This window comes from Grampus griseus (genome assembly GCF_964374135.1).
Source record: "Grampus griseus genome assembly, chromosome: 8".
NCBI classification, from domain to species: domain Eukaryota; kingdom Metazoa; phylum Chordata; class Mammalia; order Artiodactyla; family Delphinidae; genus Grampus; species Grampus griseus.
In genome coordinates this window covers 40662147-41815579 of record NC_139002.1, presented here as the reverse complement: position 1 = coordinate 41815579, position 1153433 = coordinate 40662147, and the positions used below count along the sequence as shown (strand labels likewise).

Below are 1153433 nucleotides of genomic sequence, written 5' to 3'. Positions count from 1 at the left end.
ACTAAATTGATTCAACACTGAATTTATCACCTTAACCAGTAAAACCCTTCTCTATGGGACAGGGAATGTATTTGTTTGCTAGTGCTGCTGTAACAAAGTTCTATAGATTGGGAGGCTTAAATAACAGAAATTTATTTCCTCACAGTTCTGAGGTTGGAAGTCCAAAGTCAAGGTGTAAGCAAGTTTCGTTTCTTCTGAGGCTTCCTGGCTTGTCGATGGCTGCTGTCTGGTGTCTTCACATCACCCTCCCTCTGTGTGTGTCTGTGTCCTAATCTATTCTTACTGGGATACAAATCATATTGCATTAGGGTCTACCCCCATGAACTCCTTTTAACTTACTTACCCCTTAAAAGACCCTATCTCCAAATACAGTCATGTTCTGAGGTACTTAGAGTTAGGACTTCAATATATGAATTTTGAGAGGATGCAACTAGCCCATAACAGGCAACATGAAGAGAATCATTTTTTTTTTTTTTCTGAGCCAAATAGCTGAGAATGGTGGTAGCCCAAGGGCAGGGTGGTATAGTGGGAACAGTCCATCCCAAATGCAGTCAGTTATGGGGTGTGTTGTATGTCCATAGAGAATGTAAGCACAATAGTGAACCTAACTAAAAGTTGAACTGTTTTTTTAATCATCATCACGTGCTGGCAATTGTAAACAATGTCAATTATGAGAGTTTCCTCCCCCTGAAATTATTGGACGGTCTACATAACTGCTGCATTACTCTTTTTTTTTTTAAACATCTTTATTGGAGTATAAATGCTTTCCAGTGGTGTGTTAGTTTCTGCTGTATAACAAAGTGAATCAGCTATACGTATACATGTATCCCCATATTTCCTATCTCTTGTGTCTCCCTCCCACCCTCCCTATCCCACCCCTCTAGTTGGACACAAAGAACCGAACTGATCTCCCTGTGCTGTGCGGATGCTTCCTACTAGCTATCTATTTCACAATTGGTAGTGCATGTATGTCCATGCCACTCTCTCACTTCATCCCAGCTTACCCTTCCTCCTCCCCATGTCCTCAAGTCGATTCTCTATGTCTGCGTCTTTATTCCTGTCCTGCCCCTAGGTTCTTCAGAACCACTTTTTTTTTAGATTCCATATATATGTGTTAGCATATGGTATTTGTTTTCCTCTTTCTGGCTTACTTCACTCTGTATGACAGACTCTAGGTCCATCCACCTCACTACAAATATCTCAATTTCGTTTCTTTTTATGGCTGAGTAATATTCCATTGTATATATGTGCCATATCTTCTTTATCCATTCATCCAATGATGGACACTTAGGTTGATTCCATATCCTGGCTATTTTAAATAGAGCTGCAATGAACATTTTTGTACATGACTCTTTTTGAATTATGGTTTTCTCAGGGTATATGCCCAGTAGTGGGATTACTGGATCATATGGCAATTCTATTTTTAGTTTTTCAAGGAACTTCCATACTGTTCTCCACAGTGGCTGTATCAATTTACATTCTCACCAACAGTGCAAGAGTGTTCCTTTTTCTCCACACCCTCTCCAGCATTTATTGTTTCTAGATTTTTTGATGATGGCCATTCTGACCGGTGTGAGATGATATTGAATTATAGTTTTGATTTGCATTTCTCTGATGATTAATGATGTTGAGCATTCTTTCATGTGTTTCTTGGCAATCTGTATATCTTCTTTGGAGAAATGTCTATTTAGGTCTTCTGTCCATTTTTGGATTGGGTTGTTTGTTTTTTTTCTTATTGAGCTGCATGAGCTGCTTGTAAATCTTGGAGGTTAATCCTTTGTTGCTTCATTTGCAAATATTTTCTCCCATTCTGAAGGTTGTCTTTTGGTCTTGATTATGGTTTCCTTTGCTGTGCAAAACTTTTAAGTTTCATTAGGTCCCATTTGTTTGCTTTTTGTTTTTATTTCCACTTCTCTAGGAGGTGGGTCAAAAAGGATCTTACTGTGATTTATGTTATAGAGTGTTCTGCCTATGTTTTCCTCTAAGAGTTTTATAGTATTTGGCCTTACAATTAGGTTTTTAATCCATTTTGAGTTTATTTTTGTGTATGGTGTTAGGGAGTGTTTTAATTTCATACTTTTACATGTACCTGTCCAGTTTTCCCAGCACCACTTATTGAAGAAGCTGTCTTTTCTCCACTGTATATTCTTGCTTCCTTTATCAAAGATAAGGTGACCACATGTGCGTGGGTTTTTCTCTGGGCTTTCTATACTGTTCCATTGATCTATATTTCTGTTTTTGTGCTGGTACCATACTGTCTTGATTACTGTAGCTTTGTAGTATAGTCTGAAGTCCAGGAGCCTGATTCTTCCAGCTACATTTTCTTTCTCAAGATTACTTTGGCTATTCGAGGTCTTTTGTATTTCCATACAAATTGTGAAAGTTTTTGTTCTAGTTCTGTGAAGAATGCCATTGGAAGTTTGATAGAGATTGCTTTGAATCTGTAGATTGCTTTAAGTAGTGTAGTCATATTCATAATGTTGATTCTCTCAGTCCATTTCTTTTTCTCTTCTTCTTCTGGGACCCTTATAATTCGAATGTTTGTACGTTTAATGTTTTCCCAGATATCTCTGAGACTGTCCTCAATTCTTTTCATTCTTTTTTCTTTATTCTGCTCTGTGGTAGTTACTTCCTCTATTTTATCTTCCAGGTCACTTATCCATTTTTCTGCCTCAGTTATTCTGCTATTGATTATTTCCAGAGAATTTTTAATTTCATTTATTGTGTTGTTCATCATTGTTTGTTTGCTCTTTAGTTCTTCTACTTCCTTTTTAAAAGTTTTTTGTATTTTCTCCATTCTACTTTCAAGATTTTGGATCATCTTTACTATCATTACTCTGAATTATTTTTCAGGTAACCTGCCTATTTCCTCTTCATTTATTTGGTCTGGTGGCTTTTTACTTTGCTCTTTCATCGGCTGTGTATTTCTCTGTCTTCTCATTTTGCTTAAGTTACTGGTTTGGGGTCTCTTTTTCACAGGCTGCAAGTTTGTAGTTTCCATTGTTTTTGGTGTCTGTCCCCAGTGGGTAGGTTTGGTTCAGGCTTGTGTAGTCTTCCTGGTAGAGTGGACTGGTGCCTGTGTTCTGGGAGGTCGGGCTGGATCTTGTCTTTCTGGTGGGCAGAGCTGCATCTGATGGTTGTTTTTGCGTGTCTGTGAATTTAGTATGATTTTAGGCAGCCTCTCTGCCAATGAGTGGTGTTGTGTTCCTGTCTTGCTAGTTGTTTGGCATGGGGTGTCCAGCACAGTAGCTTGTTGTTCGTTGAGTGGAGCTGGGTCTTAGCATTAAGATGGAGATCTCTGGGACAGCTTTTGCTGTTTGATATTTGATATTACGTGGGTCCAGGAGGTCTCTGGTGGACAATGTCCTGAACTTGGCGGTCCCACTTAAAAGGCTCAGGCCTGACACCTGGCCAAAGCACCAAGACCCTGTCAGCCACACAGCAGACTCTTTTTGGCCCTTGTCTTCCTGTCCTCAAGCCACCACATGTCAGCCACTTCCACACCCTCAGAGTTTCCCAGTGGTGTCCCTGCATTACTCTTGAGTTTTAATAATATATATGCAAGTTTCAAATTAGCCTATCTTATGACATAGTATAATAAGCATTATATTCTTCATGGAAGTTAATCCAGAGAATCTCCAGTTATACAGTTGACTTCAACATCACATCATATCAAGGGTACTGACATGTATTAATATAACTTTTCATTGATACTGACTTTGATCACCTGGCTGAGGTTGAGGAATGGTGTTTACATTATTAAATGTTGGGAAAATCAAAAGAAGAATAATATTTTATAACATGAGTCTAATACATGAAATTCAGTGTCTATAAATAAATTTTACTGGAACCCAGCCATGTTGAGTAGTTGCAAAACAGACCATGGACTACAAAGCCAAAAATTTGCACCATCTGGCCCCCTGGTGTAGTGAAACAAGAACTGGCTTGAGTCAAACATAAGTGGATTCAAATCTCAGCTCTGGAATTCCCACCTATGTGGCCTGTGTGCCGTTGCTCTGAAATGTAGTTTCCTCATCTATAAAATGGGGTTGTTAATGCCTCTTTTAAGGTTGTAATGAGGATTATGTAAGGAGGATGATATTTATTAATCTGTCAATAATTAACATTTATTACTGATCAAAGGGATGTTATCCCCCAAACAAACAAACAAAAAACAGATTCAGAGAAGTAGAGTGACTTCCATGCCTGCTGGTAAACCTCAATTGGAGTTTCAGCATGTGTCTACTGGTGATGCAGCATCAGGACCATAACCAGCTTTCAAACCAGACATTGCAATGTGGCTCTAGGCTCTAGGTCTTGCTAACTGTATATTCTTGAACAAGTCATTCTTCCTCCCTGAGGCTAAGTTTCTTCATCTACAAAAACGAGGCTAATATACAAAATTCACTACAGAAGACTGATTTGAAGATTAACAGAGCTAAGGTATATAAATTCACAGTTACATAGGAAGGAGTCAGGAAACATGAGTTCAATTTTGCACTACATCAAGCTGCATTTATGGGAATAGAAACCTATCTGAAAGTGCTTTGAGAAAAATAAGGAAACTAAAAACACCAAAGGCAAAAAAAATCAATAATCCTCTGATTATTTCTTGTTTTGAATTATCTGCTTTGTAGTTTCTTCAATGAGCCAAGACATGAGGGAGACTACCAGGTATAAAGCATGGTGGACAGATAAATGAATGTGAGGCACTCCCCAACTGCAGGAGTTATGAACCTGAGTTGACTGCAGTATAAGATTAAAAATTCATACTTCTTCTAAATTAAGAAATCCACAACCATGATATGATAATGAATACATTTCTTCATCTGAGGCTCTTAGATTCTTTAAGGCACCTCACAATTCCTATTGTCCTCACCTCCTCCAAGCTTGTCTCCAATTTCTCCTTGTAGCTGGATGTAAATTGCACATACCCATCCTCTTGCAGACTTTTCTTTTTAACTCCTTTAAAGGTTTTGGAGAAAACTTCATCAAGGTTAAGGAATTAGCTTTTAGAGTGTTCCTAGAGAAGCTTTTTATTTCCTTTCAGGATCCTCCCTTGGCCTGAGTATTGTCACCAAGACATTGATGAGGTTTCTCTTGGATGACGCAGTCATATTTATAGATACTTGTCAAGTATTAAAAATAATTTGAAAAATAATATCCTACAAACTATACGCAGTCCATGAAAAAAATGCTTACTGTGAACAACAAAATAGGAATCCAATTAACTTTTAACCTTATCTCATTCAATATCTAGAGTGTGCTTCTTAGGGAAAGGACTTGGTGGTTTCAATCTCTGCTCTATCCCAGTGTGCAGAACAGCTTTTGCACATAGTAAAGACGCAATACGTATTTACTGAATGATCACCTGTACAGCAGCCAGAAAGCCTTTCAATCCCAAGTGATGGCTATCTGACTTAACTATGATGCATTCACTTTCTTTCCCTACTTTTTTCCCTCTCTGAATATTTAGAGTGCGTATCATATGCCACTCCAGATACAAAGTGTTGAAATACAATGGTTAACAAAATAAACACACGGCCTAGATACTACAGCTTACCGGAGGAAACCCAGACAATTAAAGGAACATTCACAATATAACTTGGTAAATGCTATGATAGGAAGCATGGGGTACAGGAGATGAACTTAATCCAAACTCAGAGGTCAAAAAAATCTTCGTAAAGAATGTGACTTAGTTGAAGCACGAATAATGCATAAGAATATAATCTAAGCATAAATTGGAACTTGACATAGTCTAGTTTCTTCATGGAATCACAATCAGACATAATAATAGTACAGCCCATCAACCAAAAGTAATTAAAAATGAGGTCCAATCTTTACTAACATCTCTCAAAGAACATTAACATGGTCTAATTCACTATGCACAACACACATCTCAAAATATACTATACTCCTCGTCTCAACTTTGCAACCTTACAGTAGCTACAGGGCTATACAAACCTTAAAAAAAATCGCTTCCACGTCAAGCTCTCACTGCATCTCTGTGTGTGTCTTAAGTTACCCTCCATTCTCCAACATGACCTGAAAGTCCACGGCAATTTCCACTCCATGACCAGCCATGCTGGGTTGCTCCAGTGGATCCATGACTGGTCCAGCCTAGAAAAAGTTTGTGTTAAACTCTGTGAAGTATGGTTCCTCTCTTGCTAAGTGAGATGAATTAATTAATTCAATACTAGTTAATAAAATTAATTTCTGATTAATAAAATTCCTACCATCATTATAGGAATTAGTCTTACAAATGAAAGGCAATAAACATTGGAGGAGTAATCCAGGCAGAGGGATCATTTTGGGGTCGGTAAAGAACTTCAGTACAACAAGAGTATAGCATGTACATTACAAAGGGACAGGAGAGGAAATGAGGGACTCAAGGAGGTTCTCTATCCCATACTATATTGACTATACTAAATATTTTGAACTTTGACCAATGAATGGTACTTGAGGAGATCAGGACTATTCCACTGCTCCCATTGGCAGCCGTTAGCCTCTTTAATGAATGTTGTCCCTTATCCTCTAATTTAATCCCATCTGTGAAAAATTTTAAACCCAAGTATTAAAAAAGGAAAAAAAAATTTTAAACCAATATTTTCTTATCAATCACTGGAAGTAACAGTATCTCAGGCAGCTGTGAGCAGCTGTGGCTCCCTCTGGCCATCTCTTCATGTTGCCTACATTCTTCTAAGTCACACGTCTTCTACACCAGCTTCACCCTTCAGCAGTAGGACACTTTCCATGTCTTTCCAAATTGCCTGTAAGGAAATGTCATAACAATTGACAAAATGAGAAAAAGTGTTTTACAAAGTTTGCTACTTTTAGCAAACTTAATTCAAACATGAAATATGTCATTAAATAACTCAGAGATATATATAAACATGAAAGAGCTCTTCACACCTTTTAGTGTGTGCTCAGAGCCCAGTGATATCAGCATATGTTACCCCTCTTACATGGTCCGTATATCATATCTGTCTCCCACTTATGTTCCCTCTTCTCTGTGTATGTGTGCGTGTGTCTAAGTGGCCCTCTATGAATGGAGGCTCCATTCTTACTAAATGTCAGTTCTCCTAAACTTAGTTTCCTCACCTAGAAAATGCAGATAACAATACCTACCTTGGTTGTAAGGCTTGGTTGTAAGTGTAGAATGAAATGATTATTGTGTAACAGGAGCAGTACATGAAAAATCTGGTTCAGAAGTTATTAACTAATGAATGCTCAGAATATGCTCATTTTCTCCCCTTTTTTGACAGGTGGAAGAAGCAAATCCAGTTTTCTGTCTTTGATTCATTCTTGGGAAAAAGAATAAAAGTCTGACATTGACCTTCACCTTGGGGTACTTCAAAATGTCTGAATAAATATAGCGCTATGGAAATGGCAACTCTTCTATGGGGCAAACTTTCACCTGTCTGAACAGCATACTTTAAAGGAATATAGAGTTCTGAAATGCCAACTTTCACCTCCATTGTCAATATTGAATATTTGTTGCCCCCAGAAATGAAAACACATCTGTGACGGCATTCTCATCTTTCCATTCATTTTATAAGCAATAGATTTGCAAGAGGAAACTGGCTGGGGTTCAGGGCAGAAAAAGCTTCACTTCAGCTCCTAAAAGACCAGGAGAAATTTCAGGAGAATGGTGGGTTCTCTGGTTCTGTCTTCTACTCTGTACCACACTATGAAACACGTCACCCAGTGTTAACAGATTAGATGCAAACACGGGGTCAAACTTCATAGGATTTTGTCTGTGTCTTAAAAAAGTGATTGAACTTTGATGCCAGATGGCAGGGAAGGTCATTCTAAGTAGAGATACCTTGAGCAAAGACCTAGAGGCACAAGAGAGCAGGACATTACCTTGAAACAAGGATTTGACTAATGAGGTTGGACCACATAGTGAAGGGAAGCTGTTAAGTTTATACTGGGGGTGGGGAGAGTAAAAGAAGTAGAATCTCTATTTTTAAAGAGAAAAACACAATTGTAGAAATTACACCATTGTATCTTAAGACTTACTATAAAGCTATAGTAATCAAATCAAGACTACACAGTAAAGCTTTGGTATGTGCAAAGAAATAGAAACACAGATCAATAAGAGAAAATGTAGAGTCCAGAAATACATCCATAAAGATATAACCATCTGAACTTTGATAAAAGTATAATCAGAATTCAATTGAAAAAGGATAATTTTTTTCAAAAAATGATGTTGAAACAATTGGTCATCCATGTATGAAAAAAATGAAATTTCACCTAAACTTCACACAGTTTATAAAGGTTAACTCAAATTATAGTTCTAAATGTAAAATATAAAGCTATACAACTTTTAGGAAAAAACATAGGAGGAAATATTTGAGACCTAGAGTTAGGCAAAGAGTTCTTTAAAATGACACCAAAATTAAAATCTATAAAAATAAAAAAGTGATAAACTGGTCTTCACCAAAATTTAAAACTTTTGGTCTGCTGAAGATACAAAAGAATGGGACGATACAGACTGGGTGAAAATATTTGCAAATCACATATCCAAAAATGGACATCATCCAGAATATAAAGAATTTCTAAAACTTAGTAATAAGAAAATAAATAATCTAATACAAAATAGGCAAAGGTCATGAACTTCACAAAAGAGGATGTAAGAATGACAAATAAGCACTCAAAAATTTCAACATCACTAGCTAATAGGGTAATACAAATTAAAAACCACTGTATTAATCACTAAATCCTTATTAGAATGGCCAACAATATTAAAAATACTAAGTGCTGAAAAGAATGAAGAACAGTTAGAACTCTCACACATTATTGGTGAGAATGCAAAATGACACAGCCAAAATGATGAGTGGTAGCATGATGGTTAATTTCATACTTCAACTTGGCTAGGCCACACACAGTGCCCAAATATTTGGTTAAACATTATTCTAGATATTTCTTTGAGGGTGCTATATGAACAAGATTAATGTTCAAGTTGGTAGACTTTGAATAAAACAGATTGTAGGTGGGCCTCATCCAATTAGTCTAAGACATTACTAGAACAATGACTAACCTTCCCAGAGCAAAAAAGAAACTTCCAGCAGACTGCCTTTGGACTCAAACTGCAATTCTTTTATGTGTCTCCAGTCTGCGGTCCTATCTCATCAGATTCTGTATTCACCAAGCCTCTATAATCATATGAGCCATGAGCCAATTATTTTAAATAAATCTCTAGATAGATAGATAAAATAGTCATATACATATGTGCATGTATTCATAAATTTACATGAATACATGTGTACAAACATACATTTGTATATATACACGTGTGTGTGAGTGTGTATATACACACACAACCTATTGGTACTGTTCTCTTGAGAACCCTAATTAATTAATGCAGGGAATTTCTTACAAAGTTAAACATATACTCACCATATAACCCAGCAGTTCCCCTCCTGGATATTTGCCCTTGATAAATGCAAAGTGATATTCACACAAAGTCTATACTCCAATATTCTTAGCAGATTTATTTGTAATATCAGAAACCTTCAAAAAACCAAACTGTCCTGCAAGTGAATGGGTAAATGAACTTTGTTAAATTGATGCAATGGAATACTATTCAGCTGTAAAAAGGAACAAACTAGTGATACAGGCAACAGCCTGGATGAATCTCAAAGACATTATGCTTAGGGAGAGAAGCCAGTTTCAAAGAGTTAATACTCTAGAATTTCATTTATTTGACATTATAAGAAAAGTTAAAAAATAGTGATGGAAAACACATCAATGATCCCTACAGGTTAAGGGTAGGTGGGAGTTGTCACTGTAAAAGGGTAATATAAGAGAATGTTTGGGTATGATCACTTTTCTACATCCTGACTGTGGTGGTAGTTACACAAACACAGAAATGTTTCCAAATGCATAAAACTGAAAAACAGATGTATGAAAAATTTTTAAATAATAACATTAAAAGACATTGATATATAAAACCCTCCATTTTAAACTTTTGATTCAAAGTAGAAAGAAAACCAAAATTAAAGAATCTCTAGAAAAGAAAATTAATGAAATTGATATATATCAGAATCTATGAGATAAAACTAACACAATTCTCAAGAAAGAAAACAAGAATGCCTATCATCAGTCTCATTTAACATTGAACTGGAGTAACTAGACAAGGCATTTAGGCAAGTAAGAGGAATTATAACCAGATGATATAATGGTGTACTTAGAAAATAACCCAAGAAAATCATCTGAAAAAACTACAAATATTCAGAGTTTTCAGAAAGCTTAAAGAGTAAAAACAATAATAATATACAAAAATCAATCAATAGATGTCATCTATACAAAAAAATCTGCTAGAAAAATAACAAAAGAAGGATCCCACTTAAAGTAGCAAAAAAACCCCAACAATATTAGAGAAAAAAAAACATAATGAGTAATGTGCAAAACCTATGTAAAGAAAACTTTAAGTTACCATTAAAGTACACAAAAGAAGAAAAACAAAGGCAAAGAACATTTCTTGGAATGGATTCATGATTAACATCATGAAGGTGTTAATTTTCCCAAAAGTATCTTACACATTTAACAAGATCCCAATAAAATTGTTCTTCCTGTGTTGTTATTGTTATCATTGGGATAGGAAAGAAGAGGAATTAGACAAGTTGAAAGTACTGTTCTTTAACATTAAATAAATAAACAAAAATACTGGAACTGAAAAAGAAGAGCAATGTGAGGGCTGTAGTCCAACAATAAATCCCATTAAATTGTCAACCCACAATAATAAGAACAGTATAATTTTGGCACAGGAATAGACAAATTGGAGAGAATTAAAAGACTGAAAATGAACTCAAATACATAAGTGTTTAAGATCTCCTGTCAAATCACATTGGTAAAGAAAAGACAATTCAATAAATGGTATGGAAAAAACTGAATAGCCTTAGGAAGAAAGAATAAGTTAAATACATTTATTCATACAACAAAATAAACTCCAGTTGGATCAAAGATTTAAATGTAAGATTGAAATCCCAAAAGAACTGGAAAAAAAGAAAACCTTGGAGGAATATATGTATCTTGCAGAGGAAAATCTTGCAGAGGAAAATTCTTCCTAATTGTGATTAGAAATCCAGAAGTTATTAAAAAAATTTAGTACACAATAAAACTTCTAAATGGCCAAAAAGAATCATAAGGAAAGAAGTAAGGAAGGGAGGAAGGAAGGAAGGAGGAAGGGAGGGAGGGAAGGAGGGATGGAGGGAGGGAGGAAAGAAGAAAAAACTGGGAAAAATGTGTGTAACTTGCATGATATTACAAAGCACTAACATTGCCAATATACAAGAAGCTCCTAAAAACTTATAAAAAAGACCAAAAATTTGGAAAAAATAGGCAAAGGATATGAACACTTAATTTACAGAAAAAAATAAAAACGTTTGTAAGTAGTAAAAAGCTGCTCTTCACTCAAAATAAAAATGATACAAATGAAAATTACATTAAGATCTAAATTTCACCTATCAAAATGGCAAGAATATGAACAAATTTTAACAATAAACTCTTTTTATTGGTATATGACATTATATGTCTCATGTGTACACTATTATAATTTGACATCTGTATACTCTACAAAGTGATCACCTCCAAAGGTCTAGTTACCATTTGTAACCACACAATTGACCCCCTTCACCCATTTTGCCCTCCCCTAATCTTCCCCTCTGATTAAAAACAATCTGTTCTCTGTATCTAGGAGTTTGCTTTTGTTTTGTTTAGATTCCACATGAGTAAATCATATGGCATTTGTCTTTTCCCTCTGATTTAGTTCACCTAATATAATACCCTCAGGGTCCATCCATGTTGTTGCAAATGGCAAGATTAAATTCTTTTCTATGGTTGAGTAAGATACCATTATCTATCTATCTATCTATCTATCTATCTATCTATCTATCTACCTATCTATATGTATATATGTATAAATATAATGCTTCAATGAACATGGGTATGGGAATATCTTTTCAAGTAAGTGTTTTTTGTATTCTTCAGATAAATGCTCAGAATTGGAATAGCTGGACCATATGGCTGTTCCATTTTTAATTTTATTGAGAAATCTCCACGCTGTTTTCCACAGTAGCTGCGCCAATTTACATTCCCATCAACAGTATGCAAGGGTTCTCTTTTCTACACATCTACTCCAATACTTGGTATTTCTTGTCTTTTTGATAATAGCTATTCTAACAGCTGTGAGGTGATATCTTATAGTGGTTTTGACTTGCATTTTCCAAATAATTAGTGAGGTTGAACATCGTTTCTAATTCCTCCTAACCATCTGTATATCTTCTTTGGAAAAATACCTATTCAGGTTCTCTGTCCATTTTTTAAATTGAGTTGCTTTTTTTTGTTGTAGAGTATGAGTTTGTTGTATGAGTTCTTTATACATTTTAGATATCAACCTCTTATTGGAAATAATGATTTGCAAATATCTTCCCCCACTCAGTAGGTTGCCTTTTTGTCTTAATGATGTTTGCCTTCACTGTGCAGAAGCTTTTAATTTTGGTGTAGTCACATTTGTTTATTTTATTTTTGTTTCCCTTTCCTTTGGAGACAGATCCACAAAAAAAGTTGCTAAGCCTGATGTCAATGAGATAATGACCCATGTTTTCTTCTAAAAGTTTTATGGTTTCAGGTCTTACATCCAAGCCTTCAAACCATTCTGAGTTAATTTTTTTGTATGGTGTAACACAGTGATCTAGTTTCATTCTTTTGCATGTGGCTGTCCAGTTTTCCCAACACCATTTATTGAAGAGGCTGTTCTTTATCCATGGTATATTTCTGGCTCCTTTGTCATAAATTGTCCATATATGTGTAGATTTATTTCTGTGCTCGCAGTTCTGTTCCACTGATCTGTGGGTCTGTTTTTATGCCAAGACCATATTGTTTTGATTAGTGTAGCTTTTTGGAATAATTTGAAGTCAGCAAGGATGATACCTTCAGTTTTGTTCTTCTTTCTCAAAATAGCTTTGGGATCTTCTGTGATTCCATACGAATTTTAGAATTATTTTTTCTAGCTCTGTGAAAAATATTATTGAAATTTTGATAGAGACTGCATTGAATCTGTAGATTGCTTAGTAATATACTCTTGAAGATGCTGGAGGAAGCAAGAACGCTTGTACATTTCTTGCAAGAACATTCACTGGTAAAATGCCTATGAAGGGCAACTTGACAACAGCTATCAGAACTACACATAAATAGATATTTTGGTCTAACAATATCATTTTTGTAAATATTCTATACAGATATTCCTGCCCATATATGTACAAATTTGCAGCATAACTTGCAATAACAAAAACTAAGAGTCCCATTGTCCATCAGCTGGGACTGGTTTTAATAAATTATGAAATACTAAGCACTAAAATGAAACACTAAGCAGCTGTAATACAAAATGAGGAGGTCTCCACACACTGGTGTAAAATGATTTCCAAGATATATTATTAAGATGAAGAAGAAAAGACCAAAGTGCAGAACAGTGTGTGCAATATGCTACTTTTTATAAGATGAGTAGAGGCAGGGAAAGCTCTCTTATATCTTTGTATACTCATACAGCAATTCAGAAATGCACAAGAATCTAAAAACAGTGGCTCCCTATGTGGCAGTGCATGGGAATTGGAAAGGTGAGTGACAGATTGGAGGGAGACTGTAACATAATTTCTTCCCATTTTAAAACTATATGGGGATAACTTCAAGATGGCAGAGGAGTAGGACATGGAGATCACCTTCTTCCCCACAAGTACATCAGAAATACATCTACATGTGGAACAGCTCCTACAGAACACTTGCTGAACGTTGGCAGAAGACCTCAGATTTCCCAAAAGCTTTGATTTACCATTTGTCCTACCATTTGTCTGTTTTTTTTGTTTTTTTTAAGTCGAGTTTTTAGCTCTTGTTATCATTGGTGGATTTGTTTTTTGGTTTGGTTGCTCTTCCTTTCTTTCTTTCTTTTTTTACTACTTTTTAATTTTTTTATTTTTAATATTTAAATTTTTTTTATTTTAATAACTTTAATTTACTTTCTTTTCCTTTCTTTCTTTTTTTTTTTTCTCCTCCCTTTTCTTCTAAGCCGTGTGTCAGACAGAGTCTTGGTGCTCCAGCCAGCTGTCAGGCCTGAGACTCTGAGGTGGGAGAGCTGAGTTCAGGACATTGGTCCACCAGAGACCTCCTGGCCCCACGTAATATCAAATGGCGAAAGCTCTCTCAGAGATCTCGATCTCAATGATAAGACTCAACTACATTCAATGACCAGCAACCTATAGTGCTGGACATCCTATGCCAAACAACTAGCAAGACAGGAACACAACCCCACCCATTAGAAGAGAGGCTGCCTAAAATAATAATAAGTTCACAGACACCCCAAAACACACCACCGGGTGCAGTCCTGGACACCAGAAATACAAGATCCAGCCTCATGCACCAGAAAAGAGGCACAAGTCCCCTACCCCAGGAAGCCTACGCAACGCACTGAACCAAACTTACCCACTGGGTGCAGATACCAAAAACAATGGGAACTACGAACCTGCAGCCTGGAAAAGGAAACCCCAAACACAGTAAGTTAAGCAAAATGAGAAGACAGAGAAACACACAACAGATGAAGGAGCAAAGTAAAAACCACCAGACCAAACAAATGAAGAAGAAATAGGCAGTCTACCTGAAAAACATTCAGAGTAATGATAGTAAAAGTGATCCAAAATCTTGGAAATAGAATGGAGAAAATACAAAAAACGTTCAACAAGGATCTAGAAGAAATAAACAGCAAACAAACAATGATGAATAACACAATAAATGAAATTTTAAATTCTCTAGAAGGAATCAATAGCAGAATAACTGAGGCAGAAGAACAGATAAGTGACCTGGAAGATAGAATAGTGGAAATAACTACTGCAGAGAAGAAGAAAGAAAAAATAATGAAAAGAATTGAGGACAGTATCAGAGACATCTGGGACAACATTAAACACACCAACATTCGAATTATAGGGGTCCCAGAAGAAGAAGAGAAAAAGAAACGGACTGAGAAAATATTTGAAGTATTATAGTTGAAAACTTCCCTAATACGGGAAAGGAAATAGTCAATCAAATCCAGGAATCAAATGCAGAGAGTCCCATACAGGATAAATCCAAGGAGAAACACGACAAGACACATGTTAATCAAATTATAAAAAATTAAATACAAAGAAAAAATATTAAAAGCAGTAAATGAAAAGCAATAAATAACATACAATGGAATCCCCATAAGGTTAACAGCTGAACTTTCAGCAGAAACTCTGCAAGACAGAAGGGACTGGCAGAACATATTTAAAGTGATGAAACCTACAATCAAGATTACTCTACCTAGCAAGGATCTCATTCAGATTTGACAGAGAAATTAAAAACTTTACAGACAAGCAAAAGCTTAGAGAATTCAGCACCCCAAAACCAGTTTTACAACAAATCCTTACGGAACTTCTCTAGGCAGGAAACACAAGAGAAGGAAAAGACTGACAATAAGAAACCCAAAACAATTAAGAAAATGGTAATAGGAACACAAATATAGATAACTACCTTAACTATAAATGGATTAAATGCTCCAACTGAAATACATAGACTGGCAGAATGGATACAAAAACAAGACCCATATATATGCTGTCTACAAGAGACCCACATCAGACCTAGGGACACATACAGACTGAAAGTGAGGGGATGGAAAAAGATATTCCGTGCAAATGGAAATCAAAAGAAAGCTGGAGTAGCAATTCACATATCAGACAAAATAGACTTTAAAAGAAAGTCTATTACAAGAGACAAAAAAGGACAGTACATAATGATTAAGGGATCAATCCAAGAAAAAGATATAGCAACTGTAAATTTTTATGCACCCAACATAGGAGTACTTCAATACTTAAGGCAAATGCTAACACCCATAAAAAGGGAAATCGACAGTAACACAATGAGATTGGGGACTTTAACACCCCATTGTCACCAAAGGACAGATCATCCAAAATGAAAATAAATAAAGAAACACAAGCTTTAAGTGATACATTAAACAAGATTGATTAAATTTATATTTATAGGACATTCCATCCAAAAAAAACAGAATACACTTTCTTCTCAAGTGCTCATGGAACATTCTCCAGGATAGATCATATGTTGGGTCACAAATCAAACCTTGGGAAATTAAAGAAAATTGAAACTGTATCAAGTATCTTTTCCAAACACAATGCTATGAGACTAGATATCAATTACAGGAAAAAATCTGTAAAAAATACAGACACATGGGTGCTAAACAATACACTACAAAATAACCAAGAGATCACTGAAGAAATCAAAAACTACCTAGAAACAAATGACAGTGAAAACACAATGACCCAAAACCTATGGGATGCAGCAAAAGCAGTTCTAAGAGGGAAGTTTATAGCAATACAATCCTACCTCAAGAAACAAGAAACATCTCAAATAAACAAACTAACATTACACGTAAAGTAATTAGAGAAAGAAGAACAAAAAAACCCCAAACTTAGCAGAAGGAAAGAAATCAGAAAGATCAGATCAGAAATAAATGACAAAGAATGAAGGAAACAATAGCTAAGATCAATAAAACCAAAAGTTGGTTCTTTGAGAAGATAAACAAAATTGATAAACCACTAGCCAGACTCATCAAGAAAAAAAGGGAGAAGACTCAAATCAATAGAATTAGAAATGAAAAAGGAGAAGTAAAAACCAACACTGCAGAAATACAAAGGATCATGAGAGATTACTACAAACAACTGTATGCCAATAAAATAGACAACCTGAATGAAATGGACAAATTCTTAGAAAAGCGCAATCTTCCAAGACTGAAACAGGAAGAAATAGAAAATATAGACAGACCAATCCCAAGCTCTGAAATTGAAACTTTGATTAAAAACCTTCCAACAAACACAAGCCCATGACGAGATGGCTTCACAGGCAAATTCTATCAAACATTTACAGAAGAGCTAATACCTATGCTTCTCAAACTCTTCCAAAATATAGCAGAGGTAGGAACACTCCCCAGCTTATTCTGTGAGGCCACCAACACCCTGATACCAAAAGCAGACAAAGATGTCACAAAAAAAGAAAACTACAGGCCAATATCACTGATGAACATAGATGCAAAAATCCTCAACCAAATACTAGCAAACAGAATCCAACAGCACATTAAAAGGATCATACTCCATGATCAAGTGGGGTTTATCCCCAGAATGCAGGATTATTCAATACACACAAATCAATCAATGTGATAAACCATATTAACAAATTGAAGGAGAACAACCATATGATCATCTCAATAAATGCAGAAAAATCTTTGGACAAAATTCAACACCCATTTATGATAAAAAGCCTCCAGAAAGTAGGCACAGAGGGAACTTACCTCAACATAATAATGGCCATATGTGACAAACCACAGCCAACATTGTTCTCCGTGGTGAAAAACTGAAACCATTTCCTCTAAGATCCGGAACAAGACATGGTTGCCCACTCTCACCACTATTATTCAACATAGTTTTGGAAGTTTTAGTCACAGCAATCAGAGAAGAAAACGAAATAAAATGAAACCAAAATGGAAAAGAAGTAAAGCTGTCACTGTTTGCAGATGACATGATACTATACACAGAGAATCCCAAATATGCTACCAGAAAACTACTAGAGCTAATCAATGAATTTGGTAAAGTAGCAGGATATAAAATTAATGCAAGGAAATCTCTTGCATTCCTATAACTACTGATGAAAAATCAGAAGGAGAAATTAAGGACACACTCCCATTTACCACTGCAACCAAAAGAATAAAATACCTAGGAATAAACCTACCCAAGGAGACAAAAGACCTGTATGCAGAAAACTATAAAACATTGATGAAAGAGGTTAAAGATGATGCAAAGAGATGGAGAGATATACCATGTCCTTGAATTGGAAGAATCAAAATTGTGAAAATGACTCTACTACCCAAAGCAATCTACAGATTCAATGCAATGCCTATCAAACTACCACTGGCATTTTTCACAGAACTAGAACAAAACATTTCACAATTTGTATGGAAACACAAAAGACTCCGAATAGCCAAAGCAATCTTGAGAAAGAAAAACGGAGCTGGAGGAATCAGGTTCCCGGATTTCAGACTATACTACAAAGCTACAGTCATCATGACAATATGGTACTGGCACAAAAACAGAAATATAGATCAATGGAACAGGATAGAAAGCCCAGAGATAAACCCACGCACATATGGTCACCTTATATTTGATAAAGGAGGCAAGACTATACAGTGCAGAAAAGATAACCTCTTCAATAAGTGGTGCTGGGAAAACTGGACAACTACATGTAAAAGAATGAAATTAGAACACTCCCTAACACCATACACAAAAATAAACTCAAAATGGATTAAAGACCTAAATGTAAGGCCAGACACTCTCAAACTCTTAGAGGAAAACATAGGCAGAACACTCTATGACATAAATCACTGCAAGATCCTTTTTGACCCACCTCCTAGAGAAATGGAAATCAAAACAAAAATAAACACATGGGACCTAATGAAACTTAAAAGTTTTGCCCAGCAAAGGAAACCGTAAACCCTCAGAATGGGAGAAAATATTTGCAAATGAAGCAACTGACAAAAGAGTAATCTCCAAAATATACAGGCAGCTCATGCAGCTCAATATCAAAAAAACAAGCAACACAATCCAAAAATGGGCAGAAGACCTAAATACACATTTCTCCAAAGATATACAGATTGCCAACAAACACATGAAAGGATGCTCAACATCACTAATCATTAGAGAAATGCAAATCAAAACCAAAATGAGGTATCACCTCACACTGGTCAGTATGGCCCTTATTAAAAAATCCACAAACAATAAATGCTGGAAAGGGTTTGGAGAAAAAGGATCCCTCTTGCAGTGTTGGTGAGTATAAATTGATACAGCCACTATGGAGATCAGTATGGAGGTTCCTTAAAAAACTAAAAATAGAACTACCATATGACCCAGCAATCCCACAACCGGGCATATACCCTGAGAAAACCATAATTCAAAACGAATCATATACAACAATGTTCACTGCAGCACTACTTACAATAGCCAAACATGGAAGTAACATAAGTGTCCATTGACAGATGAATGGATAAAGAAGATGTGGCACATATATACAATGGAATATTACTCAGCCATAAAAAGAAATGAAGTTGATTTATTTGTAGTGAGGTGGATGGACTTAGAGTCTGTCATACAGAGTGAAGTAAGGCAGGAAGAGAAAAACAAATACCATATGCTAACACATATATATGGAATCTGAAAAAAAAAAAGTGGTTCTGAAGAACGTAGTGGCAGGACAGGAATAAAGTCGTCGATGTAGAGAATGGACTTGAGGATATGGGGAGGGGGAAGGGTAAGCTGTGACAAAGCGAGAGAGAGTCATGGACACATATACACTGCCAAACGTAAGGTAGATAGCTAGTGGGAAGCAGCCGCATAGTACAGGGAGATCAGCTCGGTGCTTTGTGACCACCTAGAGGGGTGAGATAGGGAGTGTGGGAGGGAGACGCAAGAGGGAGGGAATATGGGGATATATGTATATGTATAGCTGATTCACTTTGTTATACAGCAGAAACTAACACAACATTGTAAAGCAATTATACTCCAATAAAGATGTTAAAAAAAACAAAACAAAACTATTGAGCCACCTGAATGAATCATCTATTGAAAGGTAAAGAAATAAGAATGGTAAGATTCTAGATGTTTCGCTAAATGAGCTGAGTGGTTTAGACACTCATTTACCCAAACCACAGATATTTTTGAGGTGAGGTGTAGTACCTAGCCTTACAGACCAGGGGAAATGAAATTTTCATAGACATCACCCTGTCTTTCTCAAATGCAGAATTTAAAGCCTTAAGCTGTGGGGGGAAAAATACCTAAAAATTATTGACATTTTCACATAACCTCACACTTGCACTTTTGCTAAGACTTTGATCCTCAACTCTTGTTCCTAAGCATTGAGTTAATAGGAGTCCTACATGGCTCAGTGAATGGGTTCATTTGTATGAATAACGCAACAGAAGAGGCACTGCTGTCTTCATCTCACTCTTCCATGAAGGCAGCTGCTGCCTTGAGCTGTCATTTCCAAGGATCACAAGATCAGCAAGGCTTATGTACTCACGACTTCCTGACTAAATTACTATGAATCAATAAAAAATGATCGGTCATTTAGCATAATGCACCTTGTAATCATAGGAAGTTTTCCATTTGGTAACAGTGCAGTGATGAAGATCTGGTTTTTCATGCAGCTGGTTGAGATGTATCTCAGGAGCTGTCTCTTGGATGACCGAATCTGTCATGGGTCAGAGAGACAAGGATTCATTTTAATCATCCAGACACTTGATGATGTTTTGGCGCTGTGGCCCGTAGTGAACAGCTGTTAGTAGTGACATTTTCTGCAGTACTAACGGACCTTTCATCCCTTTTCAGAGCTAGTTGCTAAATGGATGTGGGTAAATATAGACTCTGAAGTAGAAGACTTTCACCTGCTTTTAAAACTTTTCCAAAAATCATCTATTCTTTATCCTTATCCAAACTGTGGACTCACAAATGAAAAGAGCTGATTTATTTTTGAACAGGGACAATGGAGAGAAATAGACTTATTTTCCCAGCATTCTGAGAAACCTACAGTTCATTGAGTCTACCTAGCCAGATAGTCCCAGTCTCTACTCCATTCTCAGCCTGCGTGTATGGGGAAGCCCTTAGAAAGACCACGTGGTGAAATCCAAAGAGCAAAGACTCTAGAATAAGAAACAGCTCTGGTTGAATTCTGTCTCTGTGACTTACTAACACTAGAATCCATGGGCAAGTGACTTACCTCTGGGCCCAGCTTCTTCATGTAAAGGAATAACGATGATACTGCCTTTCAGGCTAGTTCTGAGTATTAAAAATATGCATTAAAAGTGGCTGTCACATTGAAAGCACTCAACAAATACAGATTATTATTCTTTTATTAAGGGTTGTAACTTGATAATCACAACTCTTGCAAAGCAGGTTAGGCCTGAGAGTGCTCCCAGGAAACAGGGGAAACATTCCTTCTTGAAGGGCATTTCCTCCATCTCTTAGTCATTTAGGTGAAGATACACAGACTCCAGAAGGGTTATTCCATTTTCTCTAAGTAAGCAGTTTAGCGATATTAAATGAGAAAGAGCCACTCTTATTCAAGAACTTTTTATAGAATAAGTGTCCTGTTAGTTTCCCTAAGGAGGCTCCACTAAACTCAGTGCGGAAACTCCCCATTGACTGCTACCTTGTCTCAGACCCCTGTGTTAGCTGGTGAACAAGACAGACAGGACGCTTGTCCTTTTATAAATCCTAAGTTTCATGGGGTTTAGATAAAAATAAGCAGGCAATTAAAAATGGTGTAAAACATGCCACAGTTGAGGATGTGTAGAATGCTATATAAACAAAATCGCAGACGGAGGCAGGAGGTAGGGGGAATAGTCATATAAAAGAGAAATAAGAGTTAACCAGGGGAATGAGATGCATGATGCTGGGGCGAAGGGAGCATTATTCCAGACAGCAGGAACAGCAGGGGTGTGTTGACTGGCAAGAAAATGAGTATTTTCGCTGAAGAGTGGAGCTGTGAGGAGACCCTGCAATGTCTTCTAAGTCAGTGTCAGCCATCAGAGAGCTTTAAGCAGGGATGAGCACAATCAGATCTGTGTTTAAGAAAGATTGCTGTGACTGAAGGATGGAAAATAGATTCAAAGCTGCATGACTAAGGCAGCGAGATCCCTGGGAGGCTGCTGCAGTAAGTGGGGTGAGAGATGGTGTTTACTAGGGAAATGGCAATGAGATCTTGGAATAGAAAGGACTTTCTGGGTAGTGCCCATCCCACATTGTGATACATCTTAGCAAATTTTACTAAACAGTGAAATTAAACATGTCAACTCAACGGCAAACATCCTTAGCGAGTTTCATTTTAATTGCCAAAGTTTTCTCACTTCTAGCCAGGGAATTGTTTATTCAAAAAACCTGTGAGAACTGGTATACACAAGGCACTCAGGATTTACAAAGAAGAAACTGCCACCGTGGGGTGCAGAAGGGCAAGGGCTACAAATACAAAAATAACAGAAAGAACCTAGGGGGCAGGACAGGAATAAAAATGCAGACTAGAGAATGGACTTTAGGACACAGGGAGGGGGAAGGGTAAGCTGGGACGAAGTGAGAGAGTGGCAGGGACATATATACACTACCAAATGTAAAATAGGTAGCTAGTGGGAAGTAGCCGCATAGCACAGGGAGATCAGCTCGGTGCTTTGTGACCACCTGGAGGGGTGGGATAGGGAGGATGGGAGGGAGACGCAAGAGGGAGGGGATATGGGGATATATGTATACATATAGCTGATTCATTTTGTTATACAGCAGAAACTAACACAACATTGTAAAGCAATTATGCTCCAATAAAGATGTTTTAAAAACATAACAGAAAGAGATGGTGTTTTCTGTGCTATCAGAAAAAGTTCTCAACAAATATTGGTCCAATACATGAAAGAATAAGTGAATCAGTGATGTTAGCTTCTGTTTGGCCTTAAAGGGTTGAGATGGGAGGGAAGTTCTGAGAGGAAGAAATAAAACAATATCCATGTTGAGGAGATTCCGTGAGTGAAGATATCGAGGTAGGGAAATAGGGAAAGTGAAAGCGTTCTGCTTAGGGACGTATAAGCTGCATACACAGGCCCCAACTGAGGCAGGAAAGAATAGCACACAAAATGTAGATAAGAGTTGGAATGCAGAAAGTTGGGAGGTTGTAGATTTAAAAAATTATTTTCTTGGGCTTCCCTGGTGGCACAGTGGTTGAGAGTCCGCCTGCCGATGCAGGGGACACGGGTTCGTGCCCCGGTCCGGGAAGATCCCACATGTCGCGGAGCAGCTGGGCCCGTGAGCCATGGCCGCTGAGCCTGTGCGTCGGAAGCCTGTGTTCCACAACGGAAGAGGCCACAGCAGTGAGAGACCCGCACACTGCAAAAAAAATTTTGTTTCTTTATGGGGGGAAACATTGGAGGTTTCTGGGTATGAAAGTAGATAAATCAGAGTGAGAGCCATCATCATAATTGTTTAATTTCTCTTCTTTTCTCTCCTGTGTTCTCTGTGATAATGTGCATGTGTGTGGGCACAGGGTCATCAGGTTCATAATACAAACATTTCTTTTAGGGATTTGTTGCCCTCCATGCAAATCCTTACAAGAAGCTTCTCTCCACTTTGCACCCTTTCCTCTCCTCGCCTCTTTCACAAGTGCTTCACTTCTAATCCTCCCATACCTTTTCTCATACTGTGTGGTTTGCTACTCTCTTACTATGTAGCTGCCTTTATGGTCTACATGATTCTATTACCATGCTCAGGCCAGCAGGCCTTCTCCAGGGCATGTTTCCACTTCTGCTGCCTCTGACCACAGCCCTCTCCACGGTCCAGCACCACCCAGTACAGGCTTCATCCAGCCTCTGACTTCTAAAGCAAAAGATGCATTCCACAGTAGGAGTGGCATCTATAGTTCTGTCCTAACTGGGAGTTGTAAGAACTGGAAATCTACTCCTTGGGAAACCCTGGCTTTGAAGCAAAGAGGGACTGGTTTCTTTTTTTAAAAGAACTCCCATTAGGGAATCATTCTTCCAAGGGACAAAACAATGATGCCATCTATGGTGCTTCTGGTTTCCTTCAAATGTCTCAGAAGCATCTATGAGCAGGATTGTAATCGGTCCTTCTTTTGTGGGGATCTACACAGCCGCAGAAAGAAGTTAGACTCTGCCCGTGGTGCTCATTGGATGCACAGGACCTGGTCTTAAGAGTAGCTCTTTCTTATGGAGATTACCAGATTGCACCTACCCTCTGCCCACACACATCTCAAATGTTTCCTTCAAGGAGAAGAGAATCCTTTTGTGATACAGAGACAGGGTAGAAGAGCGCCTTAATATTTCCTGACCTCATTCAAGTTAAGAGATACACAGCAACGTTTTCTGGTCCTTGTACTGCATCCTTTTACAGAGCTTAGCAATTGTCATCAATTCAGTAAATACTTACAATTCACTATGTCATGCCTGGGGAATCACTGGCAATCAGGAGATATGTTCTCTTCTCTCAGAGACCTTATAGTCTAGTAGGAGAAACAGGCAAATTAAACCAAATTATAAAGCATTGTGATAAGTGCTCTGATAGATGAGTATATGGTGCAGTAAGAGCAGAGGAAGCCCATCCTTTTATTACTAAGTGGAGCAGATGACATAGATGTTTAGAGCCTAGACAGATAGGGTCAGAATTCCAGTTCAAATGCTTCCTAACTCTGTGAGCCTGGGCATATGATTCAACTGTTTGCCTGTTTCTTTATCTGTAGAATGGAGATGAGAAAACGCCTGTCTCACAGGGTAGTTGTGGGAATAAATGAGAAGTGACATGGAGAGCACTGGGCACAAGGCATAGCGTCTAACAGTGCTCAGTAAATGTTGGGTAATTTATTTGTGCTCCAGACACATTTACCTGTCCAATCACACCAAACCCTTCCTGGATCCCAAACGTCCTCTGTCTCCATTTATTTGTTTACATTGTTCCTTCACTTAGTTGCCCTTTTTCTCTAACCTCATAAAATCCTACCTATTTGTACTGGTTTCCTATGGCTGTGTAACAGATTATTATCACAAACTAGGTGACTTAAAACAACTGAACTTTATTCTGATGCAGTTCTGGAGGCCCAAGGTCTAAAATCAAGGTGTCAGCAGGGCTGCACTCCCTGTGGAGGCTGTAGAGAGGCATCTTCCAGCTTCTGGTGGTTCCCACATTCCTTGGCTTGTGTTCACATCACTCCAGTTTCCACCTCCTTGGTCATATTGCCCCTTCCTCTTCTATCTGTCAAATCTTTCTCTACCGCATTTTTAAAAAAATTTTATTGAAGTATAGTTGCTTTACAATGTTGTGTTAGTTTCTGCTGTACAGCAAAGTGAATCAGTTATACATATACACATGTCCACTCTTTTTTAGATTTCCTTCCCACTTAGGTCACCACAGAGCACTGAGTAGAGTTTCCTACACTATACAGTAGGTTCTCATTAGTTATCTATTTTGTATATAGTAGTGTATATAGGTCGGTCCCAATCTCCCAATTCATCCCACACCCCCTTCCCCTCTTGGTGACCGTAAGTTTGTTTTCTACATCTATGACTCTATTTCTGCTTTGCAAATAAGTCATCTGTACCATTTTTCTAGATTCCACACATAAGCGATATTATATGACATTTGTCTTTCTCTTTCTGACTTACTTCACTCTGTATGACAATCTCTAAGTTCTGCCTCATTCTTAAAAAGATTCTTTTATTGGATTGAGGAGTATCCACCCTGATAATCCAGGATAAGCTCCTTCTCTCAAAATCTTTCACGTAATCACAAATTTTTCCATATAAGGTAATGTTTACTCTTTTAACATATGTTTGTCATATAAGGTTCTAGCAATTAGCAATGGACACATCTTTTAGGGCCACCATTCAGCCCACTAGACCATCTCATAAGAACCAAATAAATGCCACTTCTGTTGTGAAGTCTTCCCTGATAGCCTCCATCTCAAAGTAGCCTTTCCACAACCTGAGAATCTATAGCACTTTACTTTTACATCTTTTAACACCTTATAATTACTTAGCCATTAAAAATATTTTTCAGCAAATCAAATTTGACCTACCAGACTTCTTCTCATAAAGATAGTGAGACTAAAAAAACATTGAATTTCCTTCCAAAATAAAGGGTATATATTTCTTTAAGTTCTTTGACTTTAGGGACCACAATGTCTCAACTTTATGTGACTGTGATGATGACCAAACTCTTTAGCATATAGTAGACTGAAGTAAGTTTTTTTTTTTTTTGCATGTATGGATCACTGGATAAACCAATGTATAGATGATTGATGTTTTTTCAGCTTTTGAAAATAGTTTTGTCTCAGAAGCATTCAGAAGCAGATATAGCTTGGCCACAATATTTGAAAAAGTGGCCCTGTGAAGATGTAATCAAATAGAATAGCTTTCTGACATTAGGTTGCACCCTTTGGATTCTGAATAATTTCATCACATACCCTCCAGAGCAGGAGAAAATTCACAAAGATAGCATTTTCTCTTCATGTCATATAAAATGGAAAATGCATGTTGTCTCTCACGGTGGCTGGAGACTTCCTTCCTTCTTGGGCAATGCCAATTAACACAGGCATCGGCTTAAAATTAGGGAGGTCCACTTTGCAGTCGGCAGGGCACTTAACCAAATCACAGAATATGCATACCGCCCTGCTAGCTTCTAATTATCTGTGATCATGTTGAAGTCTGGAGGGTAAAGTGTAGTTATAAAGAATAGTAATAAAGGTGTCTTTGGTTGGACCATCACTTTGTAAAGAGCAAGCAGTGATTGATCTAACGGGCTAAACCACAGGCCATCTGCAGCCTGTCTAAAGGATGTGTCCAGCTGGAACATCGGACTCAGGCTACTCTCCAACTCGACATTTTTCCTGAGCATCTGGAAGGAACATGAGCTTATGGTGCTGTGGCCCAGCTGCATTTTCACCTATAAGCTCCTCGGGTGAAAACTAAGTATGCAGATCTACGTCTATCTCTGCTAACCCAGGTCTCAGCAGTTGAGGGACTGATAGCTGCCCAGTCTTTGACTTTGACCTTTTAGATGTGTCAAGAGGGACTGTGGAAATACCAGTGACGGAGGCTTCACTAGACTTCTAGAAGGAGCTCTATGTGGACCTCTGGGGGCTCAAAACTTGAGGATCGCCTCTGGCCACATGTGCGCATGCGCCTGACTGCTGGGCCGTACAGAGCCGCGCACTGAGTTCAAGCGCTGTCTTTGGCCTTGTATTGATACTATGGCTTTGGATATAGATATAATTGCCTATCCCCTCCTGCTTAGTTTTTGGATTATCATTTTTCAGTATCTGTTATGTGACGGTTAATCTATATTTTATGGCTTTTTATGAAACAATTTTTTGTGAGCAAGAGGCATTTAGAAACATAAATAAATACAAATAAAAGCAAATAGAAATAACACAAACCTCTTTTCATAGATCAAAATGTGGACAAATGGCAGTTTTAAAAGAAAAAAGACAGATTAGTCTACTAGAAAAAGAAATACCCTTGGTTGGAAAGAGGTGGACCACAGTTCAGCTCTGCCACTAACTGTGGGTCCTTAAATAAGTCATTCATTTTCCCCATGACTTGTCTCTTCTTCTGCCACTTAACAAACAAATTCAAGTGTCTGCTATGTACCAAGAACTGTGCTAGAAAACATCATAATAACCAGTATTTTCTGGAGATCTCCCTATGTACCAGGAATAGTACTCAGCCTTCTACAAGCATTATTTCATTTGTTGTCACACCAACTCAAAGAGATCAGTGCTATCATCACCCCATTTTACAAATGGGAAAAATTGTATTAAAAAGTTTTGCATGGTGGTAAGTTGTGGAGCTACAATTCAAACAAGGTTTAAGACTCCAAATCCCTGAGCTAACACAGTGGACAGCTTCCAAAGAACCCAGGACAGACAACTGCAACACTGTCCACGGCAATAATTAAGAAAAAAAAACTGAGAAAAGAAAGCAAAAAGAACGGATTTTTGAAAGTGTGTTTTGGTAACTTAGAAGAAGACAGATTAGTAAAAAGATGTAATGAAAAGGAAAGGGAAATAAAACTTGTAAAGATGTGCTGCCTAAATAGTCAATTATAAATTTTACCCTAGGATATTGAATGTTCTTCTCATATGTGTAATGACTGCCAATTTATTACTTAAATCTATGCACAAACTCCTCCAGCACCAGCAGGAAATCTCCTGAAATATTCTTGATTATAGCACAGCCCTGAATGAGCAATAGAGACACACGAACACATTGCTAAAAATGTTCTCTGGCCTTTGGAAGAGAAGATGTTTGACAGTTCTGCCTTAACTATGTAACAGTTCTATATTCAAGGTTTACAGCAGAATATTGTTCTTTCCATTGGGAACAGATGGACCATCAGTTTAACCATGAACATGAACCCAGGCGTAGCCAGCAATAGTATTGTGATAGAAAGAAGGCAAGTCCCAAGGAAGCATAGGAGGTGATGGGCATTAGGGCAAAGGGAAGCTGCACACATTGGACACATTTTTCATTCCGTTTGTTGAAATTTTAAGTGATTTTAATACACAAGGCCAAAAAGCAACTTTTTAACAAACTATTCCTCATTTAAGGCTCGATTTGAATATCCCCTTCACCATACTACCACCTTCTCTGGCTAAAGAATTGACTAGCCCTACCAGTTTTTGTAACATCTATTAAAGCACTTATGTCAGTTATTATATTTAATTATACATTTATAATATACCTCCCCAAATGAACCTCTGATCCATGCATGTTGTAATACAAAGGATACAGGTGTTGAAGTCAAAAAGAATTATCCAAGGTCAGAACTTGAAAGTGGTAGAGCTAAGTTAGTTAACTTTTTGAGCCTTCTTTTCTTCATCTGCCAGTTGGAGGTGATAATAAAACCTACTTCATAGGGTTCATGTGAGGATGAATTAAGAGAATACGAGGGAAATGGTAGCATTGTTCCAGTTACTCAACAAAAAGTAATTATATTTTTATTATTCTTGTGCCCCTAGTACCAAGTGCCACAGATTGCTGGTTATTAACTGCATAAATGCCATTTTTCCTATGGCTGATAATTAGATTAAGCAGTGTAATAAAACTACACAGAAGCCATGGGAAACACATTGAATTATCAGTGAGAAACAAATAAGAATTGATGAAATCACTCCTAGAAGGTTTGCCATGTCTTGGTGGTCCTGTTGTGTGTGTCAAAGGTACTGAAGTGATATATGAGACCAGACCTCCCTCTCCCCAGGCATCCAATGAGCTCATAATCTCCTTCTTCTACTCCCAGGGTCCCAATTTAGGGTGAGCACTCACCAGTGAGTTCCTCCGGCTCTAGACTGCCCTGGAGTACCACTGTGATCTTAATTATTCAGTTTCTGCTTCTTTAAAGGGGCAATAATAAATCTGTTTTATAAAAGTCTTGTAAGGTTTAAATTTGAACATATGAATAAAAAATATGCAAAATGCAAAAAATATACAATTAATGTAAACTTTTTCTTCCTCCTTCCCACCTTCCTCACGCTCTGATGAGCTGCATTGATAAAAAAGAATAATAGATTCAGCCACACCAAGGTGTCAATGACCAATGATGAAAGATTAGTTGTTCAAAGTTTTTCTTCTTCTGGCCTCTGCCTCTTTGGTTTGCCTTTTTCCACAACTGGGACCATTTAATTCCCACACGCACATTCAAAGCTGCTTCAGCTCCTAGGAGTGCCCTGCTTTCCTCCAAGAGGGATGTAAACACCTCTCTCCTAATGGGGCATTGGGGGAGGAAAGGAAAAGAAATCATTCACAAATCCACCCACCAATCCACTTATGCCATCATTCAGTAAACAGATATCATATGCCAGGCTCTGAGATAAGTACTACAGACAAGAAGACAAATCATAATAACAACAACAAACCATGGCCCATACTCTCAAGTTGTTCACCATAGAGTGAGGGAGACAGAAATATAAATAGACCAGTGCAATGCAGTGTGATGACTACAATGCAAGAGGCAGAAGCAAGCTGCAGTGGGGAGCTGCTTGAGCTGTGTCTGTGTCATAAAGAAAAAGATGCAGCTCATCAGACCCCATCTCAAGTGCTAGTTCTTGTTTCTGAACTCTGACTTATTAAGGTTCATGGCAAGACCATGCGTCTAAAACAGAAGTCCAACTTTGTTCCAGTCAATCCATCTCCCACAGACCCAAGTCTTTTCCTCATGTTCAATCCAATGATTAGGGAGCACACCACATTTAAAGGCTGCTTGATGTTTTTCCTCCTGCCTGGATTCTGATACTGCCTCCCCAGATGACCCGTCCTAAGCCTGCTGGACTCACATCCAAGCTCTGCAGCTCTGCTGGAGTTGCCCTGGAATAGCACGCATGCTCTCCTCCCAGAATAGAATTTCTATCGGCACCTAGAGTTTTCTCCTCGATCCTCACCAGCACCTCCAGCTGCATCTTACCAACTTTTCCAGGTGACCCTCATGCACCCTGAAGTCAGAACCACCTATAAAGGAGGTAAGTGTCACACCTACCTATAGCTGGGAAACATGCTCTGTGGGATTCTTTCCCATAGCTCTTATTTCCCCCTCTGGTGGTTGAAGCATTCAATATCAATACTTTCTGAGCATTTGCTGCATACCTGACACTGTGGGAGACATTGGGGAGATAGTGGTGAGTGACTGCACAGCCCGTGGGACTCCCTGCCGTCACCTCTGTGACCCACACCCTAGAACAGCCCTTCCCAGAGTTTGAGCAGTGGTAGACATGGAGGCGGGTAGTTTCCTCCAAAGTCCCACGGCTCAAAATGTGCTATTTTGCAGAGGTCTTAGTATTGACGGTAGTACAATTAAATAAGTACCAATAGTCGGGCAGTTTCCTTTACTCTCTTAACGCTCTCTGATTCTCACAACTTCTTAGGAAAGGCATATGTAAAACATAATTACACTTAAAAAAACCTTTCAAAAACAGTTGTGATCAGTGCTAAAAATAAAAAGTATCTACTGTATGCCGGGCATTGTACTACGTCCAAATCCCAAGGAAAGGTGAATTAGAGACAATTTCTGCCCTAAGTGACTCACAATATAGGAAGAAAACACAATATAAAAATTGCCATGAAATATAACATAAAATGCGCTATGTGCAAGTAACTGGCTCTACTTGAGAATAGCATGTGGAAGATTTTTCATACGCCTAGAATTCAACCTGAAAAAATTAGTTCCACAATTTATATACTATTGATGGGGAATCATGGATACCTACTCACCCCCACCTACATATCAGATTAGCAACATTTTTCAAGAAAAGTGTATTTCACGACCTTCGCAAATCTATTGGAAAAGAGTGGAGTAGGCAGCTATATTTATTAGTGCAAACATGATGCTGAGCTTTTTGCTAAGATTCGTATACATAGTATTGTAAATGATTCTCACAACTGACCTTTAATGTTGACATTATTACTATCCACCATTTTCAGATGAAGAAACTGAGTTTCAGCGACTTAATTGCTAGATCAAGTTCCAGGCAGTGACAGAGCTGGGATTGAACCCAGGTCTCTCTCTCACTTCAGAGTCCCAAATGGTTCCTACTGTGCTTGGCCACCTTGAATGACCTTCTTCATTCCCTCTTGAGCTTGGTCTTTTCTTTTGTGTAGTTGAGTATATTTTTGGTAGGATTTTTCTGGTTCTGTTACATTCACTTGATCGCATATCTACTCCGGCCAGGTGCTCTGCTGGGGATACTGATGAAAGCAAAGCCTCCATCCTAGAGGAAGGGTAATCTTTTAAACCACCTCCCACCATCTTGTGATTAGAAAGCATGCTCCTACTAATTATCAGGTATTCCGGAGTCGTCTTTCATATAATAAATGAACACTTACTATGCCAGGCACTGAGGACACAGGCTCACTAAGTAATGGCCTTTGACCTCAAGGAGTCCATGGTCTAGCAGTGGGGGAAACAAGATATTAAGCAAGCAGAATCATTAATTTAATGGCAGAAAGGTGATGGAGGGGCTGTGCAAAGTCAGATGAGAGGGAGAGGCCAGAGAGGGCTTCTTAGAAGTAGGGACGCCTTCACGAACTCCAAAAGGATGAGTAGAAGCAGAGTAAAGTTGCAGAGGCAGCGGGGGTTGTAGAGACATTCAAAGCAGAAAGCAATGTCTCCTGGAAGAGAAAGTTTCTGCCTAAAACAGGAGAACTACAGCTAGATTAACATTTATTTTCCCAGTGCATTATGCGAGCGCAGGGCTAAGAACACTGGCTCTAGCATTAGGGAGATGTGATTTCAAAATTAGCACCCTCCGAACCTCGATTCCCCCACCTGTGAAATGGGGGTAATCGCTATTGTGAGGAATGAATGAAGTCATGCATAGCCAGAGAGCCTAACCAGGGTAAGTGTCACTCATGATGTTATTGGCACTTGTGTAGCTCAGGGTGACAAAGTAGACCATTACCATTCGATAAGGGGTTTATATTATACATTGTTTCAAGCTGTAAAATACTATTGCAGAATCCCCCCCTCATAGTCTCGCAGGGAGTCTATGGATCAGTGCTGTTTATGGTATGAGAGCCGTAATTCTCCTGTGATCAGGCCAGACACATCTATGAACAACACGTACAGAGGAAAGCAGTAACTGACATCCAGTTTTGCTTTGTTTGCTAAGAATGTTAATGGCCTCGGCTTCCTTCTTTCCTTCCTCTCGGTGAGCTGGAGCAGAAGAAAAACGTAATTTATTTCATTGTACTGCCAACACTTCATTTCATTTCCCTCGAATAATTCTCTGGGTTGATCATTGGCAGTTTCTTATTTGTCAATCCTTTCCCAGTGCAGCTGAGGAGATCTTAGAGGAGTGATGCTAAATCAATATTTGACCTTTATGCGGGCCCTGGAAATGCCCTGAATCCACAGCTGGGGTCGAAAGCTGTCTTGAGCACAGCGCTGTCCCACTGAGTTAGCTCCTGACCTGGAAGTGAGGCCTGGGCTGCAAAGGCTACTTCACCGTGGTTTGTCCAGAGTCCCAAGATGCCTGGTCTTCAGAGATTGTAAATGTCTGTTTCATGTCCACCGCCACCACCACCATACCCCACTGAGACCTGGGGTGGCCCTTTCACTCACTGACACTGAAGTGGGAGTCAGTGGGCCCGAGTTCTGCTCTTAGCTCTGCTGTGTGACCTTAAGCAAATGACTTCTCTGGTCTCAGTTTTCCTTCCTGAAAATGGGCTGGCAGGGCTAGTGAGTCTCCAAAGTTACTTCTAGTTCAGTGCTATTTAGAAAACCCAGCATGCTCTCCTTCGGTATTTTAACAGCAGTGCACCATTCATTCCACAAGCATTTATTGTGCACTTATTCATGCCAGGGACTCTGCTGTAGATACTACTGAAAACAAAATTGGTTCATGGTCTTTGCCCCTCTTGCTGTCTTGCAGAGGATACAGACACCAGCACAAGGGTGTAATTGCAAATGAAAAGGTGAGGGAGAAGTGAGGGATAACTGCTCTCTGCTCTTACCAGAAACAGAGCAGGCTTGGAGACTTGCACAGAGTACTGGGCATTGCATGTAAAGGCTCATGAAGATGTCGTGGGATGTGTTCCAGTATGAACAACCTGAGAACAGCCACTGAGTACTAAGGAGGTTTGAAACTGGGCCACATAAAGAACAAAGGATGTAGAGCCAGGGAAGAGGAAACTTGGTGGAAGGGAGTGGAAATTTACCCAAGAAAAAAGGTTCTTCAAATAACTGAAGGACTGATCTGTGGAAGAAATACTATACTTATTCTAGATGGTCTCATGAGATTAAATTATGATCAGTGATTGGAAGTTGGAGAGAAATAGATTTGGGCTCAATATAAGAAATCTCACAGGGGACTTCCCTGGTGGTCTAGTGGTTAGGACTCCGAGCTTCCACTGCAGGGGGCATGGGTTCGATCCCTGGTCAGGGAAGTTAGATCCCTCATGCCACGCTGCGAGGCCAAAAAGAAAAAGAAAAAAAAAGAAAAAAAACTCACAAACTAAATATACAACAGAATAGGCTGCTTCAGGAATGTAGTGAATTCCCTGTTGCTAAAAGTGCTGAAACCAAGCATAGAAAGATTACAGGATAGGCAGAGCACCTTTAACAGTGGGACTACCTAGACAAAGAATCAGCAGTCAATGTGGGCAGTGAGTGAATGACTAAAGGAATAGATGTACTCTAGGCCCAGAATACATATGGAAGCTTTGCCTGTGGGGCTGGAAAAATTACCTACAAAATTCCTCTCATTCTGAGAATCTAGAATTCTATAGCTCTATGAAGCTGATAGAAGTTTGCTGTCTGTAGAGTGATTGAGGACCATAAACAAGGTTCCCAACATAAAAGATCTTTCCCATATGCTTGAAATTGCAAAGGATCTCAACTTCCAAATCTATAAAATGGGAACGATAATATTTGTACCATAAGGTGTGTTTTTTTAAAGAGATAATATGCATGAAGTACCTAACACTGTGGGCTTAAATGACTTAATTCATGCAAAGCATTTAGATCTGTACCTGGTAGATATTTATTGTACCTTTGGGTAATAGGACTTGTCCCTTTCACACTGTAAAGACCTCTTTAGGTGAAGATCACATTAACATGATCCTTACAGAAACCTTAGGGGAGAAAGAAGTTTAAGGAGGGAGCAAAAGCTAGAACTCTTGAATTGATATACAGAGAAAAATCTAATTCAAAAAGATACATGCACCCCAATATTCATTGCAGCACTATTTACAATAGCCAAGACATGGAAGCAACCTAAATGTCCATCAACAGATGAATAGATAAAGGAGATGTACATATATACAGTGGAATATTACTCAGCCATAAAAAAGAATGAAATAATGCCATTTGCAGCAACATGGATGGACCTACAGATTATCATACTAAGTGAGGTAAGTCAGACAGGAAAAGACAAATATCATATGATATTCTTATATGTGGACTATAATATATAACTATAACTATAAAACATAGTCCTATAACTATATAACATATACACACTACTATATATAAAATAGATAACCAACAAGGTCCTACTCTACGTGTATCACAGGGAGGGAACTAAATATCTTGTAATAACCTATAATGGAAAAGAATATGAAAAAGAATATATATATATCTCTGAATCACTTTGCTGAAACTAACACAACATTATAAATCAATTATATTTTAATAAAAATTTTTTAAAAGAAACAGGAAAGAAAAAATAAAGGTATGTTACCAAAGCAACTTTCAAATTTTAGTCAGTGTGTGGACTGGGTAGACTAAGTTGATAAACACATACATTGACTATGCCTCAGAAATGTCTCTCAAATCTTGCTCTCCTCTCTACTTGCACTGCCACTGCCCTGAGGACAGAGAGACATGACACAAGTTAAAGCGCTGAAGCAGATGCTTTAGAGAGAGCAGGCAGGGTCAAAACTAAAGGCAAAAACTGGAAGGATTTCCTGAGGGCTCAGAGAGTATGTAACTGCAGACCTGTGTTGCTCAGCGAGGAAGGAAAAGCCAAAGGTGTTAAGTTGATTCAAACTATCGTAAAATCTTCCGTTTGGTGCCACTTGCCTGCTTCAGCCTGTTCCCCGCGTCGCTTAGCAGAATATGGTCTTGCAGGAAAACAAAGCTGATTGTGTCTGCTTAGCAGCTTCGGTGAGCTTACCATGACTGTAAGATACTACAGGACAAATGCCTTAGCCTGGGCCAGGCTGATCCATCTCCTGAGTTTCAGCTCCTCCACCTTCTCTGCATAGCATCACATGCTCCTGTTATGTAGGGCTTTCCACCATCCCCAGCGCTGTCAGGTTACACGCGCTGTACCCTCCACCCCACTCAGAACCATGCTCCTGCCCCACCACTTTCCTCCGCATCACACCCCACCCCAAAACTATCCTCTTCTTTATGTTCTTTTTTCCTTAAGATCTCACTGTACCACTTAGAAAGTGGTAATCTCCAATATCCCCAACACCTGAGCCCAACCCCCAGCTTCACATAAGGTTCTTTTTTTTCCCCAGAGTACTTTTCTTCACATCTTCATAGTTTTTAGAGCGAAGACAGAGTCTCAGTCCCCCAGCCGACAGGGATATCTACAAAAACGAGGAGTACACCATTATGTCTCAAGGGCCGAGTGAATCAATGCCAGGCACTTCATAGATATGCTACACATACTTATTAAATAAATCACTAATCAAACATTCAGCTTAAACTCCTCGGAAGCAAGACTCTTTATAAAGAAAATATGATCACCTGCATATCTGCTATAAGTCATAATCTCTCTTTTATTTGTCCCTTCCCTGTTCTCCCTCTACCTTTTTTATGTTCTTTATACATTTGTTCATTTATTTCAGGCTCACCAGACACTTATTCATCTCTTCTGATTTAATTTCTCCCTCCATAGATCTGCTGTGCTTGGACATGTCAGCTACAGAGCCTCACATTCGTAAATATCTGCTGGATGGTTTTACTCCTCAGATGCCTTCAACACGTTAATGGATAATGTTTAAGAATCTGGTTCAATAAGCTGCATCGTTTGCTCACACTCAAATGGGACTGAGATGTGTCCATCCATAACAGCTCCCATGGCATTCAAATATAGATTAAAACACATAAAACAAACTTCATTTAGACTTAATAAAATTTAATGCCTCTCTCAAGAGTGCAAAATATTTTCAAAGGTGGACACTTTCAGAAAGAGCTTCCCTGACAGGAAAATGTCCCTCTGGAGGTTCGTTGTTGGGAGACAGGGTTCGTTAGTGACTTTGCTCTCATCATCTCACGACTTAATGTGCTTAAACTGACAGCTTTATTTCTGGATTTTTCAAATGGGCAGGAGCATTTCCACAAAGAGAGGAAAAGGCACAGACATCCTCGGCATGAAGGAACACTTGCATCTTGAGAGCATCACGTCTTAATTGCAGGCACACGTTAATGAGAGAAGCAGGGCAGGGCGGGTGTCGGGGTGGAAGAAAGAGGTGCTTGTACACCCTTCGGACCAAACTCAGTCTCACCTAATTGAGAAGTGGAGCTGTTTCTGGCTTCCCTTAGCACAGAGCCTGGAGGAGCTGACATGTGGATTCCCTATTAACTGGTGCTGCCTATGATTTCTGTGATTTAAGAGAGGAGCCGACTATGTTTTTCACCACATTACTGGCAATGAAACGGATGATGAAGTGCCATGATCTTTTCCAGGACCAGATGCAATTCCAGCCAGACCGTGGATGGACAGCCCTGCTTGACTTAGCATGATGGAAACACTGCCTCTCCCCAGGGACAGTGAGTGTCGCATGGCCAAAGGAGAGCTGGTCAGGGGGCCATCACAGTCATGACCACACTGGTGACTGGGTAGAGAGAGAAATGTAGGCTTCACAAGCCACTGGGTGGCTTTTCCAGGAAGATAGAAAAACTGTTGGAATTCCTAGCCTCACTGACTTTTTTTTCCCTTAATGTTAGGCTGTACAGGAAGCTTCTTCAGATCACTCCTAAGGCTTTATGAAAACATGATTGCAGCTCTAAGTAGCATCTGACAGTAGTATGTCCAGCCGTAACAGCATTAGTCCAGTGAAAAAAGAGAAAAATTAAAAGAGACAGAGAGAGATTGATTGCACGTATTCTTGGTGGTTTTCTCATACTTCCTCTTGTTTCTGATGGATAATAACTCCTCATGACTCCAGGATGTTTCAGTGAGTGAGGCTTGTTTGAGCTTGTTTTATTTCCTTAAAGATGTGGCCATCTGTGTATACTTGTGTGTCTGTGGGCATGAATGTATATACATATGCATTTGTGTGTACCTGCATATCTTTATCAGTGACAGCAAAGTCAAGGGTATTTCCAAAGAGCTATATCATATTTCCTAAGCATATTTCTATGGGTTGGGATTACCCTGTAGTGTCATCTTGTTGACCACAGCCTGGCTCTAACCAGGAGGATCACTCAGATATTTAACCTGTGTCACCCATGGACAAGTTGGCTGCTTTAGCATGCTTGTTACTATAAAACCTGAACAGAGGGCTTCCCTGGTGGCGCAGTGGTTGGGAGCCCGCCTGCCAATGCAGGGGACGTGGGTTCGCGCCCCGGTCCGGGAAGATCCCACATGCCGTGGAGCGGCTGAGCCCATGAGCCATGGTCGCTGAGCCTGCGCGTCCAGAGCCTGTGCTCCGCAAAAAAAACCTGAACAGAGAGGTGGACTCTGAGCCCTACTCTTCATATTTCTTGAACTTTGAGTTCCATATAATGTGAAAGATCAGGCTGAAGATCCTAGAGCAAGACAGGTGTATTCATTTGTTACCATAACAAAGCAAAACAACAGAAATTTACTTCTCACAGTTCCAAAGGCTGGAAGTCCAAGATCAAGGTGTCAGCAGGTTTGGTTTCTCCTGAGCCCTCTCTCCCAGCCCTGAAGGTGGCCACATTTTCACTATGTCCTCACCTGGCCTTTTCTCTCTGTGTGTCTCTGCCTCTTCTTATAAGGACACCAGTCTTATGGGACTATAGGACCTCACCCTAAAGATAAAATTCATTTTAACTTAGTCACCTCCTTAAAGACCTTATCTCCAAATGTGGTTACATGCTGAGATCCTGAGGGTTGGGACTTCTACAAATGAGTTTTGAGAAACCATAGTTCAACCAATAACAGCAGGCCTTTTCAGTGGAGATCATTACAAACATCATCATCAAGGTTTTATTCAACTTGGGGCTGTTGGCTTCTGGAAGCTCTGCATTTTTACAACGATACGCTTATTTAAGTCATTCAACAGATACCCAGTTTAGAGCAACAGTTGCTGTCTCTTGTTCATGAACAAAAAAAACCAAAAGACCAGATCTGAAACTTAACTCACTTTATACTTTGTAAGAGGAATATGCCAAGTGGCATCTTTTTTAATGAGACCATTTGAAGAGCACTGCATGTGACTAAAATAATAATTCGAGAAGAAATGCAGGTCATCCCTAGTATAAAATTGGAGAAGCTCTCAGAGCTGCATTTTTCTGTCTCATTGAAAGGTCTTCATCTGTCATCCTGTCTGCTTCTTCACTCCCAACTCACCTGTGGTGCTGTAGAAAATAAAATTTTTAAAAATCCTTCTCCCCTTTGCCCAAGTCTCCCTCAGACATTCAAGGTTAGATTACATATGATAGTTAAATAAGTTACAAAATAATTATTGGAATACTTCATCACAGTAAGACCTTTTCCTCCTCTGTGCTGCCTCAATCATAATAATACTAATTATTATATTATTATAAAAGCAAAAGCAAAGCTGCTGTTGTTGAGTTGCAGGCACTTTGCTAAGAGCTTTATATTTTTTATCCCAATGAACGCTCACAACAGCCCTATGAAATATGTACTATCATTATTCCCACTAAGAATATGAGAAAATTCAAGCTCTATTCCTGGCCAAGTTCTTGACTAGTTTTCCCCTCAGTCCTATATCCGTCCAACTCCTGATGGTCCAGTCAATCATCCTCCATCCCACTTGGTTAGGTAGTTCGGGTGTTGATCCTCAGCATAGTCTAGGTCATGTTTGCTCAGAATCTCTGACTCCACTAACCCAATCAAGCCCAAAGTCCAGGCTGGTCCTCTGGGTTGGCACCTTGTTAACCTTCCCCATCTTCACACTTAGGGATGTGTTAAGGCTTGAGACTTACTAGGGTTATTCTTTTAAGACTTATTAGGGTTATTCTTTTAAGTCCTTCACTCACTGATTTCACAAGGAATTTTGAAAAATCAAGATGTTTTTCAGGGCTTCCCTGGTGGCGCAGTGGTTGAGAGTCCACCTGCCGCTGCCGGGGACACGGGTTCGTGCCCTGGTCCGGGAAGATCCCACATGCTGCGGAGTGGCTGGGCCCGTGAGCCATGGCCACTGAGCCTGCGTGTCCGGAGCCTGTGCTCCGCAACAGGAGAGGCCACAACAGTGAGAGGCCCACGTACTGAAAAAAATAAATAAATAAATAAAAAGATGTTTTTCACCATATAGGTGAAAAAAATCAGAAAATTTTTGCTATAAAATAATAAACAAGAGATCATCAACTGATTAAATTCTATATATTTCTCTTTCTGCAAAAGCATCCAATTGCACTTACCCAAATGGAACAAATTCTCATATTACCACCCCCCACAAAAAAAAATAGAATAGGATATCCTATGGGATAGAATATCATCAATAAAATAGAGACATTATCTATAATCTTAAGAGGCCACCAGGGCCTTTTTCATCTAAACTCTTTCCAAAAGGAATTGTAGTTGGTACCCAAACCCTCAACAATTCGGACACTGTCGTTCTTTGAAGACACCACCACTCTGCAGTCCAATCAGACCTAGACAGTCCTCGCTCAGCATAAGATCAGTCTCCTTCAGGACAACCTGGTTGACACTTTGAACTCCTGTTTGTTTGTTTGTTTGCTTGCTTGTTTGGTACTTTATCTCTTTTTTCCTTCCAACAGAAGTGAAGCCATCATCACTCTGAATCCATCCCCTTGAATTGGGATAAAGAATGCAGCGGGGCTCATATGTCAACCCCAATCCCCTGCTTCCTATTCACATTGTCCACTCTAAAAAAACTAGCTGAATAAAATATGTGGGAACTCATAGGATCATTGAGTAAATTCCAAAGCTGAAGACTTTGTGTTTGTTAGTTGGCTGTATTCAGTACCTTCATCTCAATGTTGACTAAACGTAGTAGGAAGAGAAGTAAGAATTGTAAATAAATTGGTATTTATTAAAACAGTGGGAGGAGGGCCATAACAATCCTGCTAGGTGGGAACACTGTTCAGAGATTAAATATAGGGATGTATAATTTTAGGCAAATTTATAAAAATGACTTAACTATATGTAATACAACGAGGTTTAGGCAAGCTCAGCCAACATCATGTACATGGCACATGGGAAAATGTTCCATATGGTAAGTAAATCCAAGTGCATGCCCCCGTGGAAGAAGTGAAAATTCAGGCACCATTATTATTAATAGAAAAACTTTGTGTCTCACATCAAGATATATATTTTTTGCATTATCTCACAGCTGATAGCCATGGCATGCACATTTTGTCTCATTTCAGTAGATTCTCTTGCCATCTCCAACATCTATGAAATGACCACTCACTTAGAGTTCAATTATTAAAATGCATTTGTCAGTACCTCAGTGGATATAAATCAATGCTGAGCACCTCAAATGAATATATTTTTGGTTCAGGGTATGCTACTTGAGGCTTTCTCTGCACACATGGTAGGGAGAGGAAAAGACTAGAAAGAAGTAGACTAGAATTCCAGCTGATTAGAAATATTCTCACACTAGAAAATCAACACACTATGTCCCAGACAATTTTCTAGGTGTGCATGTTAATTTGTGCAGTCCTTGTAACAACCCAACAGAAGAGGAGTTATCATTATACTGTGTTACAGATGAAGAAACTGAGACACAGAGAAAACCAGTAACTTGCCAATGTCACCTCTAATGACTGAGGAGATGGGGCTGAGCCAGGGCAATCCAGCTTGTGCACTTAGTGCTCCCATCCTGGAGAAATGGACATGGCACACTCACTGCTCATTCACATAGGTAGCACCATGCTAAGCACAACATGGGAGAACTATACGCACATCAGAACACCTGAGCCATATTACTGAATCTAGCACCATTGATCCAGGACCCTGGACAATGCCTTTTAAGCCCTCTGGCAGATAGTGTTGAGAGAGCACATAGTAGGTGTGAAACATATCTGAACAGCTTTAAACGCTATGAAGATACAGAGTCGTGCATTTTATTGTTGCTTATAAAAACATGGAGATAAGTGAATATGAAAGAGAATATATATATGTATGTATAACTGAATCACTTTGCTGTCAGTAAAATTAATACAATATTGTACATCAACTATACTTCAGTAAAATAAATTAAAAAAAAAAACCTGGAGTTATGGGGAACATTTCACTCTACCTTTTTCCCAAGCTTCATTTATTTACATAGCATTGTTTACTTTTAATAATATATACCTAATATTTTTCCATAACTTCGTTTCTTATATTTAAATACCTACTCAAGACCCATCATGAGGAAAATAATCATCTAATAATAATTAAAATAAATACATAATAAGTTAAAAGTGGTTATCCACATACTACATAAAATCATCTCACACACCACCAGAAAGGGTAAAACAGATTTTCCTGAGAGTCTACAGAAATGGAAATTTTCTTATTTTCTTCCTTTATTTATATTTTCCTTCTTTTTTTTCTACCTTCCTTTTTTTACATTTCTTTCTTTTTTCCTTTCCTTCACAAATACTTCATGAGTGCATACTATGTGTCAAGCAACATTCTAGAAAACTACAGAGAAACCAGAATAAACTCCCTGAAAATTTTAAGATTTTCTTGTCATAGTTCTGTGAAAAATGCCATTGGTAAATTGATAGGGATTGCATTGAGTCTGTAGATTTCCTTGGGTAGTATAGTCATTTTGACAATATTGATTCTTCCAATCCAAGAACATGGTATATCTTTCCATCTGTTTGTGTCATCTTCGATTTCTTTCATTAGCAACTTATAGTTTTTGGAGTACAGGTCTTTTGTCTCCCTAGGTAGGTTCATTCCTAGGTATTTTATTCTTTTTGATGCAATGGTAAATGAGATTGTTTCTTGAATTTCTCTTTCTGATCTTTCATTGCAACAGATTTCTGTGTATTAATTCTGTAACCTGCAACTTTACCAAATTCATTGATGAGCTCTAGTAGTTTTCTGGTAGCGTCTTTAGGATTTTCTATGTAAAGTATCATGTCATCTGCAAATAGTGACAGTTTTACTTTTCTTTTGGATTCCTTTTATTTCTTTTTCTTTTCTGATTGCCGTAGCTAGAACTCCCAAAATTATGTTGAATAAAAGTGGTGAGAGTCGACATCCTTGTCTTGTTTCTGATCTTAGAGGAAATTCTTCCAGCTTTTCACTGTGGAGTATGATATTAGCTGTAGGTTTGTCATATATGGCCTTTGTTATGTTGAGGTATGTTCCCTTTATGCTCACTTTAAGAGAGTTTTTAATCATAAATGATGTTGAATTTTGTCAAAAGCTTTTTCTGAAACTATTGAGATGATCATATGTTTTTTAAAACACGGTCTGAAAGGATACATGCACCCCAGTGTTCATTGCAGCACTGTTCACAATAGCCAAGACATGGAAGCAACCTAAATGTCCATCAGCAGAGGAATGGATAAAGAAGATGTGGTACATATATACAATGGAATATTCCTCAGCCATTAAAAAGAATGAAATAATGCCACTTGCAGCAACATGGATGGATCTGGAGATTGTCATACTGAGTGAAGTAAGTCAGACAGAGAAAGAGAAATATTATTTGATATAGCTTATATGCAGAATCTTAAAAAAAGATACAAATGAACTTATTCACAAAACAGAAACAGACTTACAGACTGAGAGAATGAATTTATTGTTATGGGGGGAAGGGTGGGGGGAGGGATAGTTAGGGTGTTTGGGACTGACATGTACACACTGCTATATTTACAATGGATAACCAACAAGGACCTACTGTATAGCACAGGGAACTCTGCTCAGCATTATGTAACAACCTAAATGGAAAAAGAATATGAAAAATAATAAACTCCCTGTTTCCATAAAGCTTTCTTCCTACCACAAAAATAATCAATCAACAAGCAAAAAGTTAGCATCAAATGTAACCTCAGAGGCTCTAAAAAGAATAACATGAGATAAAGAGACAGAGAGTGAAGTGGATGTGGGGAGGTCTCTTTTCCCTCCAGATACACTCTGAACCTTTGCCACATGCTTCGTCCAGTTTGGGTTTTGCCAATGGGAAAGCTCTGGCAGGAGATGGGAGAGCAGAAGAAGAGGGTGTTGGGGTTCTTTCTTCCTCATGCTCTCTCTGCAAGGTCATCGGGTTGGGGACTGGGCCTCGGGGCCCTCCGCTCAACTCTGTCTATGTTTTGCTCACTAGGACCCTGATTGTAAGGGGAATGGGAGACTATTTTAGGCATGGTGGCCAGAAAAGTCCTCTCTGAGGGACAGACATTTTCCCCTTGGAACCAAGAACATTGAAAGATAGAACGTAAGATAAACACAGATTTTTGGTCATCCACAATCCATATCAGTTTTTTTTTTTTTTTTTCCTTCTAGATCCCTTGGATACGAAAACCAGAGAAGAGCCATCAGAGAACCAAGACAGTGAGCTGGGTTATTTGGATGAAAAGCAAGAAGAGGAACATTGTGGGTGGCAGAGACAGTCAGAAGGAAAAGCTGCTCAGGATGGAGGGAGAAATCAGAGAAAGATGGAGCTCCTTCTGAGCAGAAGTACCAATCTCTCTGTGGCCCATGCCTATATCCTCAACTCCCAAATGTATGAAGACCAAGGATTCTCAATATCTGAGGATCTGGTTTATCTGCACAGATAGCTACCATTTTTTACTCCCACATGAAACTGTATTCTTATTTTCAGTTTTCCAAGAAATGCTACTTGAAACTAAAAGCGCAGTTTGAATATTTTGAGCTAAATGTATTCTCCTCTTAATTCCCTTTGCTTTAGTATCTCTTTTTCCTTAATTTTTGTATGGCTGGAAGAATGTAATTAATTCACCATGATTGCTTAGAGAGACACTTTCCAGGTCCTCCCGGGTATACTGTAGACATTTCCTTGAAATTGGATTGAGGGAATAGAATCTCTATTAAATAATTTATTATATTTGATATTAATTCATCTAGATTGTTTTACTTTTCTGAAAAGTACATGCTAATGTTCTTAAACAGTATGAAATATCTGTAACCTCTGGTATTTCTGGAATATCTTTATCACCCCACAATTCTGTTTAGACAAGCACAATTTGGAGTTCAGCATCCCAGTGTATTCCTCTGAAAATGTGCTCTTTTGGCGAGATTTTTTTTTAAGCATTGGGGACTTTACCCAGAGCACAGTAAATTGAACTTTCTAGGATGAGAGAAATATATATTTTTCATATTACTGTTATCAGAAAGCTGCCTTTCTGGGAGCTCTTCACTCTAAAATTTGTCCTTACTCATTTGACCAATCTTCTATGGTTTATCTGAGATTTTAAAATGTATGTTTTGCTGAATTTTGATATGGCAATGTCTCTTTATTTTCCTTAAATAACCACTTTGAAAGAATGACTGGCAATTTAAAAACTAGTACTTATTATTTCAGAACTTTCTAACAGATGACTCATAGGCTGAAAGCTTGCCACACATTCATTTTGGCTAGCATCAACATTACCTCCCGAAAAGCTACAGAAATGTTTATACATGCTATGTTAACTGTGGGCTCTTCTGAGGATTGACTGGAAATTAAATAATTTATGCTTTTTTTCTTTTTAGTTTGAATTCCTATAAATTAAAGCAAAAATAGAAATTGTATTTTTGGAGTAAACTAGAGTTTACTTTAAAAAATGTACAACAAGCAAAAAACTCTGCCACATTTCCCAACAAATAAAATATTGCTAACAAATGTGCCAGTGTTTCTCTGGGCAGTTTATATTTTATTTGGGAGTTTTCATATAAGTAAGTAATCAGAGAAAATGTGTCTTTGCTTAGCTCAGACTTCGGAGCTGGAAGGGGCCTTGAAAATTCTTTGTGTAAACTCTTCACTTTATTGACAAGAATGCCCAGAGCTTGAAAAGAGAAGTGAGTCAGCCAAGAATGGCATAATCTCTTCTGAATTTATAGAGAGACACCAAGAGCCTCTCTCTGCCCTCCTTGGAGCTTTGTGGAGGATAACTGAATTAGGTCAGGCCAAGGAGAATCCTGGCAGAAACACTGGAGACTCTCAGTGACCAGTAAGAAGGAAGAAATTATCCAGGGTGATAGTCTAAGAAATCAGAATCCAGTCATTTCAGCTGTACATTGTCCCTCCTAACCTTAACAGGCCCCATAGCTGCAGTTGCCTCCTACAGTGAATCTGAATCTCTACCTGGTGTTTGGATACATAAATCAGTGTGTGGTTTGCCCTCTACAGGGTTTCCATACAGCTGTGTTGAATGGTCACTGCATGAGAGTGTTTACCCACAGGGACAGATGGGGCTGAAGCCTAACATTCACATCCCCACTCCCCAAGCCATGCTCTGTGGCAGAGGGACGTGTTGAACCACTCAATGGAAACACGAAGTATGCCCCTTCCCAAAAGGGGTTCCCTAGTTCACCCAGAAGTCATATGAGCTGGTGGAGTCCTGGATAGTCTACCAGTTGAACGTCTTTTGGGAAATCCACTTTTCAAGTAGGTAGCTTGGCTAAATGACCTTTATTAACAAAAACTCTGACTATTTTACTTATAGGAGTGAGAAGGAGGGCATCTATCCCTCCTCCTTTATGCCAATTCTTCATAAAATTTCTAAAGGAAGATTTGGCTAGTTGTCAGGATGTACAGGGCCCTCCAATGTCATTATAAATGGTAACCCTTGAATTTATAACTAGGGGCTATTTTTCGTATTCCAATAACGATTAGTTCTAGGAGATACGTATACTGTGGCATTTTCTTAAAGAAGGCACTTTTACAAATCCATGCCCTTGGACATGTTTTAATGCTTCAGTTGTGTTTTGACATTTTCATGCCTTCACTAGCGAATTCCTGCAAATCTCTTCTTGAAACCTTTGCCTGCCCCCACGACCTCTCTCAGAGAGCGAGGCTCCCTCAGAGCCTCTCTCTCAGAGAGCCATTTGCTCACTGAAGGATTAGAGAAATTTGTGTTACTCCCAACAATAAAATAATGTGATGTCTCTTTGCCTGAACTGTGAGGGTATCCCTTATTCTTATGTATCCTCCCATCACACTGAAAATTCAAGTTGGTTTAATTTAATTCAATCCATTGAATCACAGAATGTTAACCCCAGAGCAGTAAGTATTTACAAAGTGCCAAGCATGCAGGCAGGACACTGTGCCCTCCTCTGTGGTGCCCATGTACGTCAGCAATTTTTCCTTCCTCTCCCCTCTGCTGAGGGCTGTGTCTGTTGAATAACAGAATGAATGTATACAATAATTACTTAAAAAAAAATAAATGATACCTTCAAGAGCCCCAGGATAAAACCATGTCATGGGTACCTGGTCCAATAAAACATAACAGGGTATCAGGAAAGACCAGGAAGAATTCTTAGAGCCACATTCATGTTGCTCCCATACTTCTAAACCCCATATCTGGCTACATACCATTTCTGCCACCAGACCAGGGAGCCCCAGAGTCTCCACTGAATGTCTGCCACTAATCCTGGGTACCCAAAACTCTGTCCTTTTCATCTACCATTCTACCCTTTCCCCACAATCTAACAAGCCTCATGAGTGGTCATTAACACTCGATCTCAACCTTGCTTTCTTCTATCTTCACCTCTACGGAGGTCTTTAAAATCCTGGCAGTCCAGGCTCTATTTACAATACATTGGAAGAAAATATATGAACGAGCTAAAGCACAGATCTCAACTAGCTGAGTGAGGATGTTGGTTAATAACGAGGTGGGGGAGAAGAAAACAATAAGGTAAAATTAATTCCAGATTACTATCTAGGGTTCTTTGAACGTCTCTGAAATGAATGTGAGATTCAGTAACACTAGGGTTCTAATTCACTTCTTTACGGCAGCTACTAAAGTAGGCTACAAGTAACAAGTGCTCTGTTGGCCGGAGGAAGTCCGTGCAGCTGCCACAGCTGTCACCAGAAGCAGTGTAGGCTTTCTGAGGGGCTCACCAGCCCAGCCAATTTTATTCATGATTATGATGACTACCTAGGCTTAATTCCCCCTGCACATATGTGACTTTTTAAGGACGTCAGTGGGGAAACAGTTCCACAATGTTCTTTGGTAATCCCTTCCTCTGGTCATGTATCCAATGGAGTCAGGGATCTTTTCCACATGTCTGAGATAAACCCACCTGCAGCAGGCTTGGCCCTGTCCAGAGATTCTAGGCTGAGTGGAAATAAAGACCACCTGTGCCCCTGTACTCCTCTACTTTCCCTTTTCCACTCAGTTTAATAATCTGAATTATTACATTGTTACTTTCATGTGGGGGGGGGGGTGTTGGGGCTTCTGAGCAGGCCAGAATAATTAATGACCCTCTTCCCTACCTGAGTTCTGAACAAATTGAGAAGTGAGTGAAAGACGGAGGTCAAATATCCCTTAATGACGAATAGTGGCTGAGGTAGATGTAAGCTAGTAAGAGAGCTAAGGCTACTTAAAACCTCGGACTAGGGCTTCCCTGGTGGCGCAGTGGTTGGGAGTCCGCCTGTCGATGCAAGGGACACGGGTTCGTGCCCCGGTCCGGGAAGATCTCACATGCCGCGGAGCGGCTGGGCCCATGAGCCATGGCCACTGAGCCTGCGCGGCTGGAGCCTGTGTTCTGCAATGGGAGAGGCCACAGCAGTGAGAGGCCCGCGTACTGCAAAAAAAAAAAAAAAAACCCTCAGAATAAGTCAGACTTATTCCTCTCTACCCCGCCCCCTCCAAGTCCCAGGTGCATGCAGGTGAGATTTGCAGAACTCAGGGGCAATGAAGAAACCCTCCCCCTGAGCCCTTGCTCCCAAGGGAAGTTGATGAGCTGAACTTTATTCTTCACAAATCTGCTAATCAGATTAGGCACCGTTCCTCCCCAGGGTGCTGAGGGAATAAAGGGCTGGGGAGAACAGCCGGAAGTATTCAGGGAAAATCTCTTCTAATGTAAACCAGAGGTTGGAAGAGGCAACCTTTACCTAAAAATTGACCAATCTTACAGACAGAAATTGAGTCTCTTTTTAACTTTAAATTCTCTTCTAGAGTTACTGGCTGATCCTATTTTGGTCTACTTTAGCCATTCCAGGAGCAGTTTCTGCCATTTCCAGGGTAGGTGCAACCATGGGTAACGGTTTTATTTCTCCTTCAATAATATTTACTTCTGCACATCCCTGGCTAATTATATGGCTTGGTCAACCAAACCAGGCTGACCAAACTTCCCACAGGGGCTACTGCAGGAACTGAACTACCCAGAGACTATTCATTTCAGTAGAGCCTGAAAGTTGACCTGGAGTCACGGTTCAGCCTAGTCCTTCTGGCTCACTGTACAGAACCCTGCTCAGTCTGAGCAGTTCACTCGTTCCGAGCCATGTTGCTGCCTCAGTTGCTACAGTGGCACTGATTCCACTCCTCAGCTGAGATAGCCAGTACCTGATGCCCTTTTTGGAACACCTCACACCTCCATTGTCTTGCAAAAAGCCCAGCTGCATAGATGGCAGGGTCTCAGTGTTAAGTTTGTAGGAATAAGGCAGGATAAGGAAAGGTTAGACTGGTATCCTCATCAGCAGGATCAGTCTGTCAGGTGACACACAATGACACCTACAATTGTGTTGTTAGCATAGCTATTTGTGTATTATACTATACTATGCATTTCCTAAGGGCAGGGAGGGATATTACCTTACTTTGTCAAGTTTCCTTTCTGCGCCTTGAATGTTTCTTACAAGGGAAAGGACACAGGGTGTCCTGGAAGGAACAGGGCTCTAGAGCTTGATGAGCTTAGGTGAGAGTCAGCTCTCTCAGTGGTTTTGGGGGCACATCCCTCTACCTCTCTGAGCTTCGGCTTTCTCATCTGTAAAATGAACACATAAAAATTACCTCGTGTGTTTATGGTGAAGATTGAATGAGTTGACTTATGTAAAGTACTTGGCACACTACCTGGAAGACAGTGGCATAAAGTTGATTAAACTAAATAAATTCCTATTACGATGATCTACCAAACAACAGAAAAGGTAGCATTCAGATACACTATTTTGGTACTTTCTGAGGCAAAACTTTTGACCAAAGAGCTTGCCTTTCAAAGAACTATATCTCTAAATGCCTAAGTTATAATTCATTCTTGGCCCTTGTTCTCTAGTCTTGACCTTTTTTTGATGGCACTAGCCTACAATATCTCTAATTTACCATGAAAACAGAACTAGAAGCCATGTCAAGGTGAGATCTCTAGGAAGGAATAAAAGGGAATAGGATTGCGTATCTTAAGAACGTACATGAGACAGGTGCTAACATCCACTCAGTTAAAAAGTAGCAGAGCTGTAATTTCAACCCATATCTGTCTGTTTCCAAAGCACTTCTTTTTTCCACTGAACCATTTGCCAGGCTATTTAGTGGGTGTCTGTTAAATAAACAAACATGGTGGGGAAAGCCTAAGCTAATGGTAAGTCTAGGTATACTGAAGGATAACCTCTTACTTCAGTAATTTTTCTGTAGGTAGTAATTAGGGGGGAATATTGGGAAAATGGGCTGACTATAAATAAGTCTCACTTCTTTTGTTTCTATCTCCTCAATATTTATTCCAGCAGCCTCATTCTCAGCTGATCTCCCTGCCTCCACAATAGTACCCTTCCATTCCATCCAAGTATTGAATACTACTGTGTCTTGATGCATACTAAGTGCTGTACAAGTACTTGTGCAATGAAAAATTTATATATTGTTTGTAGCCAGCAAATTCTAAATTAAAATTTGCCCAAAATTTACAAACAGCTCATGTGGCTCGATATCAAAAAAACAAACAACCCAATCCAAAAATGGGCAGAAGACCTAAATAGACATTTCTGCAAAGAAGACATACAGATGGCCAAGAGGCACATGAAAAGCTGCTCAACGTTGCTAATTATTAGAAAAATGCAAATCAAAAACTGCAATGAGATATCGCCTCACACCAGTCAGCGTGACCATCATCAAAAAATCTACAAATAATAAATGCTGGAGAGGATGTGGAGAAAAGGAAACCCTCCTACACTGTTGGTGGAAGTGTAAATTGGTGCAGCCACTATGGAGAACAGTATGGAGGTTCCTCAAAAAACTAAAAATAGAGCTGCGATATGATCCAGCAATCCCACATCTGGGCATATATCCAGAGAAAAATGTGGTTTGAAAGCATACATGCACCCGAATGTTTATTACCGTGCTGTTTACAACAGCCAAGACATGGAAGCAAACTAAATGCCCATCAACAGTTGAATGGATAAAGAAGATGTGGTACATATATATAGGGTTGGCCACAGAGTTGGTTTGGGTTTTTCCATAAGATTTTATGGAAAAACTCAAACGAACATTTTGGCCAAGCCAATATAATGCACTATTACTCTGCCATTAAAAAGAATGCAATAATGTCATTTGAAGCAACATGGATGGACCTGGAGATTGTCATACTAAGTGAAGTTAAGTCAGACAGAGGAAAACAAGTAGCATATGACATCACTTATATGCGGAATCTTAAAGAAAATGATACAAATTAACCTATTTACAAAACAGAAAGACTCACAGACTTATAAAATGAATTTATGGTTACCGGGGGAAGGTTAGGGGGAGGGATAGAATGGGAGTTTGAGATTGACACGTACACACAGCTATATTTAAAATAGATAACCCACAAGGACCTACTGTATTGCACAGGGAGCTCTGCTCAGTGTTCTGTAATAACCTGAATGGGGAAACAATTTGAAAAAGAATAGATGCATATATATGTAAAAATAAGTAAATAAATAAACAAATAATAAAATGAAAAAGAAAAGAAACTGTGATAAAGAAAAAATCTTGCCTTTGCTCTCTCCTTACAACACTTTGATATATCTTCTTTGCCTTTAGGTTGTTGAAACTCAAAGGTATGACATTCAAGAGCTTTCGGATCTGGCCTCTGTTTCTGTCTGTATCCTCATCTGTAATCACACCATATGTTCAAGTCATACTGAACTGTCTGCATATCCCCAAACATGTTCCTCCTCAAGATCTTTGCATATGCCTATTCCTGGAATACTCTTCCTACAATCTCTTTACTCCTGTCCACTTATTTTTCAGGTCTTAATCTAGAAGGAAGCCTTCTCTGGACTCTCATTAGATAAAAATAGGTATCTTCTTTGTGTTTCTTTGTTAACCTTTCTGATGGTATTTATCTCCTTCTATCCTCTCCTTATCTACCTATAAACTGTATGCGAGAGCAGCTATTCTTTTGTTATATTCACCTTTGTATCTTCGGGCCTAGCACGAAGGGTTTGTTTAATGAACAAATCAAACAATCAGTGAGCAGGGTCACAGACATGAATACGAAAGTGGCTGGGGTAAATTGGGAGGACAGTCTACATGCATTAGAGTCCATAGTCCCGAAAATGTTGACCTTGATAGCACCCCTAAAGTCAATACCGTTTCACACGTGCATCTCCTAGGGAACTTTTAGACCCTCTTGTCAACAAGAAGTAAAATCAACCAGTATTGAAAGGAAATGTGTTTGTTGAGTTAAATTGAATTGAACAAGCAGGAGAGAACATTTCTAAGTAATGGCATTTACATTCAACCTCATAGATCATTTTATACCTGAACAATAAACTGGTAGAGATTATCTAGAAAGACACTCATTCTATAAAGGTCAAGTGCCTGCTCTGTGCCAACAGAGCACTAAGCAATGAGGTGATAAAGGTGAATAACATGCACTAAACTGCTCTGTGTCTCCGGTTCCTTACCCTAAAATGAGAATTTTAAAAGTACCTAAGTACCTATCTAACAGAATCAGTGTGAGAATGAAATGAGTTAATTCATATAATTGCTCAGTATAATGGCTGGCTCCGAGTAAGCACTCAAAAATGTCAGCTATGGTGAGGTGATGATGAAAGTGAAATGATGGTGGTGATGCCGCCACATGGAGCTTACAGTCTCATAGAAACATAACTGAGTTATTGTTCTACAGCATGAAAAAGCACCATAAAAAAGGAATGAAAAAGAGCCAACTGTATGACAAAGAGAGTAATCAGCTCTGCCTTGGGGGTGGCAAAGAAGATGGAACCGATCATAAAGGCTTTATGGAAGAAGAGACAAATCTGAGGCTTAAAGAATTAATAGGAGTTGCAGGCAGTTGAAAACCTTGTATTAAGGCTCTTAAGGACCTCAACCCTGTTTTTAATTCCTCTTGTGATAAGAAATATTTTTTCCATAAATGAAGGTCTTAACAACTGGGCCATCTCATCAGGAGAAAATAAATACGGAGGTACAGAAAATGTCTCCTTCCTCACTAAGGTTTATTTGTCTATTCCAATTTTTCAGAAAAGCATTTTAAAGTATTTCAATAAAAATATGTTAATTAGATTGAAGTCTGGATATATTTTAAATTTTAATTTTTTTAATGGCTCACCTATCAAAGGGGGATTATCTCTCTAATTATTTTCATGGCACCTATCACAGGTACCTTCCTGCTTTGACAAATGCATTCACGTTTAGGCAAAACATATGTGCCAAGAAAATTACAGTGTCTGTCAACCGTGGAGGAATCTGGAGTGCATGCTTTGCTATGAATATCACAGAACGTGGAGTTCTAAGATTGTGGCCACTGTCCTAAGCTGGAATTGTAGGTCCTTGTGGAAATTTTTTTTAAAAGGACTCTTTTAACCTGGTATTCACTGGTATTAAAAATCAAATAGAGGGCTTCCCTGGTGGCGCAGTGGTTGAGAGTCTGCCTGCCGATGCGGGGACACAGGTTCGTGCCCCGGTCCAGGAAGATCCCACGTGCCGCGGAGCGGCTAGGCCCGTGAGTCATGGCCACTGAGCCTGTGCATCCGGAGTCTGTGTTCTGCAACGGGAGAGGCCACAACAGTGAGAGGCCCACGTAATATAATGCAAAAAAAAAAAAAATCAAATAGATACTCAGCCAAAGAGGGCCCCTCCCTCTATGTTGTTCTGTGTTTTCCTCCAAGTGTAACAAAACAGTATTCATATCCCAGGAATGGACGTTTCTGCTGCTAGGGCAAAAAACTTATTTCATCTTCCACAAGTATGGAAAATGTTACAATCCAAACAGGGCTCCCTTATCCATGAGCACAACTGCCTACGAGCTAGATTTGTTAAGCTATGTACATCTTATTAGCCTCCAGTATCTTCAACCTTTCATCTGGGTCTCCTCACAATCTAAAGTTTGCTCTATTGCTTTCCCTCTTTTTTATGTTTATGATGTAAAGTCATTATAAATCCACAGTCAATAAACTAACCAGAGATTAATACCAATGGCGATGATATAACAACAGCAGACATAAAAAATATAGCTGGAAACCACCATAAACAGGCAAAACTGAGCTCCAAAGAGTGTTTCACAATTCAGTTCATAAAAAACAGAATGCTGTCAGCCCAGCCACAGGAGGACAATCAAACTGGCTTTCCTGGACAGGCACGGCAACTCATGGATCAACTCTGTCACTTCAGACAAAGTTAGCAAAGGGAAATACCTCTCTCTTTCCACTCCAGCAGTAGGAAACCAGGGGAGACAAGGAAAGTGAAGGGAGGACGGCATGATGTGTAGATGTTAAGGCGAGCAGCCAGGTTTGGGGAAAACCACAGGGAAATCTCAGACAAACCTGCGCTGGGATACTCAGGATAATCCAACACTCATTACAACACTCTTAAAGTCTATTTCAGAGATGACTAAGTGATGCAGTTTAGAGACCATGAAAGAGAAGACCATATTGTTAAGTTGATAATCAAGTATAAAAATATAGGAAAAATGGAAAACTTTCTGTAATAGGATTTTCTCAGAAAATCTAGATACTATGGTTGGCAAACCCACGAGATAACCCAGTTTTCCAGTCAAACAGATTATGGTATGTATAAGCTTTGCTGATTAGAGATGTTCATTTATTTCATTCATGGATCTATTTAATTACTACATACACACACGTGAATACACATGCACGCTAAGCCTTTTTCTAGGTGCTAAGATTTAGGCTTCACACAAAGTAGAATGAAAGTGTGACAAAATGAAGATGACCAATGTGTTTTGAGATTAGTTGAGGCAAGAAGCTTTGAGGGGACTCTTAGAAGACAAAGCATTTAGGCTGAATCTTAAAGGCTAAGTGAGATTTCAACAGGCAAAGTAGAAGGAAACAGGATGTTTCAGAAGAAATAGCATAAAAGATGGTACAGAGGTGTGAGTGTGTATTCAGGTTAAGAGTAGATCAGTGAGGATGGAGCATTGGTAGGTGGAAGGGTGAGTAGAAGGTAAAAACAGAAAAGTAGGGTATGAGCAGAAACCTGACCTAAGACAGATGTGGGGTTTATTCCTAGAGACTGTATTGTAAAAATCATTCAGAGTTGAGGCTGCATCCTCCTAGGCCCTTTCCTGAACTGAGATCTCACTGCTCCACCTCACTCACCCTTTGCATTTCTGCTTCTGAAATTGTATCAGTAGGTGCTGCCACACCATCTGTAAGAAGAGCCTGGCAAATTTGGGGGGTATTTGCTATAAGAAGGTCACATTCCCAGCTGTTGGGTCATGTAATCCACATCTTCTCTCACTCCCCCTCACTCCTTATTTTGCAGAGAGCTATTTATGGTCCAACCTCTCTCCTTCCTTGTTTCTACTATCCACCTGCTGTTGCAGAGAATTGCCATGATCTTATGTGTTCTTTACAATGGAAGGACGTGAAGCACACTAATTAAATCTGCAGATCAAGCTGAAACGAAAGGCATAGCAAAACCACGAAGGACAGGCAAGTAACATAAAGGGGCTGCAGAGCTCAGAAATATGGGCAGGAAATTACCAAATGAGCCTCAGCATGGAGGCCTGAAAGCTAATACAGCTGGAGGAAAGGAACCTGAAACACAGCTATTTCAATTTCCAGGGAGAAACCTGGAAAGCAAGAAACGTCGAGAAAGAAAAAGAAAAAAAAAAAAAGAACAGGAAGGTGATATTAGACACTTCAACATAAGCTTACGGTTCTGGGAAGCAGAATAAAAAACAGGGTGCATTTCTTGGCTGCATTTTAAGTTTCATGGCCAGACATGGCTGCAAGGTGATCCCTATGTGGAGCTGCCATGGGGTAGACCGAGTTTGGTTTTCAGGTGCTTGGGTAATAGAGTGAAATAGACAAACAGGGGGCAAATGGAAGCCATGGACAGAAACAATCAATGGATGGGAGTGACTAAATTCCAAGAAAGGGAGATGGATTGATGTTGGTAATCTCATCTGGTGACAAGGGACAGTGAAGATGATGATGAGCATAGGAACAACATGTGCTCTAATGAGAAAAAGCCTGTGCTGGGGTGTTGCTTGTCAAAAGGGCAGTAAGCCTCAGGGAAGAAAAGGCGGTTTTGAAAAGTTGGCAAGTACTTCCAAATGGGCAGCAACCTTAACGCGGTCATCCAGAGAGCTGTGAAAGCAGCATTGTCACAGATGTAGAGGAGAATGTACACACAGCTCTTTGGAGGGTGAGTCTGAACTCGAAACCAGCTTCGACCTTCTGACAAGGTTGCATCATCAATCCAGGCTCAGCGTCAATTCAGATAACATCTGGTCTATTTTCTCATTTTTAATTGATTCAAGAAAAATAGTTGAACAAGTAGAATGTGCGTTCTGAAGTAGAGTTGATGTTTCACTAGCATATAAGCTCATATAGAGCTGGGACCTTGTCTTGTTCATCTCTGAATCCCAAGTGTTGAGTGCAACAGATATGCAGTGTTTTTTGAATTAATTAATGATGCAAAACTGGAAAAAAAATATCCCTGCAGTGAAGTTCCAGAACACATTTTTGGCAGTCCAGAGGTTCAGCACTTCTGAGGCTCTCTGGGAACTTCTCCCAAAGGGTTTGTATTCAAGAAAGAGATTTGTGCTTCCCTGCCTGTTCAGGGCTCAGAGAATCCTTTATCAGGGATAGAAAACCCCTCAGCATGCGGTTGGGCATTCTCCCACATTTAAAAATTAGATAGTTTCTTTCTTTCTAAAATCTGAGTGAGAGGGCTTCCCTGGTGGCACAGTGGTTGAGGGTCTGCCTGCCGATGCAGGGGACACGGGTTCATGCCCCGGTCCGGGAGGATCCCACATGCCACGGAGCGGCTGGGCCCGTGAGCCATGGCCGCTGAGCCTGCGCGTCCAGAGCCTGTGCTCCGCAACAGGAGAGGCCACAACAGTGAGAGGCCCGCGTGTCGCAAAAAAATAATAATAAAAAGTAAAAAAATAAAAATAAATAAATAAATAAATAAATAAAATCTGAGTGAGAAACGGAAGAAGCTGGCGGGAAGTATTCATTAACTTATTGAACAAATGTTAGGATGCTGTGTAGTTCAACAGCTAAGAGCATGGGCCTAAGAGCCAGATGGTCAGATTTCAAATTCTGGTTTCGCTACTTCCTAATTCGCTACTTCCTAATCCTTTGGCAAGTTATCTAACTTAACTCTGTTTCAGTCTCTTCATTTGTAAAACAGGATAATAAAAGTACCTGATGAATGAGGTTATTGTGCGGATTATATTAAACAATCCATGGAAAGCATTTAGAAGAAAGCTGATCAGTCAGTCTTTCCTTTCTGGGTGTTGATATGTGTGTGCGTGGACAAACTGAGCCCATGCCGTGGGCTGGGCACTCCTGCACGCTGCAGAGACAGTGGGAAGCCAGACAGGCAAGGTATGAGATCTTCATTTCTCATTAGAGAGTCAGACTGTAAGCAAGGAAGTGAGTAAATGGAAATGATAATTTCAGATGCAGATTGAGTTCCATGAAAAAGTAAAATGACATGATTTGCTAGAGGATGACTTGGGGAGAACCAAGGTGCTATATCAGAGAAGCCAGAGGAAGACTCTTTGAGAAAGTCTGAGCCGAGATCTGAATGACCGGAGGGAACCAACCATGGCAGGGTCTGAGGCAGAGGAAACACCATGTGCAGATATTGCCTAAATGTGAAGCAAGTTTGTCGTGTTCAGGGGAGAATATGTGACAGAGTGACAAGGGCTTGGTGACAAGAGGGAGGAGAGATAGGTAAACACTAGGAGATAAATAAGATCAGATCTAGGAGATAACCAGATCATGTAGAGCTTTGTTGCCCAAGATAACAACTTTGGATTTTGTTTGAATGCAGTGTGAAGCCATTTGAGACTTTTGAGCTGAAAGTGACATGCTCTGGTTTTGAATTTTTCAAGGATCACGCTGGCTTCTATGTAGAGAGTAGACTATCTGGTCTAAGAGAAGAAGCAGAGGGACAAGGTGGAGGCTACTGGCTATTGCAGAATCCAGATAAGTTAATACCCCTTGGACTATGGTATAGCATTAGAAATGGAAAAAAATGTGATGGGTTTAAATTACATTTTAGAGTAGAACTAACTGGACTTCTTCTTTGATTAAGCCCTGAAAGGAAAAAAAAAAAAAAAAAAAGGTTTTGAAACACTAATTATGAACAGTGCCTGCATTTAAATGACTTCCAAACTGTATTTTTCAGGGTGGGTCCTGGTAGGAAACAGAATCCCACTCAGACTTTAATGAAGAGATAATCTATAGAGGCTTGAGCAAAACTAAGGGAACCAGTAGGCAGGTGGAGAACACAGAAACGCACAAGAGTGAGAAGTGAGAAGCCATCACAACCCCTACATTTGAAAAGGCAAGAGGAGGAAATTGCATTAACGAGGCCCCATGAAACATGGAGCCTTGGAGCAGAGCCATCTGGCAGGAGATGTAATCCTAGAGGAACGTGTCACTGTCACAGAATGTGGACCGGAGCACAAAGGAGGTGGAAGTAGGGACTAAATACTCTGACCTCTTTCCTCTCACACACCAAGATCTGCTACTGCCTGCAATAATCCCAGCAGAGAGGCTGCATAAAGATCTGAAGCATCAGTCTCCCTGGAGCACAGAATACAACAGAGAAAAGCACAGGATAGATCTGGTATGCTGACAGCGTAGAGCAAAACTGAAAGCACACAAATATGCAAAACTGTTAAAGAAGAAAGAAGATATAATCTGGAACAAGCCTAATGCCAACTTCAGGGTTTTCATACAGAAAAGTCTGTGCCTAATTCAAATTCTTTCATGCGAAAGATCCAAGGACACAACACAATTGCCCTTCTTCTCACTGTGACCAGTACCCATTCTGTTCTTTTTTTTCCCCTCAAGGAGGGGGGTGTTGGGCTGCACCCCACAAGCCTACAAGTCCTGTACTTGCCCAGTTTCAAGACTGAAGGAAGAACCCCTGGAGACAGCAGAGACAGAGACATCAATGGCTTAATGGATGGGGGACTGTACATGTCTGAAGCAAGGTCCTGGAGCAGCACCCCATCGTGTGCACCACATGGAGGGCAGGACTCGATGGAAGTCTCCGTTCGCAAGGGGACGGGGAGATTATCAGTTACAGGGGAATTGACGTCAGGTGGGCTCATTATTTACCAGGGACCCCAGCAAACAGGCACACCCCTCACTGCCCCTTTGATAAGAATAATCACCAGCTGGGCCCTGGGGCAAGTAATGCAGGAAGGTCAGTCATGTGAGTAGGGTGTAGGTGCGACAGGCACTGGGCGAGCAGGGAATGTACAAAGAGCAAGAGAACAGCCATCATGAGTGGCTTCACCATACATGGGGTAACTGTGGTTACAGGAGGTGATTTAATTTCTTCATTGCCTCTGAAGCAAAATATACATTTCATTGTTTTAAGAGTTTTACCGCCAATAACTATAGAAAAATATACAGAAGATAACACACAATGACTAGCACAGGGCAGTTATACAACTCACAGTTCTAATTTCCATGGCCAGGGGCTCACGGTGCCTGCAACCCTCTGAGACTATAAATTAAATGGAAGGCCCAGTGACATCTGTCTTTTGCTTTTGTTCTCTCTTTCCATCTCTCTGATTCAATATAAAAACAGCTAAGCAGCCCCCTCCCTTTCAGCCTAGACAACACATAACTCCATGTTTTAATAGAACAATTTGACCAAGAAACACCCACCTCACCTGACCAAAAAGCTACAGAAACCTCTATGGCAGGCTTCCTCCATACAACTGCTCATGGGAGAAAGTTTTCATGACTCTCTCTGGGTCCTTATTCCTCTCCCCTGTATCACTGCACATATCCACCTCCACATTTCTCCCAGCAGCCTAACGCTAAGCAGCTGTGCAAGGGCAGATGCCAGTCTCTGAGGAGCTCCTGGATTCCCACAGAATGTGATTTGCCCCATCATATTGGAGCCTGCCTCCACTTTGCTTTCTTATCATATCTGAGGCTTGAGAAGTCTGTGTGCACAATTAAACAATGGCATTTGAAGCTTTCCCTGTGGCCGTGATCACTATGCATCCTGGTGCAGCTTGCTGTGCTGATCACATTGATGACTTAACCTCAATTCTTAATGCTCCCCCTCAGTGCAAAGAAATGGCATTTTTTAATAAAAATGTAACTCTTACCTTAGCCCACCAGACAATTGCCAATATTCCATGAATTCTAGACTATGAATTCAATCGAGACACAGATCCTGTCTGCCTCAAATATTAGTGTATTCCCTAGAGCCTATCATCATACCTTGTATACAGTTAGTGCTTAATAAATATCTTTGAGTAGCAAATTGTTTTGCAAATGGCATTTTTAACTGCCACTCCTGCCTATGCCACACTAAGCCTATACACATAAACACACACACACACACACACACACATACTTTCTCCATATTCACGTATATAAGATGTTCTCCGTGCTAATTTAGCTCAAGGCACCAAAAGAGTTATCAGTGTAAGAAAGCAGAGAACATTTCTTTAGAAGGACAAGTCGACAAACTTTCCCTTGACAATGGTCCCAGGAACAGTGTAGCCCCCATCCCTCTCTAGCTCTGTCCCTGCCAGTTCTGAGAGCCCTTGCCTATTTGCTTCCTCTCCACAATCAAAGGGATTCAGTTCAGTCTCTTCTTTCACTATTATCTTTGCTTCATCAAATTTTCTACAGAGGAGGGCTTCTCCACCCAAGGAATTTTTATTGACCATTCCAGACTAAGCATCTGTATGCCCTTATTCCAATCTTCCTCCCCCATAATGCCTTTCCTGTATCCCTTCTCTAGTTAGAAGAAATACAAAAGGAGCCTTACTGTCCCCACCTCTAGCCCCATCCTGACCCCACACATGGTACATATGGCCCCTCTATAGTGATTATCTTTTTGCCTTATTTAATTGCATATTTGTTTCATAACTAGACTATAAATGTCTTGAGGAAATGCCCTGTCTTTTCATCTTTATATTCCCTTACATGTATGCTATCTCCAATCAGAAATACAGTCTTCTGTTTGGTCCCAGAGCTGTTGTTTCTTTCCAGATTTGATCTGTCAAAATAAAAGTTATTTGGAAGAAAAATCTAAAAATAGAAAAAACCCAAAATAGTCGGGTTAACCCCATGAAGGTAAATGCTCTCTGAGAAGTGCACTTTGAAAGCCCCAGGTTAAATGCTACTTGAGTCCTGTGAACTAGAATTCCTCTGAGAGTTCTTTCCCACCTTCCTCAGGCATGACACCTCTCGGTCCCACACCGTTGGTTTTGCAAAAGCAGCATAGAACCTGTCTGCAAGCAGCACAAGCACAGCAGGTTCACGGATAGGCAGAGATGACAAAACTATATTAACAGCATCCTCACATGTAGCATGTGGATACACCATTGTACAAATTGGGTCATGAAGAAGGTGTTTGATAATATTCAGGAAAGAAATAAGGAAAGAGAAAGAAAGAAAGAAAGAAAGAAAGAAAGAAAGAAAGAAAGAAAGAAAGAAAGAAAGAAAGAAAGAAAGAAAGAAAGAAAGAAAGAAAGAAAGGAAGGAAGGAAGGAAGGAAGGAAGGAAGGAAGAAAGAAAGAAAGAAAGAAAGAAAGAAAGAGAGGGAAAGAAAGAAAGAAAGAAAGAAAGAAAGAAAAGAAAGAAAGAAAGAAAGAAAAAGAAAGAAAGAAAAGAAAGAAGGGGAGAGAGAAGGTGGGAGGGAGGAAGGAAAAGAGAGAGAGAAAGAAAGGAAGAAAGAAAGAGAGAGAAAAGACAAACCTTACATTTACATATGGCTTACTATCTAAGAGAATTCATATCCATTCTTACAGCTGATCTTCACAATAGCTCTGTGCAGTAGGCTGGTTAGTTATTATCCCCCACTTCACAGGGGGGGGGCCCTGAGGATCAGTATTTGAATTACTTGCCTGAGGTCACATAGCTCTAAATGGCGGAGCCAAGTCTCAAAACAAGGTCTCCTGGGCTTCCCTGGTGGCGCAGTGGTTGGGAGTCCACCTGCCGATGCAGGGGACACTGGTTCGTGCCCCGGTCCGGGAAGATCCCACATGCCGCAGAGCGGCTAGGCCCGTGAGCCATGGCCGCTGAGCCTGCGCGTCCGGAGCCTGTGCTCCGCAATGGGAGAGGCCACAACAGTGAGAGGCCCGTGTACCGCAAAAAAAAAAAAAAAAGGTCTCCTGACTCCCAGATCCAAAACTATCACACAATCTTCAAATCTTTAGGGAAGATTTGAGGGAGGAAATGAGATTTCTCTAAAAAAATCTATTTCCTAAGTAATGCAAGTGGGCAAGGAGAGTGGAGATCATAGAAATGGTCCTCCAGGGGAGAGGAGACTAAGAAACTTCTTATTATAAAATCCAAGGTCAGGCCTCTGAGAGCCATGTTTAGGTTTGCAGTGCCACTGAAAACCAGAAGCATTTTTATTTAATTGCTTCCAAATTTCACCTGAACTGGGGCTACTCCTGATAAACAAAAGCTGCCCTGGAGCAATGAAAGTCTGTTCTGCCAGCAGCATTAACTAAAGGGGAGAAGCCCTATTTTATCCCAGACCTCAGCAGTAAGAGGCCAAGTAACCACTCTTTTATCTGTAATGCCCTCACGCCTTCACTCACCACTTCTACAAAGGAACTGATAATTTATGCAGTTTCCTTATCTAAGATCTTAAAGAATTTCCAATGTAAACCTGCACATTTCCAGGCTCTGCTACTTAGGCATGTAAATTACTTATTTGTTTGCCTTTGATATGTTTTTGTTATATCTTGTTACCAACAATTGGGATTTCCCAGAAGAGAAAATTGTACATCTCTCCTATGAAGATACATTTTAATAAAGTATAAAAATTTTCAGCCCTCAATTATTCATAGTTGTACAGGGAATACTTAAGATTCTATTCACCAGAAAGAATCTATGCAAAGATTTATGCATGTATTTTGTTGCCCAGGGGAATAGCACATACAGGCTTCAGATTTGCATAGACAGAGAGGTTGCTAGGTCTGAGACTTTAATGCTCTTCAGATCATCTAAAACTTCTAGCATTTAAAAATAGTTGTTATGTGTATGGATCTGAGATAAGAATGACAAAATTCCTTATGATGTTGGAAGAAGGCTATTTGCCAATCTGAAGGTCAAAACGACTGGCAGTTACTTGGACAGAATTCCCATCTGTTCAGGTGAGGCATTGTAAGAAAAAGCAAGCAGGAAGAGACTTTGAATTTAAAAGGTTGTAGGGAAATTGGTAGAGGTTTGGGAGCTTGACTAGGACACCTTAAGTTAATATGTAAACTGACTTCTGAATACCAACAAGCCTAAGAGCGGATCTACCATAATTCAGAAGTCTAAGCAGGCAGAGTGGCCTAGAATTTGAAATAGGCCATCTTGGGATTCTTCTGCCTTCACTCACTCACTGGAAGCATCAGGTGGGTTCTATGGAGAAGAAACAGGATTTAAACAAATACTTGGGGGTAGGAAAGCCCAGAGCAAAAGCATTGCCAAAAAGGCAGCTGTTCCATTCGGGGGAAAAGTCGAGTATCTAGAGGGAGGTGTGAGAGTCAAGGCTGGAAAGACAGTTGGGGATTGTGTTAGGGACCCCCAAGCCACCCTCAGGTTCAGTGGTTTGCTAGAAGGACTAGCAGAAGTCAGACAAGTTATTATACTCGTGATTTCAGCTTATTACAGCAAAAAGGGTACAAAGTAAAATCAGCAAAGGTAACAAGCGTGCAGGGCAGAGTCCAGGAGAGACAAAGTACAATCTTCCTCTCGTACTCCTGTCCTCATTGTTCTTTCCCAGTGGAGTCCCAGGGAGAGCGCTCAATTCTCCCAGCAGTACTGTGTGACAACAGGTATGAAGTATTCAATATTACCATCTAGGAAAGCTCACTTAAGCCTTGATGTCCATGGTTTTTACTGGGAGTCAGTCACATAGGCCTGGAGTGTCTGTCTGATGGGCCTTAAGTTACTTGTTCTGCAGTCCGTCCAGAAGTCAAACTGATGATACAGCATGGCCCAAGGCACACACCAGAAATCACATGGTTAGCATAGACTATCTGTCCTGTCCCAAGGCCCCCAAGTATACAAAAACTCTCTTGTCAGGCAGGATATTCCAAAGGCTTAGAGGTAGCTCCAAGACACCACCCTTTATTTAGAATGTATAGGGTTTGAGTACCTCAAGGCTGCCTAAAAACCCTTTACCAAACAGGGACTAAACCATAGAGGACTTCATGGGAAGCCTTGAATATGGGATAGGGAATAGACAACTTAATCTAGCAGCAGAGTTTAAAAGAGTTATCAGAGAAAAGGGCAGAAACTAGGGGACCAATTCTAAATTAGCTGTATTCACTCAAATAAGATAATGAGATCCTGAAAAAGCACGAGAACCAAAGGGCATTTTTAAGCAGAGGGATTATATGATGAAGTCTATGTAAAGTTCAATCGGGCAGCAACGTGTAGAACCACACTAAAGCATCATAAACAGGAAAGCCTCAATCCCAACATAGAAACTTCCCAGTCAAGAAAATATACAAATTCCTGCCACACCCCATTACACATGTGTAGAAAAGATCTCAGTATTTGGAGAGAAGCTATAGTAGTTGAGCTCTTGAAATGATTTCCAACTCTATATGTCTAAAATGATCTTCTACTGAAAATAAATGTTGTGGTAGTATAATAATATAAAACAAATTTTTTTCAGATTTTTTTCTTTTTTTCCATTTGGCCCTTCTCCCCATTCTAATAGCCAGGTTTTCTGTGCCCAAGGACTTAGGAAATGGATATGACAGTCCCACGAAGAAAGAGAGAGCAAGAGAGAGAGGCAGTCCCTCTTTATTTTTATGCATTATAAGCTCATGCACTTGGGAAAATATAAAGAACATACAGCTAAGACAACAAACTAGGCAAAGAATAATCATAAGAACAAGTCATCCTGCCCCAGCTTTTACTCTCAAGGATATTCTACTGAAAGGAAAGGGAAGGCAGAGATGAAAGGGCAGCCACAGGGATGATTTTGTGTATCCCAAGGGGAGGATCTGGGATGAGCTCTAGCAGGTGGCCCGTGATGCAGAGAATTGGGCCCCATATCCTGGGCTGATCTTCAGGAAGGAAGCCTGACTCTAGAGGAGAAATTACTCCATGGTACCTAGATAGGTCCTGATAGATGGGGCCTTAGAGAACCTCACAGACTTTGCCATACCAAGAACATGGTACAGGAGAATGACTTTCATGCTCCCGAGAATGGCTGAAATGTGGTACAGCTGATGGCTGGACTTGAAGGCCCATGTGAATAGAAACAATAGGTGTCTCCAAGGGACTCTTGAATGTACTTCTGTCCCAGCTCTGCTTGGAATAATAGGGATCTTAGAGAATGCCCACATTATTACATGACAGGGAGGACCCAATGCGCCCAAACTTCTAATGCTTTGTTGCAAAATAAATTCCCTGGGATGTAATGAAATCCAGGGAAAATATTGAAAGATGATTCCCAAATTGAGAAATAAATCTTCCATACCCTCCAATGGGGTGGCACCTTAAAAAAAAAAAAAAAAAAAAACTTATCAAGTTACAGAAAAAAAAAGTTAAGGTATACTTCTCACACATGTTGTGGGTCTAGACCTATGCCAATTATGAGATTTTCTTACATCATGTAAAATGTGTCTCAGCTAGACCCCATGCCTACTGGCCTGAAGCCCATTGTGTATAATAAGCATTTATACATCCATCTCACTGGGATGAGCTTCCTGAGAGAAGAAATTACATCTCACGTATCTTTATATCTCCCGTGGTGACTAGCACAGTTATTAGACACTTAAACGCCTTAGTAAATTTGATAAATGAATAAATGTTATCTTAGAAAAATGGCAAGTATGGGAAACTGAAGTTGGTGAAAACAAACCACAACGTGACCCATTATGCAAAGTGATCCAGTCAGGTTTCTGCCAAAATACCAGTCGGAATTTTTCAGTGCAACCTGACAGGCTTAGTTAGAGACTGTGAATCAATGGGCTGTCCTAGATTTGCGTTGACACACTCAGGGAGCTGATGATAAAGTGAGCCTAACAAAGGTGGAATTTTTATTCTTATGATGTAGGAAATACATGCCGGGAAGAAAAGACCCTAGTGGAAACTAGAGCATATGGAAAATATCCTCTAGGCTGCCAGGAATCTCACTCTCATCTCACCTTTCTCTCATATATGTTAGCCTCTCACAGATTTCTAGTATGAAAGACTTCAAATACACACACACACACACACACACACACACACACACACACATTTCATTGCAGCCAGAGTATGCAGATAGGAGTCTTACAGAATACACATTCATCAAAGAAGAAACATGGCAGAGGCCAAAGGAAGAAAATGAATGACCCAAATTGATCAAAACAAAGCAATGTCCAACCTACTTCTGAGAAGCAGCTCTCTCTGATGCAATGGATAGGATGCAGTGCTCCTTTGCCATTTTGCAGGTTGCTGAAAGGCAAATGTACCCTTCCAAATTTAAATATTACACCTTTTTTCCCTTTGAATCTATATTTAACTTTAAGTTCTGATCAAACTAACTGCTTGTGGGATGACAGAAATTCATTATCACGTGAAAAGCATTTCTCTTGGTGGCATGTACCTGCAGGAGGAAAAAAATAGAACAGTCACGTGAAACCCACGGCTGAACCTGAAACAGGCTCAGGTTCATGGTGAGCTCTCTGTGCACATCACAGAGGTCTGTGATTTATTTATATATGCGAAATGCCTCCATAATTTGTTAGATGGATATTTAGCTGAAAAAAATTAAATACTGCCACCGAGTGCCATTTAAGGAATGATCAAACCAGTTCTGATCGTGTAAGAATGGATGTGTGCACTTTGCAGAATTATAAACAAAGCTCAACTCGGGCATTTTTCCATCTTCCTCTTGTGACACAAACTCATCCCGAAGCTGTCCTTCCCTGGCTGCACACAGTTCCCTGTGGAGAGAAGTGGTTTCTCTCACCATTTCTAAAACCCTCAGGACTCGAACTCTGTTTCAGAGATGATTCCCCAGACCAAGAGAAGGTGTAGTTGTAACGCGCATCATGGCAACATTAGAGCGTTGGAACCCACATGCATGATGAGGTAGTCCAACCTCCAGTCTGATACCGCAGCCCTTTCTTTATTATCATTGCCAAGTAATCAGGCAGTTTCTGTTGCTGGGGACCAGGGCCGGCCACCCCCAAATATGCCACAGTGGCATATTGATTATTTTGGATTAAAGTTATTTAAGAAATAGCCAAGGTTTGAGTCTTCTCCCTTTTTTTTCTTGATGAGTCTGGCTGATGGTTTATCAATTTTGTTTGTCTTCTCAAAGAACCAGCTTTTAGTTTTATTGATCTTTACTATCGTTTCCTTCATTTCTTTCTCATTTATTTCTGATCTGATCTTTATGATTTCTTACGCAAAAGGTAGGGGATATGGGGATATATGTATACGTAGAGCTGATTCACTTTGTTATACAGCAGAAACTAACACACCATCGTAAATCAATTATACTCCAATAAAGATGTTAAAAAAAAAAAAGAAAGAAAGAAACAGCCCAGGCAAAAGGGATACTCCCGATCTTCCCTTCTGTCTCTTGAAAGGAGGAAATAAACCTCTCAAGTGAAATGTGCCCTCCTTGCAGCTGGAAGTAGAAGGACACCCTTATCACTAGAGATAAGGGATTCAGAGCTGAAAAGCCTATATAAACACACCCTGCTACTTCGCCAAGTTACTACTCCAAGCCCAAATTCTCCTTAGAGTCTTCGCTAATTCAGCATCCAAAATCTAAGTTTCTTTGTCCTGTCAATTCATCACAGATTTATCATTCCTTTGTCTAGAAATCATAAAATCAGCATGAGACTTCCATGCACCTGAATTAAAATTATTGTCTTTTTCTCCTGTTAATTTGTCTTGTGTCGATTTTATTATTAGTCCAACCGCAAGAACTCAAAAGGGAAAATTTCTCTCCTCCTTGACATTGTGCTGGTAGATCACTCCTCAGCTGAATAAGGAGTCTCTGCTACCTTTTACTAGGGACCACTTTTTCTAACACCTAAGTTATGGCACAAACATTCACTTCACAGACTGTCATATTTGGGGAAATCAACATCTGATGATGTTACAGCAACAGCAAACTTGGTGTTCATTTAGTGTTTTCAGTGTTCCAGGCTCGATGCTTTTACAAATCCAAAATTCAGTACAAGGTCAATATTTATTTTAGAATGTAAAAGGAAATCACAACAAATTACAAATTTTGAAAAAAATTTGCAAGTATCGAGGTATGACAAAATCCAGAAAACATACTTATTTTTCCTAAATACCTTCATCACACATCTCTCATACCTTTATCCTTCATGTTTTGGCTTCATGCTCTTCGATCACCTATTCAAGTGACAATAATTTTGTAATAGTATTTTTGATGGTGATGTTAGAGTGATAATTTAGTCATTCCTCTAACATGGTTGATTAAAATTTGTTTTTATTATTAATAATTGAGGAAACCTTCTTTTACTACTCCAGGACTCATCAGTGGTAATGTCAGCAAAATTTGTAGAATTGCTGTCACATTTGGGAAAACCTGGACTGAGTTCCTTTAATGTCCAAGTGGTAAGATTCCAGTCTGACACCAGGCGCCATGCATTTTAAACATTGGTTCTTCTCTGCAACCTACAAAAATGTAGACCCTTGTATATATATTGCTCAAGTCCTTCTCAGGGCAGGGCCTTGGAAGGAACCCTTGTAAATGAGCTTAATTAGCTTCTGTGTAAATCCAGCTGTCTATGAGGTAGCTGCTACAGTTGATAACCCCACCCATGTTTCAGATGAGAAAAGTCAGGTTTAGCGAAGTTGAATATTTCATAAAGCCAGGATATTAATGCTCGTCTAGGAAAACCCAGAGACTATTCCTAACCTCTGTGATGTAGTCCCTCAAAGAAAACCACTTATAGTTTTCCAAAAACTGAATCTCTCAGATGATTTTGCAGCCATCCTTGCATTCTATTTCCTTCCCCCCACCTCCCCTTTTCCAACACACACACACACACACACACACACACACACACACACATACACATGCAAATGCGCTAATGGGTGTACATGCGTATTTCTTCACCTAGAAAACTTTCCTAGTTATTTTTTCAGATACCAGCTTAAACATTTCTTCCACTCTAAAGATTTTCCTATTTTATTTCCAGGGAATAAATATGGAATTTTAGCACGTGCTTTTTCTGCCTCTGTTGAGATTTTTATAAGACATGTGTCTTTTATTCTATTAATATGATGTCTTAAATTGATTTGTTTTTTTTTCTCCCAACTTTATTGAGATATAATTGACAGAAAGCACTAAAGAAGTCTAAGGTGTATAGCATAATGATTTGACTTACATACGTCACAAAATTATTTAAACTGATTTGTTTTTAAATGTTGCCAACATTGCTTTCCTGGCATAAATTCATATTAGTCTTGAGAAATCTTCTTTTTATGTATAGCTGGATTCAGCCTACTTTGTTTATAATTTTTATATCTACATTTGTGAGACCGGTCTGTTATTTTTCTTTCTTATTGTGGCTTTGAGTTGGGTATTGCTAAGGTCTGAATGATTGTGTCCCCTCAAAATATATATGTTGAAACCCTAACACCCAATGTGATGTGCCCAAGCTGATGTTAGTGCCTAAAGCTCAGTGTGACGTGGGTAGGTGGGTCCTTTGGGAGATGATTAGGTCATGAGGGCATATTGTGAATGAGATTTATGCACTTATGAAAGAGACTCCAGACAGCTGCTTTGTTCCAGTGAGCATGTGAAGATTCAACTAGAAATCTGTGATCCAGAAGAGGACCCTCAACCAATCATGCTGGCACCCTGATCTCAATTTCAGTCTCTAGAATTGTAAGAAATACATTTCTGTTGTTTATAAGTTATCCAGTCTATCTTATTTTGTTATAGCAGCCCGAACAGACTAAGACAGGTTTCAAGAGTATGCCAACCTCCTAAAGCCATTTGGGATACTTCATATTTTCTACTCTCTGGAAAAGTTTGTGTGTGAGATTAGCATTATTTCTTCCCTAAATATTTTATAGAATTCAGCACACGAACTACTGTGGACCTGGATTTTTGTATGGAAAATATTTTAATTTTAAATTCAAGTTCTTTGAGAATTCTTAGACTATTCAAGGTATCTGTTTCTCCTTTTATCAATTTAAAACTATGTTTTCTTAGTAATTCATCCATTTTGTCTACATTTTTACAAATTATGGTATAACTTGTTCATAATAACTTCTTACAATATAAATCTAGAGTGATGTCTTTAATTCCTGATATTGATTTTGGGGGCCTTTTTTTTATTTCGTGATACGTCTTACAAAGAGTACCAATTTTATGAGTTTTTCATAGAATTAAGCTCTGGTTTACTAATCCTTTTTTCTTATATGCTTGTTTTCTATCTTATTAATCTTTGCTCTTACTTTCATATCTGCCTTTCTTCTACTTAATGACTGTAATTTCCTGTTCTTTTCCTTAAAATATTCTCTTGACATGGTATGTCTACCTAATTTTTAATTATGTCACATCAGTTGCCATTGTTGTTGTTGTTATTTCAATTAGGGCTTATTTAGTTTTAATAGCATGTTTTTGAATTTGGTGGGGATGTCTTATAGTATTCTAAACTTTATCCTGATTTTTATTTTTTCCTAAAGTATATCTTTAGTAGGCTCTTTCAGTAAAGTTCATTGAGTGGTATAATTTTAGTCATTTATGTCTGAAAATATCTTTATTTTATACTGTATTTCTTTGGTCTTGCATGGAATCCAGATTTGCAGTCATAATTCCATCAGCACTTTGAAGATATTATTCCATGCTCTTCAAGCATCTATTTTGCTGCTGGAATTCAGGTCCCATTGTCATTGTTTTGTTACTTAACAGCTTTTTCTCTTTGATTGCTTAAACTATATTCTCTTTGTTTTGGTGTTCTACAGTTTCACTACCTCATTTTATTTATTCCCTTCAGGCTTTGGTACACTTCTTTAATCTGAGGATTACTATTTCTATCATTTATACTGGAAAATTCTTAGCCAAAATTTTTCTGAATATTGCTTCTTCCCCATTCTCTCTCCTTGTAGGATTCCTATTAGTGTTGTATGAGACTTAATCATCCTACCGTCTCTTTCTATAACATTCACAACAACTCTGGATGCAAATTTTGGCTCTACCTTAAAAATACATCCAGAGGGCTTCCCTGGTGGCGCAGTGGTTGAGAGTCCGCCTGCCGATGCAGGGGACACAGGTTCGTGACCCGGTCCAGGAAGATCCCACATGCCACGGAGCGGCTGGGCCCATGAGCCATGGCTACTGAGTCTGCACGTCCGGAACCTGTGCTCTGCAAAAGGGAGAGGCCACAACAGTGAGAGGCCCGCGTACCGCAAAAAAACAAAACAAAACAAAAAATACACATCCAGAATCTGGTTACTTTTCTTTACTTCTGCTTCTACACCCTGGTCCAAATCATCATCATTTTTCTCTTATGTTTTTGCAATTGCCTTCTCATTGATCTCTTTATTTCCCCATTTTTTCCCTACAGCTTATTCTCAGAACAGTGGCCAGAAAAGTCTTGGTAGAAATACTTTTCAGATCATGTAATGCCTACTCAAAACCCTCCAGTGGCTTCCCATTTCACTCCAATTAAAAGTGACAGTCCTTAAAGTCCTTTAAGGTCCTAAAAGACTCTCCTCACCCCACCCCCACCTGTACAGCTTCTTAACCCATTGCCCTGCCCTTCAGTCCATCTCAAACCCACTGTCTCCCTTCCTGTTTTTCCAACCTGCGAAGGATGCTCCCATACCTTCCCCTTTGCCTAGAAAGCTATTACCGGAGGTCTCTGCATCATTCACTTCCCTCCTCAGGGGTTTGCTCCAGTGTCGGTTCTCAGTAAAGATCTTCTTCACCACTCAACTGAAATTGGATCACCACACTGGAACCCCGTCCACACTTGTTGTTACCATATACACCACCACCCCCAGGATAGTTACTGTTATCTGAAATGCTGTGTATTTTACTTACCAAAGTTCTTTATCATCGCTCTTGTTTTCTTCATAAAATGCACACTCCAGTGAGGACAAGTATTCTTATATCCATCTTTCCCTCCAGCTATATTTCCCAGCAGACAGAAAAATGCTGTATACATAGTAGGTGATATACTAATATTTTTGGCAAAATGGAACATAAATTCTCCATGTCTTTTAATCTTTCATTTTTTTCCCTTTTCCCTTTGTGCTCCATACTGCTTAATTTCTTCATATAAATCTCACATTTTATTGACTCTCTTCAGTTGTGTCTACTATGTTATGTAAACCATTCTGTATTCTTTTTCAATTTTTGTCTGCCTATATCTTTCAATAACAGCTTATTGAGATATAATCCACATAATATAAATTCATCTATGAATTGTTTGATATAGTTTTTTCATTTTTCCCCACTCTATTTGGAATTTTTCATAGTAACCTGTTTTTCCATTTTGATTTGTATTATTTCAAGTCTTTTAAAAATTATTTTCAACATAGGTTTTAAAGTCCTTCATATTTTCCTCTTATCCAAAATTGGGGGGCGGTTCATCCTCCAATTCTAGTGCAGCATGTGGTCAGTAATTTTTAGTATGAGCTTACCTGCACCGCAGGGTCTGTCATTGTGCACAGTCCATCTGTTCTGGGTCCTGAGAGCACCCTTGCAGTGGGCTTTGTGTTTGCTCCTTCCAGGACCTCTGAGGCTTTCTCTGGTTCACCAGACATACATTAGTTCCGCAACACCATTAGTGCAGGAATTGGTATCTACATCCATACCTGAGGGAGACTTGAATCTAGGATTGCTCATGGGTTACTATTGCTTTTCTTCTCCTTCAGAACCAAAAAGTCACACTCTCCACAGCTTTACATTGGCTTGTAGAAGGTCTTCTTCTCATCTCCTTTTTTGTATAAGAGCAGCTTTTCCAGGGCCTCAACTCTGCTCTACACAAGGCTCTCCCAGAGTTTCCACACGTCCAACTTTAGAATTTGTCTGGTTTTAAATTCCTTCTTTGTTTCTAGCATGTGAGAATTTCCACTTATTTCTTTTGAACTCAGATGCTTTCTTTCTTTTTTTTTTTTGTCATATTGAATTTAGCATTTCTTTATATCTGTAATAAGGCAGTTTCTGTTAGCTCAATGCATAATATTGTAATTAAAAGACATCCATTAAAGTTTCTTTAGTAAAAAAAAAAAGTAGAAATAAATTCTGAAAGAATTTTAAACCTAAATCTTATCATATTGAATTAAGTATCAATTTAAAATACAGGTTATGGAGCTAGAATACCTGGTATGGAATCCCAACTGTTCTTCTATTTGTCTACTCAACTTGAGTAAATTACCTAACTATCTGTGCCTTTATTTCATTAAATATAAAATAGGGATAGTAATAGAACCCACATTTTAGGGCTTTCTGAACATTAAATTATCTTGATACTCTTAGAGAGCTTTGAACAGCATCAGGCACACACATTAAGTGCTTGATGAAACTTAGTCGATATCATCATCCTCTTCAACATTATTGTATTAAGTTCTGTATATGGGATCCAACCCAATTGTTTTCTGAACCACTCACAGTCAGATGTCACATTCTTTTTGCATTCTCAGAGCCTACAACAATATTTGGCAAGTAATTGGTATTCCTAAATATTTGTTGATTAAAAGTTGTTCAAAAATATATATGTATATATACATATATATATATATATTTAATTCAGTTGCTCAAGTCATACTTCTTTAGTTCCCAGGTTTAATAATATTAAAATAATAATACCTTCCTCAATAAGTTACTCTGAGAAGTTTTATAGTGAATCTGAATGAGGATCTAATTGGAAAATTCAATAACAGCATTATTATGGGAACAATAATATAGTGGTAAACATTTAAAGCAATTAAATATAACAAAAATATACATTTGATAGAAATATGGCCTCTCACTGTTGTGGCCTCTCCCATTGCGGAGCACAGGCTCCGGACGCGCAGGCTGAGTGGCCATGGCTCACGGGCCCAGCCACTCTGTGGCATGCGGGGTCTTCCCGGACTGGGGCACGAATCCATGTCTCCTACATCGGCAGGCGGACTCTCAGCCACTGCACCACCAGGGAAGCCCCAAGAATGTTTTTAACCACATGATTTGTAATAGCAAAAAAGCTAGAAATATGATAATTTGCATTTGTTTAGTTATCTCTCTGTGTATTGAATGGTGATAAACTTAAACATTTTCTTTTCCTAGTTCTTTATTCCCCAAATTTACTATTATGCATTATATCAGAAACCAATAAAAAATCCAATGGCTAAAGCAATGAAATAAGGTGAATGAAAGGAAGAAAGAGCTGGAAATAAGTGTTTAATATGAACAGTTTCACAGACAGCACAGACAATGTTATCCCTTAGCCTTCAGATAACATGTTGAAATGTAAGAAAAAAGGATCAAGTTTAAATCCAACTTCTCAGGGCTTGGGTGGCACAGGGACCTTGTGTCAGTGCCAGCTCTGGGTATTAAAAGGGCAAAATTGAAATGCAGTTTTTTGATGACCCTGGGGCTAATGATGGGGTTGATAGTAAAAAATGGAACCTGTCCCAGAAGATATTATTTCCATAGACTATGATTCTCAGAGCTACTTTGACTCAGACTTCCTAGAATCTAGAATACACACAGCCATTACTCCAAAAATGACTTTCAAAAGCCTCAATGGCTTATAAAGTGTGGTACCTTAAGGCATCACACATCTGTTGCTGCCATTATGAACTGGCTGGATGGGAAACAGTGGTGCGGCAGGGAGAGGGGACGGGGGGCGGTGAAATATTTTCAGTAGCTTCCTCCTTTCTCAGCCACCTCACTTCCCAGGCTTTTTCTTACACTCTCTGTTCAATCCCACATTTCCCTTGTCAGGGGTCCAATACAGTCCCTCCTCTGCCTGGCTCTGGCCTGGTCACCACGGATGCTCTTGGCATGGACCCACTGGCTGAAGAACTAACATCAGGCCTTGGGCATGACTTGGCATTAGAGCATGTCAGGCTCAGGTCCTCTCTCGGTCATGGTAGTCCACCTCCAAGACAAGGATTGCTTCTCCCTTTTGAAGGACAGTAAACCTTCTCCACTAGTTGCCACAGTGAACCTTGAGTTTTCACCATCCTATAGTTTCTCTAGGGATGTAAATCTTGGTTTGGTACGTTCTTCAAAATAAATCAGCTTAGAGTCTAACAGTCAGTATAAACAGTCAAGCTCATGATTACAGTACGTTGTGGTGATCATTTAAAATAATGCCTAACAATTCTAGAGCATATGTTCCAGCTATTGTTATAAGGGCTTTACATAGATCAGTGCAGTTAAGCTATACAAAAGTATCACATTTTATAGATGAGAAACTGGAGGCATAGAAAGGCCTAACTTTTGAGTCTCTGCTCTTACATACTTCTCTGTATTGTCAAGAGTGCAGCAGAAGTGCAGAGAAGGTACCTTAACTCATGCTTCAGAAGCTGGGAAGAAGAAAATACAAGTAACACTCCATAAAACACCAGGGTTCATTCAGCTTTTCTGATTGGCTGGACAGAGACCCCTTCTTTCTCACTCATTATAAGTATCACTTCCACTGATGCACTCCCAAAGAAAATAATCTCTCCATAGATAAAAAGGCTGTTTTTAAGAGTCATGTACCACAATGTTCATTGCAGCTTTATTTACAATAGCCAGGACATGGAAGCAACCTAAGTGTCCATTGACAGATGAATGGATAAAGAAGATGTGGCACATATATACAATGGAATACTACTCAGCCATAAAAAGAAATGAAATTGAGTTATTTGTAGTGAGGTGGATGGACCTAGAGTCTCTCATACAGAGTGAAGTAAGTCAGAAAGAGAAAAACAGATACCATATGCTAACACATATATATGGAATCTTAAAAAAAAAAATGGTGCTGAAGAACCTAGGGGCAGGACAGGATGCAGATGTAGAGAATGGACTTGAGGACATGGGGAGGGAGAAAGGTAAGCTGGAATGAAGTGAGAGAGTGGCATGCACATATATACACTACCAAATGTAAAATAGATAGCTAGCGGGAAACAGCCGCATAGCACAGGGAGATCAGCTCGGTGCTTTGTGACCATCTAGGGGGGTGGGATAGGGAGGGTGGGAGGGAGATGCAAGAGGGAGGAGATATGGGGATATATGTATATGTATAGCTGATTCACTTTGTTATAAATCAGAAACTAACACACCATTGTAAAGTAATTATACTCTAATAAAGATGTTAAAAAAAAAAAGGCTGCTTTTATGTCACAAAGGTAGGATGACCTGGTGGACCCTCCAAATTAACCCTCATTGTCCATTTATAGAAAAATGGGGCAGGGGACCCTCAACACAAGGATGTCCTACATGATAACAGCTCAAAAACCTCAGTCTCAACTAATCCTTTCGTTGTGCTTGGACTCTGCTCTCTCTCCATCTTGAACATTACCTATGAGATTAACAGCAACACATCAACAACATCGAAAATCATTCTTCACTTATTGAGCACTTACTGCGTGCCAAGTGCCAAGCGCTTTACATGGATTATACCTATACATCCTCAAAACAATACAATAAATAGGGCTTCATTATTATAATTTTATAGAGGAAGAGTCTCAAATAAAAGAATAAGTAATTTGCTTTAAATCACACAGAGGAAATAGCAGATCTACTCTGTAATATGAGTCCTGTCTCCAAAGCCTTTGCTCATAACCTTTTCATATCCTCCCTCCCTTTGCCCCTTCCACCAACGCCAGCACTCTTTCTTTGAGAACATCATTCCTGGGGCCAGCCTCCCACTCCAAGGAAGCCCATCATTCTTGCATACCTGGATCCTTTGAGCCTCAGGGAAGCCAGTTCTGATAAACTCAAATCTCAAAGAAGGCACACATTGTATTTTGTACAAATTGGTTCCCAAGCATATCCCAAGTAGATGGTTACACTAATTTCACAGATTTTTGTGTGTGTGTGTGGCTTTTCACATGGTGTTTTCCCAGTTTTCCAAGGAAACAAATTATTCAAACGAATAAATAAATGGCTCAAAGGAAAAAGAGTTAAATACACCTTCAAACACTGGTAATGGACACGTACATAGTTCTGGATGTCTATAAGCCAATGTCCTAAGTCCTCAGCATGCAGTCGTTTCATCCAACTTCACTCATGACCGTCAAGCCCATGTTCTAGGGATGCTGACATATTCCCCACTCACCTCAGATAGTGGGCATTTTCTCTCTTGCATAAATTTTTCTTGCTATGCCCTCTCTCTGGAGTGTCTTTCTCCCTTTTTTGACATCTTCTGTCTGCCTGAACCAACTCATCTTTAAAGCCCAGTTTAAAGTCTTCCCTCTCTATGGTGCCTGCCCCAATAGTCCTGTTTTGGAATTGATTGCTTTCTATTTCAAAGAACCATTGCATTTTGTTTAAGCTTCTTTTTTAACGTCATAACACTGTGATATGTGTACTGGTTTAGAGTTATTTATAAATATGCCTGTCTGTCTTACTGGATTTTAATCTCCTTATATAAATTTCCATTTATGTTTGTGTGTGTGTGTGTGTGTGTATATATATACACACACACACATATATATATGACTTTACTCCAGAACCTTCCCGTTCTACAGCTTTTAGCACTTAGTAAAGGCTTAAAATAGATTTGTTGAACAGCAGAAGAGTGAATGGATGAAATTTTCTCCTTAGTGACCCTTATTAAGGTTAAGAATATAAATCTTCCTCAAGGAATTGGCTAAATGACCACAAATTTCACACACACACACACACACACACACACACACACACACATTCCCACAGGGAGGGAGGAAGGGAAGGAGCGAGAGGGAGAGAGATGGATATGAATACATGTAGATGTTTTTTAGTCAGATAATAATAACTAATATGTGATGATTAGCATATACTAGGCACTGTTCTAAATACTTTATCCATATTAACTCATTGAATCTTTACAAAACCCTAAAAGATAGGTATTATTAACATTCACATTGTACAGATGAGAAAACTGAGGTGAAAAGAGGTTAGTAATTTGCTCAAGGTCTCAAAGCTAGAAAATGGTGGAGTGAGTTGAGGCCTGCATGTTCCAGCCACTGATGATCCATTGGATACTAAACGTATGAATCTTTAGCTAATGCACTGATAAATAGAAAAGAAACACCATTTACACCAGTACATTTGATTTCTCATTCTTGCCCCAGGAGGCCTGCTTGAGGCCCTTGGCTCCCTGGTTAATCCCTATCATCCACCATCACCCAAAATAAAATATTATAAAGACTCATTAAAATACTATAACAGAGAAAAATAACAAGAGTTGATAAGGAAGACACTTCAAGACACCTTTAGGTAAAACACACTTGTGGACTGGCTTTACATCCTACCATGTATGATTTAGCTTCAAAGGAATGTGACCAAACCCACTCAATGAATGCAGATATTTGTTTAAACGTAATAATTCTCTTTTTTCTATGTTGAAGAGAGTTTTTAAAAAATTATCAGGATTTTCTTTTGGATATTTTAAGAAAGTGTTATTTTTTAGTCCAGAAAAAAACTGATTATTTAGGTCATGACCTCAGTACATATGAGAAGTCTCTTTTTTTTCCTGCATCTTTCTTTGAGTCCCTCTTTATCACTGTCACACACAATAGCCCTCAGACCTCCTTTCAGTGTTTGGAGCAGAGGGACCTTCCGCTTCAGGGACATTCTGAATACACTATACAAAATAGCTTCTTACTTTTATCAGATGTGGTAGCTTGTCTCAAAGACACTCCCCAATGATCTCTACCTCATAGTATTCTTACTCTTGTGTAGCCATTGTCCTACACACTGAATAGGGCTTATTTTGTAAACACTAGGATGTCATGGAAATGGTAGAGTATGACTTCTAAGGCTAGGTCATCAAAGACACAGTGGCTAACATCTTGTTCTCTGTTGGATCACTTACTCTGGCAGAAGCCAGCTGCCATGTTGTGAGGACACTCAAGCAGCCCTCTGGAGAGGCCCATGTGGCAAGGAACTGAGGCCCCCTGCCAACAGCCAGTAAAGGAACTAAAGCCTCACGCCAATGGCCATGTGAGTGAGCCATCTTGGAACTGGATTTTCCAGCCACAGTCAGGTCTTCAGATGCCTGCAACCCTGGCCAACATCATAACTGTAATCTCATTAAAGATCCAAGCCAGAACCATCCAGATAAGCTGTTCTGGAATTTTCAATCTATGGAAACTGTGTAATTATAGATGTTTATTTTTTAAGCCACTGAATTTTGAAATACTTTGTTACACAGAAATAGATAACTAATATGCAATAGATAACTAATTTCAGAATTTATGATAAATTTTGCCAATGCCTTTTTACACATTTTCACATTTTGTCTTCTTAAGAAGTCTTGATGAAAGTACTATCATAGTAGATTCAGGCTAAAAGTAATCATATAGCTATGAAGTGCCTGAATTGTCCTTGAACCCAGATCTGTCTGTCCAGTTTCTTAACCATTATACTGAAGCGTCTAATGCCTTACTTTTGTTAAATCACCAAAATAACTCTGGCAGAACAGAAGCTATCAGTCCAGCTATTGGTCTACGAGGGTCTCCCATACCAGGAAATAAAACCTCTCAGCCAGAGTGTTCAGTGTTTCAAAAGATTACCTTCATTTTTACTAGCTTATTAACTACTGTGAAAAAAAAGCCTACTTAAAACAGCCAGCATAAAATTCATACGGTCTGTGTTATGTGGTAGCTTACCTAATAACCCTCTCTCTCAACAGACACTACGGGGCTATTATTTGAGGAAGTCCTTATTCTAATACTTTACATTAAATTAGACTAGACTTATGAGTTGACATTCAGCTGCCAGTAGAAGGGTTCTCTTTATCCCCGCATTTTCTTTTATTTACGCCAAAAGCAACATCAACTGGTAATCTTCACAAATAATGTACAATTATCGCAGGTGAGAGAGATAGAGAATTGTCTAGCAAAATAGCAGGACTTCCAAAACGGATACTTTTTAGGTTTTGCATTTCTAGCTTACTGCCATCTGTGGATAGGGTTGTAAAGTCCCAGGAAGGGTTGACTGATGGAGGAGCAACTTGTCAAATAGCACATGAGATGAGACAAAAGTGGTTTTAAAATAGTAATGATAATGAGTAGCCTTATATGGCCCTTTTAATTTTATAAAATCTCTTTACATATATTTGCTTTCAGGATTCTTAAAATTCTATAAGAAATTACGACAATGTCAAAGATGATGATAATGTCAGCTATTATTATCTCTATTTTACAGATCAGGAAATTGAGGCTCAGAGAAATCACTCAAAGTCATGAAACTGGTAATAGGACCTGGAATTCAAATCCCAGGCTCGATTTCATTCCCAATAATCTTTCCTGAACATGACTCATGTATCAATCACCTTTGTACATGTCACTTGGGGGCACGCCGCCTCACCAATAGTAGACCCTCAATGTATTTTATTTAGTATCGCTGAAAATGGGATAGAGCTTACTTATATTGCAAGCGGAGGAGGAGGGGGAAAATGGGTTTTCAGGGAGCCAGTCCTATTGTTTGCTTTCCTTTCCTACTTCCCTCTGTGACTACTGAGCAAGCAAACAAAAGAGGAGAAGCCAATGAACTGTCTCGCAACTAGATTCCATAATGATTCCCCAAATGGAGACATTTTCTCATCTGCTTTGTTTCATTCTCCCTCCTGAAAAATGGTGGGACTATTCTCTGGAAAATACCACGCATTCACTGGATCTTTTCTTCTAGGCATGAGGGTCATCTTGATACCCTTTTCCCCCTCACCTCCCTGCACATTACCATTTGAATAATCAGAGTGAAATGTGGGCTATGGTAGCCTAGTTTTACCCAGAATACCTGGCTGGGTCGTTCCTTTCTGACCATTCTCATTTCAGTACAACACAGGTTAGGTAATAAACCGCTCACAGAAACAGTTGCTTTCATGCCATTCAGCCAGCAATGTCCAAGCCCATTAATTAAAGCCAGATTCCCAGATAATCTCATGATACTTATGTGAGGTCTAGGTGAGAATCCTACTTTAAGAGGTAAATAGCAATTTCAGTGCAAGTGGGAGTCCCAGATTTTTCTCTCCTCCTCCCTCCCCCATCCTTCTCCCTCCCTCTCCCTCTCTCTCCCCAGAAGCTGACAGTTGTTGCTCAATGCCTCACTGAAAACAATAAAACCATCCCATCCAGGGTGCTTGTTCTGTGCTTTTCTTGCCCTGGTCAATCTGTATACCACAAGTAAAGGCTTTATGAAGAGTTAATAAACACTTTATCTGTGTACCTTTCATAGAAAAGTAACATCCAAGCCTAAACACAGTGGCAATCTCAGGAGTTTTGTTTGTGTGAGTGTGTGTGTGGTGTGTGTCTGTGTGTATGTGTCATGTTTCTTTGAGACTGCCCCAAAGTTTGCATCCATTTCATTAATTAAGTTACTTATACAGAGAGTATTGTTGCTGTTTATCTTTTTATTACTTTAGAAGATAATATGTAACTGCATGCTTTTTCTTAAAAAAAAAAAAATCACACTACGAAAGAGACCATTGATTGACATTACTTTGTGTGGATGTAAACATAGGCTGATGAAGAAAAAGAAAAATCAAATCACGTTGCCATGAAAATATACGCCTAGAATCTGGGCTGAGTCGCCCAGCTTCACAGCTTCAGTATTATTTCTCCTTTATCAGTGTGCTTCAGTTTTCTTTCTTTTTTTCTCTCTCGTTTTTGTTTTTGCTCCTAGAGTTAGTTACCTTATTCACACTAAAACCAAATTATGCCTTTTCTCCTGGGGAGTTAGAGTTTTAGAAGTATGTGTTCAAACTATTAATATCCAAAAGACTCCTGGTGACTCTGCAACACACAGCTCTGATGTAAACTGTAAAAATATAGTCTTCAGCTATTAAGTACAATGAATGTGGTTTCTGAGTGCATGTCTACAATGATTTAAATGCCTCATAATATACGACTGAACTTAAATGAATACACTTAAATACTGCAAGCACATTCATTAATTAGATTAACCTTTAAACTTCTATTGTTAACTAGAACCTCATTTTGAAATTTGGACTGAATTTTCCGTGGCTTATTACAGTCATTATAGCTTATCACCGAGATGTGATATGCCAGAATTCCATAAGCACATACCAATCGCATGGCCCTAATTTTCTCAAAGAATGCCAGCCTCCCTTAGTATTTTCATAAATTTTTATATAGCCATTATGAAAGCATAAGATTATTCTGAAATTGACAAATGGTTACTTCGTAACTCTAGAACTGAAACAAGATTCTAATTAATGTGTTCTGTTTACAGATAACTAGCATACATTCTGCCCTGACAGTCAAGGGTGTCATGTTATTACCACCAAAGTTAACTGGCACTTGTAATTGCACCAAATGATGTTATATCTGTGGAATGTTCTCCCATTAAAAATGTTATTTTCCTGAATTTCCACTATGTGTCAACAAATGGGTATTTGAAGAGATTCTTACAGAATTAGAATTGATCATGAGGGATCAGTAGAAAATGGGACTAGAATTTATGGCAGAGTTCCAACGAGGCTGGCTTTGTGACTTAAGAGCTGAGCTATGCTCACCAAAGAACAGTAAAAAGTGAAATTCACAAAGACAAGATATTTAGGACTTTGAAACAATATTTCAGAAGATTAGGGGTCATTCATTTGCAACACTTGAGTTGATTGACTTAAAATCAATACAAGAATTTTTTATAAAAATTGTCTTCTTAAATCCTTGAATTTCTTTTTTACAGTGAGACAACTTTATAACTTTAATAAATTGACTATCACTAAAACATTCTGTGGGGATTTTGCTTGCTTAGTTATTAGGCATGTGGGCTTTGGAGTTAGCCAGATACCATTCACACTTGAACTCTTCTACACAGGCCTAGTAAACTTGGAACAAGTTGCTTATTCTTTCTAAGCCTTCATTTCTTCATCAGTCAAGTGTGGATACAGTAAGCTTCACAGGGTTGTTGTGAGGTTTAAATGAGGTAGGGTGTACAAAGGTTCTAAGTAGCATTCTTAGCACATAGTAAAATCCAAAATAATGAACATTATTATAAGGGCAGTGAACCTACTTACCAACTTACAAGTGGCCCAAATCATTAACAAATATATAAATATGGAAATATGGACATTTTAATTTTATTTCATAAATAGCATAACTTCAAGTATCACATGATCTATCAGAATTATGAAAAGGTATTATATGGCTTATTGAGGAGATACCCGAAATATAAAACTAAGAGCTCTCTTTCTTAGAACAGTGTATTACACACACACACACACACACACAGACACACACACACACCCTCCGGAAAATAGTAATTCTTAATTTCTTGTAAATGCACAACTATCCCCAGAGGAAAATTGGAAGATCCTACAATCTGGTCCTGGTGAGGGAGCTAAAAACTGTAGGTTCTCCTCTGCTAGTTCATGTTTCCAACCTGCTCATAATGCAGCTCAGCTGAGATAGCCCAACCAGCACTGATTTCTCCTCTACCCTAAGTTCCATCAGAACTTAAGAAGGTAGTTTGAGGTTATCACCTACTGTTTTTAAACATGATGGTCTTCAGGGTCAGCTCTGACCTCTAATTTTAATTCTCTCACTAGCTTGATTTGTGACCTGGGCTAGTTATTTAACCATTGGAGACTTTATTTTCTCATTCATAAATGGTAATAATATTTCAAGGGCTATTGTGAGAATTAAATAAAAAGAAGCTCATGTTAAAATGTGCCCAGTTCCAGGCATAGTAAATGACAGTCTTTTAAAAAAAAAAATACCTGCAATGGCTTTACGGTGTCTCAAGTTGACTAAGCTAAACTGTATTCCTTAGAATCCCCCTTCCAGTATGTTTCCAGATAGGGTGAGCTCCAAGAGATCAGTTTTCAAGAGAGTCAGAGAATGGAAGGTAGCACACGTTTTGTAACATACACATACCTCCTCCCAATTGTCTAATCAAATTCTATGTGCTGCTATGAAGATATTTTACCGATGTAATTAAAGCCCCAAAACAGCTGACTTTAAATGAGACAGATTGTCCTGGTGGGCCTCACTTATCAGTTGGAAGTCCTTTAAAAGAGTGCATTGTTATCTGAGAGAGAGACAGACAGATAGACAGATAGACAAACACTCCTACCTGTGGATAACAAACTCTAGCTTATGTCCATTGGGTTTTAGTCTATTCGTGATCTTCCGTTCCTGTCTGTTCTATGGACTTCGAATTTGCTTAGTCCTCAAAATTAATTACATAAAATAGTGTATTGTTGGATAGATGATAGAGAGGTAGATAGATAGATTCACTATATATCTATATGTAGATATATAGGTACGTGTGTATATTCATTACTGTTTCTGCTTCCCTGGTTGAGCTTTGACTGATACAATACTTAATTTGATGACTACCCTTTTCATTTTCTTTAGATCCTTTTCATATTTATTTAGGTTCTGTTCCTGGTATAGATGGGCAATGCTGAAAAAATAAAAATCAGTAGATTTAGATTTAAGATGGGAGAATGGCCCAAGGCCACCATTGTTTAGCAGTATATAAACGTTGTCAATAATTTAATCTCCTACGTGCAAATGTGAGTTCAATTGTCACCATGTCATCTACTGCATAATAAATACTCAGTAAATATTATATCCCTTACCTTCTCTCCCCCAGCTCACAATATTTAAGAGGAATAAAATGAACTAAGGCATGCATTCTATTTTATTAATTTAAGAAATAACTTTTTAGAAATTACTATGTGCTGAGCACTAATTTATAAACATTAAGTCATTTAATGCAGATAGCAATTCTATAAAGTAGACAATATTATTATCATTTCCATTTTAAAGATGAAGAAACTGAGCAAAGAGGTTAGGTAACTTGCCTAAGGCCACCCAGGTGATAGATTTGAACCCAGAAAGTCTGGTTTCAGAGTCAGTGCTTTTGACCATTATGCTTTACCATGTATATGAAAAAAATATGAAATTTATAGAATTATAAATGCAATACAAATTTATAATATTACCCTTAGTTTGCTAAGGATACTAAACAAAATATCACAGACTGACTGGGTAGTTTAAACAAAAGAAATTTATTTTATTACAGTTTTGGATAAGATCTAGGTGTCAACAGGTACAGTTTCTACTGAGGCCTCTCTCCTTGACTTTCAGACAGCCATCTTCACACTGTGTCCTCACATGGTCATTTCTCTGTGCGTGAGCACCTCAGTGTCTCTGTGCTGCCAAATTTTCTCTTGTTATAAAGACACCAGTCAGATTTGATTAGGGTCCATGCTAACAGCCTCATTTTAATTTAGTTACCTCTTTGAAGGCTATGTCTCCAAATACAGTCACATTCTGCAGCGCTGAGTGTTAGAGCTTCAACATGATGAATCTGGGGAGAACACATTTCAGCCCCTAACAATTACTGTTGCTGGTATAGTATTAATGCTCTAACAACAACCTTCCTACATTAGATACCGAGTAACTGAAAAGTGAGAGATGATTTGAGCAGATGAGTAGATAAGCATGGAATAGCTCATCCTGAACTGTGCTAGGGCCTCTGATCATTCTTCTATGTTCTGACTTCTGGAAAATTGTGAAGCATTTTGTTATTTCCTGCCTAATTTATATATCTTAGTTAGGGGGGATTTAGGAAACTGCAGACTGGTTATTATTTCTTAGACTTTAAATTCTGCTGCATTACTAACTAAAGTGCTTTTTAACCCAAAGAAAATAGTCTCGACAGAAACCTACAAGTTTCAAAGTTGTCATAAGAGAAATTGGTGCCTTGAGGAGCCTGAGAAGTTTTCTCATAAGAAAGGGAGAAGTGAGGCAAAGGATAACCAAGAAGAAAGATAGCACCCAGAGGGTGTTTTAAAATGTCTTTGAAGCTAGGACAATAGATTGGGGATAGGCAGGGTAGCTTACAATTTCAATAACTAGAAGACTGCACACATTTATAGCTATTTTAAAGAAAGGAGCCTTTCCTTCAGCTTGGAGTTCCCAAGGCTTATACTCAAAGGAAGGCATTAGGTAAGATCAGCAAATAATCCTGTTTTATAGATTAGCAGCACAGAGGTAAGGATTGTTTTCTCCAATATTCTAAGAGTTGTTTTGCTTAACATATGAAAGAGAAACCCTGAAAGATTATTTAAGTGCCTAAATGAAGGAGAAAAATGAGAGAAGCTTCTGTTTACTGAGCACTTACTATGCACTAATTAAATGGCTAATATTTACTGCATATTTAATATTATCCAGTCACTATGTTTTTAACAGCTTTGCTCATTCACCATCGCAAGTAGCTTATAAAATAGGCACTATTACAACCCTCATTTTATGGATGAGGAAAGGACTTTAGAGAAGTAAAATATCTTGACCAGAGTATAATCAGGATTTGGGCCCATGGAGTATAACTCTAGAACCCCAGGGCATAGAGAACTTAGGACAAATGTCACCATTATCCCACTTGATCCTCTCAATAACACTGGGATGTCCAGGTATTACCCTATCACATCAATGAAAAAACAAAAACCAGGAAAGAAATCATTTGCCTTAGGTCACACAGCTAGTAAATCACAGAGCCAGAATGGAATTCCAGGTTTTTCTAACTCCAAAATTCTTCTAAGAATGCCACATTGCCTTTCTCTCTGGTTCTCTCAGGATGGTTGATAGAGGAAAATAACAGGAATATTAAAACATTATTTCATTCTCTAGCTAAGAAAGCACTGTATCCTAAATAAAAGGGTATTTCCAACTAGAATATTTATAAAGGTTAATGAGAAACGAACTGAAAACCAGCAGGGAAATATTCCCAGCTATAAATACCAAACTTATACATTTCTAATTATATAAGAAAATATCTCAAGCAGAAAGTCAAATGTTTTCCTCAGATGCAGGTGAATCATCTGAACAACATTTTTTATCATTTGCTATCTCTATTTTGAGTTAACTCTGACTGAACATTGGCAACGTCACTCTATCCAATCAAATGTTGTTGAATTACAATGTAGGTGCTTAAAAGGGGAACTGAGGACTCAACTACTACAGTGAGTAACTTCTCATAAAATCAGAGAAGATAATCTGTGATTGCTCCCATCTTTCTCCATGGACATTATAAGGGTGTTTTGTATTTTTATCAAAAGGTGGAAAAGGGGTAAAAAGCAATGGATGGAGTGGATTGGGCCTTTTTTTAATGGAAGTAGGCTTTTGCAAAGCTGACAGCATACATCTTGTAAAGGCCTCCTTTTCACCAAGTGTATTCATGATTCAGAAGGCAGAGGCCCTGGTGGCATCTATGAGCATCAACTTGAGCAGCCTTGATGACCACAGCGGCAGCAAATCTCCAAGTTTGGGGAGGGACCATAAGGAGATAACAGTGTCGATCCAAAGTAAGTAGAGAATCCAGGGCAAATTCCCTTGTCCCACAAGGAATCTCTCAACAGTTTCCAAATCACTTCATACCTGCCAGGAATTCATCAATCTGTTTATCTAGCTTCTACAAAAGCCAGTTCTTTCTTATACTTACAAGGAAAATGAAAAACAGAGGGGGTCAGATAATAACTCGCCTTAGGTCACAGAGCTGGCAACTAACAGGATTCCTTGTCCATCAGACTAATGGCATCTCCTTTGTTAGCCTTATCTACCCTAATTTATTACAACTCCCTACTTACTAGACCCAGGAGGTTTCACAGTGTCCAAAACACCTAAAAACACTGACATCCAACGTCACCATCTTTCTCCTCTTGCTTCCTATGGCATTCATCATCCTGCCTTTCCTATTTCTGTTAATGTCATCAACTCTTCTTTTCAAGCCATGCAGGCTCAAAATCAGAGTCATGTTAAACTCCTTTCCTTACCAAGTCCTGCTAATTCTGCTTCCATAAGATCACTAGAAGGACACTATCACCTACCTCTCACTTAAACTGTATCAAAAGCTTCCTAATCTATCTCCTTTCTTCTAGGCACACTGCATTCTAATTCAAACTTTCTCAAATCTATCCTCGTACCACATCCAAATTAAGCTTCCTAACATGTCATCATATCGCTCCCCTAATCAAAAACCTTTTCTCCCAAGTTATCTCAAGTGACTTCTACTGTATCCCACTTCATTTTGAAAGCTATACATCAAATATTCCATGAATATATTCCAGGTCATACAAGTTGGGTGTGATCCTTTTAAATTCATTAGTTTGGGTTTATAACATTTATAATATCTTATTTCTCTTAATTTTCTTATCTCCCACTCTACTATTTCGAATTATTTGAAGGACAGAGACCACATCACATTTTCCACCTTTTATAATTGCCAAGTAGGTAATTCATAAGTGTTCATTTCAGCTGGCTCCAACTTAATCAAATAGACTGGAATTAAAGTGTCAAGGTCTGCCCAGAACTAAACCCTCAAGTTTAAGTGAAATAAAACAAATCCATAAGAACATTAACACTCTACACATTATGGTGCATCTTTTAACCACTGGGGATTGACTTAGGTGATTAGGACGAAGAGGGAGAGACTACACATGGATGGGTCCTGCTCTCAGCAGCATCCACTGTAAGGGGAAATGAGGGAAGAGATGACTATTCGACAAGGTAGAAATGGTAAGTCACACTCAGGAAAGAAAACCAAGATGGACCAGAAGAGTGAGGCAAATCAATGTCTTGGGAGGTACAGCCAGCTCCCTGGTGACCACCTGGTCTATTATTTTTTAAGGACCTGGAAATAAATGGTACCAGATTTCTATCTGATATTCCCTTGTGATGAAGTACACACAGCTTATATCTTTCCCTATTTGTTTCTTTCATATGAGCAGTATAAAACTGGCCTTCCCTCTATCATTCTAAGCAACATGCCTTTATCATATGAGTCCTTGCTAAAAGAAATCACGGGGTGGTGGGGGGAAGAGAGAAACAGTTTTCTAATGTGGGGAATCTCACCCTTATCAGGTTAATACAGTGAGAGCTTGTAGCAGAAGCATAGGAAAGGGAGCACATTACAAAGGCTAGAGTATTGCAAGTAATTCAAACAGTTGTGTTAAAATGGAAATCACATAAACATTACAAGTGTGCTTTTCCGGATAAAGGCTCCGCAGACCCAATTGCCAACAGGAATGAATTTTAATGACTAGTTTATAACCTCTGAGATGCTTGAAAATCTAACACAGTTGTTGTTAAAATGTGATACTATTATAGCATCCATACAATTAACAATTCTGCAAGGAACATTCCCTGCTGGAAAATTTAAGTTGGCCTCACATTGGGAAACAAAGCTATTTTTGATCATTTAAGATGGAATGTGTCTAATTTATTGATCTGTAAATGTTACCAAAATATTTGACCCCAAATATTGAATCACATTACTAGTCACTCTCTCCATGAGATAAATGTAAATATCAACATAAAAACTGACATTTATGCTGGTTTACAGTCTCCCGTTTTTATGAACTCAGTCACTTCTTTTCAAATCACTTGGGTCTTGAAAGCACAGTTAGCAAAACATTACAGACCCCAAATGCAGGTGCCAATAGAAGCGTTAGTTCATGGAGTGGCTGCTTTGTGGCCTAAGGAAGCTTTATTTTCCACGTTCTAATGCGGTTCCATGAAATCCCTTTGGCAGGCCTCCATTAAAGAATATGGTTTGGGTAATGGTTTGCTTATTAGTAGGAGAGCAACTTCTGATATTACGAAGACTTATAAAGAGTTAGTCACAACTGCTCATAGCTTTCTCTAAGATCAAAAACTTCATCTCATAAGCCCTCAGAAGATAGGGAGTGAAAAGGAAATGGCATTTAAATCCATACCTCAAAATATCTTTTTTCCTTCTCAGAGAACACAAAATCAATGCTCCATATAAAATCAAAACTAAATTTATCCCTTAGACCCAGGGCTCACCATGCACAGAGGAAGCATACAGAGTTGTATATATAATCTTGAAACCCCAAATTCCCACCATTCCGACTATTCCTTGGTTAAAGCAGCATGTCCTCAAAAGGTCTCTCTTAAAATTTTATGTTCTCTGGTGAGTCACCCTTCTATACATTAACATATTTTAATTTCCATTTGTTTCTCAGTGACTGTCTTACAAGAGAGAAGGGTTCTAAGAGACTGGCCACAAAATGGGTAAATTTTGTTTCAGGACAAAGAGGAAAAAGAAATGAGCTGAACATGGCATGGGGGCAGGAAAAAGGGCAGTCAAATATCAGGTTAGGGGACTTCTCTGGCAGTCCAGTGGTTAAGATTCCATGCTTCCACTACAGGAAGCATGGGTTCAATCCCTGGTCAGGGAACTAAGGTCCCACATGCCATGGGGCATGGCCAAAAAATGAAAAAAAAATTTTTTTAATAAATAAAAACTTTTTAAAAGATCAGGTCAAAACCATTAAAAATGTGAGTCTTGAATGTGAGGGGATTGCTCAAGGAAAACTGGTTTCCACAAGAAGGTGGGGGGCACAAAAACAATGGACCCAATTTATAATACTGCCCAGAGGCAACCCTACTAAAATGAGTAAGATATACATAGAATATTAGCTAAAAAGTGATCTACCAGGAAACACTGTCCCAATTAAAGTATTTGGCATTGTTCCTGGAACCCAGTGTTGGGAAAGGCAATCTGCCAAGAGCCCTGAACCCTGCACCTCTTGCTGGATGTACCAAGAATGCAAAGACAAAATGCTCTTTACCCAAGCATTTCTCAGAGTTGTATCAAGTTTTGCAGGGAGCACCCTTGAAGGAAGAAGAAATGTCTCCCTCTGGGACTAAGAGACCGCTTGTTTATTGTTAGCTACAAAATGGTGAGTTCCCCAAATGTGATGTTCCTTGGCCGCAATGAAATCTGAGTATGACAAAGCATCCATGTGACCCTTATTGCGTCGTCTCTGCAAGACGTGGGGAAGGGCAAGGAGAACCACCACATTTGCTGATGCTCATGATGCTTGCTGTACCACGAGCAATAAAAAGTTCTGTATCTCTGATCCAGGAGCCTGTGTCTTCTCAGCATCCATAACACAGGTTAACCCGTTAGCTAACAAGTAGGGCTACATCCCAGACCTGACACCTAGGAATTGCTCAACAAAAGTAGCCATTATTATGAATAAAAAGCATGCATGTCAACAACTCTACCAGAAGTAACATGGAAGAACTAGTGATGCATTCCAACATTTGAAATCAAGGGTGAAGGTTTTAAAATAGAATCATTGCACTTTAATAAAGTACAGTGCAACCAAGCAATCAATGACTAAGGATCAGTCCTTCCTCTGGTCAGTCTAAAAGTACAAGATCACGTTTACCTTTAGAGTTACCTTCATGCTAAGTCCTGATGCAATTCAGGACTCTCTATTACTCTAAAATTTTGCTTCCTTGCCATTCTTAGAAATAATAATAACAGCAACAAACACTAATATGGCTCCCAATATTGTAAGTAACTTATATAAATATTAATATTTCAATCCATACAGCAGCTCTATGGGGTAGGTGCTATTATTATCCCTATTTTGCAGACAGACATTGAGGCACAGAGAGGTTAAATAACTTACTTTAAGTACCCAGCTTGTAAATGGCAGATCAGGGATCTGAACTCTGGTAGTCTAACTCTAAAGACTGTGCTCTTAACTAGTACATTATAAGTCTTTCCAGAAAACAATGGTTTATTATGGGCTGAAAAAAAGGAAAACTAACATTTTTGAACCCCTCTTGCTGCCAGGTGTTTTTACAAATTTATTTCATATAATCTTCTCCTTGCAGGGAAAATATTATCACCATTTTTTACAGATAAGGAAACTGGGGCTCAGAGAAGAAACATAATTCTGTTAAGATCACACAAATAGGCTATTGGAGAAACCAGAATTTTTGAATTGAGTTTTGACTTATTCCAAACCCCATGTTCCTTCCATTACACAATGGTGCCTACAAGACTCTTAAAGAAAAGGCTATGGGGCTTCCTGGTGGCTCAGTGGTTGAGAATCTGCCTGCCAATGCAGGGGACACGGGTTCGAGCCGTGGTCTGGGAAGATCCCACATGCCGCGGAGCAACTAGGTCCGTGAGCCACAACTACTGAGCCTGCGCGTCTGGAGCTTGTGCTTGGCAGCAAAAGAGGCCACGACAGTGAGAGGCCCGCGCACCGTGATGAAAAGTGGCCCCCGCTTGCCGCAACTAGAGAGGGCCCTCACACAGAAACGAAGACCCAACACAGCCAAAAATAAATTAAAAAATTTAAAAAAAAGAAACGGTTATGGATACACAGCACATCTTTCCTAATGACTAATTTCGTCTATGATAAGCCTTTTTTGACTTAATCAGAAATGGGAACAGATAGAAACTGTTCAAATGACAAGGTTATCTTGTCCCTAGATGCTTCCTATATTATTTGAAAGTTTTTATTTGTTTGTTTAATATGCCTGACTTTGTATAGAGGAGCTCCATTCCTTGAGTATTTGTCAATCAAGTTATCATTTTAGTGGCAGCCTTCTTTTTTAAACTCTGTACTTTAGTATCATACAGTTAGCATTGGACTGGATTCTATGACTGAATGTCTACTGAATATCTAAATTAAATGGCTACTGTTTGGGGCTCATTTAAAATGCCAGAATAGCAGAGCTGGAAGAGGTTCCTGAGGCAACTTAATCTCCCTTCTTTGAGGAAATCAAGGCCCAGAGAGGTAGGTGAGCAGCTTTTAAACCTAAAAAAAATTGTTAAGTATGGTACAGTGAACACTCATATGTCTGGAATCTCGATCCACCAGTGGCTAACATTACATTTGTGCTCACTCACTTTTGCTTTATGTATTTGTATATGAGTGTGTGCGTATACCTATTCGTGTGTATATATACATATATATATACACATATATATGTGTGTGTATATATATATATACACACACATATATATGTGTGCATGTACAGTTGATTCACGCTACTCAAGATGGTTACATTTTACAAAGTCACCGCAAATGCTGAATTAGTGAATATTGAACCATTACTCCCAGGGAAAACACAGGATTCGGTTCCTGTGAGCTTCTGGTCACAATATTTTCATCAGCCAATCAATACGTAACCTTGTTTCATGTGTATTTCTGTTTAAAGATACCCTATTTAATATTCTTATTAATTCAGTAACAGTGAACTCACAGCCAACAGCACTATAACTCACGCCTGAAGGAAGTTTAGCTAACAGAAGCATTTTCTCCTTAAGGCATATCACAGTTTTCTTTCATTTAGAATACTAGACAGCATGTCAGTATTACGTTTGGGGGCCATTTTAAATAGGGAAATCACCAACGAAAAGCACAAAAAATATGAAGAAGTACCACTAACTAGACTGCAGAGAGGATACTTGTTTACAGTATGAGAAATGAAAAAAGAAGGCAGAGATGTGTTGTCTGACCTCGTCTGGGAGCACACATGGCAGGCAACTCAAATTTTTCTTCGTTCCGCCTTTGGCTTCAAATGGCCATGAAAACACTGTGAGTATTGATCTGAGGATTACAAATAAATTACCTAGTAGGCGAATTTTCAAATACAAAATCTGTGAATGATGAGGCTTGGTTGTATATATTTAAATTGAACCGTTTAAATTAAGTAGCGAAGTTTACGACATTTCACATTAAATGTGTCAAAGCTGGTGAATTTTGAGTACTATGGATCTGAAGCAAAAGTGAAAAATAATATAGAAAAACATTTTGGAAATTTTTATGGCCTGAGGGCCCACAAACTTCCCATTTTGGGGAATCATACCTATCTTTTTTAGGCCTCCCTGACCTACCCGAGTTGCAGCACACCATACTCAAGTTCATGACCATCCGAATAGATAAGGCCAACTAGAGAGTATTATCTTAGATATTCCTGGAGTTACCAACAGAAAAGTTAAGTATCTCAATTATCTGTATGTGCATGTAGCAGAGTTATCTGTACACTTGTCAATGCCTTTTTTATGCCAATTATGGATTTCCCCCTCTGATATACAGTATTTCCTTGAGCCAATCCCCAGTGACTGTGGACCTAACATTTTTCACAAACACTCTAAATCAGGTCGCAGACACTGCAGCAATGCTGTGAGACTGCAGTAAAGCAGAAAGAAAGCACACTCTGTGACTCAGTCTTGAGCACCATGTTTGTATTTGTGCTGAGTTGCCTATGTGACCATGTGGCTGAGAAGCTAGAGCCAAAAGCAGGCCCAAAAGTATCAACTTTAGCTTCTAATCAAGGCCATCCTTTCATTGAACAAGGACCAGTCATCATCCTTGGTCTCACCAAGTTTCTGTATTTTCTCCCAGCCATCATTGTTGGGAATCACAGATGCTGATGTATGAATGGGAATAAAATGAGGAGATGAAGCCTTGATCTTGAACATGTAAAACACATATTACTAAGAGAGTAAAAGGGACTTTGGAATTTTTCAGATGATCTAGATTCACCATCGATTGTAACGAAAGTCTCATGATTCTTATATGCCACGTGCTTGGTTTAGCTGGTTTGGAGGAACTTTCTGAGGGCCACTTGTACCATAAATAAAAGCTATCTTTCCCCAAAGACTTTAATGAGAAAAACTTCAACTAGCTGCTGCCTCCACCAGAAACATCTCTCGTAGTTTTCCCATCACACCCTTTGATGTAAACACACTGCAGTTCGCTTCACTTCTGTGGTCCTGACAGCCCTGAGTCCTTGCACATGACAGTTCCATGCACCTGAGAGTCCTTCCTCCCCCTCCGTCAACTGGCTACCTCCTCTTCCTCTTTCCAGTCCTTGTTTCTCTACCACTTTCTCATGAAAGACCCTCTGAACTATTCCTCAGAATGACTTAACTTTCTTTCCCCTGCTGTTCAATGTTCCATGTCCCTGGGCTCCCCTCAGTCATAGAGTCCTTCATCCTAGATTTAATCACTTGCCCTCAATCCTGTCTTCCACACTAGAGTGTGAGCCTTTTGACTCCCGGCAAAGACTGTCTTTTGTCTTGTTTGTTATTTCATTTTCTGTGGCTCGCACAGTGCCTAGTAGGATAAGAGTTCAAGGAATGTTTGTTGCATGAAAGACTGAATAAATGAATGAGTGAATTTGAATTTTCACTTGCTCTTATTAGAAGTATCATTTGTCCCATTGAAATGCCTAACCCTTATTTTATACATTTAGAATTCCTATAGTGAATTCACAAACAAGGTTTTTCTTTAAATGCTTCCATATTTTCCCTGTCTCCTTAGTTTTCCTCAGTACCCCTATTCAGGAAGGAGACTAGGTATGAATTTAAACCAATGTATTTTAAATTGCCTGCCAATTGCAGCTTTCCCACACTGTCCTAATCCCCCTGTAGGGGAGAGATGCTGCTACCAAGCACAGCCCCTGGGATGCACAGGAAAGAGGCATAAGAGAATGGCTGCTAGGTAATTCACACAACCTCATCACTCCTCAACCAACTCAAAGGACGATGCTCTATGCCAACTTCTCTTCCTGAGAGGTCACACATGTCCTTTCCATCCCCTGAGCATCTGAGTGTGTGTGCACCTCTTGGGGGAAGTTGTCACAGGTCCTAATGAATCAATGTGAGTGAACGAGGTCTGGGTCCCATCATTTGACTCCAGCCACACTTCATCTTTCATGTAGCACGAATGAGCTACACCAGACCTTTTTTTTTTTTTTTTCCAGAGGAATAAAATGCCTTTAACCATTCTGAACGAATCAGTCTCACCAGGCTGCAAAACGCTCAGACATTCAGCTCATTTCTCATAATCTGTAATTAAACCCAAGACCTAGTTGGAATGATAAAGAACGATATTTTCACATGCTCAGCAACATTAGCATGGGAAGAGTAAACAGGGAAATTGGACACAGCAAACTCGGCTTCTCAACATGAATAAACATATGGAATGATTTTTTCAGGCCAAGCATTTGGAGCCAAGGGCATTTAAAATAAAAGAAAAAAAGAACAACAACAACAAAAGAAAACACCTCTGATGACATTTGCCTGGTTTCCAGAAACATTGACGTAAAAATTAGATAGCGTAAATAAAAATCATATTAAAAAATAAGCAAATTAGACCCAGCTAATAGCTTCTCCACCATAGCTTACTCCATATATATTTTCACAATATGGGTTCCAATAAGTAATTGATAATAGTCATCACCCACTAAAACTAACTTTTATTTGGGGGCCTCCAAGTGCCAGGTGCTATGCAAGGAAACTGTGTAAATGCTGTCTCACGTGATCCTTCCTTAAAATAACTCCACAAAGTAGGTGTTGTTATTATTCTCATTTTACAGATGAAGGAACAAGCTCAGAAAGGCAATGGACTTGCCCTTGATTAAAACCATCTGTATTGCTCTATCCGAACTTGCATGTACTTTATAAACTTGGATTGCAAATCACCTTATAACTTCTAAGGATAGGATAGGAAGAGATTCTTTCATGATGGGCAGACACCAATACAAGGAGAGAAGTCCTGGGAGATACTGACACCTAAATGCGTTAATACGTGGTAAGCTCAACCATTCCCATGCATCCACCAACACCTATAAATTGACCTCTCCTTGCCATCAGCTACATCTCTAGCTGAGTTCTAACTGCTCATAAAACACCTCTATTTGTGTGTTTGTCCATTGCCTGGAGTTTGACATCCTCAACCGGGTGACCTTAACCTCCTCACCATGGAGAAATAGGTAATCTGTGGATATAAGGGTTGACCCGTAAACCAGGGTCAGCTGAAGAAAAACAGTGCATGGCGAGACAGGTATTTGAAATGTAAGGCCTACTTTCCTGGGCTAGAGAAATGCCTCTTCCAACACGATCTGTTTCTGCCATGTATCTTGAAAAAGTAGCAAATTACCTATATTTCTATGGTCTGACCTCCACTGCTTCTGACATTGGAACTGACTCTGCTCTTTTGTGTGTTCTAACCTCATTTCCATCTGCAATATCTCCTCCTACCCTAACATGATGACCTGACCACATACTGCTTGTCTCCGCCCCAGATAGTTTGTTTTGAAGTTCTCAATTTGGACTTCACCTACCTCCAATTAAACCCATGAGAGTATTAATAGACTGTTGTTATTTAGAGCTTCTTCTCTGCCAGTGAAGCTAAAACCTTTACATGTATTATATTTTATAGACGATAACATCGAGATACAAATATGTCAAGTAATTTGCCCAATGTCACGTAACATAAGTGTTAAATCCAGTATATGAACCTCCCCATTCATTCTGCTACTAAGAGCTCACACTCTTAACCACTACACCATAACACCTCCTATTAAGAAGAAAGATGTCAAAACTTCCTCCTGAAAATTGATGGCTACAGTAAGATCAGTCTTCCAGTATCCAGGCCAGAACTCTGAAATATCTTTGAATCACATCTTTTCTTCATTTCCAATATTCACTTGTTCCCTAGTATTGTCAATTCTTCCATCCAAAACTTTATTTTTCATTTCCTTTCTACTTTTCTCTAACCATGATCATTCCAATAACATTCCAACCAGTCTCCCCAAATGTAGTTTTCTTCCTGATCTAATCTGTCTCACACAGGATTGCCAAACTAATCTTCTTAAATATCGTATTCACCAGAAAAGACTGAAGCCTGATGATGCTTAGTCTTTAAGGAGAATATTTAAGGGGAATATGACATTTAAGAAATTGAAGGACTGTCAAGTGAATAAAGGATTAGCTTTATTTTGTGTTTCCAGAGAACAAAAATCATGTTTCTATACACGGGATGGGAGGTGGAAGTTTTTTTTTAAATTAATCTTGGTATGAAGAAATAATTTTTATCAATTAGAGCCATTAAACAATGGAATAGTTTGCATATCACATTGTGATTCACCCACTAATATGTTCAAGCATAGACTAAATTAACGCTTGCCAGAGGTTTTGGGATGTCTGGAGGTTGGACTCAATCAGCTCAGATATTTCTTTGGGGTTTTTTAATTCTGTAATGAGTCCCTATACAGAGGCCAGCAATGACTCTCAAATTCATATCTCACTATCCATCTAACCTTGCATCTCAATACTTCCAATCATGAATCTCCATCCCAGGTTGGCCAATTAGTACCCACACACCAAGCTTATCCCTCAAGTCTCTGCTTTTGCTCAAGCAAGTTGACCCAGCCGGAATCCCTGTCTCCAAAGTCTCCACCCCATCAAATTTTTTTGCTCCTTTATAATATCACCAAAAATACCAAAATTATCTCATTTTATGTTCTCTCTCCTTCCCTTTCTTCAAGTCCTAATTCATCCACACAGCCTACCTTGGAGAAAGCATTTTATATGAACTATGATTTATCTAGACACGTTTCGCATGAGCTCCTTATCTTGGTGTCATCAATGAGTTTGTGTTTCCCTGAAGTTGTTTTCGAATTTTTATGTGTAAGTGCTCATGTTCTATTTTCTAGTAAATATAATTATCCCTGTATTTTATTGGAGCCTCAAAGAGATCTTTGTACCCAAAAAAGGTTAAGAAAAATTTTGTTTGCATTTTTCATCACCTGTATCATTTAACTGTTCTCTCTCTTTTGTATTTTTCCACTTGTATTCTGTCTTAGATTGTAAATCCCTGAAGGTAGAGATTTTTTTTTTTTTGCTTATTAACCATAAGCTGTGAATTCCTTATGAAAGGATAGCATCATGTCTGTATCCCAAGTACCCAGTATGTAGTAGGTATTTTAGAAATGTTTGTGACTGAAGGCCTGAAAGAATGAATGCCACATCTCCTACTATAACAGTGTTTTGTTACCTTTGGACGTTCTCTGAATATTTTAGATTGGACCTGGGGTTTTCAAAATAATCACTAAGAAGGCAGCTTCTTAATTCCTAACATATAGCTGAGATATATAAATATCTCATCATGTTTTGTCAAATTTGTCTGCCACGGATTAGCTGAGACTTTTTGCATGCTAGAAGTAACTGCATTCACTGAATTTCCTATTTCTGGAGCTCACACAGAAACATCTTTACTATACCACTTAACATTACATGTCTATCCCGCTCCCATTCTGCAGTGAAAGGTCCTGGATGTGGAAGTGGATAAAGATGCTACAAAGGGATCTACAGTGATTGCTCACCAAGGCCACAAGGAAGAATGATGCAGAGGCACAGCACTGGACGAAAGGCTGACAGGACTGCCTTCCATTTACATTGGATCTGTTCCACTCTCTCATTTACTGGTTAAAAAAATAATAATAACAAAAAGTAATGCAGTTCTCCTTTTTTTTTTTTTTTTTTTTGTGCGGTACGCGGGCCTCTCACTGTTGTGGCCTCTCCCGTTGCGGAGCACAGGCTCCGGACGCGCAGGCTCAGCGGCCATGGCTCACGGGCCCAGCTGCTCCGCCGCATGTGGGATCTTCCCGGACTGGGGCACGAACCTGTGTGCCCTGCATCGGCAGGCGGACTCTCTACCACTGTGCCACCAGGGAAACCCCCCTTCTTAAATACATACTCAATGGAAGATCAATTACTAGGCTTGCCTGGCAGCACCTAAGAGAGTGCTGAGCACCTATTAGTTTCACTTTTAATGTGGATGATGAACTGAATGGAATCAGGCTCCTTAACATTATCAGTGAGGCTCTGTGCTAAGTACCCCATGCAAGGTTTTAAAGTACGCTCACTCTTCACAGAGAACATTCAAGGTACTGAACTCATTTTAGTAGCAATTCTTTAATAAGGGTGTCTGTATGTTAACAAGTAGAGAGAAAGGCTGATTTTTGTTAAATGCTTTTTCTCCTTACAATAGGACCTGCTCTATTTTAGGTATCTAATATTAACATTCATTGAACACCAACAGTGAGCTGGAAACTGTATTGCATAGAGACGTTTTCCTTCTCTGTTGCTGCACTATATTGGTCAACAATGGGATAATAAGCAAGTGGTAGACTTGCAAACTGAATTATATAAAAAGACACAGAGCTGGTTATGCCCACCATCAAAATGCACATGTTTGAGCACTGAACCTATGCCTGGGAACACCCTGAGATAGTTTTCTTTCTTTTCATCTGATTTTCAGCATCTGGTACTGGCTTTGTAGGAACAAGATGCTTCAATGCAATATATGTTTATTGATGATGAACTCAGGTCTTGTCTGTTATTTCAGAGTGGTAACAAAAACAACTATCATTAGCATTAATAAACTTTACATTATGCCATATATATAGCTATTTAAACTTCCCAGCTCTCATTTGAGCTAAAGATTATTATAGATGAGGAATCTGAGGTCCATTAAAAAGAAGTAACTTATCGGGGATCACACAATAGCAGAGATGGAAATTCAACTTGGGTCTTGAGTCCAAACCCTATCCAGTTTCCCCAACTTTAAGGAGCTTCAAGAAGAATGTATTTGTTTTGAGCCCTTGTATGAGCAAGCCACTGATTTTGTTGGAAACAGAAAAGCATAAAACTGGATAATAAATAATAACTCCTCTCAAGAACGTTAGAATTGAGTAGGAGTAGTAAGAAAAATAAGGCATGACTGTAAATATCCATGACACAAGGTAGTGTGGAATAAGTGACACATGAGCTATTCAAACCAGGCATCATGTGCATTCAGAAGAAGGCAATGCTTTGCAAAGGCTTCCTGGAGAAGGTGCTGGACAAACTGAACAATGTTCAGCAAATAAGTAGACAAATAGGATGGGAATATAAAACAAATAAAGTAATCTAAATTGGAGAATAATAGAAACATTTTGCCAGTACCGTGGAGAGATGTGAAAAACAGATGAGGTATAATCTCTGTGCTCAAGGACCTTACAGTTAAATTGAGTAGAAAGGAACCTCATATTCAAAATAATTGAAGAACAGCCTAGGGCATCCCATATAGCAATTGAATGGTGAACTGTGTGGCACAGGCAATAGAATACTGGTGGTGCTCAGAGAACAAGCTTTGCAGGTCTTAAGTTGAGTTTGTCCATGAAGAGAAAAGAAATGAAGCAAATATTGCCAAAGGCAAAGAGAAAAGAGCGTGAGAATAAGGACTAAAATGCTTTGGGGATTATTTGTTTGAATATTTATCGAGTTTCCGTGTACTCAATGCACACAGGACTAGGTATTCAATTAGAAGTCTCAGAGACAGTCATAAAAGTGTGACTGAAGGAAAACACAGCCGGGAAACCATGGTGACTGCTAAGCCTAGAGAAAGGAGCCCACATATTTGAGCCAAATGGGGGAGCCCTGAGGAGAGAGCTCTACCACTAGTTATGTGGCCTTGAGTAATTCATTTAATCTCTGGTTCTCAGTTTTCTCATCTATCAAACGGACTAGTAATACCTACCTGGCCTCAATCACAAGTTTGTAGTGAGACTATTGTAAAGCTTATTGATTTCATCAAGCAAGTGTTAAGAAAACTTGAAGTATTACCTACAGTGCAAACGCAATGCCAAACGCTGAGTGGAAATGCAGGGATAATAAAATACTGTAACCCATGCGCACACAGTCTAGCCAGCCATTCCAATGTACCCAGTCATTAATTCGACCAATATTTTTTGAGAATCTACTAGGTTCCAGACATCATGCTTTTCACTAAGGATCCTAAGTCAATAGAGACAAAGTTAGAAGAACACATAAGTGTAAATCTTCATGTGTTGGCAATGGTTTCTTAGATATAACACCTAAAGTACAAGCATAATATATGACATAAAAGTACAAGATAAATAGATAAAGTGAACTTCATCAAAGTTTAAAACTTCTGTTTTTCAAAGAACTCTATCATAAAATGATAAGACAATGAATGGAAGAAAATATTTGCAAATCATATATCTCATAAGGCCTAATATTCAAATACATAATGAACTATTACAACTCAACAATAAAATGACAAATATCCCAACTAAAAATGAGCAAAGATTTGAATAGACATTTCTCCATAGAAGATATACAAATGGTCAGTAGCATACAAAAAGATTCTTAACATTATAAGTCATCATAGAAATGCAAATCAAAACCTCAGTGGGATACTGCTTTATAACCACTAGGATAACTATAATCAAAAAGATGGACAATAAAAATTGTTGGCAAGGATGTGGAGAAATTAGAACCAACATATTTGTTGATGGGAATGTAAAATGATGTAGTCGTCTTGGAAAACAGTTTGACAGTTCCTCAAAAAGTTAAACATAAAGTTATCATATGATCCTACAATTCCATTTCTGGGCATATACCCAATAGAACTGAAAACACATATCTACACGAAAACATACTCACATGGTTCTTAGTAGCATTGTTCATGATAGCCAAAAAGTGTGTGTGGGGGGGAAATGTCCGCCAACCAATGAGTAGAATGAATTCCACCAACCAATGAATATAAACATGGAATACTATTTGGCCATTAAGAGGAATGAAGTACTGATACATGTTATGATATGAATGAACCTTGAAAATATTATGCTAAACAGTAAAAGTCTGTCACAAAGGCCCACTTATTGTGATTCCATTTATACAAAATATCCATAGACACAGAATGTGGATTGGTTGTTGCCAGGGACTGGAAGGAGGGGGCAATGTGGAGTGACTCTTTTTTTTTTCGGTATGCGGGCCTCTCACTGTTGCGGCCTCTCCCGTTGCGGAGCACAGGCTCCGGACGCGCAGGCTCAGCGGCCGTGGCTCACGGGCCCAGCCGCTCCGCAGCACGTGGGATCTTTCCGGACCGGGGCACAAACCCGTGTCCCCTGCATCGGCAGGCGGACTCTCAACCACTGCGCCACCAGGGGAGCCCTGAAGTGACTCTTAATAGGCATAAGTTTCTGTTTGGGGTGGGGAAAATGTTATGTAATTATATAGTAGAGAGGGTTGCATAACCTTGTGAATATCGTATAAGCCACAGAAGTATAGACTTTAAAACAATAAATTTTATGGTATGTAAATTATATCTTAATTTTTTACAAAGACAGAGTTCCTTCTAATCAAGGAATTTACAACACGGTGGAAAGGAAAAAGAGGGAAATCACTTATAGTGCAAACCAAACATATTCACTATTCAATATAACAGGCATTGGTGAGTTGTTTCACACATACAGAGAGATATAAAACAGTAGCTAATATTTATTGAGCGCTTGCTATATGCCAGGTATTGTTCTAAGCATTTCACATGTTAGCAGCTCATTTAATCCCCGTGATAGGTACGATTACATCTCTATTTTTCAGAAAAGGAAACTAAGAGTGGTAAAGAAACTTGTCCAAGGTTATACTACACATAAACAACAGAGCTAGGGTTAGAACCCAAGAAGTCAGTCTATGGCATTTGTATTCTAAACCACGAGGCAATACTATTTCTATAGAAAATATAAGGTACCAAACACATATAAAAATTATTATCAGCAAGTCTCAGCTCATGGAAAGATTGAATCTTGGAGTTAAAATTTATCTAGTACCTCCTTCTGGTTCATGCCTGAAGTCGCTACACGATTCCCTGTCCAAATGGTCATGGACCCAGCCTATAATGTATACTTCCTAAAAGAGGCAACTCAGCATTGACCCAGACCATTTATTCCATCTTTAAATGACACTGGCTATTTTGAAACTTCTTCCCTGCATTAAGATTGTATGACTCTTAGAGAAAGAAGCTCTTCATTGGTCAGGTTGCCTAGAAGCAGAGCCTGAGATGGAGATTTAGCTGAATGTGATTTATTAACAAAGTGCTCTTAAGGATGAGCTTGTAAGGGAGGGAAGAGAATGGGATAGGAAAGTGGTAAGTGGTCCCAGTCAAGTACATTCTTGGTCCCATGCATAGGTCTAAGGCTCTATAGAACATAAACCACAGCACAAAGTTGCCTGCCTTGAAGCATCGACCTGTTGTGAGCCACAGTGGTGGAGAGGGACAAGTAACCCTGGGCAAGGTAGCCAGGAGAAGGGGATGGAGCAACTGCAAGCCATGAGCAGCTCACACAGCAGCTAGGGGTAGAGTGCACAGGCCTGGGACAGGGGATCTATGTGGGTATCACAGCATCTCCCACTTTCCCACAGTGCCTAGCAAAGGGGTTGAGGGTGAGTGTATAGAGTAGAGCCCGTTTTAAAACCTAAATTTATTCTTAAGACTCTGCTATTTACACCTATTAGCTGTGTGACCTAAGCCAAGTCTTAACCTGGTTCTTTAAGCCTGGTTCTTGACCTGTAAAATGGATACAATAACACAGGCAGACCTTGAAGATAATTCAGGTTTGGTTCCAGACAACTGCAATAAAAAGATTATAGCAATAAAGCAAATCATTTCTTTTGGTTTCCCAGTGTGTGTAAAAGTTATGTTTAGACCATAATCTATCACGTATGCAATAGTGTTATGTCTAAACAGACAATGTACATACCTTAATTAAGAAGTCCTTTATCGCTAAAAAAAATGCTAACCATCACCTGACCCTTCAGCAAGTTGTAATCTTTTTGCCATTACAAAGTATTGCCCCAGTGTCAATGGCTGCTGACTGATCAGGGTCGTGGTTGCTGAGGGTTGAGTTGGCTGTGGCAGTTTCTTAAAATAAGACAATAAAGAAGTTTGCTGCATTCATTGACTCTTTTCAAGCATGATTTCTCTGTAGCATGCGATGCTGTTTGATAGTCTACTACTTGCAAAGAACTTCTGTCAAAATAGGAGTCAATCCTCTCAAAACATGCCACTGCTTTATCAACTAAGTTTATGTAATATTCTCAATTCTTTATTGTCATTTCAACAATCTTCACAACCTTTTCACCAGGAGTAGATTCCATCTCAAGAAACCACTTTCTTTGCTCATCCGCTGAAGTTTTATCATGAGACTGCAGCAATTGAGTCACATCTTCAGGCTCCACTTCTAATTTTAGTTCTCTTGCTGTTTCCACCACATCTGCAGTTACTTCTTCCACCACATCTGCAGTTACTTCTTCCACCAAAGTCTCAAACTCTCACGTCATCCAGGAAGATTGGAATTAACTTCCAAACTCCTGATAATAGTGATATATTGACCTCTTCCTGTGAATCATGAATGTTCTTAATGGCATCAGAATAGTGACTCCCTTCTAGAAGGTTTTCAATTGACTTTACCTAGATCCAGCAGAGAAATCACGATCTATGGCACCTATAGCCTTATGAAATGTCTTTCTTAAATAATGACTTGAAAGTCAAAATTACTCCTCGATCCATGGGCTGTAGAATGGATGTTGTGCTAGCAGGCCTGAAAACAACATGAATCTCACTGTACATCTTCATCAGAGCTCTTGGGTGACCAGGTGCATTGTCAATAAGCAGTAATATTTTGAAAGTAATCTTTTTTTCTGAGCAGTAGTTCTCAACAGTGGGCTTAAAACATTCAGTAAACTATGTTGTAAATAGATGGCCTGTCTTCCATGCTTTGTAGTTCTATTTAGAGAGCACGGGCAGAGTATATTCAGCATAAATCTTAAAGGCTCCAGGATTTTCAGAATGGTAAATGAGCATTGGCTTCATCTTCAAGCCATCAGTGGCATTAGCTCCTAAAGAGAGTCAGCCTGTCCTTTGAATCTTTGAAACCAGGCATTGACTTCTCCTCTCTAGTTATGAAAGTCCTACATGGCATCTTCTTCCAATATAAGGCTGTTTTGTCTACACTGAAAATCTGTTGTTTAGTGGAGCCACCTTCAGTAATTATCTTAGCTAGATCTTCTGGATAACTTGCTGCTGCTTCTACATCACTACTTGCTGCTTCACTTTGCACTTTAACGTCATGGAGACGACTTCTTTCCTTAAGCCTTTTAAGCCAATCTCTGCTAGCTTCAAACCTTTCTTCTGCAGCTTCCTTACCTCTCTCAGCCTTCATAGAACTGAAGAGAGTGGGCCTTGCTCTGGATTAGGTTTTGGCTTAAGGGAATGTTGTGACTGGTTTGACCTTCTCTCCAGACCACTAAAACTTTCTCCATGTCAGCAATAAGGCTGTTTCACTCTCTTATCATTCATGTGTTCACTGGAATAACACTTTTAATTTTCTTCAATAACTTTTACTTTGCAATTACAACTTGGCTAACTGTTTGGCATAAGAGACCTAGTTTTGGGGCTATCTCAGCTTTTGACATGCCTTCCTCACGAAGCTTAATCATTTCTAGCTTTTGATTTAAAGTGAGATACATGGGACTCTTCCTTTCACTTAAATACTTAGAGGCCATTGTAGGGTTATTAATTGGTCTAATTTCAATATTGTTGTATCTCAGGAAATAGGGAGGCCTTAGGAGAGGGAGAAAGATGAGGGAACAGCCAATCAGAACACACACAGTATTTATCGATTAAGTTCGCTGTCTAATACGGACACAGTTCTTGGTGCCCCAAAACAACAATAACATCGAAGGTCACAGATCACATAGTGATCACAGATCACCATGACAAATTTAATAATAATGAAAAAGTTTGAAATATTGGGAGAATTACCAAAATGTGACACAAAGATACGAAGTGAACAAATGTTACTGGGAAAATGGTGCCGATAAACTTGCTCTAGACAGGGTTGCCACAAACCTTCAATTTGTAACAAACATAATATCTATGAAGTGGAATAAAACAAAGCGCAATAAAACTAGATATGCCTGTACCATCATGGGGCTGTAATGAGAATGAAGAGAAATGAAAAACAAAATGCTTTTAGCACTATGCTTAGCAGGTAATTAATGCTCAAGCAACTATTGTCATAGCAAGTATATATCAAATACTTGTTGACATGAAGTTTTACCTATTTCCTTCCAATGTGAACTGAAAGAAGTTGAATTACTTGTGTAACCCACCAACAATTTCAAACCTTATAATTTCCAGCCTCTATAATAGAACATTTAAACATTTTCTCACCATAGTTTGAATTCACAGAGTGAAAATTTAAATTTTGTCCTACAGTTCTCTCCAAGGACTCAAAAGAAGAACAGTCTTTTCTTTCAGCGTTACCTTTTCGCCTTATTGAATTAAGCTTTCCTTCTAGACTATCATAAATCCACCAGTATCTGATGTTTTCCTTTGTGGTCATGTATACCAAAGCCTGACTATGAATCCAGGTCCTTCTCTAATGATTTCAAATATATTCCAATTTCCAGGGTTATCCCTGTTAAAGGTACTTTTATAAGAATCTGGTATTTTCAGGAAAAGACTTGTGATCCAACTGCCAAAACTTGAGGGCAAGCATCTGACAGAAAACCAGTGATGGATTTGTTGGCCACCAGACTGGCAGCTCCATCAATAACAATGGAACTGGACAGACTCGACCTTGACCCTGGGCTGGGCAAAAAACTGATGCTATACCATGACCAGTACAGAGCACTCTGGAGAAAACCTTCTCATCTACTAATGGTAGAAAGGCCCATCCCAACAAGGAAATGGCTGTATTGTACACAGCATTGGGGGTACACGTATCATTCCTAAAGCTGCACTCTGTAACTCTACAGAGATGACGTCCAGCAGCAGTCTTTCTGCCAAAACATGCCCTGGAATTCCAAGGCATTTTAGGTAGTGAATTGACTTGACATTTTACTGTTCTCCCATCCCAAGCATCTGTCTACTTTATACTTATGCCAAGGCACACATTCTTCACCAGTGCTCTTCCTATGGAGGCCGGTCACGTTCTTTTGTTCATGCATTCGTTCATTCAATTACTCATTCAATGAATATTCATTGAGTGCTCAGCTGGTACTAAGGATACCAAGGTGAAGATGGGTATAGGAAAAAGGAAACCAAATGCAGGTGACTTGAGTTCTAACCCTTGCACACTACAAACTGTGCCCCACCCTTGTAATATAGGACAATTTTAAAGAGAAATTCTGGCGAAAAATCTCCTTACTTCAAATGCTAAATCAATAATGGTGGAAATGTAGACACTGTTGCATAGACCTTCCTGGCCCTTCTTGAATCATGCCGCAAAAGAACTGGCTATTCAGTTAGAGAACGGCTGGACTTGTCTCTGCTCACACAACATACAAAGCAGTTTGAAATCCCAGTGCCTTGAAAGAACACTTGACAGTGCCCATCTACATCCAAGTTGCCCTGTGGAATCAGTTTTCTATGACTCTATTTCCCACTCTGTGAAATGGGGATGCCATCACAAACAAGGCTGGCAGGCACCTGGGCAGCAGAAAATACTGTTATTTGTCTATCTAATGGATTCCTTTCAAATTGTTCATTTTTCTCGTATGTTTGAAATACTCAGCTAATAATAACGAGATGGGACGTGACGATGAAAACTCTCTCATTTAGCAAGATTCATTTTGCAAAATCATCCCAGAGCATCTGAATCACTGCTTAGCAGAGGAGAACAACACCTGGCAAACAAGCGGTGATGTATTATAATGTTTTTAGCACCATATGGCAATATGTCTTCAAAGTCACCTGCAGGTTGAAATGAAAACCCATTTTATAACTATCTAAGGAGAACAGGGGCTGAGAAATCAAGGGGTGCATTGGAATAATACTATATGGTCACCAAAAGCATGTGCTGCTAAATATTAAATATTGAAGTAGCAACACATTATTAAGCTGTTAAAATAACAAGTTGTCTAAAGCCTTTAATTGCCATGAAGTGTAATAAACCAAAGACTCATCTATTGAACCACAAGATGGTATTATCCAAACCCAATTAAAAGTGATTAATAGTTAATGTGGTAGGCCTTAATTAGGATTCTTGCCCTTTAATATGAGAAATGAAGTCAAGAAGTGGGTATCAAATAGAACCTAAGTGTTAGGTGAGTTGAGTTTTTTTCCTTATTTTTGCTAGAGAAATAGATCTTGCATATCTAACATTTTCTTTCCTTCTGATCATTAACTGTTTTGCCCACACTCTGGGGTAGAGAACACAGCTTGAAGTATCAGAGGAATCTCTCTGCTCCAGCTTCTCCCCAACCCATCCCCCTGCAGGTTGCCATCTTCCCAAGCTTAGTTCTGTTCCTCTCTCAGTGTAACTGGTGTTGCCCTACCTCACATCAGTTTGGGGAAGGGAGGAGGTGCAGGGGAACAAAAGGCAAAAAACAATCAATAAATAGTAGTCACTGCCTCCTAGCCCAGCTTCCTCTAATTTCTCCCTAAGTTCCCAAAGTCCTCAGAGAGGTGACGGACATATCACCTCATGAGTTCTCCCCTTAGCAACACATTGTCTTTCACCATTTTCCTTCCCTTCCCTTCTGGATCTCTGAAGTGACGCTGCTGTAGAAGCTACATATGTCCATGACAAAGGTGCCACTGCCTCGTGTCATTTTCCTTGTTCCAAATGTAGTGTGATCAGTGGCTCTGATGGCTGGATGCCATGTTCAGTAGGCTCCAATAACCTTCATCCTTAAGCATCCCATCAGTCTGTCCCATGGGCTACAACACTGTGCTACCTCATGCTCTTTGTACACCTGGAGAATTCACTCTTCTAATTTTCACCCATTGTACTATCGTCACATCTCTCCCTAGGTCTCAGGCATGACTGTATGGCATTGTATTACCAGAAAATGTAACTGACCAATACCTTTGCACCCTGACCCTGGTCTACTGCCCTGAAACCAAGCATAAAAATAATAACAAAAGTAATAATAATAGTCATAATTTATGGAACTTTTGATAGTTGCCAGGCATTCTATTAAGCACTTTAAATACATTCCATCAATTATTATCTCCATCACTGAGAGAAATTGCAGAGTTCACCAGGGCGAAGGAGTCAAGATTCAAGTCCAGGTCTGACTTCAGAATTTGTACTCACAGAAATATATTTCAGGAACCAAAATGTAGCAAGAAACACATGACTGAATTCTGGTTGTAGAGCACAGCTTAGTTTCTCCATCTGAAACCCTCCCAACGATAGGAATAATGATTTTTATGTTTGTGTTTCTTTATCCTTGACAGTCTTACCTCATTTGCTCCTAACACCAACTCTCTGTTCTTGATTATTCCTTCTTTCTAGAATGCTCCCTGCTCCTCTGCAGACCCCAAACCCCAACTGCCATGAATGAAGTCTCTCCTTGACCTTCTACTGTGTGAGGTCCCCCAAGTCTACTTTTTAGGATGTTGTGTATACCCCTCAGGTGATAATTCGAATTTTTTGGTCATTGTGGTTATTTTAATAGTTGTCTTATCATCGCCGCCATTTTAGATTGTAAATTCCCTTAATGGAAGGACTTGGCCTTACATCCTATACACCTTGCAGTACACAAGAGAGCACGCCATTCCCTGAGTGGGAACTTAATAACCATTTGTTGAATTAAGATAACTTTAATTTCTGCTCCTTTATTGACAGATCATATTTATGATCAACTACTCTACATACCATTTCCACTTGCAGGTCTCCATGTTTTCCCCCAAAACAAGAGCACTTTGAAGTCATTCCGAGCTTTTAATTTAATTTTCCTTTAATGGAGTTTGCCTCCCAGTTGGTTCAGTATATTCTCTAGCAGTCTATTTCCTTATGGATTTATAGCCTTGAAAAACTTTGTTTTCTACCTTAAGAATCTCCTGGATTATTTATTGGGGCTGATTCATATCTAGTGTATTTATATTGTTTTCTTATCAAAAGAGAATTTCTTATTACATTTCAGCCAAAATATCTCAGCTTTCCTCAAATTCCAAGTGATTTATGGTGTATAATATATATTGGGGAAAATTAAAGTGTTTTATAGATCAAACAAATACATCGGCATGGCTCTTTCCTAAGCCTCGCATGTGAGAGTTTTTCCTGATGAGTTTTGGTTTTCTATGCTACGTTCAGTAGGAGCAGATTGAGGTTCACAGCCAGGGCTACTGAGTGAGCTAGACAGAAGATTCCTGCTCCTGTACCAATATTTCACCAATGGCTCCATTGGTGATTCCGTTGAGAGCTCTTGGTTTGCCAACACATAGAAAGAGTTTCGATAAAGACAACGTGGAAAAAAGTACAGCCTTTCAAAATCAACTTGCCAGAGTTTTTGTTTTTCTTTTTAATACTTTTTGCCTTTATTTACAAGTTTATTCATGCACATAGTAAATTATTTACACCAAAGGTGTACAAAGAAAAGTGTGCTCCCCTCCCACCTGGTTTCCAGTCCCACATTCAGAGACCACCACTGTTAGTGTTCCTTGCATATTCTAGACTAAGGGTTTTAAAGAGGAAGCAGGGAAATTACAATCAGACTCAACCACAGTTAATCAATGGTCTGCACTGAGCACCTATTAGGCTCCAGGCACTATGCTGGGTGCTGCACGTGGCCCCTCCCTGCTTCACAAGATTTACAGCTATGGGCAGTGCAATAAGCAGGGCTTCAGCACACAGTGTAATCAGAGCTATAATTGTAGATGTGCCAGGAGCCAAGGGAAATTGCAGACTTCCCAAAGGTGGTAAAAACCTTTATGAGGGCTCCAGTAGGGAGAATTCTGTCAGGCACTGGGAAAGGAAAGAGTGATCTCTGAGAATAACCTGTGCAAAGCCAGGAGATGTGAGAGAAGACATGGCAAGCTTGACAAACTGAAAAATGGTCAATTTGGTTAAAACTCATGTTTGAAGGAAGATGGGCAAACGAAGAGCCTAGAAAGGAAAAAGTCACTCAGTGGCCGTTGACCACCTCCCCACTGTTCTTGCTATCATCTTATAAAAAGAATACTGTACATGAAATAATAAGAAAATCTGATTTTAAATATTGGCTGATTACCTGAACATCTCCTTTGACTCATGTGCAAAGGAAGAGAAATCAAAGCCACCTCCCAGGGTTATTGTGAGAATTAAAGTCAATTATCTAATTCATGCAAAGTTGCCCTAGCAGCATGCCAAGCAAATACAAATAATAGAACCCAGCAAATGTCAAAAGAAAAGAAAAAAAAAAGGAATTACTCTAGGCCATTGGAATTTCTTCCGTACATCATTATCTGGCCGAGATTCTGAACTGCCAGGGCACAAAACAAGAGGGAGAATATCGCCCCCCATCCCGAATCATGGGAAATCACAGAGATCACACTCCTCCCACCAGCCTGGTTCTACTTTGAAGACTGGGCCACTTTGAAGAATTTCCAAAGCATATTGTAAGACAACATATTGCCTGCCTCCTAAGGCCTGATATTCCTTAAGATATTACTAATTGGACAAATGAATCCTCTATTACACTTGCAGGGTGGAAAAATGTCTCAATCATTTGGGAAACAAATTCAGATCTTAGTCATTGATATGAATCTACTGCTTTTCAGGGTAAAGTTGTGAAACCGGCAAAGGAGTTACTTTTTAAAAGAACGCTGATATTCTTGCTTCCTTACTTGCTTTTGTAGCCATAGATATACAGAAGTCCTAGCAGAAAGGTTATTTTAAAATGGATCACCCTCAGAGTGACAGAGCACTCAAATTATTTGAATGGTGGTGTTTGGTTTGACATCTTTACTGAGAATTTCTGTGCAGCAACTGGTATTGTGTGACTGAAGAATCGTGTCGTTGTGTGTTTTTACCCCCTGATTACTATTTAATTTGTACTTCAGTGCTTGCAAAATGAGTGTGAAAAATGAAAATTGGGTAACAACTGGAGGGTAAGAGACATAATTGTGTGATTTCTGACATCCAGCACAGAGTTTCAATAGTACGGACAAATTAACTGTGACAGTTCAGGCAACTGACCCACTTTGGGCCTAAAGCTGTAGAACTTGAAATGCCAGGAGCTATAGTTTTGAAGGAGTTGAAGAGATCAGACTTGACATGGGAATATATGAACCTATTGTCAAGTCCATAGGCTTTCTCTGGTAGAACTATATAACTCCTTTAAAGAATTCTCTAGGCACTGTCTAGGCATATCAAGGAAAATGCAGACCTCTATTTAATACAGTGTATCATCTCTAGCATGCTAAGTCACTTAGTAATCAAACTTGGCCATGCTACAGAGGATGATCCATTTATTGATTCATCTATTCAATTCATAAGCAATTCTTGAGCACCTACTAAAAAATCAGGCAAAATCCTAGACCCTGGAGATTCAAAGATAAATAAGACAATCTCTGACTTCAAGGAACTCATAGTGTAGCGTACCAAGTACCACAGGAAATAATAATCATTACAAGAAATAGTATTGTTGTATAGAAGAGGGGAGGGTTCAAGATTGATCTGCTCTAGGTGTCAATTCTGAATATGCTATTGGTAGAGATATAAAAGTAAACAAATAATTACACATGCAAATCTTACAATAAATGTGTGGTTACTATCACTGACTCCTTTAATTAGAAAAACAAGGTCATTTCCCACTTAAGTTGACCAACAGAGAAGAAACAGCTGATTGAGGCGGATTAAGTGTTTAGTGATTGTTGCAGGTTCAACAACAGAGTTGATCTGAATTAGTCAAGGAACAACTGTATTTATTCTTTAGGAGACAGTGTTTGGCGTTTAGGACCCAATATTCAGCTCTACAGAATTGCTTCAACTGCAATTCTTTTGATATCTATAACCCAGGTTTGCGTCCTCTATACATACAGCCATTGCTGAGGGAGGAGGCTGCTGATTTTCAAAAGCTAAGATGAAAGGAGATGAAGAGCACCTGTGCTGGATGAACACAGTTTTTTTTTTTGTTTGTTTGTTTTTTTAAAGCCAATATGACGTAACAAATGTCATCGCTTATTACTGAGGCCATTAACCTTTGGTCTTTTCTTGGAATCAGAAAAATGTCTCTGACCACCAGTAAAAAAGTCATAGTCTGGTGAAACCCTAAATTATACTCTGTACAGCAGCACCTCTTCCCTTAGATTAAGAAGAAAAAATCAATTATTTTTTATGATTTATTTTTGCTTAATTTTCTTGGCAAAGTTTGGATTCCAAAAATTCCTTTGAAGCCCTTTAAGGGTCTCTTAGAGCACTTTTTCCCTCTTTGAATCAGCATACATCTTTTCCCAGCATGGAAGGAAATTCCTACTTCAAAAAGTTTGAAGATTCAAATCTAACCCTCTTTCTAAAGGATAGCCCTGGTTATAGGGATGTATCAATGGGATACATTAACCACACATAACTCATGGAGTAATCTAGAGATTTGAAGTTGTAAAAAAATGATTATATTAACCCTTTGTTACATTATTCTTTCACACAATTCTCCAGAGTTTAGACGCTTAGAGTTTACTAAGTGCTCATTTTATGTAGATATAGATATAGACGTATAGTCAGTGACACATAGACAAAAGAGATTGCAGCACAAAATATCTCCTGCATTCAAAAACTGCAGTGGGATTGGAAAAGTGAAATATGTGAGAAATGATAAGTGAAAGAATTAAAGACATCAGTGGCATGTACTCTTTTAACAAGAAGGTACCCTAGAGATTATACAGATTCCCTCATTTTCAAAATAAGAAAATGTAAACCAAGGGGGAAAACAATCAATATTTTGCCCAGGGCCACACATTTAGTTCATAGCAGAGTAAAACTAGAGCAAGGTCTCTGACTCTTTTCCCGGGATACTTTACCCTGCGTTGCATTTTATACTTAAAGAATGATGATGGTTGGGGGATGGTATATTTCAAAGCCACCTCTAAATTAACATACAATGCTAAAAACCACACACTAGCTATAAAGAAATTCAAAGAGAAGAAGATCATTCGCGAGGATGGGATAATAAAGCAAGATTATATAAAGAGATTGTCTTCAGATTAACTTTAAGAGAACTATAAGATATAGGCTGGTGAGAGAGGGAGAAGAGTATTCTCGATAAGAACACCTCAATTTCGTTCAGCAAACATTTTATCTAGAGTGTTAACGTGCTGCAAGCTGCAAATGCATAGTCAGTTAAGACAAGATCTCTGCCTTCAAATCATCTAGCAAGTAAACACACAATGGATTAAAACTGTTGAGGGAAGGTGGGACGGAAGGCTATTCAGGCTACTCTGGAATCACAAGATAGGAATGGATAAATCAGATGAAGAATCAGAGAAGAATCATAGGGCTAGTAATTTTTGAGCTAAGTGTTGAAGGACAAGTTGTCTTTAGTGGGATAAAAACAGTAAGATGGGCTTCCCTGGTGGCGCAGTGGTTGAGAGTCCGCCTGCCGATGCAGGGGACGCGGGTTTGTGCCCCGGTCCGGGAGGATCCCACGTGCCGTGGAGCGGCTGGGCCCGTGGGCCGTGGCCGCTGAGGCTGCGTGTCCAGAGCCTGTGCTCCGCAACGGGAGGGGCCACAGCAGTGAGAGGCCCACGTACTGCAAAACAAACAAACAAACAAACAAACAAAAAACAGTAAGAAGGGAATTCCCGGCGGCGGAGACACAAAATATGAAGGCACACACCAAAAGCCACACATCACTGAAGAACTCCAAGAACGTCTGCATAACCAGAGCCAAGTGTCTGGGTGAGGAATGGCAGGGAGGAAAGCTGAAGAGGGACCACAAACGTGGTGACCCATAAGGGTGGCAGGGATGAGCTCCCAGAGCAAATCATCATTTGTTTGCAAATCTTTACCTACACATTTTTCTGTTGCCTCAAATTCTCACATGAGTTCAACCTAAAAGGATTCATACCAGCAGGGAAAGAGATAGGTGGGAGCCAGATCACGATGAAAGTTGTGTGCTACTGTGCTATGTTTGAACTTAATTCTGAAAAGTGTGAGTTACTGAAGCGTTCGAAGCAGGGAAATGGCATGATCAGATTTGTGTGTTAGAAACATCAGTTTGGCAGAAGAGTGTAAGATATATTGGCAGGAAAACAGACTGGAAACAGGGAATCTAATCAGTAAGCTGTGACAATAATCCAAGTTATAAGAGGTTTGGGCCCAGAGTAAAGCAGTGGCAATGATACAGAGATTCCGGAGATAGATGCTCAGGACTTGATGTCTAAGAAAATGGGAGGATGAGAGAAAGGATGAAGGCAAGGAGAAGATTACATCTTGTCTAACTTCCAATGGGAGGGTGGTGTTGTCATTAACTGTAAAATGAGAAGAACTTATTGCCTATAGATGATAGCTGATGCCACAGGAGTAGAAGTGATCTTCAAAGGACTATTCTGAGTGAGAAGGGAGCTGAGTGGGGAGCCCTTATAGAACTAGCTTTAAGAAGCAGGGTGTGGGCTTCCCTGGTGGTGCAGTGGTTGAGAGTCTGCCTGCCGCTGCAGGGGACACGGGTTCGTGCCCCGGTCCGGGAAGATCCCACATGCCGCTCACCGGCTGGGCCCGTGAGCCATGGCCGCTGAGCCTGCGCGTCCCAAGCCTGTGCTCTGCAACGGGAGAGGCCACAACAGTGAGGGGTCCGTGTACTCCCCCCCCCAAAAAAAAGAAGCAGGGTGGGGGATGAGGAGGGAGCTGAAAAAAAGAGGTAGAAGGAGACTACAAACAAAATATAGAAAACGCATAGGTGGGAATGAGCAAAATGTGCTACGGAAGGAAATATTGTGAGAATAGCTTAGCTTATCAATCTCTCAATAAAGTCAAGTCCAGTTGAAAGAAGGATTTGCAAGCCTGGATGAGGAGTTCGTGTTTGGTACAGAGAGCACTGTGTTGCTAGTGAGTCAGTTGATTTTATTAGCAGCAGCCATAATAATGTCTTTTTCCTTTGTTTTATACAATTTTTGAAGTTCTTTCACATTCATTAATGGTCTCATTTAGTACTTATCATCTCTTTGAGTGAGACAGGACAGGACTAATTATCCCTACTTTACAGATAAGGAAACCAACTCCCAGAAAAGGCTGAATGATTAGACCTCACTTACATAGCAATTAAGGCAAAGCTAGGACTGGAATCCTGATTTCGTGTTCCTCCATCAAAGACTCTTTCCAATTTGTAATCTTGCCCAAGCTCAGGCCTTCAGAAGCTCCACAGAATGCATGTACCTGTCTAGGGCCCCAAGCAGAGGTACTTCCTTTCTGTCACTGTTCTAACTCTTCCGTGGTGGTCAGAATTGTGGGAAGCCATAACCCCAGCTTGGTGTCTTGAGAGAAATCCAATGGAACCTCCACCCTAACTCTGTGCTCCCCTCCAGCTGCTCTGGATGCCCTCCAGAAGGGTTGAGTTAGCAGCCACTGCTGCTGGTTTTCACATCCTGCCTTACGAATGGCAAACAGCCACTAGACTAGACGGGTGGTAAGTTGGTCTGTTTCTGAGATTACTTCAGGTGACTCACTATTCTGCCTAGTCCAATTAATAAGGCACAAACAAAGCTCAATTCTTCCTGCATGGGCCAGTTATCATGGCTCTGCATGTGGCCACACTCTCAAGCCAACCCCTTTCACTGAAATGCACACCCTTGGTCAGAAAAGTAAATAGGTGGGGAACTAGGGAAAGTTATGTGCATGGAAAGCCATTCCCGCCACTATAAAAGAAAAGTGCATAACTTTTTTCAAGTGCCAGAACTTTTGGAAGAAATCCAGAGCTCTCTACAGTCAAGTATATGAATCTGGAGCTAAAAGCCCTGAACTGGGTCTTCTCTATGCTGAAACCGCAAGGAAGTAACTCAGAATCCAGATGAGAGCCCTCCAATGTTCTGGTTTCTGCTATGTGTGATTCAAGGGCGAATAAATCTGGAGATCCAAATGGATTCCATTCCTGAATATCCAATTAAAACTTTTAATGGATTAAAAATATAGGCATGAAGTCCAGGTCAATTTTAAAAATAACCAGTAAAATACAACCAAAGCTTTAGCAGTGAAAGTAAATGAAAAATGTACAAATATACTAGCTGGAAATGAAACAATCTTAATCTATGTCCTGCCTAATCAGAACTGGCCAGATAAAGAAAAGCTAGAATCTGGAGAGCAGGCCCACTGGACAGGATAAGTGCAGATCTGTTCTGAGACCCAGGAATAAGCAAGGGATTGAAATTCAGAGCAACAGGTGAAGCCTAAGTGCAAGAAAGTATGGGGGAAGGTCTGGTAGGAAAGTGGGGCTCATGCCAATGTCTTAGGAGTCCATTGGAACAGGGTAGCTGACACCTTTATGTTTCTCAAAAGTCAAGGGTGCCTCTTACCTATAGGCTTGGTTCCGCTGGGTTCCTGAACCAACCTTAACTAGAAAAACAGCATTTCAGCATCATCAACCCTACAGCCAGGGGGATCAGAAATTAATCTTGTAGTCATAGACTCACTGCTATAGGTCAGTTTGCCTGAGCATGAAATTGCTGACTAATTCACAGCATTCACCAATTATTGCTGGGTTGGTTCAGGCTATATAATGAGCTTCTAATTCAATTTCCTCTTTCTGATTCCAGCTTCTATAGAGTAAGAGTCTGGAAACTATGGCCCCTGAGCCAAATGCTGTCCTCAACCTAATCTGTAAATAAGGTTTTATAAGAAACTGTTCACATCCATTTGCTTAGGTATTGCCTATGGCTGCTTTTGAACTATAATGAGAGTTAAGTAGTTGTGATAAAGACCATATGACCTGCAAGACCTAAAATATTTATTATGTGACACTTTGCATAAAGTTTGCCGGCCCTGCTGTAATGACTAAAACTCTGTCCTAAATACCGGAACATAGAGTAAATTCCCTAACTCACCAGGAAGTGCTCTTTGATGCACTCCCCACCAGGAACTGGCCCCATTTCCTGTCCCTTCCAGCCTCTCTAGGTGACAGCACTAAATGGATGGATTGTTGAAGTCAGGTCATAGATTTCAACCCTTTTAGAGAGCAAGTCTAGCCCAAATCAAGCTAGAATATACCACAAGGCACAAACTGAGCCTTTGCATATCCACAGCCCACCCAAGGGAAGTCCTCTGTGCTCCAGAAGGCTGATATGTAAGGATTATATCAGTGAGTTACTTTGTCTTTTAGTTAAATTCAATCCATGAGGAGAAGCTACAGGAGAACAAAACAAAGGATGAAGAGATCAAGCTATTTATTTTCCTGCTCTTATGAGTAGCCCTGGCAGTTGGCTATGTCCCATAATCAAAGGTTCCAAATTCTGTTAAATAGTCCTTTCCCAGAGTTTTTTGTCTCCATGTTCTGATAATTGTTCCCACCTCTTATCCTTCAGAGCTAGAAATGGTAACATCCTCCACTATTGCTAGGTCTGTGAACCACTTTATCCCTTGCAATTTCCCTACACTAGGCCTGTATTTTTATCAATCATCTCTTTATCAAAATCTTCTAAAATTACCCAATTTTAGATCATTTATTTTAGGATGTCATTTTAAGGTGCTAATTTTGGTTTGTCATTTATCTCCTGTTAGACTCCTAACTGGTATAGTAATTGGGATCATGATCCCACAAAACAGACCCAAAATATGGTATTTTGAGATTGGGTTGCATACATAATTGAAGAGCATATAGAAAACCTCCAGTTGAAGGCAAATGAAACTTGAGTAATCCACAATATTGGTGGCAGCAAAATTACTGAAATTATCTCTAGTAGTGCCATGGGATGAAATGCAAGTAGAGGGCAAATTGGGATATCAAGTGGCCTATAACACTTAGTGCTATGATGATCACAGAGATTATGAAGTCACCTACTTTCCTCTTATGGCCCTAGAGAGCCAGAGGAATAGAGAAAATAAGAAATTAAAAGGTATGCAATTAAGAACACAGTGAGGAAAATCATAAAGCCTAATGGCAGCATAGAATAATTCCCTCATCTCCTGTATGTGGTCACAGAGCTGCATTACTGATAATCTAGGACCTAATTGTAAAAGGTGCAAAACAGCACTTCAATTTAGAGCTGAACTCCACCAAATCTCTTATACACTGGTTGGAAAAAAGTAAAACCCTGAGGCTGAGAACTTTGAACTCCTAAATCTGCTTGAATCAATTTTATTAGCAAAAGAGACTCCCTCCCCTGACAGGATTAAGGACCTGAGATTCCCCTGCATAAAAGCTGTTCAGTGATGAAGGCTGGGACAATGCCTCACCAACTGATGTCAATTTGTCTAAGGACCCCTACACAGCATCCTTTATTACCTCCAGGTCCATACTTAAGAGCTAAATTTCAATAGAGTCCAGACTGAGAAATACCTGGTCTTCTCTGGGATGAGATAGCCTATAAACAGAAAAATTTATAGAACCATGTCATTCTGTATCACCGTAAGTCTGGATTTTACGGGAGTGGACTCTAAGGTCATTAAATGGCAAACAAATCAAAGCCACGATTAGCCCAAATTCATTGAGATGTGTTTATTCACCTAATGTTGGCTCGAATGTGTAGGGCTGGCATTAGTTGACTGCTAGGTGGTCTACAGTTAATGAGTTCAAAATGCCATAATTTTCCTGGCGTATTGTAGAGGACAGTGAATGCACTAATCATATTTTTTATAGTTTTGATGCTTTGACATCTTAGAGCCTTACAGACCCAGGAAGAAATTGTCCTTCCCAAGGTTAAGTAATTCCTAGAAACAACAAAAAGTTTGCCTTCAAGCACACTTTTGATATGCAAACCAGCCAATCAGAGGACATACTCCCCCAACCACTTCCTCTATCAAACTGTCACACACCAAGCCAATATTCCCCCTGCCCAAAATCACCCCAGAGCTAGGTACCTGACAACTAGGAACCACCCCAATAACCCAGAGCCTCCAAGCCTAAGTTTACTCAGCATACCTACCCTACCTTGTCTATTTCTTCCCTCAAAAAATACATAAAGCCTCTGGCCATGTTTCCCTTTGCTCCTCTGCCTCCTGACTAACCCAAGTGCTTCAACATATGACCCTACATGGCATGGCACGTCCCATTCTCTTGGGAGCTGTGAAAAATAAACCTTCTTTCAAGGCAGTTTTCTCATGAGTTGTCTCATATCTGTCATCTTATCATACTTGATTAAAACAAAATCCCAGGTATATTTTAGAACAAAGACAGATGACTTAAGGAAAGAGGAACAATGGAATGAATCAATTTTGTTCTCATCCACCCCCTAAACTATATCTGATTGGAAAGTTCAGAAGATACTTCTTTCTTAGTATGAAAAATATTATTTTTAATATTAGGGGAGAGGGCGTGCCAGTTTTCCTAAAGAGCTTTATGTAGTGGTCCTCTGTAGACTGGACAGGATGGTGGTGACTGCTACACTGGATGGTCCCTAACTTCAAAGGGAATAATGGAATGCTAGAGTGGTAAACCAAATAGCTGCACTTAACTCTCAGAGTAAACATGCATGAAGTTGCCACAATAAAACATAGAGGATTGATAATCAGAATGTTTTGACTCATAGGGTTCTGTGGCAATAGTTAATTGATCACAAGTTTCCCAGAAATAAAATAGATAAGCAGCCCACTAAGATACAGTTTGGCACATAGAGGTCTGGTGGACAGAAATCTAATTTAAGCATCAGTAGTGAGGATCCATAACCTATATAGCACAATTTCTAGACCTAAGCCAGTTCATACACCTGGGTCTATTCAACTAAGGGAAAGCTGGATACTTTATTCAATAGGTGATGCAAATTACAGGTGTGTGTTTAAATGTAAAACTTTTAGTCAATAAACCAATGCAGCCTTTGGAATTTTACGTGTAACTTTTAACTTAATAAAGGTACTTTTTCCTCATTCCTATCAGCTTTAAGAAACAATCAGGAACAGTTTTCCTACACATGGCAAGGATAACAATACATATTTACTATCTTGCCTCAGGGCTCTATCAACTTTCCTGTTTCCCATCATGTAGTTTGAAACGAACTTTATCTTAAAATCCACAAAACATCAAGTTGGCCAATCCCATCAATGGAATTATGCTAACTGAACCTGTGGAAATTACTACTTTCTAGAGTGCAACTTGACAATAATATATACCAAAGCTAAAATACTGTAGGTATCTTGTGATCCAGTAATCCTAATTCTAGGTTTTTATCTTTGAATTTTGGTTAATGTAATAATTGATTATATGCAATTAGATATGCAACCAAGAAGTTTTATTGTATCATTGCTCCTAAATGTGACAGATTGAAAGAACCCAAATATCCTAAAACAGAAAATCATTTAAACTATGGGATACTCATAGTGTGGAACGTTATACAGGCATGATAAAAGGATAGTATAGATATATATTTATTAACCTGGTGAGGATTTCTCAATATATCACATGTACAAGTATGTTATAAGATAGTTTCTATACCGTGATAGTATTTTGTCATAAAATGCTTATTTTCTTAAAATCTGGAAAGATATATACTAAAATGTTAATAAACATCATATTCAGGTAGACTGTGGCTGATTTTACTATATCTCTGTTTTAGCTGAATTTTTTATAATAATTATTTTTGACATTCTTAATTTAAAAAAAAAAACTAATTCCAATTTAGAAAAACAAAAAGGTCTTTTTCCAGAATTTGAGTCAACATCTGAGAAAGGCTTGCATCAAAGCTGAGCATGCTGAACCTCTGGAGAATTTTACCAAGCTTTCCATAGTCTCCCTGATAAAAGACTTAGGCCAACAAGTAGGGCTGCACTGCACCCGCACATACTGACTAAGTGGATCCACGTGGGGTGGTTGGAGGCCTGCAAGAGCAAAGATGGTGCAAGGCCATTGTAAGTCCTCTGGTTACAACCCCTAAGGTGTATGCATAGGCCAATGCACCCACAAGATGAACAGAACCGGGAGGTATTGGAAACTGTGAATACAAATGAGGAAAAAAATAGATGTGCATCCATGATTTAATAACTCCTGGTTCCCAAGGAAATTAAATATAAAGTTATTTCAACTTTTGTACATGCCTCATTAAGATTAATTTGATCTTACTAAGTACCAGGCACTGTACTAGACAATAGGTATAGAAAGAGGAACAAGATAGAAAGATGGGGGGAGGGATAAATTAGGAGTTTGGGTTTAACAGATATACAATACTATATATAAAATAGATAAACAACAACTATACCTACTGTATAGTCTGGGGAACTATATTCAATATCTTATAATAACCTATAATGGAAAAGAATCTGAAAAAGAGTATGTATACAGATATATATCTGAATCACTTTGTTGTATACCTGAAACTAATACAACATTGCAAATCAACAATACTTCAGTTAAAAAAACAACATAGATAGAACTAGTTTCTGCCTCCATAAAGCTTGTATCCTAGTGGAGGACAGTCAGGCAAAAGGAAAATTATGATGAACTCTAAGTGACATGAAGGGGAAAGTGAGATGTCTTTAAGAGGCATAAACAAACAACACTATGTTGCGATGTGTAGTCGGGAAAGCATTCTAGAGAGAGGTAACATTTAGTAAGGCATCTGAAAAGTAAGAAGGAGTAACTTACTTTTGAAAGGAGAGAAGGTATAGAATGTGATGTTAGAGAAGAAAAGGAGGTGAGTCTTCTTAGCAGAGGAAATCTGCAGTTATCTAGTCAAGGTCTTATTCTGCATTATGGATCTTTCTATAAGAACTTTCGCTTGAATATTTTAAGCCATAGTGAATTGTTTTTCCCAAGGTAGTCAAATCCATTCTGGACAACTCTAGTTGTTTGGAAGTTCTTTAAATAGAGCCCTCATGTTGCCTTTCTATATATTTCATCCACTGATCTATTTCTTCACTTAGAAGTTGTAGAGAATGAGTCAAATCACTCTTCTACATAATATCCCTTCCAACGTTTGAAGCCAGTTATCAGATCCTTTTCTGGCAACTCCTCCAACAATTCTTTTCTCTTGCTTTTACATGATCTAACGTCAAATTCCTCAACATCCTAGTCATTCTTCCCTAGACACACTCTAAGATGCCAAGGTCCTTGGTAAATAAAAAAGTAATAACAATCCATTCAACAAACATTTATTAATTATGTACTACATGACAGGCAGTTTTCTAGGCTCAAGTAAAAGCATAGGGAATTAAATAGACAGGAGTCCCTTGACCTCATGAACTTTACATTCTAGTGAGTAAGAGAAAGGGAGAAGGAGAGAGAGAAAGAGAGAGAGAGAGAGAGAAGAGACAGAGACAGAGGCAGCGAGAGGTAGAGAGAGACTGAAATATATATCTATCTTAGGGTAGATTTGAAAAGCAAAATTCTCAGGTTAAACAGCAAGCATGTTTTTAAGTCTTTCAATACCTTTTGCCAAATTGCCTTCCAATTTTTTTTCCCAACTGCATTCCCCATCACTAACGTATGTGATTTGTAATTTCTCACCACCTCAGCCTCCTACTTATCATTTTAAAATATTTCCAATTTTGTTGGGGAATAATTATATTACATTTTAATTTGAAACTTATATTACTAGTGAGCCTAAACATTTTTGCATTTTTGTGAACTGCTTCTTTATATCCTTTGCCCATTATTCTGAAAGTATTTTTCTTTAGGTCAAATACTTATAAATACTTTGCCATGTAATAGGCAAAGGTATTTGACTCCTACATGTCAAAAATAGTTTACCATCAATTCATAATTTTCTTAAGGATATATTTTTTGTCAAAAAGTTATTTTTAAGCTTTAGTGTTTTAGTAGTCAAATCTATCCATCAATTTCCTCATGCTTTCTGGTTCTGACTTTGATATAGTTCTTGGAAAATTCTTTCCCTTTGGGTCATATAAATCTTCATCTATAATGATTTCTTGTCCTTCTATGAATTTTAAAACCTAATAATATTTAGGTATCTATAATTTATTTTGGTGAACGGAGTAAGCTAGGGACCTTTACTGTTTTCCCTTATAAAAAATCCAGTCATCTAAGTAACATTATATCCTCATCCATTTTTAAATGTCACTGATGCTCTACCTATCATTCCATTTGAACAGATCACATATAAATCCATATATTTTAAAAAGCATGAAGAACTGGCCATAGTGGGCTCTCATTTCTCTATAGCTCTACCTGAATAGTGACTGCCTCTGTTAGAGGAAGCATAAGCTCTCCCATTTGCCAAGTCCTTCTTTCACCATACATATGTATTATCATTCTGGCTCCATATAGGCATATGAGTTTGGAATTCTGTCCTATTGGACATTCTCCCAATATTCAAGGTTTGTAACTTTGTTAAACATCTATTTAGGCCCCCAAACATATCATACAGATATTAGTAAGAATACCAAAACCTCTGGCAACAGCAGCAACATCTATAAATCTGAGGAACAGCACCTCAGGTCCCAGTTTGTACAGCTTGGTCCCATACAGAAATAGATGTCCAATGTTCAAGAGGCTTCTGAACTGAAGGGGAGGAGTCCAGGCTGCTGTCAAGGCATGTCTCTAAGTTGGCTCTACAGAATAAACTGGAGAATACAGTTAGATAAGAATTACAAGTCGGTGATTTTTTTTCTCTTATTTGTTTATGTATTTTCCCTACCTGTGCACCCAGAAGCTGCCGCTGTGATGTATTCTTTAACAGCCCAGTCACAAAAGTGGCACACCCGATGCAGGCAAACATTTCCAAGTTCTAGGGATACCCAGAGAGACATCAAAGAAAGTTAGATTATGACCTACACAATGAGAGTTCTGGGGATTGAGGAAATAAATGAGGAGGCAAATGGAAAACCACCCTTTGTCTTCAGTAGCCTCAGCAGCTCACATGTTTGCTGAGCTAATGGAATTCGCCGAATTCGTGTGAATTTGGCACTGGATGACACACACACTCTTTTAAAAATAAAATAAATGACACCCTTAGATTACAGATGCTGTAGCAAAATGACTCCAAACAGCTCATTCTCATGAAACAGAAGAAAAATGAGTTAACTATATGGTGAGCGGGTGGGGACGGGATGGTGGAAAAACCTCTTACTCAAACCCCTCTTCTTGACTTGCCAATAGGTCACCTATTATTCCATTTGAAATGCATTATGCAGGAATAACTAGTAAGAGAATATGATGGTTAATATTATGAATCAATTTGGAGGGTTTTTTGAATGAGATTAACATTTACATCAGTTAATTTTGACTAAGCTGATTGCCCTCCAGAACATGGGTGGGCCTCATCCAATCAGTTGAAGGTCTGAATAGAACAAAACGTCCAAGAGCAAAACGGAATTTCCCAGCAGACTGCCTTCAGGCTTCACCTGCAGCATGGGTAATCTGGGTCTTTACCTGTAATCCTTCAAACTAGAGCTGCACCATTGGCTTTCCTGGGTCTCCAGGCTGCCAAGGAACACTGCAGACTTGGACTTTCGGCTTCATAATTGCATGAGCCAATTCCTTATAACAAATCATATATAAACATATATATACATATATACTTGTATATATACATATGTACACGCACACCCACATATCCCTTTGGTTACATTTCTCTGGAGAACCGTGAGTAATATGGGCAAATTTTAATAGGAAAAGAAAACAGTCATCATAATCCTATATCAAATTAGCTATTCAGCTCTCTAGGCTCTGAAAGGATGATACACAAGATAAATACATTTTATGGAGAAGATAGAATAGAAAAGAATAGATAGAATGTAAAATAAAATAAAATAAAACCGATTTGCCTCCAGTGCAGATATCTGAGCATCTGAAGGGCATCAGGGAAATGATGGACATGATTAATGAAACGGAAGAGGTAGACGAAAACAAGGACACCAAAAGCAAACTATTTTATATTATTTTTCCAAGACCAGGGCCTGAAGGTGGTAAATAAGAAGATGAAATGCCTCAGAGGCAAGTATTACTGGACTGTGCCAGGGCCCAGTGATAAGAGTTATGTGAGTCACAGACCAGAAGATTCATAGAAGTTTGGTGTATGTTAGAGTGGGACCACTGGACAAGAACGGGACTGCTGAAGAAACTAGGATGAGTGCTCAGTTTTTATAATCTTTTTCTTTTTTTTAAGTAGAAAAGAAAAATGTAGGAAAAAGCAATGTTGGGCTTTTTGGTGGTCTGAAGTGCACTGAAATTAGAGTCAGAAGATGGCTCTGACATTTACCATCCATGTGACCAGGGGCAAATTACTTCTCTCATCTATATATGATAACTGGAGTCCAACTGGGTAAATAAATATTTACTATGAACTACATAAATTTACCTAACACTGTAAATTCACAACAATCATCAGATTCCTTCCTTTTGATCCTAATATTAAAATAGATATCATGGTATTTTCTTTCTGAAAGTAGATCAGAGTAATTTTGAACTCATTTTCTCCTCACCTAAGAACAAGTCCATTTTAAGCCTTTCAGTAATCAAATGACTGGCCCATCATAACCTTCCTCTGGTGAGTAGTTTGGCATATCCCCAACCCCTACCAACTCAAGGGTACCAATACAACTAGCTGGTAGAGTTTAGTCTATAAATATAAATCAGTCTTATCCCTCCAGTTCCCTAGGTTTAAAAGCCCAAGAAGATTAATGGTGACCGGCTCCCACAAGTCACCCATATTTTGTTAGTGACTAAGTCCTATGGATGTTACCTCCACGATTTCGGCCACATCTGTCCCCTTTCCTTACCTCATTCCCAAACCAGTCCAGTCCAGACTTTTCTTACTTTCTGTCTTGACTGTGAATTCACACTTAGGCTCCCAGACAAACCTTTCTAAAGCATCAGTCAAATAATGTCACTCTGTTGCTCAAGTCTTCTCTACAAAATGGAGATAATATTAGTGTTTATCTCATGGGATTTTGTGAGGATTAATTGAGATTATATATATATATATAAGCCTGAAACCTAGTTAGAACTCATGAACTGGCTCTCTTATTTGTTATAATTTGTACATGATCATCATCGTCATCTTCAGCATAATTATTATTGCAAAGTAAAGAGTAAAATAATGCAGCCTGTTATTTAAGGACCTCCAAGGGCTAGTCTCAGCCTAGCTTCTCACCTGGGAAACAGAAGCAGGGACCTGCTTCCACACCCACCCCTGGAGCTAGCATTTGATAAAGATGTGCAGAGAAGTTCCAGGTACCCTGGAAACTTATGCAGAACAGTGTCAGGTAAATCAGAAAGGAGGACACAGAGGTGTGTCAAAATGTCTGTGCTCAGACATAGAACATCTGCCTATTTTTGAATCCCACTTATAAGTCCAGTGGAATGCGGGTGCTCCTGCTATTCTTGTGATGGGTCTATAGTTCGTTCAAAGAGGCGGTGGGGCAGTTTTCAGAGAGCCTGAACTCTTCAACACCATGCCTTTGGCCTATCTGTACAAGAAGACAATAAAGACAGGTACAGGTAAGTACCTGTAATGAACTGTCTGTAATGATCCGTAGTTCATTAGCAGCATGGACTTGGACAATTTCTTACCCTTACTAGGACTTAATTTCCTCACCTCTGCAACTGGATATGAATAGGAACTATCTCATAGAGTTTTGTGAAAAATAAACAGCTTAATACCTGTGAAGAGCATAAACTAGCACCTGGCACATGGTCAGAGCTCCAAAATCTTAGGTATTACTGAAAGGATGGTAAATACCCAGAAGTAATACTGCTGGAGCAAGAGCATATGTTGCTGAATGGGTGCGCCCCTCCCCGAAAAAAGAGTTGTACCAATTTACATCAACAGTGGGTAAATGTGTCTCTTTCCCTGGTCGGTATTAATTGGGATCAGTTCTTTGAATTCTTGTAAATCTGATAAAAATGTAACTCTTATAATCATTTATTTTAGTCCATTTTTTGTATATTTATAGATGTTTCCTTTTGTATGTGTGAACTGACTGCTTTAGTTACTTATTTTTCATTTACCACGTTTCTCGCCATTGGCTGTGTTCTTGTTTTCAGTCTGTGAAAGTGGACTCTTCCCTTGCACTTTCCTGTCACTGCAGGCTGAGGGAAATGATGAAAGGACGGCTAGAGCATGCCTTCAGACTACTTTCCTGCTGATAGAACAAGAGAGGACCTCTGGCCCAGGCCAACTAGGCTTAGTGGCTAAACTCTAGTAGCAATTGAGTGTGCCCTGGCCAGACCTGTGAGCAAGAACCAAGCAAGGCAGCAAGGCAGTGACTGGAACCAGCCAAGAATTCTAGGTCCTCGCCATCATCTCTTCTTCAGAAACACCAGTTACATCCAACAAATGTGTGGCGCACATACCGAAGCAATGTGTACTGAAGAAATAAATTGAATTCACACATTGATTCAGCCAGTTATCTATTGATTTATGTATTGAGCTAGCTTTGACCAACTACCAACTGAAATGACAACTCCGTGTTTGGCATTATTCAAAAACAAAGGAAGGTGTAAATACACCACCTGCTCTCAAAGGAGATGACAGTAGCAACGCACAATGAAACACCCAGAATATGGGTCTCTCCATCACCTCCCATGATGGTGGCCATCATCAACTGTGGATCCCAGTTTTTGCATCAAACTAAACTTCAGGTCATGTGTGATGATCTTACTTTATGAGATGCTGCCAAGGCTCCCTCAAAATACATGAACTCTATGGGAAGAGTTATTCTGAGGAAAATAAAGAAAAAGATAGGACAGATTTTTGGCTCAGGGTTGGGTGACAATAAACCAGATTTGAGAAAGCTCTGTGATGCTTCCTTTTCTCTTAATTTCTCACAAGGATTATCACCTATCATTTGACATTTCCTCTTGGGGGTCTCAAATACATTTCAGACCAACATGTCCAAAATCAGATCATTACCAGATCGCACCTTGCCCCCAACCTCGGCTGCTGGCCCTTGTTTCTTACCTCAAGAGATGGTACCAGCATCCTGTCAGTCATGGTACAGGCAAAACAGTAGTTATCTTTGACTCTCTTCTCCATTAGCCCCACATCCACTGTATCACCAAACTCGCTTCTTTTTTATTTATTGAAGTGTAGTTGATTTACAATGTTATGTTAGTTTCATGTGTATGGCAAAGTGATTCAGTTTTATATATACATTCTTTTTCAGATTCTTTTCCACTATAGGTTATTACAAGATATTGAATATGGTTTCCTGTGCTATATAGTAGGTCTTTATTGTTTTATATATGGCAGCATGTATATTTTAATTCCAAACTCCTAATTTATCCCTTTCCCTTCCTTTCCCCTTTGGTAACCATAAGTCTTTTTTCTATATCTGTGCATCTATTTCTGTTTTATAAATAAGTTTATCTATATCATTTTTTAGATTCCACATATAAATGACATCATATGGTATTTGTCTTTGTCTGACTTACTTTAGTTAGTATGATAATCTGTATTAGTTAGTATGATAATCTGTAGGTCCATCCATGTTGCTGCAAATGGCATTATTTCATTCTTTCTTGTGGCTGAGTAATATTCTACTGTATATATGTGCCACATCTTCTTTATCCATTCCTCTGTCGATGGACATTTAGGTTGCTTCCATGTTGCGGCTATTGTAAATAGTGCTGCTATGAACACTGGGGAGCAGGTGTCTTTTTGAATTTGAGTTTTTATCTTTTTATCTTTTGGATATACGCCCAGGAGTAGGATTGCTTGGTGATATGGTAGCTCTATTTTTAGTTATTTAAGGAACATCCATACCAAACTCACTTCTTGAATAACATTCAAATAGGATTCCCTTTCTCAATCTCTGCTGTGCTCACCATATGTTTCAAGGCAACCTCCTCTTCTACTTTTCTGCTTCCCTTATTTTTATAACATTCTAATTTTTATGTCTGCACCCATTCAGGCCTTTCTCTCATGTGTCTTCCACAAGAGTCAGAATTACCTTTTCAAACAAAATATTCACATCTAAGCCTGAAAGTATTGAAAGCTTCCCATTACTTTAAGAGGGTGCTGGGGAGAAAGAAATTTTCCTCTACACTTCTAGGTTCCTCTAGCTGGCACAGAATTAATTTGACATGAGACAGATTAACAGGAGAAAATCAAACAAAATTTTAATAACATGTGTACATGGGAGAGACCCAGGAGAATTAAGCAATTTCCAGAATGGCAGAAAACCTCACCTTAAATACCATCTTCAGCTAAAGACAAAAAAGGATGTTGGGGGTAGTGGTTTGGTATTTCAAAGGGGAGGAAGGTAATGCACAGGGAGATAGAATAGCAAATGTTTGGTAAATAAATGTTTGCTGGGCCACGCAGAGACAATGGGACACAGAGTGGACTCTGGTCTCTAAGCCCTTCCTGGAATTTTTCTCCATCACATCTAGCTACTATACCTTGCAGATACGTCTGGTGATAGCTCTAGTCAGTGAACAGGCCCTCTATCTATATTTTTTCAGGCAGTTAGGGCAAGGTCAAAGTTTCTTCCTGAATCTTTTTGACCTCAATTGTTTTCAGCCTGAAATAATCCACATGCCAAAGAGACATTTTGGGGTTGCAAATTTTGCTCCCCTGCAAGGGATTAAGATAAAACTTAGAATGGACTTCAAGGCCCTGTACCTTCCATCACCCACACCTACCTACAGAACCACACCCTGCATTAACAGCCCCTTACTTGCTGCATTTTACCTTCCCTCAATCCATCATGCTCCCTGGTCCCCTCCCTCCAAAGGCTCTCTGCACCCATCCTAATTCTCTCTGATAGGCTTGGTGTCTCACTTATTTACACTTGTCAAGGTGGCAATTTTTGTTATGTGTAATTACAGGATTGTCCATCTCCCCATGTCGACTGTAAGCTTCACTAAGGCAGGACTTACTTTTTTTCCCCCAGATTTACTGAGATACACTTGACACACAATATTGTGTAAATTGAAGGTGTACAACGTGTTGATTGGATACACTTATATTTTGCAAAATGATTAGCATCAGAGCGTTAGCTAACACCTCCATCACGTCACATAATTACCATTTTTTTGTGATGAGAACATTTAAGATCTACTCTCTCAGCAACTTTCAAGTATATAACACATCATTAATAACTATAATCACTATACTGTATATCAGATCCCTAGAAGGGAACGTATTTTTTTGTTCACTGTTGCATACTCAGTGCCTAGCCCATAGTAGGTGCTCAGAAAGTATTGCTAGAAAACAGATAAAGGAATAAATGAGCAAATCATAAAAAGGAGATAGTTCTAAAAGGTGCTGCACCATTTCCTATTATTTTTGAAGTACAATATGTGCATATAACTGGAGTCTGTCTTTTTAATACTTTCCTTATAAAATATGTAGAATTTATTGACCAATTTTTATTTTTTTAACTTTTATTCCATGTTAACACATAAGTATTATATGTTTCATCAACAAGGCAAAGAATAGGGCTTCCCTGGTGGCGGAGTGGTTGAGACTCCGCCTGCCGATGCAGGGGACACGGGTTCGTGCCCCGGTCCGGGAGGATCCCACATGCCGCGGAGCGGCTGGGCCCGTGAGCCATGGCCGCTGAGCCTGCGCGTCGGGAGCCTGTGCTCTGCAACGGGAGAGGCCACAGCAGTGAGAGGCCCGCGTACCGCAAAAAAAAAAAAAAAAAGAAAAAAAGGCAAAGAATAAAAAAGAACATTAAAAATGTATAACCCAGTCAAATCTAGTACTCAAAGATTATTAGTAGTATTTTGATATATGTTTTTCTATTTTCTAGGTGTTTTTAAGCAAAACTAGAGATATATCAGTAAATTTTCTGTAACTTTTTTGTTTTTTCCACTTAATTTATCAGGAAAATCTTTCCATATCAACAAAGAGTTTCTATATCATATTTAGTGACTACTTTGTATTATTTTACCTGGCTAGGTCGTAACTGGTTTTTAGAATATTAGAATATTTTTCTTTTGGAACAAAAAATTCTCTGCTAACAATATTTGAAGTTAAATTCTTATGTTACAATTTTGTTAAATCCATATTTGTTAAGTGGAGCACAGGCTGCTGGATGGTGAACTGAGGTTCAACAAAAGACCACAAGAGAACTTGAAACCAAGAAGATTATTACTCACACATCCTGGAGGAAGTACAGGGCACACCTAAAGGGTCACACAGGGAAATCGAGGCAGGGTGAAGGCAAAGAGAGAGGCAGGACCTGGGGCACCTGCTTTTACTGGGATCCATGGATGAAGTGCCTCGGGGTTCTCAAACTAAGGCAGGATTCACCAATTCAAACCAAAAAGAAAGGGGTTTGGGTTAGCTCCACAGGAGGTCTTACCTAAGGGGTGCTCCAGGGCAAGGCCCTGGGAGGTGGGGAAGACTGTAAATCACAGGGACTTACATTTGCTTGTAGCTCTCTGGGCTGTGATTTAGGGTACACGCTTGCAAAAAGGGGCAAGTGTCATTTTAAGGTCCCCACTGGCCACTTGGCCAAACAAAAGGGTTGCCGAGGCAGCAATGCCATGACATAGCTTAGCGAAACTCCTGACACATTATGAGCACACAATGGTTTAGGGAACAAAGTCTTATATTTAGAAACACTGGGCCAAAGGGTGTACACATTTTAAAGCTTTTTCCATCCACTGTCAAAGTGTCCATTAGAAAGTTTGTACCAGTTCACAACTCTGCCCAAGACAGCTGAGAGCGCCTGCTTCTTTGCCCCTTTGGCAACACTGGCTGTCATTTGGTTTTTAAAGCTTTGCGTGGCAAACATCTCTTCCTTTGTTTATCAGCCATTTGCGATTCTTCTTTTGTGAATTAAATTGATTCTGTTCTTGATGATACAAGGCTGTGGTTCAGAATGTGGAATATTTTCTGGTGAGGTCTCTGACGGTGGGGGGGACGTGCGGGTTTCTGTCTTCATCATTCTCAGTGGTTTAGCCACTGCTTTCAGACCTGCTGCTGCATCTACTTATTCTAGTCTCTCTTAATCTGGCATCAGGGATCACTTCCGGCTCCCATCTTTACACATCTCTAGCAGTTGCACTGTACTTACCTTCTTCACATCTTACTTCTAATCTTCTCTGGGCTCAAATAAATAAATAGACAGATTTGAAAAAAACAGAAAAATAATCAAACTGGCTAGAACTTTGCCAAATAAAATGTTAAATTAACTGGGAAATGCTCTCTGGACACTCATTTAGCTGCTCAGAGAATGCGGTGTTCTGCTTCTGGGTGTTTACTGTGCTACAGAGAATGGATATTCCCAGGTAAATTCATCTGAATGACTAACAGTCTTCTGCATTGGCACTGTATTTATTTTTTGTCTTTTCAGTGCGAACTATCTGAGCTCTTGAGCACCACAAGACTCTGGGAAGTTTTGAGTCAACAGTTACTGGGAAGAAGGCCCAATAAAAGCCAAGAAGTCCTGGGAATCTCCCAACAGCTTGTCCACAAGAACCATCTGGCCAAAACAGGGGAAGTGAAAATAACTCCTCTCTGCCTTCACCATGGGCCCAGATTAGCAAAGAAGAAAAAAAAAATTCTTCTAAGGAGGACTTACCAGTAAATTTAGTCCCTGACTTTCAGACACCTTCCGTGCATAAATAGGCCAAAACAGATTATTCCGAGAGCTTCCGAAAAAGAAAGTCAGATAAACTGTGACAAATTTGAAAAGGAGTCAAAATAATTAATAGAAACAGTTTCATTGTTGTCTTGTTTCTCTTCCTAATTAATATTTATGCAGGCACATTCCAGAGACAAGAATACACTGTTGCAATATTGTTGGCTACAGCTGTTTTTGCAGTAGGACTTCATTGAGCAGCCTGAAATTGACAGATTAATACCCTGGTAATTAAATTTCTTAAAGAGGAGGAATTATATCTCTCTTCCTAAAAAATAAACAAAATGGTTACGGTAACAACGATATAGGTAGAGAACTACCAAAGATCCTAAAATGGCAAACGGAGTTTCGGGAATCAAAAGTGTGTTAAGTTTTTCTCTTCAAAGAGCTGTCACAGGGTGAAGAATTACCAGACTGTGAGGTCTCGTTCCTAGGGGAAGGGGCAGGTGTCTGTGGAAAGCCAAAGCCTTTGCAAAAGGAAGGAGGGTTTGTGTTGGTAGTAAATGAGGGATGTCTTTACAATGACTTTGTTGTGACAGCTCTACACTGATAAATCACAGCCAGTGCAGCCTCTAATCCGGAAGTTTCATTCATACAAACCAACGAGTGCTGTGAGCTTGTCCCTGGAACAGGCCAGTTTGAAAACAGTGGCCAGGAATCCAGGAGGGTGCGGAGTTGCCTCCTAGAGTGCAGTACCCCTAATTACACCACAGTTAAGCTGCCCCTGAGCTCTTCAACACCACCTCCCGCCACCCGCATGGTGATCTCTGGTTGTGGTTTATACAGTGAGGGTCCTAGAGTCACCCTCGCCCTTCCCCAAGCCAATCACCTTCCCAGCTTTTCCCTGGCAGGCTAGATTTGACCAAATTCCAGCATTTTTGTTATTTAGCATTTGTATAAAACATACTACCTTCCGAGGGCTTTGCAATCATTGATTAGCTATTAGCCAGCTTGTGATGGAGGAGTGAGCAGTTCCTAAATTACACGCTGCACCAAACGAAGCATATATCCTTCCCAGTCCCTCCCTCCTCCGGCCTCCCCTCTCCATCTCTTTCCCTCTCCGTCTCTCTTTGTCTGTCTCTCTCTGTCTCTCTCTCTCCCTTCCTCCCCAAGGAGGGATTGATTACGTCCACATTAATCAATCCAGGCAGGACAGGATCTCGCTCCTGTGAGCAAGGTCTCCATCCCAGCGAAGTGGGGCTCCCAGAGCTCTGACCACCTCCCTTCAGCTGCCCCCTGACGCTGCACAGTCGAGTCCCTTTTCATCACCAGTCTGTCACTCACAAGAAATCAGTAAATCATTTCTCTTGTCGGAACTTTCAGCTTGGCCTCCCCTGCCCTCCTAGACTCTGATAGCTGGGAACAAATAATGCTCTAACCACCTGTTTATTAATAAAACATTTGCCTCTCCTAACTCAAGCAGTAAGTAATTTGAAGTGACATTGCTGTTCTGTTCACAGTTATTTTTCAGTACCGCTGAGAAATGCATGTATTTATCTCTGTTTGGGGAAGCCCACATTTACACCCTCAGTTTTTCGTTGAAGGCACACCGACTCCCCTTTATAGTTTGCTTTCCTTGCTCAGCTGCCTGTTTGGGTTCGTGTAACATCTATAGGTACCTGTCTCTAGGGAGACTAGAGGCAAGCCAAAGAGAGATACTGGGCATTTTGAAAGCCTGCCAAAGGCACTGTGCCATCTTTCACTCCCTGTTTAAACAGGATTCTTTAACCGCATAAAGATGCCAAAACCTAGTCAAGGTATTATTTTGTTATGTACCCTGATGATCCATGATCTAATTTCACACTTTGTCTAAAAATTGGTTTAGTACCGATCGCAGTTTCTTGTACCACTACCCTGGGAGCTTACTGGCTCCAAGCCCATCCTCAAGTCTCAGCATTCAGACTGGTCTTTGCCATGTGTCAGCTAGCCCACCTTTGTTCAGTCATCCCCTCCAGGGTTCCCGCTCTGCCCCCCTGTCCAGTGAAGCTTAGCACCAGAAACAATTATTTTGCACCAAATTGTCAGACTTCAATTTTCCTCCTCTCATGCTAGATGTGTTTAATTCAGAGAAGCATTCCTGCAGTATTCCCACTGACTCCAATTAATGTGCATCGTAAGGGGCTTATTTTCTGGCATCCTGACTAATTGCATATACCCAGTCTCCAGTCGAACCAGGTTTAAAAAAAAAAAAAAAAACTTATAAGGAAAACTTCATCAATTCTTTCTTTTGAATTTTTTTAGCTTACTTGAAATTTCTGAATAGTCTTTTCCCAGAAGGATTCCAGACCAAAGGGATCACCCTTAAAGCAGAGATCAGTTGCATTCATAATATTCCCAATAATACATGCATTAGCAATGCTGTCAACTAATTACCCAGGGTTGTGCAGCAAAAGCACATTGTATTGCTTCAACTGCGCACCGAGTAAGCATCTCTGCTCCTCTGGGAAAACTGATTAACCTTTATCCTCCAATTTAAGAGTCTAGAATGATGTTACAAACAATTACCCCTTGAATCAATCATTATTAGTCCATTTGTGTGCAGGGAAACAACCCCACCAAATTCTGGTATGTTAGTATATTTATTCATTAGCTCAAAAATATTTATTGAGTGTTCACCATTTGTCAGGAATAAGTTAGATGCTGGAAATGTCACAAAATTTATGAACAAAGGCTAGTCTGGAACAATAGGTTTATGAAAATAGAATCAAAAGGAGGGGTGCTAGGAAGAATAATGTCCCCCAGATGTTCATGCCCTAATCTCAGGAACTTGTTAATATAATATGTTACATTGCAAAGTGACTTGCAGATGTGGTTAAGACGCTTGAGATGCAGAGATTCTCCTAGGCCCAATCCTCTTAGATAGGTCCCTAAAATCTAAGAACCTTTCCCAGCTGTGGAGAGAAAGAGATGTGATAATGGAAGCAGAGTCAGTGAGATTCCATGTTGCTAGCTCTGAAGATGGAAAAAGAGGGCCACAAGTCAAGGAATGCATGTGGGTTCTAGAAGCTGGAAAAGGCAAGGAAACCAATTCACCCAAAGAGCATCCAGAAAGACAAGAAGCTCTACGGGTACCTTGATTTTAGCCCAGTGGGGACCATGTTGGATTTCTGACCTATAGTCCTATAAGGTAGTAAATTTTGTTCTTTTAAGCCACTAAGTTTATGTAATTGGTTATAGCAGCTCTAGAAACTAATACAGGAACTTGTGTTCAAATACAACTGTGCCACTCATTAGCCATGTGATTTGAGCCCATTGCTTAACCTTCTCAGTGTCTCAGTTTCTTTATCTGTAAACTGAAGGTAATAATGCCTACCTTACAGGTTAGTGTTGAAAAAAACTGTAAGACAAAGCTGGGGAAGCCTCTGGCATTATGCCAGAAGGCAATAGGTATTCAGTGAATAGTTGCGGACCATACTGTTGACACAAAACTCTGAAAGTCATCTCTACCAAACTATCCAAGGGTTAACATCACATCCTGCTAAGTAGACTAAGAACCCACGAGGTCCAAGGAAGCAGCAGAGATGTGGAGATACTACACAGATGGGAGAAGAGGACCCAACCATGAATACAATACTTCAACATCCTGCCTGATTAAATCCTGTTGTAGCTTTCCTCATTTTACAGAAGGTCCTGGGGTGTTCTGTTGCCTGCGCCAGGACCACTACTATGAATCAGAGCTTACAGTTCACGTTCAGCTGCATCCCTGAGCACTTAAAGTGTGTGTTTAGCTACACTGTGGTTGACGGTTTCTCTCCATTCACGTTAATTCTGACGAACCACAGAGAGACAATTGAGGAAGCATCCCAAACAGAGAATCCCATAGTAAAGAAAGAGCTCTGGATCTCTCAATAACGAGTGAGGATCTCCCAACATCTGTGATCTGCTCACATAGCTAGAGAGAGATCTGGTGACATCAAAGTTTCCGCATGCCTCTCGACTATAGGCTTCCGAACGAGAGAGATTTTGAGCAGGCAGAGATCTTAAAGGTCACTGGGCTTAACCTTCCATGAAAAAGGAGGGAAGTTCATTGTTGATCAGAGGAGACTGCTGAGTCTCTAAAGGGGGCAAGAGGGTGGTAAAGTTCATCAGGGCCTTCTCTATGTGTAATTTGAAGATTAATAGCTTAAACCTCAGAAAGTTCAAAACTTCTTGAGTTGCTCCGAATGGTATTACTTATAAAGAATAAGAAGTAGGACATTTAAACAGAAGAAACATTAGAGATCATGCAGAAAAGATCCCTGAATTGTTAAGAGGATCAGACAAGATGACATTTAAGATAACTTCCAAAGCTAAAATGTTATGGTATCCTTAATATTCTTCAGCCTTTTGAGGTTCTGTACCTAGAAGAGAGCCAATAAAATCAGAGGTTTAACTTAGTGAGATATTTTCTTAAGGAACAATGTGGAACTTTAGGTAGTCTTTGTAATTGTCTGTTGGTTTAATGTTAAATCCTAGAAGTAAAAGGTGGCTAACTTCCCAATGCTTTAGTGCATACAAGAATGCTAACACAAATGTTTATTTCAAGCTCTGTTGGAAAGAAAGGAAAATAATCCATATAAAGCAGTACATCCTTGCGGAGAAGTACCATCACAGAGACAAGAAGACAAGCTGATTAAAAGATAATGAACAGGGGCTTCCCTGGTGGCGCAGTGGTTGAGAGTCCGCTTGCCAACGCAGGGGACACGGTTTCGTGTCCCGGTGCGCGAGGATTCCACATGCCGCGGAGCGGCTGGGCCCGTGAGCCATGGCCGCTGATCCTGAGCGTCTGGAACCTGTGCTCCGCAACGGGAGAGGCCACAGCAGTGAGAGGCCCGCGTACCGCAAAAAAAAAAAAAAAAAAAAAAAAAAGATAATGAACAATTTTTGCTTTTTTAAAGTGATAGTAATTATGCAGCTCAAATGCTTCAAGCCTGTACCTTCTCTTTATATCAAATATCTTTATAAACTGTATTCTATGACCTTCACCAAAGAGCTGCTCTGAAATCTCCTCCCCCAACATGGCCACATGCTCCTCGTGTAGAGATAAAAGTCTTGTCATTCCGTTCCTTCAGTCTCTTCTTCCCACTGCAACCCGTTTTTTTTCAATTTCCCAATTTGGAAAATATTTATTTTTCTTAGTGGCAAGGATTACAAATCTTTATGATCTTGCTTAAAATACTCCACTCCCAAGATTAACATACAATATATTAACTATATTTTCATAACTGAATCTGAATAATTTAATTTTTTCTGAATTCTTACTATAAATGTTAAAATGTTAATTCAAAACAGCCTATGAATAAATTCTATTTAGTCAATGTATAATTCAAGTTCCAAAAATAAGAGCTTTCACTGCCTTCTTTGCTGGTAATTAGACCCTTGTATATTCACAGTTTTGTCAGTGATTTCCAGGGTACCAACTCCAGAAAAATGTCTCTGTGTGCTTTCAACCCAGTTCTTCCCCTCCTGATGGACCACCGTTGATTGCTTTTGCTGCCAGCAACCTCTGAGAGCTCACTGCTTCAACGTACACAGCTATCCTTGCTGGTTACCATAGCTGCAATCACCACTCTAGACTCAGGAGAGCCAATATAGCTATTACTTTCTTATATTGTTCCAAGTAGAGAACATGCCCTTCTTTTCAATCTCTCACAAAATAAGAAAGATTCCATTACTCTTGATGAAGGTTAATAGATGGTCCAGGGGATGATGGAAGGGCAACAAGCAAGACACAGAATGATTTACAATAAACTGTAGGAGCCCAAACAACTCCCAATGTTCTTTAAGGGCCATCTCCCTGAGCCATCTTGGCTTCTTCCCTGGAACCAAGCGCAGTTTCCCATCCCCATTGCCAGAAAGGCTCAGGTCATCTCTATGGCTCTGTACCTACACCAAACTGTCTCTCAGACCCAGGGAAATGAAAAAAAGCTTTTCTCTCATTTCATCACAAAACCCGTCTTTTATGTACTTATTTCCCACACTAAAATTCACTTCCTTCTAGAATGATTTACACAGTTTAGTCCCTTGGAACCCCAAAGACAGTTACACAATAATCTCAAATCTGTACATTTACCAAGATATTTGATATAATGCTCTAAATAACAAAGCCTAATTGGAGCCAGACAGGGAGGTGCCCTAATATCAATCCAGCTTTTTTCGTTTTTTCCTCATCACTGATTCAAAAACTTTGGGCCTCTGATGTCATACATATCACACAGGGGCATCTTGATACATGAGTAACATTCTAGATATGACATGAATTATCCCAAGTGTGTGACCAAAATCATGTTAGGCTTCACAGTTTGCAATCAATGAAAGTATTCCATTTAATAATATTACGAGAAAGGCCAAATGGTTTAAATTATCCTACTTATACAATTTCAGCCACATATAGGTTTTCATGCTGAAACTTTAAGGTAAAATTCAGATTCAGAAATTGCATGGATTGTTAGACCAACACAAATGACCAAAGTACAAGATATACTTTTTTTGGTCATGAGATTGAACATGTTGGCTTCTAAAATCCAGGAGATCTTTCAAGTCATTATTCAGTAGCATAGATCAGAGGCAGAAGGGAGAAGTGGAAAGGCAGTTAATATTTGACGGCAGTCAAGGGTGAACATTTTTACATAGGCTACCTCATTTAATCATGACAAACACCCTAAAAAGTAGGTCATGTTATTCCCATTTAATGAGTAATAAAGATGAGATTCATAAAAAATAGGCAATTTGAGTGATGGCATGCAGCTAGGAAGTAGAAACGTTGGGATTTTTATTCAGTTTCTCTCTGGCTACAGGGCCTGTGGTTTATCTTTAAAAACAGCTTAACAAAAACCTAGTAAGATGTGAGCTTTGAATGAGATCTACTGCAGAGAGTAAAGAATTTAGACTTTGCAAAACAAACCATTTTTGTTTTCCTTTGAGAAATGTCCATTGCCAAGTTAGCCAGAAAACCTTTGCTCCCAGTCACTTGGTCAATATGGGATAGCCCGCTGGCTCCAACTACCTAAAGGGTGGTGTGGACTCCCTCAAGACAAGATGAATTAATTAAACAAAAAAAAGCATTTAATTGTTTGATAAATCAACTCTGGTGAAATGAGAATCTATTACCTCCAGGCTTTCTGAAGTTAAGTGACTAGTATTTATAAAGAATTACAAATACGATACACTTGCTAAGAGCTCCTATGTTGGCTCATAAATGCTGCAAGGTACATTATCTACGTGGGACATATGAATGATATTTATGATTTGAATGTTACTAGTGAGGAATCTGTGGTTTAGAGGGGCTACAGAGCTTGCAAGCAATGGAGCCAAGAATCAAATCCAGGTTTACCTGATTCCACGTTAGGTGCACTTTCCACTGTTTCTTACAGTATCAGAAATTTCAGCACCATTTAAAACTTGATATAACTGTGAACAGGAGCTGTGTAACTGTGTATCTGAGAGAAGAATTTAGTTGTGCAGCTGAATGGTCAGTGGGGCAGTGCTGAGTCAATGTACCATGAATAGATTTTTCCAGGAACATTTCAGGACACAAAGGTTTGCTGGTGTGTCAGTTGACAGAACCTAGGGTCATTTTTCTTCCAGGAATGGGGGAAAATACCAAAATGGGTAGTATGCTAAGAAACCAGAGGCAAAAGAATTATATTAAAATGAAAATATTAAAATTAGTAACTCAAACTTCTGTGTTTTGATGCCCCTTTGCCAAGAGACTTATAGGGAACTATCTAAAGTATTACAACATGAAACCACAAACACTAAATTCAAAAAGAGCAAAATTCTCTATAACTTTTCAAAAGGGGAACAGACCATAAACAACAGCAACAACGCAAATAGATGTACTGTGTTATGAAAGTCATATTGAAAACCAACTTCATAGTTAAGAATTGCTTGATTTAACATTTTAAAATAAACAGACATTTTTCTTTTTTCAGGCATTGCTCCTCCAGATCTGACTTAGAGGCTTAAATAGATGGATCCTTCAAATAACTTGTCAAAAGGAAGACCATTTTACAGTTGACTTAGAAACTGATTTAGATGTTTTAAAATGTCTTTAGTTATATCCTTGATCTAGTGGTTAAAGATAGAATAGAGTATAAAAAGGAAGGAGAAATAAAGCAAAGTCTGTATGTGTATCCAATGCTTAACATTAAAGACAAATCAAAAGAAGAAATAAATATATATAATGAAGAAAAGAATTAAAGGGAAAGAGCAAGTGGGGATAAGGGAAGGATTATTTGATTCATACCGATTGGCAGTTTATAAAGTTTAATACAACATTTCTCTTTTATTTTTTTCCTTAACCTTTCACCATGAACAAAATAAAATCAATGTTCCTGTTACAGGTGACAACACAGACTGGCCATTTCCTGCTTGATCCTGAATTGTGTATGTGAAAATCTCTGTCATTTTGTGAAGATGATTGTGTAATCTGGGAATAACAGAGAAAGAATCTGAATTTGGAAACAAAATTCTCATCAACTATGAAAAAAATTGTCAGTCAGTCAGTCACAAATGTGTTTCACCTCTGACTATGTGCTGTAGACCCACATCTCTGAACTAATAATGAATTCTCTACCTTGCAACTCAAGGCTCCCATAAAACAAAGTGGCATACACAGTGAATTTTAGCAATGATTATGTGTATTCCTATCGTCAAAAATAGTACTCAGGGTCTTCCCTGGTGGCGCATTGGTTGAGAGTCCGCCTGCCGATGCAGGGGACGCGGGTTCATGCCCCGGTCTGGGAAAATCCCACGTGCCGCGGAGCAGCTGGGCCCATGAGCCATGGCCACTGGGCCTGCACATCCGGAGCCTGTGCTCCACAACGGGAGAGGCCACAACAGTGAGAAGCCCGCGTACCGCAAAAAAAATAAATTAATTAAAAAAAAATAGTACTCAGGTGCTTCCCTCATGGCACAGTGGTTAAGGATCCGTCTGCCAATGCAGGGGACACGGGTTCAAGCCCTGGTCCAGGAAGATCCCACATGCCACGGAGCAATGAAACCTGTGCACCACAACTACTGAGCCTGCTCTCTAGAGCCTGCAAGCCACAACTACTGAGCCCACATGCCACAACTACTGAAGCCCACATGCTTAGAGCTCGTGCTCCACAACAAGAGAAGCCACTGCAATGAGAAGCCCGTGCACTGCAACAAAGAGTAGCCCTCGCTCACCCCAACTAGAGAAAGCCCGCATGCAGCAATGAAGACCCAACACAGCCAAAAATTAAAAAATAAATAAATTTATAGAAAAAAATAGTACTCAGTTGAGAAATGCAAATAAAACCTACAATGAGGTGCCACCTCACACCGGTCAGAATGGCCGTCATTAAAAAATCTACAAATAATAAATTCTGGAGAGGATGAGGAGAAAAGGGAACCCTCCTACACTATTGATGGGAATGTAAATTGATACAGCCACTATGGAGAACAGTATGGAGGTTCCTTAAGAAACTAAAAATAGAGTTACCATATGATCCAGCAATCTCACTCCTGGGTGCATATCCAGAGAAAACCATAATTCAAAAAGACACATGCACCTCAATGTTCATTGGAGCACTATTCACAATAGCCAAGACATGGAAGCAAACTAAGTGCCCATCAACAGATGAATAGATAAAGAAAATATGATACACACACACACACACACACGCACACACACACAATGGAATACTACTCAGACATAAAAAAGAATGAAATAATGTCATTTTCAGCAACATAGATGGACCTAGAGATTATCATACTAAGTGAAGTAAGTCAGAAAGTGAAAGACAAATATCATATGATATCACTTATGTGTGGGATCTAAAATATGACACAAATGAATTTATTTACAAAACAGAAATAGACTCAAAGACATAGAGAAGAGACTTGTGATTACAAAGGGGATGGGGGGATGAGAGAAGGATGGAGTGGGAGTTTGGGATTAGCAGATGCAAACTATTATATATAGAATGGATAAAAAGACAGGTCCTACTATACAGTACAGGGAACTATATTCAATATCCTTTGACAAACCATAATGTAAAAGAATATATATATATATATATATATATATATATATATATCTGAATGACTTGCCTGTACAGCAGAAATTAACACAACATTGTAAATCAGCTATACTTCAATAAAATAAATTTTAAAAATAATACTCAGTTGAAAGATTCCTCATTCCTGCTATGTTGGATTAACAGGTACCAGACTTAGACTTATCTCACTGCCCTAAACAAACAAAAACAGGACAAAATATATAAGGCTACTACTTTCAGTCATTGGATAGTGGGCAACAGAGTAATACAATTCTTTCTTTTTTTTTTTTTTCTTCATCAGGTCTTAGTCGCAGCAGGTGGTCTCCCTAGTTGCGGCGCACAGGCTTCTCTCTAGTTGTGGCATGCAGGCTCCAGGGCATGTAGGCTCTGTAGTTGTGGCATCCGGGTTCCAGAGCACGTGGGCTCTGTAGTTTGTGGCAAGCACGTTGAGGTGTTAGCTCAGTAGTTTTGACGCATCGGCTTAGTTGCCCTGTGGCATGTGGGATCTTATTTCCCCAACCAGGGATCGAACCCACGTCCCCTGCATTGGAAGGCAGACTCATCACCACTAGACCACCAGGGCAGTCCCAGTACTACAATTTTTTGTTTGTTTGTGGTACGCGGGCCTCTCACTCTTGTGGCCTCTCCCGTTGCAGAGCACAGGCTCCGGACGCGCAGGCTCAGCAGCCATGGCTCACGGGCCCAGCCGCTCCGCGGCATGTGGGATCTTCCCGGACCGGGGCACGAACCCGTGTCCCCTGCATCGGCAGGCGGACTCTCAACCACTGCGCCACCAGGGAAACCCCTACAATTCTTGAGATAGGGGAAACAAAACAGGTAAGCCCCGTGATTTATATTGTTCTCTGCCTGGATATATGTATATATAATTTCCCAAGCACTGCACAGAGAATTAGAACCCAGGCACAACTCAGTGGTCTCACTGAGCTGAGGAGGAAAAGGTCCAAGTGCATGGCTCCAGAAGCACCGAGAAGTGTAGCACAGGACAGCAGAGAGTAAGAGGCAACAGAATACCATAGGTGAGTGTCTGAAGGAGGGGGTTTTCTTCAGATCCCTGGGCAAGTCCTAGCCTATGCATATTCAGTGTGAGATTCTTTAACATCTATCAGAGTAACTGCTACTACTACAAGGTTGATGGTGGCATGGAGATGTTTTAAAGAATAATATGAAATACTGGCCCACTGAGAGTGAAAAGCATTGTTAATATCCTAAGCACACCAGCTGAAACCCCAGAATGGCCAGGACTCAGGAGTTTCTTAAGAACCATGTCTTAGTTTACAGCTACTCTAGACATGTCCTTAGAAACACTAAACAGAGCTTCAGTAAGATGAAGGAAACCTTCCAGTAATCAATTGCCTGTCAGAAAAAAACTCAATGTTCTTTAAAGGAAGACAATATAGCCCAAACTCTACAATATATACTCCACAATGTCCAGGTTGCAATAAAATAAAAAATTTCTATGCATTCAAAGCTGCAGGAAAAATAGTATCCATCATCAAGAAAAATATAAATCAAAGGGTAATGACCCAACAATAAAACTGGCAGACAATGACTTTAAAGCAACTGTTAAACAGGTTGAAGGATTTAAACAAAAATAGGTCTTAATAAGTGATGTGATGGAAAATCTCCACCAAGAAATGGAAATTATCTTTTTAGGGTGAATAGAAATACTAACTCTGAAAATTATAACCTCTGAAATTTTAAAAGAGTTGCTATTTGACATTAATAAAAGATTGGAAATAGCATTAGGAAAAGTCAGTAAACTTTAAGACATCCATGGAAATTAACCTCTCTGAAAAGCAGAGAAATAGGGTAGAAAAAAAAATAGATTTTCATGGCCCTGTGGGAAGACATTAAGAAATTTAATATATGTGTACATAGAGTCCCATAATAAGGGGAGAGAGAAAATGGAGCAGAGAAAATATGTAAAGGAGTTGTGACCAAATTTTTCCCAAATTTGGTGAAAAATATCAACGTACAGATCCCAAAAGTTTACCTAACTTCCAGTAGAATAAATAAAAATGAAACCAAACCTATTCACGTCACAGTCATACTTACTGCTGAAAATCAAAGATAAAAAGAAAAATCTTAGAAGCCCCCAGAGGTAAATGGTACATTACATACAAAAGGAAAAAATAGTGACAATTCTTTTTTCATTAGAAACAATGGAAGTCAGAACACAAAGAAATGTCCATATTTAAAGAACTGGAATTTGGGGAAGGGGAGAGGGAACAGAGGGGAGATTCTCCACCCAGAATTATGGGTCTATTGAACATATTCCACAAAGTGAAGACAAAACAAATTTATTTTTAGATGAATGAAAGCTGAAAAAAGTGTTGCCAACATATATATATCATAAGAAATGGTAAAGGAATACGTTTTCAAGCTGAAAGAAAATGATACAGGATGGGAACTGATTATATAAAGGAAAGAAGAGCTCAGGAAAAAGGAATATGTGTCTAAATGAAAAAGAATAGTATTTTTGGAGAGAGACCTTCAAGATGGTGGAAGAGTAAGACGCTGAGATCACCTTCTTCCCCACAAATACAACAGAAATACATCTACACATGGAACAGCTCCTACAGAACACCTACTGAATGCTGGCAGAAGACCTCAGACCTCCCAAAAGGCAAGAAACTCCCCACGTACCTGGGTAGGGCAAAAGAAAAAACAGAGACAAAAGAAGAGGGACAGGACCTGCACCAGTGGGAGGGAGCTGTGAAGGAGGAAAGGTTTCCACACACTCCCTTCATGGGCGGAGATTATGGGTGCCGGAGGGGGGAAGCTTCGGAGCTGCAGAGGAGAGCACAGCAACAGGGGTGCGGAGGGCAAAGCGGGGAGATTCTCACACAGAGGATCGGTGCCGACCAGCACTCACCAGCCCAAGAGGTTTGTCTGCTCACCCGCCGGGGCGGGTGGGGTCTGGGAGCTGAGGCTCCGGCTTCGGAGGTCAGATCCCAGAGAGAGGACTGGGGTTGGCTGAGGGAACACAGCCTGAAGGGGTCTAGCGCGCCACAGCTAGCTGGGAAGGAGCCCAGGAAAAAGTCTGTAACTGCTTAAGAGGCAAGAGACCAATGTTTCGGGGTGCGCAAGGAGAGGGTATTCAGAGCACCTCCTAAATGAGGTCCAGAGATGGGCACGAGCCGCAGCTATCAGTATGGACACAAGAGACGGTCATGGGTTGCTAAGGCTGTGGATGCAGCCACCAAGAACCCTGTGTGCGAGCACAGGTCACTATCCTCACCTCCCCATCCTGGAGTCTGTGCAGCACGCCACTGCCAAGGTCCCGTGATCCAGGGACAACTTCCCCGGGAGAATGCACGGCATGCCTCAGGCTGGTGCAACGTCACGCTGGCCTCTGCCACCTCAGGCTCGCCCCACACCCCGTACCGCTCCCTTCCCCCGGCCTGAGTGAGCCAGAGCCCCCTAATCAGCTGCTACTTTAACTCCGTCCTGTCTGGGCAGGGAACAGACACCCTCAGGTGACCTACACACAGAGGCAGGGCCAAATCCAAAGCTGAACTCCAGGACCTGTGCAAACAACGAAGAGAAAGGGAAATCTCTCCCAGAAGCCTTAGGAGCAGATTAAATCTCCACAATCAACTTGATGTACCCTGCATCTCTGGAATATCTGAAAACATAACACATCATCCCAACACTGAGGCGGTGGACTTTGGGAGCGACTGTAGACTTGGGGTTTCCTTTCTGCATCTAATTTTTTTCTCGTCTTATGTTTATCTTAGTTTAGTATTTAGAGTTTATTATCACTGGTAGATTTGATTTGGTTGCTCTCTTCCTTTTTTTTTTATATATAGAGTTTTTTTCCTTTTTCTCCTTTTGTGAGTGTGTATATATATGCTTCTTTCTGTGATTTTGTCTCTATAGCGTTGTTTTTACCATATGTCCTAGAGTTCTGTCTTCTTTTTTTTTTTTAGTAGAGTTTTTAGCACTTGCTACCATTGGTGGATTTGGTTTTTGGATTGGTTGCTCTCTTCTATTTTTCTTTCTTTTTTCTTTATTACTTCTTAATTTTTTTAATTTTAAATATATTTTATTTTCTATTTTAGTAACATTATTTTTTTCTTTCCTTCTTTCTTTTTTTCTCCTTTTTCTTCTGGGCATGTGGCTGACAGGGTCTTGGTGCTCTGGCCAACCTGTGCTTCTCAGGTGGGAGAGCTGAGTTCAGGACATTTGTCCACCGGACACTTCCAAGCTCCATGTAATATCAAACGGCAAAAGCTCACCAAGAGATCTCCATCTCAATGCTAGGACCCAGCTCAAATCAACCAGGAACAAGATACAGTGCTGGACACCCTATGCCAAACAACTAGCAAGAAATGAACACAACCACACCCATTAGCACAGAGGCTCCCTAAAATCATAATAAGGTCACAGACACCCCAAAACACATTACCGGGCGAGGTCTTGCCCACCAGAAAACAAATGATCCAGCCTCATCCACCAGAACACAGGCATTAGTTCCCTCCACCAGGAAGCCTACACAACCCACTGAACAAACCTTAGCCACTGGGGGCAGACACTGAAAACAATGGGAAATACAAACCTGCAGCCTCTGAAAAGGAAACCCCAAACAGAGTAACTAAGGAAAATGAGAGGACAGAGAAATACACAGCAGATGAGGGAGCAAGGCAAAAACCAATGAGACCAAAAAAAAAAAAAAAAAAAAAACAGGAAATAGGCAGTCTATCTGAAAAAGAATTAAGAGTAATGATAGTAAAGATGATCCAAAATCTTGGAAATAGATTGGAGAAAATACAAGAAAATTTAACAAGGAACTAGAAGAACCAAAGAGCAAAAAAACAATGATGCACATCACAAGAAATGGAATTAAAAATTCTAAAGAAGGAATCAATAGCAGAATAACTGAGGCAGAAGAATGGATAAGTGACCTGGAAGATAAAACAGTGTAAACAACTACCAGAAAGCAGAATAAATAAAAAAGAATGAAAAGAATTGAGGACAGTCTTAGAGAAATCTGGGACAACATTAAAGGCACCAACATTTGAATTATAGGGGTCCCAGAAGAAGAAGAGAAAAAGAAAGAGACTGAGAAAATATGTGAAGAGTTTATAGTTGAAAACTTCCCTAGTATAGGAAAGGAAAGAGTCGATCCAGTCCAGGAAGCACAGAGAGTCCCATACAGGATAAATCCAAGGAGAAACATGCCAAGACCATATTAATCAAATGATAAAAAATTAAATACAAAGAAAAATATTAAAAGCAGCAAGGGAAAAATAAAAAATAACATACAAGGGAATCCCCATAAGGTTAACAGCTGATCTTTCAGCAGAAACTCTGCAAGCCAGAAGGCAGTGGCAGGACATATTTAAAGGGATGAAAGGGAAAAACCTACAACCAAGATTACTCTACCCAGCAAGGATCTCATTCAGATTTGACAGAAAAATTAAAAACCTTACAGACAAGCAACAGCTAAGAGAATTCAACACCAACAAACTGGCTTTAAAACAAATGGCAAAGGAACATCTCAAGGCAGGAAACACAAGAGAAGGAAAAGACCTTCAATAACAAACCCAAAACAATTAAGAAAATGGAAATAGGAACAAACATATCAATACTAACCTTAAATGTAAATGGATTAAATGCTCTAACTAAAAGACACAGACTGGCAGAATAGACACAAAAATAAGACCCATATATATGCTGTCTACAAGAGACCCACTTCAGACCTAGGGACACATACAGACTGAAAATGAGGGGATGGAAAAAGATACTCCATGCAAACGGAAATCAAAAGAAAGCTGGAGTAGCAATTCTCACATCAAACAAAATAAACTTTAAAATAAAGACTATTACAAGAGACAAAGAAGGACACTACATAATGAGCAAAGGATCCATCCAAGAAGAAGATATAAAAATTGTAAATATTTATGCACACAACATAGGAGCACCTCCATACATTAGGCAAACACTAACAGCCATAAAAGGGGAAATCGACAGTAACACAATCATACTAGGAGACTTTAACACCCAACTTTCACCAATGGGCAGATCATCCAAAATGAAAATAAACAAGGAAACACAATCTATAAATGGTACATTAAACAAGATGGACTTAATTGATATTTATAGGACATTCCATCCAAAAACAACAGAATACACTTTCTTCTCAAGCGCTCATGGAACATTCTCTAGGATAGATCATATGTAGTGTAACAAGTCAAGCCTTGGTAAATTTAATAAAATTGAAAACACATCAAGTATCTTTTCTGCCCACAATGCTATGAGACTAGATATCAATTACAGAAAGAAATCTGTAAAAAATACAAACACATGGAGGATAAACAATACACTACTTAATAACCAAGAGAACACTGAAGAAATAAAGAGGAAATCAAAAAATGCCTAGAAACAAATGACAATGAAAACACGATGACCCCTAACCTATGGGATGCAACAAAAACAGTACTAAGAAAGAAGTTTATAGCAATACAATCCTACCTCAGGAAACAAGAAACATCTCAAATAAACAAACTAACCTTATACCTAAAGCAATTAGAAAAGGAAAAACAAAAAAAACCCAAAGTTAGCAGAAGGAAAGAAATCATAAAGATCAGATCAGAAATAAATGAAAAAGAAATGAAAGAAACAATAGCAAAGATCAATAAAACTAAAAGCTAGTTCTTTGAGAAGATAACCAAAATTGATAAACCATTAGCCAGGCTCATTAAGAAGAAAAGGGAGAAGACTCAAATCAACAGAATTAGAAATGAAAAAGAAGTAACAACTGACACTGCAGAAATACAAAGGACCATGAGAGATTACTACAAGCAACTCTATGCCAATAAAATGGACAACCTGGAAGAAATGAACAAATTCTTAGAAGAACACAGTCTTCAAAGACTGAACCAGGAAGAAATAGAAAATATAAACAAACCAATCACAAGCACTGAAATGGAAAATATGATTAAAAATCTTCCATCCACTAAGATCAGGAACAAGACAAGGTTGCCCACTCTCACCACTCTTATTCAACATAGTTTTGGAAGTTTTAGCCACAGCAATCAGAGAAAAAAAGGAAATAAAAGGAATCCAAATTGGAAAAGAAGAAGTAAAGCTGTCACTGTTTGCAGATGACATGATACTATACATAGAGAATCCTAAAGATGCTACCAGAAAACTACTAGAGCTAATCAATGAATTTGGTAAAGTGGCAGGATACAAAATTAATGCACAGAAATCTCTGGCATTCCTATATATTAATGATGAAAAATCTGAAAGTGAAATCAAGAAAACACTCCCATTTACCACTGCAACAAAAAGAATAAAATACCTAGGAATAAACCTACCTAAGGAGACAAAAGACCTGTATGCAGAAAATTATAAGACACTGATGAAAGAAATTAAAGATGATACAAATAGTGGAGAGATATACCATGTTCTTGGATTGGAAGAATCAACATTGTGAAAATGACTCTACTACCCAAAGCAATCTATAGATTCAATGCAATCCCTATCAAACTACCACTGGCATTTTTCACAGAACTAGAACAAAAAATTTCGCAATTTGTATGGAAACACAAAAGACCCCGAATAGCCAAAGCAATCTTGAGAACGAAAAAAGGAAATGGAGGAATCAGGCTCCCGGACTTCAGACTATACTTCAAAGCTACAGTAATCAAGACAGTACGGTACTGGCACAAAAACAGAAAGATAGATCAATGGAACAGGATAGAAAGCCCAGAGATAAACCCACGCACATCTGGACACCTTATCTTTGATAAAGGTGGCAGGAATGTACAGTGGAGAAAGGACAGCCTCTTCAATAAGTGGTGCTGGGAAAACTGGACAGGTACATGTAAAAGTATGAGATTAGATCACTCCCTAACACCATACACAAAAATAAGCTCAAAATGGATTAAAGACCTAAATGTAAGGCCAGAAACTATCAAACTCTTAGAGGAAAACATAGGCAGAACACTCTATGACATAAATCACAGCAAGATCCTTTCTGACCCACCTCCTAGAGTAATGGAAATAAAAACAAAAATAAACAAATGGGACCTAATGAAACTTCAAAGCTTTTGCACAGCAAAGGAAACCATAAACAAGACCAAAAGACAACCCTCAGAATGGGAGAAAATATTTGCAAATGAAGCAACCGACAAAGGATTACTCTCCAAAATTTACAAGCAGCTCATGCAGCTCAATAACAAAAAAACCAAACAACCCAATCCAAAAATGGGCAGAAGACCTAAATAGACATTTCTCCAAAGAAAATATACAGACTGCCAACAAACACATGAAAGAATGCTCAACATCATTAATCATTAGAGAAATGCAAATCAAAACTACAATGAGATATCATCTCACACCAGTCAGAATGGCCATCATCAAAAAATCTAGAAACAATAAATGCTGGAGAGGGTGTGGAGAAAAGGGAACACTCTTGCACTGCTGGTGGGAATGTGAATTGGTTCAGCCACTATGGAGCACAGTATGTAGGTTCCTTAAAAACTACAAATAGAACTACCATATGACCCAGCAATCCCACTACTGGGCATATACCCTGAGAAAACCAAAATTCAAAAAGAGTCATGTACCAAAATGTTCATTGCAGCTCTATTTACAATAGCCTGGAGATGGAAACAACCTAAGTGCCCATCATCAGATGAATGGATGAAGAAGATGTGGCACATATATACAATGGAATATTACTCAGCCATAAAAAGAAACGAAATTGAGCTATTTGTAATGAGGTGGATAGACCTAGAGTCTATCATACAGAGTGAAGTAAGTCAGAAAGAAAAAGAGAAATACTGTATGCTAACACATATATATGGAATTTAAGAAAAAAAATGTCATGAAGAACCTAGGGGTAAGGCAGGAATAAAGACGCAGACCTACTAGAGAATGGACTTGAGGTTATGGGGAGGGGGAAGGGTGAGCTGTGACAGGGCGAGAGAGAGTCATGGACATATACACACTAACAAACGTAGTAAGGTAGATAGCTAGTGGGAAGCAGCTCCATGGCACAGGGATATTGGCTCGGTGCTTTGTGACAGCCTGGAGGGGTGGGATAGGGAGGGTGGGAGGGAGGGAGACGCAGGAGGGAAGACATATGGGAACATATGTATATGTATAACTGATTCACTTTGTCATAAAGCAGAAACTAACACACCATTGTAAAGCAATTATACCCCAATAAATATGTTAAAAAAAAAAAAGTCTTCCAACAAACAAAAGCCCAGGACCAGATGTCTTCACAGGCGAATTCTATCAAATAGTTAGAGAAGAGCTAAAACCTATCCCTCTCAAACTCTTCCAAAATATAGCAGAGGGAGGAACATTCCCAAACTCATTCTACGAGGCCACCATCGCCCTGATACCAAAACCAGAAAAAGATGTCACAAAGAAAGAAAACTACAGGCCAATATCACTGATGAACATAGATGCAAAAATCCTCAACAAAATACTAGCAAATAGAATCCAACAGCACATTAAAAGGATCATACATTATGAGCAAGTGGGATTTAACTCAGGAGTGCAAGGATTCTTCAATATATGCAAATCAATAAACGTGATACACCATATTAACAAATTGAAGGAGAAAAACCGTATGATCATCTCAATAGATGCAGAGAAAGCTTTTGACAAAATTCAGCACGCATTTATGATAAAAATCGTCCAGAAACTAGGCATAGAGGGAACTTTCCTCAACATAATAAAGGCCATACATGACAAACGCTCAGCCAACATTGTTCTCAATGGTGAAAAACTGAAACCATTTCCACTAAGATGAGGAAAAAGACACCGTTTCCCACACTCACCACTATTATTCAACATAGTACTGGAAGTTTTAACCACAGCAATCAGAGAAGGAAAAGAAATAAAATGAATCCAAATTGGAAAAGAAGAAATAAAGCTGTCACTGTTTGCAGACAGCATGATACTATACATAGAGACACCTAATGATGCTACCAGAAAACTACTAGAGCTAATCAATGAATTTGGTAAAGTAGCAGGATACAAAATTAATGCACAGAAATCTCTTGCATTACTTTACACTAGTGTTGAAAAATCTGAAAGTGAAATTAAGAAAACACTCCCATTTACCATTACAACAAAAATAATAAAACACCTAGGAATAAACCTACCTAAGGAGACAAATGACCTGTATGTAGAAAATTATAAGACACTGATGAAAGAAACTAAATATGATACAAATAGATGTAGAGATATACCATGTGCTTGGATTGGAAGAATCAACATTATGAAAATGACTCTACTATCCAAAGCAATCTACAGATTCAATGAAATCCCAATCAAACTACCACTGGCATTTTTCACAGAACTAGAACAAAAAATTTCACAATTTGTATGGAAACACAAAAGACCCCGAATAGCCAAAGCAATCTTGAGGAAGAAAAACAGAGCTGGAGGAATCAGGCTCCCTGACTTCAGACTATGCTACAAAGCTACAGTAATCAAGAGAGTATGGTACTGGCACAAAAACAGAAATATAGATCAGTGGGACAGGACAGAAAACCCAGAGATAAACCCATGCACATATGGTCACCTTATCTTTGATAAAGGAGGCAAGAATATACAGTGGAGAAAAGACAGCCTCTTCAATAAGTGGTGCTGGGAAAATTGTACAGCTACATGTAAAAGAATGAAATTAGAACACTCCCTAACACCATACACAAAAATAAGCTCAAAATGGATTAAAGACCTAAATGTAAGGCCAGAAACTATCAAACTCTTAGAGGAAAACATAGGCAGAACACTCTATGACATAAATCGCAGCAAGATCCTATTTGACCCACCTCCTAGAGAAATGGAAATAAAAACAAAAATAAACAAATGGAACCTAATGAAACTTAAAAGCTTTTGCACAACAAAGGAAACCATAAGCAAGACAAAAACACAACCCTCAGAAAGGGAGAAAATATTTGCAAATGAAGCAACTGACAACTGATTAATCTCCAAAACAACAAGCAACTCATGCAGCTCAATATCAAAAAAACAAACAACCCAATCCAAAAATGGGCAGAAGACCTAAATAGACATTTCTCCAAAGAAAATATACAGTTTGCCAACAAACACATGAAAGAATCCTCAACATCATTAATCATTAGAGAAATGCAAATCAAAACTACAATGAGATATCATCTCACACTGGTCAGAATGGCCATCATTAAAAATCTAGAAACAATAAATGCTGGAGACGGTGTGGAGAAAAGGGAATCCTCTTGCACTGTTGGTGGTAATGTACATTGATACGCCACTATGGAGAAAATTAGGGAGGTTCCATAAAAAACTACAAATAGAACTACCATACAACCCAGCAATCCCACTACTGGGCATATACCCTGAGAAAACCATAATTCAAAAAGAGTCATGTACCAAAATGTTCATTGCAGCACTATTTACAATAGCAAGGACATGGAAGCAACCTAAGTGCCCATCAACACATGAATGGATAAAGAAGATGTGGCACATATCTACAATGGAATATTACTCAGCCATAAAAAGGAACGAAACTGAGTTATTTGTAGTGAGATGGATGGAAATGGAGACTGTCATACAGACTGAAGTTAGTCAGAAAGAGAAAAACAAATACTGTATGTTAACACATATACATGGAATCAAAAAAAAAAAAAAAGAAAATCGTCAGAATAACCTAGGGGCAAGATGGGAATAAAGATGCAGACCTACCAGAGAATGGACTTGAGGATATAGGGAGGAGGAAGGGTAAACTGGGACAAAGAGAGGGAGTGGCATGGACATATATACACTACCAAACGTAAAATAGATAGCTAGTGGGAAGCAGGTGCATGGCACAGGAAGATCAGCTCAGTGGTTTGTGACCACCTAGAGGGGTGGGATAGGGAGGGTGGGAGGGAGGGAGATGCAAGAGGAAAGAGATATAGAGACATATGTATATGTACAACTGATTCACTTAGTTGTAAAGCAGAAACTGACACACCATTGTAAAGCAATTATAAAGATGTTTAAAAAAAAACCTTCCAACCACAAAAGCCCAGGACCAGATGGCTTCACAGTCAAATTCTATCAAACTTTTAGAGAAGAGCTAACACTTATCCTGCTCAAACTCTTCCAAAATATAGCAGAGGGAGGAACATTCCCAAACTCGTTCTACGAGGCCACCATCACCCTGATACCAAAACCAGAAAAAGATGTCACAGAGAAAGAAAACTACCGGCCATATCACTGATGAACATAGATGCAAAAATACTCAACAAAATACTAGCAAACAGAATCCAACAGCACATTAAAAGGATGATATACCATGATCAAGTGGGGTTTATGCCAGGAAGGCAAGAATGCTTCAGTATATGCAAATCAATCAATGTGATACACATATTGACGAGTTGAAGAATAAAAACCATATGATTACCTCAATAGATGCAGGAAAAGCTTTTGACAAAATTCAACACCGATTTATGATAAAAACCCTCCAGAAAGTAGGCATAGAGGGAACTTACTTCAACATAATAAAGGCCATATATGACAAGCCCACAGCCAACATCGTTCTCAATGGTGAAAAACTGAAAGTAGCTCCTCTGCGATCAGGAAAATGACAACGATGTCCACGCTTGCCACTATTATTCAACATAGTTTTGGAAGTCCTAGCCATGGCAATCAGTGAAAAAAAAAAAAAGGATTCTAAATCGGAAAAGAAGAAATAAAACTGTCACTGTTTGCAGATGACATTATACTATCGGTAGCGAATCCTAAAGATGCTAACAGAAAACTACTAGAGCTAATCAATGAATTTGGTAAAGTAGCAGGATACAAAATTAATGTACAGAAGTCTTTTGTTTTCCTATACACTAAGGACGAACAATCTGAAAGAGAAATTAAGGAAACACTGCCATTTACCACTGCAACAAAAAGAATAAAATACCTAGGAATAAACCTACCTAAGGAGACAAAATACGTGTATGCAGAAAATTATGACACTGATGAATGAAATTAAAGATGATACAAACAGATGGAGAGTTATACCATGTTCTTGGATTGGAAGAGTCAACATTGTGCGGATGACTATAATACCAAAAGCAACCTATAGATTCAGTGCAATCCATATAAAACTACCAATGGCATCTTTCACAGAACTAGAACAAAAAATTTAACAATTTGTGTGGAAACACAAAGACTGTGAACAGTCAAAACAATTTTGAGAAAGAAAAATGGAGCTGGAGAAATCAGACTCCTGGACTTCAGACTATACTACAAAGCTACAGTAATCAAGACAGTAATGTACTGCCACAAAAACAGAAGTGTAGATCAATGGAACAGGATAGAAAACCCAGAGATAAATCCATGCACATATGGTCACCTTATTTTTAATAAAGGAGGCAAGAATATACAGTGGAGAAAAGACAGCCTCTTCAATAAGTGGTGCTGGGAAAACTGGACAGCCACATGTAAAAGAATGATATTAGAACACTCCCTAACACCATACACAAAAATAAACTCAAAATGGATTAAAAACCTAAATGTAAGGCCAGACACTATAAAACTCTTAGAGGAAAACATAAGCAGAACACTCTGTGACATACATCACAGCAAGATCCCTTTTGACCCACCTCCTAGAGAAATGGAAATAAAAATAAACAAATGGGGCCTAATGAAACTTAAAAACTTTTACACAGCATAAAAAAACATACAACAAAAAGACAACCCTCAGAATGGGAGAAAATATTTGCAAATGAGGCAACTGACAAAGGATTAATCTCCAAAACATACAAGCAACTCATGCAGCTCAATATCAAAAAAACAAAAATCCCAATCCAAAAAAGGGCAGAAGACCTAAATAGACATTTCTCCAAAGAAGATATACAGATTGCCAACAAATACATGAAAGGACGTTCAACATCACTAATCATTAGAGGAATGCAAATCAAAACTACAATGAGGTATCACCTCACACCAATCAGAATGGCTATCATCAAAAAATCTACAAACAATAAATCCTGGAGAGGGTGTGGAGAAACGGGAAACCTCTTGCACTGTTGGTGGGACTATAAATTGATACAGCCACTATGGAGAACAGTATGGATGTTCCTTAAAAAACGAAAAATAGAATTAGCATATGAGCCAGCAATCCCACTACTGGGCATATACTCAGAGAAAACCATAATTCAAAAAGAGTCATGTACCACCATGTTCACTGCAGCTCTATTTACAATAGCCAAGACATGGAATCAACCTATGTGTCCATCGACAGATGAATGGATAAAGAGGATGTGGCACATATATACAATGGAATATTACTCAGCCATAAAGAGAAATGAAATTGAGTTATTTGTAGTGAGTTAGTTGGTCTTAGAGTCTGTCATACAGAGTGAAGTTAGTCAGAAAGAGAAAAACAAATACCATATGCTAACACATATATATGGAATCTAAAAAAGAAAAGTTTCTGAAGAACCTAGGAGCAGGACAGAAATAAAGGTGCAGATGTAGAGAATGGACTTAAGGACACAGGGAGTGGGGAGGGTAAGCTGGGACGAAGTGAGAGAGTGGCATGGACATATATACACTACCAAATGTAAAATAGATAGCTAGTGGGAAGCAGCCACATAGCACAGGCATATCAGTTTGGTGATTTGTGACCACCTAGAGGGGTGTATTAAGGAGCATGGGAGGGAGAAGCAAGAGGGAGTGGAGATGGGGATATATGTATATGTATAGCTGATTCACTTTGTTATAAAGCAGAAACTAACACACCACTGTAAAGCAATTATACTCCAATAAAGATGTATAAAAAGAATAGTATTTTTCTTATTTTCATTTCTTTAAAGGGAAAATGAAGGTATGAAACAAAAAATAATAGCATTGTAATATCCACCTATAATCTATAAATAATTACAATATATGGAAACCACAGCACAAAGAAAGGAGCAAATGAAATTAAACTATTACAAGGTTCACAACATTTACACATTTGTGAAATATGATTTTTGAAGTGGCATGTAATATATTTCAATATAATTTCTAAGAAGTCTATTAATTTAAAATTTCATATGGTAACCTCTAGAGAAACTAATTAAAATGAATTTAAAAAGCTAGAAACAATCCAAATATCATTTACTAGGTGAATAGATAAACTATATAATTGAATACTAGTTAGAAACTTTTAAAATAAATTTCTGGTATACGAAACAACATGGATAAATTTCATAGACATTATTTTGACCCAAAGAAGCCAAACACAAATACTGTCAAGTCTATGGTGATAGAAATCAGATCAGTGTTTGCTTGGGGCAGAAAGTATATTTCAAATCCAAAGGGACACATGTGAATACTGTATGACATTGATAAGGGTTATGTTTTCATGGATTTATACATTTGTAAAAACTGACTGAACTGTGTACCTAAAATCCCTGCACTTCATTATAGGTAAATTGTATTTAAATAGAATTGATTTTAAATGTCTCCTTTTAAATGTAGGTAAAACTAACAGAATCACAAAGGAAAAATTACTCATAATACTATCACCCACAGGTCATGTTTTAAACTTTGATGTATGTATATATTTTGTACTATTTCTTTCCACAAACTTTTCACACTATAAAAACATTCCATGGCCTTCTTTTCATTATAAATTTTAATGTTGGCAAAATGGCTACATATCAATAAGTGTTCTGTTCCAGCATTTAAAAAGTGATTACATAATGCAAATGTAGCTAAATTAAAGGTTTACATAGATGTACAAAATTATAAAATATAGCAATAAATATCAAAAAGTCTTCTTTTATTTTCCATTGCAAATCTCTTTGTATTGTTGAGCTCTTATTCCCACTGAGGATTAAACATTAAATTTTCCAAGTGAAAGTATCCCTGTCTTCCTGTTTAAAACACTCAGTAAATGGTAATTCCTCCATCTCTCAGGGTTTCTCCCCACCTTTCTTGGACGCTCCTTCCCAAAATGATGTCTCAGTGAAATGATGGCCTTTTCACAGCATTATATGAGGGGCATCTGGGCCTCATGATATCATTTGGGTCTTTGCAGTATTCACTAAAGTACGGCTTAGCCTAACTAATCACTAGTTGCCTTTCACCAGTATCTCTTTGGTATGGCTGGTGCCGTTTGGCCTTTTAGGAGTCATGCTATGACCCACTGATGGTGGCTATGGACCTTGCCCATAGCTCCACTCTCGACCACATTGTTATGCTCTTCTAGTCCTGAATCCCAAATTCTTCAATTCCATTGGCCCTCTTAGCACTTCTGCATCTTGCTTAGAGAGCCTGAGAATTCTCAGCTGTTAATTCCACACTGGAGTGTTCAAGACTGAAATTTCCTCAATTCTACAGGCCTAGGCATCTCCCACAGCCACTGTTCATTTATCATTCTGATGGCTTGTTGAACAAAGGGCTGTGTTGAACTGGGAATGCTTCTGAGAAACTTGCATCCTCCCCAGACTATGCCTAGGACTTTAGGTTACCAGCCCTGATGTTCCTTGAATTCTCCAAATCTCAAATCTTTTTTTTCTCCATGACGATTCAAATGTAGAAAGGAAGGCATGACATTTGTGTGTCCCTAATTTTTTTTTACCTTATCTTCTTCTCTCCCTTAGATTTATTCTGCCCACTCACAATTTTACGAAGTAATTTTCCTTTTAATAAGTAGCAAAAATCTTTATATCACATCCTCCTCTTGGCTATTCTTTGATTTTCTCTATAGTCAAGCCTCTAGGTATTGTCTTTTTTATATGTAAAATTCTATGCATCTGAGTTGGAAGTCTAACTACTAATTTTAAAATGGAATTGTTTGAAAGTCAAAGCAATGATGTCTGATGTCTCTATTTTCTTTCCAAGAGCCATAAGCTCCAGCTGAAAGCTTAGTTGTAATGGAAGAAGGGCAGGGGCAGACACAACAAGAAAAGAAATTGCATTTGGTCCTACGTCAAACAGCATCTAGTTTCAATAGCATTTCACTGCAAGCATGTGCCGAAATGTGTTTAACCTATCTCCTGCTGCTGGACACTTAGGTTGCTACTGTGTTTTCATTACTTTTCTTAAGTTCATAAAGGGAATTTTAAGAAGACTAGAGAACAGGGCTTATTAAGGGGAGATACAAAGATTTGGGTAGAAGAAAAAGCCCAGGTCACTACTCAGCCCCCTTTCTCCTCCAAATGACTTGCTGTCCTTACTGTTGGAGCTTGATTTGCTACACAATCAAGAATTCAGGGTAGAAATGTGTTCATCCAGAGTCCATCATAACTGTCTTTAAGGAGTGCATCAGTCCATGTGCCCGATGATGCATGTGCCCACTTCCTCAGATACAATGCCTGAAATACCTTGGCAGCTTTAGTCAGCAGTTTTCTACCTGGGGGTGGGGACGGGGTGAATAGATCTGCTATCCATGATAATTTACAATTTATAATAAACTAAATGTCATGCATGGAACCAACAGGCATTTTTGATGGCATTTCAATCATTTATACTTCTTTTATTGAAAACCTAATTTCTACTGAACACTCTCTTCCTCTCATCCCCACAACTAATCCATCACCAAGTCCTACCATCTCTGTTTTCAAATCTTGTCCACTGTTCTTCATATACGGTTCCATTATGCTAATGTCAGCCACATCCATTTCTTCCCTGAACTTTGGCAAAACCCAATGATAGCTTTTGTCTTACTCCCTACAACCCTTCACATAGCAGCCAATCATCTTTTAAAATGTAAAGTAGATGACACCCCTCTTATGCTTAAACCAGTTGTACTCTGAATAAAATCCAAACAGCTTACCATTTGTAAGTCAGTAGGTGGTCTGGCTCCTCTCTTACTTCAGCTCACCTTCTCTTTCCACATACTCTCCCTAAGCACAATAGGGTTCCTTTCTGTTTCTTGAACAAGCCAGGCTCTTTCCTGCTCTGAGACTTTATACTTACTTTCCCCTCTGCCTAGAAACCTTTTTTCCACATTCTTAACATAGTAGCTTCTTTCCTATCCTCAGGTCTCAAATCAGATATCACCTCCTCAGAGAGGCCTTTACTCACCAATCCAATCAAAGACCCTTCATGAAGTTCTCTATCGCCTCACCCTCACGTTGATCACCATCTGAAGTTATTTTGGTTGGTTTTATTTTTTATTTATTGTTTTACATCTGTTTCCAACAGAGGTTTGTATTGTCTCTAAGAAAATAAACTTTGACTTATTTACTCCTGCATCCCTAACACCTACCAAGAATCTGACTTACAAAGATACTTAATAAATATGTAAATGAATTAATAAATAAATGAATATAGGAGTCGCTTTGTTGTGAATCTCAAACTGCCATGATTCTCATAGTAGATACCTTGACCAATAGCATAGAGTTGCCTGGGAACGTATTAGGAAGGTAATTCCTGTACCCTACCTCCCCCAGACCTACTAAATCAGTAATTCTGGTGTGGTCCAGCCATCTGTTTTAACATTTTAACATTTTAACAAGCCCTCCAGTCACAATTAACCTTGTTATCATCCCCATTTGACAGATGAAGAAACTAAGAAAGGTTGAGTACTTTGTCCAAGTTAATAAGTGAGAGATCTATAGGTGCTGAGTCTGAGGTCCCAGACTTTAACCCCTGAACCATGCTTCCCATAAATCCCATGGGTCCAAGGAATTTAAATACCAATAGAATGAAGTTTTACCTTCAGGGTCAGTCCAGTGAGTCAAATATTTGAATCAATAATTGTATAATTGTGTGAAAAAGTGTCTAATATTTGAGTTATGTATAAAGTTCAAAGGGAACATGGAGGCATGATAGCAGCACTCTGCCTGGAATGATGAGGGAAAGGTTCTAACGCAAGTTCCTTTCCAGATGTGCCTTTCATAATAGGTGAGAATGAGCTAAAACAAAAAAGGAGTAGCATGGATGAATCCAGCTTCCTGGAAGTGGGGTTTGGGGTGAATGGTTGAGGGTGAAAGGATACATTGGAAAGACTACAGAAGTAGCCGGGCCCTGAATGGTCCAATCTGCATTCGTCAGCAAAGACTGCCATACAAAATACCCTAGACTGGTGGCTAAAACAACAGAAATTTATTTTCTCACAGTTCTGGAAGCTGGAAGTCCAAGACTAGACTACCAGCATGGTCAGGTTCTGTCTGGTGAGGGCTCTCTTCCTGGTTTGCCAATGTCCACCTTCTCAGGTTGTGCCCATATAGCCTTTCCTCAGTGCATGAGCATGCAGAGAGAGAGTGCTCTGGTGTCTTTCCCTTCTTATAAGTACAACAATTCTGTCAGAATAAGGTCCCACTCATTGAGCTACAGGACTTCAACATATGAATGTATGGGGGACACAATTAGGTCCATAACATTCTGCCCCTGGCTGCACCCCCTGGAATTTATGTCCTTATTTCATGCAAAATTCATTCATTCCATCCGACTACCCACAGAGTTTTAACTCATTTCAGCATCAACTGTAAGTCTAAAGTCCGAAGTCTTATCTAAATATGATCTAACTCAGGTATGGGTGAGACTGAAGGTACAATTCATCCTCAGGTATAGTTCTTCTCCATTTGTGAACCTGTGAAACCAGACAAGTTCTGTGCTTTCAAAACACAATGATGGGACAGGCATAGGATAGACGTTCCCATTCCAAAAGGGAGAAAGAAGAAAGGGGTGATAGGCTCCAAGCAAACCCAAAACCTAGCAAGGCAAATCCCACTAGATCTTAAAGTTTGAGAAGAATCCTCTTTGGTTCAATGTCCCTCCTTCCAGGCCCACTGGGATGGCAGCATCACCCCCTGCAGCTCTCTGTGGTGGCTTTGCCCTCTGAAATTAAGATAGAAACACCCTTGCCACATGGGTCTGTGGTGGAAGTGGCAGCCCTGATGATCTCTGAATTAACTTTAGGGTCCTTCCTCCCTCTCCTTGGAGAATAGTCCGTGTTCACAGTGGAATAGGCATATGGCCTGGTCCTGCAAAATCCAAGAGGTCTGACAGCTTTCCTTCATTTTGTCCCACTTTCTCTGTAACCTTTAGTCCATACCAGCAGTTTTTCTGCTGGTATCATCCCATTTTTATCCCTGACTTCTGCTGACAGGGCTAACATTATGGGTAACCTCTTTATGGAGTGATTATACAGCTACATCATTGGTGTTCTCTCCAGAACAAGCTTCTTCATTTTTTCACAATCTGGATAAGCTGATAGTTTTGCAGATCTTTCCATTTTGGTTCTCTTTTGCTTAACAATTCTTTCTTCAATTCATATCTCTCCTCTCACATTTTACTAAAGCAGTCAGGAGGAACCAAACTGCCCCTTCAACACTCTGCTTAGAAATTTCTTCAGCTAAATATTTGATTTCACGGCTTGAAGTTCTACCTTCCACAAAATACTAGAACACAATTCAAACAAGTTCTTTACCACTCTGTAACAAGAATCACCTTTCCTCCAATTTCTAATAACCTGTTCCTCATTTCTGTCTGAGGTCTCTCTAGCATGGCCTTTAACATCCACATTTATACCAACATTCTGTTCATGGCAATCTAGGCTTTTTCTTGCATACACTTCAGAAGTCCTCCAGCCTCCGCCCATCATCCAGCCCCAAAGCCCTTCCTACATTTGTAGTTACAGCAGCACCCCACTTCTTGATACCAGAATCTGTATTAGTCTGCTAGGGCTGTCACAACGAAATATACCACAGACTGGGTGGCTTAAATAACTGAAATTTATTTCTTACAGTCTGGAAGCTGAGAAGTCTAAGATCAAAGTGTGGGTAAAATAGGTTTCATTTGGAGCCTGCTCTGGCGTCTCTTCTTATATCAGCCTTAATAGGTGAGAGTCCAACCCTTATGACCTCATTTGATTTTAATTACCTCCTAAAGATCCTATATCCAAATTCAGTCACACCGGGGGTTAGGACTCTGATATATGAATTCTGGGGTGCGGGGGACACAACTCGGTCCATAGCACCTTGCTACAGAGTTTGCCTTTTACCCTAAGGAATATAAGGAATTGTTGAAACTTTTTAATGAAAGCATATGACCAACAATTATCTTTGTATTCTTTCCCACCAAGGGCATAACATTTACATATTTTAAAGAGGGGTTCAGAATAATTTTTTTAAAATGATAAGTCAGCAGTGCAACCAAAGGCACTTTTATCCAACCAGAGTGTGAAGTAAAGTTTGCTGAGTGGCACCTGTCAGTGGTACCTTCAGTCACTGGATTCTGCTTTGGCTCCTCTATTAATTTTTTATTGTGCCCTGCTCCTAATTGGCATATGTATGGTATTTGAGCCTTAAGCTTGAATTAAGTATCATTTCATACACACGCGTGCATGCACATACACACACACACACACACACACACACACACATACACACACAAAAAAAACCCTGACAACTGATAATAAAGGGAAAGGAACCATTCTAAATTACCTGGCACTTGCGCCGTAAGGCAGACAGTGGGGATTGACTTTTCCAAGTGAGTTGGGAACAAGATTCAGAATTTTTGCCTTGCAGCCATGGAATGATATTTTGAAATATGTTTGCATAAAGAATTACATGTCATTTGCAAATAATATGACAGATACTTAAGTTTGTATGGATAGCAAAACCTTTAAGTGCTTATTCCTAGTTTTTAATATTCAGTCTATGTAAGAAGCATCTCATTATCATACGTTTTATGCTCTCCAAATTAAAGAAATAGACTACTATATATAGGATGGATAAACAACAAGGTTCTAATGTAGAGCACAGGGAACTGTATTCAATATCCTGTGATAAACCATAAAGGAAGAGAATATGAAAAGAAAATATATATAGGACGAGCTTCAAGATGGCGGAAGAGTAAGACGCAGAGATCACCTTCCTCCCCACAAATACATCAGAAATACACCTACGTGTGGAACAACTCCTACAAAACACCTACTGAATGCTGGCAGAAAACCTCAGACCTCCCAAAAGGCAAGGAACTCCCCACGTACCTGGGTAGGGCAAAAGAAAAAAGAATAAATAGAGACAAAAGAATAGGGACGGGACCTGCACCTGTGGGAGGGAGCTGTGAAGGAGGAAAGGTTTCCACACACTAGAAGCCCCTTCGCAGACAGAGACTGCAGGTGGCTGAGGGGGGAAGCTTCGGAGCCACGGAGGAGAGCGCAGCAACAGGTGTGCAGAGGGCAAAGCGCAAAGTGGAGAGATTCCCGCACAGAGGAACGGTGCCGACCAGCACTCACCAGCCCGAGAGGCTTGTCTGCTCACCTGCCGGGACGGGCGGGGCTCGGAGCTGAGGCTCCGGTTTCGGTCAGATCATAGGGAGAGGACTGGCAGCGTGAACACAGCCTGAAGGGGTTAGTGCACCACAGCTAGCCGGGAGGGAGTCCCGGAAAAAGTCTGGAGCTGCCACAGAGGCAAGGGACTTTTTCTTGCCTCTGTTTCCTGGTGTGCAAGGAGAGGGGATTAAAAGCGCCGCTTAAAGGAGCTCCAGAGACCGGCGCGAGTTGCGGCTCTCAGCACGGACCCCAGAGACGGGCATGAGACGCTAAGGCCGCTGCTGCCGCCACCAAGAAGCTTGTGTGCGAGCACAGGTCACTCTCCACACCTCCCCTCCCGGGAGCCTGTGCAGCCCGCCACTGCCAGGGTCCCGTCATCCAGGGACAACTTCCCTGGGAGAACGCACGGCGCGCCTCAGGCTGGTGCAACGTCATGCAGGCCTCTGCTGCCGCAGGTTCGCCACGCATCTGTACCCCTCCCTCCCCCCGGCCTGAGTGAGCTAGAGCCCCCTATTCAGCTGCTCCTTTAACCCCGTCCTGTCTGAGCGAAAAACAGATGCCCTAAGGCAACCTACACGCAGAGGCGGAAATCCAAAGCTGTGCCCTGGAAGCTGTGCAAACACAGAAGAGAAAAGGAAATCTCTCCCAGCAGCCTCAGGAGCAGCAGATTAAATCTCCACAATCAACTTGATATACCCTGCATCTGTGGAATACCTGAATAGACAAGGAATCATCCCAAGTTGAGGAGGTGGGCTTCCAGAGCAAGATCTATGATTTTTTCCCCTTTTCCTCTTTTTGTGAGTGTCTATGTATATGCTTCTGTGTGTGATTTTGTCTGTATAGCTTTGCTTTTATCATTTGTCCTAGGGCTCTGTCTGTCCGTTTTGTTTTGTATTTTCTTTTATTACTTAAAAAATTATTTTCTTAATAATTATTTTATTTTACTTTATTTTATCTTCTTCATTTGTTCTTTTTTTTTTTTTTTTTTCTCCTTTTTATTCTGAGCCATGTGGAGGACAGGCTCTTGGTGCTCCAGCCAGGGGTCAGGGCTGTGCCACTAGGTGGGAGAGCCAATTTCAGGACACTAGTCCACAACAGACCTCCCAGCTCCACGTAATACCAAACAGCAAAAATCTCCCAGAGATCTGCATCTCAACGCCAAGACCCAGCTCTACTCGATGACCAGCAAGCTACAGTGCAAGACACCCTATGCCAAACAACTAGCAAAACAGGAACACAACCCCACCCATTAGTACAGAGGCTGCCTAAAATCTTAATAAGGCCACAGACATCCGAAAACACACCACCTGACGTGGACCTGCCCACCAGAAAGAAAAGATCCAGCCCCATCCACCACAACACAGGCACTAGCCCCCTCCACCAGGAAGCCTACACAAGCCACTGAACCAACCTTAGCCACTGGGGGCAGACACCAAAATCAATGGGAACTACGAACCTGCAGCCTGCGAAAAGGAGACCCCAAACACAGTAAGATAAGCAAACTGAGAAGAAAGAGAAACACACAGCAGATGAGGGAGCAAGGCAAAAACCCACAAGACCTAACAAATGAAGAGGAAATAGGCAGTCTAACTGAAAAAGAATTCAGTATAATGGTAGTAAAGATGATCCAAAATCTTGGAAATAGAATGGAGAAAATATAAGAAACGTTTAACAAGGACATAGAAGAAATAAAAAGCAAAAAACCAGGGATGAACAACACAATAAATGAAATTTAAAATCTTTAGAAGGGATCAATAGCAGAATAACTGAGGCAGAAGAACGAATAAGTGACCTGGAAGATAAAATAGTGGAAATAACTACTGCAGAGCAGAATAAAGAAAAAAAAATGAAAAGAATTGAGGACAGTCTCAGAGACCTCTGGGACAACATTAAATGCACCAACATTCGAATTATAGGGGGTCCCAGAAGAAGAAGAGAAAAAGAAAGAGACTGAGAAAATATTTGAAGAGATTACAGTGGAAAACTTCCCTAATATGGGAAATGAAATAGTTAATCAAGTCCAGGAAGCACAGAGAGTCCCATATAGGATAAATCCAAGAAGAAACACTCCAAGACACATATTAATCAAACTATCAAAAATTAAATACAAAGAAAAAATATGAAAAGCAGCAAGGGAAAAACAACAAGTAACAAATAAGGGAATCCCCATAAGGTTAGCAGCTGATCTCTCAGCAGAAACTCTGTGAGCCAGAAGGGAGTGGCAGGACATATTTAAAGGGATGAAGGGGAAAAACCTACAACCAAGATTACTCTACCCAGCCATGATCTCATTCAGATTTGACGTAGAAAGAGCTTTACAGACAAGCAAAAGCTAAGAGAATTCAGCACCACCAATCCAGCCTTACAACAAATGCTAAAGGAAATTATCTAGGCAGGAAATACAAGAGAAGGAAAAGACCTACAATAATAAACCAAAAACAATTAAGAAAATGGTAATAGGAACATACATATCGATAATTACCTTAAATGTAAATGGATTAAATGCTCCCACTAAAAGACAAGGACTGGCTGAATAGATACAAAAACCAGACCCATATATATGCTGTCTGCAAGAGACCCACTTCAGACCTAGAGACACATACAGACTGAAAGTGAGGGGATCAAAAAAGATATTCCATGCAAATGGAAACCAAAAGAAAGATGGAGTAGCAATTCTCATATCAGACAAAATAGACTTTAAAATAAAGACTATTAGAAGAGACAAAGAAGGACACTACATAATGATCAAGGAGTTGATCCTAGAAGAAGATATAACAACTGTAAATATGTATGCACCCATCATAGGAGCACTTCAATACATAAGGCAAATACTAACAGCCACGAAAGGGGAAATCGACAGTAACACAATCATAGTAGGGGACTCTAACACCCCACTTTCACCAATGGACAGATCATCCAAAATGAAAATAAATAAGGAAACAAAAGCTTTAAATGACACATTAAACAAGATGGACTTAATTGAAATTTATAGGACAATCTGTCCTAAAACAACAGAATACACATTCTTAAGAGTTCATGGAACATTCTCCAGGATAGATCATATCTTGGGTCACAAATGAAGCCTTGGTAAATTTAAGAAAACTGAAATCATATCAAGTATCTTTTCCTACCACGCTATGAGACTAGATATCAATTACAGGAAAAAATCTGTAAGAAATACAAACACATGGAGGCTAAACAACACACTACTTAATAAACAAGAGATCACTGAAGAAATCAAAGAGTTAATCAAAAAATGCCTAGAAACAAATGACAATGAAAACACAATGACCAAACACCTATGGGATGCAGCAAAAGCAGTTCTAAGAGGGAAGTTTATAGCTATACAAGCCTACCTTAAGAAACAAGAAACATCTGAAATAAACAACATAACCTTACACCTAAAGCAATTAGAGAAAGAAGAATAAAAAAAAACAAATTTAGCACAAGGAAAGAAATCATAAAGATCAGATCAGAAATAAATGAAAAAGAAATGAAGGAAATGATAGCAAAGACCAATAAAACTAAAAGCTGGTTCTTTGAGAAGATAAATATAATTGATAAACCATTAGCAAGACTTATCAAGAAAAAAAGGGCGAAGACTCAAATCAATAGAATTAGAAATGAAAAAGGAGAAGTAACAACTGACACTGCAGAAATACAAAGGATCATGAGAGATTACTACAAGCAACTATATGTCAATAAAATGGACAACCTGGAAGAAATGGCCAAGTTCTTAGAAATGCACAACCTTCCAAGACTGAACCAGGAAGAAATAAAAAATATGAACAGACCAATCACAAGCACTGAAATTGAAACTGTGATTAAAAATTTTCCAACAAACAAAAGCCCAGGACCAGACGGCTTCACAGCTGAATTCTATCAAATATTTAGAGAAGAGCTAACATCTTCCTTCTCAAACTCCTCCAAAATATAGCAGAGGGAGGAACACTTCCAAACTCACTCTACAAGGCCACCATCACTCTGATACCAAAACCAGACAAAGCTGTCACAAAGAAAGAAAACTACAGGCCAATATCACTGATGAACACAGATGCAAAAATCCTCAACAAAATACTAGCAAACAGAATCCAACAGCACATTAAAAGGATCATACATTATGAACAAGTGGGGTTTATCCCAGGAATGCAACGATTCTTCGATATATGGAAGTCAATGTGATACACCATATTAACAATTTGAAGGAGAAAAACCATATGATCATCTCAATAGATGCAGAGAAAGCTTTTGACAAAATTCAACACCCCTTTATGATAAAAACCCTCCAGAAAGTAGGCATAGAGGGACCTTTCTTCAACATAATAAAGGCCATATATGACAAACCCACAGCCAACATTGTCCCCAATGGTAAAAAACTGAAACCATTTCCACTAAGATCAGGAAGAAGAAAACGTTGCCCACTCTCACCATTCTTATTCCACATAGTTTTGGAAGTTTTAGCCACAGCAATAAGAGAAGAAAAATAAATAAAAGGAATCCAAATTGGAAAGAAGAAGTAAAGCTGTCACTCTTTGCAGATGACGTGATACTATACATATAGAACCCTAAAGATGCTACCAGAAAACTACTAAAGCTTATCAATGAATTCGGTAAAGTAGCAGGATGGAAAATTAATGCACAGAAATCTCTTGCATTCCTATACACTAATGATGAAAAATCTGAAAGTGAAATTACGAAAACACTCCCATTTAACATTGCAACAAAAAGAATAAAATATCTAGGAATAAACCTACCTAAGGTGACAAAAGACCTGTATGCAGAAAATTATAGGACACTGAGGAAAGAAATTTAGGATGATACAAATAGATGGAGAGATATACCATGTTCTTGGATTGGAAGATTTAACATTGTGAAAATGACTCTACTACCCAAAGCAATCTACATATTCAATGCAATCCCAATCAAACTACCACTGGCATTTTTCACAGAACTAGAACAAAAAATTTCATAATTTTTAAGGAAACACAAAAGACCCTGAAGAGCCAAAGCAATCTTGAGAAAGAAAAATGGAGCTGGAGGAATCAGGCTCCCTGACTTCAGACTCTACTACAAAGCTACAGTAATCAAGACAGTATGGTACTGGCCCAAAAACAGAAATATAGATCAATGGAACAGGATAGAAAGCCCAGAGATAAACCCACGCACATATGGTCACCTTATCTTTGATAAAGGAGGCAAGAATATACAGTGCAGAAAAGAAAGCCTCTTCAATAAGTGGTGCTGGGAAAACTGGACAGCCACATGTAAAAGAATGATATTAGAACACTCCCTAACACCATACACAAAAATAAACTCAAAATGGATTAAAGACCTAAACATAAGGCCAGAGAGCATCAAACTCTTAGAGGAAAACATAGGCAGAACACTCTATGACATAAGTCACAGCAAGATCCTTTTTGACCCACCTCCTAGAGAAATGGAAATAAACAAATGGGACCTAATGAAACTTAAAAGCTTTTGCACAGCATAAAAAACCATAAACAAGACAAAAAGACAACCCTCAGAATGGGAGAAAATATTTGCAAATGAAGCAACTGACAAAGGATTAATCTCCAAAACATACAGGCAACTCATGCAGGTCAATATCAAAAAAACAAACAACCCGATCCAAAAATGGGCGAAGACCTAAATAGACATTTCTCCAAAGAAGATATACAGATTGCCAACAAACACATGAAAGAATGCTCAACATCACTAATCATTAGAGAAATGCAAATCAAAACTTAAATGAGACATCATTTCACACCATTCAGAATGGCCATCATCAAAAAATCTATAAACAATAAATGCTGGAGAGGGTGTGGAGAAAAGGGAATCCTCCTGCACTGTTGGTGGGAATGTAAATTGGTACAGCCACTATGGAAAACTGTATGGAGTTACCTTAAAAAACTAAAAATAGAACTACCGTATGACCCAGCAATCCCATTACTGGGCATATAGTCTGAGAAAACCATAATTCAAAAAGAGTCATGTACCAAAATGTTCATTGCAGCTCTATTTACAATAACCAAGACATGGTAGCAACCTAAGTGTCCATCAACAGATGATTGGATAAAGAAGATGTGGCACATATATACAATGGAATATTACTCAGCCATAAAAAGGAACGAAACTGAGTTATTCGTAGTGAGGTGGATGGACCTAGAGACTGTCATACAGAGTGAAGTAAGTCAGAAAGAGAAAAACAAATACCACATGCTAACACATATATATGCAGTCTAAAAAAAAAGAAAAAGTAAATGGTCAGAAGAACCTAGGGGCAAGATGGGAATGAAGATGCAGACCTACTAGAGAATGGACTTGAGGATATGGGGAGGGGGAAGGGTAAGCTGGGACAAAGTGAGAGAGTGGCATGGACATATATACACTACCAAACGTAAAATAGATAGCTAGTGGGAAGCAGTCGAATTGCACAGGGAGATCAGCTCGGTGCTTTGTGACCACCTAGAGGGGTGGGATAGGGAGGGTGGGAGGGAGGGAGATGCAAGTGGGAAGATATATGGGGACATATGTATATGTATAACTGATTCACTTTGTTATATAGCAGAAGCTGACACACCATTGTAAAGCAATTATACTCTAATAAAGATGTTAAAATATACACACACACACACACATATATATATATATAACTGAATCACTTTGCTGTACAGCAATAATTAACAACATTGTAAATCAACTATACTTCAATAAACTTTTTTTTATTTGAAGAAATGTTCAGAAAATGGTTTGAAAAGAATTTGGAAATACTCTATACCCACAAAGGTTTTTAATACCAGGCCTTTGTGTACTTAATGTCATCTTCATAGATCACAGATCTCTTTGATGCACCGTGATTATCCATCCAGGGCGGGAAATAAGGACAGTACAAGTTAAAGAGCAAAAAGGCCTGCCTTTGCTTTCCTGTCACAGCCTTTTCATCAGTCCTAAAGCCTTATTTTTTTCTATCACCTTATTTTAATCTTTTTCTGTCTCCATACGTTTCTGAGAATAAGAGGCACAATATTAGTAACATGAGTTAAAATTGAGTAAGCACTTGTGGTGTGTGAGACTTGATGCTAAGTGTTTAACCCCAAGAAGTTGGTGCTAATATTATGGCATTTAACTCAATCTGAGATACCATCTTAGATTAATGTTTGTGCCTCTATACTGGACCTAGCTGCATTCTTCATCAGTTTACTCAGTCTCACCAGCTTTCCTAGCGGGGGCTCCTTGTCCTGCTTCTAGCTCCAATGATATCTCCAGAAGTTCCCTGGATATAAAGACATGGCCACCAAGGCCTAGGAGGGCAGGAAGGCCAGAAAGTGGTCAGCCTTCCAACATACGAACACCCAGCCTCGTCCTGACCTCCACCATGTTCACTGTGGTAGGGCCCTCCCCAGCTCCAGCACTCAGGTCCAATCTACCCAGATCTTTGCAGGGTCTCTCTGCCCCAGTAAGGTCAGATAACATAACCCAGAAGTGAGGGCAATTAAACCAAACTCTGACCAATGAGAGACAGGAGACATTATGGAAGTTTTTCACCATTCCCCCACACACATCAAAATGTTCTGAGAGGGCTTCCCTGGTGGCACAGTGGTTGGCAGTCCGCCTGCCGATGCAGGGGACGCGGGTTCGTGCCCTGGTCCGGGAAGATCCCACATGCCACGGAGCGGCTGGGCCCGTGAGCCATGGCCGCTGAGCCTGCGGTTCCGGAGCCTGTGCTCTGCAACAGGAAAGGCCACAACAGTGAGAGGCCCGCATACCGCCAAAAAAAAAAAAAAAATGTTCTGAGACACAGTAGTTCCATATGGCTTTTCCAGACACATCCTTTCTGACCTAGAACTGGCTGGGTTTCTTGTGAAGCTGTGGCCAGCCTGGTAATGCATCTCCTGAGTTTGCTTTGCTTCTCTTTGTTCCTGACTCACTTCCTTCTTTCTGTCACTCTTTTGGACTGCAATCTTTACCTCTCACCCTTGCCCTCCCCATACAAAAACGTCAGTGTATAACCTTGGCTTCAGGCCCTATTTTCTAGGATACTCTAGCTATTAGAGCTGGAAATGTGGACATGTCATTGGTTACAAAGTATGTTCTGAGTTCAGAGATGTTACATGTGTGAATTCTTTTAGAGGTAATGCCAGGCACTGTTCTGAGTACCTTCCATATAATTAATTGTTTTACTCCTCACAGACTCCCTTTGAGGGTGATACCATTATTCCATTTTATAGGTTAGGCAACTAATGCTCAGAGAAGTAAGGTAACTTTCCCAAGATCACACAGCAAGTAATTGATGGAGCCAGATGGGAACATAGCTCTTTCTGATGCCAAAGCACAGACTTTCAGGCTCTACACTACATTCTCCACACCTGCCTTTTTTCCTTCACAAAGCTACATTGGCCTATCTATGAGAGAGTGTCTAGTCACTGGGGTCCTCACTTATTTTAAAGAGCTATTCAAAAAGTGCATTGATATTGAGCTCATCTTTCCCTTTATGAAGTCCCATATCTTTGCAAAATCTTTTCTCACTACTTCAAACCTTTTCCTTCTTAAGCACTTTCTGTAATTACCACATACTGCCACATACTGTCATTTAAAAGAGAGAAGACATTTTTTATTGAAGTACAATTGACATACAATATTTTGTTAGTTTCAGACGTACAGCAAAGTGATTCAGTTATTTATTTACACATATATATTCTTTTTCAGATTCTTTTCCCTTATAGGTTATTATAAAATATTGAATGTAGTTCCCTGTGTTATACAGTAAATCCTGTTGTTTATCTATTTTATATTAATATATAGTAGTGTGATCTGTTAATCCCAAACTCCTAATTTATCCCTCCCAGCTCCCTTCCCCTTTGGAAACCCTAAGAGAGAAGAGATTTAAAATTCATCAAGTGCTTACCGAGGTATCAGGTACTGTATGGGCATATAAACCATCATTAAATTAATTCTAACAAAAATCTTATTTATCATACACTCTTATTCCATTTACAGATGAAGAAACTGGATCTTGGAGTGGTTAATAACTTGCTACGGTCAGAGTGTTAATACACCCCAGCAATTTCCACTGGTCAGTACATCATTTTATCACTCTTTCTTTTTTCTTCCAGGGCATAAAAACTAGGTTTTATACTTTTCCGTATTCCATAGTGTCTAGTGTAACACTATATGTGAAAAACACACAATAAATAGAGTAATAAAGTGCACTATAAGTATGCTATAAAATACAGTAGTGAATGGGGAAGAAAAGTTATTTTACTGTGATGGTGATTCTCCTACTCACATATTTTTTTTTTTTTTTAATCATCTAAAACTTGACCTCTGTGGTCACTTTTCTTGAAAAAATAGAAGTCCTTGGGAAGATTCAGTATGTAACTGCTTCATTATCTTTTACCCTCTTATGGAAACTTTGCTCAGAATTCTTACACTTAGATATATCTGCCAGTCCTTCAGACTCTGGAGAACAATTTCTATATTTATTATTGCACATACATACACTAGAAGGGACCCAATAAAGAAACATTTGTAAGTAATTCATTATCAAAACCAGTCTATAGATGTCAGGGTACAGCTGACAAATGAATTACTTGCATTTTTAAAATCAGATCAGAATTTGGGCTCTCAATGTTTTAAATCCAGTCATTAATTCCTTAAGACAGGCAAGAACACTAGATCAACCATTTTCAGACCTTTGGTCTTGGCCACATACACAAAACCCTAAATCTACTTTAATCGCCAGCTGGCATTCAGATGTATGTGTGACACTGGTGGGCTCACATTGAGTTTCCCCTACAGAAATCGATCTGTTCTTACCCGGAATAAGATTATTTCTTCACCTCTAATCGGTAGGGAAATGGAAATTACTTACTCCAGAAAAGATTCATCTACTTTTTCTTCTCCCATTTTTGTTAATCATCATGTCATTTCTATCGCACTGAATGATATACATAGCTGTGGAATGAGATGTCCCAGAAATAAAAATCTCACATTCTGCAGGCCTGTCTCCCGCCAAACTAGTAACTTTTCCAATACCACAGAAAAGTCTGGGGGAGGTGGGCTGCATAAATTGGCGAAAAGGGAATAGTAGGATAAGAATAACGGCTTTTTTTCAAGTTACTAGATTTATATCTAGAATAACGTGGTACTTAAGTTAGTCTCTTTAGCCAAAAATAGCATGAGCTTATTTTGTTTGCCCATTACAAATCCAAATCTAATTTATCATCTGCTAATAAGACTCCAAGATCCTTTTCACCATCAGTGCTTTCCAGGTTTTTCTAACCCATTGAATATCTGTATTTCACATGATTTTGCCCCATATATATCAGGTTGCATTTACCAAAACCTAATCTCATTCTATCAGTTCCTACTCCTGTTACTGACTTTTTCAGGGTCTTTTATATGACTTTCCCCACTGCACTTCAGCACAAAGCTTCTGTCCTTTTTGATACACTGCAATGTGCTTGATGAACAGTGACCCTGGATGATAGTATGTATAATAGTCATTCAGCCTCCATACAGGCACTGAAATAATTCAGGTCCCTGGACACCCATCACACAAACAGGAATCCGTGCCAAGCTATTTCCTTCTGAAGGTACGCAGGGGTATGCATCCTGGAGCGAATTCTCTGCCAAACCATGGGGATTATCAGACACTGCAGTGCTCAGTAACAATCACTGACCTTGCAGACACAGTAAGCTGAAAAAATAAAATGACTTTATTCTAAATTCCCAAATCCTAAAATTAAATATCCTACAAGCCTTCCAATTCAGGTCTCAAGTATCAGTCAAAGTTCTAAGCTTGGGTGCAAAGAAGCATTAGCTTAAATATTTTCTTCCCAACTCAATCCAACTATTAATTATATAACCCAGATATAAACCAAATAATATAGTGATTACAATAAACTGTAAGTGTAACAGAATGATTCAGGCCTCCAAAAGGCTGGTACTCTGTGAGTGCCCTAAACAAAGCAGTTGATGCTGAATCCTCCATTTGTACAAATGTATATGCCACTCTGATTGAATTAATTTTCTAGTTGCTAATTTTGATATTAAGTACAGCACATTTCATGACTAGCAGGTACCTTGATGGAGGGAGAATAAAGACAATCATTGGGCTTCCCTGGTGGCGCAGTGGTTGAGAGTCCGCCTGCCGATGCAGGGGACGCGGGTTTGTGCCCCGGTCCGGGAGGATCCCACATGCCGCGGAGCGGCTGGGCCCGTGAGCCATGGCCGCTGAGCCTGCGCGTCCGGAGCCTGTGCTCCGCAACGGGAGAGGCCACGACACTGAGAGGCCCGCGTACCGCAAAACAAAACAAAACAAAACAAAACAAAAACCATCATTTACACAAAAAAGAACACGACTGGGATTTGGAAATCCGGGATACATTCCCACCCCTGACAAGAACGTACTATCTTGCTGGTCAAGTTAACACTTCTCTGGACTATATTTTCACCAGTAAGTACAGGGAGGGGATAGATCATCAAAGAAACATAATAGTGTGGCATTCTACAATGTATTTTCAATCTATTTCTTTCCACAATAACTCAATGATACTGGATAATTAACTTTTCATATACATGACCCAATGAGAAGCAAAAGTAATTTCAGAAACGTAGGTCTATTATCCTTTTTAAAAAGCTTTTTGGCTTTCTTAATTAATCATATTTTATAATGGCAAATAATATTAATCTTATAACCAGAGGGTAATGAGCCCTTGCTCCATAGAAATAAACCTTAAGTTTGAAATGTTTTCCCTGGGGCAACTTTTCATGTAAAACTCTGACTAAGGTTGATCTTACGACGAGGGGGCAGGGCGCATGGTAAACAGGAACCAATATACTGTGTGTCTGGTTTATTTTAGTTAATGACAGCAAAAATCCTCTAATTATACTATCTGTGAATTAAGTAAAATTAAATCTATTGACCTATAAAATTCCTATTATATTCTACAGCTCTAATCTATTATACTTACAATTATAACACATCATGTTTCCAATTGAGCCATTGCATACTCCCTTAATAGAATAATACTTAAAAACACAAAAGAATATTTGGTAGAGAGATACAAAAACATCTTGTTAGATCTTCAAAGTGACTCAATGGAAGGCAGATCAACTCAGATATGATCTGCTTGTGTGTCCAGGTTGTGTTTTACAGGAACAAATCTGTGGTTGGTGTTGGGACATTCCTGATCGCCAGTGGAGGATAGTGCTGGGCCAGGGATGACTTTGGTGGACAGGACTCTTGGGGATCTTCTTTTTCACTTGCCAGAATAGGGGGGAGGGCAGGATATTCACCACTCAGGACCTTCCTCCTAGGACCCTCTTCAGCATCTGATCTCTGATGGGAGAACATTGTGGGGGAACAAGAGCCCATGCCAGCTGCTCCTCTCTCCCACGGGAGGGTTAAATCAGAGAAAGCCGCAGAGCTTCCTGCGTGAAGATCACCAAGACCAGCTCTGTCTTGCTCTAGTGAGGACCTGCTGACCGAGGATGAGGTCGGTCAGACTGGAGGGACCCCAGGGAGCAGCCCACCTACTCACCTTCAAGCAAGGTTCACCTAGAGGCTTGATCCAACTTGCTTCATTATGAAGAACTTTCTCAAGACAGTTTAGGGTTTTCTGACACTTTATCTGCCTCTTTAAAAAATTGGCCTACTGGGCTTTCCTGGTGGCGCAGTGGTTGAGAGTCCGCCTGCCGATGCAGGGGACGCGGGTTCGTGTCCCGGTCCAGGAAGATCCCACATGCCGCGGAGCGGCTGGGCCCGTGAGCCATGGCCGCTGAGCCTGCGTGTCCGGAGCCTGTGCTCCACAACGGAAGAGGCCACAACAGTGAGAGGCCCGCGTACCGCAAAAAAAAAAAAAAAAAAAAAAAAAAAAAATTGGCCTACTGACTCCCAGGCCTCTACTCAGTCAAATAACCACCCACTATCAGCAGTAATCTCCTCTTAGCTGTGTGATAATGGGGAAAAGAACAACAAATACTTTATAATGCTTACCTGCTTGCTTCCTGCAGGGCTTATTCCAAAACTTAACAAGAAGAGCAAATTCTGAAATAATCCAAACACCAGTCCATAAGACTAGCCTAAAAATAGTACGGGGACCACGTGCAGCAGAAACCGCATTGGTTCACATTTAGAGTCCCTGAATTGGAATTCTAGCTCTATCATATACTACTTTAACATCCTGACCCCCTCAGTTTGCTCACCCATGAAATGGGAATATCGTGAAAAGCACCAGGCATGATTGGTCTTAAGTAGAATTTAACTTCATTCCATCATTTATTTTTATCCAGATACAGTCTGCACAAGATGAAATTTTATGGGCTAATAATAGATTTTAACACTAGTTCCCATCCTTGACCACACATTAGAATTACCAAGGGAGATTTTAAAAATTACTGATATCTAACACCAGAGATTCAGATTTAATTGATTTGGGGTGTGGCCTGGGCATTGGGATTTTTAAAAACTCCCCAGGTAATTCTAACGTGTAGCCAGTGTAGAGACTGTAATATGTTAAAGGCTAGTACGAATGAGCACTTATGGTTGCTAACTGAGCATGGCCACGTTGTTAAGCATTTAGTCCTCTCAACTGTACATGGGAAGCACTATTATTTTATTCATGAAGACACAGAGACTCACAGAGATAAATAATTTTCCAAAGTCCCACAGCTATAAAATGGGAAGGTAGAGATTTGAATTTGGGTCTCTGTCTTTGAAGTCCAATCTGGTAGCCACCAGCGAATGCCAGGAAGGCACGAGTTCCACGGGTCATTTTTATTACAGTATATGGCATCATACGGTGTAGCATCACATTCACACTGCAGTGTCAACAGTCATCCCACTTTGTTCCGAAAAGGAGCTAAGCCAGATAACAGAGATCAAAATCCCAGGCCAGCTGAAATTTGGCAGTGGCAAAATTCTCAGTTAATTCACTTGCAGAGACCCAAACAGAGCAGATTTCTTCCTAGTCTTCTCAGATTCTACCTGCTGATCACCTTTGCCCACCATCTCATTCCTCCTTCTACCACATTGCCAAACGCATCAATGGAAAATTACCATTTGGAGTCATTCAATGTCACTCAAGATGTACTTGGCAGGAGGAATGAAACTGGTGGCAGATGAGACTGAATGATAGTTGCCTTGTCAGAGAGATCAGAACCAGGAGGCAATTGATAAATACCCAACCCTGGCAGGAGCGGAGGGTAGAAGGCACATTTCCTGACAGAGTGCAGTAGGTCCTCTTATTTCCATCACCCGCCGTTAAGCATCTAACCCTCTCCTGGGTTCATCTAGTTCCTGTTCATTGTCTAAAACAGATACGGACAGGGAAAAACTTTTGAAGGGCTCAGACACATTCAGAAAAGCTTCTCTTTGAGGTTCTACCTGAATTTCTAACTGTGTCATTAGTCTCCATCATAGGACTAAATTAAAAACTTGCTAAGAGACAGAGAGCTCCATCAGAAACCTCGGAGTAGTCAGGCAGGAGATTAAGCCCTGAGTTACTCAACGCTTCTCCCTCATTAACATGTGAATCCATCAATGGAGAAAGAAAGACTGGGTCCATCAGAGCACAGAATCCATCGGAAGACTGACGTTCTTTAGCAACTTTTTTTTTTTTTTGCGGTACGCGGGCCTCTCACTGTTGTGGCCTCTCCCGTTGTGGAGCACAGGCTCCGGACCCGCAGGCTCAACGGCCATGGCTCACGGGCCCAGCCGCTCCGCGGCATGTGGGATCTTCCGGGACCGGGGCACGAACCTGTGTCCCCTGCATTGGCAGGCGGACTCTCAACCACTGCGCCACCAGGGAAGCCCTCTTTCGCAACTTTTATCAGGGAAGGGAGTGTGATTTAGTGAAACAATCTTCATCTTTGTCATCAGGTGATGGTGGTGTGCATCCCAGCTGATGATCTGTTAGTCCTGTGGGCTCGGGCAAGTCACTTAAGCTTTCTGAGCCCTAGCTTCCTCGTATAAATTGAGGATACAATAACTTCCTCACAGAGTTATTGGGAGGAGCAAATGGACTAATATACAGGAATGTACTTGTAAAGCAGTTGGCATCATGAAGATTAGCTGGCTGTCTCCTGTCGCTGGAGAGAATCATTACCTGTAGTTAAAAATTCTTGCTGTTACTCATCCCAGAGCAGGCAACACAGGAATGCCCAACTGAGAAGCAGCCTGGACACAAATCAATGCTGACTATTTAAAGCACCTACCCCAGTGACTTTTGCTCTGGGGCTCTGTTTGAAAGCACTGCATGTTTTCTCATACATATGCCATGTCTCTCTGCGTCCAAAGTCCCATGGGCTCTTCACTGTTACTCAGTTTCAGCCACTCCAGATAATGGCTCTTTGAGTTTGCTCCCTGGGACTCCTGCAAAAATAAATCTTGCATATGCCACATACTTTTTTTTAATTTACATCATACATTTCCACACATACCATCCAGAAATTGGTAAAAATCTATCCATCCACTGCTTACATACTGTGGCAATTGCCAAAGCAATAATAAAATTAAAGTCAATTAGGTAGACCTTCAGTTAATTTTAATAAACTTTAATTGATTCTTCTGTGGCAGACATTGTGATATGTGCTAGGAATATAACAAGACATAGTTGACATCCTCAGGGGCTCCCAATATAGTGGGGGACACACACAAGAGATCATTTTTACACCATGGTATATTCTAGATTGATGTTTGTCCAAGAAGCTACGGGATCACTCAGGTGGATGGAAAACATTAGGACAGTCGAGGAGCCAGCCAGTCAAGGAGCCAGCCAGAATTAATGTTTTTTTTTTTAATTTTTTATTTCTTTGGCCACACCGTGCCACTTGAAGGATCTTAGTTCGCCAACCAGGGATCGAACATGGGCCCCAGCAGTGAAAGTGCGGAGTCCTAACCACTGGACCACCAGGAAATTCCCTCTGTTTTAAAAAATTTCTGAATGAACAAGTTTTGACTGAACTATTTTTGAATCCTAGAGTGAATCTAGGCCCATAGTACAAAATTTGGGTACATCTAGATTCTGGTGAAGTCATCCTCTTACACAATTTCATGCATTTCTTTGCAACCCCATATATTCATTAAATAAGTAATATTAAAGATCCACTAGGTGCCAGGCACTGTGCTAGGAATTGAAGATAAGGAGAAACACAACACTTTCCTTGCTCTTGAGGGGATTTCTGTCAAAGGGCAGTCAAACATGCAGTGTAATCACTGAAATACAGTGCAATGAGTGAAATAACAGAGAAATGTACAAAGCACATAGGTGGCCCAGATTATTTTAAGAACAGGTTTACTTTGGTTGGTCTGGAAAGGCATCCCTAAGGAACAGATGTTTGGTTGATTCTCAGAGGCCTGAGGTAGGATGGGGTAGAGGATGGGGAAGGGAGAACAGGGAATGGTAAGTGCAAGGAACAGAAACAACATCCCACAGTATCTCCCAGAAAATTAAAGCCCGCACTCCAACAGGGAATGTTCTGTCACTCACCTTCTATTTATGTAGCACTTCTTGCTTCTCTCAGTGTGTGGCCATAGATTCTTCCACAAAGTCTAGAAAAGCATGGCGAGCACTCCCACGTGTGACATGGGGGCCCTGCTTTGACCTGAAGAGTCACGTGCCCTATGTTAAGTCTCTTTCTCCTTCTTAAGCCTCAGCGTGGCTAATGACTTCTGAGACATCTCCAACTTCCAAAGTGTTAAAAAAAAAAAAGTCATTTTTTAATAGATCAGAAAATGGAACCCAGAGATAACTAAGTACACAGACAGCTCATGACAGAAACACTAGAATTCAAGCGTCCTGATTCGTAAGCCAATAACATCTTCACCGTCCTGAAGTGACCGAACTGAGGTACAAATACGATGCTGGATATTCTCTCTTCCCCCTCGACTATCCTGCTCCACTCTGCTCTCTCCAGGGAAGCTGATTTCTACGGATTGTATCAGCCAGTCTCTTCTGATGCCAAGCTTCCAACTGGATTCAACGGCCATCATGGAAAATGGATCAGAAAATGAAGGGAGGCAGAGGCCAGGGTATTACATCCCTGGCTTCCTTCCTGTCAGACCGTTCCTCTGCCTGATGCCTCAGCACTTGCCTAGTGGCTCTCTCCTCTGTCTCCAGCTGGAGCTGCAGCTGCAGCCCTCTCCAAGTGCTGGCAGCCACTCCCTCCCCTGACACTGCTGACCCAGGGATGCAAATGGCTCCACAGGATTGCTGGCACAAAGTTGCCTGCATTACTTTCTTGTGGCTGCCCCAATATTAGCACAAAATCAGGTGGCTTAAAACAACAGACATTGGGGCTTCCCTGGTGGCGCAGTGATTGAGAGTCTGCCTGCCGATGCAGGGGACACGGGTTCGTGCCCCGGTCCGGGAAGATTCCACGTGCCACGGAGCGGCTGGGCCCGTGAGCCATGGCCGCTGAGCCTGCGCGTCCGGATCCTGTGCTCCGCGACGGGAGAGGCCACAACAGTGAGAGGCCCGCATACCGCAAAAAGAAAAAACAAAAAACAAAACAGACATTTATTCTCTAAGTTTCAAAGGTCAGAGTCTGAAATCACGGTGCCAGCAGAGTTATACTCCAGAGGCTCTAGGGGAAAATCCAGTCCTTGCCTTTTTGAGTTTTTGGTGGCTGTCCACATTCCTTGGCTCATGGCCTCATCACTCCGATCTCCACCTCCATCTCACATTGCCTCCTCCTCTTCTGTTATATCCCTTCTGTGTTGTCTCTTTCTTACAAGGACACTTGAGAAGGCATTTAGGTCCCAACTGAATAATCCCAGATAATCTCCTCATCTCAATATCCTTAACATAATCACATCTGTTACATTATAAGGTTATTGTCACTCCTGATATATGAGGCGATATTCACAGTTCCAGAGATTGGGATGTGGACATATATTTTGGAGAGGTTACCATTCAACGCACTGCAGTACCTCACTATTCTATGTTGGTTTTCCTGAACTCTGCCTGCCCTATTTAAAATAATGCCTTCAGGGCTTCCCTGGTGGCACAGTGGTTGAGAGTCCGCCTGCCGATGCAGGGGACACGGGTTCGTGCCCCGGTCCGGGAAGATCCCACATGCCGCTTACCGGCTGGGCCCGTGAGCCATGGCCGCTGAGCCTGCGCATCTGGAGCCTGTGCTCCGCAACGGGAGAGGCCACAACAGTGAGAGGCCTGCATACCGCAAAAAATAAAATAAAATAAAATAAAACAAAATAATGCCTTCTTTGGACTTTTCTCAGTTCCTCTGCTTGTCTGTATCACCTTTTTGATCCAATCTAATACAAATGCCCTTTGGTTACCCTTGCAGCATACATGAGGGTACAGGAAGCCACAAAACAAAAATAATACATCAATTTTACTTTATAGCAAATAATTTATAACATTACTTTTTGTTTGTAAGAAAGTATAGAAATAATATGGAGTAGAATTCAAAATTTGCATGAATTTTATAGACATGTGATTTAAAGGAAGTTTATTACCCACTGAAGGTCATTTTAGATTCACTCCCTGATTCTTTCATCCAGCCACTAGGACATTGGGTTCCCTACTGCTGTAAGATGTAAGAGTTTTAGAACATTAACTACCCTACAATAGTTTTATTCTTTTTTTTATTTTTAAATTTTTATTGGAGTGTAGTTGATTTACAATGTTGTGCTGGTTTCTGCTATACAGCAAAATGAATCAGTTATACGTATACATATATCCATTCTTTTTTAGATTCTTTTCCCATATAGGTCATTGCAGAGTGTTAAGTACAGTTCCCTGTGCTGTACAGTAGGTCCTTATCTATTTATAATAGATAGTTATAAATAGTTATCTACTTTTTATATAGTGGTGTGTATATGTCAATCCCAATTTGACTTCTGTTTTTAGTGATTAGCCTCTAGGCTTGAAGGATACTGTTCACGAAAAGCAGACGTTTTTGTGTTGCTTTGACCCTATCCCCCTGGGGGCTAGAACCCTCATTTCACCTCCTTCTCCAGTTTCCTAGATGTGCAGGGGTAAGATGATCAGGTAGGACAGTGACATTATGATGTTCAGGTTAATGAGATTTGCAGTTTTGGACCATGCCTATACCTTCATTAAAGGAACTCTAGATGAGTACTCATTTTAATATTCTAGTCAAAACTCTGGTCTCCATGCATGGCTCTGGGTGACAAATGAATGGCAAAAGTGAAGGAATTATAACTTAGCAGACGAGTGACAAACAAATGGTATATCTTTGCAAAACCTGACAATTTATGATTAACCTCCATGACAACAAAGCAGGACAAAAGAATCATGGACAATGTGTTCTAAGACCCCCTCAGAAAGCCTAATGCCTAATTTCGTTATTCTCGACTCATCTCTTTTTATCATTTTCACAGGCAATTCATCAGAAAATCCTGCTACATAAAAAATATATCCAGAATCCAGTTACTTCTCATCGACACCCTGAGAGGCAGCTGCCCTTGCTGATTACAGACCCTCCTAACAAAACTTCTGCTTCTGTCCTTCCTTTCTACAGCCTATTGTCAGCGCAGTTTTCTTTTTAAGACATGAGTCATATCATATTATTTTCCTGATGAAAATCTTCCAGTGGCTTTCTGTATCAGTCCCTAGTCAATGGCAAAACTTTCAAAATGGCTTTCAGCCAGTGTTTCTCAATGGGGCTGTAAAGCAATGAAGCCGTCCTTCTGTAAATTTCTCCAGGGTGTTTTTGCTGTCATCACAAGTGGCATTCTCCTCTATCTAGTGAGCAGTACAGGGCTACTGAATGTTTCGCAATGCATGGACAACCCACACAGTAAGAGTTTCCTTGCCTCCTGCATGGCTTTCTCTGGACATTATACATCACTTTATTTGGAACTTTATCAAGAATTGTTCTTTTCACAAAGCCATGTCATCAGTGGCAATGTCATTCATGATATTTGAGTCACCATTATATCACATCTGCTCAGCTCCCCATTTCTCCATACCTGCCATTCCCTCTAGCCTCTCTGGTTCCATTCTATCAGAGTCACTAGCTTATTCTGGGTAGACAGTCAGCATCTAGGGATCTAATTGCTCCTTAAAAAGACTTCAAGCAAATCCTCTGTTTCCAGCAAGTCCCTCCTTAACCCTCCCCCACTACACACACACACACACACACACACACACACACACACGCACACACACACACACACACACTCACTTTATCCATAACTTATGCTTGGTGCTTCCAGTTCCAGGGCCTTATTGAAGTTAATGGGTTAAATCAGAATGTCTCCCATTGATGCCATAGTCTGGAGGCATTTAACTTTCATTTTGCTCTGTGCCATTAACTTACCATTCTTTCATTTGTCAGAGAGTTTCATTGCAGATGGTGTTTGTGTTTTGCCTTTAGTTCTTGTTTTGGGGGTGATTTACGAGTAGAGGAAAAAAAGTAGAAAGGTCTTTACCATTTTGAAATCATTTTTTTTCTACAGTGATTTGTAATGGCACAAAGGTTTTCTTATTTATTTTAATTTTTATCTAATCAAATCTCTATTTTCCTTGGTTTCTTCACTTGGTCTAATAGTTTTTGAGTGTCTGACATATGTCAAGTGATGTCAAGAGTAGGAGCAGTAAGCCAGACGGACATGGGCTCTACTTTCATGTAACTTACGGCTACGCTTGTGAGGATGTTATGAAAGGAAGCACTCAGAATGCTGTGCAATCACACCTTACTTATGGTCACCTGGTCAAGAAGAGATAGAGCCCAATGATTTTTCTGTTTTAACTTTTATCTAATGCACAGCAACTCTTAATTGTCCTTACTCTATACTTCCATACTGATCTGTAGAAACGTCTGCCACTGCCCTTACAGTACTCTCTTGCAATTGTAGGTTTGTCCATCGCTCCTGTCACATAGGAGAGAACAGGCCACTTCTTATTCATGTCTGTGCCCCAGTGCCTAACACAGTAACACCAATATCAGTGGAATAAGTAAACACTTGTTGATTGCACTATTTACCTTCACTTTAACTGTACAGGAGGACAGGGAAAATGGGAATGAAAGTCAAGAGCAGGTTTAACAGCAAGAACAAGCAAACGTTAATATCTTCCACACAAGCTTACCCTACATAAAACTGGTTGAACTAACACCAGCAATTAGGACTTCAGCCCCACCACCACATTATCTGATGGAAGTAAAGGAATAACATTAGCCCCAGAAAAAGAAGCTTCTTGGGGCCAATACAGATGTGGCCCTAAGGGCCAAACCCTAGGAGCAAAAGGAGTCCTTGCTGACAGCTCCGCTCTGGCCAATACAGGGAATGTTCTGTGATTGACAGCTGCAGATTTGGAGTTTATGTAAGTTTAAATCCTGGGTAACTATACACCCTTCATGAACTAGCTAGTGCCCTACACAGCTGTGACCCACAATGAAAAAGGAACATATTATCTTCAGTTTAAACATGTCGGCTATATTAGTTTCAGTGGCTTTTTACAAAGTTTCCATCACCTAGCAATCATGGACACTTTATCCTCTCCTCGGGTCCATAACTGTCGTATTAAAACCAGTTATGAGGTTTAATATCTCAAGAAATCTCTATCAGCTCAATAAGTGTTTGAGAGGAAACGCAAGGCTGACAGCATATTTATTTATTTCTAAGCACAGTTCAGACCACAAGAGCGATCCATCAAGCTTCCTTCTGGAAAAGAGCTCAGCCTCTCATGCTGTATACAAAGAAACGGGTTTATTTACTTGTTGTATGTTAAAAATGCACTAAGCACTTACTATGTGCCAATTAATGTGTGGCGCATCACAGGGGATCCCTAGATAAACAGACCATGCCCCTGCATGTGGGAGCTTACAATCTGCAGGACAATGAAAACAGAACAATCCTTAAGTTATAATGCGATAAGGAACTTTAAAAGGATGAACCCAGTTTTGTGAGGGAACAGCAGAAGAAACGATTCCTATGGCTTTGGTCGGAAGGGATGAAGGCTTCACCGGGATCCTCTGTGAGACTTGTATAAAGAATGGCTAAAAGTTTGACTAACAGATATGAGGGGGGCATATATCTACTGAATCGATTTTAGTGTCTAGACACTACCTTAGTAACCGTAATTGCTAATTTTTATCGAAGAGATTTCAGGTGCCATACCCTGTGCTAAGGGCTTTACCCTATCTCATTCAACCCTCAAGCAATCCTCTATGAAAAATACTTTGATTCATTGAACAAATGCCTTCTGAATACAGACCATGTGCCAAGTAGTCTCATTATTGCTATTACTCGTGAAAAGGAAGTTGAGGCTTAGAGAATCAGTAGAGCTGGGATTTGAACCCACACGATCCAGGGTCTGCTAGCAGAGCACTATATAACCTCCCACAGTGAAGTGGTCTAGATTTGGCCTGTCCAGTATGAAAGCCAGTAAGCCACATGTAACTACTGAGCACTTAAAATCTGATTTGCCTGAATTGAAATGTACCACAAGTGTAAAATACATACGAGATATCCAAGACTGAATTTTTAAGGGTGTGAGACACCCCTAATGGTTTCTTATATCACCTACATATTACAATGATGATAATTTGGATGTATTGACTTAAGTAAATATATTATTAAAGTTAACTTCATCTGTTTTTCTGTTTTTATTTTAATTAATGTGGCCACTAGAAAATGGTAAGTTACCAATGTGGCTAACATGATAGTCTTACTGGACTGCTCTGAGTACAACAAAGACGAGTACAGAGATGCCTTCAGGGTGCCTGCACTGCAGTCTAGTGGGGGAGATGGACTGTATCCAAAGCAGTGTAATGCAAGGCATATGGCAATTGCCAAAGGGAGACACACAGATATGCACTGTTATTTAAGAGTTCAGAGCAACCAGAAGCTTCTTCTGACTAGGATAATTGGATGTCTCTACTGGTTTGGTTACAATTTAATTTTCACAAAATTCCAAATCTGACTATTTTCTCTAACCCATGGGCTATCATGAAAATACAAACAGCCCAAAGAAAAACCTCTCATTATGACTTCCGATGGCTCAATCAGTTACCTACATAGGGAGTGAGAATAAAATGGATTAACAAACTTCATGGCAACCCCAGAACCTAATTAATTCAGACTGCTCATAAGTAGCAGATTTCCTTCATCTAGTAAATATCTCATAAGTGCATACCTAATGCTGAGACTAAGCTATTGGATTATACTAATAGTTCATTTCCTGGGTCCCTTCCGCCTTCTCTACCCACACATTATGGAATATAGGGTTAGGCAGAAAGAGAACAAACCAAAACGTAAACAATTGGATGTCAGAGGGAAAAGCAAGAGTCCCAGAAAATCCACAATTTGGTAAGTATCCTCTGAATAAAGAGAATTAACTATATCAACATAGCTCCATTGGGACACCACTGGTTTTTCATTTTGATTAATTTAAGGAATCCCAATCTAATTTATGAACCAGCAGGATGTTTTGAAAGATAAACAAAGCTGTCTGCAATTTGCGTTTCTCCTGACTTGGTCCGGCTCGAATTTCACATTTACCTCATTTTCTCCATTGTTATGGACTACTTTTCACAACTCAAACAACCAGATGTGCTTCGAACCTGGGAGGCCAAATTCTTCTCCTGAGTATTCTCCTCCACAGGAATTCCTATAAAAAGTGTTGTAAAAAGTGAATCTTCCTGACAGCATTTTGAAGGCGAGCTCTTTGCTCCAAACGGCATCAAGTTACCTGGAGACCTTTCAGCATTTATGGTTCCGGAGCTGTAACTTTCAAATGCAAATGTGATACAAGCAAGACTACCTGAGACATGAAAACATATTGAGATGTCATTGTAATTACAGAGGACACGGACCTGGCCAGCAAGCCAGGATTCTGTGCATGCAGTGGTGGTTTGCTTCAAGCCAGTTCCTCTCTCTCCTCAATTCCCAGAGGCTCAGTCAAAAATAGAGACAAACCGAAATGGTGTGAGCACCTTTCTGGAATCGCAAACACTGAGAACGAATCTCCATTGTGTGAGCCAGCCTTGAGTCTCTCCCAGACATATTGACTTCGATTCTTAAAACAGTGCTAATTAGAAATTATTCATGCCCATTTTAAAAATTAGGAAACTGAACTACAGAGTGATGAGCAACTAGGGTCAAAACCAGAAGAGTTAAGTTACTTCCATAGGGGAACAAGGATTCAAAGACAGGCTTATCCGAACCCGTGTCCGTGCCCCCAACCCCATGACATACTTCCTACCACAGTCATTTTATTTTAACACTGTACAAATGCATCCTCTCCATCATCCTGAAAAGTATTTGATATAATTGGGCAAATTAAGACAGAATTGTTAGCCATGTTTTCTCATCCATAGAATGGGTTGATGGTAACAGTCCTATCGTAAATCTGGTTGTTAAGTGATCGTATGTGTCTCTTTCTACATATGTATTATTTTGCCTAATTACTTCCCATTTCATTCTGCAAAGCATTTGAAATGGCTTGACAAGTTACCCAACTGCTCTAGGCCTGCATTTCCATCTATAAATGGGGATAATAACACCATCCATGTGCTGACACATGGAGCTACTGGTATGAAGTAACGGATCTGAAAACACCATATTTACTGCAGGGTTCTGCACCAATATGACTTTTCAAGTGGGCATTGCAGCTGAAGAGTTTGAGTCAAGAGTTTTTTTTACTTCTTCTCTTGACTCATAAGAGTGTATAGTGAGGCAAATAAAACACTCTATCCCCTTGTTTCTAACTTTCAGTTACCCACACACTTGTGATGTGCTTCTTTTAATCAATTCACCATGTTCCTACTGTTCACAGCTCCAAGAGTCCAGGGAAAAATGGCGGCAGACTTCATTTCAGAGCCTGCTATGCTACCTGGAAGAACGTTTCTGGAAAGATGAGTGAATACTGAGGGTCAGCTTTGGGGATACTTCATAGCAATCCCCAAGATAGTATTATCTGGACAGCTCAATTCTCTGACTAAGGAGAGTTAAGTAAAGCCCTCACAGGTAAATATTGAACCAGGCATTAAAACACCACCAGACACCGTACATCAATAGCAGCTGCTGGAAAGAATGTGGAGACCTCATCACCTGGCAACAGCTCTGATTAAGGCTTCTTCAAGAGAAGAGGGTGGGAGAAGGAGGGAGAAGGAAAATCAAACATCCATGGTGTGTGGCCAGGCCTCCATTCCTCACACATCAAACTTTCCTCAAAAAATGCAAAAGGGATTACTCAGAGACTGTTAGAAAATAGAAAGATCAGGGAAATGAATGGTGTGGTGCTTCTGGAACAGGAGGTGGTGACGGAGTCAGTCTAGACGTTTTTCCACAATTCTGATCTTCCTAGAATTGTTCGATGGTCCAGAGATATTGCCTGGGGAATTTTATGCTGACATGGCTCAGATTTTTCTCGTGCAGAGTTTGTGCCAGTGTCACACATATAGGAAAGAAAGGAGGAAGCTGGCACTCATGGAGTACCAACCATGTTCTATGTCATGTGCTAGGTGGTTCATTCCCAGGACCTCATTCCATTCTCACAAGAGCTCCACAATCACTCCCAACGTACAGAGCAGGAAACTAAGAGTCAGAATTATGCTCAGGTTATATAACTAGTAATTGATCAAATCAGGATTCAAACTCAGGTATCTGTTATTCCATGCTCTTTCTACTCTACCGCAATCCAACACTGCCTCGGCAGTAGTTACTCCTAATTGAACTTTCCCCATTTCTGCTCATCCACCATGAAGCCCATGATACTCCAACTAGACTGGCTAGTTCAAAGCCAATTAAGCCATGAACTCTGCTCCCTGAAGTTTTTCCTTAGTTCTATTTAAGTCTCTAGCTATTCTAATTTTTTTGTCCCCAAGTAGAATTTTAAGTGGAAGTTCTTATACATAAACTTTGTGTGGACATAGAGATTAGTGCATGAAAGGGTTACATAAAGCAAATGGTCCAAGTCCTCTAATTTTACAGATTAGAAAACTGAGTCCCTGAAGGGTTAAGCATATTTGTTTAATATCACAGAGTTGGTAGTGAGGACAGTAACAGAGTCCAGGCCTGTGTCTGTCTCAGTGTATCTTGAGATTGTGGGTCCTGTAATCTAAGAGCCATAAAAACAAATAGAAAAAAATATACATATATGTGTGTGTGTATGTGTGTGTGTGTGTATTCCAAGTGACCTGCATTTAAAACTTATCTTAGAACTTGCTTTGTGATCTTAAATATCTTATTCAACTCCTTGAAACTTTGGCTTCCTTATCTATGAAATGGAATTGTTAATCTCTACCTTAATGATTTTGAGAATTTAATGAAACGAGATGGGTAAAATACCTGATAACAACATGGCACGTAGTAGCTATGCAGTAAAAATTAAACTTTTCCCCATACTTTTTATAAATTTGAGAAAAGAATAGAAAGCAGTAACAGCACTGTTGCAGTGTTTGTTTGTTTTGTTTTTTCAGCACACTTAAATTCTAGAACTGTAGGTCAAACTTGAATGAAACAAAGACTCAAGATATTAGACCTGTAAACCAAAAAATTACAACCCAATGACTTCTGTAGCATAAAAACATCCAGTTATCACATAATTTATCCACGTTGTCATCTGCCTATCAGCACCATGTTCCTGTACAATTAAAATTGTTCACTGCCATAACTGTGTTCATCTCATACTCACAAGGCCAAGTTGACTGTGATCCAGTCAACGCCACTCTTCTGGCATCAGCTTGGCCTCACACTCTGTCTCTTTTTTCTTGCAACAGATTGTCCTCAATCCTATACCATATTCCTCAACTTCATAAAACAGGATATATGCTCTGTTGTAGCAAAAATTAATGTGTATTAGTTAAACTGTGCAGCACACCTATGAAAACACCCTGGTACATGGCTATGACTACCCTGCTACTGGGCTCCGTCTGTGACTGGGCTCCAAATAGATCAGAAGTCTAAGTCTACAGAACTGTGCTCTCCCAACCTAAAATCCTGAAGTCTGTCTGAGCCCTAGGTATCCAGGCTACAGTCTAGGAAAGGCACCTCTTTCTCACTTCCTACTTCCCTTCAAAGTGAATAAGAATTTGTTGGATGATAAATCAGTATTCCAAGAATGAAGCCTTTTTTAGGATACATGTTAGAAATTAAGATTCAAGATTTGTTTTTTTAATTATATGGACTATGTCTCTAATTTAGTACTGTCTTCTTCAATCAGAATCACTGTATATGACTCATAGAAAGCGGCAGGTCACTTTCCATTCTAGGATATTAGTTCAAATCTGTCAGTGCTGATAATGACAGACAATTGTCTCCATCTGTGTGTGTTGGTTTTAACTGAGTGTATATTGAGCAAATATTCACTGACACTAAACTCACTCTGCTAGATCTTTCTGACATTTTCAGCTGGGAGAGTGAAGACCAGAAAAGAAGAAAGACAGTGAGGGAGGGAGAGAAAGGAGGGAGAGAGGAAGGAAGGAAGGAAGGCAGGGAGGGAGGAAGAATCTCACGTGCCAAGACCCACAAAATGCTGGGTGTCATCAGGAAGGACAGAAGAAACAAAATGGAAAGCATGACCTCACACTTCTTACAGGTCACTTCATAGGGACACAATTTGTTCTCTACTTCTGCATCACTTGTGCCCACCTTCTTGGGGCCACTAGAGTCAATCCACAGAAGCTCCAGTCCAGGGAACTCAGCATCAAGACCAGTCACTGTGAATCCTCTAGTCCTACATCTTAGTTCTAATTATTGCGCTTTTAATTTCCCCTATGGTGAAGCCTCACCCTTGTCTTCTAATTCTAAAATTTGCATTCATATCGTTTTCCATGGTATGTCACCGCCCCTGCCTTGATTACCACCCAATATACTGTGTCCTTCTAGAACAAAACTGAATTATTATTATGAACTAAACATCATATGAACTAAACCTTCACATTTTATTTTAATCCTCACAAAATCCATTTATATAGGTGTAATTATCCCGTATTATAGATAAGGAAACTGAGGCTTAGAGGGGTAATTGACCTAGGGTTACATGGTAGTAAGGAGGGAATGAATTTGACATAGTTTTTCACTCTAGAACTTAGTTTTTTTTAAGCCATACACTAAATGCCTCCCTTATCCCTGCCATACAAGCATCATTATCTAACAGTGTATGAAAATAAGAAAATGAATAAAAGTGGAACATGACACAGGTGTGTAAACTGTGTTATGTTACCAAAGGAAGAAGCTATTCATTCTTCCTCAGAAAACTGTAGAGGGCTTTATTTTCATGATGAGTCTAGGAAGAAATGTGAGGATGGGCTTTCAGGAAAATGGAAATGGCCAGTAGTAGCTTATAGTTAGAAATAACATGTTTGATAGAAATGTGTCAATAGCAGAAGTTAAAAGGTTACTGGAGACCAATTAGAGAAGAGTTTGAATGCAGACTAATAAGTTAGGACATTGCCCTGGAGCAAGGATACATTTCAATAAAAAATTACCTTTGCCCACAGTTTGGAGAATGAATGAAAGCAGAAAAAATCTAGCAAGAGGATATAATTACAGTCCAGATGGAGATGATGGAGACTTATCCAGGTCTGTTGTAGCAGGTGGAGGGGCAATAAGAAGGAAGGATTTAAAGTTATATAATTGGTGGGCAATTGGGTTATGAGGATTGAGAGTAAAGGATTAGTTGAAGATTTGCGTTTAGGCAATAGTTCCAGAAATCTTACTGTCCTCAAACTAAGAGGTACAAAGTGAAATTGGAACACTGTGAGAAAGTACTAAACCATATAGCATGCTTATAAAATGTGTAAGATCATGAGCATGTAGTCTAAAAGAGTGCTTCTCAAATTTTAATGTGTATATAAATCACTTGGGAATTTTATTAAAATGTGGATTCTGGTTGAGTAGGTCTGTCGTGAGGCCCAAGAACCTGCATTTCTAACAAATTCCTGGTGATGTTGATGCTGGTCCACAGACCACACTTTGAGTATCAAGGTTATAAAATACAAAAAGGGACTTTCAGGACACTTTTACTCAGACGGCCATTATTCATTATTAAGTACAGATCAGTAAAGAAAACTGGCAAAGGAAGTTTTTGGAGGGATGAGGGTGGGGAGGATAGAATATGCCTTATCTTTTGCAAGTGCTGCATGAAGGTCCAGCATGCTGTCCACAAAGCATCCTAGTGTAGCTTGAGGAGGCCACGTGGCCCACGGATGTCTTGGCAGCTCTTCCTGGGAGGTCTTTTCAATGTATGAGATGGAAAGAATGAGCCCCATGTAACTGCAGAGTTACCCCCATCACAGCCAAGAACATTCACCTTCTATAGAGTAAAGGTTCCCCTGGCTTCTTCCTTTGCCAAGACTTAAGACATGCTGGAGATGGAGATGAAAACATTTAAGCCAGCTCCCTTAAAGAATGTCGAAAATACACACCAGGGATCTTTGTCCAAAAGTAAATAATTATTGTTTGGCAAGTGTTTAACACAGTGGATGGAATTGTACATAAATCTTGTTCTCTCCTTACCAACGACTACTTGCCTGCTCTAACTTGTAGGTGTGCTGTTGCTTGTTTCTGTTTGAATCTGGTTTCATAATGAAAGTATTCAATAAAATTACCTTTTAAGAAATGTGTGCTGGCTGTTGCAGCCACCGCCTGGAGCCTCCGGGACCCTCCACCTCGCCGCCCCCGCCCAGCCTGCCCCGCCATGCCGTAGAAAACCTTCAAACAGCACCAAACCTTCGAACAAAGAGTAGAAGATGGCCTACTTAACCTGAGAGCAGCATCCTACCAAAATCCCAGTAATAATAGAACAATACAAAGGTGAGAAGCAGCTTCCGGTCCTGGATAAAACAAAGTTCTTGGTGTCTGATCATGTCAACATGAGTGAGCTCATCAAGATAATTAGAAGGTGCTTACAGCTCAACGCTAACCAAGTCTTCCTGTTAGTGAATGGGCATAGCATGGTGAGTGTGTCCACGCTGATTTGTGAAGTGTATTAAAGTGAGAAGGATGAAGATGGATTCCTGTGTATGGTATACACCTCTCAGGAGACTTTTGGAAGGAAATTTCCTGTGTAAGACTAAAAAAAAAAAAAATGTGTCTGTTCTCAAATTTTTTAAACCCTTACCAAGGAATAAAAAAGGGATGTTACCAACTGAAAAAAAAAAAGAAATGTGTGCTAACAACCACCCCTTAAATATATTGCAGTTTCTATAACATTAAAGACTCCAAGAATTGAAAGGAATTTTAAAAGTCTGCTGAGACTACCAGTGATTCTACACTGATTTCCAACTAAGTGATCAGCTACTGTCTACTTGAATACCTCCAATGCCAGTCAGCTCACCACCACACAGAGATTTCAGTATACTTGCTGACAGCTCTGTTGGAAAATTCTAACTTATGTTATGCCAGGCTGGCTTCATGACTCTTTAGTCCTAGTTCCACTCTGTAGAGTCACAGAGAAAAAAATGTAACATCTTTTTCAAATAACAGTCCTCCCAATGTTGAGCTACTGTGGGCTCTGCTTTCCAGGTCAAAAACTCTTAGTTCTTTGGACTGTTCCTCATATAAAATAAATTCAAATCTCTTCTCCATCTGATTACCTGTACTCTAGAAGTACTCCAGCTTTCCTCTTAAACTGTGGTGTTCTCAATCAAAGGGAAAACTCAAAATGGAACTCAGAACAGTTTAGATTAAATTGTGCCTGTTACATCCTTTATTTCAGTTATTTTTTCCACCTTAATGAAACCTACAATCACACTAATGAGGCAGAAAGAGAAAAAGAGTAAGAATCTTGTGGAAAAAAGGATCTGAGATCAGTCATCTTAGTCCCTACTCTTATAGCTGTGTGAGCAAATTATTTCATCTCCCTGAGCTTAAAATTTCAATTTATAAAATGGCAAAAATTAACCTTAAAAATTAATGATGTCCATAAACTTTACAGGCAAATGTATGCAAAGTTCCTAATAATGCTTGGCATATAATAGATATTCAATAAACTATAACCATTATAAATGTTGGTATCTTGGCGAGGCATGCCAATCGTTAATCTGTATTTCATTTAGAATCAACTTAAAATCCTTAAGCACTTTTATGTCATATTTCACTAGTACAATTATTTTTATTGTGAAACCAGTGGCAGAAACTTACCTTTACCTATTTACTTTCATTTCTTTCAAATGTCCACCTATTATTTCAGAGTCACTTGAATTCCTTATGGATAACATTTCAAGAATCACAAATTTTAACTACCCTTCTCAACTTTGAACCATATAAAATTCTGGTCAGCATGACATTATTTAGAATATCAAGGACCTCCCTGGTGGCACAGTAATTAAAAATCCACCTGCCAATGCAGGGGATACGGGTTTGAGCCCTGGTCCAGGAAGATCCCACAGGCCGCAGAGCAGTGAAGCCCATGTGCCACTACTGAGCCTGTACCCTACAGCCCACGAGCCACAACTACTGAGCCGGCGTACCTAGAGACTGTGCTCCGCAACAAGAGAAGCCACCGCAATGAGAAGCCCGTGCACCACAACAAAGAGTAGCCCCCGCTCACCACAACTAGAGAAAGCCCGCGTGTAGCAACGAAGACCCAATGCAGCCATAAATAAATAAATAAATTTATTTAAAAAATAAAAATAAAATATCATATTTGAATCACGTCCCTGTTTAAAAGACCCAATGCAGCCATAAATAAATAAATTTGTAAAAAAATAAAATAAAATATCATATTTGAATCACATCCTTGTTTAAAATGTTTTCCAAAAATGTAAGAACTTGTCTAAAAAAACAACATGACATTGTTTAAAGTGTAAAAAAAACAAACATAAACTACACACACACACAAGATTGAATGAAGGGTCCTATGTCTAGAAATATCACCATTCAAATAAACATTGACCCTCTGAATCTAGCCTTTGGACTTCCTGTGAATTACTCTATTTATACTAAAGCATCCTCTAACTGTTCCACCTATTCACCTATTCAAAGATGTCACAGGCAGGGGTCCCCAACCACCGGGCCGCACAGCAGGAGGTGAGCAGCAGGCTAGTGAGCGAAGCTTCATCTGTATTTACAGCCGCTCCCCATCGCTCACATTACCACCTGAGCTTCGCCTCCTGTCAGCATTACGGTAAGTTGTATAATTATTTCATTATATATTACAATGTAATAATAATAGAAATAAAGTGCACAATAAATGTAATGCACTTGAATCACCCCAAAACCATCCCCCCACCCCGGTGTGTGGAAAAATTGTCTTCCACGAAACTAGTCCCTGTTGCCAAAAAGGTTGGGGACCACTGTCATAGGGGACTCCAACATCATGTTGAAATTTAAACATGTACTGTATATACCTAACTCACCAAAGAAGGAAATGACTCTACCATGGATGATTTATTCTCGGTGAACCATAAGTCTAATAATAACCATTGCTTCCTTTTCCAAATGCTTACAACATCTCCTTTTATTGAAATTTGTTAGTTCTTCATAATGATTTAATCTCTTAATCATTAGCAAAGTTCCCTCATTATCATAAGTAATATTCTCTATTTTGGAGAACACTTGGCCTGATACTAATATAGCTATTCCTACTTTCTTTTGATTCCTGTTTGCTTTTCATTAATTTACTTTTATCTGCAGATTCATATTTAATTGGATGGGTATTTTTTTATCCAGTCTGATAATCTCTGCCTTAAATGTTATGTTTATACAATATATAGTTAAGGTAATTATCAATATGGTTGATTTCAATTTATAATACTGTTATTTGTTTTCCATTATTGCATCTATTATTATTTTCTGTCTTCTTTTGGATTAAGTGAATTTTTAAATTTCATTTCATCTGTACTATTAGTTTATTAGCCATACATCCCCTTTTATTTTAAGCAGGAGTTCTAGGGTTTACACCCTAAACTTATCAAATATTCTGCCACTTCACATATAATGTAAAAATGTTCATTTTTCCCCCTCCTGTTCTTTGTGTTATTCTTGACATATAATTTAGTTCTACTTTTGTCATAAACCTTATGATATATTACTATATTTGCATTAAACAGTGAATTATTTTTTAAAGAAATAAAAAGAAAAATCCCTAATACTTACCATTTCTACTTCTTTTTATTTTTTTTTCTATAGATCTATGCTTCCATCTGATATTGTTTTCCATTGGTCTGAAGAACTTCCTTTAATATTTTTTATAATGCAGATCTGCCAGCAATAGATTTTCTCAAGCTTGGTTATCTGAAAATTTTTCATTGTGCCTTAATTTTTGAAATACAATTTCACTGGATATAGGTTTCTAGGTTGAATATTTTTTCTTTAATCATTTTCAATATGTCTTTCTATTGTTTTCTGGCTTCCCTGATTTTGGATAATATCTGAGGTCATTTTTATCTTTTTTTCTCCTCTATATAATTTGTCTTTGTTTGGTTTTTTGGAGTATACTCTGCTTGGAATTCATTGAAATTCATGGATTTGTGTATAAAATACTATAAAAGTTCCCTTCAAATACGGAAAATTTTAAACTATTTTTTCTAAAATTTTAATGCTCCCCTTCTCCTTAGATATCAATTACATATTGGCAAAGTTAAATTCCTTGCTATTGTCCACCAGGTTACTGAGGTGCTCTTAAAATTTTTTCATTCCTTTTTCTATGCTGCATTTTGTAGGTTTTCTATTACAATGCTTTCCGGTTCATCAATCTTTTCTTCAGTAGAATCTAATCTTCTATTAAGTCCACCCAGTGAATTTTTATTTCACAAGTCAGGAAGACACAATGCTCTACCTGAATTCTCCCTCCCTACACAATGGCCTGTAAATTGCCTCTAGGCAGAAAGCCAAAGCAATCACAGGACACACCTCAGGTGTTCCCTTCTCTCAGTGGTCACAGCCTACATAGCCTCTTTCTTGTCCAATGTCTGAACATAACTGTTTCATGGATTTTGCCTAATGTGCTAGTTCGTCACAGTGGAATGGCAATTCCCAAATCAGTTTTTCCTTCATAGCCTGCAGCAAAAATCTCATCCTGTGTAATTCAGGGAAATGCTAAACTAGAGAATTTATATAGCTACTTTAGATTTGTTTTTATATTTCTGAGCCATTACTTTACTTTCTAATAATTTATTAAGAGAATGATAAGTAATTCATAGGAATTTTAGAAATGAGAAATCTCAACTGAAATTGGTATTTAATAGCCAGAAGACAAATTGCAGGCATATCATTTGAGAAGGAAAAACCTTAAATTAAGTCAGAATATTTTAAGTACCATTGATACAGGACACACAATGAGTAATACCATACAGTGTTTAATTTATCATGAATTCTTACTTGTATACCAAAGAAATGGTTCTTGCCGATTTCCACAATTAAAACACTAAAATCAGGTATCAAAAAGATCATCCAATATTAGAAGGAAAGTATATCACCTTTTCCAACCCTCAAAATTTATAGCTTTGGAGAAGAGAGTCAGAGAAGTTAACTTTTTCATTCTCCTAAGCAACATAGCTTATTATTGGAAGAGCTGATGTTACCTGATTCCCAGTTCCATAAGCCATACTCTTGCTGTTCTCTTCTCCCTCAGAATTCAGAGTGTACTGAAACATAGTGCTGTAAATCTAATCTATATAAAGATAACAAATAGGATGTTATCTTTCCAAAAATTAGAATTATTTTTTCAATTATCCTCATGCTGTATTATCTTTAAATTGTTAATTAAGCAAATACTAGATTAAATTCTACTACATATCATCCTTTATAGCCAATTATTGCTTTTGTAAAAATCAAACAGCCAAATTATGGTGCAAATGAAGTGGGATCTTTAGCCTGTAGAGTATTATATTGAGTTAAAGTTTTAGAAAATAGTTATTATTTGAGCCCACGGAGATTTTTTTTGTATTACATTCTTTATCAAGAATCCTAAGTCCTTATAAAATATCTTATCCCTTCAAGAGGTCCCTTAAGGTTTTATTTTTACACTCGTACTTAGCAAGCATTTAAGCAAATAATTCATCTAAGTTGTTGATGCAGTTGAATTGAGTCTTTGGTAAGCTTGTGTTTGATTAAATAATGACCTGAATGATGCTCAAACAATTCAGAATTAGCTGTCTTAGAAGAAGTTTATAATTCCCTTTACTTATTATTAAACACTGGATTACCTCACTTGCTTGAAATATGGACCCTGAATTCAAAGAGAGGAGGTGCCATCGTAAGTGAAAGCTAAAATGTGACCCCACGTTTCTGAACCCCAAACTGCTTCCCATTGGCTTTATCAATGTTCCATGTCAGTGTCTTCCTCTGGTCCGGCATTAACCAAACTTATGTTGAAATACGTGTTTGAGAAAAAATACATTAGTTCAACTGAGTTACCAGTCTGAGAAAAACAGTGTTAAACCCTGAGGAAATGAGTTTCCAGATATGTTTTTTTTTTTGCTTTTGTTTTTGTTTTTTTGCGGTACGCGGGCCTCTCACTGTTGTGGCCTCTCCCGTTGCGGAGCACAGGCTCCGGACGCGCAGGCTCAGCGGCCATGGCTCACGGGCCCAGCCGCTCCGCAGCATGTGGGATCTTCCCGGACCGGGGCACGAACCCGTGTCCCCTGCATCGGCAGGCGGACTCTCAACCACTGCGCCACCAGGGAAGCCCCTAAAAATAATTTTTAACATTTCTATTCCTAAAAGGATTTGAAGATGCTATTTTCCTCTTTAAGCACAAAAATGTAAAAATGAGGAACACAGCCCGAGGACCTAGATGATATGGAAAATCACGACTGCAATTCATTTGGTATAGATTCTGCCTGCTGCCAAGAGTTCCTTGAGAGCAGGGCCTCATTTTGATGTATGTTTTGTACAGTGCCTAGGTCAATGGGAATTCATGGTGAATAAATATAGGGTGAAAGCAATGTGACTGATGGATACAGTGAAGAACGAGAGTCCTAGTATCTATTTTCAGCTCTAGAATTACATAGATAGCCTTTGGCCTCTAACATGAGGCTTTGAAAGTTAAATCCTTCAGCCTTGGTATCAGATATAATACCTGCACACCTAGACAGTTTCAAAAAGGTTTTGCTTAATAAAATGGTCACAAAAGAAGAAAGTATTGCTCTTTACCGAGCAGAATAAATCATTAGCACAGCATTCCAGAGAGGTCTGCATTAATATGAAAGAAACATATTCTATCCATTCTCCTAGGTTCTTTCCTTTATTTCCTTTATCTCCTAGGTTTCTTTCCAAATAATTTTATTTGTATTCATCCTTAATGAGAGCTACTGGGTTTTCATAGTTGCTTAATTAAATTGGGGGAATATCAATTCTGTGATGCCTTTAGGAAAGTGATTCCAATTATGGGGCCAATCTGTCAACAAAAGTGAAGAGGCCAAAACATTTTAACAGCAAAGTTACAGAGAACAAAGGATGAATATAAGTAGGGGGCATACTTAATAATTAGCCTTGCTATTAGTTGAGTTTTGTAGAAATTGCTCATAGACTTTGACTTAAAAACCTTGGCTGCAAGGCATGGACTTGTAATTCAGCCTCTAAGCTCAGATGTCTCAAGTAGCTATTTGTCCTCTTTTAGGGACAATACCATACTGAAGCGTCAGCATCGCCTCTGTCGTGACAGGTCACACATTCAGCACCAGGAGAAACGAGGTCAGCTATGGCGAGAGAGAGCCCATACTGTGGAGCTCCTGCATATTCTGCATCTGTGCCACCCTACCCTGTCATTGACCTAGTGTGCAATTCTGGGTGGTTGAGGACAGAAACTGGCTGGTGTTACCTGGGTGAGTCTCTACTCACCTGGTTTTTCAATGCTTCTTCTGTGATATATGCTCTCTGTATTAGTTATTGACTGTTGAATAACAAATTAGCTCCAAACTTAGCAATTTAAAACAATACATGTAGCAACTATACTCCAATAAAAATTAATTTAAAAGAAAATCCACCATTAAAAAATGAAATAAAAAATAAAATTGCATCAAAAACAAGAACATACTTGGGAATAAACCTGACTAACAAGGTAAAAACAAACAAACAAAAAAACATGTTTATTATTTCAGCTTTTGTGGGTTAGGTATCCAGCCACTGATTTTATGGGTTCTCTGCTTCAAGTATCTCACAAAGCTGCAACAAGGTTTCTGCAAGGGCTAGAATCTATCTTATCTGAAGTCTCAACTGGGGAAGTATCTGCTTCTGAACTCAAGGGGTTGTGGGCAGGGTTCAATTCCTTGCAGGCTGTTACACTGAGGGCCTCAGTTCCCTGCTGGCTGTTGGTTAGAGACTGCCTTCAGTTTCTTGCCACATGGGTCTCCTAACTATGGTGGTTTGTTTCACCAAAGTCAGCAAGAGAGATAGAGATAGAGAGATAGAGAGAGGTGGGGGAAGAGAAACTGCCAGCAAGATGGGAGTAACTATCTTATGCAACAAAATCTAGAAGTAACATTGCATCATCTTTGCTACAATACATTGGCTAGTTATAGTAGCTAGGTCACCCCTCAGTAAAGAGGAGGGGGTTACTCAGGGCATGGATAACAACAGGCAAAGATCATTGGGACCATCTTAGCATATGCCTGCCACAGTCTGATGGGTATTACGTGAGACACAGAGATCCACACATTTTATGCCCACTCCTCTAGGTCCATCCACTTCCTTTTACCCCAGGCCTGCTTGACTTTTATCTTCCAAAATTACTCCTTCCAGGCTTCAGATCAACCAGCTGAGCCATTTGCCACTTCCCAGGAGTATGTATATCGTTATCCTTACCTCTGACCACCCTCCACAGAAAGTCACTGACCAGTTACCTCTTCAGATATCTGACTACTAGAAAAATTTCCCTTCACCTTGTCTTTCACCTCTGAGTTGGGGCAGAACACTCTCTTTTTAGCTTTTACTAACATATTAAGCTAACTTATTCATGAACCAGGCCCAAGTTTTGTTTTGGGCTTTTTGATTTTTGTTTGCATATTTGTTTTAGTTTTAAAAGTACATTTATTTCTTATTCCTGATTGCAAATAACTTTAGCATCATTGGATCTACTAGGTCTCATGGTCCAAAAGGCAGAATTGCTCTTACCTTGTTGTAAAGCCATCTCTTGCTCTGGGTCTGACTCAAAACTGGTAGCCTTCTAAGAGTCACTTTATAAATAAGTTGGAACAATATTTTCAAGTATGGTATATGCTGTTTCTAAAATCAAAAAAATGCTCTAAACTTCTGTAATTTATCCCTAATGGTTAAATGTGCAGGACCAATAACTTTATCTTGAAAAGAAATGTCCTGACTTGCCCTAGACTACTTTACCAATGCACAAACCCCTGAAGCATTGTAAGTTTTCTCTTCCACGCTCTGGTGCCTTACGGAGGGATTAGTACTGTTTGCCACTTCCTACTCATCAAGTCACATTAACTTGATGTCATCAATATAGAAGAGTAGCAGGATATTGGATTGGGAGGAACAGGAATGGTGAGTGCCAAAAAGATGCAGTTAGAGCACCAAAGATAGTCTAGTCCTAAGCTATTTTAACTGGGGAGAAGAGAAATATAAAAATCAAATAAGAATAGAAGATTTTATGCAGTACTTATCAACTTTATGGCAGGGGCAAAAAAATGGTGTAAGGGTTTAGAGAGAGGTAAAAGCATTGTAAGCAAGATGGTTTCTATAAGTCAACACCTAGACCCATTGCACATGGGCTAACGCACGAATTAGTTAGTGTGTTTATTTTTCATGTATACTCTGTATAGTGTCCAAAATGTGTCCAGATCAGTTGGAGGACTTGTTATCACACAGCCATTTAGGAATCCAAGCACATAGAGGCTATGTCATCCTGCATATGTGCTTTCCTGTTTCCTAGGTCACCTAGGACTTTGATATGCCATTAGTGGAAAAGGAAGGGTTTCATGTGTGCATTAACAGTTTTATTAACTTGGAAGCAGCACACATCCCTTTCTCGCATATTCTATTGGCAGGAACTCAGTCTCATAGCTATACCTAATTACAATCGAGATTGAGAAATGGATTCTAGCCACAGAACTGATTATATAATTAACAGGACCGTATTCACTCAAAATGAAAAGATGGGGATTCTTTTTGAAAAAGCAGGAAAAAAGTGCTGTTAAAGATACCAAAATATAAAGCGTTTACTTTTCTTCTGTGGTCTCTAGCTCTCTCTCAATTTGTCATAGTGTTTTTTAACTTGATATTGAGTGTCTTTCTAAGGAAAGAATAAAAATTTTAGATTATTAGCATGAATTTTGCCATTCGTCTTTGTATTGCACAATGCCAGCTTTATATGCAAGTATGAGTATTTAGTCCATATGTGGAATCACTGAAATTCACAATTTGTTTTTGGTAGCTTGCACACATGTGCACGTATGCATATTTTGTTCTTACCAGAACAGTGGAAACAGTGCACAAAATGAATTCAGCTCTTTTTATTTCACTTCTTGGTACATTCTGCCAACACTCTCTACCTTCAGCTTTCTGATGAGTAAGGAAGAACTGCAAGGAAAAGGAACTGTGCGTTACCCCATCTTTCCCTTTTTCTCTATGTCATCTTTTTCAGAGTAAGTGGTTGGCTAACATAAGGAAGTAAGAAAGGATATGATAGTGTTTCTTGGTTGTTTGTGTTTCTTAGACCATCGTTGGCTTCCGTTTTCAAAGCGAGCTCAGGTTCAAAGGGTCTCTTAAGGTGGTCTCTCAAGGTTGTCAGTGACTTCTTTATTCATACATGTAACATATTGGCCTTGCACTCACCTTGGGTCTCACTGCACTTCCACACATGGTGGGTGCACCAGAATTCTGTGCTCATGAGACATTGCAAAAACCGTATGCAAATGGGACAGCAGAGAACAGGAGACATTCATGTTATGTGTAGTTCCCCTGCTTGTACACATGCTCTATTTTCCCATTGGACTTGACTCACAAAACACAAGATCAAAAATAATATTATTAAGAATTTTTAAAACAGTGACAGCAGAGCGTTAACTGAGCACAGGGCCCTCTGAGCATGGTGACTGATGCAACTTCACAGGCTGCACACTCATGAAGCCAGCTCTGTCTAAGTGTGTACCCAGAAAGAAATAAAGAAGAATTTGGTTTTATGAAAGGAAAGTTTTGTGAAAGAGTTAATGTTTAAGAATATCTAGGTGTGAAAACAGTATGGTTTCTGTAGTTTAACTATTTACCATTTTGTGTTTGTTATATACCAATATATATATGCCTAACATATGCCAGGTAACAGACCTTGGTAGGAATTATCTCTAACTACACAATTATTCTGAAAGGGATATTAGTATCATTCCCAACTTGCAGTTGAGAAATTAAGGCTCATAGAGATTAAATGCTTCCCCAGGGCCACTAAAGTAATGTCTATTTCACTCCAAAACTCTTATTCTTTATACTGATATATCCACTCCATATAGATTACCAGTAACCAAATTAAATCATTTTTTTTTAAATACCTTTTTTACTATCTACAACATATTTTTTTCCTAATCTGTATGTACCTGGCCCAAGACAACCTCAGTAAAGCTTGTGGAAGGAACCTTTGGGATAATCAAACCCAACTCCAGTCATGAAACATGACTACTTTCTATAACATCACTAAGTGGATATCTGTCCACTGTTCGACTGTTCCAAGTGTCATTTATTGTATCTGCAGTAAGTCCTCAGCAAAGCAAATCTGAATCAAATCAAGTGCAATAAAAATAATAGGATGCACAATTTCATAACACAAGAACTGTTGCATGATAAAATTAGACTAAAGAAATATATTTAGGAAATATTTAGGCAATATTATTGTTTGTGGGCATGAAACATTTGTCTTCCATTCATTATTACGTATATACAATCTAATAATTTCCCAATGAGAAAATATCCTGACTAGCAGAGAGCTGGGGGACAGGTGAATGAGGATGCAAACACTTCAGTCTCTGGTATGTCCTGTCCTGCATTTTGATGAGCTGGTGGGAGACAGGGTGAGCAATAGGAAGAGAACAGAGTGTGGAGTTTAAAAACATCTGGATTCAAATCTCAGTTACACAACTGGTTCCAGGTCTCACCAGCTATACGAAGCTAAAGGAGAAACTTAAGCTCTCTGAGTCTCTGTTTGCCTCATCTGTAAACTGAGAATAATAATAACTACTTCGCAGAATTGTTAAGAGAATCAGAGGAATCGGATAAGCTGATATAGGTAAATTTCTTCATCAATAACAAGGTGCTATGCAAATAGAGATATCATTATGCCCTCCAGTACTTAAAGGACATGAGTGAATGTAAAATAAATTGGAGATGAGAGAGAAACTGACTAAAAGCAGAGCAAGGTATAAGAGGAATGAAGAAAAAGGTGAATGAGAAAGGGAAAAAACAAACACTGGGAGAGGAGAAAGTCTGTTCTGCTCTCTGCATTTATTCAGAATAACTTCTTTATATCCAACATTGTGCGACATGTTATCAGAAAATTTTAAAAGTAATAATAATAAAGCAGTAGAAAATATGATCCCGACTTGAGCAAGTGCTTCCTATTAGTTCAGAAGCAGAAGACCGGGCCTTATCATTTACTTGACTTGTTCTGTGATTTTGGTTGAAGATGTGGCCAATTTGAGCCTCATTTCATCTGTAAAATGGGAATGATAAATCTCTCTCTTCCCAGAGCGTTGATGAGAACTGACTGAGAAAGCATATGTGAAAATATACTGTGAGCGTGTGAGCTATTGGTGTGGTTCTGTTCATCAGCACAGATGACAGGATAGGATCACAATTATTGATACACTTGGAACTCATCATTTCTGTTTGACAAATATGGCCGTAAACCTGAAACAGGACAGTCAAACATAATTAAAGGCTAAATGACTGCTCTGTAATGAGAAACAAGTTTTTCTTTTGAAACTCCAACAGCCTCAAGTGTTGCAGTATGCCTTAGGGAGACTGACATATGAATACAATTCAGGGAGAGAAAGAGTGACTTCAATGGCAGCTTTACCTCTCCTTACATTCCCTTTGGATCTAATTCTTGGATCTCAGTTTCCCCCCATGAACGGATGATAAGTGCAAATTCACAGTATGTGGACTTGGGTTGGTTGGTTGATTTGTTTGTCATGTTTGTGTGTTTGCTGCATAGCAAGCTCCCTTTCTCTGGAAAGAGCACCCTATTTCCTTTGATAGAATGGGCTCTTGAACTCCATGCAGTTTTGGTGGGTCCTAAATAAAGATATTATTTCTTTCTTGAAGGGAAGAATAGGGGTTAATGATTCAAGCTTGGCCAATACGACCTTGAGCATAAGACAAAGGACTTGAAAAGATGACTGGAGCTGACTGGTCCACAGTGTTATCTGATGAGACTGAGGTTAACTCTTGCTACTTGATTTCCCAAGAGCTCTCTTGTTTCCAAACCCTTCCCACGGTGGCTCCTCAAATGTTCCTTTGGTTCTGTGAATCAACTCAGACATTTTCATTAAGCAACCTCTTTGTTTAAATTAGCCAAAATGGGTTTCTGTTGCCAGAAACCAAAACCTAACAAACACCCCCAAAACAACGAAAAACAGAAAATACAATGATACCACAACCTTGCAGTGCTGAGAGGGATAATTTCAGTCAACTATAAGAGGTGTGGGGACAAGTGTTGTTCAGATGTACTTTTCCATTGTGTAGTTAACACAGGACAAAACGTGTAAGTGAATCCACCCATCCTTACAAGGCACAAACGCTAGCTGTTAGTCAGTCTCATGTAAGAAAGAAGAAATTTTGGTGGCATTTAGACCAGCCACAAATAGAAATTTTGATGCAGTCCAATTTATTTTTTGTTGTTTTATTGCCAGTGCTTTTGATGTCATAGCCAAGAAATCACTGCCAAATCCAATGTAATGAAGTTTTGCCCCTGTTTCTTTCTAAGAGTTTTGTAGTTTTAGGTCTTACATTTAGGTCTTTGATTCATTTTGAGTTAATTTTTGTATGTGACGTAAGGTCACAAATAGAAATTTAAACATTATTATTACTCAAGAAATCCTGGCATCACTGAGTGGAATTTTAACAAAGGTAGGTTATTGAGTCAGGATCCCTGAGTAGGAGGGAATATTGGCAATTCAGGTAGTGCTTCAGGCCCAGAGTAAGGAAAACTGTGGGTTTGAAAAAGTGTGGTTTCGGTACCTTCCCTCATCCTTTAAAACAGCCCTCTCTGCCCTTCCAGCACTCAAGGCCTATCCTCCCCCATATTTTTCAAGATCCTACTCTCTTCAGAATTCATCCAAACCATCACCAGAGTATGTGCTGGGAAGAGAGCTAGCCTTTGTTGACCACATGCTGTGTGCCAGAAACTTTCCTATATTATCTCATTTCATAGCACCTGAAAAAATTGGCTCATATCTGCTCAAGAAAAGACTCTATCTGTATTCATATGAGGAATTCAAAGACTCAAAACTTTTCAGATCCATTTATTCCTTCATTCATTTTTTCATTTATTCTTTTTTTTTTAATTTTATTGAAGTATAGTTGATTTACAATGTTTTGTTAGTTTCAGGTGTACAGCAAATTGATTCCATTATTCTTACACATATATTCATTCTTTTTCAGATTCTTTTCCCATATAGGTTATTACAGAATATTGAATAGAGTTCCCTGTGCTATACAGTTGGTCCTTGTTGGTTATTTTATATATAGTAGTCAACACTATATAGTAGTGTGATGTTAATGCCATTTGCAGCAACATGGATGGACCTAGAGATTATCATACTAAGTGAAGTAAGTCAGACAGAGAAACACAAATATCATGTGATATCACTCATATGTGGAATTTAATTTTTATAAATGACATAAATGAACTTATTTACAAAACAGATTTAGAAAACAAATGTACGGTTAGCAAAGCGGAAACATGAAAGGGAGGGATAAATTAGGAGCTTGGGATTAACATACACACACTGTTCATTTATTCTTATTTTTTCACAAATAACTACTGATTAAAAATAAAAGTAAATACATAAATAAATAACCTTGAGCACCAACTATGCAGCCCACACCATGCTTAGATCTAGAATACAGCTATTAACAAGCCCACAAAGAGCTGAATCTCTACTGTGAAGGTAAAGATAATGCAAGGGAGTCATTAAGTGATTCCAAAGAAACCATTGAAAATGGTGGGTTCCCAACTTGATATTTGGGAGCAAGCAAATCTTTGGCCAGGAAATCTTCGACTCAAACCTCATAGGATCCAATTCATGAGGTCAGTCCACCTTCTGCTGAGATCATTTATAACAGACATAATCAGATTTGAAACCACAGTATTTGGAATTCTGATCAGATTAGAGACTAGATGGTATAAGAATAAGCAGGAGGAGTGACACCACGTTGTCTCCTGTGGCATCTAGTGACAATTCGGGAGTATCTCATTCTCACTCATCAAAAGATGACTGCCCACTAAAACCCAATAAAAAAAAAATATGGAAGTCCATTTCTTTGTTAACTCCAAACAGCTACAGTTGCTACTTGCATAGATGGCTAATAAATTGTCAATTTTCTACAAATATGCTACCCTTACTATCCAGACACTTTTCAGTTGCAATCTCAGGCATTATAAGAACATGTCCTTATCCCCCTATTTTAAAGCATATGTAAATTTACAAGGTAGGTTGCATAAGGTTTCATGAATATTTTTGTCTGAGATAGAGGATGAAAATTGCCCTTTATAGAGGTTTTAATTTTTTTGAATTGGGACTTGTGTTTGTTCTTGTTCCTCTGCTTTTTGTTTTTTGGGTTTTTTGTTTGTTTTTTGATTTTGTGTGTGTGTGTGTGTGTGTGTGTGTGTGTGTGTGGTGGGGTTTTGATTTTGGTTTTGATTTGCTAAGGGTGAGGGGTTTTTATCAGAAATCTCACAATCCAACTCCAGGAGTTGGTGTCCTTCAGGATTTCTCAACTGTCAACTTAGAAAGGACAAAAAATTAAAACTGAAGCAGAAGACTCATTTGCATCAGAAAATGAGCTACACACTAAGCCTAACTGCTCTGTAACTCCACTGAGAAGGGGAAGGTAAAAGGTCTGTGATGAAAGGTTTCTCAGAGACAATGAAAAGGTATCTAAAGTGGATCAACAGGACAAACGCACCCAGACCTCATGTTTTCTGACACGAACAGACACTTTAGCAGCACAATAGCTTGTATTCACAAGATGTCTGGCTATTGAAAGCTTTCTTTAGACTTTTTGAAATATCTCTCTAATGAGAAATTAAAGCTAAAAGAGTGATAGTATCAGGAGAGACTTTCTTCCCCCTACTTTCTTTTGACTGAGAAACAGAATCCCTGAATACTCTTTTGTGACTGGACTTATTGACCATCTCTGGGGGCTTGGAGGAATGACTGTATGTGGCTATTTAGAAGATTCAATTCAGGTGGGAAAGGTTGGGACCTGTCAGCTAACCCATCCTCCCATGGGGAGAGTTAGAAAGGAAGAAGAGAGTGAGCAATGATACGCAGCACTTAGGAAGTGCTATTCACCTGGGTTCAGAGGTTGCTTTACCTTGACAATATCCTAATTTCATTTCTTGAGCAACTGCATTCTGCTAGGCACCTGATGAAGCACTGACCCAACTGAGATTTCAGCTCCAAAATTATAGAAAGGAGACAGAAATCAAAGGCAGATAAGAGGAAACATGCAAATTCAATCCACCTAATCATGTAGGAATCCTGGGTAAGCATGGAGAGCAGGGCTTTTCTCTGCTTCCTGAAGAAGCAAGAAGCAACAGTGACCCAGTGTGGAAATACAGCGATTCAAAATTCAAATTACATTTCTTCCAACTAGGTAAGCTGGCTCTCATGAAGCAGCCTGATTGGTGGAAATCTAACACATTAAAACCCCAATTCATGGATGTTCTCAGAATACATTCTTGTCTCTGAATCAGTGGTATGACCTAGTGTCTGGGGCCTACTTTGTGACCGGCAGAGATCCTGACTGACTCATTAGTCATTGTATCCCCAGGCTTGGCACTGTGCCTGAAACATAGTAGACTCTGAATAAATACGAGATGAATGAAGGAAAGAAAAAAGAAAAAGAAAAATTTAAACCCAAGATTATTATCAACATGTGCTGTGTGTCACTTATTTCTATTTAATTAAGATTATGGTTGTTTCTTTCTGTTCTGACTTTCCATTTTGTCTAATCTGATAGACTGGAAGTTCTGATGTTAGGAGTTTTTACTCTATTTGGATTTTTAGATTAACACTCAGGGCAGACATCATGAGTGTGTGATTTTTGTCCTTCCTGCTGTTAGTCTCCAACAAAACGTGGGCCTTCTCTTTATTCCTCTATCCACATTATCTCCTATTCCCCAAGGATGTGGACAGACCCATGCTCCCAGGGGGAAGGCTCTTCTATAGGAGCACAGCAATCAGCCTCTATGGGGCAAACACCTCAATGGGCCAAACTAGTATCAGAACACAAGGGATGCTCTAGTCACCTCTTCTTCCCCTGCTTCTGCACCCTGGGGACTCTCTCACTCTTAGAACCCAAGGGAAGTAAGGCAAGGACCAGAGCCTGCTTCCCCTCTTTCTCATTCCATGTCCCCTACCCTTCTCCCTGCTCCACCTTTTCATGCTGTCTTTATTTTTTCTCATTCTTCCTCCTGGCCAGATGAGTGTATCTGTCTTCCTGTCCTCAGACACTCCTCTCCCCCCAGGAGGTAAGGAAGCACAGGCTGGTGCAGCTCCCTTTCCAGATCTCTGTTGCTGACAGCCCCTGATTTGCTCAGCCCCTTCAGAGCTAAGGCTGGGTGAATGAGGTACTTATCCTCAAGATGAAACTTAGATTCCCTTAAACCTCTTCTTCACAAAAAATCTCTGCCCATCAGGCTGCCATGTCAGCAGCATGTCAGGAGCATTCCTTCCTCCAAACTAGTTCAATATTCTATCATTCCTGCACTGAAGCAACAGTGTGGAAGATCATTATAGAAAGGTCCAGGCTACCTGTGGTGGAAGGATGGACTATCTAATACATGGGTTCATGGTCAACCAGTACAGGAGAGTGATGAATAGCATGGACTATGGTATCAGACTGCCTGAGTCTGAATCCCAGGTCTTTATACATTAACAGGAAGACTTTGAACACATTACTTCTCTCTGTTAGTTTCACCATCTGTAAAATGGAAATAACTATAATACCTATCCCAGAGCATTGTTGTGATTATTAAAAGAGCATAGATAGATAGATGATTGGTAGTTAGAGCTAGATGATAGATAGATAGATATAGATAGATAGATAATTTAAAAAATAAAAAAAAGAACAGTCCTTAACATGTGGAAGCTGGCCAGACACTCACAGCCAGGCCATATTATTCTCCTGTTGGAGATAAAAAATCTCACAGAATACCAACCTCAGACAAAGTTACTCTGAGACAATGATAAAGTAAGACAAAGCAAAGCCACTTCATAATTTTGTCTAAGAACAGACAAAAACAAGGTCACTGTTCTGCCTATAAAGTGCTAAACACCACCCCCCCCTGGCTAGAATGAGAACTGCTACTTCTTTGCAGCTTGATTCTGGCTCTAATCTCCCCTCCCTGTAGATAAGATTTAATGAGATACTCCATCATAAAATTGTTCCTGCTTTCCGACAGCATCCAATTTAAAAGAAATTCCTGCTTCCTTAGACTTTCCCCCCAAATCCCTCAATTAGATCCTAAATCCTTTATTAAGTACTTTCTAACACCCTATTATTGAGGCACCCCACAGTTCCCTTCTCCTGTTCTCATGTGTTCTCCCTCTAGGTAACTAGTAATAAACTCAATTTGTTCAACTTCTGGGTTCACACGGTTTTTCGCTGAAGGGCACTGATGCTAGAGAGATTAGAGGGAGATGAGAGAAAGAGAGAAGGAGAGAGAGAAGAATAGCGCCTACTGGCACATAGTAAGCATCTGAAAAGTCTTTCTTATCGTTATCGTTATACATACCTTGGGAGTATTAAGCACAGGACAGGGAAATCATGTGAGACATAAGAACTGAGAAGGAGACCCAGAAGGTCAGGCTTATCAGTCAAATAATAAGAATAAAGTATGTGTCTAGGACAGAAAGTCCGGCGATAATGAGATAACTGGTGCCAAAGAGCTCATAGGGATTTGAGGTCAGGAAACAAGGTGTATTAAAATCGTTAACACAATGCCTGGCACATAGGAAACAGGCAAAAATGTAGTTATTTTTTTCATCATCTTCATCAGATGCTCAGGAAGCCACCTGCCAATAAGATGATGTCTGCTCTATGTATACAGTGCGAGTCTATGACAAACAAGAACACTCCTCCTACTCTGAAAGAGCACACGACAAAGTACTCAGAGGCTCTACTTTCCAAAAGATCTTGGCATTCTTGTCTGTAACAGGAATACACAAATACGTTTTTGCACAGCCATCATAACACCATCATTTGGCACTCGGTGCTACGGCCCCGTGACAGTCATTTGCAGTGCAAATTCGACTCACATCCCAGCAATTTTGCCATCACTCTTACTGTGAAGTCACCTTGCAGGTTTTGTCTATGATGCTGTGATTATTTTTCAACTTTATTGCTAAGCTGATTAGTTTTCCATTTGCTTATGGATGAATTTTGCTGTTAACCAGAAATATGTGTTCAGTAGCTAGTAGCAAGCCCCAGGAACATTTACAGGACAAACCTTACAAGCTGGCAGGAAGAACAGGGAAAACTAACATGGATCCAGCGCTCATGGTTCATTCTGCAACCTGTGTTCCAGGAATTTATCAATTTATCCCACTGATAAGAATAGCATGCTCACAACAAAGTCATGGAGAGCAAAAAACAGCATATCTGTGCCCATTATTTATTCATGCCCAAGTCACATGGGTGAAAAACACTAACCGTTAAGACCAGAACAGCGATCTTTTATGATGATTGTGCCATTGCTTTCTCTATGTTCCCCCGCCCCGTGCCGTGCTACATGCAGCAAACAAAGGGGAGTGTTGTAATTAGTTCTTAGTGATTCCTCCTCCAGAGCATAGGTGTGGGCATCACAGCATGTAGGGTAAGACTTCTGACGTCCACCTTGTTGGAACCAAAAATGTGCACAGTACAACTCAGTTCAAACAAGTTGCCAGGTTTTTAAAGTTTATGTATCATTATAATGTGACATAACCATATTGAAGAAATATTTTAATTTTTTTTTTTTTTTTTTTTTTTTTTTGCGGTACGCGGGCCTCTCACTGTCGTGGCCTCTCCCGTTGTGGAGCACAGGCTCCGGATGCGCAGACCCAGCGGCCATGGCTCACGGGCCCAGCCGCTCCGCGGCATGTGGGATCCTCCCAGACTGGGGCACGAACCCGCGTCCCCCGCATCGGCAGGTGGACTCTCAACCACTGTGCCACCAGGGAAGCCCTGAAGAAGTATTTTAAATAGAAAAATATTAAAATTTCTATTGTTTCACATCTCTCCAAAAAATACTCACTGTCTTTTTTTAATGCCCAGGGTTTATTTTACACATATACACAAACAAACACATGTATATGTATGTGCTTATGTATGTGCTGTTGTCTGCATGTTGTTACCAAATGCAAGTTCGTGTGCACGATGCGCAGTGAGGCCAAACAATACTGAAACATCAGAGTTTGGAGCAGAGAAAGGTTTACTGCAGCACCATGCAAGGAGATGGGTAGCACATGCCCCCCAAAATCCCACACTCCCCAAAGGAGTGCAGAAGCATTTCTAAAGGCAAGGTGACAGAGGGGCGTGGTTGGTTGTTTCGAACTTCTTGGTGTCAGAATCCTTTGTTCTTGCAGCTGTTCACGTAGGTCAGGTCACTACGTTCCTGCAAACCTTCAATAAGGCAAATGTTATTGTCTGTTCTGCAACTTTTATCTCTATATGAATGGAAAAGTGTTATACCCTTAAAAGTCAGAGCCTTGAGAATAGGTTATCCTGTATATTTTAGGTTATAGGCAACATTAAGTCAAAGCAAAAGCAATAGAATACAAAGATTAAAGTGAAAGAAATGGATCTAATATGGAGTCAGATTTTTTTTCCCTATTACATTTTTATACATAAAATTTTAAGAAAAAATATTTCTCCGTCTAGCATATTCTGCTCATATCTTCCAAGTGTTTGACTGGAGACATGGGGAATATCCTTATTCTACCCACATTTAAAAAAAATTTTGCTCTTTCTTCCTATGTTTATTCTTCTTACTGCATAAATAAGGTAATAGAATTTTACTATGCCCCTTTAATATTACATTATGTCCCCCAAACACATCATTTTATTTTTAAAAAAGTACATATCATTCTCACATCACTTATATATACTCTTTCTCAAAACGCATTATTTAACAACATTGGGGGAAAATTCATTCACATAATTTTCTACACAGCAGTGGCAATTTCAATACTGAAACTTTGCACTTCTGTGTGTCACTGCTTAAAGGCAGCAAGTGTTGACTAACTCTCTGCATGGGTAGGCCCTCCCAAGAGCCCAGAGCTCCTGTGACAAACACATGGAGAATCACTTGTATCAGTAAGATAGAGATTGCAGTGGGAGATAACACACAAAGAACAGGGGAGAGTACAAGGAAAAAAGTATAACCGAAGAATAATTTCTCAAAAAGAAATCCATCCACCCAAAGGAGCACTGTAGATTGTTACACAGGTTCCCATGGCTGGAAAGGATTAGAAAAGTTTCTGTATAATGAGGGAGCAATTAGATTGAGTTTAAAGCAACCTTGTTATTTATGATGGAGCAAGGTCAACGTGATTAAGTCTCTTCCATTATTTATAAGTTTGTATGTAATTACTATAAATTCTAGATGCTTCATTTGTTATAATAGAACTCATGGTAATGTTATTTTAGGTTCTCTTGATGCGTGCATCTGTTTTCCCCCAAATTTCAGTCATTAAACCAAAAATGCACACAGTATGTTCTGATATTAATCAAGAGAAAAAGCAAAATAAATTTTGACACACTGAAATTTTTTTTTAAAGAGCATAGGATCATGAAAAGCCTAGTCATTTTCTTTCCCTAGCCCTGCATAAGGAAAACAATTTTAAAAAGCAGTTTATATCACACTCTTGGCTTGAATCTTTTTTTGAAATGTCTCTTTTGGTGGCCACTTATAATTAAACACACAACTCCTATGATTAATGTCAATGTTTGTGGTTAAATGAGTCAATTGTTAAATCAGCTATAGCCCTGAAATGTAGGAATGAACAATGAGGGAGTGCTCTCCTCTAAATCTGCATTACTAACATTTGCACTTTGATGGGGGAGTTAGCTTATAGCATCTGTTTCAGACACATGAAAATTCAATTAAACTATCAGCTATCAGAATTACCATGAAGCAAATATCAACATAGGAAACCATGACCTAATTATATTATGAATTCTCAACCATAGATAAAAGCTACATTCCAAGTTAATCACATTGACTGACTCATTTTCCAGAAAGCTAACAAATATTTTTAAAATCAGATAGTCTCTGGAAATATAAGCAAAGGAGAATCTACTCTTATTTCTTACTTGTTTTTGTCAGATCCTTCTAAAATACAATTTAGTGATAACACAAAATATAAGTTTTAATAAAAGAAGGTGAGACTTAGAATGAGACAGAAGGTTACTTTGGAAGATAAGGCAGAAGTTTCTAAAATTCTGTGCTAAGAAATAAGCAGGAAGTTGAATCAAAAATTTCATAGCCTTGGAACCCTATTCCCACTTGCTCTCTGATGACCCAGGAGAGGAGATGTGCTATGTGAGTGGAGGGACAGAGCCAAGTCAGAGAAACAGTAGGTTCTGTCATGAGGGACTCTACCCAGGCAGAGTTAAAGGTAGACAGCCTGTGGGAAGACACACTGCCATATGGGGAGTTCTCCCATTGGAACTGAGCAAAGGTGAAACTGAGCAGGAGCCTGTGTGGCTCCTGGGCACAAAGTCTTTCTATGTCCCTTATTTCTTGATTATAGGAAATAGGCTTCATTCAGCCTCCCTGATCTTCCCTGAGTTCCAATGGGGAGGTTCAAACAATTGCTAATCAGGGAAGGGAGGGGATACAGAGACAAGGGAAGAATGGTCAAGAAATAGTAGTGCAGCCTTGGGGCAGGGTCCTGGTTCCCCCTCAAGGGACACACACAATAATATCTTTGAGCTGTTTTGCAGATACTGAAACCCCCACCAGGTGGGAGAAGTTAACTGTATGCTGCCCACAGGCACATAGATTCCAGACCAGTTGAATCCAGAAGGTTGAAGATGCTGATGCCCACTTACCCCACCACCAACCAATCCAAAGAACATCCATGAGCTGATCACACCCTCTTTGAACCATTACTATAAAACTTTCCACTACCCCCTTCAGGTCAGGACACACAGTTTTGCGGGTATTTGCCCACTGTGGCCCCCTTTGCCTGGCAAAGCAATAAAGCTATTCTTTTCTACTTCACCCAAAACTCTGTCTCCGAGATTTAATTTGGTGTCAGGGTACAGAGGCTGAATTCAGCTTCAAAGAATGTTAAAAAGAGGTCATCTGTCACTCTTCCTATTTAAATTAAACATGCAGTCATGGTCACAGAGACAGGGAGCAACCCTGGGAGGTGGAAGCATACTGTCAAGATAGAGCACCATAAGCAGGCTGCCATGTTACAGAATATGTCAAGAAGAATCTCACCTCCCAAGTCTCAGGCATAGTGTCCTCTCATCTTGCCTGACCCATAGAACTTATGGATTCTATCTTCTTTACTGACTGATGCTCAAAATCGATTAGCCTCTTATTAAACAAATGACGAAAATAGTTAACTGAGGACAAAATGTTTCATGAAGTGACAAGTCTTAACCAGACATGAGTCTCATTCAGTATTAAACCAGGAATAAGATGACAAGTCTCACTGCTGTACACATTCATCCTACACACCCAGTATTCCAGCCACACTGCACATGTTACCTTTACTCCAACGAATAGGTTCACTGCCACCTCCAAGCCTCTGTTCTGTTCATGCTGGCTGCTGGTCACTGCCACATGTGCCACTGTGCCTCTTGTCCAGCTGGTCAGCTCCTAGTCTTGCTTGAACATTTAGTTCAAATGTCTAACAGCAGTTTGTCACTGCCCTTTATGTCGCCATAGCATTTTCACAAACAAACTCTATCACAGTTTTTAGCATATTGTATTCCAACTTACACATGCATCCCTGTGCTCTTTTGCTATGAACTTGATGACAAAAAAGACCTAGATACAAAGATGAATCGGTCACTGTAATAAGGTTCTCAACAGAGGTATCTTTAACTGCTCTGGTCTTTAATTAGAGTAGGGGTACCTGGGGAAAGGAAAAGGACTTATTTCTATTTCCCTGCTGAGATCCTCTTCTTGAGAATGAGTAGACCAAGCTGCCATTCTAGCATGGAATGGGAGTGAGTCACAAGATAGTCCACTAAACGGACTAGACACACATGCGGGAGAGACCACAGTTAATACTCACAGAGGCATTCATGAGTTTGATGTACTTCCAAGGACTCTATGCAGTAGAAATGGGGACTGCAGACTAATTCCAGGCCATTTTCTATGGGCAGCTACTTAGAGCTATAACAGATACCTAAAATACTAATCTAAGGATGAAATCCTTGCCCTGGGTCAAATAGAATCTTCAAATTTTGTGATCATGGCACAAAGAACTGGCTAATTAAAAAGTGTGCCTGTTTCAGAACAGCTACAACAGCTAATGAAAACTCAGAGCATTTTTCCATTCCTATACTGGTCCATAATGTCCTCTCTAAGCTCAGTGAGCAAAGAGGAGCCTTTTATTTAATGTGCAAGGTGTTAAAAGAGCTGAACTGACACAGAACAAAGCGGTTAGATACCAGATTTCAATGGAAATAGACTAGGGAAACCAAGAGACCTACAATCTTCATGAAGATACTGGATATATTTCTGTGGATATGCTCATGGCAAATGCCATTTAAAATAAAATCCTTCTAGCCAGCAAGCTTGTAGGTGGGTTGTAGTATTCTTAGCAATCATTAAAACCCATATGCTTCCTCACTGCTGCTCACGTAGATTGTATTTTTGTTACTAGGGAATTTTTTTCATTGAAGAAAGAGCGACTCTAGTTCCACGGAACATTTAATATGTAAAAACTCAGAAAGGAATCATTAATAATTGGGTCAAAAATACTTTAAAATATATGCTACATGGATTATAGAAAGTGGTATACACTCTCAGTCCAAAATTCCTTTTTTCCCGATCTCTTTTCAACCCACTCTACTCGGGATCTTGCTCTGTCCTCCCTTATTCTTTACAAAGTCACCAGTGACTTCCACATTGATGACATAATGGTCAATTCTCAGCCTTCATCTTGTGGTTCTACCAACAGTATTAAGCACAGATGATCACTTGCTCCTCCTAGATATACCGTCTTCACTTGGATTCCTGGATACCACTCTCTCCTGGTATTCCTTCTCCCTTGTTTGTCTCCCCTTCTCATTCTCCCTTGCTCGTTCCTCCTCTTCCCTTACCCTTAATATTGGAGTGTTCCAATCTCCATCCTTGTTCCTCTCTCCTTCTCTATCTACACTCACTCCTTTAGTGATCTTACCTAGTCTCAGAGCTGTAGGTATCATGTGCATGCCTATGTGTCTCAAACATGTACAAAACTGTACTCAAGGCACAGATTTCTTTCCCAAAATCCGGATTCATCTATCCCCTGCCTACTCAGCATTGCCGTTTGCATGTGTCTTAACATGACTGCAGCTGAATTTCTGATCTTCTCCCCAAAATCTATTTTATCTTCAGCTTTCTTTCTCCCTGTGGTTAGCAATGCCATCTGTCCATTTGTTGAGGCCAGAACTTACAGACATCTTTGACTAATTTTTTCTCTGACTCCCACATCCAATTAATCAGCCAATCTTTTTGGCTCTAACTTCAAAATATTAAACCAGAGACTCAACCATTCCAGAAATATTTATGGACAAAAAACACAGTTCAAGCTACTGAAATATAATTTAAGCATCACTTCATGCTCATCCTCACATGGATTTTTGTACCATGTCATAAACCTATTAAGCAATCTGCATATGCCATCTGAAACTATGTTTTTGACTTTCTTCTCTGAACATATGCAACAAAAGAAAATTAAGTTTTGGTTTAATCTCTGCTTTATTTTTTTCTAAATATCTTTCTTCACAGATCCTAATGTCTCACAGCTAGTTCATTATTAGAAAGCGACTATTTTTTTTCCCAGAAGAGCATAATACTATTCATTTGGCACTCCAGAGAGCCTATTAATACCATTTAAGGTATATGAGGTTAATCAAGGACATACCATTTTTAGCTTAGTGTGCCTGCATGGTAATTAGGAAGAAAGAAATCATTCATTTTTTGCCATCTCTTAACACTTACATATTTCTCCCTTCTCTCTCTCTTGTTTCCTGTTTTCTCTGTATGTTATAAAGTGCATTTTACATCAGATAGGGGTACAAAATTGAAAACAGTGCATAGTAACACATTTGCCTCCATGTTCTATAGAAAAAAAATGAAAGAACCTAGCAGCATCCTTTCATCTACTGCATTTTTTAATACATTTAACAAACATATATAAATTTCCAGGCACTTTGCTAGATCATTGTGATTCCACAGTGATCAAGACAGATGTAGTTCCTGTCCCTCAGTACAGCTTACAGTCTAGGGACAGTTACAGACAAATACATTGGCTATTATACTACAATTTTAAACCTGCTGAGATAGGTGAGGAACAGAGGGTCATAAGAACACTAAATTCAGGATGTCAACAAAGGCCTCTTAAAGAAACCAACTTGCGAGTTATGATCTGAAGGATGAGTAGGAAGAGCCAGCTTGTCAGGGAGGAGAGACTAGTGTTTTACAGAGAAAGAACGTCATAGGCAAAGAGGTGAAAGAACATCTGAAAAGCCCTAGAAGCTCAAAGTGTTCGAAGAGGAAAGGAATATTGAAGAAATGAAGCTGAAGAAGTAAACTGGAGCCAGTTCTAAGAGATGGCCAAGAACCTGCAGTTTATTGTAAGGGCAACAGAGGAACTGTCTAAGCCACAGACTGAATGGCTTAAACAACAAACATTTATTTCTCACAGTTCTAGAGGCTGGGAACAGATTCGCTGTTGGGCAAGGAATCACTTCCTGTTTCATAGATGATCATCTTCTTTCTGTAACTTCACGTGGCAGAAGGGGTGATGGAGCTCTCTGGGGTCCCTTTGACAAGGGCATTAATCCCATTCCTGAAGGCTCCACCCTCATGCCCTCATCACTGCCCAGAGACCCCAGCTCCAAGTAACATCACATTGGAGTTAGGACTTCAACATACAAGAGGGGGTGGGGGACAAAAAAATTCAGTCTATGGCAAAAACCTTAATCTTGAAAGTGACAATCAAATGTGTGTTTCAGAAAGATCATTCTTGTTGTGTTGTGAAAAAGACACTAACAGAGGGGCAAGATCAGAAGTAGGAAAACAGTTAGGCAACAGTTGACATAATCTTGGAGAGCAATGAGAGTGATCTGAACTAAAAGAATGAGAACAGGAATAGAGAGCAGACAATTTTATTTGGATGATTGCCAAATAAAATTTTGGCTGCACGAGGATTGTACATTCTAACACACTCACTCCATAGTACTTGTTGATCATCTATTATTAAAGAATTCAAACCATCATCTGAAAACTAAGAACCAAAGAAATTAATATAATTAATTAAGGTCACACAGACAATTACTGACATAATTGAGTCTAATATAGCTCTTCCAGTCCAGCATTAATTATAGTTCAATGTTTTACATAAAAGAATGTTCCAGTTATCTCAACAAAATGAATTCAAATCCATGTTACAAAAGTAAGGTTATGAACTACAGTGTTTAAAATGAGCTTAATTCTGATCCTTAAAATTCACATTGTAGAAATGTAATTTGGTTGAGAGCCTTCCCTCAAATAGTTTAGGTCCCTTTGAATTAGTCTGTACATACAATTGCCTCTCTAACCAAGAGCCTAATACTGTTTGCCAGAGACTGTCTCCAGCTGTGCCAGTCAATTGTTAGGGCCATTGGCAGAAAACCTTATCATGTACATTAACCCGCAGCCTTTGAATGGAAGATTACTGGAAATAATGACTAGGAGTATCAAAATCATGAATAAAATATGGGAATCAGGATTGCAAGTTATAAAGTTCTCTTATCAAGTCTGCAGACCAAATGTGCTCTCAAAGGCGGTTCTCCCACCTTGGGTGACATAGATGAATGATGATGCTGATTAAAAAAAGGAGAGAAGAGCAGAGTAGCACCTGAAGGTCAATTCTGTTGGTGTTGTTATCAGTTGGATCCAAATAAAATGTGTTAATTTTTCTGTGTTTTCTCAGAGTTTAGTTGTGAAAATGGAGGTGTCTCTTGGAGTAGAAGATAAAAAAAGTGAAGATAAAATAAGTCCTTTCCAGAGATATAAGAAGTATGGCAAGAACAAAAGGAGAATATTTTGATTAAAATCAAATTCTTCTTAGGACTAAGATATATTCTTAGTTTGCTCAGAGAGAGTGAGGCAAAGAAAAGACAAGGGGCTTTGTTGGGACTATATGTGGTGGGTGGAGGAAAAAGTGAAGTATTGACCTATAAAAAAGGGGGAGGTGTTGGTGTAGAGACTCAACATATAGAATATATGTTGAGACTCCTGGGTTGAATTATCTAGGCAAGCCTTAATGAAGTCATAAATATTTTTGAGCGGTTCTGACAAATCTCTTCAAATTTAGTCATGATTTAAACACAGAGAAGCTAGCAATTTCAAAAAGGCTCCAAGTCTTACTGAAAATTTTCAAAGTAAATAGACACTGACCCTTGTCAAGTACTGCACGGGGGTTTCATAAACCAGAAACCTTGCTTCAGATCGACCTGAGCTTCAGTGTAACTCAGGTGGTCTGTGGCACTTCATCAGGTATCTGAGTTGATTTGTATTTGCAGAAGAAGCAAAAATTCACTGACTCTTTACTTATTTTGAAAAATGGGATTATTCATCTTTGAATTGGAATCTTTGTACTTAGTAAAGAAAGGAAGCAGGCCGGTAAAATAATCGTGTGCATAAGAGGCATAAGATAACGAGGAAGAATTTTTCTATTTCTTCAGGGAACTAAGCGCTTGAAAGCACTTTAAAAGCACCCATTGTATGTGAACATAAGAATATCAAAGTGGTCACTTTCAACTCATAGAGGACTGCTCAGTCTTACTCCTCATTAGATTTTTGACAATAGACAGTAAAAGAACACTTGCTCCTTCTGCCACCTACCTCAAAGGTTATAGATTAAGAAAAACATGCCCTAGCTCCTCTGTTTAAATCAGTAAGAATTTATTTCGGCCCTTTAAGAGTCTTATTATCATCTGTAGCTTATCATTTAACTGTCTCATTTATCTTTACAGCAACCCTAAGAAATAGGGATTACTTATTCTCAGGCTAGGAAACCAGATATCTTCATCTGGGAATTAATTCATCCAACAAGTTTTTATTTCTGGTTTGCTGGAGGTCATGCAATGAATAATTGGTGGCACTGGAATTGTTGCCAGATCTGGTTTTAGAAGTTTTGGAGTCAGACAGACTTGTGTTAGAATCTCCATGGTTTACTGACTCTGTGAATTGGGCAAATTTCCTAAATTCGTTGAAACTCAGCTTAATCATCTGTAAAATGGGTCTAATATCTCCCCACCACCACCTGCTGAGAAAATATATGAAAGTTGCTCTAGGAATTCTATGTGCCTTTCCCTTATTGCATCCCAAGAGGAAGAAGACCCACCCACGGTAGTTAAATCAAGTTTTACGACATGTTTTGTTTTGTTATTTTGGCACTGAGTCCTTAAATGCAGTCACTTTGTAACGGAGCAGGACCCTGTGGGTACCTCCGTCAAGTTTATGATTAACCTTCTTCTCCTAACCTTTATTTCTTTTCTTATTCAAAACTTGTTCTCCTCAAGATTGAGGAGTATCAAGGAAAAGGAAGGAATTGTAACTGAGCAGGACCCTCTGGGGGTCTTCCCAGGACAGGCCCATCCCCCATATCCTCTGATTTAGCTCCTCTCTGAAATACCAAGATAACAGTATTGGATGCACATTTCCTGAGTTGTTTTACAGATGTGAAAACCCCCCCACTAAATGGAACATGTTAACTACTTGATGACCACGAGCACACAGTCCCCAGGCCTCCTGGAGCTTAAGGACTGATAATGTTAACCCCTGTGACACCGCACTGCTCCCTCACCATCAGCCAATCAGAGAACTGTGCACTAGCTTATCACATACCCTGCAACACCCCCCCACCCCTCCCTCACCTGGCCTTTAAAAAGGCTTTGCCCAAACCCTTTGGGGAGCTCGGGGGCTTTTTGGGCCTGAGCCACCTGTCTCCTTGCATGGCCCTGCAATAAACCTTTCTCTGCTCCAAACTCTGACATTTTGGTTTGTTTGGCCTCACTGTGCATCGGGCATAAGAAGCTGTGCTAACAACCTAGTAGAATTAAATGATCTTTGCTCCTAGTTTGACCTCATCCTCTTCTTTAGTTTTTCCATTGTATCTGAGTGGAAAGAATATCCAGGGTTTATTAGCTTTTGTTCTTATTCATTCTCTCTCTCTCTCTCTCTCTCTCTCTCTCTCTTTCTCTCTCTCCTCAGCAAGGCTGAGGGAATGGGCCTGGGCCAGTTCAGCTCGGCACTCCAGGGAAAACACCTCTCTCGATCTGTCTCTAACTGCACTTGGTGTCTCTAATTTGTTTTGGATGGTCTCTTCTCCCATTAAGAAGAAAGAAAGTTCTTCTTTGAGCTTGGAAAAAGTAGAAAGAATAGGTCTCACTGTTTTCTTTCTGAAAAAATTTCATCCTAAATAGCCTAGAAAAAAGCAGCCTTCCTTATGCTCCAGCTTCAGTTACTGAACCAAAGTCCTGAGTAATAAAGGGTAGTGTGCCCTGCTCCACTTCTTTGTACATAGACCTCCCCCAGAGACTTCACACCAAGGAAACAAAGCTGGTCCAAGACTGGAGGCATGTAATTTTTAGTGTTTGGCCTAAGACCACCATAATAATTTCTTCATATTATTTTAGTATCTGTTATCACTGTTAATCAACGATTTCTCCCCTATTTTTAATTTCTGTGAGATGGAGGAAAACTTAATAGTTTAGCTTATGATTTTAGTGACTGCTCTCAGTCATAGGATCACTGTTGCATAAAATCAAATTAATTTTAAATTCCTCCTTCTTATTATTGAATAATATGCTATGTAGAACATACCAAGGAAGACTTTCTTTGTATAATTTTATGTCACTGGAAATAATAATCTTGTACTTTTATACTACATGTTCAGACTTTTCACTAATTTACACAGATCTTTCCCCTTGTTAATCAAAAGCAGTGCTGTATTGACTCTCGGGCTTATCTTTGACCTATACTCATTTTAATCTCAGCCTCAGTTTTTTTACCCCTCAAATAGGAATAATGGAACAATGCTTATTTCCTGGCACTTAGAATTCACTAAATTTAAAAACTCTGTGTTTGAATAAGATGCTTTACAGGAAGGGTTTAATGTGACTGAATGAAGCATGAAGAAACGGTCACACAGACCTCAAGTAAACAAAATAATGTAGACATTTCAGTTCCAATCACCTTCTCATTAAGGAAACTCTGCTGACACAGGCAGAGTTCCAGTTGTGGCAAACCTGATTTTATACTCAAGTATGAGCCTTATGGGTTTTCCCAGAAAGCTGCAGGATGTCACAGTATCACTCTTAGCTGCATAATCAAATGGCTATAACCCAAGACAGTCAAGCAGTTCGAAATGACATTCTTAACACAAAGTCCTTCTAAATTATTATTTTTTAAAAAGATAACAGCTCTGGAAATGAAAGAGACTCAGGAGATAAGATCTAATCTGATGGTGAAGAGATTCAAATGCCATCATAAAGATTAAGTCATTGAGGTGCTAGGCCTATAGCAGTGGGTTTCCGAGATTAAGACATCGTTTAATTTAACAAGAATTTAGGGGCTTCCCTGGTGGCGCTATGGTTGAGAGTCCGCCTGCCGATGCAGGGGACACGGGTTCGTGCCCTGGTCCGGGAAGATCCCACACGCCACGGAGCGGCGCGTCCAGAGCCTGTGCTCCGCAATGGGAGAGGCCACAACAGTGAGAGGCCCATGTACTGCAAAAAAAAAAAAGAATTTAGGAAGTGCCTACACCATGGCAGGCCAGAACTGAGCTAGAGATACAAGAACAAATTCTCTGTGACTCCGGCCCTCCAGGATTCCCGGTCTGGTGGACAGAGTTAAATGTGTACAGTACATTGGGATCAGTATAACCATTCCCTCTCTACTTGCGAGAGTGGAGAATAACCTGGGCACTCTTTAGGAGGATTTTTGTACCACGAGTCAAATATTTCCAGACATGCTTTCCTGGGTAGCAAAAGAACTGATGTGAATCTAAGTAATTACTTGAGGTGTGGGGAATAAACATTTACTTCATTTATCTCATTTAATCCTGCCAGCTGACCTCAGAGGCAGAGTTTGCTACCCTCTTTTTTTTCTTTAATTAATTTTTTTATTAGAGTATAGTTGCTTTTACAATGTTGTGTTAGTTTCTGCTGTACAGCAATGTGAGTCAGCTATACGTATACATATATCCCCTCTTTTTTGGATTTCCTTCCCATTTAGGTCACCACAGAATACTGAGTAGAGTTCCCTGTGCTATACAGAAAGTTCTCATTAGTTATCCAGTTTATACATAGTAGTGTATATATATCAATCCCAATCTCCCAATTCATCCCACCTCCCCTCAGAGGCAGAGTTTGCTACCCTCTTTTACAGAAGAAGTAATGCCTGTGGCTAAGGGATTGTCCTTCATCACCGGCTACATGTGATGGGCCCAAGCTGCATACTCAGATATGTCTGATTTCTGTCCCACCACATGGCCTAATAAGGGTGTAAATATCAAACTGTGTCTGAACAGTGTCTGAGTTTCTGGGAAGGGGAGTTCCGATGCCTGCTTCAGAGGATAGACATGGTCAGGTGATCAAATTGGCTGCAGTAGAAAAGACAGCCAAGTGGCTTTGAGTGACCCAATCACTTAATAGAGGACCCTGCAATATGAGGTATATGAAAGAGGCTGGCTGATAACAGATGGACCATGTGTACTGGTTTGTTATCCCTTCTTGCCCAGAGTGTTGTAACACACTAGAGTAACTCTAATTATATGATGAATTGGAGCAATAACAATCACTGTATGCCTAAGATTACCATCACATGAGTCAGGACAGATAAAAATGTGGTGAAGCATTGTATCTCAATGGATAGATCCGATCGCAAATCCTGGGTTTGTGTCTAGTTCACTGGTAGGTGTGTGCTGAGCACCTAACACAGTGTTTTCACACACTGTGTCTTCGTACAATAGTCTCAACGCTTGTTAAACAAATGAATGATTAAACAAGTAAATGAATGACGGCAGCATACAAAGTCCATATACCTCCGTGCAAATTACAAGGCAAGTCTTTCTCAGTCTGATGATCTGAGGCCAGAGGGTGGGTCTGAGAATAAGTCCTGGACTGCAATGGAGAAGCTCGTATTTACCTCCTAGGGACACCCAGAGTCTTCTGGGTGAATTCCGTATCTTCTTGTAATTCTCCCAGGGCTCAGCTGCAGCACTTGTTCAAGGGCAGCTTTGATGCTTTCCTCAGAATTTAAATGCCCAGTGGAGTACGTTCTGCAAGCTCGTCTAGGTTTTATTACAAGGAGTCTCCACTTTCTCTCAACGAACATGTAGACTACAGATCAGCGGAGATGAATCAATGATGTAGTGCGTTAGTGCAGTGATTCAGAACCTCCATCAGCACGTATTGTCTCTCCAGCCTCGTCAGTTTCTAAGAATCAATTTAATTATCATGGTGAAGAAGCACAGGACTCTTCATGGGACCCACCGGATGTGAAAGGTGATGCAGGACCCAGTCACGGGAGCTGACGTGCAGGGTCTGTGTGTGTGGGGAGAGATGTGTGTGAGCATTGAGGAGTGTGCGTTAGTCTCTATGTGGTTAAGAGAGGCAAAATATAAAAATATAAATATAAAAATAAACCTTGGTGACCGACAGACTTAAATTTAAATCTTACCTCTCACATTTACTTTGTCATATGACCTTGGGCATGTTACTTCACTCCTCTGGGTTTAAGTGACTTATCAATGAAACAGAACAATTGCGTGTACCTTCATGTGTTACGGAAAGATTTAATTGAGCGAACTATGCAGATCTAATGGCAAGGTACTTGGCCTATACCCGGCACCTCACAAACTTTAGTGTCTTTTGTCGTTTTCCCTTCTGAAGGGGGAAGCATCCCTTGCTAGTATGCTCCTTAATTTGGGAGTTTTCTCCCCATTCATCCAGAGCCATTTTTATCATTACTGAGTCACTACGAGCAACATTAACAACCTAAACAACCAGGGAGACTCCTCTGGTTAACTGCTAGAAACATCACTATCCTGCCTTGATTGTTTCAGAGATACTGACAAAGCCTTTACCGTAAAGCAATGCCATTATTATTTAGATTGTCAAATATTTTTGCGTGAAACTGGTCATGACAGTGTGGCTTCCATGTATGGAGGACCAACTACAGAGGCAGAATTTCAGAGTAATTGGCAATGTGGATTTTGGAGTCAGAACCCCTATAAAATTTCACTCCACTACCTTCTAATTGAGAAATTTATTTTACCTCTTTAAGCTTTGGTTGGAATATCTATAATATGGGAATAATGACGATATCTATTTTGCAGGGTGGTTGTGAAGATTAAATGAGATATTTATGTAAGACAGCAGTTAGAGTAATAACTGGCCCATAGTTAAGTGACCAATTTTTGCTAATTTTTATTGTTATGTAGCTGATGTTATGAACATTTTCTAATTGAATTCTTTCGCCCCTGTGCAGTTGAGGCAGCTGAAATTCAGAGAGGATAAGGAACTGTCCTAGGTTCCCACACTATCTTAATTTCTTTATGGATTATGCCCACCCTCCTAAGGAAATTCGTCAAAACTACCTGGAGGTGGCAGGCCCCTGCAGAGCGGGAAGGGAGCTAGCCTAGGAGCTGTGAGAGAAAGTTTAAGCAGTGGTTACTCCACTTATCAGCTACATAAAGGGGCAATTCACTTCACCACTCTGTAAATGAGAAGGACTGACAAGGTGTTTGCTAAGGTCACTCCTGGCTCTGACACATGGATTCCATGTGACAGGCTTGGAGGCTTAACGCCACGTGTGCATCTCGTGGGACCTCAATGGGTCTAATTGACAGTGATGACATTACTGGGATCATCACCCTGCTGCCTTCACTTTTCCGTTCGCAAGGATAGCCCTGTTATCCCTCTTCCCACAGGGAGCGGAATGAGGTTCTCTTTATAATTCAACTTCCTCATCTGGAAAAGCATATTCCCAAATACCAATCATGTTTCCATATGTACAAAGAACAATTCACTTCCTCTTTTTGCTTCCTTTTATTTGTCATCTTCAGTCTGGAGTTGTCTCAGGATAGACTTTCCCGGATATTTTCAGGCCGTTAAAAATGATCCCAAGAGTCACGGATGTAAATATTGAAATCATAAATATTTTTGAAATTTTTGTTTGTTTCTTTTTACTTTTTATTGAAGTTTAGTTGATTTAGAATGTTGTGTTAATTTCTGCTGTACAGCAAAGTGATTCACTTATACATATACACGTTCTTTTTCATATTCTTTTCCATTATATTTTATCACAGGATACTGAATATAGTTCCCTGTGCTATACAGTAGGACCTTGCTGTTGATCCATTCTATATATAATAGTTTGCATCTGCTAACTCCAAACTCCCAATCCATCTCTCCTTCACCTCCCCACTTGGCAACCACAAGCCTGCTCTCTATGTCTGCGAGGTTGTTTCTGTTTCATAGATAGGTTCGTTTGTGATAAGTATCATACTGAATCCTAATTCTAAGGGCTGACTTTAGTTGCATTGATTCAGGGGAGGGGTTCCCACTTTTATACTGAGATAACATGTAAAGATGATATTAGATAAATTCTGTTTCCATTAAAATGCTGGTAGTCTCATCACACTGTCACATCTATATTTATTGCCTAGCAGTATTTTATATGTATTGATCTCTGATTATGTGTCAGGCACTGGGCTAAGACCTTTATAGGACCTATCTCACTTAATCTTTAGAGCACCCTGAATGTACTAGAACTATAATTAACTCCATTTTAAAAATGGGAAAACTGAGGCTTATAGTGGTTAGGGAAAAAAAATCTCCCAAATCACAGAGATAAGTTGGATCAAGTTTTGAATTCAGACTTGTCAGACTCTAAAGGTAAGGTCTGCATGGCTAAACTATTCTGCCTTCACTTGCAGTCGTTCATATTTTTATAAACAGTAGGGGACACCACCTTCTGCTACTTTTGTTTAACATTTTTGTAAACATTTTCTGGAACCACTTGAAATAGTATTACAAATAAAATTAATCAACAGAAACATTGCCAGGCACTGTGTTAGTGCATTACCATCACTCTTTTATTTGACCTTTAAAATAATCGTGTAATTCCTATAAGGAATTACAAACATCTCCACTTTATACACAAAGGAGCAAGTTCAGGCAGGTTAAACAGCTTGCCATGGTCATAGAGCTGAGACCTGGCAGAGCCACAGTTTAATCTCAGATCCGCCTGAATGCAATGCTCAGGCTCTTAACTAAAACAATACACTGATTAACATCCTGATAAAACTGAAACAGTTTCAGTTTTCTCAAAGAGACAAAAAGAAGTAGCAGGACTCCCTTTAGAAGTAGTATTTCTTTCCATTTCTATCTGTCAATATTCAGGGACTCTTGAGCTTTCAATAAAATCCTAAGACCTTTGCAAAACTACAGATGAGATTATAAGGAACTCTGGTTGTGCTGAAAGGGACTTGTGATGAAACCACCCACAGCACTGCTCCAAATAAGTCCACCAATGACCATCCACATAGAAGCCCCTGGAAGGTGGTCCCTTTGGTTTGGACCCTCAATGATGTTACTTATCTCTAGGCCAGCAGCTGACCCATGGATATCCATGCAGTCTTTTCATATTTACCGGTTCTCTCCATCGACAGAGAAGGCTTTCCAATCCTTTTCTCTAGCAGTTTCACAGAAGAAAAAAAAGTCAACAGAGATATCCCCTCACAACTGTCAGAATGGCTAACATCAAAATCCACAAATAACAAATGTTGACAAGGATGTGGAGAAAAGGGAACCCTCGTACACTATCGGCATGAATGTAAATTGGTGCAACCACTGTGGAAAACAGTATTGCAGTTTCTCAGAAAACTAAGAGTAGAGCTACCATATGACCCAGCAATTCCACTCCTGGGTATATATCTGAAAAAAAATGAAAACACTAATTCAAAAAGATACATGCATCCCAGTGTTCATGGCAGCACTATTTACAATAGCAAGATATGGAAGCAGCCTAAGTGTCCATCAACAGATGAATGGACAGAGAAGGAATGGTACATATATACAATGGAGTATTACTCAGCCATAAAAAAGAATGAAATAATGCCATTTGCAGCAACATGGATGGACTTGGAGGGCATTATGCTACGTGAAATAGGTCAGAAATAGAAAGATAAATACTGCATGATGTCACTTATACGTGGAATCTAAAAAATAAAACTAGTGAATATAACAAAGAAGAAGCAGACTCACAGATGTAGAGAACCAACTAGTGGATTACAAAAAAAAAGTCAGTGCCCATCGGTGAACTCTTGAGTTCCATAGACAATTTTGTGAAAGAAATTGTAAGGGAAACTCATGAAGTCGTACAAGTGGTCTTCAAAATCTACCATGCCACTTCCTAGGCATGTCACTTCATCCTTTGACCATCAGGTATGTCATCTATAAATCTGGGTAATAATGCCCTCCAAGGACTCTGTAGGGATTCATTGAGATAACCTACACAAGGCAGCTGGACGACTCTTTGCCCATAATACACAAAGAACACAAATTCTGGGCCCTTGTGCAATACCCACCCTTCCTTATGGACACACACCTGTGAAATCAGAAGACACTGTAGTCCAAAAGACCACAAAAGCTTGCTCAGAGCCTTGAACGCTACTGAGCTATCCAGTGGTGCTATCCATTCTCTACAATGTTATTGCAAGAAGCATGGCCACATTCTTTAAAATCAGCAGAGTCTCTTGTCCAGCTCCTATTAATTTTCTTGTGCAGATGATAAAACTTAATGGAAGAAAGCTCAGTAGGGCTAAGGCTTCAGACAGCAAAAGCCAAAAGGCAAACTCCCTCTCAGCTGAATTCACTTACACACTGATTATGCTTAAACACTGGTCATTACACAGGCCTAGATAAGATTTCCAGATGTGCACGTTTGGGAGACCAGTCCTGTGTGTGAGAATATGGAAGTGAATTGTGTTTTCACTGATGATGAATAGCCTCTTCGCCCGTGGGATAATTTTCAGGGAAGATAGGGACGAGCATGTCTGGTCTCCACAGGGCTGATCCCCATTTTTTTTTTTTTTTTGCGGTACGCGGGCCTCTCACTGTTGTGGCTTCTCCCGTTGCGGAGCACAGGCTCTGGACCCGCAGGCTCAGCGGCCATGGCTCATGGGCCCAGCCGCTCCGCGGCATGTGGGATCTTCCCGGACCGGGGCACGAACCCGTGTTCCCTGCATCAGCAGGCGGACTCTCAACCACTGCGCCACCAGGGAAGCCCTAATCCCCATTTTTTAGGCACATGCGAGGCTCCTATCCTGGCTAAGGCAAGACCCTCATCTATCAATGAAGGGAAATCTGTGCTCTTTAATACTTGAAGTTACTTCTGAAGCTTGGAGTGCAGTCCTCATTGCTGAGACGCTAGAATTCGGCATCAGACCCTAATGTTCCCTCTTCTTGTGCAGACTCTGAATCATTCGAGGAAAAAAACATTCCCCTTTATCTCCTCTGCTACTTTTTATCCCACTAATAAAACTGGAATTGTAATAGTGATACCTGTGTCTAATTATAGCAAGGGCGAGGATTATGTAGCACAGTTCAGCCAGGACAGTAATAGCACTTTTCAAAATACAGTCCAGCCATCCTCTCAAGCTTCTTCCATTCTCATAAGCAAACTCCTGAATGCTAAAATTATTTTAACAGGCGCAGCGCATGCTGCATTAATAAATGATCAAAGGGTGTGCATTTGCTAATGTCCCTTTGACCTCGATAAAGAAACTGGCAAATATTCCATTAACCACAACCCATGACGTCATTTTTTAAACTTGAAATATACTTTCCCCATCTCATGCTGGAGGTGGGTCACCAGGATTGCTTAGTGTATGCTCTTGAAAACTGAATCCTTAAAGAAAAAGGATGAGATGGATTATTTATGAACATGTGTAAATTATGTAGTGATTTCATTGAAATTTCTGGGACTTGTATGAAGTAGAATGTCCCCTGCAGTGGCCACATCTCATTTAATCCATCCGTTTCATCTTTTCCTCCACTTCAGAGACTTCCCACATTTTCAGGTTCACTTTGAAACAATAGCTCATTTTGAAATGTAATTTAGAAATATATTTATTATGTATTTCTGTGTAACACAAAATATCGCTTATTAAAAACAAAGAAACCCACTGAACACACACAAGCAGAAAGGAAATTATACTTAAGAGTCATCATTCATTCATAAGATGGGTAGGGTAGTAAAAATACCGAAAAAAATTACAATACAGAAGAACAATGAGAAAAATTAAAAGCCAATAACCATGAAAACTCTATGTGGCATCATTCTCCTCTGTGCTTTAATACACTCTCTTATCTTCCACAGAAGTTGCAGGCAAGTATTATTAGTTCCATTTTATAGGTAAAACCTTGAGGAACATAAAGTTACATGCCTTAGCAATCCTACATAAATGAATCGCTTACAAATCAGCACCAGGAAACTGCAAGGAAGTATTATTTTCCTCTCAGCTACAGAACTGGAATATATGAATCACTGTGGGCCCTATTTGGTCAGTGTTCCAAGAGACACATCCACATAAACAAGAGAACATTCTAAAACATATTTGTATGGTTAAACTTTATTCTTATATATGTATATAAGTACTCTACCACACAAAGAATATCTAAATAGATGATACAGCAAAGATGTGCATTATATTTGTATTGCAATTTTTAGAAACAACTTTAATGTTTAATAGTAAAGAAATATATCCATACAATAAAAATACTTTATTGAAAAAAAAAAGCAGACATTTAAAAATAGCATTACAGGAAAATCTTCATTGACCCAGAAAAAATGTTTTTCTTATATTGCTAAGATAAAAATGAAACAGGCCTCAAAACAGTTCTTAAATTGTGGCATTTTTGGACAGAAAAACTATGGAAAATCTTGATAGATAACACACCAAAATTTAACATTTTAGTTACCTTTGTGGTAGAATTATAGCTATTTTTTGTTTTCTTTCTCTATAAATTCCCATGCTTTCTAATATTACCATATTGAACTTTCCTATAGTTGTCGTTAGGGAAAAAAAGAAAACCACTTTTTTCAGGTAAAATAAAAAATATTTCATAAAGAATCCACAACCAATGGTACTTACTAATGAAAATAAGGATTCTGGGTACTCTGTTCTAGAACCAGTCGAATTTTGCACAAGGTTAAATATGTACTTTTATACTCCAAAAATGATCTATTCAAAAGATAGATAAACAATAAGATCCTACCATATAGCACAGGGAACTATACTTGATATCTTGTAATAAACCATAATATAAAAGAATATGAGAAAGAATATATATATATACATATATATATATAACTAAATCACTTTGCTATACAAAAATATTGTAAAATAGGGCAGAGGGAGGAACACTACTAAACTCATTCTATGAGGCCACCATCACCCTGATACCAAAACCAGACAAATATGTCACAAAAAAAGAAAATTACAGGCCAATATCACTGATGAACATAGATGCAAAAATCCTGAACAAAATACTAGCAAACTGAATCCAACAACACATTAAAAGGATCATACACCATGACCAAGTGGGGTTTATCCCAGGAATGCAAGGATTCTTCCATATACACAAATCAACAATGTGATACACCATATTAAAAAATTGAAGGAGAACAACCATATGATCATCTCAATAGATGCAGAAGAAGTTTTCAACAAAATTCAACACCCATTTATGACAAAAAGTCTCCAGAAAGTGGGCAAGGAGGGAACCTATCTCAACATAATAAAAGCCATATATGACAAACCCACAGCCAACATCATTCTCAATGGTGAAAACTGATAGCATTTCCTCTAAGATCAGGAACAAGACAGGGGTGCCCATGCTCACCATGATTATTCAACATAGTTTTGTAATTTATAGCCACAGCAGTCAGAGAAGAAAAAGAAATAAAAGGAATCCAAACTGGAAAATAAGTAAATATGTCACTGTTTGCAGATGACATGATACTATACATGGAAAATCCTAAAGATGCCACCAGAAAACTACTAGAGCTAATCAATGAATTTGGTAAAATAGCAGGATACAAAATTAATGCACAGAAATCTCTCTCATTCCTATACACTGACAATGAAAAATCAGAAAGAGAAATTAAGGAAACACCCCCATTTACCATTGCAAGACAAAGAGTAAAATACCCAGGAATAAACCTATCTAAGGAAACAAAAGACCTCTATGTAGAAAACTATAAGACACTGATGAAAGAAATCAAAGATGATACAAACAGATGGAGATATATACCATATTCTTGGATTGGAAGAATCAGCAATGTGAAAATGACTATACTACCCAAAGCAATCTACAGACTCAGTGCAACCCCTATCAAACTACCAATGGCATTTTCCACAGAACTAGAACAAAAACTTTTACAATTTCTATGGAAACACAATAGACCCTGAATAGCCAAAGCAATCTTGAGAAAGAAAAACGGAGCTGGAGGAATCAGGCTCCCTGACTTCAGAATATACTACAAAGCTACAGAAATCAAGACAATATGGTACTGGCACAAAAAGAGAAATACAGATCAATGGAACAGTATAGAAAGCCCAGAGATAAACCCACACACATATGGTCACCTTATATTTGATAAAGGAGGCAAGAATATACAATGGAGAAAAGACAGCCTCTTCAATAAGCGGTGCTGGGAAAACTGGACAACCACATGTAAAAGAATGAAATTAGAACACTCCCTAATACCATACACAAAAATAAACTCAAAATGGATTAAAGACCTAAATATAAGGCCAGATACCATAAAACTCTTAGAGGAAAACACAGGCAGAACACTCTATGACATCAATCACAGCAAGATCCTTTTTGACCCATCTCCTAAAGTAATGGAAATAAAAACAAAAATAAACAAATGGGACTCAATGAAACTTAACAGCTTTTGCACAACAAAGAAAGCCATAAACAGGACAAAAAGGCAACCTCAGAATGGGAGAAAATATTTGCAAATGAAGCAACTGGAAAAGGATTAATCTCCAAAATATACAAGCAGCTCATGCAGCTCAATATCAAAAAAACCAAACAACCCAATTCAAAAATGGGCAGAAGATCTAAATAGACATTTCTCCAAAGAAAACATATAGATATCCAACAAACGCATAAAAAGATTCTCAACATCACTAATCATTAGAGAAATGCAAATCAAAACTACAATGAGGTATCACCTCACATCAGTCAGAATGGCCATCATCAAAAAATCTACAAACAATAAATGCTGGAGAGGGTGTGGAGGAAAGGGAACCCTCCTGCACTGTTGGTGGGAATGTAAATTGATACAGCCAATATGGAGAACAGTGTGGAAGTTCCTTAAAAAACTAAAATTAGAACTACCATATGACCCAGCAATCCCACTACTGGGCATATACCCTGAGAAAGCCATAATTCAAAAAGAGACGTGTACCACAATATTCATTGCAGCACTATTTACAGTAGCCAGGATATGGAAACAATCTAAATGTTCATTGGCAGATGAATAGATAAAGAAGATGGGCACACATATACAATGGAATATTACTCAGCCATATAAAGGAATGAAATTGAGTTATTTGTAGTGAGGTGAGTGGACTTAGAGACTGTCATACAGAGTGAAGTAAGTCAGAAAGAAAAACGAATACCATATGCTAACGCACATGTATGGAATCTAAAAAACGCTACCAATGAACCTAGGGTCAGGACTGGAATAAAGACGCAGACGTAGAGAGCAGACTTGAGGACACAGTAGGGGAAGGGGAAGCTGGGACGAAGTGAGAGAGTAGCACTGACATATATACACTACCAAATGTAAAATGGATGGCTAGTGAGAAGCTGCTGCATAGCACACCTAGATTAGCTTGATGCTTTGCGACAACCTAGAGGGGTGGGATAGGGCGGGTGAGAAGGAGGCTTAAGAGGGAGGGGATATGGGGATATATGTATACATATAGCTGATTCCCTTTGTTGTACAGCAGAAATTAATACAACATTGTAAAGCAATTATACTCCAATAAAGATACTTAAAAAAATATTGTAAATGAACTATAATAAAAAATTAGAAAGAAAAAAAAAGGAAAGATCAACATTTGAAAAAACCTCCTCCTTATTTTCAAAATACACATAGAATCTAACACAAAGAAAATTTAATGGGGATTTATCTGTGGTTCTATAACTTAAAAGAGTTGGGTTCTGAAACATATGAAGAGACACAGCACAAGGTTTTGAGGTTGTTATCATTCAATGTTTAAACTGAATCAACAGTTTAGGTTAATTCAACCAATATTTATTGAGTATACAGTATATGCCAGGCACTTTGCTGAGTGAAACGAAGCTAAAGATAAATAACGCATAGTCCTTGAAACTCACAGTCCAGTGTAAAAGGCTGTGTGTGATACAAGAAAACCTAGGACACTTTGCTAAATCAGAGAATAAACATCCAAATCATTCTAAGTAGTGAGAGACAATGAAGATTCTTGAAGGACATGAAGCTTCAAGAAGCAACATAAAATGAAGCAGGTAAAGAAAGAAAGGAAGATGGCTCTAGGCATAGGGAACTGCACGAGAGAGAGAGAGAGAGAGAGAGAGAGAGAGAGAGAGAGAGAGAGAGGAGAGAGAATTTTTTAAATTCTCCACTATCTGAGCCTGCTAGAACAAAATTCATGATGCAGGGAGTGGTGGGAGTGAAGGATGGACAAGTAGGCAGAGGCCAGATCTTGTAGTTATTTGGTTATGGAGAAGGAGAGGCTTGGGGAAGATGGTGAAACTTGTAATGACTTTCAATATTCTGGCTAGAGTTTGTGGTTCAGTGATATCGCTAGCTGAGACAAGAATAACAATAGTAATAATTGCACACATTTCTTGAGATGTAAATATTTGCCAGGTCCTGTTCTAGACATGACCACATATCGATCCAACCAGCACACGAAGCCTACAAGCTAGAGAGGAACACTGAGAAGTTAGGAGACAGTGAATGCAGGAAGGTGAAGAGGCTGGGGTCAGAGGAGCAGACAGTGAAATCAGTTTTAAACGTGTTGAATTCAGGGTAAATATGGAGCCTCCAGATGGATTCATCATCAGGAAGAAGCTGGAGTCTTGAGCTAAGAGGAGAAATCAGAGGCAAAGATGTAGACCTGAGAATAATTTGTATATAGGAATTCTTTAAAAACCATGCTCACGTTGTTGCTAATTCAGGCAAAATAGGTAGTGTGAAGAAAGGTGGGTTATAAACAGAGCCTGGGGCCGGAGCATCAACATTAGAGGGAAGCAGAGAAGTATTTTTGAAGGACATTGTGGAGGAAGAGTCAGGGAGTTGGGAGAAAGAACGTACCACAACAGCCAAGACAAAAAATGTTCTAGATCAGTACAAAGTGCCGATGCTGGCAAGAGGTCAAATGAGATAAGGACCAAAATATGCCTATTATGTTTAACAACATGAAGTCATTGTTGACTGCATTGTCAGTCCAGTAAGAATGGAAACCACACTGTTGATGACTGAGGATTCAAAGGGAAAGGAGGAAGTGAAACTAACAAGTGTATAGAGACTCACACTTCTAAGTTACTTGCTTAAGGAACACGGAGTGAGATAAACCAGTAGAGATAGGTTAGTAGTAGCTGGGTTAAAGACAGAGAGAGCAAGGTTTTGCTGGTTTATTTTGCCAGACAGGCAGAAAACTGAAGAGGTTCTTGTTGGAGAGAAGGAGCTAGTTTAGATGCATAGAGTGGAGGCTGAAATGAGGAAATCATTTTTCAGTAGACTTAATTTTTCAGTTTCAGGTTCACAGCAATACTGAGCAGAAGTATAGAAATTTCCCATATACTCTCTGCCCCCCACATATGCAAAGCCTCCCTCACCATCAAAATCCCAAACCAGAGTAGTTCATTTATTATAATTGATGAACCTACACTGACACATCATTGTCACCCAAAGTCCGTAGTTTACACTGGGGTTCACTCTTGGTGTTGTACATTCTATAGGTTTTGACCAATGTATAATGACATGTATCCATCATCATAGTATCTTATATGGTAGTTAAAAATCCTCTATGCCTGCCTATTCATCACACCTTCCCCTATAACCCTTAGAAACCACTGATCCTTTTACCGTCTTTATAGTTTTCTCTTTTCCAGAATGTCCTATAATTGGAATCATAGAGTATGTAGCATTTGCAGTTTTGTTCTTTTGCTTAGTAACATGCATTTAAGTTTCTTCTATATTTTTTCATGGCTTGATAACTCAACTTTTTTAGTGATGAATAATATTCCATTATCTGAATGTACCACAGCTTAATTATCCAGGTTGCTTCCAAGTTTGGTCAATTATGAATAAAGTTGCTCTTGACATTCATGTGCAGATTTTTGTGTGAACACAAGTTTTTAACTCACTTGAGTCAAGGAGTGCTATTGCTGGATCATATGGTAAGAGCATGTTGACTTGTGTAGGAAACTGTCAAACTGTCTTCTAAAGTGAATATACCAGTTTGCATTTCCACCAGCAATAAATGAGAGTTTCTAGGAAATTAACTTTAGTACAATTCAGTGGCATTCATTATATTCACAATGTTGTACAGCCATCACCAACCATTATTTATTTCCAATTTTTTTCATCAACCCAAACAGAAACCCTGTACTCATTAAGCAATAACTTCCCATTTCCTCTTCCCCCAGCCCCTGGTAAATTCTAATTTACTTTCTCTTTTTATGAATTTGCTTATTCTAGATATTTTATATCTAGAAATATACATACAGCATTTGTCCTTCCATGGCTAGCTTATTTCACTTAGCATAATGTTTTCAAAACTCATCCATGCTGCAGCATGTATCACAACTTCACTCCTTTTTATGGCTGAATAATATTCCATTATATGTACATACCGTATTTAGTTTGTCCATTCATCTGCTGATGGACACTTGGATTGTTTCCACCTTCTAGGTATTATGAATAATGCTGCAATGAACATTCCTGTGCAAGTATGTTTGAGTCCCAGTTTTCAGTTCTTTTGAGTATACACCTGGGAGTGGAATTGCTTAGCCACCTGGTAATTCTACATTTAACATTTTGAGGATCCGCCAAATGTTCTCCTTTGAGTCTGCAACATTTTACATTCCCACAAGTTGACAGAATTTTGAAATACAAGCAGGAATTATGCAGGTGAGTAATGAGTGGGAGGACGTTCATTATAGATATAGATTTCAGTGTAAAGCCACAAAGACAAAAGAAGGTATGAGGAATTCTCAGAAACATATAGAGTTCAAAATAGACAGTCACCACCAGGCATCATTTAAGTAATGGCTGTAGAAAACAGCAACAAACACTCATGAACAGTGTTCTTACTAATGAGCTTAAGTTGTTTCCTCAAAGTGATAAGATATTTTGAAGAATGTGTGCTTTAGAAATATTATTTTGTCAATTTTGTAGAGAATAGCCTGGATCAAAAGGTAGACCTTTGCAAATACTTAATGCAATAATCCAGAGTTGGTTACTGAAGCTTGATCTAGAGTGGTAAAGATGACCTAAGGTGGAAATGAGCAAAAACTGACAAATAGGACCTAATCAAACTTATAAACTTTTGCACAGAAAAGGAAACCATAAACCAAATGAAAAGACAACCTATGGAATGGGAGAATATATTTGCAAATGATGCAACCAAGAAGGGCTTAATTTCCAAAATATACAAACAGCTCATATAGCTCAATAACAAAAAAACAAACAATCCAATCAAAACATGGGCAGAAAACCTAAAAAGACATTTCTTCAAAGAAGATATATAGATGGCCAACATCAAAAAGACTACAAATAATAAATGCTGGTATTGTAAAGCAATTATACTCCAATAAAGATGTTTAAAAACATGCTGGAGAGGGTGTGGAGAAAAGGGAGGGCCTTTTCCATGAAGAAATGGGGTAAAAGGCAGATTGCCTGAGGTTGAAGAATAAGTAAGCATGAAAGAAAAGACAACTTAGAAGTCAAGGGAAAAATAAAAGCCAAGAGATCGAGAAATAGTGCTATAATGTGAAGGAAGGATTTTCTTATGCTTTTGTTTTATACTCATGGAAGGACATGAGTATTTTTTAGACCAAGAGAAAAGCAGTGGCAGAGCTTGAAGAAACAGGAGAGATGGATAACTGATGAATTGAGTCGCTGGGGGAAAAAAAGTGCCAGAGCACAGATAGTGGGATTAGCCCCCACCTCTCAGAGCCCCTGCTCTTCTACCAAGATGAGAATGAGTTAAAGAAAGGGGAGGTGGCACATAAGACTCTTCCCCCATTTTACAAGTTTATCAGCTCTACATGCTACATGGATTATGCTATGCTTACCAGAACCCGTGGGCTTAAAGATTACTCTAAAACGAAAAGAGACCTTAGCATTCTATTTTTTAAAGGCTTTAACATGTTTAAATAAATTTGTTAAACTACTTCTCCACCACAGCATGCTATTTTAATTGCTAATAGTCTAAGGAAAAAATCAAGAAGTCAACAAGTCAACATATCAACTGTCTCATGAACCCTGCTTATCTTTATAAAACAGACACTTTCTGAGGCCAAAACAATAATTAAAATCATAAATATGTATTGCTACATCAAGTCAAACAGCTGGAAAATGCAAATTCATTAAGAATATTTTAATCGTCTCATTACTTCTGTGGCGTGGTTGTAGATAAATAAATTTAATTGTCCTACAGTTTAAGTAAAACATTTGAAAAGCCAAGTTGTTTTTCTGTGTCTTCTTTCCCCAAGGCAAAATCAGAACTTGACTGAAACTGAGGTGCTTCCTATGGGATAAACCTTTTGACACGGAAATAAGATATGGAAAGGCATATGGATCTGGTGACATTTTGGTTTAATTATTGAGATCACTGTACAAACAAGTGCTGTAAATAACAAAACAAGTCTAACTCCGGGTTGCTGTAAACAGAGAAATGAAACATCTCATCTGCAGATGATATCTCTAATACAAGATGCTGAAAGTGGCCTCCTCAGAATTCACAATTAAACTAGTTAATGAAGATTCACTTACAGAAGACTCACAGGCCTCCAGGAAAGAGGTGGAAAATATACCCATTCATCCAAATTGCATCAGCAATGAAGGAAATGGTTGGAGGCACATACACATCACCCTTCTCTCCATCTCTCCTCTCCCTCCTCACTGCCCGGCTCTAGGATGATTATCAGCCTTGCTCTCCAGCCTCTGCCACAGGAAAAAGGAGCAGCTTTCCAAAATAACATATAAATATTCGCGCTAGAGATTCATTGTTTCGCTTTGCAAGGTGCCGCGTTATGTTGCACCATTGGCCTCCGATCTGGTGTGACAAGACGTATGTTCAGAGCTGGTAGTCAGCATCGGTGGTGGGAATAAGACCTTGCTTCACATTCCCCAGAGGAACAAGCTAGACTCCTCTCTTTGGTGAACCCCAAAGTGTCACTGCACAAATCAGCAGAACTCTCAGTCCGTGCCGAGCAAGACATTCATTCATAGGAGGTGAGAGGTTAACCTTTCATTGTGCACTTTGCAAACCCTGATGAAGGCTGTTTGCTCCCATTTATGTAAAAAAAAAAAAAAAAAAAGCCACTCTTCTCAGCAGCCCAGGGACTGTATAACAAATATGCATATTTTAAATTTACTTCTTATAGGCTTAGAGAATAAATTCTATGTATATTGACAACATATTTGGCCATCCCAATGATCATGCCTATTACTAATAAGCCAAAAGAAACAAAAGGCTAACTTAACTTCTGACTAGACTATGAAGAGTTGTTTTGCATAGAAAATCATGTTCGAGAATTAAGCATCACTGCTTCGTAGGGCAAAAAAATGAAAGATGGTGAAGTAGAATTTTAGCTTCAACTGGTGGAAAAAAAAGAGTGCATGTGTCAGGTGGGGAGCAAAGGAAGGATTTTTATTCCATAGCCAAAGTCACTGCAGTGCCCTAAGGTAAAGACAGCAGCTCTGCCCTAGGAAGATTTCAGGCCCAACTTTAGTAGACAGCTGGGTCCCCCTGCCCATCCTCTCCCAGGACTATCTCACCTTCACTCCTATCATCAGAGGACACTCACTGGTCAGCCTTAGACAACCTGGCCAGCAAGTGCTCATCACTCCTGACACAGGTCAGAGTCACCATCAAGTCCATCATTTTTTAGAAAAGCTAGAGAAAACCTAGACAGTGCCTAACACTTGTTCATTCATTCAATCAGCCAGTCAGCAGACAATCAGTCTGAAAATATTTACCAAATACTCATGTGCTGAGAAGTGGTGAGAGAAATGGACACAACTGCCTCGCTGATAGGACTTAGAGTTTAGTGGGGTCCACAGGAACTAAACTAATAAAATAATCCAGGGGCTTTGAGTGTTGGCTTTGGGCACTCTGCTTTAATCTGGGATGGAGTGGATGCAGGAGTGTCCGTGGATGTAGCTCTGAAAACACTAAATTTGAACTGCAGACTCAACAATGAACAGGAGTGAATTAGGATGAGTGTCCCGGGCAGGAGAAAGAAAATATGGAAAATCCTTGAGACAGGAAGGAGAATGGATGTCAGAGAACTGACCCAATGACTGGAGAGCAGAAGGGCAAAAAGAGATCTGGGCCAGACACCCAGTGAATATTTCTAATGAACAAATAATGGATGAGTGAACACACCAATGAACAGGTGTCTGGTTCCATAACCATCCAGCATTCCAGCCATTCATTCACACAAGGATACTCAATAAAATCCCACTTATTCATTCCTTTTCCCTTCTCCTAGTTTTCCATTTTAAAATTCAAGTTTAACAAAAGTGAAAAAATGAGAGGAGGGCTTCCCTGGTGGCGCAGTGGTTGAGAGTCCGCCCGCCGATGCAGGGGACACGGGTTCGTGCCCCGGTCCGGGAAGATCCCACATGCCGCGGAGTGGCTGGGCCCTTGAGTCATGGCCGCTGAGCCTGCGCGTCTGGAGCCTGTTTTCCGCAACGGGAGAGGCCACAACAGTGAGAGGCCCGTGTACCGCAAAAAAAAAAAAAAAAAGAGAGAGGAAAAAAAAACCCAGAGCCGTCCTCTCCAATATCTTCAAACTGACATGCAAACTTTCTTGAATTGCCCTCATCACAGTACAGGAGAAAGGGCACCAGACCCTTTGTTAGGGGGTTTTATATGCTTTGTCTTGTTTAGTTCATACAACAACCCTATAAGGTAGCTATTATTAGTTCCATTTTTGAAGATAAGGCTCAGAAAGATTTAGCTACCTCTCCAGTGTCCTGAAACCTGGATCCTACCTAAGCGCATTCTCTAAATTTTCAACCAGTGGATCTCAGCCAAGGGCAATTTTGCCCCAGGGAAATATTTGGCAGTATCTGGAGACACTTGTAGACATCACAGTTGGAGGGGTACTATTGACTATAGTGAGTAGAGGCCAGAGATATTGATGAACATCCTACAATGCTTAGGACAGCAACTCACAACAAAGATTTATCAGGCCCCAAATACCAATAGCTGAAATTGAAAAACTCTGCTTTACATCATTCTGCCTTTGAAAGATATATATTCTTTTGCATATCTATTGAAGCACTTATCAGTGCCTGTGGGGAACTGTGAAACCATTGAATGGTAGTGTTGATGTCTTACTCTCTCCAGGAATAAATACAGTCCATGGCACAAAGTAGACACTCACTTATCATATGTTCTTATTGTGATTGAAATTAGGTAGTGCAAATGTGATCAAGAGAATCAGAGACTTCCCAGTGGAGGAAGAATACAGGCAATAATTTCAAGGTTGAGTGGCATGCAGTAGCCCAGGGCCTTGTCTCGCTCGCTGGCTGAGGCCCTTTCTCAGTATAATCAGACTGCCTATAAATGTTACGGGGGCACTCTGCCAAGGCAGGAGGAAGAGAGCCAAATGGCGAGATTTAATACCCTCAAATGTGATGGACTTTTTAACAAATGCAATTCTAGGACAACATGGTCTCCAGGGCAGAATAAACTTCTTCATCTATACTGGAGATTAAAAAGACATTATGGGGGCTTCCCTGGTGGCACAGGGGTTAAGAATCCACCTGCCCATGCAGGGGACACGGGTTCTAGCCCTGCTCTGGGAAGATCTCACATGCTGCAAAGCAACTAAGCTTGTGCGCCACAACTACTGAGCCCGCACTCTAGAGCCCGCGTGCCACAACTACTGAAGCCCGAGCACCTAGAGCCCGTGTGCCACAACTACTGAGCCTGTGTGCCACAACTACTGAACCTGCACTCTAGAGCTCGTGAGCCACAGCTACTGAAGCCCGCACGCCCAGAGCCCATGCTCCACAATGAGAAGCCCCCGCAATGAGAAGCCCATGCACTGCAAGGAAGAGTAGCCCCCGCTCATCGCAACTAGAGAAAAGCCCGCACGCAGCAACAAAGACCCAACGCAGCCAAAAATAAATAAATTTATTTTTTAAAAAGACATTATGTGTATATGTAAAATGGTGCAGCCACTTCGAAAAACAGTCTGTCAGTTTCTCAAAGGTTAAACATAGAGTTATCATATGACCCAGTAATTCCACTCCTAGGTATATAACCAAGAGAATTGAAAACTTAGGTCCACACAAAAACTCGTACATATATGTCCATAGCAGCTCTACTCAAATAGCCAAAAAGTAGAAGGAAAGAAAAAAGATTTCTATCAACTTATGAATGGATTTTTAAAATATCGTATATCCACACAATGAAATATTTTTAACCATATAAAGAGAAAATGTGCTACATATGCTACAACGTTCACGAACTTTGAAAACATTATGCTAATTGAAAAAAGCCAGACACAAAAGGCCATGTATTGCATGACTCCATTTCTATGAAATGTCCAGAATAGGTAAATCCACAAGACAGAAAGTAGATTCATGTTTCCTAGGGGCTCAGGACAGTTAAAATGAGGAATGACTGAAAATGGGTATGTGTTTCTTTTGGGGGTGATGAAAATGTTCTAAAATTAGATAGTACTGATGGTTGCACAACTTTGTAAATACACCAAAACCCAAGGAATTTTACACCTTAAAAGGGTGAATTTTGTTGTATGTGAACTATATCTCATTAAAGCTATTATTTTTAAAAAGATATTTAAAGTGCTTTACTTTCTTCAGTGATGGAATCCACTAAATTTATTATTCATTATTTATTACATCGTTCTTGGTCCTGTATCTTAAAAGTATCACTATTTATCTTTGAATAGGTAGTTGAGTGATTACAAATTCATTTAGAGATTTCACTGTTTCTGAAGGTGACTTTGCCTGACCCTTAGGATTGCAGATTCTTCAAGACTTCTCTCACTGCTGTTTATAGAAAAGTATAAAAAGTATTCATTTGCTTTCCTCAAGAGTTCACATCTTCAGTGATATTACCCATTATGACCAGGACTGGGGATGTCACAAGATCAGATTAGATCGAACAGAAAGCTAAAAAGGGAGTATCTTATGTTATTTGATCGGATATCATTACATTTTGCTTGCAATTTTTGGCCTACAATGAGAGTACCTTTGCCTACAATGAGACTGCCTGTGTTATTTTCTTGTGACATCAATGCTCAAATCCTTTCAGGATTATCAGGAAGACTGTATTTTGAAAAAAAGCACTCTACTCTCAATTTCAAACCAACCCTAATCTTTTGATGTTTCTATCTTAGTTTTTGTTAACTACATCAGTGAAGAGAGCTTTAAAGATTAAAATTTAAAGGACACTAGGATCCTTCCAAACTTCACTCTTTCTCAGGAACCAGAGCGCTCCTTTCATCCTCCACCTCACATCCTTGTCGGCTGAAACCTGCCAGGAAGGGAAGTTAAAAGAAATAGAATCTTTTCGCCAAGGTCCTTATCTGGGCCCAGAATGTTCAGTCCTTTCACCCATAGAGAATATAAGTGGATTTGGAGATTTCCATAGCCAAGATAACGACCACGGGTAGACATCATGGGCAATGGATTTTGCAGCCCCTTGGGCAGCTCCATGATACTACCTGGAGCTCTGGCATCCTTATCACACCTGTGGGCTCAATGATGTCTGGAGATGTAGGGGCTCATGGGATTTGTGGTCATCTTTTCATGAAAATACAGAATCTCAGAGTGGAGAGAAAACTAATCATGAAGTTTCCTTGTCTCTCCTTCAAAAGTAGTTAACATTTGCATGCCACTGTTAATGAGAAGCTCACTATATGGAAAATAATGACTTGAATTGTATTCCCTGTTTCAGGATTAACGCAACCAAAATACAGAGCATGTTTTGGTCTAGATTTTAATGGTAGTTTTATCTCTTACCAACTGTGTCATTAACGTTACTATTGTTATTATTCCCCGTTCTCCCTTCCCATCATTATCCCCATCCTCGCTCTCCGCAAAGCATCACGGACCAGATAGAAAAGACAGAAGCGCCGTGTTAGACTCTCTTCTCACCTCAAGTGCAGAATAATAGATCAGAGCAGCTGATTAGCAAACACTAAAGAGGACCCCACATCCTTAAGAAAACCAAGCAGGGAACTTGCTCCCATCTAAAATGTATCCGAGAAAGGGAAGGCACCAAGCTGTGATTGCCTGGTAGTTTGAGTGCCACTATTCAGAAGTCAGAATGCAATCTAGCCCTTGACCTTGAGAAGCAGGCCTTAAGTGGGTATGCAGCAGAGGGTGCTTGAGCACATAGAGCAGACCCGAACTATGACATCAACACATCATAACTACTGTGTTTCAAGATTTCATACAGATTTTAGAAGATGGAGTCTGTTTCTTTAATTACATATTCTATTAAATATATAACCAGTCCTAAACTGGTTGAGTGGAGGGAAAGAGAAATCAATCTCATTTTTACTGAGAAACTATAATATTCCAGGCCCAGTGCCAGACACATAGCTATTTAGTCCTCACAAAGGCAACAACTGAACCTAGAGTGTGGAACTGAAGCCTGGGCATTGAGCCCAAATGCAAGAATCTGCTTAGTTCCAGAAGTGCTCTCCAGTGTTCATCATCCCTCAAGGGACCAGTCAGGCCAACTGGTGTCAGTCACCCCATGGCTCCCTCAAGGTTTCTGGTTTTAAAGCCCATCGCAAACAAAATGACTTATGTAAGCAACCTAACAAGATCCCTAATTCTGAGATGAAGAAATCCAAGAGGAGTTCCTTCTACTTGCTTGTAACACTGAAATGAAGCTCAGAACCCCAAATGAGCCACTTCCTGAATCCGGCAAAATGAGCACCACATTGAGAGCCATTCTTCTGTCCCTGGGACACTCTGTGCTCACTACGCCATTCAGTTAACATTTATTGAGTCCTAGTACGTGACAGGCGCTACGATACAAATGGGTCATTTAATGATAAATAAAAATTAGTCTGTGTCTTAAGGAATTCACACTCTTTGAAGCAAGGTAGGAACATACAGCTAGCTGTGTGTGTTGACATGTCACTGAGTGCTGTAATAGAATGTAAACGAGGTGCTGTAAGGATGGATGAGGTTAATTCTATTGAAGCGATCCGGAAAGGCTTCACAGATCTGGCCACTAAAAAGGCCAGAGATTTTAAAGCAGTTTAGGAAATTCCATGTGGAGAAGACAGCATGAGAAAGGCACAAAAGTATACAGCATGTTTGGGAAATCATATGGATAACTTGATTTTAAAGGGCATGCCATGCTAAAATGTTTAGACTTGATTCATCAGGGAATGAAAAGCCAACAAAGTTCTTGAGCAGTGTCTTAACATGATCAATATTATATTCAAAGGAGGGTAATTACCTGGGACAATCAGGGAGGGCTTAACAGAAAAGGTGACATTTCAGCTGGGTCTTGAATACTATTTCAGGAAATAAGAATTCTAATCGAAGGAAAAGCAAAGATCTTTCCCTCAAAGATGTTTAAAGACACAAAGGCAGCGGAGCCCAGGGAACATTTTCACAACATCCTAGAATTTGGTTTATCCAGAAACTAGACAGTACAAATAATAAAATGGGTAGAAACAGATCATGCTACACTGTGAATTCAAAAGCAAAGTATTTATTTAGAGTTTCTCAAGAGATGCTGAAAAGCTACCAAATTTTTGCTTGGATTTTGTTGAGTAAAGTTTTGCTTAATGAGATTGAAACTGACAGCCAGAGATAGAAGAGTTTAGAGAAATACAAAAGAAAAGAGGAGCTCAATGGAATGTTATAATAACAACAGCTAACTTTTCTTGAGCACACAATTACTTTTATGTGCATTATTTCATTCGATATTCACCTGTGAGCTCAAGACTTATTTTATCTGAGTTGACGAAACTGAGCATTTGAAAGATTAAATAATTCTTACTACAGCCAGCTCACAACCAGAAAATAGCAGAGCTGAGACACAATCCCATTCCCTCTGAAACTGTATCTCTAGGACTTAGGATAGCTTCTGACACCTGGTAAGAATATAATGAAAAACGCTTGAACTACTTTTGTTGAATCATCTTAACTCTGTGGCCTAAACTGAATACTATCTATTCAAAAAATATTTTCCTGATATTTTCAGATCAAAATGGATATATTTTTCTGCATCCCAAGTTCTATGGATTATATTCATTTAGAAGTATTCCCTACTCCAAGTTTTGGGGGGAAGCCAGGAAATGCATCTCATTTATCCTGGTAGTTCTCACAAGATGTCCAGAAAAGCATCTACCACAGAGAAGAGGCTTGATAAATATGGGATGAATGAATGGACAAATAAATGAATTATATATTCTAAGCAGTCTTTTCTCCATTTCAGCACAGGTAAATTTCAATAACCTTTCATGAAACACCCAAGCCATGTAACTGACTCCGAGTTCACAATCAGATAATTTTTTCCATTTTCTTTTTTGATGAGAATCTTTATTGGCTGTGACTTAATTTAATCATAGCATTCATATTCTCTTTAGAGAAGCCCAGGGGCTCTAAGGTGGTGGGTTCTGTTTAATTAAATTCAATCAAATAATAATGATCTTTAATTTCCTAAAATCTGGATCACTGAGCATATGAGAGGCACTATTTAGTGCACTTTTATGTTCTTATAATAATGTTCTTATTTCTGTGTTAACAGAAACATGGATGGACTAGGTGTCCTCACTGTGACATTTAGTGGACCTGGAACATCTCATGACTTAAAAATAACTCTCACAATAACTCTCACACCAGCCTGCCCTCCTCTCTAAAATTCCACCATCAATATTTTATTCCTTTGTGTTTACAAGGGATCCCTTTTAAAATGCAAATAATTCATGTCAATGAAAGGGAAACATTGATTGATTCATTGCATCCCTGCATCACGCAGGGAAAATGCAAACCAACATTTATTGAGCGACAGCTGTACACTAGGCATTGTACTAGGCGTTTTACACTCATTATTTAATTTAATATTCACAACTCTGTAAAGTATTTCTTTATTTACAAATGAGAAACCCCAAAACTCAAAGGAGATAAGTAATTGGACAAAATCAAAGAGGAAACAGCAGAGCTGGGACTCAGGCTTTAGTTTCTCTGATTCAGTTGCTCTTTCTACTTTTTTATGTAGAAAATGGAGTTGTGAGAGTAGACGGAGTACATAATGCTGGAATACCAGAATTACATTGCACACATAAATGTGTGTCAGGGGTGGTGATGGGAGAGTCTGAACTGCCAGTGGGCAGTTGAAGAAATTAATAGGATTCTACGAGAATGGGGAGTGACTATAGGACTCATTGGCCATAGACTGCTCTAGTGTAGCTGATTTTATAAGATGGCTAATGGATAGTTAATTTTTACACATGCAAAAAACCATAAATTGGAAAAATACATATAGTAAGGTACTATTTTCTTTCCATTTAACTTCTGTTTTTGAAACCATATAGGGACTTCCCTGGTGGTCCAGTGGTTAAGATTTCCACTGCAGGGGGCACAGGTTCCATCCCTGATCAGGGAACTAAGATCCCGCATGGCCCTGCATGCCGAGCAGCAAAAGAAAGGGAAGGGAAAGGGAAAGGGAAAGGGAAAGGGAAAGGGAAAGGGAAAGGGAAAGGGAAAGGGAAGGGAGAAAGAAAGAAAGAGAGAGAGAGAGAGAGAGAGAGAGAGAGAGAGGGAGGGAGGGAGGGAGGGAGGGAGGGAGAGGGAGGGAGGGAGGGAGGGAGAGGGAGGGAGGGAGGGAGGGAGGGAGGGAGGGAGAGAGAGAGAGAGAGAGGGAGAAAGAAAGAAACCTTATACTGAGAGATTTTCCAAAAATGTTAACATGTTTGTGCATCACCCATGATGAAGTAAGTTTCTGTGGGAAAAACTTTAGAGATCTACAGTGTGGATTGTGAAAGACACAACTGAAAACCCTCCAGCCATATGAAAATCTCACCATGCTTTTGACCTGACTCAGAGTCATGGACCTCTTAACCTGTTTCTGAAACATGTATGACATTTGGTCTGAGTCTTACAGATCCAACATGCCACCAGAAAAGACTAACCTGGGTAAAACTCACACACTGTTATATAGCTCTATATTCAACTTTAATAGAGCGATGAGTTAAATCAGTCTGCATTTCTGCCAATTGCAACTTCTTGGTGGCTTTTCACCTTACATTTTAGGAAAAGTCACTTTGGGGAAACCTGTGAGTTTATGTTTTTCAGTGTAAATTAATTCTTCACTCTTAATTTTTATGCTCACCGTAACTGTTGTAGGAGATTGGGGGAGGGAGGGATTGTCAAGAAACTAGTGAAATCAGCAAATTTAAAAGAAAAGGAGAGTCTAGATAAAACAGTATAATTTCATCCTCGACTTACATTTTACATCTGAACGGATTGCCTCAACCCAAGCCCTCCTACAACCTACCGCACTGAGTGGGAGAGGGTTCTGATGAAACACGTCCGTCTTTGGGTGGCAAATGCACTGTGAGTTGTTGTTTATAGAGATACCACGGGATCGATATAATGGCATGCCAGTGTACTGTATTATTGTTAACATCCTGCTGGCTAGAATTCAGGTTCCCATTTAATTGTGCTTTTATTTAAAATGTCTGCTGCACCTGCAGCTGACTCGATCAGCATTAGTTATTTGCCTGGTGTCATGTACATTTATGAACAATGGAAACTTCCGAAAAAATGTCAGCCGAGATGCATAGATCATAAATCACAAGATGATAATATCTCACGTGGAAAAAATGGCTCTGAGAAAACAGACCCGGTGATGTAAATATTGAGTTTACCAGCAATGTCATTTCCCTATGGAGGTTGGACAATAGGCCGTTTCTTAAATGGCAAAAGGGATGAGCTCTCTTATCTTTATTCACTTTTCCTTTTATTTCATTCCTGGGAAAGAGAAATGCCAGAGGAGAAGCTTAAAACAGATTAGAGTGTGAGTACTGTATATAGGCTATTACATCATAACTGTCTTTGAAAACTCTCAAACAGCTGACCTGTTTATATTACAAGACAGGGTCAATTTCCATTCTAGCGACTCTTTTGATGTTTGTGAATACTAATGCTCTCCCCAGAATGCTGGCTTTAGGATAGCAGCAATTGAACCATTCAGCCTTCTCTGATGCAATCTTTCTGCAGCTAGACAGGATTCTATACATGGATTTCATTGAGCCACACAGCTTGGCATGATCAAAAGCTTTGCTGGAGCTGTCAGTGAATGATGTTGCAAATAATAGAGTCACGTTAATGCCTACAGTTTCTACTCTAGTCACTGAGGTTGTGTGTATGAGTGCATATGTGTCTGGATGTATGTAACACAAAGCCACAGTTTTGCTTTCATTGGAACTCGGAAAGATTAAACATTGAAATGAAATAATAGGGTCATTTTCATGGCAAATGTCTGAGAAAACAAGAAAGAACTTTTCATCCACATGGAATACTAAGGAAACCTGAGGCTTTGGTATCAGCAAGACATAGTCAAACACTTGCACTTCCACATCTTTCCAACTATAGGAACTCAAGCAATTTATTTGACCTAGAGGCTTCTGCTACCTTATTTCTAAAATGTGGATGACATGATCAATCTCACAAGGTTATAAGCCAGAAAAAAGTTACATATAACAACAACAACAATAATAGTAGTTTACACTTCTTAGGAAATTATGTACCAGGCACTCAACATTTGATGTGCATCATCTCAAACCAATCTTCACAATAGCCTTATGAAGTATGCACCTTAGTTATTCCATTCTATGTATAAAGAATCTGAGACTTAGAATCAAGATTTTTAGAAATGAGTAAAAGGTCTTTAATACATACCAATTACCCTTGAGACAAAATGAATGAGCAAGTTATAGTTTTCTGCTTAAATGGATTCAAACTATTGAATTTTTTTTTCTTTAACATCTTTATTGGAGTATAATTGCTTTACAATGGTGGGTAAGTTTCTGCTTTATAACAAAGTGAATCAGTTATACATATACATATATCCCCATATCTCCTCCCTCTTGCATCTCCCTCCCACCCTCCCCATCCCACCCCTCTAGGTGGTCACAAAGCACCGAGCTGATCTCCCTGTGCTATGCGGCTGCTTCCTGCTAGCTATCTATTTTACATTTGGTAGTGTATATATGTCCATGACACTCTCTCACTTTGTCCCAGCTTACCCTTCCCCCTCCCTGTGTCCTCAAGTCCATTCTCTATGGCTGCATCTTTATTCCTGTCTTGCCCCTAGGTTCTTCATAACCTTTTTTTTTTTTTTAGATTCCATATACATGTGTTAGCATACGGTATTTGTTTTTCTCTTTCTGACTTACTTCACTCTGTATGACAGACTCTATATTTTTAATGGAAGGACAGTTCCTATCAACATCTTCTCTTTGAATGTTAACAATAGAAGAGACCTTAAGTTTTGGGCAGTGCAACACCGCACACCCCAAAGCAGGAATTCAGACATCAGCATCACTGGTCACCACCTTTAGCGCGAGAAGCCCCACATCACTAACCAGCCTGTTCCATGCTTGGACAACACTCCTTGTTACAAAGGATTTTCATCTGCTTTCCTTTATATTCTACCCATGGGCCCTCTGGAGGTAAACATCTACGCTTCAAATATGGAAAAACCATTTTCTTATTTCCTCTGAGTCTTCATCAGGCTGATGATCATGAGCTCCTCAACTGTGACTCTTACAACAGGGTCTTCACAATCCCAAAATTTGCTCTGGTTTGTCAATATCCCGCTGAAAATATGGTAACCAAATTCTAGTCTCAATATAAACTGCATTCTCTGTGCACTCTAATTTTAAACTGGTTTGTAGAGTCGTTAGTTTAGAGATTTAGAAAGGCAAGATATCAACTCCCTTTGTCTGCCACGATCTACTTAGAAAATCAGATTCCGGATTTTCTTCCCTCCCTAACTCAACCTTCTATTGAAGACTTCACTGCTACTTCTTCCATTTGCACTAGAGAAGCTTCGTTATTCAGATGGAGGCAAATTATGAATTATTTAAATTTTATTTAAATACCTTTCAGGAGTTTAATCTGTTTCAGCCAGCTGGGCACCAAATTCTTGATAGCTTCAGTTATGTGCTGGCAGGTGAATCAGACACAGAGTCTTCCAATGGAAATACTGACTCTAAACGCTTAACCATTGAAATTATAATTTGCTCCCTTTAGGGCAGAAAGGGGATTTGAATTAAAGACATTTCTTCGTGCAAAGTAAGGGATTCTTTTTTTATGGCAATGGTCCCAGGGTTCAACTGATTAAAATTTTATAGTATTTTTTTCCTCCACTTTGATACAGTGAAAGAATCCTCCAGCTCTATTGTTATCTGGCCATATTACTTTGGACACCTCTGTGTGTCAATTCCTCATCTGTGAAATGGGTATAATATTTATATAATCAAGCATGTCCTGATGACGAAACAAAATGTATATGAGAGCACAAATGTTTTAGTCTAATACCACCGGAAAGGAGGAGCTGTGAGGTGGGAGAAAGAGGTGGCAAAAACACAGAGGAAGAAATTAATACTCAGGAAAGGGAAAAGCAGCTCTTTCTTTGGGAAAAGTCATGAAGTTCATTTCTTGCTTAACAATGAACTATATTTGTCGAGTTGTTTTGTCTTCACCTACTTGTCTCATTGAACCTCAAAACAGTTCATGTGATGGATTTAAGTCAAGAGCCATTGCTACCACACTTGACACATGAAGAAAGAGGGATTGAGGGAGGCTGGGTATCAAACCTCTAAGATCACTCAACACAATGAAACAAAGTCGGACTAAGGAGGCTTTCTGACTCCAGAAAGAGTCAATGCTGCAGAGCAGAGAGAGCAAGACCTGTCCACCGACCTGGTCCACCACTTACCAGCTGTGTGTTCTAAGTTACTTGCTAACCTTGTCTAGTTTCCACGAAATACCGATAAATGCTACCTTTTCCAGTCAGGGTACTCCAGAGAAATATGACCAACAAGATAATATAACAGAGCGTGTGTGTGTGTGTGTGTGTGTGTGTGTGTGTGTGTGTGTGTGTGTGTGTGTGTGTGTGTGTGTGTGTGTGTGTGTGTGTGTGTGTGTGTACTGAGAGGGAGAGATAGAGAAAGATTTATTTTAATGAATTGGCTCATATAGCTGTGGAGGCTTGCAAGTCTTAAACCCACAGGGCAGTTCAGAGGCCTGGAAACTCAGACAGAATTTTTATATTACACTCTTTTTATTTATTTTAACCATTTTAAAAAATTGAAGTATAGTTAATTTACCATGTCATGTTAGTTTCAGGTGTACAGCAAAGTGATTCAGCTATATGTATATATATACATACACACACACACACACACACACACACACACATATATATTCTTTTTCAGGTTCTTTTCCATTATAGGTTATTACAAGATATTGAATATAGTTCCCTGTGCTATACAATAGTTTATATTACATTCTTGAGGCAGCAGTTTATATTACACAGTTGCTTCATCGCCAGTGTTGCCAAAATATTGGCTCTCTGTGCACCGATGCCGAAAAGAAATATGGAGACAGAGTTTTGGAGGAAGAGAAAGAGTAGCTTTAGTTCTTTGCCAGGCAAAGAGGGAACACAGGAGGATAGAGCCTCAAAAACTCTGCTGCCCCTCCCTGGGGAATAGGGTGAGGTCTTATAGTCAGGGCTCATAGTCTGGGGTAGGTGATAGGGCTCAAGGCAGTACAGCTGGCGTCAGGCAACTTGGTAACTGGGGCTGGTCTTTTCCCAGTTTATTGGCTCATGATCTTTCTGAAATGAAGAATGCTACAAGGTAGTGTTACAGGGGAGTGTGGAGGAAAAGAATGCCAAGTGCAGGATATAATCCACATAGAGTCAGAGAGTAATTAAGGAATTAGCTGTGTGAAGGACAAGTATAGTTACAGGCACTACAGATTAGTAACAGTTAAAGTAATGCTAAAATTGCTTAACACTTTCAGGCTTGTGTGTGCTATTTCTACGGTTATTCACTTGTTCCTTATTTACTTGTTTACTAATAGGAAAGAAAAACCTCATTATTATTTTTGTTGTAACACCAGGAAACCTTACTTTTACTCTTAAAATGTTCAACTGATTGCATGAGATCCACTCACATTATCGAGGATAATCTCCTTTACTTAAAGTCAACTGACCTTTACAGAGACATCTAGACTAGTATTTGACCAAACAACTAGGCAACATATCCCAGCCAAACTGACACATAAAATTGTGTATCACGCTACCTCACAGAGCTTTTGTAAGCTTTAAAAGAAAAACTATGCCTCTGTCTCAAAGTGGTGAGCTCTAGAGATTAGCACAGGACAATCTGGAAATCAAAATAGTGCTTAACTTAGGCTTGGGCTATTGGAACAGAATTCCCAAAAGAAGACATGCTTCAACAGATGTGTTCACCTCTTCCCACTGTCCAGTCAGGAATGAACCCAGGTGTATGAGACCTGAAGCTTCTATAATTTGGATGTCCTTCTTTAATAAAAAAAAGCATTCAAGGGCTTCCCTGGTGGCGCAGTGGTTGAGAGTCCGCCTGCCGATGCAGGGGACACGGATTTGTGCCCCGGTGCGGGAAGATCCCACATGCCACGGAGCGGCTGGGCCCGTGAACCACGGCCACTGAGCCTGCGCGTCCGGAGCCTGTGCTCCGCAACGGGAGAGGCCACAACAGTGAGGCCCGCGTACCACAAAAAAAAAAAGCATTCAAAATTAGGTATAATTTTTTTTAAATTTCAAGATACATTATTAAAAAAAAAAGAAAAATACAGGTCACAACGCTAAGCTTCTGGCCCATTCTGCCAATGCACAAGCTACAAAGACTTGCTCACATAGACATCTCAAAACTAGCAGTAATTAAGTATTTACTCCCAAACCCTAATGCTTTTAATAAAAAGCATTCAAAATTAAGTATTTTTTCATTCAAAATTAAGTATTTTTTTCATTTCTCTATAATGAGAAAAATATCACGATCATTAAAAATTTAAAGCAAGTGAGAAATTACACACAATTTGATCAACATGGAAGCTTACCTTGTTTGTTGTCTTATATTTACTTAGTAAAGAACAGAGAAAAATCAAATTAAAATTTAATGAAATATGAAAGGAAAGCAAACAAGATAAGCACTGAAATCAATAGAAACTATTTTGACGCGGAGAGAAAAATTGTAAAAATAATTTTGCCACATCATACCCAAGGCAATAATTTATGAAGAGGATAAGATGAATTTTGAATAGCATTAATAAATAGACTTCAGGGTTATCTGATAATCCAGTTAATGAAGAGGAGTGGGTCATAAAAACATTGGCAAAAGTATCTAATTTCTTGCTGATTTGATGCTTAAATAATAAAACTATCATGTTATTTTCCTGGATTTTGTAATGCTTGAGCTATTTGTCAACTTTTAATCATTGGCATTTAAATTGTATACACTGGGCTTCCCTGGTGGCACAGTGGTTGACAGTCTGCCTGCCGATGCAGGGGACACGGGTTCGTGCCCCGGTCTGGGAGGATCCCACATGCCGCGGAGTGGCTGGGCCCGTGAGCCATGGCCGCTGAGCCTGCGCGTCTGGAGCCTGTGCTCCACAACGGGAGAGGCCACAACAGTGAGAGGCCTGCGTACTGCAAAAATAAATAAATAAATAAATTGTATACACTGGAGTATTGAGAGTCCTCCTGATTGGAGAAGACTTCTCTTTTGATCAAGTGGCAGTGAGAATGGAGTCCTCAGTTTACAATTTCATTTACTATTAAATCCTCAGTTTAAAATCCTTCAGATTTAGAAGAATTTTCCACAGACCAGCTCCTGGCTCCATGCGTATTAAACCTTGCTTCTGTCTCACTACCCATGAACTTCCAGCAGTGGGTGCTGGCTATACGGGGTGTGCTCTTCTCACAAGACAACTCCTAGCTCCAAACTTTTGTTTCATGACATTGATTGAGTCAGCACAGTGGGCAGCAGGAGTATCCCTGGAAACCATTCTCACACCAGGGCAGCTAGCAATAACTTAACTGGAAGCCATGTTCATATGACCCACTAAAGTCAAACCAAAAGCATCCTCAACTCAAGCTCCTCTGAGAAGATACCATAAGTGTCATGGCGCCTCCAACACCACCCGACAGGAGGGGAAGAACAGTGGAGGAGAAGCCAGAGCAGAAAGCAACATGGGTTGTGTGGACGAAAAATGTCTCCTGCCATATCAATAAACAAAGGATGTTGCAGCCATCAAGCCATTAGCCACTATAGCCTCTCCCAGTGGTGAGTCGTGAGGGGACTCAGGACAGGAAACAACAGGATAATGGCCCCAGATAGCTGAGGTGCATATCAAAGGAATGATTTCAATGAGCTCAGACTCTTGCATCTTCCCATACATAGAAAAGCACTGAATTCATTAACTTGAGATGTCTGGTTTTCTTTAATTAACAGTAACCTTTTGATGTTCAACTACCTGGTTTTTGTTGCAAAAACTCCTATATATCCTGGTTCCTCCCTATTTTCAGAGCAGTCACTCAGAGCTATCCAAGAGGCTGTCTTCCAGGCTTAAATACCTTAGAAAGTCCTCAACTTTAAGGTTGTGCATCTTTTTTTCAGTCGACAGTTTCAAAGGCTTTCAGTTAAAATATCTTACTTTTGCAAATTATACTGTATACATACATATAAATGTGTATATATATAGTTTTCCCCAAAGGGAGAAGAATAGCTTTGTAAAAGTGTATGGCATCTCTGTAGCACGTGGTTCTTCTTTATATACTTGTAAGACTCCCCTCCCAATTGGGCTCTAAGTGTCATGAAATCAGGGACAGTTTTGCTTTCTTCGTACTCCTTGCAACTAGATCAGTTTGGGCAATGAGTGGGCACTCAATAAATAAGTTATTTATTAACAAAACGATTAAGGTTAAACATTTTAAACAAAATGAAAGCGAACACTTTTAAAACAACTGCCACGATAGCCTTGTATCAAAGCACTCGGGGCTCTACAGATGTTGTAGTTTTTATAGCTGCAAACAAATTTCCCCAAGACGTAGCAGCTTGAAGCAACAGTAATCATTTATTTTCACTCATGGTTTCCATAGGCTGGGAATCTGTGCAGATCAGCTGTGTGGTTCTATTCTCTCATGAGGTTGCAGTCAGAGATGGTGGCTGGGACTGCGGTCATTTCAAAGGCTTCTTATCTTATGTGTCTGGTGCCTGGACTGGAAGATTCCAATGGCTGGGGCTGAAACAGCTGCAGCAACTCAGACCTCTCTCTCTCTCTCTCTCTCTCTCTGGTCTTTCCACATCATGTCTCCAGCAGGCAGCTTCTGGGGAGCTAGACTTCTAATGTTAGATCAGGCTCTCAAGATGCATGTGCCAAGAGGGAGAGCCAGGGGGAGATGTTTTCCATTTTATAACCCAGTCTTGAAAAAAATTCAGCATCACTTCCACTGTATCCTATTGGGTGAGGCAGTTATGAAGTCATTCCCCACCAACCAAGTTTTAAGGGATGGGAACATAGAGTTTACCTTCTTATGGAGGAGTATCAATGTCACACTGCAGGTAGATCATCTGGGATAAGATATACATTACTGTGGCCATCTTATTATAGGAGATAGAGGTTTCTAAACTTATAAGCATTTAAAAAATGTTATATCAATACAATGTTTATGCTGCTGCTAATAGCTACTAGCTATTGTTCTCTATGTGCCAGACCACTAGGTGCCCCTGCTAAGGAAATAAGGCATCACACATGAACACCTGCAACGGCTTTGCTTTCAGAATGACATTGGTAGATGATGTTGTGTCTCAGAGTATCTAATACATTTAGGCTCTTGTGATTTTAAAAGTGCCTTCTAGAGTTCCACAGAGTAGCCCATCTCCCTGTTGCCACCCCCATTCAATTCAGGGTGGATGAAATTTAATAATTAATATTAGTATACAGCCCACCTATAGACTGTATATTTGTGTCCTCCCCAGATTCATATGTTGAAATCCAACCCCCAATGTGACGGTGGAGCCATTGGGAGGTGATTAATTCATGAGGTTGAGCTCTTATTAATGGGATTAATGCCCATTTAGAGACCCCAGAGAGCTCCCTTTCCTCTCCTGCTGTGTGAGCAAACAAGAAGACAGCCATCATCTATGAACCAGGAAATGGGACCTTACCAAATAATGAATCTACTGGAGCCTTGATCTTGGACTTCTCAGCCTACAAAACTGTGAACAGGTTAACAAAACTGAATAAGTAACTGCCTATTCTGTTACCTATAGGAATAGCAGCCAGAACTAAGACAAGCCCTGTACCCTATTTCAGCCCATGAGGACCTAACAGGCACGTCTTATGGACTTCCTCAGATCCCTGGACTGCTGGCTGCTTTGTCCTCACTGGGCAGCAAAGGCAGCTGTGCAGATCTGAGCAGTTCTGCCTCCACAAGCCGACTAGCCTCTTTCCTATAGTTGCTAACTCTTCCCACCACTTCCACTTCCAGACTCCGGTATAACTGCCATGCAACAGGGTATGGAATCTGACTTTCTGAGCAGCTGCCGAAGTTAATTCCCTGTAGGATAAACTGTGACCAGTTGCAGACAGTATATGCAGATAAATTCCCTCTCCCTTCCTCTCACTGATGGCCAGTGTGGAAGCACAGTATTGTTTGTCTGGAGACATCCTGCAAGGCCAAACTGGTACACTTGCCAGGTGACTGGCTGTGTCTGTGTAGATCATGCCAGGGTGGCTGGCATACTACTGCATCGTGTTACCTATTTTAATTTCCCTTTCTTACCTGCTACACTTCCTTTTTCACTCTCAATGCCCCAGGATGGCATTTCCCAAGTAAAACACCAGCAATTAATCCTTTATTCAAGCTCTGTATTTTAGAGAACTGAGGCTAAAGCCGAAATCATTCACATTATCATCATTGTCTTCATTTTAAACATGAGAAAACTAAGATTCATAATTTTCCAACATCTCTAAGCTTCGTGAAAAACTTAGGATTAGAAATAAGGATTTTTTCTTTCTCAGATACGATATGCACATTTTCTTTTCCTTCTCCACCACGTTATTTTCTCAAGAAGTATAGGATGGGGCTTCCCTGGTGGCACAGTGGTTGAGAGTCCGCCTGCCGATGCAGGGGACACGGGTTCGTGCCCTGATCCAGGAAGATCCCACATGCCACGGAGCGGCTGGGCCCGTGAGCCATGGCCACTGAGCCTGCGTTTCCAGAGCCTGTGCTCCGCAACGGGAAAAGCCACAACAGTGAGAGGCCCGTGTACCGCAAAAAAAAAAAAAAGAAGAAGTATAGGATGTAGGAAAGCGTAGGAAACAGGGTTGTAGTCCTAACATCACCAGTGGATTAAATAAACATTGAAAGTTAAGTAATATAATAATATTAAAATTTTTAAATAATAATAGCTAATATTTGTTGAGTTCTTCCTACATGCCAGACTCTGTTCAAAGTAATTTATATGTAATTTCTTTAACTGCATAAATTCTTTAACTGCATAAATTCCCTTATAATTTAATAGTATCATCATCACTACTTTATAGTTGAGGGAACTGAGCCACAGAAGGTTTATGGCCAAAAATTCCAAAGGTACTAAGTGGTAAAGTCTTTGCCTATTTCCTTGTCTCTTTTTTTTTTTTTTTAATTTTTATTGAAGTGTAGTTGCTTTACAATGTTGTATTAGTTTCTGCTGTACAGCAAAATGAATCAGCTATACATATACATATATCCACTCTTTTTAGATTCCCTTCCCATTTAGGTCACCACAGAGCCTGGAGTAGAGTTCCCTGTGTTATACAGTAGGTTCTCATTAGTTATCTATTTTATACATAGTAGTGTGTATATGTCAGTTCCAACCTCCCAGTTTATCCCAACCCCCTTCCTCCCTTGGTATCCATAAGTTTGTTTTCTACATCTGTGACTCTATTTCTGCTTTGCAAATAAGTTCATCTGTATCATTTTTATAGATTCCACATATAAGTGATATTATATATTTGTCTTTCTCTTTCTGACTACTCAACTCTGTATGACAGTTTCTAGGTCCATCCATGTTGCTGCAAATGGCATTATTTCATGCCTTTTTTATGGCTGAGTAATATTCCATTGTATATATGTACCACATCTTCTTTATCCATTCTTCTGTCGACGTCCATTTAGGCTGCTTCCATGTCCTGGCTACTGTAAATAGTGCTGCAATGAACAGCGGGGTGCGTGCATCCTTTCGAATTATGGTTTTCTCCCTTGTCTCTTAAATGTAGATGTAACTCCTCCCATGCCTACCTCACAGCATTCTCATAAGGACTGATAATGACACAAAATGCTCAGAAAAGTGCAAATATGAAGTAGTTTTAATATTATATCTGTCTTTTTGATAAATGGAGAGAAAACCAAGCCAATCCATGTGCAGCATTGGAAAGTATATTCTACAACATGAGTCTCAGCCAAAGACAGGCTCTAGCAATTAGAGCCACATCCCCAAGTAGGCCAGAAGTCGATGCTCATGGTGAGAAAAGGCCCACTGCCCTCCCTCCAGCCTTCAGATCTTTCACATGTGGACAGCAGAACACATGAGCCTTCTGTTCCTTCTCTGAGTTCAGCTTACTTATTTCCTACCAATTTCCACTTATTCTAGATTACATTATATCAATAAAGGTCATTTAAAAGGAATCACAAATCACCCTCAATCCCATCACCCCATGAAATTAGCTATTTTCATAGGTCTGGTTTCCCTTTCAGTCTTTGTGCATGACTATCTTTTACATAGTAAACACAGGGCAGGAAAGAAAATAGTTTTATTTTACTTAATATTATAGATAAATTTTTAAACATATTTCTCAAGAATCACTGTTTCCAAGATCGAACAGTTATTAGAAGAATTTCATCATTAAATATAGTTAATTTTCACTATAAATTTAGCAAAAGATAAAATCAAGGCAATGGTTAATCCTTTTACCAATCCTTTTCCTAACTCCCCCTAATCTGACCTCACCATTATCCTATTCTCCCAACTTTGCAACTTAATTACTGCATTATCATCCTCATCCTAATTTCTATGAGAGCGGGAACCATATCCACCTTGTTTTGTCTTATTCATCTATGCTTTAACAAATCAACTGAAAGTGTCTGATCGTCAAAAGATCACTTCCCTAAATCTCCAAAACCACTCAAAATCTCATTACACCGTGTTTCACATGGAATTTCTATTGGAAATCGGAACACTGTTAGGTATATCACCCAAGAGCACACAGCGCAATGCTCAGTACATATTAAAAATAAACACTATGAGCTGATTATATATGAAAAGAAATTAACTTGAAATCACTGCTTAATTGTATCTCCAAACCCATAATCTGGCTTTGGGGGCAGTTAGCTATAGTTTTCCTCCTAAAAATTGAAAACATAACATTCTAATAACATGTAAAACGTTAAGCTCTCTGAGAGCAGAGACTGTTTCTTTACTTTAAAATCGACTTTATCCTATATTAGAACCTCTCCTGCTTTTTTAAATTTATTTTTTAATCATGGTTTGCATGATGTGACTTTTTCCATTCTTTCACTTTCAGTCTACCAATGTTGTTATATTTGAAGTGAATTTCTTGTAGACAGCATATTGTCAGATCTTTTTTTTTGTCCACCCTGGCAATTTTTATCTTGTATTTTAATTAATTTCAACCATTTATGGTCATTATTGATATGGCAGGGTTTAAGTCTGCCATTCTATGTTGGTTTGTTTGTTTTCTCTGTTTCCTCCGTTCCCCATTCCTCTTTCTTTTTTCTACCTTCTTATGGGTTATTTGAACATTTTGTCATTCCATTTTGATTTATTTTTAGTGTTTGTGAGTATATAACTTTGTATAGTTTCCTTAGTGGTTGTTCTAGGTATTTCAATATACATACATAATTTTTTGTGGTCTGTGATAGTGGTATCAATGTTTTACCGCTTCAAGTAAAGTGTAGAAATCTATTTCCATATAGGTCTCTTTACACTTCCTGCTTTTAAAATATAATTGTCTTATGTATTTCCTCTACTTACATTAAAAACCACAGCAGATGTTTATAATTTTTGCCTCAGTCATCAACTACTATTTAAGAAACTCTCATGAGAAGTAGGATGACCTATTATATTTTTGTCTATTTGTACCCATATGATGTTTTTTTTTTCTTTCTGAAATTCCAAGCCTTCTTCTGCTATCATTTTCTTTCTGTTTAGAGAATTTTCTTTAACCATTCTTCAATGAGGGGTTTTCTAGCAAATAATGCTCTTTGTTTTTCTTCATCTGAAAAATGTCTTTTTTCTCCCTTAATTCCTGAAGGATATTTTCACTGAATATAGAACTCAGGCATGAGAGTCCTTTTCTATCAGTCCTCCAAGAATGGTGCACCACTTCCTTCTGGCCACCATGGTTCCAGATAAGAAATCTACTGTCATTCTAACTGGTGTTCCCCTAAAAAGTAATGCATTGTTTCTCTCTGATTGCTTTCATTTCTTTCTTTAGCTACAGAAGCTTAATTTTTTTTTTTTTTTTTTTGCAGTATGCAGGCCTCTCACTGTTGTGGCCTCTCCCGTTGCGGAGCACAGGTTCTGGACGCACAGGCTCAGCGGCCATGGCTCACGGGCCCAGCCGCTCCGTGGCATGTGGGATCTTCCCAGACCGGGGCACGAACCCGTGTCCCCTGCATCGGCAGGCGGACTCTCAACCACTGCGCCACCAGGGAAGCCCCCAGAAGCTTAATTTTCATGTGCCTTTAAAGGTTTTTGTGTTTTGACAAACTGGGGAAGTTTTCAGTCATTATTTCTTTAAACACTTCTTTAGTACCATCCTTTCCTCTCCTTCTGGCTCTCCAGTGATATGAATGTTAGCAGTTTTGTCATTGTCTCACAGGTCCCCGAGACTGTTCTTTTTTTTTTTTTTAAACATCTTTATTGGAGTATAATTCCTTTAAAATATTGTGTTAGTTTCTGCTGTATAACAAAGTGAATCAGCTATATGTGTATATATATCCTCATATACCCTCACTCTTGTGCCTCCCTCCCACTCTCCCTATCCCACTCCTCTAGGTGGTCACAAAGCACTGAGCTGATCTCCCTGTGCTATGCAGCTGCTTCCCACCCCTCTAGGTGGTCACAAAGCACTGAGCTGATCTCCCTGTGCTATGTGGCTGCTTCCCACTAGCTATCTATTTTACATTTGGTAGTGTATATATGTCAGTGCTACTCTCTCACTTCATCCTAGCTTACCCTTCCCCCTCCCTGTGTCAGTCTATTTGCTCTCATATTCAGAATGGGTAAATTCTATTGATCTATCTTCAAGTTCACTGATTCTATCCCTTTCATCTCCATTCTACTTTTTGAACCCATCTAGTGAGGTTTTTTTTTTTTTTACTTCAAATATTATATATTTCAACTCAATAATTTACATTTGATTCCTTTTTATAACATTCATTTCTTTGCTGAGATTTTATATTTTTTATTCTGCTCCAAGATCATCATTGAATCATTTTTATGAGAGCTGCTTTAAAATCCTTGTCAGATAATTTTGTCTTCTGATTCATATTGGTATGGCTTCTGTCATCATTCATGTTGTGATTTCCCTGATTCTTGGTATAATAAGTGATTTCCTGAACATATTAGATATTATGAAACTCTGGATCTTATTTAATCGTTTTCTTTTTTTAGTAATTTGTCCTTCTATTGAGGTGTAACATGAGGGCCAGGAGGCCCACAATACCATCCAGCAATAGAGAAGCACTGACTAACACTGCCCCATTTCATGTTGGAGGAGAAGACACTCAGCTCCCTTGTCTGCTCCGCTGACTCCTTTCCTTTAAAAATGAGGCACCAAAGGTCACACTGCCTGATTGTATCCAAGTAGGAGTAAAGATTACATTCTGACTCTGGTCATGCAGCCACCAAGTACAGGGTAAGCAGAGGGCTGACTAATAACATTTTGTTGCTAAAGAATGGGAGTGGAGGCTTAGGTCCCCAGTGGGCCCAACTGACATGGGATGGGGAATGGGGAAGAATGAAGTGTTTACTACTCTCAACTTGTACCACCTTGTCAGCCTCATTGATGCCAGTCAGGGGTGGAGGCTCAGCTCACCAATGGACAGCAATGACACTAACATGGTGGGGAATTCAAGTGCTGCCATGTTCTTCTGTGTGAGAGATTGAAGACCAGCTTCCCACTCAGTCCACCAATATTATCTGGTGGGGATGTTGCAGTGTTGCCACCAGCTTCTGCCAAACAGGGAATGGAAAAGTAGGTCCCTGCTCTACCCAGCTGACTTCAGCCAGTAGGGAATTGGTACATAGCATCAGCTTCCATGGGGTAAGGGCTAGGAGGTAGAATGAAAGGTAAGCTCCTTGCTGGCCAGCTGAAATGGGGGGAAGTGTGATAGGATTTTTCTGTTGGCGTTTGCCTAAAGTAGATATTGCCACAAGGTTTTCTGTTGTTAGGACACTCTCTCCCTAGTCCTTTGGCTAAAACGAATATGACATTCTTGGAGAATTTTATCTGTGCCTGTTGGTGGTTCTGGGATGGAGGCTTCTGCAAAACCCTTTTGGGGATATATTGGAGGCAATAAGGAAACCTAGGAAACTCATCACTATGCTGCTCCTCAGGCCCCAATGTCCCTATGCAGGTCACCTTCTTCTTTCCATCTTTCAGAGTCTTTCTGGCCTTGTCTGTTGTTTTATCACCAGGAATTTTTAAGTCATAAGAGAGAGGACTTGGGAGGACTAGGGCTACTCCATCTTGACAGAGCCAAGGAGACTGCTCATTGTTCTGCAAGTTTTCCTGCATGCTATAGAAGTGTGTGGCACAGAGTAGACATTTCAATACTATCCAAGGCAATCTATAGATTTAATGCAATCCTTATAAAAATACCAATGGCATTTTTCACATAACTAGAACAAATAATCCTAAAATTTTTATGGAACCACAAAAGACTCAGAATAGCCAAAGTAAACTTTAGAAGAGCAAAGCTGAAGGTATCATATTCCTTGATTTCAAACTAAACTACGAAGCTACAATAATCAAAGCAACATTGTACTGGCACAAAAACAGACACATAGATCAATGAAACAGAATAGAGCCCAGAAATAAACCCAAGCTTGTAGGATCAATTAATCTACAACAAAAAAGGCAAGAATATACAATGGGGGAAAGGCAGACTCACACAAAAGAATAGACAGCTACATACAAAAGAATGAAACTGGACCACTTTCTCACACCAGATACAAAAATAAATTCAGGATGGATAAATGTAATACCTTAAACAGTAAAACTTCTAGAAGAAAACATAGGCAGTACCCTCTTTGACATTGGTTTCAGCAATATTTTTTGGATATGCCTCCTCAGTCAAGGGAAACAAAAGCAAAAATAAACAAATGGGACTACATCAAACTAAAAAGTTTTTGCACAGAGAAGGAAACTATCAACAAGACAAAAAGGCAGCCTGCTGAATGAAGAAGAAAAATCCAGTAAAGTGCTAATATCCAAAATATACAAAGAATTCATACAACTCAATAGCATAAAAACAAAGAACCTGATTAAAAACTGGGCAGAGGATCTTAATAGACATTTTTTCCATAGAAGACAAAGAGATAGCCAGCAGGCTCCTGAAAAGACGCTCAACATTATTAGTCATCAGGGAAATGCAAATCAAAACCATAATGAGGTATCACCTCACACCTGTCAGAATGGTTATCATGAAAAAGACAAAAAATAACAAATGTTGGCAAGGATGTGGTAAAAAGGGAACCCTTGTGCACTGTTGGTGGGATGGTAAATTGGTGCAGCCACTTTGGAAAACAGTAAAGAGTTTCCTCAAAAAATTAATAATAGAATTACCCTACATTCCAGCAAGTTCACTTCTGGGTTTTTACCTGAAGAAATTAAAACACTAATCAGAAAAAAAAAAATGTGGACCTCTATGTTCAATGCAGTATCATTCACAATAGCCAAGAAATAGAAACAACCTAAGTGTCTAAGTGTCTATCAATAGATGAATGGACAAAGAAGAGGTGGCATACACACACACACACACACACACACACGCACACACACATACACACACACACAAAGGAATACTACACAGCCATAAAAAGGATTAAATCTCACCTTTTGTCACAATATGGATGAGCCTAGAGTGTAGCATGCTAAGTAAAATAAGTCAGAGAAAAAAATACAGTATGATTTCACTATATGTGGATTCTAAAAAACAAACAAACAAAAAAAGAAACTTAATGAAAACAGACTCATGGATACAGAGAACAAATGGATGATTGCAAGAGGGGAGGGAAGAATGGGGCTTTGGGTAAAATAGGTGAAAGGAATTGAGAGGTACAAACTTCCAATTAGAAAATGAATAAGTAACAGGGATGTATCATACAGTATAAGTAATATTGTCAATAATACTGTAATAACTTTGTATGGGACAGATGGTTACTAGACTTATCATGGTGACCATTTCATAATGTATTTAGATGTTGAATCACTATGTTATATGCCTGAAACTAACATAATATTGTATATCAACTATATTTCAATTTTTTATAAAGTGTATTAACTCCGTGTAGTTATACTTTATATTTGTTGAATACCATAATGAATAAGAATTGTCAACCCCAATCAGAATTAATCTCAAAATGTAATAATATTTTGGTTATTTTTCATGGTCTCTTTTCTACTAAACACTGTATAAGGTTATTTTGATGTGTGCCTGTCTGATGTTCTGAATATACACACTTTGGGCAAAGGTGTGTTGTTTTTTTAAATTTTATTTATTTCTTCATCCCCACTTGTTTGCATAATGAGGATACCAAATGACACAGGAAAGTTCTCAGTAAACGACTGGGGATTTGATAAGTAATCTTTAAACCTTCCATTTTTCCTCATGCTAAAAGATCTGGAGAATTCAGAGTTTGAGTGTTTTAGTCAGAAGATAAAATGTTTTTAGCTCCTTCCTGCTCCTCCCATCCCAATTCACCATATTTCTACATCTATTTCCTGCTTATCTCTTTAAAAGAAGGTTGGGCTATGTGTTTTCTAAAGCTATGCTTTCCAATACAGTAGACTCTGGTCACAAATCTCTATTTAAATTTAAACTAGTTAACATTAACTAAAAATCCGATACCTCCTTCCCACTTGGCACATTTCTGGTGCCCTCTAGCCACACGTGGCCAGTGGCCAGTATAGTGGATGGCACAGATAAAGAACATTTCCATCTTCACAGAAAGTGTTCTTGGACAGTGCTGCTTGAAAGACCTCCTCTGCCTCCACCTCTTAAGGCGACAACTTCCTCTAGAGTCTGATTCAAGCTTCCCCCCACATATATCTATATTTTAAAATGCACACACAGGACATCTGTAATTTTTTAGGATAATCTGGAGGCAGGAACAGGGCTGGTCAGAAATGTCTGGGGTACTGTTGTTGAAGGCACAGACCAATGAAAGTTTCCGGGGTATGGCTGTGCTTCACATGAGAATCAGCTCTCTAGGACCCGTGTTATTGAAGCAATTACATGTCCAGGTTAGATGATTTGCATTCTGATGGGGTTGAGGAGTCAGGTCAAAGAACAGTGCATCTCTCCATTCTCCTCCTAGAATAAGAGGGATTTGTGTGTGAATCATTTATATACTCCCAATAAATATTCATGGGAGATAATATACGTGTACGGATGTGTGTATATATTTATTCTATGCATACGGTTAAAATTCATCTGCATTAGAGTCAAAAGACCTAATGTTTGCCATCCTAGAACAACTGTTATGCAACTAGAAATCACTTTGAAGAAAGGAGAGCAGGGAGGCTGCCTCTGCTGAGGCAGAGCAGGGAGGGGTGGGCAGCTTGTGAGCAATATGCCTTTTCCCCAGTCATTTTTTTCCATCCTGTTACTGCTGATGTAACAACTCATTGCTGTGACATTGTGAATCTGGCTGATAACTCCATCAGGGGGGTCTCTCTGATTGTCTGCCTGCTCCCTCCCACCCATTCCCATTGTGGGAACCACACCACTTCTTTTCATCCACTCATTTAAATATTACTGTAATGAAAAAAAAAATCTTTGTTGAAATGGATTGTTTTCAACATGCTTTTATCTGTCTCCAATTGAAACCTTGCTTCATTATTATTAATGTATTGAATGCTTACTGTAGGCTAGGTTCACTATATCCATTAGCTTATTTTATCATAACAATACCCTGTGAGGGCAGTATCAGTAATAGACCCACTTTAGAGATGAGGATATTGAAGCTGAGATAAGTTAAGATCTTTCCCAAGATCACACAGCAGGTGAGTTTTAAGAATCTGATTCACCATGGAACGCATCATTTCAAAGAAGCTGGAGAAGCAGGTGAATTAGGGTGGAGAGAAGAGGATCTGCTATTGTACATCTCAGTGACTTATGTTTGCAACAGAATTGCCACTGTCTAGGGATTCTTGCCTAATGTGGAAAGGCCATCGCTGCCTTAAACTTGACACTCAGTCGTGTGCGCTCCTGCTGTGTTATTTCCCTGTGGACATGTTCATTTTCCAGCCACAGTCTTCCTTCTCTGCTCTAAAGCTGGGACTGCACAGTAGCAGAGCAGGACACTAGGTTTTTAGATTGGTGAATTCCCTGTGCACGACCCTTAATTTCCTCAGCTTTCATTTTCACATCCGTAGAAAGAGGTACTGACAGATACCCAGAGACAGCAACCGAGAACAGGACCGTCTCTGGTTTCCGATAAGATTATTCACAAAGACAAAAGCCTGAAACATTTAACAAATGCAAGTGCAAGCAACCAGTTCAGCCTACCAGGGGCAGCGAAAATAGATTGCAGTGTCAACTTAATCAATGGTTCATCGCTGTACTTTTTCAGTGCTTGGACCTTATTAGGATTGAGGCTGCACTGCTCGGCTGAAAATCAATCTGGAATTTTTCAAACAGCTGCAAAATGCAGAAACACAATTGCAAATAATTTGACGAGTCCTCCAACTGCCTTGGGAGAATCCATGCAGAGCTAAGTGGGGCTGGTACGTGGATGTGCTTCTGGCTGGAGCTCAGGGTCAGAAAAAGAGGATAAGGAAGAGAGTGGAGTGCATGGTAGAGTTTCAAATCCAGGGCAAATTGACTGAACTTGTGTCTGAGGTCAGTTTTGAAGATGCAGTGACTGAACACAGCAGTATGAGAATTAGGTTCTCTTGATACAGAAATTAACTTCAGGCTAGGGTTGAAATAACAAGAGTCTAGACAATAATGATTGAGTTTCTCCTTGGGACCTGACCTAGCATTTAGAAATGGCTTCAGGGATGATATGGATTATGAAGACAAAGGGAAAGATGAGAAGGGACGCTGACAGATGAGTTGACATAAAGAAAAGGTGAAATAAAGTCTTAAAGAACCTAACCAGGCAACGGCAGACCTGTGTCTGGCCTCAGTTAGGTTGTGGCTGAATATATGACAGGATGATTCTCAAGGCAGACATTAGAAAAAGAGTTTTTAAACTTTTAAAATATAGGGAATCCCAGGCTTCCCTGGTGGCGCAGTGGTTGAGAGTCTGCCTTGATGATGCAGGGGACACGGGTTCGTGCCCCAGTCCAGGAGGATCCCACATGCCACGGAGCGGCTGGGCCCGTGAGCCATGGCTGCTGAGCCTGCGTGTCCGGAGCCTGTGGTCCGCAACGGGAGTAGGCCACAACAGTGAGAGGCCCACGCACCACAAAAATAAATAAATAAATAAAATATGCTTGCATTTTAGTTGAGAATGTAGATCTACAAATCAGTGATCTTTGTTAAATCCTGGCTCTACCATTAGTATAGGACCTGGTATGAGGTATTCAATCTCCTTGACTCTCAATTTGACAGCTTTAACAATGCTAACATTTCCTATCTCTTTGGCTTATTGAGAAGGTAAGATGAAATAGTTAAATATCTAGCAGCTTGATTGGTACGTAATTCATGGTCCAAAAGGTAGAAGTTGATGCTACTATTGTGAGGAAGGGAAAAATACAATTTTGGACTAGGTCATTGTTATGGGTTGAAATGTGTCCCCCCACCCAAATTTATGTCAAAGTCCTAACCCCTGATATCTGTGAATGTGTTCTTATTTAGAAGTAGAGTCTTTGCAGAGGTGATCAAGTTAACATGAGATCATTAGGGTGAGCCCTAATCCAATATAACTGGAGTCCTTATAAGAAGAAGAGAAGAAACACAGAGATAGACATGCACAGGGAGAAAATGATATAGAGACACACAGAGAGAGGATGACCATGAGAAGTTGGAGGCACAGGTTGGAGTTTTGAAGTCCCTGGGGCTGCCAAAAGCTGGAAGAGGCAAGAAGGATCATCCCATAGAGGATACAGAGGGAGCATAGTTCAGCTAACAACTTGATTTCAAACTTCTGGACTTTAGAATTGTGAGAAAATAAGTTTCTCTCTTTTCTTTTTTTCTTTTTCAGTACGCGGGCCTCTCACTGTTGTGTCCTCTCCCGTTGTGGAGCACAGGCTCTGGACGCGCAGGCTCAACGGCCATGGCTCATGGGCCCAGCCGCTCCTCGGCATGTGGGATCTTCCCGGACCGGGGCACGAACCCGTGTCCCCTGCATCGGCAGGCGGACTCTCAACCACTGCACCACCAGGGAAGCCCAGTTTCTCTTATTTTAAGCCACCTACTTTATGGTACTTTGTTATAGCAGCTGCAAGAAACAAATACAGTCATGATTCTTACCCAAGTAGAGTCTCTCCATTTAACTAGCGTTCTGTTAACTTTAAGTCTTATCCAACTAGAGATGCTTTGGTTCACTGGGAAATCTCACAAAAATCCAGAAAGGCTACAGAGTTTTGAATGTTGTAATTTTGTGAAGACTGTGATTTTCAGTATGGTTATAATTTTAAAAAATTGTTTAGTATTTTGTATTAGTTATCTCAGGCTACCAAAACAAAATATCACAAATTGAGTGGCTTAAAAAACAGAAACTTATTTTCTCCAAGTTCTGGAGACTGGAAGTTTGAGATTATGGTCAGATCCTGGTGAACACTCTCTGACTTGCAGGTGTCTGCCTTCTTGTCATGTGTTCACATGGCCTTTTCTCAGTGCCATAAGAGGGAGAGAGGGAGAGAGAGAGAGATCTGGTCTCTTTTTATAAGGACACTAATCCCATCAGACCAGGGCCCCACCCTCATGATCTCATCTCACCCTAATTGCCTTCCAAAGGGCCCATCTCTAAACATCATCACATTGGGGATTAGGGTTTCAATGTATGAATTGGGTGAAGAGGCATAAACAGTCAGTCCATAACATATGTATTAAACCAATAAGCTACATATTATTCACTCTCTCCTTCAAGTATATATTGATATCAGGTTAATGCAGTTCAAAGAACTTTTGGAAGGTGAGGGAAGGGGACAGGATGTGCCCAGTGATTAGTAAGATATGGTCTCTGCCCTCAAGTATCTTGCAGACTAATGGAAGAGATAGATTCTTAATACAACATTACAATGTAATATGGTAGGCATATTGCTGGAGGTGAGCCTGAGGCAGCAGGTGAAGTTCAGGGATATCTTCCTGTAGGAGACCCCAAAGTCAGGGGAAGGGACTACGTCTCATTCCTTTTCATCCATAAGAGTGACTAGCAAATTTCAACAGCTATGGTGTGTATTTAATAAATTCTTGTTGAAGAAATGAATGAATGGATGAAGAATATTGTCATTAACAAGAACACCCAAATTCCTTATCATGGTCATGATTCTCTGTGTTAGAATATCATTATAAAATTCTAAAATGTAAGTTGAGGTATTATACAACAAAAAACATTGAACTAGGAATCTAAAGAAAGGGTTCTAGTCCTAACTGCCTTTCAGTATCCCTAGGACCTTGGGTAAGAGACAGAGGAAGAAGACTTCTAAGATTTAAGGGGGGTTCTCCAGCCCCTGTCAGCTCTAAAACTATGATTCTGGGATTCCCTCCTTGGATTTCATCTAAGGAACATTATTAATAACATCTGGAGTGCTAAAAGGAACTCATTACACTCTGTAAGGTGGTAACCCCTGAAAAAGGCCCAAAAATCCAAATAATACCCATGAAATGAACATGTGTTGAATTGAAGGAATAAGTAGTATAATGTAGCAGCTCTAGTGGATTTTATTCATTCATTCAAAAGCATTTATTCAACTACCACTAAATGTCAGGCTAGGGACGAGTTAATGATACATTCATGTATATCTCAAGAAGTGTATACATACACACATTTATATAAATTTTTAAACACTAAAATCTATTTCTTCCAAGTAACTTTCTAAAAGGCTTTTTAACTTTTCAACTTGAGAGCTCTGTTGCCATAATCTCATGTTAGCAATGCTCTGTGGAAAGGAATTCCCCCTAATGCTTTAAGTGCTTGGCTCTTATATCTGAACCATGTGGTTATTGCACTTGACAAAAGCCAAAAATAGCTTTATAAAATGCAGCCTCTTGACTCCCCTTAGAATTTGAAAAATATTAATAAAGCTTATACTTCACTTCCAGTTTGGGGGGGGGAAGTATATTTTGTAATTCTTTCCGAATTCAAGTCCACCTCTATATCATTCCTTTCCCAGCCTTTCCTACATCCTAAAGAGATAAAGTAGTTTCATTTTATAAAGGAAGTATCGGTCCAAGCCTTGCCTCCTCTCTGCCCTAGTCTTAGGTTCCAAAGAATCATAGACCATTAGTGACTGAATGACCATAGGGCTGATTTAATCCAACTCCTTCATTTTGCGGAAAAAGAAGCAGGCCTAGAGGATAGAAGTGGTTACCCAATGTCATTCAGCTAACTGCTAGTGAGGGTGAGACTGTCACTCAAGTCTCCTGACTTTAAGTTCATAATCTCTCCACTAACCCATACAGCCTAATTTCTCTGTTTCTCTTTTTTCCTTCACATACATTTGCTCACAGATGTAGACATTCTGAGATCTCCATTATGTACCCAACTGGCTGATATCTGTTTATATTAGGGGACAGCAAACTTTTTCTATAAAGGGTCAGATAGCAAATCTGGCTTTAAGGTCCATATGGTCTCTGTGGCAATGCCACAACTCTCATTGTAGTGTAAAAGCAGCCATAGGCAATATGTAAATGAATAATCGTTCCTGTGTTCCAATAAAACTTTATTTACAAAATCAGGCAGTGGAATGGATTTGACCAGTGGGCTGGAGTTTGCCAAACCCTGGTTTAGATCTGCCTTCACTATTTCTGATGCCAGGAGCCCTCTTCCTCTGATTGTCGGGGTTGTAAATGAAAGATATTACCTTTCTTCCCTTATCATAACTACAAGAGCTTGTGAATTGTATACATTTATTCAACAGAAATCTATTGCATACCCACTTTATGGAAATAGAACAAGGGGTTAAATAAGCTATAATAATAATAATAGGGTATGATATTTATTGAGCACTTACTATACCCCAGTTACCAAGCAAAGCACTTTTATGTATATGCTTCTCATTATCCTTACAAAATCTTATTTTACAGCTAAGGAAAGTAAGCCCAAGCAGGAGTAGGAAACTCATGCAAGCTAGAAAATTCAAGAAGTGAGATTTGAATCCAGATCAGCATGGTTCTTATCACTGCCACCTACTGGGTTCCTAAGACCGTGGGTCTGGTCTCATGTTATAGAGGAAGCGTAGCTCTAATCCTGGGTCCAGCTGTCTTCCATTAATACCAGGGATCCCTCCATCTGTTCCTCCCCTTCTGCTCTTTTGTTTGACAATAGCTGTGAATGATGTGAGTTATTGAATAAAAAGAACAACAGGAAATTACACTGATAGATTAGTCTAGGCTTCCAAAGAAGGTTAAAAGCCAACCTAAAGACAGATAGATAGATGATAGGTAGATAGATAACTATAGATCTCAGTCTTTCTGTCTTTTGATACGTGTGATTGCCCCACTCTGATCAGCATGGTACCAGGCATTGCTGCTCACACAAGCAAGATTTTGGAGCCCTGAGGTTGAGGGCTGACTCTTCAGCTACTTAGCTGAGAGAACTTGGGCCAACACCTCACACTGTGGTCCTTACATTCTCCTTTAATAAAATAAGAGTTTTACTTGACACTCACTAAGATACCTTCTGGTTCGGATAGTCTAGTTGAGTCTGCAAGAAAGGTAAAGTGCCACACAAGCATCCCTCCTAGAGTTTAAGAATTCTTTAAAGAACTACCTCTGATCCGTAAGGTTCATGTGAAGGATGTTTCTGGGGACCAAATTTTAATTCAGAGCACTTGACTCTGATGGAAAGACGGTGTGAACACACATATGCATGTGTTTGCCCAATACTATAATGTGATGGTTAAGAGTCCAGGCTTAGGTGTCAAACAACCCTGGAACCCCATCTTGATTTTACCAAGATTTTTGTTAATCACATGGTCCACAACAAAGAGAGGGTTAAAGTGGACTGGACCACAGATCTTCTCTAGCTAAGATATAAGAAGGAAGAGAAAAATAACTGAGGAGGGCTTCCCTGGTGGCGCAGTGGTTGAGAGTCCGCCTGCCGATGCAGGGGACACAGGTTCGTGCCCCGGTCCGGGAAGATCCCACATGCCGTGGAGCGGCTGGGCCCGTGAGCCATGGCCGCCGAGCCTGCGCGTCCGGAGCCTGTGCTCCGCAACAGGAGAGGCCACAACAGTGAGAGGCCCATGTACCACAAAATAAATAAATAAATAAAAATAACTGAGGACATTGGGGGTTCCATGGAGTATTAAAATTAAACACTGATAACTATGGGAAGATGTCAGATCCAAATAAATTTTTAAAAGTAATGCAACGAATTGGAAGGCAGTGAGCTCCCTGTCCATGGAAGGATTCAAATAGCAGCTGGACAGTAACTTTTTTAAAAATTATTAAAAAAAAAAATTCAGGTACCAGATAAGAGTATGGCCAGAAAGTCTCCAAGAGACCTTCTGATTCTGAAATTCTGTGACCCTAGGGAATGTGAAAGAGATCTGTTTACTTATCTTCTGTCAAGTGTAAAAAGAACCCAAAGATCCTTTGGGTTAAGCTCCTACTCTCTTAGAGTATCACAAAGAGCACTTAGCATAGCCTTTCAGCATTCCCAAAGGGCATGTTCTTCCTTCCGTAGAGCCTAGACAGCCCCTCAAGTCATTTATTTGCTCAGCATGTGTGCAGTGACCTTGAATTCACTGTTTTTTCAGGTAAGATAGACTGCCGGAGAGCTGCCCGAGTGGAACCATGGAGTTTCTACCTCAACGTTTCCTTACCTTCGTGATCACAATCCCCAAAACCCTGCAAGAACATTTGGAGTCTTCTTCTGAGTAATCATAACCCTCAGTGGAATAAACTACCCCTAGAAGGTATGGGCCCTTGACATGGAAGCATAGAAGTTGGATTAAATGTTCTTTCATTCATTTAATAAACCACACTATTGCACTTTCTACATGACAGGCACAGTGCAAATCCCTGGAAATAGAGGAGCTACCTGTAATTTGCCTTTCTATCCTTAGTTCCCAACATTGGTTTTGTGATAATACCTTGTATCTGGATCTCCATGAAGGCAATGCCATAACTGAGAGGTCATTCCTGAATGTGACAGGGAGAAGCATTGCTACTGGAGCCAAGTGTGATGAGGTGAAATGCGATGCAGTGTCAGCAGTAAAAGCCCATGAGCTGATGTCCCCTCCACCAGGTATATCTGTTTCTGACTTCTGTTAGCTGCTTTGAAAGGCTAAGCAATAAATTGCCCAAGAACATCCATGACCAGGCTTTTGGCATGTCTTCATTACAGTCAATCATGTAAATTCTATTTTTGAGCTTGCTCATTCCTCTCTGCAGATCAGCCAACTAGGCATCCACTCAGAATCCTATAGGAAAGGGCTTCCCTGGTGGCGCAGTGGTTGAGAGTCCGCCTGCCGATGCAGGGGACGCGGGTTCGTGCCCCGGTCCGGGAAGATCCCACATGCCGCGGAGCGGCTGGGCCCGTGTGCCATGGCCGCTAAGCCTGCGCGTCCGGAGCCTGTGCTCCGCAATGGGAGAGGCCACAACAGTGAGCGGCCCGTGTACCGCAAAAATAAAAAAAAAAAAGAATCCTATAGGAAAGCTCTAATGCTCCTCCAATTATCATATCCTCTGACTTCCATCTCAGATTTCCCTTTACATGATTCTTAACAGATTAGAGCTGGAAAGGCAATCATAATAAACACACCAAATAACTGTGGCATATATTGACTGTTGATCCATCCCTACATTTTTAAGCTCCCCTCTACTGCAAGAACTGAAAGCCTAGGACCTATTACCTTTAATGTGATTCTTCCTCCAAGATTTATACTTAACCAATGAGGTACTTGCACAAGATTTATAAAACATAAAAGAAAAAGGAAGTCACTCTTTTCAGCTATACGCAGGCATATGGGCATTCAGAGGTAGAGCATTTTTGCAGAAACTTCCTAGCAAACACCTGATAGTCAACCCCTTCCATGAGGCTGGCAGCTGAGACCACAGGCAGTGGCTTCTCTGTGATTCCTAAACATGAGTGTGTTCTAAAATTTAGCAGCAGCCTTCCAAATCTTCTTGCCCCAAGTCCTTCCAAGTTGTGAAAGTCTATCTCTTGCTGCATCAACTTTCTTCCTGCTAGAAATTCCTAAAGTGGTTTTCTTTCCCTGACAGATCTGCATGGCGGATTATAACTAACTCACAAAAATAACTCCCATTATTGAATGATACTATTTTTTGGCACCCTTCTGGATGCTCTATGAGTATTTTCTTATTTATTCTTCATATACTGTTAGTCCCATTTATTAGATGAGGAAGTTGGGAACAGAGATGTTAAGGAACATTCACAAGATCATACAGAAACTGAGTGGAAAAGCTAAGGGGAGGCCAAGGGTTTCTGAAATCTAAGCAGAGCCCATAGGGATGAGCCATCCCTTGGAAAAGGTACCTGGAGGAAGTCCAGGCCAGCAGGTTGGGCACAGGATCCAGAAAAATATGGTGTAGCGATAGGATGGTCCGGGAAGTGGTACAAAGGCCAGTTTCAGAGGAGGTGAAATGGGAGATCCAGGTAGACAAGCAAACAGTTAGCATCAGTGGAGTCTTGTGTCATGCAGTAAGACATCACAGCTGAAATAAGATTCAGGGCCAGGACTATAGATCCTAGCAGGGCCCATCTAAACTATGACAAGTCTCAGCCTTGAGGGAACTTAAGTACCAGGCAAGATAGCAAAGCAGGAACTCAAGTATAGGCAGTAAGGCTGGGATACAGTTATTTGAAGTGGTCAGAGCAGAACAATTCTTCATGGAAAGTAAGAAACACTCAAAATGTGAAATGTGATGACATGCCTTAGCAACTTCTTAACTAGTCTCCTTAAGCCATCCTAGAATTAAACCAGTTTGTTCTCAGAGACTAGTAAGGAAATGAGTTTAGAGGTGGGTGTCAAGAGGCCTTCATTTTGGAGTTTGTAATAGTGAAAAGACAGATTTATACAATTTATCGTTACCATATCATGCTTTATTTTTCCCCTTATATTTTAGCACAAAGATTTCCCATTCTTGTGTACAAAGAACCATGGGTAAAAAATGAGTGAAAGCTATAGGGTGTGTTAGGTAGTGTCCCCTAAAAATGTATTCAAGTGATTTATTCAAGAATTTTCAAGGTAAGGGAGTGAGTGACGGGATAAGGCAAGGGGGAGAAAACTGAATAGTCTCATCTAGATGTTTAATCATTCTGATGTCACAGGGAAGCTCTGGAGAACAAACTGCACGACAGAGTTAGTCCCACCTTCAGGCAAGTGGGCTGGCTGACCTTTTATATCACTATGCCAGTGAGCCTTTTGTCCCAAAAGAGGGAAGGAGAGATAGCTTCCAAGGAGAGGTGATCCTTTGGCAATTCTCCAAAAAGGAGAACCGCTATGAACTATTCTCGGGCAACAGTGAATGTACTGGTTGATTTTAAAAGACCTGGGCAAGGCATGAACAGCACCCACTACAGTCCACCCCTTGCATTACTTGTATTCATGTGTTTCTTACATTAAGTTTACTCCTTCTGAGTATAACTTCTCAGAATTCTCATTGATGTCAATTTCTTGGCAAACTCACAAGAGGATGGTGTACATTGGCTGTAGTGAAGCAACAGTCCCTGTATGGCTTGTACTTTGTACACACAAAGCCAGCCCATTCATGAACTAAACTCAGGCTTTTTCTTCCGTCATCACCTGATCCTGTGGAACTCCCACCATGAGGGTCTAGGTGTGAGCTAAGGAAAAGGTGACAGTATACGAAGTGACATTTGGGTCCGGACCTCCTGTCCTCTAGTTTACTTGGTCCCACTGTGCCTTCTCAAGCCTGATCCTAGATGCACCACTTCTATTTAGTGACAAATTGCTGCTAGAATTCTCATCCTTACGACTTGGTGGGTTTGACAGAATAATACATCACTTGATCTACAGTTCTGCTCACCTGGTCAATTGATAACACATAGTCAGAGGATCAATTTCAATCAGGACCCAGAAGCACATCAGGAGAAATTTTAGAACGTTATATAGTGCTCTGCGGTAGATGGCAGGACCTTGTTCCAGAACCACGAGATTCTGCTCTATGACCCTCCTATTGGGTCCTGCCAGAGACTCCACATGACTCTCAACTTTATCCCCAACCAAAGCTAGAAGTCTTCTGCATCACCTGATAAATGGGTTGTAACAAAATTCCCATGTGTGGAACAGACTGGCTCCGAAATCCAAAGAGTGCTATCAAGTGCTATACTTCTTTCTTACTGGCAGAAGGAGCAAGGTGAAATAATTTTGTCCTGTCCTTCGAAGGAGATGTCCTGGCATATCCCAGACCACTGGGTCCCTAAAATCTCCAATGTGGCAGGCCTTGAATCTTCGTAAGATTTATCACCCGTCTTCTGTAGTGCATGTATCTTCCTAAGGCATCCAAACTACTTGCCATTTAATGTTTATCAGGTCAATTTTGTAGACTAATGTGATGTTCTGAATTGTCCAGACAGTCGAGGCCCCTTTGGAATATATTATGACAGAGAACATAAGAGTTCACAGAGCTGTCACTAAACCGTGAATGTGTATTGTTACTTGTCTCTTGTGAATGTGAACTGCTCTTAGCCATACTGCTTGATGAGTATGGAAAATTAATTAATTAATAGCATCATACCACGTATGTAAGTCTGGGTTTTATTTTTCATTTTTTAAATTGAAGTGTAGTTGATTTACAATTTTGTGTTAATTTTTGTTGTACAGCAAAGTGACTCGGTTTTATATATATATATATATATATATATATATATATATATATATATATATATATATATATATATTCTTTTCTATTATGGTTTATCCCAGGACATTGAATATAGTTCCCTGTGCTATACAGTAGGACCTTGCTGTCTATCCATTCTATATGTAATAGTTTGCATCTGCTAACCTCAAACTCCCACTCCATCCTCCCCCATCCCACCACCTTGGCAACCACAAGTCTGTTCTCTATGTCTGTGAGTCTGTTTCTGCTTCGTAGATAGGTTCATTTGTGTCATATTTTAGATTCCACATATAAGTGATATCACATGGTATTTGTCTTTCTCTTTCTGACTTACTTAACTTAGCATGATAATCTCTAGTTGCATCCATGTTGCTGCTAATGGCATTATTTCATTCTTTTTTATGGCTACGTAGTACTCTGTGTTAATCGGCTCTAGGAAAGCTACCACATCAGTATATAGTTGTCATTGGCACTAATATTTGGTTATGTTTGGGTGATCCACTATCACCCACCATGATCCACTTGGATTTTGCAGGGTCCAGACTGATGAAGCAAACAGGGATATGATTAGGGACCACCAATCCTGAGGGTGACATTACTAGCTGGCATTACAAAATGTGTTCTTATTTTCATTTACTTGAGGGGCAGTTTGGGGAGCTTCAATTTGGCCTGTTTTACAATAGTTCTCATTGTACAGAACAAGAAACCAATGTAAGGGTTTCTGCCAAGTGTGTCTATTACAATTACACTTTCGGGAACCAGGAATACAACCCTTGTAATAACCCATCCCTTTGCTACATGTATCTTGACCCTGACTGTAGTGAAAGGAAGTTCAAATTTGGGAAGAAAATTACAAGGAGAACAAGGAGGAATCACCTCAAAGGACAGAAAGTTCCTACCACATAGATAACACATTTCTCTGGAATCCAGTAAACCTCAACTTCGTGTCAATAGCTCAGGGACAGAGGAGAAGGTACAAAGTCCCTGTTACGGATTCAGAGGTGAGTATGGGCCTGACCTGCAGGGCACGCCCTGATGTCATTTTTATTATGGCAGCATTGATTCACTCTATTGGATAGACTCATGGAAGGGATTTTATGGTTTATCTAAACCATCCCCTCATTTTACCAATTAGCAAGCTGAAGCCCAGAGCAGAGAAGTGTCACGTCTGAGAGCGACAGAGGTGAATGTAGCCTCAGATAATACTGTATAGAAATTCTCGAAACAGTTTGCCTGCGGCCAAATCCTGATTCTGTTGCTTGCTTGTTGACCTGAAGCAAGATAGGTAACCTCACAGTTTACTCGTGTGTAAAACGGGGAGAATGTCATTGTGAACATGAGGAGCTGGTACTTGGAATTGCCTAGGACAGGGCTGATATATGATGAAGGCTCAGGTAGTATTAACTCTACTACTATCATCTAAACAAAAGTCACCTGACTCCAAATCTGGTGTTTTGTTTAATTTCAAAGTCTTTCACCTACTTTCACCTACTAGATAGGGGGCACTTTGGACACGTGACTTAACCTCTCTATGGGCTCATTTTCTTATCTGGAAGGTAAAGACGGTATTTTCATAGAATTGTGTGAGGAGAAAACAAAATAATGAGTGTAAAACACCTCACATTTAACATCATCCCATCTTCCACAACACTCTCCCTAAAGGCCTGTGGTTTAGAACTTCATATTGTAAGAGAGGAGGGTCAATTGGTAGAGAACTCACCGAAAATTAATGAAATGATTTTTATACTGTGTATGCACTTTATCTATAGCATCTTCATTATCTTTAATCCAAAACTGTCTACTATTAGCCCCATTTTACATATGAGGAAAAGAGAGTCAGGGAACTTATCAAGTCTGCAGTATTAATACAGGTTAGAGCCAGGAGTTCTACCAAGGTGTCTGGTAGCAGAGCTCTTGCCGTTCTGCTCCTCTGTATTCAGGCAGTGGGGAGCTAAAGGCGAAGGAAGAGGAAAGGGATCATTTATTGGGTGTGCCTACATCCAGGCTTTACCTGTGTTAACACATTTAGGAAAACATGACATTCTGTGAGCCTGGAAACTATCTCGACAAAGAGAGTACAGTGTCTCCTAGTTATGTTTTTCAATTCACCACTGTTTAATTTTTTTTTTTTAAATACTAAGGTAAACAACACTGGTGAAGGGGCTCCTAAGTCTGTGCACACAGATGTTTACTCAGACACCATTCCTCAAACAATTGCATTAAGTGAACTTCAAGTTGAGGAATAAACAGCCAAAATCAATTGTGGCTGCTGATTCTGTATGGGTTATCTGCATAAATATTAAAATGCCTTCCATGAATTTAGAACTACTTCTAACCCAGTGAAGAGTGATGTCCAGGATTTACTGGCCGTCAGTCCAGAAGCCATGAGCTGGAAACCTCAGCATCCACACAGATCTGGCTGTGGACAATTTGGACATCGAAAGTCAAATTATCTGAGCTGTAGAAATGTTGCTAATGTAGCCATTTCTTGAAGGAATCACAGTTGTTATAATTGCAACGATTAGGCTGACGTGCTCCTAGTGATCTCTGTTCATATCTGTATCTACAGATTGTCAACACAGCATTTGAAAAAGCAAAAAAAAAAAAAAAACCCAGATCATTGGTGATTATTTTAGCTACACACAACCACATAACTGCCATTACCATATTTATAGTTAGTACCCCCATGTTATTTTTCCAAAGGACATTCGAATTTCTTATTTTATCCTCACAACTCTGGGAAGTGGGCTACAATTACTGTTCCCAATTTATAGACAAGGAAGCGAGAATGCAAAGAAATTCCCCAAGGTTACACAGCTGAAACTTCAGACATACTTAAAGTAGTCCTGAGTGTTTTTACCTAAAAGTTAGCGACTGTGTTAAGAGACTAGATATTAATGTTTAAAGATCAGTTTGCTCATCTGTAAAATGGGGAAATAAGAGAACCTAAACCATAATATTGTAAGAATTAAATGAGATCATTAATGTACATCACATAGAATAGTGCTTGATGCATTGTAAGGACTCACTAAATTTTAAACATATTATTAATATTTCGTAACATAGCAGTGGACTGAAAAAAACACCAAGGTTCAAGCCCGACCTAATACTTTCCAACTGCATGAGTTTGGGTAAGTGTCTAAATATGATATGCTAAGGAAGATTAGGTTATTCTTGCCCTATCAGCCTCACAGGATGCGTGACATGATGTAAGTGGAAATACTTCGAAATTTGCAAAGTGCTATGAAAATATCAGAAGTTATTATGTTGGTGTCATACAAACTCTTCAGGCAGCAGAAATACTACTAGTTAACATAACATTGACTCCTGCATGCCTGCCAGATACAGTTTGCTTAGTGCTTTACATGCTGACCCCATTCCATTCTCACTGTTGTCAGGGACAGGGATTAACATCCCCATCCTATGGATGAATATGCCAAGGCTTAAAGCATTGAGGTAATTTACCCAAAGTCACTCAACTAATAAATGATGGATAGAATAGAACCCAAAAGGAAATCCAGGTTTTGAGCTTAAGCTCTTAAGCACTATGCTATAATGATGAGCTAGTAAACTTTATAATGGTGAAGAAAGGGCCAAAAATAAAATAGTATACATTTTTTAAAGCAAGGCTCATTTATTGCATATGAATGAAACTGAGAAGATGGCCTTTGCCCAGCCCTGAATGCATTATCAGAAATAATAAACTACACTGAGCTAATAGTTTGTCATCTGCACATTTGGACACTGCTTCCATCTTAGGGTTTTACTGGGAAATCCCAAACTGATTTCTATTTTTTGTTTTTGTTTTGTTTTGTTTTGTTTTGTTTTGCAGTACGCGGGCCTCTCACTGTTGTGGCCTCTCCCGTTGCGGAGCACAGGCTCTGGACGCGCAGGCTCAGCGGCCATGGCTCACGGGCCCAGCCGCTCCGCGGCATGTGGGATCTTCCCGGACCGGGGCACGAACCCGTGTCCCCTGCATCGGCAGGCGGACTCTCAACCACTGCGCCACCAGGGAAGCCCCAAACTGATTTCTAATCTTTTTTTTTTTTGACTTTTGAAAATTATTTATTAAACCACATTGAATTGATTTGCAATTATGCATTTTAAAATTGTGTGCATTAATACCTTGATAAAAATCATTTCTGACAGTAGTTGAGCATTTTTCCAGAGGACTTGGGGCAAAATCTGTAATTCAGGTCCGCTACTAGCAATTTAGGTAAAATACTGTTATCTATTTTCTCTAATATTATAATAGCCTCCTAATTGGTATCCTCACTTCCTCTCTTACTACTCTACCTCCTCCCCTTATTTCCCCATTCTTCCAACTTTATGCAAATATTATGTCATATCCATACAAAAAAAAAAAAAAAACTTGTCTTTAAACACCTTCATTCCCTTTGTCCTTAAGATAAAGTCTAAGAAGCCCAAGTGATATGACTTATTGTACAGCATTGTCAAGTGCCATTCTATCCCTTTGTGTTTTATACTTCATCTGTACTAGATATCTTTTAATTCCTTGAATTTTCTGTGTTCTCTTTTACCTCAGTCCAGGCGTGTTTTGGTTTTCTGTTTTCCACAGCAAAATTATACTCATCCTTCAGATCGGAGCTTGAGCATTACTTCATCAAAAAAGATTAAATTGTCTTTCTCTAGAATCTAGTAGTTCTCTTCCATAACATCATTGTACTTTAAAAATCTGTCCCTTGTGCTAAGGAGTATAAGCATCCTCTGATTTCTAATCTAATCTACCTAAGTATCTGTATTTTTTGAATGAAACCAGAACCCACCGCTAGGGGGAAAAAAAGCGACAAGAAGAAACGACTGAAAGACAGTGATCCCTCCCCACCCTGGGGTAGTCTAGGGAAAGAAATTAAAATGCCATTTCAATGGAAAAAATTTTTTGAATTTTTAATCCTGAGTATTTCAATCTGTTCCTCTGGAACTTGGCAGTATTACAAATGTATTGGCATCTTTTTTAAGGAAAATACTGTGGAAAGTCCTATTGGATTTATTTTTACATACCCATGCCCCTACTGACCCTATTTAGGAGATGCCAATCCTGAGAGAGATTTATTTTTTTGTAACTTAAAAACAAATCAGAATAAGTTTTCCTCCTTCCCCCCCCCCCAAAAAAAAGTGTTTTTCAATGCATTTTAATAAGGCTCAAACTGTCTCCCTGTGTGTCTTCCCTCAATTTATCCATCTTTAATTGTCTTTGATCTTGGCATCTTGATGCCATAGAAAGGAACTGTGGTTCTGTTCTGCCAGCCTTTCCCACCCCCTTCCTTGTCTGCTCCCTGAAATAGGCTTAGCAGCCATCTGCACCTCCGGGTAGAGGCACGCTGAATGTCATCCCTCCTGTGGGGCTCCACAGAAGAGAGCGCCAGAAGACATGCTGGTCTCACACCCAAACTGCCATGCCCTCGCCTCGCTGTCTTTTCCTATTAATATTTCAGCACGTGGGTTGCATGGGCTTGGGAAGCCCTTTTGTCTCGCTAGGGAGCAGATGACAAGCTTCACAAAGAGTCTTTTTCCCACAGACATTTGAAAGCTAGTATTTAGATCTAAAGAGCCCAGTCTCCATCGCCTGTCTTTTGGTAGGCTAGAGGGACTAGGTGTTCAAGCAAAACTTTCAGAAAGGCAGAGAAGCCAGGTACAGGTTGGGTTGAGTGTTGAGTAAAAGGGAAGAATAAAGATGCTAAAGAAAGAGGCTAAAGGAGAAAAGGTTGAGAAAGAAGGAAGTAGTTGAGGGAGGAATAAAGAAAGAAGAAAAGAATGTAGGTCCTATGCTTAGTATCGAGGTGGCAATGACAGGTAAATGTACAGTAGGAGGGAGGATCTAGAAGGAGGAAGAAAGAAATAAAGAGATCTGTAATGCCTAATATGTATCAATCATGTGCTTGGGGCTTTGATATCCACTCTCTCATTTGATCTTTGCCATGATCCTATATGGTGTCAGGAAAGTTAAGCTCAGAGTGATTTTCAAAGTTGCCTAAATTTCAGAGCTAATAGCAGAATCCAAACCTCACTAGCCATTATGTCATCAAGCAAATATTTGTTGGATCCCTTATAGGAAGTGCCATGTGTGGTGTCATTTGTCCAAGTAAGTGATGGATAGTCTCTGCTCTCTGAAACCCCACAAGAAATTATAATAAATTTTTTGACAACAGATGGGAGTCTGGCCCCAGGGTGACTTGACAGGGCTGACAATCTGGAAAAGTCTCTACAATACAAAACAGTCTAGAGTTTCAGAATCACATTAGGAGCTAGCATTCCTTCTAGCTTGGCTGGAATGGCTCTCAACTCTTTAGACTGCTGTTGAGGGAAGTTGCTTGGATGTAGGGTTCTTGTATTATTCAGTTTTCCCTCAAACTGGAGAGATGTTCCTGAGGTGAATGCTTCTGAAGTACAGAAGGGTCTGTCTTGAAAAGACCTCAGACAGACGTCAAAAAGATGGTGGGCTAGGAGGTCCCAATGCTTGTCTCCCTTACAAAAACAAAAAATGAAAATAGCTCTGGGAAAGCTCTAGACTACAATAAAGAAGCAGCAGAAATCCAGCTGAGCTCAAAAATGGAAGATGGCTACATAGAAAAGGATAGGAAAGATTTTACCTGCTTCATCCCACCCCTAGTATAGAGCAGCTCGGCACCAAGAGGGATTCCCTCAGAGAGATTTCACCCCACAGGGAAATGGAGAGCAGGAGAAGCAAAGCGGTCCTCATCACACCGTGGACATTTGTCGCCTTTGCTACTGAGGACCCCACAAACGCTGAATCCAGCAGATGGAGCTGCCCAGAGTCCCCACCACTGTATCTCCTCCCTGGGGCTGGAGTTATAGCCCTGGGAAAGTGAGTAGGAGGCTCACAAATAAACAGTAAAAAAAAAAAAAAAAAAAAAAAAGGAAGGAAAAGAGAAAGAAAGGGAGATGGGGGAGAGGAAAAGAGTACCTTCTAAGAGATTGTTCTCCTCTCCTGAAAGACGTTTCACTGGAGCCCTGGTATATTCCATTTTGGGAACCTGTTTCTATCATAAAGCATGGAATTTTATTCCAAATATATTTACTGAGCACCTACTACATGCTTGTCATGAATCCTCAGAGTTTGCAAGCAGGGGTTGGAAGTCTGGGCCTTTTGCACTAAACTGTGTGGCTTCCTTAATGGGCATAAACTTATCATATACCGTCCAAAAAGCAAAACTGGCAAATATTGAAGGACTTTCATCTTGCCTTCAGTATTCATTCAACGATGACCTTACTCAACTTCAAGCCCTGAGTACTTACCTGGAGTTCAGCAGAAAGTAAGCTGTTTCTTGATTTCCTGTCTCTGACCTGAAATAAAGATTTTGCAGTTCAAACTCTGATGACAATTTAGTTGTTGGCATGAGTGAGACAATGGATTCCTCCTCTCCTACTGCTCTATTGATGGAAGAAGAATACAGCTAACACCCACAACTTGCAGGAATACAGCAAGAGGATTATGCAAGCCAATTTCATATACCAACCCCTCCTCCCCCCAGCTCTCAACACACATTCAATCCCTAGCATTGTCCATTCTGCTTGGTGCTGAGATTACAGAGATGAATAAGACACATCTCCTGCCTTTGAAAGGCTGGACAAAATCCAAAGATAATAGAGCAACATGTAGTACCAGCAAACATCAATCTACAATTATGTGAATCCATCCTCATTTCCCTTCTATCCTAAAAGAATTGCTTATTAGTGTTTACGCTAAGCAATATTGTGACATAAAGAATCCTTATTCTCACTTTGTGATACCTCCTTCCTTCTCCATAGGCAGGACTGTTAATGGATTTTAAAACCTCATTTCCTTAAACAAACTCTTCAGACTGACAATGCAAGAGCGGTCATAAGCCCCAGAACAGTCTTAGCCTATCTTAAGACTCAATTCCATAAATATACCTGGTTTCTAGGTCACCTCAGATTCAAAGTGTTTTCTGAGCATGTGCAGAGCCCTCTCTTTTTGTCAGTTTCTGGATACAGTTAGCCTCAAGGTAGCCTTGCATGACTGGGCGTTTCATTGCAGTGAGGTATGTGGACATAATTAGAAGAAAGGATGAGTCCATTGCCTAGTTAGCAGAATTCTGTAGCAGAGAAACTTGAGCCAGCATTGTTCAAAACTAGAATGTGAAGGCTCCTTCATCCCACAAACATCATAGGGTTCTGTTACTAACACTGCGTCGTGCCAAGGGCTGCCCCAACTTCATAACTCAGGCATGCATAGCACTGATGTCCAGAGTGTTGGCAACTGTTCAAGTTTCCCAGGGCTGCTGTAACGAACTACCACAACCAAACTGGGCAGCTTAAGCAACAGAAATTGATTGTCTGAAAGTTCTGGAGACAAGAAGTCTAAAATCAAGATGTCGGCAGGCTTGGTTCCTTCTGACGGTTGTGAGGGAAAATCTGGTCCATGACTCTCTCGGACTTCTGGTAGCCTCAAGCATTCCTTGGTTTGAAGATGGCATTCTCCCTGAGTCTTTACCTTGTTTTCCCTCTACACATGTCTATTTCTCTGTCTAAATTTCCCCCTTTTTAATCCATCATCATTGGATTGGGATTCACCCTGATGATTTCATCTTAACCTGATCATCTGCAGAGACCCTTTTCCAAATAAGATCACGTTCACAGGTATCAGGGGTTAGCACTTCAACATCTTTTGGAGAGACAATTCTACCTGTAGCAGCCACTGAGAGCTTGCAGCTAACTGCTCTCCTGAGATTGTCCTCAGCTGAAGAAAGCCAATCCTCCCAAGTCTTGCCCCCTCCCTGTATCATATCAACCTACATCCCATGATTGATCAGTGAAGGGAGTATAAAGGCCCCAGATCCCCTGCCCCAGGTCAGAACAACTTAGCAGTGATCCTAAATCCAAAACTCCCTGTAGTGTTGGCAAAGATCTCTGCCTAGGCCTTCTTCCTTCACTTCCCCTGCAGGCATTAAACTGGAAAATGCACCCTTACAAAGTTCCCTCATGCAAATAGCTAAATCAGAGTCTACTCATACCACTTATAGCAGTGCTCCTCTGAGCCTGCACTGGTCCAGATGCTGGAGAATCAAAGGTAACAAGATATGTCCCTACCCTCCAAGATTTTCCTCAATATCAGAAAATGTTATAAGGTATAGAAAAAAAGGCTTACCTCAAACACAACCTGCCTTTGGGACCTTCACTTTCTATTTTATGATTAGTCCTTTACCTGCTCCACCCCCAAATCTCAACCAACGTTCACATTCTTCTTCTCCTCATGAATTGAGCTTATAACAGGAAAAATAAAGAGGAGAGCTTATTGTTTATTAGGTAGTATTGTGAGCTAGACATTTTGCATATGTGATCATATTTAATTCTCTCAACAACACTATTGCCTTTACATTACCAATGGAGAAACTGGAATTCTCATAGAACCAGTAAGGGTTCAGTTCATCTGGTCATAGCAAATCCAACAAGGAGGGGAACACAGGGGCTTCTGCTTTCAAAGCCTATGCTTTTTCTTCCACACCAGTGGTTTCCAGATTTACATTATACAGTCCAGTAAATTAAGAACAAACAAAAAAATTGGCAAACAGAAATAGAGATAGCAACTTTGGATACTGTCAAAAACGTTAAACGTAAAAACTTCAATCTACTAATACCACCATTTTATAATAAAAGGGACATTTCAACACAGAACATTTTGCAAAATCAAATCTCAAAATAAAGGATCAGCACTTATCATTGAATGTATTTAGCTTTATGGAAAATACGCCACTTTGCCCTTCATTCTGCCAAAGATTTGTGAAAGTTTTTTCAAGGACTGGTACCAATCTTGAAAGAAAAGCTTGGCAATCACTTCTAATAGATCTGGATTTTATTCACACTAAAATAAATGACCTCTCTAGGTTATTCAGCAAAATGTTTTGAGGATTTCAAAAGATGTATCTAAGTTAGCTTTGATGTGATCAAACATAACTGAGAACTACATGGGAATGTTACATTTGAAGAAACAAAGTGAAAGCAAACGGAAATCATATTTTAAATCTTGGCTATTTTCCCCCCAGGTCTCAGATCTCTCTCAGAACTCAAAAGCTGGCAAGGGGCCAGTTTCCAATCAGAAGATTTTGCTCTGGTCCTATCCATTCGCATTTGAATGCTGAAGTTATATTCAACGATTTTTATTCTGCCATCAGTTACCTCTGGCAGGGGACAAGAGTTCAAATTCATATGTTAATAACTAATGCTTGTAAAATGCCAGCTCAGGATTTGAAATGGATGCATTCTATAACGTTTGTTGCACATGCGCTCTCAGTATTTGGGGGAAGTATATATAATGAACTAATATATTCAGTAGTTGCAACAAATTCGTCTTGTGCAGAAATACTGGCTTATATTTGCAACCGTCCTCCATCCAGAGGGCTCTCACAGCACCTCATAGATGGGGTAAAGACCAGCCACTCACTCGTGAAATTCAAATGCCTCAGGGGCAAAACTCCTCGTGTCTGAGGTTTTAGCAGTGCAGAGAGCACACTGCAGCATTACATGAGATGAAGCTCGAATTCCCCAAGTATTACAGATTTAGAACTGACATGAGGGATTTCATTTGAAGAACAGAAGTATTTTAAGAAGGCTGAGTGCAATTTTGAAGTGGCAATCATTCCTTACAGGCAGCTTGTCATAGTGGCGAGAATGAAACTTCAGGAGTTCATCAGTTAAGTCTGAATTCCAGCTCCACTGCTTACCCAGCTGGGTGATTGCGAATACAGCCTGGTTTCTCTTTGTGAAAGTGGGGATGATAATGATGCCTCCCAACAAGCTTGCTGTAAAAATTGAACAAAAGATTGCACCCAATAAATGATAGTGGCTGGTATATTTTATCTGTAAAGTGAAGGTGCAATGACTCTCAAAGTGTTGTGAGAATAGAAGTAAAAATAAGGAACGTTTAGTGAGGAGTTACTATGTGCTGGGGAATGTGCTCACGGCTTTATCTCATTGAATCTTAACAATAAATGTATCATTTTACAGATGAAGAAACTGAGTCACTGAGAGAGAAAGTAACTTGTCCCAAGGTCACTATGCAGTTAATAAGGGACACACAGTATCCAAATTTGTAGTGTTTAAATGTATAGTCGGGACCAAAAAATTGCATTTAGTTGATCTCTAGAGAATGACTTGGAAAGCCCATCTCATCTCCCTACACCTATTTACATCGCTGGCAAGTTATTCTGAATGGACACAAAGTCAAGTACACACTCTCTCTTAATTTGCCCTTTCCCAGAATAACTCCTTCAATTCCATTCAATGCACTAAACCATTGTGGAGCTCCTGCAGAGTGCAAAGACTGTTCTAGGCACCACAGGCATACAAATATTTTCAAGATACAGGTCCAGCCCTGCCGTATAACAAGGTCACAATCACGGCTAATTATCAAATGGGTGAGACTGTGATAAGTTTGAGTATTTGCAAAATGTTATGGACTCAAACGAAAAAGTAATTAATTCTGCTTGGGAGGAAGGGGAAATCTGCAGAGTAGAAGGGGCACTGGAGTGAACCTCAGAGACAGTACCGTCTCTAAGCCATCCTTGACAGGTGTCATTCTTTTGGGCTCAGCCTTGCCCTCTTCTAAAATGCAAACACTGGAAAAGGAAGGTATCACATCTCTTACATGGTCATTTTTAAGATCATTTTCAGCAGTGTCTGACAGGCCCTGGGAGTGTCAGCACACTGGCTTGTCAGAGAAAAGAGACAGTAGGATGGAAAGGAAACAGGAAGTAGCACGTGGGTGAGAGGCTTGGAGGATAACCTTTCAACTAGGTGAACAACATGCAAGACTATTAACGCGGCACAAGTTGGCTGCTTTATCAGCAGGAGCACAAAGCCCTTCCCAAAAGCAATGGGCAGAAATGTCACAGCCAGGAGTATATTTTAGATACGAGACAGGACGTTTCCAAACAGCATGTAAGTTTTCAATTCGACTCAGTTTACTGGAGATTAACTGGAGTCTTTTTATTTCTGCACAGGGTGCAAGAGATGGGGTGATGGATGGTTTGGTGTCTTCTCAGTTCTTCTTCGCTTCTTATGCATAAAAGCTGTTTTCTAAGAAATTCACTTCGATTCCAAAGGGAGACCAACCTATCCAGAGGAAAGAAGATAGCTTTTTATTTAAAAATCTGCCTGAAGCTGTAATGATGTCATAGGAAATATATGAGTTTGGCAGCCAAACGGATGTGGGTATCTGTTTCTTACAGACTTCCCAAATTCGCAGCTGTCTGACCTCTAGCAAGCTAAATTTTCCAAGCTCCAGTTTCTCATCTGTAGAATGGGAATTATATTATCCACCTAGGGTTGACATAAAATATCATGCAGCACTAGAAGGTAAGTTACATGAGGGCAAGGATTCGTATTTTGTTCTTCATGGCTGCATTTCCTGTGCCAAGACCATTGCTAGCATTTATTGAACGAATAGATGAGTGAGTCCATGAACAATAATACTGGTTCAAAGTTTACTATGTGCTAGGTATTATTCTAGTAATAAGAGGATACCTATAAAGCATGAAGTATGCTAAAAACGTGTTGTTTCTCTTTATGACATCTCACACAAGAACAGTGAATACGGGGAAAGAGAATCAGTCCAAGCATTGCTAACTGGCTCTATCCTCTCACTGAGGTTCTGGGTTGACCTGAAGGAGACTCTCTTTCCCTGATTGCTGCCATTTGATTTCACCAGCTGCTGTCCCTTTATCAACAGCCAAAAATTTTTAGATCTTCCTGACTCAAGCCTTACTAAGCTTGCAAATCAAAGGCAGCCTTACTCAAAGCAAATGCTAAACATCTTTTCCATAAAAGGCTCACCCTGAAATAGCACTGATTTTCTGCCAATGCTTATTTGGAACAGACATATATTTTAAGCTCCTCAGGTATGCCTTTAAGTCTCCAGTGTCCATAAAAGCATTCGGCAGTGTTCTGCACACAATAGTGCTCGATGAATGTGGTGTTTATTAAGTGAGTCAGAGAAGACAGAGGAAGAGGAGCAAAATTTGGAGAATGAAAGGAAGAGGAAGAGACGATCAAGAAGGAAAGGCAGGGGCTTCCCTGGTGGCGCAGTGGTTGAGAGTCCGCCTGCCGATGCAAGGGACACGGGTTCGTGCCCCGGTCCGGGAGGATCCCACATGCCACGGAGCGGCTGGGCCCGTGAGCCATGGCCGCTGAGTCTGCGCGTCCAGAGCCTGTGCTCCGCAACGGGAGAGGCCACAACAGTGAGAGGCCCGCGTGCCGCAAAAAAAAAAAAAAGAAGGAAAGGCAGGCAGAAAGCATCTTCCCTCTGCTCTGCGTCCGTCTGCTCTATTTAAGCACTCCTCGAGGCAGTGGTTTTTGAACATTGGTGCCCAAAAGAGTCACTTAGGGAACTTGTTAAAAATACAGATTCCTGCCCCCACTCCCAAAAATTCTAATTCAGTAGAGCCCTCAGAAGTTGCATGTTAACAAATCTCCCCAGTTACTTCTGATGCAAGTAGCCTTGTGATGCTCTTTTCAGAAACACTGCCCTAGGGAAGACGAGAGGGAGACTGCTACAAGAAAGGCGAGCAGTTCAGGAAGAGACTAGCCACAGGCTGAAATCAAACACATCAGAAATAAGGAAGGGAGTAGCTATTTTCTTTGAAAACACCACTGCAAAATAGAGAGTTAAAAATATTGCTATTATTACCATGATACACTCTTGCTAAACATGCCAAATAGCTTCTCACTGTCAGCAAGATAATTTTAGCAAGGCACTCCATAATCTGGCTCCCACTTACTTTACCAGCTTGATCTCTTTCCTCATGCATTTACCCTTCATTCCAAGCAGAAGGAATTTTGCATCAACCCAAGTATGCAATAAATATCATTTCCACATCTATGGTGGAATATAAAAAAGTGTCAAATCATTTCCACCACTTGGAGTGATCTAACACAGAAGTTCTTCAAATCCCAGGATTGAGGGCACCCCCAGATTTCTGGCTTTGCTCCTGCAAGCCTGCCTTCTTAGCCATCCCAAGCTTGGTGTCCCTGGGCCTCCAGGCCAGACCCTCAAAACTTCCTGGCAGGGCTTCCCTGGTGGCGCAGTGGTTGAGAGTCCGCCTGCCAACGCAGGGGACAAGGATTCGTGCCCCGGTCCGGGAAGATCCCACATGCCGCAGAGCGGATGGGCCAGTGAGCCATGGTCGCTGAGCCTGTGCGTCCGGAAAATTTCCTGGCAAGTCTGTGAGTTCCTAAAATTTTTCAAATAAATTCGCTTTTGCTCAAGTAGAGAGCATTACTGTTGATTTGAATCAAAGAACACTAACGCATACACATTCTTCCCTTTAACCTTTACTTTCCCTACTTTTCACTGGGCACTTTCCATGTACTGCCTTATCCATTAATTTTTCATCCACTTTTGAATTTTTTCACAACTAAATGCAGCTCTTTGGCTACAGAGACTGTCTTATAATTCTTTATGTGCCCCTCGAAAGGCCTAGGGTAGTGTCTTGAATAAAATATCTGTGGTTTGGTTAGGTTATTGGCTACCCCCAGAGGTTGAAAGTCACCTTTCTAGCCTCAGCGTAAAGTGTTCCTAACACCTTGACATCAAACTCTTTCTGGAATTTTCCAAATCATTAGTAATTCTTTGCCAAACCAATCCATGTGATGGACAGGGAGAATTCCTGTCTGTAACGTTTCCCTGGTGCTGGTGTTTAACAAAGATCGTAGCCCTGCGAACATCTGCTTAAAAAAGAAAACAAAATTCCTCTAGGATAGCTTGATGTCTGAAATTCATCAAGAAATATCTTGGACTCCAGAATGCATCAGATCACTAGTGAGTCCCACACTGTAATTACAGAATGAGACCCTAACATATTCCCTCTGTTTAGGAGGTAAAGAGTGGGCTTTGAGTCACACACCCTCCCAACAGCTCGCCAGCCTCTGTTCCCTTGCCCCTTTCTGTCTAGTTTTCCAAAATATCTACTCTTCTGTACCAAGGCTGCTTTCCATGAGTGAAAGAACATTGCTAAATCAAATGAATTTACCGTGAATGCTGCCTTTCTATTTTCCACATAGAAAACACACCAAAAAAAACCCATGCCATGCAGTGGAAATATTGTTAATTTGCCCTTTGCAATGTCATATTACTTTAAAAGTAATTTATATGTAATTTCATATATACTTAAAAAGTACCTATTCTTTAAAATAAACTGATATTTGGGGAGGAAGTGGTAAAAGTACTTGAATATAAGCAATTGACTGGGGATCCTGTCTACAAAGTTAAAGCTCACATTTCTTTGCAGTAACTCAAGGATACACCAAGCAGGTACACAGAGATCTTTCGTGTACTCAGCCTTGGAAAATGCTATCAACCAATTTTTAGTATTTTTCAGTGTGAGAATAATCTTTCGTCCTGATTCTACTCACTCTGCCCTTTAGTCCCAGGGAAACAAAAAGAATAGGGGTATGTATGCAAATACTGGTAGCCTTCAGGACTGCACTTAATTTTTTGACAGGAAAATTTGTGCTCATGCCTGAAGCAATCTCAGGGATATTTTCTGCTTTTGGGTGACATTTCTTCTATGATGATAACCTGAGAGAATTCAGCCTGCAGTTACATGAAGAATAAACAAATTATCTTCCAAAGATCTTAATGCTAAAACTCAGACAGTGAGTGACACAATTTAGACTTCCTATGAAGTCTGTCTCCATCAAGAATTCCTTAGACAACAAAGCACTACATTTAGAGCTTTTATTCTCTCCAATACAATGGAAAGTGTCACATGCACAAGAAAGCCAAAGTTTTTTTTAATTCTAAGAAAACAATGTGACAATGTCTTGCCTTAGACTTCTTCAGCTGAATCCCTCACTGCTTATTACTATTATTATTGATAATAAGCATTTCTGTGCTACTAAAATATTCACAGGACAGCATACAGTTATTCTCTCTCTAAGCTGCTCTTTAACCCCTGCATGAGGTAAACCAGTTATATACTGATTTTATTAACAGTAAAACAAAGATCTCGAGTAAATAAGTAACCCGTTCCTTCTGAAATTCTTTTACTTAACAGAAACCAGAATGTATAATTTTTATCACACATCACAATCTGAAACACTATGTAGATAAAATCACCAAAAATGCCTACCAATTATGGGGATCTTGATTATTCTGCAAATCCTCAAAGGTAGTCCTGTGAGTCTGCAACTTTATTTTCTTTGCAATTTGATCAAAGGAAACATATTAACCTTATACGCAGGCTTAATTTAACCTGCTCCAAGCAACTGCCGAAAATCTTCCTTGGAAATGCTGGTTCTTGTTCTAAGAATTATGATATCTGAAGTCATGTGTGACAGAATGTTTTACTAAGTGCGAGGGAGCGTTCTAGCTGTAAAACCAACTGTCTTGCCAATGCATCACCAAAATACAGCCACCAGCCACAGACGGCAGGTCAGCAATACATAACATGCAATTGTCAAACTAGGATACTTGTCAATCACCTATTCCTAATGAAGCCCCCAATGCTAAGAGCAGAACTACTGAGTTATTTTTCCCTCTTTCGTATACCAGCTCTTATTTCCTTGAACAAGAAAGAGAGGAAAGAAGGGAAGTAAGCTTTGTTTTGGATCTCTCCTGCAAAGATGGTGAGCACCTTCCTCCAGTAAGACTGTGTTAAGCACCTAAGAGAGTCTATGGCTTACAGACAGTGATAAATAATTGGCAGATAATTAAAATTAAGATGAAAAGGACAATGAATCCCTTCTCTGACCGGCATTTGGCTGATGTAAATGAGATAGGCATTTATTTTTTTTTGCCCTGTAAGTGGTTATTTCTAGTTGGAATCACAGAAAGGCTACTGTACCACATTGAGCTATTTGCAGACAATCTGTTTCTGTTGACTCTAATTTATCTGTCTGTTTCAAACAATGTAAGCAATGTATCAAGCATATATTTTAAAAGGGGGGAAAGGGGCTTATTATTTGAAGTTGGGAAAAAAAAGGAGAGTTGTACCACCTCCATGGTTGCCATGTTTCTAGTCCTATTCCCAGCATAGAAGATCAGAACCACCCATGGCCACACTGCTCACTGCACACCTCCAAGGAACCCTCCAATGGTCAGCAAAGGGAATGGCCCTTCCTGGAAGCTTGGCACGTGGTAACCCTATAAACCCTCCCTATCAAGCATGAGACCCTCACGGTAGAAACAGTTTAAAGCAGATACAGTCGTGATGACTCCTTCCGGACTAGAGTTCGGCTGTGCTGTCTGGCTTTTCCTGCCCTGGAGGGAAATGGAGATGTAGTGTTGGGTCTCAAGGGACCATTTGAATGAATGGGATGACAATTGTGGATGTCAGTCCCAAGCCCTGAGAAGGGCTTAGAGCCTCTTAGAGTGTTCAGTGACCACCTTCTTCCCACCTCCTGACTTAGCTTCCCACCTTCTGACCTAGCTCCCCCAAGGCTATTACCTCAAACATGGGTGCTTTCTTTCCCCTTCCTGTTGTCTCCTCTGAAACCCAGGGCAAAAGGTTAGGGTCTTACTACTACTGGCTTAACTGCTCCGTCTTAGCTAGGGAACTATAGTAACTAAAACATTTTTTCTGCCGGGGTCATGCAGACCAATATGAATAAATCTGTGGAATTATTTTTTGTTCTATTTTAAATCAAGATACATTCACTATCTAAACCCTAAATATAGTCTTTATGACTTCTGTTACTCTTTGTTTCCAAGGGAAGATCATAAGAATACTTTATAAGAAAATTCCCAATATACAGACTGACACCTACATTGCTTTTTGTCATCCACCAAGTTTAAATACTCTCAAACAGAACTTTAAAGATACCTAAGAAAATTTTTAGATAACACTATCCAGGAAATACTTGTTTACTCAAAAATAATGAACAGGGCTTCCCTGGTGGCGCAGTGGTTGAGAGTCCGCCTGCCGATGCAGGGGACACGGGTTCGTGCCCCGGTCTGGGAAGATCCCACATGCCGCGAGCGGCTAGGCCCGTGAGCCATGGCCACTGAGCCTGCGCGTCCGGAGCCTGTGCTCTGCAACGGGAGAGGCCACAACAGTGAGAGGCTCGCATACCGCCAAAAAAAAAAAAAATAATGAACACTTTTGTAAGTGCCAGGGAAATAACACTGAACAAGATGGACACAGCCACTGCCCTCAAAGAGCTAATAGTCTATCCCCAGGATCTTGAAAGAGCTAAAAGATTTTGCCAACCCAAATTCTTTCTACAAGGAAAACCCATCTCAACCAGTGTTAATCCCATCGTAGGAGCTCAGCTGATGGTGAAGAATAATCAGTCCTTTGTGAAACTGACTCAGCACTCTAGAAATGCTACTATTTGAATGTGGCCCAACATTTTTCCTTCTTACAAAAGTGACACTTTGTCTCAGCACGTTAGCTGCAAGGTGCACACAGGTACCCTCCTGAAAGGGTAGACGTGCACCGCTCAGCGTGCTGAGGATGCAGGGAATGACATTTATTTTGCTTGTTCTTTCAGGGTGGCATTAGAACCCCGCAGACAAGGAGAAACAAAGAAGTCTGTGTTGCACTGTGGACAGACATAAACCTGAAAGTCATGAGCAGTTGATCATCCATCTCCTACATTAATCCCAGGTCTCAAAGTTACTTAAGTAAAAACTTGGGGCCTCAGTTGGTATTTCAGTGCAGGACCTCAATGGTCTTAGGGCCCAGATGTTTGAGACTCAGATGTCTATTATCTTGAAGCTATTGCTCAATAAGTTATAACCTTATGTATTGGAAATTTCTTAGAACTTCCAATAGGGCTCCAGGAGCTGAAATTGGTTGAGGTCCGTCCAGCTGTTCAGTTAAAATTATCTAGGGTGGAACTCTTTCTCTGGCCCAATACTCTAGGCTTCAATAGCACTTATAGTCTCATCTATCATTCCCTCTTGTACTGCAGGAAACAGTTGGGGTTTATTAAACCCCATTCCATTCCCAACCCCAGGAATACACACACACACAAACACACACACACACACACACACACATATTCTGTTCTTCATATGGAAAAATTTTAATTATCCTCAAATGCTCAGACTAAATATCAATTTTTCTGTGTCAATGCCCTAGGTAGGGCTCCCACAGCACACTGTTCATAATCTGATTTTTAAATTTAATACACTACATTGTAAGATATATATCTTACATTATATTATATATTTTATATCTTACATTATAAAATATATATAGTTATGTTCCCCAACTACTCAATGGATTCCTCAAGGATGGGGATTGAAACCTGTTTATATTTTATCCACAAAACCTCACAGGGTGCTTAGAACACAGTAAGTGCTTAATAAATACTGAATGAATAAAAACTTTGTTGAATGGAGCAAACTTACCCCGTTCTAGATTATTCCATAACCCCACCACCACCAGGGTTAGCTGTAAGGACAAATATTCTCAAGTAAAGCACTTTGGATCTAAAGTGAATCCTTGGAAGCTCAGAACTTCTGTCCCTCTGTGAGGTATAGGAATGTTAGCAGAAGCCATTTGTTTTTTGAATTACAGCTGAAATATATACAAATATTAATAGATATTCCAAGAAGCTCTGGAGCTTTGGGGAAAAATATGTGGATTTCAAGGAAAAGAAATATTCCATCTCTGGCACAACCTCAACTACCAAGAGCTGACTCTTCTTAATGAGGTATTAACGAAATGTCAGCACAGACGGGAACACTGTTGATTTGCATACTTCTTGGTTAATAGTGTGAAAAGAGGATTGCATGGATGTTAAATCCTGTTTATGTTATAGAGCTAAAGTTCCTGTTAAGATTACTGATTCTCGGGCTTCCCTGGTGGCGCAGTGGTTGAGAGTCCGCCTGCCGACGCAGGGGACACGAGTTCGTGCCCCGGTCTGGGAAGATCCCACATGCCACTGAGCAGCTGGGCCCGTGAGCCATGGCCGCTGAGCCTGCGCGTCCGGAGCCTGTGCCCCGCAACAGGAGAGGCCACAACAGTGAGAGGACCACATACTGCAAAAAAAAAAAAAAAAAAGAAGTGACCCTGCTTACCTTTCAATCTCTTCCAATAACTCCATGTCTTGCTTCTTACATTCCAAAACACCTAAGTATTTCTACTCCTTTACATAGAGCATGATGATTTTTATTTGTTTGCTTTGTTTGGGGATTGTTTTCAAATATCCGGGGCCTTTATCTGTATTCCTCACCTTAGTCTTCAAGAGTTCATGACTAAGCTCAGACATCACCTTCTCTACTCTCTCATCTCTCAAGATACAGTAAGTTTCCGTTCCATGTACACTTTCATACTTAAAGTAAAAAGTGTTATTATTCTTGCTTTATTATTTGCTTTCTTATTTTATTCTGGTTTTGTCTGTTCCTTACTTGATAATGCACTCCATGAAGGCCTGAACTAATTTTTTAATTTTATTTTATATTGGAGTATAGTTGATTAACAATGTTGTGTTAGTTTCAGGTGTACAGCAAAGTGATTCAGTTATTCATATACATGTATCTGTTCTTTTTCAAATTCTTTTCCCATTTAGGTTATTACAGAGTATTAAGCAGAGTTCCCTGTGCTATACAGTAGGTCCTTGCTGGTTATCTATTTTAAATATAGCAGTGTGTACATGTCAATCCCAAACTCCCAATTTATCTCTCCTCCACCACCTTTCCCCTCTGGTAACCATAAATTCATTCTCTAAGTCTGTGAGTCTGTTTCTGTTTTATAAATAATTTCATTTGTATCATTTTTAAACATTGCACATATAAGTGATACTATATGATATTTGTCTTTCTCTGTCTGACTTACTTAGTATGAAAATCTCCAGGTCCATCCATGTTGTTGCAAATGGTATTGTTTCATTCTTTTTAACGGCTGAGTAATCTTCCATTGCATATATATGTACCACTATTTTTTTTAATCCTCCAAGCCTAACATTTTGCCTAGAAAATAGTTGTTGAATGAAGACATTATTGTTCACTTTAATTTCTCTTAAGAAACAAATGTGTTCAATTCTCAGGAACAAGTTTATGAGCTAAAGTTCTCTGACCTGATCTTGCTTCATTCTTTTCTGCACTGTTCACTTATTTTTACCAATTCCCATAATGAAAACTTTTCCCTCCCTTTTCTTTATGTTTTTTAAAACTAACTCCAGAAATTAACAATTTCAGGAGGGTCTCTGTTATCTCTATTTCTATAGCTCTATACATGGTTGTTTTCAATTATCTACTGGATATGTCTGTTCAGTGTAAGAACCTAAGGCCCAGTTCTCCAACACATACAGAGTGAAACTGCCTGCTTTAATTTTCTGTCTCTGCTTAGTTATGGAAGGAAAAGGACCAACAACACATTCTTGGTCCTTCCTGATATAACTTCCAAATTTAATACTACTTGAGAAATCTTCCCCACTGAGCAGAAATAATTACCTATACATTACTTCTTGTATTACTTTAACGTATGAGAAGCTAAGTCACAACAATGAACAGGATATAACCATGGTTCAATGAATTTGTATATTTGTGAAGAAATAAGACAAGAAACTGGACAATTATAATTCAGTTACAAAAGATGTTATAACTCTCACCAGAAAGTTATATTTTGAGTGGAGATCCCAAGGACAGGCAGCTGAAGTACTAGAGACTTGCCTATCTCCCCACCCTGGAAGCAGCACCCCTACCACTCAAATGCTGTGTTCTATTTTGTCCAATATAGGGAATGCCCACAGGTACCCTGGCAGTGATCTACAGGTATGTTTTAGCTCTTCAACCACAAAGGAAAATAAGCTAGGTGCTGGCATTTCCTTAACAGGATTGCCTGTTAAGAGTGTATTTAGTTCTTGAGATAGAATTTTAGGTGATGTAAATGGGAGGCCCCCTCTCAAATTCTCCTACATGTGCCTGTTTAGAAGGGTGTCAACTCAGTACATAGCTCAGAATAATACCTCTCCTATCTAAGAATCATGAAAGTGGTGACAACTGAGCCATGTCTCAGAAAAGATCAAGCTAGCCTTCTTAAGCATGTTTAGTGACTAGTGTTGACAGTTAACAAAACCCTGAAACCCTGAAGCTGGAGCTTGGAAGCCACTGATGGGGTTGGAAAACTTAATAAACATTTATTCATGTGTTTATGTATTTATTTATTTGATAGACACTTATGGAGAGACCACTGTGTGTCAAGAAATGTGCTAGGAGATGCGGAGACAATCATTAATAAGACATAATTCTTACCCTCAAAAGGCTTACCATTTAGAAATTCAAGTAAACTGTGATGATAATAGAATGTTCTATGTGCACAGAATACCATGGAAACTCGGAGATGCAGTTAACCCAGGCCTAAGGGATCATGGAAAACTTCTCAGTCAAGGCAATCTAATTCTACACTGAATCTTGAAAGAATTAGAAAAGGATTTAGAGACCCTACCTTGCATGTGCCTTGAATAATTCAGACCTTCATTGCACATCTCTGTGCATTCATTCTGTGCTGCAGGGGTCCTGCCTATCCTCTCCTGAGATAATCGGAGATGTGTTGCAAAGGCACAGTGCAGAGCTACATGTCGTTAGCTCATGTGTGTGACTCAGTCTTGCTAAAAGAACGCCAGTCCCGGTTGAAGTGTTTACAGAGTAGATAAAAATAGGCAAATGATTCATTTACTTAGGCTTATTAATGAAGATATTCTTCACAAACAGCATAAACCTATCCTCTAAACCTCTGAGGCACAAGAGGTTTTGTTTCAGCCTGGAAATCTGCCTCTACTTGTGCCTGATTGAGTGAACCTGGAACAACGAAGAATAAAATTCCTTCTCAATAACTTTACTGATTGGCTCTGGAATGGAGAGTTGTTGGAATGGCGATAATTCATGTTTTGCTATAGAAGGTTTTCACGTATTTTTATTCGATTTATTGGTTTTTAATCACAGCTTAAAAATCAGACATGCACATTTAAAAATACCTCACTAAACAGCTATCATTGTTCCCAGCACAAAATCTTATGTAATCTTATATTGAGACAATATATTTATGAACATATTTTTTTTGTGATCAACCCTTGAATTAGGACTAAACATTAATCAAAATTTTTCAAAAATGATTCATATCAAAGTTTTTTCTTGGATTACCCCCAAAGGGATGGAATGGGGGTAAGAACTAGCTCCATGTTTCACTTTGAACATTTCAGAACTTGGACTTTCTTTTTTGTAATTAAAAAAACAATAAAGATGGAGGCAAAACTGCCAAATTTTAATTCTGTGATGAGACTCAAGAGGATATGATATATTTCCCATGCCTGGAAAATTTCCTCTTACAAAAGACAGATAACAATAAAGAAATACGTCATTAACTAGGAATCCAGGTGCAACATTGGACAGAATTAAGCTCATGTATTAGTGCCATAATCCCCCTTTGCTGTGGATGTCAGAGGTATAGGATATGGAAATTGCAGCATCATCAGTAAAAGAATCTTACAAATAAGTGAGCAGGTACTGTACAAACAACAGTTTAATCTCTCAAACAAATGCTACCTGCATTGACATAATTCCACTTGTGTGTCAAATATGTGAATGAGAAGGCTGCCTTTAAACTTCCAAAGCACATTCTGTCCTCCAAATCTTGGAATTACTATCTCTTGAAAGAGGAATCATAAAAATACATGGAACTATCTATAAGAGCCACAGAAATGGTCTTTCTGAAAAATTGGGTCCACTCTACATGACTGGGCCAAAGTCCTTGAAAACATATATTGACACCAGGGCAACCAGCTAAGTACGAAAAAATCTCATCTGTGGAAACACACATCCCAAGCAGAATTTTAGGACATGAAACAAGATTATTGAGAATTTGACCTAAAATGAATTGAACCAGAAGGAATGGCAGAAGCAATAAGCTAAAGTAGAATCGTGATCGGATTGTTTCCGTAGCTTTAGGCAGTGCCTACGACTGTAAACCACTCTGGTCCAGGGAATCAGAGAAGGAAAGCTCTAGTGACACCTATGCTGCTGACTGCAGCCTTCAGAGAGACACTTCTCTTTTGGAATATGAAGATGATACTTACTTGTCCTTTGTGCATTGTAAGGCACAGAACTTGAGGAATGCAAGCCCTTGGGAAAAGTCAGAACTCTTCTGTAAGGGAAAGAGCAAATTTAACCTACATGTACTCCCGCTTCCCAAACCTCTACTCAAATGGGTTGGTCCTCTGACTTGGCAAAAATATAAGTAAAGCTCTTAATGTTCGTAACATAATGTTAACACTGCCTTCCCCACATCTGGTGTCTAAAGCATGTAACTTTCCCATTAGCCAAGAGTGTAGAGTAGCCATGTCATCAGTTGTTGCTCAATCAGGAATTGTCTGTGAGCCAGCACCCAGCAGGGCCTGGCTTAAGACATCTGATATTTGAAAAAGACAGTGTAATGGGTATGCTACATACCCTTTCTCCTAGACTCTCCAAGCCTACTGCATTTTAAGTTAGATCATCAAGAAGCAATGTACTCGGACCAAATTATCTCAGTTCTCCATAGAATTACCTTCACTGATTTATGATATGAGGTTTTGCCCTGAGCCCTTATAGAGGGTCCATAGGGAATCTGTCTCATCAGTATTTCTGTTGTTTTTGTAAAGCTGGAGCCAAGCTGTGTCCACTATGTTTGCAAATACCAGTTTTTAAAAGGCCCACAGAAATTCACCTCATTTAACGTAATTCCAAGGAAAGTTTCGTTTCTTGTCTGTAAAAGTATGCTTTCTTTTGTCTGGAGAGAACTTTAGGTAACTAATGAGGTTTCCTTTTAGATGTCAGGAAATTCAGAGCTAAATTCACACATACCTTAGAAATTAACTCACTTTCGGTTTATAGCACTATCTATTTTTGGTTGTGTTTTTTTAGATAGTGTTTCTTCTGTTTCAGTCATGATCTATCCATTTTACATGATATTTATCTTAGAAGCTGCTTTTTATCTTTTTTAATTTGGGAGGCATACAGCTGAAGGTAAGTATAAAAGTAACCAGAATTCTCTAAACATTTACTGTGTGTCAGGTAGTTCACATTTACAACCTTGGGTGTTATTCAATGATACCATATTCTGTTTTAAAGTCGAGGTTCAGTTGTGTCAAATAACATCATCAATGTTACAAAACTAGTAAGAATCAGGGTCAGTGTTGGAACCCAGATTTTTTTTCTAGTTTTGTCCAAAGCACATTCTCGTATTTGTGACTCTACTATATATCTATTTAACAACATTAATTATATATATATATATAATTCATATATATTTATTTTTATAACAAGCTTATTTTGAGCTTGATTATTAAGTTAATTAATGAATTAAATACCTATTCCCCTTTGCAGTATTGTTGTGGGGATAAATTAAAAACATGAAAGTACTTTGAATTTTAAAGTGATGTACAAACGTGAAGTGTTTTATTATCTGCTACCCCTTCATGTTGATCATTGTCAGGTTTGAATTACTATATTAAAACCTAATGGCTCCTGTCCTGTCCCTAGGTTCTTCAGAAACTTTTTTTTTTAGATTCCAGCTGCAAAGCACAGGGAGATTAGCTCGGTGCTTTGTGACCACCTAGAGGGGTGGGATAGGGAGGGTGGGAGGGAGACGCGAGAGGGAGGAGATATGGGGATATATGTGTATGTATAACTGATTCACTTTGTTATAAAGCAGAAACTTACCCACCATTGTAAAGCAATTATACTCCAATAAAGATGCTTAAAAAAAAGTTCCAGGGCTTCCCTGGTGGCGCAGTGGTTGAGAGTCCACCTGCCGATACAGGGGACACGGGTTCATGCCCCGGTCCGGGAAGATCCCACATGCCGCGGAGCGGCTGGGCCCGTGAGCCATGGCCGCTGAGCCTGCGCGTCCGGAGCCTGTGCTCCGCAACGGGAGAGGCCACAACAGTGAGAGGCCCGGGTACCGCAAAAAAAAAAAAAAAAAAAAAAAGTTCCATAAGGATAAAAAATAATATATTACTCAACTTGCACTAGAGGTAAGAAGAATACTGTGTATTTAACTATATATATATATATATATATCAATCTAATGGTTCTATGTGAGTATGTAATTCTGAATCTTGAGTGCCCCACGCTTCACTTATTAGTACTCAGCAATGATTTTTAATCAGCTGGAAAGCTGAAAAGGGTTTTCGTAAACGTCCCTCAGATGTAAAATATTCTACTGAAATTCATCAACAAATGACATTCTAAATTAAACTTCAGCTCATAAAATTCCTGTTCTGGCAAAGAAATTCTTCTTACGCCATACATATATAGCACCTTCCTGCAAGCTGTGTGAAACCATCCATTTGAAAATCCTACAGTGGGCCGCCAACCTGCAAACAGCTATCTCAGAGAAGACAGAGAGAAACTATACCTCTCTTATGTCCTGAGAAACCTCCTCAGACTTTATGAAATGATCCATTGTCTCTACTCACAGACAAGAATAGTCTCTTCACTGCTCATCCCAGTCCAAGTTCTCAGCCAATATTAAAGTACAACCTCAGCATGCTTGATCCTATTTCATTAATAAGTTTCTCACTTTCTTCTCAGTCCCCTCTTTATCCTTCCAGAAAATGACTTTGGCTATTTCAACTATTGATACTAATTATATTTTTCATTTTGTGTGTTAGCCTTACTACTTCTTTTATTTTCTCAGTAAGAAAAAAAATTTAGCCTACTGCATTAGAAACCATGAATATTTTTCTAAGCATCAACTGCAGGTAATTGCACAAGGAAGATTACTATCATGGAAAGGTTTCAGTGCTGCTTCATTATTATAAAGGTAGAAAACTCAGGAGACTGCAGGACTGGGTGCTATTTAAACACAGCTTCATTCTTTCTGTAGGACGTTTAGCAAACTGTAGACAACATATTTTCTCTTTCTTATTTTTAATATAATGAATTGCAGCAATATCCTCACCTCATTCTAACCCATAATTTATCATCGCTGGTGGATGGTGTGAGCATTTTTATATTCCCAGAGGTCTTCGGACATTGGCTACATCATGCATCATATGGTGATAAATGCCTTGGAAGCCTCTGATGCTCTAAAAAAATATTATAGATGCAGATGAAATAATAATAACCTGTGACCCTTGGAACTAGGGTGACAAAGACCGTTCTGGGTAATCACTGTCACTCCATTAGAGAAGCAGTAGAAAGAAAAGTTGCAGAGATGATGAGTACCTTCCCTTTCTGAGAGGAGCATCACAGATCCAAAAGACCAACTGGGAGGGAACTGATTATTGAGCACTGCTGGCACATCAGTCTGGGACACTTCACAGCTCCTTTAGAGCCAATGGAAACACAGAAAAAATAGCAGGAAAATTAAGAAACATGTGAGTATACTGTCAGTTTCCCTTGTTAAGAAGCAGAGCCTGAGGAAGAGATTTGAATGCAATCTGTAAGGGAGGGAAGGAAGCATAATAGAAAAGGAGAGAGAACCAAGCAAGGACATGGGTGGCATGTGTAGTCTGGGGTTGGCCTCATATGCTGGGAATAAGTGAAACTCTAGAACAGAGTCAGCAGCTTCATCAGCTCTCTCGCAATTTCTCAGCTCTGCCATTGTAGCATATAAGCAGCCATAGGCAATAAAAGAAATGAACCTGGCTTTGTTCCAATTATACTTTATTTACAAAAACAACCCGTGGGCCAGTTTTGGCCCCAGGGTCATGGTTTGCTGACTCCTTCTCTAGAGTATAAATCACATCACAGAGTTGCTGTCTTCTCCCCACTTCAGAGGCAAGGAGTTTGGCCTTTTGTCCCCTGTATCAGTCAGTCAGCCACTGTGGAGCTGGGTGGCGGTGGTGCCTTACCTCCAAGACCAAGCGGCTTCCATCAGCTAGTACAGTAGTTCTCAAACTTTGCTGTGAATCAGAGTCATGTGGAATTCCATGAAACACAGATTATTGGGTACCACCCCCGGAAAGCCTGATTCCGTAGATCTGGGCTGGGGTCTGAGAATTTGCATTTTTAGTACGTTTCCAGGTGAAGTTAACCCTGCCTTTTGGAAACCACTCTTTGAGATCACTGAGTTCAGACAGCTCTCTGGAAGTGGGGCAGCAGTGAGCTCTTTGCAGCCAACAGTCAAGGCAGCTAGATGTTCTGGCCTTTTAAGGGGTATCTCAGCAGGTCATCAACAACACCCAGTACAATACTTCAATGTTTGCAGCATGGAAAGATACAGATATTTTAAAATATACCTTTGGATGAGGAAATGTTTACTCATGCCATCTTTTCAATGAGGCTACTCATTCTTTTTTTTTTTTTTTTTTGCGGTACGCGGGCCTCTCACTGCTGTGGCCCCTCCCATCGCGGAGCACAGGCTCCGGACGCGCAGGCCCAGCGGCCATGGCCCACGGGCCCAGCCGTTCCACGGCATGTGGGATCCTCCCGGACCGGGGCACGAACCCGCGCCCCCTGCATTGGCAGACGGACTCCCAACCACTGCGCCACCAGGGAAGCCCCGAGGCTACTCATTCTTGAACTGTCTTTTCCTGTCTTTTTCTGATTCAGCTATTGCATAACACTGAATTATATCCTTCTGAGTATCTATATTTATTTATACGTGTTATCTGCCACGTGTTTATTGATGCACTCATTGGTATTGGTTGGATACTAATTTTTGTTAAATTCTAGAATCCTTGGGAGCACAGACCATGTTTTCTCCTAACTTTACAACTATAAATCTAAGAGTATTCTATGCACTTCATAGCTGCTTTGAATCAATATTTCCCTGTAGAAAATAAAACTCATAGCATATAGAAAATCTGGGTTTATTTAGTTCCTCCCATAACTTCTCTCTTGTTCTTTATGTATATTTCTGTTAGCATAAAGTATATTCCCAGACAATTGACATCACCAGCATAACAATGAATCGCTCACTAAATTTGTCCTCATACCTATTATGGCCCAAGTATTAATGCCTTCCCATGAGCACTCTAATTCTGGCCGAAGAGTCATTACAAGGAACCCAAAGCAGAAAAAATAATCTTAATTTGTGCCTTATGAAGCAAGTTCTCTGAGCCACCTACAGTTAGAGGGCAAAAAAAAGAAAATCACTGTTTATCTAAATCTCGATTTTATCTTTCTTAATATCCTTAAAGACTAAGCAGAGAAATGTGGCTTGGAGTTGTGACTAGTTAACTACTTAAACCAGTTTCTAGAATGAAATTAAGTCTACCTAAAGGATAATGATTGGTAGAGTTATTTCAACCTCAAGTGTTTGTGATACTTCAAGCTATAATAACCTCAAGTTATTAATACACACACATGCACATGCTCTCACACATGCCCCCTGCTCCCAACACACACACACACACAGAGTAGGCCAAGGAGTAAATACTTAGCATGTTGGCTCAGTTAGCCAGAGTTGGAGATGGGGGATTAAGTGGCTGAATAAGATGAGGACTATTATAGTCTATAGATCAACACAATGCAAGCTACAGTAGCAAGTCCAAGCCAAAATATTTTGGGAAACACTGAGTCAAAAATCAAGAAAATGAAGTAATAAGGTTAAGATGAAAGCAAGAGCTGGATCATAAACCACAGGATCCAAATAGAAAAACAGAAGGAATTAGAACTCAAACGATCATAAGGAAAGGAAGGGTAGACATAGGCGATGACCAAAAAAAAAAAACAAAAAAGGACAAATATAAGTGATGTGTGCAGTTTTCTTTATTGTTCGGAAGGCGTCGCATAAATTAAAAATCAAAAGCATTATTTTGTAAGGTTGAACATTAGCATACATACCTTATAATCCAGCAGCGCCCCTTATAGATATACAAGCTAGAGAAACGTACAAAAGTGGACCAACAGATATGACTAAGAGTGTTTGAAGCGATGTTGTTTATAAAAGTAAACTACCCGAAACAACCCAAATGCCTATTTACAGAAGAATGGATAAATTGTAATATATACACATACTAGAATATTACACATCAGGGGGAATAAATGAACTACAGCTAAAACCAATAACATAAATCTTGAAAATTTAATGCTGAGTGAAGAAAATAATCCTTATAAACCCCACTTCCACTTAAGCTATAGAAAGCTGAGAGAGAATGTTGCTCCCAGCCTAATAACAACAACAAAAACAATATACAAAATAATATATAAAATATAGTATACAAAATTATAACTTATCTTGAACCCATCAGAGAGCTGAGGTCATAAGGCAGTCATAAGAACTGAATTTCAAAACCAGACAAGCCAGCAATTATACTCCAATAAAGATGTAAAAAAAAAAAAAAAGACAAGCCCCTCTAAAGAGAGACGTGAACATTATTTTACCTTTACCAGAGATCAAGAGAAATAGGAGGCCACTCGAGAAGAAGATGAGACATCAGCTAAACTTGTAACAAATTCCTAAAGGCCAAATGTGGGCTAGCATGTAAGTTTAGAAAAACTAGGAGCCCCAGACCCAGGATAGTTCTTATTCACACACCAGCTCTTCTCCATGGGGCTCCAATAATGCTCTCAAGAAAGATTAGGGGCAGGACAGAAGACCAGCTAGATGTCCCTTCAGTGGTGTATGCAGATGGAGAATACCTTCTGCTTAGATTCAGACACAAAAACATCATCCACTTCCCTGGACCCATCTCTCATCAAAAACAAAAGCCACTTTGGGAAGAAGAGAAAATCCTCTATGCGTCCAGGGTCACTGAGGAAGAGATAATAGCAAAACCCATCAGCCTCTGGAGGAAGAATATGACACTCCCCTTCCTGCCACCAGAAATCTTCTTAGGGAATGATAGGAACAAAGATGTCTTCCCCAGGAGAGACAAAGGAAAATCTTTATGTCCCAGTGTTCTGAACCAACACAAAGCAGAAATCTGCTACCCTAGGGGAGGGTCAGGAAACTCTTCTTCCCAATACCTGCCACAGATACAAGGCAGAGTTTGGTTGACACAGGTGGAACTGACAGAAACACTGAGAATGCCCTATCCCCAAGGCCCAGGTGCATAGGGGATGGCTAAAATTGAGATGATTTTCTTCTTATTTTTTTCTTGGTTATCTTGTTCCATTTATTTTATTTTATTTTATTTTATTTTTTAAATTCTTATTGAAGTATTGTTGATTTACAATAGCTTGTAAGGTGTATAGCACAGTGACTCAGCTATATCTATATCTATATCTATATCTGTATCTATATATAAAGATTTTTCAGAATCTTTTCCCTTATAGGTTATTACATAATATTGAGTTTAGTTCCTGTGCTATACAGTAGGTCTTTGTTGATTATCTATTTTATACAAAATAGTGTGTATATGTGGTATACACACACACACACACACACACACACACACACACACACTCTCTCAATGGAATATTACTCAGCCATAAAAAAGAATGGAACATGGATTTTGCAGCAACATGGATGGACCTAGAGATTTTCATACTAAGTTAAGTAAGCCAGACAGAGAAAGACAAATATCGTATGATACCGCTTACATGTGGAATCCAAAATTTAAAAAGAAAAAGAAAAAGAAACACAAATAAACTTACTTCCAAAACAGAAAGAGACTCACAGACAAAGAAAACAAACTTATGGTTACTGAAGGGGAAAGGGGGGTGGGTAGAGGATTTTTTTCTTATTTTTAATAATATTAAAAGAAAATATGTTGTCTAAAGCATAAGTAGTAACAATGTATTACAAGGTTTATAATAAAGGTTTGTAAAATGACAACAATAGTACAAAGGATGGGAGGGAAGAAATGGAAGAATTCTGTTGCAAGGTTCACACAACCTGTATGAAGTAATGTAATATAATGTGAAGATAGACTATAATAAGTTAAAGACATATATTGTAAACCTTAGAGCAATCACCTAAAAATTGTAAAGGAAATTTAACTAGAAGAAAACAAATGGAGATGAAAGAGAATCTTAAATATATTATATTAATCCAAAAGAAGTCAAGAAAAGCCAAAAAAGGAACAAAAACAGATCAAATAGAGAGCAAGATGGTATATTTAAATCAAACCATACCAATAATTATATAAATTGTCTGAATGCTGTTATTTTAAAAATTATAATTTGCAGACACTTAACTACATGATAGCATTATTACAAGCCTCAAAACTGAGCAAAACTAAAAAATATGCTTGTTAAAGATGTACATCTACATATGTATGTAACTATTTAAAATATGAATGATAAAATTCACAATAGAGATTATCTCTAGAAAAGATGGGGAGCATAGCGGTCCAGTGACTCTGTGAAATTCTGGTACTTGAGTTGGGTGTTAAGTACACATGCATTACTATGCTTTGATACATATGCATTACTTATATTTTGTCATAAGTGTCAAATAAAATACTTTGAAAAGAAGATTATATAAATAACTAAATATAGAAAAGGACCTCAAAGTAAACTAGACAGATTTTCAAAAAGCAAAGGGAGAAAGGGCATCTAGAACTATACTGAAGTGAGAGATTCCATAAACGTTTCATTCAACAAAAATATCTTGAACATATATTCCATGTGCTGAGCTTTACAGTGGACATAAAATTATAAATAAGACATCATTCCCTACTCTGTATAGCTTATAGCATAGTGGAGGAGTTCACTATCAAATCTCTATCTGAAAATAATATGTTGTTTAAAATAACCGGAAGGTAAGGACACAAAGAGGAAATCAGTAGAGGTACTGAAGGAGCATGGCTGGCCATGTGTTGATAACTTTTGAAGTTTTGTGATGGGAGTGAGGTGTTCATTATACTATTTTTCCACATCTATAGATGCTTTAAATTTCTCCTAATATAAAGTGGGTTTGTTTTGTTTTGTTTACAAAAATTATCCGGTTCAGTACTTTTAAATAAAAACTAGGATGAGGAATTGGTGAACTTTCTGATCAACGGTGAAAAAAATAGATGACACTTTCATGATTCCAAAGTTCTTCACAGGCTAGAACAATGGGCTAAATAAAAATATATGTAGTAGAGATGCAAGAAAAAATAAGGTATACACATTGGAAAGACATACAACCGTCTCTACTTGCAAATGACATGATTGTATAGGCATGATATAGAAAATTTCAGATCTTTTAAAAAGCTATTAAAACTAATTAGTGAGTATCAAAGTTGAAGAATACAATGTCAATATAAAAATTTAATAATATTTCTATATACTAGTAGTGAATAATCAGAAGTTTAAATTTTTTGAAGTACCATTTTCAATAGGACCAGAAAATGAAATATATGTGTACAAATATTACAAAGTAAGTGTAAGATCTGTATGCTAAAAACTATAAAATATTGATGAATGAAATCAAAGAGGATCTAAATAAATGGAGTGATATACCAGTTCAAAGAATGGAATATTCAAAATTGTTATATTAGTTCTCTCCAAACTGGTCTACAGAATTAATGGAATCCTAATCAGAATCCCAAGAAGATTTTTTTAAAGAAATCAACAAACATTCTAAAATTTATGTAGACAGGCAAAGAAACTAGAGTAGTCTAAAACTTTTTGGAAAAAAAGTGTAAAGTTGGAAGTTTCACATTACCCAATATCCAAACCTACTATAAAACTAGAGAAATCAAGACAGTCCGATGTTGGTGAGAAGAAATACATATAAATAAATGGAACAGAATGGAGAGTCCAGAAATAGATGCACACATATAGTATCAATTAGTTTTTTATGAAGGTGCAAAGACAATTCAACAGAGAAAGGAAAGTCAGTTCAACAAATGGTGCAGAGACAATCAGATAACAATGGGGAAATTTTGTTTTTTTAATGAACCTCAATCCATACCTCTCAGTCTATACAAAAATTAACTCAAAATGGATCAGAGACCTAAATGTAAAACCTAAAACTATAAAACTTCTAAAAGAAAATGTAAAAAAACATTGTTGTGTTCTTGAGGTAAACAATGATTTTTTAGATAAAACACCCAAAGCAAAATCCATAAAGAAAATATTTGATAAATTGGACTTCATCAAAATTAAGAACATCTACTCTTTGAAATACAATGTCAGAATGAAGAGAGACAAGCCATAGAGAGGGAGAAAAGATTTGCAAATCATATTTCTAATAAAGAATTTGTAACCAGATTATATAAAGAACTCTCAAAATTCAATAATAAAACAGACAACCAAATTGAAAATGGGGAGATATTTGAGTAGACACTTCATATTGCAACCAAGTACATGAAAAGATGCTCAACATCAATAGTCACTAGAGAAGTGCAAATTAAAACCACAATAAAATATAACTATATAACTATTAGAATCAAATCTAATCTAAAAAATCTGACAACATCAAGTACTGATGAGGATGTAGAGTAAGTGGGACTCTCAAACAGTTCTCAGAGAAATGCAAAAAATACAGTCACTTTTGGGAAATATTTTGACAGTTCCTTATAAAGTTCAACATACACTTACCATACAACTTAGAAATTCCATTACCAAATATTAACCCAAGTGAATGAAAACCTATGTTTAAACAAAAAGATGCACACAGATGTTTAGAGCTGCTTTATCTGTTAATTGCCCCAAACCAGAAACAATTCACGTGTCTCTCAGCTGGGGAATAGATAAACCCCCAGTATATCTGTAAGATGGAATACTACTCAACAGTAAAAAGAAACAAACGCATTTGAGACACACAACAATATAACTGCATCTCCAATGAATTCTACTGAATGAAAGAAGCCATAGTCAAAAGACTACATACTGCATGATTTCATTGAAATGACATTCTTGCAAAGGCAAAATTATAGGAACAGAAAACAGATCACTGATGGCCAGACATGAGAGTGGGAGAATGGTTGACTACAAAACTGCACTGGGGACTATTTTGGAGCAATAAAACTGTTCTTTATCTGAATTGTGATAGCGGTTACATGGCTGTATAAATTTTCCAAAACTCAAAGAACTGTACAGTAAAGAAAGCAGGAAGAGCAGGGGCGGGAGCTTTGAGACAGACAGCGTGAAAGAGATGTTATAGAGGCAGTCAAAGTGTCCAAATTTTTGAGAAATTGGAACTATCAAGAGTTACCTGAGGAGGCTTCCGGAAAGATGGCGGAAGAGTAAGACGTGGAGATCACCTTCCTCCCCACAGATACACCAGAAATACATCTACACGTGGAACAACTCCTACAGAACACGTCCTGAACACTGGCAGAAGACCTCAGACCTCCCAAAAGGCAAGAAACCCCCCACGTATTTGGGTAGGGCAAAAGAAAAATAAACAGAGGCAAAAGGATAGGGACGGGACCTGCACCTGTGGGAGGGAGCTGTGACGGAGGAAAGTTTTCCACACACTAGGAAGCCCCTTCGCGGGCGGAGACTGCGGGTGGCGGAGGGGGAAAGCTTCGGCGCCGCGGAGGAGAGCACAGCAACACGGGTGCGGAGGGCAAAGCGGAGAGATTCCCACACAGAGGATCAGGGCCGACCGGCACTCACCAGGCCGAGAGGCTTGTCTGCTCACTTACCGGGGCGGGCGGGGCTGCGAGCTGAGGCTCGGGTTTCGGTTTCGGTCGGAGCGCCGGGAGAGGACTGGGGTTGGCGGCGTGAACACAGCCTGCAGGGGGTTAGTGCACCGCGGCTAGCCGGGAGGGAGTCCGGGGAAAAGTCGGGACCTGCCGAAGAGGCAAGAGACTTTTCCTTCCCTCTTTGTTTCCTGGTGTGCGAGGAGAAGGGATTAAGAGCGCTGCTTAAAGGAGCTCCAGAGACGGGCGGGAGCCACGGCTGAAAGCGCAGACCCCAGAGACGGGCATGAGACGCTAAGGCCGCTGCTGCCGCCACCATGAAGCCTGTGTGCGAGCACAGGTCACTCTCCACACCCCACTTCCGGGGAGCCTGTGCAGCCCGTCACTGCCAGGGTCCCGGGATCCAGGGACAACTCACCTGGGACAACGCACGGCGCGCCTCAGGCTGGTGCAACGTCACGCCGGCCTCTGCCACCGCAGGCCCGCCCCGCACTCCGTGCCCCTCCTTCCCCCAAGCCTGAGTGAGCCAGAGCCCACGAATCAGCGGCTCCTTTAACCTCGTCCTGTCTGAGCGAAGAACAAACGCCCTCCAGCGACCTACAGGCAGAGGCGGGGCCAAATCCAAAGCTGAGGCCCTGGGAGCTGTGAGAACAAAGAAGAGAAAGGGAGATGTCTCCCAGCAGCCTCAGGAGCAGGGATTAAACTCCACGATCAACTTGATGTACCCTGCCTCTGTGGAATACATGAATAGACAACGAATCATCCCAAATTGAGGAGGTGGACTTTGAGAGCAAGATATATGATTTTTTTCCCCTTTTCCTCTTTTTGTGAGTGTGTATGTGTATGCTTCTGTGTGAGATTTTGTCTGTATAGCTTTGCTTCCATCATTTGTCCTAGGGTTCTATCTATCCTTTTTTTTGTTTGTTTTGTTTTTTTCACTTAATAATTATTTCTTATTTTAATAACTTTATTATATTTTATCTTATTTTATTTTACTTTATCTTCTTTCTTTCTTTTTTCCTTCCTTCCCTCCTTCCTTCCTTCCTTCCTCCCTGCCTCCCTCCCTCCTTTCTTTCTTTCTTTCTTTCTACTTCTACTAATTCTTTCTTTCTACTTTTTCTCCCTTTTATTCTGAGCCGTGTGGATGAAAGGCTCTTGATGCTGCAGCCAGGAGTCAGTGCTGTGCCTCTGAGGTGGGAGAGCCAACTTCAGGACACTGGTACACAAGAGACCTCCCAGCTCCACATCATATCAAACGGTGAAAATCTCCCAGAGATCTGCATCTCAACACCAGGACCCAGCTTCACTCAACGACCAGCAAGCTACAGTGCTGAACATCCTATGCCAAACAACTAGCAAGAAGGAACACAACCCCACCCATTAGCAGAGAGGCTGCCTAAAATCATAATAAGTCCACAGACACCCCAAAACACACCACCAGATGTGGACCTGCCCACCAGAAAGACAAGATCCAGCCTCATCCACCAGAACACAGGCACTAGTCCCCTCCACCAGGAAGCCTACACAACCCACTGAACCAACGTAAGCCACTGGAGACAGACACCAAAAACAACGGGAACTACGAAACTGCAGGCTGCAAAAAGGAGACCCCAAACACAGTAAGATAAGCAAAATGAGAAGACAGAAAAACACACAGCAGATGAAGGAGCAAGATAAAAACCCACCAGACGTAACAAATGAAGAGGAAATAGGCAGTCTACCTGAAAAAGAATTCAGAATAATGATAGTAAAGATGATCCAAAATCTTGGAAATAGAATAGACAAAATGCAAGAAAAATTTAACAAGGACCTAGAAGAACTAAAGATGTAACAAACAATGATGAACAACACAATAAATGAAATGAAAAATACTCTAGATGGGATCAATAGCAGAATAACTGAGGCAGAAGAATGGAAAAGTGACCTGGAAGATAAAATAGTGGAAATAACTACTGCAGAGCAGAATAAAGAAAAAAGAATGAAAAGAACTGAGGACAGTCTCAGAGACCTCTGGGACAACATTAAATGCACCAACATTCGAATTATAGAGGTTCCAGAAGAAGAAGAGAAAAAGAAAGGGACTGAGAAAATATTTGAAGAGATTATAGTTGAAAACTTCCCTAATATGGGAAAGGAAATAGTTAATCAAGTCCAGGAAGCACAGAGAGTCCCATACAGGGTAAATCCAAGGATAAACACACCAAGACACATATTAATCAAACTGTCAAATATTAAATACAGGGCTTCCCTGGTGGCGCAGTGGTTGAGAATCCACCTGTCGATGCTAGGGGACACGGGTTCGTGCCCCGGTCTGGGAAGATCCCACATGTCGCGGAGAGGCTGGGCCCGTGAGCCATGGCTACTGAACCTGCGCGTCCGGAGCCTGTGCTCTGCAACGGGAGTAGGCCGCAACAGTGAGAGGCCCGCGTACAGCAAAAAAAAAAAAAAAAAAAAAAAAAAAAAAATACAAAGAAAACATATTAAAAGCAGCAAGGCAAAAATAACACACAAGGGAATCCCCATAAGGTTAACAGCTGATCTTTCAGCAGAAACTCTGCAAGCCAGAAGGGACTGGCAGGACATATTTAAAGTGATGAAGGAGAAAAACCTGCAACCAAGAGTACTCTACCCAGCAAGGATCTCATTCAGATTTGATGGAGAAATTAAAACCTTTATAGACAAGCAAAAGCTGAGAGAGTTCAGCACCACCAAAACAGCTTTACAACAACTGCTAAAGGAACTTCTCTAGGCAAGAAACACAAGAGAAGGAAAAGACCTACAATAACGAACACAAAACAATTAAGAAAATGGGAATAGGAATATACATATCAATAATTACCTTAAATGTAAATGCACTAAATGCTCCCACCAAAAGTCACAGATTGGCTGAATGGATACAAAAACAAGACCCATATATTTGCTGTCTACAAGAGACCCACTTCAGACCTAGAGACACATACAGACTGAAAGTAAGGGGATGGAAAAAGATATTTCATGCAAATGGAAACCAAAAGAAAGCTGGAGTAGCAATTCTCATATCAGACAAAAGACACTTTAAAATAAAGACTATTAGAAGAGACAAAGAAGGACACTACATAATGATCAAGGGATCGATCCAAGAAGAAGATATAACAATTGTAAATATTTATGCACCCAACATAGGAGCACCTCAATACATAAGGCAATTGCTAACAGCCATAAAAGGGAAAATCGACAGTGACACATTCATAGTAGGGGACTTTAACACCCCACTTTCACCAATGGACACATCATCCAAAATGAAAATAAATAAGGAAACACAAGCTTTAAATGATACATTAAACAAGATGGACTTAATTGATATTTATAGGACATTCCATCCAAAAACAACAGAATATACATTTTTCTCAAGTGCTCATGTAATATTCTCCAGGATAGATCATATCTTAGGTCACAAATCAAGCCTTGGTAAATTTAAGAAAATTGAAATTGTATCAAGTATCGTTTCTGACCACAATGCTATGAGACTAGATATCAATCACAGGAAAAGATCTGTAAAAAATACAAATACATGGAGGCTAAACAATACACTACTTAATAACGAAATGATCACTGAAGAAATCAAAGAGGAAATCAAAAAATACCTAGAAACAAATGACAATGGAGACACGATGACCCAAAATCTATGGGATGCAGCAAAAGCAGTTCTAAGAGGGAAGTTTATAGCAATAAAATCCTACCTTAAGAAACAGGAAATATCTCGAATAAACAACCTAACCTTGCACCTAAAACAATTAGAGAAATAAGAACAAAAAAACCTCAAAGTTAGCAGAAGGAAAGAAATCATAAAAATCAGATCAGAAATAAATGAAAAAGAAATGAAGGAAATGATAGCAAAGATCAATGAAACTAAAAGCTGGTTCTTTGAGAAGATAAACAAAATTGATAAACCATTAGCCAGACTCATCAAGAGAAAAAGGGAGAAGACTCAAATCAGTAGAATTAGAAATGAAAAAGGAGAAGTAACAACGGACACTGCAGAAATACAAAGGATCATGAGAGATTACTACAAGCAACTCTATGCCAATAAAATGGACAACCTGGAAGCAATGGACAAATTCTTAGAAATGCACAACCTGCCAAGACTGAATCAGGAAGAAATAGAAAATCTGAACAGACCAATCACAAGCACTGAAATTGAAACTGTGATTAAAAATCTTCCAACAAACAAAAGCCCAGGACCAGATGGCTTCACAGCCGAATTCTATCAAACATTTAGAGAAGAGCTAACACCTATGCTTCTCAAACTCTTCCAAAATATAGCAGAGGGAGGAACACTCCCAAACTCATTCTACAAGGCCACCATCACCCTGATACCAAAACCAGACAAGGATGTCACAAAGAAAGAAAACTACAGGCCAATATCACTGATGAACATAGATGCAAAAATCCTCAACAAAACAGAATCCAACAGCACATTAAAAGGATCATACACCATGATCAAGTGGGGTTTATCCCAGGAATGCAAGGATTCTTCAATATGCAAATCAATCAACATGATACACCATATTAACAAATTGAAGGAGAAAAACCATATGATCATCTCCGTAGATGCAAAGAAAGCTTTGGACAAAATTCAACACCTATTTGTGATAAAAACCCTGCAGAAAATAGGCATAGAGGGAACTTTCTTCAATATAATAAAGGCCATATATGACAAACCCACAGCCAACATCGTCCTCAATGGTGAAAAACTGAAAGCATTTCCACTACTGGGCATATACCCTGAGAAAACCATAATTCAAAAAGAGTCATGTACCAAAATGTTCATTGCAGCTCTATTTACAATAGCCCGGAGATGGAAACAACCTAAGTGTCCATCATCGGATGAACGGATAAAGAAACTGTGGCACATATATACAATGGAATATTACTCAGCCATAAAAAGAAACGAAACTGAGCTATTTGTAATGAGGTGGATAGACCTAGAGTCTGTCATACAGAGTGAAGTAAGTCAGAAAGAGAGAGACAAATACCGTATGCTAACACATATATATGGAATTTAAGAAAAAAAAAATGTCCTGAAGAACCTAGGGATACGACAGGAATAAAGACACAGACCTACTAGCGAATGGACTTGAGGATATGGGGAGGGGGAAGGGTAAGCTGTGACAAAGCGAGAGAGAGGCATGGACATATATACAGTACCAAATGTAGGGTAGGTAGCTACTGGGAAGCAGCCCATAGCACAGGGAGATCAGCTTGGTGCTTTATGACCGCCTGGAGGGGTGGGATAGGGAGGGTGGGAGGGAGGGAGACATAAGAGGGAAGAGATATGGGAACATATGTTTATGTATAACTGATTCATTTTGTTGTAAAGTAGAAACTAACACACCATTTTAAAGCAATTATACTCCAATAAAGATGTTAAGGAAAAAAAAAGCAAATTTTACTGTATGCAAGATATACCAGTGTTTTTTAAATGGAAAATATCCCCCTCCAGAAATATAACATAGATAACCATAAACTATTTTATTTGGTTTTCAAAATTCATAAATACAAAATGAGAAAGATGATTTAATATGCATACATGTAAAAGTATGAGAAATAATTATAAATTCAATATGAATAAAAACCCTTTGGCATGACTGACCAAAAAGTCAATTAACTCAGTAGATACACAGAGTTCAAAAAAAAAAAGGCAGGAAGTAGTGCCCTGTTATTTTGTACTACTGAGGTCACTCTGGGGCAGTAATTTGGATCTGGGGCCAGGATGTAAGAGGGATATGACCCATGTATCACTATCTACAAATAGAATCTCCTTTTTTCCAGCCAGTGTGAATTCACCATCATTGAAGATGTTCAGAGAACACTGAAAAGACTGAGATCAATTTTGAAGTGAATTAATAAGTCAGGATTTCAACATTTGTGGGTTTCTTTCCTCTTAAAAAGTTATCAGTAATGCACCTGCTCTGGGCCAAGAACTATATAGTCTGGAAATATGCTAGTGAAAATGTACTTGTGTTTCCAGCCTGGGAAAGACCTGGTTAAAGTTATCAAGTTAAGCGTTCTTTCCTCCAATCTGCAAAACCTATAGTTGAAAAGGGAGAAATGCAGAGAGCAATACTTCCTGACTTATTTTACTTACTTATGTCCGGGAAACCCTCAGGTAGCCATGAGAAGACAGCCAAATTCTAATTGACTGCCTATGCCTACAATTCAGTTCTGTTCTTGTTTTGCTTTATTTTTGTATCTTGGATACTAAATCTGGACTTCCTCAGCATGGTTGCTTGTTGCCTAACCTTAAACCTCTCTGCAATTAGTATCTGAAATGATGTGAGTACGAAGACCAGAGACAAGCAGTTCATCGCATACCTCTGTTTTTACTGAGCCTCATGTACACTCGATGATTTATAGAACACGAACCTGATAATGGCCTTTTCCTATAGCTTTGGCACTCATCGTGGGGGCTTTTTCCACTCTACGACACACTGGTCATATTGTATGTTGATGTATTTTATATATTAAGCCATGACTTTCCTGCTGCAGATGTGCACGCTTTCCTAAAGTAATTCCTTAATCACTTGTGATTCATTCACTCACTTATTAGCTAATAGTCTCACCTGTATTTACCAAGTGTTCACTCTATGTCACTCAACGTGCTAGGTGTTAGAGGTGCAAAAATGATTATTTATAATTATTTCACTAGAATTTAATTTCATTTGGTTTTTACAGCTATCTCTGACCAAAGGAAAGCACATTGTTGATTTCTTTCTCAAGGCAATAGTTTTTGTTAGTGTGATTCATACATGCACAACTCACTATGTACACACACACACACACACACACACACACACAATTAAAATGGCTTGATCCTAAATTTTTCTTCTCAAAAATATACCTTGATTTAAAACTACCTCTTTTATGAAGGTTTCTCTAGTTCTCTTAGCCCAGAATGACCTCTCCCTTTTGTAGTCCTCAAATATATTTTACCATTTGTCTTTCACTTTATAACATCATGTGTCTTATTGTATTTCTTTGTGAGCACCTTTCAAAGGTTTTTATTTCATTTTGTGTCAAGGTAATATAACCGTACAATATGAGCATATGATAATGATTTTAAAACCATACAAAAAAAAATCACACAAAAGAAGTCTTCATGAAAAGCAACAGTCTTTGCCCCTCCTTATCTTGCTAGGCACCACCCTCCTGCAACCATCCCAATGCCTAAAGGTAACAGCTTTTTAATATTTGTATACTAGCCCTTCTAGATATTAGCTATTTTGTTTTTTGAGCTATAAACTTAAGATATTATATCTTGGTTCCTGCCATGAAAGGCTAAATTTTAACTTATTTACCTTGTTCTCCATATTCTTATCCCCCTCCCAATTTTTTGATTTCTGTTAATCTTTTTTATCAACTTTCGAAAGTACACCTTGACTCTCAGTTATGTACAGTGAAACTATTAGTGTCCTACCTTTGATACCACCTCACTTCCCTTCTGAGGAGAATGTTTCTACTATCCAGACCAAACTGATTCACTAATGTTTTATCTCATATGTTGTTAATTCATGTAATGCCTCTTATTTCCTTCATATTTGGACCATGACTTCTGATACAACTTTCTATTTAATTTTCCCATGTTTCTAATTGTCTTTCATTTTCTTCCTGACAAAATAATTCACTAACTTCACTAATATTGCCAGTTTTCAGCCCTCTGATTATTCTCTCTATTGCTTATAATCCACTCCATTTTTCTTTTTCATGAGGACTTTCCTCATGGAATCTTCTGACTATCTTTTGCAATTTACAACAGTTTTCTTTTAGACCTCTACACAAATTATCATTACAGGATAAATTTTAATCATACTCTTAGTTTAGTCCCACGGTATCTTGAATTTTTTATCTTCTTTCTTGGTTTTCACCAAAATTTCCCTTGAGTCTCATTCTTAGAAAGGGTGCATAGAGATGTGATAGGAAGGGTATAATCTTTGAATGTACGAAATGTTTTTATTTTGCCCTCAAAGTAACTTGACTGGGAATGGAATTCCAGATTTAAAATAGTTTTCCCTTAGACTAATATTTAGACATCTTTCTGTTGTCATCTCTCAGCAAGTGTTGTTGAAGAGAATTCTTGCCAATTTGTCTTTCATTCCTTTGTAGATACCTACTGTAGGTTTTTTTTCCTTTCCAGAAGCTTTAAAGTCCTTCTCTTTTTCCTTGATATTTTGAAATTTCATGATGATTGATCTCAGTTTGTCAGTCAGGATCCCCATAAGAACAGATGGCTGTTACGTGTAACCAGAGGAGTTCCCCAGGTGAAATCTGAAACTGGCCTCTGTACACAGAGAGAAAGGAGAGACCAAAGAAAGAGGCAGACCACTCCAGACTGGTAAGTGGCAGGTTTGATAAGGGAACTTACATACAAGGCTTGTCTTGGCGGCCATAAGATGTGTAGATTTCCCCATCCACCCCCCAGAATCTTAAAAGTTTATTTAGAGTCCTTAACTGGGTTCAGCCATGTATACTGTCCAGATGGTCTCAACAACACATTGCTCTCTCAAGGCTGCATCCTTGTCCTTGAAATGACTCCAGTGATGCGGTTGGTGGGCAGAACATACATTCCAAGGATGGGGGAGGTGTGAGGATGAGGAACCTTCGATTGCCTGGGTCCAGCTCTCCGGTCTACCTGCAGTCACGTCCTCTCAACGACCTCTTCCAACAGTGGCCCACTCAAGTTAATAAAAAGAGTTGAGGAGGATTTAATCTGGAGGATATTTACAAAGGTATTGGGTATGGGAGATATGGAAGAGTCTCAAGGGATGCTGCCATGACTCAGGATCAGTCATCACAGAGCTGTTACCACTCCTAAGCTCAAAGGGACAAGGAAAGATGGGATGGCCAGGGAGTCACATACAGAAAACTGACCTGACAGCAGCAGTGACTTGTGTTTGAAGAGACTCCACATAGAGGGACCCACAGACAAACACCCTGAGCCTACCCTTCTTCCTCCCTCCCATCTCTAACTAGGACTCCCAGTGGCAAAACCCACCCAAAAGCCCGAGGGCTGGGGACCAGATGGTATCATCCATCATGTTAGAAAGTGATAAATGGTGGAGAGTGAATGTAGCGAGACAAAGAAAAGGTAGTCAGCAAATCAAGTATGATGCTTTTCTTTTCTCTTCTTCTGTACTGAATGGGCTTTTAATCAAAAGTCTTGTCCTGACTTAACTCTAAGAAGTTTTGTTCTATTGTCTTTTTTACAACTTCTTCCTCTCCTTTTTTTTTCCGCTTGCTTCCTGAACGCTTCATTTTATCTTTCTGCAACACTTCACTTTTTGTTGTCTTCACCAAATCATAAACTTCTTGAGGGCAGAGAATCCACAGATTATTTACTTTTTTGTCTCCTGCAGTACCTGGCACAGTGGCCTGAGCATGAATGGCATAAGAAAATGAGTTCTAAATTGAATTCAGTCTAAAAAATGTGCACTTTAAGTGTCAGTGCTGTACAATGTTTAAATCATGAGAACTTGGAAGAGAAAGGCTTTCAGAAACATTTACTTTTCTTTTACTGTGCAGTTTTGCTTTGATATGCACACTGATACAGAAAAAAAATCCCAAGGAATTTTGTTAAACTTTTGAATTAGGATGAGGAATGAATGTATATTCTATTTTGACTTAAAATGTACAAAACATTTAGCTCTTTCATAAAAAAAGAGTTAAACAGACAGTAATGACCAAAAAATTATTGAATTTACATTTAATTTTTAATACTCTGGCATTTTTAAAAATGGGATTCTGTGTTATGATTAAAGGTAACATGATGCATTACCTACATTCAATGGGTAGAATCCTTTACGGTTACTTGTGTTGTTCTTAAAATCTCCAGTTTTGCAATGCCAAGAAATGTTTAGACAGCAACCAAGTCATTTTTGTCAGAGGAGAGTGGACCATATGAATTCTCACATTCTTTGGCAGGAAAGAGACCAACCCCAATCCAAGGTGTGCATTCTGATTCCATCACCCACCAGAAGTGATTGAATTTAGGCACATTATGACCACTGAACTTCACATTTCTCACCTGCACAATAACATCTTAAATTGTTATGATAATTAACTGAGAAAATTCTGAAAATACCTTACTGAATATCAGTCACCAGCCCAGGAAGACCTGTCCTCACACTTTTTACAGTTTATTGGAGAAGATGAACAATTAAACAAAGAATTGTTTAAACAAAAAAGAAAAAAAAATCTCTAGTAAGTGCTAGATTAGGGAGTTTCAGGGACCTTTGGGGTAGAAAATAAGGGCCTTTTATTTTGATGAGAGGGCAGATGTATGATAATAAATACGGCAAGTAGATTGGGTCGGGAAACGTGTGCTGGAGGCAGACAGAACACAGTGCATCTACCATGTGGTTAGTGCTCAAAAACGGTAGCCTATATTACTCAAACACTTGGTACAAAGCCAGGCACAAATGTAACTAGCAGATTGACTAATTGGGACTCACAGAGGCAAGGAAGTTGCCCCTGCCCTCCACCTGTGCATTCGGTCTCGTTCTGTGGGATGTGTTCTTCATCTGCCATTAAGTGAAATCTCAGGTAGTCTCCATACCTTGGCTACCCCCGCTTGGATGATGTGTACACATGAGTAAGACATACATACATGGGTTACTAGCAGTCCAAACAATAGTCTTGTTTCAGGAATGTATATGTTCACTTCAGCATGATAAAGGTATCCAAAATTAAATCTCCTCCTCTCCTCTATCAGAAGGATGGGTGTTGGTTCAAAACCTCAGGAGCTTCCTGGGTGAAACCTGAAGCTGGCCCCCATACACAGAGAGCAAAAAGAGACTGAAAACAGAGGCACACACTACAGTAAGTCCCTACATAGGAACGAGTTCCGTTCTGAGTCCAGTTCTTGAGTCTAACAAAGTTAGCCTAGGTACCCGACTAACACAATCGGTTATATAGTACTGCACTTCAATAAGTTTATAATACTTTTCACACAAATAATACATAGAAAACAAACAAAAAAATAAAGAAACCATTTTTAATCTTACAGTAGAGTTCCTTGAAAAGTACAGTAGTGCAGTACAACAGCTGGCACACAGGGGCTGGCATCAGGTGAACAGACAAGGAGAATTACTGACTGGAGGAGGGAGAGGAGGTGGGAGATGGTAGAGCTGAAGGATCGTCAGCAACAGGAGACAGAGGCCAGGCTGCAATTTCAATCATGCCTGATGGTGATGGCACAGGTTCTGGTTCCTTGCTCGATTCAATTCTATCTCCCCTCTTGAAAATAATTATCCAGTGATGTCTGGGTAGTAGCTCTTTTTTCTCTTCATAGACGACACGGTAGCCCTGTATTGCATTCTGAACGGCTGCTGCAACCTTCGTGTACCATTCTACGTTCGGGCCCTGTGCCTAAAAAACTAACAGTGCCTCCTCAAATAAAGAAAATCCCCTTGCCATTTCCTGCGTCGTGAATCTCTTCAGGTCTTCAGTTACTTCTTCTTCCTCTTGTCTCTCTCCTTCCTTTCTCTGGGCCTCCAATTCCTGGTACTTCTTAACAGTACCAGCTATATCACCACTGCTTTTACTCTTGTTTCCAACATCCTGGGCCTGAAATAAAGATACTGTACTACTGTACTCTATACAGTACTTACAGTAAAGTACACAAAAGCACAACCACTTGTAGAGGATGCACACACGTGACAATGTACTCCAGACACGTGCACTAACTTACATGGTTGGACATGCCAACGCATGTTTGCATCTCTGAAAGTTCGCAACTTGAAGGTTCATATGCAGGGAACTTACTGTACTCCAGATTGGTAGGTGCTAGGTAATAAACAAGGGAACTTACATACATGGCTTTTCTTGGGCAGCTGCAGATGTGTAGATCTTTGGCACCCACCTACCAGATTCTTAAAAGTTTACATAGAGTCCTTAATGTGGACAATCAGTCACATATACCGTCCAGAAGTTCTCAGCAACACATTGCTCTCTCAAGGCTGCATCCTTGAAAATGACTCCCACTATGGGAATGGTGAGCAGAACCCACTTTCCAAGGATGGGGAGGGAGAGGTGAGGAGCCTCTGATTGCCCAGGTCCAGCTTGCAGGTCAACCAGCAGTCACATCTTCTCAGTGACTTCCTCCAATGATGGGGTGAGCTACTGCTTCCTTTCCCACCTCTTTTCTACCAGCCCTAGGCTTCACATACTCTTCTAGGGGAGAAGCCAAGGAAGAGAAAAGAGGTAAGGGAGCAGGAAAGTTACTGCTTACCTGACGTTAATAACCTACGCTTAGTTTCCTTTAGATAATGTGGAAGTTTAAAACTAAGTCTCTTTGGGCTTGGCAGAAGTTTAGACTCTTTTTTTTTTTATTTTTTTTAGTTCTTTGTAGACAGTGTCATTACTGGGATCTCTGCCTGAGTTCCCATAACTGCTGATTCCTTAAAATCACCCTATTTGAGTGGCCTAATCTTCACAGACTCTCCCTTTTGGGGACCCATCACTTCTCCTTATTGGAGAAAGTCATTGTAAAACAGCTTTGGGCAGATTTTTGTCTTGTATTGTCCCCCATCTGCTCATCAGGCAACCCTCACCAATCCTTTGCTCAAGTTCACCCATCCTTTGTTCAGGCTTCCCTAACACTGCCAGCTATGCTACGGACACATCTAACCAACAATAACCTTGTAACTTTAGGCTGTTCTAGGCTTGACCTAGGTCCTACAGAAGACGTAGGTCAATCTGTCAAACGGTTTCCTCAATGCACCTCTCACTCAACTTGGGGTGAGTGTGGATAGAGTGGGGGTAATATGAGAGAAAATGCCTCAGCACTCCAAAAACTTCCACACACATTCTCTACTTGTCACTTCATGATTCTTTCAAAAATGGATAGTTATTCAAGGGCTACAAAACTGAATTCTGAAAGCTTTTCTGCAAATCCTGCATAGGTGGCCTGGTACCTCACTCCATTGTAGAAGAGCACTTGTTTAATAGGAAAGTACAAATCTGACTCCATATTGGATCTCTTTCTTTTGCCTTGACCTTTGTATTCTGCTGTTTTGGGGGCAAGCTAAGAATGTTGCCTACAGCCTGAAATATACAGGATAGCTCTTTCTCAAGGTTCTGACCTTTAAAGGTATAACACTTTTCCATTCACATAGAGATAAGTTGCAGAACAGAGAACAACATTTGACTTGTTGGAGGCTTACAGGAACATGAACATCATGACCTGACCCTCAAGGACAGATGCAAGAACAAAGGATTCTGACACCAAGAAGTTTGCAACAACCAATCATACCCCCTTCCCTTTTAGTATAAAAGAAGCCTGAATTCTAACCTGAGTAGAAACCTAGTTTCTTTGGGAAACTAGTCCACCATCTTCTCAGTCTGCTGGCTTTCCAAATAATGCTGTTATTCCTTGCCCCAACAATTCATCTCTCAACTTATTGTCCTATCATCCAGTGAGCAGTATGGGCTTGGACTCAGTAACACTCGCACCTACTGATTTGGGGCCTCAGCCCAAACTGAGGCAAGAAGAATCCTTTTGAAACATCCTGTAACCCATAGTAGCAACTCAATAAGTGATAGCCGGGCAGCAATTTGTGCAGGAGAAATTTCCAATGAAAGATAAGCAGGTATTATGGAATAAAGTGACAGAAAGATCAAACTCTAGTAAAGCACAGAAAATAAGGTTTCAACAAATCCTTATTGGAGAAAACTTGAGATAGGAGAACAGTATCAGAAGGACAGCATTGACCTTAGTAAATAAAATAATAATAGTTGCTAGTTATTAAGGGCTTTCTCTTTGCCAAGCATAGTGAGAAGCACTTTATAAACAGGATCTCCTTTAATCCTCAAGTAACCCTACGAATTAAGTATTAACTAGCCATACAATTCACATAAGGAAACCAAGTCTGAGAGAGGCTAAGCAACTTTTCCAAGAGCATGGTTCTATGATATTATGTGTAATTTCCTGAATACCTATATATTTAATTATATGTATTAGATGTCCTTTTGAGGTTTCCCATAAAGAACACTTTAAGATATTGTAAAAGGGAAGACTTGGAATTTGTGGGACCAAAATAACAATCACAACCAAGGTTCTGGAGCCCAGAGTACACAGGTTAGAACCACCAGTAACCAGAGAGTAACTAAATCTGGTCTATTCTTTTTGTGGCATCACATTGCAGAAGGAGTCTTGTTTTTAGAAAAGAAACTGAAAGTGTCTTTGCAATTTATTCAAAGTCCTTATAACTCGGATCAGCTAAGATATAACCTCAATATAAGCTAAATCACTTATAAGGAGTTTCTTTCCCTTTTATTACACTATTTAACCCCTAGCCTCTTTTGTGGTTTAAGCAAAAGCGGATTTTAATAAGTAGGAAAAAATTACATGCATGAAACTTATAAGCTTCCAATCACTGTATGCCAATAACCAGCTAGTTCTTGCAGAATTTCATAACATGGTATAATTCCAATGGTTCTTTGTGATTTACAGAAACTTTTAAAACTTTTTCTTCTTTCTTCTCTCTAGTAGTTTCCAAGACTTTTTTTGTTTCTTGTGTATCTTGTTGCCTATAAGATGTATTCTTTAATTTGCTCTGAAACTTTAAATTTACTTTTTATGTTTGTCCTCAGAAGAGAAAATAAGTAGATAGATTAACCTCATCTTACCAAAATTTGAAGTACCGAATATGTTTAAATTAAAAATAGCCTGGTGGCGCAGTGGTTGAGAGTCCACCTGCCGATGCAGGGGACACGGGTTCGTGCCCCGGTCCGGGAAGATCCCACATGCCGCGGAGCATCTGGGCCCGTGAGCCATGGCCGCTGAGCCTGCGCATCCGGAGCCTGTGCTCTGCAACGGGAGAGGCCACAACAGTGAGAGGCCCATGTACCGCAAAACAAACAAACAAACAAACAAAAAACCCCATACAAACAAATTCCCTGAATCCTTGATCCTCCACTGCCAAGTAATCCCCAACCCCTGAAGCCTGTTCCTACCCTCTTCTCCTCCCTGAACTGTGAATGGCTCCATCCACCTAGCTGCTCAAACTCCTCCATCAAATCACTTCCACATCCTTCAATGCTAATCCCAGAGGACATGTCAGAAAACTCCATGTCCTTCTAGCATCCCAGAAACCACCCTGCTCCAAACTACTAGCATCTTCCCAACCTCCCAAGTGACGCTTTCACTTGTGCTCTTGCTCCCACCTCCAATGATCTCCAAATAAGAGCCACTGAGAGCTTTGAAAAATGTAAACTGCATTCCATCACACCCCTATTAAAAACCTTCAAAGGCTTCCTATTACACTCAGAATAAATAAAATTTTATCTTCTGAAAATGGTCTGCCAAACCTTATATGGTCTTGTCTCTGCTATTCCTTCCAAGCATATGCTTTCCACTCATTTTTTATACCAATGTCTAAGTATTTGTGTGTCTGGTGTAATGTTTCTCTCCTCCCCTGGACTGCGAGTTGCAGGAAGGGGGACCATGAGAGCTTTATGCATCATTCATGATTTACTTGCACCACAATACCTGGCACGTAGGTTCTCCATAAATTTTTATTAAATGAACTTGTTACTATAATCAGCAGGAAATATTCTATAATATATGCAGCCAGTAAAATGGGAATTACAAACAACAGGGAAATGTATACAATATATTATGTGAGGAAAGAAAAATAGGAAACGTTATGTAAAATACAGTTGTATATAACAGTTACGATACGATTAACGTAATATTTACAGTGTGTATATGTTGTAGATATACAGAACTTCTACAATAAAATTGAGCACATTAGAACATAGAGTTGTCTGGCATATTTTTTTAAGCCAATCCTTATTATAAAGAAAGGGAGATCTATTTAAAAATTTATAAGCAGGGTCTGCCTTCTGAAGTGGCAAGTAGAGTTTGGCTTTGGAGCAGATGATTCCTTTGTCTATAAAGGAATGTTTTGGTGGAACTTTTAGTTACAGAGAGTGAAGCAAAAATCATTCTCTGACACGGAAGGTGTGTGGAGCTTAACTGTTCTGTGTAATAATGATTTTGTCTTCAGGTAGAGGTGCATCTCGGTAGAGTTTGCTTCCTTTTTGAATAACCTCCTGAGCCTCCCATCCCCTCCTCCCCTTTGGGTAGCAATGGCGGAGAGGGTCTTTCAAAGAGGCTGGAACTTAACCTCTGTAGAAGCGTGGGTTAGGGAATAATGCACTGAAGCCAGCTCATGATGTCTCCAAAGACCCAATTGTTAAATTCCCAGGAATTTTGTGAGATCACTGTTAAAAGGAGACATTATTAAAAATTCATTATTATAATTTACCATTAAATAAATTTTATTAAAAATAAAGTTAGGGAATTCCCTGGCAGTCCACTGGTTAGGACTCCTCACTTTCACTGCTGAGGGCCCAGGTTCAATCCCTGATCAGGGAACTAAGATCCCGCAAGCCGCACAGTGTGGTCAAAAAAAAAAAAAAGAAAAGAAAAGAAAAAGAAAATAAAGTTAACAAATACTCAGAACTCATCACTTCCTATTTCATTACATTTTACTATCACCTCTGATCTGGAAGTTGCTTACGTGCCCTGTATCTGTATGGTGGAAATATTGCATTGATATAATGGAATGCTACTGCACAGCTCTCCCCAGCTCTGTGTTTGATGGAGTCATGTTGATAGCTTGAAATCAGCCATGGTGGCTCCATTTACACCACGGAAATTGGCAACTTCTATAAAATAGTGTTTGATTTATTGTTTTGTTGACTTTCCAGACTGAAGTGATACAGGAAATATTTTAAAATCCAGATTAACCTTTAAATTGTGTCATGTCTGTAACCGTTACATTGTGAATAGCACAAAACATTGCCAAAAACAAAATTATTGAAACTCGGCCTATGTTTTCATTGTTTCACTTTTGCTATATTCCTTAATATAAACGAAAATATCAACCAGCATTTATGTCAGAACTACACTTGTCAGTTGCAACCATATGTTGTCTAGGGCACAACAGTTCTGCAAAAATCAATGAAATCACTCCATGGGAATCAATTCCATATCAATCAATTGATAAGGAATTTACTATAAAAATATTGCGTATTTTATTATTATTGTAAATTGTGTTACATCCTTCATATCAGTGAAATTAATAATAAACTTATGTACATATGCATGCACACATTTTTTCCCAGCAAGCCAGTTGCTGAACCAGCACATCACTGGGTCTGGGCCACTTATGTAGCAGAATGGAATTTGTGGAACACTAAGCTTTCTTTCAGATACGTAGAAACCTTGGGGAAGGAGAACCTGAAAACAGACTGCTCTTCCTGCAATATAAAAGGATGAGAACTCCAGCTATTAGTATTTGGGAATTAAAAGTGAGAGTGGTTCCTAAAACCTGAACTGTCAGATACAAATACGTAAAATATTTATGTATATAGACAAGGACTAGGGAGTGATAACTGTCATGAAATAGCAATGGGTTTATGAGTCATAACTATAGTTTTCTTGTCTCATGGTTCTGTTATTCCAGATAATTTACTTTTCCTTATTGTGTTTCTTTATTCATTCTTCTTAATACTAAATACACAATACTATTTCTTGGTGTATTTTTAGAACAAATGACCAGTTGTTTTAGAATGATGGAATTAAAGGAATGGGAAGAACCTTAAAGATTAGGAGGTCAAAGCTCTCATCGAAAATTGGGTCTAACCTTGCAATGCTTCCATCCTGTATCTCTCCAGTCTCTTCACCACTTTACATCATTTACACTTGAATAAGCAGCAGTTTTTATCTGTCTACACTTTCCACCGTATAAGTGGTCAAGTGACATAGGCTGCTCAAAGTATCTCATCACTCTGGTCACTGTCATGGTCTGAGGGGGGACATGTGAAAAAAACAGAGCTGATTGGTGTCTTTGAAGACTGATATTGATACCAACAGAGGGGTCACTCTATTGTCTATGGGATCACTAGCAGTGAAGACGGTTCAAGTCTAGAGTCATCTTCCTCACCAAGTGGAGAAAGCCTTTCCAGAGAATTCAGTAACTTCTAATTAAATGAAGTAATTAGCACTTGTAGCATTCATAGTATATGCCAGGCACTGTGCCTGGTACTTGAAACATATTATTTTATTCAGTCTTTGTAACAAATTTTTTAGGTGGGTACAGTTTTCCCACTTGCAAATGAGAAATGTAAGGCTCAGAGAAGTCAGGTAACTTGCCCAAAACCAAATCCTCAGTACTTGGCAGAGCAGGGATGAAAACAACTCTTTCCATCACACCACATAGGGATAAACCATCTCCAGGGAAGTGAAAACTGTCCAGTGGCTACACCCAACCTTCTTTCCCCCAACCGAAAAGGTGGATGTTCCTGTGTAGAGAACCAAGTTGGGGAGAGGCCCAGTCTAGCCCTATCACTACCGAGATGAGACATACCCCTCTGAAATGTGCCCACTGCATGGCTGTGGTGAGAGGTGCCACTGTCTAATTACTAGGTTATGTCACCAGACACACACACACAGGGGAAAGAGAGACTGAATGTCGCAGACAAGGATTTAAAGCAAATTCAGGCTGGTGGATATTCCCTGTGTCTTTCAGCCTGTGCCTTCTAGTAGCTGCCGATTCAAACAGAAGTCAAGACAGTCATGAGGATTAAAAAAACAACAATAACACTAGCAAACTGTCACCAATGCTATGATTAAGTGACAACATGCTGTGGGGTTTCCCATGAAGCTGAGAAGAACTCTGCCTCCTATTCTGATTTCTAATGTCACTCTTTTGAGTTAAGTTTTCCAACATAGAATGACTGAATTCTCTTCCAGTGAGTTCTTCAACATAGAAAAACAACTACAGGCCAATATCACTGATGAACATAGATGCAAAAATCCTCAACAAAATACTAGCAAACAGAATCCAACAGCACATTAAAAGGATAATACACCATGATCAAGTGGAGTTTATTCCAGGAATGCAAGGATTCTTCAACATACACAAATCAATCAACGTGATACACCATATTGACAAAGTGAAGGAGAAAAACCATATGATCATCTCAATAGATGCAGAGAAAGCTTTCGACAAAATTCAACACCGATTTATGATAAAACGTAAAACAGATAGCTAGTGGGAAGCAGCCGCATAGCACAGGGAGATCAGCTCGGTGCTTTGTGACCACCTAAAGGCGTGGGATAGGAAGGGTGGGAGGGAGGGAGACGCAAGAGGGAAGAGACATGGGAACATATGTATATGTATAACTGATTCACTTTGCTATAAAGCAGAAACTAACACACCATTGTAAAGCAATTATACTCCAGTAAAGATGTAAAAAAAGGAAAAAAGAAAATCCTTCCCTTGAAACACACACACACACACACACTTCAACTTTATTTCTCCTGTCTTGCATTCCCCTTTCTTTTCTTGGTGATAGAAATTCTTTGCAGACATTGCTTTGTCTAACACTCCACTTACTGTTCTTCCCTGCCTTCCTTGGAGCATTGCTGAAGACACACAGCTGGAAGAAACAAGTGGAAACCTTTGCCCTGTCCCCATCCCCAACCCTCAGACAAGTCCTGACTATGGAGCATGGCAGCATCGTATGCCAGATTTTCCTGACAAAGAAAAGGGAGAAGGGTTGGGCTTCCCTGGTGGCGCAGTGGTTGGGAATCTGCCTGCCAATGCAGGGGACACGGGTTCGAACCCTGGTCCGGGAAGATCCCACATGCCGTGGAGCAACTAAGCCCGTGAGCCACAACTACCGAGCCTGTGCTCTAGAGCCCGTGAGCTACAACTACTGAGCCTGTGCACCTAGAGCCTGTGCTCTGCAACAAGAGAAGCCACTGCAGTCAGGGGCCTGCGCACCGCAATGAAGAGTGGCCCCCGCTCCCCGCAACTAGAGAAAGACCGCGTGCAGCAACGAAGACCCAATGCAGCCAAAAATAAATAAATAAGATAAATAAATTTATTAAAAGAAAAGAAAAGGGAGAAGGGTCGTTTTCCCCCCAGTTCAGAATGCTCTTTTAAAAGTGCTCTCCACAGGGAGTTTCTCTAAGTGGTTCCTTACCTCTTTCAATACTTTGTTCCATTCCATTATGACTCATTCGAATGGTCTCTTCCTTGCCCCTCATTTTCTTAATCGGTTACCTCAGAGTATTGAAGGCTACTGCCTTGCAAGGTTCAAGGTAGGATGTATGAGCCAAAATTGTCCTCGCTCACAATGCAGTCTGCAGGCTACCCCTGGTCGATCTGGACCACTGCTGCCTATCTGCACTAATCTTTCCTAGAAAATCCTTACCACCTACAGCAATCACTGAACATTGGACATAGGCAAGTCATGGTGCTCAGTAGAGCACACCATCTCTGGTGACCCTCAAAGTGATCCTATGAGATAGGTATGATTATTATCATTTGCAGATGAGGCATCCATGCTCATCAAAGAAAAGCAACTTAAGTTCACGGAGCTAGTGGCACAGCTTGGACTCAGACTTCAGTTTGTCTGATTCTAAAGCCTGTGCTTTTTGTTTTCCTTTGTTGAACCTGTACGTTTTATTGCTTCCCAAGGAAAACACTAGACATTTTACATCAGTATGACTTGGTGTTCTTCAAGTCTGCCAGGCCCTTGCTGATTTTGCTTCTTCTGCCTGGAATGCCCTCCTACCCCCTCCGTGCTTGGCTAATGATATCTGCCCTTCAGCCTTCAGCCCTAATTTCCTCTAGGCTGGATTATCTCCTCCTCAAATGTTTCCCATATGACTCTGCACTCACAAATGTTTCATCACTTGAGCACCACAAGCATCTCTTCCATTGCATGGTCTCCACATTTATTTGATACCAGCATCCAATCAGTGAACCATGTTTGAGGTAGCAAGCCAATTTATGTATATGTATTTATGTCACTTGCAGTACTATTCTTCTGATATAGAATGTATATTATAAATCGACATGTAATACAAAAAATTTAATATAAAAATTTAAACAATGTTCTCAATATCTTGATAATTATATTGGCTTCAAACTACCGTATTGTAAATAGTTTAGGACACAATTTATACTTAGGGTTGATCATTAAGAGAATAAAAAAAATCAATATTTCAAAAGTCATCTTGATTTTATATTTTTATGTGACTTCTCAAGTGATCTAATTTGGTTTGACACTGATTTTACCTCCTAATGCAGTAATGTGTCCTCCAGTTTCCATAGTTCTATAGCTACATATGGACTCCAGCCTAGAAAGCAGTTGACAATACCTTTTCCACATCGTTTCACCAGTGAGAGATGCACCCTGGTCCCTGCTTTCAAGCACTGAGCCTGCCTCCAGTTCCCACCTCTTTGAGAAGCACTTTCAGTCCAGTTGTCCTGCATAAACTGGTCTCCTGATTGGCTCTGCTTATTTGGGAACAGGAAACCAGGAGACCAACAGGACAGTCCTTCAGCCTTGTCCTTACTTTGCATTTAAATTTCATTTCTGGTCCATGGAGATACTTGTCTTGTTTTAAAGCATAAAAATCTCTTTAAAAATTTCTCATTCTATGGTTTTTTGTTTGTTTGTTTTTCTTTCCTATCTGGGGGAGAGGATGGTACTTAAATGCACAATTCACAACATTATCTCAACATAAGTTCTCTTATCTTTGTATTCCCAGTAATGAGCACAGCTTATCCATGAACGATTGAAGAGTCAATGCAGGCACTCATGACTCCCTGCAAGGAGAAAGCAAAGCCTACCTTACAGGACTATCTTGAGGCTTAAAGTAGTCAGGTCTGACCCTTGTCTTCAGTGTTTTAATTTTTCAGCTAGTTTTATACCATCTGAGTTAGTACACCGAGGAGTGTCTGATTGTTAGACAGGAGTTTGTGGGAGGAAGAAGATTGCACAAAACTCTCCTAATCTGAGCTGGTTTCTGCCTGAGGGCCGATCTGGGGAAAGGAGTCAAGCAACTGCATAACTGGAAGGGAGGTGTGAACACCAGATTTACAAAGGAAGCCACTTGGCTCTGGGCTGGGAGAAGGCAGTGTGGGATGACTAAAGCCAGATCTTCTGGGCTAGAATAAAATGAGATGTGCTGTGTGAAAGAATTTGAAAAAGTGTAATCTTAAATTTGTAACGTGGGGTTTAGCAAGCAGGAGACCTACTTGACCTCTCTGTGGTCAGATCTTCCCATACACAAATCAAGAGAAATAAATTCTGTGCTTTCCACAACCTGTAGCATGTGTTAAAGGTAGGCAAAGAGTATCAGTGAAACACTTTCAGCTTCCTAGAGGAGAAAGGGCAGCACTGTGTAGGTATATTAATTTTCAAGTGTTTTTAGATTGTTATTAGTAAAAGCTTCAAAATATTACTTTTATGAGCCCTTTTGATTTAGAGGTGTTTATTATACATGCTCTACAGTTCTGTTATTTATATTGCTTTTCTTTAATTTTATTTTTCACACATGTAATTTAAAGAATTTAATAGGAGATCTTGGTTAGGAAAGGCACTAAAACTCACATTCTCTTTTTTACACACAGTAAAACTTAAACCTCAAGGGGGAAATATATTTTAAATATATTTGTACTCACCATAAAGCAAAGCTTTGTCTCTATTCCCGCTATGAGGCTGAGAAGAATCCTCATTTGGAAGGTATATTAGGGGCGACCCTTCTGAGTAGAGGTTGACCCATGGCTATAAGGACAATCAAGGACCTGGCATACCTGCCAACCTGTTGCTGGATCTATATTTGGCTGCCAGAAAATCTCTTCTAGTGAATAAAAATAAATGCACACATGAAGGAACCAGATGCTATGGAAATAATTTTGCTCAGTTTGAAAATGTTTTTCATGAACTGCAATTTTCAAGAATAAGAATTTGCCTCTGAACAGGCTTTAATAATGGAAATGGAAACAGTTCTAAAGACGAAAGGAAGGTTGGCGTGTTTGAATACCCACAGAAAGATGTATTTCCTAATGTGAGGTGACAGGTATGAAATAAGAGTACAAAATTGTTGGCATTTATGAATATATTATTTATATTCTTTCCTGAATGCAGGTACCATACTTCAATTGCTATCCAACAGTGAAAAACCTGTGAACCCTGATAAAATTCAACCAGGAGTTATTGTACTTATATCATTACAAAAAGAGACCCCTTTTACTGCTTGAGTTAAGAGTCTGTCCATTTTCATCTCAACCTTGATTTCCGTAAGTTTTTCATCTATAAAACTGTATAAAGGGTTGAACTTCATGTAAATTCTTCAGAATTGTACGGTTTGCCCCAATTTTTTCTACCCTCTAATCACTTACGTGTATTTTACTGTGATTAGCGCAGGATAAAGCAGTGTGATCTAAGGATCAGAATGTTCTAATTGCTTGCTCGTGTTGCCAAAGAGGCCGCATCCCTGTTCTGGATTGAGTTATTAATTGATTAGGCCTAAAGCAGGGAAGCTGGTGTTTAAGAACACCACCCATGCTCCCATCTCTTTCAGATTGCGTGTATACTTTGATCCTTACAGCAGCTTTATGAAGCAGAAAGAGACATCTCCATTTTTACAAATGAGGAAACAGAGGCTCAGAGAGGTTAAAGAAATTAGTCAAGGTCACACAGTAGACAAGTGGTACAAGGGAAATTCCAACCCCAGTCTTCCTGACTTCAAAGGCCCTGTCCGTTAATGTGTTCCTCCACAAGATCTTTATTCTCTAATGTCAGGGCTCTGAGAAAGTTGGTTACATGGAGGCTTCTGACCCTCTTCATTTTTTTCTCTTCAGTTATAAACTTCCAACAATAATAATCAGGTGCTAAGTGTATGGACTAGAACCAGAAGGGCACTTTTACTCACACCTTTCCTGTGGGGAGAGTTGGACTCTCCTTTGAGAAAAAGCTTAAGTATCCAGCCTATATCTTCCTTTCTGTCTGCCTCACCAGCCCCACACAATGCCCTCTCCCCACAGATACCAGTGCCCTCCAGCCACCATCGTGTCCCCTGGCCACCTCTCAAGCCTATACTCCCAAAGGAAGCCTCATTCATTAAGCCTTTGTGGTCAGTCAGCAAGTACGGAACAAGGACCTCTAACAGCCAGAAACTATAGCAGAAGTGGAAGATGTAAGGAGAGGTAAATAATACACGGTTCCTACCCTCCAGGAGTTTACAGTCCACAAGGGGAAAAAAATGCATCCAAACAGGTAAAGAACCACAACGTGACACATACTACAGGGCAGTTATGAAGCAAGAAAAATAAGAACACAGTAGAGTGAGAAATGAACTCTCCTTGCGGTACTTGGATCACACTTCTCGGAGGAGGTGAGCTTTCTGTTGGGTTTTTTTTTTTTCACATTTTTATTGCAGTATAATTGCTTCACAATGTTGCATAGGAAGTTAAACAGCTGAGGAAGAAAAAGAGGAGAATTCCAAAAGAGGGGAATTTTACATATAAGGGCAGAGAGGAGTACATGGACAAGGCAGTGGCCAGATGTGACTGAAGCAGAGAGAAAGTAGTGGAGCTGTCAACTGGTTTCCTGTGGCTGCCCTAAGAAAGTACGAAACAGTGGGTCTCTTTTTATTTTTTACTTTATTAGAGTATAGTTGATTTACAATGTTGTATTAGTTTCAGGTGTACAGCATAGTGATTCAGTTATACATATACATGTATTCATTCTTTTTCAGATTCTTTTCCCAAATAGGCCATTACTGCACATTGAGTAGAGTTCCCTGTGCTATACAGTAGGTCTTTGTTGGTTATCTATTTTATACGTAGCAGTGCATGTATGTTAATCCCAGGCTCCTAATTTATCTCTCCCCCTCACGTTTCCCCTTTGGTAACCATAAGTTTGCTTTTGAAATAAAACAAAAGAAATGTATTGTTTCACAGTTCTGGAGGTTAAACATCTGAACTCAAGGTGTTACCAGGGCCACGCTCTCTCTCGCTACTCTAGAAGAGAATCCTTCCTTGTGTTCTCCTAGCTGCTGGTGGTTGCTGGCAATTCTTGGTATCCCTTGGCTTGTAAATGCTTAAATCAAGTCACCTGGCCATCTTATCCCTGGTGTTTTCATATTGTCTTTTCTCTCTCTCTGTGTGTGTCCGCCTCTGTATCCAAATGTCCTCTTTTTATAGAACATCAGTCATATCAGGTTAAGGTTCACCCTACTGATCTCATCTTAACTTGATTGCTACTGTAAAGGCCCTATTTCCAAATAAGTTTACATTCTGAGGTACTGGGGGTTAGAACTTCAACATATCTTTTTGCGGGGGACCCAATTTACCGTTAACATAGAGTTAAGGCTGAAAAGATCAGTTGGAAACTATTGTGAAGAATCATTCATTTAACACACATTTATCAATCGCATATCAAATGCCAAATATTGTGCTGGAGAAAAAAATGCCCACATGGATGCTCCAACTTTTTTGAGCTATGATCCAATGAATTTAGGTTGTAAGAACAGAAAGAACATTGTATCACTCAGCTATTGCTCTGTAATTAATCACTCCATACTTGTTGGCTTAAACTAATAATCATGAATTACTGATCACACATCTGTGGGCCAGCTGGGGGCCAGCTGATCTAGTCTGTGCTTCTGTGAGGAGGTCCTACTTCAAATATCTCTCATCTTGGATCAGTGGGCTGGTTGGGGCATGTTCTTATCATAACAATGGCATTTGGCTGCCATTTCTCTTCATAGATCATTGGTCAAAGCAAGATTTATAACTCAGTTCAAAGTTTAGAGGGAGCAACTGTAAAGCCACATGGCAAAGGGAGCAAATATAGAAAGGATGAAGAATTGGGGGCAAACTACCCTATGGACTTTGCAGTCAAACTGGACCTTGCAGGGCTTCCCTGGTGGCACAGTGGTTAAGAATCCACTTACCAATGCAGGGGACACGGGTTCGAGCCCTAGTCCGGGAAGATCCCACATGCTGCGGAGCAACTAAGTCCACGCGCCACAACTACTGAACCTGTGCTCTAGAGCCTGAGAGCCACGACGACTGAGCCCGAGCACCACAACTACTGAAGCCTGGACACCTAGAGCCCGTGCTCCACAACGAGAGAAGCCACCGTGATGAGAAGCCCGTGCACCACAATGAAGAGTAACCCCCGCTCTCCACAACTAGAGAAAGTCTATGCACAGCAAACGAGGACCCAGTGCAGCCAAAAATAAATAAATAAATGAAAAAAAATTGGACCTTGCAGTCACATAGGCCTGAGGTTATGTGTGATAGATATATGACAGATAGAGAGAGAGAGGGAGAGAGAGAGAAATATGTGAAATTATTATTTTGATAATACACAGTCCTTTGGCTCTCTTAACAGTAGACAATAGCTTGCTCCTACAGAATATCTGAAGTCAGACTCCCCTTTTTTTTACTCCTCCTTGTTCTTTTAATCTGCTCTTAGTTTGTTTTCAAAGATGGAAAAATCTAATAATATAAAATGATAAGTACCGATAATGGTATAATATAATGTCTTCCCAGGAATACATTGAGGGATTCTGCCTAACCTGGGGGTGGATATTGCTTAATCTATCACAAAGAGGTAATAATGGAGGAATTTCAGGCACCTATGAAGGACGTTGGGGTTAGGCAGAATCCTCCCACTACGCTACATAGGCAGCCACCTATTTTACCCATATGTAGAGCAATTACGATGCTAAAGGCCCAGAAGAGTCTCTGTACCTAGTTCTCCTTATCAATCATCACCAATTGAGGGTGATGCTCAGGTCTGGCTGTCGGGATGTCTTATAGAAATGCAGATTAAATCTAGACTTTGGGACCGTATTCACCTGTGTGCTCTGACAACATCTTTACGCTGTCAGTACTCAGTCTGTGCTTTTCCCCCATCATTACTGTCATTAACATCATCCTCCTACCCGTAAATGTGTCGTCTGCCTCACTGCCATGGCAGCTCCCACACACCTGAAGTGTAAAGCCATCTCTAGGCTTCTACTGGCAACTGAATTATAGCATAAACCATATCGACTCTTGATCTGTGAAAAAGAGAAGGCTCTGGGATGCTTCCTCAGGCAGAAACACACATTTGCTTTTATGGAGAACAAAACTTTAAAGAAGGAATAAATGACTCCTTAGGCTCACTTCTAATAACTAGATTTTTCCCCTCTAATTTTAAAAGTAGAATATGGTCATAAACAATAAGGAAAATTATAAAAAGACTAAATAAATCATCGGCCATTATACCATCACCCAGAGATAACCATAGTTAACACGTTAGTGCTTTTCTTTCATGTTACTCTTGCATATACATAAATACATATTTTACATAAAATTAGAACACAGAGAATAGATAGCTTACTTTTATTCATCTTTAATATTGTGGTCATTAACCCAGATCATTTTCACTAAATATTCTTGAAGGACATGATTTTTATGCTTTTAGGGTAGTTCAGCAACTCCATCGATACGTTTTCACTTCTACATTTCTCATGGTCACATTTGATATCCATGAATCAAACAATAAAGACCTGGTTTTAAGGATATTCATGGCTAAGATATTGACCTCCCATTCTTAACGTTTGTCACAAACTGAGTATCCCAGAAAGCAGAGCCTGTGGTTGAGGGTATGTATGCTCTTAATTTACTGGAGGGAAAAGTGGGGGAGAAGAGGAGAGAAGTGGGGAAGGAGGGCAAGCCAATACGAGGATGCATTATCAAGCTGGCTGCCACAGGAATGTTCAGGAAGCTGTATAACCAGAGTCTCAAGGTCATCCATAGGAGGACAGAAGGAAGAGCCTTCATCCACATGCACCCATCTCCCATTGGACTCAGATTCAGTCCACGGAGCTTTAATTCTGCACTTTGGGTTTGCACACGCATGGATATCAGGTGGATCCCTGGTCATCAGCCAGAAGAAAGGCATGGTCAGCTGGGGCCACATGACCACATGAGGTCCGGGAAGCTGGTGCTGAGCCGAAAAGAGACAGGGAAGTGGTGCAGAAGTGGTGTCTGATCTAATGCCTTGTCTACTCTGTCTGCAACTACACGAATATTCAAAACACAAGACCAAAAAACAGTAAATATTGTTTAAAAGAACTACTAATTTTACAGTTAGTCTTACAATGTTAGGAGGCCAAGAGAGGTATGAGGGAAGAAAACCAGGGGACAGGGGTTGGTGTGTCACATCCTAGTAGGACAGTCACAACCACCTGCCATTCCTTCAAAACCCTCTTAAAAATAATTACTCTGTGATGCCTTTCATTATTTATTCCCCCTGAATGAGCATTGCTTGCTTGATTCTCCCCTGGCATTTTTGTGCTCTCTTCATACTGCAGTCATGACAATCTCGTAGGACAGACTCTCAGTTTAACAAGGTAGAAATTCCTAAGAATGACAGTTTACCCTATTACAGATATGCATGTCCTCAAAATTGGGTAGTAATTGAAAATAGAATTTGAGAGCTAGGGGCACTTCATTTCAATGCATAAACGATATCCAGTCCCCATTCAGTAAACAGCATCGTTTGGGGCAGTTCAGTGGACATTAATTCGATATGGCAGTGCGGCTGGAAGTAAGGTAGCACAGTATACAAATGTTTTGTCCATCCAATACGCCTTGATCACCCACTCATTCACACCAAGTATGAGTAAGATATACACGAAAATCAGATACAACCCTTTATTTCAAAGGTTTTACAGTTGACAAAAGAGCATTTTCTACATTTGTTACAAGCTCAAAGTATACTCTTATATATATTAACTAGTTAGAGGTTTATAATGACCCTGGGGAATGAAGGTTAAGCCTCAGGGCTCTGGATTTAGAGAGATGTAGTTTCAACTTTGGTTTTGTCACTAGTGGCAGTGTGGTGGGGGGAGGGGGTGGGCATTCCAAGCCTCGCCTCACTCATGTATAAAAGAAGAATAATGATAATATGCACTTTGTCTGGTTGCTATGAGAATAAGATAAGATAATATATGTAAAGCACTTAGTACATCAAGCATATAGTAATTCCGTGAATGTTAACTGTTTTAATATTGTTCAGATTTCACAGTGAATTTAAATGCACATTTAAATGTTTAGGATCCTACGCCGCAGGCAGGGCTAGAACCCTTGTTTTCTGTCTCCCCAGTCTAGTGATACTTCCTTTGAAGTATAACAATGAGGAATATGGACTTTTCCAGACTTTCAACCCTAACATCCAGCACAATATTCCACCTGTAATGGAGAGTCAGGAAATACTGCTGAATAACTCACTGGCAGCAGACTCCAAGTCAAATTATAGAGTTGCAAATGCAGAATAAAAATAAAATGTGTTTCAGTGCTTCTTCTTGGCATTGCTTTGGAAGATATTAAAGATATCAAACATAGTTTGTTCTTTTGGTCCACCAGCTGGCGAGAAAAACCACAGGTGCTCAGATCATGAACAAATCCTTTAAGGATACATTTTGCTTTAGCAGAGTTGGCCTGACCACAGGGATGTTGAGGAGATAATCCCAGTTCTCGCTCTCTTGTCAGGTGGAAAGCAGGAGGATATAGGACTGACAGAGGGAAGAAAAGGCATTTTGCTTTGGGCTGAGAAAAGGCCTGTGGCAGACTGCACGGCCCAGACATCCAGAGAGGGGGAAACTCCTCCTGAATCACTGGCGTCTGACTCAATGGGTCTGCGACAAGCAAGATAAGTCCACGCGGGTGTGAAAGTTTCAAGTTATTGAAGTCCAGCCCAGTTGAAACAAAAGGATAGAGGCTTCCTTGAGAAGGAGCCAGTGGCATGGAATCCATATCCTGAAATGTGTACCTGTGTCTGTTCTCTGGCAGCCAATCGTTCTAGAAGAGCATATTGTTGGAATTTTTCAATTTCATTACCTGAGTACAACTACCATGGACTTTCTAGTCACCATTTATTGAGCATCTGTTCTACACCATGGACACCAATTTATTGTACATTACCTCATTTCATCCTCCCAATTCTCCTATAGCCGTGGAGAATTGGAGCTCAGCATAGGGGGTTTGTTCATTTTGCCCACCACGATATCCCCAGTGCCCAAAACAGAGCCTGGCAGAGTAGGTTCTCAGGAGTTTTTGCTGAATGTATTAAGAGGATAAAGGTTATTATCCAAACCTGAAACTCAGAAGGGTGAAGTGACTTGCACAATCTAGGAAATGAAGTGGCTAAAACTGGAACACAGATCTATCAAATTCCAAATCCCACCCTCTTGGCCACTGCCCTCCTCACTCTTACTGGTTTCTCTAATTCTAGGCTCTCCCCTCTTCAAAGCAGATCATACAAATCACCATTAGTGCCCTAAAACACTGTCTTCATCTTGTCATTTCTCAACTGAAAATCCTCAGTGTCTCTCAGCTGCCTTAAGATGACACTCAGACTCCCCTGCCTAGCTTTCCAGGATCTTTCAAATCTATCCTTCATGTTAGTATTTTCCACTAAAACTCCCACTGAAAATCTCTAGCCCAGTACTCTCACTGTCCTAGGTCTTATGCATTTCTGCCCACCACAGTGATCCCTCTATATAAGTCATTTGAAATTACCAATTCATTCTGCCGCTCTCTCTGAATCCCCTCCCATCCTTTAGGATTCGCCCATGTTGCACCTCTTCAACAAAGTTCCTGACTATCTCAGCAAGCAAAAATTTCTCATGTCCCAGAAACGACAAATCTCTCATTACATGTCTAGGCAGTTAAAAATATTCCCTATGGGCTTTCCTGGTGGCGCAGTGGTCGAGAGTCTGCCTGCCGATGCAGGGGACACGGGTTCGTGCCCCGGTCCTGGAAGATCCCACATGCCGCGAAGTGGCTGGGCCCGTGAGCCATGGCCGCTGAGCCTGCGCGTCTGGAGCCTGTGCTCTGCAACGGGAGAGGCCACAACAGTGAGAGGCCCGTGTACCGCAAAAAAAAAAAAAAAAAAAAAAAAAAAAAAAGAAAAAAATGTTCCTTATGATTGTTGGTCTTTGTTAGGAGTCTAAAACATGAGTATAAGCATATTGAGAGCAAGGAATATGTCCAGAAGCAAACAAAACAGACACTATATCTGGCATCTAAGAATAACTGGTTGAATGGTTAATGCAACTACGTATTTTTGGTTAGGCTAGCTAGGTGGCATATATTAAAAATATATCTGAGGTTATTGATTTAGAACAAAAAAGGACAGTAAAATGTCCCTACCCTTCCCTCTTTCTCTGCCTCTTTGCTCTTTTCGGTTGGCAAGGTCCTTGTGTGTCTCTGTTGCAGGGCAGAGACTGCCAATGCTGGGAGACAGCCATTGTGAGACAAATGCAGGGTCATTTCAGCCTGGAGGCTTGATTGGAGTTCAGTGATCCTGGCCAAGATTTCAAACTGGCTCCATTCAAGAGCTATGGACTTGTGTGTGGCAGACTTTGCTGCGAGATCATTGCTGATGCAGTTTCTCAGTGTCTTTACCAGGGACATGAGGGAGGACCACCCAAGATGCTGGGGCAAGTTAGGGAATGACCCTGTTAGGGAAAAGCAAGAATTGGGAAAGACTGTTATTTAGCAACAAACTCAAACCACTATGATATTCTGCTTATACTTAGGATGAAAGGATCATTCAGACTAAATAAACCCTACTGTTCCTTCCAAGTTAATCAATTGTTAGGGAAATGTTAATGAAACTGACCAAGGATGTACCACGTTGGAGTGCAAGTAGGGAGAAGCCGTCTCCTTCCTGCACTGGCATGTGCCACCACAGTAAAGAAGCAGCTTCCAAGTCTGTTCTCAGAAGGGCTGTTTCTAACCCTTTTGGGGGCGAGAGAATGATTTGTGCTGAGCAATCTCCCATCAGCAGCTGTTCCTATTCCCAGAGGAATCCAGTTTCTCCAAGAGAAAACACTCCTGGAAACCATCCCCTGGGGACTGTTCAGGAACCAGTCGAGGGCCCTCTACATCATGTGAAGTAGAGATACGCATCTGAGATCCTAGTAGCTGTTCTGGAAATGTTTTTTAAATAGTTGTTCACTTTTAAAAAAAAAGAAAAAAGAGCTTCCTTTTCTCTGTACAATAAAAGCAAGTTGGGGACTTGGAGATACTCTGAAAGGGACAGGGACCCTGCAAAGGAAGCAAGTATAACTATTACGCTGAATTAAAATTGCTGCTAACTTGTGTTCTAAGGCACAGAAAAGGTGAGTAGATACAGCGAGAACAGGATGCAAGCTTCTTGAAGCAGGAACTGTGTCATACTAACCTCTATCTAGACCCTCTGCTTCTGGAACATAATAGACACTCAGGAGTGTGTATAGAATGCATTTATGCTTGCCCAAGTAAGTACACAGGCTAATAAATGAACAAACTCTTTTTCCATCTTGATTCTTATGGAGTCTATTAGTCCAAACTTAACCTTAACAGAATATTATTATAAATCCTCTCCCATAAGTAGCACTCAGACTTCTAGTAATTAAAACCCGGTGTTTCCTGAATTCTCTAGAGCTTCCGAATATTCTAACTATCATGGGATAAAGCATGCATGTTTATTCAGAGTTTAAAAAACAAAATATACTCTGCCCCCATTTTAAAAAACACTAAGCAAAAATATGATGTGATCTCTAAATGGTATTTGTCAGTATGAAGACTGGGCCCGCTTCCTTGACTGGGACCACTGTTAAAAACACTCTGTGCTGCCCTAAAGAGTTGGAGGATGCTTGACAGGTTTGCCGGAGATTTTCACACCACTCTGGCCTCTCCACTAGCTTTTGGGAGAGTGCTTCAATACCTTGTAACACCACTACTGTCACTCTCAAACAAGCTCAGAAATATGTTCTGAGAAATGAAATTTTCTTCAGACATTTCTTCACCTAAGCCTTCCAACTCGGAAAGATAGAAGGCTCCAGTAAATTTTGTCTTAAAGGCAAATAAAAAGTTACTGGCACCAGGTTTCCAATATCTCAGGGAAAGTAATACTTGCAGCATGGCTAAAACAAAACTTACTGATTTTAGGTACAAATTGAAGAAAATGAAAATATTTTCCATGTAACTCCTTAAAATATGAGTGTTTCTTTTTTTAAAAAAAAACTTTATTGGAGTACAATTGCTTTACAATGGTGTGTTAGTTTCTGCTGTATCACAAACTGAATCAGCTATACGTATACATATATCCCCATATCCCCTCCCTCTTGCGTCTCCCTCCCACTCTCCCTAACCCACCCCTCTAGGTGGTCACAAAACACCGAACTGTTCACACTATGCTATGCAGCTGCTTCTCACTAGCTATCTATTTTACATTTGGTAGTGTATATATGTCCATGCCACTCTCTCACTTTGTCCCAACTTAGACTTCCCCCTCCCCATGTCCTAAAGTCCATTATCTATGGCAACGTCCTTATTCCTGTCCTGCCCCTAGGTTCTTTAGAACCTTTTTTTTCCTTTTAGATTCCATATATATGTGTTATCATATGGTATTTGTTTTTCTCTTTCTGACTTACTCCACTCTGTGTGACAGACTCTAGATCCATCCACCTCACTAGAAATTATTCAATTTCGTTTCTTTTTATGGTTGAGTAATATTCCATTGTATATATGGGCCACATCTTCTTTATCTATTCATCTGTCAATGGACACTTAGGTTGCTTCCATGTCCTGGCTGTTGGAAATAGTGCTGCAATGAACACTGTGGTACATGACTCTTTTGGAATTATGGTTTTCTCAGGGTATATGCACGGTAGTGGGATTGCTGCGTCATATGGTAGTTGTGTTTTTAGTTTTCTAAGGAACCTCCATACTGTTCTGCATAGTGGCTGTACCAATTTACATTCCCACCAACAGTGCAAGAGTGTTCCCTGTTCTCCACATGCCCTCCAGCATTTATTGTTCATAGATTTTTTGATGATGGCCATTCTGACTGGTGTGAGGTGATACCTCATTGCAATTTTGATTTGCATTTCTCTAATGATTAGTGATGTTGAGCATCCTTTCAGGTATTTGTTGGCAATCTGTATATCTTGGGTGGAGAAATGTCTATTAAGTTCTTCTGCCCATTTTTGGATTGGGTTGTTTGCTTTTTTGATACTGAGCTGCATCAGCTGCTTCTATATTTTGGAGATTATTCCTTTGTTTTATGCAAATATTTTCTGCCATTCTGAGGGTTGTCTTTTCATCTTGTTTATGGTTTCATTTGCTGTGCAAAAGCTTTTAACTTTCATTAGGACCCATTTGTTTATTTTGGTTTTTATTTCCATTTCTCTAGAAGGTGGGTCAAACAGGACCTTGCAGTTATTTATGTCAGAGAGTGTTCTGCCTATGTTTTGCTCCAAGAGTTTTATAGTGTCTGGCCTTACATTTAGGTCTTTAATCCATTTTGAGTTTATTTTTGTGTATGGTGTTAGTGAGTGTTCTAATTTCATTCTTTTACATGTAGCTGTCCAGTTTTCCCAGCACCACTTACTGAAGAGGCTATCTTTTCTCCACTGTATATTCCTGCTTCCTTTATCAAAGATAAGGTGACAATAAATGCGTGGGTTTATCTCTGGGCTTTCTATCCTGTTCCATTGATCTGTATTTCTGTTTTTGTGCCAGTACCATACTGTCTTCATTACTGTAGCTTTGTAGTATAGTCTGAAGTCAGGGAGCCTGATTCCTCCAGCTCCATTTTTCTTTCTCAAGATTGCTTTGGCTATTCGGGGTCTTTTGTGTTTCCATACAAATTGTGAAATTTTTTGTTCTAGTTCTGTGAAAAATGCCATTGGTAGTTTGATAGGGATTGCATTGAATCTATAGATTGCTTTGGGTAGTAGAGTCATTTTCACAATGTTGATTCTTCCAATCCAAGCACATGGTATTTCTCTCCATCTGTTTGTATCATCTTTAATTTCTTTCATCAGTGTCTTACAGTTTTCTGCATACAGGTCTTTTGTCTCCTTAGATAGGCTTATTCCTGGGTAATTTATTCTTTTTGTTGCAATGGTAAATGGGATTGTTTCCCTAATTTCTCTTTCAGATTTTTCATCATTAGTGTATAGGAATGCAAGAGATTTCTGTGCATTAATTTTGTATCCTGCTACTTTACCATATTCATTGATTAGCTCTAGTAGTTTTCTGGTAGCATCTTTAGGATTCTCTATGTATAGTATCATGTCATCTGCAAACAGTGACAGCTTTACTTCTTCTTTTCCAAGTTGGATTCCTTTTATTTCTTTTTCTTCTCTGATTTCCATGGCTAAAACTTCCAAAACTATGTTGAATAATAGCAGTGAGAGTGGGCAACCTTGTCTTTTTCCTGATCTTAGAGGAAATGGTTTCAGATTTTCACCATTGAGAACGATGTTGGCTGTGGGTTTGTCATATATGTCCTTTATTATGTTGAGGTAAGTTCCCTATATGCATACTTTCTGGAGAGTTTTATTATAAATTGGTGTTGAATTTTGTCAAAAGCTTTTTCTGCATCTATTGAGATGATCATATGGTTTTTATCCTTCAATTTTTTAATATGGTGTAGCACATTGGTTGATCTGCGTATATTGCAGAATACTTGCATTCCTGGGATAAACCCCACTTGATCATGGTGTATGATCCTTTTAATGTGCTGTTGGATTCTGTTTGCTAGTATTTTGTTGAGGATTTTGGCATCAGTGTTCATCAGTGATATTGGCCTGTAGTTTTCTTTCTTTGTGACATCTTTGTCTGGTTTTGGTATCAGAGTAATGGTGGGCTCATAGAATGAGTTTGGGAGTGTTCCTCCCTCTTATATCTTGGAAGAGTTTGAGAAGGATAGGTGCTAGCTCTTCTCTAAACGTTTGATAGAATTCGGCTGTGAAGCCATCTGGTCCTGGGCTTTTGTTTGTTGGAAGATTTTAAATCACAGTCTCAATTTCAGTGCTTGTGATTTGTCTGTTTATATTTTCTATTTCTTCCTGGTTCAGTCTTGGAAGGTTGTGCTTTTCTAAGAATTTGTCCATTTCTTCCAGGTTGCCCATTTTATTGGCATATAGTTTCTTGTAGTAAACTTTCATGATCCTTTGTATTTCTGCAGTATCCGTTGTAACTTCACCTTTTTCATTTCTAATTCTATTGATTTGAGTCTTTTCCCTTTTTTACTTAATGAGTCTGGCTAATGGTTTATCACTTTTGTTTATCTTCACAAAGAACCAGTTTTTATTTTTATTGATCTTTACTATCATTTCCTTCATTTCTTTTTCATTTATTTCTGATCTGATCTTTATGATTTCTCTCCTTCTGCTAACTTTGGCATCTTTTTGCTCTTCTTTCTCTAATTGCTTTAGGTGTAAGGTTAGGTTGTTTGAGATGTTTCTTGTTTCTTGAGGTAGGATTGTATTGCTATAAACTTCCCACTTAGAACTGCTTTTGCTGCATCCCATAGATAATGGGTCGTCATATTTTCATTGTCATTTGTTTCTAGGAATTTTTTTATTTTCTCTTTCATTTCTTCAATGATATCTTGGTTATTTAGTAGTGTATTGTTTAGCCTCCATTGTCTGTGCTTTTTATGTTTTTTTCTCTATAATTGATTTCTAATCTCATAGGACTGTTGTCGGAAAAGATACTTGATATGATTTCAATTTTCTTAAATTTACTGAGGCTTCATTTGTGACCTAAGATGTGATGTATTCTGGAGAATGTTCCATGTGCACTTGAGAAGAAAATGTATTCTGTTGTTTTTGGATGGAATGTCCTATAAATATCAACTAAGTCCATCTTGTTTAATGTATCATTTAAAGCTTGTGTTTCCTTTTTTATTTTCATTTTGGATGTGTCCATTGGTGAATGTGGGGTGCTAAAGTCCCCTACTATGATTGTGTTACTGTCGATTTCCCCTTTTATGGATGTTAGCATTTGCCTTAGGTATTGTGGTGCTCCTATGTTGGGTGCATAAATATTTATAATTGTTATAGCTTCATCTTGGATTGATCCCTTGATCAATATGTAGTGTCCTTCTTTGTCTCTTGTAATAGTCTTTATTTTAAAGTCTATTTTGTCTGATATGAGAATTGCCACTCCAGCTTTCTTTTGGTTTCCATTTGCATGGAATATCTTTTTCCATTCCCTCACTTTCAGTCTGTATGTGTCCCTAGGTCTGAAGTGGGTCTCCTGTAGATAGCATATATATGGGTCTTGCTTTTGTATCCATTCAGCCAATCTTGGTTGCAGGTTTTTCCCTTTCATCACTTTAAATATGTCCTGCCACTCCCTTCTGGCTTGCAGAGTTTCTGCTGATAGATCAGCTGTTAACCTTATGGGGATTACCTTGTATGTTATTTGTTGTTTTTCCCTTGCTGCTTTTAATATTTTTTCTTTGTATTTAATTTTTGATAGTTTGATTACTTTGTGTCTTGGTGTTTCTTCTTGGATTTATCCTGTATGGGACTCTCTGCACTTCTTGGACTTGATTGACTATTTGCTTTCCCATATTAGGGGAGTTTTCAACTATAATCTCTTCAAATATTTTCTCAGTCCCTTTCTTTTTCTCTTCTTCTTCTGGGATCCCTATAATTTGAATGTTGCTGTGTTTAATGTTGTCCCAGAAGTCTCTGAGACTGTCCTCAATTCTTTTCATTCTTTTTCCTTTATTCTGGTCTGCAGTAGTTATTTCCACTATTTTACCTTCCAGGTCACTTTTCCGTTCTTCTGCCTCAGTTATTCTGCTATTTGTTTCTTCTGGAGAATTTTAAATTTCATTTCTTGTGTTGCTCATCATTTTTCTTTGCTCTTTATTTCTTCTAGGTCCTTGATAAACGTTTGTTGTATTTTCTCCATTCTATTTCCAAAATGTTGGATCATCTTTACTATTGCTTCTCTGAACTCTTTTTCATGTAGACTGCCTATTTCCTCTTCATTTGTTTGATCTGTTGGGTTTTTACCTTGCTCCTTCATCTGCTGTGTATTTCTCTATCTTCTCATTTTGCTTAACTTACTGTGTTTGGGGTCTCCTTTTCACAGGCTGCAGGTTTGTGGTTCCAATCGTTTTTGGTGTCTGCCACCAGTGGGTAAGTTTCATTCAGTGGGTTGTATAGGCTTCCTGGTGGAGGTAACCAGTGCCTGTGTTCTGATGGATGATGCTGGATCTTGTCTTTCTGGTGGGCAGGACTGCATCTGGTGGAGTGTTTTGGGGCTTCTGTGACCTTATTATGATTTTAGGCATCCTCTCTGCCAGTGGGTGGGGTTGTGTTCTTGTCTTGCTATTTGTTTGGCATGGGGTGTCCAGCACTGGAGCCTTCTCGTCGTTGAGTGGAACTGGGTCTTAGCGTTGAGACAGAGATCTCTGGGAGAGCTCTCACTGATTGATATTATGAGGGGCCGGGAGGTCTCTGGTGGACTGATGTCCTGCACTCGGCTCTCCCACCTCAGAGGCTCAGTCCTGACACCTGGCCAGAGCACCAAGACTCTGTTATCTACACAGCTCAGAAGAAAAGGGAGAAAAGAAAAAATAAAAGAAAGAAAAAAATAGTTATTAAAATAAAAAATTAAAAACATGTTATTAAAATAAAAAGGTAATTTAAAAAAATAAGAGAAGCAAGCAACCAAACAAATGCACCAAGTATAACAAGCACTAAAAACTATACTAAAAAAAATGGACAGAAAGAACCCTAGGACAAGTGGTAAAAGCAAACCTATACAGAAAAAATCACACAAAGAAGCACTCACATACACATTCACAAAAAGCGAAAAAGGAAAAAAAATATATATATATATAAGGAAGAGAGCAAGGAAATCAATATACCAATCTACCAATGATAATAAGGTCTAAATAATAAATTAAAATAAACATAAAACTAGAAACAAATTAGATGCAGAAAGCAAACCCCAAGTCTACAGTTGCTCCCAAAGTCCACCGCCTCAATTTTGGGATGATTCGTTGTCTATTCAGGTATTCCACAGATGCAGGGTACATCAAGTTGATTATGGAGATTTATTCCGCTGCTCCTGAGGCTGCTGGGAGAGATTTCCCTTTCTCTTCTTTGTTCGCACAGCTCCTGGGGTTCAGCTTTGGATTTGGCCCCGCTTCTGCATGTAGGTCGCCCTCTGGCGTCTGTTCTTTGCCCAGACAGGACGGGGTTAAAGGAGCAGCTGATGAGGGGGCTCTGGCTCACTCAGACCAGGGGGAGGGAGGGGTTCGGATGTGGGGCGAGCCTGCAGTGGCAGAGGCCAGTGTGACTTTGCACCAGCCTGAGGCACGCCATGCGTTCTTCCGGGGAAGTTGTCCCTGGATCACGGGACCCTGACAGTGTGGGCTGCACAGGCTCCCCGGAGGGGAGGTGTGTAGAGTGACCTGTGCTTGCACACAGGCTTCTTGGTGGCTGCAGCAGCAGCCTTCTCGTTTCATGCCCGTCTCTGGGGTCCATCCTGATTGCTGCTGCTCACGCCTGTCTCTAGAGCTCGTTTAGGCGGTGCTCTGAATCATCTGTCCTCATGCACGCTGAAACAATGGTCTCTTGCCTCTTAGGCAGTTCCAGACTCTTGCCCGGAGTCCCTCCCAGCTAGCTGTGGTGCACTAGCCCCCTTCAGGCTGTGTTCACGCAGCCAACCCCAGTACTCTCCCTGGGATTCGACCTCCGAAGCCAGAGCCTCAGCTCCCAGCCCCTGCCTGCACTGGCAGGTGACCAGACGAGCCTCTCGGGCTGGTGAGTGCTGGTCGGCACCAATCCTCTTTGCGGGAATCTCTCCACTTTGCCCTCTGCATCCCTGTTGCTGTGTTCTCCTCCGTGGCTCCAAAGCTTTCTCCCCCGCCCCCCCCCCCCCCCATCTACACCAGTGAAGGGCCTTCCTAGTGTGCGGAAACCTTTCCTCCTTCGCAGCTCCCTCCCACTGGTGCAGGTCCCGTCCCTCTTCTTTTGTCTCTGTTTTTTCTTTTGCCCTACCCAGGTACATGGGGAGTTTCTTGCCTTTTGGGAGGTCTGAGGTCTTCTGCCAGCGTTCAGTAGGTGTTCTGTAGGAGTTGTTCCACGTGTAGATGTATTTCTGATGTATTTGTGGAGAGGAAGGTGATCTCCACGTCTTAACTCCTCCGCCATCTTTCCGATTGCTTCTTACAACCAACCAGGATTGCTTGTAATTACCTGCCTCAAAATTCCCATCTCAAGGTTTCAGAAATTGTGTGCCCCTGTGACTATGATGGCAACAGCATTCATAAGGTGCACAGACAAGTTCAGGTTCACACCCATGCAAAACAGCACTTAACATTGTCAGGAGATCAAAGCTGCTGAGGTAGCAGGAATTTCCCCGGTCTCCTCCACTTCCCCTATTTTGATTCTAATGATGGGGGAGATGCATCCAAAGTGTACTTGATACAGAGAAGCACTTCCTTCTATCACTCACATGCCAGACCCTGGTAGCATAAAATCATACGAACCAGGGTGTAAAGGAAAGAAAGTTGTAAACAGGGCCAAATAAATGCAGACATAGCCTCTGTTCTCTCCCCAGATGGTTCATTTCCCCTCCCCAGCAGGTCTGTAGTTGCTTCCAACCTGCGGAGTGTAGGTTAGAACACCTTTTGGATACTGTAGATGGTTTTCCCACCAGCTGTGCCTGCCTAAGCTAAATGAATTGGTTAATTGAAGCAATTACCTGGCAATTCAAGCCCAAACACCACCCCGTCATCAGGAGGAAAGAGAATAATGTATAGTTTTTGACAAATTAGACTACCTGACTGCAGCCTGTGCATAGATTTACAGGTTGAGTTAAAGGGGTGTGGTACTTCCATCCTTGAGGACACAGATCAGGCTTCACATGGGCTTACTCTGAACACATGTGTGTTGTGAAGAGTAGTGGTTTTCAAGTTTTAACAAGCATCAGAGGAGAGAATCACCAGGAGAGTTTGTTAAAACTCAAATCTGTGGGCTCCACCTCCAGAATTTCTGGTTCCCTAAGTCTGGCGTGAGGCCTGGGAAAGTGCATTTCTAACAAGTCCGAATTGACATGAGTGCCGCTGGTCCAGGGACCACATTTTGAGATCTACTGATCTAGGGCTCTCTCTCTCGAGAAAATGAAAACAGTACAAGGTTTCCTATGGCAACTCCATGCTCTGCCACCTCTTGGAAACTCAAATGAGGCTGAGCTGTATTTATTCATTCAACCTGCAAAGAGTTTGTTGAGCACCCACCATGTGATGCTCACCTTGGTGATATAGAGATAAACACCAGCCTTTATCCTCAAGAGGCTCCTATTCTGGTGGAAAGACGGACACAAAACCAGATGAAGATAAGGATGAGGCAGTGTGAGAAGTGATATCACAGAGGTAAAGACTGGATGCCACTGGGAACACAGACACTCCACTGGGACTGGAGGTTTATCAGTTCTGGGCTTGGTGGGGTAGCAAAGAATTGAGAATAAAGGTGTTAAGGTTGAGAGGTCTGTTAACATCCATAAAAGTCAGCCTTACTGAATCCAAGGGCTGCACCCATAAAAGTCAGTCTTATGAATCCAAGGGCTGTCATGGGCAAGCTTCCTGATTTCAGGGACCATTTATGCCACAAAGATCTCCATCTGCCCCTCTGCACACAGTAGGTTTTTAGTGTATGAATGAGTTGCTGTCAATGCTTCATAAATGCTGTCTGGTGACACAATCTGCCCAATGGAAAATGTATGGAGAGAAGTAGCTTTTTTCAAATTGACTCCTGAATCAGAGTCAGAGGAAAAGAACATTTAATCACCACAAATCTGGTTTGAATTTGGACTGGCAGATTTTGAAATGAAAACACAAAAATACCTGAATCCTATGATCAACTCCTTGAAGCTGCTACTTCCTCATAATCAGTAGGGTTTTGTTTTTTGTTTTTTTTTTTCACTTTACTGAAAATCAACTGTATTTGGCAAGTAGTTATTTCTGGATGAACAAAGTTATCAGGTACAAAAATAGATGATGTTCTGCCAGCATTCTTTGACAACAGCCACAGGCAGCAAGGTGCTGGTTCACAGTGACGTTTTTGTTATGCAAATAGTTTGATGCAGTTCACTTTTGAAAAATTATGCTGACATTCATGGCTAACATTTGGCCCGGTGAAATGAAATAGGTATTAATGTTTGAGCTAAAGTATTCCAAAAATAAGGGTAAGTAGACCTTTCATGAATTCAAAATGAAAAGGGGGTTTATGTTCCTTAATTTAAGGCAATATGCCAACATTTATTTTTAATAATACTTTGCTGATTCAATTAAAACCATGTAATAAAATCAATTGCTATAATTTGTTCACCAACCTCTTGGAAAGGCTTTTTCCTTTTCTTTGGTTTGGGGGCTCCTGAGTTTAGATGGATTTTTTTTAACATTCTTTTTTTGGATTAGTCAATGAATAAGGTAGAAGATCACATACTTCTTCCTTTTAGCAAGTAGACAAAAGTCTTTGTTCTGTGCCTGGACTATTTTTTAGGAGATGCACTAAAGCCTGAAGCAATAAGTAGCTAAGACACTTAGGCAAATTAAAAGACAGGAGATAAATTCTAACTACTTTTCCAACTCTTTTCCAGTCTAAGATTTTATGGAACTTATAATAAATGGTGACCTCACTTTTATGTTACATAGCAACTTTCCCTTTGATTGGTAAAGGAACATCTTAATTTACAAATAAGCCGTGTTCCCAAAGTTTGTAAGCCAGTTGTTTTAAACTTGGAATGTTTTTCCCACAGAAATATGTTATAAATTGTGGTCTGACTAGATTAGCCCACATAAGCATGTTTTATTTATAATACAACTTATTTATTGTATTGAAATATAGGGGCAGACAATATCAATACTTTATGAATAATTTTAAAAGCAGTGATTTTGAATAAAAAACTAAAGTTTCACCTCAAGATACTCGAAGAAAAGAAGGTTTAGGTAAAGGTCAATAGGGTAGATGAAAACTTTTGGTGAAGATGATGAAGTGGGATCCTGAAACTCTTAATACCTTAGTATTTGATGACATTTATCACTTATAGTATTATGTCAAACACATATCAGGTGTAACCCTAAATATCCTGTTTGCTTAATACCATGATCTTTAGTTTATAAACTAACTTTAGTTTATAAAAAATGAAGGATGGGGGCTTCCCTGGTGGCGCAGTGGTTGAGAGTCCGCCTGCCGATGCAGGGGACACGGGTTCGTGCCCCGGTCCGGGAAGATCCCACATGCCGCGGAGCGGCTGGGGCCGTGAGCCATGGCCACTGAGCCTGCGCGTCCGGAGCCTGTGCTCCGCAACGGGAGAGGCCACAACAGTGAGAGGCCCGCGTACAGCAAAAAAAAAAAAAAAAAAAAAAAAAAAAAAAAAAAAAAATGAAGGATGGGGTGGTAGTGATCTTTAAACAAACAACTTGAAGCATTCATTTGTAGTCCTTCTTACTGTTACTTTTTTTTTTTTTTTTTTTTTTGCGGAACGCGGGCCTCTCACTGTTGTGGCCTCTCCCGTTGCGGAGCACAGGCTCCGGATGCGCAGGCTCAGCTGCCATGGCTCACGGGCCCAGCCGCTCCGCGGCATATGGGATCTTGGCGGACCGGGGCACGAACCCGTGTCCCCCGCATCGGCAGGCGGACTCTCAATCACTGCGCCACCAGGGAAGCCCTGTTACATTTCTTTATATAATCACTTGATAAATAGTGATTTCTCCACTGGCCCAAAGATCCAAGGGGGCAGATATCAGTTTTTGCTAACGATTATATCCTCAGCACTTAGCAGACAGCCAAGTATGTAGCTGCTTGGAAGTATTGCTTGAATGACTAAAAAAGAAAAAGAGGAATGGTCTAAAGAATATAGAATTGCAGATGCCTTAAAAATGAGTGTCTGATATTACATTTATTATTAGTCTCTGTGTAGCCAAAGAGGGGAGAGTTGTAGCCAGAGACAGATGTATAAAGAGAAATTTCCCCGAGGATAAGGACAGTTGGTAATACAATTTGCTTGGTGAAAGCCAAGCGGTTAGGTCTGTCCAAGTTTTCTTTGGTTATTGTTTCAAAATAAGGGAGATTGGGATTGATCAGCTTTAGGATAGTTCAGTGGCAAAGAAGGACCCCTGCAAGAAGCATCAGAGGCTTGTGTACAAAAGGTGGGGCAGTAGGAGAGTTCTGCCCAGTGTGCAGGCATTGGTTGGATAGGAGCGCTCTCCGTATGTAGAAATTTTAAAAGAAAATTTAAAAAGAGAAGTCAGTCTGCTCTTTAGTATTACTATACACCTGCAACTCTAAAAACGTCAGTGATAAAATATTCCTCTGTAACAAGGTCTCTTTTGGTCTAAATTCTAAACAAATCCTGCAGTTACTCTTGTTTTAATTTAGTTACTGTTGAGTTTTCATCTGGAGTTTGTAAATTCCAAATTAGCATATTTTAATTCCTTATTTTTTTTACTAAGCTTTGTAGTCTAAGTGGAAGTTCATTCAGAGAACTTCTAGTTGCATAGTAGGTCCCCCAACACAGGAGGCCTTGGCTATACATGTTTATCTTAAGAGGAAGTGCTTAAGAGTTTGGAATAATCCAAGTTCATTTCAGGTACAGTTTGTGCCTACAACTCCTGAGATACTACGTATTCCTTACAGGAGGTTTGAAAAAGCAACCAAAGTAACTAAAAACTTGAAGAGACAGAACGTGAGTTTTGGACTAAATTTTTTCATGTGCAACACTTCCCTTAATCTGGGTTCTGTGGAGGGAGTTTAGAGGGACTCAGAAACTACTGAAATAGAATGCAGAATGTGTATGTATGTATATGTGTATTTTTAAGAAGATGTTCTGTAAGTTTAACCAAAGAGGTCTGTGACCCAAAAAACATAAAGTGTATCCAAAGTCTCTTGTATATTCTTTTTTTTTTTTTTTTTGGTTGTGCTGTGCAGCTTGTGGGATCTTATTTCCCCGACCAGGGATTGAACTTGGGCCCTCCACAGTGAGGAAGTGGAGTCCTAACCACTGGACTGCCAGGGATGTCCCTATTATAATATCCTTTTTAAAAACAAATTTTTAATTTTTTAATATTTTTGGCTGCATTGGGTCTTCGTTGCTGTGTGCGGGCTTTCTTTAGTTGCAGCGAGCGGGGTCTACTCTTTGTTGCGGTGCGCAGGCTTCTCCTTGCAGTGGCATCTCTTGCTGCAGCGCATGGGTTCTAGGTGCTCAGGCTTCAGTAGTTGTGGCACATGGGCTCAGTAGCTGTGACTCGTGGACTCTAGAGTGCAGGCTCAGTAGTTGCGGCACACAAGCTCAATTGCTCTGAGGCATGTGGGATCTTCCCGGACAAGGGCTCGAACCTGTGTCCCCTGCATTGGCAGGCGGATTCTTAACCACTGCGCCACCAGGGAAGTCCCTCTTCTATATTCTTTGATGTTTTATAATACACAGAGTCAAATGAGGAAACATTTTTCTATGAAGATACGTGAATTATAATTATAGTCATATATGTAGTATATGACAACATGTTGTTAATTATAATATATATTAATATTATATATAATAATCTTGCAAAAGGTGAATTTGAAATCTAAGGAGGTTTATTTATTAATGAAGAGCAAAAAAGGATATAAATAGATGTTCCCATCCACAAGTGATCCCCTTGTATATTGAATATATACATTTTATGGATTGCATGATATTGAATATCTGGAATATCATTTTGCTGTACTTGAATAAAAGTTTGGCCTTTAATTGCTGAGAATTACAGAATTTTAGCATGGAAGGGATAGTAGTAAGTCTGAACTTCGTTCCGGCTGCTAGCACTGACTTTAAGATCAGATGATACAAAATTGTTGCCTAAAGATTTGTATCTAAAAGAATAGTAATAGTTAAATTCTGTTGGATGCTTATTATATGTTGAGCACATGCTTTATGAATTATCTCATTTGTTCTTACAATATACTTATCATTGTACAGGTCCTATATTACATATGAAGGAACTAAAATCTAGGGAAACTAGGTAACTTATCCAGGATAATACAACTCGAAGGTGGAAAGTGAGAATTCTGTCATTCTGTCTCCCTCCAGGGCCTGCTCGCTTCACCACCACCCTAAATTGACTCCCTGCCATGATATAACTTGACTTTATCTGTTTCCAAAACATCCTAATACCACAGTTTCTTGACAGATCCACTCCTATCCCAAGTCGATAAACACCTATCCTTTGATTAAATACTTCTAGGGAGGAAATTCCAGCACTTTTCTCAATTGTCCATTGTGGTAACAAATTCTTCTTTAAAGGAAACCGTTCTGGAATGTTTATGGAAGGCTAACATTGAGGTAGGCCCTGCCTCAAATGTCATACTAGACAAGTTCCTCTCTGATCATTGCTTTTCTGAGCACAGAAACACAGTGAATGGGATTAATAAGAACAGATCTGGGTGGGATATAATTGATCACAGAGGAGCCAGTGTGTGTGTGTGTGCGTGTGTGCATGTATGTGCATGTGTGTGTGTGTATGCTATAGCACATTTTGAAAAATAATTTGCTCCTTAATGTAAATATTTAGAATTGATGGTGGGTGTTTGCTTGGCATTTTGCCAGAAAGTAGAGACTGATAACAAAGACTTACTGAAAATACTTTACTGGGGAGTGTGACCCTGGGGGCCCCAGCTAAAGATGGAGAGCCAGGAGGAGGATGTGTCATCAAGCTGGCCACTGCTTCAGCTGACTGGCTCCTCAGGAAGACCACCTGGGGAGCTCTATGGAACACATTCCAGGACGCTTTGTTGGAGGATGGAAAAGGGAACAGATACCCATGGACTCCCACTGGGCAAAGATTTACCACAGGGTGTTTAAGCTGTCACACTTCTTTCTGGGCTTTCGTCTAAACCAAAACTTCAACCAACAAGCCTCTGGGTGGGACAAGAGATGTAAGAGAGGCCTCGGGTGAGACACTGTCAGATTGGACCTGTGTGAAGCCAGTTGAAGCCCGTTTAGAACTTGGCTCCTGCAGTGGCTAAAAGAGACAGGCCCAGAGGATAGGAGGTGGTACATGGGAGCTGTGATATAGCAAGTAACATTATTTTATTATTATTTTAATCAAATTATTTTATTATTCAATTCACAGTTTTTCATTTCTTGGCCTACTTTCCTATGAGGAATGTCCTACGTATCATATTCATTGGGTTTAATGGAAGATTCTCAAGCTTTCATTTTCTGTTCATTCTTTGAATATTTATTGGGTATTTACTGATATTCATTGAGTTGTATTAGACCTGTGTAGGGAACTGGGGATAGAAATATAAACTCACATGACTCCCTGCTGTCATAAAGCTTACTATGTTATCCACACCGAGCCTACTACAGTACTAGCACACAGTAGGCACTTTTTAAAGAAATAAAATGGCCTCTGAGAATGAGTATTAAGTACTATGCAAATCTTAAATGACCAGAGGGGTGTCCTACTAGATAAACCATCTAATCATTCTTGTAGGAAGTCTCTAACCCCCTGCTGTAAATGGCTTATGTCTGCCAAGGGAGTAAAGACTGTTTACTTTATTATCTATGTACTGCCTAGGGATAGGGGAAGCTGAAATTTAGACAGATTTCTGTACTTATCTGTAAGGTGCCTCCGAGGCATCAGAGAACATTCGGGGGAGCTGAAATCCAGGAGCAGTAGCAGCTGTAGCAGCAACCACACCTACACTCACCTGGCAGTCTTCCCAGGTGGAAGGTGGAAGATGTCCTGTCTCCTTGCCAGCACTCTTTCCTTGAGCATCCTAGTGGCCAAACAACCACTCGCTGACTCTACCCAAAGCGCCTGGTTTCGGGAGCCAACTCGTTTCAGCACTTCCCTGGGTGGGAAATATCGATTCCTTACAACCTTTGATGCACAGTTGGCTGAATTCTGTTGGTCACAAGCAAAATGCCCTGCCAGGGTTATACACACACACACACACACACACACACACACACACACACACACACACACACCATAATAAACTCTCCACTGCCTTAGAAAGTTACTGAAATAAAAATAAAATCAGATTTAAATTATTCAAATGATAACATTTTGGAGGACAGGAAAGTCTTCCTAGCCCTGGTGGTGCTTTCCCTCACTCCAGACCCATCTTCTGGCCTTCTGTGACAGTGAAGCCCTAGGTAACATCATGCTGATGACCTCCGAATTAGCTGATGTATGGGGAGCTGTCACTGTTGTTTAGTATTCACATTAAACTCTCAGGGCAGAGTGACCAGAGCATGCCTGTGCTTTATGGGGCAGTCAAGGCAGCCAGGCTGCTGGAGGCTTTCAAGGGGAACCTTCCACCTGTGGGGAGCGGCGGGGCCATTGTGTAGCTGCGGCAGGGCAGCGGCCCCAGGCTGAGAACTGGAAGGACAGAAAGGTAAACTCAGTTGGCTCTTCAAAGGACTCGCTCTAGTGACTGAGCACAAAGCCCCCGGTAGCCACCCCTACCTCATGCCCCAAGGAGAATTTCACGGTTCAAAAAAAGTAAGGATTTCTTTTGGAGAAGAGATCTTCAGGCCTAGCTCACCTCTTCCCTGGTGCCAACAGTAGAGTTGGGGACAAACCGCCTGGGAGAGAGCATCGGGGCAACGCGCCAGCTCGTGTGCCTGCTAAAAGGACAGGTGCGCGTTGCTGTGTGTGGAGAGTGGGGATGGGGGACGGAGGTGGGGGGCTGTTAAGACGCTTCTCAGTTCTGAGGGGAAGAAAGGCGGAAGTGCGAGGATACACGGAGAGCAGGACGAGTGTAGGCTCCGCGGCAGCAGAGTGTGCGTTGGGGGTGGAGTCGGGGTGTGGTCTGGGAAGCGTAGGCGGGATGGGGGCGCACAAGTTACTGGAACAGGCGGACAGACAGGTTGCAGTTGCAAATCATCAAGCCCCAAATCAATCACTCATTCCATTTAGAAGTACCTCTCCTCCATTTCGACATAAAAATGTTTAAAACGATCTGGGGGCAGGGAAGGAGGGAAGAAAACGCGCCACGGTTACTCCTTTAGTTTAATACTCTCTCCTCCACAGGGGAATTAGATGACCCCACGATCCAGAAATGTATGGGAAAGCAGCAGGAACCCTTTCTGGGAAGCACGTAATAAAATCAAAAGTCACTTTGGATGGTTTCATCTTCAAGCTACAAAGTAACCTCGGGATTTTAGATTAGCCATTTTAATCTCCACGTGCCTCAGTTTCCTCATCTGTCCTCCGAGAGTAACATGTGCTGGACCTCTGCGCGGGGCTGTGGTAGGGATGAGACTGAGAGCGGTGTGGGTGAGCTCTCTGAAGCCGGCACCACGTCTCGCTCACGCCACCAAGGAACGTTGGTGTTATCCTGGAGCCCCAGGGACCCGGTGGGGGAAGACTCGAGCTCTAAAATTAGTCCAGCTTCCAGGCCCGGCGCCCGGAGCGCCCTCCAGCTCGCCGCGCCTCCCCCATCATCCCCCTTTCCACCCGCCCCCTCTCCCCAGCGCGGCGCTCCGAGATCGCTAGTCATCCCGGACGCCGGTGCTTCTCTCCCCCTCGCCCTTTGCGCTCGCGGTTTGGGAGGAGGAGACAGAGACAGAGAAGGGAGAGGGGGAGATGAGAGAGAGGGGCTTGGCCGTGCGTCGGCGTCGGCTGTGATGGGGAGCTGGGAGCAGCCAGGCGCCGAGCAGTAGCGGCGGCGGCGGCAGCTCGGGGCACACACGAGAGCCGGCGCTCCTCCCGGCAGGCTGCGCTGTGATCTGGGCTGCGGATTAGGATCTCGAGCCACCGTCCCCCTCCTCCCGCTGCCGTTCTCCTCGTCCCAGCTCTGCTCCTCCGCCTGCGAGCCCCGGCGGCGGCAGTGGCGGCGGCGTCCCGAGCGCTGAGCGCCTCTGCTCGTGGCTCCAGTCCCCGCGAGCGCGCTACAGGCACTGCGGCGGCAGCGGCCGGGTGGCCGGCTCTCCCCGGGCACGAGCGCCGGGAGAGGAAGAACAGCGGGGGAAGCGCCTGGTGTAGCGGAGGATCGCCGGCGGAGGCAAGGGTGCGTGGGCATTTTTAACGTGATTATTTGGCTGCCCGGTGCACCGGCTGCAGCGCGCCTTCCGGAGCACAGCTCCAGCTGCCGGGTGCAAAGTGGCTGCGAGGTGGGCTCGGGTAGGCGAGAGCCGGCGGAGCGCGTGGGGGAAACTTTTCACCTTGTAAAGTTCCTGCCTCAGCACAGCTCCGAGCAGTCTTTGCCGCTGCAAAAAAGAGGGGAAGGAGCCTAGGTCTCGTGGCGGTAGCCGGGAGGTTGGCATGTAGAGTTGGTTAAGTTTGGGGCTGAGGATTTGGAGAGGGGACCCGAGGGGGCTTGCAGATCAGTGCACCCATCCCCCGACCCCCCGAGCCCCGGACGCCCGCTGCAGGTGGATGAGAGGGTCCAGGCAGCGAACCTGCTTGGTAGCCGTTGCCTGACGGGCGCTGTGGGGACGTTCAGATGCCAATGGATGCACTTGAGGGACCCGGAGGCTCAAGTTGGGTCGTCGCTTGGCGAGGCGCCGGGTGGAGCAGGGAGCCCACACTCCACTTTGGCCAGGGAGGGGAAAGGGTTACTAGACATTCTGCGGGTCCACTCCATGCTTGACTCCGGTTTGCGGGGGTCATGGGCAGGGTGAGAGGTGCTGAATGGCAGCGGCTCTCAGACTGGGGCGACAGTCTTTTACGGAGTGGAGGGGAGGTGGGACTTTCCCTGCTATCTTGACAGGGAGAGGGAAACCGAGTGCCTTGGGAGTGCACGGATTTTGGCGGGCGTGCGTGAAGGTTGCTTGTCTTTGAAAAGAAAGCCGCGCGGGTTTGAGTGTCCTGGGGGTGCGTTGCGGCCCTCCCTGGGTTGGGGAGTGGGGGCGAACGCGAGGGCGCGCCAGTTCCACTCTCAGGGCCCCCTCCTGGACGGTGCCGGGTAGACTCCCCGGTGGCGACCAGTGTGGGTGCGAGGTTCGGGCGGGGGTTTGAGGCGCGCGGGCGGGGAGGCAGCTGAGGTGGCCGGGGCAGCCTTCTCGCGGCGCGCTGAGCACCAGGATTCCGCCAGTGGGGGTCGCTGAGCTAAAGTGCATCTGGCCCCCCGGCTTGCACGAGGTGGCGGGCCCGGGGAATTTTTAGCAGCCCTGTGGTCCGTACTCCTCCCTCCACTCTCCCGCTGACTTCTGTCGCGTGTGCTTTCCGAGACGGTTAAACATTGACCGCGATTAGGCTTCGCGGAAAGCAGCTTTCATTGTTCGCTTTTCCCTGCTCGGCTCTAGTGGGCGGGGGCGAGCAGGGGGCAAGGATGCGGGGGTGGCGGGAGGTTGGCTGTGAAGTAAGGGAGCCTTTTGGGTAGCCTGCGACCAGAGGAGAGGAGGGCTCTCCTGGGATGTGTGTGTGGTGATGGTGGTGGCATCCAGCGGCTGCAGCTCCGCGTGATAATGGGGGCAAACCTGGCAGTGGAAGGGGATCCCAGAAAGGATGTGAAGAGGGAGGGAGCCTGCAGGGACCTGGCGAGGTCACCGTGGAGGGGCGGGGGGGGTTGGAGAGGCCCCCGGGAGGGAGAGGCGCCTGCGGCCTGGAGCGTGGCCGCTCGGTGTCTTGGGCTCGCGGCGTCTGGTCGGTTCAACCTTCCTCGGCCCCGGGTTCCGTCTCATCGCCACCGCGCGCCGAGCGGGACTCTTGCTTCTGGTTGGGGCGAACCTGCAGCAGCCGCGGTGGGAGGCTGGGAGGGAAGCGCGGAGCGCGCTGCTGCTTGAAGAGTCTTTTCTCCTCCTCTCCCCCCAGTCTCCCGCTCCTCCCCGCCCCCAGACTCCGGCGCGTTTGTTTTTCAAGTTGGATCCCACTTCCATTTACAAGTGTCAGACAAACCCGCGCGAACCTCCCCCATTCACCCTGGCCCCAGCCAGACGCGGGAGGGGCCGGGGGCGAGCTGTCTGGGCAGCGCCTAGGGCTGTGCGACGCTCCCACGGGGGGGCTGGACTAGCTTGGGTTCACATTTGTAGGTCCTTGATGTTTAAAAAAGAGACACGTAAACAAACCACGAAACCCAAACCGCTCTGGCCACTTGTATTCCGCCGCTTTTCTCCTCCTCGCCTTGGACGTTTTAATTTTCTGGCCCCAACGCCTGTCTTTTTAAAGGCGAGTCAGGGGCGGTGGGAGGCCGGGGGCGGGGGAGCGGGCCGACCAGTTCATCACGGTGGATTTGTGCTCCCGGCTTTGTTGCTAGGATTAGATTCTCTGATTACGCCCAGGCTAGATTAAAATACATGCAGAAAGACTGAGAACCGACCAGAAGGACTGTAGACGACTTTGCCTGCATCCAGGCGTTAAGTCCAGGTGGTAGAATGGGGAAGCCCGCCATCTAGGAATCGAGAACTGAGGTGCTCCCTTCTCAGTATCAATCAAAGAGAGCCGGGATTTCGCTTCCACCGGCAGGCACGCAACTTCTCCTAACGTTTATCGAAAGCCTGAATGATGTTCTGGTTTGTGACGTGGAGATTTGAATCTGAGAAGGAAAGAAAGGGAGGGGATGGAAGAGAGAGAAGGAGGGAGAGAGATGGAGAGATTGAGATTCTGCAGAATCCTGGAAACTGCACCGAGCCAACTGCTCCTTTTTTTTTTTTTTTTTTTTTGAGTTCGTATTCCTAAATTGGAGCAGTTGAGCCGTGAGAGAATAAAGGGCAGACAAGAAAACCAGGGCGCCAAGAGACAAAGACAAAAAATGCATAACTTTAGCGCTTTGATGTGCTTCTTGTCCTCGTAGGGTGGAGTGGGGGGAAGGGTATTTAACGTTTTACAAGGAGAAAAGTTGTCTCTTAGAATTAAGCGATATGCTGATATTTAATCGTGAATCCTTGTTGTTGCCTTTTTTGGAACTTTGACAATGAATGGTGGTGGGGCCAGTTACTGTGCACAGTGAGCTGGGATGAGAAAGTTCCCAGAACTGTCCAGTTATAATGTCTTCATATCAGAGCCACACAGAGACCTTCACATGAAAGGCAGCTGGCTCAGAGATCAGAAATCGGTCAGCTGCTGGGCTGGCTCCATGTCTTGGAGCTGTAGGATTTTCACAGCCAGTGTTTGTTGACCAGTATCAAGCCCCCCTCCCCTTCTTTTCAAATTTATTTGTTCTGGTTCCTGGCAGAGTCATTCTGGGGATTTTTTTTTTAAAAAAATAGTCAGGACCCAGTCTATCTGTTAACTAGCAATTACAGTTGTGCTGAGCTACTCAAAAATGAAATGAGTAGCAATAAACAGAGTGGCTGCCCACTGACCTGTATGCTGTATGGTTAGTTTGCCAGCTCACAGCTCTTTGTAAATCAACGGCTCTTCACGCTGCTCACAGAAGAATTTTTTGATGACATAACTTTGATGACACATTTTTGATGTGTCAGTTTATGTTATCAGCCTCGCTTTCTTCATATGCTGCAGAATGACCCACTGTCATCTGGCTAATGAATGATGTTAAATAGAAGTAGGCAGTTACCGGTGAGGAGTGGATATTTAGTCATTAGCAGCGGGTGTGAGGAGTGGCTCCTGTGTTGTTATGCTTTATTAATAGCTCATGAGGCAAAGAGGACCATGGTGGCTTTATTTTCCTGTTTGTGGAGTTGGGTGTGGCTTTCCTTGACACCCCACTTCTGTCCGGTTGACCGGTAGGTTGGCTTTTTCCTGCTGAACAAGAGGGAAAGGATGATATTGGTGATGTTTGGTTACTTGAATTGTCATTCCTTGGTTCTTTCCTTCTGCAAGAGCACTGAGGGGGGATCGTCTGATGGGATCAGGTGGGACCAAACATTTGGATTGATTTCCTTTGATTGCTGGGGAAGGGCTATTGATGAGCTGTTGTCTTTGCTGATTGTGACAAACACCAGGAAGGAATGATAATCTAAAAGAGATCTGACAGACCTAGTGGGGAGGACATGTCTGCTGCCAAATTCCTTCCTGAAGATAAGAGAGCCCCTGATTTCCACAGATGTGCAGAGTCTTAAAAAATTAAAGGAAGAAACACACCCCAGTGTAGATTGCTTTGCTTATTGATGCAATTTTCTGAAATATGTTTCAATCTCTAATTGTTGAATAGGTCTTTATGAGCTTCTTTCTACACCATTGTGAGGGTTGGCTCTATTTTTATAGTCTGTCCTTTGAGGATACCATGCCTACTGCCTAATAGATGCTAAATAAATATTTGTGGCTTAGGTGACTTCCTCTGTGAAGACCCTGATGGTACATTTCTTTTCTGTGTTTCGCTCCATTTTATTCTACAGGCTTCTCAAACTTACTGATTTTTCTGTCAATTGAAGAGTATCTACTTCTTTAACTGGCTTTTTTCTTTCTTTGTTTACACTGCTTCTTTTCCCCAAATTTCTTTCCAAGAATAACTTTAGGAAAGCTTACCTTTCCTTAAAGAAATAAAAACAAAAAGCCTCAGTTTAATGCCACAGATTGAATTTATTGAGAACGTATTTGACACTTGTCTGGTGGCTTCGAGCCAGTTTCTGGTCTACCAAAATAGGCTATCAGTTACATGTAACAGTGACAAATGACCATTCTAGTAGTTCTGGATTGGAATGGCACTCCCTGGTTAGTCTTAATTTTAGCCAGTTCTAGGATTGAGATATTTTTGTATTAAAGTAGAAGGATTGAAAATTTGAGAATGGATTTCCTGGCATGATGGTGGTTGCAGAAAATAGAGAACAGATTTCAAAACTTAATGAGCAAACTCTTTATGTAATCAAAGTGTGTTACTTCCTTCGCTGGATAGATATGTATGAATGTGGAGGCCTGGGAGGAGGTCGGGGGAGGGTTGTGAGATTGTCCTTCTTTAGAAAATGCTTTATGAGAGTATTGCCTGGCCTGGAGAGAAAGGTTATACATGGGACCCTGAGAGGAATCCTTGAGCAGATTTTAGTATTTCACCTTTCCGATCTTCCAGGGTTCCAGGATTGTGGATTACAACCTCTATTTGATAAAGGAAATTTGCTTAATTAATTCTTGCCCTTGTGTGTCTTAAATTTATCCTTTTGTTTTTATTCTGTTATGTCACACTGAATTTAAAGTCATTTTGGTTATTTTTTTCCTTTTAAAAAAAAGCTTTACTTTTTTAAACCTATTTTTTTGTTTCTTTTATCTCTTGAAGAAATTTATTTCACTTAAATTTCTTTTCAGTAATATTTACGACCCTACGCAAGATTCAGATATGCCCATTGTCAAAGTAAAATGTATCCTTTGCTCCTGTGTGCTTACTGTGTTGTTGAGAAGAGGGGAGGATACCCATGTGTGCAAACTAGAAATCAACACATGACATATGCGTTAATCGACAAAAGAGTGTCGCTGAGCAGGGTCCTGGAGGGATAGATTAATATGAGCTTGAGCAAACTTTTAAGGGGAGTATAAAAGTGAATATAATCCAATTTCATAATTCTTAGTGAAACTGTAATGTAAGCAAGACAGTACAAAATTAATCAATTCTTTCATTTCTTTAGGACAGTGCTCCTTTTTGGAAGAACACACTCACGGAACAGGCCAAATAGGCTGTTGGAATGTTATTCAGTATTTTGGTAAGACACCAGAATTTATTCAGGCCCTTTTCTCCATTATGCTTGTGTGGTTCCCCATCTCCCCACCCCCAGCTTCAAAGAGGAACTTTTAGGCGTGTTAAGTGTGTCTGGGAGCCTGCATGCAGGTGCACCTGCCTGCCCCCGTTTCCTCCACTATGTATGCACACACTCTGGCTTCCTAGTGGTTCCATCACTAATTCTGGGTTTTTAAAGGTTTTTTTTTCCTGTTGGTAGTATTTAAAAAGTATGGGCGCGTGGGCTTCCCTGGTGGCGCAGTGGTTGAGAGTCCGCCTGCCGATGTAGGGGACGCAGGTTCGTGCCCCGGTCTGGGAGGATCCCGCATCCCGCATGCCGCAGAGCAGCTGGGCCCGTGAGCCATGGCCGCTGAGCCTGCGCGTCCAGAGCCTGTGCTCCGCAACGGGAGGGGCCACAACAGTGAGAGGCCCGCGTACCGCCAAAAAAAAAAAAAAAAAAGAAAGTATGGGCGCAAATAAGTTGCCTTTTAGGGAGGCAACTACTGATTCTTTAAAGAATCATTCATTTTTGCTGTTTTGCATAAAATTTAATGGGCCCTTTATGGCACTACCTATTATCATTCAACAGGGAACTCTGGGAGGCTTCTCACACCACCCAAAGCTCCCCAAAGTGAAACTAAAGTAGGAGTCCTCAACCTTGACTGCACTTTTGGAATCACCCAAAGGCTTTTAAAACAGCTGACTCACAAGTTGCATCCAGACCGTTGAAATCAGACTCTCTGGAGGTAGCACCCAGGCATCAGTAGTTTTTAAAGCCTCCCAGGGGATTTCATTGGTTAGCCAAGGCCAAGGACCACTACTACAAAGGCTGTACCTCCATCTGGGAGTTAGAGTTCACTCCTGTCCGAAGCTCCCAGACCCCAGGGAATTTGAATGGAAATCAAAAACGCGTGCTCTGCATTCTCCTGCTGTGAATGTAACCCCTGGGACTCTTTACTGTGTTGAAGTTAAGCTGGACTGGCCCTGACCGAGGTGACTAGGAAGGTCCCGGCTTCCATCCTCCTGTGTTTTTCTTGTTTCTCAGTTTTGCCGGTGCTTAACGTTCTTCCTGTGGCCTAATGTGGATTTAGCCTGTTTGACTCTAGTTCGCCATGGTGCCTTCTCCAGCTGGTAATCATGGTGCTGTCTAGGAGCTGGTAAATGATATTTGGAAAGTTTCAGACCTCTTCAGGAACAGAAATTCCTTCCTTTTTTTACATTGGATTCTCGCTCTATCTGGAGTCTTTTTTTTTTTTTTAATGTAATTCTGAATTTGGGGAATGAATTCAATGTAATCCATCAATATATGCTCCATTTTCTTTCTATTTGTAGGGATTACAAGAAATGCATTGCACAAAAAAATGAATCAGGTCTTCAAGAAGCTTACAGTCTAGTTGTGCCTCGAGATGTGTACACTTAAGGAAAAAAATCACAGCACTGTTTAATGTTGGAGGTGAAGGGATCTATGAAGTTTGGCAGGCATGCTTCTGGCACATGTTAGGAAGAAACTTCATTCCCATATACTGATGTAATTGGCGTCTTCTTAGTTCCATTTTCCTCTGACGCTTAGTTAGTAATCTCAGAATTAGCTTTAGCACAGAGAACTTTGAGGTGTTCTGTCACTTAGGAATTCAGCATTCAGGTCTCTTGCTGGCTTTTTAACATTCAAAAAAAATGTCAAGTAAATGGTAAGCCTAGTAATGCTAGCTTTCAGAATGAGTGTATGGGTGAAAAGGCCGGAACTTTTACCTTGGATGTTCAGCGTGAGTTGCTGAAACTTGCACTTTGCAAAGCAGTTGCAAATACGGTTTCAGTTATTCTTTATTTCTTGTCTTTTCTTTTTTGAGATGTCAGAGACAAGCCTAGCTGTTGAGTGACGCACAGATAGGAAAGGTTAACCGGAAGTTTAATTGTAACTTTAGGACTTCAAGTAAATGAAATTCCCAACAATCTGATAAAAATTATAGCCTTTACCGTACCAGAGAAGGTTAAATAGTGAGCACACTGGAGCGGCTATTACATTTCACATTTTGAAATAAACTCCAAATTATTAGTGCTACTAAATATCCGTATCATTGAACATTACTTAACACTCATAAACATCTGAAAGCATGCCAGATAATACAGATTAAATCTAGTGACAAATGTGCTTAATGACAGTATAAATATCATGTTTTTTTCTAACAGATAAACAGTGAGTGTGTGTGTTCTCTTCAAAAGCAGAAGGAGGCTATATCTTGGGAGAAGGGGTAGCTTGGTCTTTTTTGCAACCTAGAGCATCTGTTACAAATGACGTTTTGCTGATTTTAAAACATCTGAGTATGTGATTAATATTTTGGGCATCTGAAGTCTGTTTTTAAGACTGGTTTGAAATTCTGTTTGGCTCTAAGTGGTGGCTAAATGATGGCTGTTGGTGCCGCGATAGGTTGAGAAATGCACTGTGTGATACATGTGGCGTGGACCTGTGCCAGGCTGGAGTGTGTAGCTACGGTTTCATCAGATTGGCCTGGCTGTAGAGAGCCTCACAGTAAAGAAATACACACACGAAAGTAGGCCAAACGCAGACAACTTTAGCATTGCTGGATTTAGGGAGAAAATGTGCATCTTTCCCACATTTCCAAAAAGGTTTCATAATAACCATTTCAGTCAGATGAACCAGAATTCAAAAGTATGTAGTAATCTCCCTTGAGAATTTGGTACCTATCTGATAGGACTGTAAAGGCATTTCAGAATGTCAATTAAATGGAAAAATATGCCTGGAATTGAATATAATTAAGAAATGCTGAAGTCTGGTGTCTGCATATTCAGATGCTGTATTCCATGGTTTAATTAGTGAACCAGGACTTGCATTTATTGACAGAAGGTCTCTTTCTCGTGGCATGTTTCACCCTCTATATTGTATTTATCTGATATTGAAATCCACACTTCTCTGCGTCCTTTTCAGTTTTATTGTTGATCAGTTAGTGGTATCAATCCTTTTTACTCCAGATTGTGGCTATGGAAAAGTTCCCAGTTAAACAGGAGATTGGGAAATTCTTTTCTTTTTAAAATATCCTTGTTGTGGGATGTATTTCTTTTTGAACTGCATTTGATGGTTATAAAGCCTTGAAAATACTGTAAGTAATAAAGAAATAACTTGGGAATGTTGACAACAAGTGAGGAAGAGGGAGAAACACAGTTCACCTAATCCTTGGGGATTTGCCACTACCTGATTACAGTTTTTAGCTGCCTCCTGTACTGGTATTAATGTGAACAGCTAGTTTTATACGATCTCTTAATTCCTTGTCTTCATAGGTATGTTCTCTAACTAGCAGCAGTTTAATGTAATCTGGCATTTCATCTTTCCCGTAGACATAGCAGATCATTCACAGTCTGGGAGAACTAAGTACACATTACATTGTTAGCCTTTCTGAGGGCCTGTGCTGGGTTCTTCAAACCTGTGTGTCATTGTTGGCAAAAATGTATTGAGTGCTCTTATTACCTTGTACTGATTTTGCACGCGGCATATTAAACAAATGTGGTGCCTGACCCTTCAAAAGTTAGCTTTGTCCATTGGCTCTTGTTTACCTAGATAGGCCCAGAAAAGGACAAAATGCCTGTGGGACCAAAGTCAGAAAGGTGGCACCAGCAGCTTTTATTGAGATGAAGTGACATCATCTCCTTGGAAATGGCTGCATTAGCAAGGGGACAGTATGCCTTCCATTTACATTCAGAAGACAGTGACTACAGTGCGGAAATTATGCAGTCTAGGCAATTGACTGGGAAATGTAAGACAAAAACATACTACCTTGCCAAATCAATTTCCTAGATCTCCTTGAATTATCCAATCATTAGATAATCTTCTTTTAGTTTGGAAGTGCAGATTTTGTATGTGTAATTACTTGCGTTAATGACTTTATTCCCAAGTTGTATTCAGCAGTACATATAGTCTGTTCAATTTATACTCTCTCTATTTCTGTTAAGTAGGTAGGATTAATAACATATTATACTTCCTCTCCAAAGAGAGAGAGGGAAGTACAGGTATTTTTATAGCATTTGCCACTTTCATACAATACAGCTCATCAGTGGTTATTATAATAATCAAAGTGAATAAGCCTAGATTGCTCTTATACAATAGATATGTTTTTAAATGTGAGTGTAAGTTCCACTTTTCCAAGCAAATCACATTTTAACTGCATTCAATTAGGGAAAACTCACTATTTAAGCAGATCCTTGGCACATTCTTGTATAAAGTAAAGAATATTTTGTTTCTCCTTAATTTACCTGTTTTTCAACTTTCAATGTTTGTATATCAGCTTTCTTAAAAAGAAGCAAGAGTGTATACCTATGGAAAATATATTTTCTTTTAAATATGTGATGAACTGAAAGTTAGTTTGTCCTTCTCCCTCTGCACTGCTTTCAAGAGAAGCATCAGAGGGGAAGCTAAATGGGGAAGACACGCCTGGAGTTAGAGAGGATGGGAATGTCCGTGTCGTTTGTGGAGACTGAGGAAATGTTATAAAGCTTGAGTATTTCTGGGCAGTAGGGCCAGCCCAGTGCAACCCAGAAGTACACCTCTGATGATATCCGCTCCTTTGTGATATCGACTGAAAGAAGTGCACAACCTAAAAGTTGAGAGTCGTTTTATTTGGTGGACAAAAGTGAGGACTTAAGCCCAGGACACAGCATCTTAGATAGTTCTGAGGGACTGCTCTGAAGAGGCAAAGGAAGTACCAGGATATATAGGAGTTTTTGCAACAAAGACCAGGTAGTAGGAACGTCACAAGACTACTGTTAATAAAAGAAAACCAGACATCTCAAGTGAAGGAAATTAATGCTTTTCTACGAAGGTGAAGATGCAAGAGTCTGGGCTCACTGAAATCATTCCTTTGATATGCACCTCAGCTATCTGGGGCCAGTGTCCTGTGCTTCTCATCCTGAGTTTTCTCAGGGTGCACCATGGGACGTGGCTGCAGTGTCTGATGGCCTGATGGCAGGCATTCTCTTTCCATCCTGAGTTCCCTCAAGGCTCACCTTTGGGGGCAGCTGTAGTGGCTGATAGCTGCAACATCCTTTGCTGATATTTCTACACGCGGTTGCCCACTACAGTTTGTGTTACTATCATTGAAACCTAATTCCATCTTGTAATGAACTTACCTTTGTTGGTGTCTCTTCCTTCCTATAGACCATCATTCCCTGGGCTCAGTGAAATAACATAAATCTTTGATCCCCCATTCTTATTACTGCTGGATCTTACCAGTGTTTAATATTTAAAACTGAATGACCATATTTGTTGATGTTTAACTTGAATAGTATATTATTGACTTTCACAATGGAACATCTAAGACCAAACATTGAAAAATATCCCTGAGATATTAGGACTTATTATGATACTGGTACTGGTGGGATATACAATTGGCCCTCTATATCCACGGGTTTTGTGTCTGTGGATTCAACCAACCACAGATCGAAAATATTAAAAAAATTTTTCCAAGTGGTTTCAAAAAGCAAAATTTGATTTTGCCACGCTAGTAACTATTTATGTGGCATTTACATTGAATTTATAATTATTTACATAGCATTTACATTGTATTAGGTATTATAAGTAATCTAGAGATGATTTAAAGTATTTGGGAGGATGGTGTGTAGGTTATATGCAAATACTATGCTATTTTATATAAGGGATTTTAGCATCCGTGGATTTTGGTTCCCAAGGGGGACCCTGGAGCCAATCCTCCATGGATACTGAAGGACGACTGTAGTATATTCGAGGTCCTCATTTTCTAGTTGAACAAAAGACCCTCCAGGCATGTACACCCAGGTTCTTGATTGGCTGGTCTGTCAAAGCTGTGGATCTTTCCAATAAGTTCTCAGCCTGTGTGGTGAAGACACCAAGAAGGCATGTTGGGTACATCCAAGTATTTGTTACCTTTTAGTAGCATCACTTTGTTTTCCGGGAGGTTCTGATAGAGGAATTATTAACCTAAGGGTACAAAAACATGCACGTTGGATGGATGTTCACAGTCAAAGGTCAGATTTACTGGGAGTGGGGAGCACTTCTCAGTACTGAGTCTTTTCTTCTCAGGAAAGCATAGAATGCATATGTAAGAATGTTGTTATTATAAGAAAATTTGAAGCCTTTTAAATTTATATTTAAAAATTGAATTATTTGTAAACACCTTTGCTGTAACTCTTGTTACACTAAATTACAATCAATGTACAATTCCAGTGGGTACGAAGATACAGAGGTTCCCAGGGGTATTGCTTACCCAGTTCTGACCATTGTGGGCAAGAGAATTCAGCTTTAAGGGCTGAATTTACAGTGTCTGGCAGGTAGTAAAGCTTGTGTGTATAAATAAACGCACAGAGTTACCTGGCAGTTAGTAATAGAATAAATTAAAAGCAAGTCTTGTAAAATTCCAAGTATCTTGTTTATTTTTTTTCAATTACACTGCACTAAAGCATTATTTGAGGGGCAGGCCAGTGAAATCGGCATGTGAACAGGTGTGTGTCTTGGGAATGTCATATTACAAAAAATGTTCAATAACTATTTCTCGAATGAATGGAAATTGGAAGAGGCCGTGTCTGTCTTTTAGACACTTTGTCGTTCTGTGAGCTTAACAAACAAAATCTCATTAATGCTGAATTCATGGGAGCATGAGAAATGTGTAATGCTCTTAATTTCTTATTAAGTGATTTGTGTTTATTGAAAATTAGCTTGAAGGTACACTGAACATAATTCATAATATTGGATTTAGGTGAGTCTAGATAGCCATGTCTTTTCTGTACTTAGAATGTGCTTACAAGCGCATATTGGAATTAGGGGGTGGGAAGAACGATAGCTTATTTCTGGAAGGATTTCATTTCATTTCATTCTCTGTAATGAGAAGATGATGAGTTAGACTTCAGAGATCCTTTACTGATGCTCCGGTGCCTTTTAGGTTTGTGTGAATTGTGGAAGGCCTTTATTTCTCCAGGCACGCTTTGTACGTGTCTACAAGCAGATGAGAGGGAGCGAGGGCACTTAGGGGCTGGTAGAGGCAAATGTGAATCCTGTTTTTTCCCTATTAACTCATGAGGCCTGCTGGGTAGCAGCAGGCACTAGCAGACATTTAATTGTGTGCTAGGTAAGGCTGGCACAACTCCAGCATCATGGTGGAGTAAGAATTACCCTAATCAGCTGGGATATACTGCATATATTGATTAGAGTTGGATTTTGTTGTGCAAAAAAAAAAAAAATCTTTATAAATAGTGGGAAAGTAATTGAGAGTAATTAAAAAGGCAGAGAGTTAATTCACAGTTCTTTAGATGAAAAGGCATTTTGGTCCTTTGCTTCCATGCAGATTTCTGGGCAGGCTGGAGCAGTCTGTGAGCACTGAGTCTGAATGGTGTGGTGGCTGTTACTGCTGCCATCAGCAGTAAATGGGCAGGCTGTGTAGACAAAGCACAGGTGACCAAGTTCCAGAAGTTTCTTCTTGGTAGCTCTTTTTTTTTTTTTTGAAGTTTGAATAATTTTATTGTGTAGACATTAAATATTTTGTTTAAATATTAAACATTAAATCTTTTCCTGACTATCCAGACAGAAATAGAGAAAGCAGGAACAACAGGCAGGAGAAGAAACAGTCCAGTTAACAGACTTGTGACTTCTATGCCATCTGTAAAAAGGGGAGGGACTTCGGCATGGGTTTCAAAATTGCCTGGGAGCTGCCTCCTAAAGTCACCTCTACTTGGCATAAACCATGTTTTCTACACAAGGTATCTGATTCCAACAAAGGCAAAAGAAACCCAGAAAACAAAACAGAAAGAACTGGGGTGGTCTCCCATTGTCTGATAAAAGAGCTAGTATTACACTCAATAAGTTATAGTGGATATTCTGTAGCACTAAAGAAATTGTCATTTTACTTCGTACTACTGAGTCCTTGCCACGCAGAAGAGCTCTTCCTGAGAAATAAAAAACTTCAATCCTGGTTACCCTCAGAGGACGCCTTGAGCCTGGTTAAGGTCCTCAAGATGAAGATTTCCTGCTAGCAGGAAGCTATTCTCTAACTTTTAGGCTTACTGCACCATAGTTGAAACAATAGGCAAACTGGCTATTTCAGTAAATCTCAATGTCACTTGCCCATATGTGCTCAGCTAATTATTCAGTCACTGTTTTCTAAATTAACATTAAAAAACTCAACTTGCTTATACAGGCACAACTTTTTTTTAACTACAGAAGTTATATGCTGGGCTTAGCTGATACAGCACTGCCCCAGTATTACCTGAGGGATGCTTCTCCCAGAGCCAATTCGCACATGGTTTACCTCACAACCTTTTAAACTATCACTCAAAGTTAATTAAGCTGTAAACATTACTGAATAGCTGGGCTTATCGATTATGCAAGGGAAACCAAGGAGCAACAGTAGCACAAGGCAAAAGAGCCTCAAAGGAAAAACCTTTTCTTTGTATTTTTCATTCCATTTTCAGAGGGAAAGAGGGGAGCCACAACGCTACTGGCTAATCAATATAGCTACAATGAATTGACAACTAATATACAGGTTTCAGAGCCTCTGTTAATTTCCCCAGCATAGGCTTAAGCTACTGCCTCCTTTCTCCTTCTCCCCAATCATATATAGTCACCACTGTAAACAGAGCTCATAACTACAGATGAAGTTGTGGCTCGACTGTCGAAGTACACATAGTAGGAGAGCATCCTACTTTCTTAATGCATCTTTTTCAACTCAAGTATCTGAATGATATAAACAATGTGACAGATGACTTAAAAGTCATGCTTACACATATAGCTTCTATACTTGACTTTGCAGAATGTACTCCTTATTCCTTTAATAAGACCCCTAGAAAACTGCTTTTCTCTTGAGACAAGTTTCCTTGGCAAAAGTTGAATTCAAGAAATGGCTACCCAAAATGAGAGTCCCACCCCAAATCACAGGTGGAGCTATTACACCCGTTTCAAAACTTTCAAGTCCCTATACTGTACAAGCAGGCTCATGACTGAACACATAAGCCTTCTAAAATTTGACAACTTTAGTATAGAAACTGGTGTCTAAAGTTCCATCTCTTCTTCTGTGCAAGCAGCTGTCTCCAAACTAGTGTAAACAGGCAACCCTGTTTGCCGAGGTTCCAAGAACAGTTCAGTTCTTTGAGGGTAGGCAGTGCCAGCAGCTGCATGCTTAGTTTGGCTCTCTCCTGTGTAGTTCTTAGCATTAGATGACAGCTTTGGCTTATCAGAAAGGAGTTCAGGGAGAGGTTTCCAGAGCACAAGCTCCATGGAAGGACGGCTCATGGACTCAATCATTTTCTTTGTAAAGACTTCATCAAATTCCCTCTTCAAACCTGTTTTCATGGTATCAGAAAGGACAAGGTTGGGAAGATGGTTAATATTTCTGTCAGCTTCAACTTCTTCATCTTCGTCAATTATTCTGTCCTCAATTTCCTGAAGCCTCCTTCGGGCAACTTCACATTGTGGTTCTCCTGTTGTCTGATCCATCTCTTCACAAATAACATCTAACATGCCAGGTGCAGAAAGGCCACTAGTGCACGGATTTACTCCATGACCCTCTATATCCTGATGTGCACAAAGAATCCAGTCATTAGGACCAGCACAGAGCCCTGCTTCAGTTAGCCTTTTCTTTCTTACTGGACAATCATCCTCCTCCTCCTCTCGCTTGTGTTTCTTTCTATGGTGAACTGAAACACTCAACTGGATATAAAAGATATTCTCCTGGGTCACTTCTACAAATGGTCAACTCATTCCTCACTTGGTTATGGAAGCCAGGAAGTCCCACCATCTGCCATCTGCAACTCTTTCAAAAGCTCTGCTCACATTGTCAGTCAATTCTTTCTGTTTAGCTCTGACAATAGATTCCATCTCTTTCATGGCAGTTTCACCTTGAGCTTCTGCAAGTTTTTCATTGATTTCCATTATTTCCATGAGGAATTGACTGTCCATTTCATAATCTGTCCCTTCGGGAATCTCTACTCCACAGAGCTTTAGAAGGTATAGTCCCCTGCTCAGGGGGGCCAGAAGAGTCTTATAGGCATCATTAACAAGGGTCGAATGCTTCTCTGAGAAATCCTTTTCAGTCTGAGACCTCTGGCTGAAGAAATCTGGGTGGATAAGACGCTGTAGTTGCTGGTACCTATGCTGGAGCTTTGCAGTGTCAACTCTGAAGGAGCGGTTGCTCAATTTCGCCTAATCACACTCCTCGCCCCACCAGTCCGCGCTCCACTCTCGTCGTCATCCCACAAACCTTGGCCGCTCAGTCCGGCCCCCTCTTGGTAGCTCTTTGCTGCAGGAAGCCTTCTTCTTTGTTTGGGTCTGGGGGTTTTTCATTTCTTTTTCTTGGCCCTACTGATAGCTTTTGGTTATTATTAATATCCCTGATGAGAACTGGATTGGGACCCCAGTATCCTAGTGAACGCTGGAGAGAACATTAAACTTCACTGGAATTACCTGGAATTTCAGCATGTTTTGTCCTTGCTTCCCTCCTTCCCCCAACTGAGAAGGCTTCGTAGTCATTTGATGTCACGGAAAATACTTCATCTCTGAAATGATGACCTGAGTAATATATTTGCACACCCTTTCTTGCCTTCTAGCCCTTTCACTCATAGGCAGTGTCTGCCACAAAATAGATGCACAATGAATATCTGCTGGATGGATGAATGAATGGGATGTTGTATAGGTTTGGATGCTGGAAGGATTTAGCATTTTTGAGAGAAGTTATGGATGATGTTTGGTGGAGTTCCAAGCATCATTAAGATCTGAGATCCCGAATAACAAAGAGGAAAAGGGGAATAGGGGATGGAAGAAGAAAATGGCTAAGATTTATTGAGCATTTACTACATCAGGCTCTTTGCATATGTGCTTTTCTTTCAGCATCAACTGTGTTCTGGGAGGTGGTTGTTAGCATTATCATTTCATAGGTGACAAATAATGGTTAGGGATTGAACCAAGGTCACAGACCTTAGTTGGCAGGATAGGGATTTGAACCTACAGCTCTTGTCGACAACCAGGGCTTCTCAAATGTAGCCACACAAATCCCCATACCGGAAGAGGAGGTTGGTCTCATACTGTCAGAGCTTGGTGGCGAAGCCCAAAGATAGGCCATAGCATCAGTCAGATTTCTTTGAAGGCTGAGTATTTTTCTACAAACACTTATGGGAATCTTACAGTCTGTTCCATAATGTGTTTGGTTGAATGTAAAATAATATTTTAAGTTACTTGATTATCAAAGTGTTTAATTTTTCTGCCCCAAGTCTTTCATTACAAGGGACCCACCTAAAGTTGCTCCAAGTGTATCTTCTGGGACTTTTCTGGGAATTCCATGAAGAGAGAATCAGAGGTGGCAATTTGGTTGGAAGAGGGACTGGGGAACCTGTCTTGAAATTTTGTTCCCATTTCAAGTGTAGTTTTTTACTTAGATTGGATGCTTATTTGCAGCGGCATGGGGCTATTAGAGATGAGGAAGGTGCCAAAACTCCCCATGATTTCGGCTTGTTTATCAGGAGCTTTAAGTACCCTGATGTAACTGCTGTTAATCCACGTTTGAGAAGTACGCACAGAAACATACTTCACTGTATTATCTGAAAAATAATGACACCAATAACAATTACTGTGCATATGATTAATTGGTTAGTCATAAATGGCGTTTTATCCTCGTTTTACTGTATGGATGATAAAACTTAAAGGAGATACTTGAGAAAAGAATGTGGATTAAGAATCCTTGAAAAACAGAATATTTCCAAACTTCTGCTGGTCAGCAGTCACTTATTGGTAGATGACTATTAGAAAGTAATTCCTGACAATATCAAAAACTTGCATTTGTTTAGAACTTTACCATTTATAATTTGTCATTCACTTTTACATTTTTTTACAACAACTAACATTGATGAGAGATTTACACATATTATCTCATTTATCCACCAACAACTCTATGAGACAGGTACTATTACTTTCTCTACAGATGAAGAACTTGAGGCACACTTGACAAGTGACTTGCCCGAGGTGACATACTTTCGGAGGTGTCAGAGTCAGGATTCAAATTCCGCTTTATCTAACTTTACAACCTGTGCTCTTTATCCCTCTGCTGGGCTACCAGTTGTTTTTCTCCTTGGTGAAGTTCTCAGTTCCTGGCCTGTCCTCAGCCTCACTCATAGTTATAGCAACCCTCTAGTAATCCTGCAGAGGCATCCTTCTCCAGACTGCAGTATCCCTTAAAACACCTGCCAGTGCATGGCAAATCTGGTTTGATTTTCTAAAACTTGAGTATGCAACCCAGGTCAGCAGGAAGCAAACTGAGCCCCTCCAGAGGGTCATGGGAAGAGTACAGATGTTCCCTCTTGGAAATTACTTTTCTCTTCCGGGATAACATAACACACAAAAGGAAGTGGAAAAGTTAACCAATGCCCGTAAATGTGGGTTGTTGCAACCTTGCTGGAACTAACTTCAGAATGGTTGGGCTGGTCTGAGTTCATCTTACTCCTGGGAGTTGGGCTGTTAAGTTCCGAGTGACGGTCCTACAGTTATCTATGACTGTGCTTGCACAGGACAGGTTGGATCGAGAAGTGGGAAATCTGCTGTTTTCTGATTTTGATATCTCAGCTGAATGTAAATAAAAAGATGGAAGAGAAAAATGGAGATAAACGCATTAGCTTGATTAGAGGCTTTATTTGCATAAAACTCTTTGAATCACAATTTCCCTCTGGCTTTGGACACCCCCCCCCCCCCCCCCGCCCCTTCTTGCCTTTCTTATTATCCGGTCCAAGGTCATTACTAAAAGGCTTCCTGTTTCTTGGACGAAGACTTACTGAAATATTAATTTCATTGCCCAAAGTAGATTCATATGGTCTGGTGAATAACTTGAGTTTCTGTCAAAATCACAAAGTGAGAGAGTTATTTTTTATGCCTTTGGAAATGTGGTTCAGGAATTTTAGTAACAGGCAGCTGAAACTTCACTCTCATTTTGCCTGTGTTTATGACAGAAATGAGTACAACTCTTTATGTTCTTTGGTAATTACTGCAGTGAAACAACTGTAACTGGGTAAGTTGCATGTTTAAGGCATCATGCAGGAGATTTCTTTTGTTTTCCTTTAATTGCACTGTGACTGGGTTTGAATTTGATGCATAAGATTCTGAGAGAGAAATGAACTTGTGACATTTGAAGTTTGGAAGTATTTTTTTTTTTTTAGTATAGGTAGAGCTTGAATATTCAAGATTTTGCTGAATGCCTTTTCAGTTTGTAACTGCTTTCACACAAAAGCTTGACTTCAATGCTTTTTTTTTCCGTTGTTCTTTTGCAGCCTTGACTGTATGTGTAATTTAATCCAGTGTATTAAAAAGAAGTTGCGTTCCTCAATAGTAGAGCAAAAAGCCCTCAATCTCCCTTAGTAGTAGTTAATGATAATAATACTTGCAAGCACAATTCTTTAAAACAAAGACAAAACAAAACAAAAAAACCCCTAAACTGTAATTGAAGGTTTTTGCATCATTACAGGCAACAGCCTCATAAGGCTGTAACAGATACACTTGGAGAGAGTTTGGCTCATTTTATTGACATATTGTTTTGTCTGTTGTGAGTAGACATGCATTATTCTTGGCCCAAGTAACATATATCAGTTGACAAAAGCCAGCAACTTACTTACCTGGCCTCACTCTGGAAATATCCTTGAAAGTTCTTACTTTACTGTTCTTTTCAGCTGGTTTTGCTCAGTTGCTCTTTGCATAGCTGTTTTCCAGTCTGTTTTATAATCCATACATGTTCCCCCCACACCCAGCCTTGCATTGCTGGAATCTTTTCTGTTTTACTTTAAAAAGCACTTTGCTAAATGTCACAACAAAATAAAGCATGGATTAGAAACAGCATTGCGGTTGCAGACTTAATGCCTTTGTGACATCTCATTGCTATGCAAATGAGATTCAAGGAGGTCATCCCTTTAGCAGTTGCTCTAGCCCCGGTATCTACTTGATATTCCTTGGCCCAACTTACTAAGCATTCATTACTGAGGTGGCCTAGGTGTTTAACTCTTTGTTGGCTTTGAACCTGCTATTTGAGTCTGCTGAGTTCAACAGCTCCTTCTTTAGTGGATGTTTGCATTTTAGGGACCTCTTTGCTTCTCTGCTCTGGGCTTCTCAGACTGTGGGTACCTCAGGAAACCCAGTACTCCTGTTTGCAAGATACACTTGTTTGTATGCCAAGACAGTATTGGGAAAGCTCATTTGTGATGTTTCCTTTGCTATCTCAAGTATTTTTATCATTGCTAAATACTATACATTTAGATAGATGTTTTATTCACTTGCATTTGTGACAAGTTCTTACAAATATTCCGTAGAAAAATGTGTGTCTGGGCTGGTAAATGTTCACATAATACTTACTTTAAAATTAATTGTCCACAGTTCAAACTTGATTTCATCTGATTTAGCAGGTGTGTTAATAGTAAGTCGTTACTGTAAGTGGTGGAATCTGGTTTTAATTCAGTAAGAACCAACTACCTTTAATGAGTACAGATTATTGCTGGTGTTCCATTTGCTTGGTTAAAGGGTGTTTTTGATTTGCTAGTATGATTCGTTTACAGTATGATTGTAAAAGTAGGGTCCACTTGTCTTATAATTCCAGTTTTGAATGAGCATTTTGCAGTTTGAGCAACTGGCCATATTTTAAATGGTTGATTCATTATGTAATTCTTCTCTTAGTGATTATTTCAGTGTAGTGGATTTTCTTTACACACGAGCAGATACAAAGCTGTGTAAACACTGAGTTAGTTCTGAGAACTTGGGTAAAATAACTGCTAACACAAAGAAAGCATGCCTTGTACTTGGTGTAAGAAGGCTTAGGCACTCTGGAGAAGAACATTCATCTTACACCACGGTCCCCTACACATTAAGAATTAAAATGTTGACATTGATGAGAGGGGTGATTTGAACAACTCTGTGTTTCACATGGAGAATTACAGAATGAGGATTTGACCCTTTTCATGGATTAAATAGGCATCTCTGGATTAAAGTATTTAATCAAATCCAAAAAAAATTTTTAAAAGCTTCTTTGGCCTCTTATAAACCAGTACCTTTCAGAGTGTCATATCTGACTGCCTACTGGTGTGAAGGACTGCTCAGACATCTGATAATGACAGGTTATCTTGAATTCTGCTGAGAGCGGCATTACGCCTTCATGATTTTGATCAAGGGCAGTAGAAAACTACTAGTAGTTAAAATTGGAACAATATTTCAAGGGCCAGTTAAGTGCAACATTAGAGTGAAAACTTAGAATCACCCTTCTCTGTGGTTTCCCACGTCCTGTCCTTGTCTTTATTGGATCATAAACATTCATGGCGACCCTGTTATACTTTGCATCTTGCTGGGTGCTGGGAGGGCCAGGGGGTCAATTTGACACTGTTCTTGACTTCGAGGAATTTAAGGTATGGGGGTGAGACAAGGCCTACAGTAACCATCAAGGAATAAGATGTGGCATTGCTGCAGTGGCTGTGCTCTGCTAGTTTGGGCAGAGAAGTGTTTTCTCTGAACTCACCTGGGAATTGATTTCTGATCTCTTATGGACACCTCTGAAAGCAGGACTCCCTGTTCAATGCTGGAGCACCCTGATACAGGAACCGAGGGTGGCCAGTTACCCGATAACTAACACTTGAAGAGTCAAATTTCTCAACTTGATGCTCCTAATCTATCCTGGCAATTCTTCTTTATTCAATCAACAATTAGAAGGAAATCTTATTTAGTAGGTGCGTTCTAGGAAACAGAATATGTCATTTTCAGAGGTTTTTTTTTTTAATTGTTGTGAAATCTTTTCATGTAAAGAAGCCCTCTAAGTTATTCTTTTGTAAAGAGACAAATATAATTTATGAGTTGTAAATTTGAATTTACCAAAGTGATGTTAGAAATATTAAAATCCGGGAATAATTATATCTGGTTTGCAGATTATCTTGGGCCCTGGCAGGCAGCTGCCCCTTCTCTATGGTCTTCAGTTTTCCACCTAAACCAGATGTTGGGTGTGTGACCTGTTGAATTGAAATCAACCAATATTGATTAAAATGAAAAGAGGAGACAAAGTTAGAGAATGTAGAAGCTAAAATGAGACAAAGTCTGAATATTGTTTGTCTCTGCTGTCACTGTTTCCAATAACACACATGATTCAGTGGAATGCTTTCAGGCGTGGGTGAATTATCACAGTGGTAAGTTTTCTTCTCGGGCTTTTGAGGAAAGTTTTAAAACTGAGTTTGCTCAGTTAGATGGAAATGTTCTTTGCTGGAAGCCCTGATTTTTTAAAAAAAATTACCTTGTTCTCTGTTTTAGAAAATTGTCTTTCTTTTCTCAGTAGAAAACTGTCAGAAAATCGAAAATTAGTAGGTCAAACATTTTGCATCCTACCCAATACATTGTTTTAGAAATCGACTTTCTTATTGCAAAAGATGCTGGTTGAAAGACTGCTCTACATCACTGTTGATATCAGTGTTTGCAAACCCAACGTTAAAGAGGTCTTCCTGGGTCCTTGGCCTGCTAATAGGGTAAAATGCTACCAGTTGAGCCACAAGGCTTTGGTTTGTGGTCTGAACCATAAGCCAAGGTCTTGAATTTTAGATCCAGATTCCAAATCATGAACTTTTCACTGGGCATGATTTTTTAAACTATGGATCCAATCTTTATTAAAATGCCTTAGAATAGTAAATATCAACTCTGTTACTGTGCATTATATATAACAATGGATTAAGGTCAGAGTTTAAAGAAATGAGCACCCAAATACATTTAATGCCTTTCTTATCATTCCATTGTGATTCATATGGCAACCCTCTTCTAATACACACACTTGATTAGAATGTTCCTCTCTGCCTTACAACTTTTCCCTCAACTCTAGGGTCAGAATCTCTTTCTGGGGTATTTAAAAGAGGTCTTTGAAGTAGCATAGCCCCAAAAGACCTTGCAGCTATTAACTGACGTAGGAAGAGGGGAGGAGATTTTTGAAATGTGAGATTTTGAGGTAAGTGTATTGTTTTGTACTGTGTTTATATCATCGGCTCCCTGATTGAACTCCGCACTCACTACTCCTGAGTAAAAGCTCTTTTATGTTCACTTTATAGCTCCCGCATAGGATTGCTAGGTAGAGTAAATAAAACTACAGATCTCAAGTTAAATTTGAATTTGAACAACAAACAATTCTTTAGCATATCTCCAATATTGCATGAGATGTATTTTTGTCTGTCCACCCAACTCCTGCACAGATCACAGCTCATCCTATACAGGGTATTGAGAAAGGGTTTGTTGAATGACTGAATGAGCCTCCAAGGGGAAATATCCAGGAGTTAGTTGAAAATACTAACTTAGAGCATAGCAGAGCTTGATTCAAGAGTCTCTATCATGTGCACGGGTGGTACTTGAAGCCCTGGAGATTGTCCAGGGTCATTGTGTTGACCTAAGGTTCTTAAACTGCAGTGAACGTCAGAATCACTGGGAGGGTTTGTAACACATTGATTCCTGTGCCTCACTCCATAATTTATGATTTTGTAAACTTGAGGTGGGGTTAAAGGACTGCTTATCCTACAGGTTTCCAGTTTATATCAGTGTTGCTCTTCCGGGACCAAGCTTTGGGAGCTACAGTGTAGACTCTCTAGAGATGGATCTGCAAACCTTTTTTGTAAAAGACCAGATAGTAAATATTTTAGGCTTTGTAGGCTGTACTATCTGTATTATGATTACTTAACTCTGCCTCTGCAGCTTGAAAGCAGCCACAGGTAGTATGTAAATAAATGGGGTGTGGCTATGTTTCAATCAAACTTTATTTACAAAACGAGGATATTGGCCTGATTGGGCTCCTGGGTCAGCTTCAGTTTGCAGGCCCTGCTCTAGGGTGAAAAAAAAAGGTGACTGTTGAAGACATCCAGGTTTAAAAATTGGGCAGAAGAAAAGGAAACAGAGGAAGAGTGATCTGAGCCATGGTAGAAGACCCAGGGGAGTATCCCCAAAGCCGAGCAATCATCCTCATCTATTGTCTCAGAGCAATTAAGGATGTGGGAGGGGATGAATGCTGAAAGAGGCCATTGGATTTGGCAGTTAGGATGTAATGACCACTGTTGACTGAGTCGTTTGAATACAGTGGTGGGGAGGGATGCCTGCCAGATGGCAGTGGGCTGAAGTGAAGGAAGAGGTGGAGGCAGCAAATTTTGAATCCTCTTTCAGGAAATTCGGCAGTGAAAGAAAGGAGGGGTTCGAGGCTAAAGCTTAAGGAGAAAATTGGGTCCGAGAAGCTTCTTATGAGGATAAGAGGAAAACAAGTACGTTTATAGGCAGAGAGGAAAGGGCCAGTAGAAGCAGGAGCCTGGGCTGCAAACACATGGTCTCCTAAGAAGATGGTTCCCCACAGGTTGTGCAGCAGGTCGTGAATAGGGAGCAGAAGAAAATACAAGAGAGAAGAGATCATTAATGGGGGAAAGTTCTCAAAAGAAACAGGGCGGGAAGGGGGATTAAGAGAGCCTGCAGAAATTGCCCTTGGTCCGGAGAAGGATAATACTTCTGTAAGACAAGAGCGGGTGAGTATCATTCCATTTCGAGGAAGGAAGGTAAGAGGCTTCCCAACCCATAGCCTTTGTTTCTTGGAAAGGTTGGAAGCTAGGCTAGAGTGAAGAGATTGTGGGAAAAGTAGGAATTTTAAGGAAAGCGGTGATGGTTTGGAGTAGGCAGTGAGGCAGAGAGTATACCAAAGGTAAGTACTATGCATACCAGGTAGCACTGAGGACTCTGCTGGAGTTTAAGCTCATTTATGAGCGTCCATATGTCACCCTGATATATGGAATTTCCCTGTAGTCTGTAGCTGCCTGGAAAATGTAGAACATGTAACAGATGGAGGGTTATTCAGAATTGCAGGTTGTCAAGAGGCGTTGGTCAGAAAGACATGAGGCGATAGAATTGGAGATGCCTGTGAATGGGAGTAGGAAGGAGAACAAAGTGGAGAAGCAAAGGAAACCAAGAGTGGTACCTGTGTCATAGGTTGAAGTCTTGGTAAAGACGAAGAAGAGCAGGTTTAGAGGAAGATGTAAGGGGGTTGAGGAGGATTGGAAATTATTTGAGATGTTGGGATTTCTTAGTGATTTCAGAGACGTGGCAATTCCAAGGGCCTGGGCTGTGGCTGCGGAATTAGGCTCTGAAGTCGAGTTGAGGGGGTGTGTTCAGGAATTGAGGGGGGTAGGTTGGATAGGTTAGCAAGGTAGATCTTGAAGTTACTTAAGTCATGGCAGGAGAGGAGGAAGCTCTTGGCACAGCAGGGGACCTGCCTCTTCTTCTACCTGGAGGAGCCTTGAAACTGTCGTGTTTTGCTTTTTGTGGGGCTCCCCCGTTCTTGTTCTTTTGGTCTGCTTCTGCCATTGCCTGGCATGACGTATCTCTTGTGTGACCATTGAAGCAACTCACCACACATTTTCCCTCTTTCTTTCCTCATTTTTCTCCCCTGGCAGAAGCATGAAGAAAGATTATAGACAAGTAGGGCACGTCTCTGTTGGTAACTGGAACTTCTGTGACTGTTCCTTGCAAATCGGAAGGAAGCTATTTTCCAATTCCCTCTATAAAAGAGAGAGCAAGTTTTTCTCCCTACCAAGCCTTACTAGTTGTTGGGCATCATTGAACATTTGCTGGTACCTTCGAGTCTGTATTGTTGCTGACTTCTTTGAGGAAGTCTGTCTGTTGTAAAATATTTGGTCTCACTTGTCTTTTATTTTCCAGCTTTTGGTTGCAAATTACCTTCTAAAAAGGAACTGGATCCCTTCTACTAAAAAATGCAAGCTCATGTATGATAACTTTAATGAACTAAGAAAAATAACCTTTAAATGAACATTTAAGAAGGGCTTAAAAGAAATGGTTAAATGTTGTCACCACAGAGGATTCATGCTTCAAAAGGAGTATCTCCCCGTTTCCCCAGTCCTTTCTTTTTCCTCACTTTCTCTTTCTACACAACCATTTTCTTTCACCTACAGAAAAGAGGACTATGTTTTGAATTTGTCTTTGATGCTTTTTTTTTTTTTAACAGGAATGGCTTGATTTATATCTCATGCTCTCATGTATCGGTTGAAAAATCTGAGAAAATGAATTGAAAGAGTGTATCATTTTTTAATATTTGAATCATAACATCTCACACTAGATTTCATATCTCATACAGATGGCATTACCCTTTGCATATTTCCCCTCCAGTTTGGAATTTCCAAAGGAAAGATATGAATATGAAAGGTAAATGAATGTTGGGGAAAGATTATTAGAATAGCTGTCAGATGTTATGAATACCCTATCTGTTTTTCTGGAACGTATAAAAGTTTTCCCTTTGACTAAATCTGTGCAGAAAATTTTACCCTGCACTTGACATCCATCAGTATTTTCAGAACTGAAACATGAAAAAGAAATATAAAATTTTCTTTCAAAAACTCTATCCCAACTTTATGTCTGTTGTCATTGGGGGAAATAATATATATTGGAAAAAAGAGGAAGAAGAACCACTGATGGTGATTGTACTTTGGCAGACCAACATCCAATCTCAAAACTGACTACATGACAATGACATTTCCACATACATTTTAGTGAGGTATAGAGTTCGGTGTTTGAATAAATAACCTGTACTAGATAGACAATTCCTAAGAGAATAAATTGTAACACCATAGCTCCATTAGTGATCCTGAAAAGATGTAAAAACCTTAGGGGCTGGAAGAAACTTTAGAGTGAATCTGATTTAATCTTCTTTCTTTACAGATGGGCCAAGGTTCCGAGAGGGCTAATAAATTGCACAGGAACGTGGAACTAATTAGGGACCTAGTGAGGGGCTAGACTCGAATATTCTAAAATCCGAATTCTAATTGGTCATCTAGATTTAAGCACTTTAGCATTTTCAGACTGAATTTGAAGGTGTGATAGGCATTTTAGAAGGCTTATTTGTGATTTAAAAGTAACTTAAAGTACCTGCATTTATTTATCTATTTATTTTTAACATCTTTATTGGAGTATAATTGCTTTACAATGGTGTGTTAGTTTCTGCTTTACAACAAAATGAATCAGTTATACATATACATATGTTCCCATATATTTTCCCTCTTGCGTCTCCCTCCCTCCCACCCACCCTCCCTATCCCACCCCTCCAGGCGATCACAAAGCACCAAGCTGATCTCCCTGTGCTATGTGGCTTCTTCCCACCAGCTATCTACCTTACGTTTGGTAGTGTATATATGTCCATGCCTCTCTCTTGCTTTGTCACAGCTTACCCTTCCCCCTCCCCATATCCTCAAGTCCATTCGCTAGTAGGTCTGTATCTTTATTCCTGTCTTACCCCTAGGTTCTTCATGACATTTTTTTTTCTTAAATTCCATATATATGTGTTAGCATACGGTGTTTGTCTCTCTCTTTCTGACTTACTTCACTCTGTATGACAGACTCTAGGTCTATCCACCTCGTTACAAATAGCTCAGTTTCGTTTCTTTTTATGGCTGAGTAATATTCCATTGTATATATGTGCCACATCTTCTTTATCCGTTCATCCGATGATGGACACTTAGGTTGTTTCCATCTCCGGGCTATTGTAAATAGAGCTGCAATAAACATTTTGGTACATGACTCTTTTTGAATTATGGTTTTCTCAGCGTATATGCCCAGTAGTGGGATTGCTGGGTCATATGGTAGTTCTATTTGTAGTTTTTTAAGGAACCTCCATACTGTTCTCCACAGTGCCTGTATCAATTTAAAGTACCTGCATTTAGCTCACAAAATATGGGAACGTTTTGACAACTACGTCATTCTGGAAACAAACTCAAATGAACTTGCAGGGAATAACTGAGATGAAAATGATTGATCGGAAGGGGGAATGGGAGAGTGTAACAAGGCAGCGTGTGTTTGTAAGTACAGGGCCACCACCTGTGACTTGGAGGAGAAGTGAAAACGCAGAGGCACGTGTAATCCGAGATGTGTCTCTCACTCATCAATCAGGGTTTATCAGAATTGGAGGTCTTCGTAAGCGAACTGAATGCTTTCAACCAGACATGCCAGTAATTGCCATCGACCGAGCGTTCTGTCACACCTGCCTGCTTTTCTTTCTCTTTCTCTTTACTTCATTACATATTGATTGACTTCTTGGGTTTTACAAGTTCATAAATCACATTCTTTTAATAGGCTTCTTGGCTTTTGTGTGTGTAGACTGACACTACTGGAAAAGATTGATACTCGAATCACAGTAACGAAGAACTTCATCTTCCCTCCTTCAGTTTCATATGCAAGAGTGACATCGAAAGACAGTGTCATTATGATGAAACAGATTTAAAAGCAGTGGAAACACCTTATAAAAACCTGGAGCGCTAACAGCCAGCCCTCTTGGGTTTAATGGAAACTCTCACCTTACACACATGGAAGGATTGGGGAGAGCTGGAGAGACTTCACAATCAAGAAAAGTATTATTCAGTGAATAAATTATTATTTTAAAATATTAAAAGTATTATTCAGTAAATAAATAAATAAGTAAATTCAGTATTAATTATGTAATGAAATGCCACCTTTGCAAATAACAACAGATATTCCTACCTGATTGCAAATCCATAATCCTGGTACAGGATAGAATAGATTTTCGTCTGTCTTGGAGGGCTACATTTTATGTGCCTGCAGTAGAATAATAAAAGACTGGATACCTATGATCTCTTCTGCTTCTAAAAGTTTTTCAAATTTATAAATCTTAGGAATTGAACTTTGTTATTATCCTTTTCATGAAAAAAAGTCATTGTTCTCTCCACTATGGACGTTTTAAATTCCTGTTTTATGGATGAATCCTAAAACATCCACTTCTTCTTTCTGGATACAAACTGATATTTAAACTCTGTAAGAATTTTTTTCCTATTTTTAGTACCTGAGTGTTTTTGATTTTAATATAAAGCAGTTACATGACATTTAAAATTCTTATTTTAGAGATGAATCCTAAAATACTCATTTTTTTTTCTTATTTACTGATACGAACTGGTATGTTAACACTGAAGGGATAGTTTCCTATTTTTGTCATCTATGCATTTTTTCTTATAATATAAACCAGTCACGTGGGACTTTTATGGAAAGGCCTATGCAGTTGTATAATATTAATGTCTGTTGTCCTCTTAAATAACAAGGGAGTCTACTTTGTAGGTTTGTAGTCCAGCATTAGCAACAAAAAAAATCATATTCCAGGCATTCTTTAACAGCTGATTTAATTTGGAGATATTCAGCCATTCCTTTCTGCATTAATTTAATTTCTGACAGCCAGTTTAATACATCAAAAGGGAAAAAGAAAGCAAAAACTGCCATTGAGGTTGTCTGTAATTAATAGAGCTGACTTCTGAAGCACTCCAGGCTTCTAAGCCCTCACGTGTGAGAAGTGGCTTATTCTAAAGGGATGGTGCTTTGAAAGAGCAAAACAATTGAGGCGCGAGAAGGGAGGCTGTGAACCCATCTTCACTTTGGTGGTTCAGAGCCATTGCTTCTATTTTTCTCTGTGAGGAGGAAGCAGAAGGAGGACGGGGAATGTTCTGGGAATAGCTGTCTTTTCTTCACAGAGTTTGCAAACAGAATTTACAGGCAGAAGTGTGTCTTTTGCGCTAGTTTAGTAAAATGACATGAAATCTCTCCATGTTGCTACAGAGAGTCATATCCACGAAATGAGGTGAGAGAAGATAGCCATATTTACTGTGGATCAGTCACTGTCTACAGTGCATGTGATGCTTTCTTGAGACAGTTTTAGTAAATAAACAGATCCAGAGAAATTCCCTTGAAACCAGAATCTGAAAAACTGAAATAAAATACATTTCAAGTACTTTAGTACAAATAAGCATCATTATTAATTGAAAGGCAGTAGTGTGCTAAATACCGTATAGACAGTCTCATGTAAGCTTCCTTACCTCTGGCCTCTGAGCGAAATACTGTCCATCTTTATAGATGAGAAAACTGAGCTTGAGGGAGGCTAACGAGTTGATGGTTCCACATATGATGAATAATGGAAACCAAGTATGTTGGCTGTCGTAGTTTTTCTTTAAAACCTGTAGAATATATCAGGTTATACTAATTGAATTCATCTAATTATTCATCTTAATTTTTTTAGGAACCTCTAGAGTGTTAGCATTTAGACAAAAAAGCAGGTACTTAATTGTTAAAACAATGAAAAAGAATTGATGATGTTACTGAAGTGTAATGACCTCATGATTTTCCACAACCAGATATTTTTTCTACCCTGGTTTCCTTACCTCTTACGTCTCCAGTAATGTGCTTAAGGAATTCATATTTCTTTTAGTATTACTCAAAGTAGAAATCTAATTTTAAAAAGATGAATCTGCTGGATAAAAGCCCACAGATTATATTTCATAGTTAAAAATTACCTTTTCATTAATTCATTGAAGAAATAGGAAATTGGAGTGCCTACTTTGCCAGGGATACATGGGGGACAAGACAGGCAAAATCCTGCTTTCATGAAACTTCCAGGTTTTTGAGGGGAAAGAGAGCTAATAGCTAAGATCTGATTTGCTTTTATCCATTTTGAATTAGCTATCATCTGGAAAGATCCTAGGAACAAACAAACGGATGTGTTGAAAAGTACTATTAGTTTACTTGGGAAAACCTTCCCTCCTATTTTGCTTTAACAAACTTGGAAGTTCCACATAAGTAATTCACTGGTTACTTTTTAAAATGTGATTAGATAATCTGGGGTTGTATAGTACTCCATTTTTTAAAAAATTGAAATATAGTTGAGTTACAATGCTGTGTTAGTTTCAGGTGTACAGCAAAGTGATTCAGTGATACACACACACACACACACACACACATTCTTTTTCAGATGCTTTTCCCTTATAGGTTATTACAGAATATTGAGTAGCGGTCCCTGTGCTCTACAGTAGGTCCTTGTTGGTTATCTATTTTATATGTAGTAGTGTGTATATGTTAATCCCAACCTCCTAATTTATTCCTCCCCCCTTTCAACAATTATTACTTGATGAATTATCAAGGCTTTGAGGGTTGATCATAAATGTGTAAAGGCATTAGAAGCCAGTGGGCCTGGTGGTACTTCTGGAAGGCCCTGGGGAGTCAGGAACCACATACCTGATGAAAGGAATGAAGTACCAGAGGGAAGAACGCAGAAAATAAATTTAGCAACTTTGCCAAAGACCAGCTTTTTGAGCAATCCTTGGAATTGAGAGCTCTTTCTCCTAAGTTGTGTATCCCTGTCAGTGCTGGAGAGACATGGAATCAAATGGAGTGAAATCCTTTAGGTTCAGCTGCCCTCTGTGACCCTGTCAACTGGATTGCCCCAAAGTGACACAGTTACACAGCTGCAGGGCTAAGTCTAGAACTTTATGACCATTTCTCATGAATCCTGTGCTATGGTTCTTCTTTGAGGTGACATCAAGGAGAGAACAGTCTTCCTCTAAATCATGTCGCTGAACATCGCAAAGAATTTACTTGGCTGCAAGCACAGCATTGGAACGGTGCATCATTTCCTTTCCGCTCACTGTTTCTTGGCCCCATCCACTTGAGTCCCTAACAGTCGCGTGCCAGTGTCAAAGCTGTTTCCTAAGCCGTGGTTCCCAAACCTTTCTGTGCATTAGAATCAGGGGAGCTCTACAATTTAGATTCCCAGGTCCAACTGTTTCAGGTCATTTCCTTGGCAAAGAATAAGCAAGTAAGTGCAAGTAATCTTCCAACAGCAATAAGTAATTCTCTCTCTCTGGACCCCTACTGCAAATTTGCTGGAAGGTCATCTTCTCATCACCTCCCTCCTCCCCTCCTGCCCTATAGAATGCTGGGTGTGGAGTAAGTTGTGGGGAGGAACGAGTCACAAATATTCTATGTTGTTTTTCCCAGGGGATTTGACTGTCACTCTGAGAGCAGCACTCAAGCCCAGGTACCTCCTGCTCTTTCTAAAATTATTGCATATTTTCCTTCTGCTTGTGCCTTTTTGCCCGAATCAAGCAGTATTTTGCAGGTACCTGGGCCTGTTGCATAAACTCAGTCACCCCTCCCCCACCGTCCTGGGAGCAGCCTGGAGGTGTGTCTTTTATTCCCTTTGGGCAGTTGTGAGTGACCCTGAGCACGACCTTCACACGTTTGCCCAAGCTTCTCACTGTAATGGTGAAGTGGATTCTCCCTGTCCGGCGTTGCTGAGTGGATCTGGGTAATACATCCGCTCAGAGGGAAGAAGATTGGTCCATCACACCGTAAAAGGGCTGTACCCTCTCTTTCTCTCCCTGCCACGTCCTGGACAGCTTCCGCTTCTCTATTTCCCACTAATGCACTTCGGCTATGGTTCCTCCTCTTTTTGTGGGGAGCTCTCTTCAGTTGATCTGTCCTCTCGTTGGTAGATTTAAACCTATCATGTAAATCACCAACTTCATAGTTAACAGCATTGCCCTTCATTCTTGCTAGTTTTTCCTGCTTATTTCCTTGGTTTCTGCTCTGAGTTTTTCTTCCATATGATAGGAACTGGTGCTTTTGCTTGCCAAGGACTCCTAGGACATATTTATTGGCTCTTTGGAAAGTAAGCCAACTGGAAAGCTTGAGGATAATTATTCAGTACTTGGAATTTATAGAGAGCATCTCTTTATAGTAACTCGGGTTCCTTTAATGTGAAGCAATCCTGGGTTTAGACCGTAAGTACCGCTAAATTGTACCTGTGAGCTAGCCATATTTTTTTCTTCCCAGTACTTTTAGAAGGGACAACTTTTAAGAAAGTCAGCCTTTGTGGGGATTTTTTTTTTTTTTAACTGCAGAAACATCAAGGTAAGTGGTCCAGGCTGACAACAGATTCATTGAGTCATAGAATCTCAAGTTGGAAGGGATTTAGGAAAGATTGTTAGTCGTCTACTATTGATGACTTCTGGACTGAAAAGATCACATTGCAAATTCCTAGATCGCTCCAAGATTTAATTTATTTGAGTTCGGATACTTGAACTAATTCCAATCAGGTATTGGTATTTTTCTAACCTCTGAAAGCAGTGGCAACCTTTCTTGACATTGAAATTCTCCACCAAAGTTCTAGATTTGAAATAGATGAAAGCAGAGTTCTCTGATTGCAGAGGAAGAGGGCTCTGAATTAGGGGGGATTCTTACATATCCCCTGGTCCTTTCTACCTAGTTCTTCTTGCTGAGAGATGGAAGGTGGAGGAAAAGTAGAAATCCAGCAAATCTGTCTGCTCACTGTCATCTATTAAAACTACACCATCTTTTCCACACCAAGGACCCTAATCTGCACATCCAAATATAGGCAATGAGGCAAGATCTAAGAAATGTTGATATCCTGAGAAATCTTGCAGAAGGATCCAAGATCCTGAGTTAATCAGAGATCAGTTTTATTTTAGTCACCAGGCTGTTACTAAGATAAAACATCGTATTAATGCATTTTAGAAAGATTTTTAAGGACAGAGTGTAAAAAGGAAGTTTCAAAGAGTTAAGATCTTGATGGCTAGAAATATTAACGCTGTTCACAAAGCACTGGAGAAAAACAGGGCATTACAATATGTTAAAGCATTTATATATTAAAACTTTCAAATCCTTAGGTAGGGAGGAGCTTTAGGTAAACTTCAAACTGGTGGTGGATGCCAGGCTAGATGGTAGAGAACTACTTGAGATTTTAGGGCTGGGGAAAGCATTTTATGACATGTTACTTTATCAAACTTTTAGAGAAACTTACCCAATACCTGGGCATACATAGACAGCCAGGGAGAGGTGGAAGGAAAGTTGGCATTTTGAAGCTTTGTTGGCAGACATCTCGTATTATTAAAAAAACAAAAAATAGGGCTTCCCTGGTGGCGCAGTGGTTGAGAGTCCACCTGCCGATGCAGAGGACGCGGGTTCGTGCCCCGGTCCGGGAAGATCCCACATGCCGCGGAGCGGCTGGGCCCGTGAGCCACGGCCGCTGAGCCTGCGCGTCCGGGGCCTGTGCTCCGCAACGGGAGAGGCCACAACAGTGAGAGGCCCGCGTACCGCAAACAAACAAACAAACAAACAAAAAAACCAAAAAAACAAAAAATAGCAATTGGCTGGACAATTCCACTGGGCTGGAATCAGGAATCCAGATGTTATAGAAACAAGTCCAGTGGCCACTTTGCCTTTGTAGATGCTATGGCTAAAATTAGCCCTAGCTAAGGGCCCCATCATCAACATCAGAGATCTGTGTTCCCTCGTCCTACAGACCAGGATGGGGCCCTCTGCTATATCCATCCTTTCACAGGGTCCTCCCCGGCTTGTAGCAATGATCCTGACTTTAATTAATTAATTACTTACATATTTTTTTTTATTGTAGGGCTTTCTTTGGTGAGTTTTATTTAATTATTTGGGTATGTTTTAATATTAGCGTTTTTTGAATAAGAATTTCTCAATAGCTGCCTTGAAGGCAGATACAATGCGTGTCTTCTTCATTACTGGAACCCTGCTATCTTGCACAGTCCCTGCCATATAAAAGAAACGTAATTAAAAAGCATACTGAATGAATGAATAAATGAACGCTGAAACAATCAGATTTCTACATTTTTTCAGGGAAAAGGAACTGTTGTGGGCATTTTGGATACCAAGGAGGCAGCCTACTGGAGTAGTTTCAGACACGATGCTCTGAACTGAGTCTGGCTCTGCCACTCCCCAGCTTTTAAGATGTTGGGAATTGACTTAACCTTTCTGTGCCTTAATGTTCTTCTCTGTAAAAGGTGATAATAATAGCACCTAACCTGTAGAGTTTTATGAATATTTGAAGGGGGACCTGACACAAAGTGAGTGCCCAAGAGGAGTGGGGTAAAGGTGAATGAATGGGCTCTTGACTAAGTAGGGAGAAACTCCTCTGCCATGTGTATTTCAGACTGTTACTAATTAGAAACAGGGCCTTTACTGGGACAAGGATGTCAGGAGTGGGTGAAACCAGAGAAGGCCCAAGTAATTGAAATATGGAGGTGACAGCTACCCCATTACAGCAGAGAAAATCAAGTACAGTTGACCATTGAACAACATGGGGGTCAGGGGAGTAGTGGGAAATCCATGTATAACTTATCCCTCTGTGTAAGCAGTTCCTCTATATTCGAGGTTCTGCATCTGTGGATTCAGCCAACTGCAGATCATGGAGTACTGTAGTATTTACTGTTGAAAAAAATATGTAAGTGGACCCATGCAGTTCAAACCCGTGTTCGTTGTTCAAGGGTCAAATGTAAAACTAGAATGTTGAGCTCTGACACAAATACCCTTAACTTTTGTGAAAAACTGATCTACAAAAACCCATCGTTCTTATCTGGATATTGAAGTGTGATAGTGGATCCATTATCCATTATCCTGAGCCTAAATGACGCTGAGTATTTTTCGCTGCTTTGTTTCGTGATTTCCCAGTTTCACTTTGAAAGGATTGGGCATCCGTCTGTTGGCACAGCAGATAGGTCTTTCATGGAGCAGGGTGTGTTGCTCCAGGAAGAAGATGGGGGTCCAGAGGAGACCCCTGAGAAGAGTGCACACTTAGTTCACACACACTGGTAAAACGTTCACGGTTTCGCTCAGTGACAGAGGAATGCTTTAAATGTTTGGAATTTATAGTCAAGGAGTTTCCAAGTGAGCAAGGTTGTACATGACTCATTTGTAAAGGTTATAAAACACCGTTGGTCATAAGATAAAAGATACCCTCCAAATTTAATATTGTTAATATTATAAACAAACAAGGGGACAACTAAATAAAAAGGAGATAGAGAATTAGAAAACCAAAGTACAAAACCAAAAGAAAATCCAGGCGTCATTTGGCATGTGTGAATCAAGCTTTTTCTCTCTTTCTTTCTTTCTTTCTTTTAATTGAAGTATACTTGATTTACAATATTATTGTGTTAGTTTCAAGTATACAGCAAAGTGATTCAGTTTTTATATATATATATATATACACAGATTATTTTCCATTACAGGTTATTACAAGATACTGAATATAGTTCCCTGTGCTATACAGTAAATCCTTGTTGCTTATATATCTGTTAATCCCATACACCTAATTTATCCTCCTCCTCCCTTTCCCCTTTGGTAACTGGAAGTTTGTTTTCTGTCTGTGAGCCTGTTTCTGTTTTATATATAGATTCATTTGTATTATTTTTTAGATTCCACATATAAGTGATATCGTATAATATTTATCTTTCTTTGTCTGCCTTACTTCACTAAGTATAATAATCTCTAGTCCATCCATGTTGCTGCAAATATTTCATTCTTTTTTATGATCAAGGCTTTTCTAAGTGTAAGGTTGCTTACACTTAGTGCTGTGGTTCTTTTGAGTTTAATAGTCATTTAAGTGTTTTATTACCATTTGCATTTGCTGTGGATTTACTCTGGGCCACAGGATGTTTTGTGTTTAACATTTTACTTGTGCTGTGTCAAGATCATCACAGTTCTCTGAGGTTGGCATTATTATGCCCATTGAGAAACAGAGGTTTAGGGCGTCACTTAATTTGTCTGAGATTATATACTTAATCAATTGTGGAGCCTGGATTAGAACCCAGATCTGCCCTGATACTAGTGCTTTACTCTTGACCATAATGAGGCTGCAAATCGTACAATCTCAGCCCTTGGGAAACTTGGAGTTTTGGTAACACTAGCAACAGGTCTTAGTTTGATGAGCAAACCTTGCTCCTCTCTTTTACTAGTTTCTTTTTCTTTTTCTTTTTTTTTTTGAGTTTTAGAAGTCTATAGCCTGCTATTGACCATTCTGGTGTTTACTTACAAGAATCCAAATGAAAACCTCATGCCTTAGCTCAGATTGTTGTCACTTCTTCTGAGAATGACAACACCGAAAAATAAATTTCTATGTGTGGAAGCTTGCAGCGGAGAACAGCTACGGTGGTGAAATTAACTCACAAATGCATAAAAACCTGACGTGGTCTTTTCCATTTGTGCCTAGGATTGTTTTGCTCCCTTGCGAAGAGCAGAGGTCCTGGTTTTCATAGCTGTTTGCAGTTTCAGCTCAGGTCTTGTTATAGTTTACATTTAAAGCTTTACAGTGGTACCAGGTTCAGGCTAAATTTGAAAGGAGCTCTGGGGGAGACAACTTCAGCATTTCCCCAGGGAACTGGACTGGAAAATTGCTAGAGAGTGAACTGTAGGGAACAAGCTTGAATTGGTCTCTTGGGTTGGCCATAATTACCTAATGGATTTTCCATCTCTCAAAATTTTAGGAAGGAAAAAATTGCATTAAAAAAAATAACAACAAAAATGTGAAACCCGAACCTCCTTGATTTCTCTTCAGGACTATAAACTCCTGCCCTCCTGTCTAGCCTTTGAAGAATGGGTGTGTTCTGGGACAGAGACAGGCCAGAGGAGACACATGCAGGAGAAACGGATTGAAGTGTGATTGAAACTCACAAATTCCATAACCTTATTTCCCCTTTCTGAATCACTGCTGAATGCTGAGATTCAGCTCCATTCAAGATGGCTTTGGGTGCAGCTGGGACTATATTTTAATGACCAGTATATCCTAATTATTATGGAGCATTTTGTTTTTCCATGGAATATAAAGGTATTTGTTGAGTGGCTTAGCTGTTTGCATACCAGGGTTTCCTGCTCAAAGGGACCCATTATGCAGTCAGGTTTCACCCAGAACACCGCCCACCTCCCACATCCATCTTGCTTGGAAATTGTATCTGGAACCGGGAACATTACCCCACCCCCACTGGATGCGTCCCCAAAACTGTTCTATTTTAATGTGTTTGGTTATTATTCAGATTGCCCAGGAAGATAAAGTGTCTGTTGCTCTCCTACCCCTCTAACTTTTCTTATTGGCCGATATGTGTAAGACTGTGCTTGGCTTTGGGAATAAATACGCTTCAATAGAGGGAGCCAGCCTCTGTGATCCCACATAATGTTCATTGGACTGATAAATGTGAGTGCTTGCTGGGTGCCTAATGTCGTGTTACAGCTGCGATGGACCCACACGTGGAACAAACGCTGACTTGCTGCTTTCGTGATTGGGGAAGTAACTCAATTACAGAAGAAAGAAAAATACTCAGTATACTATGGCGAGAGCTTTAAGGGATCCAAGTGCTACGAAGTTCAGACAAAGGAGACTTTGCCTTGGCTTGAGGGATCATGGGAGAGATCATTTGAATTAGCTGCAGTCTTGCCTGTGCCAAGAAAGGAGGGTCCGGCTGGGTCCAGCAGCACCAGCAGAGGCCCAGGACTGGGGAGCACAGAGGTGACTGGCAGGGGACTGTGCATGGTTTCATCTGATTGGCATATTGGTTGTGTGGAGGATGGTAGTGGCAGAGAAAGTCGGAGCCAGATTTTGAATAGTAGTGGACATCAAGGAGGGAGCTTGGGCCTTATTCATTGGACAGTCAGGTTTTGCTGAAAAGATGTGAGCATCTTGGCATCATTATGAGAACCATGATTATTGTAGAGTTACCTGGAAGCAGTGTGGTGTGCACAGTGGATTGTAGGAACATGGGGGCACGGACAGACACAAAAGAATCAGGTGGGTTAGAATGAGGATGATAGGCGACGGACCTAGAGCAGGTGGGATGCAGATGGAGACCAGAGACCAAGGTCGCTGGGGAAGGAGAACCAGCAGTTGAACCAGTAGTGTGGGAAGGCTGTGGCGAGAAGCTGAAGGATTAGAGTTTGGATGACAAAGAGACAGGTGGTGACATTAACAGAATTAGTTGAGGAGGGAGAAGTGTGTGTGTGTGTGTGTGTGTGTGTGTGTGTGTGTGTGTGTGTGTGTGTGTGTATGTGTGTGTGTTGGGCAGGAGGGAGTTGTGGCCAGGCTGGCGTTCTTTCAGAACTTGATCTGATACTTCCTTAGCCGTGTAATGTTGAGCAAGCAGCTTCATCCCCCTAAGCATCTAAGCATTCTACATCTGTAAAATACGTCTTTAATTCTCATGACTTATTATTCCAAATATTATTTGTTTAAGAAAAATAGAGAATGGAATGGTTCCATCAGTTCTCAGAAAGTAAGAAAAGAGAGGAACAGGAAATGCAATATGGAAATCTTTTGAACTTTCTGCTGAGGCATAAGATTTAGACTCTTGACATTTACAGCAGAAAAGTACAATTTATGAATGATGGAGGGTATGTCAATTAGTTAGTGATAGGAAGTTTCCCCCTCTGACACTTAAGATGGCCATAATTTGGGGTGGCACTTACCCTGGCCACGTTTATAATCAAGGCTAATTGTGCATTGAGTGATAAATAAGAAGTGGGTTGAAATTTCCAAAGAGACCGACACAAATATGAATATTACAAGCTGAAAAAAAACAGAACCTTCAAGCTCCTGTCTTGCCTTTATATATGGTAGATGACACGAGAAGAGGTCCGCTTTGGACTGGTGGTATAGGTGGGTGTATTTAGTGTCCAAAACTCAGCACTTCAGAAGGAACTGAAATCTTTCTCTACATCTAACAACTTGTAAATAACCTTATGGCTTCTAAGCTACTTGAAATTTTGTTGAGTTGAAACGAATTGGAAAGGAACCGGACCTGTCATTGAAAGCTAATGGATTGAGCTTTCTTAAATACTGAAAGGCACCTAAATGACCTCCCCAGAATTTAGAGAAGAAAGTTTTCAACCTGCTTTCATCTCCTCTTCCTCTGGGTATTTTTCATGTAAGGGATGGGGAACAGAAGCCACGGTTGGGGTGTTTTAAAGGTGAGACTGGAGTTTGCCCTCCAGTCTTTCAAGGATAAGACAGTTTTACTTACCAGGGATAGGATCCGTTACACCCTGAGCAGCTGCTGTTTTTGAGGTAGGAAAGTGAGGCTGAAGAGCTTTGTACAGCTGTCATGCAGAATTCTAAGCACCCATTTTACAAACCTGTCAGTATGGCCTGGTTTCCTGGGCAGATGCAGCCTTCGGCTGTAGCCTCTTTCCCTGCTAGCCCTCTTCTTTCATCAGTTTTGTTTTTGTTTCCTGTTAGGAATGTTCCAGATTTAGCAGCTTATAAGCAGGATGTGTGTGTGTGTTTTAAGAGTCTTCATTTGTGTGCTTGAACTCAGACTCCTGTTTGTCTTCAAGGAGTCATATACAAAAAAACAAAAACCTTGACTCAGGGCTCTGAAAATTTTGTCCTACAGGGAAAAGGAAGAGCAGAAATCCTTATCAGCTTTCTTATTTGCTTATAAAAGTGGTAAGGCATGAAATTGGAACAGATGGCATAGAAATAGCTAGACTGATCTCCTTTAGTTGAATTTTGCTGACAGTTTCTTTAAAATCTTTGTAAACTCCCACTTTCAACAGTTCTTTTAGGTCTTTCAAGGCCCTGTGGGTAAATGCATCAGTGTAATAAGCTCCCATCCAGGTATGTTACAGGAAGGAAGCTGTAATCTAATTCAGGACCCAAGATCTAGACCATGAAGCCTATTTTACATATCTCTAATAAATAGATCCTAAAGTTAATCTATCACCTGTTCTCCTGTCATCCTGAAGTTGAGACAGTGTAGTTACCATCTTAGGTTGTACCTGCGGGGGTACGTGTAGTGGACAGCCTGTCTTTGCTAAGTTAAAGTGGACATTAGAACATCCTTTAATAGGAGAGTTGAGGAGATTTTGAGAATTACAGGCTGAGTATGCCAACACATAGGACATCAGATAGACAGCAAAATAACTTAAGTAGTGGGTATCCTATTCGCTTTTTGTCTGTGGATATTAAGCAGTATGAATAGCTGGGGAAAAATTGTTATATCATTAGCCATGGGTAGTGTGGTGATAGTTTATTATAGGGCCAAGTTACTGAAAAAGAAGGAGATGTATCATTATTCATATTAAAAAATGCTGTGACAATGTACTACTTCAGATGAGTGTTGCTCCCATAAATCATCCCAAATCCCTGTACTCAGGGGATTTGTGAAAAGATAGTATTTTCAGAGGCAAAATTATTTCAGTTTCTTCATGGGAGAAATTTTAGAATGCAGGGAGGAGTTCATCCAAGCAAGAAAGCCATTTACTGAGTTCATATCATTAAATAGGAAAGGTAAGGAGGAATATGCCGAGTTTAAAGATATCTTAACACGACTCTCCCCAGCCTGGGGCCTCAGACCTCTGGGTGATTGCAGTGTGTGTCAGACCTGCATTGCCTATAAACTTAATGAATAAAAACTGAATTCCTTTCTGTTTTGGGGGTGGTATTAAAAGGGCCTCGTACTCACAAGGGTTGAGAAGTGTGCTTTAAGGTGAGGTACAAACCTTAGTTTGCTCTCTCTCTCTCTTTGTCTTTTAATTTGGCTGTTTTCTTATTTATGAACATTTTAGCCCAGCTCAGAATAGAACAGCAAAATTGCAGTCACCAACTGCACCCAGTTTAGTACAATATTCAATCTAAGGGTCTTGTATCTTACAAACCTTTGTATTATTCCAACCCCTTGGTGGTTACATACCTTATATATTAGTACTTGATTTCTCAAAAGATTTCCTTCTAAAAGCAGAATAATACCACAACTAAGAGGTAAGGGCAATGTACTTTGAATCTCTGAAGCCCTGGCTCTTTGACCTACTCATGCTGGCTGGATGCAAAGGCATTTTAGTCATTCCTTTCATTAAGGATTCCCCAAATTAATGCCTTCTAATTAATTATTCATTTCAATTATGTTGTCCTCTTTCTCCTGAATTCCAGATTTTCTTACTCCTGTATTGCTTTCATTTATTATATATTTGCTTTTTTCTTTACTTTTTTAAAAAAATGCTTTAGTCTTTAGAAGAGTAAATGGACTTAGGCATTATTTTGCTTCCATGTGACCTAAGGGAACATGCCCAGAGGCTACCATATTAGATCTAGCTTTTGCTTACCAGAGGCATCTGAAATGGCAGAATTATGACAAGAATGTCCAGAGAAGGAACATTTAACTGGAAATTCCACTCTTGAACAGATCACAAAATAGAAGGAGCCCTCTTTAGCTGCCCTTAACTGGTAATAACTGCTCATGGGTAGTTTTAATATCCTTCAGAATTCCTCATCTTTCCTTCCCCTATATTTTCTTGTAAATAGGTGTCAAGAAGTAGTTTCGGTAACTCTTTTGAGGACTGGATAGAACGAGCAAATTTTTGAATTTGCTCCACTTTTATTGAATTCAGAGGAGTCACTTAACATATTAAGCTCTTTCCATCAGCTGAGGAAACCTTACCTCAGAATTTGGAGACACCAATCCCTTAACAATTATGAGACACTTTTAAGGCATCCTTGGCCTGGTCCTTCTTGTTGGAACTCAGAAAAGATCATCAGACCCTTTAATGACACCTTCACCATCTCAGGAAATTAAACAAATCCGTTTCTCCATCAATTAGAATTTTCGCTGGTCCTTTGTGAATGGGCAGAGCATGATATATTTCAAATAATTTAATGAAAGAATTGAAACAAGTTTTACTTTGGTAACTATTTGGGAAGCTATACATACCCTTCTTGAGAAAATGAGAAGATTCCGTGTGGGACTGAGATAAGACCAGGGTTAGAAAACATTCCCAGAAGGAAGGGTGAGGTGTCAGTATCCGTGCTTCTGAATCTATAACACCTGGCCCCAAAGCAAGTGATTGTAAATACTTCTGAAGGATGATTGTCAGTTCTCTTCCATAAAGAACAGAATAATAGAAGCATAGAGAAATAGAGACAGTTATTCTGGTCAAAATAGCTACTGAAATGCAGGTACTCCTCTTTGGGCCTGTAGTGCCCCTACAATGATGTCTTTTATCTTCTTTTCCTTCTTTATTCCTTTTCAATTTGTAGCTGGTTGCTGTACCCCACGTTGTTTCTTCTAATAAATGGAATATTTGTCACATCCACCGGGAATCCTTGGTGGTTTTGTTCCCAGTATTCACAGTGCAGTGCTGAAGAGATAATGGTTTGTGTGTGGTGGGGCATCTCAGTGTTAACCCCGCCAACCTTCTGTGGGCTTCACACTTCTCAAGGTTCTGTCCAGCATTTTCTTTTTCAATTTTTTAACCTGGTTTTCCTCAGATTTTCTGTGTCATATCACAGTCTGGAATTTTATATATATATATATATATATATATATATATATATATATACATACACACATATATCTTTACTCTTCTAAAGATTAAAGCATTTTTTTAAAAAAGTAAGAAAAAAAGCAAATATATATATATTATATATATATAAAATATAGTGTGTGTGTATATATATATATATCTTTACTCTTCTTCTAAAGACTAAAGCATTTTTAAAAAAGCAAAGAAAAAAGCAAATATATATATTATATATATATAATATAGTGTGTGTGTATATGTGTGTGTATATATATATATATATATGTATAGCATTTGCCATTATGTCACATTAGACAGTTGTAATAGAAAATTGATTCCTTGAGAAAGATTTCATTTCATCAACACTGTGGGAGTAATAACCGTATTGCTGCTTTATAAAGATTTTAAGGGTTTGCAAAACACTGTTTATCCTTTGTCTAAAATTTCCTTCCTTGTGTCTGCACAAGTTGTGAAGATTGGATCTGCTAGGTAAAATTCCATTTTTTCTAAAATGTGGTATGCCATTTTTTCTAAAATGTGGTATGCCATTTTTAGAAAAAATTCCATTTTTTCTAAAAGTGTGGCATTTGAATATAAGTATATATGCGTGTTATAATTTTAATTTTGAATTCTAAATGCTTCCCCATGAACAAATGATGAAATATTTCCCCAATTTATCATCTGTTAGCATTGATCATATCCTACTTGGTATTGCTTTTAACCTTCTCTCTTTTTTTTCATCTTGACTTACTTTTCTAAGGCCCCTAAGAGTAGGGATCTACATTTGGTATCAGTTCTTAGGAGGAAAGAAAGCTGACATATCCTGAACAACCACTGTGTTCTAGGCATTGTGCTAGAGAGGCAGTATTCAGAGAAGTGCTACGAGGTAGGTATTATTACCTCTATTGAGAAACTTAGGTGCAGAGTAGTTAAATACTATAGGCGCATAGTTACATTTGAGCTACTGACCAAGCACTGTCAAGCCCACTGTCTCATTTCGATTTTACCATTATGCCTCTTCTACCCTGTGTATTCTAAGGTGTCATTTTGTTGACTTCAGCTAATTTAAGTATAGAAATGATAAATAATAGGAACCAGGGTAACACGACATTTTCCTTGTCTCATGACAAGCCAAGGGACATTACTGTAATGCTAATATGTATTTCAGATTTGAATCTGGAATGACCTGAGACTTGAATTTTGAGCCTTGTTTTCGTGTTGTACCCATTTCAGGATAGTGGGGCTTATTGCATTGGTTTCCACATCTGAAGAACAGAACATGAAAATGGTTATCTGTAGTGTAAGTGACATGTGTATTGAAATGGTTAAATTGTAGAAACCAATCGTGGGTCGTTTTAAGGACATTAAAGTCGTCTCTGCCCCTTGTCCTGTAGAACATACTGTGTATTTAGAGGGAGCTTAACCAGTAATTCAGGATGACCACTGTCACATACCATACGCTTACTGTGGGTGAATCCAGGTTGCTATGACAACGAAAATATTTTCAGTTTCTCCTTTTTAGAGTATAAACGCACAAAGCTGGAATATTGCTTAAGTTCACGTTTCATATTTATCTTTTCTGACTTCAGGTTACAAAGACAAAGAAGTGAGGAAGACACTAACCATATTTCTTCAGTTATGCAATTGTTTCTCCTTTTCACTCCCATCCCTTAGTGGAGTTCTTGGAATTCAGCTTGGCTGTCGCTAGACTATGCTGACATCTCTTCTTAAGGGCAATGATGAGGAGAGATTAGACATCTTTCATTACTGTTCTCGTTTAAAGATTAGCACATATTTCTTTCAACTTGGATTTGAAATCTAAATCGCCTTGGGTAAAGAGGATTCAGAATCAGAGATACACAGTGCCCCCCCCCCCCTTTACAGATGGTAAGGACTTCATTCTGTGAATATTCTGTGGGGGGTGTTCTTGGCATTCAGGAAAGAAGAAAAAGGTAGAAGAGAGGAGGAAAAAACAAAACAGTTGCTAAGCCAAGAGTCTAGAAATTACCCCAGGCTCCCTGGGGCTTTTTCTCTTGAGGTCCCTTCTTTGGGACCCACAGTGTAAGTTAAGAGGATCACTGAAGAATCAAATGGCTGTAGATGGTTCAGCAATTTTTGAGCCAGCTAGGTGCTGAAACCCTATATTTATTTGAAAGATAGCAGACATACTGGCTTCTGCTCCACAAGGCTAACAATGAACATTGTTAAGGAGATTTTATTTTGTTTTGTTTTGTTTTGTTTGGTTTTTTGCTTATTTATTTATCTGACTGCACCGCAAGGCTTGTGGGATCCTAGTTCCCTGACCAGGGACTGAACCTGGGCCCTCGGAAGTGAAAGTGTGGGGTCCTAACCACTGGACTGCCAGGGAATTCCCAGGAGTTTTTTGTTTTTTTTGTTTTTGCTTACTAGATCACTGGTTTATTATAAAAGCATATAACTCAGCAACAGCCAGATTGAAGAGATGCAGAGGGCAAGGTATGGGGAAAGGGTGTGGAGCCTCTATGCCCTCTCCGAGTGCAATACTCTCCCCAAATCTCCATGCGTTCACCAACCCAGAAGCTCTCTGAACCTCCTTTTTTTGTTGTTTTTATGGAGGCTTCATTGCATAGGAATGGTTGATGAAATCATTGGCCATTGGACCTCCAGCCTCTCTCCCTTCCCCAGAGGTCAAGGGTGGAAATGAAAGTTCCAACTCTCTCTTCAAGGTTGGTTCCCTGACAACCAGCCCCCATCCTTACGTGCTTTCCAAATGTCATCTCATTAACAAAAACTTAGTTGTGGTGAAAAAGGGCTTGTTATGAATAACAGGACACCTTTATGGCTCTGAAATACTTTCAGGAACTAAGGATAGAGACCAAATATTATGACAAAAGATGCTCCTATTGCCCAGAAAGTTCCCAGGGTTTGGGGAACTGTGAGCCAGGAACTGTGGATGAAGACTAAATATATATGAAAAAATATTTTTGCCGCCTGACCAAATATACATGTTTCTTATAAATCACAATATTGCACGTGGCAAATAGACTTTGTAGATGTGATTAAGTTAAGGATCTTGAGATGGGGAGTTTATCCTGGAATATTTGAGTGGGCAGTGTCATCACAGGGTCCTTACAATAGTCGGGGTCAGAGAAGGAGATGTCATGACGGAGACAGAGGTTGGAGAGATGCGAGGAAGGATTGTTACCCAGCCGGTTGCCCGACGTATACAGAAGCCAGTACTATGGCGCTGGCTTTGGAGGAAAGGAAGAGCTTTATTGCGAGGCTGACGGGCAAGAGGACAGGAGGCAGGACTCAAATCTGTCTTTCCCATCCAGAGTTCAGAGCAAAATTTAAGGGCGAACTTGGCAAAAGCTGATTGGCTAGTCTCAACTCATCCATCTGGAAGCCATTTTTCCTTATTGAAAGACTTCTTACTTTGTAAAGGGCTCCAGTGGCAACGTTTCTATTCTTTGAGTTCTGTAGACTCAAGATTTTTGGTTCCGGGGTCATCCTGGAGCCACAGATTCCCATCTTGCACATGCATAGTGCTGTCTCTGTGAAATAACTACAGGTTTGAATACTCAACAACCTGTTTTAAGGAAGCAAAGCCAGTTTTTGCTGGTCAATGTGTTATGTGCTATTTCAATTTCCCCTTATTTCTTTATACATTCCTCAATCTTGAGGGAAATAGGGTGCTTCTTGCTGATTAGGAGCATGTTTTTTTATAAGAGGAACAAAGTTGTTTTGCACTTAATTGTAAATATTCACAAGTCCCACCTTGAACTCTTAAGTCTTAGGACATCATTGTGTGAGTGGGGAGGCCTATTAAATATATGAGACAGACAATAAGTACAAATTTTGATGAGTCCTGTGAAGGCGTCTAGAAATACCACCAAATAGCTGTAATTTCTCATGGCTCTTAGCCTCACAGTCAAGGCTATTTGCAAACCATCTCCAGGAGATTTTAAAAAGTACAACTCTGCAGCCTTGGGCTTCCCCATATTCTCTCCATCCACCCCTCCATTCTCTTTTTTCTCCTTCTTTCTGTACCCTTCAATATTGGCTGAGTGCCAGGCACTGTGTTAGGAGATGCAGGTAAAATGATGCCTGGGGCAGACCTATTTTTCTGTCTTCATAGAGCCCCAGTCTCAGGGGGAAGACAGATGGGTAGACAGGAGATTACAACATGGTACTCAACGTTCCCTGAGAGGGCAAGGGGAACACCAAGGCCTCTGGTGCTGGTAATACTTCCTGAGTGGGGCAAAGGCAGGCGGCTCCAGGCTTCTTTTCTCTTCTCCTGTCTTCTTCCTTCCCCTTTCCTTTCATCATTTCTTCCCGTTTTCTCAGATTACCTTGAATATTTGTCTGAACTGAAACTGTCTTCAATAACTACTTTTTTATTATTAAGCATAAGGCACGATTTGTAATATTTTCCTCCAAGTGTTTAACTTGGAAGGAGATTTATCTCAGGTTCTAAATGCTGCTTTTAAAGAAATACCGACTAGTTTTTCATTAAGAGAAAGAGGAATAAATAAGCTACATTTCTTTTCAAAATTCATCAGTGTAGCTCTCTGAGTAATTCACGCTGTTCATTTCATTCTCTAGTTTGAGAACCTGGCCTCACAATGAAAAATTATGCCCAAACATCCTTGAAACTGTATTTTCTCTTTAGTATAGGCAGGAGCTAAAGTGTCTTCAGGTCCAAAATGTGGTTTATTCCGTGTTTGACACGTACAAATCCTCTTTGGTAAAATGTCATTAGGGAGGCATATTGAGCTGTGTGGCCTCTGTTGATAGGTATTTTTCAGCTTTTATCACTGTCTGTGTCAGAAAATTAAGTGTAATCTAGGGTGCTTTCATTCCTTTGTTAACTCTAGTGGGTGTATTTTATATTAGGGACTTTAGTACAACATTTTGCCTTGGAGAAATACATGTCCCTTTCCACTCTGACAGCCTCAGCCTGCTCTGTCTGGAGGGTTGTGACTGAAAAGCCTTTTTGCCCACCCTCTGGTTGAAAGTCCTCTGCTGATGGGTAGCAGGAATGGTTCTCAGAGATTCACCTCATTTACAGTTCTGTTTTGCAGGGAGAATGTGTCTTCTATTTGCAGGGTGACTGCTGGAAATTTTATGGAAACACCACCTGAAAATCTGGGTATGCTTTTTGGGTGCCTTTTCCTGATTTCATCTGATGATTTTCATTCTCTGTAATTCATGCCCCAAGGTTCTCAGTTAATTCTGGCATATCACCCACAGAGTAACATCCCATAAGCAAAGGGCCCATTAGCATGTGTCTGCGTGCTGCCCTGTGCCAATAGAAATCCTCTGGAAGAACCTAGGACTTAGCCGCTACTCCACTCTGGTGTGGAAAAGTATTGGAAGGCTGCCTGCCTGACAGTGAGTGCCTTGCATGTCACCAGCCATAGCTCCCTAAATTTGCACAATGCTGATGCTTTGTACCAACTCATTTATCGACAACATTTACTGGAAAAGAAACGTACTTGGCCTCCATGAGTTTGTCATATTACTTGTTATTCAGGACAGAAGCAGTGGGACAGAAAGCAAATTCTTTTTGTATGCACCTACACTCCTCAAAGGTGAAAACAATGTAGAGATTGTTCATTGTAGGTACATTCTTTCATGTTTGTAAAGAATGTCTAAGTAAATGCTGAAACTTCCTGCCAGAAATCTAATTCGTTCTAATTAGTCAACCTTTAGTATAAGAAGAATATGATGGATATGTTTTGCTGGGGTCAGGGGAAAGAGCATAGAAGCTAGAGGTCCCCTCAGCAGCCTGAAGATGCATAGAACTTGGGGAGGGCCTTTGGGCCAAGATTGGCAGTTTGGGAACAATTGCTTTTAGGAAGGAACAACTAAAGGGTTTGGAAGTATGGAAAAAAGCAGTGATGGTGATGGGAAATGAACCCCCCCTAAATACAGCTACCAATTAGACTACTCACATCCTGTCCATTTTTTTAATATCCTCTGATTAAGTGGCTAAAACGTAGTTTTATCTGAAAGCATTAAAGCGAAGTAAAAATGGAATGTTTAATTCTGACAGTTCTCAACAGAAGCTATTGGTGACCGTTATTTATTTGGAGCTATCGTTGTCCCTTGAGCAACACCGGTTTGAACCGTGAGGGTCCACTTATATGCGGATTTTTGGTCAATAGTAAATACTACAGTACTACGTGGTCTGTAGATGGTTGAATTCACCAGAGCAGAACCATGAATATGGTGGAACCTCATATAAGGAGGGCCGACTGTAAGTTATGCGTGGGTTTTGGACTGTGCAGAGGTGCCCTAACCCCCTTGTTGTTCAAGGGAATCAAATCCAACAATACCTTACAAGGATCATACACCACGATCAAGTGGGATTTATCCCAGGGATGCAATGATTTTTCAGTATTCTCAAATCAATCAATGTGATACACCACATTAACAATTTGAAGAATAAAAAACATATGATCATCTTAATAGTTGCAGAAAAGGCTTTTGATAAAATTCAACACCAAAACTTTCCAGAAGGTGGGCATAGGGGGAACATACCTCAATCTAATAAAGGTGTCCTGAAATTCTTAAGTAATCGAGTCTGTGAAAATCTTTTCATGGGACTGTGTAAGAGTATGTCGTTTGCGTAATGACGTATGTGAGCCCTGATTTGTTAGGATTTGGGGAGCTGGTTCTTCAGATTGAATAAGGTAGCACTTCCTCGTGAAGCTGCTTAAATTACCGAAAATTGAGGCTCTTCTTCTTTCAGTGTACTTCACTAACATTATAGCTTTTTAGAGTATAAAGGGAATTTAGTTATCTGCCCTAAGTTCCTCATTAAGGAAACAAAACCAAAAACAACTAATCTGTTCAGAGGGAAAAAAGGAAGGAGAACAAACCCTAGTACCAGCTTTGGGCTAATCATTTCAGATCACTAACTTATTCAATCTTAACCTTGTGTGATAACTATTATCCCCATTTCACATATTGGGAAACTGATACTCAGAAAGGTTAAGGAGCTTGCCCAGGGAAACATAGCACAAGGCAGGGATGAGTTTTAAATTTAGATCTCTCTAGTGTCAGTGCCCATACTGTTTGTACTACCCCAAGTTAAGGCCATTCAACTAGTTAGTGTTAAAGAGAATGGACTAGAACCCAGGTATCTTACTCCCCTAAACAGTGATCTTTCTAATATATGATACTACTTAACTTGGAAAAATTTGAACATGTATGCCAATTGTAAAAAAGATTAATATAGAATTCCACTTTCTTAATTTTTTCAAAAGTAAAAATAATTTTCCTTGAGACTGTAATTTCACAATCCTCCCTCCCTTTTTTTTTTTTTAAAGCTTTGTTTTTTGCATAGAAGCTAATTGAGCTTTCAGACACTTCACTAACTTAATTTTAATCTCTGGTTGTTCTTCTGTATATATTTCTTTTCCGTTCAGATGATGAGTATGCAATTGTGGTTACCCTGATTAATGTTTTACATATTTCCCCGGGCATTCATACAGAGTTGACTAAAATATAAGTTACCCTTGGCTTCAGAAAACTTCTGGCATTTAGAAACACGCACAAAATGTACCCCTTGGTAAGCAGTGTTCCAACTTACAATTTTCTTCCTTTTAAGGAAGGGGGGAGAGAAAGAGACATTTTCCAGGGAGATTTTGGTTACAGAAAAGACACTGGTTTGAAACCATTATTTTTTCCATTTCAGCCTTTTCCTCAGCATAGGAAAAGTTAAAAAATAGATGTATTCAGGTGTTTTTAACATGATGAGCTGGAATGGAATGCAGAATCAGCTCTTTTTTCCTCTTCATCTCTGAGCAAAAATATCACCATATTTTAAATTGCTTTGGGTCAGAACACTGTTGAATTATTCAACAGTTTGAACCGGTAGAATTAGAGGATTCATTAGACCGAAGGTCAAAAGTTAAGTTTAAAAGACTTCCTTATAGTTATGATATGATTCACAATGTTGACAGATTCCAGAACGGCCTCAGGAGCTAGAGATGTGTGGTCTTAATGAGCTAAAAACACTCTTTTGCCTGGCCATTTAGCCCCTCGACCACTCAGAAGTACCCTGAATTCAAATCACTTAGGTCTGTGTTAGATCTGTAGGCAAGTGTGTACTGGGTAATACTCCCACTGGTTCTTTTCACAAGATATTTACATGAGACTGGAAATTGTTCTACCGATTTATTTTCATTTTCCTGGTTTATCCACATCCCATGAAAAAATGAATCTGGTTCATACTGGGTCGTATAATTGGAACAAACAGAACTTTCACTCTTCAATTCGTCTTTCAGTTATTTGTTGAAAGAGCGTATGGCTTGAAGTCATAAGACGGAAACTGTATTGAGCAGATTTCTCATTAGAAGGATGGCAAAAGAAAGGGTAATATAGCAATTCTGTGCATATACCGAGTACCAAGTGCTCTTGGGCAATAAAATATTTACCTGTCTTCTTCCTTATTCATGTGTATACAGAGGGTACATAGTGTTGAGTATCACCATTTTTGAAATGGGTAAGACGATTTGCAGAATCAAACCAAGAACACTGTTCTCTTGTCACCAGTCTGCCCACTATGACCCACTTCCCCTTCCCATTTAGCAACTTTGGGAATTTGGAAAGTTGGGCTTTGGGAAGAGTTCTACCTTACACCTTCTGGTGCTACCCACGATTTCATTTTCTTGCTGTCAGTTGAAACTCACTTGTTTTAACATGCATTAATTTACTAGTTTGGACACTTCAGAAATAATTGATGGTGAAGCCATCTGAAGAATAAGATGTTCCCTTACTACTTTGGCTGTAGCCACTCTCCTCTCCATTAAGGCTCTTTCTCTCCAGGTGATTGATGACGTCTTGTTGATCTGTATTTTAAGACCCTAAGTTGCCAAAGGTGGTGAGATTTCTCAGCAGCTTTTGGTATAGGTGACCACTCCCTTTGCCTTGAAACACTTTCATTTTTGGTCTTCAGTAATATTACCCTGCCCTGGTTTTCCTCCCACCGAAGTGGCCATTCATTCTTGGTCTCCTTTATTGACGCTCCTACCAACCTCTAAATATTGAGTGTTTCAGGGCTTGAACTTGGACCCTCTTCTCTCTTTATCTGCAGTCCCCTTCCTTACCTCTAGTGATATCATTTAACATTGCTTTTAATACCATCTATAGGTTACTCTTAAATTTATATATCCGATTGAACTCCCACTTGGACGTCTGAGGGATGTATACATATGTGGCTAAAGAGAACTAATGTTCTACCAGCCCCCACCCTGAAAGCTGCTTTTACCCCCGTCTTTTCAACCTCCATAAATGGCACCATCATCCACCCATTTTCTCAGGCTAAAAACCTAGGAATCATCCTCAAGTCCTCTCTTTCCCTCATTTCCCACATCCACACCATTATCCAATCCTGTCTGTTTTACTTGCAGAATATATCCTGAACCTGACCACTTCTCACTGTTTCCACTGTTCCAGCCCTTGTTCAGGGGATCAACATCTCTTCCCTGGACCACTGCAGCGGCTCCCGTCCAGGAGCGGACTTCCTGCCTCCAGTCTCCCACTCTTAAAATTCATCCTCCACGCTGAGCCAGAGTGTTGATCAGGTCATGTCACTGTCTTGCTTATAAACTTCCAGTAGCTTCCCATTGATATAGGTATAAAATTTAGACTCCTTACCCTAGCCTCAAGGTTCCTTGTGACCTAGCTCCTGTCTGTCTCTCTGATTTCCTTTCCCTTCACTGTCTCTCTGGTTATCATGGCACACAGGCTTTTTCTCTGTAACGTAAACCTCCAAAATGTCCTGCCACATTACCTTTGTCTCTGCTGCTCCTTCTGCTTCCTTTTCCTCCAAGTCTTTCATCTTCTGCTTTTTATCATTTATGTCTTGACTCAACCCCTCCAAGCAGCCACGCCTGACTGTCCTAGTTGAAGTGATCCCTCTTCAAACTTCTGTCTCCGAAAGATCCTATTTCATCTTCTTCACAGCACATTTTAGTACTTGAAATGATTGTGTTTATATAGTCTACTCTCTGTCTTCCACCACAAGAATTTCTGGTCCTTGGGAGCCTGTCTATGGGGTTCACTGCTGTCCCCTCAGTGCCCAGAACAACAGTGCTTGGTACATAGTAGCTGCTCAATAAACACTGGTCGATTATATTTGCCTCTTGGTTTCTGTAGCTCTTTTAATTTTTCCTTTAAAAAGAGAGGTAAAAATTCCCTTTGATATGCTGGACTGAGTAAATTAGATTTGTCCCATTCATCTAAAGAAATTATCCTGCCACAGCCTATTAATCGTTTTTTTGGTTTTGAATTTTATTCTATTTTTTATACAGGAGGTTCTTATTAGTTATCTATTTTATACATTATTAGTGTATATATGTCAATCCCAATCTCCCAGTTCATCCCACTCCCCATGCCCCTTTCCCCCCTTGCTGTACATATGTTTTTTTCTCTATGTCTGTGTCTCTATTTCTGCCTTGAAAACTGGTTCATCTGTACCATTTTTCTAGATTCCACATATATGCGTTAATATACGATATTTGTTTTTCTCTTTCTGACTTACTTCACTCTGTATGACAGTCTCTAGGTCCATCCACGTCTCTACAAATGACCCAATTTCATTACTTTTTATGGCTCAGTAATCCATTGTGTATATGTAACGCATCTTCTTTATTCATTTGTCCGTTGATGGGCATTTAGGTTGCTTCTGTGACCTGGCTATTGTAAATAGTGCTGCAATGAACATTGGGGTGCATGTATCTTTTTGAATTATGGTTTTCTCTGGGTATATGCCCAGTGGGATTGCTGGGTCATATGGTAGTTCTATTTGTAGTTTTTAAGGAACCTCCATACTGTTCTCCATAGTGGCTGTATCAATTTACATTCCCACCAACAGTGCAAGAGGGTTCCATTTTCTCCACACCCTCTCCAGCATTTGTTGTTTGTAGATTTTCTGATGAAGCCCATTCTAACCGGTGTGAGGTGATACCTCATTGTAGTTTTGATTTGCATTTCTCTAATAATTAGTGATATTGAGCAGCTTTTCATGTGCCTCTTGGCCATCTGTATGTCTTCTTTGGAGAGATATCTATTTAGGTCTTCTGCCCTTTTTTTTTTTTTTGTGGTACGTGGGCCTCTCACTGTTGTGGCCTCTCCCGTCGCGGAGCACAGGCTCCAGACGTGCAGGCTCAGCGGCCATGGCTCACGGGCCCAGCCGCTCCGCGGCATGCGGAATCTTCCCGGATCGGGGCACGAACCCGCGTCCCCTGCATCGGCAGGCGGACTCTCAACCACTGTGCCACCAGGGAAGCCCTTCTGCCCATTTTTTGATTGGATTTTTGTTTTTGTTTTTTTTTTTAAACATCTTTATTGGAGTATAATTGCTTTACAATGTTGTGTTAGCTTCTGCTGTATAACAAAGTGAATCAGCTGTATGCATAGGTATATCCCCATATCCCCTCCCTCTTGTGTCTCCCTCCCGCCCTCCTTATCCCACCCCTCTAGACGGTCACAAAGCACCAAGCTGGTCTACCTGTGCTATGCAGCTGCTTCCCACTATCTATCTATTTTACATTTGGTAGTGTATATATGTCCATGCCACTCTATCACTTCATCCCAGCTTACCCTTCCCCCTCCCCGTGTCCTCAACTCCATTCTCTATATCTGCATCTTTATTCCTGTCCTGCCCCTAGGTTCTTCAGAACCTTTTTTTTTTTTTTTTTTTTTTTACATTCCGTATATATGGGTTAGCATACAGTATTTCTTTTTCTCTTTCTGACTTACTTCACTCTGTATACAGTCTCTAGGTCCATCCATCTCACTACAAATAACTCAATTTCATTTCTTTTTATGGTTGAGTAATATTCCATTGTATATATGTGCCACATCTTCTTTATCCATTAATCTCTTGATGGACACTTATGTTGCTTCCATGTCCTGGCTATTGTAAATAGTGCTGCAGTGAACATTGTGGTACATGACTCTTTTTGAATTATGATTTTCTCAGGGTATATGCCCAGTAGTGGGATTGCTGGGTCGTATGGTAGTTATATTTTTAGTTTTTTAAGGAACCTCCATACTGTTCTCCATAGTGGCTGTATCAATTTACATTCCCACCAACAGTGCAAGAGGGTTCCCTTTTCTCCACACCCTCTCCAGCATTTATTGTTTGTAGATTTTTTGATGATGGCCATTCTGACCAGTGTGAGGTGACACCTCATTGTAGCTTTGATTTGCATTTCTCTAATGATTAGTGATGTTGAGCATCTTTTCCTGTGTTTGTTGGCAAGCTGTATATCTTCTTTGGAGAAATGTCTATTTAGGTCTTCTGTCCATTTTTGGATTGGGTTGTTTGTTTTTTTTATTGTTTGTTTTTTAAAAATTGACCTGTTTATATATTTTGGACACTAACCCTTTGTCCATCGGTTCGTTTGCAAATATTTTCTCCCATTCTGAGGGTTGTCTTTTCGTCTTCTTTATAGTTTCCTTTGCTGTGCAAAAGCTTTTAAGTTTCATTAGGTCCCATTTGTTTATTTTTGTTTTTATTTCCATTACTATAGGAGGTGGGTCAAAAAAGGTCTTGCAGTGATTTATGTCAAAGAGTGTTCTTCCTATGTTTTCCCCTAAGAGTTTTATAGTGTCCATTCTTACATTTAGGTCTTTAATTCATTTTGAGTTTATTTTTGTGTATGGTGTTAGGGAGTGTTCTAATTTCATTCTTTTACATGTAGCTGTCCAGTTTGCCCAGCACCACTTATTGAAGAGACTGTCTTTCCTCCATTGTTTATCCTTGCTTCCTTTGTCATAGATTCGTTGACCATAGGTGCATGGGTCTATCTCTGGGCTTTCTCTTCTGTTCCATTGATCTGTATTTCTGTTTTTGTGCAGGTGCCATATTGTCTTGATTACTCTAGCTTTGTAGTATAGTCTGAAGTCAAGAAGTCTGAATCCTCCAGCTCCTTGTTTTCTTTCTCACGATTGCTTTGGCTATTCGAGGTCTTTTGAACACAAAAATTTTAAGATTTTTTGATCTAGTTCTGTAAAAAATGCCATTGGTAATTTGGTAGGGATTGCATTGAATCTGTAGATTGCTTTGAGTAGTGTAGTCCTTTTCACAATATTGATTCTTCCAATCCAAGAACATGGCATATCTCTCCATCTGTTGGTGTCATCTTTGATTTCTTTCATCAGTGTCATAGTTTTCTGAGTACAGGTCTTTTACCTCCTTTGGTAGGTTTATTCCTAGGTATTTTATTCTTTTGATTGCAATGGTGAATGGGATTGTTTCCTTAATTTCTCTTTCTGATCTTTTATTGTTAGTGTATAGGAAAGCAAGAGATTTCTGTGCATTAATTTTGTGTCCTATAACTTTACCAAATTCATTGATTAGCTCTAGTAGTTTTCTGGTGGCATCCTTAGAATTCTCTATGTATAATATCATGTCATCTGCAAACAGTGACAGTTTTTCTTCTTTTCTATTTCAGATTCCTTTTATTTCTTTTTCTTCTCTGATTGCCATGGCTAGGACTTCCAAAACTATGTTGAATAGTAGTGGCAAGAGTGGACATCCTTGTCTTGTTCCTGATCTTAGAGGAAATGCTTTCAGTTTTTCACCATTGAGAATGATGTTTGCTGTGGGATTTTCATATATGGCCTTCATTATGTTGAGGTAGTTTCCCTATATGCCCACTCTCTGGACAGTTTTTATCATAAATGGATGTTGAATTTTGTCAGAAGCTTTTTCTGCATCTATTGAGATGATCATATGGTTTTTATTCTTCAATTTGTTAATATGGTTTATCACACTGATTGATTTGCATATATTGAAGAATCCTTGCATCCCTGGGATAAATCCCACCTGATCATGGTTTATGATCCATTTAATATGTTGTTGGATTCTTTTTTGCTAGTATTTTTTTGAGGATTTTTTCATCTATATTCATCAGTGATATTGATCTGTACTTTTCTTTTTTTGTCGTATCTTTGTCTGGTTTTGGTATCAGGGTGATGGTGGCCTCATAGAATGAGATTGGGAGTGTTCCTCCCCCTGCAATTTTTTGGAAGAGTTTGAGAAGGATAGGTGTTAGCTCTTCTCTAAATGTTTGCTAGAATTCACCTGTGAAGCCATCTCGTCCTGGGCTTTTGTTTGTTGTAAGATTTTTAATCACAATTTCAATCTCATTACTTGTGATTGGTCTGTTCATATTTTCTATTTCATCCTGCTTCAGTCTCAGAAGGTTATACCTTTCTAAGAACTTGTCCATTTCTTCCAGGTTGTCCATTTTATTGGCATAGAGTTGCTTGTAGTAGTTTCCTATGATGCTTTGTATTTCTGTGGTGTCTTTTGTAACTTCTCCTCTTTCATTTCTAATTTTATTGATTTGAGTCCTCTTCTTCATTATGAGTCTGGCTAATAGTTTATCAATTTATTTTATCTTCTCAAAGAATCAGCTTTTAGTTTTATTGATCTTTGCTATTGTTTTCTTTGTTTCTATTTCATTGATTTCTGCTCTGATCTTTATGATTTCTTTCCTTTTGCTAACTTTGTGGCTTTTTTGTTCTTCTTTCTCTAGTGCCTTTAGGTATAAGGTTAGATTGTTTATTTGAGATCTTTCTTGTTTCTTGAGTTAGGATTTTATTGCTATAAACTTCCCCCTTAGAACTGCTTTTGCTGCATCCCATAGATTTTGGATTGTTGTGTTTTCACTGTCATTTGTCTCTAGGTATTTTTTGATTTCCTCTTTGATTTCTTCAGTGATGTCTTGGTTATTTAGCAACGTATTGTTTAACCTCCATGTGTTTGTGTTTTTTACATGTTTTTCCCCTGTACTTTATTTCTAAGCCCATAGTGTTGTGGTCAGAAAATATGCTTGATATGATTTCAATTTTCTTGAATTTACTGAGGCTTGATTTGTGACCCAAGATATGATCTATCCTGGTGAATGTTCCATGTGAACTTGAGAAGAAAATGTAATCTGCTCTTTTCAGATGGAATGTCCTGTAAATATCAATTAAATCTATCTGGTCTAGTGTGTCATTTGAAGTTTGTGTATCCTTATTAAATTTCTGTCTGGATGATCTGTCCATTGGTGTAAGTGAGGTGTTAAAGTCCCCCACTATTATGTTACTGTTGATTTCATCTTTTATAGCTGTTAGCAATTGCCTTATATATTGAGGTGCTCTTATGTTGGGTGCATATAAGTTTATAATTGTTATATCTTCTTCTTGGATTGATCACTTGATCATTATGTATTGTTCTTCCTTGTGTCTTATAACATTTTTAATTTTAAAGTCTATTTTATCTGATATGAGTATTGTTACTCCAGCTTTCTTTTGATTTCCTTTTGCATGAAATATCTTTTTCTATCCCTTCACTTTCAGTTTGTATGTGGCCCTAGGTCTGAAGTGGGTCTTTTGTAGATAACATATATACGGTCTTGTTTTTTTTTTTTAATTTTTAATTTTTTTTGGCTACATTGTGTCCTTGTTGCTGCACACAGGCTTTCTCTAGTTGTGGTGATCAGGGGCTGCTCTTCGTTGCATTGTGGGGGCTTCTCATTTGTGGTGGCTTCTCTTCTTGCAGAGCATGGGCTCTAGGCATGCAGGCTTCAGTAGTTGCAGCACGCAGGCTCAATAATTGTGTCTCGTGGTCTCTAGAGCACAGGCTCAATAGTTTTGGTGCTTAGGTTTAGTTGCTCTGTGGCATGTGGGATCTTCCTGGACCAGTGATGGAATCCATGTCCCCAGCATTGGCAGGCAGATTCTTAACCACTGCACCACGAGGAAAGAACCTGGGTCTTTTTTTTTTTTTGTATCCATTCAGCGAGCCTATGTCTTTTGGTTGGATCATTTAATCCATTCACATTTAAGGTAATTATCAATTTGTATGTTCCTATGACCATTTTCTTAATTGTTTTGGGTTTGTTTTTTAGGTCCTTTTCTTTTCTTGTGTTTCCCACTTAGAGAAATTCCTTTAACATTTGTTTTAGAGCTGGTTTGGTGGTGCTGAATTCTCTTAGCTTTTGTTTGTCTGTAAAGCTTTTGATTTCTCTGTGGAATCTGAATGAGATCCTTGCCGGGTAGAGTAATCTTGGTTGTAGGTTCTTCCCTTTTGTCACTTTAAATATATCATGCCACTCCCTTCTGGCTTGTAGAGTTTCTGCTGAAATTATCTGTTAACTTTATGGGAGTTCCCTTGCATGTTATTTGTCGTTTTTTGCTTGTTGGTTTTAATTTTTCTTTGTCTTTAACTCTTTTTCAATTTGATTACTATGTGTCTTGGTGTGTTTTTCCTTGGGTTTATCCTGCCTGGGACTCTGTGCTTCCTGGACTTGGGTGACTCTTTCCTTTCCCATGTTAGGGAAGTTTTTGACTATAATCTCTTGAAATATTTTCTAGGGTACTTTCTCTCTCTCTTCTCCTTCTGGGACCCCTATGATGTGAATGTTGTTGTGTTTAATGTTGTTCCAGAGGTCTCTTAGGTTGTCTTAATTTCCTTTCATTCTTTTCTCTTTTTTCTGTTCTGCAGCAGTGAATTCCACCATTCTGTCTTCGAGGTCACTTATCTGTTCTTCTGCTTCAGTTATTCTGTTATTGTTTCCTTCTAGTATCTTTTTCATTTCAGTTATTGTATTGTTCATCTCTGTTTGTTCTTTAATTCTTCTAGGTCTTTGTTAAACTTTTCTTGCATCTTCTTGATCTTTGCCTCCATTGTTTTTCCAAGGTCCTGGATAATCTTCACTATGATTATTCTGAACTCTTTTTCTGGAAGATTGCCTATCTCCACTTCATTTAGTTGTTTTTCTAGGGTTTTATCTTATTCCTTCATCTGGTACGTAGCCCTCTACCTTTTCATCTTGTCTCTCCTTCTGTGAATGTGGTTTTTGTTCCACAGGTTGCAGGATTGTAGTTCTTCTTGCTTCTGCTGTCTGCCTTCTGGTTGATTAGGCTATGTAAGAGGCTTGTGCATGCTTCCTGATGGAGGGACTGGTGGAGGGTAGAGCTGGGTGTTGCGCTGGTGGGCAGAGCTCAGTAAAACTTTAATCAGCTTGTCTACTGATGGGTGGGGCTGAGTTTTCTTCCTGTTGGTTATTTGGCCTGAGGTGCCTCAGCAATGGATGCTATGGGCTCTTTAGTGGAGCTAATGGTGAACTCTGGGAGGGCTCATGCCAAGGGGTGCTTCCCAGAACTTCTGCTGCCAGTGTCCTTGTCCTCACGGTGAGCCACAGCCACCCCCCGCTTCTGCAGGATACCCTCCAACACTAGCAGGTAGGTCTGGTTCAGTCTCCTGTGGGGTCACTGCTCCTTCCCCCTGGGTCCTGATATGCACACTACTTTGTGTGTGCCCTCCAAGAATGGAGTCTCTGTTTCTCCAGTCCTGTCAAAGTCCTACAATCAAATTCTCCTAGGCTTCAGAGTCTGATTCTCTGGGAATTGCTCCTCCCACTGCTGGACTCCCAGGTTGGGAAACCTGACATGGGGCTCAGAACCTTCACTCCAGGGGGTAGACTTCTGTGGTATAAGTGTTTGTGAGTCACCCACCCAGCAGTTATGGGATTTGATTTTACTGTGATTGTGCCCCTCCTACTGTCTCATTGTGGATTCTCCTTTGTCTTTGGATGTGAGGTATCTTTTTTGGTGAGTTCCAGCATCTTCCTGTCAGTGATTGTTCAGTTGTTAGTTGTGATTCCGGTGCTCTTATAAGGGGGAGTGAGCACATGTCCTTCTACTCTGCCATCTTGAACCAATCCTCCCCTATTAATCTTTTTTATGTAACTTGCCTTTTTCTGTCTTCCTGTACCCATTTGGAAGTGGATTTATTTTATGTCTTAATATCATTGTCCCATTTTTAACCTGTGCGTGGCAACTCTTGGAAGCAGACTCTACTAATCTCTCTCCCTCCTCTCCTGGATCGGGAGTGGCTTGCCTTAAGACTGCATCTTTTTTATTATATAGCTGTGTAAGAATTTAGATCAGTTCTCTCAAGCAGTCATCCTCCTCCACCTTACTTCTCTTGGGTTGCCAAAGGAGAAATCCCTGGCTTATTCATCAAAGAGAGCCCTTTTATTGATGTCATTGTAAATTCCTGCTCACATCAGATGTAGAGGTGATTATGGGAAGGAACAGTGAAGCCACTGAAAGGTATTAGAGGGGAAATTGAGGGTGGGTACCATTGTTCACTGTACCCTACTTCCATGGGAGTCCCACCTGGTTGCAGATGACCAAGCAGGATAGAAGTCTAGCATGTAAGGCTGAGTGGCCTTTACCATCTTTCTGGCTAAGGACTCTCTGTTCCAGCATAAAGTTTGCATTCGCATGGCACAATTGGACTACTTTCTGAGTTCCTCGTAAATGTGTGACATTTTGTGAGTTACTGAGTAGTCGTGGTGACAGTGGTTGGGAAGATAACTGAGACATGGATCATGTGCTCAGGGAGCTCTTCATTAATAAATATGGGAATAATCAACATAAAGGGCATAATATGATTTAGGCCAGAGGAAAGAAAGGAGCAAAATGTGGTGGGTGTTTGAAAGGGGGGAGATTACATGTAGGTTGGGATGTAGGTTATATGTAGGTTACATGGGGGAGAATGAAGAGGGAAGGCTGCAGTGAAGAGGGGCCATTTGAGGAGCTCATGTTGTATGGGGGTGGGGCAGCCAGGGAAAATGTGCCTCAAGTGATTGCAATGTTAAGGAAGGGTAATCCTCAGGCATCCTTCACTTCTGTCATTGTCAATGACCTTGGACAACCTTGTTAAAGAAAGGATTGCCCAGGAAGCCTGCTAGACCTTTTGAAAAAGTAAGATCTGTTGAGCCCAATAAAGTATTGATCTGCAAACCTCCTATCTAGCTTCAGATGGAGATCTGACCCTACACCTTGTCAATATTGTACCTGTCAGCAGGGAAACTGGGGGAAGCATCAGCCATGTACTCTGAGGTCCACTTTTTTTTCAGTAGATAATCTTATTTACATTAATACAGAATCAGTTTACATTCTTGGATCTGACACTAGTAGATGCTTTATTTTAGTAAATTATGAAGGAAAACAAAAAGGAAATTATTCAGAAGTGTTCTCCATGAACCTGTCTTACCACAGCAGGGGGATCTGGAAACACAACGGAACTGGCACATCCTTCAAGCCGTGGCTGGGGAAACAGTGTTTTGCTTTGGCTGGATGATGGAGAACTTTCTACTGCTGTGACTGTGCTTTCCTTTTCTGAACAAACATTAATGCAGAAAAACATGATTATTAACATTAAATAATTTAAACACACTTCTGAAAACAGAGGTCAGCAGTGTGAGTAGTTTCCCTAAGTCAGATTTTCATGTACCACCTTCTACTGACATGTCACTGATGGGTACCCCCTGTACCCCTACTTACGTCATATTTTCCTTTAAATCAGTCCTCTGTTTTACTTAAGTAAATCGAATCTCATCCTAAATAGTATCTGGAAATCATGAGTCTGATGTACCATGTGTTTACGCAAATTATAAACCACCTACATAGCCTATCTCATGTGTTTTATATAAGTGATGCTGAGATGCCGAATTTGTTTGTACGGAATTTAATATCTTCTGCCTTTAAAATCATTTCAGCTTTGGGGGAAAAATAAAATTACTTCTTCACCATCTTTGTAGCAGTCCTATTAAGCCCTTCCCCTTCATCTCTACCCCTCCCCCTACCGTCATCCTCGCCCCGCCCTTCCAGATTCTGTAACATTCTAAGCCTGCAGGGATCAAGGAGGACATAATAAAAGAGATCTTGGGTATTTTAGGATTTGAAGTTCAATGAAAGGAAATTACCCACACACTGAGTCGCCATTTAATGGGAGATGGTGATATAAATCTGGTAATGTTTCCTACGGTACTAGTTGTAATAACTGTATAATATCATACACTTTATCAAAATAATTTAAAAGCTGGCAAATGAAGTTGTTATGGAGCCTCTGTGTAAAATGAAGCGAAAGTCAGAGGGTCTAGAAGTTGATGAAGGAGGAAGAACAGACTATATTCAGTCCTACAGGACCAAATTAGAGGAGAACTATAAAGCTCTGTAGCCAGAATAGATTTCTCAAAGTCAAGTTCATGGGGCTCTGAGTCTCTGGGCTCTGTTATTCTACAGAGAGTAAAAAATGATGCTCTCATCCCATCATTTGTTTTAACCATTATTATTCTTCTGAGCTGATGTAAGTTAGCATGCAAAGTTGCTTGATTTGTAGACTGTGATTAAGTTTACTAGAACATTTCTGGTATAATAAACTGACTTTATGAGGGGCCTGCTATCAGCAGGTTGCACGTTTAGTGCATAGCTCAACACATTGATTTTTATAGCCCATAATGAAATGTCTGCTGTTATCAAAAATTTAATGAAAATTATGATGGTATATCTCAGTGTCCTTATTAAAAAATCAGGTCTTGGGCTTCCCTGGTGGCGCAGTGGTTGAGAGTCCGCCTGCTGATGCAGGGGACACGGGTTCGTGCCCCGGTCCGGGAGGACCCCACATGCTGCGGAGCGGCTGGGCCCGTGAGCCATGGCCGCTGAGCCTGCACGTCCGGAGCCTGTGCTCTGCAACGGAAGAGACCACAACAGTGAGAGGCCCGCGTACCGAAAAAAAAAAAAAATCAGGTCTTGATATTTCTAAAACTTTCATTATTACTTTAATCAGTTTGTACTCTCATTGTCTTTCTTGGGCACTAAAATTCTTGAAGTTTCACATTTTTGCCGGTTTGTTTTGTCACTGTTTTCTTCACATGCATAATCTAGAACATGATTATAGAGGAATGATGGAGCATAATAAAGGGAGATTTCTCTTTCGTTTTTTTTTTTGGAAAATAAGCATAAGTTGGAAAATCACGCTCCTGTGTTTTCCTTTACTCTCATATTACTACCACACTTTACTTCCTGTCTGACACTGGATATGTGGGTTTTCCACACAGCAGGCATTTCTGCAACACCAGCTGGGTGTCCTATAGTTCAGCTCAGTTCTGACATTATCTACCTGGAGGTAGCATCACATCCCTCAAGTTGAGGATTCAGTTTCACAAGACTGCCTTCACTTAGGCACCACTGGCACGTCTCACGTTGTCACCTGTACTTCTTACGGACTAGGCTATAAATCAGGGTTCCCATGACCCCCTGCTAGTGTTCCATAATTTGCTAGAACAGCTCACATAAGTCAGGGGGACACTACGTTTACCAGTTTATTATATAATCAAGTATACCGATGAACAGCCAGATGGAATAGGTACACACGTCAAAACATGTGGGAAGAGGTGCGGGGCTTCCATCCCCTCTCCGGACACACTACTCTCCCCGCACCTCCACGTGTTCCAGCCTGGAAGCTGCCTGAAACCCGTACTTTGGGGATTTGTATGGAGGCTTCATCACATGGGCATGCTCAATCATTAACTCAGTCTCCTGTACATCTCTTCCCAAAGGATGAGGATGGGGTGGGAAGTTCCAAGCTTCTAATCATGGCTTGGTCTTTCTGGTGACCAACCCCCCATCCTGAAGCTATACAGGAGCTTACCAAGAGTCACCTCGTTGAACAAAAGACACCTCCATTGTTCAGGAAATTCCAAGGGATTTAGGAGCTCTTTGTCAGGAACCAAACACCAAATATTAGAACAAAATGATGCTCCTTGTGCTGTTATCATTTAGGAAATTAGAAGCATGTTAGGAACTCTGTGCCAACTACTGGGAGCAGAGACCAGTACATAGATAGGTATTTTTTTCTATTATTTCACAAAGTAGGTATTTTTACTGTAATAATACTGCAAGTTTTCTTGATTTGGTCTTCAATTAAAAATTTCTGATTACTTGGAGGGTCACTAATGTTTGATTTAGAATTATTGAAAAAAAGAAGGTTTTCTAAAAAATTAAATAGTATTGCAATTAATTGCAATTAAATAGCTTGTAAATGTTAGGTTTAAATTTAGAGTCCGAGAATCTGAGCACTTTAGATGCATTAATTTGTTTGACCACTTCTGGTTTATTTTCAAATCTCATCTTCTGTGAATGTGATGTCAGTTATAAGCCATTTTTAAATAATTAAACTCTATAGGACTTCTTCTTCTAGAAGATTTTTTGGCCAAGGATGTACATGCACCTTTAAATCTTTAAAAGTATTTTACATTCAGTGAAAAGCTTTATGTTATTTCATTATATTTCTCTGCTTTCTTTATCAGCTGAGGGTCAGAAGTATAGTATATTGACCTTTCTGTCATCTTCATAGTCTCATTTTACCTATTATTTTAAACTCAGAGGAAAATAAAACACTGAGTTCTTGACCTTTCCTATGACTCTGTGGGCGCCCACATTTGTCTAGCCTTTCCTGTATGTTTATTTTGCTGTGCTGTTTGCTTTTACGAATGTTAATATAAAGAGCTTCTCATAGTTGTGAAAGAAAGAACGACGACTTTTAACTGAGGATTACTAGGAAACATTTTTCATATAAGGACCCATTTGCGCACATACACGTTGGTCACTTCCACATTTTAATTGTGTATGTCAGATATTTAATGCAATATGAATCAACATAGCAACAATAACAGGGGACTTCTGCAGCGAGATGAACCATGAATTCTAAGCCCTTGATTCTTCGGTCTTCCCAGGCACCACACTAAAAGCAGGAGCCTTCTCCATCTCTCCATCTCTCCCTGAAGGGTGCTATAATCCTGGGCCAGACCCTTATTTCCTTATCTCATGCTGAATTAGGGCCATAGACATCTGCAAGACTTCTCTGCCTTTTTACTTTCTCCCTAGCTGTCCATCCATGTTGCCAGAGTGACTTCCCACTTTCAGACATTTTCAGCATTAACTCCCTCACCATATTAAATCCAAACGCCTGTGTCTGGGTTTCAAAAGCTGCCATAATTGGTCTCAGTCTCTGTATTCTACCTTGTTTTTCTCTAAATGCCGAGAGACCCCTCCGTTCATCTTTCGTTCCATTGATTGGCAAACATACCACGCTTCTTATTTCCAAAACATCAGTTATGACTCCCTTCCCCCAGGTTCTCTGGACTGTATTTCCTAAGTCTCCTTCATTTTGTCCGTACTTATCTATCCTGTAAAGTTCATCTTGATTCTTACCTTCATCATGTACACAAATCACTGTTCTTCCTCATTTGAAGACAGCGCTTGTTTCTGCCACTAATTTAACACAACTACCAATTGAATGGTTACTTTTCAGGAGCACATGCACTGTGGAAAATAAGGGACACCTTTTAAATGTTCATTTGATGATAATAATTCCCAAATTGGAGACTTGTGTACATTTATGCTTATTAATCACAACCTTTTATTTTCAATAATTCCAGTTTTCCAGCAACTTTCCTAACCTATAAAATGAAGGAGTTAAGTGTCTCATTTTTAGAATATTTTCACCATTAAAATTTCAGTCAAATTTAAGAGTACATAGTTTATCATATGCTTATGATGTCATATGTATGTGATACATATAGAGTAAGAATAGTTTTTAAAAGAAACTGATAACTCACTACATCAAGTTTTGAATGTGAAAAGGAGACTGCTTTGCTGTCGTCTAATGGAACATTTTTTCTGCTAAATTGCAGTTCTCTGTGCTTGAATCTGCATGGGTAACTAGACCTGAATAAAACTGTTTTTTTTAGCTCAAACTATTTAACAAAACAATGCCTAAAACACTAAATCTTTTTATTTCTATTAACATTATCAATCAGTCCAGCAATACATTTTTATCAAAGTAGTCACAAAATTGTAACATCATAAAATGATAGAGCTAAAAGTGACTTTGACAATCAATTTTAACCAGAATTTTGACCTATACAAGACCACAAGGAAGCCTTTTACTTTGGTCTGTATGGTAGATTAGATTATTGTCGAAAATGTTCACTACCTTCCCTGTCTCCATGGGAGAAATATATTTTCTCACTCTGGGATCTTGCACTTGGCCATATGGCTTGATTTGCCCTCAAGGTTGGTGGAGTCTGCTACCTGTCCTTTGATGACTGGTGTGGCCAGGTGGCTCCCTTTGACCAGTGGAATATTAGCATTCATGACACAAAAAGAGGTTTGAAAGGTGTCTTGTGCTTTGCCATTGCTGTGAGAAGAACTTCCCCCAGGTAGCCTGGGTACCTGAATGCATGTGTGTCGAGCAGACCCAGCCTCCTCCAGAGTGAGGAATCAAGCTCAGCTGACCCAAAACTTGAAGCAGAGATGCTGACCAGCCTAGATCCCAGCTGACTTGGGGACCCATAAGCACGAGAATAAAATGCTTATGATTGATTTTATGCCATTGAATTTGGGGTAGTTTGTTATGTAACATTATTGTGGCAACCGCTAACTGATGTAATAGCATAGGACAGCCATATTTGCTTTTAAATCATTTCCATTTCTGGTAGAAACTTTCCTAACTAACTGGTTTACTGAGTTCCTTTCTGGGTTCACAGACACTCCCTTCCCACTCCGATAAAACAGTCTGACTGATGCCCGTGACTCACTGATCACTGGCAGCTGGTAGCTTATTCGTTAAAGTGCCCATATGCTTCTGCCCCCAACAGTTGTTAGGTGCTTACAAGAATAAATTTTAGTTGTGCTCAAACTTGCTGATACCAGTTGTACTTATATGTTTCAATTAAATATTAGTGAAACACATCTGTTTAAAGATAGTTGCTTCTGGGAAACCGCATTAAATGCTGGGAAAAAGCTAGTTTCCAAAAAATTTCTGTCAAATAAGGGAAGTGAGGTAATTGTATAAGAATGGAAAAATTGTAAGCTCTAGAAGGTTGCTATGGAAGTATACCTAAGTTATTACTTTACTTTAAAGAATGCCTAACTGGAAATCATAGGCAAACCTGTGTGTGCCGTTCACATACGATAGAGCTGAGAGAGGACTTGGCCATCTCAAATGATGGGTGAATGAACTCATATCTATGTATTTTATGTGAAAATTACATGTTTAAGGCATGATTTCCTACTTTAATCACCTGTTTTGATTAACTGACCAACTATTGGGTTGGAAAGCAGCTTTGTTAGGGATATTTCATTGGGGTTTGCTCCCTTGTAGTAAATTGTTGGGACATTTATGAAGTTTGGACTGTTGGAGTAAACATTCCTTCATGTTTTTTCTTTATTATAATATTTCTTCCTATAGGTAGGCATATATTTGGATGTTCTACACATCTAGAATTTGCTGGGCCTCTTTGGATTTTCCACGTACAATTTTAAGGGTCACAATTTTCAGGGTTATTAAATCTAGAAATAATTTTAGATAATATATACTAATGGCAACTGGAAGCTGAGGTGGGTGAACAATTATATATAAATATTTTATGTATGTATTCTTTATGAAGTGCATACATATACACACATACTTCATATACTTCATAAAATTTTATGTATATATATTACTCCTACATAAACAAATTATAAGCAACTGTCAAAATAAATGGATGAACAAAAACAAGTTGTGATTCAACTCTTTAGTCTTGAATCCTATTTGCACCAAGTTAATCTGCAACATGCAATGATTCATGTTAGTTCCCCTTGCGATGAGTGCCAAGTAGAAAAGATATGGTGCTAGAATAAGGGACGTTTTTCTGGAGACCAGCCCATCCCAGGAGACAGTCTATCTCGAGGACGATAAACACAGTGTTTGCTGATTGTGTGCCCTGTTTACTCTTGCCTGTTTACGTCGTGGGTGGCTTCCTGTCCTCTGTGATGGGCACTACTGGATTTTGAGGACCACAGGAATATCAAGAGAAGAGGGAAGGGAAACAATAGCTCTGAATTAGGACGTGCCCCTCCCAAGGGGCACTTTGTAAAGTGTCGTAATGTGTTTGGAAAGGTGGTTTGTAGTGAGGAAAACCTGGAGTCAGGGAGAGGTACAGAAAGAAGGTAGATCAGTTGGGAGTCTACTGAAATCCACCAATATGAGTTGATAAGAGGCTGGATTTGGGTGGCAGGAGGTATTCTATCCATGGAGCTTGAGAGCTTACAGTGTAAAATGAAATTTGGAAGATGGAAACAGTAGAACTCAACTTCTTACTCTGTTGCCTCATTTATAGAACAAGAATAAGTGATTCGCTTTGGCCTCCTATAAAGAGGCTGTTTAGGAAGTATAAATTAATTTTCATTGAACGTTAACTTTGCTGTGAACAAAGGTAATTTCAGCACTGGATGGAACTTTACTAATCATCAGTCTATCTTTTATCCATTACTTTTACCTGAAATTTACAATCTGATTTAACTTTTATAAAATAAGCTTCTGAAATAAGCATGCTCATCCTTGTTTTATAGACAAGAAAACTAGGGTATAGAGTTCGAATGATTTCTCCATAGTTACAATTAAGTTATGGGGCTGGTACTGGAACATAATCTTCAGAATTCTACTCCTGTGCAAATTCTAGTTCAGTGCTCTGTCTAAAGCCCAGACCAATTCTCTGGAAAATCTTCCTCTCTCATCTTGGTGTTACCTCCTCAGAAAAGATCGTACCACTAACCATTTTATTCCCATTAAAGCAAAATCAAATCTGAGTCTTATCTGTAACAAGCTTTGCTCCTGAGTTGAGAGGCATTAGGATTTTTTACTTGGTGTGTAGGTTGGAGTATTATAATGTTTATCAGACAAAATTTTTGACACCAAACGGCCACATCAAGAATTAAACCTTAGATCATTTTCTGAAGCATCTTAGATACTGTGACAGTCAGATAAGCCTGGTTCTATCAAGATACTGGCTCCGTAACACCTCCTAGATTCTCTACTCATTAGTTTTCCTCATTTGGGTTCCGGAGACGTTTTAGCTAGCAGTTCAGTGAACGCCCTAAAGAGTTGAATCCAGTTTCTTTTGCAACTTTTACAGTCACTGACGACCTGTTCACTTGAATAAGCTTCTGGTCTCACCTTCAATTCAGGAAGAGCTAGTGATGTACTTCTCAGTGCAATTGGAATCCTGGTGCTTTCTGGAAGGCTTCCTTAAAGTGGCCTTGCACAAAGTGAGAGCCACCGGGTGCATTGGCTATGTCATTCATTCATCCATGCATTTACTCCTTTATTTCACAGACTGTTTATTGAGCTAGTGCACTTTGAGAGAACGAACCAGGTGCTGACCTTGCCCTAAAGTAACTTAACGTCTAGAAAGGGTGATAAGACCTCTCCCTTCAAGCCTTTGCTGATCCACTGAAGCAGATGATATTCTTCCTTTTGTGTCTTGGGACACAAAAGTTTTCTTGGGACTTTATTAAGTCTTGTGTCCTATTGTACTGCATTTCTGTATGTCCAGGTCTCTGTGAGTTTTGTGAGGGCTTGCAGAAATTCTGTCCATTCACTTCTACCGCTCTAGTACCAGGCATAGCACAGGATAGGTTTTTAATAAACGTGTGGTGAGTATATAAGCACGTAAGAAAGTTAGGTGCAGAATGAAGTACAATTCCATTGGGAAGATGGTAGAGGCATTGGCATCTGAGCTGGCTTTGAAGGATGGACATGAAGGAAAAGGAGAGAAGGCATTACAGCAGTGGAAGCAACGTATTAAAGATATGGAAATGGGAAAGAATTAAAGCTTCTGTGATTCCAGGAGTGATTCCTTTTGGATGGAGTGTGGGGTTCACCAAGGTAAGAAAATGGAAATCATGTTGGAAAAGGAGCTTTGGTCCTTTTGGGTCTGATATGGGGTTTTGCAGAGGAGGCAACAAATAGCCAATAATGTTGCAGCTCACTGGCCTTTGCACCAGTTCTAAAGACTCCACCTCTTAGGTTTTAAGGTAAAGAAAGGTGAGGCATCAGAATGGGAATATCATGTTATGAGAATCAAAGCCTGGGCAGTCCTTCAAGGAGCTCAGGACTGAGTAGGACTAAGATGGGAAAGAAGCCAGGGCCCTTGGAATGGGCCCATCCCACCCTAGGGCACTTGAGTGTTGTTTTCATTTGTCAGTCTTGGGCCACGCCGTTTCAAAACACGTGTGCTGGATTTTTTTAGATGAACTTTGCAGAGGCTGAGTGCTCAGAGGACTTTGTTGCTCTGCCCCTTAGCTCTTTGCACGTGCTGCCAACATAGTACCTCAAATACAGTAAGTCCCCTACATACGAACCTTCAAGTTGTGAACTTTCAAAGATGCGAACATGTGTTCGCATGTCCAATCATGTAAGTTAGTTCACGTGTCTGGCGTACATTGTCACGTGCGTGCATCCTCTACAGGTGGTTGTGCTTTTGTGTACTTTACAGTACTGTATAGAGTACAGTCGTACACTATCTTTATTTCAAGGCCAGGATGTCCGGAAGCAAGCGTAAAAGCAACAGTGATGTAGCTGGTACTGCTAAGAAGCGTCAAGCGATAACGATGGAAACAAAAATGAAAATAGTTCAGAGTGGAGCGAGGAGAAAAGATGGTAGACGTTGCTCATTCATATAACATGAATCGTTCAACTATCGGCACGATTCTAAAGAACAAGAACAAGATCATGGAACGTGAAGTCTGCTGTGCCATGATGTCAACAATAATATTGAAGAAGTGTGGAAAAGTGATGGAGGAGATGGAGAAACTTCTCAGTGTGTGGATGCAAGACCAGCGTCAGGGTTGAGTCCCACTCAGCTGAATCCTGATTCAAGAGAAAGCTAAAAGCCTTTATGAAGATTTGAAGAACACTGCAAGGAATCAGAGGGTGCGTCTTGTAATGCCAGCCATGGCTGCTTTCGTCAGTTCAAGGCTAGAGCCAATGTTAACGTCGTAAAAGTAAGTGGCGAGGCAGACAGTGCAGATATGGTAGCTGCCCAGGAATTTCCTGAAACGCTTCAAGAAATTATTGATGAAGGCGCGTATTTACCTGAGCAGGTTTTTAATGTGGATGAGACAGGACTGTACTGGAAGAGGATGCCAGACTGAAGTTGCATCAGTAAGGAGGAAACGTTGATGTCTGAATATAAAGCAGCAAAGGATAGGCTAACTCTGTTGTTTGGTGGCAATGCTTCCAGCGATATGAAGCTAAGCCTCTCTTAGTTTGTCGCTCAGAGAACCCAAGAGCCCTTGAAAACATAAGCAAGTGCTCTCTTCCTGTTGTGTGGAAGAGTAATGCCAAAGCCTGGGTTACACAGTCCATTTTCTAGGACTAGTTTTTCCACCACTTTATCCCAGAAGTAGAGAAATATTGCTGGGAGAAGGACATCCCATTCAACTTTTTTTGCTGCTTGACAATGCTCCGGACCACCCCCCATTCGTGGATGACTTTCATCATAACGTCAAAGTCGTGCATCTGCCACCAAATACTACATCGCTCGTCCAACCTATGAACCAGGGAGTTATAGCAACTTTAAAGAAATACTATTTATGTCACACTTTTTGTCAGGCAGTAAAGGTGAGTGATGAATCAGGAACAACCTTGTGACAATTTTGGAAGGACTATAACATCTACAAGGCCATAAAAAACATTGACTTTGCTTGGAGTGAGGTTACGGCCGACACCATGAGAAGGGTTTGGAAGAATCTGCCCGCAGTTTGTTCACGATTTTCATGGATTTGAGAAGGTGGATGAGGAGTCCAAAGAGGTCTCCAGAAACGTAGTGACCCTCAGCGAGAAGCTGGAGCTAGATCTGCAAGAGGACGACTTCACTGAACTCCTTGCTGTGCAACATGAGGAACTTACTGATGAAGACCTGACGGAACTGGAGGCCCAGGCAAAAGACGAAGAGAGACAAGAGGAAGAAGAAGTAACTGAAGAACCGAAGAGATTCACGACGCAGGAAATGGCAAGGGGATTTTCTTTATTTGAGGAGGCACTGTTTGTTTTTGAGGCACAGGGCCCGAATGTAGAACGGTACACGAAGGTTGCAGCAGCTGCTCAGAATGCAATCGAGTGCTACTGTGTCACCTATGAGGAGAAAAAAAGAGCTACTACCCAGACATCACTGGATCGTTTTTTCAAGAGGGTAGATAGAGTTGAATCGAGCAAGGAACCAGAACCTGTACCATCGACGTCAGGCGTGATTGAAATTGCAGCCTGGCCTCCGTCTCCTGTTGCTGACGATCCTTCAGCTCTACCATCTCCCACCTCCTCTCCCTCCTCCAGTCAGTAACTCTTCTTGCCTGTTCACTCGATGCCAGCCCCTGTATGCCAGCTGTTGTACTGTACTAATGTACTTTTCAAGGTACTGTACTGTAAGATTAAAAATGTTTTCTTTATTTTGTGTGTGTGTTTGTTTTTTATGTGTTTGTGTGAAAAGTATTATAAACTTATGCCGATTGTGTTAGTTGGGCACCTAGGGTAACTTTGTTGGGTTTACAAGCAAACTGCACTCTCGGAACAGAACTTGTTCATATGTAGCGGACTTACTGTATTGTCCTAGGGATGCTTGCAGGTCAGTCGTCTCCACAGGTGGCTGCAACTGGCTGAGGCTGCTTTGTCTCCCCAGACTGAGTGCAGTGCTGGCACATGGAAGATCCTCTGTAAATATCATCTGAGTGGAATCGAATTGCTGAAGTATAGCCAAAGATAATATTATTCACCTCGGGGACATCAGAAGCAGAAGTTTCCATCTAGGTCAGAGTTAGGTGCTCTTAGCTTATTAGTGATAGAATTTACCCCTAGGAAAATGACACTACAGGTATTATCTTCCTGGTTTCCTTATGCTGTGGGGGTTGGGAGGGAGCAAAAAGAGGAAGGCAGCGAACTGTCATCAAATCAGTGGTTCTCCCTAGGACACAAGTGAGGAGGTGATTCAGGAAAGTTGAGGCTGCATGGTGACATCAGAGACTGACGTCTCCCCTTTTTCATAGGGGAGGAGTGAGAGAGAGCAGGGTATTTAACATAGCTCTGCAGGCTCTGCTTATGAGTCGCATGTGCGCAGCTACACATGCAACTGGGTTTTCTGAAAACCTACCCAGTCTGTTTGTTTTTCCAATTAGATACACACTGGTATGCACATCCAGTTTTTACTAGGAACAAGCTGTTATCTATTAACATGGTATTTTTATTATTACCATTGTTTTGCCAAATGGTTAGGCTTTCTAGAATGGGAGTAAGTTGACTATGTGCAGGAATGGGAAAGAGTTAGGATACTGGTACAGCTTGTGAAGTGCTAAACGTGTTTTACTCAGAGCGTCATCCCTTTCTTGCAGCTCATTTGAGGAGTCTACTCAAGTGGCTATTTGATCATCCGTGTGATATCTGGGGACAGGCAGTTAGGTCTCCTCTGTTTTCATGAAAGCATGTATCTTAGCCAAATTTGGAATTATTTCCTTTGTACTTAGGGAAAACCAGTATCTTGGCAGAAGAATCTTCTGTCTGGTTCTGTTGTGCAGGTCAGTGTTTTGTCTCCTAAGAGGAGGCATTCGTATATTTTTAATTCAATGCCAAAATTAAGTGAAATTCTCTTTAGTCACTTATGTGTTTGTGTATGTGTGTTGAATTGAGGCAGCAGAGGGTGGAAATGGCAGCGTATTGGGGGATTCTGTGTTTTGTTTTCTAGAATGTTCCACTTTGCTCCCCTGCCTCTCCGCGGTGGATGATGGTGGGGTCTGTGGGCAGGATGGCAGGCAGTGGGTGCACTCTTGGGTACCACTGCTAATGCTCTTCCCCAAGATAAGAGTGTTGGCAAAACCTGCTCCTAGCCAGCAGCGTGACTCCCCTCCTCTCCCTGGAGACCGACTGCCTCCCTTCACTCTTGGCTCGAGGCTTTAGATCAGAGATGCCTCCTAACGGGAAACTCTCCCCAGTTTTGGCAACGGGGATACACATTGCTGGTGATGCTTTGTCATTCCAGCAGCTGATTTGTTGCAGGCGTTCAGTATGCGGTGTCTGTGGATTGGAAGAATTCAGGGGTCAAGTCTGTTTTATCGACTTCTAGGCAGGCATTCACTGCCAGTGACAGGATCAGTCCAGGGTTTTTGATTATTCTAAATTTCATGTCCCAGAAGCCTGGATAATCTAGGGGTGAGTAAAGTAGGCGAATGCCCAGATTCTGGAAATAGCTTTGAGAAACCTTCCCTTATATACATGGGAGGGAACTTACTCTGTTTGTTCTTTATGTAAATCAACAAATAGTTACTGGAGTGGAATGGCTCCTGTTATTTAAATATAGAATGTGGTTCTGGTGTAGCAGTTTTCCTGAATGACCATATGTGAAGTGGCAATACTCTCTGATAACTAGTTTGTTTAGAAAAGCCTCACAATTCCCTCATCTTCACAATACATTAAACACTTAGGAGCCTGGTTATGAGCATTTTACTGTAGTGATAGCATGGGAGAAAAAACTCTAGCTGGTGCCAGCCATGTTTTAGGTTATGCACTAAGAGCTCATTTGCCTTTTCCTGTGAAGGCTTGTGGCATCGGTTTAAGAAAAGCAGCTCCTCGGCTGGACCCGTGAGCCATGGCCACTGAGCCTGCGCGTCCGGAGCCTGTGCTTCGCAACGGGAGAGGCCACAGCAGTGAGAGGCCCGCGTACCGCAAAAAAAAAAAAAAAAAAAAAAAAAGCTGCTCCTGGCGGTTTGGACTGCATTAGGGGTGTAGCCTGAAGGATTCAATGACACAATCTGTGACTTCACGTTGGTTTATTACTCCCTCTTGAGCAAAAGACAATATGTGAAGAATTCTGATTATAGCTCAGACCTTCAGCTTTAAGAAGGTGCCCTTTGAGCTTGCTCTGTAAATACTGATTAGTGCCAAATCTTCAATTTTGGTCCTTCACCACCCAGATTGGTGCCTGGGTACTGAAGAAAAGCGCTTTTCTCACTGCAGAAGCACTTGAAACAGTAGAGTCTTTTGCAGGGAAACGAAAATAGGTTTCCTGTTGTTCAAATGGGTGTTTTAAGTGCTTTGCAGGTGTATCTTAGAGAGTGGAGGTATTTATTTTTAATGAGAAGAGCTGAAGAATAAAAACAATCCAGCCTTGGAGAATTGCAGATCAAAGCTTTTTTTCATTATGAAACAAATGAAGGCCTCCAGCCTAGGAGTTAGTAAATTTATTAATTTTTAATAGAGGAATAGGCTATACATGGTAATTGAATTCTTTGGGAGAAGATCGTTTAAGTGGTGTTTAAAAATCTGCGTACTTAGGTGGTTTGACGTGAGAACTTGCTGTGATATCTAAGGTAGTAAATGGGCAGGATGGTTGAGAGACTTATGGTTGAGAGACTTATTCAGAAACACCGTGAGGCCTTTACAAATGTTCTTCTTCTACCTGGTGTACAGTATAAAATTTGGACTGTAGCCATATTTAGCTCTGATTTTGGACCTGGGTTTCCCATCTTGCCATTTGAATCAGAAATGCCACTGTCAAGAAGTAGAATTTTGTGCAGAAATAATAAGCAAATCCCAAATCTTCCAAATTTCACATTTTTCCTCCTTGGTTAAGATCTCCCCTCACCATTCCAAATACCTGTGCTCCCCTCTAAGTGATCCCCTTCTTTTTTCCCCTTTGGTCTTCAAGTAGCAGCCATAATATTTCTTGAAGAAGCCAGCTGTGCTCCCTATGAGTTGCTTTGTGGAGTTGGATCTCTAAAATGCCGATTTTTGTGATCACTGCCCCGAGCCCTCCCAGCCTCTTCAACATTGTGGTGCTGGCTTGGAGAGAGCCAGTCTGCTCCAGGATGCCCCCTGTGCCAGGGGGCAGCTCTTCCAGAATGGGTCTGCTGTGAACTGAACACGTTGGAATGGCCACAGAACCGAGGGCATTTGTTAAAGTGACCTGAGTTTGAAGCCATTTGGCAGGCGCAGAAAAGTTGCAGAGCAAATGAGTGGTCTCTGATCTAGGTGTGTGTATGGAGGCGTGCATTTGTCAACGGGAAGTCACTGCCGGGCTGAGAAATACCTTTTGGGAAATAAGATGAATCGTGAGATCCGAAAAGCATTGAGGTAGAGGAGGCCCTGCCATCTTCTGGTTCTATCCCCTGCTTTAGAGATGAGAAAGCTGTGGCTCAGAGCTATGAAAGGACAGCTTTGCAGCCTTAGAGCCAAATACTACCTGAGTCTGCTTCTTGCCTCTCCTGTCCTTTAGCTCTGTAGGCTGGCTATTTACGCATTTCCTTACTTCAAATCTTTCCTGGAACAGGGCAGCACATCAATAACTGAATGAATTTATGCCTTCTGTGTTTTAACATGTTCATTCTTATCATCTGTCTGTTTATCTATATTGTAAATCTGCAAGTGATTGTCTATCTTGCTTGCCTCCCCTCTTCCACCCCTCCAATTGGAGTCGCAGGAAGGTAAGGACCTTGCTGAAACAAAAACAAACCTATAGCATCTAAAATTCCATCATGTTCCTATGAGTATTCAAAAAATCTTGCTAGGGAATGAGTCTCATGAATCAAATATTTGCAATTTTTAAAATCTTCCTGGTTTGCTGGGACCACACTTGGTTAGCTCTTTGGTGAAGGGTAGTTGTTAAACCTGATCTAGGAAAAGCAAGGTTTCCCACGTCACTGCTTCCCTTTCTATTCCTTGTGAATGTGCTGACAACTCCACCTCAGAACTGCTGGAGCCTGAAAATGATCTGTTGTGAGCTCCAGGCCCTCCTTGCAGGGCTCAGGAGTCAGGGCTCTAGGTCAGGCCTTGAGGCAGAGAGATGCAGGGCTGTAAAAACAATCATAGATAACCCTTCTGGGGCCCATCTAAGAGCAGGTGTTCTCTAAGTGACCTCTTTGATGGTTTTAGTCACACACGTTGGCTGGCCTTTTGGAAACTTCCAGTGTTGGAAGGGTTAATCCCCCAGGTCCGACTCCAGTGCCTGTCGAGATGGTGACAGTTTTCCTTGCTTCTTATCTGTGTTTTAGTTCCAGGCTCAGGTTTGGGGACCCATTTCTGGGTCCCTTGATTCTAAATGGAAATTCCTATCGCACTGTCTCTTTCTCCTGTGTCATCCTCTGCTTTCTGTTACTTTCTAATGGCATGCATGTATGTTGGAATTCCCTTCATCTTAAAAAAAAAATCCTTCATTTGATTTCACATCTCCCTCCAGACACTGCCCCATTTTCTGCTCCCCTTTCAGTAAAACTCCTTAAAGAGTTGCTTATTCTTGTTTCTTTCACTTCCTTTCCATTTCCTCCTCATCACTCCACTGAAACAGTTCTTGTCAGTGTCATCCGTGGCCTGGTGATCGCTATATCCAGTGGTCAGTACTCAGCCCTCTTCTTAATTGACCCATCAGCAGCATTGGATACAATCCATCATTTCTTCCCTCTTCCTTGAGACTCATTCTTCATGGAAGGAAACACCGGCTTTCCTCCTACTATTCTGCCCATTTCTTCTCAGTCTCCCTTGCTGATGTCTCCTGGTCTCCCTTGTCGCAAAATATTGGGGTGCCTTGGGATCAGTTCCCTTCTCTTCTGAAACAAGATTCATTCTTTAATGATCTCCAGTCTCGTGGCTTTTAATGCCATCTATACATCCTAAATGTAGAGCTCTAGCCTGACACCCCCTCATACTCCAGACTCGTATATTCAGTGTTTCATTCAACATCCAAATGGGACCTTCAGAGGGCATGTGAAACTTCACATGGTCAATATGGATCTGCAAGTCTTTACCCCATATACTTGCTTCTTCTGCCATCTTCCTTAATAATGGCAGCTCCATCATCCTCCCAGCTTGTTGTCTCCTGTATGTATGTATATATATATATATATATATATATGTATATATATATATATATATATAAAATTAATAATAAACTATAACATAAACTTATAAATTGTATTTATGAATTATGTATATCTATATTAAATATATTTATTATATACTTTAAAAATTAAATAGTTCCAGAATCTGACCACTTTTCATTGCTCCCACCTCAGTTCAAGTCACCATTATCTCTCTTTTGGATTATTGTAATAGCCTCTTAGCTGGTCTCCTTACTTCTACTCCTCTGTGCTGTGATTTTTTTTTCAACACCTCAGCTCAGTAATACTGCTAAACCCTCATCAGATTATCTCACTCCCCTGCTCACAACACTGTTGGCTTCCTATCTGACTCCGAGTCAACTTAGCAAAGACTTATGGAACTTGGACCCTGTTTGTCTCCGACTTTATCTTTCCCATTCTCCACCTCATTGACTCTTGCCACAGTGCTCTCATTCCTGTTCCTCCAGCAGAGCAGGCCTCTTCCCACCTGAGGGCCTTTACTTGTGCTGCATCTTCAGCCTGGCATCCTCTCCCCTACACACCTACATAGCTCACTCCCTTACCTCCTCCCCTTATTCAAGCCTCACTTTCTTGGTGACACCTTCCCGGAATGCCCTATTGAAAACTGTTACCTGCCTGCAGCGCTGCCTATCTCCTTTTCCTGCCGTCTTTCTCTCCACAGTCCCTATCATCATATGTTTTAGTTATTCTCTTCATTTCTTTTCCTTCTCCCTCTGCCAGAATGTAAACCTCGCTGGGGCAAAGATTATATCATCTGGTTTTTGTCTGTGCCTGTATCACTCGCTCCTTAATGGGGCCTGATTCATAATAAGCCATCAGTGCCTTGAATAAATGAATGCTTTCCAGCAAAATCTGCCTTTTCGTGGCTCAAAGGTTCTGTTTTCTGTGGTGTTAATATTTAATAAGAGATATTCCAAGCTCACCAGCAGAAGCAATGGGTTTAATTCATATAATGCTTTCTTCAGCTGCACACCGGCCACCTTAGAACACCAGTGTGACTTGTCTAACTAATCAGGGAATTTTTGCATAATTATAATGGTGATATTATACATACTAACTTGAAAGGCTTGGACTTGCTAAGATATATGAGAATCCAGATGCCCCCCCAAGTGTGCTTTAAAGAGACCAACCATAACAAAAATAACTAACACTTGTTGAGCCTTTACTCTGGGTTACACTCTGCTAAATGCTTTTTGTTATCACTCACACACATACACACACACACACACACACACACACACACATTCTGTGAGGTAGGTGGGCATTTTTTTCATTTTGCAAATGAGGACCCTAAGGTTTAAAGGGCTTAAGTAACTTGTCAAGTTCAAAGGTGAGGAAGTGGCCAAGTCAGGAGATGTCTTAACTCCTCTGCTCTATTGGAAGGACTGACTCCTCAGAGATTCACTGGGTGGGTCCTTCCTTTCTCACCAGGCAGGTGCTTCTGCCCTTGGTGGGAGCCTGACACCCAGTCATGAAATCGGGTCCAGTGGGAGAGGAGAGAGACGGCAGAGTGAGAACAGTGTGAATCCCTTGCTCAAGGGCTGGGCTGCTATCCAGCCCGTACCCTCAGCTTTGGGACCCAGCTCTGTGCTTCAGGCTGCGGCGGGAGGAGTGTTAGTTTGTCAGAAACTCAGTTGGGAAGAGAAGCCTAGTCTCTAACTTTGCTGGACATAGATTTAGTGCCTGCCTCCTACCTCTCTCTCGACAAAGCAGTTTGGTTTAAATGTGATGTCTTGCTCTGGGGGGCCAAAAGTTATTTCTGCTTTCCTAGGTCTGAGCCACAGAAAAAGCTCTTATCTACTCTGATCACCCAAATAGGAGGATTTCAGAGCTGGAATGGATTTTAAAGATCCTGCAGTACTTCCTTATTTTGTGTGCTCCATCCTTCTGGAAGAATACACAAGTGCTCCCACACAACCTTCTCTCCTCACCCTGGCCCTTGGCTTGCTCTGTCCCCTCTCCTGTGAAACGTTCTCTCCCTGTCTCTCTGGCAAATATTTTAGGATTTAGCCTGGTATGGAGAACACAACTGAAGATTTGCAATTATTGTTTTTAATACAAATGAAGGACGGTTAGCAGCATCGTGATTTGCTTTCATGTTTGCAGTTTATTCTCTGAAAAAGATATTGATTTGCATATGCAGATGCTAGCATCTGAAAGTTTGGTCGATCTTTTAATCCCTCTTATCTATCACAAGGCAAAATTTAACCATGGATGTGAAACCCAAACAAGTGTATTAATTAATGGATATCAATGACCTGTAAAATCAAGGCACAGCCTGTTGGTTAAACATATTCTCAGATGAATGATAAACAGAAGAATATTTTTTTAAAAATATGCTAAGTGCATAAGTTTGTGACTACATTAAGTGTGGGTTTATCATTATTATCCTTAGGGAGAGAAGGGGCTAGGTTATTTTTTAATGAATCCAGATGTCCAGAACTGTATTTCCCCTCAAATTTAAACATACTTCCAGCCAGAGTTTCAAAGCTGGAGCTGTTGAACATGACCATGGGGATGGGAAGTGAGGTAAGACAGCTGCTTTTGTCTGTGAGGAAACTTAATTTGTGTGACACTCGCCTTCTGTCTTCCAGAAAATTAGCATGTGTCATTTTAAACCACAGAATGGAGATGCTGCCGTGTTTATTAAGCAGATCCAGTTTATGCCCCTGCATAGCTCTGTGACTATGTACAAAAACTTTTAGACTGTACTGTGTATAGCACATTTCTGTGCACCTGAAATGTCACTTGTATCTGAAAGGGGGGTTTTGGTGTGGAGCCCAGTAGCAAGGAAGGGAACTGACATTTATCGAGAGACTTCTTTGTGCCTGGCAGTGGGCTATATGCATGCTCTGGGCACGAGCTGGCATTTCCTACTGAACTCTGAAAGCGAGGGTGTTTTAAGAAGGGCAGGGTAGTGGGCTTGGACATCCTGAACATTTCTGAATAAAATCAGCTCTCAGTGACCTGAGCCGATGGAGAAGAGCAATTTGGCAACTGTGGTGGGTGCCCTCCCAGGACCTCTCTGATCTCCAGGGAGAGGGTGACGATGAGAGCAGAGAGGAGGGTGAGGCCCTGGAGGAGGTGTGAGGTCTTCTACCAGCTCCACGGCTCCTCTCTTCCCTGCAGAGGGAGGGGCAGTGGTGAGGTTGCTGGGAAGGAGGTCAGTCTTTTCCTTAGAGGAGTCCATAGCCTTCACCCCGTGTGGTTTTTTTCTTTCTCTTCATTCAAAAGTAATTTAATTATTTGTTGAAGATTTAGAGAACATACATGAATATAAAGAAGAAAATTATAATCATGCCCGTAACCACCTGACCCTGATATAATCAGTTACCCTTTTAAAGTGGAGCCTCAGATATTCTGTAAGTAATTTTTTCCTTATCCAATTGGAATATACAGTACATACCATTTTAGTTAATCTATTAGCCGTTGGCTTTCTTAATTGAGCAATTAGAAAATAATTGTGGCGTGGGTAGAGAGAGGCCTCCAGGAGAGGATCCTGAGGGCGTGCGTCCAGTGCTCACGGCCACTGGAGGCTCAGTCAGAGCACCCAGGAAAGGACCCCAGCTCTGTCTGTAGTAATAATGCTGCACAGCCGTGCTCTCATGAAGCTCTTTATAATTTTTCAGAGCTTCTCTGATCTTTGTAGTGTCATCAAGATATATGTATATCTCCATGTGCTTCCACAAAATCCTGAGATGAAACCAGCTGTTCTGTTGACTGGAAAGAAGGGGCCTCAAACCCTTGACTTTTTTCTTTTAACACAATAATTCTCATTCTCAGATGCACAATCAAATCACTTTGGATGTTTTGAACACCCAGGTCCTGCTCCAGGCCAGTAGAGTGTGCAGCAAGGTGGAGAACCGCCATCTTACCAGGTTGAGTTCAACTTTCACCAGGTTTCGGTTAGTTGGGTGACTGATCACGTGCCACTGCTTCTGGTAAGTAGGGGGGATAGGACGTAAGGAGCAGGTGAAGGAAGACACTTAGTGGTTTCTCCTGGTTCAGTGGTCAGGGCCAGACTCAGAGTGTCTAAATATAGTTGAGATAGATTTTCCAGGTCTAGACCCACATTCTTTTCAAAAAATTGAGGTATCGTTGATTTATAATATCATATAAATTTCAGAGGTACAACATAGTGATTCACAATTTAAAAGGTTATACTCCATTTATGGTTATTATAAAATATGGCTATTTCCTTGTGCTGTAAAATATAGCCTTGTAGCTTATTTATTTTACACTAGTAGCTTGTATCTTTTAATCCCCAACCCCTATCTTGCCCCTTTGTTCTTCCCCTTCCCCACTGGTAACCACTAGTTGTTCTCTATTATCAGTTAGCCTGTTTCTTTTCTTTTCTTTTTTTGCGGTACGTGGGCCTCTCACTGTTGTGGCCTCTCCCGTTGCGGAGCACAGACTCCGGACGCGCAGGCTCAGCGGCCATAGCTCATGGGCCCAGCCGCTCTGCAGCATGTGGGATCTTCCCGGACCGGGGCACAAATCCAAGTCCCCTGCATCGGCATGCGGACTCTCAACCACTAGCACCACCAAGGAAGCCCCAGCCTGTTTCTTTTTTGTTATATTCACTAGTTTGTTGTATATTTTAGATTCCACGTGTAAGTGATATCATACAGTATTTGTCTTTCTCTTGGACTTGGAGGGTATTATGTTGAAATAAGTCTGACAGACATAGACCCACATTCTGGTTTTTTTTTTTTTTTTTTTTTTTTTTTTGCGGTAAGCGGACCTCTCACTGTTGTGGCCTCTCCCGTTGCGGAGCACAGGCTCCGGACGCGCAGGCTCAGCGGCCATGGCTCACGGGCTCAGCCGCTCCGCGGCATGTGGGATCCTCCCGGACCGGGGCACGAACCCGTGTCTCCTGCATCGGCAGGCGGACTGTCAACCACTGCACCACCAGGGAAGCCCAGACCCACATTCTTGACAGCTTCCCTAGGTTAAAAACTCAGAAATCCACCTCTAATTTCCACAGTTTCTGGGAAGCATTACAGAGTCGTGGCTAAGAGCACATGGTCAAGGTCACAGGCTTTGAAGTTGGAAAGAAAGGAATGCAAATCCTGATTTTGCACTTATCAGGTGTGTGTCTGAAGCAGCTACTTTATGTTTTCATGGCTTAGTTCCACCTCTGGAAAATGGTAGAATCATGCATGCATTTCAGGATTTTTAATGGTTAAAACAGACTGTGCACAAAGAGCAAGCACTTCATTCTATCGGCTACAGAGGGAGGCTCACTAGACATTGACTCTCAGGGTAGCTGTGTATCTAGTACGAGGGTCAACCAGAGATCCTGGGCTCTGAGTGCGAATCCTAGCACTAGCAGGGCTGGTTATCACCATCTAAATGATGACCTAGGGATGGAAAGCAAGTTCAGGAAGCTACTAGTGGCCAACTGCATATCAGGTTCAACTTGTCATGGCCTGTCTGTTCGATGGGTTTTTGACAATCAGTGGAATAAACTGACGAAATATTTAATAGATGTTTTGAAACCCAGAATGAAATGGAGCTGAGCTAGCAGTTAGCCTGCCTTTTCCACCTCACCACTGACCTCCCTACTTGTCAGGATGGGACGTGAAGGATGACTCCATTGCACCTGATGGCCAGAATCATGGCAGTCCCGATGCCTTAGCACTCTCCAGGCTTGGAACCTAGAAGGAAGGACTGACTTCTTTCCTGAATGTGAATGTGCCTCCTGTGTTATTTAGACCACTCAGTGACCCAGAGCAGTGAGTATTAAGTGATCCCTAGATTTCATTTTAGTAGTGTAAACCTCTGTAGGCATCAACATTACCCACGCTTCAAATAAGCAGCAGCATTAGAGCTTGATTTCAGTTATCTTGCTTCTGTCCTGTCCTCTAAAAACAAGCAAAGCAAAGTATGACAGGAGGAGAGGAGAAGCCCAAAGACTAGATGGGCCACAACCCTGGAATAATTGTAGTTGACTGGACTGAGTTCATCGCTGGTAAAGTCCTTCTACTTCATGAAGCTGTCCTCGAATTCTTGTCCTCCTTCAGCCAGATGCAACGTGTTGCCTTTTCTGAATTCTTGTAGTGTTTCAGTGACTTTTTAATGACAGGCTTTCTTTTATTAAAATTATTGATGCACATATTTCTACGAGCTTCTTGTGGGAAAGGACTTGTATTAGTTATTTTTGTATCTCCCTTAACATCTAAGCCTTTTTGCAAAGTAAGTACGCAGTGACCGTCAACTGAATAGATGCATGTTTTGGGCACAATTACAAGAAATAAATCGTACCATCAAGACTCACCACTGTCATCCTGACCATCGAAAGACAGCTGTCATTTACTTTTCAGGTGTTTAATTGCAGCACTGATATCCAGGCCTTGTAGAGTCCTTTTAAGAATTTTTTTGATATCTTAATTTTGATGTCCATCCTCCAGACAAACCCCATGGCCAAAAGCAATGAAGAGCTTTCACCATTAATATTTTTTCCGGGGCTTCCCTGGTGGTGCAGTTGTTGAGAGTCCACCTGCCGATGCAGGGGACACGGGCTCGTGCCCCGGTCCGGGAGGATCCCACATGCCGCGGAGCGGCTGGGCCCGTGAGCCATGGCTGCTGAGCCTGCGCGTCCGGAGCCTGTGCTCCACAACGGGAGAGGCCACAACAGTGAGAGGCCCGCATGCCGGAAAAAAAATATATATATATATATATTTTTTTTTTCCTCCAAATTCACAACTATTATGTAAGCACACATTTGCGAATGTACTGGTTTGTGTGTTCTGCTGGTGTCTTAAGTGAGCGTAGTCATCATTTAGAATTCTCCCACCTGCTTCCAGATGTCAAAGGTGGGGGAGGGATTGCTCTTGAGAGCTCATCAATTCTGCTTCAGTGGACACTGGGAAGGTGCACGATGTAAATTCTCTTTTGAGATCTTGAATTGTTCACAATCTGTGGCAACTCTGGCTTTATTTGAATATGTTGGAATGATGGGGTGGCAGTAACTGGAGTCAGAAATTCTGTCCAGTGGAAGCTGGACATAAAAACCCAGCATTTTCCTGCCTGGTGGTAAGCTCTTTGGGGAAGAATAAGCTTGTTTCTGTGTGCACAACAAGGAAACGGGGGTGGTGAAGACATCCAGGATAAGACAAGTGGTGATTGACAGCCCAGCTGGTGGAAATGGGTAATTGGAAATTCATGGCACATAAATCTCTCAGTACTTATCTTGAAACACAGGAAGAGAGGAGATCTGAGCAGGGCAACATTTAACTCTTTCAAAGGGATCTAATAATGTAGCAAATCTTTAAGTTCTTCATTTTAACTTTAATTAAATTACGGTTTTCTGTCTTAGAGAGATAAATGCATTCAGCTAAAGGAAATGTTTCTGTGCATAGTAAATGGAAATGTGCACAACTGTTGAAGAAAAGTTGCTGTTTGTTAGTTTACTTTGAATAGTAGTCCTTTCCCATGGGTCTCATTCCTTTAGAGAACAATTGTTTCCCTCTCTCTTGATGGGTTTCTGGCTTCTCTGTATATAGTGATGTCTCCTTTATGTGCCTTACCTTTCTAATTTCCAAATTGGTGTTTTGTAAAATGAGGTGGTATTAGAGCACTAGCAAGTAACTTGAATTACAAATAGTAGCATAGCGAAAGGGACATTCATCATACTTGTTGAAGTCTCATGCTTTCTCTGATGATCTGATTTTTGGTTCAACATTTTTGACCTGGACAACTAACTGCTGTTATCTTTCTCATGATAAGCCATCATACTATTAAAGATAATCGTTAAGTTACTTCTAATTTTTATCTCTAAGCCAGACAACCCCATGCAGACTAAATAACTAAAAATTTTCATCCCAACACAGTATTGGACTTGTCAGGGTATGAGTGAGATTGGGAAACTCGGGGTGTCCAGTTTGCGTCTGAACCTGATCAGTGGAGCTCCCTGGTACCTTTCCATAATTGGGATGGGTCCCTTGAAGGATTGGATCTATTTTATCAACTGGGCTTCCTCCATCTCTGCTTCATTTTCGTTGAAATTCAGACACTTATCTAATCTTAGCGCCTCGTATGCCTGAAGATGTGTGGCCACATCTGTGTTATTTCTGGCTGGCCAAATGTTGCATCTGTTGCCGTGCCAGAGTTCCTGCTGGTGAACAGTGTTATACCATAGGGGGCCAGCTCTCTATGGCTTCAAGGTTTCCATGAGCCTAATGCCCTGACATCTGGCTGAGGTCTGAAAAGGGAGTAGAGATTGGAGAGGTACGCTGGGGTACAGAGATAGACATGACAATAGTTATAATGGTGGGGCACAGGGTGGATGAATTAATCTGAGGGAATGTATTGAGCTTTGGAAGTGCTGAGCCATTGTGTTAGGCATCCTTCAAAGTACTCAAGAAGGACTAGGTGTGGTCCCTTGGTGACCTGAAGCCAGGAAACCCAGGTTATCATCTGAGCTCTTTCAGGAGCCAAACAGGTTACCTGGTTTGGACTAGATCTTTAAGATGAAATGAAAGGGTTGGACTCATAATCATGTACAGTAGGAACAAAAATGCTATAAACTTGCTTCCTCTATTCAAAGGCCATTAAGGCTATTTTATGATTGATTCTGATGTGTGAAGCATACGTTATCTCACACGATGATCCTTGCTGTGCACAGAAGAAGAGGATACGTACACATGGGTTAACTGATTCAGTGTGGAGCCAGGTAATAGCAGAGTGGTGGATCACAGGGAAGGGGTGAAGACTTATATATTTGACAATCACAGCAGGAAACCTGTAGTAGATGAGATTATCAAGCTTTAAAAACCATGCTTCATGTCTGAAAAAGCACTGCAATGAATATATGTCTCTTCAGTGAAGGACACAAGCCAAATCTTCATTTAAACCACATCAGCAGTAGCTGTTAGCACTACCAGTACAGGCTTTCTAAGGTCAGGCTTCCGGGTTCATTGGTAGGTTAAGCTCACTGTTGTCAACCTTGAGGTTTTCTTGTGAATTGCAAAACCTTTAATGGCCCCCGTACCTACAGAAAGAAGTCCAGCTCTCTCCAACTTTCACCTTTCAACCTTCACTAACTGCTGTGAACCTGTCTTTTTACTCTTCACCCAACTCATTGTGCTAGATTATTACGATCCAAAGTGAGTAAGTTTGCTATTGTTAAAGAATGTACATTCTAACAAGGGGGAAAGACATGGAACAAATCCATAGAATTCAGTGCTTAAATGCCATAAGTGTAACTTCTACAGGGTACAGATGTCATTCACAGACATGTCATACACTCTCATGCCACTCTTCCTTCCCTCAATTATATTTCCTGGGCCCAGAATGTTTTTAACAAGTCTGGTGGCAAAATCCAACTCTTCAGTCGAGGTCATGGTCAAAGGTCACATTTTAGAAATGTTCATGGACTCTTCCCATTGGGGTTTGGGTGGGAGTTTGGGGTACACTTATTATGTCACTGGGTCTGTGTTTCCCACTATACCATGGGGCCTTCAAAGGCAAGGGATTTGGCTAGTTCACCTTTGTGAAGAATAGGAGCTTAACGGAAGTTTACAGACGTGCAGGCCGGCTGTTACGGCAGGGCTTTTGCCATTGCTGTTCCCTCTGTCCAGAATATGTTTGTCCCAGATCTCTGAATTGATGACTCAATCTCAGAGAGGCCTTCCCTGATCACCTTCTCTAAAACAGACCCTTCCTTTCATCCAGGTTTCTCTTCATCACTTTGTCAAGGTGTTTTGTCTTCATAGCACCCATCACTGTGTGAAATTACTTCTTAATTGCTTTTATTTAATTGAAGAATAGTTGATTTACCATATTGTGCCAGTTTCAGGTGTACAACAGCAAAGTGATTCCATTATATATATATATATATATATATATAATTTTTCAGATTCTTTTCCATCATAAGTTATTATAAGATATTGAACACCCTGTGCTATACAGTAGGTCCTTGTTCGTAATTGCTTTTGTCTGTTAAGACAGCTTAGACAGCTCTCTAAGAGTGGGGATCTTGTGTCTTGTTCACTGATGGATTACTTGCACCTAGAACAGTGCCTGACCAGTAGAAAGCCTTCAGTATGTATTTGTCTAATCCATGAAAGGCATTTGGTTCCCTTTTAACCCGATTTGTATTTCTCATCTAACATACATTTTTATTATTTAAAACTGAGCTCTTCGCACATTTCCAGTGTTTTCTTCTTTCTCTCTGGGCTGGTTTGAGTTTTCCTGGCACCTGGAAGGTAAGGGCGGTGGGATGGCGTGTTTTCTTTTGCCACATTTGGCTCCGGGCTGCTGGCCTTTCATGAGTGGTCTTCAGCAGGTGTTTCACAGAGCTTTTTCTGAATCATGGAGGCCTGGACCCTCCACTCTTGTGCTTTTGGGAACTGGCATCCTAGGGTCAGAGTTTGGCTTCTGATCTCCTTTGTCCTTTTCAGCTGTTTGTCTCCATCAAGTCAGCTGGCCCACCCTGATATATGAATTAAGTTTGAGAGGGACAGCATGGAGGTTTTTGTCTTCTTTCCTTAATGACTGCTGACTGTTCCAAAGGGAATAAGGGCATGGAGTTGAAGGAATAGGATAGGATGACAAAGGAGAGAGAGATACAATGGATAAGCCCATGACTGGGAAGTCCTGGGGTTCCAACCACTTGAGAGTCCTGAGTGCAGGGGGCCCTGCCCACTTGGGTGGAAGTGGCTGCATGAGCACCCCTCTCCCTCCCCCTGTAGAATCTGCTTCTCCTTCCATAGGCATAAAATGCCCCAATTCTGGGCCTGCAGCTCTCTGCCAACCAGTCACCCTTGCTTTTTTTTTTTTTTTTTTGGTACGCAGGCCTCTCACTGTTGTGGCCTCTGCCGTTGCAGAGCACAGGCTCCGGACGCACAGGCTCAGCAGCCATGGCTCACGGGCCCAGCCGCTCCGCGGCATGGGGGATCTTCCCGGACCGGGGCACGAACCCGCGTCCCCTGCATCGGCAGGCGGATTCTCAACCACTGTGCCACCAGGGAAGCCCAAGTCACCCTTACTTTAACCACCCTCTTCTACATAGTCTGGAGGTGGGCAGTGGGATAAGGGGTGTGGAGCTAGCTTTGCTCGATGGCAAGTCCATCACCCCTCTCCAGTGGGGACAGTTATACCTACTGTTCTCAGCCTTGGGACTCAGAACAGCCAGTTAAGCTGTTATTATTGTTTCTCTGTTCTAAGGGAGCTTATAATTTGCTGCAGTTATTACCAGGGAGCATGGGGATCAGAATGCTTGAAGTGTCAGACGTCATAACTGGATCATCTTTGTATGCCTTATACTAGGTCTAGAGTGTGTGTGTGTGTGTGTGTGTGTGTGTGTGCGCGCGCGCGCACGCGTGTATGTTTTAGGTTAAGCTGTAAGCACAAGTATCCACAAAATCCCCCACCTCTTTCTAAAGGGCCCATAGAAGCCCTGAACCATTCAGGGTACAGGCTAACTCTGCAGAACCTCCTAGAATCCCACTGACACATCCTAATGAAACGTCAGGGTGTTAACTTCTGTAGTCTCTGCTGTAGGGATGGAGATGCAGACACACACACACACACACACACACACACACATACAGTTGACCCTTGAACAAGGTGGGGATTAGGGGCACTGGCCTTCCTGAAAAAAATTCCTGTGTAAGTGGCCCCACGTTGTTCAAACCTGTGGTCAATTGTACATATAACCGTTTCCACTGTGAGAGTATTGTTACCTTGTTTCTCTTTGGTGATCATTAGCAAAAGATGGAAGTATTTCTCTATGCAGTTTTAAAATACTATTGGATGATATTCAATCCTCCTGGTGGTTTCATGTTGCCGAAACTGAAATTCTAAGGGAAAGAAACGGCCTTTGTCTGTAGCATGGCTACATAATGAACTAGAGTACATTTAGTAGCTGAAAAACTCCGGCAGTTCATTGTGTGGAAGTAAATTGTAATTATCTACCTAACCTTTTCTCATGTTAAGCTTGTTGTTGGAAAGCTTGTTTTACCTCCTAAGTTTTTTTTTTCTTTCAGGCTCAGCACTATTTATATGTATATTGAATTTGATTAAGGGAAAAGAAGAAAAAAATTGCTAATACCAATTGGTAGAAATCACCCCTTTGTGGAATATTATCTAACTTCCATAGTAGCATAGAAGCATAGAAGGCACTGCATTTACAAACAGTTTCTACATTTATGAACAATTTTTTCTCAATCCAAACAGAACTCATAGATCTATTTTGAATGAGAACTCGTCTCAAGTTGGAATTTATTATTATAATCACTCTTTTTATTGATCATTTAACAATTGTGTGGTGTTGATTAATTTTCTGGCAGTGTTACGTTAACAAGATTTCGAGGAAAGGGAGGAAGTAATTTCATGCATGTGGGTTTAGTTTAATTTTATTCACCAAAATGGTATTTAATTAATAACAGTGATGGAAATAAGCACAGATTCAGAATTTGTCACCTTCTATTTTAGTGCATAGCTAATGAATGGAGCAGGTGCTTGTGGAAAAATAGGTTGTGAGTCACAGGGGTGCCCGACCTCATTGGAGTGTTTGCAGTTTGGAGCAGAGATGGTTAGCTTCTACCAGACTGATGTGTCTGTGGATGCTTGGTCGACGCCAATTAATGAGGAGGGTTGAGATCCCCTGTATAATTTTAAGTTTGTGCTGATTCTTAATGCACAGATTTCCCATTAAGTGGAAATCAGCTTTGCGAGGAATTTATTGACAAATTTGTAGGTAAAATTTATTTTAAAATTAAGATTGGTGCTAGTTTTAAAATTCTGTTGTGTTGTTTTCTCTTCCATTTTCCCTCTCTTAATTGCATGACGATGGGGTTATTAATCCGTTTGTCAGAATAGAGATCCCTGTCTCTTACACCAGCCCACGTGGTTGTATCTTGTGAGTATCTTCCAAAGGTTCACCTCTCAGAGTATTTAGTTTTCCAGCTCTTAAAACACGTTAGTGTTTTACTAACGTAGTTGGTTAAAGGGACTAACACAGTTTTGATCACCTTAGGATGTGAAGAATTGAGTCTTGCACTTTGAACCAAGTGGTAGGCATTTCTTCAGTATATTGCTCTTATAGAGTCTAGATGGTCTTTGAAATTCTGGCCCTAAAGATGAATTTAAGAACAATAAATGTATTGTTTAGCTCAGAGTTTCAGTAGCAGAGCTTAGGTGCTGAACTAGCTTTTCAATTTTTTTCCCTTAGAAAACATTTGTAACTTGGGATGGATAGTCAGAGAAGACATGGTATCAAAGCAGCGAGTGGGCTGGCTTCACCTCATCACATAAGCATTTCATTTTGGATGAAAATGTAGCACCTGGTGTTGAAAACCTAGAGAAAGTTTTGACACCCTATTAAAATGTAATTTAGAGAGTTTTCGATTCTAGTAATATAATAAATATAGAAGCCTGTTTTAGCAGTTGTATGGTTATGTAAAGATTTTGACGCAGAGCTCATGGGGTTTGACAACATATTCTGTTTGGTGGTCTAGTGATTTTAAAGGGCATTTGCAGAGCATGTACCTGGAAAGTCAGGGAGCAAAGTGATGTGGTCTTCAAGCCACTCTCTAACCTTTTCCTCATAAGATTTTTCCTTCCTTAATCCTCTCCTGGTGGTTTTCTGGTTCTCCAAGGCATGCCAGCTTGAGGAGTGAACCTCAGGATGGCTTTCCGTGGGTGCTCAGAAGGGGGCTTGGTAGCTTTTTTGCTGACCTCTACCTCTATTCCTGCTGCCTAATGAATCAGGGTTCCTCCTGGGTCTAGATTCTACAGTGGAGAAACCTAGCAACCACTACCTTAACCAAATGATCAAAGTTATTTTTACACGACATAGCACTATCATGTAACCCTTGGTCTGATGCAGGAGAAAGGAGAACATCACCTCTAGGGTATTCTTTCCAAAAATACACACCCTGAGTTAATCATGAGTAGACATGAGGTAAACTCAAATTGAGAGACATTCTACAAAATAACTAGCTAGTACTTTGCAAATGTAAAAGTGATGGCTGTTGTGGAAATGTCACAGGTTTAAGGAGAGTAAGGACCCAGGATAACTAAATGCAGTGAGGACCCCTGAATTGAATTCTGGACCAGCAAAGGGACATGCCTGTGACAATCAGCAAAAATTGTGTAGTCTGTTGATTAGTTAAGAGTGTAGCGTCAGTGTTAATTTCCTATAATTGTTATATGGTTGTATAAGATATGAGCATTTGGGAAAGCTGAGTGACAGATATATGGGAGCTCTTTGTGCTAATTTTACAACTGTTTTGTAAATTTGAAATAAAAGAAGAAGTAAAACTCTTTTCTTTAGGAGATATTAAGCTTCATTGAACTAATGGTTTCACTAACTCCCACATATCCTGTCTCTGCATATACCTAGTCGCTCTTCTAAGAAAATTAAAGCGCATGGAGACTCCCCTTTGATGTTATCATTTTACTTGAATATCAGACTAAATTTTTTAGCTTCTCAAGGTTGCACTCTCCTCTCATCATCACCAATAAGAGAAGATACTCAAAGTTCTACCGAAGGGGGCAGGGACGGTCCAGCTTTACCCACCCAGTTACCTGAGTCTTCCTACCCTTAAGTTGCTCTGAAGGGAGACCCTATTGATAATAGGGCATATTTATCGTGAAGTTATTGAAGCTTTGGCTTCAGAACGCTTCTCTCTCAGGGGCCTCTTCCAAACCCTTCTGACTTAATTTTGAATTGATAATTTTATACTTGTTTCTTAAAGAGCGTCCTCCACATGGTATAAGCTTCAGGCCCCACAATACCTGAAATGCTCCTGCTTCCTGGGAATATTTTGACCGAAGCGGCCCCACACAAGGTCATGCAGTCTCTTTCCATTCTGGCTCATCAGTTCAAAACAGCAGAGAAGAAAACTATATCAAGCGGATGCCACAATCTAATTCAAAAGTTTTCCTTTGGGACTTCCCTGGTGGCGCAGTGGTTAAGAATCTGCCTTTCAATGCAGGGGACACGGGTTCAAGCCCTGGTCCGGGAAGATCCCACATGCTGCAGAGCAACTAAGCCCGTGCGCCGCAGCTACTGAGCCCGTACTCTACAGCCTACGTCCACAACTACTGAGCCAGCGTGCTGCAACTACTGAAGCCCATGTGCCTAGAGCCCGTGCTCAGCAACAAGAGAAGCCACCGCGATGAGAAGCCCGTGCACTGCAACAAAGAGTAGCTCCCTCTTGCCACGACTAGAGAAAGCCCGTGTGCAGCAGCAAAGATCCAACGCATCCAAAAAATAAATTAAAAAAAAAAAGTTTTCCTTTGCTGGATTTGGTTCACTACTCGGCTAGGCAAAATTAGAATCAAATAAAGGCGAATGCAAATGAAAAGCATCCACGTCAGCAGTCCGAACCTGAGCACATTTGGTCAGAAGATCAGCTTTGCTGCATCCAAAAGGTCACTGCCCAGAGGAGCACACTTTGGACACTTAGAAGCAACATGGCTTGGACTGACTTGGAGTTGCAGCTGATACTTGAAAATTCGACCCCCAGCCCAGCCACAAGCTCATCTCACTTCATCTATCTGTCAGATAAGCTCACAGCCCAGATTTTCAAGTACCAGACCTCACAAGAAGAGGCCAATTATCCATATGTAGAAATCTGTGTTAAATAAAATATAGGATCAAGCCAAGGAGCATGAAATTTGGAGCTGGTGTTGACAGCCCCTCATTCCTGTCACTTATTAATTTTATTTCCCTCCTCAGCTTGTGTCATTGCCTAAAAATTATTTAAACATAGGTTTTCATATTCTGTGATTTAACTCTTGAAGACCTTTTGTAACACATGGGAACTAATGACCTCTTTCTCTATGAACATTTTAGATCGAGTTTATTCTTAGGGAAATTTGATCTTTAATAATTTTATGAGAGTGATTTTTTTTTTAAAGCCTAGCTATTCTAACCCTGAATTTACCAAAGACATTTTCTTTTTCTGGCCACACACTTTTGAAATCGAAGATTAGAATTACAAGACACAAAGCATTCATTCTGAAGTTGCCTTCTCTCTCTTGACTTTTACAGTCTGTGTGTGTTGCATGTGTGCGTGTTCAGAAGTTTTTACTTCCATATCTGTGTTTCCAGAGTAAGCAGGGGACAGAATATAGAAGTGATTTGAAATCACAAATTAAACTAGTTATGCTAGAAACGTCAATAAAATATTGTTAAATGAAGAGGCTGATGGTTTGGAACCCTCACTTGACAATGGTTCCTGTTTTTAATGAAATACATCTAGCAATATTTTAATTGAAGTATAGTTGATTTACAGTGCTGTATTAATTTCTGGTGTACAGCAAAGTGATTCAGTTTTATATATAACTTTTTTTTTTTTTTTTTTGCGGTACGCGGGCCTCTCACTGCTGTGGCCTCTCCCGTTGCGGAGCACAGGCTCCGGACGCGCAGGCTCAGCGGCCATGGCTCACGGGCCCAGCCGCTCCGCGGCATGGGGGATCTTCCCGGACCGGGGCACGAACCCGTGTCCCCTGCATCGGCAGGCGGACTCTCAACCCCTGCGCCACCAGGGAAGCCCCTGTTACTGTTTCTTAAATAAGATTATTTGTGTCTTATTATAGGTTCTCATATACGTGATATTATGTGATATTTGTCTTTCTCTTTCTGACTTACTTCACTTAGTATGATAACCTCTAGGTCCAGCCGTGTTGCTGCAAATGGCATTATCTCTTTTTTATGGCTGAGTAGTATTCCATTGTATATATGTACCACATCTTCTTTATCCATTCATCGGCCAATGGACATTTAGGTTGCTTCCATGTCTTGGCTATTGTAAATAGTGCTGCAATGTATCTATTCAGGGTGCATGTATCTTTTCGAATTATGGTTTTCTCTGGATATACTCCCAGGATTGGGATTGCTGGGCGTATATCCAGAGAAATCTGGATCATCTGGTAACTCTATTTTTAGTTTTTAAAGGAATCTCCTTACTGTTTTCCATAGTGGCTACACCAGTGTACATGCCCACCAGCAGTGTAGGAGGGTTCCCCCTAGCAATGTTGTGTTTGATGTTTTATCTTTGGTCTTTGAAAAAAATCAATTGTTTGATAATCAAATCAATCAGAGACAGAAAGAATACCATTTTTAAGGAAGACTTGCTATGAAGTATATTGAGGGAACCAAGTCAGGTTCTCTAAAATGTATATGAGTGAATTATTTGCCAAAACACCAGAATTCAGCTCTGAAGAACCCAGCAATCACCGGAGTCCCTTATGAGTTAAAGCTCAGGACACCTCACACGTGAAACAGCCTGCGGGCCATCAGAGACCTGAGGATACAGCAGAGATGATTTCATTGGCTTCAAAACTCTATTGGGGGAATTCCCTCATGGCACAGAGGTTGAGAATCCGCCTGCCAATGCAGGGGACACGGGTTCGAGCCCTGGTCTGGGAAGATCCCACATGCCGTGGAGCAAATAAGCCCATGCGCCACAACTACTGAGCCTGTGCTCTAGAGCCCGCGAGCCACAGCTACTGAGCCTGCGTGCCACAACTACTGAAGCCCGCGCACCTAGAGCCCATGCTCCACAACAAGAGAAGCCACTGCAATGAGAAGCCCTCCTCACCGCAACGAAGAGTAGCCCCCACTCGCCGCAACTAGAGAAAGCCTGCGTGCAGCAACGAAGACCCAATGCGGCCAAAAATAAATAAATAAAACAAAACAAGAAATCTCTATTGGAGTTAAGCTTCTTAAAGATGTTCAACCAAGTCCTCATGCTCTTCTATCCTACATAATGTCTGGTATGTGTGTGGCTTACCCCCACCTCCTGCCACCCCCAGTTTGGCTGTCACTCTACAGAGGAAATGAAAAAGCAGTAGACCCAGTTTCTGGGCTGTGTTATTTTATGGAGATGCTAAAAGCCAGTTTATTTCATATTGATCATACCAGGGAGCTAGCCAAGTATGGTGTTAATTGGGTCCTCTGGAATTCTAAACCCTCGGGACTGAAAGCTTTCTAGTGAGGAGGGGAAATAACCCACAGGCTGCATAAAAATGAAATCCAGGAGCCCACAGTGTCCCAGTTGCTGGTGATTTGGCCAGCTCATTTTGTATCCAGTTGCTTATTTCAATTAGCTTGTTTTGTGTTATGTTTCCCCACACCCCCCTTTCCTGCAAAGCTGTGAAGACTTGTTTTGAAAACTGCTGCCCCAGAGTACACTGGTTTGGCTGTCCTGTCCTCATTGTTCTAAGGCTCATTCCATATGTGGGTCACATCCTAGCTCTCTCCTCCACCCCTCCCCCCAATCCCTTCAGTAGTCTCCCCTTCCCTGTCCAGGCATCCAGGCATTGGCATGCACTTGCTAGTTTCTCTCTCTCTCACTCACACACACACACACACACACACATACTTTTTTCCCCTTATGAGGCAGAGGTAAAGAGCAGATACTTTTAGGAGCTCGCAGGCAGAGCCATTCAAACTTAATAAGCTGGTAGCTGTGCATTTAGTTTATGGCAAACGCCACTTCACCTTCATGAAAGTCATTATTCTGTTCCTCTCCGTTTTTCCCTCTTCCTACCCCTTGCTCTTTTCCCTTCTGTTTTTCCAGGACAAAGGTCTTTAAGAAACTAAGATTGCTGCTTAGTTTGGCCCTTTCTTGTTACCGTGGTAGCGGGTGGGTATCTCAGACAGTGACGGATGGAGCAGGCAGGCTGGAGTTTTTATGCGCAGTTCTTTGGGGGCTGCAGAAGGAGTCCGCTGAGAAATGTGTGTTGCAGGCATGCCTGCTGAGTTTAGTCTGCTGGGTATCTGTCACTTATTCTGACTAAAAGGTAAGGGCTTCTGTAATTTGCTGCTGCAAAGAATTGGTGCATTGTTCTATTTCTAAGGCCTTCAACTAATTGGCTCTTAAGGGAAGATTGGAATGAGGGTTTTTGCTTGACTTCTGTGGCCTATCCTGTTAGATCTCTCTGATTTTTTAAAAAATATCTGAAGAAAATATAATCTTGGCTAATCTTATGGCCATTAATGGAAGGTCTATTTACATGTCTTCCAGGGGAATAAAAAAAGCAAGAAACTTTTGATTCCATGATGTTTCTTTCTTTTCATCTAAAACTTTTTATTTACCAGTGAAGAGGGATGGGGTACACGTAGTCACTATTTTCAGTGATTTCTGTAAACTTTGGGAATAGGACTTGTAGGTTTATCCCAAGTTAATAATATTTTCATCCAGCGGATTGCATTTTTACCAACTAAGAACTATAGTGCATTTGAGTAGTCAGAATGAGGAAAGGTAGAGACTATTTAAACAAGAAGTAGCATTTACAAGTAGTATTTAAACAAGAAGTAGCATAACTGATTGATTGGTCAGTTACTTTAGCGTGTGTAAATATATGTTGATAAATAGGAATCACCAATTATACCTCTTGTTTTATGTGTGTTTAGAGGAAATTTTCCATTTCTGATTAGAATTCAGATATGAACTGAAATATAGGCCAAAAAATCTTAACAACAGAACTATTATAAAATTATAGAGACCTTAAACTTATGGTTCTCAAACTTACCTACTTAAAGTAATTGAAACTAGAATATCAGATGCCTGTTATCCCTGGGGAAAAAAGCTTACCTTTGGTTAAAGAAACATAATTTCAAAAACAGATTGCCCATCGCTATGGAATTTGTACAGTTGGAAACCAACTGAGTTTTATTGAAAAAAATGATTACACCTTATTTTCGTAAGCACTGGTGATTTATAGAGACTCTTTGGTAGGAGTGTAGGCTGTATTTTATTGGAGGTGGAGGTCGCTTTAATGATATTTTCTTTTATGGTTGCTACTTGGGGCGTGTGATGTGTGTTGCAATCTGGCTCTATTTATCAATCTGTCTCATGAGCCATAAATGAAGGAAAGGTGTATGTTTGGACACCCAATTTAAGTCAACTTATTTTATTTATTACTTTATAAAATTTGGGCCAAAGGGCCTCTGGGAAATGTTTCCTCCAATATTGATGCATATTCCTCCAACATATTGATGCATCTACTTAGAAAACCTAGTGATATTAGCAAAACGAACTGGATTTCTTTAGTGATTAGACTTTGAGAAGAAACAAGAAGTAACGTGGATACTGAAGCGAGGATGCTGTCTGTAAAGGGGGAAAGTTTTAATTCCTTAACCCTGACTCACGTGTTCCTAGTGGGACTACTAGAGATTGAGTCGACAGAGTAGGGCCCAGATTTTAGAGGCTGTTTCTCTCCCACAGCTACCCCTCACCCTAACCCTCACTGTCCAGTGTCTTGTCATTAAGTCCCTCTGGTTTCTTTAATGTGTCAGCAGGATGGCTTACCTTCCATTTATTTATTTATTTATTTATTTTGGCCGCACATGGCATGCGGGGTCTTATTTCCCCAACCAGGGATCAAACCTGCACCCCCTGCATTGGAAGCGCAGACTCTTAACCACTGGACCACCAGGGAAGTCCAAAACTAAGATTGACCTTCCATTTGAGATCAACAGGAGATGGCTCAGATCAGCACATACGCCTGGAGACCTTAAAAATCTTTCCTCGGGCTTCCCTGGTGGCGCAGTGGTTGGGAGTCCGTCTGCCGATGCAGGGGACACGGGTTCGTGCCCCGGTCCGGGGGGAATCCCACATGCCGCGGAGCGGCTGAGCCCGTGAGCCATGGCCGCTGAGCCTGCGCGTCCGGAGCCTGTGCTCCACGACGGGAGAGGCCACAGCAGTGACAGGCCCGCGTACCGCAAAAAAAGAAAAAAAAAAATCTTTCTTCCCATGTTTTATTCCAAACATCTCCTTCTTAATACAAAGAAAAAATAAACAAGGAGAAAAAAAAAGAAACCAGATACTTCTTCATATGAAATTTTTTTTTCTCTTTCAAGTGTTTCATACTTTATTTTCTAAAGTTTAAACTAGATTTGTCCCTTATATAAAATTGGACACTTTTTAATGTACTAAATCAGTGACTGTCAGCCTGGGTGTGTCCATAGGACTCACCTGTAAAGTGATTGAATGATGCCACCGTCAGGGAGTTTGTTCTGGAACTCTACATCCATGCCTGGTACATGGTAGGTGTTCAGTAATATCCAATGAATGTTAAATACCGAAATGTTTTCAGAGTGGATTCTAACAGGCCACATTGGATAAAACTCATTGCAAAATCTGTTCCTCTTCCTCTTTAGTTGAATTTAAAGAAGGGCATGTCCCAGCTTCTATGCTTCCTACATGTAAGTTGAGAAATAATAGGGCTTCTTTTGAAAGGCTGGACTTCTTTTGCAGACTTTTTCAAACCTCTGAAAATAGATGAATAAGGGCCCTTTAATCATTTTCTAGCACACAAAACAAAGTGACTTCTATAGCAATGATACTAACATACCTCTTAGAAATTATTGTGTACTCCAGTCCCAGGACTCTCTCATGAACCTCAAAATGATACAATGGAGAGAACCCAGCCAATTGAAAACATTCTCTTTCCACATGTGTATTTTTGGGTTATGTGTGTATCTTCTCACTTGAACCAGTAGAAGTGTGCCTCTTGAATAATATTGGGTTGGCCAAAATTTTGTTGGGCTTTTACGGAAAAACCTGAATGACTTTTGTGCCAACCCAATAATTATTATGTATTTCCCAAACAATTCTGAAGGCACCTAGGTAGACATTACATATCAGATGAGGCTCTGTCTCCATAGACCTGGAATTGGTATGTGACCTAAGCATTTGTTTTTCCTATCAAAGTTTCTCTCCTCCAGTGTCTTTTCTACTTTAGACTCAGTCTTGAAAAATTATGGGAGTATCTAGACAATAGGGGCAAGACCCTTAACAAAAGTTCAGAGATACTAATATGTTAATATTATCAGTGATTTGAAGACTTGAATTAGAAGAGATGAGCCTTAAGTCATTCCCAGGTTTCTAATCTCTGAATTTTAGTCTTTCTTTTATAAGTTTAATCAATTCTCAGTAATCATTTCTGCTATAACACTTGTTTTGAAAATGCAGATTTGTTGCAAAGCAATTGACGTATTAGAGAACAGACATAAAAGAAATGTATTTGCTTATGTGCCGTTTCCTCCTAGAGAGACACTAGGTGAAGGCAGAAAACTGCAGCCAAGCTTAACGCCACATAGGATTACCCCAAAGTGTGTACAACACCCAGTTATCTACATACTCATTTTACTTATGAATTATGAGCCCCATCCATCCACATTTGGTGTGAAACAACTTTCCGTCCCATTTCAGATCGCTTTTCTACCACACTTCACAATAAACGCATCTCTTCCTGCACCCAAGTCCAAAGCAAACTGTAGTTTTTTTTTTTAATGAGGTAAAGTGCCATGTTTATTGTAGTTCTTATGTGTTTCTTAACCATTTAACACAAATAAAACTTTGATATTAAAGTCCTGCATTTTAATAATGTTACTGATATCCTTTTGGAGTGCTTACCCCTAACCCCATGCTCCCCCTAAGTCCTATGGTTTTTATTGCATGATTTGCATTGTATCATGACTTTTGGGAACACTTATGTTTTGTTATAGCAGAACTGACTGTAATGGATCTTGGTGTGATAAAATTCTTAGAGGCTAGTGATGAGGACATTTAGCATGTCCTAGCATTGTTTTCTATGAGTGTGGACAACTTGGCATGCTTTTTCCTATCTGCATTTTTTTTTTCCAGTGCCTTTATAGGTTTGCTTCAGAATAATCATTTTCCAAAACTGCAAACTTCAGAGAAAGTTGTATGACATTCCCAAAAGTGAAGACCATTGAAAGATGATTATATACTTGGTGCAAACTTAGGAATAAGGAGAGTTTTCTGGTCTTGGCTAATTAATATTTAAGGTCATTGGACGATATAATTTTAACCGATTCTAAAGTTCAGATTTTAAAACATGTAGATGTTGTATTTTGCAGTATAAAACTTTATCAAATGAATGCAAATTGGATCATTTTTACATTTACCAAAAAATAAATAAATAAATGCTGAACTTTTCATCATACGAAACAAGGAAGAACGCTGGCCTGGTCTGGTAGAAGGGAAAGGCAATTGTCATCTTCAGACGTGGTAGAGAGGTAATCTATACTGTAGGGTTGTTGGTTTGTTTTCAGTGTCTGCTTACTGTGAGCCTGGGAATTGGAGGCTGTGTTTTTGTTTCTGATGCTTCTCAGGGTTCTGACTTTTGGCCACAAGCAGTTACACCATATGCTGCTCAGGGTATCCTCTTGCCACTACCTACTCTGTTAATATTTCTTTCACCACTGAACTTGCCCTCCAGAACTTTGCAGAACTTCTCCAGGGAACTGAACATGACGGCCGGAGTTTGGAGCTGCAAATGGAGCCCTTGCGTTGTCCTAGGGTCTCCTCTGTTTTCTAGCTGTAGTGCCTGTCAGGCCACATGGGCAGGCTCTTTCGTCCTGACTTGTAAAATGGAGCTTCTCTCCATTTGAATTCTCTCCTTTTCCCTTTGAACTGTAGCCATTTGAAAGCTTCCTGGGCACATCCACAGTCCTTAGGTCAGATGGCCATGCTCAGAACTTACTCACTTGGCTAGAGGGCAGGTGCCTTGATCATTATATATGCTTAACCTGTTTTTACTCTTATTAAATATCCTGTTAGGGACTGAACATTTGTGTACCCGCCTCAAATTTATATGTTAAAGCCCTAACCCCAATGTCACTGTTTGTGGAGATGGGGCCTGTGAAGAGATGAGGGTCATAACAATAGGGCCCTAATCCAATAGGGCTGGTGCCCTTGTAAGAAGAGAAGACACCAGAGTTCTCTCTTTCCCTACGTGGGGACACAGTGAGAAGGTGGTAGCAGTCTGAAAGCCAGGAAGAGAGTTCTCACCAGGAATTGAAACAGCCTTCACTCCAGTCTTGGCCTTGTCGGCGTCCAGAACTGTGAGAAATAAATTTCTGTGGTTTAAGCTGCCCAGCCTGTGGTATTTTGTTATGGTAGCCAAAGCTGACTAAAACACACACACAGTTTAATTCATCACCTTAATGAATTTCTGGTTGAGGAGAGGAAACAAGAAAATTGACGTTGAAATACAAATAAGTTGCCAAGAAGCATAAAAATAATAATCCTATTAATAACCTTGAGATTGTCCTGAGCAGATCTTCAAGCTGAGTTGAACAGGGTTCTTATATAGCATATCAGGTGCTAAAAATAGAAGACACAGTACCTGCTCCATCCACTATGGCTCTTCATTCACCGAGATTAAAAATTATTCACAGGGGCTTCCCTGGTGGCGCAGTGGTTAAGAACCCACCTGCCAATGCAGGGGACACAGATTCGAGCCCTGGTCCGGGAAGATCCCACATGCCACGGAGCAACTAAGCCTGTGCACCGCAGCTACTGAGCTTGTGCACCACAACTACTGAGCCCACACACCTAGAGCCCATGCTCTGCAACAAGAGAAGCCACCGCAATAAGAAGCCCACGCACTGCTACAAAGAGTAGCCCCTGCTTGCTGCAACTAGAGAAAGCCCGCGCTCAGCAAGGAAGACCCAACACAGCCAAAAACGTTAAAAAAAAATTATTCATATCCACTCTATGGTTATTTATTGAGATGTGTGTGCAAATAGAAACCTGAAACCATGAAAATTACCAAAAAAAGTGGGTTAAGCCTATGATGCAAACATTTCAGCTATCAGATCACGATGTTTGTTTTTTTATTTTTCACACAGTATGGTGCAGTTAAGCCTCAATGTACATGTTAATATGTGCTTGAGCCTAAGATGAAACCTTATATAATTTTATTTTAAATTTAAATTGTAGACAAATGATTAGTTTTCTTACAAACTTAAGGTAAATGAAATAGCATTTCTTACTTATTAAATGGGAAAAAACTGGAATTTGTCTTCATACATAATGAATGTTATTAAAATTTTATTAAATGAACTTTAGATAAAATCTTTAATAATATATTGATCTCAAGTGAAATGCTTTATTTTAAATCCCTTATCATCTACCATGCAAGAAGGATGAAATGATTAAAAGTTTTCCTAAGGGGTTTCCAGTGGTGATACATTAGAGTGAAAAAAGGAGTCCCAAGTGAAAAGCGAATAGACAATGCTAGGCTGAAAGATCCCCAAGGCCTCTGTAGAGTCTATAGTTCTCTGATATGCCTGGAACAAAGCAGAATTAGGAATACAAAGATGGAAAGAAAGAAGCGATTCCTTAGGAAGTATAAAGAAGACACTCCACTTGGAGCTCCGTTAAGTGTAGAAGGTTTCATTGAGCTGAGAAAGAGACATTTCAGTTCTCAGACACAGGCTGCACCCTAAGATAACATGATTGTTGGCAGCAGTATAACTGTTGGTTGTTGAAAAAATATAAACAAAATACATATTTCTTAGTCGCTTTGATTTAAAAAAAAATCTGTCTGTTTTTGTGTTTACAATGGTCCTTTTAATATCATGCCAAAAATAAGCCCCTAGCTATCCATGCATAACAAGTTGAATTGGATTACCTCTTGACTACTTCATAATTAACTGATTCGGTTAGTCTTGGCAAATGAAAGTACCAAATTGTTGATCTATTTTCTAATATCTGTAAAATTAAGCTGAAAAATGCATACAGGGTAAATTACAGCAGGAATTGCAGTGCACCCACCTTCTCTTTGTGTTGAAGAAGAAAAAATAATGATTAGATCACACTTTAGATTCATTCGATTTCACATCAACTCTACTTATGATCATAGGTCTAGGTTAGGGAAGGTCTGTGGGACCTCTGTGCTGCTGTGTGTTGAGCTGAGTACACTATTTCATAGCTTCATGGTAGCTTTTAGGCAATGATTTCCCACATTCCTCTCCTTCACTCTGGAGCCAGGTGCCTTGGGAAGAGGGAAAGCCATGGCTTAATTTGAACAAAGAAGGAATTAACCAGTTGCCTTTCCAATCCTAGGACATACAGAGCATACTGGCTGTGCCACTAAGGAGTTGGCAGAGGAGGAACTGGGACCTCAGGACAGATGGCACTGAAGGGAAGGAGGAAGATAGAAGGAAGGAAGGAAGGAAGAAAGGAAGGTGGAAGGTAGGAAGGAAGGAAGGTGGAAGGTAGGAAGGAAAGAAGGAAGGAAGGTGGAAGGTAGGAAGGAAAGAAGGAAGGAAGGTGGAAGGTAGGAAGGAAGGAAGGTGGAAGGTAGGAAGGAAAGAAGGAAGGAAGGTGGAAGGTAGGAAGGAAAGAAGGAAGGTGGAAGGTAGGAAGGAAGGAAGGTGGAAGGTAGGAAGGAAAGAAGGAAGGAAGGTGGAAGGTAGGAAGGAAAGAAGGAAGGAAGGTGGAAGGTAGGAAGGAAGGAAGGAAGGTGGAAAGTCAGAAGGAAGGAAGGAAGGTGGGTGGAAGGAAAAATCGAGGGAAAATGAAGGATGAAGAAAACCAGAAACATGTACTTTAAAAATGTTTTTGTCCTCTCCCTCCAAACATGTGGACATGGAGATTCACATATCTTCTTCCTCAACTTTAGTTGTATTCTTTTGTTTGTGTAATATAATGTTTAAATTTTTTAGAGGAAGTCCTTTCCGTTTTGCCTTTTTATAGCTGAATGACCTCAGGTAGGTAATTTTGCTGGGAAATCAAAGGATTTGGTTGTTTGAATTACATTAGCATCAGAAAGGCAAGTTGCCTGGTGCGCTGGCTAAGGTAGCCTTGTAGAAAGAGGCTGAGCTGGTGGTGGGGAAAGAGATTGGAATTAAGAGAGAGCTGGAGTGGCTTTGTTGGGCAATCAGTAAAGCCCTGCTCACAGGTATTGCTGAATATCAAGTTCTCTTTGCTGGGCTGGGTAAAACCTTATTGCAGTTGATTGTGGCTTCTTCCTTGTTGTCAGTAAGTATATACTTGAGGCTAACTAGAGTGGCCTTATACTGTTTTAGTGCTCACAACTTTTTTGAAGGCTTTTCATGTCTTCAGACTCCTAGAATTACAGGCTACAGGGGACATGGTGGAAGAAAGTATTCTGGCCGGGGTCAGGAATGCAGTCACTACTCTTAACCGACTGCTTTTGAGCAGTTCCTTTTACCTACATGGCCTCAGCCTTATCCAGCTTCAAAATATGGGACCTTGACTCTAATAGTCTTTATTTTTCTGTTTGCATTTATTTAATATGAAAGCTCCTGCCTGTGATTGAAGTTGGTCCAAAGTGACTGGAGGGAGAGAGTTATCCTTTAACAGAAATTATCTGCCTTTACCTTGAAAATGTCTTGTAAAGTACTTTGCAAAGTCCAAATCACATATCATCCCATGAGATAGAGAAAACACCATTTAGGCATGGATTTCTAGAAATGGGCAAACTGAGATACAGACAGGTGGTGTGGCAGCCTTGATATCCCAACTCGGATTTGGAAGTATTATGGGAATCTTCTTCTGAAACTCATTTAAAATTTTTATATATATCTATGATATATGTATATATCATATATATATGATGAGATTCTGAGAATATGAAGGTTATGAAAACAGTGCATTTACTTGTATTAGTGTTTACTGAACTTTATTTAATGGAAAAATGTTAATAGTTATGGGGGAGGGGAAGGGGGAGGACAGAAGGAGTTTCCCTGGTCAAAGCAGTTTAGCAAACATTGGGCTAAAGGAAGTAAGCAGGTTTTTCTTACACATGCTTTTTTGTAATCTTTAATCTGCTGATGTGCATTGTAAATCTCCAACGTGGGTTATAGAGGTAGTTCCCAAATATGAAATCATAATCACAAATTTCTGGGCTCCAAAGACTCACTGCATCAAAACTGTGGGAGGTGGGAACTGGGGACTTCCATTGAAAACACCTTTGGGAGACCACCTTTAGGCAGTGAATTCATCTATTTCAGCAGGGGTCCAAGGCACCACTGTCAGCCAGACTGCAGCCCTCCTGCCCCAATTTATTTAACTGCCGAACTCCTTTTGTCTGAGAAATGCATGTCGACATTTATGGAACTAACAGTTTAGAAAATGCTGGTCAATGCATTCTCTTACTAAAGGCTTAAAAAAAAATACGACCATGAACAAGTATTGGTTTGGGACTTTCCTTTGAGTTGTGTATTTTGTGTGTGGTGGTGGTTCAGATAGCACTAAAGATCACGTGCAGTTTTTTGAGCCCACAGTGATGTGTTATTTATTATTTTTTATAGTGCTGTTTATTTCATTTATATTATCCTTAGACTTTTTTTTCTTCTTTTTTGCAGCAGACTTTCCCAAGATGTTGAATGTAATATGTAGTAAACTGTTCTGTTCTCTCAAATTGTTAGGGAATAATGCTTAAACTTATTTGATTTCTAAAACTCAAATCTCCAGAGATAGGGAATTTTGTAATTAAAGTGAGTGTGATAAACTCTTTTTTTTTTTAATCGGTACGTGGGCCTCTCACTGCTGTGGCCTCTCCTATCGCGGAGCACAGGCTCCGGATGCGCGGGCCCAGCGGCCATGGCTTACGGGCCCAGCAGCTCCGTGGCACGTGGGACCCTCCCGGACCGGGGCACGAACCCGTGTACCCTGCATCGGCAGGCGGACTCTCAACCACTGCGCCACCAGGGAAGCCCTGATAAGCTCTTGGCATAAAATAAATAAGTCTTCCAAGAGAGGAGAGAGTGAATGATCTCAATTTTAAAAAAATCTTGATTGTTTCTAGTACTGGACTCTAGATTATTAATTTATTATGCTGAAGGGGGTTATGACAATGACTTAATTAAAATGATATAATTAGACAAATACAATACAGAAAATACTGATCCTGAAAAGAAGATGATTTTTCTGAGGGGAAAAAAATTGGGAAAGCCCCTCCAAAGGGATTTAACTTTCTCCTCATACGTGCTCTGATGCCACATTTGAGAGCCTCAGAGCTGAACTGTGGAACTGAGGCAATTCACTGCAGACTTAGGATTCTGTGTGGACATCCATGAAGACGTTTGGGGTGCAGCTGTATTTTGAGAGGAGATGATACACTCTAACGGTAGCTCCCTTCACAGCCATTAGAATCAGGTGAAAAGCAAATACAACCTTCTTTTCATTTTGAATATCCTGTGTAGAAAGCTGTTTCTCATAAACTCACATTTGAGTCTCCGCTCACTTATTAAGACACTGCAAACCAGATCACCATTTCTGTTCAAGCGACTGTGGCTGAGGTTCAGTACCATGGACCTTTGAGATCATAGGTAGATGAAAGGGCTTTGAAAATTTTTGTTCAGTCATCGAAAACCTTAATTGCTGATGTGCAGACTCAGGTTCACTGTAGACCTTGTCTTAGGGTCCAGTGAAGCCACGTGCATGTACAATATGATAACAAAGCACCAACAGCAGTGCACACGTGGTGGCCTCTAACCCATTTCATGATGATAATAATTGATCTAAAGATTCTCTGAAGAAAAGACCAATTATCGCTGACATTCTGCAAGCTGGAACTCCCTGTGGGTTAGACAGAGGCCCTGACTGAAGACTGTCACCAGGAATTTGAAGATGATTCTGGCAGGGATACTCCAGGAACCAGGACCTTTAATCTGATCACATTTAAAACCCATTTCAAGCCTGTTAGGTAAATTATGTCAGGGCTCTGGGGAGATATCTCTGGAGTCTGAACATTCTCTGGGGATTGCTGTTTGACATTTAGAGCAGGTGAGAGTCCTATAGCTTTTGAAGTCATTAAGGTACAATTATGACCAGCTAGACTTTATCCTTTCTGATGTGCCTGCCAGACTTGACAGCTCCGAACAGTTGGTGGGGACCCGAAGACACCTCTTCTTGGTTCCTTGTAGCACAGCGAAAATATGCTGCTCCCTGTAGCTAGAGCTGCATGAAAGAAATTTTTGCTGAGAAAAGGTAGAAGGCCCTCTGTTGATGGTCGCTATTAAGTTAGAAACCTTGGGCCTATTATCGATGACTCCCTAGGTGTACAGAATGGGTATAATTCCTCTTCTTCTTTTTCTCCTGTTTTTACTTGTGCTTTAATTGGAGGCTGACATTTCTTTATTCTGTCAGATCACTCCTTACCTTAACTCTCATTTGACAGCTAGCTAAAGTGGTGTCTGTGCTTTTGGAATGCAGGACTGTGGCATGTCTACAGCAGCTTGAGTGACATAGATTAAGGGTCATTCTTTTTATTTGTGGGGATGTGTGCATTTCTTTCATGCATGCCTAAGCCTTTGTAATTTAGGGCCTGGCTCCCATACCATATTCATGTTGGCAAAGTAGTTTAAAACAAGTACTTCTTGAGTAGGCAACATAATCTTGCTAAGAACTCTGAGCATCGGGGTCACCCAGGGTCCATCCTGTACTAACTATGTGATTTAGCACAAGTAATTTAGTTTCTACGCCTCAGTTTCCCCAGCTGCCCATCTGTGAAAAGCAGCTCATTAAAACTACCTCCTAGGGTCATCTTAAGGTGAAATGAGACAGTGCATTTAAAACACAAGTGTGAGGTACAGAGTAAGTCCTTTGTAAGTGGTACTATAATTATTGTTTGGAGTCAATTTCACTAACATAAAATGAATGTATTTTTTATCTCTTTTCCTTGAAAGACTAAATGGTAAATGATATGGACATGAACCTGGAATAGAATTTCTGAATTAATACATCTCTGCTCTCAGGAAATTATCTTATGTTGGTGGCTGTCTTTGGTCTTCCTTAAGTCTTAAGGTGTTCCTTAACTTCTCTTTTTTACTTTGGCTGTGTTTCGAGTTTCCCCCTTAGTTATATGTAAATGTATTTTATCTAACGCTTCATTTTGAAGAAGATAGAAAATGTTTGTATTCTTTAGAAATGCATTAGATAGCAAGTAATAGAAAACCCAGCTACAACAGCTTCAACAAATAGTTTATCATTCTAATATAGCAAGTAGTCCTGAGGTGGGTGATTGCTAGCTTTGGTTAAGGACCTCAGCAATGTGGACCTCAGTGCTTCTATGATTCTCGAAGATTTCCCTCCTTTTTTTCCCACATGGTTGCAAAATGGCTACTGAATTCCAGACATCACATCCCCATTCAGGTAGGAAGAAAGAAAGAAGGAGGAAGGGGCATGCTGCCTGTCACCCAGTATCATCCCTTATTTCTGCTAGTCTCATTGGCCTAAACTGAATCACATCCTACCTGCAAAGGAGACCAACTGTGATCATCACCTGGAGTTGGACATATTTGCTCTCTGAATAAACATGGTGTTAGTTAGGCAACAGTAGGATGATGAATATTGAGTAGACAAAAATGGTCTTCTGCAGTATTGCAGACCTCAGCTTAGTTTCTGTACCAGCTGCCTTCTGCACTAGAGGAATTAAATGCCTGGGGGAAAACAGTTAATTCTAATCGCTCTAACCCTCCTCCATGTGAACTGAACACGGTTAATGTCTGTATTATTTATTAGGTGCAATGGACAAGGAAGGAAGCACTTGAGCCAACCAGTTGCCTGCCCCAGTCTCCATCCTTTGCTTCAGGATGGCTTCCCTTCCCTTGGTTACATCCATCAGGATGGTTGTAGTTTATGATGGATATAATGGATGTGATGTTGGACCATCTTTGACCATGACTGGTTCTCCACCAAAAAACATCCAAACAAGCATGAAGCCTGCTGCTCCCGACTCACCCTCTTGGGACCCTGGGAAGCCCCCTGGTGTATTCTCCTTGCACAGTCTGCATTCATCTAGGTGAGAGCCCACCCTTCCCCACCCCCACCCTCACTCCTACTTTATCAGAAACTGGAGGCTAATTTCCTATTGTCTTATGAACTCCCAAGACTCACTTAGAAATAGGGAAGTATATTGACTCAGTTTCATTATCTAGATTAGTGAGTCAAAGTTGGATAATTCTGTAATAGTTCTAGGGATTAAACCATTCCTAAAATCAGCACTCACTGGCCCAATACAAAGTAGCGACTTGCTTATCCTAGTATTGCATCTGAGAAGCAACCTTGAAGTTCCCTTTCCTTTCCTCTATCATTTTCTCGAGGTGAAACAGGCATAACCAGAACTTTAAGGTATTCCTTATACAGCCTAGATGCTTTTCAATTATATTTATGAAAAGACATGGAATCGCTTTTGCTTATCATGCAGCTTGTTACTGACTTTTTCTTTTCTGCATAAAAAGAAAAAAATACCTCTGTAGGCTTCCTATTCAAAGACACTTAGGCTGAATGGAAGATTTCCTTTTATTATTGTTATTTTTTTCTACTTGCAAAGCCAGGAGTCAGAACCATGGAATCAGAGAATTCAAGTTTCTTTATAGTTCAAGCAGAGTGAGGCAGGGAATGGACAGAAATAGGTCGCATTGTGTTTGAAAGACCAGGACAATGGGGTTTTCTTGGAGTGCTCAGACTCTGATGGATTCTTATTTGCGGGCAGAGTGTTTCAGAAAAGTCAGAAGCCAAGAATTTATAGTATGGCAGCTGTAAAACATTGAAAAAACATTTACTAGTCTGTGTGTTTTTTCCTAGTAAAAGGAATTTGGCAATTTTCTGTAATCATTTGTCAAGAAGAGCCAAGTGGCTTTTCCCAAGATAATTAGAAGATGAGTTGAATGTGTCTTTTCTGTTGCATGTAGCCCTTGAGTGATCTTTGGACATCACCAGCTCCCCACATGGCTGCGTAATGGAGACAGTAGCCGACCCCTTAGCTGAGATTCCTAGGTCCCAGCCACTGGTTTTGCCAGTAAAGATCATTTGGCAATGACTTTGAGGAAGTCACTTAATCTGAGGGTGTTCTTACCGATAAAACAATGGGTCTGTTTGGCCTCTTCAGCTTCTAAAATCAGGGTGTTGCCCTCACTTTGGGGTGTGCAGTTTTAAGGTAATCTGGGGATTCTTGGGTTATTGCTCTGAGTCTAAACAGATATAAAAATGGGTAAAGAAGAGGTGGAAGCTTCCATGGGCCCCTGTCACTATCTTTGTTTTCCTCTTCTCGCAAGAGATAGGGTAATACCCAGAAAGGCTGTGATTTTTAATTTTGCAGACTAACTCTGAGTGTTGCATGGGCTTTGGTTTCTGTCTTGTTCTTGCTGCCCCTCCATCTGGGATTTAGGGACATCACCCTTATCCCTTTCTTCTCAGTTCTTCCCAGAGATTAAGTGCTTTGGATGCTTGTTCGCCACCCAGACATGCCCTCCTGCTTCAGAATGCCAGTCCCCTCTCCAGGTAGCTTTTCCATTCTCTGAACATAAAGCCAGACTCAGCTAGCTGCCAGATTATTTGATGACATTGATGGACGTCAGGTTGTTAAATGATGCTGAACTTTAGCAAGGGTATTTGCATTTTTAAAGAGCATGGCCCTGAAAAGGATCTCTAGTTTGTGGGATATGTGGAGAAGATAAGAATAACGTTATGTGTAATGCTTTATCCACTTCAAAAGGCGTTCACATTAATCATCATGTTTAGTCACACCAGGAAAATGAACTAAATAGGGATATCCCTCCGGGACTTTATTTATTTCATTTGAGCAGCTGAGACGGGTTGAGCAGATAATGCTCAAGGCCGGCTGGCTAAAAAGTGAAAAACCAAGACCTTGCACCTAAGTCTTCCCATCCTGGGCTCTGGCTTCTGTAAGAAGCGCCTCTTCACAAGTGCCACTTCCTTTTCCTCATCTTCCTTTTCCCTGTTGAATCAAGTACATTGGCCAAAGGGCCACCACGTATTTAAGGGACATGCTGACTTTCGAAGATGACTTATAAATCAGAGGGTGTTCAACTGTATGTAGGATCAGCTTTGCAGCCTTAAAACATCTACCACCATCGGCTTTTTTAGCTTTCCCCACCTTTTAAAAGTGAACTCAGTGAAGACCAGTGTTGGATTGTGTGGTATTAGAAGTGGGGCAATTTTATACCATGACGTGGGCAGTTGTCTACCTGGTGACAGTACTTCATGTGACACAGGGAGGGCAGTTGTGGCACAGGGCTGCCATCTGCTTTGATGCTTTAGAAGATTGTGTTTAAACCACCAAATTAAAAATCGCAGTTCTTTATTCTCCAAATAGTATGCTTTAAACAGCTCTTCATTCTTCAAACAATAAAGAAGAATGTAAAATAAAATATCTCCTACCCCATTCGAATCCCTCTTTCGGGTGATTTTTGAGTGTGTAATCTTCCAGACCTTTCTCTACACCATACAGTGTATGTATCTGTATACATATTTTTAAAAAATGAATTGTAGTTGTTTTAAGAAAATCTTTCCCTGTTAGTAAAAAAGACTTGATTTTTCTTAACGGGTGCCTGATATTCTACTGGATGAAGTCACCAGAGGTATTTACCCTTCCTTACTGAAGGGCATTTAGTCTTTCTTTAGTACATCACTACTGAAAACAATGTCGTAGAACATATTATGCCAGTATTTCTGTAGATAGATTCAAAGAAGTGAAATTGCAGAGTCAAAGAAAGTGCCGTCCCATCGTCCTCCAAAGCTATCATCCCCAATTACCCTTCTAGTAGCAGAGTTTGAGTGTGCCCGATTCCCCGCATATTCACCAACATTGGGGAATGTGACTCTGGTTTGCCAATTTGATAAACAAAACAGGCTCTCATTTGATTTATATTTCCCTGTGCATGTGAAGGTTGTACATCTTTTTCATAGTTTTTTTTTTGCTATTTGTATGTCTTTTGCTGTGAAGGGCTAGTTCATGTCCTTGTTCCAAATTTCTTTATCAGTACAGTCCTCTCCCTCTCTTTCTCTCTCTCTCTCTCTCCTCTCTCTCTCTCTCTCTGTATCCATGGGAGATTGGTTCCAGCACCCCACTCCTCCCCTTGGAAACCAAAATCATCAGATGCTTAAAACCCTTACATAAAATGGCATAGTCTTTGCATATAATCTAGGCAATCCTCCCCTATATTTTAAATCACCTCTGGATTACCTGTAATGCCTAATACATTGGAAATGCTATGTAAATAGTTGTAAATACAATGTAAATGCATGTAAATAGCAAGCAGCAAATTCAAGTTTTGCCTTTTGGAACTTTCTGCAATTTTTTTTTGAATCTTTTTGATCCACGGTTGGTTGAATCCACAGATACAGAACCTGTGGATATGGAAGGCTGACTGTATTTGTTTTCCTCTGTAAGAGCTCTCTCTGGTCTGTCGTTAGTCTTCTGTTTATGGTATCTTCTGCTACTCAGACGTTTTTAATTTATATGTGGTCAAATCTGTTAGCCTTTTCCTTTATGGCTTTCTAAGCATTGTGCCATCTTTAGGGAGGACTTCCCCCTGCTAAGATTTTGGAAATATTATAATTTTTTTTTCTAGTCCTTTTAAAGTTTTTTTCTTTTGCTTTTGTTTGTTTGTTTGTTTTAGGGTATAGATTCCTGATTCATGTATGACTGTAGGTAGACTTCTCGTTTTACTATGAAGCGCTAAAAATTAACAGTTATTTAGGAAAGAAAATAAGATATAAAATTGCACCAAAAATAAAGTGAACTCCTAGTTATCCAGGATCTGGAGGGCCATTCTGGAAGAGAATCCCACTCAAAAAGCAGATACATTGTTGTCAGTGCAGAATGAGAAAATAGCGGAATTCATGAAAAATGTCTTCAAGTCACCCGAGTGTATGAATGACTTAGGGAACATATATAGGTAACTGGCTTAGAGAATTGCTTATAGAGGAAATGAGGTCAGGACAAAAATGCATGCAGAAGGGATTTATCCTCAGTCTTTCTTAGAAAAACAGAAACCAGATCTTAGGTTAGGAAGATGGTGGGCTGCAAGGCAGTTGAAGATCACTTGTGAAATTTTGATCTATTTTGAGTCCCCTTTTCTCTGAATCTTTAGATTCACGAAAGGGAGCAGAAAAGGATATCGGGATGTGAAGGATGTGGTCATCCCAAGGTCAGAGGTGAGAGCAGGGAGGGAACCAGACCCTGAGCTTTGCCGTGTCTCTGTCAGGATGGAACAGACATGCATAGATGCACGCCACATCACAAAAGGGCGTTCAAAATTTTTTTCAAGAGAAGTCTCTGAAGATTAGATTTTCACTAAACCAATTATAACTTAAACTAAAATCCTTAAACTAAAATCTACTGAAGAGAAACAAGCCGTCCTCATGAATTAATGCTTGTCTCATCTGACTTGAAGCATAGCTGAAGTAATTTTGCTTGGAGTCCATAATAATCGAGACCTCTGTGAACCAAGACCCTGGGATGTTTGTCCTTACTGTGGGCCTTAGGATCTGACTAATTTTCCCAAGTCATTTAACCTCTCTGAGCCTCAGCTTCCCCACCTGTAAGATGAGAAATAATGCCTGCTTCAGAGAGTTGCTGTGAAGAAAAAGCTAGCCGGTCCATATAAAAATTACCTGAATAATTTGGAAAATTCTGTGCAGAGGGTGAGATTATAAGGTGTACTAGTGCTATAAATGATCGTGAACCTTTTTTGGCCTTCTTTCTGATATAGGTCAAGTTTCCTCTGATGCCATTGAAGGTTGTATCTTGACTCATTGTACCCTGAAACATCTGGCATTATAGATACATTTTAAAGAACTATGACATTAAAAGGGAAATTTGAATTGTCTTTTCCACACTGTAAATATAGGGGTGATGAGTTAAGCTTTCTGAAGTGAAGATCACATTGTCTACTTTTGTTTATCCCCCAGTGTCCGGCTAGCATAGTGCTGTGCACATAGAAGATGCTAAACAGAGGTTTGGTGATGATCACAGATTATCACTGAACTCTGCTCCAAATTCACATGCAATGCTGAGAGCTGGGGCATATCTGTGTCCCTCTTAGAATCTCATAGTGCTTCTGTATTGTTTCTGCACCAGCTCAAATTAAAATGCTGGAATTCCAGCTGGAGTGTCAAAAAGTCCCCCCACCTCTCATTTTGGGGAGATGAAGGGCTGTTTAGAGACAGGCACTAGAGCATCCATCCACCCTTTGGCTGCATTCTCTCTTACCTGCTACAAAACCCCATGACTCTTCATTTACTCCAGAGCTGACATTTCCAAAACTAGACCTTGGAGAACTCTATGGGAATTGGATCTTGGCAGGCAATTTCTGAACAGGCGCTAGTCTTTCTGCTTTCATAGATCCTTAGGAGTTGTTTGCACCTAACACAATCTTGTCAGTTAAAACCTCAAGCCAGCTGAGCCCTGAGGATTCAGGGAGTTGCTGGGGGAAAACTGTCTCTGTTTGCTAACTTGTTTTAACTTCAGCTTCTGAAAGATGGGGGCCAACTCAAATTCTTCCTGCTGCGCTTCTGTTGCTGGGCACCTATCTTTCTTTGTTTCTTGTCTCAGACAGTAAACAGAGGGTAATCGTTGCACAAGCATCCAGTTCTTTTGTGATAGCCTGGGAGCTTCATGCAGGGAGGTCTGAACAGGTTGCAAAAAGGAGGCTGTTGCTGAATGAAAAAGAAACACACACACACACAAGAAACAAAAGGCAAACCCCCAAACACACACAGACACACAAAACCCCCCAAACCTCTTCCTTTCTAGCTTGTTACCCTTTTCCAAGCCTTCTTGAGCCTTACCTGTGAGTGAGTCAGTACCTTGACAGTTTCTGCAGTAATAAGCTGTGGGGTAAGATTGAAACTTGTACACTTGGTGATATCATAGGAAGTTCTTACCTGGGCTTAATAAACGTCAGCCTCATTTGAATGTATTTTTCATAGTCGCTAGAAATCGGGCATGTTCTTAAACTGAAACATTAATGGTTTTGTACTTTTAATATTTTAAAGCAAGGGTTGTAAATCCTTAGCATAAGAAGAAAACTAACAGACAAACCCCAAAGCAGTGGTAGGGTAGTGGAAAGAAAACTGAAGGAGATAGCAGAAGAGCTGAATTATTATCCTAGAGACCATATGTAAAACAAAATAAAATGTTGTTTTGGGGGAAATGTCACAAGTCTCCATGTATATTGAAATTAAAATAATATATTTCTTGACCGTATGACTGCAGAATTTGGCATGAATTTATGGAAGCTACACTCTTCCCCTTTCTGCTTTGCTGATGCCCCCAAAATTGTGAGTCAGCCTATGGGGGAATCTAGCCCGGCTGTCTTGGCTCTGTTGCCCACTGGATTTGGACTCTGCAAGACATCTCCTCTCTCTTGTCCTTGGCTTCCTCCTCAGTATACTGAGAAACAGTTCATATGTTACACTTCTGGTTACTTTCAGATACATAGCTTCACAGTAGCTCTGTGTGATAGGAGAGGTGGAACAGGGTCAGAAAGTTGAAATGTTTTGCCCAGGGTCATAAGCAAGCAGGAGTTCACCTCCTACTCACTTTCCAAATCCAGTTTCTTCAGCTCCACTGCTTGGCTAGGGTTTATTATAAATTGTAAGGACCTGACATTGGGTAATGGACAAAAAAACTGTGCAAATAAATGGAGTACTTTATTGCTTCATTGTTATTTATTTGAGTAAATATTCATTTACATGTTGCTATTATGTCTCAAAATGTGTAATTGTTTTATTATTGGGAGCATTAGCACTTTGAAAGGAAAGGCTTTAAATATCTGATAAACATAGCAAATATTGAATAACGTGAAGCATTTTAATGAGTTTCCATTGACTTTAGCTTGCAAATTATGGTAATGGAGTAAAGGAAGGGATTTCTTGTTAGTGAAACTGACAGGAGGACAGTGTGTATGCGTGTGTGTGTGTGAGAGAGAGAGAGAGAGAGAGAGAGAAACATCTACAACCACATTTACAGCTTTTCAGATTCTGTTATTGAATCTGTACAGAGTTGAATAAATAAACGTTAAGAAAATAAAACCTGTTCTTAACAATAAATGTTAAGAAAATAAAATACTTTATCATGTCAAATAAAATGTTTACTTGGAGTGCCGTTTGAGATAAGTTTTCAGCCTATCTCTGGATGTAATAGATCAAGAGTTATTTAGCATTGTTTAGCACTCCTGTTGCACAGTTAAACATTATCTATGGTTGAATGGATCATGAAATGCAGTGCACATAAGGTATGTTTTCTTTCTTCCATTTTTTTCGAAATGTGGGTTCCATCGAAACCTCTCTACGATATTAAAAGTCCTTCTCTGATCTGAATAAATATTTTCTCTTCAGGCAGATCATATATTATAGTTTGACCAAATAAAGGCTTATGGCGGAGGCACATGAAATGCAGATCCTAGTAAAATAGCACTGGATACGGCCCCCCAGGGCAGGTGCGGGCTGTACTTTTGGCAGTGAAACCCTCCTTATGAAAGTCTCTGCCGCAGGGCTTCAGGAGAAGTTGATGTCCTTTTGAATCAAAGTGGCCGTAACATTGCCTCCTCACTTCTTTGCCCTGATCATGGACTGAGATACTCCAGTAGTGCGATACTGACATTCTTGTCTTTAGCTTGTGAAATTCATAATACAATGAAACCTAATGTGAATGAAAACAGAATTGGAACTTTGTTTTTAAAGAAGAGTTTTCTCTACTATATTCTTGTGACTTTTTTCCTTCCAAGAAAAATCATTTTTTACTTTGTTGAATAAAGGTAGTATTGATATGGAACAAGGGGGATTTATAAGAGGAGAAATAATACATTAGACAAGAGTGCATATACAAAACACTAAAGCTGAGATGAATTAACTTGACTAAAGGCTATTATATTACGTTTCTTAAGATCGCCTTCTCTTAGCTTAGTGTCCCTTATCAGACTTCCCTGGTTCTTATCTCTTCGTTTAATTGCATCCTACACATACCAGCTACAGAGCTATAATTTTCCTGAAGCAGCTCTTCCATCCTGATGCTTCCTTAATCAACAAAAATAGGTAGGGAGAAGGTTCCAGAATTGCCTCCAAGCTAAAGTTCATGATCTTCAGTTTGATATTTAAGGCTTGGAGGCCAACCACTTGAGCTTTATTTACCTCTTTCCCTATCGTGTCCTCTTGCTTCCTCTAGTCCAGCTACACTGGGTCACTGGTTCTTTCATGGCCTTGCACTTTCCCACATCTGTGTTTTCACTTTCTTGGAGTTGGGACCAAAAAGATTCCAATCAATCATTAGAATTCTTTGTGACCCACCTCACATGAGAGTGTAATACCGTGGTGGGCGAGAGCCTGGGCGTTGCAGTCAGACACACCAAGCTGGAATTGTAGTTCTATCATATGTGAATGAGAACGTGGGCAAGAACCTTAAACTCTCCAAACCTCACTTTCATCATGGACGAAACAGAGGTAGTGATACCTCATGAATTTATCGTGAGAATGAAATAAAATGATATAGGTAAGGCGTATATGATCACAATGCCTGGCATTTAGTAGGCACTCAGTAAAATATTATTAAACGCTTCCTTCTTCATGGAGTTTCTCTATTTTCCATCCTACAAAACAATTAGCCTCCTATTTGAATTCTTACAACACTTTGCATCTTTATAGTATTGCCGTGTTCTGTTAGCATTTTCCTTCCCTTAAGCTCCTTGAAGTTTATCTCTGCTAGATGTTTCATAAATGTTGGTTGAATTAAGTTAGGTTGCTGAACCAGGGCTTAATAACAGTGGGGGTTATATGATTTCATCATAAAATAAATGGGAATTTTAGATAATTAATGGTTGCTAGGTCATGCCAAAACCCAAGCATCATTTTTATAGGGTAATAACTAAAATTGAGCTGAAAATAAGCAGCACTGAAAGCCAGATACTTAAATTATAAATAGCTGGGGAGGACCGAAGAGGTCAAATAGCTGATGCAAGGTCATTCAACATGGAATCATAACCAGGGTATTTGGACATTGCCACCAGTGATTTGATCTGCACTCTTTGTGAAGTTACAAATATTTATTGTAATGGGGATTTCTCTGTGTTTCAGATTCTCATTAAATCATATTAGCAATGCTAGCTTTCTAATCATTTTAACTGACTTACCTGAATCACTGAAATTCTGGTGTAAGGGAGTCGGGCAGTCAAGTGAAGCAGCAACTTGCACCCCAACCTGTGCCCGGGAGGAAAGTATAGTCAGCGCTCACTGTTTGGCTGTCCCTCTACACCTCTCCTCCTCCTCTTATCTATACAGCTGCTCTTTCTCTCTGAATTTCCTTATCTGGTGGGGAATTTGGAGCTGCAAGTCCTGGAAAGTATTCAGAATTCTCCAGATTTTTATCTTGAAGTATCAAAGACAAGAAAAACTGTGAAAGTTTTTTTCCAACCTTAATCATGTTCAAATTATCCTCCCTACATCTGCCTCATAAATGTAGGTTTTAATTTTAAAGTATTTTTTATTTCTCCATTAAGGCAGCAGTGAGACATTTTTGAAGAAAGGACAAGATATTAGGGCTCTCTCCAGTTATACCCCACACTCTTGAGCTGTGAAGCATTAGTACTCTTCCTAAAGCATCTGTTTAATCATGACCCTCCCCTGATTCCCACCTCCGCCCCCCCACAAAATCAAAAGGGGAGAAAACCTTTTTCATTTTGCTCCCAGTTAAGTAGATTACAATTGGTAAAGGACTGAGGGTGAAAATGGAATTGCTAAGCAAAGGAACTGACCAGTATTCCAGTATTTCCATATTGCCTTTCTTCTCTTTTAGAGTGACTTCACAAAGGAAGTGAGAGTCATAACTTAAAGAAAGTAACATCATTATCTTTGGTAGACTTTGCAAAATATCTTACTAATGGCTTATGACTTTTGTCAGGATTCATTTTATACTCCCACCTAAGAGGCTAATCTATAGCTGATGATTTTCTTTCTTTCTCCATTTTTAAATTTCAGTCATCTATAGAGGGATTCCAGAGAGTGTCGTTGATAAAAGAGTGATTCTTTCCTTGAGTTAGAAGGGTGCATCTTATGTGCAAATAATGCCATTCATATCAAGCTTATAATTCTCTCCCTGGTAGAATACGAAAACATCACCTTGAGGAGAAAAGATAGCTGCTTCAATTATGGGAAGCCTTTGAAACAGCCCTGGGCCAGCATTTGTGAAACCTGTTCAGAGATGCTCTCTTCTGTCAGTGAAGAGCTGACTCAGATAAGAACTGATCACAATTAAATTAGGCTTCTGTGAGGGAATGTCGGGCTGGAGGGACTGCCCTGTATGTTCACCATTGATTAGACCTGTGGAAATTCTTATCCTGAAGGCACTCTAGGCCAGGATCCTGAGGAACTCTGCATGTATTAGAAAGGAGAAGCGCTGACTGCGTTAAATGTCTGATGATGCTGCACCGGGAACACGAGACGGGACACCATCACTGTCATCTGCTCACTTTGAGAATCCCGGGAGTTACATTTAGCCCATTTCCTCCCCTCCTCAGTGTTGGATCCTTCTTCTGTTGATCTACATAGGGAAACCTACATACTTGTTTTTGTTCAAAAAAAAAAAAAAAAAAAAAAAAGGCAAACATTCCCCAACTGTCTTTCCCCTGACTCAGACACTGAATGTATGCAAAATTCCCAAATGACTCGAAACGGAAGATTTCACTCCTTTGACTTTTTATTTAGGTTAAGTGGTTGATTATGGTTTTCTTGTCAGGCAGTGGGGTTTTGCAATTGATTGATCGGATGGATGATGGACAGAAGTGATGTATTAGAGTTATTGGGTACTTCCGTGCGTTTGAGTGAGGTGATTGTTTGCCATTATGTAATCTACAACAATCACACCCACTTTCCAAAAGAACTGTGGCTTTTCCAAAAATCTCAGAGGCTTTGCATAGTATATCAGTATATAAATCTGATGTAAAAAAATGTAAGAGCATGGCTTTGAGGAAGGCTAATGTTTTTTATACTTTATTTTAAATTGTGATTTAAAAACATATAACACAATATCTACCACCTTATCAATTTTTTTTTTTTTTTTTTTTTTTTGGCGGTACACGGGCCTCTCACTGTTGTGGCCTCTCCTGTTGTGGAGCACAGGCTCCGGACGCGCAGGCTCAGCGTCCATGGCTCACGGGCCCAGCCACTCCGCGGCATGTGGGATCTTCCCGGACCGGGGCACGAACCCGTGTCCCCTGTATCGGCAGGCGGACTCTCAACCACTGTGCCACCAGGGAAGCCCTCAATTTTTAAATATAGTGTTCAGTAGTGTTAAGTGTTTTCACATTGTTTTCTAACTATAGGCTAATTGTATTGAGGAGGTCCTAGTCCAGAAGTAACTGCATACAATATGACAGAGATTGTGAACATGTTGTTAAAAACAAAAAGATTCTGGAACTGAAACTAAAATTAAATCAGTGGAAAAGGAAGAAGCTAGAGCAAGAAGGACATCCCAAAATTGTCCCCAAAATCAAAGTCCAAAGTTTCAAAGGAAGATTGATATGTATTGAATCACATGAGTATATATTCTATATAATCTGTGTCTGAATTGTGAAGGGCAAAAATATACAAATCATTTATTTGTTGGCTTCACTTTTACTTAGTGGAGAGATCAACATTATGATAATCTGGAACAGAACTGACTTTTGGGGGCCATTTTTTAATAAAATCAAATCACCAGTAACTCTTCGATGGTAAAACCAGATAACCTTAAACTACCAAATAATGTTTCTTGACTCTTTCTTAGTGACATGTTGAATCCAAATAAACTCTGGAGTGGTAGAGGTAGGGTTGCAGACCATATGGCTTCCATTTGCAATTCTATCAGAGTATGGTAAATAAACATTCTCTTTGTACTTCTAGAAATTATTTTAAAAGATAATAGTTTTATAACTGTTTATTTTTGGTTTACAGCTTGAGTTCTTATCCTGGCCCTGCCATCAGCAAGCCCACATGATGAGTATTGAGTTCTGAGCATTATCTTTCGACCTCCATGGCAAGGTTGACACACCAAACTGTTACTGAGCACAGGTTCACGTGCTCGGTGCACAGTGAGGCCAAACAATACTGAAAAGTCAGAGTTTGGAGCAGAGAAATGTTTATTGCAGGGCCATGCAAGGTGACAGGTGGCTTGTGCCCAAAAAACCTCGAATCCCCCCCAAAGGGTTTCAGCAAAGCATTTTGAAAGGCAAGGTGAGGGAGGGGCATGGTTAGTTGTTGCAAACTTCTTGGTATTGGAATCCTTTTCCAGCTGTTCTTGCACCTGTCCAGGTAGGTCATGTCATGATGCTCCTGTAAACCTCCAACAAGACAAATGTTATTCTCTGTTCTGCAACTTTTTATCTCTATATGAATGGAAAAATGTTACACATTTAAAATGGGCTTGAGAATGGGCTATCCTGTATATTTCAGGCTATAGGCAACATTCTTTTACAAAAGGTGCATAGCTAGCATGACTAAGCACAGGTAACAGAGTACAAAGGTTAAAGTAAAAGAAACAGATCTAATATGGAGTCAGATTTGTTCTTCCCTATTACAAAACTACCTCTGAAATTCCTTCCTCCTTAACCTCCCTAACTCTGGAAGCACCAGCGTTCAAGTTATCTTAGATAACAAAACAGTGCACAATGTCTGGCCATGTGGTAAGCACTCATTCTGTGTTAGCTGTTATTACCATTTCCCAAGTCAACAAATACTTATTGAATGACTGGCATTTGATCTTGCAGAAAATATGGGAGGCAAAGAGTAGCGATGCCTACAATTCTAGTTAGGAACATTTAATCTAAGTAATTTTTCACTAATATCATTTGTTCTTTCTCCTAAAAACACATAAGTAGTGGAAGGATGGTATTGTAACCTTTGTGAGGCTGAGAGCTAGCACTTCTCTTGTGGATGTGGAAATAGAGGTTTTTGTAAACTATAGTATAGCCTGGTGGATTCGTGAAGCTCAGAACTTAAAGTGCTCGGTATACAGATTTTTCTGTTGCTACATTCTTTATTAATAATATTTACTCTTGTCTGTTCGCATTTACTAATAACACATGGTCATTGAAAAGCATGCTTCTGGGCTTAACGTTTGTAATGGTTGGATGAAATTTGCTCATAATGGTCAAACCACTAGGGCTTCTTTCCTTAGTTAAAAAAAGGAAGTGGGAAAGGCATGTTAAACACAACAGAAATCTGTTCTAAAGGAAAATTCAGATCTAAACCCCTTAGGTGGAATGGTTTGATAAAGGTTAAACAAACCTTCTCTCACTCTTGTGGGACTTTAAAGTAAATTTCATCTAAATTCTTGTCAGCTTCCCTGTACAGCTTTCCCTAAACATCTGCCGTGGCTGCTCGGTATGGCGGCTTCCCCCTTTCACAGTTTACACATGCTTGTGTAAACTATTTATTTGTAATACATAATTGGTGGAAAAGTGTAGACCTGGTTTTTAACTACATCGACTCAGGGCGGACTGGAAGAAAGCTCTATTTAACTTCATGGAATGGGAGTAGTTGGTTTAAGGCTTGTTAGACTTGCAGCCCCATTTATTTTCCAGCAACTGTTGATGCAAAGGAGTGTTTAAAAATCTATTTAGGTTCTTGTAGCTTGGGGTAATTTGGGGAGTTGTGCCTGGCCTCTCAATCCAGGACTGGGTTTGAGAACCCTGCCTGGTAGACCACACTGCTGAGGAAAATGACTCTTTTGAAGTGATGGAAAAGTGAGACAACTCAAAGCCTGGGGAGGCTGTGGTCTTAGTAGTCATGCAGAGAAAATTATGTGACCCTTGAGAGAGGTGGCCCTCCATTGACCTGGAAAGATCAATCTCCCAGGGTCTTGGCTCTGTTGGCAGAATAAATGCTTCTGTAAAGAGTGAGATCCAACTCAGGTTGCTGGAAAACTGGAGAACATTAGTCCTTGGGAGCAAACAGGGAATCTAGCTGTCAGGGTTACTGATGGTTTTGCCACACGTGAATACTTCCTGGAGAAATCAGGTCAAATGGTTCCACCACCGAGAGGTGAAGGTTTCTTCATTCTGTGTTGTGGGCAGGTAGCTGAGAACCCAGCCAGGTTCACACTGTGGGGATGGAGGCCAACCCGTCCCTCACAGAGGGGAGCTCAATTCTTAGTACCAGACACTCAGAGCTGTTCTCCCTGGGTCAATATCCTGTGAACATCTCAAGGGCAGCAGAAGAGCTCTGTGCAGTGTCTCTTCCATGAACCATTCTTCTTGGGAGTCGTTTTATTGTATATACTTGCTACTACCCTTCTCAATATAATTGCCCTCGTTGCCCTAGTCCAGTTGCAACCTCAGCATTAATTGATATCTTACTCCTGATGCTAATTCTTTGTTTGGGAGCCTGTCTTGTGTCTTGTAGGATGTTTAGCATCATCCCTGGCCCATGCCCACCAAATGCTAGTAGCACCTCTCTCCTCATTGTGACAATGAAAAATGTCTGCAGACACTGCCAAATGTACTCTGGGGACAAAATAGTCCCCAGTTGCGAACGACTGCTCTAATTCCATGGTTTCATAAGACATTTATAGTTTATCCAACAGCAAGTATTGGGCACCTGTTATGTGCCAAACACTAGGTTTGGTGTGGGACAAGAATGATGACCCTAAGAGATGGTCCCTTCCTTCATATAGTTTATAGTCCAGTTGGGAGAGCACATATTAATCAAATGGTCTTTTTTTTTTAAAATAAATTTATTTATTTTTTACTTAAAGAAATTTTTTTAACATCTTTATTGGAGTATAATTGCTTTACAATGGTGTGTTAGTTTCTGTTTTATAAAAAAGTGAATCAGTTATACATATACATATGTTCCCATATCTCTTCCCTCTTGCGTCTCCCTCCCTCCCTCCCACCCTCCCTATCCCACCCCTCCAGGCGGTCACAAAGCACGGAGCTGATCTCCCTGTGCTATGCGGCTGCTTCCCACTAGCTATCTACCTTACGTTTGGTAGTGTATATATGTCCATGCCTCGCTCCCGCTTTGTCACAGCTTAACCTTTCCCCTCCCACAAGTCCATTCTCTAGTAGGTCTGTGTCTTTATTCCTGTCTTACCCCTAGGTTCTTCATGACATTTTTTTTTTCTTTTTAACATCTTCATTGGGGTATAATTGCTTTACAATAGTGTGTTAGTTTCTGCTTTATAACAAAGTGAATCAGTTGTACATATACATATGTTCCCGTAACTCTTCCCTCTTGGTCTCCCTCCCTCCCACCCTCCCTATCCCACCCCTCCAGGCGGTCACAAAGCACGGAGCTGATCTCCCTGTGCTATGCGGCTGCTTCCCACTAGCTATCTACCTTACGTTTGGTAGTGTATATATGTCCATGCCTCTCTCTCGCTTTGTCAAAGCTCACCACCCCCCATATCCTCAAGTCCATTCTCTAGTAGGTCTGTGTCTTTATTCCTGTCTTACCCCTAGGTTCTTCATGACATTTTTTTCCCCTTAAATTCCATATATATGTGTTAGCATACGGTATATGTCTTTATCTTTCTGACTTACTTCACTCTGTATGACAGACTCTAGGTCTATCCACCTCATTACAAATAGCTCAATGTCGTTTCTTTTAATGGCTGAGTAATATTCCATTGTATATATGTGCCACATCTTCTTTATCCATTCATCAGATGATGGGCACGTAGGTTTCTTCCATCTCCGGGCTATTGTAAATAGAGCTGCAATGAACATTTGGTACATGACTCTTTTTGAATTATGGTTTTCTCAGGGTATATGCCCAGTAGTGGGATTGCTGGATCATATGGTAGTTCTATTTGTAGTTTTTTAAGGAACCTACATACTGTTCTCCATAGTGGCTGTAACAATTCACATTCCCACCAGCAGTGCAAGAGTGTTCCCTTTTCTCCACACCCTCTCCAGCATTTATTGTTTCTAGATTTTTTGATGATGGCCATTCTGACTGGTGTGAGATGATATCTCATTGTAGTTTCAATTTGCATTTCTCTAATGATTAATGATGTTGAGCATCCTTTCATGTGTTTGTTGGCAGTCTGCATATCTTCTTTGGAGAAATGTCTAGTTAGGTCTTCTGCCCATTTTTGGATTGGGTTGTTTGTTTTTTTGATATTGAGCTGCATGAGCTGCTTGTAAATTTTGGAGATTAATCCTTTGTCGGTTGCTTCATTTGCAAATATTTTCTCCCATTCTGAGGGTTGTCTTTTGGTCTTGTTTATGGTTTCCTTTGCTGTGCAAAAGCTTTGAAGTTTCATTAGGTCCCATTTGTTTATTTTTGTTTTTATTTCCATTTCTCTAGGAGGTGGGTCAAAAAGGATCTTGCTGTGATTTATGTCATAGAGTGTTCTGCCTATGTTTTCCTCTAAGAGTTTGATAGTTTCTGGCCTTACATTTAGGTCTTTAATCCATTTTGAGCTTATTTTTGTGTATGGTGTTAGGGAGTGATCTAATCTCATACTTTTACACGTACCTGTCCAGTTTTCCCAGCACCACTTATTGAAGAGGCTGTCCTTTCTCCACTGTACATTCCTGCCTCCTTTATCAAAGATAAGGTGACCATATGTGTGTGGGTTTATCTCTGGGCTTTCTATCCTGTTCTATTGATCTATATTTCTGGTTTGGTGCCAGTACCATACTGTCTTCATTACTGTAGCTTTGTAGTATAGTGTGAAGTCAAGGAGCCTGATTCCTCCAGCTCCGTTTTTTGTTCTCAGTATTGCTTTGGCTATTCGGGGTCTTTAGTGTTTCCATACAAATTGTGAAAGTTTTTGTTCTAGTTCTGTGAAAAATGCCAGTGGTAGTTTGATAGGGATTGCATTGAACCTGTAGATTGCTTTGGGTAGTAGAGTCATTTTCACAGTGTTGATTCTTCCAATCCAAGAACATGGTATATCTCTCCATCTATTTGTATCATCTTTAATTTCTTTCATCAGTGTCTTATAATTTTCTGCATACAGGTCTTTTGTCTCCTTAGGTAGGTTTATTGCTAGATATTTTATTCTTTTTGTTGCAGTGGTAAATGGGAGTGTTTTCTTGATTTCACTTTCAGATTTTTCATCATTAGTGTACAGGAATGCATGAGATTTCTGTTCATTAATTTTGTATCCTGCTACTTTACCAAATTCATTGATTAACTCTAGTAGTTTTTTGGTAGCATGTTTAGGATTCTCTATGTATAGTATCATGTCATCTGCAAACAGTGACAGCTTTACTTCTTCTTTTCCGATTTGGATTCCTTTTATTTCCTTTTCTTCTCTGATTGCTATGGCTAAAACTTCCAAAACTATGTTGAATAAGAGTGGTGAGAGTGGGCATCCTTGTCCCTTTCCTGATCTTAGTGGAAATGCTTTCAGGTTTTCACCATTGAGGATGATGTTGGCTGTGGGTTTGTCATATATGGCCTTTATTATGTTGAGGAAAGTTCCCTCTATGCCTACTTTCTGCAGGGTTTTTATCATAAATGGGTGTTGAATTTTGTCCAAAGCTTTCTCTGCATCTATTGAGATGATAATATGGTTTTTCTCCTTCAATTTGTTAATATGGTGTATCACGTTGATTGATTTGCGTACATTGAAGAATCCTTGCATTCCTGGAATAAACCCCACTTGATCATGGTGTATGATCCGTTTAATGTGCTGTTGGATTCTGTTTGCTAGTATTTTGTTGAGGATTTTTGCATCTATGTTCATCAGTGAGATTGGCCTGTAGTTTTCTTTCTTTGTGACATCCTTGTCTGGTTTTGGTATCAGGGTGATGGTGGCCTCGTAGAATGAGTTTGGGAGTGTTCCTCCCTGTGCTATATTTTGGAAGAGTTTGGGAAGGATAGGTGTTATCTCTTCTCTAAATGTTTGATAGAATTTGCCTGTGAAGCCATCTGGTCCTGGGCTTTTGTTTGTTGGAAGATTTTTAATCACAGTTTCAATTTCAGTGCTTGTGATTGGTCTGTTCATATTTTCTATTTCTTCCTGATTCAGTCTTGGCAGGTTGTGCATTTCTAAGAATTTGTCCATTTCTTCCAGGTTGTCCATTTTATTGTCATAGAGTTGCTTGTAGTAATCTCTCATGATCTTTTGTATTTCTGCAGTGTCAGTTGTTACTTCTCCTTTTTCATTTCTAATTCTATTGATTTGAGTCTTCTCCCTTTTTTTCTTGATGAGTCTGGCTAATGGTTTATCAATTTTGTTTATCTTCTCAAAGAACCAGCTTTTAGTTTTATTGATCTTTGCTATCATTTCCTTCATTTCTTTTTCATTTATTTCTGATCTAATTTTTACGATTTCTTTCCTTCTGCTAACTTTGAGGTTTTTTGGTCTTCTTTCTCTAATTGCTTTAGGTGCAAGGTTAAGTTGTTTATTGGAGATGTTTCCTGTTTCTTAAGGTAGGATTGTATTGCTATAAACTTCCTTCTTAGAACTGCTTTTGCTGCATCCCATAGATTTTGGGTCGTCATGTCTCCATTGTCATTTGTTTGTAGGTATTATTTTATTTCCTCTTTGATTTCCTCAGTGATCACTTTGTTATTAACTAGTGTATTGTTTAGTCTCCATGTGTTTGTATTTTTTACAGTTCTTTTCCTGTAATTTATATCTAGTCTCATAGTGTTGTGGTCAGAAAGGATACTTGATATGATTTCAATTTTCTTAAGTTTACCAAGGCTTGATTTGTGACCCAAGATATGATTGGTCCTGGAGAATGTTTCATGAGCACTTGAGAAAAATGTGTATTCTGTTGTTTTGGATGGAATGTCCTATAAATATCAATTAAGTCCATCTTATTTAATGTATCATGTAAAGCTTGTGTTTCCTTATTTATTTTAATTTTGGATGATCTGTCCATTGGTGAAAGTGGGGTGTTAAAGTCCCCTACTATGAATATGTTACTGTCGATTTCCCCTTTTATGGTTGTTAGTATTTGCCTTATGTATTGAGGTGCTCCTATGTTGGGTGCATAAATATTTACAATTGTTATATCTTCTTCTTGGACGATCTCTTGATCATTAGGTAGTGTCCTTCTTTGTCTCTTCTAATATTTTATTATTTTATGATGTTAAAGTCTATTTTGTCTGATATGAGAATTGCTACTCCAGCTTTCTTTTGGTTTCCATTTGCATGAAATATCTTTTTCCATCCCCTTACTTTCAGTCTGTGTGTCTCTCTAGGTCTGAGGTGGGTCTCTTATAGACAGCAAATATATGGGTCTTGTTTTTGTATCCATTCAGCCAATCTTTGCCTTTTGGTGGGAGCATTTAGTGCATTTACATTTAAGGTAATTATCGATATGTATGTTCCTATTCCCATTTTCTTTACTGTTTTGGGTTTGTTATTGTAGGTCTTTTCCTTCTCTTGTGTTTCTTGCCTAGAGAAGTTCCTTTAGCAGTTGTTGTAAAGCTGTTTTGGTGGTGCTGAACTCTCTCAGGTTTTGCTTGTCTGTAAAGGTTTTAATTTCTCCATCAAATCTGAATGAGATCCTTGCTGGGTAGAGTACTCTTGGTTGCAGGTTTTTCTCCTTCATCACTTTAAATATGTCCTGCCAGTCCCCTCTGCCTTGCAGAGTTTCTGCTGAAAGATCAGCTGTTAGCCTTATGGGGATTCCCTTGTGTGTTATTTGTTGTTTTTCCCTCGCTGCTTTTAATATGTTTTCTTTGTATTTAATTTTTGACAGTTTGATTAATATATGTCTTGGCACATTTCTCCTTGGATTTATCCTGTGTGAGACTCTCTGTGCTTCCTGGACTTGATTAACTGTTTCCTTTCCCACATTAGGGATGTTTTCAACTATAATCCGTTCAAATATTTTCTGAGTCCCTTTCTTTTTCTTTTCTTCTTCTGGAACCCCTATAAATCGAATGTTGGTGCATTTAATGTTGTCCCAGAGGTCTCTGAGACTGTCCTCAGTTCTTTTCATTCTTTTTTCTTTATTCTGCTCTGCAGTAGTTATTTCCACTATTTTATCTTCCAGGTCACTTATCCATTCTCCTGCCTCAGTTATTCTGCTATTGATCTCATCTAGAGTATTTTTAATTTCATTTATTGTGTTATGCATCGTTGTTTGTTTCATCTTTAGTTCTTCTAGGTCCTTGTTAAATGTTTCTTGCATTTTGTCTATGCTATTTCCAAGACTTTGGATCATCTTTACTATCATTATTCTGAATTCTTTTTCAGGTAGACTGCCTATTTCCTCTTCATTTGTTACGTCTGGTGGGTTTTTATCTTGCTCCTTCATCTGCTGTGTGTTTTTCTGTCTTCTCATTTTGCTTATCTTACTGTGTTTGGGGTCTCCTTTTTGCAGCCTGCAGTTTCGTAGTTCCCGTTGTTTTTGGTGTGTGTCCCCAGTGGCTAAGGTTGGTTCAGTGGGTTGTGTAGGCTTCCTGGTGGAGGGGACTAGTGCCTGTGTTCTGGTGGATGAGGCTGGATCTTGTCTTTCTGGTGGGCAGGTCCACGTCTGGTGGTGTGTTTTGGGGTGTCTGTGGCCTTATTATGATTTTAGGCGGCCTCTCTGCTAATGGGTGGGGTTGTGCTCCTGTCTTGCTAGTTGTTTGGCATAGGATGCCCAGCACTGCAGCTTGCTGGTCATTGAGTGAAGCTGGGTGCTGGTGTTGAGATGGAGATCTCTGGGAGATTTTCGCCGTTTGATATTATGTGGAGCTGGGAGGTCTCTTGTGGACCAGTGTCCTGACGTTGGCTCTCCCACTTCAGAGGCGCAGCACTGACTCCTGGCTGCAGCACCAAGAGCCTTTCATCCACATGGCTCAGAATAAAAGGGAGAAAAAGTAGAAAGAAAGAATTAGTAGAAGTAGAAAGAAAGAAAGAAAGGAGGGAGGGAGGAAGGAAGGAGGGAAGGAAGGAAAAAAGAAAGAAGATAAAGTAAAATAAAATAAAATATAATAAAGTTATTAAAATAAAAAATAATTATTAAGAAAAAAATTAAAACAAAAACAAAAAATGGACGGATAGAACCCTAGGACAAATGGTTGAAGCAAAGCTATACAGACAAAATCTCACACAGAAGCATACACATACACACTCACAAAAAGAGGAAAAGGGGAAAAAATCATAAATCTTGCTCTCAAAGTCCACCTCCTCAATTTGGGATGATTCGTTGTCTATTCATGTATTCCACAGATGCAGGTACATGAAGTTGATTGTGGAGCTTTAATCCGCTGCTTCTGAGGCTGCTGGGAGAGATTTCCCTTTCTCTTCTTTGTTCTCACAGCTCCCAGGGCCTCAGCTTTGGATTTGGCCCCGCCTCTGCATGTAGGTCGCTGGAGGGCGTCTGTTCTTCACTCAGACAGGACGGAGTTAAAGGAGCCGCTGATTCGTGGGCTCTGGCTCACTCAGGGTGCGGGAAGGGAGGGGCACGCAGTGCGGGGCGGGCCTGCGGCGGCAGAGGCCGGCGTGACGTTGCACCAGCCTGAGGCGCGCCGTGCGTTGTCCCGGGTGAGTTGTCCCTGGATCCCGGGACCCTGGCAGTGACGGGCTGCACAGGCTCCCCGGGAAGCGGGGTGTGGAGAGTGACCTGTGCTCGCACACAGGCTTCTTGGTGGCGGCAGCAGCGGCCTTAGCGTCTCATGCCCGTCTCTGGGGCCCGCGCTTTTAGCCGCAGCTCGCGCCCGTCTCTGGAGCTCCTTTAAGCAGCGTTCTTAATCCCCTCTCCTCGCGCACCAGGAAACAAAGAGGGAAGAAAAAGTCTCTTGCCTCTTCGGCAGGTCCAGACTTTTCCCCGGACTCCCTCCTGGCCAGCCGCGGTGCACTAACCCCCTGCAGGCTGTGTTCATGCCGCCAACCCCAGTCCTCTCCCTGCCCTCCGGCCGAAGCCCGAGCCTCAGCTCCCAGCGCCGCCCGCCCCGGCGGGTGAGCAGACAAGCCTCTAGGGCTGGTGAGTGCGGGTCGGCCCTGATCCTCTGTGCAGGAATCTCTTTGCTTTCCTCCCACACCCCTGTTGCTGTGCTCTCCTCCGCGGTTCCGTAGCTTTCCCCCTCCGACCCCGGCAGTCTCCGCCCGCGAAGGGGCTTCCTAGTGTGTGGAAACGTTTCTTCCTTCACAGCTCCCTCCCACAGGTGCAGGTCCCGTCCCTATCCTTTTGTCTCTGTTTATTTTTTTCTTTTGCCCTACCCAGGTACGTGGGGGGTTTCTTGCCTTTTGGGAGGTCTGAGGTCTTCTGCCAGCGTTCAGTAGGTGTTCTGTAGGAGTTGTTCCACGTGTAGATGTATTTCTGGCGTATCTGTGGCGAGGAAGGTGATCTCCGCGTCTTACTCTTCCGCCATCTTCCCGGAAGCCCTCCAAATGGTCTTATTAAAATATAATTAAAATGGTAATAACTGTGATGAAAGAAATGTTCTGGGTGCTCTGAGGACCAATAACAAGAAGGCACAGTTAGTCTTGGTGATCGGAGAAATGTGCCTGGAGGGATACAGAAGCTGTCGTGACTGGGAACGTGTTTCCTGATGGAGATGGGGCTGGGAAGAGTTAAACTCAGGGGCAACAGCATGTACAAAGTGCGTGGGGCAGGAGGTGATCTGCCAGGAACAAGAAAAAGGCCAGTGTGGCTAAATGCAGAGTGGTTAGAGATGAGTCCAGAAAAGAAGCGAGGGCCACATTCAGCAGAACCTTCTCAGGCATTTTTAACAGTTTTGGTCTTTATTATCCTGAAAGCACAGGAAATGTGCCCTCAGTGGCACCCTCATTCTCGTCAGCCGTGAGTGAACTTTAATCTGCAGCTCCAAAGTCCTGGATTTGAACTTGCTGCATTCTTATAACATTCACTTTCTTTCTTTCTTTTTTTTTTTTCTTTTCACTGTCTTTTTGAACCTACTACATTTGACTGGTTTTCCACTTCTGGCTCTCAGGTTCCAAAATGATACGAGGGTCCCAAGAAGCGGGGTGAGGGGATGTCCCAGGAAACCATTTCATTAGCCACGCCCACCACTTTGGGTCCTAATTCTTCCCAAATTGTAACGTGCAGCAGTATTGACAGAGATGCAGAAAGTAGCAGTTTAGCATCTCTCAGGGTAACTCCACTGACCAGCCTTGTCCGTGTGTGCTTAGTAGCTATTCTCCAAAGATAGGACCTACCCTTGGCCTTTTGGCTCCATTCGAGGGGGCACAGTTCTTGTCAAGCCAGCTCTGAGGCACTGGGTGCTCACACCTAGTCCTTTTACAAGTGCTTTTACAAGGATAGTAACCCTGCCCCGGACCTAATATGTTAGGCTAAGGTTGGTTATGCTGAAAATTACTATCTAGGTGCTCCGAGGTTCTTTGACAACTCCTTCCATGTGTATCTACAGAAATGTTACAAATATCTCATCCCTCTCAGGAAATATGTTTTCTTTAGTGAACGTGAAGACCCCACTGACACATGATTCTGCATCCTTGGCCTTCTCAGTTGAGATGGAGGGAAGTTGATGCTCAGCTGTCCTTCATGACCTGTTATTAGGAAGACTCTGGGTAGTGGGGATTGAACCTGTGACCTTGGTCTCATTAGCACTGGGTACTAATCCAAGCAGTGTCAGTATAAACCCATGAATCAGTAACAAATAACCTTAATGGAGAGTATGGGAGAGCTGAAGGAAACCAATCTGCATTTGTGCCCTGTTTGCTAAGGCACAGTTGTCAGTGATGTCAATGTGAGGAGACGTGACTGACAAGATTTCTGGATTGTCAGCAAACTTCGAGACTGCATTTTTTGACCTACATGTGAGCTGTTTTAAATCTTGGCCAGTTTTTTTCGTTGCTTATTCCCAAATCATCTTCTTTGCCTTCTCCTGTATTCTTTACCTCTCACCATAGTGTGTTCATCTTCCATAAGTTAACCTGTTTTTTCATCTCTTCTCCTTTTTGAGTGTATTGGGATTGCTGCCTAGAATACATTTTTTTAAGAGTCTCACCCATTCCCGGATGTATTGTTTCTTCATTTCTTGCCCACGTATTCTTTTTCCCATCTTCATCTGCCCGTTCCCCAGCCTTCATGAGGTGACACATATAGTATCACGCCATTGTAGAGAGTTGAGTGTGTATCTCTTTTCTTTTTAGATTCATTTAGCAATGCTGTACTGTGCATAATATTTAGGGACCAGTGCTGCTGCCTTCTTACATTTGGGGGGGGCATTTAGCCAAACACCTAGGCCTTTCCAGAACTGCCTTCTAGAACTTGTGACCTGCTTTGTCCAGAATAAGACCAGATCCCATGTGTAATTTTGGAAAACTTTGGAGTTGAATGAATTCTCCCAGAAGTCCTCCAGTAGTCTTTAGGGTGTTTTATCATTTTCACATCTTCCTTTGGTGATTAGGTTCTTTGGGATGAGGGAAACCTGATACCCCGTTACCTTGTTTTGGTCCCAGAGCTCTGTGAACCTCACCCTTCCTCAGCTCTCCCAAGGATGCACTTCCTAACATTACCATCACTTATCACAGTGGGGAAGGGAGGTACTGAGGGATGCTCCCCCATATTCTGCTTTCCTGATGCCTGATTTTACTATGCAGAATACTCTTTTCCTTGAAGGAGACCCACTTTTAAAGGGGTACAGCAATTGGGATGGCTGAAAGGATGTTAACTTTTGGAAATAGGACAGACCACAGGGACTTAACACAGCAGTAAATATGGGTTGTGTCAGAACGTACTAAGCTAAGGGCTCAGAGAATACATTTCCCTTCAACTGCATTTTGCCCCCTAACTATTGGAATGAACACTGTTAAAAACAATTGTTCCATCTGAAACTATTTGGGTTCTTTTTTCTTTCAGGCAGTTATGCAAGAGTAAATGCTATTACTTGGAAAAGGCTCTTTTTTGCTTTTTTTTTCTTCATTTAAAAAAAATCTTGAGCATAAGTGAACACTAATGTATTTACTCTTTGGTTTCTGTCAGTGAGGCCCACCAGAGAAAAATTGAAATCATGCATTTTTCTGGAACGTTTTCCCAGACAGCCAAGCGTAGAAGCAAATTATATCCACTCCATACATTTTTTTTTCTCTTACCCCATGATGAATTTCTTTCTCCAGAGGGAAAAGTGATTTTTAAAAGGCTTGAACAACATGCTAATCTTCCTTCTTATAGCCCCTGGTTGAATTACCCCTGAATTTGAAGCATTTACTGATGAAATGATACTTGACGTTAACCACTGTTGTATGGAAATATTTCTAGCACCTGGGGAGAAAATAAAGGAGGGTGTTCATAACACTGCCGCTGTGTGGCCTGAATCTTCCATTTTTCTCAGGACCAACTTGAATTACACTTGCTTCATGCTGACTGACTTTTCTCCTGAGAGACCACTCTTGGACAATAGAAGGATGTGCACAACTGGAAAAAATGAGAATTTACAGTATTATTAAAATGAAAAAGATTGGGTTTGGGTAACATTCTGCTTGGTTGGTTGGCAGAGCCAACTGGAGGCTTTGGTTTGGGATTTGGTCCTTGTTCAGAATGACAGAAGTTGATATCTTATCCTTGTCAGTGAAATACTCTTTTGCTTGTAAAACCCTGCTTAGGCTTGGGGCTCAAGTAGATAAGCACCATTTTCCAGAGAGGTGTGAAATATGAACTTGGTTTTAGGTTTTGCATCTCAGAATATTTTTGATTTGGCAAACTGCTTTTGATCATTGACTAAGTAAAAACAGATAATAAAAACTATGAAAATATAAGGATGATTATTTAACTTTAATAAGGTTCTTCCCCTCATACCAGTCTTTGTAGCTCATAGGACTGCGAAAATTCTCTATTTGCCTTTTTTTTTAATGAGAAAAGAGAATATACAGCACACTATAGAGCATTCAGCTTTTTCTTCAGTTGGAGCATGGAGATGTGTTTATATGACAACTATTGAAGCAGTTTCTTCAGGGATAAGTCTCAGCTTAGTTGAAATGGGAAAACATACCCTGTGATATGGTGAAGAATAATGAACCAGTCTCAAGAATCTTGGGATTAGCCCTCACCTCCAAAGCTTTCCAGGCAGCTGTTTGACCTGTCTGAGCCACAATATCTAGCTTGGACTCAATCAGTGTTTCCCCAACAAAGTATTGTTTCTTCTCCTGCTGGTGGTGGTATGGGGAGGGGGTAGGAATGGGGAGGAAATTCATGATCAAATACATTTTAGAAGTAGTGCATATACTATCCCTTGGGATCAAAATTTACATAGTATGTCTGTGCATGCAATGAGAATTTCTGAATCCTGACCAAGTACCAAGGAACTTCGCTTTTCCTAGTGTAAGTAGACAATAAATACAGATTGTCCTTTCCTAGGGAGTTAACAAAGCAGGGCAAATTATTAGAGGTGACTAAGGAAGGGAGATGGGGAATGTTTATTTTGGAGCATAGTAAAGGCTCCAAGAAGTTCTAAATTAAGAAATCTGTTTAGCTTTGTTCAACCAGCATTTCCTAAAACGTTTTTTAGTTGCACACCTATTTTCATATCATAGAATGATGTGTCATAGGACACAGTTTGGGAAATGGTGTACTATTTCTCCAAGGTGTCTAGGTTTAATGACTATAATTCCTGATTTGTCCAATGCTCATTTTCATCCTCTCCCTGGAGCATGTTGTGAAGTACACTGTCTAGACAGTGTACACTGGCTAGACAAGTCTCACTCGACAAAAATTGACTGAAGTTTTGCCTTTTCAAGTTAGATACTGTAAAAGAAGAAGAAACAAGGGAGCTTACTGTCCAGTAGGTAATTTACAAACACACATAAGTAACTTTGATACAAGGAAGGCAGTGCTATCAGGAGGTGTATATAGATAAGCTACAGACAGTTTAGGGCAGTGGTTCTCAGAGTACTGGTCGTCCCAAGACCAGCATCTCCTGCGAACTTGTCAGAAAAGAAATTCTCAGCCCCTACCCCAGACCAACGGATCCAGAATCTCTATGGTGGAGCCGTGCAGTGTGAGCTTTAGCAAGTCCTACCATGTTTCCGACATTTGCTGAAGTTTAAGAATCTCAGCTTTAGATGTGGAGCTCACTTTTGGATGCAGGTGGGTATCTCCAGGATTGCTTCATAAAGTATGAGGCATTTTAGCTAAATCTAAGAAGATGGAAAATAATTATAGGCATGAACAGGTAGAGACCTGTATTATAAAGGAAGCAATAGCAACGAGACAGATTCACAGTAGAGATCTGAGGTCTAATTTTAGCTTTTTTACTGGCGAGCTGTGTGACCCTGTCCAAATTACATAACCTCTCTCGGTGTGTTTCCTCAACTCTAAAACTGGGTTGTTGGATGAGACAATTTTATGATCCTTGTGTCTGTAAAACTCATTGGGTTTCCATGCCTCTGGTTTAGTATATCATAATGTCATCTGAGTAATGGCATGACATGAATTATTTGTGACGCAAATGCTTAGTATATTATCCTGTACACTCTCTAGCTACAATGATTTGTATTAAGAAAACTACACAGTAAACATTTTTTCTACTTTTCAGGCAGGCGTTACCATCAGCCAGAGAGTAAAACTTTATTCCCAAGTGGGTCATACAGCCAGTCTATAACTGATTTCAGGAGCAAGGACCCAGAACATAAAGTAGTGCCATGAGGATGGTAATTTAAGCCATACTGAAATATGCTGCTCTAGAAGATAGGGCTTAGCAGTATCTGGCTGTGCTGGGGCTCATCATTGCAAGGAGGAATCCTGCTAGAACTTGTCAGGAATTAAAGGCCAAATCTGAGGACTAGGTCCCTAATGCAGCTATAGTTTCCTAAGTTTGAAAGTGTACACTCAGGAGTTGGGAATGAGTTACAGAGCCTTGGCAAGAAGCCTTAGCCTGTGTTACCATGCAAAGCCCTCCCTGGCTCTGACCCCAACCCATGGCAGGAGCCTGGGTCTGTGGAAAGGTGTCTTTCCTATTAGGGATGGACTACCCCATGGATTGTCTTCCTCTTGACCCCTTATCCTCAGCCCAGTTTTCAGTTATTTTCTACTTCGTATCCCTTCTTCTGAACACCTTAATAATTATAGTGCCAGTACATATTTGTGACACATTTACTGTGTGCCAGACATAGTTGTAAGCCTGTTTCATGAGAGTGGGAACTGGTATAATCCCTGTTTTCAAGATAAGGAAACTGAGACTTAAAAAGCTTTAAGTGGGGCTTCCCTGGTGGCACAGTGGTTGAGAGTCCGCCTGCCGATGCAGGGGACACGGGTTCGCGTCCCGGTCCGGGAAGATCCCACATGCCGCGGAGCAGCTGGGCCCGTGAGCCATGGCTGCTGAACCTGCGCGTCCGGAGCCTGTGCTCCGCAACGGGAGAGGCCATAACAGTGAGAGGCTTGTGTACCGCAAAAAAAAAAAAGCTTTAAGTGTTACCCCAAAGTCACCCAGCCAGTAGTGGCAAACCTCTATTCAAGTCAGATATCTCTGACCTTTGGGTCTCATGGAGTGATCCTTTACTTTTAGTAAAGAAGACATCCTTTCCTTTCCCTTCGATGTGGCTTCTCTTGTTGGAAAAAAAAAATGTCACTGAAGGTTGTAAATTTCCTCCATTATCCCTCTCTTGTGACTCACAGATTTTGCCCTCTCTAAAAACTGCCTTAGTTAATGATATTAATAGCCAGCAGTTGTATACTTAAAACGTGCCATGGACTATTTTAAGTGCTTTATATTTATTAACTCAAATCCGATTTGGTAGGCAGTATCATTCTCATTGTGTAGTTGAAGAAACTGAGGCACAGACAGGTTAAATAGCTTACCCAAGGTCACACAGCTACTAAAGAGCAGTGCTAGGGATGTCCCTGGTGGCGCAGTGGTTAAGAATCCACCTGTCAATGCAGGGGACACGGGTTCGAGCCCTGGTCTGGGAAGATCCCACATACGGCGGAGCAACTAAGCCCGTGTGCCACAACTACTGAGCCTGCGCTCTAGAGCCCATGAGCTACAACTACTGAGCCTGCGAGCCACAACTACTGAAGCCTGCGTGCCTAAAGCCCATGCTCCACAACAAGAGAAGCCACCACAATGAGAAGCTTGCGCACTGTAGTGAAGAGTAGCCCCCAATCTCTGCAACTAGAGAAAGCCCGTGTGTAGCAACGAAGACCCAACACAGCCATAAATAAATAAATAAATAAATAAATAAATAAATAAATAAATTTGTTAAAAAAAAAAATAATGAAGAGCAGTGCTGGGATTCAAACCAGGCAGTCATGCACCAAAGTGCGTGTTCTAGAACCAGTGTACACAGAGCGTTTGTGTAGGTTTCAGACACAGTCGCAGCACACCTGAGCCGTGACTGACCTTCCCTTTGCAGTTTGAACATAAGGCATCTTCGTCAAGGATGCCTGTAAAGGGGTGGCCCTTCAGAGACTGACTTTGTTCTTTGTTTCACAGGCTGTCATAGCACATTCCCCAAGCATCATCTCTGGCTTACAAAACCCTTTGAAAATCTGTAAGATACGAAGAGATGGAGTAAAAAATAGAATGCTTTTCTAAGATGCTGTTTCTACTGTTCAGATGTCCCAACTGTTTAAAGAGGCCAACTAACTGATGGCAAAATACAGCTTCCTCAGGTTACCTAAGCAAGTAGAGGCACTCCAGGACTCCACTGAGTCAAGGCACTCCCAGAGAGGTGGCCTTTGTAAGAGCTGTTCATTGCCCTGAGGTCTGTGGTATTTTTTCATCCCTGGAAAGAAAATCCGCATGCCCTTTTACATCCCAGGCTAAGATCCCCTCTACCTGAGTGGACAGGGCTGGATGGTGAGGCATGCTGGACTGCTTCTGGAAAATAAATGTCTCGAAGATTGATGAGTTGATGATCTCTTTGGAGATTATATCAAAAATTATTGATTATGTTACTAAGTCGTAGAAAATAGGCTCTGAGGTTGGGAACTAAGTGCTTTCTTTAAAATAATCCAGAAGCAGTAAAATAAATCAATGTGCAGAGCTTCTCAAACACCATCACTATCATATTGGCTTCACAGATAGCTTGGCTTCAATGTGGAGAAAGCAGGACTCTTTTTTTAAGAAAACATCTTAACAGTCATCTTGGCATACTAAAAAAAGGAAGCCAAAAACTAATTCTAATACTTACTTTGCAGAATTTTAAAGAAGTTCTCACTTCTAGCACTTGTTTATTTTCTAAATTGATGGAGAAAACTTCAAGGTTTTGAAATAATTTGTGCCATATAAGACTTTTTTTTTTTTTTCAAAAATAAAGATACCAAAACTTCATGAGATATTTTTTGGTTTTAACAACTGAAGCCAACAAGCTCAATCCTGCTCAAGTTTTTGGAGTTAAATCCAAATTTCAGAGCACAATAATACAGTTCCATTTCAGCGTGGTTTGAAGTCTTTTCATTTGCATTTAAGACCATTGGTTCTGCTTTATAAGAAAAGTATTCCAGCAGTGTATCTTGCTGAAAGAAAAACTCAGTATGCAAAAGTACTGATTTTCAAATAGTTAACATGAATGATGTTTTTCATATTATGACAGCATTCTGTGTTTTGAAGGATTCACCAGAAGGGTTTGTAAAAGTAACTCTCCCCCAGGGCACTTCAACGTTTACTTATAAACAGTTAACTACTTAGAGGAGGCAGTAACACCAGGGAGACTAATAAGATGTCAGAAAACAAAGATGGCTGCAAAATGTTGATAAACCACAGCGCTAAAATTGTAATATAACTCAAAGGAAAACTGATGCAATTGACACACATTTCCATTTGGTATCAGCTCGAACCGGGGAGATCTGAGACCTCATGTTAGGGAATCTCGTCCTCTTTATGGGCCTCAGTTTCCTCATCTGTAAACTCAAGAGATTGAAACAGATGTTCTTTAAGGCTCCTTTGAATCAGTATAATTTCTTGATTCTGTTTCCTGAAGTAAGACGTGCTTATTTTGGGGATTTGGAAACTGAGCATGTTAAAGGCTTCTGGGCCTCTGTTTACTTCTGTACCTTAATATTCTGTTCAGCAAACCAGTATTGTATGCCTCCTACGTGATACGTGGTTGGTGGTACATGCCGGACTGCATGCTGGGAAGAGAGTGGTGCCCAAGTTCGGCTCATCCCATCAGGTTTCCTTCAATCTGGACTTAGGGTGGGGATGGGAGACAGACTAAGAAAACTTCAATTGAACTGAATTTACCATTGGAATGGTTTTCTTCTCTGGTGATCAAAGAGTCCAGACTCCTTGGGCTAAGTATTGGTGAAACCCCAGGAGTGCCCTGGGTGTAGACTAGTGAGTGGGAAACGAGGCAGAAACTTGCTTTGTATTTCCCTGGAGATGCTGGGAGTAACCTGTTTGCTACCTTAAGAGAGTGCACATGCCTTCGGTCATCCCCTTATAAAAACCTTGTCTCCTTCCACTGTGTTCATAGTGAACCTTAAAATACCTCTTCTGCTTTGGAGCATTCTCAGATGATGAAATAAAAGAATTTCATGAGTCATACGGGTTCTTATCAAAGCTTCTGCTGGTTTCTATCTGTGGTCTCTACAGAGAGCTGTGTCACTCCCATCTTTCAGCTGAGTGTCCTCCACGGAGAGGCACCTCCAGTCGCACTGGTCCCCTGGGATTCACTCTCCTGAACCTTCTGCATCCAAGCTGTTGCTTTGCACAGAACTTAGCACATGGGGCATTTCCAAAGGACAGCCAGCCGGAGGAACTGCATATGAAATTAACTTCTTTTATAAAAAGTTATCCCATCTTTCTGCTTTTCATTTTTATTGTCTATTCTGCTTACAAAATCCGTATAGTAAACTGTACTCTTTCTACCCACCTGCTCAGTGTTTCCTTGGTACTTTACCGGGTGACAGCAGCAAGGCATATTTCCTCCTCAGTTGGAACCAAGCAAATGCAGGCCCAGAATTTCACTTATGAGAGTCTCCTGTAAGGCAGAGTTGGGGGGAAAAAAATGAGAAAGTGTATGGGGTGTGGAGAGAGTGTGCTACTAGGAAAATGAGGTTTGATGTTCTCATCCAAAAAAGGGTATAATAGCATGTGTCTTGCCAACCTTGGATATTTTTATAAACTACAAAGATATCTTTGTAGATGCTAAACTTCCATAGGGGATATTTTAGCTTGCAGCCAGTGATTGCAATTAGTTTAAATCCAGAATGGAGATCATCAAATAGAGAGGACGTGTGGGTTTTATGCTTTTCCATCAATGATAAATACTGACTAGTTCAACAGAATGAAATTATGTCATATGTGCTTCTAGGGAACCTTGACTATTTCATTCTTGTTTATAGATAATTTAGGAAGAATGGTGGTGTGATAGGAAAAAGCATGGCTTTTAGAGCAAGAAAGACCAGGGTTCGAGATCCTGCTCTGCTACTTACCAGCTGGGAGACATTGGTTGGGCCAGTGTTTCAACCAAGTGGGTTAACTTTTCTTTCAGTTTTCTAACATGGAGTTGGGTGAAATCGTACTTAGGGTGTTGTGAGGTTTAAATGTAACAAAAGGGCTAAGTCACAGTGTGCCGGCTAAAGGATTCATTTCCTATCTCCTCTTCTCTCCCATTGTTTCCTATAGAAGAGATGGAGAGAGGAAATGGGAGGGTCCGGTGAATATGTCTTGGTGGAAGAACTAATACATTTGGTTGTTCTAAAAGCCATCATGGTATAAATAGGCTTAGCTCTTGCCTGTTAAATAGCATTTCCCCTCTCTATTTTTAAAGCACTTGACAGATTTTAGAGTTAATATAGGAAAATGTTTTGATAATCTACATAGTCGGAGCTGTGGTGACTTGGAAATTTAATAGTGGCTGATAAAAATAATTGGAAGTAATTCCTTCAGTTACTCTTAAGAAAATAAATCTCTTGTCATTCTTTAAATTTTTCTTGCACAAAATCTTTCTTACCTCCCTTGTCCTTAGTGGCACAGTCCACTTGTGAATATCGCTTAGCTCATGCAACTCCTTAGGAATGGTCCTTCCTGCTTTGTTTGTTACATGCTGTTTGGTTCATCCTCATGGTGGTAGATTATGCCTTAATCTTGATCAGTTTAAAAGTCAACACAACAGAAGATGGTGATACCTTGAAAACATTTCTTTAAAGATCATAGTTATAAAAGTAATTACACAACCATAGATGAACAATGTTAACTGAAGAAATATTAGAAAATGCAAAGGTGCCCCTAAACCCACAACACAGTTAATTCATTTTAAATGTAAAAATGCACTTGTATATATAAATGTTTAAATAATAATAGAATGATATCATATATACATTCTGTTTTATGATTTTTTTTAAATTTAGCATTACATCTTACTTCATCAGAAAATATACATCTTTTTATCATTATTTATTTTTTATCATTATTTTTAATGGCTTCATAGTATTTTGTTTTATGAAATGTGCCACAAATTAATTGCTTCTCTATTGATAAGCAGTTAATATCGTTTCAATCTTTTGTATTTTAAACTGTGCTCTAAATGTACAATTGTCTAATTATTTCCATAGGATAATTGCCTAGAAGGTAATTTTATGTCAGAGGTAAATGCACTTTTTAAGGCTTCCAGAACATATTTCTAAATTGACCTTCAGAATGCAAGAAATCTTCTACCAATAAACAATGCTGTCAGCAGTGTAAAAGTGTCATTTAAAAAAAATCAAATAAGGTAAATTTAAATCCTAGTGGTTTTGAATTCCTTGTGGTATTCCATCTAGTAGTGGTAAGGATTCTAATTTTTTTTTTCTCATATTGATGTTTTAGTAAAAAGATTTTATAATAAAGTTTTTAAAAAGCACTCTTTCATAACAGTTATTTCCTGTTCCTTCTCCCATGTTCCTCTAGGTTAATGTATCTTTTCTCTCTTTCCTTTTCCCCCTCCAGGATGGAAGTATGATGTGATGGATATAACTATGGGATACTGTGTAGGTACACGGCCTCCCTCTTGCCTCATCCTCCTGCTTCTCAAGCTTTTGGCCACTGTCTCTCAGGGGCTGCCGGGGACCGGGCCCCTTGGTTTCCACTTCACACATTCCATTTATAATGCTACCGTGTATGAGAACTCGGCAGCAAGGACCTACGTCAACAGCCAGAGTAGAATGGGCATCACCTTAATAGATCTGTCCTGGGATATCAAATACAGAATAGTGTCTGGAGATGAAGAAGGCTTTTTCAAAGCAGAGGAAGTCATCATTGCAGATTTCTGTTTTCTCAGAATAAGAACTAAAGGTGGCAATTCTGCCATATTGAATAGGGAAATTCAGGACAATTATTTATTGATAGTAAAAGGTTCTGTTCGAGGAGAAGATTTGGAAGCATGGACTAAAGTGAGCATACAGGTTTTAGATATGAATGATCTGAGACCCTTATTTTCACCCACAACCTACTCTGTTACAATCGCAGAAAGCACACCTTTAAGGACTAGTGTTGCCCAGGTGACAGCAACAGATGCAGATATCGGTTCCAATGGAGAATTCTACTACTACTTTAAGAACAAAGTTGATCTCTTTTCAGTTCACCCCACGAGTGGTGTCATCTCTTTAAGTGGACGATTAAATTATGATGAAAAGAATAGGTATGATCTGGAAATTTTGGCTGTGGACCGGGGGATGAAGCTCTATGGAAACAATGGAGTGAGCAGTACTGCAAAGCTTTACGTTCACGTTGAACGAATAAATGAGCACGCTCCAACTCTCCACGTGGTCACTCATGTTCCTTCCGCACTGGACAAAGAGCCCATATATGCGCTGGTGACCGTGGATGACCTAGATGAAGGAGCCAATGGAGAGATTGAGTCTGTTTCCATCGTGGCTGGGGATCCTTTAGATCAGTTCTTCCTGGCTAAGGAAGGAAAGTGGATGAATGAGTACAGGATTAAGGAGAAGAAGCAGGTTGACTGGGAGAGCTTTCCCTATGGCTACAATCTCACTCTTCAAGCCAAAGACAAGGGGTCACCTCAGAAATTTTCAGCAGTAAAGATAGTCCACATTGCCAACCCCAAAAGAGACACTGTCCCAGTTAGGTTTGAAAAAGAAACGTACGATGTGAGCATTAGTGAATTTTCCCCTCCTGGTGTCGTGGTTGCTATAGTGAAATTAAGTCCCGAACCTCTAGATGTGGAATACAAATTATCCCCTGGAGAGGATGCACAGTACTTCAGAATTAATCCTCGGTCAGGTCTGATCGTCACAGCACAGCCACTGAATACCATTAAGAAGGAGGTTTATAAACTAGGGGTGACAAATAAAGAAGGAGATTTAAAAGCACAAGTCACCATCAGCATAGAGGATGCGAATGATCACACCCCAGAATTTCAGCAGCCACTGTATGATGCTTTTGTGAATGAAAGTGTTCCAGCGGGAACAAGCGTTTTGACAGTTTCAGCTTCCGATAAGGATAAAGGAGAAAATGGGTACATCACCTATAGTATTGCCAGCTTGAATTTGTTGCCATTTGCCATTAACCAGTTTACAGGTGTTATTAGCACAACTGAAGCATTGGATTTTGAATCCTCGCCAGAAACATACAGGTTCATTGTCAGAGCCTCTGACTGGGGTTCGCCATACCGCCATGAAAGTGAGGTCAATGTGACTATTCGAATAGGAAATGTCAATGACAACAGCCCTCTCTTTGAAAAAGTGGCTTGCCAGGGAATTATTTCCTCTGACTTTCCAGTTGGGGGCCATATCACAGCTGTCTCAGCGATCGATATCGATGAACTGGAACTCGTAAAGTACAAAATCATCTCTGGAAATGAACTTGGTTTCTTTTATTTAAACCCAGACTCTGGTGTATTGCAGCTTAAAAAGTCACTGATGAATCCTGGAATTAAAAATGGAAATTTTGCCCTTAGGATTACAGCCACCGATGGGGAGAATTTTGCGGATCCTATGTCTGTTAACATTTCAGTCCTGCACGGGAAGGTGTCTTCAAAGAACTTCAGTTGCCGAGAAACTCGTGTGGCTCAGAAGCTGGCAGAGAAACTGCTCATTAAGGCCAAAGCAAATGGGAAGCTGAATCTGGAAGATGGATTTCTTGACTTTTATTCAATTAATAGGCAGGGGCCACATTTTGACAAGTCATTTCCTTCTGATGTGGCCGTGAAGGAGAATCTGCCAGTTGGTGCTAACATCCTGAAGATTAAAGCCTATGATGCCGACTCTGGCTTCAATGGAAAGGTGCTATTTACAATATCCGATGGGAATACGGACAGTTGTTTTAATATTGATATGGAGACCGGGCAGCTTCAAGTCCTTATGCCCATGGATCGAGAACACAGAGACCTCTATCTCCTTAATATCACTATCTATGACTTAGGTAACCCACAAAAGTCTGCGTGGAGGTTGCTCACCATCAATGTGGAGGATGCTAATGACAATAGCCCGATTTTTCTTCAAGACAGTTACTCAGTTAACATTCTTGAAAGTTCAAGTATTGGCACTGAGATTATTCAAGTGGAAGCCAGAGACAAAGACTTGGGTTCTAATGGTGAAGTGACTTACTCAGTCTTGACAGATACACAGCAGTTTGCCGTCAATAGCTCCACTGGAATTGTGTATGTAGCTGATCAGTTGGACCGGGAATCCAAAGCAAACTACTCTTTAAAAATAGAAGCCAGAGACAAGGCAGAAAGTGGCCAGCAGCTGTTTTCGGTTGTCACCCTGAAGGTTTTCTTGGATGATGTCAATGACTGCTCCCCGGCTTTCATTCCCAGTAGCTATAGTGTGAAGGTTCTTGAAGATCTCCCCATTGGCACTGTCATTGCTTGGCTGGAGACCCATGACCCAGACCTGGGACTGGGGGGTCAAGTGCGCTATTCTTTGGTCAATGATTATAATGGGAGATTTGAAATAGATAAAGCAAGTGGCACCATCCGCCTGAGCAAAGAGCTCGACTATGAAAAGCAACAGTTCTATAACCTCACCGTTCGGGCCAAAGACAAAGGGCGGCCTGTCTCTCTGTCATCCGTTTCCTTTGTTGAGGTGGAAGTGGTGGACGTCAATGAAAACCTCCATACTCCCTATTTCCCAGACTTTGCTGTTGTTGGATCTGTAAAAGAAAACTCACGGATTGGAACAAGTGTGCTGCAGGTTACTGCCCACGATGAGGACTCCGGGAGGGATGGAGAGATCCAGTACTCCATCAGGGATGGCAGTGGTCTTGGAAGGTTCAACATAGATGACGAGAGTGGTAAGTTTCATATTTTGTGCCAGAATTATTGTTTCTCTTCTCATGAATTGTCAACATTGGAAAAGTGAATGGCTATTCTTGCACTCAAACGGAATGACAAATGAGGTTGCATTTGGTGCAGAGGTGATGCAAGTAAAAGCTTTTCCGTAGAATGCATTGACTTGTAAGAAAACCTGTTTATACAGTGATAGCCAGTGGTTTTCAGTGGGAGTCCCTGGTTTTTGTTTTTCTTGTTCAGCGTTGCCATCACCAGGTTATCTTTCAATAAGTGTAAATAATTTTCGCCTCTGTTGAGTGCACTTCTGACCTTCACTAAATTAAGGGCCCTGATAAAGTAAATTACATTTGAATTGGCTTTAAATTAGAAGTGTGAAATGGATTTTCAAATGGATCTTATATACCAGTGTTTCCCTTTATAGTAAGGCTTTTCTAAAGTGATATTGCATTAGTTGCTTGGTCTCTTGTGTTTCCCAGGCACATCTGGCCCTTGAATGACAGGCATTTGCACTGTATCGGCCCCATTAATGCATGGAGGCAACCTTCTACAAATGTTTTCATGATAGACTAGAGGAGGCACGTTGTGGCTTTTATTTATTTAAAGATAGTGGTACCTTTTATTTATTTAAGATTTTATTTATTTAAGATTTTATTTATTTATTTAAGATTTTATCTGTAAGGATTTACCTTTTACAGAAACACTTTAAAATATGGGACAAAATAGTCCCAATATTTTCATTGTCCCCTACCTATTTATACACTGTCATAGATACAGGTATAGATTTTATTTCTATTCTTATTATTGTCATTATTTGCCTTTAAATGTACAGGTGCTTAGACACCTGCGTGTGTGTGTGTGTGTGTGTGTGTGTGTGTGTGTGTGTGTGTGTGTTCCTTGATCAACACAGTGCCTTTTTCTAATCTTCTCTAGATTGTACACATCTCAAGACAGGGACGGTGTCTTCTCTATTCCTGTGTGAATGGTACTATTAGCACTTTACAGTTTGGGGGCACATTTGTATCCAGTAAATCATTTTCTACAACACTCACAGGGTGTTTTGTTCCCAGTAGTGATGATGAAGAAAACAGATAGTGGGAAGGTGTCATCATAGGAATGCTAGTTGTACATTAATTATACTAGAAAAAGGGTTTGAGAAGGTATTAAATATTGGATAGGAGTTACAAAACTGTGTATACTGTCAAAAATTTAAACTGTAAGTTGTAAATTTTTTGTATAAATGGTTTCTCATTTTGGCTAGTGTAAATTGTAAAATTGATCTCCATAGCCATAATGAAGGAGAAGGTAAATGTCAAGAAAACTGGGTTCTGATGTAGCCATATACTCTATCTTATTATATATAGCTTGTCATTTGATTAGAATATATTTTTACCTTTGAGGTACAAAATGAGAAAGAAAAAGTAGTAACCTTTACTGGATGTCTATTCCATGCTAATACTTTACTATTAATAATAATGACTTCATCGAGTACTTGCAATAGGCGACACACCATATGAAGGGTTTTAGAGTCGGGTCTTATTTAATTCTCCCAACAGCCCCTCCAGAACTAATACTCATCAACTCATGAACTGATGTTCAGAGACGATACCTGGTTTCAAGTGTAGCTCTGAGTAACTGCAGTATACACTGCTGTCTCACATCTAAAGACAAGTATGGGCTTCCTTGCATGATCCTAGATACACATGAATTTGGTGTTGATCTAAAATCTGTAAGGCAATAAAGTGTTAAACGGGTTTCAAAGTCCTTACAATCCTGGGCTTGTTGGCTGATGGCACCAGCCATTAATCACCTTCCTTCTTCCTCACAGTCCCATTGTTTGTGTGGCTCTTCAGTGTGAGAAGCTTACCTTTGGGACTCAGGTGGATGTAGGTGGGTAGGTCAACAGGAAGGTGTCAGGCTGAATCATTAACAACTGCAACCTTCATGACTACATCAAGCCACAATGAGTTGTTTTCATGAGTTTCATCTTGGTGTAGCTTAATGCAGAGAAGAGCAGGTGCAATTTGGTGAGAGTGGCCTAGATTTTCCATGTTTGTACCGTGCTATTTTGTTCTCATCTTGGGTGTTATTTCAGAAAATGTGTGTATAGTCGTCTGATGATGTAGCTGCTTTTATAATTCTTTACATAAATAGAAATTATTTTTATTGAAGTATAGTTGATTTACAGTGTTGTATTAGTTTCAGGTGTACAGCAAAGCAATTCAGTTATATATATATGTGTGTGTGTGTGTATGTATATACGTGTGTATATATATACATATTCCTTTTCAGATCCTTTTGCATTATAGGTTATTTGAAGATATTGAGTATAGTTCCCTGTTCTATACAGTAGGTCCTTGTTGTTTATCTATTTTATATATAATAGTGTGTATCTGTTAATCCCAAACTCCTAATTTATCCCTACTCCCTTTCCCCTTTGGTAACCATAAGTTTGTTTCCTATGTCTATGAGTCTGTTTCTGCAACTCCCTACTTTGCATTATTCCCTTATATTCTGGATTGTATAAAATAAGTTTTGCCATGAGTGATGATAATTCCATTTTCATTTTGACATTGCTTTGTGACTTAAAAATCTCTTTTCTTATGACATCAACTCCCTTGGGGTAACAAATAGCTAAGTGCGTTGTGCAAACCCACATACCCATTAGAGGATTTAGATCTAGAACCAGCTCTCCTCAGTCCTAACTCAGTGCTCTTTTCTTTGGATTCATTACCCATGTTTCTGATTTACTTTCCTAGAGAATTATTCATTTTTAAAACCATAGTGACTATTTCTTTTCTTCCTTTTTCGAATTTTATTTTATTTTTTTATACAGCAGGTTTTTATTAGTTATCTGTTTTATACATATTAGTGTATATATGTCAATCCCAATCTTTTCCTCCTTTTTATTTCATTTTGTTTCCCTCTTTTAGGAAGCAAAACTATCTTTTTCTCTAGGTTAGAGGAACAAAGTTCCAACTTAATGTTGAAATCTTTATGAAGATTATAATTTCCATATGGTAATATTCTTAACCATCTTCCTTCTGTCTCACTTCTTGCAGATTTTAACATCCCAGCCCAAAAAGCTGATGAGGAATGATTGCCTGGACTTGTGCCACGGGGATGCTAGGGTTAGGGAGAAGTTTGGCAAATGTATGTCCAACAAGAGAAGCCATCACCATGGCGCTACTGGGTTTGCGCTACTGTTGAATGATCAATCAGCTCTTTGCTTCCCAGCCCTAAAAATCATGGCTTGAGCTGCTGGTAGAATGAGTGGTTGTTTAGCCCTACAGCTGTTACTGGGTCTTAAGTTTGGACTCTGTTGTTTCATATGACCCCTTGGGTATAATAAAATGGCCTAAAGTTGTTGGGGTTTTCGTCTTTCAAGAACCTTAAGTCATCCGGCAAAGGTTCTGTCATGGCTTGCCTTGTTTAATGGGTCTAAACTTATGCATGCACATAAATCAGCTGGAGAGTTTGTCAGCAATGCAGATCCCCAGGACTGATTCCCAAAGATTCTGATTCAGTTGGACTGGAGTAGGAGCTGAGGGATCTTCATTCAAGCACTCCGAGCGGTCCTTCTGCGTGTGGTTCAGAAACACTACCCTAAATTTACCTGGGCTCCTTAGAGTGTGTCTATCAGATTATATCTTTTCTGTAAAATCCTGTTCCTTATTCTTTGGCAAGGCAGGGAATTGAGCTCATATTTTAGATAAATTTCTTTTCTAGTCAAGTTTTCCAATCCAAATAAATTTTCTGTTATTCATTAGTGGTGATAGTTTTCTGAATGCCTTCCCAATGGATCAAAATCTATTTCTGTGCTTCAGTAATTGCAGTGCTCCTGTTTTGTGAGACAGCTTATGCTGGGATTAGTTGATCCATTTAGTAGTTTTATGTTCTTGACCTTTTTGGAGCTCAGTGAACAAAACCATACCTTTGAAATTCTTTACCATGCATGGGCATTTAATAAATGTTTAATAATGTTCACAGTAAATGGATTAACTGAGGGGCCCCCAACTACAGTGGATTTGACGACAATTTAAATGACCAGTCTGGAAGATGCAATTTAATCTTTTTTTTCCTTCACAAAGAACGCATTCTTATTCTTTGACATAATAGGAATGTATATTCTTGACTACTCAGAAGTTTTAGAAAGTTTATACAGAACACACTGTACATTTTAAACAGTGATTTTCTATTAGATTCTTTTGTAAACTGCAAACTTGAACAATGACTTCACTCTTTTATTTACCTGGTGTTAAAGAAGTATTTAATCCAGATAAACAATTTCCAGTTTAGCACATTAATCATGGGTAATTAGGAAGATATTTTACCATCCGTTATTACTAATTATATTATGGCTTCCATTTATCAAGTACCTATTGTGTGCTAAGCACTAGGTGCTTTGTGGGTACTTTCTAGTTGTCATAGCAATCCAGCAGGTGAGGTTCAGTGAGGTTTGCCCAAACAGGGTCAGGCATCTGGAAGTTGTTAGAACTGGATGCTCTAGTGCAATGGACTCCAAATCTCATGTCAGTTCCCCTCTTTTCCACTGCAGTGTGCCATAATAACCTTGCTAAGCATACGTATTAGTCAGATTTTTTTCTGTATTATTACTGTATAACAAACAATCACAAAATTTCAGTGGCTTATAAAAGCAGCGATTTTTTTCTTCTTGCTCTTAAGTCTGGGAAGACAGTTGAAGTTGTTGCAGGCTGTAGATTGAGTTACGATTTGTTCTACATGTGTTTCCTACTTCAGGACCCAGGCTGAAGGGAGTACTCACTGTCTGGGATGTAGTGTTCTCAAAGTCAGATCAGGAGTGCAAGAGGCTGATGGAAGTTTGTGGTGCCTCTTAAAGCCTCTGCTCAAGACTGGCCCACAGTCCATTGGCCAAAGAAGGTCTTGGGGCCAAGTTCAACACTGATGTGGGGTAGAGAGTAGTACTTCTCTTACAGAGGGAGGGAGGAAGAGGAATGAATAATTACTGGATAATTAATAATAATAATTACTGAATAATAATACAGCCTAACAAAGCATGTGACAGCTCTCACTATTGTCTTCATAACTTAACATTAGTTGGACACTACCTTTGTGGAAGGCACTGGGACAGGCAGTGGTGACACAGAGAGCTACAGGTATCAGACCTGGGCCTTCTATAGTGGGACCAGGATCTTTCAAGCTCTCCAGTGTTGAGATGCTGTACTTGATCTTCTATAGGGAGAAGGATTCACTTCAACTGGTGGCCAGGGAAAGAATAAATACATAGAGCTTTTATTTATTTAGTTCAACTGAAGAATGTTTACTGGCTGCCAGTGCTGAGTCTAATACTCTTTTATCTGCAGAGTAATAATTAGAGAATCAAGAGTGGGTGGATGAAAACCAAGAACGGGAAAATTTGTATTGTTAGAAATTTGAGAAGCTTTTGTCTTTGCAGAAATCGGATGTCCCAACCCAGATATTTTAAAAGGTGGGTAATATCCATAGGATCATGTTTCTTGCATAATGTCATAAAATATAAGCTTCCCTTTTCTGATATTCAGAGGCACCAGAAATCATATTTTATCTTACTGTCTTACTGTTTCTTACTGAAATCATATTTTATCTTACTATCTTACTGGTAATCTTTCCAGTTTCTTCGCCCCAAACTTTCCTGTTCAACTCCTTTTTGACAATTTGAGGTGTAAGGCAGATGCTACTCGGCGGCTTTGGTGCAATTCATGATGATTCCAAACTAAATGGTGTTGCCCATCCTCATTCTTTTTTCAAGGTGATATTTTGTCTCTACCCGTCTAGGTCAAAAGAGAATCACTGAATTTTGGCTCAAAATTTGCCCCTGGGACCAGAGCAAGTAAAGGAGAGGAATGAAGTTATGATCAAGTGACAGCAGAAACTTTTCTCGGCTCTGGATTTTTAACCTTAGCTCTAGACTTCTTGATCATAATTATTTGAGAGAAATATAATGTTCCCGGAGGAGCCCTGAACACTCCATAACATTCAGATGAACGTAGTAGTTGTCATGTAAATCAGGCCAGAGAGAGGATTAGACGCTTCTGGAAAATAATGAAGAGCATGTTTTTATTACTCTTTTCAGCACGTGCCTCCTTCTTGACCTTTTTTTCTTAACTGTTGGCTGAAGGCAGTTTAGGTTTTAATAGAAGACTGTTGGTTCGAATCTGTAATTATGCCTGCCTTGTATATCAACTTCGAGCTGCTGTTGTCCCTAGGCAACTAGTAAATGATAAAACTAGTGACCAGCATAAAGACGAAATCCAAATAGCGTGGCAAGTCAACAACCTAGAAACTTGTGTGGTCTTTTCTCTGAAATCAGTCTTGTTTTATATATATATATATATATATATATATATATATATATATATATATATATATTTTTTTTTTTTTTTTTTTGCGGTACGCGGGCCTCTCACTGTTGTGGATTCTCCCGTTGTGGAGCACAGGCTCTGGACGCGCAGGCTCAGCAGCCATGGCTCACGGGCCCAGCCGCTCCACGGCATGTGGCATCTTCCCGGACCGGGGCACGAACCCGTGTCCCCTGCATTGGCAGGCGGACTCTCAACCACTGCGCCACCAGGGAAGCCCTTCCTTTTATATTTTAATAATAGAAGTTTCCCATGGCTTACCTGGCCCTTCATGCCAGCATCATGATTTCCTCAATGCCAAGTGATGCTGAATTATATTTACTTCTTCAGTTAACAAAGAATGAAATTTCAGAGGCCTAGTAAGCAGAGGTTACAAAAACAATCAAATGCTTGCTTCGTGTATTAGTGGCTCTCCAGAAGGTAGTGGGATAAATTTATTGCCTTCTGTGACTTCGGATAGCTTGCGTCTCATTTCAGTCTCCTAAAAATGTTTTTTCGGCAGGTGTTTTATATGCATGTTGAAGGATACTTTCATTTATCATCACATTTGGAAGGTTTATAGAGTTTGATAAATATTTATGGGATGCCGCTACATTCACAGTGTTTCATTGAAAAGAAAATGAAAATGAAAATGGGCTGCAGCCTGTAGTTTTAGCTTGCCAGTTTTTATGAACGCATGTCTTATCGACAGACAGAATCTACAAAGAGTTGTGTGTGGGATTCAATTCAACTTATATTAAATTTTGGGCACTGGTATACAATGATTGAATATCATAGGACTCTCCAAATTTTCCCATTGGACATTGGAGGACTTAGTAGCTCCTCTAGGGCCACACTCTTTGTGATTAAATTCACCGATTTTCATTTACATAGCATAGTTAATATTCGAGTTGCTTTTAAAAAGCAGCATGCTAGTGAGAATAGTACCAAGTAAAAATAATATATTGAAGAGGAAGTGTCTTGAGTCAAAAAGTGAATAAATGTTGAAGGAATGAAGATAAGAATTTGAGGTACACACACACCAGCATACACACACACACAAACACACACACACGTTATGGTAAAAACATAAATGCTTTGTGGTTTAGCCCCAAGATCTATAAAATAGAGCTTAAACCATTTTCAGTTTTTCCCCACATTCTTAAAAGTCTGCCTCTTTGCTCTCGCAGCTTCTCTGCTCCCTTTTTTCCTCATCCTCCACCTCTTCCTTCTCTACTTGCCACAGTTATAGTGCACAGATTCTCTGCAGGCACAGTGCTTTGCACTGAAGAAGATGCATAGATGATTAAGTCAAGGATGGGTAGTAGAGATAGAAAAGCATGTAATTGCAAACCGTGGGATACCCAAGTGACACAACGTAAGTGAGTGCCTTGTGCTGGCCATTCATCATGTTCACTGTGGCCTTAGCATCACCCTTTGGCACAGTGGGATGATTTTTACAAATTCCAGTTAGAGACAAGGCAGTCTGAGAGATAACCAGGGCACTAAAGTCAGTTGATGATGATATATAAGCAAGGCTTAATTGTCAAGGAATGCATAACCCCAGAAATGGATCCAGGTTTTGTGAGGCTTAAAGCTCATGCAATTTGTGTGCCTGCTTTGAGAAAAATTATAAAAAGTATGACTAAAAAAATCTTTGTATTTGTTTAGAATGAGGAAAGAAATCACAGTAACTCCTGAGTTTGAAAGCCAACAAACACAAATATCACAAAGCTCAGGAAAAATATAATTTTGTTGATTGTCTAACACACCTTTCTAATACTTATTTCCCCTGCATTTTTTGGTTGCCTTTTTTCTTTGATTGCCTCTTATAGGATAATAATCTTGTAATTGTTTCTATAAAAAGTGCAGAAAGATTATTTTTCCTCCAACGTGGTTGATTGAAGTTTGTTTTTTCACTGAGAGTTTAGAAATGTTTCTCTAGAGTCACAGCTTGTTATTGGTAGTGCTATGTGTATTCTCTCCATCGGTGTCAAAGTTGAAAACATCTCTATCAAGTTTATTTCTCGTATGATCTGTTGCAGATCTACTTGCTCTTAATAATAACTGCTACAGGTCTGTGCTCTGTAAACAAAAAACGTCTAGTAATTTCCGTGTCTGATAATCTAATCCACCAAAGGAAAGAACTCATGGTGCACTTATGCTGCATTTCAGGAGAAAACTTTGCTGCAAAACTTTGATTTTGACTCTATAGGCAAGAATCAAATCTTCTAATTACAAGTTTACATGTCTGATGATTGGGGAATTTTCCACAGACTAGCTCCTGGCTCTGTACGTTTTGTACCTAGTCTCTCCTTCCCAATGGCCGTAATTCTAGTGCTGGCCACCCCAGGATATGGTCATATGGTGATACACGTTCTTTCCCTTCACTTCCATGCTACAATGCTGGATGTCTCGGTGCAATGGGTAGCAGAAGGGTTTTGGGAAGCCATTCCTACACTGGACAGCTAACAACAATTTGTCTATACATGGAATTGATGGTGAACCACATAAATATATGCCACTAAATGCAAACCTAATGTATCTTCAACTCATTCTCCCTTAAATCCCTCAGATGCTTACAACTACTTTATCTGGTAATGCAGAGTATAATAGAGGAGAAGTTGAGGGGAAAGAGAAAGAAGTTTTAAATGATTGTGGTTTAGGTATATTACTTTTGCAAAATTTATAGAAATGTGTAACCCTGTGAATCATTGCTAGGGTCCTCTATGGGGCTTGGAAGCTTTGACTTTGATAGCTTCATATTAAATGTGCCTAGGAGTGTTGCCTAGGAGTGTTGGTAAATGAACATTTTTCTGAAAGAAGTTAAGTCTTCAAGATCATTGGAGGGAGGGAATGAGCTGGGCCAGGCCACAAAGGCTAGTCCTGATTTGTAGACTGCCGACCCCTGGACCAGGTTTATGGTTTTTGTCACTCTCATGTATTACTGAACCAACAGACAAAACTGTGCAAAGGACATAAAATCACGGTTACATGTGAGTGGATCTGGCTCCCTGATATCTCCAAGTATCTCAAGGAGGTGCCCTGGAAGTGTGTAGCCAAAGCAGCACTTGAAGAGTAAGAAGTCTGCAAGTTCAAAAAATACAGAGTTTTGAGCTTACTGCCTTTTCTGAGTGGTTGGCTGGTGAGAGAAATGCATTGTTTCTTGGGCCCACTCTCTTTTATAACACCTATTTGGGAATTCACTAGGAAGTATACACTAGGATCTGGAAGCCAAGAAAAAAGGGTCTTTGAGAGCTGTCCTAATGACAGTCACAGAGTTCTTTTGCTTTGACTCATTATCTGTATCCTAAAAGCATGATTTTGAGATTTCCCCTAAACCATTAGGGGTTTCACTTAATCAGAATTTCAACATTATTATGAAAGTGTTTTTTGATAATCTAATTTATTGCTACTATATCGTATATATCAGTAGCACATCTCACAATCGGTAATTTCCATCCCCATGGGCTGCTGGCATTGGTAAGATGTTTCTGGAACCTTGATAAAGCCCTGTTATTTTTAAAAAGAAACATTGACTTGAGGTCAGCTTTAACAGGGAATTCTATTCAATAGATATCACATCATATTGAGCCAGCATGAGGCCCTGAGATCTTGAATGAGGCTGTGGTGATACAAAGCAGGGTTAAGGTTTTCTTCCATGTTTGTCTATCCCCTGTTCCCATGCATATCAACATCTTTCCTGGAACCTGGGTAGAGTTATACATATCTTTCTCACACCTTGAGTATACTTCTAAAGAAATATTTGCCACACGATTAGACTGAAAGAGCCTTGAATTGAAAACACGGTGATTAACTTTTAGATGACAATTTCATAAAACATTGTCCTGATTGCTAAAAGTGCAGGCGTCGGGGTGTCCCTGGTGGAGCCATGGTTAAGAATCCGCCTGCCAATGCAGGGGGCACGGGTTCGAGCCCTAGTCCGGGAAGATCCCACATGCCGTGGAGCAGCTAAGCCTGTGCACCGCAACTACTGAGCCTGCGCTCTAGAGCCCGCAGGCCACAACTACTGAACCTGCGTGCCACAACTACTGAAGCCTGCGCACCTAGAGCCCATGCTCCGCAACAAGGGAAGCCACCACAGTGAGAAGCCCACGCACCACAAAGAAGAGGATCCCCCACTCGTCGCAACTAGAGAAAGCCTGCACGCAGCAACGAAGACCCAAAGCAGCCAAAAATAAATAAAATAAATAAATTTATTAAAATAAATAAATAAATAAATAAATAAAAGTGCAGGCATTGTCCATCTGTCTGTCAGGTAGTTTTATCCTAGAAGGCAAATAATCAGAATTGGGATGAGTAAGAGTTTCATTTATGGTCACTAAATTCCTGTGTTTCACAGCTAGGATAGTGTAGACACCCAGTGGTGTTAATGCTAAGTCAGAATTCTATATTCCACCGTCATACCACATGACTCAAAACTGTATAATTAGCTAAATTGGAACTTGATAATTTGGTAGAATATGTTCAAGAACCAGAGTGTAAGCAAAAATTGCTCTTGGGAGCCTTCTAAATGATCTTTAGAATGAATTCGTTCTGCTATACATGAACTCTTGGGTTTTTACCTAGACCTTTTCTTTTTCTCATTAATTAATTTTATTTTATTTATTTTTGGCTGCGTTGGGTCTTTGTTGCTGTGCGCGGGCTTTCTCTAGTTGCGGCTAGCAGGGGCTATCCTTCACTGTGGTGCGTGGGCTTCTCATTGCGGTGGCTTCTCTTGTTGCAGACCGTGGGCTTTAGGCGCGTGGGTGTCAGTAGTTGTGACTCGCGGGCTCTAGAGTGCAGGCTCAGTAGTTGTGGCGCGCGGGCCTAGTTGCTCCATGGCATGTGGGATCTTCCCGGACTAGGGCTCGAACATGTGTCCTCTGCACTGGCAGGCAGATTCTTCTTTCCTGCACTGCGCCACCAGGGAAGCCCTTTACCTAGAGCTTTTTAATTTTACTTTGCACACAGTTCTAGTAAGCTAGACTTCTTGGTGTATAATCCTACAGTATTTTAGAAACTGCACAGCATAGAAATTGCTGTAGGTAGGCATACTAACAACAACGAGAAATAGCCCTGTTCATCAGACAGAGAGAGAAATCAGTGGCTAACCCCCATTGCCACTGGTGTTTATTACGTGCCAGGCATTGAAGAGTATTAACTCATTTACTTTTCACAAGGATTCTGTAAGGTAGGTACCCCGATTGTCGACATCTATGGGTGAGGAAACAAAAGCTTGATTTTAAATTACTTGTGCAGGGTTTCACAGCTTGTGGTAGAGCAGGGATTTGAATGAGGCAGGCCAGCACCAGTCTGAGCTCTTAATCACTATACCTCAGACACTTTCTGGATGAACAGCCCTAAGTATCTCCTTAAGGGCTGACCCAAAGGGAGCCCATCACTTCATTACCTCACAGTATAAGAGATGATCATTATAATGAAGAGTCCCAACTATTGCAGAGGCCCAGATTCCCTAGAAAACAGAGCCCAAGGCAAAAATTACAGTACATGCTAATGTTTTATTAAGGGTGCAATCCCAGGGGAACAAGAATGAGGGAAAGAAGGAGGCCAGGCCTGAAGGAAGGGAGTCCAAATATAAATTGGTATATTAAATTAGTCACAGCTTTACAACAAAAACCAGCCTGTTTCTCAGTCACCCTGCCGTCTCCAGGGAGGCCACTTAGAACCTCTGCATCTTGGGCCATTTGGCCTGGAGTTGGAGGGAAGGGCAAGCAATTTTTCTATTGGCTCTTTCCCGTTTTTGACCTCTTATTGGTCAGATCTGCCACCAGGTGGGGGCATCAACACCCCAACTCTTCTGAGTTGCGTTGGGTATGCTTGGGCCGCTGGTGGGAAAGCCAATACTTTGTGGGTACAGCCTGGTCAGCATTCCTGCGTTACTGTGAGTGAGCTCCTTTTCCTGCTGTTGCACTGGGGATTCCTCACAGGAAGCTGGTGAACAATTGAGGCTGTGGGAGAGTAGTGGAGCAGACTGAATTGAGTGGATCTTGGCGATGCCCAAACAGGGTCTGGGCAGAGAATTGCAATGTATTTGGGACAGATTTTTCGTTGAAACAAACAAATAAAATCTAAGCAACATGAAACACAACCCATAAAATTGTGATGCCTACCTGAGCAGATGCTAAGCTACTTACAAAACTCAGTTACACGAAATGACACATTTCCCCATAGCTCTGATTTGTCAGGGTGTTGTGATTCCTGCTTCTCTGGGCCCTGGACTGCTAAGAACTGCATGGGAAGAAGTACCAGCACTTCATGTTCTTTGATTGATGTGGGCAAAACCTGTTTTAACACCTCTCCTTTCTTGACATCTGAGTGCTATTTTATCAAATGTGTGTGCATGAATTCATGGGCTAGAAATGCAGGGGGAGGTAGAAGAGAGACTAGAAGCTGAGGCTTTTGTGAGAATTTTGTCTGCTGAACTTACTCTCCCATCTTCATTCCTTGTCACAATACAATCATCTTTGTTATCCTCCTCATTGGTATCATCACCACCATCATCTAGCACTTTATTGGAGAGCTTGTTATCTGCTAGAGGCTCTGCAGGGTGTTTTATGTACTGGAACTCATGCAGTCCTCACATTAAACTTATGGGCCAAGGACTCTTATGACCCCAGATTTATAGGAGTGGGAACTGAAGTTTAGAGTGATTGAATAACTTGCTAAATTTCACAAAGCTGGGAAGTAGCAGAGGCAAGGTTTCAACTCAGATCATCTAACTCGCAGCCCTTGCTCTTGTCCTGACCACAGACTGTTCCTGGAGCCCACATGTTTGGGTCCTCTTAGAAAAATGCCTGCCCCCACCCCTGCCGCTGCCCTGTGCATCGATTTTCTTATGTGCCTTTGTTGCTAGGAGCTTAAAGGGAATATCTACAATATTCAGCAGTTCATTAAAATAGGCATTGTATATTATAGCATGCAATATATAATATAATGAACATATATAAACAAAATAGAATATGTACTAAATATAATAATATATAATACAGTATATAATATAAATATAATATAAAACAACATAATTTATAATACATATGTCATATAGTACTACATGTTATATAAGTTATAATATGTTATGTATTTGGTATTTTCATATATGGTATGTTATTATATATATTGAGCACCTACTATATGCCAAGCATTGTTCTAGGCAGCAAGCTAGATCAGCGAATCAAATGGACAGAAATCCTTATCCTTTTAACATTCTAATGGAGAAGGAGATAATAATCAAGATAAGTATAACATGTAAAATGTTAGGTGGGTTTAAGTGCTAAGCAGAAAAATCACGCAGAAAAATGAGGTGGTGGAGTGTTCCAAAGAAGGCCTCACTAAGAAGATGGCCTCTGGATTAAGTCCTGAAGGGATTTTAGATGTGGAAACTTATTATTTCGACTTGGAGGGAGGCAAGAAAGATGGAGCACAAACTCAGTTGATTGCCACAGACAAACTCTGTAACTACTCTTTGTGATTAACAAAATCACTATGAACTGTAGGAAGAATATAATTGAAAAGACACAATTGTAAATGCAGATTTGTTCAACACAGAAGTATCCTGTTTTAAAGTATTTTCCAGTGACTCAAAAGTCTTGATGTAAATGTATCCCATCTCAAATTTCCTTTAATTTCAACGTGCCTACGTCATAAGAGGAAAAACTATTTCCCTTGTTAATTATATAACTATTTCCTCTCTTCCTTCTAGAGTCTATTTTTCTGACACTGTTTCACAGCAACTGTGCTTTCATTTTTATCAAAGGTATTGTATTAAAACGTGTCCAACTGAGCAGGTGTAATGTCTTAACTGCTGGGAGTGAATCTTGGTTCCTTGCTTGGAGGACTTCTATTCTAGTTGGGAAGATAAGGCATGTGTGCAGGCAAAGTGGAAGTGTTCTGTCCTGTTTAATAAAATAAACATGTACACACCCTGTACCTAAATTACTAATTTTCAAAGAATTAGAGTAATTTAATACACTTCCTGCTAAAATTATAATTGAACTGGATTTTTCAAAACTCTTTGATGATTCTTTGGAGCACATTTCGCCCAGTGCCCTGCTTTGACATTTGAGGAAGATGAGACTTACTGAGATAAAGTGACTTTTCCACAGCCCCAGAGCTGGTCAGTGGTACCACTGAGTCTTGAACTGAGGACTTATAAGCATGCACACTGTTTTGCTCAGAGCTGTCTCGATGATTCAGAAGACGCTTTTGATGTCTTAGGTTGTCATCATTAACCATATTTATTACTGAGGTGTGGAGTTACCGACTTTGCCATAAGCCGACATCACCTTTTACCAGAATGGCTCACGCTGGAGTTGACTGTATGTTCACTTTACACTTGTGAAGATTTTGGGTGACCATCCTCTATGGTATTCTACAACTTATTTTACATTCTGTTGTATACTGCCCTAAAAACATCATACCTAGCATTTGAAGCAAAGATGAAAGCACACTTTTTTTTTTTAATCACACATGCTCAGTTTTTAGTCATGGAACTCTTGAAATGCAATCATTAGCATACGCAAACACTATTTTTCCCAAAGTGGTTTTCTACTCTGCAATTATTATGTTGTTTGGGGTAAGATAAATAAGCCCAACATGAAAACACTACACATTAAAATGAGAAACAGTAGCATTGTTGTTATAAAATATTAGGGAGCTATGAAAAACACAAACACACACAACGATCGCCCTGTGGCTCCCGGCAGGGTCTGTTAAACACAGTGATGCCGGCCCCCAATCCTGGTCCTCTGACTTCCCTGGGTGAACACAGGGCTGTTGAATATTCTCTGCTGGAATTGGCTGGCCAGGCCTCTGGTGGGGGTAGGTGGGAGGGAGAGGTTTCTGCCTTCTTTTGTTCTGATCAAACCCAATGCAGTTTCTCCAGCTGTGAGGTCGAATTTCCAGCCCTTAGTAAAATTAAATCATCTGCTTTGTCTAGTACCAGTTCTGATTTCAGGCAGACAGAGCTATAGTGGGAAAGCAACCGTGTGGGTAACACAGAGGTAGTGTTGGCTTTGGGGCAAACAGTCCATCATTCTGGGGACCTTAGATACTCAATTAACATACAGAGCTTGGTACCCAGGTTTGAGTAGATGGCCTGTCACTTTCAAGAAGATTTCTCTCTGTTGCAGGGGAATCTTTCCTAATTGGCATGTGGGATTCTTAATAAAGATGTTGGAAACAGCAGCCCTGCTATGTTTTGGCTTCTCACCAGAAGCCAAATAAAGATCAGAAGTTCTCTGTCCCTCTCAAATGGAGCCTAGCATCTCTCACTTCGGAAAATGAGTGTGGTTTTGTTAGCTTGTGTGTTTCTTGTTATTGTTTTCTGTCTTTTAGTGTTTGTGAGTCACTCAGATTTGGCGAACCTTGAATAGACATGTGAACCACAAATAACTGTAGTAGGAAATGCAGAACATACCGAGCAGGAGGTTATTGGATTTCCTTTAGTAAGCAAATATATCCTAAGAGCTCATGGGTGAAAATAGCTTTTTAGTTAATGAGTCATTTTTATTGGAAGGTAATGATTATGTGCAGGTCGTAAATACAGTGTAAATTCCCTTCAGTGGACATTAAAAACTTTCAGTTGTAAGCAGCTTTAGAGGCTTACGAATGCTCAGGCACAAATTTTCACACCTGTGCATTCTGTACACATATGGCTATAAAGAAATGAATGAAACCCAACAAGAGTTCGTGCATAGGAGCCAATGTTTCTGACCACCAACTGTAGTTGAATACAGCAACTTGAACGAGAACATATAATGTATAATGATAACAAGGTTTAAAGTTATTGTTGCATGTGGCATCTCATTTTATTGTTACAGCATCCTGTGAGTTATTAATCTCTCTCCATTTCACAAATGAGAAAAATGAGGCACAAGGAGGTTTGGTGACTTACCCAAATACTTCGTATTTCCAGTGTATTATATTGACTCTTCTTGTGTCTATGAATATGTAATTTTAGGACTAAGAATTTGAACAATCTATCTTCAAAGTTTAATTATATTTTTCTTCCAGGAACACTCAACCAGAAATAGGAGTTATTGCTGGTGGATAAACTTAATAGCTTATACATGGTAATTGTAAAAAATCCAACTGTGCTTGACATTTACCTAGGAAATAAAAACTGTTGTCCAGTCATGTAAAATCATATCTAGACTCTGTATCCTGTATTCTGTCTGTATTAAGATTCTTCAGCTGCCCAGAAGGCAGGTGACAAAACTTTTTCAGAACTTTTTTATAGTCATACTACCAAGGTATTGAACTGGCTGTTTCCAGCTAACTCTCTGGAATCAGCTGGTTTTGTTGGAATAGCCGAGCATGTGCAAGATTTGGGTGTAGAGGCCCAGCTTGAACTACACCCATCATCTTGGTTCAGCATCAGTTGTGCATTTGTCTTATTCTTTCTGCTTGATTGTAAAGCTCCTTGAAGGCAGGATTTATTTCTCTTTTTTTCCTTCTTTTTAAAATTGAAGTATAGTTGATTTATAATATTGTGTTAGTTTCAGGTGTACAGTAAAGTGATTCAGTTATATGTGTATATATACGTATAATATACATGTTTTTTTCAGATTTTCCATTATAGATTATTATAAGATATTGAATGTAGTTTCCTGTATTATACAGTAAATCCTTGGTGCCTATCTATTTTTTGTATAGAGTAGTTTGTATCTGTTAATCCCATACTCCTAATTTATCCCTCCTCCCCTCCTTTACCCTTTGGCAACCATAAGTTTGTTTTCTATGTTTGTGAGTCTGTTTCTGGTTTGTATGTTGATTCATTTGTACTATTTTTTTAGATTCCACATATAAGTGATATCATATAATATTTGTCTTTCTCTGCCTGATTTACTTCACTTAGAATGATATTCTCTAGGTCCATCCATGTTGCTGCAAATGGCAGTATTTCATTCTTTTTTATGGCTGAGTACTATTCCATTGTGTATATATACCATATCTTCAGATGGCCAACAGGCACATGAAAAGATTCTCCATGTCACTAATTATTAGAGAAATGCAAATCAGAACCACAGTGAGTCACGCTTCACACCAGTCAGAATGGCTATCATCAAAAAGTCTACAAATAATAAATGCTGGAGAGGGTGTGGAGAAAAGGGAGCCCTCCTACACTGTTGGTGGGAATGTAAGTTGGTGCAACCACCATGGAGAACAGTATGGAGGTTCCTTAAAAAACTAAAAATAGAACTACCATACAACCCAGCAACCCCACTCCTGGGCATATATCCAGAAAAGACAAAAATCTCTATTTCAAAAAGACACATGCACCCCAGTGTTCATAACAGCATTATTTACAATAGCCAAGACATGGAAGCAACCTAAATGCCCATCAACAGATGATTGATTTAAGAAGATGTGAGATATATACACTACAAAGGATTTCCAAAGATTTGTTTCTTTTTTTAAAACTTTTTATTTTATATTGGAGTATAGTTGATTAACCACGTTGTGATAGTTTCCGGTGTACAGCAAAGTGATTCAGTTATACGTATACATGCATCTATTCTTTTTCAAATTCTTTTCCCATTTAGGTTGTTCCAGCATATTGAGCAGAGTTCCCTGTGCTCTACAGTAGGTCCTTGTTGGTTAGCTGTTTTAAATATAGCAGTGTGTACATGTCAATCCCAAAATTCCAAAGATTTATTTCTTGTGCACAATTGTGTCCTATGTCTTGCCTAGTCAGAGCTTGGCATATAATCAATGCTGAGTAGAAATTTTTGGAAGGAAAGGAAGAGAAGAAGGGGCTGGCTGTGTATATCCAATAGCGCTCTATGTCTCTGTCTCATTCCTCTCGAGAGGTTGGATTAGATGAAGAAGACGTGTTTTCTGGCCATCAGCTTCACCTCTTGAGTACAGGAGGGTTTGTTCCAGTACCTTTTTCTTCTTCTGTGATTCAAAGCTTTGAATAACCAATACGTAGATAAAGAAAATTGAGATGTGGACTATCTATGGAAGAGCTTCCCTGCAAATACTGGCTTATTTTTTCCCAGCCATCGAAGGTGAGAGAAAAATTATGATAAAAGCTTACATTTGAAAATAATTTGACTTTTTAATGATTTTCACTATGTCTCATTGACCACCGTAGGGTTTTTACTTCTATGTAAGCTTTCTTTCTCCCTACCTGAATACAACCAACAAAATGTCCACAGAGCTGCCCATTGCTTCCTTATAAATTTCATCCTCTCAGATATCCAGTGCTTTCTTGTTACCTGGCTTCTTCTTCTCTTGTAATGTGTTTAATGCCCTTATGGCCAGTGCTTAGGCTGACTCTTTCTATTTCTGTTATCGGAAGGACTTTGTCCTCCACATAATTCTTTTATTCTCTTTCTTCTCTCCCTGCTATTTGTCAGTAAGACCCCATAAACCTATTATTGATCACTTCAGCTCACTAACCCTTTCTGCATCCTTGTCTCCTTGAGTGGGTGCTACCTCATACCCTGGCTGGAACTTCGAGTTCATTTCAGCCAGCAGTTTTTATATAAGACTTTCCATACTATTTCCACTGTGCCAAGGGACTCCAGTTTCACCACTCTCTTAAAGGTTATCTTCATCCTTAATTTCTACTTTATATGCATTGACTTCTTTTGGTATTTCTTTGCAAAAGTACTTTACCGGTTTTCCAAGTTAGATCTTTGGCCTTGTCACCCTGCCTACCACCCTCCCGTCCATGTGCTTTCTGTCAGCAACACTTTTCTGACTTCTTTAAAAATCTTCTGTCTTCCCCTTCATTCCATCTTCTTCTTAGGTAGGAAATATTCTGTTTTTCTTCTTGGGATAACATAGTTTTAAGCTTGTTCCACAAATGATTTTGTACTATATACTAAATGAGTTATTTTATATACCAAACATGGTCAGGATTCCTTGTATATTTATTTTAGCCTTTCTCATTCTGAAAGGAATGTAATGGGCATCACTGGTGCTCAGTAGTACCTGTCCCCACAGACCCAGACATTCATAAATTTGAAACATAAGGCATTCAATTATCAGACATTTCTGTATTTACCAAGCCATAGCTTCTTTCTTCTCCTGGCAAGTAGTGTATGCCACTTTTGATGGGGTTACCCTGTTTCATGGGGCCAGGAAAATGGTCTCCACGAGCAGGAAACCATCTCTTTTATACATACTAGGTAGTTCTAACGTTATTTGGTGGTAACCCAGACCAAGGCAGATTATTCTGTCTTTGCCTCCACCAAAATCACTTAGCTGGATTATAGATGACAAAAGAGCCTGACAATCATTAAATCAGATTCGTGTGTGTGTGTGTGTGTGTGTGTGTGTGTATTCAAGCAAGCCAGGAACAAAATGGTACAGGTAAGGGTCTGTTCTCAAGATAACTGGTGTTAAATTTTATAACAGGGATTTTATGTGGGGAAGGTGCAGTTTGAAAACAAATGTGGACACGCCTGTCACATAGAGTGTGTCTCTTATACCTTCAAAATTCCCTTTTGTGGTTGACCTTTGACACTTACTGTGCCTCTTGCTAATGCCTGGAGTGAACAGTGTGGACCTGGTACGTGAACTTGCTCTGTGGCCCTCAGCGTTTCGTGGTTCTTAATAGGTTCTGCATGCCCCCGTCATTCCTTTTCCAGTCTTGGCCATCTGCTTCATCTGTCAACTGTGGTTATACAGCTGTTTCTTTTCTTCTTTTTTGAGCACCCCAAAAGAAACCATGTGAACTGTGCTTTGTCATGTGAGGTGGTGCCCATGTGACCTTCGCAGCCACCCTCTGAGGCATGATTATCCAGACTTCAGAGATACACAGCATAATTTAGCTCTCTTCATAGAGCCAAGGTGAAACCCAGATCCCTTCATCCTTAAGCCAATTCCCTTTTAGTAGATAACCTCCCGGTAACACGTCAGTCTTTTATTTAGCAGCCAGAATTCTTTCATAGGTTGGGAGAGATACGGGGTCACATTTCCATGAGTGGGTACCAGAATATAGACTCCCACTCTAGGCCCCATACCCGCAACTGACCTCTCTCTGTCAATGAGCTGCTCATGGGATTATGTCCTTAGGGAAACATTGGTATTTTCCTGATTTTGTTTTTGGTTTTTGTTCGATTGAGGTGAAATTCATATAACATGAAATTAACCATATTAAAGTGTTCAGTTTCGTGGCATTGGTACAACCACCACCTCTATCTAGTTCCAAACTGGGTACCCATTAAGCACCCCTCTCTCCCCTGCACCTGGAGACCACCAGTCTGTTTTCTATCTTCTGTTTCGTTTTTTCATAAGCATAGAATATAGCCATATGAAAGAATGAGATGCCACGTGATTCAATTACCCCATTGTTAAAAGAGAAGGTGGGATCTTAGGGCCAGGGATTTCTTTTATGTTATCGTAAATCCAGGAGGTGAGTTTCAAGAATAAAACCACATCTTGCTTTATCTTCCCTTTAGTGATAAAAGAAAGATGTTAATTTTCTGAAGCAGCTTTGATCTGACTTTTAAGGAGTAAACCCATATATTTTTGTTCAAGCAGATAGCGAGATGGCTGAAAGATAATTGAACTATTTTTTTTTTTTTCATTTTAGAATTGTATTTTTTGGAGGATCCTAGTAACATTCTGGAAATGTATGGATTAATTTCCCATTTTAAGTACCCCATTCTGTTTTCTCTTTCTTCTTAAAGGAAATATTTTTGAACACCGAATATTCATTATGGGAAGTCGAGTGTACCAGGCATTAAAAAGGGAATGAAAGAAATATGAGATGCTGTCTTTTTCTCAAACATTGGAGGGTAGTTTGTATACTTTCGGCAGGATTTTTGCTTCATGAGTTTTTGTTGCTTCTTCATTGCAGTATTAGTTACTTTCAGAGGGCCAGATCTCATAAAATGCCAGAAGATCCAGGAGAAAATTGAACCCTTTGGCTCAGATCAATTGCATATTATGTTAGAAGACAGCAGACTTCATGAAAACGCCTCCTGTTAGGGGGTAGGATCTGAATTTTCCTTTGATTCCAGATTTTAATATCGACTTCCAGTATTTAATAGTAAAAAGACATGGCTTCACATGTATTTTTAATTTCCTCCAGTTTGAAAGTTGCATGAGTCTTACACTGACTCTTGGAAGTGGATTTCAGAGTTGCTATTTAAAATATAAGAATCACAGAGACTTTTGCCGGGGGGGGGGCGGGTGTCAGCTAGAGTGTCATTTTCAGGAACAAGCAATATGTATTTTGTCCTTTGTTCAATATTTTCTGCAGTTTTCATTTGGTAAATCTGGTTGTTATTAAAGTGCCAAAGCTAATGGAATTACCTGCTGAGGTACTGTCCCAGGAAGGCACTTGGAACAAAACCTTCCATTTACTGAGGGGAGATTCTTATGAGGTCCTGCCTCACAAGAGGGACCCCTGAGGGTTACACTGGAACGTTATTTCATTCTACCTGAGTGTCCTTTGGCTTTAATCCTTCTGCCACCACCTAGATGCCTGTCAGCCTCCAGCTTAAATTCATTTTAAGATACTCCTTGGTCTTTCCTTGAATTAAACACAACAATAACAACAACAAACACTCTGGAGGGTTTTTCCTCCTTCAGGTTTTACTAATTTTGAGATAGCCATAGTTTGACGGCTTTTTTCAAGTGTGTATAAGGAAAGATGTTCACGGACCCACCAACTATAGGTCAGGACCTAATGTTTCAGGTGACTGTGTTCTTGTTCAGTGTTTTTTTTTTTAATTGATTTTTTAATTGAATGAAAGATTCTTTAAATTCTACAGTGCTTTACAATTTTCAAAAGTTTCACACACGTGATTTCATATAATCCCACAATAACCCTTTTTAAAAAATCCCCAACCCCTATATTGCCCCTCCTCCCTTCCCTCTTCACACTGGTAACCACTAGTTTGTTCTCTATATTTGTGAGTCTGCTTCTTTTTTGTTTTATTCACTAGTTTGTTATACCTTTTAGATTACACATATAAGTGATATCATATAGTATTTGTCTTTCTCTGTCTGATTTATTTCACTTAGCATAAGGCCCTCCAAGTCCATCCATGTTGCTGCAAATGGCATTATTTCATTCTTTTTTATGTCTGAGTAATATTCCATTGTGTGTGTGTATATACCGTATATATGTGTATGTATATATATGTGTGATATATATATATGTGTATATATATATACACCACATCTTTATCCATTCATCTGTCGATAGATGCTTAGGTTGCTTTCATATCTAGGAGGTTGTAAATAATGCTGCTATGAACATTGGGGTACATGTGTTTCTTAAAGAGTGTCTGCCACGAGTCAGCAGGTATGGAGTGGGCCAAGCATCTGCATTTCAAACTGGATGATTCCTATTAAATCAGATGATTCTGAGATAGGTGATATGCAGACCATACTTGGAGGACCACCGTCCTAGCCTATGGAAGCCACTGGGGGCCTTGCTTTGTTATCCAGCATATCTGTTGTCCCTCCTTTTTGAGTCATGAGAAAATTTGGTGAGATATCCATGACCTAATCCCAGTCATTAGGAAAAATGTTGATGGATGCAAGACTGGATTCAGAGTCCCGAGGCAAGCCGCTGGAGACTCTTTTCTAAGTTGACACTGCCTTGTGTGTACTGAAATTCAATCAGTTTTATACCCCTTTCCCTGGCTTGTCATTTGGCCCACATTTTCCCTGTCATGTCCTCTGGGATTTCATGAGAGATTTTTGTCAAATGCCTTGCTGACATCCAGCTATGCTAGATCTATAGAATTTCCCTGATCCACAGTTTAGCAAACACATTTTTAGAAAGGAAAGAAGTAAAGAGATGGGCAAATAAAATTTTAAAAAAGAAAAGAAAATTGAGCCTAATTTGGCATGCTGTCCCTTTTCCTGCTGATCCAAACATATAAATTTGAACCCACAAATTTCTTTGGTTATTTCATCTGGAACGCTCAGATTGTAAGGTATACTTCCCAGGAGTCACTAGAGCCTAACAAAGAAATCTACATGCATTTTACAAGGAGGTTTTGCCTCCCCACAGGAACATGTGCAGACATAAATGTGGTAAGTCATTAATACCAGCCTCCCTCTTTATGTGATGGGAAGCAGGGGGGCATCTTTTAACTCTGAAGCAGTGATTTTTTGGGAAGGGTATAGAGATGGGCATTTCCCTGTAAAAATCTCTGAAGGTTTCACACTGGTCATCCCTCATTTTCTCATCTGCATACCTGATCCTCCCATTCTTGCTAAATGGCCCTGATCCTTTCTCTGTTTGTCTTGTGTATCAGGGAGGAAATAGGTAAAGGGTTGCTGCCCAAAGAGAAAGGGAAATTCCTGTAGCACATTTGAATGACAAAACTGTATTTTTTAGAGGGTTTATTCCTAGAAAAAGGAAAGTAGTTGGAGTACGTGTGTGTCTCAGAATTCTGACCATGAAACCGCAGAAAAGAATTTGACTCACAACTCACTTAAGCTAATCCCTCCCTCAGCGCCCCCCTCCACCCCCACTCTCACAATGTGGTGATTCATTGTGGAAATCTGAGGCAAACTGAATTTAAGCACATGCAGAAGCTGGACTACCACGCATCTGGGGGATCACGCACTGCCATCATCCCTTGAAAATTGATGGTTCAAAAGCACTGCCCTTCTGATGTACAAATTTAAAAAGTGAGGGAAGCAAATTAATGATATTCAAAAGGAATTTAAAGTAGATTAACCAGGGCAGTGGAAGAGATGGGGAGATGTTTACAGATGTGCTGATGTAGAAAAATCAGTATTGGCTTTGTCTGGAAGAAGGAGTGGGGTTCTTCTCTAGCTAATTAAAATGGGCTTATCTGTAAATTTAGTCATTCATAAAGCTCGCTTCCACAAAGCTGCTGTTTTTCTAATAGGATGGGAAGGCTGGGTTTCTGTAAATGTGGGTCAGCCATGTGATTGAGTGACCCAGATTTCTGCAGACACCCAGAAGACAGAGCAGAGAGAGGATCTGCCAGTTCAGGCTGCACAGCACAGCATGGGCACACCTAGCGCCTACTCCCATGCGCTGACAACAGAGCTTGAACTTGAATGTTTTCACTTGGAAATCAGGTTGTAGTTTTCTCCTAAGAAAACAGCACCAACCACCAGGTCTTCCTGTTTTTTTTCTTGATCGCGTCTCTTTCTTAAATTCACTTGTAAGCATTGAAATTATGGCAACATCTTCCTTAGCTGTGGCTCCGGCTGGGATAGCTGGCAGCACAGGAAGTGGGCTGGGGTCCCTGAGTGTCCATCAGTGGAGAGTCTGGAAGTGGACTCATGCTGATTTTAGACAGCTCATCAAATTAGCATTTTATTATCTCTCTGCATATTTTCTTTATAATGTAACAGCAACTGTTTTCATCTCATGGTCAGCCAAATCATTTTTTTTTGTTGTTATAAATTATCCTCAAGATGACATGGCTCAATGTAGAAAAACTAGAAAACACGAATAAGCAAAAAAAACAAAAAGGCGAGGTGATTAGAAAGGGAGATAAGAAAACTCTTACTGCCACCACTCAGAGATAACCATTCTTATTCTTTTGAAGACATGAGCAAGAGGTGGTTTTGTTTAGAGGATTTAAAAAAAAGGAACTCTGGAACCAGCTACCTGGATTGAAATCCCAACTCTGCCACTTCTCAGCTGTGGGATTTGGGGAAATTAATTGATCTCTCTGTATCTCAGTTTCATCTTTGATAAAATAAGGATACCTACTTCAAGAAAATGCCTTGATCTAATTAAAAGACTTTGAACATAGTAAATATTCAATAAATGTTTGTTGGAAAAGACACTGAATGAATGCTTAGGTGGAGTGTTTCCCATGCCGTACAAAGTTATGTATCTGGTCCCTAGTCCAGTACCTAGAGCAACACAAAAACGTAATGGGGCCTGCTTAGCCCAGTGTGTGTACCGTAAGTGCTGTGTAAGTGTCAGTTATGATTATTGCCTGACACATTAGTATTGGTTAGATATTTCTTGAATGAATGGATGTCAGTCACTGCCCTTTGGTCATTTAAACTTGAGAGAGAAGGCAAGAGAAGATTCATGAAATAATAAATAAGTTGTGAGCCACTTGGTACCCATTTGAGGGGAGAGCTCCCTGGGGGCTGTTTTATTTGGGAGGTTTCCTTGGTGTGCTCAGTTGATTAAAACGCTCCCACTACAGCCTGATGGTTACTGGGTAGTGGATCTGGGGCCAGATCATTCCATCACAGAATAAGAAATATGCTGTGCCTTCATGCATTCATCTTTTTCATTTTTTTGTTCCAACGAACATTTCCTGAGTCCTCACTGAGTGGCAGGAGCTCTGTCAGATTTTGTAGCTCCAAAGACATTTGCAGGGAACACAGTTAGAGAGACCTGTGACTCAAAGGGGAATTATAATGTACTGTGATATATGGTGAAAGCTAGCAATGTCCAGGGGCTGTGGGAGCTGGTGTGTGTGTGTGCTTATGTGCGTTGGAGGGAGAGGGTATCAGAGCATCCTTTCCCCAAGGAGGCCCAGTTGAACTACATCCCAATAAAGACTAGGTATTAGCTTCATGCGGTGGGTGCGGCTCATTATAAACCAAGACACAAGAGTGGCATTTGCAAACATTGAGGAGAGTAAGAAAGCTGGCAAGGTAAAAAATCATCCTTAGTTCAGCATGGCTAGAGGTCTAGAGCGAGGAGGGGCATGGGTCTTTAAGTTTAAGGCTGAATGGGGCTGGTTGCCAATGAATGATTTTTAAGCAGAGAGTGACATGATCAGAGCAGCCTTTTGGAAAGCTAGTCAATAGCCACATGTACGTGGAGTGGTGGCGGGGGTGTGTGGACTGGCATCAGGAAGACTAGTTGTGGAAAATCCAGAAGTAAGTGGCTGAAGTAAGGGTGGGGCAGCAGGGATGAGCGAAGGAACTGATTCGCGAGATATTAAGGAGGCAGAATTCATCAAATTTGGCAACCCATGAATGTGTCTGCGTTGGAAGGATGGGTGGTGGTGGGGTGAATTAATGATGGTCCTCAAGTTTCTGGCTCGTCATGAGGCGCATGGGATGGTGAGAACTTTTTTTTAAATATAAATTTATTTATTTATTTTTGGTTGCGTTGGGTCTTTGTTGCTGCGCGCGGGCTTTCTCTAGTTGCGGCGAGCAGGGGCTACCCATCGTTGTGGTGCGCGGGCTTCTCACTGCGGTGGCTTCTCTTGTTGCGGAGCACGGGCTCTGGGTGCGCGGGCTTCCATAGTTGTGGCACGTGGGCTCAGTAGTTGTGGGGCATGGGCTCTAGAGCGCAGGCTTCAGTAGTTGTGGCACACAGGCTTAGTTGCTCCGTGGCATGTGGGATCTTCCCGGACCAGGGCTTCAACCTGTTGTCCCCTGCATTGGCAGGCTGATTCTTAACCACTGTGCCACCAGGGAAGCCCAAGACCTTTCATCTAGATTAAATATACAGGGGAAAGGTCATTGTTCAGGTGGGAAGATGCCAAACATACCAGTGGATTTTGATGAGCCTCTGACACAACAGTTTCCTATGGGAGTGGCCCAGAGAAAGCACTGCTGTAGAGGTAATGCTGGAAAGCATGGCTTTTTTCATGCAAATGACCTTCTTCTGCTTGCATCAATATATATCTCTTGGTTTTTCCTCACTAAGTAGTTCGGGAGTTACCGGCTTACGTTAAGTTCTGTCTTCTTAGCATAACTGTCCCGTCCATAAAGAACTGAGGTCTGCTGTGCTTGTTCTAAATACAGGACAAGGATCTTTTCTGGTGAAGGGAACTACTCTGGACACCTCATTTCCATTTGGGGGCTTTCTGCCAGGCTTGTGGGAGGCAGCACTTAGAAGCAGAGAGACGGAGATTAGCACTGACTCGTTTTTGATGCTTTGGGTCCAAGCTGATAAAGTAATGAAAGTTTTATGATTTCAGCATGGTTTTGTGGATGGATCATAATTATTTATGTGTTTGAAAGCGAAGGAAAAACCGGTTCTTAGAGGGAAATGTGCCTTCACCTTGTGGCCGAGTCTAGATCGGGCGCTGCCCTTTCCCCGCCAGCACTGGGCCAGGTCATTTTAATATGCTTCTCGAGAGAGAGGCCTCCTGATCTTCTGACCGTCGCCCAGGGGATGGAAGGTAATATTTCTTGCCCATTTGTTTTATAGTGCTCAAAGCCTCAGGTCAAGAGCGTTCCTGGAAGAGAAATGGTGGGAAAGAAAAATTAGTCTGGGATTAACATAAACACACTACTATATATAAAATAGATAACCAATAAGGACCTACTGTATAGCACAGGGAACTCTACTGAATATCCTGTAATAACCAATAAGGGAAAAGAATCTAGGGAAAAAATTTATATATATAATTGTATCACTTTTCTGTATACCAGCAACTAACACAACATTGTAAATCAACTATACTTCAATACAAAAAAAAAAAAAAAACTAAAGAAAAGAAATATTCAGAAACAGGAACCTGTGGCTATAATTTACTTCTTAATTGTTCTCAGGTTACATATAGAGGCAGGATACCAAATTGGGTTCATGTTTCAACAGTATTTATTTAGGACTTACTATTGTGTATCAGATATCGTAGTAAGTTTCCTGGTGGCGTGATGAAGGGGTTGCATGTATAAAGCAACAGGGCCTGGTAGTCCTGACCTGAAGAAGGTTACTAACTTCCTGGGGAAGATGGGTTTCCGAACAAATAAATGCAAAACAACGAGTAAAGTGTTGTAATAGAAGTGTATCCAAAATAGTACGGGGGCTCAGAGCATAACTGCCTGGGGAGTGCTAAGGAATTCTTTTTTTTTTTTTTTTTGGCGGTACGCGGGCCTCTCACTGTTGTGGCCTCTCCCGTTGCGGAGCACAGGCTCCGGACGCGCAGGCTCAGCGGCCATGGCTCACGGGCCCAGCCGCTCCACAGCATGTGGGACCTTCCCGGATCGGGGCACGAACCCGTGTCCCCTGCATCGGCAGGCGGACTCTCAACCACTGCGCCACCAGGGAAGCCCGCTAAGGAAGTCTTTACATAGGAATGCTATCTGGGCAGTCTGCATGCTTGTTCACCTTGTTTCAAATAGACTGCAGACTCGTGTCCTTTTCCCTGCACTGGACTTCCTTTACGTTCTATCTGTGCTTCTTTGTATTGCAGTTTTTTCGGTCTGAGTCTTCTCTCCTCCACTCTCCTGGAGCATCTTCAGGGCAAGGCCACTGTCTGTTCAACTTTCCTATTCCCTGCTGGGCCCAGCAAGTGCCATGGTAACACACAAAATTTATCATCTCACTCTCAGAATAGCACCGTGGCACAGGTGTTATTGTTAGCCCCATTTTTAAAGATAAGAAAACTAAAAGTCGAGCATTGAAAACTGTTTTCAAGGTGTTTTAGACAATTCTGGCCGCTTTAACCAAAATTCCATAGGCTGGGTGGCTTAAACAATAGAAATTTATGCTCTGACAGTTTTAGAAGCTGGGAGTCCAAGATTAGGGTGCCAGCATGGTCAGGTTCTGGTGAGAACACTCTTCCTGTTTTGGAGACAGCTGTCTTCTCTCTGCATCCTCATATGACAGGGGGAGTGGGAGAGAGAGAGGGAGCAAGCTCTCTCCTCTTTATTTAAATTTTTTTTGAAATATAGTTGATTTACAATGTTGTGTTAGTTTCAGGTGTACAGCAAAGTGATTCAGATATGTACACACACACACACACACACACACACACACACACACACACACACACACACACACACACATACTCTTTTTTAGATTCTTCTCCATTATAGGTTATCGCGAGATACTGATTATAGTTCCCTGTGCTACCAGTAGGGCCTTGTTTATCTAGTATGTATATTTTAATTTCCAACTCCTAATTTATTCCTCGTTCCCTTCCTCTTTGTAACCATAAGTTTCTTTTCTATGTATGTGAGTCTATTTCTGTTTTGTAAATAAGTTCATTTGTATCATTTTTTCTAGATTCCACATATAAGTGACATCATATGATGTTTGTCTTTTTTTGTCTGACTTGGCTTCACTTAGTATGAAAATTTGATAGGTCCATCCATGTTGCTGCAAATGGCATTATTTCATTCTTTTTTTACGGCTGAGTAGTATTCCATTATGTATATATACCACATCTTCTTTATCCATTCAGCTGTCGATGGACACTTAGGTAGCTTCCATGTCTTGGCAGTTGTCAGTGTGCTGCAGTGAACATTGAGGTGCACATATCTTTTTGAATTAGCGTTTTCTCCTGATGTATGCCCAGCAATCTACCCAAGAAAGAGTCCAGAGTAATGATTGTAAAGATGATCCAAGAACTTGGGAGAAGAATGGATGAACAGGGTGAGAAATTAGAAGTTTCTCCTGTCTCTTATAAAGGCACCTAATCCCATCAAGAGGGCCCCACCCTCATGACCTAATTAATTACCTCCCAAAGGCCCCATCTCCAAATACCTCATTTTAGGGATTATGTCAACATAGAAATTTTGGGAGGAGAGAAACATTCAATCCATAGCAAAGGGTTACACAGCTAGTTGAGTGAAAGCCAAGACCAAATCTAGAACTTTTGACTTAGGCTCCTTTCACTAAACCACCCTATTCACTAGCGTCACCGTACCTGAAGGTGGGTGGAGGGGTACTACCTCTCTGTGGAAGCTCTGAATAATGTACAAGTACAGGAGCCCCTCTCTTAGCTTGGGTTTCCCATAATTTGAATTTAGGGAGATTATTAGCAGGGAGCAAAGAGTGTTAGTACAGGGAGAGAGGAAGAAATTCAAGAATGGAAGGCAGCCAATGAAGGACATTTACCACAGAGAATAACTGGGGTTGATTCCAAGGAGAAACTCTGGGAAATGGTGTAAAACACATTTTGAAATTATTCTGTTCAAGGGGTGAGGGAGCTGAAGTATTGAGGTGCCATGTTAGTTCAGTCACTGGTTGGGGGCTGCTGGGGGATGGGGGCGATTAATTCCCTGGCACATTCAGCCTGCTATGAGATAGGCAAAATAGCCTTAATTCGTTTCAGGAAAATCTCTCAGACACAGAGATGCGGAGGGAAATCATACAAAGCACCCTGAAATGGCAAAGTCATTAGGATATCAGTGGGGGCCCTGACAGTATCTCCCAAGCCTCCTGCCTTCCCTGCATGGATTCAAGCTCATAGATGAGTTTCCTGAGCACTTGTTTTTTGCCTTTCAGGGATATAACAGTAATGGCTAGTGTTCTCTGTCCTGGAATCAGACTAAATACTCATAGCCGCTCCCATTAATGATTATAACTTCACAAGGCACGTTATTCTTATTCTTGTTTTACAGGTGAGAAAACAGTAGACAAACTTAAAATCTAGTTGGGGAGAGAAGGCTCACATGCAAGGATAATGAAATAAAAATAGACTTAAATAATAAAGACTAATGATATTAGATATACCTTAAGGTAAAACATAATCAATTGTCAAATGAATGGTACACAATAAAAAACTCTCATTTATTGAGTGGTATGGCTGTGACCATCTTGGTGAAGTGCTTTATAATAATCTTCTCAGTAGCAGTTAGAAGCACGTACTATTACTTTTCACTTTTACTGAGGATGAAATCAGCACAGAGAAGTTAATGATCACATATTAGTAAGTATCAGAGTAAATGTCAGGTCTGTTTGTTTCCAGTGCTTATTCTCTTAAATGTGCAATCACAGCAGTGTAACACCCTGACATATTAAACTTGAAGTTGTTCTTTTCCACACTGGCTTATGTTCAGTCTTTCTGATCAGCTGGTGGTCTTCACATTGCCTTGTGGAGAATTAGGGACATTCTAGGCAGGGAGCAGAATAAGCAGGAAGTATGTCCATAGAAAAGCAAAGAAAGCAAAAGCAAAAAAAAGCTATATATATATAATTTTTTACTTCCAAAATAGGCTTTTGAAGTCTACATCAAAAATAGCAGTTTTAAAAGCACAGGTTTTGATCTTAAGAGCTAAGTTTTGTTGGGAGAAGAAAAGCCTCCTGAGAATAAAAAAAGGTCTCTGAAAAAGCTGACCCTAGACTTTTTGCCATAATCACAGATTGGAAAGAGACTAGAGGAAGATTTAGAAGCTTCCCTCTCCCCACTTGATTCTCCCAAGACTAGCTGAGGATCCTTGGGTTGGTAGAGAAGGAGAGTTAGTTAGGACTTGAGCAGGGAGGAGGGGTCTGAGACTTGCAGTGATGGGACCAGACCTGGGCTGGTCAAGGAGACAAGCAAAACCAAGTGTGGAGAGTATGCCATATGCTGGCCATGGCTATGTCTGGGAGCTCAGCCAAAACCTACTCTCCTTCACCTTTGGAATGGGCACCATATGTCAGCTCAAGGAACCACGGTAGTTGCTTACCACTGCTTATCAAGCCTTCATTGATTGCTGTCTGCATGGTACTGGCGGACCACCCACTAGATCCAATATTTCCTCCTGAGATTCTGCTGAGCCTTGATGTGAACCGCCCAGTTTCGGCATTCCCCTTTTCATGACCCAGGATACTCAAAGCCTTGCAAAGGAAACCAATCTCTGACCTGGGTAGGACTGACTATATTTTGAAAAAAGTAAAGACACTCTATGATGGTTTCCAGGAGCAGGTGGGACCAAAGCTGGACCTTGAGGATGAGTAGGACCTGGGAAGTGAGAGGGTAGGAGAAGCCTTCAAGGAGGGGATCAGAGTGCATAGCTGTGGAAAAGCATAAGTGTTGTGGATGTACTTAAATCCTGTAGTTATAGGTTAGGGCTAGAATCTGGCATCGGGGGCCTTGAATGTGAGATTAGAGTTCAGACTTCAGCCTGTGGGCACTGGAGAGTCACTGAGGCTATCTTTTGTGTGTTTGTTTATTGATCTTCATAGTGGCTTGATGAAAGGCTCTACTAAGCATTTTTCACGGACGTACGAATGACCCACTTAATATTCAAAAACAGCTCCAGAGAGGCTAAATAAATTGGCCTGAGGCTACATAACTGGAAAGAGGTAGAACCCAGCAGATGTGAACTCTGGGTTTGTCTGCCAGAGACAAAAATCTCGTGTTCTTCCACCTGTTCCAAGCCGTCCTTCAGCCTGTAGGTGCAGGTTGGGGCTAGCATCCTTGATAATGCTTGGAGTCTGGAGTCAGACAGTTGAAGATCCCGAAGTGTTCCCGCAGCCTTGCCAATGAGTGTAACACCCCTGTCCCCCAAAAAGTTTTCTAGCCTAGTCATTCCCAAGCTGTGTGGCCCCTCATTCTCCTAATTTTTATTCTGAGTGAAAAGTGAAATCAGTGTCAGTCACCTATAAGCTTAGGCCCCAAGGCTGAAGGCAAATGATTCTTTATGTTGACATCTTAGCTCCTGGATCTGTGCTTTCTACAAGATCCTGTGCATAATGTTTTTCTTCCCCTCGCTTCTTCAGAGTAACTTTGTTCCAGTGTCGAGGGAGGACAATTTGTATGCTTTACTGTGAGTTCTTATTTATGTGTGGTTTAGCTCTGTGTTCTGTCACCTCATTAATTTGTCTGCTTTTCATTCAGTTAGTGACAAATGGACACTACACAGATGTTTGACATTCAAAATAGACAACTGGGCAGTTTTGTGCTTTTAGATCATTTACTCCCTCCCACTTGGAGATTTATCTAAATTAGCATGACAGTGGCCGTCTTTCCATGCACTTACTTCTACTGTCCTTTCTGGAGTTTTTCTTGGCACCTCAGAGTTAGGGATGGGATTCATTAACATCAACAGTTCTTTGAGATAGATAGGATATGTGTCCTAAGGTTCTGTTCATAGTGCCCAGGAGTTATTCTGCTGTCCAGTGGAGTGGTGATGGTTGCCTGGAATGCTCAGTTGTGTCCATTCCATTGGAATTCAGCAGTTTAGCATCATGCTCAAGTTGGAAGTAACTTTGACATCTACTATCAGATAATCCATCTATTCTCTCTTTCTCCTTCTCTCTCCTCACGTCTTCCTCTCTTTTTTCTCACACACATGTACACAAATACACATTATATTTCAGCCAAATTGAACCACGTTAATTTTCCAGAATGTTCCATATGTTTTCTTACCTCTAAGCATCTGCAAATGTTGCTGTTATTGTTATGATTAATACAACCATAGTAATGACAGTGATGGCTATGAATTATTGAGCCCCAGGTTCTTTCCTCACATTCTCTTATTTAACAGATGAAGAGGAAGAGCTTGGAGTATTTGACGCACAAGAACAAATTTCTGTCCGGCTCTAGAACTGCTCCCTCTGCCTCGGCTGTGCTCCTCCTTAGCCACTTGGCTGATGGTGTTTTCTCTTTGGGACTCAGTGTGCTGCCCGCCCCTCAGCGTCTCTATACCAGCTGATACCTTATTGCATCAGGATGCATGCTGCACTGTATTGGCCAGTATGTCTGGCTCACTCCTCTACTAGAGTCAGGGACCACCGCATCTGTCTTGTTTGGAACTGTTTCCAGACTGACGGTAGTGCTAGACTGACCCTACTCGGTCAAGGTGGAATGAATGGCAGAAAGTGATGAACAGGTATGGAAGGAGGACGCTGCGCAGTACCCCTCAGCTCTTTTGTGGTTGTGACTCTTGAAGTCCCCTCCCCTTCAAGCCCATAGCGGTGATCAACAAGGATTTGTTGACCAACTGAATGAGTCTGATGAAGACGAATCTGAGCAATTTGTGACAGCTTTCGGGACCTGGCAGTGCCTCAGACTGCCAGGGAGACCAGGGGACTCTGATCCCATCTCTGAGTTGCTAACAGGCCATCTTTTCCTTGACTGTGATGTGGGTGGAAAGCTGGTGGTGACTCCCTGTTTTCTGAATGGAACCTAAATGTCAGAGTTATGTAAGCGAAGAACAAAATAGTTCTCTAGTTGCCGTTTCCTTTCCAGCTGGCTTTACACCATTAGAGACAGATGAAAGAGACCCATGGAAGGCCAACGTCACCTGATTTTGTGTGCACGTGTATGCATGTGGGGCATGAGCGTGTTTGTTCACACTCCTGTGTCTCTGCCTGTGGGGATTGGGGAGGGGTTCTGTTTTGCCACCAGCTTCTCGAGGAAGGCATTGCTGTCATCACAGTGAAACATGTGGCATCAAAGCAGCAGCGGCAATTATGCCACCATTTGGATGCCTGTGCTATGGCAGCATCTGCTGATGCTCTGAGACTCTTCTGCCAGGATTTCTCCTGCCAAACTACCCAAACCATATGTTCTCATCAGCAGTAAGACCCGCATCCCCAAGTCTTTTAGGGGTGAGGCATCATAGATCAACGACCGGCATCTCGGTTGGGATAAGCACAGCTTGTGCTTGGCTTTGATAGCTGAAGGGAAGTGGTGGGATACTTTGTAATTTTGATTTCAGAAACAATAGGTATTAAAAATAATGTTGAATTTACTTCTGATCCACGGTAATTGACAGTGTAATGAATGGATTAATTAATTACAAAGAGAGCAGTATTTTTCCAAGGCCTAATCTACTGGCTTGTTGTTAGTGAGAAGCATCATTAAACAGAATAGCATGAAGCAGTTGTTTTCCTAAGTGGCAGGAAAGAGTGTCTTAACTTCTGGTTGGGGAGTATCCCACTTTCTATTGGCACTAACACATGAATTTTATATGCTATTGATGTGCTGCCTTGCAATATCTCAAGAATTGATTGCTTTCTAGTTGTTTCAAAGTATATGGTTTTTTTTTTTTGCGGTACGCTGGCCTCTCACTGTTGTGGCCTCTCCCGTTGCGGAGCACAGGCTCCGGACGTGCAGGCTTAGCGGCCATGGCTCACGGGCCCAGCCGCTCCGCGGCATGTGGGATCTTCCCGGACAGGGGCACGAACCCGTGTCCCCTGCATCGGCAGGCGGACTCTCAACCACTGCACCACCAGGGAAGCCCAACAAAGTATGTTTTATTTTCTACCCCCTCTTCCTCCTAAAGAAGTGATGAGCCTGTTAAAAATAGGGCTACTCGTGTTTTTCTTTTCTATTCCTAGGAGCCCACTACAACGTTGAGCCCTGAGGAGGTACTCAATAAATCACTCAGAGAAAGAATAATACTGACAAATAAGATTTATTTAGGAGGCATTACAGTATGGTTAAGTCACCAACAGATTATAAAAATTTAAACGTTTATCGAATGATCTGTATACAAGAATTAAAGCAGAAAACTCTTTTATCCCAAATTAGATTCACAATCTTTCCTGAGTTTCCACAATTAATAGGAAATTAATATTTTTCCTTAATATACATGCCATAAAGCATTTGAATCTATCTATATACACACAGATGGAGGCTATTGGAATCTTTAAAAGAGGTTAAAAGTTTTTAATATTTTCCTACTTCTCTCTAACTTTTCAAGTTAGAACACCATAACTATATCCCTAGAATTCAGTATCCGTTAGAGCAGGGATATTTGTCTGTTTTGTTTTTCTGCCTCGCCCATTGGCTGGAAGAATGCCTGGCACATAGCAGGTATTGAGTATTTGCTGAATGAATACCTGAACCCCAAATCCTTTCTAACCCAGTTAAGAGTGCTATAAATAACCTTTTTTTTTTTCAGTTTAAGACTATTAATTAAATATTTTCAGTAGTTCTAAATACTTTTTCTCTATAATTTCCCTAGATATATCCTCCTTTTGTCCTTTACTGATTTCTTGTTCTGTCTTTCTGTAAAATGAAGAGACTTAGTGTTGAACTAGACACTTGAATTGTTTGACAGTATTGACATTATTCAGCATTTGGGTCACACTGATCACTTACTGGGTGCTCAATGAATATTTGTTGAAATATTGCAGCCCATCTGATTGACGCTCAGTCCCCTTCTATATATGGGCACCTTTTTGCTCATTTGTATTTACAAAATGAGACTGTACGCCCAGGTCTTTCTTACTAGTTTTCTCTCTTACCATTGTCTAAGAGTCCTGCATTCCAGTTTCACCACATTTCTTGCCGTTTTATAAAGACACACTTTTTTTTTCATGCCTTCTTTTTTCTCCTTACTTTGCATCCCTGTCACCCGGGTTCAGTGTCACCTTCTCTGGTCTTGGGCATCCCTGACCCCAAGTAATATTTAACCAGCTGTGCTGTGGTGTACACTTGTCTGGGTGTCTCTCTCTGTAGGTGTTGAGCCTGTCCAGCTCAAGGAAACTAGCCTTTTCACCCTTGTATCCTTCCCCTTCTCCCTTCCCTAACAGCCATCCCACCCTGATGCCTACTCAGTCCCGTGCCCATTCAGGACACTGAAATGTTTATAGAAGGACTGGGTGATAGCTTCCCTCACATAGAAGGGTAAGTTTAAATCAAAGATGCATATCATAAATCTGAGCCCATCTGTGAGCCAGGCATCTGACAGTTACCATCTCATTTAATTCTCAAAAACTCTGTGAGATGAGTATGATTGTAAATCCACCTTATTCCTGAGAAACCAGAGACAGGGAGCTACTGAGTAGAGTGTTACACTGTGAGTGATTTGTTTCCCTATCTAAACCTTTGTGGCCCTACTTGCTCTGCTGCCCTGCTACCTCATATGCAGGTATTTTATAGGGGCCAGAAGGGCAGAATTTAAAGGTCCATCTGCTCGTTCTCATCTTGATACTGATCACGGTTCTTGACCTTCCCTTAATCAATAGAAATTGATAAGAGGCCAGACGAGAAATTCAGGCAAGGCTTTATTGGGGCTCCTGCTGCAGCAGGCGGGAGCAAAAACAAGTAACAAGTTTCCCTTGCTGGTTCCCCAAGAAGGGGGGTGAGCTGTTTCCATCTATGGGGTGAGGGCAGGGGTGTGTCCAGGGGTCAGGCCAGAGGGGTGGCTTGGGTGTCTTGCCCACCCCTTAGGTGGTGCTGTGTGCAGGAGGCATGCGCAGTACCCTGCTTTTTCTCCCAACACCCTGTTTTTGCTTCCAGCTCTTCAGAAGTGGCAATTGGATTTTTGGTCTTTTTGTATCTTGTCCATAATTTGCCCCAGCCGCGCATGCGTGCAGTTGTTTTTAATCTCTCATAGTTTCTTTGTATTTTGTTGCTCAATATTGTTAGCATTGCAGCACTGCAGCAAAGGGTCCAAGGTTCCAGGTCCCAGGTCCCAGCCTGTTTGAATCTGACCTGGGAGTGGGAGATCTGGTTTACACGGAGGGATAGCATCGTAGGATGGTTTGCTGCCGGTGGGTAATGGGTACTGAGGTGTGTATGAATCGGCGGCTTCCCCCAGCCCAGGATGCTACGCAAATACAGTGATCAGATGAGCAACTGCAGCTCACGAGTAAATCATGCTAGGCTACCCCATCTCACCCTCCTGTTCTGGTAGCAGAATAAGTCATTGGGTTTCCTTTTGTTGTCCCTTTGACACCCTAATTGACTACATACATTTATGCATACATGAGATTTGGTAATAATGCAGTTTTTCTCTGTTAATGATAATATGATGGTACGTTATAGGAATTTTGTGCCACATAATTTGTGTCACAATGTGCATTACAATAGCAAGCCTAAAACTGTTCACAAAGTGGTTTTTGTTTTGCCCTCTGTTAAAAAAAAAAAAAAAAAAAGAACTTGGAATTTTGGGGATTTGGGCATTAAGCAATACATTTGCCCAGATGTGAAAAGTTAATTTCTAAGGGATCAGAAGATCTTGTTTATGGTATGTGAAGGAAGCTTAAAGGGAATTAGTTTAATTGTGTAGGAATATTAAGCAATCTTCTGCCGTCTGCTGTCAACAGCGCATGGGTCCCTGAAGGTCTGCTTTTCCATTACTCTGATTTTCTCCCTGTCTGGATGGAGTTCCCAACATCATTAACATGCCTCACAGTTTCTTTTGAAGCTTGGGCTGGGTTAAATCATTTTTACTTATGCAAAGTGGATTGGCAAAAACCTTTTCCCTAAATACCTGCCAAAAACAGCTATTTTTGTCTTCTCTTTCAAGTGATGCATGGCCAGTTTCATACAGTATATTACCCCGACCAACAGCTACTCTATTTAATTATACTGCTCTCCCTGCCTATCTTCCCAGAAAAGCTGGAACCTCCTTCCATTCCCCACCCTGCAAACGCTCCATCTTTCTTTTTTTTTTTTTCCTGTCTCCTGTCTTAAGGAGATTGCCCAGATAGATTTCAGTGATAGTATATTTGCCTGTGTTATGGAACACTGTTTCACAAACTTTTTTTGGCCACAATCCACAGTAGGAATTAAATTTTACATTGTGAACCAGAATATACATCCCTATGCACATAAGCACACGCTCCAAAGGGACTCTACAAAGACTTTCTCAAAACGGTATTGTGTTAGTTTCCTAGGGCTGCTGTAACAGTGTACCCCAAACTGGGTAGCTTAAAATAACAGGAATTTATTGTCTTACTTCTGGAGGCCAGAGTCTGAGATCAAGTTTGGCTCGGGCCGTGTTGTCTCTGATGACTCTAAGGGAGAATCCTTCCTTGCCTCTTCCCGGCTTCTGGGGTTTTGTGGCAATCTTTGGTGTCCTTGGCTTGTAGATATCACCGCAGTCACTTGGCTCTCTTCTCCCTGCGTGTCTTTGCATCGTCTTCCTTCTGTGTGTGCTCTGTCCCTGGTGAGATTTCCCTTTTTCATTAGGACACCAGTCGTATTGGTTTAAGACTCACCCTAATAATTTCATTTTAACTTGGCTACCTCTGTAAAGACTTTATATCCAAATAAGGTCACTTTCTGAGGAAATGGAGTGGGAGATAGCCCCAATTAGGATGCCACCGTATCTTTTTTTGGGAGACACAATTCAACCCATCATAAACACCAACCCTTAAATAATGTCTTAATATCTATTCTCTTCTTTTATTAAAAATGTTGCTTATTTCTCACAAAATTAATTTCATGTAAGTTTGAAACACTGTTTGGGACAGTGATTCTGAGTTTGAACCTGGCGTCTCTGATCTTCAGTTCCCTCCTATAAAAGATAGAGATTATAATCCCTACATTACAGGATGGCAGTGAAAATTAAGAGGAAAATATAATGAGATACTTGGTAAGTTAAATGTAATAAAAAACGAAGTGAAAATGAGAGGGAAATTAGGAGCAGTACCTTTTAATCTGCTCGGTGAAACTACACAGAATCCATTATGTCTGACGTGATCAGGATCTGTAGTTGTTAATCAAAAAATTCAGACTATTAACAATTATATACACATACCGTACAAGATATAAATTATTCATTTATTCTCCAGTCTTTTAATGTTGGACCAAGAGTTGTATTTGTTACTGCTGCTGTTGTTGTCTTAAGAGTCCCATGGTTGATGTTTCACATCATTTTTCTTGCGTAAAGCCCATATCACTTATAGTTTCCTTTCAGAGGGTTTTTTCAAAATAATGAAGTGAGAATTTAAAACACAGAGCAATCTGAGTGTAGAATTCTGAGTAAAGCTTTTTCTACTGATGTAGAAAATAGTTAACTGTTTTCCTGGAAAGTTTCACAGTGGTCTTACTCATGTCTAATTTGATGGCTAATTTAACAAAAATCCATTCTCATTCAACTTAATTTTCTTTTTGTTCACACTCATATTTTATTAGCTTATGCAATATTTGCTTAAATTATACAATGTTGTTAACAAGTAAAGCTGGCAAACCCAGCTGATTCTCAGCCTAACAGCCCAGTTGGTGGGGGTAGAAGACAAGATATCACGGAGAAGGGCCTACTGGCTAAAACCATTCAGTTTAGCCATGGGTGTGGGTTCCTATTTTACCGAAGGAATCGAGGGCAGTGGTTGATTTGGTGAGTTGGTTAAGCGGTGGTCGATTAGGGAGCTTTTACATTTTGATGACCACTTACGTGAATCAGTTCTCCGTTCAGGGGACTCTTGTCTAAATCTTCTGCAGCCCTCCCCATCTGTACCTCTACCACAGATACAGGACACGTGGCTGGGAAAGAAGGACCCAGCAGTTGGGCTGCGCCCCCCAGGCCTACAAGGCCTGCACTTGCCCAGCTTTAAGACCAAAGAAAAAGCCAGGAGTCAGCAATAGAGACATCAGTGGTTTAATGGGGAGCTTACATGTCTGAAGCGACACCCCACTGTCTGCTGTGGATGGTGGTCAGGATGTGGCTACTGTCTTCGCTCCCAGGGGAAGGAGGGATTGTCAATTATAGGGGGACTTGACATCCAGTTGGCTCATTGGTTACCAGAGAAACTAGCAGAGGGGGCAGGCCCCTCACTGCCCCTTTGATAAGAACAGTCACTACCTGGGGCAGGGGCAAGTATGTAGGCAGGTGAGTAGGGTGTAGGTGAAGCAGGCACTGGTCAAGCAGGGGATGTACAGAGAGCAAGAGAACAGCCACTGTGAGTGGCCTGACCATATACCAGCCAATAGGAGACACATTAAATGTGAAACAATATGGAGAAAGAAATGAGCTTGATAGATGTGTTTCTTTGTGCCTGCTCTGCTTCAAGGATGCTCTTGGGGTGTATGCTCTTATCTCAGTGCAGGGATTATTGGCTCCTCTTGGCTCTTCCTTAACACCTCTGAGATTGTAAGGAAGAGAATGCACACCTCACAGAAAGAGCTTTCTCTACTGATGTAGGTGACTTTTTGCTTGTGTCAGTATTTTTATCTAGCAAAGTGGGTTTAAGCTGAACTTTTAAAAAGGCAGATATGTATGTTCACTAGGTATTTACTAGGAAATGTCAAGTGGTGTTTTTATTAAGTCAGTGAGACAAAGCCAAAGAAACACACAGGAGATCTGCAGCCCGGCTTGAAACAACTAAGAGACGTTTTCTTTGTAACTGTCTTAGCCTTGGATCGCTTATCCACACAAGGAATATGCTTTGACTTTGATTGTCCTTTTTTAAGTGTTCTGTCTGCAGATCACAGTGCTCAACAAACAGGTCTAATGCTCAGAAGATAAGGTTGGTAAGAAAGGGTAAAAGCACTGTACATGAACCAGATTATGGAAACATTTAAAATAAAGATGTCTGAAATTAAAAGTATTGTGGGTTGGCAGTCAATGGTCATATCATCTTACATTTGTGCATTACTTATTCTTTGTCAGATGTGCATTTTCTTACAAACATCTCTATGAGAAAAGTATTCTCCATGTAGTTTTCTTCCCAAAGTAACTGAGACTTGGACATTTAAATGCCAGATAAATAACAAACACCCCAATAGAGGGAAGATAAAAGTAGAAACTGAGTATAATATATGATAAAACAATGAAAATTGATATGATCAACAAATGAGAGGAAACACAAATCGGTAATATTCAAAAGAATGCTTATTTACAGGGTTATTAGAAATTTAAAAATTTGTGTATGTGCATACACTCACAAAGAGAATGATATGAACAACTATGTGCCAGTACTTTTAAAAATCTAAATCAAATGCACAAAATTCCGGAAAATATATAGATTACTGAAACTGACCCAAAAAGAAACAGAAAACCCGAAAAGATTAAAACCATAAAAAGGAGACTTCTAGCTCCAGCTCTGACATGCAGAGAGCTTGGATATTGTTACCCCCAACATTACAATGTCGATTGAAAAAATATGCACAAGCTAAAAGTTGAGAGTTACATTTTATTCTGCGGGCAAAACTGAGGACCTAAGCCTGGGACATAGCATCTTAGATAGTTCTGAGGGACTGCTCCAAAGAGGTAAGGGGGGAGCCAGGATATATAGGATTTTTTGCAACAAAGAGCAGGTAGTTGGAACATCAAAAGATTACTGCTAATGAAAGAAAACCAGATATCTGAAGTTAAGGTATTTAGCGCTTTTCTACGTATGGGAAGGTGCAAGAGTCTGGGCTCACTGAAATCATTCCTTTGATATGCATCTCAGATATCTAGGGCCAGTATCCTGTGCTTCTCATCCTGAGTATCCTCAGGGTGCACCATGGGGGAGTGGCTGCAGTGTCTGATGGCCTGATGGCAGGCATTCTGTTTCCATCCTGAGTTCCCTCAGGGCTTACCTTTGGGGGCAGCTGTAGTGGCTGATAGCTGCAGTTTCCTTTGTTTACTGACATGGCAGGCAGCGTTCTTATACACATCAACAACAACACACCTGATCAAACTGGAAATTGACTTTTCGTGGAATTTGGTTACCTGGAACAGAAACCAACCAGTAAGTGCTATAAACTGGTAGGAACATTCTGATAGAAATTTTGACGAATTCCTAGTGGCTGAGTGTAGACAAGTGGGAGATTGAGAAGCTCCTGGGAGCTGAAATAGACCCAGGAGAATGTGTAGGTCACCACATTTTCACCAGCTTTACCTTTGGAACCTGCCCGGTGCTCAGAAGGAGGATCCAAGAAAGCTCCCGTCCTGGCTCTGGGAAAGGAGATGGGATGAAATAAAGGAAACCCTCTGAGACTCCTGTCCCTAACAAAGGTCTACTCTCAAGGGGGAAGGACTTCTCTAGAGGGCAATTCTAAAACCTTATCCCAGCTGAGGGAAGGGAACTGGCTCCACCACAGCTGCCTCCAAGCCTTTCCTCTCACCTAAGGGAAACATAAATAAATAAAAGCCACAGTCAACAGGGGAGGGAGCTTTAAGGAAATAGACTGGGAAGGTTATAGCCCGGGAGCTGAGAAATAAGGCTCTTCTCCTGGAGAGGGACAAAACACTTCTGAAAGCCACACCCCTGAGACACAAGCTCACTAAGCCTGAGACGTAAGTGAGGATTTGAGAACACTCCTCTCCCCCACATCCTACCATTACACTCACAAGCTTCCAGTAATCGTAACAGAGGGGTAGAGCTGAAGAGGCTGCAAAACACAGGTTCTTTCTGAGAAGAATAAAAAGGGAAGCCCAAAAGCTAAGAGAGGGGGAACACAGAAGCCCACTCTGGGGATTTGAAGCCTTGGGTACCAATAGCTACACCAAACATTAAACACAGCTTATCTCCGAGCCAGATTAGTATAAATTCTCACACTAAAGTCCTATTTATTTCAGTAACTATCCTATAGGACATGTCTTGCTTTCAGTAAGAAATTACTAGTCATACCAAAAGGCAAGAAAAAATTCTCTCACTCATACACACACACATAGGCACAGTCTGAAAAGACAAAACAATCATCAGAACCAGACCCAGATATGACATGGATTTTGTCATGATCAGAGATTTGCAAATAATTATGGTTAATATATTAAAGGCTCTAGTGAAAAAAATAGATAAGATACAAGCCCATGCGGTTAATGTCAGCAGAGAGGTGGAAACTCTAAGAAAGAATCAAAAGGATATGACAGAAATTAAAAAAAAAAAAAACAGTAATAGAAACAAAGAATGCCTTTGATAGATTCATAGCTAGATTTAACATAGCCAAAAGGAAAGAATAGGTGAACTTGAAGGTAAGTCAATAAAACTTCCCGAACTGAAATGTAAAGAGAAAAAAGAATGGGAAAAAAGGCAAGTAGAACATCCAAGAACTGTGGGACAGTATAAAAGATGCAGTGTTTCTTTTATGAGCAGCAGAAGAGAGAGAGAGAACAGGGCAGAAGAAATATTTTAAGTAATAATGGTTGAGAACTTTCCAAAATTAATCACAGACATAAAATCATAGATCCAAGAAGTTCAGAGAAATCCAAGCAGGTTAAATACCATATAACCAACCAACCAACCAAACAAATACCAAAAACCCATACCTACACATGTCATATTCAAACTGCAGGAAACCAAAGACAAAGAGACGATCTTAAAGGAAGTGGGGAAGTGTGAGGTGAACATGAGACAGTAGAATCAGAAATCAAAACTTTTCCACTGTCTTCCCACTTCCACCCAACCTGGCCTCCATCACCAAGATACTGATCCATATTTTTACATCAAGTTTACCTAACTTGCAAGGAGTCCATAATCTCCATTTTATACAAAGTCTTCCAGGAAATTTTAAAAAGTGGGGATGGGGAGTGAAGCAGATGGCACAATTTGTTTTATAAGGCTAACCTTTTTTATCAAAACTGGACAAGCGGGCTTCCCTGGTGGCGCAGTGGTTGAGAGTCCGCCTGCCGATGCAGGGGACGCGGGTTTGTGTCCCAGTCTGGGAAGATCCCACATGCCGTGCAGCGGCTGGGCCCGTGAGCCATGGACGCTGAGCTTGCGCGTCCGGAGCCTGTGCTCCGCAACGGGAGAGGTCACAACAGTAAGAGGCCTGCGTACCGCAAAAAAAAAAAAAAAAAAAAAACTGGACAAGCCCAGGATAAGAAAAATGTAGGCATGTCTCACTTGCAAATATAAATGTGAAAATCCTAAGCAAAATATTAGCAACTGAACCCAACAGTGTAACCTACAGAAATACATTATGTCTGAGAAGGATTTCTCCTAGGAGATAGTTCAACATTAAGACATTTGTCAACTAAGAGATCTGATTAACAGATTAAAGGGGTTAGTTAAGCAATTGCTTACTCATATAGCTATAAATGGGTGAGTAAGATTTCAACTTGCATAGCTCAGAGCCTAAACTCTCATCTACTATTCTGTCTCTGAACAAAGACAAAAAAGGATGAGGACGGAGGCAAAAAGAAAACTGTAATGGCAACGAGTAGAAACAGACCGCGGTGGCTGAGCAAGATGTCTCATTACACTGATCTCTTATTAGGGTTTTTGTTTCTTTGCTATTTTACCCAATCTTCTAAGTCCCTACCCTCCGTGTCTTCTTAAATTGTTCCGTTCCTAGGTTTCTCACTGACTAGCTGTGTTTCCCTGAGCCACGCTTACTCCCACTTATTCCATAAGAAGAAGCGTTGCCCTTTGGCACAGAGACTCCCAGAAAAAGCAAATTAAATACAATTCATTGCAACATGTGATTAAGTGTCATGAAGATATTACAGATCACAAGTACAGTAGGAGTTTAGAGATGAAAGCGGGGGATAACGTTTAGGAAGTCAAAATAAAGGAATTAGATTTGAACTAGACCTTAAAATTTGGGGTTGCCATTTTCAGAGGTAGAATGGGTTTATAAGGATGTTCTAGTCCAGGGCTTCAGCATTGTTAAAGGCCTAGAGGTGGGAATGTGTGGGTCAATGTAGGTCATTCTGCTCCAGTGGGAAGAAAAATGTTTATATTGAGGAGTGGTAGAAGATAAGTATGAGGTATGGATTTTATCCTATGAAGGAAAACAAATAAAAGTTTTGGAACTTTCACCTGTGAACTTATTCATTTGTTCCTCCATTTTACAAATATCAAGCATCTATTCTATACCAGTCTCTCTGCCACCATTCAGAGTACAAAGGTCAAAAGGAAATGATTCCTGCAAGGAGCTTTGCAACTAAAAAGACAGATGTGTCTGTAACTAAAATGCACTGCAACAGGTGCCGTACTGGTGGAATGTATGACTGGGTATGGGAGGCCCAGAATAAGGAGTGATTAATTTTGTCAGGCAGGAGAAAGAATAACAAAGAGCTGGAAGAATCTAATCCCAAGTAAACTATCCCGAATAACTTCGAGTAGATGATCCATCCTTGTCAGATCCTCACACTATCCCTCACTGAGCATCTGTGGACTTTGGAGGTTTTCCATCTGTGTTTGGTCATGGCCTGACCCCGTAGTGTGTGGGTCACGGCCTCCAGAGCCCAGTATGACCAGTGGATGAAGCTGGCTTACTGGCATTTGTCCTAAAACACCTCTTATTTACGGCTTCTTCCTGTGTTCTTCATGGCTCTTTCTTCCCAAGCAGAACTCTTCTGTTTGACAGATACTTCACTTCCAGGTGTAGGGGTTGCTTCTACTTTCCCCAGGTTTACATATATCACTCTTATCGTGGAAGATTCCATCCTAACGCCTTCCCGTGATGCTTTAGAGAAGCAAAGGTGGTACTGAGGTACATCCGGGGGCTGTATGTGACATTCATGGTGGCACAGCCTCTCAAGCCCCGTTCAAAGAGGTTTTATTATTTGGCAAGAACTGGCTATATAACGTGATCTCATCAAGTCCTCTTTTGAGTGGTATCAAAGGATGGCATGAGAATGAGGCTCCCGTTTATACATGAAGAGCCTTGAACCAACTGGAGAACTTTTAGAAAAAGTATATATTTGGTGGGGTAGAGAAAGTAACGAGTGGGAGTGGCTAGAAATTTTATATCCTTAGTCAATTGGCAAAAATTTTAAATGTTCTATGACCAGTGACATTTTGCTTTCTTTTAGCAAAATCGTTTTGGACTTTTCCGAGTTTCCTAGTGAAACCCATGAACATTCTGAAACTTTGACTCTTTCAGGACATAACCTTGACCCTTGAAATATGCCTTGTTATTGTAAACGCCAAAAAAAAACGCTTCATTCCTTGGTTCATGTTGCTTGATTTATATATGGCTGCTCATATATCCTTCTCGGGCTCCATTAAGAGTTCAATTTTCGCTTTTTAGTGTGGCAACAGCAGAATTTTTAAAAGGATTCTTTTTTACCATTTGAGCCTTACATTCTATGACTTTGTCTTAATGTTTCTATGGAGACTGTCTTGTTCCTTGAGAAATTGTTTTAGGAGTTAGTAGTCTCCAGAATTGGTGCTGTTTTGTTTCTTGTGTTACTCCAGTCCCCGATAAAACCATATTTTAGTAGTTTATACACTTCCTTTCTAATTGTATATTTAACACATAAGGGATACTTCAAAGTTGCTTTGTAACTCATTGTTCCCTTTCTTAAATAAATACCTTAGTGTTTCCTAAATCAGAGTAACCAAGGGAACAGCATCTCATTTCCCCAAACATAATCTGATTTCTTTCCTTCATGCACATGCTTAGTTTGCTGGCCTGAAAGTCGTACCGACTGCACGGACTTCCAGAATTGTTTCCAAAGGGAAAGATAACTCACGTGGAATCCTTCCTATCATGGGCCCCATGTGAACCTCGCCTGGAGGAACACTGATTTCAGTCCCTTTCCGGGAACCAGTAACAGCACGTCCTAGTAGCTCCCCAGTGGGCAGATCCCAGGTGCCTCTAGGACCCAGGTAACTGAGGCTGCCAACATGGATTAGATAGACACATCCTTCTAGGCAACAGCAGATTCTTCAGGTTTGTGCCCTTTTCCTGACCAGCCGAGGAATCCACCCTACAGACCCCGGAGAGGCCTCTGTTTCTTCATAATGTTGTCAAGGTAATGATTTAAGGAATTTTCTCTTATATCTTAGAAGGCTAGACTCCTGGAGACAATTAGAGAAAGGGACTCTGGAAGGCTGAACTTTTTTGAAGATGACAATTATTCTAATTGCCAGAGACCAGACTCAAGGGAACTCTGTCTGTTCAGGCTTAAGCCAGATGATTTTATTTGCTAGAAAAATTATTTAGGAGATACTGCAAGAGAGTAGGAGGGGCAGAGTATGTTTAAGAGAGAAAGATTGGGAGACGGAGATTGGTTAGTAACACGTAAGGGATCCTTTTTGAGAAAATGTGTTTATTCATTCGTTTGGTGATGGAGCAGTACCAAGTGCCGGGTGCTGTTGAGGAGTTGGGATTACAGTGGTGAGAAGAAAGGCAGGCACGGTTCTCCAGAGCTTCTTAGAACGATGCTCACATGTTATTGCTCCATATATATCTCCCAAACACCTAGAATGCTCTCTAGCACGTAGTAGGTACTCAGTAAATGTTTGTTGAGGGAAAGCATGAATAAATTTTCAGTGAATTTCTCTGCTGTCGTCAAACTGTTATTTTCTAAGTTTTTCAGTGCTCGTACCTTGGCTTTGATTCATGCATGTAGTGTAGTCTGCCTGCGAAACCCTGGGTTGATGAGAGGAAGTGTCCTTGATTCCAGACATATAACTAGTCAGGACTGATCAGATTGAAATCTAATGTAGACCCCTAATTTAATGAGGAGAGAAAAAATTACCCAAACAAGAGCATGTGTAATTATGCTAAATTTCATGACTTCGGGGTCATAAATGGATTTTTCTTGATGTTCATCTGACATGAATCAAGTCCGGTTGTTGCTGACTGTGAAGCAGCGGCTTGTAGGGTCCCTTATAATAAGAGGACATTAATTCCTGTTAAATTGTGATGAGCCTCCTTCAGAATCATCCATTTCATTCATATAGATGCAGCTAATAAGGCGACAGTGAAAGACCAAGGGGAATAGAACGAGGCTTTTGCTGCAGAAATTGAGGGGGAATGAACCTTTGCCTCCTGTGAGGCAAAGAGGCAAGGAAGAGTAGTTAGCTCGGACTATGGTAACAGAATACCACAGACTGGGGGCCTTAAACAATAGAAATTTATTTTCTCAGAGCTCTGGAGACTGGGAATTTCAAGATCAAGTTTCGAGCAAGATTCAGTTTCTGGTGAGTGTTCTCTTCCTGGCTTATTCGATGGCTGCCCTGTCCTCATGTGGACTTCCCTCTGAGTGCATGCCGAGAGAGTGAGAGAGAGAGAGAGAGAGAGAGAGAGAACGAGATGGAGGGGGCAGAGAGAGGGAGCCATGCTCTCTGGTGTTTCATCTTATAAGGACACCAGTCCTATCAGATCAAGGCCCCATGCTCATGAACTCATTGAATCTTAATTACCTCCTATAGGCCCTGTCTCCAAATACACACACATTGGTGTGCAGGGGCTTCAGCGTATGAATTTGGGGGACACAGTTCAGTCCATAGCAGTTGGGATAGCCTGAGGTTTGAATTCCAGCCCTTTTTCTGCTTAGCTGTTTCGACCGTGGCTGGTTGCTTAGGCTCTCTGAGTCTATTCCTCTAACTCCATATAACATGGGGGTAAGAATCACAGCCTGAGTCGCGAGATTGCAATGAATTAAATGTGTTTGAGAGCCCTCACCCAGGCAGGGCACATAGCAGACACTCACAAAGGCCAGCCCTCAAGCTCCTCCCTTACCCACTGTGCCCACTCAGACCTCATCCTTCTTTGCCTGGCCAGGCTGGGATCCAGGTTCTCAGGCACATTTTTGGTGTGGATACCCCTTTCAGTGATCCGTGGATCATAGTCTAGGAGGGCAGAAAAATCCTTAGAAGCAGGGATTAAATGTGGAAAGTGTGACAATCTGCATAAGTGGTGATGTTGAGAAAGTGAGAGGATTAGCAAGCACATTAATGCCAAAGGAAATTATGGAACAGTGAAGCTAAGGAAGGCATTTTTAATGACTTCAATAAATGAGAGAGTGACTTTAATTCTATTCTATCAAATTATGGGATTAGGCTAAGGCCTTTCTTTGATGAGAAAATAAAATGGAATCATTTTCAGCAGAATTCCGTTTTAAAAGTATGCCCATCTTTAAATATTGTTCTTTAATAATCCTGTCAACTGTTAATGAATTAAACGTTATGTATAGATGCGTTGTTTTTATTTCCTGCTCTGCAGATAAATCTCCTAAGAAAAGATTCTACATCTTCTCTGGGCTTTCTTCTCATGATATTTGAAATTAAATTCCTCCGGCCAAGTATTATATATATAATTCTTATTCCTGATTTTAGCACAGATGTTAATAAATGTCACTCCAGTATATTTGCTTTCTTTATTAACCTGAATTAACAAAGTTTTCTTATATATATGTAAATGTAAATATATATAAACACAGTGCAGCGTGAACCTTGATATTTTTAAAGAGATAAGCATATTTTCCCCTCCCTTCCTTTGTACTGAAGAAAAAAATGTCATCAAGTGTTATGCCAGCTGCATTCCAATACCTTTGCAGATTTTTGTTAAATATACTGTTTGTGCTTGAGTATTAAGCCCTCTAATGAGCTAGTATCAGTCCTCTGCTATAGTTTATTTGTGGCATTTCCGCAGCTCAGCAAATACATCTTTTTCATTCATTCATTGAGCCTGTGGAGTTGTTGTCAGTTGGTACTATTTAGTGTGACAGAAGGAAGGAAAATAGCTGTGCTTGAAAGTGCTGTCAAATTATTATCTTTTTTTTTTTTTGGTCCCAGTCCTTGTATTTGGTATACAGAAGAAACCCTTTATTTTAAGGCATTGAGTACAAAATTAGATCAGTTCCATAAGATAATGACCGTATTTCACAGTTTGAGCTGGTGTGATTGCAGGGTAGCACTTACAGCTTAGAGTCACTTCTTGTTGTGGTTCCTCGATGAAGTGGACTCGTATTTTTTATTTTCTTTTGTGTTTTGCCAGCCTCAGACAGCGTTCTGTACTGGCAGTTGGGATAACAGACCTTGAATTTTCCTGAATGAAGTAGAGTGGAATGGACATCATCTTTCTGACTGCTAAACTGTGCTGGAGCATTTGTTTATCCACTCATTTGTAAGAAGTAACAAAGAGCATGCATTGTTTGGTTTTCGGAAAAGGAAAAAAAAAAACATTGCACGGAATAAACAAGGGTCAAGATGTAAGGAATAAAAACAAGTCCACTTTTTAGATTTCTTTTACCTGAGGATCTTTTTAGGATTATGACTCTATCTGCTCTTTGTAAGGTGGTCCGCGATATTTTTGTTCTTGTTTTTTTGTTATCATCAGATGTACTGCAGCTTTGGGATTCCACAAATCCAGAAATCCTTTGTACCATTTTCTGTCCTGGCTTCTTCACCTGTATACTAATTGCATAATGTGGCCATTTAAAATTTCACTGTACTTGAATTTCTTTTATGGTGTGTGTGTGTGTTTGTGAATAATCACTCTGGGACTAATCACGGGGGAGAGTGGAGCTTGAACCATGCTTTTGAGACATCTGAGAGATTATGATATGAGCATATAATCTGGTAAACACCTTTGTTGAGTCAATTTGAGTTAACTTGAAGCCCAAGAGGCATTTCCCCAGTTTTTCCATTAGGGGGTCCATATTCTTGCTGGTGTGTAAATTCTTGTGTCATTTTTTGCCTTTAGTTCTCAGCCAATAAGTAAGCTTAGTAGCTGATGGGAAGGAGGGTGAGTTTATTGAATAACTTTCCAGATCAGTTTCTGGCCCAGACTTCAGCTGCAACCAGCACGATTTCAGACATGCCAGGTCCTCATTTCCTCATTGACCTCCTTGGCCTTCCTGCCAGAACCAGGCAAAATAAAAAATAAATTAAAAATATGGCTCCTTTCCTGCCGTTTTCTTGGAATATAGTCTTGGGGACATAAGCCAAAACTCTAATGAGGAAAAAGAAACCTTACTGGAAGGAAATTTTCATATATCACCCTAGATTATTTTTTCTTACTATTGAATGTTAGGTACAGTTGGTATATGTGACAATTTCCTATGCATAGATTGGAAGGTCCTGAAACTGTAGAGTCACTTAGGCAAAGAAACAGGATAAAGAAATACATGAGGAATGATAAAGCCAGGAAAACCTCTAGGCAAGTTACAAAGTCAGAATGACCCACTTTTTGTTGTTGTTGTTGTTTTTTGTTTTTGCGGTACACGGGCCTCCCACTGCTGTGGCCTCTCCCGTTGCGGAGCACAGGCTCCGGACGCGCAGGCTCAGCGGTCATGGCTCACGGGCCCAGCCGCTCCGCGGCATGTGGGATCTTCCCGGACCGGGGCACGAACCCGCGTCCCCTGCATCGGCAGGCGGACTCAACCACTGCGCCACCAGGGAAGCCCAGAATGACCCACTTTTTAAACAAATTTGTTTAACTATGATTGATTTACAATATTGTGTTAGTTTCAGGTGTATAGCTTCAGATTCTTTTCCATAATAGGTTATTACAGGATATCGAATATAGTTCCATGTGCTATACAGTAAATCCTTGTTATTTATCTGTTTTATATACGGTAGTGTGTTTATGTTAATCCCAAACTCTTAATTTATCCCTCCTCCTCCCACTTCTCCTTTGGTAACCATAGTTTTATTTTCTCTGTCTGTGAGTTTGTTTCTGTTTTGTAAATAAGTTGATTTGTATTATGTTTTTAGATTCCACATGTAAGTGATATCATATAATATTTGTCTTTCTCTGCCAGACTTAATTCACTTGGTACGATCATCTCTAGGTCCATCCATGTTTCTGCCAATGGCATTATTTCACAGAATGACCTACTTTTAAGGGAACAAGTTAAAGATGGTGTTACTTAGGCTCCGCATGCTACTCCCATTGTGCTAGGAACTGTAGAAATTTCAAAGCTGAATCAGACCAAAGTCTAGTAGGAAAGTACATAAAATGCCATAAGAACATTGTAGACGAACAATGGCAGATGCCCAGGAATTACAAATGTATTTTTAGGAGACATAGAGTAGGGAGAGATTGCATCTATTTCATTGCTTCTGAAAGTGTGTCTGCAGTCCTGCTGCTTGTTGGGAATGCAATTTCATTGGCCCCGCCTGAACCTATGCTGGGGCTGGGGCCCAGGAATCTGTATTTTAATGAGCCCTCCAGGTGATACTGGTGCTTGCTAAAATTGGAGAAATATTCAGTGTATAAAGAGCGACTCGGGGTTTCATGGGGGAGGTGGTATTTAAGTGGGGCAAGAGAAGCAGACAGAACATGAGTAGGCACTGCAGGAAAGCAACATTTGCAAAGTCCTTAAGCCGCCATCTATTTTAGTGCCTCCAACTCTTAGAATGAAAGATTTATTTTAGACTTAATGTAAATTCATCATGCTTTTCCATAAGGCTGTTTCCTCTGTTTTCATTCTCAGTGGAATTGTGAACACGGTGATCATATTTTGTGTAACAGCCTTTGCTGTATTTCAAGTAGAATATTAAGTTCCCTACTGTCTTTTCTTCCCCAGGCTAATTAATCCTCATTCGTCAGCTTTTTCTCCTACCTTCCCACCCTTTTATCATTTTCATTGCCCTTGTCTGGGCTTTCCCCAAATCTTCCATATTTCTCCAAAGTTACAAAGACCCAAATTATAGCTGGAGCTGGTTGAGGTCTTTGCCTCTGCAGGCAAGTGGATTAATATCTTGAGCCCCACATATTACTTTTCTTTGTGGGAATTTACCTACAGAAATAAGAGAGTGTATTTTTCAACATATTGTCCTTGGATTCAATGGGGAACTGGGGATTGTTCGCATGGAATCTTAGATCCATGTAAGTACTGGCCATTGTCTGCAGACTCAGTAACTATTGTGATTTCCACCTAAATGCATTTCTTTTTTCCCTCACTTATTTAGCTGTAATAGGGATTAGCAAAATATTATTTTAACTTCTTATGCTTTCTTAACACAGTAAAAGTCCAACTACCATGGTGGGAATCTATGGAATTTTTAAAGTCAGCAAAGGAGCCCTTCTTGGTTTGAAAACACATTTATTGGGGCAATAGGCCAGACAGTGAGCATGGTGCCCTGCCTTCCTCTGTACAATAGGAAGAAAAGGATCTGCCTTTCATGATAATCATCATGAACCATGTGTCGAAAAGCTGGTTATTGTATGTAAAAGAACATAGTAGGTGCTTAACAAATGGGAGTTACTATTTATGTGTACTGACACTTGTGTACCATACGTGCCTTTTGTTCGCTTGTTTGTTTTTTTGTTTTTGTTTTTGCGGTATGCGGGCCTCTCACTGTTGTGGCCTCTCCCGTTGCGGAGCACAGGCTCCGGATGCGCAGGCTCAGCGGCCGTTGCTCACGGGCCCAGCCGCTCTGCAGCATGTGGGATCTTCTCGGACCGGGGCACGAACCCGTGTCCCCTGCATCGGCAGGCGGACTCTCAACCATTGCGCCACCAGGGAAGCCCACCACATGTGCCTTTTAGCCACCATTATCATTTGCTCATCTAGCCCTAAAATATTTAGATGGCATCTGTCAAAAGGTGCCACATTTTTCTCCATTTACACCTCTGTTCTTATCACTTTCTTATGCTTAAGTTTCTGTGGGTAAGGGATGGGGGAAAGATTCCTTTTGGAGAGTGTCCTTAGTCTGAGTTGGGCTTCCCTGTGCTGTATCTTGCCATGAGAGGCCCCTTCATACTCTACTGGATGTCTAGAATTTCAGCATTTCCGGCTTGAACTAAAAGCAATAAAAGAGGAAATAGTGTGGGTGGGTTTGCTGAATGGCACAAAGTTGAAAATTTAAGACACATTTCTATATAGTCATTTGAGTTTTCACCAAGAACATTATTTCCATATATGTTGACAGGCAGGAGAGGAAAATTTCTGACCCAGGAGTCTATAAAGTGTTGAAGACTAAATAAATGTTCTTAGCAGAGCTGAGATGAAGGTGTGGCTGGTCTCAATGGAGCCTTTCATGAAAGAGATGCAATTTTCATGGCTCAGTCTCTTTCCAACTCCGGGATCTGTGTGTTTATCTTGGTGATGTTGGCATAGGTTGTCCTTTTCTCTGTTGCTATGTAAACGGGTGGTGCCACACCTACCTTCTCTGTCTGCTTTGCGTTTTATGTGAGGAGGTCTGAGAGGGCCCTGATACAGAGGCCTCTTTGTTGGATCTCTGCTCTGTTAGTAATGCTCAGTTCTTATAATTCATTGTTGTGCTGCATGCTGGAGTATCATTTCCTCTCTTTGTCATTTCTATTTGTCTTCTATCCTTAGGCTTTGTTTCTTTTTTCTCCTCTAAAGATGTGGTACCTTTATTTTTATTTATTTATTTATTTAAATTTAAAATACATATATAATTATTCCAAGTCTCCAAATTTTTTTTGTTAGTTTCCGCTTTACAACAAACTGAATCAGCTGTACATACACATATATCCCCATATCTCCTCCCTCTTGAGTCTCCCTCCCATCCTCCCTATCCCACCCCTCTAGGTGGTCACAAAGCACAGAGCTGATCACCTTGTGCTATGTGGCTGCTTCCCACTAGCTATCTATTTTACGTTTGGTAGAGTATACATGTCCAGGCCACTCTCTCACTTTGTTCCAGCTTACCCTTGCCCCTCCCCATGTCCTAAAGTCCATTCTCTATGTCTTTATTCCTGCCCTGTCCCTAGGTTCCTCAGAACCATTTTTTTTTTTTTTTTAAGATTCCATATATGTGTGCTGGCATATGGTATTTGTTTTCCTCTTTCTGACATACTTCACTCTGTATGACAGACTCTAGGTCCATCCACCTCACTACCAATAACTTAATTTCATTTCTTTTCATGGCTGAGTAATATTCTGTTATATAAATGTGCCACATCTTCTTTATCCATTCATCTGTCGATGGATACTTAGGTTGCTTCCATGTCCTAGCTATTGTAAACACAGCTGCAAGGAACATTGTGGTACATGAATCTTTTTGAATTACGGTTTTTTCAGAGTATATGCCCAGTAGTAGGATTGCTGGGTCATATGGTACTTCTATTTTTAGTTTTGTACGGAACCTCCATACAGTCTTCCATAGTGACTGTATCAATTTACATTCCCACCAACAGTGCAAGAGGGTTCCCTTTTCTCCACACCCTCTCCAGCATTTATTGTTTGTAGATTTTTTGATGATGGCCATTCTGCCTGGTGTGAGGTGATACTGCTTTGTAGTTTTGTTTTCCATTTCTCTAATGATTACTGATGTGGAGCATCCTTTCATGTGTTTGTTGTCAATCTGTATATCTTCCTTGGAGAAATGTCTATTTAGGTGTTCTGCCCATTTTTGGATTGAGTTGTTTCTTTTTTTGATATTGAGCTGCATGAGCTGCTTGTACATTTTGGAGATTAATCCTTTGTCTGTTGCTTTGTTTGCAAATATTTTCTCCCATTCTGAGGGTTGTCTTTTGACCTTGTGTATGGTTTCCTTTTCTGTGCAAAAGCTTTTAAGTTTCATTCGGTCCTATTTGTTTATTTTTGTTTTTACTTGCATTTCTCTAGGAGGTGGGTCAAACAGGATTTTGCTGTGATTTACGTCATAGAGTGTTCTGCCTAATTTTTCCTCTAAGAGTTTTATATTGTCTGGCTTTACATTTAGGTCTTTAATCCATTTTGAGTTTATTTTTGTGTATGGTATTAGGGAGTGTTCTAATTTCATTCTTTTACAGGTGGCTGTCCAGCTATCACAGCACCACTTATGGAAGGGGCTATCTTTTCTCCATTGTATATTCTTGCGTCCTTTATCAAAGATAAGGTAACCATATGTTCCTTGGGTTATCTCTGAACTTGCTATCCTGTTCCATTGATCTGTATTTCTCTTTTTGTGCCAGTACCATACTGTCTTGATTACTGTAGCTTTGTAGTATAGTCTGAAGTCAGGGAGCCTGATTCGGCCAGCTCCGTTTTTTGTTCTCAAGATTGCTTTGGCTATTCGGGGTCTTTTGTGTTTCCATACAAATTGTGAAATTTTTTGTTCTAGTTCTTTAAAAAATGCCAGTGGTAGTTTGATAGGGATTGCATTGAATCTGTAGATTGCTTTGGGTAGTATAGTCATTTTCACAATGTTGATTCTTCCAATCCAACAAGTATATCTCTCCATCTATTTGTATCATCTTTAATTTCTTTCATCAGTGTCTTATAATTTTATGCATACAGGTCTTTTGTCTCCTTAGGTAGGTTTATTCCTAGATATTTTATTCTTTTTGTTGGAGTGGTAAATGGGAGTGTTTTCTTGATTTCACTTTCAGATTTTTCATCATTAGTGTATAGGAATGCAAGAGATTTCTGTGCATTAATTTTGTATCCTGCTACATTACCAAATTCATTGATTAGATCTAGTAGTTTTCTGGTAGCATCTTTAGGATTCTCTATGTATAGTATCATGTCATCTGCAAACAGTAACTGCTTTACTTCTTCTTTTCCGATTTGGATTCCTTTTATTTCCTTTTCTTCTCTGATTGCTGTGGCTAAAACTTCCAAAACAATGTTGAATAAGAGTGGTGAGAGTGGGCATCCTTGTCCCTTTCCTGATGTTAGTGGAAATGCTTTCAGTTTTTCACCATTGAGGATGATGTTGGCTGTGGGTTTGTCATATATGGCCTTTATTATGTTGAGGAAAGTTCCCTCTATGCCTACTTTCTGCAGGGTTTTTATCATAAATGGGTATTGAATTTTGTCGAAAGCTTTCTCTGCGTCTATTGAGATGATCATATGGTTTTTCTCCTTCAGCTTGTTAATATGGTGTATCACGTTGATTGATTTGCGTATATTGAAGAATCCTTGCATTCCTGGAATAAACCCCACTTGATCATGTTGTATGATCCGTTTAATGTGCTGTTGGATTCTGTTTGCTTGTATTTTGTTGAGGATTTTTGCATCTATGTTCATCAGTGATATTGGCCTGTAGTTTTCTTTCTTTGTGACATCCTTGTCTGGTTTTGGTATCAGGATGATGGTGGCCTCGTAGAATGAGTTTAGGAGTGTTCCTTCTTCTGCTGTATTTTGGAAGAGTTTGAGAAGGATAGGTGTTAGCTCTTCTCTAAATGTTTGATAGAATTCGCCTGTGAAGCCATCTGGTCCTGGGCCATTGTTTGTTGGAAGATTTTTAATCACAGTTTCAATTTCAGTGCTTGTGATTGGTCTGTTTATATTTTCTGTTTCTTCTTGATTCAGTCTTTGCAGGTTGTGCATTTCTAAGAACTTTTCCATTTCTTCCAGGTTGTCCGTTTTATTGACATAGAGTTGCTTGTAGTAATCTCTCATGATCTTTTGTATTTCTGAAGTGTCCGTTGTTACTTCTCCTTTTTCATTTCTAATTCTATTGATTTGAGTCTTCTCCCTTTTTTTCTTGATGAGTCTGGCTAATGGTTTATCAATTTTGTTTATCTTCTCAAAGAACCAGCTTTTAGTTTTATTGACCTTTGCTATCATTTCCTTCATTTCTTTTTCATTCATTTCTGATCTGATCTTTATGATATGTTTCCTTCTGCTAACTTTGGAGTTTTTTTGTTCTTCTTTCTCTAATTGCTTTAGGTGTAAGGTTAGGTTGCTTATTTGAGATGTTTCTTGCTTCTTGAGGTAGGATTGTATCGCTATAAACTTCCCTTAGAACTGCTTTTGCTGCATCTCATGGGTTTTGGGTCATCGTGTTTTCATTGTCATATGTTTCTGAGTATTTTTTGATTTCCTCTTTGTTTTCTTCAGTGATCTCTTGGTTATTTAGTAGTGTATTTTTTAACCTCCATGTGTTTGTATTTTTTACAGATTTTTTCCTGTAATTGATATCCAGTCTCGTAGCGTTGTGGTCGGAAAAGATACTTGATACAATTTCAATTTCCTTAAATTTACCAAGGCTTGATTTGTGACCCATGATATGATCCATCCTGGAGAATGTTCCATGAGCACTTGTGAAGAATGTGTATTCTGTTGTTTTTGGTTGGAATGTCCTATAAATATCAATTAAGTCCGTTTTGTTTAATGTATCATTTAAAGCTTGTGTTTCCTTATTTATTTTCATTTTGGATGATCTGTCCATTGGTGAAACTGAGATGTTAAAATCCCTGCTATTACCATGTTACTGCAATTTCACCTTTTATGGCTGTTAGCAATTGCCTTATGTACTAAGGTGCTCCTATGTTGGGTGCATAAATATTTATGATTGTTACATCTTCTTGGATTGATCCCTTGATCATTATGTAGTGTCCTTCTTTGTCTCTTGTAATAGTCTTTATTTTAAAGTCTATTTTGTCTGATATGAGAATTGCTACTCCAGCTTTCCTTCGATTTCCATTTGCATGGAATATCTTTTTCCATCCCCTAACTTTCAATCCGTATGTGTCCCTAGGTCTGAAGTGGTTCTCTGGCAGACAGCATATATACAGGTCTTGCTTTTGTATCCATTCAGCCAGTCTGTGTCTTTTAGTTGGCTCTTTTAATCCATTTACATTTAAGGTAGTTATCGATATGTATGTTCCTATTACCATTTTCTTAATTGTTTTTAGGTTTGTTTTTGAATTTTTTTTCATTCTCTTGTGTTTCCTGCCTACAGAAGTTCCTTTACCATTTGTTGGAAAGCTAGTTTGGTGGTGCTGAATTCTCTTAGCATTTGCTTGTCTGTGAAGGTTTTAATTTCTCCATCGAATCTGAATCAGGTCCTCGCTGGGTGGAGTAGTCTTGGCTGTAGGTTTTTCCCTTTCAACACTTTAAATATGTGCTCCCACTCCCTTCTGGCTTGCATAGTTTCCTCCGAAGTATTAGCTGTAAGCTGTATGGGGATTCCCTTGTATGTTATTTGTTGCTTTTCCCTTGCTGCTTTTAATATTTTTTCTTTGTATTTAATTTTTGATAGTTTGCTTAATATGTCTTGGCGTGTTTCTCCTTGGATTTATACTGTATAGGACTCTATGCACTTTCTGGACTTGATTTACTATTTCCTTTCCCATGTTAGGGAAGTTTTCAACTATAATCTCTTCCAATATTTTCTCAGTCCCTTTCATTTTCTCTTCTTCTTCTGTAACCCCTATAATTCGAATGTTGGGGCATTTAATGTTGTCCCAGAGGTCTCTGAGACTGTTCTCAATTCTTTTCATTCTTTTTTCTTTATTCTGCTCTGCAGTAGTTATTTCCACTATTTTATCTTCCAGGTCACTTTTCCGTTCTTCTTCCTCAGTTATTCTGCTATTGAATCCTTGTAGAGAATTTTTAATTTCATTTATTGTGTTGTTCATCATTGTTTGTTTGCTCTTTAGTTCTCCTAGGTCCTTGTTAAATGTGTCTTGTATTTTCTCCATTCTATTTCCAAGATTTTGGATCATCTTTCCTATCATTACTCTGAATTCTTTTTCAGGTAGATTGCCTATTTCCTCTTCATTTGTTTGGTCTGCTGGGTTTTTACCCACCTTTACTTCTTCATCTGCTGCATATTTCTCTGTCTTCTCATTTTGCTTAGCTTACTGTGTTTGCGTCTCCTTTTCGCAGGCTGCAAGTTCGTAGTTCCCGTTGTTTTTGGTGTCTGCCCCCATTGGCTATGTTTGGTTCAGTGGATTGTGTAGGCTTCCTGGTGGAGGGGACTGGTTCCTGTTTTATGGTGGTTGAGACTGGATCTTGTCTTTCTCGTGGGCAGGACCACATCTGATGGTGTGTTTGTGGTGTCTGTGACGTTATTATGATTTTAGGTAGCCTGTCTGCTAATGGGTGGAGTTGTGTTCCTGTCTTGCTAGTTGTTTGGCATAGGGCATCCAGCACTGTAGCTTCCTTGTCGTTGAGTGGATCTGGGTCTTATCATTGAGCTGGAGGTCTCTGGGAGAACTTTCGTCCTTTGAAATTATGTGGACCCAGGAGGTCTCTGGTGTACCAGCGTCCTGAACTCAGCTCTCCCACCTCAGAGGATTAGGCCTGACACCCGGCCGGAGCACCAAGACCCTGTCAGCCCCACAGCTCAGAAGAAAATAGAGAAGAAAAGAAAGAAAATAAATTAAAAAAATAAAAAAATAAAATAAAAAGTTATTAAAATAAAAAAAATTATTAAAAATAAAGAAATTAAAAAGTAATGAAAAAAGAGAGGAAAGAAAGAAAGAAAAAAGAGAGCAACCAAACCAGAAAACATATCCACCAATGATAACAAGTGTTAAAATCTATACTAAGTAAAAAAAAAAAAAGGACAGAGTGAATCCTAAGACAAATGGTAAAAGCAAAGCTCTACAGACAAAGTTATACAAAGAAGCATACGCATACACACAAAAAGAGAAAAATTAAAAAATATATATATATATGTCTAAAAAAAAAGAAGATAGCAACCAAATCAATAAAAAATCTACCAAACTTAATAAATTCTAAATACTAAACTAAGATAAATATAAAACCAGAAACAAATCAGATGCAGAAAGCAAACCCCAAGTCTACAGTTGCTCTCAAAGTCTACCGCCTCAATTTTGGGATGATTTGTTGTCTATGTCTATTTAGGTATTTCAGAGATACAGGGTACATCAAGTTGATTGTGGAGATTTAATCTGCTGCTGCTGAGGCTGCTGGGAGAGATTTCCCTTTCTCTTCTTTGTTCCCACAGCTCCTGGGGTTCAGCTTTGTATTTGGCCCCGCCTCTGCATGTAGGTCACCTGAGGGAGTCTCTTCCCCACCCAGACAGGAAGGAGTTAAAGTAGGAGCTGATTCGGGGGCTCTGGCTCACTCTGGCAGGGGGAGGGAGGGGTACAGAATGCGGGGCGAGCCTGTGGTGGCAGAGGCCTGCATGACGTTGCACCAGCCTGAGGTGCGCCGTGTGTTCTCCAGAGGAAGTTGTTCCTGGATCACGGGACCCTGGCAATGGCGGGCTGCACAGGCTCCTGGGAGCGGAGGTGTGGATAGTGACCAGTGCTTGCATACAGGCTTCTTGGTTGCTGCAGCAACCTTCGCGTTTTATGCCCATCTCTGGTGTCCACGCTGATAGCTGTGGCTCGCGCCCGTCTCTGGAGCTCGTTTAGGCGGTGCTCTGAATCCCCTCTCCTTGCTCATCCCAAGACAGTGGTGTCTTGCCTCTTTGGCAGCTCCTGACTTTTTCCCGGACTCTCTCCCGGCTAGCTGTGGCGCACTAGCCCCCTTCAGGCTGTGTTCACACAGCCAACCCCAGTCCTCTCCCTGGGATGTGACCTCCTAAGCCGGAGCCTCAGCTCCCAGCCCCTGCCCGCCTCGGCGGGTGAGCAGACAAGCCTTTCGGGCTGGTGAGTGCTGGTCGGCACCGATCCTCTGTGCGGGAATCTCTCCGCTTTGCCCTCCGCACCCCTGTTGCTGCGCTCTCCTCCGTGGCTCCGAAGCTTCCCCCTGCCCACACCCCGTCTCCACTAGTGAAGGGGCTTCCTAGTGTGTGGAAACTTTTCCTCCTTCACAGCTCCCTCCCACTGGTGCAGGTCCCGTCGCTATTCTTTTGTCTCTGTTTTTTCTCTTTTCTTTTGCCCTACCCAGGTACGTGGGGAGTTTCTTGCCTTTTGGGAGGTCTGAGGTCTTCTGCCAGCATTCAGTAGGTGTTCTGTAGGAGTTGTTCCATGTGTAGATGTATTTCTGTTGTATCTGTGGGGAGGAAGGTGATCTCCACGCCTTACTCCACCATCTTGAAGGTCTCTCCCCCTTAGGCTTTGTTTTGAGTCATTTTGTTTACAACAAAATTCACTCATCTAAAAACAATCTGGGAGAGATCATCGTGCCCCAGGCCCCCAATTTATGGGCAAGGAACTAGGAGCTCTTATGAAATCTGAACTGCCCCAGAAACTAGTGAACAAGTGAGAGATTGATGTTTGTAGAGAGAACATGAAAAATGCTCCATGCGTTGGTGTTCTGGCCAATACAGGATACCTGACATTGATTAGAAAGTTAAACCTTCTAGGTGATTTCTCTGGCACTTGTGGTTTTCCATTGCAAAACAAAATATAGTGATGTTCATAGAATTTTTACTGTAGGCTGTCTTTTCTTATTTTGCCTTTATAAAGCATTGCATCAGTTTTGTATTTCTCCACTTCCTCTTTGCCTACAAGCAATACATCATGTGGGCTAGATGATTTTCTTTCTTGGAAATGTGTTTGACAAAGCTGCATATAATAATAGCGTAATTTTCTCATCAGGAGAGCACAACACACTAACCTTTTGCAACTGGGCTTTAAAAAAAAATCTAAAGAATACAGTTAGTTAGATCAATTTGGGCTGTGTTTTAATATTTTTGAAGTGGTGTCTTTGCTTCAGAACATTCCCAGTTGAAAAAATACGAAACTCTCTTTTACTGATGTCCTGGGGACAAAATGGATTCTCCTGCCAGTTTCAGCTTGAATAATCATGGTGCCTGTTTAACTTGTTCTCTTTGTAAATTATAAGCCTAGAATAATTCTGCCATTTCCCAAGTTTTAGAATATGTTCTCATTTGATCAAATTTACTCAGCAGTGAGTGCTGATGGCGTTCCACAGATTGATCAGCCTCTCGTTTTGTTACATGCCTTGGGTACTGCATTCCTGGATGTTTGTGTGTTCTTGGCATGTCTGAACCAGTACGGGCATAGAATCAGAAGCCTTGGATTGGGGACAGATGGCCCAGGCCATTAGCTAATCTGTCCTCCTGCATCACTGGAGCAGCAGAATTGCAACTTATTCCCCTCATGTTGGCCACAGTTTCAGAAGAGTGGGGTCTCAGCAGACCATACTGTGCCTCCGTGCTTCATATATCAATGGCTATACTTCCAGAAGACCCTGTATTATCACGGTTGAAAGAAAGAACATCTAGAGTGTCAGAAAGGAACAAAAATACCACCAGGCACAAGGCAGATGGTTCAAAGCATCTGAAGTGTAGGACTAACTTCGGGGGTTTCCCTGGTGCCATTGGCTTTGCAAGGTCCAAGTTGGCCCTTGAAATATGCTTTGTTATAGCCCCTATGACTTGGAAGGTGAGAAAGAGTGTGAATAATCATGTGGGTAAATGTACTCATTTTCCAGTATAAAATTTTTTATTGTTGTTGTGTTTTAAACCCTGTTGCTTACAATTAAGAGCAAACCATCTTCACACAGACAGAACTCCTTGAAACCCGTTTGTTTAACTTTTCATGTTCACATTAATGATAATTTATATGACACTCGAATTAGTGTTTCTTATACATTTTTCTTTCATTGGGAAAATGGATATGCTGTGCCACCTGGATCAGATTATTTCTAAATTTCGTCAGTACTTTATCCATTACACAACACTGACTTGACTTGTGACATAAAAAACTCACATAAAAAGTTGTCACCAGTCCCTTGAAAGGAATTAACATTTTACCAACCCACCCCAGAAACTTTGCCTGATGGATGAGATTTTTTGTGAGGCATGAGGTCACCTATGAGATACCCTTGTTTCGTGAGTCCCAGTTCAGAGGCAAGCACACAGAAACTGATGAGACCCTTTCTCAAAGGCTCCTCTACATCCTTCACAGGTGCAGGTCTGTCCACATCCTGCTGAGAAAGATGGATGTGTCTGACTTTTGGTTGGAGAGGATGGGTGCCAGGACAGATGCTGGAGGTTAGGCAGTGGCCTGGGGAATTTGGCCAAGCCAGCTTGGATGTGTGCCTCGGAAAATACCAGCCATGCAGAATGATCCAGGAGCTGGAGCAAGGGAATGGAAGATAAAAGAGGGTATTTAAGCAATTGTTTGATTGTCTGAGCTCCCTTTTCAGGTTTAGAAATGAATTCCTAGTTATCATTGCCTTGATACAACCTGCTGTTTTGATAGTTCTTAGGAATTCGTGGTGATTTTATTGTTGTTTAGTTCCTACTTTTAAAAATGCTAACCTATTATGAAGGTTATTTCTAAATCACAGCTGTGGGGAAGAGTTTGCTGTCAGCTGGTAATAGAGCTGTTTCTCATTATATAATTAAACCCATTCCAGGGTCTCGATTTTGAATTGTACACTCTCAAATTCAACATTAAAAAATACGTATTGAATAATTCTTAGGTACTTTGCTGGATTGTGGAAATAGCAAAATGAGAAGAATGGACTTTGTTCTCCTAGAATGTATCATATAGTAGAAAGACAGATGTGTAAACAGTAACTACCGAGGGGTGTGATGGGTGAGTGTAGCCACAGAAATGCTAAGGTAAAAACTGAGCATGGACGAGGCCATGGTCAACTTTCCAGGAGTGTGTGAGTCAGGGAAGATTTCAGAGAGGAAATGGTACCTGAATCGATTTATCAGATGGATAGAAATTTATCAGAAAGGGAAAAGATACAGTGGAGAAGTTACCGGGCAGAGCCACGCAGCATGGGCTGAGTCACATAGATGGGAGATTTATGTACCTAGTCTTAAACCACTCTGGATGGGAAAGAATTGACTTACGGAATCTTCAAAAATAAAATTGAAAAAAAACCCAAATAAGTAATAGATTCCGACTTTACTAATCATATCATACAGTATCATTGGTGCTCCCTGGGGATATTTAAGCAATAGCTGTTCTTCAACTTACGTGAGAAACACCTCCCTTAAATTTAGGAGAGGAAATAATAGTAGTAGGTTCAGAAGGTGCTTTTCCCTTAAACGAGCAGGTGCCCTGCACGTACCTGTTGAGTGGGTGCTGGAAGGGGACTCTGAGGTGGGAATTCTAGCCTCCTTTCTGCAGTCACCGATGGGGGGTGTCGCCTCGGGCTTCTCACTTAGCGGAATCTCACTTATATCTTGATCAAAATGAGCTGTTTCTGTGTCTGATATCTAAATTCTCCTTCCAACTCTGATTCCATCACCTATCAAAATACCTTTTAATACATTTTGACACACGAAGGAGAATAATTCACACGTCTCGACAATTCTCTCATAGTGGATAACCGAGGTAGTATTAGTAAATGCTAATGCTAATGCCATGCTCAGTTTTTACCTTAGCATTTCTGCGGCTGCACTTAGTAAATCTTTCACTTAGTAAATGTATTTTATGTAGTGATAACCTCACACCCTGAAGAAGCCAGCTTTTACTAGGCTAGAGAAGAAATTATTTTAAAAAATAATGTTTAGGAATAATGATAACAACAACAACAAACTTCAGTGAAAGTGTTAAACAACCTTCCTCTCTCCATAAAAGAGAAAAGCTCTTCCATTATAGCACCACCAGGCAGCTGTCAGATTTGGTGCCTTGCTGAGATCCTTGCTGTCACCCTCCAGGCGTCATTAGAAGGCGATGAGCACCTTTGGTAAAGATGCAACTTAGAGCACGTCTGCCTCGCTGTGCCTGCAGGTCCCCAGGAAGCATTTGAAGGGCTTATTGACCCTGCTGCTCTGGGGGCCACTCCAGCCAAGAGGGCTTATCCATGCCCGCAGTAACAGATGCAAAATGTAGTTTGCTTAGGGAATTTGTTTGAGTTCTTTATCAAATCAAAATTCTATTCTTTTTTTTTTTAATTGATATAACTTTGCTGGAAATTGCCTTTGTAGTACATGACACTAAGAGAGATATTAGAACCACTGCCCTCAGAGTGCTTTCAGTCTTTGCAAAACATAGATGTACCTATTGTAGCTTTTAGGAAACACTAGGCCTGGAGAAGAAAACATTTTTATAATATCTGGACCTCCTGGTCAAACATCAATCTAGCTTTTAGAAATTACCAGCAAAGCAAAGGAGTGTTCAGAAGAGGCTTTGACCTTTCCCTGTCTGCCTCCCTACCAGGCTTCTGACTTACTCGTTCTGAAAAACCTTTAGTGCAGGCTTCCTGCTCCCCTACCCCCAATTCATATTCTATATTAAATGTATTAGTGGTCTCTATAGAAACTCTCCAGAACCATTATTATGACTTCTGGATTTTATTTTCTTTAGGTAAGCATTTAATGATAAAACAGATTTCATGAACACAACATTTCTGTTGCTGTCAAATTTTATGTTTCATGGTGGTATGCTGTGTTCATTTCTATGCAGTATTCTTAAAAGTGGTTTAAGGGACTTCCACATTTCTAAATTGAGCTGACGTCCAGGAAAACCTTGTACAGGTTGCAGGTGATGGGTATTTATATTGACCTACAAAGATCCAGGAAATTCATGGGGCCCTAGTTTTTGTTAATCCCATTATAAAGGGTGCCTGAAGCAGAAAGTTTAGGGCTTGAAAAAACTGAAGATCCCCATGAAGATAAATAATACGATATAAAGCAGAGATAGGAGGATTATATTACATTTCTTTAGGACCTCGGATTTCTTTAATCCCTAGGTGTGTTGGGTTAGTGCTTATCTCCATGATTGGATTAGCAAGGTAACTGAGGAGTTTTGAATTTCACTTTCTACCTTTCTAATGCTTTATATTTATGACTGGTGTCACTGTTGTATACTTGTTCATTTCAACTGCATACCCGTCACTAAAGTCAGGACCCCTGCCTGGTCTTAAATGAGATAAGTGACAATCTGGAGCCAGCAAGTCAATTTCAGGTGTACTCTTTGTAATTTCTTTGAAAGACTTCATGCCATCCTTCTGGCGAAATAACAAAATCACAAGTTGACTAAAGGGGTACTTGCCATCTTTCAAGGATAACCTGTTACAGTCCTAAAGGAATGTGGGAAACTTGTTTAATATAAAGATCATTCCCTTAAGGATGTCACAGGCAGGAGAAACTTGGAAAGTTCATTTAGATATTTTTTTTAAACATCTTTATTTGAGAATAATTGATTTACAATGGTGTGTTAGTTCTGCTGTATAACAAAGTGAATCAGCTATACCTATACATATATCCCCATATCCCCTCCCTCTTGCATCTCCCTCCCACCCTCTCTATCCCACCCCTCTAGGTGGTCACAAAGCACCGAGCTGATCTCCCTGTGCTATGCAGCTGCTTCCCACTAGCTATCTATTTTACATTTGGTAGTGTATATATGTCCATGCCACTCTCTCACTTCGTCCCAGCTTACCCTTCCCCCTCCCTGTGTCCTCAACTCCATTCTCTACATCTGCATTTTTATTCCTGTCCTGCCCCTAGGTTCTTCAGAACCATTTTTTTCTCTTTTTTTTAGATTCTGTATATATATGTGTTAGCATATAGTATTCGTTTTTTCTCATTCTGACTTACTTCACTCTGTATGACAGACTCTAGGTCCATCCATCTCACTACAAATAACTCAATTTTGTTTCATTTTATGGCTGAGTAATATTCCATTGTATATATGTGCCACATTTTTATCCATTCATCTGTTGATGGACACTTATGTTGCCTTCGCATCCTGGCTATTGTAAATAGTGCTACAATGAACATTGTGGTACATGACTTTTTTTTAACTTCTTCGTTGGAGTATAATTGCTTTACAATGGTGTGTTAGTTTCTGCTTTATAACAGAGTGAACCAGCTATACGTATACATATAGCTCCATATCTCCTCCCTCTTGCGTCTCCCTCCCACCTTCCCTATCCCACCCTTCTAGGTGGACACAAAACACCAAGCTGATCTCCCTGTGCTATGCGGCTGCTTCCCACTAGCTATCTATTTTAAATTTGTTAGTGTATGTATGTCAGTGCCACTCTCTCACGTTGTCCCAGCTTACCCTTCCCCCCCGCCCCGTGTCCTCAAATCCATTCTCTACATCTGCATCTTTATTCCTGTCCTGGCCCGAGGTTCTTCAGAACCATTTATTTATTTTTTTTAGATTCCATATATATATGTGTTAGCATACGGTATTCGGTTTTTCTCTTTCTGACTTACTTCACTCTGTATGACAGACTCTAGGTCCATCCACCTCACTACAAATAACTTAATTTCATTTCTTTTTATGGCTGAGTAATATTCCATTGTATATATGTGCCACATTTTCTTTATTCATTCATCTGTCTATGGACACTTAGGTTGCTTCCATGGCCTGGCTATTGTAAATAGAGCTGCAATGAACATTTTGGTACATGACTCTTTTTGAATTATGGTTTTCACAGGGTATATGCCCAGTAGTGGGATTGCTTGGTCATATGGTACTTCTATTTTTAGTTTTTTAAGGAACCTCCATACTGTCCTCCATAGTGGCTGTATCAATTTACATTACCACTAACAGTGCAAGAGTATTCCCTTTTTTCCACACCCTCTCCAGCATTTATTGTTTGTAGATTTTTTTGATGATGGCCATTCTGACCAGTGTGAGGTGATACCTCATTGTAGTTTTGATTAGCATTTCTCTAATGATTAGTCATATTGAGCATCCTTCATATGTTTGTTGGCAATCTATATATCTTCTTTGGAGAAATGTCTAGTTAGGTCTTCTGCCCATTTTTGGATTGGGTTGTTTGTTTTTTTGATATTGAGCTGCATGAGCTGCTTATAAATTTTGGAGATTAATCATTTGTCATTTGCTTCATTTGCAAATATTTTCTCCCATTCTGAGGGTTGTCTTTTGGTCTTGTTTATGGTTTCCTTTACTGTGAAAAGGTTTTAAGTTTCATTAGGTCACATTTGCTTATTTTTGTTTTTATTTCCATTTCTGTAGGAGGTGGGTCAAACAGGATCTTGCTCTGATTTATGTCATAGAGTGTTCTGCCTGTGTTTTCCTCTAAGAGTTTTATAGTATCTGGTCTTACATTTAGGTCTTTAATCCATTTTGAGTTTATTTTTGTATACAGTGTTAGGGAGCGTTCTAATTCACTCTTTTACGTGTAGCTGTCCAGTTTTCCCAGCACCACTTATTGAAGAGGCTGTCTTTTCTCCATTGTATATTCTTGCCTCCTTTATCAAAGATAAGGTAACCATGTGTGTGCGGGTTTATTTCTGGGCTTTCTAGCCTGTTCCATTGACCTGTATTTCTGTTTTTGTTCCAGTACCATACTGTCCTGATTACTGTAGCTTTGTAGTATAGTTTGAAGTCAGGGAGCCTGATTCCTCCAGCTCCATTTTTCTTTCTCAAGACTGCCTTGGCTCTTTGGGGTCTTTTGTGTTTCCATACAAACTGTGAAATTTTTTGTTCTAGTTCTGTGAAAAATGGCATTGGTAGCTTGATAGGGATTGCAATGAATCTGTAGATTGCTTTGGGTAGTACAGTCATTTTCACAGTGTTGATTCTTTCAATCTAAGAACATGCTATATTTCTGCATCTGTTTGTATCATCTTTAATTTCTTTCATCAGTTTCTTATAGTCTTCTGCCTGCAGGTCTTTTGTCCCTTTAGGTAGATTTATTCCTAAGTATTTTATTCTTTTTGTTGCAGTGGTAAATGGGAGTGTTTTCTTAATTTCTCTTTCAGATTTTTCATCATTAGTGTATAGGAATGCCAGAGATTTCTGTGCATTAATTTTGTATCCTGCTACTTTACCAAATTCATTGATTAGCTCTAGTAGTTTTCTGGTAGCATCTTTAGGATTCTCTATGTATAGTGTCATGTCATCTGCAAATAGTGACAGTTTTACTTCTTCTTTTCGATTTGGATTCCTTTTATTTCCTTTTCTTCTCTGATTGTTGTGGCTACAACTTCCAAAATTATGTTGAATGATAGTTCTGAAAGTGGGCAACCTTGTCTTGTTCCTGATCTTAGTGGAAATCGTTTCAGTTTTTCACCATTGAGAGTGATGCTGGCTGTGGATTTCTCATATATGGCCTTTATTATGTTGAGGTAAGTTCCCTCTATGCCTACTTTCTAGGGTGTTTTTTTCATAAATGGGTGCTGAATTTTGCTGAAAGTTTTCTCTGCATCTATTGAGACTACATATGGTTTTTCTCCTTCAATTTGTTAATATGGTGTATCACATTATTTGTGTATATTGAAGAATCCTTGCATCCCTGGGCTAAACCCCACTTGATCATGGTGTATGATACTTTTAATGTGCTGTTGGATTCTGTTTGCTAGTATTTTGTTGAGGATTTTTGCATCTATGTTCATCAGTGATATTGGCCTGTAGTTTTCTTTTTGTGACATTGTTGTCTCCTTTTGGTATCAGGGTGATGGTGACCTCGTAGAATGAGTTTGGTAGTGTTCTTCCCTCTGCTATATTTTGGAAGAGTTTGAGAAGGATAGGTGTTAACTCTCCTCTGAATGTTTGATAGAATTCACCTGTGAAGCCATCTGGTCCTGGGCTTTTGTTTGTTGGAAGATTTTTAATCACAGGTTCAATTTCAGTGATTGTGATAGGTTTGTTTATATTTCCTATTTTTTCCTGGTTCAGTCTCGGAAGGTTGTGATTTTCTAAGAATTTGTCCATTTCTTCCAGGTTGTCCCTTTTAGTGGCATATAGTTGCCTATAGTAATCTCTCATGATCCTTTGTATTTCTACAGTGTCCGTTGTTACTTCTTTTTCATTTCTAATTCCTTTGATTTGAGTCTTCTCCCTTTTTGTCTTGATGAGCCTGGCTAATGGTGTATCAATTTTGTTTATCTTGTCAATGAACCAGCTTTTAGTTTTATTTTGCGATCATTTCCTTTATTTCTTCTTCATTTATTTCTGATCTGATTTTTATAATTTCTTTCCTTCTGCTAACTTTGGGTTTGTTTTGTTCATCTTTCTCTAATTGCTTTAGGTGTAAGGTTAGGTTGTTTATTTGAGATATTTCTTGTTTCTTGATGTAGTATTGTATTACTATAAACTTCCCTCTTAGAACTGCTTTTGCTGCATCCCATACGTTTTTGGTCGTCATGTTTTCATTTTCATCTTTTTCTAGGTATTTTTTGATTTCCTCTTTGATTTCTTCAGTGATCTCTTGGTTATTTAGTAATGTATTGTTTAGCCTCCATGTGTTTGTATTTTTTACATTTTTTTTCCTGTAATTGATATCTAGTCTCACAGCGTTGTGATCGAGAAAGATACTTGATATGTTTTCAATTTGCTTAAATTTACCACGGCTTGTTTAGTGACCCAGGATATGATCTATCCTGGAAATTGTTCCATGAGCACTTGAGAAGAAAGTGTATTCTGCTGTTTTGGGATGGAATGTCCTATAAATATCAATAGTCTCTCTTGTTTCATGTATCAATTAAAGCTTGTATTTCCTTATTTATTTTCATTTGGATTATCTGTCCATTGGTGAAAGTGAGGTGTTAAAGTCCCTGCTATTACTGTGTTACTGCAATTTCCCCTTTTGTGGCTGTTAGCAATTGCCTTATGTATTGAGGTGTTTCTATGTTGCGTGCATAAATATTTACAATTGATAAATCTTCTTCTTGGATTGATCCCTTGATCATTATGTAGTGTCCTTCTTTGTTTCTTGTAATAGTCTTTATTTTAAAGTCTATTTCGTCTGGTATGAGAATTGCTACTCCAGCTTTCCTTTGATTTCCATTTGCATGGAATATCTTTTTCCATCCCCTCACTTTCAGTCTGTATGTGTCCCTAGGTCTGAAGTGGGTCTCTTGTAGACAGCGTATATATGGGTCTTGTTTTTGTATCCAGCCAGCCAGTCTGTTTCTTTTGTTTGGAGCATTTAATCCATTTACTTTTAAGGTAATTATTGATATGTATGTTCCTATTATCCGTTTATTAATTTTGGGGGGTTTGTTTTTTTAGTTCTTTTCCTTCTCTTGTGTTTCCTGCCTGGAGAAGTTCCTTTAGCATTTGTTGTAAAGCTGGTTTTGTGGTGCTGAATTCTCTTACCTTTTCCTTGTCTGTAAAGATTTTAATTTTTCCATTGAATCTGAATGAGATACTTTCTGCATAGAGTAATCTTGGTTGTATGTTTTTCCCTTTCATCACTTTAAATATGTCCTGCCGTTCCCTTCTGGCTTGGATATTTTGTGCTGAAAGATAAACGGTTAATCTTATAGGGATTCCCTTGTATGTTATTTTTTGCTTTTCCCTTGCTGCTTTTACTATTTTTTCTTTGTATTTAGTTTTTGATAGTTTGATTATTATGTATCTTGGCATTTTTCTCCTTGGATTTATCCTGTATGGGACTCTCTGCACTTTGTGGACTTGATTTACTATTTCCTTTCCCATGTTAGGGAAGTTTTCAACTATAATCTCTTCAGATATTTTCTCAGTCCCTTTTATTTTCTCTTCTTCTTCAGGAACCCCTATAATTCGAATGTTGGTGCATTTAATGTTGTCCCAGAGGTCTCTGAGACTGTCCTCAGTTCTTTTCATTCTTTTTTCTTTATTCTGCTCTGTTGTAGTTATTTCCACTATTTTATCTTCCAGGTCACTTATCCCTTCTTCTGCCTCAGTTATTCTGCTATTGATTCCTTCTAGATAATTTTTCATTTCATTTATTTTGTTCATCATTGTTTGTTTGCTCTTTACTTCTTCTAGGTCCTTGGTAAACATTTCTTGTATTTTCTCCATTCTATTTCTAAGATTTTGGATCATTTTTACTCTTATTACTCTGAATTCTTTTTCTGGTTGAGTGCCTATTTCCTCTTCATTTGTTTGGTCTGCTGGGTTTTTACTTTGCTCCTTCATCTGCTGTGTATTTCTCTGTCTTCTTATTTTGCTTAACTTACTGTGTTTGCGTCTCCTTTTCACAGGTTGCAGGTTTGTAATTCCCGGTTGTTTTTGGTGTCTTCCCCCAGTGGCTTAGGTTGGTTCAGTGGGTTGTGTAGGCTTCATAGTGGAGGGGACTGGTGCCTGTGTTCTAGGGGATGAGGCTGCATCTTGTCTCTCTGGTGGGTAGGACCATCTCTAGTGTTGGATTTTGTGGTGTCGTTGAACTTATTATGATTTTAGGCAGCCTGTTTGGTATGGGTGGGGTTGTGTTCCTGTCTTGCTAGTTGGTTGGCATAGGGTGTCCAGCGCTGTAACTTGCCTGTCATTGAGTGCGGCTGGGTCTTAGCGTTTAGAGAGAGATCTTTGGGAGAACTCTCACTGATTGATATCACATGGAGCCGGGAAGTCTCTGGTGTACCAATGTCCTGAACTCAGCTCTCCCACCTCAGAGGCTTAGGTGTGACACCCGGCCAGAGTACCAAGATCCCGTTAGCCACACAGCCAGGTTCGTGGGGAGTTTCTTGCCTGTTGGGAAGTCTGAGGTCTCCTGCCAGCGTTCAGTAGGTGTTCTGTAGGAATTTTTCCACATGTAAATGTATTTTTGATGTATTTGTGGGGAGGAAGGTGATCTCCACTTCTACTCCTCTGCCATCTTGAAAGTCTCCCCCATTTAGATTTTAAGCCCATTGTGATTTCTATAGTTGATTATAGGAGCAGGGCTTAGCAAAGCCTAGCCTGCAGGCTGGCCGCCTGATTTTGTTAAGTTGTAATGGGACACAGCTTTTGCCATACAATGGCAGAGTTGAATAGTTGCCACAGAAACCGTCCAAATCTACAAAGCTTAAAATATTTACTGTTTGACACTTTACGGAGCAAGTTTGTAGAACCCTGCCTTGGGGGTATTGTTGATGCTTAATATTTATTAGGGCAATTTAGCTGATAATTATAATTTGTAAAATGGAGGGGTCTTAGGTTAACTTATGCACTACTATATATAAAATAGATAACCGACAAGGATCTACTCTATAACACAGGGAACTATACTTAGTATCTTGTAATAACCTATAAGGGAAAAGAATCTGAATAAGAATATATATATATATATATATATATATATATATATATATATATATATATATATATATATATATAAAACTGAATTACTTGGCTGTACACCTGAAACTACCACAACATTGTAAATCAACTATACTCCAGTAAAAATAGGAAGAGGTCTTCTTAATAAGTCATTACAGTATGGTTTCTGCTTTCCCAAAAGTGAATATTTTTTTGACCACTCATAAAGGATGCAGTGGTGGAAGGGCTGAACCAAGATTGCACGTAGATAGCTTCACTCAGCGTTCATTCATGGAGACATCCTAGAGCCCCCGTTCTCATATCCCACCCAATTTTATATTGAGCAGGATTTCACATCCAAGTTCTGGTCCCAAGGGATTCAACAGTTTTAGAAGACCCGGCTCGCGTAAGCGCTGATCTACCTCTCCACTCTGATGGTGCTTGGAGGGCAGAGAGAATACCCATCATAACTGAATGCTTACTAATTATTTAAATTCTACAAATTCCAGGACTTTTGCAGCTTTACTCATTAAATCTTTCCTGTCTTTCTTTTTTTAAAAAGCAAGGGAAAAATAAACAGATTAAAGTGCACTTAGAAACCCAGCTGACTTGTTTTTAAGCTCCCAAAGGAGCACTTGATTCCTTGTTAACACTATTTTCCCTTTTTATCAAATTGGTAAGAAACGGTAACTCAGTTGATTAAAATGATTTCTATCACACATAACCTTTAAGACAAGTAATCGGTTTATTATGCTCCATCATAACAATGGTATTTTACTTCTATGAATTGTATTTTCAGCAGCACTTATAAAATACCCAGTTTGATTTTGTTTATTAACTTTCTCATTTTTCCATTAACTAATGTTTTCCTGTCTCAGATAATTTTCCTGCCCGTTGATATTGCATAACTCAATAGAAATGTGTCTTTCAAAAGAATGAACAGAGCATTCTTTGAGGTTTGGATAAGATGGTTTTATCTGAATATATCTTGAAGAATAATTCTTCAGTTTTTGTTTCAGTCGAATTTCACTTTTAATGTAATCTGAATATCACTTTGAATTTAATTACATTAATTTTTCTGCCTTGCTATTTAATAGTTTCTTATTGCTGAGAACCTAGGCATTAAAAAAAATTCATTTTATGCATTTTAGTTAAGAAGATATGATTCAGTTTTCATTCATTGAGCTCTTGTCTGCAAAATTAATTAGAAAAGACGTCTGATCTTATATTAATAAGTTTCAATTTGGTGTTTTATTCTCTGTTGAGTCTCTTTCAATTTGTTGCTGAAGCCATCTAGACCTGCATAAGGCATCTGCATTATTTTTATATCTTCCTCATGTTTTATTGGCAGGTGACCTTGTGTATGGTAATTGAGCAATTGTGTGCTTACATGGGTTTATGGAATTTGCCTCAGCAACTTTTGGAGATCTTAAATTTTTGTCTCTAAACAGACTTGAAGAGGAAGCTTTCTGAACTACTGTCTTTTGCTAAAATTTTTTCATTTTATTGAGTGACAGTCAGTCTCAAAACATTAAAGATATATTTCCCTTTTCTCTTGGCCATATCTTCTTGTGCCTTTGTAATCTTGGAGACTGGAGCCAGAGGCAGCTTTTCATTTATGAGGGGGTACTGACTGCCAGGAAAGGGGACAAATATTCACTGAGCCCCAGGTAGACCGAGGTCAGCAAGCTAAGCCTTCACATGCTTCATCGTAGCCTCTCTTGTCCATAAACTGCTGTTCTTTCCTCCCTTTTTGACAGATGCAGATACTGACAAATGCAGATTGAGATAGTGAGGTGACCTTCATCTGGGTCCACCAGTCAATGTAGCAGAACAAAGTTTTGAGCTCTGCTTTGTGTCTTTGCCACCTTTCTGTCACCTGTTCCTTGGCCTAGCTTGTCAAATGTGATTGATTCTGCCATCAAGAGAGACACCTAGTGGGACTTCCCTGGTGGCGCAGTGGTTAAGACTCCATGCTCCCAATGCAGGAGGCCCTGGGTTCGATCCCTGCTCAGGGAACTAGATCCCACGTTCATGCCGCAACTAAGAGTACACATGCCACAACTAAGGAGCCTGCCTCCTACAACTAAGGAGCCTGCCTGCTGCAAATAAGAGACCTGGAGCAACAAAATAAATAAAAGAGAGATACCTAGTTCTCTTTTGTAGCTGCTTCCACAATGTTTCCTCCTTTGTTTGAGTCCTGACCCATTCATTCTTGAACTAGACCGTGCCGTCCTGCCCCCTTTGCCTGACTCTTCCAATCCCATTCCTTCCCTTGTCTCTGGCTTGTGCTTCTTTGATCCCCCTTCACTTTTTCAGTTCCTGAGGGCAATTTTTTCTGGGAAAGTGCTTGTGTTAAACTTGGGCCCCTCTGGCTTGAGACAAATTCCATCTTGAAGCTGTGGGGCTTGTTCAGTCACTGGCAGAAGCTGGAACTCCATGTCAAGGGGGTGGAGTCTGTGTTTCCATACACATTTTATAATTTTTTGTTCTAGTTCTGTAACAAATGCCATTTGATAGGGATTGCATTGACTCTCTAAATTGCCTTGTGTAGTATGGTCATTCTAACAATATTGATTCTTTCAATCGAAGAACACAGTATACCTTTCCATTTGTGTTGTCATCAGTTTCTTTCATCAGTGTCTTACAGTTTTTGGAGTAAGGTCTTTTGTCTCCTTAGGTAGGTTTATTCCTAGGTATTTTTTTCTTTTTGATGAGATGGTAAATGAGATTGTTTCCTTAATTTCTCATTCTGATATTTCATTGTTACTGTATAGGAATGTGAGAGATTTCCGTATATTAATTTTGTATCCAGGGACTTTACTGAATTCATTGATGAGCTCTAGTAGTTTTCTGGTAGCATTGTTAGGATTTTTTATGTGTAGCGTCATGCCATCTGCAAACAGTAATAGTTTTAAGAAGAAGGGATGGAGGCTGAATGGCTTTGAAAAGAAGAAACTTGGTAGGGTGCATGGGGTGAGAGAGAAGCGTGCTTGACCAGAGGCTTGGGCAGGATGCTAGGGCCAGGGTACATGTATGGATAAGTGTATTTGCATTGGGCATGGAAAGGTGTGTGGTGAGGGAGACAAAAGACTGAAAGCAGGCTGAAGCTGGGCCATGGAGCCTGAAACACACCTGGGATTATGGCCGCTGAGAGCTGCTGGAACTTGGTGGCAGAGGAAACCCTGCCTGCCCTGTGCCTGGTAGGCAGTCAGTGGATATTTACTGAATGGCCACAGATGGGATCTGGACATTATGGGTCCTCCTGCAAGGGAAATTAACTGAGTTGGAGGAGAGTGAAACGAGAGGCAGCATAACCCAGTGGAATGGATTCATTTTTCCTGTTCTCTGTATGTAGGAGTCACAAGAAACTAGATATGCACTCAAGGAAAACACTCCAGAATCATATTCCTGGTTGACGGGTTTCTATTTACTATTGCTTCATTTATATTTAGGAGAAGTGATACTGAAGACTGGGTGGAGTGTAGACAAAGTAAAATCTCTGATACACGGGCCTCACCCTTCCTCCTTCCCTGTCCCCAGTGTGTCCTGAGGCAATTAGGAACACTGCATGCCAGCCAGCCCTGAATTCGTCCAAGTCAGTGCTTTTCAAACTGAGTTATGATCCCATCCATGGATCATGCATTAAAGTTAGTGGGTGGCAGAGAGCATTTGAAATGACACATTATAAAATATAAAATAGCCCATTGCATTGCACATCATAAGGGTCAGTTCTGTTTTGTGACAGAAAATATATTTCTTACTGTGGGTCACTGAGAAATTTGAAACACAACATTGTAAGTGAAAAGAGCTTATTACTTGGGAATATCGTAAATCTATCTTTAGCTCTTTGTGTAAAGAGATCATATGATTTCTTATCCCAGCCAGGACACATTTCAGAGGGAAAGGGGTAGCTCTTAATTAGACCACAACAGGTGTAAACCGGGACTGCCTCAAGCTAATTAAGAAATATTGTCACTCTGCCTGTATTAGAGTTCTCCAGAGGAACAGAACCAATAGGATATATAGATCTATATACATCTAGATCCATCTATCTGTATAGAGGGGGAGAGACAGAGAGAGGGAGAGAGGACGGGGAGGATATTGAGATTTATTTTAAGGAATTGGCTTACGTGCTTAATGGGGACTGGCAAGTTGGAAATGCATAAGGCAGGCGAGCAGCAGGCTGGCTGCTCAGCTAAAAGTTGATGCTTCAGTCTTGAGTCCAAATGCTGCTGCAGGACAGCAGGCTGGGAACTCAGGCAGGGTTTTCATGGTGCAGACTTGAGGAGAATTCCGTCTTCCTTGGGAAACCTCAGTCTCTGCTTGTAAGGTCTTCAGCTGATTGGATGAGGCCCACACACATTCTGGAGGGTAATCTGCTTGACTCAAAGTCTCTTGACTTAACTGTTTATCACATAAAAAAATACCTACACAGCAACATCTAGACTGGTGTTTGACCACACAACTGGGCATCATAGTCTAGCCGAGCTGTCATGGAAAATTATCCAGCACACCCCACTTACTTAAGGACAGATGGTGGATGAACATAGCTACAAAGCTTTCTTTAGTGCCCCAAGGCTCTGCTGAGGCTGGACAGTTTATCAGGCTTTTTGTTGTGCTGTTTACTTTTATTCATAGTTATTGGCCATGAAGTTATTGAGTATTTCCAATTTGACCTTGTGACTTCTTAAAATAATTTTTTGAAAAAGGTTTAACAGCTCACTTTCGTGGTTTCGATCACCTTTTACCTAAACGTGAGTTATATGTAACTTTGTATTTAAAGCTGTTTTATATCTTACAAAATGTTTTTATGAAATGTTTGGAGAAGACTACTCCTGAATAGCTTGGGACACACTGTTTATCCTATAGAAACTGCTACGAAAATTTCTCTATAAGTAGTCAACAACTTGCCACTTCTCTTGCTCCAAGATAAACTGTGAGGGCTCTGAAGTGCCAGAGAATTTGTGAAAGCTTTAATTCTCATGAAGTGGCAGGAACTACCCATTAGGCAGCTTTGCCCTATAGTTGGCTGCAACAGAGTAACTGGTAAACCCTGAGCAGAAAGCTGGCCTTGCTAGGATCTTTGAAGAAGGAGAGAGAATTCTGCAACTTTTCATATTGAAAACTATCCAAGTGAAACTCTTGTCCTTCATCTTCGCCGACCCGATAGTCAACTTAGCGCTGAATATCTTAAGTTTTGTATTTTCCCTAGTTTTAGAAGGATTGTTTGCCAATTATAGGACATTTGGAAGCTATTGAAGAAGTACGAAGAAGGAGCAGGAATGAAAAATGATAACTCATCATAGTGTAGTAGGATCATTAATGTTTGAGTATTTTCCTTCCACCTTGTTTTCTGTGAACTTTTAAAAAATTGTAAGATTGCATGGCTTACGTACTTCTATGTCTTGTGTTTTTGTCAGGTGATTTAATAAGGGAACACTTTCCAGTGACAATAAGTACCTTTATAAGCATTATGTTTGTAGTCAGCATCATCTTTCATCATGTGAGCACATCATATTTAAGTCATTTAGCGTTCTTCCCTGTTGGACTTTTAAGATACTTGCCAATTCTTTTTTATTATTGTAAATCATGCTGCAGTGAACTGCTTTGTGAATGAAACTTTTCCCTTGTTTGGATTTCTTTAAAAGATAGCTTCCTAGTTGCTTTTGAATGTAGGATTATAGCCTTCCTATTGGGCCCTGCGTGCTCTGGAGTCCTGAGGTTGGCCAGGGGCGAACCAACCCTCAGCATCCTTGGATACCTTCATGGAGGGCTGAGCTGCTTGCTAAATGGCAACAAAAAGCTACTTTTTCAAGGGAGCCATTAACTCTGGTTGAGAGTGATAAGCTTCAGCGGATACTGGCCAGGTGAGAGGCACTATCAGTCTTGGCGTGTTTCACCTCACAAGGGATTAAGGGAGCCTGGTGAGTCCAGGACTTGAAGAACTCACAGGCCAGGAAAGCAAGGTGGGGCTGCAGTGGAAATTCTTGTTGGGGATGCTCACGTTCCTCCCTGCCAGTGCATCACACGTGATTTTTAGGAAAGAGGATGAAGGGAGACTGTCGCTCTCTTAGAATCTCATGTTCTGGTTTATTTACATCATTTCTGCTGACAGCCAACACAATACGGGCTCATGCCCAAGTACTTCTTTTCACTCTTGAAAATAAATCTGTGTTGAATAGAATCGTCATCAGTAGTTAGTCTGAACAACCATCAGACTGCCTTATTTCTATGGAAAACGTGGTCAGGCAAGCTTGAGGTCATCACTTTAGAAGCTCGTGGTCATGATACAATGGGAAGAGAACCCAAGTAGGATTTAGGGACTTGGAATCTCTCCTGCATCTGCCTTTGTAGAACCTTTGCCTCAGTCTAGAGTCTTTGATGTTGGTTCATAGCACGGGTTCTCGAGCCAGGTAGATCTTGACCTAAAATCAGTCTCCCGTACTCATTAGCTGTGTGACACAAGCTGCTTGACCTTTTGTGCCTCTGATCCTCCGTAGCGTGAAGATGTCACATCTGCTTCTCAGAATTGTTCTGGCAATTGGATAAACATAATGCAATTCTAGCAGTGTACACGTTACTTAGTATTGATATATGTACGCCAGGATTCGTTAAATGAAGCTGTTTTTATTTTTTTTTTAATGGCTGTCCCAAATAATCTCTAAATTTTTGTTCTCATGTATGAAATTTCGGTGCCCCAGTGGGTAGCTTTTCCCCGGTGTCTATACTGTGACTGATAGTAACTGGCGTTAGAATCACAAGAAACAGCCAAAGGTGATAACACAGCTCCTAAGGACTTTATTCTTTGGGATTCTCTCTGCCTTCCTGTTTTCTTTGTATTTTCATTGTCTGCTCTGTGTCCAGTACTGTGGTAAGTGCTTGGGATTTTAAGTTGAATGAAATACCATTTCTGACCTCACATCATCTTTGTGGTCTAGTAGCTCCCAGGTTTCTAACTTGCAAATGCATAAAGTACCTCTGATGGTGCTTTCATTCATTTGTGACACACCCTGAGGATTCTCAGATGTAAAGGGCTCTTTATCTTCCCTGTAGTTTTTTTTTTTTTTTTTTTTTTTGCGGTACGTGGGCCTCTCTCACTGTTGTGGCCTCTCCCGTTGCAGAGCACAGGCTCCGGACGCGCAGGCTCAGCAGCCATGGCTCACGGGCCCAGCAGCTCCGCGGCATGTAGGATCTTCCCGGACCGGGGCACGAACCCGTGTCGCCTGCATCGGCAGGCGGACTCTCAACCACTGTACCACCAGGGAAGCCCTTCCCTGTAGTTTGACATGCAAAGTTAACTCTACTTTGACAGGAATCTTTTCTGGACGGAATGGGTTCCCACCTGTCAGAGTTAAGACACTGTCTGCCAGCTTAGCATAACTTCAGGTACCTGGCTCTTCCTAATCCAGTTCCTAGTTCTATCAGGAACTACCTATCCTATGGACAGAGATGAAAATCTGCTTCTCAGATCCTGGAGCAAGGACCCAATAGGACATGGCTCTGGCCTTTGAGGTCCATCGGTTCCATTTTGGCCTCTGAGTTTCCAGTTTCTTTCTTTCTTTTTTTTTTTTTTTAAACATCTTTATTGGAGTATAATTGCTTTACAATGGTGTGTTAGTTTCTGCTGTATAACAAAGTGAATCAGTTATACATATACATATGTTCCCATATCTCTTCCCTCTTGCATCTCCCTCCCTCCCAGCCTCCCTCTCCCACCCCTCTAGGTGGACACAAAGCACTGAACTGATCTCCCTGTGCTATGTGGCTGCTTCCTACTAGCTGTGTATTTATGTTTGGTAGTGTATATATGTCCATGCCACTCTCTCACTTTGTCCCAGCTTACCTTTCCCCCTCCCCGTGTCCTCAAGTCCAATCTCTACATCTGTGTCTTTATTCCTCTCCTGCCCCTAGGTCCTTCAGAACCATTTTTTTTTTAGATTCCATATACATATGTGTTAGCATACAGTATTTGTTTTTCTCTTTCTGACTTATCTGTATGACAGTCTCTAGGTCCATCCACCTCACTACAAATAACTCATTTCTTTTTATGGTTGAGTAATATTCCATTGTATGTATGTGCCACATCTTCTTTATCCATTCATCTGTCGATGGACACTTAGGTTGCTTCCATGTCCTGGCTATTGTAAATAGAGCTGCAATGAACATTGTGGTACATGACTCTTTTTCGAATTATGGTTTTTGCCCGTGTTAATTACGCAGTGATTAATTGTAGGCAGAGAAACTGGGTTTGGATCCAGCTCTTCCTCTTCTTAGTTATGTGACCTTGAGCAAGTTATTTAACCTCTCCAAGCTTCAGTGTCCTCATCTGCATGAAAGGGGAAATTGTTTCAATATAGCTCACAGGGCTGTTGTAAGTTAAATGAAATAAGCCCCTGGTTAGTGCATTTCAGTAAACATTAGCTATTATTATGATGGAGCATGGAGAAGGGCAGGAACAAATCCACACTGAGCTGGGCTGCGAAATTACATTTTCAACAGGTGTTCGTGGTGGGTGAGGATATTCCAGGAAGGAGGGACACAGAGACAGGGAATTGAGGGTCTTAATGGGAACATTGGGAGTAATCCAGCTTGGCTCTGCTGTGTAATGCATGAGTGCAAGAGTGAGATGCAAACTCTAAAAAAGTAGTTGAAACCTGATCATGGCTGTCTTGGATGCCAACATGGAATTTAAAGTTCAGTCATTAGTATGTGTATGTCTCTGTGTGTGTGTGTGTGTGTGTGTGAGAGAGAGAGAGAGAGAGAGAGAGAGAGAGAGAGAAACGGACAGACAGTAAGAAAGAAAGAGAGACTGAGATATGATTAGACCTGGGCTAAGGGAGAGTAATTGGGTGAGGACGGATAGGAAGGGAGGCTTTCTTTAGATAAAGTGGAATTATAGCTTGTACTCTGATAGTTTATGTTGAAAACTTACAAATGTGTCTCCCTCTGGCCTGGCAATTCTGATTTTAGAAAAGTATGCAGAGATGATGGTTTAAAACTAATAACCTAGGACTTCCCTGGTGGTGCAGTGGTTAAGAATCCACCTGCCAATGCAGGGGACACAGGTTCGAGCCCTGGTCCGGGAAGATCCCACGTGCTGCAGAGCAACTAAGCCCGTGCGCTGCAACTACTGAGCCTGTGCTCTAGAGCCCGTGCTCTGCAACATGAGAAGCCACCGCAATGAGAAGCCCACACACTGCAAAGAAGAGTAGCCCCTGCTCTCTGCAACTAGAGAAAGCCCACTCGCAGCAATGAAGACCCAACGCAGCCAAAAATAAATAAAATACATTTATTAAACAAAAAACTGACAATCTAAATATCTAATAATGGGGTCTTGGTTAAAGGATGGCAAATCTATATAATTTAATGTTATCTAGTCTTTAAAAATGATGTTATTTATCAACAGAGATTACCAGAATAATGCTATAGTTATTTAGAAGGTATGAAATGTTATGTTGGTATGATCTCATAAAAAATATATGTGGATATATGATGGCCTATGCCTTCATTCATAAAAGTCCGGAAGGGATTTAAACTGAAATATTAATAGTGGTTACCTTTGGGTGACTTTTTAATTGAATTAAAATATACATAAGATAAAATTTACTATTTAACCCTCTTTAAGAGCACAGCTCTGTCCTATTAAATACATTCACCATTGTTCTGCAGCCATCTGCATTCTCCATCTCTAGAATATAGGTGATCTTTTTCTTTATTCTTCATGCTTTTATCTACTGTTTGAATTTTTAAATTTTATAACCAAAACACAATTTGAGTTAAAAAATACAAAGCGAGGTTCCGAGGCTCACTGGGATATTATTGCTGGGATGAGGGAAATCACGTCCTGACTCAAGATTATGACTGATGGAGTGGAGAGGAAGTGCAGGGATTGAGAGAAGGCCAAGTTGTCCTCGTGTTTTTGCTTATAATGTTTGATCCCCCTGGATTAGATGGTGTTCTTTCCCCCAAGATAAATTTGGGGCACCAAGTTTATGGGAAATGGACTTAGGAGCTGCTGGGGACTTGCAGGCTTTTGGATTGTAAGACAGCTAAGCCACCAGATCCATGATCAAGCTGTCATACCAACTTCAGGAAACCAAGGGACCCAGATCCGGTTCAGGTTTCATATATGAGGAAAAATTTTGATAGAGGCACAAATCGTTATTTTGGCCTATGGCTGCTTGTGGGAGAGCCTTCCTTTGTTATAGCAGCAAGAATCTCCACGTCAATTTCATGTTGCATATAATTGGATTCTCTGATGCCCAAATTCCTTCACTTACAGGAACGTTTGTTTCATCAGCATTAACAAATGGTCTGAAAGTAACAAAACACAAGGCTATTTAAAAAATTTTTTTTCTGCAACACGCAGGCTCCAGGGTCCAGTACCTCTGATCTAAAACAGAATTGAGAGTATTTTAGCACTTTTCTTTCATATATTGTGTCTCATTAGGTATGTTTATTATACAATGTGAAAGCCAGATCTCCCCGTAAGATAGAAAAATAACTCCATAAGGAAGCATCCTTCAGGAAGAAACACATGGTTTTATTTAGGGACATTTCTAAAAAGTTCACCTTTTTTCAGCAGACGTGAAGCAAAGCCTACCACATGGAACCACAGTTGCTCTCGTGGAGGTGAGAATGAACATGACAGGGTGTTGGCCTCCCAGGAGCTCATGATTTAGTCTGTGGATTGTAGTCAAAGTAAATACACATGTAAACATCTTCATAGGGAACCTGTGCTCCTGAGAGGTGCACAGTTCTCCGGATGGTGGCGGTCTCCCTGGCTGATCGGCTAAGGAGGTTTGGGAGGGCAGAGCCTGGCCCAGAGCCTTGAGGATGGGTAACTCGGAAAAGGTGGTTATGCACAGGAGGTGTCTCCTGACAGAAAGAACAGCCTAAGTTGAAGTGCAGAATTAGAGATGTCCAGCATAGTGTTTGGTTAATGGGTTTCCCCAGAAGCAGAATTGGAGGCAAGGATTTGAATTCAAGCCCTTAATTAGGGGGGATCCTGGGCAACATTAGTAGGGGGTAAGGAAGTGAGGCCAGGAAGGGAAAGAAGCCAGTAAAGGGTGTGTCATGGAGCCAGTGAGCACTTTGGGCCAGTGGAGCTCAGCCCTGCTGGAAAGCTCTGGGAAACGATGTGTAACACACCTTAGATTTATCCCAGCTGAGGCCAAGGCAGCCCCTGTCCACAGCTCTCGGACCATTGCTGCTTGAGGACTGCTCCCAGGGACATGGATGCTGGCCCTTCCAGATTGTCCTGCACAGGTGGTTTGCACTTCTGTGGCTGGAATAAAAAGCTCTCAGGCAGTGATGCTCAGAGGCGTTTGTAATTAGAGTCTTCAGCATATAAAGAAGAAAGACTAGAGTGTTAAGGTGCATCCACTGCATGAGTGGTCATGGTGCACGGGTGTCAACTGAAGAAACTGAAATTAGAGACGGAGCGGAATGCCATGCAGTGTCAAAGGAGAGTTTCCGTAAGGAGGGAAAGTCGAAAGGAAAGTAATATTTTACCAAAAGCATGGTCATAATTGTGCTTTCAAACCCCCAAACTAGCCGATTATGTGTTAACCGAGTGGTCTAATGGAATAGGCTTGCTCTGAAAGTTGGTTGTAGTTCTGGTTTTGCTGTTCTCTAGCTGTGTGACCTCAGGAATGTCCCTTAACCTTTCTGGGTCTCAGGTTCCTGTTGTGTAAAGTGCGGTGGTTGTTTCCAATCTCTCCAAGTGCCAAGAGGCAATTTGTTTGGATTCAAAGATGTCTTGTGACTCCCGTCTCACTCCTTGTCGTCTATTAAGTTCATAAGCGTACTGCACATGAGACGGAGGAGTAATCTAATTTCACAGTTAAATAAAGAGCTAATTTAAATGACTGTTGAAATTAAAATGTTCGTAGAATAAATTTGCTGGGTCTAATAAATGCACTCTCAAGTATTTTTCCCTGTTCTCTGAACCCGTTACCCTCTTATCTTCTCTGTCTGCTTCTGTTCTCCAGCCTCCAAATGGACGCTAGAATTATTTTTATTTCGTGTTTATTTACTTTTATCTATGGCTGTTTTGGCAGCAGGAATGATATCTGTTTCCCTGACAGAGAGTTTTACGTGGAGCATGTGTTTGAAAGATTAATATAAGCAGTCACTTCTGAAACAATTTAATCTTGCTTTCCCATAGTAATGAAAAATGAATAATCAGAAGCAATAAATTGTGTCTGGAAGTTAATAAATACTTCTTCAAGCATTTTAGCACTGACTGTGAATTATAGCTGACCCCCAAATCGGGAAGGATGAATATGATCAATGGAAACTCCACAGTGGGTGCCACCGGCCTTTAATATCAGTGTTTAGCTGCTTGATTGATTTCATTGTTCCCTATCAGAACCCAGAGGATCTGCTGTCTGTCCTGCTGATTTAAAAGTCAAAATGGCATCTCAAAGGCCCATTAGGGGTGTCTGTTTTTAAACCACCACAAAACAGTTTTCTCTTTCTGTCCCTTAACTAACGTACAGACCCAAGTGGAGCTCCATTAGGATTTAAAATATAAGTAGTAACAACTGAATAATTCTAGATCCAGCCACTGTAGACCAGGAAACTCCTAGGGATGTATTTTATCCAGGACCTCATCAATTTCCTGGGCATGAAACTACTTCAGTAAACTCTAGAAAGATCCCTCAGATACTTAATTTTACTTTCAGCTGCCCACCTTCTGCCAGCACATTCATGAGCCAGGGCTTACTTTAGACCTGATATGTTTTGAAAAATAGTGCATCTCTTTCATGAGACATTCTGTGAGGTATTGAAGCCCTGAAATAAATGGTTGGCTTTCTTTTGAGATGCAACACTTAGGAAGTATATTTGAGCACCTGTGGCATTCAGATTGCTATGTGCAACACAACCAATAATACATGCATACATACATACATACATACATAAAACAGATGTATCCATACTGTCTCTGCATTGAAGAAACTTAAACATTACTTGGCAAATGTAGACTTAATGCACTTTACAAAGCAGCGGTCAGGCACAGACACAGAAAGTTTCCTGCAAAGCTGATGGATGGTAAAGGGAATCAAGACATGACTGTGGTCAAGCTCTCGCACTGTATACAACTGCCTGCATTTAATGTGTTTATATCTGCCTGCTGCTCTGGTACCCAGAGAGGCCATATTTTCACACTATTGAACCAAAAAGCAGGATGTGTCCTCCTTCTCTGATGAAGCTTGGCAGGTAATTATCATGAGCCCCAAAGTACATCTTTATAGTGTCCGATTTTTTCCATGCTACCTAGTAGTTGAGATATTTGAGCTGAGGTGTTGGGGCTTCAGCATCCTCTAAAACGAAGGTAAGCCTTCCCTTCTTTCTATTTCCAAGAAACGTTTCTAAGCACAAATGAAATAGTGTGTGATATACATAAGCACTTTGAAAACTCTACGGTGATGGGCAAACACAGTTGATAGACCTGCCAAAAGTTGATTCCTCTTATATTGCTGTTTTGATTCTATTGTAATTGTAAACATAACTATTTAAGAGGTTTTGTCAAGGAATATTTTCAGGTCTTGTACATTTATATGAGCTTATGTTTTCAAACCTGGAAATACAATTCTGAAATCTCCTAAATCAGTGAGAGAAAAATCAACTCAGCAAACCAGTCTTTTGAGAGAAGAGAGGCTCTCCCTAGTTCATTGTTTCTAAAAATAAGCTTTCCAAATTTAGCATGGCTGTTTGGGAGCAGGGATGGGACATCAGTAGCCTAAAGTCCCCAAGTGCATGCCGCTCTGTATTGTCAAATGCTTACAGAGCTACTGAAAAAATTCCTGGCATATGTGTTTCGTTCTAAGGACTTAACGCAACATGTTTTTTTTTTTTAATTTTGCTTTTATAGAAATGTTCAGATTCTCCTGGAATCTTTTGAACTATTGCCAGTATGTGATTTAAGCCCTTGACTTGGTCCTACAAACAGAAGTTGAAAACCAAAGATGAACAGCTATGTGGTCTCTTACACATGAGAATTGTCCAGTTAATATTTCAAGTCGCCAAGGCCAGTCTAGCAGGAAGCATGTATTTTATTTTTGTTCTAAAACATTTCTCTTTTGAGCTACTTCCTGAAGGGCTTTTGCAAGAAAACAGTTCATTGTATGTAGGGAGATAACTATTTCTTAATGAGTTCTTCTCTTTCAATTCCTTGTTCCAAAATGTCAAGCTGTTGGTGGTGGGGTTATAATAATAACAAGAAGAAAGAAAATAATGAGGAGAAGAAAAAGAAATTAGGAAGAACGGGAGGATGAGGAAGAAGAAGAGGAAGAGGTGATAACAATGTCCTTCAAGTCGTTTATTCTTTTGTAATTTACAAAGCGAGTTAGTGAAGAAACTGACTTTTTGGTGTGACATTATTTTCTATGTGTCATGAAGCTTAAGTGACAGAGCTAGAGCTTAAACTTCTGATTCAAAGGCTGACTTTTTTTTTTGTATCAGTTGATTCCATATTTTCATTCCTAGCTCTGCATGTACAGTGTGGAGTTTACAATGTGAGCTAATCTATTTGTAAAAAGGCTTGAACTAGGGTCCTCCATAGAGTGAATGCTACACTGAAAATTTGATAAAGAAATATAATAAAAATTGTGTCATTAGAAGAAAGAATGAAACATAGATAATTGTTAGAGTTTATCTCAGACAAAGGGGGAAATGTCCACCAGGTTCCCAAGAAGAAAAATACTTTAAGGATGTTAATGAATATTATTGGGCAAAATAATGCACAATATAGGTTATATTACTTTCTTAGAAGCACACGTGTTTACGAATGGATGGCTCGGTTTCACAGAAGTCAGATAAGAATGCTCAGGATACTTGATTGTGGCAGCTGTCAATGAACATGCCCTTTCCTTTCTCAAAGATACATTGCGAGGAAATTAACAGACACCACAGAACTGAAATGTAATGACTATTCCCTTTCCATGGCTTCTGTCTTAGAAGGAAAAGGTTCTGTCATTTTGATAATACACAATAAAATTCAAAACTGTTTATTATGCTCTGAATTGTGCCCCACTCCCCAATTTGTATGTTCAAGTCCTAACTTCCAGTGTCTCAGAATGTGACTGCATTTGGAGATTGTCTTTAAAGGGCTGATTAAATTAAAATAAGGCCAGTAGGATGGCCCCTAATGCAATCTGACTGGTGTCTTTATAAAAACAAGAAATTTAGACACAGACACACACAGCGGGGAGACAATGTGAAGATGCAAGGAAAAGATGGCCATCTACAAGCCAAGGAGAGAGGCTTCCAAAGAAACCAACCCTGCTGACACCTTAATTTTGTACTTCCCAGCCTCCAGAAATGTGAGAAAACAAAATCTGTTGTTTAATCCACCCAGTCTATGGTACTTTGCTATAGCAGCCCTAGGAACTAATACTTTTTAAAATCAGTAGCTCTCAAACCCAGCTGTGTTTTAGAATCACATTCGAAATTTTTTCAGTTAATGCTCAGGGTACCATCCCAGAACAATGGAGTCAGAATTGCAGGAGATAGGACCTGGGTGACTGTGTTTTGCAAAGACTTCCCCAGAGATTCTGATGCAGTTTAGGTTGAGAATCACTGATTTACATTTCCTTCCCAGAAGAGTTCCCAACTGGTTCCTTTTGGGGAGGGAAAACAAATCTTCCATCCAGGTCTGGGTTGTTGGAGCTCGTTACTCAGAGCAAAGGAAGACATCCCACATGGATCCAGTGATAGTCCATCCTGGCTGAGCCTTTCAATCATTTGAATGTCTGTTTAAAAATACTTATTCACAGGGGCTTCCCTGGTGGCGCAGTGGTTGGGAGTCCACCTGCCGATGCAGGGGACGCGGGTTCGTGCCCCGGTCTGGGAAGATCCCACATGCCACGGAGCGGCTGGGCCCGTGAGCCATGGCCGCTGAGCCTGCGCGTCGGGAGCCTGTGCTCCGCAACAGGAGAGGCCACAACAGTGAGAGGCCCGCGTACCGCAAAAAAAAACAAAAAAACAAAAAAACGTATTCACAGAAATTCTAACTTGTGAATCTTTGGAGTTCTGGGATAGGGGGCAGGAGTTTGAATGTTTAAGATGGTCTGTGAGTGATTCTGATGATATTTTAGATTAAGAATGGCTGAACATTTATTTTTATGTATGTGTGTCTATATGTATTATGTATATATTGTCTTCAGCAAGGAAAAATTACCTATAATTCCACCAACAAGGGAACCTATTCACGTTTCTGATCTGTGATTGTTTCCCCATGTCTTTTTCCATCATTAGTTCAATGATGAAAGTATTAAGGACATTGGGAGTGATTTTCACAAGTAGATGTGGGACAGTTTGGTGTTTTGTAGTAATGACCTCAGGTTAATCGGTATTTTCTCTTTATAAAACCTGCTGTTAGGGCAAAAGGTCTGATGCTAACACATTATGTCCTTCACAATTGAAGTGTAAATTGAACTCCGAATCCATTTGTTTGCCTCCTTATGAATACACTAATCAGCCTCTTTGGGGAATTTATCTGTCAGATATCTGACAGAATTTATCTGACACTGAATGAAAATAGTCATATATTCATGCAACATTTCATTGACCCAAAGTCATTGATCCCCCAGCCAAACAAGTTAAAATCTAGTTGGAGGGAAAAAGAAGTCTATGGAAAGTGAAAGTCAGTTCAAAATAGTAACTGATATGTGTCATAAGTGATATAAATGTTTATATTCATAATCTCAAAACAACCTTGTGTGATGTGCTACTGTACCCATTTTACAGATGTGGACATTGAGGCCAGGAAAGAGGTGTTGGGAAACTCACCCAAAGTCCTGCTGCTAGGAAGTGGCAGAGGCAGTTTCTGTATGCTCTTAACAGTTATACCTCTACTCGCCCTAAACTTACCAATTAACTCCTCCGTGAGCCCTTTTCTCAGTCTCTTTTAATCTCTTTTATATCTAATTTTAACTAATTTTGGATTTCAGTTTTCCTAACCAATATCAGGTTTAAAACAAGCTTTCCAAAGACCAGAAAGGATGCAATAGATATTTGTAGAGTGAGTGGTCCCTTTACACAATTCTCTTATTTTCACTTGTAAAAAAGTAATATGCTATGATCTTCTTGAATATAATGTTTCTATAATAATCTTCTCATGTATTAAATTGTAAAGATATCCATACGTCTATAGGCTATATTCATAATCCCATCCTAATACGAAAACTATTTGTGTTTTGCGTACTTTCAGTCTTTGACCTGCTGGTGTTTTTTTATCATTGCAAATGGAAAATATATTTTTTCATATTCAGTTTTTCACTTATGTAAAGACATTTTGTGTAGTTTCAAATAGTTGCAGGTAGTCATCAAAGTAAATATCTGCAAGTAGTCCTTGGAGTTGATACATCTGGATTTACAGTCTTATGTCATAGCATTTTCAGCACTTCCTATCTCTTAAAATCAACTAGATTGTAAGGTTTGTGAGACTGACTATCCTGTCTAAAACCCATCTCTAAATTTGCAGTTTGGCATACTGCAGAACAAATTTGTAGCAAATAAATGTTGATTGAATGTAGCCTAATAATTGTTATTCACATATTCTGTAACTAGAAATGCTATACACACATAATACATATTTATATATATAATATACATAACAATATATATATATGTGTGTGTGTGTGTGTATATATATATAGTGGTTTAGAGCACATATTTCAGAGTTAGGCTGACTTGGACTAATACCCTGTTTCTACTATTCACTCCCTGAGTCACTTTGGGGAAGTATTTGAACTCTTCAAATCTCAGTTTTCTTTGCTGTAAAGTGAGGACAGTAATATCTACTTGTAGGTGGAGATTAAATGACAAAAAAAGGTGGAGCTCTTCAAGATGTGCAAGCCTGGCCCACCAAATGCCCAGTAACAGCTAAACAGTATTATAATGAAAATTCCTGTGACCTCAATCTGAAATACAGTAATTGTACAAAGCAAGGTAAACTTTTATATATAAGTACTATGAGGGTAAGGCACAGAGTGAAGTTTCCCTGGTCTTATTTGGAAATAACACACTTCTTTTGCTGAATATGGACAAGGTTTCCCTGTGTACGTTGCCAAAACAAGTGTCTTCATATAAGCATGTCCATCCCCCGCTGTGAGCGAGGATCAATAGTCAGGGATGTGGAAACACTTCTGGAAGGAGAAGTGGAAAGGAAAGAACCAGAGTGGCTCCTTTTATCCAAAGCTAATCCCTTGAGCAGTAGGAAGGGAAGATAGTCAGGCCTGTCTAGAGTGCTTGTACCTTTGTAGAAGGTGGATGCTGGATAAAATCTTGCAAACACAGAGACAGGTAGGCAGGATCCAGAATGAGGTTCAAATCGACCTGGAGTTGTAAAAGCTCATTCTAGAGCCAGAGGGAGGGCTTCTGGGAGATGGCTGAATGAACTCATTCTGGAACCAGATGGCCTGGGTTTGGCTCCTGGCTCAGCTATTTACTAGTTTTATGACCTTGGACAAGTCTTTTTGCTTTATTGTGGCCAATTCCCTTGATTGTAAAATGGGGGTAAAAATATCACCTACCTTCAAAGTTTGTTGCGAAGATTAAGGAAATTAATTTATGAAAGTGCTTGGAACAATATATGGCGAAAAGCGAGCATTCAGTAAATGTTAGCCATCATAATCTATCTACCCCTAGAGAGCTGAATGGTCAGTTTTGCTCTCGCCAAGTTTTTTTCCCCTGTTTTTTTCCATGACTGTACCTGGATTTATGTGCATTTCCACTTAAGAGGTGACTCTTGAAGGTTTCTTGTTTTCTGGGGGCAGAAAAGTGTATAGCATTATGAATGATAAGTCTTGAGCCTGTTCTGTTATTAAAGTCATGGAGACAGTTATTTTTTATATTAAGAATGGTTCATCATCCTTCCTAATCTTGAAGATGCAAAATTTGCACTCTGACAGGCCTGGGTAGCACAGGACATATTTGCAGGCAGAACAAAAACTATACATCCACACACTTCTGAGGTTAGAACATGAATTAGTTTTTAGCAAACATGTTTGCTCAGGATTCCAATTTCTTTTCTCATTCTCTGTGATAAATTCCTTTAACCACAGCTGGAGTTTTCCTTCGGGCTGGATTCCCTCCCCCTTCATTAATTTACTGTCCTTGTTGCCTGCTGAAAGTGTGCTGGGGAAATAAGACTGTGATTTCAGGCTTCCTCCTCCCAGCTTTCTTGCATTCAGAGTCTCTGGGATTAGACTACTGTCACTAAGCCCACTTTAGAGCCACTGATCTCTGAATTCTGCTGTTAAGTTTTTTGTGCTCCAAAATGTATTACAAGGATTACAGATTTTGCTGCCCAGGTAGTTTCCAAGGGCAGTGTGTGGCTACCCAGGTGCCAGCCTCTGTCTTGAGTCTGGAGATGCTTGTGACTGGCTGGCCTATTGGTATGAGGCCCACTTGGGTCACCAGATCAGCAAAGGAGTGCAAGATTCCGATTCAGCCAATTTTCTGTGAAATCCGACTCTGAATGGAGCTCAGGGGTAGATGGTTTCAGATGCCTCCGCGTTTACTCCTCACAGCATCCTGATACCTAGTCTGCAGGTTGATGGGGGTGCCTGAGGGAGATTAGGAAAGAGTACCACTCTTCTCAGCCTGACTTCTGAATAATTTGGGAAATAAAGCAAAAGAGCAAAGATGGAGGCCAGAATATCATCTTTATTGTAGAGACGCTAAGTTGGCAGATATAAGTTAGTGTCAGAGCCAAGTGAGCTTTGCAAAGAATGAATCCCAGAATTAGGCAGATGAATTGCGCTTCCCTATGGGCAGCTCAACCGCAAGAGGAGAAAATGTAGAGCTGAGTGGAGTGCACCTAGTTTTCTTCCCAAATGTGCTAAACTGATGAGTCACTCCAGCTAGAGATGGATGGAATGAGTCAAGTGTTGGAGAGGGGGCATAGGAGCATGTTTAGGGAATATATGCTCTCATGAAAACAGTGTAGGGTAAAGTTCAGATGAGAAAACTGAGGCACAGAGAAACTCAGTAACTTGCAAAAGGCTTCAACAGCTCCTTAGCAGGGGAGCTGAAATTTCAATACAATCTTTCCACTCTTCCACCGAGGCTGAGGTAGAGCTTTTCTCCAAATTGAATGACTGGAATCTTGACATAGGAAAGAACTGTAAAAGGTCATTCATCCTCTAGGATCCAAAACAAGATTTTACATCAACTATCCAAGAAGCATAGGCAGGTATTTTCTCCTTTGGGCTTTGCTACTTCTGCTTTTGCTGTTAACTGGCTGTTGAAAGTTCTAGTGGCCTCGTTTTCCATAATATAGGTCACTTCCTTATGAAGTTATCTTGGCCACTGGACTTCTTCCTCTCAAAACTGACTCTCACCCTGTACACCAAAGCCCACGTCTGAGAAACTTGCTTTTAGACCACAGATGATTTGCAAATCAGCTTCCTTCCCCGTGACATCTCTTGCCCAGCCGTGCCACCTCCTTAGCCATAGAGGAATGCTGCCTCAGCACCAATGAACTGTGACAACCATCTGCATACCTCCTGCCTGACCTGATGTTCTCAGCATTAGCAGGCCAGCTGAGGACCCATTAACTGCCTTGAAGCCTTGCTGTTGTTGTTGTTTTTTAAATCCCTTTCTTTCACATGTGATTATCATGATGCTTAATATTTAATTGAGTTTTTAAACTTTTGGCATTAGATGGCTGAATGGCATCATCTTTAAGACAGCTTACACAGTTTCCTGCAGGGGCGGGACCTTGCTCTCAAACTGTGTTCATGTTCAGAGCTCAGCTTCCTTGTGGCTCCGTGGGGGAGGTGTGGAGTGATGGTGGAGGGATTTATGGGTGCAGTTTCCACTAGGAGGCTTGCTGGAAGATCTTTATGAATAAGCTAGATAAATGTCCTGAAGGAGATATGGTATCACAGCCTCTGGTTCCTGAAAGGCTTTATGAAGCACACAGGGCTGGAAGCAATTAGGAGCAGCAGCAAGATTTGGGAAGTAGGAAGAAAAAGGTAAATCTTGTACCCAGAGTTGGACATGGGAATTTGGAATCTCCTTCCAGTGAATCTGAAGTTATAGCCCAGAAGCCGTGAAATCCCAAAGCCTACTTACTTCTTAGTAATTTTAAGGAGCCTAAAATATCCTTTGCCTTCGTGGCTATGCTAAACTGATAGTATGGACATTTTATAAGTTATGTTCCCTTGAAATATTATTATCCAGATAGATTTGCATTGTTTAGAAACTCATCTTTCAGTATGGCCTGTTTCCATACTGAAAGCTTCCAGATAAGTGTTCCTTGAGAAATCAAGATGATGTAAAACAGGATCCTGATTCTTGCTGGTCCATCTCTGGAAATTTTCTCTGGAGTTACTTTTCCCAGCAACTGTAGAACAGCTTTTATTTAAAATTCTGCAGAACACTTCCTTTCTCTCTTTTCTGTCCTCATGGCTGAAACCTCAGAAGATAAGCAGGAAGGTTTAAGTGGTGTTGCAATAGTAAGCACTTGCCTGTCCGTAAGAAGTTGCAGCTTTGAGGGACCCTGGAAAGAAAACTGCGCTCCCTGCATGTGGCGAGGAAGTGTTTCCTATTTATGGCCAGGTTCATTGGCCGGTCACTCTGGGGAGCTTGTCCTAAACAATTTAATTCAGGTTGGGAAGCTAGTGAACCTTCAGCACAGCTCTGTGGATAAGGTTGTAACCAGCCTTCCATAACAAGTCCTGCCTCTGATTCCCTTGGGCTACGGTTATTCTTTGGACTGTCAAACTGGCACCTTTGGATATTTCTATGACCTTGAAAATTAGAATAATTAAGTTTCCTCTGGCACAGCGGGAGTTGATATGCATAATTAACAGCAGGCAGCAGTCCCTGGAGAACAAATTTATGAAAGACATTAAAGGAGGAAAGAAGCAAACCTTTTTGAATGAAGGGAAGTGAACATTAGTTATGTGAGTGTAGCAGTATTTGGATGTTCCTTATCATACGCATGTAGATACTTCTGTGAAATTTAATAATGAATTTTCCCTTTATTTTTCTTGGTAGCACCTATCATGTGAAACAGAGGGACGTGAACAATTGGCAACCAAATTAATGAACATGGGCGAGAACCAAACTTCCTCATAGGGGAGAAAAAAGTTAGTTGTAGGTTACATTAACGTTTTTGCAACAAAAACAACTTTTAGACCACAATAATTGTGTATGTGCATTTTCTTTTCTTAAGTTCTGAGAGTGCCTAGCGTGAATTGGTCACAAGTACCTGCCTAAAAAATGTGCAAGGAATGTTTTTGAGTGTATGTCTTTTTAAACATTTCTCCAAACAACTGTGATTCTTTATAGCCCTGTTTTCTCTGAAATTTTCTTTAAATGTACATAGATAGAGAGACTGATGGACAAATGAGAGAGAGAGAGAGAGAGAGAGAACAATCCATTAGGATAGAATTCTATCTATCTACCTAATGACTGCTCTGAATATGGGTGTTTGCCTTCAGCCAATGGGAGTTAAAAGAGCAGACTGTAGATATGCTCTCAGCCAATGAGCATTAGCATTTCATCTGTACATACTCTCTGCTGGTGAGCTCTGGTAAAGGGTGTGTTCTTCCTCTGGACTCATTATGACCTTTATTTCATTTGGAGCTAATGCCAAAAATATGCAAGTGATAGTATCTGTGTGTCCGTAGAGTATCCTTCTAGCTATAAAAACGTGGATTATTTTTTTAAACATTTATTTATTTATTTAGGCTGCGCCAAATCTTACTTGCAACATGCAGGATATTAGTCTCTGACATGCAAACTCTTAGTTGCAGCATGTGGACTCTTAGTTGTGGCATGCATGCGGGATCTAGTTCCCCGACCAGGGATCGAACCCGGGCCCCCTGCATTGGGAGCGCAGAGGCTTACCCACTGGACCACCAAGAAAGTCCCAAAACATGGATTTTTACAGAGACGTCACACACCTTCAAGGAAATGATCCAGGCATCTAGTAGTATTTACCAAGAGGCAATTAGAGATTAATGGAAATCCTTTGTCATTGTGAAGAGCGTCATAAACATCTTTGCCACTGAGGAGGGGTTGATCAATTACTTAGGAGTGGTAGTTGATAAAGAATATGGAAGAGGGGCTTCCCTGGTGGCGCAGTGGTTAAGAATCCGCCTGCCAATGCAGGGGACACGGGTTCAAGCCCCAGTCCAGGAAGATCCCACATGCCGTGGAGCAACTAAGCCCATGAGCCAAAACTACTGAGCCTGCACTCTAGATCCCACGTGCCACAACTACTGAAGGCCGCACGCCACAACTGCTGAAGCCCACGTGCCACAACTACTGAAGCCCATGTCCTAGAGCCCGTGCTCCACAACAAGAGAAGCCACTGCAATGAGAAGCCCGTGCACCACAGTGAAGAGTGGCCCCTGCTCGCCATAACTAGAGAGGGCCCGTGCGGAGCAGCAAAGACCCAACTCAGCCATAAATAAATAAATAAATAAGAATATGACAGAGAAGAGATTTTCTAAAAAGCATGGAGGATCGCTAAAGTACTGTGATGGGAACATATATCCATAGGGACAGTGCTGTAATGATCTGTGTGTTGTGATTCAGTTAATGCTAAATGGAACAAGCACATATTAGTTCTTTGATAGAAATGTCTAAAAAGAGGGCAGGGGGATAACTGCCCCATAAACATCCACTGTGGCAATGCTAAATTGATATCCCTGTTTTTGTTACTGATTTCTACCCACTACCACTCACACCACTGCTTATTAGCTCTCTTCTTCTCGCCCAGAATAAATCAGCTTTGAGGCGATTTGAACGTTAAGAAATTAATGAAAAGATATTCTTAGAGCCTGGCTTCAGTGAATGGGTCATAGTAAGGCAAATTATTGCTCAAATGCTGCTTTTCATGCTGTTCACCAATAAAACCAAATGCTATAAGTTAAGTATTTATCATTTACTACTATGTACTATGTACTGTATACATTAGGCCAGTCCGAATGGGCATTTCCCCTTTCTTTGGGTCTTTTTATTGTGCTAATCAAATTCTAAGTTCTCTGGTCCTAAATAGAAGACTCATCTTTTTTACCTCTTCACAGTCCAAGTAAGGACTAGAGCCATTTCCCAAAACATTTTCTGAAAAAAAAAAAAAAAAAAAAAAATTAGTCCCTTAAGATGCTCAAAAAGAAAAAAAGAATAAAAATGATGTGTGATCAAATGAGTATGAAAAACACAGGCCACATATCTTTTTTATTTTTTAACATCTTTATTGGAGTATAATTGCCTTACAATGGTGTGTTAGTTCCTGCTGTATAACAAAGTGAATCGGCTATACATATATCCCCATATCTCTTCCCTCTTCCGTCTCCCTCCCTCCCACCCTCTGTACCCCACCCCTCCAAGTGGTCACAAAGCACCGAGCTGATCTCCCTGTGCTATGCGGCTTCTTCCCACTAGCTATCGGTTTTACATTTGGTAGTGTATATATGTGCATGCCACTCTCTCACTTTGTCCCAGCTTACCCTTCCCCCTCCCCATATCCTCAAATCCATTCTTTAGTAGGTCTGCGTCTTTATTCCCGTCCTGCCCCTAGGTTCTTCATGACCATTTTTTTTTTTTTTGGATGCCATATATATGTGTTAGCATATGGTATTTGTTTTTCCTTTCTGACTTACTTCACTCTGTATGACAGACTCTAGGTCCATCCACCTCACTACAAATAACTCAATTTTGTTTCTTTTTATGGCTGAGTAATATTCCATTGTATATATGTGCCACATCTTCTTTATCCATTCATCTGTCAGTGGACACTTAGGTTGCTTCCATGTCCTGGCTATTGTAAGTAGAGCTGCAGTGAACATTGTGGTACATGACTCTTTTTGAATTATGGTTTTCTCAGGGTATATGCCCAGTAGTGGGATTACAGAGTCATATGGCAATTCTATTTCTAGTTTTTTACGGGACCTCCATACTGTTCTCCATAGTGGCGGTATCAATTTACATTCCCACCAACAGTACAAGGAGGTTCCCTTTTCTCCACACCCTCTCCACTATTTATTGTTTGTAGATTTTTTGATGATGGCCATTCTGACTGGTGTGAGCTGATATCTCATTGTAGTTTTGATTTGCCTTTCTCTAATGATTAATGATGTTGAGCATTCTTGCATGTGTTTGTTGGCAATCTGTATATCTTCTTTGGAGAAATGTCTATTTAGGTCTTCTTCCCATTTTTGGATTGGGTTGTTTGTTTTGTGATATTGAGCTGCGTGAGCTGCTTGTAAATTGAGGCTATGAATCCTTTGTCAGTTGCTTCATTTGCAAATATTTTCTCCCACTCTGAGGGTTGTCTTTTCATCTTGTTTATGGTTTCCTTTTCTGTGCAAAAGTTGTTAAGTTTCATTAGGTCCCATTTGTTTATTTTTGTTTTCATTTCCATTCCTTTAGGAGGTGGGTCAAAAAGGATCTTGTTGTGATTTATGTCATAGAGTGTTCTGCCTTTGTTTTCCTCCAGCAGTTTTATAGTGTTGGGCCTTACATTTAGGTCTTTAATCCATTTTGAGTTTACTTTTATGCAGGGAGTGTTCTCATTTCATTCTTTTACACGTAGCTGTCCAGTTTTCCCAGCACCACTTATTGAAGAGGCTGTCTTTTCTCCATTGTATATTCTTGTCTCCTTTATCAAAAATAAAGTGACCATATGTGCGTGGGTTTACCTCTGGGCTTTCTGTCTTGTTCCATTGATCTATATTTATGTTTTTGTGCCATTACCATACTGTCTTGATTACTGTAGCTTTGTAGTATAGTCTGAAGTCAGGGAGCCTGATTCCTCCAGCTCCTTTTTTGCCCCTCAATACTGCTTTGGCTATTCGGGGTCTTTTGTGTCTCCATACAAATTTTAAGTTGATTTGTTCTAGTTCTGTAAAAAATGCCATTGGTAATTTGATAAGGATTGCATTGAATCTGTAGATTGCTTTGGGTAGTATAGTCATTTTCACAATGTTGATTCTTCCAATCCAAGAACGGGGTATATCTCTCCATCTGTTGGTATCATCTTTAATTTCTTTCATCAGTGTCTTATAGTTTTCTGCATACAGGTCTTTTGTCTCCCTAGGTAGGTTTGTTCCTAGGTATTTTATTCTTTTTGTTGCAATGGTAAATGGGAGTGTTTCCATAATTTCTCTTTCAGATTTTTCATCATTAGTGTATAGGAATGCAAGATTTCTGTGCATTAATTTTGTATCCTGCAACTTACCAAATTCATTGATTAGCTCTAGTAGTTTTCTGGTGGCACTTTTAGGATCCTCTATATATATTATCATGTCAACTGCCAACAGAGACAGTTTTACTTCTTCTTTTCCAATTTGTATTCCTTTTATTTCTTTTTCTTCTCGGATTACTGTGGCTAAAACTTCCAAAACTATGTTGAATAATAGTGGTGAGGTGGACATCCTTGTCTCGTTCCTGATCTTAGAGGAAATGCTTTCAGTTTTTCACCATTGAGAATGATGTTTGCTGTGGGTTTGTCGTATATGGCCTTTATCACTTTGAGGTAGGTTCCCTCTGTGCCCACTTTCTGGAGAGTTTTTATCATAAATGGGTGTTGAATTTTGTCAGAAGCTTTTTCTGCATCTATTGAGATGATCATATGGTTTTTATTCTTCAATTTGTTAATATAGTGTATCACATTGATTGATTTGCATATATTGAAGAATCCTTGAATCCTTGGGATAAATCCCACTTGATCATGGTGTACGATCCTTTTAATATGCTGTTGGATTCTGTTTGCTAGTATTTTGTTGAGGATTTTTGCATACATTCATCAGTGATATTGGTCTGTAATTTTCTTCTTTTGTAGTATCTTTGTCTGGTTTTGGTATCAGGGTGATGGTGGCCTCATAGAATGAGTTTGGGAGAGTTCCTTCCTCTGCAATTTTATGGAAGGGGTTGAGAAGAGTGGGTTTTAGCTCTTCTCTAAATGTTTGATAGAATTCACCTGTGAAGCCATCTGGTCCTGGACTTTTGTTTGTTGGAAGAGTTTTAATCACAGTTTCAATTTCATTCCTTGTGATTGGTCTGCTCATATTTTCTGCTGCTTCCTGGTTCAATCTTGGAACGGTATAGCTTTCTACGAATTTGTCCATTTCTTCCAGGTTGTCCGTTTTATTGGCATAGAGTTGCTTGCAGTAGTCTCTTAGGATGCCTTTTATTTCTGCGGTGTCTGTTGTAACTTCTCCTTTTTCTTTTCTAATTTTATTGATTTGAGTCCTCTCCCTCTTTTTCCTGATGAGTCTGGCTAATGGTTTATCAATTTTGTTTATCTTCTCAAAGAACCAGCTTTTAGTTTTATTGATCTTTGCTATTGTTTTCTTTGTTCTTATTTCATTTATTTCTGCTCTGATCTTTATGATTTCTTTCCTTCTGCTAACTTTGGGTTTTGTTTGTTCTTCTTTCTCTAGTTCCTTTAGGTGTAAGGTTAGATTGTTTTCTTGAGATTTTTCTTGTTTCTTGAGGTAGGCTTGTTTCTTGAGCTATAAACTTCCCTCTTAGAACTGCTTTTGCTGCATCCCATAGGTTTTTGATCATCGTGTTTTCATTGTCATTTGTCTCTAGGTATTTTCTGATTTCCTCTTTGATTTCTTCAGTGATCTGTTGGTTGTTTAGTAACGTATTGTTTAGCCTCCATGTGTTTTTATTTTTAATGTTTTTTTCCCTTTAAATCATTTCTAATCTCATAGTGTTGTGGTCAGAAAAGATGCTTGATATAATTTTAGTTTTCTTAAATTTACTGAGGCTTGATTTGTGACCCAAGATGTGATCTATCCTGGAGAATGTTTCGTGCACACTTGAGAAGAAAGTGTAATCTGCTGTTTTTGGATGGAATGTCCTATAAATATCAATTAAATCTATCTAGTCTAGTGTGTCATTTAAAGTTTCTGTTTCTTTCTTTATTTTCATTTTGGATGATCTGTCCATTGGTGTAAGTGAGGTGTTAAAGTCCCCCACTATTATTGTGTCACTGTCGATTTCCTCTTTTATAGCTGTTAGCAGTTGCCTTATGTATTGAGGTGCTCCTATGTTGGGTGCATATATATTTATAATTATTATATCTTCTTCTTGGATTGATCCCTTGATCATTATGTAGTGTCCTTCCTTGTCTCTTGTAACATTCTTTATTTTAAAGTCTATTTTATCTGATATGAGTATAGCTACTCCAGCTTTCTTTTAGTTTCCATTTGCATGGAATATCTTTTTCATCCCCTCACTTTCAGTCTGTATATGTCCCTAGGTCTGAAGTGGGTCTCTTGTAGACAGCATATAGATAGGTCTTGTTTTTGTATCCATTCAGCAAACCTGTGTCTTTTGGTTGGAGCATTTAATCCATTCATCTTTAAGGTAATTATCGATATGTATGTTCCTATGGCTATTTTCTTAATTGTTTTGGGTTTGTTTTTGTAGGTCCTTTTCTTCTCTTGTGTTTCCCACTTAGAGAAATTCTTTTATCTTTTGTTGTAGAGCTTGTTTGGTGGTGCTCAATTCTCTTAGCTGTTGCTTGTCTGTAAAGCTTTTGATTTCTCTGTCGAACCTGAATGAGATCCTTGCTGGTAGAGTAATCTTGGCTGTAGGTTCTTCCCTTTCATCACTTTAAGTATATCATGCCACTCCTTGTGGAGTTTCTGCTGAGAAAACAGCTGTTAACCTTATGGGAGTTCCCTTATATGTTATTTATCGTTTTTCTCTTGCTGCTTTCAACATTTTTTCTTTGTTTTTAATTTTTGCCAATTTGATTATTATGTGTCTCAATGTGTTTCTCCTTGTGTTTTTCCTGAATGGGACTCTTTCTGCTTCCTGGACTTGGGTGGCTATTTCCTTTCCCATGTTAGGGAAGTTTTCGACTATAATCTCTTCACATATTTTCTTGGGTCCTTTCTCTCTGTCTTCTCCTTCTGGGACCCCTATAATGTGAATGTTGTTGCATTTAATGTTGTCCCAGATGTCTCTTAGGCTGTCTTCATTTCTTTTCATTCTTTTTACTTTAGTCTGTTCCGCAGCAGTGAATTCCACCATTCTGTCTTCCAGATCACTTATCTGTTCTTCTGCTTCAGTTATTCTGCTATTGATTCCTTCTAGTGTAGTTTTTTTTTAATAATCTTTTTTTTTTTTTTTTTTTTTGTGGTACGTGGACCTCTCACTGTTGTGGCCTCTCCCGTTGTGGAGCATAGGCTCCAGACGCGCAGGCTCAGTGGCCATTGCTCACGGGCCTAGCAGCTCCGCAGCATGTGGGATCTTCCCGGACTGGGGCACGAACCCACGTCCCCTGCATTGGCAGGCAGACTCTCAACCACTGCACCACCAGGGAAGCCCTCTAGTGTAGTTTTCATTTCATTTATTGTATTGTTCATCTCTGTTTGTTTGTTCTTTAATTCTTCTAGGTCTTTGTTAAACATTTCTTGCATCTTCTTGATCTTTTCCTCCATTCTTTTTCCGAGGTCCTGGATTGTCTTCACTATCATTATTCTGAATTCTTTTTCTGGAAGGTTGCGTATCTCCACTTCATTTAGTTGTTTTTCTGGGGTTTTATCTTTTTTTTTTTTTTTTTTTTTTTGCCTGTTCTGAACTATCTATTCTTGTTATTTGTGAATCAGGAAGGGTATGGGTGTGTTTTAGTTATTATATATCCCATTCTACCATTGCAGCTTGTTTGTGCAAACAACCTCATACTTTAGTTTTTGAGTTACTTAAATCTTCTGGAGATCCCAGACTGGGGTTTTATCTTGTTCCTTCATCTGGTACATAGCCCTCTGCCTTTTCATCTTGTCTGTCTTTCTGTGAATGTGGTTTTTGTTCCACAGGCTGCAGGATTGTAGTTCTTCTTGCTTCTGCTGTCTGCTCTCTGGTGGATGAGGCTATCTAAGAGGCTTGATGGGAGGGACTAGTGGTGGGTAGAGCTGACTGTTGCTCTGTTGGGCAGAGCTCAGTAAAACTTTAATGCACTTGACTGTTGATGGGTGGGGCTGTGTTCCCTCCCTGTTGGTTGTTTGGTCTGAGGCAACCCAACACTGGAGCCTCCCTGGGCTCGTTGGTGGGGCTAATGACAGACTCTGGGAGAGCTCACGCCAAGGGGTACTTCCCAGAACTTCTGTTGCCAGTATCTTTGTCCCGACGGTGAACCACAACCGCCACCCCCCGCCGCCTCTGAAGGAGACCCTCCAACACTAGCAGGTAAGTCTGGTTCAATCTCCCCTGGGGTCACTGCTCCTTCCCCTGGGTCCCGATGCACACACTATTTTATGTGTGGCCTCCAAGAGTGGAGTCTCTGTTTCCCCCAGTCCTTTCGACGTCCTGCAATCAATTCCCACTAGGCTTCAAAGTCTGATTCTCTAGGAATTCCTCCTCCCGTTGCCGGGCCCCCAGGTTGGGAAGCCTGACGTGACGCTCAGAACCTTCACTCCAGTGGGTGGACTTCTGTGGTATAAGTGTTCTCCCATCTGTGAGTCACCCACCCATCAGTTATGGGATTTGATTTTACTTGATTGTACCCCTCCTACCGTCTCATTATGCCTTGTCCTTTGTCTTTGGACGTGGGGTATCTTTTTTGGTGAGTTCCTGTGTCTTCCTGTCGATGACTGTCCAGCAGCTAGTTGTGATTCTGGTGTTCTTGCAAGAGGGAGTGAGAGCATGTCCTTCTACTCCGCCATCTTGGTTCCTCCTCTTGTTTCTTGTGGTAGGATTGTATTGCTATAAACTTCCCTCTTAGAACTGCTTTTGTTGCATCCCATAGGTTTTGGGTCATCATGTTTTCATCATCATTTTTTTCTAGGTATTTTTTGATTTCCTCTTTGTTTTCTTCAGTGATCTCTTGGTTATTAAGTAGGGTTTTATTTAGCCTCCATGTGTTTCTGTTTTTTACAGATGTCTTCCTGTAATTGATATCTAGTCTCATAGCGTTGTGGTCGGAAAAGATACTTCATACGATTTCAATTTTCTTAAATTTACCAAGGCTTGATTTGTGATGCACAATATGATCTGTCCTGGAGAATGTTCCATGAGCACTTGAGAAGAAAGTATATTCTGTTGTTTTTGGATGGAATGTCCTATAAATATCAATTAAGTCCATCTTGCTTAATGTATCATTTAAAGCTTCACATATCTTTTTGATATATAGAGTATGTGTAAAGTAGAGTAGTAGCTCTGAGAAGTCCTGGACCAAAGAAATTTGCTTTATTTAAACCTACACTTTGACTCACTGTATTCAACATGATAAAACTATGTATATAAATGACTAACATTTATTGAGGGGGACTGTATTGTCCAAGGCATTATTTTATTGCCTATCCCAGTTTTGTTTTAATGTAACACCTAGTAACTGTCTAATAAACCATCAAATGATTTTCCATTTAAGGGAAGCAAAATGTTGTACACACATGTATGATTTGAGTACCTCATGGTCTAAATCAGCACTATCCAATAGATAGATAATGCTAACCACATATGTGATTTTAAATTTTCTAGTGAAATGGACAAAGAAAACCCAGTTGAAAATAATTTTAATAATATATTCTATTAACCCACTAGATCCAAGATATAAAAGTTATATTAATATTAAAAATAGAGGACGTCCCTGGTGGCACAGTGTCTATGAATCCACCTGCCAATGCAGGGGACACGGGTTTGAGCCCTGGTCCAGGAAGATTCTACATGCCCCGGAGCAGCTAAGCCTGTGCGCCTCAGCTAATGAGCCTGGCCCATGTGCCACAACTACTGAAGCCCGCGTGGCTAGAACCCATGCTCCTCAACAAGAGAGGCCACCGCAATGAGAACTCCGTGCATCACAATGAAGAGTAGCCCCCACTTGCCACAACTAGAAAAAGACTGTGTGCAGCAACAAAGACCCAATGTAGCCAAAAATAAATAAATAAAAAAGTTATATTAAAGTATCTTATTAAAGATATTTTACATTTTTTCCCCATTTTTCCTATTAAATCTTCAAAATTCAGGGCGTATTTTGCACTTAAGCATTCCTCAGTTCCCACAGCTTCATTTCAAGAACTCAGTAGCGACATGTGACCAGTGGCTACTCTTCTGGACAATGCGGGTCCATTCCAAGATGGCCCCTGTGGGAAAGTCTTCCCTGCCTTTCCTTCCAGGAGTGTGGTGCATCCAGTTCTCCTTTACTCCCAACAGCACCATCTGGAATGCAGATCATATGGTGAATATCCGTAGACACACATTTCTAATTCTTTGATGTTGCTGTTTCATTCAGCTCCACTGTCAAGTTTCCCCAATGGAGAGGGAACACAAATGGGGGAAGCCTTTATTATTTAATGAAAATCAGCAGGAAGGCATCCAGAAACCTCATTTAACCTTGTCAGGATAACATTTAATTTTACTTAGGTAGGTACTTAAGTTGACTTTCTGGCACTTGATAATGATTTGCTAAATTTGAATTTAAGCAACGTTTACACCTATTTATCATAATGTGTTGAGACCGTTGATTACATCTCTCCATATTAAGAAGACATTGGTTGACAACCTTGAAATGCAGATTGTCCTTTCTTACAGTCCTGTGACCCTCACTGCAGCAGGTCAGCTAAGGTGTGAGACCATCTGTCCTTTGGAACCCTGATAGACAGGTGGATGTGGATTTTTAAAACAAGGTATTTCACTAGAACATTGGACTGGTCTTTGAGGGCCAGAGAAATTTCAACTACAGTGTAATTTACGTAGAAATGTGTGCATGCATTTATTAGGAAATAGATGATAATAGTAATAGTTAACCTTTCCTTAGTGTTTTCCATGGGTCAAGCCCTATTAATATGCATCATCTCTTTTAATCCTTACAATTCTATGAATTGCCTCATTGTATAGATGAGGAAAATAAGGCTTAGGCAGGTTAGGAAATTTTGACTGAGCTTCCCCTGTTGTCAGCTCTCTTCAGTGCTGGAGCCCATGCTCCTACAGAACATGGAATTCCCATGTGCCTTCCATTCAAGAATTGACAATCTTCTAGGATCTGAATGGAAGCCGAGTTTGGGCAGTCATGGTAGGATGGTTGTAGACCAACCACTGCATGAGAATGTGCTTCAGGGAACATCTCTGAATATCCTTGACACTAGGATGTTTAAATACTTTCTTCCTTTCTGTGAATGTGAAGATGATAACATTTCTATTTTAAAAATCAGGGGATAGTTTGAACCTAGTCTGGGAGAATCAAGATAATTCTCTAAGTATGGTTTCAGTTTATCCAAGCCTTGCAATTTCAACATGATGACTCTGTTCCCAGAAACTGTGGCTCTGACAAGCTCCTGCTGCAGTCACTTCATTAATCTTACTCTACCAGGACACCTGTTCACTACTGTGCAGTGTTGGCTGATATCATGCGGTAATTATGTTGTTAATTCATGGGCTGATGTTTTCCAGGCTGAAGCATGGCTTCCTGTAGGCAGTGATCTGGGAAATCAAATCAAGGAAGCAAGGAAAACATTGACAATTGTCTGCTTCTGCCAGCTTGAGGATATGGCATGACTTTGGGTGGAAAGAATGCCTTTTGGTGAATATAGTCTCTTTCATTTGACCACAGCAGAAGTTCTATTAATTGAATGGTGGGATAAAACATGAATTCTTGAGTGAGATGACCTAAACGGAGCTAGGACCTAAATCCTAGCTCTATTCCTTAATCTGGGATCTTGAAATTACTTAACCTCTCAGAATCTTTTCTTTTATGATAGAATGATAATAGAGCTAGCGTTATAAGATGCAAACTCTTAACCCAATAAACACTCAATATATGTTAACTTCTATTATTATTATTTAGTAAATATATATCAATGGCTACTATTAATTAGCAACATGGAAAAGCTTCTTGAAGAATATAATATTCTAGTTCAGCCATTTATAAATAAGTAGAGATAAGATGGAAGAGCATTACAGATGGGGGAGCAAGGTTTGTGTGGTCTGGTGTGGTTTGGATCCTTGGGCTCTGAGAATCTGCAACGAGATTTTTGCCTTTCAGTTCTATGTGATTTTGAAGGACTTGGACTAGAATCTTGCCTCTACTACTTCTTAACTGAGTGACCCTGGGCAGGTTTCTCCATCACTTGGTTCCTTCATCTAAAAAGGTGCAGAAATAATACCTATTTCATAGGGTCTCTATGAGTATTAAATAAGTAGAGCGTATCAAGCACCTAAAGCTGTACCTATCTCCTGGTACATACTCAGGAACAATTAGCTATTGCATATAATAATATTATTTTTTAAAATATTTATTTATTTATTTTTGGCTGTGTTGGATCTTTGTTGCTGCATGTGGGCTTTCTCTAGTTGCGGCAAGTGGGGCTACTCTTAGTCGTGGTGCGCAGGTTTCTCATTGTGGTGGCTTCTCTTGTTGCGGAGCACAGGCTCTAGGTTCACGGGCTTCAGTAGTTGTGGCATGGGGGCTCAGTAGTTGTGGCTCACGGGCTCTAGAGCACAGGCTCAGTAGTTGCGTCACACAGGCTTAGTTGCTCTGCAGCATATGGGATCTTCCCGGACCAGGGCTCCAACCCATGTCCCCTGCATTGGCAGGTGGATTCTTAACCACTGCACCACCGGGGAAGTTCTATAATAATATTATTACTTCTGGAGTTTATAGTTTCCCTGGGGAGGCAGACCTAGCATATGAAATTATAAGCAACCTATGATTCATTGCCACATATGTGGTATAACTTGTAATCAAGAACAGTAATTTCCAACTTTTTCACCCCAAGTACCTCATCATTGCCTTCTTTAATGACTGTTAAAAAAAAACAAAACAACACAAAAACTTTAATTTTTTCTTATTGTAAAAGCAATAAATTGGACATCATAGACAAATTATAAAATATAAATACGCGAAGTGAGGAATAACATTGAAATCCACAGTCACACTACTCAGAGATACACGTGGTTGATACCTTGATGTATAGCTCTTCATATCCCTGTCTTAGTGTGTATATATATACATTTTCTGAAAATGGAATTATACTATCCATACTGTTTACAACCTATTTTTATCCCTAATGGTGAATATTTTTATCTGTTAATAAATGTTTCTCAACAACAAATGTTTTTTAATGGCTGAAGTCTATTTCATTGTACGAATGCACTGTAATTCTTTCAACCAACCTCCACTTCTGGTGCTTTCCTCTGTGTGTGTGTGCCATGGCAAACAGCACTATGATGAAACTATCTTATGCTTAAATGGCATGCAGCTCATTCCAGTGTTTTGCTTGACCTAAACTTACGAGTAAAGAGGATGGTCATGGGTCTATAGCTAGGAGGTAAGGGCCAAGGTGGAACTGTCATCCATTTCCTGGATAGAGGAGGACACAGGAGCAAGATGATCCCAAGCAGTAAATCTAAGAGTAAGGGCAGATGGAGTATAGAATGTGATATATTTAGAATGTGTTTTCCAAGGCAAGCAAAAGAGAGCCTGGAGGTCCTGTAGATGAGGACTAAAAAGAACTAACCCTTCTCTGCGTTGCCAGTCACCTGAGCCCCTTGCTATTGGAGGCTATGACCCTCTGCCCCAAGAGGTCAGAGAAAGGCCAAAAGTTCTGTGAGAGAGGGCAGCTGGAAAACCTTCTTGAAGGAGATATTGTGGGTGACAAATACAAGATAAGTACAAATAGGTCCAGAAGAAACATAAGAGTGTTTCAGATGGGAGAATAGCGTGTATGGTCTGGTGTGGCTTGGACCTGTGAGCTTTGAGAAGCTAGCAGTGGGATTTTGTGGTTGTAATCACTCTGCAGAGCTTCCGGTAGTTGCATGTGAGTTGCTTTGCAAAAAGGACCCTGGCCCACCTTGCATGTCCAGAGAAAGGGATGATGAATATTAGTGGATATCCTTGCCTTAAAATAATCATCAAAAATGACCTCATCCAAATCAGTCTGATCTCTCAGAATAAGATTCTATTTAATATAATTATACATTAAAACGAACAAACTGAAACATCTTAAGGCATTGGGTCAGAATTAAGCCAGCAGTTTACTTATCTCTCACAGAGAAACAGGTAAGAAAAAAAATTACCTTCCTCTTCAAAGCCTCCTACTTATGGCCAGAAGAAAATCTCTAGTTTTCCCCAAAACACCACCTTTTATCAGGTGGTTTCCAAATTTTTTCTTCTATGATGAAGAGCACTATAATGAGACTGTGGTATTCCAGTTCCGTTGTTCTAAATACTTTAACTAATGGAATTTTATTGTATTTTTTCCCTGGGGACTTGAAGCAGTGGGTAGAACTATACAGGGCTAACGGATAAATAATAAATGCCACAATGCCCATTAATCTATATTTGGAAGCAGTGTTTCTGTTGCTCTTTCCAGGTTCTGACATTTACTTGTACGCTTTGCCCCTGACTATGTAGGTTTACATTAGCTGCATTTTCCACGGAATCATTTTCTTTAAACTTCTAGGGCCCGTAACATATATTTTTCTCCACTACTTGTTGATTTGAGAGTGAGGTCGAACTTGTTTTCCATATTTTGCCAAGAAAATTTGAGAAACCCAACACTGCTCTCTGCACCCCCCTTATTTCTGCCATTCCACTTTCCAGCCACAGCAGAGGGACTTTTCAGTTTCCTAAGTGGTGCGGGCCATTGTGACTGTCATTTGAAAGATAGATGGTTTTTCACTGGCTTTCCCGAAGATGTTTTACGTGATTAGCGTTTATATGGTGTGATGTCCTGTTGGGAGAACTGACAAGAGGCAGCACGGTTTGCATGGTCTGGGGTCTGAGCAGGCTGCCACGCAGAGCTGAACCTAGTCCTAAGGAGAACACGGGAGTCCTTGCACTGTGATTCCATCAGCATTTAGCCCATTGCCTTCATTCAGCGAAATTCATCAACCAACATTGTGTACGCCTTCTGGGGGCCAAGCACAGGCACTTGATAATGATTTGCTAAATTTGAATTTAAGCAACGTTTACACCTATTTATCATAATGTGTTGAGACCGTTGATTACACCTCTCCATATTAAGAAGGCATTGGTTGACAACCTTGAAATGCAGATTGTCCTTTGTTACAGTCCTGTGACCCTCACTGCAGCAGGTCTGCTAAGGTGTGGGACCATCTGTCCTTTAGCAGTGCAAGGACCCTGGTAGAGCACAGCCCAGGAAGGACGGCTTCCTGAATGAGGTGGCGTTGGCCCGTGCGAGCGCAGCAGGGTGTGATGCAGCTCTCTCAGCCGTCAGAGCCTGTGGCTTCAGAAACCGCAGTGCATCCCCTTGCGCATAGGGCCTTCCAGTTGGTCCTGACAGCTGCTCCCGTAGTGCTCAGGAGGCAAAAGAGCACGAAATGCGGGAAACTGAAGGGGGCACTTTGGGTGCCTGCCTCCGCTCCTGGCCAGCTTCGCAGCTTGGGTAAATCTCAGCGCATCTCTGAGCCTGAGTCCTCTTCCACATTATAGTCATAATACACCATGTGTGCTTACATTGCAAGCTGTGGTCAGGTTCCATTAAATAAGCTCCTCGCATTCTTGGAAAAGCTAACTTCCCTGTCTACGCCTGGAGCAGAAGAGGGGCTTGGAAGTATTTGATGATGGAATGAATTGAAAGCACTACATGGATCATTCTGGTCAAATTCAAATTTTCAAATTTGAGCAGATGGGGTCTCATTCTCTTCCTGCTCATTTGAGGGTAGAGCAAGGACCCCACTTGCTTAACTGGAGGAACAGCCAACACTGGTTTGAGGTCACCACACATCTCTCTGGCCAAACATCAAAACCACGTTTCCCTGGGATTCAAGAATGTGAAGCTAGCGGGCTTCCCTGGTGGCGCAGTGGTTGAGAGTCCGCCTGCCGATGCAGGGGGACACGGGTTCGTGCCCCAGTCCGGAAGGATCCCACATGGCGCGGAGCGGCTGGGCCCGTGAGCCATGGCCGCTGAGCCTGCGCATCCGGAGCCTGTGCTCCGCAACGGGAGAGGCCCGCGTACCGCAAAGAAAAAAAAAAAAAAGGGAAGCTAGCTGTTGCAGGACATGGTGTGTTTTTGCCATTGCTTCAAATACTAGTTAATCTTGAACTTTGCATGCCTTGTTGGCAAGCCTGGAGCTCCTTCAAACTGTAATATTAAACAAGTAGAGCTATGGTTAGTGCAAGCCAAAGAAAAAAATATGTTTTCCTTTGTTTTGTCTTTAGCTCAGAGTTTATTGCTGCCAGAGACCTATTTATTAGCCAGCTTTAAAAAGCAGCTGTTCTCTGTCTTCGTTTTGCCTCCAATGATGCCTGCCTTGGATATTTGGGCACAGCTTAATTTTAACAGTGCTCTGTAAAGTGAGTCCTGGGAAGTGGATTTTGTATCTCTTTCAGAGGTTAGAGAAATGGAAGTATAAATACTGAATCCACATATTAAAGAGAGGGTAGGTAATTAAGCTCTTGTATGTTCCCTGGCAGCTTGTTGATGTGTTTTTATTTTCTAGTGAATGAGTGATGTTTTGCAAAGGGAGGTGCCAGTTGGGAAATCACATCTCTGCTGAAGCAGAGCAGTGATCCCTGCATTGATGCACACCGTGCATCGTGTTCTGCACGGGTCCCGCTCTGACCCACAGGCAGGCGGCAGGGCTGGACTAACTACGCAGCTGTCAGAGTCACACAAATGAATGGACTGGGAGTGCTGCTGCCTTATCTGTGACAGTGTTTGTGGGTTTGGATTTCACTTTTTTTTGGTTTTTTTTTTTGCGGTACGCGGGCCTCTCACTGTTGTGGCCTCTCCCGTTGCGGAGCACAGGCTCCGGACGCGCAGGCTCAGCGGCCATGGCTCACGGGCCCAGCCGCTCCGCGGCACGTGGGATCCTCCCGGACCGGGGCACGAACCCGTGTCCCCAGCATCGGCAGGCGGACTCTCAACCACTGCGCCACCAGGGAAGCCCTTACTTTTTTTAACAGTGATTTTTTTAGCAGGCAAGAAAGCACTCGTGTGAAATTGAAAACTTTCTGAAAACAGTATTAGAAAGTATATCTGTGTGTGCCTGGGGTCCCATGATATAGAGTGTGCTTGCTACCAGTCCAAAGGCACCACTGCTAGTAAGACAAATAGATGAAATTTAGAATCATGCTGCGAGTCAGTGACCTTTATACCTTGCAGGAACATGCTCATTCACATGCAGGCACATGCACCCAGCATCTCTTCTCTCATTAGGTGTATGTTACGGATGTTGTATAAGCTAAAGTATAATTATGTTATAGACATATAGTGGGAAGCTTTATGATGTAGAATGTTTCTCTGTGAACAGCGGAGGGGACGCCTCTCCTGAGAAGCCATCACTGCTGACGTACAGATATATTGTGAAGTCATCCAGAAACCAAATAGGAGATGCTTTTTGTTCTGAGCTGTAAGGACCAAGGAAGTGTTTGAAGGGCTGTGCCGTGCCTTACCATCTTCGAGCCTGTTGTTAAAGGAAAACTCTGTAATACTGATCCTGCCTTTATTTAAAATTTTGATACTTTTTAATCAAGGATTGCATTAATGTTGATTTTTTTTTAAATGTTGTATTAGGATATTTTCTGTCTAGATTATGGTGTTTTAGGTGGGCACCCTCTTAAGTTTTGCACCTGAGACAGGTACCTTGCTTGTCTCGCTCTAATCCTGGTCCCTTGGAGGGTCCTTTTGCATTTTTCTAGAAGATGAGAGCACAGAGATAGGAGCCTCCCTCATGCTGGCTCTGCTGCCTGGCACTTTCCCCTCTTCCCCAGCAGGCCTGGTTGTGTGATATAGTAACTGCATCAGGCGTAGTCCCCACGTTCATGGAGTTAATGGTCTGGAAGAAATGATAGACAAAATCAGATTAAACACATTTGTAAAATCAGAGTAAACATGTTTATAAACATTAGAGTAAACACATTTATAATTTGTTTGTTTACAAAACGCGAAGCACAGTTTTAAAAAGAGAACATTGGGATATGAAAAAGGATGGGAGTTGTGATGCTGGAGAATCCTTAGAGCAGAGTTAGAAACAGCCACACATGGAGAAAGAGCTGGCATTCAGATCAACACCTGAGGTGACGATGAAGAGCTGGGGGGGGACTTCAAGGCAGAGGACACTGGGTGAAAGGCTGACTTCAGCGAAAAAAAGGTGGTCTTTCAGTAAATAAGTGGCAGATGGGGCAGAGGTGTAGTGAAGTAGCAAGAGAGGGGCCTGGAGTTAGAGGCAGAGGCCAGATGAGAGAAGCCTTTGAAGGTTAAGGTCAGAAGTCTATCTCCTCTGAGAAACTCTCCTCTCTCCCTCTGCCTCATCTTGGTGTACCCACAGCTTCCCAATCACGATACTTATCACGGTGTAGTAAGTGCTTTTTCACGTGTTGTCTCCTCTTCTAGACTGAAACAAGGAAGGTGACTTAACTGGTATTTCTCATGTCCACCACGGGGCTCAACAAGCATTGTGACATAACTAATCCTTCCTGTTCAGGAAGACACGCTGGTAGCCAGAGATCAACCTGGCTGAGAAAAAAAGCAGGGAGTGCCTTGATATTCTCCCTTTGGGACTGAGGGTAACAATCTGCCGGAAGAAAATGATTTGGGACTCAGGAAAGCAATTTGCTGTATCCATGGCTATTCTTAGGACCAGAATCCTATACTCCGAATCCGTGAGTGTTTTCATGTTGTTTACATTGTCTTTAGTTCATTCTCCTTCCCTTGGCTTATAAAGCAAATGCCCGCTCATCTTAGCTTTAAGATTTTATTTGGGTTGTTAAGGCAGATTCATCATCCTTCTGTGTTTAGAAATGGCGGAAGAAGGCAAAACCAGATGAGAAAACACGAAGGAGAAGAGAGAACCCAGGGGAGCGTAGAGGAACACATCGAGAAGTTCCACAAAGTACAGTCTCCTCCCTTTTTATTCTCAGAGAAAATCTAGGATGCTTTGTGCATGTTTTACCCAGAGTCATTCAGTTCATGCTGGAGAGTTCCAAATCTGTATTATTAATTAGCTTTCAAGTTTGAATATCCTGATGCAGTGACTGATTCTCCTTTGATAATGCTTTTCATTAAGAATTATGTTTTATAGCCAAGATGTGGAGACAGCCTAAGTGTCTGTCAACAACGGGCAAAGAATGATGGGTAAAGAAAATGTAATATATTATATATATGTGAATGTTATTCCTATATATAATATAATGGGATATTATTCATCCATAAAATAAGAAGGAAATCCTGCCGTTTACAACAACATGGATGAAACTTGAGAGTATTCTGCTAAGTAAAATGAGTCAGAGAAAGACAAATACTATATGATCTCACATACATGTGGAATTTTTTTTAAAGTCAAATTTATAAAAGCAGACAGTAGAGTGATGGTTGCCATGGGCTGGATGGCGGAGGAAATGGAGAGATATTGGTCAAAGGGTACAAACTTCCAATTATAAAATGAATAAGTTCTGAGGCTCTAATGTACAGCATGGGATTATAGTTAACAGTACTGTGTGGTATTCTTGAAAATTGCTAAGAGAGTAGTTCTTAAAAGTTCTAATTGTACACACCCACACACCCACGCAACGTAACTATGTGAAGTGATGGATTTGTTAACTAACCCTATTGTGGTAACCATTTCACAATATAAACATATCAAATCATCTTCAACTTAGATTTGTTAGGTTCCAATAGAACCTCAGTAAAGCTGGGGGCGGGGAGAATTGTTTTAGGAATCGGAATTCCAGTAAAATGTAAGAGGTTAAAAGAATGTTTGTCTTATTCCCTGGCCAACAAAACTTCCAACACCTCATGCTCTCTTTTGTCTCAGAAAGAAATACAGCTTTCCTGAAACCAAATCTGTTGTCCGTTTGGCACCTTTTATGCCCTTTATTTTTTTCCTCCCATAAACACACGCTGGTGTCTGCTGAGAACTGTGCTAACTAAGCACCCAGATCTACAAGTCCTGTGGCCTCTGGAAAGGCCCAGCAAGAGTCGGGGCGAGGTGGGGGGTGAGGACAGAGGGTAGTTTGATGGGCTTTGGAAGCAACCGTAGAGTGAGAAGTTTATTTTTAAGGGGTATAAGCTTCATCAAGGAACAAATATTTGTGCCAGCACTTAAAAGATGCCTAACAAATGTATACAAATTTATATACTGTTTTCTAAATATAGTCTCTGGAATGCATTTAGTTTATATCAGCCTTTTCTCAACAAATGAGTGGCTGATATTCTTTAACAAATTATTGAATCATTTGTGTTTATTGGGAGATAATATAGTACTAGTTAAGAGTACTAGTTAAGAGTACTAGTTCCAGAACAAAATGGCCTGTGGACAAATTCCAGCTCTGCTAGCTGACAGCATGTGTAACCTTGGGGAGGACTCTGAACCCCTCCAAAGATCAGTTTCCTTATCTGTAAAATGGGGACAATACTGCAGCTCCCTCCTAGAGTTCCTGGGAGAATTAATGAAATGGTCCATGTAAAGCACTTAGTGTAGTAACCTGCAATTAATAAGTGTTCAGTAAATGGTAGCCATTTTTATTAGCATCAGATTTGACTTCAGGAGTTTGTTAAAAATGCCAGCTCTTGGTTCCCACTGAAACTCACCCAGTCAGCTTTTCTAGGTTATTTTTAGAATCTGTGTTTCCACCCCAGGTTATTCTTACACAGGCACTCTGGTACCCATATCTGTGCTGAGGCTTGTCAATTACAGGACTGCAAAGGATCAATGTCTGGACTTTACAGTTAGAAAAGCATGAGTTTGAACTGTAGTTCTCAACCCCTTTCTGTCTGTGTGACTCTGGACGATTAAGTTCTCTGACCCTCAGTTTCCTAACTTGTAAAACAGAGATAAGACCTTCTAGGTATCTCATGAAAGTCCATGAATGTGGTGACACAGTGAATGTGGAATACTTAGCACATAGTAAATGCTCAGTAAAGCATGGCTGCTGGTCTTAAGAGTGTGTGCTACCCACTGTGCTAGATGCTGGGGATATAAGACCAGAGTCATCTTTAAGTTTGCAGTCAGCAGTGTAAAGGCTGACTAGGGCTTTAATGAAGAATAGCACCCAGTAGTAAGAAGGGCATTTAAAGATCACCTAGTCCCATCTGGTGGAGGGACGGTTACTCCTTTAACATTCCTCGGGAGTGATGGTCATCTAAATGGAACACAGCTCTATCACAAGCGGGCCTGCCTCCTGATGCAGTCTAATTATTGGCTCTGGCATATCTGCCCCTCTCTCTTCCTGCGGAGTAGGTCTCATCCTTGGTGGAAGTTTCCGTATTGAAATATCTGAGGGCAGATGTCATATACCCCCTGGCTTTGATTCTCCAAGTCAGCATCCCCAACCACTTCAGTTGTTTCTCATGCAGGATGATTTGAGGCTCCCTCCCCATCCCTCCATTGGGCTCCCATTAGCAGGGATATCTTCAACCATGAGGGAAGCTCAGGGGACAGCTATCATGCCATGAATGCCTCAGTAGAGGTGCATCTAAAGCCCCTTAAAAGGCCTATGTGGGAACTATTTCTCATATGAAATAATACCATTGCATTTCATAATCGTGGATTGACCAGTAATGCTGAAGCAGATGGATTTGGTTATTGTGAAAGAACATTGAAAGGGTGAATACGAAAATAACTACTTCTGAATATTTCTTAGACTATCCCAAACCTTAATCGCAGGCTCCAATTTTCGTTTAAAGTTATTTCTTTGAAATGTTGAAATATCTGTAACACATAAAGCTTGCCTGACTTTGCTCTGCTCCTAACAAATAAAGATGCGCTCGGACCTGTTTGAGAGGACAATGCCGTTTAAACTCTGAGAGCTAATGAGAAGGCCAAAGCATGTATTTGATAAGCTTTGTCATCTTTTTGTCTTGTCTACAGATCATAGACCTTGCATTTTAATTTACTATACATAATGCTTTCTTAATGAGTTCCAGTGGATGGCCATTGAAACATGCTGGAGCAGCTGCAGACATGATTATGGGGGGAGGGCTGGGAGGAGGAAGCATTTATTTGACTTATGTGATACGCAGTTAGGGTAACTAATATTCGCAGCCAGGGTACAATAACGGCAAGGGAAAAAATCCTCAGTATTACTGTGGACAGGAGAAAGGTGCTAAATCAATTTAATTTTCCTGTACGTGTGAAAACTACTAATTGCAAGCTAATGGAATTGCATTTTAAATGTTGAGTATCTTGCTAAACTATGGTTTGCTTTATGCCAGAAAGTTCGTATTAAGCCAGTATAATTATCAAAATTATTTTTAAAGTGAAAATTGAATTGAGGCTTCCCAGTACTGACTTCGGCTATGTTATAAAGCTCTGCCTTCAAAAATAAATTGTGGCTTGGCGGAAGAGAGGAGCAAAGATTGGGGATGAGTCCTAAGACTAAAACACGAACAAAGTCACACATGTAATTGCCACAGTTACAGGCACTAGTTATAGGGCTTTAGTGTTAATAAGTGTTGAAAAGCACATTCATATATATCACCTCATCTTATTCTGCTAACAATTCTGTACAGTAGGTACTATTGTTCTCATCTTCCAGATGAGGAAACCGAGGCTTTAATAGCTTAATATATTTATCCAAGGTAGGAAAGCTCAAACGGTGATTTGAACTCTGACTCTCTGAACCTCAGTTTCATTTTTAGGGATAATAATACCTGTCCTTGGAACATTGTTGTCTCAACAAATCATGCTTTGAATGTATTTATTAAATTATGGAGTACTATCTATGTAGATATACAGGATGATTATTACTGTTATCAATTATACAGTTAAACGAGAAGGTGGGAACGTCAAATGGACAAGCAATCGAAAACCTAAAATTGAGGGGTGTACAGGCACACCTCATAGGTATTGTGGGTTCAGTTCCAGACCACCGCCATAAAGCGAGTATTGTAGTAAAGTGACTCACACAAATTTTTTGGTGTCCCAGTGCATGTAAAATTTATGTTCACACTATACTGTAGTCTATTAAGTGTGCCATAACATTATGTCTAAAAAACAATGTACATACCCTAATTAAAAAATACTTCATTGCTAAAAAATGCTAACCGCCGTCTGACAAAGCAGGGTTGCCACAAAACTTCAATTTGTAAAGAAGTGCAATAAAGCAAAGTGCAATAGAATGAGGTATGCTTATATATAAATAAGAAAATCATTCCTGGATGTTGAGTTATTAGAATTTTATCTCTAGGTTCTGAAACCATGATTCAAAATCTATCACTTCTGCACTCAGCATCCCTCACCTTGTCCCCATCGTGCTGTCCAGTTGGCGTGGCCAAGTTGCCACATCTGTGACTCGTTTCCTAATGTCTTTTGACATGTATAATAACTATCTTCTTCTCTTTTGTGAACACACACACACACACACGCACACACAGACATGTATGCACTTTGGGGACCCTTTAGTTATTATCTTGCTTTTTCCATTAATCCTTCCCTTCCTTGGGTTAATGAGAAGAGTCATGATCCCAGCTTCAATTCCTACTCTGTGTAAAGAAGCAAACCCATGATGACCTCGCTCACCAGTCCTCCTTGCCCTTATCCCTTGGCCTCTATATAATTTAGTTAATCACGTCTGCATACGTCCAGGGCTCTGTAGTCAAAGATTTGTTCCTTTTTGTTGGTCTGTCGCCCATTGTCAGTTCCTTCAGGCTGTGCCTGCATCCTGTGCCCAGAATGAACCTCACACTTGATGATGAATGTTGTTGAAGGCTGACCTGACCGTGGTGCCCTCTAATCTGGAGGCAAGAACATCACCATCTCTGAACATTTGCTGAGGCTTCAGTGTTTCTCCAACCCTAAGGCTACAGCATTAACTTCCTCCTTCTTCCCATTAGAAGAAAGAAAAATACAAATGTTAACACAGGTCCATTATCCCATATCCAAACCCTTGGGACCAGATGTGTTTCAGAATTCAGAATTCTCCAGAATTTTTGAAAGGCAATGGGGGAGGGGGCATATACTGTAACATTTACATGACATCCTCAGCTGGGTCTAGGGCAGTAGCTTGTAATCAAATACTTTAGTATTTCAGTGGCAAAACATATGGAGAGTCACAGTGGTGGGTTGAGTATAAGAGTCTCACATTGGCCCAGGTTGTGTTTAATCATTAAATTGTTTCTGGTTAGATCAGGTTTTGCAGTTAAATGAGTTTTCAGAGCTTTTGGGATTTTAGAATTATGGATAGATCAGGGATTGTAGCCCTGTACTAACAGAGGAATCACTGTATAAAGTAACTCTCCATGCCACATGCCTTTTTATAGAAATTTCACTTTCTTTTCTTCAATTAGACAACAGTAAACATTTTCTTATAATAAAATGCACCAGATTAGAATATGGTTGACCTAATGTGGTGCCTTATAAACTTGATAGAAGCCTTAGGAAGTCCTCTTGTCATATATACTCTTTCTTATAGCATCTATAATGCACTAGCTCTCAATATATTCAGAAGAGAGGTGTAACATAATGTCCCCTTTTTTCCCTCTGAGAAACTGAGATAAGATCAGCACAAAGGCAAACAATGTGTGGAGAGCTTGCATAGTTTTAGAGGCTTGTGTCAATCTTTATATATAACTTTTCTTTCCTGATCATTTCTTTTTCTTGGATGTGAGGTCATAGCCAAACTACCAAGGTGTCTCATCATCCCAAAGTTGTTTTCAAGTGTATTCTGAGTTTTAATGCTGAATAATAATTTCTCAGCACGGTTTCACTGTCTATTAGGGTCATAGCTTAATGAACCTATCATAAGGCTGATCAAGGTCAGTGTATATGTTAGTGATAATTAAAAGAGAAAAGGCAGGCATGTGGGATCTTGATTGTTTCATTCAAAAACCCAAAATTGTTCATGAACTCATAAATTAGCCCTGTTTAATGAAGATAATTAGGGAAAGATTGCTTCAAAGTAATAACTGTTATAAAAATGAGACCTTTTTAAAACCCTGATTTATAAAGCACTTATTTGCCTTCAAGACTTCTGGGGGCTGATTTATAAGCTGATTCACCATCTGTGTCTTCTTGGCAAAACAAAGGACAAATGGTTGGATACTATTTTAGGAGCTAGATTAAAATATTAATTGTATATTTTACAGGAGCAAGAAACCAGGGGAGCTAGGATTTGTCTTTGACTGTGGGTGACTCCTTTTTATAAAGTATCTTTTAAATCGTTCTACCTTGTGATTATTTAAGATGAAAAATAAATATAATCTAAATAGAAAAAATAAAGCTTGAAACCAACTGGTGTTGCTAGTAAGCTTTTAATCAAAGCTTTTAGAGTTTCATTTAGTTTACATAGTGCAGCAGTTAAATATCTGGGGTATATTATCCAACGATGCTCCAATTCCATTTGCGGAAGCAACCACCATATTCCTGGGATTCACCTTTTCCCCTTTTTGAGTGCTTCCAGCATGCTGCACATAGTATTTATTCTCATTATTTCTAAAGGTCCAATAGCCATGCAAGGTTGATACTGTGTTACTATCCCATTCTTATGATGAAGAAATTGAGTCTAAAGAGGTTGAGAAACATGCCCAAGGCTGATCTGAGTCCAACTATGAAGGATGTTCTCTCTCTTCTTTTCTACACTTGACCTTGATTCTTTCAAAAATGGGGGTGATTATAAGCAAGTGTTTCATAAACGAAAGACAGTTATGCCAGTGGTTCAAACCATTAGACTTCTGGTCGAGGTGTTTTAAAATCAGTCTTTTCGTTCTGAGTTGATGATGTCTTTTACCATCAACTGCATAAAATGTACTTCTTATAACCCTCAGAATCCACTTCTAGCTATATGTTCTACTTAGATCTCGTTTGACTCTCCTTAAGCTGTCCTCAAATACAAGCCTAGACATAGAAACCATATGCCCACTCCATGACTGAGGTACAAATTGCCTTTTCCATCCGGTGTCTGTTTGTCTTAATTGTGTCATCTGTCTTACTTAGATGGTAAATCCTTCGGGAAACACTGAGTCCTGCTGTATATGGAACCCACAGAACTTCTCGGGTTATTATTCTCCATTAAGTGAGACAGCAGTGATCCAAGGGTGATCATTTTCAGTGGGTTTGGCTGAAATATCTGGTCTTGGGAACAGAAGTCTTGCATACATGTACACACTGGTCTTGTTTGTAGCTTTCAATGCTCTTTGCAATCTGGTGCTTTCCAAAATTGTCTCTTAGATTAATTTTTCTCCTGATAATCCAATTCTGAAAGAGTCTCCCCATTATATTTATATGCATAGCTTTAAAAAAAACATTTTATATCCTTTATAGAAATTTTTGAAAAAAGATAAGAATAAAAAGAAGAAAATATACTTATAATCCCATAAACTAACAATGATCACACTGTCATATTTTTTGCAACCTGCTTCTCCCATTTAATATATTTTTAACATTTTTCTACACATTAAACATTCTTCTATAAACGTCAGTTTTACTGTCTATATAGCAGTCTATTTATGGTTATGCCAATTCCTTTTTTTGTTGTTGGAGAATTTCATATGTTTCTGGCTATTACTCAAGTATATTGCTTGTAAGTTTTGTTATTACAAACAATGTTTTGATGAGCATCTTTGAAGCCTAAATCTTTTAACAGACTTTTATTACTTTCTTAGTTTTAATTAATTAAGTGTAATTATTGGGTTAAAGGGTATGAAAGCATTTTTAAGGCCTTAAAGTTAACATATAACAATAATTTGTTTTCTATAAAATTTTTAAATGAAGGATTAGTGTACAGAAAAGTAAGCCAAATGGTCAGTGAACATGAAAAGATGCTCACCTTCACTGGTAATCAAGAAAACAAATTAAAATCACAAGAACCATTTCACACCTATCAGCTTGACAAAAATTAAATTTGGCTCTAACCAAGTGATTTTGAGGCTGTGAAGCAATAGAAACTCATGCACTGCTGGGAAGGGTGTAAATTGTTTCAACAACTTTGGACAACAATTCGACAATATCTAGAAGAGTTGAAAATGCACTGACACTAATCAATATTGGAGAAAACTCTCCTAAAAGAGCATGAAGTTTATGACAGTGTTGCTTCTAATAATAAGAAACTGGGAACATCTAAAAAGTCCATTTCTGGAAGAATGGATCTAACATAGGGCAGTGTATTCATGCAGTGGAATACTATATAGATGTGAAATGAATAAACCAGAGCTACATTGATCAGTACAAATAAATCTCAAAAAACATACTGAGAGAAAAAAGAGGAATCAAAAAAGCCAGCTTACTGTATTTTATATATATCATTTAAATAATATTTAAAACAAACAAAACATCATATATTATCTTTGGAGATATTCACATGGAGTAAATATATTAAAAAGTGTGCATGAAAATGAGAAATTCATTTTGTAGTGATGTATGGAGGGAAATGGGGTGGGGTTTTATTTATATCTGTGAGTTTTAGCTCTTAAGCTAAATAAGCAGTACATAGTGTATATATCATATTATTCCACTGCACTTTTTAGTGTTCTGAAAAATAAATGAATGATTTTTACTTCCACGAGTACTATAAGTGATTATCCATTCCTCCGGCCCTTTCCAACACTGGCCAACACCATTTCTGATGGCAGCTTGGTAATCTGGTCTCTGTAGCTTACTTTTGAATATTTTTTCTACCACTCGTGATAGGTTTGAACCCACACTCTCTAATCTGTCTTGTGATAACCAACAAGCGATTGAAGACGCTGAAGAGTCAAGGGTATTTTTGAATGCAGCGGAACAAATTTTTCTCTGTAAAGAAAACTACCTGGCCCTCGGTTAGTTAGACTCCCAAGTTGTTTCCAGCTAAGTTAATAACTCAAGTCAACACACGTTTTTGAGTGTCTACGATGTACAACCTACAGTGCTGTGAGCCTCCCTTGCAACTGAATTTTCTACATAAAAACTGAACTACCAACACCCTTTCAGAGTTTGAATCTACTCTTCAGTGTAAACACGACATAATTGTCATGGCCTCCAGACTGCCTGCCATCTCCACTTTGCTTCCCCTTTATCCAGTGGCCAGAAGAGTCTTTGTAAAGCTCTTATCTTGCCCTGCAGTTAAATGCTTCTGAAGATGCTAGATGATGTTCAGCCCCTTAGCCTGGCAGTGGAGGCCTTTAATCATCCGAGCTCTGCACTCTCCTAACCAGCTCTCACTCTACAGGCCAGATCATGGTTCTTAGAAGGCTGCTCACTCTTCCATTCATCGGTGATTTCCAGATTGTTCTTTCTGCAAGTTTGAAATTTTCTTTGTCCTTTATCTGCTTGGTAAACCCCACTTACCCTTTAAAATTTAGCTTAAATGGAAATGGCTGGGGAAAGTCTTCCCTGATCCTCAGTCTCTCCTGAGTACTCCTGGGTCCCTGTGAATATCCACTTCTGCAGGCTTTGGTCCTCACTTGTGACTCTTGGTGTGTGTATCTATTTCCCTAATTAGGCTTATAAACTTCTTAGAGTCAGAGACTATGTCCTTCATGTTTGTACACTTAATTGGTGCAGTACTTACCATACAGCAAGTACTCAGTAAATGTTTGTTAACTTAATTGCAATTAGCAATAATCTCAGTCATGTGTGTGTGAGAAGGAGGTTGCTCAGGGAGTGGGGTGTAGAGAAAGAAAAGAGAAAGATCAAATCAGTCAGCCACCATCTTATCTTTTCCCATCTTCTGTCCATCTTTAGCATTTCATCCTTTTCCACTGGGATCCTTTTTTAGTTGATTGCAAGCATTTTGAAGTGTTATCCAGTCATTTATAGTATTGGAATGTCACCTAGCTTAACTTGACCTGCAAATTTAGTAAGCACGTCTTTGATTCCTTCATCTTAGGCATCAATACGGGCAGAAATAGATTGCATTTTAGGATTTATTCCTGTGACAAAATGTGGTAGAGCTCTCCAAGTGCTTATGAGACACTTGTTTTTGCACCGAAGTGAAGAACTAACTCCTAAAGCCGGGTGCCCCATGAATCATATATTTTATGCCTCATGCAAGTCAGCCAGTCCCTTCACAGAGAAAACACTGTGTGAACCTCAGAACTGGCAAGAAGCTCAGAATGGTTTTTCTCCGTAGGTTAAAGAGAATATGCCATTCCTGCAGTCCTAGTCCAGAAAGATTTGGGTTCTTCATGGGCGTTTTGTGTAGAAAGACTGTTAAAGAAGTGATGCCTCCTCAGGCATCCACAGGATTGTTTTTGTACCTATCGCTGTCACTTAAGGCTCTTGTCAGGACGCTTCTGCTGCCAGCATGCTTGTGAGGCTGGAAATCACAAACATTGCTTGGATACTTTGTTATTAGGTGATGTTAACTCCAACTGGAAGGTATGATGCTTGACTGTCAGGAGATAAAGGAGCGGCCTTCTTTCCCTTTGGGATGAAAGGCTCTCCTGGACCACCCCAGTGATCTCCAATAAACCCTGCATTGAGGCTCACGCCTCTGGTTGTTCCCAACACAAGTGCAAGTCATTTTGTATCAGGGGCTCCTAGGCCAGCTAATAGGCTATCATAATTTCTCTTCTAATGAAGGATGGTTGTGCCAGTGATACATTTCTTTATCAGAAATTTATTACCAGGGGGAGATATAATAGAGAGATATACCAATATGTTCCCTCAAAAGAGCATACATAAAATATAAAGAATAGGTTAAAGAATAGTGAAGAATAGGTTAAGTGCTATGACAGCCTCAAGCCACTACAGCCAAACTAATTCTGGGTTTGAGACTAGTGAGGTGGGCACAGATTCTACCTTTATTGGTCAGAACTCACAGACTGAGTGTGTTCTATGCGCTGGGAATATAGGATCGAAGGGATAGATGCCATCGTGCCATCTCTGCCCTCCAGGTGCTTAGAATGTAGTGTGGCAGAGGCAAGAGGCCTCAGACAAGGGATCAGAGGGTCGGGGTGTCTCAGAAGAGATGCTGGACTCCTAGAATAGGGGTGACTGCTGTAAGCTAGGGGCCCTCAAAAGGCCTTCTGAGGCAAAAATCAGAAATCAAAGCTAAAACCTGAAGTTCTCAAGTGAAGAGGGAAAGAGTAGAGTGTTTCTTTCCATTTAGGTGAGGCCAAGGTAAAGACTGATATCAGATTACTCCTAGACTGGTGACAAAAAGGAGTTAAGAAGCCTGGAAGGTGGGGATAATACTGGAGATGCCTAAAGCTGTGCTTTGCTGTCTGTATAACCTGTTGTTCCTCACTGATTCTATCATAAGCAGTGATGTCATCATGGCGACGACACATGGAAGGCCCCATGGGAACATCACCTTTCCTAGTTGTCCACTGGTCTTCAATAATTTTCGCTTCTCCATGCCTTACCTGGATACGGATGGCTGTTTTAGGTCTTACCATTGTGGGTCTTGATTAAAGGCTGTTTTTTATTTGAGTGTCTCACCATTTTCATGGCATGGTCCTTGAATGTAGAGATTGTATCTCTCCTCTAGTTTCTGGGATCCCACTCTTCCTTAGTTCTCCTGTCTCTTTGGAGATTCTAAGCTTCTCTGCATCTTTCTTTCTTTTTTTTTTTTTTTTTTTTTTTTTAATCCTTGTGCTATTTTTAGTGACCTCTCCCAAGCTACATTGCTCCCCTCCTGGCAGAGAACTCCACGTACCAGTAGCACTCTGCTGGCTATTCTGTTCCAGGCTGTCTGTTTATTGTCTTTGGGCCACTGATGAACAGTGGCCATGGATGTACCCTGGGATGCTGCTCTGAACTGCTATTCATGTGGGGACCCCAGGGTCAGGGAAACGGTGAAACAGTTCAGAAAGGACCCACATATACATGTGAAAAGCTGGCTGCATGTTCCCCACAAAGACAAAGCTGTACAATTCTCACTCTTAGGGGTGGAATTTTTCAGTTCCTAACTTTACAAAATACTAAATTCCCTGTTAGTTTTCTAGCACTTACTTATTGACCAGAGGAAGGCAAAACAAAGAAACAAACAGAGAACCTCAGCAGAACAAGAAATATATGAGAATATTTCAAATAGTTAAGAGTTCTGATTATCCTTCGTTCACTTATTTATGTGTATGTGTTTGGAGCGTGATATTTTAAATCTACCGTTACAGACTAGAATCATCATAGTCATATATAAATTGAAGTTTACTTTTAGGGAGTCACCTCCATACAAATCTTTATAAAAAGGCTTTATTGAGAGAGCAGGTCATAAAATCAAGTGAAAAGGAAGAAACTAAAGACCTAAGGTTAATGTGGAGCAAAGGAAGAGGTGAGTGATTTATGAGACAACTCAACTGAGAGATCAACTCCCTTTCTAGGTTCATGTGTCTAATGGAGGTACCAGGCTGGCCAGCAGTGAGCTAGTGAGCCTGTGTGTGCACAAGTGTGGGTGAGCATGTGTGGGGCGGGGGGATTCCAGGACTGGGTTAGTGGGAGGTAAAGAGGCATCTACGAAACACAGAATATGACTGGAGGACTCATGTCAAGAGAGCAGCCTTGGGACTTCCCTGGTGGCACAGTGGTTAAGAATCCGCCTGCCATTGCAGGGGACATGGGTTCGAGCCCTGGTCCGGGAAGATCCCACATGCCAGGGAGCAACTAAGCCCGTGAGCCACAACTACTGAGCCTGCGCTCTAGAGCCCGCGAGCCACAACTACTGAGCCTGTGTGCCACAACTACTGAAGCCTGCTTGTCTAGAGCCCGTGTTCCACAACAAGAGAAGCCACCGCAATGAGAAGCCCGCGCAGCGCGATGAAGAGAAGCCCCCGCTCGCCGCAACTAGAGAAAGCCGGCGCACAGCAACGAAGACCCAACGCAGCCATAAATTAATTAATTAATTAAAAAGAAACCAAAAAAAGAGGGCAGCCTTTTGTTTTGTTTCAGCTTTGGCTAGATCACCACTATCTTTATGTTGGAGCCACCTGACCAGGTCAGCTCAAATCAGTTGAACAAATGGCAATGTTAGAGCGAGGATCTCTCTCATTTGTGTAACCCACTTTCAAAACCATTCTTAGAAGCCATCTAAATATATTTGGGTCATAAAATTACATCAAAGTCTACTATCTCTTCTGTCTCTTATTGTGGAAGCAGAAAGAAAGTTTGGAATTTTATGAGACTCAGCAGCGGAGCAGCACACACACCATACACTATATGCGCAGAAGCAGGCAGCATGCCCAAAACGAGTCAATAGCATGCTAGTGCAGAAAGTGGAGAGTGAATGACTTAGCAGTTCACTTGGAGTGGCATAGAAGACATTTGACTGCACTGAATTGATCAAAATAAATTGAGTGAGCTATGTGTTAGGTACTGAGTGAGCTCTGTGAGAATAAGAAGCTAATCCTTGCCCTCATGAAACCCATAAGCTTTGTAAACTGGGACACCCAAAGAGCTTGGTGGGGGGAACATGGATGGAAGAGGGTAATGTACATTTACTAAAATAAGCCAGTTATTATGAGTGCTCTGCATTTGGAGTTGAAGAAAGTGGTACAGAGGAGCTAAAAACTAACTTGTTCTGGAAAATGGTAGAAAATTACCCATATCAAGTATATTTGCTGTGACTTTCTCCTCTACTTGTTTATTTCTTCCACCACCTTGACCATCATGTGAAGCCTTGCTTTGTGTAACCAGTTGTTTAATTCTGTTCAGACTGCCAGCAGTCAAAGGTAGTAATGTAAAATGTTAATGGTGTACTTTAATTGTGTTGAACATTCCTCCATATGCTACTATTTTTGTTTCTTAATACCTGGTGGAAAGTTCATTGATGAACTTTCTTGGTAAATCCAAAGGGGCCATGATTGGTCTTTTGTTTATTATTTTTAATAGAGACAGCTTTAATCTGACAGCTTTATTTTAAAATACTTTCCCACAAAGAGAGTGGGGTTTCTATGGTAACATAAGACTATTTGTTCTGTATAGCAGATGACAATGTAGATTTCACTCTTTGGGGGTTTCTGGTGTGAAGTGTATTTTTGTTGTCCATGGCCTCATGCTTTTTGTAGGTGGTGAATGCAATATTCTAAAAATACAAACTATCAGACTCCTACTTTAGGGAAGTGAATAAATAGGTACAAAATGAGATATGCAACCTAACCCCCCAAATTAAGTGTGCCTCTCCTCTCTTTTCTGGGTAATTCATATACCTATGCTTTTGTGAGCACTTGTTCTTAGAGACATGTCTTCACTTCAAATAGTCCATCATGTTCTTTCCCTGACCTTATTTATTATCTCACTGGAATCAATTACTCTCTCACCCTTTATATCTACATCTCCTCTAGTACTTAATTTGTGTTAGTGTACTTATTTATTCTATTGTCCATGTGCAGGCTTGGATGTGAGCTTCTTGAAGGCAGAAAACATGTTATTCAGCTTTGGAGCTCTTACACTTGACACAGCTGGCGCCTGACCCCAGAGCAGAGGCCCAGGAAATGTACAGGGCTGCATCTGTTCAGGGTTCACTGAATGTTTCTATGTCCGTATTAGAACATGAGATCGGTTAGACAGCTTTGGGTATGCAAGTCATAATCAGCCTTGACCTTGGTTAACTTACAAGAGCATGCTCTGGGAGGTCTGTCAAAATGGCAGGATGGTGTGGGTCTGTGAAACCAGGTGGCTTATTAACAGTCAGTAACTCTATCCCTGGTAATAGCCTTCAGAGTACAAACCAGAAGGCCTTGTAGACTGAGTTGGCTAGTACAGTGAAGTGTTACTTCTCTGAAGTGTTCTTAAGGGAAAAATTACAGTGTAGAAAAGTTATTTAAGGCAGTTAAGAACCGCTGTGTTCTTACTAGTTAAGAACTGGCTATGTGAGGCCAAACATTTTCAAGATAAAATGCTTTTCTAGGCCTGGGAAATACTAATTTCGGTATTCAAGATATTTATTTCACAGAGAACATCGTGAGCTGGTAATTCATCACCTTGGCGCTCTCTCAGACTATACAGATGACAACATCATCTTCCCAGTCACCCCGACTTGACATCCTGAAGGCCATTTTTTCCTCTTCTTTAAAAGTTTCTTTCTGGACTTCCTTATTGAGTCACGAGCCAGATTCTGTGGGTTTTAACTTCAGCACGATGCTTGGTGTCCTTGTGTTTCTTCCAGTTTCGCCAGCATTGTCCTTCAGCTCGTTTAGTGACTACCTGTGACTGCCCCCTGCCATGAATCCCTGCCTCCTTGCTTAAGCGGGAGCATGTAAATCTGGAACTTTCCCGTATACTATCTCACGGCTCGTGGGGATGTCTCCTAACTTCTCTGAACTTCAGATTTTTTCCCAATGGAAAATAAGGTCAATAATAGTATCTACTCTTGGACATTTGGGGAGTATTCATTGAGGTAATGTTGGGAAAACAATTGAAACAGGATTGGCCCAAGTTTAATAACTAAAAGTCACTACAACCAAGCCTGTCATTAAGGGTCAGGAAGTGGTGATTTGATAGGGCATGGTTGAAAATAGTTGTTCAAAGAATAAACTATTTGTATTTATACCCCATTACAATGTAAACACATGACAGTAGTTACAGGACGACGCTGCACCCCCCAACCCCTTCTACTGCTCTGGGTTATTAGTTTTCTTTTTTATAACTTTTTGACTTTTCTTTCCAAGAAGATGTAAACTTCTTGAGGGCAGAAACTTGATGTTCCACTTCTGTTTATGTGTACCTGAACCAGTTGACCCTGACAATATTAGATTGTTTTTGACGTCCAAAAATGGCTGTTTCAACCTAATTATAGACAACCAGTATGCCAGTGCTTAATTGATAATCAAAACGATTATGTTTTAAATCTTTCCCACTCATTTACTTTCGGGGAAAGAACTTCCCTTGAAGAAAAGGTTTTACCCCCTTTGGTGGCAAAAATACCTGCAAACATTTATAAGAATGTATGTGTATTTCAACTCATATCTGTTGAGTTTGGAAAAATTATGTTGCTTTGCTTCTGTTCACTCTCTTGCATGTCAGTATGGGAACCCACCATGTTCAATATTGTCACACACACACACACACACACACACACACACACAAGAAAAGAACACTGCAGAAAATGCAGAAGAGAACATATATGGCTAGAGACCTGGATTTCACTCCAGCTTAGTTACTGGCTGCTGGTGTAACTTTGGGCAAGTCACTTCTGGGCCTCCATTTCTTCATCTTATAGACCAAATGATGAGGTCAGATGCCGTCCACAGCTTCTTCCACCAATAAAATTGTTCAGTTTGTGTAGAACTCTCTACAAAATTGAGAATTTTTCATGATAATCTGTTACCTATAACAGTTGGGAGAACTGGTTTCTTACAGACTTTTCTGGTTGTGTCAAATTCCATTTACACTGTAAAAAAAATGGACGTCTGTTAACGCTGCAAATTCTCCTCTTGCTTCATAGGTGGCTGATAGGTTCCTCTGGCAGAAGCCAGCTCTTGGGCTGGGAAAGGTAAAAAAGCCTGAGTGATCTGACCCACGAGCCCAGGCCAAGTGTCCCTTCTCTGCAAGGCAGACAGCGCCACAGCTACGAGGCTCAGGGCGGGGAGGCAAGGTGGACGAGGGTGTAAGTGGACTCTCCCCACAGTTGAAGTCATGATAATTTTGCCCTTTTAATCGTGTGTCATGCTTATAGCTTCTAAGCATGCTTTTACAGTTGTATCACATTCTATTCATTTATTCCACCCACAGACATTTTTTTGAGCACTTACTGTGTGCCAGGCATTCAGGAGACATACATCAAACAGACAATTTCAACTTGAGTTGTAGATGAAATTCGGGGTGCTTTGAAAGCATGTTAAGGGAATATCTTTACCTTCCATTGCTCTTGCATGAAGGCTGTGGAGCCATCTGTGGAAAAAGGCCAGTGTGCCTGGAATATGAGGGAGATGGATGTGAAGGGTGACAGGTCATCTGTGGAGGACCCTTCAGGCCTTTTGAAGGCTTTGGGATGTTGTCCACATATGTTAATGATTTTATTCCCACAAACAGCCTCCTGAGATAAACAGAAAAGATACTACAATTTCCATTTTATAGACTTTATAAACGGCTGCAGTGCAGCTAAGACGTTCAGTGTCTAGCCCAAGGTTCCTCTTTCAACACTCATTCGCTCACTTGTTTAGCAAATATTTATGAGTATTTACTATGTGCCTCTGGGGTAAGTCCTAAAATTGGGGCTCAGTATTATGTGCTGCCCTAATAGCGTCTGGTCAACTCAGGAAAGCCTTACATGGCCTGACTGCAAGTTCCTCTCCCCACTCGGCTCCCTGGTCAAATAAATACTCTCCTTTATCAAAGGGACCTGGCCTGGCTCCTGCCAGCCTGCAGAATTATTCAGACAAGCCAATCACGTTGTCTGGTGAGAGACAGGGGTGGTCTTGGTATTAAAGCCTGTCTCCCATAGCCCCTGTGGCTTCACTTTGTTCCCAAGTGCAGCCCCTGTGTGGTCCTGTCTGGCATGCATTCCCCTTACCTGGCCTGTGAGTGTTTGGGACTATTAAACTGCAGTTGATCTCATCTGTCCAGTGTTGAGTGTCCTGTGTCCAGCCATCCCCATGACCGTAGGACGGGAACCCTTCCCTTAATAACAGGGTGAATAGGAGGCCATTAAAACAGTGCCAGAGACACACATTTTAAGTGGAGGAAGTTCAAAGAGTTGATGTATTTTGGAGTTGGCTGCCTCTGCATATTTGAATTATGAAGCAAACTAATACTAGAACTTTTACTATCAAATTAAGGAAAGCATTTGCATCAAAGGGCTCCCTATACCAAAATTGCACTGGTGAATGTGTTTTGGGAATGCAACCCACAGGGTGAAAGGCAAGAGGAACAACTGACTTGGTGTTCTGCTTCCCTGGTAAGTTTACACAAAACAGATTTTCCAGTGTCCTCAAAGATCATGAGCAAAAGGTAGCTAATCCTCCATAGGTCCCCTTTCCGTAGCATTATACGATGTACATGGATTTTTCAGGGAGATCAGAAAGGCTCCAGGATCATATAAATGGAAGCAGTGCCCATTTTATTGTGACCATAAGTGAATGTAAATGCTTTGTTATAAGCACAAGGGGAGTCAACCAGTTGCTGATTGTGAGTTTAATAAAATCCTTTCATTGAATGCTGCATAGCCAAGTAAAGAAATGCATAAATCATGTGGAGTGAAACGATCTTTGTGGATGAGCCCGTAAGAGAAGATGCTAAAGGGAGTTCCTGCAAACGTGTTGTGTGAAAGAAGCTTAGGGAAGCGACTAAGCTGCTGTTATTGTCCAATCCTTTTGTTCATTCATATGTGACAAAATATTGTTGCAAACTTAAGAGTTTCTTCCTTAAAGATGACTAAGAGGGCTTCAGTTATAAGAACCTAAACTGGTGATCAGGAAGACTTGGATCGTCAGTGTGATCTTTGCTTCATTTTAGCATTTGTTGACTTGCTGTCTCATATATGAGTATGCATCGCAAGGAAAATACTCAGTTATTCCAGTCAGTTAAACTGGAATCATGCTATTTCTACCCTTGCTCATCTTAGTAAAATTCCCTGGGCAATGATGATATTCCAATTATATATAGTTTGAAAAATTATGTTTGTCTAGTATGTTTACCTCTTTGTATTATATATTGGGATCCTGGTGATATTTTTAGCTTTGCATTATTGCTTCAGAAATCAAATTCTAAAGCTCTGGGAAAGAAACAATCAAAGCATAAGCTATGAGGTTAGAGGAAACTTCTAAATTCAAGGGAATAGTATATTACCTATTTTAGTGCATGAATCCAGTTTATTTTGTTGCGAAATTTTTTTGAAGACTGTTTTTAATTGAAGGGGGACTTGGATTTGTTCATTTAGTATTATGCAAGGAAAACTACAGAGTAATGTTGAATTAGTTCTGCTAATTTCTCAGGATTTTAAGAAGCAAATTGACTAATGAAATGAATGGAGTCAACATCTAAAATATAAGTGTTTCATGCTTGTAGCTCTTGTCCTGTCAATTACTGCACTTTTTGATTTCTCTCTTTTGTGAGTTATCAGATCAGGGGTGGCTTTAAATTTCTGACTAGGAAGTAGAAAAATACCAGATATGTGATTCTAGTGCCCATAAGGACACCATGTAGCAAACAGACCATTGAGAAAAGACTATTAAGAAAAAGCTCAGCCATCTCAAAATCTGCTCCTTGAAAATAATAGTAAAAAATATGATTACAAAATGGATATATTTTTGTTAAAACACACTATGCAAAGTATAATTTAGAAAATTAAAGTCTCCTTTAATTTCACCCCACAGAGATAACCATTTCTAATAACTTAATGCTTATATTTTTCAAAAATTTTTAAATGAAATTTACTTAGAGGAATTGGCTGATACTATATATATTGTTGAATGTGGTTTTTACTTAATTATACATTTGGGCACCTGCCATGTCAGTGCACATAAGTAGATCTCATTCATTTTAATACAGTAAGGATGTACTACACCATAAACCCTGCTTCTGTTAGTGAATACTTGGATCATGTTCCATTTTTCATCATTTCCAACATTATTACAATGGGTAGCCTTTTGCACTTATGAAAGCATTTCTTTGAATTAAAATTCTTATAGTGGGGATCATAGATTTAATCGTAACAGCAGTCGCCGTTGGTAACTTTGGGGTCCTTACTATGTGCTACGTCTTCTGCTGAGAATGCACAGTATTCCCTTCTTATCCTTAGAACAGCCTTAGTGGGCATGTTCTTTTATGTTTCCCCACTTTATAGCCAAGGAAACTATGTTTTAAAGAAATTTAAAAGCTTCCCCAGGGCTTCCCTGGTGGCGCAGTGGTTGAGAGTCCACCTGCCAATGCAGGGGACGCAGGTTCGTGTCCCGGTCCGGGAAGATCCCACATGCCGCGGAGCGGCTGGGCCCGTGAGCCATGGCCGCTGAGCCTGCGCGTCCGGAGCCTGTGCTCCGCAACGGGAGAGACCACAACAGTGAGAGTCCCGCGTACCAGAAAAGAAAAAAAAAAGCTTCCCCAAAGTCACCTAGCAAATAAGAAACGGCATCGGGACTTAAACCCCGTTCTTTCTGATTATACAGCCCATCACTGTCCTCTGGCCCCATTGCCAGGTCTGCATCAGTACTTCAGTTGCTTCATCCCAGTGCATCCTTTTATCTCTGCTTGAGCTTCTTCTCCACCTTGCGGTGCTGCCAGCTTGCTGTAGAAACCCCCAAGACCTCTGCTTTCCACCTCACATCTGGAGACTGGCCTGGGCATCCAGTTCCTCCCTCCTCTTTTGCGCCTGACCCTTCCCCAGCTCCATATCGGCCTCCGCTGCTGAGACTGCATTCCTGGTAGAAAGCGCAGCCTCCCTAGGTGTGAGAGGAGAAGGTTCCCTTTAGCTTTCCTGGATTTATAATGCCTTTGCTGTCAGCCAACAGATTTCAGCTGACCAGCAATCTCAGAAGCAGTCACAAAGAGCAGCTGTCATCATAAATCAAGGTGGAAAAAAGAAAGAAAAATTACTGCATGTACAGTACGGAAAGAGTCATAAATGCTCTTTGGTGCTTTGAATTACACTGGCACAACCAAGTATTGGGAGTAGCCAAGTAAATGAACTGGGAGATGTTGGTGTGTCTTTTGGTAAAACTCATATTGCAAAAATAGCCACCAGCCGGTGCTGATTCTTAGACAAGCTACATGAACTACAGTGCACAGATAACACAGTATTTGAACGAACTCTGAGTACTGTGTGGGAGGAGCACATTTTTCTGGAAATTTTCGGCATGTCCATCATAACCCAACTCCTTTCTTAATGTTTCCCCACTTCCCCTGCAAAACACTATTTTCCCTCTTTTATTTTCTTTTGTTGTTTCTAAACAAAGTTGTTTTCTAATATTTATTTATGCAACTCTATTAGACCATGAGACTGTGTGGGTATGAATCCTATCCCATTTCTCTTTTATTCTCATCTATATTTTCCTCTACCCTTATTTTGCTCCCTTTCTTCCATGCAAGTGTATTAAGCATCTCTGCTATGTCAAGCACTGCCAAGCACATCATACCCTTAGAGGTTACAGTGATGTGTGCGGAAGATACATCCTCTTCTGTCACTAGGCTCATAATCTAACACAAAGGGTTGAATAACCTAGACTCTTTCATAGTATCTGACACAGAAAGGCACTCTGTAAATACTTATTACATTTATCTTTCAAATTCTTACAGATAATAAGGCAACTGATTTTCAAGATTATTAACTGACTTGCCCACTCTCTCACAGAACGCAAGTTTTGATTGCCTGTTGCCGTGACGTAATTCCCATCTGGCCTGCCCAGTTAAGGTAGTTTTTATTGCTGTTACACACTAAGGTGAGAGTGTATATCATGTGTCATAATCAGTGTTAATGATCCTAAGAATAGCATGTGGGACAGACAGGTGGTCAAGGGCTGTCATTCCTTCACTTTTTCAACGTGACCATTGCACAAATTTTCTAAGAGATCAATCTTCTGTCCTAAGGTCTGTCTTCTTGGCATAGAAACTTGGGCCCTATGCCTGCTACATAAATTATAAAAATAAATTCTCGTTACTTCACCAGTTTCACTGTGGTATTCTCCCCCTCCCCTTAGCAATTTTATTTTTTGTTGTTGTTATTTTATATTTTATTTACTTATTCTAGAACTTATTCTAGAACTATTACCATAAAGTAGATTCTGAGGTTGGACAAATTTTACCCATGTTAGAATTTTCACTCGTGTTTGAGTAGTATCATAAAGAAAGAAACCTCTGGAAGATACTTCTTAAAGACTGTTAATAAGAGTGCCTCTTTGTACCAGGTGGATAGATACAGGTATAGTTTTCCACTCAAGATGAAATCTACCTGGGAAAGGGAGAAAATGAAAATCACTTTAGAACAATGGAATATTGCCTTCCTTAGGCCTCCTCAGGGAAAGAAAAACAAAGATTTAAAATGTTGGAGGATGATAATAACGATGCATTAATTTTATCTCATGTAAATTATGTGAACTACAGGAAAAAAACCAAATCATTTAATCTAAAACCCAGTTTATTGTATGTAAATTAGATTGGAGGGACTGAGTGGTTCTTGCCATCTCTCCACAGAGCAGTAACTGCAAATTTCACTCCTCTATGTTCACCTCTAATTTGTATCTTCAGCTAATAACCACTATTAATAATATTCTGAAATCCGACACCCAGTTGCTAGATTGCCACCGTAGCTCATCTGTAGGTGAAGAGAATTTGTTCATAAAGAAGTTAATTAGACAAGTAATTTTTGAGAAACGTCTTTGAAAATGTGTGTGTGATGAAAGTGAATGAGGGAGTGTTCACGTGTATGTTTATAAGCCTAACAGTTTACTCAGTGTACAGTTTTTGGAGAACAAGATTAACAGTTTAAAGTACAAAGAAGTAAGCCCATAGGTGGCTCCTCTAAGGAAAAAACAGGTCATATTTAATCTCAGTTGACTGCAAATAGAACAATTCTTCAAATTAAAGAGAAGCTTGCCTGTATCACGGCAGCCAATAATGTAATGAAAACAGGCCATTTTAACTGCTTGGAATCCTAGTATTGGGTTGTATGTGTGTTCATTACTTACTCTCTGGAAACATATATAGTAAATAATGTTGAAGACTGAAATATATGTTGTTCATCTCTTCTCCGTGCTGGTTGCATTTTGGAAGACATATGGGAGCTTGGAGTGTCCCAAGTGTCTAGAAAAGCCCAGAAAAGTGATCTCTTAAGTCATGCTTCTCTTGATACAGAAAAGGACCAGACTAAAGCTGTGTTTAGACCACTGAAATAATTGGACCACATGTTGATATTTCAGTAATCTTGATAAGAGAACCAAATCCAATAGATCGCACAGAAATGAAAAGCCCCAAACCCCAAAGTAGTGTCTGAAAAGCGAATGCTATGGTCATGTATATATGATGTGAATGAAAACATTTGTCCCCATCCTGCCCTCCCCCCCCAACACAAGCAGACAAATTTGTATGTGCTAAACAACCACAGGTCCCGTGGGAATGCTTGCCAGCCGCTGGAGCACACCAGAAAAGCATGGAAACACTTCTCAGTTGCAAAGAATAAAATACCAGCTTTTATGTACCCTAAGAACTCTACTGTTTTAAGGTAATCTTTAAAGATTTGATGAAAGGACTTCTGATTGGGTAACTGGCTCATTGTAACCTTATCAAAACTCTGACTCTGTTCCTAGATCAATACTGCTCATGAATAGTTCATTCTGAACATATCCTGCATGCAGGGAATAGAAAGGGTAGCGCCCTCAGCTCAGATTTCATCCAGTGTAGCTGCGCTAGAACAAAGGGGATTTTAGGTTGACACTGTACACTGCAGGTAGGAGATATGGGTAAGATATGGATAATTTCCATGAGTTCCTCTAAGGACTCATATGTGAAATAGAGGAGAGTCTGCTGTTTTTTTGGTAGACTCCTCTTTGTTTTGCTTTAATTTGCTCTCAGAATAAAATACTCCAGAATTGTCCTTTGGGGGGCTGTTACTATGGATTGGTTAGTTACTTTATTGACTGTGGATTAACATTCTCTGAACTACGTGTTCTGTCTGTTTCTTTACTAAATTGTACTTTCCAACTTAGGCAGATGGCGGTGCCTATGTTAGATGGGCATCTTTTGGTGCTTGTTTTACACGAGTCTGCTCTTGGGGCCATGTCCGTCTCTTATTTCAGCAGTCAGTGACGAGAGATCAAATTACAATGTACAGGGAGAAGAATATGGCATTTGATTTCATTAATTCATTCATTCTGTAGTTGAATCTGTAAGCATTTTTAAGCACTTTCTTTGTGCAAGATACTGCAATCAAGTGCAGTCTAACAATCCCAGATAGTCTATCTTTCCTCTTTGCCTTCCCAAAGAACATTACTCAGAACTCTACAACCAATAGCTATAAGTTTGGTATCATCCAGAAGTTTCCTCGTGTCCTCCTCTATTGCATCCTCATCTCTATTCTCTGAGTCTTTGTTTCACCTTTGCAAGGCTAAAAGCCCATTCAGGTGGTTTTCCTTAACAACACAGCTTTCTTTATACAACGATGAACTCTATCTTTACCTTTATGGGCACAGAGAACTAGAGGAGGGTTTGAAATTAGTTTTCCTTTATATTCTACCAAGATCTTACCCCAGTGTCCAACTCTCTTCTGATCCCTACTCGCAGGCATTCTTAGTGCAAAGCTTTCCCCAAATATTGGGAAGTATAACCTTGATTGGGGAAGAGGGAGGGGACATGACAGAATAGAGGAAAAAAAGGTGGCGTATAAAAGTCATCACCTCTTTCAGGATGAATCTTCTCCTCCCCTTTATCCAGGGCAGTATGATGTGGTTCCTGCCTCCAAGGAGTTTTTAGTCAAGTAAGGGAGATAGAAAAGTAAATCCACAATGACAACACTTCATGGTAAATGCCTAAAGCACACGTTCCCATAGAATGGGATCCTCACTTAATAATTGTTTAGATACGTCCTTGAGGGTGTCTGTATGACTTGTTTTAATCGGTTTCGGATTATTTCTTTCAGAAGAGGCAAGTACAGGAACTGGGTCCCTGGAGGGTATACAAAACTTTTGGGAGGTCTACACAAAAGAACTTTCTCTAGCAAAAAGGAGGCTGGTGGGGCTTCCTTCCAGTAACACAGTAGATTTACAAAAAAACTAAAAAACAAAAAACACACAGAAAACAAAAACCTCATAGTCTGGGTGTTGCTATTACCATTATAGGTAGCAGAGGAAAGAAAAAAAAAAAAAACACCCTTCTGTAAAGCAAGATTTTTCATCTATAATATTTGAATTCTAGAATCAGGAGCCTTATATATTATGTGATCTAATCTCATTTTTACAGAGGAAGCTGAATCCCACAGATGTTTTTAATAGTAGCCTGCATTTATTGAGCATATCTCTGTGTCAGACATCCAGACATAGTTTACACTGATCATCAGTTATCTCTCACCACAACCCTAAACTCTAAGAAGTAGATTCCATGGGACTGCCGTGATATAGGTAAAGAACCTGAAGCTGCTTGAGGTTAAGTAACTTGTCCAAGGTCACACAATCCAGAAAGTGGCAGAAACTTGAATCTAGATCTTCATGGCTCCAAAGGCCATGCTCATGACCACAGTGCTAAACTACATAGTCTAATAGAGCTACTACAGCATCTAGTTCTTTTGATTGTACCTTCTACATGCCCCTTAAATCCATAGTCTGGACTAGTAGTTCTTAACTTTGAGCATGCATCACAGTTACCTGGAAGACTTCTTAAAATACAGAGTATGGTGGACAGACTCTGAGGTGGTCCTCCACAATTTCAGCCTCCTGGCGTTCATACATTGATATAATCCTCTCCCTTTGTGCAAGAGATCTGTGACTTGCTTCTAACCAATAGCATTTGGCAAAGGTAACGAGTGTCACTCCCATGATTATGGGACATTATAGAAGACTCTGTCTTGCTAATGGATTTGTTCTAGAGACATTGCTGGCTTGATGAAGTAATCAGCCACCTTGAGCAAGCTCATGAGGCAAGGAACTGTGGGCAGCCTCCAGCACCTGAGAGCAGCCTCCAGATGACAGCTAGCAGGAAGCCACCAGGGCCCTCAGCTCTACAATCACAAGGAATTAATTCTACCAACAACCTGAATAAGCTTGGAAGCCGATTTTCCCTCGTTGAGCCTGCAGATGAAGACACAGCCCCACCGATCCCTTGACTGCCACCTTATGAGACCCTGAGCAGAGGACCCACCTAAGCAGTGGCCCCCCCAGACCTACGAAATAATAAGTATAAGCTGTTTTAAGGTGCTAAGTTTGTGGTGATTTTTTACCCAGCTGTGGATGACTAATACATCCCCAGAGTTTTTGATTCAATAGGTCTGGGGTGGGTCCCAAGAATTTCAATTTATAAAACCGTCCCTGGGGACAGTAATGCTGCTCGTCCAGAGACTGCACTTTGACAATCACTGGCCTGGACCCTAGACAGTTGTGTTATATCCTACTTGTTCTCTCCATACCTCCTCTGAACCTGTCTGCTGCATCGTCCACACTGCAGCCAGAGAATTTCTTCAAACACAAATCATATTACTGCTTCCTAAAAGCCTTTCAGCAACTTCCCGCTGCTTTAGGATAAAGATGCAAATTCTTACCTCGGCCTGCAAGGTGCATGCGTTACCGACCAGGGTTCTTGGATTCTCTAATCAATAGAAATGAATAAGAGGCCAGACAAGGAGTTCAGGCAAGACTTTACCGGGGCTCATGCTGCAGCAAGAGAGAGCGGAAACAAGTACCAGGTCGCCTTGCTCGCTCCCTGAGGCCGGTGGTGAGCTGATCCCTTATATGGGGTGAGAGTAGGGGTGGGTCCAGGGATCGGGCCAAAGAGGGGACTTAGGTGGTCTGCCCATCCCCTTGGCGGTGCTGTGTGCAGGGACCATGCACACAGTACCCTGTTTTGCTCCTGACATCTCAGAAGTGGCAGTTGGGTTTTGGCCTTTTTTATCTTGTTGTTCATAATTTGCCCCAACTGTGCATGCATGCAGTTATTTTTAGTCCCTTATAGCTTCTCTGTATTCTGTTGCTGGAGATGTTTGACCAGGTACAAGCACTGCAGTAAAGGGCCCCAGGTCCCAGGTCCCAGCCTGTCTCACATGTTCTGCTGTTGCAGCCACTCAAGCCCCACTCCCTGCTTTCCCTCCTCTGCCTAGAACCTCCCTCCCCCCAGATTCACTTCTGATCTCTCTTTAGATAAACCCATAACCACCTTCCACCTCAAGGGTCACCTCCTCAGCAAAGCCTTCTCTGACTTCAGCCTGGACAAGGAGTCCTTGTTACACACCCACTTGGAGGTTACAAGTATGGCTGCTGAAATCCATCTGTCTGGGTTTCAATCTCAGTTCCACCGTTTACTCTCTGTGGAATCTTGGACAACGTTTGTTAACCTTTCTGTGCCTCCATTTCTTCAATACTAAAGCGATGAGTGCAGGTTCCTTCATCAAGTTAGGAACATTAACATCTTCTGCAGTAAAAGGGGGTGATGGTAAAGTGGGGTTGCGTCATCAAGTTAGAAAAATCAAATGAGTTAAATGCAGAGGGCTATTCCCGGTACCTGGTATGCTCTCAGTAAACGGTGAGGGTGATGCTTTTTGTGTTGTGACTGTTGTGATCTCCCGTAGACGCATATTCCTTTACTTCACTGCTTGAAATTTTAATTTTTTGATGCACATGTCCATCTCCCCTTTTAGATTATAAGCTGCATGAGAGTAGGAACCGTGACCATTTTTGTTTCTCATCTCAGCTCCTGTACTTCCTGCAGTACCTGGCATGACATGGACAGTCAAAAGCTACAGTGCATAGGTGATGAGTGAATGATCAGTAACAGGGCCAGGACTTATTACCAGGAGGCCTATTCCCGGATCCATGTGTATCCTCTCCACTTGGATGGAATGCAGTTTCCTCTGAATTTCAATCTCTAATTGTACTGGCCCTTAAGCTCCACTTTTCACCCGCTGGGTTGTGTTGAGATCATATGGAGAGTCTGTTAGGTTCGTTCTTGATCATGGGTTCCAGTGAACTCTGTACCATCAGCTGTAATTTGTTGATTTGTTGTTGCCGTGGAGCAGGGAGGAAAGGTAATCTTGAGTAATTGTATGAGGTCAAACACTTGAGCATCTTTGCTTCTTAAGATTTTCCTTCTTCCTTTAACGTATTTCCAAAGTTGTAACATCTACCAGATGCTAATAGGCATTATTCATCTAAACCAAACTATATTGGCTTCTCTCTGAGATCAAGTACTATGTGTCCAGAACTCAGCTACTCTTCTCCAGGGCTGGTTAGAGTGCTGGAAAATACATTACAGCATAGCTCTCTTTGCAGTGTGCTGGAGAGGAGCTTAGTTCCAGCCTTGACTCCTAAAAGAGAAATGCATTTTGTAGCTTTTTTACTTATCCTGAGAGCAACAAAAGAGCTGGCCCAGAAAACTAGAGTCTGCAAGGTTCTCTGGAGATGTTTTCCCTCCCTACCCCATTTCATTAACCTTTCTTCTGAAAATACTTTTGAATGTCTGGGTTTAATTAAGAGTTCTTACATGGAGTTATGGCAGGAGCCCATCTCTCCCCTTGGTTTATTCCTTCATCTGATTTGGGTTGAACATATACATATTTTGAGAATTAATTATAATTGCTTTTGACAAAAGAAATAGCTCTTTTTTATGTCTACAAATCCTTAATCCTGGCTTATGTGCAACTAATGATGATAGCCATCGACATAATCAGTTCTAATGGTCTCCACTGTCTACCTAGTTGTGCATATAGGGATGTAATTCAAATTTCAGAAAGGCTGGGCTGAATGGCTCTTTGTTCTGTATTTAAAATATTACTTCAGTGCTCACTGGAAAGAGGGCTGTTCTCACAAACTGGATTTGAGTGTCTGCTTTCTGGCTCGGGGAACATGGGGCGATTCTTTAGTTCTTTCAGGTTGTCTCCTCACTTTCCAGATAACGCCAGCCCGAGCAAAGAGACCATCGAAAGAGACCATGTGTGTGAAAGGAGGTCATTATTATTGCTAATTCATATAACAGGGATTTTTAAAAATTTGTTTGAATGCTACATTGAGAAAAGAAAGCTCAAATTTTATTACTGATTTTTAAAAACCAGATAGTAACACCTCACCATTGTTTAGCACTTACAATTTATGAAGCATTTTCTCACACATTAACCCATTCCTAACCTTCTGGGGCAAGGGGAGATGTGGTCTTGCTAGGCAGCTTGATGTAAGTATTACACTTTTCCCAGAAACGTTATGAGGAAGCAAAAATTAGTTCCACTTTTAGGATACCTAAACTTAGGACAGGGTCCAAGGTCCATACAGCTTGAATTTATCATTCTCTTGTCCTCACTAGGATAGTTCTCTTCTGTGAAGAAATTTTAAAAATATAGGAAGGGATCTCGTGTTTGCCAGAGTGGACCACCTGGCAAATTCTTCTTTTTAAATCTCAACCTCACTTAGCATAGAAACATGGAACCAGAAGGGACTTCCAATGATTTATTCCTCTGCTTAGATTAAGGCTCAGCCAGTATGACCAAGGTACAGACCTAGCACCAGAATACTCTAGCTCAGTGGTTCTCAACTGGTGGCACTCCCTCCTACCCCAGCGCCACATTTAACTATATCTGGAGACATCTGTTATTGCAACTGGCCGGGTGCTATTGACATTTAAATGGTTAGAGACCAGGGATGCTGCCAAACATCCTACAATGTGCAGGACAGCCCTACCTCTCACAACAAAGAATTATATAGCCCAAAATGTTAATAGTGCCAAGGCTAAGAAACTTTACTCAAGCTGGAGGAGTCAGGGAAGGCTTCCTGGGGGAGGTGACACCAGAACTGTGTTTTTAAATATAACTAAAAGTTCTCCAGGCAGACAAGGAAAGGAAAGGGCATTCCTGACAAAGAATGTGGTTTGCAAAAGTACAGAGGCCTGAAATTGTGCCTCATGTGTAAGAAATCCTGAGCTCTTTGGCATTGTTGCAGTGTTTCTGGGAGGAGTAGTGGGATGACACTAGAACAATGTGTTAAGTTCCTTTTTTTCCAGCAGTAATTCACATTAAGAGTTGGATTATAAATTCACTTTGTTCCTGAGAATAAATAATTCTTTCTGCCAGACAGCCTGTGAATATCACCAATTCTTAAGATGCTCATGCAGAGACTATACTGCAGTGATGATACAGTCAAGCCCAGCCTCAGGGCTTCACAGATCTGGGCTTGTTTCTCCTCAGTGGGTGTTTCTAAGAATCGAACCACATGTAGGTGAACATTTGAACACATGGGCCAAACACGTCTTTCCTAGCTTTGTATCCATGGCCCCTGGTACAATGTCCCTTGCACAGTCTATACTGAAGAGAATTTTCATGGGCCAGGATGTGGAAGTGGTACCCAGTGTGCTCTTCTGCAGTAATGCAGGGCTGTGGATCTCCAGCCAACGCAACCTGCTAGCCCTATGTGCTTCTGAACCTATTTATAACTATGTATGTACTCATATCGTGGAAGATTTCCCTCCTTTGTATTATACCACAGCTTCAACTTGGTGAAGATCCATTCTATTTGATATGTTCATCAACCCTATACATATGTGTGCACTAACAAATCTGGGTTTGCATCCTGGTTTGGGCTTTTGCTTGCTGTGTGACTTAGGACAAACGCTTTCCCCTAAGTTTCAGTTTCTACATCTCTAAAATGGAGCTCATAACACTTAATGAGCAAGATTGTATTCAGCATTAGAGATAGTATGCAAAGAATCTAAAACACTGGTAGCAGATATGCTGCATAAATGTTAGCTTTATTTTTACTGCTATTATGACGAGGATGATGACAGTGTGATGACAGCACCAACCATTTTAATTGGTGCTTTGGAGGAAACAAAGGTTGATAAGATTAAAAAAAAAAAAAAGGTTGATAAGATGCATTCCTATCTTTTGGAGCTCACACTGAGAGCCTACCATGACAATAGTCCCACCATCCCAATCTGGTACTAACCCTGCAGCAGCAGCAGCGGTAAATCAGAGCATTGTTACCTTGGATAAGTTATTTCACTTCTCTGAGTCTCACCGGCTGATTTGCAAGAACTCAATTAAATAAAGCATTTAAAATTCTTGGCACACGGTAGATGCTGAACAAATGCTGGTTCCTTTCTCTCTGAGGCAGTTATCATCAAGATGTTCTCTGGATTTTACTGCCGGCAAAAACAAATAAGGTTAAATAAAAGTCAGGGGTGAAAATAAGGGGAATTACAGAGTTTTTGTTTTCCTTGGCTTTGTTTTCTTTCAGTTTTGCATAAGATGCAGAGAGTCTTCTCTCCTCCACACTTCAGTGAATTTGACGTTTTGTCATTCTCCAAGGTGAAATTTTTCAGCATTGACCTCTAGACAACTCTAGACATTTCTCATGGATGATTTTCACCTTGGATGGAGGTCTCAACCTTGTCTGCACCGATCTCCCGGTTGCACTCCCTCCAGGCCTAGCTTGAACTCCCAGAATTTCTTCTCTGGCTCAGTGACTTCTGCCATGGCTTCTGGGGGTCTGCTTGCACTAGACCCCCAGGAGGTGGACAGCATTTTCTTATGTACACTCACAGCTCCTGTCCTTCGGCTCCTGGCCTTACTCTGAGCTGTAGCTACTGCCCTGGCACTTTACTGATGGTGTGTAGTTTCCTGTCTTAAGTCCTTAGAGTTCCCCTGGTCCAGATTGAACTCCACCTGGAGTTCAGGTATCTTAAGTAAGCTTTGGCCCAATCTTCTGTTACTTCTTCAGACACCTTCCTCTGCTTGCTCTTCCTTGAATATCCTGACGCTCCTTTCACTCTGGTTGAATTGCCCTTCCACCCTCAAGGATGGGCACGGCCGTCATTTCCAAGGCTCAACCCATAGTACTTTTCTCCCTCCTGTAATCACATAGCATGTGTGATCATCTTTATTATAATACTTAACAATGCTTTTTAGTTTCCTGTGTGTCCCCAACAAGACTTGGAGTTCTCAGGGCCAACGGGCTATGAAAAATGAATCTTCATTGAATTCACAGCCCTGGTACCTGTGCCCCAATGCATATAGAGAAGGAGACAGGGAAGGAAGCAAAAAGGATTTACAGACATGCTGAAGGATAATGGCAGGAATGGAACTATGAGTAGATCCTTCAAGCTTCATTGTCTTGGTGCCACTGGGAACTGACCATATATGAAGTCCAAGAGTTTCAGAGACTTAGCTAGAATCAGCAGTGGGCTGGGAGAATGGCCTGCTGGAATCAGCAGGAGCCTCACAGATCTGGGGGAGAGTCTTCACTCCATCACTTAGTAGCTCTGTGATCTCATGCAAATTGTTTAAGTTCTCTGATGCTTACTTGCATTTTTGGTAAAAAGGTGGTTAGTATCATCTACTTAGAGATAATGCATTTGACCCGTCTTTGACACTAATTGAGAAGTCTATATGGTTAACATACCCAATGTGTGAGTGACTTTAGAGTGTCCCTTGCATATATCCGCTCCATGGTCTGAGTTTATTGCATCTACCCTCTGGTTGCCATCATCATGATCATTAATAAACATTAATGTGCCAGGCACCGTGGTGGGCATTTTCTGTACACTTTCTTCTTTAAATTTTCCCCAATAACCCTGTAAGATAAGAGGTTGTATTGTCATACATACTACACAGGTGAGGAAACTGGGGATTAGAGAATGTAGGTGACTTGCCCAATATTTTCCATAATAAGTAATTGGGATTTAAAGGCAACCAGTCCTACTGTGGAACCTGCACTCCTCCCCCCCGCCCCGACCACCCTATATGTTACTGCTGGTGTTGTCAGGAAACAACCAGGGGAAGTTGTCCTGGGTAATGTGGGAGCCTTAACAGAATGTGTGGAAAATGCGATTTCTACCTTAAAAAACACTGTATTTCAAGTTCCCAATTCTACCCAGGAATGAACCAAAGGACCAAATAATCCTAACACATTAATAATCCTAATACATAAATTATAAGCTTAAATCATGAAACCACTGAGCATAATTTAGGGGCAGCATGAAAACTGGTTTGGGAGATGGAATTTAAAGGATTTTTTTTTTTTTTTTTAAAGCTGTCAGGTAAATAGAAATCTACAGCGGTCTAGTATGTTTTTCCTTCCCTGCTGGTCTATAACCTCCTCAAGGATAGGAGAACGTCTTCTGAAGTGCGTTTGTAGACTCATCTCATTTGCTCCTCATAGCAACTCAGCGAGGTAGGCAAAGGACATCCTTCTTTGTGAACAGGTGAGGTGGCTGAGGCTTCTCGCAAGGGTGAGTTGTCCAAGGTCACACAAGTGATTAGTGACAGGTCTCTTGCCTCAGCGTGCATCTTCTCCCAAACGCCTATTTTAATGGGATGGCACTAGACAGCTGCAACAATTTGTACACAATGAAGTCTTCAGCAAATATTGATGGGCTGATTTGGCTCAAAACAACTGAAGATACTTGTCCCTGTGATTTCCATTATTTCTCCTAAAGTAGTTTAGAGGCACATTATCTCCAGTTTGCCCATGTGCAGGAAAGAAGCAGAAATCAAGCCATTGATCAGTTTTGAAAGTCTTTTCCTCAGGCACCTACAACTTTTCAGAGCAAGGAAGTTTGCTGTTTGAGTCAATGGCTAACACACGCTCTCCTGTCTTTAGTCATCACTGGGAATAATCTCCTTGCAGCTAGTAAATGGAGTCCATATTGGAGAGGTCGTCCAACCAACTCCAGCGACTTCTGAGACATAACATCCACTGGAAGGTCCTGAGAGAGTAATAGAACTATGTACACAGTACACTATTTTTTCAGACCCTTGACAGAGTAGTTTAATAGAGTTCTTTGTAGTGCGAGCCATGTGGGATGGGGAAGATTTTGGTCCTGAGCTCTTAGCTATTGGAATCCAAATCAGCTGGTTTAAATCAGAGTTGAGGAGACATTTCCAAGTTTTAGCTATTAATTTTGGTAATCTGGAAAATCTTCCTTATAAGTGCATTTTCTCTGGTGCAGATCCATCCAAAAGATGAGCACTGACGATTTTCAGTGCAAAAAACTGGGGGGCTGTGGATTGATTAAATCTCTTGTGCAGGGTATTGGGTGAAGGCCTGGATTAGGATCGCTACCATCACGTAACCACCCTGTCAGCTGCCCCACCTACTGAATGGACATTTAATAAAAGCAAATGGGTTTTTACAGCATATGTAACTTTTTACTTAAAGAATATTCCAGTTGAATTGAGATTTTGCTCACGATTCTATCCCTAGTGCCTGGCACACAGCAGTCAGTAAGTGTTTGTTGTATGAATGTAATGTCATGGACCTTTGACTTCTGCTCCCCCTGCCTCTCCACCTCACCCCTGCTCCCTCCCTCCCCACTTCTAACCCTGGCACCCTCCTTTACAAGCACCAGACTTTCTACTGCCTCTTGGAAAACCTCTTCTCCCATAACTCCTCTCCTGCCTAGCGATCTTATTCATCCTGTGAACCCAGATCACATGCTCTTCCTCTGTGGGACCTTCTATGACACCTTTCCAAGGCGGAGTTCACAGCATCCCCATCTGTGCCTCTCTTTCCCTTGCACACCCTTCCGTGGCCATATCTTTCACACTCCACGGCCATATGTCAAAGTTCCTCTGAGCTGTACCCCAAGTGCAGGGCCTCTGCTCTAGTCACACTGGTGGTTCTGTCTCTAGGGCAGTGATGGGCACGTGGCAGACACTTGCCAATTACTTGTTGGATTGAAGGAAGGAAGGAAGGAATTCAGCACCTAGCCCAAAGGTATTAGTCTTGCAAACCACTTTAGGAAAAGAGGGAGGAGGTTAAGTTTTACTTTCTGAGAATAGGGTTTGAAGAGACCCTTCCGTGCTGTTGGAGACTGAAGGCAACACTCCAGAGCTGGGAAGTACTATTACATGCCCAGCATTCACAGTGGTAGGTGATAATCATAAGGTGATTTCACACACTTGCACTCCGTCCTCCATCCCCTTCACTGTGATTACTTAAACACTTAACATGCCACAGGATGGCCTCTGTTTAGCTTCCTCACTTGAGTAGAGCATGTTTTGCACTGAATCTGACTTTGGTGATGGAGTTCAGCTGCATTTGTCTAGAGTTTATCTGGAATTCTATAGCCCAGTTTGCATCTCTATTACCTGTTTCCTTAGGTCCCTGGGATTCCCCTTCCTTATGAACTTGATGTGTATCCAGTGACACACTTCATCTTCTCCACTGTGGTGGGTTTGGTTTCCATCCCCTCTTAGTCTTTTCACTCCATCAGAGAAGGGACCACAGCTGTTTCTCTGCTGCCTGGCGCTTAATTGAGGTCTGAACCATTTTTGTTTGATAAGTGAATCTCTGTTGGGAGGTTTATTTTTAGTGAAAGGATTCAAATCAAAGTTAATGTCTGTGCATTTTAAATACCACCAGCAGGTGCCTAGTGCAGAACTTTGCATTGGGAAAATATCATTTTAGCCTGGAAAACTCGATACAAATAGAAACTAAAGTCGATGCGGCTCTGGCACAAACATTTCTCGCTTAACTCCCCTGTGAGGTAGGTGCCATTCTCAGCTCGATTTTTATGAAGGAGGAAACCGAAGCCCTTGAGAAGTTTAATTATTGGCTGAAGGTCACACAGCTGGTTCATGACAGAGTCAGACCTTGACCCAGGTCTGTCTCCAAGACTTTCTGATATGACATCATCTGGTAATTATTAAGGTGACACAGCTTAAATTGGTCAGATACCGTCAATCAATAGGACAAGGATACTGTATAAAGGAATGCAGTTTTGGGGCTTTTTTGTAAGGTCTTGCTTAAAAGCAAAGGTGGACTAAAGGGCTTCTCAGAGTTTCCTCTTTCCCCACTGCTCTGCAGTGTGATGACTTGTAATGTTTAGTGCAGGTGTACTTATAAAGGCTATTTTGGTGTCATTCATATAGTAAACATTTGTTGAAGACCTACTATCTTTTTGATACAGAAGTGACTGCTGTATGTCCTATGACCTTGAATAGATATGTTAAAAGGGATAATTGCTGTATAGCATGTGAGTGCTTTATTAGCGGTACAGAGAATTTATTATGGAAATCTAGTGGATGGAGTGACTAATTCTTCTGGGGGGAGGCAGGAAAGGAATTGGGAAAGTCTCCACGTGGTGTGAGCTGATCTAATCATTTGAGATGATTTTCTGAGTGGTAGCTAGGGACCATGTATTTTATCACAATTTATAAAGGGCAACTGTCATCTACTATCCAAATGTTAACTATAATTGATAACCAAGTGAAATCTTGCTAAATCGTACCCAGCAGAGTATACTTTTAGTAATCAGGGATTTAACACCAACGGTTCTTGAATAAGAACTGCTCTGAGGGTACCTGATATGAGCACTTCCTAATTTTGCTGAGAATCCAGTTGTAATCTCCTGGTTTTGGAATGCTGCATGGAAGCAAAGGATACGCAGAGTGAATGAGCCTGGCTGACTTCCCAGCAGTCACATCTGAACTTGGCTTTGTTGTTCTCCATGGCACCTTGAGTCACCTTGTACATGAGCAAAGCTTTGATTGCTTTGTTGCAAATGACCATCGTTTGAAATATTACATCTTGAGAAACTTGGAAAGCCAGTTATTAACTTGTGCTGGAAGGGAATGCACAAAAAATGTGACTTGTCAAAAAAGTGATAGCATAGAAGTTGAAGAAGCTATAACAGCATCTGAGACTTGAGGTATTAATGCAGAATATCCTTTCCCTTTACAAATGTCAGGGGTCTGATAGATGAAATTTTTCACACTCAGATTGAGATTGTACTGAGGCCTATGCAATATGCTAGAAAAAACTTAAATAATGTTGTAAAATTGAAAATGTTTTTAAGTCTCCTTGGGTTTTCACATTCCACATTGTATCCACAGACTGAGAAAGTGCATGCAATGTAGTAGATGCTCAATAAATATTTGTTGACTGGAATTAAAAAGGCTTATTGACACAAATACTAAGACTCATCACACACATTACATATTTATTTTTTCCTTTAAGGATCAATTCCCAAAGATTTGTATTGGGCCATAGAACACTACTTTAGATTAAGTTATTACATAATTTAGTTTAATTTTAGATATCTTATTATCATGAGGTAATTTTTCTTCTAAGGACAGATTTATCTTGAAGATTAAAAATAACCTGCACCTATTGGGACAGCATTGATGCTCTAAAGTGCTGGCCAAAATGATTTGATTGTAAAAGGAATTTGAAGAAGGAAAAACAAGATGAAGTGTTTTCAAATAATGACGTCTGGTAACTCACATTAAGTGTCTAATGTGCATTTTTCCTTTGTGTTTCTCTTTCTCTCCCAGAAAACAGCCTTCTTGCAGGATTCCCCCTTATCAGAACAAAGTAGTAAGAGGTAATTTTTTCAAGCCAAATGTGACAGAACACACATCAGCATTCAGGAATGAGGTTTTGGCAGTAGGTAATAGTGTAATCGGTTTTGCCAGAAGCAGAATGTACAATCCTATTACAGTTGGGGAAAAGGAAAAGTATCACCTTAATTTACCTCCAGGGAATAGAGCAATAACTTGGGGTACCTAGGGCTGCCTGTGTAAAGGTACTTCAATCATATAGTAGAAACATTTTTAGTCTGCTGCCTGCTTTAGATGCAGGAAGACTCCCCTAAGTTAATAAATGAAATTCATCCAGCATACAGTCTGGCAATGATGATATGCTCTTCTTAATCTCTGTCAACATTAAATCTGTGTAAGAAATTTAGCAGGCTACAATGAGATCAATTTCCCCCCTACATTCCCTATGTTCATTGTAGAAAAATTGGACTGTGGCCTTTGGATGGAGTTGATACTACACAAGAAAGAATTGCTCCAAAATTAAGGGATGTCAGAGTTTCATTTCACAGCCTTCAGATAGAAGCTGCTTTCTATTGTCTTGTACCTTTGGGACTGAACTCATTATAGTAACCATCAAACTAGAAAGTCTTCAGCTGGGGGTATTTCTCTGTTTGCTCTTTGGCTGTATGGAGAAAGTGATCTTTAATTAGTTCAGGTGGTAAAATATTGCAGAGAATTTCCCAGGCACACTTTGCTTTGTCGTTTAGGTCAGCAAATGCAATTCTGTTTTAATTGTGGCTGAGCTATTGTCTTAGACTGGTATTCCTAGAGTGCCTTTTACCAATTAATGGTAATATACTACTGGGAAATCATGTTGCCTTGTGGAAACCCATTAATAGCAAGGCCCTAATAGGCTGTCTATTAATAGTAACACAAAGTCAAGGATCTAATGCCATTAAATGGCGGTATTCATGTGTGAAAGCCTTCTAGTAACTACTTGAAGATTTCACCAGTCAACTGTGTGTGTGTGTGTGTGTGTGTGTGTGTATGTAGGCATGTGCATGTGCATGTTTTCTTCCTGTCTCTTTCTCTTTGTCTTTCTGTCGGGCTCTTTTCTAATAAGAATTTCCATTTTCTGTCAACCCTATGATTGATTGGGTTCAGGGAAGCAACATGTGCCAGTCCTTGCCTTTGCACCCGTACTTCACATGTGTGGCGTTTTATTTCCTCTCCTGCCTCTTGGCTTATCATCAATTCTAGCAGTGAATTTTGACACGTGAAAATTAATAATCATTCAGTGAAAATGAATATGGTGACCTTTGTGCCCACACGATGTAGTAAAAGGATAGGGATGCAGTGCTCATGAACTCGTGGAGTTTACAGTTTCATGAGAGAAGCAAAAATGGACGCTTTTGTGGGTGTATATATATATTTCCATCTGCTCAAATAGTCTGTCAACTTATAACGGTTTAATGTAACCGCATGCTTTTTACGCTTGCGTGTGATATGCTCCTGAGAATAAGAGTTAATTTTATGAAAGACAGAATTAAGAATCGAAGTGACCTCTCTAGGCTGGAAAGCTGGGCCCAAAGCAAGGCAAGGAAACGTTATAGGGACACAAATAAAACTTTCATTGAGGTTCAGAAGTGTGGTTGTAGAAATGCAGGGTGGAAAGATGGCCTGGCAGTTCATTTGAAAACTACTTTGATACTTTCGGTGACCAAAACCTGGAGATGAAGCAGAGTGTGAGGTAGTTTGTTTCCAAGGAGCTTAACACAGCTTCCAAGGACAGGGATACACAAGTGTGGTTTTAAACAAACCAGTTCTCCAGTAACCTGGACAGGCCACACGCATCAGGAGTATTGCATCAAGGGATGTTTTCAGATTGAATATCATCTAAAAGAAGATGAACAGCATGTGGAAAATGGGTAAGAGTCATCACGTAAGAGTGAAGTCCAAAGACAACTAAGAATGTTGACTCCAGAGAAGAAAAGACAGAGAGGAGAGAGTCATTCATCATATTAAGTTATGTGAAGTAGAAGAGACTGAATATATACTCTGTACTGTTTCAATGGGTGGAAAGTGTAGGCAGGCAAATATGTGGGCCAGATATGAGAAACGGCTTTCTAACAGTCACAACTGCCTATTGATGGAGCAGAAGGGTTTGGGGAGTAGGAAGCTCATGAATATAATGGGCCTTCAAACCCAGACCAAAAGGATGCTACAAGTTGAGGCCTGCCACAGGTGGATGTTTGGATTTGATGATCGTCATGTAACTTACCGTGTTGAGGGTCTCACGATGTGCCAAATGGACATGGGAGCAAAGCTTGATTCTCTCACTTACTAATAATATGGCCTGGAAAACATTATTGAAACTTTCAAACCTGTTTTCTCATCTATAAAATGGGTTTAATACAGTGCCTATAAGCACTCAATAAAAGGTAGCTATCGCTCTAACATTATTTACCTATCTTCTTTGCTTTAGTCTGAGAAGTGAGTTTAAGATCAGCTGATGAAATGCTAATACAGTGCTCAGTTCACAGTTCCTTGGTATTGTTAGCCAGGGTTTAATTTACAGCTGAACATCAAGCAATTTAAATGAGAAAGGGTGGCAAGGACAAAAAAAGAGTGCCAGTCTACTTTGCTTAGTGATGTCCAGTGAACGTGGAGAGTGATATTTGATTCTTACATTTTAGGCAATACCTGATCATAATACACATATAACCTTACATAACAATAGTAATACTTTAAAAATAATAATATACAAAACAATTAATCGCTAGCATTTAAAGAATGTTTATTATATACCAGGCACTGTGCTAGGCATTTTAAATAGTAAACAGTGTTCCCTACCATTATCTTATTAGGTGAATTAAGCACATTATATTATTTAAACCTCAAGTAACTTTATGAGGTACCATCCCTATTTTATAGATAAGGAAACAGGCAGAGAAGTTGTTTCTTGCACAAGGGCACATCACCAATAAATGACAGAGATAAAATTAGGATTTTTCACCTGCATTTTCACCGTGCTTCCTGACTTCAGAATTGGAGTCCTTTACAGTTGGTTTATCAGTGGTTTTCTACCTTATTTGGCTATCAGCCTCAGTAAAAAATACATTTAAATACATTTTGTATCACAACCCACTGTACTCTCTCTCTCATTCTCACACGTACAAGTTTTACAAAACACTGTTTATCCTTATCACACAGAACACACTCTGATTTTTCCATCCTATTATATTTCATTCAAAAAATATACAGGTTGGACCTATTAAATTGATTTCATATCTTACTAAGTGATCATTACTAATTATAATTTAAAAAATAATGCACCCCTTGTTCTTTCTCTGCCTGTAGGAAGAAAAAGTTCTGTACGTTGGATAAATTACAGGGCTCATATATGTAAACGGATTTGCTTCTTACTCTTTCGAGGTGGTCTCATGAAACAGTGTCGTTTTATAACGGCAGAGGTTACAGTGAAGGAGAAGCACATTATATGAATCATGTTGTCCAAATGAATTACTGCTGTCATCTGAATTAAAACAGATACATTGTTCCAAATCAGAGTCCTAAGTGACTTGAACATTTACATCAGAGATTGTGAATTATTATGTAATGGAAGCTAAATAGTTGTAGTTTTTCATTTTAGAACAGCCATAGCTGTCAGGTCCAGATCATACACAAAAGCTAGTTGTGCCATGAAAAATACAATGTAATAGCCAGAAGACCGCACAGAATCCACGAACGAGCCAGACTTCTTGGGAGGTCGGTGCTCAGACTCGGGCATGGAGGGAACAGGTCTAACTTATTTTAGTGATTTTTTTCCCACCCATCTCTTTTGGATGCTGCCCAGAGAATATGACTGTTTGTTTGATGGGCATTTGAAACCTTTCTGGTCTCTGCTCAGGGCTCGGATTTGATAGCAGAAACAGAAGTAAGGTATTCCAAAGGTCCGCTGGTTGTGAACAACTGTGACTTAGGAGTTTAATACTGGTTCTCTGCAAGAAATCATGCAAAGGACAGATCAGTTCTACCCACTAAAAATAAAGCATTTTTATAGCTGATTTGAAAATCCTGTATCAGCCATGTCTTTGAAGCATTCCTTGAACTGGTTATGAATGAATATATTACACATTTGCCTCCTCTTCCTTGCTGTAATTTCTCTTTCACAAGAACAATTATCCTGTTATCTTGGACTTTACGATCTTCCCAACAAGATTTACCTGTTGGCACGTTCCCTGGCAGGACATTTCTGTGAATGGCTGCAGCTCAGGAACGGGTTTCCTTTTCATCCAGTTCACACTGGCTAAGTGATTATGTGTGTCAGGGACCAAGAGCACAGAAGATGAATAGGACATTGACCCCCTTTAAGACACTCACTGAGGTGTCAGACATACAAAAAAAACTGCAAAAGAGTGTATTCAGTGCCATAGTAAAGGCAGCTATAAATATAGTGGTGGAATAAGTGGCCAAGTCTGTTTTGGGGGTTAATGGCTTCACAAAGCAGGAAGTGCTGAATTTGTGTCTTAAAGGTGTAGGAGGGTGGTTCTTCCAGACAGAGGGGACAACATGAGCCATTCTAGGGTGTCTGGAGTGTCCAGGTGGATGGGGCGGGGGGTGGCAGGAGATGAGATTGGAGAGAGGAGTGGAAAGGTCTTTGAGACGGCCATACGTGCCTACTAGAGATTGCCGAGGTAGACTTGCTGTCTCCTTTGAACTAACTCTGGATTCTGGGGTTCACCTGCTCATGTACAAACCAAGTTTTTCTGAGCAAAGGCTCTCAGGTCTCTGCTGGAGAGAATGGCTCTGGCTGACTCTCCCTCTGCAACTGTTCTCGAACTTGCTAAGACTTTCTGTTGGAGACTGAGCAGATGTTACACTTGACTCATGACTTTGGCTGTTTGTTTACATCTCTGGTCGCAGCTTCCGGTTATGCACCAGATGCACGTTGGAGGAGCTGAAGCTGAAAGTTCCAGTGTGGTGCTGGTATGTGTCGCTGCCCTCTCTGGGACTGTCTCTGCAGTGGGGTGAGGTTACTGATCCACCTCTACTGCGGCTTTACATGGGTTATGTGAAGACCGTGACACCCGGTGAGAAGCTTAGACTTTCTCAGCTGGGCCTCCTGCTATTTTAATTAAACTTTGCTTTTAGCAGCTCTTCCTGTTTCCAGTCTGCTGGGGCTAACTAGGTGCTTTTTTTTTTTTTCTTGCTTTTTAACTCATTGCCATATGTTGGCCACTGTTAATGGATTTATAATAATTCTTGGCTGGGCTCTTCCTGCACAGCCATCAAAGCTCCATTGGAAGTAGAAACACCATTCACTCATTCAACAAATATTTAATGTTCAAGTATTTTGTGCACAAACTGTCAGGGGCTTTATGAAATGGGCTCTTTGAGATAGGTGCTGGGTCTGTGTTGAGTAAGACAGGCATGATCCTCTCTGCCCTGGGGGATATTACAGCCTAGTGGGGAGATAGACACTCAGCCCAGAATTAAGGTCACATGCAATGAAACCTGTTCCTCGGAAAGGCAAGGCAGTACCTCTGTGCCTATAAAGCATCCCTAAGGCTTTGAGCAGATAGCTGGTCAGAATGGACCCCAACACAAAAATTCCCTGTGCAACCTACAGTCCAGGATGATCTCCTGAAAATCCAAGGTTATTCTTCTGTTCTCTTTATATTAGTTTTTTAAAATTTATTTTATTGAAATATACTTGATTTACAATGTTGTGTTAATGTCTGTTTTACAGCATAGTGATTCAGTTCTACATATATTTGCATTCTTTTTCATATTCTTTTCCATTATATTTTATCACAGGATATTGAATATGGTTCCCTGCACCATACAGTAGGACCTTGTTGTTTATCCATTCTATATATAATAGTTTGCATCTGCTAATCCCAAACTCCCACTCCAGCCTTCCCCCATCTCCCCCTTGGCAACCACAAGTCTGTTTTCTATGTCTGTGAGTCTGTTTCTGTTTCGTAGATAAGTTCACTTGTGTCATATTTTAGATTCCACATATAAGTGATATCATATGATATTTGTCTTTCTCCCTGCGTCCTCTTTAATGCCACATTTCCCATGTTGTTCTTTGCTGTTGCAACCTTCCATAGGTACCTGGGATTTCACCCCTGTTGGACTCTGAAGTGTTAGATGCAGGAAAGAAGGAATGGTGGGTGTAGCAATGCCCATGAGAACCCAGAGGCCTCCTTTCTGAACACCTCCTCTCTTTTCTCTTTGACCTTATTTTGTCCATATTGTCTGACAAGGAGCTATCCTAAGTTTAACTTAGAGCCACATTTGTTGAGTGACACCTCCCAAATACCAGTCTTATACATTTTAATTTCAGTGACTAAACTTTCCTTTGGCTATTGGAAATTTATCAGTAATGTCCATACACTGTCTATACTAGCATCAGAACCCTTCGTGGGAGCCATTCACGTACATGTTTTAATCAGTATGTTAATGGAATATCATATGATAAAATAATTTTCATATTATCTTGAATTTGCACAGTAATACAACGATCACATTATTACTGCTTTGTTTTCAGAGCTCGTAATATAGTTGTTTCTGATCCCATGCATATTACTTGAGTCACATTATAGGCAGTATCTAAATTAATGTTCTTACAAAGGGGAGAAAAATCAACATGATTTTTCATCTCCATGTTGAGAAAAGTGCAGAGCAATTTGTTCACAAATCTCAATAATTTGTCCTAAAACTAACATTTACCTGTATTGCTATTTACACAGCTTAGAATTGCTAAGCACTTTTAAATATAGAAATTTTGAAAAAGCTTTCCTACCTGCAGCATATAATCAGCATGGTAACAACAAACTAGTCTTCATAGCAGTGTTTGTTCCCTCTTCTTTTCACTTCTCACTGCACGTCAACAGCTACATATTTACCAAAAATGCCTTGTGGTGTGCGCACTGATTTTAAGAACTATAGGTAGATGAGGAGTGTGCATTTGTTTTCTCCTCCAAGGCTGATCGACAGAATGAGTATTTATCTGTGTCCTGTCAATGCCTCTGGTGCTGTCGACAGAGCAAGTGGGCACATTTCATCTCAGTTATGAATAGAAGATGAATCTGGGGTGGTGTGCGCTTGTCAGAGGTTAGAACCATTTAATGGGATGAAATGCGAATGAAAATTGGAAAACAATCCAAGGGATCTGTAGAAGATGAGAATGGGGGAGACTCAATTAGCGAAAACCAGACACTTTCCTCCTTCTGGGCCCTGGTTTCTTTGGGCTATTGTAGGTGCTTATTTGGTTATAAATAGGAAAACAAAGAGTTTATTGTTTCCATTGTGAAGAAAGGTAAGGTGGTTTCAAGGATTTTATTCATGTGCTCTAATGGGCATGTATAGTCCCTATAACCTAATCAACCTAACTTAATTACTTAAGTATGGCATTGTCTGTGTGATTTCCACAACATTGATCAAAGGAAAAGACAATTTAGTGAGATTTAACCTGAAAGGATGAAAGAATACAGAAGTTCTGTAGGGTACTTTTCTCCTAGGTAAGCTTTTATAAACGTATCCTAATAAACGTAGTTATTAAGTTTTTGGCCACATATAGCAAAAAGCAACCACAATACTAAACTTAGACCCTGATCCAGCTTTCTTTGTTTGCTCTGTGTTTCACTTCCATCACCTAGATTGTGTTTTTGCCAAGGGAATCAATTCAGCTATTTGGGTATCAAATATGCAGTTATCTGTGCAACCTCAGTAAAAATATTTTCTTGGTAAATATCCACTCAGCTGTGAAAGTCAGAGTGCATTCACTTGAGAAAAGAATAAGTGAGCTGTATGTTTTCATTATTTTATTAGGAAGTTACTGAAGGCTATTGCTCCCTGTGGGGTGGCAGATAAGAGCTTTGTATCTGGGTGGATGCGACTTGACTTATAGTTTCCATATTCTGATAATAGGAGAAATCAAAAAGAAGGAAAAAGTGTTCCCTTTAACTTGGAGAAAAAGTTTTCCAAAAGGGAAAATTTCCAGAAGGTTCAAGTGGAGAAGTCCCATTTTTAAGAGTGGACTTTGTACCATCCTGCATTGCTTGCAGAGTAAACACAGGAGCTTTTGAGAATATGCCTGTATGTGCACACACTCCAAAGCATTTACCCAGTCATTTTGGTTCAGGGGGTCTTTCTTCAAGTCTAACTTCTTGAAAGTGAAAAGCCTTTTCTAAGCAAAACTCAAATTCCCAGTCTCAGATTTTTTTTTTAATTTTTTATTGTATCTACATACGATCATGGATGCTAACTAAATATAGTGTGGTAAACATTTCACAATACATGTAAGTCAAACCGTTATGCCATACACCTTAAACTTATCCTGGGATGTACGTCAATTGTATCACAATAAAACTGGGAAAAAAAATTTAAAATTTCCCAGTCCGAATGAAGACTTTTATAGAGCTAGTCTGCTCAGAGGATCCAGGTGTCCTTTATGCTGAATGAAATTTGGTAGTAAATAAGTCTAAATATTGGATTAAAATATGACTAATATCTAATGTTACTTGAAGAGCTAAAGGTTGTGCTCTGACATTTCATTTAAAAAATCCCACAGCACTTTTCAAGGCTGAAGAATTTGGTTTTGTGGACAGATTTTAATTTAATTAAAGTTGTGCCTCATGTAAAGTCTTTCCTTTCAATAAAATTTTTAGCACCATCTCTCTGTCAATAATGTTTTATCTCACCACAAAAACATGGCATTTTGTCATTGAGTCCAATGGTTAAAATACAATGAGGAATGGATTAAAGGTTTTTATAAGGTCAGCTGTTACCTCTATAGATGGTAAATTGAAGACTTTTTTTAAATTTTGGGTTTATTTTTAATTAATTTTTATTTTTGGCTGCGTTGGGTCTTTGTTGCTGCGCGCGGGCTTCCTCTAGTTGCAGCGAGCAGGGGCTACTCTTCATTGTGGTGCCCGGGCTTCTTTTGTTGCGGAGCACAGGCTCTAGGCACGTGGGCTTCAGTAGTTGTGGCACACGGCCTCAGTAGTTGTGGCTCACGAGCTCTAGAGCGCAGGCTCAGTAGTTGTGGTGCACAGGCTTAGTTGCTCCCCGGCATGTGGGATCTTCCCGGACCAGGGATCGAACCCGTGTCCCCTGCATTGGCAGGTGGATTCCCAACCACTGTGCCACCAGGGAAGTCCCTATTTTGGGTTTTTGTTTCACCAACAATAATACAGATCTTATAAAGATTTAATCAAAAATGTGATCAGAAACTGCTGGTAAGATTATAATTAGTGTAGCCTTTCTGGAAGACAGTTGATTCAAATACATTTAAAAATGTACAGACCCTTTGACTCATCGTTTCTGCTTCTAGGAATTTATCCTAAGAAATAATTGAAAAAAGATATAGATGCAAGGTTATTCATCTAAGCATGAGTTATAATAGTGAAAAATAAAATATGACCTAATAAATGACTTAGCAAGAGGGCCTTCATTATATAAATGATAAACACTGCGTGAGTATTTCAACAGGTATTTATTGAGCATCTAGTGTGTACTAGCCACTCCTCTGGGGTATACAACAGAGATGCAACATAGAAAACTCTTGCGTGTAGGGAGCTTACATTTTATTATTAGTGGGCTAATGGGCAAGTGGGCATTACTACACAGGCATTAAAAACAAAATGTATAGAATTACAGTTATCAATATGGAAAGCTGTTCAGTAGACGATGGTACGTGAGGATCCACAATTACAGAGAAATATGCTGCTTTGGAGTGAAAATAATATAGGACAAGGCAATACATCAAGGATATTAACAGTCATTATCTCTGAGTCATGAAATAATGAGTGTTTTAAAAACATTTATTTTGCATATTTTCTTCTACAATGAAGTTGTATTTTGTTTTCAACACAGATTTACCTAAGTAACCAATGTGAATGCTCCAAAAGCTTCTGCTAGGCAAAAGAGTTCCTCATTATTTTTCTTCTTTCCCTTTCTTTCTCCCGTTCTTCCTTCCTTCCTTCCTTCCTTTCATTCTCTCTCTCTCTCTGCTATCACTGAAACATAGGAATAGACAGAAACTTCAGCTTCCCTCAGAGAGCTATCCCTTTGTTCCTCTCCATTACTATCAGAAAATATTTCTAGGTATCTAACCAAAATGCTTTGCGCTGAAGTTTATGCTCAGTTCTTCTAAAGAAACAGAATCCAGCTAATTACTGCCCTTTGTGAAGTAACCTCCATGTTTTTAGACACTTAACAAAATTACTTCTTGACTTTATTGCATATATTGAGATCATTTTCTCCATTGCTTTAAATTTCCATCTTCCTTTCTATTCGGCTGTGAGGATCCAGATCATTTTGCTGGGTATGGGGGTATGCAAATTAGCACAGACCACAGAAAGAATCTGAGGCTGGGAATAATCTGGGTTACAGAAAAGAAGAAAAAAAACAAACAAAGAATAATGCAAGCTGGATGTGTCGCTCACAGCCTGGTCCTCTGTCCATTTCCTGTTTTTAGGCTGTTGGCGCCTGGTGCCAGCTACACAGACCAGAATTACTGAAGAGAGAGCACAGGTGTACATTTTGAATCCACTGAAAACAGGTCCCGAAAAGTTTGTCTTTAAGAAAAAATCAAATACCAAGTGTATGTTTACTGAGCGCACGGAACTTCACGTGAAGCTTTCAAGCACGCAGCTAAGTTTTAGAATTTCTGGGTCCCAAACAGACAAGGAGAGCTGTCCATTTTCATTAACTCCAAATAAAAGCTTGAATTCAGCCTGCAGCCTTTCACCTTAATCTAATGTGCAGATCTCCAGCTTTGAGCCTTGTGAAATAACACGGAATGAAGGCGGCTTGCATTTCAGGACATAATTGTTCCCCACGACTGTGCTGTGGATGTTTGCTTCTCCTTCTGCAAAGATGAAAGATAGCTAATCAGTAGGAGTTGGCATGAAGAGGAGGGAACAGAGTAGAACAAAAGTGTCCGGTGAGAATCAGTGGATGAGAGGCCAGAGAGAGAGCACCTTGCTGGTTCTCTATCTGGGGGCCCGGGACTTTAATTCTGGCTGCCTATGGTGTGTGCCTGTGGGCAGTGCAGCATTTAAGTGCATGATAAAATCAACTGATGTCTTCATCAAGCTGCATCTTGGCTTTAAGCCTTGAAGATGTTACCATGACACCATCCTTATTCTTGGTAGTAAAGGGACAACTCAAAACTGGACATGGTTTTTAAGAAAATTGTCTTATCACATAGGATAATTCACAGATGGAGTGTTGACTTTCAGAGCCACTTAACTATCAGTTCTGAATATACGCTAGAGACGTCTAAAATCCATGACAAGCTCAGTCTATCCCATTTTATTCTGGCTAGTGATCACAGGCAAACAGGATAGCTAGATGACTCATTTTGTTTTTCCTAATGTAGCTTATGCGTCAGAGTGCTTGTCTGTAAAAGAGCCAGACATCCCAACTTGCCTGCATTTACCAAATATTATGATGTTATCCTTCATTCATTTATTCAACATTTAGAGTGTTCCAAATTTCTAGCCACCATCCTAGAATAGAGAAAAACAAGATAGAATGGTCTCTGCCCATAGGGAGCTTGTCGTAGATTGGGAAAGGGACAAAAATAAAGTGCTAAGATAAAGGCAGATGGAGGCCACCCCAGACCCCTGTCTGGCTGGGTGAGGGGTGTTCTCTGAATCTGAAACCTCCTTGAAGAACAGAGAAGAAGGTTTGGTTTGGGGAGACAGGGGCTGAAGGAGCAGTACGTGCAGACTCCTTTGTACAAAAGCAAAGGAGTACTGGATATTTAAGGAAGACTCAGTCTTCTAATTCTCCTGGTCTCAAACCATTCCAACAACTGAGAATCTTCTGAGAAGATATAAAAATGGATTCAGAATAATATCTTGCAGCAACTTTTAGAAATGGAGGAAAGTAATGAAACTATTGAATTTCCTGTTACTAAAGAGCTGATACCAACCCACTGAGAGCACAGGGGCATGGAATTGCCTTCTTTTTCATGATAATGGACACATGTGGATAAGTCAGCAGGCAACTCCAGTAATGAAAAGAGTGCATACTCTGATTCACAGCTCCAGATTCCAGGCCTGACTCTGCCGCTTGATTAGCTGGGTGATTCACTTAAAATTCCCGATTTAAAAAGTGCCTTAAATTATATATTTAAATATATTATGTGTCAAATACGTGATATATAAAGTATATAAAAGCATATGCATATATAATACGTGTACGCTAAAATGTATTTGAAGTATTTTAAACATCTAAGTTAAGATTTTCTCCACCCGCAATTGCTCTATGCATCTTGGTTCATCCCATTTTAGCTGATTTCAGTTGATTTCAGTATATTTCAGAGTGGTAACAGTTATAGGTATGACCATGGGTGTGCATGGACTGACCCTGGGTTGGGCCTATGAGGATAAAATCCCCATTCTTCCCTTAATTATCACCACACTCTGCTCAGAACAGTGATCCTTCCTAAGGCAATAAGAGCTTTATACAAGTCTGGGGATGAATAGGAAAAGAAAGAAAAATAGTAACTGTGTGATCCTCCTAAATAAAGGCAAGCAAGGGTTGGCTAAAGGGGGTTATGGAGCCCATGAAAGAATTCATATTCTCTCAGAAATAAATGTAGTTAAGTGTTTGATTCTTGAAGAAATAAGCAATTTAAAAATACATGTAGATGTTAACATTGGTGGAAGCTGGGTGAAGGTTGCCCAGGGACTCCTGTCCATTTCTTTGCACCTTCCTGTTAGTCTATAATTATTTCAAAATAAAAAGTCAATACAAATTTTAAATGCACTGAGAATTGGGAGTTAATATTTTGACTGATTGGGAATAAGAATTAAATATATATGCACAAGTAAACGTCTATTAGAGGTATCTACAAAGAATATGCAACCAGGGTGTTTTTAAAATTTTGTTGTCTTTTTTTTAACTGCCTCAGAATCTATAGTACTTATCCTGGCAGAGGGATTTTCATCATGTTATGGGCCCATAGCCTCCAAAGCACTCCCTGAACCATTTGTTGACAGGTCGTTTTAGAGCTGTTGTGGGTATTTGGTTGCCATTCTTTGGGGGCAAGATGTCATTTGAGACTTTGGGTGCCACATATGGGGATATGGCTGGAAAAAAGGTAAATTAAATAACCCAGTGTGTGATGGTCGTGTGATTTGAGCAGCTCCATACATGTTTTTCTTTTCATCTCCAATATGTAGGGCTTATTCTATGAGAAAAAGGTGCATATAGTTTTTCTAATATTTGTGAATAAGAAGGAACAATTACAGCTAATGTGCTTCATGCTGGGATCAACTAATTCCATTTCAAGCTGTGCACAGTTCTAATAAATAAATAAATAAATACTGTTTGTGTATCTGCTTATACAATTAAATATTAGGTTTCTCAAATAATTCTAGTCAGCTACTAGACTTATACAGCAAGTAAAGAAGAAACAGGAAAATAAAAATTTTATAAACATAAGCTTATCTCAAAAATAAAAAAATCCCAACTGTATTTCTAAAGATTTTTTTAATTTTCGTGAATATCAGCATAAATTTGGCATCTCAACTGAATCCACATTGAGCATTTCTGTGATAGGTGAAAATGCAAAGAGGTTAAGGATGTATCTGCATCTGGGATATTCCACCTGAGTTCTTTCTACTGAGCAGCGCTCCCTGAAGTTTGCTAGAAGCTCACTGTGGATGGTTTATTTTTTAAATAAGATTTATTAATTGCTCATTCTTGGTTCAGAGCAGAGACAAGGAAGAAGAGAATAGAAGCCTATGTGGCACATGAGGAAGAAATTCTTAGTCTGGAGAGTGTCATTTTTTGATATTTGAAGAGCTATCCCAGGTGAATGGTGGTTTGCAGACTTGTTCTATTTTATTCTAGGATTTGAGTTAGGAAAACATTTAAATTAGAGAGACTGAAGTTTTGCCTCAGTGTGAAGAACTCTGCATTAGCTGAAACTCCCTAGTAAATGATGCGGACCCTGTCACCAAACTCAGAGCAGAGGCTGGGTGCTGGGTCAGGCATCATGTGGGAGCATATACCTACTGATTATTAGGGGTTTGGTTATACCTATTGATCTTCAAAGTCCCTTCCAGATCTGATTTAGTGAGGCTGACTTATCTCATCTGTGATGTAAACTAACCTACTGCTGATTCAGTGTGAGGATTTAAATTCATACATGAACATTTTTTGAGTGTCTGCTACATGCCAGGCACTGTTGTATGCAGTGAGACCACAGTGATTAAGCAGCCAGATACTCTTCTTGTAGAATGTACTTTCTCTAACAGGCAGATGGAAGGAGACTCTTTTCTGGGGATAAACACTCCGGGACTGTGTTAGGTAACGGACTACGAATATGTCACAAACATTCATGTTCTGCATATTTTGATAAATAAAAAAAAGACTCTCTTTGCAGAGAATCAGTACTGTTGTGATTGTTTTTATATTCTACAAAGAAATACCAAGAAGTACCTTTTTATGATTTCTACAGTCAATTTGGAGAAGTCAAATAGGAAAGTATCCTATTAACTCAACACTGTTTGCCCAATTAATGACACTTCTCTAACAGAGGGGAAAAAAGAATTTCTTTGGACATAAAATACTATGTGACTCTGATGTCTATATAGATTAAAAAGACAATAATGAGATATGGGGATATATGTATACACATAGCTGATTCACTTTGTTATAAAGCAGAAACTAACACACCATTGTAAAGCAATTATACTCCAATAAAGATGTTAAATAAAAGAGAAAATAATGTTGTTTTGGTGAGCAACCAGTCTCAAGTTTGACAGACCAGTGTTTGAGAATGGGATCTTCTGTTTACTGGCTGAGTCATCATTCATAAGTTACTTAACTTAAATCTCTTTCCTTACCTGTAATATGGCAATAAAAATAGTAACTACCTCATGAGTGCTTGGCACTAAGAAATACTTGCTGAATGAATGATAGGTTTAAAAAATTTAATGATGAATGCATTTATTGCACCTATCATAATCCCAGCACACAATGATTAAATAGTCATGAATGTGTAGGTGATTATAGTGGTTGTAAAACTGTCCCTATTTGGAGATAATATGATCATCTATGTAGAAAACACTATGGAATTTGTAAAAACCCTGTAATAACTAATAAGTGAGTATAACAAGGTTGCAACATACAAGATCAATATACAAAAATCAGTTGTATTTTTCTTTTTTTTTTTTTTGTGGTATGCGGGCCTCTCACTGTGTGGCCTCTCCCGTTGCGGAGCACAGGCTCCGGACGCGCAGGCTCAGCGGCCATGGCTCACGGGCCCAGCCGCTCCGCGGGGCATGTGGGATCTTCCTGGACCGGGGCACGAACCCGTATCCCCTGCATCGGCAGGCGGACTCTCAACCACTGAGCCACCAGGGAAGCCCCAAATCAGTTGTATTTTATATACTAATAACAAACAATTAAAATTGAAATTAAAATAATAATGCCATTTCTAATAATATCAAAATATGAAATGCTTAGGGATAAATTTGACAAAAGATGTGCTGCATCTGTGTTCTGAAACTATACAGCATTGCTTAGAGAAATATAAGAAAACAAATTAATAAAGAGATACACCATTTTCATGGATCAGTAGACTCCAAGTTGTTAAGATGTCAGTTCTTTCCAAAATGATTTATAGAGTCATTATAATCCCAGTAAAAATCCGAATAGGTTTTTCTCAATTTCATATGGATTCTAAAGCTGATTCTATACTTCATATGGAAACACAAAGGATTTGGAATAACCCAAACAACTTTGAAAAAGAAGAGCAAAATTGCAAGACTTACACTTCCTGACTTCAAGACTAATTATGAAGCGTTATTAAGAAAGTGTGATATTGATATAAAAATAGACAAATAGATCAATGAAACAGAATGGAGAGTCCAAATGTAGACCCATACTTATATGGTCAATTGATTTTCAACAAAGATGCAAAGGCAGTTCAGTGGAGAAAAGATAGTTTTTTTTCAACAAATGGGGCTGGCACAGTGAACATCCACATATGAAAAATGAGCTTAGGTCCATAGTTTGTACCATATACAACCATTAACTCAAAATTCATCATAGGTATAAATGTAAAACCTAGGACTTTAAACTTCTGGAAGAAAACACAGGAGAAAAATCTTTGTGACCTTGGATAGGCAAAGATTTCTTAGACACTTAGATAATATCTAAAAACTGAAAGCAACCTAAATGTCCAACAAGTCAATGGTTAAAAACAAATTGTGCTATACGTGTGCAATGGAATACTACTCATAAATTAGAAGGTCTGTTGTATTTTTAAATGTACAACAACATGGATGAATCAGAAATAATTATTCTGGGTGAAAGAAGCCAGAGAAAAAGAGCACATACTGTATCATTCCGTTTCTGTAAAATTCTAGAAAATGCTAATTAGTCTGTAGTGACAAAGCTAATCTGGTTGTCTGTGGGTAGGGAAAATTTGAGAGCATTTTAATTAGATTAAAAATGGGAAGGTGAATACTTTCGGAGGTCATGGTCACATTTTTTATCTTGGTGGTGATGGTTTCACGGGTGTCAAAACTTACAAATGGCTTATTTTTAAATTCTTTTAGAGAAATTGTAGAGGATTTTATTTTTTTTAAATTTATTTAATTTATTTATTTTGGCTGCACCGGGTCTTAGTTGCGGCATGCCGTATCTTCAGTGCGGCACACGGGATCTTTTAGCTGCAGCACACTAACTCTTTGTTGCTGCATGCATGCGGGCCTAGTTCCCTGACCAGGGGCTGAACCTGGCCCCCTGCATTGGGAGCGTGGAGTCTTACCCACTGGACCACCAGGGAAGTCACACAGATTGTTTACTTTAAATGTGTATAGTTTATTGTATGTCAATTATGCCATAATTGAAAAAAAGTAATAAAGAATGTATGGTAGGTGTTACAAAGCTATGGGCTATGACATGATTTTGGCAGTCTTTGGGCAACCTCAGAAGTGAGTTTTTGCTTGATAGAAAAGCTCATGTGGATTTACATTTTTAATTGTGACCACGTGGATCATAATTAGCTGTGAAGCACTGAAGAAAGTGAGAAAATGCTATCATTAGGCATTGGTTGTTTAATATAGTTAATATGGAGCCTTGGATGAATCTTATAATAATTGTCAACACATTTCATAGTCCTTCTTTTCATTTTGTCCTCAAATTTTTGGATCATGAGAGCAAAGCCTGAACACTTATGTTCCAAGATACTCATTTGCACTTCTACTTAATGAGTAAATATAGCCATAGACATATTTTATCTTAATGAGAGAGAATTTTAATTTCTAGAGGACGTATCTGATGTTTCATTAAAAAATAGAGTAAAATTCCACCCATATATTTTAATTTGCATTAGTGGATGCCTTTCATCTAAGGACTTCTCACAATCATTTAATGTCTAAAGCCTGTAAGGTCCAGAGCCTGTCCCAGTTTGACAGGTCCAAGAAAAGGGATATAAGTGACTTCCAGGGATCCCAGAGCAATTCTGTGACTACAAATCTGTGTGTGTGTGTGTGTGCGTATACACACAAGTGCGTGTGTGCATGGTATGTGGTCAGGCGAGGTACAGACAAAGCTGACCTAACTTCTTTGATTTTGTTCCTTCTTAAGTTCTCTTTTTAGTGGACTGACTTTGCTGTTCCCCAAACATGCCAGATATTTTCATGAAAAGGTATCATGGGCAAGTCACAAAGATCAAGCAACAATATGCCGCATGACCAGAGGAGAAAAAAATATCTAACAAGACTTTCCATCGCAAACTTCTCTCCTCTCAAGATTGTTCCTTGCTTTGGGGGGTGGTTACTATTTACAAGACTTTGGGTGTTGCTTTTGATTCATATTGATTTAACATATACTCAGCATCTACTGTGTTGCAAGCATTTTGCCAAACTCTCGGCATACATTTAATTACATGATTGCCACCACAGCACTGAGATATGGGTGATAGAACTAGGCTTGCTTGGTTCAAACGCCTTGTACACGGTCAAAGAGGTAGTAAGTCATGGAGTCTGAGTTGAAACTGGAACATTCGAGGAAGACAGATCCGGGTTCTTCTGCAACTAGCTGTGTGACCTTGGACAAGTTACGTACTCACATCTGAGACTTGATGCCCTCATTATAAGAGAGAATTATAAAGCTTACAGAGTTCTTTGGTGGATAACTTTAGAACGGAAACTTCAGCATCCGTTGGGCGATCTCCCTTTGAATCGTATAGCTGTTCTGAATTACAGGCAGCCTTCACTTTTCTGGCCTGTTTCTGGAAAGATGCCCTCCTCCCTCCCAGGTGCTATACTGGGCAGTTTGCTTATGCAAGATCTACAGGCCAAATTATGTGCCTAATCCAACAGGCGTACAGAGGATATAAGATTCAGGTCAGAACTGGAGAAGTGTTTCTTGACTCCTTCCACGGATCTTTTTTAGGGTATAAAGGTTTACATGAATTACACGCCTTCCAGGTGTATCCTGACTACTTTTAGAGATTTTATAAGCTGAATCCCAGAGTTTTCCCATTGCAGTGGAAAGTACTTAACAGTTCCTGTAGTAAGTTTCTATAGCCTTGGTGGTTGGGTGAGGGCTGTAAAGATATTCAAGAGCACAGCATTTTCTCTTTGGCTTTTCTGTCAGATGTTTGACTTCCTGGTTGGTGCTTGTTTCAACCATGAAATGGGAAAGGTGGAAGGCAGCAGACTGGGCATTTTTCTGCTCCTAATTTAAAATGATTGTCCCTGAGTATCCCTCAAAGCGGCTTAGAGTTTATTTAGTGCACTCTGTAGAGTTCTTGAGGGGGCTAGAGCTCATTCAGAAAGTATGTTGGTATGGCTTACGGCTTCTTCTCTGATTCTTTTGGAATAACTGTGACATTAGATTTGTAGAGAAATAGTATCAAGGAGGTTTGTACTTTTGCATGCAAAATAGTTTCTATCCTAACAGGCAAAAGAATATTTTAAAGGTGTTTTTCATTTTTGTGAATGAACAGACAAAATAATGTATCCCAGGAAAGCGCTTTGTTGTATAGGAAATCAATTTGATATCAGGTCAAATGGAAATTTTGATGCGATAGTGCACTGATTTCCCATGCATCATGGGAAGTGTTTTGACCTCTGGCCCACTCTCTTCCCATTGCTCCCAACTGTCTTGTGTGTGTGTGTGTGTGTGTGTGTGTGTGTGTAGATATGTCTATCCCCGAAATTCAAATAAAGTATTTGTGAATATAATTATACTTCTCAAATGGTAGAAGAACTGGTTAGTACAGTTTTGCAGAAAATAGTGTTCTGATGTAAAGAGAAACACTTTCATTTAATTTTGTGTGATGGATTTTTTTTTTCATATCCCAAGATCACTTAGCACAGCCGTCCTCAGTTTGGGGTGATTGACCTAATGTCTTCCTGTTTTGCTATAGCAGTTACACTTTCCCTGCTTTCTCTTAGGAGTCATCTCTACTGCAGACATTCTTGATCGAGAGACAACAGGGTCATACTGGCTGACTGTGTACGCCACAGATCGGGGCGTTGTTCCACTCTATTCCACGATTGAGGTCTACATTGAAATTGAAGATGTGAATGACAATGCCCCGCTGACCTCTGAACCTATTTATTATCCTGTTGTCATGGAAAACTCTCCGAAGGATGTATCTGTCATTCAGATCCAGGCTGAGGACCCTGACTCTAGTTCCAGTGAAAAACTGACATACAGGATTACAAGTGGGAATCCTCAGAACTTTTTTGCCATCAACATCAAAACAGGTAAGGGAATGCTCGTACGACTGTTTCTAGTTGTTAGTCCACCTTTTAAATTCATGAGTCTGACACTTGCTATACCCTCTTATTTATTTTATTGTATGGAGAACAGCATCCTCCTTTCTGGGAATTGCTTGAAAAGGTGAGCGTTTTACCTGCCTGGTTTGATATGTTTTAATTTCAACTGACATTGAGGTGAAGTGATCTAATAGAAATCGGAGGCTTTCACAGGAAGCCTTAGATTTGCTTTACTCATAATTGTAAAACGTGGTTCCTGAGCCATTCAGAGAGCCAGCTGCCCCCTTTCTCTATCTTGGGAGAGAGTAACCTGGGCCATGCTGGGTTCTATGGGTAGCTGGCTTTGTCACACTTCTCTTTCTAGGAACTTCTCCCTTGCTTGGCCTTAGGCCAGCATGCCATAAATAATCTCCTTAGAGCCTTAACTTTAAGCCCCAGATGTTTTGTGATTTCTATACTACCCATCAATGAAATGTCAATGTTTAGTAGAACTTCCAGTATCTAAATCTTTACATAAAACATACACATTTTAATTTTCTTGGTTTTTGCTCAAAAAGTTTCTAGAGAGTGCACTGAAAACTTAACTTGTTGACTAAGGACCAGAAAGGGCAGGTGTGGAGTTTGGTTGAATGCATTCTGAGACAAGTACATACACTGGAAAAAAGTGCTTTGCAGAGTCAATCTCAGAAGTGTGTTGCTTTCTTGTGACTTGTCTCTTTTAGATCTGAACAAGCAGGTAAAACACTCAGTGAGAGTTGTGATGGATAGAGTTTTAATTAAATGAAATTTAGAAGAATTAGAAGATACTATAGCTATCTCGCTCTGGGTGAGTTGATTTTGGTCAAAAGTTAGGCTAGGTGATTGATGTTTGTTGGCTGGGACATGTCCCACTTCCCTAACAAAGTACTGATCGAGTTGATAGTTATTTCTCCTGCTCATGTTTGTTCAAGTAGAAACATATAACTGACACCAAGCGTTTTATAAATGCCAGGTTCCCATTAACATAAGTTAAAGAGAATGCCAAGGTTTTTTCTGAAGCTATTGATTTTTTTCTAATTATGAGTGGGTCAATCATTTTGTTAAGCAGAGTTTAGCATTTAAATAGTGTTGAATCAGGATCTGACTTTAATTTCATTAGAAGACAGAGAGTGGTCATCAGCTATCAGTGTCTGATTCAGGCATCCTTGAACTTGAAGGAGAAGACTCAGAGAACTGGAGCCGCGTCCATCCTTTCAGCACCCCCTTAAGTACGGGGAGCCTCCCATGCACGTGAGGACCCCCACCCTCCTGATTCACTTTCTCACTGTAACCTAGAGCTCTGTGTAATATGGTGACAGAGAAGTGAATTCAGATACTTGAGAAGGTCAAGAGGGAAAAAGAACAAAGACAAAAAAAGTCACAGGAAAGAAGTTGAGGGCATACACGTCTTCACACTTCACAGCCCCTGTGGAGCCTGAAACACACCCGTCATATTCCGAATCCTCCCTCTTGATTCCATTGGCACTTGAGCCAGTAAGAGTGAACCCAGCACCCTCTTTTATAAAAGACACTGCACAAGGGCAATGTCAACTGGTCTCTTCCTCCACTCATGGCTGAAATTAAAGAAAGAATAAATGTCACAGGGAAGAATTTGGACTGGAAGTGAAGACCATAGACCACGCAGTATTTGGAGAGAAGAACATGGAGACTCATGTAACTAAAGCCGTCTTTTATCAAGCTTTGAAAAGTTTGCCCATGGATTTTCAGAAATTCCTGTATTATCGAAATTTGGACTGTATTACATAACAGCCTTAATCATATTTATAATTTCTCCATACTAGCTGTAGATTTTTAAAAAGGATTTGTGCCAGGAATGACATTTTAGACCAACTTTTCTAATAGTCTAAAAGGAACATATAGCACACTTTGTAATTCTCAGACACACGATAAGAAAACACTGGATTTTGTTTATCCATTTAGTCATTCACCAAGCATTTATTGTGGCTACTAGTTTCCAAACAGGATCTTATAGAGAGAGTTATAAACTTAAGAGATGGCCCAAGCCTATCAGGGACCCAATGTACGTGAAATTACTAAACTGACAAATATTTATGACAGAGTGAAAGTAGAGTGAAGGTTTGCAATAATCGACTATGTTAGAGGAGTTTCACTCAATATGGGGTGGGCAAGAGTGGTAGTTAGGGAGTGTTTCATGGAGGAGGGTAGCATTTGGGATTAGAAGTCCTGGTTTTCAAACCCTTGCTCTGCACTTCTAACTGGGAAACACCATCAACCACAGCAGGGAAAACATAGACTAAATCAGACACTCTGGGCTCTGTGAGCTTGGGCAGGTTACTGAACCTCTCTGAACTTCGGTTTTTAGTGAGAAAGGATAGTTGCAAGGCATAAAGCGGTCCTCATGTAAAATGCTTACCACGGTGCCTGGCACAGTGAAACTGCAAAGAAAGTTGATACCCCATCCTGATTGCTGTAACTCTGATTACAGGCACATCAGTTAATCTCCTCAGATTCTTATCTAGAAAATGAAAATGACCTTGCTTACTTCATACGAGTTGCTCAAGAAGTCAGAATTCATGATGTGTTTGAAGGCCATTGGTGAAGTACAAAGTTCTAGAAGAATCATGTTATTACTCTACTTATTTCTATTGAGATTCGCAGAACCATGAGCCTGGTGTAACCCTTGTTAAGATTGTTGCTCTAAATATAATGCTGCCTATGGAGCAATTTCCATCCGATTCAACAAGCTCTCCAAAAAGATGGTTTAATTTTTGGCATACTTCCTGTCTCTCTAAAGTCCTTTGTCTGCAATAGTTATGTTAATGTAACATTTTTCAGGAATGAAGGGGGAGGTGTACCTAACTGGTATATTTAGGTAATATTTATGCTTTAGACTTTTTCAACTGGTTGTGGACTCTGGTAAACTGACCTTTCATTCCTTCCTCTGTGGTAGAGCTGAAATTTATAGAGTTCCATTTTGCTTTGGCAATGTGCTACATAATAAATAAAGATTAACATGATTAATGCGAACTCGAATAATGTCAATACTTAGGGTCCACAGCTTGCAGCAGATAACAGATGTCCGGGACCCAGAAAGGGAGAGAGATTTCTTTAATGAACACTCTGTTCTCTACCTAAAGAACTGTTTTCTTTTTTCCTACCAGACCTAAAATCACTTAGAGTCAGTAGTCTGTGGACTTTCTTTGGTAATTCCAGTGGCTTAAGAAGGAAAACAAAAGCTGTAATGCTCTGAGGTCCTTTCTGGCCTGTACAGAGAATGCTTGATTAATTCCAGGCAGAACAGGTGATTTTAATCAAAGGCAGCTTCCTGCATGCGCCTGCCTTAGCTACTCAGTAACGGGAGTCCTACCCACGTGTTCTGAGCAGGAGACACCCAGCAGGCTGGTGCTCACCTGTCCCTCTGGGTGAGCAGGGACTTAAATGCTTCCTTCCAGCGCTTGTAAAGGAATCCAAGCTGGCTGCTGAGTGGACATCCAGGCTGAATTGGGGAACAGGTGTGGGAAGTTCCTCTAGGATTTCAGAATGTTTATTGTAGCCCTGTCTCCAGTATGGGAACCATTTGGCATAGTGCCAGCATGCCAGCATTTAGTGGAGCACTCGATAAATATTGTTGTTTTTATTATTATTATTTTTTTAATAAGGGCTTCAAATGCTTGGCTTATTTATTTATTTATTTATTTATTTTTGCTGTGTTGGGTCTTCATTTCTGTGCGAGGGCTTTCTCTAGTTGTGGCAAGCGGGGGCCACTCTTCATCTTGGTGCGCAGGCCTCTCACTATCGTGGCCTCTCTTGTTGCGGAGCACAGGCTCCAGACGTGCAGGCTCAGTAGTTGTGGCTCACGGGCCTAGTTGCTCCACGGCATGTGGGATCTTCCCGGACCAGGGCTCGAACCCGTGTCCCTGCATTGGCAGGCAGACTCCCAACCACTGCGCCACCAGGGAAGCCCCTGTTGTTTTTATTATTATTAATCATCCTGTTTTCCCCACTAGAGTCAAGTTTGCATGAGTTGCAAGCATACTTCTCCCGAACCCCACTGTCTTTTTTTTGAAGTACAGTTGATTTAAAATGTTGTCTTGGTTTCAGGTGTACAGCAAAGTGATTCAGTTACACACACACACACACACACACACACACACACAAACACACACACATATATTCTTTTTCAAATTCTTTTCCGTCATAAGTTATTACAAGATATTGAATATAGTTCCCTGTGCTATACAGTAGGACCCTGTTGTTTATCTGTTTTATGTATAGTAATGTGTATCTGTTAATCTCAAACTCCTAATTTATCCCCCCCTTTCCCCTTTCGTAACCATAAGTTTGTTTTCTATGTTTATGCGTCTGTTTCTGTTCTGTAAATAAGTTCATTTGTATCATTTTTTTAAGATTCCACATATAAGTGATATATGATATTTGTCTTTCTCTGACTTATTTCACTTAGTATGATAATCTCTAGGTATAGCCATGTTGCTGCAAACGAGACATACTTGAAAGGCGGTGATGTCTTTCCTTCCTAATCAGTGTGTAGCACTGGAACCTTCCACGGGGTTTTATAAAGTGTATTGTGCACTACTGTGTGCCACTGCTGTTCTAGACTCCAGGTATTGGTGGGATGGGTGATAGAACAGAAGTATAAGACATTACTGCATTCAGGGAATTTATTGTCATGGGAAAAATAGGACCATCACACATACTGTGCACTTTAGCAAAAATGTAAGGCAGTTTATAAAAAATAAATGGTCAAACTCTGTGGAATATGAGCTGTGAACAGGATAACATGTCTGGGTGGGGCAGAGTTCAGTGCCAGCTGGAGTAGGAGAGGATGGTGTGAGGACTTTGCAGACCCCTGAAATGGGCCCTGAAGAATGGGTCAGTCTGCAAAGAGAGAAGCGAGAAAATTACCCAGGGACTATGAACAAGTTAAGCTGACCTTGAAAACCCATCCGTTGCTACTTGAGCTAGTTGGAGAGGCCTTTATATCATTAGAAAAGGAATTTTAAAAGACTCATAAATGTCTGGAGTGTTGGAAGACATTAGAAGTAGCAACTATTCACATCTCTTTTATTCTTGTTTGATGATATTTAGATTTTTAAAAGCCTTGGGTCTTATATCTTCCTTCTGAGAGGCCTAAAAAAATAACTTTTTAGAGGGAAAAAACATACCTAAGGTAGATCCCTTTATTCTTTCCTTTGCCTCTGTTAAACATAGATCCAGGATTAGGGAATGCTGTATTGAGAGCCTGTGTTTCTGGAAGTGAGCCTTATTTAATCCAGACCTTTTAATGGTTGACTAGCCAGGGCATGGGCTTTCTAAATTCCTTCCTTCAGTTGGGAGGTCTCCCTTTGGTCCATGCTCTGGCCGCTGGCATTGCCACCTAAATATGAGCGGAGGTGAAGCTCAGCTTGCTTTCGCTTTGTGTGAGCCTCTTGGGATTAACCTGACCAAAGCATACTTATGTGTAGGAAGACTTGCTGCCCTCTCCTCTTCTCAGGCGAGCTGACAGAAAGTGGACCTCTTCAAAAGCATGTGTGCTGTAGGAATACCTCAAAGCCTAACCTTAACGATTGATTCCCTTGGGCTTAGACATTTTTCCCTATACAAAGAGGAGGGATAACTTATTATAATATTGGATGTTATTAGTTCTTTAACCAACTCTAAATAATAGCAGCTTGGGACTTCCCTGGCGGTCCACTGGTTGACTCCATGCTTTCTGGTTCCACTGCAGGGGGCATGCATGGGTTCGATCCCTGGTTGGGGAACTAAGATCCAGCCTGCTGCATTGCGTGGCCAAAAATAAACAAACAAACAAACAAATAAATAAATAATACCAGCTTGCCTTTCAGTGTATGGTATAAGATGAAGCCGGTAAGTGTTACCTGGAGGAGTAACAGAGAGAGAAAAATCTAGACCACATTTCAGCATGATGATGATTGACTGGCAGGCTTGTTAGACTAAGGATTCCTGGGATGGAGCTCAATCATTTGCATTTCTAACAAGTTCCTATGTGATGCTGACATTGCTCCCCTGAAAACTAGGTTAGCAAGACTCTAGACTTCAGTATCCAAAGAGAAACGAAAGAAGGAGGTAACACAGTGCTGAGCAATGACCTGAGGACAAGGTAGCCAAGTTTGTAATTTATCCGTACACTCTTTTATTTTAAATTTTACTGGAGTGTAGTTGATTTACAACGTTGTGTTAGTTTCAGGTGTATACTCTTGACTTACAGTGCTGGGGTTTTGAAATTTGACCATGAATGCAAAGTGCTCTCTGTACTCACCCCCAGAATCAACTCTCATACCCTTGCTTATACGTTCTGTTTTATGAAGTAGAGAAAAATGAAAATCCTGTCTCTTTAATGGTCCATGAGCAGAAACATTGTGATACCTAAGACTTGTGGTTAATAAAAATTCTGGGTTATATTAATGTTTGGATACACTTCTCTTGTTTCCAAATATATAACATTAAACAGAAACTGTTGCTAAATGGAATTCCGAAATACTTTAATGAATCAACAAACATTTGATATTAGTTTATCATTATAAAAAGAGCAATGGCTCATAAGAGAGTGGTGCTTAAAAATAATCTGGTATCATAAGTAAGCTAAGCCTTCTGTTGATGCCCAGCTCTGTTTGGGGATAATCTGCTTAACAAACTACCTTTTCCTGGAAAACAGAAGGAGACCTGGCTTTATGTTATAACATCAGAGATTACAAAGAAGAAAACACACAAGGTGAAGGACAAGGGGACAAATATTGATGATTTTTCTTTCAAGTGAACATTGCAGAAATCTCTTGTTACAGTCTCTTGTTCTGTGTTCCTTCCTAATGGAAAGCTAAATTCTCCTGAATGGGTAGAAATGACCGCGGGATGATGAGTTGTTATTCATAAGTCCAGGCACAAAGCAGATAATGTAGCGAATAAGTACGTATGAAACTGTAAATCACCCTTGCTCCTTCTTTCAGCCATGAAAGGAGGCCTTGTCCTATAGAACATTAAATTGTGTTCATTTAATCCAACGAGTCCAGTAGAACAAATCGGCCTCATGCAGATTTATCACAGGAGGTTATTTAAATTCAGCAGTGACCTTTGCATCCCTGTGAATGTGCTTCACATGAACAAGGACAAAGGGAACTTTTCTGCACTGTCATTGTGTCACTGGGGAGATTGTGCCTTTCCCCATTTGATCAACTCATAAGTGTGAACTGGGGGTGGCGGGGTTCTGAGGGTGCAGAGGGGGACATTGCAGAGGAGAGCGTGCTTTCACCTAGAGTGGACTGAGGTTCTGCCTTCCTGTGCCTTGATTTTTTTTTTTTTTTTTTTTGAATGCTCTTGTGAATGTAAGTACCGATTTCAGAGTTTCTCAACTTCAATACTTTCGACATTTTGGACTGGATCAGTCTTTGTTTTGGGAGCTGTGCTAGGCATTATACGATGTTTAGCAACATTTCTGGGCTTCTACGAGATGCCAGTAGTGCCCCTTCCCTTAGTTGTGACAGCCAAAATACCTCCAGACATTGTCAAGCATCCCCTGGGGTAAAAAATGCCCTGGTTGAAAACCACTGAACTAATGTGGAATATTTTCTAAGACTCTATTTCACTTGCCCTTAACAAAACACCCTACAAAATGAGTAACTAATTAGGGAGGTGTGGTGGTATTGTTAACATTTTCAAAAAGTGCTTGTGTGCATATATCTATATATAGAAACAGATGCAAATATATATTATTAACAGTAATAAAATGATATAAAATAAAAAAGGAAGAAATCCAAAGCTGCCTCTCACTTCCCTCTCACTCCAGGTTCTTTGTATTTTAAAGGCTTTATGAATATTTGAAATCAAATCCATTAGCAAAAAAAGAACAAAACAATAACAAAACTTCCAGCAGAATGAAAGTGGAGGAAGTTATTGTTTTCTCAACTCTGAGTGTTTGGACAGAATTCTCACCAAAGTCGGTTTTGCACAGCATTCTTCAGAAAACAGCATCAAGGGGTTATTTTGAGGGTCCCAGAGTTTATTCCCTTGAAATACTTAAGTAGCTCCAAATCCTGTTCCTGCTTAATGTCAGCCTTCTGACAGATAAATATGAGGATTGTTACTTCCCTGGAATGAAAGGGAGTGAAAAAAAAAAAATCCTTTTGCCCTCAGTTGGGGAGTCTGCAGTCCTGTATCTAGATTAAGGCTCTCTGAGGTCTTTGGCATCCCTTGTACGTACGCAGTGTTCATATACAAGCCTCAGGGAACTGGTAGATTTGTGGGGACTTAGACCAGTGTCTCAGATCACGGTCCTTGGATACACCATGGGTTGTGAAGACTTTGCTAACTGGTGCCACCATCAGTCATAGGAAAGAAAACTTTGACCCCCACATTGAGTCACGTTTCGATGGACAGCTCTGCTAATTAGGCAACAGCCTTCATGAGAGACAGATTCGGATCTTTGAGTTAATATGACTGTTACTTGGAAAAAAAGAGTTTCAGGTCTTGACTTTTATAAAATTGAATTCCAGGGCTTCCCTGGTGGCGCAGTGGTTGGGAGTCCGCCTGCCGATGCAGGATATGCGGGTTCGTGCCCCGGTCCGGGAGGATCCCACATGCCGCAGAGCGGCTGTACCCGTGAGCCGTGGCCGCTGAGCCTGCGCGTCCGGAGCCTGTGCTCCGCAACCGGAGAGGCCACAACAGTGAGAGGCCTGCGTACCGCAAAAAAAAAAAAAAAAAAAAATTGAATTCCAGGCAGGTTTGAGGAACTTCAGTAAAAGAGAGGGAAGACTGAACAGACACGAGCTGGAGCGAAGAGATGCCTGGCTGGAAACTGCCCCTGCACATGCAGGTGGCTCAGAGGCGCCTCCCCGAGGCGATGGACGCTGCTTATTCTGTGTGGCTGGTGGTATTGCTCGGGCCTCCATGCTCTTCCATGTCCTCTAGCCCACTGAGGAGGGGTGGGAAGGAGGGGCGGTGTTCCTAGATCTCCGGTAGATACCCAGCCTGCTCCTGGGGCTCAGCTGCAGGCGTAGCTGCTGCTGGAAATTACTGGGAATTATTTGGGAGGGTGATAGAGTCACGTAAATAAAGCAGATGATGGAGTTATATGTATATATGAAAAAAGAGATTGATTAAGGTCGTAAATTTCCCTTTTATTTCTTTTATCTGGGCATTAATTCCACAGCAGTAATTTACTGCATTGGTTTATTACTTTCTTCTGTTCTGAGAGAAACAGTGAATTTTAATTGAAACCACTGCCCACCTCTCTTCATTCTTCCCCGACATTGTTAGGGGGACTCCTGGATACTCCCTGATGTGTGCCCCCTCCCTCCCGGGGTGATGGAAAGGTGGGAAGAGGAACCTTAAGCCAGGGAAGCCAGAGTGCAGGTCTGCTCTGTGCCCAAGCCAGACCTGTGTTTTCACATATTATCTAATTTAGCTCTTACCACAGTCCTGGGAAGAAACTGGGCCTCTGGGCACTTTGGTGACCTGCCCAAGGTCAACCAGCTGGTCATACAGAACTAGGGTTGCTCTGATTAATGGTCTCCAATGCTAAAGACATATGCCATTGAAAGTGAAAACATGAGCAACTCAATGAATGCATTAATGATCTGAGGACTCTGGTGCTCAGGGAATTCCTTTCGATGATTGTACACACTCTTTGTTTTGCAGGTATTTAGAGGTTGAATTGGGTCCCTCCAAAAGACATGTTGATGTCCTAATCCCCCTGTACCCATGAATGTGACCCTATTTGGAAATAAGGTCTTTGTAAATGTAATCAAGTTAAAATGAGGTCCTGTTGCATTAGGGTGGACCCTAATTGAAGGACTGCTGGACACAGAGACACAGACACAGAGGGAAAATGGCCATGGGAAGCTGGAGGTAGAGGCAGAGATTGAAGGTATGCTGCCACGGGCCAAGGAATGCCAAGGATTGCCAGCATCCATCAGAAGCCAGGAAAGGACTGGCTCCCTTCAGAGGGAGCATGGCCCAGCTGACACCCTGATTTTCACCCTCTAGCCTCCAGAACTGTATGAGAAGAAGTTTCTGTTGTGTTCAGCCACCAAGTTTGTGGTACTTCTTTACGGCAGGCCCTGGAAACTATGCAAGGGGCAGTCCAAGGGTACAGGTGGGAAGCTTGAGTTCTCCTGAGGGAGTAAAGGTGGTTGCTATAAGCAAGGACTCATAGTATATGGTGCTCTTCTTACTACACCAAATGTTAAGAATTTAGCAGGGTTTTTTTTTCCAGTTTTTTTTTTTTTTAATATATTGTTCAGATTTTTTTCCTATTGAAGTATACTTGATTTACAATGTTGTGTTAGTTTCAGGTGTACAGCAAAGTGATTCAGTTATACATACATATATATATACGTTTTCAGATTCTTTTCCCTTCTTGGTTATTACAAAATACTGAGTAGAGATCCCCGTGCTCTACAGTAGGTCCTTGTTGTTTATCTATTTTATATATAGTAGTGTGTATCTGTTAATCCCAAACTCCTCATTTATCCCTCCCTCGCCTTTGCCTCTGGTAACCGTAAGTTTGTTTTCTGTGTCTGTGGGTCTATTTCTGTTTTGTATATAAATTCATTCGTATCATTTTTTTTTTAGATTCCGTATATAAGTGTTACACGGATGGACCTAGAGATTATCATACTAAGGGAAGTAAGCCAGACAGAGAAAGACAAACATCATATGATGTCGCTTAGGATGGAACCTAAGAATTTTAGCAGTTTTTGCATTAGTCAATCCAGGCTTTAGTTAGATAGATCGTTTTTGTTTGTTTTGCAGTACTTATGATCTGGTTAAGTTTAATGATTTGGGGAGTTCTAAAAGGGAGCGTATATACACTATTGATACTACGTATACACTATTGATACTACGTATAAAATAGATAACTAATAGATAGATAACTAATGAGAGAACCTACTGTATAACTCTACTCAATGCTCTGTGGTGACCTAAATGGGAAGGAAGTCCAAAAACGAGGGGATATATGTATATGTATACCTGATTCACTTTGCTATACAGTAAAAACTAACACAATATTGTAAAGCAACTATACTACAATGAAAATTTTAAAAATAAATAAATAAAAGGGATAGGGGATTTGCTGAGTGATTTGTGTGGCATTGAGCTGCTATAATCATTTCAGGACTCCTGAAAGATCATCCGTGGGTGGTGCTCTCATGCCCTACAGGGCCAATTGTGGGAGTATTTTCTTTTTTTTTTTTGCGGTATGCGGCCTCTCACTGTTGTGGCCTCTCCCGTTGCGGAGCACAGGCTCCGGACGCGCAGGCTCAGCGGCCATGGCTCACGGGCCCAGCAACTCCGCGGCATGTGGGATCCTCCCGGACCGGGGCACGAACCTGTGTGCCCTGCATCGGCAGGTGGACTCTCAACCACTGCGCCACCAGGGAAGCCCGTGGGAGTATTTTTATGTAACTCACAAGGCCATGTGGAAGTTACTATTGAGTGTCATTGGTGTGCTTCATAAATCAGAATCTCATCAGAGTCTCATTTATTTTGTCACTTTTCAGTCATTTAAAGTGGATTCTCTGGAAGCACTTTTCTTTCAAAGCACTGGAAGTTTCTACCTGAATAGTAAATACAGGATGAAGTGTAGTTTCACCATTGACCTTGAGAACCCAAAGTCCAGTTTTAGTATTGTTGCTACTTTATAGTCTGGCCTTGGTATTTGCTGTCATTTTTAAATGACTTTGTTCCTAGTTTCTCAACATTCTTATAAAAATGAACAAGTGTTTTAAAAACCCATAAATTTTATTCACGTTGAGGTAGATTATTCTAGGAAAGCATATGGAAATATAACAATAAAATTACAAAACCAACCTGGGGTGAGTTACTGATAGTAGTCTCGTGACTTAATAGCACAAGGACAAATGTCTGTTTAGCACTTTGCCATTCAGTATCATGGTTGGGCTTCATAATAACACTGGCAGGAAAGAAGCCACAAGGAGTAGTGTCCAAGAGATTGGACACTGAAATCAGATGTCTTTGCATTTGAATCCCAGCTCTACCACTTCTTAGCTGTGTGATGTTGGGCACATTACTTAACCTCTCTGAGCGTCAGTTTACTCCACTGTGAAAATGGGGATAAGTTCATTAACTAATGAATTGGCTCACCACCAAGATTAGATGAGTTAGTATATGTAAAATACTTTAATAAGCATTTAGCGTGTAGTAAATTCTCAGTAAATGTAAAGTGATATTGTCTTCATATGTATGGAGTTTATTTTAGCTAATTTGGCATCCATATTGTCTGATTAAGTCTTTGAGTCTTTAGGTGACAGTGACATTGAAGGGAAGAAAAGAAGGGGACTGATAGGAGAGACAGAATAGAAATACAGTTAACTGGAACTTGGTAACCCTGAGAAGGGGTGAACACAAGAGGTGAAGACAGTCTTCGGGGTGTAGTGAAAAGGAACATCAGGCTTGAAATCTCACAGAGAAGGTACCTTGTTATAAATAATGTTAGAGATATCTGTGTAGCCCACAACATCATCCCTTTTTCTCTGAGTACTGACCCCCAATCCTTCCCTCCTTGACACTGGGACCAAGATTCTCTCTCCCAGGAATTTATTGCTGGGATTCAGAGATAATCTCTAGTGGGGGTAGAATTGAAGAGTTGTAAACCTGACAACTGTGGTTGAATATTTGTGTCTCCCTAAAATTCATATGCTGAAACAATTTGAAGTAGTTGAAGGTGGGGCCTTTGGGTAGTAATTACTTCATGATGGTGGACCCCTTATGAATAGGATTAGTGTCATATAAGAGAAACTTCAGGGAGATCCCTCTCCCCTTCTGCCATGTGAGGATGCAGCTAGAAGATGCAGGAAGTGGGGCTTCACCAGACCCCGAATCTACCACATCTTGATCTTGGACTTCCATCATCCAGAACTGTGAGAAATAAATCTCTGTTGTTTCTAAAACAGTGAGCTGATGATATTTTGTTAGAGCCGTCCAAATGGGCTAAGACAGAGGCTGTGGGCATGAAGCAGCTGAGGGAGAGACAGACAGGCTCTGATAGGCTTGACCCTGAAGGCTTTCCAATGGCTGGTCCAGGTGTTAGTGACACTCAACTGTACTCTTTGCCCTTAGATTCTCTGACGTACCCTGCAGTAATAATACGTACTTTTTTCCATTAAAGTCTGGTATAGGTGTCTCTTTCGTAAATGAAAGGACCATAAAAGACTGTTGCTGTGGAAACCAAGTCAGGAGAGAGGCTCAAGAAAGAAGAACTGTTCTCTAGTGTCAGTTGCGCACAAAGGTTAAAGCCTAAAAGGAGCCTTTAGGTTTAGTAATTAAGGGAGAAATCAGTGAAAGGCGTTTGTCTTTATAAGTCACATCATTGCTGGGATTTTTCATCTACATTAGCTTGAATGTTGACCATCACTTTTCATCTTTTATTTGTGAAATTCTGTGAGTCATGACCTAAAGTATCTGTGGTCTCCAGCATGTGCTTGGATTAAGCCCTGTCTCTCTTTATTACTAGTTCTTAGATGGATATTTGCTGGTTTAAATTTTATCTGTAGTGTTCCATAGGAAAATATGCCAACAATTCTGTTAAAAGCAAATTATCCTGTTTTAGACAACCCCATTTATCCTTAATCTTTTGAACAAGATGTGCATGATAACCACCTGTTTTCTCTGAGTTTCACCCTGTGAAATTCGCCAAGTACACCCGTGAGAAGCATGGATTCTTCCTGGATTGGCGCCCCATCTCGTTCACATGTTAACCTTATGGTGATAGACAAGTTTCTTAACCTCTTATGGATCACGTTGTCCATCAGGAAAATGGGGATACTAACTCAGTTGTTGCTAAGATTTAACAGATCAATGTATTTTATAAAGCACTTAGCTAAGCCTTGTACATATGAAGTGCTCAACAAATGTTAGCTATCATAGTTATTATTAAATGCATCCAACATTCTTGACTTTCATCAAAATGTGCTTTATAAAGAATACTTTCTTGAAAATTGACGAAGAATCAGTCTGATTAAATAGCCTTGAAGGTATCAAATATATACTAAATGTTCATTTTTTTACGAGTGCTTACTGTACACCAGTATACTGTGCTAGGCATAGAGGGTCCAAGGATGATAAAACAAGAACCCTACTCTTTCAGATCTCATAGTGCAGAATTATTTCACCATCAGCTGTCATTCATTGCTGCTGTCACATAGCTTTAAAATGAATAGATTAAGTAAATAATATTAAGGGCTTATACGGGACATTTTTCCGGCAGTAATAAATGTTATAATATTTATAGGCTATTTTCGGAAGGGAAACATCTGAGATCATGAGTGAGGAGATGTAAAATAAATCCATCACTTTAGAAACTTACTATTACAGGTAGAAAGTGCTGAGCCTTTGCCAGTGCACCGTTTTTAAATATGTTGCCATTACAGATACTTCAGTTAAGGAAGGCAAATCCAATTTTACCTCCTACCACTTAAGTTAATTTCTCTTCTCTGTAAAATTTCCTATTTTATAAAGACATACTTTATCTTGGCAATGTACATACTAAATTGTTCATTTTTTTACTTAGTTAAATTGTTTTCTGTCACAGTGAGAAATGCTTTTCTCTGAAGAAATGATGTTCATGCACGGGAAATAGGGTTATTTATTAAAATGGTTTATTATGAAACTATATTTAGACGTATTTCTATAATTTTGTATTTAAGTGTTTTTAGTGTCCAATGAAATGGTTTTCAATGTAAAGTGGGCTTTGATAATCAGTATCCAAAGTCTCACTTTTATAGTTAATCAAATATACCTGGTGGATTTATATTTATATGTTTAGAAATACCAGAGATGGTTTCGATAGATCTCTATCAGTACTTTACTGGGTTATCATAATTAGTAGATGGCTTAAGTTATTTTGTGTTTTCATTGCTCTCTGATTTAATACGCCTTTGTGGATTTGGGACTCTGTACATAGGTGTGGGAGGAACACAAAGATATAGGAAACTTCTCAGCCCTAAAAAAACAAACAGGCTGTTTTTGCAAGACAAAAAACCACTTTATAACAAAGGGAAAACCCGTGTTTGAGGCTGAATCTGGAGCTTGTTATTGAAGTTACATGTTGGAATTTTAGTCATATCTAGTACCTCCCAAGATAGAGGAATTACACATAAGTGGTTTTCCCACGTAACTGAAGTTTAACCCTTTAACTTATCTACAAAACAGAAATAGACTCACAGACATGGAAAACAACCTTATGGTTACCAAAGGGGATAGCGATGGGGCAGGGCAGGGGAGATAGATTAGGAGTTTGGGATTAACATATACACACTACTATATATAAAATAGGTAAACAACAAGGACCTACTGGGCACAGGAAACTATACTCAATTTCTTATAATAACCTATCGTGGAAAAGAATCTCAAAAAGAATATATATATATATATATATATAACTGAATTACTTTGCTGTACACCTGAAACTAACACATTATAAGTTAACTATACTTCAATTAAAAAAAAAAAAACCTTTAAGTGCCAAAACTACAATAAACACCTGTGTTTCTGGATCACTTTCTAAAGTGTATTAAATGTGTCTTTCAACTCAGCAAGCATAGTATGCTGAACATGACGATACCAGCAGTTCTGGTTTCATGGGCCTACAACCCAGACAGTTACCTAGGGCCCATGTTCAGAAGGGCCACTTACATGGTTTAATGCTCTGCTGGCACTATCTGGAAATGCTTAATAATTTTTGAACACGAGGCTTGGTGCTTTCATTTTGCACTGGGCCCTGCAAATTACGTAGTCTGTCATGGATACAGGATTTCCCTCTGGAATCTTAATGGTTGTCTGGGGCCATCAAATGTACTACTGTTTGGGTTTCCTCACTTAAGCTCAGCTTGACAGCACTGGCTTCTATTATCAGCGTGCCTCTCTCTCCCAGGGCTCTGTCTTCTAATTTGATGCTTCTCATCTGCTGAGACATCGTATAAATAAGGGATTCGAATAGTAAGTAGGTTGAGAATCACCAGGCTCTGAAGGGTGACTTTGAAGACCCCTCCCACAGAGTAAAAGTGCACAGCATCAGTAACCAGGCTTTGTGGCGTTAATTTCAGTGATCACAGGGCTGGTTTTGCTCCTCTCCTGGACTGACTGCTTTGATGAAGAGGCTGCCTCTGTATGAACACCATGTGGGACGGTACAATTCTGGTCCATTTCCAGTAAAAGAAAATTGTAGGAAACAAATTATTTTCAAAGCCCACTTTATTTTCAAAATTAATCATAGGTGGTAAGATGGTGAGGGAGGTTTCTTTTCATGAAACTCCTGTCACATAAACCTTATGAGCTCTGAAGCTTTCCCTGTTGACTGAGGGAGAACGTTTTTATTCCAGTAATTTCTGTCCCTTCAAACTGTTCGTGTGCCTTCAAAGCATTGTTCTTGCTTGATGTCCTCTTGTCCTAAAGGAAACCATTCTATACTTTTTTAAAAAAATATAAGTACCTTTGTATATCACAGTATTCTGGATGATTTTCTTCTTCTTCTTTTTTTTTTTTTTTGACATAGGCCATAGTTACTAGGCTTTCCCTACAATTATGCAACTTCATTTTTCACTGTCTACTTGGATTCCTATTAGCTAATCTCTGAGGTGATTTCTAGTTTTCTTCTGGTACGGTTTTCTGGTTTCCAACTTCCAAGCTATCTGTGGCAAAGGCAAGTAAAGCCAAGTAAATGTTCTGTTGTTTTTTTTAGGCTGTTCATAGTATAAGAAATGTGCTGGCATTTGTATTATAAGAAAACAAGAGTCTTCAGAGTAGAAAGGCGTGTTTCTTACTTATCATTTGTTTACTTGTTCATTTATTCAACATTCAGTGTTGTTTATTGAGCCCTTACTGTGTGCCAGACACTGAAGTAGGCACCAGGGTACAGTGGGAAATAGGGAGTTGTTTTCCATTCCAATAACAGTGCTTTACACACAGCAGATGCTCTAAGGAAACATGGAAGGAAGGAAGGAAGGGAGGGAGGGAGGGAGGGAGGGGGGAAGGAAATACATACTTTGGATAATACGTATCATTTATTAACATTGCTCAGGGATTTCTGAACTCCTTTTGTAGCAAAGAGTGCTTACACCTTTCTGAAGTCCAACCATGGCTGAAATTCTCCTGCCTAATTGCTTTTGTTTAAACTTCCATTTGACATTTGAACTATTTTCAAAATGTCATCTCTGGATTCAGTTGCCTCTGAGGAATTGAAAGAAAGTTTATATTGACACAGTCTACAAGTCATCAGAATGTACACAGTCCTGGAAATTTCCTAAGTATTCACAAAAGAAAATTAAGTGGTCCTTAGTCTTTTTTTTCAGTTAATCCTAGGTTATCAAAGTGCTTTGGGAATTGCAGCATCAATTTTGTGGCAGGTCTTAACATTAACTGAAATGGTTAAAAGTGCGGGCATGGTTAAAACAATGTCACAGTGACCTTCTACCTCTGTGATGCTGTCCTTCTAATATGTTGGATTTTAATATGATTTGACATGTGGAGCGGGGAAAGCAGGTCATTATTTGGGAAATGCCTTTTACTTTTATAAACAGGAGGAAAATGGGAGTTGGTCTTTGCTAATAGATATAATAATAATTGCAATCATAATTGTAATTTATATGATGCTTCACGGTATTAAAACTCTCACACATTTTATCTATGATAGGTTTAGAATAAACTGGTTTGCAAGATGAAAGTCTACCTAGGCCACCTATGGAAAAGTTCTCTAGAATTAGAATTTTATACCTGAGAATCAAAAGCGGCAGACAAATCTCGGTTACTAAGCAATCTTACTTAGATCCTTTATTTCTGAGGAAGGCCAACCATTGTACTGAGAGTTAAAATAAAGAAAGGGGTTGTGATAAAAATACGGCCAGATGTCTATAAACCTCATTAGAAACAAAATATTGGAAGCAGCGTGTTGTGTACCTGTGGGTTTGGTCTGTATCATAAATTCATCGTAACTAAAATCAGTATTTTCTGGCCTTCCATGAGTTGATATTATTGTGCCTTGACTTATGTAATAATTATGAATTAATTGATTCAGCAAACACATATGGAAAACCTTCTCCGTGTCAGGTGCTGTGCTAGGCCCTGGGAGTGCAAAAGGAATAACACGTCATCCCTTAAGATAGGCAGGGTCTTCAGACTTTTGTTACAATTTTTGCAGTACTTCATGTCATTTTTATTGATCCCTACTGAACAAATGGCTCCTTACCCATAAATAGCTTTAATTTCCCCTGCATCCTGGGTTCTTTGTCAAGACAAGAATGACTGTAAACCAATACTTCCATGCACTGGAGGAGCATGCCTGAACCCTGGCGTCAGGCCTCTTGTGGAAAGAAGAATCTCAGATGGTTCTGTTTGGGGGTATACAGTTCTCAGCTAAACATTAAAGTGAATACATTTCTAAAAGGATGTTGGTGAGGAGAAGCTGGTATCCTTTCAAAACTAAATGTAGAGCTGAAACAGAAAGAGACTCAGAGAACAGACTTGTGGTTGTCAAGGGGGAGGCGGTGGGGGAGGGATGAATTGGGGGTTTGGGATTAGCAGATGCAAACTATTATATATAGGATGGATGAACAACGAGGTCCTACTGTATAGCACAGGAAACTATAGTCAATATCCTGTGATAAGCCATAATGGAAAAGAATATCAAAAAGAATATATATATATGTATAACTGAATCCATTTGCTGTACAGCAGAAATTAACACAACATTGTAAATCAACTATACTTCAGTAAAAGTTTTTTAAAAAAGTAAATGTAGAGCCACGGATCTGTTTTAACCACAAATCAGACATGCCCTAGTACAGACAGACTGTCATCACCTGACCTGTCTCCTCCAACTCAGGAAGGAAATCACACTGTGAAACCTGGACCTTTAGCAGAGTCATCACCCTTAGTAGAGGTTCCCAGAGTCCTGTCCCCAACCAGGAGAGCTCTCAGAATTGACAAAGACTCCTGGTGCTTTCGATGGGCAGTGCCCTCCTCTGGCGGCAGGCAGGGTTAGCCGGCCACCTCAGCCCTCAGGGAGCTCCTGTTTGAGCGGGAATGGCCATTCTTGTGGTTGGATCTTATGGCAGTGAAGCAACTAACTCCCTTCCGACAGGTTTTGAGATGAGGTGAGCCAGACACCGTGCCCATGTCTTATTGAACGGTCAGAGGCATGTGCTGTAATTAACGTTCACTGTACCACAGATGCTCAAAAAATTTCGGTCTTACTAGGTCAAAGCACGAATTTTCCCTTGGCCTCTAAGGACGGTTCTGATGGGTTCCCCTCTCTGGCCCCCCACGCCCCACTCCTCACTGCTGTGTCACCTGTGCACTTGGGCACACTCTCGCCCTGGGTCTGTGGCCCCCTCTGGTCCTGATGCCTGGAATGCTTTTCCCCTTGATCCCCCGCATGACTGGCTCACTAGTTCCTTCCTCCAGTGCCACCCTCTGAAGCAGCCTTCCTCGCCCACCCCATCTAGTACTGCAATTCCCAATTCTTCCTATGCCCCTCCCTGCTTTATTTCTCTCATAAACACTTACCACCATCTAACAGAGTAGATCTGTAACCTGTTTATTTTACTTCTTCTTTATTTCCCCACTAGAATGGAGGCTCCATGAAGACAGGGCTTTTGTCTGTTTGTTGACCCCTGTATATTCTGTCTTGAACAGTGACTGGCAAGTAGTAGATGTTTAGTAAATTATTTGTTGAATGAATAAATGAATGATTGGATAAATTAGTGAGAGAATAAATTTGCCAGAATTCTTACTCTGAAAGGTTACAAATGAGGGGGTCCAAATTTGTACTCTCTCTGTCGAGAGGCCATGCATTATACCTTCCAAACCAAAAGGCTGGGGAGTAGGGACGATGTGAACTTGATTTTTAAAATGTGCAGGTGTCAAGGAGAGAAGAGACCTATACATGAAGGTGTGGAAGCAGAGGTGGTCAGGTACATCTGTTACCGAGACCAAGCTCACTCTGCTCCCTGCACGACAAGCCAGTGAATCTGGAGACGAGGTGCTGAGGCAAGGAATATGACTTTTTTTGGAAAGCTGGCAGACCAAGAAGATGGCAGACTAGTGTCTCTTGAAAAACCATCTTATTGGGGTTTGGATGTCAGTTTCTTTTATAGCACAGAGAGGGAGAGGAGATGAGCAAGTGAAGTAAAGTAAAAAGGCCATAAGATTTGCAATTGTCCCCTGGAATGGCCAGCCTCGGCAAGGGGATGTGTTAATTTCTTCTTTATTGCAGCCATTCACAGGTGGACAGGGCCAGGATGTTTCCCTGAACAAACGCACTTTGGTTTAACATTCAGGCAGAGGGGCAGTGTTCCCTGAGGCAGGCCATTGTGTATAGACAGCGACCTTTTAGTGAACAAAAGCAACAGGAAGCAAAGGTTAAAGTAAAAGAAACAGATCCAACATGTAGTCGGATTTGGTTCTTCCCTGTTACACGTCCTTTCCCCACTGTCCTGGGTTTGTATGGGAATTTGCCTTGCCAAGCATCTATTTAAAGATAGCATTTCCCCTGTGCAGTCATGGGTGTTTCATGCTCTATACCAAAGCCATTTCTGAGCCACCTCTGGATGTGTTGTTGCTTAGCAAATAGCCTTCCCATCCTGAGATGATAACTGATAGTAGGATGTGACCGGGCATTTCTAAAGTTAAGCTTTTGATCCTGGAAACATTTACAACTGCACTTAGAGAAATTGTCATTTTTTTCCACTTCTCTCTCTGCGTGCTTGTTAGATTTTCCATACGTTGTTTATAATAACTTTTCCCTGTGGTTGAAGATAACAGATTTTTGCTTTTAATTCAAGAAATGTCGTCTGCCGTAATGTTTTGCAACATGATACTTTCCAAGTTTCAAAGTGAGAGTGTGTTGTCTGATTGTGTTTTTGCATGTGAAACTGTAGAAATGGTGATACTAGCCCCAGAACTGCAGTGTGCAGCTCCTCTGCCCTTCCATTCTTGTCAGTGTGTTTAAGTGAATGTAAAGGATTTTTTTTTGTCATTGTAATTTAAATTCAGAAGGAGTCTATTTGTATGGTAATTGTAAGCTAAGGAAAACAGTGTTTCATTTCGCTCTGGGATTTGTTTTCTGACATCTTCACATTCTCTAGTACTTTAACCTGGCAACAGCGTATTAACAGCAATTCATACTTTGTATTTTAACATGTAGAACAATCCCCAGCAGATTAATACATGATGAGGAGAAAAAAACCAAGAAGGGATGTTGAGGGCATCATTAATTTTGCTTTCATAAACCATATCTTGGCGCTTTCTGATCTGAACTGAAATTAGAGTCACCCTAGAGTTTTCAACATCCAGAAAAAATATTATTGTCACATGGAAGCACAAACAACATTGCCCTTCTTTTAAAGACAGACTCCAACACGAGGATACAAATGATATTCTCATTGTTTGAATTCATTATTTTTCAACAGAGTTTTTTAAGGGGGTAATTTTCTTTTTGTGAGCACAGTCAGGAAGGACCTCTTTAACTAACTGCTCATCCAGTGTGCCCTGAACCGGAGAAAGATGGACAGTTAAAGAGACTTCTCTCTCAATTCAAGTGATTACAACATGTTCTTGTCTTAAGTGAGAGAGTTGTGAGGCCAGGGGTTATATCTTCAGTCACATCAAATCACACTTATTTTTTCACAAAACAAGCTCAGTTAGATTAATTTTAGGTGAGGTGATTCAGCTAATACCTTAAGGTTTCTTCAACTCAGGTGTCTTGTGCTCAGATGCCTGCCAGGACAGGTAGGTGGTAACATAAGGGAGCAGTATGAACCTGGTCAAATAGCTGCACAGAAAACAGGACATTGGCTACACAGGTCTAGCTGGCAGCTTTACCTGAAACCACTGAAGGTGGCCAAACAGACAATCCTGCCCCCCGTCCCCCAACCCCCATCTATTTGGATTGGCCAAAAAGTTCCTTCGGTTTTTAAGTAAAAATAAAAGACACATTTTTCATTTTCACCAAGAATTTTATTGAACCACGTATTCACCTTTTTGTTCCACTACCTTCTGACATTTTTCAGGCAACTTCATAATTCCATCTTCCCAAAACTTTTTATCTTTGTGAGCAAATAACTGTTCCAGGTGCCTTTTACAGTCTTCCAGGGAATTGAAATGTTTTCCATTAAGGGAATTTTGTAAAGACCGAAATAAATGGAAATCCAAAGGTGCAATGTCTGGGGAATATGGAGGATGAATCAGAATTTCCCAGCCAAGCTGTAACAGTTTTTGCCTGGTCATCAAAGAAACATGCGGTCTTGTGTTATCCTGGTGGAAGATGATGTGTTTTCTGTTGACTAATTCTGAATGCTTTTCGTCGAGCGCTGCTTTCAGTTGGTGTAATTGGGAACAGTACTTGTTGGAATTAATCATTTGCTTTTCCGGAAGGAGCTCATAATAGAGGATTCCCTTCCAATCCCACCATATACACAACATCACCTTCTTTGGATGAAGACCAGCCTTTGGTGTGGTTGGTGGTGGTTCATTTCGCTTGCCCCACCGTCTCTTCTATTCCACATTATTGTACAGTATCCACTTGTCATTGCCTGTCACAATTTGTTTTAAAAACAGAACATTTTTGTTACGTTTCAGTAGAGAATCGCATGTGGAAATACGATCAAGAAGGTTTTTTTCACTTAACTTATGTGGAACCCAAACACCAAAGCTATGAATATAACCAAGCTGGTGCAAATGATTTTCAACACTTGATTTGGATATTTGAGTATGTCGGCTATCTCCTGCGTGGTATAACATTGATTGTTCTCAATGAATGTCTCGATTTGATTACTATCAACTACAACTGGTCTACCCGACTGTGGATCATCGTCCAGCGAGAAATCTCCAGCACGAAACATCGCAAACCACTTTTGACATGTTTGATCAGACACAGCACCTTCTCCACACACTGCACAAATCTGGTTTTTTTTTGCATTTCATTTGCGTTCTCACCTTTCTTGAAATAATAAAGTATAATATGCTGAAAATGTTGCTGTTTTTCTTTCATCTTCAATACTAAAATGGCTACACAAAAATTCACCAATTTTGGTAAGTTTTTTTTAAATGCACGCTGATATGACAGCTGTCACCATACAACTAACAAAATTGTTTCAAACGAAGTTAAAGACAAGCGCTACTAGAGCTAGCGTACAGAAAACTATGAACGAACTTTTTGGCCAACCCATAAAAGAGGGTTGCCACTTTTTAATCCCAAAGGATGATTGAGTACAGAATGTTGCATTGAAGTGGCCAGCTCTTTCTTCAAGGGATGCTATAGATCACGGTTTTCATGCAAAATCCCTCAATTTTTATATAACGTTAGTTAAATCTAAAAGAAGCAGTCGTAGGCACCAACCTAACAAAATGTGCCCATGGCCTTAACTTTTGCAGGTCCAAGGTCAAAATAAGAACAAATAGAGACCCACATGCCACAGTATAAATATTTAAAAGTAATAAATCAAGCTAGCAAAACTTAATAAAATATGTTCCATCCTCAGACTTTGACAAATATTCAAAGCTGAAAGGCCATATTTAAAACTAGAGTTCTCTGCATCCTACGAGTACCAGACAAAGTAGAGTGGAAAGAGCAGGCCCTGCAAGCCCCTGCTCCTACCCAGCTTCTCTTCTCACCCCCAGCTCTGTTCCAGGTGCACATGTGTGGATACTTCAGGCCACGTGGCTAAGCTCTGCTCTCTCACGCTCCAACACTTGCCTCCTATAAACAGCTGCCTCTTAACCAACCCTGGGCAATGCGGAGGCGTGGCCTACCCCAGGGAGAATGGATCCAGTGAAGAGACCCACTCAGGCCTGGAAACAGGCTATAGGTGGTCATTGAGGCAGAGAATTCCAGAATCCCTAAAACCAGAGCTTGGTCCAGAATCTAGACTTTAGAATGTGTGTGGAGGGTCATGCAGTGACACCAAGTGGGCACATCTCCTTGGTCCTCAGACTCTTGGTTTTGTTGGGGGATGCATGGCTGAAGGAGGGCCAGGGGGTGCCTTCTGCATTATAGGAGCAGGGACTTTGGTGGCTGGAATCTCAGGGCAGTGTTTAGGCCCTTGATTTAAAGAATATTTGTTCCCAGTGAGATCTTAGAGATCATCTTATTAGTCCAAGACCTCAGTTTACAAAGGAGGATCCTGGCTAATGAGAGGCAGTGTCCGTTCATGTAGAATCAAAGCCTTTTTAGTCAACTGTATCGGACGTATTTGAACCGAATCCTTAGTCCAGTCATTTGCCAGATCAGTGACATGTTACCTAGCTTCCTTGAGCCTTGGTTTCCTCCTCTGGAAAATGGAGATGAAATAAATTTTTTTCTGGCCTATCAAGGGCTTTTCTAACCAGTTATGGTTGAGACCTTTCGTTACTGGTTCATCCTAGCAGAACTTCCTCCCTAGGGAATGTCTATGGAACTCTCTCTCAGCCGCAGTTGTTTGCTTTAGGCTCTTCTGGTTAAACACAAGGACAGTCTGAGACTGCCTTTCTAGTACTTGAATTATCTTTCACTTTTCCATGAGAAAAGAACAGCATAAGGAAATTAGCTTGATGATGTTGTTTAAATATGAAAAAGTTCCTGTCTTTCCTCTGAATCTGATGGTGATAAGTTTTCAATTTTTAGGGCCCTTGTAACCATTTTCAAAGCTATGTCTAATTTCTAAAATTAATTTGTTCAAAGGACTTGGTGCTTAGATTCTTGCTTAAGTTTCCCTGGAAACGTATACCCATGTAGCTTTTGTGTATCAGTAAACGGTCTTTTCAAAGACAGACTTTTGTTTATGTTTTTGTTTTAGGAAGACAGGAGAGAAAAGAGGGAGAGACAGTTTCCTTACTAAGAGGAAAATATTTTAAACACAGTTTAAATCAAAGCTTTTCCTAAATTATAAGGCTAGTTATTTGGTGTGGAATTTAGAATGTAATACTGAAGTGAGAGAAGTTGGCATTTGCAGGTTCCATTGGCCACCAGCAATGACCATTGAGTGTTGGCATCGGGCTTATACTCTCTTTTATTTAGTCTATTAAGTCAGTTGTTTTAAAAAAGAAAGTCTGGCTAATTAGCCTGCCAAGATCATGATACTATCTGGTTCTAAGGCTGTATAAGCCTGAAAACCCCATTATGGAATACTTCTTGTATGTGCAGAATAGTCCCTAATGCCTGGAAATGTCATAATTGCCTCTTCATCTTGGAAAGGCAATAGAGATTATTGGATACACACTTCCTCACAGACTCATTCACATTTTTCTTATCTTAGGCAGTGTCCCCCACTATGAGGACATTTTCCTTTAGGACAAGCGATAACCCATATTTTAGTACAAGCGGATCTAGTTGTATATAAGAATATTTCAAACCCATAAGCCCATTCAAAATATTTTCTGCTCCTTTAGTCATAACATAGTTTTATTATGTTGGAGATTAAGGTTGTTATTGTTCACCTGCCATCAGCCTATTATTGAAGTTCCTTTCTCTCCTCATGGTTTCCATGACCCAGTGAGCTGGAACACAGATTAAGTAGTGGATCCCAAATAATAGTAGAAGAAGATATACGAGAATGTTGTGATTTTGGCATTTGGTGAAGGTATAGGTTGATGATGTTGATGACTCATACTTTGGTGTATCTGCCAAGCATAGTTAATGATCAATATGATCGTTCCCAGTTCATCATTGAAAAAAAGGAAATTCAGGAATTGAACTCTCCAGGGTCTCTCAATAGTAAGTAGCAGGATAAGGACTCAAGGTCAGAGCCAGTGACTCAAGAGCCTGTGTTTTTGTCCAGTACACTGTGGATACAGAGACAGAGATGATAGCCAACATTTTTTTAGTAATAGGAGCTGCCTTACACATATGCTCTCACTCCATTTCATTTCAGCCAGCCGGAGAAGGGCATTATATTAGCTGCATTTTATAGATGAGGACACTGAAGCCCGGAGAGTTTTTCTAAATGTGCCCAAATCACACTGCTTGTAAATACAACAGTTGGGATTTACTCCAGGGCCTCTAGAATGCTGGGCCTTTTGACCAGAAAGGGGAGAAACCTTCAAGAATTAAAAGCCAACTTTTGTTTTAAATCATTTTCTATGGTAGTTAGCAGACAACACTAGGGAGTTAAGCCATAAAGAGATGCCAAAGTGTCTATATTTGAGTTCACCAGACAAAAATTTCTCAGTGGATTCCTTCATCCGGTTGTGTGAGCTATTGTGTGGTGTATCACCACCCAGCTTAAATGAATAGACTACCAGCCAAGCGAGAAGAGCCAGCAGGCTGCAGGCTCTGGTTTTGTAAATGTTCAGTGATTAGAGTGGATAATTATTAATATTATTTTGATTTATTTTGCAGAAGACATAATCCATCTGTATGTATATACATATATATGCATATATATGTATATGTATATATTTATATTTGGCTAAAGATTCAGGAAATTTTTCAGGGAAATTTTCATACGTGTCCTCTTTCTCAAGTTGCTCTCTTGCGACTTCTCTACGTTAGGCAGTGATGACCCCTGCGAGCATTGGCCAAATCCACTTCCCTGCTGTCCTGAGTAGCCTCTCTGCAGAGTCCCTGCTAAGATAGAAATTCACAAACAATAGGTGGCCATTGCCAGCAATTTGAACACAGCAGTCTTGGTGCTTGGCAGCAGTAACCAGCAATTGGCAAGCTATTACCCAAATCCCCTGCTAAGAGAAAGCTAGGACTTTTGAAATTACCTTGTTCCTTCCACCTGGTTGCTACATTTCTCTCTTTCAAAAAAGCAGGCTTTGCTGTGCTCCGCAACGGGAGAGGCCACAACAGTGAGAGGCCCGCGTACTGCAAAAAAACCCACAAAAAAACAGGCTTTGTGTGTGCAAGTATGTTATTTGATAGCCTTCATGCTAAAACTGTCCTTGGCATGAGCAGATTTGGGTCTTTACAGGTGCTTAGCAAAATGAGTGCCCTTCCATATGGAAATGCAATTCTTTCCTTGGATACAGGATTTGATTTGGGAGTCCTCTGCTTCTTGATATCCTATGGCACCTTAATTGAAAATTATAAGAAGACAGATTGTGTGTGTGGGTCTGCGCTGTATATCAATGTGTTGAGTGGTAATTCACACCTGATTCTTTTCTTTTAGTACAAGCATAGAATCAAAGGTGTCCGGAGCTTATGTAACCATTTTACCGGGAAGGAAACTGAGATACACAAAGTTTAATTGATTTGCCAAAAGTCATGAACCTAATTTAATTCATTGGATGTTTGTTGACCCCCTGCTAAATGTGGAAGAGGGTGGCAATAAGAAAATTTAAAATATATTCTTAGGGGTATACCTACGTATATGCAGGACATAAGCCACAGTATAAATCTGTGTAATTAAGAAAAAATATTATCATGGGTAATAGCTACTTTAATTGAGAAAAGGAGAGCTCAACATTGTTTAAGAGATTACAGAGGATCCAGACCCTGAACTCGTTCACTCATTTATTAACTCAGCAAAGTTAATGCTTTGCTTACTATTTGCCAGGCACTTCCTAGAGTTTGGAGATGGCCCAGCAAATAAGGTGCATGTGGTTGCTGCCATCATAGAGTTCAAGGTTCAATGGGGCACAGAGATAGATGTGGAGGAGTAGCACAGTGTGATGAGTCTTCTGAAGAGACAGGACGCTGTGGAAATCCAGGGTTGGGGGACACTAAACCCAGATTCCAGGAGTCTCAGGATGGGTTGTGTATAAACCCATAGGTGGAGGTGTGATGGAGGGCATTCTGGGAGGGAGCCAGCATAAAGAGGATGAGAACATGAACTGCCTGGGGAAGAGCCCTGCGCTGGGCGCTGTGCTAAACACTTTCCATACAGTATCTTTTCTAATTCTCACAACAGTGTTAAGTGGTGTGTATATTATTAACTGAGGTCAAGTGACTTTCCCAAAGTCACACAGCCAGCAGATAGAGAAGCAGGTTCTAACTTAGGTCTCCATTGCGGAGAGCTGTACTCGTAAGAAACCACTTATGGAAAAGGATTTTAGTTAACATTTAAAACATGGTTTTAAACATGGCTTGATATGATGATGTGTTGACATACATTGGTCTTTGGGGTATCTTGGACCCGGGATGATCCAGGAGACACTTGCCTTTTGGTCCCAACTGGAGTATACCCTTGGTCTTCTGGCAGCTCATTATGGGTTTCTTTGTGTTCAGCAGGCCCCTTGCTTGCCCCTCTGACCTCCCTCAGCAGCACTCCAGCTAAGCTGCCTCTTTGGCTCTGAGGTGTCTACCCACCCCACTTGCTGCTTGTCACTAGGTCCATGAACCAGCACTTGTTTTCTGCTCTTCTCCTGGTACCTGAGCTACCACTTGGATCTGACCTCAGGCCCCTCACTAGCCTGTCTTTGAGTGTGGCCCAGCCTCCAGATTCCCAAATTCTATGGCCCAGATGAGTCTGAACCTCAAAGTACATTTTCCTTTCTACCCATCATCCTCTATCTGTATCTTCGATCCGATCCCTCTGGGGCAGGGCTAAGCCCCAGTGGTTTCTATAGACAACTGGAGGCCAGAAAATATCCTCAACTTCATCAGATGTCTGGGTTCAGCCTGGGGGTCATTCTCTGAAAGAACATGTAGTGGAAATATATGGTTCAAATTTGCCTTTCTTGGGACTTTCTAAATCTCTCTACTCTAAGAAAACTATTATGTCAATACCAACGCTCTCAGCCAACTTTAAAACAGAGGATCTAATTTTCTCTCACCTTTTGCATTTAAAACAGGGAGACCTATTCCTTAGGCTTCCTCCCACCTGACCGGTTTCACTATTGCAACTTGCTTGGGTGATCTTTGTCTTTTTCCCGTGAGGGGTGTGGGTGTGTGTGTGTGTGTGTGTGTGGGTGTGTGTGTGTGTGTGTGTGTGTGTGTGTGTGCGCTTGTGTGTTTTCTCAGCCATTTTTCCTCAACTTCTCTACTAAAATTTGGAAAAATATCATTTTCAGGGACTTTGAAATCCAGCCTTTCTTATTTTTTTTCACATTTTACAACGAATGCCTGTTATTGTAGAAACAGAAGACAGGCCAGGAATTTTTAGTCTTTTACAGTTCTCTATTACATTAGAACACGCAATGAAATCATTTCTTATTGAAACTGCTACACTTGGTCATGTTATTACAGGAAACACGCTGTGGACTTGTTTTGAACGTGAAACATCTTTAGATTAAAATTTTAAATTACTCATCCAGCTAAGGTTGGTTGAACGTGAAACATCTTTAGACTAAAATTTTAAATTACTCATCCAGCTAAGGTTGGTTGATGTTCAGTAATAATTCTCAGGAGTTACTTGTTTCAAATTTCAGAATTTTTTAAAAAAGATTCTATCAAGTAAGGATAGAATGTGCCAAATTCAGTGAGGTATAAGATAAGCCTGTCTTTATGTTTCTTAGGGCAAATCATATTTTGTCTTAGCACAGCCTTCTTGCCTTTAGTATGCTCAAAGAAATTAATTTGACTGTTTACGATGTTATTTAATTTTCAGTAATTATTCAAGCATATATAACCACAGACATCTATGTAGTAGGCAGATGGATCAGCAATTGTGCATGTAATTAGAAATAACCCTTGAAATATAAAAGTAGATTTTAATATTCAGCTTCCAAAGAATTGCTAACATTACAAATTGCTCATACCCTGAAGTGGCAGCCAGTGATGTAAAAATTTAAATATAAGAATTCAAATGAAAATTTCAGCCTTCTCAGCACCAAGCAGTTATTGAATGACAGTAGAAAACCATGGCAAAATCACTTAAAGGGACACTCTTTCTTTCTTTAACATAAAAATATGATGTGTTGGGGCTTCCCTGGTGGCGCAGTGGTTGAGAGTCCGCCTGCTGACGCACGGGACATGGGTTCGTGCCCCGGTCCGGGAGGATCCCACATGCCGCTGTGCGGCTGGGCCCGTGAGCCATGGCCGCTGAGCCTGCGCGTCTGGAACCTGTGCTCCGCAACGGGAGAGGCCACAACAGTGAGAGGCCCGCGTACCGCAAAAAAAAAAAAAAAAAAAGGTGTGTTTGTAACTAATTATCACTTGAATAATTAAATTTGAAATTATTTAGTTTTGAGTGTCTCTTTTTATAGCAAGTCACACACTCAAATGGAAAAAGTCATGTTTAAGAATCATATTAGTAAATTCCAGCTCACTTGAAGATTTTTACAGAGAGGAAAACAAAATATTCTGCTTTTAAAACGAAGGACAGCACTCATATTTACTACTGTCAATAAATATAAAGAATGTACTTCATTGACTGTTGAGAGAGGGGGAGAGGCAGACTCGTATGGTGAAATGAATTCTGGTTTTAGATTAATGAGTCCTGGATTCAAGTCCTTGGTCTGCTATTTATAAGATAACTTGAAGTTTCTTAAAGGCTCAGGACTTATTGGTATTTTTGCCGAAGAGGCTACTCTCTTCTTCTAACATGGTCTCTAACACCCTTGATAAAGTCTTTTTTTTAATATAAATTTATTCATTTTTTCAGTGTTGGGTCTTCGTTGCTGCATGTGGGCTTTCTCTAGTTGTGGTGAGCGGGGGCTACTCTTCGTTGTGTTGCACAGGCTTCTCATTGCAGTGGTTTCTCTTTGTTGGCGAGCACGGGCTCTAGGCACACGGGCTTCAGTATTTGTGGCACGCGGGCTCAGTAGTTGTGGCTCACGGACTCTAGGGCACAGGCTCAGTAGTTGTGGCGCACGGACTTAGTTGTTCCTCGGCATGTGGGATCTTCCTGGACCAGGGCTCGAACTCGTGTCCCCTGCATTGGCAGGTGGATTCTTAACCACTGTGCCACCAGGGAAGTCCTGTCCTTGATAAAGTCTTAATAAAAAATTTAATGAAGAAAGAAAAGAAAAAAGAAAATAGAAATGGGAGAGGGGCATAAAAGAAAATAGAAACAGAAAAAGAAAGAAATCCCCAGTTTTCAAGGAATAATATTACTCCCTTATGGCATTTGATAATATTATGGCTAAAAATAAACAGTCCAGTTGTATTTTTGCAAGTATAAGCATCATCTCTTTATACTTAGGTCAAAGGCTAGATCTTGTCCAAATAACAGATATTTTCCTTTTGAAGTAATAATAATGTTTGTGGAGTTTCTACTTTGTGTCAAGATAATGAGATACAAGTATTGGCTTAAAAGAACTTAGAGTTTAGAGAGGTTGTTTCTTCCAGAAAGAAGGAATTCACGCTGGGAATACTCTGACCCTGGAGTTACCAGGCACCTGTTTAGCTTTCAAATGTGGAAAGGTTGATATTATTCATGAAAACCAGAAATTTATGTGCAGAACAGAGAATGAAGCTGGGTTTTTTTGCCACACTAGGAGCAAATCTAAGCCCTAGAGGGGCACTGATGGGGAAATCGAGGACAGAAGTTCTAGAATTCATTATTTCTTTATCATTGTGAGATGCAGGGTGGGATAGGATTTAGTTCAGGAGAGAAAGAAAATGGAGGACTTGGCAGCATTGGTTGTGTATTTCAAACCCACAACTAGAGAAGATATAGCAGAAGTAGGTGACTTGGTGGATGATATTAATGCTTGTAATATCTACAACCTAACTCTAACCCCAATCTTTGATCTCACTTCCTCCTAACATAATATAAAAGTCAAGAAGTGTGTCCTCCTGTGCCCTGCTTTTGTTCCAGGCCTTAAGTTTCCTATGGCCCATGTGTGCTGATTATAAGGCAGAAGAGTCCCCTTTCCTTAAAAGGAACCATATGTGATATGTGTCCTGATGTGTTGTTGCCAGTTTCTTTGCTGGCTGCGAGCAGTTCCGTGGCTGGCATTGGAGAAAGTATGAAACATCCTCCCCACACCTTCTGATTCTGTGTCTGCTGCACAGAAGCTTATGTGATTTGGGGTAATGATGCCACTGGGGATTAAAGAGCTGGTGGCACTTTTTATTCATTCGTCTGACTGTGCTAATTCACTAGTATCTTAGAAAGAGAATACCTAATATTACAGAGGCATGTTTTACAGTCCTTTGGTCATAACAAAAGCTTTGAGACCAAAAAAAAAAAAAAAATTCATTCCAGTTTTTTCCTGTGATATCTAGAACTAGTTGGTGCTTTAAAGTGAAAATTTGCAGAGATACCATAAACCCAGATACATTTTTCTCTTCCTGGAAAACATAATGGCTCGATGTGATGATTCTGAGCTTCTGCGATTATCACTGCTATGGTATGGTACTGCAGTGTTAACGATTTAAGGAGCTGAGTGCAAAAAATAAAAAATGTTTCCTTTGGTTATGGTTAGGAATAATATTCTTGTGTAACTTTACATTGGAAATAACTTGAACTGCATGCCACAAAATTAGTTTTAAATGGAAATGGGAAGTTGTGGTTGTTTGAAGATGTTTTCCTTTGTTATGAAGCCAAGTGCCTTCTGGGATAACAGTTTGTATACTTTAACTCCTGGGACAAATTTGTTTTTTCTTTAAGGTTTGTATTGCTTTGTCCATTCAGGCGTGTCTAGGCCACCTTCTGGTCAGTTAGTTCTGAGCTAACGCCCACAGCCCAGCCAAGCAGGGAAGCTGCTCTTATCACTGCCCCTTTGTGCCTGGTGTTCTGAGCAGAAAGGGAGAGCGGTGGCCTGGGTTGACTAATCCTGGCAGCCACCCACCCTCTTCATGGCTGGTCCAGAGCGAGACTCGGCTCAGTCATTCACAGAATCAGCAGTACTCACAGATTCATTTTGGGAAGTTTATGCCATTTTATGTTTTTAATCAAAAACATACAAACACACATAAATTATCCCACTCACCCCAAATCTTACACTTATCATCCTTTTCTGTAGCCTATTGGTTAAGAGTACACTTTGTGTTGACATCCTGGCTCTGCTACTATGGGCTTATGATCAGGCAAGTTCAACAAGAATCCGGAAAGCCTCAGCCTGCTCATTTTTCAAATGAGACTAACAGTGCTGTCCATGCTGGGTTATGGCGAGGATTACGTGGGGCAATGGCATGCACCGTGATTAAATCGGCACCCGGATGTAATAATTAGCGCTAAACAAATGTTGGCTATGACTATTGTTGTTTTTATGAGTTTACCCATAGCCACCTCCCTGTAGAGGATTTCACTCTGGAAACCTTCTCAAGTAGAGGCTATTCTCTTATTCTGCGTAACACGGAGGAGGAGGGTTGAAGAACGTGTTCAGTCTCTTGCCCTAAATTCTCTCCATTCTTTTCGCTGTTATCTACCAGCCTTCCAGATGTTTTCCCATGAACTGTGTGTTCCGTACCAACATCTTCTCTATCCTTGCCTTCACTGTTATCCTCAGGGCGTATAATGACTTCATGATGATTATCAAAAATGCATCGTTTCAAACAAAATCAACTTCTCTACTCTTCAGGTCATTAACAACGCAAAGCCAGTATGTTTTCATTGAGTCCTGCCCCTGAAACTGAATTCTCACAATCCCTTTGTCTTCTTTCTCTGTTCACATGCCTCCCTACTCAGTGAAAAGCCATGATGATTTATTCCTTAATTCATGTAATTGTGTTCTAATTCCCCCACCAAAAGTGGGGGGTGGAATCAAAGCTCTTCACGGATCCTGGTACTCTCCAAGGTGCTGAAACACAATAATGAACACACTGTTTCCACACCCAATTTATCAGTCCATACCTCTGGGTCACTAAAGTCCTCAGTTCTGTTAATTTTAGGCTGCCAAGCGCCACTAGAGGAAGAAAAAAAAAAAAATCAGAGCTCCAATACAGATTATTATTCACAAATGCCCAATCACACACTAACCACAGGATCACAGCACTAACCACACACTGAATTGTAACTTCCTATTTACTTACCTGTCTCCCAACGGAACTCTGAGCTCCATACACTGTTTCATACATCTCTGTGCCCCGATCCAAACTTGGCTTATAGTAGGGATTCAATTAAAATTTGAATTCATGTCAATTAATGCATTTATCACTTTCAACTTTTAAAATAGTCTCTAACTGCTGGTTGGCAAACCCATTTTTCATATTTTTTATCTTCCTTTTACTCTCTGTCCCATTCCTCCCAGTTTCTCTTTCAAGTATTCCCACTGAACCCTTCACTCTTCCATCCTCACTTTCTACAGAAGAATCTGGCTCGTATTTTATCAAGGGTGTTGACACTGCCTTATGTGAGTCCCCTTGGCTTCCCGTTCAGTTGCTTCTACCTTCAGTGCACCCCACTACCACGTTATGGGAAGCAGTGGGATGGATTGTGAGATCCCTCTTCCTCCTAGGACTCTCCTCCACCTGTGTTTTCTACTGTGATTAGGTCGATAACCTGCAAAATATCACAGGCTCAAAGGAAGTTTAAATTTAACTATTAAATTCCTTCCCAAATTAATTCCTTCCCCAAAAGCTGTTAAATTAAATTCCTTCCCAAAAAGCTGTTCAGAGTACTGACCTTAAACCAATTAAAGTTCTTCTGGTCACTGTGGGTCCACCTTCACTGCCCGCCTTGGGCCTTGTGGTCTGTGACCAACCAACAAGCCAGAAGTCAGCCCCGACTTCCCCCCTGCTTAACCCCAGCCCCCTTATCTCTGCAGCCCTGATCTTGCCAAGATGGGATTGCTCCATTCTTGATAAACTCCGGTGTTGATGCAGGGCCTACCCTGAATCCAGCCATGGTCTGGGGACAGCCTGCAGCTCTCTGCCCCAGTCAGACTGCAGGGAGCCTTTGTAAATTCACGAACAATAGAGGGAGTGATAGAACTTATGGTTTAGTAAGGCTGTCCTGGTTTGGAAGAGAGGAAAATAGAATCATAGGATGCCTTAATATGTCTTGAAATATTGGCCTCTTATGTGCTAAGAACCTAGAAATGTTCTGAATTTAGTAAGGAAAATAAAAGAGTTCATCCTCTATTCCTGAGGGGTGACTTATTTTGGGGTAAAGATTCACCAGGATTGCCTTTGACAAAACGTGCAAGTTTTGTAAGCCTGAAGGCTTTTTTATGGGCCTTATTTTGGAATGGCTTTTTTTATTTGGCCAAGGTGGATGGTTCCTGCTATCATATCAGGCATTTGCCGCCAGCCTCTGGCTTGTGAGAAATGCTTTGAGATGTGAAGCATCCCGTAAAGGGCCATCATTCTCTAGGATGGGTCTGGGCGTGCAAAAGACTTGGATCTCTGGAAGAGAAGGGGACATTTTCTGTCCTCTGAGAGGTACTGGTTGTCAGGGGGCTTATTCCAGGAAGCATAATTACTAACCGCTGATAGGAATTTATTTGAATAACTCCAGAAAATATTTGTTTAGGTAAAAGGGAGTTTTCCTTTCCTGAAGATAAGCTCGTGCCTAACCAGCATTACATTACATTTCAAATGGTCTCTCAGAAGCCAAAGCGTGAGTGCAGAGCATGGTGTATTTTGTATGTACTACTGGTGTATGTGTGTGTGTGTGTGTGCGTGCGTGTGTGAGTGTGTGTTTAAGCTGCTGAGTGCTTAAACCTGCTTTTGTATTTTGAGGGTTATTTCTAGTAGGAGATAAGTCTGTCCAATTTATCTCTGGCACCGAGCAAGCCCTATTTGTCTCTGGCATGAAACAGGCTTAGCTCATCTGGTGCCGTCTCTGGTTATCATGCTACTCAGCGGGGCTAATTTGTTTTGTTTTATTTCTGTCCTGAAAGGTAATTAATAATACAGGGGCAAAATTGTTTGTGTGGTGTTTTTATATTTTTGATTACCCAGAGAAGAATTTTTCAGGAGCTTTTCCAAATAGTTGCTCAGCACCTGCCTGGATAATTGCTTTCCTCGATGGCAAAGAGCTAATTTGGGGAGACCTTCCAGGGTCTATTCCTTCACCTTCGCATGCCTCCAAGCCCCATTTAGTGTGGGTCAGGGAGAACTTCAGAGGGTATTAAAACACAGATCAGTGAAAGTAACACTGAGCCAGAGCCTTCATTGTTCAGCACAATTTTCTGGCTTCTGCCAATGGTTCAGAGAAATCATTCAGAATGCTCTAACACGCTAGGTGTTCTGTGTGCTCAATTCCTTCCATGCATCTTATTTCATCTTCATAACAACCAGTGAAGTCTCTCCGCACCAGAGGTGAGGGACTTGAGACTTAGTAACATAGTATTTAAAAGTTGAAGTTGCTTTTGCATTTTAAGATCAATTCTTCTTCTTCAACCCTAAGATCTCAATTACTATTCCAGGAGTGCCACACTCAGTGGTCTAGAGGGCCCAGACCTGTAGGCTGGGGATGTAGGTACATAGGCGAGCACTTGCTCCTCTTAAGGACGCTGTTTGTGTTTTGCACTTGCTGGTAGCTGTAGGGGTCTGTGGGCCACTGAAACGAGGTAATTCTGAGTTTTCAGTGCAAACTGGAAATATGGTGCTCATCATTATAATTCTGTAAGTTTGGTGTAATTGTTACTTTCTTTTCAGAAGTGGTAAATTGAGGTTTGAGAGAATAAGTGACTGTCCCCAAATCATTCAGTTAATAAGTATTTTAACTGGAATCCATACCTATGTTTGTCAACCTCAAAACCCCATTATGTACTATATTTCTTTTATTTCTGTGGTACCGTGTGTATTTTCACCCTCAGCCTCAGCCCCTGGCAACCTCCAAGTAACTTTTTTTGTAAGAGCTTTATTGAGATATAATTCACATACCACACAATTCACCTATTTATGTACAATCGGTGTTTTTTAATATATTCACAGAGTTGTACAACCATCACCACGATCAGTTTCAGAACTTGTACACACCTGGACCTTATAGCTGTCACTCTCCTTTCCCCTTGTGCCCCAGCCCTAAGTAGCAACTAACATTTTCTGTCTCTATTTTCTTGCTTATTCTAGACATTTCATGTAAATTGAATCATATAATGTGTGGTCTTTTGTGACTGACTTCTTTCACTGAGCATAGTGTTTTCAAGGTTATTAATGTTGTTATATGTATCAGCACTTAATTTCTTTTTATGGCTGAATGTTATCTGCATATACCACATTTTGTTTACCCATTCATCAGCAGATGGACATTTGGGTTGTAGTGGCTATTATGAACAATGCTACTATGAATATTCATGTACACGTTTTTATGTGGATATACGCTTTCACTCTCTTAGGAATATACCCTAGGAGTGGAATTGCTAGGTCATATGGTTATTCTATGTTTAAAGTTTTGAGGCATTCCCTACCGTTTTTCAAAGTGGCTATCCCATTTCATATTCTTACCAGCAGAATTTGAAGGTTCCAATTTCTCCATATCCTCTCTAACACGTGTTATTATCTGACTTTTTGTTTTTAGCCACCCAACAGGGTGTTAAGTGGTATCACATCGTGGGATTTTGTTGGTTTGTGTGATTTTTATTTTTTATTGAAGTATAGTTGATTTGCAATTTGTGTTAGTTTCTGGTGTACAGCAGAGTGATTCAGTTATATATATATAAACTGAATATATATATTTTTGTGTGTATATATATATATATTATTTTCCACATTCTTCCTTTATGGTTCATGAAAGGATATTGACTATAGTTCCCTGTGCTATACATAGGACCTTGTTGTTTATTCCTTCTATATATAGTAGTTTGCATCTGCTAACCCCAAACTCCCAATCCATCCCACCCCCACACCCCTCTACCTTGGCACCCACAAGTCTGTTCTCTATGTCTGTGGGTCTGTTTCTATGTCATAAATAAGTTCATTTGTGTCATATTTTAGATTCCACATATAAGTGATATCATATGATATTTGTCTTTCTCTATCTGACTTACTTCACTTGGTATGGTAATCTCTAGGTCCACCCACGTTGCTGCAAATGGCATAATTTCATTCTTTTACATGGCCGAGTTGTGTTCCATTGTATGTATATACCACATCTTCTTTATCCATTCATCTGTTGATGGACATTTGGGTTGTTTCCATGTCACATGGTGGTTTTGATTTACATTTGCCTAAGGGCTGATAGTGTGGAGTATCTTCTCACGTACTTCTTGCCTATTTTTATACCTTCTTTATAGATATATCTGTTCTTTCTAGAAGTGTCTATTCAAGTCCTTTGCCCACTTTTTAATTGGGTTATTTTTCTTTTTATCATTGATTTGTAAGAGTTCTTTATATATTCTAGGTACAAGTCTCTTATCAGATATATATGATGTGCAAATATTTTCTCCCATTCTGTGGATTGTCTTTCACTTTTTTGATAGTGTTCTTCGAAGAATGAATGAGAGTTTTTAATTTTGATGAAGTCCAATTTATCGGCTCATTTCTTTTGTTTCTTGTGCTTTTGCTGTCACATCTAAGAACACGTCGCCAAATCCAGAGTCACAAAATTTTACCCCTATGCTTTCCTACTTACTTTTATTGTCCTAAGACATAGTTTCCTTTTTATGGGTATAGTCCTTGGTTTGAGAATACTGGGATTTGTTGAAAAATACTGTTTCTACTGTGCATGATCATAGAAACTTCTGTCATCTAATTTTATCCTTGGGTTTTCTAAAGATTTCCATCCCCACAATCACATCATTTTTGGTCATTATAGGTGCTGGGCTACCTCTGGTTGGTGTTTTGATGTCGTTTATTGGTCAATTTTTTTTTTTTTTTTTTTTTGCGGTACGCGGGCCTCTCACTGTTGTGGCCTCTCCCGCTGTGGAGCACAGGCTCCGGATGCGCAGGCTCAGCGGCCATGGCTCACGGGCCCAGCCACTCCGCGGCATATGGGATCTTCCCGGACCGGGGCACGAACCCGTGACCCCTGCATCGGCAGGCGGACTCTCAACCACTGCGCCACCAGGGAAGCCCCTATTGGTCAATTCTTGACTGAGTTATATATTTCAGCTCCTGTGATTTATCTGTTGCTTTTTTGTTGTTGTTATTATTCTATTGCTGTCACCAATTGGCCTTCTAAACATTTCTTCAGAAATACTGGAGTATTTACTGCAAAAACTTTTCATGCTTTAGAAATTCTGAGAGAAGCTTTTAGAAAAGGAAGAATGCCTGTCAATGCACTACCCTCTTATATTATCAACTTTTTTGACAGAATATTTAAAAGGTGATTTAAGACTGGTTAGGCAGCACTTATCAGTAGGAAAGAAAATTTCTCTTTCAGTTACTTAATAGCCTATCTGAGGCACCTGCAAGGAAAATTCTCCAAATTTCACGGATGTTTTTGTCACTACAGTACCCTAGTGTATACAGTGTGGCTGACACTTTTCTAGTTCTTCTCCTTCAGTATTGACAGTCTTTCAGATTCTTCTACTGTGTGTGTGTGTGTGAGGGTGTGTTTGTGTGTTTACCCTAAATGGTTCCGTTGGGACATTTTTATCTGCCTCATACATGAATGTTATCTGCTTTATGTTTTAATAATGTTCTGAGAGCTCTTTTAAGGAAAGTATAGCATTTATACAGACAAAAGTAAACTATTTATTTGTTTAATTTTCATAAAATGTCCACCAAAATCCATGCAGTTAAAAGTACTTTATAGTGTTGAGCTATATTTTTTTTACAGGTAGGAATTTATCCAACTCCATAAAAACCTTGTCTTTCATAGCTACCATGACTTTCTCCTTTTGTTTTCTCAGAGGGAATAGTAAATTTGTTTCTGATTGGCAGCAACCATTTGATAATCTTAAATGGCTCTTGGCCATGAAAAAGGGGTATTTGGAGATGTTGATCGTAATAGCATCTATATTCATTCACTAAGTTGAGTAATTAAAGTTTATGCCCAAGGTAATTTTTCCCTTTACCCCTCTGCTCTATTATCTGGATGCTTTCACCTCTCAACAGCAGTGTTAATTGATCCCTTACCTGGTTCTGTTTAACTCTGATTATCACTTTTCAGCCTTTCACCACTTAACATGAAGTTTTTTCATATATGAGTCAGTACCTGGATATTTGTTTATATATGATGTGTACATGTGGCTGCCTCCTATGCTAGGTAGCCACATAAACTGTACAAAACAGAATTTTTTTTTATGGCAACTATCCTGTCTGCCTGTCTCTCTCTCCTCTTTCTGCATTTTACATATTCTCTAGAATAACCCCTTGCATATAGAAAGCTGAGATATAGATTTATAATGTTAATTCATATTCTCCCAGTTACTCTGGTGTAAATTAGTACTTAACGTTGCTGAGCCTCAATCATCTTACCTGTATCATGGATATAACATTTAACACTGCTTCAGAGAGTATGCATTGAGATAATTTTTATGAGCAGCTTTGATTTTTGGACTATATTTGGGAAGAGCTGGAGCAGGGGGCTTCTGCCTCTTCTTTCTCTGCTGTCTTCTGCCTGTAGATTCTTCTCCCCCAAGCCCAATGTCATCTGTGGAGTAATTGCTCAGAAAATGTTTTCAAAATGGTTTCTGGGTAACTACTTTATTCTTTGAGTATAAAAGGAATTCTCTGTTCATAATATTGGCTCTATGGAAGCAGCAGAAAATATGTGAGGAAGAGGGAGGGACTGTAAGTAATCAGGTAAGGGACTGTAAGTAATCATGGGGGTTTACTAAGTAACACAGTGGTCTCCCAACTTTTTGATCATGTACTCCTATCAGTAAAACATTTTTGAGCAGTCATCTCAATATCTTGTGATTGATTGGAAAACATATTTACGTCAACCAACTTCAAAAACTAAAAGGTTATCCAAATATATTGTCATTATTATTAACAATAATAAAAAAAAGTCTCAGTGTTCTTTAACTTTCAGCCAAGAGATATGAGGCAAGGATCGACATTATGATAAATGACTCATTTTAGCTGAAAAAATCAATAAATTCTTGAGACTGACTTTCCCTCCACCTAACCTGCTTTAAAACCCAATTTAAAATTCACCCCTTTCATGGGGGTGGGGCAGGAGGAGGGGAATTATAGGGATGGGGGAGTGGGAGGTACAAACTATTAGGTGTAAGATAGTCTCAAGGATGTATTGTACAACATGGGAAATATAGCCAATATTTTCTAATAACTGAAAATAGAAAGTAACCTTTAAAAATTGTATAAAAATTTTTTAAAATTAAAACAAATTCACCCCTTTCAGTCAATACAAAATATTACTGAGGGGACTTCCCTGTTGGTGCAGTGCCACCTTCCAGTGAATCCACATGCCAATGCAGGGGACGCGGGTTGGAGCCCTGGTCCGGGAAGATCCCACATGTCGTGGAGCAGCAAAGCCTGTGCGCCACAACTGCTGAGCCTGCACTCTAGAGCCTGTGAGCCACAACTACTGAAGCCCACGTGCCTAGAGCCTGTGCTCCACAACAAGAGAAGCCACCGCAATGAGAAGCCCGCACACCGCAATGAAGAGAGCTCGCCGCAACTAGAGAAAGCTCATGCACAGCAACGAAGACCCAACACAGCCAAAAATCAATCAATCAATAAATAATTTTTAAAAATTATTATTGAATCTCTACTCTGCCACCTGGCACTGTTCTAGGCACTGAGAATATAGCGAGGAAAAAATACATACAGCATGTGTCCGTAGGCAAATGGAGCAGCAGAGTGGGCACAAGCAAAATGCATTTTGTAATTTCTAAATACATTTACTTTAACCTCTCCTCCAAGGTCAGAAGAATTTAAATTTTACTCATATTTAATACTCAGATTAATATTGGCACTGCCCCTTATCCATGAGTTAGGTGGCGACCTGCCACTTGTAGTATTCACAGTATCCTGCAGGCATCATCAGATACTGGAAAAGGAGACAATTAAGCCATTTTTACATTGTGCATATGCTTTAGAGTGAGCCAAAAATTGTAGGTGACGATGCTTTGTTGTGATTAATGCCAGCAATGCAAAGAACAGAAAATGTGTTCCTATTAGGCTCGGATACACAAAAGTGTAACAGATCCTCAGGCAACCATTAGATCACCGTGGCTAGACTGGTTATCAGCCCTTAAAACCCTTGAATATCTCCCAATCGATGAGAGGATGAAGTCTATACTCCTTAGCCTGGCATACAGGCACCTTCACTCTCTGGCCACTGTTTGCTTTTTAGTCTTGTTAAGTCTTTTCTTTTACATTTGTACATGCCTCTAATGTCATCCTCATTCTCTTTACCTGATGTTTTTCAACTTGTCCTTCAAAACTCTGCTGAAAGATGCCCTTTGTGAAGTCACCGTGGATGTTTCCAAACCGTTACTCACACGGTGCTCTGACCTCTGGTGGCTTCTCCACCTGGATGCCTGTCAACCCTCAGCTCACTGTATTTTAATTATCTTTACTTGTCTCTTTCACTGACTAAAACTGTGAACTAGTGTCACCACCCGTTCCTCATGAAAACCAGTGGTTTTGGCCAACAGGCACATGAAAAGATGCTCAACATTGCTAATTATTAGAGAAATGCAAATCAAAACTACAATGAGGTACCACCTCACAACGGTCAGAGTGGCCATCATCCAAAAGTCTACAAATAATAAATGCTGGAGCAGGTGTGAAGAAAAGGAAATCCTCCTACACTGTTGGTGGGAATGTAAACTGGTGCAGCCACTATGGAAAACAGTATGGAGGTTCCTTAAAAAACTAAAAGCAGAGTTACCATATGATCCAGCAATCCCATTCCTGAGCATATATCCAGAAAAGACGAAAACTCTACTTCAAAAAGATACATGCACTCCAGTGTTCATAGCAGCACTATTTACAATAGCCAAGATATGGAAGCAACCTAAATGCTCATTGACGCATGAATGGATAAAGAAGTTGTGGTATATATTGATATATAAATGAAATATTACTCAGCCATAAAAAAGAATGAAACTGCCATTTACAGCAACATGGATGGACATAAAGATTATCATACTAAGTGACATGTCAGACAGACAAAGGCAAATATCATATGATATCACTTATATGTGGAATCTAAAAATGATACAAATGAACTTATTTACCAAACAGAATCAGACTCACAGACGAAGAAAACAAACTTATGGTTACCAAAGTGGAGAGATAAACTGGAAGTATGGGATTAACAGACACACACATAGCACAGGGAACTATATTCAGTATCCTGTGATAAATTATAATGGAAAAATAGAATAAAAAATAATACAGGTATATACATATGTATATGTATAACCAAATCACTTTGCTGTACGCCTGAAACTAACACACTATTGTAAATTAAAAATTTTTTTAAAAATTTTAAAAAGAAAGAAAACCATTGGTTTTGCTTCCGAGGACATTCTGGGTATAGCTTGACTTTCCGGAGTTAAAAGGTCTTCTTTTCCCCCATTGTGTCTACCCCATCAGGTGTCACGGGACTGAAGTTCATTGAGCAGGTAGCCAAGCCCTGTGTTTACACATAAGGTCGAAGCTTCTAGTGCGTCTGTATCTGGCCCAGTGGCTGAGCTGGGTACCAGCCAACCTAGGAGCAATCGCTGCTCCCCTGCATACTACCTCTGTGATCTTATGTTACTTAACCTTAGTGCCTCAGTTTCCTTTTCTGTAAAGTGAAGATAACAAGCATACTTATTTACAGCATCGTTCTTAGGTAGGAGGAATGTGCTTAAAAAGGCACAGCTCCTAGAACATTGAATCAATGTAGCTACTGTGGTCAAAATGCAAACTCTATGCAAGTCCACATAAGTATACATAGCTTTCAGTCAAAGTTTAAATGACGTTATCATTTATGTCATTAAGTTCTTGCTTGTTTTGAATATTTGATATGGTGGATGGAGGGAGGGAATATTAACCACGAGGAGAAGGGTAAGGAAAGATGAGACTGGGACACTAAAAATACTATTACCCCTACTTTCCCAATTGGTAAGTTTGGTAGATTTCCTGCTGTACTGGAGGGAAATTGAGCAGAAAGACTGCTGCTTGTGTAATTTTTGTTGTCGTGGTTCTTATTGTTGTTTTCCCTAACAGAAACTGCGTTACATGTCCTATTGCATTCATAAGAAGCGGAGTGGACACATCCCCACTCAATTAAAGTTCCCCCCTTTAATTTGATCATTTTGCATATTTAATGAAGCTAGCGTGCTCACTGCCTCGTTAGGAGACTGGTGTCTGCTGTGGGAATTGCAAGCTTTTACCATCTCAGTGACTCATCGCAGTAATTGGTTGGAAAAGTGATTTCCAACAGCTCAAGCTATCTGGAGCTACGACTGAGGGCTTCATCTCACCGCAGGCCTCCTTGTCAGCCTGTGATGTGTTATTGCTCGCTTTTGTCTGACTATGTATGTTCCTTTAATGTCTCTGACAGCAAGGTGTCTGAAATTCACAATTTCACTTGGTGATGAGAATTGTGATCAGTGCGTCCTTAACACAGTTGTGTGGGCACCATGTAGTAAAACTGGATTTTGCTGTTGAGCAAAGGGTAAAATGAGCATGCAGTAGTTGGCTAGGATGAAAAATTATAATTAAGTTGAATTCACTCTTTAGCCCTATATTCACTGGCAGCGCTTTTCAGCCTCTGCCATGTAATAATAATAATAGATGCACATGTTGTAGCTCTCCTCTAGAGGGTAAGCTCCCTAAGACAGCCTTGGTCACTCTGTGCTTGCGTATAAAGCAGCTTCAGCATATATTACGTCTCAGTAAATGTCTGATTAAGGACTGCGTGAGTGAGAATCGAAGCATGGTGTTGGATAATCATTAGTGATGTTATCTTGGGAAATTTTCGCAATGTTTTGATTATGAAAATTGTTAAACATACACCAAAAGAAAGAGAAGAGTATAACAAACTCCTGTACACCCATTTTCCAGCTTCAGTAGCCATCAACCCTTCGATAATCTTGTTTCATCTATACCTCTAGCATTCCTTTCACCCATCAGACTATTTTGAAGAAAACATATAGGAAATATTTTGACACTTATGTGCAGAAAATTCAGTAAATTAAATAAATACACAACTTACTTTGCATTGTCCGCCTTCAAGGGATATTTGCAAAGATCAGGCTCTACTTGGCATTTTAATGCCACTGATTAAAAGAGGCACAGTGCCTATCTATTTGGACCCTGTTCTGATCACACAGAAACAGCCTTCTCCAGGGTTTCTCAAGATTCTCATTGTTTAATAGCTGGTGGAACTGAACTTCCCAACAAGATGTAATTGCAGTGTCAGAAGCTTCTTAATTTGTTGGTGCATTTATACTCTGAGGATGAAATTCCTGTCCTCTATCCAGTATTCAATAAAGGTTGTCGACTACCATTTTATTTTGTTCTATTCCAGGGACCGTATTGGGTGCTTGGATTAAAAATGAAGAGCAAACTTCCTAGCCGTTTCTAAAACTCTCTAGCTATAAACATTGGGATCTTTTAGATTTTTTCAAAAGAGCCTAGAAGTGCAGAATGAAAGAAGGGGAAAGAGGGGAAAACCAGGACATCGACAAGGGACCTGGATGAACAGGTGAAGTGCCCAGGGAGGGAGGCTCTTGAAGTGTCCTTCCCCTCTCCTTAGGGACAGATGTCCTGCTCCAGGTCTGTGCTGCTCGGGTGCTGGGGCACAGGCAGCCAGGGGCCAGAGGGGAGGACGGCCAGTGGCTCCCTCTTGGGCTCTGAGAGTCAGTGACAAGGGGCAGCCGCCAACCACAGGACCTGTACCCCAAACCGAACCGTCGGTAGTCATGAGCTCAGTTAAGCCACGTCTCCCCAGCTTAAAGGTTGCTCATTCACGGAATGACTGTCACCACCATCCTCACCGTGCAGGGGCAGCTTGCTTCTCTTTGCAGGTTTTACCATGACTTAAGACAAGTTTTGCAAAATGTTACTATTCGCTGGAATTTGAACATGCGATACTGTTGTCAGCTAACAACAGACACTAACGTGTCTTCTGCACAAGGCCGTCAAGACCAGGACAGACGCTGTCACTTTTGCTTTCTCTCTATCTCTAATTTTTCTCTCCCTTTCTCCTCCAGTACTTAGCTCTTCTCTCTGGTCCTTGGTTTTCTTTCTCTGTCTAAATCTTGCTTCTCATGTGTTGCGTCTTCCCCATTTTGATTCCCTTCCACATTTGATTTCTTCCTTTTCTCTCACCATCCTTCTTCCTGTTTTCTCCTGGCTTTACTCTTGGGTAACTATGTGAGAGTTTTCAGGGATGTAGCATTTTTGTATGTCTGAAAACATCTGAACTACAGCATTGCCGGTCACATACTTGGGGATGGAAGGAATGCTTGAAGTCTCCACCTCAAAATGACATTTGGCTTTTACAGCCCTCATAGGTACCTGACCATAAATCCCCTTTTTCATTCAGACAGTGTTGGCTGAGTGTCACCTATGTCCCTGGCACTGGAAAGTCACATGGGCATTAAGGAGACACAGCTCCTGTCTTCATGGGGCTCACCACCCTTTGTGATTTATGGTAAAACATGGGGAAAGACATCCTTCATTGTACAATTTAAATTGAAAGATCTTATTAGAGGGCTACTGTTTTAAAGGTATAATTTACTTAAGTTACTGTATTATTCTACCAACAAATTTCATGGGTAATCTTTATGCTTAAAAGCCTACAGATTCTCAAATGAGATTCAGCCTGAAGCCAGCCTGGACGAAATGATAACCCTGAGCATCTGACGACAAAAATAAAATGGAATAAGCGCTACAGATAGTTCAGCATTTTCTCATCCATGCCCTAAATGTCAAGGGATATTTTTTTTAAATGTCTCTCTCTGTGCTATTTGAGCAGAGTATTAACAACTGACCACGCTTTTTAAAAAATCTGTCAACATTGCAATCTTAATAACATAGTTAGATGAAAGGCAGCATATGGCAATGAATCATTAGGACCACTCACATGTCAGGAGAGCTATAAAACTGAAGTCTCTCCCAGGAGTAAGAGAATTAAAATGACTGTGTACGTTGAGGTGTTTTTAACTGGTTAACCAGTCACTGAAGTAGCTAATTGCCGAATGGGTGAGTTGTTCAGCCTGTTCGGTTACCATGACAACAGAACCCTTCATCTTCTGTAATATACATTGAATTTTCACTACTTACAATTTAAGCATTTGATTTCCTGATGAGTTAACTGATAATCATGCAGTATCTTGCTAACCTATTTAAGAAACATGCCATATGAAGATGGTGCCTGGAATGCAAGTGAAAAAGAGAAGGTGGATTGTTAGAAATAGATTCATGTCAAAACTGAGAAATGCCATGGCTTGGTTTAGGCAACAGTGATGAGTCGTACAAAACTGATGCTATTTTATCTTCTATCTTCTATTCCAGTTTCTTTAATTTTTCCCCACCTTCCCTGTAGCTTAACTGTGTTAATTGTTATGTTCTGGGACCTGTGCAGCTGCTAAGGCACAAAGATGAAAAGGGATGTTCTTGTCTCTCATAAGCCAAAAGACTAATAGGGGAGCATCAGCTAAATTACTATCTTGGGTCATAAATGCTTAAATAAATGTGCTGTAGGAAGATCCTGAAGAAGTGGCTAATTCAGCCTCTGCTCCCTGACCCCCTAAGGGTGACTATGCTGGTAGGGAATAGAAGAAATTTCCCTAAAAGATCAAACTTTACCGCAACAGGAAGTCTCTCCACGACTCCTAGAAACATCTCTCCACTTTCAATTTTGTTGGAAGTGAACACAGACAACCACAGACTTTACTGGTTACACTGGGTTTTACTCCCTCCTTAAAGATATGTCCAAGTCCTGGCCCCAGTACCTGTGAACATGACCTTTTCTTGGGAATAAATGTAATTAAGGGTTTTGAGATGAGATAATCCTGGATTTAAAGTGGGCTCTCAAATCAGGAGTTTGGGATTAACATATGCACACTACTATATATAAAATAGGTAAACAATGAGGACCTACTGTATAGCACAAGGAACTATACTCAATATCTTATAATAACCTATAAGGGAAAAGAATCTGAAAAAGAATATGAATATATAACTGACTCACTTTGCTGTACACTTGAAACTAACACATTGTAAATTAACTATACTTCAATTAAAAAAATAAAATAAAGTTCTCATTGGAATAACTTGAAAAAAATAAAGGGGGCTCTAAGTCTAATAGTGAGTGTTCTTAAAAGACACAGGAAAGGAGAAGACACAGAGACACCCAGGGAGAAGAAGGCCACGTGAAGACAGAGACAGTGATCGAACTTACGGAGTTAATTCAGCTCCAAGCCAATGAAAGCCAAGGGTTGCCAGCAGCCAGCAGAAGCTGGAAGAGAGGCACAGGACAAATTCTCCCCCAGAGCCTCCAAAGGAAACCAACCCTGCTGACACCTTGATTTTGGAATTGTAGCCTCCAGAACTATAAGAGAATACATTTCTGTTGCTTTAAGCCACTCAGCTTGTGGCACTATGTTCCAGCAGCCTTAGGAAACTAACGTACTGGTCAATTAAAAAAACCAATAAAGAAAATTGAAATCACCTCCAATGAAAGGTCTCCATCCAGCCACAACATATAACTGACAGATTCCATTCAAGGCACGTTTAATAAAAGAGCAAACATTAGTTTTCACAAGGCTGACATGCCTCCAAACATTCCAGGGGCCTTCAGAGGAAAGAGAAATTTGATTTATGTCTCCCTGCTAGTTGAAAATAGTGTAGCAGTAGGTGAGGCTCTTTGCCACAGAGCAGTGCTACACACCTGTTTTATGTGTTATGGTCTCTGGCGGCCAAAGTTAGACACACGTGTCTGAGATGATACTGTATCAACAGAGCAACAGGAAATAAAAATCCCTCCCCAAACTCCCCATTCTGACATCTAACTTAGAATTTGAAATGTGTTCATGGTGCATGTCAGAGATGACAGAAGTGTCTGCTCCCATGATGGTGTGCCCCAGATCCCTCAGTGGACTCCAGACACCTTCACCTGGCAGTAGACTCAAGTAGAACGAGCCCTGTGCACTCCTCATCCTCTCATTTGTGCTTCTGAGCCTGGAGTTTAACTTTGCAGGGCTTTGTTTCTTTGTCAATAAAATGGGGATAATAATGCCACCACGGGAAGTGTTGTCACCAGCCTCCTTAACCAGAGGGGAAGCAGCTATACTTCTCTTTAGCAGTTGATCTGTTTTCTGCTAATACAAGCTGTAAATCTGGAAGGAGATCTCTTTTCTTCTTATTTCAGTGTGTTGGAGATTGAGCCAAATCCTGGTCAGCTTCTAGTAAATGTACTGGGTCTTTGGCACACCTCTTTGTACACTACATAGTGTGCACTATTTTTAATATCGATGGCTAATGTGTGTGGAGCGTTGCTTCATTTTAGTCACTGTGCTAGGTATTTATGTTCTTGACTTTATGTCTTATCCCAGCCCTGGGTGGGAGTAGTGACGCTCCCATTATCATTCTCCACTTTGCGGAGAAGGAGACTGAGGCATTGAGTTGTGTCTGTCATTGACTCAAGGATCCACCGCTGTTAAGGAGTGGGGTTGACGGCTGGCCTGCACTAGGATTCGGATCTGGTGTCTTCAGAGACCAAGCTCTCAACCACACAAAACAGATTATTATTATGATGCCTATGACTTGCTTTTTCTTTTTTTCTTTTTAACATCTTTATTGGCGTATAATTGCTTTACAATGGTGTATTAGTTTCTGCTTTATAACAAAGTGAATCAGTTATACATATACACATATTCCCATATCTCTTCCCTCCTGCGCTATGACTTGTTTTATTAAAAACTGTCCTATCAGGGCTTCCCTGGTGGCACAGTGGTTGAGAGTCCGCCTGCCGATGCAGGGTACACGGGTTCGTGTCCCGGTCCGGGAAGATCCCACATGCCGCGGAGCGGCTAAGTCCATGAGCCATAGCCGCTGACCCTGCGCGTCCGGAGCCTGTGCTCCGCAACGGGAGAGGCCACAACGTGAGAGGCCCGCGTACTGCAAAAAAAAAAAAAAAAAACTGTCCTATCATTGTTCTCTGTTTACCCTGATTTTCTCATTTATTAATAATTTATACTGTTGTTTGCCATGGATATCGTTTAGCTACTTCATGAATTTTGAGGGACGATATATAAGACTAATACAGGTGATGTAAGGGTTACCTGAAAGAATATAGGTAAACTCTAACCCAGTTTCTGACACATTAAAGGCACGAAATAAACACTTATCCCTCTGGCTTCCCATTCAGTGCCTGATACCAGCATAACCCTCAGTCTGGTTTCTTCTACTTCTTTCTACTTCTCAGGCAACACCATAAATTGATTGCAAATGATAAGAAGAAATAATAGTAATAATAATACACTGTGTGCAAGTCTGTAATGAGATGTCCTGAAATGAATCAAATTTGCATTTAAACACTATTTCTATATTTTGTCTCTCATATTCTCAACTTAATTATCCAAGTATATAATTATCCCTTCTAAAGATCTTGTAAACGAATTGGTTGAGATTTTTATTTGTTTGTTTTTGTTTTTTGGTATTTTGGGGAGAGTGGGTAGAGGGGGTTCTCTTTTTGATAATATTAACACTTCTCTTCATTAAGTCTCAATTTCTTTAGCCGTAAAACGGGGTTGATAATAGTTACTTCACTGAATTGTCATATAATTTAGTGATAAGGGCACATGCTGACTCCATGTACTTAGAAGTACCATGTACTTCTAAATGGTACAGTTTCAGCAATAAACTGAAACTCCTCTCTCCCTCTCTTCTTCCCTGAGAGAATCTTCTTATAATTATGCTATTTTTTTTTTTTTTTTTTTTTAATGCAGAAGTGTTAGTAGGCAGAATGAAGAAGACTTTTCTTCAGGACTGTTTTCAGTTTTTTGAGACTAGAAATGGAAAGTCAGAATTTGTGATAAAGTAGAGATACCTAGCCTTTTAGGTTGTAGTAAAATCTGCCACACTTAGTTTGAGGTTTACATACAAATTACTTTAGTTTAATAATGAGCTATCATAAAAATGAATTATAAATTGAGAGTTTAAAAATGTGCACTGGGCTTCCCTGGTGGCGCAGTGGTTGGGAATCCGCCTGCCAATGCAGGGGACACGGGCTCGAGCCCTGGTCCGGGAGGATCCCGCATGCCGTGGAGGAACTAAGACCGTGCACCACAACTACCGACCCTGCACCCTAGAGCCCGCGAGCCACAACTACTGAAGCTGGCGCGCCTAGAGCCCGTGTTCCGCAACAAGAGAAGCCACCGCAATGAGAAGCCGCGCACCGCAAAGAAGAGTAGCCCCCCCTCACTGCAACTAGAGAAAGCCTACGTGTAGCAGCAACAAAGACCCAACACAGCCAAAAATAAATAAATAAAATAAATAAATCCAAAAAAAAATGTGCACTGATCCTCAGTATCATCTTTGCCAATGTAGGTAATTGCTTCAACCTGGGATGGGATTCTGAAGCATATGCAAATGATCAGAGTAGTTTTTTTAAGGAAGGACCTCAGGTCCTTAAGGGGTGAAACTGAAGAAGCAACACAGCCTTCCATTTCTCTGGTGGTTGAGAGCCCCCTAAAGTTAATTCCTAGAGAATATTTAGTTACTTGGTTTGGTTTCAATTACTTGTTGGTCCCAACCTTAACACGACCTTACCTATGTCATTGAATAGCATCTTGTGGTGAGGTCTTTGGGACATTTTGACAAACAGGTGGATTGTATCACAAGCAAATTTATAAATCTTTAGCCCGAGAAGAGAGTTAATATTTCCGTGTTGTAGACCACATGTTCATTCCCAAGCAGGATGTGTAAGCTGTTCTTATTTCAGTAAGTACAGTTCGTGAAATGTTTTTATGCCATAGGAGTAATCCATTCAAATTCTAGCCTCTGTGATGAAATGCTAGAAATGGCAGATTTGGGCAAAGCACACTAAGTTGGCATCCTCTGAGGAATACCTCCTCTGAAAGTTGGCATTAACTTCCAGGCAGAAGTTCCAATCAGTGGAGCCTTTGTCACATAGAGGAGGGAGAAACATAGGAAGAAATATTTATACCTTTCCTGCAAGTGATAAAAAACAGCTTAAACAACAAGAACAACAACAAAAAAAACCTTCCTTCTCTAACTTAGATTTTACTTTTGATAACCTCCAAGAAGACATTAAGCAGTACATGCATTACAATAAAATTTTAACCTCCTCAAGAAAGAAAAGATGCTTTAAAAAACAATTACTACTGTGGCACTGAGATTCCTGCAGGTAGACTGCCTGGAACTCAACAAAGAAATTCACAGGGCATCAGAATGTTGGCAGATGATGGCCATTTCCAAAGAAAAACGCAGATCTATTTGTGATTTTTTAAAATTTTTGGGGTATAATTTTTTATTGTTTTATTTCCTTCGCTTGTATCTTGCGGAAAAACTGGGAGAGAAAAGAATTGAGATTTAGATAGAAAAAGAGATAAGGAGAGAACTGTGAAAAGAGAGTGCACACACTGAAAAGTAAATTATTTGCAAGTAACCAATATATTAGAAATAATCTAGCAGATCCTTATGCAATACCTATAGTATGCACGGTATAAAGGGACACATAGCTTTTATGTAAGCTCTGAGCTTCATGTTTAAAAATTATGTGCAGGCTAAACAATTATGGACTCAAAGAGATACTGAAGTAGTTGCAAGAAAAGTACTATTTGAATATTAAATATTAAGGATAAAAAAAAAGAAAAAAATAGTAATTTGACCAACACTCACTATTAGTGTTTGCAGGATTATTTTACCAACACTGACTAGTAGTGTTCACAGGGTTACTCGGTTCTCTTTATTAACAGATTGTGCGTGTGCTAAGTCATTTTAATTAAGTATACAATGCATTGAAGATTCGAGGATTTGAGGATGGTTTGCTCATTTGCAGTGAAAACTTCTGTAGCTAGTTTGGAAGTCCTGTTGTGTACTCTCTAATTTACCCTTGATAACATTTACCCTGTTATCGAGACCACTTTACAGAGCAAAAACCCAGATTGCGTGAGTGACCTACTAGAAGTCACACCTTTAAGAAGACTTCAGAACACATACCACATGGGCTTTCCACCAGGTGATGTTGTTCCTTGCAGCACCGTTATGCAGGGTTGGAAATTTTTCCTATTTTGATAATGGACTGCAAATTTGAGAGAGTTATTACCCAGTGCAATCTTCCAGCTGCATTAGGCAGCAGAGAGCTGGGGATGTCCACCCCAATTCTCACCCCTGTTTTACCCGTCTGTCAAACCTTAATCATGTCCTCTTCTGTAGGCCTCACTTTGCCTGTTTATAAAATAAGGAGTAATAAAACCTTCCATCTCTCAGAGATGAGTGTTTTAAGGACACATTAGATCACTTGTGAGAGAAGCTTTATGTTCTTTCGAAGAAAAGCACATGGCAAAGTAACATTTTTCACCATAATCGTCTAATATGTCATAAAAAACCAATGCTGGAAAAATAATTAAGTATGTGGCTTTGACAGAGGAGTTGAAAGGAATGAAAAACTGATGAAAATAAAAATAGTCTGTTATCTTGGTGACTGGATGGTATTATTACCTTATAAGGGCATTTCTGAGCCAGTGGTTCTACTAAGACAGTTCTTTATTCAAAACCAGATGAGTATCTATAGCCCCATTAATTGTGTTGTAAGCTAAAATCCAGACTAATCTGGGAGTAAAATTTGTAACATAAAGATCAGTGGTCTGTTCTTATTAAATTGCTATGTCAGGACCTTATGACAAATGAAATATTTGGAAAAGGTCAGGAATGGATCAGTGAAAATGACTCAGAATTAGGAAGCAGAACTTGTTAGGGAAAGGTTGAAAGGAGAGAATAAAATAAGAGACAAGGCTGCAGGATGAGAGAAATATGAGAGATGGATGGTGACTGGAGGATAGAATGAAAAGAAATTGGTTTAAATTATGACCAGAGGATTGTAAGCAGTGCCCAAGGGAGACCCTGATGCGTCTGAAGGTTGTAAGCTACTGGAATGCACTATTGATTGAATTTATAGACTCTCTCTTTTTTTCTGGAGATATATTTAATAATAGGCCACCTTTCCATCTCAGCGGATTGCTAGAGGCTGTGGATAAAAGGGTACATTCTATCATATCGTGTGGTCATGCCCTAAGATAATTAAATTTGGGGACAGAGTGCTTTAGTATGTGGAGTCTCTCACTAGAAGAGCTGCAGCATTGCAGGACCCCAATCAAATGCTACTTGGCATATTAAGTAAAGACCTCTGTTCCATTTTCGAGAAGAAATAATACCGTTACTCTTTCTCATAGCTACAGAAGTCTGACTACCTTGGCAATGGCATCAGAAAAGCTGCCCCATAGTCAGTACCTGTCATGGAAAGATTTTGGAAGTTAGGGGACTAGCCACACTCCATCACCTTATGAAACATCTTTGTACCCAGATGACAAAGAAAATGGGATGCCTTCTTTGAAAATTATTAAAAGTTTATAAAAAGCAGTAATTATGTAATCTCTGAATATTTCAATATAATTAATATGCTTTAAAAAAAACTCCAGTAGTTAAGGTAAACAAATAATTTGGCATAGACTAGAATACTACATAAGCCTAGTTATTCAGGGTACATTATATGCCCAATAGTTTGAATTGCTTAAGGCATGTAAGGCGGCCTCCATCATAATCTTGTTTTTGTTAAGTTAGCATGGAAAAAAGTTAAATATAAGCTTTTTATTTGTGTTAAGTAGAAGATTAGGTCAGGAAGAATAATGACTCATATCTGCTGTTGTGGTTCTCATTTTTACCTTAACTCTAGTTTTGTTTTTCCACCCAATTCCAGAGCAGCCTTACTTAGATGCCTCAATATATCCTGGACCCATAGTTCCATTTCATCTGGTGATGCTACCATGATTGTTTGATGTCACCTTTGTTGGAAATGCTCTTTCCCCAACACTAGCTGCACCTGTGAAAATCCTACTCATTCTTTAAGATTCAACTCAAAAAGCATTTCTCCGATTCCCTCCTCACCCCCAATTTGGTAAGACAGTTTCCTGTCTTGGGCACATCCATGGTACCTAGCTCATGCCCTCTCTTGACCTTATCAGAATCTGGCTGTTTATTGTTCTCTATCTTAATCTCAATCTTTTCCCCCTTGATCAGGAGCATTTTGAAGGCATTGATGTTTTACTTATCCTTCTCTTCTTTGCAAAGCCTAGAATGTCATCTTGCACATATTGGATATTAACTAAATATCTGTTGAATCTGCTTCCCCTCCTGCCTCCTCTTTGTGCACCATCCATTGTCTTGCTTCTTTTTATGCCTTTGGATTGAGTGTCTTCTGGTCATTCTTCCTTTCGGCATCTTGTTCTGGGCTTCTCTTGGTGATTTATAGCTGAATTCCTGCTCTGGCTACCTCATCAGAGCCTGTTTGGATCCCTTGGCAGTCTTGCCCTCTCCTGCTAAGCTTTGAGAACCCATAAAAACCCCACAGGTACAGTTTAGTAGCTCAGGGAACTTTTCCAACCATTGCCTTTTTCATTCGATTCCATCTTCCCATGTTTGCTTTGAGGTTCCTAGTTTCTAACTTGTTTCCACGTGCTTGAGTTTGGCCTCTCTGGATCATTCCATCATGTCACAGCCCTCACTGGACATCTCTTGGTTTGGTTTTCCATTTCAATTCTGCAAAGGAACTGGCTCTTGGCTCTACTTTCCCTATATTTGTTTCAGCCCAAATGCAAGTCACAATCCAGCATCCCCCAGATCCTAGCAGGGACACAGAGGTTTGCTGTCCTCTTGTAGGAAAGGGAATTATAGTTATTATGGAGCTAACAAATCAGCTTCTTACACCAGCATCCAAAACCTTGTGTAATCTGCCCTCACCCTCTCTAGGTGAACTTCTTTGCCCTGTCCCGTCAAATAGTCCCATCTCTTGGATGGCCTATTCTTGGTGACCCTTGAGGACCACAGGCTCATACCTCTTTGGGGAAATTTGCTTGTACTGGGATGACCCCTCGTGTAGAACACCCTCTTCTTTAGTCATTTTTTTTTCATAACAATTTCTTTAGAACCCAATTCAAGATACATTCTTTATGATTTTTTTTGTCCTAAATTCAGGCCATCTGATTTTTTCTCCATCCTCACCCATACATTGCATTTATGATTTTGGCCTTGGCTGACTTGTCATTTTATGATTGTTCCAGGAATGGGCATCTCACCTTAACGGCTAGCTTATAAAGTCTTCCAGGGGCTATGATTCTACAGACTTCTCTTTTGCCATTGCACCTCCCCCAGAAAATATGACTGTACTGGTGTATATGTATGTATGTGGGTACACACACACACACACACACACACACACACACACACACAGGCACACAGTATGTACCTCAACATGAATTATTTAACTTAATATACACAAGTAGGGTTGCCAGGTAAAATATAGGATGCAAATATTGAGTCCTGTAATATACTAAAGAATGATCCTAAATGTTATCTGTTGTTTATCTGATATTCAAATTTAACTGAGCGGCCTGTATTTTAAATCTATTTGCTAAATCTAGCAACCTTTTTACATAACATCCCTAAGAGATAAGCATTTATTACATCTGTTATTTTATAAATGAGGAAACTGAGGCTCAGTGACATTCAGTCATTTGCCCAGAGCTAGATTTCAGATGAAATCTGTTGGCTGGAAAGGTTCTTTAAGCACTATACTTAGCTTAGTAAGTGTGAAATAATGTGATGGCACACAGAATGGCATGACACCTTTCAAGATAACCTAATTCACTTTGTCTTAAAGGAGTGAATCATATTAACTCCAGTTCAAGGTAACCTAATTTCACTTTGTCTTAAAGGAGTGAATCATATAAACTCCAGCTCATCTTCGGATCTTCTGTTGTGAAGATAAAAGGGCTGTTCAATAGTTGGAAAATGCATTTCTCTAATTTTAACATGGGAATGGACCTCTTCTGAGCATAGAAGCAAAACCTAGGTGCAAAACTTAGCCACAGTAGGTACTGTGGAAAGCAGCGGAGGTGAAATATCTTGAGCATGATAAGGCACCTATTAAATACTCTTTAGCAATTTTGTTACACTTAATATACTTCCCTGTAAATATTGGTTTTCTTTATTAGACAGTTATTACAGTGAAATCACATTAGCACTTTGCAGAATATTTTTTTTAAAACCACCCATCTCCTACAATTATGTTAAATCAAATTTAATTCAGGCTCCCTTGTCTAAAAGAAAATATCTTTGCATTTAGTGAATCTAATTAGCATTACATACATTAGGGAGGGCGCCTTGGAATATTCTCCTTGAATAGAGAAACTCTTTTCTCTATTAATGAAGAAAAACAGGGGAAAAGTGTAGGAAGCTTTGCAAGATAGCCTTCCCCTTCCTTTGTATTTCCCTCCTTTCTGTTGGGTGAAGGCAGGGATTTGCTGGAAAGCTTTGCTGTAGGCTGGTCTGTGGAAACCAGACTTAGAGGAAAATGGATGGAAGTCTGTAACCTCTCAAACTAAAGTACTGATAAAGCTCAACCAGGGACTTCCCTGGTGACGCAGTGGTTGGGAATCCGCCTGCCAATGCAGGGGACACGGGTTGGAGCCCTGGTCCGGGAAGATCCCACATGCCACGGAGCAACTAAGCCCGTGTGCCACAACTGCTGAGCCCGTGTGCCACAACTACTGAAGCCCGCGTGTCTGGAGCCCGTGCTCGGCAACAAGAGAAGCCACTGCAACGAGAAGCCCACTCCCCGAAACGAAGAGTAGCCCCCGCTCGCCGAAACTAGAGAAAGCCCGCGCAGCAACGAAGACCCAGTGCAGCCAAAGATAAATACATAAATTTAAAAAAAAAAAAAAGCTCAACTAACCTAGGATAAAGGTTGTGACCACCCTAGGATAAAGTTCATCTGACGCATATTCTGCCTTTAGGATCTTTAACGAAACTGCAAAGTGTAAATGGTACATCTTTTGGGCCTTCTTGCCTCCTATTCTGAGTCTTTCTCCCTTCTCTGCCCCTCTTTTTGCCAACACTTCTGTTGATGACCCTTGGTCTGGAAAGTTACACAACTTTCCCAGTCGTGTCTCTAAAACTCCAAAAAGACCTCCCGTACCCTTTGACCACAGGCCACAACTCCATTGTCATTGTTATCAGCTATATCTGAAGTGATGTTCTGCTTATTTTTGTCTAAAATTTTAATTTTATGCAGCTCCCAGGCAGCTCAGCAACTGAAGAGTCTTCCTTCCTCCCTCCCTCCCTTCCATTCTTCCTTCTTTCACTTTTAGTTGAAAGGACTTTTAGAATTGAGGTTGTCTGACTCTACTTGCCTACAGAAAATGATTTCAAACAGCATACTGAAAACCAGAGAGACAGTAGATGAAGCATTTTAATTGAGTCATTGAGGTTAGACAAAATTCTTATGGGTACTAAGCAAAGTGCAAATTCTTGTGGCAAGGCAAGGATCACCCTTAGATAGAAGAGGGTTTAATTTCCAGCTCTGCCCCTTGCTATCTGGGTGAACTCAGGCAAGTTTCAGAAACTCTTTAATTCTCCCTTTCCTTGTCTAAAAAATTGTGATAAAATATAGCTGCCTCTCTGTATTTCTGAGACTATTAAAGGACATTGTATGGCTTGGCTAGTTTTGACTCTCTGTAAACAATGGCTCTTATTATCATGCTTGTTATATACTATGGATGGTTGGGAATTAGGTGTGCCCTTTGCTCAGCAGCCACTTGCCCACAGCTTCCTCACCTCCCTCCCAGGGCACAGAGACTTCATTTTCACAAGGACGTTGGTGATCAAAGCGGTGGGCCCTGGATTCTGCAAAGACCCAATCTTTGTATTTCCAGTCATTAAAAAAATTGATTTAACTGTGATTCACGGAGTTTATTGAAGTGGTTTTTATGGTGCAGAAAGCCTTTTCTGCTACTTGACATTTAGCTAAGCCTGTTCCTGGAGGCTAAGCAATACATTTGGGGGAGCTTTTTTGCCTTGTTGCTCATATGTGCCTGTCTTAGTCTGTTCTGGCTGCTATAACAAAATAGCATAGACTGGGTGACTTATAAGCAACAGATATTTATTTCTCAAAGTTTGGAGAAAATAAATATGGAAAGTCCAGGATCATGGCGCCCACAGATTCAGTGTCTTGTGAGGGCCCGCTTCCTTATAGACAGTTGTCTTCTCACTGTAATCTCACATGGTGGGAAGGGCAAGGGATCCCTCTCCTGGCTCTTCCTATTAGGTCACTAATCCCATTCATGACATCTCTGCCTTCATGAGCTAATCACCTACCAAAGGGCCCACCTCTAAACACCATCACACTGAGGATTAGGTTTCAACATATGGATTTGGGGGGACACAAACATTCAGTAAAAGTTCCTGAGCCCGTTTGTAGAGCCAAAGGTGAGAGCATAGGCTGAGTTAATGTTTCACTTTGTGGCCATGTTAGTGCCATGAGACTTGTGAGATCGTTATGCCCAGGAATATGAAATAGAGGTGGAAACCAGTCTTAGGCAGGCTACTGATGCGGTGAGCATGATAGTAAAAAGAAAAGTGTTACAAAAGAATGGGAATGCATATACTTTAATTCTTTGATAGTTTGTGATCCTCACAGAGATGTGCGTGGTAACTATTTATAAATTAGAATATTTCCACTTCATTTTCTAAACATGCAGAGGAACGTTTTTCAGTAGATTGGAAAAAAGCCAAAAAAAACCCTGATTGGAAAATTAAGTCATTATCTCAGCTGGAGGGCAGTATTTTGCCTTGAGCTGTGTTTTGAATAGCCTGTGGAATTTACTTAGATTATTTGAGCTAGAGATTTATAATTTAAAATGATACCCTTTTGTATTCATGTAGAGACCTTCATTTTAGAAATGCTAACTGCTGAGAAAACACCTAATTTAACATCCCATGGGAAGAAAAATTATGGAAATGATAACAGCAGTCATTGACAATGAAGTTATTGGGACAGTAATTAATATTTACAAGTCTTTGATAATCAAGATAACCCAGTCTCTGTTCTTATGATGTGGACATTCTAGAGACCTGAGGGATTGAAGGATAGGAAGGAGTTAGGGCTGGATATTATAATGAGTTTCGTTTTCATTGTTTCTAATTCTGGTGACTATAAATTTGATTTTGCACTGTTTCTCTATAGTTTCCATCATCAGTATACTTGACAGGACATCTTAAGGTAGAAAGCTTGACTGAACGCATTAAAATGATTGTCTCACAGTTACATCTCTTACAGTATTACCTTGAGGAGAAAAATGATGCACTTCTATACATAGGTAATAAAACAGCTAGCATTCAATTGTTCTTACAAAGTTCCAAATGCTTTTCTAAATGCTTTACATATGTGAACACATTAGTCTTATAAGATAGGCACATGATTTCTGTTTTAAAGATGGGGAACCCAGGCACAAATTGGTAAAGTAAATTCCCCAAATTTTCACAGCTACTCAGTAGCAGATTCAAGATTCCAACCCAAGTTTGATTCCAGAGCCCATGCTCTTACTCTTTTTTTTATTTTTGGTCCCTGAAATGTACCATACCTATTGCTACCAAAAATTTTTTTTCTTCTTCCCTCCCTCCCTTCCTTCCTTCTTCTTTCCCCCTCCTTTCTATTTCAGAAGAAAGGAAAAAAAGCCCAAGTTAAGGGGGATGCCAGGTTGGAGTTGGGCCGACTGAGGTCAAAGCTGGAGAGAGGAAAGTGCTGAGAAGATCAATGGCTGGGTCATGTCAGTAGATGAGACTAGTGACATATTGGGTATTGAGCAAATAAGTAAGTGGATAATGGAAGCCAGTTTTCTTACTGTCAGAGGAGAATGATGTTGCAAATAGGAGAAGAGATAGGCTAGACTGACTCTGTGATGTTGGACTGGAATTAGAGGCATTGGTATGTTTTCAAGATACATAGGTATCTGTAGAGATAAATATAGATGTGAGGGCACGTGTGTGTGTATTTATGTACAGATAGTTCTTAGCTCTGTTCAGTAGGGACACTTCAGTATCAATAAGCACACCTGAGCCCAGCCTGCATCATCAAAAATGATAAGGTCATGAAGGTCAAGAGGGACTGAAGAATGTCTTCCTGATTGGAAAAGACTAAAGACTCAGGACCATTAAGTGCCACATGTGATCCTGGATTGGATCCTTTGACTGGAAAGGAAATTATTAGGACCACTAGTCAAATTTGAGTGGGGTCTCTGAGTAAAGGATATATGAGAGTTCTTTACACTCTACTTGCAGCTTTTCTGTAAATTTGAAATTATTTTGAAAAAAAATTAAAAGAAAGAAATAATAATAATAAATATTATTAATTATTAATAACAATGGTATTAAATAATAATATTAAATATTAAGAATAATATTAAAAGAAAGAAATAATATTGGGCAGTAACAGTTGTCTTGTTACTTTCTAGTTTTTTTTGTCAGTAAATTTAAAATTTTGGAATTTAACCAAGTCCCCTGAATCAGGGATTATTAAACTCCACTAATTGTGGATTAAAAAGAGTTTCTGTTAATTGCAAATAATGAGTCTGAATAATGACAATATTTTTATATGCTTTCTTTTGAGAACGTACTCTGATTCACTGAAATACCATGCTTTTAAGAAATGGGCTATATTTCAGCAACCTCTTTTCCTAAATTGCTTTTGTGAAAATCATGTTTCTGAATGATACTAGCTGGAGAATTTTTTAGAACATTGGTTCCAGGTAATTAAGGGAAAGAGGTTTTCCTTGTCTTTGAATAATTTCAAATGTGAGAGGCATGGCAGAAATCAAATGTACAGAGCTACACACCTGATTTCTCGTTAGCATACATTTACCTGCAGTGGTAGTGATGAGAATCTTTACAGCTGATGTTCTTCTCTTTACTTCACTTTCTTCTAGACATGGGAAAATATCAATGTGATACTTTCTAAGGATTTTTAACTTGATACTAAAATGGGCCCACTTTTATAATCCTCTTAAATTCAAAAGAATTCATTAAATTATATTCATGATCCTCAAGGAAAGGACCTTGATCTGTAGAAAGTGGAATATTTAATTATACTTCATTATTTAATATTGAATATTGAATAACTTCATTATTAATGTTATTCCATTTCAGCAGATCCCATGTACCCCCTTTTCTTTTGTCTCCAATATCCAGGGTGGGGCTGTTTTAAATTTTTTACTATTATTAAAAAGGTGCTTTGTCTGTCTGACTTACTTCACTCAGTATGTATGATATCCCTTATATGAGGAATCTAAAAAGAAAATGATACAAATGAACCAATTTACAGAACAGAAACAGACTCAGACTTAGAGAACGAACTTATGGGTATGGGGCGGGGGAAGGATGGGGGGAAGGGATAGTCAGGGAGTTTGGGACTGACATGTACACACTGCTATATTTAAAATGGATAACCAACAAGTACCTACTGTATAGCACAGGGAACTCTGCTCAATGTTATGTGGCAGCCTGGATGAGAGGGGAATTTGGGGGAGAAGGGATACATGCACATGTATGGCTGAGTCCCCTTGCTGTACACCTGAAACTGTCACAACATTGTTAATTGGCTAAACTCCAATATAAACTAAATTTTTTTTTTTTAAAAAAGGTGCTTTGGTCAACATCTTTCTAAGTGGATCTGCTTTTATTTCCCCTTTAGAAAAAAATTCCTAGAAGCACACTTGCAGGTCAAAGAAATGCATATTTTTGAGACTTTTGATAAGTGTTGCCAAAATACTTGCAGTCACACAAACTAAAATGTCCCCCTCTCACTTTAACTACTTAAGCTTTTTTTAATAATTAAAAATGCTAAAGTATAGCGTATTTAACTTAGCAAAATGAAATATTGATCTTGAATGTTGCATCATGTTCTTAGAATGGTGAGTCTGTTGACTCAGACCACATCATGGGACTAGAACATAGAACTTTCATTCCTAGGGAGGCTTGGAGAAGACGAGATTGCAAGCTTTGCCTAATGCTGAATCTCAGCAAGGAAAAAATTTGTTCATTTTTCCTCAGCAGTGGACTTGGAGCAAGGCTGGCCAGCAACACGAACTAACAACTCTCCATTTATTAAAAGTCTGCTGTAAAATCCCTCACCACACCTCTGAGTCACTTAAAAACATCCAAGGGCTTCCCTGGTGGCGCAGTGGTTGGGAGTCCGCCTGCCGGTGCAGGGGACGCAGGGTCGTGCCCCGGTCTGGGAAGATCCCACATGCCGCGGAGTGGCTGGGCCGGTGAGCCATGGCCGCTGAGCCTGCGCGTCCGGAGTCTGTGCTCCGCAACGGGAGAGGCCACCACAGTGAGAGGCCCACGTACCGCAAAAAAAAAAAAAAAAAAAAAAAAATCCAAGACTTTAGGTCTCCTACTTTGCTTTACTATCAAAAGGATGACCATACAAGGTCTAAGGATCTTTTCCAATAGATTTGTGCTCGAGACTTGGAGAGCATGCATGTTTTCATCAGTGATGTCCCTTTTCTGTCATTCACCTTGAGTCCATTGTAGAGTAACAGTGTTTCTAGCTATGGCCTCTGTTATTCTTCCTTTTGATGTTATTTGGCATGATGCACAGATTTTTCATTTGTTTTTTGCGATAAGGTGTTGTTCCAGGGCAAAGATGGAATGTTTTCCTTTTCCAGTAACTCGCCAGTATGGTACATCCATTAAATTCAGTTACACATGTACCAGAATGTACTATCTTTATTGGCAGGGAACTCATTGATTAATTACAGGCTGACCCTCTTGACAACTTCCTACTGATTTTACTTCCTGAGTGATTAGCTGCAGTGTTGCTTATGCAGTTGCAGTAAAGGAGGCTTAGTAATAGTCCTGCTTTGGAATACTCTCTGCTCTACTGATGTGAATTAACAGAATACTGCACAGAGGAAAATGGGTATTTATGCTGTCGCAGATGAAAAGAGTTAAGAAGCTTCTTCCAGACCATTCAGCAACTCACTGGTATCCATCAGAGCAGGTGAGAAAGAAATCAGCCAGTCTTTTTTTCAGACGTCAGCCAGATGAGTTTGGATGGAGCAAAAGTAGACAAAGAGAAGAGCAAATAGTATGTGACACATTTCCCACAAAATATGATCATCATAGCCTGGTCCCCATTCTGACTCTAGAAAAGGCTACATGCAGCCACATTCCAATAGTTCTGGGGCAATTTATATTAGGGAATAATGAGGAATTTTATTAGGATAAAAATTAAGCTGCCATCATGAAGAAACTTCCAAAGTACAGTGGCATAATGAAGACAGTTTATTTCTCTTTAATGTGACAGGTATGAGGTGACAGTCCACATAGATGGGGTGGCTCTGTTCCATGTGATCAATCAAGGACTAGAAATTTTCCATCTTATGACCTCACCATTTCCTTGGGTATTACCTTGACCTCTATGGTTGAAGCTGAGTCCTAGGCACATCCATGTTTTAGCTCACGAGAAAAGGAAAGGAAGGAAGTCCAGGGCATATGGCTTGACCTCTACATTGGAGATGACCTAGGAGTTACATTCCATTGGCCAGAACTAGCCATACCCAGCCGTAAAGAGGGGTAAGGAATGAATGTGGTTTCCAGCTGAGTGGCCATGATTTTCCATTACTGTGAAAAAAGAGGACAGATAGTGGTGGGCAAGTGACAGTTTCCACCACAGATTTATTTTCTGCAGCACTTCCCCTTTCCTAGTGAAAGTTTTGTCAAAGAGCATATAACTAGCACTTATGGGTACTCAGTATATTTTCACTGAATGAGTTAATTCAGGTATGAAGAAGTATAGCAAGTTTCAATCTATAGATCCCAAATCCTGACCCTCTCTCCCCTAATGCCACCTAGGCAAAATTTTCTCCTCCTAATTAAGTTGTGCTGCTTATTTAAACTTAAACTTGCTCACTTGTTCAGCAAAGTGGATATATCAATCATATTTGCTTTACTTGAGCAAGCTTATCTTTTAGAATGACTTCTGATTGTCTCTCTCTCTGTGGCCACATAAAGGACATTTCTTCCCCTCCGATCTCAGTAACAAAGATGTGACACGTCTAACTGAGGCCTAATTGAGGCTATTCATATTGTGAGGCTGCTGTCTCCTTCCATATCAAGCACCGTTTGTCATAAAAGGATGCTTAAATACAGGAAATCAATATTGTACCATCAGCAAGCCCATGGAATACCAGCCTGCTACATCAGACCAATACAAATAGGTACCTAGGTGCTCACGTTTACCCCAAATAAAATTTCAGTAGAATTCTAAGTTGGAACAAATTTCTCTCCCTGTGGAATCTTTTTTTCTCATTGTTTTCTTTTGGTATCATTTCTATAAATATTCTTTAAGCAGCTGCTGTGATTCAAGTGCTGTGTATACGATTCAAGCGCTTGGTACATGGAGGCCAACACGTAGAGATTTTTTTTTAGTTCAGGGAACTTACTCATAAGTGATATAATCAAGGTTTCAGCAATATACTGTAGGAGGTTGGGAGTGGGAGCAACAGAGTAAATCAAAATGAGAAAGTGTGGCAGAAGCTTCTTGGGAGAAGGAAGATTCGAACTTGGCCTTTAAAATTTAGGTGGGCACGCATGGTAGGAAGGCTTTGCCTGTCAGGAGGAAGAGCTGAGCTACAAGATGGAAAAGTTCAGAAAGAGAGCACACTAGTGTGTTTGGAGGGGGTGTGGAGGGTAAGGGAGAAAAACCACATGAGTAGGTAGAGGCCAAATCGTGGATGGATACGCATCTGAGGAGTCGTGTGACAGAAGGTCGTCAGGCTCACAAAGTACAATTTCTCATCATAAGACCAAACTCAGATTTTAAGCTAGTTATCACTGCTTCTATTATACCTTAAAAATAGCTGACTTTATATAAAAAGACTGAAGAAAGAGTGCTCGAAATCTAACATTTATTTATCCATAGACTAGTCCTCTGTTTTACAGTAATCATCTCATTTGATCAGGTACAAATGCTTCCAAAGCACTTGCTTATTGAGCCTTAACTATGATAGCTTATCAGCATTCACTGTGTGCTGGGCATAGCATGCTGATGTAGAGGTACAAAACAAAGGAGATATTTGTTGCCTTTTTCCTACATCCTTTCTTTCCCTTCATCTTTGAATAACAATCCCTCTATGCGTTTATATGGTTAGGGGAGCTAGGATTTTGACCCAGAGGCTGAGTTGATCACAAGGGAGAAAGGGGTAGAAATTGGAAAGCAGCCAGCCCAACCCATTTCTACTGCTGGACTTAAAATTCAACCATCAGCCCAAGGAGGCTGACCTCTGTGGGTGTTTAAATCAAATACAAAAGAGAGGAAGCTAATGGCCTGGACATCTTCAAATTCAGGACCCTTTGAAAGAATTCTATAACCAAGCCAAATGTAAATTACCTGGCCTAGGAGCAAAACAATAAAATCCACTTTTAAGTACTTAGGACGGCCTCTGGCTTTGAAATGTGGTTTTGGTGACCTCATATCCTCTAAGGCTGAAGTTTAATATCCCTCATTTCTGAAGTAAGTGCCGGAATAGCTTATGGTTCCTAATGGGCCCCTGTGCTTCCCACAAATGGGCTTCTGCATTGGGTGTGTCCATAGTACAGGCCTTATAGGTAAGGAGCCCTGTAAAAGAGGAATATTCTCGGAGAGGATTTTGGAAGGATTCTGGAACACTGTGGAATGTATTCATGTATTTCTATGCGTCCCAAGAATGCATTCATTTGATGTAAACAATCAGATCAGAGCAATAGAAGCATAGCAGCTAGGATTCAGTGTGTTAATTATGTCACTCTTTTTTAATTTTAATTAATTTTTATTTTTTTTACTGGAGTATAATTGCTTTACAATGTTGTGTCAGTTTCTGCTGTACAATGAAGTGAATCAGCTATATGTGTACATATATCTCCTCCCTCTTGGACCTCCCCCCCTGCCCCCATCTCACCCATCTAGGTCATCACAGAGCACCGAACTGAGCTCTCTGTGCTATACAGTAGGTTCCCAATAGCTATATACTTTACACATGGTAATTTATTTATATCAAACCTAATCTCCCAGTTCATCCCACCCTTCCCTTCCCCCCACTGTGTCCACACTTCCATTCTCTACCTCTGCGTTTCTATTCCTGCCCTGCAAATAGCTTCATCTGTACCATTTTTCTAGATCCCACATATATGCATTAATATACGGTATTTGTTTTTCTCCTTCTGACTTACTTCACTCTGTATGACAGTCTCTAGGTCCATCCACATCTCTACAAATGACTCAATTGCATTTCTTTTTATGGCTGAGTAATATTCCTTAATATATATGTACCACATCTTCTTTATCCATTCATCTGTCGATGGACATTTAGGTTGTTTCCATGTCCTGGTTATTGTAAATAGTGCTGCAGTGGACATTGGGGTACATGTGTCTTTTTTTTTTTTTAACATCTTTATTGGAGTATAATTGCTTGACAGCATTGTGTTAGTTTCTGCTGTATAACAGAGTGAATCAGCTATACGTATACTTATATCCCCATATCCCCTCCCTCTAGAGTCTCCCTCCCACCCTCCCTGTCCCACCTTTCTAGGTGGTCACAGAGCACCAAGCTAATCTCCCTGTGCTATGCAGCTGCTTCCCACTAGCTATCTATTTTACATTTTGTAGTGTATATATGTCAGTGCTACTCTCTCACTTCGTCCCAGCTTACCCTTCCCCCAACCCTGTGTCCTCAAGTCCATTATCTATGTCTGCGTCTTTATTCCTGTCCTGCCCCTAGGTTCTTCGGAAACTTTTTTTTTTTTAGATTCCATATCGATGTGTTAGCATATGACATATGTTCTTCTCTTTCTGACATACTTCACTGTGTATGACAGACTCTAGGTCCATCCACCTCACTACAAATAGTTCTGTTTCATTTCTTTGTATGGCTGGGTAATAGTCGATTGTAAATATGTGCCACATCTTCTTTATCCATTCATCTGTTGATAGACGCTTAGGTTGCTTCCATGCCCTGGCTATTGTAAATAGAGTTGCAGTGAACATTGTGGTACACGACTCTTTTTGAATTATGGTTTTCTCAGGGTATATGCCCAGTAGTGGGATTGCTGGGTCGTATGGTAGTTCTATTTTTAGTGTTTTAAGGAACCTCCATTCTGTTCTCCTTAGTGGCTGTATCAATTTACATTCCCACCAACAGTGCAAGAGGGTTCCCTTTTCTCCACACTCTTTCCAGCATTTATTGTTTGTAGATTTTTTGATGATGGCCATTCGGACCGGTGTGAGGTGATACTTCATTGTAATTTTGATTTGCCTTCCTCTAATGATTAATGATGTTGAGCAACCTTTCATGTGTTTGTTGGCAATCTGTATATCTTTGGGAAAATGTCTATTCAGGTCTTCTGCCCATTTTTGGATTGGGTTGTTTGTTTTTTAGATATTGGGCTCCTTGAGCTGCTTGTATATTTTGGAGATTAATCATTTGTCAGTTGCTTCGTTTGCAAATATTTTCTCCCATTCTGAAGTGGTCTTTTCATCTTGTTTATGGTTTCCTTTGCTGTGCAAAAGCTTTTAAGTTTCATTAGGTCCCATTTGTTTAATTTTGTTTTTATCTCCTTTGCTCTAGGAGGTGGGTCAAAAAGGATCTTGCTGTGATTTATATCATAGAATGTTCTGCCTATGTTTTCCTCTAAGAGTTTTATAGTGCCTGGCCTTACATTTAGGTCTTTAATCCATTTTGAGTTTATTTTTATGTATGGTGTTAAGGGAGTGTTCTAATTTCATTCTTTTACATGTGGCTGTCCAGTTTTCCCAGCACCACTTATTGAAGAGGCTGTCTTTTCTCCATTGTATATTCTTGCCTTCTTTGTCAAAGATAAGGTGACCATATGTGGGTGGGTTTATCTCTGGGCTCTCTATCCTGTTCTGTTGATCTATATTTCTGTTTTTGTGCCAGTTCCATACTGTCTTGATTACAGTAGCTTTGTAGTATAGTCTGAAGTCAGTGAGCCTGATTCCTCCAGCTCTGTTTTTCTTTCTCAAGATTGCTTTGGCTATTTGGGGTCTTTTGGGTTTCCATACAAATTGTGAAATTTTTTGTTCTAGTTCTGTGAAAAATGCCATTGATAGTTTGATAAGGATTGCATTGAATCTGTAGATTGCTGTAGGTGGTATAATCATTTTCACAATGTTGATTCTTCCAATCCAAGAACACGGTATACCTCTTCATCTGTTTGTATCATCTTTAATTTCTTTCATCAGTGTCTTATAGTTTTCTGCATACAGGTCTTTTGTCGCCCTAGGAAGGTTTGTTCCTAGGTATTTTATTCTTTTTGTTGCAATGGTAAATGGAAGTGTTTCCTTAATTTCTCTTTCAGATTTTTCATCATTAGTGTATAGGAATGCCAGAGATTTCTGTGCATTAATTTTGCATCCTGCTACTTTACCAAATTCATTGATTAGTTCTAGTAGTTTTCTGGTAGCATCTTTAGGGATCTCTGTGTATACTATCATATCATCTGCAAACAGTGACAGTTCTACTTCTTCTTTTCCAATTAGTATTCCTTTTATTTCTTTTTCTTCTCTGATTACTGTGGCTAAGACTTCCAAAACTGTGTTGAATAATAGCGGTGAGAGTGGGCAACCTTGTCTTGTTCCTGATCTTAGTGGAAATAATTTCAGTTTTTCACCATTGAGAATGATGTTGGCTGTGGGTTTGTCATATATGGCCTTTATTATGTAGAGGAAGGTTTCCTCTATGCCCACTTTCTGGAGAGTTTTTATCATAAATTGGTGTTGAATTTTTCAAAAGCTTTTTCTGCATATATTGTGATGATCATATGTTTTTTATCCTTCAATTTGTTAATGCGGTTTATCACATTGATTGATTTGTGTATATTGAAGAATCCTTGCATTCCTGGGATACACCCTACTTGATCATGGTGTATGATCCTTTTAATGTGCTGTTGGATTCTGTTTGCTAGTACTTTGTTGAGGATTTTTGCATCTATGTTCATCAGTGATATTGGCCTGTAGTTCTCTTTTTTTGTAGTATCTTTGTCTGATTTTGGTATCACGGTGATGGTGCCCTTGTAGAATGAGTTTTGGATTGTTCCTCCCTTGCTATATTTTTGAAGAATTTGAGAAGGATAGGTGATAGCTCTTCTATAAATGCTTGATAGAATTCGCCTGTGAAGCCATCTGGTCCTGGGCTTTTGTTTGTTGGAAGATTTTTAATCACAGTTTCAGTTTCAGTACTTGTGATTAGTTTCTTTATATTTTCTATTTCTTCCTGGTTGAGTCTTGGACGGTTGTACTTTTCTAAGAATTTGTCCATTTCTTCCAGGTTGTCCATTTTATTGGCATATATTGCTTATACTAATCTCTCATGATACTTTGTATTTCTGTGGTGACAGTTGTTACTTCTCCTTTTTCATTTCTAATTCTGCTTATTTGAGGCTCCTCCCTTCTTTTCTTGATGAGTCTGGCTAATGGTTTATCAATTTTGTTTACCTTCTCAAAGAACCAGCTTTCAGTTTTATTGATCTTTGCTATTGTTTCCTTCATTTCTTTTTCGTTTATTTCTGGTTTGATCTTTATGATTTCTTTCCTTCTGCTAACTTTGGGTTTTCTTTGTTCTTCTTTCTCTAGTTGCTTTAGGTGTAAGGTTAGATTGTTTATTTGAGTTTTTTCTTGTTTTTTTAGGTGAGATTGAATTACTATAAACTTCCCTCTTAGAACTGCTTTTGCTTTCTCCCATAGGTTTTGGATCTTCATGTTTTTGTTGTCATTTGTTTCTAGGTATTTTTTTATTTCTTCTCTGATTTCTTCAGTGATCTCTTGGTTATTTAGCAGTACACTGTTTAGCCTCCATATGTTTGTGTTTTTTACAGTTTTTTTTTCCTGTAATTGATTCCTAATCATGTAGCATTATGGTTAGAAAAGACACTTTATATGATTTCAAATTTCTTAACTTTTCTGAGGCTTGATCTGTGATCCAAAATGTGATCTATCCTGGAGAATATTCTGTGAGAATATTCTTGAGAAGAAAGTGTATTCTTCTGCTTTTGGGTGGAATGACCTATAAATATTGATTAAATCTATCTGGTCTATTGTGTCATTTAAAACTTGTGTTTCCTTATTTATTTTCCATCTGGACGATCTGTCCATTGGTGTAGTGGGGTGTTAAAATCCCCCACCATTGTTGTGTTACTGTCGATTTCCTCTTTTATGGCTGTTAGCCCTTGCCTTATGTATTGAGGTGCTGCTATGTTGGGTGCATAAATATTTATAATTGTTATGTTTTCTTCTTGGATTTCTCCCTTGATCATTATGTAGTGTCCTTCCTTATCTCTTGTAACAGTCTACTTTAAATTCCATTTTATCTGATATGAGTATTGCTACTCCAGCTTTCTTGTGATTTCCATTTGCATGGAATATCTTTTTCCATCTGCTCACTTTCAGTCTTATGTGTCCCTAGGTCTGAAGTGGGTCTCTTGTGGATAGCATATGTATGGGTCTTGTTTTGGTATCCATTAAGTCAGTCTGTGTCTTTTGGTTGGAACATTTAAACCATTTACATTCAAGGTGGTAATTGATACGTACGTTCCCATTACCATTTTCTTAACCGATTTGGGTTTGTTTTTGTGGGTCTTTTTCTTCTCTTGGTTTCCTGCCTAGAGAAGTTCCTTTAGCATTTGTTGTAAAGCGGGTTTGGTGGTGCTGAATTCCCTTAGCTTTAGCGTGTCTATAAAGCTTTTGATTTCTCTGTAGAATGTGAATGAGATCCTTGCTGGGTAGAGTAATCTTGGTTGTAGGTTTTTGCCTTTCATCACTTTAGATATATCCTGCCACTCCCTTTTGGCCTGTAGAGTTTGTGCTGAAAAATCAGGTGATAACCTTATGGGGATTCCCTTGTATGTTATTTGTTGCTTTTCCCTTGCTGCTTTTTATATTTTTTCATTGAATTTAATTTGTGTTAGTTTGATTAATATGTGTGTTCTTGTGTTTCTCCTAGTGTTCATCCTGTATGGGACTCTTTGCACTTTCTGGACTTGGGTCCCTATTTCCTTTCCCATGTTATGGAAGTTTTTGATCTCATCTCTTCAGATATTTTCTCAGACCCTTTCTCTTTCTCTTCTTCTTCTGGGACTGCTATAATCCGAATGTTGGTGCATTTAATATTGTCCCAGAGGTCTCTGAGACTGTCCTCAATTCTTTTCATTCTTTTTTCTTTATTCTGCTCCTCGGCAGTTATTTCCACCATTCTATGTTCCAGTTCACTTATTCCCTCTTCTGCCTCAGTTACTCTATTATTGATTCCTTCTGGTGTATTTTTCATTTCAGTTATTGTGTTGTTCACTACTGTTTGTTTCTTCTTTAGTTCTTCTAGGTCTTTGTTAAACATTTCTTGTATTTTCTCGATCTGTGGCTCCGTTCTATTTCCAAGATTTTGTATCATCTTTACTATCATTACTCTGAATTCTTTTTCAGGTAGGTTGCCTACTTCCTCTTCATTTATTTGGTCTTGTAAGTTTTTACCTTGCTCCTTTGTCTGTAACCTATTTTTTTGTTGTCTCATTTTTTTGACGGGTGGGGCTGTATTCCTGTCTTATTGGTTGTTTGGCCTGAGGCATCCAGCACTGGAGTTTGCAGGCAGCTGGGCAGAGCTGGGTCTTGGTGTCAAGTTGAGGACCTCTAGGAGACCTCACTCTGATCAGTATTCCCAGGTGTCTGAGGTTCTCTGTTAGTCCAGCGGTTTGTACTCGGCTCTCCCACCACAAGACTCAGGCTCAACGCCCGGTCTGCGAATGAAGATCCCACAAGCCACATGATGTGGCAGAAGCAAATAAAAAAAAAAGGAGCAGTATAATAACAAAGAATAAAAAACAAAATAAAATAAGAAAAATAAAAAATATGTTAGGAGACATCAATATGTAAGTGAAGCAACTACAACAAGGTAAAACAGAACCACAACAGAAAAAGGAAAAAAAAAGGGGTTGGGGGGAACAGCCTAAAGGAGCAGAACAATAACAAAGTATAAAGAATAAAATAAAATTGGGAAAAAAATTATTAGAAAAAATAAAAATATTTAAAAATCAACAAGGTAAAACAGAACCACAACCTAAAAAAAAAAGGCCAGAAAAGGCCTTGGCTGGGGGGGGGCGGAGCTTAGGTGGGGACGCGGTTTAGGGTGGGGGCAGGGCCTAGGCTCAGGACACTGCTTGGCGGGAAAAGACCTTGGGGGTGGGGCCTAGGTGGGGGTGACAGGCATGGGGTGGGGCCTGGTCTCAGAACCCGCAGCAGTCAGGAAAGGCAGCATGGCTGGAGGAGGGGCCAGAGGGGGGCCTCAGAGTTACAGGGTAAGGCCTTGGGTGGGGGTATGCAGGCGTGGTTCAGGCCATCGGATGGCATGTCAGAGTGTGGCATGTAGAGAGTTAACGTCACTCTTAATTGCCTTATTCCACCTATAATGTTATCCTCTCAGAAAGAGTTTTTTTAATGTCTAATGCAGTTTCACTATTGCAGAGACTAGTAGGAATACCAAGTCAATTTTTCCTAAACTATAAGCATACCAGTTGTTTTACAAAGCTCATGACAGGAACTTAAAATATTTTTACTCCTAAAAAGGCATGCAATTTTATCATCTTGGCTGCAGGCAGAATGGCATCCAGCTTCTGACATATGAATTTTTACAAAGGAAAATGAACATTTTCTGTTTCTTTGGACCTGTCTTGTTTCAGCAGTAGTTAAAATGAAAGAATGCACTATCTGTCCATTTATTCAGTGCTCCTCCTTAGGCTTTGGGGATACAGAGTAAATAAGACACAGCCCCTGCCTTCAAGTCCTTCTTATCTTGTGATCAAGGAACATGTGTCATTTTTAAACTTGTCTAGACACCAACTCTTTTGTAGATAATCATATGGCCCAACAATAGATCAGGAATCTTCTAAATCTCCTAATTCTTTTTTTAAAAGAATATGAACCATTTTTTTGGTACTGATTAAAACAAGCTCTATTTAAAGTATTCATTACATTTATGGGACCATTGGACACTTGACTGCTGATGGGTATTTGATGATATTAAAGAATGATCTCTCTTTAGGTATTGTGGATATCTTTTTTGTTTGTTTCTGTGGATTTATATTTTTTTAACTGTGGCAAAATATAATAACATAAATGTTACTGTTCTCACATTCTTTAGTGTACGGTTCAGTAGCGTTAAGTACATTCACATTGTCTGGCAGCCAATCCCAGAACTCTTTTCATCTTGCAAAAGTGAAACACAGTACACATTAAGCAACTCTCCATTCCCTCTCCCCAACCACTATTCTGTCTCTGTGACTCTGACAACTCTAGGTACCTCACATAAGTGGAATTACGTGCTATTTGTCTCTTTGTGACTAGCTTATTTCGCACGCATAATGTCCCCAAAATTCATCTATGTTGTAGCATGTGTGGGAGTTTCCCTCACTTTTAAGGCTGAATAATATTCCATTGTATGTATACACCACATTTTGTTTATCCATTCATCTGTGGATGGACACCTGGGCTGCTCCCATCTTTTGGCTATTGTGAATAATGCTGCCATGAACACAGGTGTGCAAGTAACTCTTCGAGACCCTGCTTTCAATTATTTTAGGTATATACCCAGAAGTGGGACTTCTGAATCATATGGTAATTCTATTTTCAATTTTTTGAGGACCACCATACTGTTTGTAGATCAGCCTCACCATTGTACATTCCCACTAACAGTACGTAAGTATTCCAGTTTCTCCACAACCTTGCCAACAGTTGTTATTTTCTGGGGTTTTTTTGATAGTAGCCAACCTAATGGGTGTGAGGTGGTCTAATTTGGTTTTAATTAGCCATTTAGCAAATGTTTATGGAGCGCCTGCTGGTGAAAGACCCTGGGCTGGGTTGTACTGAGCTCTGAGAGTGTTTCTCTTGTAGTCAGTTGACTGATCAAAAGTTACCTGCTGATCTCAGCTAACAATCAGATGTATTCTGTCCCTTCCACATTCTGGAAGGGTAACTAGCAACAGGTTAAGAGTGGGCAACACTGACCCTGTTGCAAAGTGTAGCACCCTGTCTCAAGATTTCACATTGAAAGGAATCCTAAGATTATGGGCAGATTATATTTCAAATGTATTTACTAATGTCTTATTGGAACACATACCATCATAATATAGGATTTGATTCCTGAGCTAGGTCAGGAAAGACTATTGAAGCAAAAAGTAATAACCAGGTATGATAAGTTTTATTTTAAAGCATTATCTCAGTTACATATGTTCCCACTTGCAGGTTGTGATTTCAGAGACACAGATCGTTACTCTGCACTGCATCCACCGCCTGAACAAAAATAGGTGGAGCAGGGGCCCCTTCTCCCCAATCTTCTTTTCACCCATTGGTAAGCAGTGGCGTGTGTAACAGTGAGGGCTCAGCATTAGAACCAGAAAGAATCAGAGGCAGGATTCAGGGAGCTGGGGGTGGGTGTGCACTGCAGGGACTCTGGGATCCCAGTAATTTAACTTGCACATCTGCAGAAGAGAATAAGAGAATGATTGAATAGTCTTCCTTGCTCCCCAGGTGTTCAGAACCATGAAACCCAGACCATTTGCCACTTCTGTGTCCTAATTCCCCTCATACCTTTGTCATTCTTCACTTAGTCAGTGGGCCACATTTGTATTGAACACATACTTTCAATGCCTCGTGGGTCAGGCACTGTGCTGGGCATGGGGATATGGTGGTGAGAAAGATAACAGTTCCTGAACTTATGGATGGCGCTTAGGGTCTGTTGGTACTTATGGATTACTCAGAAGGCAGAGGCTCTTAGTGGAAAGATTGCCTATACAGTTTGCAACGATACCCCAGATTGCTTTATGATAAAACCCAGCCCCCTTCCCCACCCTTGATGTTTGCTGCCAGAATCCACAGTACGCTTCAGAGCGCTTTCTATTTTGGTAGGGCTTCTGAATGAGCGTGAGGTGGATTGCTTGCAGGAAAAAATAGATACAGGCAGTAGGGTTCACTTAAAATAAGATATAATGGTAGAAAAGGCATACATCTTAAAGTACTCATTCATACATATAGTATTCCTTTGGAGCCAGGAATAAGGATCATCTTGCTGCCTGCGTGTACTCTGCATAAACCATGTGAGCTCTTTAATTTCACTCCTCTTTTCCTTGGTAAGATGAATGCTTCTTTTTGGCAGGAAGGATGGGACGTGTCAGGGATGTGAACCTCTTGGTTGAATCTGATTTTAACAGCATGTGAGTTCAGAAGAGGGTGGTGGAGGCAGAGTGTCTGGTGAAGCAAGTATTGAGGGGCCCGTGTCCCCGTCGAGCCTCCTCTGGGGCAGTTCCCCTCCCCAGCTGTGTGTCCTCTTTGACTTCACCTTCGATTGCATTTCTGAGAAGGCTGGAATCTGTTGAATTGAGTACAGGGATGTGGGCAACGGAACAAAAAGTGTTTTATTTATTTCCTGACAGACTTTTAACAGGCTGTGGTTATAATGGTAGAGAAATGCATTCTGTCTACAACACAAATTGCTTTTCTTCCCGAACATCATGGTGGTACTTCCTGGCCCAGGATTTCCATTGTTGTTGAATTTGGTCTCTCTTTTGTTGGTTTGTGAACTAAGAAAGAAAAGAACAAGACCTTTGTAACCCGAATAACGGAGTAATAATTAAGTCCTTTATAAAGGCAAGCTTATTCCCACATCTTATTCCAAGATACAAGGCATACTTTCTCATTAGGAAGCATTGTATGTACTCATTGGTAGTGTAACAGGCATTAGATGGAATAAATAAATATGACCTCATTCATATGGAGTTTCACCCCTGAGACTGACACCTCATGTGCTTACGGGCACCTTCTCAAATGCTATTAATGTTAGACAGTAACGGTGTTGGTCAGAATCCTAGACCACCTCCCCACCCTCAACTATCATGTTTTCATGCTTGACATCCAGGTTCCTGGGTCCTGGAGGAGTAATCGATACCCATTTTTTATTGATTAGCCTAAAACAAGAGAGAGCATTGATTGGGTAATGTTTGTGTGTGTGGTCCAGGAACGATTGGGGGGATTGAGGTGGTGGAGAGAGAGCTCATTGGTGTAAGAAGGCTTCTGAGAGTGATGTTTTCCAGGTTATCCTTATCAACACACAACTCCCACAGGGTAACCCCTGTTTTGCTAGGAAATACACTACATTTTAACATATATTCTTTATTTTTTAACATCTTTATTGGACTATAATTGCTTTACACTGGTGTGTTAGTTTCTGCTGTATAACAAAATGAGTCAGTTATATGTATACATATATCCCCATATCCCCTCCCTCTTGCATCTCCCTCCCACCCTTTTTATCCCACCCCTCTAGGTGGTCGCAAAGCACCGAGCTGATCTCCCTGTGCTATGCAGCTGCTTCCCACTATCTATTTTACATTTGGTTGTGTATATATGTCCATGCAACTCTCACTTCGTCCCAGCTTACCCTTCCCCCGCCATGCCCTCTTGCAGCACTATTTACAATAGCCAGGACATACATTCTTTTTAAAATAATTCATTGGGAGAGCCTAGCCTTCTTGGGCCAGTACATGGTTTGTGAGGCCTTCCCCACTGTGGAACCCAGCTCCACCACCTTCTCCCCCGACCCGCCCACCACTCGCACCCTCCAAATCTCACTTTCCAAGACACACCAGTAACAGCTCTGTAATTTTCTGTATAGGATAGGGGGGTAGTCAGATCAGTGGGGACCTCAGGAGCTTGCCTTGGGCCACATTTTCGGAACCAACACAATTTTTTGTTCAGATTACACGTATGTTCCAGATGACCCAAGGGGCTGATGGTGGTTTGGTGTGCCATGCTTTGGTGATATGCTTTTCTGAATTGGGTGGCCAGCAGACCGTGTTCAGTGCACGATGATGTATGATGAGAGACATAACCATCTTGCTATTGACCCTCTCATGCACAGTGCAAGGAAGTGAGCCATGGGTACAGTGAGAATGGGCTTCCTTCTCTATTCTGCTGAGTCAGATACCATGCTCTTTGGTATCTAATTATAAGAACAACAAACTTGCTTTCCTCCCAGCTTCCTAGTAGCCATGATTATCAAAAAGTTTTTTTTTTTTAAGTCTTTATTGAATTTTTTACAGTATTGCTTTGTTTTTTATGTTTTGGTTTTTTGGCCACAAGGCATGTGGGATCTTAGCTCCCTGACCGGGGATCGAACCTGCACCCCCTGCACTGGAAGGCGAAGTCTTCACCACTGGACCACGAGGGAAATCTCTATCAAAAAGTTTTGACTAAACAACCTATATCAGGCTTCAATACTGTCAGACATCCCTCCTTTCTTAGTACCACCAGCTGCTGGGGCCCAGTTCCCCCAATAAGGCCACCTGAGTTCTCATGAGCTTTATCGCAGTTACTGAGTAGTTCTTTCCTAGTGTGCCCACCCTGTAGTACTGAGATTTAGTGATTTTCTTTCCCCATGTTCCTCCCCTTCATCACTTGAATGACCAATATTGAATGTGTGTGGATTTTGTTCCCTTCACTTTTTAGTTTATCCTCTTCTTTTCTTCTCTGTGCCCGTTCCTTACTTCACTCTGTTCCTTTTAACACCTCCCCTGCTCCAGTATTCTTTCTCATTAAACCTATCTCATTTCATCCTCTGGGATGTGCTTATGGTTTACACAGTGTTTTCATAAATTAGCTCAATTGCTGAGAACTTGTCTGCTGTCACATTTAACTGTGTCATTGATGGGTAGATGTTCTGGTTAGAAATGACTCTATGGAGGTCTTCTCTTACAGCTGCATTAAGTTATAGCTTAACTGATAGCCTTTACATAGTGATCCATCAGATCTTCTCAAAGTTAAATGAATGCATCCTCTTTTTCGGCTAACATTTTATTGAGCACCTACAAGTGACAGGCAATTTATAGGATATCATTATTCCCATTTTATAGCTAAGGAAACTGAGACTCAGAGTTTAAGTCTTTTCCCTAGACTTACATTGCTGGTGAAGGGATAGAGCCATGATTTAAACTCTGGTCTCTATGGTTTTCCATTATGGAGGCCCCTTCGTGGATGAAGAGTTCTCGGTTTGGGGAAGCCCCTTTGACCATTTCTTAAGCAATTCTTCCTTAGCTGTGTATTTGCATAGAGAATAGGAGTAAAAGGTTTGGCATATTTCTTGCCTTCCTTGATTGCCAAAAACGTTGTTTCAAGTATGTTCTGAGAAATGTAGACTTTTCTTCTGAAGTAGGTCCTATTATATATTATTGAGAACAGGATGCAAAACAAATGACCCAGGGATGCATGACTAGTCTCAAGTTTATAACTAAGTTCAACATGCCAGACCTATATGAATCAAAAGAAGAAAAAGCCTTTCGGAAAATATTTGAAATATGGAAGCAAAATGCATCAGTAACCCATGGGAATACAAATGGCCTCATTCATTTAAAAGGTCTGTATTTTATTTGGAGTTTCCTAAGAGAACAGTCTCCGCAGGGTAACTTTTTCTTAGAAGCTCATAGTTGGAGAACAATTTTGAAATCGATATTGAAGACTCTGATGAGGGGAAAAAAACATATGAACTTGTTGTATAAAGTCTAGGTACATTTTCCTTTTATAAATGGGTTTCTTAGGCTTGAGAAAAACATGTTTTTTGTGCTACGTGGCTATTCACATAGAAATCATCTGTATAATCAGATATATAGAGCTTACTTTTGTATGTCATGTAGAAGTTTCCACAGGGATTTGAGGGCATCATTGGAACTTCACACAACTCTGTGAGGGAAAGAGTGGGGATTAGTCCCATTTTATAGATGAGAAAACTGAAGCCCAGAAATTTTAGGTGATGCGTAAGACATCCAACTAGAAAGTGGTGGGACCAAGTCTGGATTTGAGGCCTGGCTCCTCTGTTTACTACCTGGCTAATCTTAGTCAGTTACTAAGCTCTCTCTTCCTCAGTTTCTTCTTCAGTGTGATGATGATGATGATGATGGTGGTGGTGGTGATAGAAAAGACCTAGTAGAACTATTCTTAATATGCAGTGAGTTAATGGTTAAAAAGTACTCAGCACAGTTCCTAGTACAAAAGAAATAATAAGTGTCAGTTTCTCTTGCCTCCTAGCTCTGTGCTCTTTTTTTTTTTTTTTTTTTTGCCTCCTAGCTCTGTGCTCTTTCCTCCTTACCATCCTGCACCTGCTGGCCATAGAATAAGCTTCTGAGAAGAGGACATCCCCTCTGGACTGCTTCACATCTGGAGATGAGAATGTTCCACTGCTTCTTCTCACCCCTTTGTTTAGTGTTACTATCCAGGGAGTTCATTTCTTTCCTAAGGGCATGGTCTCAACATCCCAGGAAGAAACTTTAGTAGAAAGCTCAGAAGTGCCAATCACCAACCCCCATCACAATCCCAGAAAATATCAGATCAAATGGTTGTCCCTTAGCAAAGTGAATTAGGGATTGTGGAGATTAGATTTCACATTCTAGGCTGTCGGTTCCCCAAGGAAACAGTTCCATCAGTAAAAAGTATGTGCCCAGGGCTGTGCTAAGCTTACAACAAGAATGCCTTATTTATTTGACCTCATTGGAAAAAGGTGTCCCACCCAAAGGGGAGAATTCTTACAACTGAAACCTATACTTTTAAGTGCTTATACCTCAAAGGACTCCTTTTTTATTTATCCCAATAATATCTTTTTTTATTGAAGTATAGTTGGTTTACGATGTTGTGTTAGTTTCTGGTGTACATTTTCTCTTATAGCAAAGTGTTATATATATATATATATATATATATATATATATATATATATATATACTGTTTTTCAGATTCTTTTCCATTATAAGTTATTACAAGATATTGAATATAGCTCCCTGTGCTGTACAGGGAGCTGTAAGTGTTTGTTGCTTATCTGTTTTATATATAGTAGTGTGTATATGTTAACCCCAAGCTCCTTATTTATCCCTCCTCCTCCTTTCCCCTTTGATAACCAGAAGTTTATTTTCTATGTCTGTGAGTCCATTTCTGATTTGTAAATAAGTTTATTTGCATCATTTTTTTAGGATTCCATGTATAAGTGATATCATATGATATTTGTCTTTGTCTGACTTTCTTCACTTAGTATGATAATTTCTGGACCCATCCATGTTGCTGCAAATGGCATTATTTCATTCTTTTTTATGGCTGACTAGTATTCCATTGTATATATGTACCACATCTTCTTTACCCATTCACCTGTTGATAGACATTTAGGTTGTTGCCATGTGTTGGCCATTGAAGTAGTGCTGCTATGAACACTGGGCTGCATGTATGTTTTCAAATTATGATTTTCTTGGTGTGGCCACTATGGAGAACAGTATGGAGGTTCCTTAAAAAATAAAAATAGAGCTACCATATGATCCAGCAATCCCACTACTGGGCATATACCCTGAGAAGACCATGGACCTAGAGTTTGTCCAACCATGGATGGACCTAGAGTCTGTCATACAGAGTGAAATAAGTCAGAAATAGAAAAAAAAAATCGTATATTAACGCATATATGTGGAATCTAGAAAAATGGTACAGATGAACCTATTTGCAGAGCAGGAATAGAGACACAGACGTAGAGAACAGACGTGTGGACACAGGGAGTGGGGCCGGGGGATGAATTGGGAGATTGGGATTGACATATATACAGTACCATGTGTAGAACAGATAGCTAGCGGGAACCTGCTGTATAGTGCAGGGAGCTCAGCTAGGTGCTCTGTGGTGACCTAGATGGGTGGGATTGGGGGGGGGCGTCCAAGGGGGAGGGGATATATGTATACATATAGCTGATTCACTTCATTGTGCAGCAGGAACTAACACAACGTTGTAAAGCAACCATACCCCAATTAAAATAAAAAACTGGTTGTGATCCCCAGCACATCCATGATTCCATGGACTGTAATGAAGTCGCTTTCATGACATTGTTGAGGTAGGCAGAGTTGGCCCTCACCATGTAATGCCATCCCCCTGCCACACATGCCTTTTGACCTCTTCTACCTACTTTTTTCTTTTATAGCTGTCTTCTTTACCTCTTATTCTTAACTATCATTTCTCATTGTCAGAATCTGCTAGGAGGCTGAAACTGTGCCTAAAATAAGAGTATATAGACGCTTAGTGAGACCCAGGCAGCCTCTCCCCTAGCTGAGTACATGAACTTCTGATGACTCCTGACTTGCAGCTGTCTGTGAGATGGTCAAGATTGCTGCTCTCAAGGAAGTTAGGTGAGTGGGGGAGAGAAGATGCACATTCCTTCAGATAAAACAAGACAAGTATGCTCATGAGAAAATGCCTAATTGTGAGAGTAGGTGCATTGGGAGTTCACATTAGGTGAAGCCATTAGAGAAGGCTTTGTAGAAAAAGAGAAGAACTCTTATTCTGCTTATTCTTGAGTAGAACCTCAAAGAACTACTTAGAGTTGTAGGTCCCCTCCCTCACTCACTCCTTCATGTACTCGTTCAATAAATATTTATGGAGTAAGATTATGGGCAAGGTTGTACTATAGGTGCAGAAGATACAGTATGCAAGCCAAGCAAGGTTTCTGTTCTCCTGGAACATGTATGTGAGAGTAGAAAGACAATAGGACAAGTAAGGGAAAAATATAGAACGCATCAGAGGGTAATAAGTGCTGGAAACAAATGAGATAGAAAAATAGCAAAGATAGTGATAGAGACTGATGGGGTGCGGCCATCAGGGGCTGCTTTAGAGAAGGTGGCTGGGAAAGGTCACAAGAGAGGTGAGCTTCTGGCTGGAACTTGAATGGCGAGACGGATCTTGCCATGGGAAGAGCAGAGGAACAGAGTTCCAGTAAAAGAAACAGAAATGCAAGGCCTTGAGGCTGGAGCCAACTTAAAAACGTCAAGGACCAGAGGAGAAGATGCTGAGGCAGCAGCCGGGGGGTGGGTGGGAGATGTTATCAGAGAGGGAAGAGGGCAGGAGCACATAGGAGTTTAGATTTTGTGATAAGGGCAACAAGAGGCCAGGAGAAGGTTTTCAGTGGAGAGTGATGTGAACCAACTGTTTTTTGAAAGGTCGCCTGGATGCTGTGAGGAGAAGAAGGTGGAGGTGGGGCAGGAGTGGAGATGAGTGTATAGACAGGTGAAGCCATTCCAAGCAGGCATCTTCGAAGTAAAAAGCATAGTATGCAAGGTGTGTGTGTGTGTGTGTGTGTGTGTGTGTTTATGTGAGCGGGGCGGTGTGGGAAGATAGTCTGAGAAGAATGGCAGTGAAGGATATAAAGTTGGAGGGAGGGACGTGTGGCATCTTCCAATGGAATCTGTTACATATGGAATAAACTTCTGTAGCTGAGAAGGCTACATCTCTCTGTTTATCCTTCTGCAGAACAGCTTAGAGTTGGTATTCACGCCATCAGTGCCAAGACCTGATTGCCTCTGAGGGTTCCCGTAGAAGAAGTTACACTGCACCCAGTTTCTCATTCCAAAAGAGCTCGTCCTTCAACTCTGCTAGCATGTGCACTCTGTGAATCTGGGGCTTTGGAAGATGAAACTGGGCCGATGCGAGCCAGGTATTTAGAACACACTTGGTTCTGCTTCTCCCTCAGTAAGAGTAATCACAGCTGACGTTTATTAAGTTTCTACCATGTGCAAGGCACAGTCCTCCGTGCTTATGTGTATTACCTTACTTGAGACGCCCATCCCTTTTTATCTCAGTTGGGCAGATGGCGAGACAGACACAATAGGCCGGTTAGTTTGTTCAGGGTGACAGATAATGAGAGATGGCGTCAGGATTTGAACCCAGACTGCTTGACTTCTGAGTCCCTGCTCTTCACCACTCTGCCTCCCCCATGCTTTATGTTTCTGCAAGAATGCTTAGGGATACAGGTGCACATGAAGCATGTGGTAAATCCGAGAAGCGCAGATGAGCTGCCACTTGGTACTCCTGGCTTGCTATTCAGCTCGACCCTCATGCTTGTTTTCCTCATTACTAAACAGCTATTGGAATCTACTCCAACCCCAAAGCAGCCTCTTCCTTGATAGAAGGGATGGTAGATATTTATTGCTTGATTTGTTAAAAAAAAAAAAAAAAAAAAAGAAGAACATAGTGCAAGGTTTCTGAGCCCTTGAACAAAAGATTCAGTGGACTCAGGGTTGGTGGCAAATTTTCATTTCATTTATTTGTTGGCTCTGCCAGGTGTCAGCCAAAAAATAAAAAATAATCATCCAGGCAGCTTCGACATGCTTTTCAACAAAGATTTACTAGCCCTGTGCTATAAGGAAAGTTCATATTGCAAAGACTTCATTACTTTCAGTATGCATACTGTGAGACAGGGTGATAAATCACTTAAGCGAAACTTTACTAATCAGAATTAATGTACAGAAGTCTTGTTGTGATGGCTTATGTTTTCTCAGTAACTCTCAGACTTTGGTAAGCTTCACTGGGCTTCCAAGTCATTAGTGAGAATTGCAGGCTCTCTCCAGCTGTCTGCTGCTGCCCCATCTACCCTCGTGGTAGCTATGCCTGTCACGTGCTGTTTTGGGAAAAGCATTTCCAGGATCCCGCAGTTCCATAGTGACTTCTGCTTTCCTTCCAAAGGACTAGATGGTGTATGAATGAGTTAGGCCAAGAGCCTTCAACTCACCAAAGTCTCAGTGATGGGAGAATAATGAACTGTGTTTGTTCATTTGCAACTCTCAAGGGTAATCGCTTGGCCATTTCAATAAAAGGAGTTTGCTCTTTATTAGAGCCCCATGAAATAAAACTGCACCTCAATTTCAAAAAGGAGTTGAAATTTCAGAAGTTTTACATTTCTCATAAAGGGATAGAGTCCATTTAAATCATTAGGTATTTCGAGTGCATGTTTTTTATTTTTCCTCTCAGAGCCCTTACTGGGGTCTGCTTCTATCCCATTGATTTCTGTGCCCCCAAGGTCTTGCCCTATCTTTGGATCGTCACAACACCTAACACCAAGCTTCGTACGTAATACGTGTCTACTGTATGTTTGTGAAATTGAACAGCTCTGAACAGTTCACCAGCTTGTACTTAAATAACGAGCATTGAAAATATAGTACCAGAAAGAAGCATGATTTATCCTTTTATGATACATTTTTCTTCCTGACTTTTAGACATTCTAAGATCTCTGTTTTCACATGTACTGGATTCTTATATTCTGCGTCCTGATAACAAACTAAGATATGTATTTTTATCTTACACTTAACGCTCAGTCTAAAATACCCTCCCAGCTGCTTATATATGAAATGCTGTGGTATGCACCAGAATTTCCCTATGTAGAGGAGGTCAACACAGGTTTCATTTACAGTGAAATGCATGTCACATATATATTTCCTTGAGGGTCCTCTCAGTATTTATATGTGTTTTGTTCTGTGAATGTGCCCATCAGCTGTGCTGATGAGTTTTCAGTACTCCCACCCAGAGGGGCAGATCCCTGAAAGTATATTTCCCAGGGTAACCTTGCTAAACAAATAGGAAAATATTCAAAAAATATGTTGTAAAAAAGTGAAGTGTTAATATGTATGGACCAATTTGCTGGTAAGGATTATTTTCTTCTCTTTTATTATGAATTTGTGCTTGAGGAGTGCAGAATAACCTTATCAACTTAATTATATTTAATTATACTTTAATATCTTCTACATCTCCACTACCAGGCTGGGAATCACAAAGGAATAAGTGACACAAGAATTGTCCTCTTTTGCAGGTGATTAGTTTATAATCCTCCCTAGGTGGTCTCCAATCCCATAGTCTTTCCCCCAAGCCAAACCCTGCTCTACCTCACGACCAATCACTGTTCCAAGAGGAGAATTTCCTTTCACTACTTAAACTTAGAGATTTTGTCATTGACCCCAATTGACCCCAATGTATATGCCCATCCTACATCATATTACTCTGTTCCTAGCAGCAGTGTTGAATTCCAGGAGGGCTGGTCGCTGGTCCCCTGCATCCCTCACTGGCACAGTGCCCCTGCTCCTCAGAAAAGCCAGGGCAGTAGGGACATGCAGTAATGCTTAGAGCAGAGGATTCCGGGTCAAACAGTCCTGGGTTCAAATTTGGGCTCTGATATCTACTAGCTGAGTGCCCGTGAGCAAGTTATTTAAACATTTTGAACTTGTACTTCCTCATCGGTACATGTATTGCCTCCTGCGAGATGTTTATGGAGATGGAAATGAGGTAAGTATGCAAAGCACCAAACATAGTGCCCAGCCCACAGTCTGCATTCAGGGCGTGGAGCTATAACGGGGCCGGCCGCGTGCTATGAAATTTGCCCCAGTGCCTCCAGCATCATGAATATGTCCCCTTCCAACTTCCTGCTGCACTCGCAATCAGAATTCCTGCGAGGCAGAAGCCTGAATTGTGTCTTCCTTTGAATTCTCACATCCACGTAGTCTGACAGACAAGAGGAGCTTGACAAATACCTATTGACTCCTGTCTAAGTGACAAAATCGAGCCAACCTCCTCTGGCCAAGGGTGTAGATCAGCAGCATGTGTGTCAAAGGAGGGTATCCTGGAGCACCTGGGACCACGCTTGTCTGACGTCTAGAGTGGGCTGGGCAGTGACTGGGGTTGGTGGGCCCTCATCCCACAGTATTTACCAGGTGCTGACTCTTACCCAGCAATGGCCACGGCCTTGCAGAGCAGTGATGAACAAAACAAGCATGATATCTGCCCTTAGACAGGTATCATCTGCAGGAAAAGATGCTTCAATAAACACACATTAGTAAATATTGAGGGACAGAAGAGCGTGCTATGAGAAAGAATAAAGTATAAAGAGAAAGCCCTCTCTGGAAATTCAGAGAAATCCCCTCTGAATGTACAAATGACATAATAATAATTGAAACAACTTACAGGTTACTACTTTGTATGCTTTATACAAATCAAAAAAATTAAACCTTACAAAAATTAAATTTCAAAATAATGCAATAAAACAGCTACTATTATCCCCGTTTTACAAATGAGAAAACTGAAACTCAGGGAGGGTCATTCTTAACCCAAGTCAACTCATGAAAGCCAGAGTCTAGACTGCTGCCAGGAGTGTCCACAGTCCTGGGCCCATAGTCCAGTGATCAGTATGTAATAGTCTTCGCCAGGGCCCCTTCGCCACATCACCTGCAAGCATCAGTTTTTGGAATGGGTGACGAGCCCAGGGAAGCATGCTAGAGGGGGCAGACAGTAAATTCAGTGAACAAAGAATGTCATCCTTTAACCGAAAACTCATGTTCTCTCCTCATTTACAAGCTGAATGAGTTAGTTGTGTGATAAAGCGTCTGCTTTTTCCCTCATTAGGCCATCAACAACTGGTGACTGATTCCCAGACCTCAGCTCCCTCCAGCTTTCTACTTATTTCCGTAAAATCAAGAAAGCTTCAGTGTTTTCTCAAGCCAACGAGTTATGAGGTTTCTGTTACTGCAGTGTTCGAGCCTCATAATTCTGTCCTAAGAGTTTCCTAATGAGGTTTTATTTTATTTTTTTAAATTACTAACCAGAAAATTCTGGTCTCATTCGGAGTGAAGCCTCATCATCCTTTCCAGGCTCACCCAGTTTGCAGTTATCCCTCCTCCTGCCAAGGCAAGAGTGCAGTCCGCATGTCCTTGCCCGAGAATGGACACTTCTCTAGGTCAAGGACCTGGCACCCCATAGACCCAGTCCCTGGGCATTGCCTGGAACTCCAGCCTGCAGGAGAGGTGAACTGCTTTGGACTGCTTCTGTCCTCCCACCTCCTCTTTCCAGCTCACCAGTGAGCAAACATCTCCATTTGCTGAAGATGATAATAGCAGTAATAAAAGCACTTCTCATTTGTTGAGTAAAGCACTCTGTGCCTGTTGTTCTAACTTCTTTATATGCATGGTTTAATTTAATCTTGAGGTTGCCATTATTAAATCCCATTTTACTTTATTTTTTTTTTATATATTTTTTCTATTTATTTATTTTTAGCTACATTGGGTCTTCGTTGCTGAGCGTGGGCTTTCTGTAGTTGCGGCGAGTGGGGACTACTCTTCATTGCGGTGTGCGGGCTTCTCATTGCGGTGGCTTCTCTTGTTGTGGAGCGTGGGCTCTAGGCGCATGGGCTTCAGTAGTTGTGGCTTCTGGGCTTTAGAGCACAGGCTCAGTAGTTGTGGCACACTGGCTTAGTTGCTCTGCGGCATGTGAGATCTTCCTGGACCAGGGCTCGAACTCGTGTCCCCTGTATTGGCAGGCAGATTCTTAATCACTGTGCCACCAGGGAAGCCCTAAATCACATTTTAAAGTTGAGGAAACTGATTTGCTCATGACTCAAACCTGACTCTGTCTTAATCCCAGTCTGGTTCTTAATCAGTTCCTGTGAGCAGATGGGGGTGGGAAGTACCCATACCTCTCTTCAATTTCATTTGGTTTGCCGTGGGGACCCCTTCCCAACTAAGACAGTGACATGGGACAATGGAGGGTAGAACAGTGACCCTAACACATTGTTAGATTACAGAGCAGCTTGGCAACTTCCTGCATCTTCATCCTCTCTGTTCCAAGCCGCCAACCATTAGCAATGAAGATGTGTAATCTAACCATCACATCCCATTGGTGACCTTAGTTTTCACCTGAGTAGTCTGTTGTAATGTTTGTATCTCTTGGTTTGGAGCCCACTTAGTATTTTTGGTGGATGTGAATTTCCTGTGATGCTTAGAAATTTTTGTTGGTGATCAGTGAAAGTACTCGCTGAAGTTTACTTCATGAGATTTTCCCATGGAGACCCATCATTTCTCTTACACTCTCTCACCTCTTTCTCACCAGCCTGGAAGCAGGGTAGAGTGGCTGCTGCCAGAGGAGACTAAGAGACGGGGAAAATGACTTGCTCTAGTGCAGCTAGCTGCCTTAATCTGTCATCATTGATCAAAGAAACAGGGTAGCAATTACACTGATTTTTAAAATTAACTTCTAGAGACATTTGAATATAACAATTGGTTAGTAACAGGATATTATGTCTCCTTGGGGAACTTTATCTGTTCTTCCCGCACTGTTTTCAAACTAGCTTAGAAGCAAATGTTTAGGAATTTCTTGCATATATGAAGGGATAATGATTGTTTTGCTGTTCAGTCTTTAAACTAATTAACCAAGCAGAACTATATTTTAAACATGTATTTAAAATAAACAATTCAAATGCTGAGCAGCCTCTTGAATACCATGTGGTTAAAATTGCCCCCATATTTCATGTATTACTATAAACTTTTCCTGGCACATGAGTCACATTGGTCAAAAAATTATTATTAATTTCTCATTTACATTTTCTCATTTCTCAATTTTCCATTTTAAAGGTAATTTACTTTTCTTGCTGATTCATTTGTGAGGCAAGTTCTCTGTATACCTGTGAGTAAATGTGAGTATGTGTTTGGTCACCCTTAATATTACTGGTTTCCACTTACCATAGCCCTGTCCAATTTCCTTTATCCTGATAAGGCTTTGGACCAACATATCTCATATCTACCTAAATTTCCTTAGAAATGTGGTCAAGTAAACAAAGAGTGCCTTCCATTTTGGAACATTGATCTTTTTCACCTTAAAATGAAATACCACGACGTCTAACATTGTCATTGAGGTTTTAAGTGTGTTCAGGAAATTAAAAGCTGGGATCCCTGCAGGAACCATAAGATAATGATACCTGGATGATAAGCGTAACAAATTTCACATATATCTGAAGGAGCTGAGTCATCACTGCCTTTTTGCTGTGAACAAATACCAATTCCCTGACCTTAACAATCTTCAGACATTAGGTTAATGTATTTTATTTCCATTTCCAGTGAGTTGTTTGAGGCAGTATTACACACATGAGTTCTGATGGGTTTTATATTACCGGGATATTGATACTTGCCAACACTCAGTTAAGTTACTTTTCATTTTCAACTCCTCACAGAATGATATGCTGTTAGTTGTTACTTTTCAATCTGTATTCACGCTTTCATATTGCAATTACTCAGCTTTTAATGGAAAATGAAATGGAGAAATCCTGCTTGGGTGTGAAATATGTTAATTTTCAGGTTACATATTTTCTGCCTGTGTCTTCCTTTTGCATCCTACCTCAAAACTTCTCCAGCCTACCTCTTCTCTCCCGACAGCATCATGAAACAGGATATAGCTTTTCTAATGGGCTAGCTAGTTGATTGCCTAGGAGCATTCCTGGGTAATTATGCTTGTAAGAATCAGGGAATTAAAAAGAACCTGATAGTGAGATAATGTTCTTTGTGAAAATACAGTCCTGAGTTCAGCATTAAAAACAAAACAAAACAAAACAAAACTCCTATCTAACTCGGCAGTGTTCTCAGTGCCTAGGGAACAGCATCTCAGCCAGGGAAGGTGGAAGTAACCACAGAGAGTCAGCCAGCCAGGGAACACTCAGAACCTACCTTTGCAGGAGCTTTGGAAAGGCTGGAAGCAAGCCGTTGCCAGGCTTCCCCAGGCTACAGCTTTGTGGCACAGAGCAAGGAAGGGAAAGCATTAAGATAAATGGAAACCTTTCCCAGAGATATCTCCTAATTTTTTACTTTTGTGTCTGAGGTTTATGAACGTGGCTGCTTATAACATAGCTGTTTTGTTTTGCATACATTTTGAGCAATGTATCCTTGAGCACTTACGGAGCAAAAAGGTCCTTGCTTTCCCACTGATATTTATTCGTGATCACTGAACAATTAACTGTGGTTCCTTCGGTTTTCAGAACTCAAATGTACTAGGTACAGCCTTTGTTCCACGGTGTGTCTCTGCAACTCCCATAGCAGAAATGAACTTTTAAGTAATTCCTTGATAATAGCAAAGCACTTACAGAGGCATAAAATGGGGGTTGGAGAGTTTCTAGTTCATAATTATTGTAAATGTAGGTTAAAACTTGTTTGGAATTTGCAGGTTGTTCTGTGTATTTGCTTTGCGCGTGTGAGAGTGTGTGTATATTTGGGGTGAAGCACTTGATCCCTGATGGAATCTGAATGTGGATTTGCTTTGTGCATTCACGAAAAACAAGTGTGACAAAAGCTCATTCTAGCTCACGTACTGTCTAAGCTGAGTGACATTGTGGGCAAAACAATGTACTTTGGTATCAAAGCTTGTGTGGGGATTAAAAAACAAAACAAAACTAGAGATCAGATACAAAAGTGAAAACCAGCAGTTATGAGAGCTGCAAATAAAAGTTTGTTTGTCTTAAATAAACGTATGGTTACCAAAGGGGGAAGGGGGGAGGGATAAATTAGGAGTTTGGGATTAGCAGATACAAACTACTATATATAAAATAGATAAACAACAAGGTCCTACTATATAGCACAGAGAATTATATTCAATATGCTGTAATAAACCATAATGGAAATGAATATGAAAAAGAATATATATATATGTACATATATACATATATATAGCTGTAAAATCTATATCAGAAGGAGTATTTCAGTCACCCTTACAGGAGGTATTTACTGAGCATCTAGTCTATGCACGGGTTTTTGTCAGACAGATTCTTCTTAAGGACACTATCTTTTGAATTTTTTTAAATATACTAATGGGACTCTGCAGAGTAATTCTAATGAGTTCATACCTAGTCCTTAAAACAAGTTTGTGTTATCTCTGGAAACACTCTAATAGCATTTATTTATGCCACATTACATATTTGAAAAGAATAAACCTACACTCTTTTAAAGATATTCTAAAGTTCAATCATTTGTATATTTCAGTTCAGTATTTAGGCCCAATTTCTCTTTTTTAGACTTTTAGTGTCTCTTAAAACTTTTCCCTTTTAAGTTACAGGCTTCCGATCTTCCTCTCTTTACCTGTGAAATCTTGGTTTAAGTGTCTTGTCCTCAAGGGACTCTGTCTTTGGCATCTCAGATCAGGTGAGGTTCCCCTCTTTAAGATCTCAAAGCACCCTACATTTCTTGAGAGCACTTATAATTGAAGTCACATCATTAAAGACATTGCTTTAGTGCTTCCCTCTTCCATCCTAAAAGCTTCACTGGATAAAGACCATGTCTGTCTGACTTGAAGACAATGCCTCACACACAGTAGGCACTTAACAGATACTCCCCCCGGAGTAAAAGAGCAAATGTGCAAAGACTATTACTGGTCTCAGTCCTTGGCGTCCTTCATGTGAGATGTTCTTGTCTGAACACACTTAATTGGAGAGTATTTCAAAATCCAGGATTAGGAGAGATTAAAGCCAGTTTAGTTTCTTTCTTTGACTTTGGATCTCTAATATGTCCTATTTGGCTTCAGATCTTCAAAGAGGTTTTTTTTTCTGAATTCAAGGAAGAATTAGTAAATGACCAAATAAGATTATTGATTGACTGTCTTCTTTCTGTTCCTTGATATACATCGGTGGTATAGGAATAATTGGGGGAGGGAAGAGATCCAATTGCAGTGGCCTCAACAGAGGTCATTCAGGAAATATCGCGAAGGGCCAAACATCTCTACGCCTCAGAAGAAAGAAGAATTGAGACTGCATAAGGAAACTTGACTTGCACATTTGCTCTCACTGTGTGACCTCTAACAACGTTCTTAACTTTTTATGTCTTAGTTTCCTCCTCTTCAAAATGGGGGAGAAAGATAGGACCTACTTCATAGGGCAGCTTGAAGATTGAAAGAGATAATACGTGAAAAGTGGTTAATCCACACAGTACTAGGCACACTGGGGACACTCACTGTTAGCTATTTTATTGTTTAAAGTGTCTCCACATTTTTCTTCCCTTGTCTTACTTGTTAAGGTGTTCCGTACAAAAACATTTCAATTTTATACTAAACCATTGTTTTCTCTTTGTCTCAGAATAACCATAAAAATGACAACTGGTTACTTACCTCTCCATCCCACCGCCACAGAAACCCCCCATTTTGCACATTGACTCTGAATCCATACCTGATAATGAGAATGATATGAATCTATTTTATCAGTTTTACCAGTGGATTTTTTTTTTTTTCTCAATTAGAGGAATGGGAGAAAGTTGGAGACTATAACAGGGCTTGGAGTGCTGGTTAATTAGGGAATATTCATAGACACAGCAGGATAAGAAAAACAGTAAGAAATAAGTGCAGGGACTTCTCTTACCTGAATTAAGCCAGGATTTATATGCAGGTCTGTCAGAAGGCTTGTCTTCATGCGGGGAATTGAATTGGTAAAGATTGACTGAAGAGAAATGACATCGATCGTGTCAGAGAGAAGCGATGGTGTTCTTTCTCATTTCACAAATATTTGAGAGCCTTCTCTGAACCAAATCCATTGCTAACTTAAATTCTAGTGTAGGGACAATTTAAGTACATACTTTCTGTGACATAAAATTAAATAAGAAAAAAAATTAAATAAGATATGTTCAAAGGAAGTGCTATGTAAAGTTCACAGGTGGGAGAGATGGAGAAATCAGAAGACGCTTCCTAAAAGACAGTGGCATTGAAGACAGAACTTGAACGATGGCTGCAGTCTTTTTTTTTTTTTTTTCAATTTATATTTTATTGAAGTGTAGCTGTTAATTTCTGCTGTAGAGCTAAGTTACTCGGTTATACAAATATATACATTCTTTTTTATATTCTTTTCCATTATGGTTTATCACAGGATATTGAATATAGTTCCCCATGCTATACAGTAGGACCTTGTTGTTTATCCATTCTATATGTAGTAGTTTGCATCTACCAACCCCAAACTCCCAATCCATCCCTCTCCCAAGCCCCCTCCCCCTTAGTAACCACAAGTCTGTTCTCTATGTCTGTGCGTCTGTTTCTGCTGCATAGATAGATTCATTGGTGGATGGCTGCAGTTTTGATAGGTGAAGATAAAACCCTGAAAAGGCACCATAGGCAGAGGGAAGAGTATAAGCAAAGGCACATAGATGGGTAGATGTGTGAGAAATAGTGATGTTTCCGTTAAGCGTGAATGTGTATTATGCAGGTGTTGGGGAGAAGAGACTGAGTAACAAAGCTAAAAAGTAGGATGGGGTCCTGGAGTAAGCTTTACTTACCTACTGAAAGTATCTCCTATATTTAGAGTCACTAAAGTTCTTTAAATGAAAATCATAGCCTATTATCAAACTCAAGGATCACCTTCTTGGATTCTAAGGTAAGAGTTTCCTGCAGCTCATGTGGAGTATATAATAGGGTATATATGCGCATCGTTTCTGTTTTGTTGGTCTTAATGATTTTTAGAATAATGTCTCTTGGCCTTCTTCGGTCAGGAAGACTTTGGAAGTCACCAGACTGGGTCATTCACAGTTGTTACTTCTTAACCTCTTCCCTTTTCCTCAGTTGTGGAATTTTCTAGCTATTCTATTTAGGACTTAAGAAAACCAGAGGGACTTCCCTGGTGGTACATTGGTTAAGAATCTGCCTGCCAATGCAGGGGACACGGGTTCAAGCCCTGGTTCAGGAAGATCCCACATGATGTGGAGCAACTAAGCCTGTGCGCCACAACTACTGAGCCCATGTGCCACAACTGCTGAAGCCCACGTGCCTAGAGCCCATGCTCCACAACAACAGGAGCCACCGCAATGAGAAGCCTGCGCACCACGACAAAGAGTAGCCCCCACTTGCCACAACTAGAGAAAGCCTGCACACAGCAAGGAAGACCCAATGCAGCCAAAAATAAATAAGAAATGAATAAATAAATTTAAAATCTAAAAAACAAGAAAACCAGAGAGTTAATTTTAAAACACCTTTATCAAGGGTGAAAATAATCAAGTTCGAAAGTAATTAAGCGTAAAAAAGGAACTGTTTTAAAATAACGCAATTAAATTCTAAACCAACTTCAGATTGATTTAAAAAGCAACGAGAAGAAAAAATGGTTCTAACTCCTCTTTTAATCACTGGTTTTCAATATTCATTTTTGAAAATCCCATGAGCACATCACACACACACACATACACACATAAACACAATACTCATATTTAAGGACCCATCAACTCTCCTCTCTCATTAATCCTTTGGGGTTACTCTCCAAACCCCACCTTTCAGCCTCTACTTGGGAACTGGCCAAGGAAAATGAGGCAGCTGACTCCCTAAGAACTTCCTTCATCAATGTATCAGACAGCTTAACTGGGAAGCTGATAGTAATAAAATGAGTGATGAAATATGTGCCTTATTTGCTTATTTTTAAATTGTACAGTTCGATCATTTTTAGTGCATTGACAGAGTTGTACACCCATCACCACAACCAATTTTAAAACATTTTCATCACCCCAAAATGAAAGCCTGTACCTATTGTCAGTCATTCCCTACCTCCCTCAAATCCTCCTATATTCTGACAACCACAGATCTACTTTCTGTCTTTATACATTTGCCTACTCTGGACATTTCATATAAATAAAATCATATAATATATGGTTTTTTATGAGTAGCTTTTTTCACTTAGCATAATGTTTCCAAGGATTATCTGTGTTGTAGCATGTATCAGTTTTTCATTTTTTTATTGCAGAATAATATTGCATTGTATGGAACATTTTGTATGTCCATTCATCAGTTAATGGACATTTGGATTTTTTTACTTTTTGGTTATTATGAATAATTCATGTACAAGTTTTTATGTGAATATATATTGTCACTTCTTTTAGGAATATACATAGGAGTGGATGTGGTCATATGGTTACTTTATGTTTATCATTTTGAGTAACTGCTAGATTTTTTTCTAAAGGTGCTATGCCATTTTACATTCCTACAAGCAATATATGAGCAATTTCTCTACCTCCTCACCAACACTTGTCTTTATCTGTTTATTTTGATTCTAACCATTCTACTGAGTTTGAAGCAGTGTCTCATTGTGGTTTTTATTTGCCTTTCTCTATGGCTAATGATGTTAACTATCTTTCCATGTGCTTATTGAGGATATGTATTTCTTTCTTGAAGAAATGCCCATTTAGGTTCTTTGCCATTGTTTGTTTTACTATTGAGTTGTAAGTGTTCTTTAGATATTCTGGATACAAGTTCTTTATCAGATAGATGATTTACAAATGTTTCCTCCTAATCAGTGGATTATCTTTTCACCTCCTTGATGATGGTCTTTGAACAACAAAAGCTTAAAAATTTTATGAACTCAAATTTATCTTTTTCCTTTTGTCACATGTGCTTTTAATGTCATATCTAAGAAGGCTTTGCCTAAGCCAAGGTCATGAAGATTTAATCCTGTATTTTCTTCCAAGAGTTACATAGTGTTAGCTCTTGCATTTAGGTCTATGATGTGAGCAGAGATCCAACTTTATTCATTTACATGTAGATATTCAGTTGTCCCAGAAGGATCTGTTGTATAGACTATTTTGTTCCTTTGATTTGTCTTGGCATCTTTATTGAAAATCAGTTGATCATAAGTGGAAGTGTTTATTTCTATACCCTCAATTGTAGTCCATAGAACTACACATTTATCTTAAGGCTAGTACCACACTGTTTTGATTACTGTAGCTATATAGTAAGCTTTGAAATCAGCAAGACTGACTCATCCAAATTTTTTCTTCTTTTTCAAGATTGTTTTGGCTATTTTGTCCCTTGCATTTCCATGTGAATTTTTATTATTAGCTTGTTAATTTCTTAAGAAAAAGCCAACTGAGATTTTGTGGGTATTCTGTGAATCTCTAGGTCAATTTAGGGAGTATTGCCATCTTAACTGTATTTAGTCTTGTGATCTATGAACAAGGAATATCTTTCCATTTATTTGTCTTAATTTCCTTCAACAACACTGTAGTTTTCAGAGTACAAGTCATACATTTGTATGTATGACTTAATTATTTGTTATATTAATTTCCAAGGATTTCGTTCTTTTTGATGCTATGGGCTCCTATAGAATTACTTTCTTAATTTCATTTTGGATTGTTCATTGTTAGTGCATATAAATTCAATTGATATTTTTGTGTATTCATCTTGTACCCTACAGCCTTGCTGAACTCATTAGCTCTAATGTTTCTTTTTGTATTTCTCAGGGTTTTCTATATAAAAGATCATGTCATCTACAAATAGAGGTAGTTTTACTTCTTCTGTTACAAACTTGATGTCTGTTATTTCTTTTTCTTCGCTAATTGCCCTGGCTAGAGCCTTCAGTACAAGTTGAATTGAAGTGGCAAGAACATACATCCTTGTCTTATTCCTGAACTTAGAGAGAAAGCATCCATTCTTTCACCATTACGTATTATGTTAGCTGTGGGGATTTTTCAGATGCCTTTTATCAATTGAGGAAGTCCCCTTATATTCCTAATTTATTTAGTGTTTTACTCATGAAAGGGGTGTTGGATTTGTCAAACATTTTTTCTGAATCTATTAGTATAGTCATATGGTTTTTGTTCTTTAGTCTATTGAAATAGAATATTATATTAATTATCAGATGTCAAACCAAACTTCTATTTCTGGGATAAATCCCAGCTCAACATGTTGTATAATCCCTTTTAGACATTGCTTGCTTCAGTTTGCTAATATTTTGTTGAGAATTTTTGCATATATATTTATAAAAAATATGGGTCTGTAGTTTTCTTATGATAGTTTTGGCATCAAGGTAATGCTTATAATGAGTTGGGAAGTGTTCCCTTCTCCCATATTTTTTGGAAGAGTTTGTGAAGATTTGAAATTAATTCATGTTTAAATGTTTGGTAGAATTCACCAATGAAGCCATCTGAAATTGGGCTTTTATTTTGGGGAAGATTTTTTTAAATTATTATTATTAATTCAGTCTCTCTACTTATTATAGGTCTATGTGTGTGTGTGTGTATATATATATATATATATATATATATTTTTTTTTTAAGACTCCTGGGTTTTATTTATTTATTTATTTTTAATTTTTTTTTTTTTGCCTGCATTGGGTCTTTGTTGCTGCACGTGGGCTTTCTCCAGTTGTGGCAAGTGGGGGCTACTCTTCGTTGCGATGCATGGGCTTCTCATTCATTGCAGTGGCTTCTCTTGTTGTGGAGCACGGGCTCTAGGCCCACGGGCTTTAGTAGTTGTGGCACGCAGGCTCAGTAGCTGTGGCTTGTGAGCTCTAGAGCACAGGCTCAGTAGTTGTGGCACACGGGCTTAGTTGCTCCATGGCACGTGAGATCGTCCTGGACCAGAGCTCGAACCCGTGTCCCCTGCATTGGCAGGTGAATTCTTAACCACTGCCCAGGGAAGCCCCAGGTCTACTTTTGTTATTTTGGTATTCCCACTATCTTCTTTATTATTTCTTTCTTTCTACTTGCTTTAGGTTTACTTTTCTCTTCTTTTTCCAGCTCCTTGAAGTGGAAGTGTAGGTTATTGATTTGAAATTTTTATTCTTTTTAAATACAGTCATGCACAGCTATAAATTTCCCTTTAAGCACTGATTTAGCTGCATCTCATAAGTTTTCGTATGTCATACTTTTGGTTTCATTTATCTCAAAAGTATTTCTCGTTTCCCTTGTGATTTCTACATTGACTCATGGGTTATTTAGAAGTGTGTTTAACTTCTATGTACATGAGGAGTCCCACAACTTCCTTTTATTATTGGTTTCTAATTTCATTTCATTGTGGTTAGAGAATGTATTTTGCATGATTCTAATCTTTTAAAATTTATTGAGTCTTGTATTATGGCCTATCCGCAATCTATCCTGTTCCATGTGTTCTTGAGAAAATGTAGTTTGTTGCTGAGTGATATATAGACGTCTCTTTAGTCTAGTTAGTTTATAGTATTGTTCAAGTCTTCTATTTCCTTGTCGATCTTTTGCCTAGTTGTTCTATGCAGTCTGTGCTTTGACACAGAAATCTCAATAGTATAAATTTTTTATTGACTTAAGCCCCATGTTTAATTTTTTCACCTTTCTCTTCAGTAGCTTCCTGTAACAAAAATCTTAGCTTAGCTTCATTTTTTTTAACCAAATTTCAATCATACTATCTCCTCAGATAATGAGGGAAAATGTTAGTTGGTTTCTTCTTTTATTTACTACACTCTCAACATTGCATTATTTTTTTAAATTCTTCTTGCAGTGCAGATTTTTAATTGATGTTTGAGTCCATTGTGTTTATTTCCTTAAAAGACATTTTTATTTGATCTTTTGTGCTGTTTTTTGTTCCCTCTGTCACTGCCTTAGTCTTTTTAGGCTGCTGTAACAAAATACCATAAACTTGATGGCTGAAACAATAAACATTTATTTCTTACAGTTCTAGAGGCTGGGAAGTCCAAGATCAAGGTGCTAACTGATCCAGTGTCTGGTGAGAGCTCTCTTCTTAGTTTGCAGACAGCTGTCCTCTCATTATATCCTCACATGATGGGGAGCAGAAAGAGGAAGGAGACTTTTTTTATAAGGACACTAATCCCATCATGAGGGCTCCACCCTCATGACCTAATTGCCTCCCAAAACCTCATCTCCAGATATCACATTAGCCATTAGGGTTTCAACATATGAATTTGGGAGGAATACAAACATGTAGTCCATAGAAAGTACCATCCTAAATCAAGGCTTGACCTTAAAAACTACTTCCTAATTTGACTACAAAATTTAGCCCTGCCTTTTATCCCTGAATATCTCTTCCCAGTCAACCAGGGAATGTATTTACGTGTGCTCTAGGTTCATCAGGGAATCAAGAATATCCAAACAAATGGAGGTAGCAGAAGAATTCTTTGTCTTGTGGAAGAAGTTGGGAGAAAAGAAAAATTAGTTTTAAGATGAACTATTTCCCAATGGATTAAATCACCAGCACTTCTAGCTTATCCTTAAGGTTTATATTTCATTCCCTAATCCTCCTCCTTGAAATGCTGAACCTCATTTAACCAGATCAGTTCTTTGGGGGAGATGGAGAGAATCACCCACAGACACTTGACAAAAGCTTCGCTGTGTGATGTGGCTTGGTCCTCCACATCATTAATTTCCACAGCACATATAGCTCATGACCAACTTGTTTCCTTTACCATTAATGATCAGGATGGTTCTTCTACTTGTTCTTTCACTTTAAAGGCTTACCCTTGTAATCCATGCTGTTCTTTGAATGTTCGCGATTTTTAAAGTCTGTTCTTTGAATTGCCTGAGTTCATGTAACAATGACATGAAAGTTGTATGAGCCTGTAACAAAAGCCATCCTGAATAAATATTCACAGTGTTGTTTCTTATGACTTGATCAGCAGTAACCCTCTATCAGAAACTCCCGGGGTTCCTGTTTAAAAAATCAGATGTTGGCATGGTACTCTGAGTAGAGGCCCAAGAATCTACATTTTAGCAAACCACATAATTCTTATATATTCAAGTTTTAGATCCACACTTAGGGGCTTATTGTGTAGATACCCCATTGTAGGTAAGAATTCTGCCCTCACCTTTGGCATCCAGCACCTTAAAATTTTTGTAGAATATAATTATGAAAGAGTTCCTGAGATTGGTCCCTGTTATTAGTGCAGTTATTTTCATACTATTATATATGTTATTTATTGATCCTAGACAGTATTCCCAATAATCCTCTGCTGAGCAATTCTTTGGAGGCAGTAGAGGACGTACAACAGCAAATGTTTACACAAGCAAATAGAGAGATAGAGGGTGAGATCATTGTTGAGTGATTTTGATTGTGAATCTATTGTTGCTGCTTCCTCAGCCTTGACTTCTGGGGAGCACGCGAGGTTTTCCCTTGTGATAAGAAACAGACATGTTGTGTGTATTTATATATCAACCTTCGGGCGGAAGCATCACACATCACAAGTCATGCGTGACCTGTTTTCATGAGGTTTTAGGAAGAAGAAGTGAAAAATCAACTGAAAAGATAGGAAAGGAGGGCCTCGCAAGTGCAGGGTCATGTGGAGTTCTCCTTTGAGCCCTACTAGTTTCACAGTGAAGCCACAGAGGTTAATTAAAAGGAGTTTAAATCTTCTGCCTGAAATGATGCTCTGCTTCCCTGAGACTCTCTATAAGAAACTTGACTGCAAAAGCAGCCTCATGTCTGCTTCTGCTGTGTGAACAAGCTTCCTCTTAAAGAATTATGGCTGTGTTCCTGGGTGGTTCCATGAGGATATATCAGTCACTGACTGAGAGCTCCCCCAGGGTGGCCTCCCAGTAAGTCTGTATTCAAGACACCTCCTGTAACGAGGCTGACCCCAGGGATGTCTTTGAGTGCCTTTCACTGTCTGCTCTTGAAAGCCTTAGTGTTCAGCCCTGACATCATCTTAGAAACTTAGAAAAGAATGTGAACACAAGCCATTTCTGTCATGTCTACCCTACATCGTTCCATGTAGCAGCTTAATTGAATATTGCAGAGAAGGAGGTATGCCTCCCCTGATGATTGGTGAGCTTACAGTGATCATTGAGCTTACACAGAACACAGGGACCTTGCTGTTCACTTTAGTATTTCTGATCTTTCCCATGCCATCTGCCCTCCTTACTCCCACCCCTTTCAGTCCCTTACTTAACGTGCAACATATACAGCAGTACTCACCGTGCATATGTGTTTGTTAGAATTTCACTGAATTGACTTAAATCAGATTGGTATTAATTAGTCGTAAATCAGATGGATGAGCAGAGTATACGTGGACTCATGTTTTTGGTTATGAGCACCAAAAAGAGATTGGGAATATGCTATATCAATGTTGTATGAGGGCAAGATAATCTATCACTTGCTCACCGCTGTATAAAGGATACTATCAATAAATTGGGGCGGGGGAGAGGAAAGATACTGTGATGTTTTCTTAAATTGTAGCATTTAGAGTGTTATAGAATTAGTATCACCTGCTTTTAAATATTAAAACTTTTATCCCATTCCACAGATGTGTATGAAGTTCTTAATATGTGTCCAGCACCAGGCTAGATACAAAACAAACAAGGATACAAGAGCACACAAGGCATAGCCTCTGCTCCCAAGTTGTTCACAGGCCAGATGCTATTAATGCGCAATGTAGCAAGACTTTTGATAGCACATGCACAGAAACCATGGAAGAAGTTCAGGAAAGGAGCTAAGCCTACCTGGGATGAGAGAAAACTTCCCCGAGAAGCCCCCAGAAGTGATAACACTTGGCTGCGGTAGGACAGTATTTTGCCAGGTAAAGAGCAAGGGGAAGGATGTTCCCTGCAGAGAGAATAACATCAACAAACGCACGTAGATGGGTGAGCCTGTCAGGTGTAGGAAACCAGGTAAGGCTGGAAGCATGATTTTGAGGGAGGGAAAATTAACAAGATAAAAGTCTAGGAGAAGCTGGCTGGGTCAGATCCTGAAGGGTCTGGCACGTATAGGCTAAGCATACTTTCTCTACCCTGATGCCAAGAGGTATGTGGTGAAGATTTAGAAACAGATTTGCAATGTAGAAAGACCACCTTGGCAACAGTGGGAATTGGAGGATGATGAGATCTGAGGCCAGCCAACCAGCTGGAAGCCTCTGGTGGGGACCCACGTGAAAGACGATGGTGGTCTGAACTAAAGTCTAACAATGGGTGGAGAAAAGTGAATGGATTCTGAATATATTAGGTAGGTAGAATTAGTGGGACCAAACACTGCTTGGCTATAGGTCCAGAGAGAGAGACAGAGGAAATGTCAATGTCTGGCTTGGTGGGAGTTTTCCTTTGCTAGGGCTGCTGTTAAAAGTACCACAAACTGGATGACTTAAACAGAAACTTATTTTCTAGGAGTTCTGGAGGCTAGAAGTCTGAAATCAAGGAGTCAGCAGAGCTGTTAGGGCAGAATCTGTTCAGAGCCTCTCTCCTTGGCTTGCAGATGGCCATCTTCTACCTTCGTTTATTCACATCATTGTTCCTCTATGTGTGTCTGTCCCTGTATCCAAATTTCACCCCCATTTTTTAAGGACACCAGTCGTACTGGGTTAGGGCTGACTCTAATGACCTTGTTTTAACTTGATAACCTCTGCAAAGACCCTCTCTTCAAGTGAGATCACATTCTAAGGTACTGAGGGGGTAGAAATCCAACATATCTTTTTGGGGGGAATACAACTCAACCTGTAACAGTGGGTGTGGAGCCAGTCACCGAGAGCAAAAGAGAAGGAGATTTGGTAGATGCAGGGGTAGGAGAATGAGACTGGTTTCATGCTATGCTGCCCGTGCCATGTTTTGCTTAAATATATTATAGTATTATGGTCACATAAGCTGCTTGCTTTTGTGACTTTCGCTTTATGCCTATGCAGCACCTTTGTTTCTGTGTTCATCTTACTTTACTGGTTTAGTCCCCTGACAGTGCCTAAAGGAGTGGCCCTGTGGAGAAACCATGAGCTGTCCAGCTTATTCAAGGGCTGTCAGATTCTATGGCATTGAAGACATTCTTCTCGGATGACATTAATCCGTGCTTCAACTCCCTCCTCCTCAAGGTAGCGGCTGTCATCCCCGGCAATGACACCTGAGGCCAGCAAAAACAGCCTCTCTAAACTCTCCACAATCATATTGTCAGCTGGAACCCCCAACAAAACTCAGACGGATAGCCCAGAGAGCAAAGATGTCAAATTTAGCAGTTAAATATACTCAGACACCATACTGACTCTTTATTTTCCCCCAAGTTGTCATTGGCTATGGTCATTTCATGCTCTGTGGCGTGAGGTAGGGTGAGTACATTGTCAGCCTCTAAGTCAGTAAACCAGGTATCTGTCCTTCACTTTTTTTTTTTTTTTTAAAGCAGATTAGTCAGTCTTGCCCAAATCCTGAGACATACGTAGCTAACCCCAGGCCTGAGATTCCACACCTTTGTCGCTTTGAAACATTGGGTCCTGCTGAAGGCGGAGATAAATTGCGACCCAGAGAGGAGAATCACATCCGGCAGAGGGACTTCCTGGATTTAATTAAAGTACTGACATTGATGAGTATTGTAAGTGACTTGCCAAATCGCCTGACAAAATCATTTCCACAGATAACTCCTTGTTTTCAGAAAAATACAAGAAAGTAGCCAGAGCTTTGAAGTGAACCAAACGAATGACATCCTAATGGAGGATTAGCTGGAAGAGGCCTGAGGTTTGGAAAATGACCAAGTGTTACTCTGGAAAGCTCCTTTTATTATAGCCCCTGGAGCAGCCTCAAAGTCTGACTTTGGATTTATCCAAGGTTCTTTTTCTCCCCAGCTGAAGAAAGACACTGGTATTGTATTTGCCTAAATTATTCTTCCTGAAAGGTCCTTTTAAAGAAAGACAATTGAGATAATAGTTTCAAAAGTTAAGATTTCATTCGGTAACCTGATTTAATTCCCCTGATTTAATCAGGGAATTTGGAGAAATAACATGCTGGGTCTTTTTAGGTTAGAGAGTTACAGAAAAAGAATTTATTTGCATCATTTTGTTGGCTAAGCAGAAAGATATTTTAGATCAAGGAAAAGGGAGTTTGACATTGTCATGGCACATCCAATTTTGGAGGTTCTTCCAAACATGAACCTGATGCTTTCCTTAATTTCATTTAAGGAAATGAAATTAAGCAAATGACTCGGTGGCTTCTGTTTCTGACACTTGCTTGGGTCCTTTTGGGGCCAAATATTATATCCCAGAAGACTCTCAAGTTTCTCATACATGCCAGCTCCAGAATGAATGAGGAGTAGTTCTAGAACTTTGTCTTGATGGAAAAGTGACGTGAGCTCTCACAAGGAACTGGGGTGATCGTGAAGAGGTTTGAATTTTCTCCCCAACCCAACAAAGAGTTAAGGAGAGTATGGAGTAAATGGGGTGGTTGTCACAGGGCTGTCAAGGCAGATATCCTTCGCTCCATTGGTTCTGCCAGCTATTAAGGTTGCTTATTTTACTTCTCATAAACTATGCATGATACTTGTTCTGATATGGGGGGAACCCAATCACTAAGGCTCTTCATCCCAGTAAGAGCCATTTGATATAACTACACTTTTAACTCACCCAGGGACATACAGTTAAGTAAAAAATGAGTGAATCTTACTAATGAAGCTGCAGCATTGTTGAAATAGACATAGACTTCCTCTCCCTGTGAATTTTAATCAGCCTGCAAATCCCCATTTATTAGTGATGGGTAATCTAGACGTCTTACTTTTTAAAGGTCTTCAAAGGAAATTGAATGTTGTGAAAGCATCGGGGTCTTCTTTGATATGCATGTAACTCATGTTAACATTAATCAATGTTCCTGCAGATTAATGAAAGAGACCTCTTTATATAAAGTTTAGCAAGGAGGACAGAGGCAACATTTCAGTGGCCCTCTATGAACAAATAAGGTCGATGGCTTGATTCATAGGTGAAGGTTCTATTACATCAGAGAAGAGAAATACAACCTAAAGATGTACAACTTTATGATGCACTGGGGAGGGATGGAAAAAGGCAGCCAGGTCCTCTGAAAGTCTCCTTTAAAGCAGTTAACAGAGTGAAAGGGAGTCCTTTGTGAAATAAGTCCCCGGGGTTTAAAATTTTATGATATAAAATGTCTCCTAAATCTCCAGGAATTTATAGTTAGCAGAGACAAAGCAAGAGAAAGGAAGAGGGGATAGAGAAGCCCAGTTAGGAAAATAATTTATCAACAGTAAATAACAAGGATTAGGTCATAGGAATGTGGGTTGGGGAGAAGCTGGGGTTCGAGAGCCAGGCAATACTGTGACTCAAGTCTCACTTCTGTGGAAGGAATTTACTCTCTTTGGACTTTGGTTTCCTGAGCAATAAAAAAAGATAACTTGGACAGGCTCTCCTGAAGTCTCCCTTTCCTCTAACAGTGGATGATTATAACGTAGAGAGCAAAATGTGCACGCTGTTGATAAATAGGTTGACGGCATTATAAGGATGAGTTGACACTAATCATGAAAGGATTACAGGAAAAAGTACGGTGTGAACAGCTTTGTAAGTAAGCAGCCTGGGCAGGGAGGCTACTGAGCCCAGAGCGCAGAGTCAGGGGCTTGGGAGTCAGGAAACAGGTCTGAGTCATAGCCAGACACCTACCGTGTATCCTGGAAAATGTTTGCTCCCGCTTCTCATGTGACACCCGGGACGATACAGTCTTCTTCATCGGGTCGCTGAATGGGATAGTTGAGATACTGATGCCCAGGGGGTAGCAGGTGACTGCACATAGTGGGCCATTAGCAATCTCATCTTTACTTCTGAGTAATGAATATGCGCACTGTCGTTAGCAGTTGAGCAAATTATTCCCTAAAACTGTTTAAAAAACTCTCAGGGGCTTCCCTGGTGGCGCAGTGGTTGAGAGTCCGCCTGCCGATGCAGGGGACACGGGTTCGTGCCCCGGTCCGGGAGGATCCCACATGCCGCAGAGCGGCTGGGCCCGTGAGCCATGGCCACTGAGCCTGCGCGTCCGGAGCCTGTGCTCCGCAACGGGAGAGGCCACAACAGTGAGAGGCGCGCGTACCACAAAAAACCCCAAAAAACCTCTTAGAATGTACATTTTATCATCCGTTCACGAGGGAGCTTGCTGTTTCAAAGGAGTCTATCTTGACTCTCTTCATAACGGGATTTTTATAATGCTCGTTACCTACTCATAATTTATCTGGCTTCTTAAGTTAGGCTTCTGTTCTTTGGTGTTGTCTTAAAGCGGGAGCAAACCTGAACTGATGATATCTTGCTCCATTCCCATTCGCCCTCTTTTGTGAGCAGCTGTGATGATATGTGATGACCGACCTCAAGAAAAATGCCGCTGCCCTCCTTCTCTTGAAGCATTAAACTAGGGGAAGCTTTTCTTCCAGCGATTATTCTCATAGGTTGAATGGTCTTTAAATTGCAATTGACAGAGTGCTTAGTGAAATGCTATATTTAGGAACCATTGTGTACCTATGTCTATTATCTGTTTCCTTTTCTCTTCCACGAGGTGGTGTTTCCATGGAAAAAGCACATTTGTTGCTTAGGAGATCGCCCACTCCTGTCTTCTTGCATATCTTTCCTATTTAGTCCCAGACAGGTTTGTAATATCATTCACAGTTGCTGTGGAGACTATTATGATGTCATGTGTGTGGAGCTATTATTTAAAGTGGTGACTTAGCAGCCTGATCTCCTGAAACAAGGAGGGCCCATGCACACGCCCGCGGGCACACACACACACACACACACACACACAAACACACTGCACTGCAGGAATTCTTGAAATCATCCTATCACAGACTTTTTGCAGGAAAAACTGCATCTAATTTTCTTTTCCTAATTTAGTCGAACTTCTATTCGCTCTCAAACAGCCTGGCTTCTTGGACATTCAGGATTAAAACAGCGACAAGAGAAAGAAGGATGTACAACTTTTCTTACGTAAGATACTATGTAAAACTGTAGCACTCACTAGCAGAGCCAGTTAATGTGTAGCATGCACCTAGACCATCTCCTACAAGCTGATCATTCTTTATTAATCGGTGTAACTGGAAATGAATCAAGTATAGTAGCAGGGAGAGAATTCAATGACTCATACCTATGCTAGACATTTCATTCTGCTAAAGGGAAAATGAAGAGAGAGGACTGACATTTTGTTGCGTTCTTCCTATGTGATAGGCAGTTAACATCACCAGGATCTTCTTTCTGCCTCTTCTCTCCTGACCTCTCACTTGTCTCCCCCGACACCAACCTTTAAGTATGTTCAAGTCTCTCCTGTCTTGATTCCTCCTTCCCCCTCCCATCTAAATCAGACTCCCACCCGTCTCTCTCATTCTATTTTGTGCCAAGTGTTTTGAAAGAATAGTCTACTGTTCCCAACCAACCTCTATATCAGAGTCACAAGGGGAGCCTGATAAAATACAGATTCCTAGGTTCCTCTTGATTCAGAAGAGATTTGATTCAGAAGATTCAGAGTGTGGCTCAGAGATCTGTTTCTAGCATGCTGCCTGGGTGACCCTGTCAAGTATTGGGACACTAATCTATACTTGTTGCCTCTTATTTCCTCTCTTCCTGCCCACTCACCAACCCTCCTCCATCTGACTTTCATCCTTCTCATGCCAGTGAAAGTGCTCTTGCCAGGGTCACTGCGGTTCTTCCTAACTGCTGGGTGCGGCGGCACATTGGCCCTGTTGTAGAGCCCCGGACATTGTGGGTCACACCCGTTTTGGAACTCTCTCCCCACTTGGCACCTGTGACACTGTGCTCTCCGGAGCATCCCTCCTGCCCCTTTAACGGTTCCTTCTTGGTATCCTTTGTGGATTCTAATTTCTCATCCTTATCCTCAGCTGTTGGTTTACCCCAGGATACCATGCTTAACCTTCTAATCGTATTTCCCTACGAAATTGCTCAGACACTGAGCAATTTCATCCCCTCTTATGGTTTAACTACCTCAGATATGTTGATGACACCCAAATGTCCCTACAACGCTGACCATCTCTTAATTAAGCTTCAGATTCTCATGAAAATCTCCGTGTGCTGGACGCACGTGCCCAGATACCCTGTAAGCGCCTTAGGCTCAGCTTGTCCAAAACTTGTCTTCCTCCCTAAATTATCCACAGCCTGTTTTCTCCCCGGAGAGATTCCGCTCTCAACGAAGCCAGAACTTGAAGTCATCTTCGTCTAATTTTTCTTACCCTTAACATTAAACATTGCCAAATCCTTCCAGTTTTTCTCCTGAATATTTCTTGATTGTATTTTCTCCTCTCCCAGCTTCAGGCCTTTATTACCCTTTGTGACAGACTTTGAACAGTTCTGCCAGGTATCTAGCAGTAATTCATGCTCTCACCACCCCTGTTTGATGGTTAGAGCCGTGAAGTTAGAAAATATGGCTGCTTCATGCTATATTCTCAGCATCTAGCTGAATGTCTGGCAGGTGATCAATAGAATTAGATAAATGAAAGTGTGAGCCATCCAGCACACAGCTTCTTTGGGAATTCTTACTTACAGATCAAACACACAAAGCGATGAGCTTTCAGGGCTAGCATGTTTAAAACCCGAATTGCCAGCCACCAGATTGGTATTGGTATTAAGTCGAGAATTTTTCAATTTATTTCCCTCCTTCAGGTCCCCAGCACCAAATTAGGTCAGCTGGAATCTTTCCCTCACACTGCAAGAGCCAGCTATTTTGTTTAAAACTGACCTTTCTCTAGTTTCATTGCTATGAATCACAACTTGACAATGAGTTACTCACCCTTGTATCTTCTCTCCAGACCTACTCCAATTAGCAGGGAATTACAGGCATGGTCAGTGTGGCTTGGGTCTTCTTTGTCACAAAGGATCACTATGGCAGTCTCCTCACTGAGTCTCTGATTTCCCTGTTGGATCTGTAACAAAATACCATTGAAAAACTAAAATCTGTCATTCTTTTTTTTTTTTAACATCTTTATTAGGGTATAATTGCTTTACAATGATGTGTTAGTTTCTGCTTTATAACAAATTGAATCAGTTATACATATACATATGTTCCCATATCTCTTCCCTCTTGCGTCTCGCTCCCTCCCACCCTCCCTATCCCACCCCTCCAGGCGGTCACAAAGCAGCGAGCTGATATCCCTGTGCCATGTGGCTGCTTCCCACTAGCTATCTACCTTACGTTTGTTAGTGTATATATGTCCATGCCTCTCTCTCGCCCTGTCACAGCTCACCCTTCCCCCTCCCCATATCCTCAAGTCCGTTCTCCAGTAGGTCTGTGTCTTTATTCCTGTCTTACCCCTAGGTTCTTCATGACATTTTTTTTTCTTCTTAAATTCCATATATATGTGTTAGCATATGGTATTTGTCTTTTTCTTTCTGACTTACTTCACTCTGTATGACAGACTCTAGGTCTATCCACCTCATTACAAATAGCTCCATTTCGTTTCTTTTTATGTCTGAGTAATATTCCATTGTATATATGTGCCACATCTTCTTTATCCATTCATCCGATGATGGGCACTTAGGTTGTTTCCATCTCCAGGCTATTGTAAATAGAGCTGCAATGAACGTTTTGGTACATGACTCTTTTCGAATTTTGGTTTTCTCAGGGTATATGCCCAGTAGTGGGATTGCTGGGTCATATGGTAGTTCTGTTTGTAGTTTTTTAAGGAACCTCCATACTGTTCTCCAAAAACCTGTCATTCTTTTCCCCTGGGGACAGACAGAAAGCATAGCTCAGGGCAGCAAGCCCTTGTCCAATCAGATGATGACTTGGGAGAAATGAAAGTTCCATCTTTTCCTTTGATTATTATGGAAGCTTCCTTCTGACCCTACGCCTCCCTCTGTAAGACCTGCTGGGTTTTCTGGCCCTTTGCATGATAGCTGCGTTTGTAGTTTATTGGAGGAAATATGTCAACTTAAATAAGTGGTTATTAGTGTAGCCATGGGTGATAGTTGACATTTGAGGCCATGTTTCCAGTTACTGCTTTTAAGATTATATCTGCAGTATTTTTCTTGGCTTCAGCCACTCTTTATGGAAAACCATCCACATAGAATACCTATGAAGACTTGTAGGCTCATTTGCTGCATAACCTGCCATATAGTAAATATAGCCATTCTAGCAAGACCTTGACTATCCATGCTAATGAGGACAAGGCATGGTATGGATAATTTAAATATACAGATAATATAAGAATCTTGAGTCACTCTGTATTATCTGTCTTCTCCTGCTGTCAAACTGGCAGTCATACAAATTTCACATTTTTTCCTTCCCAGTTTACTTTCATGAAAGGCGCTAATGAGAGGCAAAATGGCCAAGAGTTAGGCAGGTAGGTGGGGAAGGAGCTGTAGCTCGGGGATGAGCTGAGGCAACAGCTGGATAATCAGCTCCTGCAAAATGGTTTCAAAAAGCATTATTCGACTCGTCTGGACTGCTCCTGAAGGCGAGGCAGTCATTTCTCTTCTGCAGACGTTAACCGAGGCCTCCTTAGGGCCAGCTTCTGTTCAGGGGGCTGCAAAAATGTCGAGAAGGTAAACAAGACATGGTTGTACACAAATTCCTCTAATAGAACACAGCCCCAGTCTGTGTCATCAGGGAAATTCCATGTGCTCCAGGGTCAGAGGCGGGAGACAGAGAAGCATTGACACGGTTTCACCTTCTGGCCTGTAAATTTATTCTTCCAAATTTCACTGTGGATGTGTAATCAGAGGTTAATTTCTATTCTGGGCGTAAGGTCAGAAAGGAAGTGCCTATCTTCATTTCTCGGGTCTTTGGAGAAACATAGGTTTTAGACCACGTGGGCACAGTGGGCTGGGAAGTAGGTACAGTTATTTTCACTGCCTCCGAAAAAGTGTCTCGTATTTGAGGGGACATTGCCACCTATGGTTATTTTCTACATGCTTTTCCTTATTTTGTACCTGCTACCTTTACTTATATTAATTCACTGAAATGTTGGTAGTATAATTGACAATATTTATTTGATAAATTAATTGTGCATTCCTGGTTATTTTCCTTCATTCTCTCATACTTTATGACACATTGGGGGGTTGACTAAATATAACCAACTCTGTGCATAAGTAGGTTCACAAACATAAGGTGCTTCTCACTCACAAGAGGACTACAGTTGAAGGGGTTTTAATCCCTCGTGGGTCAATAGCTTTTAATATCAAAGAGAGAGCTTTCCCAGGTTTGATGTAAGCGAGTCCTGGCTCCACGGAGCCTCAGAGAGCCATTTCTTGTCTGTTGGGTGTTCCTAGAGAACAGTGGATTTGATGGTTACATTTTCCAGACCAAAATAAGCCAAATAGGATGTCAGAGAGTAACTTTAAGAGCCTTGTTTGTTGCCAGCGTCCTAAAAATCAGGATAATGGCCCTGTGAACTCTACAATGTTGACGATTGAGTAGGGACTCAGCATAGTCCAACAGACTTCTGAATAATTCCACGGTGTGTTATTCATTCTCTGTCCTCAAATTCAGGGGACTGACTTGGTTTCGGAAAGAAGAACAAAAGGTTCAAGCCTAAGAGTGAAAGATAATGAGCTCCCATTTTTAAACAATAGATTGGTCAGCAAAGCATGTTCTATCGGGCCCTTATTCATCTTGCTACTTATTCGTCTTGGAGGTTAAGGACGGAAGGCAGTAGATCACCTGATAAATCTGAGTCTGATCACTGTTGATCTCCATTCCAATGGTGTTCTTCAAGAGAGACCCTCAATAGATGAGGTTAAAGATACAGGAAAATTGAACGTGTCAGGGTTCAGTTGGGTTCCTCCTCTGCCTGTAGGTGTCACTATTTTTACTCCAGGAAGGAAAGATTTATTTGTCCTTACCTGTATGTACTGAGTACTGTGCTAGTAAGTGCTGTGGATATAGGCATTAAATGAACTGTTTCTTCTCTCAGGGGACTTGGACTAAAGCAGAGAAGGGTACAGGAGCATAATATAATGATCGTGGTATAACATAACTTTTCATTCCTTATGCCAAGGAATTGAGGCCCTCTGTCCTCTGCTTGATAGAATATTGTGTTATAAACAGTCTTCTTCTTGACCATGGCAGCCCTTCACAGGCCAGGACAGATTTGGGAATGCAGAGATTCCAACAGTAAAGTCTGAAATGGATAGCATTTCACACAACAGAACTCTTTGTTTCTGATCTACCACTACTTCTTCCTGCCATTTTAGGCCCTTGTTTCTTTCATTTTTTGCTTTTTATTGAAGTATAGTTGTTTTACAATATTGTGTTAGTTTCTGGTGTATAGCAAAGTGATTCAGTTACATATATATATATTCTTTTTCAGATTCTTTTCCATTGTGGTTTATTACCAGATACTGAATATAGTTCCCTGTGCTGTACAGTAGGCCCTTGTTGTTAATCTATTTTATATATAGTAGTGTGTATCTGTTAATCCCAAACTCCTAATTTATCCCTCCCTTACCCCCTTTCTCCTTTGCTAACCATAAGTTTTTTTTCTATGTCTGTGAGTCTGTTTCTGATTTGTAAATAAGTTCATTTGTATCATATGTTAGATTCCACATATAAGTAATATCATATGATATTTGTCTTCCTCTCTCTGAGTTACTTCACTTAGTATGATCATCTCTAGGTCCATCCATGTTGCTGCAAATGGCTTTATTTCATTTTTTTATGACTAATATTCCATTGAATATATATATATATATATACACACCACATCTTCTTTATCCATTCCTCTGTCGATGGACTTTTAGGTTGCTTCCATGTCTTGACTGTTGTAAATAGTGCTGTAATGAACATTGGCGTGCATGTATCTTTCAAATTAGAGTTTCTCCACGTATATGCCCAGGAGTGGGATTGCTGGATCATATGGTAGTTCTATTTTTAGTTTTTTAAAGAACCTCCATACTGGCTGCACCAATTTACATTCCCACCAACAGTGTAGAAGGTAGCCTTTCCTCCACACCCTCTCCAGCCTTTATTATTTATAGACGTTTTGATAATGGCCATTCTGACAGGAGTAAGGAGGTACCTCATTGTGGTTTTGATTTACGTTTCTCTGATAGTTAGCAATGTTGAGTATCTTTTCATGTGCCTATTGGCCACCTATGTTTCTTCTTTGAATAAATTGGACCCTTATTTCTTACAGCTCCTGGAAGCCCAAGTCCCCGCTTTGTAATCTATTTTCCTATCTCTCAGTCCTCATGGTCAGGTGACAAATTTGTACTGTCCAACAGTCTATCCGTTATATCTCATTTAAATCTCTCCCAGTGTTGCAGCTGAATTCCCTTTTCTCCTGATTGGCCCCCAGTAGCAAGACGGAGCAGCTGGTCAGAATTCTGTGCATACTATCTCCTCCTATATTAAAGATTGTTAAGTCCCCTCCATCTTCTCTTCTCTCAGCTATGCAATTCTTGTTCCTTTGACCTTTTTCCATGAATTTCATTTTCTAATCCCTGAATCATGCACTGCTCATGTCCTTCAGGGTGTAGAGTATGGGGTTTTCTGTAGAGCCTCAGAAAGCAGAGAGCTGGTGAGATCCTCTCCAGGCTCTCCTCAGCTAGGGACAGTCATGCACACTCCAAGGACCTGGAACTCCACAAAGGACAGGAAAGAAATGAGCACCGGAATGAGATGAAGAGTGTTATGGACTGTATGTTTGTATCCTCCCAAAATTCCTGTGTTGAAGCCCTAATCTCCAATATGACTGTATGTGGAGGTGAGGCCTCTAAGGGGGTAATTAAGGTTAAAGGAGCTCATAAGGCTGGGGCCTGGTCTGATAGGATTAATGACCTCATAAGAAGAAACACCGGAGAGCTTGCTCTGTCCTCCCCACATATGCACTGAGGAAAGGCCATGCAAGGACATAGCCAGAAGACGACCATCTGCAAGCCAGGGAGAGAGCCCTCACCAGAAACTGACCAAGCCCTTACATTGACCTTGGACTTCCAGCCTCCAGACCTGTGAGAAAATGAAACTCTGTTGTTTAAGCCACCCAGTCTGTGGTCTTTCATTATGGCAGCCTGAGCAGACAGATACAAGCTGTTTCTTGGACAATCCTTACTCTGCTTCCTCTGTGCCCGGATTCTCACAAGCTTTATTCCTGCATGAGCCCGCTAGGATGCTGAGATTTCTTCCCCCTGTCATTCTGATCTACTTCTCCAGCAGAATATTTAAGACAACATTTTCAGTAGGGCATTTTCCTGTCACTGATATTGAGGAAACCATTATGCAGAAGAGTTGGTTGAACCAGGCTTTTCCTGGATGCTGTAGTTAGTCTTTCCACTAGAATTGATTTAATCTGTAGTATGTTAAAATCTATAATAATAAGGTATATCATGAGGATATTCTACTTTATTATTAAAATATCAGGAATCATTGCCTGATGAGGTCTTCAGCATTATGTTTTAATTATATATAGAGAAAAAGAGTTCTTAGGCTTCAAGTCAGGGTGTAATTTTTTAAAAATTATTTAAATTGACTTTGAAGCACCTTCCAGTCATTTGTTGAACGGTTAAATTCCCCTGAATGCCTGCTGTTTTCTCACTAATTTTTTGACATTATTATCTTTCTGGAAACAGAGCTGCTGTTTAACTCAGCTAATACTGAACAGAAACTGATTATTCTCTTTTGGTGTAACTGGAGTGACTTAAATACTTACAGTCTTTTGTGTTAAGGGAAGATTAAAGCAGAGGAGAAAAGTGTTCTGTCTTACAACTCAAAATAAATATTTCAATATGAAGTGGCTATAATTTCTTTAGGAAAAGCATACCAGGTGTTCAGTAACACAGCCTAAGAGAGAGATGTAAGTGGTTCCTACAGGAGTCTTTATTCTTAAAAGATGCAAAGGCATCCGTTGACTTTGGTCATGATATAGGACTGAGCAGAAGAAGGTGAGGGTAAGTTATACCATAGACTCTTCTTTCTATAAATCAGAGACTTATCATTACCTTATCCATAATCCCTACTCCTGTCAGAGTTCTTTGTGAATTACAATTCCTTTCAGTCATTACAGCTTCTTAAAGGACTTAATGCAGCAGAGACGAGTATGGCTTGAGAGGTTTAGATAGAATTTAGACAAATTAGATCTCCCTAACTATTGGGCAGTGAATTTTAGCAGCTCTCAAAAGCATCCCTGGGCATCTACTAGTTTCTGAGAAGCAAAGATCCAACAGTAAAGGAGAAATCAACGTGTTATTTAAAAAAATAATAAAGTCAGCAAGATTCATAACAGCTCTTGGGCTTTCTGTTGACAGCACAGTTTGGAATTCACTGAAGACTTTGCTCGAACTGGCTTCAGACGTCCTCCTTTTGCTTAGGTGAAGGTGCAGGCTAGATTGATCAGTAAGCCCGTTTCTGGCAAAAGAACCATGGTGACAATGCATCTGTGTCCTTTTCATTGTTAGCCTCAGCTAGTTCATTCTTCAAATGACTAATGACCAATCCTAAGTAAAATTAAGTTCTCTTGGCTCCAAATATCAATATCACCCAGAACTTCAGTACTGGTCCTGTCCATCCTTTCTAACTGGGCATCTTGCTGTCACTGCAAACTCAACAATGTCTTATTTCTACCATTCACATTTTCTTCTCAGAGTGGTTTCTCCACCCTCCTCCAACTTGCCCATTTCTGTCAACGTTCAAAGGATCCCTCATTCAACTACAGCAAACCTTTACTGGGTAAAAATTCAATTCCAGGAGTTCTGTTGGGAGAGTCAGGACCAAAGTGAGAAAGGGGGCGGGGTCCAAAGACATATGAAAAGGAAAAGACAGCCCCTGCCTCCATGAAGCTGACAGCCTGTTGAGGAGGTGGTGTAAGACATAGAATGAATGATTGAAAGACCAATGTTCCATCAAATATTGGTTTAATAAAAAGTACCAAACTTCTTGTACTTCTTAGAACCCCATGCTGTTATCTTGGAAAAGAGAATGGCTAATGGGGCGGGGGGAGGGGTGGTCCGGAAGGATGAATCCCATTTCTACACCTTTTGTTTCACTTAATAACAACATTAAGACAGTGTAACCTGCTACCTATCTTGCTGAAAACGTTGTTATGTTCTCTCACTTTTGCAGTGTGTCATTGCAAAGACTAATAATCACTGTACGGTGTCTCCATCATTAACCACACTGAGGTCACCAATGCCTTCTTCACAGCAGGGCTTGATAAATAGCTACACAATGTTCATTTTCACTGCATAGGCAAGTAACTTATGATCAGGCATCAACATACATTGTTAAGAGCTGAAAGAGCTGTAGGAACTTTGTGAGTGTTCACTTCCATGTGGTTTATGAAAATCTCCCAAGAAAACAAGAGCAAGGTAACTGTGAATAAGGGGGTTTATCTTGCCTTGCTGAGCTACTGAATACTTTCTGTACTGTGGAAATAATACTGACTCTGTCATGTCTCTGGATAATGATATCTTCTTGGTATATATTATACATGGGCTTTTGTTTTTTAAATAAATGAACCAGCATGTCAGGCATAGGAGGCAGCTGGAAATAAAATTGACTCTTAGCAAAAGCTGCATGTCGTTTGAATATTCTTTTTTTACCTTAATACAGCGCATACCCCTCCTTCAGGTAACTTGTACTCTTGAGGTTCAGAGATCCCATGTACTCCATGTTGTGTGTGGTGCATCCGCTGGCATGGGTCATGTGTAAACATGAATCTCATCACACGGATTTTATTGACTTCAATTTGCAATACACAACGCTCACTAACATGCTTTTTAAAAAGGTTGAGAGGGACTCATTGGACTGGGTGATAGGGCAACCATTTGCATATTAAATTTAAGCTACATCAAATAATATGGAAAGCAAATAGGCATGTGTATGCAAGTATATACATAACCTTGAACTCCTGTGCCTTTTCATGATCTACTGAACATGATCTTGACCCAAGTGCAATATAGTAGTCAGAATCCTACTTTAAGACTTTTTTCTTGAGCATTCTTGACTCGTGTTTCTGCATCAGTTGGTTTAAGATCTCAAGTATATCCCATCATGACTGTCCATCTTGATAAAACCTCTCTGATTCTCCCTTTACCTCTGAGAGAATTGAGTACGCTCTGTTGTATCATAACTTTGGGCTTTACGGAGTCCAGATTTTATAAATGGGGAAAGCCATACTTGGCACTGTGGGATTTAAATCTAAATGAATAGGAGTTCTGAAATGTGGTTTCTTCCAGAAACCATTTGGACGCACTGTGAATCTTACAAGTGTATTGGAAACCTACTAGTATGCATCACAGCAAATATCAGTGTCAGTAGTAGTTTTCAGAAGTCATGAAGACATTCTGATGTGAATTTTGCTTTTCTGGATTGTATACATACATGAAGCAAGAAGTGAAACTGGGCCCATTATGGGCTGCAGACCTGGTTTCCAATGCTCATCAATCCCTTCTTCCAGAAGTTCAACCTGATACAATCAAGGAACTCGATGGTGATTGGTCTGGTAATGATATTAGTCATGTTTCAGAATGTTATGGTACTTGTTCACTGATTCATGATTAGCCTCTTAGAGCCTCTACTAGTCTGACATTAGCCCTGTCTAACTGAGAAGGTACAGATTCCGTATTCCCAAGCACAGTCAATGTATGTCATTCCCTATGTACCTACATTTCTCAATTAACTACATTCTCCTTTAACTACATTAATTAGTTATTATAGTATGGTAACTATATTGATGCTAATAGCTCGAGGCACAGACGTTGATGAAATAAGTCAGGCTGCGTTCCAGACCAAATCCCCTCTTATCCTGGAATCAACCTTCTAGCCCTTCCCTTCTATGTGAATCAGCATATGCACGTGAGGGGAGAGAAATGAGGACAGTGCCATAGGGGGATCTCAGGAGCTTCATATTTAATACCTGCCACTCTAGAGCAAGATTCCCTGGCACTGTCTTTAATGTTCCCCCCATTCTGCTTACGTTGGGGAGTCAACAAAACCTGATTCCTCTAGTCTAATAAATGAAACTCTAAGGATCATGAATACACAGAGAGCCGGGTGGCTTTTCCTGCAATTCAGGCAGAATCACAGCATCCTGTAGTTCTCAGCACATAGCACTGCAATGCAGTTGTGAAAAATTCAGTATCACACCTCTCTCCTCTCTCTCCTCTCTCTCCTCTCTCTCTCTCTCTCTGTCTCTCTCTCTCTCTCTGTCTCTCTCTCTCTCTCGTATCTAGCCTACCACTAGCCTGCCACTTCTGCTGGGAGCCATTTACTGTTTCATCATGGTACTTGATAATATACCTGAGCCGAGTAATATCCCTAGCAGTAGTATCCCTAACTCATAGCAGAAATGTCTAAGAGTTGTGTGAATCTCCTCAACCAGTGAGGAACATGAGTTTGAGCGCCTCTGGGGCCTTCGCTTCTAAAGATACTGTGCTTTTCAGTCCTTTACCAGCCAGCTGTGGGGTTTATTTACAGGTAGTCTCTGTTGCCATTGAGAATCACCACTTTATCTTATGAACTACATGGCTTTTACTCACTCTTAACCTCTTTACAAGTGTGTTTTCTAGATAGTAAATTTATTTAATCACCTAATAGGAAAGGGCTTGGGCTGTACTCAGGTGCATGAGTTTGGCATTGGAGGCGTCCATGGTCAATGCCAGGACAGATCTCCAAATGAGCCTTAGCATTCCACCTCCCAATTCTTCCTCCTTGGAGTGCCTTTCTCCCCACTCTCCCTGTCCAAACTCTATTCGTCTTTTTAATACCTCCTAGTTCCTGGAAGTCTTCATTTCAGTACTGTGGAGTTTTGTTTGTTTGTTTAGTTTTTTCTGTCTTCAACTAAATTGGGACAGGGAGTTTGGAGAGGCCACATCAGGGTCTTGTCACTAATTATAAGTATATGAGAGGATCCCACAACAGATTTTAGGTTCCACCTGCCCCAGGCCCACTATGTACTTATTAGGTCAGGAACTCTGGACAGCAGAGGGGCAGAGTCCTATCAGTCCTGCTTGTTAGAACAACCGCCAGCTTGGGTGAGTCACTTCATGTTGATGAACATGATGTTTACTTCTTTACCTGAAAAACAGGTGTAATGATCCATTCCTCGTTGGACTTCTGTAGGGATTCATTAAACCAGATAATGCATGTAAATAGTTTGGCCTGGTGCCTGAATCAAAGTAAATGCTCAGTAATCATTAATTATGAATTAATACATTACATTACAATGGTTAATTAATGGTTATATTAATTCACCATTGTAACTATTATTATTTGTAGAACAGGTTAGAAACATATCAGGAAGTTTTCCCAAATGCATCCACATAAAAACAAGGACATGGAATTACAAAATACTTTATATGAACCGTTACTCTTAAGTTTCCTGCTGTATATCCCTTTGAATATTGAGTATACCCTACCTTTCCATTTGAATATATTTTTTATTAATGCAGTTAGCTCAAATTCTTTCAGGTACACTAACTTTGTTTAGTATTTAATGATTCCTTCTGAGTAAGAGATAGCCCTGTATGGATTTATTTCTACTCAATTCCCATTTTAAGAGCCCCAGTGTAATTATATATTTTCCCCACATAAGCCACAGGTGTTGAATGCAGTTGGTCAATGGGTGACAGTCTCTCTTGTTTTTTGTCCCATCCTGCAACCTGGGATGATGAAGGACTTTAGATCCTATGTGATAAAACAATAAATTCACCATATAATTCACATACACACTGGAGAGAGAAAGAGAGAGAGAGAGAGAGAAACACAGATATAGATATAAATACATAGATATAGAGATCATATATCTACATGTTATAAACATACTATATTATTTTCCTAGGGCTGCTGTAACAAATTACTACAGATTTGATAACTTAAAATATCAAAAACGTATTCTCTCACCATTCCAGAGGCCAGAAGTCCAAATTCAAGGTATGACAGAGCCAGGTTATTGCTGAAGGCTCTAGGAGAGAATCCTTTCTTGCTTCCTCCAGTTTCTGTGGTTCCAGGCCTTCCTTGGCTTGTGGCTGCATAACTCCGCTTCTGCCTACATCTTCATATGGCCTTCCATGTTTCAAATTTCTCTCTGCCTTTTTCTTTTAAAGACACCTGTCTTTGGATTTAGGGTCTACCCAGATAATCCAGGATGATCTCATTTCAACATCCTGAATTACATCTGCAAAGATTCTTTTGGCAAGTGAATTTACATGGACAAGTTCTGAGGGTTAGGAGGACATGGACCTATCTTTTGGGGTGCCACCATTCAACCCACTACACACACCTATAAACTATTGTGCCTACAAGTTATAACCATCCTATTATTCTATCATTTGTGTTAAGTTTGGAAGTGAAGTTTATCACTATAACTTTAAGACACAGACAAAAATTAGCTGTTAGGTTAGCTGAAAAATTATTTCAACATACTAATTACTACTAAGATACTGGGATCTATGGAACATGAGGTTGAAGGAGATCACAACGCACACTGCTGGGGTCCTTTGAGGAAGACTGAATCCCTGTGAAAGGCATGGTTTAACCTGGACCACATGTCTGTACCCTGCAAATGGGAGCAGCTGTGGTAAGTTGTGAGATGCATGTATTTGAAACAGAGGCCTGTGAGCCTTAAGCTTCATCCTCTTTCCCATCTTCACCCTGCACCATGATTGTCTTTGGGTCCCCGAGTACCATGACTCAAAGATGCCTTCATGCAGGTGCATGGCCCACCTGCCCCATCAGCCGAGCAAGTTGAAAGGGTGCATCACCATCAGGGCACAGAGCTGGTGCAATTTGCTATTTTAACCTCCAGTACAAGACTGGACTGTCATCTCAGTAATTGTCCAGGCCCTACAAAACTCTTTGACTGGCAGGAAGCCCACTCTGCTAGACGGTTGTTAGAAGGTGATTCGGATTTTATCCTAACCGGAGGATTGAGAATGTATTTAAATCAGCAAGAAATGCTTATGATATTGCAAAGATGGTTGCTATTATCTTCTCCCCTTAGTATGCATCCCTGAACAAGGGCACACTCCGAAGCACTGCTGGCTATTTGAGGACCGGCCAAGCATACCTGGAGAGCACTGGGACATGGCTTCTACCCCCTGCCCTCTTGGGGAGACAGCAGACTATGTCATGGCCTGACACTTCCCTCTGGCTTCCTCCCTGACATTTAGCCAGAGCAAGGCTCTCCCTAGACGCCTAGAGTTCTGGGGCATTCCCATGGTGGGAACTCTTAAAAACCCTTTCCTCGCCTTTTCAGAATAGACGAAACCCACAGGGGAGTCTGATGGAAAGAGGAGCAGAACTAATCCTTATCCTGTGCCAGGCTTTGCACCTGTGCATTATTCCCATCATCTCCTTCCATGCTCGTTGTGACCTGGTGAGGTGGTATGAATGAATAAATGAAGTAGTGTACATGATATCAGCCCCAGGATGCTTTTGGTTCACTATTAATCGCTACATACCCACAGGTATGATTACCTGTGAGGAAGCAGACTCCTAAAGAGGTTATTTGATGAAGCTCATCCAGGCCACTTATTCTTGCCGACAGTAAATCTTTGCTCTTCCTGCTGTATCAGATTGCATGTTAATTAAAGCAGATACCCTGGTCCTGCCCTGATTCAGATTCCTTGGGACCCTGGAATTGCAACCTCAGAAGCAAGAGGGACATTCATGATGCCTAGCAGCCCTCGCACCCAAACTTCCATTTGGAGGCTTCAGCGAAAGCCCCATGAGACAGGGAAGTGTCTGGAAAGTCTGCATTTATCATGAAAAGACCTGGGTGTGAGTCCTGCTTAGGCTTCCTCCTTGCTGTCTAGCTTCTGGCAAGTCCTTTCATCTTGCCTCTGATCCATCTTGTGCATCTGTAAAATTGGAACAATATCACCTGTCATGCTTCCAACAAGAGCAATGATGATAGTCAAGAGATACTGTAAAAATTGCTGTACAAATGTTAAGATGAGATTACAAGAAGATGCATGAACTCAGAGATAGACAGACAGTCCCTTGCATGACAAATCCCCCAACACAAAGACTTCACCACTGCTTGTGCACACACCTGCTAGGCCATCAGAACTGCTCCGGGCACTTCGACTCTGCCACAGTGTTGGGCTTCGTCTCTAATGCCTTTTAAGATGCCAGTATTTGTAAGGCCAATGTCTTCATTGACACCTGAACTTGCATAGATCACCTCACACCATGCATAACCCTAAGAAGATGCCTGGTAACTATTTGTTTATTAAATGGAAGAGTGAATGTATGCCTTGGAGATTCTCTTCAGTGAGCTGCAGGGTTACTGCAATCCTATCAGGGAATATAAAGTCTTAACTTGCAGTCATCCTTGTCAATGTCTGGGCGCCTGCACTGCTGCCTGCAGCCCAGGGCAGTCTCCAGGGTGAAGGGTCCAGGTGGCAGCCCCAGAGCCATCCTTCTGTCAGGCAGGTCAGGGGGGCCACCTCTGAAACCTGCATCGACATACAGCAGCCCTCTTTAGTAGAGGTACCTCCCCAGGGCCAGGCATCCCCCTCAGTTCCGGTTCATCACCTGGCTTTTTCTCTCTGTCAACTATTTTTGGATGTTGCCCTCTGGACCAGTCATCACGATGCCAAATTTTGAGATGTCAGCCAGACATTCTGAGTATTGTTGACCCTCTTCCCTGGGAGCTGTCGCAGGAGAGGTGCCGGTTCTTCATCACTTGTCAGTGTCCGTGTTTTGTCCTGTCAAGGAAGACACATGTGCCCCTGATCACCTCTAATCCTTGGCCTTGCGCCTGAAATGAAACAATTGCTTCCTCACACCCCCCACCCCCCGCGCCCACGTACTTCTCACTGGAGATAGATTTTGATGAATTCTCTATTATGAGTTCACTGGCGCACATGATCGTGTCTCCCCTCGCCTTGCAGTCCAGAGATGTTGTTGTCACGTGACTTGACTGTCCCGAGGCCAAAAATCCAAAAAAGATGACGTGCCAGCCTTGTTATGTGCACTGCTTCTTTTCCATAGCTCATCGCCAGCCCAGGTATAGCACTTTGGGGGCAGAGTCAGGAGTTCATTTAAATGGCTGGCACGTTGTATCTCACAGAGAATCCTTTCTCTAACATGCGTGACTGGTTTTGTCTCCATGTAGAAATTCTTCTCTTCTGCTGTGCAAAGCGTAAGTGGAAAACTAAAGTCTCAGAGAACAGGGACTTTATTCTCGATTGGCGTGAAAACGTGACAGAAACAGGACTCTGGTTGAGAAAGTGCTTCGGCGGTTGTCAGCACTTTCCTCTAACGGAGTGATGCATCTTTTTTTAAAAAATAGTTTTTTATCATCCTCCTGCACTTTATTTACTTCGGTTCACGTTAAGAAGTTTTCTGAGTAGATGGCAAAGAACAATTCTTAAAATATGTGAATACCAAATGTAAGATAAAAACCATAATTGCAGTTTAGACTTCAGATTTATTTGAAAAGGGGATAATGATAGTAATTACCCAGTTTGAGTTTTGTAGAAGGCTAATTAGATCCCTAAAGCATTTGTATGCACAAGGAAAACCATAAATACAAAAGACCATCTGGTCCTTATCAGCTTACAAGACTAACACTGTCTGTAATTATTTTTTCTATATTGTTTTGATGTTGATATTTTATGGAGCGATACGCTCTACACTGGTTAGGGAGTAACCTACATTTCTGAAGACCTGGAGGTTTGCCCTCATTTTCCTAATAAAAGTTTTAGGGCTCCACAGGTAAAAGAGACACTGCTTTTGAGAAATAGGTAGACATCCTTTCATTACACCTATCGTTCCAGAAACGTGTTGTTTATCAACTTCTCTGGCTTATCTGACTTGTTAATAACTTAGTCTTCAAATACTTGGATTCAGTTTCAGCTACGTTCTTTTGGTTGTTGTTTTTCAGTACAATGGAGAGTGACACATTGACCTGGGTTGAGGGCAGAGAAGTAACAGCATCCCTTAGTCACTTTCTATAGTTAGCTCTGTACCTGGCAATTTGGATGTTACAAAAGTAACATTATTTGTTTTCATGTTAATTGTCTACCTCCCTCACTAGAATGTCAGCTTAAAAAGGGCAGAGATTTTGTTGTATTTCTTTGGTTGTATCTCTTAGCTTTTATAATAGTGCCTGGTACATGGTGGATACTCCATGGTTATTTGTTGAAGTGAATTAAGAAACTAAGTAGAAATGCATGATTTCAGCCTCAGGATGTTTATGATTTGCTACCAAATATTACAAAATAAACCACCCCCAAAACTAAGTGGCTTAAAACGACTAACATTTCATTAGCTCTCAAGATGTTGTTGGCTAAGGATTTGGGCAATACTCCACTGGGAGTTCTTTTGTTCTGCATGGTGTGGATGGAGGTCATTTGGTGGTGCTCAGCTTCATCGTATCTAGTCCTTGACGGGGATTGATGGAAGGCTGGGCTCAACTGGGACTCTTGATTGTAGTGTCTACGTGGCCTTTCCACATGGCTTGGGCTTCCAACAGGGTGGCAAGGCCAGGTTTCGTGAGGGCAAAACAGAAGATGCCAGTTATCTGAGAGGATAAGCCTGGAATGGGCATAATACCACTTCCACCATATTTAATTATTTAAGTGAGTCCCTAAGGTCAGCCCAGATTCAAAGGGAGGGTAAGTGACTCCCCCTCTAGTAACAGAAATAATTGCAGCCGTCTGGAATCTACCACACCATCTAACTGAAAAGCAAATTTACCGAACAACCGGAAAGCAATATTTAGACAAGAATGGTATGTGCTATCTAGGTGACCGTCACATGAATGCAGAGTAAGAAATCAGCAGTTTGAAGGAAGACTTCATGGAAGCCATGCGTGAGCTTTGGCCTGAGCCTGGAAGAAAAGATAAGATTTCAAAACCTAAAAGATGTTGAAGGAGGGTAGTCCCAAAGAAGGAACATCTGCTTAAATATCGGTGTAGAAGAAGGATCGACAACATTAACAGCATTTCTTTAATTAAAAGTTGTTAGTTGGCAGTAAGTTGGAGATAAAAGGACATGACCATCACCATTTTGGGAAGGGCACTGTAGGAAACAACATATATAATTTTCGACTGCATTTCCTGTGAAACACTGACTGCGTCCCTCCTTAGAGAATACCTTGTAGAGAGTTATCTTTCAGAATCGTGCTAAGAATAAGCCTTGTTAGATCTGTTCTGCTTTCTTCCTTCTGGTAAGAACCAGGACAATTCCTCTTTGCTTCGTCCCATTAGCTTCTGGAGGCTCAGAACCCAACTTGAACCTCTGGCAATTATGTTGAGCCTTCCGTGTGGCATTTCTGAATCATCTCCTTTTCTTTAATCCTGATGTTTTAATTCCCTGTCCGTTTTGCTAGCTCATTGTATGAGCTTTTGCTTTAATCTACCTCAAAACCATCCACAAAATAAATTGAGCAAACAGGAACTGAGTGCTTATGCAAATTGTTAGAGTTAGAAAAAAGATATAGAAATCATTAAGAACAAATAACATAGATCCTCATTTAAAGAGAATATATAGTTTAGGTTAGGATCCAGGTACAGGAGGATGTTAAGAACAATAGCAAATGTGAGCCATGGACTTCAAATGAGGTAACTGCTAGAAATAAAATGAACAAGGTGAGTTGTGATCACCCGACCGAATCCTTGAATGCTACAATAAAGGAGCCTGCCTTAACTGGAAAACTGGAAAAGTCTGACATCAGTATGACAAAGTATTTCAAGCTGATACAGCCTATATGTTTCTCAAGGAATTGAGTTTTTCATGGGTATTTTCTTCTAAATTATTTCCTCATTCAGAGAGTAACTCAAAATTCTTATAACATTGTTCAGTTCCTCTGCACTGAGCAGCAACCTCTGCTGGGGGGTCTGGGAGGTCTCAGGACAAGTAAGATAACATTTTGCACTTCCAGCAAGTTTAGAGTAGAGGTGGAAAGACAACACTATGCTTTATCGCCAACGAGCAGCCTATCAAATAAGCTCTGTTTCCCTTATCATATTTCTGGATCTTAATTTTTCTGGCTTTCTAAACAAGGAACACAGGAAATAGTAGATAGACATTTCTCTCATGTTCGATGGGACAAATAGACCATTCCAGCATGAGCAGGGTTTTTTAATAAATGTCAGATGTACAGAACAGGAAATCGCTAAATGAAATGACAGTGTGCTTGTTTACCATGCTGTACATTCACCCTATGAAAGGCAAACCTAGTCTCATCTCACCGGTATACCTGGATTTCAGTAGATTACTGTCACCTCCCAGGGATAGAAAGGGCGGAACGAAGATTTCAGTAGAAATTCACCTGGTAATGTCCCAGGAAGAGGAAAGTGGTTAAGAGACCAGGGCTATTGGAATTGGAGAAGGCATTTTTGTCTTCATTCTGATGACTTGGTCTGCCATATCTGTTCTGGTGAGTGGAGGGGTGAGTGGGGTAGCAAAATGATAAAATTCTTTCTGGGTTGTAGAGTAAATAGCAGATGAATCAAGTTGCCCTATTTTTGTTGGGAGGAATGAGACTTTCTGCAAAGAAGGTGAAAATGGTGAGTTGAAGGGTGATTACAGTCGTTGACAGCCCTGAAAATCAGACAAGGCACTCTGATAGCATTGTATGCCTGTGGCCTCTTTGACGGCTCTTAACTATAGCGGTAGCTGTGGTGTGCTCTGCAGGCTCCGTAGGGCTGAGACACCATCCCTCCTGCTTCTGGGAGTGCTGGCAGCGATGACCCTCTGTTGATTCCATCTCTGGGAATAGTCTTAGCTGAAGAGAACCAATATGCCCTCTCCAGACACAGTTTGCATCCAGGGATATACCGATGCCTGCTTTCCTCAAGGTAGAACAACTCTGCAGGGTCATCCTGGCGCCAGAGCTGTCCTTGGATCAGCTGAGGCTTTTGTTGCATTTCAGTTCCTCCATCTGCCTAATCTACGCCTGTCACAGCTTCATGACTGCTGATCCCAAGAAGCTCCTCAATAAACTGCCTAAACACAAATCTTCATCTCAGTCTACTTCCTGGGGGACCTGACCCCAAAACACAGGCCATCTTCAAAATTGTGTCCCAAGACCAGGATCCAACAAACAACTGGAAACACAAACTTTTGACCAGGGACTCATAGCAGGCATGAAGATGCACATTTAAATAAGGCCTATGATGACCCCACAGTGTGAAGCTGTCAAGAAACAACAGGGATTGGGGCTTCGCTTGTGGCGCAGGGCGGTTAAGAATCTGCCTGCCAATGCAGGGGACACGGGTTCGAGCCCTGGTTCAGGAAGATCCCACATGCCACGGAGCAACTAAGCTTGTGCGCCACAACTACCGAGCCTGAGTGCCACAACTACTGAAGCCCACACACCTAGAGCCCGTGCTCCGCAACAAGAGAAGCCACTGCAATGAGAAGCCCGTGTACCGCAACAAAGAGCAGCCCCTGCTCACTGCAACTAGAGAAAGCCTGCGCTCAGCAATGAAGACCCAATGCAGTCAAAAATAAATAAATAAATTTATATTTACAAAAAAAAGAAACAACAGGGATCACCCAGGGATGCTGCAAAGTATCCCTGGGTAACTTTGCAGTTGACTCTCCTTTCCATCTGTTTCCCATCCCTTCTCTCCACAGTCCTATTCTGAGTCCCTTTGCCTCTATTTGTCTTTATAATTCAGCTTCATGTACCTGCCCAGTGAGGCATAAAAGGTGATATTTGTCTTTCATAACTAGTGTGTGAAAAAGTGTCCGGGCATGTGATGAAACAGGTCTCACCCTGAATTGTGATGAAGACCAGCATTTCTTACTAATTATGAAGAATATAGGATCACTGGGTCTATTGATTTCCGTTATGAGAGTTATGAACCTCAAAATGGAAGTCCACAGCTACAGATACCTTAGGATGGTGTTTTATAGCAAGCAAGACTCTAGGGAGTACCATAAAAATCAGCTTCTGATGCTCGTCTGGAGGTTTATGACTTAAAAAATTGCTTGTGCTTTATCTGCAAACGCCTCCCACTCATCCTTGGGAACTGTGGCCTGACCGAGGCAGAGGCTACACCTGAGTTGAATACCGAGCTCTAGAACTCTTGTGCAATGGGCTGTTTTCTTTCTTCACTCCCCATTTCTTGTACCTGTGGTTGAGGACTTATCTCCTTGTCAGATTGCTAGCAGGTCCCTATTCTGGCGTCCATCCACCATGTTTTAGAAGGATCCTCTCCAAAGGTACAGAGCAGGCATCGGCATCTTGGCCGAGTGCTTTTGCTGGTCAGACTCTAATCTCAGAGGACTTCATAGATTTGTCATGTAGTGCAAAGGATACCAAATGAAGGAAAATGGGCCTTGTATCCCCATGAAGCCAGGCTGAGCTGTCTTAGACAAGTTTTGATATCAGAGATCTAGATATGAGATACTTAGGATCAAATTAAAACCGTGATTTTTTTTCACTACCTTTTCTCCTTTGTTCATCAAGCATTGATTGAACACCCACTTTGTACCATTGTGTATATGACCTCCTTTGCCATTGTTGCCTTTTTCTTTCTCCCATGTCAATTTCTAGAAGAAATAAATGAAGAGGAAGTCAGGTTCCTCTGAGGAGACTGCTGGGTTCTTATCTTTGTGTATAGAGACGAGTGCTTTCATCGGACCACCTAGGGGTCAAGCATTAGAGAATGAGTGACCAGGACCACAAGGAGCTGACAGAAGTGTCATTTTCTGTCATTACAATTGAGTGTATAACTTTCTAACAACCAGAATGCTGGAGTCTGCTCTTCCTTCCAAGTATCAGAAGTCTGCTAGGAATCAGAGAATGGGCACCAGTTGATCTTGAGAGATATTTGTTCCAGCCTGTGGTGGAAACTAATGAACTATTCCTTCTGCTTTACAAGAACATAACTTTCTGGTGGCTTGGGTCTTTCACCCAAGCACAGTGTTCACCTGCTGTGTGTGGGGCTTCCTGACAAATCTTAATACTCAGTGTTCATTTTCTAGTCTCCCCACATACCTCTGTCCTTCTGTCTGCAGTCATCATTACACACGGCCCTTGTCATGCCAACATGCAGGCATTGCCACGTCCATGCAGTATTGTTTATTGATTACATATGGGGTAATGGTTCATTAGCAGAGAGACTTTGGAATCAGATAGCCGTAGTCAGTGGATGTGCTGCGAAGAATTGGCTCTCTCTCTCTCTCACACACACACACACACACACACACACACACACACAAAGACCTGATTTATAGTACTTGCTGATTTCCATGGTGATATACTCCCACCACGGCCAAGTTCAAGCTACCCAAGTGAAATCGCTAAATACAGTTAGTAAAAGATGAGAGCACAGCTGGTTCTCACGTGCTAGTACCAGACACCAACAACCCTAGGACTGAGCCCATGATCCAGCCCTTTTCAGCCCTGGGAGCATTACTTACCCTCTCCAAGTCCCAGCTTCCTTGCATGCGAAATGTGGTTAAAACAAAAATAATTGCTCCAAAGGGTAATTGTGAGGAGTCAATGATATTTCATACATAGAGCTTAGCTAAGCACAAGGAGCATGGTAACCATTCAGTGAGGGATACCTAGTTAGCTAGGAGTACTAGGCACCCTTATCTCATCAGTAATCCAGCCCTCTCTCTGCAATAGCATTATTTCTGGTGAACTTTCTACCTATGAACCAACCCAGCTCATGAAGTTGGTTTCAGTTATGGGAAGGTACTGTCCTCCTTTGGCTTAGGGAACTCACTCGAGAAGCAAAGTGGGGCTGGCAGCCCTGATCATCTCCTGTAGCTCCATCATCCTATTTATTTGATAACCAATTATTGGTTATTAAATGGGAGCTGTTCTCAAAAGAGATACAGTGGGGAGAGATACCTGAGCGGGTCTAGAACTCGCTTAGCAACTTACTGTTCAGTGGAGGGAGACAGATGTGCACAAGGGACACAGAATTGTGAAGCCAGCTGGGCTGAGGTAAGTCAGGGCAGCACTATTGGTGCTGCAGGCTGATTGCTCCCAAGAGGACTGCTGGGCTTGGTCAACACACCCAGCTTCAGGGACAGGTAAAACGTGGAACAAGCTTTCCTGCTGTGTGAACTCAGTCTCAGTATGGAATAAAAAAATGCCCGTCACTCTTCTAATCCCATCTGGGACTGTGTATTGCTTTAGACTAGAGTCTCAGTGGGGGAAATCTGGGTCTTTTAATATGAGTTCAGACATAATTTTTTCGTTCTCAGAATACAACCACATAGCCCCTACTCCACAGAGTTCCATCTTGGCCAGAGTTGAGGTGCACACTCAGTATCTGGAAATGAAACTGATGATCAGAACAGATGCCCCTGACGAAAGAGTGGGTGACCCACTGCACACTTCCCGGTTTCCCAGTTTTTCCTCCAATCTATTGCTATTTACCTCTTCTGGACAGTGTGGGAATGAGCATCTAACAGGTCAGCACTTGTCTCCCATAGGCAGTGCCAAAGCCCTCCTTGTCAAATCTTTCCTATCCAACTCCTGAATTCCTGAGATTTTGAAGGTTGACGTCTAAGGGATGCTTTGGTTTAAAGAGATGGAAATTGATTTGATAATTTGCATAACATATTCGTTTTAAATTGTCCATCTTCCTGTCTGGACTGTAAACACTTTGAGAGTAAGGGACTCACTCATATATGCCCTGACATTATTGAACACGTAGCCTCACTGTAGTCATCCCAGTAAACCTGTGAGGGGGGTGCCATTATGATGCCTTTTACATACCTATCGAAATACAGGGTTTCTCACCTCCCCAAAACTCCACAGTTTGTCCTCGGTGAAACTGGGGTAGCTGACTCCAAAGCCCTGCTCGCAAGGCTGGTGCTCTGATCACCTCCCACTCTTTGCCACTGACAGAAAGGCCCCTCCAATCCAGCCTGAAAGGAGCTTGGTTCTTATCAAATCTGTAAGCCATATCCAGACATATGCCTGTCGCATTAAGGAGGTCAGATATTCAAATTGACATAATTTTTAAATTTTTAATTCCAATACCACTTTTAAGGCCATCAAACTGATTTTGCTTTCAAGAATTTACTAGGCCACTTTGAAGAGATAAACTTATGCAAAACCCTGGCCCACATTTTCCAATGAAACTGTTCCTGTGTTCCTCAGAGCTGCAAACGGGGCTTTGACTAAAATCAGAAACCAGTAGCTTACATGGGATAAAGAGCTGTGGAATGCCATGCTTCTCCTATTCTCTCCCACTTACCCAAAAGACTGTCTTCTTCAGATGAATGTTTCCCTTTGTTTTAATTGCACCTCAGAAACAGAGAGAAGAAAAGAGTCTGAAGGCACTTGGCTGGGAAATGGTAGCCATCGTTTTGTACGTATTACTGCAACAATTTTGCATCTCCCATTTAAATATAGGAGTTGGGGAGATGCTCCCTGAAGTATTACCACCTCTTCTGGCCCTGGCTCCTACCTCATTTCCTTTGCTTATATCTTGCATTTGGGCTCACAGGCTGCTTAAAATCCCCTTCTCTGCTTGTCGTGCAGTGTTTGTGTGTGCACATTTTTCAGTAACCAACTAAAATGTTCCTTCTCCATGAAGCCTATATTAATCCCCAAGCCAGAATTCATTGAAACTGCTTCTGTGTCCCAGTGGCCCTTTCTACCATTCCAGTGGCCCTCATCTGCTGTCTGGCGTTACAGCAGATGGTGTTACAAGTTGGGGTGTAGTGGACTTTCCAAACCTCACTCTAGGTAAGCTTCTTGGAAATAGGAGCCCCGAATCATCTCTGTAGCCCACCTCCCCACCAGTATGATGCTCTGTATGTATTAGCATCTGACAAAGGCTATCAAAACCAGATCTCTGCTTTCCAGAAATGTATTAAATTATAAGTGTGTTGGGGAGCACCCAGAACTCTCTTTCCTAAAGCAATTGGTTGCTCTGGCAGTATTAAGAAACAATGGAGTCTGGCTTACGATCAATCTTAAATCATTGCGTTGTTCACTGTTTCATAAATTGTAGTTGGAAAGTCCAGTTCCTTGTTATGCCTTCCTGATGTGAACCTAAGAAATTACATCTTCTCTTCTTGGCCGCCGAAGTATGACTCTAATTAGCATTAATATTTCAGTGAATTTTAAATACACACACTTTCCTTTCTTATTTTTCACTAGAATAGATTAGTTGTACTGCCTTTAAAACAAGGTCTCTCGTGGTTCTAGAAAAATGACACCTATGCACATTACCCACCACTTCTCAAAGCTCTCTGGAAGTCTCATGGAGATGTTGTAATATTTCTAAACCTTTTAATATTTTGTCTTAAAATTTGCTTATAAATTACTAAATCACTCCATTTTAAGCTATTGTTCCTTTATTTTCTTGTGGCAGTTTTTCAGATTAGTTTGACTCTCTTTCTTGGTCAATGATGGCAGAAATCCACTTACTTAAGGGACTTTACATATTGCATCCTCGGCAGTGTTCAGGAGTTAAATCAGTAAGTAATGGATACATTTCCTTCAGTATTCCAACCCCCTGGGAGGGCAGCAACAGTATCAGTTTTGTAAAGCTCTGTATCCCCAGCACCTAGAGCAATTTCTGGCACTTTGTAGACACTTAGTGATAGTTATATAAGCCTTTTAACAAAATAAGCAATAATAAATGCTTGTTATCACTGTTGTGATTTTTCGGTACCCGTTTGTCTCATTGTCCCATCTGTCTGCTCCAGATCATTCAGGCTCAGCTCTCACTTAAGGTGCTGCAGCAACCTTCCTTGGTGGGAAGTACCCTCTCCTGACTATGACCTGCCAGAGTGTTTGCTTTGAACATGGCATCTACCCCCTCTGCCTGGTGTTCAGCTATTCAGCTTTCTTTAAGTACCCACAAGGTACTGAGCTTTGTGCTGGGTGCAAATGTGTTTATTTTTGTAGTTTGTTATTGGTTGATTTCTGAAGTTTGGCAGGAGGCTCCTTGAGAGTAGTTCTGTGTCGTGTTCAGCTTTGTAACCTCACATTGTCCAGCAGTACACCTTGCATTTAGTCCTCATTGCATATATACTGAATGAATGAATGAATGAGTTGAGTGAGTGAGTTACCCTAACTAAATCTTAAGCTCCTAGATGCACTAAATCCATTCCATCCTGTCCATCACTGCATTTCTTGGGGGGCACAAGACGGATTGGGCTGCGAAATGCTTGAAATTTTTGCCCACATGCTGGCAAAGGCTCACAGACCTCTGAATTTTGGGTTTATGAGTCCATGGAATTGTGTTCCTTGACCTCACATTTGATTCAAACCATTGCCTCTGCTCCCTTTGACAAATGTTTATGCTGGGAACGATGAGTGCTAGGTCATCTTGGGTATAGAAACAAAATTATGTAATGTTCAGTGGTATGAAGATGGGGCTTGGTTGTTAAATTTCCCTTCGTCTCAACTGTAGCCTATAGATAGCTAACTGGTGATGAATTTGCTTTGTTCCATTAAAATCCACTCTATAGCTCTGGTCTAGGGACCTGGGGGCTCGGAAGTGATTTCTTGCCTTGGGCTAGGTCCTCAGCCTCCAACATATAGATGCCTTCTTTTTTACTTTATTCTTTGCACCTGCATGGATGTCTTGTTTGCTACATACTTATTTTTATAACCCAAACCATCTGCTTATGGCATATAGCCCATCTTCTTGACGTAATGACACAACCAAACCACCAGATATTGACATAAAATTCTCACAACGATGGCTTAGACCACCATGAGTTCTGCCTTTTTTGCCATCCCAATAATGAGTTCTCAAGTTTAAATTTACTTTCTAATTCAGAGCAACCATCGTTTTGCTAATTACTTTAAGTGGTTTCTGTGTAAAAAAAATACCTAGCAAATACTTAGCATTAATGGCATTCTTTGAATTTTTAAGAGTGAGTTACAGTCATTAATTAGCCAATTAATACAGCATCCCTGGGTGGAAGACTTTATCAGCCCGGATTCCATTTTATAGATGGAGGAACTGAAACAGATCAATTGAGATGTGCCCCTTGGAGCTCTGCCTTTTCCTATTTATTTCTCTGCCCCCTCCTCTGCTGCTCATTTTACCACGTTTCCTCCCCCTAAACACCTGCCTTACAGATTGCTCTGTGTGTGTGTATGTGTGTGTGTACAGGACGGGGAGAAAAGGTAGGGGATATCTATGGCACAGAAGAAAACTTGATTACCACCACCAAGAATTAAACTAGAGAAGACTCTGCCCTAGGAGAGGAGAGGGTGGGTTTGAATCGAAAGCTTATATTTCCACTGGAAAGTAACACTGTTAAGCATTTTTCAGATCTCTTTGTATAAAGCATGTCTGTTCTTTAGTGGCATCACAAAAGATGCACCCTCCACCCCCAGAATAGGGATTGGGCTGATCCCCTATTACACTGAGTGGTTAGTCATCCGCAAAATACACCTCCTGTAGTGCATCCAGTCATGTGCCCAATAACTTAGAGTGAGTCAATTTTGCTCAATAAAGATAATCGTGAAAAGGTAAAAGTATGCATTTAATGTTTCTTAGGTCATAATTCTGATGGCAGAAGGCACCGTTTGATTATTATTTGCACTGTGGGCACACAGAAAGCAAATAGTGGGTGTGGCCCTGGAGTCTGAGTGAGCCAGGTTCTTGGTGAGGGCTATGAAGTCAACATGTAGAGTATAGAAGAGCCCCTTCCATGGGGCTGTGGAGGGAGATGTCTTGACTGTTACAAATGATGGTGGGAAGTTGGAGCGTGCTGTGGCATTCACATGTCTCCTTTGAAACCCTCTCAGATGAATTCCACAGCATTTTATCATTCAACCGAATAGTAGAAGGCATATTTATCAAATTTTCAGAGGACCTAGAGATAAAAGGGAAAGAAAATTCTTTCGAATCTTGTATCAGAGTTCAGGGAGACCTCAGGCAATAAGACACCAATGATATCTAAATCAGTAGAAGCCAGATTTAAATTCAGCTCTAGGCTCCAAAGCCTTTGCCCTGTTAGACCCGACAAATCCATTACAAAAGATATGATATTCCCAGCACATTTTTAACAGTCGATAATATTGGAGATTTTATCTCCATTTCTGGAGTGTATAGGCCAGTGCTGTTAAATAGAAATATAATATGATATACATATGTAATTAAAATTTTTCTACTAGCCACATTAAAAAAAGGTGAAAATAAACAGGGAAAATTAATGTGAATAATATATTTTATTTAACTTACTATGTACAAAACATAATTTTGATATGTAATGAATATAAAAATATGAATGAGATATTTTACATTATTTTACACGAATCACACATCTCAATTTGAATGCTGTTTTCATCAGAAATTCTTCATCTGTATCTAGATTTCATAAAATTTACAGTTGAAAAAATAGATTCATATATCCAAGTGGTTCCAAACCTATTTAAAAGTTTTCCAAAACTAGTATCGGTTTCTAAATTTTAATTTGAACTACTTAAAATTCAGTGAAATTTAAAAGTCAGACCCTGAGTTGCACTGGCCACATTTTATGTGATCGGTAGCCACATGAGGATGGTGGCAAGTGTATTGGGCAGCATGGGGCTAGATTCAGAATGATTCCAAGTGTGGGCATTAGGATGAGGCAGGGTCTCAGTCAGGAACAAGGGACGGAGCAGAAGGACTTGCTTGGCATCCATCAGTGATATGGTGGGAGGAAGCCGGACTGAATGGCCTCTGGCTTCCTCTGAGTTCATCCAGTTTTGCAAAGCCCCAGTCCACTGATCTTGCCATTTTGCCTGGCTGCCTTCCCAGAGGCTGTTGGCTCAGTGATTACGTAAAACACAAGGCCCAAGCATTTTTAGTCTTTGTGAAGTTATGCCACTGTTTTCTCAAGTTCTTCTCTGCAATTAGACATGCTTCAAGGACCCACGACGTTTTCTGAGTAGGTAAATGCTCTTTTGAGGAACCAGCTGGCTCAACCTGCTCCATCAGCTTAGTCTACGGCTTGTTGAATGAGTTGTAGGTGCCTTAGGGGTAAAGGGTCTAAAAATTAGTCCTTGTCCTCAAGATCTTGGCCATTGTCATCATCATCATCAGTGTTGTCATCATCCCTTTCCCCCTTTCAGTCTATCAAACCCTCACTATCCTGGGCTTCCCTGGTGGCGCAGTGGTTGGGAATCTGCCTGCTAATGCAGGGGACACGGGTTCGAGCCCTGGTCTGGGAAGATCTCACATGCCGCGGAGCAACTAGGCCCGTGAGCCACAACTACTGAGCCTGCGCGTCTGGAGCCTGTGCTCCACAACAAGAGAGGCCGCGATAGTGAGAGGCCCGCGCACCGTGATGAAGAGTGGCGCGCACTCGCCGCAGCTAGAGAAAGCCCTCGCACAGAAACGAAGACCCAACACAGCAAAAATAAATAAATTAATTAATAAACTCCTACCCCCAACATCTAAAAAAATAAACCAAAAAACCCTCACTAGCCAACTGAAGCTCCTGTTTGGGGATGGGGAACCTAGATTCTCATGCTATGTATCAAACTAGGAGTTTATGGAAGAGAGAAAAGAAACTAAAATATGCTAGGCATTCTTACATAACCCTCACTGAGGGAAGCCTGGCTAGCTGTCCCTCCCTCTTTACAACAGGTGGGAATACTAAAATTCACGGAGGTGAATTCACTTGTCCAGGATCAAGCAGCAGAACTCAGATGTAAATCCAAGAGGGTCTGACTCCCAACTCCATGCTATTTCTGCTGTTCATCCTTATTGGAGGACAGAACACAGGGAATGTAATAACACAGCAAGTCCTCAGTGTAACACAATTGTGTTGTACGTTCAAGTGTCTACTCCCAAATGAGGGTGCAGTTGTTAGACCAGAGAGCTGATAGGAAGACTACCTTCTACCTTCCTACCCATTTGTTATAAAGCCGTGCCGATGAACATCAAAGAAGGATTCTTCTTTCACCTTCTCTTTCTAAGAATGCTCACAGGGCTTGCTTGGTGGCGCAGTGGTTGGGAGTCCGCCTGCCGATGCAGGGGACGCGGGTTCGTGCCCCGGTCCGGGCGGATCCCACATGCCGCGGAGCAGCTGGGCCTGTGAGCCATGAGCCATGAGCCATGGCCGCTGGGCCTGCGTGTCCGGAGCCTGTGCTCCGCAACGGGAGAGGCCACGGCAGTGAGAGGCCCGCGTACCGCAAAAAAAAAAGAATGCTCACAAGTGCTATCTTACAATTTCCCTCACAGCTTCCCCATCATTATCCCCATTTTGCCAGTGAAAAATTCTGAGAGGAAAAACAGTCAAGTGTTAGTGTAGGAACATTGGTTTCTAGAGAAATAATATCTTAGGAGGGCTGCTGCCTCGGTCGGACCCCTACTGTAAAGCCTGGAGCATAAAAGAAAAGAACAAAGGTGTGAAGCTGATGGTAGTAGATGACCTTGTTCCCAAAATGTGAGTGATGAGTGATGATTGACAATGAGGAAGACACACTGCAGGGAGTATCTAAGCGGGAGGGGTGATGGAGCTTCTGCCAAGAGCATCTCAGGGCGCTCAGATTGGACGCCCGGTATGTGTGGACACCAACCCTATGGGAATGCCGCTGTTACATAGTAGCTCTCTGAGGAATGTTGGAAAGGTACTGGGGAAAAAAAAACACAGAAGCAGCAGCCAAGATTTAGAGCTTTCTTGGGACTCTCACAGAGCCACCTGTTGGGAATACAGTTGTACTTTCCAGGCAGCATACGGAAAACATGAAAGGAAAATTAAGGAAGACAGTGTACCAATTATGTGCACCACTTAGGGTTTTTTTTTTTTCACAGTCTAATAAACTGTAGGGTGCTCCACTTAAGTATGAGTATAATATAATAAAAACCCAGATAACTCATTGGATTTCTACTGCCTTTTATTTATTTATTTCAAAGTGTTTTTTTTTAATTGAAATAGAGTTGATTTACAATATTGTGTTAGCTTCAGGTGTACAACAGAGTGATTCAAAATTTTTATAGATTATACTCCATTTAAAGTTATTATAAAATATTGGCAGTATTCCCTGTTCTGTACAATATACCACTGTAGCTTATGTATTTTATTTTATTGTATTATTTTTAACGTAAAGATAGGTTAAAAAGATTTAACCTATCTTTTTTATTAAAGTATAGTTGATTTACAATATCATAGTAGTTTTAGGTGTACAACAAAGTGATTCAAAATTTTTATAGATTATACCCCATTTAAAGTTATTATAAAATATTGGCAGTATTCCCTGTACTGTACAATATATCTTTGTGGTTTATTCATTTTAAACATACTAGTTTGTACCTCTTACTTCCCTACCCCTATATTGCCCCTCCCCGCTCCCCTCTCCCCACTGGTAACCACTGGTTTGTTCTCTATATCTCGGTGGGGGTCTGTTTCTATTTTGTTATATTCATCCTTTCGTTATGTTTTAAATTCCACATGTAAGTGATAACATATAGCATTTTAGCATCTAAGCTAAGAATAAATTGATGCTTTGCAATACAAGAATATTTGTGCTGTGGGTCAGGGGGGAACAAGGCTTATAAAGGTATCTTTAAATTCATGAAAGGGATGATTTCCTAAATTAACACTAGAGTCCCGACTGAATACAAATGTCAAGAGCATTTCATTTTCTTTGCCATCTTACCAAGTGGTGGGGGCAGGTGCTGGGTGATGATAAGTAGGCATTATTCTTCTGAGGTTCAGAGTAGAGGTCTGTCCACTAAAATGTCCAAAAGTGATGACCAATCCTGCTCGCCCCAGACTGCAGCCCACTTGTTAATGAAATCTCGTTTTCAACATGGTGAAGAGGTGTCCCAAGGCCGTTCCTTTTTTTTTTTTTTTTTTTTTTTGCGGTACGCGGGCCTCTCACTGCCGCGGCCTCCCCCGATGAGAAGCACAGGCTCCGGACGCGCAGGCTCAGCGGCCATGGCTCACGGGCCCAGCCGCTCTGCGGCATGTGGGATCCTCCCGGACCAGGGCACGAACCCGTGTCCCCTGCATCGGCAGGCAGACTCTCAACCACTGCGCCACCAGGGAAGCCCCCGAGGCCGTTACTTTTTGAGAGCGACTGTAATCATTGTGAGAGTCAGTGTTACGCTAAGAAGAAAGCAGGGGATGAGAAGTCAGGGTCTCTTGCAGTGTTTTAAATTGTGGTCCTAAACTGTGGAATTAGCTTTTCCTTGTTCTGGGTTTCACAACTTTGAGACAAAGGGAAATAACAGTGTCAGCCTGCCACCGACATCATGGGCTGGAAGTCTTTCATCATATAGCTTTCACCTAAATTTTTCTCCAAAATCAGAAGCACACAAAATATATCATGTTCTAGGTTATATCTTAAACAGCAACAGCTGTCTTCACAGTGGGGATTCTTCAACATTTAGGTCCCATGGCAAAAAGAGTAGTATCAACAGACCTAGTAAAACGTAATCTTTAAAAAAATATTATTCTACTTCTCTATCTACACATATATATTTTTTCTAATCTGGCCACTTCATTTTGTAAGTACTTGATAATGAAGTAAAAATAGTTGTGGGATTGAGCCAAAGAAATATGTTGAGTGGTATTGGAAATGGCTCCGAACCCAAGAGGAGCAGGTGGAGTTGGGATGTGTGTCTGTGGTGGTGGTGGGGGGCGTGATAGGGGGCGGGGCGAGAGGGGGCGGGGCAAGAGGGGCTTTCCAGGAAGTGCCTGTGTGGTAATAAGCTAATCAGACACAAATTGTCAGATTCCACAAACAACACACAGTTATATCTGAGTCAAGGGTACGCAAAAAATATTCATGGGTTAAACTTGATAAAATGTGATCACATCGAGGGGACAGAAAGTTATGTGGTCTTTTGAACCCTGGCCATGGTCCATGATGTGTCCAGAACTGCCCCACCGTTCTGACGAGGAGATGCCATCACCATATGTGGTGAAGCCCTGAAATGAATTCAATTCCAAGATCCACATCCTGCCTCCAAGGACCCCCTAGAGTCATGAAGACAGTTTCACACATGGATTCCAAGGCATAATGGATGGGCATTAAAGTATGTGGCTGGCAGTGCTCCTATGAAGAATCACTGGTGTCCTTTTTTCTTTCTTCTTTTAGAGCATGTTGACACATGTCCTCTTACATAAATAAGTGTTCCCATCTCCACTGACCTGTTCGGAAACATCAAGAAATTCACGTAGGGGAAAAACTCAGTTGTCTTTAGAAATTGAAAAAGTGCGTGTTTCAGAAAGAACTGGAGGGGGGAAGAGGCGTTTTACAGATGATCAATAAATTAGCATCTAATTTTTTACTAAAATAAGAACTGGCTATTTATATAGTCCAGGTGGAGATTGTGAGAAAGGAATTATAAGATGGGAGATGCAAAGAATCTTTGTATTTTGTTTAACAGCCAGAAGATCTTCAAGCAGATGTAAGATGCATGCCTTACACATCTGTGAATGTGGGTGATTATTATACAAAAGAATTGGCTTTCTTGGTAGCCAAGCAGATGATCTGTGTTTCTTCTACCTCTGTATTAACATTATTACTACAGTTACTGTAATTATTAGAATAGCATTGACATGCTTGACCAGTATAAATATAGAAGGAGCTATGTTTTAGCTCCTTCTAAGGACATATCCATCCAGAATCTAAGGACATAACCATCACGTTGGCACTCAGAATCTAAGTTGCTAGTGTCTTGTCAACTAATGTAGAGTGAGACTAGGGCATCTTATGCCAGGAGCCATTATCAGTGTGGTATCAGCCTGGCAAACAACAGAAACTAGAGGCAGCAGCTGGGGCGTGGAGAGCATCTTTCTACTTGTTTCTGCATCTCTTAACTCTTAGGTGATGAGAGAATTTACAAAGAAGAAGAGGCTGCCTCTGCTCCGAGGTCCACCCCTCATTAACCTGATTCCTTTCCAGAATAATTCCTTTATAATTAGAGGTCGAGTTGTGTTGTTTTCCTGGAAAGATCTTAAGCTGTTGACAGCTGAGGTTACAGCCTGAATTTAGCCATCGTCGGGGTCACAGATGCTTATGTTTTCACACAAGTGGCAATAATCATTTTTTAAAAATCTAATGAGTATATAAACATGAAAACCTCATGCTTAAATTGCCAAAGAAAACACATTTTTGCCTCTTCTTGGGCTCTGCACATGGAAGTCTTAATGCTCAGGCATGGCAGGAAGGGTCATGACAAGTAGAGAAGCTGGATGGACACCAGAAAAGAGAGACGGTCTAATCTTTGCAATTTTGTCAGTTCACTAAGTCATTTGTCATGTTTCATCACATCATCCTGAACGGTCTATTCCCCACTGGGGCCCAAGTGATCAACCCTGAAGCTTTTAGCTTCCGATGTGATAGCAAGACCCTGTGTTCCCAGGAGCAGAGAAAAGGACGTTCAATGCTGGAAGCCCAAGGAGCCTGCACTCCTTTATTTAGCATGTCCTATGGGGATGACCCTGCTCTGGTAAACTCCCATTACAATGTGACTTATAGAGACAGTGATGGGCCAGGTGGAGGAGGCAAGACCATGCATCAGAGGTGTGAACTGCGTGTTATGGGCGGCCAGAGGAAGAGGAGGTCGTTTATCACTGAGAGGTACCATTGGGGGAACATTTGATGGCTGAGATGGGATTTGGGATGAAATCTGAAATACGTCAGATTTCAACCAGTGAAGTGAACACAGGCAGGAAGGGAATGCTGAGCTGGGAAAACAGCAAATACCTAAGGATGTGTTTAGGAAGCAGGCAGGTGGTTTGCTTGGCTTGAGCATCCAGGTTGAGGGAGAGAAGGCTGAAAAGAGGTTGGTACTAGTTCAGGACGTCTTGGAAAGCCAGAATAAGGAGTCTGCGCCCAATTCCATGGGCAGTGGGGGAGCTAGAGGAAGTTATTGCACGAAAGTGACAGACCTACAGTTCAGGAGGAGGGTAGTTGCTGACTGACACCCAGATACACCGTCACTGCCTCTGCCTTCTCTCCTGAGTTGGAGACCTCAATATCTAACTGCCTCTGGTGTCCCTCTAGCGGGATGTCTCATGTAGAATCTTGCGTCCGGCACGTCCAAAAGTTCTACCAGTCTAAACTCTTTCCTCTTTTCTGAGAAGCAGCACACCCACCCACTTAGTTGGTCAAACCAATCCTCCTTACATGCCCCATCTCTCACTTCCCACAGCACACCAGTCATCACATCTGATAGATTCTCACTCCTACTTCATGAACCTGATTTTTTCCTCTTATTCATTGCCATCCTATATCAGCTGATTCAATTCTATTTTTTTTCCTCCCTAGTCAGCCTCCATGTGGCCACTGGTTATTGTTTGAAAACAGATAAGCTCGTATGACTTGGAGATTCTAAAATCACCACTGGCTCTCTGTTACCAAAGTCTAAAACCATGCTTCTTACAGTATAATAAAAGAACCATCACAATTTGGCCTTTTCTACCTTTGGCCTATCTTAACACCTCTACCCCCAACACATCACACACCATGTCTGGGCTTGCATTTTCCAGGTATACATGCTTGTTCTCATCTACATGCTTCTACACAAAATGCACATTCGGCATGGCGTGTCCTTTCCCTGCTTGGCAATCTCCTACTCATCGTTTGAAACCCAACTGGATTCTTCCCTTTGTTTCCTCTTCAAAATGACCAGTCCATTCATTACTCTGTGCTCCTGTAGTGCTAGTGCATAGAGTGAGTAGTTTAGCACCTTTAATCTGTTGCATTTTAACAAGCTCTTTTCCCATATCTGCCTCTCCCACCAGGCTGTAAGCTGCTTGAAGGTAGTGACATAGTCTGATTGACATTAGTTCTCCTGCTGCTGCCTGATATACAGGAGACTCTAATCAATGTCTGTGAAATGAATGAAGGACAGAGATGACTACAATCAGAATCACGGTGTGTGACAGATTCTTGATATGCCATTTCTTAACCCGGCTCTCAAATCTCCTTTAAATTTACTTTTTATTCTTCTGTAAAATGAGTTAGTAGAGATAAAACATCTAACACATTGTCTGCACTTGGCAAATGTGTCATTCCTACCAACACACACACACAACACACACACACATGCACACACATACACTTTTTTTTTTTTGGCGGTATGCGGGCCTCTCACTGTTGTGGCCTCTCCCGTTGCGGAGCACAGGCTCCGGACGCGCAGGCTCAGCGGCCATGGCTCACGGGCCCAGCCACTCCGCGGCATGTGGGATCTTCCCAGACCGGGGCACGAACCCGCGTCCCCTGTATCGGCAGGCGGACTCTCAACCACTGCGCCACCAGGGAAGCCCCACATACACTTTTTAAGAGAAATTTTATATCTCTTTAGAGAATAATAATTACCAATATAGCTTATGGATGAGAATGTGAAATAGGTAATGCGTTTGATATATACCTTAGTCCCAGAATTTTAGTTGTTAGACTAACTTCTGATCCTGTAGGAAAACATCTTCCTTATATAAAATATTCAAATATTATATTGTTTATCTGTTTGCCATTTGAATGTTTTATAAATTCCTCTCCCCCCGTTTAGTATGTCCTTCCCATCTGCACCCACCTTCACTGCCAACAAGAGTGGATTGGTTATTTGTTTGGGATTTTTTTGCAGCATTAGATTTAATGAAGAAGGAACAGTTTTCTTTGGTTGTATGTTTGGTCTGAAATTCATATCCTAAAATCCTCAGCAAGGAGTCATATTTGTCCCATTTGTCATCGATGACAGTTGCTGTGCTGATTTGTGCTCAAACTCCTCCAAGAGCTAGTTAGGTCATTTTTATCCAATTATGTTCTACAGCCAAAATCATTTTAATACTGTGAGACAGAAGAGGTTAGAAGAGTCCCTGTTTGCCTCAAAAATAAATTAAGATTCCTCAAGAACCTCCCACAAGTGCATGTTGGCAGTTGGTTTGAATGCCACGGCCCTGCCATACCTGACCTCCAGTCATCTTTCTTGTGCTCTTGCCAGAGAGGAATGTTTGTCCAGATGCATCTCACGACGTGATGTTGTCAAGTACAGAAGAACGACTCCAGTGAAAATAACAGATTTTTGAAAATGTAACAAGTACCAACTGTAGTTATGTTCATCTGGTTCTACTGACAGCAAGGCTTCTCTTTCTAATTAGTAAAAAAAAAAAAAAAGAAGAAGAAAATACTCAAGATAGGGAAGACTGGTGATAGCAATAGATATGGTTCCCAACAAGTCCCCAAGAGAGTTCTTCTAGGGTTTCTATCACTTTCCTCAACTGAATTATGGAAGAAGTGGCGTCACCTCAGTGGCGGGTCCCTGAACCCCTAAAAATTAAGGGAATAAGCAGAGATCAGTCAAGCAGGAACTCGGTGTTTTCATTTCCTTGTCTCAGCTTCAAGGGAAATGAGCTATGTGTGGTCCTCGCCTTCTCTGTTCTCCGCCAGCCACCTTGAGAAACATTCCATGTCTACCTGTATAGCCAGGGTCTTCCAAGGATGCTGACATTTTCTGTGGGGGAAAATGCTCTAATTGGGTCTTCCCTTTCTTCCACTTCAAAAATTCGCTTGCACTCCAAGCTTATCTTTTCTCTTTTAGCACTCTATTCTGAAACACCTTCTCTGCCTCATTTGATGCAAATTTTATGACATTGCCTGGTGGCAACTTGCTGCTAAAAAGAGGCTTAGAAAAGGGTTGAGTTATGACTGTAGTAAAAGCAGTGAACTAGGAACATCAAGCTTGAGAGGAGTCTGGGTAAAACATTTGTGTTTGATGGTTTAATTGATCAGGATGTTAATTTGGCAGGGAAATAGGTAATACTTGATAGATTAATTTATCCAGATTTTATTTCTTCTTTTTAAATTTTACTGAAGTATGGTTGATTTACATTGTTGTGTCAATTACTGCTGTACAGCAAAGTGATTCAGTTATACATATATATATATTCTTTTTCATATTCTTTTCCACTATGGTTTATCACAGGATATTGGATAGAGTTCCCTGTGCTATACAGTAGGACCTTGTTGGTTATCCATCCTATGTATAATGGTCTGCATATCCAGATTTTATTTCTAATCCATAGTTAAGGATGAATTTGAAGGGTATTTAAAATATATCCTTAAGGGACAGGTTGCTGATGTAAATTGCTCTGAGGGAGGAGGGGAAGGTAGGAGAACTGAACTATACTCCAGCCTTAATGTTGAGTGCAGTAAACCAGCAGAAGGGGAAAAAGCATGAAGGCAGGGCATGGAAGATTATCCTTGGGAAACCTGAAAGTGACATACATCCCATCTCCTCATATTCCATTGGCTGGAGTCAGTCACATGGCCGTGTCCAGCAGCAAGAGAAGCTGGGCAGTCTAGTCCAGCTGTGTGCCCAGGAAGAAGAGGAAACCAGCTCTGGTGAGCAGCTGGCTAATGGCAACAGAGGACCAGGGCCAAGACACAGCATCTCTGAGCCTGAGTTTACTACTCACTTGTAACCTGAAGGGGTGATGCCGAAGATTCCACTTGTATCTATAACATCTATGATTCCAAATGGACAGCAGATCTCTTATATGACTGCCACACCATTTGCAGTTAATTCTTTTTTTATTACTTTAATTGAAGTATAGTTGATTTACAATGCTGTGTTAGTTTCCAGTGTGCAGCAAAGTGGTTCAGTTTTATATATATCCTATTTCAGATTCTTTTCCATTATAAGTTATAGGTTATTACAAGATATTGAATATAGTTCCCTGTGCTATACAGTAGAGCCTTGTTGTCTATTTTATATATAGTAGTTTGTATCCATTTGCAGTTAATTCTTAAAGAAAATTTCCAGCAATTAAACATTAAAAAAAAAAAAAAACTGGTGAGAAGTGGGCTTTGGCACTTACGTTAAAGTGTTTCATCGGACTTACTGTTACCAAACGCAAGTTCAAGTTCGTGTGCCCAAAGCACAGTGAGGCCAGACAAAACCGAAACACGGGAGTTTGGGGCAAAGAAAGGTTTATTGCAGGCCAAGCAAGGAGATGGGCGGCTCTTGCCCAGGAAATGGAAACATGTTATACTCTTAAAGGTCAGAGCCCTGAGAATAGGCTATCCTGTATATTTCAAGCTATGGGCAGCCTTCTTTTACAAAAGGTGCAGAGCTGGCATAACTAAACACAGGCAACAAAGCACAACGGTTAAAGGAAAAGGAACAGATCTAATATGGAGTCAGATTTGTTCTTCCCTATTACACTCTTTCCTATTCCCATTACACTGGATGAGGTAGGTTTTTCTTGTTCTTCTCTCCAGCCCTTTATACCCTTTCCTCTCTCCTACTTAACCCCCTCAGGCTTGTAAACAAACACAACAGAGACAAAAAGCTGAGAGAATATGCCCACACCACCCTCACCCCTCCCCTCCAAGGTAATTTTGAATGCCAGCCAAGTCCCTTTAGGATGGAGGCCAGGCATTTTGGCAGATGCCTTTGGAATTTTGAAGCCGGAGTGCTGACAGTTGAGACCTTAGTGAATGGGGCTGCAGAGGAGCCAGTGCTGATTAACGACTTACACACAAGCTGCCCAAAGAATGTTGGCTCTTGCTGGGGTGGTGATGTCATCCCTAGCAACAGGTGGCAGCCCTCTTTCTCTGAGCCCTCCTCTCGGAGGTCCTAGTGTTCCCAAGTATGAATGAGGAACAATAAGGCCACCACAGGGTTAACTGCCACTTTCACTCACTCTTTTGTGGATCAGGGGCCTTTCCCATAGAAATGTTACTGGCTTGAACTGATTCCTTTTTTTCTGCTTCCCAAATGTCAGACTCTCATATAAAAGTGGATCGTGAGCGACTTTCGCCACCGAGGCCCTTTCAAGAGCAGCTAGTGATGTGTGTAAATAGAACCTGGCTCAGGGAAGGGTGGAGGGACGAGAGACTGCCTTGGGCTCCCTATTAGGAAAGATCATCTGAGAAGCATGAAACCTGCCCTGGCTGGTGGGTTGGTGTTTTGCCTTTTTTGTCTCCTCTGGTTTGGGAGTACAAGTGTGTCTTCAGAACTGGGTGGCAGGACAACAAAGTTGTCAGAACTCACTAGGAGATCTTACAAAAGCTGCTCAGTGGACCTTCCCATAGTCACCTGTCCCAGGACTGAGGTTGGCTGAATGTGACCTCAATCCATCACTCTCCATCCTGTTACCCAGGAAGGGAGCCTTTTACAAATGCACATCCTCAGTTCCTCTCGGGAACTCAGCACAGAAAGTGGAAAACGCAAAGAAGAAGACGCGATCCCAGACTTAGAGAATGAACTTGTGGTTACCGGATGGGGGGAAGGGTCGGGGGAAGGGATACTTACGGAGATTGGGATCGACATGTACACGCTGCTATATTTAAAAAGGATAACCAACAAAGACCTACTGTATAGCACAGGGAACTCTGCTCAATGTTATGTGTGGCAGCCTGGATGGGAAGGGAGTCTGGGAGAGAATGGATACATCTATATGTATGGCTGAGTCACTTTGCTGTGTACCTGAAACTGTCACAACATTGTTAATTGGCTATACTCCAATCTAAAATAAAAAGTTAAAAAAAAAAAAAAGGAAGAAGACGTGATCCTTGCCTACAGGAGGTTCGTTAGGTCTGTCAGAGAGGGTCCGGGGATCTCTGTTTTTAAAGTGATCCAGGCTGTTCTGAGACACTCTGGCCTCAGGCAGTGGTCGGGGTCTCCAGTGTAGAAAGAGAGATTGAACTAGAGAGGGAGAAATAACATGGGCTGTGGGCTCACACAATGTGGGTTTGAATCTGGATTCTACTACCTGAAAGCCGTGTGACCTTGATCAAGTCCTCACTTTCCTGAACCTGGCTCTCCAATAATCTGTAAAACGAGGGAAACAATACTTTTCTCTAGGATCATTGTGAGGTTTAGAATGAATGTGTGTCAAGCTCCTAGCACAGTGCCTGACACCACGTAAGTTGCTTAGTAAACGGGTCTCAGTTTCTTCAATCTCTTATCTGTAAAATGTGAGAGTTTGACTAGATGACATCTAAGCATCTTCTAAGCTTTAATATTCCACGGTGCTACTCTGGCATTGGGGTCCACTTTCAGAGTGGGTTGTGTCCAAGCAGCATGAAAACGTCCCCAACCAGGGAAGGAGCCCCTTGACTGAGCTGAAGTACAGACGTCATAAACCAAGCAGGGTACTTGAACAACTCCAAAGGCTGTCTAGTGAGGACATAGCTGTCTTCAGTGACTTTAATTTACAGGATTACAAGGGGGCCTGTAAACCATCCCTGGCTTTCTGAGACATCTTTTATGGTACTTTCAGCCATGATTTATCTAGATCTTCTTTCAGCTTTTTGATGGTTTCACACTACTCTATGCCCTAAGATAAAGGGTCGAAGTTGACTCTTGCCATCTCAAGTAATCCCTTCTCTCACTTGCTGTACACTGACTCTTTCACCCTTCAGGGTTTGGGCTTGGTTTCAGACAGACAGACCTTCGCTCCAGAGCTTTCTAGCTTTGTGATTTCACATAGTCACTCAGTGCTCCTGAGTCTGTAGAGCGGTGATCACAAAATCTATGCTGTGCAGTTGTGCTAATTAAATGAAATAATTCACTCCCTGCCGACAACCGCCTTCTGAATTTCACTGGCACCGTGTTTACCATGTCCATGGCTTTGTGAATATACAGATTTTGATCCTAACCCTTCTCTTGTCTGTTCTTCCTAGACCTGGTCTGTCCTACACAGAATCCATGCTTTGGACACGTCAATTACCAGTTCCTTAGTACTTTGCCGGTCCCTGTTATGGCCCGTATGAGCAAACAGCCCATTTTTCCTATCTGAATTAGGAAAAGTTGGCTGGACTTCTTATCCAGAAGCTGGTGGCAATATAAAAATGGTAAGAGCCTATACTTTGCAGACAGGCAACTGTGGTTTCCAATTCCAGCCCCATCACTTACTAGCTACAGGCCCTAGGGCAAATCATTTTACAGAGTAAAATTCCCATCCATAAAATGGGAATAATCATGCCAGCCTTGCAGTGTGATGGTAGAGATTACATGCGAGCTAGCTAGTACTACTGCCCTTCCAAACAGGCAGCATGGGCTGTAGACAGGAAATGGATCAGAAGTCAAAGACCTAGTTTCATCAACAACTGGCCATGTGACTACAGAGGAGCCGTTTAACTCCTCTGTGTCTGTTTTCTTAGCTGTCAAAAGGCATGATAAGTCTTCTCATATGTGTACCACAGTGGTGCTTTCTGGCTAAAAGGAAAAAATAGAAGTTGTATCCTTTTTTTATTAAATGCTTCCTCTTGGCGCTGCCCAGAGATGGCTTTCATTCCTGATGACCCGGCATCTGCTTTCTAGACATGCTTTTAAAGCATGGGCAACCTCTAGTTTATCTTCAGTGAATGTGTTTGTAATAGGGGTGTTTCATTCCTTTGGGTTGAGATAACTGCTTTCCATTCTGGAGTATTCCTTAAAGCAGACTTCCTGTTCACAAATTTCACTTGACAAGATACTGGTCAGCACTAAAACCAGTGCCTCTCTCTGCCCAATTCGACAAAACCACTGTGCAGCCTTTTCTAGATACAGATCAGCAACCGCATTACATGTTTCTTTATTAATGAAACACAGCAAATCGCACCCTTTTAGAGGATGCTCAAATTACCTCTGGAAGGAAGTACTTTGTTAATGAGCTGAACAGCCTCATTTAGGGGATGAGCTGTGTTGACATATCAGATGTCCTTTTGAGCCAGCCGGCCTGAGTGCTTGGGAATTGGGGCCAAATAGTGTTTCATGACAGTTTCCTGAATTCCATTGCCTGAAATTTTTTTGTAGCGAAGTGGGTGCTAGATTATTTACACTGTGATCGCATCTGCAGAAGAAATGGCTTGAATTGCAAAAGAGAAAAAGCATTTTATAAATGGGTCACACCTGTAGCGGGGAAGTGAGACAGGTTAGGGTAGACAAATTGGACACAAAACCACTCCGTGTCTAGCCGGAGCTTACTCACAGGACAAGAGGAAGGCTCTGGAAGCCTCCAGTTCCCGAGCTGATAATCAATCATGTCACTTCCTTCCTCAAAACCCTTAAGTAGCTTTCCATTGCTGTAAAAATAAATTTAAAAAAAAATCCAAAATCCAACATACAAAGCCCTTGCCTGGTCCTCTAGCCTCAGCCCACCCCATGACTCCTTGGCTCGGTCTTCTGCAGTCACGCTGACCTCCTTTCTTTCTTTCTTTTTTTAAGATTTATTTATTTTATTATTTATTTTTGGCTGCGTCGGGTCTTAGCTGCGGCTCGCGGGACCTTCGTTGAGGCATGCGGGATCTTTCATTGCGGCATGTGGTCTCTTCGTTGCGGTTCACGGGCTTCTCTCTAGTGGCGTGCAGGTTTTCTCTCTCTAGTTGTGGCACGTGGGCTCTGTAGTTTGTGGCTCACAGGCTCCCAAGTTGAGGCGTGTGAGCTCAGTAGTTGTGGCACACAGGCTTAGTTGCCCCGAGGCACGTGGGATCTTAGTTCCCTGATCAGGGATCGAACCCACATCCCCAGCATTGTAAGGCGGATTCTTTGCCACTGGACCACCAGGGAAGTCCCCTGACCTCCTTTCATTTTCACTAATTCACCGAGTTTTTTTCCACCTCACGTTGCTACTACATACTGGTTACTGCCCAGAATGTTTCTCCCCTTCTCAGGCCAACTAAATTGTGCCTATTCTCCAGGACTCACCTTTAAGATCTCTTGCTTAAACTGGCCTCTGTACCCTGCAGTGTAAATTTGGTCCCCTTTTATCCATTTCATTGCATCCACTGATTTTCCTTCAAAGCACTTACTATAGCAACCCGTCCTATGTGTGTGTGTTATTTGTTTAATGTGCATCTTTCCTACTGGACTGTAAATTCTATGAAGGCAGGCATTGTATCCGTTTTGCTCTTTGTTATATTCTTTTTATATCTGAGTGCTTAGGCAATAATAGAGGCTTATTAGATAATTTCTGGAATAAATTAATGAATGAATGAGGCCTTTGGCAGGGCTAAACGCTAAGCAAGAAGGACAAAATATGCAGTGGGTACCCTCTCATCCCCAGACTCTCCATCAGTCTAATCATGGTTCACTTGACCCAGCACCCTGGCATCATTATCCCATTTGAAAGACCCTTTCAGAGTCAGGCCCTCCATCCACGTGGTCTGCAGGCTGCCCATTACTGGATGGGCAGGAAAATCTAACAGACGCATCTTTAGAGCAGAAAGGGGTTTTGCAGCGTTTCCAAACGTTGGAAACCTTGAAGTAAATACTGCTGAAGACTCTGCCCTTTGTGGGTTTTTTTGTTTTTTTGTGTGTGTTACACGGGCCTCTCACTATTGTGGCCTCTCCTGTTGCAGAGCACAGACTCCGGACACACAGGCTCAGTGGCCATGGCTCACGGGCCCAGCCGCTCCACGGCATGTGGGATCTTCCCGGACCGGGGCACGAACCCGTGTCCCCTGCATAGGCAGGCGGATTCTCAACCACTGCGCCACCAGGGAAGCCCTGTCCTTTGTTTTAAATGGTCATGATTTACGGTGGGAAGTCTCTGGCAACCATATTGTTTTTATCTCTTTATGATCTAACCAGATATACAGATTTGGGTAGCTTGTTTTGAGGAGGGTGACCGTGACTGAACATGATCTGAAATCCTTGAATCAGAGGGAGAAACAGGGACATAATGATTATTCTTGAAAAACAAAGGAGAAATCTAGTGTTTGTCATTAAGTATTTGAATAGGTGCCGTGTAGAACAGGACAAGATTTTTCTGTGTTTTGCTGGAGGGAGGGCTGAGGTGAGCATTATAGGGATACACATTTTTATCCCTAGAAGGAGGAGCTTATGATCCCCTTTTAGATTCAAAAGTGAAGGATGATCTGTCATGACACTGTGAGTAGAATTCAGGTAGAGGTCGGTTGACTGTCTGGTAGGAATATTGCGAAAAGTATTCACGTACTGGCTCTGAAATGGACTTTAAAGCTCTTTCCAACTCTGGGAGTTAGTTATTCTTATTCTGCATGGGGTTATTCTTAAAAACCATTCATTAGTTTGATTTGGCTTTCGATTTAGGCTACTTTACTTCAGGCTTTGGGATCAGAAGGTCAGGCTAATTTTCTACAGTGATTTAAAAGGGGAATTAAATTGAAATTAGATTATTTCCTCATTTTCACATGACCAACTCATATTCAGTACTCGGCAAAGAAGTTATAAACTATCAAGCTTTTTCCAAGTGTCATTTTAATTTTAACTTTTACTGTTAAATATCCAATTATGTTCAATTCAACAAACACTAAGGAACACCTATTGTGTGTATTCATCCAACAAGCCTTTATTCCATATTTACTGTGGGTCAGACAGTATTAGACACTGAGGACATAGACTTTGTCATGAGGAACTCATGGTCAAGTTCAGACAAGTATCAGTATATCAGCAATAACAATCCTGGTGGTACGTGCCATGATAGATGTTAGCATGTGGCACCGTGTGAGTGCAAGAAGACTGTATAAGACATCCTGGGGGAGGATAAGGAATTAGGGAGGCTTCCAGGAGGCGGTTAACTGGTAGGCACCCAGATGCAAAAAAGGATGATACATGATTTCTCTCCTCCAAAAGTTTGCAATTCAGTTGGTATTTTGGCGTCTAGGAGATGCCTAAATGTTCACAAGGTGCTATGTTAGTTCATTATGTGTTGGGCTATTATTTCCTTCGCTACAATGTGATCATTATATATTACTTTTCCACCTAGTCTGGACTCTAATTCTACAATAAAAAAGTCTTAGGAGTCTGGGGCTTCCCTGGTGGCGCAGTGGTTGAGAGTCCGCCTGCCGATGCAGGGGACACGGGTTCGTGCCGCGGTCTGGGAAGATCCCACATGCCGCGGAGCGGCTGGGCCCGTGAGCCATGGCCACTGAGCCTGCGCGTCCGGAGCCTGTGCTCCGCAACTGGAGAGGCCACAACAGTGAGAGGCCCGCGTACCGCAAAAAAAAAAAAAAAAAAAAAAAAAGTCTTAGGAGTCTGGAATGGAGACGGTCCGAAATCTGAAGATTGGTATGAAACCCAGGTGAGTGAGGAGCCCTTCTTGTGTGGTCCAGACAAGGTGCTGGATGTGATGTGGGAAGCAATGAGGAATTTGGAGATGTAGAGGACAACGTACTATGTCATTGGTGCCTCCGAGGACTGGGGGCTCCTGAGGTCTTGGGCAAGGAAAGAAAGGAAGAGGTTTCTGGACACGTGCTCTGGCGCACAGAGAGGTGTGGATCTGAGTGCAAAAACATTGAGAACCTGGGGTCAGTATGTCACTCCTCCCTTTTCCTCCCGTACCCACTCCAACCTGCCTCTTGGATCTGAACTGTGTTCCTTCACTTTGCTTCTTAAAGGCACATAGTGATCTAGAAAAAATGTACATAATTAGAGATTTGGAAGGAGCAGGATAAATGTTATGTTTATTAAGATGTTTTCATAATTAGTACGCCCTCTGGGAACAAGATCTTCTTGACTTTATTCCTGTTTCTCCTCTGAAACTGATCTTCCTCTGACTCCATTTTTTTATCCTTTTAATGGGATATAAATGCTTGTTAACCTCACAATTTAAAGACGTGTCCTGAAATTCGCTTCCTATGGCTTGAGTGGCTGAGAAATCTAATTCTCTAGCCAGAAGCATGAGTGTTACCCTCTTTGTGATCCTTGAGAAACATTTATTGTCCATTTGCTCTACTGAGAAGCCGAATGAACAGCAAGAAAAATTCATCTTCTTAGGTTCAGGGAGAATCTCACCTGCACGATTGCAGGGAGAAAACAATTCCTAAGAGTACGGCTAAGGTCATTTGAGAATCTGCTCTTTGCGTTTGATAGCAGTGAACTTCTCAGGATAGAAATAGGACCTAAGTCCATCTCAACAGCACTTAAACTTAGAACTCAATGGATAGCAATTAGGAAAAAATTAAAGCACACCCTGGAGGCTCCAAAAGTAAATATTTCTCTGGGCAGATGTGTTATAGCTGAGTTAACTGGGTGTTTGTGCAACTGCAATGAATCTGAGAGATAACAAACAGTCTTTATTGCCTGTAGATGTAGCCTGTGATTTCAAAATACATGTGGTGTTAAATGTTCCCAGTAGAGGTTCAGACAGTTTGCTGAGCAAACCATAGCTGCTGCCAGGTTATAATCATACTGCCCTAGGTTATTTGTCCAATTCTAAATAATGAGGTTCCCATCATCCTCCATTTGAGGAGTGTTTATCTTATGAGAACTTGGGTCAAATTGAACTTAAATTTCACTTGATTGTATTCTCCGCTAAGAATCCTTCCTAGAGGAGTTAAACACATGATTGATTTCTCTCATATTATTGCTTGTTAAAAGTTTTCACAGGAGAAAAACAAACGCTCTCCCCTTTTAGGTCAATCGGGTGATTTGGGGTGATGCCTCCAGCCTCTCGCTTTCACAGGTGAGAAAGTTATAAGAGGCTGCAGCTGCCTGGATACTCGTGTCTTTTCTGTTTTCATCCTGAGACCACTTGACAGGAGCAGCCTTTTGTGACATCCCTTCCGGGATGTAATAACAGGGGAGCAGGCAGTAAGTGTAGAGGTGGAGGTTACAAGCATCAGAAAAAAGAAACAGGGAATGCCTGTAAAGCACTGAAGGCAGCTATCTGTTCTGGCTTACGATCACTGTTGTTACCTTTTCTGTAATACGATGCATTGCACCAAGATGAAGGCTCCACTACCAATGCGTGGTTTAGTTTTGGTCCAGCCAAGGCCAGGATAAGGCAGGTATTCACATGGGCTCATCACCTGCTATGCTCCAACCCTCATGCTTCATGCTTTTATGTGTATGATCGTAATTTATATTTACAGGAAGACATAAAAGGTTGATATTATTCCCCACCTAACAGATGAGGAAAGAGAGTCTGCCCAATGGCACATGGGAAGTAAATAGCAAGGCTTGGACTGGAATCTAGTCTGTTTGATTCTGGTCATCTTAACCTAGATTTGGCCGAGGTCAGCATCATGGCCACAAAGACACTTCCCGCTCAGGCACATGAAGTGGCAGGCGTTGGACCCAAATGGTCATACCTGGAAATTTCCCAAAGGAGTTAAGGACCCCTGGTGCATAGCCCAAAGGCATTCAATACGTTTTTGTAGACTCCATAAATGAGATGAAAGTTAGACTGGGTTTTGAAATAGGTAAGGTTAAGGAGAAGTGGATCTTAGTCAAAGCATGACTGTTTAATTACAGAATGGCTGTAGAGTCTATTATTATATAACCTTTTTTATTCATATCTCTGTATATGAAAACCAAGAGACTTTAATCACTGTCCTATTTTTGTTAAAGTAACACTTTTTATTTGAAATAGCTCTTTTAAAGTTGTCTTACTTGGAGCCTCTCATTTTCATTCATTCTCTCAACTGGCATTTATTAAAACCTATGTCTGGACACTGTGTAGAGGAGATTTAGGGCTAGAAAGGAAGCCTGGGAGCTGATCACAAAAGGGGCTGAACATCAGGTGGGGTTGAGACTTTGTACTCAATAGGCTACGAAGATACGGTGGCAGGGATGATGACAAATGGATGAGCTACATGGTTAGAAGTTGTTATTATCCCTGTGAGAATGCAGACACTGAATCAGAGTGGCTATGTGACTTGCATAAGATTATAGAGTATATAAGGGGAGAAACTGGGGTTTAGCCTTGTTCTCTGGGCCCTGGCGTTTTCTCCAGTATCCTCTGCTGCCGTCTTTCTTACCAAAGACCACTAATGCCCTTAGCAAAACAACAGGGGCAGGGTCAAAAAAAAGAGAGAGCTGAAAACTTCTACCTGTGGGCTTGCCACAGAGGAGCCCATTTACTCAGGTAGAAGATTACAACTGAGGGAATTCCCTGGCAGTGGTGGTTAGGACTTGGTGCTTTCACTGCTGGAGCCTGGGTTCGATCCCTGGTCAGGGAACTAAGATCCCACAAGCTGCACAGAGCAGCCAAAAAAAAAAAAAAATTACAACTGAGCAGAAGGGATATGGATGTAAGAGGTGCCTGCCCAGAGGAGCAGAGAGCTGTTCTGATGATCTCATTTGCAGGAGATTAACATCAACTCTGAGATTTTAATTCAGTCCATTGACTCAAATGAGATTAGATCGCTTAACCCTCACACTAGCCTCTTTGGTCTGTGGTAGAAGTTACGTCCTCTCCCTGGAATTTCCGGCCAGCAGGGTGCTGACCTCCAGACTTTGCTATGGAACCAAACTTGTAACAGACCTTTCCTGACAGTTGACACTCCAAGCTCCTGGGATTTTGAAAGAGAATAGAGAATTCTAAGATTTTCCTGAACTTCCATATATTCTTCCTATTTTCAAATTCATCATTTACTTGTTCAGTATGGACAGATAGTTAGGTAAAATTATAAAAGTTAAATATGCTTAATAACTGTATAAGGAGAGAGTAAGGAGCACATCAAGTCCTTCCTTGTTGCATTATAGGTGCTTTCAGGAGCCTTGAGCACCTGAAGCTCAAGGAGTTTGAGTCACTTGCTCAAGATCATTTAGCTGGGAAGTGGGGAAGCTTGGAACCAAACCTGGATCTTTCTTCACTCCCGTCCACTGTCCTTCAGGCTAGTTCCCAAATGGAGAGCATCCAGAAACTTTTAGTCATGTAATCAAAACCCATACCGAAAACGTTCACTGGGGAAATGCAAGTAGAATGAAAAGTATGCAAAATATTTAAAGGCAAGGACAGGAGAGCTTCAGCAATGTTTACAAGTATTTTTTCATAGAGGCATTTCTCCTTTCATTCAACAGTCATTTACTGAGGGACTACTATGTGCCAGGCAGTCTTCTAGGTGCGGCAGATATGACAGTGCATAAGAACTCGAAGCTCCTACCTTTGCAAGGCTTACATTCTAGAGAAGGGGACAGACAATAGATAAGTAAACAAGTAGGCAAACAGGATAATTTCAGACAGTAGGGTCAGAAGAAAATAAAACAAGGAGGGGGAGATATTAGATGTGGTGATCACAGAAGGGAAGTGTTCTCTCTGTGGATGATATTTGAACTGAGGTCTGTGTGATGAAGAAGGAATCAGCCCTGCAGCTATGGGGAGTGGAGGGGGTGTAGGGAGATGGATCCTGGCCCAAGGAAGGGCAAGGGCAAAGGCTTAAAGCAGAAATAAGCTTTACATGTTCAATGTGAAGGAAGAATTGCTGAGTAGCTGGAATCTAGTGATAAATTACCAATGTTTTGGTGAATTGAGTTGAATTTGTTAAGTGTGAAGACTTTCTTTCAAAAGAAAGAGATGAGCAAGGAGACATGGAAGAGGACAGAACCTAAGGAGAGAAACCCTCAGAGAAGATCCAGCAGAATCCAAATTATATGGGTCTGGTCTTGGCAGAGTTCTTAAGAAAAGCATGGTGTTTGGATCCCTGTAGGGTATCCTTCGGTTAATTGTGGGGGGCAGGGGTCCCAGTGACACTTAATTGAATTGATCATACAACAGCTCAATGGCTTAAGACAAAAACACTGTCCACACACTAAGTTTGCACTTTTCTGAAGCAGTATTGTAATGGAAAGATTTGATGTGGCCCCGAACCCACTGGGAACTGAAAAGCAAGTATAGACACTTATCTGAAGATGCTTTTCCAGTGAATGGAATAATGAATGAGAGACAAAATAAAAGACAGAATAAACAAAATCATTCCTATGCTTTTTCAAATATTTTGGTTAAATGATGGAGTCATTTTACATGAAATAGTGGAAGATAAAATTGAACCAGAAGAGAAGTCTTGTGTCCTTGTGGTTAAGAACAAGGATTCTGGAGTCAGACAACTTGATCAAGTTTCAGATCTCTCACTAACTGTGTAACTTCTGCAAGTTGCTTGGTCTTGCTGAGAGTCCATCTCTTCATCGGCAGAATGGGGATGGGGATGATAATAGTATTTACAATTTAGGAACAGTAATTTAGAACTGTTAGGAGGATTAAATGAGATGTTGCATGTAAAGTGCTCAGCACACCACTGGCCACATGGAGAATAATTAGAAAACGGTGCCAGTTGTTAGCTCTATTAGGAAAATGTGTGATCATGGAAGGAAGACAAAAAGAAGTCATAAAGCAGTTGAGTGGTTTTGAGCAGGGCCATCACCTGATTGGAGCTAAGCACTGTGGAATCTGACAAGGTGCTGCCATTCTCTGGGCCTTAGTTTCCTCATCTGCAAACCCAAGGGGGATACCAGGCCAAGTAGTAAACACTCTTAAGATGTGTCTGGCCTTGAAAATTTACTGTTTGAATAAGTTCATTGCAGAAGCCTGGCGTTCGGTTGTGATCTAAAACTATGGCGACCAACCGTCCTGATTTGCCCAAGACTGAGGGGTTTCTTGGGATGCAGAACTGGGGCTTTTGATGCTAAAACCAGAATAGTCTTGGGCAGATGGTTGCCCACCTTCCAAAAGTGTTGCTTCCTAGAGGAGGCAAAGGGAGTGGGGAGGAAGCTCTGTTTAAATGGTAACTCACCGACGTTCTCCTAGCATTCCCGACCTGTCACTTTGTTAGGCTCAGGTACTTGCTTGCAACTTAGTCTTGGTCCCTTTTTTCTGAGTCTGACAGAAGTAGAGAGAGAACTTTGCCCATCGTCACCTACAGTGCTGTAAAAACATTTCCATGTTAAAAGTTAAAAGAACACCTTGCAGAGCTGACTGACTGAATGCTTGTAAGAAAAAAGGTATTATTTTCTTTCCATTTCCAACAATAAATAATACAAAATTCCAAGGTTTCCCCTAAGGTGTCCTGAAGTAACTTTGAAACAGGACTGGGGTCCTTCTTGTCTGTGTGCTTTTGTTACCGAGTCCAAACTTGTACTGCTCACCACACAACAGGCGAATAAATTGAGAGACAATGTGTTGGGGCAAGGAATAGCAGCTTTATTCAGAAAGCTAGCAGACCAAGAAGATGGTGGACTAGTGTCCCAAAGAACCATCTTACCAGAGTTAGAAGTCAGGCTTCTTTTATACTAAAAGGGGAGGGGGTGTGGTTGATTGCTGCAAACTTCTTGGTGTCAGAATCCTTTGTTCTTGCATCTGTGCACGTAGGTCAGGTCACAACTTTCCTATAAACCCCCAACAAGACAAATGTTGTTCTCCATTCTGCAACTTTTTACCTCTATATGAATGGAAAAGTGTTATGCCTTTAAAGATCAGAGCCTTGAGAATGGGCTATCCTGTATATTTCAGGCTATAGGCAACATTCTTACCTTGTAGCAAAAGCAATAGAATACAAAGGTTAAAGTAAACAGATTCAATATGGAGTCAGATTTGTTCTTCCCTACTGCACTTTTCCTGTCCCATCAGAATACTGTGAAAGGTCCTCTCTTCCGTGTCTAGCTGGCAAACTGCTGTTTCAACCAAGAGAAGTCATCATGGGAAAGCTTCCCTTGCACTCTCAGGTGGAGATCAAGGCTGACTCCTCTGTGCCCCTGTGTTACCTTTCTTCAACAGTTTAGCTATAATTATCTATCCACCGCCAGTACTGTCAGCGTTCTCTGAAGGCAAGTACCCCAGTGGTGCCAAACCAACACTCGGGCTCAAACTGTAGTCCATGTTATATTAAAAATTCAGAGCCTAGAATGGCTGATGAGACACTACAATGCGTCCTGCCCTCTGTCCTGTCTGCTGCTCTGGTTTTTTAATGCAGAACCTTCCAGCAATTTTCTTTTCCGTGGGAAAAATGAAACCCATTAATATAATTTCAAACCTTAGTCTATCTAGCTTGAGTTCCAGGTCTTCTAGTGCCAGGACACCAATGTGACTCACAAGAATGAAAACTGCAGCAAAATTAAATAATCTTGTTGAATGGGTGCTAAACTGGGCGCCAGTTCCATCACGTGTAGCATCGACATGTACAAGTACTAATCATCCACTAATTACAACCACAGCAGAATTGAGCTCATTTTCACTGAGAAAGAAGGACTGACACTGTTTTGAATGGTTTAAAAATCCACTCTCAGACTCTGTATGCACAGCCATTTGCTCGGAAGATACTGAATTACTCAGAATGCCAGCAAAGATGATGATATTTTAACATGGGTGGTGTTTTTATTTGGCTTGCTGGTTTTTTATATGGGTACGTCTTGTGTACACACCCAGTACAAACTGTTAGCCCCAGGGCTTCCCTGGTGGTGCAATGGTTGAGAGTCCGCCTGCCGATGCAGGGGACATGGGTTCGTGCCCCGGTCTGGGAAGATTCCACATGCCGCGGAGTGGCTGGGACCGTGGCATGGCCGCTGAGCCTGTGCGTCCGGAGCCTGTGCTCCGCAGCGGGAGAGGCCACAACAGTGAGAGGCCCGCATACCGCAAAAGAAAAAAAAAGTAAAGGCAAAAGAGGAATAAAATACATGTTAGAAAGAGTAATGAAAAACTCATTAGCATTGGCAATCTGCCATTTCCCCCCCTTAACCTCAATTAGCCACACAGACTGCAGACTCTGACATAGATACCAAAAAACATGGCTTTATGAACTTGTAACATTGTATGGTAAAAATCCAAAATACTAATTATCACAGCATATAATTCCATTTAGAATGTATTTGGAAGCTTTTTCCAAAAGGCATGGAAGCTTTGCAAGCCACAATATAAATGCTGAGTGATCATTCCCATGAATGTGGACCATTACCTGCTTTGGGTGGTGCTACACACACCTATGTTCACACACACTTCCATACACATTTTCAGTAGCATAGTTTATTCATCCAATAGGCTAATATTTATTGATCACCATCCATATGCCAGGAACTTTGAAAGATATACAGATAAGCCTAGGCTCTTAAAAGATACTCCTTTAACAAACATTAGATGAGTAAAAATACAATGGCCTGGAGAAGCCACAGTCTATTGAAGAAAACAAACACGCAAACAAAATACAAAGTGATAAAGCTATAATGGAATTGTTCATAAATTTTTCTACAAAAGAGTAGAGGGAGTATACAACTCCTCCCTGAATTGATAAAGCATTTTTCTCAAGGAGTTAGAAAGGATTCTAATTCCGCCTTTATTTCCACTTATATTTATAAAGGAAAAAATAGCATATGTTATTCATAGTAAGGAAGAAGTTAATTGCTTCCCCATTAAATCATTGCTATGTTGCAGAGGAAGAAACTGAGGCACACAACATTTTTAAAGGCACACAACATTCTAAAAGGCTTGACAAAGTCGTTGCATTCATTGATGAATGATTAAGCACAAATTTCATCATTCTTGCAAGAGATGGTAGTCTTCCCAAAGAAGAGAAGGACCGTGGAATTCCATTAATTCAGACTCTCATTGAGGAGGATTTAACAGAAGTTGAAAATGCAGATTCTAGAATATTTCAGGAAACACACGTTTCTTGCTTTCAAATAAACACATAAGGTTAATGCTAGTGTTAACAAAATGTTGCCAAACAAAAGACCTGCTTGGATGGACTCTAATGAATAGTTACGTGGGCCATTTGCAATTAGAACATCAAAATGGGGGTTCTTAAAGTGCTTTGCAAATGGTTTGTCTGGAGTACATTAAATATTCCCCTGAGAACTTTCCACCCTATTAATTTACCTAGGTAGTACAAAGGTAAACTTCAACCAGCCACAGACCTATTACAAATTCTCAGATAGGTAGAATGAAAAGTAATAAGGTTTAGGTAGAATGAAAAGTAATAAGGTATAACAGTGTATATAAAAATTTTGGACAAAAGAAAAGGATTGACTTATGTGAAAATTAACTGGAAAATGTGTGATATCTAAAAAAAAAAGAGTGTTGTCAGTCTTCTGATAACTTTCAAAGCTCTCCATAACAAGTGATGTTTTTCCCAGATGTTTTTAATTGGGTTTCAAAACATGGCTCTTACCTAAGACCTCATAGAGCAGAGATGATCGTAAAGGATTGCACACCTACAAAGCACGTGTGTGTTTTCAAGACTCTGCACGTCCTCTGAGTAATTTGCACTTTAACTGTCCTCCTGATTTTATCTGTCATGTGAAAACAGATGTAGAGACGTTATTTGCAGTGAAATCATTTCTAAGGGGAGTGCAGTGGTGGCTTTCACACCTCTGGAGTGTGGCAGGAATTAATGAACTTTACAGCGTTCATTTGAATAAGCAGAAGGAAACTTCAGCTTTTAGCTGTTTGGTTATTACATTTTTTAGACATTGTCAGAGGTGAACAATCTAGAGACAATAAGGTGTTCCTTTAAAATGTGATCAGAAATAGCATCCCAGTGCTCTTCAGGTTTTTAATACAAATTAAAGGTAATGCACTGCCTTTTATAGATGCTGTTTCTATTTTTCAAAACAGCATCTGCTAAGTGCAAGGCACCATGCTAAGCACTTCATCTGGATCACTTTTAACCAAAAGCCTATGAGGGAGTTATTACTATCCCCACGTCAGACATGACAAGACTGAGATCAGAGAAGTGATGTAACTTGTCCTTGGTCACACAGCTAAGAAATAGCAGAGCCAAGATTTAAACCTAGATTTACCTTTTTCATTAACCTTCTGTCTCATGATTCTTAGCTACAGATTTGACATTTTAACTTCTTCCAACTTCTCTGTTAGAATCTTATTCACCATTAAAAACCAGGACAAATTCAACTTATTCCCTCATCTTTTCTAGTTGCACAATTCTGCAGTAATCCTTCTTCAGGGCACCCAGAGTTGTCCAGGGTGTTTTGCTCACACCTAGTATCATAGTTATTTGCGTACATGTCTGTTTCCCTTACTGGATTGTTAGTTTCATGAGGGCAAATGTGGGGACTTACTCTTGTATCCTCTTGGCTCTTCCCACGGTGTCTCAAGTAAAAATATGCTTTTGTGGGAGAGAGGTAGCATCACCACGGAGGTGGGGTTTAACCTCTGCTATGAGGATCCTGAGGGCCAGAAGATGCTAGGAAACGTGTAACACAATATAAGAAAGTGTGCCAGGGTGAAGATGGAAAACTGTAGCTGAGGTAATCCAGTGTATTAGGGGAAGACACCAGGCCTGTAGCAGATGTGAAGTCAGAACAGATCTGGCAAACATAGTTTAGTCCTCTTCTTGGAGGGTTCAGCATAGAACCTTGCAGAATTCATAGGAAGATATGCAGGGGTCCATGTGCCAGGTGTCTCACTTTACTGGCCTTTAAATTATCTTATATTATAAAATTGAGTGTTGTTCATTGTGGAGAAACTAGACCATTTAGATAAGCCAGAAAAACTAATTACCATAACCCCAGCACCTACTGGTAACGACTGCATGCATATACAGTGATTCTCACCCCTGGCTTACTGTTACAACCATCCAGAGCTTTTTAAAAATCCCTGTACCTGGGCCCCCATCCATACCAAATAATTCAGAATGTCTGGATGTGGGACCCTGGCATCAGTATTTTTTAAAGCTCCCCAGGTGATTCCAGTGCACAGCCAAGTTTGCACAGCAATGGTCTAGAGTCAGGCTTCTCAAAATTTAGCATAGGTACAAATCACCGAGGTATGGGAGGAGCCTGCAGTTCTGCATTTCTGACTTAGCTCCCAGGTGATTCTGATGCTGCAAAGCCACGTCACACTTTGAGAAATAAGAATATACACTCACCTCTCAATAAAATTTAACAATGCATGGATGAAGGATTTCTTATTAATATATCTTTGAACAAGTTATTTAAACTGTGAGCATTGGTTTCCTTATCTGTCAGATGACAGGGTAAGAAGTAGAAAGTTTACAATTTTTGTTGCCCCAATGTTCAGACCCATGTGAGGGGAATCTCAAGATGGGAAGGAAGCAAGATTAGACCGTTGAACACATATGATACTCCAGGCATTATTCTTGGAACTAACAATAAGAGCAACATTTTTGAGCATTTAATATGTCCCAGGAACCAAGCCAAGCATTTAAAATTGATTATTTAATTTAATAAGCCTCATTTTACTTAAAGAAGCTAAATAACTCACTGAAGAACAGGCAGTTGCCTAGGGCTGGTAACGGGGATGTGAAGTCAGGCAGTCTGATGTCACAGCCTAAGTACTGTTTACTTGATGGTACATGATGGTGGTTCATGGTGCCTCTCAGGCTAGATAATCTTTAAAACCCATCCATATAGTATAATTTAGATTGCCAGCCACTTCTTCCTTATTTTGATCATCCAATATTCAGAATTCTGTAAAAAAATATATCTTGGCAGAAAGAGAAATGGGGAGACGTGCACCATATTGCACATCTGAGCACACACATCAGTGGTATGTTAATGGCACCTAAAATGGCATCATTTCTTGCGACATCCCTAATATTGGTTCACCATCTGTAGCTTAATTTCCCTGAAGAAATCCAATATGGCATTCAAGGTTTAGCTAAATCGCCTAGAGACTTCTTCAGGTGCACAAATACTTCTTCATCTAGGCTGAATTAGAAGGCAGAGCCGGAGGGCTGTGTGAGACTGGGAGGGAGAGAGCCATGAGGATTGGTGATGAGGCGAGGAATTGAGGGAAGAACAGATGGGACTGGTAAGTATCCAGGTATTCTGGCAAAATGAGACTCGTACACAGCATCTCCGGTCCTAAGTGTATGTGTGTGTACATGTACATGTGTGTGTGTGGGGGGTGCGTGTGGCAGGATCACCTTGTATGAGAGAGAATTACTCAGAGGAGATGGCTTTTGGAAATATTCTCCACCATACATCCTCAGCATTACCCCTCCCTTGTTAGCCACTATCCTATCCTTCACTCTAATGACAGGTTGCCTTGACCCAGATCCCCCAATCGATTTCATCTGTAATGAGTAGCACAGTGAGGGAGCGGGATTTGCCTGAACCTCAGAACTCTCCCTCCAGGCTGCAGGCAAGTCCATCTGTCATCCAGGCCTGAAGGGAAGGTGCAAGGTATGAGCCAGCATGAACACTTTTCCTTTACAAGCTGGCTTTTCCCCTTTGCTACCTGTAGTACCTACAGAATACTGTATCCAAAGGGGAAAGTGTTTCTGGCAGGAGAGAACTGCCTGCGATTTCCCTACTGCTAAGGCAGAATTGGGAAATTCTATCCATTGGCTTGCAAAGAAAAATAAGTGAAAGTTACCTGTGACAGAAAACCAACAACTATGAATCATGTTTGACTCACGAGGTCTTTCATACTTCGGTTTAAGATGCATTCTGACTTATACAGCTTTAAAACTTCTATCAGCATCTTGGAAATCACTATTTACAAAGAAAAGTCCAAGTTGCAGGCTTAGAATTCCATCGATGATTTCTCCTGTCAGATTTTCTTTTTTTTAAATTTTTTTTATTTTATTTTATTTTTTGGCTGCATCGGGTCTTAGTTGCAGCACGTGAGATCTTTGTTAAGGCATGTGGGATCTTTCATTGCGGCACAGCATGGGCTTCTCTCTAGTTGTGGCACGTGGGTTTTCTCTCTCTTGTTGAGGCACACAAGCTCAGTAGCTGTGGCGCGAGGGCTTAGTTGTCCCGCTTTATGTGGGATCTTAGTTCCCTGACCAGGGATCACACCTGCATCCCCTACATTGGAAGGTGGATTCTTTACCACTGGACCACCAAGGAAGTCCCCAGATTTTCTGAAGGAAATTTAATAGCAGCACTGTGTGCCCAATTGAGCAACTCCAAATCTTTACATCCGATGAAACAGCCCTTACTTAAGAAGAATGCCTGATGGGGCCAGTTCCCAGAATCCTTTTTTTAACCCCTCTCATATGTATATGTTTTTTCCTTCTGGTTTTTCTTTTGAAAGAAACATCATGTAGTCCAAACAAACATTATTTAGTCTTTTTTTAAGCAAACCTGATATGTGTTTTCACCTCAACTTTAATTTTTTTCTACAACCTGAAACTTTCATGTACTGTGTCCATTTCATTCTCTTTGAATTAATTCAGTGCACAGTCTGATGTCCATCTGTAAATACTATAGGGAATATTTTAAGCCTTCCTAATAGGCTGAAATGAGAGGTAGAAAAAGACTTTCTCTTACGGAGTCCAAGCTCTTACTGCTTGCCACATGATAGGCCAATAAATCGAGAGATGAATTGTTGGGGCAAGGAATAGTGACTTTATTTGGATAGTCAGCAGACCGAAAAGATGGTGGACTAGTGTCCCAAAGAACCAACTTACCTGATCAGCCTTCTTTTATTCTAAAAGGGGAAGGGGTGTGGCTGGTTGTTGCAAACTACTTGGTGCAGGAATCCTTTGTTCTCGCAGCTGTCCACATCTAGTCACAATATTCCTATAAACCTCCAACAAGACAATTCTTATTTTCTTTTCTGCAACTTTTTAATCTCTATATGAATGGAAAAGTGTTATGCCTTTAAAGGTCAGAGCCTTGAGAATGGGCTATCATATATATTTCCAGTTATAGGCAACATTCTTTTACCCAGATGCAGAGCCCTAGAGCTAAAGGAATAGATCCAGTATGGAGTCAGGTTTGTTCTTCTCCGTTACATTTCTAGAAGTTAGAATCTTGTGGAAGAGACAATAAACCTGAGAATAACAACAGTGTTGTTTTTTTTTCCTACTTAAAAACATACATTCATAGTTAACTGATGTTTTTATTTTGCTCCTTTTAGAAATATGCATATGAGTGCTTAAGTGTTGATTTTGTGGATAAATAAAAACCAGAACACAGCCCCTCTTGTTCCTGCCTGGGTGACCCTCCCATGTCCTGCACAGCTGGACTCAGGTCCATAACAGAAAGTGGGGTCCAGTGAGGGAGCAGGAAAGGAAGAAGAAGAATGATCGCCTTGTAATGTTTCTATATTACTATAGACTCTTCACATCTAAAAGAGACTTCAGGGTATTCCTAGATGAGGAAACAGGTCTAGAAAAAAAAAAGATGTGATGGCTCAAATCTCATAGCCAGTTACTGACCAAGGTGAAACTGAGACGCAGGTCTCCTGGCTCCTACGCAGGTGGCTTTGCCATGGCTCTGTATCCTTTTCTGCTAGGAACATATTGGAGAAGTTTCAGAGTTAGAGTCCCTGAGTTTGAATAATGGCTCAGTCATAGCTGACCTTGAGCAAGTTATTTCCCTCAGTTTCCTACTCTGAACAGGGTCAAAATAGTTGCTGTGTCTCTGAACTCTTGTGAGATTAAATGAGGTCACATATGCAAACTGTTTAGTATAGTGTTTGGTACATAGTACTCAATAAATGTTGTATACTACTGTATTATTTTTTGCCCACCTTTCCTCATAAATTAGATAGAAACCAGGATGTTGGAGAACCATAGAATGGGCAAGTAGCCCCTGTATCTAACATTAAGGATTGAAATCTTTAACTAGCCACTGAAAAATTAAAAAATAAGACTATCAGGAACTGTTCTAATGATCTCCAACTATCAGCACAGAAGAGGTTGTCCAAAAGTTGGGAAAACATTAAAATTATTCAAAGAATGGATGAAAGCATTCAGGTAACTTTAACTCCCATGCTTTGGGGCCATTGTGGCCATTCTGTATAAAACAATATCGGACTTCCCTGGTGGCACAGTGTTTAAGAATCCACCTGCTGATACAAAATTAATGCACAGAAATCTCTTGCATTCCCATACAATAATGATGAAAAATCTGAAAGAGAAATTAAGGAAACACTCCCATTTATCATTGCAACAAACCTGCCAAAGGAAACAAGATACCTGTATGCAGAAAACTATAAGACACTGATGAAAGAAATTAAAGATGATACAAACAGATGGAGAGAAATACCATGTTCTTGGATTGGAAAAATCAACGCTGTGAAAATGACTATAATACCAAAAGCAATCTACAGATTCAGTGCAATCCCTATCAAACTACCAGTGGCATTTTCCACAGAACTAGAACAAAAAAATTCACAATTTGTATGGAAACCCAAAAGACCCTGAATAGGCAAAGCAATCTTGAGAAAGAAAAACGGAGCTGGAGAAATCAGGCTCCCTGAATTCAGACTATACTACAAAGCTACAATAATCAAGACAGTATGGTACTGGCCCAAAAATAGAAATATAGATCAATGGAACAGGATAGAAAGCCCAGAGATAAACCCATGCACATATGGTCATCTTATCTTTGATAAAGGAGGCAAGAATTTACAGTGGAGAAAAGACAGCCTCTTCAATTATTGGTCCTGGGAAAACTGGACAACTACATGTAAAAGAATGAAATTAGAACACTCCCTAACACTGTATACAGAAATAAACTCAAAATGGATTAAAGACCTAAATTTAAGGCCAGACACTATCAAACTCTTAAAGGAAAATATGTGCAGAACACTCTATGACATAAATCACAGCAAGATCCTTTTTGACCCACCTCCTAGAGAAATGGAAATAAAAACAAAAATAAACATATGGGACCTAAGGAAACTTAAAAACTTTTGCACAACAAAGGAAACTATAAATGAGATGAAAAGACAACCCTCAGAATGGGAGAAAATATTTGCAAATGAAGCAACTGACAAAGGATTAATCTCCAAAATATATAAGCAGCTCATGCAGCTCAATATCAAAAAAAACAAACAACCCAATCCAAAAATGGGCAGAAGACCTAAATAGACATTTCTCCAAAGAAGATATACACAGATTGCCAACAAACACATGAAAGGATGCTCAACATCACTAATCATTAGAGGAGTGCAAATCAAAATTACAATGAGGTATCACATCACACCAGTCAGAATGGCCATCATCAAAATATCTACAAACAATAAATGCTGGAGAGGGTGTGGAGAAAAGGGAATCCTCTTGCACTGTTGGTGGGAATGTAAATTGATACAGCCACTATGGAGAACAGTATGGAGGTTCCTTAAAAAACTAAAAATAGAACTACCATATGACCCAGCAATCCCACTACTGGGCATATACCCTGAGAAAACCATAATTCAAAAAGAGTCGTACCGCAATGTTCATTGCAGCACTATTTATAATAGCCAGGACATAGAAGCAACCTAAGTGTCTATTGACAGATGAATGGATAAGGAAGATGTGGCACATATATACAATGGAATATTACTCAGACATAAAAAGAAACAAAACTGAACTATTTGGAGAGAGGTGGATGGACCTAGAGTTTGTCATACAGAGTGAAGTAAGTCAGAAAGAGAAAAACAAATACCATACACTAACACATATATATGGAATCTAAAAAAAGATGGTTCTGATGAACCTAGGAGCAGGACAGGAATAAAGATGTGGACGTAGAGAATGGACTTGAGGACATGGGGAGGGGGAAGTGTAATCTGGGACGAAGTGAGAGAGTAGCATTGACATATATACACTACCAAATGTAAAATAGATAGCTAGTGGGCAGCAGCTGCATAACACAGGGAGATCAGATAGTTCCTTTGTGACCACCTAGTGGGGTGGGATAGGGAGGGTGGGAGGGAAACGCAAGAGGGAGGGGATATGGGGATATATGTATACATATAGCTGATTCACTTTTTTATGCAGCAGAAACTAACACAACATTGTAAAGCAATTATACTCCAATAAAGATGTTAAAAAACAAAAAAGAATCTACCTGCCAGTGCAGGGAACATGGGTTCAAGCCCTGGTCTGGGATGATCCCACATGCCTTGGAGCAACTAAGACTATGCACCACAGCTACTGAACCTGCGCTCTAGAGCCTGGGAGCCACAACTACTGAGGCCACGTGCCACAACTACTGGAGCCCGCATGCCTAGAGCCCGTGCTCTGCAACAAGAGAAACCACCACAATGAGAAGCCTGCGCACCAGAACGAAGACCCAACACAGCCAAAAATAAATAAATAAATACATTTATTCTTTTAAAAAAAGAAGAAAAGAAAACAATATTGAGCGTTCTGAGAGACTGCATCCATGTCACCCTGATTCAAACAAGTTTTGCTTGATACCCTCAATGTACCAGTTTCTATATTAAATGCCAGGGACATGAGATGAATAAGATCTATTAACTACGTTTACTTATATCCTGTTAGGGAAAATTGACCTTTAACAAATAATTAGAGCCAAATATTGGGTGCTCTACTAGTAGTACTGTTGTATTCAACAAACATAATGGGCACTGATTGAGGTTCCTGAGCTCAACTGGTGAACCACCCAAAGCCTTCCTGAAACTGTGGTCTAGAAAAAGATCCAAACAATAGATGAGTTACTTACCACATGCTAGAGGAGGAAAGGTCAGAGAAGGCTTTGCAGATAGGTGACATTTGAACTATCTGGAAGGATGGTGAGAGGGTTTACCAGATAGCCAGGGTAGGCATGGAGAAATGGTAAGCAGACGAAATTGAATATGAAAAAAGACAGAGAGTAAGCACTAATTGTAGCTCACAGGGCTGATACTCCATTTGTATTTGTAATACCAAACTCAGTTTCCAACAGTCCTGGAAAATTATGCTGAAACAGCTAAGACCTACACTGCTTCAAGCAGTACTTAAGGGAAATGTCAATGTCATGGCAATAGATTACACAGCTGAGACCCAGGACACCCACAGGCCGGAAAAGCAGGGGAAATATGTCATCCTTACAAGTATCACTTCTCTGACCATAACTACATAGAACATTTTAAGTTCTTTTTGGAAAAGGCAGCCATGTTTTCATGCTCAGACTGTTTATCAGAAAGGTCGTTAGATTCCCCCATTTCCACAGCAAAAAAAATCAAAAACAGTCCTTTTTAAAGTAATTGCACGGTTCCAGCCATATGCTCTCCCGTCCTCTTTAAAGCGTATCATTCACTTAGGACTGGCGTAATTCCCCTCCTAAATTGGAGGTTTGCATATGTAATTATATCAAATGATGTGTTTGTTTATATCTCCAAACCACATTCAAAAGCTTGCCTATGATTTATCTTTGAAATTCGATTTCATCATGTCAGTCCCCAACTTACTGTGCCCAATGGGTCTACAGTTACATGTGTGATGTATACGCCTCTCTCTTGCAGAGATTACAGGATAAGGGTGCCTTCTACAATGATGAATCAGAGCAGTTGAAGAGGGAGATTGATCTGTTACAGTTTCTGCCCTGTTCTAAGACCCAACTGCATTCAGCTACAACAAAGTTGTTTAGAAAGGAAGAGGCAGCTTTGGCAATTTTGACTAATTCCTCTGGACCGGGAGGAATGGCTCACTTCATTGCTGTCTGACTGTAAAACATACCGTGCAGCTACAGCTCCATAGCTCATCCTAAGTACGCAACTTTAGAAGGAAGAAAGCTTTTGCCCCTTCTTAGTTTAGCTGGCTGTGTCTTGACAACAAGGTTTATTTTCAGTGCAAATAACTACCAGTTGTGACTTTAACCCAAAATGTACCTTTCATTATTTTTATGTTCTAGATTCCCCATGGACAAACCTGATGGCCCCTCTTCCTACCAGATTCCTAAACTAACTCATTCATTCATTCACTCAATCATTTAAGTATTTTTTAATTTATTTTTTATTTGAAGTGTAGTTGATGTTGAATATTATATAAGTTACGGGTGTACAATATAGTGATTCTCAAATTTTAAAGGTTATACTCCAGTTATAGTTATTATAAAAGATTGACTATATTCCCCGTGTTGTATAATACATCTTTGTAGTTTATTTTTTACCTAATAGTTTGTACCTCTGAATCCCCTACCCCTATATTGCCCCTCCCTGCTCCCCTCTCCCCACTGGTAACCACTAGTTTGTTCTCTATATCTACGAGTCTGCTTCTTTTTTGTTATATTCACTAGTTCGTTGTATTTTTTAGATTCCACATGTAAGAGATATCGTACAGTGTTTGTCTTTCTTTGCCTGGCTTATTTCACTTAGTCATTCAACCGTTTTAGTGTTTTTTGTTTGGTTTTGTTTGTTTGTTTTGCGGTACGCGGGCCTCTCACTGTTGCGGCCTCTTCCGTTGCGAAGCACAGGCTCCGGACGCGCAGGCTCAGCGGCCATGGCTCACGGGCCCAGCCGCTCTGCGGCATGTGGGATCTTCCCAGATCGGGTCACAAACCTGTGTCCCCTGCATCGGCAGGCGGACTCTCAACCACTGCGCCACGAGGGAAGCCCCCGTTTAAGTATTTTTAAAGTTCTGTCTTCTCTAGGGACTTCCCTGGTGGCGCAGTGGTTAAGAATCTGCCCGCCAATTTAGGGGACACGGGTTCAAGCCCTGGTCTGGGAAGATCCCACATGCCACAGAGCAACCAAGCCTGTGCACCATAATTACTGAGCCTGCGCTCTAAAGCCTGTGAGCCACAACTACTGAGCCCACGTGCCACAACAACTGAAGCCCGGGTACCTAGAGCCTGTCCTCCGCAACAAGAGAAGCCACCGCAATGAGAAGCCCGCGCACCGCAACGAAGAGTAGCCCCCGCTTGCCGCAACTAGAGAAAGCCTGTGCGCAGCACCAAAGACCCAACGCAGCCAAAGATTTAAAATAAATTAATTAATTTTAAAAAGCAGGTTGAATTAAAAAAAAAAAGATCTGTCTCTTCTAAACATGAAAGACGTGTTCAAATCTAAAAGGCAGAGTTTGTGATCTCCTACTGATTTTTAAATGGCTTTACTGATACAGAATTTACGTACAATAACAATCTGGCTTTGCTGATACATAATTTATGTACAGTAACAATCACCTGTTTAAAGCATACAATTCAATGGTTTTCAGAATACTTACGGAACTATGCAACCATCACCATAATCTGTAATTTTCGAGAATTTTCATCAGCCCCAGAAGAAACCTTGTACCCCTTAGAAGTCACTCTCTGTCCCTTGCCCCAACTTGTCCCATTTACTACTGATTTTCACTTTTTTTTTTTTTCTTTTTTTTTGCCGTACGCGGGCCTCTCACTGCGTGACCTCTCCCGTTGCGGAGCACAGGCTCCGGACGCGCAGGCTCAGCGGCCATGGCTCACGGGCTCAGCCGCTCCGCGGCATGTGGGATCCTCCCGGACCGGGGCACGAACCCGTGTCCCCTGCATCGGCAGGCGGACTCTCAACCACTGCGCCACCAGAGAAGCCCTGATTTTCACTTTTGACGTAGATTTTTTTCCTCTGCCTTTTACTTTAGATCTGTGAAAATAAAGGTGATAGAAACCCAGAGAAATGCAGAGGTTTCCTTGCCTTTCCTCCACAAACAGAAACTCCTTGGCTTTCTCACAGCTCCAGGTTCACTGTTTATGTTGTTTCAGACTTTTCAGGAAGCCTGTCTTCTTCCCTGTTGACTGATAAATAGGTGAAAAGCACATCCTGGGGGAGGTAGGCAGATGGAAGGGAGCCACACTGCTCTCCCACCTATACCTGGGCATTGTGAAAAGAAGTGGCTTTCCTAAAGAATTACCCTCAGGATAATCGGGAGAGGAAGCTGACCTCCTTCCTGAGCACCGTCATACCACAGTGGGCTGTGGCTGCATGACCTGGGCAAGGAGGACCTGAAATGACACGAGATCCTACAGGGGGTGGGGAGTGCAGACAGAGGGCAAAAGGGTTCCTGGTCTTTTGTTCTTGGAAGGGCAGCAGGCGAACAAGAGCAGAGGCTGACAGCCCTTTCACCCGTGTGTAGCCTCCATATAACAAGTATTTCTCATTCCCATTGTGACCTCTAACAGAGGATGCCCCCTGAAGAGGTGGTGAGGTCTGTGAAAGCCTCCCACCCCCTTTGGAGAACACACTTACATCTCACTTGGAAAGAGCCACCGTGACATATAATCTTCTGGGATAGCATGGCCTGAAAATGCAGGCATCGGATTTGTGCTTTAGATGCTCCCTGGTGTGACCAAGCTGACCCTTAGTCAATGTGACTCAGAGAGCAGGCTCCTCTTTATTCCTCCTTTATCACCTCAGTGCACCAGTGCATTCACACATCTCCATCCCGCTCTCGCTCACCCTCCCAACACACACACACACACACACACACACACACACACACACACACACACTGAGCCCAAGGTCGGATCCAGATGCTAAAGCTTCTCAGGTGTATTTCATTCTTGGATGGGCAGAAAAATTCATGTCAATAAAAGTCATAGTGAGATTCAACAAAGGATAGTGGAATTGCAGAAAGCCTTCTCTTAGAATCAGAGGACCATCTCAAGGTCTCACCCCAGGAGATTTAGACACAGTAAATGAGGGATGGAGTGGGGCACAGGATCTCTTTTTGAGTTTCCTGGGAGGTTCTGATGGGTAGCTAGAGAAAGGGAAGTTACCGATTCTCTCCCTTGAAACTCTTGAGAACGGTCTTCTCTCTGTCAACTCTGACAATAGTTCAGAAGTGCCTAGCACTGTGCCATTCACATAGAGGAATTTAGGAAATGGTTTAAATGAATACTAAAGGCACACACTCCCTCTCCATCCACAGATACTCTCCCCACACACAAAATAATACCCTCCAAAACAAACACTTTCTAAGTCTGTCTGTAGCAAAACTGAAGATTAGAATATGAATAATCCATCTTTTCTACAGCAACTTTTGTCAACTGATCCTTAATGAACTTCCTGTTTTGTTTTAGGCCAGGGGCTTAGGTGGACCACAGGGCTTCTGAATCGGAAGGCAGGTGTTTCCCGTGAAGTCACTCTGTCAACCTGTCTGGCGGTAAAATATAGACATATGAGCAAAGGATTGCAGTAAAAGGCCAGGAATGATACTGTGGTGGAGTATACTCATTCTGTTAGTATGTATCAGGTGGACCCTTAACACTGGGAGAGGGGGTCACCTCTCCAACACCTGAGCTAACACCTGAGCTAAATTCGAAAAAATCTGTGGATGAGTGGGGCACATTCCAGAAAGCATTCATGGAGAGGCAGATCATTTATGCAATGGGAATGTGGGTTTCCCTCCCGTGGGGAGCGTGGACAGGTGGGAGTGGAGAGGAGTGGGTTTGAAACCACACAGGTCAGATTGGGGCTGGAACCCAATCGCACCTCAGATGGGATTCGAACCCAGCCAAAACTCAGACTGGGACTTGAACTCACGGGCTGGAACTCGAACCCACTGTCTTTTAGTTAAAATCACTCACCTGGGGTCAGGACTTACTAAAACTCAAGCTGTTTATGTCTCTGCACAGAAGGAATTCAGAGAGAGGTGAAGTGATAGGTAAGAAGTAGATTTATTAACATAGGGTGCTTTTGAGGGATATAAGTGGCCCGGCAAGGGAGCTCTGCCCCAAGAACTAAGTGGGAAAGAAGGTGTATTTAGGGAGACACACATTCCATGGACAGAATGCGGTACATTTCAGAAGGCAAGAGTGGCCCGAAATACGGGGTGGTTAATTTTTACAGGCTGAGTAATTTCATGGGCTAACAAAGTGGGAGGATTATTCCAACACTTACAGAGAAGGGGTGGGGATTTCCAGGAACTGGGCACCACTCACTATTTGGCCTTTTAAGGTTAGCCTCAGAGCTGTCATAGTGCCTGTGGGTGTGTCATTTAGCTGATACTAATGTATTACAATGAGCATATAAGGAGGCTCACGGTCTACTGGAAGTCTAACCTTCCACCATCTTGGGCCTAATCGGTTCTAACCAGTTTTGTTATATCCTCAACGGCTATGTCATTCTTTGAAAGGTTGTGCCCTGTGCCCTTCCCTCCTGTCTCAGGGTCAGCTTGTAAACAGCCATGCTACCTGCGGTGGGATTTTATTTTGAAGGCCATGTGAAGTCATCTAACCTCTGGTAGTCTTACTCCCACCTGCTATCTGAAAACAAAAACGTGAGCTCCTCAGCAGATTTCGATAAAATACCTTTTCTATATTTCATGTACCTCACCAGCATTGGGAGTGAGCTTTGCATGTGATTTCTCTGTTATCTCATGTCAATCAGCATATGCCATGAAAGGAGCCCAGTCCATGGTGTCTTATCTTCAGGGGCATTGAAGAATCAAAAAATAGAATGTAAATTTGACCTCCTAATTGCCATTTGACAATAATCATAATAAAACTTGCAATAGACAAATTGGGTGTCCTTGACGGTTTTGTCTTCTCCTTCCCTTTTCTTTGCCTTTATACTCAAAGGGGTGATTCATTTATGGGAAATGCCATTCATAGGAAAGATAGATATTTCCCACGTGGAACTTATTTTGTGTAAAGATTTAAACAAATAATACAAAGTGATAAAACTACAGTATATGAGATCTTCCGTATATGAGATATTATATTTGAAATAATTATGTGTACAAGTAGTTATTACAGAAATAACCTTCTTTGTCAAGTATAACCAAAAAGATTATATAAGCAGAAAAATGTTAAATAAGAAAAGTTCTGTTTTATAGCCTGCCTCTAATCAGCTTCAACAACCTATTAATTGTTCAAGAACTCTTAAAATCTTTAATAAGTTTCCTATGGTAGAATATCAGTCATATGCAAATGAATCATTGAAATTCCAGAAAAACAATGGTTCTTTAGTGAGGTTTCATATCCCCAAAGTGATGAAAATACCTCATATGTGGTAAGCAGAACTGAGAAACAAATTTTTCAAGTTTTCTTTGTAAATTTTATTTTGTTTGAAGAATAATTCTGAGACCATCTGACTGTCACTAAGGACTGGCCAGTTATACTGTTCCCCATTGCTTTTGCTTTTGCTTTAACTGGACTTGCTTCCCACCCTCAGTAAGCTGCTTGCCCCAGATATTTAAAAGTCAAATATTCTCATTTCTACACAGGTCTGATTACAACAACTTCAAGGAAATTGGATCGAGAACAGCAGGCAGAACATTTTCTGGAGGTAAGCGCCTAGAGGGAGCCGGTATTCATTAAAAGTGACTTTTCCTCAACTGCTTTAACCTTCCACGGGAACTGGAACTTGAATGTGTGTGAACAGTGGGTTGCAAAATGCGGCTGTTTCTCTTGGACTGGTTGGTTCCGAAGTTGGAGATTTCTGGTGCATTCCTCTGAATGCACTCCTGTGTGCAGAGAGTAGATGGCAGGGTGGGGACTTTGCGTTTCCTGAAAGCAAGCAGATGTATGGACTTTGTGCCCCTTTGTCAATAACTGGAAAAGAAAGTTCAGGAGCAGAGCCCTGTAAGCCATCATGGCCTCAGAGGTAAAAAGAGAGTGGGCCGAAGTGCCGCAGTAAAAGTGAAGTACGTCCTTTGTGAAGAAGTGCTCTGCTCAGCCCCTCGTTTCTTTTCTTGGGAGAGGGATTGAGAGAGAGAAAGCTGCCAGTTGATTCACTGCCTGAGAAGACTGTTTCTGAAACCATGAAATGTGCTCCTATAATTCATGAAGACAGAAACAACAGCAATAAAAACTATAAGAGCATTATTTCTGGAAGAAAAAAGACCAGGGATGAGGAAATAGATATGAAAGAGTCTTGTGGAACATTCTTTCCATACATAGCGAGTATCTTTATTGGGAAGCTTGAAGCCTGGGTAGTATGTATGACGCGGCGATTTAAGTGTGACAGTCTGATACCGAACGGATGACAGTGCTTAGGAGGTAGAGCTTTGTTTTATTGTGCCCATGCTGCTAAAATGATTTGTCAGTCCCAAGAACCACTCACTGGAATCCACAGGTCCTATACACACTCACACACTCCTCAGATCTCTTCTGAAATTCCCTTTTAAGTCAGTTCAGCAGTAATGATTTATTTAAAGAACACTGGACTAGGAATCAGTGCCTTGGGTCTTAGGGCTTCCCTGCTATGATTAGGTTGGAGCCTTGGAAGCTGTTTCGTTGCCCTGGACTTCAGTGTGGCACATAATTGCTACTCCATATACCTCAAAGGATCTCTGTTAGGATCAAACTTGATATTTTATATCAAAGTATTTTTAAAACTCCTAAAGCACTACACATAATAAAGGATTATTATTATTATACAGCCTTGTGATAAGCCTTTTAAAACATTGCTACCATCACATAAAGATGAAAGACTCCAGGCTGCCGAACAATAATTACTTTAATTCTTTTTCAGAATCATCCTAATGGGCTACATACCTGGTCCAGAATTAGAGTCGGTTTGCCAGAATAAAAACGCCTTATGTTATATTCATGGGCTTCTTTCCTTTGCAGCAGTGTCCAGGCCTCCTGGAGAGGCTATGTTCTCAGGTAGTTGAACCTATTACCTCCCAGCAGGGAAAACAGAGGGTGTCTCATTAACTGGGGGATCTGCCTTGTCCCTGGAAAGGTGGTGTTCTGGGGGTGTTTGGGGGCGTGCAGAGTGTGACTCTAGGGAAAAGAGGCAAAAGTGTTTTCCGGGCATTTGAATACCCTTCCCAAAAGAATCCTAAACAGTTTCACATCGTTTACAGACTTACATGAATACTCACTCAACACTTTGGTCCTTTGGACAACACGGGTGCTCAGTAAAACGTAGTTAGTATCATTGTGGTTTTATTATCATATGGTGTCACAATACCTGAACTCTCCTACAGATTCAGCTTCATCTCCACACTCCAAGACAGACAGTAGCTCCAGGCAACTGCAGGACTGAAGGAGCCACAGGCAGCAACCACTGGACTCAGCCCGTGTCCCCAGGACTGAGCTGTGTCTCAGGGATACAGAATGAACAGGAAGGATGGGGAGACACGTGATCAATGAATACATGCTATCACTTCAGACACAAACTCTCTGAGACCACTCAAAGAAGGTTCCATAATAGTGCTTGAAAATGAGGGGGTGATAGGCAACATTCAATGGGGCGGTTAGGAGGGCCTCTTTGAGGAGGTGACATTTGGTGACATGAAGCCAAGGTTCTGTTGGAGAAACAGAACCCAGACCAGTGTGATTGAGTATAAAGTCAGAGGGCCGTAGAGGTGGTAGGAAATAAGTTGGAAAAAGCAAATAGGGCTGTAGTAAGGATTCTGAATTTTCTCCCAAGTGCAGTGGAAAGCCAGTAAGCAGGGTGGGTCGGGGCATGATAAGATTGCAGAGTGAGAGATCACTGGCCCTTCTGAGCAGAATCGGGCTGGGACAGGGCTTCCGTAGCAGGAAGACTGGAAGGCGGGTGCTTTGAGAGGGACCCAGGTGAAAGATGATGGTGACTTGGATGAGGGTCTAATACAAATCCCATCATGATTCTGGCTAGCAAGCAGATATGGGTTTTCTGAAGTTTCCAGGGTAGAGATTTAAAAACCTACAGGTCATCTGAATTACACTAACTCGCCCCCCAGCTCTGCCCCCATGCCAGGATTCCCCATCACAGATGCTCTTTCATTTGGTAAACTACCCTGCTAAGGTTTTCAAAAACCACTTGAATCTCTATCTCCTACTCTTTCTGTCTCTCCTCCTCTTCTCTCTCTCTCTGTCTCTCACGTACAGTCTTGCTCTCACTTTCTAAATTGTACAGTTCTTAGCCACATTTTTTTTATATATATATAACATTGCTGTGAGCATTTGAATGGCCTTCATTTCTTTTTTCTGAATGGATCATGGACAGAATATTACTTTAACTCAGCCCTGCAAAAAAAGTGAGTAAAATAATATCATTCAGAGTACAGAAGAGAGTTCTCTGCTGTACACAAATTTCTGTAACTGCTGACGCATTTTGTGAGTTGTAAGCACTGGGTGTGGGTAATTAACCTCCTGGAAAGCCTTTAATTGCCAAGATAACCCTATGCTCCTTTTAAACTCACATTAACCTTCTGGTTCTATTGCATATCTCTCCTTCCCAATCAAATAAAATGGACTCTTCTTGAAAGGATCCATTTAGAAGCTGACCTGGCAGGTACACTTCTGCATAGGTAGCCAGAAGGACATTAATGATTTGTTTATAGTTTGCTATCCCCATGATGGAAAGCACTTCAATTGTATACTGCGGGTACTCTGCCTGTGCATTAATTTCAGATACTTAGCTTGACTGTGTATGCGCTGTAAGGGTTTTGGAGTCTGTAGAACATTCATCTCAAATCTGTGACTATAAGACGGGATTGTCATTACCAGAATCTAAGGAGCTTGCTAAAGAAACAAGAGCAGCAAAGGACTACAGAAAACTTCACAAGTACAGCTTATATTTCTCTGGTGAATTCTAAGTGTTACTTCTTGCCTAATTTGGAAATCTGTTATGTGAAAATATTGGCCTGATCTTTTCTCCCTACCATGAAGTGCAAAAATATGGAATTTTCAGCTCATTTATTCAAAGTCATATGCATTCCTTGATAGCCAGTTATGATTACAGTGGAGGTAGAAGGCTAATTCTAGCAAATAGATGCACAAAGTTGAAAATGATGCGCAAACTAAACGGTGAATTACCATTTTAGCTTAGTGGTTGTGACTTTAGCCCTGATTACCTCATTAACAGAGAAGACAGCTGTGAAATAAGGGAATAAATGCACTAACTCTTTCTTATGTTATAATCACTTGTATAGATTGTTTCCTCACCTACTAAATTTAATCTCCTTACGGGCATGAAACTTGATTTATCAAGATAGTGCATGGAAGTGGTGTGGGAAAGCATGGATATTCCATTCAGGCAGGCCTGAGATTATATGTGGGCACTGCTCACAGAACTTAGACAGGCTCTCAACTCTCTGAACCCCCTTTCCTTCGTCTGTAAAGAGCGGATAATGGTTTCTAACATGGGGTTGGTGTAAAGAGCATATGAAATTGTTACCGAGTCCAAGCTCATACTGCTCACTGCATGACAGGCCAATGAATCAAGAGACATGATGTTCCTCCAACAAGACAAATGTTATTCTCTGTTCTGCAACTTTATCTCTATATGAATGGAGAAGGGTTATACCTTTAAAGGGCAGAGGCTTTAGAATGGGCTATCCTGTATATTTCATCCTATAAGGCAACATTCTAAACTTGTAGCTGAAGCAATAGAATACAAAGGTTAAAGTAAAATAAACTGATCCAATATGGAGTCACATTTGTTCAGATCAGGCATCTGAACTATGAAGAACAATATCTTATGGAAGTCATCAGCGGTTAAATGTTTAGAAACCAGAGAATGTGGACGGTTATATTCTATTTTAGCAAATACGTTTTACAAAATACATACATTTTAGCAAAATATAAGATTTCAACTTGAAAAAAAAAGAAAAATGAAAGGTGAGACGTCCCCAGGATGACCTCTGTAGGACAATGTGTTCCACGGACAGTGGCGGGTGTTGTCAGCACCAACTGTCTTACTCACCTCTCTATTTAGAGCATCTAGTTAAGTACCTGGAAAGCAGGGGGCACTCAATAAAGGGTGTGTGAATGAATGATTACTCTGAGACCTTTATTTTACTCCTAGATGAGATCACGGAGGTGGGTATTAGCACACAGGAAAGTGCATAGGCTTGGAGACAGAAAGAATAGACTGTTCTGCCTCTCTCCATCTGCTTTGCCAAATTAAATTATCTCTGATCCTCCATTTGCTCATCCGTAAAATGGGGCTACTAATCCCTACTTCATCAATGAACTACACAGAGGGTCTGGCACGTAGGGACACTATTCTGTTAAACCGTTGTTTGCCCCACACTCTTTCCCCTCCCTGCTCTCCTTGTCCTCAATAAACACCTTGTCAGCTCCATTTCTTTTTCAGAGCTGGCCCGTGTTTGAATAGCTTACAGCAGTTTGATTATTCTTAAAAGTTATATCCATTTAAATAATACTATAGTCCCAGCCTAATTATGTGTGAATCTTTATCTTGTTTGCTAAAAGAGTATGATTTTGGGCTTCCCTGGTGGCGCAGTGGTTGAGAGTCCACCTGCCGATGCAGGGGACACGGGTTCATGCCACGGTCCGGGAAGATCCCACATGCCATGGAGCGGCTGGACCCGTGAGCCATGGTCGCTGAGCCTGCGCGTCCGGAGCCTGTGCTCCGCAACGGGAGAGGCCACAACAGTGAGAGGCCCGCGTACAGCAAAAAAAAAAAAAAAAAGAGTATGATTTTGCCTCTCTTTTGATCTTGAAATGCTTCTCTGTTCAGGGGCAGATGGTTCTGGTAAAAGTCTCCCTAAGAGAACAGAGAGAGTATTTTATTTGAAAATCAAAAAAGATGACAAGGCCCAGTATAAAGACAGAGGATGAGAAATTATGTTGTCTGTGTGGGTATATCTTGAAGTAGCCCAGAGAAGGTGGTGAGATTTTATAGTGCAGTCGGTATAAATAACAAAACACATTACAGAGGAATATGCTAGATCTATAGGAATGTAAATTATTTAGTATCTGTCTCTTTAGAGTACTCATCCATCGTCCTCTGTAAGGTGCATCTCCTGTGACTATTTTTTCTTCCTGTCTGAAATTCTCATCCCTTTTTATAGTTTTATTTTCTGAGGGGAAAAAAATATTGCTCTTCGGTAAGTTTTTATAACATTTCCTCTTGCCTTGGGATGCAAATTGATTTCTTTAGTGAGTGCACATCCTTAGTGGTTTCTTACTTTAGTCAGCAGCTGCTTTTGAGGTGATGATACTTTCTGGTGGTGAAGAGTTGCAGGTCTATCTCAACACATTAAGCCGTCCATATTTTGATAATTTGTCTCCAAGTGAAATGGCAGTTTCTCTCATTAGGCTCTTTTTTCTGCCACCCTCAGAAAACTTCACAGGAAGTACCAGTAGGCCTTCAGGAAAAGATGTGTGTCCATGCACAAAAACAGCACCTGTAGCAGGCACGGGCCTCGAAAGGAGAGTGATCGTGACTTCTGTTCTCCAGAGCTCCCAAGAGAGCCCCAGAACCCTCTCTTACCGTTCTTTACTTCTAGGACTGTACCTTCTCTAGTCTTAGTTGTTCGTGTTTGTGCTGTATCAACTTCGATGGAGTTAATGGCAACTCACTCTTTTTTTTCTTCCTTTCTTCAAGGCTTATTCTGAGCCTGGTATTGGGCTAGGCACCAAGGTTCTGTTTTTGGAGTTAGTATGTTTTTCCCACTGGATGTTTGTTTCTTTGCCCTTCGTGCTGAGGTCTATTCACAGAGATTACATTGCTGATTATTTATGAGCTACTACAGTTAGCTGCTGTCTTGGAATCAGGGGGCTGTTTTTCATTCAGGTCATCCAAACTGCTTCTCTCCCATTATATAGATGCAGAAACTGAGACCTAGAAAAGAGAAGAGACGGGTCCAAGATCACACAATCACTTCATAGTAGTGTCCAGTATAGATCTTCCTCTTCTTATAGAACATATATAGGCCTATACGTCCATCAGTGTGTTAAAGTGTGGCAAATGGAATCATCTGTTCCCACTCTTGTTTTATAACAGATTTACCCAAGGCTCAGCTCAGTACCCCCATCAAGGATCAGCATACACGTGGAGGTTTTCTCTTACACTCTTTGGCTGTTCTTTTACCACCCCCTCAGCTGTTTGCTCTTCAGAGTAGTAGGCCCAGCGTTGGACAGGGGCTCGCTCTGCTGCTGGGCCCCAGCCCAGGCTCCAGGACAAAGTCCATCTGAGAGGATGCTGTGCCTGTCTTGGGAGTGCCAGTGTGGACTCCAACAGAAGAGTGACTGTATACCAGGTGTTATGGGCTGAACTGTATCCCCTTAAGATTCCCCTTAAAATTCGTATGTTGAAGCCCTAACCCCCGGTACCCCAGAATGTGACTGTATTTGGAGTCTTTAAAGAAGTAGTTAAATTAAAATGAAGCCATTAGGGTAAGCTCCGATCCAGCATGACTGGTGTCTTTACAAGAAGAGGAAATTTGGACACAGACACATCTAGAGGGAAGACCGTGTGCAGACACAGGGAGAAGACGGCCGTCTATAAGCCAAAGAGAGAGGCCTCAGAAGAAACCAACCCTGCTAATACCTTCACCTCAGACTCCTAAGACTGAGTCCCCCTAAAACTGAGTTCCTCTGCTGGGTTTATGATTAACCTCTCTATCCAAATCTTTACTCCCTTTCTTTTCCTGAACCTGTCCCCCTCAAGATTGAGGAGTATCAAAGAAAAGGGGGAATTGAAACTATGCAAGGCCCTGTGTCCCTGTCCTTTGAAGATAAAGGCTTTTGCTTTAGTCTCCCAGGCCTTCCTTGAGTCTCTAAAGGCTGACTCAATCACTAATGATTAGAAAAGGTGAAGAGGTAGAAACAAAGAAGAGCTGTTGGGCTGGGAAACTGGTAACAATTTAGACTATAAATCTGCCACACCGCAGAATCACCAAACTCCCAGTTCCCTGAAAGATACAGATGAAGGCCTGACACTCACTTCTAAGTTGTTTTTACAGGAAACAGACCCCTACCAGATGAAAACCACTGACCGCAAGAACATAGACCCCAGACTGGTTGAAACCAGAAAGTTGATGATGCTTGAAACTTCACCTTGATGCCAACCAATCCGAGATTGTGCACAAGCTGATCACACACCCTGCAGCCCCCTCCTTCACACTGCCTTTAAATCTCTTCCCTGAAAGCCATTGAGGAGTTCCAGGTCTTCTGAGAATGAGCTGCCTGTTCTCCTTGCTCGGTGCTCTACAATAAATGCTGTATTTTCCTTCACCACAACCCGGTGTCAGTAGATTGGCTTTACTGTGCACAGGCGAGCAGACCCAAGTTTGGTTTGGTAACACTCCTAAGCCTCCAGCACCGTAAGAAAATAAATTTCTGTTGTTCAAGCCACCCAGTCTGTAGTCCATTGTAATGGCAGCTCTAGTAACTCATACAGCAGGCCAGACCATTCACTGCCTGTCCCTGCCCCTCTCTTCTCACACCACCACCTTACAAGGCTACGTACATGCATTAGACTTTACTAAGGGACCAGGGCAACTACACTTACAGTGTGGGAGGCTAAAACCTCCATCTAAATATGATTATCTCCATGTTCCACACTCCATACTACAAGGCGGGGGGAGAACCTGCAAGTGAAAATTCTTCACAGAAGGTCTCTCCTGCTTCCCTAGGCTCAAGCAACTGCCTTTCTGACTGCCTGCTTCCTCCACTCTCCTCAGGGAGCATTTCCAGCTCATCTTTCCCAGAAATCTTGTCTCTTTACCCACAGGAATTATTCTTGCTCAGGAACAAACCCTTCCCCATCAGTAGAGTTTCCTAAATCAGTGTCATTTTTATGTCTTATCAGTGCCCCAGCAAACCAGGCAGGGATGGCCTTGGGTACTCCAGTCTAGTTAAAAAGGAGTATTGGTGGTGCTGGTGTATGTGTCTGTGTGTGTGTGCACGCACATGCGTATGAGGTAAGAGCAAGGGTTGCCGTTCTAATTCCTGCAGAGCAGTCTAGGTTTGTGTGGGTCCTTAAGAATGATCTTTTGTGAGAACATCCCCAGCAGTGTGAATTGCAGACGGACCACTTGATTTTCCCAACTGACGGAAGAGTAAATATTGAATCAGACACACAAGCAAATTTTTCAAAGCAAAAATTAATTCTAAGATAGTTTGTTCAAAACAGAGTTTGCCAGATGCCCACAGGACTGGGCAGGTAATTCAGAGGACCAGCATGTGTGCTGGTGAGGGTGGAAGGGAGAAGTACTGTGGGTCTCACCTGCCCCTTCTATAAAAGTTCAGCCAGTGGCAGATGAAGCAGCCAGTTTTACCAGAAAGTCTTATTTTTTCCAAAAACAAAAACAAAATCAGATCTGCATACCAAATTTGGCACCTCCATTTTTTTGGAACACCTTCTAAGCCAGTGAGCCCCTGTTTTGCAACACTTGATATAAAGGAAGATTTCTTACTTGCCTCATAATATGTAATCATCTCACAGGGGAAGTAATTCACATGTATTGCAGAATGCAATTAATTTCTTGTCATCTTTTCACTCATTTTTTCACAGCATGCCCCTTTGGGCCCATAAAAAAAAATAAGAGATGAGCTCAGGGCTAAGTCTTAAGAGAGCCTGCTGAGATTGGAAATGATAGTGTATGGAGTTGGTTAGGATCTCCGCTGAGGGCTTTCTTCCCACTCAGCCTCCATGTGAACCGAGGGAAGGAGGGAGCGGTTGCTTTGGGTCCTTGGGTGACAGAGAGTTGCTTGGGCATCATGTCTGCTTTGTCTGCCCCTGGCAGTTCTCCACCTCTTAACCTTGCTTGTCTGTGCCCCTGATTAGCCTCCAAGTTCATAACCTGCAGGCAAACACTTACATATGCTAGGAGAGTTGTCTGAAATAAATCTTTTATTCCATAAATAACCACCCTCTAATTTACCTATTTGCGAAAGGTTGCATTTGTTTTGTTTCCCCTTAAGTCTGAACTCTGATTCGTAGAGTAACAGTGAATGAAACCTGTTCCCTTGGACCTGGGATGGTCCTTCCAGCCAGTGGCTCAGTCTGGAAAGGAGCGGGCTTTTGCGCTCTGCTCACTGGGAATGTGCGGGCAGATAGATAATTGCTCCAGTGGGATCACAGCTTGTTGAGTTGCACACACAGGCTGCAGGGAGCCAAGACTCTGCTTTTGTTTTCACTTAGGAATGGTTTCCTGATGTGGTACCATGCTGCTGCTTCCTTCAAGTTTCGGGGGCAAGCGATGGTTGGGTCCTGTGGGCCGGTGGGGGGACCCCTTACCCTGCAAGCCTGGTATCACACAAATGGCTTATCCCATTTCAGAGAAGAGGTTCAGATTTCCTGCCTGGCTCTGAACAATCATGAGAACTCCCAACAAACCATACGGCCCAGAAGCCCGGACTGGCTTCTCCACAGTGCCGAGATGGTAAATTGACCCTCTGCCGTTTGCTTCCCTAGCTCCTTTTCCCTCTTCTCCCACTGTGTTGCTTTTCTAGTTTATTTGTGCAACACACTCTGAGCTACAGAATGATCCGTCCAGTCTGATTTCATTGGGGCGCTGCAGAAACCACCCACACCCATGCCTAACACCATATATGACCCAGCTGAGCACTTTAAGTATGTCTGTGGGAAAATAAAAAATGGAGTGGCAGCAGGTTCAGAACCTGAGATTTCAAGTCAATTGCCTCTATTAGTAAAAAGGAAAACTACTTTGGCTTGCTTCCTGCACGCCGCAGACAGCTTTATTCAAATGAGCTGTTGTTTTGGGACCTTTCAAGGGACTTGCTTTCATGGCAAATCAGGGGCTACCAACCTCATCTATTTTGCAGCAGGACTGGTTTAGTGAAATGCTGAGAGGGTTGTAAGCAGAACACAGATGATTGTAAGGAAGGTAAGTCAAGAGAGTCCCAGATCTCAGAGCCCAGGAAAATAGGTCAGTATGTTGGAGCAAATACAGTTCCTCTAAAATTGAGAAAAACTGTAATAAATTTGGTTATTTCATCTTTTTGGATGTATTTTGCACAATTATTTAATCTGACTCAGTGAGAAATAAGGCATCTCTCATAACAATGTCCTAATTATAGTAGTCTTCTTAAAGTTTACATCAAACTAATCATGTACAACAAATGTAGACAGAGATGGTTAAAGCATAGGATTTGGAGACAGAGAAGCCTAGCCACTCACTAGCCACGTAACCTTTCTTTTTTTTTTTTTCACGTAACCTTTCTTAATCTACCTAGCCTCAGTTTCCCCACCTGTAAAATTGGGATAATAATAATAATATTTTTTCATAGGATTTTGTGAGGATTGGCATGGTGCATGTACATTGCGCATATTAAGAGTTTAACACGTGTCAGCTATTATGATTAGAAGCTTACAATTTTCCCTTTTGATTCCTGAAGCAGTCTTCTTGTGGCAGAATTCAGAGCACTTAGTGCATTATATTACATTGCATGTATAGTTTGGCTCATGGTTGTTGAATATATTTATAGTACTTCAGCAAGATAGCATCTATGAATGTACCTAGATGCTGGCATATGGTGTGCACTCAAAAGAGTACTAATTTCTTCCTTCCTTTTCTGGAGACAAGCCCAAAGTTTCAGAGATTTATCCTCTTCCATTTGCCAGCATCCATTTAAATGGATTATGACCATCTAAGTTGAAACAGCTCATTCTCCAAAGATAGGCAGAATAAGGAGTCAACCGTGGGTCTAGCCTGGCTATGAAGAAGGTCACTGGGGCTCTGCTGGATGATGTGCAGTTCCCCTGGCTTTCTAAGCCAAACTCTGAGATGGGAGACTAAGGCATCCTAGCTCAAACGGCAGAGCTGTAGCATTCCCAGATCGTTAATTTCTCCAGGTTAGCCATCTCTAGGCCTAGCCAGCTTCATCACTAACTCCCAAGCTTTCCCCAGAATTATAGTGACGTTAAGGCCTTAAATTGTGTTTAGTTGTTAATATTTAAACACATAATGGGAATTTTTCCTGATTCATTCAGATGTCAACACCTCAGGTGAATGGAAATAATAAAACTGATCATGAATAGGCAAGAGATTCTCAGTAGAGGTCTTCCACACCATGGTTAATACCCAGTGACAGATACCGTAATTCAAAATTCGTTGCCCTTGGTAGGTTCAAGTTCGGCCTCTCCTTCAGGCCATCTCAGCTCTGTTCGCAAGCTGCAGGATGGGCTCCCTAGAGATTCGGCAATGTCTCCCTTCCTGGCCCTGTCTTTGGCAGAGGCCAGCAGTAGGATGGGGGGGCCAAGCTAAGGAGTGCCCCTCTTTGTACTCCCAGCACCTAGAACAATACCTGGAACATCATGGGCATTAAAGTTCACAAAAGATTGAACTTTAAGTTTAGGGCTCCAGGAAATCTACAAACCAGATAACCCATGCTTCCCAGGCTACAGTGATCTGTACTGCCCAGAAACCCACAAAAGTCGGTGCCTAGGCAAGAGGTTGGCAGGCCTCCCCTGGTGCCAGCTGCCATGCAGGAAGGGAAAAGCCTTCACCCCACTGCATCCCTGTCAGTACAGAGGCCTCTTGCAAACCCCTGAGTGCGTGTTTGGAGCCTAAAAGCAGTTCTTACATCACATTTACCTCCCTGAAATCTGTCATCCTCAGGAGGTCATAAATACATAATTCAGAAGGAAGACTTTTCATGAGGTACCCTGTTATAACTCTTGGCATGCCACTATACATTTTTAAAGATGCTAATAAATCTTTAAATTGGACATGGGGCTAAGTTCCATGCTAAGGTATACTTTGCTAATATGTAATTGAGATAAAAATCTACTTTTAGGATACTATTTCAAATGAAATAGGAAAAGCTCAAATTTTTTTTAATGTATAAGTACTCATTAATAGCCCTCTTAAGAAGCGTCACAAAGACATTTTTAAACTAAGAAACTAGTACCCACGGGGCAGGGGGCCTCTGATCAATCAAGCCCTGTGTTCTGAAAAAGCAGAATGTCTTCTCCATATAGAGAGAATTGATTTTCTCTTGTGTTGCCTTTAAATTGAGTGTTGTGAAAGCAACTTTTGGTATCCCACAGATACCAGATGACTGAATTTTTCTCTTTACAATGTGGGGCAGCCTCTTTGCCATTGTGAATAAGTTTGGCAAAGTCTCACCTTTATCATCACTACCATCAAGTCAGAAAGGCTAAAATTAAGTTTAAAGCACATTACAGCATTGCCAGCAGGGAGACAGGGCTACGGCAGACAGACTCTTGTGGTGTCCAGGAATTAGAGAGGTGCTTTCAGCTAGAGAACACGATGGGGTTTTTATTTAGCATTTTTACAACAGGAGACGTTGTTCTGTCTGTCAGTGGTAGCAGGACGTGCTTGCTCCCCCTCAGGATGAAGAATTACAAATCTCTCTGTGCAAGACTGTGACAGACTCATGATATGTGCTTAGATACTTGCACAAAACCATTTACCCGTCTTCAAAAATGATGCTTCCAGGAGCAACTCATTTAAAAGTTCCTGTCATATCACAAGGACATCCATATGTAAGGAAGATTGACCTCAGTTTCTAATGGTTTAAAGCATGTGTCTATACACTTCAGTGAAAGGGAGAAAATTAGAGTTTATTTCAAAACTCTTCTTTGAGAAATTACTTAGTGCCTATGGTAGGATTTTCTTTTTTAAATACAGTTATTTCAAATTACAGAATAAGTAGAAACATGTAACTATGATGTACCAGAAGCATGTTATATATAATACACATTCATTGTTTAAAAAATAGAGAGATAAAGATAAGCAAAAAAGAAGAAAAATGTAACAAACACTCATAATTTCCGCATGAAATGATGTTTACTTTTTAGGTTTTGGAGTATAAACTTCAGGAACTTTTATTTTGCGTTTATGTGTATAAGCTCGTATATTACATATAATCCTGCATAAAATTTGTCAAAAAGATTGAAATCATACTATACCTATAGTTTTATAACCTCCTTTTTGCATTTATCAGTTTATTGTGGGAAATTTTTATGTTAAAAGATTCAGATTCAGTATGGCTTTTTTTTTTTTTTTTTGGTTGCATGAGATCTCATTAAATAGCAGTCTGTGGTAGGGTTTTTAATGACCTTAAGTAATGGACCATCATCACTTATTCTGGAAGACTGCATGGATACAGCCTAGCCTCCTAGCTCTCCTATTAACACTTCTGTAGTGTGGGTTTGGAGTCCACTTTCAAGCAGGCATTTCCTTAACCTCCCGCTTGTAGATCAACTGAAAGAAAGACCCTGGACATGATCTGATATCACTTAGCAGATTGTTTCAGGCCCTTGACCAGCCTGCACAGAAATATAAGCAAAAATCTTCCCTTGACTGAAGTTGTGAGACCCTACCTTATAGAATTCACTTATTGAAGGCAAAAGTATTCAGCGTCAGAAAATATTTACCTAAATATCTCCAAAACACTTGAAAAAAAGGGACTACTGCATATTCACTCATGTCATTTGGAAAATTATATTGGAAACCTGAACACATAAACTAAATAGGTACGTTATACTTCTGAACGTTTTTTCCACAAACACGAACTATCCCCATCTGTTCCACTGTAGATTAATATTTTCCTTTATAACGTTTTCTCAGTGAAGGCAAAATGATGTATTGTCAGCATCTTTTCACAGAAGTGCAAATAAATCCCCCAGAATCATAAAATTTCGGCGTTAAGCAGGCCTTAGATATCGTCTACTAGATGATGAACTGTTTAAATCCCAAATTAAAGATCTGGGTCAACATTTGCCAAATGTGGGCATGCAGGCGACATTCACATTTGGCATGGCTGTCTGCATTCTCTACTGGTGACAAACTGTGGTGTCAAAAGAGGGAAAGGATCCAAACCAAACTGTATCTGAGGCTTGACACGTCTTTGAGAGGGTACATACGCCTTCCCGTGCTTCAAAACAAAATCCCATCAAATGATGGCAAGGAGAGCTAGTAGGAAGAAGGGCAGCCCTGACTCCCTATACATGTCACATCAGTTTCAACTTGGCGCTGGTTAGTAAAAGGGACTCTGGAAAGACTCTGGTGCGCATGCCAAGAATAAGTCATCTTTGCACCCAGAGAGACTCCACTTTCAGACAACCTTGAAGTGTGGTTTTTAGTGAGGGAGGGCAGGAAAAATAATATGCTTCTATGAAATATCCCTTCTTAAGGTAAAAATGGAAAGAAATATATCATTCATGAGTATGTCTCTGTTATGAGACCATAGATTACGAAGTCCTTAATGACAATTTCAGTTTTCCTCCTGGCACTGAGGTTACACTTATTAGACCCCAAGTAAGTATGGGTTGAACTGAATTGAAAAAAAAATATATTCTTTCTCCATCCTCTTTATTGTGGTTAGACGGAGGAAGGAGAAAATGAATCTCAACTCAGTTACAATTAGTTCTTATCCGCGAGGAGCTTAAGCTGCATAGGCCTGGGCCCAGATATTTCCAATGACATAAATATGTAACTTTAGTCATTTGACAAGTGGCAAGGCCAGTTCAGAAACCATAGAAGGAAGCAGCATCTATGAGGTTGCCTGTTGGTAAGACAAATGTATCTGGATCTTGTTTCTCTACAGTTCAGCTTCATTATATTGTCCACGTTAGGGTCACTTAACCCCAGGACAGCATGCACTGGATTCTGTGTTTGTTTAATAAAGGTTTTATCTGGAGACACCATTTCCAAAGGCCAGACCCAGCCTACAAGGTTGAAATCTGACCCATTTACGTGAGACATCATACACACTCCCTACCACTTCACACAGGTGTTCAGGCATGAAGCCTGATAGCACATTGAGGAGGCAAGCTGGTGGAAAGGACAGCTACTGGAAATGATAAGTAGGCCCAGACACAAGCTCATAGGATCAGGAATGATAGGTGAATCATTGAGAAGAGAGCCGCCTTTGACTGCCGTAGCCAAGGTTTGGAACAAGAGTTCAAAACCACAAAGAATTATAAGCAGAGGAAAAGCATTTTTCCCGCTGCTTTTCTGTTCTCTCCTTGATTGTCATACGTTTCATTGGCATCCAGATGTTCCATTACTTTAGCTACCAACTTGAGAAATTACACTATAGTTACTTTCAAAGTTGTCAGAACACTAAACTCAACAGTGACAGTTTATAACCCATTTTCTCTAAAATGCTTAATTTTTTCTTCTTCTAACCCTGATGGGCTGGCATTTAAATAAAGTTAGGATTCTGAAATTCAGTTAGTTTCTGTGTATGCCAAGTTATTCTTGAGGCTCATCCTCGTGCCTATTGCTTCTTGCATGTACATATTGGGTACACTGTACTTGAACTTTTCCTCTATTTGTGTCTAAGTTTGTTAAAAAAGGAAATTTGCTTCATGCTTCAACTTTGAATATTTTCACTCATCAATTTTTAAATTCTTTTGGCATTCAAATGTATGCATTTTTTTCAGAAAATTGAAGGCTAGTTAAAAAGAGCAATATTATTAATTTTGAGAATGTGTATTTCCCCAGTCAAATAAAAAACATAGTGGCACATAATATCATATTTTACAGCTGATTTAGGATTTCCCAGAAAACTCCATTCGTAATTTCCAGTTGCAAGGGGATGAAGTTCTTCATTTTAATGCCTGCAGCATTCTTGTGGTAATTTTGAAATTGGGAGACTTGGCTACATTCATAAATGGTAACTGTGGAAAATCGGCCACTTTCCAGTCAAACAAAAGCGTAGAAAACCTTGAGGATGCTTTTGAAAAGAGGAGATTATTTCTAACAAGTCTAGTTACACTGTCTATTCCTAAAGCAGATGAATGGGAGACTGTTATAAGACTACTGCTGTTGCTTTTTTCTGTATAGGCTGCTTGTATTATCTGTCTGTGCAGTACTTAGCACCCTGTTGAACTCAATAAATATGCAGTGGTAATAATATTATTGCTCAGAATTCATTTAGCACTTCCACATCTTTTGAGTATCACAATGTTCTGCCTACTAGGTGCAGGGAATTTTAATTTAATGCTCATTCTGAGGCTTAACGCTTGGAAGTGTAATGACCCATGTGAGATTATCCTCCACTCCAGCAGGCCATTTTTGGAGCAAAGCCATTGGGTTGTCCAAGAATTCATTTAAACGCAGAGGAACTTTACTTCCCACACTAAAATTTAGAGGCTCAATATCCTGGCTTTTCCAGTCTCTATCCTCCAAGCCATCTACATCACAATCCCCTAACACAAAAAGAAGGAAACAGAGAAAATTCTAGTAGATCTGTGACAGTTAAATAGCTCTGACCAACCTCAATCAATCTGTGTCCATGGAAGAGGTTGAAATCGAAATCAAATGGAGCTGGAACACGATTTTTTAATCAGAACAACCAAGTTTGTGCGTCAGCCTAATTCAGCTTTCGTTAGACTTTGGAATATCTTGATAGTTTCCACATATTTTCTCCTATGAAATTGCATTTTCCTTTTAGCTTAATAGAAACTACCCATAGAGAGCTCTGATACCAGTAGTGTCCTTGATACCTGACACAGTATCTGGCATCCAGTAAGCATTCTGGAACTATATAGTTGTATGAATGAATGAATGAATGAATGAATGATCTATGAAGGGAAATCCCCATCTGTTCTAGAACCTCATTTAAAAGGAGAAAACCATTGGGGTTACCTAAAAAGATCCTTAACTTTTCTCGTATCTCATTTGAGGCTTGTCGGGCAACTAGCCTACTTCTTAACAATCTATTTTATCAATAAGTGTAATAAAATGCTCTGGGCATACTTAAATTGACTTTAAATCTATGTAAATTATCATTCATGAGAATATGCAAATATTTGGTGTGAAATTTGGTTAACAGCCCATGGTTAATACAATAAATAAGTAACTACAGATACACATATTTGTGTACACACACATATACACACATACACGTGAGTACTTGCAACACATAAAACATGGTAATTACACTCAAGTTTACCCTAAAACAGTTGGAGGTCACCAGAATAACACAAGTGAATCAATAATTAACTGCAGAACAGTACGTAATAAAATTATGCACCCAGGGCCTTCCCTGGTGGCGCAGTGGTTGAGAGTCCGCCTGCCGATGCAGGGGACACGGGTTTGTGCCCCGGACCGGGAAGATCCCACATGCCGCGGAGCGGCTGGGCCCGTGAGCCATGGCCGCTGAGCCTGCGCGTCCGGAGCCTGTGCTCCGCGACGGGAGAGGCCACAACAGTGAGAGGCCCGCGTACCGGAAAAAAAAAAAAAAAAAAAAAAATTATGCACCCAATTGTGAGAAACAATTTGTATGTCCTACAAGAGTTAAGAGCTGGATTTATCAGGGAGGACTTAATCTGGAAACTGCACTGTTTCTAGCAGAGGTGAGTTTGACTTAGCGTCCATGTATTTTAATTTCCTTCTTTACTGCGTGTACCTGGGACTTGACCCTGACGAGCAAGCAGTTCATTCACCAGGGCCACGTTGTCTGATGAACCCATCATCCCATGGAATCGCAATTGTGTAGAGGTAGAATCTAAAGAGAGATTCATTGGGGGAAGGTAGGGAGGTTTTCCTTTAATAACTGTAGTACTGGTCTAGTATTCTAACAAAGAATCGAAACTGATGGAATATTTGCCTAACTGGACTAAACCTGTTGTTATAGGCTGGAAAGAGCCTGGGTGTGTAGGTTGAAGTTGACCAGGGGTTGAATCAAGATTCTGCCATATATTTGGTGAAAGACTTAGAACACATTCATAATCTATAATATTAAAACCTCACTGGGCTGTTGTAAGTGCTGCGTAGAAACCATATGCAAAGAGACTAGCATAGAGCAATATATCAAGTATCGTTAGTTTCCTTCTTCTTCAAGGCAAAAACCCCTGTATGTTTCATCGTTCCTAAGGCTTAGCTCAGTCCTAGCGAAGTCAGTAAGTATTTTGCCCAATGGATGCAAGATCAGAAGGGCATTTTGAGAACTAAGGAAGGCAGCGGCATCCATAATCAGATACACACGTTTGCCTTCCAATGGGGGAAGTTAATTCAGCACTTCAGCTAGCACGCGTCCGTAGAATTGCGGGTGTGTGCAGCACACTTCCCAAGGTGAGCCATTCTATCCCATCTCACAGGTCTGTCGGGAGGCTCATGATGACTCACCCTCCTACAGATCAGGTGCCTAATTATGTTATTAGAGTGTCAGAATGATCTCCAATGGCTTTGTCATCCATCTAACAAGAGGCCTCAGTCTGACACTGCTGAGTTCAAAATGACTGAAAAATGTGAATGATGTATGAGATGATGTATGGACATATATGGAAAATTTTTCAAAATGTTTCATGACAGACATGTTTCCCTTTTACTCCTATGCTTTAGCTATGACATTGTGCTTAGCTTAAAATGCACTTTAGTTCACGTCTATAATAATTTCTTCAGTGCCTAGGATATGCAGGTTTTATACTCAGCTTCACAGGGATATAAGGTGATAAGACTTGGCCCCCTGGAACCCCAGCCCCGACCTCTTGCAGAGTGGAGAAGCCCTTCATCAGGACAAAATTATCCGTCGTGATATTCTTCAAAAGACTTTTACTCACATTACCACGAAATGGGTACACTGGGTGTTGCCCAACTGCACTCAGCTAGATGGTCGTGGTGGATTGTAAAAATGGCCACACATGTTCGCAGCTCCTCCTATCAAGAGGGGAAGACCTGGCTTGGTGACTTGCTATGACCAATAGCATTCAGCAAAAGTGACATTGTTCAGTTTCTGAGCCTAGCCCCAAGAGGCCTTGCTGCTTTTCTTATAGTGCATGTAATCCTGAGACTTTGCCCTGTTTTGTGATGTGATCACTTCTCAGAGGCAATATGGCCCCTCCATCCAAACTTTGGTTCAAATGTCAAGACTCATGTTGCCACACATTCACCAGGAGGGTATGAAAGGGTCTATTATTGGAGTAATGTGCTTTCTGGGGTGAGCAGGGTGAATGCCTAAGCTGGTCCAAAAATTGCTTGAGAAAGCAGGGAAGGGAGATGGGCTTGGGGTTATATATATGGCGGTTGGGGTGAGGCTGGGGTGAGGGTTCCTGCCCTTGAGCTGGGGCTGACATGGCTTGAATTTCTTGCTGACACCAAAGGTGCACCTGAGCTTTCTTATCAGCTTGCCCAGATGTGGAGTGTAAGCGGAAGAGAACGTGGTGAGGCCTGAAAGCCATCAGCAAACTGAAAAATGGAGTCAGACTCTTTGTTACTCTTTATTGCAAGGGTCTTCATAGCACTTAGCGCCTGAAATTATCTTTTAAACAAAATTATGTGTATATTATTTTATTTCTCTACCTTCTCTGCCCTCTATGGATTGTAAACTCAGTAATGGCTGGGACCGAGTCTGTATGTTCTTCCCTGAATCTCAGCCTCTAGATTAGTGCTGGTACATAGTAGGTGCTCAGTAAATATGTGTATATGAATGAACTTCTACTAGTGAACATTAGTTTCTCTGTATCCAGTCCTGATGCTTAGAGTCCCATCAGAGAGCAGTTGCACTGCAGGTAATTCTAATGATCTTAAGTTTGAGTGACCTGCTCTGCATCTCCTGTAAGTTGATGCCCCCAAAGGAATGGCTGAGGAATGTTAGCCTTTGGTGCTCTATGCTTTGAACTATATCCTTGTATCAAGTCAGATTGCCAGAACACCGTCTACCTGGATTGGTTTACTCTGGCTTCTCATGGAAATATTTTTACAGCATTATTTTCTTGATTTTTATTGAAGTTCTTATGCTACAGAGCCATATCCAGCTATCTCTGAATATTTTTTAAAAGTGCCACTCAGAATACTGTTATCTATGTTATTCACTGTTTCCCAGGAAGGACCCTTGCAGCAGGATCTCAGAGTTCAGAGGTGGGGCTAAGGGGCATTTCCTCCTCTCTGAGATGAAGAGTTCAGCCCTCTTTTATGGAATGAACTGTTGTGCTAAACAGTAGTAGCTTCCCTTATCCTAGGTTTTTTCATATTATTATCCCCCCAACCCTTTTCTTTTTACCTTTCTTTTAAATATGTATATATAATTTATTTTTTTAATTTTTTCATTAAAGCATTTTTAATTGAAGTATAGTTGATTTACAATATTGTGTTTCAGGTATACAGCAAAGTGATTCTTATATATATATATATATATATATATATATATATATATATACATACATATATTCTTTTTCAGATTCTTTTCCATTATAGTTTATTACAAAATATTAAATATAGTTCCCTGTGCTGTACAGTAAGCCCTTATGGTTTATTTTATATATAGTAGTATGTATCTGTTAATCCCAAACTCCTAATTTATCCCTCCCCCTCCTTCCCCTCTGGTAACCGGAAGTTTGTTTTCTATGTCCGTGAGTCTGTTTCTGTTTCGTAAATGAGTTCATTTGTATCTTTTTTTTTAGACTCTGCATATAAGTGATATCATATGATACTTGTCTTTCTCTCTCTGACTTACTTCACTCAGTATGATAATCTCTAGGCCCATCCACGTTGCTGCAAATGGCACTATTTCACTCTTTTGTATGGCTAAATAATATTCCATTTTATTTATATAAATATATAAATATATAAATATATATATATATTCCACATCTTCTTTATCCATTCATCTGTCAAAGGACACTTAGGTTGCTTCCATATCTTGGCTATGGTAAATAGTGCTGCAATGAACATTGGGGTGCATGTATCTTTTTGAATTAGAGCTTCTGTCTTTTCTGGATATATGCCCAGGAGTGGGATTGCTGGATCATATGTTACATATATACCTAATTTTAATGATTAAATGTGTACACATGCTTTTCCTATTAAGTGTTCTCAAACCTTATTTGGAAGTAAGTTTGGTATTAGTAATTAATAAGTGGATGCTTCCTCCTGAGACACACAGAAAAGTCCAAGGAAGACTTTACTTTCCGTTGTCGTTCCTCTGTTTAAGGGAAACCTGACCCTGGGGGAAAAGCTGAGAGTCATGCCTTCAGGTTACTCCATGGGGGACAGATTGTTTTTCACCTTGTGTCTCCCATAGCACATTTGAAGTGGTTGATAAATGTTTGTTGCATGACTCTCCCTTGAGATGTTTTCCATGCCATCGGGGCTTAATTAATGTTCTTAGTTATGACCAGAACGTGTAGAATACAGGGATCTAGAATTTGAAATCCATCCACTTTACAGAGCGATCCCAGGGGATGTCTCTTAAGTAGAATAAGAGGTTGATTGTCATCTGTATCCTCCCCCTGCTTATCATAGCATCTAACTCTTAGGCACTAAAACCTGTTGTGGAATAATTACTAATTGATCTTCAGGAGCACTTTAATATCTTTGAAACTCTGGGGTTGATTATCTTCTTTTACCTAGAGCTTGATAAACTGCAAATGAATCAAGAAGTCATTGCCAGTATAGCTGTTTTAATCTATAATTTAAAATGCTTTAAAAATGTAATCTTGTTAACCTTTCTTTAGGAAATAGATAGGTACACCTAAGGTGAGCTATGGTGTTAGTTTCTATAAAATGAATCTATTTCCCTGCCATTTTGTTTTTTAACCATACAAATAGAGATATGTTTTCATTAAAAACGTGTCTTGAAATACTGAACTGTGAAATATTTGGTGAAGGAACACCCTTAATTGGACAGTATTGCACACTGGATGATGGAGTGGCCGACATGCTTTCTAACACTTCTGGAAGTGTGCAACATATCTCAACTCTATTCCACATTCCCATTTCTAGATTCCACACTCCAGCTTCTGGAACTTAACTCTTCTTCATCTTGTTAATAGCAATTTGAAGCGTCTTAATAGCCATCTAAATTTGCTTAATATTTCTGCATTAAAAATAAATTACTAAACTACCATGGGACTTCAAATTCAAAATCTGCTAAATAAGCTCCTTTAATGCAAATAACATTTGAACTCAGTGGTTGTTTTGCTCTTCGGATTTCTGTGTGATGGTCCAGGATTCTAAATGCCATAGCATGGTATTTAGTAACAAGGCACACTGCATGTGTTTCAATATAGGATAATTGGGCTGATGCAGGAAATATGTTATCAAAAATTAAATGGAATGTTAAAGGTCCTTATTAGCTATCGGTATTAGAAAATATGAAGCAAAAAGCTGTGTGCCTTTTGAGGTGATGAAATGTTCTAAAATTAGATTTTGGTGATGACTGCATGACTCTGTAAATATACTAAAACCCATTTAATTGCACACTTTAAACAGGGGAACTTTATGGTATGTAGAGTATAACTTAATAAAGCTGATTTTTTTTAAAGCTATGTCCTGATGCAGGAATGAAATAATGATTTAATTTACATGTACTTATAAAGGCATCAGTGATCCTAAAAAACTTCAGTTGAAACGGAGTAACTGCAACATTAAAGGTGAAAACATCAACTTCCTAGGAAATTTCCTAAAAGTTATGTCTTATCTGTGGCCATGGCTGCATCTTAAGAGATACAAATGCTGCATCCTTGATGCTCGTGCCAATTGGCAGGTGTTTATTGAGTCCCACTGTGATGGGCCTGCTCCCATAGAGTCAAAAGTATAAAAGATGAAACATCTGCATCAGTTACCTATTGCCATGTAACAAAAGTTAGTGACTTAAAACAACCATCATTCTATTTAGCTCACAATGCTGTTGGTTGCTAGGTTGTTCTTATCTGGGCTGGTTTGGCTGATCTCCGCTTTTTCAAGAGATTGTATTCAGTTGACATGAAGGCCAGTTGATCTGGGACAGACTCACTCACCTGTCTGGCAGTTGGCAGGCTGGCATCCAAGGTGCTCACTTTTCCTCCATGTGGCCACTCATCCTCTAGCTTCAGACTTAGGATTGGAACTTGCACAGGGGGTCACTCCCACTACATTTTATTGGTCAAAGCAAGTCACCAAATGCTTTACTCAGTTTGAGCTGCTATAAAAAATTGCCATAGACTGTTTATATCGTCCATGATCAGGGTGCCAGCATGGCATGGACAGGGGCTGGTGAGAGCCATCTTCCAGGTTGCAGACTGACAACTTCATGTTGTACCCTCACATGAAGAAAACAGAGCAAGCTAGCTTTCTGGGCTCTTCTTATAAGGGCACTAATCCACTCGTGAGGACTCCACTCTCATGACCTAATGACCTCCCAAAGGCCTCACCTCCTAATGCCGTCACAGTGGGGTGGGGGATGGGGGACAAACATTCAGTCCAGAACACCAAGCAGCCCAGATTCAAAACATAGGGAAATAGAATTCACCTCTCGCTATGAGGAGCTACAAAATTTTGTGGCCAGTTTTACAATCCACCATGACAAACAATCTAGCTGAATCTAACTGGTGCTATTCAGTTTACCCCTTACATTTTCAATAAAGTAAGTTTCATGATGAAGATAATTTGGCCCTGGGTGTTGTTAAATGTACAGTCATAATATTTACACGTGTATTTGATTTTATATTAATCACCCCATTGAAAGTGGCAGGGATAACAGCAGCTATGGCTAAAATTGTTCAAATTTTGCTTTTGAGTTTTGCCACAGATTTACCTAGCATACATATTTCTTTGTGTTCCTAAAGTGAATAGCATTAAATAGAAGCCCAAAGCTAGAGGAGCAGGGAGAACCCAGGATGGGATTAAAATGATGCTGTAATTAGTACACATTGTCTAATTGAGAATCAACTTCATTTTAATTTTTGTTCTGATTCTGGTTACTTACCAGCTAGAACTTCTCTCACAGCAATGGGAAAAGTTCAGGAGTAGACCAAAGCATTCACATGAAAACAACAAGAAACACATCAAGACAAGAGTGGGAAATAACACTCTATATCCTATTGACTAATGTTAGAAAAGAAATAGATAATATCCACAATCTTGTTTAAGCTACTCATCAAAAGGAAAATCAATAGCAACTAGTCAGAATTTGCCAAATATGATCTCACAACCTTGTTAAATCTGTGACATCATCATCTTACTGCCAGTTGTCCCTAAGAGAGGGGCACTCACCTTATAGGTGAAAAGCAGACGGCCGGGGTCGAGTCAGAAAAGCCACTCAGCTCCACAGCATTTGACATTAGTTAAGAGAACCAAAGACCTTTGTGCATAGTCTTTAAAAATTTTACAATCCAACTTTGAAAATCCTCTTCAGGTTCAAGCTTGGGTCTCAAGGAGAAAAATCCATCGCCCAGCTACCTAATCAAAGTGGAGTGTTCAGTTTGATTTCCTATCCCTAGGCATTCATTTTCTATAAACACAGCTCCCCAAGTGATGGTATCATATTAAATGCCTGCTTCCAAGATACCTGATAGAAGAAGAAGAGAAAAAAAAAGACCTTCTTCCTTTAGACCTTTTAAAAGCTCATTCTATAGATAGAGAAATCTAGCGTCTTAAATGGTATTTAAAATTTTTCTTTCTATAATCTGTTGCCTCAGATACAGTTGAGATTTTTCTAATAAAAGTACTAGGCAAATTTCTTAATAGCATGTTAATTTAGGATTATAAAGAGCTTTTATTCTTTTCTTCAAAGCAAGATCCTTTTTCTTTGCTATAATCCTCAGGTTTACCGTTATATAGAGGCTCTTTTTCGACATTTCTGTCTATCGAGTCAAGAGTGGAATAGTGGCAAAAACCTTGTCGGGGTGCCACACTGGAGAGATTTTACATCTCTCCATTATCTCTCTGCAAGTAGACCATTTATTTTTTCAATTTTAAAGATTGTTTAATTTTTAAAACTTATAATTAATCAATTACAAAAAAACCTCTCTTGTCTAGAGCTTTAAGCCACTTCATCAAATGTATTAAAATACCAACTATAAAGTTTACAGAACTTCACATTGGGTTGAATTGCTTTAACAGCTTTGACAGTTTCTACAAAGTTCAAGTTTTTCTTTTCTATATCCAGCACTTTAAAAAGATCTAATTTCTCAAAAACTAAGGATCACGGATAGTTTAATTTTCTTGTCAATATGTTTGATCTTTAGAAAAAATATATTTTATTGCCAACAACTACAATTTCAGGATGACACTAGTTTCCTATATATTCATCATAAACATGAATTTGCTGAGGAAAGACCCAGAACAACCATATCAATAAGATATGGTGAGTATGGTTACTCATTGTTAGAATACAAATCTTAAGGGACTTCCCTGGTGGCACAGTGGTTAAGAATTCGCCTTCCAATGCAGGGGACACGGGTTTGATCCCCAGTCCGGGAAGACCCCACATGCCGTGGAGCAACTAAGCCCATGTGCCACAACTACTGAGCCCACGTGCCACAACTACTGAAGCCCACGTGCCTATAGCCTGTGCTCCACAAGAGAGAAGCCACCACAACGAAGAGTAGCCGCCGCTCACTGCAACTAGAGAAAGCCCGCGCGCAGCAACGAAGACCCAACACAGTCAAAAATAAATAAATTAATTAAAACAAAAGAATACAAATCTTAAGTTGAAAGACCCTTTGTGTCATTGGTCAAAGAATGATTAAATGATAAAATTTGAAATATTTTTAATGGCAAAGGATGGAAGATAGATGCCCCCAAACCACCCTTTCACGCTTGATATGATAAAATTTAACAAGTTGCCAAAAACACCAAATTAAGGCTGATAAGTCATTCTGGTTGAAAGTATGAAAAAGGTCAAACTCTAGCATAACAGAAAATGACATTCAAAAACAACGAAAGAAATCTGGAATGTCTAAAGCCTTTCCGTCTCAAATGATAAGCCTGTTTGTTATTATGTAGCCACTGGGATATCTGAGAAATGGGATATGTCACCATGGTAGCAGTGGGCAGGCAGATTTAACATGAAAAATGAGAACTGTCCAAAGCAGTAGAAAGGAAATAGGATGGGACTACTCAAAAGATTGAGAAGCTATTAAATTTATCTTAATATTAAATCTATTCAGTAGAAATCTAAATCACTCTGATTCTTAACTCTCTCAATAAAATGAACATTCAGTAAAATGCTGCTCTTAAAATAAAATGAAAAAACAGTCATCTAATGTTTCCTTAAAATCGTCAAAAGCTATTAGAACCACTCAATGTAATATGAATTTTCATTAACTTTGTAAACAGTTACAAGAAATAAGATGTTTTGGTAAATTTAGCACATTGATTTTTGCCAAATTGGCTTTGGCAAACTTGTCATTCTGTATATTTTTTATTTCAGCCTATCGACTTTTAGCAATTTGGTTTTCTTCTGATATCTGGTGCCCTCAGGGAACAAAGTAGATAATCAAAGACTTATTCTTTTTTTTTTTTTTTTTTTTTGCGGTTCACGGTCCTTTCACTGCTGTGGCCTCTCCCGTTGCGGAGCACAGGCTCCGGACGCGCAGGCTCAGCGGCCATGGCTCACAGCCAGAGCCGCTCCGCGGCATGTGGGATCTTTCCGGACCGGGGCACGAAACCATGTCCCCTACATCGGCAGGCGGGCTCTCAACCACTGCGCCACCAGGGAAGCCCCAAAGACTTATTCTTTTAAAATAAATATCAAGTGCCACAAGTTATGGGCTAGGAAAGTAGGTGTACAGAGGTGACTCAGACAGATGTTGCCCCTGAACTCATGGGAGTTACCATCTGTAACAGGGAAGACACACATTAAATAAAAGTTACACAAATAGTTATTTAGCTTGAGTTGTAATAAGAGCTTTAAAAAAAATAAAAGCATGGTGTGAAATGAGCGAGTCTGAGAGGAGGACCTGTTAGCCAGAGCTTTTTATTTTTAAATGAATAAAAATAGAAAATGCAGTGTCTGCCTGCCAAAACAGACTACGGGAGTAGAGTTGAGCATCACCACATCTGTTGTCATGGGTGATGCAGTGGGGCTGCCAGAGCAGGTGCAGACCGAGGGCCAAGTGGGCACTGACAGAGGAGCAGGGGCTGGCTTTCTTTAAAGTCTCTCATGTTCCTCTTGTGTAGGGGCCCTTTCTGTTTCCTCCCATGCCCTAAAGATGATCTTTGTCCTTAAGGTGACATCCTAAACTTCCTACATGTTTCTGTATTTTGTCTCACTCACCTGTAAGCTCCTGGCTTCCCTCTGCCTGCTGCATGCTGTTCTATAACTGCTTCCCATTGCCTTCACTGGGGCTGATCTCACCGCTTCCCTTTCCTTTTCTTCATTTTTTATTCTTATAATTCTCTGTCACCTTCTGCCCTTCTCAGAGTTCTCAGCCTTCGAGAGAACATATTGGCTGGTCACAGCATTCCTGGGCCTCTACACAGCAGTGTTGAACACCTAAAATTCATTAGATGTGGCCTTTGGGTCTCTGACACTTGCTAGGGAGTATTTTTACGCTGTTGTAGTGTTTTAGAACTTATATTCCTGGGAAGTCTTTATTTAGAACTTTAAGGATTGTCAGAGACTAGATTTGAGATCACTAGGTTTGTAACTAATCCTAGAAGACAGGTTATCCTTATTATTAAGAGAGATCTTGAATATTTAGAGTTTCTTAACAAAGATAAATGAAAGACCATAGATGAAACTGTATGTACAATGTGACTAAGACATACCTATCCATATATAATATGTAAATAGCTATGTCGTAAAAGACAACTCATAGTAAAAGTCATTAAGAGAGGAAAAATGTTTTTAGTGCATACGGAAATGCATATAAAGAAACCAACTGTTGGTTTGCTTTTCAGTTCTCAAACCCAGTTCTTCCAAAGCACAACATAGATCACTCGTTCTCAACAAGGCACAATTTTGCCCCCAGGAGACATTTAGTAATGTTTGGAGACTTTTTTTTTTTTTTTTTTGGTGGTGGTCACAAGGGAAGGCGACATCTAGTGGGTTGAGGCCAGGGACGCTGCTAAACACCCCAAGTGCACAGGGTAGCCCTCACAGCAAAGAACTGTACGGCCCCAAATATCAATACTGCACATGTTAAGAAATACTGGGGGGCTTCCCTGTTGGAGCAGTGGTTGAGAATCCGCCTGCCGATGCAGGGGACACGGGTACGTGCCCCGGTCCGAGAAGATCCCACATGCCGTGGAGCGGCTGAGCCCGTGAGCCATGGCCGCTGAGCCTGCGCGTCCGGAGCCTGTGCTCCGCAACGGGAGAGGCCACAGCAGTGAGAGGCCTGCGTACCGCCCAAAAAAAAAAAATACTGGGATAGAACAACAGCACCCATCTTTCAGCTCCATCTCACAGGAGTTCCCAGCTCTTTTCCCACTGAAAGGCACAGAGATGCAGGCTTTACAAAACATGCATTTAAAACAGAGGGTCCAGCATCATTTAAGAGATCCAGATTCACTCTTACTTCTTCTCTGTAACTTTTGCATAGCAAATGGCTCCCATATCATCTCAAATCTAAGGTAATGAAAGTGTTTTGCTCTCTGGTGGCTTAAGAATTTCTATGAGACCTTAGATTCATTTTGGGGGGAAAAAAGAATTCAGGACAGTAAGAAGACCCTCGAGAGTACAGTTGGTTGCTCCTTCATCTGTGTTCTCTCTTTGTATCTCTAATAGAATAGGTTTGGGGTTTTTTTGTTATAATTTCAGGGTGATTTTTTTTTGGTCAGTTCATTAAATTAAATTATGGCATAATGCCAGTATCTAGGGTAATGGCAGCACATAAAAACCGCGTAATAAATGTTTGTTAATTGTATTTAGAGTTTCGTATTCAAGTTATAGATCATAAATTTCAGTTGCCTGTGGTTTCCCATCAACTTCCGCAGAATGACTCTGCCTTCTAACTTCAGTTTTACTTTTTCCATTGGTTTTATTTTTGCCATCTGGGGATCTATTTTTCACCCAGTTAATTCATTCATCAATTTACTAATTATTTCTTATGCTAGGTGCTCACAGCATTGCCAGAAAGGCATAAGAGACCTATCTTTCAGTAATGAGAGAGCAAGACAATATGGCAATGTAGAATTTAATTATAATACAGAGAATGGCTGGATGCTATAGGAATCCATGCATAGAAAGATCAAAATAGAATTGAACCATAGAGAAGCCTGTGAAAGTGAATTGGCCCAATCTACACTCCTGAAAATAGGATGAGATTTGGACAGGTATTCTTTTGTCCATCACTCACTCACTCAATAAGCATATTTTGAGTGCCTTCTATGTTTCTAGAGATTACAAAGATCAGTAAGATATTGTTTCTTCCCTCAAAGAGGCCATGATTTGGTGAGGAAAAAATGGACAGTAAACAAACCTTCTAGGATAGTTTGATAAGTGCCGTGCAAGCAATCACAGAGCAGGTTTGCTGGGAAAGTGACAAAGGACAGCTTCCTGAGGGAAAACCACTGAATTCGATGTTAAAAACAGTTGAAGTTCATCCCAGGAAGAAACTGAACAGGGTGTTCCAGACATAAAGATGGCAGGTTTGTTGAGGGGTAGGTAGCTGACTGAAATCTAGGGGAGACAGGAGACAGAGAGAGAGGAAAGGGACAGGAACGGTGGGAACACCAGAGTAGCAAAGATTGAGGAGCGAAGCTGGATGTCAACAGGCTTTGGGGGTCTTACTAGAGAGTTTGGATACAACTGGGAGACATAGAGTGCTTGGTAACCATATAATGGATGACTAAAATAGTCTTGTGTTCTGGAAGGGCTTGGGATGAAGACTCAAGTAAACTTTGCATATTCTGGGGTTACTAGCCCAAGGCTCATGTTTGAAAGTTCAAGAAACCAATTTGAATAAGTATGATGAGGCAAGACTGTAATGGAATTTGGTCATCATGGTGGTCTCTTATCTGCAAAGTGATATACCAAACATGGTGCTTTAGCACCATGTATACAGTGTCCTAGATGAGGAAGAGACTTGGGGCTTGATACCGGATATGTAATTGTTATTTAGTTATGAAACTACAGACCAGGTGTTGGGGAGAGCAACAGAAACAGAAATGAAGAGATGGATAGAAGTCTTCAGGAAAGAAGAACCAACAGTATGAAAAGGAGAGGGGAGAGCCTATTAAGTCTATAAGCTGAGATAGATGAGGGCATGGTGGTTCCAGGATGAAATAGGCAGATGTGTTTTGAGAGAGAGAATAGTGAGTTGAGTTTGGCACATTATGTTTTAGATGCAAGGGAGTCAAGAAAGCGAAACTTCCCATTTGGACCTTGGGTGTATGTGGGAGAAACAAAAAATTGAAGCTGGAGGTACAGATCTGGGGATCATCAAAACATAGATGATTGTTCAAGAGTAAGAAATGATTCTTCACGTTCTTTATTTCCGTTTTTTTAAATAAGTTTTCTAGTGTTAATTAGTTGCTTCAGTCTGACATTTTATTAACAGAGAGGCACTTATAAGTATACTTTTCTTTGCTGGAAAGCATCTGGTTAATAAGTGCTTCTACTTAATAAGACAGCATGTTCAGGGTCCTCAGTAACTCCCTTGTGATAAATTGGCACTTTTGGAAGCTGCATTAAATTTTCCAGACTCCGAAACACTCTCTGAGTGTCTGATGTTTTAATACATAGGGGAACATCACTACTTTAATTATGGTGAGAGTTCTTAATAACCAGATCCTGTGTATGGGACTCTACCTCCTTCTTCTGGGAAAAAAAAAAAAAATCTCTGGTGGGGATAAAGAAGCAAACTGAAGTTCAGTGTGGTGTCGGTGATGTCAGTAAGAATCCCACATATTTGAGTGCCTAATATGTATTGGGCAGTGGGTCAAATACTGGGGACACAGCAAATTCTTCTTGGGGCAATTCAAGGGAACAATCACCGTGAACGTGGACAAGGGCTCAAATACAGGTCTGTACCAAAGGCTGTAGAGCTCTAGAGGAAGAAGAGGTCTCCTTGATCAGGGAAGTAGGGTAGAAAAATCAATCATTTGAATTGAACTCTAAAGGCTAAGGCACATTTGCAGTTAAATGAGATAATGTCAGCTGTCACCAAATGTATATATTGAGCATCTAGTCTGTGCCAGGCACTGTTCAGGTACTGAGGATAAAGCAGAGATGAGACAGTTACAGTGCCTATCCTCATTTAGCTGGTGTTGAAGTGGGATGAAATGGACAAGAAATATATTAACCAGGGCTTCCCTGGTGGCGCAGTGGTTGGGAGTCCGCCTGCTGATGCGGGGGACGCGGGTTCGTGCCCCGGTCCGGGAAGATCCCACATGCCGCGGAGCGGCTGGGCCCGTGAGCCATGGCCGCTGGGCCTGCGCGTCCGGAGCCTGTGCTCCACAACGGGAGAGGCCACAACAGTGAGAGGCCCGTGAACCGCAAAAAAAAAAAGAAATATATTAACCAGTAAAATAATATAGTTGTGTGAGCGGGGGAGTTGCTTTAGCAAATATAGTCAGCAGATGACCTCTCTGAGGAGATCCTATTTGAGTTAAGACCTAAATGAAAAGAAGGCAGGTAGGGGATAAGATTTACTGAAGCCAGGCTTCCCTGGTGGCGCAGTGGTTGAGAGTCCGCCTGCCGATGCAGGGGACACGAGTTCGTGCCCCGGTCCGGGAAGGTCCCACATGCCGCGGAGCGGCTGTGCCCGTGAGCCATGGCCGCTGAGTCTGCGCGTCTGGAGCCTGTTGCTCCGCAGCGGGAGAGGCCACAGCAGTGAGAGGCCCGCGTACCGCAAAAAAAAAAAAAAAAAAAAAAAAAAAGATTTACTGAAGCCACAGCAAGTACAAAGGCCCCAGTCAGGAATGAACGTCTCAGGGGCAGAAAGAAGCACACTGTGAGTCGCTGGGACCAATTAAATGGGTAAGTTAGCAGCAAGAGATGGAGTCGGGGAAGCAGTAAGAGGAAGCACTTAGACGTGGGTAAGAAAACACTGTGTTTAAAAAAACAAACAACAACAAAAAAATAACCCTCTGTATTTTACTCCAAATGTAATGGGAAGCCATTAAAGGATTTTACACTCTAATTCATTCAAGGGAATTAGAGCTCTAGGAAAAGAGTCAAGTCTGGAGGTCTACACCTGGGAGTCATCAGCACATGGATAGTTTTTGAAGCCATGAGACAGAGAATGTAGATAGACTAGACGAAAGTGCTGAAAGCTTTGGGCAGTCCAACATCTTAGTGAGACAGCAGAGGGGGAGACAGTGAAGGCAGGAGGGAAGCAGGCAAGCAGGGGTGTCTTGGAAGCTCAGAGAAGATTGTGTTTCACAATGGCTATCGTTGGAGGTGTCAGAAGTAGTGAGGAGTCAAGTAAGATGAAGACAGAACAGACCATTGGCTGTGGCTAGTGTAGGGCATTGGTGACACTGATAAATCTGGTTCAATGGAACTGTGCAGGCACAAGCCCGGTTGACTGGGAGAGGGGGTCAGGAAGTGGTAATAGCAAGTAGACCCAAGTCTTTGGGGGGTTTTGCTATGAAGGAGAGTGAAGAAATGAAGCAATAACAATAACAAAAAAGCTTTGAGTTAAGAAACGTTTTTGTTTCATTTTGTTTTAAGATGACTACTGCTATTACTTATTCTGAAGTAATGATCCAGTACTGAGGGAATCAAAAATGGTGGACAACTGTTGGTGGAAATATAAATCTTTGTAGCCACTATGGAAAGCAGTATGGAGGTTCCTCAATAAACTAAAAAGAGAGCTGCCATATGACCCAGCAATCCCACTCCTGGGCATGTATCTGGACAAAACTATAATTCAATAAGATACATGCACCCGTATGTTCATAGCAGCCCTATTGGCAATAGCCAGGACATGGAAGCAACCTATTTGTCCATCGACAGATGAATGGATAAGGAAGATGTGACAGACACACACACACACACACACACACACACACACACACCCCAATGGAATACTACTCAGCCATAGAAAAGAATGAAATAATGCCATTTGCAGCAACATGGATGGACCTAGAGATTATCACACTGAGTGAAGTAAGTCAGAAAAAGAAAGACAAATATCATATATCACTTAGATGTGGAATCTTAATATAACACATATGAACTTATTTACAAAACAGAAACAGACTCACAGACATAGAAGACAAATGTATGGTTACCAAAGGGAAAGTGCAGGAGGAGAGAAGGATTGGGAGTTTGGGATTAGCGGATGCAAACTATTATACATAGAATGGATCAACAACAAGGTCCTACTGTATAGCACGGGGAACCATATTCAATATCCTGTGATAAACCATAATGGAGAAGAATATGAAAAAGATTGTATATATGTGTATAACTGAATCCCTTTGCTGTGCAGCAGAAATTAACACAGCATGGTAAATCAACTATACTTCAATAAAATAAATGTTTTTAAAAATGGTGGTACAGGGAAAAGCAGTGAAAATTGCAAGAGCAAAGCCCTTGAGTGGGCTAGAATAGAATCCAAGCTGAGTAAGGAGGGGATGAATGAAGGACATGGTGGATAGTGAATCTGTGAAAAGGCCAGTGGATATCGGGTCTCACAAGTAATAGTGACATTTGAGCAGGAGTGCTGAGGGAGGCATGCTGGGAGGGTAGGAGGTGATGTCACAGACGGTTATGTTTGAAATTGAGAGATTCAGAGCTCTTGCAGTTATTGGTGATGTCAAATCCAGGGCACATTTATTATACGTAATATCTAGCTATAGCTAAGTTTATATCATAAGCTTGTTTATCTGACTTAGTTGACAATGTTATGACTAACAAAATATTCATTAAGCACATAAATGAAATTGTACTTGCATTGCCTGCAGATATCTGAAAATCATAGTAGTCATAGAGGTTCTAGTTCAAGAACGTCAACACCTGATATAAGAGAGTTCTTATAAGCATTGAGTTCATTACAAAGTTAATAGAACCACTTGAGCTGGCTTTCAAAAAAAAAAGTGGAGGTAAACAACAATGAAATACATGCTACACACCTATCGGAATGACTAAAATCCAAAACACAACAGTATTTGCTGGTGAGGATGTTGAGCAATAGGAACTCTAATTCATTGCTGGGAATGTGAAATTGTACAACCACTTTGGAAGATAGTTTGGATGTTTCTTACAAAATTAAACATAGGACCCAGCAATCAGGCACCTTAGTGTTTACCCAAATGAGTTGAAAATTTGTGTTCACGCAAAAATCTGCACACAGGGACTTCCCTGGTGGTCCAGTGGCTAAGACTCCGTGCTTCCCACGCAGGGGGCACCGGTTCGATCCCTGGTCAGGGAACTAGATCCCGCATGCCGCAACTAAAGATTCTGCATGCTACAACTAAAAGATCCCGCGTGCCACAGCAACTAAATATCCCACACGCTGCAACGAAGATCCCATGTGTGGCAACCAAGACCCAATGCAGCCAAATAAATAAATATATATATATATATTTTTTTTAATCTACGCACGGATGTTTATAGCAGCTTTATTCATAATCGCTAAAACGTTGAAACAATTATTATATCCTTCCATAAGTAAGTGGATAAACAAACTATAGTATATTCATACAATGGAGTATTACTCAATGATAAAAAGAAATGAGCTGTCAAACCTCCAAAAGACATGGAGGAATCTTGAAAGCACACTGCTAAGTGAAAGAAGCCAGTCTGAAAAGGCTACGTTTGATTCCAATTATATGACATTCTAGAAAAAGGCAAACTTTGGAGATAGTAAAAAGTTCAGTGCTTGCCAGGAGTTTTCAGGGAGTGAGAGAGGAATGAATAGGTAGGGCACAGGGGATTTTTAGGGCAGTGAAACTAATGTATGTGATACTGTAATTATGGACATATGTCATTATTCATTTGTCAACCCATAGAATGTACAAGACAAAGAATGAACACTACTGTAAACCAGGGACGTTAGTTAATAATAATATATCCATATTGGTACACCAGTTATAACAAAGGCACCACAGTAATACAAGATATAAACAATAGGGAGGGGCTTCCCTGGTGGCGCAATTGTTGAGAGTCCGCCTGCCGATGCAGGGGACACGGATTCGTGCCCCGGTCCAGGAAGATACCACATGCCATGGAGCGGCTAGGCCTGTGAGCCATGGCCGCTGAGCCTGTGCGTCTGGAGCCTGTGCTCCGCAACGGGAGAGGCCACAACAGTGAGAGGCCCACGTACCGCAAAAAACCCCAAAAAAACAATAGGGGAAACTGGGAAGAGGGGGCATGTGAAAACTGTACTTTTCTGCAGACCTCATGTGAAAACTGTACTTTTCTGCAAACCTAACACTTCTCTAAAATAAAAAGTCTATTACTTTTTTTTTAAAAAAAAGCAATGCACTTGTTTCCTTGGACCACTGTAAGTGCTCAAAAATGAAAAAAGAAATCTTTGCCAGATAGGTGAGAAGAAGAAGAATAAGGTATGTTTATTTCCAGAAAGAAGGAGTGAGGTGTGTGTACACATACAGAGAGAGGAAGAGTGGGCATGGTATGCAGATGTGTTGGGAGGTTGTGCTGAAAATGCTGTCAAGCAAATGATCAGGTTTGCTGTACAAAATGATCCCTGAGCCTGCAACAGGGAGGAGGGTTATGGTTGGAACAGGACCAGGATAAAACAGACAAGTCAGGAGGCTATTGCCCCGGTCTGGAGGGGAATGGATACGATCTGAACTAAGGTAGGGATTGAGAAGAGAAGATGGATTTTTAATAGATTTGGCTGGTAGAATTAAAGGAACTTGGTGGCTGATCGAACAGGCAGGCGTTCTCAAAAGCCACCATATGGAACTCTCAGTAGAGCCCGGGCAGGTCGTGTCTGACTTGGAGCATGCAGATCTGACCCCACCTTGTGCTGAATGATGAGCTTGATTTTTCCGGCACCAATTCTCTTCTCCTTGATTGTTTGCTTGACACCTTGGGAAGTAGCATTAACACTTTCAGGTCACTAGGGGGCTAATCATAGCCATTTTCATGATTGTAAAACTGAATTGCAGTTCAGAGAGAGTAATCATCACAGTTCACACAGGGGTCTTTCCTGGAAGAAGATTTCACTATCTTAGGGCAAAGTCATTTGCTTAAGACCACTCCATGAAGCTAGTGTCATGAAAGTGATTATTTATACAGCTTTTGCCCTCAAATTTTCAGGCACCCCAGAAGTCCACTGAACACTAAATCCTTTGTTCATTCCAGATGTGTGTGTGTGTTAAACTGATGGACACAGACTGTACATGAATGAATGATTAGAAGGATGAATGGATGGACGTAGGTAGATAGATAGACAAGCAAATAGAAATTAATGATATGGTAAAGTAGCAGGATACAAAATTAATGCACAGAAATCTCTAGCATTCCTCTACACTAATGATGAAAAATCTGAAAGTGAAATTAAGAAAACGTTCCCATTTACAACTGCAAAAAAATAAAATAAAATATCTAGGAATAAACCTACCTAAGGAGACAAAAGACTTGTATGCAGAACACTATAAGACACTGACGAAAGAAATTAAAGATGATACAAATAGATGGAGAGATATACCATGTTCTTGGATTGGAAGAATCAAAATTGTGAAAATGACTCTACTATCCAAAGCAATCTACAGATTCAATGCAATCCTTATCAAACTACTACTGGCATTTTTCACAGAACTAGAACAAAAAATTTCACAATTTGTATGGAAACACAAAAGACCCCAAATAGCCAAAGCCATCTTGAGAACAAAAAATGGAGCTGGAGGAATCAGGCTCCCTGACTTCAGACTATACTACAAAGCTACAGTAATCAAGAAAGTATGGTACTGGCACAAGAACAGAAAGATAGATCAATGGAACAGGATAGAAAGCTCAGAGATAAACCCACCCACATATGGTCACCTTATCTTTGATAAAGGAGGCAAGAATATACAGTGGAGGAAAGATAGCCTCTTCAATAAGTGGTGCTGGGAAAACTGGACAGCTACATGTAAAAGAATGAAATTAGAACACTCCCTAACACCACACACAAAAATAAACTCACAGTGGGTTAAAGACTTAAATGTAAAGCCAGACACTATATAAAACTCTTAGAGGAAAACATAGGCAGAACACTCTATGACATAAATCACAGCAAGATCCTTTTTGACCCACCTCCTAGAGAAATGGAAATAAAAACAAAAATAAACAAATGGGACCTAATGAAACTTAGAAGCTTTTGCACAGCAAAGGAAACCACAAACAAGATGAAAAGACAACCCTCAGAATGGGAAAAAATATCTGCAAATGAAGCAACTGACAAAGGATTAATCTCCAAAATTTACAAGCAGCTCATGCAGCGCCATAACAAAAAAACAAAAAACCCAATCCAAAAATGGGCAGAACACCTAAATAGACATTTCTCCAAAAAAGATGTACAGATTGCCAACAAACACGTGTAAGAATGCTCAACATCATTAATCATTAGAGAAATGCAAAGCAAAACTACAATGAGATATTATCTCACACCAGTCAGAATGGCCATCATCAAAAAATCTACAAACAATAAATGCTGGCGAGGGTGTGGAGAAAAGGGAACCCTCTTGCACTCTTGGTGGGAATGTAAATTGATACAGCCACTATGGAGAACAGTATGGGGGTTCCTCAAAAAACTAAAAATAGAACTACCATACGACCCAGCAATCCCACTACTGGGCATATACCCTGAGAAAACCATAATTCAAAAAGAGTCATGTACCAAAATGTTCATTGCAGCTCTATTTACAATAGCCAGGACATGGAAGCAACCTATCCATCAACAGATGAATGGATGAGGAAGATGTGGCACATGTATACAATAGAATATTACTCAGCCATGAAAAGAAACAAAATTGAGTTATTTGTAGTGAGGTGGATGGACCTAGAGACTGTCATGCAAAGTGAAGTAAGTCAGAAAGAGAAAAACAAATACCGTATGCTAACACATACATATGGAATCTAAAAAAAAAAAAAATGGTCATGAAGAACTTACAGGCAAGACAGGAATAAAGACACAGACCTACTAGAGAATGGACTTGAGGATACGGGAGGGAGAAGGGTAAGCTGGGACAAAGTGAGAGAGTGGCATGGACATATATACACTACCAAACGTAAAATAGATAGCTAGTGGGAAGCAGCTGCATAGCACAGGGAGATCAGCTCGGTGCTTTGTGACCACCTAGAGAGGTGGGATAGGGAGGGTGGGAGGGAGGGAGACGCAAGAGGGAAGAGATATGGGAACATATGTATATGTATAACTGATTCACTTTGTTATAAAGCAGGAACTAACACACCACTGTAAAGCAATTATACTCCAATAAAGATGTTAAAAAAAAAGAAATTAATAATAGTAGTTACTGCTCTGCTTCCATGAGCATGTTAACAATTTTAAAGGAAAATTATAAAAATAATAAAAATTTTAAAATAAATTTTTTTACATTTTAAAAGAAAATAATTTAGTAAAAAGCAAACATATTTATTAAACATCAGCTACATGCAAGGTACTGTTTTGGACACTTATGTACACTACTAGACTCAAAGCTCTTGGTCATAACACTTTACATCCCCACCAACAGTGCACAAAGATTCCCTTTTCTCCACATCGTCACCAACAATTTTTATCTCTTGTCCTTTTGATGGTAGCCATTCTAACAAGTATATGGTGATAGCTCATTGTGGTTTTGATTCTGATGATTAGTGAGCACCTTTTCCTGTACCTGTTGGACATTTGTATACCTTTTTTGGGAAATACTGTGTTATATACTTGAAAGTTGCTGAGAGAGTGAATCTTAAATGTTCTCACCACAAGAAAGAAATGGTAATTATGTGATGCAATGGGGGTGGTCAGCTATAGTGGTAATCATTTTGCAATGGGGGAAAAGAAAGCTCTTGGAAGACAGAGGTGGAGGATATATTATCTTTTTATTCCCAGGGCAGGTAGTTGGTGCTCTAAACATGTTTTCTGAATAACTAACAGAACATTTCATTTAATTCTAGATCTCTATGAGGTAGCTATCACTATTCCCATATAACAGACGTGGGCATTTGAGGCATAATTTAAATAACTTTCCAAAAGGTTGGATCAGCTCGGAAGCAGTGGAAAAACTGGAATTGAACACAAACCTCTGTGATCCAGAAGTATTGTTTTTCTCTTGCTCTCCACCGTCTTGGAGATGGCTCTTTGAAGGTATAGTGTGATCCTCCTTGAGCTTCTGCACAGTGCCGTGATTGGGAACCGAGTTATTCTTCCAGATCATGAAGAAGTCCCACTCTTGGCAGCCGACTTGTTTGCACTGACAGACATTTCACATCTCCATCTGGAGCTGCCATTTAAGAAACACCAGCAGAGAGCCTGAGCTGAGGTGCCCCCAGCCCACCAGCTTTTTGAAATGAACAAGATAATGACTTTTATGACCCCAGCCTTGCAGGATGCTCCCCAGGCCCAGATGTTCACCCTCCACAGAGCACACTGTAATCTCCTCACCCACAGGCCACGAGACTGCGTTCAGATAACCATGAAAACGATTCCCATTGATTCAGTAGAACCCAATTTCACTGCAAAAGAGTGAAATGGAGTAGAAGAATGGCATGTGGAGGCAGAATTGTTAAGTAATAGAAAATAAAGAATGCCAATTGACCCTTTAGGTGTTTGGTCAGACCCACAAGAGACTGCTAAAAGAACAAATCCATTTTAAGGCTATACCTATGCCTTCTCTCTGAATCCCTGCTGCCAGAGGCCATTAGCATTGTCTAACCAAAAGCTCCAGAAAGTCCCCAGCCCTCATTTAGCTACTGAGATGGTAGAAAGTTTGTCTTTGGGAAGAAAGTCATAAATATAACAACACCTGTACCTTTTTGGAAAAGAACGATTCCTAGTATTTGAGCTATCTGGTCAGAATCTGATCCATTCATTTAAAAGATCTGTCACTCAGATGCAATTTCAGTCACTTCCAGGGTGGTCTTTTTTTTTTTTCCTCCTTTCATACGTGTAAAAGGAGATACGACCCTCCCACCCCACTCCTGCTCATCTCATTGATGCCTTTAGAAAGCTGGAACCAGGCTCTGATTACAGACCTTTGTCGCCACAAAGAGACAACAGAATGTGGTTAAGGAAGAAGAAAGAGTCTTAACTATGAATTCATTTCCTCTGAAGGCTAATTTTTTTCTCTTATACCTTTCCAAAAAGGTGGCAAGGTGACATCTACATAGAGCGTACTTAATTGCAACTTTCAGAAGACTGAAGCAGTAATACCTCACAGAATTCTCAGTCACAATTCAAAATGTTTGGCAAAGCACAAGATGAAGTGTACTGTCAGCAGAGGGGGAAGAAATTGGAATTTTGAATAATCTGCCTGGTCTGCTGATTACGCTCTGTAACAAAGAGGATATACCAGCCCTGATTTTAGTCTCTGATTTCCATTTATCTGGGGTCCTTTCATTATGAACAGGGTTTCTCCCTGGGTAGCCACAGTATTTATAGTCTAAAGAACAGCAAAGAGCATTTTGTTCTATTATGATGTGGTGGTGTCAGATGCAAGTAATTTGATCCTAATCCCTACCTACAGCATCCAAAGGCAGGTTAAGGACCTCACCCAGAGCATCTTCCTAAACCACAGTTACAGAGTGTGTGTACGTCTGCATCACTGTGTATATGTGTGTGCCTGCATGTATGCGTAGGAAAGTTTATTCATAAAGGAACACATGATAAAGCCACGTGAATAACTAAAATTGATGACCCAGCCATTAGATAAGAATTTACCTGGCTAGTTCAATTTTGACACAGAATTTCTAAAAATGAACAGTCAGAAATCTCAGTATATTTCAATGAAATATAAAAATAAAAATTCAAATATTTAATTAATTTTTTGTTTATTTAATTCAGTGGAATTAGTTACTGAAGTTTGGGAAGAATAAACTTTAAGTTACAGAAAATCTATTACTCACATAACTCACATAACAAGAGTCCAGAAGCCATGCAGTGCTAGGAATTGCTCAGATGTGTAAAGATGCTAAGAAACCTAGTTCTTCCACCCTGCTGTCCTTGATGTCAGGTCATCCAGAAGCTAGCATCCCTCTTGACCCTCTTGGTTCTAAGAAGGCTATGAAACAACTAGGACTACTTATTTCCTTGTTCACATTGACACAGGACTAGAGGGGCAGGGGAGGCGGGGGAGCTGAGAATCAGTGGTAAATAACCTTGATAGCCTATAAACCCATTAAAAAAAAAAGATGTGTAAGGCTATGAGCTTTTCTTCTATAGCATTTTTTGTGAGAAGTACAGGTCTTAAGGACAAGCAGAACCTTGAGAAATCCTCTGGGCAGCCCTCCAAAACAACAAAACTACATCACTCCAGATACACTTAAAAACATCTCACTTTTTGAGGAAGACTTCCATAATCGCCTTAGAAAAAGAAAAATCAATAATATAGATTTCTTTTCTGGGACTTTGATTTTCCAAAAGTAAAGGGCATTCCTTTAAAACACCGGGTTCCCTGGGACACCCCAGGCGCCATTGCATTGATGACGCATTAAGAAGTTTTAGACGGACTACTTCCATACACAGCCCACATAGAGAGCTTTTTCTCTCTTCCATCACCCCTTCGTTATTTGTAAACATATCTGTTGTCTCTTCCAGATGGTAAGTTCACATAGGGCAGAGACTGTGTTCTTATTTTTCTTCATAATCTCTCCCCGCAAGAGTGCTTTCTCATTGCAGGTCCCCAAGAAGTAATTATTGAACACAATGCATATTTCAGATTGATAATAGTGAATGCAAAGTATTCTAATATAAACGATACACTTGCGTATATAAAGATATGATACCTCCCCACTTTTAGCTGATTTTCCCTAGGAGTGTATGTGAATTCGAGCTGGTGTCCTGTGATTCTGTGAGGGTGTCATAGCACCAACCTGGACTGGACCCTGTGCTGTGCTGGGTCTACCGTCTGCTGTCAAATGGGATTAATATTGCTTGAGCAACTTCCCTAGTCAATTCATTGGGAGAACAAATGAGATCACAGATGTGAAAGTGCTCCAAAGGGGTGGCATGAATGAGGTGGCGTCAATGATGTTATTGTAGTGGCTTAGGGATCCAGAATATGAAGGGTCCCTGTCACCCTGTGGTTTTCAATAGTAAATCACCCTGGCGACAGACCCACCAAACTCAAAAGCACTGGGAAAGAGCCCTGAGACTTGATCTGGCTCAGGGACCCAAAACAGCAGAGGGGGACAGCTTTGTGAGAGCACAGGTTATCTCACGCTCAGCCTGCCCTGGGCTGCAGCGTTGTGTCCTGGGCCCCTGACCATCAGATTTCAAAACCAAAAGGACCAGAACATGGATAACAGCCATACATCATTCATTGCCAGGTAGCCTTCAGCTGCTGCTGACACAACGTCCTGATGCCTTGTGTGATCTTTCTGTTTGAATAATTTCTGGAGATTTCCAAGGAAGGCTGTGGGCCTATTCATTGGAGCATGGAAACTGATAACTATTTATGATCAATATATATTCCCACCCTCTTTAAGTCTATTCAAGAGTCAGTTTTTTCATAAGCTCTCTGCTGACTTTTTTTTTTAATTCAAGAATAGCTGATTTATAGTGTCATGTTAATTTCTGCTATACAGCAAAGTGACTCGGTTATACATATATACATTCTTTTTTATATTCTTTTCCATTCTGGTTTATCCCAAAATATTGAATATAGTTCCCTGTGCTCTGCAATAAGACCTTGTTGTTTATTCATTCTAAATGTAATAGTTTGCATCTAGTAACTCCAAACTCCCAGTCCATCCCCCTGCCTCTTGGCAAGCACAAGTCTGTTCTCTATGTCTGGGAGTCTGTTTCTGTGAGGTTTTTCTGTTTGTTTGTTTTGTATTTTTGTGGTACATGGGCCTCTCACTGTTGTGGCCTCTCCCGTTGTGGAGCACAGGCTCCAGACGCACAGGCTCAGTGGCCATGGCTCACGGGCCCAGCCGCTCTACAGCATGTGGGATCTTCCCGGACCGGGGCACGAACCCGTGTCCCCTGCATCGGCAGGCGGACTCTCAACCACTGCGCCACCAGGGAAGCCCTGTTTCTGTTAGTTTTTTTATTCTAGTAAAAATCCAATCTGCTTGGGAGCTTCATAAGCCAGTTCCTCTTACTGTCAAACTATAATGCTTCCTAGGACATTTTCCATATATTTTAGTGAATTCTTTTTTCTTACGTTGGTCAAATATTGGGATCCCTGAAACACTCCTTAGACAAAGCCAGAAGGAGAAGGAACTTTGCACCTTCACAGAGTTCCATGTTTACGTCCGGAATGAGATTTTTCAGGACAATTGGAGCAAAACACCTCAACCTTCCCTGAGTGTGCAGTGGTGTTAAATCTCACCCAGTGCTTGGCAATCTCCGCTGCCTCTCACACATTTTGAAACGTGGTTTGGGAATATTTCTCTCAGAGTGCTTTTGCCATAAAGTAAAAATAGTTTCAGCTCCCTGCTAAGTAGAGTTCTTGCAAAGAGACATTCATTATGCATTATTCACTTTTCTCCAGCGCTGCCCACCAGGGATCTCAGGTTTCACTCGTAGGTACTTGTGGACATGATTTTCTGAGAAAAAAGTTTGGGGAGGAAATAGAGAAAGTAGAAATGCCCTGGCAATGGCAAGCCGCGGTTCACAAAATGAATGGGGAGGGTGTATCTGTTAAGCATGGGGACAACGGTGGCCCGTCTGAATATGGTACATCCTAGGGAGTCATATCTGATCATCATAATCTCACTCCAAGAATAAAATTCAAGATTGTAAAGTATCATCTGTGGAAACTACTGTATTATATCTCCACCCAGCAGAGAAACTGAGTACTTCTTGGAGGTCTTTTGTTTCAAATGCCTTTTCAATAGTTTTGGCTGGGCAAAAAGACTATTTCTAGAGTTTATAGACGCACAACTGAGTTCTACTTTTATTTATTTATTTATTTTTGCGGTACGCGGGCCTCTCACTGCTGTGGCCTCTCCCGCTGCGGAGCACAGGCTCCAGACACACAGGCCCAGCGGCCACGGCCCACAGGCCCAGCTGCTCCGTGGCATGCGGGACCCTCCCAGACCTGGGAACGAACCCACGTCCCCTGCATCAGCAGGCGGACTCCCAACCACCACGCCACCAGGGAAGCCCCTGAGTTATACATTTTTAATTGCTTCCTGGGCATTGTGACTCATTTATCTTTGATGATTTAACACTTTTAATCTATTTTGCTTTTGACATGGGCAGAAAGTTCACCAGCCACTGTTTTTCATTACTTAGGCCTGGTGATAAGGGCTGCCTGGGGCATAATGATGAGAATGTTTTTACTTAGCCCTCTGCCTCTACTGCTGAAGAGTGAAAAGTGAAGAATTAAGCTTTAAACGGGATTTCAATAGGTAGTGTTGACGAGGAACAAAGTGGAAGTTTTAGTCATTTTTTTTTAAGTTTTTCACGTGATTATTTATTTTCTTAAGTTATTGGATTTGTGAAATCTATTTGATTCCATGGTCAAAAGATAATTTGGCTTTTTTCTTTTCCTTATCTCTGGAAGAAGGGATTTTTAAAAAAATATATAAATGCTTAAAAAGAAAATTGTTGCCTTCTTGATTTTGCAACAGTCATTCATATTTTCAAGAATTTATAATAAAAGGGATACTAGAGCATCCGTGTGATTTTTTTCTTTCACATACTTCACTACAATATGAACATTTCTAGGCTCTTTGATGGATAGGTTTTATATTTTTTATTTGTGATTGTTTTCATTTTCTGGGTACAGCATGGAATTCTTTTATTGCTAGTATTTTTCATGGCTGAGTTTTCATAGCTTTGGCAGTTTACTTTTCCATACATTGCTTTCATTCATCCTGCTCTAGGTACTGAGAATGGGAAAATGAAAGACACAGTTCCTGCCCTCAAGGAACTCACAAACAGTTTTAATACAGACTTACAGATGGTTTGATAGAAATAAGCATAAATTCTGAAGGCTCCCAGAAGAGGAGACATAGTTTAGACCTCGGACTGGGTATGTGTGACTTATATTCCCCTGGAAGGCAAAAGCTGGATGAATGTAAATACACATCTGACAAATTTGCTGAATTCAGATACGTGATAAATACTTCCTAAATAGTGCATATTGATCATTATATTCACCCTTGAATTTATCTTTGTGAATCTATTTAAGTCTACTGAATTGATCTTTATTTAAAACTTGCATATGCTCCCTTTTGTCTTGTGAAAGTAATTAAGATGCTTTAAATATCTAAGAGGAACCATCTTTCTCTTTTAGTAGCTGTATCCTGAACCATGTTTCCCCGGGGATTTTTATTTTATCATGTATAAAGAACAAACCCTACCTGTTGTGTTGAATACAAGAGAACACAGGCTTCTTAATGGCTGTGTTAATGGGATAATGAATAATGTTTGTTTCTAACCCATAGTATATCTACCTAATTTATCCTAATTTATTAACTATCTCTGCTATGATTCAAAATTAAGATAACATGCCACTAGAATAAGAAAAAAAACAGGATAAATAATTCCTTCACCAAAGCAGGGCTTTTTTCCCTGCTGCCTCTTATGAACAAAAGAAACTGATGTTAGTTTAGCATTTATTATGTATCAGGACATCATGCCGGATGCTGCCCATATAGTGATTGATGTGGCATTGCCTTCATCCCCAGGGAGCTTACAGGCTAGTTCAATGCAATGGTGTTAAAGAGGACAGACATGTAATAATTAGATATGTGATCAGCATTGTATTAGTATATGAAATCAAGTGAAAAATGAAAAGGAGTAATCCTACCTGCACATGATCTCTTGAGAAGACATCATAAAAGAACAGACATTTGCATGGAGCCTTGGAGGATTTTGTAAGAACTGCAAGAACAGGGAAGTAAAGGGGATTCTATGCAGTGGGAACCCCAGCAAAGCTGCAAGGGTGTTGAAGTACATGCTTCATGTTAGAAGAACAGGTAGACCTTGAGGTCCCGGAAGGAAGGGAGCCCATCGTGCTGACCACTGTATACCCCATGTCTAAAACCCTGCACATTGTAAGCACTGTATTTGTTGAATAAGTGATCTGATTATGTGATTAAAACTTTAGGTATAGAGTGGGTGGAAACTAGAGGTTGAGAATAGCCCAGTGGACAGGCTGTATCAACACTGAAGAATCTTGAAGGTTAATATGAAGAGTATGGGGCTCCCCTGGTGGCGCAGTGGTTAAGAATCCGCCTGCCAATGCAGGGGGCACGGGTTCAAGCCCTGGTCTGGGAAGATCCCACATGCCGCGGAGCAACTGGGCCCGTGAGCCACAACTACTGAGCCTGCACGTCTGGAGCCTGTGCTCCACAACAAGAGAGGCCACGATAGTGAGAGGCCCGTGCACCGCGATGAAGAGTGGCCCCTGCTTGCCACAACTAGAGAAAGCCCACACACAGAAACGAAGGCCCAACACAGCCAAAAATAAATAAATAATAAGAGTATGGACTTTATCCTGTAATTCAGCACTTTCCAAAGTATGTTCCTTGAAATGGCAAATATGAAGGATGATAATAAACATCACTCAGCAAAAGCATTCTGTTGTCAAATAAGCTTGGGAAAGGCTGGTTTAAACAACGTTAAGGCAACTTCTTTGCTTAGATTTTCTCCGAGCCATCACTCTGCTTATGTGCATCGTGAAGCTCCAAGAAAGTTCTATAGTGTTCTTCAAACTTCTTGGATCCTGGACCCTCTTCACCTTGCAGGATTGGTGTTCTCCATGACACATTTTATGGAAATCTGTCCTAAGTAATGGAGAGCCATTAAAGACCTTTCAGCAGGAGATTGACATCATCTGAATTTCATTTTAGAAGATTCTCTGGTCTTCTAAAGAATGGACTCAGGAGAGGCAAGACCAGAGGCAGGGAGACCAGGTTGATGACAGGTGCATTGGTTTAGGCAGGAGATAATGACAGCTGGACCCCAAGAAGAGAGAAGAAAGAACCAAGAGCTACAATTGACGTTTCAGAGGTAGAACTCGTCAGGGCTGTCATTGGAGTGACACAGGTTGTGCCCTGCTCAGGGACTCCTGGCCAAGGTGGTCCCTGGGCATGAATCTGGCCTGCACTCTTTGTCACCAAGCTGTGCCTCCAGATGCAGGGCTGCATCCATCCTGAGGAAGGACACCTGTTTCTATTTCACAGCTTCAGTATCCCTAATTAATGACTGGTGAGATGTGGGAGGAAAGCAAGAGAAGTGTTCAAGATGACTCATGTTTCTTGTTTAAATGATCACGTGGCCAAAGATGCCTTAATTTTTTTTTTTTTGCAAACTTTTAATTATTCTAAAACCATAGTATCTGCAATCATAATACCTGGAGAAGGAATGATGATGAAGGTCCATCTATATTCCTCTTAACAGACTCTGCCAAGAGCTATGTTTTTCTCTCTACCACACATGAAAATATAAATACATCCTATCATTAGGGAGAGATTTTTACCAAGACCTTCAACCAAGGGTTACACACTCAAATGTCTACGGAGCCCACTCGGGTATCATAAATGAGTCAAGTATGTAGCAGGCTGAGTGTTTGCATATTAAACTTATGAGAATGTACTTAACTTACCAAAAGAAATATGCTCTATTCCATTTTTGCCTTTGAATATACAGTTTTCTCCATCTAACTTTTATAGCCTTTTTTTTGGCGGGGGAGGGGGGTACGCGGGCCTCTCACTGTTGTGGCCTCTCCCGTTGCGGAGCACAGGCTCCGGACGCGCAGGCTCAGCGGCCATGGCTCACGGGCCCAGCCGCTCCGCGGCATGTGGGATCTTCCCGGACCGGGGCACGAACCGGTGTCCCCTGCATCGGCAGGTGGACTCTCAACCACTGCGCCACCAGGGAAGCCCAGCCCTGCCATTTTTGATAGGAATGTGGATAGTGAGAAATATTTCTCTACTCCAAGAAAAATGTCTGCACAGTATTGATGATGAATGACACCTGACATGGCGGCAGTTAGGAACACAATAGAGAGGGGTGGGCCTGTTATTGTGATTTTTTCAGAAGACACTGGGCATTTGAATTTTTATGTGATATCTCTCTAGTTTTCAATGGAGACAGAAATTTTTTCAATAAACTGTATGGGCCAAATAAAAGTATATCTCTTGGCCGCCAGTTCATGATCCCTCCCTTAGTCCATATGTGCGATCATATATACACATGGGCCTCAATTTTTTAAATTAATAGCCTTAAAATTCATATTTTTAGGTAGACAAAGTATTCAATGACCCGCTAAGTTGCCCTGCAAACCTAGGTTGAATTGCTGAGAGGAGAAAAGCTATGTTTCCTGAGCTGGTAATTAGAACAGTGTCCTTATCTTTGCATTAAGCCCTTACTGTGGAAAGAAAGACCAGAAATCTGGTGCCTGGGGAGTGTTAGAGCTTACGACCAAATCACATCATCAATGGAGCTAAGGCATGAGAGTCTGCCAGGATAAAAGTAAAGTGTGAGGTCCGGTGCTGTGAAATAGAGGGGAAAGCTACTCATATACACTTCCCATTATAATTCATACCTGGTGGATTCTGTTTCACAGAGAGGGGAGCGTGGAATCGTGTATTGATGGACTGAGGCCTTGGTGTCAGGGGAATTGTGAAATAGGGCAGAGGGATTTAGTCCCAGGGGTAATGTGATGTCACACCTTGGTTCATGGCAGAACTTTCTTAATGGCCCACATGTGAGCACACAGGTTGGACCTATCTGTTTGAAAGGGGGAGTTAGCACATGTGTGGTAATCACCATCCTTCTAAATAAACTTTGAGGAGGTGTTTAGTTCCTGCTGATAGAAAAGATTAGAATCAAGCAAGTTTTATGAATAGAAAATGATGAGCGGATGAGCCTGGAAGGAAATGGAAATGTGATGAGATTAGTAGCTGATGTATACCTCTCTGCAGGGAAAGAAAAGCTTTAAGAGATGTCAGGCTGGGAAATACTTTACTTCCCGAAGTGCGAAGAAGGGATTTGGACAAAGATGTAATATTAGCAGCCACTGCGCAAGTGAATCGGTCAAGGATCTTTCTTAAAAAGCTGCCATTTAGCAGTTGCTGGGTCTACACATGACAAGGAGAAGATGCCTTCATTGTCCTGAGATACAAGGTTCAAACGTGCATTCAACCAACAAATACTTACTGACCACCAACTCTGCGCTAGCACTGCACTAGCCCTGGGAGTGGCTCACAGACTTGTGGGAATCAATGTCCTGCAGAAGACAGACCACAGGCGCACTGTCTCTGGGTGGATTGTGAGCAGATTTTGTCCTGGGGCTCCCCAGTAATGTGGTGTCTTTGCGCAAGGAGAAAGATCACAAAAATGAGGAGTAGGATTCAGTGGCCTGAAGACCTAACTTCCATGGTTCCATGGTTCCATGGGTCACGGAGCCCCTCTGGTTTGTACCTTTTCAAAAACAACTTTTTAGGAAAAACAAACTTTCTGAAAGACAGTTCAGAGCAAACTCTCATTAGATTTTTCCAATCTGTTCCCCAGAGATTGGCAATCCTAGCATTTAGTGAATGGATTTTTTTTCGATTGAAGTGTAGTTGATTTACAATATTGTGTTAGTTTCAGGTATACAGCAAAGTGATTCAGTTATATATTTATATTTTTTTCAGATTCTTTTCCATTATAGGTTGTTACAAGATACTGAAGATAGTTCCCTGTGCTATACAGTAAATCCTTGTTGCTTATCTATTTTACATATAGTCATGTGTATCTGTTAATCCCATACTCCTAATTTATCTCTTTCACTCCTCCTTTCCCCTTTGGTAACCATAAGTTTGTTTTCTATGTCTATGAGTCTGTTTCTGTTTTGTGAATAAATTCATTGTATTATTTTTTTAGATTCCACATATAAGTGATATCATATGATATTTGTCTTTGACTAACTTCACTTAGTGTGATAATCTCTAGGTCCATCCATGTTGCTGCAAATGGCAACATTTCATTCTTTTTTGTGGCTGAGTAATATTCCATTTTGTATATATACACTGTATCTTCTTTATCCAAGTGAATGAATTTTCTCGTTTCCATGACTTTGTCGATGGCTTTCTCCTATTCTCTTCAGAAAACTGCTCTATTCCATCCAGATTCACCTCTTCTTAAATCTTACCTACCTACCTGCCTTCCTTATTTCCTTCCTCCCCTTCTTTCCTTCCCTACTTCACCGCATACTTTAATGTTTTCTTCCTCCTTTTCTTTTCCTTCCTCTCATCTCTTCCTCCCCTCCCTCCTTTCTTTCCTTTCATTCCTCATCCCTTCCTTTTTAAAAATTTCAGATAGAGACTCTTCCCTTATAAAACAAACCGTTCTCTAAATGTATTCAACCTAGTAAATATACATCTCCCGAAATACCTGAGAGTATGTCCCTCAACTGTACCTAATAGATAGCAACATGGGATAGGGAATGCAGCGTGGGAAGGGACCAGGATACCTTCCCATCCCCACATGGTTTCTTAATGCCAAATTATAGGTCAAATAAGAGGAATTACATGTAATAAATCTAAAGGCAGATAGTTTATGGCTGGTTTTTTATTTCTTTTCCTCCTCCATGGAAAATATGAGTGATACTGGGGGTTTCAGAAAGTTTATCTTCAAGAGTGGCTCCTAGGGCTTCCCTGGTGGCACAGTGGTTGAGAGTCCGCCTGCCGATGCAGGGGACACGGGTTCGTGCCCCGGTCCAGGAGGATCCCACATGCCGCGGAGCGGCTGGGCCTGTGAGCCATGGCCGCTGAGCCTGCGCATCCGGAGCCTGTGCTCCGCAACGGGAGAGGCCACAACAGTGAGAGGCCCGCGTACCACCAAAAAAACAAACAAAAAAAGAGTGGCTCCTCCTTTGAAACCTACCCTCTAATTTACTGTTTGCTCATAGTTTCCTTTCTAGAAATGGCAGGAAGCACTTGTCTTCCCAGCAATGCAGGAGTCTGAACCCATAGGCACACAGGCCTGAATTCCACCCCCTGCCTTGGTATCAGCCCCTGATTATTATTTGAGAAGGTCATTCTCTGTTGCTTCACTTGTGAGGAGGAGATAAAGTTGTTTTCAACCTCTCCTCTGCTATCTTGGGTGGATTAAAGATTTAATGTTTGGGAAACATTTTGAAGATAAAAATGTTTTACTCTACTCTAAACACATTTCTGTTATTGTTTCAAGAGTCTAGCATTTTGAAAAATACCTAAATTAAAGCCTCTGCCATATTGAAATCGCACAGATATTTATATCTGGGAATTTATGAATGTATGCCTCATTTGAAACTCAAAGGGCAGCTTGAAATTGTGGAACTAATCTCTTGGAAAGATTGAGGTTATTGCCAGTAATATGATGTTGGGTTAAGAAGCTCATTGGTCTACACCCATTTCCTCATCTGTAAAGTGAGCAGATTGAGGCAGAATGGGGTCTAAACTCCACGTACTATTGAATTCTCTTAACGTCTAGTGACTGTGCTTTCCTGAATATAATAGAGGTAAGGAAAGAGACTTTCTCCTACCCTGAGGTTCTGCAATACATATGGCGCATGGCAGGGATAAGAAAATACTCAACAGTGGTCCTTTCATCCATTTGCCTACCTGTGTGGTGACCGTAAATGGAGACACCCAAGCACAGGTAAGCGGTAAAAACTGTGCTATCCACACTGGCCCTTGGTGAAAGTAGATAGGCATCCTCACCAGAATTAACTGTCAGCGGCACCAGCATCTAAAATCCTACCCATGGAGAGAGTGTCCTTTGAATCCAGTGACCTCCAGGCATATTGTGTTAGAATATAATCAGATCCAAGAGAAGGGTGACATTATTTGTAATTTATTACAGGGCTTCCTAACCATTTTCCCTTTATGGTGCACGTAGAAGATGATAACATTTGTATGATACCTTTAGGTAAAGGGAAAGGCCAGCCCCAGTTAGAGATCCAGCTGTAAGAGGTCACAGGCATCTACTCAAGAGTTAGGAGGATCAAATATTGCAGCACATCTGACACTGACTTGCCTCATGTGGTTGGAAGCTCTGCCTTAGTTTAATTGGCTTTATCTTTAGAGTTCTTCCTTGCACAGAATCTATTAGCCAGGTCTTTAGACTTTTGATAATGAAACGGGGGGAGGTAAAAATAACACTCCTCTAAGCTTTGTCTTCTGCTTTAGAAAAGTATCAGGTGCTGAAATAGCTCAGACCAATCAGGAGACTCAGAAAAAGGGCACAGAGTACTTCGGAAGAAGAAAGGGTATTGCCAGATGGGCAGAAGGTATGTGGCAGCCAAGTCGGGAGGGTGAGATATTTGGGATTTGGGGCGTGTTCAGCCTAGACCGTGGCAGATGGGTCGGTAGTAACAGCACTCTGGATGATTTCATCCTAGATGTGTGAGGCCACATCCCACCTGCGGTGTGAAGAGTGAACTGTTGATGCCTACTGTGGCCTCAGGGTACAGCTGCCAGATAGGAGCCGCCAAGGCCCACATGCCATAGACTTGCCAGCTTTGCTCAAAGCTGAAACGATGGTGCCGAGGCCAATGAAAGGGCATGTTCCAACCGTGTTCACAGGAAGGAGTTGGGATGAGCATTTAGCTGAGAGAGAGCATGGGGTGGTGGTTAGGGGCACAGACCCTGGCCCAGGTTGAATCCACTTTACTTTCTAAGCCTCTTTTTTTTTTCTTTTTCTTTGATGTGGACCATTTTTAAAGTCTTTATTGAATTTGTTACAATGTTGCTTCTGTTTTATATTTTGTCATTTTGGCTGCGAGGCATGTGGGATCTTAGCTTCCCGACCAGGGACCGAACCCGCACCCCCTGCATTGGAAGGCGAAGTCTTAACCACTGGACCTCCAGGGAGGTCCCACTAAACCTCTTTCTGATCTGCCGTGTGGGGATAATTATCCCACCTTCCCCCTGGGACTGATATAAGGATAAATGAGTTAATATTTATTAAGGACTTAGAAGAGTAAGTGCACAGAGTAAACACTAAGTGCCTGATGAGTAAGAGATAACAGAAATGGCCACTGGGGACCACTCAGTTTCACCCTCCCTCCTCCCACTGCCTTTATCAGGGCGAGGGGCGTGGCGAATTCTGTAAGAGGGAGCTGAAGGTGTAGACGTGTAACAAAATAGTAAGAGAAGGTGCAGCTGCACGAAATAAGTCTTGGAGAGCTGAAAGAAGTTGTAGCCATGACCCATGACCTGGCGGCAGTCTTTCAGCAATTGAGAACAGGAAGGGTGCCACAAGGCAGGAGACGAAGATGATCGCAATTATCAAAGGAGGGAAAAGCTTGACTCTAGAAGCACAGCTACGAGCTTGATGCTGATCCAAAGCCACACTTGGGGAGGGAATTTTAAACAGATGGTTAACAGATGCTTCTACACGGGATGGGCTGCTCAGGATAGGGAAAAGAGCAGGAGCTGGGACGCCAAGCTGACTGGGGTGCAAACCCGCGTCCCGTCACTTACTGGCTGAATGGCCTTGCAAAAGTTACATCGCTTCTGGGTCTTATTGTCTCCAGCTGTAGAATAGAAATGGCAGCGTCTCCAGGGTTCCTGTGAAAAATCGTGCTAATGTAAACGATCACACAGAGGACTGAGCAAAGCAGACATGCAGTCAGTGATATCCGTGTAACCAAAGAGGCAGCGGAACACAAGGTTTAGAAGAGAGATCGTGGCAAACTTTTCTGTAAAGAACCAAATAACAAATATTTTAGGCTCTGTGGCCCATACAATCTCTACTTCAAGTACTCAACTACACCTTTAAAGCAGGAAAACAGTCATAGATAACATGTTCATAGATGGTATGAATGAGTCTGGCTGCAACCCAATAAAACTTTATTTACAACAACAAGTGTCCAGATAGATTTGGCCTGTAGTGTGCTGATCCGTGGTTTAAAATCAAGCAGCTAGGAATAAATCAAGGCCTTGCCACGATGGGCAGTGTGACCTTGGACAAGTCCATAAATTGAGTTGCTTTGTCTATCAAATGGCTTGTAATAGTAGTACCTATCTCATGAGATTGTTTGAACTTTGCAGTACGCGGGCCTCTCACTGCCGCGGCCTCTCCTGTTACGGAGCACAGGCTCCGGATGCGCAGGCTCAGTGGCCATGGCTCACGGGCCCAGCCGCTCCGCGGCATGTGGGATCTTCCCGGACCGGGGCACGAACCCGCGTCCCCTAGCATCGGCAGGCAGACTCTCAACCACTGCGCCACCAGGGAAGCCCCCTAGTAAGCTTTTGATACCTGCTTCCTGTCATCGTTAGGATTATCCCAGTAACCTAAGATAGGGAGCCAAAACCTCCAGTAAGATGAAACTGAATAGGAATGAATGTAAAATCCTGTACTTTGGCCTTCAGAAGGAAACCACACACTTATAGTTTAGTGCTTCTCATAAGAAAAAGACCTAAATGGTTTAATTCAATCATGTCACAGAGCTGTGTGACAGGACTGCCACTCAATATAAGTAGAGTCATGAGCTGAATAAATGGACTTGAGATTGTCTCTAAGACTACAGCAATTTACACAAGTCTGAGTAAGGTTGATATACTATTGTTTTGTCCTGGCCATCGTATTTTAAGAAGGAAGCTGGTATATAAGAAAACATCCTGACAGAGGCAACCGGTATAATGAATAGCAATTCATTATACATAATGAATGACCTGAGAGAACATTATATGAATTAGAATTTTTTCAGTCTGGGGTGTGGATTCTCAAATATCCTTAAGGCTTTATGAGTATGGTAGTTTTAAAATATAGCTCCCAAATTACTTGATCCTCTTCTCATCTAGAGGTGGGGTTTATGACCCCACCTCTTGAATCTGGACTCTGGGACTGCTGGCCAACAGAATGTGGATCAAGTGATGCTGTGCCAGTTTCTGGTTCAAGCCTTAAGAAACTGGCACCTGCCACTTCCTGTCCTTTAGGGCTTTTGCTCAGAACCCAGCCACCATGCTGTGAGGAAGCACAGGCCACACAAAGAGGCTACTTGTAGATATTGGGCCCGTTGACCTCAGCCCCAGCTGAGGTCCCAGCCGGTGGCCACCATCAACCAAAAGACTTGTTTGATGACCACAGGCCCAGATACCTATGACTTGAATTGCATGAAAGATTCCACACAAGAACTGCTCCATTCAACCCCTAGAACAAGGAGAGTTAATAAAAAGATTATGGTTATCTTAAGCCACCTAATTTGGGGTTACTCAGCAGTAGATACCTGGGACAATGTGGGAGAGGAATTTGAGTTTTTCTGTAGAGTTACAAAGAGTAAAAGTAGTCTATAGGAAGCTACAATCACTCGAGGCTAAGAATAGGTAGATAGAAACAGGTTCAATAAGAAGAAGAACTTTGGGAAGATTGAACCTATCAAACAGCAAGTGGACTGCTTCATAAGGGATTAGTTCTTCTTATTGAAAATATCTAAATTAAGGCCAGATGATTGCAGGTCGGGAACATTGCAGAGGATTTGGGGCATGGGGGAGGGGTGAATTTGATAGGAATCCATGCTCGCTGGTTGGTTGGTTGGTTGGTTGGTTGATGTCCCAATTTGCCTAGAAAAGAGTTTTGTACCAAGAAGGCACTGGATGAATATTTTATTAATTCATTTAACAAATATTTATTGAATGCTTATTACATCCACTGTTGTAGATGCTCAGGAAATATCTGTGAACAAAAGAGATGAAAATCCATGCATATACGGAGCTCATATTCTTAAAGAGGGAGACATACAATAAACAAGCTTATATGTGAAGTGTATGTAATATATCAGATGATATAAAGTGTCAAAGGCAAATATAAAGTGGAGCGGGGGGGAGATATGTAATTCCTGAAGAGAGGTTTATCATTTTAAATATAGGGGAATTCCCTGGCAGTCCAGTGGTTAGTGGCCTGGAAATAGCCATTTTTGGTAAATTAAGGGCTGAAGAGAATGACAGAATTGAACTCTTCATCTTAGAAACATTGAATATATTCTCAGACACTCTTGTAATCACTGGGGACAAGGCAGTGGACGAAACACAAGGTCTCGGCTCTCAGGCAGCTTATGTACTTATATTCTACTACATGGAGAGGTAAAACTAAAATAAATACATCAGGCAGTTTCAATGATTGAGAAACATGGCCTTCCAACAGCTGCCATAACTCCAGAATTCTCAACGTTCACGCATTTTTGGTCCTATAAAGCTCTTGCATCTTCCATGGATAGACTTAACAACAGGTTCCTCTTTGGAATTTTGTCATCATAACGCATTGGGCCATGCTGATTGCCTTCTGGCTCTGCCTGGTATTCACAGACAACAAGGGTATCATAGAAAATTGAAACGGGCTGTGCTGTCCTTTCAGGGGTACTGTGTTATTTCTGGTTCCTTTTGTTAGCTGTAAATAACTAAAGAAATTAATCTTTCAGAACTTTGATTAATTGCCAAGCCACTGGCTATTGATCAATGATGAGAACAGAAAATCTAGGTTAGGGTAGCAGAGTGAGAGGACACATGGATAGTTTCTAAACAATGGCTAATTCCTTGCATCATTAATGAAAAATGATGCAGAGGAGGAGATAACGGGGATTCATCTCAGTTTGGCTTAGGTCTCCAGTGCTATTCCTCCTTCCATATAGGCTAATTCCACGTGATGGGCTGAGGTCTAGGGCAGCATGAAGTGTGAAGTCTGAGGAGCTGACGGAATTGCCAACAATTAATATTCCAGGTACCAACATGGCTGGAGACATGAGTGGGTCTAGAGGAATGATAACAGACCTTAAGACTTTGAGTTAGTTCAGTTCAGCAAACGTTTATCAAGAGTACACTAGTTTCCAGGAAAGAGATGAGGAAAACAAGGTTCCTACCTTCGAGTGGCTCACAGTGTCCTGAAGGAGCCAACACACAAATAGATCATTTGAGTAAACTGTAGACAAGTGTCCACAGTGGCAAGCACAGTTTTGGAAGTAGCTAGAAATCGTTATGAGTAATCATGGGATCGGCAATGTCCTCAGTGACGCAAGATGGGTATGAACCCCAGAGTGCACAGTTAAAATTGTGCCTACCTCTACCTGACCCCCATTCAGAGAATCATAAAGCACTTGGGAGATCTTACGTTATCAGTCTCTTCATTTCCTACAGGTAAAGAAGCAGAGACCCTTCACTGTCTGAATGTTCTCTCCATTTATTATCATAGGGAAGAGTTTGGGGTAGATTAATTCTCAGTTTCACTCAACAACATGTATTTGGCACTTAGAACTGTCCCAGGTGTCAGAACAGAGCAAGGAATGAGATGGTCCCTGACCTCAAGTTGCTCATGGTCTGGAAGGATTGAGCGCAGACCAACAAGCAAACAGACACATAAATTGTAAGATGATAATTAGCATCCTGGAACTATGCACATAGTGGAGTGGGAACAAGGTGAGGGCGTCCACAGCAGTCTGCAGGAAGCAGGAATGGCTTCGCAGAAGGAGTGTTTGAATTCAAGCTTCTGGAATGAGTCAGGCGTATTCCCAAAACAAAGCCTTCTATGTAAACAAACAGTTATGCAGAGGAATGGAGGTGTAAGAGCATGGCATACTCAGGACCCCCCAGGCTCACCGTGTAGCTGAGCATGGAGGGTGGAAAGGGGCAGGTAGCACATGTTGAGAATCAAGGCAGGCCAGATCCTCAGCCTCAAGGAGCCCCTGAAAAAATGCTGTGCAGGTCAGTGACATGATCAGATTTTTGAGGAAGAAATAACGCCTTACAACAAAGGTGAAGGCTAGAGGCAGGGAGACCAGGAGGCCCCTGTGGGAGTCCAAGCAAGATGCAAATGAGGCCTGTCCCGGGGCAGTATGGCAGAAGAGGTTGGCGTGAGGGGTGCACGTGAGAGATGCCTGCTGGCCTTCACATTTGCTCAGATGGGGATAGTTAGAACAGGGACACTAGATGGATGTCCAGGATTCTGGTGCAGACCAGTGTGTGAGTGAATGTGAGGGGGTGGTCATCACTGAGACGACACAAATGGAAAAAGGAGGAGGTTTGAGGATAATGATTTCTCTGTGACTTTTGGGGGGTTGGGGTGCATGTGAGAGGTCCACAGAGAATATTCCTGGGAAATAGTTGAACGCATTGGCTTGGAGGTAGGGAACGTGGTTTAGACACAAGAGTGCATATCGGGGAATGATCAGCAAACAGGTGGTAGTTAAAGCCTTGGGTAAGGAAATGGAGGCGTTATGGGTGGAGAGGCAGCTTGGGGTGACTTCATAAAGGGCCTTGAATGATCTACGAAGACTTTACAAGGTGAGACAGCTTTGGCTAAAGATCTTGTCCAAATAGGACCTGAGTTAGTGTCTAATTTATTAAATAAGTAAACATGGAGCACGGCTTAACACAAAGGTGAGAGCAGTGAACAAAAAGGCAAAATCTGTTTTTGCCCTTATGCAGCCTATCAGCTTGGTGGAGAACCATGTATTTAATTAATTTCCACAACCGTAAGTGTTGCAAAAGAAAACTATAGGGTGAATTAAGAGTACATAATTCAGGAGGTGGAGAGAGTGGGGGGCCGTCACTTGGTCTATGAGGTCAAGGAGGCGTCTCTGAGGAAATGGCATTTCAGCTAGATCCAAAGGATGAGTAGGCAAGATCCAGTGAAGGGAGGGGGAGAGGACGGCATGTGCAAATGCCCTGAGATGGAAGACACTGTGTTGGAGCACCTGAAGGATGCCCACGTGGCCTGAGGGAGCACGAGAGCTGGTACCCAGGGTGAGGCGGTGATGTAGGTGTGCCTGCTTCCCATCTCATGCACGGAGGCTGCTTCATGAGCCTCTGCAGCTGCCACCCTTCCCTGCCTATAAGCAGATACCTCGAGGACCTGGGTTTTTAAATCCAGGTCAACCCTGAAAGGAAGCACCTTTATAGCAGCAGAATCCTCAGGTGAGCAGTGAACTGCAGCCAGGAGGGCCTCTCTGTTCCTTGGCAGCCACCTGGCCCTGAGGCAGCCCCAGGGCTCCACCTCGGAGCCCACTGCAGGGAGTTTGTTGACAAGCAATGAGGAGGTGATTTTGTGCACGGTAAAGACAGCGAGAGTTGTCTGGATTTGGAAAAGGAGCCGTTCAAGCAGTAAAGAGAGGCAGAGGAGTTGAGCAGCCAAGAAATCAACATGTTTTGGTCAACACAGCTCACCTGGGAGTATAACATTTTAGTTCAGCAGCAGCAGTAAAACATGCCTCTCCAGAAATTACCATGTCCAAGAATTAGCTCAAGAGTCAAAATCCAGCCTTGGCACCTAATGGCCTGACGTGTTTCTTTTGTAAAACATAACAAACCAATTGGGAAAATAACCTTGGAAGGAAACTAGATGGATTTTTCTTTTTTTTACACAGAAGGTTCTTATTAGTTATCTATTTCATACATATTAGTGTATATATGTCAATCCCAATCTCCCAGTTCATCCCCCCCCCACACACACTTTCCCCCCTTGCTGTCCATGCATTTGTTCTCTACATCTGTGTCTCTATTTCTGCCCTAAAAACCGGTTCATCTGTACCATTTTTCTAGATTCCACATATATGCGTTAATATGCGATATTTGTTTTTCTCTTTCTGACTTACTTCACTCTGTATGACAGTCTGGGTCCATCCACGTCTCTACAAATGACCCAATTTCATTCCTTTTTATGGTTGAGTAATGTTCCATTTTATTTATGTACCACATCTTCTTTATCCATTTGTCTGTCGATGGACATGTAGGTTGCTTCCATGACCTGGCTATTGTAAATAGTGCTGAAATGAACACTGGGGTGCATGTGTCTGTTTTTTTTTTTTCCTGTACACAGGCCTCTCACTGTCGTGGCCTCTCCCATTGCGGAGCACAGGCACCGGACGCACAGGCTCAGTGGCCATGGCTCACGGGCCCAGCCGCTCTGCGGCATGTGGAATCTTACCGGACCGGGACACGAACCCGTGTCCCCTGCATCAGCAGGCAGACTCTCAACCACTGTGCCACCAGGGAAGCACGCATGTGTCTTTTTGAACTATGGTTTTCTCAGGGTATATGCCCAGTAGTGGGATTGCTGGTTCATATGATAATTCTATTTTTAGTTTTTTAAGGAACCTCCATACTGTTCTCCATAGTGGCTGTATCAATTTACATTCCCACCAACAGTGCAAGAGGGTTCCCTTTTCTCCACACCCTCTCCAGCATTTGTTGTTTGTAGATTTTCTTATGATGCCCATTCTAACCCATGTGAGGTGATACCTCATGGTAGTTTTGATTTGCATTTCTCTAATAATTAGTGATGTTGAGCAGCTTTTCATGTGCTTCTTGGCCATCTGTATGTCTTCTTTGGAGAAATGTCTATTTAGGTCTTCTGCCCATTTTTTGATTGGGTTGTTTGTTTTTTAATATTGAGTTACATGAGCTGTTTATATATTTTGGAGATTAATCCTTTGTCCGTTGATTTGTTTGCAAATATTTTCTCCCATTCTGAGGGTTTTCTTTACATCTCATTTATAGTTTCCTTTGCTGTGCAAAAGCTTTTAAGTTTCATTAGGTCCCATTTGTTTATTTTTGTTTTTATTTCCATTACTATATGAGGTGGGTCAAAAAAGGTCTTGCTGTGATTTATGTCAAAGAGTGTTCTTCCTATGTTTTCCTCTAAGAGTTCTGTAGTGTCCAGTCTTACGTTTAGTCTTTAATCCATTTTGAGTTTATTTTTGTATATGGTGTTAGGGAGTGTTATAATTTCATTCTTTTACATGTAGCTGTCCAGTTTTCCCAGCACTACTTATTGAACAGACTGTCTTCTCTCCACTGTGTATCCTTGCCTCCTTTGTCATAGATTAGTTGACCATAGGTGTGTGGGTTTATCTCTGGGCTTTCTCTCCTGTTCCATTGATCTATATTTCTGTTTTTTGTGCCAGTATCATATTGTCTTGATTACTGTAGCTTTGTAGTATAGTCTAAAGTCAGGGAGTCTGATTCCTCCAGCTCTGTTTTTTTTCCCCTCAAGATTGTTTTGGCTATTCGGGGTCTTTTGTGTCTCCATACACATTTTAAGACTTTTTGTTCTAGTTCTGTAAAAAATGCCATTGGTAATTTGATAGGGATTGCACTGAATCTGTAGATTGCTTTGGGTGGTGTAGTCATTTTCACAATATTGATTCTTCTAATCCAAGAACATGGTTTATCTCTCCATCTGTTTGTGTCATCTTTGATTTCTTTCATCAGTGTCTTATAGTTTTCTGAGTACAGGTCTTTTACCTCCTTAGGTAGGTTTATTCCTAGGTATTTAATTCTTTTTGTTGAAGTGGTGAATGGGATTGTTTCCTTAATTTCTTTTTCTGATCTTTCGTTGTTAGTGTATAGGAATGCAAGAGATTTCTGTGCATTAATTTTGTATCCTGCGGCTTTACCAAATTCATTGATTACCTCTAGTAGTTTTCTGGTGGCATCTTTAGGATTCTCTATGTATAGTATCAGGTCATCTGCAGACAGTGACAGTTTTACTTCTTTTCCAATTTGTGTTCCTTTTATTTCTTTTTCTTCTCTGATTGCCATGGTTAAGACTTCCAAAACTATGTTGAATAATAGTGGCGAGAGTGGACATCCTTGTCTTGTTCCTGATCTTAGAGGCAATGCTTTCAGTTTTTCACCATTGAGAATGATGTTTGCTTTGAGTTTGTCGTATATGGCCTTTATTATGTTGAGGTAGGTTCCCTCTACGCCCACTTTCTGGAGAGTTTTTATCATAAATGGTGTTGAATTTTGTCAAAAGCTTTTTCTGCATCTATTGAGATGATCATATGGTTTTTATTCTTCAATTTGTTAATATGGTGTAGCACATTGATTGATTTGCGTATATTGAAGAATCCTTGCATCCCTGGGATAAATCCCACTTGATCATGCTGTATGATCCTTTAATGTGTTGTTGGATTCTGTTTGCTAGTATTTTGTTGAGCATTTTTGCATCTATATTCATCAGTGAGATTGGTCTGTAATTTTATTTTTTTGTTGTATCTTTGTCTGGTTTTGGTATCAGAGTGATGGATTTTTAAAAGAAAGCAAGAACTCCTATGAAAATTCATCTGAAGTCTATTAAATCCATTCTCCTAAGCTGCTTGTAAAAGAAACCTAACTAGATTGCAGTTCCATTTTGTAAAAAGCCATAAATTTGTTTTTCCACATTTTGGGCCTTTTTTTCCCCTCATTTTTCCTGTCAGGTTGCTTCATTAGGTGGAAAACTGGATGACCAGAGGCTGTAATTTACTGTTGTTTTTCTCCTATTGATGCTGAGTGCATCTTTATGTTCCTTCCAGCCTCCAGATATGTATTTTGAGGTAATAAGCTGTCTTATTCAAGGTAATGATTTAAAGATTGAGTAGAGGTTCCTCTAGGTTTTGTGGTTAAACACAATATCAAGAATTGCTAAAAGTTCAATACCTGACTTTAGGCTTAATAACAATGAGACCTCAAGCCTCTGTTTTCTCACCTGCAAAATGCGAGTAAACAAAACTGCCCCACTTACTGAGGAGAGTGTTTTTGGAAAATGAATGAGATAGTACATGGAAGAGTGCTTATATGGCCCCATCTGCATATTAAGTATTAATATGATAATAATTATCATCACTATGACCAAGAAGAAGATTATTCACACTAAGACTCAAAGACATTTTACATCTACCATGCAAATTCCTTATCTACATATTCTTCTTTTCTCTCTTCTGTCAATTTTCACAGACACGCATAAGAATAGCATCTCAGATATGGAAAGGGGTTGGCCATCCCCCCCACTTCCCACAGAGGAAAAAAATTATTTTGTGACTGTTAAAAACATATTTTAACTGTCAAAGGTGCTTACAACCAGCCATCAAAATTGTGAAGTATACATCAGAGTTTTCCTTTTGTTCGGCGACAATGTAAAAATCACAAATTTTACAGGAAGATGGAAAAGAAAGAAAGGAACATGAATACTGAAGGAATTCGAATGCTGATAGCAGTTCCCAAGAATTAGATGAAATACCCATGGGTTAACCTATAATAAAGGTTATATTGTTTTTTGTGTCTGTTGAGGGGAGCATATTTTAAGTCTACTACGGCTATATAACCTGACACATTTCATAAAGTCAATCCTATTTCTTCTCCCTCTCCGCTCCACACCACAATAAGAGCCTTGCCTCCTTCCTGCCCTTTCAGCAATGATTTCCATGACTGGATTTAGGGCCTTCCCTGCTTTTATGGATGAACTATGAAGAGTTATGCATTTGACATGAGCTACAGGAATAAGAGAAGTTGAGATGCCCTAAGGCACAGAATAGACCTTTCATGGGGTGGCAGGGGAAAGAGTGGCGAAAAACGTTTTTCTCTTTTCTAACTGTAAAATGCTTTCTCTTTCAAAACTCAGGTAACTGTGACAGATGGTGGTTTCTCTCCAAAACAGTCAACCATTTGGGTGGTGGTTCAGGTTTTGGATGAAAATGACAACAAGCCCCAGTTCCCAGAGAAGGTCTACCAGATCAAGCTGCCAGAACGTGACCGGAAGAAGAGAGGAGAACCCATTTATAGGGCTTTTGCATTTGATAGAGATGAGGGCCCCAACGCAGAAATTTCCTACAGTATCGTGGATGGGAATGATGATGGAAAGTTCTTCATTGACCCTAAGACTGGCATGGTTTCTTCCAGAAAGCAATTTACAGCAGGGAGTTATGACATTCTAACGGTAAGATTTTTCTGAACCTCAATAACATTAATGCGGGGGAGGAAGTTATTTTCTTAGTCATGTATATTTTTTAAGCAAAAAATCTCTGGGGTAAAAAGTGCAGCCACACAACAGTGGAAGGCTACTTTCTGTTTCAGTGATATTCTTAGTGAGGCCATTTCCTTTGGTTGTGTCCTATCAGCCAAACTCCCTATTCCCAGTACACAGCCTGCTCCATCATTTACTCAATTACACTTCCTGTGGCCCCAGATCACTTCAAGGTACTGAGCATAGATGTAAACTGAGGGGAGGGGAATAGCAGAGTGACATAACCTTCCCACCACTCATTATGTCCTGAAAATCTCCCAAAGAAAACAACTCTTGTAATTGTTGACAATGGGTTAGAACATGAATTTAGCTGTATAAATTGTGAGACACAAATCATAGCTAGGCTCATTCTGTAAAAAGTGAAGAAACTTAAGTAAAAAATGACTAAATTTTTCATTGTTAGAAAATTAAAAATAAAAACAAACATGAGCACCATCTCAAATAGAGGCTTAAACTCCCATACCTAAGGTGCCAGCCTGCACTCCCCATCCCTAACCACTTCAGACTTGTAATGCCTATGCCCAAAGGGGGACTGCTCAGCCTCACAGGTGATGGGCACTTCCCAGGGTCTCAACAACTGTCAAGAGTTAGCACCATCTTCCATCCTTCTCTTAGTCTTCAGCCTTGTCCACTGTGAATGGTCAAGCCTTTATTATTTTAAAGGATAGTCAGAGTGCATTTATTTATCTTTGTTACTCCTATGGTCTGGACTTGGATTCCTTTCCCTGCTCAGTAATGTATCCAGAAGAGTGGGCAGAGAAAAGAAAATAACAATAATAATAAAAAACAGCCCTGTTTCTACCATTAGCAGCTCTCATGTAATATGTGCTGTTGCAGTTGTGTGAGACTTGCCGATGGGAATCTTTGAGGACTGGATGGATTGCAGTGGATACTGTTGGTACCCTGTCCAGATCCCTATTATCAGGCTGGTGCGGACATCCCCCAACTGTTGTGAGTGTTGGCTGCTAAGGGCTCACAGCTGCCCCCTTCTCCAGAGGGTCATCCTTGGCTGAACTTTTTGGCCCAAGAGGTTCCACACTCCTACCCCAGCCCAGCAGCCCACAGCCAATAACTACTAACTGACACCAGATATAAAAGTCCAACCTCCTTGCCTCCAGGTGGATCCAACACTTTGATACAATTATTCAGCGCTCCCTTTGGGATCAGGCTGAAGTTAGACTTCAACTGAGACCACACCCTTGCTTAGCATCTTCCCCGTCCATCCTGCTTTCTTCACTCCCTTTCTCCTGAGAACACTTCCTCCTGAAACCATTTGTACACAAATCCCTATCTCAGACTCTGCTCCTAGGAAACCCTACCTAAGACATCTACCTTCAAGCATCCTTCATCTCACAGGAATTTTCTGGGGCAGGGTGTTCCTCCATGAACATAGCATTAGGGAGCTATGAGTTGTCACTGTTTTTAAAGGCTATAGCTATTAGCTCTGCACCTAAAAATGTTTTTATTGATGTAATATTTTTTAATCCATTTTTTATTTTGATTTTTAAATTTCTGTCATTGATGTCTGCTTGTCGGACTTAACTTCATTCCCCCCCACCCCACCCAACACACACATTTAAATCCAGGACACCACAGCTGTTAACCCTGCATATCTGAGCAAGGAAACATGCTTTACTCAGTCCTTATATCAGACCATAAAGAAGAGTCATTAACACCCTCTTCCTTACCCCACTGGCTAGAGGAGCCCATGTTTCCACCAAGAGAGGTCTCTTTCACCTCTTCAGAGTTAGCGTAACTGAAGGGCCTCTGAGACGAATTTTGCAAGGCTGATGCCTTTCCCACGCCCCCTCCCATTATCCTCCTGGAATCCTATGTGACAATTCTATGTGTCTATGTGATGCACTTTGTTCCCTTTCCAACACTACCACCAGAGGTATAAGGAATCAAATTAGCTCTTGCTACTCATGTAACTATCATTCGTGTCCGTAAAACACTAAAATTTGTAAGTGCACCATTTATTTTTCAAGTTTTCCACATCTGCAAGCTTGGCAGTGATTCAAATCACCTTCTGGCAAATGTGGTGTGGGCCCCCTACGTGACCAAGTTGTTTTCCCCAATTCCTGAGCCCATTCTCTCCAGATCTCCATTGTCTTCTTCCCCTTGCTGGCCCTGTGATAAGGAAGGACTCTCAGCCCAACAACATATGAGTGACAGATCGAGACTTCCACCAGGATCTGGGCTCTAAGACAGTTTTCTGTTCTCTCCGTGTGTGAGTAGATAAAGGCAGTGGACAATGGGCGCCCTCAGAAGTCCTCCACGGCCCGCCTCCACATTGAATGGATTAAGAAACCACCTCCTTCACCTGTACCGTTGACCTTCGATGAGCCATTTTATAACTTTACAGTCATGGAAAGCGATAGAGTCACCGAGATTGTAGGGGTGGTGTCTGTGCAGCCAGCTAACACCCCCCTGTGGTTTGACATCGTTGGTAAGTTCGAGTCCTCCAGAGCAGTACTGGGCAATGTAATCATTGACTGTTCAGAGCAACTAACAAAACAAACAAACAAAAAACACAACGATTAGCACTAAGATTAAAAGATATATAGTGCTGGAATGCAAAAGAGCCAGTAAAATGAATAATCGACCTGTGCTTTCATTCTGACTCTATAGCTAAGCTGAACAGAAAGTGCTCTCTGGCTGGATTTTCCATAGTACGTTATTTACTGCAATCTTAATGTCTTTCTGTGTGTCATTTAAATTCTATTGTCGCACTTGGCTAATCTCATTTCTAAATGTATTGATGGTACTGGACTTGCTGTCCTTCATTTCTCTCTTTTTCTTCACCTTTTTCTGCATTCTGTTCTTTTTTTTTTTCTGCTCCCGACTGCCCTGCTTCAAGGTGGCAAGCATGCTCGAGAGATGTTCTATATTCTACAGACAGCTTGTGGGCAGAACTGTTCAACAGAAGGTACCCTTAGTGCAAACACATTTGCTAAAATACAGCTATCCAATCTGCCTTTTACGGGTTTTTTTTTTTAAGCAAATTAAATTACATCTTTCATAACTGCCTGTGACAGGCTGAAGTGCAGCCCACAAATTTCATACATGCCTCTAACAGCTATTGCATTACTCGTATCCAGTGACTCCTTTGTTTGAGGTTTGATGGGTTTGGATTTGGGGCAGGAGTGGGAGGTTGTTTTGATTTCTTAAAAAAATTTTTTGTTCTTTGGTTTTGAGGTATGTGGGCTTTTTGTTGTTTTGTTTTGATCTTTTTGTAGGTTGGTTTAACTGGGCCTTTTCCAATTGAAAATTAAATTCAAGTAGATCCCAACCCCTCGGTTTTGCAGCAGGAGTGCCATTCGTAGACCAGAAGGCCCCACCAGGAGAGTCCCTGGCTGCTGTCCACAATAGGAAGAGCAGGAAATGCAGCCTAGATATATAGCCAGGGAGAGCTTCCCGTGAGAACCGAATACAGAAAGCAGATGGATGCAGGCAGGATAGACCTTGGAAACCAACCTTTAAATTCCTTGAAAGAAAGCAAGCAAGCACGCAAGGCTACAAAAAGAGAGGGCAAAACAGCACCACTGCCCTCCACAACCAGGCAGCGAGAGGCAGTGGAGAGGAAATAAGTGCTGAGGGCCAGGAAACAAAACGAGGGGAGAGAGCGTGCGTCAGCCCTGGATCTGACACTGCGTCGAGCTGGAGCTGACTTCCCACGGTTCTCCGTGGAAGGCAGCGAATCTAGAGAGCTGGTCTGGGGGAATCATTTCCTTCCACATGTCACTGCTTGGATAGGATGGGTAGGAACCTGCCTCTCTTCCCAGGAATGGCTGGGTCTGGGGAAAGCATTTAGAACATTCCACATCTGTTTCAATGAAGCACAGAAAAAGAACGCCCCATGGCCCCCAATCAAACTTCAGTAGAGGGTCCTCTGAACTCCCCAAAAGAAAGGACTTGTTTTCTGCCTATTTCATTTTATGGAATGCCAGTAGAACATCTGTGTTTTACTTAATGGGCATTAATCACACCATCCCTGTACATGACCATCCTCATTCCCAAGCTTTCAACTCCGTCTTCATTTCCACTTAACGCATTTGAAATGGAACCTCTTCTGATCCATTAAAGATGTCTCCGCTATTAAAGATGTCTCCGCTTCTGTATCTTCTCAGTCATTTTCAGGTCATTAAGTTATTATCCAGTGCAGTGTCTTCTTTCTTTGTGAAACAGAGGGTCACACCTATGCATCGTCTGGTTGTCTGTGCTGTCACCTTTGGTGATTCCTTCAGAACCACCCTCAGTCAGTCACAGAAGATGCATCTCAGTCTCAATGTGTCCCTGGTGCAATCATGACTTCTTTTAAATAACTTGAGGAAGAGTACAGTGGAAAGCCAACAGGCTGCAGGGCTCCTGCCATGCTGTCCTGAGATGTGAGAGGAGTTGCCCTCTGCCATCAGCCACCATTTCATCTCCCTCCTCCCCTGACGCTCCAGTTTGCAAGCACCTCTACAGCCTGACAGCACTGCTTCTCTCCCTGTGTGATGCATGCATGCAACCTCCTGACGTGCAGCACATCCCACCCACCCCAGGATGCCCTTGTTTGCACTTCTTGTCAGAAATCTTGCAAGCACAGCTTTTGCTGATGCTCAGTCTGACCAACCACCTGATCCCAGTTATCCAGTCACTTTTGCAATTCCTCAGCATCCCTGCATGTGTGTGTATGGTGTGTATAGGTAAGCATGCCTAGTGGTGCTACATGTAACCTTACTTGCATGAATTCCATGCCAGAATTATTAGTGCTAGTGTACATTTTCATTTGTGTTTATCTTAGCTTCAATGTTAACCCTTAAGGTCAAGGTCTTTTCCTCCTGATTCCTTCCTTCTGCCAATGCTTCTTTTGTTGTCCATCCACGGTGAGTGGAATAAACAATGGTGACCGATGGAGATGCCCCAGGCAGCCCATGTGTTAACATTACTGATGCCTCCTGAGACCCATCCAGAGTCAGTGTGACCTTCCACTGTATTCCCAGCCTGAGCAACACAGCACCTTTGACCAAATGAGGACTGGTCCAAGAAGAGACAGGCAGTTGACAAATGAAAGTCCTCACTGGAAGGAGTCCCTTTAGGCTGCTTCAAATCCATATCCAGGAATCATGATCAAAAACATGGCATCCGTTTTCATGTTTCTCCATCTTTATTCCTAAATCTATACTCTTTTTATAGAATCCTCTCAGTTTTAGTACACAAGTACTTCTCTTAATGAAGACCTACTGGGTTGTTCCTCTAGTGTAGATACTTCCATCACAGATTTCACTGTATATCTCGTAACATCTAGTCAAGCTTCTCCTGAAAATTGAACTTACTGGGCCAGATGCTCAAACAGAACGTGATTTTATTTCCATCCCCGCATCCAGCCAACATATTAAAATGTCAACTCTTTATTTCACGGCAAAACTACAAACTTTTCCCCGGGTGCTGGCTGCACTCAGAATGGATATGGTCCTCCTTCCAGAAAATCCCCCTCCTGAAAATCCTTTCTGATCTAAGACAGTCATATTTTTTTCAACCTGCTGACAACACCTTTCCCCTTCTCTAAAAACCTATTGTTTCCTTTATCATATTCAGATGTTTCATTCTTACTTTCAAGCTTTCTTGCTTGTTTATCCTTGGCCACTGAAACTCTCTGCTGTCTCTTCCCTTCCTCCTTACCTAAACATCTTCCCTGGCCAGGCTAACATAGAGGAGAGAGAGGGAAAGTGATTCTCAGTACTTAAGAAACATAGCAGTGTACTGTAGCTGGATAGACACCTATACAGACACTTATGGTTACAGACAATACCACCTCCCGGCCTAACAGTTATAGCTTACAAATACTATAACTAATGAATTCTCATTAAATCAGCAGAAATAGTGTTCCAGCATTCCTTTTCCCCTGAGAGTATTGTCTCCTCATTTCCATATTTCGAAATCTGCCCGAATCTTGTTTAACTGCATTTCTTTTCCTCCCACCGTGATATGAATTCACAAAAACCATGTCGAGAGCAAGATTTCGTTCCCAAGTCCAGACCCCGCCAACAAGGACCTGCCAGATACTTTCTTGTGCCTCCAAAGACACCACTGCTTACAATGTTACGGAGCTGGACTCTCCTTAGCTTCCAGAAACAGAAGCCCACTTGTAACCGAGTTAAGAAAGCTATAATTAAAAGGAAACATTATAAAGTTCAGCTGTTCTGTGGTTAAACAGCCCATTGCACAGCATGTTCCTTCCCTGTGTTAAAAGGGAAAGAAAATGAAGGGAACAAAACTAACCCACAATCCTTTGTGGCTTTATCACATATCTTCACACTTCTCGGGAGACTATGATTTCAACTCAGCAGCATCTTGATTTACATACTCTCTAATGTGCATGCAATCTGGTCCCTGTATCCTTATCCCATGGGCAAATATTTGTATTGTAAAGATCACCCTTATTACACACTTGAAACCATTCCTCTTTACCTCCAGTTTGATGGGGGAGGCTACCACCCACTTTTCTAGCTTTTCCCCTGACTTAGACTAGAAAAACTGTTTTCCTTGTAGACAGTAAGCACTTAAAATATCTCTGTTCATTTGCCTCACCCAATATGTAGAGGAGAGAAAGGCTGTTCTTTGAAAATAATCCTCTGATGGTACAAGGGAACACATGGGTCCAGCTCTAGCAGAAATACATTTCTGTGTTGCAGGTTCAGAAGCACTGCCTGGGCCCTTAGTTTGTCATAGGTTCCTGCGGAATTTGGGTTCTTGACTGCTTCTGTCTCATAAGCTTATACCTGTCCTTAGACAACCTTGTCCCTAATGGAGCCATCCCTTAATAGGGTTCCATCAAATAGGCAAGGTAAAGTCTTTGATGGTACCCTGACTAGCACTTCATCTCTCTGGGTCTTCTCTAACCTCATGGCCAGATTTCTTTATCACAAAACTCCCCCACACCCCTCCCAAGTGAAGCCATGTCTGTGTCCCATTTTTAATACAGCTCTTCCTCCATCACGATGACGCTTGCTCAGAGTCATCAGTTGACATCATTTCTTCTAATTGGATCCCGAACATGCCTCTCTTTTCTCCATAGCAACAATGTGGTCCATAGGAACACACCTGAAGAGACTTTAGGAAAATAATAAAAAGCCTAAAACAGCTTCGGATATTATCGTTTGTAAGAAAATGAATTTCAAACCAGATTCTAGACATGATTTTCCTTCCTACCACTGTTTCCCACCTCCAGCCTGCATCTCCTGCCTTCCATGTAAATATCCGTTTTAGCCCCGTACTGTGCTTGCTTCATTCCAAGGCAGAAAATTATTCATGATCAAGCCATAGAAATGGTGTTTAGCATTTTTCCTTAAGTTAGGTGTACATGCTGAACTTGAATGAACAGCTTGCGAACAACTCCTGTAATTCATTGAGATTCAGCGGCTCAGTGTTTTGGAAGCTTCTCCCATAGCTCGTCTCCCCTGGTGACTACTAGATTTTGGTTGGTATTTTTACCATCGCACGTAGAGTGGATTGGAATCATAGCTAGGGGAGAGGCCCGGAAGCTTCTCTAAAGGGAAAGCTGTGAGATAGTCAGCATTGGATCTCATTATGGAGAGATGGTGATTCTTTAAAGAAAAGCTTAACTAAATCATGGCCCAACACCCTGCTGCCCGGTACATTCCAGCAGTAGCTGCTGGCTCAAAGTAGTTTCATTCCTGTCCCATTTTTAAAGCTTTTTGGGACACTCCGACTTGCAATGTTTAACTTTAGAATCCAATAGAAATCCAACACGCCTCTCTCGTGCTCTTTGTTTACTCCTTAACACCCGTCTTGACCGAAAATGATCAAAGAGAAATGTCCCTGACATGAATTCTCTGTTATGTGGGCTGTTCACAACCTCGCTTTTAAGCATCTCTGCCTCACACCCCTGCAGCAACGCTCAGGCTGTGACTTCTCTTAATTCCCCACTTTGTTGAAATCAGACCAGCTCTGCAGTGTCCTCCCTCCTCCCCACCCTTTGTTTAGCCCAGCGCTGCTGCCCCAGCACACTCTTGGCTTTGCATGTTGTTACTGGCTCTGAGGAAGCACATCTTCTTTAAACAGAATGCTGCTAGTGAAAGCAGACTCCTTCCATTTAATATTCTCACCCCAGATGAATTGGACATGGGTTCCTACAAAATGAAATAACCTTTCAGGCTAAAAGGGAGCCTGAAAACTGAGGCCTGGGGGAGAGAGATGGAGTCGTTCATGAAATGGGAGGCTTAAGTGGTAGGTTATGAAATTGCGGGAGGGTTGATGGTGAACTGCTGGTCCAGATTCTGTATCCCTTGTCAGAAATTCATTTTAAAACTCAGGGAAGATTTGGGGAACCTGGTTTTACATGAAATCTTGGTTTAACTAGGAGCTAAAGCCCTAGAAGTGAGTATCAGAGGCTGCTAGCCTTATTGATGGACGGAAAGACACTCACAGGCTTTCTTTGTCTATCTCCCCTGCCCCTTTCAACTTTTCTGTTCTAGAGTATTTGAAACAGTAAAGGTGAATGGGGGAGATACACACACACACACACACACACACACACACACACACACACACACACACAGGCAGGAGGAGAGAAAACTGTAAAAAATCACTACCATATTGAGGAGAGTTCCCTGTGCTCTGCCCAGTGTTCTCCAATAACCTAAATGGGAAAAGAATTTGAAAAAGAATAGGTACATGTATATGTATAACTGAATCACTTTGCTGTACACCTGAAACTAACACAACATTGTTAATCAACTATACTCCAACATAAAATAAAAATTAAAAAACACCACCATAAAAGTAGCCAAAAATGTTTTTTGATACAAAAAATGACTAATAAGAAGGTGCACAATCTATATGCCATATGTAAAATATGTAAATTTTATGCCACTAAGCACATGAAACGATGATGTATTTCTGTATAGGGAAGGCCCCGAGGAAAATGTGACTCTAGGGCAGTGAGGGAGAGGAAATAGAATTGCCCCATGGAAACAGTAACTGAAACTGGAAATCTTTGCTTGTGTGTTCTCTAAATTTCATTTTTATTTGTCTTCAAACTGGAGCAAATCAAAGGCTTATAGTTAGTGTAGTTTCTGTTTTACTTTGACCTACAAATTTTCACCTTCCAAAATAATTGACCCTCCTCCACTCCCCCCCAAAAAAAATCATAGTACTCAAATTTAAGAAAGTAAAAATCTTTGTTAGGAAGACATTCTAAAGATGATTTTAAATGTGATTTAAAATATGACTTAATACCCACTAGAAATGGCTTGAGAAGTTGCTTTCCCATCTTTCCTTCTACACAGTCTGAGGCAATTTTATGTCTTTTCTTTGAAAGTTTCCATGGCAGAGGTTTTTTTTTCATAATATACCACTTGATAGCAAATGATTTTTCTTTGCTCATTAGGAGGGTTATTCAAGACACTTGAATCAGTCGTACATTTCATTTCATGTGATTATCAAGATGAAACATTCCCTTTGAAATAGGCATGGTGACCTAAGGCTTACTTCCCTTTCAGCCTAGATTTCCTCCCCTTTCTCTTTATCCTGTTCTTCAAAAGACATTTTTTGGAGTTAACATTTAGTATTTCTCAGTAAATCAATTAAAGATATTAAGTGGAAGATGAGTCTCTTTTTGAGATGAAATTTTTGAAAAATACATCTCCAAGCAATTCTCTGGTACACCCATATCTCCTTAACTTTAATTAAATGTCAAGGGCAATTATGTTCTCTCTAGCAATTAAATAATCTCAAGCGTATATGACAGCTGCACGCAATAAGTATCTGAAAAACCTGATCATATGTATGACCAGGTTTTTTTTAAATACACCATATTATTTATTTCATGTCATTATACATCAGATTCCAGCAGTTCAGGTAAAATTCTCTTTTCCTTTAACTCATCTGCCCATTTCTAATTCTAATATCATAGAAATTGTATATTGTTGACTGATAATCAAAATTAAATGCAAAAAAAGAGAAGCCAAGATTTCTTTTCTAAAATATGAAATTCAGTAAATGCATTGCCCTACGTGCTGTAGTTAAATAAAATTACTGTCCAAGAACAAAATTTGTGGACATGATGAAATTTCAGGCTAAAGTAAATAGAGCTTGTGAACATATACTGATACTTAATTAAAATTGTTCCAGCACTTATACCAGTATCTTCTCTCCCCTTAAAAAAAAAAATCTTTCATTTTGAAAAAGATCATAAACTACACTTTGGTTCACAGAGATGGAAACACCTACAGTAATTTCCACAAAGTCTATGCTGTCTTAGGCACATCAGTTACAGCTTATGGATTACACCTAGTTCAGGGGGAGAAAAGTAAAGTTTTCTAAACTTTTCTATGGATTATTTTATCAGTTGATGTTCCATAGCTGATGTTTTCATCTCCTTCTTTCCAGATTTCATTTTGTAAATCTCCCATAAACTTTCTATTTTGGGGGGAGGAAGTTAAGTCACACTGTCAAGATGGCAAAAATATATTTCTATAAATATCCCAACTTACAGAGAGAGAACTTTTAATAAGAAATTCAATTTTATTGCTTTTTCTTATTTTCTAATATTTATAACTTTATTTCTGACATCTAATTGAGGGAATCTGAACTCTACCAACCACATGTTTACCATCAATCCTGGAATGGATTTCAGAGTGTCTACTCATTTTTGTTAATAATAATTGGACTGTTTGTTTACCTAGAATTTAATCTATCAATACTTTGGAAAAGCAAAAGATCTACAAATTCCTAGCCCAGAAGCCACAAGGGGTTGAAGGGACTTTGGCTTTCTAAATATTTTCTGGAGTCAGTTTATGCTTCACTGCTATAACATTAGTGCTGAGGGGATTTTTGCAATACATTCTTTTTTGTGATATTTGTTATGCATTGTAGAGGCTGTGCTTTGAAATATGAATTAAGTTAAAAAACAAAGGGTCCCATTTAAGATGTACAAAATTGAGCAATAGGGATGCCTGTCAAAAAACGTTTCTATATAAGATCTCCCTTTAAAGCTGTATGCTTCAATATGTGTAATAACTTTTCGGATATGCTAATTTCCTGTTGTTTTTGTGAACTCGTCAGGGGGCAATTTTGACAGCTCTTTTGACGCAGAGAAGGGCGTTGGGACCATTGTCATTGCAAAACCTTTGGATGCAGAGCAGAGGTCCATCTATAATATGAGTGTGGAAGTCACCGATGGGACAAATGTTGCTGTCACTCAGGTAAGATGTCAAATTACTAAATAGTGGGAATGCCGAGAAGTCTGCTAAAGTCAGAGGTGCAAGCAATTAAAATATGTGTTGAAAGTAGTAAATTATGTCCATGGATTTTTAGCACTTAAAAAAAAAGCATTTGCAAGAACAGCTTAGACAAAGGATTCTATCAACAATATTACATAACTTAGCTGCCTCTTTCAAGAAATTATGATTTTTCATGCATGGGAGAGTGATGTGTATTTGTTTCCCGATCATTTCCTGTAAGATTTATCTCTTTGACAACAAAGTCAGCTTTCCTTGAATTTACAAAGAGAAGGACATCTGTAGTGTCTGAGTTAACTCACCATGATATTCTTCACCTCCTCATGCTTTAGTCACAGAAAGTTAAAGCTAGAGAATGCCTGAGTCCAAATTCATTTTACAAACTAAGATAATCTAAGTAATATATCCAAGGTCACACAGCCTTAATAAAGAACAAGAGAGCTCGGTGTCCTGGCTCCCATCTCCCGTTCCAGACCCTATGCCAGTGGTTCTTCATCCTGGCTGGACAGTAAAATCCCCTGGTTGTGGAGGATGTTAAAACCAATAAAGCTTGTGCCCCATCCCCAGAGGTCCTATGTGATTCTAACATGCAGCCAGGTTTGAGGACCATCACTTCTACTCTGCTACTTGAGTGTTCATGAAAGGGCGCTGAGAACAAGGAAGAGGAGAAAAAAATCTCTGGGTGAGGGCTTCCCTGGTGGCGCAGTGGTTGAGAGTCCATCTGCCGATGCAGGGGACACGGGTTCGTGCCCCGGTCTGGGAGGATCCCACATGCCGCGGAGCGGCTGGGCCCGCGAGCCATGGCCGCTGAGACTGCGCGTCCGGAGCCTGTGCTCCGCAACGGGAGAAGCCACAACAGTGAGAGGCCCGCGTACCGCCACAAAAAAAAAAAAAAAAAAAAAAATCTCTGGGTGAGACTAATACAGTGTTAGATATCAATATGGAGCTGATTTACCCTACATATGAGATTTTTGTTTGTTTGTTTTGTATTTTAGCACCAGAGACCTTAAGCCAGTTATAGCAGAGGACTGGCACACACACACACAGCCCCTAACCCCTCCCACCCTCCCTGCCTCTCTCTTCTGTTCCCATGACCCCAGAAACCATCACTAATGGATCAAGGGTCTTTGTTTGTTTGTTTGTTTTGGTTTCTTTCCTGCTGAGCGCAGATGTGGCCTCAGAATCCTTCTCAACACAATGCTTCAGGTATTGAAGATGAAAAGTTTACCAGCCCTAAAGTAAGCAAGTGTTGATTTATTTCAACTATGATGTAAGCGTTTATAACAGTGTGGTTTTTAAAAGGGGAGAGGAGAAGGGTTTTATGTATTTGTCTGTCCAGCTGTCTCTCAGTTTGAAGCTGTTTCAAAAACATAATGAGACTCTTTCCTTTGAGACTGTAAGCATAAAGTGGCAGAGTTTGAAGGAAACAGTAGCTTTGGTTTTAGTACAACCCTTTTACTTTTCATCAGATAAACTGAAACCCAGAAAGGGGACGTGACATGCACTTGATAAGGCAGCCCGTGTGTATCAACTCCTGATCTTTCAACCCATGTCCTTTCCTAGGATGAATATACGACCCTATTTGCCTGAGAGAATCCCATTTATACTTATTGCACCGGTGTAATTATCACACTCAAAGTTGCCCCAGTTGAGACAGTAAATTGTATGGCCCTACCTAAATCCAGACTGCTTCAGAGTATCTTCAAAAGATAGAGATACCTGGAAAAGACCCCAAGATTGAGATCCTGCATGAATCACACAATCTAAAGACTAATACAAAACAACCCACTTGTAGCATTGCTAAGTCTTTAGTGCTAATTCACTTTAAATGGGAATTTAAATTAGACTTTTTAAATTAGCCGTGTCTTAACATATCCAACTTCAACCTTTTAGCACCACTTAGAAACATAAGACGTATTTGGATAAAATACAAATAAAAGCATGGAATCCTATTCATTACTTACTTTTCTCCAGAGTTTCATAACAGTGGAATTAAATGGTGATTCATTGTGCCCAGAATGTTATAGATACATATTAAATATTTTAGAATGAATTAATGGATAGTAGATATTACATTTTCAATAGGGTCTGAATGGCAGGTATGCTGGATCTCCAAAGCACACAACTGATAAATGTTAACCAAAAAAAAATTATCTATGAAACTTTTATTTCAGAAATTCATTAGGACCAGATGATAAATCATTCAACAGCATCTTTTCTACAAATATTTCTTGAGTTCATACCATGTGCAGGGAACTGTAATACATGCCTGAAGTCACAGTGGTTCAGAGTTTTAAACCCAGATAACTGATGTGCACCCACTTTAAAAAAATTAATATGGAAGCATGTATTACAAGACTTTGAATGTACACGTTGTTCACATCCTGCTTTTGCTGATCTTACTTCAGACTAGTGTACAGTTAGGCTTGTCTCTAGAGCCGTTCAGGAATTAGAGAATCGGGGTGAACTTGGAGGTTCCCTTTGGCAAGCCCAAGCTCAATAGGTTAATAAATTAGGATATCAAGAGATTTTCTTGTCAAAAGCTCCCAAGTTACCCTGTGTCTCCAGGGCCATGACCTTCTCAAGAAGTGAGAACTAACAGTTTCCAAAGCATAAATTTTTGTGCCAACATTATTACCATCAGAAAACCAATATTCTGTCTATCTGGGTGTATTTGAGCCTGAGGACCCACCAGCCTCTGCCAGTCCAGGCCTCTGCTCACATCTGCCATGGCTCCTCTGGCAGTGCTGACAGGAGCAATTTCTGAATTAGTCAAAGCCCTCAGTGTCAAGGACATTTTTACTAAAAGGATATTTGTGGAAAGGAAAGGCATTCTAGGCTTCTTTTAGAAACCACTAAAGCACACTCCAACCCATGACCTGAGGCAACTTAATGATTTACCATCAAATGGAGATTCTTCACCATATAACAGAAATGTCCTGTAGCCCCCAAAACACCTGTTCAGTTTTCTTTGGGGAACTTTTCTCTACTTTGTTCATTTGGAACCATAAAACATGGTATGACATGGGCTTCAAATCAGCCATAAAAAACCTGTTGAATTTCACTTCACAAATGTCAAATAAATCACAGCCTCAGGGACCTCTGTGTCTACAAGAAAACCGTTCCTTCATCTTCAGTTTTGGCCTGTTCTCCCAGAATTCTTGTGCCTCAGAGCTACAATATCTGGTGATGAATAAACATCCTTTTCCTCTCTGAGATTCTCTAGCATGAGTACAGAATGTAAAAGGGTTCGGTGGACTTCAAGTTATAAGGATGCAGACGTACTAAACACAAGAACAAAGCATCCTCTTTACAAAAACCTCCTGGACAAGGGCCTCAGTAAAAAGAGTTGTTGATTTTATGTAGGATATTATTGTGCTTTATATAAATAGCATAGTATTTGACAAACTGGGCTTTGTAGGGAATAAATCCATGTCCTAATCCCAACTCTTCTATTTACTAACTGAGTCACCTCCAGCCGGTGCAGGTCACTTAATTTCTCTGCACCCTAGTCCCTTCATCTATGAAATGGGGGTACCAGTACCTACATCATTAGAGGTGCTGTGAGGATTACATGAGTTTACATATACAGAATAATAGCAAGGGAGATTGGTTCAAAATGGCAGAGTAGAAGGATGTGCTCTCACTCTCTCTTGCAAGAACACCAGAATCACAACTAACTGCTGCACAATAATCGACAGGAGGACACTGGAACTCACCAAAAAAGATACACCACATCCAAAGACACAGGAGAAGCCACAGTGAGACAGTAGGAGGGGCGCAAAAACAATAAAATCAAATCCCATAACTGCTGTGTGGGTGACTCACCGACTGGAGAACACTTATACCACAGAAGTCCACCCACTGGGGTGAAGGTTCTGAGGCCCACGTCAGGCTTCCCAATCTGGGGGTCCGGCAACCGGAGGAGGAATTCCTAGAGAATCAGACTTTGAAGACTACTGGGATTTGATTGCAGGACTTTGACAGGACAGGCGGAAACAGAGACTCCACTCTTGGAGGGCACACACAAAGTAGTGTGCACATCAGGACCCAGGGGAAGGAGCAGTGACCCCATAGGAGACTGAACCAGACCTACCTGCTAGTGTTGGAGGGTCTTCTGCAGAGGCAGGGGGTGACTGTGTCTCACCATGAGGACAAGGACACTGGCACCAGAAGTTCTGGGAAGTACTCCTTGGCATGAGCCATCCCAGAGTCCACCATTAGCCCAACCAAAGAGCCCAGGTAGGCACCAGTGCTGGGTCACCTCAGGCCAAACAACCAACAGGGAGGGAACCCAGCCCCACCCACCAGCAGACAAGTGGATTAAAGTTTTACTGAGCTCTGCCCACCAAAGCACCAGCCAGCTCTACCCACCACCAGTCCCACACATCAGGAAACTTGCACAAGCCTCTTAGCCTCATCCACCAGAGGGCAGACAGCAGAAGCAAGAAGAACTACAATCCTGCAGCCTGTGGAACAAAAACCACATTCACAGAAAAACAGACAAGATGAAAAGGCAGAGGGCTATGTACCAGATGAAGGAACCAGATAAAACCCCAGAAAAGAAACTAAATGAAGTGGATATAGGAAACCTTCCAGAAAAATAACTCAGAATAATAGTAATGAAGATGCTCCAAGACCTCGGAAAAAGAATGGAGGCAAAGGTAGAGAAGATGCAAGAAATGTTAAACAAAGATCTAGAAGAATTAAAGAACAAACAAACAGAGATGAACAACACAATAACTGAAATGAAAAATACACTAGAAGAAATCAATAGCAGAATAACTGAGGCAGAAGAACGGTTAAGTGACCTGGAAGACAGAATGGTGGAATTCACTGCCACGGAACAGAATAAAGAAAAAAGAATGAATAGAAATGAAGACCGCCTAAGAGACCTCTGGGACAACATTATACGCAACAATATTCACATTATAGGGGTCCCAGAAGGAGAAGAGAGAGAGAAAGGACTCGAGAAAATATTTGAAGAGATTATAGTCAAAAACTTCCCTAACATGGGAAAGGAAATAGCCACCCAAGTCCAAGAAGTGCAGAGAGTCCCATACAGGATAAACCCAAGGAGAAACATGCCAAGACACGTAGTAATCAACTTGGCAAAAATTAAAGACAAAGAAAAATTATTGAAAGCAGCAAGGGAAAAATGACAAATAACATACAAGGGAACTCCCATAAGATTAACAGCTGATTTCTCAGCAGAAACTCTACAAGCCAGAAGGGATTGGCATGATATACTTAAAGTAATGAAAGGGAAGAACCTACGACCAAAATTACTCTACCCGGCAAGGATATCATTCACACTCAACAGAGAAATCAAAAGCTTTACAGACAAGCAAAAGCTAAGGGAATTCAGCACCAACAAAACAGCTCTACAACAAATGCTAAAGGAAATTCACTAAGTGAGAAACACAAAAGAAGAAAAGGACCTACAAAAACAAACCCAAAATAACTAAGAAAATGGTAATAGGAACATACATACTGATAATTACCATAAACATAAATGGATTAATGCTCCAACCAAAAGACACAGGCTTGCTGAGTGGATACAAAAGCAAGAACCATATATGTGCTGTCTCCAAGAGACCCACTTCAGACCTAGGGACACATTCAGACTGAAAGTGAGGGGATGGAAAAAGATATTCCACGTAAATGGAAATCAAAAGAAAGCTGGAGTAGCAATACTCATATCAGATAAAATAGACTTTAAAATAAGAATGTTACAAGAGACAAGGAAGGACACTACATAATGATCAAGGGATCAATCCAAGAAGAAGATTTAACAATTATAAATATATATGCACCCAACATAGGAGCACCTCAATACATAAGGCAACTGCTAACAGCTATAAAAGAGGAAATCAACAGTAACACAATAATAGTGGGGGACTTTAACACCTCACTTACACCAATGGACAGACATCCAAACAGAAAATTAATAAGGAAACACAAGCTTTAAATGACACAATAGACAAGATAGATATAATTGATATTTATAGGACATTCCATCCAAAAACAGCAGATTACACTTTTTTCTCAAGTGTGCACGGAGCGTTCTCCAGGACAGATCACATCTTGGGTCACAAATCAAGCCTCATTAAATTGAAGAAAATTGAAATCATATTAAGCATCTTTTCTCACCACAACACTATGAGATTAGAAATCAATTACAAGGAAAAAAACACAAACACATGGAGGCTAAACAATACATTACTAAATAACCAAGAGATCACTGAAGAAATCAAAGGGGAAATCAAAAAATACCTAGAGACAAATGATAATGAAAACACAACGATCCAAAACCTATGGGATGCAGCAAAAGCAGTTCTAAGAGGGAAGTTTATAGCTATACAAGCCTACCTCAAGAAACAAGAAAAATCTCAAAAAAACAATCTAACTTTACACCTACAGGAATTAGATAAAGAAGAACAAAAAAAGCCCAAAGTTAGCAGAAGGAAAGAAATCATAAAGATCAGATCAGAAATAAAGGAAATAGAAACAAAGAAAACAATAGCAAAGATCAATAAAACTAAAAGCTGGTTCTTTGAGAAGATAAACAAAATTGATAAACCATTAGTCACTCATCAAGAAAAAGAGGGAGAGGACTCAAATCAATAAAATTAGAAATGAAAAAGGAAAAGTTACAACAGACACCACAGAAATACAAAGCATCCTAAGAGACTACCACAAGCAACTCTATGCCAATAAAATTGACAATCTGGAATAAATGAACAATATCTTAGAAAGGTGTAACATTCCAAGCCTGAAACAGGAAGAAATAGAAAATATGAACAGACCAATCACAAGTAATGAAATTGAAACTGTGATTAAAAATCTTACAGCAAACAGATGTCCAGAACCAGATGGCTTCACAGGTGAATTACATCAAACATTTAGAAAAGAGCTAACACCTATCCTTCTCAAACTCTTCCAAAAAATTGCAGAGGAAGGAACACTCCCAAACTCATTCTATGAGGACACCGTCACCCTGATACCAAAACCAGACAAAGATACAACAAAAAAATAAAATTACAGACCAATCTCACTGATGAATATAGATGCAAAAATCCTCAACAAAATACCAGCAAACAGAATCCAACAGCACATTAAAAGCATCGTACACCATGATCAAGTGGGATTTATCCCAGGGATGCAAGGATTCTTCAATATTGCAAATTAATCAATGTGATACACCATATTAACAAATTGAAGAATAAAAACAATATGATCTTCTCAATAGATGCAGAAAAAGCTTTTGACAAAATTCAACACCCATTTATGATAAAAACTCCCCAGAAAGTGGGCGTAGAGGGAACCTACCTCAACATAATGAAGGCCATATACAACAAACCCACAGCAAACATCATTCTCAATGGTGAAAAACTGAAAGCATTTCCTCTAAGATCAGGAACAAGACAAGGATGTCCACTCTCACCACTATTATTCAACATAGTTTTGGAAGTCCTATCCATGGCAATCAGAGAAGAAAAAGAAATAAAAGGAACACAAATTGGAAAAGAAGAAGTAAAACTTCACTGTTTGCAGATGACATGATACTATACAAAGAGAATCCTAAAGATGCCACCAGAAAACTACTAGAGCTAATCAATGAATTTGGTAAAGTTGCAGGATACAAAATTAATGCACAGAAATCTCTTGCATTCCTATACACTAATGATGAAAACTCTGAAAGAGAAATTAAGGAAACACTTCCATTTACCATTGCAACAAAAAGAATAAAATACCTAGGAATAAACCTACCTAGGGAGACAAAAGACCTGTATGCAGAAAACTATTAAGACACTGTTGAAAAAAATTAAGGATGATACCAACAGATGGAGAGATATACCATTTTCTTGGATTGGAAGAATCAGTATTGTGAAAATAACTGTACTACCCAACGCAACCTACAGATTCAATGCAATCCCTATCAAATTACCAATGGCATTTTTTACAGAACTAAAACAAAAAATCTTAAAATTTGTATGGAGACACAAAAGGCCTCGAATAGCCAAAGCAGCCTTGAGGGAAAAAAATGGAGCTGGAGGAATCAGACTCCCTGACTTCAGACTACACTACAAAGCTACAGTAATCAAGACAATATGGTACTGGCACAAGAACAGAAATATAGATCAATGGAACAGGATATAAAGCCCAGAGATAAATGCACACACTTATGGTCAACTAATCTATGACAAAGGAGGCAAGGGTATACCATGCAGAAAGGACAGTCTCTTCAGTAAGTGGTGCTGGAGAAACTGGACAACTACATGCAAAAGAATGAAGTTAGAACACTCCCTAACACCATACACAAAAATAAGCTCAAGATGTATTATAGACCTAAATGTAAGACTGGACACCATAAAATTCTTAGAGGAAAACATAGGAAGAACACTCTTTGACATAAATCACAGCAAGACCTTTTTTGACCCACCTCATATAGTAATGGAAATAAAAAGAAAAATAAACAAATAGGACCTAATGAAACTTAAAAGCTTTTGCAAAGCAAAGGAAACTACAAACAAGATGAAAAGACAACCCTCAGAATGGGAAAAACTATTTGCAAATGAATCAATCGACAAAGGATTAATCTCCAAAATATATAAACAGCTCATGCAGCTCAATATTAAAAAAACAAACAAACCAATCAAAAAATGGGCAGAAGACCTAAATAGACATTTCTCCATAGTGGAAATACAGATGGCCAAGAAGCACATGAAAAGCTTCTCAACATCACTAATTATTAGAGAAATGCAGATGAAAACTACAATGAGGTATCACCTCACACCAGTTAGAATGGCCATCATCAGAAAATCTACAAACAACAAATGCTGGAGTGGGTATGGAGAAAACAGAACCCTCTTGCACTGCTGGTGGGATTGTAAATTGATACAGCCACTATGGAGAACAGTATGGAGGTTCCTTAAAAAACTAAAAATAGAATTATCATATGACCCTGCAATCCCACTACTGGGCATATACCCAGAGAAAAGCATAATTCAAAAAGACACATGCACCCCAATGTTCATTGCAGCACTATTTACAATAGCTAGGTCATGGAAGCAACCTAAATGCCCAGCAACAGACAAATGGATAAAGAAAATGTGGTACATATATACAATGGAATATTACTCAGCCATGAAAAGGAGCGAAACTGGGTCATTTGTAGGGACATGGATGAATTTAGAGACTGTCATACAGAGTGAAATAAGTCAGAAAGTGAAAAACAAATATTGCATATTAACGCATATATGTGGAACCTAGAAAAATGGTACAGATGAACCGGTTTGCAGGGCAGAAATTGAGACACAGATGTAGAGAACAAATGTATGGACACCAAGGGGGGAAAGCAGCGGGGCGGGGGGTGGTGGTGGTGTGATGAATTGGGAGATTGGGATTGACATGTATACACTGATATGTATAAAAAGGATAGCTAATAAGAACCTGCTGAATAAAAAAATAAATTAATTAAACAAAAAAATAATAGCAAGAGGTTGAAACATAATGAATGCTCAATAAATAGTAGCTACTACTGCTATTATTATTACCATTATCACTTAATGTCTCTGAGCATTTGTATCATGGGGACTGCCCCACAGGTTGTTGTGAGAAATAAGTGAGTGCCTGAGACAGTGCTCTGAAAAAGGGATTATCCAGTGCTGCATCCCAAACCTTTAGTGGAGAACCATCTTGGAAACCATCTGACTAGTCTTGGGGTAGAAAGTGAGAGATGATCCATTAAGGCACTGTCAATGCTGATGAACCATATAGAAATTGTCAAGAGCTCTGTAAGCACACAAGACCCAGAGTATGTTAGTGAGCTTTTCCTGGTTCCTGATGGTCCCTCCCGGGTTGGCCACATTTGACAGCTCTTTGACAGTCTTTTCTTTGCCTAAAACCAGCCAACATTTTTGAGTGCTTTCTGTATTCCAAGAATTATCCCAAGTTATTAAGAGCTGACTTCCAATTTCTACAAATATAATATTGTGGAATGGTAGCAAATAATTCATGACGGGCACCAGAAATAACATTCATTGGTCTAGACCAGAGCATGAATAATGTTGAGTGGAGAAATTTAAAACCAACACCCTGGTTCCAGCTATGTTCCCTTCTGTCCACACCCCCTCCCAACCTCCACATCCAGCTGCTTCCAACAACCTGATGCAAATCAGAACCTAGTTGTGCAAACAAATTAGACTCTTCAAGATAGTTTGAGTCCCTGGCAGATCCTTGAAGCTTATGAAATTGTTGGTATATTTTGGTGTGCATGTATATTTTTTCAGAGAGTAGCCCCTTAGTATTTATCATGTTTTAAGTGGGTAGGTGGCTCAAAAATGGTTAAGGTAAACTAACTCCTCAATATTTTCATTACTCGGAAACTCTAGTTAAAAATTTCAACATGCAGTCACCCAGGCTTCCTAGGAAACATACATACCTGAGGGGGTTGTTGGTTTTCTGATGCCTCCCTGCTCTGGTGACTGGGCTGGCTGCTGCCATGGTGTTTCAAAGCACTGTTGTTCTGGGTTAAGAAAGAGTTAAGTTTGCCTACCAAAGTCCTGGATAGCAAATAGGAAGTTAGCTCCCTTCAAGAAATTTTTATAAAATAGAAATAATCTGTGAAAAAGGGTACCACTGTTCTTCAGCATTATGGAAGTATTCCCCACTTGTTGTCGTAGAAGGTCAGAGATGAGCAAGGGTGTCTGGCTTAGATGAGAAGAATGAAAAAATTAAGAGAAGTGGGACAGTCTGGTTGGCAGAAAGGTGAGGAATCACAGGAACACTGGCTGTTATAAATAAGAAGGGAAGTGGGAACATCCAGGTGAGACCAGAGGTTCATAAGGGACAGGAATAATGAGATGCTGAGAAGGATGAAGTTATTGTCCAAACATACAAGAGCACCACAAATCCATTTGAAGAGAGATTCTACTCTTAGCACCCAGACTGTGGTCTCTACATACCATTTCCCATGGAAAGGAACCAGGATTCCTCATAGAAATAGCTGATTCCAGGTTTGGGGCAGGAGCCTGGGCATCTTATCCTGCCAGAAAAACCTAGTGGAATCTTGTTAGAAGGTGACGAGAGACAACTTGAACTGCCTTCCACTGGTCATAGATGGGATAATTTGAGCATCAAAAAGAATAATTATTATAATGGACTGAAACACTTAAAATAGATTAAAAACCCAAGTGTTTATATTATATTCAAAAACAAACAAACTCACTTAACTCTCACAATTACTCCATGAGGCAGGTACTATTTGTGGTGGGCAGAATGCACCCACGTCCCACACCCAAGATGTCTATGTTGTCCTAGTCGTCAGAATTTGTAAATATGTTACATGGCAAAAGGGGCACTCAGATGTAATTAAGGATACAGATCTTAGGATAGGGAGAGTCTCCTAGATTATTTAGGTGGACCCAGTCGAATCACATGAGCCCTTAAGCAGATGATTTTGTCCAGCTGGAGTCGGAAGTGATGCAGCAAAGGGGAAGTCAGAGATTCCAAATATGAGAGAATTTGAAACATCATCGCTAGTTTGAATATGGAAGATGCAACACAGCAAGGAATGTAGGCAGCCTTAAGGATCTGAGAGAGGATCCTGCTGACAGCCAGCAAAGATGCAGGGACCTCGTGCCTTTAACCTCAAGAAACTAAATGCAGCCAACAACCTGAGTGACCTTGGAACTGATTAATCCCCAGAGCTTCCAGAAGGGAACACATCTCTGATGACCCCTTGAATTCAGGCTTATGAGACTCTAAGCCACACTATACGCAAACTTCTGACCTGTAGAACTAGGAGATAATAAATGGGTGTTATTTTAAACTGCTAAATCTGTGATAGCTTATTACGTTGGAAATAGGAAAAGAATCCCCTGTTGGCATCCCCATTTTACACATAAGGAAATTGAAGCAAAACGAGGTTAAGTAACTTGAGTAGATCAGGGTTTAGATGTAGGCAGTTGGATTCTAGAGACTGCTCTGCACTCTCAACCACTACACCGTGCTGCCTCGCAAAAGTAGGATTAAATCTTTGCTACCTATTCTAAGGCAGGAAGAGACGCTCATCTGGCTCTACTAGTTATGAGGGGGACACTGTTTAAGTGGTTGCCCCGTAAACATGGCACCGCCTATGGCCATTAGAATGTTTCATCGCTGGTCATACACACTAGGAAGAGAGCAAAATACCCCAACCTCTTTATAGCCCTCCCTGCCACCCACTGAGCTTATGAGCTACAGAGACACACACTACCAAGGATGAGAAATGACAAATTTTAAAAACTTTCCCCATATAGCTACCAAACCCATATGAGCTGCTGCATCTTCATTGCAAATTTAAATAAATCTAGAGCCTGGCTCGTCCAAAAGACCAAGAGATGAAAATTAATATATAACACCTGTTATTTGCATAATAGCACGTAACAAGCCTCATTCTAAGCTTCATTTCCCTGACACTCTGGGAGTAGTTAAATCAAGTTTTATCGTTACATTCATTTTTCCAGTGAAAAACTGAGGCACAGACAGGTTAGGTGGCCACCCTAGGTGTACACAGGTAGATATACAAAGCCACTTCTTCCTTCTCAAAATCAGATACCATCTTAGGAACTTTCCCTTACATGTCTATGTATATAAAATATACAGCTTAATTCATTAGGGGAAGTATTTGGTCTAGTGGAAGGAGCACTGACCCTGAATCAGGTGACCCAGGTTCAAAGTCAGCACTTAACCAGTGGTTGACTGTGTTACCACAGAAGGAAGCTCTATCTCTTGTGAGACTCAGTTTCTCCAACATAATGCAAGTGAGATCTTACATACCTCAGGGGTTATTGTAAGAATAAATAAGATATTATGCGATATCATGAGAGCTGTGACGTGTCAGACACATGTAGGTTTTATTATTGTAGTCTTTTCTCAACTTAAAACTGTAATAATATACCTAACTATAAAATATTATGTGTGTGGCTTTTACTGTTATTCATGAAAGGCAGCAGAGATATTCATGCCCAAATAATAATCTAAAAATTACATCGATTTTATTCAGGGACTTATGATACGTGCTTTTGTGATTTTCATATGCTTTTCTTATTCATGTCCTGCTTTGATCTATAAAGATATGAAAATCAGCTTGTATTTGTATGCTCCACAGCCAAACCTGAGATTAAAACTCTCTTTCAGATCATTTCCACATTTCTTAAGCCCCACAAGGCAGTTAATTTAGATTGGCCGCTAAGTCTTCCAGCCAGCGGGTCCCTATTCTCTGGGGCTGGGTGGTCTGTGATGTGCGTTCCTGGGTTAGCCTTGCCCTTGACGGCCATGGGGATTCCATTCCTCTCTTATCTCTAGGTGATGTTGGGAGTTCCTAACTGGCCTCCTTTCTTACAAAGCAAGCTTTAACTTGAAGATTTGGATTTTGTCTTACCCTTTTCCTCCACTTTGCACCAGCTTAAAAGGAGATGGAGGGTAGAAACAAATCACTTTTGCTAATGCCTTTCCATGATCCCTGGATCGAGGGTCTTTCAAGGGACACCCTCATCAAGGGTTTTCTTTTGTTTCCTTTAATATCATCTCCCTCTTAGCAGGTGAAAAAGGCAGTGGCCCAAAGCTTCCTTGTATATTTAGGCTAAGACAGTGCTGGAACAAGTGCAATTATATAGATGAAATAAGGCAGCAAGCCAACTCTACTGTGAGACTTTCTGTTAAAAAAATAATAATGATAAAGTTTCACTGAATGTAATAGATCCGTGCCTGACAACTTATGAGTAAATCAATTCTTAACAATGGATTCCAATTTTAAAGGCAGCAGGGAACTTTCTTTATTTTTAATGTATAAATTTATTTTATGTATTTATTTTTGGCTGTATTGGGTCTTCGTTTCTGTGCGTGGGCTTTCTCTAGTTGCGGTGAGCGGGGGCTACTCTTCATTGTGGTGCGCAGGCTTCTCATTGCAGTGGCTTCTTTTGTTGCAGAGCACGGACTCTAGGCGCGCGGGCTTCAGTAGTTGTGGCATGCGGGCTCTAGAGCAGAGGCTCAGTAGTTGTGGTGCATGGACTTAGTTGCTCCACGGCATGTGTGATCTTCCCGGACCAGGGCTCGAACCCGTGTCCCCTGCATTGGCAGACGGATTCTTAACCACTGTGCCACCAGGGAAACCCAGCAGGGAACTTTCTGTTCAGAATAATCCCTGATTAATGTTCCTGAAATGAGAATGGTCATGTCAGTTATGTGTTTGGTAAATTAGGATTTCTGTATTGCAAGGTACATAATATTTGCACACATGTTTGTTCACATGTATGTTTTGTACATTTATAGTTACTGTGTATATAATTTAAGTGCACATGGAAACTGTATAATGGAATGCATACAGAATTTGGCTCTGTAAGACCTAGATTTGAGCGTGGCCTTGCCCTTGTGACTTGGGCACATCCCTTAATTTCTCTGATTCTCATTTTCCTCATTGAGAAACAAGAGATAATACAGTTTAAGAAATGAATATGGTACAGATTTATAAACTGGAAAACAAGCACACGATTTTTCTCCTTAGGCATTCAAAAACAAAACTTGTAAGCTTGGAGAGAATACAAGAGGCATCATCCTTGAAATCACAACTGTAGAATGTTTTAAGTATGGTTTTGAAATGCAAACAGAGGCAGGACAGAATTTTCAGTAATTCAGGATTTAATTGGTGCTAATAAAAGACAGAGGCCTTACCCTCCAACTCACCCCATGGACACTTCATGCCATGAGCCTTTGTAAGGCTGGACTTGGCATCTACCCAGACTTAGCTTAGACGAGCCTGCAAAACCCAAAGTGTTTGTGGTGAGCAGCACTGAAACCAGCTCTGAAGAGGCTTCCCACACTCAGGTTTCCTCCTGCTTTGAATCCATTGTACTTCTTTAGGCATTTCAATTACCATTTTGAACACAACATCTTTGAGAGTTACTTTGCTTTGTTTGGTAGTTCAGGAGCTCACAAATGGCCCCAACTGTGGGAAATAAAAAGCAAATGAGGAAAGGGAAGTCTTTTACAGAGAAACACTTGTTCAGACTGTAGATTAGGCTCAGGACAAAGCAAGCAGAAAGAGGCAAGCTTTTCAAGAGCACATCAACTTTGAAACCTCAGGAAGGTCAGGGCAGGCTTGCTGGCCGGAAAGGCTCTTTTATCCCATTAATATGACTGCTTCTGTGAACACAAATATTTTAGCATCTTGACTAAGTTAACTGGAACTTTTTAAAGGAAAGAATTGGCATTCAAAGAATCTAGTATGGCTTTCCAAATACGGTGGAGATAAAACAATACCCAAAATGCTATAGGCACACTTCTCTAAACTTTTTCTACCATAAACTACAAGCAAAGCTTGTCCCCGCGTCAAGCTCACTCCCACGGCAAGTCGTCCTGGCACAGAAGTCGTAGCACGGCCCTTTTCCTCTCACTCAAAAAAGCACATCTCCACCAAAGTGATGGATAGTACAGTTATTTATAAGAACAACCATGGTCTGACTAAATTTATTTCTAAGAGTAAATAATTGTCTAGAATGCAGCCAGATGCTTGCATATTATTTAATGGAGAACCACTAAAGGCTTTCTTATTAGTCAGGAATAAGACAAGAATATCACTGTTTCCACTACTATTTAACATTGTGCTGTAAGTATTAGCCAATACAATTAGCTAAGATAAAGTAATTTGTGTTATAAGAATTATAAAGGAAAAGGTAAACTGACCTCTATTTACATGTAGTGTAATTATATATCTGAAAATCTCCAAGGAGGGAATGGAAAAACTACTTCAAATAATAGGAAAATTAGTAAAGTAACAGGTTATAAATTTAACATACAAAAATTAATGGCCTCCATATATAGCCCACCCCCCCCCAAAAAAAAACAGTGAAAAAGTGTAATGAAAAAGAACCTATTTAGGTTAGCACATATATAAACTTTAAAAGTGTTCAAAACCTATCTGAGGAAAACTAAAACACTCCTGAAAAACAAAATAGTAGATTTGAACAAATGAAAAAAGACAAACTATGTTCTTGGATAGGAAGACTCCATCATGAAGAAACTAGTTCTTCCTTAATTATCCTGTACTTTTAACATAACCCCAGTTTAAAATGCTATCATTTTGTCAGGTGCTATAGAAGTTGATTATAAAGTTAATTTAGAAGAACAACAATCGGGACCTCCCTGGAGGTCCAGTGGTTAAATCTTCACCTTCCAATGCAGGGGGTGCGGGTTTGATCCCTGGTTGGGAATATACGATCCCACATGCCTCATGGTCAAAAAAACAAAACAGAACATAAGCAATAGTGTAACAAATTCAATAAAGACAAAAAAACAACAACAACAACAATCAAGAATAACCATGAAAATCCTGAAGAGAACAAAGAGAAGGCCTAGCTTTTCCAAACAATTAAAATATATATAATGGAAATATGGAATCACTATTTAGTGATTAGTTAGTGCACCAGGAACTAACATAGTATTGTGGGTCAATTATACTGCAAAAGCAAACAAATAAACAAACTCATAGAAAAAGAGATCAGATTTATGGTTACCAAAGGCAGGTGGGAGGGAGAGGGGGAACTGGATGAAGGGTAGTAAAAAGGTACAAACTTCCAGTTATAAGATAAATAAGTACTAGGGATGTAATGTACAACATGACAAATATAATTAACACTGCTGTACGTTATATGTGAAATTTGTTAAGAGAGTAAGTCCTAAGGGTTCTCATCACAAAGAAAAATGTTTTTTCATTTCTTTAATTTTGTATCTATATGAGATGATAGATGTTGACTAAACTCATTATGATAATCACTTCATGATGTATGTAAGTCAAATCATTATGCTGTACACCTTAAACTTACACAGTGCTTTATGTCAATTATGTCTCAAGAAAACTGGAAGGAAAAAAATACTATAAAGCCTCTGTAATTAAAACATTTTGATGTTGTTGCATGAAAAGATAGATAAACCAATGGAACAAAATAGAAAAGCCAGAAATATACTATCTGCATAGGTAGAGTTAGTATACAGTAAAAGTGACTTCTCAAATCGGTAAAGAAGTGATGGTCTGCTAAAAAGTAGCATTGAAATAAATAGAGAGCCATGTGGAATAAAATAAAATGGGACCCATTCCTCACATAATATACTAGGAAAAATTCCAAATGGATTAGAGATGTAAATGTAAGAAAAAAGAAGCATTTAAATTCAATTTTTTTAAAAAAAATAAGCGTGATCACCAAAATCTGGAAATGTAGAAAATATTCTAAACTATGACTTAACATCCAGAAACAATAAGGGAAAAGACTGATGCATGCAACTACATGAAAATAAAAATAAAATCTTTTGCATGGCAAAAAAAAATTACCATAAACAAAATAAAGATAAATGACAAAATTGAAAACATTTGCAATGTGTATCCTCATGCTCCCAAAATAAAGGGAAAAAAGTACCATCTAACCCGTAGAAGAATGAACTTATATAGTTTTAACAGAAAAAGAAATGCAAATGGTTCTTAAACATATGAAAAGATGCTCAACCTCACTCATACCAAGAGAAAGAAAAATTTAAAATACATTGAGATGACATTTCTCATCTATCAGCTTGGCCAAAAACCCAAAAGTTTTACAGCATGCTCTGTTGGCAAGGCTGTGGGAAGACAGTCATTCTTAAATACTGCTATAGAAAGGCAAAGTAATCAAACTTATAGGTAGGGGAATATGGGAAGTATCTCACAAAACCATATAAGCACTTCTTTGTTTCAGCGATCCCAATTCTAGGGACAGAAATATATGTTAGCAAAAATGTGAAAAGACACAAGCACAAGGCTCTTCATTGCACGGTCATTCGAAGAGCAAAAATAGGAATGCAAGTCAATAGAGGACTGATTGAGTTAACTATGATACATTTATCCATGGAGAAGTATTTCTGTACTGCTGTAGCATGGTCTTCATGATATAAAGCAGCAACAGTATTGACCTTTTGAGTCAGATAGCTCTTTGTTGCAGGGGTTATCCTGTGCATTTTAGGATGTTTAGCAACTCCCCTGCCTTCCATCCACTAGGTTCTAGGAAAATCCCTCCCCCGAGCTGTGACAACCAAAAATGTCTACAGACATTGTGAAATGACCCCAGGAGACAAAGTCCTCCTCAGTTGAGAACTATTGATATAATGCAGCAGTCCCCAACCTTTTTGGCACCAGGGAGCGGTTTCATGGAAGACACTTTTTCCACGAGGAGGGGAGGGGGAATGGTTCAGGTGGAAATGTGAGTGATGGGAAGCAATGGGGAGCAATAGATGAAGCTTCGCTTGCTTGCCTGCCGCTCACCTCCCACTGTGCAGCCCTGGTTCCTAACAGGCCACGGACTGCTACTGTTCCACCGCCCAGGGGTTGGGGACCCCGGATATAATGTTAAGTGAAATAACCTGTTGAGGGGAGTGTATACAGTATGTTAATATTAATAAAATAGATGGATAAAATGTAACATTACTGAAAAAAAAAAAGGTTACCTGAAGAAAAAGGGAATACATGAAAGAGAAAGATACAGAAGCTAAGCTTGACTATAACTTTTTGTAAATTTAACATTGATAATTTACATATAATATAAAACAAAATTAAATGTTAAAAAAGCAAGTCTAAAATTTGAAAGTAAATGGAAGCAGATGAACATATATGTGTATCCAGTTGGGAGCATGTATGCACAGGGAAGAACTATTCTAAGTGACTTTACATATACTAATTTATGCCTAGTGGGATAAATCCAAAGGACAAAAAGACAAAATAATATTAAATTAGTTTGAATGACCATAATTGTAATGTGATTATAATAACAATGTTGGTGTTATTCAGAGACTTGGGCATGTATTTCAGATATGTGAACATTCAGATAGGTGATTAATTATGGTGATGTCATTGAGCATGAGAAATGTCATCATGAGAGAAAGAAGATAGGTAAAAAGAATGAGATTAAGTAAAAACCTTGATGGGTACCTTAATATTGTCTTTTCTTTTGTTTTTTATTGAAGTATAATTGACTTACAATATCGTATTAGTTTCAGGTGTGCAACATAATGCCTCGATATTTTTATGCGTTACAAAATGATCACCATGATAAGTCTACTTACCATTTGTCACCATAAAAAGTTACTATAATATTATCAATTATACTGTATTCCCTTTGCTGTACATTACATCCCTGTGACTTATTTACTTTGTAACTGGAAGTTGTACCTCTTAATCCCCTTAACTTATTTCCCCACTTCTCTCCCTTCTGGAAACCACCAATTTGTTCTCTGTATCTATGAGTCTGTTTCTGTTTTGTTATGTTTGCTTTTTTTTTAGATTCCACATATAAATGAAATCATAGAGTATTTGTCCTTTTCTGAGATTTTTCACTTAGCATAATACTCTGTCCATCCATATTGTCGCAAATGGCAAGATTTCATTCTTTTTTATAGCTGAGTAATATTCCATTGTTTGTGTGTGTGTTTCTGTGTGTATGTATACACACACACACACACACACACACACACCCCATCTTCTTTATCCATTCATCTATTGATGGACACTTAGGTTGCTTCCATATCTTGGCTATAGTAAATAATGCTGCCATGAACATAAGGGTACATATGTCTTTTCGAATTAGTGCTTTTTTTTCTTCAGAAAAATACCCAGAAGTGGGATTTCTGGATCATGTGATAGTTCAATTTAAAAATTTTTAGGAACCTCCATACTGTTTTCCATAACAGCACTACCAATTTACATTCCTACTAACAGTGCATGAGGGTTTCCTTTTCTCAGCCTCTTCATCAACGTTTGTTATTTGTGGTCTTTTTGACCATTCTGACAGGTGTGAAGTGATATCTCATTGTGGTTTTTATTTGCATTTCCCTGATGATTAGTGATGTTGAGCATCTTTTCATGTGTCTGTGGGACATCTGTATGTCTTCTCTGGATAAATGTCTATTCAGGTCCTCTGCCCATTTTTTATTCAGGTTGGGTTTTTGATGTTGAGTTGTATGAGTTCTTTGTATATTTTGTATATTAACCCCTTATCAGATATATCATTTGCAAATATCTTCTCCCATTCAGCAGGTTGCCTTTTTGTTTTGTTGATAGTTTCCTTCACTGTGCAAATGTTTTTCAGTTTGATGTAGTCCCATTTGGTTTTGTTTTTGGCTTTGTTGGCTTTTATTTCCGTAGCCTGGAGAGACATATTCAAAAAATATATTGCTAACACAACATCAAAGAGTGTTATCCCTATGTTTTCTTCTAAGAGTTTTATGATTTCAGCTCTTACATTTAAGTCTTTAATCCATTTGGGGTTATTTTTGCATAGGGTGTAAGAAAGTAGTTCAGTTTGATCTTTTGCATATAACTGTCCAGGTTTTCCAACACAATTTACTGAAGAGGCTGGCTTTTCACCATTGTATACTCTTGCCTCCTTTGTCATAGATTAATGGACCATATAAGCATAGGTTTATTTCTGGGCTATCTGGTCTATTCCATTGATCTATGTCTCTGTTTTGGTGCCAGTACCATATTTCATTGATTAATGTAGCCTGGTAGGATAGTTCCTGTAGCATGATACCTCCAGCTTTTTTCTTCTTTCTCAAGATTGGGGTCTTTTGTATTTCCATACAAATTTTAGAATTATTCTAGTTCTGTGAAAAATGCCAATTTTTTTTGATAGGGATTGCATTGAATTTGTAGATTGCCTTAGGTAGTATGGTGATTTTAACAATATTAATTCTTTCAATCTAAGAAGACGGTATATCTTTCCATCTGTTTGTGTCATTGTCAGTTTCTTTCATCAGTCAGTGTCTTATAGTTTTGAGAACAGGTCTTTTACCTCCTTGGTTAGATTTATTCCTAGGTATTTTATTCTTTTTGATACAACTGTAAGTTGGATTGTTTTCTTAATTTCTCTTTCTGATAGTTCATCATTAATGTATAAAAATGCAGCAGATTTCTGTATATTAATTTTGTATCCTGCAACTTTACTGAATTTATTTATCAGTTCCAATAGTTTTTTGGTGGTGGTGTTAGCATTTTCTATATATAGTATCATGTCATCTGCAAACAGTGACAGTTGTACTTCTTCTTTTCCAATCTGAATTTTTAAATTTCTTGTCTGATTTCTGTGACTAGGATTTCCAATATGTAAAAGAATTTCCAATTGCATGAAAATGGTGAAAGTGGGCATCCTTGTCTTGTTCCTTTCTTAGAGGAAATGCTTTCAGTTTTTCACCATTAAGTATGATGTTGGGCTGTGGGTTTGTCATATATGGGCTTTATTATGTTGAGGTGTGTTCCCTCTATACCCACTATGTTGAGAGTTTTTATCATAAATGGATGTTGAATTTCGTCAGGAGCCTTTTCTGCATCTTCTGAGATTATCATATGATTTCTCTTCTTCAATTTGTTAATATGGTGTATCACATTGACTGATTTGTGGATACTGAACCATCCATCCTTCCATCCCTGGGATAAATCCTACCTGATTATGGTGTATGATCCTTTTAATGTATTGTTGAATTCAGTTTGTTAATATTTTGTTGAGGATTTTTGCATCTATGTTCATCAGTGATATTGGCCTCGAATTTTCTTTTTGGCAGGTATCTTTGTCTGGTTTTGGTATCAGGGTTCCACTGACCTCGTAGAATGAGTTCAGTAGCATTCCTTCCTTTTCAATTTTCTGGAATATTTTGAGAAGCATAGATACTGACTCTTGAAACGTTTTGTAGAATTCACCTGTGATACCATCTGGTCCTGGACTTTTGTTTGTTGGGAGTTTTTTGATTACTGATTCAGTTTCAATACTGGTAATTGATCTGTTCATATTTTCTACCTTCCTGATACAGTCTTGGGAGATTATAAGTTTCTAGGAATTTACCTATTTCCTCTAGGTTGTCCATTTTATTGACATAAAATTTGTCATAGTAATATCGTATGATCCTTTGTATTTCTGTGGTATCAGTTGTAACATCTCTTTCATTTTTAATTTTATCTATTTGGGCCCTCTCCCTTTTCTTTTTGATGAGTCTGGCTAAAGGTTTTTCTTGTTTCCTGAGGTAGGCTTACATCATTATACTTCCCTCTTAGAATTGCTTTGGCTGCATCCCATAAATTTTGGGTCATTGTGTTTCCATTTTCATTTGTCTCCAGGTATTTTTTTTATTTCTTCTTTGATTTCCTCAGTGACCCATTCGTTGTTTAGTAGCATATTATTTAACTTATACATCTGTGTTTTTTGCAGTTTTTTTCTTGAGGTTGATTTCTAGTCTCATAATGTGGTGGTTGGAAAAGATGCTTGATATGATTTCAATATTCTTAAAGTTGTTGAGATTTGTTTTGTGGCCTAGCACATGATCTCTGCTGGAGAATGTTCCATGTGTGTCTGAAAAGAATGTGTATTCTGCTGCTTTTGAATGTAATGTTCTATATATTATATATATATATATATATATATATATATATAAATTAAGTCCATGTGGTTAATGTGTCATTTAAGGCCAATGGTTCCTTATTGATTTTCTGTCTAGATGATCTGTCCATTGGCATAAGTGGAGTGTTAAAGTTCCCTACAATTATTGTATTACTGTTATTTTCTCCCTTTATGTTGTTAATATTTGCTATATGTATTTATGTGTGCCTATGTTGAGTAAATATATATTTACAATTGTTATATCTTCTTGTTGGATTGATCCCTTTAACATTATGTAATACCCTTCTTTGTCCCTTGTTACAGTCTTTGTTTTAAAGTCTATTTTGTCTAAGTATTGCTACTTCAGCTTTCTTTTGATTTCCATTTGCATGGAGTACCTTTTCCCATTCTCTCACTTTCAGTCTGTACGTGTCTCTAGATCTGAAATGAGTCTCTTGTAGGCAGCATATATGTAGGTCTTGTTTTCTTTTTTATCCATTCAGTCACTCTATGTCTTTTGTTGGAACATTTAGTCCATTTCCATTTAAAGTAATTATTGATGGATATGTACTTATTGCCATTTTGTTAATTGTTTTCTGATTGTTTTTGTAGTTCTCCTTTGTTCCTTTTATTCTCTTGCAATCTTCCCTTGTGATTTGATGACTATCTTTAGTGTTCATTTGGATTCTTTTCTCTTTATTTTTTTGTGTCTATTAAAGGTTTTTGATTTGTGGTTACCATGAGATTCATATATAACATCTAATATGTATGGGTATCTATTTTAAGTTGCTGATTTCTTAAGTTTAAATGCATTCTAACAGCCCCACATTTTTACTCCTTTCGCCCCACATTTTATGTTTTTGACAACATATTTTACATCTTTTTATTCTGTGTATTCCTTATCTACTTATTATAGATAAAGATGATTTTACTGTTTTTGTCTTTTCACCTTCCTACTAGCTTTATAAGTGCTTAGTCCACTACCTTTACTATATTTTGCTTTTACCAGTGAGATTTTTCCCATCATAATTTTTTAAATTTCTATTTGTGGCCTTTTCTTTTCCACTTAGAGAAATCCCTTTAATATTTCCTGTAAGATTGCTTTAGTGGTGATGAACTCCTTTAGCTTTTGCCTGTCTTTAAAACTCTTTATCTCTCCTTCAGTTCTGAATGATATCCTTACCAGATAGATTATTTTTGGATGTAAGCTCTTTTCCCTTTCAACACTTGGATATATTATGCCATTTCCTTCTGTCCTGCAAATATTCTGCTGAAAAGTCAGCTGAGAGTCTTATGGGAGTTCCCTTGTTTATAACTAGTTGCTTTTCTCTCACTGCTTTTAAGGATCTCTCTTGGGACTTCCCTGGTGGTCCAGTGGTTAAGAATCTGCCTTCCAATGCAGGGGATGTGAGTTGAATCCCTGGTCAGGGATCTAAGATCCCACATGCCACAGGGCAACTAAGCCCGAGCGCTCTGGAGCCCATGCACCACAATGAAAGATCCTGCATGCTGCAACTAAGACTCGTGCAGCCAAATAAATAAATATTTTAAAAATAAATTATAAAAAATAAAAATGATAAAAAAGGATGAGTATCTTTAATTTTTGACATTTTTATTATTATTTGTTTTGGCGTGGACTCTCTGTACTTCCTGGGCCTAGATGTCTGTTTCCTTTCCCAGGTTAGGAAAATTTTCAGCTAGTATATCTTCAAGTATGCTCTCTGCCCCTTTGTCTCTCTATTCTCCTTCTGGGACCTTTAGTGTGCTTGTTAGTGTGCTTGATGTTGGCCTAGAGGTCTCTTAAATTATTCTCATTTTTTGTAATTCTTTTTTTTGTTGTTTTCTGTTTAGCTTGGGATTTCCACTACTCTGTCTTCTAGTTCACTGATCCTTTACTCTCTATCATCTAATCTACTGTTGACTTCTTCTAGAGTATTTCTTTACTTCAGTTATCATGTTCCTCAGCTCTGTTTGGTTTTTCTTCATATTTTCTAACTCTTTGTTAAAACGTATGACTCTGCTCATCCATTCTTTCCCCAAGCTCATTAAGCATTTTATGATCATCCTCTTAAATTCTATGGGAGTAGATTGCTCATCTCCCCTATGCTTAGTTCTTCTTCTGGGGTTTGGTCTTGTTCTTTCATTTAGGACATATTACTCTGTCTCCTCATTTTACCTTATTTTATGTGTTTGTTTTATGTATTAGGTAGTTCAGTTATGTTTCCTGGTCTTGGAGAAGTAGCCTTGTGTAGGAGACATCCTATGCAGCCCATCTGCACACTACCCTCTTGTCACCAGGGCTATATGTTCTAGTGGTGCCTCCTATGTGGGCTGCATGAGGTCTTTTGTTGTGGCAAGGTCAACTACTGTGGATGTGCTGGTAGGCTCTCAGCTCAATTGGCTGCCAAGCCCTGCCACATGCAGTGGCTGCTGTCCCACAGTGGATGGGGCTGGATCCCAGTGCAGCTGGCCACATGATTCGGGGGGGTCCCAGGGCTGGTGCCATGCCACTGATAGACAGGGTTGTTGACAATTTAATTTTGAATTGGTAGTATCAATATGAACTCATGAAATAATTGTTTAAAACAAAACACTTTCCTGACTCTGTCCACTGAAAAACTAGCAAAGCTAGCAGCAATAAGCATTCCTAGCACCAGACTGTGGTCTCTAAATGCCACTTCTAACTAAAAAGAAACCAACACTTCTTGGAGAAATGGATAATTCAAGACTGGGGCAGAAAATATGTACAAGATGACCCTGAAAAAATTACCAGCAGCAATTATTGGAAAGCAAGGAAGCTATCAAAGACTACTTGGGTTGTGTCAGAACATTGCAGAAGCCAACTTGAAGAGGCTCCCCATGGCCAAGGAAGGACCATTTGTGCATCAATAAATATAGTAACTGCAGTGGACAGAAACACATCAGATGTGATTAAATTCATGAGCTCATAATGATGCTTGAAAAAAAATACCTTATTGATCACTTTGGGAGGAGCTGAAGAACCAACTCATTATTTTGAAATGATCAAGGAAAAGAATTCTCCTTCCTTTTCAACATGAAGTGTACTTCAGAGTAACCGAATAATTGAAGAAAACTTTCTTTTTAGAACTATTCTAGCTAATAAGTGGGGAAGAAATCATAGAATTAAAACACTACTGTTTTGTATTTTTAATGAATTAATATTATCTATATCATGATCATCAATGTCTGCTAATATCATGGAACAAGATAGAGAACTAGACATTATGTTTCTCCAGATGGAAATATATCAGCCATAAAAGATTTTTGTCAAGAAAAAAAGAAGGAAATTGAATGTGAATTTTATTGTCTCCTACATAAAACTACCAAGTTATAAGAAATACACGGGACAGAGGAACATGTAGAACAAAACCATGGGGATACAATAAGCAAAATTCAGACTGTGGGAACTAAAGAGGAAAGGGCTCAAATTTTTGATTGCCAACAATAACAACATAAAAATTGCAAGGAAATCGATGAAGATAGAGGGAGAACCTACAAATTAAAAGATAATTAAAGGAAATGTCAATCAAATGCAATGTCTGTGCCTTATTTGCATATCCTGGTTGAAAGAAACTGAAAATATATATGCACATGTACGCAAACATATATAACTCATTACAAAACAATTACAGAAGTATGAACACCAACTGAATATTTAAAGACATTAAGGAATTCCTGTTTTCTCTGTTTAGATGCAGTAGTGGTATTGTGTGTATGTGTGTGTTTATTTTGAGTCCCTATCTTTTAGAGATGTACACTGAAATTATATGATGTCTGGGACTTGCTTCAAAATAATATGAGGGAGCAGGTGGAGATGAATGGGCATAAAGATGAAACAAGGTTAGCCATGAATTGATCATTATCAAAGCTGAGTGATGAATATTCAGGGTTAATTAAGCTATTACTTTTATAAAATCTGCCTGAAAAATTTTGAAACAGCTTGGGAACTTCATATTTTTACTATCATTAGTACCATGTTCTTTGCTAGACACCCCCCATCTGAAGGAGAGCCACCTCTGTATTCACACCTCCCTTTCCTCTGTCTCTTTGTTACTTATCTCGTCACTGCCTCCACATTAGGTCTACTATAAGAAGCACATAACAAGAATGTAAGATAATAGGAACTTAACAAACTAAGGTCACCTTGTGATCTCTTACACTGTGCCTCAAATAATCTCCTAGAATTATCACCCCCACCCCAGAGGCTGTCTCATCTGTTCACTTAATCGTGAGAATATTGATCCTCATAGTTTATGTTCCTGCTAATGTGAACTACGGGTTTATCGTCAACCTCTAATTACAGAGTGCTTTCATAAGAATCTTCCTACATATTAAAGTAGTTGCTAGAAGCTGGGATCCAGGAACATAGAGGGAGGAGAGAAGGAGGGAGCCTCTTTTACTAGAAATGAGTAAATTGGCATTAGTCATCACTCTTGTCTCCTTTTAACTATAGGTATTTATCAAAGTGCTGGATAATAATGATAATGGCCCAGAATTCTCTCAGCCAAATTACGATGTGACAATTTCCGAGGATGTGCTTCCAGATACCGAGATATTGCAGATTGAAGCCACAGACAGAGATGAGAAGCACAAGCTAAGTTATACTGTCCACAGCAGCATAGATTCTGTCAGCATGAGGAAGTTCCGGATTGACCCCAGCACTGGCGTGCTCTACACAGCCGAGAGGCTGGACCACGAAGCCCAGGACAAGCACATACTCAACATAATGGTAGGACCAAACTGCTTAATATGCTCTCCTAGCAGAATCACTGACCATCCAAGGCACATGCCTTAGCCTTCAGATGTACAGGGCCCTTGAATTTTGTAAGTAGTAGTAAATTTGGTCTTTTCAACCACAGGGTTGCATTCATTCTTGCCTTTTTAGTTCAGTGAGGAATTACTATTGTTAGATAGTGACTCCATATGTTTGCCAAACTGAAATATTAGATAAGCTCTACAGACAGTGGCCGCTCAGTAAAGGCTGCTGACAGCCTGATTTGAGCAGGAAGGAACAGGCCGTGTTTCTGTACTGGTTCACATCCAGAAGATTTTGTGGAAAAGTTTAAAAGAAGTTCCTTGAGAAGTTAATTACAAGGGTAATCATTTATCAACCTGTATAATGCTCAGTCCTTGGAAGCATTCAGAGAACTGATTGATTACTTATTGCACTGGCATTGGACCTAGTGGTAAATACTGGCCCACAAAAGAGATCTCAAAACTCACCAAAGCCTACAGAGAATGTTGAATTTGGGTTCATGGGGTCTCCAAATTATGTAGAAGATGCTTTCATTTTAAAACAAAGTTTGGCTAGTTTACATAATTGGGAAGTAAAGATTAGTAATAAATACCCTTGTTTATGACCTAAAACCTGTCCCTTTAACTATCCAAGAACCCTATGGACAATTGTACAGCCACTGCCTAACAGGGCCCCCGTGAGTTCCTTAAGACCAGGTAGGATGGCAGAGATGTAATCTTTGTACTGATTGGCTTTAAAATACACTAAGATGCTACCAATTCCCAAGCAGCTGAAGTACTGTTCCACTAAGTACTACTCTTCCTTTCCAAGTCTCTGGGCAAGAAGAAACTAGAGTTCCATGCCTTTGGCTATGGTTTCCAGATGAGACTCCAGCGAACGGAAGAGGGACTCAGGGTTCATCAGATCCATCCCTCTGGGCATTCATTCATTCATTCAACAGATATTTCTCAAGCATCTACTGTATACTAAATTCTGTTCTAGGCACCGATGATATAAAAGAGACAAAGTCCCTGCACCTTTGGACATTCGATTGGAACAGACCTAGATGTCAATAATCCCAAAGTACAGAGTCAAGTTTGGTCCTTGGGTGGGGCAGGCTGGTCTACAGACAGGGAAACTCATCACACTCACCGACTAGCTTTTGCATATATCTCTTCAGGAGCAGAACTCTACTGCCAGTGACTAACTCTATTCTCACGATTTCTTCAAGCCATTTCTGTTCATTCTTTCCTTAACAAACTTAGAATTCAGTGCTCTTACCCTGTATCATTTATCATTTATGTAATTGAATATTTAGAGCAAACAACTCCTTTATGCTGCCTTTCTCCAAGCTAAGCCCTTATAGTCATTTTGCTCAATTCCTTTTAGGTTAATATTTCTGAAAAACCCTTTCCCTTTGATAGCTTTTCTTGGTATATTTTCTAATTTCTTCAAATCTCTCTGAAGTTAGGGGATCTAAAATTGAACAAGCAAAAAGCACACATTGGATTAATGCTACATACAATGATAGCAAAATCATGTGTTAGAGTTAAAGAATTGATTAGTTGCAAGCTTCTGCCATATGCAAACCAGGGAAAACTTTAAAGCAGTCAGGCAAGGTTCTTTGGTGATTTCACAGTGCTGGGGTCTCACATTTCAAAAATTAAGATTTGGTTCATCTTCCCAGTGGTCAGCGTTCTCTCTTAGTTCTGGGACTTTATTTATGTTGGTTCTTCTTGCCTGAAATATATGCCACGCACCCCGCCCCCTAGCACTTCACTACTTCTACTTGGTTTTGTTACCTTTTCCAAGCTAGGCTAACATCCTTACTAATTACTCATATTCTGGCACTTACCTCTGGGCCTTGTATCTTTCTACTTATTTGTTTGGATTCCCCAGTCAACTATAAGGTTCTTGAGGTCAGGAACTGTAGCTCATCCACCGCTGAACCACAAGAGTCCATCCCAGGACTTGGTAGATAATAGATGTTAATAAAGGTTTGTTGAATGAATGAATGAATGACAGTGGCTACATTGCATTCATTAATTCCACATTTTAGTTTCCCCTTTACAAGGGCCTCCATCCACCATTCCATTAGCAACTGTATACACAAATTCCGGGGGGTGGAGGGTGAGGGGGGGGCAGAGGAAAGTGCTGTGTTTGCGATATCCTGACAGCAGTTCTATAAGCACAGACTGAACACAGACCAGAGGCCAGGCGTAATGCTGAACAATAAAGACAGCTTGGCCCCAGCTCTCACTGTGTTCACAATCAGCGTCCTCACTCTATAATAGCACTGCTTACTGAATACCTTCTCTGGACCTGGGACTGGGTCAAGCGGTTTTTGTGCATTATTTCATTTTGATTTCACTTTAGGCACAGCCAGGTGAATTCTTTGCAACTTAAAGATTTTAGTCCTACTGCTTTTTATATTTTGCCTAAAGGTCAGAGATCAGGAGTTTCCTTATCGAAGAAACTTGGCCCGAGTCATTGTGAACGTGGAAGATGCTAATGATCACAGCCCCTATTTTACCAACCCGCTGTATGAAGCATCTGTGTTCGAATCGGCTGCTCTGGGATCAGCTGTACTGCAAGTGACGGCTCTGGACAAAGACAAAGGGGAAAATGCAGAACTCATATATACCATAGAAGCAGGTGAGAGCTGGTGCAGATTGCAGTGTCATGCGTGGCATTGGACCCTCAGTAGTATTTATCACCATGTAAAATTCACATAGTTACCACTGGAATGTCTCCAGATGAATTTTTTGACCAAGCAACTGCCCTATTCGCACAACGATGGTGTATCAGGTTCTTGGCATTTCAGTAAGATGTTTTCCATCATTGACAGCGAAGAAGGAGTTTCCTTTTACTGTGTTCAATCTCAGATTTTTCTGGAATGGAGAAGAGAAAACAATGTGTAATAAACTCGGTGGCTTTTACTGATGGGTCAACAAGCCTTGGCCTCAGACTAAAATAACCAAAGCCTCCCGTCATTTGAGGGCTGCCAGAGAGTTCGGTGAATTGAATCTTAAAGGTCAATGCTTACTTGTCAGTAGGTGAGCTGTGGGCTGTGGGCTTCAGAAATTCCTAGGGTTAGGGTTAGGTTTAGCACAAACTCACTTCATTGGAGGTGATCTGAGTAGCAGAGTAGTTGGTAGGTACTGAACTGCTTGCTTAACCTGACAGATAAATAAATGCAGATTCTCGTGTTGTTAAATTTGAGATTTTTTTTTAAAATCAATTTTAGTATCTAGAAAGCAAGACCGTAGTTTCCTGATGGTTTGCAGTTGGACAGTTAGAAAACATTTATGACAGAAGAGATGAATGTCCAAGCAAAGACAGGACTGTGAGCCTAAAAATTACAAATATCCTTTATCTGCTCTATTTTCCCTTCCCCTGTTCTGTCTTTTTTGAATATTCAAGACTCATATTCCCAAAACATTCTGCAACATTATGTCTGTCGTGCATAATGCCAAATGCTGTTTCCTTTCATGCCAGCACTGGAAAGGCTTCTTTCCCTTGATGTAAATATGGAGCATTTTTGTGAGTGGTTGAATTAAAATATGAATGCTAGAATGACAGTTCTGGACTAAAAAATATTAGAAAAAAAGCCAATGACTTTCTTTAAAAATAGCCCCTGTATTTAATGACAATCTAAATCTATTTCCTTTATTAGGCACCTACATTTTACATGAGTCTGTGCTAAACTCTATACCAAAAAAGAAGAAAAGATGTTGGTTCAGAACAGGCAGGTACCCCAAGAGAATTCACCCCTTTCTTTTCCAGATTTCCATGGAATTTCCTTTTAGCCTAAAGCCTGACAGTACTCTTTTTATAAACGCTATTTTTCATCTCTTGTTTGTCAGAGGATATTTGAATTATTTCATTACACAGTCCTTGTTCTTTTAGCTTCACAAATAATATAGGGAAACTTTAAAATACATATATTTAAATATTGCCACAGGAAATGTCACCTAACCCAAGAACTCTTTATGTCCGTTCTATAGTTTTCCCCTAATCTTATGTATTTTTCCTTTTCTCGTAATTCATTCATGCATATACATTGTTTCATGACATTGTAATCATTTTGATATAGGGTTTTATTTCTACTTTTCTTAACATCTTCTAAGCATTTGTCTGCGTGTGTACTTGCTTTTTATATTTGTCATGAAGGCTGCTACATATACTCCTCTCAGATAGCCAGACATTTTGAAACCAATTTGGAGGTTCTCAGAGTAATTTAAGAGTAATTTACCATAAAGCTGAAAATTCTGCCTCGCTTATCTTTCAGCTTCCACAGACTATAGCCGAGTGCTGAACATAGAGAAAGGACTCAGTCATTTCTTCAACAGTTGGCTAAAACTAGAGAGAAAAGTTATTTCCTTAAAACATCTTTTATATAGAAAAGTCGAGTTTCCAGAAAACCCACAGGAATGCTTGGTATCTCAAAAAGTATCCTTTGATTGGATGTGTAAAAAGCTAATGAGAATTACAGGACAGACAGACCTACACTTGACCTGGACTTGTTTTAGTTAAGTTTCTTCACGGATCATGGTAGGATACAAGCAGATCCCAGATAGTTCAGGACTTTGAATCAAATAACAAGAGGTTGGTGTAAAGTATATGTTTTATTTAAGTGCTCTCAAAAACCTCAGAGAAGCAAGATTTTACTCTGTTTACTGGTGGGCCATACATTTCCTATCCCCTGTCTGGCCTAAAGCAACTACTGAACCTTTTCATTTTGGCCCGAAAGACTGAGGTGGAATTCAAGTGCAGAACTTCGAGTCTTATATTTAGTTCAGGTTTGACGTTTGGTGCCAACAGTGGTTCATGGGTGGCTCAGAGACAGGGCAGTACAGGAGAGACCAGGACTAAGAAAGTGTTGAGTTAGGATGGGGGCATATTGGACCTCAAGATATATACAGATAGAGACTTAAACATCTTTTTTGATCTACCTCTCTCAATCATTCAACAAATATTTATTGAGCACCTTTTATTTGTGCCAGGCACTGTGCTGTATACCAGATTAATAATGATAAGTAAGGTCAGCACAGCTTTTGCCCAGTTGCCAAAAGTCTATAAGAAGTCATAGATTCCAAGAAAGCAAGCAGAGATTAGCTTCCAAAGATTTAAGTACAGAAGAAGAGAATAAGCAGGAAGTGGATTCTAAGAAAATGGGACAGTGCATTGGAGAGGGAAAGAGGCAAAGAGCCCATTTGGACCTGACATATGAGCACAGCATCCTGGAAGGGGGTAACAAGCAGGTCAGCAGCCATGGAACAGCAGGATGGGGAAGCTCTCCTCAAGGTCGGAAGCTGGCCTTCCTTCATCCCTGCCATATATATCTTGCTGTGTATGTACGAGCCTGGAGTAAGAAAGGACTCACCTTGAAACTCCACATGGGACACCATAATGAGGATGTGGCATTCATCATTCAGGGTTGCATGTGTTGCCACTGCTGCAAGGTGACCATTACTCAGGTATCTCTATATTTTCCTCCCCTGAGATGCTAATGTGAAATGATTCCTGCCTCCTTGTGAGGGTCTATGAATCGAATGTTGGAATCACACGTAATTCCACGGTGCTATTTATTGAAAATTTGCAAGTTTGTTCATGAATTCATTAACCTTCTTGTTGTCACCACGAAATGGTCATGTTCAGGTGGCAAAGTAAAAAATCATGCTGACGTCAAAGATAATTTTGTTTAATATTCATATTTGGGGTCTAGAATCAAATTCTTTATCTTTTTGTTGGACTTGCTCCCTCTTGAGAAATAAGCAAGCATCTTATAGAAATAGATTTTATACAAACATGACAGTTTTGTTTTCAGACATGGAAAAGTTTAAGTAATAAGTATGTAGTAAGAAGTGTGCAAATAGCTGTATGTGTTGTATATTTCAAACACATTATCTAACTGCGCTCTCAATCCTGGAGCCTATCTTCATGATAAGACATTTAAAGTCTCTGTGTGTTGCCATACTATAGCACTTCAAAAAGAAAGAAAAATTCAGATATAATTGAATAACCAAACTTTTAACTTGTGATGTAAAAAAATCTAGACACACAAGCATGTGTTCTTTGAGAAGCACGGGAAAGCCTCATGAGAGAAGCAAAAAGTAACATGGTGAAGGATGCTGCTTCCCACTGTTCACTACCTGTGAGACACATCCTTTACATTCGTCAAGTTCTGTGTTCCCCATTCTCTCCTCCTCTTTTCCACAGTGTCATGGTTCACAGCCCTTCCCATTTCAGGTTTGTCAAAGTGGGGTGCCAGTTGCTTCGTTTCATAAGGATTATGCTCAAGTTCTTGGTTTCTGTGCTGCTTCAGATTTTTAACACTTTCTGATTTCATCAGAAACGTCTCAAATATTGAGCAACTAGAATGGTTACAGATGGAACCATTATACATTTTGTGTGTTGGGGTGTAGGGAAGTGAAGAATAGAAGGAGAGTCAGAAAAGATTCTCACAGCTTACAAAGCAAATGGTGACTTGAGAAGAATTCTCCATACCTGAGCAAACCCCCGTCACCAGGCAGTGTTTGGGATGAAGTTGGTTTTGATGATACGTATGAAACTATACCAACTCCACATAGCAAAGCTTACCTTTGGGAGAGTCTTAAACCGAATGACTATAGGATAATGTTCTGAAGCGATTCCTACAACCCTCTTCCTTTTTAAATTTTTTTAAATTTATTTATTTATTTTTGGCTGCGTTGGGTCTTCGTTGCTGCGTGTGGGCTTTGTCTAGTTGTGGCGAGCGGGGACTACTCTTTGTTGCGGTGCGTGGACTTCTCACTGCAGTGGCTTCTCTTGTTGCAGAGCATGGGCTCTAAGTGCATCGGCTTCAGTAGTTGTGGCACGTGGGCTCAGTAGTTGTGGCTTGCGGGCTCTAGAGCACAGGCTCAGTAGTTGTGACACGTGGGCTTAGTTGCTCCGCAGCATGTGGGATCTTCCCGGACCAGGGATTGAACCTGTATCCCCTGCATTGGCAGGCGGATTCTTAACCATTGCACCACCAGGGAAATCCCTACAACCCTCTTTCTTATAATGTAGAACACAGAATTATGGCACTGGTTTCAGGATAAATGCCTTTTTATCAGTGTCATTGGCATGTGCCAGCCCAGTCTGGAAATAAGAAAATCCTAAGCAGGAAAGTCTTTCCTACAAACTCTCCTATTTCCCAGTTTGAATGTACACAGAGCTGTGTTGTTGTTCTTGTTAACCTGAATTAAGAAGATACTGATCTGAAATTCACAATTTACTGGAAAACTCATTTCAGTTGCTTTTGAATACCCCTAAAAGGGAAGTCTCTCGTTTTATTTCAGAATGAGGAGGAGTGAAAATGAATAATTGCTGTTGGCCATGTTGTGTAAAGTAGCCTTAAGATGAAGAGTTAATCTTCAGAAAATGACTCACCTGAACTCATTTCCCTGTTGATTTTTCTATTGTAGGGAACACTGGGAACACGTTTAAGATAGAACCAGTCCTGGGCATCATCACTGTTTCTAAAGAGCCAGACATGACAACAATGGGTCAGTTTGTCCTGTCAGTCAAAGTCACGGATCAGGGTTCCCCGCCGATGTCTGCCACCGCGATTGTGCGAATTTCTGTCACCATGTCTGATAATTCTCACCCCAAGTTCACTCACAAAGACTACCAAGCAGAAGTAAATGAAAATGTTGATATTGGAACATCAGTCATTCTAATCTCTGCCATCAGTCAATCCACCCTCATTTACGAAGTCAAAGATGGAAACGTTGATGGGGTTTTCACCATAAATCCCTATTCTGGAGTCATCACCACACGCAAGGCACTGGATTACGAGCATACCTCCTCTTATCAACTCATTGTCCAGGCCACGAACATGGCAGGAATGGCTTCCAACATCACAGTCAATATTCAGGTTGTTGATGAAAATGATAATGCGCCAGTTTTTCTCTTTTCTCAGTATTCGGGTAGCCTAAGCGAGGCAGCCCCCATCAATAGCATCGTCAGGAGCTTGCACAACAGCCCGCTGGTGATTCGAGCCACCGACGCCGACAGCAATCGCAATGCTCTGCTTGTGTATCAGATCGTTGAGTCCACGGCCAAGAAGTTCTTCACAGTGGACTCCAGCACAGGTGCGATCAGAACAATCGCGAACCTGGACCATGAAACCATCGCCCATTTCCATTTTCATGTGCACGTGAGAGACAGTGGTAGCCCCCAGCTGACGGCAGAGAGTCCCGTTGAAGTCAACATAGAAGTGACAGATGTGAATGACAACCCACCTGTGTTCACTCAGGCCGTGTTTGAGACTGTCTTACTTCTACCTACCTATGTCGGAGTGGAGGTTCTGAAAGTTAGTGCCACGGATCCTGACTCCGAGGTGCCCCCGGAACTGACGTACAGCCTAATGGAAGGCAGCTTGGATCATTTTATAATTGACTCAAATAGCGGAGTGCTCACTATTAAAAACAACAACCTCTCCAAAGATCACTACATGCTGATAGTTAAGGTGTCTGATGGAAAGTTCTACAGTACTTCCATGGTCACCATCTTGGTTAAAGAAGCCATGGACAGCGGCCTCCACTTTACACAAAGCTTTTACTCCACCTCCATCTCAGAGAACAACACGAACATAACCAAAGTTGCTATTGTCAATGCAGTGGGAAATCGCCTTAATGAGCCCTTAAAGTACAGCATCTTAAACCCAGGAAATAAGTTCAAGATAAAATCTACCTCAGGGGTCATTCAGACCACCGGAGTCCCCTTTGACCGCGAAGAACAAGAGTTATATGAGCTGGTTGTGGAAGCCAGCCGAGAGCTAGACCATCTGCGGGTGGCAAGGGTGGTGGTCAGGGTCAACATCGAAGACATAAACGACAATTCTCCAGTGTTTGTGGGCCTCCCTTACTATGCTGCTGTGCAAGTTGACGCTGAGCCTGGCACCCTGATTTACCGAGTGACAGCCATTGACAAAGACAAAGGTGCAAATGGAGAAGTGACCTACCTCTTACAGGATGACTATGGCCACTTTGAAATTAACCCTAATTCAGGGAAAGTTATTTTAAAAGAAGCTTTCAACTCTGACTTGTCCAACATTGAGTATGGAGTCACCATCCTAGCCAGAGATGGTGGAAAACCCTCTTTGTCCACATCCGTGGAACTTCCCATCACTATTGTCAACAAAGCAATGCCTGTGTTTGATAAGCCTTTTTATACAGCGTCCATCAACGAAGACATCAGCGTCAACACCCCCATTCTAAGCATCAACGCCACCAGCCCGGAAGGCCAAGGCATCATATACATCATTATTGATGGGGACCTTTATAAACAATTTAACATCGACTTTGACACTGGGGTCCTGAAAGTCGTTAGCCCTTTGGATTATGAAATTACATCTGTTTACAAGTTGACAGTAAGAGCCAGTGATGCCCTTACTGGGGCCAGGGCTGAAGTCACCGTTGACTTGCTCCTTAATGATGTCAATGACAACCCCCCTATTTTTGATCAACCCACGTACAATACAACGTTATCCGAAGCTTCTCTCATTGGGACACCTGTTTTACAAGTTGTCTCTACGGATGCAGACTCAGAAAACAATAAAATGGTCCATTATCAGATTGTCCAGGATACTTACAACAGCACAGATTATTTTCACATAGACAGCGCAAGTGGCTTAATCCTGACAGCGCGGATGCTGGACCATGAGTTAGTGCAGCACTGCACTTTGAAAGTCAGAGCCACAGACAATGGCTTCCCATCACTGAGCAGCGAGGTCCTGGTTCATATCTACATCTCGGACGTGAATGACAACCCTCCAGTCTTTAATCAGCTCATTTATGAGTCATATGTGAGTGAATTAGCCCCCCGGGGCCATTTTGTAACTTGTGTGCAAGCCTCCGATGCAGACAGCTCTGATTTTAACAGGTTGGAATACAGCATTTTATCTGGGAATGACCGGACGAGCTTCCTGATGGACAGCAAGAGTGGCGTCATCACGCTCTCCAACCACCGGAAGCAGCGGATGGAGCCTCTGTACAGTCTCAATGTGTCCGTCTCTGATGGGCTGTTCACTAGCACTGCCCAGGTGCATATCAGGGTCCTCGGGGCCAACCTGTACAGCCCTGCCTTTTCTCAAAGCACCTACGTAGCTGAGGTGAGAGAGAACACGGCCGCTGGGACAAAGGTGATTCACGTTCGAGCCACGGATGGGGATCCAGGGACATATGGGCAGGTCAGCTACGCCATCATCAATGACTTTGCTAAGGATCGATTCCTCATAGATGGCAATGGACAGGTCATCACAACAGAAAGGCTCGACCGGGAAAACCCTCTGGAAGGAGACATCAGTATTTTTCTGAGGGCCCTTGATGGCGGAGGGAGAACAACTTTCTGCACCGTGAGGGTGATTGTGGTGGATGAAAATGACAATGCCCCCCAGTTCACGACGGTGGAATACAGAGCCAGCGTCAGGGCAGATGTCGGACGGGGTCACCTGGTCACTCAGGTTCAAGCCATGGATCCAGACGATGGAGCGAATGCAAGGATTACTTATTCCCTCTATAGCGAGGCCTCGGTCTCGGTGGCTGACCTCCTGGAAATCGATCCTGACAATGGCTGGATGGTCACAAAAGGCCATTTTAACCAGCTGAAAAACACAGTGCTGTCCTTCTTTGTCAAAGCAGTGGATGGGGGCATTCCGGTGAAGCACTCCCTCATCCCCGTCTACATCCACGTTTTACCCCCTGAAACATTTTTGCCGTCCTTCACCCAGTCTCAGTATTCCTTCACCATTTCAGAAGATACAGCCATTGGGAGCACGGTGGACACCCTGAGGATTTTGCCCAATCAGAAAGTCAAGTTCAGCACAGTTAATGGGGAGCGGCTGGAAAATAACAAAGGAGCTGTCTTCATCATAGAACAGGACACAGGCACCATCAAGCTGGACAAACGTCTTGACCATGAGATCAGCCCAGCTTTCCACTTCAAAGTAGCAGCCACTATACCCCTGGACAAGGTAGACCTTGTGTTCACGGTGGATGTAGACATCAAGGTACTGGATATGAATGACAACAAGCCAGTCTTTGAAACTTCAAGCTATGAGACGATCATCATGGAAGGGATGCCTGTGGGCACCAAACTCACGCAGGTGAGAGCCATCGATATGGACTGGGGAGCCAATGGGCAGGTCACCTACTCCCTCCACTCAGATTCCCAACCTGAAAAGGTGATGCAAGCGTTCAACATTGACAGCAACACGGGCTGGATCAGTACCTTGAGAGACCTGGATCACGAGACAGACCCCACGTTCACCTTCTCCGTGGTGGCCTCCGACCTCGGGGAGGCCTTCTCTCTTTCTTCCACAGCACTGGTCTCTGTCAGGGTGACGGATATAAATGACAACGCTCCGGTCTTTGCCCACGAGGTGTACCGAGGGAACGTGAAGGAGAGCGACCCTCCGGGCGAGGTGGTAGCTGTCCTCAGCACATGGGACAGAGACTCTTCTGACATCAATCGACAAGTGAGCTATCATATTACAGGTAAGTCTGTCACCCTTGATTTTCACTGTGTGCTCTGCTTTCTGAAGAAAGATGGAAGGTGGCAGAGGGGTAAGAGTAGGAGAGAAGAAGGAAGATGAGATGAGGGTTTGAAAAGTTATCTTACCTCTCTGGGGCTGAGGAAAATATCTGAGTAGCGTCAGTTTTTTAGTTGTTACTAACTCAGCCTTAGTTGGGAGTTCATTGTTTTGCCTATGACAGATTACCCAGATTGGTACTCAGTCCTCGAGTCAATTTTTATCATTTAAAAAAGAGTCCAGCCAAATATCTCAGTGGAAGAAATGAAAATAACAGCTCTTTTTGATTGGGGGGCAGGGGAATGTATGTTTTTTTTTTAAGTATATGCCTTTCTCCTACTTTCTGTAACAGTAAGAAAAATAAATAGTTTTACTTACAAGTCTTTCCTGGTAGTAAAAACTCAGATGCGTGCACGCACACAACACACACATATACAAATCAAAGGGCATGGTTTGACCTTTTGCTGAAAAATGTTCAATTATAACTCCAAGTCAAAGGGTATGTCTTCTGACATCACAATTTTCTTGGATCCCTTTTCTGTCTTTCCAGATAGTAAACAGCAGTTCAATAGGAAAGCCAAGCTAGACAAATGAGGTCACCCAGAGTGCCCAAAAAGCATCACCATTACTCTAAGGGGCAGAGGATCTCATGTCAGAGTGAAGAAGAGGTGTCACTGATCAGGAAGAGCTTTCTGGGGGTGGCTGGCCTTAAACTGCAAAGAGGAGAGGGTTGGTGGTATGGGAGCAGTCTTCCTAAAAACTATTTGGGGGTTTTAAAGCTAGTATTTTGATGTCATGACATTCAAAGGCAGAACATAAGCAAAGTGCCAAAAGATTTTAAAGAATCCATCCGTACTTGTAGTCAGGTGGCCTCCCTTTAGAAAAACTACATTATTCAAAGAGAAAAATGAATTAATTAGAGTGCCCTCAGGGCATAGAATCTGCTTAAGTATGTTAGTGGGAAAGTTAATTAATCACTGCAGAATAAGATCCACAGAAGAGCGTATGTGTCATTGCTCGGGACCACCACTCCTCCCCTCCACAGCACTACTCTTTTTCTTTATGGAACGGTTTTCTCGGTGCTGTTTTCTGTTTAAAGGTCTTAATGCATTTGTGCTTTGTCTGATACCGTTCATTGTGGGGTTTTTTTTTCATTGAAATATATATTTCTGCAGTAAAGACATGAGTGATAGTGGTAAGGAAAGAAAGGTGAATAAAGCAACAACTTTGATTCATTTGCATTCAGTTTCAGACAAAAAGCTTCTTAGGCATTCTTTTTTTTTTTTAAGTTTTTTAAAAATTTTTATTTATTTTTGGCTGCGCACAGGCTTTCTCTAGTTGTGGCGAGCGGGGGCTACTCTTCATTGCAGAGCGCGCGTTTCTCATTGTGGTGGCTTCTCTTGTTGTGGAGCACGGGCTCTAGGCATGCGGGCTCCAGTAGTTGTGGCTCGTGGGCTCTAGAGTGCAGGCTCAGTAGTTGTGGCGCACAGGCTTAGTTTCCGCGGCATGTGGGATCTTCCCGGACCAGGGCTCGAACCTGTGTTCCCTGCATTGGCAGGCAAATTCTTAACCACTGCGCCACCAGGGAAACCCTTCTTAGGCATTCTGAGGATACTTTTCTATTTGGAAGAATGGTTAAATACTCAGCTTTAATTATTTACACATCGTCTCTGAATTCTCAGTGGATGGTTTAAGGGACCATCCCACTAACTTTACTAAAGTAATGAGAACAGAGTAGCTTCAAGCTACTGCTACTATTAGCCGTGCCAACCACCAACGGATTTTTATTAGATTTAACTTTTGCTCTTGATGTCACACAACTTGGCTGACCTGCCACTGATGAACAAAGGACGATTAATCATTTTATTTCTCAAAAGAGCAGTGTGGGCCTGCACCAGAAGCATTTAATAGAGAGGTTACATTTGTGCATGCTGAAATCATATTCAACTGAAGTAAAATTGCATCGTAGCCCGTGGTAGAGGAAAGTGATTTTCCAGGGAGGACCCCGTGCCTCACCAGAGCATGTTTCTCAGCCTCAACATTACTGGAATTGAGGGCTGGGTAAGTCTCTTGTGGCATTGTAGGATGATTACCAGCACCTCTGGTTTCTTTCCACTAGATTCCAGTAGCACCACCACCAGCATCACCCCTGATGTGACATTCAGAAATGTCTCTCGCTGACAAATGTCCCAGGGGTTTGCGCACAGCCACTGTCAGTTGAGTTGAGAACCACTGCCCTAGAGGAATGTGCAGCCCTCACCTTCTCTGCACTATCTGCCCAGTACGGTCCATTTATCCTGTCATTGTTTTGCCAAAGTTTGGCCTCTGTGCACCGGTGCCAGATTAAATCTTGGAGGCAGAGTTTGGGGTGAAGTAGAAAGAAATCGCTTTATTGCTTTGCCAGGCAAAGGGGGCCACAGCAGGTTAATACCCTCAAGACTGTGTGTCCCACCCTGGAGAGGGTAATGAAGAGTCGTCTAGTGTTCAAGGAGCAGGGCGTGATCAGCTCACAGACATTCTGATTGGCTGGTAGTGAGGTAATGGGGAGTCAGCTTCATCAACCTCCTGGTTCCAACCGGTCTGGGGTCTACGTGCTTGTGGGCAGCACACAGTTAAATTCTTCTACCTGGTGGAGGATTCAGTATCTGCAAAACAGCTCAAAGGACATGGCTCAGAATACTACCTATAGCCCTTGAGGAAGAATAAAGGCTTGACTTTGTTTAATGGCTAAAGTATTATTATTTTGTCTTGTTTGACTGTTTTCCTTTCTTTCTGCATTTTCTCACTTCTCTGATTGAATTTATTCTTTGGTTAAAGTTTTCCTACAGACAAAAGGCAGGTGGAGGTCTATTGTAGGAAGGCCTCATAGGGTCCTGCTTGGTTACAGTTGTTCCACACTGCTGAGCCCCTGGATGCCTGTCCCCCCCACCCCCCATGCCTTATATCCAGAGTGCAGTCTGACGCTCAAGGTTCCACTACTCCTCACTCAGTCCCTCCGGCAGGACCATGGGTTTGCCCTCTGTTCTTTTACAGATTCATTGTAAGAAGATGAGGTGGCTCCCCTTTTTCAGTGAAGCAGCAGCCAGCAGGCAGTAGGCTTTCCTTATTTATTTGTTTATTGTCAGTCTTTCCCATCAGAAGGTGAGCTCCACCACAAAAGCAGGGATTTTGGTCACTTTTGGCCACTGCTATAGCCCCACTGCCTGGCACAGTGCCTGGCCCAGAGCAGGTGACAAATACGTGTGAATGCTCAAACAAACGAGACGGCGATGACCTAACTGGATTCCGGACTTCTTGCCAGTTGTCTCGTCCAGTCTTCCTCCGTGTTTGAAGTGACATTATTTCCCCCTTCAGGTTTGGAAGGTCAAGGTGGTTTTCTTCTTCCTTCCTCCAAGCTGCTTTTGTCTCCCTGTAATTCAGTGATGTGGGAAAGTCATATTGCTGGGACTACATTCATTGTTTCAGCCTCATCAAGAGCGGTTCCACTCTAGCTTTTCTACGTGTTTCTTCCATTTTCACCAGCTTCCCTGTGTTAAATTTGATCTAATTGCAGTGCTTATCTTTGAACGGCTCCTTCAATGACCCTGCACTGGGGCTCTTTAATCCTAATGGGTCTTCCTCTGTCACACAAACTTTTCTTCCCCAAACTTCGGTCCTTATAAGAAGAGCTGCTGTATGATAAAGGCTTCATTAAGATTCCTTATTAGAACTGACTGCCTTTCCTTGATTGCATGATCATCGGCTAATGAAATTGTCTTGGTAACAAGAGCTATAGTGTATTACATCCTCTCTTGAGACGAAGTGGAAAGACAGTTGTATCAGCCCGATAAGAAGATTGATTGTTCACAGTTTGAATTTGATTGTCCTTAAGGGGAGCTAAACAAGAGATCATCTCCAGCTTCTCTAAGTGCATTTTCCTCTCTTGGAAAGTTACTGTTTTACTTTCCACACAAGCCAAGCATATAAATATCGTGCTTTGTTGCAGGAGAGTCAAAAGGAAGTGAGTGTCCATTTTTTTTCAGCATCGTAAACAATGCAGTTTGAGAGGCACCTGGATGACCCCACACAGGCCTCTTGCTGTAGGTGATCAAAGCTTTTCATTTCACATCTTCAAAAACTCTTTTTTCACCACAGGAGGGAACCCCCGAGGAAGGTTTGCCCTGGGCCTGGTGCAGAGCGAATGGAAGGTCTATGTGAAGAGACCTCTAGATAGAGAAGAACAAGACATTTACTTCCTCAATATCACCGCCACTGATGGGCTCTTTGTCACTCAGGCCATGGTGGAAGTGACTGTCAGTGATGTGAATGACAACAGCCCAGTGTGTGATCAGGTGAGATTTGTGGCTGTGTCGGATATATCACTGCTTTTTACTCTGCTTATCTAAAATTAAGTCAAAACCCATTTCACTTTTCTCCTTAAGGCCAGGCTGCTTTCTCATCTTATCTCCTTAATTAACAAGCTCCAAATGGTTATAAGAGGGTAAGAGGCAGACTCTAGGATGAAATATTATAAACATGAAAAGAGTATAGTTAGCACGATCAGTACCTAATTCTGCCCACCAAAAAAATCAAACAAACAGAAAAATAAAACCAGGAGTCTCAAAATTAAATAATTTTTAAGGACTCATAAAGGACACTATGAATTTTTCTGTCTGAATCACCTATTTCATAAAAGAAGAATGGACCACTCAGAAGTATGAATTACTTTTTTTGTATAAGGTTACACAGCTGGTTGGTAGCAACGTTGGTAATGAAGCTGGGTCTCCAGACCCCTTAAGAAGTGGCCTTTCCACCACAGTTCAAAGCGTGACAGCGAATGCAAGGTGCCAGTAATTGATTTTATTTCCTTTCTTACCAAAGTTAAATCACCCTTCATTTACCTTTTCCTTACATGTGGATTGAGAGATGGTATTGGTGCTCTTTAGCTCAGAAAAGTGTTGCAAATAGATTTAGTCTCTCATACTAATGCCAGATGTTAGTAGTGGCTCTTTAAAGAGTTGAAGGGTCCCAAGAACTGAGAGGGGCATGATCAATATGTGATGTGGGTCATGGTTCCACAGGGGTGGAGATTTTTGTCTGTTTTCTTCTCCGTTGTACTTCTAGCATCTCAGTGGTACCTAGCACACAGTAGGTGCCCAATCAGTAGTTGTTGATGACGAGCATGGGAGGCGCAAAGCAAGAGATATTCTCTGTTTCGTCATATGGTATAAGATGATTCTGTGATAAAGGAAAAACATAGCTGAAGATAAATTATGCGAATGCATTTTTAAAGAAATCATTTATAATGCTAAATATGACAATTGCCCCACAAACACTAATGATTCAATTCCCTTTCTTTACCTTTGCCTAGGTTGCATATACAGCATTATTTCCCGAAGACATTCCATCAAACAAAATCATCCTGAAGGTCAGTGCCAAGGATGCTGATATTGGATCCAATGGAGATATACGATACTCACTCTATGGATCTGGAAACAATGAATTTTTTCTAGATCCACAAAGTGGTAAGGCGAAATTTATTCTTTGGGTAAATGCCATTGTTAATCCACGAGAGAAGTTAAACTCTCACATGGTCTTATCACTAGGGGGTAGTTAGTATACAAGAGCCTTGATATGATGCCCTGCTATCTTGAACTCTTAAGAAATACCAGTAGCACATGGTGTTTGGAGGACAGAAACCTCACGTGGCCTATAAAACTTGCCCTGACTTTACCTACATTTAGCAGCACCAAGTAATCGTATGTGTCTGTTTGCTTCTCCTCTTTCTCATATCCATGAGTTAAAGCAGCTGACCTATAAATAGTATAAATAGAATTCTATCACAAATGCAGTTTCCATGCAAACCAGACAGCAGTGCATAGTAAGGAGAGTTTTGCCCTGTTGAAATCCCTTTTGGGGATTTCATCCATAAGGATGAAACATCCCTATGTTTACATCCCTATGGTTTACATCCATAGGGATGCTTATTAACATACTTGTCTGTTTGTTTTTTTTTTTTTGCGGTACGCGGGCCTCTCACTGTTGTGGCCTCTCCCGTTGCGGAGCACAGGCTCCGGACGCGCAGGCTCAGCGGCCATGGCTCACGGGCCCAGCCGCTCCACAGCATGTGGGATCTTCCCGGATCGGGGCATGAACCCGTGTACCCTGCATCGGCAGGCGGACCCTCAACCACTGCGCCACCTGGGAAGCCCTTGTCTGGTTTTTATTCATCATTCCTGTCTAGTTTCTCCAAAGCTATGAGTCCTCAGACTTGCTTACATATTGAGGTAAAATTTATAAGGTGAAAGGTTATGTACCCTAAAGGCAGGTGCCCGCATTGAAGGCCATAGATAATGGAAAAGGCATTTTCTATGGAGGTAAATTATCTCAGTGTTGTGTATTGGATGGCCCATCCCTTGACAATTTTTCCATGAAGTGTAAAGATTGAATAATTTGCATATTTCCAGTGTTGTGTTCATCATAATGAACAACAACTAATTTCTGAGTCTCCAGGAGGTATTAGTTCCTCCCTAGCTCTCTCCCATGTCTGGTGCATCTTACTGGGAAGGGCCTAGCTACATAACAATATGCTACTTGGCTAAAGAGGCCTGGCAATTTTTTATTGAATAGGTAACATTTATTAACTACTAGACCTAAAAGTACCTTATGGGATATTTGTGTTCGATTCCAAGATGAACCAAACAAAGCATCCCCAAGGGATATTGTAACCCAGTGGAGAAGACAGAGCTGTAAGTCAATACTAATAATAACAGAAATAACAACAGTAATAGTGAAAGACAGAATGAGTGCCCGGGAGAGATATCAGGAGAGATATATCTGGGCACAGAGGAAGAAGTAGCTAATATTCTGATAAGAGGGAAGGAGAAACTTTTAAAGCAGAGCTGACATTTGAAATGAGCCAGGATTCTAGGAGCTAAAGCAGGACACTGCCGGTCACGGGGGCAGCGTGGGCAGAGAGCACGGCACATCCAGGGAAAGCTGTGTACAACATTGTCACTGGTCAGAGGAGCCGCAGAATGGCTCGTGAGAAAAGTGGTGGAAAAACAACTTTAGGTCAGATTTTGGAGGGTCTTGAATGCCCAACTGAAAACCCCCTGGGTGTTTTGGAGAAGGGGAGAATGATCCAGGCTAGATTTGAGAACTGGCTGCAGTCAGGAAGCCATAGGAGGAACAACTTTATAAGTATAGATGGCTTCGTCCCAGTGACTTCTACTGATTTTGTTAAGAGTACATAATAGTATTTCATGAGTCCTACTTTTCACCAAACAGTATTTATTCAGCTCTGTCATTGTGCTTATTGCCATCATCCATTGAAATTTAGGTAGCAAGAATAACAAAATCCCCCCAGGGGCTGACACTCAGGACCAGTACAGCTATCTGAGTGATTAAAATACAGACATAACCTCCCTCCATGTTGGTTGCCAAAGAGCTGCTGCTTTAAGCTTCTTAGATAAGCCCCCACTGGAATCCTCCCCCAACAGCCACAGGCCCTAACACTCTCCAGCAAGTGGGGTTCTCCTGGCACAGTAGGGCTCCTTCATGACCTCTTTCTGCTAAAGCTAGCCTGTTTTGACTGTTTTTCTCTAAAAGATGGGGTAAAAAAAAATGTTAGATATCTGGAAGCAGACAGACTGCCCCTTCTGAGTTTACAAATCATGGACCTGATTGACCGTTAGAGAACTAAGGATACTGGTCCATTTTTCATGCTTTTTTTCTGGAGAAAATCCAGAAACAAGGCCGATCTCCAGAGCAATCCTTGAGATGTTTAAAGAGGTGTGGAGCTTCTCCATGCTGCCAAGAGAAGGAATCCCTGAAACAAGAGGCTTTACAGTGGGATTAATTCACCTGAAGGTCGTACAGTTGGTTTTTTGTTGCGTCCAGAATCCCATCACTTTTCCCCTGATGCTTAAAAAAATTGAACTTGCTCAATTTTTCAAAGCATGACGCACTGGAGCCAGATGTCAGCGATCCTTCCTGTACTGGGGATTCTGTGTGTACAATAATTGATTCTCTGCTCTTCAAAGAAAGACAGTTTTTGAAAAGCTACGTCATTTATTTTCACAGGTGAGTTAAAAACTTTGGCTCTGTTGGACCGGGAGAGGGTCCCTGCATACAGCCTCATCGCCAGGGCCACCGACGGGGGTGGCAGGTTCTGCCAGTCTGACGTCCATCTGATCCTGGAGGATGTGAACGATAACCCCCCAGTGTTTTCGTCCGACCACTATAACGCCTGTGTCTATGAGAACACAGCCACCAAGGCTCTGTTGACCAGAGTTCAAGCAGTAGATCCCGATGTCGGTAAGTCAGCTGCACTGATGGGATGCCTCCCTGTTTGTACATCTGACACATCTTCAGGTGCTACCTGTCCTTTAGTTTCATCAGCCCACCCTGGCTCCTTACCATGAAAACAAGTACATTAAACCACATTTCAGCTCTTCCACTGACACACTTCATATGCACGAGAGAACTCTGCAAGGCATCTTCCCGCCTCTTTCTAGGATTTGAAGAAGCGATACTATGAATTCCTTTACCTTTTAACAAAGATCTTGGGGTTTGCACTTTTTTTAACCTTTAGCATAAAAATAATAGCTTTCTTACTTGCCCATTCCTCTTGAACATAGTTAAAATGCTGTGTTGTGTGGCAGGGAGAATTCATTTCCATTTCTATAAAGAATTGCATCCCATGCTTTAGCTGAAATACGGCAATCTCGATTTATGGTGGTACCCCATAGTGCAAAGACCAATTACGAAATGTGCTGCCAGTCCAATGTGGACTTTTTTTAACTGCCGTTTTCCAGAGTATTTTGCTCATATAAACTGACATTACTAGGAGGGGTGTGGGTGTGGGCGATAAGAAGGAATTAGAATTGAAAGTTGCTAATAAAGTTTGTGTTCCAATCCACTTTACATAATGAGATGGTGAGTTAGAAAAGATCGGAGTTAATTGCTAGGTAGTCCTTCTGAGAATGCATAAGTTATTGAGGTGACTGCATGATGGAATCTAAATACGAAAGGGCATATAGACAGCCTCTTGGTTGTGCATTTTAAGAGCTGTAAATCAGGGGACTGGGGGATGATGGGGTGTGTCTGTTATGCTAAACAGGCCTTTATATAATTCAGGGTCTTATTGCTTAATTCTGAATTGAAAGAAAAATTATTGGACTAATGGAAAAGTAAATACATGATAATTAGTTGAAAACAAATGTAGAGCCCAGGGTCTCTGCATATTTCCCCTTAGAGAAATTAGTGGCTACACTATGAATTATTGTTCTTACCTCATTAGCATAATTTCTGAGGCTGAGAACCAACCCTTTAAAAATCTGCATATTGTAAAGCTTGGTAAAAAAAAAAAGATAAACAGGAAAAGACTCTTTTCATTTTGACTGTGCCACGTGGCTTATGGGATCTTAGCTCCCCGACCAGGGATCAAACCCGGTCCCTTGGCAGTGAAAGCGCCGAGTCCTAACCACTGGACCACCAGGGAACTCCGGAAAAGACTCTTTTATTGATTTATAATTATGTAATACTTACAAATACTCTTTTTTAAATGAGTATTGGAAAACATTCTGTGGACTCTTGATAGCAGACTTTTGGGGAAAAGAGGACAGAAATCATGCAAATGAATCATTAATAATTTAAATTTGACTCTGAGAATGTGTAATTGGGCCAGAGATGAAATTTTAAGATCTAAAAATGTTTTAATTTAAACTAAAATTTCAATTTTAAGATATTGGAGTTTTTCTACTCACCTCCTTCCTAAAGGAACTGGGTATGCTCTATGTACTAGAGATTGTACAGAACACAGAGGGAGTCTGATCAGTGCACATGATGTTTCAGACAGTGGAGGTGGGGAGAGGTTATTGACTCACAGATGTGGTTGTGCTGGAGGGTATGCAGTTAGCTCCGTCCTTCTCACTTCTTCTGAGTCAGCTGTCCGGGTTGGCAGTTGGGGAAGAAGGGTTGACCAGACTCTGGGCATTAGCAGGACAGAGATGATAAAGTCTTTCAAAGACCAAACCCAGAATAACGACCTTATCGGCACCTCCCTCTGCTCATTTGCACTAATTAGCAAAAAATTAGCTTACGCTCAGAGCTTCAGACAGACACGGAGTTATGAGCACTGCTCATATAAGATGTGTTCACCAGGCTATTGTATTCGCTTCCGGAAAACCAGAGCATAGGATACCAGATTCTGGGTCATATTCTCAGTTTTTGTAGAATTCATTTAGCTTTAAAAAAATAAAAACTAAGACAGCCGGAAAAGAACAAATGAACACCTCTAAAAAGGCAAGCTGAGCACCTGCTATTTCCAGGCACCATGCTGAGGAGGTGGGTGTGAAGGTCTAGGTCAGGGCCTGCAGGGGGATTCCAGAGTCAAACCCGCATTCTCCAGAGTCCTGGGTGTCAGTGACTGGGGGCTCATGCCATTTTCATTAGCAGCCTGCTTCCCCATTTCTCCGTCTTCTGTAAGGCAGCACAGAGGAGCGTTGAGCCGCATACTGAGATGACCAGTGTGTGGAGTGGGCGAATCATCTGGTGGCCAAACTCAGCCTCTGGCCTGAAGCTGAGTTTGCACATGAAGCGTTAAGACTGAATCCAGCCCTCCAGTATCTTTAGTTTGGCTTACATACAGTGTTCCAAAAAGTTTGAATTAATTAATTGTCAATAAAAGTCAAGAGATACTGATTTGAATTTTCAATTTCTGGCATTTTCTAAAAACAGCACTCAGAAGACTCAGCAATTCCAGGTGCACAGTCCCACCATGGTAGGAGCCTAGTAGCAGCTGCCTCCTTGATACCAGCCAGTTCTCACCCTCCCAATCCCCAGCCACCTCACTTCCTTATGTTACCACCTGACTTCATAGGCCCCTCTCTAAAGTGACAAGGAAATGTCTGATTTTTAAAGAACTTCTAATTTTGAAATAATCATAGGTTCACAGGAAATTGCCAAAAACAAAAATGTACAGGAGGTGGCGTGTACTTTTCACCCAACCCTTTCTCCCAATGATACCATCTTGCATAACTGTAGTACACTCAGATTTTGGCACAGGTGCGTGTGTGTGTGTGTGGTTGTGTGTGTGTGTGTGTGTGTGGGTGGGTGTGTGGGTGTGGTTGTGTGTGTGTGTTTGTGTGTGCGTGTGTGTGTGTGGTTGTGTGTGTGGGTGGGTGGTTGTGTGTGGGTGGTTGTGTGTGGGTGGTTGTGTGTGGGTGTGGTTGTGTGTGGTTGTGTGTGGGTGTGGTTTTATGCAGCTTTATCACCTGTGAAGCTTCATGTAACCACCACGCCCACCTCCTCCGCACACTTCCTTCCCAGTTTCTAACCCCTGGCAACCACTAATCTCCGTATCTATAATTTTGTTATTTCACAAATGTTATTTAAATGGAATCGTGTAGTTTGTCACCTTTTAAAAATGGCCTTTTTCACTCAGCATCGTTCCTTTGAGATCCATCCAAGTGGTCTAACTGGTTTCTGACCCTAGTGAAGAACGTTGGTTCCATTTGTAAAAATGACAGGGCTATTTGGTTCATGAAACTTCTTTTGTTAAGCATATTCCTTTACCTAAAGTTACAAACGATTTCAACAGCATTTGGCTGCAGTATATACTAAGTCACTATAAACTGCAGAGAAAAGACAAAGATATATTAATCTGAAATCCGATTCCATTGCTTCGTAAATTCAAAATGCTTACAGTGACTTGCTAACCTTTCATATCCTGGTTTCCTAATTTTAAAAAATATTATTGCTTTTAGCCAAACAACTCTTTTCCTATGCCAAATTCATTATTCATAATGAACCAACTGCCTAGGTCAGGAATAAAATAAAAACAGAGGAAGACAAGACCATTTTAGCACCCAATTTATGAGTTCTAAGAAATAGCATGGCAACTGTCTAGATTTCAGCGTTAAATTCTTAGTTTTCCTGTAAAATGGAAACATCCTCAATCCCATGAACTAATGACATGACTTTAAGACCTAACATTTACAAAAATTTAATACTTTCAGTAAAGATTAGGAGACTTTTTGTTGCACCACCTCTTTGGGGTTAATATTTTACTATTTACCGTACCTCTTAAGATAGGAATTGTGTCCAGGTTCTCAATTTTGAGGGTTTTTTTAAGCTAGCAAATGGAATATGCAGAGGTGAAAATTGGAGCTAAAATCTGTGACCATTTTAGGCAAAGTGACATGCAAATAAAATGTAAACTTGCACTGGAAAATATGCCAGAGACCATGATTTATTGAGAGGCGAATGTCCAGATATTTGAGATTCAAGAGGACATATTTTTCCTCTTATGGATCAGGGACATAAAGCAAGGAAATGTTCTAATGAGCAACTCACCCCTTTCCTGTAAAATATTTCCTACAAAGTTTAGAACTTCTTTCAGGGATTTTGGAGAAACTTGGAAGCTTGTAACATTCATTACATTTATTTTCCATTCAATATAACTGATATTTAATGAGTAGCTACGTAGCAGGCATTCTGGAAGGAACTATACAAGGAATGTGCAGTGACAGGCCCAGGTTCTGTGCAGTAGTGAAGGGCATGAATCAGCAACACATAGACCTTGAATAAAAGGCATAGCTCGCAGAATGAATGGGATTCAGCAGGCAGAGGGAGAAAGGCCTTCAGGAAAACAGGAACCAGGAGGATGAAGTTGCAAAGCTGGGAAACTCTGGACCCAATTAAATAGTTGGGAGATCATCACATGGTCAAGGACAGAGAGAAGGCAGTGAGATGAGAGAAGGCATCTGGGCCTGATAGTGGTGGTTCACAAAGACCAGGAATTGTGTGCTTAAACCAATAGATAGAAAAGAAACACCGAGCACTTTGGAGAAAAGAAATTCATCAGTTCTGGGTTTGGGAAATGCTAATCTGATAGGAGCATCTAACATGGGCGTTAGGAAATCTTCTAGGAGAGTATCAAGAAAGATCACAGGGGCCAAAATTCGAGTAGTAGCTTTGGGATTTAAAAGGAAGAAGCAGGGACTTCCCTGGTGGTCGAGTGGCTAAGACTCCATGCTCCCAATGCAGGGGGCCCAGGATTGATACCTGGTCAGGGAACTAGATCCCCCATGCCACAACTAAGAGTTCACATGCCGTAACTAAAGATCCCGCATGCTGCAATGAAGATCCTACACACGGCAACAAAGATACCCATGCCGCAACTAAGACCCGGCACAGCCAAATAAATAAATAAAAGGAAGAGGCAGAAGAGAGAGAGATTTTACATGTGAAATCTGTCGATTTTGGTACTGACTGGATTGAAGGCACAATGGACAGGCTAGACAAGAACTCAAACTCGTGCACCAGGTGCAGGTGCTGTTTGCACAGAAATAGCTTAGGTGGCCTGAAGCAGGACCTGGTGTAGAAAGATGAAAAACTGGAGACGCATTGGGAATTAAAGTACAGTCCTTCAGGAAAAAGTCAGGAATAAAGATAATAAGTTTGTTAATCATGACAGAGTAGGGAGGCTTTGCCTTTGAGTGGTTTACAGTCATAGTGGGAAACAGGCAAGCACAAAAGAACATTCAAAGAAAAATGGAATCAATGTTATAAGAGAGTTGCATCTGTAAAAGTAGGAATTTTGCTTATTTTTAAATTTAATTTATATTTTATATTGGACTACAGTTGATTTACAATGCTGTGTTAGTTTCAGGTGTACAGTAAAGTGATTCAGTTATACATATACCTATATTCATTCTTTTGCAGATTTTTTCCCATATAGGTTATGACAGAATATTGAGTAGAGTTCCCTACACTATACAGTAGGTCTTTGTTGATTATCTGTTTTATATATAGTAGTGTGTATATGTTAATCCCAGACTCCTAATTTATCCCTCCCCCCATGTTTCCCCTTTGGTAATCATAAGTTTGTTTTCAAAGTCTGTGAGTCTGTTTCTGTTTTGTAAATAAGTTCATTTGTACCATTCTTTTAGATTCCACATATAAGCAATATCATATGATATTTGTCTTTCTCTGTCTGATTTACTTCACTTAGTATGATAATTTCTAGGTCCATCCATGTTGCTGCTAATGACATTATTTCATTCTTATTTGTGGCTAAGTAATATTCCATTGTATATATGTACCACATCTTTTTGTCCATTCCTCTCTCAATGGACATTTAGGTTGCTTCCATGTCCTGGCTTTGTAAATAGTGCTGCAGTGAACATTGGGGTGCATGTATCTTTTGGGATTATGATTTTCTCCAGAAAAAATAGGGATTTTGTAACGATTAGTCAATACATGTAAAATGCTAGCACAGGTCCCTGTGGGAACATGAAAACATGAGCAATGAATTTTCAAGTGGGACAATTCAGGAAGGATTCACAAAGTGGTATTAGCATTTAAGTTGGGTGTTAAGGGTTGGGGCTTTTCAGAGACCTTCAAGATGTCAGAAGAGTAAGGCGAGGCAATCACCTTCCTCCCCACACATACACCAGAAATACATCTACATGTGGAACAACTCCTACAGAACACCTACTGAATGCTGGCAGAAGACCTCAGACCTCCCAAAAGGCAAGAAACTCCCCACATACCTGGGTAGGGCAAAAGAAAAAACAGACAAAAGAATAGGGATGGGACCTGCACCAGTGGGAGGGAGCTGTGAAGGAGGAATGGTTTCCACACACTAGGAAGCCCCTTCACTGGCGGAGATGGGGGGTGACGGGGGGGAAGCTTCGGAGCCACGGAGGAGAGCACAGCAACAGGGATGCAGAGAGCAAAGTGGAGAGATTCCTGCACAGAGGATCGGTGCCGACCAGCCCTCACCAGCCCGAGAGGCTTGTCTGCTCACCCGCTGGGACGGGCGGGGGCTGGGAGCTGAGGCTTGGGCTTCAGAGGTCAGATCCCAGGGAGAGGACTGGGGTTGGCTGCGTGAACACAGCCTGAAGGGGGCTAGTGTGCCACAGCTAGCCGGGAGGGAGTCCGGGAAAAGGTCTGGAACTGCGGAAGAGGCAAGAGACCATTGTTTTGGGGTGCCCGAGGAGAGGGGATTCAGAGCACCACCTAAACGAGCTCCAGAGACAGGCGTGAGCCATGACTACCAGGGCAGACACAAGAGAGGGGCATGAAACGCTAAGGCTGCTGCTGCAGCCACCAAGAAGCCTGTGTGCAAGCACAGGTCACTATCCACACCTGCCCTCCCGGGAGCCTGTGCAGCCCACCACTGCCAGGGTCCCGGGATCCAGGGACAACTTCCCCGGGAGAACACACGGCGCGCCTCAGGCTGGTGCAACGTCACGCTGGCCTCTGCCGCCGCAGGCTCGCCCCGCATCCATACCCCTCCCTCCCCCCGGCCTGAGTGAGCCAGAGCCCCCGAATCAGCTGCTACTTTAACCTTGTCCTACCTGAGCGAAGAACAGACACCCTCAGACGACCTACACACAGAGGCGGGGCCAATCCAAACCTGAACCCCAGGAGCTGTGCGAACAAAGAAGAGAAAGGGAAATCTCTCCCAGCAGCCTCAGGAGCAGCAGATTAAATCTCCACAATCAACTTGATGTACCCTGCATCTGTGGAATACCTGTATAGACAATGAATCATCCCAAAATTGAGGCGCTGGACCTTGGGAGCAATTATATATATTTCTTTTTTTTTTTTTTTCCTTTTTCTCTTTCTGTGAGTGTGTATGTGTATGCTTCCTCAAGTGATTTTGTCTGTATACCTTTGCTTTTACCATTTGTCCTAGGGTTCTGTCTGTCTGTTTACTTTTATTTTTTTAAGTATAGTTTTTAGCACTTGTTATCATTGATGGATTTGTTTTGTCATTTGGTTGGACTCTTCTTTCTTTCTTTTCTTTTTTTAAATTAATTTTTAATATTTTCTTTTATTTTAATTACTTTCTTTTCTTTTCTTTCTTTCTTTCTTTTTTCCTCCCTTTTCTTCTGAGCCATGTGGCTCACAGGGTCTTGGTGCGCTGGCCAGGTATCAGGCCTGTGCTTCTGAGGTCGGAGAGCCAAGTTCAGGACATTGGTCCACCAGAGATCTCCTAGCTCCACGTAATATCAAACTGTGAAGGCTCTCCTAGAGATCTCCACCTCAATGCTAAGACTCAGCTCCACTCAACCATGAGCAAACTACAGTGCTGGACACCCTATGCCAAATAACTAGCAAGACAGGAACACAACCCCACCCATTAGCAGAGAGGTTGCCTAAAATCATAATAAGGTGACAGACACCCCAAAATACACCACTGGACGAGGTCCTGCCCACCAGAAACACAATATGCAGCCTCCTCCACCAGAAAATAGGCACTACTCCCCTCCACCAAGAAGCCTGCACAACCCACTGAACCAACCTTAGGCACTGGGGGCAAACATCAAAAACAATGGGAACTACGAACCTGCAGCCTGTGAAAAGGAGACGCCAAACACAGTAAGATAAGCAAAATGAGAATACAGAGAAACACACAGAAGATGAAGTAGTAAAGTAAAATCCCACCAGACCAAACAAATGAAGAGGAAATAGGCAGTCTACATGAAAAAGAATTCAGAGTAATGATAGTAAAGACGATCCAAAATCTTGGAAATAGAATGGAGAAAATACAAGAAACATTTAAAAAGGACCTAGAAGAACTAAAGAGCAAACAAACAATGGTGAATAACACAATAAATGAAATTATTCTCTGGAAGGGATCAATAGCAGAATAACTGAGGCAGAAAAACGGAGAAGTGACCTGGAAGATAAAATAGTGGAAATAACTACTGCAGAGCAGAAAAAAGAAAAAAGAATGAAAAGAATTGAGGACAGTCTCAAAGACCTTTGGGACAACATGAAACACACCAACATTTGAATTATAGGGGTCCCAGAAGAAGAGAAAAGGAAAGAGACTGAGAAAATATTTGAAGATATTATAGTCGAAAACTTCCCTAATATGGGAAAGCAAATAGTCAATCAAGTCGAGAAAATGCTGAGAGTCCCATACAGGGTAAATTCAAGGTGAAACATACCAAGACACATATTAATCAAACTATCAAAAATTAAATACAAAGAACAAATATTAAAAGCAGCAAGGGAAAAACAACAAATAACACACAAGGGGATCCCCATAAGGTTAACAGCTGATCTTTCAGCAGAAACTCTGCAAACCAGAAGGGAGTGGCAGGACATATTTAAAGTGATGAAAGCCTACAACCAAGATTACTCTACCCAGCAAGGATCTCATTCAGATTCCACGGAGAAATTAAAACCTTTACAGACAAGCAAAACCTAACAGAATTCAGCACCACCAAACCAGCTTTGCAACAAATGCTAAAGGAACTTCTCTAGGCAGGAAACGCAAGAGAACGAGAAGACTTACAATAAAAAACCCAAGACAATTAAGAAAATGATAATAGGAACATAGATATCGATAATAACCTTAAATATAAATGGGTTAAATGCTCCAACCAAAAGACATAGACTGGCTGAATGGATACAAAAACAAGACCCATATATATGCTGTCTACAAGAGACCCACTTCAGACCTAGGGACACATACAGACTGAAAGTAAGGGGGTGTAAAAGATTCCATGCATATGGAAATCAAAAGAAAGCTGGAGTAACAATTATCATCTCAGACAAAACAGACTTTAAAACAAAGACTATTACAGGAGACAAAGAAGGACACTACTTAATGATCAATGGACAATCCAAGAAGAAGATATAACAATTGTAACTATTTATGCACCCAACACAGGAGCACCTCAATACATAGGCAAATGCTAACAGCCATAAAAGCAGAAATCGACAGTAATACACTCAGAGTAGGGGACTTTAACACCCCACTTTCACCAATGGACAGATCATCCAAAACGAAAATAAATAGGGAAACACAAGCTTTAAATGATACATTAAACAAGATGGACTTAATTGATATTTATAGGACATTCCATCCAAAAACAACAGAATACACTTTCTTCTCAAGTACTCATGGAGCATTCTCCAGGATAGATCATATCTCGGGTCACAAATCAAGCGTGGTAAATGTAAGAAAATTGAAATCATATCAAGTATCTTTTCCGACCACAATGCTTTGAGACTAGATATCAATTACAGGAAAAAATCTGTACATAATACAAACACATGGAGGCTAAACAATACACTATGAAATAGCCAAGAGATAACTGAGGAAATCAAAGAATTCCTAGAAACAAATGACAATGAAAACACAATGAACCAAAACCTACGGGATGCAGCAAAAGCAGTTCTAAGCAGGAAGTTTATAGCAACATAATCCTACCTCAAGAAACAAGAAACATCTCAAATAAACAACCTAACCTTACACCTAAAGCAATTAGGGAAAGAAGAACAAAAAGACACCAAAGTTAGCAGACGAAAGAAATCATAAAGATCAGATCAGAAAAAATGAAAAAGGAATGAAGGAAACAATAGCAAAGATCAATAAAACTAAAACCTGCTTCTCTGAGAAGATAAACAAAATTGGTAAACAATTAGCCACACTCATCAAGAAAAAAGAAGACTGAAATCAATAGAATTAGAAATGGAAAAGGAGAAGTAACAATTGATATTGCAGAAATACAAAGGGTCATGAGAGTTTACTATAAGCAACTATATGCCAGTAAAATGGACAACCTGGAAGAAATTGACAAGTTCTTAGAAAAGCACAACCTTCCAAGACTGAACCAGGAAGAAATAGAAAATATAAACAGACCAATCACATACACAAGCACAGGACCAGATGGCTTCACAGACGAATTATATCAAACATTTAGAGAATAGCTAACACCTATCTTTCTCAAACTCTTCCAAAATATAGCAGAGGGAGGAACACTCCCAACCTCATTCTACAAGGCCACCATCACCCTGATACCAAAATGAGACAAAGATGTCACAAAAAAAGAAAACTACAGGCCAATATCACTGATGAACGTAGATGCAAAAATCCTCAACAAAATACTAGCAAATAGAATCCAACAGCACATTTAAAGGACCACACACCATGATCAGGTGCGGTTTATCCCATGAATAATCCCAGAAAGGATTCTTCAATACACGCAAATCAATCAATGTGATATACCATATTAATAAATTGAAGGATAAAAACCATATGATCATCGCAACAGATGCAGAAAAAGCTTTCAACAAAATTCAACACCCATTTATGATAAAAACCTGACAGAAAGTAAGCATAGAGGGAACTTACCTCAACATAATAAAGGCCATATATGACAAACCCACAGCTAACATCATTCTCAATGGTGAAAAACTGAAACCATTTCCACTAAGATCAGGAACAAGACAAGGTTGCCCACTGTCACCACTGTCATTCAATATAGTATTTCAAGTTTTAGCCACAGCCATCAGAGAAGAAAAAGAAATAAAAGGAATCCAGATCAGAAGAGAAGAAGTAAAGCTGTCAGTGTTTGCAGAGGACATGATACTATACATAGAGAATCCTAAAGATGCTTCCAGAAAACTACTAGCGCTAATCAATGAATTTGGTAAAGTAGCAGGATATAAAATTAATGCACAGAAATCTCCTATACACTAATGATGAAAAATCTAAAAGAGAAATTAAGGAAACACTTCCATTTACCGTTGCAATGAAAAAAATAAAATACCTAGGAATAAACCTACCTAGGGAGACAAAAGATGTGTATTCAGAAAACTATACGACACTGATGAAAGAAATGAAAGATGATACAAACAGATGGTGAGATATACCATGTTCTTGGATTGGAAGAATCAACATTGTGAAAATGACTATACTACCCAAAGCAATCTACAGATTCAATGCAATCCCTATCAAACTACCAATGGAATTTTTCAAAGAAGTAGAACAAGAAATTTCACAATTTGTATGGAAACACAAAAGACCCCCAATAGCCAAAGTTATCTTGAGAAGGAAAAACGGAGCTGGAGGAATCAGGCTCCCTGACTTCAGACTATACTACAAAGCTACAGTAATCAAGACAGTATGGTACTGGCACAAAAACAGAAATATAGATCAACAGAACAGGATAGAAATCCCAGAGATAAAACCACGCTCATATGGTCACCTTATTTTTGATAAAGGAGGCAAGAATATACAATGGAGAAAAGACAGCCTCCTCAATAATTGGTGTTGGGAAAACTGGACAGCTACATGTAAAAGAAAGAACTTAGAACACTCCCTAACACCATATACAAAAATAAACTCAAAATGGAATAAAGAGCTAAATGTAAGGCCAGGCACTATAAAACCCTCAGGGCTTCCCTGGTGGTGCAGTGGTTGAGAGTCCACCTGCCGATGCAGGGGACGTGGGTTCGTGCCCCGGTCCGGGAAGATCCCACATGCCGTGGAGCGGCTGGGCCCGTGAGCCATGGCTGCTGCGCCTGCGCGTCCGGAGCCTGTGCTCCGCAGCGAGAGAGGCCACAACAGTGAGAGGCCTGCGTACCGCAAAAAAAAAAAAAAAAAAAAAAAAACTCTTAGAGGAAAACATAGGCAAAACACTCTACAGTATAAATCACAGCAAGATCCTTTTTGACTCAGTTCCTAGAGAAATGAACATAAAAACAAAAATAAACAAATGGGACCTAATGAAACTTAATAGCTTTCGCACAGCAAGGAAAACCATAAACAAGACGAAAAGACAACCCCTAGAATGGGAGAAAATATTTGCAAATGAAGCAACTGACAAAGGATTAATCTCCAAAATATACAAGCAGCTCATGCAGCTCAATATCAAAAAAACAGCCCAATACAAAAATGGGCAGAAGACCTAAATAGACATTTCTCCAAAGAAGATATACAGATTGCCAACAAACACATGAAAGAATGCTCAACATTACTAATCATTAGAGAAATGCAAATCAAAACTACAATGAGGTATCACCTCACACTGGTCAGAATGGCCATCATCAAAAATCTACAAACAATAAATGCTGGAGAGGGTGTGGAGAAAAGGGAACCCTCTTGCACTGTGGGTGGGAATGTCATTTGATACAGCCGCTATGGAGAACAGTATGGACGTTCCTTAAAAAACTTAAAATAGAACTACCATACCACCCAGCAATCCCACTACTGGGCATATACCCTGAGAAAACCACAATTCAAAAAGAGTCATGTACCACAATGTTCATTGCAGCTCTATTTACAATAGCCAGGACATAGAAGCAACCTAAGTGTCCATTGACAGATGAATGGATAAGGAAGATGTGGCACATATATACAATGGAATATTACTCAGCCATAAAAAGGAACTAAATTGAGTTATTTGTAGTTTGGTGGATGGACCTAGAGACTGTCATACAGAGTGAAGTAAGTCAGAAAGAGAAAAACAAATACCATATGTTAACACATATATATGGAATCTAAAAAAAAAAAAAAAATCTTCGTGAAGAACCTAAGGGCAAGATGGGAATAAAGATGCAGACCTACTAGAGAATGGACTTGAGGACATGGGAAGGGGGAAGGGTAAGCTGGCACGAAGTGAGAGAGTGGAATGAACATACATACACTACCAAATGTAAAATAGATAGCTATTGGGAAGCAGCCGCATAGCACAGGGAGATTAGCTTGGTGCTTTGTGACCACCTAGAGGGGTGAGATAGGGAGGGTGGGAGGGAGGGAGACGCAAGAGGCAGGAGATATGGGGATATATGTATATGTATAGCTGATTCACTCTGTTATGTAGCAGAAACTAACAGACCATTGTAAAGCAACTATACTCCAATAAAGATGTTAAAAACAAAAAGGGTGGGGGCTTGAACTTGGGTCAAGAAGAGGGGAACGATCCAGTAGCAAAAGAGAAAGAAAGAGATGAGGATTGTATTAGCCAGGATAGGCTTGACGAAACTGAAGTAACTTTAAAAATCTCAGTGGCTTAGTCCAGCAAAAGTTTATTTCTTGCCCCGAAGTGCAGGTTAGCATGAGTCCGTTCAGTGACGTGGAGATCTGGTCCCTCCATCCTGTCAACAGGATCTTCTTGACCTTTGGTGCCCAAGGTCACTGCAGCAGGAGAGGAGAGGGATGAAGGAGGCACACAGGCTTTTAGCTAACTCAGCCTGGGAGAGACCCACATCACTCTGTCACTTTCCCTTGCCCAGAAGTAGTCAGAAGAGTCTGGGGAATTTAGGAGAGGCCATGGGGTATTTCGTGAGCACTCGTTTTCTCTGCCACAATGATGAAAGCAGGAAAGGACAACTGCCCCAGCAGATCCCAGAGAGACTGGAGAGGGTAGCATTACTCATATGGGTAGGGAGGGTGAGCCTCAGCAGTTTGGAGAGACCACTTGACCTTAGACATCAAAGGAAGGAGAGGGGCAAAAAGAAAAAAAAAACAACTGACACTCAAAGGAAGAAACTAAGAGGGAGATGCTGAGGATAACCCAGTTAGGAGGCACACATCCACCCTCAGACATCTCCATGTGGTAAGAGGAGACTAACATGGCGGCAGCTGGGCTGGGCACTCTGAGGTGAGGGAAGGGAGCTAGTTTCAGGGGCTAAAGGCAACATGAGAGGGAGTCACAAAGAAGTGGGGAAGAGAAATTCCTCACCCACTGAGGGCTCTGTAGGTACTGGGTTATAGAAATGAACAGACGCAACCGGTAGAGTGAATTACATAAATTGAAAAGATGAGAAGTTCTCTCAGAGTCTTCCAGAATGATGCTTTTCCCTCTAAAGTTAATAGTTAGATCCTCATATTAACAGAGAACAGGAAAGAAACAGAGAACACGTACCTCTTGACAGAACTTTGCCATTTTTTTTTCTGACTGCGTCGTGTAGCCTGTGGGATCCTAGCTCCCCAACCAGGAAGTGTGGAGTCCCAACCTCTGGACCACCAGGGAATTCCCAGAACTTTTCCATTTTTACCCAAGTGTTTGTTTTCCAGCAGCCCTCAGCGTCCTTAATTTTGGACTGTCATTCACTGTAGTAATGTAAGCTTGCAGTCCATTTGGGGATTCATTTTCTGCATATTTCACGAGGGAGATAGATGGCATCATGACTCCAAGCGTGCTCTCATGGGGCAGAAGCTGGAATGAACTTGGTTTTCCAGAGAATGGATCTTGTTAGAATGAAGGGCTGGCCCAGTATCTCAGAGCATCATTTGCTCTGAGCGTGTAGCTCCTCATGAAAGAGCAGGAAATTATTTACCTGAGAGGAATGTTCACGAAAATAACCACTGAGGTTATTAAATAGAGATCTTTCTGACCAAACCACTTTAAATGGATCTCTCCAGTTGTTTCTTGCCTCTTCTGACACATTCCTAGCCTTGTGTGGCTGCCACTTGTTGAGCCGTGAAAAAAGTTCCAGGAAGAACAGCTAAGAGATGAGTTAAGTGCAAGTGCACCACAAAGTGCTGGAAGGATGACAGAAAAGCATGTGGGTTGAGCGCTCTGGGCTGGCTGTTTCCTGCATCGTCCTGGGATGAAGTCTGAGGGAGGGTCATTCAGACCCGTCTGTCAGAGTCAGAAACATTTGTCTACTGGAGCTCTCCCTTACCTTCAGATATGATGGCCAAAGCTTCAACTCCTGGGATGTTGTTAGATTTTAAATATTCCCTCGTCACCCTTCTGGTCTCACAGAGGTCCCTGTAATGGAGTTTGATTTTAAATTTTTCATCTTCACCTTCTAGTCTCATGGAGGAAAACAAATATCCATTCAGCATGTACTCTTGGAAGGACTTAGCTGAATATGTTACCTTTACACTGGGCCCCAAAAGCAAAAGAAAAATGTCACACCTGACAAAAGAGATAAATTCTGAAGCATTCCTTTTCCGTAGCCTTTGGCACCCAGCTGTGTGGGGCAGAGAGAAGTGTCAGTCTGTGGAGTCTGTGAAGGAAGTTGGAGGTACCCATGTATCCCACAATGGAGGCATGCAGGTGGCCTGCCATTTTTCTCTTTTAGGACTTCCCAAGTAGATAGCTTCTTGGCAGCCTCATACCTCAGCTGAGCCAGCACCCCTGGCCTCCTCTGGACCCTGCATATCATGGGGTTAATCCCTAAATGTCCTTCAGGGACACATCTCCTAGTAACCAGAGATCAAGCGGCCACATGGGTGTGTGGAAAGCCCTGGATGATTAGTGCCCTGTGCTGTGTGCAAGCTTCATGACCTTTGGCTAGTAACTGGTCTCCCTCAGACTGTTTCCTCTTTTATGAGTATAATGTTAGAAGGACAGGTGTAGTGCTTGCTTTACCAACCTTGACGGGTGAGTGAGAGGCTCACCCAAGAGTGACTAGAAATGAGGGAACTACATTGAGCCACATCTGCCCTCTTTGCAGCTGGATATCCTGCTCTAATCTCCAGCAGCATCTCAAGATTTTCCTTACATGGAACTGCTTGCATATCTCTTCTCTCCTACTCTTAAGCCCCGAAAGGCAAGACTGGGGCTTGGTAAGAATTTTAAACGACAAAAATCATAATACGACTAATAACATTTACTTTGTGAGCTTCTACTACATACCAGGCACCGTGCCAAGTACTGCAGATACATTATTTCCTCTTCTCACAACAACTTCTGCAGGTTGGCAGATATTTTTGTTATTGTTCTATTTAACATATGAATAAACTCTGAAGGGTTAACTTGCCCTGAAAGAAAAACTAGTTAGCGGCACCAAAGGAGCCTTGGTTAATAGATATCAATAGTTATATTTTAGTCAAGGGCAGTGGTTCTCAAAAAGTGGTCCCTGGACCAAGAGTATCACCTGAGAGCTTGTTGGAAATCGGACTAATTCCCAGGGGATATTAATGCTGCTGTCCCAGGACTGCACTTGGAGAGCCACTTGCTTAGGAATTCCTAAACTTTTTGTGCCACCAGTACTTTAACAGTTTGGTGACACCTACAGATCGTGTCTCAGGATAATGTTTTACAATTCATAAAATAAAATACAAAAAGTTACAGAAGGAATGGGGTCCAAATATTTTTTAAACTTGTTATATAGTAATATGAATTTCTGCCTTAATACATTAAATAACATCTAGCACAGTAGATCTCATAACTTTTATATTTTGGAGTAGTGGTAAGCAGGGGGGGTATGTGCCACAACTATAAATTATGAAAATAGTTGTGGTTTCTGTTGGTTACAAAAGCACAGCTGCTGCCCATACTACAGTGATCGGTGGCCAACATTTACCATTGAATGTTGTGCTAAATCCAGTTAGAGGTTACTGAAAATAAAGATGTAAATTTTTCCCTCGGTGGTAGGCAGCTTCTAAGATGGCCTCCAACGACCACCCCCCTACCTCTTGGTCTTCCCATCTCTTTCCTTGAGAGTCCGCTGGACGTGCTGACTCCTGACTCACTTCTAATGAATAGAATATGGTAGAAGTGATGGCTGATATCACGTCTGAGATTAGCTTACAGAAAGACTGTGACTTCCCTCTTGAGCATGCTCTCTGTATTAGTCTGCTTGGGCTGCCATAACAAAATACCATAGACTGAGGGGCTTAAACAGCAGAAACTAATGTTCTCAGTTCTGGAGGCTGGATGTCAGCTCAGCGTGCCAGCATGGTCAGTTCCTGGCTCACAGGTGGCTGCCTTCTCACTGGGCGCTCACGTGACCTTTCCTTGGTGTGCGCAGAGAGGGAAAGAGCTGTCTCTGCCTTCCTCTTCTTATAGGCCACCAATCTTGTTGGGTTAGGACCCCACCCTTATGACCTTTTGAACCTTAATATCTCCTAAAAGCCCTATCTCTAAATACAGTCACATTAGGGGTTAGCTCTTCAACATTCGGATTTGGTGGGGGACACAATTCTGGGCAAAGCAGTCCCTCTGACTCTCTCTTGCATCGCTCATTCTGGGGAAGAGAGCTAGGATATGGTGAGGCAGCCCTGTGAGGGGCCCACATGACAAGGGACTGGGGACCACCAACGATTGCATGAGTGAGCTTGAAAGTGGACCCCACGCCTGCCTCCACTGGAACCTTCAGATGAAACTGCAGCCCTGCCCAACAGCTTGACTGAAGCCTCATGAGAAACCAGGATCCAGCTAAGCCATTCCTGCCCCACAGAAACGATGAGGTACTAAATATTTGTTGTTTCATGCTGCTAAGTTCTGGGGTAGTTTGGCATAGAGCAATAGAGAACTAATACACTAGTGCAAGTTCATGGACCTCCTGAATTCTACCCATGAATCCTTAAGAATTCCCCACCATAGCCATTATCCTTTCACAGCCTTTACCCAGAGGGAAGAAGGGCTCCCGTGGGTCAGGGGCAATCAAAACAGGGCCTTGCCTCCAGGAGAAGCGGCTCAGCAAAGCTGAGAACACGGCTGCCATGACGTGGGCAGGGTGAGTGATGACGTAACAGCTGTTGGCTGCTCTTTGCTGCTGTTCTCCTGGGTTCATGGATTCTCCCTGGGGCACTAGGCCTACTCCTTCTGTGAATCATAGTCCTTATAGATCTTGGGGTGTTATGCTGGGAAGGACCTGAGACTAAATCCAGTCAAAGCCCTTCTTTTTCTGAGGAGGGAACTGGGGCTCAGAGATAGAGACTTACCCAAGATGACTTCATTAGTGGCAGAGCTGGATCTAAAAGGAGGGTACCCTGACACCTCAGTTCAATCCTCTTTTCTGTTCTCTAGTCATTTCTACCAGAAGATGTTGTGGGGTTTGTTTTTTTTTTAATATTTTAATAGTTTGTTTTTTTTTTTTTTTTTTGCGGTTCGCGGGCCTCTCACTGTTGTGGCCTCTCCCGTTGCGGAGCACAGGCTCCGGACGCGCAGGCTCAGCGGCCATGGCTCACGGGCCCAGCCGCTCCGCGGTATGTGGGATCTTCCCAGACCAGGACACGAACTCATGTCCCCTGCATCGGCAGGTGGACTCCCAACCACTGCGCCACCAGGGAAGCCCTTAGTAGCTTCATCAATTCTTCTGACAGAAATGAAAATTTTATTTTATTTTTAAAATTAAAAAAAAATTTTATTGAAATATAGTTGATTTACAATGTTATGTTAGTTTCAGGTGTACAGCAAAGTGGTTCAGTTATACATATATAAATATATATATTCCAGAAGATGTTTTGAGAAGGATTCAATTCTGATGTCAGCCTGTGTGCTCTTAAGTATCATGTATTCTATGTCTTTCCTTAACGCCTTAGAAATTATTACCTCTAAGCTGCATAAATCAGTGATTTAATATGTTTTTTTTCCTTCCCCAAAGCCCTGCTATTTTCTTTTTTTTTTAAGAACTCTTATGATTTATTCTCTTAACTTTCAAGCCCTGCTATTTTCTGAAGTATTAAATCTTTGAAGGCAGCTGAGAAACTGTTAAAATGTTTGTAAAAACTAAATAATCCCCCTAAAGACAGAGACATGAGCTGTTCTCTGGAGCACATTGTAGCCAAAGCCCTTTGCCTGTTGTAGATATCAAAAAAGATAACCTCATGCTCAAAGCCTTTCTCCAAAGAGCCCCAAACCCTTACACATGTAATCTTGCTACGGCTAGGGCAGACCTTGATACTCCCACTGACAGGTGGAGAAACTGAAGTTCAAAAAGGCTTCGTGCCCCCTCCCAAGGCATCTGTAAAATGGGTAGTAGTCCTGAGTAAAGAGCTCCAGGGCGCCATAAAACCCTCCCCGAATTCTTTACCTTCCACCAGCATCAGGACGTCTGCTGCACTACATGCAGCTACGTGGCAGACTGTGACACCCCATCACCTCTGCGTCACATTGTCCTGTCACTTTGGGAATCACAAAGGGGCTTTGGGATGAGACCAGATTAAATATCGCAGTTCCAACCCTTACTAACTGTCTGGCCTTAAATAAGTTCCCCAACCCCTTTGAACTCCTCTTCCTCCCTGGAAAGATGAGATATTAATTACTTGTTTTCTCTCCAGACTGTGAGCTCCTAGAGGGCTGGCATACCAGCCCAGTCACCAGTGCAGGCAAGGCACCAGCCACCCAGTACATGCTCGATACATGTCTGCTGAACTGCCAAGTTGTTGGGAGAACTAAGTAGACATTCCACCTAAATCCCCTAACGTCATGTCTAGAACATATGTGGATTCCTTTCTCAAGTGTTTTTACACACAGAGCCTGGGCTCCCTTGTGTAGAAATCTCAGAGGCTGAAAATTCCCCTCTCCAGTCATTGGAGATAATATTTCTGTCACACGGGGCTTAATTTGGGAATGGACTGACCTCCCCTATGCCCAAGAAAATAGGATGCCTTCAGTTGATTAGCGCACTAGGAACTGCCCCCTCCCAAATCCAGAATCCAGCAGCAGAGATAAAATAACCCAGAAAAATGAGACAAATTGGTTGTCAACCCTGGCTGTACACCAGAATCCCCTTGGGAGTTTTTAAAAATAAACATACAGGCCAGGGCTCCATCTCCAAAATCTGATTCAGGAAGTCTGAGATGGGTCTGGACGTACATTTTTTTCTATAGTTGACTGTGATGTCTTGCCTGGTTTAGGAGTCTTTGCATTGGACACATATAAGTTATTATTATTACTCTTTTTAAAATCGTCCAAGCAGGGGGAGGTCAAAACAATAGTTACCAAATAAAACGGCACATTCCTTTCAGAAAGGAGTATCTTAGTGAACTGTTTCAGTGGTCACCTATAGGCAGGAAATTCTGATTTCTTAGAGTTGACCTCTGTGACTCATTCCCGTGAATTCACACGTTCACACGCTGTCTCATCCATAGATGCCACAGGTTGGTAACAGCCTTCTGAGCTGCTCCTTTGAATCGATCCTGATCCAACACACAGCAGTACACAGGATGGGTTTAAGGGAGCGCTAGCTGTCTGGAGGAATTTCTAGTCACCCCTGTGCATTTTGTGCAGAATCCGAGGACCCCAGCTTTGGCTCGGTGCCTCTGCAGGGGATGTTGAGAGTCAGTGGAGTGTGCTTATCAGCTTTGCTGCAGGATACGTGCTATCATTTCACCTTGTGAAGCCTCCTTGATGGGGGCAATTATGTTGTCCATCAACAGTGGGGAGCTCTTGGAATAACTTCTCCCATAGTACATAGCACTTCCCACCCACACACCCTCTCCATCTCACCCCTTCCAATCTTCCTTCTTCTCTCTCTGCTAATTTATCCATTAACTTCTGCACAGTTTTTCATTTACTATAGCTATAATTGCTTATAACAGCTCCGGTAATTTGCTAGCAGCTCCGAAAACAGACAGCTTCAGCACCTGCCCTTCTAAATGTGTAATTGTGCAATACTGATCCCTTAACCCTTCTCTGAGTGCCCCTTGCAATTTCATCTTTCTTAACTTCACATATGTTCACATCACCCAAAATGCCCTTTCTTCTTGTCACTTTCCCACTTTGGTACTCCTGACAACTCCTGTCTTTCCTTCATGGTTCAATTCAGTTGTTTCCATCTCTGGGAAACTTCCCCTGGCCACCTCTCTCCAACAATCAGTTATATACATGTTTGTCTCCTGAGAAATAGGAGACATTTGAGGGTAGAGATACTGTGACCCTCTTCTTTGTATCCCCAGTGCCTACCATATGGCAGAAGTCCTCTGAATATTTATTGGATGGATGAATGAATTGATCCAATGGTCAGAGTCAACAACCCACCCAGGAAACATTTTTAGTGTTACTGCTGAGTAGCAGTTCAGCATAGAAGTTCTGTGCCCCAATAGAGATGGAGTTTTGAGTACATGGTTGATGGATTAATTTATTTATAAAATAAATTAATAAATTTATTAATACATAAGTAAATTTATTGACTATCCCAGTTAGCAAAGTGCCAAGCCATAGATGCTTGAAAGAGTTATACCCTGATGAGCTGCAACTTCTGAGGGATCACAGAAGGCAATCTCAGCAATGGGGCCAGCTTTATCAGTGTGCAGCCTTTGCAACTGTACAGGGCCCCGTGTTTAGAAGGGCCCCACGTTGGTTTAATGTTCTGCTGTGGCTGCACTGAACTTCTTCACTCTTTTTTGTAATTGAAGTATAGTTGATTTACAATATTATGTTAGTTTCAGGTGTGTACAGCAAAGTGACTCAGATATATATATATATATATATATATATATATATATATATATATATATATTCTTTTCCATTACAGGTTATTACAAAATATTGAATATAGTTCCCTGTGCTATACAGTTGGTCCTTGTTGTTTATTTTATATATAGTAGTGTGTATCTGTTAATGCCTCCCCCTTTGGTAACCATAAGTTTGTTTTCTCCGTGAGTCTGTTTCTGTTTTGTAAATAAGTCATTTGTTAACATTTTTTAAACAAGTGTCCCTAGATTCCACATATATGCATTAATATAAGACATTTGTTTTTCTCTTTCTGACTTACTTCACTCTGTATGACAGACCCTAGGTCCATCCACGTCTCTACAAATGACCCAATTTCGTTCCTTTTAATTGCTGAGTAATCCAAAAAAGAGGGAGTATATGTATACATATAGCTGATTCACTTCGCTGTACAGCAGAAACTAACACAACATTGTAAAACAGCCATACCCCAATAAAAAAATAAATAAATGAATTTATGAAGGATACACAGAAACATACACACACACACACACACACACACACACACAAGGACCCCTGCATTTTTATGTTCTGTGAGAACTCACATCTTGGGGCCAGTCTTACCCAGCAGAGCCGGTGCCAGCCCAAATGACAAGTCCCCAAGAAGTTTCTGGTACAGTCAGGATCTCCCTTACTCTGTGGCTGGCGCTGCCTTCTGTCTTTTTTTTTTTTTTTTTTTTTTGACTATTCAAAAAGAGTCAAAAGGGACTACTGAACCCCAGAGTTGCTATTTTGCATGTGGGAATGTGTCAGGATTAGTTATCACCCAATGAAAAACTTTTAAAAGGCACTTAAAGCAGACATAATTAGAGAGTCTATTTAAAAGTCATTTCTGACTTCAGAAGTAATTGCAATTCCATGGAACTCCTCAGGGCAACTTTCTGCTTTATTTCCTATCATCTGAAGGCATATTTTAAAGACAGAAAAGAACGTTCAGTTTGAGCTCTTTCACTGTGATAGAATTTTATTTGCCTCCCACAGACAATGAGAGAAGAATTTGAGGCTAGCAACTTTCTTCTACTGCTTAAATAGTTTTAAGAATGTATCCCTTGAAATAACTTTATAATAAGAACTTTGACCCCCAAAAAAGTGATTTTCTAAGTAAAGTCAGTGCCTTTCTGAGCAAAAACTAAAATGAGGAATGGAAAGATCCAGAAAAAGAATCTTATAAAAATACCTTTTTCTACAATTATTTCAAGTAGTATGTATGTTGAGAAATAAACTGGCCTGGAAAATAACCTGAAAATTTGACTACTCTCTAAGATTGATACTAAAGAATTATTTTCTATGTACATGAGTTTTATAATAGTTCTTTTACTTATTACAAACATGATCTGTGTCCACTGTGTAAGATCTGGAAGGACAGACAAAAAGAAAAAAACAGTCAATTCTAAGCAATGTTACCATTTTGATAGAAGTCCCTTCCACCTTGTTCTTTACAAAAATGGGCTTCTAAACTAGATACTGTTTTGTAACCTTTTTTCACTGGCTTGCAAACATATTTCTGTGTCACTATATACTCTTTTACACTTTTATGTAATGATATATATAGTATTCTGTGATATGAATGTGCTGTGCTCTATTCAGCCAGTCCTTATTCTTGGAAAATTGTGTAGTTACTAGTTTATTTCACAAATGAGAACATCTATTTAGCAATAGCTTTGTATATAATCTATGAATGTTTTTTGTTGTTGTTGGTTTTTTTTTTTTTTTTTTTGCGGGCCTCTCACTGCTGTGGCCTCTCCCATTGCGGAGCACAGGCTCCGGACGCGCAGGCTCAGCGTCCATGGCTCACGGGCCCAGCCGCTCCGCGGCATGTGGGATCTTCCCAGACCGGGGCACGAACCCGTGTCGCCTGCATCGGCAGGCGGACTCTCAACCACTGCGCCACCAGGGAAGCACTATGAATGTTTTATGTACATTTTTAGTATTAAATATTTCTGACTTCTCCACTTCGCACTGTTTGGAGGCTCTTCAGTTCTTTGGCCCATGCATTTGCGGTGGGCATGTAACAGCAGTGTGCACACCACCCCTACCTTCGTCGTGTTAGCAGGCTCATCATACGCTTGCTGTGGTCCCCTGGCTGTTTCTTCTGCAGTTCAACATTCATTCTCTCCTGTTGTGTGCCAGGCCCTGGTCTCAGAACCAGGATACAAAGATAATAAGACACAGTCCCTTAGCAGGGGGTGGGAGTGGGGAGTATCAGGTGGAAGCAGTCAAAAGGTACAAACTTCCCGTTATAGTTATAGGATAAATAAGTACTAGGGATGTAAGGTACAACATGATAAGTATAATGGACACTGCTGTATGTGATATATGGAAGTTGTTAAGAGAGCAAATCCTATGTGAGTTCTCATCACGAAGAAAAAAATTTTTTTTTAAATTTCGTATCTACCTGAGAGGGTGGCTATTCCCAAACTTACTGTGGAAATCATTTCATGATATATGTAAGTCACATCATTATGTACACCTTAAACTTATACAGGGCTATATGTCAATTATATCTCAATAAAACTGGGGGAAAAAGTAAAGTGGAAAGGAAAAAAAAAGACATGGTCCTTCTGCCTAAATGATACATTAATCTAGTGGGAGAAAGGATATAAATATAACTAATGAGAATGCAATAATGATGTTAAGGAAGCAAAGGGAAGGGAGAAACTGGGGAAGTTAAGGAAGCTCTCCCAGAGGAGACCCTGCAAAGAATATGTAGGATCTTGACAAGTGAAGGCGGGGAAGAGGATGTTCTGAGTAGAAGGGAAAGCATGAGCAGAGGCCTGCAAGAGTAAATGTGAGTGTGTCTTCAGGAGTGACTGCAGTAGACCACCCAACAGGGAAGTGGGGCAGGAAGTGACCTGGAGAGTGTGGGCTGGGACCAGACTGGAAAGGACTGGAAAGCCATTCTCAATCATTTTTACTTCTTGCTGTAAGAAGTGAGAAGTCGGTAACTATCTTGAGCAAGTGGGGCAGGACTGGACCCAGCGTTTTAGGAACTTAACTCTGGTTAAATTTAGCCAGGAAGGGATGGAGTCCGAGTTTGCAATTAGGGGCCTCTTGCAACAGTGTAGGTGAGAGAAGGTGGAGCCTTGCCTGACTGTGAGTCCCGGCCACAGACGTTCAAGAGGTCTCTCAGAGGTAGAATCAAAAGAACTCAACATTCCAGTTCAGGTAGGATTGGAAGACATGCAGGAAACCCTAAACTATCTGATAGCTAAGATATTACTTTAATACCTAGTTAATAGTTTACGTAATTCCTTGTCAGGTTGCTAAGCTCCTAGAATTAGGGAAGCATCTTTTGGGCTCCACTTCACCTCAGCATGGTGCCTGGAATAGTCAAACAAGTGGCACTTGACAAATCCTTATCAAATGGGAGGGTCATAGCCAGGGTCTCCGGTGAGAAAGACAGAACCCTTGTGCTTCTCAAAAGTACTATATTTTAAGGATAAGGCTATTGCAAAGGAACGCAATGACATATTCAAGAACCAAAGCTTTGTTTAGCATTTTTCTTCAAAAGGTAATCCTTGTAGCTTAAATAAGAATGTGTCTTAATCGCCACGCCTGGGTCCTAAAGACTGAAATCTAAATGTACTTGTGGGATTTCAAGCACTGATAAATAGACATTCATGAAGACGGGAGAAAGTGTTGGTTCAAAACAACTTATTAGATTGCCTAGGTCATGGGATTGAGGGACTGACAGCCATGGGACATGAAGGAACTGTAAGGGGCAATTGCAATGCTCTGTATCTTAATGCGGAGAGTGGTTCCACGGAGATGTACTTTTCTCAGAATTTATGAGCTAGACACTTCACATGTGTTCAGGTTATTGTACATAACTTATGACACCTCAGTATATCAATCAAGCTGATATGAAAGCACATGATTAGAACCAAAATTAAAAGTGTTTCTAGAGTATGATTGTTGAGACTGTTTCAAATTACTTTTTCCCCGGATATCTATTCTGTATAAATTCAAGTCCCTTTAGAAAAGCCGGTTTACAGCAATTTAGTACAACCCCCATTTTCTGTGTGCTGCCTGCAGGCCAGATCCTGTGCAGGCACTGGAGGATAGAGTGTGAAGGTCACAGACACGGCCCTGCCCTGACAGAGTCAAAGCAGTAGCCATCAGGAGACCCCCTGAGTAAGAGCAGAGCTCTTGTAGGTTCCTTAAGCCCAGGGAGCTTGATCTCAGAAGGAGGGGAGAAAACATTTTTAAAGACCAGGTTAAAAAAAGTCTCAGTGTCCTTGCTGTGTTGGCTGCTCTGGCCATTTGGTTTTGGTACTGATTCTAACAATCTCAAGTATCAAGCTGAGCTCTTCTGACACTAGGTGAGATCCTTGGGGATGATCCTAGCAGTGGGCGTTATTTCTCACTGAGGTATAAAAGCCTTGCTGTAAACTATATGTGTGAACTCTCAACACATAACTGAATGGTATGAAGCTACTGTGTTAAGTTTTCATCCCATCCAGGAGAGTCCAATAGCTCATCATCACTGGGTCCAACGTGGACTTTTCCTTTGATGACTCAGCCCATTTATGCCCAGGTCCAGCAACTTCATGGCCAGTTGGAGGAGAGGGTCAGCCCTTTGAAAATAAAAATGAAACCAACTCCATTAATTAACTTGCAAATGAATCACAGTGCTGGAAGATCATCTTACACTTCAATGGACTAGGTGCTATCATTTTAAAAATGAAGACACCTGAGACCCAACGAGGTTAAGCTACATGAGTATACTTGGGAAACCCATGGGCTACAAGCAAGATCTCCTGTCTTCCAAGACTGCACCACACTGCCTTCATTCCTAAGCATTTAAAACTTTGACTTTTCTGTACAGTCCATGCTCCCCAAACAGTCCCTCTTTTCATTTGGCCCAGTTGAGAGGAACCTAGCCTCCATTTAGAAATCTTCCAAGGGAGGGAATATAGATTCCCCTGGCAACCCACCCGCCCCAGGATTTCATAGCCTTCTCTCTGGGAATTTGTACATGCTATTTCTTTCCTCTCACCCCACTCCACAAAATGCCACTACCTGTTACTTCCTTTGAGCAAATCGGGATTTTAAGCATTCTCTGTTTACTTGATTTTAATCCTCTGAAGGCCTGCCCGCTCCATGTGCCACAGTTAACGCGCAGAAACTTCACATGCGATGAAAATCATACTTCTCTTGGTAGTCTGGCATTTCAGCATCTTAAGAAGCTGAGTAGCTCCGTCCTCATTAAATTAAGTGCAAATTGGAGAAGAGAATTACGTACTTAAAAACACAGACACGAAATGATGGATTAATGTTATACCTTAATATAACACGTCGTGACATGCAGTGAGAGCATTAGACCAATTAGCAAGCAAGTCTTCTGCTCGGGTTCATCTTTTCTGCCCGGTACATAGCGAAAAGCTGGTGATTTGAAGAATGGCATTTATCAAATGCCCTTGGATAGAAAGTTTCCACTTTAGTGACGGGACCTGCATTCATTTAACAAAAAGCCCCCATTGCCTGGTAATACAGCAAAAGACCCGAGTGCTCCAACAGAAGTATTGCCCGCACGTTGACATTTATGCATCTGACTTGATTTCTAGAAACCACTGAAATCTGTTGCAATTGTGTCTAAATTGGAGTTTAGATACATTCCAAAAATACATCCTGCTCTTTTCTTCAGAACTACCAAATCACAAGAGATACCACTTAGCAGGTTTGTTGGTTTGGGTGCCCACCCTGCCCCAACCTTTTCTAGTCTTACTTTCATATAAGTCTGACTGGTAACAGAAAGGAGAGTAAACCGTAAATCTCCCTGTTCCTCCTGGTGTGAATGCACGAGATACTGTCAGAAGCAAAATATACGGGGAGTGGGGGGAGTTTGGGTCCGCAGCTTGTTGGGGATGGTTTTCTGCTGTGATAAAGCAGAAACTCCCTGTCCCTAAGCTTTAAAGGAACAGAACCTACCCAGAGGGGAGCCGTGGTCTTTGTGTGGCTGGTCCATGTCAGCGTTGTAAATGCAGTGTTCCAACAACAGGGCTAGCTGGCTGAGCTGGAAGCTCTGAACACACGGCCTCTCCTGCTTGGAGGTCCGAGCAGAGCCGAGGGCCTCTGAATAGGGCTGGGAGAGAAATCTGCAGACTGGGAACACAGGCAGTATTTTTAATTAGATTTCAGCTATCTGTCCCAGTGAAGGAAACACAGGCGGTCATGAAAAGCACCTTCCCTTTGGGCCTTGCTGCCACAGAGAGCGGCAGCGTGCAAACCCAGCCCCTACCTCTCCTAACTCAGCGGGTTGGAGCACCATGGCTTTCAGAACGGGGTCAGAAATGGCCTTCCTCCTACGTGATCTTCAAGCCCGAAGAGGAAGCTTATCCAGGAGCACATCTGAAAATAGGACTTTGTCGCTCCTGCTTACCTACATATGCTAGTGGCCCCAGGGAAATCCCTGCGTCAGTGAAGTGGGTGTTGTCAGCAGATGTTCAGAGGAAAGATCCTGCATGAACTTCCTGCCCCATCTTATTGTTGGTGAGAGTGCTCTTCCATATGCTGGGGCTGCGAGTCAAATCCCCAGGGAACGTGTGTGATTTGAAAACCCATGTGGTGTATTTATGTCAATCACTGATGTGTTTCCATAAATGCATTTTTGTGTCTTTGAGAGGTGTCCTGACACTATCTCGTCAGTCAAGGCGGCTTCCAGGGCACACAGTCAGCTCCGACACCCAGGCAGGGTTATTGTTTTTCAGGTGCAAGCTTGATCACCTCCGCGATCCTCTGTGTATTCACCCCAGGAATTTATGTTGAAAAGTTTAATCTTGCAGCCAGCTGTGAAAGTAGCCAGAAAGCATCCCTAAAACACCTGCTTTGGGGCCTTATTTCAAGGGACAGCAAGGAAAGAGCAAAGACTTCTTGTTTTTCATCCCAGCACCAATAAAATCAGAGGTTGATGTTTATATATCACGGGGTGGTTGTTTTGAAAGAGAAATAGAAGTAAATGATGAAACTTTGGAAAAAATGGACTCTCTGGAATGGAACCATGAACGAACTCTCAATGTTGACCTTCTGGTTAAAGCCACATAATGCAATTTCTGTCATTCCCTCCATGATTTTATTGGTTTGCTTGGAATTTTGGCTTAAGGGAAACTGTACATTGAGGGAGTAAAATGTTTAACTCTTATTACTGCCAAAGGCCTGTCCCCATGGTGAGATGGTGTAGTAGAAAATGACAGTGCGTAGGCCCTCCCTGTAAGAGCTTATATTCTAGGGGTCCCTGATTCGCAAAAGACATTTTCAGGTAGTTGTCATAGCTAAAGTCATGACTGATGACTGTCTTCATTAAGAGCGTTTAGGCTCAACATGATGCTTTTTCGGCCTATGAAGTTGTTATGTTTTCTTTCTTATAAACTGTAACTCCTAGTGAATTTGAGGTTTATAAACCATTTTGAAGTGCTGAGCTCCTCGGATGAAAACAGTTAAGTCAATCTTCAGAATCGGAAGTTGGTCCAATCATCATTCATTGATTCGTTGGTTGTTAATGAACATTTCCTGGTTGGTAGGTTTTAGCTTTAGTATATATTAAGGTAAAATGGTATTTTGATAACTACGTGCATTTCTTTAAGCCATGGAACTGGAGACCACCCTCTGACTAGATCCTCTCCCTCCTTTGATGGGGTGCTCTAGGCTTACTGGCCACTGTATTTCTTTTTTCCCTTTATATTCCCTTACGACCGCATCCATTCTTTTTTTTTTTTTTTTTTTGCGGTACGCGGGCCTCTCAGTGTTGTGGCCTCTCCCGTTGCAGAGCACAGGCTCCAGACACGCAGGCTCAGCGGCCATGGCTCATGGGCCCAGCCGCTCCGTGGCATGTGGGATCTTCCCGGACCCGGGCACGAACCCGTGTCCCCTGCATCGGCAGGCGGACTCTCAACCACTGCGCCACCAGGGAAGCCCATGACCGCATCCATTCTTATGGCTCTGCTGGCTCTCTGAATGCTGAAGACCCTCAAAAATGTAACTCCAGTTTGGACCCCTCCTCTGATCTCCAGCCTCCTCTGCTAACTTCCTACTTGAATCTCCACTTACATATAAAATGTCCATCTCACACTTAATCGATGCTAAACAGGGCCCGTGATCTTCGTCCAAATCCTATCGTCTTCCCGCAGTCAGTCCTCTCCATGGCAACTGATGGTAACTCCCTCTTTTCAGTCGCTCGGGCCCAAACCTAAGAGTCATTCTGGGATCTTCTCTTTCGTTCACATCCCACATCCTGCCAGCTCCACGGTGAGAAAGTGATCTATTCTCACCACCTCCAAGTTCAGAATACATTTAGGGCCCCTCACTTCTCACACCCACGTGTTCAGAGTACATCTGGAACCCGACCACGTCTCACCCCTTCCAACACCACCGTCCATTCCAGATGCCCTTATTGCACACCTGTCTTCCTGCAGGAGACTGCCAGTGGGTCTCTGCTTCCTGTCTTGCTGTTCTGTTCATAACCAGCTGCCTGAGCCATCCTGTTAATATCTAATTCATACCGTGTGACTCCCCTCCTCAGAGCCCTCCAGCGCTTCCCAACTACCACCAACCACCACCCCTCCGGGCGATCTGCTCCCCAGTGCGCCACCACCCTGCTCTCATCGCCTGCATGTTTCTTCTTCACTCTGCTCACACTGGTCCTTTCCCCCGTGCTCCTCAAACACACGAGCTCGGCTCCCACCCCAGGCTTGCCTGGGTCCCTCTGCCTGCGGCCTTCTTCCTCAGATTTCTGCACTGCTCACTCCCTCCCCCCCTCCTTCGGGTCTTCACTCAAATGCCAAACTTCCAACCACCTGTATTAAAAGGACCACCCTTCTCCCCAGCTCCCAAACTCCCTCTCCCCCCAACACTCACAATTCCCCCCCATTATGGCTTCATTCTTCTCCCTTTTTATTCCCAAACATACCATGTATTTTACTGATTCTTTGTTCTTGTTCATTTCTTATTTACTCTCACCAGAAAGTAAAAATTTCCCTCAGGAAATGTTTGTCTCTTGTCCATTATGAGAATCTCTAGTCTTTGGAATAGTGCCTGATAGAGTCTAGATAAAAATGTGTCGAGTTAATTAATTAATTTGTCTTTCTCTTTCTGTGGCACATCCGACGCTTATACCTGTTGGCATCTTAGAGTTTTTCTTAAGGATGCATGCTGTTCTTTAATATATTGAGAAGATCCAACTATTTCTTTTTTTATTAAGTTGCTGGATTGTTTATTAGGAGACGCATAGCGATCCTCAGGATAACAGTTTCAGATGGAGGTTATAAAGATATGAAGAAATTGCTTGAGGGCTTGAATAATAATAGGTTATATGTTCGTCGCTGTTTTCAAAGCGTTTTTCATCTTCCTTGTGGCCTAGGCAGGTAAGAAAGACTGTAACTTGTCCAAGCCACACGAGCCAGAAGAACTGAAGTCAGTTTCTCTAACATGATCAAGACAGTTGGTCAGTTATTTGAAAACATTGAAGGAAGGACTCATAACAACGTGACACATGCATGCAAAACGTTTTGCTTTAGCTCCAACTATTTCTGATATTTCTTACCAATATTTTCCGTTTCTTTACCATTTGGTTCAGTTGTATATTTGTTATAAACTGAAGTCGTCGTAGGACCAAAGCCATTGGTTTCCATAGTTACCGTTTTTCTTTGTGTGGCCGTTAGACAGTCATCAAAGCCACAGTCTTCTAGTGCAGAGAGCGTCCGCCTGCGTCCCTCTCCGCTCACGCTCTCGCGTCTCCCACAGGCACCAACAGGAAGGTCGTGTACTCCCTGGCCGACTCAGCCGACGGGTTCTTCTCCATCGACAGCTCGTCTGGCATCATCATCCTGGAGCAGCCGCTGGACCGAGAACAACAGTCCTCCTACAGCATCAGCGTGCAGGCCACCGACCAGAGCCCCGGCCAGGCCCTGTCCTCTCTGGCCACTGTCACCATCACCGTCCTGGACATTAACGACAACCCCCCCGTGTTTGAGAGGAGGGACTACCTGGTGACGGTGCCTGAGGACACCTCCCCTGGCACCCAAGTCCTTGTTGTTTTTGCCACCAGCAAAGATATAGGCACAAATGCCGAGATTACGTACCTCATCCGGTCTGGAAACGAGCAAGGGAAATTTAGGATCAACCCAAAGACAGGTGGGTAAGCAGCAACCAACTTAGAATCTAAGCCTTCACTATACCCTGGTTCTCCTCCTAACCCTCTAATCAACCGCCCTTCTCGGTGGAAACAAGTCTTCTCAGAGCAGGACCTGCATGCCGACCCCAGAGTGCCCTCTGACACTCTGTTCCAAGGATGCCCCCTGCTAAGTTTCAGCTCCTTGCTGTGGGCTCACTGGGCAAATACTTGGCCCCTAGGTTGGCTCCAGGATTTTTCAGATTGACAAGCTCGGGAACAGTCATGTGGTTCAAGATGGGGAGATAGTATTTGCAGATGGAGCCTCAGGGTCTGTTTGTTTCTCTCTTTTCTGTTTGCTTGTTTTTGTTACTTGGGTCCTATATTTCTGTGTTGGAACAGCTCCTGGGGATTAGCCTCCAGTTGCCACTGTCCATGCTCAGGTGGCCACTCTCTGGTCACCTACCAAGGCAGATGTTAATGAGTGATCTGCACGGTGACCTTCAGGCCTTCTAAACCCAGCACCCGGCCGGCTGGAATGGGCATTGTATTTGATTCCTACTCACTGCTCCCGTAGTCAGAACACTGCCATTTCTCACCACGCCCTTTTCAAACTCTGCGGGAGGGTGTGGCATCTCCTGGGGAAGAGATGTCTAGAAAGAAACCAAGAGAACAAAGAGAACCCTAGGGCTTTCTCTTCCTCGGGGAGTAATAGCTATTAGGGCTGTTTTGAGTAAGTGAAGAGGAAAATTCAGAAAAAAGTTTGGCTATTCTTTGAAAAGTAAACATACTCACCCTTGCGTTTTCAAAGAGTGTTTATATTAATATTTTCAAAGCTCTTTTGTGGATATTCTTATTTGTTTACTATCCCCCTATGAATAAGCAAGGCAGCCCATTTCACAGATGAGAAAGGTGAGTCCCTCATACCTTCTGGCCACTGGACATAATTCCGTCATCACTCAAGGAATACGTACTTGTTGAGCAAGAGGGCAAAGGAGGTCTGTTTTCTGTTGGATAATCTAAGACATATGAGCAAGAAACTATCACAATTAGCAATGTTCATGTAACGTGGCAGATACACCAGATTCCTATTAAGTCGTTAGTTATTTCTCCCATTTTCTGTATGAGCAAATCGGCTTCAGAGAGGTTAATTTTTCCAATGTGAGTAAGTTGTGGGTGGTGCAGAGGATCCAGGATTTGAAGTCAGATCTCCCTGACTCTGGAATACATGCTCTAACCTCTATATAGCACTGCTATGCCATGGGGGTGCAAAAATTGCAGGACACGTAGTCCCTGCCTTAGTATAGGAGGGTGGAAACGTTAATGGAAGGATTGCAGCAGCAGCTTCTCCCACTTAATAACCCTGTTTATTAAGTGCATTACTTCAAATTAAAATGTATGGGGATTTTCCTCATTTAAATGTGTGTTAGCCTTAGCATGTCTAGTTATGGCCATTGTATATGAATACCATGGGGAAATGGTTGAGTATTGTTTAAATCTGGCTCTGGATAACGAGGCTGGGATGCGAAATAAAGCGCTAGGGGTGGTAATTGCTAAGAAAACATAATTATGGAGAGAAAGAGGCTCTTGCTTTAGGTACGACTTCTATTTCTCACCTTAAGTAGAAGGGCAGGCTTAGCTCCCTGAGAAGCTGCCTGTCTGGAAAGAGAACAGATGTGATGTACTCACCTCGGTCCTAGGGACTGTTTTCCAGGTGGGAGAGAGAGGTAAATGCCCTCGAGAACTGCTCTGCAGACGGTACAATGACCAGCTACCAAGTGCAGGAGGCAGGACTGGGTCGCCCACCAGAAAGGGCTAGGATGGGAGGGAAAGAACACTCAAGGAGCCCCTCGCGGAGGTGCCCCCACCTAGCTGCTTTCACCTGTTCTCCTTGCTTAATTTAAGAACTCTGTGCCATGGGTATTAGCTCTGCTCTGTAGTTGTAGACACTAAACTCACGCTTGCTATTCGGTAACAGATTCCCAAGTGTTTCCTTTTCCGTCACATCACTACATCCTGAACTTTCTGAGGTCTTTGTCCTCTTTGTGCCATAAAAGTTTCAGAAAAGCGGCTTATAAGTAGGGGAGGCACCTTAGTGGTTAATTCAGTTTAAGAGTTAGGTTAAGTCTGCAAGTATATACTTACTGATGAGGGACGGGGTCATACAATCACGTCCACGCATCTTGGCACATCCTCAGTCTGCCTGGGTCCAGCTGAGGAATCCTGGGGAGGTGCTCATAGGGGATGCTTGCTCCGGTCCCTCCTCCCAAATTGCCTGAGAGTGAATAATGCCAGAGATTTTCAGGCTGCCCGAGGGAAGTTCAGAAGCTATTGCGGAAACATGCAAAGACCTGATTTCTTCAGCATTGTGTCTGATGGATAGCAGTGTTTTAACTGTCAGCATTAATCAGACTCCGGGTTGCTTTCAGCTGGGTATTAAGTAAACAAATTCCTGAATATCTCAAACTCTTGGCTGGAAATGATGTTACAAATATTACCATGATTGTGGGACTGCTGACCAGAGTTTCTCCTAATCAAATCTAAAGTTCCCCATTTTCCTTCAAAGGGAGTATCTCTGTGTCTGAGGTCCTGGACTTTGAACTATGCAGAAAGTTTTACCTGGTGGTGGAAGCGAAAGACGGGGGCACCCCCGCCCTCAGTGCCATGGCCACTGTCAACATCAACCTCACAGATGTGAATGACAACCCTCCCGAGTTCAGCCAGGATGTCTACAGTGCCGTCATAAGTGAAGACGCCTCGGTCGGGGACTCTGTCATTTTGGTAGGTGCCAGGGGCGTGGTCCAGACACCTGGGACTAATAATCCTCAAGAGAGTGAAAAAGGGAGCAGAGTCTATCTTGGATTCCCTTCGCACTTCCTCTTTTCAGCGTCCTTTGGTCCCCAAGAACTTTAGTCAGACCCCAGCCTTTCAACTACTCCTTCTCCACATTCTGTTAGAAAGGGTCTGATAAAGTTCATTTATATCAAGGTGTAAGTGATCACTCATCACGTTCCTCCCAGGAGTGTATTTTTTTGAGAAACAAAACAGACCATGGAATGAATTTCTAATGATAGCTCCTACTAGCTTGTGACCTTGGATGACAAGTTAGTAGATGGCTAAGGACAGAATAAAAAAATCCTTCCCACCCCCCCAAATACACACATACACACACACACACACACACACACACACACACAGAAGGGCAGCTACAAATGGGATCAAGCTTAAGACTGACTGGTTACTCTTAAAGGAGCTCTTTCTGGAAGGAATTTTTTCTATACCAATAAGAGCAAGCTATGTATTAGGAGGACACAGGTTCTCTTAGACATAGAAATTACATTTGGGAACAGTGAGTCAGTCCCGTCCTCAGCACCCTCATTACCCCTAGGTGGGAGAGGTCCCTTCCACCCACCCTCATATCTGGCTCCTGCAGCACCAGGTGTTCATTCTTTACACATCCAAGGTAGACTTCCCAGGCCATTTCTCCTGGGGCCTGAAACGATTACAAGACTATTTCCATACATATAAATCCCAACATCACCAATGTGGAGCAGCAGACAGTGGGGCTGTGTGTTTGCCATGTGGGAAAGGGAATTTTCTTGGACTTCCTTAACATGGGAATGCATACCTTTAGAAAATACCTGACTCAGTGGCAGAGACCATTGTTTTGCCGAATTGGGAAAGAATTCCCGAAGTATCCCTATCAGTTAGTGTTGGGTCTATCCTTACTGGCTCAAGGCCTGAGGAAAATCAGGCCTAACAAGCATCAGGCTGTAGGCAGATAAAAATGAACATAAATAAAACGGCAGCTCTAGTAATGGTGCTTTCCTCCTTCGGCCAACCCCAAATCTCTTCCCCTGGCATTGGTGAGTAGAACGCCTAAGAAAACTCTCAGAGTTGCGCCCATTTGTACAGACCTGGGACCCTAAGAATAAACCTTTTCTCTGTCTGTCGTGTCATGTCTTTGCTTTGTTTTGCTTGTGTCCCGTGAAGCTAATAGCAGAAGATGCAGACAGCCAGCCCAATGGACAGATTCGATTTTCCATTGTGAATGGAGATCGAGACAGTGAATTTGCTGTGGATCCTGTCTTGGGACTTGTGAAGGTTAAAAAGAAATTGGACCGGGAACGGGTAAGCTAGTTGAGGCCTGCTCCCTTCCCATCCACACCCACCGCTTCACTGAAATCAGGCCAGACTCCATGAGTATAAGTGGGAAGGTTCTCCATTCTAAATAACGCGAGTGGGAATTCCCTGGTGGTTCAGTAGTTAGGACTCTGCGTTTTCACTGCCGTAGCCTGGGTTTGATCCCTGATCTGTGAACTAAGATCCCATCAGCCTCGAGGTGCAGCCAAAAAAAAAAAAGAAACAAACGAACAACGACAACAAAAAAACACACATTGAATAATGGGAGTAAATAGGGATGGACTAAAATGCAGCAGGAAGTATTTTCATTAGACCTTAGAAAGAATTTGTTGCCAGTAGATGCTGGTATTTTCTTATTTTTGGAGGCTTTAAAGAAAAAGCAAAAACCTGGCTTTCTAGATGGTTTGAATTTTGGTCCTTCCAAAGCAAGAAAGCAGAAAAGTATATTCAGCGTAGGGATCCTGTGGTCCTGGTTTCATGAACAGCATTGACCCTAAGTGAGCAGATACAAAAGGATAACCTGAAGGTATCTAGGTCAGAAAGAATGATCCAGCAGATTCCTCTGCCCGAGGTTAAACTAAGTTTCTAAACACTGCCTTTTTGGACCAAAAATATGTCTTCAAAGTGAAATTTACATATGGAAAAAGATGCCATAGGCGTGACGCTTAAACGTAGAAAGACTTCACTGGGTAATAGAAGCCCGTAATATACTCCCAAAGTATGAAAAGTCATACTTAGGACAGATCGGTTGTGACAACTGTTATAGTTTGAACGACAGCCAAGAGCTGTGGTTCTAACCCGGGCTGATTTTACCCCCAGGGGACATCTGGCACTATTTGGAGACATTTTGGGTTGTGACAAGCAGGCAGAGGCAATATTGACTTCTAGTGAGTAGAGACCAGGGACGCTGCTAAACACGCTGCAACGCACAGGTCCGCCCCCGACAACTAAGAATTATCTGGCCCCAAAGGCCAGTTGGTGCCGAGGTTGAGAAACCCCGGTCTAGGGACTCAACGTGAAGATGGCTCATCTTCCGCAAAGCCCTGTGAGCCTGCAGCGCCTGGGCGAGCCCAGAAGGAAGCAAGCGCTGTGATCCTTCACTGTCGGCCCTTTGTGCTTTGGCAGGTGTCTGGATACTCCCTGCTCATCCAGGCAGTAGACAGCGGCATTCCTGCGATGTCTTCAACTGCCACTGTCAACATTGATATTTCTGATGTAAACGACAACAGCCCAGTATTTACACCTGCTAACTATACCGCTGTGATTCAGGTGAGCAAATCTGGCCTCCCAGGCTCTTGTCCTTACGCACTCATCCTCCTTCCTCCGCTGTTAGTTACTCATCATGGTTTACTCTTGTTTTTACCTAATATCAACTCATCCCATCATAGGGCTAGTATGATAAGAGCCTGATTCTTCTACTGCAACTGATTCATAAAACGTCGATCAGTGCTATGGCCAATGGGGTTCTTTCAAGTGTCAGGTGCTTTCCGTACACGGTCTGTCCTCACGACCACCCTCACTTTATAGTGAAGGAGGTAAGGATCTGAGAGGTTAAGTAGCTCAACCAAGATCATGAAGCTGTTAGGTGATAGAGTCAGCATTTGGACTCGGGTCTGTCTTCTGAAAAGACTATTCTCTTCCCACAGGGACAGGCTGCCTTTAAGCCACTTTGTGCTATTCTAGCAGGGGAGGGAGGTTGATACGAACCATCTTGTTTGTCAAAGGGAGATTGGCCATCAGGCTAGAGCTGCTCCTCATTAAAATCAGTCTTCCAGGGCTTCCCTGGTGGCGCCATGGTTGAGAGTCCGCCTGCCGATGCAGGGCACGCGGGTTCGTGCCCCGGTCCGGGAAGATCCCACATGCTGCGGAGCGGCTGGGCCCGTGAGCCATGGCCGCTGAGCCTGCGCGTCCGGAGCCTGTTGCTCTGCAACGGGAGAGGCCTCAACAGTGAGAGGCCCGCGTACCGCAAAAAAAAAAAAAAAAAAAAAAAAAATCAGTCTTCCATAAGCAGTTTGTTTAGCAGTTTAAACCCACTTGCTCTCTAAAATTAGACTGCAGGAGAGAGTGACTTACTGCTGGTGTTCTGCTCTCAGAGAGAACGACTTTTCTTCCCAGCTATTTTTTTTTTTTAATTCAAAAGATATCTCATGAGCACGGTACTAAGCGCCAAGCTACTTCCATTTCCCAGTATTTCTAAGAAGCTGAAAGTCCGACTTCAAGAGGATCAGGAAATCCAGTCCAGGAATACTGTCAGCATGGAGGACTTACAGGAGACAGGGATGGATATATGTGTCTTGTGGGGACCACGGATACTTTAGGAAATCAGCCTCAGAATCACCCGCCCATCTTGAGGGGCGCCTTTGGAACAACATTCAAGACTTTGAGTCTGGCCATCTATAGGCCCCCAGCTCCCCACACCACTGAGCCCCCCCAGAATCAGGCTGAGCAGCTCTCTGCTCCCTTCCTACTCCTTTCTCAGCGAAACCCGATTCCTTCCCCAGCGGTATTTTGGTTTCCTCTCCTCTCTGATGCTCATTCCAGCAGCTGTGCATTCCTGCCCCTCTCCAGCTTCCACAGAGCTCCCCTCCAGGCTCTGCCCCTTCCCCTACTGCCACTTCCCTCCATGGCTGTGCTCCCCACCTGTCCCCACGATGCTGCTCTCTGCCCCCCCTCCCCCGCCTCCGCTCACTAGCCCAGCGCCAAATGGGCTCTGGCTACTCAAGGTCAGTTTTATGACACGCGTCGATCAGCTTGACAGACTGTTCTCACACGCACTCCAGGAAGTCAGCAGGGAGAGAACAGAGACTCTGAGCCCACGAGCGGGGACCGTGGCTTCTTGTCTGCAACACTGGGCCCGTCTGTGTTCTCTTTCACCCTCCTTCCTCGGATGCGACCCCTCAGGCACACATACTCTTACCCTCTCTCTTGTATGGAGGAAATGGCTTTTATAGAGAGAGCAAACAAATCAATAAATCTTCTGTGTTGTGTGGCGCTGAGGATACTGTCAGCTTGCACTAATAAATCTACGCTGGGCTGGGACGTTTCCACAACTTATCCCAGCGGGAGACGGTGTCTAGTTCCTGATAACCAAAAGGCCACTTGAGAGGAGAAGCAACATGAGAAGTATCTGAGGTTCTTTTCTCCTGCAAAAAAAATGCTCCTCCCATTGTTCACCCCAGAATGATTTTCTTTTTCCAACACATGGTTCTCATAAGACTAATTCAGCGCCTAACACATGAGTGTGCCCACCCCGCCCGTGACTGCTGTCATGTAGGGTATCATTGTCTCCATCTCTGGGACCCAAACTCAGTTAATCCAAAGTCAATGTCATCAGAAGGCCTGAACGAATGAAAATGACTTCAGGCCCGAGCTGTGGGAATGCTGAAGTCTAAACAGAGCAGAGCAAGGAAACCAGTGCCTGAGCTACCGAGGAGTATAATTTGGTGTTTTCAAAGTAAGGACAACCTTGGGCCCAAGAAGGAGTAACTAGGAGCCTTTGTGTTTCCATCTGGGGTAGAAGGCAGAGTTTCTGCAAAATCCTGTTGGCATAATGACATCCGGACTTCCGAAACTTACAGATTCCTTTTCTCTTCATTCGCTAACTGAGGAATATCCATCCCATCCCCTTTCCCTTCCCTTAAGAAATAGCAAAACTGTGTTCTGATGGCTGGGGTGAAAAGCCCTGTTTTTCACCTGACACCCGCCTTTGTATTTTTCCTGGGAAGTTGCCAGGATGTCCCCCTAAAGAGTCCGGTATTGTGACTTTCTGTCACCATGTTGGGCCTCCGCATAACTGTGCTGTGGTAAGTGTGACGAAGTGCTTTCCCATCCTGAAAGGTTGATGTTTTCTTGGCCCGAGAGGATTTCTGACATCGTCATGAAGGCTGATGAGCACCGTGTATCTCTGGAGCCGTTCGGGTGAACTCAGGGCAGTTCCAGCCTTTCGAGGACAAGGTATAACCAGCAGCATCCTTGGAACCTGCAAACCCATTCAAAGCCAAGTCCTCATGTTTTCACGTGCAGCTCACTGTCTCACAGGGCAGCTGTGGAGTGGCAGCAAAGGATGGGAAACATGACGCTCACAGAGGCCAGCACATTTTCAGAAGACAAGATAACATCACAGGGAATCCCTTCCGCAAAAAGCCCTGTTTCTAGCACAGCACTCTCAGCTGGTAATGATGGGTTTTCTTTTTAAATGTGAAGAGAGGTGTAATTTTATCTTCCCTTTTAATATACTCTCTTATGCAGGAAAATAAGCCAGTAGGCACCAGCATTTTGCAGCTCGTGGTGACAGACAGAGACTCCTTTCACAATGGGCCTCCCTTCTCCTTCTCTATTTTGTCGGGAAACGAAGAGGAGGCGTTCGTGTTGGACTCGGATGGGATCCTGCGCTCAGCCGTGGTCTTCCAGCACATGGAGTCTCCAGAGTATGTGCTGTGTGTCCAGGTACAGCCTCATCCTCTGGCCGCATCAGGCCAGCTTTCTCTCGTGCTTGTTGCTGGGCCCGTTGGTTGGGTTTTCTTTGTCAAGCAAGTCAACATAAATCATTACTCATTTTAATTTCAAATTCAATTTCACACCAATAAAAGTGGCCTCTGTATGTGAAGTTGAACAGGAAGGAAAGGAAGCATCATTGTTGAAGTGGGACGTTCCCGTAGGGTGTGCCGGGCTGACGGTCACTGGGCTTAAATCTGCATTTTGAAAATTCCTGGGGTTCTAGTCGAGCCCCAAAGACAACTCATTTGTCAAGCCTTGCTGCTTGGTACTGAGAAGTGTTTCCCAGGTCAACCCGAGTGGGGAAGGAACCAGTCCTTGTCCTAATGTGATTGAGCTATTTCATGGCCTCTGCTTTTGAAGAGACCTCAACTTGGTACGTTTCCCCAGTGAGATGGGAGGGGAACAGGGATTCAGACGGCAATGGCCTCCCAACATTTCAGCTTCTTCAAGGTCATGGTGTAAAATGAAGTGAGACAAAGAGGCAAAAGTGGCAGTTATGGGAAGAGTGTGGATAGGAGCAGGAAAGAGAGAGCACCAAAAATTCACTGGGTGCAAATTTTGCCAGTACCAAGATGTGGGTCCCATCAGTGAAACTGAGTGACTTTTTTTACCCACAGTTGGCACAGAGGGCAACCTAAACTCATTATTGATGGTGGCAATAATAACAATAGCCATTCTTTATGTAGCATTTCATTGTGTACCTTATTTCTCTGGATAAATTATGGCTTGCTCTACTCCACGGAACCTTCCAAATTAATGACTTTTGGGTCCAAGCACATTGATAAACTCTTCAGTTGCCACCCACGCGTCCAACAATATTATGTGAATGATTTTATATCACAGTATAGGTCCTCAAGGGCAAGGAGAGAGTTTTAGTGCCTTCTCACAGAAGCTAGTACAGTTCTTTGCATACCTTCTCTGGTTGTTAGAGAGCATATTTCACAACTCAGACTTTGTAAACACCAAAACTAGCAAACCTAAAAACTAGTAGGAGAGCTTCCTCCTACTAGTCCCTTATATTAAACTACCACCAAGTCGCACGTTTCTGCCTTCACAAGGTCCCCGTGTGCATCAGGTATGTTCCCTTTGCCATCACCCCACTTTATTCTATATCGCCCGATACTCATACTATTGCAGAAGCCTCCCGGGTGTTCCTCTGGCTTCTGCCTCATTCTTTTCTGATCTATCCCTACACCCCTCCAGGCTAATCATTCCACTTTGATTATATCAGTCCACTTTGATTATGTCATTCCACTAAACCAGAGGTCAACAGACTATAATAGCCCCTGAACCACATCCTGTCCTCAGCCTGTTTTTATAAGTAAAGTTTTATTAGAACACAGCCTCACCGATTCATTTACATATGCTCTGGGCTTCTTCTCTGCTGGAATGATAGTTGAGTAGTTGATAGAGATCGTATAACCCCAAAGCCTAAACTATTTCTTATCTAGCCCTTTACAGAAAAAGTGTGCCAACCCCTAAACTAAATCCATCTGAGCTCCCTAGTGCCTGAAAACTTGTAAATTCTGACTCTTTCAGACTTTAGGCAGGCATGACTGTGCAGTCCTTCTCAGGCCACAAGCCCATGAGTCTGCCACCTTACACCCAGTGGCTTCATGCCTTTCTGTCACCCTTCTGGTTTTCAACATCTGAGTGGGCAACCTCTGGCCTATAGAGTCCAAACTCATCACTGTCTTTTTTTTTTTTTGTGGTACGTGGGTCTCTCACTGTTGTGGCCTCTCCCGTTGCGGAGCACAGGCTCCAGACGCACAGGCTCAGCGGCCATGGCTCACGGGCCCAGCCGCAGCATGTGGGATCCTCCCGGACCGGGGCACGAACCCGCGTCCCCTGCATCGGCAGGCAGACTCTCAACCACTGCGCCACCAGGGAAGCCCCATCACTGTCTTTTGAGGCCATACACAGTTTCACTTCAAGTTCAACCTAATTTGCTAAATTTATCTCTTCTTACATGAATTTTCCATTTCAGCATCTCCGGTTCATATAATTCATTTTTAAAAGCATATGGTGATGGTAATAATAAAAATGACAACATTACATTAACTCTCACATACTAAGTACTTCTATGAGTCAAGCCTGTGCTAAGTACGTTGCAATCACTGTGTCTGTTAATCCCCGCAGTACAAGAATCCTGTGAGGTAGATATGACTATTTTATTCAAATTAAAGATACAGAAATTGAAGCTCGAAGAAGTTAAGTGACTTACTCCAGGCCAGACACATAGAGGCAGGGCCAAGATTCAAACTCAGGTCTCTGCGATGAGCAAGCCTGTGCTTTTCTACTGCCTTCTACAAACAAGGACACATCTCCTCAGATGGTACCTGGCCTGCAAGGTCCTTTGCGGCCCCACATCTTGAGATACCCGCCCTGGGGACCCAGCCCCTGAGAATCTGCCCTTCTCAGAAGTCCTACAACACTGACTACCTTCACATTGCACATGGCAGGTTCTCAGTAATGATCTGTTTCAGGGTAGTGGTTCTGTCAATTCTTATGTAAAGAAGGAAGTCAAAATGGGTTTTTTCAGGCTACCTATTTTGCCCTTCAGTGTACCATCTTTATTCTAAACCCTGATATTGTGTACTTCTCACTTTAAATAACATTTTTTCTTAAATGTGCAGAAAAATGCTGTCTGGTCCAATCAAAAGCAAAGAAGCCAAAGAGAACAAAGATTTCTCCTACAAGTGGGAATGCCACTTTATGGGGTTCCCCTGTGGCTTCTGTCCAAAATTAAAACAAGGCCAGCCTGTTGTGGGCATGCTGGATCCTATAGCACCCTCTGTTCTCCCTCCCAATTCACCCCCATGGCTTTACTGTGTTGACACATTTTATTGTCCATAACAGAGTGTACATGTGGGGACCCCAGGTGATAAATCACTCCTCTTACTTAAATGCACATCCTCAACATTTTGCAGAATAGTGGCAGGGGATGGAGGAAGAAGCAAACATGGTTAAAGGAACAGACATCTTCAGAGTTTTGTTGATCTTTTTTTAATTATTATTTTTTTTTCTTACTTCCTTGGCTTTCTCCCTCTTGGTTGTTTTAGGCAAAAGACTCAGGCAAACCTCAGCAAGTTTCTCACTCCTACATCCGCGTGCGGGTCATCGAGGAAAGCATCCACAAGCCCACAGCCATCCCCCTGGAAATTTTCATTGTCACCATGGAGGACGACTTTCCTGGTGGGGTCATTGGGAAGATCCATGCCACAGATCAAGATGTGTATGATGTCCTCACATTCGCCCTGAAATCGGAGCAGAAAAGCTTGTTCAAGGTGAACAGTCATGATGGGAAAATCATCGCCCTAGGAGGCCTGGACAGCGGGAAGTACATCCTGAACGTGTCAGTGAGTGATGGCCGTTTCCAGGTGCCCATCGACGTGGTCGTGCATGTGGAGCAGCTGGTGCACGAGATGCTGCAGAACACCGTCACCATCCGCTTCGAGAACGTATCCCCCGAGGATTTTGTGGGGCTGCACATGCACGGGTTCCGGCGCACCCTGCGGAACGCGGTCCTCACCCAGAAGCAGGACAGCCTGCATATCATCAGCATCCAGCCCGTGGCGGGCACCCATGAGCTGGACATGCTGTTCGCGGTGGAGACGCCCAACAGTGAGTTCTACAAGCCGGCCTACCTGATCCAGAAGCTGTCCAATGCCAGGAGACATCTGGAGAACGTCATGCGCATCTCAGCCATCCTGGAGAAGAACTGCTCCGGGCTGGATTGCCAGGAGCAGCACTGCGAGCAAGGCTTGTCGCTGGATTCCCACGCGCTCATGACCTACAGCACAGCTCGCATCAGCTTCGTGTGCCCGCGTTTCTACAGGAACGTGCGCTGCACCTGTAACGGTGAGTGCGGTTCGGAGGGTGCCCTCCCCAGTCCTGAGCTTTCAGAGGTGGCCTGGATTACCATCCTGGCATGCATGCATTCGTTCATTCACTCATTGGACAAAATATTTACTGCCCGCCATGTCTTGCACATTGTAAATAGTGCTGCAGTGAACACTGGGGTGCGTGTGTCTTTTCAGATTAGAGTTTTTGTCTTTTCTGGATATACGGCCAGGAGTGGGATTGCTGGATCATACGGTAACTCTATTTTTAGTTTTTTAAGGAACCTCCATACTGTTCTCCACGGTGGCTGCACTAAGTATCGTATGATATCACCTACATGTGGAATCCAAACACAAATTATATGAACGAACTTATTTACAAAACAGAAATTGACTCTCAGTCATAGAAAACAAACTTATGGTTATCAAAGGGGCAAGGTGGAGGGTATATATTAGGAGTATGGGATTAACAGATAACAATACTATATGTAAAATAAACAATAAGCACCTACTGTATAGCACAGGGCGCTATATTCAATATCTTGTAATAACCTATAATGGAAAAGAATCTGAAAAAGAATATATATATATATATATATATATATAGAACTGAATAACTTTGCTGTATACCTGAAGCTAACACGTCACTGTAAATCAACTATATTTCAATGTTAAAAAAAAAAAAAAGTAGGAATTAGACGTGTGATAACAGGTAGGGGAGGGACAGCATTCCAGTGGAGGGGCTGTTTGTATGAGGCTTAGGGGCAAGACAGCAACCTACAATGAGGGGATTGAAAGAGATTTCCAGTGATGACAAAGGAGACTTGTGAGTCGGCCCAGTGATCACAGAAGAGCCATTAGCCAGGGTGACGTTCTAGAAATTATCTCAAAGCAGTGGGAGCCATTGGCTCATTTGACGGGGGAGAAGTGACAGAATCAGGTCTGTATTTCATGAAGAGCCTGCTGGCTGCAGAGGTGAATGGGTTAGACGGGGCTGGGCCAGAGGCAGGGAAACAAGTTCAGAAGCTATCGCAGAGGGGAAAGGCAGCTGGATTTGCTTCAGTGAAAAACAGGGGCCAGATATTCCGGAGCACAGTCAAGGGGTGGATTCAGCCCTCAGAGCGGCAGAGATGGAATGGTTTGTATTTGTCGACGTAACTAGAGTCTCTGAACCTTGACCTTCCCTGGTCAGAGGCCATAGCTGCACAGAGTCGCATGACCACAGTGGTCAGCAAGAAACCTTGCTCTCTCCCTCTTTTTCTCTCTCTGACATATGGCACCATAAATTCACTGCCCTCTTCGAAGAAAATTGCACCTGGAGTTTTTCTAGCCAGTGAAAACTTGGCCTAAAGGTACTGTGGCCAGAAGAGAAGCCATTTATAAAACATCCTTTAGGTAATTGAGGACAGGCAGGGCCCCTGCCCTCTTCCCTTGTAGAAAGTTTTGTGTTGCACTTTGGAGAATGAGTTCATCAGAGGAAGGCCCCAGAGATCACAGCTCCCTCGAGAGACCTTTTGATGACCTCCAAGCAGCCTAGAAGAGTGCTGGCCACTCACTTCGTGGTCCCCAGTGAATTCTGTTTTGTGTTTTCATCACGTAGATGCAGTGATATCCAAACTGTTGAATATGTAAATTAGCTCCAAAGTAGCTCCAAAGGAACTCCAAGCATGTGTGCTAGGTGTAATGCATTTCTGGCAGAAGCCACCAACATGCAGGATTTATGAATGCCGGTCATCCAGACCCTACCCATATTTCCTTTGTAGGCAAACTGATTTATGCACTAGAGCCTTCCTGCAGTGATTCACAGCAGGGTTCAAAAGACGTTCGAGACAGGACAGTGCAGACTCTGCAGGAGAAACTAAACCAGCTAATTAATCCTTGTGCTCTGGGAACTCATTTCATTCAGTAGAAAACTGTGGTACCGGCAATGTCCTAGGCACTGCAGATTCAAAGTGAAAAAAGACACAGTCCCTGCTCTTAGGAGCTGGCTATTGTGAACTCAGCTGTTGCAAGTACCTGTTGGCATTAATGGTGTTATAAGGAATGCTGGGGAGGAAAAAGGACAGAGTCCCTATCGTGGCCAGAGGAAAGCTTTCTGTGACACTTAGGCACCAGAGACCACCTATATTCTAAGTTTTGAGGGATGAGTATGAGTTCTTCAAGAAGAGACAAGGGGAGGGCAGGCTTAGCAGTTTTCTTCAAAGCAGGGATTTAGATTTTGTTGGAGAGAGGGGTCTTGTTCTGCATTTTGCATGAGACACTGATGTTTTAAATGCAGTGAGTTTCAAGGTGGTATCCTGGCCCAGGGCTCCTGTCCTCGAGTCCCCATAAATCTTTCCACTCCCGGGAAACCCAGAATGCTGGAAGTTTTTGCGATTCAGCCCCGAGACGTCCCAAGAGGAGGCTTTCTCGGTTTAAAAAGTGAGCATTTCCTGAACAAGAACTCTGTGCAGACTCGCCTCACTTCTCAGCCCCTTTGCACCTTTAAGTCCCTCCTGTAATTAAGCTGCAAAATAAAATACTGGATGTTAGTGGTAAAAGCACCTCAGAACATCATCTGGCCCAATCCCCATCTTCAGCAGCTGATATACGATAATCTCCCTTTTATAAATATGGTAGCTGCCTGCCTTGCCCAGGGCCATACGGCTGGTGAGAAGGGCATGCTGATTCAATAAAGGTTCATCTTGGGCCCTTGTTTTATTCCCTGCATCTTAAGAACAGGAACTCTTCCATTTTTTATAGGATTCATAACCCCAGTGCTATGTACTCTATAAGAATATTCAAATAACCCCATTTTTCCTGACTGATCACCAACCTCATAGACCCATGGCAGAACAGCAGGGGATCTCAGACTCCACTATGCCTGTGGCTTACTAGAAATGCCCACTACTGAGACCCACACTCAAATATAGCAGGAGGTTTTGGGTGGAGCCTGGGAACCACTATATATGTAGCCTGGGTGATTCTAATTCTGGCGAGTTTGGTGAGGAAACCAAACTCTAAGAAATCTCACATCAACATAAAATAGAAACAATTTCCTCTGGGTTCAGAGGGCAAACTCTTAATTATCATAGTAATGGCTCTCTCGGTTTTTCTGAAGTATCCTCGTAAATAAAAATACAGTGAAGAACTGTTAAGGAAAGCATTAATCATTTTAGACATTTGCTCATTTATTGGAAAGGAGAGGTAATTGAAGTCAGTAAATGCCCCCAGGCCCCCAAACACACACACATACACACACACACACGCACACCCAGTACTGCTGCTTGTCTGTTTATCCTAGAAGGTTGACAGATACAATAAATGGACTTTTCCACCACTTGGTGGAATAATTAGGATGATAAATAGAGGTAGCTGCCCATTCTGGGCTGTGTAGTAATATTTATACAGATTTGGCCTCAATATTCTACCCTCCTCCCAACTTCCAACCCATCTTTCTCTCGTGCAGACTTTTGGGTCAAATTAACATCATTTACATCTTAAACCAAAATGCTGAGTTGCTTTGACAAAATGCAAACAGGCTTGAAATTTAGTGCCAAAGAGCCTCATTATATTCCAGCCCCCACAAAGCATCACGTTTGAACAAAAGTTTGAGAGCTACAGAGAGAGTTCTGAGGTCGTGCGGTGGCTCCTGGTAAACTTTAGATGTTCGGTGAACTTTGGCACTTGGGTAAGAAAGCCCGACACCAACCTAAACGATGGGGAATGATAAAGGCCCTTGAGCTCCTCTGCGGAAGCCAGAGGACAGAGCATTGGGGCAGCCCATGGGGCAGTGATGATTGTCCATTTTGGAAAATTTTCATTGATTTTTCAAAAGTCTAATCTAGAAATATATCAAAAAGGAGACGCTTTGTCCAAGAGAATGGACTCGCCACGAGACCATCAGAGTTTAAGACCAATGTGTTTATGAGAATGTTAGTGGAAGTGGATGCCTGACTTGTCTAGTCCTGGTTCAGATATGGAACCCAGACTAGAAACTGGAGATCCAGTAAAACGCGTGGAGCGTCTGCCGTGGGTGAGCTCTGTGCTGGCAGGGCTGAGGGTGACAGCAGCCGTGCCCTCAGCCAGTGGTGTATGATGCCACTGTGAGGGTTTGCAGGGCAGGGAGAAGAACACTGAGGGTGATGCCACCTGCACTAGGTCTGAAAGGATGCCTAGAATTAGGTAGGTGATGGGGAGGGAGTGCTCAAGCCTGAGGAGCATTAGAGCCAAGGAATAGAGGCGACAAACCGCGTGCAGTGCAGTGCACAGATAAAGGCAGGGACAAACATAGCAACTAACATTTAGTGAGCAGTGACCTGTTACTGTCCTGTGTTTCACACAGGTGTCATTGCATTTAACCCTCATCATAACCCTAAAGGGTAGGTATCATTAACTTTCCTCAAAAGCTAAGGAAACTTGGACTTGGAAAGGTCAGTTGACTTGCTCAAGGTCACAAACTTAGTAAGGGTCAAGCTAGGATTCACACCTGGCAGTCCTAACCACTGTACCCTATCACCTCTGCACAGATGTGAAAGGAACTTGAAATTCACCCAGTCCAACCTCCCACCCACTACAGACATCCTGTTCACTGTACTCCTGGCACAATAATTCAGCCAAGGTTTGAACCCCAGTCGGGGCAATCACTACCTCACAAGATGGACCTAACACAACTTCTCTCTTCTAGGGCACCAAAATCCACCTCCTTGTGATGTCACCCAGCTCCACCATTTAGAGCCACACAGAACCCGAGCTGTCTAACCTCTCCTGTACAAGATGCCCTCCAGTCATCTAAGGATAGTTTTTAGGACCCCTTGAATCTCTTTTTCTAGACAAACAACAGAAGTTCCTTTGCTCCTTGGCTGTGAAAAATAGGAGCTAGAAGGGGTTGTAATTCCTGTAGTTGGGGAACAGAATAAGCATAAAGGAAGGAATCCTCTGTCCTACTTGAAGGAGTCCATGAAAGGCGTTGGAAGCAATGAATAGTCCTGGGAAGGTATTTTGAGCAGAGAGAGAGTGAAGAGAAAAGCCCAGGGATTCGGGGCACCCTTTCATTTGCTCACTCACTCAACAGTGAATTAAATACTTTTCCAAGCCCTAGGCGGGCTGCTGGAGACACAGTGGTGAGTGAGGCTAACATGGTCCCCATTCTCATGGACCAAGAACCGGCATCATGTACTGAGCGAACAACAGGGAGCTCAGTTAGATTGAGTTGGATGGTGGGGAGTCTGGACAGTCCTGGAAAAATATGGTAAGACAGGTAAAAGGAGCCTGTGAGAGGCAGCCACAGTGATGTACTTCTCATAAGCACAATAAAATAAAATAAAATTTTGAACGCTTCTGCAAGGCAGTAAGACACTTAAAACTTAGCCTTGATGAGTTTTTAAAAAACATAAAACAGGGCTTCCCTGGTGGCGCAGTGGTTGAGAGTCCGCCTGCCGATGCAGGGGACACGGGTTCATGCCCTGGTCCGGGAAGATCCCACATGCCGTGGAGCAGCTGGGCCCGTGAGCCATGGCCGCTGAGCCTGCGCGTCCAGAGCCTGTGCTCCGCGACAGGAGAGGCCACAACAGTGAGAGGCCCGCGGACCGCAAAAAAAAAAAAACAACCTGAGATTGGGTTTGCACTTAGGCTGGGGATTGTTAATGCTAATTCTCAAAGGACAGAGCCCATTGTCCCAACCCCAGGGATTCTGAATAATTTAGTGTTATCTCCGAATCTTAACCAGATTCCCCCTAAAAACTGGAAAGTTTTTATTTCTCATTCACAACAGATATGTCTCTGCAGATCCCTGATCTCCAGCATGCATGAGTCCTGGAAGTGCCAGGAGAGGTTTGGAGGTACCCAGTGTGGAGGTGATACCAGCTTCTCACCATGTGGATAACCCCTTATATATTCCATCCACACACAGCTGCCCCAGAGAGGATATGTTGGATGAAACTGTACTCAGCCTTTAGCAGAATCATCCAGAAAATATGGTGGAGCCAAGCAAACACCAATCAACATGATTCTGTGCTTCTGGGAGAACCACAAGAAACACTTCAAAGCCAAGGGACCTTAGGAGAATGTGTTTTAAAACTTCATGCAGGCCAGGAGTTAAGAAGGAAGCTTATTGACTTATGTGGCATTGGCCGAGACGTGGCATCTTGGCAAAGCATGCGAACTCAGGGTGTAGGATGTTTACCATCAGTCATTAGATTCTCAGTATAATGAGGCAGTGATATAAATCAAGAGGTTGAATAAGCTCAAAGTGCCAGCAATAATAGTCACAGCTAAATACTGATGTATTAGCTAAAGGCATAGACTTAACGCTGGGAGCTGTGGGAATTCTGGGGAGATAAGGAGAGGAGAGTCATACATAGGGAAGTAAGACCCTTTTAAAACCACGGGAGGATCACCTTCCTCCTCCCTGCAGGTTCCAAAGCTCTGAGCTTCTGCTCAAGTGAATTGTATATTGTCAGCTCTGTAGAAAGTGACCTAAATTTCCAACCGAGCGAAGTTTCAGGGGTGGGAAACCTTGTGATGAATGGCCACATCATGGGCACATTTCTCCTGGTAGAGAGACTTTGTGAAAAGAATACCTCCTCCCGAGATAAGCTTGTGGAGGGGCTAACCCAGCTGCACATGGCCTGTGACGCTGATTAATAAAAAGCTCCTCCCGTGCACACAGTATTTCATATCAGCTGTCAGTTTACAAATCGTGAATCTGACCCAGAAAGAACAGCAAGAAAAGGATTACACTGGAGTTTAGATCTCTGCCATATTGTCAGCCTAGTGTCTCCAGTGTGGGGACATTGTAGTAATTTGTTTTTATTCTAATTTTTTTTCTTTACAAGTTGCTTGCACATACATTAGCCCATCTAATGCTCACAACTCTATGAAGAATCATTATCCTCATTTTTCACAAAAGAAAAGCAAGATCCAGAGAAGTCAAGTGACTTGTTCAGAGCCACACAGGAAATACGTTGAATAACTAGTCAGGGCCAAAATCCAGGGCTGCTGCTTGTCAATGCCGCACCCTTTCCTATTACAGCGCCCCACCTTCCAGAGGGGACCTAGGGATGGGAAACAGAGATTTCTCTGCCTGCTTTATGCTCTGACAATTGCTAAAAACATCTGATCCTTCTGCCCTGCCCTGACTCACCACAAATGGTGTCAGTGGGTTTGATAAAGTGGGACCTTTCTCCCTTCATGCTCACTCTGGCACCAAACTGATGGATGCCTGGAGATGCAGATCATGAAGGTCTAGAGCCTGCATTCCCCCCAAGCTGTCACTGATCACAGAACAAGTTAATTAAACCTGGATTATTTAACGACAGTTAATAAGATAAACTTCCTCCCAGAAGCCAATGGGAGCAGACACTGTTGTCCCTTAACGGTTGTACAGGAGTGGATGAGGCACTTTCTTCCGCCAGAGAGAGGGTCTTTAAGACTCCTAACGATAGCAGGTATGAATGCTTCTCTGCAAAGGGGATGATGTGAGCATATGTTTTCTAAAAACAAGTTAACCCCTCAACACCCATTGAAAGCATACTGGATTCTATGTTGCTGGAAACTTTACGGCTTTGGCTGGGAAGAGGGTTGTTATCCCCAGGAAAGTGTCCCAAAGACCCAGGCCTGGGTACATCGGAGGTCAAAGGACACACGGCATTGTTCAGGGTTGGCGTATGAGGGTCAAGTCCCTCTCACGATAAATATTTCAGAAAGGACCTAATTTCTTATCATAGTTGAAGAGAGGGGAGAACTACAGTATCGCATATGGGGAGTATTTGGTTTGGGGAAACCTGTTTTTCAGTAACCAGAAGTCTTTCTCGACTTGGAAAAGACTGCATTTCGTGCACATGCTCACATCTGTCCCCAGCTAAGGAGCATGTTACATTTACACTGACGTCCAGACTCTAATCTGCCTTCATACTTCCTTGAGCCACAAGAGAGCAGACGGTGAACAGAGCAAACTGACAGCAGCCGCTGGAGCCAGAACGTTTACGGCTACTCCCGTCCCGGGCCGGGAGGCAGGGAGGAGGCCCCCTAGGATTTTTAAACCATCGAGAGACAGATCGCTTGCCAGAACTGTCCCTTCTGCCTTAGGAAACCTATTAAAAAGAAAAGGAAGGAAAAATAACCTATCAAAGTCAATGACTGCTGGAATGAATAGAAATATACATTATTATATGTTTAATATTTATATTAATTTAGAATGCACTTATTATAATATATTAAAATATTTTCTATCTGTCTTCCAGCTAGAGTTTTTATAAGGGGAGCTGGATCTAATGCAATTCATTAATTTAATGAATTTAACTATATGGGTTCTATGGTTATGACATAAGGAAAGAAGAAGAAAAAGAACTGTGAATTTGAACTCCAGTTACTGATCTAAGTGACTTTGTGCTTTAACCCAATATAAGCGATATGGGTGATAAAGTGAGAAGCCCAATGCTAACTACCAGGGCAGGACTGGTGGTAAAAGAAAAGGCCAAAACATGTGAATAAAAGGGAGAAGTACTCAAATGCTGTGTTTATTCTGAAATACAGTGTTTAGCCTTTATTATATGCACTTACGGCTGGGTTTTTTAAAAATTTTTCTTAAATTTTTATTATTATTATTTTTTTACCATAACTCCTGGCAGGAGAAAATAGCTTTGCTATCATGGGTTTGAAATTATCTAGTCCTCTTTTCCCCTTTCAAACAGAGGCTTTGAAACTGCATTATTGATAATGCAAGTTTTCTAAGCAACGTAGCCATTGCATTAGGGCAAAAAAGACTCTGAATGTAGTATATGTAGCTGTATCTCAGAAACAAACACAGACACTTATAGAAAGGATATCCTTTGGCCGGCTAAACTAGGACATGGGAAGAGACACGTCCACAGAATGGAAAGGAACAGACTTCTTAAATACATAAATTACTGTTCCCATGTCTAACTGGAAATTAATGCCCAGGTAATTTAGAGTTACATCCATTTGATGGGATGAATTCTGTGATTCATTTATGCTCATTGCTACCCCCCTGTGGCGTGGTTCCATTTTTGAGGCCATGCTAACTAGTCAACAGGTAGGAGCCACCCAGGAGTTTGCAGGCCTCAGAAACGGAAATGAATCCAATCATGGAGACCGCACAGAGTAGGCTGGGAGAGTTGTGAACTTACCGTAAGTAAACATTAACACGTGCATGCGGTCAAGCCACTAACGATGGTAGATTCATTCCCAAGAAACACAGTTCCTTGCTACTCAAAAGAGCTCATCCTTCAAGCCAGAGTTCTTAAAATGCTTTCTTCCTCTGCAAGGACTTCTGACATTCTCCCAGGAAACACAATTGTTCCTTCTCTAGGGCTTCCCTTGCACTCACATACCTCTCGCAATGCAGTTACTTTATTGTACTGTAATCATGTGTTTGTGTGTGTGTTGTTTCCTGTGGGGAGGAAGAGATGGGACCTTTTTTTTTTCATCTTTATATGTCCAGGCCTATTACCTCGCTGGCCCTAAAATTTTTTTTGTTGTTGGATGAATGCATCAAAAATTCCAAAACTGGTTATCAAAAGCCTCTTGAAGGGACCTCCCTGGTGGTCCAGTGTAAAGACTTCGCACTTCCACTTCAGGGGGCACGGGTTTGATCCCTTGTCAGGGAACTAAGATCCCGCATGCCACATGGTGTGGCCAAAAAAATTAAAAAATTAAAAATTAAAAAAAAAAATCTGGTATCAAAAGCCACTTGAAACAGATCATAAGGTGGCTGAACAGCTGTTTTAGGTTCTATAAATATTGATAAATACATGGCAGGAATAAAGATTTCTTGGAATGAAATGAGGAAGATGTATTTCAGGGCACTCAGGTCTTTTAGAACCATTTGTGAAGATCAGTCCGAATTTTTAGTTAAAAATCCCTTCATCTTCTAAGACTTTGTAAGCTGGGTCATTGCCAAGAGTATCTTTTATGGCTGAGCTCTCAACCAGTGGAAAATAAGATTTATGAACTCTGAGTTTGCTAGTGCTATACTTACATCTCTCCCCTCCAGGATTACAGTTCCTAAAATGTTTATGTGTAGTTAGCATTAAATGTCTGCTTTCTCCTGGGCAAAGAAATGACTGTATAATGGAATGATATGCTTAATGAGGAGGAAAGAGTTGGTATAGAAAGGAAGATGAGAATGGGCCAGATCTTGCTGAGGAAAGATGCTGCTGAGGCCCAGTGTGTTCTTGGTTCACAGAGAAAAGGTGCTTCTTTGGTCCACTGCTAACCCAGCTGTGAGTTGTTTTCAATTTGTGTCTTCTTTTCTACAGTTCTTTTACCACCTAAACTCTTGCCTAATTACAGTTGAAATACCCAAGACCTTTGGAAAGTGCGTTTTCTTTGGTGGACCCATAGTTGCCGTCACCACAGTTCTGAAAAACTCCCTTGGGTCCTGAATTCCACCTTAATCAGATAATCTGCCTTCCAGAATTTTCTTTCTGAGGAATTAACCTTTCATCTCACTGTGCTATGAACATTGAACAGGTGAAAAGGAAGCCTTCCTTTGCCAAGGAAAATTCTGCTATGTTTGATTAGCCAGCAGGGCACATTTACAGCTAATCAATACAATAGCAGGGAGCAGAAGGGATTAGGAAACGATGCGAGTTGTGCTTTCACAATCTAGAATGAGTCATACTTTTCTTTAGAAAAGTCTTTTTTTCCCTCAATCTGAAAACAACAGCTGACGTCTTGTGAAGTCTACCTAAGATTTTCAGGGCTCCAGGCAAGGAGCATAGAAGAAGTCTAAACTCAAGTGATGCATTCAAATGGCCCCCAGTATGCAGGAGCCCCATCCAATAAAGACTACCAGAGCCCACGTGGTATGATCTTTCTTCACCAGAAGTTGGCCCAGTCACAACCTTAGCATATTTTAGCCTAAACAGAGGAGCTCCATTGACTCTTTGCCCCCAACGTACTTCACTCTGGCAGTGAGCTTTTGGCAGATGCAGGGATGTTTGATGGGCACCCACACCGGGTGAAGCTCACGCAGGCATTCCTGCTTCTGGGCGGCCATTTTGTCTCTCAGCTCAGAGCCTATAGAGCCCAGCTCTTGACCCATTCCTGTGCTTCCTGGACTTCCTGGAGTGTAGAGTGATTGCCTTTCTACTGATCATGCGTGTTCCCCTCTGTCACAGGAGGACTGTGCCCAGGGTCCAACGATCCTTGCGTGGAGAAGCCGTGTCCAGGGGACATGCAGTGCGTCGGTTACAAAGCCAGCAGGAGACCGTTCCTCTGCCAGTGTCCACTGGGGAAGCTCGGAGAGTGCTCAGGTGCAGAGCGGGGCAGGGTGACGAGGGTCTAAATTCACATTCTGTCTGCATGCAACGTTTTCCTTCCGCATGGACCCCAGCTAGCCTCCCCCCTCAAATACTTGAGATTTATTACAGCTGCAGCCTGTGCTCAGGAAACATGCAATGCCTGTGGGCTCCTTATATAATGGGAAGTCACAGCATGTGTTTCAATCATGTCACATGGATGTTAAGGGTGTGAAATTATGGAAAATAGAAGGCTGTTGGTTAGGCAGAGGAGTTGGAGTATCTGTGGCATGGCCTTTGATGTTCAGAGCCTCCACCTTTCAACAGAAGGTAAAGCTGAGCCAGTTCAGTTGACCTTCTGTACGGTAAGTCCAGCCTAGATCAAGAGACTCTCCACTGCACATGTACAAATAACTGCATGTTCCCAAAAGGTGAGGGAGGTGCTCACCTCTGTTTCTTAAAGAAAGAAAAAAAATCAGTATTTGTGTTACTTCAGTCCAAATGATCCTCCATTTCTGATTATCACTCGACTTCAATACTTCTTTTGATTCACATATGCTCTACCACTTCTTTCCTCTAAAAAGAGTCCTGTTCATTTTTGGTACCAATAGAACCCTTTTTTTTGGTAGAAGATGTATTTCAAATATAGGCACACTGATACCAATTTTGGAATCCAAGAAATATTTATTGAGTGATGATTATAATAGCCATTATAATGGGAATAAATACGCCTAGTATTTGCAAGGCACTTGTTAAGCACTGGGTTCTAGAAACTCAGCCTTTGCAAAGACAAGCACCGTTCTTAGAAATGGAAGTCAAAGCTCTTTCAGAGTTGACTTCGAGAATGGAGCTGCCCCTGAACTGAAGAGATCACCCGCATACTTGCCTTTGAAGGCTTCTAAGGCTTAGACTTAAAAGATATTTATGCTGACCTCACCCCAACACACCTGCTGTGTACACAGCAGGTGGGTCTGCAGGGTGACAGTAAGGCCAAGTCTCCTAACTTCAGGTGTCCCTTTCCGCCCTTCTCCCTTCTCCTTTCCATATGGAAAACTCTTCATAATCCACGATTATCATCCATTTGACATATTTCCACACTTTCCACCCTTCCCCCCCCCCCCCAGCCAGAGGGCTTTTCAGCCATTACTTTGCTTGTTAAAACATAAAGATGGAGACAATAAAAAAAGAGAAGGTTAACTCAGAATTGGGTGATGTGGGTGCAACTAAAGATTCTAGGAAGGGGAGCCTTGAAATTGATGGTCAAAAGGCAGAGCTGTGACTGCACAAGACATGAACTTCCTTTATATCATTATCCTTATCAACATTTGTGCAAATGACCTAAGTTGTCTGTTCTGCATTAGGATACTTGGGGAATATGGATATTCTTTTTTTTTCCTTTTTTTTTTTGCGGTACGCGGGCCTCTCACTGTTGTGGCCTCTCCCATTGCGGAGCACAGGCTCCGGACGCGCAGGCTCAGCGGCCATGGCTCATGGGCCCAGCCGCTCCGCGGCATGTGGGATCCTCCCGGACCGGGGCACGAACCCGCGTCCCCTGCATCGGCAGGCAGACTCTCAACCACTGCGCCCCCAGGGAAGCCCTGGATATTCTTTGAGAATGGTTTTGTCTTTCCCTTGTTTCATAGCATTGAAAATTCTTAAATATCTAAGTGATGAGGGTGGGCATACAGGGATGTCTTTTAATAGTGCTAATTTTAAAAAATAAGAATTGGGAATTTAGTGACACTAAGAAAATTCAGGTTAGAGAATATACCAAGTTGTCCTTGACATGAGAGAACTAAGATTTTTCAGCATGTGACTAGTAAATTTTTTTTTTCACTTTGAAATTAGAGTGTGACCTGAAATGGAGAAACAGTTTTTAATCCAAAATGGTTTCTCCTCAGTGGCTTCCCTAACTTCCCATGGTTTTTCATCCACTTGCTTGGTAGTTGTTGGGTGGTTTCATGTGTCCCTGCTCGTTTCTGGATGTTAAAAGTATCTATATCTCCTCGTCATGGTCTTTTCAGGGCACACTTCTCTCAGCTTTGCTGGAAACAGTTACATCAAATACCGGCTTTCTGAAAATAGCAAAGAAGAGGACTTTAAACTGGCCCTGCGTCTGCGAACACTGCAAAGCAATGGGATTATAATGTACACCAGAGCAAATCCCTGCATCATTCTGAAGGTAATGAAAATAGGTTATCTTTTCCCGCTGTCAGTTCTCATGTTAGTATTTTGGCTCTTGGATTGGGGTCTGAAATCATTTTGTCTTTTAAGTTCAGAAACCAGAAGCCGGCTTTAGGGCCAGGGGAGCAGCAGCAGAAGTGGGAAGTGTGCCAACACCCCATTTCCTTCCGTACATTCAGCTTCAAAATTAGCTCTTCGGAGACTGGGGCACCTCTCTCTGGAGTAGTTTCAAGAGCCGGCCTCCTCTGAGTTGTAATCACTCAACAGTTCGTTAGAATGTGTTTCCTGATCAATTCCACGGCAGGGTGGTCCTTTCAAAAGACTGACTGTATCCTCTCCTACCACACGGGTCTATCCCCAATGACCCCTGAAGGTCACTTGTGTTCTCGCTCAGGGAAGAAGCTGGACATCTGGGCTGTAGAAGATTCCATAGGCCCTCTTATGGCCCAATTTTTAAAACATGCCCAGCCTCAGAAACCCTCCAAAGGCACCAGATTTTCTTTAGAGCAGGGTGTCCCCAAGCCCTGGGCCATGGCCGGGTACCAGTCTGCGGCCTGTTAGGAACCGGGCTGCACAGCAGGAGGTGAGCGGCAGGCGGGTGAGCTAAACTTTACCTGGCGCGCCCCATCGCTCCCCATCGCTCCCCATCGCTCGTGTTACCGCCTGAGCCATCCCCCGCATCTCTCCAATTACCGACTGAACCATCCCCCCATCACTCGCGTTACCGCCTGAAACACCCTCCCGCCCATCGCTCGCGTTACCGCCTGAACCATCCCCCCCATCGCTCCAATTACCGCCTGAACCACCCTCCCCCCATCACTTGCATTACCGCCTGAACCATTCCCCCCCATCGCTCGCATTACCTCCTGAACCATCCCCCAATCGCTCGCATTACCTCCTGAACCATCTCCCCAACCCTAACCCCACCCCAGCCTGTCTGCGGAAAAATCGTCTTCCACGAAACTGGTCCCTGGTGCCAAAAAGGTTGGGGACCACTGCTTTAGAGCAAGTCTGGCATTTGTAGTCAGGTCAGAGCTTCTGGTCCCTTCATGAAAACAACAATAATACTAACAGCGTGACATGCCTCATTTGATTTGTGTCATAAAGCTAATATAATAAATGTGTTATATATATATATGATCAGCCCCATTTGATCAAGGAGCATATAGAAGTTCAGAGAGGTTAAGTTATTTACCCAAAGTTGTACAGCTAATAAGTGGCAGGCCTGGACCTGACTTCCAGTGTCTCTCACACCATGCTCTTTATCTCAATGCTCTCCCCAGCTCTCAGTTTTGTAACTATAACTCATTTCATCCAGAATCACATCTGGGCATCTGTAGACAGGATTAAGCCTTCCAGGATGAGAGGAGAAGGGAAAAGTAGGAGGAAGACATGTTTAATTGAACGTTATTCTCACCAGGCTGCTATGCCAGCCCACCGTAAGTGTGTTCAGAGACGGGTGAAGTCTGTCCAGTAGGAGATACCCATCCAAGTGGAAATGGCTAGCGATTTTCTCCTTCCTACTGTTCTGTCACTAAGCTTAACTGGGATCATGGTGGGCTTTTTTAGCTTCTGTTCTTTGATTGCTAGGTCACATCCAAGTTGATTAGACGACCCAGGCTTTAATCCTGGAGGGAGGAAAGTATGTAGAACATTAAATGCCTGTGGCTTCTCCTACCACATAGACCTTTATGTACCTCCTTCTTGTACTGCCAGGTATTACTTGGTGTCCAGAGGGAGTGAGCACAGAGCTGGAGTTTAAAGTTGGCCATTTTCATGGGCAATCTCCCAATACCCTGACTCATTCAACTCAGAGAATCATTTCAGCTCTGTTAGGAAAGCAGTGTTTTCAAAAGAAAACAAGCTAAACGCTCTGGATGCACAGTTTTAGAAAACAATGAATTCCAACCAGACCTTCATGGTGGAAAAATATAAATTCAAAAACCTAAGTTCTGTCTTTTTAACCTCCTAGCCTGTGAAGCAACCTGCCTAGGGTCCTTAGCTCACTTTCTAACTAGCCCTGAGCAGTGGGGTTTGTATAATTACTGGGAAGGTGCTCTGCCCATTCAGACGTACCAGCCCCCAGGGGCTGCGCCTGGGTGTCGCTGACCTCGCACCTCTCCCCTTCAAGCTTCAGTAAGGCTTGTTGCTGAACGTCCTTAGGAGGCCAATACTTTCTATTAGCAATTCTCTTAAATGGCATTGAATTTGAAAGAGAACAAAAATATTGGACGTGAATGGCTCGATCCTAAAGTGGAGGTTGCCATTTGACACTTCACTGGCAAGTGTCTAAAATGTGCAAAACCCTGGAGATGGGAAAGAAGAATAATTAAACCTTTCAGTCAGCGCTAGCTCCTAAGGTATATTGTATTTCGTGAAACAAGCGTGTTTCTGAAAGTTGTGTCAACTGAATCTCTATAAATGGAATTCTAATAAACTAGGGATGGTTGCTATTTGAAGGAACCCTTCCCTTCGTCCCTCTGTGATGCGAATGCTCACCCCCCATCTGTCTGTTCTGTAAGTTTGCTTTTCATATGTCGGCTTTGCCCAAAGCAGGACAGAGCTGTACTGAACTACTGCAAATACTTTCCTACAGTTGCCAGGAATATCCACTTAGGGGATTTGAATCTGTTTGCTTAACATTTTCAGCCTCATGCAAGATTTAATTTCATTGGCTTTAGGCACAGTATGTGCCTTGCACTTTGGTTCAATGACTACGCTGAAATGCTTTGTTTAAACTGCACCTCTTGGTTGTTTATATTTTCCCGGTTAAAGCACATTCCCTAAAAAGTACTTAAGACGATCTGTGGGGTGAAGGGCACCCCTTCAAGACAGTTGAAGAACTGCACGGAGACCTCGGGAAGTGAACATTCTCATGGACGAGGAGCAACGCTGTCTTCTAGCAGCAGTAAAGGCGCTCGTTCTTCCGTTCATCATTGATACCCTGTCTTCTTCCAAAAGAGATTCCAGGCTTACCATAAAAACTCAAATGCAATAAAATCAAAGCACCATTAAGATGAAAGCAAGGATAGGTAAAATAGGGGAAGGGGATTAGGAGGTACAAACTTCCAGTTATAAGTCATGAGGATGTAATGTACAGTGTAGGGAATGTAGTCATTAATATTGTAGTAACTTTGTATGGCAACAGATGGTAACCAGACTTATCGCTGATGATCATTTTGTAATGTATCAAAATATCGAATCATGTGGCACATCTGATAAGTCAATTATACTTGAATTTTAAATAAGATGAAAACAAAAGGTTAAGACTCAACCAATGAAATAGGGACGGACAGAATATCGTCATTGAAAAATCTAGACCAGGGGTTAGTTGAACACAAGCCATAACTCTGAGTTTCCTGGCAGCCAAAGTCAGGATGTAAATGGTGGGATGGATGCTGTGGCTGTCCTCGAACCTATAAAAGAAACGTGTCAGATCACCAGGAGAGACACAAGTAACTTTTTCCCTATGTTAGTCTCTCAGGTGCAATATTATAGCAGAAGCACAAGAAGTACTTGCTTGTTAATCTAGAAATATCACATTTGATCTTTGGGGAAAGTTATAGATGAAACATGACTTCATTTTGATGATTCTCAGACATGGCTAGTTAAGACCCCAGGACTAAGAGGAAGATAGTCAAGGAAAGCTCATTTGGTTTATAAAACAGTCCACTTGGAAGAGCCAGATCCTTGCAACACAGATCAGAAGAGTAACAAGGAAGACCTCACAAGATTCCAGAGTTTCAAGGATATATGAAAGCTATCACTGAGAAGTGAGCTAACTTATAATTACACGTTATAGTAATAATGAAATACCTAAGAGTTTATGAAGTACTTTCACGTACATATATTTTTATTCTCACTCTCCTGTGCATAGATGTGAGTGCCTACTTTTTCGCCTGTGAGGAAACTGAGATTCAGAGAGAATCATTGACTTGCCTAAACCAATCAGTAGTGGACCTGGCCCTCTGGCAGTGGCAAACAGGTCAGGAGTACAGCAGTGTTTATCAAAAGAAGAGATTTGAAGGAATGAGATTTATTCACTCACATATTCATTCAAAGTGTATTTTTTGAGCATCTACTGTATGCCAGATAGCTATTCATGGCTGCCTTAAAAATAGGTTTTCAAGAAGTTCGCTTTTCAAAGAATATTTAATGACCCCCTTAAAAGTTTTATCATGATGGTGCATTTGCTAGAGCTACGCATGAACAATCTGAAGCAGTAAGACTTATGCCATAATTCATACTTTTTACTCAAAATCGTACTTTCCTACAAGATGACTTCTTACAGCTCTGATAGCTTGTCTCCCAAGCTCCAGGCCACAGAAGATCCAGGTTAAAGCACATCACTGATTTCAGACAACCCTGGACACCTGCATGTTTCGTAACAGTAGGGCCACACTCTGAATTATGCATTTCATTGAACACATTGCCTACGTGCCTCTGCCCCCTCCCCCGTCCCCCGCACATCATTCAGATCCTCGCTGTAGACTTTTCTTACAGCTTCATGCACACCTCAGTTTCTATTAAAATAGCTTGCCCTCTGCTTTGAGAAAGCTTTGTCCTCTTAAAAGAGAGATCCTTTAAAACTGGATAAACCCTATTCTGAAGACAGAAATACTAAATATGATCGGCACATAATTTTCCAAGATGAGAGGACTCAGATATGAAAGTGTTCTTTCCTCTCCCTGGCATAATATACTTGTGAAATGGCCAAACATTAACTTTTTGCAAGGTAGCTTTTGGCATCCACATTCTTGTTTGTCATCTAGACAAGGCTTATAATTCCAAACTCCTAGAATTTTGAAGGTACGGATCATTTTTGTTTTCAAAAGCCTGAGGCTCATGTAAGCATCTGGCTTTCTATTCATTCAGCGGTGTTGCCGCTCTTATTATTTTCAACAGGAAAGAAAAAGGGAAACTTAACCATGCTCGGTGTTACCATGGGAGAATTTTATGTTCCTTAGTGATAGAATGTCGATGTATGTGAGGCTGTCAGAGCCACATCAGTTCTCCTGGATGAGTTTGTAACTTGGTTATTATCCCAAGAGGTAGGGCGTTAGGGAGGGGAATGGACCAAGTAATATATTAATTGAATACATCCTTTTCCAAACCTTAGATGAACTGCACCCTCACCACAAGATTTTCCTAGATAGACTGGGGACCCCACTCTGTAGCCACTGAGCAGAACAGCAGATGGACTGTGCCAGGGGCAGTTAGTCCCTAAAGTCACATTTGATCATTTGATTACTTACACTGAAATAAAGATACGGATATTATCCAGGAGTTGTCACTGAGCAAGTATTCTGGCATGATTTACAATATTCATTCAGTCCATTTTGTTGAACAACAACAGAAAAAATGACAAAGGCAACAGCAAAGATTACACACGAAAGGTCTCTGAAAAGAAAATTAAAATTTGTCTGCAGTCTTTTCACATTCGTACATTTGCATTACAGAGCGCAGGATGTATGTACTAACTGTGAATGAGGGGCTGACCGTGCTGCAGTGGACACAGTCAGTCTCCTTGTAAAATAAGTCACAGCTTTCCATAGAAGGAGTCTCAAACCCAGAGGGGCCAACCGATGCTCTCCAAGGGACCTGGATGATACATGACAAAGCCAGAATTAGATTTCTCATTTCTAAATTCCCAAGGCTCTGCCTGGTTCACAGAGCCCCCTGCCTTTCATATACACACATTTATGTGGCATAAACTTTACATGCAGGAAGAGAGGGTGACAGCAAATTCATAGAGCCATAGGGGCAGTCATGAGAGACCCTAAGAATTAGTTGTCTGCGGAAGACACTGAAGCGTAGAAAAATACCCCATTTGTGAGGGTGGGTGAGGTTGTGATCATTCCTAACAGATCTATCAGTAGCCAAACACATTTTGGAAAGACTGGTTCAGTTTATTTCTATGAATTCACTTGACATTTGTACCTCCTTGGCACTTAGTGCCTGGAAGGTCTGTCTTCCCTCCCCTTCTGTCCCTTCCCCTCTCTTTTTCCACAAGTTCATGTTCTCTACCCAGGTTTTCACATAGGACTATACATAGATCCTAAGTAAAGGCCAGCTGCCCTGGCGTGACTGAGACACTGGCCTCCACAAGATCCAGGGACAAAGACCAGAAAAGTAGCTTCTGTTTCACAGTTTTCTAGCTGTGAATTCCTTCAGGGACCAATAACAATTTGTTGACTAGACATGGGTCCAGCCCTCAATCCCTGGATCCTCAAACCATCTTGCATTTCTGAGAAATGCAGATGACGGTGGACGACAGAGGATTCAAAGGCCAGCCTGTGTCCTCGGCAACAGTTGAACCTGGGTCTCCATAGAGGACCAGTACCTGCCCAACAACTTTCAACTCGCCAGCATCCTTTAGTAGCACGCTTTCCTGATTTTGGTGTTCCTCTGGGGTCAGGCTGCTGAGGGTGGGGGGACTTGGATGCCCTCTCTGCACCAGTGCAATAAAAAAAGCAGGCAAGTCTCTGCTGTAGCTGACCCCAGATCAGGGTCTGGAAGTATTTACAAGGTGTAAAGAGTTAACCAGATCCTTCTGGAGTTCCAGAGGTCATCAAATAAACATACATTCTTAGCAAATGGCCAAGCCCTGAGCACTTTGTGAGATAATCTTAACCTAAATGATGAGCAGCGGTCCTGAAGAACTGTTTTAAGCAGATGGCTAGTGTTTAATAGGAGGGTTTTTACATCTTAAATATGTATGATGCTGCGAAGTAAGAAATCTACCTGGCCTCTTTCTCTCCCCTACAGCACAGTCACACAAACTTACCTGGGGAGTATATATGTATTTCTGTGCTGATCTGATTAATAGCCATCTCCCTCACTCAAATATAAGCCCCATGAGGGCAGACCACTTTTGCTAACAGTGGTCCCCATAGCACCTAGCACATTGCTTAGCACATAGTAGATGTTCAATAAATATTCATAATTAATATTAATGAGTCCACAGAAATCATTCCTGTGCTGGTAGTAACTAGGAAGGGCGCAGAGAATAAACAGACTCCCTAAACAAGAAATAGCTGTGAATTTTTAAAGGATGAAGACGGAAAGAATAGGAGCATTCTTAAATATGTAAGTGTGGCTTTCTGAACCTGTGGTCATATTGCTAAATACAAGAAGCTTTGTGAAATATCAGGCATGCATTTGCACGGCATATAATGAGGAGGGAGAGTTACTATTAAAAATCAAACCACAGCAGATTTATGGCTGGATCAAAAGCGTTGTCCATTCTAAAGCCCAGGCTGGTTGGGAACAGGGTGTCCAGGAACTTATTGCCAGATGCATATTAAAAAGCGCTGCGGTGTTCGTTCCCGCACAGATCGTGGACGGCAAGCTGTGGTTCCAGCTGGACTGCGGCAGCGGCCCCGGAATCTTGGGCATCTCGGGCCGCGCTGTCAACGACGGGAGCTGGCACTCGGTCTTCCTGGAGCTCAACCGCAATTTCACGAGCCTGTCCCTGGACGACAGCTACGTGGAGCGGCGCAGGGCGCCCCTCTACTTCCAGACGCTGAGCACCGAGAGTACCATCTACTTCGGGGCCCTGGTGCAGGCGGATAACATCCGCAGCCTGACCGACACGCGGGTCACGCAGGTGCTGAGCGGCTTCCAGGGCTGCCTGGACTCCGTGGTGCTGAATAACAACGAACTGCCGCTGCAGAACAAGCGCAGCAGCTTCGCCGAGGTGGTGGGCCTGACCGAGCTGAAGCTGGGCTGCGTGCTCTACCCTGACGCCTGCGAGCGCAGCCCCTGCCAGCACGGAGGCAGCTGCGCCGGACTGCCCTCCGGGGGTGAGTGTGCCTGCACCCTGGGCACCCTGCCCCTGCCAGGAGGGGGTGGGGGTAGTTGGGGGGGGGGTAGGGGCGGTGGGGGGCAGACCTGAAGGGGGACTCGCTGTCACAAGCATGACCAACCCAAGTGCTCTCCCAGAGAGGTGTATGCACCCATAATGCTGGCCCAGCTTCTTAATCCCCTTTAAGGAAGTCACAAAGCTTGACAATTACAGGAACGTCCAGTTTAGCCAATCCGTTTGCAGCATCCCACAGGCGCAGTGAGCTGGCTGCAGGAGCCCAGAAGATGCTGGCACGGCTGCCCCCTTCCCTGCCCACTCCACACCCTTCCAGGCCTCAGCAGCCTGGAGGAATAGGATCTCCTTTTAAGTATCTGCCCCTTTGGACCACTTGCAAGTCACTGCAGAACAATGGGTAGCACTCTGAGTTATGGCATCCATGCACTATCCTTTCACAGGTAGCCATATAATTCTACTAGAAGCTAAAGGATGTGTAGGGTGAACCCACCACCCCAGAAATAGAAGTGTAGTGGACATGTTTTAGAGCATGCTTTTAAAACGTGTGTATTACAAATAAGTCTAGGGACAACTCTATGAAGGATTAGAAAGTCGAGAATAAGGAGAGGGCAATTTACATGAAATATCAGGACAAACCAGTCAGTGAGGGCAGTGATACTTTACCCCTGTAAAATTCCCCCCAGAGATACATCATGAAGATGAAAGAAAGAGCAGTGTAGGCCAAAAAAGAGGGCAGGAGTGGTGTAGATTTATAGAGGGTTTCTATTGTTTGAGGGAAAAGCCAAGGTTATTTAAGTCCTAGGAGTCTGACGATGAAAGCATCCCTGACTTTACCCAGATGCAGGATCCGTGTTGATATAAACTAGGTCAGGCGCTCTCCTGGTTGAAGGCTTTGCCACCGCAACGGCCTAACTCCTGATTCCACTTTAGCTCCTCTGCAGAACCTCTCAGTGGGAGTGTGATTACCAAATTTAAACCTTCCTCACAAATCACTTAGAGATTCTGCTGTGTGCATTACCATCTAATGTTCGTGAAGCCCAACTCCAAATGTAGAGTCGATTTTATTATTAGAATGTTATAAACTGCCCATGAAATGATGCAGTGCCGAAACACAGACAACGAAGTTACTTAGACTTGCATATGTTACTGCCACAATGAGGGCCAAGTGCCCTGGGGGGAAATTTCTGCTGTCTCGATTTAAGAAATCTATTTGCTGTTTTTACTGTCTCAGCAGTATATGTAAGTAAAGGGTTGTTACGGCGCCATAATTCCTGAATGAAGGGCAGTAACTATACTTCAGTGGTTCTATAAACCAGCCCATTATGACAAGTCGTGGCCAGTTTTTCACCAGGCAAAATAATGCTGCTACTGTGAGCCATCCACAATATATAAAAGGAGCATGTAATTAAATTTGGGCTGAAATAGAACACCACTCCATGTCAAATGCTGGGTACATAGCCACAAATTGTAACATACTTTTAACGATGGCAGGACGTTGTTTTTGCCGGCAAAGCTATGGGCTTCCACAATGGGTTAGCTTTAAAATAGTAATAATCACTGTATTAAGGAAAAAGACTGAGGAATCTTGCTTTTTCTTCAGTGTACATTTTAATTTTTTAATTGCCATGAAATCCCTGAGCTAAATATTCAGTGCAGGTATGTTCATTAAATGACTATGACCCACATCAGAAACAGCAATTTTCCTCTATTTTTTTAATCTCGTTTGGTTTAACCAAATTTCAGGACTGAGGACCCACCTGCCATATACTTTTTCACATGGTCTAAAGAACCTGCTTTCCCCTCCCCAGGGACCCAACTTTACCCATGGGTTGCATCCTCTCTCAAACTCCTCTTTGTTCCCTGTTCCTCACTTTCCCCTGTGATTGGGCTTGGGCTTGGGTTTGGGATTCTACAGGAGGTACTCTTTCTTCCAAGGGAATAAAGCCTTTCATCAGCTCAAGCTCTCCTTTGTACCAGGAGGCTAATGTTTTCCTTAAACAAAGAAAGTGTCTTTCCTCACCTCCATCTATACAACTCCCTTCTCTCAAGCCTACTACCTGTTTAGTTGAGAGGGCCCAGTGGTCCTTATTTCAGGAGCCCCCCGGGTGTGGTCCAGATGGGGAAGTACCGTGCTCTCATGCATAACAGTACTGAGCCCAGGGCCACCAAACTCGTGGCCACTCACCAGAAAATCCAGGAAGAGTGTTTCTGTTGCTTCCCTGGGGAATCAAAGGCACAGGAGCCTTTTGTTTTTTGACTGCGTTGGGTCTTCATTGCTTTGTGCAGTCTTTCTCTAGTTGCGTCAAGTGAGGGCTACTCTTCGTTGCGATGTGCGGGCTTCTCATTGCGGTGGCTTCTCTCGTTGTGGAGCACGGGCTCTAGGCACGAGGGCTTCAGTAGTTACAGCACGCAGTCTCAGTAGTTGTGGCTCGCGGGCTCTAAGGCGCAGGCTCAGTAGTCGTGGCGCACGGGCTTCATTGCTCCGCGGCATGTGGGATCTTCCTGGACCAGGGATCAAACCTGTGTCCCCTGCATTGGCAGGCAGATTCTTAACCATTGCACCACCAGGGGAGTCCAGGAGCCCTCTTCTGATGTGTGAGGAGGTACCTACCTGCTTCCTGGCTGTCAGGATTGGGGTTTTGGCTTCTAAGAAAGAGGAGAGAGAATCCATTTTCTTGCCCCCATTATCAGAGGAATTCTTGGTAGGTCTCCGTATCCTATCTGCAAATTCCCTACATTCTTGCCAAATAGTAGGGAGGGATGGGAGGACAAGAAAAGGAAGAACCAACAATTTTCCCTTTACCTCATATCTATGAAAGTATTTCGCTAATTATAAGCTTATTTAAAATAAAGGAGGGCTTCCCTGGTGGCGCAGTGTTTGAGAGTCCGCCTGCCGAAGCAGGGGACACGGGTTCGTGCCCCGGTTCGGGAAGATCCCACATGCCGCGGAGCGACTGGGCCCGTGAGCCACGGCCACTGAGCCTGCGCGTCCGGAGCCCGTGCTCAGCAACGGGAGAGGCCACAACAGTGAGAGGCCCCCGTACCACAAAAATAAATAAATAAATAAAGGAAAAGTCATCTTAGTTGTGAATGATGGTTTAAAAAGAACAATATAAAAAAATAAATAAATAAAATAAAAAGAACAATAATACTGAGTCATTAATGAAAGAATATTCATGCCTGGAAGAATTCCCTCTGGCTACCAGGGTATCTAATCATAGGAAAAGAGTCTTGCTTCCCCAGATCGAAGGCTAGGATGCATGGAGTATTCAGGTAGGAAATGTGAACTGGAGAAAGTAGAGTGAGGTGCTTAAAGTGACTCCATGTGAGAATGTTGATAACACAAGTTCACGGTTTGAACATCTTACTGTTGTTGGAACCCTGAGTTATGTGTTGCTCTAAAATTCCATGAGACATGTTTTAACATAATCATTCTCTTGGCCCTTCAAGAATGCTGGGGTATTGGTCATTGGCTCTCCTGGTGACAGACTCCACTCTCTAATTGTGACAATCCTAGCACCAGGCCCTTGTTCCAGAGCATTCAGAGTTTTAATAGCAGGCAACCCACAGCAAGAAGCAGATTTCTTTCAGAGAAGCAGGATTCTGCTCCAGCCACCTCCAAACCCAGCCAAACCCTTGGCATGAGGGGCAAGGAAGCCGAGTCTACTAGCTTGGAACGGCATGGTCAGCAGATTTGACCAGGGTTATCCCTCTGACTGTCCCAGGAGCAAACCACGGGAACCCCAGGGGAGTCAAAGCCCAGAACGCTGACTTGTAATAAGAGGGTAAATATGACTCTATAAATCAACCACAGAGGGAAGGCTCTCTCTTGGTAAAGCCTTAAAATTATATGTATTTCATAAACATGAACTGGAAATAGCAACCACCATGGAAAAGAAATGGCCTAGTCCCATCGTGACCCCTGCGTTTCCAGACCCAGTGGGTGGGCAGCAGCCCAGTGAGCACCCACGATCTGAAAAGGAGGCCCCAGTCCTTCGTGCCTTATCCTATCGTACTCAGCTCAAGCCCACGACCGGAATGCCAAGTTGAGGCTAAACTATAATTTGGCGAAGCAAGGCAGCAACTGATGACTACCAGGTCAGAAATAGTCATTCAGATGACTTTCATGAGACTGCAAGCTTAACTCTTAAAAGGAGAAGTTGATAACTTTTTCGATGGTAGAGTTCCATTTGTTAGTTTGTCATTTTGTGACTATGTGCTTGGTACTGTTACCTGTGCTGTGACACAGTTCTTACCCCAGTACTCTGGATCGGTACTATTCTTTGCTCCCTTCAACCCCCATGTTTCAGATAAAGAAACAGGCCAGAGAGGTTAAGTAACTAGCCCAACATCACACAGTAAAGTGAAGAAGCAGGATGTGATCCAGGTTTGCGGAACTCCTCCCCCCCCACCCAGCCCCCCAGCCTATGCTCTTAACCCTTGTTACTCAAAGTGTGTTCCAGGGACCAGCAGAAGCCACATCACCGGAAATGTTAAAAATGCAGCAACTCAGAATGAATCAGAATCTGTACTTTAACAATATCCCTAGGTGATACGTTGATTTCTCTCTCTGTCTCTGAACTGCCCTGAAACGCCAAAAACAAATGAGTTCTTTTCTGTTTTCGTGTGTTGTATATAGTGGTTCTCAAACTCCAAGGTGCCTCTGTACCATCTGAGGACGTGATTAAAACAAGAGCTTGTTATAGAAGAGTCTCTTGGTTGTTAAGGGAAAAGGAGAATCTATTGACTTGCCTCTGTCATCCACTGTCCACATCCAAGGAACATTCTCCTAGGTCACTGAGTTGTATTTGCAAGTTACTGAATTTACCACCAAGAAAAAATTTCTCAGTGAAAACTTTGGAGGAAGAAAGAGACCCAAACCTACGAATCAGAATCTCAGAATCTGCAAGTGTGGAATTCGGGCATCTCTGTTTTTAACAAGCCTCCAAGACAGTTTTATGCAATTCTGAGTTTGAGAACCACTGACATTTGGGAATCCCAGTAAACTCTGTATTTGCCAGAATGTGAATCAGTGAATTACAGGAGACATAAGACATTCAGAAATTGAATGTCAGATGCACAGCCTGCATTTTTAATAATTGATTTAGTGTAAAGATTGAACTTTGTTCCCCAGACAGTCAGAAGTTTGGGGTCACCTGAGCCCCCTTTCAAAGATAAAAGTAATAGTGCATACCTACTCCCTCTAAGCGAGGTGCATAAAACAACAAGTTCCCAGATTTTGTTAATAGTTGGGCATAGAAGCATCTTCAGCTACAGAGTGACCTGTGCTACTTTGAGTAGCACATCATTTTGCTGAGTATTTTGGGCCCCTAACTTGTAAGTGTCTAGATTAATTCAGTCTATCAGACTTTAATGAAGTGACTGATTTGTGTCGAGCTCTGTGTTAAATTCTCTGTGTTGCTGTCTCTGTGACCAGTGGATCCAGTTATGTGGCCTCCCACCCTTCACAGCTGGCTTAAGGGAATTAGACAGGTTCCCTGTATGTGCTCAGCCCACTGGCCCACTGAGCACAGGGGGACAGAGAAAGGAAAAGCCAGGCTCCCAGATAATATACTATGGACAAATTTGACTGAGCTTTGCAGCTAATGGGGAAAAAGTTTTTTTTTCTGGGTGACTTTCTTCTAAATACTGAGGTAATTTTGGGGGGGTACTTTAGAAAAGCCTCATGGTAACAGCATTAATAATATAATATTGATATTAATAGAAAAACCCTAAAGCAGCCAGGTTATGTGCAGACACAAAAGAACATGCCAGAAGGTGAAAATTTACTTTGTGCTTAATGTTAACACATTAAATGTTTCCAGGTCCTCAAGGAAAGTATTAGAGGTTCAGCCCAATATACAATATGTGAAATGTGAACCAGCTTTCCTAGGGGAAATTAGAGGTCTCACCTGCAAAGGTTTTCATCTTACAAGGTCTAAAGGTATTGCATGGACCCTGCTTAGGGAAAGAGAAAGGTCAGAGTGACTACAAGTTGAGAGGGTGAAGTAATGACAGAGGCCATAGTCCTCAGCTAAGCTCACTCCACTTATGATTAGCATCTCACGTGATAACGTGGCCACCAGTTTTCTCAAACTCATTGAGATTCACGTGGACTAGAATTTTCAGTATTTCCCAATATTCAGTCTAAAAGTCAGAGTGAAAAAACTCCCATGACTTTCTTTTGTTTGCTTTATGAGCAACCCAGAAATGAAGCTGATTTCAGAATCCATAGTAATTACAGTAATTACAACAATAAAGCACCTAATGTTTGTGGGCTGCATTGTGGTTGATGAATCCAGAAACCTTATTATCCCCTATGAAGTGGGTATTAGTGAGGCTTAATTATCAGATAAAAACAGGGAGGTCCCTAGAGGTCAGGCGGCTCGGCCATGATCACACCCAGCTGGTGAGGAGCAGCCAGAACTTAGACGGACCCACCACATCACAGCTGCCTCCCCAAACTGTAAAGTTCCTGGAGTGTCTAAATGCAGTCGTAATTCAGCAGCATAGTGGTTGACGCTGACTTCAGATCCCAAGTGCTAGTTGCACATCTGTCATTACTTCCACCTTCGTGCGGAAGGTAGATGTTTCCTTATCGAGGCAGCCAAACTGGATCAGAATGATGTTCACCTACCCCAGGTGAACAGGGCCGAAGGTGGACGCTATTACTTGGGTGAATCAGGTCGGAAAATGACTTAAAGTCAAAGGAGTAAGATAGGAATTATCTTGATTATTTGCCTACACAGCCCAAATTCATTCTATAATTGCTCAAACCACTTCTGTTTTTGCGTTTCATAGGTTTTGCAATGTTCTTCTTTGAGCAAGGAAAGGAGGGGGCATTTTAAGTTCATCTGGGTGCAGATTTCAAAACCATCTGTATTGGCTGTAACTAGAAGGATTGTAAACAAGAGCACAGCTTTGAGGCAAGGCTTTAAAATACACTTCTCGATGTGGCACATGTATACAATGGAATATTACTCAGCCATCAAAAGAAACGAAATTGAGTTATTTGTAGTGAGGTGGATGGACCTAGAGTCTGTCATACAGAGTGAAGTAAGTCAGAAAGAGGAAAACAAATACCATATGCTAACACATATATATATGGAATCTAAAAAAAAAAAAAGTTGGTTCTGAAGAACCTAGAGGCAGGACAGGAATAAAGATGCAGACATAGAGAATGGACTTGAGGACACGGGGAGGGGGAAGGGTAAGCTGGGACGAAGTGAGAGAGTGGCATGGACATATATACACTCCCAAATGTAAAATAGATAGCTAGTGGGAAGCAGCCACATAGCACAGGGAGATCAGCTCGGTGCTTTGTGTCCACCTAGAGGGGTGGGATAGGGAGGGTGGGAGGGAGACGCAAGAGGGAGGAGTTGTGGGAGTATATGTATACGTATAGCTGATTCACTTTGTTATAAAGCAGAAATTAACACGGCATTGTACAGCAATTATACTCCAATAAAGATGTTAAAAAATGTTTTAGATAAAATAAAATACACTTTTCATTTCACAAGGATTTGAGAGGAGAGAAGCTATGGCATTGTTTTTGTTTGTTTTTAATAGGTATTTCAGTGCTAGTGTGACAGTTATCTTTTTTACATCTGGAAACTGGTACGAAGTAGCATCTGCCACTTACTGACTGTGTAACTTTGGGCAAACAATCTTATGTAAGCCTCAGTTCCCCTTTGGTAAAATAATAGTACTCTCAGCAGAGGGTTGTTGTCAAGTATTAAGTGAGATAATGCATGGAAAGTTCTTAGCATTTTTCCTAGCGCATAATAAGCTGCTGTTCTTGGTGATAGTTTACTTATTTGACATTCTCCCCCAACCCAAGACAAAAAATCTACTCTTTCTAATAAGACTTTGAGATTATCCACTGAATTTTATTTTTCTTTTACATTCACAAAAGTGTTAAAATATTATTTGTGATCAAATAATGCCTGGCTATCTTTGGGAATTCTGTTCCCTCTATTTGTGTTTTATATCAACATATGGTAATGCTTTGGGAGAGCAGAAGCTTTATTATGCTATTAGCTTTATTATTTGATGATTATTTGGCTCCCAGAAGGATGTCTGATGCTGTCCGTCTCACTGCATCTCATTGGCTCCCTGGAGAGTTGTGGGGAGTAACTACAAGCCCCTCCTGATTCCTAGTAAGTTGTGAGTTCTGGCTTACTGACAAATTCCAATGCCAATACAGTCTTGTAGAAAGATTTGAGAATCTGAAAGCCTGGATTCAAGTTCAAACTGATCATTTACTAGCTATACATAGTTGAACTAAGCCACTATTCTCTCCAGCACCCCCATAGAGTAGGGATGTTAATGGGGCCTCTTATTTACCTTTCATGGGATTATTGTGATCCTTCATAGAATGACAAAGTGATTTTAGACGTTACATCACTTAATATCATTATGGCAGACTTGTTGACATTTTAAAAATTATTAATAATAAGGCCCAGGCCAGGATAATGAGATCATAAATAATGCTTCATTAGAACAGGTTAATTTTATCAACAAGCCTCTTTCACAAAGGCTAAATAGCAAATATAACTTTTCTTTCATTAAAAAAGAAAATCTGACCACTTTTTTAAATCCAATTGCTTTTCCCTTTCATCATGTTGACATAAAAATCCCTCCAAATTTAAAGTTTTTTCTTGCTTTTAGGCAAGATTTCTTCAAAAGGGTCTCTGCCTCCCTTGTCCCATGGGTTTGACATCACGAGAACAGATTCTAGAAAGTTTGCTTCTCTTTTTAATAAACAGAGAAATCCAGATAGAGAGTGTAATAAAGTATGATTGTTAAACTTACAATTCAGGATAATACTGAACAACTCAGGACTCTGGAGCCAGACTACAGGGGTTCAAGTCTACACTAGTTTCATGACTGCAAATAAGTACTCTACTTCTCTGTACCCTGGTTTCCTCATCTATAAAATTGGAATAATAATAGTACCTTCATTGAAGGCTTGTTTTAAGATTTAAATGAGTTAATACATGTAAAGTGCTTAGAACTGTTCTTGGTCCATAATAAATGTCACTAAATGTTAGCTACCACCATCATCATCTTCTTCAAAATGGACAGCTAGTTTTCTCAGAGGTAGAACGGGGCTTCTGCCTCATGCAAAGTTAGTAGTGCTCTGTGCTCGTCGATGGTGTTTTTCTGGCTTTGTATCCCCAGTCCCTATTTCAGGGGTGTGCTGGAAAACCAAGTCTCTAAAAACAAAAGCCCTGATCTGCCGTGTTTGCTGATTTCTGTGGTGTAAATATTCCCAGCCTTGCTGGCATCAGGCTACCAGTGGTTTAGTAACTGTCTGCCCAATTCTTGAATACTTAAAATTCAGTACCCTCCACCCTAGATGAGCTGGCTCCAGCACACCGCTGCCGATGGCTTAGACACTCAGTGAATAGGTTAATCAGTCAGGCTGACGGCTGCATCAAGTAGCTCTGGATATCCCACAGAAGATAATGAAAATGACAAAATGCAGAAGGCAATGTGTGAGAGTAAAACAGTGCACTAGAGGGAGTGCCTCTTTTTTTGTTTTTTTTGCGATATGCGGGCCCCTCACTGCTGTGGCCTCTCCCGTCGCGGAGCACAGGCTCCGGACGCGCAGGCTCAGCGGCCATGGCTCACGGGCCCAGCCGCTCCGCGGCAGGTAGGATCCTCCCAGACTGGGGCACGAACCGCAGGCGGACTCTCAACCACTGCGCCACCAGGGAAGCCCCAAGGGGAGTGCCTCATTTTAAATTCTGATTTTCCAAGGCAGAAAGACACCCAATCAAAATAATCAAACCCATGACCCTCGTTAGAATCCAGTTTCCATAATAGTGATTCAAATGTCCCTTATTTCCAGACAGTTCCTCCTTGCCCCTCCCTGGCCCCCTACTACTGCTGCTATGGTTTTATTTGAGAAAAGGCCAGGGCTTGTCAAATAGGAGCTGGAGAAGGAGGAACTGTACCTGAGCTGACCCACCTTGCCTTACGTTCCCCCTCCTGACTGCCCTCCCTACTCATCACTGCCCTGCTTTGCAGATTCCCTACTGTGGTTGTTCCGCCCCGCCCTTTAGTCTTAAAAGGAATTGAATTCATTCTCACAAGTCACTCTCCCTCTAAATGGCATGCCATCCTCACCAAAGACTAGCCAGGTGACAAAAAGAAGCATTTTTCCCAGTTCCAACTGCTTTCAGCAATCCCCACTTCCATTTAGGTGAGCAACTGCCCAAATTGGAAAAAAAATTACCCCAAGTCAGCAGCATAAGTTGAAGCAAGCAGACCCCAGACTATTGGATCCTGGCCATAGACTTCAGGCCGCCCATCTCTGGACACAGTTTGCATCAACAGTGGTCTTTCCTTATATATTAGTTCCCTGGTATTTCATTGGTGTTGCATTCAAGAGTATTATGTCTCTCTCTCAGAGCCTCAACCTCTGGCCCTCTGGGTTCTTAGTGCCAGGAAGGCTGGGGCTACCCAGTTCCTTCCTCTTAGGAGTGTAAAGATTTCTCTCTTGCCTCTTCCACTTGCCTCCTGAAGATGAGTCCTTCTCTCTCCAAACCTATGAACACCCACACACAGTCATAATGTCCTCCTGTATGTGAGAGTTCTCTGGAGTGGCGATTCAATAAAACGTCCGTGAGAGCATGCTGTATTTCAATCTATAGATTATTAGCTATCTTATACCTATAGAGATCAATCTACAATATCCCAGCATCAGTCACTGACCACTTGGGGAGCAGAGGTTAGCCCAAGAGCCCTTCAAATAAGAGTGGGGATGGTTATTTGCAAACCAAAGTAAATAGGATGTGCTTGTTGGATGCTGAGACCCACAAATACTCTTCCTCTACTACCACCCACTCCCCCAAACATTAGAAACCAGCCTTTACCCTCCCTCTGGGCAGATGATAGAGCCATTAATGTGGAAATTAACCAACCTTGAGCAACCCAAGGGTACTGACACAGTATTGTTGACAAGCTCCACTGATGTGCTTAGAGCTTCCTATCAGATTTCGATTTCTAGTTTTCTTCGACCCCACTCTTCAATATGAGCTGATAAGCCAGGATTACCAGAAAAAGGAAATCCTCTCATGTGGAAGAGATGGACTGTATTAAGGTTCTCCAGGGACACAGAAACAATACGATAGATAGACAGATAGATAGATGATTGATGGAAAGGTAGATAGGTACATTATAGATAGGTAGGTAGAGAGAGAGATAGACTGACTGATTGATTGATTGATTGATTTTTAAGAAATTTGTTCACAAGATTGTGGGGCTAGCAAGTCTGAAATTTATAGGGCAGGACAGCAGGCTGGAAATTCATGAAGAGTAGATTTTTCAGTCTTTACTTTGAAATCCTCGTATCTGGAAATTCAGCCAAGATTTCTGTGTTGCAGTCTTGAGGCAGCATTCCTTCTTCTTAAGGCCTTCTTTTGAATGAATAAAATCCACCCACATTATGTAGGGTAATCTGCTTTACTTAAAGTCAACTGATTATAAACGTTAATCACATCCACAAATACCCTCACAGCAACATCTAGACTAGTGTTTGACCAATAACTGGGCACCGTAGCCTAATCAGCTTGATACATAAAATCTACCTTCACAGAGACCAAATCACAGAAACAGAGAAAAGCAACTTGGAAGAAACTATTTATGATAACATAAATGAAAATCTCAATAAAAGTTTCAAAAGATGAGAAACTCTCTCGGAAAGTAAAGCAAAACCCCACAGAAGTGTAACATGAGAGAAAGATAAAATTAAAGGAAGATCCAAATAATCTAAGATCCAAACCATAAAACTTCCATAAAAACAGAATAGAGAAAACAAAGGAAATCATCAATGCAATAAAGAAAGTTTCACAATTTCCAGACTGTGAGAGCCCAGTACTGGTTCAAGTTAAGTGTACATCATTGTGAAAGCTCAGAAAATTGTTGGGGACAGGAGAAGCCCCTCCAAACTGTTAGCGACAAAAGGAAACTAGGTCACACACAAACTTCAGGAACCAAAACAACTTTGGATTTCTCAAAAGTAACATAGAGGGAATTGCTTAGAATTCCATACATAATTATCAAAGAAGTGTAAGGGTGGAGTAAAAACATGTGCAAGGTCTCACAACATTGACTTTTCTTATAAACCCCTTCTCAGGAAGCTACTGTAGAATGAGTTCTAATGAAATGAGTATGGAACCTACGATAAACTCCTTCATGGAGACATCCTACCTTTTACAGTAGCAGCCTGGTGGGGAAAGCATCTTCTGCCCCATCCTGGTTTCTGTTTTTGGGATCTGTTCCCTGGGTGTCGCTTACCATTCTCACTAGCATTCATGTATGTGGTTAATTAGGTGAATTTTTGTGGACTAGCACAAGCTCCAAACCATTACTTGGCATTTTTGTGGCAAGATGGGTTCCAAGTTCAAAATAACCAATTTGCTAATCATCTTGGGAATTTGGGCCCTGCCTAAGATTTGATTCAGAGGAATTAGGCCATGTCTGGCCGAGTCCGTGCACTCTGAGCATTACCAGTGGCATCCATGGCTCATGAGTTCCTCTGTTTCTCCAGGTTATCAGTGTACCTGTCTCTCCCAGTTCACCGGGAGAAACTGTGAATCGGAGATCACAGCCTGCTTCCCAAACCCCTGCCGGAATGGAGGCTCCTGTGACCCCATAGGAAACACTTTCATCTGCAGTTGCAAAGCTGGGCTCACTGGAGTCACGTAAGTGAGATTGTGCAATTAGTCTTTCTCTACGCTGCTTCTTGTTGCTAAGAAAACCAAACAGTAAAAAACTAACTGGGATTGGAACTTCCCTGGTGGCCCAGCGGTTAAGACTCCACGTTCCCAATCCAGGGGGCCCGGGTTCAATCCCTGGTCAGGGAACTAGATCCCGCATGCCACAACTAAAAAAGATCCTGCACGCTGCAACTAAAGACCCCGCACCGGCGATTAAGATCCCACGTGCTGCAACTAAGACCCGGCGCAGCCAAATAAATAAATATTAAAGCAAAAAACAACAACAAAAAAACACCTAACTCGCATAAAATATTCACCACTAATAGGATGGGCAAAGGGTTAATATCTGAATATAAAGCGTGCTTACAAATGACTAAAATGTTATCAGGGATTATCTCTGGGTAGTGGAGTTATGGGTTAATTATATTTTTACTTTATACTTCTCTGTATTTTCAAAAATTTATACAATTACTATGTGTTCTGTAATCAGGAAAACAATCCTTTTAAGGAAAGTCTTCTCTGACCCCTAATATTTCCAGTATAGCTCTGAGGCAGATATACTATCCATTTCCCCAGAACTCATAAACTGGGCTCTACTTTCTAGCATTTTATGATCATTCTGAGAAACTGAAAACTTACGTTTCCTTTGCAAATCTTTTTTCCCCCCAAGGAAGAGGGAAATTAAAGTGTGAGCCGAATGGAAAGGGAATGTTTTAAGTTCTTAGTAAAACAACGCTTTCAACTATCCTTGATGGTTTTAGAAGTATATATATATATATGTATACGTAATCTCAAGCAAAGTGATATTCTAATTACAGATCAGTCTTACGTATTCATTAAAGTAAATCTCCCGAGGACTTTACCAGGAAATACTTAGCTGACTTTGAATTGTTGGATGTAATTTAAAGTAATAAAGCTGCATTTATTTTTAAATACTCTGTGATTCTGACTAATTTCCAGCTGACCTGGCCTCAATCTGTTCAAATTAGGGACATTTGACTACATTTTAAAAGGTGGATTACCAAAAATAGAAGTGATCGGGCCTTTTAAAATGAACATATCAGAATAACTAGGGAAGTAGAGGACAGGGAAGAAGAAAGATCTGTGTTCTTAAATAATGTTAAACTAAGAAAGAGTAAGACTTACATGTTTGCCTTATAATTATACTCAAAACAAGTCACGGATTGCTTTAAAGAGAATAAAATGGATTTATTTTTCGTTAGAATGCTTTAATCATTTTTCCTGATAATCTGCGTTAGCCTTAGCCTTTAACATAAGCATAGAATCCAGAAGATACAATGCTATGTAGCCCTCCACCCACTGCCTACATACGCCCTATTACCCCTGCTTCCCAGAGAGACCAAACATGACTGTATCTATTAGAGAGAAATGTCAGAACCAAAAACTTTCTCCTCCCTGGAAACTCTATTATAGGGTGTCTAGCTTCACAGCTCTTTAAGTGTAGCTCTACAATACCAGAAGCTCTGAGAACTAAAAGGACTGAGGATAAATTCGTGGCGAAGTCAGCCAAACCCATTCTGAGGCTACTTCTAGTCTTTATTTCCCTCATTTATTGTGAATATCCATATGTTTTACTGTAGAAACACTGGCATATTTGATTATGGGCCCTATGTCAGCACCAGTTCCTGGGATGGGGTGGGTATTCTACATAATATGAAAGATATGTACTGTATGTCATTTCTAAAATTGCAAAATTTTACATTCTGAGATGCATCTGGCCCTGAGCATTTTGGAGGCCAGTACGTCTTCAACAGCATCTGTGGTTTCTTTTTCTGCTCCTTCTCTTCTCTCCCATGGCAGCCGTTTCCTTCCTCCGACCCGCTAGGGTCAGAATGTGGGAGAGACTGCATTGGGAGAAATCCTTTAATGCATGATGATCACCGGGGTCTACCGGGGGCGCATAAATGCTCACCCACCTCCCATATACACTGCATCACATCATTTTTGTCTTGCTTCAGGTACCCTTTAGGTACTTTTTCTTTCTTCCTTTTTTTTTTTTTTTTTTTTGCTGTACGCGGCACTGTTGCGGCCTCTGCCGTTGCAAAGCACAGGCTCTGGACGCGCAGGCTCAGCGGCCATGGCTCACGGGCCCAGCCGCTCCGCGGCAAGTGGGAATCTGCCCGGACCGGAGCACGAACCCGTATCCGCTGCATCAGCAGGCGGACTCTCAACCACTGTGCCACCAGGGAAGTCCGCTTTTTCTCCTTTAAAGATGTCGGTTTAACATGGAACGTCCGCAGGTCCTGATGTTTGAGGGGGGCTTTTGTGTGTTCTGTCGCGAAGGTGCGAGGAGGACGTCAACGAGTGCGAGCAGGAGGAGTGTGAGAACGGCGGCGCCTGCGTGAACGTCTTTGGCTCCTTCCTCTGCAACTGCACACCAGGCTACGTGGGGCAGTACTGCGGCCTGCGCCCCGTCGTGGTACCCAACATCCAGGCCGGCCACTCCTACGTGGGGAAGGAGGAGCTTATCGGCATCGCCGTGGTCCTCTGCGTCATCTTCGTCCTCGTCATCCTCTTCATCTTCTTCCGCAAGAAGGTCTTCCGCAAGAACTACTCCCGCAACAACATCACACTCGTGCAGGACCCTGCTACGGCCGCCCTGCTCAACAAGAGCAACGGCATTCCATTCCGGAACCTGCGGGGCGGCGGGGACAGCCGCAACGTCTACCAGGAGGTGGGGCCCCCGCAGGTCCCCGTGCGCCCCATGGCCTACACCCCGTGCTTCCAGAGCGACTCCAGGAGCAACCTGGACAAGATCGTGGATGGGCTGGGCGGCGAGCACCAGGAGATGACTACATTTCACCCCGAGTCACCGCGCATCCTGACGGCCAGGCGGGGTGTGGTCGTGTGCAGTGTGGCCCCCAACCTCCCTGCCGTGTCCCCCTGCCGTTCTGACTGCGATTCCATCCGGAAGAATGGCTGGGATGCCGGAACTGAAAGTGAGTCGGAAGTAGTAATGCATCATTATTTCTTCCGCTCGTGTTTACTGGAAGGAAATTCGGGAAGGGAGAGCGCCCCGGAGGCACAGAGCTCACAGTAGGACATGTTCTGACCCTGAATGTTCACACCAGCCCTGAAATATTGCCCTGGTTCTTATCCCCATTTACAGATGGGGAAAATGAGGCTCAGAGAACATACATAATGTGCACAATATCACACAGCTAGTAAGAGGAAGCTGGTACTCCAATACAGGGCTGCCAGCCTCTAAAACCCATGCTCTTCTTTTTTTTTTTAATTAAAAAAACGTTTTATTTTATATTGGAGTATAGTTGATTAACGATGTTGTGATACTTTCAGGTGTACAGCAAAGTGATTCAGTTATACATATACATGTATCTATTTTTTTCAAATTCTTTTCCCATTTAGGTAGAACCCATGCTCTTCTCACAATAGCACACCATTGGCAATAAAACAAGCAGCGTAGCCACTTATGTGATGTACAGGAAGTGTGCTATGGAAGGTCAGAAGAGAGTATTTCTAGTCTTAGGGTGAAGACTTGAGGGGAGCAGAGGGACATTTGAGTTGGACCATGGTGGATCAAAGGTCCAGGAAAAGGAGGGTGTTCCACCACATAGAGGCACCCACATGATCAGAAGAAAAGCAAGTCCATCTGTTTGGCTGGAATGCAGGCCAAACAGGCCAAACAGCAGGTTCAGGAAACAAGAAGGTGAACCACAAGCAGGAAAAGTGGTCCAGGCCAGATGCTAGTGTTTCCCTCTCCTTTTGGCCTCATACAGCAGAATTCTAGGCAAAGAGAAGAGCCACAAGTGCAAAGGCCCTGGGGTGGGAAAGACTTTAGTATATTGAAGAACATAGACAAGGTCAACGTAATTGGAGCTTGGTGAGCGGTGGGGAGAGTGGGTACATTTTAACAGCAACCCTAATGCAGTTTTTAATCAGGTAAGTAGCTTGATCTAATTTACATTTTTTAAAGATGGCTCTGACTGATCCATGGAGAAGAGACTAAATAGAACCAAAGAGGGAAGGGAGCAGAGACCAGTTTGTTGTCCTATATGAACACCTGGGGAGAGGTGGTGATTGTTTTCTCTGTCCTAACATCAGTCAGAATGAGAAACTAAGGCAAGCTCCGTTGTATCCTACGACTTTTCATCAGGCCTAATGGCTTTATATTCGAGTAGCAGTGACACCCTGGGTAGCAGGAGTTTCCAAAGGCTAGGATTACAGTACTATGAGGTATGTCGGGGTAAAGGGGGGAGGGGGGAGGCTGGTTTCAAATGGAGATAGAAAGCACATGGACCCAAGGAGATACAGGGCATCTCCATGAAGGAAGGGGGCATTCCTACTGGTGTCTTTAAGCATGAGTAAGATTTGAGTAGGAAACTATTGGAGAGGGCCTAATGGGAAGAGGAAGCAGCTCAGTCAGTGCAGGGGACACGTGAGGGGTTACCTGAGGGTGTCTGGCTCTGTTGTTTAGGAGGAAGGCAGCCAGAGGTGAAAGTTTGGACACCAGCTACATGAAAAATGATTGAATCTCTGAGAGTGTGAGCTCACCGAGGGAGCAGGAACAGAGAGAGGATGGTCCATCTGGGCCTCAGAAAGGATCTTGGAGATGCCTACATGTGGGAGGTGGGCAGGGAGTTGGGGCCTGGAAGGGAAACAAACACATGTCAACAGAAAGAGGGCAAGGAAAGCAGAAAGGGCAGCCAAGCAGAAGCCAATAAGGTCAGCAATAAGGTCAGCAGGGTTGAGCACCGTAAAACCATCCAGGAAGACACAGTCTTAACAAAATACTGCACTTGACACCTAGAAGTTTCTTAGTGATCTCAAGAGTGTCCCAATGAGTCCTCAAGACAGAGTTCAGCATGCAAGGGTTAAGGACGAAGAGATTTGGTGAGAAAACAGAGGCAGCAGATGAACATGAAAAACCACCACTGCCGTGTGCTGGATCGTCTCCTTAAATCCCCACAGGTGCCCCACATGGGACCAATTGGAGGAGTGGATAAGTGAAATGACTTACTTTAGAGCAGTAACTAGGAAAGGGAGGGGTGAGGATTGGCATCTGGTGCATCAGGGTCCAAAGCCTGTGCTTTCACCCAGACCGCTCTTGGGAGCTTTACCAGGGAAGTGGGAGAGGGACAGGAGAGGGAGAGAGTCTCCTGATGATGGAGGACAGCCTCTATTCTAGTACCACTCCAACTATGCTCTCTGCTGACTCCACCTTTGAGTAGACACACTTACACTTCAAGTCCTTCCCCTTGGATTTTAACCATAAATATATTCCCTCTCGAATTAGTGGTAGAGTTAGACTTTACTGCAGCCTTGCCAATCCCCTGGTTAGTGGAAAGCCTCCTTTCTTTTAGCAGTGAAGATTTTGAATAAATGGAAGAGTGGAGAAAGGAGTTTTGTGCACAGCACTATACTCACCAGGGTGGATCATTTGGCATTTCCTTCCTTGTGTTCAGGGCTAAGCCTGGTGCCCACCTTGTGCTCTTCCAAGGCACATGTTTTCTGCCACATGGCTGTTGGGAGGTGAATATCTCCCTGGCATCTCTGTCCACTTGTATCGGTTGCTCATCCAACTCATCGTTTTGCTGCGGCTTCAGCATCTGATGGCAGATGCAGAGCTGCAGTGCCTGCACGTTTTGTGGAAGAAACAGCGATTTCTCTAGTCATGAAGAACAACTGTTCCCTTAATCACGAGTCCCCGTCTCTTCATACCGTCACATTCCGTGATGATTTTCCTGGTGATCAGTTCCCTCCACCCACTTCGGAATGTGACAGCTTTATTTCCAGAATCCACCTCAGGCCAAAACTCACATGTCCCCCCAAAGTATTGTTGAGCTTTTATCGACTACATTTCCCCCTTTGTTAAGCAAGGCAGAGCTAGCTGGCGAGACAGTCTCTGGGTGACTAATTCATTTTTCACTTGACAACTTCAAGATATGGGTTTTTATTGCTTCTTTTAGTCCATCAAATAAGTAGCCCTGTAGAGTGTGTGTGTGTGTGTGTGTGTGTGTGTGTGTGTGTGTGTGCAGGCTCCCTTTGTATGGCAAAGAAGGAGAAGTGTGTGGCTAAGAGCACATCCACACCGCTGACTGCTGTCCTCCGGAGTGCCGAATGCTGTCATTCCCAAAAATGATGTGGCGCTGCCCTCTAGAAGGCAAAGCTGAGAACTCCACTCGCTCCCCAGAGAGGGAAGTTCGGATTAGTGTAATGGCATTCTTGCCTATAAAATATTTATACTCCTATTTTAAAAGTAATCTCATTTAACCTGGTGTTGACACCACATCAGTTCATGTAAATGATCTAAATTAACTCTGAATGGCAAAGAGCAGCCCAGCCACTTCATCCTAGCTTTCCTCTTCACTTAGTCGCTTCCCTTTGAGGATGGAACAGCGACTTTCGGCTGTCAGCTATTTGGAAGCTCATTTACCACAGGTTAAGGGTTTCGAATCCATAATGTAAATTTCTTGATTGACAGATCTTTGCCCCTGATGGTACAGTCAGTTTTCTATTGTGCACTAAATTATTTTCTCTAAGCAAATGAAAGTGCCCCAAGAAGTGAACTCTGGCAGGGGGCGGGGCTGGAAACATGCACAAGGTAACCAGTGTCATTTCTGCTTTCTCTCTGGCTGTCCACGAAGACAAAGGGGTTGATGACCCAGGAGAAGTGACCTGCTTTGCAGGCAGTAATAAAGGCAGCAACTCAGAAGTTCAGTCCCTGAGCTCCTTCCAGTCAGATTCTGGTGACGACAATGGTAAGAAGTCATGGAATTTGTCCCTCCCGGTGGGCTCTGTTTCCTGTGCTGGCAATCACTGGTTGAGAGGAAGGTGTTGGGACCCATCCTGTTTCCTGGCCCAAGCGTGGGCTTTTGCTTATGCTCACAGCTCTCGCTGGGCTCCACTGTTGCGTGTCCGCTGAAAAAGCAAGCACTCATTGAGCCGCAGCTGGGAGCAGGCACAGAAGTAGAGGAGGTTCCCGCAGACCTCCAGTAATGCGTCCTCTTTGACTTAGTACATGATGGAACTACCCCATCCCAAAGGATACTCTCTAGCAAAGTGTGATTTGTTTCCTTTTTTATTCTAGCTCATGATGATCTCTTCACACTTCACTATCCACCCAACCTCCCCATCATTAGAAATTAGTTCAGAGGCAAGACCTCCTTCTCGTAGAACCTCCTTCCCAGAGAGGTAGTATCTTCATTCTTCTTCAATCATTTGAGGTCATGGGCCTTTGGAGAATCTTATCTTAGATACGATGGATCAGCTCCTTAGAAAAATGCACATACCCCCAAAATGTTGCATACGATTCCATGTGGTACATGAACCTCACTGACACCCCAAAGCTGCAGCCTCTACCTCCTGTGAACCCATGTTTATGGAGAGGGCGTTAATGAAGGACTGGGTTTTCTGAGCTTGAGGAACCAGCTTTGGAGGATGGGTTGGTCTCCCCAGGGCAGGGAAAGGGTGCAGAAATAGTCATAAAACAGTGAGAATTTACCACATGGTGGTGAACAAAGAATAATTTCAAGTAGTCATTGACAGTGACAGGCAGGTTTACCTTAGTCTATACCTTATGCTACTTTCCCATTTATCAACAGTTGGCAAAATTGGATATTTATAATTTATGTAATCATTCACCCCATAAACCCTTGCTGAGTTTCTCCTGAATATTGAATCCTGTGCTGGGCATTTTGTAGCCCGAAGAACAAAATGAAAATGACATAGTCTTTGCCAACCACCACCCGCCCCCGGCCCGCCCCAGGTAAAGACAGGAACAAAGGAGCCCCGAGGCCATAGAAGCAGTCATGGAAGTCAAATAGTCTACTAGCCCCATCACCAGCCCCAAATCTCTTCCACCTCCATCCCAAATCCCTGGCACTCCTGAGAGGTGCGGAAACCTCAGTGTATCTGACCATTGGGGTAACAAACCATGTAACAGTGGATTTCTTCTGAGCAAACTCAGAAGGTCAGAGGCAGGCCTCCAGATTTCTTTACCTTGGTGTTTACTCCCTTCTTCATCCCCAGCCAGAAGAAAAGTTGTCGCTGGTTTGCATTTTATGTAGAAGCAGCTAAGAACGTAGTGTTTCCAAACTCCAGGCAGCAGCTCCAGCGATGATGCCTGGTTGACTATTCTCACAGGCTCTTCTTCATCACACACTTGGGCTTTCAGGCTTAGCATTCTAGGTTGGTCCTGACTAAAGCAGGCTTCCTAAAGTCCCTGATCACCTCTCCAGAAGCTACTGGTATCAGGTGCTCAGGCAACCCATATGAGCACAGAAATCTCCTTCCCAGTTTCTGACTATTTCAGAGGCCAAATGCTGACTCTCATCTACACTTTACGGGTGGGATCTGGGCCTCGGGTCGTTCTAGGCTATCAGTGACGTCATGTGAGTGTGAAACCATCAGTGCTGCAAAGGTTATCCTTCATCACTGGCATTTGGCTCAGAGCAGCATGGCTGACCAGCAAGTAATTATCCCTGGGAATAGTGAGGTCTTCCTTGGAGCCTTTGGGAGTCACTAATGAGAAATTAGCATAAGCTTATGGCCTTTGCCTTCCTAGATTGATTTCACTGGGCCACGAGGTGTGAATTTATGACCCAGCAATTCCTGCCGATCGTGCCTTTCAGGAGGACTGGCCCCGGATTTGTTGCTGTTTCCCTTCCTCCGAGAAGCCAGGGGGATGAAAGTGCCCGCTGGAGTCCAATGGATGGGCTATGGGAAGCTTTGGGTGTTTGCATGCCGTGCCTTTGTTGTTACCATTGTTGTTGTTAAGACAAGTGAATGTATGTTTAAAATACATAACTAACCTGAAGCTGTCCTTCTCCTCCCTCCTGTCTTCTTTTCCTGGCCACAAGCATCCATAGTGACTGTCATTCAGCTTGTCAACAATGTAGTTGACACTATAGAGAATGAAGGTATTTACTGTTTTCTTCCATAGCATTTCTTTGTGCAGAGTTAACCTTTTGGATATATCACTTCCTTGTTACTTTGAACTAGGGGTGACTTTTTTTTTATTGAAGTATAGTATAGTACAATGTTATATAAGTTTCACGTGTACAATGTAGCGATTCACAATATTTGAAGGTTATACTCCATTTATAGTTATTGTAAAATATTGTCTATATTTCCTGTGCTGTACAATATAGCTTTGTAGCTTATTTATTTTATGAACTAGAGGTGATTTTAATCAGTTGGCAGCAGAGGGGGCGGTACAGGTAGTTTCAATGAGACGCTGAACGTCTCTCTCTGGATTGGAGTGAATTTTACAATTTCGAAAAAAAATCCAGGTCATAGTTCTTTTCATATGTGAGGTACCCTTTTTATAAAATCCCTTCCGAGAGAAGAGTACCCACTTAATCGAAATCCAGATTAATACTAAATTCATTCTTACATTCAACATGTATTGATTGAGCACCTACTGTGAGCTGGGGATATTTAAGAAATCATTCAAAACTACAATATTATGGGAACTGATTTCAATCGGGTAACTTTTATTAGTGATTTAATACTATTAGGGCCTGGTACAGATGCGACTTATCTTTTCGTTTCGCAAATAACAACAAGGAAAAATAGGAACATTTTTTTACATCCTCTAAAATGTTCTATTGTACCTTCTTCACATGACTTGGACTGTCAGTTTTACTTCTCACTTTGTATTTAAACAGTGTCTGTCACGGATCAAGGACAGAACTACAACCGAGGTGATTCTGCCATGCCCCCAGCATAATATGTTACTTACGCGTTTGGAATTGCTGAGTTTGTTCTTACCCTGTCACTCTCCTTCCATCTTTTCTGAGTTTCTTTGATCTGAATTTTGCATGTTCCAGGTGTCTTGTGTGCTTGGTACTGGAGGTGAAAGTCCCAGCCCAGCATCCTCCCTCCCCCAGCCTCTCCCCTGCTCCAGCAACTCACTTGTTTGCACGCACATCTCCCTCCCTCCTGTGGTCCACAGGACGGCTGATGCATCTACCTCTTCGAGCATGTTGCCAGCCTGGATGTGCACTTAGCCTATGGCTAGGAAGAGGAGAGGGGGTTCTAGAACTGTTGTTTGCTCGGCACGCCCTCGCTGGCCATCGCTTCCGGCATGGCTGAGTGGGAGATGCTGCAGCAACCAGGTGTCATCCTCAGAGTTGCCATTGCCTTGTACTTCCCGGGCCAGAGCATGGCTGGTCCTGAGAGACCCTTGTAAAAAGCATGCGGGTGACCCTGGCTTCTTAGGGTCTCCTGGATGTTAAGAATTGCATGTCAGGTTCCTTGCCTGCTCCTTTCTGAGCCCTGACTCCAGCTCCATTCTGGAGGAAACTAACTGACACGGCTTCTCTCTCACAGCCTATCACTGGGACACCTCTGACTGGATGCCGGGGGCCCGCCTGTCGGACATAGAAGAGGTACCCAACTACGAGAACCAGGAGGGAGGCTCGGCGCACCAGGGCAGCACGCGGGAGTTGGAGAGCGATTACTACCTGGGCGGCTACGACATCGACAGCGAGTACCCACCCCCCCACGAAGAGGAGTTTTTGAGTCAGGACCAGCTGCCCCCACCCCTGCCAGAGGACTTCCCGGACCAGTATGAGGCCCTGCCGCCCTCCCAGCCAGTCTCACTGGCCAGCACGCTGAGCCCAGACTGCAGGAGAAGGCCCCAGTTCCATCCCAGCCAGTACCTCCCTCCCCACCCCTTCCCCAACGAAACGGATTTGGTGGGCCCTCCCGCCACCTGTGAATTCAGTACTTTTGCCGTGAGCATGAACCAGGGCACAGAGACAGCAGCGGGCCCAGCAGACAGTGTGTCTCTCTCCTTGCACAATTCCAGAGGCACCTCGTCCTCGGATGTGTCAGCCAGCTGCGGCTTCGAAGACTCTGAAGTAGCCATGAGTGACTATGAGAGCGTCGGGGAGCTCAGCCTCGCCAGCCTTCACATTCCCTTTATGGAGGCCCAGCACCAGACCCAAGTGTAGAGGATGCGCTCGGGTGACGCGCGCGGTTTGTTACAGAAACGCGGAGGGAGACTGGCTGGGCTCGCATCTCCACGAAGGGTCCTGTGTTGAGCGAGCGGGAAATGCGGTATTTTCTTCTGGGAACTTCTTCCCGAGCCATACTGTCACAAGCAAGCTCAACTCTAGCTGGCTGAAAAGGAAAGGTTCAGAAATTGTTTCTGAGAGGTGACCCATCACCCTGGCAGTGCGTCCCTGCGCTCGTGACCGACAAGACGCACCTAGTTTTTAAAGGGGGAAACAATTTCACCCATTGTTATACAGTCCATCTGTATGGCTTTGTGCAGTACTGTGCCCTGGAAAAGTGTTACAGCATCGGTCCTTGCAGTATTAATAACTGGCAACAAGCCAAGAGGCATTGTTGCATGTAATTTTGAGCCAATGGGGAGGGGGGAATGAAAATAGTAGTTATGATTGTTGGAAAAGTTAGTCTCTTAGGCAAAAGAAAAGAGGAATAAATATTATTAAATAAATAAGAAAATGGGATGAAGGCTTTCAAATCAACTCTCTTTTTTTTTTTTTTTAATAAGCTGCCCAATTTTCAGCTATAAAATTAGGTTTGGGTAACATGTTTAGTATGCTCAGTTATTTTTGTTTGTTTGTGTTAAGCATCCAATATAATATAGTTGGATTTTATGATCTTTGAGAAAGATATCAATGAAGAGGAATACGTGAGGGTATTTGGGTACCATTTTGTAGGTTGTGCAAACATTAGAAAGAATGTGATTATCTGTCTTTGTGTTTTCCAGTAAATATTCTTGGCTGTAACTTTAATTTTAACATTGCTGCAGAAATTGGGCTTTGTTCTGAGAATCAGGAAATAAAAAGACAAATAAAGGAATATTTTGGTACATTGTTCTCTAGAATGAGAGATATTGAGAGGTTTAAGCAGAATTCACAAATTCAGGGAAAAAAAAGAAAATATAATACTTTCAAAGTTTTCAGCTAGATAATCACAATTCTTGATAATGCAGACAAAAGGTACGTGTTGTTTTAAACTGTTAGCATCATCACTATAAATGCAATTATGTTTTTTAAAAAGGAGAAGAAAGTAGATAGTTCATGTGTGTAAATTATAATAGTGTGTGTTTCTGGTCCTATGTACAAATATGTGCTTGCACTCAATAAGGCTGCTCTTGAGGAAAGCTGACGGGAAGGTTTTAGGATATAGACTATGTTAAAAATCCTGCCAATGAGGCCAACCTTCCAATTTCTCTGATCTTGATGATATTAGAGAAACACCAAATGCCGTATTTTATTCTGGTTCAGTTAACTTTATTTTGGTACTGCCATTTATATGAACTTGAAGCAAAACTGTGCTTTCTTAGGGAAAAAAAAAACTGTATTTTGTTATAATTTTCCAGAACTAAACTCTCATTTGAAAAATGTGTAAAGTTTCATTACACCTGGGGTTCTCCTCTCATCTGACCTGTGGGCTTCAGCCTTGAGTTTCCAAATTTGACAGGAGAATCAGCCCACTGGAAATACAAAAACCCGGTAGTCGAAGCTTAAAGTTGACGAGTTGAGTGACTTTCCTCTTTTGCTTCAATCAGATCGTGGCCACGGGCGCAGCGGCCATGGTTAAATAAATGCATATTTGCACTGTCTGCATATGAGCAAATCTCTGTGTCCACAGTTTCTGATGACATATGGCATTGGTGTGTCCACCGTACTGTCCTGCTCTGTGTGTCATCCACTCAGACATATTTTTAATTGCTTCAGTTGTGTTCAATCCACTTCTTTGCAGGAGTCAGTGTTTCTGAAAGATCATGGTTAAGAAAAAAAAAAAAAAACTCCTTTTCATTCCCAAGCTTCCTGAGTATATGCATAAACTTCACAGGTTTCTCAGCTTTTCTCCTCTTCCTATCTCCTAGTCAGACCTACTCATGGAAGCATTATCTGCACTGTGGTCTTGAAATAAATGAATTTCACTAAGGCTGCTTGGGAGAATAAAGTCTTTGATATTTCTCTTATGTAAGAAACCATTTGCAAGAATCATGGAGAAAATGACGAACTAATGGTCTAGAATAGAACTGCTGCTACACTTTCGATAATGCAATGACATAAAAAACAATCAAAGTAAAACCAACAATTCATTTCTTGCCCCCAGGAAATATTAGAAGGAGATTAATGCCCATGAGTCAGTCCTGCTTACACAGCATCCCCTCCAGGCAGAGTGCCTAACCAACACAGTAATGAAGGAATAAATAGACCCTAATGCGGTTGTGAAATCACCCATGAAAATTGTGCCCACTCTTGGCTCTGACCTGTATAAAATACCTCTTTCTTCAGGATATCTTCCCCGATTTTCTGCAGAGTAGCTCCGTAGCTAAATGTATCCCAGATAACCTTGTGTCATACTTCGATTCATTATCTTTAAACTCGTGATATCTTTTCACTTTTTGGATAGCTTTCCCAGTAGATTCTGAAATGGTTTGCAGTCAGGCCAAGATGGAACTAGGTGGGGTGACCACTGATTCAAGTGCTGGAAGGGTCCTTAAGGTCTGCTTGTCCAATCCCCTTATTTTATAAAAAAATAAACATACCCAGAGAGGGGAAGGGACTTCCCCAAGCTCACACAGGAAGGTAAGTAGCTGAACAAGAACTAGAACCCATCCATTTGGCCTGCTTCTGCTAGACCTTCTGATTTCTCACCATTCCTGCTTTGGAATATACTAGAAGAGAGAACTCATGGAGAGTATTTTTCTGGAAGCCTCATGATCCTAGGTTTCCTTGCAGCCCCCATAGGAAAGGTGCAGTTACAGAATTCACACATTTCTTTGGACATCTATCAAAACTGCTTTCACCAAATGAATGTTTACTAAAATGAGGATGGAATGATAATTACAGAATGGAACTAAGACCAGTCAGCAAATTCAGTAAAACTTTGATTATATTACCTACTAGGTGCATTTATTTTTCTTCCTTTTCCCCCATCCCCACCCTGGTGTTTATTCCTAACCCATTCACCGTGCTGAACCACGGGGGAAAGATTTAAGCCAATTTGTATCTTTCCCATACATATTTTTCTAACATGTATGTGCTACCTCTGGAAGCCATTTTCCATAGCCTATTGTAGGCATTTTACTTGCATTGCACACATTCTGATTAGGTTGAGGATAGCTGGACTAGTGATGTTTGTCATATAGTAAGCAGAAGCTATAGGGCTGTAAAAGATAAATAAAATAGGTGTTGAATTTATTTGCTCTCTTCTATGAGTATTTTTCTGCTGAGTTTCGTTCCACGCCAGCTTTCCATGTACTCATATCCTGCCAGTTCATGAAATGCCATTGAGGTAGACTTAGTGATATGAATAGGTCAGGTCTATGCATCTGAGGTTTACCCTATCAGACAATCAGGGTGAAGACCTAGAAAGGGAATTGATGATGCATTCCTGGAACTTACCTGGAACCACCCTAGGGAATCACTAGCAGAGCCTGGAAAAAAAGCAAGGAAAACACTATTGGCCAACTCCTGTTTACTTCCCGCCCTCACCCCGCCCACTGCCCCCACTAATGCTGAGTCTACATAATCAACGTCGGGGAATAGACATTAGCAAAATAAATCACTTAGGACCCAGAAAGCACTTTCATGGGAAATAATTCAGGAAGATCTGGTGTTCATTTTGCATGGGTTGCCCAGATAATTGTCTGGGCTGTCCACTCGGCTGCCTTCCCAGTGCACAGATATTGCTAAAGTGGTTAGGCTTTTATGTTTTATGTTTTTAGCTTCAAACCATGAGAAATGGAGATTTGAAGAGGCATTTCTTTAGCGTCATCATTTTGTGTGGTCTGTGAGAAGGCGGGTTCTGTGTTTGTGTTGGGTTTTGTCCTGCAATGTTCAACTGCACAGTATTCTGGTGGAAATCCACAATGTCTTTAAGCTTCTGGTTGTATAGTTCTGGGGTTTAAAGTCTCCATGTGTGGATTTGGCATCAGTTAACATTTAGCCAGCTAGCTAAGAGACAGGAAAAGAATAAGATTTTCTTTCCTTATGTAATAATGAAAAAGCAATAATTACAAGTATGTAATATTACACAAAGGCCATAATTAGTCTCTTCCAGTGTTTAGAATGCACTCGAGAATCATAGAGTCATTTGGAGCGTGTTTGGACCCATTAGTATGTACTGTAGTACCCTTCTGGCAAGCAAATACCTGAATTGCTACTATTTAACAATTTTATGAGCCCATAATACTGCATTTTGGGAAGTGACAAATGTGTTCAAATGTGTTTGGAAGTGGAAGCAGTTCTTTTTAAGCACTGTATCAGAGAGATTGTCTTGTAAATTTACCTGTTACAAACAGGCTGGTTTGTAAAAGATGTATGTTTTGGTGTTTAAAATGTTTATAAAATTGTATATAATGGTTTCAATTTTCCAGGCTTTTGTAGATATACTGTATTTGATGCCTATCAGGATGCTTTAATTTGGGGGGTCGAATATAATTCTAAGTCATCCATGCTGTTGTTCTGCAAGCTTCTGAGGTAACTACACACACACACAAAGCATTTTACATTTGAAAATGATGTTTTGAAAACATTTCAAAAAGTACTGTAACCTTTCTTTGGTTCTACTATTTTCATTTAACTCTCTCTGTTTCCAAGAAAATGCTTTTATTGATATTTTAGAAAACAAGTGTGTTTTGCTCAGTTACTAAATACCTGATTCTTATGCCATTTCAGATTCAGAATGAATTACATCATTTCTTCACACACATGTGCACTCACCTAAACTTGCACATACATCACACACCAAACGTTATGCAAAGGGAAAGCTAACACTTAAAGTGGGTCTTGTCCCTTACGGAAATAGATTTTTTTGTGCATATAATGCTGTTGGCAGTATTCACTCTTGTGTTCTTTTTCTAAAAAATAAAAGAAAAACAAAAAAAGACAGCCAAAAAAAAAAAAAAAACCCAACAGTGTACAGGTTTGTAACTGCCAAAATTTGATGGTTAAAACAAGTTTTCAAGTAAAAAGAAAAAAATGAAATTAGCAATTGTGTTGACTCTTTTTAAGTGTTGCCTTTTTTTTGTCTTCAGCTAATTGCTCCCACGGCACTTACATTTGTAGGGATGGTAGTTTTCTCAGAAACTTCTTACCTCCAGAAAGATTTCCATTGGCTCTGGTGCAACTGTGCTGGAACTTTCTGTAGCTTCTTACCGGGCACACACCCTGTAGGGTTTTCTCCTGATTAGAACGAAAACAGTGCTCGAGATTTGAGCAAATAAGGGTCGTCGAGCCACATCTCTGCAGAACTCATTCGTAAACACATCCCCACGCATTCTAGGCAGCTTTTTCCAACAAGCCTCGTCCCCCCTCAAAAAAAATAAATAAATAAATCCAAAAGCTTGGGGCACAATTAGCACTTGAGTTTTCCTCCAAAGACCAGAGCTCTAGAAATTTTTTTATACAAAGTGAAAGTCAAAACATATACAGGACAAGTTGGGGAGGAGGGACAAACTGACCTTTCAAAGAAGTGACATTACAAGAGGTTAGCTTGAGACCAGGAAGGACTCCAGAAGGGGAGGGGCACCCTCTGCCCAGCCTTGGTGAGGGAAGGTGAGGTCCTGCTGTAAGAACCACACTGTCTGAGCACCAGCTGCATAAAGGCCCCTCCTCAGGCCCTGGGCCACCCCTGGAGTTGGCCCTGCCTGCACCAGCAGCAAAACTCCACCTACCTGCCCCTGACCAGGATCCTGGAGCCTGGAGCCACTGTCCCCTGGCTAGGCATTCAGTCTCTTCTTACTGGAAATCCTTACCGTGGGCAGAGTTAGGTGTGCTGCATCCTCTGGTTACTTGTCCATCCACGTATTGGTAGGCACGTAAATGCTTAAGAACTGGATAAAAGAGAGGGTGCACCAATTTGTTGCATTTGCCAACTTCCGTGGTATCGATGCAGAAAACTCAGCCTCTGTGCACCAGTGCCAGATCGAATCTTGGAGACAGAGTTTTGGGTGAAGTAGAAAAGAAGAGTTTTATTGCTTGCCAGGCAAAGGGGGATACAGTGGGCTCATGCCCTTCAACACTGTGTGTCCCAACCCGGGGGAATTTGGTGAAGAGTTTTATAGCAGTGGTTCAAGGGTGGGGTTGCTGATGAGAATCAGGGTGTGCAGTCCTTTAATCTGGTCTCAGGTGGTCTCCTGATGAGCTTCTGTGGTTCTCCTGAGGTTATCAAACTGTGACCTTCTCTCTGGAATGAAGAATACTTCATCAAGTAGTTAACATCCTCCATTTGTTGGGGCTTTGAGTTCTGCAGATACTGTTATGTGTATCCCTTGAGGCAGAACCAGGATCCTGTCCCAAGGCTGCACTATTGTTTCTTGGTGGCTTCTCCCTTGTCTCTGCATCGCCTCCCTTCCCTGATTAACAACTGCTTGAACCTACCGTTTGGAACTCAGGGAAGGTCATGGAGGCTGAAGCCTATTCCCTACAAACAAGAAGCGGGGGACACAGAAAGACTTCCATGCCCAGGAACCCCACAGCGTCCTGCTGGGTTTCAATAGAAACACTTGTATCATGGCTGGTTTCAAACTACCAAGGTAGTGTGAACTGGCACACAGATTCCTGGGACTCTAGAAAAGCAGTATAAGCCAACACCAGCAGACCACTGGCTCCCCCATTAGACCAGAAGGCAGAGTTGAGCCTTCATTTTTTTTTTTTTTTGCAGTATGCGGGCCTCTCACTGCTGTGACCTCTCCCGTTGCGGAGCACAGGCTCCAGATGTGCAGGCTCAGGGGCCATGGCTCACGGGCCCAGCCGCTCTGCAGCATGTGGGATCTTCCCGGACCGGGGCACGAACCTGCGTCCCCTGCATCGGCAGGCGGACTCTCAACCACTGTGCCACCAGGGAAGCCCTGTAGTTTGTATCTCTTAATTCCACACACCTATTTTGTCCCTCTCCCCCTCCCTCTCCCCACTGGTAACAACTAGTTTCTTCTCTATATCTGTGAACGTGTTTCTATTTTGTTATATTCATTCGTTGGTTTTACTTTTTAGATTCCACATATAAGTTAATCATGCTCTTCTAGATGGACTGCTTTAATGTTTGGATATTACAGACAAGGCTCTCACAAACATTCTTATGTAAATGTACACATTTGTTAGGATTTCTGAAGGATGGATTCTGGAAGCAGAATTTCTTGGTCAAAGAATATGTCCATTTTTAAGTCTGAGTGTTTCTCCCACTTTAATTGCTTTCAAAATGGTTTCATCAAATAATAATCCCACCAATAGTTACACACAGTATGTAGCAACATATAACTCACTCTCTCCACCAAGTACATGGAGCTGGCCCCATGTTCCAGAGGCCATACTGCTGCTGTAGATTCTTAGGAGCTCCTAGGTTGGGGACCGCTACGGCAACTTGCTGCCACCATGAGGAATGACCCATTAAGTCTCTATAAATATTGTCACCTGTGCCACTCTTCTCTGCCTGTGCAGGGCAGGGCTCACAGAGGAAGGCCAGACAGCTGACTGGCAGAACCGCCTAGAACTCATTCTCACTGGAACACTAAACGCCTGGCTTTCAGGCTGTACATGTGAACAGGAGGGTCCAGGCAAGACAGATTTTGGCAAGAAAAACGTAAGCAGATTCTACAGAGCTTGAATGCTGAGGTTCTCATAACGTCAGTCTGTGTCTGAGCCATCATTATTCCACAACCTTGAACCTGAAGATTATCTGTGTGATGTAGAAAAACTCAAAGGAAGCCTTAAGACATGAATTTCCATATGAGATTCTGTCAGTTGAAAACCAAAAAGACCATCGACAGGAACTATAATGTATTGCTTTAGAGGCTGTGGAGTTAGGCTCTACCATCCTGCTTCTCAGACAGTGGTCCATGGGCCAGCAGCATCAACCTCAGCAGGGAGCTTGCTAGAAGTACAGAATCCCAGCCCCACTGAATCAGAATCTGCATGTTAAGTTCTCCAGGTGATACGTATGTACGTATGTACATGAATGTCTGGGAAGCACGGCTGGACTTTTGACTTGGACTCTGATACATACCAGCTGTGTGAACTTGGGTGAGTTCCTTAATCACTCTGTATGTACTCCAGTTGCTTCATCTGCAAGATGGGCAGGTTACAGGAAGACAATGATGCAATGCATACAGTGTCTGACAAATAAGAAACACTCCAATCGTAGCCACATATGATTTCTCCTAATGTTCATCCTGGTCCTCCTGTATAGAAGCAGCTTTCATCATTTCCAAGAGCCCCAACTAGTCTGGCTCCTAGAGGAACAGTTCAGTTCATAAAGATTAAAGCTATTAATAAAAAAGACACATCCTTTGAGTTAATGCTCTGGTGTTCTCTGGAGTCATGCTTTGCCAGAAAACTCTTCGGAGCATTATCCAGCCTCTTATTTAAATAAATGTGTTTTGCACAGATAAGAGGTACGGGGCCTTGATGCGGCTGCACATCCGTGTTGAGGCCCATCCCTTCTCTCACCCAGTTATTTTCTAATGAAGTCGAGCCCCTGATCAATTTCAGGAGCTCCTTCTCCAGGCATAGATTTTTTTTTTTTTTTTTTTTTGCGGTACGCGGGCCTCTCACTGTTGTGGCCTCTCCCATTGCGGAGCACAGGCTCCGGACACGCAGGCTCAGTGGCCATGGCTCATGGGCCCAGCCGCTCTGCGGCATGTGGTATCCTCCCGGACTGGGACACAAACCCGTGTCCCCTGCATCGGCAGGCGGACTCTCAACCACTGCGCCACCAGGGAAGCCCCAGGCAGAGATTTTTAAGGCTGTATCATTCCTGTGACCACCCCCCCCACCCAAAAAAAGAATGTCATTTAACTAGGTCACAAAGGAATTCAGTGACAGGTGACGAGATCTTGGTATGTGGGGAGGCTAACTGTCTGAATGCTTGTTCTAGATGGTAGGAAATTGACTCTGAGAGGAATGAGATTAAAATGACCAAAAGGGCAGCAACTTCAGGGGCAAAACTGAAATGCAGTGATAAGATTTACTGTGTAAATAATTCACCTAGCACAGGAAAAAGCTGAGGATGGGCTCTGAGCACAAAGGGACTTTTTCATGTCTCAGAATATAATTAATTAAGAATTCAAGATACAAGGTAATTAGAGAAACTGTAACCTGGAGGCATGCTTCTGAATTATTCTGATCATTTTTAACAATGAGAAAATTTAATTTTCCTGTCATGTGGCATAGAGTTTAAATTTGGATAATGTAAAGAGCAATGTTCAGACAAAATTAAATTATTTCTTTTGATTTTGCAGCAAAAGTTAGGATCAAATGATTGAATCCAAATCATGGAAATGATTGTCAGAGCTGAAAAAATACTTGAGAGAAAAATGTACAAATTACAATTGACTCTCGTTTTCTCTAACACTAAGTTGCCCATGTTGCTCTCTTTGTAATTACTATGTGCCTGTGTGTGTGTGAATCTATTTCATTACTTGCCCTGGGACAAAGGGGATGAATAAATTATTCTGATATATAATGGAGGTTATGTTGAGTTACCACCAAATTAAACTCTCTTTCCTTGACAGGAAGAGGCTGTCAACAGCTTTAGACCCCAATTAGTACTCATAGTTAAAAATTAAATTCGCTTTTTAAAAAATTCACTTTTTGATGAACCCAGCATTCACAGAAGATGGGCTACAATCTATTGTGCTTAAATTACCCATTTTTCACATTCTTTCAGGCATTGCTTATTTAACTATTTCCAAGGGTACTTGAGATGCTTTTTCATACATCAATTATCCGACGTGCATTTTCAAGAGAGTTACAATGATGTTCCAATATCTGTTGCCTCATTTAGTACCTATAAAATCTCTAACTGTACTATCAAGATTTCAGAAGGTCCCGCTCAGAATTTTGTCCCCTGAAAAGATGTTGAAATCCTAGCTCCAGTGCCTGTGAATGTGACCTCATTTGGAAATAGGGTTATTGCAGATGTAAGCAAGTTACAATGAGGTCACACTGGGTTAGGGTGGTCCCTAAGCCACTATGGCTATTTTCCTTATAAGAAGAGAACACACACACAAGGAGAATGCCATAAGACGGAGACAGAGATTGAAGTGGCATGACTACAAGCCAGGGGGCACCTAGGATTTTTGTCAACCACCAGAAACTAGGAGAGAGACTCAGAACAGATTTGTCCTCAGAAATTCCAGAAGGAACGAACCCAGCTGACACATGGATTTTGAAATCTGGTGTTAAAACACCATATCTACCTTACAAGATTGGGATGAGATGCTGCTTACAGGTACAAACATGATAGGTGCTTGGCACCCGCTAAGATTCTAGTTTCTAGTTCCAGGAGGCCTAGAGGTAAGAAACAAACCCAGTAGAGATAACTAACCCTGTCCTCCTCAGGCAAAATGACTGTTCTTTCATTTTGATTGAATATTTTTGATTGATAAGCAACAAGAGCAATATGAAATAAGCTTTTGTTGCAGGAGAGGAGAACTCACCACACTGCTACTACCCTAACAATTTCTGTTTTCATTTTCTATCATTACTTTACAGTCTTTCATTCATTTGCATAATGTTTCATAATTGTAATCACAGTATAGACATCATTTCATCTTCTGTTTTTTCACTCTGTTATATTTAAATATTTTTCTTGCTTCTACAAAGGCATCGTAATTAAGTGTTAATAATTTACCTTTGAGAGACGGGCGTGAGCCGCGGCTAAAAGCACGGACCCCAGGGACGGGCGGGAGACGCTAAGGCTGCTGCTGCCGCCACCAAGGGGCCTGTGTGCGAGCACAGGTCACTATCCACACCACTCTTCCGCGGAGCCTGTGCAGCCCGCCACTGCCAGGTTCCTGGGATCCAGGGACAACTTCCCCGGGAGAACGCACGGCAGGCGCCGTGCAACGTCACGCCGGCCTCTGCCGCCGCAGGCCCGCCCCGCACGCAGTGCCCCTCCCTCCCCCCCCCCCCCCCCCGGCCTGAGTGAGCCAGAGCCCCGGAATCAGCGGCTCCTTTAACTCCGTCCTGTCTGAGTGAAGAACAGACGGCCTCCGGCGACCTACACGCAGAGGCGGGTCCAAATCCAAAGCTGAGCCCCGGGAGCTGTGAGAACAAAGAAGAGAAAGGGAAATCTCTCCCAGCAGCCTCAGAAGCAGCGGATTAAAGCTCCACAATCAACTTGATGTACCTCCATCTGTGGAATACCTGAATAGACAAGGAATCATCCCAAATTGAGGAGGTGGGCTTTGAGAGCAAGATCTATGATTTTTTTCCCCTTTTCCTCTTTTTGTGAATGTGTATGTGTATGCTTCTATGTGAGATCTTGTCTGTATAGTTTTGCTCCACCATTTGTCCTAGGGTTCTATCCGTCCATGGTTTTTTTAAAAAATTTTTTTCTTAATAATTAATTTTAATTTTAATAACTTTATTATACTTTTCTTTCTCTTTCTTCCTTTCTTTCTTTCTTTCTTTCTTCCTTTCTTTCTTTCTTTCTTTCTTTCTTTCTTTCTTTCTTTCTTTCTTTCTTTCCTTTCTTTCTTTCTTTCTTTCTTTCCTTCCTTCCCAACTTTAGACAACGAATCATCCCAAATTGAGGAGGTGGTCTCTGAGAGCAAGATTTATGATTTTTTCCCCTTTACCTCTTTTTGTGAGTGTGTATGTGTATGCTTCTGTGTAAGATTTTGTCTGTATAGCTTTGCTTCCAACATTTGTCCTAAGGTTCTATCCGTCCCTTTTTTTTTTCCAAAATAATTAATTTTTAATTCAATAACTTTATTATACTTAATTTTATTTTACTGTATCTTCTTTCTTTCTGTCTTTTTTCCTTCCTTCCTTCCTCCCTCCCTCCCTCCCTCCTTTCTTTCCTTCATGCCTTCTTTCCTTCTTTGCTTCTTTCTTCCTTCCTTCCTTCCTTCCCTCCTTTCTTTCTTTCTTTCTTTCTTTCTTTCTTTCTTTCTTTCTTCATACTTCTACTGATTCTCTCTACTTTTCCTCCCTTTTATTCTGAGCCGTGTGGATGAAAGGCTCTTGGTGCTCCAGCCAGGAGTCAGGGCTCTGCCTCTGAGGTGGGAGAGGCAACTTCAGGACACTGGTCAACAAGAGGCCTCCCAGCTCCACATAATATCAAACGGCAAAAATCTCCCAGAGACCTCCATCTTAACACCAGCACCCAGCTTCACTCAACGACCAGCAAGCTACAGTGCTGGACAACCTATGCCAAACAACTAGCAAAACAGGAACACAACCCCACCCATTAGCAGAGAAGCTGCCTAAAATCATAATAAGGCCACAGACACCCCAAAACACACCGCCAGATGTGAACCTGCCCACTAGAGAGACAAGATCCAGCCTCATCCACCACAACACAGGCACTAGTCCCCTCCACCAGGAAGCCTACACAACCCACTGAACCAACCTTAGCCACTGGAGACAGACATCAAAAACAACGGGAACTACAAACCTGCAGCCTGCAAAAAGGAGACCCCAAACACAGTAAGATAAGCAAAATGAGAAGACAGAAAAACACACAGCAGATAAAGGAGCAAGATAAAAATGCACCAGACCTAACAAATGAAGAGGAACTAGGCAGTCTACCTGAAAAAGAATTCAGAATAATGATAGTAAGGATGATACAAAATCATGGAAATAGAATGGACAAAATGCAAGAAACAGTTAACAAGGACCTAGAAGAACTAAAGATGAAACAAGCAACAATGAACAACACAATAAATGATATTAAAAGTACTCTAGATGGGATCAATAGCAGAATAACTGAGGCAGAAGAACAGATAAGTGACCTGGAAGATGAAATAGTGGAAATAACTACTGCAGAGCAGAATAAAAAAAAAAGAATGAAAAGAACTGAGGACAGTCTCAGAGACCTCTGGGACAACATTAAACACACCAACATTCGAATTATAGGGATTCCAGAAGAAGAAGAGAAAAAGAAAGGGACTGAGAAAATATTTGAAGAGATTATAGTTGAAAACTTCCCTAATATGGGAAAGGAAATAGTTAATCAAGTCCAGGAAGCACAGAGAGTCCCATACAGGATAAGTCCAAGGAGAAATATGCCAAGACACATATTAATCAAGCTGTCAAAAATTAAATACAAAGAAAGCATATTAAAAGCAGCAAGGGAAAAACAACAAATAACACACAAGGGAATCCCCATAAGGTTAACAGCTGATCTCTGAGCAGAAACCCTACAAGCCAGAAGGGAGTGGCAGGGCATACTGAAAGTGTTGAAGGAGAAAAACCTGCAACCAAGACTACTCTAACCAGCAAGAATCTCATTCAGATTTGATGGAGAAATTAAAACCTTTACAGACAAGCAAAAGCTGAGAGAGTTCAGCACCACCAAACCAGCTCTACAACAAATGCTAAAAGAACTTCTCTAGACAAGAAACACAAGAGAAGGAAAAGACCTATAATAACGAACCCCAAACAATTTAGAAAATAGGAATAGGAACATACATATCGATAATTACCTTAAATGTAAATGGACTAAATGCTCCCTCCAAAAGACACAGATTGGCTGAATGGATACAAAAACAAGACCCTTATATATGCTGCCTACAAGAGACCCACTTCAGATCTAGAGACACATACAGACTGAAAGTAAGGGGATGGAAAAAGATATTCCATGCAAATGGAAACCAAAAGAAAGCTGGAGTAGCAATTCTCATATCAGACAAAAATAGACTTTAAAATAAGGACTATTAGAAGAGACAAAGAAGGACACTACATAATGATTAAGGGATCAATCCAAGAAGAAGATATAACAATTGTAAATATTTATGCACCCAACATATGAGCACCTCAATACATAAGGCAAATACTAACAGCCATAAAAGGGGAAATTGACAGTAACACATTCATAGTAGGGGACTTTAACACCCCACTTTCACCCATGGACATATCATCCAAAATGAAAATAAAAAAGGAAACACAAGCTTTAAATGATACATTAAAAAAGATGGACTTAATTGATATTTATACGACACTTCATCCAAAAACAACAGAATACACATTTTTCTCAAGTGCTCATGGAACATTCTCCAGGATAGATCATATCTTGGGTCACAAATCAAGCCTTGGTAAATTTAAGAAAATTGAAATTGTATCAAGTATCTTTTCCGACCACAACGCCATAAGACTAGATATCAATTACAGGAAAAGATCTGTAAAAAATACAAACACATGGAGGCTAAACAATACACTACTTAATAATGAAGAGATCACTGAAGAAATCAAAGAGGAAATAAAAAAATACCTAGAAACAAATGACAATGGAGACACAACGACCCAAAACCTATGGGATGCAGCAAAAGCCATTCTAAGGGGGAAGTTTATAGCAATACAAGCCCACCTTAAGAAGCAGGAAACATCTTGAATAAACAACCTAACCTTGCACCTCAAACAGTCAGAGAAAGAAGAACAAAAAAACCCCAAAGCTAGCAGAAGGAAAGAAATCATAAAAATCAGATCAGAAATAAATGAAAAAGAAATGAAGGAAACAATAGCAAAGATCAATAAAACTAAAAGGTGGTTCTTTGAGAAGATAAACAAAATAGATAAACCACTAGCCAGACTCATCAAGAAAAAAAGGGAGAAGACTCAAATCAATAGAATTAGAAATGAAAAAGGAGAAGTAACAACTGACACTGCAGAAATACAAAAGATCATAAGAGATTACTACAAGCAACTCTATGCCAATAAAATGGACAATCTGGAAGAAATGGACAAATTCTTAGAAATGCACAACCTGCCAAGACTGAATCAGGAAGAAATAGAAAATATGAACAGACCAATCACAAGCACTGAAATTGAAACTGTGATTAAAAATCTTCCAACAAACAAAAGCCCAGGACCAGATGGCTTCACAGGCGAATTCTATCAAACATTTAGAGAAGAGCTAACACCTATCCTTCTCAAACTCTTCCAAAATATAGCAGAGGGAGGAACATTCCCAAATTCCTTCTACGAGGCCACCATCACCTTGATACCAAAACCAGACAAGGATGTCACAAAGAAAGAAAACTACAGGCCAATATCACTGATGAACATAGATGCAAAAATCCTCAACAAAATACTAGCAAACAGAATCCAACAGCACATTAAAAGGATCACACACCATGATCAAGTGGGGTTTATTCCAGGAATGCAAGGATTCTTCAATGTATGCAAATCTATCAATGTGATAAACCATATTAACAAATTGAAGGAGAAAAACCATATGATCATCTCAAGAGATGCAGAGAAAGCTTTTGACAAAATTCAACAGCCATTTATGATAAAAACCCTGCAGAAAGTAGGCATAGAGGGAACTTTCCTCAACATAATAAAGGCCATATATGACAAGCCTACAGCCAACATCATCCTCAATGGTGAAAAACTGAAAGCATTTCCACTAACATCAGGAACAAGACAAGGTTGCCCACTCTCACCCTCTTATTCAACATAGTTTTGGAAGTTTTAGCCACAGCAATCAGAGAAGAAAAGGAAATAAAAGGAATCCAAATCAGAAAAGAAGAAGTAAAGCTGTCACTGTTTGCAGATGACATGATACTATACATAGAGAATCCTAAAGATGCTGCCAGAAAACTACTAGAGCTAATCAATGAATTTGGTAAAGTAGCAGGATACAAAATTAATGCACAGAAATCTCTGACATTCCTATACACTAATGATGAAAAATCTGAAAGTGAAATCAAGAAAACACTCCCATTTACCATTGCAACAAAAAGAATAAAATATCTAGGAATAAACCTACCTAAGGAGACAAAAGACCTGTATACAGAAAATTATAAGACATTGGTGAAAGAAATTAAAGATGATACAAATAGATGGAGAGATATACCGTGTTCTTGGATTGGAAGAATCAACATTGTGAAAATGACTCTACTACCCAAAGCAATCTATAGATTCAATGCAATCCCTATCAAACTACCACTGGCATTTTTTACAGAACTAGAACAAAAAAAATTCGCAATTTGTATGGAAACACAAAAGACCCCGAATAGCCAAAGCAATCTTGTGAACGAAAAAAGGAGCTGGAGGAATCAGGCTCCCTGACTTCAGACTATACTACAAAGCTACAGTAATCAAGACAGTATGGTACTGGCACAAAAACAGAAAGATAGATCAATGGAACAGGATAGAAAGCCCAGAGATAAACCCACACACATATGGACACCTTATCTTTGATAAAGGTGACAGGAATGTACAGTGGAGAAAGGACAGCCTCTTCAATAAGTGGTGCTGGGAAAACTGGACAGATACATGTAAAAGTATGAGATTAGATCACTCCCTAACACCATACACAAAAATAAGCTCAAAATGGATTAAAGACCTAAATATAAGGCCAGAAACTATCAAACTCTTAGAGGAAAACATAGGTAGAACACTCTATGACATAAAGCACAGCAAGATCCTTTCTGACCCACCTCCTAGAGTAATGGAAATAAAAGCAAAAATAAACAAATGGGACCTAATGAAACTTCAAAGCTTTTGCACAGCAAAGGAAACCATAAAGAAGACCAAAAGACAACCCTCAGAATGGGAGAAAATATTTGCAAATGAAGCAACTGACAAAGGATTAATCTCCAAAATTTACAAGCAGCTCATGCAGCTCAATAACAAAAAAACAAAAAACCCAATCCAAAAATGGGCAGAAGACCTAAATAGACATTTCTCCAAATAAGATATACAGACTGCCAACAAACACATGAAAGAATGCTCTACATCATTAATCATTAGAGAAATGCAAATCAAAACTACAATGAGATATCATCTCACACCAGTCAGAATGGCCATCATCAAAAAATCTAGAAACAATAAATGCTGGAGAGGATGTGGAGAAAAGGGAACACTCTTGCACTGCTGGTGGGAATGTGAATTGGTTCAGCCACTATGGAGAACAGTATGGAGGTTCCTTAAAAAACTACAAATAGAACTACCATATGACCCAGCAATCCCACTACTGGGCATATACCCTGAGAAAACCAAAATTCAAAAAGAGTCATGTACCAAAATGTTCATTGCAGCTCTATTTACAATAGCCCGGAGATGGAAACAACCTAAGTGCCCATCGTCGGATGAATGGATAAAGAAGATGTGGCACATATATACAATGGAATATTACTCAGCCATAAAAAGAAACGAAATGGAGCTATTTGTAATGAGGTGGATAGACCTAGAGTCTGTCATACAGAGTGAAGTAAGTCAGAAAGAAAGAGACAAATACCGTATGCTAACACATATATATGGAATTTAAGGGGAAAAAATGTCATGAAGAACCTAGGGGTAAGACAGGAATAAAGACACAGACCTACTGGAGAACGGACTTGAGGATATGGGGAGGGGGAAGGGTGAGCTGTGACAGGGCGAGAGAGAGTCATGGACATATACACACTAACAAACGTAAGGTAGATAGCTAGTGGGAAGCAGCCGCATGGCACAGGGATATCGGCTCAGTGCTTTGTGACAGCCTGGAGGGGTGGGATAGGGAGGGTGGGAGGGAGGGAGACGCAAGAGGGAAGAGATGTGGGAACATATGTATATGTATAACTGATTCACTTTGTTATAAAGCAGAAACTAACACACCATTGTAAAGCAATTATACCCCAATAAAGATGTTAAAAAAATAATAATAATTTACCTTCTTTATATTTGAGGGTCATGGATGAATTCATGGAAAATGAAGCTTCCAAGCTGGGAAAGCTGAGAGGAGGGGAGAATGAGAAGAATCTTGAATCTTCTGAGGCTGGTATCAGAAAGAAGGAGGCCCCCTTCTCTCTGGACATTCCAGGATCGTGAGCCTGTCTACTGGGTTGGGAGGGTCTTGTGTTTGAGGATGAACCCCCTTGGAGACATGGATGCTTCCATGAGGCCTTGGGAGACCTAGAGACCAAAGCCCAGGGCCCTGCTGGTCATGAGGAATCGGTATGGGTGCTTTCTAAAACTCCATGCCTTGTTTTCCAGAGGCAATCTCCACAAGGTCCTATGAAGACTTTCTTGAAGCTGTTTTTGCAGGCCAAGCACACTGTTAGGTTTCACATTTATTTGGGGTGGCTGAAAATTATGGAGCTCTAAACAACCCCCAAGTCACTGTGTTGGTGTTCTCACTGATCACATGTTTAGCTCAAGGACTCCCTGGAGGATCCACCCCTCCCCTGGGAGAGTCATTAGTCCACTAAACCATATGCTCCTCGTATTAGTCAGGGTTATTCAGAAAAACAGAACCAACAGGATGCATAGAGAGAGAGATTTATTTTATGGAATTGGCTCATGGGATTGTGGTGATTTAGTGAGTCCAAAATCTGATAGGGTAGGCGAGCAGTGTGGAGACTCAGGGAAGAGTTATAGTTCAAGTCCAAAGGCAGTCTGCTGACAGAATTTCTTCTTGCTCTGGAGAGATCAGTCTTTGCTCTGTGAAGGCCTTCAACTGATTAGGTGAGACCCACCCATATAATGGAGGATAATCTGCTTGACTTGAAGTCCACTGATTTAAATGTTAATCTCATCCAAAAAAGCACCTTCAGAGAATACTGTTTGACCAAAATAGTGTTTAACCAAACACTATAAATAATGTTTGACCAAATATCTGGGCACCATAGACCAGCCAAATTGACACATAATGTTAACTTCCTCCAGGGCTGAAAGCCATGTCCTCTTAGTCATCTCTGAATTCTTCATATGTTTTTTATTTTAACTATAAAACTTATCTACACACATTTAAAATCAGAAGACAAATAGAGAAGAAAGCTAAAATCTTTCCTATCTTCAACTCACTCCCCAAAGGCACCCCCATATAATAATTTGATTCGTATTCTCTGGCTTTTTAAAATAATGAAATGTAAATGTGTGAAATTTGTTTTACAAATATGGGACCCAATGGTACACACTGATCTGAAACATGCCCTTTTCACTTTGTGGAAGTCCCTGGACATCTTCCTATAATCAGTACATTCTTTCAGCAGCTGCATAATATCCTGCTGCAAGGATGCACCCTAATTTATTTAACAGTTCCCTTGTCGATGGATATTTTTGTTTCCAGTTTGGGACATTGAACACATTTTAGCAATCCTGTGCAAGAATATTGTACAATAAAGAGCTAATAGCAAAATTATAAGATCAAAGATACACTCATTTTAAATATTGCTAGACCTTCCTTATCAAATTAACAGGTGCTTAAGGAGTGTTTGTTGAGTTGATCTGAAAAGACACAGAGTTCTGAAGCAAATCCAGCCTGGAAGGAAAGGAGAGAGAAAAGGAAAGGGAAGGAAAGAGGGAGATTAGGAAAAAGGTGGACAGTGTTCGGCAGCCAATCAGCATTTGGCTTTACCCATGCTGTAGACAGTACTTTGTATCCATGAGGTTGTGCAAAATGACTCCCATGAGGTAAGCTCTAAGAAGGCAGGGCTTCGTTTTGTCATTGATGCAACCCAAGCTGTTCAAACAGAGCCTCATTGGGCTTCCCTGATGACGCAGTGGTTGAGAGTCCGCCTGCCGATGCAGGGTACACGGGTTCGTGCCCCGGTCCGGGAAGATCCTACGTGCCGCGGAGCGGCTGGGCCCGTGAGCCATGGCCGCTGAGCCTGCGCGTCCGGAGCTTGTGCTTCGCAACGGGAGAGGCCACAACAGTGAGAGGCCCGTGTACCGCAAAAATAAACCCAAAATACAAAGCAGAGCCTGATTAAAAAGAAGAGGCTAGAGAAATACTTGTTGAATAAATAATACAAAGAAAACCAAGACCCATGGAGGTTAAGTTAAATAAGAAAAGATATGTAGTAGTGTGTATCTGTTAATCCCAAACTCCTAATTTATCCCTTCCCTTCCCCCCTTGGTAACCATAAGTTTGTTTTCTACATCTGTGAGTCTGTTTTGTAAATAAGTTCATTTGTATTATTTTTTAGATTCCACATATAAGTGATGTCATATAATATTTATCTTTCTCTGTCTTATTTCAATTAGTATGATAATCTCTAGGTCCATCCATGTTGCTGCAAATGACATTATTTCATCCTTTTATATGGCTGAGTAATATTCCAGTGTGTGTGTGTGTGTGTGTGTGTGTGTGTGTGTGTGTGTGTGTATGTGTGTGTGTGTGTATCTCACATTTTTATCCATTCATCTGTTGATGGACACTTAGGTAGCTTCCACGTCTTAGCTGTTGTAAATAGTGCTACTATAGATAAAAAACAAGGACCTACTGTATAGCACAGAAAACTCTATTCAACATCTTATAATAACATATAATGTAAAAGAATCTAAAATATATATATACATGTATGTGTGTGTGTGTGTATGTATATATAAGTGAATCACTTTGCTGTACACCAGAAGCTAACACAACATTGTAAATCAACTATACCTCAATATAAATAAATAAATAAAAAGATATGAAAAGCATATTGCATGTTGTATGCACTCAGTGCATGGTAGCTGCCTTTATAAGAGCAGATACTAAATTGTGTTGTCAGTAAGTATTGAAACAGTGAGTACACCCCAGTTTGCTGCCTGCTAAGCAAGTGACTTCCCACTGCCCCCCATGGGGTGTCCTTGGCTGAGGGAAATCATCTAGAAAAAGTGGAATTCAGCTTCTATACTTGGATTGAAATTCAAGGACAAGGTAGAGTAACTGAGAGCGGCACATTTTGGAGTAAGCAAAGCAGGGGGGCCTGAAAGACTTGAGCGTGGCCTCTGGTTCCATTTTTCACTTAGGCTCGGGTTGCCAGCTCTATGGGGCATAGAAGGAGGGAATACAAATGTTTTCTTCTGTAGAATTTCCTCTTACAATAAACAGACCAGTTTTAATCATGGTGTTAAAAGAGAGTGGCACAAACGCTGTGTCGGTTCTGCCACACACCCTGTAGCTGTGGCAATTACACCATTTTGGATAATTGTCTTGTAATTGCAGCTGTGATTTAAAACCTAATGTTATCCTCCAATTGTTCTGATGTCTTTTCATGAATAATGTAATCGTCCCATGAGCCCTCCCCCAGTTTCTCATTTAGATTGGCCCTGTGTTTGAGTTATGAACCATTGTCTTACACGCCATTGTCTCATAAAAGAAATGTGGGAATAATTAGGGCTTGGCTAATTACGGGAATGTGAATGAGTAAGGTATGAAGCTTTTCTCTGGAAATATTTCCAACTTCAAGTTGACCTATAAGTAAAGAGGAGGGGGGCAGATTTCTCTTTGAGGGTCTTCGTCTACTGCTATCTGTGAATGCTGGACATGTTTGTTCTGTCTGATGTGGTGGGATTTTTCTTTTCAGAGCAGAAGGAAAACAGATTTTCCATAGGGTGGCTTTTCTCAGTTGTGTTACGTTGTCATCATTAAGTGCAAACCACTCTGTAAACATGAGCTGGTGCATCTCCCTACATGGCCAAAATACCAATTGTTTATATGAATGGGCAATGGCGGCTTGGATTTGTGTTTCTGGAATCTGGGACTTGGTTTAGTATAACAAGAAGAAATCCATTGTATTCAGACAAATGACAAGAGAGTCATTTTAGAATTCCAATTTAGCTTCTACCCTGGGAAGGGACTATCCCAGTCTGGTAGATTTGCTCCTTTATTTCCATGCCAATGACATGGATGCCCTCACTAGTAGACCCTCTCAGTCCTGACGAAAGTGGGCAGAGGGGTACCCTGACCACCTAGCAGGTGAGGGGAGTGTCAAATCAGATCTAGTCACCATGTTCTCTTTGCATTAGAGCCCAAGACAGGTTTCCGAGGCAGCTCAAAGCTTACACTTCTCATGCAGAGAAACACCATTCCCCTGAGCTTGGCTTCTCACTGCCTTCACCACCAAGTCCAGACGCCCCAGCTTGACATCACAGCCCTTCAAAGACCTGCCCATTCTTGACATTTCCAATCCGCAGGCCCCCCATCCTGACCTCCGGGCTTTGGCTCCCTCCGGGCCTTTGTACGTGTATTTTTTTAAGAGGTCAACATTTCCAGTAAGTTTTCTCTGATTCCTCAAGCTTTGTGGTTGCTCCTCCTGTGTTCTCCATAGCGTCCTGAAGTTAGCCCTGTCACAGCATTTCTGATATCATGTTATACTTTTCTATTCACTTGTCTGTCTCCCTTGCCAGGTGGTGGGATCTAAGTGAACAGGATGAAGTGTACAATCCAGTTCAACCCCATTTGCCATCAATGAACATCTGGTGAAAGAGGGGATGAATGAATGAAAGAATAAGTGCCTTTGTGTCTTCCTGGCCTCACTCAGGTGGAGGAAGCAGGGCATCTGCAGTGAGTCTTCAGGATTGGGGGCTGTCAGCTGCAGCCTGGTGTGCTGAGTGGCTGGGACCCGGTGAGAGCTGTGTGTCAGCGCAGAACGAGCTCCCTTCGTGAAAGCACAGACCACCCCAAGGAGTGAGTTGGGAGCTGCAGAGCCTCCTTATTTGGCCTGAGGAGACGGGCTTACAGATGACCTGACAGGAAGCTTTTTAGAGCCCTGGAGTCTGACACAGGCACAGACTGAAATTTCAGAGCCAGGGTGCTTCCTTTTGGGTCTGAGGCTTTTGGGTGATCCAGTGACAGCAGGGAAGCTCCCCCAGCATCCATCCATGATTGGAAGGGAAGCAGCTGCCCAGAAAGTGAGTCAAGCCTCCCGGGAAGTGAGAGAGGAGGCTGGGTTGGGGCAACATGACCTCTCAGGAAAGAGTGGGCCCAAGGTGGCGTGTTGTGACAGGGTAGGGTAGTTTTATTCTGTACGGTAGGGGTGGTTGTTTAATATTTGAAGTTCCCTAAGTGGGACAACAGACTCTAGAGATGGTTATTTAGCATTTGAAAGAGTAATCAGAAGCCCCTCTGACCTCAGAGGTGTAGGGGACAGCATAATCACACGTCTCAACCGTATCTATCTCCAATCAGCACCAGAGGGTGTGTTGTTTGTTGTCATGGGTTTTAGTAAAGAGTGTTCACTGGTGAAGGGAACAGAGTTGACACGTGGGTTGACTAGAACTATTGTATGGGCATCTTCCTGGATGAACAGGTGAACCCAGGGGACTTGACCCTTTGAAGTGGCAGCCGGAACCTAAGGATTCTATCCTGTGTTGAGTCATTTTCAGGGAGTTCTGTCCCCCACTAGAAGGCCAGCTGGAACCTCCTGCTGGGATGTCATCCACCTGCATACCAGGTGCTCATCAGAGACTGAAAGGTCTCCGGCGGCTCAGAGGCTTCATCGGACTCTACAGACATGTGATTGTTTTATGCCTGCTAATAGAAGCATACGTGAAGGAATTGTCTGAGACTTGGTTCACTGTACTAACTGGCCTCAGGGGTGGGCGTGATATCTAACAAGTAGAGGCCTCCAATACCTGCCCACCAAGAACCTAATCACTGTGAACGAACGGGGTGCCTTAGGTCCATTTGCAACATCATGTTAAGGACTAAAGGAGGGGGCCTGGGCCGCACACACGACTTCTCAGGTAAAATGCCGGAGCTCTCGCTACAAGCCTGAACGGCCATAGCCACAGTTTGGTGCCAAACTCTGGTGGCTCTTTGCTGTGCTGCCCAGATAGGCTCTTGGGGTTTCTAATCAGATGAGATTCGCTCACTTACCAGCCGTGGAATTACTCCCACCCAGTGTGGAATTACTCAGTAGAGAATATGGTACTTGGAGGATTAACCATGACACTTTTTAACGTTCTTTTCAAATTGAATTTAAGGAATCTTTAAGAAACGAGGTCAAGACCCTGAGTGTTCTTGAAAATTGAGTAAATTGGCACTCAAACATTCACTTATTTCAACAGAAGTAGGTTGACGTTCACTCACGAATCAACAAACGTTTTTCAAGTATATATTAAGGACACATCTAAGTTGGAAGTTTAGTTCCTCAATCATTTTAAGCAAAGCTGTGGTTATGATTTTGAGAATTTTAAATAAAGTGTTCTGAGGACAAAAAGGATGAGCCATTTTCCACAGACCCCAGGAGGCATGAGGAATCCAACAGGTGAGCAATTTGCACTCTATCCCAGCCACAGCTCCTGCACTGGCCTGGGTCTGGGTAGCCTTTGACATTGACAGGCTTGAGGTGCTCCAAAGCTGGTCCAGGTTCCATTAGGCAGAGTCATGCTGACAGCAGCTGGAATTTGACAGGCTTCAAGGCACTGGAGACAGGTGAGCTTTTTTGATACCTGGCACAGGGACAGCTCTGATGTGTCATCCCACTATTATTTCTAGTTTTGTGCTGAGTGTGGGGTTTCCCTGGGGATTTGCACATGAAAGGAAGCCAACTTGACAGGCAGGAACAGGTAATGTTATTGATCAGTGAAAAAAAAATAGATCACTGCGCACTTGGTCTAAATCTTGCACATCAAAGTCCCAAAGTGATTGGGAATATCACTTCCTGCCCATTCCCAACATGGCTACAGAAAGGACTCCAACAGCCCTCTTAGGCCTTGATACTTTTTAATAGCATTCTCAATGTTTGAAGATGAATGACTTTTCCAATAGAGAACTGATTGCAATTATCATGCAGCTGATTAACTTACTTCCAGGAAGGCTGGGTGTATGTGCATGTCCTAGCACCTCCTAGCAGATGCTTCTGGGCAAGGGATCAAACTTCCATGTTTTAATTATGCCCCTGATTATCTCAGCCTGGACCTCTCCCCTCTCCAGAACAGCATCTCTTTTAGTTAGCGATCCACCCCCACCTCTCATCATAGAAGCTCCATCCTTCTAATTCCTCAGGCCAAGAACGTAAATGTCACCTTTAACCCCCTTTCCTTATATCTCACATCCAATTTTTAGATATTTGTCAGTTTCTAAATATAGTCAGCACTTCTCAGTGCTTATCTCCATCATGACTATCCTCCCGGTCCAAGTTGCCATCTTGCTTGGGTGACTGGAAATCTTCACTGCCTTGCATCTTTCATGGTCCACTTTCCACCTCTACCGTTCTCACCGCTCCCTTGCTTTATGCATTTATCACCACCTGATATTTACTTGTCTCTACACACTAAGTAAGTCTAAGGGGTCACACTAACATCTGGCACAAATTCTGCCAATATTTGATGGATGGATGGATACACCACAGGCAGACCTCGGGGGCCTGATTCCCAGTATATGATGAATGAGCATGTAATTTAGCTTATTAAGTGCCATGAGGCGATACTCTGCTGCATCTGAAAAATGGAAAACAGAAATTAGGGAACAAAAGGTTACAGAGCTCCATTCATTCCTCACCCTCGAGGCATCGTAACCTAACCTAAGTGAACACGGTGGGCAGCAGGTTGAACCCAAACATCCATATATAGTACCTCCCTTCTGCCTAAGAGAAATTCGCATTGACTCTTTCAGGAGTCTGAATGCTACAGCACTTAGCATCAGGAATCAAGGACATGGTAGTGTTGGACTAACCTATTGGCACTGAGATCCCACCCTATGCCATCATGACTATACTTTACCACATCCCCAAACAATTCTTCCTTATGGGAAACAGGAGGATAGGATAGAGCCCTGGGTAGGAGAAGGCTGTTAAGACCTGAATGGTGTGTTCACCAACCAGAGCATAAAACTGCTTTGAAGCTTATGAGCCTTAAGTTAGTTGATCATCTACCCAGAGGTTCCTCATTGACCTCATGCTTTCTTCCTTGGAAGAAACCGTGACAGCTAGTCTAAATTTTATTATTAATTTTATTCAGTCAATACACAGAAGTATCTAATCTACATAGTGGAGGTTGCTGAGGAAACTGAATTGCAGGGAGAAGAAGGACACGCTTCATTTCTTGCTGGCTTCACTGCTGACTTAGTGACCTGGCCACAGATGCTGTCTTCTCCATGGCCTTGATGACGCCAGTGGCCAACGCTTGCCTCATGTCATGCACAGCAAAACAGCCTGGAGGAGGAAGCAAGGAAGAAGAAAGAGTGAAATTTCTAGAAAGAGGCATAGAAGGAAAGGCTCCTTGGCCTCCGTCAGAGGTGCTTCCCTTCCCAGGACTCAGCAGCCACCAGTCCCTGGCTCACCTAGAGGTGGGTGCTCAGAGAATGTCTCCACACACATGGCCTGGCTGGGGACCATCTGCACTATGGCTGCGTCAGGGCCTTGGGGTTGTCCTCCAGCTTCTTGCTTGAGTGCCGGTCAATCTTTTCCCTCAGTTCAGCAAGCTTGCAGGAGACGTGGGCCATGTGGCAGTCCAGCACTGGCATGGATCTGTCCCGGGTGATTCAAGACTATACCCTGGTGGGGAAGGAGGATGGAATTAGAGGAGATAGGATGGCACCTGTGATCTGGGGCCAACTCTCGGCCAACCTGTGCCTTCTGTAGAAGTTGGGGCTAATTTCTAAGAAGCATTTCCACCACCACCAAGCACCAAGGCCCGTGGCCTCCCAGGCAGCTTACCTGCGCCACAAAGCTGCCGGCCTCCGTGGGAGGCAGGGGGGGTCGTTCTTGCTGTCTCCGGCCACATTGCCACAACGGATGTCCTTCACAGACATGTTCTTCACGTTGAAGCCCACATGGTCGCCAGGCAGGGACTCGGGCAGGGCCTCGTGGTGCATCTCCACAGACTTGACCTCAGTGCTGACGCTGCAAGGGGCAAATGTGACCACCATGCCAGGTTTCAGGAGGCCGGTCTTCACACGGCCCAAGGGCACAGTGTCGATGCTTGTGCAATGGGAAGAAGGGCAGTCAGAAAGATTCTAGACCCACCCAGTGAGAACTGGCTTCTGGGGGAGTCCCTTGTCCTGGGGCGCAAGGACCAAGGCCACCTACAGGACTAGTAGGAAGCACCAGGACCCAGGACTGGCTTAGTTATGCTACGTATCTATCAGATACACTGGAAACGCTGGGGGCTTTGGCACGTCACCCTACCTTAAAAGTCAGGATCTGAACCCTGGCAAGTCAGACACCAGACCTCATTCTCAGCTCCTTCATTCCTCAAGAAGCCCTGTCGCCTCGCCTCCAACCTTGTACACGTCTTGCAGAAGCAGCCTCAGGGGCTTGTTGACAGGGCAAGTGGGCAGGAGGATGGAGTCCAGAGCTTCCAGCAGAGTCACCCCAGTGGTGCTTTGCTCAACCTTCCAGCCCTTGAACCGGGGCATCTGCGGGAGGATGCAGAACGCAGTGGAGGTGAGCCTGGGTCATGGCTCCCGGTGCGCCCACCCCAGTAACAGGACCGGGACCGGGAACAAGACCCGCGACACGCACCTGCAGACCTGGTCTGCACTCACGTTGCTGCTGGGCTCTAGCATGTTGTCGCTGTGCCAGCCCGAGATGGGCACGGAGGCCACGGACACAGGGTTGTAGCCAGTCTTCTGATGTAGGCGCTCACTTCCTCCGTGATCTCCGGGAAGCGCGCTGCGCTGTAGGCGGGCTCGGTCGAGTCCATCTTGTTGATGGCCACGATCAGCTGCTTCACGCCCAAGGTGAAGGCCAGAAGCGTGCGGGTCTGCCCGTTCTTGGAGATGCCCGCCTCGAACTCGCCCACGCCGCTGGCCACGATAAGCACTGCATAGTCGGCCTGCAGGACACAGACACCACGGGGTCAAGGGCTTAGTTAGGGGAGGGGGCGCCGGCCGGGCAGGGAAGCCTGCTAGAGTTCCGGGCAGTCCCAGGCCCCTTGGGAAAGCTCGGGGATGGGATGCTCCCCAGAAGTTGATAAGTTCGTGGGTCCCTTGGTTACTATTATGCACAGAGGTCCCACCTCCCAGTCAAACTCTCACTTAGTCCCATAAATGAGCTTGTAGTTCCTTCCTCCCCAAGTGATCTACTTGTCTGGCCATCAGAAAACCTGGTCCCTGCCCCAGCCTGAAAGGGGGCCCGTATCTGAGCCTCACAGAGTCTGTCCTCCTCTGGTTCTTTCAGAATTGATGATTGGCATGGATGAGGAAAACCTTCTGAGGCTTATGATACCCTCCTTCCCAGAGTCCCGGAAATAAAGCCTGAGTTTCCTCCCTTCCTCTGCGCCTGCCCCGCCCCCATCCGAAAGGGAAGGCCCTGGGAACAAGGGCTGCTTTACCTGGGAGGTGCCTGTGATCATGTTCATGGGGCATCGATGATGGTGATGTAGTACTTGCTGGTTTCAAACTTCCACAGGGAGATGCGGATGGTGGTGCCACGCTTTCTCTCTGCCTTCAGTTTGTCCAACACCCGGGCGTACTTGAAGGAGCCCTTACCCATCTGGGGAGGGGTGGGGAGTGAGTAGAGCTCATCGATGGCCAGCAGACTGACCTATCCCAGGGAATTCAATGGCACCCTACAGCGCACCCTACTGTCCGTGCTCTGCCACCAGACCCACCCAGAAGTGGGACATCCATCCTCCAATCCTCCCCGCCCCCACTGCTAGACATCAACACCGCACGTGGGTGCCTTACCTCGGCTGCCTCCTTCTCAGACTTCTCGATGGTCCTCTTGTCGATCCCCCCACACTCATAGATGAGATGCCCGGCGGTGGTGGACTTGCCAGAGTCCACGTGGCCGATGACAACGATATTGATACGGGTCATCTCTTTGCCCATGGCGGTGGGTTCCTTCCTTCAGTCACTGCTAGAGGGGAGCACGGGGCGGGTGAGGCCACAGCGTTCCAGGCCTGCCTCTCTCCTCTCCTCCCCTCCCCTCTGCTCCTGCCCAGCACCCCCCCCCACCACCACTTCACAGCCTAGCCTGGAGCCTGGGACATGGTAGCATCAACTGAAAAGTAAAAGACTTGCCAGGCTCACGCCCTGGCAGGGGTCAAAATCCCAGTTCCATAGCTGGTACTTCCAAGCAGTCCTGGCCCATCCATCCTTTCTCCTGTGTAGGCCTTCCTCCCATCCTTCCAATCCCCCCATCCAACCCTCCCCCCAGCACACTTCCTGTACAAGAAACCCCAACACGCCATAGTTTGCAACTTCTCTCCTGCCCCATGCAAGTCCCTACCTCCAGAGAAAAAGAAACAAAGTTAATCCAGCAAGAGCTGCAGCAGCTGTGCCTCCTGCTTTTATAAACCTAGCACTGGACCCTCCTCTGGTTCCACCCAAATCTGATACCAGAGCTGGAACTGGTTAAGTAATGCCTCTCCCTACCCCCAAGCCCAGTTGCACAGACTACTTCTTGGACTGATTGAATATAGGGGTGAAGAGAGGGTGGGTGAGAAGGTGTGTGGGTGGAGTGGGGGAAGGGAAGATTTTGGAAATAGGAAAACAATAGAAAGAAAGAGAAATAAATAATTTTGGCAGGAATGAATGCTGCATGGCGCCAGACTTTGCATGCGACTTTCCAAGACTAAGGTGCTGAGAGGTTGCGGCCATTCATTCATTCATTGAGCAGTTTATTGAGAAGTGTAGTGCTCAACACTCTGCCGGAGGCTGAGGCTTCCGAATTAGGAAGCAGTCATGGCCTGACTTCGGGAAAGCTCTCAGGCTCCATGACGGACAGCAATCCCAGCTGGGACTCCGTCAAGTCAGCAGTCTGGGATTGCTGAGGGAGAGCTTGTGGGGCTGCTTTGAGGCTGGCTGTGGTTCTTTGGAGTTTTCTTTGAGGCTGAGCATGTCCTCTTCCCTCCCGGGGAAAGTTCTCAGCAGGGCTCAATCACTCACACACGGTCAATGCTGACTTTCTCCAGCCCCTCTCCCCAGCGCAAGCTTGGACCCAGGATGGCAAGAGGCCAATACTCTAGACTTTCAGTGTTCCCCATCCCATTGAGGCCCACCTCCTTGAGCATTGCCCATTTCTCATTCTTAAATCATCATCCCCACATTTACCCCTAAAGAACCAAAAAGCTAGAATGTCAGAGAAGTGGGGTCCTCAGGAAACATCTGTCCCTTCCCTTCCCTCCCCCAATTTTATAGAAGAATCAAGGTCTAAGATATTCAAAGGATTATCCAAAGGTTCTGAAACTCCTTGGTCCCCCACTATTAACAACTTTCCCTCACCCGGTCACTTTTTGGAAGAGAAGAAGCAGAGCTACGGAGCCCACTGATTCATTCCACTAACACGTAAGAGGGACCACTGCTTAGCTCTGCCTTGGGAGCTGTAGATTCAATGTGAGTGATGCAGCCCCTGTCTTTGAGGGGTTCACACTTTAGTAAGGGAGACAGACCACAAAGAAACTATTTCCATGTAATGAGTGCGTCATGAGGGCTAAGAATGAGGCTCTTTTGGACAGTTCCCAAGTGTGTAGGGTGATGAGGACCTCTTCACAGAGAAGTTTTAACAGGTCTTCAAGACCATGGCATCTCAAGGCCCATAGAGGAGGGAGGCGCTGGTCAGGTAGAATAATCAGTTGAACACAATTCTGTACTCAATTTGCCTGGAGGACAGGAAGTGGATGGGAGAAAACAATGGCTAAAGAGATGAAGGGGGAATATCATTATGCATTAATTCCTCAGAGTTTAGTTTTCCTAAACTGTAAGTCTAATTATGTAATCCTCCTGCTTCAATCTCTTGATTACCCTTTATTGCCCTCGGGGGAAAAATGACTCTGTTCCTTCAGTGATGAGAAGCTCCGAGAGACTGAGACTGTAGGCAGGGAGCCCCTTAGGAGGCCACCACAGGAGTCCTGGCAGTGGGGAATGGGGCCTCAGCCGAGGGGTGCAGCTGACGTGTATGCCACATAAATAGAGGGGGGGTCAGAAAAGGGGGGGGACCCCGTGTCATCAAGATAAGGAACACACGACTTTGTCAACATCTTCTCCCTCATCCCAAAGTCGAGCTCAAGCCCCTGAAAGAGTACCCAGAGGACCCTGCAGTGAATTCTAAAGGGTCAGAGTCTAGACTCCTTCCTGACTCTGCAGCCCTTCCACCTGGTGCAGTTGAGCTGATCTCTCCCTGGTCTGGATCTGAAATTCCCTAGTCTTACAATGAGATTATAGTACCATCTCGTTTTGGCCTCTTTGAAATAGCACAAAGGCAAATTCAGAATGTAAGACAATTGCACTTCGGAATCAGGTAGACCTGAGTCTAAATCCTGCCTCTTCTACTTCCCAGTTATGTGAATTTTCTATCTCCGAGCTTCCGTTGCCTCATCTGTAAAATGGGGATAATACTTACCTCCTGCTTCGCTTGAGGTTGAACTTGATCATCCTGCACAGTGCCTGGCACATGGCCAGTGATCCGTAACCAGTATCTACTATGTTCCTGTCTTCCTTTCCCTGTCTTATGCTGCCAGACTCCACTCACTGAGAGGTGAAGTGCTCACATACAGACCAAACAATTTGCCCAAGGTCACGGTACACATAAATGAAGAAACAGGAGGATACCCCTTAGTCTCGGGGTTTCCAGGCTTCTGCTGAGCCAGACTGTCTCCTCATTAAGAATTATTATTATTATACTTCTTCCATTTAAGCCATTTACATTACATCTCTGTGGCTTGGCTGACTCAGAACTGAAAGAATAATCAGAATGAAGAGGTTTTCTGACATTGGAATCAGCTGAAGGGTAAGTACTCCTGATAGAACGACTTTCCCAGCCTAGTGTAATTGGCTGCCGCTAGGGAAATATTCCCATTATTTACAAATTCGAAGGGTCCTGGCAATTCATTTTCATATTATTAGAAATAGTATTTACAATGTATAAACAGAAAGTCATCAGAGTTTCTGGACTGGGACGGTTAAGAATTAGAAGTGAATCTATAGTGACTGTAATGCAGGCTTCAGAGGAGTTGGGATGAAATAAAATCATTTAGAATGACAAGCAGAGTGCAATGAGAATTCACTGAGACAAACGTAGTTATAAGATCAAGATGTGCTTATTGGGCAACTGCATAAATACAAGAAGAGGTGACTTTGTAGTGAAAAGTTACTCCAGAGAGGGTTGATTCATAAAAAACTAGACAATGTGACCAATATTGGCATATGAACTAAATACACTTATTAATTAATTTATCTACGTAACTATTAACCAAAGCCTCTTGGTCTTTAGAGTTAGTGAGCAGAGGTGTAGCTATGAGATCTCCTCAGTTTATTCAGGTTTCTAGAGACAGAACCCATCGCAGACATAGACTAAGTCTGCACAACAGTACCAGTAAATTTTAGAAGAAACCCACAAAGTGAAACAAACTGGAGTTTGTCATGGGGGAACTTTAAAGGTAAAGGTTCAACACCTAATACTGATACAATAGCCAGGACATGGAAGCAACCTAAATGTCCATTGACAGAGGAATGGATAAAGAAGATGTGGTATATATATATACAATGGAATATTACTCAGCCATAAAAAAGAATGAAATAATGCCATTTTCAACAACATAGATGGACCTAGAGATTATCATTCTAAGTGAAGTAAGCCAGCCAAAAGACAAATATTATATGATATTGCTTATATGTGGAATCTAAAAAAAAGATACAAATGATCTTGTTTACGAAACAGAAATAGACCCACAGATGTAGAAAACAAACTTATGGTTACTAAAGGGGAAAGGGGGGGGAATAAATTACAAGTTTGAGATTAACAGATACACACTACTATATATAAAATAAACAACAAGGACCTACTGTATAGCACAGGGAACTGAACTCAACATTTTGTAATAACCTAAAAGGGAAAAGAATCTGAAAAAGAATATGTATATTTCAGTTATATATATATATATATATATATATATATATATATATATATATATATATATATCTGAATCACTGTGCTGTACACCTGAAACTTATATGTGGAATCTAAAATACAACACAAGTAAACTTATCTATGAAACAGAAACAGATGCACAGACATAGAGAACAGACTTGAGGGTTGCCAACGGGGAGAAGAGGTGGGGGAGGGATGAAGTGGGAGTTTGGGGTTAGCAGATGCAAACTATTATATATAGAATGGATAAAGAACAAGGTCCCACTATATAACACAGGGAACAATATTCAATATCCTGTGATAAACTATAGTGGAAAAGACTATGAAAAAGAATGTAGATACATGTATAACTGAAATCGCTTTGCTGTACAGCAGAAGTTAATACAACATTGTAAACAAATTGTATTTTAATTTAAAAATTAATTAATTTTAAAAAAGAAATGTTTTGACTTAGTTCAGTCCAATTTCAAGTGTGTGCCTGAGAAGAAGGGAAAGCTGACTTTCCCAGGGTCTGATCACCTGAATAAGGAGATATCCAGTTTGCAGACCTGCAAAAATAGGAAATCAAATCTTAAGAAAGAAGGAGTTATTTCTTTGCACAAATACTTACAGAGCATCTTTCCCGTGGTGGTCTTGAAGCATGAGGCAGACTAGGATATCCGCTCTCCCTGACTCAACAGCGCGAGAGGGAAGCAAGACCAGGCTCATCCAGCCCACACTCCAGGAGCTGGAGTCCAAGCACCGGAGAAGACAAAGAACTGGATATTGGAGTGACTCTAACTTAGTGATTTTCTACTCCAACAACTCCTTACACAGAGACAAAGGGAGAGGGCCTTCAAGTTCCAGAACTTGACAACTTTAAGGGGAAAGGGCAGTGTGGGAAGATCTAGTCAAGCCCTATTAAAATGGAAAGCTTTTCCTATGAGCTCTCTTAGCATCAGTCATTCAACAAATATTTCCGGCGCATTTTGTGTTACTGCATCCCCACCCCAAAGCTGTTTTTGCCTAACCTCCATTTCACATATGGCTCAGAAAAGTAAAATGACTTGTCCAGACCACACAACCAGCATGTAGGCAGGAGTAGGGGTGGAATTTTAATCAAGACATGTTCCTTTCTAAAAACAACATACTTACCGCAGTCAGGACATGCTACCTCCTGGAAGTCCCCTAGGCATCATTCTAGTGCAGCACCTCATCCTAGATGTAAAAACTGAGTCTCAGGCAAGTCTTGTTCAATCTGATTTGAATACGTAAACATTTACGTGTCAGGTGTGGTTCAAGAAGGATCCGCACCTCTAGGAATTCCCAGGCCAGCTAATGTGACAGTCCCAGGTAGCTAGGGTGACGCACTCACACCCACACACAGTAGGCTATCACAATACAGAGGTCTGTACACAGGCAGTGGGAGCAGAAGCCTTCAGTAGACCCTGCTGACAGACTTGATCACAGGTGCCTCTATTGAACATTCATCCAACAAAGGAAGCTCCCCATCATATTTATTTACATAATTGCTTTTCCTCCCCAGTGTTCTAGGGGTGACATCTTTCTGCCAAGACTGCAGTTAATTTGGAGTCTCCCAATCTCTACTCACTTTGCATCATAAGCCAGAGAGAAGTATAAATCCAAAAGCAAGTGAATTCTGAACTTCAGCCCAGAGGCAGCACAGGATGGAGACTGAAACTGTTCAAGGCTTCCCCTTCTCCAGCCCCATGCCCTGCTCAGAGAAGTGTCCCAGAGGAAGAACTGGGGCAAAGGAGGGGCTCCTTTCATCTGTGGTTCAACAGGGATGGAGAAGGAAATAGGATGAGGTAGGGGTGGTGGTGGCATGGCTAGAAGAGAGATGCTACAGACACAGGTAAAGTTAATGTCCAGCAAGAGTCTGAGAAGTCGGTGGAAGATGTCAGCATAGAACTGCCCATTCGTTCATTCTTTCATCCATTCATGTAGCAATGTGAAAGTACATGTTTCCAATTCTAACCTTTTTCATTGTGAAGCATATGCTGTAGGGAAAATCATTTTGTGGATATCCCATATACGTGAGCACCCTTCCCTCCCTTGATTCTAGAAATCTAAGTTCAGATTCTTTCTCTCATTTATCAGTGTGAATTTGCATGAGCTATTGACACTCTGAATCGCAGGCTCTTCACCTATAGAATAGGACTGATAAACATGCCTGCTTTTCCCTCCACCAGTCCTTAAGAGAATCAGCCAATGGGTTGGTAGTGAAACTGTAGGGTCCATGAGGGATCCACAGAGCAACTGTACCCAAAGTGAGTAGAGATTGAGGACTTTAAACTTAATTCTGCAATGCTGGCAAAAAATAGATGTTACATCCAGAGCACTGGAGGAGAAAAGTGATTATGTAAATATCATCAGACGCTTCCTTTTTATGATGGGTGCTCAGGGATCATGACGAACTTATTCATTGCTGTCTCCAAGATGCCATTCACAGTGATTTGCATAGAGTCCACTAATGAAGGATCAAAGGAAGTACTCAGATATCTATTGTGTCGATTCGTTAGTTAATATTTAAAGCATCTTATAAATCTGAAATCATGCTGTTAGCCCTTGAACACATACATGTTTTATGACTACCTTGGTCTCCTTTGCAAATCATTTCATTTGGTCTACTGAGAGACAGTAAGATACAGACAAAAAAAAATTAGAGGGTAAAGCAAGGTTCTCCTTCCTCTGGGTTGCTCCTAAGGCAAACACACTCTCTTCCTTACCTCCCCAGATGCACATCTGTCCTAATCCAGATGTTAATGCTCCAGAATTGACAGTACATCAGGTGAACATCTAAAATATTATCCCGAGGAATGTCAGGTTCACTGCACAGTGTTTATAATTTAACTGTCATTTAGCCTTTATGGATAACACACATACTTGCCTATTGTTTTACAATCATTTTATAGTTGCTCTGTGAGAGATAATTAAAGGAAAGCCACTTTAAGTGAAGCTACTCAGAGGGACAAAGTTGTTGTTTTGCCAATAATGTGCTATATAAATGCAAATTATCAGGATGCGTACTATAGGGAAACTGCTTAAATCATTTTTCATGGGACCAATATGTAAATGTTATAATAGTTCCCTGATTTATAGAGCACTTTTCTCCCGAAAAGATAAACATAACTTAGCCATGCATTACTTAACAGAACTTCCCAAATTCCAGCAGGAGGAAATCCATTCACTTATTGATCCTTTCAATCAGATCCTACAACACTGCCCAGCCCATAGTAGGTCCTTAATGTTTAACAAGTGAACGAGTGAATGAGGAGTTACTTTAACAAGGCCATAAACATTTGTAGCCTTCATGCAAAGAATGAGGGTGCAGAGGGGGATGTCATGAAGTAGAAAAGGTCAACGTTGCCACCTTTGGTGAAGCACTGAAGTAGTCCAAAGACTTGGCAAGAACAGAAGGAATGAAAACAGAAAGAATGAGGGTAAGGTTAGGCAGGTGAGTTGAGGCTATTGTCAGCATACGGAGGAAATCTATTTTTCTAACCCTCAGAAAATGAAACTGAAAAAGAAGAAACAATGAGAAAATTCATTAGTAATTGGTGAAGTTAATGTTCTGGAGAAGTGCCCCAGCTGAACAATAATCCGTACAGGGCTTCCCTGGTGGCGCAGTGATTGAGAGTCCGCCTGCCGATGCAGGGAACACGGGTTCGTGCCCCGGTCCGGGAAGATCCCACATGCCGCGGAACGGCTGGGCCCGCGAGCCATGGCCACTGAGCCTGCGCATCCGGAGCCTGTGCTCTGCAACGGGAGAGGCCACAACAGTGAGAGGCCCGCGTACCGCAAAAAAACCCCCAAAAAAACAAAAAACAAAAATCTGTACAATTTAAGTACCTGAGAAGCCAATAAAAATGTAGTGGCGGGAGAACTGTGTCTTCATTAGCACAGGGTAGGGCAGCAGCCTCATCAGTGATGAGAACAGAGCAATCCATGCTTTAGATTCCATAGGAACCCTGTTTCATTGAAAGAAAACTCATTTTAAAGTTCACTCCATGTATTTGATTGGGGAACCCTTTTTTAGAGGTACACAATTAACCACTCATGGAATTAATGCACTAAGGAATACAGTTTGGAAAATAATGGTTTAGAGCCTAGAAAAATAGTACAGAAGAGCAGTCCCCATGGAGATCATATTTCTTATATAAAGAAACAAATCACATTCCTGTTCATCTTTGGGACTTAACAATCACAAGAGATGTCCCCAAACCTTGAATCCCCAGACTTCTGAATACTACATATAATGTATGTACGTATAGGATATATGCTTATCATTTCCTCTGTGTAATGTAGTATGAATATAACTGGGACATTGAAATGACCCCTTCAAACGCTATTGATTCTGTAAACGTGAGAATAAAGTTTTTTTTAATGTAAGCTATTGCTGTCCTTTTTTCACACCATTAAAACACAAAACAGTGCCCTGTCTCTGACCATTGGATCCACGTAGATCCCCATCTTGGGTCTGGACTGGGAAGATAAAAGACTCATACCTCCAGCCTGTTTTGATGATTGTTGAACAAAGCAAGAACCTGACTGTAAACTGCAAAGATCACCAGTAGACTTGTCACCCCAAAGACTGGGTTACCTGTAAAATAACAAGGATCATTAAGAGTATGTACTGGCCTTCCTAGTGGCGCAGTGGTTGGGAATCCACCTGCCAATGCAGGGTACATGGGTTCACGCTCTGGTCCGGGCATATCCCACGTGTCGCGGAGCAACTAAGCCCGTGCACAACAGCTACTGAGCCTGCGCTCTAGAGCTTGCGAGCCACAACTACTGAAGGCCACGCGCCTAGAGGCCGTGCTCCACAACAAGAGAAGCCACCGCAATGAGAAGCCCCGTGCACCGCAAGGAAGACCCAACACAGCCAAAAATAAATAAAATTTTTTTTAAAAAAGAATATGTATTGACCTTCTGACACGGTTTTGAGCACTCTTCATGCATTGCATCATCTCATCCTCACTATAACCCTATGAGCTGGACACTATTACAATCCCTGTTTTACAACTGCAGCTGCTGAGATACAGAAAAGCCGTTGGAATATTGCTTTCCTGATATAATGCAAGTATATTTTGTTATTCTCAGGTCTTTATGGTAGAAGTGGCATTTCATGTAGGCCTATGGGAGCACACTGGATATTTTCAACATAATGAATAAGCTGGGACCTTAACCAAAAGGAGATTTAAATGATCCTTTGAGCTTGAAATAAAGGTCACTAGGTCATCTTTTGAAAGCTTCTGAAGGGTCCTCTCCCCTCCAATACCTTTTTCAAGTTGTGGCACCGAATTGATAGAATGATTTCAAGTTCAAGGTCATAACAAGAGATAGGGAAAACAATGGTGATGGTGGAAGAAACAGGATTTTTTAAAAGAATATGGAATGATATAAAAATAACATAAAGGAAGGAGATGAGGGGACTTTGCCAATACTTTATGCTGATGGTGGAAAATGATGAGATACACTTACGACTTTAAGGTTGTGGGCAGAATTGTTAGAAGTTAGGAGGATCTGGAGTCAGACCACTTGGGCCAAACCTCACTCTACTACTTCCTATAGATAAATGACTGTCAACCAGTTAAACCTTCATAAGCCTTGGTTCGCACCATAAAATTGAAATAATGATATTATCTACCCTCTTACATTTGCTTTGATCCTCTCATGGGAGGATCTATAGAATGGTGCCTGGTATATATTAAACTCTCAGTAACTGACGGTTTTATTATGCCTCCCTTCTCAACAAATCTGTTACACTTCCAAAGCTGGTTCCTACCAACCTTCCTCTGTTAAATAGGTCTTCAAAGAGAGAGAAACCCATCGTGGTGATGAAGAAACCAATTCTACTTTGAAACCATTTTATAAATGAGGTACAACGTGAAAAATCCCTTAGCACAGCGTTGATTGAGCACATAGTAAGTGCTCAATAAATAAAAGGTGTTGTAGTATGAATAATTATTTATAATTGCACAAAGAATAAGAAAGTAATATGAATCATTTATAATTGTAATATGAATCATTATTTATAATTGCACAATGAATAAGCAAGGATAGAGGTGAATTCACCCCAATTCTTAACCAAATTACATGTCCAAAGAATGTCAGAACCCCCATAACCCTCGTTCTGCTCACATATGACGCACTGCTGGGAAGATGACTTGTGTGCTGAAAACCAGCCCAGGTACCCCAGGGGTAGGAGGGTCACAGATCCTTTGAAGGGACAGAGTGAAGGGAGAAAGGTAGCTGGTCAGACCCTCAGGATGAAAAAGCAGCAGGTGACAGGAGGATCCTCCCTACGGATGGTGGGGAGACACAGGCCTGATGTCACACACTCGGCGGATCTCAGTATCTATCCACATGAAAGGAAAGGGACCCATGGGCAGTCTCAGCATCACCTGTAATAAAAACAATATCTACTATTACTTTAGAGCAGAACTTGACCAACTACGACCCGTGGGCCAAATCTGGCCTGAACCAGCTTTTGTGTGGTCCGTGTGTAAAGAATGACTTTTACATTTTAAAATGATTGAGTAAAATCAAAGAAAAGAAGGATGATTTATGGTATGTGAAAATCAGATGACACACATTCCAATTTCAGTGTCCATAAATAAAATTTAATTGGAGTACAGTCACATCCATTCATTTACCTACGTCAGTGGCTGCTTTGGGACACACCAGCCGACTGAGTGGCTGCAACAGACCCACAGAGCCTGAGCTATAAACTCTGGACTTTTATAAATAAGTAGATAAGTTTGCCTAATCTAGAGCATTGTGCTTTTTAGTGTTTTCCCATTCATTCATTCATCCATTCATCAAACGTTCTTGAGCATCGCTCTGTCCAGGCACTAAGGAGACTGAGATCCAGGGATGCAGAAAAAGAAAGATGAAACCAAAGCATCCATAGTGCTTTAATAGAGAAAACACACAGCTAGGGTAGCGCAGACCCGAGGCGAGAGAGTGGGAGGGTTCAGTAAACGTTTCAGGAAAGAGATTCTCAAACATGACAGTCCCACAGTGACCAGACTGTTACTCTTTTCTTGGATGCTCTGTGCATGGCATGTGGCACATGGGATCTTAGTTCCCAGACCAGAGATAGAGCCTGCACGCTCCCTGCAGGGGAAGTGCGGAGTCTTAACCACTGGACTGTCAGGGAAGTCCCAGACCATTACTATTTTGCAGATGTAGATACTGAAGCAGAGAGAGGCCGACAGCTTGCTGAGGGTCAATTGCTAAAGCAGGGTCAGGACAAGGCCAGACTCTACTTCCAGGCTTCCCAAGTCCAGGCCCATGCGATCTACCTACCAAAACAGGCTGTGTGACAAGAAGGGAAGAGCCATCTGTGTAGCAGGGTGGGAGACCAAGCAGAGGGGAAGACGAGGTGACTGTGTCAAGGAGTAGATCACATTCAGTCATGGAGACAGCCCGTGCCTGCTGGTGCAGGACAAATGTACGTTCTGAATGACCATTTGAGAAGGTAGCCAATTGCTGGACCAGAAGTAACTCTCCTCTGAGAAGTGTGTGCAGTTTATTTCAGGAACACTGCTGCCAAAGCCTGGATTTTGTTACCTGCTTTGAAATCACTGGGACCATCCCAAGCTTGCAGTCTGGTTTATTTCCATCACTCTGGTTTGGGACGTATCCACAGAAGCTTGGAAGGGGAGAGCATTGTCATTTTAAGTCTAGCCATTTTCTCACCGTTTTTGTTTTGTTTAGCAAATGTGTTCAATGTTTACCATGTGTTAGCAAATTTTACATTACGTCATTTCAACAAATCACGGTTACTAGTAAATGGCAATTGTGTTGCGTAAAGAAAGGTTTTGTTTCATTTTATTCTCATAACGAACGACTCTGTGAAACACAGGTTTGTAAAATTGGAAGTGGAAGGTCAGGATGAGAGGTGAAGAGGAAAAGAGAATTGATATGCGTTGAACACCAATCCCAGAGTTCAAAAGGTGTTTTCATTTTTTTGCTGTTATGAATAACGCTGCAGAGAATAACATTAAAATAAAAACATTTTTGTCACGCAAAATATCTAAATTGTTGATTAATATTGACATTGTCTGAAGCTCCCCTATATTTTCTCTAGGGGCTTCTTAATGTCCCTGAGAGCAGGGCGTATATCAATCTGATACTGAGCCTGACCTTGGTAATGGTCTCATTCTCCCCTATTCCCCTCAACACACAGGAGAGAATGTGAGCATCTTTTGAAAATATGTAGCTGGGGACATAATTCTCTGAAGGATCCACAGCTTTGAGTCTATGTCCTGCCTCCCTTCTCTTTCCCCCATCCTACTTCTCTTACTCCAGCCCTGAAGCTTAGACCGCCCCTGGGGGTCCTTGGAGCTACTACCAGTGATCCTATTGCCTGAGAACAGGAAGGGGTTTCTCTGTTTTCACTTTGGGATTTGGGTTTTCCCAGCTTAACAATAAATACCCACTCAGGTGAGACGAGAGCATTTTCAGGGAGTCAGTATATTTGCTAATTAAAGTTTACAGCCTGTAAAAAATTCACCTTTAAGGAACTATGATTTTTCCCCCATCCAGGCCCCTTGATGTCATGATTATTAAATGAAAATCCAATAACTTTATTAAAAACTAATGAGATGCTCTTTGTTCTACCTCTGCATTCCTATAAGGCTACAAGAGGAGACTGAATGTAGAGATTGCGTGGAATGCTTCCCTCGTCGGGGTGGTATTAGACATCCGGCTAATTAAACTCCATATTTAATCCCTTATTATTTCTCACGCATTGCAAGACAACTCAGCATTAGGGAGTGCAGCCCTAACACTTTTAGATTCGGGCTTAGACTCCAAGAGCTCCCAGGGATTCATAACAAGGGAGAGGCACAGGAAGACTTGGGCTTCTGCACATACGTAGCCCAGGCTGCTGGGAACTTAACTCTAGCTTTGCTACTCACTTGCTGTGTGACCTTAGGCAAGTCACTTAACATTTCTGAATCTCAATTTTTCATCTGTAAAAAGAGGATGATAACAGTACTTATTTCATAGGATGGTGACTATTAAGTGAATCAGTTCATGTAAAGAACTTAAAACAGTGCCTGAACATAAGGGCCCAACACATGATAGCTATTGTGATTAATCATGCTTGTCATTGAATCATGGAAAGGACACATCCAAGTCAGAGCTGCGCCGAGAAAAGTATCTCACCCACGGTAGACAGATCATACGCGGCAGCTCGGATCATACTCGGATCTTCACTTTAAATAAATAAAACGCATTTGCTATTGAGGGGATTGATTTGCATGAACCGTCCGTCCATTTTTTCATCTAGTCACTCCATGAGTGGAGCTGAGATCCAGGGATAAAATCTATTCATTTAACAGAACTTATTATCAGGCTCTGGGCTAGAATACAAATAGAGATCCACATAGCATGTGTCCATTCAACAATTCTAAATCGAGGTAACAAGTCATTACATAAAATGGTTTATTTGCTTTCAAGCTGACCTGGAAAGCCTGGTTTGAATTTAGAATTCTTGGAATTCTCAGAGTTCTGTGCCCAAATGCGGCAGGACTGCTGACCTTGACCCCGCCCGTGGCCTGACACCTTCTCTTCCCATCCCAGCTCAGTCTGCACACTGTGTCCTTGCACACGGGCATATGGATGCCCTAGCTTGCGTGTCCCAACTGCACTGTGCAGATTCACCCACCCCAGGCCTAGGGGGGGCTCCCTCTGATGGCATCATCTACCATTGTGAGGGGAAACTCAGGTAAGAGGTGTTTAGGGGGGCAATCTAAGTGGATCCCAGGCCTTTGAGGTAAATAATTCCAGGGCCCTGGGCATCCAGAGCCTTGAATAGACAATTCCCTTGGTCCTGTAGACTCCTTGTGCCATGAGAAGAGGTCTCACTGGAGCAGGGCAGGAGCAGGAACCAGGCAGGGACCTTCTTGCTTATGTCTAAGGGCCTTTTCTTTGTTGCCCACACTGTCCTTGACATGAGAGATACCATGATGAGAAGACGGACAGGATACAGAGCATAGCATATGAATAAGCATTAAACAGCTACTTAAATAATTTCCTCCAATTGTGATGATGCTGTGAAAGAGAAATCCAAGGTGTTGTGAGTATATGGAAAGAGAGCTCTGACATCACCTAGGGTTTGTGGGAGGTCTTCCTGGGAAAGCTACATGAGCTGAGACCTATAGAGGTCTATAGAGACCTATAGAGACCTATAGAGACCTATAGAGGATATAGAAAGTAAAGAGGGTGACAGAGAGTCTTCCAGGCAGGAGAAACATCACATGCAAAGGCCCTAAAGTGGGAAGCAACCGAAGAAGGTTAACACGTCTGGAGTACAGAGAAGGATGGAGAGGGTATGGGGAAAGACTGGAGACGCAGGAAGGGGTGAGGTGCTTCAGGGTATGTTTAGAATTTTGTTTTGTGAGGATTTTGTTTAGTAAGGATTTATCTAGGAGCCATGGGAAGGAATTTAAGGATTTTAAGCAGGGGTATGATCTGTTGAAATCTGTATTTTTAAAAGTTCTCTTTGCCTCAGCTTAGGGAAGGGGTGGGAATTGGAGGCACAGGCGTGGACATTGTGAGTCCAGTTGGGAGGCCATGCCAACACAATGGTGGCCTAGAGAAGATGTGGAGAGAAGTGGTGACGCCAAGGCATGGAGCTAAGTGAATGTGGAGGTGAAGCAGGGGGAGGTATCAAAGGTGAATTTCCAAATGTCTGGCTTAGCAACTGGGTGGATGGTGGCATGTCTAAGAGGGGCAAGACATGCAGACTTGGAGGTGACTTTAAGAACCAGATAGAAACACCAAGAAGAAGCTCAGAGAAGATGCCTGGGTAGGACCTGTCATTGAGCAGAAGGCAGTTGGATCTGTGGAAGGAGATGGGGTCACCCAAGTGGCATCTCACTATAGGGCTCTCTCCTCAGGGAGAAAAGGTCATGGTTCTTCTCTTCAGGGAGAAGCAGCCATGGTTCTTCTCCTCAGGGAGAAAAGGTCAGTGTTCTCCTCAGGGAGAAGAGCCCTGCGGAGCTCCACAGTGCCCTGTTGGATTCCATAACTTCTCACCCTTATACCACCATCACTCTCGTCCAAGCCACCATCATCCCTGTTCCCCACAAGGCAGTCAGGGTGTTCCTTTTAGAACACATGTCAGATCATTTCTCTCCTTGGCACAAAACCCGCCAATAGCCCTCAGCTCACTCAGGGTGGTGGACCACAAGGCCCTGCACAATTTAACACACACACTCCCCCACCTGATTTCCTCTCTGACCTTACTGTCAACTCTTCACCCTCTTACTCTGCACTAGGGCATTTGTACTGGCTGTTCCCTCTGCCTGGAATGCTTTTCCCTCAGATGCTGCATAGCTTGTCTCCTTAGTTCCATGTCACTTTATCAGTGAAGTGACACTGATTTAGCCCCACTTGCACCTGGCACTCTCCTTCTACCTTCTCACTAAACCATAAGCCTCATGAAGGCTGAGATTTTCGTCTTTCTATTGTTCACTGCTGTTTCTCAGCCCCAGAAAGAGTGCTTGCCACATACTTGGTAGTCAATAAAAATGTGTTGAATGAAAAAATTTAAAATCAGGTAGGATGATAAGGAATCTGAGCTATATCAGCCATTTAAGAGAAGTGGTGCCCAGCACAAGACATTAAAAAAAAATAATAAGTGAGTGATTAGATTCCATTGAAGATGAAGTAAAATTGAAACAGAGCAGGACCCTATGGGGCCTTCCCAGAACAGAACCACCCCTGCATGTCCTCTGCCTGCCTTTTGTCTGTAGAAAAACTTGAGTCAAAGAATAAATTTAATCGGAGAAGTGAGAAAATGCAGAAACAAAAGAAAAGTAGTCAAACAGGACAAAATAATAATAGTTTAGTCATTAAACAAAGTCAACGACCTTTAGTTCCTCTCAAGCGCTACAGATAATATTCTGAGCCATATCCTTTGAACTGTTCGGTAGATACTGAAACCCCCACCAGGTGGAAGTTAACTCCATGATGACCAGATTGTAACCATTACATAAGCTGACACTGTTCTGAGAACTGGCCCCAAAGAAATGGAACAGAAGATTAACTGTACCGAAAACAATCAAGACGACACTGACCAGACCACTGTATGATTAACTTCAAGATGACTGTCAAAGCTGACTCTACTGTTTCTGCATGTAGCCCCCTCCCTCTTCCTATACGCTCCTGAAACTCTCTTTTAAAAGAGAGTTTGATCTTTTTTAAAAGATCAGTGGGCAATCTTGGCTGCCCACTGTGGGGAGTTGGCTTCTGGACATGAGTCCGCCTCTCCCACTGTTGCCGGCCTCCAAAATAAAGCAGACTTTCCTTTCTACCAATACTTGCCTCTCGAGTATGGGCTTTTGAGTGGTGAGCAGGCAGACCTGAGTTTTGGTAAGAAAATGAAGACTGAAATGTGACCTTTGCACTCCTACATGACCAGCTGGTGAGCCACGTGAGGACAGGGATCTTTGCTATTTGCTTACAGTGTATTCTCAGTGCCTGGGACAGTGTCCGCAGCACAGCAGATATTCAAATACATACCTTGAATTCATGAATAAATTAACATAGCGGTCATCTGTTGGTGACCTTGGTGATGGCCCTGTTGGCTGTGCAGTGAGGGTGTGAGGCTGACTGAGGGGTTTGTGAAGGATGAGAGGTGAAGAAATGGAGTTCCATGAGCCTGGACAACCTGGAGAAAACTGGCTGAAACCTGGAGAGGAGAAAGATGAGGAAGTGGCTGGAGGGAGGTGTGAGATCAATGAAGATTTTCATTGGTTCTTAAAGATGGGAGAGGCAGAACCATGTGCAAATTTTGATTACAGTAAGTCCCCTACATATGAATCTTCAAGTTGTGAGCTTCCAAAGATGCGAACATGTTTGCATGTCCAATCACGTCAGTTAGTACACGAAGGTTGCAGCAGCCATTCAGAATGCAATCCAGTGTTACTGTGTCATCTATGACAAGGAAAAAGAGCTACTACCCATACATCACTGGATCGCTTTTTCAATTGAAAAATGGAGATAGAATTGAATCCAGCAAGGAACCAGAACCTGTGTCAACAACGTCAGGCGTGACTGAAATTGCAGCCTGGCCTCCGTCTCCTTTTGCTGACGATCCTTCAGCTCTACCATCTCCCACATCCTCTCCCTCCTCCAGTCAGTAACTCTTCTTGCCTGTTCACTCGATGCCAGCCCCTGTATGCCAGCTGTTGTACCATACTACTGTACTTTTCAAGGCACTGTACTGTAAGATTAAAAACATTTTTTTTTGTTGTTTGTGTTTGTTGGTTTTTATGTATTATTTGTGTGAAAAGTATTATAAACCTATTACAGTACAGTACTATATAGCCGATGGTGTTAGTTGGGTACCTAGGTTAACTTTGTTGGACTTAACGAACAAATTGGATTTACGAACGTGCTCTTGGAACAGAACTCGTTCGTATGTAGGGGACTTACTGTAGAAGGAACCAGCAGAGGGCGATGTGGGAGATTTATGAGAAAGCGAGGAAACCAATATGGTATAAATTCCTTAAGAAGGATGATGGCATGGTACCCAGACACTGCACTGGAAGAGACCCCTCTTCTCCAGGGACAGGCAAGGAGCGGCTGGTGCATCCGTGGAAGTTACAGGCATTTCCCCTCATGGCTTCTACTTTCTCTCTGTAGTAAGTAGGAGGAAGGTCAGAGGGAGATTTGGAGTCTTTCAGGGAAATGAGAAGACATTTGGACACAGAATGACAGAGGGTGGGTGTAGGCAGCGTTAATAGGTGGGGGAAAGTGTTTGGTGGAGCCCAGATGAGGAAGTCTCTGGTTATTACACAGAATAGATCAAAACAGATATAAGAGTGTGGGTCAGGGCTCTACGTTCGATGGACCTCAATCCCCTTCTATATTTGGAGGAAATGACCTACGGTCTCTTTCTACTTTTACGTTTTATAACTCTTTTGAGCCCAGGCAGGTATTAGGTATCAGAACAATGGTGTTGGCTCCCTATAGTATCTTAAGGTAACTGAGAAGGCTGCTTAGTCTTAGAAAGAAATTCCATTAAACACAGGCCTTTTGTCTATCTTCCAACCTCTCCAGGAAGCAATAATGCATTATTTCATGAACTAGAAGTAATTAGCCTGAGAAGCTTTGCTGTTTATATTAGGGAATACTGGGTGAACCCTGGCTTCCATGGGCCCACTCCAGGGAGTTGAGGCTTCCAGTGGAGGATAAATTGACGTAGCATGCACAGCCCCTACTCCCAGGAGACCCTGTTGGAGAACAGCAAAAATATGACTAGATCTGGAATCTTTATCTGGATTCAAATGCTGGATCTTCCACTTGGGGAAAGGAAGACATGTTGATTTTGAGGGGAACCTCTCTGAGCCTCTGTTTCCCTATGGCCAATCAACTACACACAAACACCTACTGGAATCCTTAACATTCTACGGGCCAGCCACTATTGTGAGTGTGTCTTCTATCAAGCCATTTATCTTCGCAACCCTCTGAGAGGATGCTGTTTTCATACTTCTCCGACAGATGAGGAAACTGAGGCAGAAAGATGTTAAGTAACTTGCCCAAGGTCACCCAGCTAGTAGGAGCTGAGCCATTCTGGCTGCAGAGCTGGTGTGCTTACCCACACTCTGCAGCTGCTTCCAGGCACCAGGGAAACTGACTGTTTACTGAGATTTGCCCACGTTACAGATGTTGTTGGGTCCCAGGGCAGGCTGCCCCCAAATATGCCTCAATGTCATATTGATTATTTCGAACTAAAGTTACTTGAGAAAGAGCCTGTGGGAGAAAAAATGAGATTAAAAAAACAAAACCCAGGGCTTCCCTGGTGGCGCAGTGGTTGAGAGTCCGCCTGCCGGTGCAGGGGACGCGGGTTCGTGTCCTGGTCCGGGAGGATCCCACATGCCGCCGAGCGGCTGGGCCCGTGAGCCATGGCCGCTGGGCCTGCGCGTCCGGAGCCTGTGCTCTGCAACGGGAGAGGCCACAACAGTGAGAGGCCCGTGTACCGCAAAAACAAAAAACAAAAAACAAAACCCAAAACACCTGATCCCTCTCTTTCCCCCAAATGCAGGAAATAAATCTCCCGTGTAAAGGTGTCCTCCCCATACCAGGAAGATAAAAAGCATCTTTATCACCAGAGTCAGGGAATTCAAGGCTAAGAAAGCTGTATAGAGAGACTCTGTTACTTCTTCATTAGTCTGCTGCCCCAAGCACAAGCCCCTTTGTTCTGTCAAATCTTCACAAATAGTTTCTTTGTCCGAAAATGATACTTTGGTCATTTCCTATTGTCCTATTTCTATAAGACCTCTGTGCATATGAATTAAATGTGTTGTTTTTCTTTCCTCCCGTTAAGCTGTCTTGTGTCAGTTTAATCATTAGGCCAGCCAAAAGAACTCATGAAGGGGTAGGGGGGAAATTATGCTTAATTATCCCAAGAACCTGCAACATCATTATCACAGGTCATTCATGCATGAGGCTATAGATGCTCTCAAGTGTTAAATCACTTGTCGGGGAGCACAGAGTCCCTCCGGGCACAAGCCTAGGTTTCTGGCTTCCTTCCACATCGAGGTGCCTGACCTAAATAAGGTAACACACGGAAATGCTTGGTAACTTGTAAAACACTGTATGGATAATGGTATCGCCATTCTCGGCAGTTCTGGCTCTCTCCAGAGCTCAGAGTTTCACATTGCTCTTACAGATAAGAAAACTGTGTTTCAGAGCACGGAGTTACTTTGCCAGCGTGACATGGACAGGAAACAGGAGAGCTGGGATTGGACCCAGAGGAGTCTGGCTCCTTGAGGACCATGACCTCTATGCCCTTCACACTGGGGACCCTTAGGCCCAGGGGTCATGGGTAAGGTGCTTTGCATAAAGATGATGAATCCTTCTACAGAGTTGATTTTATTCAGAGAGTTGGGTAAAATATCATTTTATGTTAAATATAGTGATATATTAGTGCATTGGAATGCAGCATTCACATGAGTTTTTTTATAATAAATCATGAAACTTCAAAACAATTTTGGGGGCTTCCCTAGTGGCGCAGTGGTTGAGAGTCCGCCTGCCGACGCAGGGGACACGGGTTCGTGCTCTGGTCTGGGAAGATCCCACATGCCGCAGAGCGGCTGGGCCTGTGAGCCATGGCCACTGGGCCTGCGCGTCTGGAGCCTGTGCTCCGCAACGGGAGAGGCCACAACAGTGAGAGGCCCGCGTACCGCAAAAACAAAAACAAAAACAAAAACAAAACAATTTTGGTTTGGCTACTGCAGCTTAGGACTATCCCCCCAGGCCCCCAGAGATATAGATTAGTCCTCCTGGCCAGTAGGGTATCTGGGAAGTTTGAGAAGCTCCTCCAACATCTTGCTCCAAAATACTGGGGACAAAAATGCAGATACAATAGGGGCATTTGTATCTTCTGGACGTTTTTGTACTAGTGGAGGTGCTGATTGCTTAGAAGTGAATAAAGCTGCTTAACACGAGGTGAAAGGCAGGGTGTTTCATCGTTGTGTGTGTGTTGCTTTCACCCTCTGTGGACACCGTTGTGCACAGTGTCAGTGGAGACTCCAGGGCATAGGTGACAGATGCTACCTTCCAGCCTCCTAAACTCCACTGCTTGCATTTTCCCTTCTCTACCACCGGGGGGCACAAGCGCCCACAGTAATGCTCCATCTCTTTCTAAGAAAGCAAAGGAGTTTCTTTTTTGTAGATGAGAGCTGTGTGTGGCTGCAGCAAGGTCCTTTTGCCCCTTCACTGATGAAAGGGGCAAGTGCGGGGACAGCGCGGGTGGGGAGGGGCAATAAGAGGGGGCGGAGCTTGGAGCTGCAGGGCAGGAGAGCAGCCTCCTCCCAGGGAAGCCGCCACCTCCCTGCTGGTGACCCCTGGGGTGAGGTGGGAGTAAGTGGGTGGTAAAGCAGCTGTGGGGTGATGGGAAGAATTGCCCCATGTGGACCACATCTCCTTCACCCATAGGCTAAATAGCCCCCTGATGCGCTGCTAAAGGACAGCCAGTGTTAAGAACTGGCTTAGATGAGGTCAGAGTTTAGAGGCGAATCAACTTAAAGAAAACATTGAATAAGAAAATGTTTAGGTAACCGTAGGTTTGTTTTCTATGTCTGCGAGTCTGTTTCTGTTTTGTACATAGATTCATTTGTAATACTTTTTAGATTCCACAAAGGGGAAAGAGAAGGAGGGGAGGGATAAATTAGGAGTATGGGATTAACAGATACAAACTACTATAGGTAAAACAGATAAGCAACAAGAACTTACTGTATAACACAGAGAACAATATTCAATATCTTGTAATAACCTATAATGGAAAATAATCTGAAAAAAATATGTATTATGTAACTGGAAAACTTTGCTGTATATCTGAAACTAACACAATATTGTGACTCAACTATACTTCAATTTGAAAAAAGAAAGAAAGCAAGAAAAGGTTTAGGACGTCCATGTGTACGGCCAAATGAGTGAGGGACTGAGCTTGGGAAATGGTTATTTTTGTTGGCTCTTTCTAGGCTGGGCGCCTCCGTGTTCTCAGGCTTTGTGTTGCCAGAGCCTGGTGTAGCTCCTTGGTGGTGCTAGACTCACAGTAAGTGCTGGAAGAAAGTAGAGAGGAAATGAGGGAGGATGGGAAAAGGAGGGAAGGAAAGAATGGAAGGTACATATGTTAAGCCGGTATAAGCGGCAGATGGCCCCCAGTGACTCCATCTTCCAGTATCCGTGCCCTTGTGTGGCCCTCCCCTGAGTGTGGGCTGGTCCTAGTGACTCACTTCTAATAAACAGAATATGGCAAGAGTGGTAGAGTGTCACTGCCAAGATTAGGTAACGAAAAGGCTGTAACTTCTGTCTTGAACATCCTTCTTGCTCTCTGCCTCTGGCTCTGAGGGAAGCCAGCTTCCAAGTTGTGAACTGCTCCATGAAGAGCATGGTGTGGCAAGGTCTTGATGTCTGGTCAACAACTTGAGAAGACCTGATTTCTGCCAACAGTCAAGTGAGTGAGCTTGGAAACGGGTCATCCCTGTGAGCCTTCACGACTGCAGCTCCAACCAACATCTTGACTGCATCCTTGTGAGAAACCCTGAGTGTGAGACACCCAGCTCATCACACCGGTTTCCAGACACACAGAACCTGTGAGACAGTAAACGTTTGTTATTTTAAGGGGCTAATTTTATGATAAATTATTAGGCAGCAACAGGTAACTAATATAGATTTTGGTACCTGGAAACGAAGTGTGGTTGAAATAAATATCTAAAAATGTAGGAGTGCAGGCAGTGGAAGGAGGCTGGGAGGATTTTGAGGAGAGGGTTAGAGAAATCCTAAATGGCCTTGAACAGAAGTTTTGTAGAAGTCTGGGCTTTAAAGCCTCTGCTCTTAATTATTATATCAATACATCCACACATCTCAGAGAATGCAGAGACTCTGCACATATGCAAGAATCTTTATGCAACTGTTTGTCTTCCTCTTCAGCAACTCCAGAGAAGTTATTGCTTTTCATGTTTTTAAATATGAGTATGCTATTATTGTAACTATCCAACAGACATTTGAACTCCTTCTGTATGCCAAGCACATGCTTGGCAAGACAAAGATGAATAAAATCACTTTGGCCCTCGAGAACATAATCTAGTCAAGTATTTTGTTTGTTTGTTTATTTATATTTTTTGTTTTAAAACTGGACCCCAAGTTGAGGAGTCCTTGCATCTGAAAGCTACGTGTATTAATTTTATTGAGCACAATGATCATTCCAGAGGCTCTACACCATTTGGGATATAATAGATTTGAGTTAAGCACACACACAGAAGTTCTTAGTAACTCACCATTTTCTCCTTCTCAGAGCCACGATATCATGTCAGCACTGACCAGCTCTAAACAATATGTTGAAGGTGTCACGTTGCAAGAGCTGAAAAACATCTCTGATGTGCTTCTGTGGACCACATTTGACTGAAAGGTGGTTTAATCACTGTGCAGACCATAGAGGAAAGAGAACTGGGCTGAGAGTCAGAAGCAGGGTTCTAAGTCTTGTCTTTGCCTTTGACTGAGTGACGCTAGGCTAATTGCTTGGATTTTCTGTGCTTCAGAGAATCAATAAAAATGGAGAAACACACCTACAGGTTCTTGTGAATATCATATACAGCAAAATAGCTAAAATTTCCTTGAAAACAATTTTGTTCCTCACGTGTATGGTGATAATCTTGCAATGTTTATAGAGATCTAATTATAATTTTCCTTCTTTGTTTTTTTTCTTGACAACGATTTCCTACGTTCTGACAACTTTCCCAGAAGTATTTCAGAGATAAGCACCAATGGCCAATAATATATTCCAGATTTAGCATTAATCTTATAAAATTTATAGAATCAAAATGAAATACCTCTTGTCAATGTTTTCCCCATGGAATCCAACAAGACACATTTTCACTTCCTTCACATGCACCCGCCTCATTTCTTCTTTTCCCACTTTCCTTCTGTCTTCCCTCCTTTTCTTCCCCTGGAAAATAAAGGTGCTAAAATCCATTTGGCCAAATAAAGCAGATAGGTAATATTTAGGGTTAGCAAGGCAATAGAGAAGAAGACACTTTTCATACTCTGCCGATGGAACTATAGATTGGCCTGGCCTTTTAAGAGCACCAAGTGGCTATATTTCAAAATTTTTAAGTTTTGACCCCCAAAGTTTACAATTTGACCCCAAAAGTTCACTTCCAGGAATTATTTCTACAAAAATTACTTGCGCAAGTCATATTATGCATAAGGAGAAACAATCATTCCCAATTCCATTTAAAATAATGAAAATTCGGAAAGAATATAAATGCCACCAAGGTGTTTATTTACAGTAACTGATAACATGGACTGGTATGCAGCCATTCAGAAGAATTCAATAGATCCGTATATCTACTGGCATGGAAAGATCTCTCAGACATTATGAGCAAGAAAACAAGTTTACCTTTTCACTTTACTCATGGAACAAATATTTATTTAGCACTTCTATGTCGAGCAGTGGTATAGGTACATGAGATATAACAATGAACAATTCGGGCAAAACTCCTGTCCTCAAGAGTTTGCATTCTAGTTGAAGATCAGTGTTTAAAGTATGACCTCGTTTAGGTTAAAAAGAATCACATATGGATATGTTCGCAAATGAGTAGAAAATGACTTGAAGGATATAAAGATGAATCTGACATGGGCTTCCAGGGCGCAGGAAGGATGTTCCCGTTGACAGCATGAGCTCAGAGACAGGGACCCGGGTAGATGGGCACACCCCGAATGCCTGAGTCACAGGGAAGTGTGCCGGATCATAAGGTAGAAGTATGAGTTAGGCAGCTGTGGACTGGCAGGAAGAGTACTTGACGATTATTTCTCTCTTTATCCACGTGGATTTTACATACAGATAATATACTCTCATTGAAAAGATGCAATAACCCAAAGACCTCTGCAACCTTCTGGCCGCACCTAACGTGAGGGTAGCATTTGCTCCAAACGTCTTAAAGCTAATGAAGCTTTAGGGTCCCAAACTCAGATGCTTGCAGGAGCCGGACGGCATGATGGAAAAGTGGATCAGCTTAGTCTGGGCTTGAGACTCAGCTCTTCCTCAGAGGGCAGCTGTCACGTGGCTCAGCCCAGGGCGGGTGTGCTGGAAGACGGGCCTTGGACACCAGATCTTCCGATTTTTAAGCCACGTAGACTCTGGGCATCTGTAAATGTTGGCTCAGAAATTTTTTTACGCTTCTGAAAAATCACAGCTGCCAATAGCACCTGGCTCACAGCCCCCAGTTTGTGACCCGCTAGTCTTCACTGCAGGTTCTTTGAAGGAGCCGTGAGAGAACTACCTTAGCTTAGCATACCACACAGCAAGCCTCTGGAGGGCCTGTGTAGATACAACTCCTGGCTGAGAGGTCCACGCTCAGCCACTGCTAGAAAGCTCTCCCTCCCAGCCTCTTTCAACCCTGCCAGCCCACCTGTAGGAAAGTGTGCTTCACCTCCTACCTGGCAGCTTTGCTAAAAGAACAAGCCCTCCTGAGAGTCAAGTGAACTCAAGTGAAAATTTCTACTTCATTATAATAAAACACACACACACACACACACACACACACACACACACACACACACTACAAGAATCCACAAAAGATGTGAACAACCTAACAATACACCCTGTCTACATGCTGCTCCAACCCACAACCAAGTCACATTCCTTCCCATTAACTCCTTATTCTGTAGAGCACTGAATTCTTGTCTATACTCCATCACTGTTTAATTTTGAGTCTTTGAGTCTCAGTTTCTTCATCTGTAAAATGGGGAGAGAGATTTCTGCCTCAGAGGACCATGAGGATTAAATCAAGACATGTGAGAGAGCTTTGCCATTTATAAGACATTGTGAAAATATAAAATATGTTTATTACTAATAAGGGGCCAGATTGGGGAACCAGGGAAAGTTTTCAAGTAGGTTTTTCAATGTGCTTCAGAAAGAACTCTCTGGTAACATTCAAAGTACGCTCTAGCGAGGGGAAGGGCTGGAATAAAGAGACCAGTTTGGACTGTTGCAATGGTGGAGGTGAGTGGTGATGAAGGACATTGACACTGGGATGCACCAAAGGGCCGCATGTGAGAGAGGCGGTCCAGAGAAGGAAGGCAGTGGTGATTTCGAAGTTGTCATCTGAGTGACTGGGAAGATAAGGATGACATGAACTGAGATGGGTACTTTATTTATGTGTTTAACAATGTTTACTGAGTGCCTGTTTTTTTCCAGGCACCGGTCCAGGGGCTTGGAGTACATCCAGGAGCACCATGTAAGTTCCCTGTTCTCAGGGCTTACATTCTGGAAGTGCACCGTGGACCTCTGCCAGCTGTTAAAATGAGATGTGCATAGCCCAATCCAAGGATGAACTTGAGTTGGCATGATCTGAAGTGCAGACAGTGTGTCTCTGTCTAAATGAAAGAGCCTTTACGTCTATGACAGGTTTCAGAAAATATTGTAAGAATATTTTTCTTTCTTATTTTTCATTTTGAAACATTTCAAACATATACAAAAGTAGAAAGACTAGTGTAATGAACTCCCATGCATGTATTACTCAACTTTCGTAATTATCAACTTACAGCCAATTCATCAACACTCCTATCCATTTCCATCCCCCATTGCCCTGTTCTGATGTATTTTAAAGCAATTCTCAGACATTGTCTCATGTCAATATATAAGTATTAAATATTTTAATATATATTTCTAAAAGATCAAGACTTTTTAGATATATGATCACAATACCATTGTCATTCCTTGGAAAAGTTAGCAATAATTCTTTAATCTTTTTGCTGACTAAAATGAACGAGTTCATGTATGCAACTACAGTTTCAGGAATCCTCTCACCAAAGGCAAGGAAAGACCCCAAACAATGTCTTTGAAAATCTGTGTGCTGTTAACATCTTGCAACATGGAGGAGGTGTGTAATAAACAAGTAAAGAAATAAGTGGAATAGATAATTGCAGTTAATACTAAGTGCCAGGAGGAAAATGAAGCAGGGCAGTGTGGTGGTGCTTGGGGGTGGCAAGGGGGCTTCCTCTCTTAGGAAGGAGCCTCCAAACACAGGGTGAAAGGGAATCATTTCAGAGAGAAGGTGCAGAGAGAGCAGAGACCCTGCCCATGAGGAGGCCAGGAGGCTAGAATGATGGGGAGAAGGGGACACTGGTAGCAAATGAGGTCAAATCATGCAACCAGGGGAAGGAGCCTGGAGTTTTCATTCTAAGTGTGAGAGGAAACCATTGAAGGGTACTGAGCTGGGGAATTAGCTGATTTACATTAAAAAAAAAGTAGTCCTGCTTACTAAATGGAAAAAGGGTTGGAGACAGGCAAGGTAGGAGTAGAGAGACTGACTAATCTGGGGCTCTTGAGTTGTCACCCTATCCTTATTGTCACCGAGCAGGATCCAGTGGGGCCTCCCCTGGACAGATCCCCTCCAAGTCTTCTGCCTGCCTCTTGTTTATAGAAAACATTTAGCCTCCTAAGCCTTTCCTGAGTTCCAAAGAATAAATTTAATCGGTAAGTGAGAAAATGCAAAAACATGGGAAAATAGACAAGAAAAAATAATAATAGTTTAGTCATTAAACAAAGTCAAGGACCTTTGGTTCCTCCTCTAGATAATATTCTGAGCCACATCCTTTGAGCTGTTTTGCAGATACTGAAACTCCCACCAAGTCTACTATATGCACGTAGACCCCAGACCAGTTAGAACCAAAAGGGTGATGATGTTGACTCCCGGTTACCTCACCACCAACCAATCAGAAGAATGTCCTCAAGCCAATCACTCACCCCTCACCCCTCTCCTCAGTGAGTAGTCCTTTTCCTCTTTTCCCTATACAGTAAGTCCCCTACATATGAACCTTCTAGTTGCCAACTTCCAAAGATGCGAACATGCATTCACATGTCTAATCACATAAGTTAGTTCACATGCCTGCCGTACATTGTCATGTGCGTGCATCCTCTACAAGTGGTTGTGCTTTTGTGTACTGTACTGTACAGTACTGTATAGAGTACAGTAGTACAGTAACTTTATTTCAAGCCCAGGATGTCTGGAAGCAAGAGTAAAAGCAGCAGTGATGTAGCTGGAAATGGCAAGGGGATTTTCTTTATTTGAGGAGACACTGTTAGTTTTTGAGGCACAGGACCCAAACATAGAATGGTACACAAAGGTTGCAGCAGCCGTTCAGAAGCAATCCAGTGCTACCGTGTCATCTATGATGAGGAAGGAAGAGCTACTACCCAGACATCACTGGATCGCTTTTCCAAGAGGGAAGATAGAATTGAATCCAGCAAGGAACCAGAACCTGTGCCATCAATGTCAGGTGTGAGTGAAATTGCAGCCTGGCCTCCGTCTCCTGTTGCTGACGATCCTTCAGCTCTACCATCTCCCACCTCCTCTCCCTCCTCCAGTCAGTAACACTTCTTGCTTGTTCACTCGATGCCAGCCCCTGTGTGCCAGCTGTTGCACTGCACTACTGTACTTTACAAGGTACTATACTGTAAGATTAAAAATGTTTTCTTTATTTTTTGTGTTTGTTTGTTTTTTACGTATTATTTGTGTGAAAAGTATTATTAACCTATTACAGTACAGTACTATATAGCCGATTGTGTTAGTTGGGTACCTAGGCTAAATTTGTTGGACTCACAAACAAATTGGACTTATGAACGCGCTCTCGCAACAGAAATCGTTTGTATGTAGAGGACTTACTCTATTATCTCTGAACAAAACCTAGGCAGTGGGGAGTTGGTTCTTTGGAACATGAGTCCACCTTCTTCCCAAGATTGCTGGCTTCCTCAATAAAGCTATCTTTCCTTTTACGCAACACTTGTCTCTCAGTATTAGATTGTTGAGCAGCGGAACCTGAGTTCAGTAACACCTATAGGATGGTGGCAGCGAATGGAAAGAATTGGATGAATATGGGAGGTCTTCTTACAAGGAGATGAAAGAGAACCATCAGGTTTGGGGATGGCTGTGGTAACTTCATTTTTAAAGCATTAAGGATAAGATTCCAGTGGACTAGTTTGAGGAGGGCATGAGGCTATTTGAGGGCATCCATTAAAATAGCTGGGTTAGTCCTCAGAGTGGGCGCACAGCAGTGAGGGACCAGGTGTCCAGCTGGCCACCCCTTCCTGTGAGCCCATACCCCCAGCTCACACCAGCATCACAGTCATGATGCAGTGATGCTCTTGCATACCTCACTTCCTTCAGAAGTGGGAAAACTGCAGGTGGGTTTGGTTCTGGCTTCTTTCTTCCAGTGTCCCCACCCCACTCAGGGTCTCCCTCCACATGAGGAGGGAGCAGTGAGGAATAGCTGTGAGAGGGGACAGTGATGGAACGTGTGAGAGTTTCTACTCAGCAGAAAAATATTTTCGTTCATTCGCGGAGCAATTTTCAGCTTATTGCATGTTGGGTACCACGTGAGGAACTAATGGGGCTAAAAAAGGAAAAGAAGGTACACTCCATCCTCATACTTTTCTGGTCTAATGAGAGGGAGAGGGTACATTTGTTAGAAACCAGTAGGGAGCTAAATGGGGTATAAAATAAAAGTGAAGTAGACTAGAGAGAGAGATAGGCACAAATAAGAAATAAAATCATCATTTTTCCGAGGAGGCTTGAGGAATACATATCTTATTTCCCCAGCCCTAACGTCACCCGGTGACCTTAGCCTCAGAATTCTTTGTATTTCCCCAGCAAGTATCAATTTTATTGGGAAAGGAACTGTATAGTTTAACTATCATATAAAATCTAGACAGATAGTGTGACAATGAATTTTTCTCCCTAATTATTAAAATTATTTATATGAAAATATTTATAAAGGCATAAGAATTAGATCACATTTGATTGCCCAATTAATAAATTATCCTTATTTAAAAAGGCATAATTAGGGGTACTGGAAAATCTAGAACAGATGCCCTATAATATTATTTGTTGCTTTGTCAGTGTCTCTCCTGCCCACCCCACCCTTACTTGGCCAATTCTCTTTGAGAAAGGAGGCCTAAGCTGAGTGATTTAATAGATTATAAATCAATCTCTGGACTAAATTGGCTGATTCACAAAACTGTGAGCTATTTATATCTAACTTAGACTTGGCTTGTAACAACCCAGCAATTGGGAACTCCCTACCATGGTTTACTGATATCGTGCTGCTAAGATATTTTTGAAATATTTCTCCTGCTTACATAGTCATAGGTGTTTCAGAAGATTTTGGACTAGCTGGCCCAAAAGGACACTCCAAGGTTTGTCGAGGGACCGAGGAGGGGCTACTTCTCTTGGGCAAGAGCAGGAAAGAGGGAGGGAGGATGCAGGAGAGCAGACATTAGACAGCGAGGCTGTCCCCTGGCCTGTGGGATTTAATCTGGTCATTCAATCCATCGGGAATGGTGGGATGTCTGCCACACATCGGCACCAGAACCACGAGAAGCTAGGAAAGAAGCCCTCAGTCGTGTAGGCTCCCAACCTTGAGTGCTTACGGGAGCCAGGCAGGTGAGATCAGTGAACTAGTGGGTAGGAGCAAGGGGCACAACCCCCGAGATCTCTTATGTACCTATGTTTAACTCTAACTATTTACCATAAGGAAATAGTACAAGCATGCTGATAGATGGCAATGGATTCTCCTTTGGTATGAAGAGCACAGTAGAGAGGGGTGGTTCCCTGTGGCATGCAGGCCCCAGCTAAGGAAGGTGGGAGTGGCAGCTCCAATGAAGCTCTGACTGTAGTCAGGCCAGGCATGCCAAAACTCCAATTTTTCAAGCGAAGCCAGATGTCATTTTTTTGGGCTCAGATCTTATTTATTTATTTTTTTGCGGTACGCAGGCCTCCCACTGTTGTGGCCTCTCCCATTGCGGAGTACAGGCTCCGGACGCACAGGCTCAGCAGCCATGGCTCACGGGCCCAGCCGCTCTGCGGCATGTGGGATCCTCCCGGACCGGGGCACGAACCCGTGTCCCCTGCATCGGCAGGCGGACTCCCAACCACTGCACCAACGGGGAAGCCCCAGATCTTATTTCTAATGGTTGGCATCTACTTAAAATATTTAGAAAACACCTTTGGAGCCATAATTCTGTGGCCAAGCCAACCTGGTTTCATTCCCTGAAGAAATGGGCCCTGTCCTTAAGCAAGTTGCCGTATCCCTGGATGAATAACACATACTAACTTGGGCAGGAAATGAGAATATCTCTGGCATATAATGGTTGCGTGATATATGTTCAACCTCTTCCTCTTTCTCATTATGAAACAATATTTTTTCATATCTTTCCTACTGCTTTCTAAGAAGGGTGAAATCCCTTCCTCCAGTTGGAGAAGGAAAGTGGGCAAGAAAAGAAACACTGAGAGTTTGTTTTGCTAACGAGGGTGACGGGTTAAGGAGGTTAGTAGAGACCTATATTTCTCTAGAATGGACTCGGGGTCAGAGAATCTGGAGAGGAAGAGAAAGGCTGGGGCAAAGGGGGACAGTGAGCAGCAGCAAAGAGATCCAGCTGATGAAGGGAAAACAACTTCAGGAAAAGAGAAGGCAAAGCTTAAAGGGACCTCAACGTAGTTTTCCATGTGGTATGTACATAATCCCCTGTACACCCAAGACATTTAAAAAATAATCTACGATCCTCTTCAATGCGTTTGTAGTCCTATTTGCGTTTTCTCTGAGATGAGAATGAAACACAGCCAGGGTTACCTAAGCCCGTGCCACAAAGAGTGGTAATGACTAAAGGTGACAAAGGTGTGCTGCCTGCATTTTCCAACCAAGAATGGGAGGAACCCAAGGTCTGACAACAGAATGAGATATTTGACCATAAAGGAATGTCATAAAGAGTCGAGGTTCTAGGATTGGCTATGGTAACCAAAATAGAAGGCTCATTAAAAAGGGAAGATATGAAAGCAGAGGGCAGGGGAGGTGAAGAGGTGCCTGGTGCATCCTGAGGATGGGGGTAAGCAGAAGCTTTATGCCCAGGATATGTCTCATTTTCATGTTAGGAGGGTGGGGCCTGAGTCATCATCAGCTGTAGGTTAGCTTTAATTTAGTCGAGGCTCCAAGCTTTGCTCCCTTACCCTCAGAGTGTCGAAGGACTGTAGGTAAGACCCTCAACATCACATCCTTAGAGACCAGGCTGTCAGACAGTCACTCCAAGGTTCGGATCTTAGAAACATTTGTATGCGTGCAATGGGCACTTGTAACTTCACCGGTTATATTTTTTCCTGCCTGTAGGATCTGGGTCTAGACATTCAGAACTAGCCAGTTCTGCTGAGTCAGTTGTCTGTGTGAGCCTGCACACAGCAAACTCACGAGGTTGGCTACTGAGGAGATGTCTTCGAACCCGGGTTGGGCCACCTGTCTCAGTATGCTTACAGAGTGAGAGAGGAGAGGTCCAGCGCAGGGATCCAGAAGTTGCCTCTGGCCTGGCTTCCCCACCAGCTGCAAAATCCTCTAGGACCTCAATGTCAAATGAGGACATTTCTGGATCTGCGTGTGAAGACTTTACATTTTATATATTTTTCATTTTTATATATTACATGAAGAAACTAAGGCACAGAGAGGTTAAACAGCTTGTCCAGGGTCACATAGCTAGTGGTCTGGCTCTAGGGTTAACTACTACACTCTATATCTCAGAGATATTATTAACCAAGAAGACAAGTGGCTTTGGAATCAGACAAGCCCGGGCCTGCCAGTTCTTAGCTCCATGGCCTGGGGAAAATTAGTTAATGTCTCTGTGCCTCAGTTTCCTTATCTGTAAAACATGGATAATAAACTTACCTACATCAGAGAGTTGTTGTTTAGTAATGCACAGGAAGTGGTAACACATTATCTGAATATGCTTGATAAACAACTATTATTACTAGATGCAGCCCTGGCTAGGGAATGTAGGTGCAGAAGTAAAAAGAAGAGGTGTAGGAGTAAAGGGTGACAATGAGAGGCCTGGGGATATAGACCCCACAAGAGGACCAACCTTATTTTGCTTTCTTCTGTTGATGAAGGTATATCCTGAATGCCAGAGGGTCCTGTGTATAGGGAGTGGAGGCGGGGACCAAAAGTGGGGATAGGTGTGTGCTGGGTGGAACAGTGGACAGTGAATTCTCAGGAACTTCAGCCAAGTGCCCATCTATTCCCATGATGTTCCTGGGCACAGGATGAAGAATCCAGTCTCCTCTTAGGACAGGCCACTTTCCAGATCAAATCATTCATGTCCTCAACAACAGATCACAGGAAGTCAATCAAGTAGTGGCTGGCAGTACTCTTCCCCCTGTCTGGTAGCACAGGTGATGACAGGCCCTTCCAAACAAGCTGGTTTTCCATGTTTAATCCATATGTTCTTTAATGACAACCAGGCTTGTCTGGTCTAGGTGACTTTTAGGCCAAAGATACAGGCACTGCCATGCATTATGGAGGGCTGCTTCTCCAAGTACAGGCACAGACTCAACTCTCTATAATCAAGAAGGCTTCAGCTGGCTGTGGATATTAGTTTGGGGACCAGGCCAGGCCTTGGCAAATTAACTTGGCTGGAAAATAATAGCATGAATTAAGCAATCACAGGGAGAACATAGAACAAGTCACTCATGTTTAAAATTCTGCCCCAGGCTGAGTGTCCCATTCACTGGCCTTGGAGGCAAAGGTAGGACACTACTGACTGAGGTCCTTGGGGGCTGATAAGAGCCAGTCTCTGGGGAAGAGGCCTGGTCTGCTAACAGCATCTCTGCAGGAACACAGGGGTATTCTCCTAAAATAAACATGCCCCCACAAGACGGGAGGGTGGTTACACACCCCACCCAGCTGAGGCTCCAGGAGGGTACACCAGCATCCTCTGTCCCCGGAAATGGAATCCACATTGGCCTTTGGACGATACTTCCCTAATAGCTCAGAGACCTCTCTTCCCTAACAGCTTGTCCTTTGAATGAATTTCCCTGTGACTGGGAAATTTCCCTGTGACTGGAAAGCATTAAGATTCCAAGATAAACTTCCTTCTGCAGAAGTCAAAACCCTCCCACATTTGGTGTAGCCCTTTCACTGGAATCTTGCTGCTTACGATTTTCTGCTTCAATTTATTTTTACTAGGAAAACATACTGTTCTGGTTAATTGTAAACTATAAACAAAAAAATCTTCCAATAAAGCAAGAATTAAACAATTTAAATTATTTAGATAAATACATAAATGATAGATATATGCTAAATAATTCATTCTAGATAGTGTGGGATAATAAACACTGATCTGGAGTTCACTGGATTCCAAGGCAAGGGTCAAGCCCTGCTGCTTGAACGTTGAGCGGTTAGATTTGATTCAAATCTGAAGTAACCAGGACAGTAACTCTTAGGCTGATGCCTCCTCTGAAGGGAAAGAAAAGTCAGAAAAGGTAAAGATCATGCAACCAGCAGCGGAGAGAATTTGCTGCTCTGACCTTGCCTGGCCCAGCTGGGTCCCTGGATCACCCTGCTGGTCTCTGCCATGAGCATGTGCTGGGCAACAGGAGGAAGACTGTCCAGAGGTGGGGTTTTTGTTGTTTTGTCTTGTTTTCACTCCTTTCTTGTACAATATCCCTCTTTCCAGATCACACCTCAGGAAAAGATTAGGGCAGCTTCTCGATGTTGAGCAGTGGTATATCTTCTAAGTTATCTAAATAAAAGCCATCGTTTTCAAAACTCACACAAGCTTTTTCTTCCAGGGTTCAACCTGTCCAACATCATCGAGCTCCCCTTCTCTTGAGGTGAAAAAGAGCCCCGAGGTTTTAATATTCCCCGATGCAAGGGAAAAAGTGTACCAGGTTTTGGAATCATCCTAGCTCTGAGACCTACCAGCTGAATCTCAGTTTCTTCACAGTAGACAGTAATCCTACCCATCCCATAGAGATGGGAGGGTTAAATGAAAGTATCCATATGTCTCCTAGCACACAGAAAACACTCATTGTTAGTTGGGGCTGTTATGATTATTTCTTCTGGTATTACTAAAAGGGCAAGTGGCTCTTTCAACCATGTTGCAAACTGATTACCTAAAGCAAGTTTTGATATGCTTTGTATATTTCATATGGGGGAATATAAGCCATTATACATTCAATCAAAGAATTGGATTCTGGGACTTCCCTGGTGGCTCAGTGGTTACAACTCTGTGCTCCCAACGCATGGGGCCGGCATGCATGCTGCAACTATGAATTCATATGCCACAACAGAAGCCAGCAAGCTGCAACTCAGCAACCCGCGAGCTGCAACTAAGGAGCCCACCCACTGCAACTAAGACCTGGTGCAACCTAATTAATTAATTATTAAAAAAAAAAGGAGAAGAATTGGATTCTGTTAGACAGCTGGGTTACAGACTCATCTTGGCCATTCATCAGCCACCAACCTTGGCACATTATTTATCTCCGAGAGTCTGTTCCTTTCTTTTCCAGCTGGGCCAATCATACCTGCCCCCCCAGGCCTCACAGAGCTGTTGAAAGGAGATACAAGATGGCCTGGGTAAGAGTGGTTTGGAAAAGGTTTCAAGTACAATTCAGAGTGAAAGGTATTATTGTTGGGATGTGGGAAGCTGAGCTTCCGTGAGCATATTTTGATTTGCGTTTGAACTTGGGGGTCAGGCATAAAGAACGCCAGTACTGCTCATTTTTATAGCCCTAGGACACTCCATAGGTGTTCAAAATGTTGATTTACTTTTTAAAGAAACCAGCTAGGAATCTTGAACCTCTCTCCTTTGGCTCTCTCCTTTCCCTTCTCTCGGGTTTGAATTTTCTTCCCATATAATTTAATTTCACTGTTGGCAGTCACTGTTGGTTTCACCTATTATGAAAAGAATCCTGTTATGTTAAGAAGCCACGAGCCTGGAACACTGGAAGCAGTCACCACCGTTCTACACTTGGACGTCAACATGGGAATTGCTTTCTGTGGCAGACATCCTCTCTGCTTTGGAAGGGAAAGCTGCCGGAGTGGGGCAGGATGCAGATGCCCGGCAAACCCTTCAACAGATTCTACTGTGCTTGGGATCAAGTCCAGAGTCCTCAAGGTGAACTTGAGGCCTCCCTGGACCAGTTCCTGCCCTATTGTCTAGCCTGATTCTCAGGCCTGAACTTACTTCTTTCGGGATGTCTTTTCAGTTCCTTGAATGTGATACCCTCTCTCTTGAATCTGGGCACTCCTGTCCATCACCTTGGATGTCATAGCTCCGATCTCCCCATCATCGTGACTTCTCTCCCTAGATTTGCTTTAGTTTGTCTTGTTGATGGTAGGGTGGATTCTGTTTCGCCAGAAGATGTATGAATCACCCAAAGTCCATAGTTTACATTAGAGCTCACTTTTGGTGTTGTATGTTCTATGGGTTTGGACAAATGTAATGAAATGTATACACCATTGTGGTATCACACAGAGTAGTTTCACTGCCCTAAAAATCCTCTGTGCTCTGTTTATTCATCTCTCTTTCTCCCCTAACCCGTGGCAACCACTGATCTTTTTAGTGCCTGCATAGTTTTGCCTTTTCTAGAATGTCATATATTTGGAAACATACCAGCCTTTTCAGATTGGCTTCTTTCACTTAGTAATATGCATTTAAGGTTCTTCCATGTCCTTTCATGACTTAATATCTCATTTCTTGTTAGTGCTGGAAAACATTTCATTGTACGAATGTACCACAGTTTATTTATCCATTTACCTATTGACGGACATCTTGGTAGTTTCCAGTTCTGGGAAATTATGAATAAAGCTGCTATAAACACCCATGTGGAGGCTTTTGTGTGGAGATGAGTTTTCAACTTCTTTGGAGAAATGTCAAGGAGTACAATTTATGGATCATGTGATAAGCGTGTGTTTAGTTTTGTTAGAAACGGCTGAACTGTCTTTTCTTAAAAATTTATTTGTTATTTATTTATTTTTTGGCTGCATTCTTCGTTGCTGTGTGCGGGCTTTCTCTAGTTGTGTCAAGCGGGGCCTTACTCTTGGTTGCGGTGTGCCAGCTTCTCATTGCAGTGGCTTCTCTTGTTGCGGAGCATGGGCTTCAGTAGTTGTGGCTCATGGGCTCTAGAGTGCAGGCTCAGTAGTTGTGGCACACAGGCTTAGTTGCTCCGCGGCATGTGGGATCTTCCCAGACCAGGGATCAAACCCGTGTCCCCTGCATTGGCAGGCGGATTCTTAACCACTGCGCCGCCAGAGAAGTCCCAAACTGTCTTTCAAATTGGCTATACCATTCTTCTGACCTTTTAAGGCACAGCCTGGTCAGCTGTGCCAGGAGACAGCATGGACTTCTTGGCAGCAAGCACCCCAATTCCAATGTCCAAAGGTCTTGAGGTATCTGTTGTGGCTATGTGCATGATCCCAGACCAGGGCAGCACAGGGCAAATACCCTGTGTTTCATACACAGTTAACCAATTGTGTGTTATTGGTGTGTCTGAACTGGGACAATCTATATTGTATTTAACTTACCTATTGCTCTGAGGGCCACTGACAGCCAGAGAAGTGCTATTCTATGTTTGCTACATGTGCACTTGTAAGAACAGGGAAAGCATGGCTGTCCCTTCTTTGAAAATGCCCCTAGACACCATCCAGCTGTGTCTCTTCCTCATTCCTGTTGCTCTCCTACAGACTGGCTGCTCATTCCTCCTTGTTCATTGGGGATTCGCCCCCAAATCATGGGTTTCCTTTACTCTCACCACCATTCAGCCCGTGACTTAGGTCCTCGACCTTCTCATTTCAAACAAGCTTCGTCCAGCAACCCACTCCCATCATCACCTCAGAGCCCTCATATCAATAAAATCCACACTCAGAAATGTCAGTTTCAAACAAGTCACTCTCTCAATCCCACAATTTATGTTTTCCGATTCATCCACCACAACTCTTTGAATTCAACCCCTCCCATCCCTTGATCCCGCCTCTTTCCCATGACCCACCAGCCCCCCCCCCGCCACCTCCCCATTTTCTCAACTTCTCTTGTTTAATGTCCTCCTAGGGTCCATCTTCCCATCACACCCTCACACTTCCTTTTGTTAGTTACTCCTCACCGGCAAATCTAAATCCTGAGCGAAGTCCACTCTGCCTTCTCTGTGTCTATCCTGAGCGGCTCCAAGTTACTGCTTAATACAGCAAGGCTGACTGGCTTCATTTCAAACCATCATCTTAAGCTGCACAGTGGCGCATGCTCTCCTGACACACCTGCCATGCTTTCCTAGTTAAAGTTTCTCTTTTCTGTAATGACATTTCAGACCTTCTCCTGTCTTCAAATCTTCCACACTCTTTTCCCCTGAATCTAATGAGGTAGTGTCGAACACCCTGAGAATACAGCAGCCGGAGAGGAACTCCCTCATCTCATGCCAATCTAGAAACACTTCTGAATTTGTACTGGCTTCTGCTTCATTTCTACTGTAGGGAAGAAAGCCTCTCTCTCCTAACAATAATCTACCTTCCTTGGGCTCCGGATGGGCTCACCTCTCAAGGAGTTTATTGCTTTAATTATTATCTTCTCCCGCATCATCACGCCATTAGAGTCCCTCCTCTCCATTGCATTCTTTTTTGTTTTTGTTTTTATTTGGGGGAGGGGGCGGTGGGAGAGTATAATTTACATATAATAACATACATACAAATAACATCCCAGAAATTCATTTCATGTTCTGTTCCAGTCAATCCTCAACCCCATGGGCAACCATTGCTCTGATTACTATGACCATAGATGATAATTTCCTCCTTTTGGCCATTCTATAATTGGAATTGTATAGAATGTACCCTTTTGTGTCTGGCTTCTTTTGCTCAATATAATATTTTTTTAGATTAATCCATGTTGTTGTGTATATCAGTAGTTTTTATTGCTGGGTGGTATTCACAATTACCACAATTTGTTTACCCGTTCTTCTCTCGAGGGACCTTTGGGCTGTTTCCATGTCTGGGTTACTGTAAGTAAGGTTGCTCTGGATAATTCATGCACAGATCTTTTTGTGGGCATATGTTTCATTTTCTTTTCATTTCTGGTCATAGGATGGTATATGTTTAATTCTATAAGACATAGATTCTATATGCCTTAAAACATGAAAACATTAAAACATAAACATTATGTTTTAATTCTATAAAACATAAATTAAGAATTCTATCAAACTACCAAGCACTTTAAAGTGGCTGTACCATTCTGCATTCTCATAAAAGTATGAGAGTTCCAGGTACTTTACTTCTTCGCCGGATAGATAATCAGTCATTTTGATTCTAGTGATGCAAACAGAGCTTAAGACAGTGCTTGGCATAAATTTACCCTCAAGAGGGATGAGCAGTTGTTATTATCAGAGTAAAAGTGTTCAAGCATTTTAACGGAAGGGCATCTAAGTTCCTTCTTTCCTATAACCATAGTGCACTCTTCTTCTTGTTCTAACCCCTCCAAAAACCACATTATAATAACCCCCAGTATTGACCATACATCTATTTAAGTATTATTATGTTTAAATAGATGTTCCTAAATCTATTTAAGTATTGTTATGGCTTTTTAAGGAGGACGGGGCAGAGACGTCACCAATACTTCCCACATAAACAGCAAGTGCTCAATAAATAGCACAGGTTCGTCTTTCTCCTGCAGCTGCCTAGAGTGTAACCCTCTCCCTTATTTTGCTCTGAGATCTGTCCCCATAGCCTGGAGTCACCACCTCTTTGGGGCTGTACCTCAAACCGTGCCCTTCTTTCTTTTTTTTTTTTTTAACATCATTATTGGAGTATAATTGCTTTACAATGGTGTGTTAGTTTCTGCTTTATAACAAAGTGAACCAGTTATACATATACATATGTTCCCATATCTCTTCCCTCTTGCATCTCCCTCCCTCCCACCCTCCCTATCCCACCCCTCTAGGTCGTCACAAAGCACCGAGCTGATCTCCCTGAGCCATGCGGCTGCTTCCCACTAGCTATCTATTTTACGTTTAGTAGTGTATATATGTCCATGCCACTCTCTCACCTTGTCACAGCTTACCCTTCCCCCTCCCCATATCCTCAAGTCCATTCTCTAGTAGGTCTGTTTTTCTCTTTCTGACTTACCTCACTTTGTTTTGTTTTTTCTCTTTCTGACTTACTTCACTCTGTATGACAGACTGTAGGTCCATCCACCTCACTACAAATAACTCAATTTCGTTTCTTTTTATGGCTGAGTAATATTCCATTATATATATATGTGCCACATCTTCTTTATCCATTCATCTGATGATGGACACTTAGGTTGCTTCCATCTCCTGGCTATTGTAAATAGAGCTGCAATGAATATTTTGGTACATGACTCTTTTTGAATTATGGTTTTCTCAGGGTATATGCCCAGTAGTGGGATTGCTGGGTCATATGGTAATTGTATTTGTAGTTTTTTTAAGGAACCCCCATACTCTTTTCCATAGTGGCTGTATCAATTTACATTCCCACCAGCAATGCAAGAGGGTTCCCTTTTCTCCACACCCCCTCCAACATTTACTGTTTCTAGACTTTTTGATGATGGCCATTCTGACTGGTATGAGATGGTATCTCATTGTAGTTTTGATTTGCATTTCTCTAACAATTAATGATGTTGAGCATTCTTTCATGTGTTTCTTGGCAATCTGTATATCTTCTTTGGAGAAATGTCTATTTAGGTCTTCTGCCCATTTTTGGATTGGGTTTTTTGTTTTTTTGTTATTGAGCTGCATGAGCTGCTTGTAAATTTTGGAGATTAATCCTTTGTCAGTTGCTTCATTTGCAAATATTTTCTCCCATTCTGAGGGTTGTCTTTTGGTCTTGTTTATGGTTTCCTTCCAACAACCAATCAGCAGGTCCCCGACGAGCTGCACCTTTTCTAGTTCGAAAATATGGGTGTCCCTAAACACAGCTTCTCTGACGGTGCGCTCAGGCACTGAGGCCCGAACTGGGCCAGGCATGTGCTGGGCTCCGGGTGGCAGTGCGGGGCGGCGCCGTCGCAGCTGCTCCTGAACTAGCGGTGGGGGGGCGGGGGACGCGCTCCTTGGGCAACGCCTGCACCCCAAATCCTCCTCCCGTCCCTACGTTTTTTCTCTGTCCCTTGCCCATGTTTATCTCTTCCAGGCCCCTCCCCACCGGCCTTCTCCCTGGCCCGCGCGACCTGGGTAGGGAAGGGGGCGGCAGTAGCGCCGGACTTGGCACTGCGCACCCAGCCTGAGGAGAGACCGGGTGCGTGGTGGCTGGCGCGGTGCGGGAGGATCCACGATACCCGAGAACGGCTCCTTCGCCAACTGCTGCGAGGCGGGCGGCCGAGCGGAGAGCCGGGTCTGGACTGGGGCAGGAGGCGCGCAGCTCTCTGGGACCCCCCGGCCGCCCTGGGTGGCGCCCGCGCTGTCCGCCGGGCTCATTGTCACCACCGCGGTGGCCATCGTGGGCAACCTCCTGGTCATCCCCTCGGTGCTCGGGAACCGCAAGCTCCGGAACGCAGGTGAGCGCCACGCCCGCTGCTGCGTCGGGCCCCTCTCTGGTGTCTGGTCTTGCCCCTGACCCTGATCCTGTCCCTCGTCAGGGCCCCGCGCCGCGTTCCCTTCTCTCTCACCAGTCCCCGAGTTTGATCTTGAACTCAAAAGTTAGGGTGAGTTGCTGCCTTTCCCCGACTTGCGGCTCTAGCAAGTGGACCAGGAAGCACTGGTGCATCAGTGCCAGCATGAATCGGGCGAAGTTTTTCTTGCACACTTTTTGGCAGACCGGGGCGCTGTGGAAATCCAAGCAGCTGGAAGCCATAGCTCTCCAAGGCGCTCCATTGTGGGCGGGTCCCCATGGTGCCCCTCCCTGGCCACAGAAATCTCACCATCTTCAACACCTCCATCGCCTGCCAAGCGCTGTGGTTCACGCAGCAGGTGCTTAGGAAATATTTGCTGAGACAATGAGTGAATGAATGGAAACGCTCCAGTGAATTTTCGTCCTAGACTTATCTCCTCATCTTGGTTCCAAACAACAGAGTGCCAAAAGCAGACATCTGCAGCCTCTGCTTGGATGGAACTAAATTGTTTTGTGATAACCGTGGTCTTTAATGAAGACAGGGAATTCGTAGGACTAAACGAAGATTAAAATAGTGATTTGGCAAAATAGTGTTGCAATCCTGAGAATATCTTTCCCCTTTCAGTCCACTCTCATTTCAACTTTCCCATATTCAGGTGTGCCAGGGAACAAAACCAGAGGGAGGGAGTCTCTAAACTCTGGCCCTGAGGGTCACTGGAGCACACTGACCATTCCAGCTTGGGGAGAAGCTCAATGACCTGTTTGTCAATTTGTCATTTCCCAGTTTGGGTCTTGGAGGCAACTCAAATATTAGAGTGAATTAAAATGAAAAGATAGCAGAAAGCCAACTATATAGCTTAAACATGCTTTTCTAAGGAGGCTGACCATTCAGAAAGGCTATTTTAAACAAATTGTTGTATATATTTTATGTGGCCCTGTGACTCCATGATTTTTATCTAAAGAACAAACAAAAAATAAAAATGTGAGCTTCTGTGCATAATATTGGAAACTTCATATTATTAAGAAGAAGTAACTGTATGGTGACAGATGGTAGCTAGACTTATCGTAGCGATCATTTTGAAATGTTAAGAAGCATCGAATCCCTGTATTGTGCCCTAGGAACTAACATACTGTTATAGGTTAATTATACTTCAAAAGCAAAGAAAGAAACTCATAGACAAAGAGTGGATTTGTGGTTACCAGAGGCAGGAGCTGAGGGGAGAGGGAGCTGAGAGAAGGCAGTCAAAAGGCGCAAACTTCCGGTTACAAGATAACTAAGTACTAGGGATGTAATGTACAACAGGCCACATATAACTCACTCTGCTGTGTGTTACGTATGAAAGTTGTTAAGAGAGTAGATCCTAGTTCTCATGACAAGGAAAAATGTCTTTTTTTCTATTTCTTTTTGTATCTATATGAGATGACGGATGTTCACTAAACTTATCGTGGTAATCATTTCATGGTATATATGAGTCAAATCATCATGCTGTACACCTTAAGCTTATACAGAGCTGGATGTCAATTATATCTCAATAAAACTGGAAGAAAAAAAGTAAGCTTTCTAACTCAGTCATTTCAATAGTGGATGCTCGTATTATCTGCAGTAACTTTTTCAAGATATGATTGTGTCCTTTGAGTAGAGGCTTATCTCCTAGGAAAGAGCAGGTTACTCTCAGAAAGCTGTATTTAGTATTTCCATCCTATCGCCCTTTTGTAGCAGCCACAAGAATTCATTTCCTGCCCAGGGAGGCAAGGAGGAGGCAGGGCCTCTCTTCCTGACTAGCAGGGTGTTTAGAGGAGACCCGGTGGGCTGCCTACCGCGGGCGGGGTGGCTGAAGGTTGAGGGTGCTTCTTCCTTTTGCCTGAAGGAGACAAGCTTATTCTCCCCTCCTCCGTCCCGAGGAGGACTGGTCTCTTCTGCTGTCCTAGCGAAGTTCATGGAAACCTTATTGATTTGGCCTGGGTGGGTAATGAGCATGTTAAGTTGCTGGCACGCCGTATGTCCTATCCTTCCTAACTCCCTTTGAGTCTGCTACAGCTCGGCACGAGAAAAAATTTTAACACTTTATCTAAATGATATTAATTCCTGACACATTCATTAAAGGCTGTTCCGGTCACACAACCAATTTTTATTTGACCCATGGCTTTATTGATGATCGTTATACATACTATGAAAAATCATAATATTAATGTAAACTAAATAACTTTGGCAGATTGAGATTTCAGAAGATGCCTGAAAACCTACAGCAGTTTGAATAGTTAGCACCCATTCCGCTATTAATCAGGTCTTCTCTTACTGAAGGGTATGGACTTACTTTAAGAAACATTTATCTTAGAGCTTTCTGTAATTGAGTCTGGTTCCTTAATTCATCGTTATTAAGAAAATAGGGCTGTGACAATGAGAACGTGTGTATTTCCAATGACTAAGGCACACAGACCATATTAAAGTCACAGCAGCATTCTTAGCAGGTGTCAGTATCCTCTACTTGACTCTTACAAACCCAGTTTCTCTGTGCAGCAGACTGTCATCCTTCATAGCAGGGATGTTCCTGACAGCGGGGTAGGTGGTTAGATTAACTGTCCTTTTTGAGGGAGGGACTCCCCTGTCTTCAGGTTCTGTTGCTCGTGCTTTGGGGTGACGTTTTTAGAGATGGCACTAGAGCAGGGCAGACAGGAAGGGATGGAGGGAAGATAGGGGGCAGATTCAGGGCACTGCTCCAACTTAGAAGGTAAGGCCAGGTGTGTGTTACACTCTTTGCTATGTTTCCAGAGCCTCACACATTGCGTGGCACTGGTGGCATTTCATATTTCTCGGTGTGTGCTTTCTGGGGCCCGCCACATTTCAGGCTCTGAGAACTTTTCCTTGTGCCCGCCCTTGTCACTCATCCCCAGCCCAGACCTCACCAATGTTCATCCCTGTATTTTCTCTCTCTTCCTCTCCTGCCCTCACAGAACTTTCCTCCATCAAGTTCCTTCTCTCTCTTCTGTATTTTCCATTTCTGTCTCTTTCCCTTTAGCTTACACACACACACACACACACACACACACACACACACAAGGGGCTCCTTTGTTTAAGAGAAAAAAAACCTTCCTTGGTCTTATGTCTCCTTCTAACTTCGGGGCTACCTTTCTCCTCTTTTCAGCCAGACATCTTAATATAACAGTTTGCATCCATTAATCACCTCATTGCTTCCCATTTCCTCCTCAGCCCCCTGGGGTCTGCCCTCATGGGAAATGCCCCTCTGTGCTGTGTGTGACACTGAGGGCCACTCCCTCCTTGAGACCTTCCATTCCCTCGGCTTACCCGATGCTAGTTTTTGGACTTCCTTCCTCTCTTCCTCTCTCAGACACCTGATCCCTGGGAGTCCTCTTTAGTTCCTTCATTCCCCAAGCCCTCCTGACTTCTGTCTCATAGCATCTCCCCATTTCCCCCTTTCCTGCCCCCCTACTCCTACTGCCCCAATTTACACCCTCATCCTTCCTTGAGCAAACCATGTCCATAGTCACCAGACAGCTTTCCCCACTCCTCTACCCTCCCTGTTACCATGGCCAGGGTCACCCCTACCTCCAGGGATCACCTTCCATCTACAGAACAGTGTCCAGCTCCAGAACACGGCTGGGACAAGCCTCTGGGACTTGCCTAACCCCCTCAATGTCACAAACTTGTCTCACTTCTCCCACTCAATGCGACACGAGCTGCTGTCTCTCCCACACGGTCTGTGTTCTTTTTTTTTTTTTTAAATTGGGGTATAGTTTTACAATGTTGTGTCAGTTTCTGCTGCACAATGAAGTGAATCAGCTATATTTATGCATATATCCCCTCCCTCTTAGACCTGCCTGCCCCCCGCCATCCCACCCATCAAGGTTGATGCTCTATCCTCATCTTGGGAGGCTCCCTGCCTCTTTTCGGCTATTAATATCTCTTTCAAACCCCTTGCTCAGCTCTCCTGCGGGCTGTTGGTTTTTATCATTAATAGCATAAAAGGTGTGGTTATTGTCTTCACCCCTCCCCAGCCCAGCCCAGGATCCTGCATGCCCTCCCCATACAACACCTCCCTCACTGTATTGCTCTTAGTTTTTTTTCTCTCCCCACTGGACTGTGAGATCCTTGAGAGCAGAGACTTTTATTCCATTTCTAAAACTGAATATAGACTTGCTGAAACAAATTGAAGTGGACAAGATGCCAGGAAGGCAGTGAGACAAAAGCTATTAATTTTGCTTCATGAGGTGAGGTCTACTCAGCACCGCTCACGCCATCAGTACAATTCTCATGGAACTGAATTGCTCTGAGCACTGAAAGCCCAAAGTACACCTGACCCTTGTCCTCAGACACTGAGTGGCACCTGCACTAGGGTGTATCTTGATCCCTGCTGTTCCTGTGTGGCCAGTGGGCTCCGTAAAATTGTGCCCCAGTGACTGCTTAGGGAGTTTGTCTTTTTTTAAAATTTTTATTGCAGTATAGTTGATTTACAATGTTGTGTTAGTTTCAGGTATACAGCAAAGTGCATTAGTTATATATATATATATATATATATATATATATATATCCACTCATTTTTTTTTTTAAGATTTTTCCCATATAGGTCATCACAGAGTATTGAGTAGAGTTCCCTGTGCTATACAGCAGGTTCTTACTAGTTATCTATTTTATATATAATAGTGTGTATATGCCTCTTGCCTGTCTGGCTGGAGGCTGCCCGCTTTAAACTGCCTGTAAAATTGAGCCTCCTGCCCTTACCTGCGCCATCCTGACTGTCAGCCACACAGAAGAGAGCTGAGAGAAACGTGTCCTTACTGTAACATCGAGATAGTCTCCGTCAGCAAGGGGAGAGCACAACAGCGTTCATGATTCTTGGCCCATCAGCACAGGGACCCTAATCTCCCTGGTGACGACCAAGAGCCATGGTCTGACACTGGATTTTTGTACCACAGATGGATTAAGAGGCTGTCGGAGAGGTGTTATTAGTGAGCGAACGCATAGCCATACCTAGGACATCCCTGTGATTTGTAAGGAAAAAGGATGTGGACTATTTGACGGGAAAACATGGAGGATTTGCTTGCCGAACACCCAGGTCCTTGTCCGGAATCCACTCTGTCCTCTGGATGCCCAGCGATGCGTAGAGTCTGCATCATCTCTTATCCAGAACCGGTGACTGCATTGCAGACTTCCTGATGGGAATTTTCAGCCTGGCACGTGTTGGCATCCCCAGTTACATTAGAGCGGAGCCTGCCATGCGGCCCCTTTTCCTCCCACTTGTTGATCGAGGAGGTAAATGATGATCGAATAAGCAGGCTGGCCCTAGGCAAAAGTTCTTGAAAGGCCTGGAGGAAATATTTAATAGACCCACAGCCCCTGCCCTTCAGGTGTTACAAGGTAAGGTGGAGCCCACTTCATCCAGGCTCTATCCTACCACTGAATACGCCTGGAGATGCCCCTTGGTGACAGGCGTCTTTTAACCTGCTGAGCTTTTGGGGTTCGGAGGGCTTCTTATCAGCTGAAAACCAAAGTGGGCTCCATTGGACTCCGTCCCTGGTATTGCCTGAACTTTCCAACTTCACATTTTGGCTCTGAATACTTATTTTCTCTTTACCAGGCAAAAATGAAAGCATTTTAAATCTCTTAATTATGTCTTTAGCCAAATAATCAGGAAAGCTCATAATCCTCCATAATTCCTCCCATAGAGTCCTTAGCAGCCCCGCGTGTGAGCACTTTCATGTTAGACTGCCTTTTTCTTCCCCCCGCACAAAGTCGGAGTCTGTATTTAGCATGATATGCGGCAAAACTCAGAAGATCCTGATGCTGCTGTGAGGTCTTACAGTTTAAAATACTTATGGTTGAAAGAGGAAAAGTTAGGGGGTTGGGAAGTAAAGTTGCAGTTCTGAGGGTATTTACACTCTAGATGCAATGTCCTAATTTCTTCATCATCCTCACCCTATAGGACTTCTCACATCTTATCTCCCAGGGAGCTTAGTCCAACCTTCTGAGCCTCTTTCTTGTTCTTTGTAATAATAATATAAAACTGTTATAATTGTATATAATTATAATAATATAAAAACTAATAATAATATAAATAATAATGCAGCCGATAATATAAAAATTACAATAATAAATAATAGCTACGATTGTTACGTGTAGGGTTAGCAGATGCAAACTATTATATATAGAATGGATCAACAACAAGGTCCTACTGTATAGCACAGGGAACTATATTCAATATCCTGTGATTAAACCATAATAGAAAAGAATATTAAAAAGGACGTATATAGATGTATAACTGAATCTTTGCTGTATAGCAGACATTAACACAACATTGTAAATCAACTATACTCCAATGAGAAAAAGATTGCTATGTGCTTATTATGTGTCAGATACAAGCCTCTCTCATTTAAAAGAGAGAGAAAGAGAAGAGAAAAAAAATATCTTACACAATCTCTCCATCAAAGGATAACCCTTTCCAAGTACCATCCATTTCTTTCCATTTCTCTTGAAGGCAAAGCTGGTTGGGAGGGCAGCCTCCAGTGCAAAAGTTTATCCTCCAACACTCAACAGAATTCACCCTTGCTAACATCACTGCTGATCTCCTAACTGGCAGGTGACATGGGCACTTTTCTGCTTTTTCTCATTCTTGTGGATGACCAAAAACTCTACACCCTTAATCCCTTTGACATTTCTTTTTCCTGGTTTCCTCTTGTGTCTCTTTTTGCTTTTTCTCCCTCTTTCTCTGTTCACATATTCTGGGTGTTGGTTTCTTGATCTGTAAAATGGAAATCATGCAATCAACCTTAAAGGATTCTTGTGAGAAACAATTGAGTCCGTTTACGTAAATGCACATTATAAACGTCAAGGTACTATACCAATTGTGGTGTGTTTTTTTTTGTTGTTATAAGTAAAGTAATAAAATGACTCCATAAGAGTTTCCAAGCAATGCCTTGATGGTTATGGAATATGATTTTGTAATAAGCATCTCAGTTAATTATTGAAATGGGTGCATATGCTCTTAAATATATTTTATTCTTTTAAGTGGTTAAAATACCCCCATCCTATTTTTTTATATGATTAGCTTGCTTAGTAATCCTTTTCTTTTTAAATTAACGTGATGTTAGATTTCAACTGAGCCCTTGTATGATTCATCCACACGCTCCAGGGTTTTCACAAACAATGTGATTTGGGAAGAAAACAATCTCCACCCTCAAAGAATTTGGGAATCTAATTAGGAGCTTATGTTAATATAAAAGTGCATTGTTTTAGTATTTGTGAGGAAGTCACATTTTTAATAAATTATCTGTTCAGTTATTTCAAATGCCTATCCCAGAATATAACTAACAAGAATATCTCACATTCGTTTGGAGACTGTTATTATGTCTTAAATTTTTTCCCATGCAGGATCCCATTTGAGGTGAACAGCCATCCTGGGATGGAGGCAGGCCTTTGTGGTTTTGTCCGGCCCCTTGCTGAATTGTCCTGCTTAACCAGCCCCATCCTCCAGTACTGCCCTCAGCCCCAAGACGACTTAGTTCTTCCCCACTGTTCCCACCACCTCGTGCTAGCCTCCAACCCACTCTCACCACACTGAAGAGCCACTGTTTCTGTGTCTCTTTCCCCAACAACACTGTCAGCATCTCAACGGCAGGGGCGTGTCTTTCACCCATCACTGTACCCTACCCAAGTGTGATAGGTGCTCAATAAATATATTACACGTTTGAACAAATGGAGGATGGAAGAAGACCTCAAGGCATGGAAAGTTTAACCCTGTTAGAAATGATAGATCATCTGTTTACTTCCCTATCGTAAACCTCATCACGTCTTGATTTATTGAATTGTATCTTCTATGAGACCACGAGCTTTGTAAGAGGAGGGGATGTGTCTCTCTTGCTCACCATGCCCCAGCATAGGCCAGAGCCAATACCTAGTAAACACTCTGCAGTATTTGTTGAGCAAATGACTCAATGACTATCTATTTCTACATTGCCAGTTTTAGCTCAATGGCCAGAGACAATTTAAAACCAAGAAATTCCTCTAGGAAAATAGGGTGGGTACAGGGAAGAGCTTTATCTTCCAGAATTCTCCTATCTGATGAAAACTGGATAGCTGAACATCTGCTGGCTCCTTCTCAGATGTCCAGATTCCCATTAAGGACTAGATTTCCCAAAAAGAAGGAGAAAGTAGGCCAGTGGGGAGGGGATTATGGTGGCTGTATGTGTGAAGGGACGTGCTTTGTATATGAACGCAAAGGGAAGGGAGTTCCATATTAGTACAAAACCTTGTTGTTGAGGTCTGTCTCCACTAATACGCCCTGTCTGATAGAGGCAGATGGAAATAAGTCACGCCAAGATTCGTGATATAAATATTCATTAGAAACCTGTGCACCGGATGTTAAGCAGTGCTGTGTGTCCTGGTTGATTTCTCACCTGTCTGGAGAAAACATGAATAGAGAACTCGCTCTCCCTTTGACTGTCATCTAGACAGGGTCTGGCTTCTTACAGATGGGAGACAAAGCAAGAATTTTATTCGTCTAACTTGGAATTGTGTCAAGAAAGTCGGGAGATGGTATGACGTCTGAGGGCAGATGGATCTACCGCAGAAAATGGTTGATTTCAGCCTTATAGGAACCCCAGGAGTAACGGGGGAGAGTAATTGAAACACTTTCCATGTGGAGTTGAATGTGTTCTTCCCACTAGTTACAAGCTGTTTGCCAGCTTCTGGGGCATTATTAGGGGATGAGCCACATGAACACGGCAGAGCTTGACTTGCTTTCCCAGGAACAGCTGGCTGAGCTAGCACCCGCCCCCAGCCGCTCTTGACTCTCTCCACATGTGCTTGCAAGGGCCAAAAGCTTCTTTGCCACTCAGCCAGGAAGCCAGTGGGCGCTGCAGAGACCAGTATTCCCACATGGGAAAGAAGGGATTTTCTTCACAGAAAGAATCATGTGGAGTGTGTGAGGAGAGGGAAGGAGGGCTCCAAAAGAAAAGAAGGGAACGGAAGAAACAATAGTCACAGAGAAAAGAAGTTCAGTGACTAGGTCAAGTTCAAAGTGGCAGGACTGAGATTACCCCAGATCACTCCAACTTCCAGCACCACTTCCCAATGTCAAAACATTTAATTTTTTTTTTTTTTTCCTGTACGCGGGCCTCTCACTGTTGCGGCCTCTCCCGTTGCGGAGCACAGGCTCCGGACGTGCAGGCTCAGTGGCCATGGCTCACGGGCCCAGCCTCTCCGCGGCATGTGGGATCTTCCCGGAGCGGGGCACGAACCCGTGTCCCCTGCATCGGCAGGCGGACTCTCAACCACTGCGCCACCAGGGAAGCCCTACATTCCTGCCTTTTGATGATAGATTTAAAATTTGCAAGCAGTCAAAAATCATTCAAAGAGAAATTGGGTGTATCTGTTAAAGAAAGAGGAGTAATTCTCAGTCCTTGCTGCACATTAGAATGGTTGGAGAAGTTTGAAATAATCAAGAATGCTCAGCTATTCTAACTTATTGGCTTATGGGAGGCCGGTCATGAGTCTTGTTTAAAGCCCCATGAGGTGAGTCTAAAGTGCAGCCAGCATTGAAAACTACACCTGGAAGCTGAGCTTGATTTTCTTGTGCAGTTTATAGACTGACATCTAAAGGTAGTTCCCAAAGAGGAATTTCCACACGTCCCCTGGGACCACAGCATTGTAGGAACATGTGTACAATGCCCCAAGAGGACCGTCGTGAAGAACAACACACATTTGGATGTATGAATCTTAGTGCGTTTTCAAACACATATTTTGCCTCTTTAAGACCCAACGACCCAATGGAGGGAGACTAAATGTGAAAGATCTATTGACTGGCCTAACGACCTTAGCGAATAAATTCAAACGGTTAAACGTAAAAGTTTCCAAAACGCATTTTTGTTTTACTAGGATAAACTAAGTAACACTATTCTTTGTTTTTTCAGTTTTGGGCAATGAAAAAGATTACAAGGAGTAATACAGTTCTCTATTTCTTCTCTTTAGAAAATCCCATGCTGACAAGTTATGATCAGCTCTGAGTACACTCATAGAGCAGCAGTGCCATTTCTTTTATGGTAGTAAAGTGGAAGCTTGGAGGTCAACAAGCCACCTGCAACGCTCACAGACGAGGCCCACATCTGCTTGCCAGCGGACCCCACCCTGAAGCTAGGTCAACAAAGGGCCGAATAGATACATGTATATGTATAACTGAATCATTTTGCTGTACACCTGAAACTGACACAACATGGTTAATCAGCTATACTCCAATATAAAATAAAAATTCTTTTTAATTTAAAAAATAATTAAATTAAATTAAATTTAAAAACCCAAAGGGCCTAGTGGAATGAAGCAATTTGCCGATAACCTGCTTCAGATGGCCGCTGTGCACCGCCAGACGTGCCTGGTGTGAGAGAGGGATGGTGGCGTTGATTTGCCACATGCCAAGTCAGCTGCACTCAGTGATTCTTACCTGTGGACTGCCTTACCTGTGCTTGGCACTGTTTGGTCAGCAGAAGGAGGTGCAGATGGTCTCGTCCCTCTGAGCAGCTCACAGTTCTATGGGAGGGACTTCAAAAGCAAGGAGAAAACTCTTCTAGGCTTTCCTCCTAAACCCCTGACTCTTTTGGTCTCCACACCTCGGTGGTAGAGAGGGGCAGTGAAGGGGGGGATGGAGGAGGCGGACCCCAGCAGGAGGTGTCAGTTCACATGGAAGAATCCAGGGCACTCCTCCAAGCCTCAGTCTCCCCATCTATAAAACCGAACAATCACTTCTGCCCACCACCACAGGAGTAATGTAAGACTAGACTAGTTAGACACGTCATGTGACTGCTGAAAATGAGGTCCATATCATGGAAAGCCCCACTGTGTAAATATCTCATAAGGTACCTATTTGTTTGGCAGGCACACTGACACAGGTGTCAATTTAGATTATCTCTAAGCAAGCATCTTTTTTCTTCAAAGTATTCTTAACTTTGCTTCATTATCCACAGTATCTCTGAGGGGGCTCTTTGTTCCCTATAACCCCCTTCTCAGGGGCTAAATTCTCTTTAATAGCTATGGTAGCACATTTTTCTAATTGTGTACGGA

General features: G+C 40.9%; 3 protein-coding genes and 2 pseudogenes across 5 annotated transcripts; 2 read left to right on the top strand and 3 right to left on the bottom strand.

Moving 5' to 3' along the window:
- Positions 1–188448: 188448 nt before the first annotated feature.
- On the top strand, positions 188449–196014 carry LOC309826084 (microtubule-associated protein 1 light chain 3 beta-like; annotated as a pseudogene). Its single transcript has 2 exons — positions 188449–188508; positions 195442–196014. The product of its transcript is annotated as a microtubule-associated protein 1 light chain 3 beta-like (transcript).
- A 185568-nt stretch (positions 196015–381582) lies between these two features.
- On the bottom strand, positions 381583–383020 carry LOC309826361 (coiled-coil domain-containing protein 117). Its single transcript, XM_082660473.1, has one exon. It carries the CDS (start codon positions 382885–382887, stop codon positions 382420–382422), a length of 468 nt encoding a protein of 155 aa, XP_082516599.1. The 5' UTR covers positions 382888–383020; the 3' UTR covers positions 381583–382419.
- A 110-nt stretch (positions 383021–383130) lies between these two features.
- Positions 383131–388531, bottom strand: LOC309826083 (iron-sulfur cluster co-chaperone protein HscB-like; the record flags this gene model as incomplete). The annotated part of the gene is made up of 2 exons (XM_082660067.1): positions 383131–383568; positions 388466–388531. 2 exons carry the CDS (start codon positions 388529–388531, stop codon positions 383131–383133), a joined length of 504 nt encoding a protein of 167 aa, XP_082516193.1.
- Positions 388532–449749: 61218 nt separating this feature from the next.
- On the top strand, positions 449750–1072976 carry FAT3 (FAT atypical cadherin 3; the record flags this gene model as incomplete). Its single annotated transcript, XM_082661246.1, has 29 exons — positions 449750–449831; positions 511179–514484; positions 685292–685606; positions 861667–861728; positions 925140–925454; positions 927780–927990; positions 928402–928470; positions 936615–936754; positions 963695–963970; positions 966421–966631; positions 971428–975501; positions 979671–979867; positions 980887–981040; positions 983601–983834; positions 1015211–1015604; positions 1018148–1018358; positions 1019571–1019708; positions 1020846–1020989; positions 1023969–1024166; positions 1027280–1028078; positions 1039183–1039317; positions 1041327–1041484; positions 1048823–1049291; positions 1061868–1062021; positions 1064341–1064996; positions 1068663–1068776; positions 1070877–1070936; positions 1071687–1071722; positions 1072351–1072976. The coding sequence occupies exons 2-29, from the start codon at positions 511196–511198 to the stop codon at positions 1072974–1072976; spliced, it is 13839 nt and encodes a 4612-aa protein (XP_082517372.1). The 5' UTR covers positions 449750–449831; positions 511179–511195.
- A 25663-nt stretch (positions 1072977–1098639) lies between these two features.
- On the bottom strand, positions 1098640–1101432 carry LOC309826082 (elongation factor 1-alpha, somatic form-like; annotated as a pseudogene). The gene is made up of 7 exons: positions 1101289–1101432; positions 1100934–1101094; positions 1100146–1100435; positions 1099862–1100016; positions 1099316–1099579; positions 1098940–1099153; positions 1098640–1098811 (listed from the first exon to the last, which is right to left on the bottom strand). The product of its transcript is annotated as an elongation factor 1-alpha, somatic form-like (transcript).
- Positions 1101433–1153433: the final 52001 nt, after the last annotated feature.

Bases quoted from the DNA above. Each gene is read 5' to 3' on its own strand.
- LOC309826361 (XM_082660473.1), bottom strand. From the start codon at position 382,887: ATGTTAGATGTTATTTGTGAAGAGATGGATCAGACAACAGGAGAACCA.